The sequence below is a fragment of the Rutilus rutilus genome (assembly GCF_951802725.1).
Source record: "Rutilus rutilus genome assembly, chromosome: 6".
Classification (NCBI taxonomy): domain Eukaryota; kingdom Metazoa; phylum Chordata; class Actinopteri; order Cypriniformes; family Leuciscidae; genus Rutilus; species Rutilus rutilus.
The window spans coordinates 39819853-40849966 of NC_140214.1; the positions used below are offsets into that span (position 1 = coordinate 39819853).

The following is a 1030114-nucleotide window of genomic DNA, read 5'->3' on the forward strand; positions in this document are numbered from 1 at the left end:
AGAGAACGTACACATGAGGAACACCAAACATTGACTAACAAAGCACAAGAGAAACACAAGGGCTATATACTGTATACACAGGGGCAAACAAGCATAACAAGATAACAAATTATCAAGACACACCTGTGGAGACTAATCAACAGAAGAAAACTACAGAGGACTACAACAGGGCACATAGGACAGGAAGTAACATAAAAGTCCAACCAAGACTAAGAGAACATATTACAGTTACATTGCTTTTGTATTATTTTTTATTTGCTTGTTCTAAATGCAAAGGCCCTTTCATAAACCTCAGCCTACATTAAATGCAGATTCATGCCTGAACAGTAGAGGGTGTAGCTCAAACAAACCTTTCAGCTGTGCTGCCAGTCTGGGCCGTGGAAGAATAGAACAAAGGAGAAGAAACTTCAACCCTTTTCAGCAATAAAAACAAAAAATGAAACACAAATGTGACATTTATCTAGTCATTTTTGCTTAGTTTGACTGAATTGGATCACTGAAGATCAGCAGCAAAGACAATGGTGAATAAAGTGAGATTAAAAACATAATGTATATTTGTGTTATTTAACACATTTTTGCAGGTTTTGGGATAATAAGGGGATTTAATTTAATTTTCATATACAAAAGTAAGGGAATAAATCTTCAGGATAGAGCAAAAAAACAGAGACAATAATAATACCATTTATATACCTACACAAGGCAAAACAGTAAGTCAGTAGCAAGGACAGTTAGCAACCACTGCAGGCTCACAACTAACAAGAGTTAAGGCTACACCTAACTCATAGCCATCAGCCACTGCTCTCACTTCAACACACACACACACACACACACACACACACACACACACACCATCACGCTCATCCCGGAGTTGCTGTCACAGCAACAGGTCCGTAAGCTCAAGCTTTTTGTGCTATTTCCAAGCCACCCCAGGTTGTAAAAGATGGAGAAACTCATCAAACCGGCAAAACCAGTTATTCCTTTTGGACTAGAAGGTCCAAGTTGGCAGGAAATGAACAACTTCTTTAAGAAAGCCAAAAGAAATGGTAAACCGTATAATGTGTACAAGCAGTGTCAAAAGGCTCAGGAGGCGACTCTGGAGGTCACTGAAACGTGGCATGGAGGAAGAACTTCCTGGCTGACGATTGGTTGGTTGCGGAGGGATGTTGCTTCCCGAAAGAGGAGAATTCCACAGATATCAGTCAGTTTGGTACCTTATCACTCCTCAATGTGGAGGGTAATATCCTTTTGGGGATTTTAGCTAAAAAGGCTGACCACTTTCATGTTTGACAACAAGTATACAGACACATCAGTTCAAAAAAGGGGAGTTCGGGGGGGGGGGTTTCTGGTTGTCTTGAGCATACCAGCATAATGTCTAAGATTATTGAAGATGCAAAGAGGAACCAGAGTGACCTGACAGTCCTGTGGCTTGATCTGACCAACACCTATGGAACAATACCCCAAAAGTTAGTGGAATTAACACTGAAGTCCTATCATGTCCTATCATGGAAGAGCACTGGATCAAGTTATTGCTGTGTTCCATGCATGACACCTACTCCATCAAACCTACATACTAGTGGGGTGGCAGAAAGCCCCAATTGCACGCTCTGTAGGCCAGCTAACCTTGAGCATGTTCTTTCCTCATGCAGAACAAGTTTGGCAGATGGGAAATTTCGGTGTAACTGATATATATATATATATAGTTTTGGGACGCCTGTCTTTACATGCACATGAACTTTAATGACATCCCATTCTTAATCCGCAGGGTTTAATATGGAGTACCTTTGCAGATAACAGCTTCAACTCTTCTGGGAAGGCTTTCCACTAGGATTAGGAGTGTGTTTATGGGTATTTTTGACCATTCTACAAGAAGCGCATTTGTGAGGTCAGGCACTGATGTTGGAGAGAAGGCCTGGCTCGCAGTCTCCGCTCTAATTCATCCCAAAGGTGTTCTATGGGGTTGAGGTCAGGAGGTGCAGGCCAGTCAAGTTCCTCCACACCAAACTCAATCATCCAGGTCTTTATGGACCTTGCTTTGTGCACAGTCATGTTGGAACAGGAAAGGGCCATCCTCAGACTGTTCCCACAAAGTTGGGAGCATGAAATTGTCCAAAATGTCTTGAAATGCTGAAGCATTAAGAGTTACCCAGACTTGTCCAACGGATTGCCAGACGAGAGCCTACTGACGTACTGTATCACTGTATGGTACGGCAGCTGCACCGTGGCAGACAGGGAGAGGCTTCAGAGAGTAGTCAAGGCAGCACAGAAGATCATCGGCTGCCCTCTCCCCTCTTTGATGGACATTTACACCTCCCGCTGCCCTAGCAGAGCGAAAAACGCCATCAAGGACAGCTCCCACCCTGGCTTTGATCTGTTTAACCTGTTGCCCTCAGGGAGGCGCTACAGCTGCATTAGAACAAGGACCAACAGATTTAAGAACAGGTTTTTTTCTAAAAGCCATAACCACTTTGAACTCACATATGCACTGACTTCACAGTCTAACCCCCGGACATTCTTCTATTCACTTACTGTGCAATATTTAATATTTAATACTTTTGATAATATTGATAATTTTTACCTCTCCTTTTGCACTCCTTATTTAATTCTATGTTGTTATATCTCTTCTTTTGTTTTCTTACATGCTGGCACTGGAAAAGGAGTTGCTTTTCATCTCATTGTACATGTGTATAGTGACAATAAAAGGCATTTCAATTCAATTTCAATTCAAATGAGATTGCAGCATTCGCAATATCACAAGAAACAAAAGACTATCGCAATGTTCGTTTCATGCTGAATTTTAATTTTTAATCCAGAGATAAAAATAGAAATAAAAAGCAGAACTATTGCCAGCTGAAAATAATGACATCCAAAAATTTTAGGATGTTTAGAAAACTCACAAAGTGAAACAATTGCACTCCTTTTTCTCAGACAGAGAGTGAATTTTAATGAGCATGTGCTGAATGAGTTATACACAGTCTGTTGAATCTTACACCGTATGTTAGTGGAAGAATCAACCTTAAACTTAATACAAAATCTAAAATAATGACATCAACAATGTTAAGTGGAGTGATTTATGAAAACATACATCAAGGTCATATTTACTCAATACCAAATGATAATGTAAACAATTATATTTTGCCCATTGAAAAAGTAAAATCATGTGGACTGTAAATATTAAAAAAAATGTGATCTAACCAATGACATCAACATATTTGCTTTATTTCAGTTGATTTGCTGTTAGTCTTCAGGATTTGTCATTGAATCAAGCTTAATGATAATTAGCTACATATAGTCATGTTTTTTAGTAAATCAAATGGAGTTTATATCAATCTATTAATCCCATGATTACTCCTTTTTCTTACTTGACAAAATAAGGCAAACTAAAAATGCACCAGTACAGAGTAGGACAAAACTTAAAATGGCACTTTCTTACATTTTTATCATCAAAAAGAAAAGGACTACAGTACAACAAAGAAATGAAGCTGATTCTAGTGATATTTTTTTTGTGATAAAGTAGACAGATATCCAGATAGTAACCGTCTTTGAATCACTTTATCTGCAACACTTCTTGATTCAATGACACTTGAAGCCATTTAACAAGGACCTTCGACTCCGACAGATTCACAGAGGAAAATGCAGAATGCAATAGTTTGTCTGTAAAACAAACATCAACCCTGAAGAGGTACATATGTATACAGTATAGCTCATGAACCACACTGAACTTTCAACACAGAGTAAATCAAACCTCAAAACTGAAGATTTTTTTTTTAAATTCAACAAATATGTTTTGACATTCAAAAACATATAACATTGATTATACACACTGAAGCTAGAAAATGTTAGATATTTTAATTATTTGAAAATTCTTATTAAAAATGTTCATTTTTAAATAAACATATATCATTGTATAAAATCTAAAAGAAAATGTCTGTCAATTTGCTTTTCAAAAACAAAACAAAAAACAATGTAAGAAGCCTCACCACAATGCCAACACACAGTATAATTCCTTCCAAGAAAAAGAAAAGCAGCATTATTTTTACCAATGCTTTTTGTCTTCTTTATATGCAGATTGCAACTACACAGCGTCCTAGGTGATAAAATCACCCCAGTCCAGAAATCAAAACTTGAATGGATCTCTGTGCATTACAAATATCAATTGACATGAATCTCCAAGTGCAGTTAAACTTTGATCTCACTGGTCCATTTTCCCATATTGTGACAGCTTAGTAATATTTTACAAAAAAATATTTCATTTTAAAGTCATTTTAATAGATAGTGGCTATTTGTAGACGGTCAATTTTCAAGTCCATTGCAAACTGAAGGTGCACTTTATTTATTAAAATAGATTTTACTTTCTCTGTTATCAGTCATCAGAGTTTGTGAAATGTCCCACAGAGCTTAACACAGTTATTTTACGTCCCATCTGCATCACTGTGATTTTTGGATTCTCACAGTGCTCTTCTCTTTGTTCAGGGTGACTCTTCCTAAGGATGAACATGCAAATACAGGTTTAAGTCAACAAAGCAATAAATTTAAAGTAATACAGTTTATAGACACGAGAGACCAAAAAACTTAGCGTTAACAAATGAGGGATGTGATAAAAAAAAAAAAAAGTAAAGCCCCTTTGAGGAAGTTTTTCTAACAGTATTATAAAAATGACAGACAGCTGTAGTTTAAACCTTTATTGTGTTAACCATTCTACTTGAGACTAAAACTGACAGAAGGAAGGTCTACTGCTGTAACACACTTACAATATCCAAGATCTGCAAAAATTGTGGTCAACATTACTAAACAGGGTAAATTAGCACCGATGGGAATGGAAAGCTCTGCGCGTGATCTACTGCACATTCAAGAACACAGACGCAGCCGGATCATTTCCGTAATGACCAACTCAATCTGCCAGCGCAAATTAGCATCGGGTTTAAAGGCCCGTTCACACCAAGAACGATAACTATGAAGATAACTATATTATTGTCCACACCAGCGGAAAATCTTGTTCTGTTTATTATAAGCGTGTGCTTGTCTGTTACTTTAAATGCTGGATTCTGATTGGCTGTCAATCATTTTATCATTCATCAGCTGGATAAAATCGTTCTGAAAGTGATTCCAATGATATTGTTTCTCTATGCCATTATCGTTATAGCTGTGGTGTGAACTCTGCTATTCTTTAATATTGAGAACGATTTTTAGAACTATATCTTTATTGGGCCTTAAGACAAGTTTATTTATATAGCACATTTCATACACAATGGCAATTCAAAGTGCTTTACATAGAAGAAATTAAAATAATAAAAAGAAATAAGAATAATTAAAACAGTTTAGAAAAATAAAAATAAAATACAGTACAGTACAAACAGTCGGACGAGCATTGGCACAGTGCTCATTCATTAAATGCATAGCTAAACAGATTTTAGGTAAATAATGCCGCAAATACCAGTAAATTGACTAGCCCAAACCTTAGTAAATCACTTTGCATGATTCATTTAAACACTCTCCTCCCATAAATTTTGCGTCTGAAAGGGAAACTCCTACAAATGCATATGCAATAAGGTCAGATGCAAAAATAACCCTGTCCACGCCTTTTCAGCACTAATTTTTAAGACCTTAAGACAAAAAAAGACCTTAGAACTAGATGAATCACAGGAGCATCACAATTAAGAGTTAGCAGATATTAAGCAGACGGTCTACTAAATAAAGTTTTATGTAACAAAGTTCGGGAGGAGCACGTTCAGGTAATCAAATAGTTTAGGGTAATCGTTCAGGTATGTTCAGGTAATCAATAGGCCCTGTCCACGCCTTTTCAGCGCTAATTTTTCACTGCTTGTCTTGAGTAAATCCTGACAGTAGTTTTTTAACGCCAAATGAAGGTTTGCACTGGAGTAAGCTGTTAGTAAATCTGGCCCTAAAGGGCAAAGGCTTTACCTGAAGACTGCCACCTTTCTTGCACTGTAAACCCTTGTGTAGAACAGGGGTGTTCAATCCTTCTCTATTGGGGGCCAGTGTCCTGAAGAGTTTAGCTACAACCTCAACACACTCGCCTAGAAGGTTTAAAGACCTTGATTAGCTGTTTAATTAAGACTGAAGCTAAACTCTACATGATTGTGGCCCTCCAGGAGGAGGATCGGAAACCCTGTATATATTAGTTTGAAGGAATTGAAACCAACCCAGAAGACATCTCTCTTAGGCATCTAGCTGTGAAGTGTCTGGAAGGCTTATCTGAGCATCTGGTGGCATCTCATCAGTGCTGAGAGTTTGAGCACAGGCTTCCTGTAAGACAGAGAGAATGAGATGATTGATTAAAAAAAAAAGGCCTTAGGACTAGCTGAATCACAGCTAATTAGAGTTTAGTAGACTATTATAAGTTTACATGTACTTCCAAAGTTACTTATAGTCAGTAGAATGTCTGTTGGAGCAACTTCTTATTATCAATAGAATGTCTAAAGAGGACCATCAAAAGTAGGTTTGACCAAAAAATCTCTTGTGAAACAAACATAACCATTACCAAAACTTCTGTGTCATTGACTGAGCTGTCTTCTGCAGCCAGGAGTAAGGGCTCTGTTGAAGGGGGCATGGTGTCCTGCTCAGGACCAGGAGTAGCACCTATGGAAAGGGAATCAAATGAGTAAGAATAATGCATGACACGTGATGAATCTCAATCGTTGGCCGTAGTGTTTTGAACTCACAAGAGTCAGTTGGGGATGGTGATATCGATGACCCTGAAGTCAGTTTCATCTGTGAAAAGTCAAGCTCAGCAGCGCAGTCCATGATCTGTTTCCCAGAGGGCTGTGCAGTGTCTTGTTTGCTTGTGCAGATGTGAACAGCTATGGATTCCTCCTGGGGGTCCGTGTTTAGGGTGTGCTTAGAGTCTACAAAGTGCTGAGGACTCATGGTGTTGGACGAAGCCTCGGGAGGTTCACAGGAGTGGGGGCGCATGGCAGCTATGGGGACCAGACCCTGAAGCACTGCGGCTGGAATTGGATGTGCCCCCATGCCAACGGTCTGGGCTGGGACGAATGCCCATTGCTGCTGGCCAGTTGCTGGAGAGTGGAAGAGGTTAGCCTGACCCCAAATCACAGGCTGGCCTCCAGGAAGCATCTGGGCCACTTGCAATGGGGCCTGAACCCCGAAGGCCATTGGACCAGCCTGGGAGGCAAACGATTGTTGGGTCCAGTGAGCAGCCTGGATAGTACTCATGGTCATATAACCTGAGAAGCAAGAACAACCAGTTTCATTAAAGGATTAGTTCACTTTCAAAAAATGTTTTGCTGATAATTTACACACCCCGATGTCATCCAAGATATCCATGTCTTTCTTTCTTCAGTCGAAAAGAAATTAAGGTTTCTGAGGAAAACATTCCAGGATTTTTCTACTCAGAATGGACTTCAATGGCAACCAACTATTCCAATGTTCAAAGAAGGTTCAAATGTCCGTCTCAATGCAGAAGTCTCCTGTATAAATTATATAAACTATGTATAGTCAGAATTAACATTTAAATGGGTCATTAAAGTCTCGACACGATCCCAGTCGAGAAATAAGGGTCTTATCTCGCAAAACGATCGGTCATTTTCTAAAATAAATAAATAAATATACTTTTTAACCACAAATGCCCGTCCTGTACCATCTCTGAGATGCATTGCGTCATCACGTTGGAAAGGTCACGCGTAACGTCATCTATCTAAGGTATTTGTCTGTGTACTCTGGTTCAAAACGGTAGGGAAGGGAGAAAAATGTCATCTCATTTTCTCCTCCAACTTCAAAATCGTCTGACATCTTTGTTTTAATTTATTATTATTATTATTTGTATTTGTTTCGTGACCTTTCCAACGTGATGACGTAATACGTGGTGCATCTCAGAGATGGTACAAGATGGGCATTTGTGGTTAAAAAGTACATATATATATATATATTATATATAGATCGTTTCCCTAAATAAGACCCTTATTTCTCTACCCTTATTTCTTTGAAACTGCATTGAGATGGACATTTGAACCTTCTTTGAACACCGGTATAGCTGGTTGCCATTGAAGTCCATTCTGTGCAGAAAAACCCTGGAATGTTTTACTCAAAATCCTTAATATCTTTTCGACTGAAGAAAGAAAGACATGGATATCTTGGATGACATCGGGTGAGTAAATTATCAGCAATTTTTTTTTTGAAAGTGAACTAATCCTTTAAAAGCAATGTTTTTTAAATTGGCTGCACTTTGATGAAAAATAAATTTTACAGTGGAACGAAGTACTCTCAATAGAAAATGGCATTTGCCATGTTTGTTACCTGAGGGCACGGCCGGTGGGCTAAAATGAGTAAGGAGTTCTGGGCGGAGCTGACGGCGTCTCCTTCCAGGATCCACTGTGGTAGCAGGCGACGCTGGCATCTGTGATGAATATTGATGTCATGTTTGATATTTGACTCTACAATAATTTACATTATTGTATCATAATACATTGCACACTCAATAAAACATTAGAGCATTAGAGATATCACTGTGATAATACTAGGAGAGCCAAACAGAAAACAATTATTTAAAATGATAAATTATATAAACTATGTATAGTCAGAATTAACATTTAAATGGGTCATTACATTTCAATTATTTCAATATGTTCCTTGAGGTTCACTTGTAGTGTTAAATTTTGCTAAAAACAAAAACAAATATATGTGTAAAAACAAACAAACAAAAAAGCTAATTTTGACTGAGCTGAAATGGTCAGATTTTAATGGGTATCTCCTATAAGGCTTGTCAGTAAAGGGCCACTGTTATGATTGGCTAACATCATTCCATAGGAAACAGTATCACCGCCCACTTGCTATTGCATGTACTGTAAGTGTTGTCCATATAAAACTATCATTTACAGAAAAAAGCTTTATGTAATTACGGTTTATAATGCAGCTGCTGTCAGATTCAATACAGTTGGCTCAACAGAAGTGCCTCATTTACAAAACAATCTGCAGTCAAATGCTCTGAACAAACATATAATCCTCCGACAAGATCCACGACACCATTAAAATAAACCTTCCATTGGTTTCCAACGCTTGGATCCCCCTAAAGTATGTACAGAGACGTAAACGAGCTGTTTAAACTGGACAATCAAAGCAAACGTTCTTTCACTCTTTCATTTGTCCTGTTGTCAGCAGACTTGGGCGTGTGGAGTACGTGGAGTGTCAAAAGAAAATTTTAATGTCATGAGCCCTTTAAATTTATTCTGACTTGTAACTATAAATGACTGGATTTACAACATTTTCTTCAGATGTATAAATATATATTCAGTTTGACAACTATATATCAGATTTATTAATATACTGTATACTCAGATTGTATATAATTAGGCCATCGCAAACTGGTGGTTTAGTGGGGGTGAGGTTCTTTTAGCCGTATTCACAAACATAAGTTGGGAACTATTAAAATATCTAATTTATTCAGTTTGCATTAAGTGAGGGGTGACCACAAGGTTGATTGTCCTCCTGGGGTCTACTTACTGAAAGGATGTCTGGGGGGGTGGCCATGTCACCGAAAAGATCAAACTGGCTTATATTCTGCAATACATTCAGGGAGAAAGATAAAGAAGATATAAAGCCATACTGGAAGGCATTCTACAACACACAACTACAACTATCTGCATAAGTTCAAAGATTACGTTATGATTTTGAGTTAGTGTTCACTGAGGAGAGCAGTCCACAAATGCAATAGTTATTAATCAGTTAGTGGGTCGACAATGAAATTATGATTCAACAGTAGAAATACAGTAACAACTACACATGCTATAGTGATTATCAAGGGAAGGCTTGAATGAAGACAATGATGACATTTGAAGGACACCAACAACTGAAGGGAATCAGCCGACGAACACTTAAAAAACTAAACTGAAGGTACAAGCAATGAGGTGGAGGATCACCATTTAACCAGAACCCAATGTGAATGTAAAACATAAAAAAAGAAACCCAACACAATGAAACACCAGTAATGTTCTATAGAAAAGCAAGCAAATCACACCAGAAGACTCAAAGACTCAAGCAAGATCAATGTTTGGCGCGTGTGAGCAAACATTGCAGAAGCGTGACTGGTACGTATGCAAAGATTAGCTCCAGGCACTCGATAGGCTCCGACTGAATGAACAGACAAGCAATAACACTCTGTGAAATGGACTGATAACAATCATTTAACATGGATTCATTCTTGGTGAAAGCAATGCTCTGTTTTGACTTTCACAGATCTGTCTCGGATTTTGCATTGTATGCGTGGATCTTAATTGATCAGATTGTTATACAATAATAGCCTCTAGAAATTTTAGGAAGACATCCCTCTTTCTGAAATTTTCAATCATATGAATGTTGTTGTTCAAGCCAATCATCATCTTTATTTCATTGGGTCCAAAATACCTTAACAATACTTGTCATTAATGCAAGTTGCACCTTATTTCATTGGTCCACTTTAGACATTATACTAACTATAAGTAACTTAGTAACTTTGCTGACATGTACTTGAAAGTTGCTTATGGTTAGTAGAATATCTAAAGTGGACAATCGAAATAAAGGTTAACCATAATGCATTGCAATTGTCACATTAACCTTTTCTAAATCCATGCAGTACATCCATTCTAGAGGTGAACCCCAAAAACAAACCTCTGTTTTATTTCCCCCTCATCCATTTCCCTTGCACAATGAAAGACTCACAATGTGTACAAGAACAAAGAAATATTTTTAGTACAGTAATCGCTTTCAATTCGCTATGGGTTTCAGAAATAATCCCTTGAGGTCTTAAAACGAAGAAGGGGGAAGGACACCGAGAGGTTTGTTTGCTGGAGGAGAGGGACGGGGAGGTTGAGCGAATGTTTGAGACATGAGAGAACCTACAGTCATAAGATGGTGTTTTGGAACATCATAGATCCCGTCTTTCTGATGACTTGTGGGGACCTAAAAATTATAGTGAATTAACAACACAAGGCCACTGCACAAGGCTATACGTATTGTAGGTATGTTAGAGTATACTTTTAATCTGACAGATTATTGGATATTTTAAATGTTTAATTTGGGGAGACATTATTAGAGGAAATCTATTTTCAGATTCCCCCTTCTTTGTGATGCTATATCTGCAGAAGTGTGGGCGAAGAGGGGAGTGGCTCGAGGAAGTACCTGGTAAACGCTCTCCTCTGATTGGTGGAGGGGCTCGTGTCCAGCTTCAAACACAATGTACTACAAGGAGTTGGGAAAGAAAGTGAGAAAGGCCCCATATGGAACCAATCAGACAGAGACAACACTAAGAACATTCAATGATGACCCTTTATCCATAAAAAAATATATTTTGTATCTTTATCCAGAACTGTAGGGTGGCCCTCTTTATTTCCACAGGATAGAAAATCAACAATATCTCATCCATTTCTTAGTTATTTTTCTGTTGTTTCCTCTACTTCTCACAAAAAAGACCTCAGTAATCTCACAAGTCTCCCATTTTCAGAAGAGATGTCAAGGTACCAGTCAGCAATCAAAAGTCAGAAATCTCAATGTCAAATTATCCGGAAGTGATCTGAGATGCTTTTCGTTTTTTGTTTTTTTCATCTCTAAACTCTTAATGTATGTTTGTTACTAATATCCCATTAATGTATATTTTTATTTCTCCTAATTTTAGGATAACTCTATCTACAAATATGAGAAGTTGATCCTTTACCAACAATTTCATTAATACTGCCCACACACGACACACCGTTAGCCCTGATTGCAGTTAAAAGCTTGAAATCAGAGGCAAATCATGTCTCGTTCACGTCGTGTGAAGATCGCTAGGTATGAAGTGTCAAAGACGTGATCTGAGAGATGCCCGAGAGACATTTAGCAGGTTAAATATCTAGTCCTTTGATACAAATGCTTTGACTGGAACTGACATTGCAAATTGAAAAGCAATCCAACAACTTTGGAAGTCGTGTAGCGCATAAGCGGTTTATGTCTCCTGAGCAAGAACATTTTCTCTGATAATATAATACAATAATTATATAATTCAGCAGGTAAAAACACTGGACTTTTCCCATCACAAACTGCTACAAATGCTTCAAAGCTTAACTAAACCAATCTTGAGAGCTTCTATCTTAGGGATTCTGCTTGGAGATATAATGTGGATGTTAAAATGATGGTTAAAGTTGTCTGTATTCAGTGTGAGCGCGAGAGCACTGGGTTCAACACATCAGTGCATCCAGTGGGGCTGTTCATGACTCTCAGTAGAACATATACACACAACCACAAAACATGACTGCATATCAATACACTGCCAATGACAGGAGCTGAATGGTTAACGGAAGTTGTGTAGGCATCAAGTGCAAACAATATCAGCAACACTTAAATGGAGGAGTTAAATGATAATAAAATCACATAGGATGCCAGTTCTTAATAAAATCAGATTAAGTTTATGATAACTGAGATTACTCACCTGATAGACTGGATCATCAATCTCATCTTCCAGAATCGTCTGTGTCAGTCATTAAGAAAAACAGGCATTATTGGAAGTAGCATTTAAAAAAAAAAATCATTTTCACAAAAACTTCATGGCCCCCAGAATATTTTGTTGTATGAATATCTGAACATGCAATATATTAAAAGAAAGAACCGAGCCTCTGCTAAAAAAAAATGTTAATCTATCTTCATGCATTCTTTTTTATCAACACTTGAACGTGGGTAAGTTTCATAAAAAAGCAACATTTTGAACAAAAAGCTGAGGAAATCGTGTTTTTGTCAAAGATTTCTTAGAAGTAGATCGAGATCATCAACACCCTCAAAGTTTCACAGTCGTTCCTCTTCATGGGTTCGACATTTCATTCAGTAACGTTAGGCAGTTTTGATTTATATGTTGTTTAATGTTTGATGATCACGATATTTTACATGTGCATAAGTAATTTTCTATTGGTTTCTGCTTCTTCACCTGTGTTTTGATCAGGAGATTCTGTTCTTTTTCAGAAGATGCGTAACAGCGACCCCTACCGTATAACAGTGAAAACATGGATTGAAGACTATTTCTGTCAATGGCGGGGAAAGAGTTAAAGTCCCCCTGTGTTGAAAATCAAGCTTTAAATGTTGTTTATATGTCTATGTGGTGTTTTTTAATATGCTTTAAGACAAACCATGTGTAAATTCATAAGTCGACAGCATTGCTGAGTATTCTCTCCTTAAAACTGCAGTGAACCAAAGACAGTCTCAAAAACACGCTTTGAAACGTTTCTGACGTCACAAACTACCTTGTAACCAATCAGATCAACGTGTGATCGTCAACCAGTGGATCTCTGAGCTGAGTGAGTGAGTGGAGGCGGGGCTCATTTGCATATTCATAGAACCGCGAATACTAACATTTTTTTTTTTTTTTTTTGTCATTTTGGTGATCAAAGATGAGTTTTAAGGGATACAATTGACTACAGGGGGACTTTAAAGATGGAATTAGAGCAAACAGACACTAGAATGTGTAGAACATCTTCTTTTATTCAAATATCATTAATAGCTGATATTATGGGCCGATTAACTGTCAGGGTTGATAGTATATCCATCTACTGTATCATTAATTCATTACTTGTAAAACTAGTTTGTTTTTCCTCCCCTCTACAAAATCTTCAGTGACATTAGTGACGAAACTGAAACATCCCACTATCTTCAGTAGAAGTTGTGCTGCTGTAAACATCATTTACAGGAAACTTAATCTTTTGTATTCTTAACATGTTGGTATACAGTCCTAACAATGGAAGAGTTGTTCAGCCTGTGGTCAAGTTAAAAGGAGTTGTAAACTTTGATAAATCTCTGAACCGTCTCAATAAGTGGGCCATGTATCCCTGCGGCCCTACATAGATCAATCGTTCTGCAGAATGGATGGATGGATCTCAATAAGTTGTCAATGTTTTCTTTAAGGAATGTTTTACAGCAACTGTGTCAGAGGAAATGGTTGTTCAAAACACCCTCTTGAATGATCATTTATATTTCATATGAGAGATGGTATGATTAATCTGATTTATATGTCTGTCATTTCTGGAAACCTTGTATGGCATGAAGCATTTGGACAGCAGAAATACATTCAGAATTTTGCCAGAAAGAGTCATCAGCAATTTATAAAATTACGTTTTTGACTTAGTTCATGATCTTACCTGATAGATGGCTTGTTCACAGTGCTTGTCCTTCTGAGACTTCTTTTGTGACTCCTCCCTCTGTTTGATGTCATAGACGAGGGTGAAAAGGTCACGCAGGTCCAGTATCACCGGCTCTGCCTACAAGACGATAACTGAGGTTAAAGAAAAATAGTGCCACTTTTAACAAGCAAGATTAATCTAGGAATATTAACAACTAACCGAATGGCTTGTCTTGATTGCCACAAATTTGTGGTTGCCTTTTTTACCGCACACGTAGCCAAAGGCGCGATGGTCCCTTGTGTCTTTGGCAATGTAGGAGATTTCGTGTACAGAGTGATGGTGTTGTAAGACCTGAGGATTGGGGATGTTATCACATCATTATATATGTAAGAAACAGTTACTAAAGCAAGACCATTTTCATATTACCAGTTTTTCATAAAAAAACAACAACAACTAATAATTGTTTTACACAGTCCACAGCCACTATTCACAAGTCCACTGGTTTTTGATAAAGATGACACTGAATATTGAAAAAGACTGGTTTTGTGAAAAAAAAATGAGAACACTCATCACTTTCTGAATGCCCTGTATAGATGTGTTTGTGCATCACTGCCTGATGGTTGCTAAAACTGTAATGTAGGAAACTTATCAGAGACATAATTCACATTCATCAGTCATTCAACATGCAGGAAAGTCATTGGAATGACACTGAGGACAATTCAGTTTTGATTCAACATCATCCGTCCTCTGTGGGTTTGCAGCGAGACATGCCTGTGTCACATACAGAGATTCACAACCTCCTTAAACGCAACAGAGATTGCTCCAAACTGTGAAGCCCACAAGGGGTTTTCACAGCCATTTTTTCCATCCATCCCATGCCTTTGATATGTGTTGTGTGAATTACAGTGATTCTGTGAATGACCGCTAAACGGCAGTGTAACCCAATGAGCCGGAACGTGGACGGAGACTAGAAGTAGTTCAGTTCAGTTATGGAGTTGAAGATGATCGGTTTACATGCTTCCATGCATTAAAAGATCGCTGTCTGGATTCAGTTCTTGCTTTATTCTTTAACACACATTTACAACATAACATTATGCCTTTTAAATGCCATGCATCAATTTGCATGTGCCAGAGCTTTATAGACAGTGTTGTGTGCTTGACTGACCAGCAGTCCAGATTTGTCTTTGACGAATAGTGCATCATGAAGAGGAGAAACAGACAACGACGGCCATGGACTGTTGAGCAACTTAGGTTTTGTATCCAGAAAGAATGGGTCAACATTCCACTTGCAAAACTGCAACAATTAGTATCCTCGGGTCCCAAATGAGTACAATTGAAAAATGATAGGTGATGTAACAAACACAGTGGTAAACATGCCTTCCTTTCCAACCTTTTTTTGAGTGTTGCAGACATATCTAGTTAAGTCATGAAACTCTAGATGTAATCTTACATGTAATCTGCAAGCAATCACATAATTTACAACACGACACAAGCTGATTGACTCTGCTGATTCAGCAGCCAATGAGGTTCATTGGTCAACGTTTAAATCATTTTCTGTAAACTATAAGTGCACTATCAGAGTTCCTCTGAACCCCTCCACCTCCTCCAGCTCCACCTGCCTAGATCTGCTTCAGGATTTATGTTTGTCTATGTATGCAGCAACAGCATGTCTTACATGCTCACAGTCTGTGTATGTATTGGCAGTAGCAAGTCCATACTTGCTCTGCAGAAGAAAGTAGTGCAGAAGAAAATAGTTCTACATGCAAGAGCATAAAAAAAAAAAAAAATCCTGAAAAGCGCCCTAAACATGAACCCAGGGTTGTGCTGTAGTATTGAATATCAGCATGGCTGTGATTACCTGCTGTCTCCTGCCTACAGATGAATCATGGTTATGATGATAGTCAGTACTTGTGTTCATATGATATGTAACTGCCAGATATCAGAAAATATTTTTTAGAATCAGAGCAGTGTTAATCTGGCACAACAACACCAATAAAACTAGAATACACTTCTAGAAAACTCTTACCCCTGATCTCTCATCATAAATCTTGATTCCACCAAAAGACACAGTGAGGAATATTCTCTGTTTGTGGTTTCCTTTAGATCGTGCCGAGGCAGCAATTCCCTGCAGCAATAAACAAAAGAAACATAAGCATGAGAAGAATTACAAGCAAGCATGGATAAAAACGTAGTGTAAAGATGAATTCTCACTTTATCAGCAATATGTTGACAGACTTTGAATAGTGGGGTTTTGCATATGGTACATAGTGTTCTGTTCTGCATAGTTTGTAAGGTCACTCTTGTTACTCATTCAGCACTTCTAAACATTTGAAAGGGATGTGTCTAGTTTGCTATTTTCTCTGACTTCTGAGGGCAGAAAAGAAACAGATCATTTTATTCACTCTATTGAATTATTAAAAGCGATTCTAAACACATTGCAGGGTCACTTGGAGCAGGTTTGAAACCTCGATCTGTCTCAAGGCAATGCTAAATGGCTTAGCTAGAGTGCATTCAGAAAGTATTCAGACCCTTTAATATGTTCACATTTCTGAATGCACTGTGGATGTCAGCGGTCTTCAACACTGAGACAAGAACATAGCGAATACTGCAGCTTATATGCAGTCGAATCTTTACCTTCAGCTTCATCATGGAGTCCTGACACAGCTTGTCTCCACGTGTGGTCGTCACATCATCAATCCCAATCAGCTTGGCCTTGTACCTGATGCCATCGCCTCTGAAGCGCTGAACCAGGACCTGCTCGCTGCGATCCTGACCTACACACACAGGATAGATAGATGGAGTGAGACTGTTATTCATTAAAGCTGATATATCATGTCGCCTTTAACCTTTAGAGATAGTGTTATGCTGGAATATTTAGCATGAATATGTGCACATAGAGCATTGTGTGTTAAAGGGATACTCCACTTTAAAATGAAAATTCTGTCATCATATACTCGTATGAATTTCTTTCTTCTGCTGAACAGAAAGGAAGATATTTAGAAGAATGTCAGTAACCAGACAGTTTCTGGTCTCATTGACTTCCATAGGAAAAAATATATACTATGGAAGTCAATGAGACCAGAAACTGTCTGGTTACTGATATTCTTCTAAATATCTTCCTTTCTGTTCAGCAGAAGAAATAAATTCATAAAGGTTTGAAACAACATGAGGGTGAGTATATGATGACAGAATTTTCATTTTAAAGTGGAGTATCCCTTTAATGTGATACACACTTTGGTCACTATGACAATACTTTCTGACAATATTTTGACAAATCTTGGTAAAACATTTTTTTTTAAATCTTGGCTGACTAGGAACAATTTTCAACAACTACCGAACATTTTACTTGGTAAATTGCTGATTATTCAGGATATTGTAATTGTGTGAATTTAAGATATTTCCTGATGTGATGATGCAGAATGAAGGTCCATTTGCAGAGTTTAATGGGGTAGTCAGGCATGCAGTGATTCAAAACAAAAAGACAGGTACATGAGGCAAAACGCAAAGTAAAGTGGCAAAAATTGATAAACACAGGTACAGGTCAGTAATCCAAAACAGGCTAACCAAACAAACGCTCAGAAATGCAGACAAAAATGGAAAGAATTTGGAGAGAGTGGAGGTGTGACAGTGTGACCGATCAAAGGCGGATATCGCGGGATTTATACTCACGCTAATAAACTGGATGTAATTTAAGTTCTGTTGCTTTTATATGAAAATAAATGTAATGAACAAGACACCCAAAGTTCCATTTGAAAGACATGTTTATCAATTCCCTGGAAATCAAAGTTGAATTTGCTCAGTGAGTTTACTCTGGCGTCGAGAAATTATGCTCATTTAATATGCCCCTCGATCTGAGCTGCACCAATCACATCGGGTTATCTGATATAGGCGGGCCAGAGGCGAGCTAAACAGATGACGACAGCGCTGTGACGTCGAAGTCATTAGTAAACATTGCAAGATGGCTCTGGATGAACACCAGTTGTTTGAAACGGCTTTGGCCGCTACAATGAACGAGTTAGACTTGGCTTTGTATCTAAAACAGGAACAGAAGACGCTGCTCGAATTGTTCCTTTGCAAGAAGTGCGTTTTTGCTGTTTTGCCGACCGGATACTAGGGCTGTTGGAACGAATTCCGAAATTCGAATATAATTCGAATATTAAAAAAATCAATACTATTCGAATGCTGAAGTTCCTATTCGAATATTGCTTTTTTATGTATATATATATTTTTTAATGCAATCTTGCCTTTCTCGCCGCCTTGGCACACACATGTGAAAATTAAATGCTTTTGTTTCGTCTGATAAACGAAACAATTGTGCACGTTATCCACGCTGTATCATCATAACAACTGTCAAAAGTCGCGGAGAGGAATGTCTCCACGGTAACGGAGATCAACAATTTGATTCTCAGTCCACATTACAACGTGAAAACGTCGTCTTAAAATATATCCACTTTGGAGTGCGTTTTCATTAATAAAAACGCCGTCTCATTGTGGACGGAAGGCCAAAACGGAGAGGAAAATGTACATTATTTTTTTTATGACAACTTACAACCTGACAAGCTAGGCGATCTGTCCGAGGAACCGTCGCTAAAGAGTCTAATCTACCAGTTAGCTCCGCTGGTAGCTAAGTGTATGGGGCTTGTTGTGATTGGTCGTAGTGTTATCCAATTGTGTGCAGTGAGATTTTCAAATGCATGCTTGGTGCTGCCCCTCGAGCTGGGCGATTTTCATTAGTCGACGCCAGACCATTAATCTTTCAGATTTCCAGGCTAGTTTATCAATTATTTTTACTTCAATACAGACATGTTCATTCATGTTTTTATAAGTATGACAACAATCACATAATCCATAGAGATATTGCACTGTCAGAGAATTTGGAAATATTCACACAATTTAATATATAATACATAATTTATATATATTAATTCATGATATCACAGTATTAAAATAAAAACATTTTAAAAGAGAACAATACATTACGGTTGTTTAAACCAATGAGCATTAAGCTGTGTCGTCAGCAAGTCGTTTCCCATCATGCTTTTGATCAGCGCAGTCGGTGGAGAGCAACTGCAGAATCCGACAGTTTTTTGACATACGTCTGCATGACATCACAGCAAGGCGGACCGCACTCGGACACATTTCTAACCGGCATGCATCTCGCGGTGATCACCGGGGATCAGTTCTGCGCAAATTTTGCTCATCTCAAACGAGCCTATGACAGTGAGGCAAAGCAACTGACACTAGTAGGTCACATGATAATGACAGCATGGCGAATGTAGTATGTCCAGATTATATTCATATTACACACATTCACAGAGCCGGTATCAGGGGGGGGGGGGGAACATCAGAAGGAATGTTGTTTCAACCCTGGAAAGACATCAGTACACACCGTTTTTCAGGTTCAAATCCACCGACGTTAATCTACTAACTCTCCGGACTGCTTTGTCAGACAAAATGGCGGATGGCGGATTATGATTGGTCAGATCAATTAGCTAATTGTTTTTTCACAGCGTTTTATGGATCACGTAAACTATACAGTACATGGATATTAGAAAGTGACCCAACCACCTGTCGGCTCAAACTCAGAGGCGGAAATTTAAAATCCTCAGCCTAATTAAGTGATGTTACAACCGTACCTGTGTGCAATTTCAGTGGCAGAAACCGTGCTTTTGTCTCTAGTTGGTATATTAACTGAGACTGGCTTGAGTACAGCGTAAAAGTGGATGTTGCGATTTATTTGTGCTGTCATAAGTTTAATGTTGGCATGAGCCGTGTGACGGACGCTTTTGTGAATGCTGGCTACTGTGACTGGAAGAATTCCAGTGAAACAGACTGAGGATTTCACAAACACAAATCTTCTGAAGAGCACCTTTCTTCATACACAATGTGGAACGAGCGAGAAAGACTTGCAAGCACGGAAAAGAGATCTCAACTCTTTTAAACGCAGACCAGCTGCAAAAGAACAGGTACTACGTGTCCTCCATAAAAGATGTTATTGGATATTTTTGAGGAAAAAAAATCAACAACCTTTACATGGGAAATTGGATGCTTTTGACAACATGGCAGAATGAGGCAGTGGCCCTTTCCTTTCTTTGCTGGACTATACAATCAGAAATCAGTTACATTTGCTTGTAGTACACGTGATGTCAGCGGAGGTGGTGCACTACAAGGGTGAGAGACTCAAACGGCTTCTTGAACAAAGCTTAACAGGCCATTTAGATACAGTGTCCATCGTTCTGAAACATTTCAATGAGATCACATCTCTTCTGACTGAAACTGATTCTGTAAAAGCCCACGGTCCAGAGCTGCGAATGAAAACCAATGAGAACCAATGCCCAAGTTCCTGTTCTTTGTGAACCTTGTGCATGAAGTGCTGGATCTTCACTGGAATATTGTTGGATCCACCAAATAAGCTTCTGTAGGGAGAGGACACTGACCCTTTGACAGGTCTGGGCACGTGTTTGGGCAATGTGGCCAGTTTAAAAGAGTGTGTGCAGAAACTTCGATGTGATGAGGGATTTACAAAAGTGTGGGGGAAAGCCACGGCTGCTGCTGATGCACTGCCGAGATACATGACCCCAAAGCCAAGACGCACAGCAAACAAGAAAATGGACAATTACTTGGTGGAAGAAACGACGGGTCAAAGAGAGGATGACGTAGAAAAAGCACTTAAGAGACTGCACTACAGCTCTGAGTGATTCATTTCTGGATCCTGAGACTGAAGCATATCATGGACCTGATACAATCACCAGCTGTTGATGCAGAGTTTGATGTCAAAAAAACACTTTTTGAGGTCGCAAAAGGAATCAAATACAGTCACAGATGGAGAAAACTGGACCACAAGATTCATTCTCTCCAAGTACCACAAAACTCTGCAAACAATGCCTAGTGCACTGCGCTCAATCATGCTCTGACTTTCAGCGCTTCTACCGCAACCTGTGAGAATTCATCCTCCTCTCTGAGCAATGTTTTTATGGACCACAGACGCTCAATTCTTCACAAACTGAAGGCCCAGTTACTTCAGCTGGCTTTTGAGAGGGATCTTAATCTTAATGGAAGGACACCATTTTAAGGAGGTTTAATGTTCGCACACGCTGCCTTCAGCTTTTTAATAAGGTAAGTTATATGATTTATTTATTTACTTACGCAAGCCTAAATGCCACTCTTGGTTATTAGAAAGTAGCATTAAATTCAGTATATAATTGTCAATGTGTTGTGACTGTGCTGATATTGATTAGTTTATGTTTTTCTTGTTCACTTGTCCGTAAAATGAGCCGGTAGCTTGTGCAGGGTGTATTAGAGTGCATTTGTACTGATGTGGTAGTTTTATGCCTTGTTTTTGCAAGTTAATGAGGCTGATGGTGTGCCCTCCAGTTGGGAGCCGCTTGTCCTCCTGTTATTTTTGTTCCACTATATAAAACATAGAGTTTTTTTAGCAGTTGTGAAATAATTTCTTATTCAAAATAAGTACCTACTCAAGAGAGTATGCAATTTCAGACACAGCCTGTGTGTAAATAATGAGGTGATGATGAACAGGTGTGGAAGGCAGTGCATGATGGGATTTGTAGTCCATGATAGTCATTATATGGAGAGGAGTGTGACACCTGAACAGGGGCACAAGAAAAATTATTCTTTGGCTTTTTTTTCTCGATTAAGGCATATGCCTCATTTTATTTTGTAACGTCATTCCAGCAGACAGATGAATAGAATGGGGGGGCATTTCATTTTCATGAGGGGGCACACTTTTTTATGATCTACGAAACAGACATTAACAAAAAAGTCCTGTATTTAGCCTAATATAACTGAAATAGACCAAGTTCTATATTAAAACAACACCAAAACACAAAATATTAGCTAATTTTCTGATAGCGTAGCGTGAACCAACACCATTAGGATATGCACTTCCCCTTTAAAAACATTTACTATATGCAGGATTTGGCATGGCAGAAAGCTTGCAAAGATCGCTCATTTTATTATCATGAAAAAGCGGTTATACAACATCATCGCGATCTCACAAAGTTCCATTATAATCAGTGAAGTTGGTGCACAATGAATGTCTTATTTTTAACTTCTTACTATAACGAGAGGATGTGCACGTGTGTAGAACTCAGAACACCGATCAAAACACCGGAATTGCGCAATATATTATTTTATTATGGAGAAAACTGACCCTAGACCAGCCTTTATAGACAGCTTTTCCCTCTAAAAACAATCAGAAGCATGAAAGCTTGTTTCCGCCACGAAATAAAAAAAAATTGCGACTTTTTATCTCACAATTCTGACTTTATAACACATAATTGCGACTGTATATCACGCAAATCTGACTTTATAACTTGAGTTTATATCTAGCAATTTTTAGAAAACGTACCTTATTTTACTCTGTGATGAAACAAGAATACTATTAGTAGCAGCAGGCAATTGAATGAAAGTTATTACCATGAATGTATCTAATGGATTTACAAAAATATTTAATGCAACAAGTTCTACTAACTGCTAACCAAATTGATCCAGTACAGTTAAGTAAGGGATAATGTAAATGTAGCCGGTTGTTACCGCAGAATAACCCTCGACAGGGCGATCAGGATCAGGTCTTGCTTCACACTGAAGGGGTTTATTCTGAGATAACAGCCGGCTGGATGTACATTATCCCGCTTATTACACGGCTACTTGCCACATAAGTAAATAATTAGACACGAAATATTGATCTGAGTTGAAATATTTTATTAGCTCTTTAAACGCAAAGCTTCAGTGCAGAGAGCAGTTTCAGATCAAACTAGACGAACATTTAAGAGATACGGTATACAGTCATTCCACTTATTACACAGCATTTCACCACATTTATAGTTATGGGGATAAGAGATATTGATTTCAGATTAAACTGTTTCAAAATCATACCTGTTTGTATCTTATAATCCAACAGTGTACAAAACAGTCGTCACAAAATGGCAGCAAAGCGTTTGTATGAAACAAGAGAGAGCGAGTCCACGATACTGGGTGGCATAATTAAATAACTGTACTCAAAATATTGATTTGAGTTTTGATATTTTAATTAGCTTACCAAACGCAAAACTTTCACGGGTAAAAACCTTCATAGCAAGCGTAAAGCAGCAGCTTAATTTACCTGGATAAGCCTGTGTTATCAGTTTTTACCAGTTGTTATCGGGGAATAGCATACGCGATTGACTAATCAGAATCACTTATTCCACAGAGCCGTGTAATAATCAAAAGATCACCAAAAGATAATTGAACGGAAATTACTCCAGAGAAAACATGGCCTTTACAGCTTTTCTTCCATTAATTCATATAATACACCACATTTTTCATATTCATACAATGTCAAAGGTTGTACATATGTCTACTCTTGTCTTTTAAGAGACAGTTCACTGATAAGATATATATATATATATATACATACATACATACATACATACATACATATACACACACTCCTGGGCAAAAGCAAATGGACCAAGCCCAAAATGGCTAAACACTAAGCTTTTAAGTGTCTAAACCACAAATTATTAGTCAGGAAATGATCTAAATTTAAGCAAATGCACAACTTAAAAAGCCTGTCTCAAAACATCAAAAGGCAAATTCACACCACACAGACAAACGCCAACAAGCTGGCAGTTCGATTTATAGTTTTTTGGAAAATAACTGTCATGTTCACACTGTCCTAACAGGCACTGTCAAACACTCATTAAACATGGTCAGTCGAGTGAAAACAAACCCCAACCAACGCCAACAGACACCAACAGGGGGTAACACACTGATCCAGCAAAACCCAACAAACATGTTTCTTGGACTTTGTCTGTGCGGTGAGAATTGGCTTAAAGACAGATTTTTTTTTTGGCAGAATATGGGAAGTTGTGTGTGGAGTGATTAATCACAGTGAAACACGAGTTGCATGGTGATGCTCCAGAAAATCTGCTGAGAAATCTAATAATAAATGCATCTCTAGCACAGTAGAGCATGGAGGAAGACAGGCCTTTTTAGTTGCTGAGCTACTTCACTGTGAAAAGTCATTTAATGCATTGGAGGATAGGAGAATATTGCAGGATGGCTTGCTTCCCACGAAAGAGAAGTTGTTATCTAAAGAGGAATGATCAGATGTTATTTTTCAATGCTCCTGCTTAAAGTGCGAAGACAACCAAGAAGTGTCTTGAGAACAAGTCCATCAGGCTCATGCTTTGGCCAGATTTGAACACTATAGTGAATATTTGAACTCAATCGGACTGGGAGACATTTTTCTGTCTGTTTGAAGCCATTAGCATTGAGTGGAACAACACTGACTCTCCTTCCTGGAAAAAGATGTCTTGCTAATTTCCTGACCAGTGATTTGTGATTAAAATGGTTAGGACCAATGAAAGACCATTAAATATCTTTTTCTTTTTTTTTTTCTTTTTTTTAGCTCAGGAGTGCATAACCTTAAAGGGATGGTTTGGAGTAAAATCAACCTAGGGTCCTTTGCACCATGACCTCGAGCCAAACCTCCATAAATTAAAACAACTTATTTAGGACAATTCAAACCATTGTCTTGTTTTTAACAAGACCATTGTTAATAACATTATTTTCAAGCAAACAAAATGATGTGATTCATCCATATAAACTGTGCTACGGTTTGAAATATTCTGTTCTATGCTCACATGAAAATGCATAATCCTATTGGTTCCACAGCAGTGAAAGTAGATCAGTGACTCTCCTAGGGGAGCATGTGTCAGCCATCAACTGTTCGACAGTTCTGTGAGAGCAGGACAGATGGCAGCATATGGGGAGGAGGAAGACACTCTCTCGACGCCCCAATCTGTCAACAGGCTGTTTAGTTTTTGGAGGCCTGACACAGAAACTCATTGACCTTTTTAAACCCCAAGAGACAAATTACCAGATACGCCTCATATTCAATGCAGAATATTCAGCACTGTTTCATAACCAATCAGCTGGGCTCCAAAGAGAAGTTGGGACATTAAATCATGTTTTCAGCTGCGTCACACTAATGCACAGATCTCTTTTGAAATATAAGACGTGGTTTGTCCTGTCTGTTTAATCTCTTAAGATATAACTGAATGTGTTTACATAAATTTCACATCCTAAAAGCATTTTTAAACTCAAGTACATTTAACAACACGAAGTCGCTCTTCACAAAGCGCACATGAGTATTTGAATTTGAAAGCAGCCTCCTGTCAAAGAGTTTCATAATTTGAATATACTATAAATTAAAATAAATTATATCAAGCCCACTGCATTCCAAACAACATAAATGATGCTTTCGTAGATCAAGGTTGAAGAGAATGCAGGGCGGCGAGACAACACACTGCGAGAGTAACATCAAGCATGAGCTTTCTCACAGCGCATGTCCTGTGCAATGAAGCCAGCGAATGTCCTTTTAATTCGCTTCAACCTCTCCGAACTTTATGTAATATTATTTTACGGAAGGTTCAAGTGGTGTGTGTGTGTGTGTGTGTGGAATTGGAAGCAATCAGAAAACGGGTGCTTCTATAGCACACACAGCGTCATCGCACACCTGTGGTTAAAAACTGCTCAGAATCATTGGAGAGAGAATCTTTTCTCCCACTCTATTGTATAGTATGACCAACACAATATTAGATAGATTAAACATAAACTGTTCCTTCCTGTAGGCCAGGCCTATATACATAATGTTTCAAGTTGATGTTTCCTCTGCCGACTGCTTTACACTCACGTGTCATGTGACCAGAGTGTAATCGCAGCCTTTGCGGTTAAATTATCTAATTTTATCACATCGCAATATTGTCACTAATGCAATTAATCGGTCAGCCCTAGTAACGTTCTGCTCGAGTCGTCCTTGCGATGGAGGTTCGGGTTGAATAAGTTCCTCCAATGTTTCATCATTGGACTCGCGCTCGGATTGATATGGTAAAATCGACGTCATCGACAGTTGATAGTAATGGGTGTTGTTTCCAAAGTGCGCTGTAGGCGGTCAACCAATCACAACAGGCTGGGCCATCTGACCAATCAGAGCAGAGTAAACCAATCACAATAGACTGGGCCATCTGACCAATCAGAGCAGACTAAACCAATCACAATAGACTGGGCCATCTGACCAATCAGAGCAGAGTAGACCAATCACAACAGACTGGGCTATCTGACCAATCATAGCAGAGTAGACCAATCACAACATACTGGGCTATCTGACCAATCAGAGCAGAGTTAACCAATCACAACAGCCTGGGCCATATCTGACCATTTGGAGAGACTGATTTATTCATTGAGTTGTTTGAGAATCATTGAAGAATGTGGTGATGTGCAATGTTTATTATGAGAAAATGAAATATATATTTATCTGATTGATGCATGTAGACCTGTTGTAGGAGACTCCAAAACAACATTAGGATACTTTAAAATAACATAATAGGGGCACTTTAATGTTAATCAATATTAGGCATTTTGCCGCTACCGCATTCATTGACTTTGCAAGCAACGGAATTGCTCAATAAATAAATAAATGAATGAATGGTAGATTGTTGTCACTATGTGGTTCTTAAATATTCTGATTTGATCAGAGGAGGCCTGAAAGGTTTGAGAACCTCTGCTCAGGATGAAGAGGTCACCAACGGACCATGGTGTACATCTGGACACAAGACTGGTTGCATAAATGAATATTAATTCATGACTGATTCACACTTTCACTTTCCAGCAGAGTTTAGCTCTAACCCTGATCAAACACACATGCCTCGCAATGGGTTGTGGGCAGTATCTAGCCATTACAGTGTGAGCATGCATAGATATTCATAGATATATTATGGTTGTAAAAACCACAGAGATTTAAATTCCAGAAGAAATGGGATAACCTTTCACAGGTTTGAATGTGATGGTTTGTGTTTTTATATGTATTAACTCAGTATTACAGGGTTTTAAACTATGGTAACTTAGCTGATGCCTTTGTCTTGTTGAATTGTCTTAGATTAGCAAAATCATCTGCTGAAGTCTATTGCAGATATAGATATTCATATGCGTCTGTCTAACCAGGGTTGGAGCTGAACTCTGCAGGAAAGTGGATGTCGAGGGCCAGTGTTTCCCAGCTCTGGTCTAGGGGCCGGATTTGGACCACAATCCACTAATTGGTGACTTCTGCTCTACTATGCAAGTGTTATTTATATAGCACCTTTTAAAACAGTTTATAAAATGCTTTACTGAAAACACATGAATATCATATAATATTATGAACATTAAAATTTAAATAATAAGATAGAAGACAATAAAATAGAATCATTGTATGGAATTTCATTTGTATGGAAAAGAGCAGTGTGAATATTCCGCATAATATCTCATTTTATAATAACTTTTTCATTCATATGGCACATTGGAATTAATAAAACACAATTCTTCACAATTTATACTAATGATAGAAAAAACTACCTCTTAGTAGTAGAAATGTTTCACTCATTTTTCAAGTGCATTGCAGTCAATAGGATTTTGTATCACACGATTAAAGAACATTGATGAAAGTGTCTCAGTGTGCTCAACCCAGAATGCCCTTTCTGTTGCCATTATTTCACAGGCTGTGTTCATTTAATAAAAGTTTGACATCTACCATAGGTTACTATGAGTGTGTTTGTGTAGCTTGCATGACAGCTGTGTTTGAGAATCAGTTTTCACATGGATTTTTGTCGGTGCGCTGCAGTTGCTATGGAGATGGAAAAATTCAAGGATGAGGAAATTTCATTTATCATTTATAGGCAGTGAGAGCAGGACACAGATAAATCTCTCATCAGGGACAATATCAAAACATGACAGCTAACAACCAATCGTAATATGTTCCCTTTCAAAGTGGAACTCAACACTGCATCTTGTATTGATGCAACGAGGAACGTCCTCAGCGTGACCGGTGTCTGAAGCACCTGTGAAAACACGCCAAATATCATTGGCCGACGACGGTCCATGACGTCATTAGAGTATACTGAGTATAGAGGGTATAGAGTATAGAGTATACATTGACGTCACTTTCCCTCAGCCGGACTGAGTGGCAGAAGAGCTGCAGCGTGACTGGGTTAAATAGGGGAAACTGCGAATACACAAGTAAAAGTTTAAACTAAAGGTCGAACTCGATATAGTGTTCCTTACAACTAACCAAAGATCCAGTGATCCATGGATATTGACATGCAGCCAGGAATCGTGTTTCCTGACATTTATTTGTGCCTGATTTCCACGCCGGGGAAATACATAAAGTAAATTTGCCTGTGAACGCTTTATATAAATACAATATAGGTAGGTCTAAACCCGGGTGATCACCTATATCAATGTTATATCATCATATCGTCCAGTCCTAAAACTTGTATAGTTTTTTTGTCAGTGTTTATTTAAAAACATCCAATTATGCAGAATATTCAATGGAAAATATTTAATTGATGAGTTGTCAATACAATATATAAAACAATATATAGGGTATGATTTTACCACTAAATTCAGCATATTGACACAAAAATGATAACTGCAAATACACCCTTCGCTGCCTGGATTATAGTTGTTTCTGTGAATTGCAGCGAATCCATTTGCTTCTCTGTTCTGTAGCTTTCAGCAGTCTGTAAAAATATACCTCAGATTTCTTGTCAAATCTAGTTGTACAGTCAATCTCAAAGCTCCTTCCTGTTTTAGATGTGTTTTGTGTGTTTTTCACTGCATTCATGCTGAAAACCAATGCTGCCACTCAGTGGGCATCACTGCAGTCACTCCGGCCGACGGTGACGTCACACGCATACCCTCTATAAGAGGGCGCCTGATATACGTCATCAGCTTTTTTGTCTTCAGGAGACGTCTGTGAATAGCGTGTGTGAAGGCGTTCTAGGCGAACACTGTGTCTCGTTTCCATACCTTGGGCTTGCCTTCACGTCTCCTTCAGACAAGTTGATGACGTGTATCATAGGCTCCCTCTTATACTCACAGGCGCTCCACTAATGACATCATGGACTGTCATCAGCCAATAATATTTGCTGTGTTATCACACATGCTTCAGTCACCGGTCACGGTGAGGGCCGTTCCCCATAGCATCAATGCAAGATGCAGTGTGTCGTTCCCCTTTTCAGGAAACCAGTCGTAACCTGAGATGTATTTTACAGTCCAGATCTTATTTAGGAGATTATTTTATTGGCTTTCCAGACTATAATTGCCAGAACAATGTAAATTATTGTGAAATAATAGAGAAACATGTTTTTATCTTTGAGGTGCAGCAAAACTCTGCTGATAGTCATACAGGTTTTAAACGACATAGAGGTGAGAAAATAATGCCAGTATTTTGTATTTTCTATAAAATGATTTATACAAAAATCTGTGTACAGTAATCTTAAAGGATGAGAAAATTTATGGAAATTCTTGAAATAATGGCAAATATGGTGAGAGAAATATTTGCCGATAATAAACTGAGTTTGCCGGAGGCTGGAATGTTTGCCTTGAATGATTTAGGCAATTATGCTATGAGGCTAACGCTATGCGGATTCATTAATTTGCTAATTAGCCCCGCCTCCAATCAATCACAGCAGCTCAGAAATCCACTCAGCCAACTTACTGAGGTAAACACTGCATAATGGTGTCGCTCTTTACAACGCCGGACACAAAACGGTAATTAATATGATCAGCCTTTTGCTTGACTATGTTATTAAACCGCTAATAATGTGTTGCTAATGTTACACAAACTGTGTTCCCGTTCGCCATCTCAGTCTGCCTTCTAACAATCATCAGAAACGCTTTTGAACAACTCAGAACATCAGTGGAGAAAGGCACAACATCATAATATATATCACACAACCACTATATTGCTAAATACTGTATACCCGATTTTTCATATCAACCGAAAAATATACTGGGATAACCTGGCTTGTGGCTTCTCTTCTCTCGAGACTCCCCTGCTAGTTCGCTGTTAATGATACAGTATGCTAAAGCCCGCCGGCATGTATGTGATTGGTTACAAGGTTTGTGACGTCAGAAACACCAGCGATTTCAAAGCGTGTTTTTGAGACTGTCTTTGGTTCACTGCAGTTTTAAGGAGAGAATACTCAGCAATGGTGTTGAGTAATGCATTTTTCTTAAAGCATATTAAAAACACCACATAGACATATAAACAACATTAAAAACTTGATTTTCACTACAGGGGGACTGGCTGAACTGACCTTTTCTCCTGGACTCCTTTTTAACAGTGAGTTTGACATCTGTTTGACGTTCTGCCTCTGTTGACATCCTCCTGTGTCTCTGTTCCTCTCAGAAGCATGGAGATGGTTATCTCGCAGTATCCTCTAGTCATCGGAGGCAAATTCAAAATGCTGCATTATTGTCCCAGTCATCTGAGGTTTATGTCCAGTATTCAAACACAAGGATCTGCTCCAGTTAATGCGATTATCTATATTTCTTCTGTAGTTTCCTGCGTATAATTGAACAGTGTTCCTCTGATGTGTTCGCAGCTGATCCGGTGGCATTCACATTACTTCATTATTCTTCATCTGCGTCCGAACCGCTTGGCTGTGACACTATGGAGAAATAGAAGAGGTATTTATCACAGATTGTACAGATGCTGCTATTAATCATCATTGTATTGCAATGCATTTCATGTTTTCAAATTACAGATCTTTGATCATAAAACTAAGCATTAAATATCATCTTACTAAGACATATTATTGGCAGATATAGAGTGAATACTGATGTTTATATGCATTTTATGTAAGCTATACCGTTATAAAGATCTTGTTGATCTTTAAGTATTTTCCCATTGAAATTAAATTGAAATCCTTTTTTCTTTCTTAACTCTATAAAACATACTCTTATCATATTTGATATGCAAATTTCTAAGGCCTCTAAATTATCAACCTAATCAAAACTTTGCTGAAAAAAGTGTTGCACAAAATCTACCCGACCGATGAAGTAAAAGTAAAAGACCTTTTAGTATAATTGTGTTCCCCTTCAGGTCTTTGTACGCATCTCTCCTTGCTGTGAAATCTTTACTGATTTTTATAAAGTAAATGTAAGAATAACTTATGTATTGTTAGTAATATTTCAAGATGAACACTTACTGGACTGAAGCAATTTTGGTTTACTTGATTATCCAGACATCATTTATTAGAAAAATCATGAGTATCAAATATGATCATCAGGCTTTTGAGGAGGTTTTATTTGTTCATCTCTCAATCATCATTGTATTGCATTATATGTTTTAAAAGTACAGCTGATCATAAAACTAAGCATTTTAATATCATCTTACTAAGACATACAGTATTATTGGCAGATATAGAGTGATATACTGTTATAAAGATCTTGTTGATTTACATTACAAGCATCAAAATTTCATCTTACATTTTAGCCATAGATATATTCAATACCAAATTTCATATTTTTGCTTGGTTTGAGTGTGATTCATTTCACGCGGCACCATCTTTGAAACACCTCTCGTGCAGTGATTCAGTCATGTAAGTGCAGCTCCTATCTTGTTGAATGGGGGAACATCAAATTCTCCAAAGCTGTTCAACAACCTTACGATTAAAATTCATATTTGAAATCACCAATAAAATCTGACATGAACTGCCTTATAAAGTATGGGGTTTTTTTGCCCTCAAATGGCATTCAAAAAGCGTATATTTCAGGTCGGTCAAGCCAATGCGCACGGCACCTGCAGTGATGTAATGACTTTACCAACTGCTGATTGGCTCTTTTATTCAGAAGGCGGGACTTGTTCCGCCATACTGTGCGTTGCAGTTTCCCCCATTCATAGTAACACGAGTGCACCGTCTTTGTATAATCTTTGGTATCATAAAATAATAATGTATCGAATTTGATAAAAAAATAAAATAAACAAAAATGTCATTGTTATTATTAATAGATTTTGTATAAAGTTTCAATAAACATTTCTGTTTCAAAAAATCTGATTACTGTGAACGATTCATCAGTGCACCAAAGAAAAAAAATCTTCATTAAAATATAAAACTTTTTGAATTTAAAGTCTCTGTCAATAATTTGATCCCTTAAAACTCATCTTTGATCACCAAAATTACATATTTAAAATAGCCTTAAAATATCTTGAATATAACTCGACACCCTTGCCTCATTTAGTATTTGTGGTTCTATGAATATGCAAATGAGCCCCGCCTCCACTCACTCACTCAGCTCAGAGATCCACTGGTTGACGATCACACGTTGATCTGATTGGTTACAAGGTAGTTTGTGACGTCAGAAACACCAGCGATTTCAAAGCGTGTTTTTGAGACTGTCTTTGGTTCACTGCAGTTTTAAGGAGAGAATACTCAGCAATGCTGTCGACTTATGAATTTACACATGGTTTGTCTCAAAGCATATTAAATGCTTTAAGTTGTATTTAATAAATAATATTCCTCATTTATTCCTAAAACATTCCAAGAGATCTGACACTTCTGAACAGTCACATGTAGAACATTCTTCTCTGTCTTCAAAGACTCGAGCGCTTCTGCTGGTGAAGTCATGCATCATTAATAAACATGCTTTCATTCGCACAGAACTGATGAAGGTTAGGAAAGCATCAGGCAGCAGATCGGAGCGTGTGCATGTCCATCTTTGCATCAAAAAAGGAAAAGGCTGGCATTGTCAATCTGGCACAATGCATTTTTCATTATGAACATGCCTGTGTCTGACAAAAGCATGATTTAATGTAATGAATGACTGCTCTTTAAAGCCCTTTTTAACTAGGTCACCACAGCGCTCAATCTGCTGTGTGGTGAAAGAGCTCAAGCATCGCCTTTCATCTGGGTCAGAAGCTCAGAAGCATTGCAATGGCCAAAACTGTCTCACAAATATGCTTGCGTACATTTTTCATTTGGGGCAAATTTGACAGGATTGTAATCGGCTATCCGACCGTCACACGTCTTCAGGTTTTGATTCATGCCATGTGCTTTTATTTTTCTGTCTTGATCGTCTCTTGTTGTCGGCTATCATTCGTTTCCTGTGTATTTATAGCCATCATGTTTTGAACATTGATCAAGCTTATCCATTTCATGTCATGTCATTTCATGTCCAGTTTAAGTCATCATTTTTCTTAATTCTCAATTTGTAGATGTCTGTAATCTTTTCCCTTTGAAGGCAGCTGGAGGAAAACCACCCGTCTCAAGAGACTGACAGCTTTGAGGGAATGCTGAAGACACCACAGAAGATGAGGAGAGAAAAGGGTTCAAAAAAGCAAGCATAGCAACAGTGCACTGTAGTAAAAGAAGCATAGTCGTAGTCTTTCTTTACAGAGTGACATCTCTAACTACTTATCTGGCGTGCATAATACAGCGTTATTAGTAGTTTTCACAGATCCGTGTGAACGGGGATCGTTTTGATAACATTGACATCTGTATAAAGAAAAAAACAGTCCCGTTTTAGCTCATCGTTGTTGTGTAAACGAGCCCTAAAACAAGACAGAACAAATCCTGACACGAGTCAGCACACGTCGCTGTGAATCTGTGTGTAAATGAACAACATCCTCCACATCACAGTCTCCATCATCTGAGAGTCCACAGCCATCATGTGATCAGTGCTATCACTACAATACACTGTTAACTGGGGAAAAAGCTTGTTTTCACCTACTATAAATACCCATAGCATGCAAATAATGTCCTTGACCACAAATGTTTTAAAATTATGGTTACTAAAGAAATATAAATATATTTTTTATCCTACCGAATTCTGTAGGTTATATCTTTGAAATTGACAACAGGTTTTCAACAAATGTTTAACAATTGAAAAAAACGTAGGAAAAAATCCAGGTCCAGGCACTCAGTGGATACAAAAAGTGATACAAAAGTCTTTATTAGAGGGCTAAAAAATTAAACAACACCAACGCGTATCGGCCCACTGGCCTTCATCAGGGTGTTAGTGACAAACAAACAGGAGCAATACTTATATAGTGATTGATTTCAGGTGTGCCACTCTGGCACATGTAACACAACTCTTTGGCCATTAGAGGCAAAAGTTAGGTTCATACAAGTAACAGGCAAAATACAATAAAAAAGATCTCTTAGTGGAAAAACAACACTTCAAATATCTAATATTCTCCACACAATATATAAGATCAATACGTGTGAATAGGCTACAGTTACCTCTCATAACTCTAGTGTCATAGACAAGATGATTCAAAACAGCATTAACCAGAAATGGGTACTACATTCGACGACAACAAACTGTACCTATAGAGGCATAAAAAATCACAAAAAAGGTGAGAGATCAAAATCCTCATTAAGACCTGGATGTTTGGTGGCCCTCAGAGAATAGATCCAGTATGTCTCCCTTTGTTTGAGACGTCTAATTATGTCCCCACCCCTGGCATCAAGGCGAATAGCCTCAATGCCCACTACTCTTAAGGTAGAATCCCTCCCATGATTAGCATCCATATAATGTTTAGCCATTGGATAATTGATATTACCAGTCCGGATGGCATACCGATGTTCAGCTAGCCTGTCTCTTAATCTCCTTTTGGTGAGGCCTATGTAAAAACAACCACAGGGACATTCCAAACGATAAACAACATGGGTAGTATTGCAATTTATAAAGCTGTTAACAGTGTAAGTCTTGTTATTAAAAACATCAACAAACATGTCAGTTTTAGTCATATTCTCACAATAATTACAATTACCACAAGGAAAGTTTCCCTTGGGTTGACGCAGCCAGCATTCACGTTTAGGAGCAGGGAGGTAACTCTTTACTAATTTATCTTTAATTGTGGGGGCAATTAAATGTTTAACAATATTGACAACTGACAGTGACATAATCACATATGTTTATTTCTTGTTTTTAAGCTACTAATAAGACCAACTTTAAAAAAAAAAAAAATAAGGACAATTATTTGGCTAAAAACTGAACTTATAATCCTTTAAAGAAAGACACATATTTATAAAAATGAATTGCGTCAGGACATAGCAGTCATTTTTATTTGTTCCTATGCCTGGTTTTCTACATATTTAAATCTATATGAAGTATTCAGTTATGGTCTTCAGTTTCAGAGATGAAAGAGTTTACATTTGATTGCAATTTCAGAATTATCTTGTTAGATTTTGAAAGAGTTTAATATGCATGGCTATTTGTATTCAGCAATTATGAACTGTCCAGATCTAATAAAGGTGATTGAGTTTACTGTAACGAGTCTACAGTGAGTCTTATTATTTATAATATTTAGAATTATTTTATATACAGTCGTGCTCAAAAGTTTACACCTTGTAGAATCTGCTAAATGTTTTTTTTTCTTTTTTTTTTTAAATAAGAGGGGACATTCAAAATGCATGTTATTTTTTATTTAATACTGTCCTGAATAAGGTGATTTACATAAAATACGTTTACATATAGTCCACAAGACAATTTTTTTTTTAAATAAAATAGCTGAATTTATAAAAATGACCCAGTTCAAAAGTTTAACTGCTCAATGTTCTTCAGAAAAAAATCCTGCAAACTCTTCAGTTTTTCAGCATCTTTTGCATATTTGAACCCTTTCCAGCAGAGACTGTATGATTTTGACATCCATCTTTTCACACTGAGGACGATTGAGGGACTCAAACACAAGTATTAAAAAAGGTTCAAACATTAACTGATGCTCCAGAAGGAAACACCATGCATTAGGACCATGAAAAGTTTTTGAATTTGAAGATCAAGGTAAATTGTAGTTAATTTGTCTTCCAGGAAACTCCGGAGGAAAGTACTAAATGAACAAAGAAAGAAAAATTTGGACATCTTCATCCTGTTCAAAAGTTTTCACATTCCTTGAAACCAAAGAATCCTAAATCCAAACTCATAAATGTGCCGAATGACATTATTGCTTGATGGTTTTGTAAAGTCATGTCTCCAGTAATTATTATTGCATGAATGATACTCCATGTTGCAAGGCCAGTGTCAGTCGTGAAGAGAGAATCTGAACCGAGGTCATGTGGTGCGCTTCAGTAGTAATGAGATCAAGCGTGATGTCGTTCCCCTGCAGGGTCTTCTGCTCACTATGTGTCACATCTATCTGTGCTTCTCTTTTCATTCCCCTTTTGTGGCCAACTGTGTGAATGAGGAATGCACCATTTTTGGAGCATAGAGGGGAAAAGATGAAAAGCAACTCATAATTACCTACTTTTCTGTGCTTTTTATAAAGAATCTAAACAGTGTTGAGATGTTCTGAAGAAATGTGTGTAACAATACCACAAGACACATGTATTCTCTTCATTTGTAATGAGCTTGCTAAATTTGCGATATTTTTTTGACATTTTTTCTGCCTTGACAAAAAAAGCCATGCTGCCAATACACATATGTTTGTAGCTCAAATAAATAATGTTTTACACTATTGGAGAGAGTCTACCTTGTTACCTTGCACATTTTCATCAGAATTTAGATAATTTTATGTTACACTGTAATTCCAGAATAAGAACTTGTGCTTTGAAAACACCAGCTGGCGAAATCGCCTCGTGGCAAATGAGGAGACGCGGTGTTTCCCAACCCTGTTCCTGGAGGCATCAACAGTACATCCATCCCATCCAAAAGCAAAGAGTACCCATTGTTATCAACAACACTGATATGGACAAATACTCACATCAGTTCTGTACTCTAGAGAAAACCTTGCTAACAGTGTGTCTAAATGTTTGTAGTTTGTGAGAGTGCAGAACTCGCTCAGTGGGAATGCATGAACACAACTCTGGCTTTTTGAGTGGAATTCTTCTGCGCAGTGACTCATTTAAACACCTCTGATTGGTCATTGCATTCATGTGCTCAACAGACACGTCTGTGATTGGCTACAATGCTTAACGCTGTAAAAACAAGTTATAAACAGAAACCAGTGACACTGGAGGCCTGTTGCATGAAGCCGGTTTCAGTTGATGCCCAGCAGTGTGTGTCCCGTTCAACACTGAAACTCGCTGCTTAACTACTATAATGCGATGCATCGTTGAAGAAATCAACTAGCGAGTCACGACTGTTTCCCGATTGTCGCAAATTGGTCTTTCAACCACGTTAGTTTATGATGTCACGCAGGTGTTGGAGTAATAACTACTTTTAATTAATCTGTTTGAGATCGAACTAATGCTAGATGTTTTGGTATAAATTACGGACATGACATCTGAGGACCATTTCTTATTTTTCTCACTTATTTTGCTTTATTTCCAGATTCAATCATAGGCTCGTTCTTGCTTACTAGAACACGTTCACACATGCGCACTCTTCAAAAACGACGCTTATTTTGCTCAAGATAAGGATTTATTGAGTCCACATGTCATGCAAACTAGAAACTCTGCTTCTAACCACAGGTCGAGATCTGTCCAAACACATAACTTTGCGATGCTGTTTGCGAATGTTCGTTAGAACGATGGTTTGGGGAAACACCGACTCCTCGAACTGCTGATAACGACAGAACTCGCAACCATAGATGGCTAACGTTGCTTTCGGGAAACGCACCCCAGGTAAGTTTGAGATTAGTTTGAGCAAACTCTAATTTTCAGGTATATTGTATTTTTATCTCCGGAGCAGGGTTTATGGGTTTATTCCGGGTTAGAGATCACAGACCAAACTGATGCAGTAAAGCCACTCCCCTGTATCTCTTGCTTTAAAATAAAACAGTTTATAGTGAAAACTTTTGCTGCTAATTATTTATTATATTTATAATATATTAATTATCATTATGTACAATGCATATAATTATTATATGAATTGATAATTAATATTACATTTTGCATTTAAACTAATACATGTAGGCCTATAAATACAAGCTTTAATACATTAAGATTTTAAATAACTAAGTTTAAGTGTTTTGAGCATTTTGTGAACCTACATACATTATTAATTAAATTCAATTGATTCACATTATGCATTGATATAGTCAGATATTTTCTTTTTTTCTTGCCTTGTAAATGCGTTTAATTTCATGATAATTTTCTAAATGATCTCTTAATCTTCAGAGAAGTGAATTACGCCGTCTCTCTTGTGAGAAGTGAATCAAACTGACGCTCTCCATGTTCTGTGTGACTGACACTTTCAGCTGCACACGCTTCAGAGTTAATCACAAACTCTGGATCAAACCTTTAGTTGACAGAGAAAGTTTATACCGAGCTTTTGAGAGCCTGTTTAACCTGATCTAACAGGTTGGGTTTGTATGGTTTTGCCAAATCTAAACCTACTCTAAAACTTGTCTAGCTTCATGCAACAGGCCTTTATATTTATTAAATAAGATTAGTTATTTGCAGTAGCCCTAAGCGTAATCTTGATTTATGCAGCTGTTTTTTAATTACTGTGCATGGAAAAGCCATCCCATCAGTTATCGGGATACAGGAGCTATTTGATGTGGATAACTGTAAACAAGCTGTGTTTTGATGCTGGCTGATGTCTGTGTTGATCGGATCACGGGGATCACATGTTAATGCCAAGTGTGCTGTAAACAGGGCCATAACCATAGTGGAACTAACTATGAAATATATGAATCTGAAACATTTAATGTCAAATATAAAAGTATCAGAAAAGTATCAGTATCAAAGTATCATGAATCTTTCTAAGAACCTCAAAGGATTAGCAAACTTTTTTTATATCTCTAAAGCTGTTTATACATAAAAGGATCTGCATTTTGCTCTATGCATTAAGTTGACATGGTACGCTTTATCCATTCATCTCTTCTCCAGACTATCCCAGCGTCTCAGCCATAGGCAGGGAAACACCCTGGAAAACACCTGGATGGCCAGGACTAACACATTCACACAACTAAGCACAATTGCTTCATTTCACCTATGCCTCATGTCTTAGGATTGTGGGAAAACAGGAGGAGCCCCACAACAAAACAGGGAGAACATGCAAACTCCAGACTTGAAGAGCTCATGGATCAGCAGTGAATTGAAGCCTCTTGCTGTAATGTGATAATGCTCCCACTGAGGCACCTTTCAGTGTTTACGCAAATGTACAAAAATGCATGTGGTCTAAAAACACTCTTTGTATAAAAACCTATGAACACTAATTGGCCCCCTATAAAAACAGTATCCTGACCGAAACAATAGCTATAGGGTCTTTTAATCAACTATGGAGTGGAGATACAGAATTTTTGAGTTGACTTGAAGTGGCATTAATGCCTACTGGTAAACAACTCTTTAGTACAGCAGATTTAAAAAGTAATCACACCCCTGTTAAAGTCCCCCTGTGGTGAAAATCCAGCTTTTAATGTTGTTTATGTGTCTATGTGGTGTTTTTAATCTGCTTTAAGACAAACCATGTGTAAATTCATAAGTCGACAGCATTGCTGAGTATTTTCTCCTTAAAACTGCAGTGAACCAAAGACAGTCTCAAAAACACGCTTTGAAATCGCTGGTGTTTCTGACGTCACAAACTACCTTGTAACCAATCAGATCAACGTGTGATCGTCAACCAGTGGATCTCTGAGCTGAGTGAGTGAGTGGAGGCGGGGCTCATTTGCATATTCATAGAACCGCGCATACTAAATGAGGCAAGGGTGTCGAGTTACATTCAAGATATTTTAAGGCATGAAGACATTTTTTTTCAAGGTAAAATGTTTAAATATGTCATTTTGGTGATCAAAGATGAGTTTTAAGGGATACAATTATTGACTACAGGGGGACTTTAAAACAGCTGGTTTTTAGGGGTGTAAAAAAAAATCAATACACATGAGTATAATGATATTTTGATTGGCAATACTGTATTGATTCTCAAAAATGCAATATACGTATTACAAAAAAAAAAAAAAAATCATACAAGATTCATGGCAGTGGTTTCATTTTAAGTTTATATCCAGACCGCTAGATAGCAGTCTTGTTATCTCTGATCTTAAACAGTGACAGGAAAGAGCGTGAGGGCACGCCGCTAATGTTAGCTTTAAAAAACATAGTTCGCTGCTAGTAATGGAAGACGAAAGTATTGTTCCAGGTCCCGCTGCGAAGTACAAGTGTGGCGTCATTTCATAAACGCGTCATTTCATTAACACGTGCAACCAAAATAACTGTAAACACCGGAGCCTCGCTACACAATACCATGCTGACAGCACATTACGGACATCGCTGTGCCCAACTTGTACAAGGAGGTAAAAATGAGAATCTCTAGACAGTCGCTTTGACGTGATGCTTGGTCATCACGGGCCACTGAATCATTCGTAGCGATAACAGCGCGTTGCATAACGACTGAGAGGAATCAGATCTTGTATGTGCTACAGGCAAGAGCGATGCATGACAGAGACACACGGGATATAATTGCAGAATTACTAAAGGAGGCCGTTATTAATTGTAGTTTGGAAGAGAAACATTCCAGGATTGTAACAGACAATGCATCCAATATGAATGGACTTGCAGACATGACCCACTTTCGATGTTTTGCTCACAGCCTGAATCTCGCCTCACAGAAAGCACTGAAATTGCCAGCAGTGGAATGACTAGTCGGCAGGATCGGACAAACACGACCTGCTCCAGCTACCAAAACACAGGTTCACACAAGGTGGAATAGCTCTCATGACATGACTGAATGATTTTTAGAGCAACAACTAGTCATCAATGCAGCACTACTTTCAACAGAGGTCAAAAAGAGTGGAAAGCATGTCTTCCCACTGAACGACTGCCGAGGAAGTGCTCAAGGCACCAAAGCCAATGAAGGATGCAACACTGGTAATGTCACAAGAGAGCAAGTGTCATTGCACCACTTTATTCCAAGCTTGTGTGCTAGATTTTTCTAATTTTGCACCTGACCTAAGTCTACCTGGGTCTCGTCTACAATCGACGTCCCCGAACGTCTACATGAAAAATGCTGGAAAAGTGGGCAGACCCCAGCGGAGATAGAGGGGACGAACCAAGGGCGGGGCTGAGCGGGGGGCGTGCACCTGAGACCCGCAGTGACGGATTCATTGACAGCTGCTGTCAGACTCTAAAATGGAGAGTGACTGGAGTGACGCAAGTAGCTTTGCAACAGAGCTGTCATTTGAAGTTGAGGACTTTTCTCCCCCAACTTCACCTGAAGTGGAGGAGGCTGAATTGTTTGTGGACACAGGGCCAGAGCCATATCAATTCGAGCCGCTGGCTCAAACTGCGGTCTTAACTCCCGCATCGCGATCGGCATCCAACGATGCTAGCGAAGCAGCCGCGCAAGGGAGAATGGGGCCAGTGTCTGAGTGAAAATAAATGATGTGAAGTGGTGGAGTCCATGCAGGAGGAGCGTTTGGCACTGCGTCGCTTTTCAGCGCAAGCTGTGTGGAGAAGCCCATTTCTACTCTATCCTGATCGTTTTCAATACCCGCAATTCCAACTCCTGACAGTGGTCTTGACGAAACAAGATGGTTTTTATACCGCCAAGGGGCGTGATGAGCTTGAACCTGCTTACGTCACGAAGTACCGCAAACATCCAATAGGAAAATTCAACTGCAGTAGCCACCGTTCAACCTAAAGAGGGCAGCACTCAGACGTTTTTACACCATATATTGTAGAATTAAAACACTTTTTACCCAAATGTCAAAAAAGTTACTCGAATCAATGAACAGCACTAATAAAGCCCCATTCTTAGAGATAATTAACTAAAAAAAGTTGTTTTAGGGTTTAGTTACCCTTTAATAAGCATCAATGTATAATTTATACAGTGAAGTCTATGTTTTAATTACTTTCTTCAATGCTACTGTTGAATACACCTACTGTAGCTGAAAACATAAAGCACTGTTTATTTAATTTGTATATTAACATTAAAGGGATAGTTCTCCTAAAAATTCAAATTGTCATAATTTACTCTCTCAAGTTGTTTTAAACTCGAATAAGTTTCTTTCTTCTGTTGAAAATAAAAGTTATTTGCAAGAATGTGGGTAACCAAACAGTTGATGTACCCCAGTGACTTCCATAGTATATTTTTCTCCTATGGAAGTCAATGGGGACCAGCTACTATTTGGATAGCCACATTCTTCAAAATATTAATATTAGAAAATATTAGAAGGAAATTAATACAGGTTTGGAATAACATTAGAGTGCGTAAATAATGAGATCATTTTTATTTTTGGGTGAACTATCCCTTTAAGGACAAGCGGCAGCATGTTTACTATAACTACTGTCTCTTTAAGAGCTGCACGCGACGCGTCTAATATACACGCATTTGACAAGCAGATTTTCTCTCAATTTTCACTTTAGACATAACCGACTTGTTTATGTAAACCTTGTGTGTATTTGACAGTATTAGCACAATAAGACTCGAAAGATAACAGGCGCTGGTAGACAGACTTTTAGTGCATGTGAGCTTCACATGTACGCGCTGAGAAACACACATGTTAGAACAGCATCAGCACACAAATTAAATGTTTAACCTACAAGGCATTAAAGCACATGCAAATTATGAACTTTTGTGAACTGCAGTGTCCCATTCCGCTGCGTTAGCATTTTATGTGAATATACGTCGCGTTGTTCAGGATGTTGGGACAGAGGCGCCAGAACACCAACTGATAGACTGCACAATATTTCTTCAAAAGTTGATCGTGGAGACATTTTAATCGTCCACGATCAAAAATCGTCATATCGCACACCCCTAAGTCGACATTAGTCTACCTGGGTCTCATCTACAATCGACGTCCCCGAACGTCTACAGTCGACGTTAGTTTATCTAGGTCTCGTCTACAATCGACGTCCCCGAACGTCTACAGTCGACATTAGTCTACCTGGGTCTCGTCTACAATCGACGTCCCCGAACGTCTACAGTCGACGTTAGTTTCTCTGGGTCTTGTCTAGAATCGACGTCCCCGAACGTCTACAGTCGACATTAGTCTACCTGGGTCTAGTCTACAATCGACGTCCCCGAACGTCTACAGTCGACGTTAGTTTCTCTGGGTCTTGTCTAGAATCGACGTCCCCGAACGTCTACAGTTGACGTTAGTCTACCTGGGTCTCATCTACAATCGACGTCCCCGAACGTCTACAGTCGACGTTAGTCTACCTGGGTCTCGTCTACAATCGACGTCCCCGAACGTCTACAGTCGACGTTAGTTTATCTGGGTCTCGTCTACAATCAACGTCCCCGAACGTCTACAGTCGACATTAGTCTACCTGGGTCTCGTCTACAATCGACGTCCCCGAACGTCTACAGTCGACGTTAGTTTCTCTGGGTCTTGTCTACAATCGACGCCCCCGAACGTCTACAGTCGACATTAGTCTACCTGGGTCTCGTCTACAATTGACGTCCGCGAACGTCTACAGTCAACGTTAGTTTATCTGGGTCTCGTCTACAATCAACGTCGGCCGATATGCCAATGAGAGGGAGACCCTGTGTATGACATCAGCTCTGGATCCGAGGTTTAAGGATCTACACTTTCTCTCTGAAGCGAAGACCTACTCCAAAATGACTGATGCTGTAGTGGCTGCCATAAAGAAGAAACAGAATTTAAAGGAGCCGTATGTAAGATTGTGGCCAAAACTGGTACTGCAATCACTTTCAAATTACTGTAGAGCGGTGTATCCCCTCCCCCTCCCCCCTGACTCAAGGTTGCCAGATAGGCTGCAGGATCCAGCACGAACGTTTGTAGCTGCAGCTGTGGTAACTAGAGCTGAGCTGGCAACCCGGATGCCGAAACACTACTGACTTTGTGATTGGTAGATAGGTGGAGGGTGGCGCTTCAGGCCAAAACACAACATGACAACATCAACATCAGTTGAGGGCTGTAACTTCACTTTTTAAATGACAATATCCTGGCCGGACTACTGTTGTCAGTGATATAAGTATTTGAAATGAACATGATTTCTTAATGTCTAGTGACATATCAGGGCCATTTTATGATTAATTGAAATACATTTCTTACATACAGCTCCTTTAAGTAAATAAATACATTAATAAATTAGGCTACTTGTTTTCATTATATAAATTAAAGTTTTTAAGTGTAGCAATTAATACAGATAAAGGCCCCTATCATACATCTGGTGCAATGCAGCGCCAGGCGCGACGTAAGTGTGTTTTGCTAGTTTCAGTCCGACGCAGTTTTCATTTTCACGTCCTGCGCCACGTTGTTTAAATAGCAAATGCATTTGCACCCAATTGTGCGCCCATGGGCGTGCTGGTCTGAAAACCAGGTGTGTTCTGGCGCATTGGTGGTGTGTTGCTATTTTGAGGAACTGAAATAGACTGCGCCATTGACCAACTGAAACCTGGTCTAAAGTCAATAGCGAAATATTTTTTTTGTGCGCCTATAGGCGGATCCAACATGCACGTACACTCTGCTTATTATACACACACTCTACTTATAGAGAGCCTAAGTCCCGCCCCTCCGCTTCCGGCTCATGGGACCTTATTTCGGAAAAAATATGTATGGAAGTCAATGGCGAGAGACAACTTATCTTTTTATTCCGTCTGAACTGTGCCCTGAACTACACATATGATGTTTGTCAATTTAAAAGGTAATTATGAAAGTCAAGAAAGTCGCAGTTTGTCATAAAACAGAAGAGTAACGTTTAGTTTTATGTGAAAATTGCTCAATGAACTACATCTCTCGTCTCGCACTATGTACGTCACAAGATCCGTTGCTCGTATGTGTGTATTCTGGCTCAAAACACTCAGGCAATACGGCTTTACGTTACGATTATAATGTAAGACTATAAAAAATGTCAGACGTTAGCTTCATTCATTGAGAGAAAAGGTATGACGTCGCATGTGCGCCTTCTGGGTTTGTAGTCTTTGTAATTACGTATTTTCACAGTCTTATACCTCAGCAGTTTTACATCAAACTGCGACTTTCTTGACTTTAAAATGGTCCATAAATACATACTGAAAAACCTGTGAAATCCAAGTTAAAAGCTTCTGAGAATGTTCGTCTCTGAAGAGACGCTGTTTGGTTGCTGCTACTACAAGATCCATGGGCCACAAAGAGCTTACGAAGCATCAACGGGATCTCATTGTTCAAAGGTTTCGCTCAGGTAAGTGCTACAGAAACATTTTCAAGGCATTAGAGACACCATGGAACACAGTGAAGACAATAAGTGGAGTAAGTATGACAGTGACATTATCAAGAACAGGAGCATCCCTCCAAAACTGAGGAGAAGACAAAGAGAAAATTGGTCAGGGAGGCTGTCAAGAGGCCGACAACAACACTAAAAGAGTTGGAGGTCTTTTTGGCAAGTACTGGTTGCTCCCTACATGTAAAAACTAACAATATTCTCCATCTGTCCGGGATTTGAGGCAGGGAGACAAAACATAGTTACGTGTCTAAATGGCAAGAACCCCTTTAGATGTTGGTCAACCAGCAAACTCTTGACAAAAACCAGCCTTTTCTAACAGGTCTAGCTTCATTTCTTTTCTTTCTTTTGCTTTGTTTCTTTCCTTTTCTTTTCTTTTCTTTTCTTTTCTTTTCTTTTCTTTTCTTTTCTTTTCTTTTCTTTTCTGTTGTGAGTCAGTTTGTCTGGTCTCTGACTCTCTAGACTTACTATCAGCTTCAAACTTTAATCCGGCTACGAGACTGTGCATCTTTTCATCAGCCAACACACTATCGTCGCCAAGATGCCACTCTGGACGCGAACAGACCAACAAATTATTGAACCTGGAAAACCACTTTCAGCTTTCGGCGCCACAGGAGGGAATCGCCATTTAAAGACGCAGAGAAAAACAAGTAATACCTCCAAGATTCCAGCTGAACTGATGCATTAAGAAGTTTTACAGCCTCGTTGAATACTCAATGCGAGGGTTAAATTAATGATTGAAGGTTGTTCAGGTCAGGTCTCAGAAATTGCATGTATTGTTAGAAACTTCACTCTCTCATTTTGACCCGATTATTATTATTTTTTTTTAGTGTTCATCAGAGGGGTCCAAGACGCTAGGATTTTGATGCACTTGAATCACGAATACACAAAAAAATCGAATGGATTCAAGTCACAAATCCTTCCCTCGCGGGTCAATTTGACCACCTTAGAAATGAATGGAATGCGAGGAATGCTTCAGTACACATAGAAAAATGCTAAAACTTCACCCAAAAATTATTTTATAAAGTCTACATGTGTATCTGAATGCATACTGAAGAGAAACTTTAGAAACTGACTTTAGGACCCAGAGGAAACACATAATTTGCTCCATATAGAGCTATAGGGCAATCTAGTGGCAAGAGTCATGAAATATTGAGCTAAATTAAAAGGATTTTGCGGGAAATCGTGAGTTATTTTGAATTTAAGTTGAAAGATTGTGAGGAATGTGCTTTAAATAATGTATTACTTATTGATAAAATCTAGTAATTTAAAAAAATACTGAACTGACAAGAACTGCCGATCTTGTTACTGTAGATCTTTCACAATACTTCGGATATTAATATAATTAATAATAATAATTCGTTACATTTATATAGCGCTTTTCTAGGTACTCAAAGCGCTTTACATGGAAGGGGGGAATATGATATTAATAGTTATGGACCGTTCAATTGATTGCTGGACGATTCATTCAATCTGCTTTCCTTACAAGTAAAAGGGTGAGACAAAAAAAAAAAAAAAGAGAACAATTGAGTGTTCACAGACACATACATGCTTAACTTAGCTAAATAAATGGGGACATTCCATTGATTTTTATACAAAGCTGGTTATAAATACTAAAATCTAACACCCTATTGTGATGCAGTCTTTGCATCTTTAATTTTACCTGGTTTTAGAAACTAGTCAGTTAATTAGTAACACTTTACAATAGGCTTCATTTTTTTCCATCCATCTAAAACACTTAGATCATGTTATCTGCAACGTAGGGGAGGCCGAGGCTTTGCAGTCGCCGGCCTCAAGCTGTCAAATATTATATAATTGAGTTGCTCCCACGGTGTCTGAGGATCCTGACTGGGACAAAAGCACTTTGTTTGTCCCCAAAATGTGGTTAAGTAGGCACACACACCAAATACACAAACAAAAACACACACCTTGATTTTCTATAGACAACCTCAGAACCTTTGGCCCTTGGAAACATATTGCCATTTAACTGTGTGACTTTATTACATTTTCAAACACCTGGTCAATCCTCTCAATAGTACTAGTCCATATTAATAATAATGCTAGCCACAGAAAGTGAGGCTGCAATAATTGCTTTTAATTAATTTTATTGTGTTAAACAGCTCACATTAAACGCAGGAATTCACGTTAAGTGTAAAAAATATATGTTCTTTAAAAAAATAGATGAACTAAAAAGCAACTTTACATGTATTACAGGGACAATCCCCCTGAAGCAAGCTGATGTTCAATTGGTGATAGGTCTTGGCTCGCTTATCAACATTTTTGAATTTTTAAAACATATGGTGACATTAATACTGCTGTTTTGTCCAGAGCCTTTAATGCTTTTCTCCTCACTGGGAATTATGAGCACTTGGCCAACAACATCTGGCATGTGCTGTAAGGTAGGGTGAACATATGTCATTTTTTCTCCCAGACATGTCCTCCTTTTCAGACCTTAAAAAAAAAGCATCAACTGGGATTTCTAATTTCATAAAATGTCCAGATTTTCATAGGATACATACATTTTAATGTGTAAAATAAGCATCAAAGATATAACACATATTAATGCCTTTTTCTGCATGATCATATTCTACATATCTTAATCCACACAATACCTAAATTTAACAACTACCTTACTGACTATTAAAAAGCAGTAATTAAGAGTTTATTGAGGCAGAAGTCATAGTCAGTAGTGAGAATTGTACACTAAAGTGTGACCAAAAATAAATAAATAAATAAATAAATAAATAAATAAATAAATAAATAAATAAATAAATATTTCTTCTTTATTTAATTGGACAGGACATAATTGTTTAATTAGGCTACGTATATATAGAGATGTAGGGTTTTGTTATAGCAGCTGCTTGACCACACTGAATCACCAATCCTGACTGACTGATTTATAATATGACATCAGAACAAGGATCACACATCATCTGAAGTTCACAGAATAATGTCCCTGAAATATTCTCCATTTGTAATGCTTTAGGCAACTCTGTAACTCCAAACAAGCAGCACACAATGCAGTAACATTAGTGTCTGGATCCCATTCAGCTATATTTGCTTAAGTAATACATAGGTTAAGAAAACCTATAGTCGGAGTCCTGAGGATTGTGTAATTATATTCAGGTTATAAATATTAATAATAAGCTGTGTAACAAATTAACTGTAGTAAATACGAAAGTATGCAATGTTTCACGTTTCTCCTGAAAAATTTCAAGCAATGCAAGGAAAATAAAACATGTAAGGCCTAATTAATTAACAATAGCTCTGATAAACACGACGTGTGTTTTTAATATTTCCTCCCTTCATGATTTGTCTTTAAAAAAAAAAAAATGTTTCGGAGAAACCCGGTTGTATTAAACATGTCAGTCGCTTTAAATGTGATTGTCACAGAACGACAGAAATGAAGCGAAAATAAGTGCACTTTACCCAAATAAAGAGTTACATTTTTAAAAGTTCATGCCTGTGATCTATATTGCCGCCGATGCAGTTTGTATAGTAAACGCTGCTCACCTGTAACAGCAAACACCGCGTTACAGTTACTCACCTATTACTATCAATGGGTCGCTTTTATTCCAACAAGCATCAGTGTAGCAGCTCCCATGGTCAAATGATGAGTTAAATCCAGTTTGTGCACATCCTTCAGCACATCTGCATGTGAAGTGCCAGTCCGATCACACGTTACCCTCGAAACCGATGATCGCAATGACGTTAGACAGATATAACATGTTTCTTCTCAGCCAGAATAATCAGCTATGAAGAGAAGTGGGGCGATGGGGTGGGAGGAGAGAGAGAGAGAGAGAGAGAGAGAGAGAGAGAGAGAGAGAGAGAGAGAGAGAGAGAGAGAGAGAGAGAGAGAGAGAGAGAGAGAGACCCCCGTGACAAAATAATTCAAATGCACGGAGGATAATGCTGGGATGAGTGAAGGGGGATGGGAGAGGATTAAGTGGGAATGGGGAATCAGAAGCCCACCATTACATGCATACAATAACAGATGCCCACTCATTTATTTGTGTAGTGCTTTTCACAGTCCATGATTTTCAAAACACGTTTGTTATGTGTGTAATGGTGTAATGCTTCACTCTCTGCTGGCTGTAGTTGCCAGTTGTTCATAATGTTATAAGTCCACCATTAAAGACTGGATCAGATGCCTAATCTTATATGCAAACATCAGTGACCTATTCTCACATTCTGTGTACTGATTATATATATATATAAAGACTACAGTGTCACTGAGTTGTATTTCTGAAGCCCTGTTTTCAAAGCAGAACTGTGACATCACTGACATGTGATATGACATGACATATAAACATATAAACACTAATCCAGAAATGTAACAGATGGTTGCAGTCTCAGTTTTCTGTTGTCTCTAGCCGTGATGTCAGTGTCTTAAACACATGCGTGATGTTTTTATTGAGTGCTTTAATCCTGCTGCACCTATCATTTCAATTTGTTGTTTTTATAAATATAGTCTAATCTAAAATTTGTCTGATTTGCAGTGATTTCTAAAGCTGTGATATGGTCCTTTTGAAAAATAAATAAATAAAAGCATCTAAAATTTACTCTCAATAAGTGAACATATAAACGACCCATTTTTTTTAATAAGCACATTATTCCTCATTTTACTTAATTCTTAAAATCCTGTTCCTTATGGTTTTTATATTCTGTTCCTCACAGAATATATCAACATATGAAATACAGATCACCAATACCGGTCTGACCGCAACTGGCAAAATAACAAAACATACTAAGAATTATGTCATTGAGAATAAAGCAAGAAATTACTTTTTATTTTATTTTTATTTGTACAATCATTAAAAAGCTGCCAAATCCATATGAAGAAATCCTACGTTTATTTAGGCCCACTGTGAGCTGTTTCAGGCAACTTGAGCAATAATGGGATATTATGTCAAATAAATGAGCTGTTTTCCCCTTTCGGCTGTTGCATAATCAGAGCTGTTCATATTCATCTCCACTGTGAAATTGTCATTGATGGATAGGACCTGACCCTTGACTCTGCCTCTTTATACTTTTTGCTGCTCCATTGCTCCAATTCAGAGTGATAATAATGTTTTACAAAAACTAGGAAATTGCACATTTTCAGCTTGCCGTGCCACAATAACATATCAGATAAATAGAGCCTAAAGCACCTTAAATATATAATTAATATGTGCACAAACACTATCATTATAGTCAGGACTGAGGGGTCTGGAGTTAAAGTGTGGGCCCTACCAATGCTACAAATGACCTCAACTAAAACATCATTATGAAGCACAAAATACACAAAAATTTAAATGCAATTAATATGCCTAGCCATGCTTTAATATGTCATGCCTAGCCTAGTCAAAGTTTAGCAGTAATATTAAATAGTCAATAAAATACAGGATTTGCTCTATTAGTTGAGAGAAGATCAAAACCCTGAAATAACACTGAGCAATAAAGCCAGAGATGAACAGTATATTTTTTTTTATTTATTGTCATATATGTGTCCTCTTATGTCAGATTTCTTCAATTTAATCAATAAATTCAACCAGACACTTTATGGCTATTATTACCAATAAAATGAAGTCAGTATCAATAAAATCCATCTTTGGATTTACACACTGTTTAATGCTGCTCAGACATGGCATGTATGGATTTACACAGCAAATGATAATTGCATAAATTATGTTAAGAGATTAATGTTTTAATGAATATGAAATGATTGGGGGGAAAAAAATGAAATAATAGTCTACTTTTTTACTATGAAACTTAAACTGCCAGAAGGTGGTGCAAGTCTCCGTCTTCATGAGTGAGCTGAATCCTTCATTCAACCGATTCATAAAAAAAAATAAAAAAAAACCTTAATTAATTTAATTTAGCAAAGGACTGTATTATGAATGGTTAGCCTAAGTGAATCCTTTACTCATCTGATTCCTTCAAACCCGCTGAATCGTGTTGCTCGCAGACGCAGCGGTTCTGCTGTCTGTGTCGTTTTCTTTGACGGAGCAAAAACAGAATGTGTATCTATCTACTCAGTAACTTCTTGGTTTTTGGACTGTTGTATAAAATCATTAGCCCCTTTCACACAGAAATCCCTGTAAATTACCAGAATGACTTTACCGGTAAATACACAAATATGCTGTTCACAAAAAACAATGGCGGTCTGGCTTTTTACCGGTAAGAGACCATTCACACATCAGCAGCAAATAACAAAATACGAACCATTATTTTATTATATTTTAGAATAAATATATATCGCTAGACAGGTAATGAACATAATCTAGCTAACATTTATAATTTTTTACGGCTGAAATGTTGCACGTATGTAACAACCAAAGTATTTATCATAATGCATTTTAAATAACATTAGCCTACAAGCAGCCTAATGTCAGTTAGATATCAGCTCTGCGGTTGTTCATAAACCAGTGATGTTGTACGGGACGTTGTTACGTCGCCGGAAAGAGAGTCATCAGTGTCCCAATGTGTAGTGAAGTCCCTTATGTCCTTACCAGTGCCCGAATTCATGCACATGATATATGCTACTGATTCACGGGGTGCTTCTCAATTCTTATTTGTGCATCCTCGTTTCCTTTCCTCGCGTCTCAGCTCCTCCCCCCGTAGGATGGGGAAGGATGCAAGGAAAGAAAGGGAGGAGGGAGGAATCGAATGAAAGCTTTTTTTATACATTGGTATACTTGATCACTCGAGCGTCACTTCACCGCGTCATCAGCAGCGCTCAGAGGATCTGCCCTTATGTTGCTGAAGTTTGTTTATTTAAGAAATTCATTATAAATATTAATAAAGCAAGATACCCTGTTGAAATATGTGAGATGTGTGGTTTATATAAACTGCAAAGGTAAAGTATAAATTAAAATGATTGTGACCGATGTGAAGGGGGAGGAGAATTTATATGTGCGTCACGTTTAGTCGATAAAACTCTTCCGCATAGGATACACCTGTGTATCTTCGCTCATAGGCTTGTTCGACTTCATGCAGCTCTGCGCAGACCGATCGGCGGCTGACTTGAAGCAGTGCATGCCGGTTAGAAATTTTGTCGGACTTGATACCAGGAGGGTAATCCAGCACCCGGAAAGCGCACCATCCCCGGGGGCCGCCATTGGCTAACAAGCCATCACCTGCTGTTAGCATCCCATTAACTCCCATTCATTTTGGCGTCACTTTGAGCTCTCCCATCAATCTGATGATCTGAATCAGGTGTCGTATAAATATGCAGTACCAGGATTGAAAACCACTGGCCTTGTGAGCCGACGGCGATTAGCTTTTCGGCCTGAACTTGGAGTAAGGGGAGGAGCTTTCAGTATTGGTGTCATAGCTTTGGATAGAGAAAAAAAAGAAAAAAGAAAAAAAAAGATGGGTGTGCAAGTTAGATACGAAGGTAGGTGTCACACTCACTCCAGGCTCTCTCTACACAGTACACGCACACACACAACCATCACAATCACCCACACCTGTCCCTCATCACCACTGCAATCACTTTTCCTCAGCGTTTGCAATGTCTGCACAAAGGAGAAGTCGTGCAGCTGCTCGAAGATCTCGCCTTTGGAGAAGACTGTTGATTTATACTCTAAAAATGTAAGTTTTACTACTTAAATTAAAATTACCACTGAAGTAAATGCATTGCTAGCCCAGCCCAACACACTACACACAATAATAATGATAAATGCTGACCAATACTTAATTATCTTAGTTTTTTTTTTTTTTTTGACTGAAAATGATATATTTTAGTTATACCGAGGCGAGTCTGAATACTCTATTCTGATTGGCTGGAAGGTGTGGAGTAAAACCATACACAATTAGTTCCAACTTCCAAGTCAGTTCAATCACTGTTCCATATTAATGCACTGTTTTCATTGAACCACACACATTCATGTCAGTTGCACACAGCGGAGATCATGCAGCGCACACAGAGAAAAAGGAGTAAAAAAATGTATCAAAGCTGTAAATGAATGAATAAAAGTAACCATCAAAATAAATAAATGCATACAAGCCAACAACACATTTATTGTTCTAATAATCATGTATTTACAGGCGCTAAACTCCACATCCTTCTGCCATCTCAACACAGCGGTTCCCATTCTGTGGCTTTATTCTGATGAATCAGCTGACCACCGTTCCCACCTTTTCCTGTCTCTGCCGTCCATCACGTCCTTCAATGCTGCAGTCAGACTGGGATCTGATCATGGATGGGAAAGGGACATTGAGGTGCTTGTGTTCCTCTACTGGTTGGCCTATGCAGCGTCCTTCAGGTGTCACAGACCTTCCATATCCCCAAGTCCTCTGTGCATGATGCTGTGCACAGAGTGAGCAAGGTAATCATGGGAATTTCGAGAAGGGTGATTTGCTTTCCAACCAGAGAGGACGCAGAAGGAGGAGGATTTGCACAGTTGGCTGGTCACCAGCTTTCAGCAGAGCAGAACGTGCGATAGACGTCTGTCGGCTTTACAATCTCGCTCTTCTCAAAGGGAACATCGTTGATCCAGAGGAGGAGGAAGACCATGATAACAGGCCCCCTGAACCCCACAACCTTGAAGCAAGAGTGGGACAATCTGGCTGCCGCTGTGTCTGCTCCAAACATCCCTGTGCCTGCTCTTGATGAGCATCACTACCTGGAAAACATTTAAGCAGATTAAAACATTTTACAAATCATGTTGTTAGCATTCCATTTATTGCCAAATTTCATGTTTACCATTGCTAAACCACTGAACTGGTAAGCAGAAAGTTGCTGGTTCGATCTCCACAGCCGCCACCACAAGGCACTTTACCTTATCGCTTTGGATAGAAGCGTTTGCCAAATGCATAAATGTAAATGTGATTTTTGTGTATACCTTTTTGAAAGTGTCTCGGGCACAAACGCTCAATAAAGATGATTATTTCTTAAAGTTTGTTTCTTCAAGGTACTACTATAATATGTAAAAATGTGAATATGAAATGCATGCATTTATGATTTATGAGCTCAATAAACACACGTTCATCTGACCCTGTAACATCCAGGCAAGATTCACGTTACCTCTGTGATTTATGAGCTCAATAAACACACATGTTCATCTGACCCTGTAACATCCAGACAAGATTCACGTTACCTCTGTGATTTATGAGCTCAACACTACATTTACATGTTGAGGTAGTTGCTGATATGTTAACTAGCTTTTTATCCGACACAAATGTTCCTCCATTGATCAACAGTCCTAATGGACAAATAAAATAGATAACTTATATTTAGCTACTTTAAGTAAATTTGTTTATTTACATTACTTTGATTTATCTAATCATTAATGTAATCAGTGTTGACAACAGTGAATTCTCCATAATGGCATATATCACTCAGATGTCTATTTCATGTTGTGATGGGCTCATATACAATACTTATAGAAGATTTTCCTGTCAGATGCTAAATAAACATTTAGTAAGCGTCTTTAAGATGTATATGGTTTAGAATGTGTGTAAATCCAATTTGGAGACATATGTGCTTACTGGAGCTCCCCTGTTAGTTATAAATAATAAAACATGTTTTTACAGCAAAATCACAATTGTATTATCTAGCATCTTTACAACTTCAACAATTCAACAGTTTACTGTACAGTAGTTCAACAAATGCGATTTTAACACAAGGAACCAAGTGTTTGGTTTCTAATATTTGAAAACACCCAGGTCGCTCGCAATGTTTGATCATGACATATCCTCTCCCGTGGCCTCCTGGGAAGGCTGGGATAGAAGAGTATCCATCGTGAGCGCTTCAGAATTTGGGCGGCAGCAGTCCGCCATCCGGGAACATCTCACCTACAGCTTTATGAATACTGAGGATGTGGACATACTACTCTTTTCACACCGTTTTCTCCTTCTGTATAGTAGGCAAGTAGGCATATTTGGACGCAACATTAGTATACGCACGTCCGAATCTCGCAAGAAATAGTACACCACCCAGGTATTTCTCGCCTACTGTTTTATGATTACTAAGGATTCGGCAGGGCAGGACTTGGAGGACCCTGGGCTTGAGTCATTTCGGGCCCTATACATGACTTTAAATAAAACAAAATGATACATACACAAGCTATGTATTAGAGCTACACGATTCTGGATAAATTGAGAATAAAATAGAGACCAAGATTCTGAACAAACAAGTCAAGTCAAGTCAAGTCAAGTTTATTTGTATAGCGCTTTTCACAATACAGATTGTATCAAAGCAGCTTCACAGTATTAAATTAAAATAATACAACAAGGTTTGTTTCTAGTGGAATTTATTGATTGATAAAATCAGATTAAATATCCCCAGAATATCCCCAACAGCTAAACAAAATAACATTATTTATGTTAATTGCTGAAATCTATTTAAAATGTTTAATTAATCTGAATTATTAAAAAAACTTGGTTTGAAAGAATGATTCAATTACTCACTCAAATACTTCACTTGTTTCATGGATGAATCAGCATTTTTGAACGAATCTCCTGAATGAACGATTCAATGACAAATCTTTTTTTAACAGTCATTTGGCGCCGCCTGGTGGCGTAACAATATAATCGATCCAATCGTTATTTGAAGTGCAAAGCTACTTTCAAAAGGTGATTTTCTCTATTTTGATCGCTACCATTGACAATGTTAATGTTAACAAATGGAATAATATATTTATATGACCACTGATTAAAGCTTGAAAAACGTTTTCCCAGTAAATAAACAATGATTAAAAAAAGTTCAAAGTGATCATGGGTTTATTGCAATGCACAAATCGTCTTAGGCAGAATGAGGATAAAAAAAACTTCTTTACCTGGAAAACATATTGAAAAACAAACAAATACCTTGTAAGGTTGCAATCATAACAAATCATTTTTATTACATGCAAATAGCAAAATCTATGAGTGGATACATCTTTAAAAAACTGTTCTTGGTAAGTGCTGATATATTGTATAGATTGTATACATCTCCAGACTGTATAGCACATATAGGCATGTATTAGGCTGACTTTCACCCATGACTACATCACATAAATGACAATTTTAGAGTATAATATAAAACAAAATTAAATAAGCATTTTCTCTCTCATTATCATTGTATTCATGATACATGATACAGATCATTAGGTGTAATTTAGTACTCTAGCAATTAAAAAAAAAATTATATAAAAGAAATTCATATAACATGCCTAACTTAGTTAAAATTGTAGGGGTAATATTAGATAGCAATTATAATACAGGAAGTGCCTTCAGTTGCAAGAAGATATCAAAATAACTCATTGAACAAAGTGCAGGATAAAGTGTGTGTGTGTGTGTGTGTGTAGTACGTAAGTGAGTAGGTGGGTGTTGTAGTGACCTTTGAAAAAAATCTAAACTATGTACAGTAAATAAAATAAAATAAAAATAGTACACTATCATAGCTTAAAAAAGCATGACATCATACAACAACAGAATCCAGAGGCTGATCATTTAAAACAACAACAGGCTAGAGAGAAAGGTAATCAGGTATGACTTCATGTACGTCATCTCATTTTAAAGATATTAACATTGTATTATTTAGAAGTGGCATCTTCTGGATTTCTTTGCAGCAAAGTCTTTGATCAAATCAGTCAAATCCACTGTACGTAGAAGTTCACTCTCAATTGACATCAGAGTGAGATGATTGAATTTCTGCTGTACAATTGTGGATCTTTTTACCAGTTTCAGTTTGGAGAAACTGCGCTCCCCACTTGCATTTGTGACTGGTAATGTCAGGTAAAGTCTGAGAGCAACATCCACGCTTGGGAAGATGGTCTGTAGTTTTATTTTTTTAATGCACAAAAGAAGTTCCCTTGCAGATGATGGCTCATCATGGCAGATGAAGTCTTTGAACAGGATGATTTCTTCACAAAATAAATTTTCCAGGTCTGTGTGGTTTCTCTTCTGTAGATCTGCTGCTCTTTTACGCAGATGTTCTGCAGAGAGGGTAGATATGTTGTTCAGGAAACCAAAAGTGCTGTTGAGGTCATTATAGGACTGAAAACGGCGATCAAGTTCAGCCAGCAGCCTATCCATCACAACGAGAAACAAACTAGATGAGAACCGTTCTCTTCCTGACGAGTGAACCTCAGGTGTTGCAGACTCACCCACATGAGTCTTGCGTTTTCTTCGTCTTTGTGTGTCTTGTTTGTATGTTGCTGAACATCGCTTTTGCTTGGGCTTCAAACACATCAAATTCATCTCTCAAACCAACAATACATTCCCGCAGTGACCTCACCAAATCAACAGCATTGCACAGGTCCAGATCCAGAGCTTGAAGTGCAACACTTGTCCCATGAAAGCGTTTGAGAACATGATTCCACACATAGTGCAAAGAAAAGCAGTCTCAAGCTTGTTCATTTTTCTATGCAGTGACCGAGCATAATTTTGTGTTGTCGGGTTCTGTTTGCTGTCTTCTGCAATTTTCATCAGTGACTCTTGAATATTGGCATAATTTCTGCACAGTGCCTTGGTGGCCTGTGCATGTGCAGCCCACCTGGTGTCAGAGAGATTGTAGTGTCTCAATGCTGTGGTTTTCATCAGACCGCAACCCTGCAGTTACCACCTTCCATCTAGCTGTGGATTTCGAGCAGAAGTTGAACAAAGTTTGAATGAAGTAAAAAAAAAAATCTGCGGTCTCTGTGCAGCAGTTTACGCTATTAACTCCAACCAGATTAAGCGTGTGCGGCGCACCCACTTTATTAATGCCTTTGATGTGAGCTTGCAGCCCGTTGTACACTCCTGACATGTTTGCGGCATTATCATAGCACTGTCCAAGGCAGTTACTGATGTTTATGTCCATGTAAAACTGTGAGCACTGCATCACAGAGTGCCTTCCCTGTGTGGCTAGATATAGGCAGGAATTTTAAGAATTGCTCTTCTATGAGGCCCTCGGGTGAAATATACCTTATGATGAATGTAAGCTGATCAATGTGCGTCATGACGGGAGTTGAATCAATGCAAATAGAAAAGTACTTGGTCACTTTCACTAAGGCAATGATTTCAGAAAGCACTCTATTGCTCATTAGCTCTATAAATTCTTCGCATGTTTTCCATGAGAGATATGAGGGGGTTCCTACCCCAGCATTGCCATAAATCTGTATGTGTGATTTCAAGAATAGGTCGAATTCACTGAATGCCCATGTAATTCCCATTGTCAGCTCGACCAAATATTTCACTGGAGCCTCAGAAAGCCAATCTGACAGAAATGTTACAACTGCAACCACTCTATGCAGAACTTCACTCCAATAATCGAGCTGCTTTTTAAGTTGAGAGTCTATAACTCCGTCAGCTGCTGCTCTGTTGATGTAATTAAACATAGTCTTTCTATGACTGTCACTATTCTCGTGCTCTTCAATGCGTCTGGTAGCATGTTTCCAGTCATTATAGCCAGACTCAAAAAGGGATTGACCATCACCCGCGCCAAAAAGCAAAAGCAAAACAAAATACACAACCGGTGGATGGTGAGTAGAGCAACCGTTCTCTGGGCAAGTACTCACCATTCAAATGCTTGCGTTTGAAATGAGTTTTAGAAAACAGTCTCTTCTGATGTTTGTAGTGGAGTTCAGAGGCCTTGACATTAGCATCCTTATTTTGACAAGACTCCGGACCTTTTCGCACCCAGTAAGCACGCACGCTCTCATCAATTTTACCCCAGCGAGCAGGATCAGTGGATAAAGAATCTGTAGTTGTAGGCGTACATGGTTCAGTCGCTGTTTCTGTTGCCACTTCCAACGAGCTAACGGCTTCTGCCTGAAGAGATGATGATTCATTGATGGGCTGCCCTGCTCGTGAAGTCAAATCGGCTCCAATCATTTCTTCCAGCGGGTTCGGGTTGTTGTCTTCTGGATTCTCTGCTTGCAAAAAATCAAGTAATCGTTTTCATTTTACTGAGTACTTCCTTTTCGCGTTGCTGTCTTTAATTTTTTAGTTTTCTTTTAAGCGCGCCACTCCGATACCGTTTGTCCGCCATTACATTACTGTCTAATGCATTAGACAGGTTTTTTTAACAGCGGTAAACGAGGCACAGCGTAACTGCCAATAACCAATCAGCAAACATCGAGATGACTGACATTTAATTTAGCTAATTAAATTACATTATTCATTGCAGGACCAGGTAACCATGCTAGACCAATCAACAAACTTTAAATGAAAAATGAAATAACTGGCATATTATTGAATGGGCTGGAGCCCAGTCAAGCCCAATGGTAAGTCCAGCCTTGACTGTAACTGAAATTATTGTACAATAATTGTAAATGTATACCAGATGAAAACCTCAATGCGTACATGAGAAATGTGTGAGGGACAAATTTATTTTCCTTAAAAGTGAAGGAGACATATCCTCTGCATTCTCTTGTATTCTGATCTAGATATGTTTAGCTGCTTCTGCAGGGTAAGTATAAAGATTGGCTACAAATAGACATAAATCCCCCCTTCCCAACAAAGCGGGGAAGCTGCACGAAACATAAACTGAATTATGATAAAAAAAATTAAATAAAAATACATGCATTGTAATGTATACAGTGATTCCATGTGAAGTATGTTGTTTATTGGCACTAGCTTCGAAGATTTAATGTCGAACATAATATCACTATGATGAGATGAGAATGGAAAACAGTAAAATCAGCCATTTTCATCACCATGAAATCAAAATTCTTATTTTGATGATGTGTGCACCAGCACGAGGGCAGAACATAACCTCCACCCTCCAGCAACCTGTCAATCACAAGAGATCGCAGCTATAGACCTTAGTCAGGGTAGCGGCATATTTAATTTTTTGACAGGAATGAAAACAAGGCTGTGAGGGATAGACTTACAGTGCGATCAAAAGATCATACTGTTGTTTAACAATATACTGATTGTTAAGCTGATGAAAAGACTCTCCCAAAAAACTTTCAGTTGACAAAAACGTCTAACCTGACCAAAGTCTATAGAAAACGTCAATGATCCAACAGTCTAATCAATTCCCCATGGACAAAATCAAGTCCTGCACTATATTTTTTTTAACTCCAGATATACACTGCCCTGACAAAAAAAAAAAAAAAAAACGCCATCTGGATTTAAATGAGCAAATAGGCAAGAACCTTTGAATGGTTAATTCCTGCATTGATTAATATGTTTCAGCTGGCAAAAGGTTATTTAATCTTTACATTTAATCCTATTTCCTAAACAATCATGTCGGAAGACACATCCCGTGGTCGTTGAAAAGATGTCACTGCGTTTCAGAAGGGTCAAATTATTGACCAATTATTGACCAAGCAAATAAATCAACTAAGGAGATTGCTGAAATTACTCAAATTGGACTAAGAACTGTCTGGTGCATTATTAAAACCTAGAAGGATGTGGTGAATCATCATCACAGTGGAAAAAATATGGTCGGAAAACAATCTTGAATGGCTTTCTTTGGAGATTCAAATCGTAGAAAATCGACAGAAGAACTCACAGCTATGTTTAATAGTAAGAGCATTTCCACATGCACTATGCAACGATAACTCAAAAGATCGGGAATGAACAGCTGTGTGGCCTTAAGAAAGCCACTTGTTAGTGAGGCTAATCATAAAAAAAGCTTCCGTTTGCTACAGGAAGCATAAAGTTTGGAGTCTGGAGCAACGGAAAAAAGGTCATGTGGTCTGATACATCCAGATTTACCCTGTAAGAAGGGAGGCACATGAAGCAATGCACCCATCATGCATAGTCCCTACTGTACAAGCTTATGGAAGCAGTGTTATGATCTGGGGTTGCTTCACTTGGTCAGGCCTAGGTTCAGCAAAAATTGTGTGGCTCTAAAATGAGGTCAGGTGATTACCTGAAAATACTGAATGACCTGGCTTTCCCATCAATGGATTTTTTCTTCTTCCCTGATGGCACGGGCATATTTCAAGACAACAATGCCAGGAATCATCGGGCTCTAATTGTGAAAGAGAGCATGAGACTTCATTTTCACACATGAACTGGCCACCACAGAGTGCCGATCTCAACCCCATTGAGAATCTTTGAGATGTGCTGGAGAAGAATTTAAGCTGTTGTTCGCCTCTCCCATCCTCAACACAAGATCTCGGTGAAACATTATTACAACTCTAGACTGAAATACAAGTTGAGACATTGCAAAGTTTATCGAAACAATGCCATGGTGAATACATGCTGTAATTAAAGAGTGTGCAACTTTTTTTTTTTTTTTTTGCAGGGCAAGTGCACAATTGGGAGGATGGAACTTTTCATGCCAACTTCAAGTACTGTTTGTAAAGATATTATAAGGGAACCATAAGCCCCATTGTGACTGCCCTACCCACACTGCTGTTAGTTAATCAGCCCCAACTGATTCTGGGGCTTGTGGCATTTTGGTTTCGTTAGATCTTAAAGAGCATCTTGCAGGTTAGAAGACCCAACAAGTCAATGAATAGAAAAATAATGTAGGAACTAGATTTTCTTTAAATATTCTAAATATGCTACAGTGGCGTTTTTGTGAGAAAATTTTACTTCCGCATCTGAAAATGGGCGTGACGGGCGAGAGTCGTGACGTAACACGAGGGAGAGCGGTCGATTCAAACAACAGGGAAAAATGGATTGCAATGACATTTCGGACGCTGAGGAAATTGTTGACGGACCACAGCCATACAATTATGAGCCTGCTAGGCTGCCAAGAGAGCAGGGACAGGCCAGGATTAATGTTAGACAGAACATATTGGAACTTACAATAACAGAAACTAAGCTTTGATCAGGCGTTTGTCTTGCTCATTAATATCCGCCCAGACTAACGTTACGTGATATAACTTAGCGGTTTCTCATCGAGAGACAGAGAGATATTTATTCCTGATAATTGTTTTGTTCCATAGGTGCTTGTGTGGGAAATGCGAGGCAATGTTTACAGCTGAGGAAAGTCAGTGTTGCAGGGAGGTGGATGCATACTGGGCCTTAGTGGAAAATGCCAAACTTCCATGGTTGCAGTTAGTGTTACTACAGTAAAGCCATGGTGAATGTTGCTGATCTGTGGACACTAGATAGTTCGTTCATTCATTGCACAATGTTTATTCCAGGTTTCCACGTCAGCGCTGTTTTATCCGTTAATAATGGAGAAATGTGAATATTTCTCACTAGATCTCGCAGCGATGTTATTACTTCAGTGGCGAATTCAAACGCTTTATTTACTGGATCTCGCAGTTACAGTGTTGCTTGATGAGGCTCGCGCTGCACTGGTCCAAACTGATAAACGGTCCACACAAACACAACAACGAGTAGCTCAGTTTCGTTCCGCTTACGTTGCGTTTGCCAGTTGATGTTGTGCTCGCGCCTACATCCGGCGGGAGAACCCGAAGATGCGTGCACTGAAGGAACCGCACCAGCTCTGGGTCTCACCCGGTTCTTACTTCGGTATGCCATGTTGAACTCCATCATATCGCCGGGACGATAATCCTCCGATCTGAAGTGAACGCTACACACGACCGCATTTTCCGAAGCCGACGCGGAAGAGAAATCCCGTCTCTTCACCTGCACAAACCGCACCCAGGCACGAAAGATATAGCACCGTCCTTTTTCTTGTTAGGAAACCGGTGGACTCGATGTCCTGACAGGCTGGAGTTTTCGCAAGCTCCACAAACACAAAAATTTACCATGACGATGATAAATTGAAATACAAAAACTACTGAAAACACACTGACTCACGACCGCTCTTACTGAATACCAACCTACTCTGCACTGAGCTGCGGCAGAGCACAGCACACGTCTCCCTCGTGTGACGTAAAATGACGCGATGTTGAAAAAAAAAGCGGTTTGTACGAGCAGGCAAAGAAACGCTCACTTTATCTACTAAATTGGTGTCCTTATGTCGTTTTAAAACATTTTAAATCCTGCATTATCTTTTCATATGGTATTTTCATACACGGTTATATATTCATTTAGATTTTTTTTTTACATGCAAGATGCTCTTTAATGATGCATTTGATACAATAATGACACACTATACTGTTGGACAGACTACATAGGTGGATTGGCCTTTCTGGCACTGCATTGAACTGGTTTACATCTTATCTTTCAGAACGTTCACAATTTATCTACCTGGGTACTAACAGATCTGAGTTGGTGCCATTACAACAGTGTGTTCCACAGAGGTCAGTGTCGGGTCCTACTCTGTTTCATATCCATATGCTGCCTCTTGGGCAGATTATTCAATTCAATTCACATTTATTTATATAGCACTTTTCACAATACACCTCATTTCAAAGCAGCTTTACAGAAAATACATGAGTCCACATTACAATTTAGAGTGATCTGTTATCAGAGGAAACTGTCTAAGATATGTATTTCAGAAATGTACATATACAAAATCACAGTTAGCTAAAAAATTATTAATTTAAACAATGTAATAATTTAAGGCAGAAACAATGAGCTCTGTCATGATTCCGGTCTTGTGTTCCCCTTGTCTTGTGTGGACTTTTATGTTATTTCCTGTTCTGTGCCAAGTTTTGTAGTCCTTTGTAGTTTTCTTATTGATTAGTTCCTGATTGTTCCCAGGTGTGTCTTGTTTGCCAATCTCCCATTGAGTGTATTTATACCCAAGTGTTTCTCATGTTCTTTGTCTGGTGTTGTCCTTTGTTGGTGTATGTTTGGTGATGCTCATTCGGTTCCCTGGTTCCCTGGTTCCCTGGTTCCCTGGTTCCCTGGTTCCCTGGTTCCCTGGTTCCCTGGTTCCCTGGTTCCCTGGTTCCCTGGTTCCCTGGTTCCCTGGTTCCCTGGTTCCCTGGTTCCCTGGTTCCCTGGTTCCCTGGTTCCCTGGTTCCCTGGTTGCCGTGATCTTATGTTATTTTGTTGTTAAACTATAAAATTGCATTTGGATCCAACTCTTCTTTTGTTTTGAGTTCACCCAGCATTAAAGAACACCAGACCACAGATGGATCCAGCAATCACCCTGGTCCGATTACGTAATCATTGCATGCTCATTGAAGTAATGAATACTTGTCTCATTACCAGAAGTATGGCCTGGGCTATCATTGTTATGCTGACGATATCCAGATTTATATTGGCTTTAAAACTGGTGTCTTCTACAATATTGCTATTGCTGTCACTTTAAAAATCAATAAACTAGAGAGGGCTTACGCCACAATAGTGCTTTACAGAATTTTTACCATGGATGAAAGGGGTTTACTGCCTAAGAACACCTACATTGCACTGATAATCCTCATGAAATGTTATTATGTGGCCTAGGGGGCAGGGCAGGTGAGCTGGGTAAATCAATAAGAAATAATGAACTTGCACATGTGTTTAGTTGCAAGAACTCTATTTATAATTTATTAGCTGCATGGAAAATGACAGAGACAGAAGTCTCTGCATTGTGTAATCTGTGTTTATAATGTGGTGGTACATAGTCAGGCGCTCACTGCATGCCACTCTGACCTACATTCCACAGCCTTGATATTCAGGGCATATCCAAGCGACGTAAAGTTCACGTGACACAGTGTCATAATGCTGCAGATCTATAGCTGCGTCCCAACTCAAAGGCTGCATCCTTCAAAGGACACGGACATCAAAGGCCACACCTTTGAAGTAATGAATCATGTTACTGACGTTAAGATAAAACGATTGCTCAGTCAGCTCAGATTCCACATTGCAAATTAGCTAGCTACCTATTAAGCCACTGAAATGTCTGTTCAGCAGAAACAAAGTCGTCTCTGATGTAACCACACAAAGACAAATGAAGTCAAACTGAGATCCCCGGACAGCTCAATAAATTATTTTGTATAACCTTATAGTTTTGAATTGGGGTAATGTTGGGAGACAGTTTTGAATATTTATGTTTATCGAATTGCTCAATTACTTTATACTTGTTAAAAAAATAAATAACCAAAAAAAGTTACATACTACAGCTTTATTGATGATCTACTAATTTACTAAACATAATATACATTTGCAGATGATTTGCTAATGTGGCGGGGATACTAGGGCTAGGATTTTAGCAGATCCAGTTCCCACCCATGTCCCCACCCTCGAGCTTTCTCCTCCTCTGCCTGTTCCATCTGGCTGTATCAATGATTCGGTTCCTTTCTTCTCCACTGGTCCTGCCCAGTCTCCTAACTCCATCTAAGCTGGTTCTGTCCGGCTCCCTGGTCCCGTCCCCTTCGGATGGCTCCGTCTAGTTCTCTGGCTCTGCCTCCTCCAATAGTTCCATCCAACTCGATGGTTCCCTCGTCTTCGATAGTGCCGTCCAGCTCCTTGGTTCCTCCTTCCCCACGGGTTCCATTCCATTTGGCTCCAACTGAGACTTTCCAATCCCCAGATCAGCCTTGTGGCATGGATTCCCTGGCTGCACCTCAGACCTCCGTGCCCATGACTCCACCTTGGCCTGTCACCCTCTGGGGCTCCACTGGGCTCCTCCTTCCTAATGGCTCCTCTTTTGCCCTTGATCCCACTGGCTTTGCCTCGGTCTTCAGAGCCCCCAGCTCCACATCAGTCTCGTGAACTTGTGGCTCTGCCTTGGCCCTCAAGACCAGCGGTGTCACCGTGGGTCTTTGTCCCTTCGGCTCCGCCTGGGTTTCCATTTCTCCCAGATCTGCCTCTGTAGGTTGGGCCCCTGGTTTTGCCTGGGCCCTCCATCGAGGCTCCACCCTGGCTCCTCCCTCCGTCAGCTACGCCATTGGCTCTTCCTCTGGTGAGTCCCCCATGGTCTCTTCCTCTGCCAGCTCGGCTTTATCCTCATCTTTTGTGTGTGAACCACACTGTGCCAGTATGTAGATGATATATTATGAATCACTTATTTCACAATTTTGTGGTAGTATCAGTATACAACAGAGGTGGGTAGAGTATCCAAAAACTGTACTGAAGTAAAAGTACAGGAACTTATAGAAATATTTACTCAAAGTAAAAGTAAAAGTAATAATCTTAATAGTGTAAAAGAGTAAAAACGTATACAATGAAAAAACTACTCAAGTAGCTAGTCACTAGTTACTTCGGAGATATATAACAACAAAACAATAACTCGCGGCACAGATGTACCTAATACAAAAAAAAAAAAAAAACATCTCCAGTTAACTAGCAGGGTATTCATTTTGTTCATTTGTTAAATAAGAGGCTTTCTAGGGCTGAAATGTGTTGTTTTTGAAACCAAGCTGAGCGCTCGTTGCCGCTGCGATCAGTGGCACAGATATAGTGTTCTCTTGTGGCTCGTCTTCACTCAGACGCACGCTTCAATCTATCTCCGTTGCGGAGACCCTCTATTCGTCTCGGTGAAATCACAAAACAGAATGCACACAAACGTGTCCCTGCTTGATATACAACCACTGATAAACATATTCGGTTTTGATGAGGAAAAAAAACTATACGAGTGCGGATTAGAACATCTGACACGCTTGGCAAACATAGACTATGAAGGTACACAAGCGAGGTTCGCAGATCTATGGATTTATTCACAAGGAAAATTCTTGGTAGATCTCATTTAATGGCAAAGTAAACCCAACTTAATATTGAAATTGATTTCTAGACATCGTAATGTTATTTTTTCCGAAAATAGTTATTGTACACATATATTGTACATATATCTTAGCATTGTATAGCAACCCCCCCCAAAAAAATAAAGTAATGAGAGGAACGTCGCACAGCATAACGAAGTAAAAGTACAGTTTTTATAGGAAATGAACTCGACTTAAAGTAAAAGTACCCACATTTAAATCTACTCTTAAAAGTACAAAAAAAAAAAATATTTAAGTAAATGTAACAAAGTAAATGTACTTCGTTACTACCCACCTCTGGTATACAAATTGGTTGATCACGAACAAATGATGGACAAATCACAATTATATGAGTTAAGGCCTGTTCACACCGGGACGAATTTCGCGCGCGATATTCGCCGACGTTTAACGCCTCGTGACTAAACAAAGGGCGCCAATGTGAGTGTGCACACCGACGCGAAAAACGCCACGCGTAAAAGCGTCATTTTTAAAAAAACGCCTCGGGTTCGTTTTTTTGGTTTGACGCGCCGCGTCAAAAACTATCCGACCAATGAGATTGGCGCTTTTGCTCACGTGTCTGGAGCTTCTGAAGTTACAGTAAAACACAACTTGGGGGCGCTCAAACACAAAACGGTCTTGCCGAGCACACATACAGGCGAAGAAGATAGCGTCTACACTGCTGGGAAGAAATAAGACGAGGAAGATGCAAGGCAAGATGAATGTAGAGCTGCTGGCCTCGTTGGTGTCGGAACATAAAGAACTATATGACAAACGCGACTACAAAAATCTTGATAAAAGAGAACTGTTATGGAGTGGTATTGCAGAGCAAATGGGCCTTGATGGTGAGTTTCATTTTACTTAATTGTCTTTCATGTACATAGGCTTGTAACTTTTTCCCACGAACGTTTGACAATCGCGCCATCTAATGTCAGGGAATGAATTTGCATGTTCACTCGGCTCATCGTCAGCGAAAATCGCTTGGGTGTGAACACAAAAAACGCGTTGAAAAACGCTGGCGAATAACGCGGAGATGGCATGGAGGAGTGGGTTGAAAGCATATCAGTGCATACACCTCTCTCTCTCTCTCTCTGTCTCTCTCTCTCTCTCAGAGTTGAAGCCTGCCATTCTGTCTGTGCAGCAACTGATGAAAAAGGAGGTATGTTTGGTGCTGTTGTTATTGCAAAAAATACATATAAATAAATATACATTCTTGAATCATTCTTGAGTCTTATCTTGCCTCTCTAGAACCTTTAAAATATCTGGCTGTAATTTAGTGACTGCATATGCTGATTCCATCTTTATTTTACCTGATAATGAGCTAATTAGTTAAACTTAAGGAGGTTAATCAATATACAGTATAATTCAAGAAACTAAGACTTACTCCACTTTTTCAGTTGTTTAAAGATTGAGATACATTTTTCATTTATATTTTGTGTAAATTATTTTGTTTAAATTTAAAATTATGACTCACTTTGTGTACTTTGTAATTAACCTCTGATGCATTTTGAATCAAAAATCACATTTATAAAAAAAAAAATACTCATGAGATTAAATATCTTGTTATTATGTACAAAGTAACTAAACCACCTGGGTCTTAGAACTGCGTTCCTGAAACTGCAGCTGCCATATCATCCAGTTCGGTAGGTGGCGCTGTCACAAAAAACTAGGGGCCTGAAACTGGGGTCCTGAAACTGCAGTCACCATATCATCCAGTTCGGTAGGTGGCGCTGTCACAAAAAAGCTAGGGTCCTGGAACTGGGGTCCTAGAACTGGGGTCCTGGAACTGCAGCCTCCGGTTGTGCAGGAACATACTACTGGGTTCGGTTGAAACACGCTCCATAATCACAGCCCAATGGAGCAGTGTCAGACTCATATTCTGACTAGAATCTGAGTATGATGACGTCAGGCTACAAACTTCCCCTAGTTGAAAAGCAAAATTCCTTATACATACTTGTCATTCACAATTTAGGTAAAAAACCCACAAAACTCCTTGATTACATGCACACCAGCATACTGACAGAGCTTACAGTAATCTCATAGACCCCCCAGTTTAGGGTGATAGTGTAGACCAAGTAAAAACAGCGCTGCGTTACCTCACAAGTTTCATTCGTCAAATAAACTGACCTGTGTGAGTAGTAATTCAGCACTTGCGGGTAAGTTAGTTCGGTAGAATGAAATGTCCTCATTCCTTTATATCCGCGGGACTCGCGTGTGGCGCTGATATCTGGCTCTCATTAGCAATCGCGCCCTGCTTCACACCACAGTCATGTTAAAAACATCAATGTATTCACTCATCCATAAACATTATTAGATCCTTCGGTATGACGACAAGTTCCATAATTCCCCTTATGCATCATCAACCTACGCCTTTGTTATTGTAAAAGGTTAGCCCCCTAGCGGCGAAAAATAAATAAATAAATATTGTAGCTTTAATATAGTGGTTCTTAAACCACTGGTCAGGTCAGTAGCTCATTAGCAGAGACTCCGAGACCAGAAATGGGATTGTGAGAATCCGTGAACAGGGTTGAGCTGCACTGCTTTGGAACACAAACATACAATTATAGTCTGCTATAATTTTATATGCCTGACTGACTCTTGGCAGAATCACAATCATGCTCCATTTATTTTCAAAATAATTGGTTTAGATGTTCATCCTCTGCCTGAACTAGACACTCCAAACAGAGTCTTCCAGAGACAGATGTGCAGACACATGCACTGTTTTAGGATGTGGGAATTCCACTCTTGAAATTGGAGCACAGAGAAAAGAGGAATTTGCAAGAGAGAGAGTGGTGGGCAGAGCAAAGACTTTGATCTGCCGTAGCTGCAAGCTCAATAACAGAGGGTTAAAATAGCTCAGACAGCTTCAGGTTTTTTTTTTATTATTTTTTACGTCCATTCAGTTTGGGAATACTCATTAGCATTGCAAATAGTGCTAACAGTTTTTTTTTTTTTTTTTCAGTGGCACACCAAAATCCCATTTACTCCAACCTTCAAATGTCTTTTTTAAAGGAATGAAGAAGTGCTTTTTACGGGACCCACAAAAATGGGCAACTGTAACTTGCATTTGAAATCCATCTTCGGTCAGTAAAAAAAAAAAAAACGAAGAAAGATTTGCTTGCGGTCTTGCCACCAAAGATAGCCTGCGAAAAAATTTCTGACAGTGTCAGAATGGTGCATTGATCAACGCGACATGGCTCTAAAACTTAAAACTACTTACCTCAAGCTCCATTTGCAAGATTAGCATGCATGATGAGGTGAAGTATCTGTTCAAAAACGGGTTAGCTGTTAAGCGCTTGTGGTAAATTTTCCCCTACGCACCTGACTTAGGTTGAATCGAGTGTCCCTGACACCTGACAATATTATACTCAGTTGAGTTCACCTCTGACCGCTCAGGTTGATGCCTAAGTGTAGCTATTCTGACTGCATAAAATGCCTAAGAATTATAGTAACCTGACCGCAATCCTACCCCACCTAAGAGTCAAACAACGTCATGTTCCATTTGAACACTATCACTTGGGAATATGGTCTCTAGTGTTCTTAACCCGCTCCACACTATCACTTGGGAATATGGTCTCTAGTGTTCTTAACCCGCTCCACACTATCACTTGGGAATAAGGTCTCTAGTGTTCTTAACCCGCTCCACACTATCACTTGGGAATAGAAGTAAGGCCCCGTTTACACGAAGGGAAGACGCAGATATTTCCCTGCGGTTTGGCCTCTCATTTACACGAAAACCCCGTTTTTATCACAGGAAACGATTATTTCTAAAAACTCCGGCCAAAGTGGAGATTTCTGATAACGCCGGTTATGTGTTGCCGTGTCAGCTGGGAGAAATGGGGTTTTAGGTTCTCAAACATCACATTATGCGCCAGAAAATGAGAAAATGCTTAACGTCATGTGAGTGCCCATAGGTTTGGCATAGTTATGATGCCGCTCGACGGCGTATTTATGCGGGTTCATGTAAATGACAACTTTTTTGAAAACGATGTTGTGTGCACGATGTTATTATTATTTTTATAGAATAGGAGCATGGCAAAAATGACATGAAACATTACATCATTTCCCTACAATTTGATTGGTTCTTCATTTGCAAACCCTTTTGTTACTAGGTAGGAGAAAACTTAGATCTCAGATCATTAGAAAAATAGAAAAGGGTTAGAAGTTCATTTGATTACTCAGTATGTCATGAGACTATTCTAGACAGTATATTTTTGATATTGTCTAGCCAGCATCTCAGAATTTTCCACTGGTTTCGACACAATCTTCAGAGTACATTTTGTTCAAGTGTTAGTATGTTAGACCTAAAGGAGAAGTAAGGTTAGATGTTAGAATTACTATTTTATTCATTAAAAAATCCATCACATGCTCCACTGCTTAGAGTTCCCCGTCTCATCGTTCTTAAGATCGGTTTTTGCACTTTTTTTGTAAATAATAGAACTAAGTTAATATGACTTAATAACTCTTTTTAACATCAAGTATGTCCCGTTTTTAACTGTCTCATTCATGATTTTCATTACTTGTTCTGATACTGACTGGATCCAGCTGACTATGGTAACCTTGGTGTAAGGGAAACAGGTCAATTTAGGTCAAAGGGAATGATTAATTAATTTAATTTTGATAGAATCACTACTTTTACAGCCGAGCAAATGACTCGTCCAGTGTTCACTTGAACGGGCCGGAACTATCAGCTATGCAGTGGATATAAATATCCAAACTATAGTAAAAACACTATTTATTAGCACGATAACAAGATCAGGGGTTTAAAGGGCCAATCTGGGCCAATCTGAAGTGGCATAAAACCACAAAAATGTGCATTTACACAGACTGTTTAATGCTGTTCTGAAGCGGCATAAATGCATTTACATACCTTTGAAAATATGTAAACTACCATTTTAAAATTAGTTTGAACAAAAACAAATACTATAAAAATAACAACTAATATAAACACAAAATAAATAAAACTACGAAATTTAAAATGAATTTTTTAAATAAATTTGACACTACCGTGTATCGTGTGCTGGGCGGTTTAAAACAATGTCAGCCTCTGTGGTATTGACAGTTATTTTCTTTTTCTTTACAAAATTGTTCCAATTGGAGAAAAAACACTTCAAATAAATTATGAATTACTACATCGGGTACATCGCTGCAAAATTAAAAGAGGCAGAAAATACATACATCTTCCATATGACCCTGAACTTGAACACACATTATCTGGTTTTACCAATCGAGGAATGCCTTTTTTGCGTGGGTGCTATTGATGGTACACACATCTCCATCATATCAGAAGATATGCGGAAAACCCAGAGAAAACCCAGTGGACTATCATAATCGCAAAGGCTGGCATTCAATAATACTACATGGCGTAGTAGATCACAAAATGTGGCAAGTAACTATACAGACAGGCTTCTTTCCTTTGGTTAATTAATTATTTACCAATCATAATTTGATGCATTTTGTTTATAGTTTCACAGATGTTTACGTTTGGGGGGACTGGAAAATTCCAATAGTTATATTCTTGCTGAGCATCGACAGGGTGGTCGAATCTTTATGCAAGAGAGGTGAGAGAAGTGCATGTAAAATAGTTGTGAAAGTTTGGGAACTATGATGTATAGGTTCGATGATGATGAACCAGGTCAATAGCCGCGTTACCATTAAATATTCGCGCAAAACTTTTGCGATTTTTTCTAAATATCGATAAAAAACTATTGCGAAATGACGGCGTTTTCATTAACCGATGTTATGCGACTAAACCGTTATTTTTTCCTCTCGCGATAAGTCATTCCAAAAATCATGGTTTATATATATCACAGCCACGTAGCCTACCGCACTAGACATTATTATTATTAATGGAAGGAAACGTAGGCGTGTTATCCAAGCATTAATGGCAAGGAAAGACCCTAATACTGTGAGCGCCACATATGAGGTGTTTCTGGGTTTTTCTCACTCATTTCTGCTTCGAGGTCTTGATTGTGGCATTTCTTCGAGGTTTAGAATCCAGTATTTCTGTCATTCTTTTGTCTTTTATGAATTTAATAAAGAACTCCGTCTCGTATTCTGTCCAAACACACCGCGTCATCTACGTCAGGTGACCTGTAAATGCGCAAAAACTGTTTCCATTGCGGGTTTGCGAAATATTTATTTTTCGAATTGTCTGAAAAACCACCAAATGCGAGCGTAAAAACTTTTTTGCTATAAATGGGAGTTTTTGCGAAATTTACGTGTTTCCATTGAGCGTATTTTCAATTCGCAATTTCAATTTGCGCAATTTGAAGGGTAATGGAAACGCGGCTAATGACATCATCACTAGAGTGCCAGCCTGGTGCTATTTTGAATTTACTTGGTGTGCTGATTGCAGGAATAGTTTATTATGTATTGTATGTTGACAATGTATATGTGGATGGACAATACCAACATCACGTGTTCAATGTGTTAATGTTTTGACTGATAATAGAGAGCCATTGTTTGTATTAAATTATTTCTTTATTGGGTAAGTTTGCATATTATAGCACATGTTAGATCTTACTTGTCTGAGGCAGTGTTTTGGAGGTGGGCTCTGGTAGTGCACATAGCCATTTTTCAAGATGGAGAGAGACATGAGTGCTATGAGGTGTTAAATGTTTGAGTTTGTGGTTGTATGTTAAATATGTTTGTATTATGATTATTGCATGTCAGAAATGAGTTCTTGAACATTAGTTATATTATTTAGATGCCAGTGATTTGCTGTGGAATTCAGTGATGAGTGTTACGGGGAAAGGTTCCACCCCGTGACAATGGTTCGTCCCACTAGTGTTTGGCGGGAAACTTGTATATTTAAACCATTGTCTGAGCATGTTGGAGGGGTAATGTTGCATCCTGTGTATATGCTTGAACATGTCTGAGGTGAGATTAGGGTGGCCATTTCCATAATGCCAAAAAGGAGGACACTTTCTGCGGCATTTAGTGAGGCAAGAATAATTGCATAGGTGTACTCGCAACTACAATACAATTTTGTCCATCATATCGATGGTATCATGATTCAGTGATTCTGAAATAGCCTACTCTATTCATTGACAATTTGATCTACGATATATCTTGATGTAGACCTATGTGTAACAGAAGAGGCAAAAAAGTGTTTGTTCACAGTATTTGTATTTATTCAAGACATTGTGAACCTGTCTTGTAAAGTGCCAGAAAACACAACATTTCTGGACTTCTGGAAATAACAGAAATGTATAAATAAAAATAAACAACAAAGTTCTTAAAGAAGTTCTGCAGCAGCTCAGGTAACAACAGCACTTCTAGGGTCATCATGGCCTCCAAGCCCCCATTGCCCCTGGGCTTGTTCATCTCCTGCAGGGAGTGGTACACATAAAAACATATTCCTCATACAGTCCATTGTAGTGGATTTTTCCCCTAAAACCCGACTATCTAGCGTCTACAAGTCGACACTTAATAAATAAATCTGTTGCGTCTACAATCGACACTTAATAACCTTTATACTCCAGCTCTTTGCGTCTTCAGTCGACAACTGGCCGAGTCTCTTACCCTAACTTACTTGCTTCCCTAAACTGACCTGTCTGGAGTGTCTCCAAATGGACACCCAACTCTGTACCTGGGTCTCATCTCCTGGCGACATCCCCACCTGATATCTGAGTCTCGTCTTCAAATCGACGTCCCCACTTGGATATCTCACCTAGTCAAACTTGTTTTCCCTTACTAATTAGTTTTCTTGCTGTGCAGCAGAAATTAACAGACAGACTTTCAGCAAATGTCCTTTAACTGCTTTAATAACGGCCGGGAGAGTCTTCGAGCAGTTCTCAGAGAAACTCTCCCAAGAAGAATCAAGGCCGGAGGATCTCAGACAAATTCCATAGAGACATCCCACCGTAAAACACATATACAACAGTTTTTATAGTAAAGAGGTATGACATAAATGTCAGGCTGCATTACATAATTTCCCCACTATTTGATTGGTTCTTCATATGCAAACCCCTCTGATACTAGGTAAAGCAAACTCTGATCTTGTGATGACTTCATCTGTTAATCACAAGATTCTAACAGACTGTCTAGTTTCATTTCCCAAATTGTTATTTTTACATACATACGCACATAGTCAAAGACACAAGTTTTCCATTGGTTTCGTACAGTATATCCTGTTCCATTGTTAGATGTTAAATAAGGTTAGATGTTAGAAACATGGTTAGTTTAATATACACGTTAAAATTTCCACAACACCATCCATATCAATGTCTTTCAGATTGCAGGCCTGGACAGCATCACTGTATTCTTCATATGACACAGCAGTTGTGAGGTCAAGCTTTGCCACTTTGCTATGAAAGCTGTTCTCAGAGAAGTCATATCTTTCTCTTATATATTTCTTGGCTCTTTCATAGAAACCAAGAAAATCCTCCACACATTTATTTGCCAGGTAAGGGGGTAGCTGCTTGAGTTTGCTGTTCACAGTAAAGCCAAAGAACCTGTCCGTCATCCTTCTCTCAAGTTTCTGTTTCAGTTCAGTCATTGCCTTAAACACACGTTATGCTGAACGATTTAGCCTCAAGTGCTTCAATGGTGTCTGTAAGAGCCACATGGGGATTAGTTCATCTGAAATAATAATTTAGTAAAATAATAAGAAAATATTTCATGGAAATTCATAAGAAATGTTTTGGTTTAAAATGCATATTTAGTAATGTTTAGATCTGATTATATTTAATTATTTTGATCTTCCAATCAGATCGCACTACGTCATAACGCAAGCGATTGGATGTATTTAGTTTCAGTTTGAAGTTAGAGACGTTGGAAGCAACACAGTTTTTTGACCGTGCGTACCATGTCTATGTAACAGTTTTGTTTTATGTTTTTGAAGTAAACATTTAAAGAGAAGATCGTGGTTTGCTCGTGTTTCAAATACTGGTTACAATTTGACTGACTTCAAAAGGTGGTACAGAAGAATTGGACGCAAATAGGTGCCACTGCCACTACATAGTCAAAAAACTAGCTAATACGAAACGGCGCTGGATTACCTGGATAACGAGGAGGACGTGGCTAGCTTGTTGTCGAGGAAGCAGCGGATTGGACTTTAGCGCTGCAAACAAGACACAGAACCGGGTCAGTTTGCTCAAGAGACCCGCGACGGATCTACATGCACCAATCGGCAGCTAACGGTTGGTCGACCTGTCAGTTAACAGAGAAGTGACGCTGCGCGCTGAAGTGAGGACCTAATTCTTCAAAAGACGCGATACGGACGCACGAATATAATGAGTGAGTTTAAAAAAAAAAAAAAAAAAGTAGATCACCTTCTCCCTGTAAAACGTATGCTTATAGCAAGCTCTGATGCAGTCAATGTGGAGTTATGGCGATCTTTAAGAAGTTGTTTTGCACTCGGTTTATCTAGAGCCATATCTTTTAAGAAAGTGTTTGAAACGTTTGCATACAACTAAAGCATTAACTCTGCAATTTGTAAGATGGCTGAGGAAGATGAACAAAGATGTATTGAGGATACAATGAAAAAGGGAAGGTCACATAAGCTGACAGAGAAGGCATTAGAAGAGAGATTGCAGAGGTGCATTGCACTGAGAAGAAGAACATTAGGAACTCTGACAAGCAAAAAAAAGGAGTTAGAATTAATGATGAGTGATGCTCAAAATTTACAAAGGGTGAAAAACATGATGGAAAATGATTTTGCAACATCACTAAATGAGTTTAACCGTCTCAACAACGAAGTTGCAAATCTTTTGACTGAAGATGAAAAAACAGCTGATCAAGAGATCTGGTTTGAACCTAAAATGGCAGTAATTAGAGGTTTTATGAAAACTACAAAAAATTGGATTGCAGCTGAGCATGAACCCATACTGCCAGTGGAAAAGGTGCTGCAAGAAGAAAATGTGGTTGACTATCTTCAAGAAACTGTTAAACCAAATGACAGTGTTTCACAAGTGGGGGTCAGTGATGTCACACAAGCCAGCACACGTGGATCACAAGTCAGTCGCACCTCAGCTGTGTCACGAGTATCGTCAGCAAGAGCTAGACAGGAAGCAGAACATGCAGCCCTGCTCGAACGTGCTGCAGCATTAAAGAAAATCCAACAGCTTGAGTTTGAAGCAGCTAAAATCAAAGCTGAAAAGGAAGAGTTAGTGCTGGAAACTGCGTTAGCTGAGAGTAAAGCAAAATTAAGGGTGCTTAAAGAATATGAAAGATCTGAAGATGGTTTAAGTGGCTATTCGGCAGTACAAAAGCCACAAGGTGGACATGTGAAGGAAAGAACTAGCATTTTGCTTTCACAGCAAGCTAATACAAACACTCGTGTTCAACCACAAACACAGCACTCCCGAATACATCAATCTCAACCGGTCTTCAATTATGTGTCTAATGCTCAATCTAACGGAGGTGATGACATAATAGCGGTTATGCAAAAACAGAATGTAATCACTGAGCTACTAGTAAAACAACAGCAGCTATCTCATCTACCAACAAAGGACATTCCTGTGTTCAAGGGTGATGCGTTACAATACAAATCTTTCATGAGAGCGTTTGAGCACGCAATAGAGCAGAAAACCAGCAATGATCAAGACAAATTGTACTTCTTGGAACAATTTACAGCCGGTGAACCTCAAGAGCTTGTTCGCAGCTGTGCTCATATGATGCCAAACAAAGGCTACTGCGAGGCGAAGCGACTACTTCATAAGCACTATGGGGATGAATTACGGATTGCCAGTGCGTACATTGACAAAGCACTCAAATGGCCTCAAGTGAAATCTGATGATGGGAAAGCATTGAGCGCTTACGCAATGTTTTTGATTGGATGTCGCAATACTATGGAAGACATCGAATTCTTAGAGGAGATGGATAACCCAACCAACTTACGGACAGTAGTGTCTAAGTTACCATATAAACTGAAAGAACGTTGGCGTGCTGAAGCTTATGACATAAAAGAGCGAAGAGGCAGAAGAGCAAGGTTTGCTGATTTGGTGAGTTACATAGACCGCCAAGCTAGAATAGCGATGGATCCCCTCTTTGGAAATATCTCAGACAGCCGCCCAATCTCAAGTGGAAAGATTGACCAAAAAGAAAAGTATCATGGAAAAAGAGAGGTCCGTGGAAGCAGTTTCGCAACAAATGTTTTCACCGAAAGCAAAGGGCCTCAAGAAACGCATGTTAAGCCAGCAAATTCAATTAAAACTGTGAGTGCCTTTGAGAAGCCATGTTTGTACTGCCAGCAATCACATACCCTTGCCTCATGCAGCAAAATCAAACACCAACCACATAAGGAGCGTGTGGATTTCTTAAAACTGAAAGGCTTGTGTTTTGGATGCTTAGTTCCGGGTCATCTTAGCAAATTCTGCAAAAGAAGAATTGAGTGTAAAGAGTGTGCTTTAAAGCATCCAGACATTCTGCACATAATAAAGGAAGAAGGTTCTGTCTCACCTGAAAAGAAAGATGGTCGTCATGGAAGTGAAGTATCTTGTGCTCAAGTTTCTATTTTGCAAGAGTCCTGTAGCCTCACGGGGGCCGGAGAAGCAGAATGTGTGCTGTCAATAGTACCGGTGAAGATAAAATCGAAAAGGAGTGACAAGTGTGTTGAAACATACGCCTTTCTGGACCCGGGAAGCGCAGCAACGTTCTGCACAGAAGACCTGCAAAGGAAACTAAACATTAAAGGGAAACCGACACGAATACTTCTTAGCACCATGGGTCAAGACAAACCTGGAGAACAGAAGCTCATTAACAGTTTCGTCATATCAGACTTGGAAGTGTGTGGGCTGGAAGACACCAAGTTCATTGATTTACCTAAGGTGTTTACTCATAGCAACATACCTGTTCACGCCGAGAACATACCTAAAAGGTCAGATATCCAGAAGTGGCCTTATCTCAATGAAGTACGCTTGCCAGAGATAGAAGCTGATGTAGGCCTGCTTATTGGAGCTAACTGTTCAAGAGCAATGGAACCATGGCATGTTATTAATGCTGAGGATGGAGGCCCTTATGCTGTGAAGACTGCCATTGGCTGGGTTGTGAATGGGCCTGTAAGAAAGGAACTGAATGATGCAATGAATAAAACGCCTACTTTTTCAGTAAACAGAATTTCTGTGATGGAGATTGAGAAGCTGCTGGTCCAACAGTATAATACTGATTTTCCAGAGCGTAACTATGATGACCGAGAGGAGATGTCTTGTGAAGACAAACAGTTTTTGCAGTCTGTGCAGAAAACCACAATTTTTGAGAACGGACATTACAGCATTGGACTGCCACTAAGGAATGAGAAGCTCCAAATGCCAAATAACCGTTGTGTGGCAGAACAGCGCATAGCCAGTTTGCTTAGAAAGTTCAAGAAGAATCCTGAATTTTTTGAAGATTACAAGAGCTTCATGGAGACCATCATTGAAAAAGGTTACGCTGTCCAAGTTCCAGTCCATCAGCTGAACCGTGACGACAACAGGCTGTTTTACATACCACATCATGGGGTGTATCACCCGAAGAAACAAAAGTTGCGGGTGGTCTTCGACTGCACAGCTTCGTTTCAGGATAGGTCGCTGAATAGCGAACTGCTCCAAGGACCTAACTTGACCAACACGTTAGTTGGTGTGCTTTTAAGATTTCGTGAAGAGCCAGTAGCTCTAATGGCGGACATTGAGTCGATGTTTTATCAGGTCAAGGTGCTGGAGCGTGACGCAGACCTACTCCGTTTTCTTTGGTGGCCCAACGGCAAGTTGAACGAGCCTGTGGAGGAATTCCGAATGACTGTGCACCTCTTCGGAGCCACTTCTTCACCAAGTGTTGCTTCATATGCACTAAAAAGAACTGCTGAAGATCACAAGGCTAATGTATCTCCAGAAGCTGTCCAGACAGTTCTGCACAACTTCTACGTAGATGACTGTCTGAAGAGTGTAGCTAAAGAAGAAGATGCAGTGACCCTGGCTAAAGATCTTCGTACCCTGTGTGCCAGTGGAGGATTCACTTTAACAAAGTGGATGAGCAATAGCAGGAAGGTGTTAATGACAATCCCTGAAGTGCATAGAGCCAGCGAAGTGAAAGACCTGGATCTAAGACATGACGCTTTGCCAGTCGAGAGGACCCTTGGTGTACAGTGGGACACAGAAACTGATACTTTCACTTACAGTATGAAGATGCAAGACAAGCCAATGACCAGAAGAGGCATTTTATCAGTCGTGAATTCTATCTACGACCCCCTTGGCTTTCTGGCTCCGGTTATCTTGCCCGCTAAACTCCTGCTGAAAGATCTTTGTAAAGAACAATACGGATGGGACGAGAACATTGGCGGAAAACACGCTGAAGTATGGAAAAGATGGATTGAAGATGTCAGTCATCTCTCTACCTTCCATGTGAGCAGGTGTTTGAAGCCTACAGATTTTGGATGCACTACAGTAGCACAGTTACATCATTTTTCAGACGCTTCTGAGTCTGCATACGGCACTGTGTCTTATCTGCTGCTGGAGAATAGCCAAGGTGAGAAGCATTGTGCATTCCTCATGGGGAAGGCAAGAGTGGCTCCACTCAAACTTGTCACCATTCCCAGACTCGAGTTGACCGCAGCAGTTGTCGCTGTCAAAATAGACAAGATGTTACATCAAGAGCTTCAAGTTCCATTGCAACAATCAATTTTTTGGACAGACAGTACTACTGTGCTCAGATATATTGACAGTGAAACTGCTCGTTTCAAAACCTTCGTTGCGAACAGAATCTCATTGATCCGAGAAGCAACCAAGCCATCACAATGGAAGTATGTCAGAACAACGGAAAATCCTGCAGATCAAGCCAGCAGGGGCCTGAAAGCTAAAAGTTTGACACAAGGAGGAACCTGGATCAATGGGCCGGAGTTCTTGCTGAACAATGAATGTGATTGGTCGGAACAGCCTGTGCGAAGAAAGGAAAGCCTTCAAAATGATCCGGAAGTCAAGAATGGAGCTACAGTCAACATGATCAAGGTTGAAGAAAATATGGAACCAATCGACAAACTGATCAGCTATTACTCAGACTGGCATAAACTAAAAAGATCAGTGGCCTGGATTTTAAAGGTGAAGGAAAATCTATGGAAACTGAAAGAGGAAAGAAAGGAAATATCAAGAAAGATCAGGGAAACTGAAAAAGACCCTGAAAAAGCAAGATCAAAATTAGAACAACAAATGAAGAAATTCAAAGCAACAGAAAAGAAATCACTTACTTTGGATGATCTAGATGTCGCAGAATCGGAAATAATCAAATTCAGTCAAAGACAGCAGTTTGGAGAAGAAATCAAAATACTGGAGAAAGGTAAACAGCTCAGTCGCAGTGGTCAGCTGTTTAAATTGGATCCGATTCTTCAAGATGGCACGTTAAGGGTTGGCGGAAGACTCAACAAGTCTGCTATGCCAGACAATGCTAAACATCCAGCAATTATTTCAAAGCACAGCAGAGTGGCTACATTGATTTTGAGAGATATACACCAAAGAACAGGACACTGCGGACGCAGTTATGTCTTGGCACAACTGAGATGCAGGTACTGGATCCCACAAGCCAATTCTGCTGTTCGAAAGATAATCAACAAATGTACAGTGTGCCGCAGGATTAATGGAAAGGTTGGTGAGCAAAAGATGGCAAATCTGCCTGAAGATAGGCTCTTGCCAGATAAGCCTCCTTTCACAAATACCGGTGTTGATTTCTTCGGGCCATTTGATGTCAAGCGGGGCCGGAGTACAGTCAAAAGGTACGGCGTGATGTTCACTTGTCTCACTCTCAGAGCGGTGCACATCGAAGTTGCAGATAGCCTTGACACAGACTCCTGCATTAATGCAATTCGTCGTTTTATGTGCAGGAGAGGTCAAGTTACCATCATGCGTTCTGACAACGGCACAAATTTTGTGGCCGCTGAAAGAGAGTTGAGGGAAGCCATTCAACGGCTGGATAATGACAAGATTGAAAAGGCCTTGCAATCAAAGGGAATAAAGTGGATATTCAATAGCCCAGCTGCTTCGCACCAAGGTGGGGTTTGGGAAAGACAGATTCGGACTGTGCGAAGAATCCTTAACTCCCTTCTGAAAGAACAAGCAGTGAATGATGATTGTCTTCTGACAATAATGTGTGAGGTCGAAAGCATCATCAACGGTAGGCCGCTTACAACTGTTTCAGATGATGTGAATGACGTAGAACCTCTAACACCCAATCATTTACTGCTGTTGAAATCTCAACCCAACATGCCTCCAGGGATTTTCAGCAAAGATGACATGTACACAAGAAAGAGATGGAAGCAAGTTCAATATCTTGTGGATTTATTTTGGACTAGATGGACGCGTGAATACCTTCCACTTCTTCAGGAACGCCAGAAATGGCTAAAGCCAAGAAGAAACTTCATGACAGGAGATGTTGTGTTACTAGTGGATAGTTCTTCCCCACGGAACTCCTGGCTCATGGGAAAGGTAGTTGAAACGTTGCCGGATTCCAATGGAACAGTACGAAGAGTGAAGATAAAGACCAAGACCAACACTCTGGAAAGGCCTGTAAACAAACTGTGCTTGTTGGAAGAGGCGATGTCTGAAGAGTGAAGAAAGAAGAAACAAGTTGATAGTTTATGGACATTTAGAAATGGTTTGGCTCTTAGTGTTTAAGTTTATAATTGCTTAGTCTTCCTGTCTAACCAATTAGGGGCCGGGTAATGTAAGAGCCACATGGGGATTAGTTCATCTGAAATAATAATTTAGTAAAATAATAAGAAAATATTTCATGGAAATTCATAAGAAATGTTTTGGTTTAAAATGCATATTTAGTAATGTTTAGATCTGATTATATTTAATTATTTTGATCTTCCAATCAGATCGCACTACGTCATAACGCAAGCGATTGGATGTATTTAGTTTCAGTTTGAAGTTAGAGACGTTGGAAGCAACACAGTTTTTTGACCGTGCGTACCATGTCTATGTAACAGTTTTGTTTTATGTTTTTGAAGTAAACATTTAAAGAGAAGATCGTGGTTTGCTCGTGTTTCAAATACTGGTTACAATTTGACTGACTTCAAAAGGTGGTACAGAAGAATTGGACGCAAATAGGTGCCACTGCCACTACAGTGTCTGAGAACACTTTTAGAATGTGACTGAGGAAAAGAAAATATGTCTCAGACACTTCAATGCTTTCCTCTCCAAAACATTTCCACAAAAACTGGGAGCATTGCTCCTCACCTTCACTCTGAAAGTAGCTGGTCAGGGGCTTCCAATATTTCAGTATTCTGTCAATAGATGGAAGCAGGGGCAGCCATCGTGTGATGACGTGCCGTGGCGAGTTGCATTCTTCCACTTCCACAAACTCACAGAATTCCTTCAACTGTGCTGTTCTGCTTGCTGACATGCTATAATGGTTGTAAACCTTGAGCACAGCATTTTCAACTTTAAAATCCAGGCTGCCTGCTGCAATTTCTGATAATCACTGTTGTGTTTTCCATAGTTGACACTGGCATTGTCTGCTGCATATGCAGACATGTTTTTCACATCAAGACCAGCCATCTCCAGTTTAGCCAGCAGCTGGTTTGTTATAGCCTCTGAAGTTTCGTTGCTGTCACTATAAAAATCTAACAGTGCATGTTGCATGCCTTCCTCAAAGTGCAAATATCTCAGTACAATCGGGAAACACTTGGTCGTACCTTTGTTTGATGCGTCCGTTGCCACTGAAAAAGGCAGATTGTTTAATTTGATGTAATCTGAAAGTATATGTACAGAGTAGGGCGCTAGGACATTTTCACACAAAAGCCTTAGCTTTTGTTTTCCCACAGGTCATCCCCTTAGCTGTAGATGAGTCACTAAAGATCTCTCTGTCAACTTTCACTCCACAGTCTACACTCCTGTATGACTGGTGATGCTTGACTGCATGATAGACTTTACAAAGTTCTGCAGTGGAGATTTTGTCATACTGAGGTGATGTTGCTTCTCGAAAAAATGACCTAAGGGAAGACGTACCTGCGGTCAGTTGCTTTTATTGTTTTTCCGTGCTGGCATGTCGGTCAATGGCGGCTTTCCCTTGAATACTAACGTCAACTTCACAGCGACACAGTGTGCAAAATCCATGAAAAGCGTCTCTACTGTTTTTTATATAAATTCGTGCTCTTTTGTCCATTCTGGATTAAATGAGGTCTGACGTTTCGGCATGTTAACGTTATGATATGACGTAGCCAGCACGTGGAGGCTTGTTTATGTTTTTAACCAATGATATATCAGATATTTATTTGACACCGGTTTCAGACAATCATTTGTTTGACCAGAGATCTTACGGCATGAGACGCTATGTTGCTGCGCACCAATAAAGATTTTAGAGCGGGTTTTTTTTAGGCCGATTCAGCGCAACTCCAAAAAGAAGGACAAATGAGTGTCCGGCTTGAGGCTGTGCCGGGTAGGGATGTCCCGATCAGGTTTTTTTGCCCTCGAGTCCGAGTCCGAGTCATTTGATTTTGAGTATCTGCCGATACCGAGTCCCGATCCGATACTTCTAATACATAAAAAAAGAATAAAGAAGAGCGAAAAACAGATCCAGAATGTTCCTTATTTTTTATTTAATTCACCTTATTTTAACATTCAACAACTCTGTTAACAAACTTCTGTGAGGTAGCTTGAACAATCAAGTAATAAATAAATTCTTCACTTTTGGACTTAAGTGCAACAGTAAATATAAAAAAGTCTAATATATAAACAAATAGCACCTCAACTTAAAATACCCGGTAGGCATGTAAACAAATAAAAAATAAAAGTGCCACAGTGTTTGCAAAGCCAGTAATGTGCTTTTAGGAACTGCACTCCTAACTCTTACGTCGGTTTCACACTGCACTGTTAGCAGAGCGTGCAGCGCGTATTATTTTCGCCGCCCATGTTAACAGATTAAACTAGTCTTTACAGCATTCACACCGCGCAGAGGTGGCGCGGCAGTGCGTATAGCAGAGCAGAGCAGGAGTGCCGCGATCGTTTCGGCGCCGAGTCTAATTTTGCTGCGCCGCTTTTGCTGAATTAAAGTGACAATACATTGATCATGGCCAAAATACACCGCAGTTTTATCCAAAAAGTGCATTGATGATATCTATTGTGTTTTAAACAGTCAATCAAATGACCAACAGCAATGTAAAAAAAAAAAAAATGTCCAAAAACAAACTTGTTGCCATAACAATAAAAACAAAGATGAACCAAAAGTTATATAAATGAAATTATTAATAAAATAAGCTTCTTGACAAGTCTTTTCTCTTAAATGTATTTGAAAACTAAAAAAAGCAATGCCAACTTATCCATTATAGAGTACTCTGTCTGTACACAACCCGCGGTTCAGCCGCGCGTGACAAACACTGCCAGTGTGAAAGCAAAACGCGCGTGTCCTGCTCCTGCTCACCATACGCAGCTTACGCGCGTGCAGTCTGAAACCGGCGTAACTCTGTGCCACTATAGATGTGTTAAAAAAATTATGAGAATATATATACATATATATCCGAGTCCTGATCGGGAGGTAACGTCCGATTCCGATCGAGTCTGAAAACACGTGATCGGGCCCGATTTCCGATCACGTGATCGGATCGGGACATCCCTAGTGCCGGGCGCAGGACAAGGGGCTTAAAATCCAGACTTTCCGGCCAAAATCCGGATGTATGGCCACCTTAGGTGAGGCAAGCTGATATTTTTGTGGATGTGCCACTAGGCATTGTTAAGTGCCAGTTTTGATGCTCACAGCATTTTTTTGGTTTTAGCAACAGTATATGTTGCATTAAGTGTTTTTTTTTTTTTTTTTTCTTTGTTTTTTTTTTGGTACTATGTGGACTGCACCTTAAAAAATAAACCACAACTGGCATTTTGAAAACCACTCCATTGTACTGAGCCTTCCTAAACTTCTCCCAGGCCTCTCAACAACACACTACATGGCAATAGGCTAGAATGGAACGCATTATTTGATAGAATTATTAATATTTAAAGCAGCACTCAGTAGCTTCGGGATTTCTACGCTGTATTCTCGCTTTTCGCTCGCAGGTTTCTCTCTAGAGCTCCCCCCACAGCTTCGGAATAGATATTTGACAACACTGTTGTAAAAACTCGTTGGTGATTCTCAGACACCAGAGGCTAGCAGATCAACGACATCAAAGCAGATGGGACATTCTTTAAAACGTCTTCTTCATTCGGGTTCGAACAGCGTGAGGGAGCGCAATAATGACAGCATTTTAGCAGATTTCTTTTGGCCGTAAAGCAGTTGTTTACATCGCGAGACCTGATATTACGCGAGACTTCCTGACGCGGCGGCCGGCGGCCCGCCGCCCCAAAGTTGCAAGTGCGTATTTTCCGCTCACGGGCACCAGGGGGGTGCGAAACGACCACCATTCAACCCGAAATAAGTATTATAACCATTCCAATGACTCCGAAGCTGTTCAGTTAAGGTAAAAAAGTTACTTAGTTCACCTTTAATCTCATTCATGGTTCATAGCCCATAAATGTCATTTTTTTTCCATCTACACTGTAAATTTATAGTCAAACAACGTTTTTGAACATTGTTGAACCATCCATTAAATACTCTCATTTATTCATTTTTGCTTTAGCACTCTCAAGCATATTAATGGCTTGGAGATTCCTCTATGTAATCTGTGACCCGGCCTATCCCTTTAAAATTGGCTGATTAAAGCCTTCTCCAACAGTGTTACACTCAGCCAAGAAAAATGACACTTCAACCATCGGTTGAGCTCGGCAAGGATAGTTGTGGAGAACGTATTTGGATGCCTTAAAGGAAGGTGGAGATGCTTTATTCATCAAAAAATTTACAAATTCCGTGAAATTCCACATTATACAGTAAATTCCATTTTTATGACTGGATTCCGCGATTCCATCTGCATTTTCTGCATTGCGGAAATCTAGGGCCCTACACATTCTTTGTTCTTCATTTTCTAGAAGTAGAGTTTAAGAAACTTGCTGTATTTTTGTGTAATGAAGAGAAGGTACACCGCCATCTTACTCCGACGAAAGTGACTTGAACGCACTGCTGTCGTAAACACATCTTCCCACCTCGTAAATACGAACTTCTCTGGAGGACTTGAATGCAGGAGCAAAGTATTAATGAAGGAAACGAGTAACACGTAAATCGCACTGGTTAATTTGCCTATGTCTGTTTTATAAAGCCATGACTTGTATGGGGTCTTCAACCCAGGCAGGATCCCACCCTGAAATCCGGTACTTGCTTTTGCAAAAGTTGCAAGGAGCTTGTATTTTATCCGCTATCGTCAGTTGGCATCTCCACAAAGGCTGGCTTTGCTTGGCTGGCTCTGCCTTGCTAGTTATTTCTCTGGATTTTTTGCTTTTAAGATTTTTTTTTTCTTTTTTTTTTTCTTCTCCGTTCCTCTTCGACATTTTTACCGCTAAAGTTACTACATGGAGCTCGCAGGTCCTTTTTTTAAATATATATATTTGTCATTCTTTGGGGGAGTGGGGGTTGTTTTGGGCCCCCCAAAACAATGGTAGGGGAAACACTGCCCAGCAAAGACAGACAGCAGCAGACAGTTGGAGGTTCCCAGCTGCACTGCTCCATTCACAGGAATATTGACAGCTGTGGCAGAGTTGTTCCACTCGTAGAAAAGTTCAGGGGCCGTATTCACAAAGAATTGTAAGGCTAAAAGTAGCTCCTAACTGGTGAATTAAGGAGCAACTCCTAAAAATAATGGGCGTGTCACTCCTAACTTTAGGACTCCAAATTTTTTTGACTAAGAGTAATTCACGAAGCATTTTAGCCCTAAAAGTAGCACCTAAGTCTGGGACAGCTTAAAAGAAGTCGAGAGGACTCCTAACTCACTAAGACCTAGTCACAAAGGATCTTAAAATGGCCTTAAAAATAATGGTTATTACAAAGATACTGCCTTAACTGTGAGGGGAATACTGATTCTTGTGGATCTTGTGAGGGATGCAATAACAGCGCCAACTGATCGCAACAACCCAATCAGTGCCGAATTGAAATGTTTGACAACACTTCGCTACCTGGCAACGGGGAAAATGCAATTGTGTAATGCCAATGATCTAGCGATATCCCAGCCATCGGTAAGCAGATCCATCCACCAAACCATCAATGCACTCTGTAGACCCCATATTATTCGACAGTTCATAAGTTTTCCTTTGGACATTCGCCAACTCCAAAGAAACAAAGCCAGCTTTATGGATATTGCCGGTGTGCCCGGAGTGGTCGGTGCTATAGACGGGACACATATTAAACTAATTGCACCACGTCAGGATGAGGACGTGTTTGTGAATAGAAAGAAAACCCACTCCATCAATACCCATATTGTGTTCGATGCAAACTTCACAATTCTCGATGTTGTTGCAAAGTGGCCCGGATCCACTCATGACTCGAGGATATTGATGGAGAGTGGTCTGAGGCAACTGTTTGAGAGACGTCATGTGCCAGCTGGATGTCACTTGGTGGGGGACAGTGGCTATCCCTGTAAGTCGTGGCTCCTTACACCTTACCTCCGTCCACAAGTGGGACCACAGTTAAATTACAATAGGTAAGTGCACATGTTGGCTATATTATTTAGGTGCCATAATTCAATAGCATGACCACAATGTCAAAGCTTATTACAAATTATAGTGGTGGCTCTTGGTGTTGTTGGTTAAATCAATAATGTTTACTGTTCTTTGGTGTATGTTTCAGAGCACACAAGAAGACACGCAGTGTGGTGGAAAGGGGGATTGGACAGCTAAAGCGACGTTTCCACGTTTTACATAGTGAAATCCACCTTAGTCCAGAGAAGACGAGTAAAGTGATCACTGTGTGTGCGCTTCTTCACAACCTGTGCCGGCAAAGGAACATACCACAGACAGGAGATGGTGATGAGTTTGACGATGATGATGATGACAATGAACACAACCAATTTGTTGATGAAGTGGAACAATGTGGAATGGCATTCAGGGATCACTTTGTCCATACACACTTCGGGTAAATAATCACATATGCACAAATGAGTAAAGACACATTTTTGCTCAATTTAAGTGTGTTTATTCCCTTTGCACTTTTGCAATCTTTAGAGTGTAATATTCAGACTTTAATTGTATTAGCCTCTCTTTTGCATCAAGGACCCCTTTCTGCCTTTTTAACACACGCATTTCCATTTTCATCTTCTTTTCTTCCAGGGGTGATGGCCTTGCACCAGCAGCAGGACTGAGGGGAGAGGCAGGTGATGGGATTGTGGAAGAGGAAGCTGGAAGAGGAAGAGGTGCAGTAAGAGTCAGGGGTGGAAGACGCGCAGGAAGAGGAAGATGACTTGCACCTGAAGGACCTGGGTTTCCATTTGGCCTGTACCATAAATTGTATCCTGTTAAAACATCTTATAATTTGTGAACACAGTTTTTTGTGTGGGTGGGTGGTTTGCACATAATGATGTTGTAAGTCCTTCATTAAATATCACCAAAAATGTACAAGTATTGCAATCATTGCATAAACATAGCCTACCCCTCTATTTCCATTAGCAGCTGCATTGCCGGATCAGTTGCACCCTCAAGGCCCGTTATGCTGGTGTCTGGCCCAATTACACTATACACCACCGATGCAATGTGGCTCAGTGGCTTAGGTGCTGATCCTCCTCCTTAACACATACATGGAAAGTTTCACCAACTCAAAAGCATTGCCTACATACCACTTAAAAGCACACTTTAATGTAAGCATATTGTTTATGACATTTGTTTCATAATTCATTACATTCATGACAAGCAGGACATTTTTAGAATTACATGAAACAATAATGATATTATATATTTAATATTATAGGCCTACCTGTTGCCATGCTTGACCAGTTAAACGCATCCTGATTCTGAAAGATAGTAAAAAAAAAAAAAATACAGTGATGTAGTTGCTTTGCAACCAAATAACAGTAACCTAAAATGCTACAAAAATGGTACAAAAACAAATAATGTTTATTAGTATTTCACCAACAATTTCTTGTAATAAAGCTTCCAAAAAGGCCCCAATTGCAATATGCATGCATTTTTATGATCAGAAATGTGTTATTTACATACATTTTTATAAATATATTTCTATAAATACGTATAAACATGTATATAAATTTATATTTCAATAGCAATCTTTACATAAAGTCTTGAATGTCATTGAAATTACTGAACTTCAATCATTGGAGGAATGTGAAATGAATTTGGAGACTCAGATTGAAACAGATTTTGCCGAGAGCCTCTCTTGGGCCTATAGTTGCTCAGTTGTAGCTGGCCTCCCTTATCACACACTTATTTTTGTACCCTTTAAAAGAAGCGGAAATGTTGTAAGGAAGAACAAAAAACAACTACAGTAAAAGAAAGACATAGCCTACTCCAAAGCAATGTCAGACTGCAAAGCCATTTCTGCCTGGAACCTGTGAAAGCCCTCAGTCTTGTGCAGAATTAACAGTGTTAGCTTTAAAAGACAAGAAGATACAGTTACAAAAGGTACATGTACATTACATTCAATGCTATTGTCAATGTACTGTATCAAAGTGTCTGTATATGTACATCAGGGGTCAAAACTTCAAGAATGTAGGTTGTGTTTTGCAGGTGTAATGAGATTAGGTGATTGACAGCCGGATTTGCCTATCAGCGATCAGTATCCGTAATATAAGGGCTGAGTTGTTGTTGGCCGTGGTGCGTCACGTCCGACTTTCCCCTGTGTGCTCGTGTTTACAGGTAAGCGTGCTGTGCTGTAACGGGGGTAATTTTAAAACTGGTTGGTCTTTTAAAGCATTTTTTTGTAAATTTATAGTGTCAATTTGTCCGGGTGTCGGTGTGTTTTCGGCGCGGCTTTAGTGGATCTAGTGACCGGTTGCCTCTCAGGTATGTGTGTGTGCATGTGCATTTGTATAAACTCATATTGTACTACCATTGTTGTGCTGTTGACACTTCCACACGCTGTTTAGGTATGGTTTCCTGTACCCCATTGTTATCGGTGGGCTGATTAAGAGACCTGTGCCTGTACATTTTCTATTTGGGGTTATACCTTGACGGTAGGTGTTTTAAATGTAATTATAATTCGTAAAAGCGCAAGTATCATTATTAGTAACGTTTCTCTGTGTTCGTTATAGGGTTCTCCCTCTCGTTCACTCTCTTTTCATCCCGATCTATTTTATATTATATCGGATTTGCTGCGTTGCTGCTGTCTTCAGCTTTGCGCTGTGGACGTTTTGCTCACATCCCTGCAGTCCTGCGGTGTATACTGTCGAGCAGACACCACACCATCGTTGTTGAAAGGGGACTGTTTGTCTGGTTCCGATTGTGTGTAGTGGCTGTTTTCTGTTCGAGTATCAGCATGGAGAATATGACGATCTCATTTTATTGAGAGAAAATAATTGTTTTGTTTCTTTTCTTTTGATTTAGTTTCGTTTTCCTTTGTTTCATGTGATATTGATACCTTTTGTTTTGTTGGAGTTGCTTCATCCGTCATTATTATTATTTGTTTATATTGTATGTGGAGCTAATCGTGTTTAATTGTGATTTTTGTTATAGTTTATTTATTATTTTTGTTTGTCTGCAGGAGCTGGGGGTCCCACGGGTGAACGGATCTTCCTTCTTGTGGTGGTGGTTCTTCTTTATTGCGTGCTGTGTACCACTTCAAGTGTGTGGTAGTGTGATTTGAGTGCACTTTGGTGTGTGCGTGGAAGTGTGCTCTTGTAAAACCAGACTCCATTTTGTTTCTGCCGATGGGAGCCTCAGCCCTGCTGATTACTTTTTGTTTTCATATTTAAAATTGATTTTGTCCTTGCCCACATTCATTCTTTTTGTAATTTTGTTTTCCTTAATTTAAAGTGGGGTCGCATGCTGTTCTTTTGACATTTTAGTGTCTATTTTAAAAACATTCTTGTATTAATAAACATTTGTACTTTTGATACTTCGCCCACGTCTCTTGCTTACTTTTATGGGGGAACCGAACCTGTGTGCTTTTTGAGCATTGTTCCCTAGAGTTAATTTCTAGGGTGGCGTAGTCGGATTTCTTTACTGGTAAAAGGTTGGTTTCACAATTGTACCGCTCCGCCACACAGGGAAACTCTGGGCAGTTGTGTTTACTTTACTTTACTTTACTTTATACTTTATTAGTCCCATCACTGGGAAATTTGTCTTGGACAACATGCAAAGTCCATACATACAACAACATACATTAAAAACGAATAGAAATAAGTAAAGTTAAGTACATAAAACATAATGGCAATCAATACGTACAATACAACATACATTAAAATAAATAGAAAGTAAGTGAAGTTAGATACATAGAAGACACAATGGCAATTCATAATATTTTATCTGTTTAACACTTTGATTGCAGTAGGAACAAAGGAATTTTTCAGTCGATTAGACCTGCACATCAAGACCCTATACCTCCTTCCTGATGGTAATAATTTAAAGTTGGCATTCAGGATATGAGTATCGTCTCCAACAATGTTCCTGGCATGGTTTAAAATTGAAGCATCAAACAACTCTTGTGGTGATCGTCTCTCCTCACCCCCTATAATTTTAAAGGCGGTGTGCACCAAACGTCCTAATCTTGATTTTAATTGGACAGAGAGATTACCATACCATGCAGTAATACCATATCTAATCAAGCTCTCGAAAATAGACTGGTAAAACAAATACATGATTCTCTGATTCACTCCAAATGCTTTTAACCTGGGTAGAAAGTATAGTCTCTGCTGTAGCCTGGAACAAAGATTGTTGACATGAAAAGACCAGCATAGTGAATTATCTATAAAGACTCCCAAGTACTTATATGAAGGAACCTGTGCAATGATGTTACCGTGTATCATTACCGGACTATGGTCCCCTACACTTCTAGGATCGAAAATCATCTCAACCGTCTTAGTTTCATTTAGTATTAAGGAGTTATTGTCACACCAACCTACAAATCTCTCCATCTCAGAGAAATAATCAGAAACATTTTCTTTCCTATTTAATAAGCTTAAAATTGCAGTGTCATCAGAAAATTTGATAAAAAAAGTATTGTCTTGATGTGCTACGCAATCATTGGTGTATAGTGTAAATAAAATTGGTGAGCAGACACATCCCTGCGGGGCTCCCGTGTTCGTAATTTTAACCTCAGAATACGAGTTGTTGACTCTTACCTGTTGTGTACGGTTGTTCAGAAAGGAATAGAGCCACTTAATACAGTATGGATTTATCTTAAGCTCTTTTAACTTTGTTGTCAGCAACATGAGATTTAAGGTATTAAACGCAGAGTTAAAATCAATAAAAAGTAAACGGGCATATGCTTTAATGTCTTCTAAGTGACTGCTGACCAAATGAGAGATGTAATTAATGGTGTCTTCAGTACCTCGCCTCTCCCTATAAGCGAATTGAAGCGGGTCGAGTAATGGTTTGACTTGATCCTTTAACCCCATTAAAACAAATCGCTCAAAACACTTCATAACATGAGATGTGAGGGCCACTGGTCTAAAAATCACAATTCTCCACTGAGTTCTGTTTCTTAGGAACTGGTATAACAATGGATTTCTTCCATAGAGATGGAATAGTATGTGAGTCCAAAGATTTTTGGAAAATGGGACAGAATGCCGTGGATAGCTCCATTACACAAGTTTTTAACAAAAAAGCCGAAATTCTATCCGGACCCATAGATTTTTTAGAGCATTTTTTAGATGTTACTGTGTTTAATCTTTCAATTATCCTCTCTGTCTGTAGCGAAACAATTGTTAAAATTGTACATATTAACATTTAAATGTTTTAAAAATGTATTCCAATTTATAAAGTAATTCTCTAATAAATTTTTCTGTAGAAAATCTACATTGACAGTATACGGAACAATGAAATATGAGATGTTCAAATATATCCAACATATTTTCTTATGCATCCGTATACAGTCTTGTATTCTTATGGTACAACAAATAAATAAACTAACACAAACTTATTTTAACTATATAAATTGCTAAAAAAGGCAAACAATATGAAATAAAATAAAAAAGCTTTTCACTAAGTTTCATCTTGAGCTTTGGAGAAAATATGGGATGTTTAAATAAAAAGTCCTGTTGGATTGGATTGTGCCATTCTTCAAGTCTTCGTGTAATTGCTGTAATGTTATATAGATACAAGACAAATGTAAGAAATGTAAACTTTCAATAAACAGCATATATGAAGTGGTGGCCTATGTATTATGGTAAAAAATAAAATAATAATTAAATTAAGGTATAATTGAAAATATTTTTTAGTGCACCTCTACTAGCTCCAACAGATTACATTGCTATACATTATGTAACCACATGAAAAACATTACAAAAGTGAAATGTGTAAATAAGAGACCACCCCGATGTAAATAACAATACTCAAAATGATACAGCTAGGATATAAGTAGTAAAATGGGTTGCTTAGTAATTTGTAATATTAACCAAGATCTCTTGATCCTCTATTACAATGTCAACCAACCAGCCGTGCTTCAAGAGTGCCCATGTTCTGTAAAACCAAAGTGGCATTAAAACGTGTATTGTCATTTTTTATGAAAAAGATATAATTTAAGGTATAATATAGTTCTCAAAGGTGTGCACGTTTAGTGTCACATCCACAGCTGAATGATGTTTCCTCTGTGACTGCTACAAGACTGATGCCATTTTTGCAAAGGTCACACTGAATCCAGACCAGTGAATGGATTTGTGCGTGCATCATTCTGCAGGCAGATCAATGATAACTGTAATGAAAACATGGAAATGAAATAGTCATCACATACTTTGATCGATATTTTTGGTAAATGCAAACTCCAACATCCTGGGCCATACAGCTGTTCTGTGTTGCACTCTGGACTGTTTAACCTCGGGTGGAAAGTCATAGAAAAAAAAAAAATAATCATGTTAAGCTTTGCAAACCCTGTAAACTTTTTTTTTTTTTTTTATTCACAGCATTACCTCTGGTTGCAGATTTTTCACCATGCACGAGGCATGGCAAAGACGAAGATATCCCATCTGTTCATTGTGCAGCATTTCCTGACACATTTTAATATTTTAATTTGATATTTTAATATTTTATATTTAAGTAAAAATAACAGTAACATCTTTTACATATGAAAAAGCAGTGGCTACTGCAATATGAAGTGGTGGTCCAGTTTAAAGCAGCCTGAAGCTGGAAAAAAAGGGGAAAAAACAATTAGTAACATTTCATTAGTATATGATTTGTTTTTACCCAAAGAATGAAGTGGCATCCCATCTCTGGGTTATCTCCAGGTCCAACAATCCTTGAAAAAAGTATTTTCTGAACATCTGAAGCATTCTGAAATGAAGCAAACTGGAAACATTCACTTCTGAGACATGTATGACACTTATGTCAAACTATTAGTCTTGATGCTGAAAAAAGATGTGCATTTTGAATTGCACATTTTGTAAATACCTCAAGAACTTTGAAGTGCACGTCGGACACAGTTGCGTTACTCTGCCGATCTCTGTGCCATAGAATGAACGTGTCTGTGTTCAAGGCCACAAAATCACAGGTGTTAGTCTTTATATAACAAACTATAAATGTCACAGGTAAGTCAAAGGCTCTGTGTGAATAACTTACATCCTTAGTCTCTTCCACAATTTGAGCAATGCGGCAATTCACAGCCTTTAAACCAATGAAAATATTTGTTTTATTGTTATAGATAAACATATGTGGGGGTGATGACACATTTACATATTACATTTATGGATAAGACAAATTGTATAATGCTTTACAGCATTTCATACTTAGTTAGCCAAGGCATTGTTTGTTTCTGCAATTATCTATGAATACATAATATATAGTAAATATTACAGATCAGCTATCATGAAAAATAACGTGTAACAGCTCACATTACTTCAAAGTTCACATCATTACCTCACATCAGTTTGCCCTGTAGTTCTAGGTGTATATTTTCATTTGTATGTTTCTGTTTTTCCTGGCATTATGTAGATGGAAGTACAGGCGTAGTGAAAACATGTAGTGGTTATCTCTCATCTGGCACAATGAATACCGGCTTAAGGACCGCTCCCTATTCACTTGTTCAGCTTCTGGGGTTCAGGGATTACTTTCAGACTCCGCAGTTTCTCCTCTGGTCGTTTTTGGTTCTTTTGGTGGAACCGATCAGAAAAGGAGAAGCGGTCTGATGTTCCAGTTTCTGGATGTGGTTGTGAAAAATTGTCCATTGTTGAGAGTTCTGGGTTCAGTCTTATTTTTGTCTTGATGCTATTGACCCAGTCAGGATCTACCCTCAATTTCCCAGCAGATCCTCACAACTATGTTCCTTTCTAGAAAGAAATGATATCTGCGAGGATTTTCAGTCCGGATTTAGACCATACCATAGTACTGAGACTGCTCTCGTTAGAGTAACAAATGATTTGCTCTTATCATCCGATCGTGGTTGTGTCTCTCTATTAGTGTTACTCGATCTTAGTGCTGCGTTTGACACCATTGACCACAACATTCTTTTAAATAGACTAGAAAACTATGTTGGCATTAGTGGAATTGCACTAGCATGGTTTAAATCATACTTATCTGACCGTTATCAGTTTGTAGCAGTAAATGAAGAGATGTCTTATCAATCACAAGTTCAGTATGGCGTACCACAGGGCTCAGTACTAGGACCGCTGCGGTTCACTCTGTACATGGTACCATTAGGAGATATCATTAGGAAACATGGAATTAGCTTCCACTGTTATGCCGACGATACTCAGCTCTATATTTCTTCAAAACCTAACGAAACTTACCAATTCACAAAATTAACAGAATGCATAGCTGATATAAAAAATTGGATGACTCGTAATTTCCTACTTCTAAATTCTGAAAAAACAGAGATTCTAATTATTGGACAAAAAACTTCCTCACGTAATAACCTAGAATACTGTCTAACACTTGATGGCTGCTCTGTTAAGTCTTCGTCGTCGGTTAGGAACCTGGGTGTGCTCTTTGATACCAATCTTTCATTTGAAAGTCACGTGTCTAGTATCTGTAAAACCGCATTTTTCCATCTTAAAAATATATCTAAATTACGTCATATGCTCTCATTGACAAATGCGGAACAATTAGTCCATGCGTTCATGACCTCAAGGCTAGATTATTGTAATGCTCTACTGGGTGGTTGCCCTGCACGCTTAATAAACAAACTACAGCTAGTTCAAAACGCAGCAGCTCGAGTTCTTACTAGAACCAGGAAGTATGACCATATTAGCCCGGTTCTGTCAAAACTGCACTGGCTCCCTATTAAACATCGCATCAATTTTAAAATATTGCTGATTACTTACAAAGCACTAAATGGTTTAGCTCCGCAGTACTTGAGCGAGCTCTTAACGCATTATACTCCTTCACGTCTATTGCGATCTCAAAATTCCGGCCAGTTGATAATACCTAGAATATCTAAATCGACTGCTGGCGGTAGATCCTTTTCCTATTTAGCACCAAAACTTTGGAACAGCCTTCCTACCATTGTCCGGGAAGCAGACACACTCTGTCAGTTCAAATCTAGATTAAAGACACATCTCTTTGACATAGCGTTCACATAATACATTATAGACTTCTATAATTCAATATTAGGCTGCATAGATTAGGTCAGCTGGAACCGGGAACACTTCCCATAAATCCTGATGTACTTGTTACATCATGAGAAGAATGGCATCTACGCTAATTTTAGTGTCTTTGTTTATCCCAAGGTTTTCCCGCAGCCTGCCGGATCCAGGCCGTTTCCAGATCTGATGAAGGACCTTCGCCTGGACCCGATGCCAACGCAGTGCTGAAGTGCCAACTAGTCTCTCCCTATGGAGGATCCCTTTCCCACTCTACAGATAACGCGTCGTCGGGAAAACTCAATTTGCGCATCTACCCCGAATTGATAAAATAAAATAAAATTCTGAATCAAAACTATAAGGAAACACCAGTAATTTGTTTAGGCTTGGTTTGCAGGGAATTCCAAACCTGCACACATGTATTCAAACGCACATAACTATAGAACCCGTTCTTAATGCGCATCTGAACGCCATCAGCGTTTCTCACAGGTTCGCGTTTAAAGTCTGTGTAGAGAGAATGGTGTCGTCTTGGCGGCCCTAATTTAAAAACAAATGATCGTTGCGACGGAAGCGAATCAATCAAAACTAACTTTAGCTGGAAAATAACTTTATTAAAGAACCGCTATAAAGCCAAAACAATCTTACGTTAAATTATACATTTATCTCTGTAAAGCTGCTTTGAGACAATCTACATTGTTAAAAGCGCTATATAAATGAAAATGACTTGACTTGACTTGACTAGATGCCAATGATGTTTGCCTCTGTTGGCTCACACGCCCTCCCATCACGTAAGGCAACACGTCCAGCAATGTCATACTGTATACAGTGTTTTTGAAACTCAACATCCCCATGGTCCCGAGCGGACTCCTGCCACCATAAAGGTGATGAATAGTACACCACTCTATGGGTGCATCCCATATGTAACACTCCACCTGTATTGCAACAAATATGAAACGTTAACCTTAATTTATGAAACACAGTAGGTGAGTTCAACCAAAAATATATTGTATTACTAAAGAAAATTTCTAATATATTGTTCCCTATAAATTATATACATGCCAGAGTAACAAACCCCATCTTACCTCCAGCTGTTTTGAGTTTCACAAACATTTTGGGTTAAACATGCTTATAAAGGAGAAGCTCCTCAAGCCTGTTTATCATGTCAGCGATTGATCCACTGGCAGACACTCCGAGGAGAGTTCATCTTTTTTTGGCTGATCAAATGATAATTTACATTAAAAATTGTTTAGGAATGCAAAATTTGTAAGTAATTTGTGCATGTCAATGTAAGGTAAATCATGTACATTGTACTTTACCGATTTTAAATTCGAGAACTTGTAAAATATGGTCCTCATCAATGTCCTTTGCAACACATCTGCTCCTGGCCCTGTCACTGTAGGATAGCCCTTTGAAAACTTCAGTTTACGGTAGGATATCACTGGTTTGTGTATGTTGCCCCATCCATGGACCAAAGCCAGAGTATGACAATGTGCTTTGAAATAGATCTGTCATGTAATTTAAGTACTATAAAATGACATGGCTTCAACATTATTGTGAAACAATACAGAATTTTAATTTACAGAAATTTTACTTAATTACAATTAGTATAAATTCATATTAAGAGTTTTAAGTTTAATAATGTTGCAAAATATAAAAAATAAATAAATCACAGAGCACTTGTTAACGTATACAGTATTTTATGTTTACCATCACAGAATCCGATGGCTGTAATTTCCTTCTCCAGGTTCTCCCATCTTGCTGCCACTTTAACTTCTGTGTCCTGGGGAGTGATATTATTTTTCTCCTGATGTTTCAAGAGATGGACTGGTAGTTGTTGAAAAAAGGGTAGTGACAATGAGCATGTGAATGTGGGATAAATTATGCTAGAAGTTTTTTAATACATTTGAAATCAACTCTCACCTAGTAATTCAAAGGGAACTCTCCAGTTTGTGTCAGCGATGACAGCAGAGGGGTGGTGTGCACAGCGGTAACAGAAACAGCTGTAGGAATACTTTCTGAGAGCGCCCAGAATGGGACTCAGTTGTGCGCAACATCCATCCAACAGCAATAGCAATGTGATTCTGCAGAGAATTGTAAAAAAAAATGTTTTTTACCCTTTTTAGAACAGGGTTCCTCTAACTCGGTCCTGGAGGGCTACTGTCCTGCACAGTTTAGCTCCAACCCTGATCAAACACACTAGCTGTGAGTTGCTCGTGATCCTTAAGACATTGATTAGCTTGCTCAGGTGTGTTTGATCAGTGTTGGAGATAAACTCTGCAGGACAGTGGCCCTCCAGGACCGAGTCTGAGAAACCCTGCTTTAGAACCTGAAGCTAAAATAGGTGTTTTTCACATATTTAGATTTTTGGACTGTAAAATTCTAAAACAATGTGCTATCTTCATGTGCAAGGTGTCATCTTTTTCAGAAAAAGATTAGCTTTCAGCAAATTACAGTTATTGACCATTATTGTGTGTGGTGAGTTTGTAAATACAATTTAAATAGACAAAAATAAAAAAACGAGAATAAATTTACTGATTTTTATTTAGAAAAAAACAAACAGAAAAAAATCATGAACGAAAGAAACTAACACTTAAAAGTTGAAAAATAAACTATAATACATATATACAAGTCTTTTTTGTGACATTGAGTTACACAGTTTTCATTTAGGACACTTTTTTTCATACAGGCACACATGCATGCATTTATAGGCACGCACACATACACATGCACACACCACATGCTATAGATACATGAAAGAGTAACGGCCATCCGCTTCCCAAGTTTCATTAAAAATCATCCCAATCCCCTCTTCTGCTGTCTACCACTTCTTTCTCAATGTATTTGTTCGTTTCTTTTATTATTTTATGCAATCCAAAACACTCTAACCTGCTGCGCTTCGTATCTCTCTGTTCAAATCCTTCCTTCCCGCTCTGCCAGAAAGCTGCTGTCATTTGCTGACGGAAAAGCATGAAATTACCGTAATAAGCCGTATATTGCCGAAAAGCGCATGTTGTCTACTGTCAGGGGCAATTTGAATGGTTTTGATAGTGAAAACGGTTGAAGAGTAACGGTAAAATGAATACAGCTTGCTGGTATGTGTTGGCGACGACACAGCCGGTTCTAAAGGGTTAAACATATTTTGTTAATATTTTTGTATGTGCTTAATTTAGTACAAACATGTCCCACAGTTGTAGCAATCCAATTGTACACTGTAAAAACTAAAGGTGCCTCAAATATCCTGTCGGATACTCAATGAACTTCAAAATGTATTTTAAGTGCCTCAAAGCTCTTTCTCCTTTAGTAGGGTTACTGGTCGAACCATTGACTGTCTTTGCGGTTCTTGCAGGAACTTATCAGGGGCCGTATTCACAAAGAATTTTAAGGCTAAAAGTAGCTCCTAACTGGCGAATTTAGGAGCAACTCCTAAAAATAATGGGCGTCACTCGTAACTTTAGGACTCCTAATTTTTTTGACTAAGAGTAATTCACGAAGCATTTTAGCCCTAAAAGTGGCACCTAAGCCTGGGACAGCTTAAAAGAAGTCGCGAGGACTCCTAACTCACTAAGACCTATTCACAAACCGCTTTTTGTGGCATTTCACGTTGCGATGTTTTGAAATGCGTATGCGGCGGCTACAGGAGCTTCCAATCGCGAGGGAACAATTTAGCATTGTAGGCATAACTAGGGATGCAATAACGCCACCAACAACAACCAAAAGGCTACTCATTGCATGTAAACTAATTTTAACTTCTCATTGTGAATCAAATTAAAATGTTCTTCTCTTTGCAAATGTAGGCAGAGGCATATAGTGACAGATTAATTCAATAATGTTGCAAAGATATTGCATCAATTCATATGTTTCATTAGGCTACTAGGCTATTTGTTTTGCCTTACTCTTTATTCATTTAGGCTATTTATTCAGTTATTCATCATCTTCCGTCCTTCGCACTACTTATGTAGCGCACGCATTCTCAGACCTGTCACCTGTCACTCATCATCGTAGGGGAGGGGTTTGGAATCATTCCCGCGTTACAATCATCAACCAATCAAGGTGGTCACTTCAGTCAAGCTCGTGCATGAGTAATGACGTCATCCATAGCAACGAAGACTCACTCTTAATTTAGGAGTTGTCATTTTTCTTTACTAAGAGTAGGTCTGAAAGGCGTTGTGAATAACTTTTAAGAGAAAACTCCTAGCTAAAATCTTTTAGTGCGATTTAGGAGTACTCCTAGTGGTAAGATAAAATGCTTTGTGAATACGGCCCCTGATCCTTTAAGCACTTTGTATTCAGTTCTGAGGTTCTGGAGGCACCTTTTCATTACCGTGAGACGTCTTTGACGAGTTTGGGGGAAGTTAGAGGAACTCATATTTTATGAAAGGGTTCTTGTAAGACCTGGGCCCGTATTCATAAAGATTCTAAGAATCCTCTCAGAAAACTCTTAATTTAGCTTAAAAACTTTTATGTAGGAGTCTTAGCTTAAGAGCGATTCGGGACCGATCTGAGAGCAACTTTGAGTAAGGAAAATACAAAAACTTTTATCTTAGTGAGGAGGTGGGGCTGACCCCGTTGCTATGTATGACACAATCTTTTGAAGACTGTGATTGGTTGGTTGTCCAAGAAGGAAAAAAAATGTGATTTTAAGTATAGGGTCTATTCTAAGCCTCCACTTTGAACTTACATGCGTAATTTTTCCTATTTGATCGTTATCTCACACACACTATTGCATTATATATGTGTATATAAATCCTTTTTTTATTTACCATGCTGTTGATTTCCTATAAGGTATTTGATTGCTTAGAATGATAAAAATTGTTCCACTCTTTCCTGTTACACTGATTGCTGGCATGTCTATTTAAGTGGTGGTTTGAATGTTGGTTTTAATGTATCAAACATGGAATTTTCCCAGTTGCCAAATATCGTAATGTAGTGATTACTTTCATTGCAGGCGCTATGGCATTTCTGCGCTGTGTCGGAGATATTAGCGTGTCTCTAAAAAGATCTGTCACAAACATGATCCCTGCACGATCTAATCTATAGCGTCTTATTAACTCACTGTCATCCATTGTCTGCAACACATTTCTTCTCCCTCTTCGTCTTTCTGCCATTTTCTCCTCTGCTAAAGAAACTCTTAAGCCTCTTAAAAGTCCTCGTCCGTGCTCCTAACAATTTTGACCTTAAGACCTCTTTTAAGGGTTAAGATGCTTTCTGAATTACTTTTTTCTTTACTAGGAGTTTTTCTTTCATTTTAAGAGTAAACGCCCACATTTCTAAGAATTTTCTTAGAATTTTGTCACTAGGAGCTACTCTTTGCATTAAGATTCTTTATGAATACGGGCCCAGTAACATTTATGTGGTTGCTGGAAGATCTCTTTTGTAAAAGCCAGCATCAGGTGGAACCCAAAAGTTATGTGAGGCCACAATAAGATGTAGTACAGCCTTTCAGATGTACAGTTTATTTGCCTATTATTATTATTATTATTATTGTTGTTCTCAATTGTTGTTAATAATTCTTAATTAACACACACACAGACACCCACAGAGAGAGAGAGAGAGAGAGAGAGAGAGAGATTGTTGACCAGTTAGCCAGAAGACAAGAGGTTGAGATCAGATCGCACATTTTTGGATACATTTTTGTTACATTTTTATTGAATAGATTATGGGTAATGCTTTGTGTTCCTGTTTGACTGTACTCATGTAAAACATGACACTTCATATAGGCCTAAACAAAAAAACAAATAGGCATTTTACAACCCAGTAGATTTATATTACTATAGCCTACAGACATCTAGTGGTTACATCATGTCCACAAAATACGTCAATAATGATAAAATAAAAAATTATATTATTTTTAACATTTCATATTGAAATAAATTATTATTGATTTAATCATTATTAGTAGTGAAATTTTGTTTAGTACCATGAAATGAAATATAGATTGTACATTAATTTAATAGCTTAATAATAATAATAATAATAATGACGATAAAATTTTGTATTTTTGTAATTCTGAAGTAAATAGCTTTTAGGACAGGGTATTGTTTAAACTGCTCAACAATTAATACAATTAATTATCTTTATGTTGTTATTGCCATGATGAAACCTATTACAATCAGAATTTATTAAAAAAAGTGTATTATTATTAGAGATGTTCCAATACCCTTTTTCCCTTCCCGATACCTGGACTCAGGGTATCGGCCGATACCTGGGTGTGTATCTATACGGCTGCAATTCATACTAGCCCTGTATGAATTGATAGAATTATTTTATAAAAGGTATTTTAGTAATAAATCTAGGGATCTAAACAATGATATATGAATAATAGGGGTGTAACGGTCCACAAAATTCACGGTTCGGTTCGATACCATACACTGGTGTCACGGTTCAGTATGTTTTCAATACAGCAAAAAGAAAGAAATGCCAGAGAAATTTCCTTGATTTACATTTTTTTATTTTATTAAAACTAACATCATAAAGTATGATCATTTTTTACTTTGAGCAATGATGGAGCTATACTTGACATATAAAACAAAAACAGCTCCTTATAAAAAAATGAAATGTAATATTGTAGTAGTTATAAACAAAGGTTTATTTTATTTCAGATTAACATTTGAGGGCAGCAATTTTATTCATAATGTCAAAATAAAACCGACGTAACGTTACTTGAAAGCAGAAGTTTCTGGTTTCCACGTCAGCGCTGTTTGATCCGTTAATAACGGAGAAATGTGAATGCTTCTCACTAGATTTCGCAGCGACGTTATTACTTCAGTGGCGAATTCAAATGCTTTCTTTACTGGATCTCTTAGCGCTGTGTAGTAACAGTGTAGCTTGATCAAGATCGGCTCGCGCTGCATTGTTCCAAACTGTTTAATGGTCCGTGAAGCACAAAATAACGAGTAGCGCAGTTTTGTTCCGTTTTCATTAGCGCCAGCGTCTCTTACATTATGCACTTGCCGCGCGCCTACATTTGAAATAACGAAATTTTGGTCGGCAGGAAAAATGGTCCAACGAACCGTGTTGCTAATACTTGTGCCTCGAAATTGCAGTATGGCATATGAGACATGTCGCCGTTTTACTGGCTGGTTGGTCCAGTCTGAAATACTCATACTGCGCGCGTTTTCATTTCTTCTACGCTGCTCTAAATAGTGGTTGCTTGTGGCAACAGCACAACTTCCTGTGTTGCCACAAGCAACCACCGTTTAGAGCATCGAAGAAGAATTGATCTCCGATTTGCAGCGTTAAGCAAAGCTAGCGGGCATAACTAGGTATTGTTTAAGAAAATGGTATCGGATTGGTACATGGGTAGATGTACTCGCCGATACCGATGCCAGAATTTTTATTGGTATCGGCGGCATTTCTGATACTAGTATCGGAATCGGAACAACCCTCATTATTATTATTATTATTATTATTATTATTATAATTATTAATCGGAAGGAGAAGAAGAAGAAAAAGAAAAAAACCTCCCCATTAAAGGGATAGTTCACCCAAAAATGAAAATTCTGTCATCATTTACTCACCCTCAAGTTGTTCCAAACCTGTATGAGTTTCTTTGTTCTGCTGAACACAAAGGAAGATATTTGGAAGAATGTTTGTAACCAAACAGATCTCGGTCCCCATTGACTACCATAGTATATTTTTTTCCTACTATGGAAGTCAATGGGGACCGAGATCTGTTGATTACAAACATTCTTCCAAATATCTTCCTTTGTGTTCAGCAGAACAAAGAAACTCATACAGGTTTGGAACAACTTGAGGGTGAGTAAATGATGACAGAATTTTCATTTTTGGGTGAACTATCCCTTTAAAGGTGAGTAAAGTCACCAAAATTAGTATGCAAAATATATACTATGTGTACACACATTGACACACTAACACGCTTAATTGTATGGCTGTTTAAAAATGTCTGTTTTAAACTTTTTAACCGCTTAATATTAGGCTAACGTTACACATTGACAGTAGGCCTATAGCAGAATAGGACTGACTGTTTTAGCTGTGATGCTAACGAAATGACTTTGTGGGACGAAATGAGCACTGCACTGTTAAATCACAAACAATGATTTTAGTTATGTTAACTTTTAGACAATGTAGCGCACTTTTTTTATTGAACTATTTGTTGTCACTGGCATTTGTGTTAATGTGTTGTCCACACAAACATACACAAGTTGGGTTTACATGTTTTAAGGACACTTTCCATACCCTTGTAGCGGATGGACAAGAATCATGATTCTTTCATTCTTTCTTTCTGCACACAATGATGCACACATTTTTGCTAAGGTTCCTAATGCTCTTACCTGTGGCTCATCCAATCTAAATCACCAGCTTCGCGCCAGAGAGTCTGGGGTAGATTGCCTTTTTGAGATCTTTTATGTGCCCGTGGAGTGTCCCCAGAACAACAGACATTCCTCACGAGTCACGTTGGCCAGCTTCACAGAGATTACGAACTCTCCGCACATTCACGCACACACATACACGAACTTTGAACACTAAACTTAGAATATAAGCCTGTCAAATGTATACAATATACTCCTGTGTGTTTCCCAGTTCATATTCGCTTAGTTTATGATTTTCTAGTTGTAGGAGTGAACTCTTAAGCGCTCATATTCATGCATACGAATGTAACTTTGTATTTCCACCTTCTTTACCTACCATTCTTGGTATCTCCTGAACCGTCTCGGTCTGACTGAGCTACTCATATTTAGGAGTTTACAGTTAAATGTATTATTCTGTGTGTACCATCTTTCTGGAGTAGAAATGTCGAATTCTGACATCGTCATAAACTATGCAGATGAACCGTCCCGACAGGACAAAGAAACTCTTGCCGCTCAAAAATCCCTGAAAGTGATTTGTCATTCACACTAAAGGAGGCGTGAACGAGGATTTCCTTAAAAGGACGGAACATTTAGTTTCACTTCACTTCAGTTATTCTTCAGTTATTCTGATCTGATTTCTTGTTGTCTCTCAAAGGTCACTTTGTCTGTGATTTTGCCATACTGTGATCATTCTGTGATCTCTCTCTCTCTATTCCTCTCACTCTCTCATTCTCATTCTCTTTCATTGTGTACTGCCATTATTCTGTTGTGTATATATATATATATATTCCGTGTTTAACTGTAGTCACATGTATTCGTAATTTCATTTATTAAAACCCATTATATTCTTGATTGTCTCTGTCTGCTGCTCACATCACAAAGTCCCTTAAATGTTCGATCTAAAGCTACACGCTTTACTTTTTGTTACTATTTTTACTATTTGTGGTTACCATGGTATAACTATAATAATTATATATAATATAATAAATAATTATAATAATATAATGTTTTTGTTTTATTTGTAGTAAAACCATGGTTAATTTTCGTTAGGGTAGACAATGATTTTTATACTGTACAAACTGTATATTATTCTTTATCCTAACTCTTAGGATATTTTTAGCAAATACATAAATGTATGTGTCTGGTAGACCGTTTATGACTATTATGCCTATATGTTTTGTGCACAAAGTCCAAATTTCTCAAAACTCTGCACAAATGGAGAACAAGTCATTCTGAGAAAACATGTTTAGTTTCATTAGGCCTAATTGTTTTCAGATGTTCGGGAGGCTAACAGCAAATTCTAAACTATCAATCTATAACTAAACTAAAACTATACATTTCAGTTGAATCACTAATCGTCCACACGGGCCATTGATGCTTGGGCCCCAATTATTCCTGTTTGCGGCTATATTTTTTATTAATTTATTCTAATCAGATCATGAGCCACTGAAGACTGCAGTAATGATGATACTTTTATATATATTAAAATAGAAAACATTTTAAATTTGTTTTAATAGTTTACAATATTACTGTTTTTACTGTATTTTTCATCAAATAAATGCAGCCTTGATGAGTATTAGAATTGACTCATGAATTATCTTTTATATGGACATCTCTAATGTGAGGCAGTGGACAGTTTCTGATGTCTGTTGCTGGCTGACAAGAAATGACCAACAATGTAAATAGTTCAATAATGACCGTTTATAATTGCCCACTGTGCAACAAGAAGACATTTTATCTTACCCATCTACTCAAACACATTGGACTATACCATCAACATGAGCCTCATTTCCACATAACTTGTGGACTTAATGGGTGCAGCCATAACAGTAGTTGTTTTACTTCCTACCGTTCTCATGTTTATCGAAAACACAAGGAACTGTTAAAACGCAATCATACAGTGGACAGCCATCAACATGCTGAGCCTAATTTAGGATCGGACATAAGAAGATGAGCATGATTTAGGATCAGATATCCCAGAAGAAGACTCTGACCTTGTACAGACTGATCAAAAGTCTTGCAACCTTACTCACGAACAATTAATTGAAGGTTTAAAACAAAGCCTTTGCTTGTTTTAAGGCGGGACACTACAGGTGAATAGGGTAACATTTTAAAATAATAGATATCACCACGAAACTTCCGTTGATTACTTACACAAGTATATAAAAGATCTGAACATATGATAAAGCCAGGTGCAAAATTCTTTTTCATTTTGTTTACACACAAGATGGAAAAAAAAAATTCAGAGGGATTTCAGGATATATGCTTTCTTAGGAAATCAAAATATACTGTCCATAGTGTCCGGTGACATGCCCCCACGGAAGAAAATTTTGAAAAATAACTCCTGAAATGATGGCTTCTGGTGAATATTGTGGAAACTAATTGATACATTTAGATAAATATATTTCATACATTATTCAATTCAATTCAATTCAAATTTATTTGTATAGCGCTTTTCACAATACATATTGTTTCAAAGCAGCTTACAGAAAGTGCATTTCAGAAATGTACATAGAGAAATACAGTTAGTTAATCATGTATTGATTTAGGGCATAAACATATCGCCAGCGTCGAGTCGTCTCTTCACAGGCGTCGAGTCGTCTCTTCACGGGCGTCGAGTCGGAGTCGTCTCTTCACGGGCGTCGAGTCGGAGTCGTCTCTTCACGGGCGTCGAGTCGTCTCTTCACGGGCGTCGAGTCGTCTCTTCACGGGCGTCGAGTCGTCTCTTCACGGGCGTCGAGTCGTCTCTTCACGGGCTTCGAGTCGTCTCTTCACTGGCGTCGAGTCGTCTCTTTCTCTAGTTTTAAACTGGGACAGCGAGTCTGAGCCTCGAACAATATCTGGAAGGCCATTCCAGAGTTTAGGAGCTAAATGTGAAAACGCCCTCCCTCCTTTAGTGGACTTAGATATCCTAGGAATGACCAGAAGCCTCGAATTTAGTGATCTTAAAGAGCGCGATGGATTGTAGGGCGATAGAAGTTCCGTTAAATACACTGGAGCTAAACCATTTAGGGCTTTATAGGTCAGTAGTAATACTTTGTAATTGATACGGAACTTTATAGGTAACCAATGTAGAGATGATAGAATCGGTGTTATATGATCATATTTTCTTGACCTAGTAAGAACTCCTAGCTGCTGCATTTTGCACTAACTGTAGCTTGTTTATTGAGGATACAGGACAACCGGCTAATAAAGCATTACAGTAATCTAGTCTCGAGGTCATGAATGCATGAACTAACTTTTCTGCATCAGAAACAGATAGCATATTACGTAGCTTAGCAATGTTTCTAAGGTGGAAAAAGGCTGTTCTTGTAACATATGAAATATGATTTTCAAAGGACAAGTTGCGGTCTAATATAACACCCAGGTCTTTTACTGTAGTGGATAAAGTAACAGGACACCCTTCTAAATTAAAGTTGTATTGTAAGAGGTTTTGTGGGCAGTTTTTTGGACTAATAAGTCATACCTCCGTTTTATCTGAATTTAATAGCAGAAAATTACACGTCATCCAGTATTTTATATCTTTAACACACTCTGTCAATTTAGATAATTTATTGTTTTCATCTGGTCGTGATGAAATATATAAATATACACTTCAGTTTGCCTATAGAGAGGGTAGGGGTGTGGAGGACGCTATTCTCTGTCTGGTAAATCTTGCGTATAAACATTTGGAACAACCTAAGTCATGTGACAGGCTTAAATTTATTGATTTCTCTTCTGCTTTTAATACCATTCAGCCTCATTTGTTAATAGAGAAATTAATATCACATTTTAACATTGATTTAAATGTCGCTGGAAGGATTTTAGATCACAGTGTATTAAAGTTAACGATGTATACTCTAAACAGTTATTTTGTTCCACTGGGTCTCCTGAAGGATGTTGTCTGTCACCCTTGATGAGTTAAATGAGTTAATCTCTTCTGAGACATGCTGTTCCTCAACCAGGTTTTGAGGGTCGAGAAACTTCTCTCAGATGAAGCAATAGAAACAGGAAGGCATAGGCAGAGTTTTAGCAGTTTTTCTGCTTCTACAAATAGAGATCTGGTTTGAGAATGAAGTCTGGAGAGGCTCTGTTTCACACAGCACCTCTGAATCATCTCCTAACATCTGTAGCTGAAGTTTCAGCCGCTCCACATCAATATCTCTGGGAAGAAGGAGAGACTGCATGTCCAGTGTTGGTGAAGATTTTCCATGTGCCGCATTAAGAACAGTCTGCTCTCCGAAGGCTGCGACTTTCATTCCATCCTGGCCGAATCTAAAGCTAAAACAGATCCACTGCTTCAAAAAGTCCTGTTCTCCATCTCAGTTTATAAGTTAGTGGCGACAGTGCCTCTGTCTCTGTAGTGTAGCGATAGCGAGCTGGAGTCCTACTTACTCTCGGGCATCTTCATATCATTCTTTCACTTGGTTGATCATTCCTGCCACTGTGCTGTCAACTCTCAAGGCCTTTAGTCTCTCCATCTGCAGATTCACACACTCTGTGGCTCCAAGAGCGCTCGTCTTGTTCCCCTGCAGGCTCTTGGCCACTGCTTCACATGGCTCAAATAGAGCTTGACAGCAAAGAAGACTGAAGGAAGTTTCGCCTTTTATTGCTTGCTTGTAAAGTCCATGTATTTTGGCTCTTGACCTCTTACTCCTTTGTCCTCCTTCAAAGTTTCGAGTGTAGTCTTAACGTTGTGATAGTCTACATGCGAGTTGTGTGTAATGACAGACAGATGACCTTCAGGTTTAAAGCAGGCAGGACGACTGACTGACATTAGTACAAGGCATAGGCCTATTTAAATTCACTACCGAAGTGCCGATCTGCTATAGTTGACATATTTATCAGGCATGTATATAAGCTTAAAAAACCGAGGCCCACCTATTAATGACGTTCTGTATCTGCCACTGATTTCATATACAAGCTTTTAAAGGAACACGACAAATATTGACGAACTCTCATAATCAGGGTATATTTAATACAACAGGTACGTTACTTAACACATCATAAATTAATTAAAGAGAAATTACTTACTTTTGGCCATTGTGTTCGCTGGAGAGATCAGCAAGAAGTAAAATCACCAAAGTTTTGAAAGTATCCACCAAGATGCCATGGTATTTAAAGAGATTGCGCACCTGAGAGGCGATGCAATATTTAGCCTAAGGCGTTTGTTGACTATAAGAAAATATAGAAATAATCATGGCATATATAACATTTAAGATTAAAATAGGAAAAAGGTGTATTTTAAATGGCCCGTATCGATTGTTGAATACGCTTTAAGATTCACATATTATTTGTATCATAGTTGTCAAAAATGTACTGCTCTGAACCCGCGTGTCAGAGTCTGTCCAGTAGATGTCGCCAGCACTCTATGAGGGAAATATCATTGCACACCATAGACAGTAAAAGAAATGGACATAACGAGAAACCCATTGGATTCAACGGAGACTCAAGCTGTGTCCCAAAGTGAAGGCTGCGTCCTTCGAAGGCCGTATTTGAAGGCCGGATGGCCGTATTTGAAGGCCGATTGCGTCACCGTGGCGCGACGAAGGACGTCCCAATTCAAAGGCTGCATCCTTGGAAGGTCGCATTTGAAGGCCGATTGCGTCACCGCGGCTCGATGAAGGCTGTCCCAATTCAATTCTCCATCCTTCGAAGGCCGTATTCGAAGGCCGGTTGCGTCATCGCGCCGAAGGCTTCCCTGATTCAAAAGCGACGCCAAATGCATCCTTCGTTTCCCCGTGAAAAGAAGGATACATAAATGGACACTTAGCGGCCTATTCTACCCCATAAGTCATTGCGCGCCGTTGACGACAGCATTTATTTATTTATTTTTAAAGGCGGCCGAGACTAGAGATCGGTGGTGGACAGAAAATTCACATTTAAATGTAAGTATTATGTTTTCATTTACTCAAATAGCTAGCGAAACCAGAGTTAAATTTTCTTATAAACTTCTTCTTAACTCCTTCGTCACCATTGCATGGCTACATTTATCAGGTAGTTTTAGGCAAAACTTGTGGTAATAACGTTATTAGTTTAACGACCTATTTGTAATATTTGCACTTGTGTATTATAAGAAATATCACTCACCCAATAAAGCCCAAAACAATAAGAAAAGCAGTAGATAAGGCAATAGGGTTTCACTTTTATGTGTTTTTGTAGTGCTGTCATGCAAGCTATGTGGTTTTAACCAAATTTTAGTATACAGAAATATGATTTCTTAAGTATTTTGTATGCATGTCTTGATGTGTCATATTTTGCAGTGTTAACAGTGCACTTAAGATTGCTCCTCTGTGTTAAGTACCCTTTTCTGCTTTTTTAGAACAATTCAGGAAAAAATGGGTCTATATATATATATTGCACCAACCCCCCTGTCCTCATCGCCTCAATCCCTGAGGACACACCAGGGCCGAGTTCAGCAGTGGGTGCCCACGGTGAGGAGGAGCCAGGGGCAGCAGCACGAAGGCGGCGAGACAGGACGAGTTTTTGGACTTGATCAGAGAAGAAATGCAACTACAGAGGGAGGCAGAGGCGAGGAGTGCACAGGAAAGAAGGAAGAGGATGGACAGGCTGTTTTCTCTTCTTGAGAGAATGATTGAAAATATATATATATTTTCTACATATTCTTGTTTAACTTTTTTCACTTTCATTTTTTAAAAGAAAAATGATGTACATTTATTTTTATGCAACTTTAATTGTGTAAATAAAAGAGAATGAATTGTTCTGGACATTGTTTATTTTTGTAATGACAGTAATACTTTCTGCATGAAACAAATTCTATACCTTTTTATTTTTTCAAATTAAATTGGTAAATGAAAATCATTTGTTCTATAGGCTACATTAAAGTACTTTTTCCAACTATTTACAAAATACGTTAAACATATCAAAATCAACATAAACATTTAATTTTACAATACATAAAATAAGAAAAAAATGATGTAGACTCTATTGAGCTGAGCTGCTGGACCGGGATGGGCTGCCCCTGGTAATGCCTCTCTGCTGGTGGGACATCATCTGGGATGGTCTCCAGAGTGTTAAAGTGCATATTTCCACTATCCTAGTTGTCTACCAACAGGTTTGCAGGGCTGATTCAATCGACGGCTTTCTGAAAAAAGTACTTTTAATAACTACTGCATTTATATTAGGCTACTACTGCATTACTGCGTAGGCTATGTAGCATTTTACTTCTGTATATTTTCAATATACAGTAATATCTGGTTGTTACATTATATACTTTTGTGTAGTGTAATGTAATCATATTGTGATGTGAGGGAAAAAAATACTTCAGGTAACTTCACATTTGTAAGTGAATACTTAACGAAATATGCAGTTCCGAAAATTAAAGTAACAAAATGTAGGCCTATTGTCACAATATTAACAAATTGTTGCTAACTACAGCAGCGTCCCATATCAAAGGGCGCATCTGACGCGCTCGGACCGGTCTAGCCTACGAAGGATTGTTCTTGTCGCCTGGCAACCGTGACAGCTGCAGATGACGAGCGCGAGAAATACTGGACTTTTTATATTAAATTGGGTTTGGTATTCAAACAGGGCTAAACCGAAAATACATGATCCGGCAGCGCCGGGGCACACCATGACCTCCAGTAAAATATAAAACATAAAAATGACAATAGCCAATTCTGGCTCCATAGCTGTTTACTCAGTTATCAAAATGAATGATCAGGATAGCAGCTGTCCTCTCGCACCGTTGCTTGGCGCCAGGAGCGGTGATCGGGAACACCTGGTTGCACAATTAGGAAATCCTAGGAAGGCTACATGGTGCGTCCTTCAGAGGACGCATAGGCTGCATCCTTGAAGTCTGCGTCCTTCGAAGGATGCAGCCTTCAACATTGGGACACAGCTAAAGTGAAGCCAATTAGAAACTCTTACTTCCTGGGGGTCCAGCGTACTGCGCAGACTCAAACTGAGCTCGACGACGTAGATGTGACGTGAGCAAACCGTCTGTCTTCTAGTAGCTGTGCCAAGATCAATCTGAATCATTCCCTTCCGAAACTCGCAGAGACGGAGAGCGTGAGTAGGAGCTGTCCATGATCTTGGAGCAGGAGAAACTTTTTGTAGGTGTTCTGATTAATTACTTTGTCATTTTGCCCCCACGTCCCCCCGATTGCCCGCAAGCTTCTCCTCCTGTCCATACGGTAATTTCCTACTGTGCGACAGAGAGTCGCGTGGCTATGACGCAATCGTTAGCCTACTTTTACAAAAACTGCTTCTACAGGGCCATAACGTAAGCTACAAGGTAATGGAGCCTTTTATACATTTTCGTGTTTCTTTAGAAATAAATAATGGACAAATGGAGTCTTTAAACGCCTCAGATGTGAAGTTATTCGCTGTCAAAGTGACGCCAAAATGAATGGGAGTCAATGGGATGCTAACTGCAGGTGGGGTTCCGCTAGCCAATGGCGGCGCCCGGGGGTACCTTCAAAATAATACAAATCCCTGCCCCCCTGTTGCACACCCGCAGGACACACACACACGCACGCGCACACACACACAATTGTTAAAGGTCCCGTTCTATGTGATCCCATGTTTCAAACTTTAGTTAGTGTGTAATGTTGTTGTTAGAGTATAAATAATATCTGTAAAATTATAAAGCTCAAAGTTCAATGCCAAGCGAGATATTTTATTTAACAGAAGTTGACTACAAAAAACGGCTGGATTGGACTACACCCCTCTACATCCTGCTTTAATGATGTCACTAGAACCGTAACCTCCGCCCACAGGAACACAGGCGTATTGATGGCGAAATGTCAACAGACGTGGTTGATGTTTATCTATAATCGGATACCGCAAAAGTTTAATTCGAAGTTGTTAGTTTGCTCTGTCCATTTCACCACGGACTGTTTTTCTAACCTGGAATAATATCAAGCAGACTTCTCTCAGCGTTTCATACTGACGAAGGGGACTATTTCAACTATATTCCAGCAAGCGGTAAGTAGTGATTTAATATGGAAGTAGCGATCACTCTTCACATCGTTCGTTTCTCTTAGTAGGATGAAAATAATCTTACTTAAACTGTGATTAATATACAAAAGCGATCAAAGAACAATCCCTTTCCAATCGTCCAAGCTGTCAATCACACAGCGCGAGTTTATCTGGACACTTGCCAAAACTCGTTATGAAATCAATGACGCTGTTCCACTGCACAACGAAGCTCTTACTGTATTTATATGCCTTATGTTTGCATTGGTGAAATCATTAGTGATAGTGCAGAAACTGCGTTGCAATGATAAGATCTTTCACGCGATCAACAGACTGTCATCGGCTCAGTGCTCATCACTGCAACCTTTTATGTGATGGTAATAGATCTAAATACTTAAAAAACTTCTCATGATTCGTTAATCCAGATAGCTGTAATAGTAAAAACGTATAATAGCTGTAATAGTAAAAGTTTTCCAGATAGTTCCACATGTAATGCCAGATATTTCATATGCAAGCATGTCAGCCAATCACAGCAGAGGGCGTTTACACTGAAGTCTCACAGCAGACACGCCCCTTCAAACAGAGTGTTCAAACCAGGGAATGAAATCAGGCTAGGAAATATGCCTTTTATTTCTAAATTATAACAATTTTTGATCTAAAAAACATACTAACATTATAAGGGCACCCCTGGAAACATTATAAAATAATAAAAATAATCCATGGAATGGGACCTTTAAATCAGTTCACATCATTTACGACTTAATTACCCCGTACAGCATTTTACGACGTTATTCGCAGAGACCGAAAACAATTGGATGATTCACAAAGATCTCAGAGATCTATTGTGTATTTTAAACTGTGGATATTCCTCCGAAGTAATTCATTAACGCAATAGTATAGTGGCTATTTTTATTGATGTTGTCATGATTCTGCCCTCGTGTCCTTGATTTTCTCTAGTCTTGAGGCAGGATCATGACAGACCCATGTTTTGTGTGCAAGCACATGGCCTTTTGATTGGGCTGTGTGCTTGTGTTGTCTCGTCACTTAACCCCGCCCCCTTGTTCTCCTCGTTAGTCATCATTGTTTTATTAGTATCACTGTTGTCCTTATCATTTTCTCCCCTATTTAATCCCCTTGTGTTTGCTGTCTTGGGCGGGTTCATTTTGTAATCACCCCTGTGAGTATCCTGTTAAGAGGTTTTGTCAAAGAGCTGTTTAGGCTTTTATCTGCTGTGAGTTAATAGTCTAGTTAACTGTCCAGTCATAGGCTCAATCCCAATTCACCCCTTGCCCCTACCCCTTGGCCCTACCCCTCTGTTTTGCGCGTTCCCGTGAAGGGGTAGGGTTGTCTCAATTCTCTTTTGGTTGGAGGGGTAAGGGTAAGGGGAAGGGGAAGATAGAAGGGCCAGATAGCCCTTGAAACGAAGATTTTTCGTGACCACACTTCAAACGAAGGGGTATGAAAAATGTACCTGCATACACCGGCTACAGAGGCAACATGACTGCCAATAATCATTTTCTTTGTCACATTCAATCTTGTGTTCATATTTACGGTCATGTTCTTCAAAGAAACGGTTGCAAAAAAACGCTAAAGTTCGTTAACAATATGACGCGTGTAAAAAGCAGTTCGAAGCGAAGTGGACGCGCGAATGAGGCGAATTCGCGTCCACCGCGCCGCAAGACCTCCAGACGCGCTTAAACGCGTCTTAACATTGAAATCACTCGCGCCAGACGCTCTATTCACGTTTGGTGTAAACGCGGCAGCATTAGGCGTCGAAGATATCGTCATCTCCGTTGTTTTCTGCGAACTTCAGAAGAAAAATGCAAAAAATAGCTGTAACTCATGCAAGACTACAGCTGAAGACGGCATCTTGGAAGTTTGTGATAAACATTGGCGCATTTCCTGTGACGTAGGCGCTATATATACGACGTATAATGTATACTATGTGTAGTAGTGGTGTCCCATTTCTTAGGGGAATATTTTCACCCCTACGCCTTGGCACTCTGTTTCAAGGGGCAAGGGTTAGGGGTAGGCGAAGGGTTAGGGGTAGGTGAAGGGGTATAAAATAGAATTGGGATTGGGCCTTAGTCTAGTGTTGTTAGTCTTTATTTTCCCTACACGTGTTGTTTGCCCCCTTGTGGGGTTTGTTTTCCCCGTTTTTCCTGTCGTTAATAAACCTTGTTAATTGCATACTGTCTGCGTTTGGGTTCATCACCGAGAGTCGTGACAGATGTATGTCATGACTGACCGTTGTGTGAAGGTATCCGAAGGCAACGCGTTATATACGAAGACATATTCATGGATAGATACATTCATAAGACTTTAAATAATTAATTGAAATTTAATTTAAAAATATCTTTTAAAGATATAATTAAAATTTTAAGATTACACTTTGAAATTAAATTCAACAATCACGTCACATCCTGATCACTGAGCATGCGCACACACACACACACACTCCCTTCTGGCTCAGAGACTGACAAACGATGCTGTGAGAGACCTTCAGGAAAACACACACTTTTATATTTAACTCACACGGTGTATGGACATCTATATGACAGTAATTTTAATTTAATTTGAACTTTGTAAGATTATGCTTTGAAATAAATTTAGCACAACATTCACAATGTCTCATATCCTGATCACTGAACACACACTCTGGCTCAGAGACTGTCAAACACTGGTGTGAGAGGGAAACACTCTGAGATTGTATATTTAACTTATTGCATTTTTGTGAACCCATTCATACGTTAGGAGCTTCTTCAACTCTCTAAAAAATGTAAGATGATTTTTTTTTATTTTTTTTTTATCTAAACTAAAATAATTGGTTCAGTAGATATTTAGTAAGATATTTATTTTATATTATATAATTTATTTTTATAATTATTTCATTTATATTCTTTAAAAGAAAGATTTTTTTTTTTTCAACTTTTGTTAGTGTGAGATATACAACATTATTAGAAAATCTCTTTTTCTCACTTCCACAGTGTCCAGCAACCCCAATGCGCTCAGGAATGCGGAGGGAGAGAGGGAGATCCATGCTGATGCCTGAGACACACATCCTGATATCTATAACCCACCATTATATCAAAGTTCAAATTTTCATCAATGGAAGCCCTATACTCACAAGGTCATAGATAATCCCATTAACCAATTAGTCAATGGTCATAGGTCATTTCCACCCCTGGAGGATACAAGGTCAAAGGTGACAATGTCATCGAGAGGGTAAGGTCACCACTAGGGCAGGTCAGGGCAAGGTCAAGAGGGCAAACCAGGTCAAAAGGTCAACCCATCAATCCATTAGAGGGCCATCAATCATTTTTTGACATAAGGTATATCCTAATACTACTCATGTCCATCCCTCTTGTCTAGGGCTGGGCGAAATATATCGCATGGCATGCTTTCAGATGGAGTGGGATTTACTACACAGAGCCGTAGTTCACTGACAAGCTGAGCCATATCGCATTTATTATTGCGGATGTATCGCCTGAAAGCAGGTGATGGCGATTTACTACTAATCAAGGAACCGGCTTTACTGACGAGATGCGCATAACAATGTCATGCGATATATCGCCCAGCCCTGAATCAGACACTCTACCAACATGTACAACATAAGTTAACTGACTGTAAGAGCTAATGCACATCTGTGTTTGTGCTACACAGAACACACACACACCAGCATCTGCAGTCTCACTGTATGAGGACAATCCACATGATCTTCATCTCCAGAGCTGCTCTTCATAGTCACTTCACAAGCTTTTCCCCGTTTCATCTGAGAAGACTACTGTCAAACACACACTGAAACTGACTGATTACATTTTAAAAGAAAGTTTTAATTCATTTCAAAAGACACCATATTTGATGATACATTTGTACAGTTGGGCCCTAAATTAAAAAGTAGCTTACTCTGTGGAGTTTAATTGTGAACAAACAAATTATGATGATATTTTGGGCCATATCGCCCAGCTCTATTTCTGAATCATGAATCATGTGTGTCCTAATACAGAACAAAAGGATTGGATAATAAATACAAACCTCAGGATGTCAGCCATTTACAATATCCAGCATCTTAAATAATAGTCCAGAAACAGGGAATATAACAGATGCACTGTTGAAATGTCTATTTAAGAGGTTTTAAACAGGATTTAGAGATATGCTATAATATCCCGCTCCAGTGCAGTAGGTGTCGGTGTGCAACTGTTCAGCTGTTCCAAACCCTCCTGTAAAACACACGAAGAAGAGGAAAACGAAAGTAACAACACCTGTTGACACCTAAACCTGTTGCTCACTAATAACACCATTTATGTGTTTAATCCACAATCCATCGAGACCAGGAAGAGATTCTGAGAACGACGCGCGCGGACTGACAACAAGCGCTACGGAGTTTAAAATACTTCACTTCTTAGTGGACAAGACTGCAAGTAAGTTTAATACATTCTACATTAAAGTCATTTGTAATTATTAGGAACTTCATATTGTATATTAAGCGTGATTTAAATGTGAAGTTACAGAAGGCTGTTCTTCTGCTACTCCGAACAGACGAAGAATCTGCCAGAAATGACAACCTTTTGAAGTTAAAACACAAAAAGTTTTATTGAGAAAGGGTTATTGAGAACAAATATGTTTTTGAAAACTTTCTCCCATTTCCTCGTTTTAGGCTGTTGTTGTTTTTCTGATGTGAAATCGAAAGTATTTTTGAAGCAGACATTTACAGTAGACAGACAGATGAAGCCTAACGTCAATGAACAACAATCTGCTGTTATTAAACTGAATATTTCAGTTCATATATAGCAATTATGATTAGTAGTTATACAGTATGTCTATAATAATTCTGGTTACTTTTACGTAATCAGTTGTTTTAGGATCATTTGAAAGTAATGAAATCAACCACCATTGTGAACTTGAAGTAATGATTAAATGACAAACAATTAAACAATTAATAAAGATTGGGTAAATATGATTGTAAAATGATATTATCCTGTAATAGAGAATATAACAAATTGGGTTCAGTTTTCCCAGCACAGTGTACATTTCTGTTCCCCAATGAATTCATATTTAGAGTCAGTTAAACTCATTAAACAATCAGAAATTATTAAGACCATTCAGTTATTTTACATGGCAATATATTTGTCTGTAACTCACTTATTTTATACATTGTTTCTGCTGTTGTTGCTGTTGTTGATGATAACTCAGCATTCTTCATTATTGTCTTAAATAAGATGTTCTTAATCTGTGTAAAATGGTGTCATTTCCAGGTGATGCTGAAGGATTGAGTGTTTTCAGAAACCAGTGCTGATCAGTTTTCAGTGTCAGTTTAGCTGCAGTATGACAGAGGAAAGAGGAAAGGACTCTCTCTCTCAGATGAGTCTCTCAGAGAAACACAGGTAAGACTGCGTCTGTTTTCATCAGTTTAAACTCGACTGGACTTTGTGTTTCCCTGTCAATAACAAAACTTTAAGCATTGTTTTATATTTGCAAATGCTTTGAACAACTTCACTTTTGAGCTTCTTAAATTAACACTGACATTGTCTATAAAGCCCTGTTTGCTCTATAGAAAATATCACAGTTAATAATTTAATAACATTCTAGACTGAATTAATCCAAATAAATGACTTTAGTTTTTAGATCATAAAATTATTAATAGACATTAGAAAACAACTATACACTTAATTTAATTCAAGTTTGCTAACAAAACTGTGTCATACAGACATTTCTGCTCTCTATTTCTGTCAATAAACAAAAACTTGACATGTTCTCTTAAATTATAATTCTCAACATATTTAATTTCACTCATGTATATTAAAGAAATTGTTAAACTAATGTGAGCCAGTAAATAAAATGATCATTAACTATAAAACTGTTGATTATGTGAGTCTGTGTATTTCTGTGGAGGATTAGATAAAGACACAGATGTGTTTCAGACACAGTTGATCCTCCTTTCCTAAAGTGTTTTCTCTCTCTCTGTTCTTTGTGTCATCAGTGTAAGATCAGGCTCACGTGTGTCCAGCTCTGTGTCTCTGAAGAGTGACTGGTCTAAAGGTGATCCACCAGACTTCAGTGAGAAAACACCATCATCTAATAAAAGGTATTTTGTGTTACTAATTTTTTGTCACACTTTGACTGTTTAAAAGTTGAATCAGTGAACACCAATCATGAAACATGTTTAGATCAAATATTTGTCAGAGTATTCACAGCTAATGCTTATTTCTCTTTCTGTAAAATATCAGTTAGTATTTTATTTTACTAATTTGATTACAGGCTTCAATATGAGACATTAGACTCAGACGTTCAGACTCACAGGAACCACGAGAATTTCAAAGACAATCTTCTAGGGATCTTCCAGGTAGGAAAACACATTTTTATAAATGTTTAATATTTCTAACAAACAAATATGTTATTGAACAAAGAAATGTAATAAAATTTTTCTTGATCACTTATTTTTTCCTTTTAAACACATTTTAGCTCAACTTGGTTAGCATGTTAGTCTTTTAACTGGATTTTTTATGTACTTGTATTATAGTTATTGAATAAATAGTGTTGACCAAATGTAGATGTACAATTTGGCTTAAATTCTGTTATTCTTTTTCTCTTACTTTTGTTTGTAGGATCTTGAGAGCAAAATAATCACATTTCTGAAGAATGAGCTGGAGAAGTTAAAGAAAATATTACAAAAAGAGAACACACAACACTTTGTGAAGGACTTTATTGAGAACAGATCCAGTATCAAATCAGCAGCTCTCGATCTCACACTACATTACCTGAGAGAGATGAAGCAAGATGAAGCTGCTGATGCTCTAGAAGGTGAGAGACTCATGATCATCTGTCTGATTGTCTCTTATAAATGTAGGAGAGAAAATTAGGACTAAAACTATCTCTTTCTGTTCCTGTGTTTAGATGAGCTGTTCCTCATTCCTCAGCTGAAATGTGGCCTAAAGAAGAAGTATAAATGTGTATTTGAAGGAGTTGCGAAGCAAGGAGACTCCACACTTCTGAATAACATCTACACAGATCTCTATATCACTCAGGGCGGCAGTGAACAGGTCAATACTGAACATGAGGTGAGACAGATTGAAGTTGCTTCCAGGCGTCATGAAGCACAAGAGATACAGGTTAAATGCACAAATTTGTTTGAAGCACCTGAACAAGACGAGGAGATCCGAACTGTACTGACAAAAGGAGTCGCTGGCATCGGGAAATCAGTCTCTGTGCAAAAGTTTGTTCTGGACTGGGCTGAAGGAAAAGAAAATCAAGATATCAGCTTCATATTTCCTCTTCCATTCAGAGAGATGAACTTAAAGGAGAAAGAAAAACTAAGTTTGATGGACCTTATAACTCAATTTTTCACAGAGACAAAAGGACTGAACCTTACAAGAAGGAATCAGTTCAAAGTGCTGTTCATCCTTGATGGACTGGACGAATGTCGCCTTCCTCTGAAGTTTGACAGTAATGAGACGTGGCGTGATGTGTCTTCACCAGCCTCTCTGGATGTTCTCCTAACGAACCTCATGAAGGGAAATCTGCTTCCTTCTGCTCTCATTTGGATCACCACAAGACCAGCAGCTGCCAGTAAGATTCCTCCTGACTGTATCGACCGGCTGACAGAGATACGAGGATTCAGTGACGCACAAAAGCAAGAGTACTTCAAAAAAAGATTCAAGGATGATATTCAAGCCAACACAATCCTAGATCACATTAAACAATCAAAGAGTCTCTTTATCATGTGCCACATCCCAGTATTCTGCTGGATTTCAGCCACTGTTCTCCAGAACATTCAGGAGGAGAAAATAAATAATGATGTGAAAAACACTCAGGCTGATGAGATCTCTAAAACACTGCAGGAATCAAACACTGAAGACACTCCCAAGACTCTGACACAAATGTACACACACTTTCTCCGCTTTCAGATCCAGCAGAGCCGCCGAAAGTATGATGGAGAATACACACCAGATGTTTCTTGGGATAAAGATGCCATCCTTTCACTGGGGAAACTGGCATTTCAACAGCTGGAAAGAAGCAACCTGATCTTCTATGACACAGACCTGGAAGCCTGTGGTATTGACGTCTATAAGGCATCAGTGTACTCAGGCATGTGTACCCAGATCTTTAAGGAGGAAACAGGGATCGTTCTTGGTACCATGTACTGCTTTGTTCACTTGAGCATTCAAGAGTTTATTGCAGCCCTTTATGCACATCTATTTCTAGACATCAACAAGACAAGTGTGTTTGATCATGAGTCTACAGAACAGGAAAACAGAAATGAAACCATGATTGATTTTCTCAAGACTGCAGTGGACAAGGCACTCGAGAGTGACAATGGACACCTGGACCTTTTCCTTCGCTTCCTCCTCGGTCTGTCACTCCAGTCCAATCGACGACTCTTACGAGGTCTGTTGACACAGCAAGACGGCAATGACCAGAGCAACAAGGAAATAGTTCAGTACATCAAGCAGAAACTAGAAGATAATCTTCCTGCAGAGAGATCCATCAATCTGTTCTACTGTCTGAATGAACTGAACGACCAAACTCTGGTGAAAGAGATTCAGACCCACCTTAGCAAAGGAAGTCTCTCATCTGGTGACCTTTCACCTGCCCAGTGGTCTGCTTTAGCCTTTGTGTTGTTGACATCAGAGGAAGAGCTGGAGGAGTTTGAGCTTCAGAAATTCAAGAAATCAGACGAGTGTCTCATTAGATTATTGGCAGTCATCAAAACCTCCAGAAGAGCCCTGGAAGTCTTTTAATATATTTTGTCATGTTTAGCTCTCATCTGAAAAATGCATTTATCTACATTACTCTATAGTGATTCCCCATCATAAACATGAGCCTATACCTGTAAAGTGTGTGTGTGTGTGGAGACAGTTTATCAAAACTAAAGACAAAATATAAAAAAAACATGTAAAAATGTTTGCATGTTTGTTTTGTATCATATGATACACCAGACATGTATGACTTATAGATATATGTATACTGATTTTGTACAGCTGTTATATATATATTGCCAAAAAGTAAGATGAAATTCTAAAAGGTTATAGCATAAAACATTTTTATAATACAACCTACTTAAAGTACATATATATTACCACACATATATTAGTTCTCCCAGTAATTAGATATTTTAAATGCTTATTTCTATAAATAGTTCTGTAGAATAATGTAATAATAATGTAATACAGTATGTAGATCGAGAGATTTACAAATAAACATTTATCAAAAGCCTGTTGTATCATATTTGATGTACAAATTTTAAGATGTTTTTTCTACAAAAAAAGTTTAAATTTTTTATCGTTCAAAATCTCTTTTTTTCATATAATTATTTTTAAATATATTTTTCTAATTTAGTAATTAAGTAAAATAACTATAAATTTAATTTCAGCAATTGTTATGGATGCTTTTTTACTATCTTTAAATTAATGATATATCAGCCATTGGCCACCCTGCTCTCTAAGATATCGGCATCAGCCATCGATTGACCTTAATCTTGAAATATTAAAAACAAAATAAAATTTCTTAGGTTCTTAGTTTTAAGTAATCTTAGCTTAACTTAAATCATTGAAGATTTTATGTCAAAAAGACATGTACATGTGAATGGAGGCATTTTTAGAATTATAGTGAAAGGCCTTTAACACTAGGGGCCCTATCTTGCACCCAGCGCAATTGACTTTGTACACCGACGCATGTATCATTCCTATTTTGCACCCACGCAAAGCGGACTTTTCCCTCCACAGACGCACGTCGGTAAGTTAGGAAATACACTTGCGCTCCCGGGGGAGGTTCAGCGCAAAGAGGAGGCCTGTTCCGGCGCAAACGTTCCTTCATGCTATTTTGCAGGTTTAGAAAACAATTGCGCCACTAACCAGGAAAAAATAGTTTGAAGTCAGTGGCGTGTTGCGCATGTAATTCATATGCTATTTTAAGGGCGCATGCTTGGCCATAATCAATGTAGCGTGTGCACAACGCGCACTTTGATTCTCTCATCTACACAGAAGCAGCAGTTTTCATTTTTGCAAATCATACATTATTACGATAGATAGATAGATAGACAGACAATTTATTATAAAAGCATACATCTAGCTTACACATTTACCCAAATTGTCATACGCCTGTATAACCGAAGTTAATTTGGGTGGGTTTCTCCATTTCAATGTAACTTCTCTCTCTTTTACGGCCATGACGAGAGCGTTCCTCTCCTCGGCTGTGAACCGCTCCTGGCGCGCGCCTGGCAAATCTGCCGTTACAATAGCAATCCGCTATGGAAAAAGCGCGTCTGCTCTTAAAGGGAATGTGAGATGACGCTCTGATTGGTTTATTTCACTTTACGCCCAAACCACACCTATGAATAATGAAGCTACTTCAGACCAACCTCTTTTAGATTTGCGCCGGGCGCAAGAGTCATTTATCCCGCCGGGAAAATAGCAACATTTAAAATGTTTTTCATATAAATTACACATAAGGCAAAAAAAACCAAATGAACATATTTACCTATTTCGGCCATAGACGGTCATATTGACCGCACGGAATTTCGCGGTATTATTATAGGCTATACCAATATACACAACAATAAAATGTGGTTAAAAATACACTAAGCATATTCAACAACAAATCATTTAAATGTAATGATATTCAGCACAGAACAAGAATGAAAAAATAACTATAAACAAGCCAAAATGAAATACTTTATAAGCGAAAGTGAAAGTAAGCGGCGTTAGGCTCACGTAACTTTCTAATTAGAATCAAAATGTTTCAACATTTGCAATGTATTTGGATGGTAAACTATTCTTTATTATAGGCTTTGTACTTCACTCACGTTCCAATATCGACGGAAAAAATCATCCTCTTCACATGCGCAAAATGGTACGAATTGTACTAGGCTACAAACAGAGCAGTGACATTTTTATATGTTAGGCTGACTATTTTATTATTATATTTTATTGTGGCTATAATGAACAGGCTGCAATGCCAAGATTGCAATGCTGGAATATGGTTGGTGTGTGTGTGTGTGTGTGTGTGTCTGTGTGTCGGTGGGCGCGGGCGCGATCGAACAGTGTAAACATGAAAACATAGGCTACTCCGTCATTTTGTTCAGGACATCTACGGATTATTTATTTATAAATGTATAATTAAACTTGTTTAAATGTACAGTTTGGTGTTTTGTTTTTAAAAGACATATTAATACAATAAATGCATTAATCTCTCAATTGGGTATTTATCATTAAAGATATAGAGTTTGGAATATAGCAGTCAAAATGACCGCTTGCGGCAGTTCTAGTAGTTATGGAATTCTGGCACTTCTAGTGTTAACTTGCCATAAAAGTGTGAACTGTCTCATATAATGGTGCCGGTGCAGTCAAGTCAAAAATATTGTTGAATATTAAGTGTCCCCAACTAAGCAAGACAGAGGCAACAGTGGCAAGAACCTAAACTCCATCAGGTGACATAAATAGAGAAAAAATCCTATAGCTATAAAAAGCTGTACACAAATATTTTTTCAAACATGCTTAATTTGATCTACGTTATTTGTCACTGAATAAAAACATTTTGAAGATGAATGCTAGTTTAACTCAGCCTCTTTGCTGTATGTGCTGTTTATGTAATAAAATAAATGAAAAATGTATTTAATATTTGTATATAGAAAATGTATTGTATGTGTTCCATCTAATTCTGTGTTGTGACTTATTGTAGGTTAAATGATTGTAACTTAACAGACAAAAGCTGTTCAGCTCTGGCTGCAGTTCTTGGATCAGATACCAATCTGAAAGAGCTGAACATGAACAATAATAATCTGCAGGATTCAGGAGTGAAGCTGCTCTGCACTGGACTGAAGAATATAACGTGTAAATTGGAGATACTGAGGTAAGTTGAGCCACAGGAGTCACATGACTAGAGTGAGGTGCGATGACTGACAGGACGATGCGAGAGAACTTTTGTGAAAAATTCAAAGATCTTTTATTTATTTGTTACAACGTGGGTATACCATATCAATCCTGTCATTGTGCTATTTTGTTGTTGTTGTGTCTTTTCATCGAGTTTTTCATACTTTGATGGACTGGAAAAATATACAGCCATTCCCTGATATTATAAAGCTTGGAAGAGCCAGGACAATTTTTTTTATATATAATTCCGATTGTATTCGTCTGAAAGTAGAATGTCATATACACCTAGTATGACTTGAGGGTGAGTAAATCATGGGCTAATTTTCAAGGGATTATAATATTTAGTGGATAGAGTATTTTCTATATATGTCTACTTATTATAAGTTAACACTTAAATTGTGCTGTTTTTGTTTATAGTAATTTATACTTTAGTGATGTAATCATTACTTGCATACCTAGTGTTGAGTCAGAATTCAGATTATTCTGTTAGAGATGGTAAATCTGCCACAGAATGGAGGGCGATATCTGGTAGAACTCACTTCTCTTAATATTTTATGTGACAGGATTAATGTATTTTAGTGCTTTTGAGGGAGCTGTGTATCTTTGATTCTGCTTTCAGCTTTGCAGCTAGTCTTGACTAAACACTTCCTCTAGTTTATGAGTGTTTTACACCACTGTGAAGGTATTTTGGTCTATTTGTCCCACTCCTCCTTACAAAGCTGCTTTAGCTCAGTGACATTTGTAGACTTTCCAGCATGAGCTGTGTTTCACGTACTTCCACAGCATTTCAATGGAGTTGAAGTCTGGACTTTAATTAGGCCATTCCCAAACTTAGATTTTCTAATTTTCTGACCATTTTCAGGTTACTTGTGGATCATTCAGATCAAAGACTTTCATACCTGTACAGTTGTAAGACTGGATAAACTAGAAGAACTGGAAGAGAGGGCAAATCTCTGAGAAAACAATGGAAATTAACATTTGAACTCTCTTGCTATATTACCATCCCCATTCGAGATCACACTTGAGTTGATTACCTCCCAATTTACACATCATTCCCTCAACTTCTGTCTCCAGTAAGTCTGGGATGGTGATTAATGCAAATTCCCACTGTGAACTCATGTTTACATTTGAAAAGAGGTTTCTGCCTTGGTCTGAGTATTTAGGGAGATGCTGAAGAAGGCTTGTGGCGATTTGTAACTCAAATGAGCCTGTGATGCAGAGTGTATGCAGGCACTCCACATCATGTATTTTATAATGTCAGGTTCGCATCTTCTCTCTTTATTCCAGAGCATTTGATGTTTTGTATTTAGTACCTTTGAACTGATTATGTAATTGGAATATGATACATTTACCTGACATAATAAATTGTTACATTTGATTTTATTCCGACTGACTAAGAAATTGTTTTCCCAAGTAGATTAAAGGGATTCGTATGCTGCCGCAAGTTTTGCGTCAGATTAGTGACGACTAATATTTTGGCGCTAATTCATGTCTACATGTTTTGCAAAGACAAGAAGTGAATTTCCGTTTAGGGCAGCAAAAGTGCTGCTTGACCAACCTAAATCTGGGTGTGTCTTACCTCTGTTTTAATTTAATGTTACTTTAGATAAGTGTACGTGGGAAACCAGACAAATAAAGTTGGTTGACTTACATCTGTAGTTGGCCATACCTCTACTGAAGTAAACGTTACTTTAATTTCAAGTGTATGCAATCACGGGGGCTATACCAAAGTATCTTTGATTGTGTAAGCGTGAATGCGACCAATCTCAGGTATGTAAACTCCACCCACTGGCCCAAAAACGGTATCCGGTGTCGTGGTCGAAGGAAATTCAGCGTGTATGACTTTTCGGGTGCTTCTGGAAAAATCAGTTTAATTTATTAAACAGTTGATTTCTAATTTTAATTCTGACTCCATAAATAATTTAATCTGACTCCAAATTTAAATTACTCTTTAATTTTTACTGATTTTCTATCTTAACAGCTGATCAAAAGATGAATTGTGATTTAATTTAGATCTTTGATTATTCTTGACATTCCATACTTTCAGTTATTAATTCATTATGGACCCAATGCCGCATAGAGATCATGTCTGCCGGATCGTGTTTCTCACCGTCACAAACTTGCTAATTCTGATTTTAGTCAGTGGATGTAGGGTTTGCTAATACCTTTTAAGTCGGTTGCCTACTGCTCACTCGTACAAAAAAGTGTAGTTTATTTTAGCCATTTCCATACAACTTGCTAAATCAGTGATAGACAAAAATCAAAAGGTCTTCAGATGACGTGCCTACTGCTCCGTTCATACATGCGCCTTTAGTTTGACCTACCTTAACTAAGATTTGCGGTAGCATCAGCCTCCTTATAATCCATTAAAATAATGATTTCAGAATACTTCAGAATAAATCAAGATGTAACATTTATTTTGACATTAAGCATCAATTAAATGGATTAAACAGAATACACAATGCATAACTGATCAGCATAAAATACAAACATAATTCAAAATGCAGTATCAAAAATAGTTTAAAAGAGTCAGCATACCTGGCAATAGAGACACATAGCCACAGTGTGGGAAGTTCTGTTTACAGATGCTTCCTTGAGTGGTTTGCCAATTCCATTTAAATACCCAAGTAGAACAAAAGAACAATAAACATCTAGCACCCAAATATTTATTCAGCTTTCGTTGAACCCTTTCTCATGCCCCAAGTGGTCACGCCTGAGTTTGTTGGATGAAGATAAATGGTTATCAACAATCTTTATTGGGGCATCTCCCACATCAGAAGAACAGGCATTGTTTTCTTTTTTTTCTGACTGTTCTGCTGCTGCGGGAATGAAACTCCTTTACCATTCGCACCAGAAGTATTTGTTTTGCCCTCACATAAAACAGCTGGAGACAGTAGGTTCGTGAGATTTGGATGACTGAATGAGACCTGTAGGGAGAAGATGGTGTGCAGAGTCAGGAACACTCAGCATGTGGGGAAGAGATGAGATTGGGCCAGTTGTGTTGTGTTCTCTGTCCCATAGATCTCTTCTTCAGATTAGTGAGTTTTATTGTTTTATTGCAGGTTCAAATTCTTGAATCCAGTCTTAGTAGAAATCCATCCTTACAGGTATATAGCAATTACCTCTGTTTAGTGACCGAAGCTGGCGAGATTGTGATCGTGAGACCCACGTTAACCCTCTGGGGTCTAAGGTGTTTTTGGGGTCCTTGAGATGTTCTGACATGCCCTGACATTTGTGCTTTTTTCAGTTGCTTATAAACATATTAATGGCAAAGGTATAATGACACTCTATTTAGCACAAACAGGGCTACCATAATATGTGAGCAACATGTATGTACATGTTTGTATTTTTGAGAGAATAATGTTTATGCATGGTTATTGAAAAAACTAAAAATTAATGTTTCTGAAATAAGGCCACAAAACACATACTAAATATGTGTCCACAAGACTTCTGAATAATACATTTTGTCGCCACTTTTTGTTTGGAAAGGCAATATTCGAGTGGGCGTGAATGATCCAACACCATCATAAATAATTAGTAGTTCACACCTGAGAAGATAATGGCCTGCATAATGAGCCTTTCATTATTGGCAACATTATAAGCTTATTTTTGTAGTCGATTTTTACTCATCTCAGTATAGCAATAGAGTTTGGTAAAAGCTGTTCATTCATTCACACACAGAAACGCGATTCATATTTAAACAGTCTTTTTGCGCGAAATGAAACTTCCAGCACTTCTGAGGTAAATTTTCCAGGATTATTATTAAGATAATATTATTCCTCACAGCGTCGTGAAATACATGAGTCTGAAAGTGAACTCGCAGTGTGTGTTATCCAGCTGATTGTGGGCGTTCACAGGTTTGCATGGATTGCCTCAGATCATTTGCGTTTGAACAGCACGCGCTCTCCGTGGGCGGGGTCACATTAAAACATAATGAGCTGAGAACGACTGACATCTCTCTCTTTTCATACATATTACATAAACTGAGAATATTTGTTTTTTATAAAAATTACTTCATTTAAAAGAAGAGAATTCAAGCTTCATGCCTGTGTGTCTGTATGCCTGTTTGACTGAGTATTCGCTGAGTTACAGTTCATTTTCGGACGCGTTTCAGAATGGACTTCACTGACAGAGAGAAGGCAGAACTCGCATGATGCGAGTTCTGCCTTCTCTCTGTCAGTGAAGTTTATTTTTCTTTATTTGGCAAAAAGCACAACATTTTGTTTTTATTGTGAGTATACACTAAAAAATACACACTTAACATGATCGAGTGATGTATGAAACTTGTATGCAAAATCAAAGTGAACAGAGTATTTAGAATCTCTTTTGTACTGATAAGAAAAAAAGCAAGCCTATTGCGCCAGCGCGATAGTCGACCCCAGGGGGTTAAACAAGGCGTGAGGACCTCTGAGCGACATAGCTTCCTAATATGAATGGGTAAAATATAAGTAAAGAGTTAAATAGAACAATCAAATGTATTGTTAAACTATTATATAATTGACCAATAACCAATTGGCAATCTAACTGAAAATGGAGTCAGATATAAAATGGAGTCAGATAAAAGCTTTAATGGAATTAAATTACTTTGCCATGCGGAAAGAACCCCCATTTGGACAGATAAACTGTAATCTCGAAAGTGATGTTGATGTCTAACATATTAAAGATTTCTGTGCCTTTTGTTTGCCTCCATATTCAGTTGTCAGTTTTTGCATCTACATTTCAATGCATTTGTACAAAGAACAAAATAAAATTTAAGTTTAAGGATTTACATTGTTCGGGATTTAACTGATTAATCAGCTGAATGCTTTCATTCCTGTTCTAGACTCTCTAACTGCAGTGTGACAGAAGAAGGTTATAAAGCTCTGGCTTCAGCTCTGAGATCAAACCCTTCACACCTGATAGAGCTGGATCTCACAGGAAATGATCCTGGACAATCAGGAATGAAGAAGCTCAATGATTTACTACAGGATCCAGACTGTCAACTGAAGACACTGAGGTGAGACGGGATCAAATAATGAACTAAATTAGTTATATGGAGGCTAAATATTCATAACTGATATATTATTTTAGCTTGACAATTAGCTGCATAAAAATGATCAAGATCAGATCAGATGCTGCAGGTTCTGTCATGATGATGATAAACGTCAACACAGTTTAGTTGTGATACGAGCTAAAGGTCAAATAGACATTATGGGTCAGTATATGGGCTGCTATTCTGGAGTATACCTTGATAATTGAAATGCACAATTTTATTTTTGTGCACACTTCTCATCAAAATTATAGATAAACTTTTAGTGAAATAGTTTTCTGAACACAATAGTTTTCCATCAAGCCCAGATTCACTGCATCTCTCTATAGCAGGTCTATGAGTCTCCAGATGTTCACAAACATGCAGTTTCACAAGCCAGTTTTCTCAGTGCTGACGTTTCTCACTTCTCCTGCTTAAAAGCCAGAAAGATCTTAATTTCACACTCTGTATTCATACTGAAAACCATGATCTAGTGAGCTTTTGCCCTTCTGCTCTGTGAGACGTTTCTGTTCTTATGAGTTTGCTTTAGGACTGAGTGTCGCTCTCGTTTCTTTTAAATTCATATTAAGAATTCTAAGAATTATATCTAAGATTATATCTAAGATTTTTTTTTTTTATCATATCAATCGTTTTTGTAATGCAACAGACATTTAGTTGAACTGAATTGACTCTTCTGCAGGTTTCTGAGTCCTGCTGCAGAGGAAGCCTGTCAGTATGTGAATAGAGTTGTGGGTAAAAACCCGTTTCTCCAGAAAGAGCTGAATCTGAATGAACATAAACTAGGAGACACACGAGTGAATCAGATTGCTGCTCTACTGCAGGATAAACACTGTCAACTCAACACACTGACGTGAGTATTGCTCATTTATTTATAATATTACTTTACTTTTAGTAGTAATGTTAGTTGATGATAATATTTCCTCACTTGTTTGAGTCAGAGCAGTCACACAGAGCCACAACAATTTAAAGTAATACAATTAAACAGCAAATAAAAAACACACAATTAAAATGTGATATCAAACTTTAAATATTTGGCCAAGACAAAGTTGGATCATGGGTCAATAATTATTTCAGTTTCTGTAGAGGCAGAACAATGTTTTTTGTGACATCAGAATCAGAAATGTTCATTACTGCTTTCAACTCAATGTTTGTATTTCACAAAATGTAAAATGTCTAATTTTGGTGCAGCATATACTGTAACTTGTAAAAATTGAACAAGTGCATTTTAAAAGTCTGTGATCAGTATCTGCCTGTAATAAGATCCACTGAACCACTATAGCTTATTTGTCATTTGCTTTTATCCACTAATACAAGCCTGCAAAACCCATCCGAATGATGACCAAAATATACTGACGAGTTCAGTGAAGTTTATTGTACATCACACAAAAGATGAAGCGTTAGTTTTACTCCAGAGAATCTCTGTAAGAGGTGAATAAACATAGTATAAGAAGTGCGCATTAAAGTCTTATCCATAAACTCTCTCTCTCTCTCTCTCCCTTTCATTATCAACAACATACACAGAGAAGTACACAAAACACTTGTTACAACTAACAGTAAACAAATATACACACCTTTTCAGTGGGTGCTAAATAAACTGGTAAACCTTATATCCGTAAAATGACTCGAAGAGCTGTCATAAAGAGTGCGCTCGCACTTTCATTTCTTCCGTGTCCAGTCAAGTTAGGCCTGTTGCTCCGGAGACCGTAAGCTGGATCACGAACAGTACAGATCCATCCTCGAGTAACAACGGGAGTAAATGAAGACTGCTATGTTCATTCTTACATCCATCAACAACACACCTCAATCGCTTAGGAGACATTCTTGTCTACAGCTGCTCAAGCGTCGAACAATGGCGGACTCTGTGTCCAGCTCACTCAGGGCGGGTCTGGGCTCAAATTGAAGTGTCACTCAACAGTCGTGGGAGGGGCCTGCTCAATTCTATGTCACATTGCGCCGAATCTGAGAACAGCTCATTCTGAGACAGTGCTTATGATTTATTGAGATTGTAAAAAAAACCACTGGGTGGATTTTTATCATTCTAGGGTGGTTTTGCTCACACACTGCCAACACACATTTTTGTTCAAACACCATGTAAAAGGGAATTTTGCATAATAGGTGCCCTTTAAAGATTTGAAAAGCTTTGTTTCTCCCATCACTACTGAACGCAAGTGCAGCTTTATTCAAGTAAACGTGAACAAAACTAAAAAAACAAAGACTTGACTGAGAAACATGAAGGTCACCAACAGCAGTTACAGGGAACAAAGCCAGACAGAAGACAATGGTAACATGAAGGCAGGGCCGTACGCAGGATTTTATAAAAACTGAGGTCCCACAATTGATGTTGCTAGGGGGGTTCGGGGGAAATCTTTGATTTTCCTGATCTACACATGTGCAATTTGAAGGACAAAAAAATTGGATATCAATAGCTTTAAAAGCATGTCAGTGGACAGTAGCATAAATTATTTGTCAAGCAGAAAACAGATTCATAAACATGAGAATCAGGTTAAATGTTGCAATGAATGATCCACACTACAAAATTGAAATGAAGAAATGTTATGCTTATTGTTGATAAAACACAATCACTAATTCCAAATAGGAATGAGAAATGATTCAATGATTATTTTGCATAGATGTTGCATTTCAATCAAACACCAATGCAATCCTTTTGTGTCCAGAGGCATATGAGCAATATGTGTGAGCATCAAAGATCAGTTTCAGCAACTTGTTTCTTTCCTGAATTAATCAATGTTTTTGGACTAATCAGTTCAATTAATGATTCAATTGCTCACTCATAAAGACAGTCACGTGTCGCCGCCTACTGGCTTAATGATGCAAGTTGCGCAAACACAGACAAGTGGAGTAATACAGTGAACAGTCCCAGTGCTGATACTGGTGGAATATTCAAACACATTTGAGGTATGCAAATATATATTTATACAATAATACTATTATGGAAATATATATATATATATATATATATATATATTTTTTTTCATCTTCAGTTATATAGCGCTTTTAACAACGTAGATTGTTTCAAAGCAGCTTCACAGAGATAAGCGTATAATTTAAGGTAACAGAGATTGTTTTGGCTTTATAGCAGAGTTAAGTTATTTTCCATCTAAGTTAGTTTTGATTGATTTGCTTCCGTCGCAACGATCATTTGTTATTAAATTAGGGGCCGCTAAGACGACACCATTCCCTCTACACAGACTTTAAACGCGAACCTGTGAGAAACGCTGATGGCGTTCACATGCGCATTTAGAATGGGTTCTATAGTTATGTGCATTTGAAAATACGCAGGTTTGGAATTCCCTACAAGCCAAGCCTAAACAAAGTACTTGTCTTTCCTTATAAATTTTTATAAAGAATTTTATTTTATTTTGTTGCTTTGGGGTAGGAACGCGAAACAGATTTTCCCGACAACGCCTTATCTGTATAGTGGTAGAGGGATCCTCCATAGGGAGAGACTAGTTGGCACTTCAGCACTGCGTTGTCATCGGTCCAGGCGAAGGTCCTTCGTCAGATCTGGATACGGCCTGGATCCGGCAGGCTGCAGGAAAACCTCGGGATAAACACAGACACTAAAATTAGCGTAGATGCCATTCTTCTCATGATGTAACGAGTACATCAGGAGTTATGGGAAGTGTTCCCGGTTCCGGCTGACCTAATCTATGCAGCCTAACATTAAATTATAGAAGTCTATAATGTATTATGTGAATGCTAGGTCAAAGAGATGTGTTTTTAGTCTAGCTTTGAACTGACAGAGTGTGTCTGCTTCCCGGACAATGGTAGGAATATGGAGGTATTTTTGGTGCAAAACTACTGAACACCTGTGACAGTGAAATTTGTAGTTGTAGAGAATAGCCACACATGTGTATCAGTAAATTTGAAGTCACAGAGAGAAATGTTTTAAGAGTTGCAAACTTGTAGACTTTTTTTTATCTTCCACAAACACAACACAACAGTCACACCTTCTCAAATTCTTCATTGCAGGTGCACAAATCCTATTCTACAAATCACAAATTAAGAAACTCATACGCTCACATTTTTGCTACAGTTGCTGCAGTGAATATGGTGCAAAACGCATTTAAACACCTGCATAAAAAAATGTGAAGTCACGGAGAAATTTAGCTCATCTGCACATCAGTATGTGAATTCATCCAATGAGAGTTGCACACTTGTAGAATATTTTCTCACAAATGTCTTGTATATTTTTCTAGCACAAACACAAGTACATAACTACAGCTGCTTGAATCTGCTGCGACGAATCTCACACACTGTTTTTCGCTTTCAAGTGACAAGTTTCGCGCGCTCTCCCTTTTGCACCAAGTGCACCGTGAAATGTGGGGCAAAAGTGAGTTGTGCATCTGTAGAGGCAGTGGGCGGAGCCTACATGAATATTCATGAGTTTCCCGGGCATGCGCGTGGAACTGCTCATTCTAGTTCACGCTCCTCGTTTCTCAGCAGGTTTATTGGATTATTTCAAAAAAGGTAAATATAGTTTCAGCGCGAACTTAAACTACAGTTGTGTATCGTTTTGTTAAATTCATAATGTTTTTATTAATTCGTCACTGACTGAATGATTGCTGGCATTCACTTTGTGTAGGCCTATATACAGTAGCTACAGCAAACTTCAACTCGTCGTATAAATTGCACCTTGCGAAGCTTTAAAACTGTGGCTTTTACTAATTGTTATCATTTGTTGATTGCAATAAATTAAATAAACCATCATAAATGTATCTGTGGGCTAACACTTTTTAAAATATATATAATATATCCTGGTGTGATCGTTCTTAAATTCTTGTTCGTTTAAATAAGCCAAATCATTTAAGACCAAACTCAAGCATGAATGTGTTGCTTTAATACATACGTACAATTTGGATTAAACAAAATTGTATGGACAAAAGTGGATAAATTACATTTGATACAACTAGGTTACTGTAAATGAGAAATAAAAAACACTTAACATTATTTTACGGAATATAATAAGCCACCAATTTGATGTTCTAAAAAAATATTTACAAGCATACTGGCAAAATAATGTAACAATATTATTTTTAATGTTTTGATTGCAAGGTGTGTTTGTGCTGGTTTTGATATAATAATATATACACTGTTCAAAAGTTTGGTATTAGTAAGGTTCTTAGGTAAGGTACCAAGACTACATATTTCTGAAAAACAGTAATATTGTGAAATATTTTTATCAACTGTTTTCTATTTTAATGTTAAAAAAAAAAAAAATTGTGATGGCAGAGCTCATTTTACTCTAGATTTCAGTGTCACATGACCCTTCAGAAATCATTCTAATACTGATTTGCTGCTCAAGAAACATTTCTGATTATTATCACAGTTGAAAGTGGTTGTGCTGCTTAATGAAGTGTGGAAATTGACCTTGCTTGCTATAAAAGTATAACATTTCTTAAATCATAGTGATTCCAAACGTTTGTCATGCCAATCTTAAATGCCAGAATGTCATGTTTTAACATTGATCCAACAAAGTTTAAAGGTTTTATTTTCAAGAGTTCAAGTCAGAAGTAGATCATGCATTTGTATCAATGGTCATCATTGTGTATCATCCAGGCACACAGAGCAACACATAAGGTCAAAGAAAGAACATGACAAAGAGAAACATCAGTGTAGGGTGCAAAATGTTTATTTTGACATGGTTTGGTTGTGGAGTTATTTCCCAGAGATTATAGCCAGAGATGACACAGTTGTAAAGCTTCATAAAGGTATCAGAAGAGCTTAGCAATAAACAAATTAAATGGTAATGGTTCATGTATTTAGGAATATTCTGCTCTTCTGTTGGAAATAAGTGTTGCTGTAATCATTCAGGTGTTCTGGAATTTTTGGTTTTACGGTAAAAGTGGAACGTAATTTTATTTTTATTTTATTTTTTATTGCAGTGACATTCAACAAATGATAACAAAAGACAGTTTAAAGCATTGCAATGTACAGAGGAAAAGCACAACGAAATGAACGAGTTGAAGTTTGCTGTGCTTTATATAGGCCTGCTTTATATAGGCCGAAGTGAATGCCAGCAATCATTTAGTCATTAACGATAACGAATGCACAAAACGTGCAAACTAATAAAAACATTATGAACTTTATGAAATGATACACAATTGTATTTTAAGTTCGCGCTGAAACTATATTTACCTTTTTTTAAATAATCCATTAAACCTGCTGAGAAACGAGGAGCGTGAACTAGAATGAGCAGTTCCACGCGCATGCCCTTATTCCGTAAAATAATGTTAAGTGTTTTTTATTTCTCATTTACAGTAACCTAGTTGTACCAAATGTAATTATCCACTTTTGTCCATACAATTTTGTTTAATCCAAATTGTACGTATGTATTAAAGCAACACATTCATGCTTGAGTTTGGTCTTAAATGATTTGGCTTATTTAAACGAACAAGAATTTAAGAACGATCACACCAGGATATATTATATATATTTTAAAAAGTGTTAGGCCACAGATACATTTATGATGGTTTATTTAATTTATTGCAATCAACAAATGATAACAATTAGTAAAAGCCACAGTTTTAAAGCTTCGCAAGGTGCAATTTATACGACGAGTTGAAGTTTGCTGTAGCTACTGTATATAGGCCTACACAAAGTGAATGCCAGCAATCATTCAGTCAGTGACGAATTAATAAAAACATTATGAATTTAACAAAACGATACACAACTGTAGTTTAAGATCGCGCTGAAACTATATTTACCTTTTTTGAAATAATCCAATAAACCTGCTGAGAAACGAGGAGCGTGAACTAGAATGAGCAGTTCCACGCGCATGCCCGGGAAACTCATGAATATTCATGTAGGCTCCGCCCACTGCCTCTACAGATGCACAACTCACTTTTGCCCCACATTTCACGGTGCACTTGGTGCAAAAGGGAGAGCGCGCGAAACTTGTCACTTGAAAGCGAAAAACAGTGTTTGAGATTCGTCGCAGCAGATTCAAGCAGCTGTAGTTATGTACTTGTGTTTGTGCTAGAAAAATATACAAGACATTTGTGAGAAAATATTCTACAAGTGTGCAACTCTCATTGGATGAATTCACATACTGATGTGCAGATGAGCTAAATTTCTCCGTGACTTCACATTTTTTTATGCAGGTGTTTAAATGCGTTTTGCACCATATTCACTGCAGCAACTGTAGCAAAAATGTGAGCGTATGAGTTTCTTAATTTGTGATTTGTAGAATAGGATTTGTGCACCTGCAATGAAGAATTTGAGAAGGTGTGACTGTTGTGTTGTGTTTGTGGAAGATAAAAAAAAGTCTACAAGTTTGCAACTCTTAAAACATTTCTCTCTGTGACTTCAAATTTACTGATACACATGTGTGGCTATTCTCTACAACTACAAATTTCACTGTCACAGGCGTTCAGTAGTTTTGCACCAAAAATACCTCCATATAGGAAGACTGTTCCAGAGTTTTGGTGCTAAATAGGAAAAGGATCTACCTCCAGCAGTCGATTTTGATATTCTAGGTATTAGTAACTGGCCGGAATTTTGAGATCGCAATAGACGTGACGGACTATAATGCGTTAAGAGCTCACTCAAGTACTGCGGAGCTAAACCATTTAGTGCTTTGTAAGTAATTAGCAATATTTTAAAATTGATGCGATGTTTAATAGGGAGCCAATGCAGTTTTGACAGAACTGGGCTAATATGGTCATACTTCCTGGTTCTGGTAAGAACTCGAGCTGCTGCGTTTTGAACCAGCTGTAGTTTGTTTATTAAGCGTGCAGGGCAACCACCCAGTAGAGCATTACAATAATCTAGCCTTGAGGTCATGAACGCATGAACTAATTGTTCCGCATTTGTCAATGAGAGCATATGGTGTAATTTAGATATATTTTTAAGATGGAAAAATGCAGTTTTACAGATACTAGACACGTGACTTTCAAATGAAAGATTGGTATCAAAGAGCACACCCAGGTTCCTAACCGACGACGAAGACTTAACAGAGCAGCCATCGAGTGTTAGACAGTATTCTAGGTTATTACGTGAGGAAGTTTTTTGTCCAATAATTAGAAACTCTGTTTTTTCAGAGTTAAGAAGTAGGAAATTACGAGCCATCCAATTTTTTATATCCGCTATGCATTCCGTTAATTTTGTGAATTGATAAGTTTCGTTAGGTTTTGAAGAAATATACAGCTGAGTATCGTCAGCATAACAGTGAAAGCTAATTTCATGTTTCCTAATGATATCTCCTAATGGTAACATGTACAGAGTGAACAGCAGCGGTCCTAGTACTGAGCCTTGTGGTACGCCATACTGAACTTGTGATCGATGAGACATCTCATCATTTACTGCTACAAACTGATAACGGTCAGATAAGTATGATTTAAACCATGCTAGTGCATTTCCCGTAATGCCAACATAATGTTCTAATCTATTTAAAAGAACGTTGTGGTCAATGGTGTCAAATGCAGTACTAAGATCGAGTAACACTAATAGCGAGATACAACCACGATCAGATGATAAGAGCAAATCATTTGTGACTCTAACGAGAGCTGTCTCGGTACTATGGTACGGTCTGAATCCGGACTGGAAATTCTCGCAGATATCATTTCTTTCAAGAAAGGAACACAGTTGTGAGGATACTGCCTTTTCTAATATCTTTGACAGAAAAGGTAGATTCGAGATCGGCCTGTAATTGACTAATTCTGTAGGATCAAGTTGCGTTTTTTTAACAAGCGGTTTAATCATAGCCAGCTTAAAGTTTTTTGGTACGTATCCTAGAGACAAAGATGAATTAATGATATTAACCCTCTGGGGACCAAGCTGTTTTTGGGGCCCTTGAGATGTTCTGACATGCTCTGACATTTGTGCTTTTTTCAGTTATTTATAAACATGTTAATGGCAAAGGTGTAAATTCACTCTATATAGCACAAACAGGCCTACCATAATATGCGAGCAACATGTATGTAGATGTTTGTATTTTTAAGAGAATAATGTTTATGCGTGGTTATTTAAAAAAATAAAAATGAAAGTTGCTGAAATAAGACCACAAAACTCATGCAAAATATGTGCCCACAAGACTTTTGACTAATGGATGTTGTCTCTTCGAGTTCAAAATTATGTGAAAATAGTCTTGCTTTATCGTTCACAAAAAAAATACATTGATTTAAATGGTGTAAAACAGGTTTTGCTTGGAAAGCCAATATGCGAGGGGGAGGAGTAGTTTACACCTTAGATTACCCAGTCCCACCCACTCTGCATAATGACTCTGCATAATTAGCCATTCATTCAGGTGTGACACTGACTGAGCCACAATGCAAGGACAAAATACATATTTTGAAGAAGACTTATATTGACCATTTAAGATTTTGCTTACATCTATCTTGTAAATATGTTTTGCTATTTTATTAAAAAGGTTACAATTACAACAATAATTACAATTTCAGCAATATTTCTGCAAAAAAGTACTCTTTCTTTGTAAAAAAAAAAAAAAGATTATAGGCCTACATTTTATCATATGTATTCATTAGTTTGAATATAGCCAACATTGGAACATCTTAGTCTATGACTTTATTTTTGACAAAATAGTATTTTTATATATATATATATATATATGAGCAGAAAAGCTTATTTGATGTGACAGTCTATTCTACAGTAAAAACTGTACCCAAATCTAGTCAACAAAATGTTGTCTTTCATACTTCGCCTGACTGTAACGTTGTTTTTATGAAATATTAGGGCATAGCCTATAAATGTTAATTTGCAGTTTAATACGTTGCTTATACAAATCCATTTTATTTCAACATATTTCAGTCGATTTTTACTCATCTCAGTAGGCTATAGCAAAGCAGTTTATTCTTTCACACACAGACGCGCGATTCATATTTAGGCTAAACAGTCTTTACAAATATGTACCCTTCATTCATCTCACAGAAACGCGATTCATATTTAGGCTAAACAGTCTTTACAAATATGTACCCTTCATTCATCTCACAGAAACGCGATTCATATTTAGGCTAAACAGTCTTTACAAATATGTACCCTTCATTCATCTCACAGAAACGCGATTCATATTATAGAAACGCGATTCATCTTTTTGTTTACATAGGCCTAACGTTATTCCATAACGTTATTCCACATTAACACTTGAGAAAGGATAACTTAGCCTACCTCACTCCTCAGCGGGATCTGCTCCTCATATTGCTCCTCATATCAGCACGGAAACTTTTCTCCATAAGGTAGGCTATATTATGCCTCTTTGTTTACAGCTGATGTGGGGGCGTTTCACAGACTGAAATGGTTCTCAGAATTTGCGTTTGAATAGCACGCGCTCTCCGGGGCGTGGTCAAATTACTTTTGAATGGCTCGTAATGAGCTCGACTGGAGTCGCTCTCTTTTTATACAGATTACAGAAGCTGATAATATTTGTTTTTTATATAAATTACTTCATTTAAAAGCTGCGATCTCAAGCTTTATGCCCGTGGGTCTGTTTGCCTGTTTGACTGAATTTTCGCGGAGTTATAGATCATTTTCGAACGCGTTTCAAATGGGAGTTTACTGACAGAGAAAAGGCAGAAATAGCATCATGTTAATTTTTCTTTTTTTGTCAAAAAGCAAAACACTTTATTTTTATTGTGAGTATACAGAAAAAAAATAGAAACTGAACAGGATCGATTGATGTATTACACGAAAATGAAAGATCAAAATTAACAGAGCATTTTGTGTTTATTTTTCATTGCTAAAAAAAAAAAACGAGCAAAACGCGCGGGCGCGTTTTTGGTCCCCAGAGGGTTAAGAAGAGGATCTATGACCTCTGGAAGCATCTCTTTCAGTAGCTTAGTCGGTATAGGGTCTAACATACATGTTGTCGATTTAGATGATTTAACGAGTTTAGTAAATTCTTCCTCTCCTATAGCAACGAATAAATCAAATTTTTCCTCAGGGAGACTACAATGCACTGCCTTATGCGATACTGTAGTAGACGGTTGCATAGTTATAATTTTGTCCCTGATATTATCAATCTTATAAGTGAAGAAGTTCATAAAATCATTACTGCTGTGTTGCTTGGAAACTTCGGTGCATGAAGCTTTATTTTTCGTTAGTTTAGCCACCGTTTCAAATAAATACCTAGGATTATGTTTATTTTCTTCTAATAGGGTTGAAAAATAAGCAGATCTAGCAGCTTTTAAAGCCTCTCTGTAAGCAATCGAGCTCTCCTTCCATGAAATGCGAAATACCTCTAGTTTTGTTTTCTGCTCATATTTAATACATGAATATCAGTCACGTGACCTCTTATGTCATCCGCTCTTTTTCCAGTTGACTGCCGCCATCTTGAGTACCTACCGAGTACTGTCTATGGTATTGACAAGCATTAACTAGCTAGCTTGCTACTATTTACAGCTTCGTACAGATACAGTAAATGGCTGAGAAAGACAACATTTCGCACCTCGACTGCCATGAAAAGAAACGCTACTTTCAAAAAAATTATATCGTTAGGGTGTGATCCCTACGCGATACCTGATACGTACTTCTAGCCTCTGTCTGCTGCTACAGAGCTACCAATCCTGGTATTCAATGATATTATATGTTGATCTGACTATTTTAAGCGTGTATTTAAATGGTCCAGTGGCAGAACTTTTGCCAAGCGTGTCAGAGGTTCTGGGTTCTAATCCGCACTCATATCGTTTTTTTCTTCTCATCAAAACCGATTATGTTTATCAGTGGTTGTATATCAGGCAGGGACACGTTTGTGTGCATTTTGTTTTGTAATTTCACCGGAACGAATAGAGAGTCTCTCCACATTGAAGCGCGCGTCAGATTGAAGACTGTGCGCGAGCCACAAACAAACACTTGATTACTTGATTTCAGAAACAACACATTTCAGCGCTAGATCGCCTCTTATTTAACAAACGAATGAAATGAATGCTCTGCTAGTTAACTGGAGATGTTTTGTTTATTTGTATTGGTATATTCAATTGGCGAGATGTTTAAAAAAATGGTGGGGACATGTCCCACCCACAAATTACGACATCTTTTAGCCTGTAAAAGGATATTTTGGGGTCTCCTTTTTTGTTGTTGCACCCCACCGCACAACATATTGAAGGCATAGCTAGCTAGTTCCTTTGCGACTGACGTGAATCAGGTACTCAAGATGGCGGCAGACAAGTTTTAGAAGTGAGTGACATCAGTGAGGAGACGTTGGTGACATCATCTGATATTCATCTATAGGTGCTTGTGCTGTTAAATTGAGCTTATAGTTTCCACTGTAATAGCGAAGAACATATATCTGTGTTAAATATGAATCCATTGTAATAATGATAATCTCACCCTGGGCACAGTGTGCAATACCTGCTCTTCCTCTCTCATCTCCATCACATTCTCTCTTTCTTCTTATCTCAGTCTCCTTATCTTCACCTGTATATCTTCCCTGCCCAAAGCTGAGCTTTGATTGATACAGTCTTTGCAAACTGATTATTTCTGTGGGTTGTTTAAAACTTCTATCGTAAAACAGCTGTTTTGTTTCGCTGCTTACATCATATCTCACACTTTATGAGCATTAACTGAAGCGTGTCATGAAGCGTCGCACCGGAATTCACGCTTGACTCGCAGCTTCTGTGAACATAAAGCCCGCCTACTTTTATTTGATTGGTCATCTCAAACATTTTGACATTGACGAGTGTTGTAAGTCCGCTGAAGCAGCTCAGATGAGGTCATTTATCGTGGTGATGTGCAATATCATTATAGCACCAAAGTAGAGTTAATATTAGGCAATTATTTCACAGCCTTCATTATATTGACCAGAGATGGCAAAAGTACTCACTTCCCGTACTCAAGTAGAAGTACAGATACTTGTTTTTTTTAAATAAAAGTAGAAGTACTGATTTAACTTCTTTACTCAAGTAAAAGTAATAAAGTACAGGCTTGGAAATTTACTTAAAGTATAAAAGTAAAAGTAGCCTTGCGAATGACAACCATTTTTTATGCAAAGCTATCAGGACCACACAAATGTTACTAAAGTGCAAGCTGAGAAACTTAAGTGGATTTGGAGAAAATGTTCTTTATATGCCATTGCCTACATTTTAAATGGATGTCTGCCAATAGGCCTAAAACATCACATAGCCTATATGATTATTGTGACAGAGACTCCAGGTTAATGAGATTCTGACTGAGTAGCAAGATATGAATTCAATTGTGAATTCAATTGTGATTCTGTGAGAATTCACAGATCCAGTTTATCTTTTTTAATCTTCCCCTTAACATTTAATGGAATCTACATGTAGGCTATGTAATGATTTTTCTGCGAATGAATGCCGCCGAATCTGTTGAGTCGTCTTATAGTTAATGGTCAAGTGCAGCGTATATTCCCATCCAATTGACCATTCACAAAGACCGGTTCGTGAACGGTCCCAAACCATTCCCTTCCGTTCCCTTTAGTTACTGTTGCTATGTTCGACAAGCGACGCCGCTCTCACGCCACACCATGTTCTCACGCAGTGAAAAATACATCCCAGAGCAGAGAGGACACTGACAAGGCGCTGACAGACAGGACAGACCAGGTTATTTTTTATATGAAACCAATTCTCACCTTTCAAATTTTGTAATTTTTTAAAGAAATTTTAACAATAAATACAGTTTTGTGGCTCTTTAATGTGTCGTGACAGATCGCTGTAGAGCCTCAGATAAAGCTGATCGTGAACCGATCATCTCGTCCTTCTACAACCCCAAATCAGAAAAAGTTGGGACACTGTACAAATTGTGAATAAAAACAGAATGCAATGATGTGGAAGTTTCAAATTTCAATATTTTATTCAGAATACAACATAGATGACATAACAAATGTTTAACCCTCTGGGGACCAAGCTGTTTTTGGGGTCCTTGAGATGTTCTGACATGCTCTGACATTTGTGCTTTTTTCAGTCATTTATAAACATGTTAATGGCAAAGGTGTAAATTCACTCTATATAGCACAAACAGGGCTACCATAATATGCGAGCAACGTGTATGTAGATGTTTGTATTTTTAAGAGAATAATGTTTATGCGTGGTTATTGGAAAAAATTTAAATGAAAGTTGCTGAATTAAGACCACAAAACACATATTAAATATTAGTCAGGTCCGAATCTTCAAGATTGTGTAACCCTGTAGGCATTTTTGAGGAAAAGTTGTTATACCACATTTTTAGAAAGTTCAATGTCTCCTGAATAAGGATCCACCGTATAACATTGAAATAAGGGTCCCATTTTCTTGTAATTGTTATTGAAACAATAGGTGCATTATTCACAGCCGAAACACTACAGGTGGACAGGGTAAAATTTTTAAGTTATAGATATCACCATAAAACCTTTCCAGTTTTTCACTTACATAGAGACAGAATTTTTTTGTATTACAAGTTTTCTGAAATGTCATGTTTACATATGCAAATGAGGCATACCAGTATATATCACTCTCGAGACAAGGTTTGTGAACACACTAGCTTGTCTGGGCCTTCGGGTCAACTGGGAGAATAGCAAACTCTGCTCCGTGCAGAGGATCTCTTTTCTCGGTATGGAAATCGACTCGGTCGCCATGTGCACGCGCAGTCACTGCTAACTTGCCTTCGTCAGTTCGAGGGCAAGAGTGCGGTTCCACTGAAACTATTTCAGAGGCTCCTGGGGCATATGGCATCCGCAGCCGCAGTAACGTCGCTCGGTTTGCTTCATATGAGACCGCTTCGCGATCAAGTCCCGAGGTGGGCATGGCAACACGGCACGCTCCGAGTCCCAGTGACTTCGACCTGCTGTCAGACCTTCATCCCGTGGAAGAACCTCAGTTTTCTATGGGCTGGAGTGTTCGAGTTTCCTGGCATGTTGTTATATCAACAGATGCCTCCACAATGGGCTGGGGCGCCATGTGCAATGGACATGCTGCCGCGGGCTCCTGGACAAGACCCCAGCGCCTTTGGCATGTCAATTGCCTCGAGTTGCAGGCTGTACGTCTCGCCCTGCACTGCTTCTGTGCGTTGCTCAGGGGTCAGCACGTATTAGTCCGATCAGACAATACCGCCACAGTAGCGTACATCAACCGACAAGGTGGTCTGCGCTCCCGTCGTATGTCGCAACTCGCCCGCCACCTCCTCATATGGAGTCAGAAGCATCTGAGGTCGCTTCGAGCCATTTATATCCCGGGAGACCTGAACCGTGCAGCCGATCTGTCTCGGTTTCGGCCTCTCGCTGGAGAATGGAGACTCCATCCCCAGGCGGTTCAGCTGATTTGGGATCAGTTCGGGGACGCACAGGTAGATCTGTTTGCCTCCCACGACTCGTCCCACTGCGACCTGTTTTATTCTCTGACCGAGGGCACGCTCGGCACGAATGCACTGGCGCACAGCTGGCCGCGGGGCCTCTGCAAGTGTGCGTTTCCCCCAGTGAGCCTTCTTGCGCAGCCTTTGCGCAAGATCAGGGAGGACGAGGAGCAGGTCATTTTGGTTGCCCCGTATTGGCACAACCGCACCTGGTTCCAAGAACTAGTACTCCTCGCGACAGCACCTCCCTGGCCAATTCCTCTGAGAAAGAACCTGCTTTCTCAGGGACGGGGCACCCTATGGCACCCTCGTCCCGATCTTTGAAATCTCCATGTGTGGTTCCTGGACGGGACGAGGCAGGTTTGAGTACCCTACCACCAGCGGTGGTGGCTACCATCACTTCCGCTAGAGCATCGTCCACGAGACATGCCTATGCGTTGAAGTGGAACCTCTTCGTCAACTGGTGTTCTTCTAAACTTCAAGAACCCACGAAAGGCCCGATCAGTGTCGTGCTTTCCTTCCTGCAAGAAGGGTTGGAGCGAAGGCTGTCTCCCTCCACCCTGAAAGTGTATGGTGCCGCCATTGCCACACATCATGATGCAGTTGATGGTAAGTCCATTGGAAAGCACGACCTGATCATCAGTTTCCTGAGAGGAGCGAGGAGACTGAATCCTCCTCGCCCTCCTCTCGTTCCCTCTTGGGACCTCTCAGTGGTTTTAACTGCTCTGCAGAGTGCTCCCTTTGAGCCTCTGCAATCAGTGGAGCTTAAGTTCCTGTCAATGAAGACAGTGCTCCTGGTTGCATTGGCCTCCATCAAGAGGGTAGGGGACCTGCAGGCATTTTCGGTTGACGAAGCGTGCCTGGAATTTGGACCGGCTAACTCTTACGTGATCCTGAGACCCCGGCCTGGATATGTGCCCAAGGTTCCCACCACACCCTTTCGAGACCAGGTGGTGAACCTGCAAGCGCTGCCCTCGGAGGAGGCAGACCCAGCCTTGGCACTGCTCTGTCCAGTACGCACCCTCCATGCTTATGTAGACAGAACGCAGTGTTTCAGGACTTCAGACCAGCTCTTTGTCTGTCATGGTGGGAAGCTGAAGGGAAAGGCTCTCTCCAAGCAAAGGTTGTCTCACTGGATAGTGGACGCCATTGCTTTGGCTTACCGGCAGCAAGGTCGACCATGCCCCCTTGGTGTGACGGCCCACTCCACCCGGAGTGTGGCATCCTCTTGGGCTCTAGCGCATGGCGCCTCGCTAACAGACATCTGTAGAGCTGCAGGCTGGGCGACACCTAACACGGCCTCTGGGTGACCCCCACATGTGTAGTCCACTGTAAGCCTCTCTGAGCATGTGTCTTTCCCTCGGCAAGCCACCTTGCCACCCCTGGGTTTGAAATATTCCACCTGCGGCTGGACACCCCAGTGATTCTCAATATGCAGCCCCCTGGGGTCATGTGTATTCCAAGTTCCATATTTCCACTGATATATGCTTCCCAGTGTACCTTGGTACCTTGGCATAACTCCAGCAGCCATTAAAAACTGTTCCTTTCATGTTAATGTTGTTTTTTCATTGTTTACATGTTTAAATATTGTGATAATGCATAGTTTAGTTATAATGTTTAATGTTTAAACTGCAATAAATGCATTAAAAAGTTTTTTATTTTTTATTTTTTGGCAGCCATTTTGTTTTTATTGTTTATGCCAAAACAGTGATGTTTACAACTTGTTATACGGCAGAAATGGATTCAGCACCTAAAAATCATATAGAAACAACACTTGAAGTACTTTTCCTCAAAAATGCCTACTGCATCTTATCCAGGGCTATTTATCTATTTTGGGACTCGACTATATGTGTCCACAAGACTTTTGACAAATGGATGTTGTCCCTTTCAGTTCTAGCTTCAAAATTATGTGAAAATAGTCTTGCTTTATCGTTCACAAAAACAAAAAAAAAACATTGATTTAAATGGTGTAAAACAGGTTTTGCTTGGAAAGCCAATATGCGAGGGGGAGGAGTAGTTTACACCTTAGATTACAATGTCCCACCCACTCTGCATAATGACTCTGCATAATTAGCCATTCATTCAGGTGTGACACTGACTGAGCCACAATGCAAGGACAAAAGATGTATTTAGAAGAAGACTTATATTGACCATTTAAGATTTCGCTTACATCTATCTTGTAAATATGTTTTGCTATTTTATTAAAAATGTTACAATTACAACAATAATTACAATTTCAATAATATTTCAAGTGTACTCTTTCTTTGTAAAAAAGAAAAAGAAAAAAGATTATAGGCCTACATTTTATCATATGTATTCATTAGTTTGAATATAGCAAATATATATATAATATATATAAATATATATAATATATATAAATAATATAGTTATTATTTCACGCGATTCATATTTAGGCTAAACAGTCTTTACAAATATGTACCCTTCATCCATCTCACAGAAAGGCGAGTCATATTATAGAAATGCGATTCATCTTTTTGCGGTTTGCATAGGCCTACACTAACGTTATTCCATAACGTTATTCCACACCAACACTTGAGAAAAGAAAACAGCCTACCTCACTCCTCAGCGGGATCTGCTCCTCATATCAGGAGATATTGCTCCTCATATTAGCACTGTTCTGAGGAAACTTTTCTCCATAAGGTAGGTTATATTATGCCTCACTCGATTACTCGTTTACAGCTGATGTGGGGGCGTTTCACAGACTGAAATGGTTCTCAGAATTTGCATTTGAATAGCACGCGCTCTCCGGGGAGTGGTCAAATTACTTTTGAATGGCTCGTAATGAGCTCGACTAGAGTCGCTCTCTTTTTATACAGATTACAGAAGCTGAGAATATTTGTTTTTTATATAAATTACTTCATTTAAAAGATGCGATCTCAAGCTTTATGCCCGTGGGTCTGTTTGCCTGTTTGACTGAATTTTCGCGGAGTTATAGATCATTTTCGAACGCGTTTCAAATGGGAGTTTACTGACAGAGAGAAGGCAGAAATCGCATCATGTTCATTTTTCTTTATTTGTCAAAAAGCAAAACACTTTATTTTTATTGTGAGTATACAGAAAAAAAATAGAAACTGAACAGGATCGATTGATGTATTACACGAAAATGAAAGATCAAAATTAACAGAGCATTTAGTGTTTATTTTCATTGTTAAAAAAAAAAACGAGCAAAACGCGCCCGGGTTAAACTGAGAAAATTTATCATTTTAAGGGAAAAATAAGTTGATTTAAAATTTCATGGCATCAACACATCTCAAAAAAGTTGGGATAAGGCCATGTTTACCACTGTGTGGCATCCCCTCTTCTTTTTATAACAGTCTGCAAACGTCTGGGGACTGAGGAGACAAGTTGCTCAAGTTTAGGAATAGGAATGTTGTCCCATTCTTGTCTAATACAGGCTTCTAGTTGCTCAACTGTCTTAGGTCTTCTTTGCCGCATCTTCCTCTTTATGATGCACCAAATGTTTCTATGGGTGAAAGATCTGGACTGCAGGCTGGCCATTTCAGTACCCGGATCCTTCTTCTACGCAGCCATGATATTGTGATTGATGCAGTATGTGGTCTGGCATTGTCATGTTGGAAAATGCAAGGTCTTCCCTGAAAGAGACGACGTCTGGATGGGAGCATATGTTGTTCTAGAACTTGGATATACCTTTCAGCATTGATGGTGCCTTTCCAGATGTGTAAGCTGCCCATGCCACACGCACTCATGCAACCCCATACCATCAGAGATGCAGGCTTCTGAACTGAGCGCTGATAACAATTTGGGTTGTCCTTGTCCTCTTTAGTCCGGATGACATGGCGTCCCAGTTTTCCAAAAAGAACTTCAAATTTTGATTCGTCTGACCACAGAACAGTTTTCCACTTTGCCACAGTCCATTTTTAATGAGCCTTGGCCCAGAGAAAACGCCTGCGCTTCTGGATCCTGTTTAGATATGGCTTCTTTTTTGACCTATAGAGTTTTAGCTGGCAACGGCGAATGGCACGGTGGATTGTGTTCACCGACAATGTTTTCTGGAAGTGTTCCTGAGCCCATGTTGTGATTTTCGTTACAGTAGCATTCCTGTATGTGATGCAGTGCCGTCTAAGGACCCGAAGATCACGGGCATCCAGTATGGTTTTCCACCCTTGACCCTTACGCACAGAGATTGTTCCAGATTCTCTGAATCTTTGGATGATATTATGCACTGTAGATGATGATAACTTCAAACTCAATTTACATCAATTTTTCTCTGAGAAACTCCTTTCTGATATTGCTCCGCTATTTTTCGCCGCAGAATTGGGGGAATTGGTGATCCTCTGCCCATCTTGACTTCTGAGAGACACTGCCACTCTGAGAGGCTCTTTTTATACCCAGTCATGTTGCCAATTGACCTAATAATTTAACTTTTCCGGCCTCTTATTGCTACCTGTCCTAACTTTTTTGCAATGTGTAGCTCTCATGAAATCCAAAATGAGCCAATATTTGGCATGACATTTCAAAATGTCTCACTTTCAACATTTGATATGTTATCTATATTCTATTGTGAATAAAATATAAGTTTATGAGATTTGTAAATTATTCCATTCCTTTTTTACTCACAATTTGTACAGTGTCCCAACTTTTTCTGATTTGGGGTTGTAGTTCATTTATAGTAGGGGTGTCCAAACTCAGTCCTGGAGGGCCACTGTCCTGCAGAGTTTAGCTCCAACCCCAATTAAACACACCTGAACCAGATAATCAGACCTTGATTATCTGGTTCAGGTGTGTTTAATTGGGGTTGGAGCTAAACTCTTCAGGACAGTGGCCCTCCAGGACTGAGTTTGGACACCCCTGATTTATAGCATCAAATAAACATGAATGAACATAAGAAGGCAGTAGCGCGGGAAAGGGGGTGCTGTGGGTGCTGCAGCCCCCCTCGTCATAGCATCAGCACCCCCTGGTGGGGGGCTGTGGACTAACATAATATTGAACTTAAAAATGTGAAATAAAGTGGGCATCAATGGACAGCGTTAACTAACACTCTTATGCCTAATGTTCAAGCTACGGAGAAAATGAAATAAAGTTTGAATTTGTCATGCTCTGTTCCGATCAGAGCTCGTGAGCGGAGATCGAGCGTATTTCTGAATATTCCGCTCCGCTCGCTCATTCCGCTCAGGGTCGCTCGCTCAACCCAGAATGGCAGCTGGTACCAAAACATGTGGAATAAGGGCTGCCTCCGACTGAAGTTTTTTTCTAGTCGACTAGTAGTTGTTCAGTTAAGCCATTAGTGGAAAAATCGCCCCTTTATATTAATTTAATTACTTAAATAGGCTATACAGGATAATGAGCGTTTACATAATATAGCCGTACTCAAGCGCACGACCGCACACATAAAGCTTGTCACAAAGAACCGGCAAAAGTAATGATAATGAATGTGTCAAAAATAGCAAGGAGACATTTAATTGTTTATTAATAAACTGGTGCTTTCTGTGTCGCTGCAAAGATGAAGTTGACGATGCGGACTCGCCATGAACGCATTACACAATCAGAGAGTAGCCTATTTATATTCATTTTGAATAGTTTTGTTAAAAAGTATACATTTCAAGCTTTCTATAATAGCCTATATTCTATTACTCAGCACAAGCTGAGTTTCGGCGCCCTCCAGTTCACGTGCAATGCAAGTTATTGATCGTGCTGGCGCCTTATTACATTGTCTGCTATACGTTTGCTTCTTATTTATTAAATACAGGCAAATGGTTGATAAAACATTGATCAAAATTAAGATACAATTTATACAAAACGAAAATCTTTTAAAAAGTCTTTCAACAAAACTACTCAACTCAATGAAGTGGTCAAAATCATGTCTTACCCACTCCATGTCTCCAGACATATTGCACATCTCATGATGTAGGCTATCATATCTTTCACATGCTGCATGCTCACTTTCATAATCAATATTGATTAAATTAAAAAATAACATTAGCCTATAATATTTTAACATAAATATGAAACTAAATATGTTTTCTTTAAAGGATACAACACGTATACAGTACAGCGAAATTTCATGTCTTGTCGTCAGCCACAACATACTGTAATGACGTCACATATTTTCCAAACCAGCACTCAGCCCCCCTCGTATGAAACAGCTTCCAGCGTGCCTGTAAGAAAGAATGTTGTTTTTACGCGAAAAGACAGTTTAAATCCTCCAATGTTAATCTACTAACTCTCCTGACTGCTTTGTCAGACAAAATGGCGGATTATGATTGGTCAGATCGCCTGTCAATCAAACTCCCAGGGAAGGATTGATGATGTGAAAAATAATAACAGTAACTTCACTGAAATTATTTGAAACTAAAGTAACGAGACAATTTTGTAAAATGTAAGTAGTAGAAAGTACCGATATTCTTGTTAAAATGTAAGGAGTAAAAGTAAAAAGTGGGCAAAAAAATTAATGGTAAAGTAAAGATCCATCTCTTCCCATCTCTGATATAGACCATATATAGCCTCTTTTCAGTGCTGCGCTCGTTGTCTTTTGACTTCCGGTCTGCATTTTCACAGCGATCTTGCGTATTTATGAATGAGCGGCTCGTTTTAAAATCTCCCCGGTCTACTGACATTTGTTAAAGGGGTCATATAATGGTACATGCACTTTTACAAGTTGATTGTACTGAAATGTGTGTTGGCATTGCCTGTACACAACCATCATATAATGATAAAAATCCATCCAGTGTTTTTTTTAATCTCCTTATGTTTTCCCCTGTCTCAAATCAAGCCGTTCGACCATGTGACGGCACACGGTCGGACGCCCCTCCCACGATTGTTAATTGACAGCAGCATTTTTAAACAGACCCGCCCTCGCTCATGAGCAAGCTGTCATCATAGTCAGCCATTGTTGATACGCTGGAGCAGAATGGCGTAAGCGATTGTGGTGTTCTGTTCTTGGGTGCAATAATGAACACAGCAGTCATTTTGATGTTCCTAAATCTAAACCGCTGAAGACCCAGTGGCTGAGTTTTGTTTTCGAAGGGAATATTCTCTACGATCAACGTCAATGCTTTCATGTTTGCGTGAATCATTTCATCAGACTGCTTTATAAACGAGAACATTGAAAAAGGTATTAGCTCCTGTCTGAGTATGTGTTGTTTATGTGCCTAATGACTAGGGTTGGGAACCGAGAACCGGTTCTTATCCAGAACCGGTAGTGTTTTTGAAAAAATACCGGAACCGTGCGAAATTCCTAAGTTTCGGTTCCGAAAACGGTTCTGGTGCGCTGTATGGGCGAAGAGTCTTAAAGACAGTAGAGCTGCACGATTAATCTTTAAAAGATCTCGATTCAAACACCCACGCGATCTTATTCCTAAATTACAAAAACCTCACCCCTGAACATTCAAATCTGTTTGCGCTGTCGCTGACCCAGAGAGAGCAGTTGTCAATATGAAACAGCTTTACAATACCAGTATCGATATTTCAAATGATCACAGAAGTACTGAGATAAAAGTTTATAATTCGAGTATAAACACTGATGTCTACGGTAGCAACCAAAATAGAGTAAATCACCTTTTGAAAGTCGCTGCCTTCAAGTAACGAGTGTATCGATTACATCTGATGCTTCAAAACATTCATAAAGACGCAGTCCGTAACTTTTTTGTGTTCAGAATTTACAAAATATATACAATGAGCGAGTGCATCATGAACTTATCCTGAATTACTACGTTAAGCCTGCAATAAGCGTTTATAGGCTACTCGGACTATATACTTTAGACAGGCGGATCGCAGCCGATGCGGAGTAGCCCAGTGCCTGCGTGACTCGTCATAGACATAAATAGAGAGAAGTAGCTCCGGCAACAATGTTCTTCCGCAAGACACATGCAGTTCTGTTTATTAACTGCTAGAGTGCTGATTTATCCAGTAATGAAACAAGTCTTTATGAATGAATCATTCAAAACGATTTTAAAAATAATCTGTTCTACACACATCTTACATGGGTGTTCAAGCATATTCTACTCCTTCTGAGAGGGTATTCTCCACTGCTGGAGATTATACAATAAGTTATAGGAGAGGTCCCAAATTATTCTAGAGAATGCAGAAATTTTTATTTTCCTTCAAAAAAACTAATATTTTTTTGCAAAAATTGCTTAACAATATGTTGAATTTGTTGACATTACCAGTCTGTTAAACTCATTTGACAAGTATAAGAAAGAGATTTTTCCCTTATACTACTATTTTTTTTTATTACTTGTTTTAATATTTTTTTTGAATGGAAACCGGAACTGGAACCAGAATCGTTTGGCGGAACCGGAATCGGAACCGGAACCGGAGAATTTCTTACGATTCCCAACCCTACTAATGACTGTCATAGTCTCACAGACTGGTTATTTTTTAAACAGATCAGTAAAATTTTAGTGCTTCAGCCCTGACAGTTGTACCTAACACTGCATAGATAACGTTACGCATCACGGACAAGCCTACATTTACCGGAAAAAAGTTTTTCATGACCATTAGCTGTAACATCAATCTGTCAATGAACTAACGTATACATCAGTAAACACATAGCGTTCGTATCTCACTACTCTATCCTGCCAGTACATACAAAGATAGATCAAAGTGACATTACGTTAACCAAGCATTCAGAAACGTCCTGTTCGAGCCTTAATTGTCGAACTTCTTCGGGGCCGTCATCTTGTTCCGGGTCCGACCCCGGTTCAAATTGACATGGTTGCACAGATGTTTCCTCAGAAACTCCCGCTGCCATTGTTTCTCCAAAATATACCCTCAACTGTTGTCAAGGCAACATTCCACGTGTGTTGTGTCAAAACACCCCACAGAACAGAGGGGCGGGGTGAGCAAAGCTCATTATCATTTAAAGACACATGCACTTAACCCTCTGGGGTCTGAGGGGTTTTCTGGCCCTGGAGGTGTTCTGACATGCTCTGACATTTGTGCTTATTTCTGTTACTTGTGACATTTTCATGGCTAAAGTCTGATTACACTGTATTTAGCACAAACTCTGCTACAATAATATATCAGCAGCATGTGTGTAAAAGTTTGTAGTTTTGAGATAATGACGTTTATGCGTGGTTTGTGAAAATACAAAAAAAAAATTGTCACTGAAATGAGCTCATGAAACCCATACTGCTTATTTCTTCACAAGACTTTTGAAAATTGTATCACATAGCCTAGAATATTTGCTTCAAAACTATGTGAAAATCACCCCGACTGCTCATTCAGATAAGACAATATATTGATTTAAAAACTGTAAGACGTGTTTTGTGTAAGAAAGCTTTATGCGGGAGGCGTGATCACATCATTAATATGTATGGATTTCACACCTGAGAAAGACAAAGACACTCCCCTAATGGCCCTATTAGGAGCCATCAGGCCCTATCATTTTGAGCAACCTTGCACAAAGAATGAGGAGATTTAAAAAATAATGGCTTTTTGATTGTTTGGATTTATTTACAACACAACATAATCCAAAGATAAACAACAAATGACAAAAAGCACACTATTGAAAACAACGATCCAAATACAGAGACCTTTGTGCCATTCCTAAAAACATTGTACATACCTTTAATTTCCAAAGTGTTTGATTTTCACTTTACCATGTTCATGTACAGAGACTCATGTGAATGTTGAAGTCAGCAGGACTCTAAAATAAATAAAACAAAACTGTGAACATACTGATATCAAGAGAAACTATAGGGCTGTATGGTTAAAATATTTTTGTTTTTTTTCAGGTTAAAATTGCTTTTTTAAAATTCACAGAATACACACACAAATGTTTCCAACAATATATAATGAACACCATTGTTGTGCCTTGTAGGCATAAGCTTCGCTCAGTGCTACATAAAATAATAATAATAATAACAATAACCTATAGCAGCCTATAAATCTTTCAAACGAATCACTTCAGTAACAACTACTAGAAAAAAAATATTGATTATCATGTTACTTCAAATGTTTCCATTCGTTATGATGATATAATATGAAAAATTCAAACGCAGAGCACGCTCCAAAATGTTACATTCAAACACAGCGCGCTCCAAAATATGTTACATTCAAACACAGCGCGCTCCAAAATATGAAACATTATGGTTACTATATTATACATATCTACGTTTGAGCAGATATCCACAAACAGTATTTAACCGTAAACACGGATCTAAATATTATAATATTCACCATATATCTAGCAACAGTTCAACTGCAATGTGAAGTTTATGCAACAATAATATTCAACTAATATAATTAAGAATTTCGTACCTTACATCTTTCTTGTCTTCAAATCACGTTCTTCTTCTTCTGAGGTAAATCCAATGTAAGCTCACGGCGTGTCTTCCAAACTCGACGAAAAGCAGAGACTGATGAAGTGTGGTGTTTTGTTTTTGAGGTAACGAGCGCGTTCGTGTGAGGCGTGGGTGATTTGCATGTGAATCTCTTTTGCGCGCGTGGGCGTGGTCAAATTAAAAATAATGAGCAAGTGTTTGAGAAGCTGGACATCTTGTTGGTTTTATACAAATTACTTAAACAGAGAATATTTCTTTTCAGTTTGAATCTGATCATTTAAAAGTACACACTTAAATGATTATAAAGGTATATGGCTCATAAATGTGTGACAAGTATTCGCTGAGTTTTGTTTGTTTATAGACGTGCTCAAGAAAAAAAGTTCACCGCGACGGAGAGGCAGAAAGCACACCCTGTTATTTTCTTTATTTTACAAAAGCACAATGGTTTAATTTGATTGTAAGTGAACGCATATAAAAGTAGAAATATCACAGATTTTTTCATATTTCTTTTTTCTGTGTGACCACAAATGACGGAGTAATTTAAGTTTATTGTGCTACAATGTGAAGAAAATCCAGCAAAACGCGCCCGCGCATTTGCCGACCTCAGAGGGTTAAAACGGCGTGCTGAAAACAGAGCTGTTTTTGACCAGGTAAAATGAGTGTTTTCTTACAATACTAATGAGAATTTTTAATTAAAGTATATTACAAACTTTTCATTTAGACCCGAAAGAATCATATTAGCTTGTACAAAAATGGCATTATATGACCTCTTTAAGACATCTGCTTAAAACATTATCATGCTCATGATAACTTTCATTAACTCTACAATAAGTAAATCCACTTCACCAGCTAATTACTCCTCGACAGCGATGCCATAGAGATATACAGAGCGACCGCAAAAACAGAAGTTCAAAGACAATATTCTAAAGATGCTGTGCGCTTGTTTCTCTGGCGCATAAGGTCTATACACGCCGAAAAATGACCAAGGTCTGGACCTCAATGGTGTGTACGGCCCTGCATGAGGGCTAAATATACACACAGACACTATTAAGCACACAATAAAAACCTGAACACAATGAACCATATTTGTCCCAGTGAGCAAACCAAAGGTCACATTGACACGAAAGAACCTTAAAGTGTCATGAAACCCCCTGTTTTAGCTTGTCATTCACATCAAAGCACGCTTCCACCTCACATTTAGCCAATCACACGCTCCGAAAGCTCTCTTCCTCCTCACATTTAGCCAATCACATGCTCTGAAAGCACGCTTCCACCTCACATTTAGCCAATCACACGATCTGAAAGCACACTTCCACCTCACATTCAGCCCATCACACGCTCTGAAAGCACGCTTCCACCTCACATTCAGCCAATCACACGATCCGAAAGCACGCTTTTACCTCACATTCAGCCAATCACACGCTCTGAAAGCTCTCTTCCACCTCACATTCAGCCAATCACATGCTCTGAAAGCACGCTTCTACCTCACATTCAGCCAATCACACGCTCTGAAAGCTCTCTTCCACCTCACATTCAGCCAATCACACGCTCTGAAAGCTCTCTTCCACCTCACATTCAGCCAATCACACGCTCTGAAAGCACACTTCCACCTCACATTCAGCCAATCACACGCTCTGAAAGCACACTTCCACCTCACATTCAGCCAATCACACGCTCTGAAAGTACGCTTCCACCTCACATTCAGCCAATCACACGCTCTGAAAGCTCTCTTCCACCTCACATTCAGCCAATCACATGCTCTGAAAGCACGCTTCTACCTCACATTCAGCCAATCACACGCTCTGAAAGCTCTCTTCCACCTCACATTCAGCCAATCACACGCTCTGAAAGCTCTCTTCCACCTCACATTCAGCCAATCACACGCTCTGAAAGCACACTTCCACCTCACATTCAGCCAATCACATGCTCTGAAAGCACACTTCCACCTCACATTCAGCCAATCACACGCTCTGAAAGTACGCTTCCACCTCACATTCAGCCAATCACACGCTCCGAAAGCACGCTTCTACCTCACATTCAGCCAATCACACGCTCCGAAAGCTCTCTTCCACCTCACATTCAGCCAATCACACGCTCTGAGAGCACGCTTCCACCTCACATTCAGCCAATCACACGCTCCGAAAGCACGCTTCTACCTCACATTCAGCCAATCACACGCTCCGAAAGCACACTTCTACCTCACATTCAGCCAATCACATGCTCTAAAAGTACGCTTCCACCTCACATTCAGCCAATCACACGCTCTGAAAGTACGCGTCCACGTCACATTCAGCCAATCACACGGTCCGAAAGCACGTTTCCACCTCACATTCAGCCAATCACATGATCTGAAAACACGCTTCCACCTCACATTCAGCCAATCACACGCTCCGAAAGCACACTTCTACCTCAGATACCGTGACATCGCTTCCACTTTACTTTTCAGCCTGGAAGAACCAAATTGCTCAGAAAAACACAAAAATAACCAATTTCCTCTCATTTGTAATACTTATGAGTGCTTTTATTATTTTCAGTGATGTGCAGCCTGTACATATCTGTTCACATCTCAAAAAATGTGTTTTAGTGGGTTTTATGACCCTTTAAAAATTATGTGAAATGAATGTGTAAACTAACATAAATAGATCAAGACAACTTTTAGTATATTTAAATTGTAAGGGTGGATTCCTGCAGTGGTTAAAGCTGCAAGACTGCCGGATGACTAAAGAAACGTTATTAGCAAGATAGAAGGTAGAAAACTGCACATTTCTTGTCTATTCCACCCACTGCCACTTATACCAACGACAGAAATAAGCGCAGTTACAATAGCTTAATATTTGTGGGAGAGCGTTGCTATAGAGAGTGACAATATTGTATTGCAATATGTAGCACTTCAAAGTCAATACCAAATCAAAACTAGTTAGCACATTAGTTGTAATTGAAAAGGTTTAATGACAAAATATAGTTATGGTTACACTTAAAATAGTTACAAAATAGATGTATGAGATGATGATAACTTATACCATTAATCTTACCCAGCATGTAAAATGTTACCAGAGAGAGAGAGACAGACAGAGAGAGAGAGAGAGAGAGAGAGAGAGAGAAGAGAAGAGGAGGCAAAAGGAGAGAGCCCCAAGAATAAGAAGAGAGCCCCAAGAAAGGGACCCAGAGAAGAAGAGAGCCAAAGCATAAAAAGAGACAGAGCAACAATTTCAATCTTCTTTTATCCTTTCCTGACCATGTGACTAAAACCCAGACGTGAGACATTCAAACTGACCAATCAGATAATTACACTTCCCCCACTGTACTAAAGGTGTGACAATTCATCAACCCCCGAAGTACAAACATATCCCTGTTTATTTGTCAGCAAAAGTCTGCTGGATGAAGATAAACACGTTAGTTGATCATCATAAATCTGAGTCATTTTCTTTTCTTTTTCTTTCTTTAGTCTGTATGATTGCAGTATTACAGAGAAACAGAGTCTCATCCTGACTTCAGCACTGAAATCAAACCCATCACACCTGAGAGAGCTGGACCTGAGTGTGAATAAACTAGGAGACTCTGGAGTGAAAAACCTCAGTGATCTACTGATGAACCCACAATTCAAGCTGGAGAAACTACAGTTAGTATCATTATACTGTACAGCAATTACAGTGTGACTGAAGTTTATTTATTTGAAGACAGCAGGGCTTATGTTTCATTGTTTATAGCAGTGCACTTTCTGGGTTTTCCCTATTGCTCACATTTTTAGGTGTTTTTATCTAGATAAACATTGTTTAATTTCCAGCATTTGATACAATGTACTGATTGTGTACATGCAGAAATCTGCCTTTTCAACAGAGAATAAAGAAGAGAGACGTCAAATAAATAGTTATTTATTTATTTATACAGGTAAGTTGACTGAGAACTCGTTCTCATTTACAGCAACGACCTGTGTGGGTCACACAGAAAAAAAGAGAAATACAGCCAGAAGTGCAACATACAGTAAAACAAGCTAAATAAATTAAAAGCAATTAAAAAGAGAGCAAAAACAATCACAGGAAACAAACACAATCAGTAATAAAATGATCCTTAAGCAGACGTCTAAAATGCCGTAAAGGCATCAGATCATCCAGTTTAAAAGTACATTGTAATTCATTCCAAGTGTGAGGGGCAGAAAGACTGAAAGCAGATCTACCCAATTCAGAGGAGATCTTTGGGATCTGTAGTAATAGCCATCCATGAGCTCTGGTCTGATAACCAGACCTTCTAACAGTTAAAAGTGAATTAATATAAAATGGTAGCTTGTGCAAAAGAGCTTTGTATTAACTTAGTTAAAAATGAAAGAGAAGAAACAGTGTCTTCCAGCACACAGAACTAGGGTTTCAGAACAGACTATTGGAAACTAAATCCTGCTGTAGTTCTTCAATAAGATGATCATCATAGATGTGAACTATTGTTATTTCTCTTCAGTCTGAGTTATTGCAGTATTACAGAGAAACAGAGTCTCATCCTTCATTTCTGAAATCAAACCCATCACACCTGAGAGAGCTGAATTAAACGGATTTGTATGTTACTGCAAGTTTTGCATCAGATTAGTGACCACTAATACTTTGGCGCTAATTCATGTCTACATGTTTAGCAAAGACAAGAAGTGAATTTGCGTTTAGGGCAGCAAAAGTGCTGCTTGACCAATCTAAATATGTGTGTGTCTTACCTCTGTTTTAATTTAATGTTACTTTAGATAAGTGTACGTGAGAAACCAGACAAGTAAAGTTGGTTGACTTATATCTGTGGTAGTGGCCATACCTCTACTGAAGTAAACGCTACTTTAATTTCAAGTGTATGCAATCACGGGGGCTATACCAAAGTATCTTTGATTGTGTAAGCGTGAATGCGACCGATCTCAGGTATATAGCAATTTCCTCTGTTTAGTGACCGAAGCTGGCGAGATTGTGATCGTGAGACCCACGTTAAACGAGGCGTGAGGACCTCTGAGCGACATAGCTTCCTAATATGAACGGGTAAAATATAAGTAAAGAGTTAAATAGAACAATCAAATGTATTGCTAAACTATTATATAATTGACCAATAACCAATTGGCAATCTAACTGAAAATGGAGTCAGATATAAAATGGAGACAGATATAAAATGGAGACAGATAAAAGCTTTAATGGAATTAAATTACTTTGCCACGCGGAAAGACAGTAACAGGCAGAGACCTTCACCCGTTCTGGCAGAAACCCCCATTTGTTGTTGATGTTTAACATATTAAAGATTTCTGTGCCTTTTGTTTGCCTCCATATTCGGTTGACAGTTTTTGCATCTAAATTTCAATGCATTTGTACAAAGAACAAAATAAAATTCAAGTTTAAGAATTTATATTGTTCGGGGTTTAACTGATTAATCAGCTGAATGCTTTCATTCCTGTTCTAGACTCTCTAACTGCAGTGTGACAGAAGAAGGTTATAAAGCTCTGGCTTCAGCTCTGAGATCAAACCCTTCACACCTGATAGAGCTGGATCTCACAGGAAATGATCCTGGACAATCAGGAATGAAGCATCTCAATGATTTACTACAGGATCCAGACTATCAACTGAAGACACTGAGGTGAGACGGGATCAAATAATTAACTAAATTAGTTATATGGAGGCTAAATATTCAGAACTAATATATTATTTTAGCCGGGGTTGCCAACTTTGGGACTTTGGCTGGACTCTGTAAAACATCAGTGCGCGCTCGTAACCCTAACCATAATTTTAAAAATGTCGGTCCTTGTTTACTTAGTATAAACCCTGATTTATGGAAAAAAAGAGTTTTTTTCAAAATGTACAATTCATTTATTGATTGCACTATAAAAACATAAAGATAGAGGCGATTAAATAACAAACATGTAAAACAACAACATCAAAACAATAAAAAATCTCAAAACAAAAGGGACACATAATAGTTACTCCACCTCCCCAGAAAACCACAACACAAGTTTCACACATTAGGCCTGTTGTAGCCTATGGCCTGCTTCACTACCTCTGCAGGAGGCTCGTATCTGAAGTAGGGTTCAGTCCCTTCATGAACGTTCATTGCGTCTGTCACGTGACAAATGAACTAAAGACTCGAAGGTAAAGTAATTATTTATGTTCCCTGTAAATAATTTTTGACTGCATTATAATGATTTCTTAATTCAGAATATGATAAAGACTGCGTAGGTGGATGTGTTCGGGGAATTTGGCTGTTAAAAGTATAACATTTAAAGCCCCTTAAATGAACGAAATGACTCGAAAAAAGATTCGTTCATTTTAATGAACGAGATCGAACAAGCGAGTCAGTAAAATGATCCGAACTTCCCATCACTCACAGGGTGCCATCAAGTGACAGTCTGTTCCTGGTGTCAGTCTTGTTTAGGCCAATAACTGAAAAGGTTCGCTCAGCATCCGCATTTGAGTGTGGCAGGCTCAACACAATCTGGGCAACCTTTGATCATTTGGGGAAATTTAAAATGCCACTTGCCCGATTTGCCAAAACGTAATTTGTACCATGAGCCTATTTTTATTGAGCAATTAGCTAACCCACATGACGCACGTCAGACAACCTTCGCAACTGAAATCTGTACTCTCGGCACACAGACTGATTAGGCAAGGCTACGTCTGTAGCGAAAGGCACACATTTTATTATCTGCTTACCTTGATTGTCATCCAAACTTTCAAATGCCCATCAGTGGCTCCGACTCCGAACCTATGCTCTGAACTCTCTCTGAACTTCTCACACGCAACTGATGTATCAGGTGTAAGGTTTTCAGCGAATCAACGATCAGAGAATACTGCAGTGAGAACGTTGTAGGCAGATGTTACAGCTGTGGGCCTTAAACTCCTCTCCTGTCATTAATACGCTGTGGTCTAGTCATCAACAGAAAATTAACGGATTGAGGGGAGAAACATGGATTTTGGCGTGACATTTCTTGCATGTGCGTGAGAGCGTGAGATTGATGCTGAAAGCGTGAGTGTCACGCCAGATGCGTGAGAGTTGGCAACCCTGATTTTAGCTATACAATTAGCTTGACAATTTGTTGCATCAAAATGATCAAGATCAGATCAGATGCTGCAGGTTCTGTCATGATGATGATAAACGTCAACACAGTTTAGTTGTGAAACGAGCTAAAGGTCAAATAGACATTATGGTTCAGTATATGGGCTGCTATTCTGGAGTATACCTTGATAATTGAAATGCACAATTTTATTTTTGTGCACACTTTTCATCAAAATTATAGATAAACTTTTAGTGAAATAGTTTTCTGAACACAATAGTTTTCCATCAAGCCCAGATTCACTGCATCTCTCTACAGCAGGTCTATGAGTCTCCAGATGTTCACAAACATGCAGTTTCACAAGCCAGTTTTCTCTGTGCTGACGTTTCTCACTTCTCCTGCTTAAAAGCCAGAAAGATCTTAATTTCACACTCTGTATTCATACTGAAAACCATGATCTAGTGAGCTTTTGCCCTTCTGCTCTGTGAGATGCTTCTGTTCTTATGAGTTTGCTTTAGGACTGAGTGTCGCTCTAGTTTCTTTTAAATTTATATTTATTTGTGTATTTAAATGTTCAAAGAATTATTATTTTTGTGTATCGTATCAATCGTCATTTAGTTGAGAACTGAATTGACTCTTCTGCAGGTTTTTGAGTCCTGCTGCAGAGGAAGCCTGTCAGTATGTGAATAGATTTGTGGGTAAAAACCTGTTTCTCCAGAAAGAGCTGAGTCTGAGTGAACATGAACTAGGAGACACACGAGTGAATCAGATTGCTGCTCTACTGCAGGATAAACACTGTCAACTCAACACACTGACGTGAGTATTGCTCATTTATTTATAATATTACTTTACTTTTAGCTGTAATGTTAGCTGATGATAATATTTCCTCACTTGTTTGAGTCAGAGCAGTCTTTTCCTCAGCGTCACACAGAGCCACAACAATTTAAAGAAATAAAATTAAACAGCAAATAAAAACACAATTAAAATGTGATATCAAGCTTTAAATATTTGGTTAAGACAGACAGTTGGATCATGGGTCAATAATTATTTCAGTTACTGTAGAGGCAGAACAATGTTTTTTGTGACATCAGAATCAGAAATGTTCATTACTGCTTTCAACTCAATGTTTGTATTTCACAAAATGTAAAATGTCTAATTTTGGTGCAGCATATACTGTAACTTGTAAAAATTAAACAAGTGCATTTTAAAAGTCAGTGATCAGTATCTGCCTGTAATAAGATCCACTGCACTCTAGTGATGGGCGCTTTCGAAACCTTTACGAATCTTTTGTTTCGAATCAGTGGTTCGGAGTGTGTATCAAACTGCCAGAGTCACATGATTTCAGTAAACGAGGCTTTGTTACGTCATAACTCGTAATGTTTGGAAATGTCAATGGTTCACCACTGGGGGGCGATGATCTCTGTGAACCCATGAATCATGCAGATTTACTGAGATTGAACAAGTGTCTGTGGGTTTAACCTGATCTCTGATCAGTTTTATACATTTGTAGACATTTTAATTAGACATTAGTATAATTAAAAGGAATAATAGTAGTTTCTTATTGGCCTGTTTAGCTGAGCCATCCATAAAATAAACAAAACAAGCACTGAAAATTGATAAAAGAGCACATATTATACAGACACTTGATATTTAATCATATTAGATGATTAGTTAATTGCATTTGATAGATTTTACTTTCAATAAAACATTTGTAATGGGTTTGTAGAAGGTGTTTTTATGCAGTTTTTGTCCCAGCGTGTCGTTTCGAAACTACACGCTTAGACTAACTCTTAAAAACAGTGAATCGTTTTGCGAAGAAATTGTTTTAATTGATTTGAAGCTTTGTTTCTCCCATCACTACTGAATGCAAGTGCAACTTTATTCAAATAAACGTGAACAAAACTAAAAAAACAAAGACTTGACTGAGAAACATGAAGGTCACCAACAGCAGTTACAGGGAACAAAGCCAGACAAGACAATGGTAACATGAAGGCAGGGCCGTACGCAGGATTTTATTAAAACTGAGGTCCCAGAATTGATGTTGCTGGGGGGGTTCAGGGGGAATTTAGATTTTCCTGATCTACACATGTGCAATTTAAGCTGTTTGAAGGACAAAAAAATTGGATATCAATAGCTTTAAAAGCATGTCAGTGGACAGTAGCATAAATTATTTGTCATGCAGAAAACAGATTCTTAAACATGAGAATCAGGTTAAATGTTACAATGAATGATCCACAATACAAAATTGAAATGCAGAAATTTTATGCTTATTGTTGACAAAACACAATCACTTATTCCAAACAGGAATGAGAAATGATTCAATGATTATTTTGCATAGATGTTGCATTTCAATCAAACGCCTGTGCAATCCTTCTGTGTCCAGAGGCATATGAGCAATATGTGTGAGCATCAAAGATCAGATTCAGCAACTTGTTTCTTTCCTGAATTAATCAATGTTTTTGTGCTAATCAGTTCAATTAATGATTCAATTGCTCACTCATGAAGACAGTCACGTGTCGCCGCCTACTGGCTTAATGATGCAAGTTGCGCAAACACAGACAAGTGGAGTAATACAGTGAACAGTCCCAGTGCTGATACTGGTGAAATATTCAAACACATTCGAGGTATACAAATATATATTTATACAATAATACTATAATGGAAATATATGTAATACATGAATATCAGTCATGTGACCTCTTGAGTTCATCTTCACTTCCACTTTACTTTTCAGCCCGGAAGAACGTCTCGGTTACGGATGTAACCCTCGTTCCCTGAGTGGGAACGGAGACGTTACGTCGGATGACGACGATTGGGGTTTCGCTTAGAAGCCTATCACCTTCGAGTATATAAAACGAGCCAATGGCAATGAAATGCCATGGGTCTGCGGAATTTGCATAGCGTAACTCCGCCCGCCGCAGGGGGTATATAAGGAAGTACGCTGCACAATGCAGACATGCCTTCGCTGAGGAGCCGAGACTGGCCCCAGGCGTTTTTCAGCGGTACAGCGGAAGTGGCAGGAAGACGTAACGTCTCCGTTCCCACTCAGGGAACGAGGGTTACATCCGTAACCGAGACGTTCCCTTTCGTGGTCACTCCGAGTTACGTCGGATGACGACGATTGGGGTTCCAGTCTAATCACGCCACCTCGGCTGTCTTCCAGTGCCCTGCGTAAGTCTGAGCTCCCTGTTGTGAGACTAGCACGAACGAAGGAGTCCTACTTAACACAGGGATACCAAGGTACACTGGGAAGCATATCTCAGAGAGAAATATGCAATCATGCCCAGCCATTGAGGGGGGGACTTAGAATACACATATGACCCAGAGGGATGCATATGGAGAATCACTGGGGTGTCCAGCCGCAGGTGGAATTTTAAACCCCAGGGGTGGCAAGGTGGCTTGCCAAGGGAAAGACACACGCTCACAAGGAGACTTACAGTGGAATACACATGTGGGGGTCGCCCAGAGGGGGAACCATGCACATGGAGGCACCTAGTCAAGCGCAAAAGCTGCGTTATGGCAGATTGGCATAACTCAGGCGTTGACGTCACCAGTGCTGGAGGAACTCAGAGCTTATCAGACTCACCTGAGAAGAAAATCGCATGTATCCCGTCCGTGGAGAGGAATGGCGAGCAAGCGAAGACACCTGAGCAGAATCTAGCACCGGCTGGTTGAAGCGAGTACATGAGAAGAAACTGGCTCTACGCGGAGATTATAGAATCTCGCGAATGTGTTGGGTGTCGCCCAGCCTGCAGCTCTACAAATGTCTGTTAGCGAGGCGCCATGCGCTAGAGCCCAAGAGGAAGCCACACTACGTGTGGAGTGGGCTTTCACACCAAGGGGGCACGGACGACCTTGCTGCTGGTATGCCAAAGCAATGGTATCCACTATCCAGTGAGATAACCTTTGCTTTGAGAGAGCCTTTCCCTTCAGCTTCCCACCATGACAGACAAAGAGCTGGTCTGAGGTCCTGAAACACCGCGTTTTGTCTACGTAAGCACGGAGGGCGCGTACTGGACAGAGCAGTGCCAAGGCTGGGTCTGCCTCCTCCAAGGGCAGCGCTTGCAGGTTCACTACCTGGTCTCGAAAGGGTGTGGTAGGAACCTTGGGCACATATCCAAGCCGGGGTCTCAGGATCACGTGAGAGTTAGCCGGCCCGAATTCCAGGCACGCTTCGTCAACCGAAAATGCCTGCAGGTCCCCTACCCTCTTGATGGAGGCCAATGCAACCAGGAGCGCTGTCTTCATTGACAGGAACTTAAGCTCCACTGATTGCAAAGGCTCAAAGGGAGCACTCTGCAGGGCAGTGAGAACCACTGAGAGGTCCCAAGAGGGAACGAGGGGAGGACGAGGAGGATTTAGTCTCCTCGCTCCCCTCAGGAACCTGACGATCAGGTCGTGCTTTCCCAGAGACTTACCATCAACTGCTTCGTGATGTGCGGCAATGGCGGCAACATACACTTTCAGGGTGGAGGGAGACAGCCTTCGCTCCAACCCTTCTTGCAGGAAGGAAAGCACGACACTGATCGGGCATTTCGTGGGTTCTTGATGTTTAGAAGAACACCAGTTGACGAAGAGGTTCCACTTCAACGCATAGGCATGTCTCGTGGACGATGCTCTAGCGGAAGTGATGGTAGCCACCACCGCAGGTGGTAGGGTACTCAAACCTGCCTCGTCCCGTCCAGGAGCCACACGTGGAGGTTCCAAAGATCGGGACGAGGGTGCCATAAGGTGCCCCGTCCCTGAGAAAGGAGGTCCTTCCTCAGAGGAATTGGCCAGGGAGGTGCTGTCGCGAGGAGTACTAGTTCGGAGAACCAGGTCCGGTTGGGCCAATACGGGGCAACCAAAATGACCTGCTCCTCGTCCTCCCTGATCTTGCGCAAGGTCTGCGCAAGAAGGCTCACTGGGGGAAACGCATACTTGCGTAGGCCCCGCGGCCAGCTGTGCGCCAGTGCATCCGTGCCGAGCGTGCCCTCGGTCAGGGAATAAAACAGGTCGCAATGGGACGAGTCGTGGGAGGCAAACAGGTCTACCTGTGCGTCGCCGAACTGATCCCAAATCAGCTGAACCGTCCGGGGATGGAGTCGCCATTCTCCAGCGAGAGGCCGAACTCGAGACAGCTCGTCGGCCGCCTGGTTCAGGTGTCCCGGGATATAAATGGCTCGAAGCGACCTCAGATGCTTCTGACTCCATATGAGGAGGTGGCGAGCGAGTTGCGACATACGGCGGGAGCGTAGACCACCTTGATGGTTGATGTACGCTACTGTTGCGGTATTGTCTGATCGGACTAGTACGTGCTGACCCCTGAGCAGCGCATGGAAGCGGTGCAGGGCGAGACGTACAGCCAGCAACTCGAGGCAATTGACATGCCAAAGGCGCTGGGGTCCTGTCCAGGAGCCCGCGGCAGCATGACCATTGCACATGGCGCCCCAGCCCGTGTTGGAGGCATCTGTTGATACAACAACATGCCGGGAAACTCGTTCTAAGGGCACTCCGGCCCGTAGAAAACTGAGGTTCTTCCACGGGGTGAAGGTCTGACGGCAGGCTGGAGTCACTGGGACTTGGAGCGTGCCGTGTTACCATGCCCACCTCGGGACTCGATCGCGAAGCCAAAGCTGAAGCGTTCTCATATGAAGCAATCCCAGCGGCGTTACTGCGGCTGCGGATGCCATATGCCCCAGGAGCCTCTGAAAAAGTTTCGAAGTTTCGAAAACTGACGAAGACAAGTCAGCAGTGACTGCGCGCGCTCGCTCGTAAGCTGCGCGCACATGGCGACCGAGTCGATCTCCATACCGAGAAAAGAGATCCTCTGCACGGGGCAGAGTTTGCTCTTCTCCCAGTTGACCCGAAGGCCCAGACGGACTAGGTGCCGGAGCACTAGGTCCCTGTGTTCGCAAACCTGGTCTCGAGAGTGAGCTAGGATCAGCCAGTCGTCGAGATAGTTCAGGATGCGAACCCCGTGTTCCCGGAGGGGAACAAGGGCTGCCTCGACGACCTTCGTAAAGACGCGAGGAGACAGGGCTAGCCCGAAAGGGAGAACCGCGTACTGGTATGCCTGCCCCTCGAAAGCAAACCGTAGAAACGGTCTGTGTCGAGGTAAAATGGAGACATGGAAGTAGGCGTCCTTCAGGTCGATCGCTGCAAACCAATCCTGCGGCCGCACACACTGGAGGATGTGTTTGGCTGTGAGCATCTTGAATGGCAGCCTGTGAAGGGAGCGGTTCAAGACGCGCAGGTCGAGGATTGGCCGTAACCCACCGGACTTCTTGGGTACAATGAAGTAAGGGCTGTAGAAACCGGACTTCATTTCGGCTGGAGGGACAATCTCGATCGCACCCTTCGCCAGCAGGGTGGCGACCTCCGCTCTCATGACAGGGGCATTGCCACCGACCATAGTGAAGCGGACTCCCCTGAAGCGGGGAGGAGATCTCGCGAACTGAATCGCGTAGCCGAGCCTGATGGTTCTCGCGACCCAGCGGGACAGTCTGGGAAGCTCTAGCCAGGCCTCCAGAAAGTGCACCAGCGGGGTCATACGAACCACAGACGTACCGTCGGTGGGGCAGCGAGGCGGAATGACCGGCACCGGCGAGGGTGGCATAGCGGCCCTGTGCGGGGGCACGGTCATTAACCGCGTCCTGCCAGAGGAGGCCAGGGGAGGGCGCGCGTCCCACGGGGGCGTGCTCTGGCAGGGGTCTGGCGACAGAGGGGGATGAGAGGAGCGTGGCCCGTGGGCGGCGCGTGCTGTCATCCAACACCTCTGGGACAGAGGAGGGCGGCAGTGGCGGGACCCGAGGGTGGCGCGCACTGCGGCCCTCTGGCTCTGTAGGCTCAGGATTGGGGATTTCGATTCTTTCTTTAACCACATTAGGGTGCTGCCCGTCATGGGACGAGCAGCGGGGAGTGGAGAACAAAAGATTCTCCCCCGGCCCTCCACCGGGGGAAGGAGTGGCCCTGCTACCACCTCCTGTATAGAAAAGAAAGCCAATCCTGAGCTGCCCGTCTCAGGAGCGCCGCTTAGCCTGGCGTTTAGCGGGCCGCGGGGCTGGAGAGGGCTGTGGCGCCTTCCTACGGCTTCCTCCGCGACGCGGCGCCGGTGAAGGCTGCTGCTGGGGCCGTGCGGGAGGGGCGGGAGCCGTGGGAGGGCGCCCTCGGCGGCGAGCAGGCTGAGGATTCTGTACCGGCGGCTGAGCAGCAGCAGCGCGTCGGGGCAGAATGTGCTTGATCGCCTCAGTCTGCTTCTGGGCAGTCGAGAACTTTTGGGCAAAATCCTCGACCGCACCACCGAAAAGGCCGGCCTGGGATATGGGAGCGTCAAGCAGACGAGTCCGCTCGGGCTCACGCATATCAGCCAGGTTCAGCCAGAGATGTCTCTCCTGGACCACAGCTGTGGACATCACCAAACCCAGGGAGCGCGCGGTCACTTTCGTCGCCCGGAGAGCGAGGTCAGTGGCGGCGCGCAGCTCATCAAAGAGCCCTGGGTCTGTCCTACCCTCGTGCATGTCACGGAGCATCTTGGCCTGGTAGACCTGCAAGATGGCCATGGCATGCAGAGAAGCAGCTGCCTGTCCCGCCGCTCTGTAAGACTTCGCCACCATGGATGACGAAAATCTACAGGCTTTGGATGGGTGTTTTGGATCACCACGTGATGAAGCGCTTGCCGGACACAGCTGCATCGCGACAGAACGTTCAACCGTGGGAATCCCAGTGTACCCACAAGCATCAGCTCTATCGAGGGGAGGAAAGGCCGACGAACGATCGCGGGAAGACATGGGAGCCTTCCAGGACCGCGTGACTTCCTCATGCACTTCCGGGAAGAATGGTATTGGGGTTGGGCGGCGACGAGTGTCAGCGGCCGCTCCCAAAAACCAATCATCCAGCCGCGAGCGCACTGGATCAGGTGGCGGGGACCACTCAATACCAATGGCCGCGGCTGCCCGGGAAAGCATGGCGGTCAGCTCGGGATCAGACTCGGGCAATGCTGGCGCGCCCGAGGGCGGCAACACAGCCGAATCCTCACTTCCCGAGGACTCGCGCCCACCTTGTGATGCAGCGATCGACATCGTATCTTCCTCTGGAGCTCCAAACGAGATGCGCTGGGGCTCCGAAGAGGGACCAGCGGTCTCAGTTTGAACACTCGCGGGTGCTGATGCTGGAGAGGGGTGTGTGGACCGTGGACGTGTCGGCGGTATGTCCCACACAGTCACCCTCAGGTCACCCCGGCCACCAGCCGAAGTACTAGCCCTCTCGGGACCAGTAGATCGGGGTGTGGGTAGGGGGACTCTCGCTCTAGTGAGCTCATTGAGTCTCGACCGCAGCATAGAGATGGTCATGTTCCCGCAGTGGGAACATGAGTCATCCACGAACGCTGCTTTAGCGTGATCAACGCCCAAACACGCTAAGCAGAGATCGTGCCCATCAGAGAAAAATATGTCGCGACCGCAACCAGAAGTGCACGGGCGAGGCATCTTTAAAAAGACGTGCCACGTGCAATGCTCTTTTTGTGAGAGGAAAAACTCCGCGGATGCTGAAGCGAACAGGGAGAGACACACTATCTGTCAGATCACTGACCAGATCAGCAGGGTAGTGAACACTCGCTGAAATCGCCGTCACACCAACACCGGAGAGTTCGCTCGTCTCGAAGGTAAGAGAAGACTAACTCAGAATCTTTGGCTTGCAGGAGTGGAGAAGTTCTCGGCTCCGAAGCGAAAGCATGTCTGCATTGTGCAGCGTACTTCCTTATATACCCCCTGCGGCGGGCGGAGTTACGCTATGCAAATTCCGCAGACCCATGGCATTTCATTGCCATTGGCTCGTTTTATATACTCGAAGGTGATAGGCTTCTAAGCGAAACCCCAATCGTCGTCATCCGACGTAACTCGGAGTGACCACGAAAGGGAACCAAATTGCTCAGAAAAAATAACCAATTTCCTCTCATTTGTAATACTTATGAGTGCTTTTATTATTTTCAGTGATGTGCAGTCTGTACATATCTGTTCACATCTAAAAAAATGTGTTTTAGGGGGTTTCATGACCCTTTAAAAATTATGTGAAATTAATATGTAAACTAATATAAATAGATCAAGACAACCTTTGTATTGTTACAATGTTGTATATTTAAGTATATTTAAATGAACAATGTGTAGTCTTTCTCTGTGTTACCTGAACCTGTAATATCCCTGTTTATTTGTCAGCAAAAGTCTGCTGGATGAAGCTAAACACGTTAGTTGATCATCATAAATCTGTTTAAAAATTTTCTTTTTCTTTCTTTAGTCTGTGGAGTTGCAGTATTACAGAGAAACAGAGTCTCATCCTGACTTCAGCTCTGAAATCAAACCCGTCACACCTGAGAGAGCTGAACCTGAGCTGGAATAAACTAGGAGACTCTGGAGTGAAAAACCTCAGTGATCTACTGATGAACCCACAATCCAAGCTGGAGAAACTACAGTTAGTATCATTATACTGTACAGCAATTACAGTGTGACTGAAGTTTATTTATCTGAAGACAGCAGGGCTTATGTTTCATTGTTTATAGCAGTGCACTTTCTGGGTTTTCCCTATTGCTCACATTTTTATGTTTTTTATCTAGATAGTAATTGTTTAATTTCCAGCATTTGATACAATGTACTGATTGTGTACATGCAGAAATCTGCCTTTTCAACAGAGAATAAAGAAGAGAGACGTCAAATAAATAGTTAAAAATGAAAGAGAAGAAACAGTGTCTTCCAGCACACAGAACTAGTGTGACTGGCTTTCAAAACAGACTATTGGAAACTAAATGCTGCTGTAGCTCTTCAATAAGATGATCATCATAGATGTGAACTATTGTTATTTCTCTATCTTCAGTCTGTATGCATGCAGTATTACAGAGAAACAGAGTCTCATCCTGACTTCAGCTCTGAAATCAAACCCATCACACCTGAGAGAGCTGGACCTGAGCAGGAATAAACTAGGAAACACAGGAGTGAAGCACTTATGTGCCGTACTGGAGGATTCACACTGTAAACTGGAGAGATTGAGGTCAGTCACATTCACATACAAGAATCAAAATGCTTAAAATCACTTCAACAGTTTAAACTAAAACACTTTATACGCAATATCTCACAGTGAGTCTGAGTTCACATTATATTTGTGTAAAATTCTTCACATTCATGATTTGTTTGTAAGATAATCTCTCTTCCTCTGTTTGTGTCTTTCTAGTCTATATGACTGTGGCATTACAGATGTTTCTTCTTTAACTCAGTCTTTGATTAACTCAAAAGCACTGCAGTTTTTAAAAGAGCTTGAGCTGAGACACAATAAGATAGGAGACTCAAAGCAGCGGCTCAGAGACGAGCTACGAGACTCAAACTGTGTCCTGAGGTGAGGAAACATCACTGAGATATTAAAGAGATCTTCATTTACCTCTGATATGTGAACAAACCTTTCAAACATTTGTGAAAGGAAATTATCATTAAGCTTTATTGCAACAAAGGGTTTGTGTGAGAACAAAATGTGAAGTTATTGAAATGTTTAACACAAAGGAGGAAAGAGAACAAAAGCTCACTGTCACAGCTTTATACATCAACACCTGCTTTATTAACTGTGTCAGTAGAAATGAATCATTTCAGTGTGAAAACAGACTTGGTCAGATTGTAGGAAAACGCTGCACTCCTGCTAAAATCAGTGCAGTTCCAGCTTCAGCTCACAGCGTCCAGCTCACATGAGAAATGTCTCTGTCTCTAGTGTGTTTTACTGTGACAAGCAACACGTCACACTACTTTACACTTACTTTACTCTCAGTTATTTACTAAGAGCCTACAAACATGTTTAAACTAGAGGACAAACGGCTTTAACTAAAGGATTGTGTTTGAACTCAAAATAACATTTGTATTTGCTCCCTGTGGTTTATTCCATACGCCGTACACTCATTAGTTTCTCCTTTACAGAGACTCAATAGGAGTCGCACCGACACACACAGACAAACATATGAACATGATTCAGGTTTTAAATCTATTATATTTAAAAACACAAATATCTATGCAAGATCATGTAAAGTCGGTAATTAATCTGATTACAGGAATTCAGTTTAACTTATTCTTACTAAAAAAAAAACTGTAATTGAAATATAATAATTTGCACTTTGTTCCACTGATTGTTTTCTCTTCTGTTCCACTTTACAGAGTAAATGAAGATCAATCATCAAACTCTGATGGATGCGTTATATCGTAGTGTGAAATGATCATGAGAGGAGCAGAAACCATCAGGTGATCCACAGAAGAGTCTCACTACTGTCTATGAGGAGAAATACATGTGTAAATGTGTTTCATACAGGTGGAAGAGACTCAGACTTCACAATTAAATAAAGCAGCGTGTGTGTTAGCATGCATATTAGAAACATGTGATATTGAATGATTCATGTTGGTTTATTATTCAGCCAAATGATGGTTTAGTTGTAATTAAAGGTGGAACAGAGGAAGAAGCTCAGATGAGTGTCAGCAGAAATCTTCAGTATCAGGCCTGCAAATATAATAATGTTTGGATTGATCTCATCCATAATTATTAAAATATTTATAATCATGAACGTGATTGTCAAGTATTGCACATAAATGTTTCAAAAGATATAAAGTTTACATGTAACTTTTAAACATTTACATTATTTACATTTACACAACATTTTTTCTTTATTGTTATTGTTTTATTGTATATGAAGTTAGTTATGTGTGTGTGTGTTGCTGATGCACAGATCTACAGTATATTGTCTTTGTTCTGTGGATGAAGTCTCTTCTCCTCTACAGACAGACTAAAAGTGTTTACCAGTGAACAGCATTAGTGTGTGTTTCACTCGCTCCTCAGAGAGCAGACGGATGTGGGCCACTTCAGGCAATGATGCGGCACTGCAGGCCTTCTTATGGCCCGGATGACTAATCTGGGTGTAAACCAAATATGACCCTCATTCTGACCTATACAATGTATTTTTGGCTATATTTGGCCATGTGACTTGTGACTGGTTTTGTGATCCAGGGTCACATGTTGCAGCAAATGTGGCCCAGTTATTTTCAAACATATCTGGGCCAGTTTTGGCAAAGATGAGGGACTATAATCACTGTGAATCTGAATGTGAACCTAAAGTGGCCCACACATGACATAGCAAATATGGCCCGATTACATTGCAAAATACTTTGGACAACATTTGGCAAATGAATGTCACAGTCAGCACTGGCTAACCAGGGTATAAGCCTTGTGGCACGTGTGTGTGTGTGTGTACGTGTGTACTGTGCAGCACAAACACAGACGTGCACTAGCTCTTACAGTCAGTTAACTTATGTTGTACATGTTGGTAGAGTGTCTGATTGAGATTTTTTTTTTTTTTTTATGGTCTTGGAACGTAACTGAATATTTGGCTGAGATACATTTTGAGTTGCTGTGTGTAAAAAATCTTTGCTGTGGTTTCAAGCAGGACATATTCTTGGGTCAACTTTTTTTTTTTTTTTTTATCTTGGAACACAATTCCTGTCCAGAAACCCTAACCCTACACATAACTTATCCTTAAAGAGGGAAATGACAGGTAAATAACCAGCACCAAACCCTGGTTGTAAGCATAAAATTAACATAAACTGTAAACTTGTCACTCAAATATGATTTGTTGATTGGAATGCAGGATTAACAAAGATGTTTATCCAGAAACATATTGTTGAAATCACATTCACCTGTAAGGCAGTGTCATCTTATAAACTGCTTGACCCTGATATTTAAAAATATATATATATATATTATACATTTAATTTGTCTTACATTTTGACTTTTTTTTATAAATAACAATAGCCTATCAGTATAGTAATTGATAAATTCATTTATGAGTGAGTAAATGAATGACAAATCAGCACAAACTGCTATGAGAACATTTTACTGTTATTTAAAAATGTGCCTTTTTCAACCCTTTTTTATTATGCATTCATGACACACACACACAAAAAATGTCTGATTTGCTAGAAAACCCTTAGGCTTCTACTTTTGTTAGAGATAAGTTAAGTCAAGTATAGTTTATCTCTAATTTTTTTTTATCAAATACGCTCTATGCACGAACACTGCTGACGTATTTCTGGTAGAATCTCAGCCAGCGTCTTTACTCCCACATAGCGCTTTCTATAGAGCTGGTAAGTCCCGGCCATCCGTAAAACCCCACTGGACCTCTAGGTTGAAAAATCGTCAATGCAAGTGAATGTTAGAAAATAATTATTTTCTGGTCCCGTTTGAATTGTGCCATGAATGTGAGCATATGTTGTCTGTGAATTTTTTATATAATTTTTCATGTTACGAGTTTGACAGTATATTGTATGATTCTTTGGCTAGCAGTTGTGGAAAAGACATAACGAGAAAGACTACATGTCGCCTATGTGACGTCACCCCATAACACATTTTCCCTCCACTTGTCAAATCACGGTGCTACTGCGATAATCTGTGGAGACAGATCGAGATGCCTGTGTGTTTTGTACCCAAATGTCACCATTCAAACCAAATGGGCTGTTCTTTCTTCAGATTCCCGTCGAAAGCAGCGAAGAGTTGTAGTCCACAAAGTGCTCTCACACAAAGTCTAACCGTATCAAACTTCTACCCGCTAAATTGTAGCATTCTTCACACAAAAAAATTATATTAAAAATTCACAGACAACATATGGTCACATTCATGGCAAAATTCAAACGTGACCAGAAAATAATTATTTTCTCACATTCACTTGCATTGACGATTTTTCAACCCAGAGGTCCAGTGGGATTAGCGGAAGGGGGCGGGACTTACCAGCTCTATAGCGAAGTGTACCAGCGGCAAAACTTTCATAAAATTAATTTTATCAGAAACGGAGACAATGATTTTAGAAACCGATTCACTAGTCGGATTTCGCATGATATGAGAGAATACTCATCCTCAAAGTTGTCGATGTAGCTCGCCTTGAAATATATAATTTAAAGCCCTTCTCTTTCTTACTCTTAGGTGTGACAGCTAACTGCCTCACAATACTGTTAACATCATTCACGGTAACCGCTGGAAGTTCTTGTAAACAGCGAGTGTAATTTACCATTATCTCCACCGAATGCAAAAACGGCTTCCGACGCAGATGTATCTGGGCGGGCTGAGACAAAACACGGAGGCGATCGTGCATAGAGCCTATTGTATAAAACTCCTTTTATCTTACATGTTACTTACTTTATAAAATAATATTAACAACAATAACAATCATAATGACTTTATTTTGTAATTATATATACCTCCGTGCCAGCTTTGTAGTTTCGTCGATTGAAATTGTAAGAAACTCTCACGCTCTCAGATGACGTGGTCGTTGAGCGCCCTCAGGCGGCCGCTATAATTATATTCGAATGAATACGCGCCTACTGATGATAAACGAATATTTTTAAATCATCCTCCAAATTATCATCTCTTCCTTACAGTTTAACGAGTTAACAACAATGCCACAAATTATTAAAACACTGGCTGTTAGTAAAACACATTAAATTGAGTTAATAGCTAAATAATATATTTTAAGTAAAAAATAATATAGGCTACCTATATAATTTACCTTATTAATATCATTTAATTTCATTTTAAAATTCATCTATATAATATTTTCTCAATATTTTAATATGTTCCATCCATCTTCTTCCGCTTATCCGGGGCCGGGTCACAGGGGCAGCAGTCTAAGCAGAGATGCCCAGACTTCCCTCTCCCGAGACACTTCCTCCAGCTCTTCCGGGGGGACACCGAGGCGTTCCCAGGCCAGCTGGGAGACATTGTCCCTCCAGCGTGTCCTAGGTCTTCCCCGGGGTCTCATCCCAGTGGGACATACCCGGAACACCTTCCCGGGAAGGCATCCAGGAGGCATCCGGAACAGATGCCCGAGCCACCTCAGCTGACCCCTCTCGATGTGGAGGAGCAGCGGCTCTACTCTGAGCTCCTCCCGAGTGACCGAGCTTCTCACTCTATCTCTAAGGGATCGCCCAGCCACCCTGCGGAGAAAGCTCACTTCGGCCGCCTGTATCCGGGATCTTGTCCTTTCAGTCATGACCCAAAGCTCATGACCATAGGTGAGAGTAGGAACATAGATTAACCGGTAAATCGGCACGACAGACCGGTACATCGACCGCATTACTGCAGAAGCTGCACCGATCCGTCTGTCAATCTCCCGTTCGATCCTTCCCTCACTCGTGAACAACACCCCAAGATACTCGAACTCCTTCACTTTAGGCAGGAACTCTCCACCAACCTGAAGTGGGCAAGCCACCCTTTTCCGACTGAGAACCATGGCCTCGGATTTGGAGGTGCTGATTCTCATCCCAGCCGCTTCACACTCGGCTGCAAACCGTCCTGGTCCTGGTCTGAAGGGGCCAGCACGACAACATCATCCGCAAAGAGCAGAGACGAAATCGTGTGGTCCCCAAACCTGACACCCTCCGGCCCCTGGCTGCGCCTAGAAATTCTGTCCATAAAAATTATGAACAGAACCGGCGACAAAGGGCAGCCCTGCCGGAGTCCAACATGCACCGGGAACAAGTCTGACTTACTGCCGGCAATGCGAACCAAGCTCCTGCTCCGGTCGTACAGGGACCGGATAGCCCTTAGCAAAGGACCCCAGACCCCATACTCCCGGAGCACCCACCACAGGCCGCCGCGGGGGATACAGTCGAATGCCTTCTCCAAATCCTCAAAGCACATGTGGATTGGTTGGGCAAACTCCCATGAACCCTCCAGCACCCTGGAGAGGGTGTAGAGCTGGTCCAGTGTTCCACAACCGGTATGAAAACCGCACTGTTCCTCCTGAATCCGAGGTTCTACTATCGGCCGTATTCTCTCTCTCTCTGTCTTGAATTAAACATATTAAAACATATTTTAATATGTTTTATTCAAGTAATGATTAATAATAATAATAAAACTAGCATTAAAAATAAATGTTAAATCATAAATAAGAAAGCTGTAAAGTAATCTCTGGTTTAAACTTGCTTGCTCTCGGACACACTCGGCCTCTTCTCGCGCACTGTCGCTCGCGCGCAGACACACTCGGCCTCTTCTCGCGCACCGTCGCCCGCGCGCAGACACACTCGGCATACATAAGTAAGAGCGGGGCACAACCTAATGCTTTTTGACTTTCTCAGTTTGTGTAAATCTACTTAGGGTTCAGAGAATGAATTTTTTCCCCACATTCATTTCACACGTTTAGTACAATTGTTTTGTTTTATTAATACACTGTATACTTTTTTCTTGATTTACCTTGAAAGAATGGAAGTGAAATGTGACAACATGCCCCGTAGGTGAGGTGCATTGTAACATGATCATATGACAGATTAAAATGTTATCTGATCTAATAAGAACCTAACCATTTTGTCAATAAAATACAATAATTATATAACAAAACACAGCTATACAGCATAGATCATAATAATAATGAATAATAATTCACCTTTATTCACCTTTTTCTCATAGTTTCTCAATAGAATTCATAAAAGTATAGAATAGAATAGCATATTTCTAATACATGCAACTGGGGTTTATTTACTGGCTTCAAGTTCAAGCTTGATGCTTGTGTGCAGAACAATGGTTCCCTCCCCTGGACTCCCTCAAGCCTGTGGTGCGGGAGAGAGCGCCACCTCGTGGTCACCATCTCATAGAGGCACAACATCTCTTCACCTGGACTGATCCCCGCTGGTGCACTGACCTGGCCAACTCAAGAAGAAGAGCCATCTTAGAGAAACTGATGAAGACACATCTTTTCTGTCAACACTTGACCCGTTAATACTAACACTAATTACTAATACATCTATTTTTTTCTATAAAAACAAAACACAACCTTGCTAAGTGTACTGCGCTAGACTAACTGAGACTTGTCACAGCACTTAGATGTTGCTCTTTTGTTAATTTGATTTAGTTTATTGTTCTTCTCATTTGAAAGTCGCTTTGGACAAAATTAGCATCTGCTAAATATGATTAAATGTAAATCTTAAAAATAATTATAATATTTAAGTGCAATTATATATTTTAGTACTGAGTAATAATAATTAACAACATGTACTTACTATAGGGTTAGGGTAGGATTAGGATTTGGTTTAGGGTTAGTTGCATGTAATTATGCATAGGACACTGTAAAATAAAGTATTACCAAAAACTCTTCTTTGCTTTCCCTATTTCTCAAAAAAAAAAAAAAAAAAAAAAAAAAAAATCAGAAAATTGCAATGCAAGAACCCAACAATCTGAAACAATCTTGAAACAATCTCTCATCTTGAAACAATCACACACACACACACACACACACACAAAAAAAAAAAAAAATCAATGAAAAAAATGCATCCTATGTGATGAATTAATTGTGTTGATGTTTATTTCTGATTCTATTCACAAATTATTCTATTTCTTTATTCTTTTATTTTTTACAGTTATTTAAGATCTCATTGATTTACGTGACAAGCTCTCGGAATTTCATCAAATGTTTGTGTCCATATGAATAATTCATTGAATATCAGCAACTGCACCAACTTGCCTCAAATATTTTGTTCTTATATATTAAAGGGATACTCCACTTTAAAATGAAAATTCTGTCATCATATACTCACCCTCATGTTGTTTAAAACCTGTATGAATTTCTTTCTTCTGCTGAACAGAAAGGAAGATATTTAGAGGAATGTCAGTAACCAGACAGTTTCTGGTCCCATTGACTTCCATAGTATAGGAAAAAATATATACTACGGAAGTTCAGCAGAAGAAAGAAATTCATACAGGTTTGAAACATCATGAGGGTGAGTATATGATGACAGAATTTTCATTTTAAAGTGGAGTATCCCTTTAATACTATATTAATACTCTATGAGCTGTAAAAGCTTGTTATACCAATGGTGATACAACACATAAAGCACATTAGACTTTTCTGACCGTTATTTCATATATTAGGCTTTACAGGGTTAATAAATAACAAAAAAAACATCATTATTAAACAGTTGCTAACAGCAATTAAAATGTATGTAGAATTATGTTGGACCAGTACGTCTCCAGAAAGCAAGGTTAACTATGAAAGCTGGTTTCTGCCACAGAATAAAAGGTAATTAGGACTTTTTTTTTTTCCTCACAATTGCATATTTATATGTGAGATATAATTGTGATATAAAGTCAGAATCGATATGAAGTTGCAATTGTGTGTTATGAAATCATAATTTCGAGATAAAGCCTATACATGCATTTCTGAGAAATAAATATTTCCTTTATAACGCAATTCTGACCTTTTATCTCACAATTCTGAGAAATAAAGTCAGAATTGCGAGATGTAAAGTTGCAATTATCTTTTATTTTTATCTTGTTTATTAACCCAGTCATTGCTTACTCGTGGTTCCCAGAGTGTGTGTTGTGGAGTGTGTTGATCATCTCAGAGAGTTTGTGTGTCCACATCTCCTCCTGCTGGGCTGATGTGAGATCACTTCATCTCTCCTGTGGCTCATGCAGGGACGAACAACTTCATATTCTTGATGACTGTGAACAAGGATTATATTGTTTTTCATACTTAATAAAGAATGATGGCTCACGAGCAGAGGTGTCAAAAGTATTCACATTCATTACTCAGGTAGAAGTATAGATACTAGGGTTTAAAAAGACTTCTGTAGAAGTTGAAGTATCAATGCAATTCTCTCTCTCTCGCCCCGATTTCTCCCTCGCTTACCGCATCTAGGTTTCCTTCTGAGGAGTTTTGGCGCTTCGCACAACCAAATGTGACTACAGCCTCTCACAAGTTAGAAAGACACCACAACGCCAATCAGTTTAGCGATGTGTATTCAGGAGGCGGGACTCAGATCTAAACCGTTTGTGTAATTGGCCAATTTTATTTTATTTTTTTTAACGACGGCAAGCCGGAATGAAAACAAGCCGAAATTAAATAGGAGTAACGAGGCTATTTTTAAAATGTAAGGAGTATAAAGTACAGATAATTGCGTGAAATTGTAAGGAGTAGAAGTAAAAAGTCGTCAGAAAAATAATTACTCCAGTAAAGTATAGATACCCCAAATGTCTCCTTAAGTAAGGTAACGAAGTATTTGTACTTCATTACTTGACACCTCTGCTCACGAGCATCAAGCAAGCATGTTTTATCTTCACTTTACATGTGTGTTATATTTGTGCATTGATCAATGTTTATATGTGTATTAAAACCGCATCTCTTCAGTAGACTTGTATTAACCGACTGATTGAAATGCAGTAGTTTTGGGGAAATGGAGGAACAGAAAACACTAGCTTCATCTGCATGAGCACTAACTGACCTCAGGCCAGTACTGGATAAATGCATTGCAATTTTAACCCTTTTTGACAGATATATGCCAACATGTATTAAAATGTAATAATTTAGCTTGAGCCTGCTTGACAATGCTTAAAATCTTAGTTTGAAAAGGTGATTTAAAACATAATTGATGTAATGTAAAAGCAACAGATCATTTGCACACACTGAAAAGAACAACCAATCTTAAAAATAAAATTTATTAGCATCTCTCTAATATGTGTATAAATAAAAACATTTGTAAGAAATAATGCATATACGCAGTATGAGCTGAACAATAACTGGATTATATGTGATACAAAGAAGAGGCTCGCTAACCTCGGTCTCTCTCTGTCTTTGTAACATATTCAGTTTCTTAGTATATGTCTGTGAGAATGTACCTCAAAATTCAAACTTTTCAAACAATATGCATACCTAGAAGTTTCAACACTACATTCGGTCATAAAGAAAAGAACAAAAGAAGAACGAACGACAGAAGTTTAACAGCGACAATGGAAAGAAAAAACAGTTTTGGCAGTTTTACAGTTTTCAGTTAAGAGAGAACTTTGCAAAACAGCTTCAACATTAACAACTTAAAAACAGTGACAAAAACGTGAACATAAGTAACTGATGTGTAACTGATAAGTGCCTCGCGTGACGATCACATCCAGGGATGAGCAGCTTCAGTCCTGAGAGGATCACACACACACACACACACACACACACACACACACATGATCGAGGGCTTCAGGATTAATAGCTACAGGTAGGAGAGTTATCATCAGGGTTCGAGTTAAAGGAGTAGTTCACTTCAGAATTAAAATTTGATAATGTACTCTCCTCTACATCATCCAAGATGTTCATGTCTTTCTTTCTTCAGTGGAAAAGAATTGCAGGTTTTTGAGGAAAACGTTCCAGGATTTTTCTCCATATAGTGACTTCAATGGGGTCCAACGTGTCGAAGGTCCAAATGTGAGTTTCAGTGCAGCTTCGAAGTCTCGACACGACCCCAGCCGAGGAATAAGAGTCTTATCTAGACAAACCATCCGCCATTTTATAACAAAATTTACTTTTTATACTTTTTAACCACAAATGCTGGTCTTGCACGTCCACGACTTCATGCATTTCGGTTCAAAAAAGGCGAAAACCATCTCATTTTCTCCTCAAACTTAGAAATCGTACGACATCATTGTTTTACCTTTTATTATTTATTTTTTGTAAAGGGCGCTTGACTTAGTCTTTGCACGTTGGCTTTGTAAACACTGGGTCGGTTCTTCCGCCTACGTGAGCTTGACCTTTTAGCGTGATTACGTAATGAGTGGCGCATCACAGCTAGTGTAAGACCAGCATTTGTGGTTAAAAAGTATATAACTGTTTATATTTTTTATAAAATGGCCGCTGGTTTCATATCAAGATCATGCCAAGATCATGCTAAGAACTCTATAAAAACTCCACCACCCAGAACACCTTAGCAACCACCTAGCAACCACCCAGAATACCCTAGCAACCGCCTAGCAACAACATAGCAACCACCCAGAACACCCTAACAACCACCTAACAAATTTTTAACTTTAAACTACTTGTAACTTTAAACTACTTGAAACTTTAAACTACTTTAAACTTCAAACTAATTTAAACTTTAAACAACTAATTTAAACTTCAAACTACTTAAAACTTTAAACTAAATTAAACTTCAAACTACTTTAATCTTCAAACTACTTTAAATTACTTTAAACTACTTTAAACTTCAAACTTTCTGTTCCAAACTTTCTCAAGCCAACTTAAACACTGTGAATCATCAGATCCTTCTGTCCACCCTCTCATCACTGGGCATCACAGGAACTTCCCTCCACTGGTTTGAGTCCTATCTCAAAGGTAGGTCCTTCAGGGTCGCATGGAGAGGCGAGGTATCCAAAGCACATCAACTGACCACAGGGGTTCCTCAGGGTTCAGTTCTTGGACCCTTGCTCTTCTCCATCTACACCACATCACTGGGACACATCATACAGGCACATGGTTTCTCTTACCACTGCTATGCTGATGACACACAGCTCTTCCTCTCATTTCAACCAGATGATCCCACAGTAGCTGCACGGATCTCAAGCTGTCTGGCGGACATCTCGACATGGATGAAGGAACATCACCTGCAGCTCAACCTGGCAAAGACTGAGCTTCTCGTCCTCCCTGCCAATCCACCTCTACAACACGACTTCACTATCCAGCTAGATTAATCATCAATCAACCCATCAAGGTCGGTCAGAAATCTTGGAGTAACATTTGATGACCAGCTGACCTTCACAGATCACATTTCAAAGACAGCTCAATCATGCAGGTTTGCACTGCACAACATCAGGAAGATCAGGCCTTTCCTAACTGAGCATGCAACACAACTTCTCGTCCAGGCCCTGGTCATTTCTAGGCTTGATTACTGCAATGCTTTTCTGGCTGGACTTCGATCATGCGCAACTAAACCTCTACAAATGATTCAGAATGCTGCAGCTCGTCTTGTCTTCAACGAGCCCAAAAGGGCCCACGTCACTCCCCTGTTCATCTCTCTGCACTTGCTACCTCTCGCTGCTCGCATCAAGTTCAAGGCATTGACGCTTGCTTACAGATCTATCACAGGCTCAGCTCCCTCCTACTTTCACTCACTCCTACGAGTCTACATCCCTACCAGAAGCCTACGATCGTTCAACGAGCAACGTCTTGTAACCGCACTGGGTAGTACATTAGAATTAGCTCAAATGATCTATAGGGAATTTTACTAATTAATCATGAAAATGATTAATAAATTGCATATTACAGTTACGTTACATTATCGAAGCTGAAAATAGATCGATCGTATATGAATGACTACCACAACGGGTTATGGTTTGTCATTAATATATCAATAGTCTTATCTCAGATCGAGTTTATGAGATAACTTTAATGGAATTAATTTAGTTATCAAACAATCGGTTTGTCCAGCAAAACGGCCATAAGATTAACTTATCAACTCTCAAGAAAAATTATCCTTCTTACAATTTCAGGGGAAATAGTTTCTGGCCATGAAACCATTATCCTGCCCTTATAAACTTAACAAATCGTAAAGCTTTGTAGCTTAAGATCGACACTTCATTGACTTTGTAATTATGAGCATTTCAGACAGAAACAATCAAGCATATAATGGTTTTAATAATTGAACTAATTACTACATCGAACTAAGGAATACAAATTCTACAATTTACACGAGTATGCATATAACAATACAAACAGTAAAAACATTACAAGACAAAACGGATAACAGATGATGAGAGAGAGAGATCGGAAGATGAGAGAGGGAGAAAGGGTGAGAGCGAACGAAAGTGAAAGCAAAAATCTGCGATCAGAGAGAGATCACAATATGGCACAAATCACAGCCCAGGTAACTTTTAAGAGAGACAACAAGAAACCACATCAATCAAATCAAAATCAATACTTGTGTATGGTTCTCTTTGTATTTGCTGAGGAAAGAAGACGCGTGTGTCGTTCTTTTTAGAGCTGGGTGTGTTCCATCGTGTCTTTGGGGCGAGCGGACTCGCGGGAAGACTTAAAGGTCCATTGAACGTGAAGTTACCAAAGAAACAATTCAAAGTTCATCTCCCTCTTGGAGGGAGAGGCGAATATGAAAATAAAACTTAGTAAAGAAAAAGAAAAGAGAAAGGTTGGGAGTGACGCATGCGGAGGTGCACATCCGGAGACGGTGGCCGAAGCCGGTGTTTTCCCAAAGTTTGACCGGAGAGGAAGAGGAGCTTGCACTTCCATCTCTTCCGTTGAGCGCGGTCGCAGGAATTTCAAAGGAGTCTTTTTCTTTGAGTGGAAGTTGCCGGACGAAAATAAAGAAAAGACTTAAAGAAAAAGAGAAACGGAGAACCCGCTTTTTTTTTTTTCGCTTTTTCATAAACTTTATGACCTAGGTAATGTTACAGGAATGTGATCCTGTTAGGGATTAATTCTTTAGAAATACACTTAAGATTCAAAGTTGCACACCAGAAGATCATAACTATATGATAAAACAAATGAATCAAACATGTATGCACACAGGAAGGTCAGATACAATTCTGCATTACATAAAAAGGACGTTTGTGTGTAAATGTGTGTGTGTGTGTGTGTGTGTGTGTGTTTTTGGAATGTCTGTGGAAGGTCCATTATCTCTTCGGTGCATCTGTTTGAGGCTCACCACAGGCACGTTAGTTTTAGGTCCTGGAGTATCTCTGAGAGGACTCAGCATCGTAAATGATGTTAAAAGGCAACCTAAACCCAGACCTGGTGGCTCCATGCCAGTAATTCAGATGCTTGAGTCAAGAGGTTAAAGGTGAACTAAGTAACGTTTTTTACCTTAACTGAACAGCTTCGGAGTCATTGGAATGGTTATATTACTTATTTCGGGTTGAATGGTGGTCGTTTCGCACCCCCCTGGTGCCCGTGAGCGGAAAATACGCACTTGCAACTTTGGGGCCGCCGCGTCAGGAAGTCTCGCGTGATATCAGGTCTCGCGATGTAAACAATTGCTTTACGGCCAAAAGAAATCTGCTAAAATGCCGTCATTATTGCGCTCCCTCACGCTGTTCGAACCCGAATGAAGAAGATGTTTTAAAGAATATCCCATCTGCTTTGATGTCGTTGATCTACTAGCCTCTGGTGTTTGAGAATCGCCAACGAGTTTTTACAACAGTGTTGTCAAATATCTATTCCGAAGCTGTGGGGGGAGCTCTAGAGAGAAACCTGCGAGCGAAAAGCGAGAATACAGCGAAGAAATCCCGAAGTTACTGAATGCAACTTTAAAACTTTAGTACTCTTAGCAAGGAATGTGTTTAGAAGAAATGTGTTTAGAAAACACAGAGAGTCCGAATTTGTTAATTCAGACCAAACGAACGAATGATTCAATAGCCCAGTCGTTACAGTCTCGTGGTTCCATCACAGACAGCCACAAAATCACTTTCCAGAACATTCTCATTCACAGTTCCATGCTGGTGGAATGCTCTCCCCACCCTCATCCGGAATGCAGAATCCCTGACAACATTCAAAAGACAGCTGAACACCGATCTGATCACTCGTGTGCCAACATGGTTGAGCACATTGCAGAACAGATGAAAAAGAAAGTAATTTCTTTTTTTTTGGGGGGGGGGGTGATTTTTGCCTTTATTGTGATAGGATAGTATAGAGTGGACAGGAAGCGAGGTGGGAGAGAGACGGGGGACGGGATCGGGAAAGGTCCACGAGCCGGAATTCGAACTCGGGTCACCCGAAGCACTACGGCGCCATATGTCAGCGCGCTGCCCATGAGGCTATCGGTGCCGACAAAGAAAGTAATTTCTAATGTGAAAGCACTTGATTCCCATATTAGCGTTACACTTGATGAAAGCACAATTCATGGCCGTGCTTACATGATTATTTATGTGAGATGCGATGTTACTGGGAAGGGAGACCTGGACAATTTGTTTTTGGACATTGTTGAGTTGGACCAGGGTACAGATGCAGAATCTCTGTATAACGCACTGAAAAACAGTCTTCAGGTGGCTGGGATGGATGCGGCGTTTCTTTGGAAAAATGTAATAAGCATAGCCACAGACGGTGCTGCTGTCCTAACAGGGAAACAGACGGGACTCATAGAAAGACTGAAACAGGATTTTCCTCGACTTCAGGCCATACATTGCCTTGCATATCGTGTAGAATTAGCTGTGAATGACTCATTGAAGGTGGTTGCAGGGTGCAATCATTTAGAATGTTTCCTCTCCAAGCTCTATGTGATTTACCATCAGTCCACAAAAAACTTTGAGTTGGAGCAAGCAGCTTCAGAGCTAAACATGCAGATTCTTAAAATTGGGAAAGTCTTTACAATAAGATGGGTAGTAAGCAGTTTCAACACTGTTAAAGCTGTGCTCAAGGATTTCCTTGTGTGGGCACATCACTTTCGATCAGCTAGTGAAGATGGATCACGTTCTGGTGTGGAGAGGGCCAAATACACTGGTTTGCTAAAGCATCTGTCATCCACCAGGTTTGTCGAGGATTTAGCGACAATGAAAAAACGTGTTGCGTGAGCTGCAAGGACTCTCCCTTAAATTGCAGAGACAGGACACTTCTCTGGTTGATGCAAGCCATTTCATTCACCAAACAATTGAGGTGCTCTCTGCCATGAAAGACCGAGGGGGGGAAACTGAAATTAAAGTCAAAACGGCCATAACCAGGGGACAGTTCAAAAGGGTTGTTCTCACCGAAGCGCAGCCCAAAATAAAGAAGACCCAGTTTTACCAGGCAATCATTGACAATCTCACCAAGCGTCTCCCCGACAGTAACCTAGTGACTATGTTGAAGCCAATGGATCATCACTTTTGGCCCAAAGAGAGAGCAGAAGTAGCATGAGGTTGCGACATTTGCAAAACTTCTCGGAGAGTCCGCTACTAAAGCAGTCAGTGAGTTCAGAGACTGGAAATTGGAAGGAAATCAGGGAAATACATTAAAAATACTTATTGTGGCAAGCAACACTGTTCTCCCAACCTCTGCAGAGTGCAAGAGAGGATTTTCTGCATGCAATGACACAGACTGTCAGACCAGAAACAGACTGCGTGCCAGGAGCCTTTCTGCATTGTTGTTCGTGGACTTAAATGGGCCACCCCTCGACAGATTTGATCCTGCTTAATTCGTCCAATCATGGATAAAGACAGGACATCGGACGTCAGCATCATGGGTCCCAGGACCACAGCCTGCTGAAATCAGACCACTTTGGTCCATTTTCTCCATAGTTGGGCTATATGGCTTCAGCTGCAGCAGTGCTCCAGCTGGGTCTACTGCGTATGCGCCCTCTACAATGTTGGATGAATGCTCGAGTGCCTCACCGAGCCTGGGCTGCCGGCGGCTCGCGAATCAGAGTGACTCAGAGCTGCGTTTCAGCTCTGCAGCCCTGGATAGCGGCCGAATGGTACCAGCAGTGAAAATGGGAGTCGTCTCTTACCGAAAGGTGATCTCGACGGATGCCTCCAACCTAGGTTGGGGTGCTCTTTTCGAGGGCAGACCGGTCTATGGCCTCTGGTCAGACCGGGAGAAAAACCTTCACATAAACTGTCTAGAGATGATAACGGTCAAGAATGCGCTGAAGCACTTCCTCCCATACCTGCGGGGCCACCACGTACTGGTCCGCATGGACAACATGTCTGTGGTGTCCTACGTGAATCGCCAGGGCAGTGTCAGATCCAGAAATCTCTGCGCTCTGGCGGCATGCCTCCTCGTTTGGGCTCAGCACTCACTCAGAGCCGCGCACGTGCCGGGCCATCTGAACGATGGCCCAGACAAACTGTCCAGGGACAATGTTCCCCCGGGGGAATGGTCCCTGCACCCGCAGACAGTCCAGTTACTATGGCGTCTTTTTGGCAAAGCGAAAGTCGACCTCTTTGCGTCAAAAGACAACGCTCATTGGCCAAGGTTCTTTTCGAAGAACGAGGATGCGCTGGCCCAAGCTTGGCCCAGCTGCCTGCTGTACGCTTTCCCTCCGATATCACTGCTACCACAGGTCATCAGGAGAATCAGGGAAACACGCCACTCGGTGCTCCTCATAGCCCCGCGATGGGAGAACCAAACGTGGTTCCCAGAGCTGATGCGACTGTCAGACTTAGCCCCATGGCCGATCCCGGTGAGAGGAGATCTCCTCTCTCAAGCCGACGGTTCGATTTGGCATTCTCATCCAGAGCGCTGGTCTCTACATGCATGGATAATCAACAGATACCCGTTGTCCTGCCAGAAGGAGTTGTGAACACGATCACACAGTCTAGAGCTCCCTCTACGAGACGGCTCTACACATCCAAATGCTCTGTGTTTACTAAATGGTGCACCGACAAAATTTTTTACCCACAAACATGTGGGATTTCATGGGTGCTTTGCTTCCTTCAAGAGCTGTTGGACATGGGCAGGTCCCCCTCCACGCTCAAAGTATATGTTGCGGCTATTGCAGCGTTCGCAGAGTCGACACTCAGCCAGGCAATAGGAAGGAACGAGCTCATCATCCGCTTCCTTAACCTGTTAAGCTTCACCAGTGCGTCGGCGCACTGAAGCGTTTTTTTATTTATTTAGTTCAAAGTTACTATCAGATTTAATGTTATACCTTGACAAACTATACATCATTAAAAAGATATAAGACTCAAGTTTCAGTATTTGACCACTATTGTATTCTGAGAAACTTATAGTGACAGTTATGTCTTAATTTGTGTCAGGAGTTATGAAATGGAAAAATGCGTCGATACCTTTAAAATGAATTATGACCGTCAGCCGCTTTCATTCATAAAAAAACTCCCGTGCTGTCGTCATGACAGCGATTCACAAAACAACGTGCCTCAGGGCTTTAGCTCAAAAATGTGCAGATTTGGAGAAATATTGATAGATTCTCATAGATTTACATCATATTTCTATAGACAGGAATAATATTTACTGAATTTATACCCAAATGAGTCGATGTAATCTTTATGAGCGCTTTCATACTCTGATCTATTGTGTTTTCAATCCATACCAGCAGCCTGAGGGCGCTATATGCTCAGTAATAGTCCACATATGGATCATGAAGAAGAGCCATGATCATGTGACATTCCAGGACGTCACTGATACACACACAGCTAACACAGATCGCTGTAACATGCAGATATAGTCGTTTTGAAGACAATAAACATGATTGCAATGATATTTGATTTGCCTGTGTTCTTCAAGCCATGCCAGGTATTTTCATAATAATAGATTATATTTATAATGTAATGCTAATCGATATAGACTTTATCATTGTGCAGAATACTATAAAATAATATATTTTTTGTCTGATTTTTTTTATCTGAAGCCAAATTAGATCACAGAAGATTATTTAAAACACTCGACTTGCATTATAAAGTAAGTTTGGAGCACAAACATGGTTTTAATCTCATAAATGGTTGTGTATTGATGGTGTGCTAAGCTAACATGCTAGCTAGCCCAGGTGCACCTGCCACCTAAGTTAGCAGTTATTCTTTTATGATTTTTTTCTAAATAATAATAATAATAATTCGTTACATTTATATAGCGCTTTTTCTGAGACCTCAAAGCGCTTTACATAGATGGGGGAATCTCCTCAACCACCACCAATGTGCAGCATCCACCTGGATGATGCGATGGCAGCCATATTGCGCCAGAACGCCCACCACACACCAGCTTACTGGTGGAGAGGAGACAGTGATGAAGCCAATCAGTATATGGGGATGATTAGGAGGCCATGATGGACAGAGGCCAAGGGGCAAATTTGGCCAGGATGCCGGGGTTACACCCCTACTCTTTTTCGAAGGACATCCTGGGATTTTTAATGACCACAGAGAGTCAGGACCTCGGTTTAACGTCTCATCCGAAGGACGGAATAGCAATGCTTACTGAAATGTTTCTTTATTCAAGAAGGGCATTTGAATTGAGAACTTTGATAAAAGAAATTAGGGATTGAAACCCTATGAATAGCATGTGAATAGCCAGTCGTTAGTAACTATAATGCAGACAAAACAAATGCATATTTAGAGCCATAACCAAGTCAAGTCAAGTCAAGTCATCTTCATTTATATAGCGCTTTTAACAATGTAGATTGCTTCAAAGCAGCTTTACAGAGATAAGCGTATAATTTAAGGTAACAGATTGTTTTGGCTTTATAGCAGAGTTAAGTTATTTCCATCTAAAGTTAGTTTTGATTGATTTGCTTCCGTCGCAACGATCATTTGTTATTAAATTAGGGGCCGCTAAGACGACACCATTCCCTCTACACAGACTTTAAACGCGAACCTGTGAGAAACGCTGATGGCGTTCACATGCGCATTTAGAATGGGTTCTATAGTTATGTGCGTTTGAATATACGCAGGTTTGGAATTCCCTACAAGCCAAGCCTAAACAAAGTACTTGTCTTTCCTTATAAATTTTGATAAAGAATTTTATTTTATTTTGTTGCTTTGGGGTAGGAACGCGAAACGGATTTTCCCGACAACGCCTTATCTGTATAGTTGTAGAGGGATCCTCCATAGGGAGAGACTAGTTGGCACTTCAGCACTGCGTTGTCATCGGTCCAGGCGAAGGTCCTTCGTCAGATCTGGATACGGCCCGGATCCGGCAGGCTGCAGGAAAACCTCGGGATGAACACAGACACTAAAATTAGCGTAGATGCCATTCTTCTCATGATGTAACGAGTACATCAGGATTTTTGGGAAGTGTTCCCGGTTCCGGATGACCTAATCTATGCAGCCTAACATTAAATTATAGAAGTCTATAATGTATTATGTGAATGCTAGGTCAAAGAGATGTGTTTTTAGTCTAGCTTTGAACTGACAGAGTGTGTCTGCTTCCCGGACAATGGTAGGAAGACTGTTCCAGAGTTTTGGTGCTAAATAGGAAAAGGATCTACCGCCAGCAGTCGATTTTGATATTCTAGGTATTAGTAACTGGCCGGAATTTTGTTAGACAGTATTCTAGGTTATTACGTGAGGAAGTTTTTTGTCCAATAATTAGAAACTCTGTTTTTTCAGAGTTAAGAAGTAGGAAATTACGAGTCATCCAATTTTTTATATCTGCTATGCATTCCGTTAATTTTGTGAATTGATAAGTTTCGTTAGGTTTTGAAGAAATATACAGCTGAGTACCGTCAGCATAACAGTGAAAGCTAATTCCATGTTTCCTAATGATATCTCCTAATGGTAGCATGTACAGAGTGAACAGCAGCGGTCCTAGTACTGAGCCTTGTGGTACGCCATACTGAACTTGTGATCGATGAGACATCTCATCATTTACTGCTACAAACTGATAACGGTCAGATAAGTATGATTTAAACCATGCTTGTGCATTTCCCGTAATGCCAACATAATGTTCTAATCTATTTAAAAGAACGTTGTGGTCAATGGTGTCAAATGCAGCACTAAGATCGAGTAACACTAATAGCGAGATACAACCACGATCGGATGATAAGAGCAAATCATTTGTGACTCTAACGAGAGCTGTCTCGGTACTATAGTACGGTCTGAATCCGGACTGGAAATTCTCGCAGATATCATTTCTTTCAAGAAAGGAACACAGTTGTGAGGATACTGCCTTTTCTAATATCTTTGACAGAAAAGGTAGATTCGAGATCGGCCTGTAATTGACTAATTCTGTAGGATCAAGTTGCGTTTTTTTAACAAGCGGTTTAATCATAGCCAGCTTAAAGTTTTTTGGTACGTATCCTAGAGACAAAGATGAATTAATGATATTAAGGAGAGGATCTATGACCTCTGGAAGCATCTCTTTCAGTAGCTTAGTCGGGTCTAACATACATGTTGTCGATTTAGATGATTTAACGAGTTTAGTAAATTCTTCCTCTCCTATAGCAACGAATGAATCAGATTTTTCCTCAGGGAGACTACAATGCACTGCCTTATGCGATACTGTAGTAGACGGTTGCATAGTTATAATTTTGTCCCTGATATTTTCAATCTTATAAGTGAAGAAGTTCATAAAATCATTACTGCTGTGTTGCTTGGAAACTTCGGTGCTTGAAGCTTTATTTTTCGTTAGTTTAGCCACCGTTTCAAATAAATACCTAGGATTATGTTTATTTTCTTCTAATAGGGTTGAAAAATAAGCAGATCTAGCAGCTTTTAAAGCCTCTCTGTAAGCAATCGAGCTCTCCTTCCATGAAATGCGAAATACCTCTAGTTTTGTTTTCTTCCAGTTGCGCTCCATTTTTCTGGCTGCTCTCTTAAGTGCCTGAGTGTGCTCGTTGTACCACGGCGTTGGACTATTTTCTTTAATCTTCTTTAAGCGCAACGGAGCAACTGTGTCTAAAGTGCTGGAAAAGAGAGAGTTAAACGTTTCTGTTGTAATATCAAGTTCTTCTAAGCTATCTGGGATGCTGAGATGATGAAACTGATCAGGAAGATTATTAATAAAGCAATCTTTAGTGGCAGAAGTGATAGGTCTCACATATTTGAAACACGGAGTTGGCTTTGCAGCCTTGGCTAAATGCAAATTACACGAGACTAGATAATGATCTGAGATGTCATCACTCTGCTGCAGAATTTCAACGGCATCAACATCTATTCCGTGTGATAATATTAGATCTAGAGTATGATTACAACGATGAGTAGGTCCTGACACGTGTTGTCTAACTCCAATTGAATTTACAATGTCTTTAAATGCCAATCCCAATGCATCTTTTTCATTATCGATGTGTATATTAAAATCACCAACAATTAGTACTTTATCTGCAGTCAATATTAATTCTGATAGAAAGTCCGCAAATTCTTTGATTAAGTCTGTATGGTGCCCTGGTGGCCTGTATACAGTAGCCAGCACAAATCTCAAACGTGATTTATCGTTTACACTATATATTTTTACATTAAGCACCAATGCTTCAAAAGAATTATATTTAAAACTTGATTTCTTAGTGGTTTTGAAACTATTACCATAAATTACAGCAACACCACCCCCCTTTGCGTTTCAGACGAGGCTCATGTTTATAACAGTAATCTTGCGGGGTTGATTCATTTAAAGTAATGTAATCGTTTGGTTTTAGCCAGGTTTCTGTCAAACACAGCACATCTAGGTTATTATCTGAAATCATATCATTAACAATGAGTGCTTTTGAAGTAAGCGATCGAATATTCAGCAACCCAAGCTTTAGCATTTGCTCGTCTGTATTATAGCTGTTTTTTATTTGTTGAACATCAATTAAATTTTTAACCTTAGATGGGTTAAAACGTTTTTTTGGATTTCCAAATTCGGGGAACAGACACAGTCTCTATACGATGATAGCTAGGTAAAAGAGGCTCTATGTGATGGGATTTATCTGACCTAGGTGACGCGAGGCCGTTAGCAGACAGTCGGTTTAGCCAGTCTGTCTGCTTCCTGACCTGAGCCCCAGATTGTCATGTTTGAGCTCTAAGACTATGAGCCATATTACTAGAGAGAAGAGCAGCACCACCCAGGAGGGATGAATACCATCTCTTTTCAACAGGTCAGGTTTGCCCCAAAAACTTTTCCATTTGTCTATGAATTCTATATTATTAAGCGGACACCACTTAGACAGCCAACCGTTAAGCGAACACAATCTACTAACTATCTCATCACTCCTGCGAACAGGAAGGGGGCCAGAGCAAATTACAGTCCTTGACATCGTACTTGCAAGGTCACACACCTCTTTAATATTATTTTGGTGATCTCCCACTGGCGGAGTCGAACATCATTAGTGCCGACATGAATAATGATCTTAGAGAATTTACGATTAGCATTAGCCAGCACTTTTAAATTTGCTTTGATGTCAGGCGCTCTGGCTCCCGGCAAACATGTGACTATGGTGGTTGGTGTCTCTATTTTCACGTTCCGTGTAATAGAATCGCCAATAACTAGGGCACAATCATTCTCAGTGGGTGTTTCACTGAGCGGGGCAAATCGATTTGTTATGGTAATCGGAACGGAAGAGTGGTTTTTAGATCCGCGACTAGAGCGATCCCTCACTGTCACCCATTTGCCCGGCTGCACAGGCTCTACTTCAGCCGGAACCGACTCATGTAAAGTGTTCACTATGCTATGCGCATCCAAAACATCTGAAGCTCTAGCACTCTTACTATCCTCAATTAAAGTTTGGATGCGTGTTTCTAATTCTGAAATCTTCTCTGTCAACCTAACTGTCTCCTTACATTTATCACATATAAATCCTATATTGCCGACAGAGAAGTCTATGCTAAACATGTGACATGAAGTGCAGGTGACAATAACAGGACAAGACATTACTCACCGTGTTTGTTGAGTGATTCTTACTCACCTGAGCTTTTATGAACTCAAAGGCGCGAGCGCGCGAGAGAAAAATAAATAAATAAAAATAGCTGAGCGCACGGGTGGCGCGTTAGCAGGCTAGTGAATTACTAGCGTGTTGTGCTAGTAGTAACGGAAGCTAGCGATGAGATGTTGGGTAAGCTGTATTTAGTAGTAGTATAAACAACTAGAAATTGTAGTAAATGATGGTTCAAAACAAGGAAATACGAGGCTAAGACGGAGCTTACAGCACCGAAGCAAACACACTCACAGCAGGCAGCGAGGCAGACACCGAAGCAAACACACTCACTCAATCATGATAAGCAATTATCTCTGTGGTTAAAACATTAAAGCACGCCACAGGAAAAGTGTTCAAAAACAATCGCATCCACAACAAATATTTCTAATGATTGAATTTTAAAAAATGTTGTAACTTCAATAATGATTTCATGTTTAAGTGTTTAACTCCATTAATTTGAATGGCATATTTAATATAAATGTTTATATCAGAAGTATTTTATTTATTTAAACTGTTATTTGCGTCAGTTTCACTAAACGGCTCAACACGCTCGCTGCCGCGGACATTTAAGAAGGAATGGATATTTGCTTCAAGTGACAGGCTTGGTGATTGAAATTGTATTTGTATAATCTTTCTGTATATGTTTAATTTTCTTTAGATTTTCTGTATAAAAGTGACCAAAAATACATTTAACTCCAGCTCACCATCGGTGTCGCCAAAGTGCTCCATCTCCAAAACGTTCGTACGCATGGGTCAGAGTTTGCGTGCAGGTGCGCAAATTTTCCCGTCAAGTTTTTCTTTATAAATCCCACCTTTTGCGCAGGAACTGGCGTACGCATGTTTTCAACCCCGTTTTGTGCGTACGCAAGCTTTATAAATGAGGCCCCTGGGCTCTTCATCCTCAGTGTTCACACCAGCCTGCTGGCATTTCAGAGATCCTACAAAAATGCACAAACATAACACAAAAGCAGTTATTTTAACCGCACAATGTCATTTGATTTCAGTATTATTTAGAAGACAAAAACGCTTTTTTTCACAAACGCCGCCATCATCTTTCCTTGTAGGTTCTGCTCCACCACAAAAGATCTGCAGCAAATGCACAGAAATCAGGAATCAGAAAAGTGCTGTAATAGCTCTGTTTGAAATTACAATAATTAAAATAAACTACAACTTAATATTTGAATAGATTTTGTTATTCATTTCTGTAGTATACTCACTCAAAGCCTTTTTCAGCCACTCTCCACCAGATAAACACACATCTGTTCATCTGACCCTGTAACATCCAGATGAGATTCACATTACCTGTGATTTATGAGCTCAACACTACATTTACATGTTGAGGTTGTTTTAACTTTTTATCCAACATAAATGTTCCTCAATTTATCAACAGTACTAATGGACAAATAAAATAGATAACTTATGTTTAGTTACTTTATAGATTTGTTCTACATAATAGCACACCACACATTCATCACTCAGATGTCTATTTCATGTTGTGATGTGCTCTTCTGCAATACTTATTGAAGATTTTCCTGTCAGATGTAAATAGATATTTAAAATAATCTTCTTTAAGATGTATATGATTTATGTAAATTCACTTTAGAGACGTAACTTCCGTGTCTTTCCTGGAGCTCCCCTGTTAGTTATAACATTACATAATAAAACGTGTTTTTACAGCAAAATCACAACTACACTATACTGTGTAACGTCTTTACACCTCCAACAATTCAACAGTTTACTCTTCAGTAGTTCAAAACATGCAATTTTAACACAAGGAACCGTGTTTACTCACATTTGAAAGCACCCGCGTCGCCGATCTCTGCGATGTTTGATAATGACGTATCCTCTCGCGTGGCCTCCTGGGATAGAAGAGTATCCATCGGTCGAGCACTCGAAAATCTGGCCGGAAGCAGTAAGCCATCCGGGAACTTCTCGCCTACTCTTTTGTAAATACTGATGTTTCTAACATACTGCTTCCTTCACGTACTGTTTTCGCCTACTATATAGTAGGAAAGTAGGCATATTCGAACGCACTTAAGTCCAAATCTCGCGATAATTAGTACGTCACCCAGGTAATTCTCGCCTACTCTTTTGGATTCGTACATACTTTTTTGCTCGACTACTCTTTTTCCCATACTAAATAGTAGGGAAGTATGCGGTTTCGAACGCAGCCTAAGTCTTGTGCTTCCCCAGTTCAAGTGTCTTGCTCTCATTGGTTCATTATTTAATTGTTCACATGTGTTCCTTGCCAGAGCCAATGGCTCTGTTCCTTGCTATGTGATTAGCCTTGTGTACATATAGCCCTCACGTTCCGGTTGTCTCCTGTCGAGTATTGTCCATGTAACTACTGATGGTAAGTTTTAGTTTAATCAAGTTAAAATATGGCAAGTTTGTGTTCACGTTTATGATGGTTTGTCAAATAAACTGCGTTTGGCTTCTACATTACGCTCGCCTTATTGGACTTGTTACTAGGGCTGTAGGGATTTCACGTCTACAGAACGGACCAAACACTGCTTCTACGGGGCCATAACGTAAGATACAAGGTAATGGAGCCTTTTATACATTTTCGTGTTTCTTTAGAAATAAATAATGGACAAATGGAGTCTTTAAACGCCTCAGATGTAAAGTTATTCGCTGTCAAAGTGACGCCAAAATGAATGGGAGTCAATGGAATGCTAACAGCAGGTGAGGGTCTGCTAATCAATGGTGGCGCCCGGGGAAGCTTCAATATTTTATGAAACCCTGCCCCCCTGGTTGTGGTTTGGCAATGATGGTTACAAATACAAAAGGCTTTTGTAATGTCATAACAAGCTGATCATTGGCTGTTGCTCGTCGCGACACGTGACACCAAAGGTCGACAGCTCCAGATATTTAGCATGCTATAGATATTTCTCTGGCGTCGGCGAGGTGTCAGCGAGTGTTTTTGAAGCGTCATTTAGTATTTCACACATAAAGATTGACGAGCGCAGATCACCCGCAGATTTGCACGCGATTACAGCCCGACCTATTTACCTGTCAGCGAGCTCGTTAACTTGCAAATCGGGCAGTCATGTAGTGTGAACTGTAGGCATTAGTCATTCATTCATCTGTTGTCCCAGACACTAATTATGTTCAGCTGTGCACTCATCCATCACATCATTATCATCTGCATATATAGTGTGTTCATTTTGTTTCACTTCAGTGTCCGGTGTCGTCAGTAAATGGATGTGTTGTTGCTTTGTTCCTTTTGGATTACCTGTTGGATTTATTAAACATCACCTAATTTACCTTCATTGTCATCTTCGTGTGTGTGTGTGTGTGTGTGTGTGTACAACCACCCCTGTGACAACCTTGTTAAAGCTAAAATAATTAGGGCCTGATACATGAAATTGTGCCTAACCATATTAAATGCCTTATAGATCCATCTGGATCTAATGTCATACACACAAAAAATAAAAAAATAAATGAGAATCGCTAAAATTATTGATTATTTTGAGACTAAGATCTTCTTAATTGATTTTTTGTTTTGTTCAAGCTAATTAAAGCATCAGGTTTTTTTTTTTTTTATAACGGTAGAATCAACTGTTTTAGTTTTTTGTTCGTTGTTAAACTCAAAATTATTTATTATTATTCATATGCAAACCCCTTTGTTACTAGGTAAAGCAAACTTTGATCTTAATGATGACTTCATTTTGTTAATCACAAGATTCTAACAGACTGTCTAGTTTCACTTCCCCTTTCTGTATTTATACACATACAGTCAAAGTCACAAGTTTTCCCCAAAAAGTTTGGAAACATTAAAAGCATATGAATGTTGTTCCTGCAAGAAAAACAAATGTTAGTTGATTAATTAAAGTTGATTAATTAAAATCCATCACAGGGGCCACGTGGGTCACTCAATCAGCAGACATATAACATGCGATTAGAGTGATTGACAGAAAACCTGACAAGTTGCAAAACAATATGACCTTTTCAGCTCATCATGAACCTGAACATGGGAGGCCCCTGAACATGGGAGGCCCCTGAACTTGGGAGGCCCCTGGGCTTCAGCCCAGGTAAGCCCGTGCATTAATGCGGCCTTGGGCATGTTGTCACATTTTGCTTCCATTCTTTTGGGCTATATTAAAAAAAAAAGTATACACTGTATTAATAAAACAAAACCACATATTTGAACTAGACATGTGGGAAATTAATGTGGGAAAAAATAAATACTCTGAACCCTAAGTAGATTTACACAAACTGAGAATGTCAAAAAGCGTTAGGTTGTGCCCCGCTCTCCCCTATGTCACATCACGTGACTCAGGAGGTGAACTAATCAACTTTATTCATGAGCCATATAAAAGTTTATAAAAAAAAACAATGAACTAATCATTATTGATTGAGCCATCACTACTGGCCATAGCAGAGTCTTAAGTAAAAATGAAATCTAGCATGTTGTTAATTGATGCTCTCATCCACAGTGCCTACTGTTACTGTACGTGCGCACTGTAAGGTTACACATCGCCAATTACTGTCATGGTTACTTACAAAATCATTCAGCTAATTTCTCTGCAGAAACATTAATATTTAAACATTTTCCCTGAAATACCTGAGATGGCAAGAGTTGAATTGACAAAATAACTAGTGTTTGCTAGCTAACAATTTGCTGACTTACCATTGTTAACTCTAATATCACATAACATGCAATACTCCAACTGAATAAATCGCCAACAGAAAGATGGACATTTATCCATTATTTTTTATGAAATCTTACCTTAACTTTACTTGTGCAGTTTTCCACCGTCAATTCTCCAAACAACAATCCTCCTCTTCTTTTTCTGCGTGGTTTAAGGCGGATGGTGAGGATATGTTTGCTGTATGTGACAAAAAATGTTTTGGCCTAAAAAATGTGTGACATCGCTTAGAGCACCTTTAAAGGGCCGGAAATAGGAAACCTCCAACCAGTTTGAATTTAGCCAACTACAAATACATGTTGATTAAATAAATAAATAAAAATAGAGATCAACTATACTTGACTTAACTTATCTCTAACAAAGTAGAAGTCTAAGGGTTTTCTAGCAAATAAAAATTTAGCAAATTTCTTTGTCATGGATGGATAATAAAAAAGGGTTGAAAAAGGTTAATTTTAAAATAACAGTAAAATGTTATCATAGCAGTTTGTGCTGATTTGTCATTCACTTACTCACTCATAAATTAATTTATCAATAAATATACTGATAGGCTATTGTTACTTATAAAACATGTCATATAAATATCAATATTTAGACAAAATGTAAGACAAATTAAATATTAATTTGTTTGTTTTTTTATTTCTTTATTTTCTTTTTATATTAGTTGTCAAGCAGTTTATAAGATGACACTGCCTTACAGGTGAATGTGATTTCAACAAAATATGTTTCTGGATAAACATCTTTGTTAATCCTGCATTCCAGTAAAGTTTACTCTTTATATTAAGTTTATGTTTACAACCAGGGTTTGGTGCTGGTTATTTATCTGTCATTTCCCTCTTTAAGGATAAGTTATGTGTAGGGTTTGGGTTTCTGGAAAGGAATTGTGTTCCAAGATGAAAAAAAAAAATGTTGACCCAAGAATATGTCCTGAGGGTTGTTCCATAAACGACGCTTAGAAAAGCGGGGATTAAACTCCAAAACCGGACTTGAATGAGCCTAACAAATAAGTTGGGGCTAAAGTGGTTCCATAAAAGGTAATTGAAGTTCACGCAATCTCACTAATTTGATCCAGGTTTATCAAGTCTAGATAATTGCGTGTGCACGCGTTTCTGAAGCAGCCCTAGAGGTCGATCGTGGATCAAATCGATCCACCATCAAACAGCCTATATTTTGTGCTGTTTTATGCGTTTGTGACATGTTTTTTTTCTCAGTGCAAAACTTACATTTTACAGTTATATTCTCCATCTGTAAATGTTAGAAAGTCATGCAAATGTATCCATTTTGCTGCTAATCTTCATATTGAACGAGCGCTGCTGCGCGCATGCGCGTCAAATAGGAGCGCAATAATTCTGACTAAAATATACATTTTGCTTGGAAAATTAATATGCGATATTTTATAACACTAGAAATATCTTCTAATTATAATAATTTATCTTTAGGATGTTGGATAAGTTGCAGGGAACTTCTAGCGAACAGAAGTACTTCAGTGAAGTAGCCTAATTCAGGGAAGTTTTTTTTAAGAAACTAAATATATAAAGATACAAAATATAGTTTTGGGTATAGGACCTATGCTACTTAATAAAGATGAGGTATACTTGAATGCTGAGAATTACAGCTTTTAATGCAATACTTTTTTGGAGAAAGCAAGAATCCCCAGTTTTAAATGAGTAGATTTAGTTTCTAAAGTACACTATGGAGAGGATAACATGAAATTAAGAGCAAATGTATACATTTTGAAAAGAGATGTGCAACTCTAAAATCAAAGAATATTCCATAAAATAAAGGAATATATATTAGCCTACATTAACTACATTTTTATATAACCCTCCCTCCCTTTTATTTCTAGTTATTTGTTATTTTATTTATTGACTTATTTAATATTGCACTGCAAAAAATGCTGTTCTTACTTAGTATTTTTGTGTTGTTTCCAGTCCAAAAATCTAAAAATTCTTAAATCAAGAAGTATTTACTAGAGAAGTAAAACTACATAAGAAATTATTTTTTGTTTTCAGATAAACAGTAAGTAACTTAAGTAATTTTTGCTTAAAACAAGCTAAATTATCTGCCAGTGCAGTAAGAAAAAAAAACTTAATTCAAAAAAACTTAATAAAAACATAATCTTAAAACAAGATTATTTTCCTTACTGCACTGGCAGATAATTTAGCTTGTTTTAAGCAAAAATCACTTAAGATACTTTCTGTTTATCTGAAAACAAAATAGAATTTCTTATGTAGTTTTACTTCTCTAGTAAATGCTTCTTGATTTAAGAATTTTTAGATTTTTGGACTGGAAACAACACAAAAATACTAAGTAAGAACAGCATTTTTTGCAGTGTGAATATTTGATATTCAAATAATATTACTTGAATAACTATTAGGAATTATGTGTCATTATAAGAGTTTGATATAAATATGTGAATGTTAAATTTTTATTAATATTTATGTATTGTTTTTTGTCTTTTCCCCCTTAAATCATATGTAAAGAGTCTAACTATGTACTTTTTGGTTATTGTTCTAATCATGTGTTTTTTAGGCTATGTGTTGGTGGGTATTATCACAAAAGAAAAAAAGTAGAAGGAAAAATAATGAATATTTATTGGGGGGAAATATGATGTCTTTAAAGGAACTGTCCATTTGTATAATTGTGTTAAATGTGTTTGAATTGAAAGACACAATAAAGTACATAATAAATATATATAAATAAATATATATATATATATATATATATATATATATATATATATATATATATATATATATATATACATGCTAAAATATTTGTTATTTGGACATTAGAGGTGCCTTATTCGGAATTTTAAACCTACAAGTGTATTTTTATGATAGCAATAACTGTAAAGGGACTATTGTAATGGGGTAAATCAAATGTAGGCTAATATACTGTCAATTACTAAGCTCAGATTCATCTTACCAGTTAAAATTTATACTGTGCTTTTGTAATTATTTATTTTTAATTTTGGGATTTTAACTTCTGCTTTAAAAAGCTTTTTTTAGATTGTGTTCTAATGTTCTTCTAATAATCATAAACATGTACTACAGCTGCCAAACAAAACCAGAGAGAAATGTGTTCATAAATCTTTAAAACAATCTAATTAAATGTTGGGCACAACACATTCAGCCAGTAAAAAAATAAAACCTGTAGTATATCTATCTATCTATCTATCTATCTATCTATCTATCTATCTATCTATTGTCTAATTTATCATTGTAGCCTTATTTAAGTTGATTTTCTGTATACTGTGTATTTATTTTTGGACTAATAGTGGTTAATAAAGTCCAATAATGGTATGAGAGAGTGTCAGTGGTAATATCATTGTGTTCTTGTCGGTCAGTGTTAGAGGATCTGTGTAACAGCTGAGGCTTAGCCTGACAGTTAGCCTGCCCAGGACCAGGCTAGTTTCCCAGCATAAGTTGCCAGGGTAACTGAGTTTGAACTATTTTAAGTTTGCTTTATGAAACAGAATCCACCGACAATAAGTCTGACTAACCAAAATAAGCCTGGCTTATATTCTAATCTTGTTTTATGGAACAACCCTCCCCAGCAGGCACGGGACGTCAATATGACGTTAGATTGACGTTGGACCCAAACGTTGGAAAGACGTTGCATTTTGATTGAAAATGAAAATCGGGTTGACGTCATAACCCAACGTCAGTCTGACGTCAATATCCAACGTCTGTCCAACGTTGGAAGTTGACGTCAATCTGACGTTTGGTTATGACGTCAACCCGATTTTCATTTTCAATCAAAATGCAACGTCTGTCCAACGTTGGATATTGACGTCAAACTGACGTTGGGTCATGACGTCAACCCAATTTTCATTTTCAACCAAAATGCAACGTCTTTCCTACGTTGGATATTGACGTCAGACTGACGTTGGGTTATGACGTCAACCCAATTTTCATTTTCAACCAAAATGCAACGTCTTTCCTACGTTGGATATTGACGTCAGACTGACGTTGGGTTATGACGTCAACCCGATTTTCATTTTCAACTAAAATGCAACGTCTTTCCAATGTTGGATATTGACGTCAGACTGACGTTGGGTTATGACGTCAACCCGATTTTCATTTTCAACCAAAATGCAACGTCTTTCCTACGTTGGATATTGACGTCAGACTGACGTTGGGTTATGACGTCAACCCGATTTTCATTTTCAACCAAAATACAACGTCTTTCCTACGTTGGATATTGACGTCATACTGACGTTGGGTTATGACGTCAGACTGACGTTGGGTTATGACGTCAACCCGATTTTCATTTTCAACCAAAATACAACGTCTTTCCTACGTTGGATATTGACGTCAGACTGACGTTGGGTTATGACGTCAACCCAATTTTCATTTTCAACCAAAATACAACGTCTTTCCTACGTTGGATATTGACGTCAGACTGACGTTGGGTTATGACGTCAACACGATTTTCATTTTCAATCAAAATGCAACGTCTTTCCAACGTTGGATATTGACATCAGACTGACGTTGGGTTATGACGTTAACCCGATTTTCATTTTCAATCAAAATGCAACGTCTATTCAACGTTTGATGTAGACATCAATCTAACGTTGAGTTATGATGTCAACCCGCTTATCATTTTCAACCAAAATGCAATGTCTGTCCAACATTGAAAGTAAACGTCAGTCTGACGTTGGGTTATGACGTCAACTCGATGTTGGGTAAACCTCCCATGTTGGACATTGCATTTTGGTTGAAAATGGAAATCAGTTTGACGTCTGAACCCAATGTTAAGCTAGACATCAAACTCACGTTGGGCCAGATATCATTCAAAACACAACATCAGCTGTCAAATTCCAACTTAAAGAAATATATGGTTATTTTGTTGGCATTGGCAAAGCCAGGTTTTCGTTGTAAAATAAAAATCAACATACAAAGAAACTTCATGTAACAACAAAATCGAACAGAATGCGAGACAACCCAAAAGTATTTATCTTAAGACAAGAGCAAACAGAAAAGTAACTTAAAAATCTTAGTGAAACTGGAATCCACAAATGTTGTGTATTAGATAAATGACAAAGAAATTAAATGGATTATAAAATAACCTTTTATTTTATTTTCATTATTTTAACAGAAGGATTTCAACAATAACCATTTATATTTAACATTATCCTTATTCTAAAATCGTACAAATGTTTTTCCTGCCATCTCCGCCCACCCTGTCTGGGGCATATTTTAAACATAAGGCGACAACCGCTCCAATGTTTGCCTCCGTCTCCTTTGAAGTCCTCTGGACACTCTCTGTAAGAAATATTAGAAAATTAAAATGTATGGGGAATATAGGATATGATGCACTACAGCAAGCATTAAAACAATAAATATTGCGAACAGTCTTAATGCTAGGGTAGGAAATTTCACAGAGGCTAGCAATAGCAAGCTAGCTTTGAAAGCATACGATCCCACCCTCCCTTCAGAGTGTCTCTAAAGCCATGCCTCCTCTGCAAAGAGCCAGGAGGAGAGACAGAGTTGGTGGAGGAAAGTGCAACGCTTTTAGATTACCTCATGTCTTATTCACTGGTGAGACATAACAATAATAATGAATGTGAATAATGAAAAAACATTATTTTTTTTTAAACATTTTGCAATAATATAATGTCATAAGTTTTTTGTTTTTTTTAAATAAAACCTTTTTCACTTGTTGGTTCAAGAGGAACTGCTAATGTTTGGCATATATTCTCTTACACATTCTTGCATGTACATGCTGTAACTCATCAAAAGAGAGAAATTTTAACTTTTGATGCTGTTCACAAATAGCGATCAGACATTCTAAGCAGAAAAATGTGAATGCACAGGTGCAAAGCCTAAGTGTTTTTGCAGAGTGTCTTAAGCTAAATGAACATTTAAAAGACATCAGAATGAATGTAAAAACAACAGTTAGAGTAGGGGTGGGGGATCTTACAAAAATTTCATATCACGATCTTATAAGAAACAATCACGATCCATGATCATAATCGTGATCTTCCCAAATTTGAGATGAACTCTCATCAAGAAAATTCAGACTGGCATCGACCGACACCAATCTGATAGACTAAGATATGAATTCATATTTAAATAAATAATCAGAAAATTAATAAAAAAAGTTAAAAAAATTAATCTATAAATTAAACAGCCTTATTTTAGATTGTAACTTCTTAATTCTGTAATTATAGGCTATTACCGAATTCACATATAAAAGAAATCGCTTAAAAAAAAGTGAATAAAAATAGTGTAATTAAAGGACAAGTTCTGTATTTTACACTTAAAGCCCACCGAACTTGTCCTTTAACTGGGCATTCAGTAAGTTTGAGCGCACTAGGAATCATATTTTTTCAAATAAAGACATGGTGACACTCATTTTACATTTAGCACACAGTGTAAATGACATGAATATGACAGAGGGCAACTGAATATAGCCCCAGCATAGTTTGAAATCAAGGGTTTAAAGTTTGTCGATCATGTGTCCCCAGTGAAGCTGAACTAATTCACATGGACTGACCAGGACTGACCGTCTATGCACACTTCAGAATATCTGACATCTGGATTCGACTAAGTCTGCAAGGATTGTGAAATTAAATGTTTTTTAAATATTCAAAGATTTGTTAAATGATATAAATGCGTATATTTGCTGAATGCTTATGGTAAATGAGAAAGTATTAATAGTGTTTGCCTTTCTGTTACAAATAATATAAAAGCAAACACTATAATACTTTTTCATATACAGTTTACTTTTTGTTCTATCCAACAACAGGTTCTATCCAGTAACGTATTAGACAAAACTGTTAAACAGAGACCATAAACTAATGAAGACGAAGAATAAGAGCGCTGTGTGCTCAGGGTCGCCCGCAAAAATAAAAGTCAGCTTCACTGGGGACACATTATCGTCAAAATAAAAGTCCTGCTGTTATGAGGACATAAAAGTTTGCGATCTCTAAGACTCGCTTGAAAAGTAGAACGTGGACGTCTTCAAGATCGATCACGATATAAAATTGTCAGATTGCCCACCCCTACGTTAGAGTTCTGAAAAATTAAAGATATGAAACGGAAAGGTACTATGAGGTTACTGTTTTTTATTTTATTTTATTTTTTTACCTGTGACAACATTGTAAAGATGGAGCTTGGTGAAGGCAAGCTTCCCCTTCCCACACTTCATATTGAAACTGGCCATTACCTCATTTGTCATCAACCTGTGGATCCAAAAGAAAGAGGATTTAAATGTCCAAATAATTAATTATATACAACACATTATGAAGCGGTTGTTATAGTTTAGTAGGTTTGTCATATCTTGATGTCACACTGGTTTTATAACATGTTAAAATTGATACTTTCGGGGGTGAGCAAAAACACAACGTTTTAGTGTGGGTCCTAAAAGGTTGAAAAAGTTAGAGAACAGACGCTACACTTAAAACCTGAAATTGTCTGCTCAATGCAGCGTTAGTGAGGAGCTGACTGACGAGATGATGACGGAAGATTTAGGTTTGAAAACGAAATGTAAAAGCGCCTATTTAAGCAAGTTTGTCATTGTACTGTATTATTTTGTTTTACATTAAGATCAATAATAAACCCACCATTCAAGCAATTGGCGCCAATTTGAAAGCAAAAGTAAAATGCACAAATCATATTTTTCCCTTATATTATAACTGAGGATGACATCATGGGCCCTTAAGTGGGTCTAGGTTTTTAACACTAACCCATTCAAATGATTTGACATTTCTACACACACATACACACACAACTACTACTATATACTTACTTGCTTCTGGGATTGGGTACGGGGAATGTTTCCCATGTGTTGGTTGACTTTGCGTAGATTGCTGATCAACAGGTGAACCTGATCTTCAACTTTGTTTTGTTTGGAGAGATGGTCCTCCCTGAGAAGGTGGTCTGGTCTGATTTTCTGAGATGGGCTTCTGAATTTGCCGGGAGGCTACAAAAATCAGAGAGTAAATTTACAGCTTAAGACAAATGATTAACTAATTGTAATTTGTCATTTTGGTTTTGACATCCACACTATGGATTTTACTATGACATATTACTTAACAATTAGTTAATGGACACATAATGATACCTTTGCAAATCATTAGCTTTGACCCATTGTGGTAATGAACACATTAATTAACACTATTAGTTAATAAAATATATTATTATGGAATTAATACATTATGACAGATTTAATTAATTACTATTCATATATTAATTCATCTACAGTATTAATCATTTAGACTCCATATTAGTTGCTGATGCAGTAATAATTGTGTCATACATTAACTCATGATTATCTGTGCATAAATTAATGCATATTAGTGCACCCGTATTGTAAAGTGTTACCAGAACTCGTAAAAAAAAAAAAAAATTTAAACATGTTAAGGAAATAAAATTATAAATCACGGTCGCACCACATGACATTTTTTAAGGCTACGACCAATTCATCTATATGAATAAACACTCAGTATTTATGTGTACACAACAGTCTTAAAGGAGAACTCCGGTCAATTTTAACATTGAGCTCATTTTTTTGTACATTTGGAGTGCTGTCAATACAGAGAACAACGACAAAAATCGGTGTTGCCTACACCGAGTTATTCTATTTTTAAAATTTGCACCCTATTGACTTCAATGGGGCAAGTAGTAAGCCTGCTTTTTAGCCTCTTAACATCCTTTAAGTGTCATTACAAGTGCACGCGCGTGAACTCGACAATCGATTACTATGGCCTTCCACCGAAAACAGGATGTAAACAAAGGTATGAGCGCTGGCTGAATTAACTTCATTTTTATTAATATCTCTAACATCTACTGCAGTCAGATCCACTCGTGTTCACTCGGAAGGAATCACTCACATTTTCTGTGCACTTGTAATGACACTTAAAGGATGTTAAGAGGCTAAAAAGCAGGCTTACTACTTGCCCCATTGAAGTCAATAGGGTGCAAATTTAAAAAATAGAATAACTCGGTGTAGGCAACACCGATTTTTGTCGTTGTTCTCTGTTGACAGCACTCCAAATGTACAAAAAAATGAGCTCAATGTTAAAATTGACCGGAGTTCTCCTTTAATGTTAGAACAATTGCAATAGATATTATTATTTTTTGTATTTTTAAATTGGCATGTCGAAAAACTTCTGACCCTTTAAATTGACCCACTAGCACATTTTACACAATAAAGTGATCTAGAATCCACGGCAAAGGACAGGTATGGCCACTATTATGCGTGTCATGTGGAGGGCTCCGTAAAATTGATATAAATAAATGCATTTATTTCACGTGCTAGTCACGTTTCCACGACTCCCTCAACAACAGCGGTACCCCCAGCGAACCGGACAGCCGGCGCACGTGCAGTTCAGTCAGAAAAATGTGCGCTGAGGCGACATTCCTATCACTACTTGTACAACATTATATATAGTTATTATATTTAAGTCACTTTTAACTACATTATTAAAGGTAGGCCTACTCTGGTAGTTAAATAGTAGGAGAATCGCGCCAGTTCACAAAAATCCATTGCTGCCTCACAGAGAAAAAAAAAAACGAATAAACACCAATATCTATTTATATTTTCCTTACCTCTGTTCACTCATCGTCCACAGCAGGTGTGTCAGGATGTTGAAATGTGTGCACTGTGTGTGCAGTGCCCAGCCCGCCAGTACAACAGCTGGAGAGGAAACGTGAGGTCGATGCCTAACTGTGATTGGTTAGGAATTATTTTCAAATTGATGCCTAGCTGTGATTGGTTAGGAATTACTTTCAAATTTCTTGGGTTACCTGCAACATTCTACAATTTGTTTTTACACGTCAATAGGCTAAATTGATTTCATTATTATTGTTGTTCATATTATCATCATTATTGTATACTAATAATAATTACTGCGTTTGTCTGACAGCTGCACTGTTATGAAGCACAACCTGATAAATAAATTATGGGTGCAATGTATGTCTGTGTCTCATGGAATCCAAATTAAGGCCATGTGTTATAAACGCTATAACCAAAATTTCAGTGCCATGAGGTCCAACTCACCTGATAAGTAGCCCTGATAAAACAGCTAAAACTTTTGTCAGGTGGTTGACGTATGCTATACAGATTTGATTACTGTTACGCTGTCACTACCTGTATTCATTAGTCGCTGACAAACTGCTGTATTGTGATTTTGATCATTACCAAAAGGCACAACTTTTGTATTTGCTGTTCCATAATGTAGATCATCCCAATTTGAACCATTTTCTCTTGTGAGAATGAACACCTTACTGGGAGTGTGCTGCTCCAAAATGAATATAGTGTATACACCTGCAAACAACATAATTTTGAGCAGCAACCCAGCTGATATATTTATATAAAAAAATGCAAAACAACACAAGGTGGTTTAGGATTCATTATATAATTGTAGAAATAAGTATAAACCATTAATAAATCCCGAACCAATGTGTGTTGTTGTGCGCACAACAGTCTTTCAGTTGCTTGCTTGCAGGTAGTTCATTCATTTTAGATCAGCACACTCCTGGTGAAGTCGAGCTTGTTCTTCTGACAGGGAACACACTGGGTCAACTTGATCTATTACACTTGCATGGACCAGAAAATCTATGGATAATCTGAACTATCACCTTAAATAAAATAAAGAGCCATGCTTACAGGAAGCTTGAAGTTGGGGTATTTGAGACATTGATTTATCTTACCCAACACCATAACTGAAATCGTATCAAATTTGTCTAATGTTGCCTGTATCCTATTTTAGATGTATATACATTAGCATGCTGACGTTTGTGTTTTGGTTAGTAACCATGATGTGCAGTCAACAAAACAACAACATCTAATAATGGAATGTTGTTTGCCTAGATGTTAACATTGTCTCATAGCTGGGTTTAGACCACCATACCTCACGACAATTTAGAAGTGAGATTGTGACCCAACAACACATTCATTCACATTTAGTATTTGACATCAATATGACGTTAGCTTGAGACATTGGCACAATGTTGGATTTTACAACACAACTTAAAACCAAGAAAATATCTAGGCGTATGTTAGAATTAGCAGATGTTGACATTGGAAAGATGTTGAATATTTGTTACTTTACAACACAACTTAAACCCCCCCAAAATATCAGTGTCTAATGAGGTTAGAATTTCATGTTGTGTGGATGTTAACATTGTTGTTTAGGAGACGTTGGGTTTTGGTCACCATACCTCATACCTCATGACGAAATGTCAGTGTTTGACGTGAATATGAAGTTGTTTGGAGACGTTGGCTTGACGTTGTATTTTGGTTAGTTAATACCACAACCTAAAACCAACAAAATATCAACGTCTAATGATGTTAGAATTTGACGTTGTGCGGACGTCAACATTATGACGTTAAGGTGGCGTTGGGGTTTGGTCACCATACCTCACGACTAAATGTCAGTGTTTGACGCAAATATGACGTTGTCTTGAGACGTTGGCTTGACGTTGTATTTTGGTTAGTTAATACCACAACCTAGAACCAACAAAATATCAACGTCTAATGGTGTTAGAATTTGACGTTGTGTGGACGTCAACATTATGACGTCAAGGTGACGTTGGGGTTTGGTCACCATACCTCACGACTAAATGTCAGTGTTTGACGTAAATATGACGTTGTCAGGAGACGTTGGCTTGACGTTGTATTTTGGTTAGTTAATACCACAACCTAAAACTAACCAAATATCAACGTCTAATGGTGTTAGAATTTGACGTTGTGTGGACGTCAACATTATGACGTTAAGACGACGTTGGGTTTTGGTCACCATACCTCACGACTAAATGTCAGTGTTTGACGTAAATATGACGTTGTCTTGAGACGTTGGCTTGACGTTGTATTTTGGTTAGTTAATACCACAACCTAAAACCAACAAAATATCAACGTCTAATGGTGTTAGAATTTGACGTTGTGTGGACGTCAACCTTATGACGTCAAGGTGACGTTGGGGTTTGGTCACCATACCTCACGACTAAATGTCAGTGTTTGACGTAAATATGACGTTGTCTTGAGACGTTGGCTTGACGTTGTATTTTGGTTAGTTAATACCACAACCTAAAACCAACAAAATATCAACGTCTAATGGTGTTAGAATTTGACGTTGTGTGGACGTCAACATTATGACGTCAAGGTGACGTTGAGTTTTGGTCACCATACCTCACGACTAAATGTCAGTGTTTGACGTAAATATGACGTTGTCTTGAGACGTTGGCTTGACGTTGTATTTTGGTTAGTTAATACCACAACCTAAAACCAACAAAATATCAACGTCTAATGGTGTTAGAATTTGACGTTGTGTGGACGTCAACATTATGACGTCAAGGTGACGTTGAGTTTTGGTCACCATACCTCACGACTGAATGTCAGTGTTTGACGTAAATATGACGTTGTCTTGAGACGTTGGCTTGACGTTGTATTTTGGTTAGTTAATACCACAACCTAAAACCAACAAAATATCAACGTCTAATGGTGTTAGATTTTGACGTTGTGTGGACGTCAACATTATGACGTCAAGGTGACGTTGAGTTTTGGTCACCATACCTCACGACTGAATGTCAGTGTTTGACGTAAATATGACGTTGTCTTGAGACGTTGGCTTGACGTTGTATTTTGGTTAGTTAATACCACAACCTAAAACCAAAAAAATATCAACGTCTAATGGTGTTAGAATTTGACGTTGTGTGGACGTCCACATTATGACGTCAAGGTGACGTTGGGGTTTGGTCACCATACCTCACGACTAAATGTCAGTGTTTGACGTAAATATGACGTTGTCTTGAGACGTTGGCTTGACGTTGTATTTTGGTTAGTTAATACCACAACCTAAAAACAACAAAATATCAACGTCAGCTGACGTCGGTATTGGACGTCAGCTTAACGTTGACATTAGACGTTGAGTTGATGTTGGATTTTAGTCATCCGACGTCGCAACCAAAATTCAACCGAATATCAACGTCATATGACGTTGTGTGCCTGCTGGGTCTGCTTGAAACCACAGCAAATATTTTTACACACAGCAACTCAAAAAGTATCTCAGCCAAATATTCAGTTACGTTCCAAGACCATAAAAAAAATTCTCAATCAGAAACTCTACCAACATCTACAACATAAGTTAACTAACTGTAAGAGCTAGTGCACGTCTGTGTTTGTGCTGCACAGTACACACACACTCACACACACACACACACACACACACACACACACACACGTTGCTTACTGTGCCATAAAGCTTACACCCTGGTTAGCCAGTGCTGAATGTGTCATTCATTTGCCAAATGTTGACCAAATTTGCTGCAATGTAATCGGGCCATATTTGCTATGTCATGTGTGGGCCACTTTAGGTTCACATTCAGATTCACAGTGATTACTGTCCCTCATCTTTGCCAAAACTGGCCCAGTTATGTTTTAAGATAAGTGGGACACATTTGCTGCAACATATGTGGGCCATATTTGGTTTACACCCAGATTAGTCATTGTCGATTGTGCCACATTTTTGCCCCATTTGGTTTGTGATATTTGGGCCATATTCATTATTTATCATATGGGCCACTTTAGGCTCACATTCAGATTACACATTGCCATGAGTGCCGCATCTTTGCCTAAAAAGGCCCACATGTGATTTAAAATATTTGGGCCATATTTGCCCTTTTACATGTGGGCCACTTCAGGCTCACACACATTTAGTCCGGGCCATAAGAAGGCCTGCAGTGCCGCATCATTGCCTGAAGTGGCCCACATCCGTCTGCTATCTGAGGAGCGAGTGAAACACACACAAATGCTGTTAACTGGTAAAAATGTTTAGTCGTCTGTAGTGGAGAAGAGACTTCATCCACAGAACAAAGACAATATACTGTAGATCTGTGCATCAGCAACAGACACACCCATAACTAACTTCATATACAATAAAACAATAACAATAAAGATATTCTGTGTATAAAATGTTAGAGAGATAATGTAAATGTTTAAAAGTTACATGTAAACTTTATATCTTTTGAAACATTTATGTGCTATACTTGATAATCACGTTCATGATTAGAAATATTTAATAATTATGGATGAGTTCAATCCAAACATTATTATATTTGCTGGCCTGATACTGAAGATTTCTGCTGACACTCATCTGAGCTTCTTCCTCTGTTCCACCTTTAATTACAACTAAACCATCATTTGGCTGAATAATAAACCAACATGAATCATTCAATATCACATGTTTCTAATACGCATGCTAACACACACGCTGCTTTATTTAATTGTGAAGTCTCTTCCACCTGTATGAAACACATTTACACATTTATTTCTCCTCATAGACTGTAGTGAGACTCTTCTGTGGATCACCTGATGGTTTCTGCTCCTCTCATGATCATTTCACAGATTTAAAATCATGATGTAAACAATCCACCACTGACGTTTGGTGATCGATCTTCATCTACTCTGTAAAGTGGAACAGAAGAGAAAACAATCAGTGTTCAGTGGAACAAAGTGCAAATTATTATATTTCAATTACTGTTTTTTTTTTTTTTTGTAAAAATAAGTTAAATTGAATTCCTGTAATCAGATTAATTACCGACTTTACATGATCTTGCATAGATATTTTTGTTTTTAAATATAATCGATTTAAAACCTGAATCATGTTCATATGTTTGTCTGTGTGTGTCGGTGCGACTCCTATTGAGTCTCTGTAAAGGAGAAACTAATGAGTGTACGGCGTATGGAATAAACCACAGGGAGCAAATACAAATGTTATTTTGAGTTCAAACACAAACCTTTAGTTAAAGCCGTTTGTCCTCTAGTTTAAACATGTTTGTAGGCTCTTAGTAAATAACTGAGAGTAAAGTAAGTGTAAAGTAGTGTGACGTGTTGCTCGTCACAGTAAAAACACACTAGAGACCGAGACATTTCTCATGTGAGCTGGACGCTGTGAGCTGAAGCTGGAACTGCACTGATTTTAGCAGGAGTGCAGCGTTTTCCTACAATCTGACCAAGTCTGTTTTCACACTGAAATGATTCACTTCTACTGACACAGTTAATAAAGCAGGTGTTGATGTATAAAGCTGTGACAGTGAGCTTTTGTTCTCTTTCCTCCTTTGTGTTAAACATTTCAATAACTTCACATTTTGTTCTCACACAAACCCTTTGTTGCAATAAAGCTTAATGATAATTTCCTTTCACAAATGTTTGAAAGGTTTGTTCATATATCAGAGGTAAATGAAGATCTCTTTAATATCTCAAAGTGATGTTTTCTCACCTCAGGACACAGTTTGAGTCTCGTATCACGTCTCTGAGCCGCTGCTGCGAGTCTCCTATCTTATTGCCTCTCAGATCAAGCTCTTTTAAAAACTGCAGTGCTTTTGAGTTTGTCAAAGACTGAGTTAAAGAAGAAACATCTGTAATGCCACAGTCATATAGACTAGAAAGACACAAACAGAGGAAGAGAGATTATCTTACACACAAATCATGAATGTGAAGAATTTTATACAAATATAATGTGAACTCAGACTCATTGTGAGATATTGAGTATAAAGTGTTTTAGTTTAAAAAGAAAAACAGAAAGTGCACTGCTATAAACAATGAAACATAAGCCCTGCTGTCTTCAAATAAATAAACTTCAGTCACACTGTAATTGCTGTACAGTATAATGATACTAACTGTAGTTTCTCCAGCTTGAATTGTTGGTTCATCAGTAGATCACTGAGGTTTTTCACTCCAGAGTCTCCTAGTTTATTCCCGCTCAGGTCCAGCTCTCTCAGGTGTGACGGGTTTGATTTCAGAGCTGAAGTCAGGATGAGACTCTGTTTCTCTGTAATACTGCATCCACACAGACTGAAGACAGAGAAATAACAATAGTTCACATCTATGATGATCATCTTATTGAAGAGCTACAGCAGCATTTTGTTTCCAATAGTCTGTTTTGAAACCCAGTCACACTAGTTCTGTGTGCTGGAAGATACTGTTTCTTCTCTTTCATTTTAACTATTTATTTGGCGTCTCTCTTCTTTATTCTCTGTTGAAAAGGCAGATTTCTGCATGTACACAATCAGTACATTGTATCAAATGCTGGAAATTAAAAAAAAAATTATCTAGATAAAAACACATAAAAATGTGAGCAATAGGGAAAACCCAGAAAGTGATATAAACAATGAAACATAAGCCCTGCTGTCTTCAAATAAATAAACTTCAGTCACACTGTAATTGCTGTACAGTATAATGATACTAACTGTAGTTTCTCCAGCTTGAATTGTGGGTTCATCAGTAGATCACTGAGGTTTTTCACTCCAGAGTCTCCTAGTTTATTCCAGCTCAGGTTCAGCTCTCTCAGGTGTGACGGGTTTGATTTCAGAGCTGAAGTCACATCAGAACAACCTTCATCTGTCAAATCACAGCAGCTTAACCTACATTAGCAGAGAGAGAGAGAAGAAAATAAGACAGAAGAAAAGAAAACTCTTTATTCTGTAAAGTCACATCATCTTCATCAGCAAATAAAACATCTTTATTTCACCAGATCACAAAATACTAAGGTGAAAATGTTTGCAGAAATATAATATGAACTCAGACTCACTGTCAGATATTGAGTATAAAGTGTTTTAGTTTAAACTGTTGAAGTGATTTTAAGCATTTTGATTCTTGTGTGTGAATGTGACTGACCTCAATCTCTCCAGTTTACAGTGTGAATCCTTCAGTAAGTCACATAAGTGCTTCACTCCTGAGTTTCCTAGTTTATTCCAGCTCAGGTCCAGCTCTCTCAGGTGTGACGGGTTTGATTTCAGAGCTGAAGTCAGGATGAGACTCTGTTTCTCTGTAATACTGCATCTAAACAGACTGAAGACAGAAAGAGAAAAGAAAATGAATCAGATTTATGATAATCAACTAACGTGTTTAGCTTCATCCAGCAGACTTTCGCTGACAAATTAACAGGGATATCCAGGTTCAGGTAACACAGAGAAAGACTACACATTGTGCAACACAGGCTGCACATCCCTGAAAATAATAAAAGCACTCATAAGTATTACCATAATAAGTGGAAATTGGTTATTTTGTGTTTTTCTGAGCAATTTGGTTCTTCTGGGCTGAAAAGTAAAGTGGAAGCGACGTCACGGTATCTGAGGTAGAAGCGGGCTTTCGGAGCATGTGATTGGCTGAATGTGAGGTGGAAGCGTGCTTTCGGAGCGTGTGATTGGCTGAATGTGAGGTAGAAGCGTGCTTTTCGGAGTGTGTGATTGGCTGAATGTGAGGTAGAAGCGTGCTTTCGGAGCGTGTGATTGGCTGAATGTGAGGTAGAAGCGTGCTTTTCGGAGCGTGTGATTGGCTGCCGGGGCTGGAGAGAACGATTCTGTACATCAGCCGGTTCTGAGCGACTCTGTTATATTTTTTAAATGCATCAAGGTGCCTTCAGATCCATTCCTGTTTTCACAACTTCTGTTTTGTGGTCGCTCTGTATATTTCTATGGCATTGCTGTCGAGGAGTAATTAGCTGGTGAAGTGGATTTACTTATTGTAGAGTTAATGAAAGTTATCATGAGCATGGTAATGTTTTAAGCAGATGTCTTAACAAATGTCAGTAGACCGGGAAGATTTTAAAACGAGCCGTTCATTCATAAATATGCAAGATCGCTGTGAAAATGCAGACCGGAAGTCAAAAGACAACGAGCGCAGCTGAAAAGGGGCTATATATGGTCTATATAATGAAAGTTGTGAAATAATGGCCTAATATTAACTCTACTTTGGTGCTGTAATGATATTGCCCATCACCATGATAAACGACCACATCTGAGCTGCTTCAGCTGACTATGTTTGAGATGACCAATCAAATCAAAGTAGGCGGGCTTTATGTTCACAGAAGCTGCGAGTCGAGCGCGAATTCCAGCGCAACGCTTCACGACACGCTTCAGTTAACGCTCATAAAGTGTGAGATATGATGTAAGCAGCGAAACTAAACAGCTGTTTTACGATAGAAGTTTTAAACAACCCACAGAAATAATCAGTTTGTAAAGACTGTATCAATCAAAGCTCAGCTTTGGGAAGGGAAGATATACAGGTGAAGATAAGGAGACTGAGAGAAGAAGAAAGAAAGAATGTGATGGAGATGAGAGAGGAAGAGCAGGTATTGCATACTGTGCCCAGGGTGAGATTAACATTATTACAATGGATTCATATTTAACACAGATATGTTTTTTTTTATTTTATTTTTTTATTTAAAGGGACAGTGTGTAGCTTTTTAGGTATTTCATTATCTAAAATCAATATTTTTATTCATAAATATGCCCTCAATGGTGTACAAATACCTATGCCAATGATCAGACTAATCCTCGTAAACGAAGAATTTATTATCTTTATATACATGGGACGGGTAGGTCCACGGAGGCTTCCATGTAGTTCCGCCATCTTGAAAAACTATAATAGCAGAGAGGGACAAAAAGTACTAGGCCAACGCGTTTCCATAACGCGTTTTCGTTCAGAACCAGTGTCACGTGACTGAAGCCAGCAGAAGCGGAGGCGCAGAGCAGTGAGAGGCGCTTGTCACTGCCCCGGCAAGTTTAAAAGGCTGCACTGCACAGTTATTTATACACCGTTCATTCATACATATGCTGAGTCACAGGATGAGTCCTCATCGTTGAAAAAATCCAAAATAGACCGTAAAAGGAAACGTGACCGGAGATTACAAAAACAAGGGTTAATGTCGGGATAGCTAATGCAGGAGAAGGCTTTCAAAAGAGACGCTGAAGTTGCCTGCTTTCTTCTCGACAGGTAAGTAAATGTTACGGTCTTAATTACAAGCTTTTTTTTCATTGCTTGGTTGTATACTTTATTATATAGACAGTAGAACATTTATAGTTAAAAGTTAAACAGGCTCTTTGATGAATAGCAGCTATTGAGTAAAGTAACGTTAGAGAAGGCGCTGATGATGATGATATCTAACAATGCACGTACTTCAAAAAATATAACAAGTAAAGAAGGCATTACTACTAATTACCATAGTTAATGTTTTTCACAGTCAGTAATTCATACTGTAACATTCTTTTTTTCGTTGTTTCAAGTTTCAGTTTGTTTTAAATAACAAACCTGTTCACCCGAAGAAAAACTCGAAGTGCTATTATAAGACATCCTGTCATAGCTTTTTGGTACATAACGGCTACCGTAGATGCAACACGCATTTGAAAAAGTGAGGCGCTGGAGAGCATTATTCGTTTGAATGCAAAATACAATTTCACCACTAGATGGGAGAAATTCCTACACATAGTCCCTTTAAAAGGGACAACGCACATTAATCAACATGAGTACAAAGTCCAACATGTAAATGTGCCAGATTTAGCCATACAGGCTAATTTTCATCTGCAGGTTGATGGTTAAAAAAACAAATACACTACAACAATACAATAAATACATATCAATAAGAAAGCCTTAGATATAGATAAGTAAGAATAACACAACCACTATTCCTGATCAAGACAACTGGCAGGTTGATGACATGAAAAAAAAAAAAAAAAACATAACACAAGTATCACATACAGCAGACACAGGTAAGAGTGTATAGACACACATTTCAATGCATCAACAACACATAAGCACACACAGAGACACCACTATAGCGATGAATACAAACACATTATTCTGTATTATGGCAGCATATTTGATTTGTCAATAACAACAATGTTTTATGGATTTGGAGAATGATTTGATAGATGTGATGGTCCTTAGTTCTGTGGGTATGGTTTTCCATGTATGAGCTGCTCGAAAAGAGAAAGCTGACTGTCCAAAACTATTTTTTCTACATGGTATTTTACAATCCCCTCTTGTAGACACTCTGGTGGATGAGTTTAGATTTTGTTGGACGAAGTTTAGCCTTTATATTTTAGCCAGTTTAGCCTTTATATTTTCCAACAGAAAGACATTAGCCGTTTCCGTAGAATGATATTTTCTAAATTCAAATAGCATCGGATGTAATGGGAAGGAACCTGCATTTAAATGCATTGTAATCTGTTCAGATATAAATTTTTCTGCAATTTTGGAAACTGCTGGAAGAATGCTTATCAGTCGATAGTTGCTGATGACACTATGATCACCGGATTTAAATACTGTGTTATTATTGCAGTTTTCCAAGAACTGGGAAACACTCCTTCATTAATTGACCAATTAACAATTTTCGTAATAGATGGAATGAGTGCCTCCTTATGGGTTTTTATAAATGCTGTGTCCATCCCATATATATATTTTGCCCTTGAACCATTAAGAGAAGATGATTGAATTTACTTTGAAGTTTGTCACTTCTCTAAAAGTCATAATGGGGGCACCTGTATCTAAAGGAGTGAGAGAGTAATTTGATCTGGCAAAATTCTGAGATAGAGCATTTATAGAATGAATAAAATAACAATTAAATGCTGCTGCCACTTTACTTGGATCATGGGTTACATTTCCATCTATATATTCAATTGTATTAGTTTATTGATGGTGCATGATTTCCCTGTTAATTTTTTTAAATTATGCCAGATTTCTTTGGTATTTCCCATAGCTTAACTAATAGCATCAATAAAAAATGTTGCTTTTGCCTGCCTGAGTTTTTTTAAAACCTTATTCCTCAATGTGGTATATAAACGTCTCTCATGAACCAGTGTATTGAACCATCTTAAGGGTGCGGTCCCTCTGTTTCATTAGTGACCCCAAATTCTCAGTTATCCAAGGTAGATGGTTTCTTTTGCCAGGTTTACTTTTAATTTTTCTCATAAAACTATGTATAATTGTTTCAAGTTTAACCATGAGAGATTTACAATTTTCATCAACACTTTTATGAGCAAGATGTTCATTCCAATTGATTTCTTTAATTGCATGTTCAAGACTAGGTAACTGACTTTTAGGGATTACATACTGATTTAAGTTTGTATAAGTTGATACATTTAATGCCATTTTGGAGAGCTTTCTTACAATCAGGATCATATTGTGGTCGGATAGCCCTGTGACCAAATTGTAAGACTTTCTGGTCTATTTGTGAAAGCCAAAACAATAAGTGTCTCCGATAAACTAGTTATCCTCGTAGGCCCTTCAATTAACCTGTTGTAATTCAAAATTTCTTGTAACACGTTTTAGCTCTTTTCTTTTTATTTTATCACTCCAATTTATGTTAACCCTCTGGGGTCTGAGGTGTTTTCTGGCCCTGGAGGTGTTCTGACATGCTCTGACATTTGTGCTTATTTCTGTTACTTGTGACATTTTCATGGCTAAAGAAAATCATCCTGACTGCTCATTCAGATAAGACAATATATTGATTTAAAAACAGGGTTCCTGCAGGTTTCAGTTAGTCAAATTTAAGACCTTTTTAAGACATTTTAAGACCATAAAGATTGAAATTTAAGACCTACACGACGCATTGCCAAAAAATATTCAAATCAAAGAATTCATTTTATTTCAATGAATTCAGTAATTGAAAAAGCATTAACTTAATTTACAGATAAAGCAATCACATTAGTAAGCTTCCAGACCCAACAACGCGTGTCAGAGAAAAGAACAGAATCAGATATAATTTTTTTTATAGAAAATTGTACTTTGCATAATATAGACTAGGCCTAATGTAAAAAACACATAATTAGATGATTTTAGTTGATCATAGTTGATCATAACTAGAGATGAAATGGCATGAACATTTCACTTAATTATTATAGTGCCAAAAATTATCACTGTTATCACAGAATCCTGTTCAAAAAGTACTAATACTACACAATGAAATCAATTCACCAAGTTTTATGTCGAAAAACAGCAAATAACAAATAAAATTAGCATCAATACGCACTAACATAAACATTAAAATAATACGATTAAAAATGATAGCCAGATTTTAAAAGTGTCTTGCAACATGTTATATACTAAGTTACCATGTACAAGTTCAAATTAAGTTGACAAAAAAGGTTTTTATAAAAAGATAAACCTCACATATTTCAGACTTTAATTTATCTTTTTTGACTCATTCTTTTTATAAAAAAATTATTTAGTGACATTTACAATACACTTTAGCTTATCTTTTATTATTAATAGTAAAATTCGGTCCGATTTTCCCGTGGCGTCTGTCGTTGCTATGCAACTCCACAATGACAAAAAAGTTTTAGTGGCTAATGGATTTCCACCGCCGAAAAACGCTTGCTGTAGCTCTGTTACAAGATTTATTTACGGAGAAGAGAAAAACACCCGTAGTGTTTGGGTGCACCCGCATCCTTCATGTCTTTTTTCATGTCACTGCGCCTGGAAATAAACGAGCGCGTCGCTTCTATTATAAGCGCGCTTACAGCGCGCCTACATTTGAATGAACTTGAGCGCGAAAAAGACGCGATATGTGAACTACCTCTTGGCGAGCGACTTCGATACTTTTTTGCTACTTTGTAATAACTTTCTGCGGCCAGCGTTTCTGGCAATGAACGAGGGTAGAATCTTTTTTAAGACCTGACTAAATGAAATTTAAGACCGCGGATGAAAATCTGTCTGTTTTTAAGACATTTTAAGGCCTTAAATTTAAAGTTCAGAATTTAAGACATTTTAAGACTTTTTAAGACCCCGCGGGAACCCTGTAAAAATTGAAAGACGTGTTTTGTGTAAGAAAGCTTTATGCGAAGAGGCGTAAACACATCCTGAATATTGATGGATTTTCACACCTGAGAAAGACAAAGACCCTCCCCTAATGGCCCTATTAGGAGCTATCAGACCCTGTCATCCTGAGCAACCTTGCACAAAGAATGAGGAGATTTAAAAAAGAATGGCTTTTTGATTGTTTGGATTTATTTACAACACAACATAATCCAAAGATACACAACAAATGACAAAAAAGCACAATATTGAAAACAATGATCCAAAGACAGACCTTTGTGCCATTCCTAAAAACATTGCACATACCTTTCATTTCCAAGGTGTTTGATTTCCACTTTACCATGAACATGTACAGAGACTCATGTGAATGTTGAAGTAAGCAGGACTCATCAGTGGCATCTGGTCCCTGTAAAAAAAAAAAACCACTGTGTGACCATGCTGATATCAAGAGAAACTATAGGGCTGACCGATTTTTGGAATAGATTTTAGATTTTTCTGGTTAAAATTGCTTTTTAAAATTCACAGAATACACACACACACACAAATGTTTCCAACAATATATAATGAACACCAGGTTTGTTGTGCCTTGTAGGCATAGGCTACGCACAGTGCTGCATAAAATAATAATAACAATAACCTATAGCAGCCTATAAATCTTCCAAAAGATTTCAGTAACAACTACGCTAGAGAAAAATATATTGATTATCATATGTTACTTCAAATGTTTCCATTCGTTATGATGATATGAAATGAGATTAGAGTAAAAACATGAAGCCTATTGTTTGGTGCGTTTTGCTTTTCAAATGCACAGCGCGTTTTGAATATGATACATTCAAACGCACAGCGCGCTCCAAAATATGAAACATTATGGTTACCATATTATACATATCTACGTTTGAGCAGATATCCACAAACACAGTATTTAACAGTAAACACGGGTCTAAATATTATAATATTCACCATATATCTGGCAACAGTTCAACTGCAATGTGAAGTTTATGCAACAATAACATTAACTAATAATTAATAATTTCTTACCTTACATCTTTCTTGTCTTCAAATCGCGTTCTTCTTCTTCTGAGGTAAATCCAATGTAAGCTCACGGCGTGTTTTCCAAACTCGACGAAAAGCAGAGACTTATGAAGTTTGGTGCTGTGTTTGAGGTAAGGAGCGCGTTCGCATTCCACGTGGAGATTTGCATGTCAATCTCTTTTGCGCGCGTGGGCGTTAGAGATGCGCAGATGGGCTATTATTTCATCCGCAACCGCATCACAAAACTCATCATCCGTCCGCCATCCAGCCGCACCAATGTTTTTGACCAATTTTCAAAACCGCACCCGCCCGCCATCCCCTGATTGGTGTATACATATATTTTTCATTTGATTGGTTCAACCGCCCGCCACCCGCCCGAATTTAATTAAAATATTATTTTTCGTCACGTCATCCGCCCAATCCACGGTTTATCCGCGGAGTCCGCGGCTGTAACCGCCAACCGCGCATCTCTAGTGGGCGTGGTCAAATTAAAAATAATGAGCAAGGGTTTGAGATACTGGACATCTTGTTGGTTTTATACAAATTACTTAAACAGAGAATATTTGTTTTCAGTTTGAATCCGATCATTTAAAAGTACATACTTAAATGTTTATAAAGATATATGGCTCATAAATGTGTGACAAGTATTCGCTGAGTTTTGTTTCAGTTTATAGACGTGCTCAAGAAAAAAAAGTTCACCGCAACGGAGAGGCAGAAAGCACACCCTGTTTATTTTCATTATTTTACAAAAGCACAATGTTTTGATTTGATTTTAAGTGCACACATACAAAAGCAGACATATCACAGATTCTTTTTTCATATTTCTTTTTTCTGTATGACCACAAATGACGGAGTAATTTAAGTTTATGGTTCTACTATGTGAAGAAAATCCAGCAAAACGCGCCGACCTCAGGGGGTTAAAATCTCCTAATAAAATTACCTCATTTTTTGTGTCACATTCCTTTTATCGTAAAAAACTATTTTTGTGGCCGGTGGTCTGTATATTCCAATCATGTTGAGTTGAGAGAGTTAATTTAAGAACAATGCATTCCAAGTCATCAACATACGACAAGTGAATTTGCGCACAATTTATACTATCCTTGACATAAAACAATACTCCGCCACCCCGACCAACATTTCTGTCTCGTCTAAACATATTGTAGCCATGGACTTTTAATACATCAGCCGGGGAGTTTTCGTGTGGCCATGTCTCTGTCAAGCAAAGGAAGTCCAAATTTGACTCATATAAGAGATGTTGCAGTTGATCCTCTTTAGGAATTGCGCTTCAGATATTTAAATGTCCTCCTAATAATCCGCTTGGTTTAGCCTGAGAATCCCACAGCATGCGAGCCTGGTTTACAGTGCGGAAAAGTTTAATACCACTGTGTTTCACAATTGCAGGATTTATCTTATGTTTTAAATTGTTTATTGATGCACAGTTTATTAGTTTTTGCACATGATTTTTCATGCAAGACATCACAGCGCTCGGCAGGATCACTGCTGGTAATGAAGTAAAGTCAGCTGGAAACACACCCAGTGTGGCAGATTCGGTAGCATGCAAATTGCTGTTTAAGAAATTCATACCATCTGGCGTAGGCCTATTTTCCAACCCAGGATATTGCTTGTTATTCTCCGTAAGTGCCGCTCGATGGTGATTTGGACCCACGTCTCTCTCAGCAGGTCCGGGATTAAGATGAACATCTCCCTCAAGCAAAAGGGTGAGCAACAGGTATCCAGAAAGTTTTCCCAGGAGTTGCGGAGCCTTGTGTGAGATAATCTTATTTGAAGTAGTATTTTGGATTGCCACTTTTCCATTGTTAAGAACATTGCGATATAAAGCAAATTGTCCACTAGGCAACCATATGTGAGTAGGCTTATATCCACAGAACAAAGAGGAATCTTTGCTCTCATTTCCGGTGCGTCGGTCGAGTGCATTGCACGGCCGCACTGAATTGGCAAAAAGAGCGACAATATAGATGACGATCAACATGGTAATCTTGCCATTATGTAGATGAACAGAGATGAACTTTGAGAGATTTTAAAGCTGGATAGCAGCGAAGCAGCACCTGCTAGACCGCAGGCCGCCATTCCTCCACTTGTTCTTATCTTCACTATTACAGCGGAAACTATAAGCTCAATTTAACAGCACAAGCACCTATTAAAAATATTTCCATAATAGTGTTATTGTATAAATATGTATTTGTATACCTTGAATGTGTTTGAATATTTCACCAGTATCAGCACTGGGACTTTTCACTGTATTACTCCACTTGTCTGTGTTTGTGCAACTTGCATCATTAAGCCAGAAGGGGGCGACACGTGACTGTCTTTATGAGTGAGCAACTGAACCATTAATTGAACTGATTAGTCCAAAATCATTGATTAATTCAGGAAAGAAACAAGTTGCTGAAACCTCTGGACACAGAAGGATTGCACTGGCGTTTGATTGAAATGTAACATCTATGCAAAATAATCATTGAATCATTTCTCATTCCTGTTTGGAATAAGTGATTGTGTTTTGTCAACAATAAGCATAACATTTCTGCATTTCAATTTTGTAGTGTGGATCATTCATCGCAACATTTAACCTGATTCTCATGTTTAAGAATCTGTTTTCTGCTTGACAAATAATTTATGCTACTGCCCACTGACATGCTTTTAAAGATATTGATATCCAATTTTTTTGTCCTTCAAACACCTGAAATTGCACATGTGTAGATCAGGAAAATCTAAAATTTCCCTGAAACCCCCTAGCAACATAAATTCTGGGACCTCAGTTTTTATAAAATCCTGCGTACGGCCCTGCCTTCATGTTACCATTGTCTTCTGTCTGGCTTTGTTCCCTGTAACTGCTGTTGGTGACCTTCATGTTTCTCAGTCAAGTGTTTGTTTTTTTAGTTTTGTTCACGTTTATTTGAATAAAGCTGCACTTGCTTTCAGTAGTGATGGGAGAAACAAAGCTTTTCAAAGCTTCAAATCAATTAAACCAATTTCTTCGCAAAATAATTCACTGTTTTTAAAGGAGAACTTCGGTCAATTTTAACATTGAGCTCATTTTTTTGTACATTTGGAGTGCTGTCAGTACAGAGAACAACGACAAAAATCAGTGTTGCCTACACCGTGTTATCCTCTTTTTAAAATTTGCACCATGTTGACTTCAATGGGGCAAGTTTTAAACCTGCTTTTAGCCTCTTAACATCCTTGAAGTGTCATTACAAGTGCACAGGTCATGTGAGTGATTCCTTCTGAGTGAACGCGGGTGAATCTGACTGCAGTAGATGTGAAAGAAATATATAAAAAATGATGTTTATTCAGCCAGCGCACATACTTGTATTTACATCCTGTTTTCGGTCGAAGTCCACAGTAATCGATTGTCGAGTTCACGCGCATAGGTTTAGTACCTATGATCACGCGCGTGAACTCGACAATCGACTACTGTGGACTTCGACCGAAAACAGGATGTAAATACAGGTATGTGCGCTGGCTGAATAAACATCATTTTTTATATATTTCTTCATTTTTTATGAATTCGCTCAAAATGTATGTTCAGAATCAGCGCAACAAAGTATACAAAACAACAAGAGATTCACTGTGCAGTGCGGACAGCTTCAGTGTTTATGATGAGAGTTTCAGTGAGAGTGCAGAACGCGGTAAGCGATGGCTTAAAGGGAGCGCTATTGACAATCTAAATAATGGTTTTGTTTTCATACTTCTAGAGGACCAGTGGTTACGTTCACACTGCAAATTATAAAGAGTGATAACTGCATTTAAATGTGGGAGTGATCCACTAAATTTTAGTCCTGTGAGTCATGAAATTGCGATGATTGACATAGCAACCTGAAAACGTGATAACCATAGCAACATTTTGTTTCTCTTACGAGAGGTCTCTCGTACTGCGTAAGTATCTTACGCTAGGGGAAAATCCCTTTTCCGCGAGATATTGAAGCCAAAAATTATCCTTAATTTTGTAATAATGTAAAACGCGTTGCGGCAGCATGCAGACATAGGCAAGACAGCTCGCGTGCCTATTGGCTGACCTGCGGCAACTGCAGCAGCCTATCAAGAGAGGCCTCTCGTGACGTCAGATCCAATGAGGATCCACCCGCCGAAACAGGCGTGGCTTAGGCCTATAAATATGTCTCGACAGGCTGATAGAATCTGATTTTTCATCTCTTCAGCGAAGCTCACACATCGCTGGATTCGGAGAGAAAGAAGCCGCGCCATCTGAAAAAGCCTTTCAGCGGGATGAGCCACTGCACCTGAAGCCGCTGGCCGCGCTGTATTCAGCTGTATTCAGTGCAGTGAATGTGCCCGCTGTCCCGCTGTCCCGCGCCCACATTCACTCACAGACATGACAAGCCCCACGGGGGCTTCTCCCTCTCGGCGAACCGCCATAGAAGGGTCAAGCGCGGGCAGACTGCCCGCTGTGATCAGCGCGCCCCCTGCCTCAAATGTCGCAAGCACGGCATTTATGTTACAGCACACCGAAGCTCTTCGGTCGCCATGCGACCAGAGCTCACTCCTCATTCAACCCCTAGCCATTCGTTCAGATGCATGGGCAGAGCTTCCCGGGGTTTCAGAGTGGGTGCTGAACATTGTAAAGAGAGGCTATTCACTACAGTTCAGTGTAACTAAACTCGCGCGTCGAAACTACGGTGAAGAAAGAGGTAGCACACCTACTTCGAGCCGAAATCACAAAACTGTTGAGCAAAGGGGCCATAGAGCCTTTAGCTCAAGCTCAGAGCGAAGGGGGGCTGTACAGCAGATATTTTCTGGTACCGAAAAAAGACGGGGGTCTCAGACCCATACTAGATCTAAGACAGCTGAACAAAGCGCTTGCAAAACGCCAGTTCAGAATGCTCACAACCAGAAACCAGGCTTGTCCCTGGCACCCCGTACATTTACGATGTGCATGGACGCGGCACTCGCACCCCTGAAACTCCGGGGCATGTGAGTGTTTAACTACTTGGACGATTGGCTGATTCTGCGTCGAGTGTGGACCTCCGGTCTATTTCGTCTCAAGGTCGATCAGAAATGCGTCTCTGAATCCTTGGAGAGCAACCGACTGGTACCAATCAGGTGTAAGCCTGGGGACTTCCTCGAGTGTGAAGGTGGTGTCTACGAGTGCTGCTCGAGGGCAGACCGTTCTTCAGCCACTGGTCAGAACGGGAGAAGCTTCTGCATTTAAACTGCCTGGAAATGTTGGCGGTAGACAATGCGCTGACGCGTTTTTGTCCCCAGATAAGAGGACACCACGTCTTGGTCCACTCGGACAACATGTCAGTGGTGGCTTATATAAATCGCCAGGGAGGTATCAGGTCCCGAAACCTTTACAGGCTGACGGAACGCCTCCTGGTATGGGCTCAGCACAATCTGCGCTCGCTGAGAGCAGTGCACGTGCCAGGCCTTCTGAATATAGGACCAGACAGACTGTCCAGGGACAATGTTCCGACAGGAGAATGGTCTCTACACCCACAGACAGTCCAACTGCTGTGGAAGAAGTTCGGCAGAGCGAAGGTAGACCTGTTTGCGTCTCAAGAAAACACTCACTGTCCGGAGTTTTTTTCCAAGAGCAGGGATGCGCTGGCCCATGTCTGGCCCCGCTGCCCGCTCTATGCTTTTCCCCCCGTCACGCTCCTGCCTCAGGTATTAGAGCGATTAAAATGGATGCTCAGTGCTACTTGTGGCTCCGCTCTGGAAGAACCAGGTCTGGTTCCCAGTTCTGATGCAGCTGGCAAGCACTGCCCCATGGCCAATACCAGTGAGGAGGGACCTCCTCTCTCAGGCCAAGGGCTCGATTTGGCATCCTCGCCCAGAGCTATGGTCCCTACATGTGTGGGCTATCAACGGGTACCCGCTAACCTCCCGGTGGGAGTGTTAAAACACGATCACGCAGGCTAGGGCCCCGTCTACCAGACGGCTCTATTCCTCAAAATGGTCAGTGTTCTCTAGCTGGTGCACAGCTCGTGGCATATCACCCCCAGACTGTGGGGTGACGGAGGTTCTCTCCTTCCTACAAGAGCTGCTGGATAAGGGCAGGACCCCAGTCACTTGGAAGGAACGATTTAGTCATTTACACTTCCTTAAGGGAGCTAAGAGGCTGAATCCTCCTAGACCTCCTTCAGTCCCTGTGTGGGACCTTTCTACGGTTTTGGAAGCCATGAAAGGTGCCCCATTCGAGCCAATCCAAACGATAGATATTAAACACTTGTCTTTCAAGACAGTGTTTCTTCTGGCTCTCGCTTCAGTGAAGCGCATAGGGGACTTACAAGCGCTCTCAGTGAGCGCGACGTGTATGGAATTTGGGCCAAATGACTCGAAAGTCACACTCAAACCAAGGCACGGGTATGTTCCAAAATCCCTCAACACACCGTTTAGGGCACAGGTGATTTCCCTGTCAGCCCTGCCGGTCTCTAATGAGGAGAAGGACGCGAGCTTCCTTTGCCCGGTCAGGGCATTAAGGGCTTATGTGTCTCGCTCGACTGTCTTCAGACAGACGGAGCAGCTCTTTGTTTCGTTCAGCAGACGTTCTAAGGGACTAGCTGCATCGAAACAGAGTCTATCCAGATGGATAGTTGATGCTATAGCGCTGGCTTACACTTCTAAGGGCCTGCAGTGCCCGTTAGGTGTCAGAGCGCAGTCCACAAGAGGCATGGCCTCGTTGTGGGCCTGGTCCAGTGGGATTGCCTTGCAAGATATATGTATGGCGGCAGGCTGGGCCTCCCCGTCTACATTTATAAGGTTTTATAACCTAGAGGTTCCCGCCTTACAGGCTAAGCTGCTGTCGGTCTAATAAATCAGTATTGTCTGTTCTGATGCTATCGGCTCAGAATACTGAAACTGCTGAGCGCTGCTCGCTGATCGACTGAATAGCTCTATGGGCAGTGTGTAAGACCCACAATATTCATCAGTTCAGGCCGAGTTTTTCGCCCTGTCTGTATGGAATACTATTAATGTAATTTGCACCTTATAGGACGCTACTAAATCTGGGAAAAAATGCTGTTCTAGCCCCTTTTTTCCCGGACTCTCTGTGAGTCCCCTGGTGATCGTGCACTATATGAGCCCCGGGCACCTGCCTTTGGGACTTTGGTGTTGGATCTCAGCACGCACGCCGTTTTACATTGGGTTCCCCTAGCGTAAGATACTTACGCAGTACGAGAGACCTCTCGTAAGAGAACGTACTCGGTTACTAACGTAACATCGGTTCTCTCTAGAAGAGGGAATGAGTACTGCGTATCTTAGCCGTGCATGCAACACACCCTGGTTCGCTTCGGCGATGAAAAAACAGATTCTATCAGCCTGTCGAGCCATATTTGTAGGCCTAAGCCACGCCTGTTTCGGCGGGACGTGACGCAGTGGGAGCGAAGCGCCCTCATTGGATCTGACGTCACGAGAGGCCTCTCTCGATAGGCTGCTGCAGTTGCCGCAGGTCAGCCAATAGGCACGCGAGCTGTCTTGCCTATGTCTGCATGCTGCCGCAACGCGTTTTACATTATTACAAAATTAAGGATAATTTTTGGCTTCAGTATCTCGCGGGAAAAGGGATTTTCCCCTAGCGTAAGATACTTACGCAGTACGAGTTCCCTCTTCTAGAGAGAACCGAGATTACGTTAGTAACCGAGTACGTTTTGTTACATTTACACTTCAGCCATAAGTTTACATACACCTTGCAGAATCTCCAAAATGTTATTTTTATTTATTTTTTTAATAAGAAGGATCATAAAAACATTGTTTCTATTTAGTACTGCCCTGAAAAAGCTTTTTCACATAACAGATGTTTAATAGCCTAGTCCACTAGACAAAATACAAATACAAAATACAAGACAAATTACATAGGCTTGATTTTAATATTGTGTGTGAATGACCTGAATGATAACGGGTTTTTTTTGTAATGTTTGTTCATGAGGAAAAATCCTCCAGCTCCTGCACATTCTTTGCTTTTCCAGCATCTTCTGCATATTTGACTCCTTCCTAGCAGTGACTATGATTGTGAGATCCATCTTTTCACACTGGTGACAACTGAGGGACTCATACACAACTATTACAAACCCTGCAAACGTTTAGTGATGCTCAAGAAGGAAGCATTACGAGCCAGGGGGTGTAAACGTTTGAACTGGATCATTAGTGTAAATTGTTCTTATTTTGTTTAAAAATTCATTAATTTAATCCTGCCCTTCAGAGGCTAAATAAGATAATAGCATGTAAAACAAAATAAGAAAAATGTACACATCACCATCATCTTGCTCAAAAGTTTCCCCCTGGCTCTTAATGCATCGTGTTGCATTCTTGAGCATTATCTTGCAGATTCTGAAAGATGTACAGTTGGTAAACTTATGACTGTAACTATACATTGCAATCATTTTGTAAGGTTTCAAATATTAATTTAAGAGCTCAGTGGTGAGACCTTTCGCCGGAATTTGATTGACAGGTGATCTGACCAATCATAATGCAGATTAAAGTCAGTGGACTCGAACTTGAAAAATGGTGTGTATTGATTTCTTTTTGCAGTTCTGGTGTTCATTCATGTTTAATTTGTGCTATAACTAGAAGAGATTATCAGTTTACATGCTGCTTGAACTGAGGCCTACACATTAAAGCACCACAAAACAGTATTTATTGTTTGAATTTCATAAAAAATTAAAAAATGTGAAAGCTGACACTTTATTTCATTCCAAAAATAGCCTGCTCTGTCTTGTCTGTTGGCGCAATGTCAGTGTCCTCTTTGCTCTGCAACATGTGGAGTGAGAGCGGAATGGCTTGTTGTACGTAGCAACAGTAACTAAGAGGGGCGGGTCTTTGTGAAAGGTCAATTTCAAATTGTTTAAATCTTCGTGGACTCGGGCGGACTCGACTCGGATGTTAAGGACTCGGACTCAAGTCCGACTCGGCCCTCTTAGGACTCTGACTCGATTGTTAAGGACTTGGACTTGACTCGGACTCGACAAGGGTGGACTCGGACCCAACACTAAGTTATGATGTAACAAATCCTCGTTTACTGAAATCATGTGACTTTGGCAGTTTGATACACACTCCGAACCACTGATTCGAAACAAAATATTCATAAAGGTTTTGTAGCTTCATGAAGCGTGTTTCGAAAGCGCCCATCACTAGCGTTCAGTGGATCTTATTACAGACACTGATCACAGACTTTTAAAATGCACATGTTAAATTTTTACAAGTTACAGTATATGCTGCACCAAAATTACACATTTTACATTTTGTGAAATACAAACATTGAATTGAAAGCAGTTATGAACATTTCTGATTTTGATGTCACAGTAACTGAAATAATTATTGACCCATGATCAAACTGTCTGTCTTAACCAAATATTTAAAGCTTGATATCAAGTTTTAATTGTGTGTTTTTAATTTGCTGTTTAATTTTATTACTTTAAATTGTTGTGGCTCTGTGTGATGCTGAGGAAAAAACTGCTCTGACTCAAACAAATAAGGAAATATTATCATCAGCTAACATTACAGCTAAAAGTAAAGTAATATTATAAATAAATGAGCAATACTCACGTCAGTGTGTTGAGTTGACAGTGTTTATCCTGCAGTAGAGCAGTGATCTGATTCACTCGTGTGTCTCCTAGTTCATGTCCACTCAGATTCAGCTCTTTCTGGAGAAAAAGGTTTTTACCCACAACTCCATTCACATACTGACAGGCTTCCTCTGCAGCAGGACTCAAAAACCTGCAGAAGAGTACATTCAGTTCTCAACTAAATGTCTGTTGCATTACAAAAACGATTGATACGATAAAAAAAAAATCTTTGAACATTTAAATACACAAATAAATATACATTTAAAAGAAACTAGAGCGACACTCAGTCCTAAAGCAAACTCATAAGAACAGAAACGTCTCACAGAGCAGAAGGGCAAAAGCTCACTAGATCATGGTTTTCAGTATGAATAGAGAGTGTGAAACTAAGATCTTTCTGGCTTTTTATTTGATCCCGTCTTACCTCAGTGTCTCCAATTGACAGTCTGGATCCTGTAGTAAATCACTGAGCTCCTTCACTCCTGATTGTCCAGGATCATTTCCTGTGAGATCCAGCTCTATCAGGTGTGAAGGGTTTGATCTCAGAGCTGAAGCCAGAGCTTTATAACCTTCTTCTGTCACACTGCAGTTAGAGAGTCTAGAACAGGAATGAAAGCATTCAGCTGATTAATCAGTTAAACCTGAACAATATAAATCCTTAAACTTAAATTTTATTTTGTTCTTTGTACAAATGCATTGAAATTTAGATGCAAAAACTGACAACTGAATATGGAGGCAAACAAAAGGCACAGAAATCTTTAATATGTTAGACATTGTTAATGAAAAATTCATTGTTCTTGTGTCCATTCATTTAAACTTGTTGATTTCAATTGAGTGTGTGTAAAAGCATCTGACCATATATATTTCTGTGAGGGTTTTCTAACAGCTGAAGAAGGGACAGGAAGACAGGGTGATAAAAACTTACACCTGAGCACGAGAAAGGATCCAGCCAGGAGAATACAGGGGTCGTTTAACAATAAACAAGGGGTCCCATGCCATCCCCTTAGGGGATAAAGAACAGCAGGAGGTCATCTAGATTGTAAATGAAGGCCTTTTGGCTTCTCAGGGATAAAGATTGTAAATAAAGGCCTTTTGGCTTCTCAGGGACAAAGAACAGCATAACCTGCCCAGGGGGGGGGGGGGTAGAACCAGTCCATACTAGATGTCTTTAAGGAAATTTACAGAGACTAGGGAAAGGAGGAGTCAAGAATGTCAGAAACCTGTATAAAATGTCTCAGTTTTATTATGTCAGTAGGCTTTCTGTTTCACATCTGGGTGGCTGCGGTTGCGAAAAGATTCCTCAAAGAATAAAGCCTTTTCTTCTATATTACAATTTTGCCTTTTGAGTGTTCCTTAACCCTGTGATGCTGTTTTTCCCAGTGAGATAAAAAATTGCTTTAACAGCTGGTGTCAAGAAGAGGGATCCTGTGCGGACGCTTCTTCTCCTGGTCCTGAGAACGGATTTGACGGGAAAGTGCACAACCTCGGCAGCACTAGGCAGCCGTCTTATACCTCGACGGTTTGAGATAGAAACTCAACAGATTACGAGAGAGAGAGGCAAATACCCCACACTCAGGACCAGTGAAAGAAAAACTCCCACCAGGATTAAAAAAAATCCGCGACGATTGCGGGAAAAACAGAAAAGCATCTCTGGGTAAGAAACGGCAAAATTGTTTTATTGAAGTTGAGTGTAATTTGATAATTGTGAGTGAACGTGAACCATATTGGCTGAGTTTTGCTTTTTGGTACGGGCGAAAGTTGATTCAGGGGAATCACAATTTTTTTGGGGGTAAGGGAATTGATCTGAGGAATTCGAATCAGTTTCTACCTCACTTAGCTCGTTGGTGGACGGAAAGCCCACAGGTGATTCAGGGGAATCACAGATTCAGGGGAATCACAGATTCAGGGGAATCGCAGTTATTGATTAATTAGTTTTACTCAAAAGTGCTAGTAACCGATTTAGGTGGACGGAAGAGCCACGTCAAATCAGAATTAATCGAGCGCTGGAAAGTGCTTATAGGAAGTTTTTGAGTGAAACGTAATTACAAACCACCCGACCGATCTTGGGGTAAGGGAAAGATCGGGTCTGTTGAAGACGTTTGACAGATACTGTAAGACACGTGTCGAAATTGTGAAATCCAGAAGGGAGATTCAGCCAAAATGGGGTCATCTAACAGTAAAGTAGATCATTTTTATACACCAATTTTCTGTTAAAAGAGAAATAATGATGGTGGTAAATGTAAATGTATTTCCCCGAGGCGGGAACCTTGAGTAAGATAAGACTCAATGTTGTAAAAGAATCAATAGAAAAGAACGAGGGAAAACAGAATGGTTGTTGTGTGTGTGTTAAACGTGTGTAAAGGATCTTTATGTGTGGCTGATGAAACTTTGAGCAAAGCAATGACTGATAATTTGAGCAGTGTTGTGAATGATGAGCATATGAGATTGTACAAAGTAGTCTACAGGGTTTTCTGAAATGCTAACTTATCCGTTACTAGTCAGAAAGGGTTGTTGAAGTTTGTTCATGAGTGTAAAACTGTGAACGGACAGTGAATTGTTGGATGGGAAAGAAGCAGATAAAAGAGAACAGAGTCGATGCAGAAGGAACTGACATGTAGGGGAAGATAGGATGTTTTTTTTTCCTGATGGAAACAGTGAATTGTTGGATTGAGCACATGCAGAAGGAACTGACATGTAGGGAACGATAGAGTTCATGGAACTATTTATGAACGCCTGATTAAGTCAAATTAAGTTGAAATGGTACGAAAGGTGAGTTTTAGATGGAAATGGGGCGTTGAGTATGATTAACAGGGATTGGCATGATATAAGGATAAGGAATGTTTCATTAAGTAAAACGATTGTCTTTTGAACCTAAAGGGTCCAGCTATGCTGGGAGTACAGCAACAGCGCTTGCTTGTTCAAACCAGCTTCTGAATGTTAAATGTATACTTGTTTTGTATGTGTTGTTGATGATAATATCAAATTAGAAAATGTCCAGAGATTGGATATTTTGTTGATATTAAGCCATTTAAGGAAATATATTGTTTTATAAAGGAAATTATGGGTTGGAGATAATTTCCCCAGACACGTGTGACCAAAGTTAATCAGAAACTTTGTGAAACCCGTTTAGAATATTTAGATTTTCCGTGTCGCTTATGAAAATTAATGTTCTGCCAATAATGACGATGTGAATGCTTTATTGTATTAATGTTATGAAAACAAGGGTATTGAAGAATAGATTGCCATACTTTTGTAACAAGAGTTGAAGGTGCAAGCGGCTAAGATAGCTGTCTGTGTAATTTAGAGACTGAGAAGATTTAGAGAATCTTGTGATTTCTGTGGAACAGTAGAGATAAGTGGGACTGAATAATGATAATATTAAGTTGAATCTGCATACTAATCATTTGAATAAGCTATCAAACCAGTGTTAATGAAATTAATGACATGCTAAATTTCTTTATACTGTATGAAGAGTAACTGAATAGTCCTGATACAAAAGAGAGCAAATGCTGTAAGCAGTTTTGCTCACGCTCTGAAGAGAATTGCAGATGATGTTTAGTAAAAGTTTGATTGTAATTAGAAAGATAAATAGTAACTTGACTGGCTCCAAACAAAGAAAGTGCCAAACTAACACAAATGTAAAGAAAAGTCTGTGTTAATATGAGTTAGAAAGTAGATCAGTGTTAATATGATGAAGATTGTGATTCGGCTATTGTAATTGAATTTGCAGCTGGGACAGTGGGGGAAAATGCAGAGAACTTATCAGTGGCTCTGTTTGCATTTCCTGAATAGGAACGCTCTGCTTCAGGGGCGTAAAGTAGGGTGGAGATGTTAGAAAGATAAAAGGCAGAATAACAGAGAGTGTTTTATTGCAGTCAGCTGGGTCATTCAGTGACTGTAAATGCCCACTGTATGACTGTAAAAGTAAATGAAGGAGAAAAGAAAGTTGATAGATGGAACTTTTGAAAGTTGTTAAGAAGATTGAAAGATATTAAGTGTAAGGAATTCCTTTTGAAAGGAAAAGAACTATAAAAAGTACCGGTTGACGTAAAATTACAGATGAGCTAAATGAGTTGCAAAATATTTTAAAAGTACCGATCACTAAAAGGATGATTGTGTTTTGAATGAAACGCTTTGATAAGGTTTTAGATGATATAGAGAGACAAATCTAACGAATGATTTATAGTGATAATCATAAAATGTATGACAAGCAGAGAGCGCAGCCTCAAAAGTTAGTATGAACCATAGAAGCAGATTGATAAACTCCTAGAGAAAACATTGAAGTCGGGTATTAAATTATGGTAATTGAAAATAAAATTGAAATGAAATTTGAAACGTTATTAAGAACTAGAATAATTATTATTTCTTTAAGATAAAATAAACAGAAGCAGTGTTACAGGATTAACAGTTGCTAAATGTAAAATGTGTAAAAGGCATTTGATTAAACAAAGGCTTGTTAATGTTGATTTTAAAAGATAAGAATGTGATTTGGCCAAAACAGGTTTGCTTATCTAAATCTGGCATGTGCTGTAACTGAAACTGCCACAGTTTCAGTGCAACAGAGACTCATTCGGAGTGGATATTTGTAATGTCTAAATTACAATACATGTAATTTATGGAAAAGATGCCTTAAGATGGGCTACAGTTAAAGAAAAGATGGCAGATAAAGTCTGAAGTTAAAGGTTTATGAGAATGCAGTGTACCAGTCCTGATGCCTCAAGAGTCTCTCTCTCATTCAATGTCAGCTGAGAGCTGTTTTCTGAGGCTGTGTAAAGCACAGTGTTTCAGTTGAACAGATTCATAGATGCGGAAAAGCTAAGGCAGTTCAGATTTGACAAATTTAGAGGACAATTTGTAAATGTTTTAGAAGTAAACCTGAATGACTTTAGAAGTCTTTACAATAACACTGTTTAGGACTTGCTTATTTTAGGACCAGAGACTTTTAGCTCTCATTTTAGCTTCCACCATAAAACAGGGTCGATGGCTCCGGCAGCAGAAGTAACAGTACACTGAATGTACGATTGTGATCTAAATTCACTGACTATAATCAGGTTGCTACCTTTAAGATGATTAATGAATTTAAGTGATTAAATACTGTTGTTATTAACCTGTCTCCCTGTGAACACTATTAGGTCAGAATGGCTCTGATGACTCTTGAATGCGCCTTTTCCTAAGCTCCAGAAAACAACAGATTATGTTGAAGAAAACGGTCACAGATTCTGTGATGGGAAAAAGCGGTTACCAGTGTGTACGAGTGATTACTTCAACGACGGGTACGATCTTTTAGGCCAAAAAGACAACCTAAGACAGAAGGGTCACGCAAAAACACTGGGCATTTCCTGATGGAGGTGTTTTTTTTTATGTGAGAAAGGTATTAGAGTTGAGCGGTGACTGTGAGGCCAGCAGCATCAGCAAACCATTGAGAGGCGAGATGAGCTGTAAGAAGTTACGGCCGTCTGACCCAGAAAATGTGAGTTCCTCTATATACCACTCACCAGAAACCGCGTTGATTGAATGGCTTGTTTTTCTGACAAGTGTCTGCAACTATGCCAGGGGACAACACTCTGAAGAAAAGACAATTATAGGTTAAGAGCTGATCTGAATGGGCATTCAGGAGCCAGCAGAGACCATTGAACTAGTGGTTATCTGTTGTGGAGACAGCTTTAAAAAAAAAAAAAAAAAAAAAAAAAAAAAAAAAAAAAAAAAAAAGTTGTAATGTTAGTTGCCTGATGAGCAAGGAAAACACAGAGATTTGTGTCGATGCTAAACTAATGTGTCAGTTCTGACTCCTGTAGATCATTTAGACATGACAAAGGACCACTATAAGACATGGTGGTGGCTAAAGATGACTCAAGAGAATTTTCTGGAAAACAAAGGTTAGGTAAATTGAGTATTTAAACTAAAGATAACCTTAGAAAAGATCATAGAACGATTGAATATGACTATGATTATTTTAGTTACAGTCCTAGGAGGCTGTTGAAAAGATTAAAAGTCTTATAATGAAAGAGAAAGAGACTGCTTGAGTGGAGGAAGAGGATGGTACTCTGTCTGTTCTTCTGTTATCAGTCAGCCAAAGAAAGCTGGAGCAAAATAAGATAATGAACCAAAACAATCCAGCTGACTTTTCTAAAATCAGATGGATAATGAACAGACATGCTTTGAAACTGGTTAAGAGGCCATAAAAACATTAGATAAAAGATACAGGAAAATGTAAGGTTAAAATGTCATTTAAAATTTGAATCCTTTTAGATAAAAAGATATTAATAAGAAATATGAGCGGTTCATAGTCAGGGAAGAGTGTGAGTGTGAATTCATGTTTTGTACAGTATGTGTTAGTTTAGGACAACTGTTCTGTCTGAATAGTGTGTATAAATTTGTCATTAACCTCTGGAAAGAGTGTTTTAGCATTATAGATGGGTTAAGGCGAATGACAAATTTGAAATTTTGAAATTGAAATTTCACAAAGCTGAGGATTGTGAGTCAATCTGATGAGAAGGCAACACAGAACAGGATGAGCTTTAAGTTGATTGATCATCGAGCTCTGTCTATTAATTATTATTTTGGTCATTCATGATGTGCAGTAGATTTGAATTACTTTCTGGACAGGTTTAAGTATTGATAAATTAGAATTGTGAAGTCGTAGATAGCCGTCAGTCATGTGTTGAGAAAAAGTTATAAATTTGACAGCAACAAACACGTACAGTAGGCTAAGTAAATATCAGATTATCCAGAGAGCCCTTAACAGTTATGTATTGTAAAAAGGGGAAGATTGTTATTCGACTGACGTTGACGAAGTGTAGTGACGTTGACAAAGTGTACACGACCTGACCTGACCAATTGATGACCTGGAGAATGTTCGTAGATGACAGCTGATTAAGAGACCAAACAATAGGGTTTAGGGGCCATTGCCTTAAAACAATTTGATAAGAAGATGAAATTGTGGTTTTAAGTAATATTTTTATTTCAGAGGCAGAGAAAGATGTCTAAAAGAAATTTGGCTTAAGGACAACGTTTGGGTTAGCAAACTTTATCCAAACAAATGTTACCAAATAAATATGAACAAATATTGCAGTTTTCTATAGCTCAAACAGTAGAGCGTTAGCGCTTGTAACGCCAAAGTCATGGGTTCAATTTCCGAGGGAAAGCAAGAATTGATAAGAATGTAAATGTGTACCTTGAAATGTAAGTCGCTTTGGATAAAAGCGTCTGATAAAAGTAAGAGAATTTTATTATGTTAGATTTATGCACGAGATGGGTGTTGGGCATCAAGAGGAGGATGAATATGCTCATGGCGGGAACAAGAGAACGCACAGTAAAACAAGTGGTCAGATGAGTCTTTGAACTTTTTAGTATGGATAATTTGTATTCAGGCCACAAACAAAGACATTTCGGCCTCACAGGTGGGAAAAACAGTAAATCCAGGGGGGAAGGGCTAAACCCATTGTCTTCACAGCAGGCTGAGAGGTTATCTAGCTTTGACCTCATCGGTATATGAGGACAGTAAAAGTCCAGGAGGGGTTTATTTGAAGAACTTTATTTGTATTAACCAGCTAGATCTGGTTTACTAAGGGGTTCACATTTGCTGAAAGCCATCGCACAGGTGGGAAGATAAATGTTGGGAGGACATTGGGTTTAATTGTGTGTATTGTTTGTATTTTAAGTGTGCTAATAACAAGAATTGTTTTGACAGGAAACGCCGGAGCAGAAGTGGCAGCACAGCAGACAAAAGAAAACTATGTGACAATAACCTCAACATTTGTTTTTCTTTACAGAAGATGCAGACTTTTGCGCATGGCATGAGCAAAGTGAAGAAACAGTGCCTCACCCTGTGTAATGCCTAACTTAAAATTTTCATTTTGCAGGATGTCAGGATGGATTGAACCAAACAGAACTGATTCTGTATTGTTTTGTTAACATGAACAACATGGGTTGAATGTTTTTTTCAGGGGAACAAGGACCCTGAGTGCTATTCAATGAGCAAAAATTATCTGGTGACAATAGTGTTTCAGGCTGTTGAATCCACAGGTCACACCAAAGGGACGACAAGACAAGCGGTCACTAACAAAATCACTTAAGGCCTCCATTCGCAGGTGACAGTAGACAGTAAATGACTCAAGGATATGCGCTAGAACATACCTCTCCTGCCAACGTTGGAAAAAGACCATTTCAACAGCACACAAAGTGTCATATTGGTGAAGATGGAACGTCCATGAGGCAACGAGATGATCAACATATCTGGAGAAAATGTTGACCAATTAATGGTTGAAGAAAAGTTTTGCGATTTTATTTGATTGAATCAAATTAGGGCTTAGTATTGATATACATGAAGGGTATAACTGTTCTTGAATTAAGACTTGAATTAATTCTATTCTTAAGGATTCAATAGTAAAATGGGTTTGATTGATTTTAGAAAATAGAAATGAATTTTTATTATTTTATTGGTTATCAGAGAATGATAAACAGGGGGGAGATGTTAATGAAAAATTCATTGTTCTTGTGTCCATTCATTTAAACTTGTTGATTTCAATTGAGTGTGTGTAAAAGCATCTGACCATATATATTTCTGTGAGGGTTTTCTAACAGCTGAAGAAGGGACAGGAAGACAGGGTGATAAAAACTTACACCTGAGCACGAGAAAGGATCCAGCCAGGAGAATACAGGGGTCGTTTAACAATAAACAAGGGGTCCCATGCCATCCCCTTAGGGGATAAAGAACAGCAGGAGGTCATCTAGATTGTAAATGAAGGCCTTTTGGCTTCTCAGGGATAAAGATTGTAAATAAAGGCCTTTTGGCTTCTCAGGGACAAAGAACAGCATAACCTGCCCAGGGGGGGGGGGGGTAGAACCAGTCCATACTAGATGTCTTTAAGGAAATTTACAGAGACTAGGGAAAGGAGGAGTCAAGAATGTCAGAAACCTGTATAAAATGTCTCAGTTTTATTATGTCAGTAGGCTTTCTGTTTCACATCTGGGTGGCTGCGGTTGCGAAAAGATTCCTCAAAGAATAAAGCCTTTTCTTCTATATTACAATTTTGCCTTTTGAGTGTTCCTTAACCCTGTGATGCTGTTTTTCCCAGTGAGATAAAAAATTGCTTTTACAACATCAACATCACTTTCGAGATTACAATTATTAAAAAAACTGTGTAAGCCCGTTTATCGGTCCAAATGGGGGTTTCTGCCTGAACGGGTGAAGATCTCTGCGTGTTACTGTCTTTCCGTGTGGCAAAGTAATTTAATTCCATTTAAGCTTTTATCTGACTCCATTTTATATCTGACTCCATTTTAAGTTAGATTGCCAATTGGTTATTGGTCAATTATATAACAATACATTTGATTGTTCTATTTAACTCTTTACTTATATTGTACCCATTCATATTAGGAAGCTATGTCGCTCAGAGGTCCTCATGCCTTGTTTAACGTGGGTCTCACGATCACAATCTCGCCAGCTTCGGTCACTAAACAGAGGTAATTGCTATATACCTGAGATTGGTCATATTCACGCTTACACAATCAAAGAAACTTTGGTATAGCCCCCGTGATTGCATACACTTGAAATTAAAGTAACGTTTACTTCAGTAGAGGTAAGGCCACTACTACAGATGTAAGTCAACCAACTTTACTTGTCTGGTTTCCCACGTACACTTATCCAAAGTAACAAATTAAAACAGAGGTAAGACACACCCAGATTTAGGTTGGTCACTTGCTGCCCTAAATGGAAATTCACTTCTTGTCTTTGCAAAACATGTACACTTGAATTAGCGCCAAAATATTAGTCGTCACTAATCTGACGCAAAACTTGCTGTAAAATACGAATCCGTTTAATCTACTTGGGAAAACAATTTCAGAGTCAGTCGGAATAAAATCAAATGTAACAATTTATTATGTCAGGTAAATGTATCATGCCAATTACATAATCAGTTCAAAGGTAATAAATACAAAACATCAAATGCTCTGGAATAAAAAGAGATGATGCTAACCTGACATTATAAAATACATGATGTGGAGTGCCTGCATACACTCTGCATCACGGGCTAATATGAGTTTCAAATCACCACAAGCCTTCTTCAGCATCTCCCTAAATACTCAGACCAAGGCAGAAACCTCTTTTCAAATGTAAACATGAGTTCACAGTGGGAATTTGCATTAATCACCGTCCCAGACTTACTGGGGATGGAAGTTGAGGGAATGATGTGTAAATTGGCAGGTGATCAACTGAAGTGTGATCGTGTCTCGAATGGGGATAGTAATATAGCAAGAGAGTTCAAATGTTAATTTCCTTTGTTTTCTCAGAGAGTTGCCCTCTCTTCCAGTTCTTCCATTTTATCCAGTCTTACAACTGTACAGGTCTGAAAGTCTGAGATCTGAATGTTCCACAACAAGTAACCTGAAAATGGTTGGAAAATTTGAAAATTTAAGTTTGGGAATGGCCTAATTAAAGTCCAGACTTCAACTCCATTGAAATGCTGTGGAAGTATGTGAAACACAGCTCATGCTGGAAAGTCCACAAATGTCACTGAGCTGAAGCAGCTTTGTAAGGAGGAGTGGGACAAATGGACCAAAATACCTTCACAGTGGTGTAAAACACTCATAAACTAGAGGAAGTGTTTAGTCGAGACTAGCTGCAAAGCTAAAAGCAGAATCAAAGATACACAGCTCCCTCAAAAGCACTAAAATACATTAATCCTGTCACATAAAATATTAAGAGATGTGATTTCTACCAGATATCGCCCTCCATTCTGTGGCAGATTTACAAGCTCTGACAGAATTGGAATTCTGACTCAACACTAGGTATGCAAGTAATGATTACATCACTTAAGTATAAATTACTATAAACAAAAACAGCACAATTTAAGTGTTAACATAAGTAGAATATATATATATATATATATATATATATATATATATATATATATATATATATATATATATAAAATACTTTATCCAGTAAATATTATAATCCCTTGAAAATTAGCCCATGATTTACTCACCCTCAAGTCATCCTAGGTGTATATGACATTCTACTTTCAGACGAATACAATCGGAATTATATAAAAAAAAATGTCCTGGCTCTTCCAAGCTTTATAATAGCAGTGAATGGCTGTATATTTTTCAAGTCCATCAAAGTATGAAAAACTCGATGAAAAAACACAACAACAATAAAATAGCACAATGACAGGATTGATATGGTATACCCATGTTGTAACAAATAAATAAAAGATCTTTGAATTTTTCACAAAAGTTATCTTGCGCTTTTGTCTCCGGCATCGTCCTGTCATTCATTGCACCTCACTCTAGTCATGTGACTCATGTGGCTCAACTTACCTCAGTATCTCCAATTTACACTTTATATTCTTCAGTCCAGTGCAGAGCAGCTTCACTCCTGAATCATGCAGATTATTATTGTTCATGTTCAGCTCTTTCAGATTGGTATCTGATCCAAGAACTGCAGCCAGAGCTGAACAGCTTTTGTCTGTTAAGTTACAATCATTTAACCTACAATAAGTCACAACACAGAATTAGATGGAACACATACAACACATTTTCTATATACAAATATTAACCTGTTAACCGTTGCCAGTGCGCCCGCGCACTGAAGCGTTATTTATTTATTTAATTCAAAATTACTATCAGATTTAATGTTATACCTTGACAAACTATACATAATTAAAAAGATATAATACTCAAGTTTCAGTATTTGACCACTATTGTATTCTGAGAAACTCATAGTGACAGTTATGTCTTAATTTGTGTCAGGAGTTATGAAATGAAAAAATGAGTCGATACCTTTAATATGAATTATGCGCGTCAGCCGCTTTCATTCATAAAAAACTCCGTGCTGTCGTCATGACAGCGATACACAAAACAACGTCCTTCAGGGCTTTAGCTCAAAAATGTGCAGATTTGGAGAAATATTGATAGATTCTCATAGATTTACATCATATTTCTATAGACAGGAATAATATTTATTGAATTTATACCCAAATGCGTCGATGTAATCTTTATGAGCATTTGGTATTCCGATACTGTGTTTTTTAATTCATACCAATAGCCTGAGGGCGCTACATGCACAATAATAGTCCATATATGGAACATGAAGAAGAGCCATGACCATGTGACATTCCAGGACGTCACTGATACCTGACTGATACACACAAAGCTAACGAGATCGCGCTGTAACATGCAGATACAGACGTTTTGAAGACAATAAACATGATTGCACTGATATTTGAGTTACCTGTGTTTTTCAAGCCATGCCAGGTATTTTCATAATAATAGATTATATTTATAATGTAATGCTAATCTATATAGACTATCATTGTGCAGAACACTATCCAATAGTATATTTTCTGTCTGATTTTTTTTTATCTGAAGCCAAATTAGATCACAGAAGATTATTTAAAATACTCAACGTGCGTTAAAAAGTAAGTTTAGAGCACAAACATGGTTTTAATCTCATAAATTGTCGTGTATTGATGGTGTGCTAAGCTAACATGCTAGCTAGCCCTAGGTGCACCTGCTACCTAGAAGTTATACTTTTATTATTTTTTGAATGCTACCTGAAATGTGTCTTTATTCAAGAAATGCATTTGATACAGTTTAAAATGTGGGGTAAACTTTGAGAAAAGAAATTAGGGACTGAAACCCTATGAATAGCCTGTGAATAGCCAGTCGTTAGTAGCTATAATGCAGACAAAAGAAATGCATATTTCGAGCCATAACCAGGCTGGAGAGATGTGAATGTGTGCAGGGGGAGACTGAGACTGAATGGGGATCGTCTGCACCACAAAACAATAGAGACAATATACTGGATAGATGGTTAGAAGATGACAATAAACATCAGTAGCATTTTAGCGTCAAATCAAAATAAAGTCATTTGACATGGTCTTGAAAAACATTTAACTAAATACAGAGTTTTGGACTTATTATCTTCAGATTTTAAACATAGAATGTTTAGACATATGGCTTTAGCTGTAGTGCATTTCTAGATTGCTCCAGTGCCAACTTCAATTTTATTTTCATGAGGATGTTTCATAAAAATTAATTTCTAATAATTTTACAAAACTTTAAAGCTATTTATAACAATTTTTGTCATTATGACAATAATTAATTCTACATTTACAATAAACTGCCAGGTATCAGCTTTCAAATGAGATCATACTTGTGCTTTTAATGCAAAGGGTTCATGAACTGTATCTGTTTCAGTTTGGGTATGTCATTTCTGGGGATTTTTCAAAAGTGGGGTTGCAGCTTAACAGGTTAAATAAATTTTTTATTTATTTTTTACTTAAACAGCATATACAGCAAAGAGGCTGAGTTAAACTAGCATTGTACTAGCATTAAACTAAAATGTCAACCGTAACAGATTTTTTTATTCCGTGTATACCGCGACATGTAAATAAGTGGGCGTAGTTAACTCACATGCAGCGTGCGTGAGACTGAGACACTGAGATTTGTCAAATAAACATGAAGAAAGCAGATCAAAAGGATCCACAAGGGAATTACGTTTTCTAAAGGGTTGTTGTTAACGTGATATTTTCGGGGAAAAAGGCGCAGCAGTGTAGAGCAACCATTGACAGTTTAGAGGAGTGCACGATCGGAACCCAGATAGAAGACGGATGTGGGCCACTTCAGGCAATGATGCGGCACTTCAGGCCTACTTATGGCCCGGACCAAATGTGTCTGAGCCTGAAGTGGCCCACATGTAAAATGGCAAATATGGCCCAAATATTTTAAATCACATGTGGGCCTTTTTAGGCAAAGATGCGGCACTTATGGCAATGTGTAATCTGAATGTGAGCCTAGAGTGGCCCATATGATAAATAATGAATATGGCCCAAATATCACAAACCAAATGTGGGCCACCTATGGCAAAAACGTGGCACAATCAACAATAACTAATCTGGATGTAAACCAAAAATGGCCCACATATGTTTCAGCAAATGTGGCCCAGTTTTCTTAAAACACATCTGGGCCAGTTTTGGCAAAGATATGGCACAGTGGCACTGTCTCATCTGGATGTGAGCCAAAAGTGGCCCACATATGATGCTTCAAATGTGGCCCAGTTATCTTAAACCACATCTGGGCCAGTTTTGCAATGATATGGCTTAGTGAGCACTGGCTCATCTGGGTGTGAGCCAAAAGTGGCCCACATTTGATTCTCCAAATGTGGCCCAGTTATCTTAAAACACATCTGGGCCAGTTTGGGCAAAGATATGGCTCAGTGAGCACTGGCTCATCTGGATGTGAGCCAAAAGTGGCCCACATATAATGCTGCAAATGTGGCCCAGTTATCTTAAAACACATCTGGGCCAGTTTGGGCAAAGATATGGCTCAGTGAGCACTGGCTCATCTGGGTGTGAGCCAAAAGTGGCCCACATATAATGCTGCAAATGTGGCCCAGTTATCTTAAAAAACATCTGGGGCAGTTTGGGCAAAGATACGGCTCAGTGAGCACTTGCTCATCTGGGTGTGAGCCAAAAGTGGCCCACATATGATGATCCAAATGTGGCCCAGTTATCTTAAAACACATCTGGGCCAGTTTTGGCAATGATATGGCTCAATGAGCCCTGGCTCATCTGGATGTGAGCCAAAAGTGGCCCACATATAATGCTGCAAATGTGGCCCAGTTATCTTAAAACACATCTGGGGCAGTTTGGGCAAAGATACGGCTCAGTGAGCACTTGCTCATCTGGGTGTGAGCCAAAAGTGGCCCACATATGATGCTGCAAATGTGGCCCAGTTATCTTAAATCACATCTGGGCCAGTTTTGGCAAAGATATGGCTCAGTGAGCACTGGCTCATTTGGGTGTGAGCCAAAAGTGGCCCACATATGTTTCAGCAAATGTGGCCCAGTTATCTTAAAACACATCTGGGCCAGTTTTGGCAAAGATATGGCTCAGTGAGCACTTGCTCATCTGGGTGTGAGCCAAAAGTGGCCCACATGTGACGATCCAAATGTGGCCCAGTTATCTTAAAACACATCTGGGCCAGTTTTGGCAATGACTTGGCTCAGTGAGCACTGGCTCATTTGGGTGTGAGCCAAAAGTGGCCCACATATGTTTCAGCAAATGTGGCCCAGTTATCTTAAAACACATCTGGGCCAGTTTTGGCAAAGATATGGCTCAGTGGCACTGGCTCATTTGGGTGTAAACCAAAAGTGGCCCACATATGATGCTGCAAATGTGGCCCAGTTATCTTAAAACATATCTGGGCCAGTTTTGGCAAAGATATGGCTCAGTGAGCACTGGCTCATCTGGGTGTGAGCCAAAAGTGGCCCACATATGATGATCCAAATGTGGCCCAGTTATCTTAAAACACATCTGGGCCAGTTTTGGCAAAGATATGGCTCAGTGAGCACTTGCTCATCTGGGTGTGAGCCAAAAGTGGCCCACATATGATGATCCAAATGTGGCCCAGTTATCTTAAAACATATCTGGGCCAGTTTGGGCAAAGATGTGGCTCAGTGAGCACTGGCTCATTTGGATTTGAGCCAAAAGTGGCCCACATATGATGCTCCAAATGTGGCCCAGTTATCTTAAAACATATCTGGGCCAGTTTGGGCAAAGATATGGCTCAGTGAGCACTGGCTCATCTGGATGTGAGCTTAAAGTGGCCCATATGATAAATAATGAATATGGCCCAAATATCACAAGCCAAATGTGGGCCACCTATGGCAAAAACGTGGCACAATCGACAATGACTGATCTGGATGTAAACCAAAAATGGCCCACATATGTTTCAGCAAATGTGGCCCAGTTTTCTTAAAACATATCTGGGCCAGATTTGGCAAAGATATGGCTCTGTGAGCACTGGCTCATCTGGGTGTGAGCCAAAAGTGGCCCACATATGATGCTCCAAATGTGGCCCAGTTATCTTAAAACATATCTGGGCCAGTTTGGGCAAAGATATGGCTCAGTGAGCACTGGCACATCTGGGTGTGAGCCAAAAGTGGCCCACATATAATGCTGCAAATGTGACCCATTTATCTTAAAACATATCTGGGCCAGTTTTGGCAAAGATATGGCTCAGTGAGTACTGTCTCATCTCGATGTGAGGCAAAAGTGGCCCCCATTTGACATGGCAAATATTGCCCAAATAATTAATTACAATTTGGGAAATATATACGGCACAGTCAGCATTGCAGGGTGTAAGTCTAACTTGGCTCACATTCGACGTGGCAAATATTCTTTGTGTTTCCCAAAAATTAAAACCTACGTGGTAAGTCCATTTCTGGATTGGATGCCACACTTCTGAAAATGGCTAATTTAGCTTAAAAGGGACAAAGATTGAAACTGTAATGGCCTGAATATTTGTTAAACATTTTTTTAACAACATTTAACAATATTTTTTGGTATGGATGGAGTAGACACTTAGGCTGGATGTGAGGCTACATGTACTTACATCTATGACATATATGCTATTGCTAACATATGTTTTGTAGGTACAGTGTCTAGAAAAATTCAAGTGTCTAGGTTCAAACTTATGAAGACTTTTTATGGTTTTGGGATGTGCAAGAAGATACTTTAGTTGCTGTTTGTGCAAAGCTTGGGGCACAATGATTTTGCCAAGTACATGCTCCTGTATCAATATATTTTGTTGATCTTGGAACAACATTCCTGTCCATAAAAATAGTCCTAACCCTAACCCTAACCCTAACCCTAAACCTACAATCAGAGGGAAATGATAATAACATTGATCTAAAAGCATGGTTGTAAGCCTAAACTTGACACAACTGCAATCTTCAAATCTAATTGGTCGAATGCTGTTCCAGGATCAACAAAGATGTTGAGCCAGGAACATGTTGTAGCCTACTCGGTGTAACCTTGCTTATCTTGCTAGCAGTGTCATCTAACTTCTAGTGCAGACCTGGACAAACTTCCACTGGGGCCTCAAGATGACTTAAAATTATGACAAAACTAAATCCACCAAAAATCAAGATATTTCTCATTATTTGGCTATTTTTATAACAAATGTACAGGATTTGTTGTGGAGAATATAAGGGGACATTGAAGTCAAAAAGGTTGCGATTCACTGTTCCTAGGTGTGTCAAAGTGACCCCACAAAGGGTTATATTTTAAACTCCCTTAAAATATTTAAATATGTAAAATATATATATATATATATATATATATATATATATATATATATATATATATATATATATATATATATATATAAACAATATTTTATTCTAAATAAACCTTAAATTTTTCTTACATTTCTGGCTAAATATAATTGACATTTATACAACTGTCATCTTTAGGCTATAAACAATCTTTATTAAAGATTAAAAAATTATAATACTAATTGACACTATAATTGATGAAATACAATTAAATGAAGATGACAAATCAGCAGAACCTGCTATGAGAAAATATTATTTTGATATGTTGTCTTGAATACTTTTTCAAAGCCCTGCATTCATGACAAAATGTTCCCACTTTTTTGCTGATTAGAGATAAGATCCATTATGTTTAAATATAATATTTACTGCATTTGTAGTTGTCTGTGAAGAAAAAAAAAATCTAACTGACGATTTTCCAGTTCACGGCCCTTTAAATTTAAACGTTGCCGGAAAGCGCGAAAAAGGCGCTCAAAACCAAAACGTCAGAGGATTGTCAGGAGGACGGAGGACGGATACCGGTACTGCAAAAAGTCAAGGTAAGACATAATCGATAAATGTTTCTTTTTGTTAGCGATTGCTTCGTTATATCAAGTTGGAGTCTGCATGTTGTGTTATATAGAGTCGATGGAATAATTTCTATTCGAAGTTACATTATTTTGGCAGTTCAACTCTAAGCTAGATCTATTATGGTTGTCACGAATGCGAAATGAACAAGTATCGATTGCTCGGCGCGCCATTAACGTTACATTTAGATTTGCTCATGTTGCTCCCTATCACTCTCCCAACCTTTAGTCAGTTCTGCACGGTTAAAGTATTTTAAAACTCGTGTCTTATTTTGGCACAACAATGAAAAAAAATAAAAATAATATAGTGTAATTTGACATTCTTGTTTATATACATTGGACATAATACTGCACTAGTTGTATTACTTTGTGACAGCAATGTTTCATTAACCCTAGGACTAATGCACAAATAAATAAAAAAACGACATGCTTTTTCTTACAATAAAAGCTTGATTACAAAGTAACAATAATAGATGTTTTGGGTTCAGGTAGACTTTTTAAAAGTTGGGTCAGGTATTAGGCTATTCCTCTATGTATTTCACATTTTTATTATACCCTAGTAATTATAAAATTAACGTTAGTTGGCCTGCTTTATGTTTTGAGTCAGGATGTTTTTACCTTAATAACATGTGTCAATGTGATTTGCTACAGAAAACTGCTGGTGGGAATAAAATAGCCTACAGTTTAAAACACATCTAGTGTGTTTGCTGCCAAAAAGCCCCTTTTTTTTTGTTTCATCTGACCATAGAATCTGGTCCCTTTTGAAGTTCCAGTCGTGTCTGACAACTGAATATGCCGGAGTTTAATTTTAGCGGAGCGAGGAGGATTTTTCTTGAAACCCTCCCAAACAACATGTGGAGATGTAGGTTTTTTTTTTTTTTTTTTTTTTTTTGGCTTTCTGACCCCAAGACTCCAGTAATCTCTGCAATTCTCCATCTGTGATCCTTGGAGAGTCTTTGGCCACTCAAACTCTCCTCCTCACCGTCCATTAAGACAATATAGGCTAGACAACACGTCCTCTTCCAGGCAGATTCGTAACATCTTTAGTTGATTATAACTTCTTAATTATTGCCCTGATGGTCAAAATGGGGATTTTCAATTCTTTAGCTATTTTCTTAGAGGCACTTTCTATTTTGTGATGTTCAACAATCTTTTGCTGCACATCAGAACTATATTCTTTGGTTTTACTCATTGTGATGGATGATTCAGGGAATTTGGCCTTTGTGTTTCCTCATATTTAAACTCCTGTGAAACAAGAAGTCATAGCTGGACAATTTCATGTTCCTAGTCACCCTGGTGTGCTAAAAAAAGATAAATATTAATGGGAATAGCCTATAGGCTATTTCTGAGATATTTTACTCGTAAACATAATCTAGAGGTGCCATTAATTGTGGCCAATGTGTTTTGGAGATAAACATTTATTTCATAATGTGATTTCCATTTTTTGACGCAGTCCGATCTTCCTAGCAGGCATCAAACTTGTTCCTTTTGGGCATCTGGAAGCAAAGAGTGTCCTTGGCCATGGCCAAAATGTTCTTTACATTGGCACTGGCTAACTATGCATTAACTATGCGCTAATGCTTGTGTTACCTAATTGGGTCCTAAGATTTTAAAAGTTGTGTAGTCCATCCTTGCATTTACAATGTTATATTTTTTTAGGAACTGTCAGAAACAACAGACTGACAGCTGCGGCCACCGATCAAGAGATCGAATCATTTATTAAAAAATGGCTTCATCTTGCAAGTGACCGAGACGGAGGGAGAAGAGAAAGAGAAACGGAGGAGGGTCCAAGACACCAGTAAGTCAGTTACATTGCGTTTTTGCTAGATGTGTATAATACCATGGTCTGTCTTAATACTTTATTCTGATTGGCTGCAAGGTGTAGCCTAGCCATTTGTAACACTTTACAAGTTAACATTAGTTAACTACTTTAGTTAACATGTGGCATGAACAATTCTTCTTCAGTATTTATTAGGGGTGGAATGGTACATGTATTCGTATTGAACCGAAACGGTACGGCGTCATGGTTCGGTGCATGAATATACACGGAGAATACACGGTATAAAAATAAATAAAACTTGCGTGCAAATTAATTAATGTAAAGCGGGACTACTGTTAAATACGCAGGTTCTTTAGGGACACCTAATCTGTAGCTCCGCCTTAGCTCTGAAGCTCTGTGTCTATAATGAACAGGCTGCGATGTCAAGATTGCAATGCTGGAATATGTTGTGTGCATGCGTGTGTGAGAGAGAGATCGAGGCGCGGGCGCGATCGAACAGTGGAAACATAAAAACATACTCCATCATTTTGTTCATACAGGACATCATTCAAACTGCAAAGTGTTTACTTATATTTGTGTACACTTGCAATAAAACACAACATTGTGCTTTTGTCAAACTGTAAACTCTTGTCAAACTGTAACCTACAACTGTCACCCAACCAAAATCTCTCTCTCTCTCTCTCTCTCTCTCTCTCTCTCTCTCTCTCTCTCTCTCTCTCTCTCTCTCTCTCTCTCTCTCTCTCTCTCTCTCTCTCTCTCTCTCTCTCTCTCTCTCTCTCTCTCTCTCTCTCTCTCTCTCTCTCTCTCTCTCTCTCTCTCTCTCTCTCTCTCTCACACACACACACACACACACACTGTTTAAAAGCAAAAAATATTTATCCAACCCCATTTAAAAACAGTCTGTGGGTGCCATCTTTTGGACATTCATCATATTGCATTGGTTTTCATTTCTTGTCCTAAAAATAAACAGAGCACTAATTTGTTTATTTTTAAGTTACACATTCTACATTGATTAAAAAAGAAAATCAAATGTGTTTTTAATGGTAGTATTATTTTATACAGAAATAAATTATGTATAATTAACATGAGAATAAAGTTAGTGTTAATTAAAATTTTAAGGAAAACAAATATATTGATCTGAAATGTAGCAAATTTATTTTAAATTCATTCAGGTACAATTACAAAACACATCTCAAGGTCTTTTTGTATTTTTATTAATTTAATTAATAAACTAATTATATAAAACTATTGTCAATGCACTACAAATAAACTGGTTCTATGCCTTTACTTTATTAATACAACTTTTTTTTAAAATACAAGGCTTAAAGGAGAACTCCGGTCAATTTTAACATTGAGCTCATTTTTTTGTAAATTTGGAGTGCTGTCAGTACAGAGAACAACGACAAAAATCGGTGTTGCCTACACCGTGTTATCCTCTTTTTAAAACTTGCACCCTGTTGACTTCAATGGGGCAAGTTTTAAACCTGCTTTTAGCCTCTTAACATCCTTGATGTGTCATTACAAGTGCACCAGCCATGTGAGTGATTTTATTCGGTGAATCTGACTGCAGTAGATGTGAAAGATATGAATAAAAGTGATGTTAATTCAGCCAGCGCACATACCTGTATTTACTTCCTGTTTTCGGTCTAAGTCCACAGTAGTCGATTGTCGAGTTCACGCGCGTGATCATAGGTAACTAAGAAACAGTGGAGAACTCGACAATCGACTACTGTGGACTTCGACCGAAAACAGGAAGTAAATAAATGTGCGCTGGCTGAATTAACATCACTTTTATTCATATCTTTCACATCTACTGCTGTCAGATTCACCGTGTTCACTCTGAAAGAATCACTCACAGTAGAGGCTAAAAGCAGGTTTAAAACTTGCCCCATTGAAGTCAACAGGGTGCAAGTTTTAAAAAGAGGATAACACGGTGTAGGCAACACCGATTTTTGTCGTTGTTCTCTGTACTGACAGCACTCCAAATGTACAAAAAAATGAGCTCAATGTTAAAATTGACCTGAGTTCTCCTTTAAAGGGATACTCCACCGTTTTTTCATATTAAACTATGTTATTCCCTTAACTAAGACGAGTTGATACATACCTCTCTCGTCTCAGTGCATGCACTAAATCGCTCTGTCTTGCGGCGAAACTTTGTTAGCACTTAGCTTAGCCCAGTTCATTCAATATGGGCCAAGCAGAGAAGCTACCAAACACCTCCACGTTTTCCCTATTTAAATACAGTTACTCGCGTAGTGTAACTTGACCTAGGACGGTGACACAAATAAAACGTTGCGCTTTTCCAAGCGTGTAAAATGGATAACTATATTGTATGGCGGAATACCATAGCAAGTGCTTGGAAGCACTTCGACTTGGCGCAGTAATATCTTCACTCGTGAAAAATCCTCTCACCGGCCCCCGCTCCCTCTAGTGAAGATATTACTGCGCCAAGTCGAAGTGCTTCCAAGCACTTGCTATGGTATTCCGCCATACAATATAGTTATCCATTTTACACGCTTGGAAAAGCGCAACGTTTTATTTGTGTCACCGTCCTAGGTCGAGTTACACTACGCGAGTAACTGTATTTAAATTAGAGCCCGACCGATTTATCGGCCGATATTAGGCATTTTCCAAACTATCGGTATCGGCATTTGTAATGGCCGATAAATGAATATTTCAAAAATAAAATAAAAACGGACGAAACACCCTTCAACCATGTCATGAGTGTTGGCGTTGTATAGTTTGTCCACCAGAGGGCACTCTACACCGTCCCTGTTGGCAACACTCGTGTATAAACGCGCCACACATCCTGCAACCTGCTGATCCAGAGAGAGTCGGGCTCGGGCAGAGAGAACCAGTTATCCGCGAGTGAGATCATCGGTGAGGTGTGTTCATGGTAGGGGTGTACGATATGACGATTTTTGACCGTGGACGATTAAAATGTCTCCACGATCTGCTTTTGAAGAAATATCGTAGTATCGCGCATTCTGTCAGTTGCTATTCTGGCGCCCATCATACTGAACAATGCGACGTATATTCACATAAAATGTTAACGCAGCGGAAAGGGACACTGCAGTTCATAAAAGTTCATAATTTGCATGTGCTTTGATGCCTTGTCGGTTAAACATTTAATTTGCGTGCTGATGCGCTGTTCTAACATGTGTTTCTCAGCGCGTACATCATGTGAAGCTCACATGCACTAAAAGCCTGTCTACCAGCGCTGGACTAAGTTATCTTTCGAGTCTTATTGTGCTAATAATGTCAAATACACACAAGGTTTACATAAACAAAGTCGGTGATGTCTAAAGTGAAAGCAAACTTGAGAAAATTGAGAGAAAATCTGCTTGTCAAATGCGTGTATTAGACGCGTTGCGCGCAGCTCTTAAAGACACAGTAGTAATAGTAAACACGTTGCAGACTGTCGTTCAGCCGCAGCATTAACGAGTCACATAATGTATTTAGATCGCTAAATAGTAGGTTTTAGAAGAGAGGCAGCAACTGATCATTGAAAATGATTCTCTAATTTTCAATTCATTGACATGGTTTTGTGGAATATTGAATTTGTTTGGTATAGCTCTTTTACTTTAACTTTAGTAATTATAATTTATTTACAGTACACAGACTGTTAAAACCAGCTTCAACTAGAAGTAAGTAAAAGTGTTAAATGTTTAAAACCAGACTGTTTTTTGATCATTAAAAAATATATACTTTTGATGTGCAATTGTTTAGTCATTGAGACTGTAATCTAAGGCTTTTTTTTAACATAATCCCTTCTGGAAAATGGTTTATACAGCCCACATACATAGAACAGGCAGATATTTTGCTATTGAATGTTGTGTAAGTGCAGTTTATAGGAAATGGGTCTAATATCCAGTTTATTTTCAAAATCAAAATATCGGCTTTAGGGATGGGCATGATTAATCGACGATCGATAATTGATCGTTAAGAATTTCGTCGATCATGTTTATTTGTTATCGATTAAACTAATGCAGGTTGCGTTGCGTAGTGTGAGTCTTGAAGCAATGGAATTCATTTTAGCGCGGAGGTACCTGTGCATCCCGGCAACGTCAGTCCCCTCAGAGCGGGTGTTTTCGGCTGGACTGGCTGTCACCAGGTTGCGGTCGCATCTGATCCCAGATCATGTCAACATGCTTATCTTTCTCAACAGAAATCAGTAGACTGGTGCAGAAGTTCTATGGGAACTTCATGCGTTTTCTCAGATCGGATAGCTATCTGATTTATCAAAACGATTCCATTTACACCTGGTCACATAAATGTGTTTTTGCAAAACGGATATAAATGCGATCTTGAATTCCCGCGCTATATGCATATTTAAATTGTTGCACGTCACCGAAAGCAACTGATATGAGCTGCATTTTATTGATCATCAGCGAAAATGTCTAAATCAAAGACCGCAACAAGATATTGCGGCAACAGCCCTGGTAAGATCATTTCGGTTCTTTACTTTTAATGAAGATGATTGTGTGTTGATGAATGACTTTCACTTTGATTTGCGATAGTTTGCACGTTGGCTTGATGAATAGATGCTCATCTGTGGTGATGCGTGTTGAAGTAGCGTCGTCATATCTGGCTATAACATGACATATAGCCTATAACACGCTCTCACACGTTTATTTCTTAGCATTTTTGGGATAAGTCAAATTTACATGTGGTTTCAACAACCAGATGCATTTACACTTGTCCAGTTTCGTCTGGAATGCGTCTCAGATCTCCTCCTGAAGTGGTTTGAGCGATCGGGTTTAAATCCGTCTCGAATGCGTTTCGGAGGGCATTTACATTTGGTCTTTTCACGATCGGATAGCTATCCGATCACAGAAAACGGATGAAGTGGCCATGGGTCTCTGTTTAAGAACGCCGGCTCGCAGCTGCAGGTTCCGCTGTTTTAGAGCACCGCAGGGCATATCTTCAAGTCTACCGGTACCGAACGTCCAGTTTCACTGCCACAAGTTGATCTTCTTGTAATAAAGATCTCATCGAGGACAAACAAACTGTATTTTTGTATTTTCATTGCATTTTTAATTTATAAAAAGTTAAAGAAATAATGAATTTCAATATAAAAATATTAATGATTAATCGATAGTCGATCGTTAATTCTCCCGACGATCGACTAAGAAAATTTAATCGAATGCCCATCCCTAATCGGCTTATAAATCGGCTCTTTTCGAGTTAATATCGGCATCGGCATCGCCCCCCAAAAATCCATATCGGTCGGGCTCTAATTTAAATAGGGAAAACGTGGAGGTGTTTGGTAGCTTCTCTGCTTGGCCCATATTGAATGAACTGGGCTAAGCTAAGTGCTAACAAAGTTTCGTCGCAAGACAGAGCGATTTAGTGCACGCACTGAGACGAGAGAGGTATGTATCAACTCGTCTTAGTTAAGGGAATAACATAGTTTAATATGAAAAAACGGTGGAGTATCCCTTTAAGACATTTATTTTCCTTTGGTGGTACAGCCTACAGACATGCACAAGAAAAAAAAAATTGCCTTCTACATTTTTGTTTTGCTTGTCCCTCCATTGTACAGAACTCGTACCGAACCGTGATGTCCGAACCGAGGCATGAACCGAACCATGACTTCTGTGTACCGTTTCACCCCTAGTATTTATTAATCGTAATTAATGCTAATTGTGATGCTTACTAATGCATTACTAAAATCAAAAGTTGTATTTGTTAACATTAGTTAATGCACTGTGAACTAACATGATCAAATGTGGGCCAATTCGGCTTCATTTGTTTTGTTTACGGCTGACATGCGGCATTGTTATGGCTTAATTGTGGCCCAAATCTGGCAAACAGGAGCGGACCGCCCAAGTGCCATCATTCCACGCGGTATGTGGGCCAGATGAAAGTGTCAAGTGTGGGCCGGATCTGGGCCACAGCAACTTTGGTGTCTGGGCCAGATATGGGCCAGTTCTGCTTCATTTGTTTTGTTTACGGCTGACATGCGGCAGTGCTATGGCTTAATTGTGGCCCATATCCGGCAAACAGGAGCGGACCGCCCAAGTGCCATCATTCCGCGCGGTATGTTGGCCAGATGAAAGTGTCAAGTGTGGGCCAGATCTGGGCCACACCAATTTTGCTATCTGGGAACGGGGAAAGCATGAAGCTTCCTTGACAACAACAGATTATATATCAATATCGTAACGAATAGAAATAATCTTAAATAATAATGTATAGTTATCTGCATCTTTCCGTCTCTTATGTATAGTTACTTTTTAAACACAAAAATCGCATTCAGCATGACACGCGAGCGGTTGCCGATGTAATGAACAACCTGCTTGTTAAAGCGAATGTATAATCCTGTATCTGAGGCAAAATTACTAAATGTGCAGCGCGAGTTATATATTTCTATCTCCAAACAATTGGCCACTGAACCAGCTGATAAAATCTTCCTTTGATTTAATGCGTGATTACAACTTGTCACTCAAATGAACCGATCGCATTTTACTGATGCAAAAGACGTGCGCGTGCACACGCATTGAGAGGGAGCACGGTGTGTCGGTGTTCACCGAGCTATGTAAAATAATGACGCAGTTACAAGGTGTGTATAATTTACACTACTTAGTCAACACTAACAGTAGCTGCTGTTCGGTTTTCATACCACTGTTCTCCTAGTCACTTATGAACTTGATGAACTTGACACTTCTGGACCTCTCGATTAAAGCTCCAGGTGACGGGTTGCCAGATATCACAAAAAGAGCTAAACAAGCCCCTTTAAAATGCAGTATAATAAGCAGACATGGCAAAAAATTTACCGGGAAAACATTTAAACATAACTAGTATTTACTAATATCCTACCAAATTAAAAGGAAGTAGGCTAACTAATTTATTATGAATAGAATAGTTCAATATAAAGTATTCAGATATTATAAACTGACTGAAGTAAAGCAATAACATGAGATTGAAAAATTATTCAGCAACACTTTATTTAAAGTTTAATAACACCTATGAGTTGTATTTAATATCAATCAGTTGGGGGCAGTTCATCTAAAAGTTGATGAGAGTGTTTTGTTTACTATATTTAGCTATTAAAAATAGTTTACCAAAGAAATAATTTACCAAATAAAAGAAAAAGAAAGTTAAGTACTTTTCATTTCTAAAGTATTTGGGTTTATTTATTATACAAAGCCCTTTTTGTCGATTTTTTGAGAATAACTACATATATAAATAACTATATTGTGAAATATATCGTTACCGTGAAATAAAATTAGTCATACCGTGAAACAGAATTTTGGTCATATCACCCACCCCTAGTTGGGGACACTTAATATTCAACAATATTATTGACCTGACTGCACCAACACCATTATATGAGACAGTTCACACTTTTATGGCAAGTTAAAGGCCTTTCACTATAATTCTAAAAATGCCTCCATTCACATGTACATGTCTTTTTGACATAAAATCTTTAATGATTTAAGTAAAGCTAAGATTACTTAAAACTATAAGAACCTAAGAAATTGTATTTGTTTTTAATATTTCAAGATTAAGGTCAACCGATGGCTGTTGCCGATATCTTAGAGAGCAGGGTGGCCAATGGGTGATATATCATTAATTTAAAGATAGTAAAAAAGCATCCATAACAATTGCTGAAATGAAATTTATAGTTATTTTACTTAATTACTAAATTAGAAAAATATATTTAAAAACATTAGGCTATATGAAAAAAAGAGATTTTGAACGATAAAAAAAAATAAACTTTTTTTTTGTAGATCTCTCGATCTAGATATTGCATAATAAATAACATCTGTACCAAATTACATTCTTTCCCCCCAGTTTGGGTATATGAATAAAATATGTCAGAATTCTATATAAGTCATACAAGTCTGGTGTATCATATGATACAAAACAAACATGCAAACATTTTTACATGATATTTTAGATTTTGTCTTAAGGTTTGATAAACTGTCTCCAAACACACACACACACACACACACACACAAAAAAATAAGCTTTACAGGTATAGGTTCATGTTTATGATGGAGAATCACTATAGATTAATGTAGATAAATGCATTTTTCAGATGAGAGCTAAACATGACAAAATATATTAAAAGACTTACAGGGCTCTTCTGGATGTTTTGATGACTGCCAATAATCTAATGAGACACTCGTCCGATTTCTTGAATTTCTGAAGATCAAACTCCTCCAGCTCTTCCTCTGATGTCAACAACACAAAGACTAAAGCAGACCACTGGGCAGGTGAAAGGTCACCAGATGAGAGACTTCCTTTGCTAAGGTGGGTCTGAATCTCTTTCACCAGAGTTTGGTCGTTCAGTTCATTCAGACAGTAGAACAGATTGATGGATCTCTCTGCTGGAAGATTATCTTCTAGTTTCTGCTTGATGTACTGAACTATTTCCTTGTTGCTCTGGTCATTGCCGTCTTGCTGTGTCAACAGACCTCGTAAGAGTCGTCGATTGGACTGGAGTGACAGACCGAGGAGGAAGCGAAGGAAAAGGTCCAGGTGTCCATTGTCACTCTCGAGCGCCTTGTCCACTGCAGTCTTGAGAAAATCAATAATGGTTTCATTTCTGTTTTCCTGTTCTGTAGACTCATGCTCAAACACACTTGTCTTGTTGATGTCTAGAAACAGATGTGCATAAAGGGCTGCAATAAACTCTTGAATGCTCAAGTGAACAAAGCAGTACATGGTACCAAGAACGATCCCTGTTTCCTCCTTAAAGATCTGGGTACACATGCCTGAGTACACTGATGCCTTATAGACGTCAATACCACAGGCTTCCAGGTCTGTGTCATAGAAGATCAGGTTGTTTCTTTCCAGCTGATGAAATGCCAGTTTCCCCAGTGAAAGGATGGCGTCTTTATCCCAGTAAACATCTGGTGTGTATTCTCCATCATATTTTCGGTGGCTCTGCTGGATCTGAAAGCGGAGAAAGTGTGTGTACATTTGTGTCAGAGTCTTGGGAGTGTCTTCAGTGTTTGATTCCTGCAGTGTTGTAGAGATCTCATCAGCCTGAGTGTTTTTCACATCATTATTTCTTTTCTCCTCCAGAATGTTCTGGAGAACTGTGGCAGAAATCCAGCAGAAGACTGGGATGTGGCACATGATAAAGAGACTCTTTGATTGTTTAACATGATCTAGGATTGTGTTGGCTTGAATATCATCCGTGAATCTTTTTTTGAAGTACTCTTGCTTTTGTGCGTCGCTGAATCCTCGTATCTCTGTCAGCCGGTCGATACAGTCAGGAGGAATCTTACTGGCAGCTGCTGGTCTGGTGGTGATCCAGATGAGAGCAGAAGGAAGCAGATTTCCCTTCATGAGGTTCGTTAGGAGAACATCCAGAGAGGCTGGTGACGATACATCACGCCACGTCTCATTACAATCAAACTTCAGAGGAAGGCGACATTCGTCCAGTCCATCAAGGATGAACAGCACTTTGAACTGATTCCTTCTTGTAAGGTTGAGTCCTTTTGTCTCTGGGAAAAATTTAGTTATAAGATCCATCAAACTTAGTTTTTCTTTCTCCATTAAGTTCATCTCTCTGAATGGAAGAGGAAATATGAAGCTGATATCTTGATTTTCTTTTCCTTCAGCCCAGTCCAGAACAAACTTTTGCACAGAGACTGATTTCCCGATGCCAGCGACTCCTTTTGTCAGTACAGTTCGGATCTCCTCGTCTTGTTCAGGTGCTTCAAACAAATTTGTGCATTCAACCGGTATCTCTTGAGCTTCATGACGCCTGGAAGCAACTTCAATCTGTCTCACCTCATGTTCAGTATTGACCTGTTCACTGCTGCCCTGAGTGATATAGAGATCTGTGTAGATGTTATTCAGAAGTGTGGAGTCACCTTGCTTCGCAATTCCTTCAAACACACATTGATACTTCTTCTCTAGACCACATTTTAGCTGATAAATGAAGAACAGCTCATCTAAACACAGGAACAGACAATAGATAGTTTTAGTCTTCATTTTCTCTCCTACATTTATAAGAGACAATCTGACAGATGATCATGAGTCTCTTACCTTCTAGAGCATCAGCAGCTTCATCTTGCTTCATCTCTCTCAGGTAATGTAGTGTGAGATCAAGAGCTGATTCTTTGATACTGGATCTGTTCTCAATAAAGTCCTTCACAAAGTGTTGTGTGTTCTCTTTTTGTAATATTTTCTTTAACTTCTCCAGCTCATTCTTCAGAAATGTGATTATTTTTCTCTCAAGATTCTACAAACAAAAGTAAGAGAAAAGACAGAATAACACAATTTAAGCCAAATTGTACATCTACATTTGGTCAACACTATTTATTCAATAATTATAATACATGTACATAAAAAAATCCAGTTAAAAGACTAACATGCTAACCAAGTTGTGCTAAAATGTGTTTAAAAGGAAAAAAATAAGTGATCAAGAAAATTATCATCAAATTTCTTTGTTCAATAACAGATTTGTTTGTTAGAAACATTAAACATTTTTAAAAATGTGTTTTCCTACCTGGAAGATCCCTAGAAGATTGTCTTTGAAATTCTCGTGGTTCCTGTGAGTCTGAACGTCTGAGTCTAATGTCTCATATTGAAGCCTGTAATCAAATTAGTGAAATAAAATACTAACTGATATTTTACAGAAAGAGAAATAAGCATTAGCTGTGAATACTCTGACAAATATTTGATCTAAACATGTTTCATGATTGGTCTTCACTGATACAAATTTTAAACACAGTCAGCGTGTGACAAAAAATTAGTAACATAAAATACCTTTTATTAGATGATGGTGTTTTCTCACTGAAGGCTGGTGGATCATCTTTAGACTGATCACTCTTCAGAGACACAGAGCTGGACACGTGTGAGCCTGATCTTACACTGATGACACAAAGAACAGAGAGAGAGAAAACACTTTACTACAGGAGATACTTAGTCTCATTTGAAAAGGTTTAATTTTGCAAATAGTAATCAAATGCAGTATAGCTGTGTATTTGTTCATTTACGATCATGGCTGGATGGATGGACATGTTTAGTTGCATGATCTATTTTCCATAGTGAATTTATGCCTCCTTGTGGCTGCCTGTGTAATTGTGTTACTGGAATGAGTTTCATAAATCCCCTTACACAGTCAAGTTCAATCACATACACCACTGTGGACAAATAATACAACCCTATAATGTAATGTAAACACACAAAATACCTTTTAGGTGTATTAGATGATGGTGTTTTCTCATTGAAGGCTGGTGGTCTACCTTTAGACTGATCACTCTTCAGAGACACAGAGCTGGACACATGTGAGCCTGATCTTACACTGATGACACAAAGAACAGAGAGAGAGAGAAAACACTTTAGTAAAGGAGGTTCAACTGTGTCTGAAACACATCTGTGTCTTTATCTAATCCTCCACAGAAATACACACACTCACATAATCAACAGTTTTATAGTTAACGGTGATTTTATTTTACTGGCTCACACTTAGTTTAACAATTTCTTTAATATACATGAGTGAGATTAAATATGTTGAGAATTATAATTTAAGAGAACATGTCAAGGTTTTGTTTATTGACAGAAATAGAGAGCAGAAATGTCTGTGCGACATAGTTTTGTTAGCATACTTAATTAAATTAAGTGTATAGTTGTTTTCTAATGTCTATCAATCATTTTATGATCTAAAAACTAAAAACTAAAGTCATTTATTTGGATTAATTCAGCGTCCAGAAGGTTATTAACAAATTATTAACTGTGATATTTTCTATAGAGCAAACAGGGCTTTATAGACAATGTCAGAGTTAATTTAAGAAGTTCAAAATTGAAGTTGTGCAAAGCATTTGCAAATATAAAACAATGCTTAAAGTTTTGTTATTGACAGGGAAACACAAACTCCAGTAGAGTTTAAACTGATAGTGTGAAAACAGATGCAGTCTTACCTGTGTTTCTCTGAGAGACTCATCTGAGAGAGAGAGTCCTTTCCTCTTTCCTCTGACATACTGCAGCTAAACTGACACTGAAAACTGATCAGCACTGCTTTCTGAAAACACTCAATCCTTCAGCATCACCTGGAAATGACACCATTTTACACTGATGAAGAGCATCTTATTTAACCCTTGTGTGGTGTTCATATTTTTGTTATTCAGCCAGTGTTCGTGGGTCTGGTGGAGCTGCTGCATTTTTGGGGGTTTTAATTCAACATAATCAAACAATTTGTTAAAATACTCAACAGATGTTTACTTCATCCCACTTACAAGCAATATAAACTGCATATATGGTTAATATTTTCCCTTTACCTTTGTTAGATCACATTTAAGAATTGCAACCTTATGCGGGAATGGCAGGGGTAGAAACAAAACCCACTTTTGCACTCACACTCTCTCACACTTACACACAATCTCTCTCTCACATGCATGCACACACACACACACTCACACACACACTTAGATATGTGGTTTACGGGGACTCTCCATAGCTGTAATGGTTTTACTAATGTACAAACTGTATAATCTATCCCCCTACACTAACCCTACCCCTAAACCTACCAACAACAAAAAAACACCATTTAGTATGTTTTTTTAAGCCGTTTGGTTTATGAGGACACAGATGTCCTCATAAACCATGTTTACGTTGTAATACCCATGTCATTATACACATTTGTGTCCTCATAAACCATATACAAGAACACACACACACACACACACAAAATAACAGAAGGCCCTGACAGGAGGAGGACAGAGTAAAAGTACACAGGACCACACTTTTATTAGCCCCGGGTCCAGTGGACCCGAACATCCTGTGTGTAATATAAATGTGTAGGGGGGGTGTACAGTGTGTGGTAATTGAAAATGTGTTCTTCACAGAAAATGAGCCAAGGCCAATGAGTCTGAGGTTGAAAAAATAATTAATTGTATCATTTTTCTTTTGATAAAAAATGAAAACGGGTCCTACAGACCCAATCACCATACAAGGGTTAAGACAATATTGAAGAATGCTAGTTATCATCAACAACAGCAAAAACAATATATAAAATAAAGTGAGTTACAAACAAATACTGTATATTGCCATGTAAAATAACTGAATGGTCTTAATCATTTCTGATTGTTTAATGAGTTTAACTGACTCTAAATATGAATTCATTGGGGAACAGAAATTTACACTGTGCTGGGAAAACTGAACTCAATTTGTTATATTCTCTATTACAGTATAATATCATTTTGCAATCATATTTACCCAATCTTTATTAATTGTTGAATCGTTAGTCATTTAATCATTACTTCAAGTTCACAATGATGGTTGATTTCATTACTTTCAAATGATGATATAGACATACTGTATAACTACTAATCTTAATTGGTTTATGAACTGAAATATTCAGTTTAATAATATCAGATTGTCGTTCATTGACGTTAGGCTTCATCTGTCTGTGTAAATGTCTGCTTCAAAAATACTTTAGATTTCACATCACAAAAACAACAGCCTAAAACGGAAGAGGAAATGTAAGAAAACTTTCAAAAACATATTTGTTTTCAATAACCCTTTATCAATAAAACTTGTGTTTTAACTTCAAAAGATTGTAATTTCTGGCAGATTCTTCGTCTGTTCGGAGTAGCAGAAGAACAGCCTTCTGTAACTTCACATTTAAATCACGCTTAATATACAATATGAAGTTCCTAATAATTACAAATGACTTTAATGGAGAATGTATTAAACTTACTTGCAGTCTTGTCCACTAAGAAGAGAATTTATAAGTATTTTAAACTCAGTAACGCTTGTTGTCAGTCCGCGCGCGTCGTTCTCAGAATCTCTTGCTGGTCTCGATGGATTGTGGATTAAACACATAAATGGCGGCGAGTGTTATTAGTGAGCAACAGGTTTAGGTGTCAACAGGTGTTGTTACTTTCGTTTTCCTCTTCTTCGTGTGTTTTACAGGAGGGTTTTAAACAGCTGAACAGTTGCACACCGACACCTACTGCACTGGAGCGGGATATTATACCACATATCTCTAAATCATGTTTAAAACCTCTTAAATGGACAGTTCAACAGTGCATCTGTTATGTTCCCTGTTTCTGGACTATTATCTAAGATGCTGGATATTGTAAATGACTGACATCCTGAGGTTTGTATTTATTATACATTCAATCCTTTTGTTTTGTATTAGGACACAAATGGTTCATGATTCAAAAATAGAGCTTGGCGATATGGCCAAAAATATGCTATCAATGATATCAATCATATTGTCAGGTTTAGAGAAGACTCAAACAGGTGAGTAAATATAAACAATGTTTATTGAGAACAGAAGCACAGAACCAGCAGATGTAATGGTGAGTAGGTCATGCAAACTGATAGAACTTAGCTGAATAGTAATATGAATGTCTTTGCAGGTGGAGTGGAAACCAGAGTGGAAAACGGACAATGAAGATGATCAACGGAGAAGGCAGATCGGAATGAAGACTGAAGATTAGTATCTCAGGTAAGTAACAGTGAGTCTTGTGCATCCATGTAAAGACGAGACCAGACACTGAACAGGAGGTGAAGGGTTGTATATAAAGGGAGTGAATGATGAGGTGATGATGAGGTGCAGGTGTGGTGAATCAGTATTCCGGGGAGAGTGAACGAGTGGGCAGAATGTGCAGATCTGGTGGATCCCTGATACATATCATATAACAAAATACCATTATTTGTTCCTACTGTAAATCTATATTAAATTATTATGGGATCTCATTCAATGCTTTCAGACTCTTTACTTTTTTAAATGACTTGTCAACCTGTGTAAAAAATAGGCAAATGCCTCGTCATCTAATTAGTGACATGCATGAATGGATTAACAAGATTCCCACTGTCCCTATCTGCTATCAACAGGGTTTCTGCAGGTATCTTAAAATTAAATTGAATGCTTTTTAATGCCATTTTAATTGTTTTTAATGCCATACATGACACTAATCACAGATAAATAAATATATGCAAATATAGATATATATTTGTGCAGTCAATCGATAAAAAAAACACTCAATCTATTTTTTCTGTGATTAATCGTGATTGATCACAATAAAAAAAATACTTTTTTTAGGTTTATATCTACTTTATATGTTTTAAATTTAATAATTGCAATTAATCTCCAAATTAATGTAGAAACAGCATAAAGACAGTATATTTCAAATACTTGTTTAATGGCATCTTTATTATGAAGGTCAGTCTCACTGATACTAATACAGCTATTGATGCAGAAATTTTGAATGCCTGTAGGATTAAAATGTAATGCTTTTTAATGCTATTTAAGGCCTTTTTAAAGCGGGGCCTCACGATCCTTCTGGCTTTTTGGGTTTTGAGGAGGAGGTGTCAGTCAAGTTACCACAGGGATAACTGGCTTGTGTGCCAAGAGAATACATAGAGTACATAGAAAAGTTGCTTTTTGATCCTTCGATGTCGGCTCTTCCTATTTTGATGAATCAAAATTTCCCAAGCGTTGGATTGTTCACCCACTAATAGGGAACGTGAGCTAAGTTTAGACCGTCATGAGACGGGTTAGTTTTACCCTACTGATGTCCAAGTCATTGCAATAGTAATCCAGCTCAGTACGAGAGGAACCGCAGTTTCAGACATTTGACCAGAGTGACTCCTGGTGGACTTAGGTTTCTGCCTTGAAGCCCCTAAAGCCCTGTCCTCTAGGAACTGGAATTTGCCAAAGTCCAGACTTCCAGTGATCCATTGCGGTGAAATTTGACCTCACTGATCAACCAGAGTGACAACGGCCATGCACCACCACCCACAGAATTGAAAAAGAGCTATCAATCTACCAAAGATTGTTGACTGGCATCAGGAAATGTTCAAGTATCTCGCCGGTGCTGGCTTCTCTGAACTGACTCCATGTTGAGTATAGGGTGCAATACAAGGTCCTTTTAATGTTTTTTTTTTAAAGGTTTACATGGGCTATATATTTCTAGTTTGATACAGCATCATGTTGCTGCTAGACCACTAAGATCCTCTCAGTTAAAAAACGAATAGTTTTTAAACATGCTTTAGAAATAAAATGATTGATTGATTGATCAATTTGTCAATCCTTTGCGTGTCCGGGCTGCGTGAGGTGTCCCATGTTGAGTCAAATTAAGCCACAGGCTCCGCTCCTGGTGGTGCCCCTCCGTCAATTCCTTTAAGTTTCAGCTTTGCAACCATACTCCCCCCGGAACCCAAAGACTTGTGGTTACCTCATGCTGCCTGGCAGGTCATGGGAATAATGCTGCCGGATTGTGGGGTCGGCATCGTTTACAGTCAGAATACGATGGTATCTGATCGTCTTCGAACCTCCGACTTTCTTTTTTGATTAATAAAAACAAAACATTCTTGGCAAAATAATTTCACCTCTAGGGAATCCGGGGGGCGCCAGGAGGCAGGGTCCGGGACAGGTGCTGGCTCACCTCACGGCGGACAGCCAGCCCACTCGCGAGATCCAACTACAAGCTTTTTGTCTGGCCTGGGGCCTTTACCATGAACCCGGTTTAGGTGGACAGCCAAGTATGTTTCAGTTTAGTTTGCGCCAAACCTGGATTTTAGGCACAATGAAAGTGGCTTAGCTTTTAGCAGTGTTCATCGCCATAGTAACTCACGCTCCATGGCTGACCTGCTCCGAGGCAGGTTATGTTCCAGGTAAGAGATCTCAAACCGAAACTGGACCAATCAGCTTTGATCAAAGTGACACAAGCAATAAAGTCACTCCCCCTGTTTCTCTTGCTCCAAATTAAAGGTCACTACATAGCAAATGATTTTAAAGACAAAATCATCTGCCTTTTAGCAATGCTTATTTATATTAATAATATTTGTTTATGATTTAGATATTATTTATGCAATTATAAAACCCTTAATCCACAGCATATGTACAATTTTAGTTTATAAATGATTATTAAGCACTTAGTTTAAATGGTAATATCAATAAGCTTCAGAATCAATAGATAAAGCTATAAAGTTGTAACATGTATGTTGTGTCTGTTTTTGTGAACTAGTTTTCCTACTGTGTCTAATTAGTCATTATGTTCACCTGTTCTGTCAATCACCTTGTTAATGCTCCTGATTATTTAAACCCTGTTCCTCGTTCTCTGTCCGTTCTAGTCAATGTATAAGTGTTAAAGTATATATAAGTTGCTATTGCCTGAGTTAATGTTATAAAAGTTTGTTTTCTGGATCTATTTCTCGTTGTGCGATCTCTACATTACCACGTTACGTGACAAAAATGATTACATGTGAGCTTAAATGTTCAATTCTCAATATACCTATATAAACTGACTTCAGAACTTTTATTTGCACTGATGTTATGTGTTGTTGTTGTTGTATTGTTTGTTGAGCCTTTGTCTAAAGATAATTTTCTGTGGGGAGAGACAATAAAGTTTTGAAATGAATTTAATTTAATTGATATACATGGCCGTGGGAACTAGGGGTGCTGAGGGTGCTGACAGCATGGGAATTTAAAATATGACTTGAAATAAAGTTTTTAATTTTCCACCTTTATTTATAAAATTGTTCAAAATATTATTTCATTTTTATATGTCAAATGTGGTTTGCGATTGTAATAAATAAATAAATTTCAAAAGTCGATCCGGCGTGAATGACGTGACTATGCTAAAATTAAAATATTCAAATGAGAAAACAAGCGAGTATTTACTCAGCTAACTATGGCAAGTCAGAAAAGAATAATTGATTTCTTTTAAAATCCATCAGATAAAAAAAAAAAAAAAAGCGAATCTAAAAATGAATCTGAGTCTGATAACAGATGGTCTAACTCTCAGCACAACCTGGTCTTACACAATTCCGTGAAATGAACACAGCCCCTTAACTCAAAATCTGTGGCAGTTTCACGGAATCGCCGAAATTTCCAAGAAGTTTTTTTTTTTTTTTTTTTTTATTGAAGAAATATCAAAACAAACAATAGAAATACAATACACTTCAAATGCTAGGGGGAGGTACAGATAGTATTATAGGAATACTTTAAAGAGTGTACATGCTTGTAAAATTCTAATTGCTTTTTGTTTCTTCGAGGGCAATATTGACTCAATATAAAGCTTTACTTCATTTTTAAATGCAATAAAACATGGCTTTTTCCCTGAAAATTTGCATTTATGAATATGAAATTTAGCCATCAAAATAAAGAAATTAATCAAATAAGTGCGGGGTTGTTTATCTTTTGAGTTTACAATACCTAGTAAAACAAATTTCCACAGTAATGTAAAATTTTCATCAACATTTCCAACAATGAAATAAAGAACATTTTGCCAAAAAAAAGACACATAAGGGCAGTGCCAAAATAAATGAACAGCTGTCTCTGGCTTCTTTTTGCAAAAACTACAACTTTCATCAATATCTTTTTTAAATGTGGATAAATAGTGTTTAGCAGGGTATATTCTATGAAGGAGTTTAAAGGATACTTCTTTAACCTTGTTTGTTAAGAGAAAGTGATTGGGTAGAAGCCAGACTTTTTTCCAGTCAACATCACTCACAAACTGACTCCAGTACGCAATAACATTTGGTTTTGAAACAATATCTTTCTGGAAAAGGGTTCTTATTGACCTGTTATAATTATAATGACAGGAGAAACATATTTTACCTACAAGAGATTGATTTGTTGAGAGAGGTGGAAATTGCTGGTAATCTAGTCTTTTTTGTTGTTTAAATAACATACATATTTTAGCAGAAATTGCTCCAAAAATAGTTGCAAATTCTCTTGGTGGTATAGGGATATTATATTTGATCATGAATTCCTTATAAGTAAAAAGAAGGCCATCTGAATTAAATAATTGGTCTACCAAAACAATATTATTTCGAAACCAATTTTCAAAGAAAATAGTTTTATTTTTGAAAAGAATGTCCTTATTATTCCAGATAAAGTATTTGTGTGGTGAAAAGTTGTGTTTGTAAATTAAACTCCATGCTAGAAAAGCTTGACGATGAAATGCAGAAATGCAGAAACAAGGAAGAAATTTATGCCACCCAGACTAGATAAAATATGGAGGGGAATAATATTCCAAATAGAGACTGGATACCTAACAAGTTGTCTAATCCACTTGATTTCTGAAATGTAGCAAAGTTCAGGAAATTGAGACCACCGGTTTCATACGAGTTCATTAATACTGATTTTCTTATATAATGTATCCTATTTTTCCAAACAAAACAAAAAAGCATCTTATCAATCTCCTTAGATATTTTATCATCAACCTGAAGAGCCATAGCTGTATAAGTTAACCAGGACATACCTTCTGCTTTGGAAATCAGAACTCTCCCTCTTAATGACAAGTCTCTTAGAAGTCATTAATTAAACGTCCTCTGAGTTTTTTGGATAACAGGATTAAAGTTTAATGAACTTCTATTTTTTTTATTCTTATTTATTGTAATTCCTAGGTATTTGACTTCTGTTTTTACTGGAATGTTACAATAAGATGCCACTGAACATTCTTTGACCGCCATAAGTTCACATTTCTTTACATTCAGATAAACACCAGATGCTTTAGAAAACTCTTCTATTATTTTAATTGCAATGGGTATTTGGTTATCGTTTTGGAGAAAGAGGGTGGTGTCATCTGCTAATTGTGTTATAACAAGTTCTCTATCAATAATAGTCATACCTTTAATCGTACTGGCTTTAATATGATTAGCAAGGAGTTGACTTATTATTAGAAATAAATAAGGAGAGACAGGGCAACCCTGCCTAATCCCTCTAGACAAATTAAACCTACTAGAAGTGCCACCCAACAATTTAATTGAACTGTTGTTGTTCTTATAAAGGGTTTTAATTGCGCTAGTGAAGAAATTTCCAAAACCAAATTTTCTAAGTGTCTTAAAAATAAATTGATGCTCTACGGAGTCAAAAGCCTTACAGAAATCAAGAAAAAGATTGAACCCATTATCTTCATTAAATTCAGGATAATCCAAAATATCTAAAACTAATCTTATATGTTGTTTGTGATATGCCTATTCCTCATGAAGCCAGATTGTGTTTCATCGATAATTGAATCTAATACAACTTTGAGTCTTTTAGCGAATATCAGGGCAAATATTTTATAATCATTATTCAGTAAACTAATTGGTCGCCAATTATCAAGACAGAGTAAATCCTTTTTTGGTTTGGGGATTAAAGTGATTAAACCTTGAGTCAAGGTGGGTGGAAGGCATTGATTATTGATACTTTCAGTAAACATCTTGAGCAAAAAAGGGGCCAAATCTTTAATAAATTGCATATAAAATTCAGCGGTCAAACCGTCCGTAAAATTTATTTTTTTCAAGTGCCTTTATCACTTCCTCAATAGAAATGGGCATATCACAAAGTTCATTTTCATTTTTGTCAATAGTTTTCACCTCTATAGAACTCAGAAAGGCATCAGATATTTCTGGAGAATAATTGGATGCATTTATTTTCTTAAAAAATTCACAACAGTAATTAGAAATTAGTTTATGGTCCTTTGTTACAATCCCATTCACATTTAATTTACCAATGTTGTTATTAATCTGGTCTCTCTCTAAATTAAAGAAGTATTGTGAATTTTGTTCACCTTCTTCGAGCCAACGTCTCCTTGAACGGACAAACGCACCTTCAGCTTTCTTTCTATATAGATCGTCTAGTTTGATTTGCAGGTCTGACAATTGTAATTTTTCTTCATCCATCAAATTGTCTGGGCATTTATTTGCTAGTTTTGTTATTTCAACAACTATGTCGGTTTCTTTAGCTCTTTTGTGTTTGGCTATCTGGCTGCCAAATTTCCTTAAATATTTAGTGACTTCAAATTTCAGAAGTTCCCAATTTGAGCAAAAAGCATCCTCCTTATTTGCTTTATGCCAAAAGCTACTTATCAACCCAGTGATTACTTTTTTTACTTCACCATATAATAGCAGAGAATTGTTAAGCTTCCAATATGATCCATTCATAAAGCAACTTGTATTAGAGAATTTAATATTAATGCTGATAGCTTTATGATCTGTGAGCGGAGTAGAAATAATGTCAACTTCTACGTCATCTTTGTTAAAACTCTCAGACAATAACCAGAAGTCAATTCTAGATTGACTAGATCCTGATTTATTACTCCATGTAAATAACTTATTATGTGAAAATTTGGCTCTCCAAATATCTGTAAGGTTGAATTTATCCATGAAGTTTTTAAGATTGTTGTTATTTATGTTAGGTCGACCTGGCGGCCATTTATCCATAGTTCCAGTTAGTATAATATTAAAATCCCCTCCATCTAACAAAATTGCATTTGGATATTTATTTAACCAACCAATAAATATATTCTCTATGTATTTGAAAAGATTGTTATTTTCCAAAGTGTTATTATATCCATACACATTTCCTAATATTAGTATTTTATCAACATACATAATTACTTGGCAAATAAAATGTCCTGCAGGATCACATTTTGTATGAAGAACATCTCCATTAAATCTATTCTTTAATGTAATTACTCCAGCGGAGTGTTCTGATCCATGCGCAAACCATACTAAGTTACCCCATTGTGAAGTCCAAAATTTTGTATCTTCTTAAATAGAGTGAGCTTCTTGTACAAAACAAAAGTCCGCCCTAAACTGTTTGGCAAAAAGAAATAGAGCTTTCCTTTTAACTATATTTCTTAACCCCCTAGCATTAAATGAAATAAGTGATAAATGTGACAGATTAATTAAAGAATAGAGAACTAAAATGTCTGGTCAATCTGGTATAAACGTTGAAATCAAAGTAGCATCGAGATCAGCACCCAATGAAAAACTGCAGTAATTATGCATAGGAAAATACCTCTATTTAAATACCCACGTTAGCGGTCTAAACGTAAATTCTCTCTTATTTCTTGTTTAATATTCACCTAGAACAGAAAGAACAGTATATAACATAGGTTGCTGTTAAACTTTTTTACAACTGGCCATACCTTTCTGAACACAGGTTGTTGCCCGGACGTAAGTGTTAACTAATGTCCATTGGTATCGAAGTTTACAGCAGCATCTTGGCGTTCAGTACAACAAATGAACTCAAATTTCGGAGAATCTTGAGAAAGTAGCCTAGAAAAAATAGCTCTTTGTCTCATCCCGTAACTTCAGTTCCCTCAATAAAACCACGGCCTCCGACAAAGTAAGCAGATTTGCCATCATCGCGCGCCTTTTTGATTAAAGGCCACAATTTCTGTCTGCAATCTCTGTCCTCCTTTGTCAGATCTTCCTTAAACTGCATGCCTTGATTCCGGAGAAACTCACTGCTTTTAGCTGCCTTCCATACAGCATCTCTGAATCTCCTGGCAGTGAACCGAATGATTGTTGCGCGGGGCCTCGTCTCATTAGCACGTTTGGTTCCCAGCCGGTGAGCGACATCGATAGAATCTGGTAGTTTCGCTGCTTCTTAAGGCAGCACTTCTTGGCACACGCGGATAACCTCCTCTCGCACATTCTCTGTGGTCGTCTCTGGCAGACCGTGAAGCCGCAGGTTCCAGCGCCTACCGTACCGTTCCAAATCCATCACCCGATTCATACATAACCTGGATGTTTGTTCGCCCCTGTCCATTCGTTTCTCCATGTAAAGCATTTTGCTTTTTAGCTCTTTTATTTCTGCACAGGCGTTTTGAACCATCGTTTCCAGGGCATCACTACGTGTATTGATAAGATTAGCGAGCGTTGTTACAATCTCATCGGCATTAGATACACTACCAGTGTGAACTTTGACGAATGTTGTTTTTTTTGCAAGTGGAGGTTTGCTTGGAGTTACAGGGTATGGCGGAAATTCTTCATCTTCTCCCAGATGCGCGTCTTCAATCATACTGCTTTCGTAATCATGGCCATCTTTAGCCGACACACGTGAAGTCACTGGTCCTTTTTTGTGCAGATTTAGGCATGTTTAAGGTCAAAGATATCATAGATTGGTACAGAATATCTTACGATCTAAAGCATATATGAATTCTGCTGACAGCTACGTTAACTGCTTTCCTACTAAAAGTTAGGCACCGAGAGCTCGAAACTTTTGACTGTTCACGCCGCATCTTGCCGGAACCCTCTGAAATTTCCAAGAAGTCCTCACTGCAGCCTGTAGCACAATGACGTAGCTGGATCAGATCCGACACGTACTGGACGCGCATGTGCAGTGGTGTGTTTTGGTCTGTACAAATAAAAATAAAAAATAAATAAAAAACCTGCATTTAAGTTAAATATAAATGATCACTTGAGTGACAAATGCGTGATCTGACTGCTGTGATTAGTTTGTATATTAAACTTAAATTCTTTTATTTTTTTATTTTTTTTATGTATGTACATCATGGCATGATGTACATACATAAAACTCCGTCGACTCCGTCGCTATAGAAACAAAGACGTTAAAATGCAATCATGCAATGAGCTTCTCTACTACTTATTGTGAAATTGATATTTTTATATTTGCTATTAGTATTATCCATACTGCAAAATCCTTATGTTTTTATTCAACTATGTGTGGGCCTAATGAAAAATATGGGACAAATCCCGTCCCTTATTGATTTGATACGGGACGCATCATCTTACTTGTAAATACGGGACGATTCCGTATTTTAAGGGACGGGTGGCAAGAGAAACCGTACAGATCACTGTGGAAAAATTAGTATAGCCATTAAAGAAGGAACTCTTACCAGGCAAAATATCATTAAGCACTTTTTTTTCTGACAAGATTTATTTTCTTGATGCTGTTATTATTTTTGCATTTTCCCTTGAATGTGTACTGGTATTTTAAGTTGTTTACAGACCGTATTGTATTGTAGGCCTACCTCTAGGATTAAAATTACAGAGACAATTACTTGACTCATTTTTGCTTCCACTCAACAGCAAATATGACCTGAATAAAATAAAATGGCTTTATTTTAAAATGTTCTGTATACACGCATTAAATCCATCACATTTAGGTTTAAAATCATGTTATTTTAAATGTTGTAAAATTAACTATTTTGCATGTAGGTAGAGAGAAACTAGGAAAGCATCACATTTATGTAAATAATTACTTATTCATCAATAATTACTTATTACTATTTATCAGTAGGCTACTAGACAGGTTAGAACATCATCTCAATACAATATTGACCACATGTCACCAGCGCATGTCATTGACCAGCGCATGCGAATTATGTTCATGAACGATCCGATCCGTTCATTGCGTTTGTCACGTGACAAATGAGCGAAAGACTCGGAAGGTAAAGTAATTATTTATGTTCCCTGTAAATAATTTTTTACTGCATTATAGTGATTTCTTAATTCAGAATATGATCAAGATTGCGTAGGTGTGTTCTGGGAATTTGCCAGTTAAAAGTATAACATTTAAAGCCCCTTAAATGAACGAAATGACTCGAAAAAAGATCATTTTGATGAACAAGAGCGAAAAAGAGAGTCAGCAAAATGATCCGAACTTCCCCATCCAGTGAGATGGTCCTCACTGCAGAACACGAAATCCGGGGGGAGGAGTCGGATCCAGATCCAACTCCTCCCAACTTACATATACCTAAACCTACCCATCTCCACCCCCTGATCCCTAAACCCACCCCTAAACCCACCCCTAAACCTACCAATCTCCACCCCTTATATAAGATCCAACTCCGCCCCTGGATCTTGTGTACTGCATTGAGGTGCTACTGCATCCAGTAGCCTACATATTGGATCATCCAGCTACGTACGTCATCGTGCTACAGGCTGCAGTGAGAGGTGTCTCAAAATCATCGCTGTCTGTTGCATTGAGACTGTTATGGCTTCATTTCGAAATTCTCGTCGGGGCTAAATAAAGGGAAAACTACGGTGGTCGAGAGGTGCAAAACAAATCACAATTATAAAAACAAAACAACAAATCCAAAACCAAAACAACAAATTATAAACACAATGGCAAGTCTAAAATCAAAATAACAATTTAGAAAACAAAATAACAATTCACAAAACAAAATAACAATTCAGAAAAAACTAAACGACAATTCAGAAAACACAACGACAATTCATACAAAACGGAAAAGGTAGGTATATTTTGAGAATGACATAGGGTAGACTGAATACAGTTGAGACACTTTTTGCATTTTGATTTTTCACACAAAAATAGATACTGAAAAGAAGTGAATTTCCACATGACATGCCACATGACATTTAATTAGCTTATAGACTAAGATATTATCAATCAATAATACCCACAAGTAGTTTATATTTTCCACAATTAGCTCATAAAAATAAGGTGCTTTTTGTCTCAACCTTGTCTCAACTGTACCCATATGTGGGACAGTTGAGACAGTGCATGGCACAGTTGAGACACCCATTTCTAATGATGTAAAGGTAACTAACATTTCATTTTAAAAATAAAAAATAAAGACAAATAAAGAAAATAACAATTGGGCAACATTTTTGTTTATTCAACCATTTATATTCATTCATTTTATTTAAATTAGCACTGGTTAAAATTTATAAAGCAGGAACAAGATATTAAACAATATTTATTAATAATACACAGTTCAAATTTTATTTTCATTTGCGTCCTATGCTGGCTAATTACGGCGTTTAACCTGTTATCATAACACTGCACAACTAAACAGTGTGTTTCCTAATAGAACTCTATCGGGGGTACAGTTGGTACACGTGTGTCTCAACTATCCCCCGCTGGCCACCTCGCACATTTCTCTAGATTTTGCAATTATCTTGCATGACACAATACCATGAAATATGCCAGGTTTTAGGGCACAGAATAACGTTTGTGGTGATACCAGTTACGTTTAACAGTCATATAGGGATAATAAGCTATTCATTGTGGAGAGTGCATGGTGAAGTGAATGTCCTACTTTAGAAAAAAAACTTTTCCCGATATTTTCGGATCGGAGATGCGTCCACTGTTCAAATTTCCCACAAACAAAGAGGACACTAATACGCATGTGCACAGCAAAAATCACAACTTATGCTTGCTGCAAACGCAAGTTATTTAAGGTGTCTCAACTGTACCTATGTCTCAACTGTACACAGTCTACCCTACTTATCACTGAATGGACGAGACACCTGTCAATCACGCCAGAACCGGAATCAAGCGATACTGGAAGTACCAAGGGTAGAAAATCGTACCCATCAACGTGCCAAAGATAGTTCGGTCAAATGGAGTGATAGGTACGCCTAACGAATCTACTACGAATTTGTTCTGTCCTTTGTGGGTTGAGTTCTTGCAGCAGCCGCATAATGTCATCATGTTTAACACGCAACTTCTGCAGAAGTACTAACCACATTGTCCGGTAGCCGAACTGTCCTGGTCCACGCAGCTTTTAATGTTGTATGTCGAAAAATGAAATAAAAGAGAGCGCTGCAGTGATGGCTTCTTTGTTGGCGTATTTATTCAGAGAATATGCATATAACAAAAGCTCAAAACATACATTCTCAACATGTATATCACCTTTTTTTTTTACAGTAATGACTCATTGTAGACATAAGTAGCTTTAAACATTCCATCACACTAGAAGGAAAAATATGATAAACAAGCTATTTAACACAGTTCTCATGCTCTAGCCCCAAAATGACGTGTGGCATTTACAGCTGGTAGTAACACTCTAATCTCATGCTTTTTACAAACAAAATAAGACTGAAACAACATCATGTACTCTCATACACTCAAATAACATCGACATAATGACCATTTATAATGAATAGCGGGCTATCGCTATCACATGCTAACCATGTGCTCAGGCATACTAAACTCATAACACACTATTAATATAGTAAATATTATGTGGTATGTCGCCAGCATGTCCACAATTGCGGCACATGAATGTCCTTCTTCAAAGTAACGTTTAATGTGTTCCATTTTCGCATAGCAAAACAAAGTTGATCACAATTTCTTGATTGACAGGTGTCTCATCCAATCAGTGATAAGTATGTCATTCTCAAAATATACCTAACTTTTCCGTTTTGTATGAATTGTTGTTGTGTTTTCTGAATTGTCGTTTTGTTTTTTCTGAATTGTTATTTAGTTTTTCTGAATTATTTTGTTTTCTGAATTGTTATTTTGTTTTCTGAATTGTCGTTGTGTTTTCTGAATTGTTATTTTGTTTTTTGAATTGTTATTTTGTTTTCTAAATTGTTATTTTGTTTTTGTAATTGTGATTTGTTTTGCACCTCTCGGCCACCGTAGAAAACAAACAATATTGTCAATGTAACTCACAATGTTAATTTATTGTTAATTTAACTGTTATATAAAATATCACATTTGCAATTGTGCACGGGAAAATGGAACTCTTGCTGATGTGATATTGTAGGCCTATGATAACAACATAATATGATAGAAATATAAGATAAAAACTCATTTGGGAACATACAACTGCACACATCACGCAGTGAAAGCACGAGAGAAATGCGATGTCAGCTCGCAGTGTCTCGCACATCGTTAAAACAATGATTACAATATCATAATAGAAAATACACATCGCACACCATTACACACATAAAGAATGAACTTACAATTGAACTGACATTTACCAACTTGCTTCTCCTTCTCTCCTCCTGTTTCGCGTGCAGGAGAAGGACGTAATGCTGCCGCGAATGTGACGCGAAATGTCACGTGAACAAGCAAATCCACAAAGAAAGAATAATAAATAAAAAAGTAAGCTAATTAGATAGTTCTAATTTGGAAAACATTTAGATATGTCTAAGTCAAATTGCCATCGAAAATTTAAGACCTTTCATAAGTAAAAATAATACTTTTTATGGCCTTAAATAAAATAAAAAAATCTAATTTAAGACTTTTTAAAGGATCCGCGATAGAACCATGTTTATCGAATAAATTACTCGATGTGCAATAAAAAATTATGTCACATTGACATGGGACAGCATAACTAGACCAAACAGCCGATTGTACAGTACATGTTTTGAATGTTCTGAAATGCCTGACCAAAGTCTGTCATCAAAGTGGTTAAGGCTATAAGGGCTCAACAGTGCGAGCGTTTCACTCGCATTTGCATAGTAATCATCAATGACAGAATTTTTATTTTTGGGTGAAGCATCCCTTTAAATACTGTTTTACGGCAGAAAAATACCTGAATGTACGTTTTGCATTCAAATGAATTAAATAATTTTGCTTATAAATGTTTACTTGTATCCCTTTGAGGAAAAACAATTTTTTTAGTAAATTTCCATTGCGCCACTTCTATATCCTAAACGTTATATTTTAAACATCCATATCATAATGGGTGTTTCTCAATATGCGTTCTTAAGCGATCTTGCGTCCTTGTGTTCTCGTTTTACGTCATCATTAACCGTCGAAGTTCAGACCCAATTCTCAAGAACGCAAGTACAGAGGTTGCATGAAAGAACCCGGATGTGTTCTTGATACCGAGGATGCATCGAATGCAGACTTGAGCTAGTACTCGCCTGGTGTCCCAGAAGTCATTGCGGCCGGTTCCGAGTTCGTTCTTCCAAGGAAGCTTGGCAAGTCCGGTCTCCACGAGAACACAAGTCCGTTCTCTGCGTTCTTGGAATTGAGAAACAGCCAATGTCACGGCCGGGTGACTAGTCGCGGAGAAGACGGAACGAATATTCGGAGTTAAGGTTCCTATGGGGAACGCTTTCAGCGTGGGACCCACCGAATCTCCGGTTTCGGGTAAACCCGCAAATGCCGGCTATTCTAATGTTTTAATCAGAAACAGGTGCGTAAGGATGGTCCGCGGTGTCCCGATTGGAGAGCGCTTGGATTGAGTGGAGTTTAAAAGGGCATCACATCGAGTCAGAAGGAGGTTGTTGCTCGGTGATGTCGTTGCTCCGCGAAGGAGGGTTGGTTCCGGGTTGCAGACGCGGCAGATGAATGGAAGCCATGAGCGGGGTCTATCAAGGAGAGAGAGATAAGTGATATTCTGAGTTGGATTATGACATTATTGACGATTCTTGTAACTGTTTCAAAAAACCTATGACGTGAAGCTGACTGTCTAAAGGAAGTTGTCATTGCAGTGAGTGACCTACACTTCCTCATTGTCGCGATCAGGATTATCTCGATGAGTGATGGATGAGACGCCGCGCTGAAGCCTTACCTTTGTGAGTGGAGTGATTCACAGTATCTTATAGTATTTATTCACGTGTGTTTACCTGTGTGGATTGTAGTGAACACGAGTGCGGAGAATGCATTGCTGAAGCAACGGTGGTTTCAACCTACCTTCATTCTCTCTGTCTGAGCCCCGAAGAGAACAGTTACGCTGGTGAGCAACCTACCTTAATCCTCTCTGCCTGAGCCCCGAAGAGAACAGTTACGCTGGTGAGCAATCTACCTCCATTCTCTCTGCCTGAGCCCCGAAGAGAACAGTTACGCTGGTGAGCAACCTACCGTCATTCTCTCTGCCTGAGCCCCGAAGAGAACAGTTACGCTGGGGAGCAACCTACCTCCATTCTCTCTGTCTGAGCCCCGAAGAGAACAGTTACACTGGTGAGCAACCTACCTTCATTCTCTCTGCCTGAGCCCCGAAGAGTTAGGCTGGTGAGCAACCTACCTTCATTCTCTCTGCCTGAGCCCTGAAGAGAACAGTTACGCTGGTGAGCAACCTACCTTCATTCTCTCTGCCTGAGCCCTGAAGAGAACAGTTACGCTGGTGAGCAACCTACCTTCATTCTCTCTGCCTGAGCCCCGAAGAGAATAGTTACGCTGGTGAGCAACCTACCTCCATTCTCTCTGCCTGAGCCCGAAGAGAACAGTTACGCTGGTGAGCAACCTACCTCCATTTTCTCTGTCTGAGCCCCGAAGAGAACAGTTACGCTTGGTGAGCAACCTACCTTCATTCTCTCTGCCTGAGCCCCAAAGAGAACAGTTACGCTGGTGAGAAACTTACCTCCATTCTCTCTCTGCCTGAGCCTCGAAGAATACGGCTATTCTGGCCATCCTCCTGGTTGACACGAAGAAACCTGCCCACGGAGAGTCGTTCTAAAATCAGAGTTTTAATCAATAAAGAACTTTTTACTGTACTTCACTGTCTCTGTCTGTCTGTTTTGTACCTGCGGTGTCGGCTCCTCACGGTGGGGTGTAAGTCAGGGGTGTAAGTCAGGGGTGTGGCCGGTCATCTGGTGTCCGCCCCGGCCTGCACCGGTGACATAAAAGTGGCGTAGTCGGCAGGGTATACCCACCGTGAGTTGCAGCGGCCGCAGGTTCACTATGGCAGACGAAGAAGTGCCAGCGGGATGGATACAGGTCATGCCGGTATTTATGGGGGCTCCTTGGGCCCAGCGATATGAGGGACCGGGATCAGAGCTGGGTCTCCAGGAGTGGAAAACACAGACTACGTACCTGGCAGGTATACAGGGGCTGAGTGACCAACAGAAAATTCAATTCGTTCTGGGATCCCTAGAAGGGGAGGCGAAGCGAGAAGTTTTAGCCGCACCTGGAGCTGCACGGGTTACTGTCAAAGCCATCTTTGACTTCTTGTCTGAGCTTTATGGGGATGCTACCCCGGTGGCTGCCCTCAGGGCCCAGTTCTTTAATTATCGTCAGGGACCCAGGCAAACTCTGCGGGCGTACTCCTTAAAGCTGAGAGAGCAGTTCTCCCGGTTGAAGGGACGACAAGACCATGGCCTGGGGGACGGGGATACCCTGCTGTGGGACCAGTTTGTCTTGGGGCTCCGTGATGGGCCGGTTCGACAGAGTACACGGCTTCAGCTCTGCTGGGACTCCACATTGACCTTTGAAGCCCTTCGACAGGAGGCGTTGGCTTTGGAGGTGGACCAGGGCGAAACCATCGATCCACCGGTCTGCATGGCGGCCAGCAGCGCTTGTGTCCCTACATCTTCCGAAGTGATTGACTGGAAACAGAAGTTGTGTGAGTAGCTCTTGGAGGACGTTAAGGGACAGATGGCGGAGTTATCCAAAAATCTCCTAGAAGAATTGCGTCGAGGTCGACCTAGCGGCATGCCTATGACCCGTGAGCGATCCTATTCTGATGGGAGCCGAGAGCCCAGACGCCGTCCTGCCCGTCCAGCCGGCCTCAGGTTTCAGTGGGATGACCAGGGCAGGCCCATCTGCAATAGTTGCGGAGAGCCGGGGCACATTAGTCGCCAGTGCGGCCCCCGTTGTGGCTCCCAGGGGGTTTTTAGGTTCGCCGGCCACTGTGGGTCAAGGACCCACAGTGGCCGGGACCCCTTTTAGAGACCCCCTTCCTATGCCTACCCCAAGGGACGATTGGGTCGGGCATTGTCCCACTGTAGAGATTCAGGTCAACGGGGTGAAGATTAACTGTCTAGTCGATACTGGCTCTCAAGTTACTTTATTCTCGGAAAGCCTGTCCAGAGAACTTTTTACAGATCACCGGCTCCAGAGAGCCGAGGCCTCGCGGCTTACGCTACGAGGGGTGAATGGACTCGATATCCCCTATACCGGTTATGTGGTCGCTGATTTCCACATTCAAGGAGTTCCCCGTACAACAAAAAGGAGTAGTCATTGTTAAAGATCATTGCCTGGGTACCCATCGAGCTTTACTTGGTATGAATGTCATCTCAGATTGCTGGGAGGAATTGTTTAAGAACACGCCGGCTCAGAAGCCCCCGACGGGAGATAACCACCAGTGGGAGCGCATCTTGACGGATTGCCGTAGGATTCATGCCGCTGGCAGCAGAGCAGATCGGGAGGGCGTGGGCCGGGTGGCTTGCCGGTATGCCCTGTCGGTACCAGCAAGGAGTGAGGCTGTCGTATGGGCCAGGTTGCCTGCCGGGTCCTATGGGCCGGAAGACTGGGTCCTTGTTGAACCTCATTGGGATTGCCAGGCCATTGAAGTAGCTAGAGGGCTGGCCGTGGTCCATCGGGGTCGGGTGTCCGTAAGGATATGGAACACGAATCCCTATCCGATTACTCTCCATCGTCACCAACGTCTGGCCCGAGTCATCTCGGTGAGCCCCCAACAAGTGCGAGAGAAAAGTGACGTCCACTTTGTTCAAGTGAGTTCTGCGGTGGTAGAGGTGGCCGTCCGGCCGGTAGAACCGAGAACCGACCCTATGGGGGATGGAGTCCCGGATCACCTGGTAGGAGACTCCCTGAGGGGAGAGGGCCTGGAGGAGGAACAACGACTCCAGCTACTAGACTTCTTGATCAAATGGCAGCATGTATTCTCGACTCATGATGAGGATTACGGCTGTACAGGGGTGGTTAGGCACCAGATTCCCACCAGCGATGCGGCACCAAGCCGGGAACGGTATCGGCCAGTACCACCGACCCTTTACTCAGAGATCCACACCTTGTTGAAGGGGATGCTGGATGGGGGGATCATCCGAGAGAGTAGCAGCCCCTGGGCAGCCCCAGTTGTCCTGGTACAGAAAAAGACGGGAGCATGGAGGTTCTGTGTCGATTACAGGAGAAGATTCTCTTACCAGTCTGACTCAGGCGGCTTGGTATTCTACGCTGGATTTGGCAAGCGGGCATTGGCAGGTGCAGCTCGAGGAGAGGGACCGGGAGAAGACTGCCTTTACTACCCCCTTTGGGCTCTTCGAATGGGACCGTATGCCCTTCGGTTTGTGCAACGCCCCCGCGACCTTCCAGCGGTTGATGCAGCGGTGCCTAGGGGAACAGTTGGTTGATACCACTTTGGTCTATCTTGATGACGTGATTGTGTTCTCGCCGGATTTCGCCTCCCATCTACTCCATCTAGAGCAGGTGTTTCAGGCTATGGAGAGGTATGGGCTGAAGCTTCGCCCAGATAAGTGCCAGCTGTTCCGGAAGGAAGTGAAGTTCTTGGGGCACTGCGTCAGTACGGCCGGAGTCTCCCCCGACCCAGAGAAGGTTTCTGCCGTTCATAATTGGGAGTCACCCCGGACTGTTCGTCAAGTGAGGTCCTTTTTGGGCTTTGTGGGATATTACCGGCGCTTTATTAAAGGGTTCTCTGAAATCGCCAGGCCTTTAAATCAGCTCCTGGCGGGCACTGGATGCCCTCGTGGTCGGGGCTCTCCTGCTGTTAACTGGCACCCGGCGTGCGAAGATGCCTTCCAAAATCTCAAGCGGGAGCTGTTGCAAGCCCCAATTTTGGCGTACGCTGACTTTACTCAACCTTTCATACAATACACTGATGCGAGTAATGCGGGGCTGGGAGCAGTGTTGGCCCAGCGACAGCAGGGGGTCGAGAGAGTGATTGCTTATGCAAGTCGGAGTCTTCACCCCGCCGAGCGGAATGTGTCAAATTACAGTTCCTTTAAGATCGAGCTTTTGGCGATGAAGTGGGCCATGGCGGAAAAGTTCAAGGATTATCTGTGGGGAGCTAAAGTGACGGTAGTGACGGATAGCAATCCCTTAGTCCATCTACACACGGCCAAATTGGGGGCGGTGGAGCAGCGCTGGGTGGCGGCGATGGCCAATTATGAGTACCAGCTTCAATATCGACCCGGCAGAGAGCATACCAATGCGGATGTATTGTCCAGGCTACCGGCGAGCAAGGAGAACCGTCGAACGCCGCTTCCGTCGCCTGAACTGGAGGAAGGGCTGTTGGTGGGGGTAGTGGAGGCCCCCGGATCCCGCCTAGAGGAAGTGCCCACTAGCTGGGGGTGGGACCCAAGTCGGTGGAGGGAACTGTAGGAAAAGGATGGAGGTCTGGTGAAGATACATTCCTACCTGAAGCGTGGTTTTGTGCCTGGAGTGGAGAAAAGGCAAGTTCAGACCTTGGCGGTGAAGCGACTCTTGGGGCAGTGGAGGAGACTCGGTTTGAGGGAAGGGGTGATTTGCCGCTCTATTCAAGATCCTGTGACCCGGGAGATAGTACATCAGGTGGTAGTACCAGAGGAACAGATTTTGCCTCTGCTGACAGCGTACCACACGCATACGGGACATCAAGGACAGGAAAGAACGTTGTCCTTGTTAAGGACGTACTTTTATTGGGCTGGGATGGAAGCAACGGTTGGGACATTCATTCGGAGTTGCCCCCGGTGTGTGCTGTTTAAAGCAAGGAAGGAGGCCAGGGCTCCGTTGGTCCCCATACACCCTAGAGCGCCCTTACACATTGTGGGTATGGACTTTCTGACGCTGAGTCGGCCGATGGACCGGTTCCAAAATATCCTGGTGGTGACTGACCTGTTCACGAAGTATACATGGGCCATCCCTACCTTAGATCAGACAGCCACTACTACCGCTGGCGTGCTTTGGCGGATGGTGATCCAGCCTTTTGGGTGTCCCGAGACCCGCCATTCTGACCAGGGCCCGAACTTCGAGTCTAGAGTCGTTCAAGAACTGAGTCAGTTGTACGGATGTCGGAAAACTCGAACCACCTCGTACCACCCCCAAGGTAACGGGGGATGTGAAAGGTTCAACCAGACCTTGTTGGGCTTACTGGGGACCCTGGAAGCCGACCAACAGGCCCAGTGGACGGAATGTCTCCCCGCCCTGATACAAGCCTATAATAACAGCGTGCATAATATTACCGGGTACGCTCCGTCTTTCTTGATGTTTGGTCGACATATGCGCCTACCTGTAGACTTACTCTTGGGAATGGAGCCGGCTGAGGAGGCTCGGAGTACAACTGAGTGGGTGGGCCGACATCACCAACAGCTCCATTATGCTTACCGCCGAGTAACTGACCACCTGAGTGCAGCGGCTACTAAGAACAAGCGGTTGTACGACCCGACAGCCCGAGAAGCCCCTTTACTACCTGGAGAGCGGGTGCTGGTACGGGATAACCGACGTCAGGGAAATGGGAAGCTTAGTGACCGGTGGGAGACTACGCCTTACGTCATAGAACGCCAGCAGGGACCTGATATGCCTGTGTACACCGTGCGGCCCGAAGGGAGGCTAGGCCCAGAACGGATGCTCCACCGAAATTTACTTCGGCCTTGCCCCAATTACCCTGAGCCAATGGAAGAGGCTCCAGTCACCCCAATAGTCACCGAAGTACCACCGGTAGGATGGGCAGTGGTCCCCAGAGGCCCCGAAGTTGAAGCGGGAAGGTTGGCTCCTCCATCTCCACCACGACACTCCCAGCGAGATACACGGGGACGACCCCCAGAAAGGTATGGTGCCTGGGCCGAAGACCATCGGTTCTAGGGACTAGAACCCATTAGTGGGGGGGGATGTCACGGGTGACTAGTCGCGGAGAAGACGGAACAAATATTCGGAGTTAAGGTTCCTATGGGGAGCGCTTTCAGCGTGGGACCCACCGAATCTCCGGTTTCGGGTAAACCCGCAAATGCCGGCTATTCTAATGTTTTAATTAGAAACAGGTGCGTAAGGATGGTCCGCGGGGTCCCGATTGGAGAGCGCTTGGATTGAGTGGAGTTTAAAAGGGCATCACATCAAGTCAGAAGGAGGTTGTTGCTCGGTGAGGTCGTTGCTCAGCGAAGGAGGGTTGGTTCCGGGTTGCAGACGCGGCAGATGAATGGAAGCCATGAGCGGGGTCTATCAAGGAGAGAGAGATAAGTGCCTACACTTCCTCATTGTCGCGATCAGGATTATCTCGATGAGTGATGGATGAGACGCCGCGCTGAAGCCTTACCTTTGTGAGTGGAGTGATTCACAGTATCTTATAGTATTTATTCATGTGTGTTTACCTGTGTGGATTGTAGTGAACACGAGTGCGGAGAATGCATTGCTGAAGCAACGGTGGTTTCAACCTACCTTCATTCTCTCTGTCTGAGCCCCGAAGAGAACAGTTACGCTGGTGAGCAACCTACCTTCATCCTCTCTGCCTGAGCCCCGAAGAGAACAGTTACGCTGATGAGCAATCTACCTCCATTCTCTGTGCCTGAGCCCCGAAGAGAACAGTTACGCTGGTGGGCAACCTACCTCCATTCTCTCTGCCTGAGCCCCGAAGAGAACAGTTACGCTGGTGAGCAACCTACCTCCATTCTCTCTACCTGAGCCCCGAAGAGAACAGTTACGCTGGTGAGCAACCTACCTCCATTCTCTCTGCCTGAGCCCCGAAGAGAACAGTTACGCTGGTGAGCAACCTACCGTCATTCTCTCTGCCTGAGCCCCGAAGAGAACAGTTACGCTGGTGGGCAACCTACCTCCATTCTCTCTGCCTGAGCCCCGAAGAGAACAGTTACGCTGGTGAGCAACCTACCTCCATTCTCTCTACCTGAGCCCCGAAGAGAACAGTTACGCTGGTGAGCAACCTACCTCCATTCTCTCTGCCTGAGCCCCGAAGAGAACAGTTACGCTGGTGAGCAACCTACCGTCATTCTCTCTGCCTGAGCCCCGAAGAGAACAGTTACGCTGGTGAGCAACCTACCTTCATTCTCTCTGCCTGAGCCCCGAAGAGAACAGTTACGCTGGTGAGCAACCTACCGTCATTCTCTCTGCCTGAGCCCTGAGCCCTGAAGAGAACAGTTACGCTGGTGAGCAACCTACCGTCATTCTCTCTGCCTGAGCCCCGAAGAGAACAGTTACGCTGGTGAGCAATCTACCGTCATTCTCTCTGCCTGAGCCCCGAAGAGAACAGTTACGCTGGTGAGCAACCTACCGTCATTCTCTCTGCCTGAGCCCCGAAGAGAACAGTTACGCTGGTGAGCAACCTACCTTCATTCTCTCTGCCTGAGCCCGAAGAGAACAGTTACGCTGGTGAGCAACCTACCTCCATTCTCTCTGCCTGGGCCCGAAGAGAACAGTTCGCTGGTGAGCAACCTACCTTCATTCTCTCTGCCTGAGCCCCAAAGAGAACAGTTACGCTGGTGAGCAACTTACCTCCATTCTCTCTCTGCCTGAGCCTCGAAGAATACGGCTATTCTGGCCGTCCTCCTGGTTGACACGAAGAAACCTGCCCACGGAGAGTCGTTCTAAATCAATAAAGTTTTAATCAATAAAGAACTTTTTACTGTACTTCACTGTCTCTGTCCGTCTGTTGTGTACCTGCGGTGTCGGCTCCTCACGGTGGGGTGTAAGTCAGGGGTGTGGCCGGTCATCTGGTGCCCGCCCCGGCCTGCACCGGTGACAATAACATTTTTCATGAAATTGTAATTCCATGCCACTTTTTAAACTGCATTAGTCATTTTGTGTGAATACATCTTCACTTCAGATTCTGTCGTCGATGGCTGCTCTCAGTAGCCTACACTACACACACATCAGCACGGTTGCAAATGTTCAATAAATGCAGTTCAATAGGCTACACAATTAGTTAATATTAAGTAAGTGACTTACATTTCAGACACAGTCATTGTCCCGCGAAAATAGTTCCAAAATAACGCCACAGCAGAACGGTTGCGCGCCTGAGTCTCCAGACAATAGAGTGATGCGAATCGTTTGAATTTGAATGATTCAGTGAGTCACTCCTTAAGACTTGACGCCACTTTTGAGTTTTTAGATTTACATTTGTCAACATAAACATTGATCAGCATGCATATAGTGCACACAAATATGTTAAATTGAAACTCAAATGTGGATGTTAAAAGACATCAAATTGACATCAAACATCTAAATATTATAACAATTGACTGGTAACCCTGTAAACGTGGTATTACAATTATTTAATTTCATCAAATGTATAATAATTAATTGTATCACTATAAATAAATAAAAATAATATAGATAATATACAATACTTTATGTGGGGTTACAGCAAAAACGCTGTTTGTCATTTATGAAATTGTAATGAATTACAGTTCAAGTTAATCAACAAATCAGTATCATTTTTGGTAAAAAAATAAATAATAATCACTCCACTGCTTCCATTTCAGCATGGCTATGTAAATTTCGGTCAGAAATTGTTATTTTTTTATTAAGTTAAAGTCCACCCACAGCAATTTTACAGTTGGGCACATGTACAAATCCAACGCACAGTTCAAAAGGAGAAATAGTTTGGGGCCTCAGTTAAGAAAAATGCTATTTGAACTAATCAGGCTGAGAAAGAAATCATATGCAATAAATATACACACAAATCATTGATGTCAATGTGATGTCCAAATGATATCAATTTGACTTCTAAACCATGACATTGATTTGATGTAAACTGAATTTCAAACATACCTGCATAGGCTATACATAAAAACAATTTCAGTGTGGGTTTAACAATAATAGTAACTTTTTCTTTTAACATAATTACCACTGGAAGACATTGACTTCCAAAACTGACCTTAAAATGATATGCAGCATCTTGATCAAGTCTTTTGACGTAATTGATATCAAGGGAAAGTAAATTATATGTGTTTATGTCAATAAAAGCTAAATTTGGCAAAAAATATACTAGTTCTCTTACGAGAGTATTCTCGTGTTGCGTAAGTTATAGCTTACGCTATGGGAAAATCCCTTTTCTCGAGAATACTGAAGCCAAAAAATTATCCTTAATTTTGTATTAATGTAAAACACACTTGCTGCACAGAGCAGACACAGGCGAGGCAGCTCGCGCGCCTATAGGTCGCTCTGCGGCAACTGCTGCAACCTATCGAGGGACTGCTGAGGGGGGCGTCACGTCCCGCCAGAATGGGCGTGGCCTATGGCTATATAAGCCTAGTCCGATAGGATGCTCTTTGATTTTTCATCTCTTCAGCGAAGTACTCACATCGCTGGATCTCCGGAAGAAGCCTGCGCCGTTTAAAAGGCACTGCAGCGGGATGAGCATCTGCATCGCAGAACCTAGGAGGGCGGCCGTCTTCTCGCCGCCTTCAGCCGCCGCTTCTGCTGCGTCATCCGGCGCCTATATCCTTTTCACTTACTCCGTGTGTGTTCGCCGCCGCGACACACACGTTATCCGCTAAAAGAGCCGAGGCGTTGATTCAAATGCCTCGTTTCCAAGTGCACGTGCTTTCCCAGGGCGGCTGCCCGGAAAGCGACACCATGACTACGTCGACCCTGCGGGCTCGACTAGCCATTTTCTACGTGGACCCTGCGCTTCCGCCTCTCTCGTCCGGGCTGCACGTAAATGCGCTGCCCGCAGAGACCACCGGAAAGCGATCCTGTTCGCGAATGCGATGGAATCCCCGCGTGCATCACTTCCTGAGTCCCCCACTTCGCTCACGGATGGTCAGCGCCAGCTTCTGCCACGTGCTCGACGAGGTGTTATAAATGTAGGAATTGTGCCCACTTCCCAGTGCTCACCCCTACACACAAGCACGGCCCGTTCAGTGTTACTCACTCATTCACGGCCCAAATCAATAAAACCGGCTCATGCCGCATGTGTTTCAAATGTAGGAAATGTGCCCGCTGTTCAGTTCTCACCCCTACTCATAAACACTGTTCGCTCGGTGACACACACTCACTTAGAGCTCCCATCCATAAACACAAACCGTGTTTCGAGTGTGAGAAGCGCGCCCGCTGTTCAGCATTCGCGTTTACTCATAAACACTACACGCCCTGTGTCACACACACATATAGGGCTCCCTTCATTAAAACCGGCTCACGCCGCGTATGTTTCAAATGTAGGAGATGTGCCCGCTATTCAGTGCTCACCCCTACTCATAAACACTGCCCACTCAGTGACACACGCTCACTTAGGGACATATATTAACGATCTGAAACGCAAGTGTCAAAGCGCAAAGCGCAAGTAACTTTGTGGGCGGGTCTTGGCGCTGTTGCTATTTTCCCGGTGGGATAAATGACTCTTGCGCCTGGCGCAAATCTAAAATGGGTTGGTCTGAAGTAGCTTCATTATTCATAGGTGTGGTTTGGGCATAACGTGAAATAAACCAATCAGAGCGTCATCTCACATTCCCTTTAAGAGCAGACGCGCTTGTTCTAAAGCGGATTCCTATTATAACGGCGGATTTGCCAGGAGCGGTTCACAGCCAAGGAGAGCAACGCTCTCGTCAGGGACGTTGAGGATGGAGAAACCCACCCAAATTAACTTAGGTTAAAAAGGCGTATGATAATTTGGGTAAATGTGTAAGCTAGATGTATGCTTTTATGCTTTTATAATAAATTGTCGATCTATCTAGGCCTATCTATCTATCTATCTATCTATCTATCTATCTATCGTAATAATGTATGATTTGCAAAAATGAAAACTGCTGCTTTTGTGTAGATGAGAGAATCAAAGTGTGTGTGTGTTGTGCACACGCTACATTGATTATGGCCAAGCATGCGCCCTTAAAATAGCATATGAATAACATGCGCACCGCGCCACTGACTTTAAACTATTTTTTCCGGGTTAGTGGCGCAATTGTTTTCTAAACCTGCAAAATAGCATGAAGAAACGTTTGCGCCGGAACACGCCTCCTCTTTGCGCTGAACCGCCCTGGGGAGCGCAAGTGTAGTTCCTAACTTACCGACGTGCTTCTGTGGAGGGAAAAGCGCGCTTTGCGCGGGTGCAAAATAGGAATGATACATGCGTCGCTGTACAAAGTCAATTGCGCTGGGTGCAAGATAGGGCCCTTAGTGCGCCCATCCATAAACACCGAATGTGTTTCAAGTGTGAGAAGCCCGCCCACTGTTCAGCGCTCGCGCTTACTCGTAAACACCACATGCCCTGTGCCACACACGCATATAGGGCCCTCTACAATGAAACACTGCCCAGTCCCCGTGACGGGAGTGTTATGTGTAAATCAGCCGGCCGCCATTCTCAGCGCGCCGCCCTGTATGAGCACTGTAGACACAATGTCAGTATGTCAGCCCAATCGCGCCTCTGGGTCCCTGTCACACAGACACACCCTGTCCCTGTCACACACTGGCAGCGCACGTGCCAGGCTGTCTGAACCTGGGTCCAGACATGCTGTCCAGGGACAACGTCCCCACAGGGGAATGGTCCCTTCACCCTCACATAGTCCAGCTGCTATGGGACACTTTCGGCAAAGCGGAAGTCAACCTCTTCGCGTTGTCAGACAACGCTCACTGCCCAATATTCTTTTCAAAGAACAGAGACGCGCTGGCTCACAATTGGCCCAGCCGCCCGCTGTATGCTTTCCCTCCTGTCACGCTGTTACCACAAGTAATCAAGCGAATCAGGGAGAATGGATGCTCCGTGCTCCTCGTAGCGCAGCTCTGGAGGAACCAAACTTGGTTCACAGAGCTGATGCAGCTGACGAACACGGCTCCGTGGCCGATTCCAGTGAGGAAGGATCTTCTCTCTCAGGCCAGGGGCTCCTCTCTCAGGCCATTTGGCACCCGCGCCCCGAGCTTTGGGCTTTGCATGCATTGGGCCATCAACGGTTACCCGTTGACCTCCCAGCGGGAGTATTAAACACGATTACACAGGCTAGAGCGCCCTCGACTAGACGGCTCTATGCTTCTAAATGATCAGTGTTTTCCGGCTTGTGCTCAGCTCGAAAGGTTGATCCATGACATTGTGGGGTAACGGAGATTCTCTCCTTCCTACAAGAGCTTTTGGATGAGGGCAGGTCCCCCTCCACGTTCAAAGTGTATGTCTCGGCCATAGCTGCGTTTAGAAAAACTATGCATGGTCAGTCGCTGGGTAGGAATAACCTTATCACCCAATTTTTAAGAGGAGCGAGGAGAATTAACCCTCATCGTCCTCCGTTGGTTCCTGTTTGGGACCTTTCCACGGTCCTGGAGGCCTTGAAAGGGAACCCCTTTGAACCATTACAATCTGTGGATCTGCGATATCTCTCACTCAAAACCGTTTTTCTGATGGCGCTCGCCTCAGTCAAACGAGTGGGTGACTTGCACGCGCTCTCTGTGAGCCCCACGTGCCTCGAGTTTGGGCCTAATGACTCCAAAGTCATCCTTAAACCGAGACACGGTTATGTGCCTAAAATACTCTCTACCCCCTTCAGAGCACAAGTTATTTCCCTGTCAGCTCTCTCTGGATCTGACAGCGAGAATGACATGAATCTCCTCTGCCCGGTCAGGGCACTGAGAATTTACATGGACAGTTCTGCTGCTTTTAGACAGTCAGAACAGTTTTTTGTTTCCTTCGGTGGCCGGCCAAAGGGCTAGCTACCTCGAAACAAAGCCTCTCCAGTTGACGCTATCGCGCTGGCTTATACGTCCAAAGGCCTTCGCTGCCCTTTGCAGGTCAGAGCTCATTCCACCAGAGGCATGGCCTCTTTATGGGCCTGGTCCAGCGGGATTTCACTTCATGATATTTGTATGGCGGCAGGCTGGGCCTCTCCGTCTACATTTATAAGGTTTTACAACCTTGAAGTCCCTGCCTTACAGGCTAGACTGCTCTCAGTCTAATTAATAAGCAGGTCTGGTCAGTCTAATTACGACCGGACTGCGTTTTTGCTTACAGTCTGGACACCTCAGTCCAGCTGTCTCTCTTTCAGTACAGGCCGACTTATGTCTTCCCGTCTGATATACTGTGTTAAGCACCCATTCACACTACAGTTCAGACTGACTTACGTCCACTCTGACTGCTAGACTAGTCAAGCACTATTATTCATAAGGCAGTTTTTGTTTTCTAGTATTCATTGGCCCACTCCCTCGTTTGCCTTGATTACCCACTTATCATGTGTGCCCCGGGCACATGCCCTTGGGACTATGTTGTGGACATTGCTTACGCAACACGAGAGTACTCTCGTAAGAGAACGTCTCGGTTACTAACGTAACCTCGGTTCTCTCTAGATGAGGGAACGAGTGTTGCGTAACCCTGCTGTGCTTGTGCTTCGTTCTGGTTTCGCTTCATCGATGTCAAAAATCAAAGAGCATCCTATCGGACTGGGCTTATATAGCCATAGGCCACGCCCATTCTGGCAGGATGGGCCCGCGCCCTCATTGGTGCTTACGTCACGAGCAGTCCTTCGATAGGTTGCAGCAGTTGCCGCAGAGCGACCTGCCTCGCCTGTGTCTGCTCTGTGCAGCAAGTGCGTTTTACATTAATACAAAATTAAGGATAATTTTTTGGCTTCAGTATTCTCGAGAAAAGGGAGAATAGGGTTAGAAACAGTATTTCCCGTAGCGTAAACTAGCTTACGCAACACTCGTTCCCTCATCTAGAGAGAACCGAGGTTACGTTAGTAACCGAGACGATTTAATTATGACCGCCGCTAGCGTAGCTAGCGAAAGCGGTCATATAGGGATTGTCAAAGTTTTTTTTTTCTTTTTTTTTTCGTCACCTTACTGAATTTTTCGTCAACGATACCAGGGACACCGAAGCACCGGGGAACATGAAATTTGGTGGGCATGAAGCCCCACTAGACTTCTAAGGAAAAATTTCGTTTGGTCCCCGGGGGCCACTCCCCCCCCGCGCTGGGCCCCCCCAAACCCCCAAAAATGCAGTTTTTCCTAAATAACTACCTGAACCGTGGCACCGAGGATGAAGAAATTTTTATGGTATGTTGGTCTACTAGACTTTTACGGAAAAATTTCGTTTGGTCCCCGGGGGCCACTTCCCCCCCCGCGCTGGGGCCCCCTTAAATTTTTCGTCAACGATACCAGGGACACCGAAACACCGGGGAACATGAAATTTGGTGGGCATGTAGCCCCACTAGACTTCTAAGGAAAAATTTCGTTTGGTCCCCGGGGGCCACTCCCCCCCCGCGCTGGGCCCCCCCCAAACCCCAAAAAATGCAGTTTTTCCTAAATAACTACCTGAACCGTGGCACCGAGGATGAAGAAATTTTTATGGTATGTTGGTCTACTAGACTTTTACGGAAAAATTTCGTTTGGTCCCCGGGGGCCACTTCCCCCCCCGCGCTGGGGCCCCCTTAAATTTTTCGTCAACGATACCAGGGACACCGAAACACCGGGGAACATGAAATTTGGTGGGCATGTAGCCCCACTAGACTTCTAAGGAAAAATTTCGTTTGGTCCCCGGGGGCCACTCCCCCCCCGCGCTGGGCCCCCCCAAACCCCAAAAAATGCAGTTTTTCCTAAATAACTACCTGAACCGTGGCACCGAGGATGAAGAAATTTTTGTGGTATGTTGGTCTACTAGACTTTTACGGAAAAATTTAATTTGGTCCCCGGGGGCCACTTCCCCCCCCCGCGCTGGGGCCCCCGTAAATTTTTCGTCAACCATACCAGGGACACCGAAACACCGGGGAACATGAAATTTGGTGGGCATGTAGCCCCACTAGACTTCTAAGGAAAAATTTCGTTTGGTCCCCGGGGGCCACTCCCCCCCCGCGCTGGGCCCCCCCAAACCCCAAAAAATGCAGTTTTTCCTAAATAACTACCTGAACCGTGGCACCGAGGATGAAGAAATTTTTATGGTATGTTGGTCTACTAGACTTTTACGGAAAAATTTCGTTTGGTCCCCGGGGGCCACTTCCCCCCCCCGCGCTGGGGCCCCCTTAAATTTTTCGTCAATGATACCAGGGACACCGAAACACCGGGGAACATGAAATTTGGTGGGCATGTAGCCCCACTAGACTTCTAAGGAAAAATTTCGTTTGGTCCCCGGGGGCCACTCCCCCCCCGCGCTGGGCCCCCCCAAACCCCAAAAAATGCAGTTTTTCCTAAATAACTACCTGAACCGTGGCACCGAGGATGAAGAAATTTTTGTGGTATGTTGGTCTACTAGACTTTTACGGAAAAATTTAATTTGGTCCCCGGGGGCCACTTCCCCCCCCCGCGCTGGGGCCCCCGTAAATTTTTCGTCAACCATACCAGGGACACCGAAACACCGGGGAACATGAAATTTGGTGGGCATGTAGCCCCACTAGACTTCTAAGGAAAAATTTCGTTTGGTCCCCGGGGGCCACTCCCCCCCCGCGCTGGGCCCCCCCAAACCCCAAAAAATGCAGTTTTTCCTAAATAACTACCTGAACCGTGGCACCGAGGATGAAGAAATTTTATGGCATGTTGGTCTACTAGACTTTTACGGAAAAATTTCGTTCGGTCCCCGGGGGCCACTTCCCCCCCCGCGCTGGGGCCCCCGTAAATTTTCCGTCAACGATACCAGGGACACCGAAGCACCGGGGAACATGAAATTTGGTGGGCATGTAGCCCCACTAGACTTCTACGGAAAATTTTCGTTTGGTCCCCGGGGGCCACTCCCCCCCCCCCCCGCGCTGGGCCCCCCCAAACCCAAAAAAATTCAGTTTTTCTTAAATAACTACCTGAACCGTGGCACCGAGGATGAAGACATTTTTATGGTATGTTGGTCTACTAGACTTTTACGGAAAAATTTCGTTTGGTCCCCGGGGGCCACTTCCCCCCCCGCGCTGGGGCCCCCTTAAATTTTTCGTCAACGATACCAGGGACACCGAAACACCGGGGAACATGAAATTTGGTGGGCATGTAGCCCCACTAGACTTCTAAGGAAAAATTTCGTTTGGTCCCCGGGGGCCACTCCCCCCCCGCGCTGGGCCCCCCCCAAACCCCAAAAAATGCAGTTTTTCCTAAATAACTACCTGAACCGTGGCACCGAGGATGAAGAAATTTTTATGGTATGTTGGTCTACTAGACTTTTACGGAAAAATTTCGTTTGGTCCCCGGGGGCCACTTCCCCCCCCGCGCTGGGGCCCCCTTAAATTTTTCGTCAACGATACCAGGGACACCGAAACACCGGGGAACATGAAATTTGGTGGGCATGTAGCCCCACTAGACTTCTAAGGAAAAATTTCGTTTGGTCCCCGGGGGCCACTCCCCCCCCGCGCTGGGCCCCCCCAAACCCCAAAAAATGCAGTTTTTCCTAAATAACTACCTGAACCGTGGCACCGAGGATGAAGAAATTTTTGTGGTATGTTGGTCTACTAGACTTTTACGGAAAAATTTAATTTGGTCCCCGGGGGCCACTTCCCCCCCCCGCGCTGGGGCCCCCGTAAATTTTTCGTCAACCATACCAGGGACACCGAAACACCGGGGAACATGAAATTTGGTGGGCATGTAGCCCCACTAGACTTCTAAGGAAAAATTTCGTTTGGTCCCCGGGGGCCACTCCCCCCCCGCGCTGGGCCCCCCCAAACCCCAAAAAATGCAGTTTTTCCTAAATAACTACCTGAACCGTGGCACCGAGGATGAAGAAATTTTTATGGTATGTTGGTCTACTAGACTTTTACGGAAAAATTTCGTTTGGTCCCCGGGGGCCACTTCCCCCCCCCGCGCTGGGGCCCCCTTAAATTTTTCGTCAATGATACCAGGGACACCGAAACACCGGGGAACATGAAATTTGGTGGGCATGTAGCCCCACTAGACTTCTAAGGAAAAATTTCGTTTGGTCCCCGGGGGCCACTCCCCCCCCGCGCTGGGCCCCCCCAAACCCCAAAAAATGCAGTTTTTCCTAAATAACTACCTGAACCGTGGCACCGAGGATGAAGAAATTTTTGTGGTATGTTGGTCTACTAGACTTTTACGGAAAAATTTAATTTGGTCCCCGGGGGCCACTTCCCCCCCCCGCGCTGGGGCCCCCGTAAATTTTTCGTCAACCATACCAGGGACACCGAAACACCGGGGAACATGAAATTTGGTGGGCATGTAGCCCCACTAGACTTCTAAGGAAAAATTTCGTTTGGTCCCCGGGGGCCACTCCCCCCCCGCGCTGGGCCCCCCCAAACCCCAAAAAATGCAGTTTTTCCTAAATAACTACCTGAACCGTGGCACCGAGGATGAAGAAATTTTATGGCATGTTGGTCTACTAGACTTTTACGGAAAAATTTCGTTCGGTCCCCGGGGGCCACTTCCCCCCCCGCGCTGGGGCCCCCGTAAATTTTCCGTCAACGATACCAGGGACACCGAAGCACCGGGGAACATGAAATTTGGTGGGCATGTAGCCCCACTAGACTTCTACGGAAAATTTTCGTTTGGTCCCCGGGGGCCACTCCCCCCCCCCCCCGCGCTGGGCCCCCCCAAACCCAAAAAAATTCAGTTTTTCCTAAATAACTACCTGAACCGTGGCACCGAGGATGAAGACATTTTTATGGTATGTTGCTCTTAAGGGCCCACATCAACCTAGCCCATAATCACTCATTTGTGATTTGCGCCCCTCCCATAAAAAATGAAAATGCAATATTATTCTGCTTTAATCGCCCCTATCTTCAGTGGAGATGTTCAGAACTGCACCATATTTCATGTGTATGATTAACTTGACATCCTCTGGGGGTATCCTCTGCTAAGTTTTGTAGAATTTCATCCATGGGGGGGTATAAAATAAATTCATTTATGTGCACATTTAGTGACTGTACACTCATCGGCCTGTAGATGGTGCTGTTGAGCGAAGGGTTGCTGGTTTAGGATGATACTGTCACACACACACATGCAGGAATACAAACAAACGCAAGCATGCACACACACTGACATCCACACGCACAGACACACACCCATACACACACATACAAATCCACATGCACAGACACACACACACAAACACACACGCGCACACATGTACGCACACATACATACACGCACAGACACACACACACACACACAGACACACACATACACAAACACACACACATACACACACACACACACACACACACACACAGACAGACATGCACATACTATTACTTTTTTTAGGTATATACATAAACACGCAATACAGCCAAATTACTCCACGTCATTTATTTTTGTGGAAAGCCAGTGCAGGCCTGAGCGGCGGTCATATTTTGTACCGCGATGCGGTACATCTAGTTCTGTTCTTTATATAAAGCATTTGTGTATCTTTAGAAGTCAAGGAATCCACAGACAGCTGTTAATTCATCAATAATAGATTTGTTGTGTGAACTTTGTGACTATTTGTTGAAAGTCTTAAAAAACGTAGTTTAAATCTTTTAATATTTAGTTTCACCTTGTGTATAGGGTGCCTTACGAATTTTTAATTCGAGAAATGTGATGACAAATGTTCAGCTTATGATAGCTCACAGAGTACTGGTTTATTGTTCTGTAGCAGATTATGAGAAAGCCAGACAGAAGGCCAAAAAGGCTGAGACATCCTCCTGTCTCAATTCGGAAAATGACACCGTGCTGGGAAAATGTAATCGCAAAAGTTTCTTGGTTTTCGCATTGATTATAAAACTTACACAGGAGAAAGAAGTACCCGGAGTGGGAATGTAGAGTGTGAAATTTCAGATTACAAAAATCTAGGATTAAAGGTTCACTATAGCCGCGTTTTTACCAGGAACTATTTGTCCCAGGAACTTTTTTTATAGGAACTTTTTTTGCCCCAGACCGGTTGCTTACTGCGTTTACACCGCGGTCTAAAGTACCGGGAAGATTATGTAAATTAGTCTGGTGACGTTGAACTGCGTGCGACTGCTCCTCCCAGTCTGCGACGGACAGGAAGCGGCTTTGTTTTGAGTTTTGAGCGCGTTTTGAGTTTTAAGTATGGAGGAGATTCAAGCTGTGCTGCTTTTGTGTGTGATCTATTGGTTTACTAACTAGGTAATTAACAAAACGGCAGAAAAGAGACGAGCACTAATACTAAAGCGTATTCAGAAAGCTCGTAATGCTAGATATAAAAGTAGACAACGTTTGTTATCAGCTATAGCAGACATTGACCGTGAGATGGATGGGACGAACGCACGCCATCGGGCAGAAAGAACAAGATTGGTAAGAAATGAATCCATCAAAATTAACAAGAGTTATGAATAATGTTATTATCGATTACATCAACTTATTTTTTGCAACTTTTGTGTGTTTTAGATATGGGAGTACTATCGAATGCGTCGTGTTTCGCGATCGGTTTGGATGCACACTAGAACAACAGAATGGTGGGACAGCGTGGTTCCAACTTTCACCGAAGCACAGTGGATAAAGAATTTCCGGATGTCTAAGGATACTTTTCTGTACCTCTGTCGTCGATTGCAACCCCAACTGGAGAGACATGACACAAACTACCGACATTGTGTACCCATTCAAAAAAGAATCGCCATTGCACTGTGGAAACTTGCGACCAACTCAGAGTATAGAAGCATCTCACATTTATTTGGAGTCCGAGTTGCTACTGTGTGTCACTGTGTTCACGATTTCTGCTCATCTGTTGAGAAGGTACTCATGCAAGAAGTTATCCAGTTACCAAACAGTGAAAAGTTAAAAGAAATGGTGACGTATTTTGAGTGCAGATGGGGTGTGCCACAGTGTGTAGGTGCCATTGATGGATCACACATCCCCATTCTTGGACCAGAGGAGTACCACACAGAGTACTTCAACCGAAAGGGCTGGCATTCGATCATCCTACAGGCTGTTGTGGACGGAAGAGGTCTCTTTTGGAATGTTTTTTTAGGAGCGCCAGGTAGCCTGCATGATGCCAGAGTGCTGCGTTTGTCAGGATTGTGGGACCTAGTGGATAGGGGTTTGTTACTACCTGATGTAACCAAGAACATTTGTGGACATGATGTGGGGTACTATGTCCTTGGTGATGCAGCCTATCCTTTGAAGAGCTGGCTGATGAAACCTTTCACAGACAACGGACGACTGACACCCCAACAACTTGTGTACAACCATAAAACAAGCAGAGCCAGGGTGGTGGTTGAGAATGCTTTTGGCAGACTAAAGGGCAGATGGAGGTGTTTGCTAAAACGAAATGACTGCAATACACACAAGGTCAAATCCCTGGTGATAGCATGTTGTGTTCTGCATAACCTCTGTGAAATGAATGGTGATGAGTTCAGAGAAGAATGGGCTACGGGTACATTCAACCAGCCTGACGGGGCACTGTCATCCACTGTAGAGGCCGAGGGTCTAGATGCACGTACAGGTCTAATGAAGCTTTTGACTACAATGTAGTAAACTGCAGTATCTCTGGTTACACACCAGAAAGTTTTTATTTTATTTTTGTAAGGGAAAAATAACCTTCAGGTGCTGTAATGCGCTTTTTTTATGCTGTATACACCTGTTGTACATTGTTTTGGCTGTGTAACACTTTTTTTTGTAAATAAAAATGATTACTTCTGAATCATGCTTTGGTTTTAATTTCTGTTATCACCTTCTGTTTACAGGTGAAACTTGAAAAATTAGAATAACATGCAACATTTAATTTCAGTAATTCAACTTAAAAGGTGAAACTAATATATAGACTCATTACATGCAAAGTGAGATATTTCAGATATGAAAACCAAATTCAAAATTAGAATAAATGTGAAGTTTTCATAAGTTGTAAGCCGTGGTCATAAAAATTATAACAGGCTTGAAAATGTAATACACCTTGCATGTAATGAGTCTATATATGAGTTTCACCTTTAAATTGAATTACTGAAATAACTTTTGCACAATATAAAAAAATTTGAGTTTCACCTGTATATTTGGCTGTCAAATATAAAATGTAATTTCATAAGTGACTTAAATAACCTACACTTTGCTTATTTTAACCTGTGCACTTTCACCGGAAATGTTTTACATCTAACCAGCACTTCAAAACCTTACCGTAAGAGCTAAAATTACCATGGGGATGAAAAGGCACTTGATCTCAAAGTGACATTTTACAAACTTTATTTAACACAAGGCAAGTACTGCTTACAAAATATATATTTTTTAAAATACAATCATGTGAAAAGAAATAAATTACGAGAACAGTAATATATTGTGTAAAGAACTGGGCAAACTGTCCAAGAACAGACAGAAACCCGGCCCTCTGCAGGAATGCAAACAATATATAAAAATTTGAATTGTGCAAAGAAAAATAAAAAATGCAAATGTGCAATTTAAAGTGCAATCTCAGAGTTCAAGTGGCTACTTTTTGAAAGACTGGGCAAACTGTGCAAGAACAGATAGAAACCCAGCCTGAAAGTCCCTCTGCTGCCGTCTGCTTTCTTCAGCTTCCGACTGCAGGAACGCCAACTCCTGCCTCCTCATCTCTCTTTCCTCAGCCTGGCTCTCAAGTAACAGCTGCATATATTTGTCACGCTGTTCTTGTCCAAGCTGCAGGGCGGTCCGGTTAGAATCTTCCATGTCCCTCAGCGCATCAAGGAAGTCACAATCTCTTTTCCTCTTCCCTAAGTGCAGAAACACATGACAATAAATACACAAGCCCACCCTGAAAACCATAAAATACTTATTTTAAGTGTTTTCACTACAAAATCTTAAATTTGAAACTTGTGTTGGGCCATCATGCTCCATATTTTTTATCATGGGCCATTTAAGTTTGCAATAAAAAAATAACACAATGACCCAAAACCATTAGGATTACAATTAGGTCAGTTTTGAATAGGGGTGTAACGATGCCCTCGTGTCACGATTCGATACTTATCACAATACAGTGTTATTGCGATACTCCCAAGACATATGATAAAAGGTTAACAAAAAATTTACTGTTGATTAAAAAATGCTAACTTTGATATTACATTGTGGGTTTAAATGAATAAGCTTGGACTTGGTGCTTGTAACCCAAGGACAATGGTGACACCAGAATAAAAATATTCATGATTCTGAAGCTGAAAATACTGAATTATTTAAGACGAATATGCTTAACATTGGTAACATGTTTGGCATTATCCGGACCCACAAATATTCCCCCAATGCATTATATTATACATTAATATCAACATCATTTTAATGTAGTACTGACACTAAAACTCTGAAAACCTGAATTTTTTCTCACACAGTAATTTTTATTTTGGGTGACCTATCCACGATACGTATTGTTGCATTTTTGTGTTGCAATATATTGTTGCACGATATATTATTACACCCCTAGTTTTGAAGTATATTTTTATCAACAGACAACGTTGTTTAATACCTCGTCGTGTGTGTGTTTCGGCGGAAGACATGGGTTGAGGGCTACTGGTGATTGCAGGGGAAAACACGCTGGTCTCTGTTGCCTGCACATCATTGGGGTCATTCATTTCATCTGTAAAAACACACGTTGAGAAAAGTTAGTTTGTTTTATCACTGCAACAAGTTTAAGACGATATCATGTAGATGTGTAATCATTTACCTTCAACCGACTGGTCCTCAGATTCATGAATGGATTCCAAAAATGCAATTGCAGAGTCTTTTGACACCGCTGCTCCAGAAAATGCCGGCCTGTGTCCCAACAACGCGTCCAGGCGGTCAAACCACTTGTTAGTACGCCGATCGGATCCACTTCTATTGTTGTGATCCTTGACTTTTTTGTAGTCTTGTTTTAATTTTTTTAACTTCTCTCTTCTCTCTGTTTTCCAGTGTGAACAATGCCCAGCTCATATAACCTACTCGATATTTTCAGGTATACCTTTTCATTGCGGATTGCGGTTTCCAGTTCCCGCTGGATTTCTTCTTCCGCAAATACGCTTATTAAAGCCTGGACCTCGTCGTCGGTCCAGCGGTCATATTTTTTTGTAAACTCCATATTAATTTCCAGACAACTCTTTACTGCATGAAGCCAGGAAGCGCGATTTTTAAAAATGGCGGCTAAAATAAAATGCTGCGTGGAGTCAACCAATCAAATGTGACGTGAGCTCAACCAATCAGCATGTTCAGCGCACAAGTCCCACCCCGAAAGTTCCTGAACTCTGAAAAAGTACTACCTCGCCAGCAGGGACTTTCTGGGGGGGAAATTTTTACCCGGAACTTCATTTAGACCCTGGTTCCTGCGGTGTAAACACACCGAGTACCACCCCAAAGTTCCTAGTTCCTGGGGAAAGTTCCTGCGGTGGAAACGCGGCTTATGTGACTTTTATCTACACCAGACCAAACCCACGGTACCCTGATCAGGGCCACTCTTCTGAAGAAGAAGTAGTAAGTAAAAGAAGAACGGGCTCTGTACTGGTTCCACCATCCCCTCCATCCCCTCCGTCCCCTCCGTCCCCACCATCTCCGCTGTCAACACCATCTCAACGAATTTCACCAGCCCCGCCTATTCCCCCTGCACCACCTGGCCCACCAGGACCAGTTCTGTCAAGAAGGCAGACAATTACACGTAAGCACTGATTTCAGGTTTTTACGTCTCATGAAAAGAGGATATTGTTGTATTAGTTGCAGAATAATTGTAAATTAACAGTACATTAATGATTACAATGAGTTTTTGTTACTTTTTTCAAGATTGTCTCACTGTTTCCTTGTATGTCTCTCTATCTCTCCAGCAACAGAACATCAAACAATTTCTTAGTTAGACCACCTGAAAGGGGAGGTTGCTGTTATCAAGCAATTGGTTTTAAAGCTCACAAAACAGAGCTCTGTGGATGCAGACCTGCCAGAGGGTGTCCATTTGCCTTTGAAAAACATGCTAGACCTTCAAAATCTAGAACTACAACTGAAGGATGAGGCGTGCTACAGTGCAATGGTACACTTGTTTTTATTAAATATTTGGTTCTTTAAAAGTTGCTTTTGATAACAGAGCCTGCTAAATGAATAAATGCATTTAAATAAATAAAGTTTTGTACTTTTTCACTACAGTTTCATTATAGCTGTCCTGTGAATACACGGATGTGTTACTGCTTTAATTTAGGCAAAGTATCTGGCAATAGTTGGGGGTACAAGCCCAACCTCTAACACCAGACGTATCCTAGTCTGCATGTTGACCACCCCACTTGCCCAGCAACTGTGCTGGAAGGGCTCTGGCCAGAAGATGGCCTTTGGGCAGATGTTGGTCTGCAAAGCAGTTATAGAAACAGTATATAATGTTTATATGTGATAAGCCCTTATAACAGGAATAAAATAAAATAAAAATGGGAAGGAAAAATCAGTAGTCAGGTGTAAATGTACAGTAAATTAACAATGTTTGATCTATCTCCATGTTTCCTGTACCCAGTAATCCTCGTTTGTTTGTCAGCAAAGGTCCAATGCACATTTAGTATAATCCTGGAGACTTTTTCAGTTCCAGGGCCTTTGTTACAACTACAAAATGTACTGTATGTTGTTTAAACATAAATATAAAAATATTAACAAATTAATTTACTCATTCACTGTGTAATCTCAATGCTGATCCATTAGTCTAATTTTCTATACCAATAAATGGTAACACTTTATAATAACGTTCAGTTGTAAGTCATTTATAAGTGGTTTACTTTACACTTACACTTTACTTTACACTTGTAAGTCATTTAGAGTGGTTAAAGACTCCATGTGTTTCAGAGAAGACAGCTGTCTATACCCTCACCAGTCAGCACTTACACTGCAGTGCACACTACATTACACTAAACTACACTACACTACAGAAGACAGCTGTCTATACCCTCACCAGTCAGCACTTACACTGCAGCACACACTACAGTGTTCAACACCTGTTATAGATGATGTGTAAACGCATGAATAAATCATTTACAACACTTTCTGCATCCCCTAACCTAAAGTGTAAACTATTCATCACTTGTAAGTGTCTTACAACATCATTCGTAGATAAGATTTGTTGATCTTATGCCATATTGATTCTTGAAGTGGTAATCTACGAATGATGTGTAACACATTAGATTAGGGGATGCAGAAAGTGTTGTAAATGATTTATTCATGCGTTTAGACATCATTGTTTTGGACACTGTTACTGACCAGTTACAAATTATCTGTACGTGTATACAAGGCATTTACAACACTTTCTGCACCCTCTAATTGCTACATACATACAAAAAAATTACATAATTTATTAAACATTTATGAAACACATTCATATTTTGTAAATTATTAGTTAATCATTAACTAATCAATTGTAAATGACTTATAACTGAATATTGAAAACACAATAATTAACATATCACTTATTTATCATTTATGAATGCATAATCATGTTTCATAAATAATTAGTTAATCATTTAATAATCACTTGTAAATTACTTGTAACAGAATTTACAAAACATACATAAAATGTTAGTATAACACTTGCTAATCATTTATGAATGTTTTGTAAACGATTGGTTAATCATTAACTAACCACTTATAAATGACTTACAACTGAACGTTATTATAAAGTGTTACCCAATAAATCGCAGCTCTCTCATTGTCCTATTCAGTCATTCTCTCAGTGTCCTCAATTCCTCACTCAAAAGTGCAGGTTTGAAAACTTTCTTAGGTTGAAATGGCTTAACAGTACTTGAACAACCCTTATTTTGTTTTTAACATTTGTATTTCAATTGATCCTTTCTCACTTAGATGCAGTGACAAAAAGCAGTCAAGCCACTGCATGTGAGGCGGAAGCCTCTATAAAAACGTGGCTCCGTAATGCCAGGGACAGAGATGGGGGAAGGCAAGGAAGGGCCAGAACTGCAGAAACACATACTGGTGCCCCTGTAGTGTCTTAAAGCTACAATATGCAAGAATTTTTTGCCTCTAGAGGGCGCTACATTCCAAACAACAACAACGGCGTAGCTTGATGACGATGTGAAGGAGCGTGGAATGATGGGAACTGTCGTTTTAAACTCCACCGTGGATGTAAATCAGTCAGACGGGAATCGAAAAATCATGTTCATGGATGAGGCTAAGTTATTTTTTTATAATGACATGCTTTTTGTGGCGAGGGGGGCGTGGTTCAGCGCGGTCTGTAATGGGAGAGAGAAGAGACGAGCAAGTAGGTCAAGTGCAAATGACGAACACCTGTGTCTTATTGCTGTGATCCGCGTGGAGAGACCGCTTATAAGCCGCGCGCTGGAACGAGAGAGAGACTGAAGAGAAAATTGGACGCAGATAAAGAAAACCGGTGGATCCGAGCTCTCATTTTTGAACTGTTTTGTGCCGTCGCGGTTGCCACGGTGAATGCGCGTTGTGCACGACTTTTGTTTGTTTTGCTTTATTTTAATAAAGTACGAGTCCCAGTCACGCCGACCCCTGTCTTCTTCCTTCCTGACTCTTGAACCTCATCACACTTTTATTTCATTAAAATGAATTAACCGCAAGAAAAGTAAGGTTTAATACTATATTGGTTATCATAGATGTTACTGTATGTCGAATTCATTGCTGTGATAACGCGGCGCAGTTTTACGTGTTCTAAACAATTGTTGTAAAAGTACATTCGAACATACCCACATCATTTGACAAAATACTGATTAATCTTTATGTATAACACATGCTATATTTATTTACATGGCCATAAACACCAGACGTGATAAACAATGTCAATAAACTATACACAAATCTAAAGCAATAATACTTCCCTTACATAAACATAACTATTACCGAATGCTACATTTGGAAAATATAAAATTAAGCATGCTTTGTCGACAGAACCAGCTGCAATCGGTAAAGAATAATTGTGTTGCATAACGACTGCAAGAAACAAGCTAACGTTTGTTGCTTGATAGACGCTACAACTACAACTTCCGCATTTGTCCAGGACTCCACGCAGTACGAGCGGAAACCGAGGGTAACGCGGATATGATGCAATTGACTGACGACTCCCAGCTCACCCCTGCTCTAACGCCCCGTTTCCTTGGTTAAAATCGCAATTTTCTCACGATTTAAAAATAGTTGGAAACATTTGGGATATTGTAAGTAATCAACTTAACAAAATATATAACACTGGCCTTGAGATTATGGGATATTTTAATGCAAAATTCTTGCATATTGTACCTTTAAGTGTTCTGTGTTTCTGTTTTTGTGGTTATTGCTGTTTTAAACTGTATTCTTATAAATTATTATTATTATTGTCTGTAAATAAATTATTTAAAAAAACATGATCATCGATCTATTGCTGCTAACAAGTGCAATTGTTCTGCATATAGTAATATGGGTGTACCTACACTCTGTGTGCTCAAACTTTGCACCTGCACCCACAGTGTGCCCACATCCAGCCCACATGAGGGCCCGCTCTAATTTGTGTGGGCCAGACCAAAGTCAGCCCACACTTTGGCCTGTCCCACTAGGGCCCCACCTGGACCCCATAGTGTGGGGCCCACATGTGCCCCGCATTTCACGCCGGTCTCTGGGCCCACAGTGGGCTGCCCGCAAGAGCCCCATTCGGGCCCCAAAGGAGCATGTTTGCTGGGACGCATAGATCGAATGATCTAAACCACAAAAAAAAAAAAATGTCTCTCAAAAACAAATCTTGTTCATGGACGATCGTCAGTCTCTTTAAAAAAACGAAAAAAAATAATAAAATCACTCCTTCAAAACCGATCGTTCAGCTCACAGACGCATTCTCGCACACTAACAAGTGCACTTAAATGATTCGCAGAAAAAAATCAATGTCTCTCACTCCAACACAGTTTATGGATCACTCAGAAAAACAATAGGACGCTCAAAAATTATTACAGTCACAATAATGCAAAAAAACAACAATAGTGTTCTGAATGAAACTGAATGAAAGGCGTCAGTCAATTTTGCTGGGGTTTCAGCCCCGAATGTTTTGAGTGTAGCCCCGAATGTATTTTGAAAAGTTGACTGACAAATATGAAACCGGACAATAGCCTATGTAAACCCCCGAAATCATAAGTTGCCTTATTTCATTGTGCTTTGGCTTTGCTGCTGTCTCTGACTGGTGATTGTTGAAATCTGTCTCACACAGAAACGCACCACATGAGTGATTTCAGCCTATCCTAGAATATCTCCAGTATTTGCGTGCAACAGCAAACAATCTCACAGCAATTAAAAAAATGAATAAATAACGCAGTCAGCACCGCCGCACAGTCCTCTGTCAGATGAGATGTTGTCAGGCTATATGTCAGTAAAACGCAGTAAACCTAGGTGCCTCTACGCTCAGAAATGGGTGGTGTTCTCTGGCTGGCGCGCAGCGCGCAGCACGAAGCCTGGACACCTACTCATGCGAAGTACCAAGTGTACTCGTTTTTTTGCAAGAGCTCTTGGACGCAGGTCGCACCCCCTCCACGCTTAAAGCATATGTGGCGGCCATAACAGCATCTCACGCTTTTGTGGCCGGACAATCACTAGGAAGAAATGACCTCATCATGCGCTTCCTTAAAGGGGTAAGGAGGCTAAACCCTCCGTCCATTTATGAGGGTTTTATAACCTGGAAGTTCATGCTTTGCACAAACCCCCTAAAACTTTGAGCCTGATAAATATCCGGTCCTGGTTAAACTCGAACTACGGTTCTCATATATATATTATATATACATTCAGTGCCGGCCCGTGGGGTTGTGGGGCCCTAGGCAAGATCATAAAAATTGGCCGGTAACACTTTACAATACGGGTGCACTAATCTGCATTAATTCATGCTTAACTAATGCACAGATAATCATGTGTTAGTGTATGACTCATGAAGAACTAAACCATTAATTAATGATTACTGCATCAGCAACTAATAAAGATTCTAAATGATTAATAGATTAAGTAATATATGAATTGTTATTAATTAAATGTGTCAATGTATTAATTCCTTAATAACTTATTTTATTAACTAAAAGTGTAAATTAATGTGTTAATTACCACAGTTGGTCAAAGCAATGTACTTCAACTTCCAGTTGTCTGCTTTAATTAATCATTAACTAATGATTTGCAAATGTATCATTATGTTATGACTTTACTTGTTGAGGCACATGACTATTAACTAATTGTTAAGTAAGTTAAGTAAGTTTTGTGGCCAACGTGTTTTGGAGAAAAACATTTATTTCATAATGTGATTTCCCCCCCAATTTGAATTCTTTTACTTCAATGAAAGGTTAGAATTTTGCCAATTTTTTGAATGAAAGATCAAATTTTTTAAATGAAAGATTTATTTTTTACAGCCATTTTTTATCATATTTACCGGGGGTATGAATACTTTCCGTACCCACTGTAAATGTTTAATGTTTAACTTTATATCTTTTGAAACATTTATGTGCTATACTTGACAATCACGTTCATGATTATAAATATTTTAATAATTATGGATGAGTTCAATCCAAACATTATTATATTTGCAGGCCTGATACTGAAGATTTCTGCTGACACTCATCTGAGCTTCTTCCTCTGTTCCACCTTTAATTACAACTAAACCATCATTTGGCTGAATAATAAACCAGCATGAATCATTCAATATCACGTTTCTAATACGCATGCTAACACACACGCTGCTTTATTTAATTGTGAAGTCTGAGTCTCTTCCACATGTATGAAACACATATACACATGTATTTCTCCTCATAGACAGTAGTGAGACTCTTCTGTGGATCACCTGATGGTTTCTGCTCCTCTCATGATCATTTCAAACTATAATATAACACATACATCAGAGTTTGATGATTGATCTTCATCAGAGTTTGATGATTGATCTTTATCAGGGATGTTTGGCCACAGATTTTCATCTACTCTGTAAAGTGGAACAGAAGAGAAAACAATCAGTGTTCAGTGGAACAAAGTGCAAATTATTATATTTCAATTACTGTTTTTTTTTTTTGTAAAATTAAATTAAATTGAATTCCTGTAATCAGATTAATTACTGACTTTACATTATGTTGCTTTAATAGATGTAAAACCTGAATAATGTTCATGTTTGTCTGTGTGTGTCGGTGAGACTCCTATTGAGTCTCTGTAAAGGAGAAACTAATGAGTGTACGGCGTATGGAATAAACCACAAGGGAGCAAATACAAATGTTATTTTGAGTTCAAACACAAACCTTTAGTTAAAGCCGTTTGTCCTCTAGTTTAAACATGTTTGTAGGCTCTTAGTAAATAACTGAGAGTAAAGTAAGTGTAAAGTAGTGTGACGTGTTGCTCGTCACAGTAAAAACACACTAGAGACAGAGACATTTCTCATGTGAGCTGGACGCTGTGAGCTAAAGCTGGAACAACATTGATTTTAGCAGGAGTGCAGCGTTTTCCTACAATCTGACCAAGTCTGTTTTCACACTGAAATGATTCACTTCTATTGACACAGTTAATAAAGCAGGTGTTGATGTATAAAGCTGTGACAGTGAGCTTTTGTTCTCTTCCCTCCTTTGTGTTAAACATTTCAATAACTTCACATTTTGTTCTCACACAAACCCTTTGTTGCAATAAAGCTTATTAATAATTTCCTTTTACGAATGTTTGAAAGGTTTGTTCACATATCAGAGGTAAGTGAAGATCTCTTTAACATCTCAGTGATGTTTCCTCACCTCAGGTCACAGTTTGAGTCTCGTATCACGTCTCTGAGTCGCTGCTTTGAGTCTCCTATCTTATTGTGTCTCAGATCAAGCTCTTTTAAAAACTGCAGTGCTTTTGATTTAGTCAAAGACTGAGTTAAAGAAGAAACATCTGTAATGCCACAGTAGACTAGACTAGAAAGACACAAACAGAGGAAGAGAGATTATCTTACAAACAAATCATGAATGTGAAGAATTTTACACAAATATAATGTGAACTCAGACTCACTGTGAGATATTGAGTATAAAGTGTTTTAGGTTAAACTGTTGAAGTGATTTTAAGCATTTTGATTCTTATATGTGAATGTGACTGACCTCAATCTCTCCAGTTTACAGTGTGAATCCTTCAGTACGACACATACGTGCTTCACTCCTGAGTTTCCTAGTTCATTCCAGCTCAGGTCCAGCTCTTTCAGGTGTGATGGATTTGATTTCAGAGCTGAAGTCAGGATGAGACTCTGTTTCTCTGTAATACTGCATCTATTCAGACTGAAGACAGAGAAATAACAATAGTTCACATCTATGATGATCATCTTATTGAAGAGCTACAGCAGCATTTAGTTTCCAATAGTCTGTTTTGAAACCCAGTCACACTAGTTCTGTGTGCTGGAAGACACTGTTTCTTCTCTTTCAACTATTTATTTGACGTCTCTCTTCTTTATTCTCTGTTGAAAAGGCAGATTTCTGCATGTACACAATCAGTACATTGTATCAAATGCTGGAAATTACACCATTTTTATCTAGATAAAAAGACTAGGGCTGTCAGTTAACGCGTTATTAACGGCGTTAACGCAAACCCATTTTAACGCGATCAATTTTTTTTATCGCGAGATTAACGGTCTTTTTGGCCTAGCAAACTTTGTAGTTTTTTCCACATGCTTTTGCAACAGGACGCGGCATGCGCGGCGCTGCTCTATGAAACCCATTCATTTCAATGGCTTGCGCCGCGCGAGGACGTTTTGTTGCTTCGTCGACCAAAGCGCAAGCGGATCTAGCTAGACCGGAAACAAAACAGCAGGCACGCGCACACACTTGTTTGGGCTTGCGAGCCGGCCAGTAGGTTAACGTTACGTTTTGAGTGGATGACGAGCGCGAGACGCCGAAATGGATGCCAATAAGATTCTGAATGGAAAGTTTACTTTTAAAAAGTTGCCAAATGGTTCCATTGACTAGACCAAAGTGATCTGTGTGTTTTGTCGTTGTGAACTGAACTATCATCATCGCAGTACGTCCAGTCTGAAACAGCACTTGATGATGGCCACACACACACACACACAGCTGATGCGAATTCTCCAAACCCTCGTCAATATCAGGACCTCGTCAGGATTTCTTTCACCCTTTTATTGATGGACAGTGTTACATTGTGTGAGAGATTATTTGCTCCAAGTGAGAATGTTAGTGTGAAATTGAACACAGTATTGCCAAAGTTGTTTTCAATAATAAAAAAATCTGCACAAAGCAAGCCAATCCGCTTTTTTCATGTTGATAAGAGCATTAAAATGAGAAAAAAATAATGGGACAAAAATAAATCAAGAATAGATAAAAATGCGCGATTAATCGCGAGTTAACTATGACATTAATGCGATTAATCGCGATTAAATATTTTAATCGTTTGACAGCACTAAAAAAGACATAAAAATGTGAGCAATAGGGAAAACCCAGAAAGTGCACTGCTATAAACAATGAAACATAAGCCCTGCTGTCTTCAAATAAATAAACTTCAGTCACACTGTAATTGCTGTACGGTATAATGATACTAACTGTAGTTTCTCCAGCTTGAATTGTGGGTTCATCAGTAGATCACTGAGGTTTTTCACTCCAGAGTCTCCGAGTTTATTCCAGCTCAGGTCCAGTTCTCTCAGGTGTGACGGGTTTGATTTCAGAGCTGAAGTCATGATGAGACTCTGTTTCTCTGTAATACTGCATCTATACAGACTGAAGACAGCAAGAGAAAGAAAATGAATCAGATTTATGATGATCAACTACCGTGTTTAGCTTCATCCAGCAGACTTTTGCTGATAAATAAACAGTGATATCCAGGTTCAGGTAACACAGAGAAAGACTACACATTGTTCATTTAAATATACTACCAATATTGTAACAATACAAAGGTTGTCTTGATCTATGTATGTTAGTTCACACATTCATTTCACATCATTTTTAAAGGGTCATGAAACCCCCTAAAACACATTGTACAGATATGTACAGGCTGCACATCACTGAAAATAATAAAAGCACTCATAAGTATTACCAATAAGTGGAAATTGGTTATTTTTGTGTTTTTCTGAGCAATTTGTTTTTTCCGGGCTGAAAAGTAAAGTGGAAGCGACGTTATGGTATCAGAGGTAGAAGAGTGCTTTCGGAGCGTGTGATTGGCTGAATGTGAGGTAGAAGCGTGCTTTCTGATCGTGTGAATGGCTGAATGTGAGGTAGAAGCGTGCTTTCGGAGCGTGTGATTGGCTGAATGTGAGGTAGAAGCGTGCTTTCGGAGCGTGTGATTGGCTGAATGTGAGGTAGAAGCGTGCTTTCGGATTGTGTGATTGGCTGAATGTGAGATAGAAGCGTGCTTTCAGAGAGTGTGATTGGCTGAATGTGAGGTAGAAGCGTGCTTTCGGAGCATGTGATTGGCTGAGCGTGAGGTAGAAGCGTGCTTTCGGAGCGTGTGATTGGCTGAATGTGAGGTAGAAGCGTGCTTTCGGAGCGTGTGATTGGCTGAATGTGAGGTGGAAGCGTGCTTTCGGAGCGTGTGATTGGCTGAACGTGAGGTGGATCATATAGTTCATATACAGACCAGAGCAATAGCTTTTTAAGTTTTTATGGACATATTTCATATACTCTAGTGCTCTAAACATGAACCAGCACCGCTCTTCTTCAAATTAAATATATGTGCAAATAAAGACACTGATACAGCCGTACATCTGGGGTCTCATTTATAAAACTGTGCGTAGGAACCTTACTAAAAGTGTACGTGCGCCCGAAAGCCAAAAATGGCGTACGGAAAAAAATATTCAGACTTATAAAACCGTTCGTACGCCAGAACCTGTGCAGAATTCACTTTATAAATCCCAGTCAGTGGAAGATTGTGTGCACATGCGTCTCCACCCCGAAATAACCATATATGGAGCTTACAACGCCTAGTTTTACTATGCAGATCCTCGTCTGCATATCATTTGCATATGATTATTCATCCACGTGATAACTTTTAACGGTACAAGACACATTACATTAATAAAAATCAAGTAGTTGCCTATATCTTGCTTTGTTTTTGAATACATAAATCAAATAGTGTAAAAAAACATTTCAGAGAAAGTTTTTCTCAATCTTTTCCACTGGCCGAATTGTATTTTTAATTGATTTATATTTTTAATGGAAACAGATAGGCCTTGGGCATTATTTGCACGAAACGATTTTCTCAGACAATCTGGTATTATCATGATAAGAAATTATCTCTGTGGTTAACACATTAAAACACAGCACACCACAGGAAAAGTGTTCAAAAACATCTCATCCATAACAAAAATTTCTATTGATTGAATAGAAATTTTTTTTCTAACTTCTCAGTAATGATTTCATGTTTAAGTGTTTAACTCCATTAATTTGAATGGCATATTTAATCTAAATGTTTATATCAGAAGTAAAACATAGTTTAAATCATTATTTTATTTATTTAAACTGCGTCAGTTTCACTAAACGGCCCAACGCGCTCGCTGGCACGGACATTTAAGAAGGGATGGATATTTGCTTCAAGTGATAGGCTTGGTGAGTGAAATTATATTTTGTATTATCTTTCTGTATATGTCTTTAGATTTTCTGTCTAAAAGTGACCAAAAAGACATTTAACTCCAGCTCACCATCGGTGTCGCCAAACTGCTCCATCTCCAAAACGTTCGTACGCATGGGTAAGAGTTTGCGTGCAGGTGCGCAAATTTTCCCGTCAAGTTTGTTTTTATAAATTACAACTTATGCGTCGGAAGTGGCGTACGCCTCTTTCAGGGCCTGTTTTTTGCATACGCAACAGTTATAAATGAGGCCCCTGATCATGAATGCGATGATACAATGGATTATTCTGATACACAGAACACAATGATGTAGACGACAATTAAAAGAACAATGGACAAAAGTAACTATGTCTTTATTATTTCTGTGTTAAACTGACGCGTCGTTTGTTCAGACTCAGAGACTATAGTGCTCATAAATTTAATGAAAAAGATCTAATAAATATTATTAGATCTTTTAAACATTCTTCTGCAATTCTCCCTCGTTCTTGTGAGTGTGTCATATAGGGTAATATTTTTAAAATGCATCAAGGTGCCTTCAGATCCATTTATTTTTTTCCTCTGCAGTCATAAGCCCTATTCGGACGGGACTAGTTTCACAGGGGGACGTTAGAGAAATTTCTGTTTCACAGACGTACTTTGAGATTTTAATCCTGTCCGAATCTGCCATGTCTGTCTTTTTCTCACACGACCTCTGTAAAAATTCCAGAGCAAATTACCTACTGTTTTTCGTCAAACTCGGCAGTCCTCAGAGAAATCTAATCCCATCCGAATGCGAATGTCTGTGATTGCCGAAAATGTTTTTTTCCAAAATGCTTTTTCTTGTGTGTTTTGGTCAACTACCGTACAATCTCTCGCTATCGCAGCGGTATTCACGTTTCTGCTTTTTGCGCACCGATAATGGATGTAGATGTGTTCGGTACACTGCGAAGAAATAAAAAAACGAAATCAATAAGAAGAGCCAAATCACGTAAACTGTGGTCGGCTATCGCGCCGGCGCAATAGGCTTGTTTTTTTTTTCATATCAGTGCAAAAGAGACTCAAAATACTCTGTTGATTTTGATCTTATGTACTTGTGTTATACATCATTCAAAACTGTTAAATGTCTTCTTTTATTTGTGTACACTCATAATAAAAACAAAATGTTGTGTTTTTCGTAAAATAAAGAAAATAAACGATGCACGTTCTGCCGTCTCTATCAATGTGAAACTCATTCTGAAACGCGACAGAAAATGACCTGTAACTCAACGAATGTTTGTCACACAGACTTGAAACGCATGTCTATACAACGCTTGGAGTCTCTATTTTTAAAGTATGTAAATTATATAAAAAACAAATATTCTCTGTTTAAGTAATCCGTATGAAAGCAGCGGCATGTACAGTTTCTCAAACGCGTCCTAATTAACTCTAATGTGACCACACCCACACGCGCACGAGCGATTGACATGCAAATGATCCACGTGGAGGAACGCAGACCTGTAAACGCCCTCATTACCTCAAAACAAAGAATCAGAGACTTCAGTAACGTCCTCCTCTGCTTTTCATCGAGTTTGGAAGACTTTGTGCTGTGCTGTTTCACTTGGATTTACCTCAGAAGAATTAGAAGAACGCGATTTGAAGATGAGAAGATTTTTAAGGTAAGACATGTTAAACTGGTGGAGCCAGATTAAAATGTATGTTATGAAATGAAATGAAATTGGAGTAAAAACATGAACTAAGCCTAATATCGTACATGTATATGTATCTGTAAATAGACAGAAACATGTTGAAATGTGAACTAGACTGGTAGGCAACCTTTCAGTGCTAAATGTATATACATGTCCGACACGAGGATGTTTTTATATTCTATAATAAAACACAGCATGATAAAAGTAGGCTAGTATGAGTGTATACTATGGTGAATATTATAATGTTTAGAACCCTGTTTACTGTTAAATACTGTGTTTGTGGATATCTGCTCAAACGTAGATGTATAATATGTAGTGCTGTCAAACGATTAAAATATTTAATCGCGATTAATCGCATTAATGTCATAGTTAACTCGCGATTAATCGCACATTTTTATCTATTCTAAATGTCTCTTGATTTATTTTTGTCCCATTATTTTTTTCTCATTTTAATGCTCTTATCAACATGAAAAAAGCGGATTGGCTTGCTTTGTGCAGATTTTTTTTTTTATTGAAAACAACATTGGCAATACTGTGTTCAATTTCACACTAACATTCTCACTTGGAGCAAATAATCTCTCACACAATGTAACACTGTCCATCAATAAAAGGGTGAAAGAAATCCTGACGAGGTCCTGATATTGACGAGGGTTTGGAGAATTCGCATCAGCTGTGTGTGTGTGTGTGTGTGTGTGTGTGTGTGTGTGTGTGTGTGGCCATCATCAAGTGGTGTTTCAGACTGGACGTACTGCGATGATGATAGCTCAGTTCACAACGACAAAACACACAGATCACTTTGGTCTAGTCAATGGAACCATTTGGCAACTTTTTAAAAGTAAACTTTCCATTCAGAATCTTATTGGCATCCATTTCGGCGTCTCGCGCTCGTCATCCACTCAAAACGTAACGTTAACCTACTATTTGGCCGGCTCGCAAGCCCAAGCAAGTGTGTGCGCGTGCCTGCTGTTTTGTTTCCGGTCTAGCTAGATCCGCTTGCGCTTTGGTCGACGAAGCAACAAAACGTCCTCTCGCGGCGCAAGCCATTGAAATGAATGGGTTTCATAGAGCAGCGCCGCGCATGCCGCGTCCTGTTGCAAAAGCATGTGAAAAAAAACTACAAAGTTTGCTTGGCCAAAAAGACCGTTAATCTCGCGATAAAAAAATTGATCGCGTTAAAATGGGTTTGCGTTAACGCCGTTAATAACGCGTTAACTGACAGCCCTAATAATATGGTAACAATAATTTAATAGTTTAGAGCGGCTTGATGCTTCAGTAACGCGTTTGCGTTTGAAAAGCAATTTTTTTCAGTTAATTTTTTTACTCCAAATGTTTTGTTTCGTTATGACATTATGAAATGAGATTGAAGTAACATATGATAATCAATATATTTTTCTCTAGTGCAGTGTTACTGAAGTGTTCCTTTTTAACGATTTATAGGCTAGGCCTATTGTTATTATTATTTTACGCAGCACAGCACATAGCTTATGCCTACAAGGCACAACACCAGGTTTGTTGTGCCTTGTAGGCATAAGCTATGTGCTGTGCTGCAATATATATATATATATATATATATATATATATATATATATATATATATATATATATATGTGTGTGTGTGTGTGTGTGTGTGTATTCTGTACATTTTAAAAAGCAATTTTAACCAGAAAAATCTAAAATGTATTCCCAAAATCGTGCAGCCCTATAGTTACTCTTGATATCAGCATGTTCACAGTTGTTTTTTTTTGTTTTTTTTTTACAGGGACCAGATGCCCCACTGAGGAGTCCTGCTGACTTCAACATTCACACGAGTCTCTGTACATGAACATGGTAAAGTGAAAATCAAACACCTTGGAAATGAAAGGTATGTACAATGTTTTTAGGAATGGCACAAAGGTCTCTGTCTTTGGATCGTTGTTTTCAATGTGCTTTTTTGTCATTTGTTGTGTATCTTTGGATTATGTTGTGTTGTAAATAAATCCAAACAATCAAAAAGCCATTCTTTTTAAATCTCCTCATTCTTTGTGCAAGGTTCCTCATAATGATAGCGCCTGATAGCACCTGATAGGGCCATTAGGGGAGGGTCTTTGTCTTTCTCAGGTGTGAAAGCCATAAATATTCAGGATGTGTTCACGCCTCCTCACATAAAGCTTTCTTACACAAAACACATCTTACAAATATTAAATCAATATATTGTCTTATTTGAATGAGTTGTCAGGATGATTTTCACATAGTTTTGGAGCAAATATTCTAGGCTACGTGATACAATTTTCAAAAGTTGACCATGACCTTATTTCAGTGAATTTTTTTTTTCCACAAACCACGCATAAATGTCATTATCTCAAAACTACAAACTTTTACATACATGCTGCTGATATATTATTGTAGCAGAGTTTGTGCTAAATACAGTGCAATCAAACTTTAGTCATGAAAATGTCACAAGTAACAGAAATAAGCACAAATGTCAGAGCATGTCAGAACACCTCCAGGGCCAGAAAACACCTCAGAGCCCAGAGGGTTAAGGTTCTTTCATGTCAATGTCACCTGTGGTTTGCTCACTGGGACAAATGTGGTTCATTGTGTTCAGGTGTTTCTTGTGTGCTTAATAGTGTCTGTGTGCATATTTAGCCCTCATGTAGGGCGGTACACACCATTGAGGTCCAGACCTTGGTCATTTTTCGACATGTATAGACCTTATGCGCCAGAGAAACCAGCGTGCAGCATCTTTAGAATATTGTCTTTGAACTTGTTTTTTGCGGTCGCTCTGTATATTTCTATGGCATCGCTGTCGAGGAGTTATTAGCTGGAGAAGTGGATTTACTTATTGTAGAGTTAATGAAAGTTATCATGAGCATGGTAATGTTTTAAGCAGATGTCTTAACAAATGTCAGTAGACTGGGAAGATTTTAAAACGAGCCGTTCATTCATAAATACGCAAGATCGCTGTGAAAATGCAGACCGTAAGTCGAAAGACAACGAGTGCAGCGCTGAAAAGAGGCTATATATGGTCTATATCAGAGATGGAAAGTAACGAAGTACAAATACAGTACTTCGTTACTGTACTCAAGTAGATTTTTCAGATATTTTTACTTTACTATTTATTTTTGTGCCGACTTTTTACTTTTACTTCTTACATTTTAACACGAATATCGGTACTTTCTACTCCTTACATTTTACAAAATTGGCTCATTACTTTAGTTTCAAATAACTTCAGTGGAGTTACCATTATTATTTTTCACATTATCAATCCTTCGCTGGGAGTTTGATTGACAGGCGATCTGACCAATCATAATCCACCATTTTGTCCGACAAAGCTGTCAGGAGAGTTAGTAGATTAACATTGGAGGATTTAACCTTGAAAAACAAAGTGTCTTTTCGCGTAAAAACAACATTCCTTCTTACAGGCGCTGGAAGCTGTTTCATGTGAGGGGGGCTGAGTGCTGGTTTGGAAAATATGTGACGTCATGTTGTGGCTGATGACAAGACATGAAATTTCGCTATACGTGTTGTATCCATTAAACAAAACATATTTAGTTTCATATTTACGTTTAAATATGATAGGCTAATGTTATTTTTTTATTTAATCACTGTTGATTATGAAAGTGAGCATGCAGCATGTGAAAGATATGATAGCCTACATCATGAGGTGCGCAATATGTCTGGAGACATGGAGTGGGTAAGACATGATTTTGACCACTTCATTGAGTTTAGTTTTGTAGAAAGACTCTTTTTAAAAGATTTTTGTTTTGTATAAATTGTATCTTAATTTTGATCAATGTTTTATCAACCAATTGCCTGTATTTAATAAATAAGAAGCCAATATATTGCAGACAATGTAATAAGGCGCCAGCACGATCACTTACTTGCATTGCCCGTGAACTGGAGGGCACCGAAACTCAGCTTGTGCCGAATGATAGAAAATAGGCTATCTATTATAGAAAGCTTGAAATGTCTACTTTTTAACAAAAATATTCAAAACGAAAATAAATAGGCTACTCTCTGAATATGTAATCCAAGAATATGCATTTCTCTCTGGTGTTCATGGCGAGTCCGCATCGTCAACTTCATCTTTGCAGCGACACAGAAAGCACCAGTTTATTAATAAACAATTAAATGTCTCCTTGCTATTTTTGACACATTCATTATCATTACTTTTGCCGGTTCTTTGTGGCAAGCTTTATGCGTGCGGTCGTGCGCTTGAGTAAGGCTATATTACGTAAACGTTCATTATCCTGTATAGCCTATTTAAGTAATTAAATTAATATAAAGGTGCGATTTTTCCACTAATGGCTTAACTGAACAACTACTTGTCACAGTGTCTGGTTTGTGTTTCCCCGGGTGTCCACTAGAGGTCTCTTTCCCATACTATCACCATTCACTCTGGAACTGCATTTCCCATAATCCTTTGTCTGTTCTCATCACTCGTGATCGCACTCAGCTGTTCCCTATCACATTGTTAGTGTCTGTGTATAAATACCCTGTCTGTTTTAGTCCTTGTCACGGAGTCATTGTTTAAATGTCACTTACACTTCTGAAGTCTGTTTCCTCGCCTGTTCTTGTTTTGTTTCTTGTTTTGTTTTGTTTCTTGTTTATTTGTTTATTTGTTTATTGGACTGCTAAAATGGATTTTGACCCTTGCATGGATGACTACGAGTTGGATTGCCCTGGCAATAAATATGCTACATTTGGATCCACCTGTTTCTCTGTGTGTACCCGTGACACTACTAGTCGACTAGAAAAAAAACTTTAGTCGGAGGCAGCCCTTATTCCACATGTTTTGGTACCAGCTGCCATTCTGGGTTGAGCGAGCGACCCTGAGCGGAATGAGCGAGCGGAGCTCTCACGTGCTCTGATCGGAACAAAGCATGACAAATTCAAACTTTATTTCATTTTCTCCGTAGCTTGAACACTCACTACATTAGGCATAAGTGCATTAGTTAACGCTGTCCATTGATGCCCACTTTATTTCACGTTTTTAAGTACAATATTATTACAACAATATTAACAATTATTATTGTTAGTCCTGTGGAAGAAATTTATGTTCTATATGTGGCATTTTCTTATATTCATAGAATCTTAGAAATATGATGATAATCAGATGAATGTAGTGTCGATACATACTCTTATGAATATACGTATGTGTATGTACTTGTATATGACCTGACAAAAGTTAATGTGACTGAATGTATGACCGAGACAGAGAGTCTCCATTCAAGGGTGTAATATGATTAAATATGATAGACAAATCTAAACAATGTGTTAGTTATGGCTAAGATGCTAAGATGTATCTTGATTTAGCCTCGGGAAAACAACCTTGGGGGAGGAACAATTATAAAGAATGAAGGATACCCCCCAATCGTTGTCACACTCTGCAGGCACTTTTTATGACTGTATGACTGCTGACCTTTCCTTGCAACGGAATAAATAATTGTTAAAGACAACTGATACCTGTTTGTCTCTTATTCATTATTAGAAAATTGTTTGCCACCACAGTCCACAGCCCCCCACCAGGGGGTGCTGATGCTATGAAGAGGGGGCTCCTTCCCGCGCTACTGCCTTCTTATGTTCATTCATGTTTATTTGATGCTATAAATTAACTAGAAGGAAGAGATGATCGGTTCATGAGCAGCTTTATCTGAGGCTCTACAGCGATCTGTCACGACACATTAAAGAGCCACAAAACGGTATTTATTGTTTAAATTTCTTTAAAAAATTACTAAATTTGAAAGGTGAGAATTTGTTTCATATAAAAAATAACCTGGTCTGTCCTGTCTGTCAGTGCCTTGTCAGTGTCCGCTTTGCTCCGCGATGTATTTTTCACTGCATGAGAACATGGTGTGGCGTGAGAGCGGTGTCGCTTGTCGGACATAGCAACAGTAACTAAAGGGAAACGGAAGGGAATGGTTTGGGACCGTTCGCAAACCGGTCTTTGCGAACGGTCAATTGAATGGGAATATACGTTAATATAATTAACTAATCATCTAATATGATTAAATATCAAGTGTCTGTATAATATGTGCTCTTTTATCAATTTTCAGTGCTTGTTTTGTTTATTTTATGGATGGCTCAGCTAAACAGGCCAATAAGAAATGATTAACAACTAACATTCCTTTTAATTATACTAATGTCTAATTAAAACCTCTACACATGTATAAAACTGATCAGAGATCAGGTTAAACCATAGACTGTAAAAAAATATGGACGTAGTGTCCGTGACGTCACCCGTAGGTTTCTGAAGAGCATTTTTGAAGCCTAAAGTGGGCGGAGCCGACCGTCGCCATCTTGGCCTTGCGTCACTCCCGGATAACAGAAAACCAAGCGGGAATGAAGTCGACCGGAAGTTGAAGCCGGCCGCGTGCCACCATCTTGTAGCAGAACTTCACCTGCTGTTAGCATTCCATTGACTCCCATTCATTTTGGCGTCACTTTGACAGCGAATAACTTTACATCTGAGGCGTTTGAAGACTCCATTTGTCCATTATTTATTTCTAAAGAAACACGACAATGTATAAAATGCTCCATTACCTTGTATCTTACGTTACGGCCCCGTAGAAGCAGTTTTTGTAAAAGTAGGCTAACGATTGCGTCATAACCACGCGACTCTCTGTCGCGCAGTAGAGAGATTACCGTATGGACAGGAGGAGAAGCTCGCGCGCAATCGGGGGGACGTGGAGGCAAAATGACAGAATAATTAATCAGAATACCTAGCAAAAGTTTCTCCTGCTCCTAGCTCATGGACACCTCCTACTCACACTCTCCGTCTCTGCAAGTTTAGGAAGGGAATGATTCAGATTTCTCTTGGCACAGCCACTAGAAGACAGACGGTTGCTCACGTCACATCTACGTCGTCAAGCTCTGTTTGAGTCTGCGCGTCAGGAACGGAAGTCCTAAAAAATCGCTAAAAATGGGCTTCACTTGTCTCAATTGAGTTCCAATGAGATGGCTCTGTCCACTTCTTATACTGTCTATGCAGAAAACAGGCAAAGAGGCGGGGCGTGAGTGGAGCTAGGGAGCCTGGCTATCTGAAATCACCTAGCTCGACGTGATCGAGTTAGCTCAGGCTGGGGAGGTAATGCTATAACGTTATGCTGCTGACAGTACCAAGTCTGCGACTGCACAGGGCCTCGCGCTAAAGTGACAGTTGATGATGATGTAAAGCCAATTAAAAGTTCCTATTTTTGCCCTTCGAAATATTATAATAGTTAAAAGACATGGCTACAAGTGAGAATGTGTATCGTGATTCTGTACTATTCTGCTAGTTGAAAATGTATTATGCAGTAACTTAATATTACTCTGAGAGAGTGTGTGTGACAGTGATTTATGTGCATACATGTCAGTCACTCTTTTTTATAGTCTATGGTCCGTCAGCGCGGCATCGCTCGTCAAGTTCGTAGAGAGCTTATTCAGTCCATTTTAAATTCTGATTTTGGCCGCCTCTCAAATGGGTTAAACCATAGATATATTTCCTATGAAGATCAAGTAAATGCGCTAGAAAATCCGCACTCATTCAAGGATGTGCATTTATTGCATGGACGGAGAAAGCGCCGACACCTGCAGGATTTCACCTGACGGTACATACGCATATTATAATCTATCTGTTCCGTGAGAGCAGAACGAACGAGCCTTTATTGACGTTTTTAAATCTGAAAACTCCAAAAAGCAACGAAATTGTCAGACATCCATTAGTGCATGTTCACAGAGGAAAACCACTGAAATACAGCGCTGGTTGTTCTCTCGAACGATACTCGACGACAATGACGGAATCCTAAGCCGTGGGCGAAGTAATGGGTGTATTAAATTGTATGAAATAATCCTGAAAAAAAGCACAAAACACTGCAGAGATGGCAAGTTCAGCAGCTAACATTTGCTGAGGTGAAGTGACGGCTAGTAACAACAGCAGACAAACGGCTAGCATTGACATCAGCGGCAATCCACCTGTCACTAAAGTGGCCACACCCTTAATTATGCAGAACTTTAAATATTAATCAACTAAACGGATGAGTTATAAAAAAATTCACCCCCCTCACAGTTGTTATGAAGGGCAAAATTAGCTGTATAGACCAAAGCCACATAGAGATCCAGGCTGTAAACATGTTTTTTTCTGCTGTAAAGTTGGTAATTTTAACATGGGGGAGATACAGATTTGACTCACTTGTGCAGCCAGCCCAAGCGGCCAGTCAATGAATTGCAGTTTAACTCACTTCCGTGTTGGTTTCAAGAGAGAGACGGGGAGGTTGCCGCTTGGGTTAAACCCACAGACACTTGTTCAATCCCAGTAAATCAGCATGATTCATGGGTTCACAGAGATCATCGCCCCCCAGTGGAGAACCATTGACATTTCCAAACATTTGAAACAGTTCTGATGTAACTAAGCCTCATTTACTGAAATTATGTGACTTTGGCAGTTTGATACACGCTCTGAACCACTGATTCGAAACAAAAGATTCGTAAAGGTTTCGTAGCTTCATGAATATGCTGTATCAAATTTAGACATTTTACATTTTGGGAAATACAAACATTGAATTGAAAGCAGTTATGAACATTTCTGATTCTTATGTCACAAAAAACATTGTTCTGCCTCTACAGTAACTGAAATAATTATTGACCCATGATCAAACTGTCTGTCTTAACCAAATACTTAAAGCTTGTTATCACGGTTTTTTTAATTTTTTTTTATATTCTTTTTATTAAACATTTTAGTTATTTCAAACAAAACATTAAAATTGAGTTTTTTCAAGCAAGTAACAAGGAAGTTGGTAGCTCCAGGGATCCAGTCTTTGATTTTATGTAATGCCTGATCTGGAGATACTTGTAGAAATCTTTAGCAGGTATATTATATTGAGATCTTCAAATGTCTTGAATTTACCTTTGTCCCACAGATCATACATTCTCCCAATACCAGCTTCTTGCCATGACTTGAGATTGACAAGTCCCTCTGCTGTTAAATCTGGGATATCTACCAGAGTTGCAAGAAAGTTAAAGGAACACTTCGACTTTTTGTGACTTTGGCTTATTCACCGTATCCCCCAGAGTTAGATAAGTCCATACATACCATTTTCATCTCCGTGCGTGCCGTAACTCTCTGACGCACCCACCGCTAGCCTAGCTTAGCACAAAGACTGGAGGTAAACGGCTCCAGCTAACATGCTGCCTAGAGCCCTGCACGGGGCAAAACATCCAGCCCTAACCGAGACCTGGCCCGTGGTGTTCAAGCCCTAATCTGGCCCCAGCCCGAAAACATCTGCAATTTTTCAGCCCGAACCGGACCCGAGACCAACATCAATATCACTTTGAGCTCTCTCTGACACGCGCTTTCTGATGCGCGCTGTCTCTGCTAGACGCACACACAAGACGCACACACACACACACGCTACTAGGTAAAATTGTATTATAGGCCTCAAACATAACTACCACCACCGACAATTATGCCCACAAATGTTAATACAGACTGTCCATTACAGAGAAGTATAAGCATGCAGTAGAGAATATTATATAGCCAAATGTGATCCAGCAGTAAATAAAGATTTACGGCCTACCTTTTTTTGATGTCAAGTAACTTTACTGAAGAACAACGTTTCAAAGAACTCTTCGCCAACTGGCTAACGTTAAATAATAATAAAAATATAATAAAGAAAAAAAAAATCCGTTGAACTGAGTAGGTTCATTCACTGTTTATTCGCGATCGTTGTGAAGAAAAAGAATAGCATCCACTGTTGAAGGCTTCAGGCTCATTGTTTGTTGTGGTAATCAAATCAAAACTCTTTCAAAATGCAGCTTTTCCTGAAGTATTGGGAACTTTTAGTAACTCCTTACGCTCCAACTTCTCCCTTATGCTCTGCATGGTCAACTGTCACCTAATGCATTGCGCGCGCGTCGCGTTACTCGCGTGATCGCATATTGCGTTGCATATTTATAATATTATCAATATAACAATATTTCATACAGTAGCCTGCGCTCTGCACGTATATTATGGGCACGATGAAAGGAGAAAAGCTAAATGAGCCCGAGTCCGACCAAAGCCCAATCTGTAAAAAAAAAAAAAAAAAAAAAAAAAAAAATTATACAATTGACCCGACGGCTCCCAATAAGTGACAAAATAACGCCAACATTTTCCTATTTACATGTTGTGATTTGTATAGTCACAGCGTGTACAAATAACATGGTCACATATTCTCAGAAGGCGAAGCACTGCTACTTGGGCGGAGTGATTTGCTCGCAGCAGCTGAGAAGCCCTGTGGTGAGGAGCAGAGAGTTCGCTCAGAGTTGGAGTAAATCACTCCGCAGAAGTAGCAGTGCTTCGCCTTCTGAGAATATAGTTCCCAGTATGTATACGGTTAGAAGATGGTTGTGTCTCTTGTGACCTTGTTATTTGTACACGCTGTGACTATACAAATCACAACATGTAAATAGGAAAATGTTGGCGTTATTTTGTCACTTATTGGGAGCAGTATGCTAGCTGTAGCCGTTTACCTCCAGCCTTTGTGCTAAGCTAGGCTAGCGGTGGGTGCGTCAGACAGAGTTACAGCACGCACGGAGATGAGAAGGGTATGTATGGACTTATCTAACTCTGGGGGATAAGGTGAATAAGCTAAAGTCCGAAAAAGTCGAAGTGTTCCTTTAAGAGCCTGAGACTTCCCAAATAATTTCTTCAAAATACTCCATGTCTTGATAACATTATTAATTAGGTAATTGTCTTTAACAGCAGGTGGCAGTTCTCTTGCACGTTTATCTAATAAGTTTATAAGACAGAAGGGTTGGCTAATTACTTTTTCAATCTCAAGCCAAGGTGTCACATCATGTTCAGTTGCCCACACTGAAACAATTCTAGCATGAATAGACAGTACATAGTTCTCAATCTTTGGTAAGCCCCACCCACCCTGATGTTTTGGAAGTTGTAAAATATCCATTTTAAGCTTAGGTTTTCTGCCTGCCCAGATAAAATCTGATATCAGTTTATTAATGTCCTTAAGATCATTTGGATTCAAAAACACAAAAAGCATTGACATTGGATAAGAAATTCTTGGAAGTAGTACCATTTTAGTAAGGTTAAAGGAGCTGTATGTAAGAAATGTATTTCAATTAATCATAAAATGGCCCTGATATGTCACTAGACATTAAGAAATCATGTTCATTTCAAATACTTATATCACTGACAACCGTAGTCCGGCCAGGATATTGTCATTTAAAAAGTGAAGTTGCAGCCCTCAACTGATGTTGATGTTGTCATCTTGTGTTTTGGCCTGAAGCGCCACCCTCCACCTATCTACCAATCACGAAGTCAGTAGTGTTTCAGCATCCGGGTTGCCAGCTCTGCTCTAGTTACCACAGCTACGTAGCAGCCTACGTTCCTGCTGGATCCTGCAGCCTATCTGGCAACCTCGAGTCAGGGGGGAGGGGGAGGGGATACACCGCTCTACAGTAATTTGAAAGTGATTGCAGTACCAGTTTTGGCCACAATCTTACATACGGCTCCTTTAATCCTACCAAGCATTGATAAAGGAAGCTTTTTCCAACTTGTAACTTTTTCTTTTATGTGACTAATTAAAGGATTGATATTTTCCGCATACAGCTGACCAACTCTGGGTGTGATTTTTATTCCTAGATACTTAAATCCTTTAGGTGCCCAGCGGAAAGGTTTAACATAAACAGGCTCGGCCTGACCACTATTTGTTAAAGGCATTATTTCTGACTTTTCAAAATGTACCTTATACCCCGATATTTGTCCAAATTCTTTAATACAATCAATCAATGCTGGAATTGATTTATCGGGATCTGTTAAAGGTAAAAGAATATCATCGGCATATAATACAATTTTGTGCTGTTTTGTTCCTATTAAAGTTCCTCCTATATTTATATTCTGTCTGACGGCTATCGCAAGCGGCTCTATAGCCAGGGAGAACAGCAAAGGTAATAAAGGGCTGCCCTGAGCAGTACCGCGTGTAAGTTTAAATGGTGCGGATAAAAGACCATTTGTCAAGACAGAGGCTACAGGCATCTTGTACAAGATCTTCACCCAGTCTATGAAAGTGGATTTAAAACCAAATCTTCTTAGCACTTCGAACATGTAGTCCAATTCGACACGGTCGAAAGCTTTTTTGCCGTCCATTGAAACAATGGCGCTGGGTATTTGATGGTGATTAAGATGATTAATAATATTAATCTAGCGTCTTGTATTGTTTGAGGACAAACGACCCTTAATAAATCCAGTCTGGTCTGTGCTTACTATGTCTGATACAACCCGCTCTAATCTATTGGCCAACACCTTTGACAATATTTTCATGTCTACACCTAGCAAGCTTATCGGCTGATAGGAAGAAGGCAGTTCTGGGTCCTTATATTTTTTTAGAATTACTGTAATATTGGCAATATAAATAGTCCCCGGGAGACTTGAGTGTTCAAAAGATGCATTAAATACTGTAATAATTTATTAATCTTGCCTTTCAAAACCTTCAAAAACTCAACGGGGTATCCGTCAGCTCCAGGGCATTTGCCCGATTGGAGTGATGAAATGGCTGTATCAATTTCTAACAGTGTAATGGGACCTTCCAGTAAGTTAGCCTGGTCTTCGGTCAGTCGTGGTATATTCAAGCTGTTTAGAAAGTAGCAATCCTTCAATTTGTCATTGTCAGTCTCAGAACTATACAGTTCCTCATAAAATTGTCTAAAACGCTCATTAATATGCTTATTATCCATATGACGCTGACCATTCTCATCCTTAACTGCCGAAATAAAGAATTTAGGGGGAGCATTGTTTGCCAGCCTCGCCAAAAAATTTGTTTGGTTTATTGCCAAATTCAAATAGTCTTTGTTGTGCAAATAACATATCCTTCTCAGCTTTCCTTGTCATTAAGTCACTTAACATATCCCTGGATGTCTTTAATTCCTTAAGGACTTCGTCTGATTTTGATGCATAATATTCTTCTTCCAGTCTTTTAATTTTTATTTCAAGGTCATTTTGTAGTCTTATTCGTTCCTTCTTTTTACAGCTTGTATATGAGATTATAACCCCTCTCATGTAGGCTTTATAAGCATCCCATACAATTCTAGGGTCAGCGTCCTCTTTGTCATTGATGTTTAGATAAAAATCTGTCTGTTCTTCTAATAGTTTAATAAAATTGTCATCAAAAAGTAATAGCCTGTTTAACTTCCAATAAATAGTTCGCTTTAGTGGTCTGGGCGGTTGCATCTCTAAACTAACAGGAGCGTGATCAGAAATGGCAATAACTCCTATATCTGACTTCTCCACTAGATGGGCCAAATGCCTTGAGATAAATATATAATCAATACGGGACATTGATGAATGAGGTAAGGAGTGAAATGTAAAGCTTTGTGTTGAAGGGTTTAAATGCCTCCAAATATCTAACAGGTCGATTTCCTCTACTGCGTTATTAAGCAATCGTGCACTTTTAGACTGACTGTTCTGAGCTGGGCTCCTGTCCAAAAAAGGACAAAGAGAGCAATTAAAATCGCCTCCTATCAAAATGTTTGAGGAGTCCATCCCAACAAGCCGGTCAAAAAGTAAGGCAGAAAAATCATCATCATTTACGTTAGGACTATAGATGCTACCCAGCAAAATAATTTCCCCATAAAGCATTCCTTTGATTAAAACGATTCTCCCCTCTGTATCCTTATATGTGTCTGTAACAACAAACGGCAAGTTTTTATGTATCAATATTATTACCCCCCTCTTACTTGTTGAATAAGATGAATAATAAACCTGACCAACCCACTCCCGGAGATATTTCTTGTGTTTCCTGTAAAAAGGCTATTTGGATTTTATCTTTTTTTAGGATAGGACTGTTTAGGATAGCTTTCCTTTTCACTGGATTATTGGATCCCTTAACATTCCAAGCACAAATTCTAATACTCATTACTAAATATAATATACTTTATGTACTTAATGCTGTATTCAAAAAGGTAGAAATAAGTATGTTTAGTCCAATCCCAACATTTAACTGTGCTGATAAAGAAAACATAAAAAATTCCAAGCAAGAACAAAACACACAGCTTGGAGTAACAAACAGTAACCTAAATATCCACAAACCTATTAAAAGGTGGAAGATACAAAAAACAAAAACAAACGTCATACTCTTATTAAGGAGTATCCAACTGGGGTCTTAGCGAGCCAGGAAAAGGATTGCAAAGAAAAAAAAGAAAACAAAAAACCTTCCCGGCTGGGTTTTTGGTCAATGTAACAAGCCATATGATAACACTAATTGAAACGTACATTTAAACAGCTACGGATTGAGTGTCTTAACCCACAACATAAAATAACAGAGAATGGGGTCCAGTATTATTTGTCAAAGCACTCATTTAAACGCTTTTTAAGTTCTGTCATTTGTCATCGGAGCTTATTAATAGCCAAACGTTGCTATTACCGGAACACAGTCTAAGTTATTTACCTGTGTCTAATCTCTCAGTCAGTCCTTTAATGTAGTTGTTGACGTCTTTCATGTTGGAAAGTGTTTTCGTAGTCCCATCCTGCTGAAAGATCCGTATTACGGCCGGGTATACAAAAGCGTATCTGATGCCCGCTTCCCGTAACCTCCGCCGAGCGTTTGCCGACTCTTGCCTCTTCTTGATCACTTCAGCTGAAATATCTTGATAGAAGGACACCTCCTGACCGTCCACTGTCAGCCTGCCTTTGTTCCTTGCTGCATTAAGGATCTTCTGTTTATCGGTGTAATTGTGTAATCTCACTAGGACCGCTCGAGAGCCGCTTTTCTCTCCTCCTCCAAGCGCGGGTCCCGTGCGATGGGCTCTCTCAATCTTGAACCTGTCCTGCTGCATATCCAAAACTTCAGGAATCCATTTCTCAAAGAGCGTAACTGGATCTTCACCCTCAAAGCCAGCCTTAAGCCCTGTGATCTTAATATTTTGGTGACGACTTTTATTCTCATAATTATCAAGGCGTTCCAGTACTTTTTTGAGAACATTTTCCAAAGATTCCAGTCTCGGCTCAGTCACCGTTGACACGTCCTCAAGATCAGATACGCGCTTTTCTATAGCCGTCACTCTTTCCAAAATGCCGTCCAACTTCTGAGACAGTTCCGTAACTGGTTTAACAACAGCAGCAAGTTTGGTGTCTAGCATCTCAGCAATGTTGGTGGTCACTCTCTCAACTAATATGTCATCTCTTTGGAGGTTAATGTCCTCCGGCTCCGCTTCACATTCTGTAGCCACCTGCTCCGTATCATGCTCAGCCTCTTCGTGTTCAGTGTCGATTTGGCTAGCAGCAGATGCTACGTTAGCAGTGCTATTAGCATTAGCCTTGCTAGCTGTTTTCTTTCGTACGTCTCTCTTCTTACTCGATGCGGGCGGTGCAAAGAAGTTATCCAGGGACATTTTGACACTTATTACAGCCATTGCGGTGAATCACACGGAGAAATTGTTACTTCAAATAGTTATTTTGCATCGACCCAGTGGGGAGGTGAAAAAGTGCGTCTATCTAGTTGCAAGCATCACGTGATCCCCTTGTTATCAGGTTTTAATTGTGTGTTTTTAATTTGCTGTTTAATTTTATTACTTTAAATTGTTGTGGCTCTGTGTGATGCTGAGGAAAAAAACTGCTCTGACTCAAACAAGTGAGGAAATATTATCATCAGCTAACATTACAACTAAAAGCAAAGTAATATTATAAATAAATGAGCAATACTCACATCAGTGTGTTGAGTTGACAGTGTTTATCCTGCAGTAGAGCAGTGATCTGATTCACTCGTGTGTCTCCTAGTTCATGTTTACTCAGATTCAGCTCTCTCTGGAGTAACGGGTTTTTACCCACAACTCTATTCACATACTGACAGGCTTCCTCTGCAGCAGGACTCAAAAACCTGCAGAAGAGTCAATTCAGTTCTCAAATAAATGTCTGTTGCATTACAAAAACGATTGATACGATAAAAAAAATTCTTTGAACATTTAAATACACAAATAAATATAAATTTAAAAGAAACTAGAGCGACACTCAGTCCTAAAGCAAACTCATAAGAACAGAAATGTCTCACAGAGTAGAAGGAAAGAAGCTCACTAGATCATGGTTTTCAGTGTGAATACAGAGTGTGAAATTAAGATCTTTCTGGCTTTTAAGTAGGAGAAGTGAGAAACGTCAGCACAGAGAAAACTGGCTTGTGAAACTGCATGTTTGTGAACATCTGGAGACTCATAGACCTGCTGTTGAGAGATGCAGTGAATCTTGGCTTGATGGAAAACTATTGTGTTCAGAAAACTATTTCACCAAAAGGTTATCTAGAATTTTGATGAGAAGTGTGCACAAAAATAAAATTGTGCATTTCAATTATCAAGGTATACTCCAGAATAGCAGCCCATATACTGACCCATAATGTCTATTTGACCTTTAGCTCGTATCACAACTAAACTGTGTTGACGTTTATCATCATCATGACAGAACCTGCAGCATCTGATCTTGATCATTTTGATGCAACATATTGTATAGCTAAAATAATATATCAGTTATGAATATTTAGCCTCCATATAACTAATTTAGTTAATTATTTGATCCCGTCCCACCTCAGTGTCTTCAGTTTACAGTCTGGATCCTGTAGTAAATCATTGAGCTTCTTCACTCCTGATTGTCCAGGATCATTTCCTGTGAGATCCAGCTCTATCAGGTGTGAAGGGTTTGATCTCAGAGCTGAAGCCAGAGCTTTATAACCTTCTTCTGTCACACTGCAGTTAGAGAGTCTAGAACAGGAATGAAAGCATTCAGCTGATTAATCTGTTAAACCTGAACAATATAAATCCTTAAACTTGAATTTTATTTTGTTCTTTGTACAAATGCATTGAAAGTTAGTTACAAAAACTGACAACTGAATATGGAGGCAAATAAAAGGCACAGAAATCTTTAATATGTTAGACATCAACATCACTTTCGAGATTACAATTATCTAAAACTGTGTAAGCCCGTTTATCGGTCCAAATGGGGGTTTCTGCCAGAACGGGTGAAGGTCTTTGCGTGTTACTGTCTTTCCGCATGGCAAAGTAATTAGTAAATAATAATTACTAGTAATTAGTAATTATTATAATTTATCTGACTCCATTTTATATCTGACTCCATTTTATATCTGACTCCATTTTCAGTTAGATTGCCAATTGGTTATTGGTCAATTATATAATAGTTTAGCAATACATTTGATTGTTCTATTTAACTCTTTACTTATATTTCACCCATTCATATTAGGAAGCTATGTCGCTCAGAGGTCCTCACGCCTTGTTTAACGTGGGTCTCACGATCACAATCTCGCCAGCTTCAGTCATTAAACAGAGGTAATTGCTATATACCTGAGATCGGTCGCATTGACGCTTACACAATCAAAGATACTTTGGTATAGCCCCCGTGATTGCATAATCTTGAAATTAAAGTAACGTTTACTTCAGTACAGTGTTGGGGGTAACGAGGTACAAAGTAACGGATTACAGTAACGATATTACTTTTTTGGGGTAACGAAGTAAAGTAACGCATTACACTAAAAATGTCGGTAACTACACTACTTTACTAGACTATAGGAACGCGCTTTCCTGCGTTACCCAAGCCGTGTTTGCCTGCGTGTAAAGCTCTGATCTGTTTAAGTGGTGCGTGCATGCCTGTGTGTGTGTGTGCTTCCCTGGGCAGCATTGTCATAGAGATCGATTTGAGTGACGTAGCTGCTGGTGCGAAGGGGAGCGGGAAATGGAGACGGAGACAGGGGGTTTCGGCCAGTGGCGATATTCACATTACTTTCAGTTTATTGCTCGAAAGGACAAAAATATTCTTGTGAAATGCACTGTATGCCCAGGCAGCAAGTACTGCCCATCGGGACTACCGGGAGATTCCCAGTGGGCTGACGTGCCTTTTGGGCCAACATCTCATACTTTTTTTCTTTTTCAGTTTTTTGTCTTAACGGACCATAAAACTCGTACATCGGCTGCCCATTCGTTTTGCTTAATTGGTGGCGCTGTGTTAAGTGCGTGCCGGTGTAATGCATTAGTTAAAAAAAGTCTGCGTCAGTTTTTTTTTCCTGATAAGTTAGCTGACCGGCCCATGAAACACCTTGGCCCATTGGATATTTTCTTGATTGACACTGGGCTGGTCCAATCACATCTTTAAACACCTCCCCCTTTGGGCTTTGAGCGAGCGTGCAGTGTGTCAGTGTGTATCTGTCAAAAAAGTCTGAGAGATGGAGAAGAAACGCAAGGAATGTGCAGAGAAATAGCATCAAAAATAGACACAGGCCCTTCAAGCAGACGCTGTAAAATGTGTCAAAATGTTTTCTGCAGCAGCAGGACCTTCATCAGCTCCTGTGGCTGATTATGAGGATAGTGAGGAGGATAAGGACAGAGATGAGAAAGTGTAGAGAAAGTGCAGAACTAACAATTACTTTCAAAACACTTAGGTTATGTCATGAGTGTAGGAACCCATTACCCAGTAACGCATTATTTCCACATCTGCATTGTTGACGATTACCGTAATTTACTATAAATTTAATGAGACGCGTTTGTAAACCATGTTTTCCGCCAAAATAAAAGATAATGTGCTTATATCTCTTTCAAGTATAGAAATTAGTACAAAACTAATTATGAAAGTTCCCTTTATTTTTCAGTGCATTTGTTTTACAATATATGTCTATTAGTGTGCTATTCTTATTATGGCCAAAATGCCAGGGCCGATTTTTTTGTCCCAGTCCAGCCCTGATTATGTGTCTTCCACCGCGGACATTTGTCCTTTATCCAGTTGTTTGTGGATTTTACAGTGAGGCATATTTCTTTGTGCAGACATGGATACTGTTCTTTCATATGGTTTTACATGCCATTTTGTATAGGCTACATTTATAAACACTATGCGGACAGGCTAAGTGATGATAGGGCTATGATGTTTGACCATGTATCTACACGGTAAATTAAGAAACGGGAAAGTAAAGTACTAAGTAGTGAAGTTACTTTTCAAATGCAGTAACTAGTAAAGTAATCTCATTACAATTTACAGAAGTAACTAGTAACTAATTACTTTTTTTGAGTAACTACCTCAACACTGCTTCAGTAGAGGTATGGCCACTACTACAGATATAAGTCAACCAACTTTACTTGTCTGGTTTCCCACGTACACTTATCTAAAGTAACATTAAATTAAAATAGAGGTAAGACACACCCAGATTTAGGTTGGTCAAGCAGCACTTTTGCTGCCCTAAACGGAAATTCACTTCTTTTCTTTGCAAAACATGTACACTTGAATTAGCGCCAAAATATTAGTCGTCACTAATCTCACACAAAACTTGCGGTAACATACGAATCAGTTTAATCTACTTGGGAAAACAATTTCAGGGTCAGTCGGAATAAAATCAAATGTAACAATTTATTATGTCAGGTAAATGTATCATGCCAATTACATAATCAGTTCAAAGGTACTAAATACAAAACATCAAATGCTCTGGAATAAAGAGAGAAGATGCGAACCTGACATTATAAAATACATGATGTGTAGTGCCTGCATACACTCTGCATCATAGGCTAATTTGAGTTACAAATCGCCACAAGCCTTCTTCAGCATCTCCCTAAATACTCAGACCAAGGCAGAAACCTCTTTTCAAATGTAAACATGAGTTCACAGTGGGAATTTGCATTAATCACCGTCCCAGACTTACTGGGGACAGAAGTTGAGGGAATGATGTGTAAATTGGGAGGTAATCAACTGAAGTGTGATCGTCTCCCGAATGGGGATGGTAATATAGCAAGAGAGTTCAATTGTTAATTTCCTTTGTTTTCTCAGAGAGTTGCCCTCTCTTCCAGTTCTTCCAGTTTATCCAGTCTTACAACTGTACAGGTCTGAAAGTCTGTGATCTGAATGATCCACAACAAGTAACCTGAAAATGGTCGGAAAATTAGAAAATTTAAGTTTGGGAATGGCCTAATTAAAGTCCAGACTTCAACTCCATTGAAATGCTGTGGAAGTACGTGAAACACAGCTCATGCTGGAAAGTCTACAAATGTCACTGAGCTGAAGCAGCTTTGTAAGGAGGAGTGGGACCAAAATACCTCCACAGTGGTGTAAAACACTCATAAACTAGAGGAAGTGTTTAGTCGAGACTAGCTGCAAAGCTGAAAGCAGAATCAAAGATACACAGCTCCCTCAAAAGCACTAAAATACATAAATCCTGTCACATAAAATATTAAGAGAAGTGATTTCTACCAGATCTCGCCCTCCATTCTGAGGCAGATTTACCAGCTCTAACAGAATTATCTGAATTCTGACTCAACACTAGGTATGCAAGTAATGATTACATCACTCAAGTATAAATTACTATAAACAAAAACAGCACAATTTAAGTGTTAACTTATAAGAAATAGAAAAAAAAAAATATATATATATATAATATATATATAAAATACTTTATCAACTAAATATTATAATCCCTTGAAAATTAGCCCATAATTTCACCCTCAAGTCATCCTAGGTGTATATGACATTCTACTTTCAGACGAATACAATCGGAATTATATAAAAAAATGTCCTGGCTCTTCCTAGCTTTATAATAGCAGTGAATGGCTGTATATTTTTCAAGTCCATCAAAGTATGAAAAAATCTATGAAAAAACACAACAACAATAAAATAGCACAATGACAGGATTGATATGGTATACCCACGTTGTAACAAATAAATAAAAGATCTTTGAATTATTCACAAAAGTTCTCTCGTGCTTTTGCCTCCGTCATCATCCTGTCAGTCATGTCATGTGACTCCTGTGGCTCAACTTACCTCAGTATCTCCAATTTACACTTTATATTCTTCAGTCCAGTGCAGAGCAGCTTCACTCCTGAATCCTGCAGATTATTATTGTTCATGTTCAGCTCTTTCAGATTGGTATCTGATCCAAGAACTGCAGCCAGAGCTGAACAGCTTTTGTCTGTTAAGTTACAATCATTTAACCTACAATAAGTCACAACACAGAATTAGATGGAATACATACAATGCATTTTCTATATACAAATATTACATTTTCTACTTATTTTTTACATAAACAGCACATACAGCAAAGAGGCTGAGTTAAACTAACATTCATCTTCAAAAACTACTATTTCCAGTACATTAGTGTTTTTATTCAGTGACAAATAACCTCGATAAAATGAAGCATGTTTGAAAAAATATTTGTGTAAAGCTTTTATAGCTATAGGATTTTTTCTCTATTCATGTGACCTGATGGAATTTAGGTTCTTGCCACTGTTGCCTCTGGCTTGCTTAGTTGGGGACACTTAATATTCAACAATATTATTGACTTGACTGCACCGACACCATTATATGAGACAGTTCACACTTTTATGGCAAGTTAAAGGGCTTTCACTATAATTCTAAAAATGCCTCCATTCACATGTACATGTCTTTTTGACATAAAATCTTTAATGATTACTTAAAGATTACTTAAAACTAAGAACCTAAGAAATTGTATTTGTTTTTAATATTTCAAGATTAAGGTCAACCGATGGCTGTTGCCGATATCTTAGAGAGCAGGGTGGCCAATGGGTGATATATCATTAATTTAAAGATAGTAAAAATGCATCCATAACAATTGCTGAAATGAAATTTATAGTTATTTTACTTAATTACTAAATTAGAAAAATATATGAAAAAAATTATATGAAAAAAAGAGATTTTGAACGATAAAAAAATTGAAACTTTTTTGTAGAAAATGTGTACATCAAATATGATACAACAGGCTTTTGATAAATGTTTATTTGTAAATCTCATGATCTACATATTGCATTACATTATTATTACATTAAACTACAGAATTACTCATAGAAATAAACATTTAAAATATCTAATTACTGGGAGAAACAAAGGGGCAACTAATATATGATGTGGTAATATATATGTACTTTATTTAAGAAGCCTGTTTTATAAAAATCTCAATGTTTTATAGTATAACCTTTCAGAATTTCATCTTACTTTTTGGCAATATAAATAACATCTGTACCAAATTACATTCTTTCCCCCCAGTTTGGGTATATGAATAATATATATATATTTTTTTCCTTCCTCAAGTATGAGTATGAGCTAATATATATAATTCTTCATACAAGTCTGGTGTATCATATGATACAAAACAAACATGCAAACATTTTTACATGGTATTTTATATTTTGTCTTAAGGTTTGATAAACTGTCTCCACACACACACACACACACACACACAAAACTATTTCATATGTCAGGCTTTACAGGAATAGTTTCATGTTTATGATGGGGAATCACTATAGAGTAATGTAGATAAATGCATTTTTCAGATGAGAGCTAAACATGACAAAATATATTAAAAGACTTACAGGGCTCTTCTGGAGGTTTTGATGACTGCCGATAATCTAATGAGACACTCGTCTGATTTCTTGAATTTCTGAAGTTCAAACTCCTCCAGCTCTTCCTCTGATGTCAACAACACAAAGGCTAAAGCAGACCACTGGGCAGGTGAAAGGTCACCAGATGAGAGACTTCCTTTGCTAAGGTGGGTCTGAATCTCTTTCACCAGAGTTTGGTCGTTCAGTTCATTCAGACAGTAGAACAGATTGATGGATCTCTCTGCAGGAAGATTATCTTCTAATTTCTGCTTGATGTACTGAACTATTTGCTTGTTGCTCTGGTCATTGCCATCTTGCTGTGTCAACAGACCTCGTAAGAGTCGTCGATTGGACTGGAGTGACAGACCGAGGAGGAAGCGAAGGAAAAGGTCCAGGTGTCCATTGTCACTCTCGAGCGCCTTGTCCACTGCAGTCTTGAGTAAATCAATAATGGTTTCATTTCTGTTTTCCTGTTCTGTAGACTCATGCTCAAACACACTTGTCTTGTTGATGTCTACAAACAGATGTGCATAAAGGGCTGCAATAAACTCTTGAATGCTCAAGTGAACAAAGCAGTACATGGTACCAAGAATGATCCCTGTTTCCTCCTTAAAGATCTGGGTACACATGCCTGAGTACACTGATGCCTTATAGACGTCAATACCACAGGCTTCCAGGTCTGTGTCATAGAAGATCAGGTTGTTTCTTTCCAGCTGATGAAATGCCAGTTTCCCCAGTGAAAGGATGGCGTCTTTATCCCAGGAAACATCTGGTGCGTATTCTCCATCATACTTTCGGCGGCTCTGCTGGATCTGAAAGCGGAGAAAGTGTGTGTACATTTGTGTCAGAGTCTTGGGAGTGTCTTCAGTGTTTGATTCCTGCAGTGTTTTAGAGATCTCATCAGCCTGAGTGTTTTTCACATCATTATTTCTTTTCTCCTCCAGAATGTTCTGGAGAACAGTGGCTGAAATCCAGCAGAAGACTGGGATGTGGCACATGATAAAGAGACTCTTTGATTGTTTAATGTGATCTAGAATTGTGTTAGCCTGATTCTGATCAGTGAACCTTTTTTTGAAGTACTCTTGCTTTTGTGCGTCGCTGAATCCTCGTATCTCTGTCAGCCGGTCGATACAGTCAGGAGGAATCTTACTGGCAGCTGCTGGTCTGGTGGTGATCCAGATGAGAGCAGAAGGAAGCAGATTTCCCTTCATGAGGTTCGTTAGGAGAACATCCAGAGAGGCCGGTGACGACACATCACGCCACGTCTCATTACAGTCAAACTTTAGAGGAAGGCGACATTCGTCCAGTCCATCAAGGATGAACAGCACTTTGAACTGATTCCTTCTTGTAAGATTGAGTCCTTTTGTCTCTGGGAAAAATTGAGTTATAAGGTCCATCAAACTTAGTTTTTCTTTCTCCTTTAAGTTCATCTCTCTGAATGGAAGAGGAAATATGAAGCTGATATCTTGATTTTCTTTTCCTTCAGCCCAGTCCAGAACAAACTTTTGCACAGAGACTGATTTCCCGATGCCAGCGACTCCTTTTGTCAGAACAGTTCGGATCTCCACGTCTTGTTCAGGTGCTTCAAACAAATTTTTGCATTCAACCGGTATCTCTTGTGCTTCATGACGCCTGGAAGCAACTTCAATCTGTCTCACCTCATGTTCAGTATTGACCTGTTCACTGCCACCCTGAGTGATATAGAGATCTGTGTAGATGTTATTCAGAAGTGTGGAGTCACCTTGCTTCGCAATTCCTTCAAACACACATTGATACTTCTTCTTTAGGCCACATTTCAGCTGATGAATGAGGAACAGCTCATCTAAACACAGGAACAGACAATAGATAGTTTTAGTCTTAATTTCTCTCCTACATTTATAAGAGACAATCTGACAGATGATCATGAGTCTCTTACCTTCTAGAGCATCAGCAGCTTCATCTTGCTTCATCTCTCTCAGGTAATGTAGTGAGAGATCAAGAGCTGCTGATTTGATACTGGATCTGTTCTCATTAAAGTCCTTCACAAAGTGTTGTGTGTTCTCTTTTTGTAATATTTTCTTTAACTTCTCCAGCTCATTCTTCAGAAATGTGATTATTTTGCTCTCAAGATCCTACAAACAAAAGTAAGAGAAAAGACAGAAAGACACAATTTAAGTCAAATTGTACATCTACATTTGGTCAAAACTATTTATTCAATAATTATAATACATGTACATAAAAAAATCCAGTTAAAATACTAACATGCTAACCAAGTTGTGCTAAATGTGTTTAAAAGGAAAAAATAAGTGATCAAGAAAAATTTAATTCAATTTCTTTGTTCAATAACATATTTGTTTGTTAGAAATATAATTTTTTTAATAAAAATGTGTTTTCCTACCTGGAAGATCCCTAGAAGATTGTCTTTGAAATTCTCGTGGTTCCTGTGAGTCTGAACGTCTGAGTCTAATGTCTCATATTGAAGCCTGTAATCAAATTAGTAAAATAAAATACTAACGTCTCGGTTACGTATGTAACCCTCGTTCCCTGAGTTCAGGGAACGGAGACGTGTCGTCGGGGGAGTTCCCTGACGAATTGGGATCACGCTAGGGAGACCAATTGCCTACGAGTGAATTAAAACGAGCCAATGAAAATTGGCATGCAGGATTTGCATTCCGCAGCCCGTCTACCAGCGCGGGTATAAAAGGCGGAAGCAACGCATGCATAGTGCTTTTCGCTGAGGAGCCGAACGGTGTCCAGTCCTCCGGCGAAGGTACAGCAACATGGCGAAGGGACGACACATCTCTGTTCCCTGAACTCAGGGAACGGAGTCGTGTCGTCGGGGGAGTTCCCTGACGAATTGGGATCCCTAATAAAACGCCATGGTGCTGGCCCCTTCCAGCGCCCAGCTAAGCTACCCTGCAGCAGTTTCTTGTAATAAGTTGCGGGAGCTAGCTAGGGAATCAAGTTGCTGTTCCGCAAGACCCGCACAGTGGATTTTGGGTAACACTGGGAAAGCGTGCCCTAACCGCCGGGGGGTTAGTGGGAGCGTACTCAACAGGGACGACAGAACGAGGCTGTCAAGGGGAAGACACGGCTGAACTGCACGTGGCATCATGGGTCACCGTAGAGACCACTGGAAAAAACACCCAGTCTACTAGCAACTCCTACTAGAGGTAGCAGACCTGGTGCCAGGCGGTCCGCCACGCCTGGCACCGGAGGGGTGATGGAGGACCTCACGAGGCTCACCGACGTAGGGCGCCAACGGAGCAAAAGACGCACGTATCCGGCCGAGGCGCGGAGTGGCGTAGCAAGCCGACACAACCTATTCCCTCGCACCACTGGCCGTAGCGAGTACTCGGGAGGAAACAGGTTCTACACGTAGGCTATAAAACCTAGCGAACGTGTTAGGTGTCGCCCAGCCCGCAGCTCTACAGATGTCTGTCAGCGAGGCGCCTTGAGCCAAAGCCCAGGAAGCGGCAACACCTCTAGTAGAGTGAGCGCGCAACCTGGGAGGACTCATACGCTCGGGTGATAGCATCCACTAACCAGTGGGCTAACCTCTGCTTGGAGACAGCCTTCCCCTTCTGCTGGCCTCCATAACAGACAAAGAGCTGATCTGAGGTTCTGAAGCTTTGCGTTCTGTCAATATAAACCCGCAGGGCGCGGACGGGACAGAGAAAAGCTAGGGCTGGGTCTGCCTCCTCCTGCGGCAGTTTGTGCAGGGCCTGATTCAAAACTCGCAGGTCCAGGATTGGCTGTAACCCACTGCCTTTCTTGGGTACAATGAAGTAGGGGCTGTAAAACCCAAACCTCATCTCGGCAGGAGGGACCGGCTCGATCGCGTCCTTCGCCAGCAGGACATCGATCTCATTGGGAGGCCAGCGTGCAAACTGAATTGCATAGCCGAACCGGATGGTGCGGATGAGCCATCGGGATGGACCCGGAAGCGCTAGCCAGGCTTCCAGATACCGTCTCAACAAACCCACCCGAACCACCGGCGTACCCGCGGAGGGGCAGCGAGTTGGAAGACAGGGACCCGGCTCTGGTGGCATTGTAGCGACCGTGAGCGGGGTCTGGGCGTTTTAACTTGACACCAACCTGCTTCCACCTGCGGGCTGCCTGGTGGCGAGGGGAGGGGGAGAGACTGCTATCCGCGAGCTGGGGAGAGGGGAACGGGAGTGGCGCCGTTCAGGGGCGGCGCGCACTGCCATTCTGACCCTCTCGGACAGAGGAGACTGGTCTTACTGGTCTGCCAGACTCGACCGTGAGGGGAAACGAGGAGCGATGCCCGGGGGCGTCGAGTCCTGGTTTCCGCCTCCCCACCCAGCGAGAGACGAGAGTGACAAGGCCGTAGCCCTCACTGTCATCTGAGCACTGGGGCCCGTGAGTGACTCAGAGGAAGTGGACTGCTCAAACTTTGGGTACCACTGACTGGATGACCAGCGGCGGGAACAGAAATGAAATTCTCCACCCGGCCCTCCCCCGGGGGAAGGAGTGGTGATGACACGCACTCCCGAAGAGCAGACATCACATACTCCGGTTCGCTCCTCTCAGGGTCGTTTCCCTTCCCTTTGCTGGGGGGAAACGAACTCCGAGCGGGCTGGTTTTGAGGCGCTTCTGGACCACTAGTGTGGACATCGTCTGACCGAGGGCCAGCGCTGTGACTAATCACGGTCAGTCACTAAGCGCAGCTCCACCCCGAATCAGAACTACCCACGCTGAGCGGCTCAAGCCCTTACGAGAAAGGGGAGACGAACAACGTGCCGACGTGGTCATGCACTCATGAGAGAACATGAACCACCCATGAACGCAGTCTCAACACCCTGATTAAGCATGTGAAACAGCGATCATGGCCGTCAACCAGGCATGCAAGACAGTGAACGTGGCCATCGCCTCGATGACACACGGCACGCTGAGCGTTCAAGCCCTCAGGCAGGACGAACAACGTGCCGACGTGGTCATGCTCTCATGTAGAGAGCACAAACCACCCACGAACACAGTCTCAGCATGTTTGCGATGCGCTAGAGGAGTGAGTGGTTCGTGCTCACTGTAACCCTCAGATCACCAATGTTATTCGCCAAAGTAGCCCTCCTCTGGTGCACCAGAAGAGAAACTAGATCGGGAAATAAGCAAAGGGACTCACCTCATAGAGCAGGGATAGGCAACTCCGGTCCTGGAGGGCCACTGTCCTGCAGAGTTTAGCTCCAACCCTAATTAAACACACCTGAACAAGGCAATCAGTGTTTTCAGGATTACTAGATAGATACAGGCAGGTGAGTTTTTATCAGGGCTGAAGCTAAACTCTGCAGGACAGTGGCCCTCCAGGACCGGAGTTGCCTATCCCTGTCATAGAGGCACGCGAGTCTTGATCTTGACCGCGCATCTTGAGCGCCGAATGACGCGCGCTGGGTTGCCGTGACAACCCGCGCTGTCAACCGGCGCTCGACGGCACACGGCACGCTGAGCGGCTCGAGCCTTTAAAAAGGGGAGACGAACAACGTGCCGACGTGGTCATGCACTCCTGAGAGAACATGAACCACCCACGAACGTAGTCTCACACACTGATTAGGCATGTGAAACAATGAACGTGGCCGTCAAATGAGGACAGGAAACGATCGCATCCAGAAACACACGAGTGAAACGTCATCCTGAAAAGGACGCGATCTTCACTCGTGTTGCTCTTTCAGGAAGAAAGTACTCTCTTTATTGTGCTGAAGCACACAGGGACCCAACGCGGCAACACAGCGGGGAAACTGCAAGCCCGCTGTGCGCACTCAACCGTTTACGAGCTGTGAAAACAGCTTTTGAATTAACAGTGTGTAGACGCAGCCGGCAGACAGGAAATCGTGCGGTCGCTGAAACGCCGTCACGCCAACACAGAGAGATCCCTTCCCGAAACAGCAGACTCGTAGAGCGTAAGACAGATACAATCTTAAAGCTCATTCACTCAGAGAGGACACAATCAGTCGGCTCCGAAGCTAAAAGCACTATGCATGCGTTGCTTCCGCCTTTTATACCCGCGCTGGTAGGCGGGCTGCGGAATGCAAATCCTGCATGCCAATTTTCAATGGCTCGTTTTAATTCACTCGTAGGCAATTGGTCTCCCTAGCGTGATCCCAATTCGTCAGGGAACTCCCCCGACGACACGTCGGAGTTCCCAGGACAAAAGGGAACTGATGTTTTACAGAAAGAGAAATAAGCATTAGCTGTGAATACTCTGACAAATATTTACTCTAAACATGTTTCATGATTGGTATTAACTGATACAACTTTTAAACACAGTCAATGTGTGACAAAAAAAATTGTAACAAAATACCTTTTATTAGATGATGGTGTTTTCTCACTGAAGTTTAGTGGATAATCTTTTGACTGATCACTCTTCAGAGACACAGAGCTGGACACATGTGAGCCTGATTTTACACTGATGACACAAAGAACAGAGAGAGAGAGAAAACACTTTAGTAAAGGAGGATCAACTGTGTGTGAAACACATCTGTGTCTTTATCTAATCCTCCACAGAAATACACACACTCACACAATTTACAGTTTTATAGTTAACGATCATTTTATTTACTGGCTCACATTAGTTTAACAATTTCTTTAATATACATGAGTGAGATTAAATATGTTGAGGATTATAATTTAAGAAAACATGTCAAGTTTTTGTTTATTGACAGAAAAGAGAGCAGAAATGTCTTTGCGACAGTTTTGTTAGCATACTTGAATTAAATTAAGTGTAAAGTTGTTTTCTAATGTCTATCAATAACTTTATGATCTAAAAACTAAAGTCATTTATTTGGATTAATTCAGCGTCTAGAAGGTTATTAACAAATTATTAACTGTGATATTTCCTATACAGCAAACAGGGCTTTATAGATGTCAGTGTTAATTTAAGAAGTTCAAAAGTGAAGTTGTGCAAAGCATTTGCAAATATAAAACAATGCTTAAAGTTTTGTTACTGACAGGAAAACACAAAGTCCAGTCGAGTTTAAACTGATGAAAACAGACGCAGTCTTACCTGTGTTTCTCTGAGAGACTCATCTGAGAGAGAGAGTCCTTTCCTCTTTCCTCTGACATACTGCAGCTAAACTGACACTGAAAACTGATCAGCACTGGTTTCTGAAAACACTCAATCCTTCAGCATCACCTGGAAATGACACCATTTTACACAGATGAAGAACATCTTATTTAACCCTTGTGTGGTGTTCATATTTTTGTTATTCAGCCAGTGTTCGTGGGTCTGGTGGACCCGCTGCATTTTTGGGTTTTTAATTCAACATTAGGGTGACCATACGTCCTGTTTAACCAGGACATATCTGGCCAGGATTTCGAGATCGCCCAAAATGCCCGGGATTCGTCTTTTGCTTTCTACAGTCACCATTCATTATGTTTACATTATTACGTTATTTGACACTGACACATACGTGCCAGCTTTGCAGGTCATGCATTCTGATTCACACGGATCCCGATCGAGACGAAAACACAGGAATTTTCTTAGCAATGCTTACACGCACATCAACCGATCACTTGTTTAGCGTTCATGTAAACACTACATTCAGATTAACCAATCGGAATTAATTCAGTACTACTGAATCAAAAGGTGTACATGTAAACAAAATGAATGGCGACGAGAAAGCAAAAGCCGAATCGCGGATATTTTGGGCGATCTCGAAATCCCGGCCGGACATGACCTGGAATATGGTCACCCTATTCAACATAATCAAACAATTTATGTTAAAATACTCAACAGATGTTTACTTCATCCCAATTACAAGCAATATAAACTGCATATATGGTTAATATTTTCCCTTTACCTTTGTTAGATCACATTTAAGAATTGCAACCTTATGCGGGAATGGCAGGGGTAGAAACAAAACCCACTTTTGCACTCACACTCTCTCACACTTTTACACACAATCTCTCTCTCACATGCATGCACACACTCATGCACGCACGCACGCACACACACACACACACACACACACACACACACACACACACACACACACAATAACAGTAGGCCCTGACAGGAGGAGGACAGAGTAAAGGTACACAGGACAGAGTAAAGGTACACAGGACCTAAAATTTCCACACTTTTATTAGCCCCGGGTCCATCCTGTGTGTAATATAAATGTGAAGGGGGGGTGTACAGTGTGTGGTCATTGAAAATGTGTTCTGATATATGTTCTTCATAGAAAATGAGCCAAGGCCAATGAGTCTGAGGTTGAAAAAATAATTAATTGTGTCATGATAAAAAATGAAAATGGGTCCTACAGACCCGAACACCATTCAAGGGTTAAGACAATAATGATGTTGTTATCATCAACAACAGCAACAGCAAAAAAAAAGTATAAAATAAAGTGAGTTACAGACAAATATATTGCCATGTAAAATAACTGAATGGTCTTAATCATTTCTTATTGTTTACTGAGTTTAACTGACTCTAAATATGAATTCATTGGGGAACAGAAATTTACACTGTGCTGGGAAAACTGAACCCAATTTGTTATATTCTCTATTACAGTATAATATCATTTTACAATCATATTTACCCAATCTTTATTAATTGTTGAGTCGTTTGTCATTTAATCATTACTTCAAGTTCACAATGATGGTTGATTTCATTACTTTCAAATGATCCTAAAATAACTGTTTAAGTAAAAGAAACCAGCATTATTATAGACAATGTATAACTACTAATCATAATTGCTATATATGAACTGAAATATTCAGTTTAATAATTGACGTTCAATAATTGTTCATTGACGTTAGGCTTCATCTGTCTGTCTACTGTAAATGTCTGCTTCAAAAATACTTTCGATTTCACATCACAAAAACAACAGCCTAAAACGGAAGAGGAAATGTAAGAAAACTTTTAAAAACATATTTGTTTTGTTATGGAAAAATTAATAGTTTACTTTTTCCTTAAATTTATTTCCTTAGACATTGTGTGGGTTTTCTTTCAATTCAATCATGTGTTTTCTCTCCTGGAATGTATGTATGCACCTGGCAGAAACAAAAATACACACAGTAAAACAAATGGTCAGATGAGCCTTTGATCTCTCTAGTATGGGTAATTTGCATTCAGGACAGAGGGATTATTTAGCCACAAACAAAGACCTTTTCGGCCTCACGGGTGGGAAAACGGTAAAACGCGGGGGGCCAGAAGGGCCACTGTTTTCACAAAAGGCAGAGGGGTTCTCTTACGAGAGGTCTCTTGTACTGCGTAATAGCTTACGCTAGGGGAAAAACTCTTTTCCACGAGATATTGAAGCCAAAAATTATCCTTAAAGGAGAACTCCGGTCAATTTTAACATTGAGCTCATTTTTTTGTACATTTGGAGTGCTGTCAATACAGAGAACAACGACAAAAATCGGTGTTGCCTACACCGAGTTATTCTATTTTTAAAATTTGCACCCTATTGACTTCAATGGGGCAAGTAGTAAGCCTGCTTTTTAGCCTCTTAACATCCTTTAAGTGTCATTACAAGTGCACAGAAAATGTGAGTGATTCCTTCCGAGTGAACACGAGTGGATCTGACTGCAGTAGATGTTAGAGATATTAATAAAAATGAAGTTAATTCAGCCAGCGCTCATACCTTTGTTTACATCCTGTTTTCGGTGGAAGGCCATAGTAATCGATTGTCGAGTTCACGCACGTGATCATAGGTACTAAACCTATGCGCGTGAACTCGACAATCGATTACTATGGCCTTCCACCGAAAACAGGATGTAAACAAAGGTATGAGCGCTGGCTGAATTAACTTCATTTTTATTAATATCTCTAACATCTACTGCAGTCAGATCCACTCGTGTTCACTCGGAAGGAATCACTCACATTTTCTGTGCACTTGTAATGACACTTAAAGGATGTTAAGAGGCTAAAAAGCAGGCTTACTACTTGCCCCATTGAAGTCAATAGGGTGCAAATTTTAAAAATAGAATAACTCGGTGTAGGCAACACCGATTTTTGTCGTTGTTCTCTGTATTGACAGCACTCCAAATGTACAAAAAAATGAGCTCAATGTTAAAATTGACCGGAGTTCTCCTTTAATTTTGTAATATTGTAAAATGCGTTGCTGCAGCATGCAGACATAGGCGAGACGGCTCGCGCGCCCATTGGCTGCTCTGCGGCAACTGCAGCAGCCTATCGAGAGAGGCCCCTCGTGACGTCAGATCCAATGAGGGCGCTTCGTGCCCATTACGTCACGTCCCGCCGAAACGGGCGTGGCTTGGGCCTATAAATAAGGCTCGTAGGCTGATAAAATCTGGTTTTTCATCTCTTCAGCGAAGCTCACACATTGCTGGATCCCGAGAGGAAGAAGCCGCGCCGTCTGAAAAGCCGTCTGTGGGACGAGCCTTTGCACCTGAAGCCGCTGGCCGCGCCGCCTTCAGTCGCCGTTCCTGCTACGCTATCCGGCGTCCATATCCTTTTTCTCTGCTGTGTGTGTTTGCCGCCGCGACACACACTCCCTCTCTAAAAGAGCCGAGCGTCTTTTTTAAGATGCCTTGTACATCCTGTGGCTCATGCCAAGCTCCACTCAGCGACGGGGACCGCCATGTCATTTGCGTTTCCTGCCTGGGTGAGGATCATGCAGCTCTCGCGCTCGCTGAAGGCGGCTGCCCTCATTGCGAGCTTATGCCCATGGTGACTCTGAGGACTCGCCTGGCATCTCGCGCCGTAAGAAGCGCCGTGCTCAGCGGGTCCCGGAACCTCCTCCAACCCACGAAAGCTCGCCGTTTCGCCCGACAGCTTCACCGCCTGCTTCACCCGAGTCTCTTACTGCCGGACAGCGGCCGCCGTCTGCCGCCGCGTCCGCTACAGGTGACGACGAAGAAGCTGTGTGTGTGGAGGACGACAGCTGCTCTCTTCTAGCGTCGGGCAGTGAGGGTTGGTCGAGCTCTGCGGATCTCGCACCTTCTTCTCACCGACCCTCTGGGAAAAGAGCTAACATTGAGGCAGAGCTCATGCGTCTGCTCGAGCAGGCAGTTGCGAGCCTCGGCCTTGAGTGGTCGACGCCCCAGGAGCCTGCACACAACCAACTGGACGGTTGTTTCCTGCAAGGGGACCGCGCTTCGCCGCCCTCGAGACCAGCGCCCTTTCTTCCTGAGCTTCATGAAGAAGTCGCTAAGTCCTGGAGCGCCCCCTTTTCAGCCAGGATGCGTACTTCCGTGTCAGCAGCATTCTCCGTGGTGGACGGTGCTAAAGACAAGGGGTACCATTCTCTTTCCCCCGTGGAAGAAGCTGTAGCGGCCCATCTTTGCCCGCCCTCTGCTGGACGGCGCTACCATCAAAAGCTTGCCGCACGACTTCAGCTATGCACGGTCGCGCTTACACCGCCGCCGGGCAGGCTGTCTCTGCGCTGCACACGATGGCCATATTGCAGATCTTCCAGGCCAACCTTCTCCGCAAACTGGATGAGGAAGGACCGGAAGCTATCAGCGTGACGGATTTGAGGAGCGCTACGGATCTCGCCCTTCGCGCAACTAAATCCCCTGCACAGGCCATAGGGCGGAACATGGCCTCTCTCACTGTGGCTGAGAGACACCTGTGGCTCACACTATCCGAGATGTCGGACACGGAGCGCGCCGCGTTCCTCGACGCCCCCATCTCTTCTGCCGGCCTCTTTGGATCTTCCGTCAAGGATTTCGCGGATAGATTCGCTGAGGTACAGAAAACGTCACAGGCCATGAAGCATTTTCTGCCAAAGCGCTCTAGCTCCGCAGCAGGCCGCTCTAAACAGCCGTCTGCTCAAAGCTCCCAGCCGCAACCCCCACCCACCGCCGCCGCTTCACAGCGCCGTCAGGCCCGGGACCAGGGACCGCGCTCTCGCTCCGCCGGCCGCCGCACCCCTCCGCGTGGGCCCCGGCAGAAGATTGAGATAAAGCCCGAGGCCTCAAAGTCTTCCTAGCCAGTCTAGGGAAACGACGGTGTTCAAGTCCCGCTGCGGCCGGACTTCCACCAAAACTTTTCGCTCGTTCAGTTCCAGTAAATGCGACTGTTCCAGTGTATTCTGCAGTAAACAAGTCGGTAACACAGCCCGCTTGCCTGCACACAAACGCCGTTTTATGGCTTTTACGGCGACCCAGATAAATCCCATAAAGAGTGTATTTTCTGGTATTCCGGCCACGGCCGATGGTGTTATGAGTGTAGTAAAAATGCCCACAACCCAGTGCTCATTCCTACACACAAGCACAGCCCGCCGCATACGGCCCGCACAAATAAAGTCGACTCATGTCGATTGTGCACTAGATGTAGTGAATGTGCCCACGACCCAGTGCCCACAAACACTACACACTGCATGTCTCACGTTTTCTGTAAAAACGAAACCAAAGCACATACAGTCTGCCCAAACAGACAGTGTTTTCAGTGTTATGAATGTGCCCGCTGTCCCGCGCCCACATTCACTCACAGACATGATAAGCCCTATGGGGTTCGCTCTCTCTCAGCAAACCGCTATAAGAGAGCTGAGCACGGGCAGGCTGCCCGCTGTGATCAGCGCGCCCCCCGCCTCACACGCTGCAAGCACGGCGTTTATGTTACAGCATACCGGAGCTCTCCGTTCGCCACTATGTCACGGCCAGAGCCCAGATATCATTCTACCCCTAGCTATTCATGCGAACGCATGGGCAAAGCTTCCCAGGATATCAGAGTGGATGCTGAACATTATAAAAAGAGGCTATTCGCTACAGTTCGTTCGACGCCCACGACATTACGCGGCGCGAACCGAAACTACGGTGGAAAAGGAAGTAGCACACCTACTTCGAGCCGAAATAGCGACACTTTTGAGCAAAGGGGCCATAGAACCCTTATTACAAGCTCAGAGCGAAGGGGGCATGTACAGCAAATATTTTCTGGTACCCAAAAAAGACGGGGGTCTCAGACCCATTTTAGATCTAAGACAACTGAACAAAGCACTTCTGAAATGACGGTTCAGAATGCTCACAACCAAGAAAATCCTCTCGCAAATTCGCCAAGGGGACTGGTTTATGTCAATAGATCTGAAGGACGCGTATTTCCAAATACAAATAGCGTCACGTCACAGGCGATTTTTGAGATTCGCCTTCGAGGGCCAGGCATATCAGTACACAGTCCTGCCGTTTGGCCTGTCCCTAGCACCCCGTACATTCACGATGTGCATGGACGCAACGCTCGCACCCCTGAAACTCCGGGGTATGCGAGTTCTGAATTACTTGGACGATTGGCTGGTTCTAGCTCGATCACACTCAGAGCTCATAGAACACAGGACCATATCACTCGATCATCTCGAGAATCTAGGTCTAAAAGTCAATTGGGCGAAGAGAGTTCGCTGCCTCCCAGTCAGAAAATATATTTTCTGGGCACAGAACTGGACTCGCTGTCTATGACAGCACAGCTGTCACCACAGCGCAGACTGAGTATTCAGAGCATGACGAAAACTTTTCGCTACGGCACTTCAGTCCCGCTCAAAAAGTTTCAGAAGATGCTGGGTCTCATGGCTTCAGCATCTTCAGTGCTTCAGCTGGGTCTGCTTCGCATGCACCCGCTGCAGTTCTGGCTAAAAGCGCAAGTACCGCGTCGAGCGTGGACCTCCGGTCTCTTACGCCTCAAGGTCAATCAGAAATGCATCTCAGCTCTGAAACCTTGGAAAGCGACCGACTGGTACCGGTCAGGTGTAAACCTGGGGACTTCCTCGAGTGTGAAGGTGGTGTCTACGGACGCCTCCACCTCGGGATGGGGAGCGCTGCTCGAGGGCAGACCGTTCTTCAGCCAGTGGTCAGAACGGGAAAAGCTTCTACACATAAACTGCCTAGAAATGATGGCAGTCGACAACGCGCTGAGACACCACGTCTTGGTCCGTTCGGACAACATGTCGGTGGTGGCTTATATAAATCGCCAAGGAGGTATCAGATCCCGAACCCTTCACAGGCTGACGGAACGCCTCCTGGTCTGGGCTCAGCACAATCTGTGCTCGCTGAGAGCAGCGCACGTGACAGGTCACCTGAATGTAGGACCAGACAGACTGTCCAGGAACAATGTTCCGGCAGGGGAATGGTCTTTACATCCGCAGACAGTCCAACTGTTGTGGAAAACATTCAGCAGAGGGGTAGACCGGTTTGCGTCTCAGGAAAACGCTCACTGTCCGGAGTTTTTCTCCAAGAGCAGGGATGCGCTGGCCCACGTCTGGCCCCGCTGCCCGCTCTATGCTTTTCCCCCCGTCACGCTCTTACCTCAGGTATTAGAGCGAATCAGGGAAAACGGATGCTCAGTTTTACTAGTGGCGCCGTTCTGGACGAACCAAGCCTGGTTCCCAGTTCTGATGCAGCTGACGAGTACCGCCCCCATGGCCGATACCAGTGAGGAGGGACCTCCTTTCGCAGGCCCGGAGCTTTGGTCCCTACATGCGTGGGCCATCAACGGGTACCCGTTAACCTCCCAGTGGGAGTGTTAAACACGATCACGCAGGCTAGAGCCCCGTCTACTAGACGGCTCTATTCCTCGAAATGGTCCGTGTTTTCTAGCTGGTGCACAGCTCGTGACATATCACCCTCAGACTGCGGGGTGACGGAGGTTCTTTCCTTTCTGCAAGAGCTACTGGATAAGGGCAGAAACCCATCCACGCTCAAAGTTTACGTGGCGGCCATAGCAGCGTTCGCTGAACCAACGCTTGGCCAGTCACTCGGAAGGAACGATCTGGTCATTCGCTTCCTTAGAGGAGCTAAGAGGCTGAATCCTCCCAGACCTCCCTCAGTTCCCATTTGGGACCTTTCTACGGTTTTGGAAGCCATGAAAGGTGCCCCATTCGAGCCAATTCAGTCAATAGACCTCAAACACTTATCTTTCAAGATGGTGTTTCTTCTGGCTCTCGCTTCAGTAAAGCGCATAGGGGACCTGCAAGCGCTCTCAGTGAGCGCGACGTGTATGGAGTTTGGGCCTAATGACTCAAAAGTCATACTCAAACCAAGGCACGGGTACGTTCCTAAATCCCTCAACACACCGTTTAGGGCACAGGTGATTTCCCTGTCGGCTCTGCCGGTCTCTGAAAAGGAAGGGAACGCGGGCTTCCTTTGCCCGGTCAGGGCATTAAGAGCTTATGTGTCTCTCTCATCTGTCTTTAGACAGACGGAGCAGGTCTTTGTTTTGTTCAGCGGATGTTCTAAGGGACTAGCTGCGTCAAAACAGAGTCTATCCAGGTGGATAGTTGATGCTATAGCGCTGGCTTATACATCTAAGGGCCTGCAGTGCCCGTTAGGTGTCAAAGCGCACTCCACAAGAGGCATGGCCTCGTCGTGGGCTTGGTCTAGTGGGATTGCCTTACAAGATATCTGTATGGCGGCAGGCTGGGCCTCTCCGTCTACATTTATAAGGTTCTACAACCTAGAGGTTCCCGCTGCTCTCTGCCTAATAAATCAGTATTGTCTGCCCGATGCTATCGGCTCAGGATGCTGAAACTGCTAGAGCGTCGCTCGCTGATCGACTATATACTTCTGTGGGCAGTGTGTAAGTCCCCTAATACTTATCAGTCCAGGCCGAGTTCCCCCTGACTGTGTGGAACACTTGATATAATCTGCTCTTAATAGAGCACTACCTTCTACGGGAATTATGCTATTCTAGCCCCTCTTCCCGGACTCTCTGTGAGTCCCTGATGATTATGCACTGTATGAGCCACATTGAGTGGAACATTACAGAAGAGGAAGACTTTGAAGAAGAAAAGTATAAGAAGGCCGTCTGTTTTCTGTGTTCTTAGGTTTTTGTTCCTATCATGAGGTAGCTGTCGTGGTATTTTTGTGAACAAACCTCTTAAAGAGAATAAAACCTCTTCTCTTTAATACAATTTGACTCTGAATGTTTCTTATGTCTTGATGCTGTTTGTTAATTATTGTTTTTGCCACAACATTTTTCAATAACCCCAATAAAACTTTGTGTTTTAACTTCAAAAGATTGTAATTTCTGGCAGATTCTTCGTCTGTTCGGAGTAGCAGAAGAACAGCCTTCTGTAACTTCACATTTAAATCACGCTTAATATACAATATGAAGTTCTTCATAATTACAAATGACTTTAATGGAGAATGTATTAAACTTACTTGCAGTCTTGTCCACTAAGAAGAGAATTTATCAGTATTTTAAACTCAGTAACGCTTGTTGTCAGTCCGCGCGCGTCGTTCTCAGAATCTCTTGCTGGTCTCGATGGATTGTGGATTAAACACATAAATGGCCGCGAGTGTTATTAGATTTGGTAGGCATTGTGCTAAATTGACATCTGTAGAAATGTTTTCTGGATCATAGATCAAATCAAATCCAGTGAGCGACAGGTTTCAGTATCAACATGTGTTGTTACTTTCGTTTTCCTCTTCTTCGTGTGTTTTACAGGAGGGTTTGGAACAGCTGAACAGTTGCACACCGACACCTACTGCACTGGAGCGGGATATTATACCACATATATCTCTAAATCCTGTTTAAAACCTCTTAAATAGACATTTCAACTGTGCATCTGTTATGTTCCCTGTTTCTGGACTATTATCTAAGATGCTGGATATTGTAAATGACTGACATCCTGAGGTTTGTATTTATTATACATTTAATCCTTTTGTTTTGTATTAGGACACAAATGATTCAGAAATAGAGCTGGGCGATATGGCCAAAAATATCATCATAATTTGTTTGTTCACAATTAAACTCCACAGAGTAAGCTACCTTTTAATATAGGGCCCAACATTGTTTTATTTTTCCCTAAAGTGTGTTTTAATTATATTTTTCTGGATTCTATGTTTTATGATTTAATACAAATGTATCATCAAATATGGTCTCTTTTGAAATAAATTAAAACTTTCTTTTAAAATGTAATCATTCAATTTCAGTGTGTATTTGACAGTAGTTTTCCTCAGATGAAACGGGGAAAAGCTTGTGAAGTGACTCTGAAGAGCAGCTCTGGAGATGAAGATCATGTGGATTGTCTGCAGGTGTGTGCGTGTGTGCGTGAAAGGTATTCTTCTCTACTTGTTTTGACAGGTTTCTTCGCCGTGTCCACGGGAGATGCAAAGACGTCTAGAAGAAGAACTGTAAAAGTATGGTATTTGGGGTAAAAGACACAATAATTAACATTATAATAACCAGTCGGCTGACTTTGCCATTTGTTGACATGACATGGTTAGATTCAGATGGTAAATATCTTATATTAAATTGTCTGTCCACCTTAGAGATAAATCACCATATTTATAATGAAACCATCACATTTAAAAATATGATATCAATCATATTGTCAGGTTTAGAGAAGACTCAAACAGGCGAGTAAATATAAACAATGTTTATTGAGAACAGAAGCACAGAACCAGCAGATGTAATGGTGAGTAGGTCATGCAAACTTGAGATGAAGATAGAACTTAGCTGAATAGTAATATGAATGTCTTTGCAGGTGGAGTGAAAACCAGAGTGGAGAATTGATGGTGGCAGGTGGCAGGTGGCGAGTCTTGTGCGTCCATGTAAAGACGAGACCAGACACTGAACAGAAGGTGAAGGGTTGTATATAAAGGGAGTGAATGATGAGGTGATGATGAGGTGCAGGTGTGGTGAATCAGTATTCCGGGGAGAGTGAACGAGTGGGCGGAGTGTGCAGATCTGCTGGATCCCGCGCCGACGCGTTTTGCTGGATTTTCTTCACATAGTAGCACAATAATAAACTTAAATTACACTTTTCTGTCATTTATGGTCATACAGAAAAAAGAAATATGAAAAAAGAATCTGTGAGATGTCTACTTTTGTATGTGTCCACTTACAATCAAAACAAAACATTGTGCTTTTGTAAAATAAAGAAAATAAACAGGGTGTGCTTTCTGCCTCTCCGTCGCGGTGAACTTTTTTTTTCTTCAGCACGTCTGTAACGCTCAGCCTAGACTATAGGTGATCATACACAACAAACTTTACGGTCTTGACCCTTCTTTAAAGTTATGTTTGAATGTTTATCAAAATAAAACTCTTGGATAACGTCAATTTGGTTTAACCCCAAAGTGTATTTACAATAATAAGAAAAAAACATCAAACTGTATCAAGTAATATACAGTATACACAACTCATATAAAGAAAAACAACAAACAAATAATAATTTAAGCAGATAAATTGTCCGTATTAGTCCCGTACAATGTACTGTACGTGTGTGTGTGTGAGTGTGTAGTTGAATCGGCCTCACCGGCTGATTCTTTTAAGTCCGGGAGCTCGATGAGAGGCAACGCTGTCCTGTGACGAAATCCCAAAGGCAAAAAATCCAAAGTACTGATAATTCCACAATGAAGTTTTCCAGTCACAGTCTTGAACAGCTTGATATGTGTGATAATCCAGCGATCGATCGCAAATCTCTGAGCACTGAAAAGTAGCTACCGTACGACGGGTTTTTTCCGCTCCTTTAAACGGAAGTCAAGTGATACAGCTGATTCGACTGACGTCACTGGGATTCCCTGGAGCTCCGCGACAGAACTCTCGCGTGAGTAAAACGGGAACTCAACCACATGTCCCGGCAATCAACACAGGTAGAATACTTATAACATAGCAGCTGTCTTATTATATTAATTTGATTAATACACTGCAATATAAACATTCACCCCTTATGTGGCCGCGCTACATAACCCCCCCCCCCCCCCCGTTATTGCTGGGTTTGTATTTCTGGCATATTTCACAGCTTTTGACGTATTGGCACACGTCCTTCCTGATGGACGGCCACCATGCCACGTCTAGGATTTTCAGCAGAGTTTTTAACTGTCCAAGATGGCCTCCAAGTGGATTATCGTGGTAATAATGCATGAAGTCAGAGGTTAACGATTGTGGTACTACCAACTGATACTTCTCTCCCTTATTTCTCATAGGGACTTCGCGGTACCACACCCCTTGGAGGTCTTCAAAGGTGATGGGTTGATCTTTGACTGATCGAGGGGTGATGCTAGACTGCAGTTGAGTGATGGTATTATCCAAACTTTGAGCTTTAGTAATTTCTTCCAGAGAGTGAGGTAATATAGATGCATGGTGTGAAGATATGGATAGGCAAGGTGCAGCATCTACAGCAGGCATCTCCTCGACCCGGGACAACGCATCAGGTCCCATGTTGAGGCAACCTTTCCGATGATGGACCTGAAAGTTGAACTGTTGCAGGCGAAGTGTCCAGCGGGTTAGGCGTGAGGAGGTTTTAGGGCAGTTGAACGCCCATGCGAGTGCTGCGTGGTCAGTGAAGACGTTGAAGGGTCTTCCCTCCAGGTAATGTCTCCACTTTTCGACAGCCCAAACCACTGCCAGACATTCCTTTTCAGAAGTGCTGTAATTTTTCTCTGCTCCAGTTAAGGTCCTTGATGCATACGCCACCACCTTTTCTCCCTCCTCTGATTGTTGAGTGAGGATGGCACCCAATCCTACCTCACTTGCGTCCGTGTGAACCTGGAAGTCTTGGTTAATGTCTGGTTGTATTAACACCGGTGAGTTTTGTAAAGCTTGTTTAAGTGCATCCATACTAGATTGACACTCTGGAGTCCACTCCCACTTAACTCCTTTCTTTTTGAGGTGGTTCAATGGAGCTGCAATGTCAGCGAAGTGGGAAATAAACTTATGATACCACCCTGCCAGTCCAAGAAATCGTTGCAAGGCCTTGAGATCTTGCGGTGGGGGAAACTCCGCAACAGCTCTGGTCTTCTCTCGGTCAATCTCCACTCCCCTCTCAGAGACTATATGGCCGAGGAATTTGAGCTGTCGCTTGAAGAAGTGGCATTTCTTCATGTTCAGCGTCAGGTTGGCTTGGGTAAGTCTATGGAGAACCATGTTGAAATGTTGAATGTGTTGTTCTATTGATTTTGAATAGATGATGATGTCGTCAATATAAACTAAACAAATTTTCCCCCTCAAATCAGACAGAACTCTCTACATCAAACGTTGGAAGGTAGCAGCGGCATTTCTGAGCCCATACGGCATCGACTTGAATTGAAATAACCCCTTGGTGGAGATAAAAGCAGTTTTCTCCTTACTCTGGTCGTCCATCTCCACCTGCCAGTACCCAGACTGCAGGTCCAAGGAACTAAACCAGGAGGCTCCTTCCAGGGATTCAAGGATGTCGTGAATCAACGGCATTGGGTAAGCGTCAGGTACGGTCTTGCTGTTAAGCTTCCTATAATCCACACAGAACCTGTATGAGCCATCAGGTTTGGGGACCAGGACCACAGGTGAAGACCAAGGCGAGAAGGAAGGTTCAATGATTTTATCTCGCAGCATCTGATCTACTTGCTCCTCAATGATCTGCTTCTTAAGAGGAGAAACTCTGTATGCCCGGGATTTGAGAGGTATGTCATCCGATAATGTGATTTTGTGCTGTACTATTGACGTCTTACCCAGGGTGTTAGAGGTGGTACGTGGCCAAGCAGAGATCAACTTCAATAACTCCTCCTGATTGTCAGAGTCCCACGTAGTGATCTCGGGGGAAACAGACATGAGTTCGGGAAGTCTACCACTTGATGGTAATGTCACAGGTCGGGGTGTAGCGCCAGCGGGCCGCCCACCCCTCCGCTTGCGTACCGCCCCTGAGGAGCTGACCGTGGACAAAGGAGACAACACAGAATTAAAAAAATAAATGTTCTTTATTAAATAAATAAAACAGTTTCTCTTCAGCATTCTCTTCTTTTGGAGAGCAAGTTCTTCACTGGACCCAGACAGAGAGCGGAGGATACGTATATCTCACAACATTAGCAGGTTCTTCTCACAGCACTAGCAGGTTCTTCACTGGACTCAGAGAGTGGAGGATACGTATATCTCACAGCATTAGCAGGCTCTTCACTAGCCTCAGACAGAGAGTGGAGAATACGTATAACTCACAGCATTAGCAGGCTCTTCGCTAGCATTAGCAGGCCCTTCCAGCATTAGCAGGCTCTTCCAGCATTAGCAGGCCCTTCACCAGCATTAGCAGGCTCTTCACTGGACTCAGAGAGTGGAGGATACGTATATCTCACAGCATTAGCAGGTTCTTCTCACAGCACTGGCAGGCTCTTCACTGGACTCAGAGAGTGGAGGAAACGTATAACTCACAGCATTAGCAGGCTCTTCACTAGCCTCAGACAGAGAGTGGAGAATACGTATAACGCACAGCATTAGCAGGCTCTTCGCTAGCATTAGCAGGCCCTTCCAGCATTAGCAGGCTCTTCCAGCATTAGCAGGCTCTTCCAGCATTAGCAGGCCCTTCACCAGCATTAGCAGGCTCTTCACTGGACTCAGAGAGTGGAGGATACGTATATCTCACAGCATTAGCAGGTTCTTCTCACAGCACTAGCAGGCTCTTCACTGGACTCAGAGATTAGAGGAAACGTATAACTCACAGCATTAGCAGGCTCTTCACTAGCCTCAAACAGAGAGTGGAGAATACGTATAACTCACAGCATTAGCAGGCTCTTCGCTAGCATTAGCAGGCCCTTCCAGCATTAGCAGGCCCTTCCAGCATTAGCAGGCCCTTCCAGCATTAGCAGGCTCTTCCAGCATTAACAGGCTCTTCCAGCATTAGCAGGCCCTTCACCAGCATTAGCAGGCTCTTCACTGGACTCAGAGTAGAGGATACGTATATCTCACAGCATTAGCAGGTTCTTCTCACAGCACTAGCAGGCTCTTCACTGGACTCAGGCAGAGAGAGGAATGGATACGGGTAACTCACAGCGTTAGCAGGTTCTTCACTGGACTCAGGCAGAGAGAGGAATGGATACGTGTAACTCACAGCGTTAGCAGGTTCTTCACTGGACTCAGGCAGAGAGAGGAATGGATACGTCTAACTCACAGCATTAGCAGGTTCTTCACTGGACTCAGGCAGAGAGAGGAATGGACAGCTGTGACTGCGAGTGAACAGCAGAAATAATTCCCACACTCGCATATCCACCACACACTGTAAGGTTTCACTCGTGCTCATTTCCACAATAAAACTGCAATTCAACAGACTCACGGTGCAACCAAGGCTTACACCCGCAATCCAGCTGAAGTTTTCTCTCTCTTTCTCTTTCTCTTTCTCTCCCACGGCCTCCCTCCGCATCCGCGGCCACGGCCGCTCACGTGCTGCGTGCCTCACATCTCGAACTGTGCTCGAGCCTCGTGCTCCCCGCGCCTTTTCCTCACACCAAAATGCCTTTTTATATCCATTGTTAAGACACGCATCCCAATTGCTGATCGTCTCCCTCATCTCTCACAGCTGACACTCGTTTCTTCCTTCATTACCCCGCGACCGGCAATCACGTCAAAACCGGAACCGGCCCGGTGTCCCACCGGAAATGCTCCGACGGGGAAACGCCCCCCTCCAAAAAAAAAGTTCCGCCTGCCTTTTTGTCACCCTGTGACAGTAAGGCATAGTATAAGTTCAGCTTCGCAGTCCTATGAGAAAGATCTTGACTAGACAGGGTAGCTGGACCTGTTGGAATCTGTGATGGCAAGAAAGGGTAATAGGTATATCCTTTGTCAGATCTTAACCCATATCTGCTTAGTCCCACTTCCAGGACTGCTCCCGTAGCCCTCAGGAAATCCAGACCAGCAATAAGAGGAAAGGCGAGGTGAGTGTCTTTTAGGATATAAGTATCCATACTGCATTCTTGGTCATGCCATTGAAACCTAATCCTTTGCAGGTCTCTGGACTGGTGAATCGTTCCGTCCGCCATAATGAACCTCTGTGGGCTGGAGGTAACGACTGATGGAATCTCACCTTTCAACTGATTCCACAGGTTTTCTTGCATTAAAGTGTAAGTGCTACCTGTGTCTAATACCGCCTTCACTTCTTTGCCATTCACCCTTACAGGCACCACAAGGAGAGATGACACTGGATGGGGTTGTGCTATTGTTACTCCGGCCAGGTTTTTGTTGAAGGTACGTTCAGCAGATTTCTTGTTGGTCTTTTCTTTGTTACTCTGAGTGCCGACTTTTTGCCAGTAGTCTTTGGCTCCCATGTGGTCCTTTTCCACCATAGATCCAACTTTCACCAGCTGCTCAACCGAGTTGACTGTTCCCCTCATACACCCGGCCACCCTGGGGTTGATGTTGTTAAGTATACGATTTACTAGTTCCTCTTCAGAGATCTCTGGTTTCCATTTCAGACATAGGGCCCGGTAGTCATATGCAAAGTCCCTCAGGCGTTGTCTTGGCTGCTGAACCATTGTCCTCAGCTTTTCCTCCACTTCTGAGAGGTAATCGTCTGAAAGAAAAGCAGCCATGAATGCCTTTTTGAAGGATCTCCAGTCCGTTACCTTGACCTTTTCCGCCTTCCACCAGCTCAGAGCGGGTCCCTTCAGTACTGTGCTCAAGGTTCCTAGGAGTTCAGCACTGGGAAGGGGTCGGATCTCCAGGAAGTTCTCACATTGCTCGATGAAGTTGAGCACCTCCGCCGTCTCACAGGAGTCGCCGAAAGAGGGGAAATCTATGCGGACAGGAGGTCGGCCACAGAATGAGGATGAGCCAGCCACTACTGAGGAGGTAAGCACATTTGGGATTTGAGCAATCCTAGGATGTTGAATGTCATAAGTATCATTGAGCAGTGTATGAATGGGAATTTTCTCTCTAGATACCGGAACTAAGGTCGGTGGATAATGGACAGAAGAAAAGTGGGAGGCATCAGGCGAGAATGCCCGTAATCTGGAGAGTGTGGGAGTGCTAGTGAGCCTCAATTTTCTCATTTGACTTTCCCATTTAGCATCTCTCCTAAGAAAACAATCTGTTACGGCCCTTTCTAATTTTTCCAGCGCCTTTACAAAATAATCCTCCAACCCTGCCAAGCTAGTATCTACGGCCTGCCTGAAGCTTGTTTCCCGATTTAATGTACTGTCCATTGACTGTTTGAAATCTTGTTCTAAATTATGTACTTTGTTATTGAGGGCCAATAAATCCACTTTACATTTAGTTATTTCTGATTGTAATGATTGTACCATCTCAACATTTTGCAGACAACTCTCATCATCGTCATCATCGGAGTGTTCAGAATCAGAAATGTACAATGAGCTAATCATTGAAGTTATTTCTGCAGTAGGATTACGCCTGGTCACAAATGGGCCTGCAGTAAAATTCATATCTGTCACTTCAGTATCATTTTGTACATTTTCAGATGTAACTGGGTCATCAGTATTAACATCAGCAGTATTAACAACTTCTGCAACTGCATCAGAATTATTCACATCCATATTACAAATTGAAAACAAAAAAGAGAAAGTCCACAAACAAACACAATAATAAAGGGTCCCTGTACGGGCCACCAATATGTAACGCTCAGCCTAGACTATAGGTGATCATACACAACAAACTTTACGGTCTTGACCCTTCTTTAAAGTTATGTTTGAATGTTTATCAAAATAAAACTCTTGGATAACGTCAATTTGGTTTAACCCCAAAGTGTATTTACAATAATAAGAAAAAAACATCAAACTGTATCAAGTAATATACAGTATACACAACTCATATAAAGAAAAACAACAAACAAATAGTAATTTAAGCAGATAAATTGTCCGTATTAGTCCCGTACAATGTACTGTACGTGTGTGTGAGTGTGTGTGTGTGTAGTTGAATCGGCCTCACCGGCTGATTCTTTTAAGTCCGGGAGCTCGATGAGAGGCAACGCTGTCCTGTGACGAAATCCCAAAGGCAAAAAATCCAAAGTACTGATAATTCCACAATGAAGTTTTCCAGTCACAGTCTTGAACAGCTTGATATGTGTGATAATCCAGCGATCGATCGCAAATCTCTGAGCACTGAAAAGTAGCTACCGTACGACGGGTTTTTTCCGCTCCTTTAAACGGAAGTCAAGTGATACAGCTGATTCGACTGACGTCACTGGGATTCCCTGGAGCTCCGCGACAGAACTCTCGCGTGAGTAAAACGGGAACTCAACCACATGTCCCGGCAATCAACACAGGTAGAATACTTATAACATAGCAGCTGTCTTATTATATTAATTTGAATAATACACTGAAATATAAACATTCACCCCTTATGTGGCCGCGCTACACGTCTATAAACTGAAACAAAACTCAGCGAATACTTGTCACACATTTATGAGCCATATATCTTTATAATCATTTAAGTGTGTACTTTTAAATGATCGGATTCAAAATGAAAAGAAATATTCTCTGTTTAAGTCATTTCTATAAAACCAACAAGATGTCCAGTTTCTCAAACCCTTGCTCATTATAGTTTTAATTTGACCACGCCCACGCGCGCAAAAGAGATTGACATGCAAATCTTCAAGTGAAGGAACGCGAACGCGCTCATTACCTCAAACACAAAACACCAAACTTCATCAGTCTCTGCTTTTCATCGAGTTTGGAAGACCCGCTGTGAGCTTAGTCAGCTTACATTGGATTTACCTCAGAAGAAGAAGAACGCGATTTGAAGACAAGAAAGATGTAAGGTAAGAAATGTATTCTTAATTATATTAGTTAATGTTATTGTTGCATAAACTTCACATTGCAGTTGAACTGTTGCTAGATATATGCTGAATATTATAATGTTTAGACCCGTGTTTACTGTTAAATACTGTGTTTGTGGATATCTGCTCAAACGTAGATATGTATGGTAACGATAATGTTTCATAGTTTGGAGCAGCTCATCGCTTCAGTAAATAAAGCGCTGTGCGTTTGAAAAGCAAAACGCACCAAACATTAGGCTTCATGTTTTTACTCCAATCTCATTTCATAACATCATTCTTTTTTAACGATTGATAGGCCGCCTGCTATAGGCTATTGTTATTATTATTTTATGCAGCACTGCACCTATATGCCTACAAGGCACAACAAACCTGGTATGTATGTTATGTATGTTATGTATGTATGTATGTATGTATGTATTGTTGGGTGAAACACGCAATTGATTATGTTATGATTCATGCCTCACATAAACAGGCTTATATTAACTATAATCTAACTGTGTGTAAGGAAAAGTGTTTTACATTAACCATGTATTATTATGTAAGAAAAAAACCTTTATATAAGAAAAATATTGTAAAGAGGGTTTTTTATAAGAAAAAACCTTTATATAAGAAAAAGACACTGAGACTTGTTTTTATAAACATGTTTATTAAGAAATTGTCATTAAGAAAGACACTGAAACTGTTATTTTAAAGTTCTTTATTGCGAATGTGGTTTATTAAGAAAGACACTGAACTGTTATTTTAAAAACATTTATTAAGAAAATGGTTTATAAAGAAGAGACACTGCAATTGGTGATGTAAAGTCATTTATTGAGAAAATGGTTTATATAGAAAAATATACCACACTGAATGTTGTAAGCATTTATTTATTATAGCAGAGTAGAGATAAATTGAAAATGTATTAGAAAGAGCTTTACCAAAGAAAGAAGGAAAATGCAATCATTACCGTCTTGCGTTGCGGACGAGACACAGAAGATACAGCGATGAAGAAGGAGGATGGCAAGAGAAAGGCTTTATAACCAAGTCCTAGGGGGTTTCCAGGAGGGGATTACCAATGGACAAGTTTTAGGGAGTTTCCAGGAGGAGATTTCGGAAGATGTCAAAAAGTTGATGGACTTTAAAAGAGCTAGAATGACATGTCCAAGGTAGACGCTGATTCACCAAGGACGGCCTCTCCGGTGTTGGATGCCTTGCCATTGCGCCTCATGAAGATGAAAGCTTGTAAATTATTTGGTTTGGATTTGCTTTTATTTTTATTTTATATATTAGTACCTTTTATGTAAACTAGTTAACCTGTATTTAATAAAAAATACATATTATTGAAATTAAGAAGCTCGCCTGCCATAAGTCTCTGTTTTACAAAAGATTGAGCTGAACTGACCACGGAGAAGTCTTCTGTGATCTAAATATTGTAAGTATGGAAATTCAAATGCTTATTATTTAGGACAGATTTGACTTACTTTACCTAACCTGAGAATAATTAAAATAAGGTTAAAGGTGTTTAAAATTACGCACCATAAAACAGTATGTGTGTGTGTGTGTTTTGTGGTTAAAAAAAAAAAGCAATTTTAACCAGAAAAATAAAAAATGTATTCCCAAAATCGTGCAGCCCTATAGTTTCTCTTGATATCAGCGTGTTCACAGCTGTTTTGTTGTTGTTTTACAGGGACCAGATGCCACTGATGAGTCCTGCTGACTTCAACATTCACATGAGTCTCTGTACATGAACATGGGTGAAAAATTCCAACTGTGCATCAAAATTACAATGACTTTAAAAAGAACATGATACATGCAATTCTAAATTGCCAAGGCTTTGGGTTTTCATAGCTTTTTTTTATGGTGAAAGTTTTCTAAAAAATTTTACATTTTTATCTTGTTATAAAACTCTGTAAAAGGTACGTGTTTATATGCGTGTTACGTTGTCAAGCAAATGGGAACAGTGTTTGTGCTGCTTTGTGCGGTTGTGTTTCTGTTTCCTCTGTAGGTCACGTGACGTCCCGCCGACTGCTGATTGTGGGTGGGGCAACTGCTTTAAAGACGCCTTGTTTGACATCCGCTCTCTCTCTCACTCTCACTTCCGATCCGCTTCAGGTGGCAGACGGAGCGTGCTCCGTGGTGTCTCGTGGGCTCGGCCCGTTATGCCTCTTTATGGAGTTTCCCCTTGTCGACTTGATGATCGTGTTTTTTTTAAGCACGTTCCTGGCGTGGAACTCATGTCTGTTAGATTTAGTTTATAACTTTATTTAGAGCTGGTGGTAACTGGTGTTGGGTGTTCACGTTATTTAGTTTAGGTTTAGTTAGAGCAGCAGTCAGAGAACCCGGAAGACTCACGGAGAACATTGTCGTTGGTTTTCGAACGGGAGGTAGGCAAGGGATATTTCTCCGGTAGACATGCAGGGTTTTCTTTCTGTTTGTTTTGTTACTTTCTTTACCACCATGCTCTGTTTATGCATCATTTAAATTATTTATAAATAAATAATTTATGCACCGTCACTGAATCTCTGTGGTCTTTATATGTTATGATGTTCCATTTTAATTCATTTAATGGGCTCGTAACATATAAATGGGGGCTCGTCCGGGATGACTTTTTTTTGGGCATTTTTGAATAAATCTGATTTTCCCTTTGTGAAAATCTTTTTCCGTGGTGGTCGCACTGCGCGCTGTGTGTGCGCATTAGTTTGTTGTGATCGCCCTTTGCTCTTTTTGTGCCGTAGATTTTCGGTGATGGTTTTTTTTGTGTATTTTCTTGATTTTTCGCTTTTTGATTTTTCGGGAATTTTGTGTCACTCGCAATGTTTGATTTAGACTAGGGCTGCACGATAAATCGCATGAGATTGTTATGCGTATCTCGTCAGTAAAGCCGGTTCCTTGATTAGTAGTAAATCGCCATCACCTGCTTTCAGATGGAGCGGCATTTACTACAAAGAGCCGTAGTTAACTGACAAGCTGAGCCATATCGCATTAATTATCGCTGGCGATACGTCCGCGATATTAATGCGATATGGCTCAGCTTGTCAGTTAACTACGGCTCTTTGTAGTAAATGCCGCTCCATCTGAAAGCAGGTGATGGCGATTTACTACTAATCAAGGAACCGGCTTTACTGACGAGATACGCATAACAATCTCATGCGATTTATCGTGCAGCCCTAATTTAGACGCGTTCATTCTTGCTCCTTCAGAGGATATTTTGTTAACTGTAACGCGTGATGACCTTGTTAGAATTGCTGGCCACTATAAACTTGAGGTGAGTGGTAGCCCTTCCAAGGCTGAGCTTCAGGATAAGCTTATTGAAGATTTGCGAGAACTTGGAGTGTTTGGGAAAGTGTCTCCTGATGTATCTACGTCGCCTGATCAGGGTAAACGTCTTCCTATTGACCTTTCACCTTCACCTAGTAAAGCAGCACTAGAATTGAAACGTTTACAGTTAAAAGAAAAGGAAATTGAATGGGAACGCGGAAAAACTAGATTTGAGGCTGATAGACAGACAACACGAGAATGAGAAAAAAGAGAACACGAATTGAGATTGAAAGATCTTGAATTTGTGCAGGCATTACGAATTAAAGAACTTGAGCTGAAGGCTCGTGAGGCTGGTGTTTCATTCAAGCCAGATCAATTTGACATAACTCGTAACATTCGCCTTGATCCACCTTTTAATGAGAGCGAAGTTGATAAGTTTTTTGCACATTTCGAGCGCGTAGCGTTGACTTTTAAATGGCCCAAAGAAATTTGGACCATGACGTTGCAATGTGTTTTCACTGGAAAAGCACAGGAAGCTTATTCCTCATTAACTCTCGAAGACGCAGCAGATTACGAAAAAGTCAAACATGCTGTTTTATGCATTTATGCTCTTGTGCCAGAGGCTTATCGACAAAAGTTTCGTAGTTATCATAAACCTGAAGCTCTCACATATGTCGAGTATGTTAGAGAAAAAGAAATGCTATTTGATCGATGGCTTAGTTCTCAAGAAGTAACAACTTTCCAATCTCTTCGTGATTTGATGATTCTTCAAGATTTTAAAAACGGTCTTCCTCAAACAGTTGCTACCCATGTTAGTGAGCATCAGAATCTGACTCCTGCTCGTGCAGCTGTGCTTGCTGACGAGTATGTACTCACACATAAACGTGTTCCTTCTAATCCTAAATTTTCACAAAACGTTTCTAGTCATTCAAATGTCTCTAAGGTGTTTAGAGAAACCGTGCCCTTTTCTGCCCGCTCTCCAGACCGCCGTTCGTCGGGGTCTAACGCTACAGTTCCGACCTGCGCCTATTGTAAGAAACGTGGTCATGTTCTGGCCGACTGTTATTCTCTAAAGCGTAAAAATAAGGCAGTGAGTCAACTGGCTTATAGATCAGAACTATATGTGTGTTTTTGTGTGTTTCAAACATGCCTGTGAGTAGGGACGTCTTCAGTACTGACAATCACAGTTTTGCACCTTTTATAATGGATGGCTTTGTCTCTTTGCCCGGTGAGTTTAGTGAGCGCTTAAAAATTCCGGTAAAAATTTTGCGTGATACTGGTGCCTCACAGAGCTTTATTTTACAAGATGTGTTGCCTTTCAGTGATAAGACTTTTAATGGTGATAGTATTCTTGTACGTGGATTTGAAATGGGTTACGTTAACGTCCCTTTGCATGAGATTTCTCTTAGCTCTGACTTAGTTACTGGCAAGGTTATTGTGGGCGTACGCCCCTCCTTGCCTATTGAAAATGTAGCGGTGCTACTTGGTAACGATTTGTGTGGTGGAAAGGTTTTGCCTTGCCCCATAGTGTCTCATGCATCTCCAAAAATATGTACTGATGACCTGTCAATTAACTTCCCTGAGGTTTTTTCTTCTAGCGTGGTTACTCGTGCTATGGCAAAAAACGAAAAAGAGAATGAAATTGAGGATCAACTTGATCTTAGTGATACTTTTATTGCTCGACCTTCACTCTCAAGCGATAGTGACTTATCTGGGAATTCTGTTTCACTGTCGTTTTCTTCTGATGTTCCTAATTTTTCTATGAGTCGAGAGCAGCTTATTAAGGAACAGAAAATTGACCCGTCTCTGTCTTCTCTCTTTTCGGAAGCTATGTCTGAGGAAGACATTGAGCATTCGCCGCATGGCTATTTTTTACGGGATGGTGTCTTAATGCGCAAGTGGAGACCTTTAATGGCCTCAGCGCAAGATGAGTGGAAAGTTCTTTTTCAAATTGTTGTCCCAGTTTCGTTTCGTGATGAAGTTCTGAGTTTAGCTCATGACCATCACTTCGCGGGTCATCTCGGCGTAAATAAGACCACTGATAGAATTTTACGCCATTTTTTTTGGCCAGGTATTAAAAGAGATTTCGTGAGATATTGTCGAACATGTCACCTTTGTCAGATCACTGGTAAACCTAACCAGGTGATTCCGCCTGCGCCTTTACAGCCGATTCCGGTTACGTCTGAGCCTTTTGAAAACGTTATATTGGACTGTGTTGGCCCATTGCCTCGAACAAAGACTGGGAATCAATGGTTACTCACCATAATGTGTAGCTTGACTCGTTTTCCAGAAGCTATTCCGCTCCGTAAGATCACAGCTCCTGTCATCATTAAAGCCCTGATGGGTTTTTTCTCTCTTTTTGGCCTTCCAAAAACTATTCAGACTGACCGCGGTACTAATTTTATGTCCCGTGGGTTTGCACAAGCTATGCGTCAGCTTGCGGTCCACCATGTTACATCCAGCCCGTATCGTCCACAGACCCAAGGTGCACTTGAGAGGTTCCACCAAACTTTGAAAAGTATGCTCAAGTGTTTTTGCCTCGAGTTTCAGCGTGATTGGGATGAAGGTGTTCCGTTTGCTCTTTTTGCTGTTCGCGAGGTAGTGCAAGAGAGTTTGGGTTTTAGCCCGTCGGAGCTGGTTTTCGGGCACACGGTTCGTGGACCTTTAAAGCTGTTGAAAGAGTCGTGGCTTGCTGAGCCTAAATAGTGTCCCAGTTTGTCGGATTATGTGTCCAATATGCGTAGTAGGCTCAGTCGTGCATGTCAGTTGGCTAGAGATAACTTAGGTCTCTGTCAGAAGAGAATGAAGCAGAGGTTTGATCAGGGCTGTTTCCCGAAGTTTCAGTCCTGGTGATAAAGTTCTTGTGTTGATTCCTGGGATGGGCTCTGCTTTGCAGGCTCGTTACAGTGGTCCTTATCGTATCGAACGACGAGTGAGTGATTTAAACTACGTCATCTCCACTCCAGATCGAAGGAGAAAGACCACGCTATGTCACATTAATCGTTTGAAGTTGTTTTGTGATCGTAGAGAAGGTTCAATTTCGGAACTCAAGTCGCTTTGCACTTCAACTGTCAGAAATAATGCTCGCGCAACAAAAGCGGCGCTGTCCAAGAAGTACCGGTTGCGGTACAAGTTGAAAACGCGTTTCCGTCGGTACAACAGGGTGCTGTGACTAGTCCTTCATTTGAAGATGAGGGTCGCATTCCCTCGAGGGAGGTTATTGAAGGGAGAATGAAGAATTCTGAGGTTCTTAATGATCTAGATCTATTCTTGTCTAGTTTATCCACCTTAGAACGTAATGATTTAATCTCTCTGTTTAAGCAATATGAGAATTTGTTTCCTGATGTGCCTCATCGGACAACGGCAATTGAACATGACATTGATGTGGGCGCTACATGCCCAATTAAACAACATCCTTATCGTGCAAATCCACATAAAAGGTTGTTGTTTCAAAATGAGGTGAAGTTTATGCTGAAAAACGGCATTGCGGAGTCTAGTAATAGCCCATGGAGTTCGCCTTGTTTACTGGTTCCAAAGAGTGATGGTTCCATGCGTTTTTGCACGGATTTTAGGAGGGTGAACGCCGTTACAAAACCTGACAGCTACCCATTACCGCGTGTTGACGATTGTGTTGATCGTTTGGGTTCAGCTGTATTTGTCAGTAAAATTGACCTATTGAAGGGTTACTGGCAAGTTCCGCTGACACTCCGTGCCAAAGAGATCTCAGCCTTTGTGACACCCGATCACTTCCTACAGTATACAGCCATGGCCTTCGGCCTTCGTAACGCTCCCGCCACTTTTCAAAGACTCATCAACGGCGTTCTTGAAGGTGTGCCTAACTGCGAGGCCTATTTAGATGATTTGGTCATCTATAGTGACACCTGGCCTTCGCATGTGGCCCATCTTTCTACCGTGTTTCGCAGATTATCAGAAGCTAATTTAACCATCAATTTAGCTAAATGTGAGTTTGGCCAGGCCACTGTGGTATATCTGGGTAAAGTGGTTGGTCGTGGGCAGGTGCGTCCTGTCCAGTCTAAAGTTGAGGCGATTGTGAATTATCCTCCTCCAACCACCCGTTGCGAACTCCGTCGCTTTCTTGGCATGGTAGGTTACTACCGGTCATTTTGTAAGAATTTCTCTGTTTTTGCCTCGCCCCTCACTGATTTGCTCAGTTCGAAAGTGACCTACAAATGGACTCCACGGAGTCAAGCTGCTTTCGAGTCTGTTAAAGCACTGCTGACTACTGCGCCTGTGCTAGCCGCTCCTGATTTTTCTCGGCCTTTTTCCATCGCTGTTGACGCGAGTGATCTGGGAGCAGGAGCTGTTCTTCTACAACATGATGGTCTTGAACACCCTGTCTGTTTTTTTTCGCGCAAGTTTAACTGTTATCAGCGTGCTTATTCGACCATAGAAAAGGAAGCTCTTGCTCTTGTGCTTGCCTTTCAGCACTTTGAGGTCTATGTGGGAGGTGCTGCATGTCCGGTTGTGGTCTACACCGACCACAACCCTTTGGTTTTTCTTGATCGCATGCGCAATTCTAACCAGCGCTTAATGCGTTGGAGCTTGATTCTACAAGGTTGCAACTTGGAGATTAGGCACATCCGAGGACGTGGCAATGTAGTTGCCGATGCATTGTCTCGTGCTTGATAGGAAAGTATGGTAAATAAATTGTGGTATAATAAAAAAAAAACGTACTTGTTGCACCTTATTTTTTTTTTTTTTTTGGAGTCATTGCTGAATGTGGGTTTGTAAATGTTTTTGTAAATCTTTATTAGTTATTGACTTAAACCCCAATTTATTTTCTTTAAGGGTGGGGGTGTTACGTTGTCAAGCAAATGGGAACAGTGTTTGTGCTGCTTTGTGCGGTTGTGTTTCTGTTTCCTCTGTAGGTCACGTGACATCCCGCCGACTGCTGATTGTGGGTGGGGCAACTGCTTTAAAGACGCCTTGTTTGACATCCGCTCTCTCTCTCACTCTCACTTCCGATCCGCTTCAGGTGGCAGACGGAGCGTGCTCCGTGGTGTCTCGTGGGCTCGGCCCGTTATGCCTCTTTATGGAGTTTCCCCGTGTCGACTTGATGATCGTGTTTTTTTTAAGCACGTTCCTGGCGTGGAACTCATGTCTGTTAGATTTAGTTTATAACTTTATTTAGAGCTGGTGGTAACTGGTGTTGGGTGTTCACATTATTTAGTTTAGGTTTAGTTAGAGCAGCAGTCAGAGAACCCGGACGACTCACGGAGAACATTGTCGTTCGTTTTCGAACGGGAGGTAGGCAAGGGATATTTCTCCGGTAGACATGCAGGGTTTTCTTTCTGTTTGTTTTGTTACTTTCTTTACCACCATGCTCTGTTTATGCATCATTTAAATTATTTATAAATAAATAATTTATGCACCGTCACTGAATCTCTGTGGTCTTTATATGTTATGATGTTCCATTTTAATTAATTTAATGGGCTCGTAACAATGCGTTTATGCCATACACCCTAGATGTCACGTTGGTTTGGGGTTTGTTTTATGTTTCATGTCTTTTATTTTGTAATTTTGCCATGTTTCCTGTCTTTCATATGTTTACCCTGCTCTTCAAGTGATCCTGTCAAGTGGTTCCCCTGTTCAAGTGTCTTGCTCTCATTGGTTCATTATTTAATTGTTCACGTGTTCCTTGCCAGAGCCAACGGCTCTGTTCCTTGCTATGTGATTAGCCTTGTGTACATATAGCCCTCACGTTCCCGTTGTCTCCTGTCGAGAGTATTGTCCATGTAACTACTGATGGTAAGTTTTAGTTTAAATTTAGTTTAAAGTTAAAATATGCCAAGTTTGTGTTCACGTTTATGATGGTTTGTCAAATAAACTGTGTTTGGCTTTTACATTACGCTCGCCTTATTGTACTTGTTACTAGGGCTGTTGCGGTTGAAGGGATTTCCCTTTATTATTGTGTGTTCAAAATAAGGGTCCACAGAACGGACCATAATCCTGGCAATAAGATCGTACGGATATATATATATATAATATATATATATATATATATATATAATGAAACTACACAAACTACTACTACTACAAACAACATGAAAGAGATGAAATCAAGCTGTTGAAATCATTTTAACTTTGAGCGCCACTTAAGAAGGCTCAGCTGTTTAGCTTGTAAGAAAGAGGTTCAGTGTGAGTTGAAAATATGTTCCAGTTGTAAATCTCTTTAAATGACACAAGTACATGTGCATGCCATATATTCAAGAAGACATGCTGTAATTGCAAACTTTCGTTGTTATAAAACTATAACAAGGTACATTTTATGCGCTCATGCCATACACACTAGACTAGGAAACATGCTTCAAATACAGGAGGAAATAATCTCAAAACTAATCATATTTCTTAAACATTAAATGCCTAACTGTTCAGTTAATGGGAGAAAGGTTTATTAAGTTACTGTAAAAAGTACTTTCCAGTTTTAAATCTCTTTAAAAAATACAAATACTATTCCATATATTTAAGAAGATATTCTGCAATTGCAAACTGAAATAAAATCGATAACAAAAAGATAGTGATCAATGCTGTGCTTGCCATCATCGGTAAGTGGGTTACATGCAGCATGTAAACGGGTAACATTGTCAGGATTTAATGTTAGGTTACTTTCTGGAACTATAATTTGCTCATTATCTTCCCGAACTACAGGGCCATCATAGTCAATACCAAAGTCATCATACCACATAGCCAGGGGTGTCATGGATTGGCTTGAACTTAAAGTATGGTGGTTCGACTGCTGGCAAAATTCAAGCCTTTTTTGGGGGGACCCTGGTTAAGAAAACTCACAGCCTTAAAGTGTGTGGAGCCCATAGATATCATATAATAAAGGCTAGATGTCTTACGGCGGAGTCACTTCCGGCATCACCGGCGGCCATCTTACCACAGGGAAGCTGTGAATTAAGGTGAGTGATCAGCATGCACACAAATCCTCTTATCTCGCTGAAATCTTGACGGATTTACAAACGGTTTGGTTTCTTACAAACGTTATTAACGTGGCTATAATTCTTTCATATGGAAGTCCGTTGTTATTATTATTCATATGTATGCAGCAGTGTCATAACTACATCTCTGACGTTTATAACAAACCAAACCGTTTGAAAATCGGTTGAAAATTTAGCAAGTTATGGTTATTTAAAAGTACATGCACCATGTTACGAGTGAGCGAGCTCCTTGTGGTAAGATGGCCGCCGTGTGCGGACGCCGACCTCCATTGGCCAGCAGCGCGGACGAGACATCTAGCCTTTATTATATGATATCTATGGTGGACCCTGCATCTATGCGGGCTTCGCGGAAGACCGCTTCAAGGGTACAAAGGGGGCGCTGCTGAGCACACTTCAGAGCGTTAAAATGCTGAATGGGACGGCCTACGGACTCGCAGACTCAGCGAGCACACGCAATTTAAGTCCACGAGACCGAAAGTCCTCATGAAGTGCGCCATTTGGGACAGGACCTATATAGTGGATAGGGAGTGGTCTCGGACACACTCGAGCTGTGTCCCAATGTAAAGGCTGCATCCTTCGACGGCCGCGGACTTCAAATGATGCAGCCTATGCGTCCTCCGAACGGCGCACCATGTAGCCTTCGTAGGATTTCCTAATTGCGCAGCCAGGTGTTCCCGATTACCGCTGCAGGCGCCAAGCAACGGTGCGAGAGTATGCTGCTATCCTGATAATTCATTTTATATAATTGAGTAAACAGCTATGGAGCCAGAATTGGCTATTGTCATTTTTATGTTTTATATTGTACTGGAGGACATGGTATGGATGTTTCAGGCCATGTACTTTCGGCTTAGCCGAAGATTCAAATCTTACTTTGATGTGATTTTGTAGGCTAGTGTATTATTTTTATTATGCACATAAATAAACCATGGTAAATATATTTACACAGGTTTTCAACCCTATTTGAATATAAAACCCAGTTGAATATAAAAAGTCCAGTGCGAATGTTACTCCCGCTCTTCATCGGCAGCTGTCAGTCACAGTTGCTAGGCGACAAGAACATTCCTCCATAGGCTAGACCGGTCCGAGCGCTTCAGATGCGCCCTTTGAAATGGGACGGAGCTGTAGTTAGCAACAATTTGTTAATTTTGTGACAATAGGCCTACATTTTGTTACTTTAATTTTCAAAATAACCAGTGGTGATATGTAAGTTACTACATACTTTGTTAATACTCGAAGTAATTTTCCCACACAGGACAGCAACACTACAAAATTGTTATTTTACAATATGATGCATTGTTTTACATTAAACTACACAAAAGTATATAGTTTAAATGTCTCAACCTTGAAAATATTCAAAGTAAAATGCAACATATGCAGTAATATAAAAGCAGAACCATCATAAAAACCCTGACAAGGTTTTTTTCCTGCAGAATTCCTTTACTTTTACTCTTGATGCCTTAAGTACATTAGAGTATGCAAGATAACTTTGCTTAACTAAGGTTTGAAATATATGACTAGTAGTTTTTCCCCAATGTGGTATTAGTGGTTATTAAAAGTACTTTAGTGTAATAAAGTAGCTCAATATTTATTCCATGAGTTAGCCCTGCAAACCTGTTGGTAGACAACTTAGTGGATAGTGAAAATATGCAGTCAAACACTCTGGAGAGCATCCCAGATGATGTCCCACCAGCAGGAGGCCTTACCAGGGTCTCTATTGTGGAGCCCATCCCGGTCCAGCAGCACACCAGGGTCTCCCACTCAGCTGAATAAAAGTCTACATCATTTTTTCTTATTTTATGTACTGTAAATTTAAATGTTTATGTTGATTTTGAGATGTTTAACGTATGTTGTAAATAGTTGGGGGAAAAAAGGTATAGAAGAATTTGTTTCATGCAGAAATTATGACTGTCATTACAAAAATAAACAATGTCCAGAGCAATGAATTCTCTTTTATTTACACATTTAAAGTTGCATAAAAATAAATAAATGTACAGAATTTTTTTTTTCCTTTTAAAAAATATAAGTGAAAAAAAGTTAAACAAGAATATATACTGTATATATATATTTCTCAATCATTCTTTCAAGAAGAGAAAACAGCCTGTCCATTCTCTCCCTACTCTCCTGGTGCGGGTGCTGGTGCTGCCCCTGGCTCTTCCTCTTCTTGGTCACACACTGCTGAACTCGGCCCTGGTCTGTCCTCAGGGATTGAGGGATTGAGGCAATGAGGACGGGGGGGGGGGGTTGGTGTAATGCCTCTGTCCCAACACCTCATCCATGAGGACAAACCAGGGCCAAGTTTCAGCAGTGGGTTTCCGGGTTTCCCACTCACACCCTCACCTGTCCCAGGACACGTGCAGTCCTAAGGCAGAGCAAATTAACCATGGCTTGTTAACAACAACAGCACAATACATTTCAGCAAAGATGTGATCTCAACATTCTTACTTTATATTTTTAAAATCATATTCATATTCAGAAATCATATTTATGAATACTCAAATTTGGTTAAAACCTTTGTAGACATAGCTTGCATGACAGCACTACAAAAACACATAAAAGTGAAACCCCATTGCCTTATCTACTGCTTTTCTTAGGTTTGTGGGCTTTATAGGGTGATATTTCTTATTTACACAAGTTAGACAGACTAGTGCAAATATTACAATAAATTTTAATTTAATTTATTTAGTTTATTATTTTTTTTAATTGCAATTTAATAAATTGGGCTGTCTGCTCCTTGCTCCCTGAAACAATTATTAAACTAACATTAGCACAAGTTTTGCCTCAGACCACCTGACAAATGAAGCCACATAATGGTGACGAAGGAGTTAAGATGAAGTTTATAAGAAAGAAAAACTTGTGGCTTTTAACTCAGGTTTCACTAGCTATTTGAGTAAATGAAAACATAATACTTACATTTAAATGTGAATTTGCCGTCCACCACCGAACTCCAGGCCGTCATTAAAAAAAAAAAAAAAAAAATGCTGTCGTCACCGGCGCGCGATGACTTATGGGGTAGAATAGTCCGCTAAGTGTCCATTTATGTCAGGGGGGCAGGGTTTTCTATTATTTTGAAGGTACCCCCGGGCGCCGCCATTGGCTAGCGGACCCCCACCTGCTGTTAGCATCCCATTGACTCCCATTCATTTTGGCGTCACTTTGACAGCGAATAACTTCACATCTGAGGCGTTTAAAGACTTCATTTGTCCATTATTTATTTCTAAAGAAACACGAAAATGTATAAAAGGCTTCATTACCTTGTAGCTTCCGTTATGGCTCCGTAGAAGCAATTTTTGTAAAAATAGGCTAACGATTGCGTCATAACCACGCGACTCTCTGTCGCACAGTAGAGAATTACTGTATGGACAGGAGGAGAAGCTCGCGCGCAATCGGGGGACGTGGAGGCAAAGTGACAAAATAATTAATCAGAATACATAGCAAACGTTTCTCTTGCTCCTAGCTCATGGACACCTACTCACACTCTCCGTCTCTGCAAGTTTCGGAAGGGAATGATTCAGATTTCTCTTGACACAGCTACTAGAAGACAGACGGGTTGCTCACGTCACATCTACGTCGTCAAGCTCAGTTTGAGTCTGCGCAGTACTCTCGACCCCCAGGAAGTAAGAGTTTCTAATTGACTTCACTTTGTCTTCGTTGAATCCAATGGGGTCGCTGTGTCCATTTCTTTTACTGTCTATGATTTATGTATCCTTCCTTTCACGGGGGAAACGAAGGGTGCATTTGCCGTCGCTTTAGCCTTCGTCGCGCAGCGATGACGCAACCGGCCTTCGAATACGGACTTCGGAGGATGCAGAATTGAATTGGGACAGCCTTCATCGAGCCGCGGTGACGCAATCGGCCTTCAAATGCGACCTCCGAAGTGTGCAGCCTTTAGGCTTGTTTGAGATGAGCAAAATCTGCGCAGAACCGATCACCGGTGATCACCGCGAGATGCATGCCAGTTAGAAATGTGTCCGACTGCAGTCCGCCTGGCTCTGATGTCATGCTGACGTATGTCAAAACACTCTCGCGAGCGCAAGGCGCACCTGTCCGATTCTGCAGTCGAGCGCAGTTGCTCTCCACCGACTGCGCTGATCAAAAGCATGATGGGAAACGACTTGCTGACGACACAGCTTAATGTTCATTGGTTTAAACAACCGTGATGTATGGTCTCTTTTAAAATGTTTGATTTTAAAACTCTGATATCATGTTTTTATGTGTATAAATTATGAGTGAATATTCCTTTCTGACAGTGTGATATTGGTTATGTGATGCCATTGTATAAAAAAATTATATATATATATAAAACCTATAGGCTATAAACATGTATTAAAGTAAAAATGACTGATAAACACGTATTTTGAATGGACAAGTACTTTGAGTGTCTTGTTCAGTATATTTATTTTCATATAAATGCAACAGAACTTAAATTACATCCAGTTTATTAGCAACACTGTAGCACGAGCATAAATTCCGTAAATCCCGCGATATCAGCCTTTGATCTCAAAGGTGTCTAATCCACTGCGAGAAGAGAGATCTGTCCGTCTTGCCTGCACTTTTTTCACTCCTCCCCTCACTCTAGCCGCCTACTCTCGACTACATTTCAGGCGAGGCAAGTCGCATCTCAAACAAGCCTATTGAATTGGGACGTCCTTCTTTGCGCCGCTGTGACGTTTAGTCGCGCCGCTGTGACGCAGTCGGCCTTCAAATACGGACTTCGGAGGATGCAGCCTTCACATAGAGCGTCACAGTCCCGCCCACAGCCCGAGAGAGCTTAGGTGCTGGAAGTAAATTTCCCATTCATTTCGTCCCATTGACGTTTTGGAAAAATCCGTATCTAAAGAGTTTTAGAGCATGTCTGAGAATAACCAGCTACGGCTGAACTCATAGGCATACAACATATCATTTCGAGTGAAAAAACGACGAGAAAATACAAAAAAAGTAAACGGTACAAGACTGTGTACATATTTTCATTTCCGAGCGAAGGAACTACTCATCCCATAAATCACCGCGCCTCACTGAAGTCGACTGAAGCCACAACCGCGAAAGAGCCTTTTGAGCGACTTTCAAATCTGACGACAGCCACGCGAACTTTTTCTTGTGCAGTTTATAGCAGTTCTTTCAGTAGTAATCGTGTAAATAATAGTGTTTTATATAGGTATTGTGTATTGAATTTTATATTTATCATCGTGTATTTTATATTGTGTGAGTGTGTGAAAAGCGGTTAACGATAACGTTAGCAACATGGTGCAGTGTTTTGTACCTGACTGCAATCACCGCTCAGTCGTCAACACATGTCGTTTCCAACACGGACTTTTCGCGGGGTTTAACCAGACAGTTACACGAGCTCCACCAATCAGATGCATCACTGTGGGGTTGTGGGATTGTTCAGGATTGTGGGTAATGAAGTACTTCTCCAAGACATCGCGAATAAAAGGCATTTATCTCAAAACAAGGTTAGTGCCCCATGAACTTTTGGCGGTTATATGAGCATATACAATCGCTTAGTACAGCCGTAGCTGGTTTTAAGTCTACCATGTATGGTTACGTTTTTATGGCTTATACCCCAACTGTCAATGGAGAAATTGTATTGAATTCTTACTTCCGGCACCGGCTGTGGGCGGGACTGTGACGCTCTATTGGGACACAGCTTCGGTCTCTCGCGCACTGTCGCTCGCGCGCACACACACTGTATATGCAGGGGGGCAGGGATTTGTATTATTTTGAAGGTACCCCCGGGCGCCGCCATTGGCTAGCGGAACCCCACCTGCTGTTAGCATCCCATTGACTCCCATTCATTTTGGCGTCACTTTGACAGCGAATAACTTTACATCTGAGGCGTTTAAAGACTCCATTTGTCCATTATTTATTTCTAAAGAAACACGAAAATGTATAAAAGGCTCCATTACCTTGTAGCTTACGTTATGGCCCTGTAGAAGCAGTTTTTGTAAAAGTAGGCTAACGATTGCGTCACAGCCACGCAACTCTCTGTCGCACAGTAGGAAATTACCGTATGGACAGGAGGAGAAGCTCGCGGGCAATCGGGGAGACGTCGAGGCAAAATGACAAAATAATTAATCAGAATACCTACAAAAAGTTTCTCCTGCTCCAAGATCATGGACAGCTCCTACTCACGCTCTCCGTCTCTGCGAGTTTCGGAAGGTAATGATTCAGATTGATCTTGGCACAGCTACTAGAAGACAGACGGTTTGCTCACGTCACATTTACGTCGTCGAGCTCAGTTTGAGTCTGCGCAGTACGCTGGACCCCCAGGAAGTAAGAGTTTCTAATTGGCTTCACTATGGCTGTTTCTCAATTCCAAGAACGCAGAGAACGGACTTGTGTTCTCGTGGAGACCGGTCTTGCCAAGCTTCCTTGGAAGAACGAACTCGGAACCGACCGCAATGACTTCTGGGACACCAGGCGAGTACTAGCTCAAGTCTGCATTCGATGCATCCTCGGTATCAAGAACACATCCGGGTTCTTTCATGCGTCCTCTGTACTTGCGTTCTTGAGAATTGGGTCTGAACTTCGGCGGTTAATGATGACGTAAAACGAGAACACAAGGACGCAAGATCGCTGAAGAACGCATATTGAGAAACACCCTTTGTCTCCGTTGAATCCAATGGGGTCGCTGTGTCCATTTCTTTTACTGTCTATGTGTATACGTAGGGGAGAGCGGGACACAACCTAGCCTAACGCTTTTTGACTTTCTCAGTTTGTGTAAATCTACTTAGGGTTCAGAGAATTTATTTTTTCCCACAATAATTTCACACGTTTAGTACAATTGTTTTATTTCATTAATACACTACATACTTTTTTCTTGATTTACCTTGAAAGAATGGAAGTGAAATGTGACATGCCCCATAGGTGAGGTATATTATAACATGACCATATGACAGATTAAAATGTTATCTGATCTAATAAAAACCAAACTATTTTGTCAATAAAATACAATTATTAACTTTTTTTATATAAAAAAAAATATATATAATTTTTGTTATAATTAAAAATGAACTCATTTTGAGTTTGACAACAAACACACAACAAAACACAGCTATACAGCATAGTTCAAAACATAATAATAATGAATAATAATTTCTAAACATTGACTCTCAGTATTTATTCACCTTTTTCTCATGGTTTCTCAATAGAATTCATAAACGTATAGAATAGAATATCTTATTTCTATATAGGGGCTCATTGTAACGCAGTGTGACAACATGCCCCGCCTGCACAACTGGGATTTATTTACTGGCTTCAAGTTCAAGCTTGATGGTTTTGTGCAGAACAATGGTTCTCTCACCTGCACTCCCTCAAGCCTGTGGTGGGGGAGAGAGCGCCACCTCGTGGTCATATAAAAGTGGTCACTCGTGGTCACCATCTCATAGAGGCACAACATCTCTCACCTGGACTCAACTCGAGCTGAAGAACCATCTTAGAGAAACTGATGAAGACACATCTTTTCTGTCAACACTTGACCCGTTAATACTAACACTTACTAATACATCTATTTTTTTCTATAAAAACAAAACACAACCTTGCTATGTGTACTGCGCTGGACTAACTGAGACTTGTCACAGCACTTAGATGTTGCTCTTTTGTTAATTTGACAGTTTATTGTTCTCATTTGTAAGTCGCTTTGGACAAAATTAGTGTCTGTCTGCTAAATATGATTAAATATAAATCAAAAAAAAAAAAAAACTCTGCTTTGCTTTCCCTATTTCTCAAATAAAAAATAATAAAAAAAAAAATTTAAATCTGAAAATTGCAATGCAAGAACCCAACAATAATGAATCTTGAAACAATCTCTCTCACACACACACACACAAATGTTCAATAAAAAAAAAAAAAAGCATCCTATGTGATGAAATAATTGTGATGATGTTAATTTCCTATTCTATTTCTTTATTCTTTTACAGTTATTTAAGATCTCATTGATTTACGTTACAAGCTCTCAGAATTTCATCAAATGTTTTTGGCCAGATGAATATCAGCAACTGCACCAACTTGCTTATTTTTAGCTCAGTTTGGGCCTCGGAATATTTTGTTCTTATACTGTATATTAATACTATATGAGCTGTAAAAGCCCGTTTATACCAACGGTGATTCAACACATAAAGCACATTAGACTTGTCCGACCGTTATTTCATATATCAGGCTTTACAGGGTTAATAAATAACAAAGAAAACATCAGCATTAAACAGTCGCTAACAGCAATTAAAATGTGTGTAGGATTATGTTGGACCACATGTTTCCAGAAAGCAAGGTTAACTATGAAAGCTTGTTTCCGCCACAGAATAAAAAATAAAAAAGGTTATTGGGACTTTTTTTTTCTCTCACAATTGCATATTTATATATGAGATATAATTGCGAGATATAAAGTCAGAATTGACATTAAGTTGCAATTGTGTGTTATAAAATCAGAATTTCGAGATAAAGCCTTTAGGCTACATGCATTTCTGAGAAAAAAAACAACAAAAGTATTTCCTTTATAACACGCAATTCTGAGAAATAAAGTCAGAATTGCGAGATGTAAAGTCGCAATTATCTTTTACAATGTTTTATTCTGTGGCGGAAACGAGCTTTTCCTGTCACATGAACTGTTCATTAACCCAGTCATTGCTTACTCGTGGATATGTTCCAGAGTGTGTGTTGTGGAGTGTGTTGATCATCTCAGAGAGTTTGTGTGTCCACATCTCCTCCTGCTGGGCTGATGTGAGATCACTTCATCTCTCCTGTGGCTCATGCAGGGATGAACAACTTCATATTCTTGATGACTGTGAACAAGGATTATATTGTTTTTCATACTTAATAAAGAATGATGGCTCACGAGCATCAAGCATGTTTTATCTTCTGTTTACATGAGTTTTATATATGTGACCCTGGACCACAAACCCAGTCACATGGTAAATTTTTTTGAAATTGAGATTTATACATCATCTGAAAGTTGAATAAATATGCTTTCAATTGATGTGTGGTTTGTTAGGATAGGTCACTGTTTGGCCAAGATACAACTATTAGAAAATCTGGAATCTGAGGGTGCAAAAAAATCAAAACATTGAGAAAATGTCCTTTAAAGTTGTTCATTTATGTTCACGATTGTGCTGCATTCACTCACAGAAATAAATGTTTTATATATTTACGGTAGGAAATTTACAAAATATCTTCATGGAACATGATCTTTACTTAATATCCTAATGAAAAAATATCCGAAGCTGTTCTTAAATATGATAGGCTTTTAGTTGTGGGGGATTTTAATATTCATGTTTGTTGCGAGTCAAATTCCCTGGCTAAAGATTTTCTTAGTCTGGTTGACTCTCTGGACTTCATTCAAGTGGTAAATGGTCCCACTCACAAACAAGGCCATACCTTAGATCTTGTATTATTGCATGGTATTCCAGTTTGCAAACTTGAAACCCTTGAATTGAGTTTTTCAGATCATATGCCTATTATGTTCACTTGCTCTCTTCCAAATGGTAAAACTATGAAATCTAAGAGGTAATCACAGCAAACTCGGCTTTTTAATCCTTCATCTAATGATGATTTTGCTGTTTATTTTAAGGAGGCCTGTTTGATGTACAACCTTGATTCCTCCTTAAATAATTCAAATGTAGATGAACATCTTTCATTGTTTAATTCCATTTCAAATGATATTTTAAATTCTGTGGCTCCTGTGCGAGAAAAACGACTAAAATCTAAACCTGAACCCTGGTTAAACAGTACCACACAAGAACATAGACGAGTTTGTCGTAGAGCCGAACGGAAGTGGAAAAAAGATAAACTACAAGTATCTTTTGAAATTCTACGTGAATCATTAATTGGGTATCAAAAATCAGTTAAACTGGCAAAATCTCAGTATTTTTCAGATATCATTGCAAAAAATTGTCATAAACCTAAAACTCTTTTTACCATTTTAAACTCTGTTTTAAATCCAAATAGTGCTGTTTCTTTGAATGCCTCAGCTGCAGTATGTGAAGATTTTCTCAGGTTTTTCACAGATAAAATAGTTGACATAAGACAGCGTATAGTATCTTCAAATTATGACCTATCTGTCCCGCATCTCTGCACTCCAATTTGTAATGAATTCCAGACAATCTCTTTAAGCTCCTTTCAAGACATAATTAAGCATTTGAAACCCACTACATGCCCACTTGATATTGTTCCCACTCGGTTTTTTCTTGAGGTCTTTGATGTTGTCGGACCAAGTATTTTAGCTATAATAAATAAGTCACTTCTTACAGCAACCGTTCCAAGATATTTTAAACATGCAATTGTTAAACCACTGCTTAAAAAACCTAATCTCGACCCGGCCGTCTTATCAAGTTATAGACCGATCTCAAATTTGGCTTTCATTTCTAAAGCCTTAGAAAAGGTTGTTTTAGTACAATTACAGAGCTTCTTAGAATCAAACAATATATTTGAAAAATTTCAATCTGGTTTCAGGAAGCATCATAGTACGGAGTCTGCACTTTTAAAAGTTTTAAATGATATTTTATTAACTGTAGACTCAGGGGACTCAATGATACTTCTACTTTTAGATTTTAGCGCTGCTTTCGATACCGTCGACCACAAAATTCTTATATCGCGCCTAGAAAAATATGTGGGTATTGAAGGTCGCGCTCTGGACTGGTTCAAATCATATCTCGAAGATAGGACTTTTTCTGTTTGTCTTGATGGTTTTTCTTCATCCAGCTGCGCCCTGATGTTTGGAGTTCCTCAGGGCTCCATTTTGGCTCCTGTTTTGTTCTCATTATATATGCTTCCTTTGGGGTCTATTTTTACCAAGCACAAGTTGTCATTTCATTTGTATGCTGATGACACCCAAATTTATTTGCCCCTGAAGCACAACGACAAAACAGCTTTGAGATCCTTAGCTGCATGCCTGGCTGATATTAAGTCTTGGCTTTCTTCAAATTTTTTGCACCTTAATGAGAGCAAAACAGAGGTTATGGAGGATTAAACCAAGAGTTTTTTAACCTTTTCTGAGTTTGAGAGAGTGATCCATGCATTTGTGTCATCTCGGCTGGATTATTGTAATTCTCTCTATGTTGGAATTAGTCAATCTAATATAAATCGACTTCAGATGGTTCAGAACGCAGCTGCCAGACTTTTGACTGGTACTCGCAAGTTCGAACATATTACCCCTGTACTGCGCTCCTTGCACTGGTTGCCGGTCCACTACAGAATTGATTTTAAAATTTTACTTTTTGTTTTTAAAGCTTTGAATGGTTCAGCCCCTACTTATCTTTGCGACCTTGTGAACCCAAAAACCTCTGTTAGATCTCTGAGATCCTCTGAACAAAAATTACTGATGGTCCCTAGATCTAGATTAAAGCTGCGAGGTGACCGGGCTTTTTCTGTTGTTGGGCCAAAGTTGTGGAACAGTCTCCCGGTCTCCCTCAGATCAGTTTCATCAGAAGCTGAATTTAAATCTAAGCTAAAAACATACCTTTTTTCTCAGGCATATGACTGTTCCTAGACTTTTTAGACCATTTATCAGTGTTCTGATTTACTCATTCTCTCTTTTTTTCTCTTTTTTTTGCATTGCGGTCTTTATTATATTTATGTATGTATGTATGTATGTATGTGTTATGCATGTTTTTGTGTATGGGTGTGCACTGTGTGTATATGCGCATGTATGTATATTTGTGCATGTGTACATGTGTATGTGTATATATGAATATGTGTATATCACTTATTTTATACCTTTTTTTAGTATGACATTGTACAGCACAGTGGTCAACTATTGTTGTTTTTACTGTGCTTTATAAATAAACTTTGATTTGATTTGATTTGAATGATTTTTGGCATAAAAGAAAAATCGATCATTTTGACCTATACAATGGCCAATGTTGGCTATTGCCACAAATATACCCGTGCGACATGTGACTGGTTTTGTGATCCAGGGTCACATATGTGCATTGATCAATGTTTGTTATATGTGGATAAAAACAGCATCGACTGATTGAAATGTACTGTATAAATGCATTGCAATTTTAACCCTTTTTGACAGATATATGCCAACATGTATTAAAATGTAATAATTTAGCTTGAGCCTGCTTGACAATGCTTAAAATCTTAGTTTGAAAAGGTGATTTAAAACCTAATTGATGTAATGTAAAAGCAACAGATCATTTGCACACACTGAAAAGAACAACCAATCTTAAAAATAAAATTTATTAGCATCTCTCTAATATGTGTATAAATAAAAACATTTATAAGAAATAATGCATATACGCAGTATGAGCTGAACAATAACTGGATTATATGTGATACAAAGAAGAGGCTCGCTAACCTCGGTCTCTCTCTGTCTTTGTAACATATTCAGTTTCTTAGTATATGTCTGTGAGAATGTACCTCAAAATTCAAACTTTTCAAACAATATGCATACCTAGAAGTTTCAACACTACATTCGGTCATAAAGAAAAGAACAAAAGAAGAACGAACGACAGAAGTTTAACAGCGACAATGGAAAGAAGAAACAGTTTTGGCAGTTTTACAGTTTTCAGTTAAGAGAGAACTTTGCAAAACAGCTTCAACATTAACAACTTAAAAACAGTGACAAAAACGTGAACATAAGTAACTGATGTGTAACTGATAAGTGCCTCGCTGTGACGATCACATCAAGGGATGAGCAGCTTCAGTCCTGGAGGATCACACACACACACACACACACACACACACACACACACACACACACACACACACACACACACACACACACACACACACACACATGATCGAGGGCTTCAGGATTAATAACTACAGGTAGGAGTTATCATCAGGGTTCGAGTTAAAGGAGTAGTTCACTTCAGAATTAAAATTTGATAATGTACTCTCCTCTACATCATCCAAGATGTTCATGTCTTTCTTTCTTCAGTGGAAAAGAATTGCAGGTTTTTGAGGAAAACATTCCAGGATGTTTCTCCATATAATGGACTTCCATGGCGACCAACGGGTTGAAGGTCCAAATGTGAGTTTCAGTGCAGCTTCAAAGTCTCGACACGATCCAGCCGAGGAATAAGAGTCTTATCTAGACAAGCCATCCGCCATTTTATATAAAAAAAAAAAACATTTATATACTTTTTAACCACTAATGCTGGTCTTGCACGTCCACGACTTCACGCATTTCGGTTCAAAAAGAGCAAAAACCATCTAATTTTCTCCTCCAACTTCAAAATCGTGCGACATCATTGTTTTACCTTTTATTTAATTGTTTTTGTAAAGGGCGTTTGACTTAGTCTTTGCACGCTGGCTTTGTAAACACTGGGTCGGTTCTTACGCCTACGTCACGCTTGACCTTTCAGCGTGATTACGTAATGTGTGGCGCATCACAGCTAGTGCTAGACGAGCATTTGTGGTTAAAAAGTATATAAATGTTTATGTTTTTTATAAAATGGCCGCTGGTTTGGCTAGATAAGACTCTTATTCCTCGGTTGGGATCGTGTCGAGACTTTGAAGCTGCACTGAAACTCACATTTGGACCTTCAACCCGTTGGACCGCATTGAAGTCACTATATGGAGAAACATCCTGGAATGTTTTCCTCAAAAACCTTTTCCTGAACATCGTGGATGACGTGGGTGTGAGTAAATGATCAGGAAATATTAATTCTGAAGTGAACTCCTCCTCTAACTCTGCGGGACCGAAGCTGCTCATTCCCGATGGGATTCATCCTACAGCACATCGGACCAATACACTTGCTGTTTTTCTTAGTTTTAAATATCAGATAATAAACAGCACTGTTAAAATGATCAAAGTGAACCGGTTCTATCTTACACTTTAGAATAAAACCTTTGCATAATGAAGTGGTAAAATAAGATATATTTCATATTGCTAACAACATCTGTCAGTATATGCATGAGACTGGACCTTCACTGTACCGTCGTGATCGAGATCACTGTAACATCTGTGACATCGGGATCTCCTCTGCCATTCACAACATGATGCTTTTGGTCATGCTTTCAACACACACACGGCGGTTCAAATAAACGGAAAAACACTCTGAATTCAACAGATCTGCACATGTAACAAACAAACAAAACAAAAGAAAGTTGTCAGTTGTTTTGGTCTAAGGTAAAAATGAAATAAAAGCGACGTGTAACACCGACAATGCCAATAGGCAACGCCTACCTCTCCAATCACAACACTGAGACGCTGCCGGGGAAATAAAGATAACAATGCTGATTGGCCTTTGAGTGTGTGTTTGTTTTTCTCCCACACGAACGATGATTAAAATACGGACTAAAGCATCTCTGAAATGGGGAACTTAATGCCGAACAACTGAGGTTGTTTAACAGCGGAGTGGGACGGGAGTGAGTTACAGGAGTGAGAGATGTGCCAGTGTATGACGGTTAAGAGCATGTGACCCCGGTGACCTCTGACCTCTCTAAAGCCGGATGATGGATGGATAGATGGATGGAGGAATGAAGGAAGGGTGATGTGCTCTCTGCTCATCCCATGTCTTTAGAGTGCAAAGATACCCTCATTTGACGTGTCGTGTGACGCACACAAACACACACACATATATACACATATATGGAGAAGTACATATGTGTGTATATGCGCATGTCTAGCTTTGATGTGTCCATAATTAAAACTCTGAGAATTCCTTTGCACATTTTTCCGTGAGAGACACACGGATGTCCTCCTCTTCGTAGTCGTCGAAGTTGCTGGTGTCTCCTGGACCTCTGCACTTTGGTATGAACGGCGCCTCCACCTGGCGGGATGGAGAAACTCATGTCATCAGGAGTGTGTGTCGTAATGCCTGAGCGCTCCAGCTATACTGATATATGCTTATACTGACAATATAGTGACAGTCAGTTTCACTTCTCTGACTATACACTACCAGTCAAATGCCTGGAATAATTAAAAAAAATTGCGTTTTTGAAAGAAGTCTTTTTTTGCTCACAGAGGCTGCATTTTTTTTGGATAAAAAAACTGTAATAATGTGAAATATTATTTCAATGTAAAACATTTTTTCTATGTGAATATACAGTAAAGTGTAATTTATTCCTGTGATCAAAGCTGCAACAGCATTATTACTCCAGTCTTCAGTGTCACATGATCCTTCAGAAATCACTCTAATATGATTTAACAGATTTTTTTATAAAACAATCTGGGGAAAGACATAAAAAATATAAAGAAATAAATACTTTTATTCAACAAGAATGCATTTAATTGATCAAAAGTGGCATTGAAAGACATGTTACAAAATATTGACTTTTCATGTCAATGCTGTTCTTTTGAAATTTTTATTCAAAGAATCCTGAAAAAATATATAATTTTCCACAAAAATATGAAGCAGCAAAACCGTTTTCAACACCGAACTATTATTAATAAGAGCCATTATTAAAGGGATACTTCAGTGATTAGCATTAAGCTTTGTATCAGTAGAAACCTGGTAGTATTTTCGAGTGACCGTGCTTCATGTCCCCCTGAGACGAGAGATTTCTGTATTGTGTTTCTGGACAAAAACATCAGATGACGCAAAAATGGTAATTTAGCTTCATCATCGGAGGCTCTTTAGTCCAGAGGTGAGAGACTCCAGCCAGTAGGAGGAGCTCGTCCCACATGTGTTCAACCCGCCCATAGGGGGATCTCACGGTAAAACAGCATCTTTTCAGTTTCGAGTCGACTAGTAGCCTAGTTGTATAATTTCTCCCGATACTGCCCTCTGTAACCGGTAGGCGTGGCTTGGGAGTGGCCTCGTAGGGCAGCGAAGCAAGTGCGTTCTGGGAGATGTTGTCTTTCATCCACATGAAATACATTTTCTGGCTTTTCTCAGTCTAGAAGGCACCAACTTCTAAAATAATTTCACATTTCTACTACATAAATGACCCAATTTAAATACACATTCATCTTTCCAGAGGTGAAACATCCCTTTAAATAATCGATCACCAATAATAATTTATCATGTGACACTTAAGACGGGAGTAATGATGCTGAAAATTCAGCTTTGATCACAGGAATAAATTACACTTGACTGTATATTCACATACAAAACAGCGGTTTTAAATTGTAATAATACTGTATTTTTGAATGCAGCCTTACTGAGCAGAAGAGACTATTCTTTCAAAAACATAAAAAAAAAATCTAAACTTCAGACCGGTAGAGTCTCTGGTCTAAACAGGAAGACGCTTTCTAAAGCAGCATCAGAAATGAAATCAACAACAACAAAACCCACAACACTCAGTTTAAACCAAGACTCGAACGACACAACCGAAGACTGAGCGTCATACCTTTCTCTCATAGATGGCTATCCAATCCGTTGTGGCGAACCACTTGTGGTTCTTGATGTCATTGACCCCGTTCCTCAGGTTCCCGAAGCGTTTGGTGAGGTCCACCTGCAGCAGATTCCTCAACAGGTCCTTCAGGTCCGAGCTGAAGTGCGAGGGGAACCGGACCTACAAAACACGCTCAACATGTCAATTACTATCGCCCCAATCGCTCTGCTGCACACATCATGAACCTGCCAATACCTTTCCAGACACGATTTTCTCATAGATCTGAATGGGTTGGTCTGCAAAAAACGGGGGGTATCCAGCCGCCATTTCATATATGAGAACGCCGAGAGCCCACCAGTCCACAGCCTTGTTGTACCCCTACATTAGAGCAACACATGAGTGAGTCGCCCTGTGGGAAACATGTGAACTGAATCAGAGAAGTGTGGAGGAAGACCTTGCTGAGGATGATCTCTGGCGCCAGGTACTCCGGAGTCCCACATAATGTCCAGGTTCTGCCTTTTACTCTTTTTGCAAATCCGAAGTCTGTCACCTGTGCGGGAAACAACAGTTCAGTGCATTTAAGGCAAGAGACACCAGGAGAATAGGGTAAAACATTAAAATAACTAAGAGATATCACCATACTTCACCAGCTGATTGATTACATTAATAATTGCAAAAAAAAAAAATAAAAAAAAAATATTACAAGGAAAATGTGGCGTTATCCAATTAAATATGCACTAATTTTCATTCATTTCTAAAACAAAAATCTGAATATTGGATGAAGTTAGTTTCAAAATTCTTGTTTAATTTTTTATATACAGTCAAACCAAAGTTTATTCAGACACCTTTAACATTTCTCACATTATCACAGTTTATTCGCTATAGTTTAGAGACAATGGTGATGAAATATGAGCAGAACTCAGTTGATATTTGACTGGTTTTGTCCATCTTCTGTTAGACTTGTCTCACACATGAATTATGTTGAATATCTGTCAGCTGTTAAATTTAACTACACAATTAGATAATACCAGTTTAGCTCAACCAGTGACCAAGCAATGCTTCATTGTGTTCAGTCTGTGTGTAAAAAGGTCCATTAGTTATTAAAGACAAAACACTGAAGAAAACATGATCAGCTCAAAGTGTCAATAATTTTTGGTCCCAGATTGTTATAAATGTCACTGGCAGTCACTGTATGAAGAATTGTTGGGTATAATTTATCAGAGTTTACTTTATTTTGCTCTCCTATATTGTCCTGCACACACTAGTGAAAAAAATATATATAAAAAAATATATCTGGTGTCTGAATAATTTTTGGTTTGACTCTATTAGAGTCACAGGTTTTTACAGAGGGGATTTGGGGTCTCTCTTTTTATCACTCCACAAATAATAATAATAATCCACTAATAATAATAATAATAATCCACAAATCAGCAAAAAAAAAAAAAATATATATATATATATATATATATATTTTTTAGGAATAACATTTGGAAAAATGTATAAAAATCAGGAAAATTCTAGATGAACAAACCTGTCAGTAAAAACCTTCAGAATGTAGATACTCATTTTGAGAAAACGACCTTTTAAAGATATATACTGTAATTGAAATGTACAGATGCAAATAGATAAAGTGCTCTAAAAGACACAGTTAAAAGTGTATTTTGGAAGTTTTCTTTCCACTAGTAAAAAAATAAAAACACTTGAAAAGCCAAAAAGCCCAAAATCGCAAAATTGACAGATGCATGAAAAAAACTATTTTTGCCTGTAGTGTCGCCTTAAGTGTGCTGAATAATCTTTTATACAAATAAAATAACATGCACATAATCCATATACAGCCGAGCCATCTCAGAAGGGCATTTTCTTTTACATGGCATTCTTTCAGCACACACGGTTTTAAGAGTTTCTGTAAAGCCCGGGACACGACAAGCTGACGCCAAAGAACTAGCGGCGATGAAAGTGTGTTGTTGCTTCTCAGCCAAAAATACGCTTGAACACACAAAAAGGCCTAAAGGAGACGGTCAACTAGCAAGCGTGTAAGTAGAGATCAAATATTCAGTCATTTTGAGTCAGGTAAGATGATGTGAAATGATAACAGCTTTCTGTCTGTACCGTCATCATGACTTCTTTGCTCCCTTTCATCTCTAGCCGCGTTTCCATTACAGACTTGAGCAAAACTTTTGCACGGTTTTGTAAATGTCGATAAAAAGCTATTGTGAAATGACTGTTTCCATTAACTGATATTATGCGACTAAAACGTATTTTTTCCTCATGATGATCATTCCAAAAATCATGGCAGCGGATGTTGGTGGGTTGAAGTATATCGCAGCATCTAGCCCTTATTTTTACCGGAAGGAGAAGTAGACGTGTTTTCCAAGCATTAATGGCAAGGAACGTTTCTGGGAGTTTCTCCCTCAAATCTGCTTCAAACTCTTGATAAAATGGTGGCTTTTACATACGTCAGGTGACCTGTAAATGCACAAAAACTGTTTCCATTGCAGTTTTGTGAAATATTCCTTCTTTGAATTGCCTGAAAAACCTCCTCATGCGGGATATGGGAGTTTTTGACCTGTTTCCATTGGCACTGCTTTTCATTTATTACTTAAAGCTCACTTGAAGTACTTCGATACCACATAAACATATACTAGCCTAACTGATAGTTTAAACATTATTAAAGACACAGTCAGTCATAAAATAAGAACAAATACACAAATGACAAGCAGAGATCAATACTAAATAACAAAGTTACAAAAGCTAACAGTATTCAGGTACAGATATTAATAATTATCCCTAAATGTAAAATAATACTTTTTTGTTCACTAGAAATGAAATATAGTTTCATCTTTGTTAAAGCTGTATTTTGTTGTTTTATTAACGTTAATGACACAGACAGCAGGATTATCAGGCTGCTGTCACTTTAAGACCGAATAAACAGACAAACATCCGGTTTCTTTCTCAACTCTTCACTTCTGACAGAACCGAGAGAACACTTGCTGAGACGAGTACTTGGACACATTGTGTGTTTATGTGTCCGTTCAAGGCCAGGAAACGCAATTCAGTGTTTGAGCGCTGTCTGAAACGCGTCTCTCTCTCGGACTCACGATTTTTGCCTCTTCTTCCGCATTTAAAACTGTTTGAATGTGTAAAGTGGCAAGATAAAACACGTCCAAATTATAAACTTTCACTCTTTGATGGTTAAACTTAGCGGTTAATCCACGAATCACAAGCGCGCCGAATCATGGGGCAGCTGGTCCGTACTGATCACGATCACGATCAACTGCGATCCGTTACACCCCTAATTTGCACAATTTGAAGGATAATGAAAACGAGGCTACTTTTGCTTTTATTCTCTTGCACTCGTTTGATAAGCTGAACAGCCAATCAGAGTTCTCGCTCACCGACGGACATACAAAAACACACGATGCTAAGTTTAGAGGAAAAAGCCACTGCACCGCAACACCAACACCTCTTCCCAACTGAGAAACCTGGTGGATTCATAGAGTGGATAAGGGTATTTAACAGGAGAATGTGAGGATGACCGTTCACAACGCCAAGCTTTAGAGACGCAGGATGATGCAACAGTCAATGACGCAAAGTAAACCAAAAAAAAAAAGTGTTCATTCCGGTTACTATTTTTTTTTCCTAAAAAAATAACGCACTGTTTTATCAGTTTTGTTTGGTCCATCATTTATACAATTGTTTAATAAATTAAATTATTAAAAAATATATATATAAACCTGAGGCTTCGGTCTTCTTTAAAATAAACACTTTCTTGTGGGGAAAACAAAATAATTAATTGACATGCTTTTAAACATGCTTTTTAAATGGCACATGAGTTTGGGTAACAGGACTGAGAAAACATGTGTCCATCTTCTGCTTAGATACCTTGTAAAAAATGTACCAAAGTTGCCTGAGATTGACCAATACACATTTTGAATAGTTAAATATGGGTAGAATTAGATTCAGTGTTGAAAAAAGATAAAAAATGAAGTTTAATTTTGAAGAGTTACAACAAGCACATTAGTATATATATATTAGGGATGGGACTTTTTATCGACAAAACGACCGACATTCGACACATGCTCCACTCGACAAAAAAAATAGAGTGTCGACATGTCGAGGGGGCGGGGCTTGTGGGATTTCCAAATTGCATTTTTTTTTTTTTTTTTGGCTTTTAATTTATTACATTTCCTCGGTTACTTTAACCTCGGTTCCCTGAGAGATAAGGGAACGAGTATTGCGTTGCAAACGCTATGAGAAAACTCATTTTCTCGAGAAAAGAACGACCATGGTGTGTAAACAGAAGCAGCAGCGGAAATATGCACGATCCGCGAGTGCTGAAGACGTTCTGCACGGCTTTGATGGGTGCGCAGGAGGACACAAATGGGCGGCGACAGCTTCTTACAGTGGCGGGAGCTTTTTCCTCAGCGCCGTCAACAGAAAGAGCGTTAACTGTAGGTACGTACACACCGCCGCCGACTTGAGCTGCAAAGAAGCTCTGGCCGCCCTGTCAAGGACGCTTGTCAAAAAGTACGGGGAAGCTTGACCGCTCTGAATGGTGAGTGCGCGCGCGCGTGGCCGGGACTCGCTCTCTCTCTCTGCTCGTGCGTGCGCGCTTAAAATTTCATATTTTGTTATGAACATTCACCCGCCAGTGTGGCGGATAGCCTTTTGAGATTTACTCGCCAAACAGAAAATCTACCCACATTTGGCGCTTGGCGGGTGTTAATTTCGGACCCTGATGTAGAATATTTTCCACCCTCCGCATTGCTGCTGCTCTTTAAAAAAAAGAAAAGAAAAAAAAGGCCGACAATCCGACAAAAAGTCGACACATGGGCCTCGACAGTCGATTTCCCAAATCCCGTGTCGTTCCCATCCCTAATATATATATATATATATATATATATATATATAAATATAAATATAAAGGTAGGCTATCTCTACGGCGTTTTTCTACTTTACCACAGTAAAGAATGCGAATATAATAGGCCAACTTAAAAGCGAACCAAAGGAAGACACGTTTATAGTCCCCTGTTAAAATGGGTGAGAGACGTGAGTGAAGATTTGGGAAAAGATTCCATGTCCAGTGTAATAATAACTAATGGAATATGTAGTGTTCATAGATTAAACACTCTGAACAAATAGCCTCTTTATTCTTAGAGCACTCAACTTCAACATGAGCTTAGCTCTTTCTGTCACTTCCTTGTGCCTGCTCTACACTCCTTGGGTATCTGCTAACTGTATGTTTGGTACTACTGCCATCTAGAGGACAGTCATAAGAAACACACTGTTTTTGTCAATTTTAAGTTTTCATTTAAAATGTTTGCGATTTTAGTATAAGTACATGGTTAAATATTTTACCACTTGCTTGAGCAACTTAATATATAAATCTATACAGAAGTAGCACTGAATAATACATTGCTTAACTTGTGTTTAAACGTCTATTAAAGAGTGTATATGAGTACAAAGAGAATCGCAATGCTGACAAAACTTTTTTTAAATAAAAGTTGCTGATAACTTCTGGATTTGAAATACAAATAGTGAGTGTGTTTTTGTGGTAGAGCCGCGGATCAGTTACTGCAAACGCATCATATGTGAAAGCACTTTAGCGCGTGCTGCTCCTGCACCGCACACGCACTGCAAAACACACACCGCACACGGAGTGTGTGTGAAACGGGCGTTAGAAGCAGCTGCAGGAAACCACTGGAGGAAGTGTTGCTGCTAAAGGAGCATCTACAAGTTATTATTCAAGGGTGCGCTTACTTCCGCCGCCCCCGCACTGTGAACGACTCGATGTGTGAGATATAAACGTGAAACCACAACTGTCTGTGCATTATATAAGCCCGATTGAGTTTGTCTAATAGTGAGTTAAATCAAGATCAGATCATGTCATTGGGAATGATGGCTAAAGGGTTACCTGTATATATCCCTGCTGGTCGATGAGTAGGTTCTCAGGTTTCAGGTCTCTGTAGATGAGGTCAAGTGAGTGGAGGTACTCGAAGGTCAGGACGATCTGTGCAGCGTAAAACCGTGCGTGTGGTTCACTGTCAATCAGACCAATCACATCCCAGAGTTAGACACAAGACACAAGACAAATCCATGTTTCAATTCCATACGGTTAAATAGTTACACAGGGAAATCAGACTGTCCAATAGCAATTGTTTTACCTGGATATGAACATTACGGAGCGCCTGAAGGGACATGGAGGAGGTGGAAAAATTAGACTGAAGGAAAAAAAAATCTATTTGCGTTTGCTTGTTAATAACTCAGATGTTTAGCGAGCGAACGCAAAGTTTCTCACGGGAACGCAAACCATTTGTGAGAGAATGCAAAAGCACTGACATATAGTTTTTCCTCCCACATCATATTTTCTTCCATCACCATGTCCTCTTAGGGCCTCCGTAGAGAAATATGGAGAATCATTACAATTATTTGGTATTGGGAATGACTTCTGCATTTGTTTTTATTATGAACACTGCTGACTATAGTAACACTTTCTGACATGTGACATATCCTACATGATACAATCCCATTCAGCATAGCATTACTTCCATGTTTTCAATAAAAAAAAACACTTTTAAACCTAAATTAAAGCATTTACTTTGACAAGCATGCACACGCTTGAGTTCATTGGTGCACTGAGTGCTGTCAGGATGAGGCATTTACAGAGAGTTTAACAAAACAAAAACGAAACTTCAAGCACATTAACCACTTGAAACATTTCAATAACTCGACAAACTAGTAATTCTTCTGCACCATTATCCAAGTAACAGGTTTTTGATAACAATAATGTGCAATAAGTCCACCTGACACGGCGTCGTCTGCATAACCCTGAGCTCCACTCACCTAAACCTGCCGATTCTTCTGAGGTGCGAGAACATCTCTCCTCCGGGCACATACTCCATCACCATGTACAAGTTAGAGTTGTCCTATGAGAATAAAGCCCACATGAAGACTGAGACACACACACACAGCAGGTCTAGAGCAGGGATGTGTAGTAAACCACTCTCCTGGATATACTACTCGACTGTTACACAATAATGTTTCCCATTCAATTTCATTCAAACATTTTATATTAGTTAGTCTTTTTTTTTTCTTTACAAAGGCTTTTCTTAAATTACTATCATAGTAAAATAATAATAATAAAAAAAAAATATGCTGGCTAACTTGTTATTCTGTTTACAATTCAGTGGTGGGACAAAACGTCAATTCTCTGAAGCTTAAACTCGCTTTAAAATGCTTTTATGATGAAAGATGAATGTAGTCAGTCAGTTACGGTACAAGGGCTTGTAAACGGATAGGAGATATCTGATGTCTACACAGATGTGTGCATTAGTCTATCAGACCTGCTGCTGTTTAAGCGGACATTAATGGTAATGAATAATTGCTTGTAATGTGTTTTTGTTCCTCATTACTAGTTTTGAAGCTATATTCAGACTGTTGTTGATCTTTTTCTAACAAGACCGAACAATCTCTAATTTCTATACGTAAACACTGTTGCTTACTTTTGTTTGTTTAGCTAAAAAAATAAAGAAAATTCCAGAAAAGCTATTAAAATATATGTACACCATAGATAGAAATTAAATGAACACTTAAAATAAATCACAAAATAAAAGCTCTAGAATGTTGGAGAATATTTTGTAAATTCTGTGTAGATTTTGAAAACAGCACCAGGAGAAACACTTTACAATACGGTCTAACTTGGTAACATTAGTTTATGTATTAACTAACATGAACTAACAACATTTACAGTATTATATTATTAATGATGTATTAATCTGTTAATGTAAGTTAATATAAAATAGTTGTTCATGAACATTAATGAATAAATGCTGTAGAAGTGTTGCTCATGTTAACTAATAAAACCCTTATTCCAATTCCACTGAAAGGGCCAAATATTGTGTGCCGAACACACACTGATCTGCTGAACACACACTGATGTGTTGATCACTACACACAGCTGATGATGAAGGTAAGGTAAGGTACCTTGAAGGCGTATTCCAACCTGACGAGGAACGGGAACGATACTGCTTGTAATATTCTCTTCTCGTTTAGCGTGTGCTCCACTTGTTTCAACTTCACCACCTGGCAGAAAATACACAAACGAGAATTATTGAGCAGATCATCATACACCATCATACATGCTGTATTTATATAGAGCAGGGGCTCGATTCTGATTGGCTGAATTTCAATCCGTTGAATCACGGTTTTTATTATCCCTTACACTTTGATCCAGGGCTTGACATTAAAACCACATATATTTTATATAATATATACATTTTTCAATTGTAGTCTTTTAAAAAGGCATCTGAAATAATAAACCAAGTGATCTAGTGTTGTCAGAAATATAGACTTGATATACACATGTAATACACATCAAAAGTATAGATATATCAATACTGAAATATCTAAAACTCCTCCAATACTCATTTCCCGCAGAATAGATACACAACACCAACTGCTCTCTCTCTCATCTCTCTGATAGCGAGTGACACACAAACCCACCTCTGCTCACTCACTCGTTTAGCTCGCTCCGGATGAACATTGTTGCTGTTTCAGCACGAGATTGCACTTATTGTGTATAGTTTCACTCATTCCCACAGAATTTGTGCTCAAACACCCAAAGTGCAGCACATAAAGCCGCCTCTCAGGACTAAATTGAGTTATTTTTCGCTGCTTATTGTGCTTAAAGTGAAAGTATTAGTATTAGTATTGGTTACCAGTAGGGTTGGGTTTTATCAGATACCAGTACCTACTCTGTATTTTTTAAACAGTTCCGGTGCTTAAACGGTTCTTGAACCGGTACTTAAGAAAACGAAACTGCACACACTTTATCAAAAAAATAATACCTGTGTGTGTGTGTGTGTGTGTCCAAACTGGACACAATATTAACTTATATCTTTAAAGATTTTCTGATTAAATGAAAAATTGCGCCGTTTAATAGGCTACTGATGTAAAACACTTAAGTTAAGATCAACATTTTGTCTTCTCATATTATGACTTACTTTAAAGCAGAGAAATATCTGACACTAAGCAGAAATATTTAACACACACAGTATAGCCTCATATAAATATACTTGATATACTTCATACTTGATATGCAAGATTTGCAGTTGGCATTAAAATACTAGACTTACCATGTCCACCACGACACTGGCAGCTGAACTTGAACTTTCGTCAGGCGTGTCAGAGGTTTTGGGTTCTAATCCGCATTCATACAGTTTTTTTTTGTTTTTTTGTTTTTTAAACGATTATGCTTATCAGTGGTTGTATATCAAGCAGGGACACGTTTGTGTGCATTATATTTCGTGATTTCACCGGAACGAATACTGAGTCTCCGTAACTTATTGAAGCGCGCGTCCGAGTAAAGACGGTGCGGTGTGCGCGAGCCACAAAAGAAAACACTGTATCAGCGCCACTGATCGCCATGGCAACGAGCACTTTGATCACTTCATTTAAAAAACACATTTCAGCGCTAGATCGTCTCTTATTTAACAAACGAACAAAATGAATGCTCTGCTAGTTAACTGGAGATGTTTTATTATTGGAACATTCATTGCGAGATGTTTTATAGGGGGCGGTAAAAAAAGTCAGGCACCAAAAGTTTCGTTCTTATTCGGTCTCGTTACTACCGTTTACGTCGGAACCGGTTCCCTATTGGAACCGGGTTTCGGTACCCAACCCTAGTTACCAGCGAACTACAACCCACCTTCTGTTTGTCCAGAACCTTCATGGCGTAGAACTGATCTGAAGCCTTGTGTTTGACCAGCATGACCCTGCCGAAGGACCCTGTGCCCAGTGTCTTCAGTCTGTCAAAGTCATCTAAGCCAGTTGTGCTCTTTAGGGACAAAAAAACACACACATTTGAAAGACATTTTCCTACAATACTGCATCACTACACAACAATAAAAATAAATAAATAAACTCACCTGTGGTGGTGATTCCCATTTCCTCAAGAAATCTTCTTTGGCTTTGGCTAGAAACTCTTTAACTGAAAGGAGGGAAAAAACAAAAGCTAAATCAGAGAACAAACTAGCAGGAACTTAACTCTAACTAATGGACATTCAAAGATAAAAGTGAACGAGGGAATATTTTTCTAGCTACTTATACTTTCTAGACATCAAAATCAGGCAATCTCACAAGGCAACCATGGCCATCAGTGGTGAACATGTGAAGCATGCATGCATTACTGATGAACACAGGAGCAGGACATTAACAGTATCAGTTAAGACATGAAACACAAACAACACAGCAGACTTCAGTTGACCGCCGTGACGGAAACATGATCAGAGAGCTAATCATCACATTTACTGTGGCTTTTCTTTTACGCCGGCCAGCAGAATTTACGCAAATGCTTTCCCGTCACGGCGGTAACCTAATGCAATCGTGATCATACCAAAAGTCTCTACAGATCACCACGGATTTCAGGAACATTGACCCACATGGATGGGATGATGAAGAATCAGAAAGAGAACAGGAGAGAAAGAGAAAGAGAGATACACAAGAAAGATTTCGGTCAATCACATCAGTTAGACGGTGCAAGACATGGATTAGACGTGACAAAAGATACTAGACAAAGCTAAAGTTGAGTCAGAATGTATCGAATAAGATGTATCTGAGGACGCTAGCCGTAGTTCACAGCAAAACATTCAAGAGCTGTGTGTGTGCAGATGGTCTTGGGCACGGTCCCATTCGGGTGCCTATTTTCTAACAGCTAGTGTGTGTTTGAGGGTTTTTACGAGCGCAGGAGCATCCTCCTCTCCGGCTCATCCTTTTATGGTGTGCTCCTGCTCCACAAGTATGTGACGGCCTGGAACGAGCCATTTTTGTGAAGTACGACTGCTTATGGGTACAGATGGCTAACATAGACAAAGACTGGAACGGTTCGGGGTTTAAGATGCATTTATGGAAATGTTAAGGTTGTGCAGAGAAGCAGATTTTGAGCTGATATTTGACAGAATCAGAGATGTGCCAGGACGGGCCAACAACATACTAATGTTTTCAAGGATAAACAGAGGAAACTGCAAATTTCAGAGCAAGCTTCAGGGGCCGTATTCACAAAGAATTTTAAGGCTAAAAGTAGCTCCTAACTGGCGAATTTAGGAGCAACTCCTAAAAATAATGGGCGTGTCACTCGTAACTTTAGGACTCCTAATTTTTTTGACTAAGAGTAATTCACGAAGCATTTTAGCCCTAAAAGTAGCACCTAAGCCTGGGACAGCTTAAAAGAAGTCGAGAGGACTCCTAACTCACTAAGACCTATTCACAAACCGCTTTTTGTGGCATTTCACGTTGCGATGTTTTGAAATGCGTGTGCGGCGGCTACAGGAGCTTCCAATCGCGAGGGAACAATTTTGCATTGTAGGCATAACTAGGGATGCAATAACGCCACCAACAACAAGCAAAACTAGGCTACTCATTGCATGTAAACTAATTGTAACGTTTCATTGTGAATCAAATTAAAATGTTCTTCTCTTTGCAAACGTAGGCAGAGAGAGGCATATAGTGACAGATTAATTCAATAATGTTGCAAAGATATTGCATCAATCCATATGTTTCATTAGGCTACTAGGCTATTTGTTTTGCCTTACTCTTTATTCATTTAGGCTATTTATTCAGTTATTCATCATCTTCCGTCCTTCGCACTACTTGTGTAGCGCACGCATTCTCAGACCTGTCACCTGTCACTCATCATCGTAGGGGAGGTGTTTGGAATCATTCCTGCGTTACAATCATCAGCCAATCAAGGTGGTCACTTCAGTCAAGCTCGTGCATGAGTAATGACGTCATCCATAGCAACGAAGACTCACTCTTAGTTTAGGAGTTGTCATTTTTCTTTATTAAGAGTAGGTCTGAAAGGCGTTGTGAATAACTTTTAAGAGAAAACTCCTAGCTAAAATCTTTTAGTGCGATTTAGGAGTACTCCTAGTGGTAAGATAAAATGATTTGTCAATACGGCCCCTCATCTGTAATGAATTAAATGAAATTAAATGCATGATTTATACATTTTGCCAATGAAACCGGAGCAAGGAGCGAGTCTGCTTTATATGTTCCAGTAGAAATATCTAGAAATCAGAAATTTACTTAAGTTATATAAATCTACTTGAGCATCAACAATGTTTTAACATCAACATCACAGAGGCAGTTTTGCCTTATGAGGACTTTAAAAGTTTTGCTTATTTTGCTTATTAGGTTCGGGGTTTGGTTTGGGGATAGGGTACTGTAATAATTCACTGTTATTACTATAATAAGTACATGTAACGTGTAACAAGGACTGTAAAAAAGTGTTAGGCTACCACAAGATCTTAATATTCAGATCGTTACATTTTAGGCACAGTATTGCCACTTACTACTGCTCCACCGATGACAATATTTGGAAACAAAGCCACAACATGACCTTTCTGCATTTCAGAGCAATACACAGGTGGTATTTTGTTCCTAAATGAATCAGTGTTTTTGGACAAATCTGTTGCGTAACTGATTCAATGACTCCCTCTAGCGTAGCGATGTAACCCGCAGAAAAGAGTGACTGAAACTCCCCACTACTACACAGACTGACAGCTAACCTGTTCCAGCCGTCAAATCACTTTCACATGAAAATTACCAGTCACATTTTATATTAATATTTATTAGATTGAGGTATGGTTAGGATTAGGAGTAAGTGTTAGGGTTTGGGTCACGGTGAGGGTTAAAGTTAACAGTGTAACTAACTACTAGGGCTGCGCGATATATCGTTTTAGCATCGATATCAAGATGTGTGATGTCAAGTATAAGGGTCGTAGTTGACTCGTACGGGCCAGCTGTCCCCAATTTGGGACGCATGTGATTCGCAGATTAATTGCAATAACCAATTTAACCATCATAGTTTATCATTTATCATGAAAGTTGATCATTTTTGCATGTGTTTTTAGGTTGAGTCAGGCATCGAGAGCAAGAGGACTCGCGCGCTGTTTTCTGTGCAATAATGAAGTCGCATTGCCCGTCTCGGCGAGTGTCCTCATAAACACAGTCAGTTATGTGTTGTAAACAGAAAGAAAACGAATGTGGCTGTGAGATTGCTGACAGGCACTCAAAAGCGTGATCATATTACTCCTGTTTTATCGTCTCTCAAATGGCTGCCGGTCCATTTCAGGATCGAATTTAAAACATTTATTGTTTGTCTTTAAGTGTCTGAACGGGTTGGCACCAAAACACCCGGAGACATTAGTGAACGGAGACTCCTCTGAGGCCCCTGAGACCCTCTGATCAGTTTCTCTCAGTGGTTCCCAGATCCAGATTAAGACTTAGATCTGCTCAGACCATTTCCAGTTTTAAATCTTTGCTAAAAGCTAATTTATTAACGACGGCTTTCAATTACCCGGGTTATTCATTCTTTGGTGTGCGGTTGTGTTATGTTGTCTCCTTGTTGTATGTTTGTTTTTTTATTATTATTATTTTTTATTATTGATGTACAGCACATTGGGCAACCTTGGTTGTATTGAAATGTGCTTTATAAAAGAAAGAAAGAAAGAAAGAAAGAAAGAAAGAAAGAAAGAAAGAAAGAAAGAAAGAACGAAAGAAAGATTAGGTATAAAGAAAGAAAGAACGAAAGAAAGATTAGGTAGAAAGAAAGAAAAGTTAGAAAGAAAGAAAGAAAGAAAGAAAGAAAGAAAGAAAGAAAGAAAGAAAGAAAGAAAGAAAGAAAGAAAGAAAGAAAGTTGATGCGTGTCATTTATCTCAGGTGTGTGCGTTGGTCTTAAAGGGACAGCAGCCTAATGTACCCGCAGCTGTTTGCGTCAGCAATGGTGATCAAACCACAAAAGAGAAAGAGAAAATTACTTTTAGCTTTAACAAAGATAAATTATATTAACTAAATTAGTTGTTTAATTTATACAGTGAAGACTTATTTTACATTTGATTATTCAATTTCTGTACTTGAATATTGTTAGATTTACCTGAAAAACATAAAGCGCTGCTTATTTCAATTGTATCTTTATTCTATTGTGTTTATCTATACTTGTAATTTGTTATTTTCTATGCAGATTCACTCCCGATAAAACCACCCCAATTATTCTAGAATCATTCATTCTTTTCAAATAGAGCTATTCAGATCATCTGGTAAAACTGTTTTTATATCACAATATAAAAAAAAATATATATAAAAAAAAAGAAAAAAAAAGAAATCGCAAAAAAACTAAATATCGCAATGCAAGTTTTTTCCAATATCGTGCAGCCCTACTGACTACAAGTGTTAATGAAGCGCAAGGATTACAACGGACTACAGGCATGATACGTGTACAGGATCAAAAGTTAGATACATCATGGTTAAGGCCACCTAACAAAGCGTGAAATCGTTCAAACGCTCTGCACTTAAGCAGGAACACCTGAATATTTCCCCTGAAATAAAAATGCTGGAAATAAAACTGGGGTTAAACAGTCAGATTCATATGGATTATGTATTTGATGTCTCTGTGTACTTTTTAATGTGTGAAAGCTTTGACTGCATGGACTTTCAATGGAGAAACACATCTCTCAGGTTTCATTAAATATCTCTGAATCTGAGTTTCAAAGATCAACTAAATTCTTATGGGTTTGGAATGACGTGAAAGTGACTGATTGATGACAATTTTCATTTTTGGGTGAACTAACCCTTTAAAGGAATCGCTAACTGAAGAATACAAACGTCACATTACTGAGACGATCCACACAGAACGTTGCTGTCATTGGAGGAACAGAAATCTCTCAGATCTCATTAAAGATCTTCATTTGTGTTCCGATGATGAACGAAAGTCTTACGGGTTTGAAACAACAAGAGTGTGAGTAAATGATGACAGAATTTTAATTTTGGGGTGAACTTTCCCTTTAAAGAAATGGCATTGTTTGCGTTGGATGGACACGAAACTGAAGTAATTTCACCACAAATGCATATGATTAACCTCTACTGTGTTTCCCAGCCCTCACATGGCTTTCTGCCCAGTGTAAAGCAAGGACAATGACACCTTCCCTCCACAAGGAGATGTAAGGGACGGCACTCGTCTCTTTGTGGAGGTGGAAAAACAAGTTCTTCATGACCCGCAGGAGTTAAATGCAGAAGATAAGGCATGAGAGTCAGCGTTTTTCTCAACAGTAAGTTTTAATTAGGACTGCTCCCTAATAGTCCACGAGACGAGGCTTAGTCGACCTAAAATTTATTAGTAAGTTAATCACAGAAAAGGTCCACAGGAAGTGGTGAAGACACACAGTCTGTGAGGGACAGATGACGGCGGATACTTTTGGTAATTACAGTATATCGGGCACGAGTACAAACATCCGCCTATCATCCATCGACCTCAAATATGGCTTATCATTTGAAACATACAAATAGCAAATTTACATGGCCGCTCGCTCTAACGTTAACCTAGATAAATGTGTGCTGTTATTAGACATATCCAAGTGTTTGTGTGGAGTGTGGAAGCTGAAGTTTAGCACGTTTACTGCATCACATGGAGGCGCCGGCACAATCACTTACATTTATTCTACTTAAAATACTCCGTCATTTTTGGTCATACAGATAAGAGAATACAGATCGTTAAAAACTGTAAAGGGTCTACTTTTATTTACCTCACAATAATAAGAAAACATGTGCCTTTGCAAAAGAAAACAAACAGGATGCGCTTTCTGCTGAAAGATCGACATGTCTACTTTTAAACTAACCAATTATAATCAAAAACAAATACTCTGATTATGTAATCCGTATGAAAGGAGCATTTCTCTCTATATGTGCGTTCACTATAGGGGATGAGAGTCAGCATCATCATCTTTGCAGCCGACACTGACTCAGAAAACACTAGTTTATTAAAAAATCTTTAAAATATCTCCTTGCTATTTTTCCCCACATTCATAATCATTACTTTTGTGACAAGCTTTGAGCGCAGAATAGGCTATATATTACACCTATGTTAAACGCTCATTATGGTTTAGTATTCTCCTCAGTATAAATTTTAATAATTTTATAAAAACGTGCGATTAGTCGACTAATGGCTTAAATGAACGACTACTCAACTAGAAAAATCTTTAGTTTAAATTCTTTTCATTTAAAATGTGTGATTTTAACAAGTACACGATTAATTTAAATTAATTAATTTTAACAAGCCACTTTTAGGGCAAAACAAACCAGCGACCGCCAAACACAGTATCGGATTTAGGACGTGTACTAACCCTTACAAACATGCCAAAGAGTTGTTGTGTGGTTGGGTGCACCAATAATATTTGTAAAAACCCCAAATTTAAATTTATTCCTTTGTATTCCTTACATTTCCATGTATTTATGCCAATCTCTGCCTGCCATCGTCATCCATATCTTGCTTTTATGGAAATATCATGATTTACGGATATGCTATCGAAAGCTAAATCAGGCTAGTTGCATGGCTGGAAAGAAAAGTGCACTCAGTAGTTACTCTAAATAGCTACTCCAAATATAAAGACATAATATATACATTTAAAGATGTTTATTTCTTAAAACCGAAGTAAAATCATTCACTGGCTACCTGGTGACTCGATGAGGTACGAGTAAATGTCCGGGTAAGACACTTCTGGCCACTGGGTGGGGTTGTTAGACCAATTTGACGCTGGTAGAATGAAAGGGACATGTTTTTAAGTTGCCCAAATTAAGTTTATAAATGTATCGTTCACGCTCTATGGAAGACCGGGTGGACATATAATTACTCGATATATTTCATCTAAGTGATTTCTGAAGTTATACGCATCTGCCGGCTGTGTACGGACGTTGTTTTGTGCCGCTATTTTGTATTGAAGTCTATGGGAACTCTGGTTTGTTTTCCCCTAAAAAGGGGCGGTTATGAAATTGACAGTTAAGGTCCCGGATGTGCCGGTTGTATGTATACAGCCGTGGATCAGACGCGTCATACATGAGAGCACACTTCTGCACCACATACGCAACATCCAAATCAGTCGAACCGTGTAATGTCACGTGTAAAAGTGTATTAACTTGCGAAAGACACACTGTTCAACATGCGCTTTCTGTCCGCGCGATCCGAGATGAAGAGGAAACACGGACGAGCACGGGCTATTTTGATTTCCGGGAGTGCACTTAGACAATGCAAAAATGTGTCAAAATGTCCATCTTTTTAACTTAAATGCATTCAGTTATGTCTTCAGTGAACAGCTAAGCAAACGAATGCTTGTCAGTGTATTAGATCTGTGCATTTGGTCTTAAAGTGGCAGCAGCCTAATAAACAATCAATCAAACAACACAAGATTGATTGAGAGAATCATTCACCTCTTTTCTCTTTAACTTTAGTAACTTTAATAATAATCAATGTATATTTAATTCATACAGTCAAGACTACGCAATGTTATATGTATTTTATTAATTTCATTGTTTTATTAAATATCTGTGCATTATTAGTAGTAGGCTAAATTGTTCATTTCATTCATGTCTTTTTGTGTTGAATTTGTCCTATTTTCTTATTGCATTACTGAGCGTTTGCTGAATAGCATTACCTCACTGTTGTTGGTTGACAGTGAAACTGCTCTGAAAGAACAGATTAAGGGGTTGAGGGTCACTTTAATGAACGCACTGACAGCGGCCCCCGGATAAAGCTTTGCTCAGGGCCCCCAGAAGTCCGGGATATACTCTGCAAACGGAGTATGTGCGGACCTGGCGTAAGTCATGTGATTGGACACGGCCTGAACTGTAGTTCAGTGGAAGAGCTGCATGATGACCTTTGCAGGGGAGAAATATTAATATACAGTAGTCAACATTTGAAGTGGATCAAAAAAGTTAATCAGAGTTGTCCCAAGACAAGAACGGGTAACTGTTACTGTTCGAAATTCATGTATAACTTTGATGAAAGGTTTTGATTCACTTCAAATGTTGACTACTGTATTCATACATATGGGCTTGGAAAAACAAGAATATCAGTAAATAATGAACTAATCACACAGAAGTCATTTTTGCCTCATATGTGTTACTCTCGAACATCAACAAGATTGAGGCGTTTGACCATTAAAACCAGATCGACTCATACTCATTACATGCAACCATTTATCAGCTTTCTACACGGTCGAGTTAGTTTCAGACAACCATATGTTTATAGTCGGTTTCCGTTTAGGATTGTATTAAAGTTTGAACAGTAAAAGTTGAAAAACCAACATCTAGCCGCGGGTTATAGTTCGTTTCTCATGAGCTCAGCGTTTAATTAACTTAATGGCTTTCTGTTGTTTACTAGAGACTGTCTCTGCTGTTCACAGGCCCGACCAGACAGCCAGAGCTCATTTCATTCATTCATCCTCCGGGTCAGGACAACCGGATCAACTGCTCACTCTCACAGGCGTTATCTAATGTCAGCTCGAGATCTGGGGGACATGTGTGAACGATAAGAAACGGCGTTTGAGCGAGTGTTTTCCTCCTGATACAGGCCTGGGCCTCTCTCTCAACTAGCAAACAGCTTATTAGCCTCAACCCTTCTGACTCCATTGCATAAGTTATGAAAACAAAAGCCCTTTTCCGTTTTAAACTTTCAGGTTAACGTTATATAAGCATTTCCACTGGTGTAGAAAAATGACCGCCACTGATAGCCTCAGGCCTCAGATCAAGCTAGCTCGACTCACTTTGTGTTTTCTACATGACAAACAAACACAGCAGCGAGATTTACACACAGAAACACTATCGCTGGTCACGATGAAGACAGAATGAGCGCGGAATTCCTCGCGATGACACTTTAGGAAACGCAGTCCTGCCCTCGCTAAGCGGCTAACTAGCATTAGCACAGGCTACAAAGGTAAACAAACAGTGATATTCCCCGAACAGCGAGGACTTTATGAAGCACGGCAGGGCGACCGAGCGCTCCTCCTCTTACCGCTCTCCAGTTCATTGCCTTTCTTGGCGGTCGCTGCGTTCCCCATCGTGCGGTGGCGGGCGACGCGGGCGATCCTCGGGCGACACGACAGCGAGTCCTTGGCGGCGCGTCAGCTTCCCTCGGGCCGCGTCTGATGGACGGAGGACGGGCAGATCAGCAGCGGGTCTTCTCTTCCTCGGGTCTCCGCCACGCTGATCGCGGAGTCTCTCTTGACTTTCTCACAGCTCTTGCTCTTCTTCTTCTTCTTCTTCTTCTTCTTCTTCTTCTCCTTCTTCTTTAGCCGCTAAGCCGAGTCTTCCTCTGCTGTAGCAGAGACATGGCACTGCGAGCACAGACAGCACTGATACTGACACCTTCTGGACTGATGGATGTGAGCCACACACTACTGCTAAACACACTCATATCTTTTAGAATAATAATAATAATATTTACCATCCTGTTGGCAAAAATGGGTACAAAAAAGTACCCGTTTTTAATAATCAAGACATATTCTATTGATCAATAATTGTTTTGTTATTGTTTCAAGAATAAAAGATACTATGGTGTAGGGGTGTCACACTACAGGTAGAAGCAACTGCTAAATACAATCATTTATTTATTATCAGTGTTTGGTAAAGTTACATCATGAAAAGTAATGTAATAGCCTACAATATTGCGTTACTCCCTTAAAAAGTTAAGTCAAGTCACCTTCATTTATTTAGTGCTTATAACAATATAGACTGTTTCAAAGCAGCTTTACAGTGATAATAGGACATTACAGTAACAGAGATTGTTTAGGCTTTACAGCAGCTCTAGAATAAAGTTACTGTCCAGCTAAAGTTAGTTTTGATTGATTCACTTCCGTTGCGAAGATCATTAATTAACTTTGGGGCTACTAACACGACACCGTTCCAACAGAAAACCCTCAACGCGCTCCGGCTCATCCGCACGACAACAGTGTTTGGTGCTCGAGAACGCAAACCTTGAAATAGTGAAATGATAATTGCGTTACTTTTTTTGAAAAATAAACGGTTACGTTACTTTTGCGTTACTTTTTTGCTCACCTGTGCTGGGTTTGTTTTTTTACAACTAAAAAGTTACAATTTTGGGCAAATGTAAAGACCCTTTCACACCAAAAGTGAAATAATAAGCCTCAGGCTGAAGAAAATGTGAAGTTTATAACCAATAAAAACAAAAAAGATCTATAGTCATTTTTGCTTATGGTTTAACTGAATCATCAAAGGTCAGAAGCAAGCACATTGGTCAATAAAGTGAGAATAAATGCATAAAAATGTATGTTTTATTTAACATATTAAGTTATTGGAGGTTTGCATAGTATTCTGATTCTGCATTTCACTGATTTTATTCATTTTGAGGAATATTGAATCTTTTTTTTGTACAAATTTAGTCTAGAGAACTACAATAACCATTTAAACCCAATGCCTCTGCTCTTTGATTTGTCTCAACATGAGGACAAGAGAGCTGTCAGTCAATAAACGGGAAAACAAAGTAACTTGCGGTACTTATCTGAAAAAATAACAGATATTTTGTTGTAAATTTTAAAAGTAATGCCTTACTTTACTAGTTACTTGAAAAAGTAATCTGATTACGTAACTCAAGTTACTTGTAATGAGTTTCCCCCAACACTGTTTATAAATTATAATAATAACATTTACCGTCCTGTTGGCAAAAATGGGTACAAAAAAAGTATGTGTTCTTACTAATCAAGACATATTCTATTCATCAATAATTGTTTAGTTATTGTTAATAATAATAATAACAATAGGAAAGAGATTTTCTGGCTGGGAGACAGTGAGTCCTAAGCACTTCAGATGGCTGAGGAGCACAGACCTGTGAGAAATGAATTCTTCCTCCCACTGGGTCAAGATAAGCCAGTCGTCGATAAACCTTCTGTCTCGGGGGATAGGGATTCCTAAAAGTGTGCGGGGGCAGGGACAGTCCGAATGGCAGGGCCGAGTACTGGTAGGCCACCTCTGCGAACGCGAACCTCAAGAGCGGTCTGTGATGGGGGTCTGTCTGGATATGAATGTATGCATCTTTCAGATCCACTGAGAAAAAACAATCCCCTGGGCGTACTTGTGCTGTGGCATCTTGAACGGCGGTTTCATGAGGGCACGGTTCAGATGTCCGAGGTCTAGGATGGGCCTCAGGCCGCCATCCTTCTTGGGAATGAGAAAGTAGCGTCTGTGGAAGCCTGACTCGCTGTGGGGCGGAGGAACTGTTTTCACAGCTCCCTTCAGCTTATTCTGCACGGAGGATGAGTGCCACGTTGTGTGCCACCGGGAAAGTCTGCGAGCGAATTGGAGCGAGTAACCCTGTGTCACCGTGCTCAGTACCCATTTAGACACACCGGGGATGGCTTTCCAAGCCTCGGCCCGGGAGTCTAGGGGCTGAATCATTTCAGGAGACAGCTCGCTGCATTTGCCCCTTCGAATTTGGAAGAGGAAAAGTGCTCTTTTTTCGAGTATTTTTGTGTTTTATTTTGTTCGCTATAACAGGGGTCAATTGCATGGGCCTGTAATGCAACATATACTCCAACAGCTGGAACTGAACAGGGTGTTTGGAGGAACACTTGAGACTTTTTGGAGACTTAACCCTTCTCTCTCTCTTCCTGGCGGATCAGGATTGCTTCTGAGACACAGGGTCCAGCGTTATTTGTAAAAAAAAAAAAAAAAAAAAGTGTCATCGTCCAGCTCTGTTCATTTCTTATACAGCAGCGTCAGTGCAGTTAAATCAGTGATATTGTTGAATATTAAGATGTGTTTGATCAGGGTCCTGGAGAAAGTTAACATTTCTTACATTGTCAGGACTGAAGATGGTCAAATCCTGAGGAGAAATTGAAGGAGTCTTTAGGAAACACAAGAGACATTGGCAGGGAATAAATCTGGAGATAACACAGACTACGGTGAATCAGCATCAACCTCTGAAACATCTCCAGCCCTGCAAAACAAGGACATAGCTGAAGAAATATATTCACCAGTGTTGAGAAGATCTAAACTTCTCCTGGGGCCTCATTTATAACTGTTGCGTCGCACAAAACAGGCCCAGAAAGGGGCGTACTGAGGGACTGACGGCAGATGAAGGAAATTACAGTTTTTCTCAATTGTTTACACACAAATACTGGTACTTGAGACACAATGACCACAACATGTAATTCATTCACCAACCCCCTGAGCCAATTCTGCTAAACTACAAGCACAATTCCTGCTTTACACTCAAATTGCAGCTCTAAAACACACTTTTTTCAAAACACTACACTCAATTATCTGCTTTTGGCACAATTTTCATGCAGAAAATCTCTTGTTTTCACAAGGAACACACTGCCATTCAAATATGCACACTGACACATCACATGGGCAAACACCCGTCACACAGTTTTACAATTAGCAATCAGAGCTTTAGCATAAAGGGCCACAGGTGAGCTCTTCAATGGAGCAATGGATGCCAACACTGGATTTTTTTTTTTTTATTCTTTAAAATTTTCAATTCTTCTGTTGTTTTGTATGTAGACCACTGTATGTACAACTTTGTGTTAGTTGGGATGTGCACTGTGTACATTGTTTTTGTGGGAAAAATTTAATATATTTGTTACCGTGTATTTGTGTGTTCTGAGTATAAAAACAATATTTTCAAATATTTTACAACACACTTATGTATGTACTGTCTGTAGTAAGTGTAACACTGAACAAAAAAAGGCCTAAGTCATTATGATGAATGGAGAAGAAGTGTTTTCCATTCATCATAGTGTTTTACATTGAGCACATCAGTGTTCAACTGGTTCTTATAAATGTCTATTCATATGATGGTTTGTGTGTGTCATTTGAAAACAAAATACCATTTTGAGAAGAAATAACATTGTTTTGAATGTAAAGTTTAATTTTGCAGGAGAATTGAGGGGTTTTGCCCATTGTGTGTGTGTTTTTTGATTTGTGTGTAGAGTTTTGAGAATATGAGGCATGCTTTCAGAAAATGTGTGTAAACAATCGAGAAAAACTTTTTTTTTTTTTTTTTTTGCTAACACACAATTCATTAATCAACTGACCATTTTCTCACAACTATAAACACAATCTCAAAACTACACACCAACTTGTACAAACCTCAAACCTCCACTACAAATTCAAATATTTTAGTAAAAAAACATTTGCTTTTGTGAGAATCAAACTTTGGCCTCATATGACACACAAAATCTACACACACACACACTACTCCACTGCCTGGAGAACACTGGTGAGATCAGTTCATAACACTGTTACAAAAACCTCCTTTTGGCAATCAGGTTGTAAAAATCAATGTCTATTACAGTGTACAACATAAATAAAGGGGTGCAGGTACAGAGAAATTCAACGCTAAGCTTTAAGAAAATTTATTTTCATTACACTATACTGTGAAGAGAGATCTTGCAGTAGATGAAAAGCACTAGAACAGAAAAGATGAAATGCTGAACTGATGAAATGGAAATAACAGTTCAGTAAATACATTTAGCATCTTCTGCCAAATTGCATTGCAGAAATGCTAATGACCATATTTACCATTCTAGAGGAGTTTCTTAGTCTTCTGCCAGAAGACTTTCTCTCCCTCTGCGAGGCAGTCGTCTCTCAGTTCTGCAAAAATACTAACTGTAAGAAATACTTGGCTAGAGTAGTGTAAGTTCTGCTACTGTGGACTGTAATTGTAAGTATAAAAGCCCTGCGATGAGCTGGTATCTCCCCTTATGGTCATTAAATGCACAAGAACTTGTTCAACTATAGTGCTTTGTATTCATCAGGAACAAAGGTCTCTTTACCCCTGTGTGCTATTTGAGTTCCCAGTGTGACACCTGAGGTAATTATTGTGTGTTAGTGTTTTCTGAATGAGAGCATGGTTAAACCTGTGCAAAACGAGGGCATTTTTGTGTAGAGTTTTGCCGAAAACGTTGAGAAAATTGGAACGTGTGTGAAAACAGGAGAAATGTGTTACACGTTTTGAGAAATGTGTCTTTGTTTGTAGAGCTGAATGAACGGTTTGGGAAATTGGGCCGACTGAACCAGTTATAGTGTTTTAGCAATCGAAAAAACCTGTAACTTAAACCTGTTGCTCACAGATCCCTGTTAATATAAACACACAAACCACTTTAAATCCTCATTATGAGTCTTAATCATAAATACAGTGCATGATCACATTATAAATAAATAGAAAATAAATGATAAAATAAAAATACATAAACTGAATTAACTTCTATTTTCTAACGATCTCAGGGTGGGTGGAGGGTTTACGCTTAATTAGCTGGCTCATTTTAATATGCATGCATGTCCATTCATGAGGTTTATGAATCTCAATGTGTGTTTGTGTACTCATCTCTGCTTTCTGGCGTAAGTTCACTTTTAGCTGGGATTCTACACACGCTTTTATAAATGAGGCCTCTGATAGGCTCAGCCTGTGAGTATAGTACTTTAAACTGAACTTAGACATTTGAGCATTCACAATGAAAATAAAAGAAGAAAAATAAAGACAAAAAACATCTTTCTTATCTGTTATTTATTTCTGTGACAGATATTATTCTGTGTAGTGTTCTGTACCATCTTTACGATGTTTGCAAGGTATTTACACTGTAAAAAAAATCTTTTGTAAATAAAACAAAGATTGTATTGCAGTTTGTTTTACAAGAAAATATTAAATACAAAAGTTAATGTTTAATTTCATTGTTGCTTGCCTCTTCTTTGTAATTCTTTGTAAAATGTACTAGCGATTTCTGTAGAAAAATGTTTCAAAGTAACTTTTTTTTTCAGTGTAGTTTTATTTTGCATAATTATTCAACTTGTTCACATCTAAAGAAAAGGATTTCATTAAAGAGAATATTTCTAGTCTAACCACTAGATGTCAGTAGCAGCTTGTTGTCAGTTTCCATGTGCCACCACAGTTGGAATAAGAGACATGATGTGAATTAAAATACTTTTGTTATTGGTACTAGAAATATTACGGACTGTGAAAACAAAGGTATTTAAAAACGATGACGTAAGTTTAGTCATGTGACGCATTGAATCCACAGATATTCATGTTTATACTGGTATTGTGCCTGTTATGTGCTTTTCACTTTCACACAGTTGCTAAATATGTTCCTTCACACACTCTTCATATCACAGTCCTGCAATTATGACAGAAAATTTGAGAGGATAATAACACATGAGAGGATTTGTGTTTTAGATCAAACATATAATGGTGAGTGAGAGCGACCTGGGGCCTGTTTCAGAAAGGAGGTTAAGTGAAAACTCTGAGTATGTTAACCCTGAAATGAGGGAAACTCTGGGTTTTCTGTTTCTCAATGGGAGAAAGCAGAGTAAGTCAAGCCCGTTTCTGAAAGAGAGGTAACTTACCATGGTAACTTTGTGAACCTAACCTGGTCGGGAGCAGGTTTTCTTCGGTAAACCCAGAGTTTCTTTCGAAAGATAAGGGTACCCGTTTATACTTAGATTTAAACTTAGATTCTATAGGCTTGTGATGTAAAATTCTTAAATCTGACTACCTAAAATAAGACTGTTGCGTCTACTAATCGACACAGAGCGTCTACTAATCGACACTTAATAAATAAAACTGTTGCGTCTACTCATCGACACAGAGCGTCTACAATCGACACTTAATACCCTTTATACTCTAGCTCTTGCGTCTTCAATCGACAACTGACTGAGTTTACTAACCTAACTTCTTTGCTGCGCAGCATAAAAACAAATGAGACAGACTTCAGTAAATGCCCCTCAGATGGTTTATTCAAAACGGCCGGGAGATTTCTCGAGCAATACTCAGAGATTCTCGGCCCAACATAAAAATACAATAGGCTTTATAGGGTAAAGCCAGACATATCAAAATAGAATCATCATGACTAACATGTCATGCGCTATCAATATGATTGGTTGAATTGTTTAAAGCAAGCCCCCCCTTGTCATTACCCTTTGTTAGCTACATCAGCAAAATATCAAAAACATTGTAAGGGGTTAATATTTCAGTCAATCATTTCACAATACAGTCAAAATAAACAGAACATTGAGTCCTTTCTAAAAGTTCCATTCGACCCAGGTTACATTGAGTCAAAAGTTTGTTAGAAGGTTAGATCATATCGAAAGTTCGTCTGGTGGCTACATCCTAAATAAAAGGAAGTAAAAGTTATCCTGTTTTATTGTTAGATCTGGAATGGAAAGTTAGTCACCATCAGACATAGAAATGGGAAGTGTAATAAAAAGCTTATCATAAGACGAAAATCTAAGTTCAGATTTTCATGGTTAGTAACATAATTAATCTTATCTAATTAATTCTACTACAGGCTACTCCACATAAAAATGTGAAAAAATCTGAATGTGTAGATTGTTTGATGTGTAGACACATAATATTAACATTACCTCTGTAGGCCTCTCTGTGGCAGCAGAAACTCTTTATCCCCATCGTCCTGTGAAGATGAGCATTTGGTTGAGGACACTTTATAACACTATTTGTCATAATTTCTGGTGTATTGAGTGGCTACTTACGACTGCCTGGGGTTCTGTTGGGACAGGAGGCTCCAAAAGACAGATATTACCATCAGAATCTGTTGGGACCAACAAAAAAACCCACCCAAAGTAAAATAAATGGACATATCAAAAATAGCCTATATAAAAAATAACACATATGTAAACCTCTTACATTTTATGAAGGCCCTTGGATCTTCGGGAGTGACTGGCTCTGATGAAGTCCCTCCAGGAATTCCCTCAGCTGTAAATGCTGCTGCACTGCTAGACACTGGATGCTATTTAGTTATTTAATATGTCAAATGTAAAGTCAGGTAGCCTACACCCATGATATGCTCAAGCCTTACTTGATTGAATTATGTTTTTATATTTAATTTTCAGCTGCTGCCATGTTCTTTTAACACCTGCAGGATTGCTCCACATGAAAATTAATATTAGGTTGAATAACACACTGTTCTTCCAGTTTCACCTCAGATGTTATAACAGTTGGGTAAGTTACTTGTATTACTAACTACAAATGACATCTTCAACAGTGTAATTAGATTAATGTAATAATGACCATCTTTAGAAAGTATTGGTCTACTTATTACTAATTACTAAATCCCATATGAACCTCAACCTTAATGCTTTCAAATAAACAGTATACAATTGCATGAATTATTCTTGAATTGACCAAAGTGTGTAGAGGGAGAAGGTTACATTAAAAATATACATTTTAAAAATGTATGTTAAATATACAAAATTGTTTTATAGTCTAATGCAATTACATCAGATTTTACTTTAAATTACAGAATAAAAAAATAAAAATAAAAAAAACCACGAATTTTCTGAATTAAATTACAGTATTTAGATTACTTGGTGATTAATTACACCCATCACTGTAGGCTATTACAGTAATTAAAATGTAAACTTACGCATTGACTCGAGCCACTATTTTCTCCCTAGCTTTCTCCCTGCTGGAGCCGATATTTAAAATAATAATAATAATAAGTGTCTGTACTCTACACATGCTTGCAGAAGCTCATCTAGTTCTGCTGCTGAGAAATATGCAGACCTCTTTTTGTCTGGCGATGTTGCCATGGTGACTCATAATATCTGCGCTCCATTGATAATGGCTTTTTATAGTTGTGGTGCACGAGCTTAACTCAGAGTTGATTGAACTAACTCATTTCAGCTGTTCTGTAACCGAAAACTCAGAGTTTACCATCTCAGGGTAAGTCAACTCAGAGTTCAAGTTTTAACGTAATTTAATTTAGCGTTTCCCAACGTTTCAGTGTGGATGAGAAACTTTTGGAGAACGCCTGAAAACGCTAGTGTGGACTGAGAGCGGTTTGTAATGAAATCTATCCAGATTAATATAGACGTAGCCTCAGTCTGGAGTCTGACCTTCCTGCCTACATCTGACTACAGCTCAACTTCTCTGCAGAGTTCAGCTGCAATCCTGATCACACACACACACCTGAACAAGCTCTTCAAGCTCTTCAGGATTACTAGAAAGTTATAGACAGGAGAGTTAAAGGTTGGAGCTGAACTCTGCAGGAAAATGGACCTCGAGGGTCAGAGTTGAGAATCCCTGACTACGGTCTTCTCCAATCCTGGTCCCGCTCTGCACATTTTGTATATATCGCCCTTATTTAACACATCTGATTCAGATCATCAGCTTGTTCGGTAAGAGAACTGACCTGAGGCTGTTTCTCAATTCCAAAAACGTTTCTGAGAATTGAGATGTGCTGCGATCTTGCTGCTTAACTGACCCTCTCAGCAAATAGAGATTAACGACCAAAGCACAATAAATACAACATAATGTCACAACCTATTAAACATTTCTTTCATATTATTGTAGATATTGTTTTCATAAGTTTATACATTTTTTATTTTACTGTGTGTGTTTATGAGAAGCCTATGTGTTAGGCTACCTATGTTTGTCAATGTTAAGATTCTTTTTAATATGCCAATAACAATATTGCTGCTTTCTTCAGGTTATCACTCCATTAAAATTAAGGAAACCAAACGTACAAATGTTTACTTTCACCAACTGCCTTGTATTTCGAGCCTGCAGCGGGAATCTCTTAAGTGAGAACGAGACGTTTAAAGCTTACAGGCTTTCGTGTGTCGACCTCCCGCAGCGTCTTCTGGGATTTTTAACGTTTTTGGGGACATCAGCAGGCTTGGATTGCAGATTTTTCGATTCTCTCAAGTCTGCATTCGATGCATCCTCAATATCAAGAACACACCCTGGCACTTTCATGCATCCTCTGTAGCCTACTTGCGTTCTTGAGGATTGAAACTGAACTTCGACGGTTGATGATGACGTAGTGTAAGAACACAAGGACGCAAGATCGCTAAGGAACGGATATTGAGAAATAGCCTGAGTGTGTCAGATAAGAGAGACATACAAAATGTGCAGAGAGGTGGGTCCCCAGATTCCACTTCTTCAGATGGTGTTGCACTGCATTTTCATATTTCACCACAGATTTTGGGGCGCTATTGAGCTCTTAGTACAATCAGAGCCATCTTAGGACAGTGCAATTGATGTGCAAATCAGGTTCAGTCTCTGGACGCCTATTATCCCTCTTGGACATACATATGCTGTTCAGTATTTGAACGTCTGGCTAGTAAGTTTTTTTATGTCTGTTTACAGATGCAGGATATTAATGTATGTCTCACACACCCCTTGAGTGTGCAAATCTCATCACTCCCCCAATCTACTCTACTGCCTTATTTGTTGGTTGATCAGAATATGGGGAAAATAATTAACATTCAAGCATGAAAACTACAAAAACAAAATCAGACTTGGGCATAATAGGTCCTGTTTGAAAGAGTAGAGATGCATGTCACTAAACAGAAAGAGTTGATCAGAGGTTGCATTACAACTTGCCTGAATTCTTCACCATTAAGATGTTGGGGAGGACAGCTTGACCCCATAAAGAGACCAATATGCTCAGTGAAGACCAGGAGTAAAATCTAAAGTTCAATCAGCTGACAGAAAGTTTGCTGAAGACACGCTTCCAAAGGCCGCAGAAATGAGCAATAGGATCCAGTGTCTAACTCACTTAGGATACAGACACACTTGCACTTACAGACATATGGAAAATCAATTGATGTAATTTCTATAGATTCTGATAGGTTTTAGCATTATAATGATCTGGAGTTATTAGAGTTCTGTCTCTGCATGTTAAAAAGTTAATATACTTGAAAACATATAGGCCTTCTGGAAAACAACAACAACAAAACAGGTAAAGACCAGTTCAATCTTGTTTTAAAATTGAGCTGGTTATTTCTCTCCAGACAAGATTTTTTTCCTCTCCAGTTAAGTATCTTTGGATGAACTGAAGATGAAAGGTTGCTCCCCTGCTTCCTCCTAAAGAGCGCACCTCGAGGCACCCAATGTAGTGATCCCAAATTAAGCTAACAGTAACAGACTGCAATTCTCCAAAATGCCCAGCAGGTCTATGATCCAGCCGATGCCAGAGAGCAGAAGCTATCCTCTGTAAAATAGCTGCAGAACCAGATTTTTGGACATTTTTTGTGCTTTGTGTTTTTCCAAAAAATCCTTCCCAGTTTTTCTGTAAAAGAGAGAGATTGTTTTTAGCACTTTATCTTTACTGGATTTGTATTTGAGAAAAATTTGAGAAAAACTGTTTCAACTGGCCCTTTCTATTTTTTTCCTGTCACTTTGTCATCATTCTGATTGTTCCCTGTTCCCAAGCTCAAATAATGTGATCTCATATCCTATATTGCCAATAGTGGGGACGTTTACATGCACATGAATTTTAATGACATCCCATTCTTAATCCGTAGGGTTTAATATGGAGTTGGCCCACCCTTTGCCGCTATAACAGTTTCAAGGAAGGCTTTCCACAAGGTTTAGGAGTGTATTTATGGGAATGTTTTGACCATTCTTCTAGAAGCGCATTTGTGAAGGCCTGGCTCCCAGTCTCCGCTCTAATTCATCCCAAATGTTCAGACATTTAATGTTCTATCTGGTTGAGGTCAGGACTCTGTGCAGGCCAGTCAAGTTCCTCCACACCAAACTTGCTCATCCATATCTTTATGGACCTTACTTTGTGCACTGGTGCGCAGTCGTGTTGGAACAGGAACATCCTCAAACTGTTCCCACAAAGTTGGGAGCATGCAATTGTCCAAAATGTCTTGGTATGCTGAAGCATTAAGAGTTCCTTTCACTGGAACTAAGGGGCCAAGCCCAACCCCTGAAAAACAATCCCACACCATAATCCCCCCTCCACCAAACTTTACACTTGGCAATCAGGCAAGTACCGTTCTCCTGTCACCCGCCAAACCCAGACTCGTCCATCGGATTGCAAGACAGAGAAGCGTGATTCATCACTCCAAAGAACACGTCTCCACTGCTCTAGAGTCCAGTGGCGGCGTGCTTTACACCACTGCATCCACCGCTTTACACCACTGCATCCACCGCTTTACACCACTGCATCCCTTTACACCACTGCATCCCACACTTTACACCACTGCATCCACCGCTTTACACCACTGCATCCACCGCTTTACACCACTGCATCCACCGCTTTACACCACTGCATCCACCGCTTTACACCACTGCATCCACCGCTTTACACCACTGCATCCCTTTACACCACTGCATCCCACACTTTACACCACTGCATCCACCGCTTTACACCACTGCATCCCTTTACACCACTGCATCCCACACTTTACACCACTGCATCCACCGCTTTACACCACTGCATCCCACGCTTTACACCACTGCATCCACCACTTTACACCACTACATCCCACGCTTTACACCACTGCATCCACCGCTATACACCACTGCATCCCACGCTTTACACCACTGCATCCACCGCTTTACACCACTGCATCCCACGCTTTACACCACTTCATCCCACACTTTACACCACTGCATCCACCGCTTTACACCACTGCATCCACCGCTTTACACCACTGCATCCCACGCTTTACACCACTGCATCCACCGCTTTACACCACTGCATCCCACGCTTTACACCACTGCATCCCACGCTTTACACCACTGCATCCACCGCTTTACACCACTGCATCCACCGCTTTACACCACTGCATCCACCGCTTTACACCACTGCATCCCACGCTTTACACCACTGCATCCACCGCTTTACACCACTGCATCCACCGCTTTACACCACTGCATCCACCGCATTACACCACTGCATCCACCGCTTTACACCACTGCATCCACCGCTTTACCCCACTGCATCCACCGCTTTACACCACTGCATCCACCGCTTTACACCACTGCATCCACCGCTTTACACCACTGCATCCACCGCTTTACCCCACTGCATCCACCGCTTTACACCACTGCATCCACCGCTTTACACCACTGCATCCCACGCTTTACACCACTGCATCCCACGCTTTACACCACTGCATCCACCGCTTTACACCACTGCATCCCACGCTTTACACCACTCAGGGACGGACTGGGGCTAAAAAACAGCCCTGGACTTTCTCCCAAATAGGCCCATCATCCGGCCATTCGCCCCTGTGCGACAGACACTAGCCAGGATGTCCTGATACTATAGCCTATGCCACAATACTGTAGCCTATCAGACAAGGTATTCACAGCAAGTAACATCTCAAAACCAATGATGATTATTGGGGTTGTGTTTATTAATGAAGCCTCAGCCTTCAAATAAAAACAAAAAATGTGCAATGCCATAAAATATAAATAATGAAGTGTCACTGGCTACAGAAACCCCAAATTACACAAACTTGTAATTATAAAACATAGTTACTATTTACCAGGGGTCTCCAACCATTTTGTGGGGGCTACCTCAAGGGATACAATAATCTAGAAGGGATTTTTGTTTGTTATTGGCTGCTCAAAAATATTTATTATATACATATAACATGGTGGTGCTTTTTTACTTTTCACCATCATATGCGAAATAATAAAATATCTTGATATTCTGTTTCAGACTTTTAAGCGTTTAAAAAAAAATCAACAATTCCTGAAAAATGATTAAAGTAGGCCTATTTATAGATTTTTTTGTTGATTTTCTATAAACCTATTGTATGTGTTATCAAAAACAGTAGCCCAAACATTTAGTATAAATATAAATGCAAAAATAAATTAATAAACTGCCACAACTTCTAAACAAATATTACTGCATAACATTTAATACATTTATACAGCATTTTTAATATGAATAGGCACATTTCTACCAAAAAAGTTTGTTTTACTACAGTTTTACTACAGCTAATTCATAAGTTGTTGAGTGAAATGTCTTCTGACTGGTTTGTTCTTGGAACAATGTTTCGCCTGTTTTTTGCGTTAATATGTTGAGAATATCAGCGCTGTTTCATCTGGCTTTTAACAAGCTTAAATCACAATGTCATCACCCAGCTAGCAGGGAACGTTCTCAGAACTTTCGCTAACATTCCCTACAAGTTTGGTTAATGTTCTAAAGAAAACATTTGAATGTAATGTTTACCGAACATTTTAAGGATGTTTTCTCATTTAAAAAAATTTTCCTATAACGTTATATGAAAACTAAGATATAACATTTTAACTGCAACATTCAAAAGATGTTTTGGGAATGTTTCTGAAATAACAAGTTGTACTATGATCTCAAAATATCATTGTCCCTATGTTTCATTATAACGAAAGAAGAACGTTCTCTCTGTCACGTTAGGAAAACGTTTTGAGGATATCATTGAGAGATGAGATGTTGAATGTTCTTTATAAAACGTTATTTTAATGTGACGAGTTAACAAAATTATAACATTTTATTTGCAACATTTTGAGCATATTTTGGGAATGTTGTTAAAGTTAAAGTTGTACAATGATCTCAATATAACATTGTCCCAATGTTTCATAAAAACAAAAGAGGAACATTCTCTCTGTCACGTTAGGAAAATGTTTTGAGGATATCATTGAGAGATGAGATGTTGAATGTTCTTTATAAAACGTTATTTTAATGTGACGAGTTAACACAATTACAACATTTTACTTGCAACATTTTGAGCATATTTTGGGAATGTTGTTAAAGTTAAAGTTTGGACAATGATCTTAAAATAACATTGTCCCAATGTTTCATGATAACAAAAGAAGAGCATTCTACTTGCAACATTTTGAGGATATTTTGAGAATGTTATTAAAGTTAAAGTTTGTACAATGATCTCAATATAACATTGTCCCAATGTTTCATAAAACCAAAATAAGAGCATTCTCTCTGTCACATTAGGAAAATGTTTTGAGGATATCATTGAGAGATGAGATGTTGAATGTTCTTTATAAAACGTTCTTTTAATGTGACGAGTTAACACAATTAGAACATTTTATTTGCAACATTTTGAGCATATTTTGGGAATGTTGTTTAAGTTAAAGTTTGTACAATGATCTCAAAATAACGTTTGTCTTAATGTTTTGTCATAACAAAAGAAGAACGTTCTCTCTGTCACATTAGGAAAATGTTTTGAGGATATCATTGAGAGATGAGATGTTTATTGTTCTTTATAAAATGTTCTTCTAATGTGACGAGTTAACACAATTAGAACATTCTACTTGCAACATTTTGAGCATATTTTGGGAATGTTGCTAAAGTTAAAGTTTGTACAATGATCTCAATATAACATTGTCCCAATGTTTCATGATAACAAAAGAAGAACATTCTACTTGCAACATTTTGAGGATATTTTGGGAATGTTGTTAAAAAAAATCTTGTAATGTGACGTGTTAACAAAACTAGAACATTTTAAATGTAACATTAAGCAATTAAACTACACAATTATTGTTAAATTGAGCTTGCTGGTCAGACAGCAGGCCAACAGGGTTCACGATGGAACATATGGTGCATTTAAGTCCTCCTGGGAAGTTTGTATTCATGAGGTTTTACAATTTTGTTTAATGTTTTAAATTAATGAAGCCACTGTAAACTTTATCATCACATATTATACTGTTACATATTAATGCTATCATATTTTGTGCAGGCATTAGCTTACTTCATTGTCACTGCTAAATACCTAAGTATAGTGGTATCCCACAATGTTTCCCACTGACACACCCCTAACTCTTCAAGATCAGGGTTAAAGAAAATCCTGAGCTTCCTACTCATATTCTCATCATTGTGGTGGCGTTCAACTTGTAAATACGATCTTTATGACATGACTTGAATGCAATAGCTCTAGCTTAATTAGGGACAATCCATACAAACACTCTTTGCTAAAATACATTACAGACTGTCACAGTAAGAAGTTATTCGTCCTGTATCAACGCTAAAGGCCTAACCACTGCAGTCAACACCTTGGAGTATCCATGCTGTTAAATAAAAGTCTGTAGACAAGGGTTAGGGTTAGGGTTAACCTTAACCCTTAATTTCTAACCCAGACCCGGTTTCACAGAGTTTAGATTAAGCCAGGATTAGGCCTTAGTGCATTTAATTAGCTTTTAAAAATGTGCCTTAGAAAAAAGAAAAAGAAACATTACTGGTGTGCATCTTGAGACAAAACAATGGCACTGACATATTTTAAGATATGTCAGTGCAAGTTGCTTTCAGGTAAACCAGCTCAAACGTGCATTTTAGTCTGGGACTACAGGCTTAAACCTTGCCTGTGAAACCTGGGGTATATGTTGCAACTTGTATAGAATTATGCCAATGTTACCAAAGTGTTGTGTTGGACAGAGGATTAACCCTAAACCAACAGGTTGTGTAACTGTGCCACACAGGGTGAAAAGCAAGTTGACATTATTAGGCATAAGAGTGTTTCTAAAGGAAAGGTCAATATTTTGTTAAAGTGCAAAAGGATCCTTATGGGTCACATGAATGTAACTCTTATGTTACCATGATACCAATCCATTAGTTTTTCATGTAGGTAGGTATACAGAATTGTATATGAATAGCCTACATATGCAATGTTTGCTCTGTTTAATATATAATATGTTTGCTCTTTTAAACTGCTGTTTGGCAGAGCAGTGGTAAATATATGTTGTTATACATGGTATATATTATTTGTGTAATTTATTATTATTATTTATATGTTATTGTAAGTTTATTTTTTATTTTTTCATGCACTGCAATGAAGACACCATTTAACCAATTGATTAAATATAACAGCCAGCTTACAAATACAACTAAATAAATAGCCGTGCACATTTTTTTCATATTCTTTCTTTTAAAACATGTAATCTTTTCCTGTAATTGCAATGTTACCACATTATTGGCTGTCTCTTCGAGTTGTTTTGAGCATGATTGGCTATTCAGACTGTCATCCAGGAATCTGGCCAATGGCAGCTATGCGCGCCTTTTACTGGTCAAGTTTGAAGTTTGAATATTCGTCTGTTAGAGTGAGAGTGTGTGTGTGTGCGCGCTGCTGCTGCTCGGGAGGATCTTCAGTACTAGCCTCCTTCGGTTCTGTGGCTTTTACATTGTTTAAAACATGGATTATTTTGCATCGTACTGTTACATTTTTATTTTGAGCGAGTTGCGGGATGTAAATGGACAACGAATTTTAACAACGTAGCCTACGTGTAACGGACATATTGCAATCTGCGGAAGGTAAATAACTTTATTTTATATAAAAATACATTCTGCTACATCAAAATATAGTGTGTTAAATTGAGAAGCTAATTTTAAATGCGACTAGAGCAATATCGATATTATGTCAATGTTTCAGGCTGCATGTGTAACCTTAGGCTAAATATTGTCAGCTAAGTTAGTTTTTGATAAAAATAAATAAAAATAAACCTCAGCATAGTCTGAGCTTTACAATGAGTGAACTGAGAACATTGTGTCTTTATACAGAGAGGAACTCGAACCACACTATGAAAGCTAGGCTTTTGAATGATCGCGGGATATCGGCCTAACGTTACCGTCAAAATGATGAGTCATCATCATAATATGTTTTTGAGCTGGTGAGTAAAAATTTGCAAGCTTTTTATGTCTCTTTTAGTAAGTAAATACAAATAGCTAATAATATTGCTGTATGTGTGTGTTTCCCATCCAGGAATTTTGGGAATAAATTATCCAGCCACATGATCTTCAGTTGCGGTGAGTATTGTCATAGTAAAATACACGTGAAATAGAGGCAGAACATGTAAACTCTGCTCAAAGGCACACTGGTCCAAACCCTCCAGTCAAAATTGTACCTGTCTTCTTGATATGAGTTTTTATGGGCCTAGCTGACCCAAACATAAATGTCCTTTCAAAATGAAATTATTTTCAAACCTGTATGACTTCTGTGAAACACAAGAATGTTGGGAATAAAACAACATTGGAACCCATTTTATGGAAACAAATGTTCCCAATGTTTCATGATAACAAAAGAAGAACATTCTACTTGCAACATTTTGAGCATATTTTGGGAATGTTGCTAAAGTTAAAGTTGTACAATGATCTCAATATAACATTGTCCCAATGTTTCATGATAACAAAAGAAGAACATTCTCTCTGTCACGTTAGGGAAATGTTTTGAGGATATCATTGAGAGATGAGATGTTGAATGTTCTTCATAAAACGTTCTTCTAATGTGACAAGTTAACACAATTAGAACATTTTACTTGCAACATTTTGAAAAAATTAAATAAAATAAACCTCAGCATAGGAGCTTTACAATGAGGGAACTGAGAACATTGTGTCTTTATACATAACATAAATGTCCTTTCAAAATGAAATTATTTTCAAACCTGTATGACTTACTTCTCTGAAACACAAGAATGTTGGGAATTAAACAACATTGGAACCCATTTTATGAAAAAAAAACAAAAAAAAACAGTGAAGTCATTTCTCAAGATATCTTAATTAAGGTTATACAAAATAAATTCATACAGTTTTGGAACAACATGGAGTACCGGTAAATAACGATAGAGAGTCTATTTTTTGGATGAGCTGTTCTTTTTAGGACATGTTCCCAGGGTCCTTTGCTAAATTAACCATGGTTTTTATTATAGTAAAGTGTAGAAACAATATTTTTATGGTGGATTGATTACAATAATTTATTACCATTTAGTTAGTGTTGCAAAACCATGGTTAATGTTAGTAAGGGTTCTCCAGATTTATATAGCCTAACACAGATCAATAGTCTGTTAACACACATTAACACACTTTTTACATTTTCTTAAGATCAAGCATTGGACCAATGTTTACGGAGCAGAACAGGCACCAACAGAGAAACAAGTCCATCACTAGTAAGTATCCACTGCATTTTATAAAACCGTAGTCAATTTTAAACGCACAATGCACTCCAAAATAAAAATGATCTATTTTTTTCTCCCTCGTGCCAGATTTATATCTGTCCCAGATTTATATCTGACTTTCTTTCCACAGAGATTTTTAGAAAAATGATCATTAAAGAGAATCATATAAAGAGAAATGTGGGAGGAGCTTGAATTTATTGCCTAGCCCTGTTTGTTTGAACCGCGAGAGCCGTCAAAGCTTATGCTACTCCTATGTCATGCACCGACAAGAGCCTTTTATAGTCAACACGTCGGACGCAAGCAACTTGCAGTTTTGCCCCCACCAACAACGCATAGTATTGCATACAACGGTGCGTCGCGTATCAAAAACTGGGACGACACATTTTTCTACTCATAGACGCATATGGCGGCCGAAGTGTAGTGATGCGTTGCCTTGCAGGCGCATATGCGTATCGATGCGTTGACTAACTCTTTGGGCGTAATTTGACTTGCATATGGCTGTCTGCTGGAAGCTAGTTATTTAAGTCGATAAAATTATAAATATGGTAGGGCTGGGGGAATTAACACGTTAATCTTCGCGATTAATTTGAGATGCTTAACGAGTTTATAAAAAAAATGCAATTAACGCAGCACTTTTTTTGCCTTCCTGTTGCGGAAAAGGCTGCAAAATATGCCGTCCCGCCCCTCCGTGTTTGGCGATCAGGTTTTATTCTCGCGCAGCTTTCATGACCGGGTCTTTTCCGCTCCGCGCTCTACATTCCGTGTTTGTGTGTCGGCGCACTGACACACACACACAACACTGAGCAAACATTGAGCTCTTTGCTCAATGTTCTGCTCCGTGTTTGCGCTGCGCGTTCTGCTCTGTCGTTAACGGCCCAAACGCTCCAATCATGTACCAATCATGCACTGGAAAAGCAAAGTCAAATAACGTGAAATTTCTCAGTAGTAGACTTCTGTGAAATAGCCCTACTGAGCTGGTATAGTCATGCTGACAACAATGGTAAAATTACCTGCTCTGATCACATGCTCTTGTAATAATAGCTTTGTAGGACTATGTTTTATTTTGATAATTAGAAAAAAAAAATTATAATAATAAATTGTTAAATTTATTATGTTGATTGATTATTGAAAATAATAATATATTGATATATTGATGTTTAATATTATTTTAATACAGGGCTATTTTCTGTTCCTTTTTTTCCTTTTTGTTGTTTAATTAGGTTAATCTAAGTTTAAATATTGATGATTACAAGCTTGGGGGAAATGCAATTAATTGCATTTAATTACAGCAAATTGTGTAATTAATCAGTTACTTTTTTTAATCGATTCCCAGCCCTAAAATATAAAATATGGATATGTTTCTTACACAAACGCATCACTTCGCTTCACCTTTCGCCTTTATTAACCTGCCAGAGCCGTGTGGAGTACTTTTATCATGGATGGATGCATTTTTATGGACTTGTTAAAAAAATCCCACAGGGAGCTACAGAATAAGAAATCTTTGAAGTCCACTTTTTTACTGTCTGTTTCCATCAGTAAAATTACAGTTGTTTTTTTTCTCTCAGAATTGTGAGGCAAGAACACACAATTGCAAGAAAATATCAGAATTGTGAGCTGTCTTTTTTACTCCCCTCAGAATTCACCCTTCGAGGGAGTTTGATTGACAGGTATTTTTTACATTTTTATTTTACCAAAAATATTTTTTTCTAAAAAAATTACACAAATTAAACGTTGAGACTTTGTTTCAACTTTCATATCAAAAGTAACCTGCTCTGTCTTGTCTCTGCGTTTAAACGTTTCAGCGTTTTTTCTGTGATCCGCAATGTATTTTTCATTGCGTGACAACATGATGTGTGGCGTGAGAGCGCCATGGCTTGTTGGACATAGCAACAGTAACTAAAGGGGGCGGGTCTTTGCAAATTGCATTAACCATGGCTGCCTGTTAATTATCACTGGACTACTTCGCTCTCGCATCTCCCAAAAGTAAATTTTTTTTTGTTTTCTTGATTCCATTTGAATGGTTTAATTAAATTGCTATAACCAATTATTTAAAATGTAATGATTTAAGCAAAACGTTCTTCAAAGGTTAAACCAAACTTTTATTTGACGGATTGCCGTGTAGACCTTTGAGTTTCTCTGTGTTTTATGATATGATGATAGTTTTTCTCAAATGAAGCTAAAATGCTGCTGAAGTGACTCTCAGAGCAGCTGTATTGATGAAGTGCATTAATGTTCTCATATAGAAACGACAGCAAAAAAAAAATAAGCCAGAATTGCTTTTTTTTCTCAGGTTTTACTAATTTATCCTGTGATTCTGACTTTCAAGCGGCCAATTGCGAGTTTATATCTCGCACTTCTGAGAAAAAAAAAGTTTGAATTGTGATTCGCAATTACCTTTTTTAAAAATTGTATTCCATGGCGGAAACAAGCTTTCATATGCACAGACAGTAGCTCACATTTAACATGCAGATTGTGCGCACACAGAAACCTACTGGAGCACAAAAAGTTAGTGTCAACACTGTCCTGTGATTTCTCAATAAGAAACAGAAGTTATAGCATATTTTTCTTTCTGCTTTTGAAGTAACTAAAACTTACAGCTTAGCTAATAGCAAAGAGACGATTCACAGGTATGATTAAATCACACTAGAAATTGTTCTATCTCAAATGCAGTACTACTTTATCTGTATCTGATTTAAAACAAGCAGAAATCTGTAAGAAATGTAACAATCCATAGACAATATAACTGATGAAAATAAGCTGTTACATCAGAGCAAAAGCATCGTGGGCAGTGTTGTGACATGCTGCAGCTGTGCTCAAGGCTACCTGAGTTCGAGGTTCACACTTCTCAAGCCAAGTTTGTAGTTTGTTAAAATAATTTAGCCTCTAGTTGTGTTATTAAAGGGATACTCCACTTTTTTTGGAAATAGGCTCATTTTACAACTCCCCCAGAGTTAAACAGTTGAGTTTTACCGTTTTCGAATCCATTCAGCCGAGTTTCTGATATTTGGAAGAATATCAGTAACCAGACAGTTTCTGGTCTCATTGACTTCCATAGTAGGAAAAAATATATACTATGGAAGTCAATGAGACCAGAAACTGTCTGGTTACTGACATTCTTCTAAATATCAGAAACTCGGCTGAATGGATTCGAAAACGGTAAAACTCAACTGTTTAACTCTGGGGGAGTTGTAAAATGAGCCTATTTCCAAAAAAAAGTGGAGTATCCCTTTAACATGTATATAATGGATTAAGTATATGTTTTAAATTACAGAAACAAAATAGATACTCATAAGGTATCATATTTATACTTTTAAATAAACTAATCTAATTAATTTCTGATTAATAATTAGGCTGGCTAATTTTGAAAGTTTTCAAAGTCAATATTGCTTGTGATCTTAATATGTAATATGTATTTGTATTATTTTTGTTTACACTGTTGCATGATCTTCTTTTATAGGCTATGAGGAAAAACTCTACCATGCACACAGAGAATGGAGCTCAATTCTGCTAACTGGGATAGCAGCTGAAAAAGAAGAGAAGAACAGTAGAACACCTATTAATGCAGATGACTTTATTCTTTTTCTGCAAGAACCAAGACAACCAAAGACTGATGATGAGCGCTCTGAGCAAACAGCAGTCAAGACGTGTGATTGCACATTGGACTTTACTGAGTTCTTCATTTAATGTTGGGCATCTACTGTACGCAGAACTTCTAATAATTTATGTGAATGCCATTCATAAACCTGTTAGATTTTTGTTTTATTTTAGAGATTAATACAATTGTATGTTTTAACAATGTTATAGCTAAGCATTTTTTATGTTTAAGAGAACATTTTGGGAACAAAAATAAAACTTCCCACTAAAAAATTTATAAGAATGTTAAGTAGTATTTTTAAGAGTATTTTTAGAGAATGTTATCCTAACTTTTAGAAGAACGTTCTAAGAATAAAAATAAAACTTCCTGCTTAAAACTTTATAAGAATAAAGGGATAATGTTCTAAAAATGTTATGATTAAACATTTATAGAAGGTCATCATCACAAAACATTTTTAGAGTGTTCTTAGAGAATGTTATCCTACCTTTTAGGAGAAATAATGTTCTAACAATATTATTATTAAACATTTTTATAATGTTGTAAAAAAAAATGTTATCTGAACTTTTAAAAGAACATTCTGGGAACAAAAATAAAAACACCCCCTGAAAACTTTCTAAGAACGTTATAGAATAATGTTGTAAGAATGGTACACCTATACATTTTAATAATGTTTTTAAATAATGTTATCCGAACATTTAAAAGAACATTCTGGGAACAAAAATAAAACTATCCGCTTACAACATTATAAGAACGTTAGAGAATAATGTTATAAGAATGTTATTACTAAACATTTTAATAATGTTTTTAGAAAATGTTCTCTAAACATTTAAAAAAACATTCTGGGAACAAAAATAAAACTACCCGCTGAAAACGTTCTATGAACATTAGAGAATAATGTTATAAGAACGTTATTACTAAACATTTTAATAATGTTTTTAAAAAAATGTTATCCGAACATTTATAAGAACATTCTGGGAACAAAAATAAAACTACACGCTAAAAACATTATAAGAACGTCAGAGAATAATGTTATAAAAATGTTACTACTAAACATTTTAATAATGTTTTTAGAAAATGTTCTCTGAACATTTAAAAAAACATTCTGGGAACACAAATAAAACTAGCCGCTGAAAACGTTCTGAGAAAATTAGAGAATAATGTTAAAAGAATGTTACTACTAAACATTTTAATAATGTTTTTAAAGAATGTTCTCCAAACTTTTAAAAGAACATTCTGGGAACAAAACTAAAACTAGCCGCTGAAAACTTTCTAAGAACGTTAGAGAATAATGTTAAAAGAATGTTACTACTAAACATTTTAATAATGTTTTTAAAGAATGTTCTCCAAACTTTTAAAAGAACATTCTGAGAACAAAACTAAAACTAGCCGCTGAAAACATTTATAGAACAATACATGCTAATGTTCTTAGAACATTTTTAGAACAAAAAATTTCTAGCTGGGCAGTGGGTTTATAATAGAGATAGAGAATTGTGCGCTGAATTGAAATGCTTCTCGGTGGATCGCGCAGCTCGGTGTAATGTTCGCGTGATCGAGATCAGCCCGCAGCTGCTTTGGCCGCGATCGCTTTTTTGGGGGGCTGAGCTGATAATGCTCTGCGCTGCTCAGATCAAACAAGTTTTGTTCCGCTTTTTGAGCGTTTGCCATTTGATGTTTCTCATACGAGTATAATAAATACTTATTTATATGCTTCTATCTAACGTCTTTGCTGTTGGTTTCTTTCTCCTCTTCCACTTCTTCTTCTCCTTACTTTGCGGCCACGGCCAGTGCGGCCGGCCCGCCGGCCGTCCTGGAGTACCGGCCGTTCTGTGATTCTCCAGATCACACAGATGGCCAGTCCGCCCCTGACACCACTGCATCCCACGCTTTACACCACTGCATCCACCGCTTTACACCACTGCATCCCACGCTTTACACCACTGCATCCGTGCCTGAGTTGCTGTTGTTCCCAATTGCTTCCACTTTGTTATAATACCACTAACAGTTGACCATGGAATATTTAGTAGCAAGGAAATTTCACAAATGGACATATTTCACAGGTGGCAATAATGGTACCACACTTGAATTCACTGAGCTCCTGAGAGCGACCCATTCTTTCACAAATGTGTGTAGAAGCAGTCTGCATGCCAAGGTGCTTGATTTTACACAATTGTGGCCATGGAAGTGATTGGAACACCTGAATTCAATGATTTGGAGGGGTGTCCCAATACTTTTGGCAATATAGTTTAGCTCTTTTGTTTTTGCAATGAAGTAAGTCATCAGCTCAGTACTGCCACTGCCAAGATGGGTGAAGGCCGAAGAAGAAGAAGGCCGAAGGCAATACTGAATCTCATGAAATGGTCAAACAACTTATCGCCCTGAATGCTCTTTAATACAGTCTTACCATTGTACACAGCAATCTGCCACAGTGACAGCAGCTTTTGTGTCACTTCAGTAATTTGTCCAGCAGACATTCACACATTGCACATTGCTTTCTTTTCTTATTCACTCTGTGATCTTTTTTTTTTTTTTTAACCGACACGCAGGTTTATTGCATGTAGTCTATTGGAAATTGGTAAATCATGCTCAATGGGAGCTTCAAAAAATGAAAAGGCATTGAAAAGGCCTCATTGTCCTGCCGTCTTGCCATTTCAGCATGGTATGTCGGCCTATAATTTGTTTTATCGTACCCATAATATCATGAGTGCAGCTTTATCTTGTTTTACCATTGCCCTTGGGAATGTGTCACAGACAACGCATCACAATTTTGATTAGTTTCCCTTCAAATCAGTTCCTGAATGTATCCATAAGGCTTAACAAAATCCAAGGATCAAGTGTCAGTGTCGCAGGAAAGACTCTGATGAGTGTCAGGTACAGAGATTGGTCATAGATGTGCCCTGATGCTTTTGAAAATCGGCAGCTCATCTATATTAAATGATACCTCTAGTGTTGTTATTCTCCCTGTTATCTCCCTCAGGTAGTGCTGAAGCTGCTCTACTACCTTAAAATAAACACACTCCACAGTGGTGCTGGAAGAGATCAGGCAGTGGTGTTCAACGGACAATGTTTAATCACAACAAAAAATCTTTCTTATAGGACAGACTGACAGATAGATGTAGACCTTTAAGAAACAGAAATTATAAAATGTGTTGTGATTGGTTAGCTGGCCCAGTGTGTTGTGATTGACAGAGCTTAGCGCGTGTTCGGGAAATGTCCTGCCCCTCCATAACAGTGAGTTCTCCATAAAATGTGCAGATAAACGTTATTATTATGCATTTTATTTATAGGCGCCTTTCTTGACACTCAAAGTCACCATACATCATCAACAAGACAATGACAATATTTAAGTAAAAACAATGAAATAAAATACAACTAAAAAAGACAATGCATTTGTGGTCAGAGGGAGTAAGCTATTCTAAACAGATGGGTTTTGAGTTTGGATTTAAACTGTGAGAGGGAATCAGTATTACTGAGGTCCGGTGGAAGCGAGTTCCAGAGCTGAGGAGCAGAGCAGCTGAAAGCTTTGCTCCCCATAGTAACAAGGCGGACACGGGGGATAGTGAAATGGATGGAAGAAGAGGATCTGAGAGTGCGAGCGGGTGTGGGTATATGGAGGAGGTCAAAAAGATATGAAGGGGTGAGATTATGAATGACTTTAAAAGTGAGGAGAAGTATTTTATAGTTGATACGGTAAGTAATGGGGAGCCAATGGAGCTGTTGTAAGATGGGTGTGATGTGATGAATATAGGGGGTACGAGTGACAATACGGGCAGCTGAGTTTTGGACAAGTTGTAGTTTATGGAGGGTTTTATGCGGGAGGCCAAACAAAAGGGAATGCAGTAATCTAAACGAGAGGTAACTAAGCTGTGAACAAGAATGGCAGTGGAGTGAGGCGTGAGGAAATGACGTAGACGGTTGATGTTTCGAAGATGGTAGTAAGCAGACCGGGTAATTAACATGAGAGGGAGAAGAAAGGGTGCTATCGAAGATGACACCCAGACTCTTAACCTGAGGGGAGGGGGAGATGAAGGAGCTTTCAATGGGAATAGAAAAATTATGGAGTTTGTTTAATGTTTTATTGCTATTTAATTTGAGGAAGTTTGAAGTGAAGAAGGATTTTATGTCAGAAGACAATTGGTAGTGGAAGTGGAAGTTTTGAATTAGGTTTGGTTGAAAGATAGAGCTGGGTGTCTTCTGCGTAGCAGTGGAAGTAAATCTGATATTTACGGAAGATGTAACCAAGGGGGAGAAGATAAATAATGAACAGCAGGGGCCCCAGGACAGAGCCCTGGTGTACTCCTGTGATGACAGGGACTGAATGGGAGGTGAATGATTTTAACTGAATGAACTGAGTGCGGCCTGAGAGATATGAATAAAACCGGTTAAGAGGTGTTACTAATACCAAGAGAGGAGAGTCTGTCTAGAAGAATGGAGTGTGAAATTGTATCTAAGGCCGCACTCAAATCAAGCAGAAGGAGAATGGATAGTAAACCAGAGTCAGCAGCTAGGAGAAGGTCATTAGTGATTTTAAGGAGTGCTGTTTCTGTGATATGAAGAGGACGGAAACCAGACTGGAACTGTTCAAATAAATTATTATAGGAGAGATAAGAATGGAGTTGAGCAGCAGCTATTTTTTCAAGAATTTTGGAGATTAATGGAAGATTTGAAATAGGACGAAAATTGGAGTGACAGCAGCTGTTTTAAGAGAAGAAGGAAGAATTCCAGTGGTAAGAGAAGAGTGAATGATGTCTGTAATGAGAGGGGACAGAAAAGGGACAGTGGCCTTTACAAGAACAGTAGGAAGAGGGTCTAAAATGCAGGTTGAAGATTTGGATTTTTGAATGAGTTTGGAAATTTCATTTACTGAGGGTAAGGTAAATGCTGAGAGTAAATGGGTGGGAGAAAAAGAAACTGAGATAGGTGAGTTCGGAGAAGAAGTAAACATAAGTTGCTGGTGGATGTGTTCAGTTTTTAAAGAGAAAAATGCTAATATAGTATTACAAAAATCAGAAGAGTAGAAGTGAGGAGGAAGTGGATCCAGAGGTGTTGTGAATATTGTAATGAGGGAAAAAAGGGCCTTTGAATTTCCCTCACTTGAACTGATTAAACCAGAATAGTATGTGGATTTAGCTTTAGAAATACAATCTTTGTAAAGAATTACGTGGTTTGAATATATGTCCTTGTGCACGGTGAGACTGATTATCCTGTAAAGTCTTTCGAGTGGTTGTCCTTTTGTTTTTAATTCTCCACGAGTGGGAGTAAACCAAGGTGCAGAGACAGAGACAGTCCTGGTCTTGAGTGGAGCAAGGTTATTAAGGAGGTTATGAAGGTTATTGTTGTAGTGAGAGAGCAGTTCATCTGGGGTAGAAAAACTGTCGGCACTGGGAAGGCTAGAGAGGATAAATTGCCCAAGTTGATATCCTTAATATTTCGGAATGTTATAGTACGTGGGAGATTAGATTTGGAGAGTGAAAGATTAACACTGAACGAGAGCAGCATATGGTCAGAAAAAGGGAAAGAATCGGCTTTACAGTTAACAGGTGTAACACCTGAACAGCAGATTAAATCCAAAATATGTCCTTTAATGTGTGTGGGAAAGTTGGTGTTATAATAATAAGTTTTGACAGTCTTAGAAAGGTCAAACAAATGAGTTTTGGGAACATGGAAAAAACAGCGTCTCTTTGACAGAGACAACACTGTCTTCTCTAATACAGCTACTCCAGGCCTCCTTACTTTTTTTTTTTGCTTGTGTATTCTGTGGTCGGAGATTATTTAAATTAGTAACATTATGACTTCATAAAGCCCGGAAAAATCCTGTTGTAGTCCAAACGAGCCGCTCGTCGTAGTTTTTTGAAAAGTGGATTCTGTTAAATAAAATATCTCCCTTTGGAGTGACTGAGGTTTGCAACCTTGAAGATCTTTTTAACGCTACACACTAACTAATAGGACCCCTTTAAAACTGTTTAACATAGTTTTTGTCTACTTTTCATTGACTAAGATGATCTTTAGAAAAACACACTACAGTAAAGTTGCATAACAAATGCACACATTTTTCCCAAAATGGAAATACTCCACAATATTGGTTTCTCCACACAATGATTTGATTTTGAGCTGGGACACACCATGCTCGTTCTCACTGGCTCTACTCCTTGACTCTAACGTCTTATGAAGTGGATTGGGCTCTATAATACTCCTATAGGGGAAAGAAAGAAAACTGGACACTGGCCCAGTTTAACCCACACTGCTCTCCTTCACAAAATCAATTGATTTACTGAGACACACAAGCCTAACAAAACTGTGTTAAACAAAACCCCAAAATGTGAACTGTATACAAAATAAAAGCTCTCTCCGAATGGTAACAAATGAGTTAGTTCTGCATAACAAATGCTACTAATGAAGCTTCTTTATGCAAACAACACATTTCAAGATGGAGCTTGATTATATCACGCACAAAAAAACAGCAGCCTTCTGCAGAAATCATCCCATACTTAAAAGTCCCAGAAAACAACCTCCCACCGTCAAAATTCTTGTAATCAGGATGTGCATAAAACACTAACACTGTCATCATGCAAAACGGATAAGACGACAACATTGTCAGCAGTTTTGCATCCAGCGGTTAATTTGCCATCTGCTCCTCCTGAAGGGTGATAATTACCTAGAAATAGGATGAGATGGGCTGTTTTTCAGAGTAAGAATGAGGCAATATATATGCATAGAAACCCTGCGAAGCTCTTTGAAGGTGTTTAAGACTTTCGTTAAGCCTGTTGTTGTGTCCTAAAAACATGCTGATAAAAGAGTGTCTGCTGGTTTACGGCTCTTTTATGCGTCTCATCTTGGTTGGTGTGTTTGCAGGTGGATTGTTTGTTGCGGTTAGTAGTACTGTCGCATTTACCGCACGTGACTCGAAAGTTTTATGGATGCTCCAATATGTTTTATTGGATAATTAGCAACTCCTCAAAACTGTTGTGGTACAATTTTCAACAGTATTCTGATATTTCTTCCAAGTAACATTCAAATCGAACACATTTCGATATTGTAGGTGTTCAACAAGTAGGGGCGAGCGGGGCACATTTATTCATATTTTAAGGTGACGTATTTACATTGTACTTACTCGTAATATTAATTAGCTACATCACTGTAAAAAATGTTACTGCTATTTACTTAAAAAAATTATGGTAACAATATTACACATAATATTTTTGAGTAGTTAAAGCTTGATTTCATTCATGGAATCTACCTGAATAAATCAAGTAAAATGCCCTTATTTATTTAGTCTATGACACACAATTTTTTAGTGAAAAGTATTTTTTATTCTCAAAATTGTGTGAAGTCAAGTGAATGGATATGCCCTGTTTATATTTAACTTTGAGATATATTGTTTTTTATAAAAAGACTGTATACTGCTAGAACAGCACAAAATCAAACTTGCTACTGCACTATCATTAGCAGAGTTATTGCTACATGTATATAACAATATGCTTCATAATATTAAATAAATGCAGTTATTCACAACCTAACCATAAGCCCTACTCTTCTGCACAATGGTAACGATCAAAACTTTAACATAATAGAAACTCTTTCAAATGTCAAACATACCTGAACATTAAACATTAACAGATGTTTCCCTTTACTCAAAAACACATGAAATAACACTTCATTTCAAGATTTACTCTCCATTTCCAGCCATGTGCAAAGCATGCTGGGAACAAACAATGGTGTCTCTAAATAAAACCACATAAATGAGCTAATTCTCTTAAAATAAATAGCCCATTTTCCTTAATTTTATGAGGTTTATCCGTTCCTCAATTCAAGCCTTAAAATTGTGTTTGTTTCCTTAAAAAAAAATAGGAAAATGCATCTCTTGGTGTTATTAGTGAAATTTTCTCAATATTTTCAATAAAACACTGAACCACAATTTTCTTAATAAAATATACATAATATTTTTAATGATCACCTCAATTTTTTTAATGAAAATTACAAGACTCATGATTCATTTTTTACAGTGATGTACTAGAGTTATGGTTTGGTTTAGGGTTAGTTATTTGTAATTAGGGGAGAGCGGGGCACAACCTCACACTTTTACTCTCTCAGTTTGTGTAAATCCACTTAGGGTTCAGAGTATTTATTTTTCCACACATTAATTTCACACACGTCTAGTATTATGTGGTTTTGTTTTATTAATACACTGTATACTTTTTTCTTGATTTACCTTGAAAGAATGGAAGTGAAATGTGACAACATGCCCCATAGGTGAGGTACACTATAACATGGCCATATGACAGATTAAAATGTTATCTGATGATCTAATCAAGATCAACACAAACTAAAATATTTTGTCAATGCAATACAATTATTAACTTTTTCATATAAAATAATGGCATTTTTTAATAATTAGGGTGAATACTGGCAAAGTGGGACAATGGGTAAAGTGGGACAGTTAAGCTTCTTAATTTCTATCTTTACATGTAAATGATTCCATTACTAAAAATCAACACTGAGCTCATCATAAGCAAGTATGTGATAAAAAAATATAGATTCTGTGGCTATGACATCACTTCCGGGGGTGTGGCACACCATATTCAACAACCTTACAGTGAACCGTGATGGTAAAGTAAAATGACATAGCATTCTGAGGTGAATAATGTTAAGGTTATAAAAATTAAAATTGTTATATATTTTGTTATAGGATGTAATGGTGAATCAGAATTTGTAAAAATTACAATCATATGAATCTTTTTTGTTTGTTTTTTATGTGATTTTGACACTGTCCCAGTTTGCCAATAGCGTATTGTTAAACTGGGACAGGGTATTACTGGCAAACTGGGACAGCCATTTAAGTCATTCTAATGGGGGAATTGAGTTCCCTTTTTGTATGCCCCTCATACCCCTTTAGTTAGCTAGCTAGTTATTTCAACAAAGATTGTAAACTGATTTTAAAAAACAATGCCAATTCCCCCCCCCCCCCCCCCCCCCCCAAAAAGAAAGAAAGATGGAGGATACAAGCTTGGATGGCTGGGACATTTGCAAAAAAAAAAAAATCACCAAAAAGTAATGAAACTTAGCCTGTGTGGAATAAAATTAGCCTATAAGAAGAAATGTTTATGAAGATTTCTATTTTTTAAATTGACATGAAATAAACTAAACCCAATACAAAATATTGTGGACAGGCGAGGGAGGGAGGGAGGGAGGGAGGGAGGGGTGGAACGAATCTGCTGTACCTGCACCCCTCCTTAAAAAAAGTGATTTTTATTATTGTTGTTGTTGTTGTTTATATTGTTATTGTGTATTTAATTCATTGGGACTACATTTGAATAACAATTTAATGTGTTTGAAGTGTCCCAGTTTGCCAATAAAGGTGTCCCAGTTTGACAGTAGCACCTGGAAAAATGTGGTTTGGGGTCCATGTGTGTTTGAGGAAGAGTCATCCATCCTGTGTTTAATTTTTCTTTCTTTTTTATTCTGTATAGTAGATTAGAGCTCTTATTAAGCTATTTAGAATAGTATCGTATGAGGGGCTAAGACATTTGGATCATAATAAAACATTATGCAGAAGGTAAATTATCAGAAAGTGTCCCACTTTACCACTATTCACCCTAATACAACGTTTTTTTTTTTTTTTTTTTACATTGACTCTAGAGTCTTTATTCACCGTTTCCTCATGGTTTCTCAATAGAATTAATAAAAGTATAGAATAGAATATCATATTTCTAATAGGAGCTCATTGTAACGCAGAGTGACAACATGCCCCGCCTGCACAACTGGAGTTTAAACCCGGCGAGTGTTTTCTGCTGGTCAGATCAGCATTAAACTGTATAAGATTAAAATAATATCAGATTTGTCTCATTGTATATAAACACAAAAAAATAGAGATGAAAAATTACCATAAGTAAGAAATGTACTTTTGCTATGGATAAATAAATGTGATATCCTCCGAAGAGTTCTGAATTATGGTGCATTTTTTCTCTATATAGTGTTGATATGGCAACTAGTAAACACACTCAGTTTTGTCATGCTGGCACGTGTGAAAAGTTTTAAACCATGTGTGTTGCAACAAGCCCTGTGTTAGTTTTTCACCCCTAACACTGTGTTTTCAGGACTCTCAAAGGCGGGAAAGAGATCGAGTTACGTGATAAATGTCCTGATACAAGAAGTCTTGTGGTTTCTGTTAAAGGAGTTGATGGAGAGACACCTCATGTCACGCTCTAGGATCGCACCCAGCCTTTGAGGAGAGACTGTCTAAGAGGAGCTCGTCTTGGGTCAAAGGTCCCGGTGCAAAGCTGTCATGGCGGATGCGCTCTTGAAACGGTGTGTGTTGGTCATCTGGTCTGTCTAATGGCACATAATCCTGTTTGTGTTCATAGCTTTCATTGGCTCAGTGATTTCACATGCGGATGGAGTCTGACAGTACTGAGACAGTGGTCTACATCAGTACATCAGTAGATTTAGCAGTGCATGTTCTCGTCAGCTGTTGTGTCTGTGTGTGTTCAGTGCAGGGCCAGCTCTCCTGAATCGTGGAGCACACTTGCTCTCGCATCAGAGACTCATGGCTGAAGAGCTGCACTTTCATCATGGCTGAAGAGCTGCACTTTCAGGTGCTGTTCAGGTGTTCAGTTCAAGTTTGAGGAAGCACACGTAGTTAAGAAGTAGTTACTCAAGGCTCAGGTACACCTAATGTTCTGCGTTCAGCTCCATTTTGCACACACTCAAGTCTCAACACCTCAGATCATTCACAAATGCAGTGTTGATCATTGTTCTGAATCCCATCCAGACGATTCTTGACAAAACATGATTTTCTCAGTTTTTTCCCCAAAAATGTTTATTTAAAAAAACAAAAACAAAAAACAAATTAAGCTACAATAGTTTTTTTTTTCTTTTTCTTGATATATTGACTGTTTACATATTCAGACAACAAAAATATTCTGGTGGCAATGAAAGTTTTGTGAATATGATAATTAAAACTAATGCTGATGGAGAAAAAGCAAATTATTTCCACAATGTAACTAAATGTAATTCTTAATTTGTAAAAAAAAAAAAAAAAAAGTTTTGTCCCTTCACGTCATGTGCCGTAGTTAATCACTAGTTTGAATATGACGTAGATAGAATATGTAGGGTCTGATTTGTCCGTTTTAAACACTGCCATTTAATGTGAAGAATAAAAAAAAAAAAATGCAACACTTTACAATAAGGTTCATTAGTTAATATTAGTAAATGTATTTACTAACATGAACTAACTATGAGCAACACATTTGTTACAGTATTTATTAATTTTTGTTAATGTTAATTAAATCCAGCTGTTCATTGTTTGTTCATGTTAGTTCACAGTGCATTAACTAATGCTAACACATACAACCTTTGATTTTAATAATGTATTAGTAAATGTTGAAATTAATATTAACTAAGATTAATTAATGCTGTAGAAGTATTGTTCATTATTAGTTCATGTTAACTAATGTAGTTAACTAATGTTGGCTAATGAACCTTATTGTAAAGTGCTACCAAAAGAATATTATAAAAAAACTGGACAAAACAAGTAGCCTACATAGAATGTAATAGAAAATCATTACAATATTAAAATATCAATATTAAAACCTTCTGGATATGTAAATTTTTTAAAATAAATGTCATGTCCTTTTCTGGCTAATGTCTATCCTGGTTGACACCAGACTCTTCTCAGTCGTAACTGGGTCTGGGAAAGCTTCATTCACAGCCCATTTCCAAAGGGGCGTCACCAACGGATGTCGCTCAAATGCCTCTGGGCGCAATTGGATAGACCTAAACCAATCAGAGCGATCGTCATCGTGTAAAGCCCGCCTCAACGTTTGTGATTGGTGCCAAGATTTGGAAAGATTGGAAATGGGCTTGAATGGGCTCTTGGCCAGTCTGACTTGCAGAGCAAATCTAAATTTGCCGGAAGTTCGTCTGGGTTTTCCCAGGCTAGCTAATGTCTTCATAATGAGGAACATGCAAGAGATCAGTTTCTTTGTGTTTAAGCTTTTGAGCTTAACTACTGTTATAGTCTACTGATATAGTCATCATTCTGGAACTTTTAATATCTCTAAAGTTGTGGTCATATTTACCATTGTTCGGCAAGTTTTCACAGCCAAAATACAGTAATTTCATATATGAATATGAATCCATGCGATTGCGAATTTCATGTGAGAGTGAAAGATTGGGTTCAAATTGGTCACGTGATTTTGGCAGGTTGACGAACAGAGAGCGAGTGTGAGATGCACCTTTTTTTCCAGCAAAATTTCACTAATGCGACGGCATCTTTACAAGGCAAAAGCAGCCGTCAAATACACCAGCTATTCATTCCATACCAGATTTAGACAGATGAAGAAAGTGTTTTTCCCTCTGAAATGCATCACATCTGTGATGGGATGTGATGTGAATGGGCTACGAATGGAGTTTTATGCTGACTTGACAATATATAAAAAAAATGCACCGATATGAAAAATGTGGCCAAAAACAATAACCGATAATTCTTTATATTTGAAAGCCGATAACCGATATATTGGCCGATAAATCTAAATCCAAACTTTTATATAATTTTTGAGAGCCTGATTACAAAAAAGTCTCACCATTAAAAGTCTCATGTCCCAAAAAGTATAATGTTCTCATGATAACTGTATGCAGCCGATATGACAGACTTGCGCTGCACATGTTGCACTGAACTGTGTTTTCCTTTTTTTTTCAAGTGATTTCAATCATATTTCAAGCAATTCAAAACCATCATGTTGAGCATCTGAAGTGTCTCCATAATCCATTATTTATTGGCTTTAATATATCAGCCAAATTTTCTTATCGGGCCGATAACATTAAAAATGAACATATATCGGCCAATACCAATATGGTGGCCGATATATTGTGCATCCCTAAAAACAATACAAAACTTGCAAATAACTAATCATTCAAGTTTTTCTTTTCATTTGTCATACTTCTAACAAAATCACTTTGCTCGTTTAACGCCGCACTGAATGAGAATGATACATCTGCAAACGAGAAAAAATTCTCACATTTATTCAATATCAAACAACAGTTGAATGTACATCTGCAATGGGCTCTTAGAAAAGACTGAAATGAATATCAGCAGTGTTACATCACACCTACTTCCATTCCAACCCTTTTCATTTCCATACTTCATACAATAAATTATTTAGTGCCAAATAATGAGATATGTTGTTCTTAAGACACATGAATGTTATGATCCCTGACAAAGTCAAAGCATTTTTTTTGTTTTTTTTTTTAAGTAAAAGAAATTACATATTAGTCTAATTCAGTCCAAATCTGTGCAAGACACAGCTTCCGTTAAGCTAAAAAAATAAGGAAGCTTCTTTTTTTTTGTACATATATGTTGGCAAAATACAATTTTCATGGTAAAATCCATAACTGAACACATCAGTCACAAGTGGAGATGTGGTGATCATGGGTCTTTACACTTGGTACTGCAAAATATATTTTCTTTAGTTGTCATTCGTACAACAGTTCTTTGTGCAATACAGAAAATATAAGGCCTGAGTCTGGGATATTAATTCTTTTAATTTTCTCTCTCTCTCTCTCCGTTCATTCTGGATTTCCAAAGAAGGGAAAATTCACCTGCAAACTGACTAGGGAGAGTTTTCAAAATTCTACAAAAATCAGACATCGGCATGTTTCTTTTTTTTTTTTTTACATGATACTGTACAAAGCTTTTGGCAGACGTGGACGAAGCCAGTCTTGACACTTTCTGCTCGAGTTTGACCAGACCGTCAGTTCTGGTACAAAAAAACAAAACACAAGTGAGAAAGAGTCATTGTGCCGTTGACGAGTCTCTCTTCCTGTCGTTAGCGTCTGACTGACAGGGGTGTGTTTCCCGTACAACAACGTAACTCGCTGCTTTACTATCATAGCTGAAGAAATCAACTAGCGAGTCACGACTGTTTCCCGAAACCATATTGTCGCGAATTTGTCGTTCAACCATGTTAATGACGTCACGCAGGTGTTGGTTTTAATAAATCTGTTTGAGATCAAATTACTGCAAGATGTTTTGTATAAATTACGGACGTGACATCTGAGGACTATTCCTCAGTTATTCCGCTTTATTTCCAGATTCAATCATAGACTCGTTCTTACGCACTAGAGCAGGGGTGCCCAACCCTGCTCCTGCCGATCGACTGGCAGGTGTGTTTGATTAAAGGCAGGTGTGTTTGATTAGGGTTGGAGATGAACTGTGCGGGACAGTCGATCGGCAGGAGCAGGGTTGGGCACCCCTGCACTAGTTCGCACATGCGCACTCTTCAAAAACGACGCTTTAAATCTCTTGACAAACTAAAAGACGTAAATGACACTTGTATGTATTCTAAATAAAGACACAGATTGCTCTGAATGTCTGATTGCTTATTTGGCTCAAGATAAGGATTCATGAAAACTAGAAACTCTGCTTCTAACCACAGGTCGAGATCTGTCGTTCCAAACACACAACTCTGCGATGCTGTTTGCGAATGTTCGTTAGAACGATGGTTTCGGGAAACACCGACTCCTCGAACTGCTGATAACGACAGAACTTGCGAGCACAGTTGGCTAACGATGCTTTCGGGAAACGCACCCCGGAACGAGAGGAAAAGGGCTATTCTTGTCTCAGAGGCTGGTGATTAGCTGCATCTGTCCATCGCTCGCGGGTTCGCCACAGCCCTCGCTAGCGCCTCCTCGGCTGATCTGATAGTAGGAGAGCGCTCGAGTCCCGTCTCCCAGGTCAGGTAAGCTCTTGTAACAGTGTTCCTCGAGTTCACTTTGAGCGGGGGAACCGTCGTCCCGTCCGCTGACGAGGTCTGGGGATTCGGGAGCCGAGGACGACGGAGAGTCTCTGAGATCAGGCGTGCTTGTGTACAACGAGTCCCTGTGATTCGGCGAGGGCGCGTCGTCTTCCTCTCTTCGCTCTTCTTCTTCTTCTTCTCCTTCAGACTCTCTGCTGTCCTTCTGTGGCCTGACGGCCCGCTGAGACGCCTTCTGAGCGCAGTAAAGCAGTGAATGAGTTCGCTGGGGCAGGAGCGGGGCGTCGAGGGCGTCCCGGTCGTTGGGGTGGAGGAGGAGGAGCTCCAGCGTTTGGCTGGCGGAGGCCGGGAGGGCGGGGGTGTCGGCATCAGCGACTGTGACCTCGACCTCGTTCCCGCTTGTGTTCCCGACACCCCCGTCTCCGCTCACGCCGGTGTCCTGTGGAGCCGGGTCTCGGGGTTGGGTTTTGGAGCAGGTTTGGTTTTGCGGGAGCCTGCGAGGCCTCAGGTTGTTGTGGACCAGCTCTGAGATGATCTTCTTCTCCAGGGCGGCGTCGTCCAGGCATGCGGTCGGGCAGCTCAACGCGGGGTCCTCGTACTCTTCCTCCCGCCGGGAGTAAGTGGTGGTGAAGTTGTCGCTCAGAGGGAGTGTGTCCATGGTGCTGACATCACGGCTGTTGGTCAGTGAAGGCTGGCCTGGAACGATCAACAGACATGGCATTACTATTAAGGACATGATATTTGTCATCACATTCATTACATGCCAAATGCAACTAAAAATAACTCATTAAAAACTAAAATGACAGATCAAAGAGGACCTATTATGCATGTTCATCTGTCTTTAGACTGTAATATTGCCGTTTAATCATGAAAAAGCTCAGCAAAGGTTCAAAGTCTCTCCAGCAGGAGTTCTTCTCTATATCAGTGTCAGTGTTTCTGACCTCCTGAAACGCCTCCATTGTAGTCATTGAGTTTCTTCCGGGAACGAACACGTCACAATATTCCTCATTATAATAATTAATACGCAGAATAAAGGGGCGGGGCCTGGTTGAGTTAGTTAGTAGTGTGTTGAAACCAAGCGGCAACATCCCGGTCTCTCTCTTGAAACCGACACGGAAGTGACTTAAACTGCACTTCATCGACTGGCCACTAGAGACAGGCTCCAAAAGAGAGTCAATCCCATAGACACCCATGTTTAAATCCCCAACTTTACAACAGAAACATTTTTATGTTTACAGCATGGTGCAAAAAGTGGTTTTGGTCTATATAGCTAATTTTGCCCTTCATGACTCATTTTTTTTATAACTTAAGCGTTTAAATTATATTGAGCCTTAAAGTTCTGCATAATTAAGGGCGTGGCCACTTGATTGACAGGTGCATTGCCACTGATGTCACTACTAGCCGTTTGTCTGCTGTCTGTTAGCATCACGTCACCGCGTCTTAGCCCATTTTCGGTCATCCGGAAGTGACGCGCTGCCAAGATGGCGACGGCCGGCTCCGCCCACTTCTCTTCAGAAACACACGGGTGACGTCCATTGATTTATACAGTCTATGTTTGAAACGTATGGTAAGGGGCGGGACATTTCCCAAACACGCCAGAAGCGCTCGACCAATCACAACACACTGCTCCAGCCGACCAATCAGAGCACAGTGTGCTTTACAGAAGGAGGGGCTTCATAGAGACAGGAACTAAACAGAGCGTTACTGACAGACTGGGAAGAGAGGAGCTGCAACAATGGAGGATATGAGGAAAATCATCAACATTCAAGTATAATAGGTCCTCTTTGAAAGAGCAGAGATGCATGTCACTAGACAGAAACTGTTCAAACAAAGCGTTCCAGAAACTGATGTCCGTAACCGTACAGCACAGAGAGAAAGAATGTTAAAAGGCGCCAAAAAACCTCTTGCACAAACACAAAAAGAGCCATTATTGTAAATGAATGCCAGATGCAACAGCGAAAAACATCCACACAAAACATGCTGCAAGTGTGTATATCGAACTTAGGAGAAATGGAGGCATGTTTGTGCAAACACTCACATCATGTGTGTCTGCTCAGGCTAGCTGACCTGAGAACTGCCCATGTGCCAAAAGAAAAAGAGTCAAACAAACGCCTTCTTTAGAGAGTCGCAGCGAAGACAGAAGAGTGACAAATCATCAAGCAGAAAAGCTTGCAAATTACAGACGTCTGAATTCAGTCCATCAAGATCCACCACACATTTTAATTTCACTTACAACTTGACCAAATAAAAGTAATAAACAAATATTCAAGTTACACACACTGAAAGCCAGAATCAAAATGATTGTATTTCCCCCTAATTTATCATTGGGAAAAATTCTACATTTAAAAATGGGCTTTTTTTTTTTTTAAACTTCAGTTCATGAGTTTGAGTTTGATTTGAATTGGCCATACGCCACAAGATTATATTTGTGAGGAAACATTACATAATTAATTTTGCCCATAATATTTGCATATAAATTTGTATTTTGCTTTAACCAAGCAAATTAAGAACAAATTTACAATGACATAAATCAGGTTCAACATGATCAGAACTATTAACAGCGAAAAAAATCGATTATCATTTTGGTGATTTGAACTATAAGCACATAATAATACACCCTGTCCATAAAAACAAGTTGATTTATTAACAATATATTACATGTATATAAAGCAAACATTCATTTGTAGCATTTCGAGCACTTCCTAATATCAATTTGTCTATGGAGTAATTATTAATTATTCATTAAGTATTAAACCTACACTCAGAGCAACGGTATGAATGTCTTTAAAATCTGAATTCTTCTGCATTGCTTCTCTCACTGAATTCTCCTGTTTCCCACTGGGTCCGCCAGTCCTGGGTGTCCCAGACTTCTTTCAGTGAAGAATAACGCGGGCCGCTGTGCTCTTGTGCTCGACACAATGCTGTCTCTCAGCTCCGCAGGACTCAGTTTCTGACTCATGACTTGCTTTTTACTCTAAAATGCATTTTCAGCTGCTAGACCGTTGACAGACAGTAGTGTGCTTTTATAAATCATGTCTATTCAATTGAATTCGCCACAGATTTACTGCAATCGAAGTGTAGAAACATCTCAAAGATGATCCAGAGAAACGGGATGTGTTTCTTTTTTATTTTATTTAATTTTTTATTCAAATTCAGGAATTGTAATTTAAAATGTATGTCCCAGTTACGTATTCAACAAAATATAAGCAATATTTTAAATTTGGCTCAAAGATTATTCCAGTAAATGACAGAAGTGCCATCAATAAAATGCCAATGTGTTTAACCAATGCTATTAATCTATATATATATTTGAAAACACTCAAACGAACACAAACTAGATTTTTTTTTTTAGGGTAAAAGTGATTTTAAAACATTTGTAATTTGATGTCTGGATGCTGTGAACATGTTTAGCTAAAAAGACTGCCACTCCACTTTAGCGCTTATTGTTGTCTCTGCAGTTAAAAAGACAAAAGTTGACAATTCTGGCTATACTTTTGTTATTTTAATAATTTATTTATTTTTATCTTATTTATTGGTCACTCTGGGTTATGGCTTGTGTTTTGAATATATGTTCCCCTGCACTTTAGGCAGTTTGCACACATTTGTTTTGCACCTTGTGACTTGATTCTGACTTTCGTTTTGTATTTTTATTTATTAGAAAGGTTCTATTTTAATTCTGTAAAGTAATTGTTTTTCGGTGCACTGATATAGCGCTGTACTTCTCGAGTGCTCACACAGGCAATATGGCCGATTTAATTAGATTTTTGACTATGAAAATCCTTAGTCGGGGACACTCCTAATATATATATATATATTCTTCTTCAGTAGTGAGTGAATCTTTCAGAAGACTGAATGCAGGACAAGTTAATCAAATGAATTAAAAATAGATGGTTTAGGCCTATATGAAAGCATAAACATCTTCAGTCATAATTACAAAGAGGTACGAAATATCAACAGTGTTACTTGAGTAATAAAAGCAAATTGGTGACAGAGCAGGAAGTCATGCAGAGCACAGCATGGATGTTAATAACATCAGATAGCAGGGATGTGGAAACCATATCTGTGTTCTGCGGAGACAGAAGGAGAGTCTGGTTTTAGAGCGTGAAACAGGCATCAAAGGACTGAGCGAGACCGAGGGGGACGGAAATAAAGCACACAAGCATAAAACATCGTCTGAGCCAAGGTTATTTGCATTTGTTTATACCCTGGCGAAGGGTTTAATCCAGACTGGAGAGCCTGGCCAACAGATGCGGACAGAAAGCAGGGATTCTGGGAGAAAAGCCAGGCCAGATCTTTGATTGTTCGCTGTCGGAAATGTCCGCATGCATCAGTCCACGACGGCCTCAGCTATTCTGCTCTAAGAGCGAAGGCCTCGGCTCTTTCTCTGTTCAGACGCAATTACTGAAGAGTTTCTTTTGTTCACTTCTGCTTCAGGAATCACACAGAGCGTTCACACTGCGGTCGGCCCTCATACAACTCCATTTAATTAGCGGAGTCACTACGTCTACACTATTAGAGAGATTCACAGTTTGAGAGTTTGCATATTCTACCACAAAACTGCTGAAGTACAGAATACCTCATTTTACATAGAAAAATATCTGCCATATACAGTCAAACCAAAGTTTATTCAGACACCTTCAACATTTCTCACATTATCACAGTTTATTCGCTATAGTTTAGAAAAAGGTAATCAAATATGACAAGAACTCAGTGGATATTTGACTGGTTTTGTCCGTCCTTCTGTTAGACTGTCTCACACATGAATTATGTTGAATATCTGTCAGCTGTTAAATTTAACTACACAATTAGATAATACCAGTTTAGCTCAACCAGTGACCAAGCAATGCTTCATTTTGTTCAGTCTGTGTGTAAAAAGATCATTAGTTATTAAAGACAAAACACTGAAGAAAACATGATCAGGTCAAAGTGTCTGAATAATAATAATGTTTGGTCCCAAATTGTTATAAATGTTACTGGTAGTCACTGTATGAAGAAGATTTGGGTATAATATATCAGAGTTTACTTTATTTTGCTAAATGAACTAGTGTCCTGCACACACTAGTAAAACAATATCACAAATGCTATCTGGTGTCTGAATGATTTTTGGTTTGACTGTGTGTATAATTTGTTAAATTCGGGTCTACTTCGACTGTTGGAGCTACAGTAGATCATTAGCTTTATCCTTGAAATGGCTGAAAAAGTTGATCAAATGCAGTTTTTATTTTTTTTGATAATCTAATATGAAATGGCAAATGCTGACTCATCAGTGGGTCTTTTTCTCATCTAACACATCCATTGTTCTGCTACATGAAGGAGGTCTGGCATTGTTTTCTCTGTGTCTGGATCTGAAGCGATCAAAAGCACATCACATCCTGCTCATAACACTCTCTAACATCGGCACTACAGACACAAAACATTTCCCTCTTTCTTCTACAGAGGCGATGGTTTAAATCCATTCGTCACTGTATATAAGCTTCACAACACGCTGAGTACATGCAGGATGTGGACGTGCATCAGCCTTAACCCTCTGCTGCTCTGCACCTGTCGGGCAAATATTACCCGCTTTTATTTCTTTTTTTTGTCAATGAATTTAATGTACTATATTTTAGTCTGATAATGTTTTTTATTTCATATTTTTTTTTTTTTTTTTATAACTAAATTATATTTACGCTGTATTTATAATCCATTTATTAACTTTTTGAGCATAGACCTGAACATTAAATGTCCAACTTAAACTGTCATGCATCTTGAATGCTTCAGAGCAACAGACTGAAGTTTGATCTCTTTTCAAAGACGACACTTGGCAGATTATTGCGGAAGTGAAAAAAGTTTAAAAAAATGTACTTATAAAAATCGAAAATAGTATTTTTGTGCATTTTTCATAACAATACACGTAAAAAAATGTCAAAACACTTTTTTTATGACATATATATTTTCAAAATTCAAAGTTGTGTTCAAAATTTTAGCCTGATATCTAAAAAAAAAGAGCTTTCAGGAAGATTTTGTTTGGCTGCAGTACCAACATTGTATTATCTGCTTTTGCCATTTTCTTCGTTTTTTTCTTAAATATTGCCATTTAGGTTTCATTTATTTTTATTTTTATTTCAGTTTTAGTTTTTATTTATTTCCAGTTAATAATTTAATTAGTTAATAATAATAGTGCTGCAGCTTAAACATATTTCAGTTTATTGCCGAGGCAACATTTCTCATTTACGTTCAGTTTAAGTATAATATTCCTATTTTATTTGATTTCATCTTCATTTCAACGAACAGAAATGTTTTTAATAGTTTTAGTTAGCGATAATAACCCTGCTGATATGACACAAACGCAGGCTGCACGCCGAACAACATAAAGCAGGACACGATATAAAGCATGAATGTAAAGTTAAAAATAAATCAGAATTTAAAGCGTGAACTAATAAATTGGAGGTAATGGTAATATAGAAAAAGCAAAAGTTTCATGCAGCTGAAAATCAAATGTTTTCAAAGGAAGAGCGTCCGCAGTGATTTCATCATTCATTTAAATATAAATGTTTTTAATAGTATTAGTTAACGATAATAACCCTGCTGATATAATGCTAACGCTGGCTGCGCGCCGGACAATATAAAGCAGGAAACCAAACAGAAAAACAGAATTTAAAGCGTGAATAATAAGTTAGAGGTGAAAGCAAGAGTGTCATGCATCTGAAGATGAAGTGTTTAGAAAGGACGAGTGATCTGGTCCCAGCGTGTGTGTGGGCCAGGACCGGCCCGTGGAGCACCTGCAGGAGACGCAGCACTGCACACCAGGGTCTCCGCCAGGAGGTTGTTATAACGGCTGTTAGTGTCGTGAGGCCTGAGGAGAGGGTTAGTTAGCAGATAGTTGCCCGTCATGCCTGTTGAATAGATAAAGAGAGGAGCGTGAGATAAGAAGAGAGCTTTAGGAAAACAGAGCAGAAGAAAACAGGATTACATGAGGCGAAGTTTCTCCGAGTGGATCAGAAGAACAAATGTTGACTGATCCCACATTTCAGAAAGTGAACAGAACCAAATGTTGAGCTTGGACAGATGCGAACAAGAATATCTCTTCATTATTCACGAGAACTGATATGATGTTTGACTTTCAGATACTGGCGTTCATGTCTCTGTTTACAGCATGCAACCGTTCACCATGCCAAATTACAGAGAAATGTTTTTAGATTATACTTCAGTTAACGAATGAATGAGGCGTTTATATAGCGCTTTCACATGTACTACTGTACACTCAAAGCGCTTTACAATCATATCAGGGCATCTCTCCTCAACACCACCAGTCTGAGCATCCACTGGGATGAGCTACAAGAACATCTGAAAACTAGGCAAGGCAACTGGTGTAAAGATGTGTTTGGTCGGTCAGATCACAGGTGGACACAATAATACCGGTGTAAACGGGGTCTAAGAGGTTTAGAGCTTGTCCAGTTTCCACCGCTTCCAGATCTAGCTGAAACACATTTGACCGGATTGCTTTCGTAGTGTAAACGCTCATGTGATCGAATGTGTTCAACAGCCACTAAAGACTGTCTCCTCTCTGTCTACAGATCTAATGCATAAACATCATGGGAAGAGCTCGAGCCAGACGGGGTTTAAACTGTCGGCTGAAGACCCAAGTTTGGTTTGAAGAGGAAAAACATACCAAACACAATGTTTTCTCATCATTCCTGATTTCTAACACACACACTCTCACAGCGTTGGGCTGGTCTTGAGGCTGTCAGAGCAGAAACCAAAGCTGAAGCTATCTGTGTGTTTGTCTGTCGTCTACGGTCGTGTTCATATGTAAATTGCACAAGCTTATTTCGTCCATTAGATTGAAAGATCTGAAAAAAACACTACATTCACCCGGCCATAGACCCTCCCCTCGACGAAATCAGGACAGAAGTGGGTGAAAGTGGACAGAAGACGGATTAAAACACCAGGTGTAAATGGGAATGTGTTTCCCTGGTCTACTTGTGATCCGATCCACCCAAACACATCTTAGTAGCGAGTGTAAACTGGGTCTGAGAGCAGCAAAGAAGACTGGAGAAGCCAAACTTGTCCTGCATCATAGCTGAGCATAAGAACGACTCAAACACACACTCGAGCTCAGAGCTGAACATCATCCTGTCAACACCAACACTTTTGCAAAGCCTAAATAATGGATCTTTTTTTTTTAAAGCGTCCTGGGTCGAAAAAAACAAACAAGTGACTATTTGCATTGCAACTATTAGTGTCGCCTGATCCCACTAGAACCTCACTTGATTTGCACCCATCCCAATGCAATGAAAGTTGAAAATTAAGAAAATTAAACAAAAAAAATATCCAATTACGCATTTAAAGCCATACATTCTACTATTCGTAGTTTGTAATAGACGTAATAGACACCCTGACAGGAACGCCCAAACCAGGCTTTCCCCCACTGACCACCAGACATTTATAACAGCTTTGAACTGTAATGTAGTAAGACAGTGATGTTAAAACACATAATTGTCAGGGTTATGTTTGTTTTTGATCTGTTTCCCAGTTCTGTTCATGCCTGAGTTTCACATGTTCCTTTCTTCAGTTTCCATGGTTACCGTCATTATTAGTTCATTGGTTTCAGCTGTGTGTCATTTATTAGCTCGTTTCAGTGTGTTATTTAACCCTCGCCTTCACTCTAGTCCAGTCTCTGTTATGTTGAGATGTGTTTGCACTGCCTGTTTGCTTGCGTTTTGAGTCAGAATGAAACTTCTTAGTGTTTTGTGAGAGCCTGAGACTTCTGTCTTCAGCTTCCCTGCATGCATTGTTACAATAATTCAATATATACCTTATTAATGGTGCATACTAGGGTTGTCATAACAAAATTTCAGTTGCACTTTATTTTATAGTACGTGCACTTACAGGTAATTGACAGAGAAACTATATAGGTTAATGTTAGGTTTAGGGGTTATGCACTTAGTTCTTAACGATAACCCATCAATAACCCAGTTATTGTAATTACTATAATATGTGCATAGTATGTACAAGGGGAATAGGACTGTAAAATGAAGTGCTACAACATTTCAGAAGTCAGGACCAATTCCAGTCAAATTTTGCAGTTCTTAGTACTAATTTCAGTACCAGAGCAAAAACTGTTGAATTAAGTACAAAAATAAAATAAAAAATGTGTCCCGCTTTGTCTCGTCCATTGCTCATCACTGTCAATCACTGATGTTTCCAGTTCAATCATGTATTTAAATATGGTTGTCAATCCAGAAACTTTGCAGTGTTTTTAGCAGCATGAAAAACTAAACTTGTCTTCAGACTGAGTGGGTAATAAACAGAAAGCATGAGAAGAGCCTAAGGCTGTTCACTGAATTCAGCTCTCTCTCGCTGATAAAAAAAAAAGCTGTCTTAAAGGGATAGTTCACTTTGAAATTAATTTTTGATATGTTTTAGCTTACCTCAAGGGCATCCAAGATGTAGGTGTCTTTGTTTCCGCAGTAGTTTCAATTTTGATATTTTTAGGTCAAACCGTTCTTGTCTGTCAGTCATATAATGCAGGTCTATGGTCACTGTCTCAAAACACAAGCACAGAGTCCAAATGAAAACAATTCCCCATCGTCCAAATGAAACAATTCCCCATCATAAGTACACATTGATGGCCTAAGACACGAAACGAGCGGTTTGTGTGAGAAAACGAACAGTATTTATATCGTTGTTATCTCTTGAAAACAGCACACGTCCAAATGATCTGACGGAGCGGGCGGGTATAGATATATACATAGATGTCGCCTTGGCTACGGTTTCGTTCCAATGAACTGCAGTAGCCAAGGCGACATCTATGTATATATCTATACCCGCCCACGCCGTCAGATCATTTGGACGTGTGCTGTTTTCAAGAGATAACAACGATATAAATACTGTTCGTTTTCTCACACAAACCGCTCGTTTCGTGTCTTAGGCCATCAATGTGTACTTATGATGGGGAATTGTTTCATTTGGACGATGGGGAATTGTTTTAATTTGGACTCTGTGCTTGTGTTTTGAGACAGTGACCATAGACCTGCATTATATGACTGACAGACAAGAACGGTTTGACCTAAAAATATAAAAATCGAAACTACTGCGGAAACAAAGACACCTACATCTTGGATGCCCTTGAGGTAAGCTAAAACATATCAAAAATTAATTTCAAAGTGAACTATCCCTTTAATGGTACAATTAATCTCTTATTTACATCGTGTTTACACTTTGTTGGTTATAATAAAAGGATTCACGATGGGTTTTTAAGCTTGCAGACGAGCACCTCTGATTGGCCATTGCTCACAGCTATGATTGTGATTGGCTTGTAAAATCACGTTGTAAAAAGAAACCGTTGATGCTCAGAGAGCATTTAAACAAACAGCAACGAGAGCGTTTGAAAGCAGATTGAGTACAGTAACACAGTAAACATACTGATTTGAATTAGAAAGAAATGCTGGAAGAAAAAGAAAGAAAATTGTACCAGTAGATTTGAGAACCCTAGTGTGCATACAGACAAGCAGAAGAACACAGAGTTTAAACACAACATTTCTTGTTAAGTGTTTTTCCATAGAAAACCATTATAAAGAAAACACTTCACTATTAAGTGCGTCGCATTCATATTCTTGGCTCATGCGCTCGCCTGTATACAGTATGCACCATTAATAAACTGAATTTGATCATATAATAACACAGTTTTAGCACATTAAGGCTTTTAAGTGTTTTTCACATTAAAAGATTAGTTCACTTATTCCTCGGCTGGGATCGTGTCGAGACTTTGAAGCTGCATTGAGACGGACATTTGAACCTTCAACCCGTTGGACCCCATTGAAGTCCATTATATGGAGAAAAATCCTGGAATGTTTTCCTCAAAAACCTTAATTTCTTTTCGACTGAAGAAAGAAAGACGTGGATATCTTGGATGACATCGGGGTGAGTAAATTATCAGCAAAAATAGTTTTGAAAGTGAACGAATCCTTTAAGTGTTTTAGTCCCGCTGTTTTTAGTGACTAAAATGCTGAAGCAGGTAAAAAACGTGCATTTAGTTCACACGCTTGTTTGTCCTCTTCTGAGAGGTGACGGCTCGTAACAGATGGGGCTTGACAGGCCTGTGCTGCAGTTGATGGATGCTTTGCTCTTCTGGTCTCTGCGCCAGTCATGTGACTGAAAACTATCAACTGATTTATTTCTTTATGATTTTTACAAACCTGTATGTAGTAGCATGCGATGGGAAAAACCTAAAAAATACTCTTTGTAGTGCTATAAAATACAGGCTGATAAAATCGCTAGTTAGATGGAAACAGTACATCATTTAAAAAAAGAGACACCAGTCCACCAGATGTATCTTCATTACTTGTGTTGCTAGAAAGAAAGTGTTCAGTTTTTAAATAACTATGGTCATTGCAAGCATTGCTCACTTTGTATTTTCTTTCATCTGCTGCTGGAGCTGTAGAAGCAAAATTATAGTAATTATTAATTTAATTACTAGGTCACACTTTAATTTGTTTTAATGCATTAATTATGCCTTGTAAAACACCCTATAACGCATTAGATGATCTCATGAATAACTGTAACCTCAGTTATAATATATCATAATACTCAACTATTCGTTGTTAAAAAATCTTATCTTATGAAAAGATATAATGCATTATAATATACATAATGAACACCTTTATGCACAAAGGCTTTAAGTAAACTGTTGCCAAACATGTTTACATTTTAAATTAATACGATGTTCTCAGTGTGGATCTATATACAACAATTTGATCTGTTTTCATATATATCAGCAATTTTTATACTGCATTCAGCTAACGTCCTCACTTCAGCAGTCCGTATATAAATCATCATTCTGTGATAAATCATCATAGTTTCTTAATGATCTCCATAAGAACCATAAGCATACCATAAGCCAAACCCTATGGTAAGATCCTAAGATACAAGAAAAACTTCCTCCTAAACATCCGACTCACAGTCAACATGAAGAGTGTGTACAAATGTCCAGTAGTGTGTGTGAGAGCTCAGTGTTCACCAGGTTAGATCGCTCACCTTGGTTTAGTGTGGAAGTGCTGTTGATATCTCCAGAGATGAAGGAAGACTCGGACTGTTTCCTCACGGTGTCGTTCCACATCCTCCTGATGCGGCTCTGTGGCGACACACACACACACACACACACACGTTCAGTGTTTAATACAGATGATATTCATGCAGAACGAGCAAAGCGCTTCACAGTCTCGGGCTGTGTCTGAAATCACACCCTAAACCCTTAAAGAAAGCACTGGTTTTTTATATAGTTATAGTTATAGTTATATAAAACAGTTACTCATTATTTGGAACAGAAGAAATAGGATCCGATCGAGCGGATTGTTTTTCAATAATATTAAATGTGAACTGGACTGATCCCAACGGCAGCGGTTCTCCTGTCAACCAGTCACTGATATCATGATCCGGTCGGAGCAAGACTCACTGAATTGCTCGTGTCTGGCTCAAAATGAAACGTCGAGCTACAGATGCTGAGAAAAATACGTTAATAATACAAAAAAAATTGATATTTAGGTTATGACTGTCAGTTGTTTGTGACGTACACTGCCATTCAAAAGTTTGGGATCGGTGTGATTTTTAATGTTTTTGAAAGAAATCTCTTTTGCACACCGAGGCTGCATTTATTTTATATATAAAAAAAAAAATAATAAAAAAAAAACAGTAATATTGGGAAATATTATTCCAATTTAAAATATCTGTTTTGTATGTGAATATATAGTGCAGTGTAATTTATTCCTGTGATCGAAGCTGAATTCTCAGCATCATTACTCCAGTCTTCAGTGTCACATGATCCTTCAGAGATCACTCTAATATGATGATTTGAGAATCAAAAAACATGTATTATTATTTTTGGAAATAAATAAATCAATACTTTTATTCAGCAAGGGTGCATTAAATTGATCAAAAGTTACAGTAAAGACATTTATAATGTTACAAAAGATTATTGTAGGCTTGGTAAACACTATAGATCAGGAAAACATTACGCAGGTCAGTGGGCTTCCAGGACCCTGTTGGTCATAAGACAGAGCCTGAGAGGTTATAGATGTAGCTTTGGATGGTGTATAAGATGCTTTCCTGTAGCTCAAACAGTAGAGCGGTGGTGCTCGCAACGCCAAGCTCATGGGTTCGATTCCCAGGGAAAGCAAGAACTGATAACAATGTAAATGTGCACTTGAAATGCATTGTAAGTCGCTTTGGATAAAAGTGTCTGCCAAATGTGTAAATGTATATGTAGGTGTAGGTGTACCTGTGTGGCAGACGAGTATCGAGCGCTGGACCTGGAGCCCGAGGGTTTGTTAGCAGCGTGAGCTCCTTCAGACGGAAGAGCGCGACAGCACTGAGACTGACGCACACACTTGCTGTACTCTTTACGCACCTGTGACAAAACATCAGCATAACAAACACTTCACATACGAGACAACAACAAAACACTGAACTTGGATAAGGGATTTATCTGACAAAATTACATGGCAAAAAAGGCTGAACTGCGGCAACAGGTTTAAATTCAGTATGCAAAAAAGATCAAGTAAAAATAAAATGCATAGAAAAACAAGTTCATTTTGTTCATAATTTGTGTTATGACAAATAAAACAACTGACTCCTAGCTCGGCTTTGGTGGCCCTGACACACTGAAGTCTTGAGAATAAGCCAGAATATTACTATACAATAACTGATGAAGCTTCTGAACTGAAGGCATTAGCATGTGTTTGCATAATATTCCTCAAACATTCCTGCTTTTGCCCTGTGTGAGAGCTAACATTTATCTCAGCTTTAGTGTAAATACAGCATGCACAGATTCAACGCTTGAGTTCAACAACTCATTTAAATCACTCCGGTGGTAAAATATGCCATAACCTGCTGCTTAAATATAGACAGATGCTGATTTCTGCAACAGATGTTCTTCACTTGTCTCACTAGCGCAAAAACAAGATTCAATATTGCTTCAAATTAATGAAAAAAAGGCAAGTATAAACATGGAACTTTATGCACACCTGCAATAATTAAATATGTTAATTAATACAAATACACTTTATGGATTTAACCTCACTTTATTTACTAGCGTTAAATATCACGCCTGTTTCATTTCTTTGTTTCTGGCTGAAATGAGAGTGTTGAACTTTAATTCAACTATCAGGAATGATGAGTTTGTGTCTAGGGCTGAATACTGACACTCATTTCACCATCATATACGATACTGATGATTCTGGATATATATCAGGTACAGTATATGGCAAATCTTCTCAAGAAAAAATAAAATATTTTACAGTGTCCTTATTACACATGTAGTTAGTATAGCAATGACTATAATTTATGCATAATTACATGCAACTAACCCTCAACCAAACCCTAATCCTACCCTAACCCTATAGTAAGTACATGTAGTTAATTAATATTACTCAGTACTAAAATATATGATTACACTGTAACAATGACACCTTAAAATAAAGTGTAACCAAAACAAATCTCAATAAATGATGTAAACTATACCGGGAGTCAGTTGGTACTACACTACTATAATATTGATGATTAATTTTAACTGATTTGTATACAAACACTTAAATTACACAAATTGGTAAGTGTCAATTTATAAAAATGAGAATTCATTAAAATTGAGAGATCAATATTTTTTACATGTCAAACTTTTAGTTTGTTTATGTTTCCTTTGTCCTAGTTTCCCGCCACGTACGAGTTGTCATGGTTACTGATATGATTGGTCATTCGGTTGAGCTGTTTGTCATTAATGAACTTTAATGAGTATTTAGCTCCTGTGTTCTCAGTTCTGCTTGTCCTGAGTTTGGTTATGGTTTGCTTTCATTTAAAGTTTTTGTTTTATTCATCTTCATGGTTTAGTCTCGGTGACACCAGCCCTATTTTATTGTACGAGTGTGAATTTGCGTTTCCTTTAACCTTACGCACATTCGTTTCCATCTTGGTGTGAAAGGAGCATTTTTCTGCAAGATGTTTCGCTTTTTTGCATTGTGTGATGGTGTGAAAGGATCTTAAAGCTTGATATTGTGAAAATATAACCGCTCACATGTAGTGTATTAAAAGTATAATATAAATAATATATGATTCACAATAAATTAATATGATAATCATCAGCAAAAGCCGGGCAATTCTGTCTCTAAAATTATTTCACCGTGTAACGCTTTAAATGTGATTGATGTTTTTGTAAATACTCTTTAAGAAAATGCCTTTCACTATTGAATTCTTTAATCCACTGACAGATTTATTCACAAATGTGCCTGAAATAAAACTGGATTGCAACACTTTTTATGTTGACTTTACCTGCTATAATTAAATATATACTTCGTTTAATACATCAAGGAAATAACCTCTTAAAACAAGCCTTTAAAAAGACAACCTTGAATTTTTTTTTACTTTAAGTCCCATAAGCTCAAAGAAGCCTAGTTTAACTTGATAGGAAAAATAAAAAATGTCATTATGAACCAATATTTAATACGTTCAGCAGCCTTCAGTGAGGTGTACGCTTTTCACAGGCGGTCTATGGTTTACCTTCTTCTGCAGGAGACAGTGGAAGATGAAGATGAACATCCCTTGTAAGGTGTTGAAGATAGTGAAGAGATAGGCCATAATGACTGAAGAGTCGTTCAAGAACAGCAGACCAAACGACCACGTGAGGCAGAGAAGACACAGCAGTGTGAACGCACCGAACACCCAGCATCTGAAACAACAGGACAATATCAGCCTTCTCTGCCAAAATTAAATTAAATTCATAAGTCGACACCATTGCTGAGTATTCTCTCCTTAAAACTGCAGTGAACCAAAGACAGTCTCAAAAACACGCTTTGAAATCGCTGGTGTTTCTGACGTCACAAACTACCTTGTAACCAATCAGATCAACGTGTGATCGTCAACCAGTGGATCTCTGAGCTGAGTGAGTGAGTGGAGGCGGGGCTCATTTGCATTTTCATAGAACCGCGCATACTAAATGAGGCAAGGGTGTCGAGTTACATTCAAGATATTTTAAGGCATGAAGACTTTTTTTTTTAAGATAAAACGTTTAAATATGTCATTTTGGTGATCAAAGATGAGTTTTAAGGGATACAATTATTGACTACAGGGGGACTTTTACATTTTTGTCCCTTTATTTCTCATTTTTCTCTATTTGCTTATGTATTTACGCTCTCTTCCCAATCCCGCTTGTGTCCGTTAGATGTTATCACGAGTACAGACGAGTGGTGGCGTCTTCCTCGACCAGCGAAGCGTGGGCAACAAGTTTCCAGTGAATGATTACAATCTACTCTCAGACTGTTACATATTTAAACACAGCAAGCTTTGTGTGTGCCTTTCTGAACTAGTTTATAGCTGTTCTGGTAACACTTTACAATAAGGTTCATTAGGTAAGTAAGAGATAATGTACATCCAGCCGGTGCTTCTCTCAAAATAAGCGGAGACTGAAGGGGTTTATTCTGAGATAACAGCCGGCTGGATGGACATTATCCCGCTTATTACACGGCTACTTGCCACATAAGTAAATAATTAGACACGAAATATTGATCTGAGTCTAAATATTTTATTAGCTCTTTAAACGCGAAGCTTCCGCGGAGAGAGCAGTTTCAGATCAAACTAGACGAACATTTAAGAGATACGGTATACAGTCATTCCACTTATTACACAGCATTTCACCACATTAATAGTTATAAGGATACACGATATTGATTTCAGATTAAACTGTTGTAAAATTGGACCTGTTTGTATCTCATAATCCAACAGTGTACAAAACAAGTCACAAAATGGCAGCAGAGTGTTTGTATGAAACGAGAGAGAGCAAGAGAGCCATGTAATAACATTAGTTAACTACTTAACGTGAACTAAGAATGAACTTCTACAGCATTTATTAAGCTTAGTTAATATTAATTTCAACATTTACTAATACATTATTAAAATCAAAGGTTGTATTTGTTAACATTAGTTAATGCACTGTGAACTAACATGAACAAACAATGAACAGCTGTATTTCTATTAGCAAAAATGAACTAATACAGTAACAAATGTATTGCACATTGTTAGTTCATGTTAGCTAATACATTAACTAATGAACGTTATTGTAAAGTGTTCCCGTTGTCTGCATTGATGAATCTTATTTACAGTGTTTCTGCACTTGTTGATTGTACCGAGAGCATTCGCAGGAGTGAAGCGGCTCACGCTGATCTGAGTTCATTTCCTCGCTCAGAGTGTTTTAATTGCCTTTGATTAGCTATTACATTCATTTGCTCAGTTTTACATGGAATACACAAACACACAAATTAATGATTTTTATAAAAAGAGCATGATTTGTTATATAAATATAAACCACTCCAACGATTAGACCACCCAGATAGAGACGAGTCTAAGACAGCAGTTTATCACCACACTCGTTCCCAACAGAGATTCCTGCAACTATTCCTGTGGATCACATGTCCTGAACGGATGATCCTTCAAACGGACACGATGAGGGGAGATTTCTTAGAATTTATGAATTTATCATGACTCTGGGTGCAATAAAACATCTTGCGTATCACGGCCCATCTGGAAACATGCATGGAGTTAATGTTTATGAGCGGGTCAGACTGTGATATCACATTGCAGGAAGTGAAGCAATGCGCTAATAACACGCTGCTTGAAAAGTTAATGCTTCCTCTAATTATTCCCATAAACCCCTATTAGCCGTGTTGGAGTATTTACAGATCCAGATGAAACCTCTATCTTAGAAATGCATAAAACCCAGATGAGAGTGGAGATACAAATCACACAATCATCATTTTAAAGGGGTCACTGGATGCACATTTTCCACAAGTTGGTGTGATTCTTTAGGGTGTTCATGTAAAATTTGTAACATACTTTTGTTGTGTAAAACAACTCCCTTTTACCTCCTCAAAAACAGCTCTGTTCCCGTTTCGGCGCATGTCTCTTTAAATGATAATGAGCAACTGCTCACCCCACCCCTCTGCCGAATGGCTGAGGGCGGAAATATGCTAATACGAGAAATATGGTAATATGGGAAATATGCTAATACGGGACAGTCCATCGCTGGTCGTGGGCGGAGCATGAGCATTATGACATCATATTGTTTAGAAAACCCAAACGGCCTGATTATTGAGAGTGTTTAGGCTTTTTGTGTTTCTCTGAGTGAGTTCATGTAGTGTACCAGCGCAGCGCTTCTGGGTTGAACGGAGGCTCACTATTGGCCAGCATCACACGCATCACACACATGACCAGCTTCGGCCAATAGTGAGCCTCCTTTCTGACGTTCAACCCAGAAGCGCTGCGCTGTTACACTACGTGAACTCACTCAGAGAAACACACAGAATAGTTGAATTAAGTCGTTATTTTTGGGGGGTTTTGCGCACAAAAAGTATTCCCGTCGCTTGATAAACTTAAGGTTGAGCCACTGTAGTCACTTGGACTATTTTAATGATGCCTTTACTAACTTTCCGGGCCGGCAAGTTTCAATAACATAGAAGCCAACGGAGGAGTGAGAAAGCTCTCAGACTTAATCAAAAATATCTTAATTTGTGTTCCGAAGATGAACGAAAGTCTGACGGGGTTGGAACAACATGAGGGCGAGTAATTACTGACAGAATTTTTATTTTTGGGTGAACGAACCCTTTAAAGTCCTGCCACTTTGAATAGAGCGATCATGATGATAAGTCGAGCTGTGAGATCTTACCGTATGTTCTCCAGTCTGCTGGAGTCGGGTTTCATAGACATCGAGTGTTTCACCATCTTGTACATCGTCACCGCCAGAAAGATGAGATTGAGCTGTGGGAGAAGATGAAGTGTGTGTGTTGAGAAGACCACACAGTTCTGGGAACGCACATCTGCCATTCATCACTCAGATGAAGTATTTATCAAACATCATTTAATATTCATATTTGCAGCTGCACTTTCTGGACAGTAACAGCAACAGTTTGACGAGGCAGGGACGTCTCTCTCGGGTCATGTGATCACCGGGCTATTAGACGACTGTAGCAAAGGCATTAAATAAAAATAAAGCGTGGTTTATTTTGGCTCTGGCACACTATGATCTGAACGGTGAAGTATGGCCTTCAATAATTCATAAAGTAGACAGCAACTGCAGAAATGTCACAAAGCAAGAATGGATGGGGAACACTGTACAATAAGGTTTATTAGTTAACATTAGTTCATGTATTAACTAACAACGAGCAATACATTTATTACAGTATTTATTCATCTTTGTTAATGTTAGTTAATAAAAATCCAGCGGTTCATTGTTTGTTCATGTTAGTTCACAGTGCATTAACTAATGTTAACAAATACAACCTTTGATTTTAATAACGTATTAGTAAATGTTGAAATTAATATTAACTAAGATTAATTAATGCTGTAGAAGTATTGTTCATTATTAGTTCATGTTAACTAATGAACCTTATTGTAAAGTGTTCCCAGTGGATGAACTCTACCGGGAGTTTCCAAGACGTCTTCTAAGCTGGAAAGAGATGGAAAGATGTTCAATTCAATTCAAATAGATCTTAGGACAGAAGCTTGTAAGAATGTTAATATTTCTCGAGACTTAAACTATCAGCAGGAAGATCGAGTGCTTCCAGTTGCTCCTGATGCTGACGTATAAAGACGCTGTGAGAGTAGCGGCGCCTCAGACGAGTGTAAGTCATAACTCTGGCCCGGGAAACGTCTGCTTGCTGGCGAGAGCTCCTGTTTTTCTTCACCGCCCCGAACATGGGAATGTAATTCAGGCTGACCAGAGAAGACCTCTTAAAGAAACTCACAGAAAAATGAGTCCCGAAAAAAGAAAAAAAAAAAGTTTCATCTATTGTAAATATGTGTAACAGAAGAGAGCGCGCTCTGGTAAAAGAAGTGTGTCTGCTGACTTCCAAAACACACCCTTCAATATAAAAACAGGATCCTGATTTTAGAAGCTCTCTCAAGCCTCTTTCCATCAAATGCTTAAAAATAAAAGACTGTAAAATGGCATTAAATAAGTGGAAACCTTTAAAAATGAGTTATATTAAGTGTTGAAAATCTACATATTTGATTTCAAAATGTGTGTCACATCGACACTGTAACAATATCTGGGAAATGTTTGATGTAAGCACTGATTCTCTGTACAGGTTACAGGAGCACGTGTACACACACACACACACACACACACACACGTAAACAGCACAGAACTCAACTCAGTGTTTCAGAGGCTTTCAGCAGCGGATCAGCCCTGCTCACTAACAGACCTACACGCACACACACACACACACACACACACACACACACACACACACACACACACACACACACACACACACACACACACACACGTAAACAGCACAGAACTCAACTCAGTGTTTCAGAGGCTTTCAGAAGCGGATCAGCCCTGCTCACTAACAGACCTACACACACACACACACACACACACACACACACACACACACACACGTAAACAGCACAGAACTCAACTCAGTGTTTCAGAGGCTTTCAGAAGCGGATCAGCCCTGCTCACTAACAGACCTACAGTGGGGAGAACAAGTATTTGATACACTGCCGATTTTGCAGGTTTTCCCACTTACAAAGCATGTAGAAGTCTGTACCTTTATCATAGGTACACTTCAACTGTGAGAGACGGAATCTAAAACAAAAATCCAGAAAATCACCTTGTATGATTTTGAAATAATTAATTTGCATTTTATTGCATGACATAAGTATTTGATCACCTACCAACCAGTAAGAATTCCGGCTCTCACAGACCTGTTAGTTTTTCTTTAAGAAGCCCTCCTGTTCTCCACTCATTACCTGTATTAACTGCATCTGTTTGAACTCGTTACCTGTATAAAAGACACCTGTCCACACACTCAATCAAACAGACTCCAACCTCTCCACAATGGCCAAGACCAGAGAGCTGTGTAAGGACATCAGGGATAAAATTGTAGACCTGCACAAGGCTGGGATGGGCTACAGGACAGTAGGTAAGCAGCTTGGTGAGAAGGCAACAACTGTTGGCACAATTATTAGAAAATGGAAGAAGTTCAAGATGACGGTCAATCTCCCTCGGTCTGGGGCACCATGCAAAATCTCACCTCGTGGGGCATCAATGATCATGAGGAAGGTGAGGGTTCAGCCCAAAACTACACGGCAGGACCTGGTCAATGACCTGAAGAGAGCTGGGACCACAGTCTCAAAGAAAACCATTAGTAACACACTACGCCGTCATGGATTAAAATCCTGCAGCGCACGCAAGGTCCCCCTGCTCAAGCCAGCGCATGTCCAGGCCCGTCTGAAGTTTGCCAATGACCATCTGGATGATCCAGAGGAGGAATGGGAGAAGGTCATGTGGTCTGATGAGACAAAAATAGAGCTTTTTGGTCTAAACTCCACTCGCCGTGTTTGGAGGAAGAAGAAGGATGAGTAGAACCCCAAGAACACCATCCCAACCGTGAAGTATGGAGGTGGAAACATCATTCTTTGGGGATGCTTTTCTCAAAGGGGACAGGATGACTGCACCGTATTGAGGGGAGGATGGATGGGGCCATGTATCGCGAGATCTTGGCCAACAACCTCCTTCCCTCAGTAAGAGCATTGAAGATGGGTCGTGGCTGGGTCTTCCAGCATGACAACAACCCGAAACACACAGCCAGGGCAACTAAGGAGTGGCTCCGTAAGAAGCATCTCAAGGTCCTGGAGTGGCCTAGCCAGTCTCCAGACCTGAACCCAATAGAACATCTTTGGAGGGAGCTGAAAGTCCGTATTGCCTAGCGACACCCCCGAAACCTGAAGGATCTGGAGAAGGTCTGTATGGAGGAGTGGGCCAAAATCCCTGCTGCAGTGTGTGCAAACCTGGTCAAGAACTACAGGAAATGTATGATCTCTGTAATTGCAAACAAAGGTTTCTGTACCAAATATTAAGTTCTGGTTTTCGGATGTATGAAATACTTATGTCATGCAATAAAATGCAAATTAATTACTTAAAAATCATACAATGTGATTTTCGGGATTTTTGTTTTAGATTCTGCCACTCACAGTTGAAGTGTACCTATGATAAAAATTACAGACTTCTACATGCTTTGTAAGTGGGAAAACCTGCAAAATCGGCAGTGTATCAAATACTTGTTCTCCCCACTGTACACACACACACACACACACACACACACACACACACACACACACACACACACACACACACACACACACACAGACACACACACATGTGTAAACAGACAGAACTCAACTCAGTGTTTCAGAGGCTTTCAGAAGCGGATCAGCCCTGCTCACTAACAGACAGAAGGAAGGAAAAAGAGAGAGTGTTACTGGGAGAAAGTAGATTTTTTTTGAAAGCTGCAAAATCTATATATCGATAATGCCATATAATACAACATATACTAAAGTAGATTTTATTATTTTGACATTTTCAGCCTGCTCAAAATAAAATGCAGACAGCATAATAATAGTTGCCCGGCTCTGTTTAAAGCTGTGTGTTGTACAGTAGAGCTGTGCCGATGGTGGGACAGCAAACACGTTTGCGCATGTGAACGTTTATATTATATGTGGATATTGGGACACAAGCTTTGTTTAATAAATAAATAAATAAATAAATAATAGTTTAGCAACCAAATTTGACATTGTGAATCTGGAAACATCTGGATTTGTGAGGAACGAGAGGAAAGTGAGCCGACAGGATTTAGCCATATGTCAGCTTGTGTTCTGTTTGGAGAACTGCTCACCTCTTTTTCCACCACTTTAATGATAATAATAACAATAATTTGTCACATTTGTGTAGTGCTTTTCTCTGTACTCAAAACGCTTACATGTGAATGATGCAACGGCAGAACGCCCAACACACACCAAACACTTCAACACACACCAGCTTATTGGAGGAGAGGAGACAGAATAAATATGTTTGAATCTAAACGACAAAATTTGAATCGAAAATGGCAATTGATAATAATCGGAATTAATAAGCAGAAACGGAATTGATAAGAATCGCAACCGCTAAAATTTAAACGATATCCAACCAAAAAGAGAGAGAGAGAGAGAGAGAGAGAGAGAGAGAGAGAGGGTCTTCAGAGAAACACTGAGTTATTAATTATGAAGCCAGGCTCGCAAAACCACCTCAACACTCCTCCATCTCACCCTTACATTCATTCCCCAAACACACCAACCAGCAGAAGTTTAATAAAGCAGCTGGTGTTCAGAGTCCTGAGGAGGACACGCTTCTCTATAGCTGACTGAGTCTACACTTACAGTCACACGCTTTAGATCGTACGATTTTTAACGTTTTTAAAAGAAGTCTCTTCTGCTCACCGAGGCAGCATTTATTTGATTTAAAAAAAAAAAAAAACGTAATATTGTTAAATATTATTCCAATTTAAAACAGCTGTTTTGTATGTGAATATATAGTGCAGTGTAATTTATTCCTGTGATCAAAGCTGAATGTTCAGCATCATTACTCCAGTCTTCAGTGTCACATGATCTTTCAGAAATCATTCTAATATGATGATTTGATGATCAAGAAACATTTATGATTATTATCAATGTTGAAAACAGTTATTTACATTTTTTATTTCAGGATTCTTTGATGAACAAAGGTCAAAAGAACAGCATTTATCTGAAATAGAAGCTTTTGTAACATTAAACACGACATTAAACATCAAAAGTTTGGGGTCAGTAAGGATTTCTATTTTATTTTTTGGGGAAAGAAATAAAAGAAATCAATACTTTTATTCATCAAGGATGAATTAAATTGATCAAAAGTGACAGTAAAGACATTTATAATGTTACAAAAGATTGTATTTAAAATAAATGCTGTTATTTTGAAGAATCCTGAAATAAAAATGGAAATAACTGTTTTCAAACTTTTTTCAACATTGATAATATTAATAATTAATGTTTTTGAGCATCAAATCCGCATATTAAAATGATATCTGAAACTTTTGACTGGTAGTGTATATATTTGTATTGCATGATTTGATTACATATATATATGTCTCAAAATAAGCTTTGTGCAAAATATAATTTCATTTGGTAACACAATTGGTAGCAGCTTACAAGCAATCAGTTGCTGTTATTCATAAAGCCACATCCATACAGCAGAATGCACCGCAGCATCCCTACGTGTGGCTCAGAACCTGGCAAAGGCCAAAAAGCCGTTCACGGATGCCGAATTAATTAAACCTGTGCGACTGACATGGTGGATGAAGTTTTAAATCACCTACTCCAGAAGGAGCCATTATCTGACTGCACAGCAACATGAAGAGCAGAGGCACTGGCGGATGAGTGTCTGTCCAATCTTTTATCCGACATGAAAGCCGAAGTCACGTGACCTGCAATAGACTCGTCTTGCGACCGAACCGACAGTGAACAGCTGTCAGTGTTCGTCAGAGTTTTTGATGGGAAGCTTTTCCATGAAGAGCTGCTTTGTTTGCTGCCAATAACGGGATGCACAACCAGATAAATCATTTTTAACGAAACAAACTGATGCAATTCTTTAAAAAAAGAACGGATTGTATTTAAGCAAAGTTGTGTCAGTTATCACTGATGGGTCAATGGTTGGACATCACAGAGGCCTGATGAGCAGGCTAGCTGATGTCAGTCCAAAACTCACAGCATTTCACTGCATAATTCATGAATCGGTGTTGTGCGCCTGTTACGAACTGCTCCGAGGCAAGGTTGAGGATCCAAATGCAGTTTATTTAAAGGGTTATCCAGAATCGTAATCAAACACAAGCAGAGGGCCAAGCACAGGAAGGCAGTCCAAACAAACAAACAGGCAGGCAGGGGTCAGAGGCAAAAAGGGAATCCGAGAAACAGGCAAAAATCCAAGAATCAAGAGACAATGAAATCAGGGAGAATGCTCAGAGATGCAGCGCAACAGCATACAAAACTTCGCAGTGAGTGATGGGGTGAGCCAGGCTTATATGGGGTGAACTAAACAAGATAATGAGACACAGGTGAATGTGATAATGAATGCTGATGAGTCCAGGCAGAGAATATTGGAAGACGTAGTTGTGAGTGAAACATGATAGTCTGATGTGAAGTGCTCTCAGGTGGCTCTCTAGGGCACTCCAGCTGATGACACTTGTCTGGAAAAATGAACGAGACAATGGATACTGTGATGAGGCTGATGAACTTTATTCGCGCGAGTTCTGGTCTGCAACATCGCCTTTTCCCGAGCCTTGCTGGAGGAAAGGTCTGCAGAACGGCACAATCTTGTCCGATGGCCGAGCGAGGGCCGTGTGCTGGAGAGAGTGTGTGAACTTCAAAATCAACTTTGCTCATTTTTTAAGCAGCCTTCAATGCCAAAGGCAGAGACGTGCCTGAGGTTTTTGAACGACAACACACAGATGGCATTGGTGCTTTTTTGTGCGATATCATGTCTCACCTAAATCAGCTTAATTTGCAATTGCAAGGCAAGAACCACACGACTGCTGACATGTCCGAAGCGGTTGAACCCTTTTTGAGTGGGATCTGCAAGGGAGAAAGCTGCACTTTCCGTATTTACAACAGCATAGCGAGAAACAGCAGGTGCAAGAGGACCGGTTAACGCGCCACTTCGTGAAGAGACTGGCAGAGAATTTCAGCTTTAACCGGTCAAGTGACCTCCTCCTCTTCCTAAGACAGACATTTTCAGTCCCAGCTGATGGACAATGCTGAGGCCAAACGCCTGGTTTCATCCTTAGATGAAGCATCTTTGCAGCTGGAGATTTTGGAAATGTCAGAGAGCAGCACAAGGAGGCTGGTGTGAGCGACTTCTGGACAAAAGTGGTTTCTCAAGCTAAATTCAAGAACAGCAGAATTACTGCAATGTTCCTTCTTTCAATGTTCCCATCCACTTACATCTGTGAGTCATTGTTCTCTATGATGCACATCATCAAGAAGCAGGACATGAACAGGCTGTCCAGTGCGCATCTCGATCAGCGTCTCAGGATTGTAGCCCTAACATCAGAGGTATTGCTTCAGCCCGTCGCTGTCACTTCTTTCACGTTTGTAAATACATGCCAGTTAATACTTTTACTTTGATCCAAGTAAGAACAGTAAAATATGAATGCTGATAGGTCTAATACTTGAATCTGCTATGAGGGGAATTGATGAGAAGAGGTCCAGTGTGGTGATGAGCAGGATCAGTCACACATGGAGATCCAGAGTTACTGTTTGTTCTTTTGTTTTTAATATCCACCATTCAAAAGGTCTTTCGTTTTCTGGATCTGAATACAAAAATGCTCATAATTGCTTGAATAAAGCAGACTAATGAGAAAACTAAAATAATACAAATAAATAAAATCAGAATCATTATATTGTGATTTGTGACTCTTTAACAAAACAACAACAATAATAGCAGAGCAAACACTGAGGCGATAGCATTGTGGTCAGTGGCCCTTGGCTTTGCTTTGTCGGCAGAATTTGGCCCTTGGTAAAAACTAATTGAGGAACCCGGCTATAAACAAACTGCATATATAAACTAAACAGCACTGACTTCACACTTTAGTATAACAGCATCTCACAGCACCTTTTCTTGGAAAATAGCCTGGATTTGTCTTATCAGTATGGAAACAACTTTAGCTATCCATATTGTTCCAGTGCATTCAACAATACCCCCTTTGTTTTGCTTTCTTCACATTTTGTAAAGTTGCAACCTTATGATAAAATGCTTTGGGAAAATATTCACATCACATCAATCTACACTCCATACCTCATAAGGACAAAACAAAAAAAACTGATGTGATAACTTTGCAAATTAATTAAAAAGCAACACTGACATAAGTATTCAGACCCTTTTAACTAAAGTGCATCCAATTTCTCTGGATCATGTTGTTTCTAAACTTTGATTGGAGTAAACCTGTGGCAAATTCAATTGATTGGAAATGATTTAGAAAAGCATACAACTGTCTATATAAGATCTAACAGCTGGAAATGCAAATCAGAGTCATGAGGTGAAAGGAGCTGAGAAACGGTTCTGTACAGGCACAGATCTGGGGAAGGCTACAAAAAAAAATGCATGAAGGTTCCCAAGAGCACAGTGGCCTCCGTGCTTCTCTAATGGAAGAAGTTTGGAATGACCAGGACTCTTCCCAGAGCTGGCCACCCAGGCAGCATCACTACAAGCATCAGATCTGGAGGAGGTCAAAGGTGATTGATGGTTGTGTCATGCAGTGCAGGGACTGGGCACTAGCCAGGGTAGAAGCCGGACGCAACAAAATACAGAGATATCCTTAAAGGAACACTCCACCCATTTGCATTAAGCTTTGCAATGTTAGAAACCCAGTCATACTATTGAATGGTCGTGCAACATTTTCTCATTTTCCCCTGAGACGGGAGAAATCTGTATTACCTCTTTACACTTCCTCCTACAATGACACAAAATGACGATTTTTGCGTCATTGTAGGAGGAAGTGTAAGAGGGGGGGATTTCAGTTAAGACTACAAGCACTAGTTCCCACCCTTTCAAACCCGCCCATAGGGGGTTGGACCTAATGCGCTAACAGACCTATCACAGATAAGTGCCAGTGCGTTTGAGTTCACCGGCAGAAACCGGCATGTCCGGCCGTCGAGATCGTCCAAAATGTCCGGGATTCGGCTTTGCTTTCTACGGTCGCCATTCATTATTTACATGCACACCTTTTGTTTCAATCTAACTGAATTCATTCCGATTGGTGAATCTGAATGTAGTGTTTACATGAACGCTAAACAAGTGATCGGTTGATGTGCTTTTTACCATTGCTAAGAAAATACCCGCTCCTCCGTGAGAGATACGAGACCGGTGCGTCTCACAGGCGCCGCTCATCAGTAATCACGCCACCGCTTTTGCGTTCTACAGTCACCATTCATCATGTTTACTGTGGCGAGAAGGACGAGGCTAGGGCCGCGGGAGAAAGACGCTAGGCCGGTGGCGTGATCGGTTGATGTGCTTTTTACCATTGCTAAGAAAATACCCGCTCCTCCGTGAGAGATACGAGACCAGTGCCTCACAGGTGTCGGCCATCAGTAATCACGCCACCGACCTCGCGTCGTTCTCCCGCTGCCCTAGCCTCGTCCTGCTCGCCACAGTAAACACAATGAATGGCGACTGTAGAACGCAAAAGCCGAATCCCGGACATTATGTGCGATGCGATCTCAAAAACCCGGGCAGACTCACGGAAACTAGTTAGCTTTATTGTTTACAACTGCTCTCTAACCGGTAGGCGTGGCTTGGGAGTGGCCTCCTAGGACAGCGAAGCAAGTGCATTCTGGGAGTTGTTGTCTTTCATCCACATGAGCCAAAAATACATTTTCTGGCTTTTCTCAGTCTAGAAAGCTCCAAATTCAAAAATAATTTCACATTTCTTCTACATAAATGACCCCATTTAAATACACATTCATCTTTCCAGAGGTGGAGTATCCCTTTAAGGAAAACCTGAACGCTCTAGACCTCGGACTGGGCCGAAGGTATAGCCTACCTTTTAACAGGACAATGACCCTAAACACTCAGACAATGCAAGAGTGGCTTAGGGACAGACGACTAGGGTTGGGCATCGTTTGAATTTTAATGATTCCGATTTCGAAAAAACCTAGATATCATTCACATTTAGTAGCTGAATATCATGAACAAAAATCAACAGGCTAAAGACCACTTAAACAAGGAGCGTTTGCCTGTGGTTTAAAAATACCATAGAACAAATAGGCTAACCAATATACATTTCAAGCATTTTTTAAAGACAAGTAAACACTCAGTAATTACAAAAGACCATTAAAAATTTGCAATCGCACAAATAAATACAACTGAACAAAGATACGACTGAAACAAACAACGATTTAGGATTTTCAGGTATTGAGGTTCAGAAACGAATCAAATGTAAAATAACTGCACTTTAATATAAAATATACATTACAAATATAGTTGCAAAAGTTACTCAGTCAAGAACGAGTTAATTTTCTCTTTGTCTTCTGTTATTATAGAGACGGCAGCAGGAATATTAGGCTGCTGTCACTTTAAGAGCTGCACGGATCCAATACACTGTTACACACGTGTGTGTGTGTGTGTGCAGCACAGAGAACAGCGCGCGAGTCGTCTCCCGCTCAAATGGTTTAAAGTCATATTGAAATGCTCACAAAGGAATCGATAAGAGGAATCGAAATTTTTATTTTATAACAAGTATCTGATTCCTGACGTCAAGTATTCGATTCCGAACCCTAGGGACAACTCTAAATATAGTGGACTTGAATCCAATCGAACATCTCATCATGACCTCAACATGGCTGACAATCCACATTCAACCAGACAAAGCTTAAGATGATCTGCAGAAGTGAATGGTAGAAAATCCCCAAATCCAGGTGTGCAATGCATGTCGCATCAAACCCAGAAAGACCTGAGGCTGTAATCAAGTCTGAATACGTGTGTCAAAGGGCACTGTCTCTCCATACAATCATTTATCTCTACTCCCATTGTCAACAGTTCAAATTCCATTTAAACCTTCAGGTCTGGAGTCATTTTCCAGGAAATATGGGTAGCAAATACGTAGTACATCGCTCTAGGAATGAAGACTGACCAATGGGAAGACAGTATACATTACTGACCAATCAAAATGAAACAACAAAAAAACAGCATCAATCATCATCAACCGATGGAAAGAAAGCTTATATTACTGGAAACCAGGAAACCAGCATATTTTACCAGGAAATGGAAACACCATACACATCAGGGTTGGGTATTGTCAAACATCTCAAGAAACCATAGACAATGTGATGCCTCACAATTCAACATAACGCACAAAACCACACCAATCTCTCTCAATGCTGTCCAAAAGGAAGTACATCATCACTGAAGTAATTTCAATGTTTCTGTAACCTTTCTAAACAAGTTCTAAACACCTAAATAAAGGTAGTCATGTTAAATGTGCAAAACTTACCATAATGATGAACGTAACCGGGCCGATGAAACTCCAAATGAAATGATTATCAACCCTCAACCAACAGCTGCAAAAGAGGGAACAAGATAATTAACCACCACAGAAGCAATTACTGACAACCATGAACACACTGCAATGTCTTGAGAGTGACAACCACTTTCATTGGATGTAATTAAATCCCAAAACAGTGTTTCCCAACCGTGTTCCTGGAGGCACACCAACAGCAAACATTTACGATGTCTAACTAATCTGACCCTCCCAGTACAAGTTTTGGAGTAATTTTTTTATTAATATTAATGCCATAATAGACACATTCAAGTCTGTATTTGCAATTTAAACTGCATGACCCAAAGCACAGATCAATATTTTGATATAAACAAAGAACATTACTCACGCTTTCCTCGTCCCATAGCTCTTATAGTCGATGGCTGCCGAAATGCCGACCACCACACAGGGGAACAGGTAGCCAGACGCGTAGTAGTATTTCCGTCGAGAGAATTCGCTCTCAAAGACCTCCACGAGCATGAGGAACAACTGAACGCCCTCCAGACACATCCAGGAAAACGCAGCAAGAAAGAAGAAATGCAGGACTCCAGCAATCACAGAGCAAATCATCTGCACAGAAAGATATTACAGGGGCTTAGTCTTCAAAGCTGTTTATAGAAGATCTTTATTCACCAAAAATGTTATACGAGTCAAGACTACTGGTTTGGAAACTGCTGTTATAACATCTCACTGAGCATCTTTAACATCTCTCAATTTAATTTGTTCCAAACTGTTATGAGCTTCATCACTGTAGTGTGTGAATAAAACTTACTAAGTGAGTATCCCAACCCATTTTGAAACTCTATTCATAGTCAGTAGCAGAGCTTGACATTAACACCCGCCAACCTGCCAAATGTGTGTGTATTTCAGCAGCGGCGTGTAACGCAGTCACTCCTACAAGACACTTTGGCGGGTTGAATTTTATATACTGTAGAATATATATTTTTTTAATTGTAGTCTTTTTAAAAAAGCATCTGAAATAATAAACTAAGTGCAATCAAGTGTTGTCAAAACGATAGATTTTTCAACACTGTATCGATACTGTAATATCTAAAACTCTTCCGCAGGAGACACAACACCAGCTGCACGTTCTCGCTCTCTAATCTCTCCGACAGCGAGTGACACACAAACCCTTTACTCACTCACTTCATTCGCTCAGGATGAATATTGTTGGTGTTAAAGGGCTTGAATTTTGCCGTGGGATTGCGCGGATTGTGCATAATTTTACTCATTCCCGCAGATTTTGTGTTCACACCAAAGTGCGCACATAAATACAAGTATATCGGCTATATAAAACAGTATGATGGATCCGTGCGTCAGGTCTTAAAGTGACAGCAGCCTAATATACCGGCCGCAGATAATATTAAAAATATCAATATGGCAGTTTTTCACCATGGTATCGATGTCAAAATTGTGGCCAGTGAAAACGCTGAGTGGCTCGTAACTTTGGAAAACCACAAGCCACAGTGGCTGATGAGCAAACAAGCTAATGTCAAGCCCTGGACAGCAGCATCGTTAAAACTACTTCAGTGGTCAAATTACTCGGCCAAATACTGCACCTCTTGAGAAGTGAATGTTAACGGAGTAGTTCACTTCAGAATTAAAATTTCCTGATAATTTACTCACACCCCACGTCATCAAAGATGCTCATGTCTTTCTTTCTTCAGGATGACCTTTCAACGTGATTACGTAATGTGTGGTGCATCACAGCTAGTGCAAGACCAGCATTTGTGGTTAAAAGTATATAAATGTTTTTGTTTTTTTATAAAATGGCCGCTGGTTTGTCTAGACAAGACTCTTATTCCTCAGTTGGGATCGTGTCGAGACTTTGAAGCTGCACTGAAACTCACATTTGGACCTTCAACCCGTTGGACCCCATTGAAGTCACTATCTTCAATATCTTGAAAGACGAGGGGGAGAGTAAATTATCAGGAAATATTCATTCTGAAGTGAACTACTCCTTTAAGGTGCTCACACTATCTAGAGGTTGGCGAGTTGTCATTCTGTTGGTCTCCAGTAGGCATTTCTACTCAATCACATCATGTGGCTGTGGGTTGTGCTGGCTCTTGTGGGCATGCATGTGATGCCTATAAATATTGCAGCTTACTAGGGTTGAGACTGATATTAATTCAATACAGTTACAGTTTGTTTCTTTGGCGCTTTTCACAAGCGTTTTGGATATCATGATTTATGAAGAATACCCACCGGAGGTTCGGTCATGTTGATGCCCACTAGAAAGAGAAGCTCTGCAAGAAAGAGGTTGATGCACAGGTTCTTGTGGATGGTGTTGCGGTCACTCTGAAGGCCACGGAAGAAGCAGAAGGTGAAAATGCTAATGGCGAGGCAGACAAGCGAGACGGCGATGCCCATCCGCGTGATGACTGTCAGCAGGAGCTCGTGAACGCTCCCCTCACCCTGGAAAAGTAAAGATTAACATTAGCATTTATGCCATGTACTTAACTCTAACGCTTCACTTGTCAGAATATGAGTGAGAATTGATTTTTTGTTTTTGAATGTGTAGAGACTTGAAAAACTGGCCCAGTTTCAAATGCAAAAACCTTAATTACCTTTTCCAGTAAATGTACCACATCTGGTCACACATGCATAGGCTTTACATCTTGTTTATGCATTTCTACCATTTACACATCAGCAACAAGAGTCAGTTAAAACTGGGCACTTCCAGCGGAGACAGTTACATAGACTACAACGGAAGCTCACGTCTGGTATAGAGCGAGTGTTTGACAGCAGACATCTCAAATATCCTAGTGATTATATCATCCATCTTACATCTTTGTTTACACATAGCATCAATACAGATGTTTTCTAATTAAATAAATATTGTCTAAGACATTTTAACTTTGACAACAGGTTCTATTCACACATCGTCCAAACAAAAAACACTTCTGTTAAATTTACTGACAGGCTGTCTAGCATGAAAACACCAACAATTAGCTTGTATCTTCAATGACACTGTATTAAACTATGACTGTTTAAATCAGGACAATCTTGAACCAATGTTTAATTGATACATATTTTGATTAGTTAATAGGACTAGGGGTATGTCCACACTAGTGAGATTTCGATTGTGGTGTTTTGGTAGCGTAATAGTCATATGATAGGGGCTTGACCAATTGGGGAAGGATACCTAATCAGGGAGCGAATGACGACGGCCACGCCTTCACTTTCAGAAGTCTCCGTTTTGGTCCATCTACACTGAAACGCAACCCCAGAGTTTTCAAACTAAAACAGGGTCTGCAGCATTTCCAAAAGTCTCCATTTTCGAGGGTCGAAAACTCCGGAGTAGTGTAGACGCCAGGCGCAACCGTAGCAGAAGTTACACGTTTTAAAACATAAATTCACTGGTGCAAACATAGCCTAGGTACTACAATCCCTGTGAATCAGCCTTCCATTTAAACTAGGGATCTTCTGATGCTGGCATTGCTGGGCGGAAAGGTTAAAGGTTTTTATTGAGACATATCTTTAGTTGGGTTTAGTTCAAAACACCCTGAGGCAGACCCACCATAGGCTCAGATGTGTGTCCTACAGCAATTTGCAAGCCCCTCTTTATTTTTAGTAGTTTCTCAGAGTGCACGACTGCCATTGCACAAAGTTTGACACTGAGAGAAGCCATCTAGAAACAAGCAGTGGGCCGATCAAGTTCTGAAGCATGTCCCCAAGCCACTTTTTAGTCTCTTACAGTGCTCAATTGTTGGACCTTGTGGTGCTGCTCCTTTTCAGCCATAGCCAATGGTGGCCTCCAAGAGTGCCTTTTATTGTTGGTCTGCTGGACAACTCCTATTTTCCACCACAGGTCTTTCCAGGTAATTCCTCCCATCTCATCGGGCAGTCTTGCTTGGCTTGAGATACAGCTTTAGCGATCCCAGTCACTTCTTGATGGTAAACATCCTCCACCACAAGTTCAGCACATTCAGCTGCTGTTGTCTTTCGCATGGTGGGCTTGTTTGTTCTTCGCCTGAAACCCATTCTTCCATACACCGGGACCAACAATGTCCCGGTGTAAAAGGGCAGATTTTGTTCCATGGACCGCTAATGCTGGATTGCACTTCCTTCCATTATGATTGGAGCGGACTCTCCAACTACAATATCCTTGGACTGTCTGAGTATCATGTCTAACTCAACTTTAGCACATCTGTTTTCCTCGGCAAGGTTAGTAATTGCGAGTGAAATTACCCTGTTTCCATACAGTCCCATAATGCCGAGACATCTTGGTAATCCAAGCAACTTTCTCGTGTGCGAGCCAATCAAACAGTCCCGCTTGCTGACCTGTGAAAAGGTGACTTTGCACAAGGTAATTGGCCAGAAAGACAGGGCAGATGAAACTTTGGTTCCTCTAATTTGGTACTGTTGATGTGCTTGAGGCCAGGGATTTAGGGCTGGTCCGAATACCATTTTTTGAGCTTCGAGGCTTCGGTAGTAATGAACATCGAATATTCGAAGCTTCGGAGAGAGGGGGCTGAACATATTCTTCTCTCTAATAAAGGCAGGAATCTCTGTGTCTGTATGTCCGTTTGCATTTTTATTATTTAGAGAACCGTTCATCCAATCGACTTCACAAGGGAGTGCAGTGTCGCATTTGGTGCAATATAGATGGACACGCGAGACGTTCAGAATGAATAAACTTTTAAAAAACTACAGAACAGCGCGAGCGGGAAGCGGCGCACCTCACACGGGCAGGGCTTATATGCTCCGAGAACGGACACTGCACTAGTGCTATTAAACACATCTTTCCCATGAACAACACAAAGTAAATACACTCGCACGTAACACACACACACACAGGTCTGTTAAATACTTTTAATAAGGTAGTCTAATATTTTTCTGACTAACAAATTACTGACACAGTAAAGGGTAGAATTAAATAAAGAAAAACAAAATTTAAATAAAGAAAAACTAAATTTAAATAAAGAAAAAACGAAATTTAAATAAAGAAAAACGAAATTTAAATAAAGAAAAAAAAAGAAATTTAAATAAAGAAAAACGAAATTAATTTAGATTGATAATAACGGGTAAAAAGGCTAATACATTTTGTTTCTATTATTCTATTTTCCACAATGTCAAAGCAACGCAGCTTAACCCGAAACACAAGCTAAGGCATGCACTTCTGTCCACACACACTCCTGTCCACACACACTTCTGTCCACACACACTCCGCTGTTCTGCACTTCTGTCCACACACACTCCGCTGTTCTCATGCACTTCTGTCCACACACACTCCGCTGTTCTGCACTTCTGTCCACACACACTCCGCTGTTCTGCACTTCTGTCCACACACACTCCTGTCCACACACACTTCTGTCCACACACACTCCGCTGTTCTGCACTTCTGTCCACACACACTCCGCTGTTCTCATGCACTTCTGTCCACACACACTCCGCTGTTCTGCACTTCTGTCCACACACACTCCGCTGTTCTCATGCACTTCTGTCCACACACACTCCGCTGTTCTGCACTCCTGTCCACACACACTCCGCTGTTCTGCACTTCTGTCCACACACACTCCGCTGTTCTGCACTTCTGTCCACACACACTCCGCTGTTCTGCACTTCTGTCCACACACACTCCGCTGTTCTGCACTTCTGTCCACACACACTCCGCTGTTCTGCACTTCTGTCCACACACACTCCGCTGTTCTGCACTTCTGTCCACACACACTCCGCTGTTCTGCACTTCTGTCCACACACACTCCGCTGTTCTGCACTTCTATTCTGTCAACACACACTCCGCTGAGCCAGAGAATACTCCCGTTGCAGGAACACTTTAGAAGGCCAAGAAGAAGCAAATATATTTAGTAAGTATAACGAGGTTGGGTTCCTTCAACTGTCCATCCTATTAAAAATGGCTAGGCTATATAAGATAATTGTAAAAAAAGAGTATTGTATTTCATCAGATTTTATAGTGTTGAACATATTCAAGCGTGAATGAGAACCGTTTCGAGGGGGATGCAGGTGTGCAAAAAAACAAACAAACGAATATTCGAATTTAAAATTTTCACATCGAATACCAACCCGCCGGACGAATATTCGGGTCCAGCCCTATATATCCTCTCTTATTTGTTTCACTTGCATGTTGTTTAGGTTCACATCAGGCCAGCATTCAAAGCTTTTAATTGGTTTCTCCAGCACTGTAAACTGGAAAAAATTGCTGTAAAAAAACGACCACTAAAGCTTTTCACTAAAACAGTAATGTACGGTAGGAAACAAAGCATTCTGGGCAATAATCTGCACAGTAAGCAACGGCTGCTAATTTACAGCCCATTTTCAACAGTAATCTACTGTATTTCTGTATTATTTAAGTCACAATGCATTGTGGGCCGGTGCATTTTTGAAGCAATGGCACAAGAGTTTGAGTACGAGTAAGTATTCGCCTATCCGTGTTCGCGGAGATCATGACAGGAATATATGTGGAAAATAGAAGAAAACTAATCGGAAACTAAACTGCAAGTTTTTGTCGGAGTGTGACTAGCAAACAGTGACTGATGAGCTGGAACTGAACAAGCCGGACTAACGCTCCGGAGTGAAGTGAGTGATTATAAACCCATTAAACAGAGAGGGTAAAATCCTGTCGATTCACTGTAATACATCATTTATTCCCAAATTTCAGGACGTTCAGACTGTATACCTTGGTGGCACTCAGCCGGATGGTTTGGCAGTCTAATGTTCGTTAGCGGGAGAAAAAGTAAACTAAATAACTGGTCAAATCTGTTCTTAAACATTATTGATTCTTAAACTTTTTAAAAACGCAATTGCGTTATAAGATGTATAACAGAGTTTAAGTTTGTATTCTTTTCTGCACTTCTTCATGTTGCTTTTACTCGTGTCTATATTTTTGTCCATTATAAATAAATGTTCACCTCTTTATTAGCTCATTACTGTTGCCTGTGTTTTTACTGCAGTGATTTCCTGTGTGATTTTAATTTCAAACTTTTGAGTTTCCCTTTTGACCCAGAGCTGTGTTGCCAAAATGACCCAAATTGGGTTGTTTTTACCTCACCATATTTAGAGTGTATTGTACATTGAAATAATGATATAATGACCCCCAGAATGCAATTTGGCCCATGCCCCAAAACATAATATGAAAAAAAATATCTACGCAATATCTTTATATAGGCAGAAAATATATTTACTGTCATAATGGGAATATAATACATCTATCCACTCTTTGTGCATAAAAAAAAATATCTACCACACACATTTCTGCAATTTCAAAAAACTTAGAGATAGTGTCATGGAACAATGGCAGCAAAGGGTTTTAAAAAGACTTAATATTCAATGAAAAATTACATTTCAAAGCTGGATTTGTTGAACACAACTAGACACTGATTTCCTTGCATTTCTGGGGGCTGAAATCAATTACTTTATTACACAGCTTATATTTAATATGTGAATATTTAAGTTGAAAACATTTCAGAGATTTTTTTTTTTGTCAGTTCAACAAATAATGACCGGCCTAAATTCAGATTGGTTTATTTTGTTTTAAAAAACACCATCTTTATCACTCAATATTTTGCTTGTGAAGTCACCTCCACAACACTGCTTTTGATTATCGTATACAAGACTTTTGTCATTTATGTATTTCCATAGATGTGATTTAAGCTGCAGTTGCAGTGACGCACCACAAAACCCATAATTTCCACATTCATTACAGCTTAAACCATTACTACACTATCTTTATTATCCAGTGTCAGGTGTTATCAGGCTACTGCTGTCATGTCATAATGACAAAACTGCATTGTTCCCAGAAACCTACTGGCGACACAAGAGCTTCATTCATCAAAGCAGATTAAGAGTTATATTATTATTAAGAACGTGCTCCATTATATTCATTTGTTCTGTTGTAGACATAAGGAGGCTCAACAGACTCAATATGGTTATGTGAAAAGCATGGAGAAAGCAGAACTACATGTAGATGTCCTCGACCGGACGTCCCACCACAGGACAGGTCTGGTTACTCACCGCATGTGCATCTCGGTGGGCCATCAGGATTGCGAAGTTAGTCAGGTGACTGCAGGAACAGGTGGTGTGAGTCTTGTTGGTGTTGAGGAGTTTGCAGCCTTGTGTTGACCAGTATCCTACCATGCTCCGCTCCGAATAGTTCCAGAACGAGCAGTTTGGGTTGAAGTAGTTCTCGGTCTGATGAATGAAGAAACATGACATTTTTATTTGCACCCTCTTAATAACAAAGGCACAATGTTTTATACCCAAACTGTATGTTTTCCTTGATCAACAACCTCAATTTACTCTTTTTATTTTTAAGTCACCAGTCAGCGCCAACATTTTTGATCACATCAACAAATGTTCATAGCTTCCACGATCGGATAACATGCACCAGTGCTACATGTTTCTAAATGTCATAATCATTTGTTAACAAACAAGTATTCATTACTTCAATGAGCTCATTGTTTATGCCTTCAATTATTACATTGTTTAAATTAATAAATTTTTAGCTAACTGTGATTTTGTATATGTACATTTCTGAAACACATAACTTAGACAGTTTCCTCTGATAACAGATCACTCTACATTGTAATGTGGACTCGTGCATTTTCTGTAAAGCTGCTTTGAAACGAGGTGTATTGTGAAAAGCGCTGTACAAATAAATGTGAATTGAATTCAACTGAACTGAATAAATGATGGAAAATCTGGTCAATGGCGGGGAAAGAATTAAGAATGTTTTTCGAGGTTTAACTCTAACCTTAACTCAAATCCTGGAATCAGAAAGCATGACTTGCCTATTCAAAATAACATGCCCCATATTTTACATTACAACAATAAGACCTTCCAGTTACCAAATATTATGCAGTTAAAATGTGAACGTTTTTTAAATCTTTATTTTTTTATATCTGATGCACACAAACAGACAATATAAAGCAATACATGCAAAACAAAAAAATGGTAACACTTTACAATAAGGTTCATTAGTTAACATTAGTTAATGTATTAAGTTAACTAACATGAACTGACCATGATACATTTGTTACTGTATTTATGAATCTTAGTTAATGTTAATAAAAATCCAGCTGTACATTGTTTGTTCATGTTAGTTCACAGTGCATTAACTAATGCTAACACATACAACCTTTGATTTAAATAACGTATTAGTAAATGATGAAAACAATATTAACTAAGATGAATAAATGCTGTAGAAGTATTGTTCATTCTTATATAATGTTAACTAATGAACCTTATTGTAAAGTGTTACCACAAAAATGAACAAAAATAACATCCGTAAGCGTCTTACATCCAAGTGCTCGAGTGTGAAGACGACCGGCTCGGACACGAACACGCGGCTGGACTCTTTGTTGATGGAGGCGGAGAGGATGTGTGAGTTGACGGTCAGCGTGAGGTTTCTAACTCCGCTCTCGCCCATCAGTCTCACCGTGGCGTTCTCCGTACTGAGGAAATGCCCCAAGTGCTTATAAAGGACAAACACCAGCTTGGCAATGCCTTGAGTATAGAAACCACGAGAGGAGATACCATGTTATTACATGATTGACAAACAAACAAACAGAACTTGTGTAAAATGGCTTTAGGGTTTCATTTTTCTTCTTAGTAAAATATCAATGACATTTTCTTTCTTATTTTGAACTTTCTCTTTCAGGTCAACTACTGTCATAACTATACTAGGGATGGGCATCGATTTGCCGCATTTCTATTACGCTTCTTGGTTCCTGTGTGCATTTTAATGTGATTTAAACCAGTGGTTCACTGCCGTCTCTATTATAACACCAATCAAACAACAGAAGACAAAGAGAAAATTCACTCGTTCTTGACTGAATAACCATTGCAACTATATTTGTGATGTAAATTATATTTTAAATTTTTTCATTTCTAGTTTCTCAACCCGAATAACTACAAATATTAAAACTGAATGTTTATTTCAATCGTATATTTGTTTAGTTGAATTTATTTGCTGGGATTGCTAATTTTTTAGTGTTTACTTGTCTTTAATAATGCTTGAAATTTATATAAGTTAGGCTAGATATGTTATGGTACTTTTAAACCACAGGCAAACGCTCCTCGTGTAAGTGTTCTTTAGCCTGTTGATTTATGTTCATGATATTCAGCTACAATTCAATGTTTTGCAATAAGACTTTGAATAAATGTGAATATCATCTAAGGTTATTTTTTTTTTTTTACCTTTGGAATTGGAATGGTATTTGATAAGAACCAGAATTGCTAAAATTCAAGCGATTTACCATATTTCTTACCACTATTTTTTTATTAGTCGTTTAATAATTTTAATGGAACCGAAATCGGAAAACGTTAGGCAGAACCGGAACCGGGAAATGTCTTATGATTCCCAACCCTAGTCATATCAACAGATCGAAGAGAACATTAGATATTACAAGCTTTTCTTTTCTTTTTTTTTTACCAGCACCCAGAATACCAACACATGTTGAAAGAATACACAAAGGTATCCTTGAGTACTAGTTTATTACAGCTATAGTAACACAAGAATGCATGTGTGTATAACAGTAGCTTGCAAGTGAAGCTTGAGTGTTTATGGCCTTCATTTCATCCTACAGTTCAGGAAAGCATTGACTTCATTAACTGAGCATCTGAAGATCCTTCACTCAAGCATAACCTTGCATTTATTTACCGTTTTTACTGTTGAGCTTGACCATGTTTGCTGACAGCTGAATTGTGGCTCCTCTTTTGCTGGTCTGTGGAAACCTGAAGTCCTGAATTTGGCCATCGGTGCTCAACACATACACGTCCAACACTGAAAGAAAGAAAGAAATCATATATAAATGGATTCCTATGAGCATTTTTTTGAACAAAAAACTAAACAATTGCAGCTGCATAAACTGCCCGGGAAGTTTTCTCACATTCTTCTGTCAGATGGAAATTAACAACCGTTTCTCAGTTTCATTAAGTCTACGTGAGGTAATTTAATTAAAACAAGACATTGTGCACATAAAAGAGACTGAATTGAGAAGAAAGCAATATAATTGTGCTTCAAGGTTTCCTAATGCTCCTCAGGCCACAGCCAACCAGTTCTGCATCTGCACCACATTATATCATAGGCAGAGAATAAACAAGGTGTACTCTTTAATGTAAGCAGATCATGTTTTCACTTTAACAATAAATGCTGCAAGTTAATTTAACTTGTGCCTAAATTTAAGGAAAAAAAAAAACTATTCAATACCTTCTACTAAAATCGGCACCTTTAACTGAAAGATGGCGTCGTTTTGTCAGCCGCCACTTTAAGCACTTTAAGTTTAAGTTTTAAAGTGTAAGTCCACTTTAAGTATTGTGATTTCTGATATTTAATTCCCTTTTGATGCGAAAGCAATAGATCTGACAGCTACGACTTGACAGACACACAAACACAGGTCTGAGGTGGAAAAGCACTGAGGTGTAGAGGTGCAGTAACCCAGAGGACTGTCCCGTGAACTGACAGATGAGAGCACAAAGCTGACTTATGAATGAGATCACATTACTAATAAATTCAGCTGGCAGGGCCTGGCTTGGATTTTACCATGTGAACGGTTCAGGGCCGCCACATGCTGAGACCGGAGCTAAACCGATTTGCTCTCAGCACTTCACCAGTGATGAATGCATTCATGAAATATTACAAACAGAACAATATCAACCTATTTACATGCACTCAAGATAATGTGACAAGTCAGATTTTTCTATGGACTCCACCCTGATGCATGTAAGCACTTTACCACAGTGTAATCATTCTAACTGTTGGTGATTTTAACGTTTAAAGAGGACCTATTTTGGCCTTAATTTTGTTTTGGTCACTTCTAGAACAGGTTTTCCTGCTTGAATGTTGATTATTCTCCTCATATCCTCCATTGTTGCGGCTCCTCTCTTCCCAGTCTGTCAGTAACGCTCTGTTTACTTCCTGTCTCTCTGAAGCCCCTCCTTCTGAAAAGCACACTGTGCTCTGATTGGTCGGCTGGAGCAGTGTGTTGTGAATGGTCGCCCCTTTATTCTGCGTATTAATTATTATAATGAGGAATATTGTGACGTGTTCGTTCCCGGAAGAAACTCAAGACTACAATGGAGGCGTTTCAGGAGTTCAGAAACACTGACACTGATATAGAGAAGAGCTTTTTCATGATCAAACAGCAACATTACACACTAAAGACAGATGAACGTGGAGAAAAGCAGAACAGATCCTCTTTAAAAGGTTGCTTTGATTATGCCTTCTGTTTTACATCATTCTTGCTATTTAGAATATAAATATATATAAACTAGTACACAAGAAACATTTAGTTTTTAACTTTATGAGAGGTTCAGATGCCATTTTTGCGGTTCCTCGCGGTCCGATTCATTGAGAGTTAGAATAGCAACTGTACATGGTGACTTATGCCTGAGAAAGCAACCCAAGGACGTCTGTTTTCAACACCTGAAATCCAGCCAGAACGAGCTCAACACATGGAGTCAAACTCTGCAGCGTTTGATTAAATAACTGAACAGTTTGAAAGGCTATTTCACTCAACCTCAAATTTAGTCTCCATTCAAAAGTCAAACTAAACTGATGGCCTTTCAGCTTTTATAGGAAGATTTCTCAAAGAACAGGTGTGAGATTATTAGAAACTGCTTTATTTTCTTCTACTTTACTGCAAACTAGTGTTGCACGGTGCACCGATACTTCAAAAGTATCGCGATTCTTGGAAATTAAAAACGTCACGATACCTACATTTATTAGTATCGATACTTCTAAGAATGACCGCGTTCCAGATTTGTAAGGCCGGCGACACACTAGCTGCGTGGCGTGAGCGTCTCAGCTGCGTGGCGTGTCCGTTTTTATTTCAGCTCCCATGTTAAGAGCTAGCACACTGCCTGCGTGACACGTGCGCCCGAGCCGCGCGGCTCAGCGTGCATGCTAGAATAGAACCGACGCCTATTTTTCACGTGACACGCAAGCGTGTTGGAATCGTTTCCAGGCAAAATAGAATAGGAAAATATGTTTTTATGTCATTTTGACACGAATGCATATTAATAAATTACATTTTGATGTTTGAAAGTCTAGGTTTTGACATAAATGCAGATATAAATGTAATTTAATTTTCAAATACTGCACCTCTCAATACAGAACAAAATATTCTGTAGCCTATTTTGCCGTCAACACTGCCGACGTTGTCTTTGCTGCTATATATTTGTGTTTAACATGAAGTATAGGCCTTCCACAACTCTCTCCCCATATGTCAAATATATCACCAATGAGGCTTATCATTACCAATATTAAACATTGTTTAATATAATCGCTGTTCATATTTTTATTGAAAGTTCATAATCAAGATAAAGTTATTACCGGTAACTCTTATGTTTCTAATGATAACTGAGATAATGCTGCTAAATGTATAATTTTTTTTATAAACTTTTTTTAAAATATAATTCATTGCTCTAATTTATTTTTTATATTTTGATATTTCATATTTTGTTCAAATGTTTAATATATCTGCTGTTCATATGTTCATTTATTAGTGTGTTATATGATTAGAATGTTGTCCCGGTTTTAAAATAAAGCACAGCAATGATATTTGAGAGTGTTTCTCCCTTTTCAGGAAAAATATCGAAACAATAATTTTGGTATCGTGACAACACTACTGCAAACACACTTGGATCAATAACCACTAGTTATGAAATCTCTCTTTTTCTCAATGTTTTGCATGACTTATGACCTCATGCACTGGACATGTCCACTAGTGAACGCACAATATATCTGCCACCATATCGGCATCGGCTGATACATGTTCATTTTTAATGTTATCGTTATCGGCCCGATAAGAAAATTTGGCCGATATATCAAAGCCGATAAATAATGTATTATTTCCTCCAGCTGAGACGCTTCAGATGCGCACTGTTCAACATGATGGGTTTAAAATGCTTGAAATATGACTGGAATCACTTTGAAAAGGAAAATACAGTTCAGTGCAAGTCTGTCATATCGGCTACATACAATTATAATAAGAAAATCATTATAATTCTTGTGCTTGGGACATGAGACTTTAGTTTTTGTAATCAGGCACTCAAAAATGATATACAATTTAGATTTATTGGCCAATATATCGGCGATATAACGAATTATTGGTTAACGGTATCGGCCAAAATGTTCATATCAGCGCATCCCCAATATCAGCTGTCCATCCATCAATCCTGCAGCTGTAATATGATCAATACTGATGAAAGAACATGCCAGAAACAGACACGCTATTTCACATGTGTCTATAAACTATCACACTAGTGTGGCTTTACAGGTGCATTTCTCCACAGTTCTTATGGATTTAGTCTCAGTTTTTGCTCCCAGGCAGACTCAATGCTGGTGAAAACAGATCTGTGTGTGGAAACCATTGAGGACTCCTCATGTATATGATTAGCATCACAAATAAAGGAATGTTCAAAAGGAATGTTTGGAAATGTAAACTGATATTTCTAACTGCTGCCTTAAAACTATTGGTTGGCGAACAATCTAAGACGTTTGTATATAAAAAAAAAAAAAAAAATTGTATATAAAAAAAAGTTTTATTTGATTTTTGACCTAACTTGATCACATAGATCTGCATAGGATTAGTTTGGAATAAAAGTACAAAGAGAATGAAAATATATAACATTCTATTTGATTAACAAAAAGTGCATTAAACATTAACCAGGCTTTCCAAAACTGGGATTCATGAAAGAACTGCAGGGAGTTCGGGAGTTGATGAAAGCTAATAATTAATAAAATAATATTTATTAAAGGGATAGTTCATCCAAAAAAAAAAAAAAAAAAAATACAGAAAACAGATCTAACATAGCCTAGTTTTTATTTGTAATATAAATGTAAAATATCTTCTTTAGTGTTCAGAAGAAGAAAGAAACTCATACAGGTTTGGAACAACTTGAGGGAGAATAAATGATGACAGAATCTGTATTTTTGGGCGAACTGGCCCTTTATTAACAGGCGGTGCGTTATCTTCAAACGTGGTAGAGGATGAACCTTGTGTCACTATATAACTCTCAGAGCTGCTTTACAGCAGAACTGAACTGTGTTTATCACTGTAAAGCTGCTTTGAAACATCAGTATTGTATAGACTGTGTATAAGTGTATTGTCATAGCTTGTGAACAGTGAAGAATGCTCAAACTCCAGAAAGGTCAGTTTCTACATCCAGCCTGAAAGCAGACGGACAGAAGAAAGCCGAGACTCTGAGTAAACTCTCGCACAGCCGTCAGACTCCTGCATTATTCACTGCAGACTCTCATATCTGTGACTGTAAATATCAATCAGCACGATCATTTCCTGAGCCCAGATCCAATCTGCCGGGAAAGCTTGTCTAAATTAAGCGTTGTGTCGGATTGCTTGGTTTCTTCCCCAGGAATCTGATATCTGTAGAGATGGATGTGTGTGTGTGTGTGTGTGTGGTAGCAAAAGCAGTGTGTGTTACCGTCATCTAAAAGACTCTGCAAGATCTAAACATGTACAGAATCAAGAGCTTCATTAGAAACAAAACACCACAGCAAGCAGAAAAAGTCCGAAACAAAACACGTGTGCTTTAAACGTGTGTTTAGATTCATAGATGAACACACACACACACACAGTTCTCCGGAAACGCACTGACGCACGGGTCCATGAAACACACTGAAGACGTTCTGCTGCTGCTGCTGCAGTGAGTTGGATTTGCATACGGTCTAATATGCTAGATGCATGAATAATTAATCATGTTTCCGCTCTCTATACATATTTCTTTACTTCTGAGGAGCTGGACCTAAATGTGCCAGTTTCAGCGCACTGCAGCCAAGCAGAGCCCACACGTCTCCTGAAGCAGCGCTGTCAGCCACGGGGAAACGTTCATACTTCCATAGGCATGGCTTCAGCTATAGAGGAAGAGCAGTGAACAACAGTCCACAAGAGGGTGCAATAACAGATATAACCCCAACTGCACCATGGTACTATTACTTATTGCTATGGGGAACAAATGCATTTATTTGAAAGTAAAGTACATACGACTATAAAATGAAGAGATTTAGTTCCAGTGCTCACTTTCACCAAGTTGTTTTAGTCCTAGATTGACTTCAGTCAATATTTCGAGATTTGATTAATTAAACCAAACATGTTATGTTAATGTGCACTACCATTCAAAAGTTTGGGGTCAATTTTTGTTAATACTTGATTTCTTATTTTACAGTACAACAATTATGATATTATAAAAAAATGTATTTTCTTTAAAATATTATTTAGTAATAATAATTTTGTCATAAAAATCATTATTGTTATAATTATATTACACTAAATTGGTCAAAAAAGTGGGAATGTGCCCTATGCATGAGTTTTATTTCATTTTTAACTCTTACTGAACCCTAAAAGGATGATTTGCACAAAAAAAAGGCTTCTTTTCTAATTTTTTAAAATAAATGTTATGTTGCACTGCCCAACAAAATGATCCCACTCATTCCGGAATGATTAATTGTTTCCGAGTATAGCTGTTCACGTCATCTGCTGAACATCAATGTGTTTCTTGACATCACAATATATTGCAGAAAATGTATTTTTTAGGATTCTTTGATTAAATATTACAATAGAAAGATCATTTATTAGAAATAAAAATATTATACAACCTTATAAAAAAAACTGTCACTCTTGATCAATTTAAAGCATTTTTAAGTCTAAAAAATAAATTAAAATTATTGTTGACCCGAAACCTTTGAACATGTATGATGTATGACATTTAGATACCGTTATAATTTAATTATACTATTGCAATGAAATCTTTGGCGCTTTAGTTAGTCATGATGTGTTTTAATGTGTAAGGCGGAAAAGCTCATTCACTGCACAATTTAATGACCAATTCCCATTTGTTTTGTTCTTGAAATGTGTTCTGGTTGAGGCTTTTAAGTACTTAACAACAGACTTTTCAGATGGCGATGCCGTAAACCAGAAGCATTAGTCGGCTTGGGACTCTTTAACTGAATTGAACACTGATTAAGGCCAATGCAACTGAACAGAGCGTTTCATTCACAGCGTGATGTTCAGGTTCTGACCCGCACGCAACTTAATGCAAGTTCAATAGTATGTTTGTGTGTGTATATGATTAATATGATGATTGCATTTGAATGAATAAACCCATTAGCAGAGCGCTTTAGTGTACCAGTGTTCATTCACTGTTCAGCTTTGGCCGATCCGGACACCGACTATGATTGGATGATTTGAAATAATAACAGACATGTTTTTCTTCAGCTGTTTGCCATATGTCAACTTCTGCATTTTAATGTGCACTTTTATCTTAAATTTGGTGAATGTTCAAAATAAAACATTTAATTTGACAGCCTTTGTAGTAGATTTTGAAGGCTGCTTTGTAGTGAGCTTCAAAGTGATGGACAAACAGCTCAACTCAACTGGACTGGCATTTATACCACACAAGACTTAAATGTTTAAAGTTTCATAAAACAAGAACTTGAAAGAAAAGAAAGACTGATCTCTACATCCAAACACAGACACAGTACATTAAAAATAGCCTATTATGCCGATTTTCAAAATGTTTTGAATGTTGATTATTCTCCTCATATTCTCCATTGTTGCAGCTCCTCTCTTCCCAGTCTGTCAGTAACGCTCTGATTAGTTCCTGTCTCTATGAAGCCCCTCCTTCTGAAAAGCACACTGTGCTCTGATTGGTCGGCGGGAGCAGTGTGTTGTGATTGGTCGAGCACTTCGAGTGTGTTTGGGAAATGTCCCACCCCTTACCATAACTGGCAGTTTAACACACTACTAACTAACTCAACCAGGCCCCGCCCCTTTATTCTGCGCATGAATTATTATAATGAGGAATATCGTGACGTGTTCGTTCCCGGAAGAAACTCAAGACTACAATGGAGGCGTTTCAGGAGTTCAGAAACAGTGATAATAATAAATCCTCTTTAAAGGGGTGGTTGATTATGATTTGACTTTTCTAACTTTAGTTAGTGTGTAATGTTGCTGTTTGAGCATAAACAACATCTGCAAAGTTACGACGCTCAAAGCTCAAAGCAAAGTGAGAAATTTGCTTTTAAAGAAATTGCTTTTTAAGGACTACAACAAACGGCTGGTAAGGACTACACCACATTCCTCCCGGGTTAGTGACATCACCAACCCTAAAATTTACATAAACCCCGCCCCCGAACACAATTTATAGATTATCAAGACAGAATATGCTAATCAATGACTAGAAGATAACTACACATAAGCTACATAAATTCATCAACTAACCATTCAGAACCGTCCTGTTGCTTCTACATGTTGTCACTTCTTCTCGAGTCTCTCCATCTTTTGACTTCAGTTTGAACATAAAAGGCTAAAAGTTTTCGAAATTTTCAGTGCGTGTGTGTGAGATAAAAGGACACAAGCTCTTGAAGCTCCGCCCCCTGTGCCGGGAGCAGCAGCTCTTAAAGGAACAGGCACAAAACGAGCCGTTTTTGCTCACTCTTAAAAGTGACGACTTTAACATGCTGTATAAAAATATCTGTGGGGTATTTTGAGCTGAAACTTCACACACACACACACACTGGGGACATCAGAGACTTATTTTACATCTTGTGAAAAGGGCATTATACCAGCCCTTTAAGCTTGAGACCGTCTTAAGAACGATGCTGTGTTCTCTGAGCACAAAGGCATATGAAATCTTTGGCAGCACTAGTTTCCCGTACAAAACTTTGTACCGTGTCAATTGGCAGTTGGTTTTAGAATGTTCAGAAACATAATTTAGAATTCTGAGTTGTTTGGCACCAGTAGCTGAACTGACCTTTACCCCGTTCAAGCATTCCTGCCAATTCTATTTCCTTCAGCTTGGCTTTTCATAATGAGCCGCTATGACTCTATTAGTCGTTCAGTGTCAGCGGCGACAGGCGGCTCACATGGAAACTTCCTCAGTTAGACAGAAAGACTCACCGATGTTCTCGGCGGGCACTCTGACGACGGCGGGCTCGATCAGGTTGTCTGCGAGGACAAAGGCTCCTTCCTCCAGGGTATCCAGTAACATAGTGGCCGCATGCGTTTGCTCTGTGGAATTCATGTCCTTCCAGGATTTAAGAGCTTCTGGCCTCAGGAGGTTGTCAACCGTGTCCACGATGGCCTGTAACCATGGAAACAAGGGAAATGACAAGCGGTTGAAATTTTTCCAACACTTTCCCTGAAAAAAAAAAAAAAAAAGGGAATATGCTGGGAAGAGCAGAAGCAAATGAAACACGCAACAACTGTAATGGGAAATGAAACACTTTCTGAAAAGTAGTATGCTGTGTGACTTCACGGCTCAACAGTTAATGTGTTGTGTGTGTTTATGCCGGCTATCATTCGAGATCACCGGGACTGTGAACACAAATAACATTCTTATCCAATTCTAGTACAGTCTCCACTGCTACATCATCTACTTGATTGTCATATTCATTTCCTGTTAGGGATCAATAATGCATCTCTTCCTCCCTGGATCTGACTGCAATGCTGTCACAAAACATCTTCCTGTACAGTTAAAACATGATCAGACGGGAAGAGGCTTGCAGATTATAGGAAAGACTCCAGAAAACGGGATGTTCTCATTTGCATCAAAGAAAAATCATTAGTATGCAATTCAATTAAAGAATCCTAAGCTGACTAACAACACTGCAGTGCCTCTGGGTTTAACGTCTGACACATTAAATCACAGTCAGACAATGTTTAGTATCATATTTGAAACTTTTATAGTCTATTTAGTATGATATAGCTAGAATATAGAGGAAAACTATTTTTTTATTGAGGCCCAAATTAAGAAAAAAATTGCAATTTGGTGCAGATGGTAAAATTTATATGCCAAAAATTAAATGAAATTCTGATGCTTATAGTGCAAATCAACAAGATCTTTATAAGAGTATAACAGATACTTACGTAAAACGAATATAAATATCAGTCGTCACTATATCTGCCAATAATATGTCTCAGTAAGATGATATTTAATGCTTAGTTTCATGATCAAAGCTATAAAAGTTATAAACATATAAGTTCAGTATTTAAAAGCCTCAAACAGAGCAAATGTACATGTATGCACAAAACTGATTTATGTGTAGATTTCAAAAGAATTCAAAGCACTAATTTATGTAAGAATGTTTTACAAACAAAATTAATAATTATCTTTTAAAATTAAAAATTAAAAAAATTAAAAAAGTTTCTTACATTTTTTAAATGTTATGTTGCTAAACGTAAATGAATATAATATACAAAACAAATTTAAAAAAGTGTAAAATTTATCATTTAACAAAATTATTTACAATTTCAAAGGTGAAGTATGTAAGATATTTTATGTTAAAATCAATTATTTTAGTTTATAATTCATTGACTAATAAGTATGTCATTCATGGGCTCGCTCAGATCGGTCAATCTGTCTCCAGCTCAACCAATAGCTTGAGTTTGGAGGCATGGCTACAGTAGTGGGCGGAGCCACATGGTGTTTAGACCAATGGGAAAAGACATTCAGCTTCGGTTACAAAATTCACTGTATTTAGATCTTCAAAGATTAAACCGATCAAAGTGAACAGGGAAATGCAAAGCTTTGAACTACAGTGGACGCTTCAATACTCTACAGCATCATCATGCATCCTTTCAGAAAGACAAATGTACCAGTTTCTAATGTTAACTCTACAGTTGCGGCACGTCATGTCAAAAAATGCGTCCAGTTCAGATCTATCGGATGGGTTTATTGTAAACGAGTCACTTTTAGACCCACTGTTAGCTACTCAATTACTTGTGACACGTAGCAACACAGCTAAAAGTATTCCTAAAACGTTGGACCTGTTATTGAAAGTAGCCTATGTTTAAGTGTTGAGACACGCCTTCACAAGCACCGTAAGAGCTGTGACTGAGATGTTTGAGTTTGCGAAATATTCCACTAGTGTCGCAGAACTACATACTTCACCTTTAACTTCACTTCACTAAAGGCCTTTCCCAGACGGGGTGAGCGGTTACCTGTTGAGACTGTGAGAGGATCTCATTACCACAGAGCTCTTGAATGACATGGAGTAACTGTAGCACACTAACCCCATGATCACGGCACTGACGACTCCTGTAATTAGTCTACAGTAAGTCAACAGCATCTGCTAAACCACAAGAGGTGTTCACAGCCTCTTCTGGCTGGTTGGCAAGTTATGACAGACAGCGACTGATGGAAGTGTGTGTGTGTGTGTGTGCGTGTGTGTGTGCGTGTGTGTGTGCGTGTGTGGGCTGTCTGAAGTGCCAGTGGCCTTGTGGGCTGTGGCGTTTCTTTCAGAGATGAAGCTCTGCTGAATATGCGCTGCTACCGGTTATGAAGGCATTCGTCATTATCAAGAGACACACACAGAAATAACAGTGAGAAAGATCTCTCCACAGTTCAATTCATGAAAGATTTTCAACCTCGAAAATCATTGGGCTTGAACTTTGAAGTTTGAACTTGGCATTAACATGCAACCCTTTTCCGGATGTTGTCCATATACACACACTGAAAAGACACGTGTAAATGCGTTTGTGATCAGATCTGTGTGTCCTGGTACAGAGGTAGTCGAAGGTGGATTGTGATTGGATTGTAATGTTAACACAATCTAGCCATCGCTTTTGCGAGACAATCAGGAGCGGAGTAGAAAGCAGTAAAGGTCCCGATATACTCACTGCGAATTTCTTCTTCGTTCTTTGCTTAGGGGCACAAAACACAAACACAACTTCGAACACAAAACAAACTTTGTTTTCATCCTTATTTTTGTTGAATTGATGCCACACCAGTTTGTTGAAATATACTGGGACCAATAGTTGCACAGCTATTAATTGGCTGAAAAGGATGCGCAATTTTCCCACCATATCTAGCAATGATTTGAGACCCAAATGTCCCTTTTTAGCGTTTCTATCACAGCATCTTTAAAATGTCTTGTTATTTTGCAACCTCTGCTTCCTCATTTATGAGAATTTCAAAGTGTAGCTCTGTGACTGAAAATAGTCTTTAAAACAAACCCCGCCACTTCAGGTGCGACTTTACACCGGGGCCATTTTCTTTCTATTACTTATTTTAAATAATGCACGGGACACAGAGAACTGATCAGCTTTCCAGATACAGAAGCTACTTGATGTTGACAAGCATAAATGTGCCGTGTCCTGATTGGCTGATGATCCTAATCTGCTTGATCGGATCACAGTCATCGCATCTTAGTGCCAAGTGCAAACGCAGCCTTAGTGTATGGAAAACAGAGATCGCTTTCTTACTGCGTTTTCACAAGAAAATACTATTTCAGTCTACTTCTACTTCAAAATATCATCCCAGACAGCAACATAGTGTCGGCCCAGATCCGGCCCACGTCTGGTACACGTTGAATCTACATGCGCCAGACGTGGCCCGGATCTGGGCCGACATCTTGTTGCTGTCTGGGATGTTTAAATCAATGTGTTGTAATTATTTGTGAAATTTACTAGCAATTGCTGAGGCACTGAATGAGCCAATGAGCCTGTCCAGTAGGGCTGGCTTAAAAATATACATTTCTGATTCTCATTTTGATGAACCGATATAAATCCCAAGAATCAATATTTTAGATGAATGAAAAAACTTTGTTGCATCTCCCATCCAATAAATCGCAATATGCTTTGTTAGTTTTGATATTAAACAAAGTCGCAGCTTTCAAAGACTCTCTATTTCATTGCAAAATTCAAATAAGTTTTGTTTTGTTGCTCTTTAATGTAGCGTGACGGATCGCTGTAGTGCCACAGTTCAAGCGGCTCGTGAACCGATCATCTCTTCCTCTTTACTACTAGTTACAGCAGCAAATCTTGAATCAAAATCGAATTGAATCTTGTAATGTGTGTCAATGCCCAGCCCTAATGTCCAGAAATAAACGAATCAAACCTACAAGCTGAATGAGCTGGTCCTAACTGTTGACCTCGGGAAACTTCCAGTCAGAACCGGCTCATCTGAGTTATTTTTTTTATTTGTTCAATAACTCGTCTGGACATGCTCATTGGCTCATGCAACCGCTTAAAAGAACAATTCGTTCAGGAATCGAACAGCACAACTCAGAGGAGTGTCCATCGTTTAGTTCAATGCAATGTTCTAATTGCAGAAAATCAAAGTAAATTGTTTTTTAGTTGTTTTTTTTTTAAATCAACCATCAACCCAGTCCAACTTTCTGTTTCAAAAGGAAATATCAACACAGGAAAAACACATTAATAAAAAAGGGGTTGTGAATTTCTATATGTGTACAGTGTGTGATATGCCATTATTCTTTGACAGGTGCAGCTTTGAATAACTGACTGAAACATGTCATTCAGAATGACAACACAACAGATATGTGCATTAAAGAGAAGACAGAAATGCAGTGGGAATAAGTGGCAGAGTGAAACGGACTTGAGGAATATGCAGTTTGATCACAATATCAGCTGACAGACCAGAGTGATTATGACTGTGGGATGTCCATTACTCAGGCACAGGACAAGAGTGTGGAGTTAGGGAAGAAAAGCGGTGAGGAGGAGGATGGGAAAGCAACACAAAGCAGGACAGAAAGACAAGAGCCACACTTCATCATCAGCAGACAGACTCACACGGGCCAGCAGGACATGTGGGTTTCAGACACACACACACACACACACTCAAGCTGCATGCAGAAGAGCAGGTGAAGGGAGTTCTGGGAGGGGGTCCGTATATACCTTTGTATAGGCCCTGCAAGTCCTCTCTCTTTTTTGACGCTTTTTTTTATCAAACACAAAGACGGGAGATTAGGAACAACACACACACACACACACACAGAGAGAGAGAGAGAGAGAGAAAAAGAGAGGGAAAGAGAAACAGAACAAATAAGAGCCTGTGTGTCAGCCATTTCAAGTATGGAGTGTTCAAAGTGTTCAACTAGGATTTATTTTTTCTTGTATGGAAACCACAGTTTTTTCATTTTAAAATATTAGGCACTTTTACATGCACATTCTTAACCCCATAATGCTCAATAAGCTGACAATGCGTGTGGTCATGTAAACGTGTTAACCTGTTTTCCTTTATCAGAGTGAGTCATAAACTGATCAACAGAGGCTGATCTTTCATACGTCACTTCACTTAAAGGTGCAGTGTGTAATATGGACAGCTAGTGGTTGAAATGGGAACTGGTTGTTTCACCACCTCCTCCTCCCCAGACCCGACGCTCACACGGGTTGCCAGATTGACGACACACCACAAGAACAAGCTTAATTTATAATGGAAAGTGACAAGCTTTACACTAAGTTGATCAGCTAAAGTAGGCTATCAACGTCATAGAGCTTTTTAGTTCTGGTAGAATCCGCGATCTCTCGCCCAGTTCATTTGATGTTTTAATTTCCCCAATACGCTGTGTTTTCCGCCAACTGGCAACCTGTGGTGGCGAAAGACTATAGGATAAATTGGCAGTGAGCGAGATCACACAGACCAAAACAAAAACAGACATTGCGACACGGAACGCACATTTCAAAGTAGAATAACTGGCTGTAGAAGTGTTTTTCTTAGAAGTAAGTATTTGAACTCAGCATGTTTCCTAAATATCTGAGAACATATTATGGTATTGTTATGGTTAAGTACAGTTAAAAAACTTACATACAGCACCTTTAAGTATCAAATTACATGACATACAGTAAAAGTATGGAGCTATTCAATGAACGTGGACACCATAATGTTCCGATGTGATCTCTGCAAAATCTGTAGAGAATATTATTAGTTTGTATGTTCATGCTCATATTGAGACGTCGAATAATTGACTTTATATTCTATAAATCTATTTAGAGCTCTATTTTCTGGGATTCGTGGAGTGATGGATGTATAGATGGATGGTTGGGGTGGGGATGATTGTATGGGTGGATGTGTGGATGGATGATTGGTTGTGTGGATGGATGGGTGTATGGGTGATTGGATGGATAGATGATTCGATGTGTGTATGGGTGTATGTGTGGATGGAGGAATGATTGGATGGATGGATGATTGGATGGATATATGGATGGATGAATGATTGGACGGATATATGGATAGATGGATGGATGGATGGATGGATGGATGGATGGGTGGATGGGTGGATGGATGATTGGATGGATATATGGATGGATGGATGGATGGATGGATGGATGGATTGATGATTGGATGGATGTATGATTGGATGGATGGATGGATATATGGATAGATGGGTGGATGGATGATTGGATGGATATATGGATGGATGGATGATTGGATGGATGGATTGATGATTGGATGGATATATGGATGGATGGATATATGGATGGATGGATGGATGGATGAATGATTGGATGGATATATGGATGGATGGATGATTGGATGGATGGATTGATGATTGGATGGATATATGGATGGATGGATATATGGATGGATGGATATATGGATGGATGGATGGATGGATGATTGGATGGATGGATTGATGATTGGATGGATATATGGATGGATGGATGGATATATGGATGGATGGATGGATGATTGGATGGATGGATTGATGATTGGATGGATATATGGATGGATGGATGGATGGATGGATAGATGGATGGATGGATGGATGGATGGATGGGTGGATGGATGATTGGATGGATATATGGATGGAAGGATGATTGGATGGATATATGGATATATGGATATATGGATATATGGATGGATGATTGGATGGATGACCTTCTTGAGAGTGTTGACTGAGTGCAATATCAGATAAATCAGCTGTAGGAGTTTCCGTGGCAATATAAGCCATGCTGGAAAGGCCAAATAATTTCTAGCATTAGGGACTGACCCCTCACTCATCGACTTCATTAAAGTTTTAAAGCATTAATGTACTTTTCCTGGTCACTGAATTTGTCCTGATAAAAGCATCTCCAGCCGAGACCGTCGAACCAGAGCTGTTGACGAATCAAGCTTCAGTCATGTGACTCATGAGCCAGAACGAGTAGAGTGTCCTGTACCTTGTTGAAGCTGCGTCCCGCCGTGTCTTTATCGTTGGGCTTGAGCTCCTGAAGCTGAGCGTCCAGTATATCCACCAGCTGCTCCATGAGGCGCACAGACCAGCTGATGTCCCCGGCGAACACCGGGCCCTGCGTGTGGCGCGCCAACTCGTTCGCCAGGTTAGCAGCGTTCTCACCAGTGCGGATCTGGAGAACACCAGTAAAACACACGTTAATAAACTGGACAGTTACTCATATTAATTAGGGCTGGGTATTGGCACAGATTTCACCATTCAACCACAGTAGTCAACATTTGCTAAACATATGGTTGTCTGAAACTAACTCAAGCGTGTAGAAAGCTGATAAATGGTAGCGTGTAATGAGTATGAGTCGATCTGGTTTTAATGGTCAAACGCCTCAATCTTGTTGATGTTTGAGAGTAATGAGGCAAAAATGACTTCTGTGTGATTAGTTCGTTATTTACTGATATTCTTGTTTTTCCAAGCCCATATATATATGTATGTATGAATACAGTAGTCAACATTTGAAGTGAATCAAAACCTTTCATCAAAGTTATACATGAATTATGAACAATACCCGTTCTTGTCCCAGGACAACTTTGATTAATTTTTTTGATCCACTTCAAATGTTGACTACTGTACATCAATTCACAAGCTTGCTATTCAATATTGATTCAGTAATCAGTACATGTACATTTTTCTCAAGGAAAAAAAAACCTTTGTAAACTAAAGCTGTAAACTGTACAGGGAAACACTGTCAGTCTGTGCATTACTATTATTGCTTTATTATTAGAGGTTAATGTTCATTCATCAACTGAAAACAGCACAGACTAAAGAATCATTTCTTGGGATATAAGAATAGATGACGGTTCTTCAAAAATGAGAATCGCTTAAAATCGAGAAATCAATATTTTCAACCCGTGGATACTGTATGAAATAAAGTGTGCGTTTGATTGTTTTAAACTGTTACGTCTGTCTATTTTGATACATTAAACTGCATCGCATCATACCAGCAGTGTATTCAAATATGTCCTATTTCATACAGTACACTCAATATCAAGCAATACTCTATGGCAAATCTCAACTACTAGATTGTTTATATCAGGGTTTCTCAAACTCGGTCCTGGAGGGCCGCTGTCCTGCACAGTTTAGCTCCAACACTGATCAAACACACCTGAGCAAGCTAATCAATGTCTTCAGGATCACGAGAAACTCACAGCTAGTGTGTTTGATCAGGGTTGGAGCTAAACTGTGCAGGACAGTGGCCCTCCAGGACCGAGTTTGAGAAACCCTGGTTTATATCATCACTTGTATTATATCACCCAGCACCCATCATTATTTTCTGTAAAGCTGCTCTGAAACAATGTGTATCGTGAAAGTGCTATACAAATAAACATGTTAGTTATTGTGGACTGACCTTCTGTGCCACCTGGCTCACCCAGTGCGAGGTGCAGTTGCTGAGATCAGGGCCTTTCGGGCTCCAGGTGCCGTCGCCAGCCGAGCAGAGGAACAACGCCATTCCTGAGCACACACACACGCAAATCTGCTCAACACTCACTTTAACATGTGTTCATTCGAAGATTTAGCGTGTGTTCACACTTGGCATGTGTGGTTGGATTAAAACAAACCCTGGTGAGACTGGTTTCGTTTGAATAAGTGTGAACGCTGCCATCTGAACCAAACAAGCGCTCTAAACGAACTCGGGTGCGGTTCGACTGAAATATGAACGAACACGGACCGAAGAACCACAAACAGGAAGATGCGACCCTAAAAAGGACGGAATGCTCAAGCAAACCTGTGTTTTCTCGTCATAGGCCCTATTCCAACAGGTTAGTATTATCTGGGACCTCGTGTGATTTAGAAATGACCCCTCCACATCTGAATTCACATTCACACAGGATAAGCGAAGCCTGTGATTTTACTCGGATTCACTGACTCATCTCCCGGATATGATGTCAACAGGCAATTGCTTGGAAATGTCTTGTCGTTTTTAGGGTTGGGTATCGTTTCAATTTGAACGATTCCGATTCTGCTTAACGATTCCTAATTTCTTTTAGGAAAACATTTAATTGCAAAACATTTAACTGTAGCTGAATATCATGAACAAAAAACAACAGGCTAAAGAACACTTACACAAGGAACATTATTAACGACAAGTAAACACTAGGGGCAGCAGGAATATTAGGCTGCTGTCACTTTAAGAGCTGCACGGATCCAATATACTGTTACACACGTGTGTGTGTGTGTGTGCGTGTGATTGTGTACTTGTTTTTATGACAACTGAGGACATTTTTATAATAACACACCTGCAAATGAGGACACTCGGGAAAATACGTGATTTATGAGGACATTTTGGGGGTCCTCATTTTTCAAATGGCTTTAAAAACATACTAAGCAGGGTTTTTTTTTTTAAATGTAAAAATGCAGAATGTTTCCTGTGATGGGTAGGTTTAGGGATAGGGGCAGTGTAAGGGGATAGAATATACAGTTTGTACAGTATAAAAACCATTATAAGAGGAATCAAAATTTTTATTTTATAACAAGTATTCGATTCCCAACCCTAGTCGTTATAGGTCTAGCCGTATGATATATCACAAAGAGAAGAATGTCCCTTACCGCATGTCATCCATCTCCATCTAATCCTTATTTTTGTTTTCGCTCTTCTGATGGTTTTCTCTTTCTGTAAATTGTATAGTTGTATGGTGTATAGCAATATGACCCAGCAGCCAAAATACCATTGAAACATTCAGTCTCCGTTCTTCACGAACGATGGATAAAAAGGCGCACACGAAACAAAAACCTTGAAATAATTATATACGACCCTGCCAAATCCTGGTCAAATCACCAATATTATCACAGGACCATATTTTAGGGCATTTGCGGGGGAATTTTTATTTTACAAATTACAGACATGGAGATTCACGCGGGATTAAGATCACAGACAACCTCCGCAATCATTACAAATGACTAGAGGTCACCAGGTAATGCTAATCCAGTGCTAATAGGGCTATAGTGGCTTGGTGGGTGTGTGTGTGTGTGTGTGTGTGTGACGGAGGGATTCCTGCCACTGTTTTGACTCCTTTACACACTTTATGAGCTCTTCACCAGTTTTTAGCTGTTCAGAATACCATCATATGCAGCTACACACACACACAACGAGCGCATTGTTCGGTCGTGAAATATACGTAAAAAAACCGACCAATCAGGCTGTGAACATGCAGTATCCCTATGACTTTATGTTCAGTACCTTTAGATTCGGTATTAAAAACACCAATGTGAACGCTAAGCGGACCAGGACTACTTTTGAACCAAGCAAACCGAACTACATGTGTGAACACACCCTACAACTTTAAAATTAGGACTATATCTGGAGGAATTTAAAAAAAATTGTTTGAAAGCATGCTATCACAAACAGCACTGCATAACATTTGCTTATTAACTCAGTTATGGAATGCGAATCTTGCCAATAATTTTCTACTTGGATCCTATTCAAATAAGAAAGCCACATGTCTGAGAGCAGCACAGGCAGAAACAGGTGTCGCCGCTAATGAAGATGCCAGCGAGATGCTGACGCTAATAGCGGAGATAGCACACATACCTCGAGTTCCTGTAGGACAAGGCCGCTCCACCGTCACTCCTCTGTGCGTCTGAGGCCAGGAGATTCCCCGTCTCTCCGTGCCGTCGCAGAAGCGCTTGCTGGCGGAGGGGGGGTCCGGCGGGGGGTCGGGCTGCTCGGGGTCAGGGGTCGCGGGGGTCACGGGGGTCACGTGCGTGATGGTGCTGGTGCTGATCATCACAGGAGCCGTGGATCTGCTGGGCTGGAGCGTGGACGTGACGTCATCTGAGACCGCTGGCACTGTGAGCACAGAAGACACACTTTCATTTCAATCTGATCAACACACAGCACAGGGACACGCTGTCCACATCAGAGACTCTTCCCTCTGTCAGCTCACTCAACACATCTCGAACATGACACTGACTAACGCTTTTGATACTTGAAATGACATGAACTAACAAAAAAAATAAAAAAATTTAAAATTAAAAATATACATTTTAAAATTAAATATGAAATAAAAAAATAAAAGAAATATATATAAAAAAGTCAATTAAATAAAAATAACCAACTCATTTCAACTTATTTGAGCTAATTGCAAAAGCAAACGTTAATAAAATAAAAATAATAATCTTGACAGGGTTATTATATAGTTAACTAAAACGCTTTTGGAATTTGAAATGAACATTAACTGAAAATAAATCAAATAAAAATTAAATTAAATTAAATTAAATTAAATAATGAAAAAAATAAATATAATAATAATAATAATAATAATAATAATAATATTATTATATTTATATAAAGAATAAACAAATATAAAAAACAAAAAAAAATCTTATTTTAGCTAATTGCCAAAGCAAATGTTAATAATAAAAAAAAAAAAAAAAAAACTGATACATAAAGTAAACTTATTTTATTGCAACTAGCCTAATTGCCAAAGCAACATTTCTCATTTTCATTTAGCTTATCTTTTGGTGTTGTTTACTTTTGCTAAAAAAGAACAAACCCTAAATGAAATGAAATAATTAATAAAAACTATGTAGACAAGTAAAAAAAAAAAAAAAACCTACTAAAAGTGACAAACACACAACATTATTCATCAATATTACAGATCGGCCTGCACTGACACCATTATATGAGAACTGAACTGAGCTGGACGATGACATCACTGTTTTCTCCAGAGCGGCTGTATAGATAAATGAACAAAACTAATAAGCTTTTTACAACCGATATGAACCATCACTGGACTTACTTAAGCTGGACTATAACACTATTTTCTTCCAGAAACAAACTTTGTTGCATTATTTCCTGTTATCTCAGTAAAGCTGAGATATAAATAAAGGAGACTTGACAACAGAATGACAAGAAATTTAACAATGAAAGTGAGAAATACAACTATAAAAACTCCCAAGTTTACCATAAGATCCAGAATACTACCAACCACTATAAACACATCATATAAGCTGTGATAAACAAGTCGATTAATGATTTAATATTTACAGGCAACAGGCTGAAGTCATAATGATGATGAACTTCAAAAGATAGGAATGAGCTCAGATTAAAATATTCCCTTTCATGTCAATCACTCATGAGAGGCGACTGCAGGAAATCACACTCATCGCGAATTCAAAAACTGAATAGCTTGCCTCTCGGCATGCAGAGGAATGTGTGACACTGTGTTCAATAATGTGTTCAGATATCACACATTATTACAGAAGCTGTGTGAACTAGGGCTCAAATCGCTCGACCGCTGCATGACCACAGGATACGCAAACTACATCTCCCAGCTGGAGAGAGAAACCCAGTGTCACTAATAAAGCTTTGATGGATGACGACGAATACGACGATTACAGGAGTCAGTCATTACTGACGCGCGCCGTCGGCACACTGATCGCTTTAACGTCGTATCTCTGCATGAACACAGCTCATATATGCCAGTAGTTTAATGAAATGAATGAACTGTGTGTGTTTTATAACGGATGCTCGCTGAGGAAGTGTGTTTTAGAGGAGTTTGTGAGCTTGTTCTGTCAGAGGAACTGCTCCTTCACGTCGCTGCGCTTCCACACATTCACAATGTTTTTATTGTTCATTTGTGTTTGGTGTTTAATCATTCTGAACGCATCCGTAACAGGAGCTATATTCAGTTCTTCGGCGTCTTTGTTTGGTATGGCGTGTTGACTTGAGCTTATTATAAAAGAGAGGAGTAAGTACTTGTATGTTGCAATGAATGTCTGCAATGACATTTTTGCAAAGCATGTTTGCAAAGACGAATACTGAAGGTGTAAATCTGTCTTATTTTGTTTAAAAAAAGAATAATATTCTGCAGTATTGATTCGCAGAGGAGCGGGCCTTGGAGTAAAGAAAGGTTGAGTTACATCGCCAAATAAACACGGGTAAAGGAGGAGGAATGCTGAAAGATACGTTCACATCTTTTACTATGGCAAAGGAGAAAAACACACGCCCTAGACCCTTAAATGAGTGTACGTCAATGCCTGTCTCCGCTGAGGTTTTTAACCATTTCATCATCTCTCTCAGGTGGGAATGTAATGCAACTCAGTGAAATCCAGCCGTATCTTCGCATCACAGTAACACGATGATACAGCTCTGTGATTACGTGTACACGTTTCTCCGACCGTCTGAGAGCGACTCCGCGGAAGATTTCCACTTTACTCCTCTGTTTAGTTGCAGACACGGCCCAAGTTTGGTGCAAATCTCCGCTCTAAAGACACACAACTAGAAACGAATGCTTCATTTCCAGCAGAAACAGTATGCTGTCTTAGACATAGCTTGACGTTTTATTTCCAACCTGCAGTGCTGTCCAGAAGGGATGTCATGTGCACTGTGATTGTGAGTGAACGCTCAACACATTAAACTAATTAATTGACTGTGAACCGGTTTAATTAAGCTGTCTGCTACTTCAAAGATGGCCAATATTGTCTCATTCTGCCACAGGCAGGACACACTATGTTGTAGCGGTCGTGAGTCCACCTCTTCTTTGGGTAGAATTGTTCCAGATTGGTGGTTTGGACGCCAGCCCAGTGTGTGTTTCTGTGACCACTGACTTACCAAACCAGTAGCTGATACCAGTCACATATAATGGTGTTCAATACCAATTTTGATAGCAAAAGTAAAATGATTATTATAAATGGCATGATCTACAGAAGCAGGCATTAGGACAGAAGGCTTACTAAATCTGAACGGTTTAAACCCCGGACCAGGACATAAAGCTGATGGGGGTTTTCTTCAAATCAGAGGTAGAAATTGAAAGTGTTCTCTTGAAACAACACCAACATCTACACAGTAAAAAATAAAATAAAAATTTAACGGTAAAAGACTGTAAAAATGATGTGGTGAAGAACAGTTATTTGGTTAACAGAAAGTTTACGTACTATATCCGGTGAATAACTGTAATAGATCGACCCGCACATTTAACTTTTCCCTGTGACACACTTCACATTTGATGTATTTTTCGTTGAGATAACTGTTTCGTCTTAGTTTTTCCAATCAGGTATGTACATTAAGGTTTATGTTACATCTAATGTTGGTAAATTAATGTTTGTTGTCATGCGTGTTATCATGATGGTGTTTAGTGTTTGTGTGAATGACACAGTGTAGCTTCCAGATATTAGCATGAACCTCCTCAGCTTGTGGAAAAGCTGCTTGTGATGAGCTTTCGTCATGTGACTCTCATCACCACTGTGATTGGTGGTTGTCAGTGTACCACAAAGGTACAAAACAAGACATTAGTTCTTCAAAAGATTGGTAAATTAACGTTATATCAGTTAATGAAATACAGTATTTTACTGTAAATTAAAGTAAAATCTGTAAAACCTAAAATGTTGCTACCGTATTTTTTAGTCTGAATTTCTGGCAACCACAGCTCCCGGTTTCTTACTGTAAATTTAACCGATTTTTTACAGTGGGGTTTATGTAGGATTATGTATGTTATATATATATATATATATATATTTTGTATATTTTTCGTATATTTACAGAAATACAGCGGTTACCTTAGTTAACCCAGTACACGACGCTGGTAAACACCACTTTAACAGGCATCATACGGAGGAAAGGTGGAAAGATAAACGTCGCTGAAACTATGCTAGACAAATTCTTGAACCTCGTGACAACTGCATTCACCTTGTGTCCACTTAAATGTTTCTTGGTGAAATGGAAAACAAAGAGCGAATGAGTGAGAAAAAATAAATAGAGGTAAACTGCTTGTCAATGGCTGAGTCTGCTTCGCTGCTTCACTTTGACATCTCCTGACTTGTGCCTCTACAATTTTCTTTTTTATTATGCCAGGCAATTTCACCGGAGGAACCGCAGAGCATTGTCCATCAGAGCTTTCAGGAAAAGTAGCCTCAATTAGCTGTCACTTCAGTCAGTGTCACTGAAATCATCCTCTCAGAACGCAAGGACACGTAGCCTATCGGAGACCAGACCGCTCAGCGATTAACAATAACACCCAGAGTGAGAGCAATCCTGAATGGTCTGCTGAGGAATTGGGATTTCAAGAGGAAAAGTGGTAAGACAGCTAAACAAATCTGTCACATCACTGACATTGGCTTGTGCTTATTACTGCTCTGGAGCCTTTACAGACTAAAACACAGAAAAAACTGGCAAAACAGTGTCAATTTATTTCTCTCTATTTTATTCAGGCAACAAGCAGGGTTTGCCAAAGTTTCTGTTTTCTGGTGGCGGTCATTTGGAGGAGGGTTTATTTCACGCTGGCTGCGTCACAACAACATAACATAGGACCAGCATGTGTTTGTGCAGTCTGGGAGCAACAAATTATACGTGTCAATTCTCGGTGCTTCCAAGATTTCCATCTCAAGAGCCCGGCTTCACAAACAGGGCTTATACTAGCTAAGCCAGGATTAGGCCTTAGTTCAATTAGGACATTTAAGTAGCTTTTAAAAACATGCCTTAGAAAAAAAAAAAACCATTACTGGTGTGCATTTTGAGACAGAACAATGGCACTGACATTTGATTTCAGTTAAAACTGCTCAAACATGCATTTTAGTGAAATAATCTGAGACTAGACTTAAAGAGTTAGGCTAGTTCACCCCAAAATGATCATAAAACCCCCCCAAAAATATCCCATAATTTACTCATCCTCAAGCCATCCTAGGTGTATATGACTATCTTCTTTCAGCCGAACACAATCAGAGTTATATTTAATAATATCCTGGCTCTTCCCTAGCCTGGTAATACCAGACTCTGCTACTTCACTTTGCTTCGTAGACAGAGTCTGGAATAGCATAATAGAGAAGTGTTTTCTCTCTCGCGGGGGGGCGCTTGTCTGAAGTTTAAAATCATTGGTTACCCGTAAGGCAATCACATAACGTTTGGTTATGGCGTGTGTTATGCGCATGCTCAGCCGCATCTAACTTCCACTGTAAACGCATGTATGATGCAAAAACTAAACCATCGAGCGAAATACCGGAGTGAACATGGCTGTGAATGACTTTTGCAGATTATGTGAAGTAAATCTACGCATCCACGGTACAATCAGCGTCTACGTCACGGCTCTCAGCCCGCCCTCTGTTCGTTGATTGGCCGGCTGTTTTCAGGCCGGTGTAAAACTGAAAGATAGGCTGCTATCTCAGACTGACTACAGGAGCGAAATGAAATTAGCGGAAGTAGGAAGTCTGACGTAGTCAGGCTAGCTCTTCCCAGCTTTATAATGGCAATGAATGGTACCTTAGATTTTGAAGCTCAAAAAAGTGCATCCATCCATCATAAAAGTGCATCCATCCATCATAAAAATGCATCCATCCATCATAAAAGTGCATCTATCCATCATAAAAGTGCATCCATCCATCATAAAAGTGCATCCATCTATCATAACAGTGCATCCATCCATCATAAAAGTGCATCCATCCATCATAAAAGTGCATCCATCCATCATAACAGTGCATCCATCCATCATAAAAGTGCATCCATCCATCATAAAAGTGCATCTATCCATCATAAGTGCATCCATCCATCATAAAAGTGCATCCAACCATCATAACAGTGCATCCATCCATCATAAAAGTGCATCTATCCATCATAAAAGTGCATCTATCCATCATAACAGTGCATCCATCCATCATAAAAGTGCATCCATCCATCCATCATAACAGTGCATCCATCCATCATAAAAGCAATCCATACGGCTCCGGGGTTAATAAAGGCCCTCTGAAGAGAAGCTATGCGCTCGTGTAAGAAAAATATCCATATTTATAGCTTTATAAACAATTACCTTCAGCTATTAATATCAACTATTAATATAACACAGATTGAGTCTGGCTGAAAGAAGAAAGTCATACACACCTAGGAGAGTAAATTATGGGATAATTTTCATTTGTGGGTGAACTAACCCTTTAAGCCTTGTCTGTGAAACCAGGGGAAGGTCTAACAGACGTCTCTCTTAGACTGCCATTTTATAGTCTATGCAGCTCCTAAAAATCCCCAAGGGGAAATCCATCAGTGGGGTTTCAGCTCGACTATTGATTAAATGACTGAATATCTGTTTCCATTGTTAACTGAGAGTCAACTTCCCTGACATCTCTAGCAGTAATGTGAGACTGAGACAGATGAGGGCTCTATCAGGTCATCTGAGGGGAAAAGACACTTCAAACCGGAGTATGGGGGTCTAGTACAGGTTTGTTCCTGGAACAAACAATCATGGGAACAGGAATAGTTAAGAAACTATTAAATCATGAATCGTACGTCCAGTCTCTTTCAATGTGTTATAAAACTGAATACTAATTTTCAGTTCAAGTCCCCCTGTGTTGAAAATCCAGCTTTTAATGTTGTTTATGTGTCTATGTGGTGTTTTAAATATGCTTTAAGACACACCATGTGTAAATTCATAAGCCGACAGCATTGCTGAGTATTTTCTCCTTAAAACTGCAGTGAACCAAAGACAGTCTCAAAAACACGCTTTGAAATCGCTGACGTCACAATCTACCTTGTAACCAATCAGATCAACGTGTGATCGTCAACCAGTGGATCTCTGAGCTGAGTGAGTGAGTGGAGGCGGGGCTCATTTGCATATCCATAGAACCGTGCATACTAAATGAGGCAAGGGTGTCGAGTCCCTAGAAACCAGCCTTGAGTTTTAAGGGATACAGTTATTGACTACAGGCGGAGTTTTAACCCACCCACAAGGTGCTTTGTTCAGATCCCTAATCCTAAGTATGAGCAATAGCAATACTGATGTTTAAAGACTACAGATCACGGCCAGTGGCAAGCAACCGGCGAGAGGCATTCAGTGCATCAACATCTGCATCCCATCAGCCTTCAATCAGCCCCGCACTGCTTCCCAATGGACACTAGCACATCTGCCTGGACTTCACCGTTTAATCCTAAATGGACCTCAAAGACATTTACCCATTTTAATCTTGCAGTTCAATAATTGCGGCAAAGTATTAATTACTGCCATTATATTTGGAGTGTTTAGCCAGGAGAGAACTGGTGTCGGCTGGTTTCTAGAAAGTAGTTTTTTCTCCATTATCCAACATCAAATGGAGTTATTATTCCTTGCCTCAGTCGGCTTGCACACTACAGGACTAAAGACCCTGATATATTCAAGGCCAAGTTCTTTTTTGCTACAGTATTAAACATTATAAACAATGCCGCTTTCAATTACAATTACAACTACATTTCCTACTTTAAAGCAGCTCTTCATCCGCAGACGTCTGACCTCCACGGACTGAACAGAAGAAATGAACCAGAGAGGATTTCCATGCCAAAAAAGCCGGAGCTTCTGAGCCACGCCCACCTATTACATCATCTCCACGAACCAATGGTAGTGCAAAGGTGTTTACCAGCCAGAAAGTGGAAGCTTTCCAGAAACGAACTTCCATTTGGCCTGATTTTGTTCTTAACGACATCAAACCAGTTTGAAACCTTAAAGATATGTTGTATCATGTACTACAATGGGGGAAAACGTTGTTTGAAACAATTTTCACTCAGAAACTGCTAGTAAATTTCACAAACATTTACAAAGCAAATTTTACTCTAATAATCAAAGAAATGCATGCTATACAAATCTCAACTGCTTGATTATTTATGTCATCACCATATGTAGAATATGGAAAAACTGATAGACTAAATGTGGACATTTAAGGCATTATACACACACACGTATATATATGTATATATATATATATATATATATATATATATATATATATATATATGTATGTGTGTGTGTGTGTGTATAACATCATGATTTTCTGTGAAACTGCCTAAAACCAAAGTGTATTGTAAGAAGTGCAAGACAAACCAAACAAACTACAGCAACTGAAGCATGCAGTACTTCCTAAAGCCATTTTCAGTGGAAATGTAAAGAGAAACACCTGTTTTGCAGAATCTTTAAAGGTTTAAAGTCTTAGACCCCACATGGGCTTTCCATTTCCACTAATCACCACAGACACCGAGTCTAACAGGTGTCAAACGCTCCATTACCAAACAACAGCATTTCCAGGTCTGACTGGTGTGTGTTCCTGTGAATAGCCACAGGCACATAAAAACCAGACGGATTGGTGCCCGAGTCAGAGGCTCTGTTTAGAAACTCTGATGTATGTGTGCCAAAGACCAAAGCGAGCTGAAATGTGGCTTATTAACTTCAGAACTGACACTGCCTCTAGGAATACCCGTATGAGAAGCAGGAGGATGAAAAACTGAGGCAAACAGTGAGGACGGAGGCGGAGAAAAAACCCCAGAACAATACTCTCTTTTTCCCTGCTTGCTTTTCTCAGTTCAGTTTGCTGCAAATGCATTGATTCAACACGAAATGTGTGTTGTTGAAACTCAAAACACACAGAGGCACTCTTGTGAGATATTCTCAGAGGACACTGGCCATGCAAAGCCACATTTTAGTCTCTTATTGGCTCAGAAGCTGGAGTGATATGCACCAGAATGGGCTAGTTAATTATATTTTATGACTATAAATAATACAACTGCCAATTCAATGGTACGGATGGATCTTTGTGCCTATAAGACCTACTTGTTTTGAATATTTTACACTCGGACAAATCGCAGTTCTAAGGAACATTAACAAAACCCTATTGTGCCCCTTTTCAAAGTCTTGGTTTTTGGGGTTTTGGGCTCTACTACAAGAGCTTTTCATGCTCTCATATTCTCCATTGTTGTAGCTCCTCTCTTCCCAGTCTGTCAGTAACGCTCTGATTAGTTCCTGTCTCTATGAAGCCCCTCCTTCTGAAAAGCACACTGTGCTCTGATTGGTCGGCGGGAGTAGTGTGTTGTGATTGGTTGAGCGCTTTGAGTGTGTTTGGGAAATGTCCCGCCCCTTACCATAACCGCCAGTTTAACACACTACTAACTAACTCAACCAGGCCCCGCCCCTTTATTCTGCGTATGAATTATTATAATGAGGAATACTGTGACGTGTTCGTTCCCGGAAGAAACTCAAGACTACAATGGAGGCGTTTCAGGAGTTCAGAAACACTGACACTCATATAGAAGAACTCCTGCTGGAGAGACTTTGGACCTTTGCTGAGCTTTTTCATGATTAAACAGCAACATTACACGCTAAAAAGAAAGATGAACAAGGAAAAAAGCAGAACAGGTCCTCTTTAAATGTTCTCCTTCATGCCCTGCATTACTTCTGAAAATTCCTCGCAATAATTGCTTCCTCTGATCCGTCTTTTTACCTTGTTGAACAAAGACTCAATAATCACTGTGCATCCCTGACAATGGCTTTAAAGTGTCAACATGAGAAGTTGTGTCAGCAGTTAGGTATGCATTTTATTACTGGTTCTTAGTAGCTTCACTTTGAAGAAAGAGCCATCAATCAGAAAATTAATTTGGTTCCCTTTGACTCGCCCTCTTTTCTCTATAATGCTTTGAGGAATGAGTATTTTTTGGTTTGCTCGAATTTAGCATCAAATTACAATGTAACAGGGCTCCAGACTAACATTTGAGAGTTTTACAGATGGAGGCACCAGCACCTGATTTGGTAGCACCAATTTTTTTTTTTATTATTCTCCAAATACTATTATATGCTTTGTCTCTTGGAAATGCACATTTGACAGTAGCTTGAGATGGCATGCGATGTAAATTTATTTTAATTTACAAAAACAGTAACATCAGTAAAAATTAATAACCTCCTTTTAATGGGGTAAAATTCAAATATTCTGATATATTATAGACTGAGTTAGGACTCTACTCTTAATAAATTAACCATTGGTCTTCCATACTATCATACATTTGTAGATCATGGTAACCACAGGTAAAGCTGGGTTATGCAGGCTGGACCGGGACAACAACAACAACTTTTCATTAGAAAAATCATGGAAGGCAGCGGGGAAAAAATTGGGTATTTTTGCAGGAATGGATGCCAACTGGAATCTAGCAGGAGCTGGGGTGAAAAATCCTCAAAACTGTTTCCAACCCATTAGTGCCACCAAATGCATCTTCAGCAGACTTATAAATCAAAACTCAAAACCAAACCATGATGAGTATTTGGATTATTTCACCTGTGTTTATTTTAAATCACTGTTGTATTATTATTCTATCATTAAAAAGTGAAGCTGGCTTAAAAAAATTAGTTAGGACATTGTGGTAAAACACACATCTATACACATTAAGTCATAGGCTGGAGGTAGACTCAAGCCAAAACGCCATATTCCCCCTCCAAACGAATCATAAATACACAGGAGTCACAGATTTAAGACATTGGTATAATGATATAAAGGCAAATAAGATTAAAAGTTACAGCCTAATGTCAAATTAGTTAAACTAAGGTCCAATTGTTCTTCATTTAACCCAACAAATTTTGTGTGAACAGACGCAGATGCATATTTAAGACACCTTATAAGCTCAAACATTAATACTCACTTATAAACATTAATACTCACTTATAAGCTCAAACATTAAAACAATTAATACATCACCTTATAAGCTCAAAGGGGGTTAACACTATAGAAAAACTATAGAAACACTGATATAGATCATTTTAAGAGACAATTTTACTAATTTGTGTGAAATGATTTTCATTCTTTCTTTCTTTCTATGGAAGAGAAGCAGCAATCTATTCGTTCTAGAGTCTATATATGAGCAAGTTTGGTAAACACTCAAATAAGCTTTTCAACGCACACCAATTCCCCTTATAAATCAGATGCGTTTCATTTTGGTCTGCATCCTAATGGAATTACAAGAATTGTAAAGGAGGATTACAACAGCACGCGTTTAGCACAGTTCCTCGGCTTGCAGTAGCGTTTCAGGGTGTTGTTACAGCGGTTTAAGAGCACACCAGAGTCCCTGCTCCTCTTTTAAAGGCTGGAAATCGAGCTAACATGTAATTACCCAACTCACGGTTGAGGCGTAATACATAGCTCATAAAGTCTGGTAATGAGATTTAATCGCTGCCATAGATGCATCTCGCGTCATCAGTTCTGGATGGTGGAAACTCTACAGATGCTTTTCCGGCAGGTATTGCCGTGGGGTTTTATCGCATTCACAGTGAATATTAATGCAAGCGACTTCATTTTATTCTGTTCTCGCTAGAGACACTACATGTACCATTACATGTTCTAAGACAAATATTTTGTTGCAGTCGATACTGAGAGCTGAAATAAAAACGAATTGTTTAATGTTAAGCTTTTATGTGGTGGAAAAACTACATGTCTAACATTAAATTAAAGGTTTGAAGGCAATAAAAAGTGTTCTGTGTATGTTCAGCACAAGCTCACTGGTGTAAAGCTGCTACTGTGAAGAGGATTTTCTAATCATTTTTCATCAACAGAGCAGATGTTGTAGTTCAAGCTCTGGTTTTATAACCACAGTGGTGGCAGAAATAACATTTCCATTAATGGGATACTTCACCGATTAGCATTAAAGGGGTCATAAAATGAGAATTCAAATGTTCCTTGATCCTTTGACGGTTAAGAGTTCGTTATACTATAAAAATACCCTGTAAGTTTCAAAACTCAAAACTTTCTTGTTATTCCAAAAACTGCTTTTATTGAAACCAAGGCCAGCAAACGACAGGATCTAAACAGGGCAGCGTTGGCTCCGCCCACTGGAGCGTTAGTGAACAGGGACATGAGAATGAGAAAAGATCGATGCAGGATCAATACCATTACCTTCCAGACAATCCTAATGCTAGGATAGTGGGGGTTTTCCCAACAATGTGAATGTCTTAGCAGTGCATTATTTGTTTGTATTCGGTGTATTTCACTGTGGGTTATTTGGTACATTTCGGCGCAGGCTTTACAAACAGACTTTTACGATATGGATCTGCCAGCAACGCCACAAACATGTAAGTAGTCATGTTTATTCTAATGCCTGATCTGTGATCAGTGATTTCTGATGTAATTATTCAAGTTCAGACAGATTATCTCTCAAAATATCGTTCAATACTGTTTATGCATCAGTAAATCAAGCCAGTGACTAAACAATCAGTTTCTCTTAGTAGGATGAAAATAATCTTATTAAAACTGTGATTAAATTATATAAAGAAAGCAATCAAAGAATGGTCCCTTTCCAATTGCCCAAGCTGTCAATCAAACAGCGCGAGTTTATCTGGACACTTGCCGAAACTCAATCACGAAATCATGACGCATCCGCTGTTACAATGTACAGTACAACGAAGCTTTTACTGTATTTACATCGTGTTTGCATTGTTATTTGGTGAAAGCCAGAGGTGTAGCCTAATTTCATACGCGATCAACAGACTGTCTGTCATCTGTCTGCAACCTTTCATGTGATGTCAATAGATCATTATGATCAATACTTTTCACGATTCCTTAATCTCGATAGCTGTTATAGTAAAAACGTAGTAAAAGTTTTAGAGAGAGTTCCACATGTAATACTAGCTATTTCATATGCAAACATGTCAGCCAATCACAGCAGTGGGCATTTACACTGAAGTCTCACAGCCAATCACAGCAGTGGGCGTTTACACTGAAGTCTCACAGACAATCACTCAAGTCTCACAGACAATCACAGCAGTGGGCGTTTACACCGAAGTCTCACAGCCAATCACAGCAGAGGGCGTTTACACTGAAGTCAATCACAGCAGACACACCCCTTAAAACGGAGAGTTCAAATCAGAGGCTAAAATCAGGCTAGGAAAAATGCCTTTTAGGCCTATTTCTAAATTATGACCATTTTTTATGTTCAAATCATACTAACTACATTATAAAATAATAAAATAATCCAGTCTATGAACCCTTTAAGCTTTGTATCAGTAGAAACCCGGTAGTATTTTGGAATGACCGTGCTTCCCTCCCTCATGTCCCCCTGAGACGAGAGATTTCTGTATTGTGTGTCTGGAAAAAAAACTCTGATGACCCAAAAATCTTCATTTAGCGTCATAATCATCTGAGGCTTTTTTGTCCAGAGGCGAGAGACTACAGCCAGTAGGAGGAGCTCGTCCCGCATGTCTTCAGCCCGCCCATGGGGGATCTTTTCAGTTTCGAGTCGACTAGTAGCCTAGTTGCATCATTTCTCCCGATACTGCCCTCTGTAAGCTTGGGAGTGGCCTCGTAGGGCAGCGAAGCAAGTGCATTCTGGGAGTTGTTGTCTTGTATCCACATGAGCCAAAAATAAATTTTCTGGCTTTTCTCAGTCTAGAAAGCACCAACTTCAAAATTTATTTCACATTTTTTACTACATAAATGACCCATTTTAAATACACATTCATCTTTCCAGAGTTGAAATATCCCTTTAAGAAGGAATTTTTGACCCCTTAAAATGATTTCCAGGGACATTTCTTACTTATAATGGCTGTTTTTAACTTTATTAAATGTATAGGCCATCTTTTCCGATTCAATTAGAATAACAAGACACTTTAGGGTTGTTACCAATCAAATGAAATCAGTTTCACTAAAAGCCATCTTTGCACTGCAGAGGTGATCGGAAGCTGCATTTAAAGTGGAATTTAGGTGTACAGAGACCGTTTAATGCAGCTCGGAGAAGGCACGAATGAACCTCATTACAACATTACAAAATAATAAAACTGCAAATCATGTCAATGTTAGTGAGTCATTGAATCATTCACCTGATTTGTTCAAAACTGGCTGAATACGTGGTTTTTATAATGCACTTGATTTAAAATCTAACTTTGATTACCAACCTTTCAACATAATTAGCTACGTAATTTGTGGCGAATCACAGCTAGTGTAAGACATTATGTGGTTAAAAAGTATATACATGCTTATGTTTTTATAACATAACCGATGGTTTGTCTAGATAAGACTCTTATTCCTCGGCTGGATCGTGTCGAGACTTTGAAGCTGCATTGAAACTCACATTTGGACCTTCGACCCGTTGGACCCCATTGAAGTCACTATATGGAGAAAAATCCTGGAATGTTTTCCTCAAAAACCTTCAATTCTTTTCGACTGAAGAAAGAAAGATATAAATATCTTGGATGACCTTGGTTAATCCTTTAACAACCCTATACATTGAGAGTAAATCACTAGCATACTAGGCAAAATTGTAAGATTTCCCACGTTAGTGTTCCCAAGTATAAGTTTGACAAGTAATTTTTCTCTCGCCTTCACCCGTCTTGAACACTGAGCGCTTGAGAGTTTTGCTCTCTGTCTTTAAAGCACACTATTGCAATTCATCTCAATGGATGCACAGCGTATGTGATGCACCGTAAACTGTAGTGTGAAGGCAACCGACTCACCGTCACTCTGTGCTTCTCTCACACACACAAAGAGAGAGAGAGCAAGAGTCTGACATATCATTTAGAATAGATGCGCTACATATAAATTATAATCTTGTATTTTCCTGTCAAAAATAAATCTCTAAATAGGACAGACTTCTTGACTCTGTAATCATATACAGTATTTTTCACAAATAAAGAATTATTTTTAAAAAACATGAATAAAATGTGGTGATCTGGTTAAGTTTGTGCCCACTGGAAATCATATTTTTTCAAATAAATATTTACAAGGTAACGATAAATTTTCATACAGCACAATGAAAATGACATGAATATGACAGTGTGGGCAACTGAATATAGTCATAAAGTTTGTCGATCATGTGTCTCCAGTGAAGCTGGACTCTCCTGTCTGTATACGGACCGGCATGTCATGCAGGCTACAAATGCACACGTCAGAATATCTCGACGAAGTCTGCAAGGTTTGTGAAATTAAATGTTTATTAAATATTCAAAGATTTGTTTAAATATGCATATTTGCTGAAGTATTAATAGTGTTTGCCGTTCTGTTACTAACAATATAAAAGCAAATGCTATACTACTTTTTCGTAGACAGTTTACGTTCTTTGTTTAACAGTTCTATCTATTAACAAATCAGACAAAACTGTTAAACAGAGACCATAACTAATGAAGATGGAGAATAGAAGCCGGCAAAATAAAAGTCCCGCTTCCAACACATCTAAGTCAATGATAGTAGCATATTTTCATGCACAAGCTATGTATTTTCCTTTACCACACACCAAATGATATTGAGACTGTCTAAATTAATTGAAAATCCTATTCTCTAGGAAAATAATCAATGTTCTATGGGAACAAGTTGAGACAATTTTCAACTTAGTAGGGTCAATCATTAGCCTTCTCAGATATGACGCACTTTTGCAAAACAGGGCAATTGTGAATTTCCCCCTTCAATTTCCAGGAGTTTATGGGTGAGATAATAGGCCTGCAAAGTCTCATCAGCCACTCTTGAGTCAAGTCATTGAACGCCCTGCTTGCCTCACTATGATAATTGGCCTTTACAAGCAGCCACTGTGACTATCACACATGACAATGATTAAATAATCCACTGCACTTGAGCAATTTTGGTCTAGAAGACTCTCTCCAGGGGTCTCTCCTCCATCACACACTCGTCTCACTACAGTACTCAAAATTAAAAGTAAATCATCCGTAGCAAGCCGATGCTCTGCAGACACAAATTCAACCGCTACACAAAACCAAAACAGAGACAACAATGTGTCTTACCTTCTCCTGGATCGGGGGGCCCAAACTCCAGATCGTATCGCAGAATGTAAAAATTATTCCACACGTATAGCTGGTTATCCCTCGGGTTGTAATCCACAGCTGCGATGTACTGATACTGGTTAGGAAAGAGGATATTGATATAGTCCCCTTGCCCCAGTTTGGTGTTGTACACGTAGTCAATTTGGCTCTTACTGGCCTCGCTTTCATTCTCCTCATAGGTGGATCGCACAACGTGCAGAACGCCACACACCATGAAGGCGTTGGAGGCCGATCGTTTGTCGTAGGCGGTCTCCCATGTGGCCTCAAAGCGTAGAGTATAGGGATTGAGTTGGCTGAGAACGATACGTCCGTTATTCTGCTCGGTGGCGTAGATAACCCACAGTCCCCGTTCGTCAACCGCCAAGTCGATGTCCGTTTTCCCGCCCCAGCGATACGGTGAGGTGTCGTGGTAGTTGGCGTTGGCGACTATGGCCTCCCCGCTCTTTATCCGCGTGCGCAAGTCAAACTTGACGATGTTTCGAGTACGCTCCTTGTTGAAGAAGATGGCCCCATCATAGGCCACAAAGCCGGTCCCGTCTACGCGGTGCGGGAGCTTGTAGGTGGTCGTCTGTCGGCCACTCCTCAGGTCGTCGAACGAGGCGTACTCTATGAGAGTGTCGGTGCGGTACGGCGTCCAGGGCATGAAGTAGATCTTGTCCCCCGCCTGCAGAGGGTCTTTACACCAAGCTCCAGACTGCTGTTCGGCCTCAAACACAAAGGTCGGATCTCCTACTGCTTTCAGAGTCCCAGGGCAAATAAAAACTGGGGGAAAAGGTCAAGAGGCAAGAGCTAGAGTTAGAAAATTAAAACCAGCAATGATCTTCTATGCATTCTTTGGGTCCAGTGTATGTGTAAGGGTTTCTAAGGCTAATGTACCACAATGTCATTTTTAGCAGTGTCATATCTGGTGTTGTGTGCATAATCGAAAGAAAGCGAGAGGTTAAGTGAGAGCAACTGTTTGAGGTGGCCTTGCTTCTTGAGATTGTTCGCAAACAAGTTTAACTGAGAGGAGCAGACAAAAGGGGAAAAAAGTCCTGTAAATGAAAAAGATGAGAGAAACAGTGCTAATGGACAGACACAATTCATTCTGGAATATAGCCATGGTTCTTTTACGTCAACAGTATGGGGGCGGGATTGTCGTATTTGTCGCAAAAGACATACCTTCGAAAGTAAGCACACATACATGGAGGATTATGTCTGAGGAAAGAACCGACGACACATGAGAGGCGAGAGGAAAGGACACAAAGGTCAAGGGGACAGGATGACAATGCTGTTCAGGACAGATAGAGTGACAGCCAAACGGGAAGTGTCTCGTCACTGAGGAACGAATAGGTCAAACGCACCCGTCTCTGGGGGTTGAACCAGTTAGAAATGTAAAGTCTGTGGTGAACAGCATATCACATGCAGATGGCTACAGATAATTGGCCTCTCTCTCCCAGCAATATTATGTGGCCAGAGGTGCCATTGTAGGAAAAAGCCAAATCACATTAAGCCAGAGTTCATTGTACATGAAATGTCAGAAAGCTTATCTTGTGCGTTGTGCTTCTAGTGGCACTGACTAGACTGGCAAAAATGTGTTTCCAAACAGGTTTTCAAAACTGGTATTCCTTGTCCTAAAAACAAAACAGTCCCACCACAATCACTGGTTGAGTCAATGTTGGGTTGGTCGGGACGCTCAAACACAGAGAGAGATGTGTTGATGGCCCAGAAGTGTTTACACTTTGCAGGGAATCAACAGTAGCCACATTTCCATTACCCTTCAAATTGCACAAATTGAAATTTTAAATTTTAAATACGTTCCCAATGGAAACACGTCGATTTCACAAAAACTCCTTACGCTCGCATGAGGTGGTTTTTCAGGAAATTCGAAAAATGAATATTTTGCATCTTGCATTTACAGGTCACCTGGTGTGAGTCGATCATTCTTTATAGATGATGCTGTATGTTTGGACAGAAGACAAGACAGATCTTTATTAAACTCATAAAAGACAAAAGAATCACGGGAATACTGGATTCTAAACAACAAAAAAATGCCATAATTTATATCAAGAGCTTGAAGCAGATATGAGGGAGAAACACCAGAAACTCCTCATATGTCACACATATAAAGATCTTTCCTCGCCATTAATGCTTGGATACACGCCTACGTCTCCTTCGATTAAAAACAATGTATAGTTGCTGGTATATACGTAAACCTACTAACATCCGTCGCCATGATTTTTTAAATGACTTATCATGAGAGGAAAAAATAAAATAGTTTAATGGCAACGCCATCATTTCGCAATAGTTTTTTATCGACATTTAGAAAATATCACAAAAGTTTTGCGCAAATCTGTAATGGAAACGCGGCTACTTACAGCTTACCTATAGTTGGCTCCACACATTAAACTGGGGTAGTATTTTATAGTCTAAAAAACACACATGATACTATAGAGTCTAGACCGCAGAGGATATCTATGTCAGTAAATGCTGATTGCACTTTAACCTCCGACCAAACATTTTCTGGGCTTGGGTTAGATAGATCTTGTCCATCTTGATATCATGTAGGCGATGGGGTGGGGAGGAGGGGGGGAGCAGTGTGGAGGGTTCGAAACCATACAACACAAAACAAGGAGCTGAGGACTGAGAGCCAGAGCAGTCATTTACCTTTTTGCTCCACTTCTATTTTGAGCCGTGGAAAAACAAGAGAATGGAAAGAGCGTCAAGGGAGAGAAAAGATTAGAGCCCCCCCATCCATCCCATACATTTACATATACAGGCCAATACATTTACGTCAAAGAAGAGACCATCCAATGGGAAAATGTATACAGCACATGCAGAAATAAAACTGTTCAGGGGAAAAACATTTTTGGTGTTACACCTGTGTAACTGAGAATAAGGTGTAATTAATCATGTTGCGATCAGAGGACACCTAAACACAAAGAGAGAAGCTATTAGAGTGGTTAGAGAGCAGGAGAAAGCAAAACTGAAAGATAAGGAGAAGAAAAACACACAATCTTCTCTTTCAAATATTAAAAAAAGATGTAAAATTAGAAGTTTATCTATGATTAGATATTACAACTGAACAACTTCATTAATGTTTTGACATGAATCGTACATTGGCACAAAGACAAATAATAATACATTTATAGGCAAGTCAGAATGTAACATGCAAGATATATTAATATACATCAGCATATAATAATTCAATATGAATATGAATTAAAATTCATTTTTGGACAATTTAAGTGAATTACAAAAAAAGTGTCATAGAAGCGTCTGTTTGGTTTTAAAGTTATCAAAAAATAAATAATAATAATAATAATAATTATTATTATTATTATTATTATTATTATTATTATTATTATTACTATTATTATTATTATTATTATTATTATTATTATTATTATTATTATTATTATTATTATATATATATATATATACACACCTTTGGCCAGTAAAGTGAAATAACGTTTGGGGTCAGTAAACATTTTTATGCTTTTGAAAGAAGTATCATGCTCACCGAGGCTGCATTTATTTGATTGTAATATTTTAATATTTGAATTAATTTAAATAGCTGTTTTCTATGTGATAATATAGTAAAGTGTAATTTATTCCTGTGATCAAAGCTGAATTTTCAGCATCATTACTCCAGTCTTCAGTGTCACATGATCCTTCAGAAATCATTCTAATATGATGATTTGATGCTCAAGAAACATTTATGATTATTAGCATTTATTTTGTTATTCTGTTTTAACAGTATTAATGTATTTACTGTCACTTTCGATCAACTTAATGCATCCTCAATGAATAAAAGTAAAATGAAGCCCTTCAAACATATTCAGACATGTTCTTTGTGACATGGATATGGTCCTGAAACAACCATCTGAAAACCTAAAGGCTTTCAATAGAGAGACAAACATAACGAAACAAAGCATCTGTAGAAGAGATGACAGAAGAGAATTGTGTTATTATTCCCCATCAGGGCTAACAGCTGCAGATGTGGATGGAGAACTAGAGATCCAAAAGGTCAGCTGAAGATATTAAACACAGAGTAAACACGTTTCCATTTAACCACGAAGCTAAACGCTGAAACAGACATCGGCTCTGTTCCAAATCCTAATGAGCTTCCTAGTGTACATACACAGCTGTGTTTCCAACCAAAGTTGTGAATTCATCTTATGCGCAACAATTGGAATATGGCATAAAACATTTGCAAATAAAGCATCGTTTCCATCCCATGAGTTCAAGAGAACAAAACCGTGACTTTCTGGGAAATTGGTGTAAATTTATCAGTAATAAACTGTAACTTTTCTCCTCCATCATAAACGAGTGTGTCTCAGACGAATGGTTGGGATGCTGGTGTTCGGGAACACACTCGTGTGAGACGCTTCTGGAGGGAATTAAACCAAATCATTCTGATCACACACTTCGACTCCGACGTTTCAGAAACACCAAACCAACATTTGAGATGCTGCGACGCCATTGGTCCGCTGGTTAGTCCAGTTATCCAATCACAGCCTCCGATGAGGCAAAGTCACGTGAGGTTTTTGTTGCACATCGAGGGATTTATTCGAGAAACACGTCTCCATCGTAGTTTATGCGCATATGTTATCAGATAAAAAAATGAATCCGTCTCAAGTGAGCACATACGATTTTTATGAGCATGTTTTGTATTTTTGCATTTCCGTCCAGCGGTTTTATGCAATATCCCAAAATGCGCTTAAAAATAGGTGGATGGAAACATAGCTATAGTTGCGCTCATAACATGCCACATTTTGGTCCAAATATAAGGCACAAATGCATGTTTCTTTCACGAATAAGGCAATCCCAAAAAGTTATCCAAGATCTAGGAAAACGCCATTTATAAAGGCTACATATAGTGTATTCATCTGCATTCCCAACAGTACAGAAATGCAGTTTCTCACATTATATTGGTTTGTGCTTTGTATTTCTGTTCTGATTATTAGGTGATCATGTGATCAAGCAATCGTGACTGTAAATAGAGCTGCTGCCCATGAATGAGGAGCGCTGGACATCACTCATGAGGTTTCCTATGTAGGCAGCTCACTGAGATTTGAAACAGAGCAATGATGTTAGGATACGACACAGAACTGCACTCAACCTGATAGTAAGTACATCTACCTGAAGAACTGTATTATGTGTGGGGGGGGTGCCATTACTAGCTCACCATCAAAACATTCCCATATGGATAAAACTTTTTAAACGTCACACCAAATTCCATAATGTCACATTTCAGCATTTTACTGTTCTAGCATTACTTTGCAAACAATTTACAGTAAAATAAACGAGATAAACTTTGATGTCACGTGCAGTATTTCAGAGGATTTGCATGAAGATAACTTACTGTATGGCACACATTCATACTGGACCTCAAGATACTTGTACGTCCCGGGACATGGATCAGGGAACACATCCGAGCCAGTGACGACCACACACTGAGTCCGATTGTTACACCTGCGAAACAAGCATTGATGAGAGGAATTACTGCACTGAACTTCCCAGAGAAGCCTTCACCATGCTGACTGTTAGTTTACTAGGGTATCTTATGCTATCATTCGGATTAAAAGACGACGTAACGTTAGCATATAGATATATTGATTACTTCTGATTTGAGTGCTTAACTTCATGGCTATTTGTGGTGATGAATTAAGTCAGTTTTCAGCCATTCGGTTTAGTTTGATATAGAAAGATGGAGTTTGAATTGGTGGTAATCAACGCACAGTCCAGAGAGTTTGGACAGGGCGCAATATTCCTTCAATATTCTGCTAAAATTAGCCAATATTACATATAAAAAGACCAATATTGGCACAACATGCTTCTCTAACAAATAGAGTAAATAAATATTTAAATCAAGTTTGAAGAGAAATCAGAGAAATCAGAAATCAAACACAACCAACCCGATCCCATGTGAAGACGTAATTATTTTATGAGGTGGCTATTTCATACACATTTGCATGATGAGATTTGTATAAAATAAGCAGGAATATTCTCCCCTAAACCTAACCAGCAGTGGGGCGTAAACAGATCGGACAAAATTATACAAAATGGCACAAATTCATATTAATTCGCCAAAATACTGAAATGTTTTTGGACTGCCTCAAGAGTTTGTCCAGCATTAGACACCTTTGACCCTACATGACCTTTTCCAAACCCTTATATTCGTTAAGCGCACGAACATTGGCCTCGGCATAAAGACATCTTATATTACTTTTGTTAATTGCACCTTCCTTGCGTCACGTTCTACAACTCGACATTACTACACATCCTAGATGTTAACCAGCACACACAGCTTGGCCTTGGGCTAACCGGGGGAAAAAAAATTATTAAGGAAACAAGAAATTTCATTAACTCTATCTCAGAGCCGACTGCAAGCTATTCTGCCAGGGAATATAAAACAGAAAAGAAGAAAACCCTCAAGGACTTTCAAATCCCCCAGCACTGAATACAACTCACCAATATCCTTCTCTGTGATGCCGTTCATAGGTAAAGGTGAGATCGCATCAACCAATCAACTGAGAGGAGCACATGTCCATATGAAACCGCCACTGTCAGAGGTTAAACTTTGACCCTGATAATCTCACTAATTCAGGCACTGAGTTAACCAGCAGAACAACATGCCATTAAAGGGGACATCTCTGAAGGCTGCACTCAAACTGGGTATTTCTGAGATTCTGGATGAGTGAGATTATTCGCATGTTTAGTTATTTCTGGAGTTTCTGAAGCTCGTGTAAAGGCCCCGCCCTCTTCTGAACGGAGGCGGAGCAGCAGCTCATTTGCATTTAAAGGGACACACACACAAAAACTGCGTTTTTGCTCACACCCAAAATGGGGCAAATTTGACAAGCTATAATAAATTATTTTGAGCTGAAATTTCCCAGACACATTCTGGGGACACCATAGATTTATATTACATAAAAACCCTTGTGAAAAGGGGCATAATATGTCACATTTAAAGGGACAGTTCACCCAAAAATGATCCAGTCACATTCTCTTAAATTCATGTTCCTCGTAATATTCAATCAGAATAACTTCCTCTTGCAGCATCTCTTCTCTGATGACATTTGTTCTGCTTCCAGAAGCGTTTCACTCGGATATACGGCACAGTAGAGAAGAAAAGACTATTGCAACTTCTGTGTCATGCTGACTTTAACTTGGTGGACGCTGCATTTTCAGCCTCAAAAACAAAACATTATTGTGTGTTTCTTATTATTCTCTCTCTAAACCCTGATCTCTCCACGGCAGAGTGAATCCCGCATTGCAGTGCCAAAGCTGTACAGTGTGTAGAATGTAACAGCAAACTGTTTGGCAACAAACAACCAATAATAATCTGAATGACCTTATTCACATGCTTTGTTCAGTCACAGAAACATGTACGCACTGTAGTTCTTTTGAGTTTGGGGGAGAAATCTAAATGTCAAAGTGGCGGAAAACGCATTTAGAATATACCGTTTTAATCTCACTGTTATATGGTTAGGCTGGTCACAATCATGCATTTCATGCTGACGACTGTCTCACAAACAGCTGTGATTAACCATTTAATTCTGTTTTGTTCATGTTCACTGACAGTGTTAGCCTTATATATCTTATTTGTTTACATGGAATCATATGATATTTAATATAATAATAAAAAATAAAAAAATAGGCACATATGAAAAATGATAATATATATAATAAATAATTGAAATATAATATAATATAATAAAATATACATTATGAAGGCAGACCTTTGACTATCTTTGTCTAATTTAAAACAGTGTCTTTATCTTCTTTATTCTCTTTATCGTACTGGAAAGGGAAACAAGAAATCGCACATTTGATGGCATTTCTGTGAGCTCTTAACTGTCCTATATTTGGATGGGATGTGATTCCTCAAATAATTGCGAGTAGAATGAACACCCATGATCAGATGATAAATCAATGGCGACAGGTCTAAATATAGTCCAAAACGTCTGATCAGGACAAACTGAGTAGAACAGTCAGCTACAACAAACGAACTTGAACTAGAGTTTGCGTGCTAAAACTGTCAATAACATTTTATGTCGGATTTACTCAGAAATTGCTCGTAAATTCCACACATAATTTAAAATAAACAGCGAATAACACATTGAATTAAACATGCCATTTCAAAGTATTGTAAAAACATACTTCAATAATCTAGTTTTATTCACAACTTTGAGACAAAATCTTTTTTCGCAGTGTTTTAGAGTGTAGAGCTGTACCGACGCACTAACAGAAACAAGACTTCACCATCTACAACCCAATAGGAAAGGAGGAAACAAAATACTACAGGCAACGCTCGGCACACACACTTTACCTTTGAGATACGATTTTATAGGCATCCGGGAGGTAGCAATTAGTGTTTTCCATCTGGAACGTGTCGGCGTCGCATATCTTGTTGTCGGTGCGGCCGTAGTTGGCGGTCTCGATCATGATGACATCACTTCCTGGGCAGCGGAGGTCGATGGGGTAGCCCTCGCAGGACAGCTCTCTCCGCACCAGACCGAAGGGCAGCGCTGCCCGGCTGAAGCCTGAGAGGAACCAGAGGAAGATCAGAGGTTAGCTGGGCCAAAAACAAGCTCAGCTTCAATGCCCAAGAACACAGAAAAACCTAAAACAATGGATGAAATGAACGAACCCACTCGGAACGTGACACACTTGCAAATCGTGCTTTCCACTTTATTTCTTTATATCCTTTTAAAATTAAAGTCCCCCTGTAGTCAATAATTTTATACTCATATTTGATCACAAAAACCTTTTTGACAAAAATGATTTTTTTTTGCATAAGTCATCTTCTCATGATGCTGGCCACCTCTGGTAAAACCGCCCACATCCTCAGTTGAACAGATCATGCTTTTCTACCCCTGTAGTGTAATGGCCTATGTCAAGAGTGTGACTTAGGCTGTTTTATTTTGCCTAAGTCAAAAGACAATGAGACTTAGGCAATTTTACAAGCTTTTCAAGATGGCAGTTGCATCAAGAAGAACGAAAATCTACTCGGCCTCTGAAGTTCAGTTTTTTGTGTTTTCTGAGAAACCTGAAAAAATTACTTGGGCAATTATTTATAAGTTTTCTCCTTGAAAAAAATGTCTTCATCTTAAAATATCTTGAATGCAACTCGACACCCTTGCCTCATTTAGTATGCGCGGTTCTATGAATATGCAAATGAGCCCCGCCTCCACTCACTCACTCAGCTCAGAGATCCACTGGTTGACGATCACCCGTTGATCTGATTGGTTACAAGGTAGTTTGTGACGTCAGAAACACCAGCGATTTCAAAGCGTGTTTTTGAGACTGTCTTTGGTTCACTGCAGTTTTAAGGAGAGAATACTCAGCAATGCTGTCGACTTATGAATTTACACATGGTTTGTCTTAAAGCAGATTAAAAACACCACATAAAAACTTGATTTTCACCACAGAGGGACTTTAACTGAATTGTCATGTGTGTGTCGTCCTGTGCCAGGTCTTGTATAAAAGTAATCTCAGTGAGTTTCATCCCAGTTAGTTAGTTCAGGTGTAAGATAGCATCTTATATAAATAAATTCAGATCTACTAAATGGAAGATGTTTTCACTAATGCTATAGTATTTTTTTCACTAATTTAACCACAAAGTATTATGTTAAGTACTAGATATTCCTAAGTAGCTTATCAGCTGTAATATAAATAAGCAAATGGCTTCCATTTTAACCACAAGTCCACTTATTTTGATATCTGATCTGCCAGCCGTTTACTAGCATGAAGTAATAACTAGGATAAAATTACAAACTGCACTCTCAGTATGTATTATGTCTACCGCTACTGTCCCAACAATATGGTTGAATTGAGTCCCATGTGAAGTATATGGCTCAGCATCTGTCTTCTAGTCCAAAAGACAACATGTCAACCAAAACAGAGAAATGTTTTCTGATTGTTTTTAGTCCATAACAACATGCGTGCATTTACCCAGTATAAAAATTGCATGTTTACATGATGCTTCTTTTTCATCTTCTCAAAAGGCCATCATACTTTATGATATAAATATATATACACTGTAGTGAATGTAGGAGTTATGGTTATGACCATATGTTTGGTCATACTTCAGTAAGATGTAGGGAAAGAAGTGAAGTGTGGGAGGAAGAGTTTATTACTGACCAAAATATAAAGGGCTGTTTTCTGTTGGCATCACATATTTGAGATATTTATATAATGTCGCATAGAGCTGCACGATTCTGGATAAATTGAGAATCAACATTTTTGGGGGTTTCAAACAGAGATCACGATTCTCCCACGATTTTGAACAGATAACTAAACAAAATAACATGTAATTTACTAGAGGTTCTGAAAAAACGTTAATTGCTGGAGTCTATTTAAAATTAATTTGCATGAATAATTAAAAACAAAACAAATGACACTCATGAAGACTTGCCTCGTTTCATTACTGGATGAATCAGCGTTTCTGAACAAACCTCTTGAGTGAATGATTCAATGACTCATTCATAAAGACTTGTTTCATTACTGGAATAATCAGATAAAGACTTGTTTCATTACTGGATGAATCAGCGTTTCTGAACGAATCTCTTGAGTGAATGATTCAGTGACTCACTCATAAAGACTTGTTTCATTACTGGATGAATCAGTGTTTCTGAATGAATCTCTTGAGTGAATGATTCAATGACTCACTCATAAAGACTTGTTTCGTTACTGGATGAATCAGATAAAGACTTGTTTCATTACTGGATGAATCAGCGTTTCTGAACAAATCTCTTGAGTGAATGATTCAATGACTCACTCAAAAGACTTGTTTCATTACTGGATGAATCAGCATTTCTGAACAAATCTCTTGAGTGAATGATTCAATGACTCACTCATAAAGACTTGTTTCATTACTGGATGAATCAGTGTTTCTGAACGAATCTCTTGAGTGAATGATTCAATGACTCACTCATAAAGACTTGTTTCATTACTGGATGAATCAGATAAAGACTTGTTTCATTACTGGATGAATCAGCGTTTCTGAACAAATCTCTTGAGTGAATGATTCAATGACTCACTCAAAAGACTTGTTTCATTACTGGATGAATCAGCATTTCTGAACGAATCTCTTGAGTGAATGATTCAATGACTCACTCATAAAGACTTGTTTCATTACTGGATGAATCAGCGTTTCTGAACAAATCTCTTGAGTGAATGATTCAATGACTCACTCATAAAGACTTGTTTCATTACTGGATGAATCAGCATTTCTGAACAAATCTCTTGAGTGAATGATTCAATAACTCACTCATAAAGACTTGTTTCATTACTGGAATAATCAGATAAAGACTTGTTTCATTACTGGATGAATCAGCGTTTCTGAACAAATCTCTTGAGTGAATGATTCAATGACTCACTCATAAAGAACTGTTTCATTACTGGATGAATCAGTGTTTCTGAACGAATCTCTTGAGTGAATGATTCAATGACTCACTCATAAAGACTTGTTTCATTACTGGATGAATCAGCGTTTCTGAACAAATCTCTTGAGTGAATGATTCAGTGACTCACTCAAAAGACTTGTTTCATTACTGGATGAATCAGCGTTTCTGAACGAACCTCTTGAGTGAATGACTCAATGACTCACTCATAAAGAACTGTTTCATTACTGGATGATAAGGCGTTTCTGAACGAATCTCTTGAGTGAATGACTCAATGACAAATACATTTTAACAGTCACTTGTCTCCACCTACTGGTGTATCGATGTAATTAATACGCTCTTTATTTGAAACATCAAGTTACTTCTAAAATGTGATTTACTCTATTTTGATCACTACTGTAGACATCAGCGTTTATATCCGAACTATAAACTTTTATCCCAGTTCTTCTGTAATAATTTGAATATTTGTAACAAAAATTATAATGATGCTGTGTGGTTAAAAAGACCATTATTCTCCCTTTCCCATCGCATATCAGCTCAGAGAAGCGTTTATTTCAAATAAAAGTTAAGAAATAAAGTTCTTACCGGGTATTTAATAGTAGGAATACAGTGTTTATATCGGGTAGGCTTTGGGGTTGTGTGGGTGAGGGTTTTTTGGGACAGGGAAAACTAATGTCCCAATAAGGAAGCATCCATTTATGATTTTAATAAATATTGTCATATACACTGAATATGTAGTTATTGCACACAGTTTAATATAATATGCTACAATACACTGAGCAGCAAATAGTATTGGTCACGATGTATAAATAGCATCTAACAACAATTTATTTACACAGCGTTAATAGAATCTACCAAAATTTGATTGGTTTATATCTTAGGAACGATTTGCTGAATCAAACTTTTTTTAAACGAATATTTTTCCATTAGGGTTTCTAGATTATACATGATTTATGTGCTGGTCATAATGCTTAAACTAATGTCCCATTGAATTGTGTGTTGTATAAAAAGTCAGTGTGCCGTATGCAGCATTCATCCCATCACACACTCATATTCTTCAAATCTAAAGTAAAACCTTGAACACCCACCAGAAACACTTCAAATGAAAGAACTCAAAGCTTTCACTGCATATCTTCTCTAGCACTGGGAAAACAGACAGGAGAGTGTGAGAGAACATAAATCCCGCCGTGTGAAGTGTGAGAACAGAGTCCGAGTCCTGTGTGAGCAGCTCCAGATCCGCTCCAGGGTTTCTGTTTCTCCACACGCTCTGCTCAGAGTTCCTTCATTGTGGACATTCACTGAGTATTAATGCTCAACGCTGAAAACACTGTACGTAGAAGACTTTTACACAGCCGGAGTACATCTAAACAAAATGCTGTTGTAACAACACTTTGTACGATTAGTCAATCAAACTCAAAAATTATTATTATTATTTTTATTTTTATGATTTGTGCAGTTGTAATTAACATATTGTGTGGCGAAAACAGATCTGGATACAGAGGCTACATGATGTGGACAAATGTAAATTCAGATCTGTGTTCTGATTGGCTGATGGGACCGATAATTATCAGTTGATATAATTTCACTGGCTGTTGGTATCCATTTTCTGTGATTTGCCAGACTGATAAGATATCAGATTTCTTGATTCAACTATTGCAGAGTTATGACAGGTTTTTAGTTGCATCTTGAACAATTTCATGTGCATCCTCAGAATATCCTGTTTTTTTTTTACTAACCCTTTTTTAAAAATAACCTGGAGCACATGAGCTTGCTTGTAATCACAGAGAGAGATATATTACAACATGACTAAACTCAAAGATGACAGAAACACTTGCTGATCTCTTGTTAGTCTTGCTCAGACTGTTGCTTTCATGAAGGGGGGGGGGAAACATGACACTTTCCCATAATGCCATGCGCTCATGGCTCAGTCATGCACTTAAACTCACTTAGTTCAGTCTTTACACTGCCTTTGAACCGAAGTAAATGCAGCAAGTTCTGTTGGATCTGCTTTATTTAAACTCCCCCCGTAGTCAATCATTTTATCCCATAAAACTCATCTTTGATCACCAAAATTACATATTTAAAACAGCCTTAAAATATCTTGCATGTAACTCGACACCCTTGCCTCATTTAGTATGCAAATGAGCCCCGCCTCCACTCACTCACTCAGCTCAGAGATCCACTGGTTGACGATCACACGTTGATCTGATTGGTTACAAGGTAGTTTGTGACGTCAGAAACACCAGCGATTTCAAAGCGTGTTTTTGAGACTGTCTTTGGTTCACTGCAGTTTTAAGGAGAAAATACTCAGCAATGCTGTCGACTTATGAATTTACACATGGTTTGTCAGATTAAAAACACTACATAGACATATAAACTACATTAAAAGCTGGATTTTCAACACAGGGGGACTTTAACATTATTATAATAACGTTACATTTTCACAGAACACACTCTCAGTAAAGCACAATAATAAAGAGTCTCAGATCTTGTGTTATAAGGCCCATTAAAAAAGGTTTAATCCATTTGAATGTATATAATGTTAGCAATTTATAATTATTTTAACAATAACAGTTTCCTATAAGATGTGTTTTACTTTTACAGAAGTTCTGTTGTCTGTTAAAAACGTTCTGAATTGTATTTTATGACTTAATACAAATGTATTATAAAAAAATTATTTATAAAAACTTATAAATAATCAAATGCATTAAAAATTGTAACAATTTAATTAAGCTTTTAACAAATGTAATCAAATTAACTTTTGACCAAAAATGTGCTGCACAACAGAGATTAACTGTTTAAATTAAAACATGGACAAAACTTTGTGATATTCCATAAAAAAAAATAACAGTAATATACCCTTTACAAAGCCATCGAGAACCCCAAACATCAGGGTCACTAACGCCACAAATCCAACTATACTCTGCTTTAGGAAGCACTAATACTCGCACAACTGTACATATTATAAAAACATGCATGAGATGTTTCACCTGGCTCTTTCAAGAGAACCTGTTGGTGTTTGTCAAAGACAGCAGAGCATTTATGGCTGCGCATCGTTTCCTCTGTTAAATTCCTTTCTTATATCCAGTATCAGACGCAGAGCAAACATATGAGCCGTCCCAGGCTGACTGACCCGTTGGCCTGAGCACCTTTCACAGGGCTTGATCTGCTAAATGACTACGACATATGAAAATGATGTAGGGCAAGAATGCGTGTCCTTGGGGATTTGAAGCCAGCCCACGTGGCCTCGATCGCATCCGCAGATGTCCTTTCAGATGAGGAGAAAGCTACTTTTTGATAATGAGCTTTTGTTGTTCTTCGGGAAAAAAAAACATGCACAGATGAAGAGTGCAAAGTAAGCAGAGTTTCAATTTTGCTTTTTCGTAAATCAAGCCTGCTTTATGTTCTAGTCTGAAATATGTTGTCCTTCCTACGGGCTCTCTAGAGGAACTATTTATGTCCAAGTTTTTCAAACTCAACTTTGTCTCGGCAAAGAACTGCCAACAGCAGTCCAGATTTACATCTGAGCTGGGAAGAGAGAAGAGAAGAGACGCAACAACAAGCCTGCCAACGCATGTGCTGCTTTATCTCAGCCCATCGCTCAGTTAAATCATGTTAACGGGGAACCCTGAGCCATAAACGATACATCATCACACGGAATGTTCGATTGTGTTGCCATGGCAACAGTTCCACCTGGACTGCAATTGGCCGTGATCTCATTCTTCTTTCTGACACGGAATTTTATCAGGAATTCTGGTCCGCGGCTGGAAAAGTCATTTTCTCACGTGTCCTCCTGGATTCTGCTGTGGGGCTCGAGTCACCGCTCGCCAGTTTTACCGTGCTTTTGCACAACCACCTTTTCTGCTGGACCAATCTCAATTTATATACAAATCTATCAACAAGTGATGCACAAAAATTAACACACAGAGTCCAAAATTAAAGTTTGCATTTCGCCAATAAACTAAAACTGAAAATATGCTTTATTTAATAATCAATTAAAGGCACGATATGTAGTTTTCCGCCACTAGAGGTCGCCTATTCAAAACGAAGGCGTAGCTTGATGGCGCCGGGATTGAGTGAGTTGTTGTCTTCATCTCACAGCCGGTGGAGGAGAATCCGACGGGACTCGGGCAGGAATAATATTCACGGATGAGATTATTAACATTACTGTAGTATGAAGCAGAGCAGGAGCGATTGCTAATGAGAGAAGAGCGCGAGACACGGCTGCTATGAGACACTTGTGGCACACTGCAGTGAGCTAGATCGATATTACAATATCATATTAATAAATGCTGGATGGCTTGTGTTGCTAAATGGCATGCAATTCATTTTAAAACATTAAAATAAAAAGGCCCTATTATTGTATACAAATGAAAAAATTTAGTTGTTTTTATTCATTCAATTAATTTGATATGTTTTTTGATTAAATCATTAAAATGGAATATGGATAAAAAACGGAAAGCACAGAACTGGGTAAAAATAAAATGGGTTTAAAAAAAATCCATTAAGAATTACATTTTTGTTAAACTTAAATTGCTGTTAAATTTAAGTTTCATAATTTCAATTAATTACTCAGATTTTTGATTAATTTCATTCAAAAAAAAAAAAAAAAACCCGGAATCCAGAAAAATGTAAACGGGAAAACCAGAATTAAGTGACAAACTTAAATCTTGTAAAGTTTGCTTATTCTTAAGATTGGCTGCATTAAGAGTTTCGCTTTCTTGTTATGTCCCTCTTCACATTAATGTTACAGCCTCTGCGATAACACAGATAATCTGTTCATAAAATTGCAATCGAAAAAAGTATTGTTCAGCAATCGGTATCGAAGTCACGGTATCGGTATCGAAAACGTTTGAACGATAACCAGTCCTAGTGAGCCCTGACCAGCCCTAATTGAAAATACGGTCAATGGAAACACGGCAATTTCACAAAAGCTCCCATATTCCGCAAAAAGTGTTTTACGCTCGCGTGAGGACGTCTTTCAGTCAATCGGAAAAAGGAATATTTCGCAAAACTGCAATGGAAACAGTTTTGGGGCATTTACAGGTCACCTGACGTCCTTAACAGTCGATCACTCTTTAAAGATGACGCGGTGTGTTTGGACAGAAGACGAGACTTTATTAAACTCATAAAGTACAAGAATCACGGGAATACTGGATTCTAAACAACAAAGAAATGCCACAATTTATCAAGATCTTGAAGCAGATATGAGGGAGAAACTCCTCATATGAGCCGCTCCCAGTATCCGATCTTTCCTCGCCATCAACGCTTGGATACACGCATACGTCTCCTTCCAACATAATGGCTAGTGCGGTGGCTGGGATATACGCAAACCCACCAACATCCGTTGCTATGATTTTTTTAAATGATTATCGCGAGAGGAAAAAACAACGTTTTAGTCGAATAACATCGTTTGATGGAAACGCCGTCATTTCACAATCGTTTTTTATCGACATTTAGAAAATATCGCAAAAGTTTTGCGCAGATCTGTAATGGAAACACAGCTATTGACAGTCAAAACTGCATTGGAGAAGTGCTTAAATTAAACATCACTGTTTTTGGTCAATGATTTCACCCTAATATTTTGGGTTGCATCACTTCCAAAGGAACGTCACACTATACCTCAGACTGTCGCCATTTAAAAACTCAACCATAAGTCGATACTTTTAATTCAGAGATTTCATGGTAATAGATAACTAAACCAGGACATGTCAAACACGTCACTCCAGTTATCTAGACTAACCAGTAAAAAACTAACACTGGCATGTGCAACTCATCCAAATGCCTAGACCGTTTTTTGTTAACATTTCCAATCCATTCCAGCTTTCCTCAAGGAAAGATCCCAGCCCAGTGCCCATATGGGCAGAAACCCAATGCGCGCGAGTGTGAGGGCTGGTTCCAGCAGGATTCCTGCGCTGGCCGCTGCCTGTCAACCTCTATTAATGCAAATAGTATTGGCCTTTGTAGCTTTAGGAACAGCAAACAGCTGCATGCAAATCCAACACACTCCCCCTCGACCAGCCCCCATTGTGTCCCAGACTCCGGGCTCAGCGGGGGATTCCTCCGAGGGGAAGCGGGTGGAGGGGGGTAACGGGTGGTGTCATCTTTAGAAAAGTTTGAGGAGTCCCACAGTAGACCCAGCAGGGACTTCTCCAGCCTACTTGTCTTTTTTTGTGATTTTGTTCCCTTATTACTGGCCGCCAAGAGTCTTCAGGAGAAAAGGGAAATGTGCAAACTTCTCTTAAGTGCCTGTAATCCAATATACAGGGCTTACTGTATTGTACTGTATTTTACAAAAGAATTTGGATGGATTGGGGGGGGGGGCTCTTTCTAAGGCTTGTTTCTTCCAAACACTTTGAACGCTAAATTCTGCTGTTGTTCGAGGAAGCCCTGAAAACAAAAAACAAAGAAACATCCAGAAAAGTCCAACACACTGACTCACTTCATGGTTTGGGTCAAGAATATCAGTGCTGGAGGTCAGGGTTATTATCATTAACTAACAATAAAACTATTAATAACATTTCTGTTTGTTGAAATAAAAAGAAATAAAAAATTTAAAAAAAGAATTATAGTAGATTTTTATTATTATTATTATTATTATTTTTTTTTTTTAATAAATGAAAATTAGAAATGTTGCCTTGGCAAAAATAAGTTAAGCTGGAACACTAAAATTATTAACTGAAAAAAATATATAAAAAAATAAATAGAACTATAGCAAATAAAAAATAAAATAAAATAAATTAAACCTAAATAGCAATGTTAAATAAAATAAAAATGACAAAAAAGTACATAACTAAAATTAACAGGAAGCCTTAAATGATACAAATAAAAGCCAATTCAAAATGATTAATAAAACCATAATAAAGAACACTAGTCCAACACTGTTGCAGGTTGACCAGTGGCACAGAGGGGAGTGTGTGAGATCCTTTCTTAACATGTATATTTTAGCATTTTCACCAACTCTTGTTCAAAAACATATATATATTGGAGGAGCGAGGGGTTTAATGTGCCAGTCACACAGATAAGACAGAGCTTAAATAGGTTAGAGCTCAGTGTGACATTATGCATTATTAGTATTTAAAATATCAGATGTCACGTGGTACAAAACGTGTTAATATAAAGGGGGAAAATTCTACACAAACATACTAGTTATAAAATGTGAAACTGCTACAGCAGCGAGGAGAGATGAGCGAGGTTATAACGTGTGTTATTTTAAATCGTGTTATTTATATTTCGACCCAGGCTCGTTGGAAGAAACACGCCATACCTACATTTCTGCAAAATAGTTTCCAGCTGGAACGAACATTAGAGGCGATTAAACACCAACAACTTTTAGTCATTTTCACACAAAATATGATTATAGGGGCAGATCAATGATTGATAAAGACGTATTTCTTGCACAATGCTATGTTATGAACTTAAAGCATTTTGTGCATTGTTTGTAAACCATGACATTTTGACGTTTGCATCACATAAGCAGTGTGTATGTAGTAGTAATCTTTCTCAGGAGCTCACTCGCGATGTGAAGCGCTCGGGTACCAGTGGCCAAATCCATAAAGATGGTGAGAATATTTCAGACACTGCATTAAAAACAGATTCAGTTCACAAGCAACTGACAAGCTTTGACCTAAATATGATTTGAATTTACAATAGTCAACGCTAAAATCTGGCATTAGCATCAGTAGCATGGACACTCGAGAGCCGGATGTTCACTGGAGACTCGCTTTGACCAGAGAAATGAATCGGGGAGTTGTTGACACATCAGTTCAATTCGCAATTGTGAACTAATTCAACGGGTTCGTTAAAAAAATGAATCAGCTGCAGTTTGAAAAAATGAGTAACATATTTTTTTTTAAGTCCCCCTGTAGTCAATTGTATCCCTTAAAACTCATCTTTGATCACCAAAATTACATTTAAAGTAACGTTTTTCCTTGGAAAAAAAAGTCTTCATGTCTTAAAATATCTTGAATGTAACTCGACACCCTTGCCTCATTTAGTATGCGCGGTTCTATGAATATGCAAATGAGCCCCGCCTCCACTCACTCACTCACTCAGCTCAGAGATCCAAGCAGGACTCTTAGATCAAACATTTCCGAAATGTACTCAGGTCCTAAGCAATTCAGCGCTTTATAAACTAAAAGCATTACTTTAAAAACTATTCTATAGCTGATTGGGAGCCAATGTAAGGTTTTAAGAACCGGAGTGATGTGCTCTATTTTCTTAGTCCCGGTTAATAATCTAGCAGCAGCATTCTGAATGAGCTGGAGCTGCTTTAAAGTCTTTTTCGGAAGTCCGGTTAATAGGCCATTACAGTAATCAACCCTACTTGAAATAAAAGCATGGATGAGTTTCTCAAGGACTTTTTGAGGCACCAAGCCTTTGATTCTAGAAATATTTTTCAAATGATAGATTGCTGTTTTGGATCTTGAATGTTACTCGACACCCTTGCCTCATTTAGTATGCGCGGTTCTATGAATATGCAAATGAGCCCCGCCTCCACTCACTCACTCAGCTCAGAGATCCACTGGTTGACGATCACACGTTGATCTGATTGGTTACAAGGTAGTTTGTGACGTCAGAAACACCAGCGATTTCAAAGCGTGTTTTTGAGACTGTCTTTGGTTCACTGCAGTTTTAAGGAGAGAATACTCAGCAATGCTGTCGACTTATGAATTTACACATGGTTTGTCTTAAAGCATATTAAAAACACCACATAGACACATAAACAACATTAAAAGCTGGATTTTCACCACAGGGGGACTTTTTTTGTGGAATAAAAAGCATCATACTTTGGAATGTAGTTTAAGTTTCCCAAAAGAAAAATCCTCAGAATAGTATTTCAAATTTGCAGTGAAGTAAAGCAAAGTAAAGACACAGTCCGCCACTGGAAATGACAGTAATATGAACAATGTGTGCAGTAGCGCTTCTGAAGGAACTGAAGGGCAAAACGAAACCCTGACAGACAGAGCGGCGTTCCAGACTGTGACTGATCCACAACAGACCTGTTACACAGGGATGAATCGACATTACGATCCAGCAGGAGAAACCAGTGGCTGTATTTTTTATATATCACCTTTTGACAACAAACGGTCAAACATCTTTTCTGTTTTATCATTTAAAGACAATACTTTTCAACTATCATGAAAAAAAAAAAAATTCGAATAAGATTTGATATTGGGACTATTTTCAGAAGACAAATGTGACCCTGGATCACTAAACCCAGTCACATGTCACATGGGTATATTTGTGGCAATAGCCAACAAAACATTGTATGGGTCAAAATGATCGATTTTTCTTTTATGCCAAAAATCATTAGGATATTAAGTGAAGATCATGTTCCATGAAGATATTATGTACATTTCCTACCGTAAATATATAAAACATGCATTTGTGTGAGTGAACGCAGCACAATCGCCAACATAAATGAACAACTTTAAAGGACATTTTCTCAATGTTACGATTTTTTTGCACCCTCAGATTGCAGATTTTCTAATAGTTGTATCTCTACCAAATACTGTCCTATCCTAACAAACCATACATCAATTGAAAGCATATTTATTCAGCTTCCATGTGGTCCAGGGTCACAAATTTGGTCTTGAATGTAATATTTTGCATTGCATTGCATAACTGTTGATTTGCTTTAACATTTATGTCCGTTGTTTTTACTTTTGCCCATTTTTGTCTATTTCTAGCTATTTTTGATTCGTTTTTACCCAGCTGTATTGTAATTTTTAAACAACTGTTGAACATTTATCCCCAACCTATTGGTTCCCTGAGTTTGCCCCCAAAAAGATGCAAGTTGGGTTGTTTTTAAGCCAGCATGTTTAGATTATATTCAGTGAATATGTATTGTGTTATGAGCACAGAGGGGAATGAGCGGAGCTGAAACTACAGCAGTCGTCTGTGATCTGACCTCATGCTTGATGCGGAGAGGAGATTAGATGAAGCATTTCCTCTCATGAATAATGTGAAGAAACTCTCACAACCTAAATGACATAAACATGTCCTCGCATGTTATGCGACATTGCTTCAACCGTGGTCGGTTTTAACCTGCAAACTGATTTTTACTTGCGAAGATTCAAGATAAACCCATTTAGTCCAGATATTTAAGCATTCTCACTGTTAAAAGCGTATTAGGCACCCAATGATCTGAAGCACTTCAAGCATTGCTGTAATTTTTTCGATTGTTAAGTTTGTCAGTTTAGAAGCCAGTGTGTCGTTGTTGGAGACACTGGTCTGTCGTATTGGACTATAAAACATGGCAGGCCTCTTTTCCCCTCAGGACTGCCAGAGAATGGCTACAGGCTGTGTGCAATGATTCGGGCCTCATAAACCAGGGAAGGGTTTTGCTCAAGCGTACAGTGATATAATGCATTGTCCAGGGAGGAGGGCTTGTACGATTTGAAGTCCAGCCGTGGTTTGCTGGAACTCAGTTCTTGATCTTTCCCTCCAGCTGTCGTGCGCACAGATAAAAACCAGACCAACACTGGCCTCAACCTCAAATGAAGGTTCATTCAGCCACAGAATCCACCGAAACCAATCTTTGCTTCCATGGACAAAGAATCACTGCTCTGAATGCAGATGTAGAAGTGTCCATGCATGTATCCATGTAGAGTATCCATACCTTCAATAATGATGCCGTATTGAGTGGATCAGTCCTCATAAAAATAATAATACTAAGTGCTTTGATTTAGTGCCTATTACTTATTTAGCAATAAAATTACCGCTTCAAATAAGCTCTGTTTGGAGAGAGAGAAAAGACATATGATGTTATTTGGCTCTAAAAAAAGGACACACTAACTATTTTTGCAATGGGTTTGTGACAATTGTAAAGTTGATTTAGATTAAAAGCTATGAGCTTTTATCAAGAAGTTAATAAATGGTCAACAAAAACACTGTTAAATGTAAAAAAAATATGGGTTTCACCAAAAAAAAAAAAAAAAAAAGGATAGTACTGATTAATGCTTAACTTGGATATTCAATGCATATTGAATCTTATGGGTAAAGAGGTGTATTGTTAGGTGAGATTAATCTCAAGTAATCCTGATTAATGTACAGCTCAAATCTATATTAATAGGCCAGCTGACCTTGCATCACAGGCGATCACGTGTAAAGCGGGTTTTTCCAGCAGGGAGCTGATTCATAATGAAGCATATACTCATAATCCCCAGAGGATTACAGGAGTAATCTATAATAAGGCTCTTCATAACACAGAGGTAGAATTTACAATTACTGGACGTGTTCCAGGAAATGAGAAGGCTTTAAAACTAATTGTTCAGGCTTACTGTAGTTCGATTAGTCAGTTTGATAAGTACACCAAATTATGCGCAAACTTTTAAAACGATCCCTAATAATTCAAGATGAAATGGAACAATGTCTGACACTGTAGAGAGTGTATTAAAAGTGACTATTGTAGCCCTCTCTGGCAGTCACCTTGTTTCTTTCCACTCAAAACACAATCGGTTCACTAGTAAGTGCTCTTTCCCTTCTAGAGACAACTGGCTTAAATACACATTTTCCCACCCCTTAATAACTGGAACAAACCATTGTTAAATAAAATGAACTCGTTCCCTTCCTACAGCATTAGAGTGGAGAATAAAATAAAAGCATGCTTGGGGTGCATTTAAAGGGAGAGGTCACATTTACTCTCCCACAAAACCTGTATGGGTTTCTTTCTTCTGTTGAACACAAAAGATGATATTTTGAAGAATATGAGTAACCAAACAGTTGGCGTAAACCATTGACTCCCATAGTATTTTTTTCTAGGGATGCACTGTTATGAAAATTTTGGCCAATACCGATAACCGATAATTCTTTATATTTGAAAGCCGATAACCGATATATTGGCCCATAAATCTAAATCCAAATTTGTATATAATTTTGAGAGCCTGATTACAAAAACAAAAGTCTCAGCATTAAAAACCACGTCCCAAGCACACAATTATAAGGATGTTTTCATAATAATTGTATGTAGCCTATATGACAGACTTGCGCTGAACTGTATTCACTTTTTTGAAGTGATTTCAATCATATTTCAAGCAATTTTAAACCCATCATGTTGAACAGTGCGCATCTGAAGCGTCTCAGCTGAAGGAAATAAAACATTATTTAGGCTATCGGCTTTAATATATCGGCCAAATTTTCTAGTCAGGCCGATAATGATAACATCAAAAATAAACACATCAGCCGATACGGTGGCTGATATATCGAGCATCCCTATTTTTCCCCCTTACTATATAAGTCAATGGGGCCCGTCAACGGTTGGGTTAGCCATATTCTCCAAAAGTATCTTATTTTGTGTTCAGCAGGAGAAAAAAATTCATCCAGGTTTGAGGGTGAGGAAATGATGACAAAATAATTGCACCAACTTTTAAATTGCACCATTTTGTCTACGTGAGTACTCAACAGATAAATCAAACGAGCCCTCAGCTGGGGGTTAATGGTGTGAAAATTGTAAAAGTTAGGCTAGCTGTTAGTAGTTTAAGCTTCTCATAATTTCATAAGTCGTTCAACTTCAGATCAAAACAAACTCACACAGACAATATGCGCCTTGTTGCTAGGAGATGCGTGACAGACGAAAACAAACAAAAGCTGCCTGCAGATACAAATCTCCCAATTCCCAAAGTTATAAAAGATAAAGTAAAATCAAAACATAATTAACTGTGTTGGCTGATCAAAGCGGTGCATTTTAAGGAGGAAACAACCTCTCAACTTCTTGAAGGTTAGGCATTTCTAGAGAATCAATGTACGATCTATTTACTATGGCACAAAATCCAGATCATAAAGGCAAAGGCATGTTGTTTTGAGAAGCTTTTCTTGTTAACCGATGACTGGTATTGAGGCGACGCCGTGTGTAAGATTGATAACTCATATCTTCTTTGTGTTTGTGGACACTTTGCCCAAGGCAATGCAGAGCTAATTCATGAAAGCCGTGTCACATACACCCAACAGACGTGAGCTATCAAGAGCTAAACTAAACACAAAGAGTTTCACAGATGGGCGTTTCTGATAGTGGAACGAACAGCCTTCATCAAACCAGACTCATCCGAGACCAAAACAATGGGACTATGAGATTGAGTCAGTCCGATTGGACAATACGCACAGTGCTGATTTCACTCTCGGACTCGAGTTTGTCCAATCTTCAAATCCAGTGAATGTCTCAAATGCAATGCTAACAGACACAAACACTGGATTCTGAAGCTTCCCATTATTGGCTTTGCCAATTTTATGCATAATATGGTACAATATAATAAAGATAAGTCAGGAAATGTTGGGCAGAAAAAGGAGCAATTGTATCGGGAAATGCAGCTAACGATCCAAAATCTGAAAATTAATTAATATTACCTTGAAATCAAAAGAAAAATAAGACTCATCCAGTGATGAGTATCATCCAGTCTGGTCAAAAATTAAATTCTGTATAGCAAAATCAAACCTGATGTATTCTTACAATCGTTTTTTTACACGTATTTTACTTTTTCCCCCCCATTACAGTAAAAAAAATAAAATAAATTGGATCAAACTGTAACATAAAAATAAAGCAAAATCTAAATGTCCAAAGAAGATTCAATGTAAACGACTAGTATTTCCAATGTCAACTACCAGCAGCAGTATCATTTCGCTAACTAGTCACCAGGTCTAGTTTGAAAGCGGGTACTGAACTGAGTTTACTCCGCACTAGGGGAAGACTGGTGGCATTACATACAGTTTCACTATAGACAACAACACTGTGCTGGACTATCAAATAAATTAGCAAACTAACACCAACACAGTGTGCTTGAAAAGTATTCCACGTTCACGGACATCTCTAAAAAAGTCACTTAATGATCTACACTCAGAACCATAAACCATTGCACACAAGACAACGACAGATGCTCTTACCTTCTGAAGATTGTAAACAGATCACAGTAAACAGAAGTCCACGCACGAGGGGACCTTTCCACAGTGACGGAGCCATTTTGGTTATTCAGGACAAACTCCAGATGCTGGACAATAGTTTGGATTGTAAAGAAGATCTAGACAGTATGCAGGTCACGTGGACATCAGCAATCTGTTCTCCACCTTTCACCATTCATTCTCCATCTGAAAGCACATGGAAGAAAGAAAAATTTAATGGGAACTCATATCACTGTCGACATCAAGCTATTTCAATTTATACCATGCTGAACACTATATCACAAATGTTGAGCTCGGATTTCCTTTGAAACAGTAGAAGCATTGCTGACATCTGATATAGATTTGCACAGGCCATTTATAACAGACTGATGTAATGTATACCTTGCCTAATTATATATTTCTTGTTGATACTGTCAACCCAATGATTCTTTGAATGTTATTGCTAATAATGATGGCCAATATATGTTTTCAGGCTCTACTAGTTACAGGTTTTCCTGCTTGAATGTTGATTATTTTCCTCATATTCTCCACTGTTGCAGCTCCTCTCTTCCCAGTCTGAAGATAATTATTCAGTGTGTAAATTAGGGATGCACCGATACTGCCATTTTTGCCGGATCGGGTATCGGTCAGACGAGGCCGATCCAAACCCGATATTGTGTGTATACTGTTCAGTGTTATTGTTAAGCCCCACAAAAGGCACACAAACATTATAAAGCACCATAAGTTTTCGTGCACGATATTATAAGTGTTCTGAGGCCATTATATAGTACAATGTGAGATAGAAATGAATATTTAAGTCGTTAAATTCAAGATCACGTAAACGTTTCCCTCAGCTGCGGCTGTCAATCATTCTTCATTCAGCATTCAGACAGCGCGTCGTGTTCGGTTACCACAGCGATGAAACTCTCTCCAAGATGATTCAATGTTACTATTATTATACTTGATCTGTAGATAAAGGTCTATGGTTTCGCATAAAACAACTTTATCTTGCTGGACTTTATTGCTCAAATCATGTTACTTTCTACCGGGTGTCTGTTAGATCACAACACTGGAGTAAAGTCTGAGCACTATTTGTTCTTCACGCGCACAGTAACTGAAATTTAAAACTATTAAAAGGAAATTGTGAAATAGACTATTGCATAGATAGATACTGTATAATACACTACGCATCAATATGTATTTTCTTTGTGCTTTAAACTTTTCAATGCGGATTGCGGACTCGACGCGCTGCGACTCATGCTTCAAGCGCATCATTCTGCGCTCGGTCTGCGCATAAGCGCTGTGTGCCGCACTGTATTGGAGCCTTTCATATCATAATACAGACGAAATGAAAGATTATTAATAATCGTTCTTGTTCTGTCCCATCTATCATATGTTGCTACCTCATTAAACAGCTGTGCTATACATTTAAAAAATGTCTCAATATTATAGAAGGCTATAGATAAAATAATTGATATTTTAGAATTTTGTTATCTTGTTTTTCATGAATGTATTTTACAACAATACAAAGAGCAATGTGTAAAGTTTTACCAGATTTAGTGTTACACTTATTGTCTCTAATTTGTTCCTCACTAAACGGGTTTTTTTTTTTTTCACAAAATGTTCAGATTTTATACAATTATTGTGCACTCGTGATTTTTCTAGACTAAATTTTACTGCTGAATTATCCACTAATCTAGTTTATAATAGCATTTATGTCAGATTATGATCATATATTTTTTGTTGTTGTTGTTTTTCTTTATAATGAAGTTGTCTGTATTAAGTAGATTGTGTTTAACACACAAAATAGTGATTATCAGTTCAACACAGAGAAAAAAACCTGCGCTGGTATCGGTATCGGTATCGGATCGGTATCGGTATCGGTATCGGATCGGTATCGGATCGGCATCGGTCGATACTCAGAATCTTTGGTATCGGATCGATTCTGAAAAAAATGGTATATGCTTCAATATGCCAGTGTAAAAATAATTCAGTGTAAATATGCTGTCGCAGTTATAGCAAGATAGCATAAAGTACAGCTGTGGAATATAATCGTTTTTACGAACGATTCTGCCTCGATGCATTAAAAAAATGTGTATTAAATAGGGCTATCATACATATTAATGTACTCTGTTTTATTGTAAATGAAGTAGGCTACTCTTATTACATACTAATAAAAATGTTGTGCATGTCCTCCGGAAGCAAAGCACATGCGTCTGATGGTTTCGATTATACCAAAAAAAAAAAACATGCATGAATGAGAAATAAAGTGCTGGACGTGTTTGATGTTAATAACAGGCCTTAAGCGCAATGAGCCACGGAAAACATCAAGTGACAGCAGCCTAATAAAAGAAAGGGAATCTCTCACTGCTCTCCACTGAGTTGTTTTAATAATAATAATAATAATAATAATCAATTTATTAGTAATTAATACACTAAAGACTATGCAGTGATTATTTTTACATTTGATTATTCAATACCTGTATTATTTCTTACTGCTTGTTTCTTTCTTATATTGTATTTGTTCTAATGTCTGTTGTTTGCATCTATGTTCTTATTATTAATAACATCGAATCGACTCGTGAGGGAAGTGAAGATTCACACACCTCCAGCATAAAGCTAATCTTCATAACCACACACACACACCTGACCCATTATAATTCTACACTGAACACATCTGTGACTACAACAGTGTACAATGCATTTCAAGAGAAGCTGCAAACAAACTTTGCATTCACATTCCTAGTCTACATCTACACTGTTTATGAAGATCACAGACAGATCTCTCATATCCCCTCCACTGACCCTGCGTGAGGTAGATAATAATGACTATGGCAACAGGTCCAGTTGATAAACAATTAAAAATCGTCTCTTTTGTGTGCGTTTGCTTTTTCCTGTGATTTCATATTCACAGACTCTCTGCCTGCATTGACAGACGGTACAATCTGAGAGCGAGGTCCTCATGACACACAGTGTCGAATGTTGAAGACAGATGACATGTCACGCTCACTCTGTCTACAGATTCATTTCCACTGACATGTACCTGTGCGCGCGCACACACACACACACACAAACAATACTTTCATCTTCCTCAGAGCATTTCCATAATGCACGGGCTCAGCATTCACATCGGTAGGGAATCCTGTGGAAAGTTGCACTTTGAAGTGAGCTTCATCAAAGCCTTTCTCGCCATCAAGTGCACTGATTATTTTATAATGAACCTACATATAAAACATTTCCTTCGCTCGGCGGACGTAGTTGAAAAGACAAAGAAAGAGTTGGAACAAAACGTTGCATACAGCAGACTAAATTTAATTACGTTTCATCACAGATCCAGCTATAGGAAATGTTCTTTCCTTCGCACATGTACTGAAGATCAGACATTTTGACATTGCACAAATTTGTTTTTGTGTGTTGTTTTAAATATCAAACACTCATATTGTCCAAGCACATTTATTGTTAAATAACTAGCAGGGGAACATTGAACACCGCATAGCAACCCTGCAAACTTTGAAGCATCTAGAGGTAGGGATGTGCGATATCGTCTACGATGATATCCTCGTTGTTTTAACGATGTGCAATCTGACATTAAAATATGGTAAAAATGTCCCTATATTTGTCTTTTAGGCTATATTTATATCATATGATATAAGCAATCACACAAATAGTGCTTTCTTTCCAAATATCAGCATGATTGCTGTCAGATGTGATATTGATTTTATACAACAGTTTAATAAACAATTAAGTGACTTACATTTTAGACACAATATTGCCTATTTTTGCTCTATTTTGCCGACCAAAATAGTTCCAAACAAAGCCACGGCAGAACTGGTTTGAGTCTGAGCAACACACAGCGGTGTTACTGAATGAATCAGTCCATTTGAATGAATCGGTTGAATGAATGATTCAATGACTCACTCAATAATGCTCTGTGAAATGAACCTGATCCTGAAATGATCAACCGTTCGAACTAATCGCTTAAATTAATGACTCAGTGATTAACTGTGTCTACTGGCTGTTTTAGTTTCATATTTAAAAAGCATCTTTCCAATTTTAAAATCATTTCAATGCTTTAAAAAAAACCCATGAAACATTATTTCTGCATTTGTAGCAGCACTCCTGTCCCTCTGAGCTGTTGAACAGTCTGTGTAAACACATCTAAATGTCATCAGATGCAGCTTCTGTTTCCTCTGCAGTGCAAACATGTATTTTGTTGATACTGATTTCATTTGACTGGAAACAGCCCTACAGTCTCTTATTATTCTAATTAAATGTATTGATTAAATGTAATAATTTGACATCATAAATGATGCATATAGGCTACATGTAATTAGATAAGAAAAAAAAGGTAATATATGCCCTTATGAAGGTAAAAATGCAGATAAAAGGTAAAAATCTATTTAAAATGATTGGAAAATGTAAAGTCACTGCTGTGAACTAACCACTTCTCAAAATATGAAGAATACTAAATACTATAAGAGTCAGCGGTCAACGGCAGTCCTAAAGCTGCCAAACCAGCACAATACACACTCAGCCAAATATAATCCCAGAAAATAGCGATATTATTTGTTTGTCATCACACACCCCTAACTAGGTTTCCACTAATTATGAAAACAACATAATTAACATAATTCAAATGTATTGTGCTGCATTCCCTCCAATGCCCCTTCCTGCTGTGAGCTTGTGTTCCTGGGAAATGATCATTGTTTCAAGACATGAAGTTAACCTAGTATTAGTTTTCTTCTAAAGTATCAAAATTGTTCTGTTAATTGTGAATTTCACCGATGTCTAAAATTACTTGTGAAATAAGATTTTCATCATATCGCCCACAAATATTCATGTTAAATAATAGTGATTTCAGTATCAGCCAAAATAATCTCGATTATGATTTAACAATCGAGCACCCGCTACTAGAGGGTTCAGGCTGAATGCGTTTTACTTGTCGTTAATGCGCTAAATTAGGTGAATCAAGGCTTAATCATATAAAGCTAATCAGCCTTATCTCCGACTGAGCATTCAGGTGGGAAAATCATTTAGTGCACTGCATTATGGGATTAGCATTCCAAGCACCGCAAAGAAAGAGCGAGCGTTTTTGACCATCTGAAAGATCCCCCACCCCGCTGATCCCGACAGACAGCAGACGTGCAGCGACGCTCCGCCGAACATGCTTTACTTCCCGTCATCAGTGTGTGCTAACCCTCACACGCCGCTGAGAAACATGCTCGCTTTATGTCTGGAGGCTTAATCGCAGGAGCCAACTGTTATCATCCCCATAAACACCACTTTGTTTGGCAGATTTCAGACTGGATTTGTCCTGACTTGAAATAAAAGGATTAAGCGATTAGCATTGGAGAGCTTTACGCCATTCCTGACTGAGCCTTTTTCTGAGCATGAGGGAGAGATCTGGAATTCACTTCCGCACATGAAACCAGACAAACCAACAATGCAAACCTAATGATTCAATGTTACCCGACGATGCTGGAAATTTCTGATAAAATACACCATTTGAGTCACCAAACCGTGATAACGCAACCTTTCTGGGAATCTAGGACGATTCTGACGAGCTGAGCTGGGGTTCGGGACCATTGGCCATTTAGATTAACTTTCCATATTAAATTAATAAGACATTTTTATCAAAGAAATGCTCTTAAAATGAATAGGCGGCGGGCAGGAGGACTTCAGATCAAATATGGCCGTGTTTGTGAATGTGACATTCATCCCAGAGCTTCCCGTCTCAGGCTGGAAAGGAGAACACAGAGAGAATGCCCAAGAGTCCCGGTTTCTAAGACGGGCTGGAACTGAATGAACGGGACAGAAGAGAATGGAAAAGAAAGAGAAAAGGGTGGGCGGGTCAACCGGGAAGATTGACAACTAGTGAGTGTCGCTTGACCTCTCAGGGTTCGCCTCCAAGTATTCTTGACAGGCTTAAAGGAGGACAGCATAAAAGAGCTGGAATGTTAATTTATTTTCAATTGCCAGGCCCAAGATGGGAGAAAATAAAGAATGCATACATGCACGCATAGCAAGCGGAGCAGGCACAAATGAGATGTAAAGCTGCATCCAAAATTAAGCTCAAACGCAGCTAAACAAAGACACGACAAGCTGTGGGTTTCATTTTTGGACACCGCTTGCTCTTTCAGACATGGATGGTACACTGTTCTGTCATAGCAGGGACATAACATCTAAACTGAGATGCGTGGCACTAGAAGATGTAAAACGTATTTAATGTTAATGTATTTAACGTGTGCAACTAAAACCTTCCCTCTTAAAAAGTCCCAAAAATGACATTTAAAGGCACAACAACAAATATCGTCTTCATTTTAAGATAGGAGATGAAAAAACAGGAATAGCAATAAGACTTATTAATGTGATTATTAAACTTCAAAAGGCTATGATTTTATTAAATTAACGAGCGCTGGACGTTTCAAAGTAAAACACATCCGCGTTTCAAAGCAGTTCGTAATCAACGAACACCGTGCATTTATGCCACTAGATTTCTTATGATTTACGGTTGATGAATTATGACAATGTTTACTGCATTAAGTTAATATTGTAATAATCTGTTTTCAGAACTTACTTCGACGTAAACTCTTGTAACTTTAGTCTGTGCTGCCCTGTCACAGAAAGAACATTAGCGTTATTATTCAAGATTTTACTACACAATGACCTGTTTATTACAGTATGTGTGTATAAATATTTATAATTACATAATTTAAATAGTTTGAAGCCGAACTATTGAAAAACCTAGTGTACCTTTGCTTGTAAACGTCTCCCTGTATCTTTTCATTGACGAAAAACACATTATTTGATTTTCATTGAATTTCATTGCACTCCAAAGGTTTTTTTTTTTTTTTAAATTAATCTTAGGAGCCTTGGGAAAAAATAAAGCATCAAGCCCTGTATAATATTGATACAACCCACATTTAAGTCTCAAAAAGATGAAGATGAAAATGAATATTTTTTTATTTATTTAAAAAAAAATGTACATACAATAGAGATCGACTATTTTTGACTGTCTAGATGCGAAAGTTCGTCACCATATTTATAATTACATAATTGAAATAGTTTGAAGCAGAAATATTGAAAAACCTAGTGTATCTTTGCTTGTAAACGTCTTCCTGTATCTTTTCATTGACGAAAAACACATTATTCGATAATTTCATTGCACTCCAAACGTTTTTTTGTACATTGTGTACATTGTGTACATTGTGTACAATGTACATTTTGAAATGTAATCTTAGGAGCACATATGTTCCTTGGGAAAAATAAAAAGCGTCAAGCCCTGTATAATATTGATATGACCCACATTTAAGTCTCACAAAGAGACTTTTTCTTAACATTAGCACCTAACTAATCCAAAACATCAGTGTGATTTTCATCAGTGTGCCCAACACATGCGGTCACTTGATTATGATCTATAAATGTAGACACTATTTGTTCGTCTAAAGCCATTGGTTAATTTGCACATTAACATTTTGCTTAATTTTTTTTACGGGCTTCTCCAATTACAGTCATGTTAAATTCACAAACCACAATTATTTAAAAAGCAATTATCTGGAGTGGATGCAGTTTCACAACAGGTGCTCTGTTACAGTTTAATTATTCTCAGAGTTGAGGAATGTGCATGCTATATTATTATTATGTTATACTGACAACTAACTAATTATTCTACATGTTTACTTCGAGTGGAAAGTGTTTATGTACGGCTCCTGCACACTTCAGTTCAAACCAGTTCTTTTTCAAGCAAACCCTTGATTCGCTGGTTTGACTGGGACTGAAGGAGCACCAGTTGCAGTGTTGACTACGCCTGATCAATGGCTTGTCGATAAACTACTGAAATAACATTTGGTTTTAAATCGTATTAAGCGTGATTTTAGTCCAGACAGACATTCAACCCTGATCTGACGTGAACCAGTCCAGTTTAGACACTTGTTGCAGTGGCTTTATGAGCCCCAGTTCATCATTCATACATTACATTACAGAGCTCCACCTGTCGCTGATGGATGTCAATGAAATGTCAACTGTACTAAGCCGTGTTATTTACAATTGTGCACTGTTTAGTTACAGCAGGGGAGTATCAAATAAAACTGAAATAAAAACTATTTAAAACAAAAGCTCATAACAAAATGACAAATTATGCTAAAATGGGTTTTGGCGTATGATAAGCACTTCACCACTAATGATGTCCATCCACAGAGATGTTGTCCAGCACGGCTCTAGTTCCCAAAGAAAATTCAGTCTTCTATTGATATTGATAAATACGCAATTGTGTTCACGTGCTTTTATGAAAATCACTCAAAATCTATGTGGACGTTTTATCTTAAAAAAAAAAAAAAACATCTCTAGGGATGCACCGGCTGCAGAAAATTATCGGCCGAAAATGGCATTTTGGTTTTTTGGTCGAAAGAGAAAAATGACTGAATATATGAGCACACACACCCGAAAGATAGGCGCGTTTCAGGTCGCGAGCGAACAGCGCATTTGCAACGGACACACACACACAAAATGATGTCAAAACAAGTATTCCCTAAACACAGTCGGTTGTCTTAAGTGAATGTAAAGAGTTGAGAAAGAAATCGATGTGTATCATTATATTGGATCTGTGTATTCAGTTTTAAAGTGACAGCAGCCTATAAACACCTGCTGCTAAGTCATTACTGTTAAACCACTAAACTCAGCTTTAGATTCATCTATATTTAATTTATACAGTGAACACAATAGTGTTATTTTACATTTAGGCCTAATTATTACATGTCTGTACCTGAACACACTACAGTTAGACCTTACTCTATTTGTTACTTTGTTATACTGTATTTATCTATGATGTATTTGTCTATGCCTACCCCAATGTAATATAATAAATATAAATATATACATATATAGGCTTGTATTTTTTAAATGTATTCAAATTATTGAATTTCATTTAAAAGTAATTTAATACAATATTAATAATCTAACATTAATACAATTATACAAAAATAAATAATTTTAAATAATAATTTACAGTTTCGGTTTTCTGTCAATAGCATCCAGACCAGAATATTCAGTTCCGGCCCAGAATCTTCATTTCGGCGCATCCCTAATTTTAGCATCAAGCTCGTATTGGAATGAAGATATGAAGAACTTTCTTAACATCTAAGAATGAATAAGCACTTATGCATTACATTTCACATGAATAATGAAGACACTACTCTTTCAAATGTTCCTTTTATCAATCTTCTGTTCACAAACGCAAAGAAAATCACAATGAATGTACAGTCGCTTCGGCTTCATTGGCTTTGAATCCACGTATTTTATATGAAAAGAACGAAAGTAACTTTTTTGATACCCTTCAAAAGAGAAGGGTCTGCTTGCCGCTGGATGGAGTCTAATCCGTTTTCTGGCCCAATCCTCCACTTTTCCCTCTTCTGTCCCCCTGAACATAATTCCTGCTTGTGTCCGTGTCCCATCCCTTAGTTACCGCATAGAGAACAAGGAAACGCAGCGGTTTGAGAAACATGCCTGGTCCCACTCAAAAAAACTAACCATTCAATGATTCACAGTCATTTGCAGCATTATCTACTATTTGGTTCTTAGCACAGTCTGTGACCGGTCAGGAACAGAACATTATATGCAGGATTGTTCTGGGAAAACAGACCAAAAAAGGAAGCAATCAGCACAATTCATATTTAGCCGGCTTCAATCTAGATATTTAGTGTAGCAGTCCTTTCTTTCATGAGAAACCCATGAGCGTTTAAAGCACCACCACACCTTCTAACTAGACTAGTTCTGTGACCAAGACTGGTGAAATTCACTTGCAGAGCAATTAAAATGACTCAATGACTTTCAGCTGAAGAGTTGCGAAGTGAAATGAACCTGTTTCACAACTGTAAGCGCCGATTTAAGAGCTTTTCTCTGGAGGAAAACAGGTTACTGTGAACAACTACATAAAATAAACCCTTAAGCATTTCATTAACAGACTTTGACATGCTAAATAGGTTTCAGTGATAAGAGCACAGCCTACATTTTCCAAACTGACAACAACAACGCCTTCCTGAGAGATGTCTAAGGCAGTCTTAATGCTGGAACATTAGGGTAAAAAAAACATGATTGTGTTCATTTGTTCGATAAGATCCAATACACCAAAATGAGAAATACTCCCCGACCGCAAAAGCAAGTAAGAGTAGTGACCCTAAAGGTCCACATACTATATATTATTTGAAATAGAAAGCATGAGGGAAATTAGTTTCACAGCAAATAATCCATAAAAAAATAAATGTTGCTATAATTTCCCCATTTGACGGAGCTGATCAAACTTTCAGTTGCTGAGGGATTCATGATAAACTGTTGCGACCGTCTGAAAAGTTTTTGATCAAAGACACTATTTTGTTAGTATCCAGTGATAAAAAGTATTTATTTTATTGGTTGTATAAAGCAATAAAAAAGAAAGTATTTTGCAGCGCTGCCAGAATGATGCTCAAAAGGACATTTATAAACACAATTTACAATCCTCTTGAGCCACAATAAGATATAATGTGTCGTCTGCCATTATAATGCACAAATTACTTCTCAAACCCAATATAACTCCAAGTGTACGTTAAAGGTTTCAACCACCAGCATTCTCAAGCGTTAAACATCTTGTAGTGCAACAATATTCGATACCCCATTTTTATGACTCGCACCATTAGCAAATAGCTTTGAGCATTCTTAAGAGCTCATGATTTCCATAATTAAAACCCTGAGCAATCAGCAATCACGCTTCTGCTCGCCTGGCTGATCAACACACTCGCTTCACAGCGCATCTACGGCAAGACGGTCCAGCCTGTTTAAAATGGAGCAAATCAGAGGCAATCAAGAGGGAGGGAATGAATTAAACACCGCAGCCATGTGGCTTTCTGCATCTGTGGCCAGAAAATATTGGATAAATAAAATCAAAAAGAATTCAAAGCACAATGAAAACAAAAAATGCAGAGAACAATAATTACCAGGCACAAACGCTGCAAAATATACATCTGTTTTAGAGGAATTAAATACGCCACATATGCAGTTCTTCTCTCTTTTTCTGTCAGGCGGTTTCATAAAGGTCCTCCTCAAAGCCTTTATGACAAAGATGATGATGATGATTCATAACCATTTGGCAAGAGGCACATCAAGAGTGTCATAAAATCATGTGCCACGCATGAACACATGCGCTGCCTTCCACGAGAAGAAAACCTGGCATAAACGGCGCAGACAAACGACTCTCGGATCATCTCGACCGACACCGCGGTTAGGGCTGGCTATCGAGAGCCGGTTCCGAAATCCCCAAAACAGGAGATTCGATAAGACGCACACACACTTCGATTACTCTTACCGATTCCTTTGTGTGCATTTTAATGTGACTTTAAACCATTCAGTTTTTTTGTGCTGCACACACACACAGTCAGAAAGACTGTATAGAGCGCGAAACTGAACTGAGATCTGCTCTACAGCCGAAACAAACTCTGTTGCATTATTTTCCTCTTAGCACTGTAAAGCTGCTTTGAAACAATCTGTATTGTAAAAAGCGCTGTATAAATAAAGGTGACTTGCACGTCTTTTTGCACTTGAATGGACAAATACACACAAAAACATCCTCGTAAAAACAAAGAAAACGCGTGTGTAACAGTGTATTGGATCCGTGCAGCTCTTAAAGTGACAGCAGCCTAATATTCCTGCCGCCGTCTCTATAATAACACTAATATTCCTGCCGTCTTTATAATAACACTAATATTCCTATAATAACACTAATATTCCTGCCGTCTCTATAATAACACTAATATTCCTATAATAACACTAATATTCCTGCCGTCTCTATAATAACAGAAGACAAAGAGAAAATTCACTCGTTCTTGACTGAGTAACTTTTGCAACTATATTTGTAATGTATATTTTATTCATAGAGTGCAGTGTTACTTTACATTTGATTAGTTTCTGAACCTGAATACCTGAAAATCTGTTTCAATCATATAATTGTTCAGTTGTATTTATTTGCGCAATTACTAATTTGTTTATTTGTTCTTTTTTTAAATTACTGAGTGTTTACTTGTATTTAATAATGCTTGAAATGTATATTATTTAGTTGTTTTTTCTATGGTTAAATCTATAGACAAAAGTTCCTTGAGTAAGGGTTCTTTAGCATGTTGATTTTTGTTCATGGTAATATGAATTTTTATAATAATTTAATTTTTTATTTATTTTATTGGACTTGAAATTAGGAATCGATAAGATGAATTGGAATAATTAAAATTACAACGATACCCAACCCTAATAACGATCTCAATTTAACAAACAAAAAAAGAATCATACAGCTCTAGTTGAGTATTTCTCTGTCATGTAGAACAATGTTAGCAATATTACATATAATATTCTTTCTCAGCCTTGAAACTTAAACTTGTCCCGATGCAATTACCATAAACGTGCATCAGTCGACTGATGGCTTGAATGAACAGCTACTAGTCACGATCAGCCCGAACTGAAACAAACTCAACAGATGTAGCGTTACCAGCTGCTGTGTGCATCCTCACAGCTAAACAAATAAATACATAAATAAAATTAATTAGACATTCCCACAGAGGTATCCACACACATTACGCCGCTATCCTGTGAAGAGCCTGTGGTCTTTCTCTATGCTAATGTAGGCGTTTGTTGGGGCCGGTGGAGAGGTCTCACAGGTCAATGCTAATCCTCTGATAGATGCGGCTACGAGACCTTTAGCCATTCATCAACCTCCAACTGGATGAGCCTCACCAACACACACTGCATAACGCAACCGCCCATCCGTCACTCTCGGCAGCTCAACGGGACGCGATTAAAACACTGCACGAGGACTCATGTGTGAGAGCTCATGCTAGGTGTGCAACACAGGTCCTGACACACAATGCCTTAGTGCATGACTTAAAATGTCAAGACTACAGAAGAGAACAAAGGTGAGGCTACAATTCATTACCCAACAAACTGGAAGCTCGGTTTTACACTTAAGTTTCTCTGTAATTCCCCAAACTCTTTTCACCAACAAGATTTATTAGTCTTCATACGTTTGTATAAAGAGTTGTTTAAGCACCAGTGAAGCGAACAATGTTAACATATACTGACAGTGTGTAAAGCGTTTTAAACACAACTTATACTATATTCACATTAAGCAGTATTATATAGCAAATCTCAGCGGTGTAATTTTGTTTATATCATCGCAAAATGCAACTATATTAATTCCCAGCTCTTTATATAAAGTTGTACATATAAGTATGCCCAGTTTTACATAAATATCTACTCGTGTAGGGTGATTTATATATAGCAAGTCTCAACTGCATGATTGTATCGCCAAACATGTAAACTATCTTATTATCGGCCAGCTCTAATCTGCGAAACGTGACTATAAGGCATGAAGGGATTAAGATATTATAAACATCATGATTTTCTCTAAAGCTGCTTTGAAAATATGTGTTTTGCAAAAAGCGCTATAATAAATAAAACTGACTTGACTGACACCTTCACAGACACAGAAATGTGACAAAATACATGCTTATTTATTTCACTGTATTCATAATAAATGAGATTAAAGATGATTATCGAGAGATTATAGCAGTTTCCTTCTGTTCTGAGGTTTCTAATGATTGCAAACACACACACACACACACACACACACACACACACACACATCTCTAATGCTGTGGGTACTAAAACATCCACACACAACCGTAACATGCTTTCTGACAGACTGCAGTTTGTGCAGCGCTACTTTCAAGCAGCATTTTCTTTCCCTACGTTTCTCCCGTCTTTCTTCACGGATGAGAACTGCTTCTTCAGGGTCATGTCTCCTTCATTAGAGAAATAATGAGTGACAATGTCCATGTGAACAGTTTGTTTTCCCTGCAGGAATCAGTGGCGTTCAGCGCCGTGATCCACCAGTCGAGCTACAGCTAAATATAGAATATAATGGCCTTTGCTGTTTGTACACAAACAAAATGGGGGGAAAGTTGTATGATTATCAACAGCTTTTATTGTTGCTCAGAGAGCACCATGTGTACCTCTTCAGATACTTGAGCTTTCTGGCATATACGAAAATAATATAATGGCTAAAAACCATTTGCATGAGCAAATTAAGATTTGTGAAAGCATGGAAAATATTTCCACATTCATGACGCATATGCATTTGTTTAAATATAAAAATAAAAAAAAAATTGTTGTCTAAATAACTTAAGGGTATAAAATTACATACTGCAAAAGCTACTGTACTGGTCACTTTCCATGCTGTCTTTGGTTATTTAGCAATATTAATATGAGCTGTATGATATGAATTTTTTTGCCTACTGTTATTCTCTATAATGTCCTGAAATAGAGTTGATTTGAAAATATTACATTTTAATTTCTGTACCTGAAAAAAAGTACAATATCCAGATTATAGATTAAAACTGCTTAAACATGATGGTTAGGTATGATTATATGTCTGCACATTTAGAAAAGAGCATTACATTGCAATATAAATTGACAAACTAACTTCTCAGCTTCTTAAGGTTTCTGGCATATACGGGAAGCATGGACAATACTTGCACCACATTCACAATGCTTTTGCTTTGGAGTTTAAGTATAAAACAACAAAAAACATTGTCTAGATAATAATTTAAGCTCATTAAATTAAATAAAACAAAAGCTACTGGTAACTTTTCATGCTGTCTTTGATTATTTAGCTATGAGATGTATGAATGTAATTTTCTGGCTACTGTTATTCTCCATAATGTAAAAAAAGAAAAGAAAAGTCAGTTGATATTTTTATTTCTGTACCTGAAAACAGTGTCCAAATTAAAACTCTGCTTAAACATAATGGTTTAGGTATGGTTATATTTCTGTATACATTTAGAAAAGAGCATTAAATTGCAATATAAATTTGACAAACTTAGGTTATGTCCACATTTCTGTTTGTTTTGTCATTTACATTATACACATCTGCACTGCAAGACGAATGCACAACGTTCAGGATTTCTTCCTATTATGTTACTGAATTTGTCACATGATTTAACTTCATTTTAGATCAGAGAATCTTTTTTAGATAATGTAGTAGTAGTAATGTAGCGTTCAGTGCAACTGTATGTGTGTGTGTGTGTGTGTGTGTGTGCAGTAACTAACCATGAAAAACACATTTTAAAATGATTTCTGTGTAACAACACATGATAGTGTCAGCTTGCTTACATGCATCATGAAGTCTAAATAGTAACACAAGAAAGACACAAGACTTTCTAGGACAGCAGAAATAAGATACGCCAAGAACTTGAGCAATCCAGATCATTTCTGTGGGAACATGAGCAAACTACAGAGATCAATCTCCATTCATCGGCTTCATGGACTGAAACAGATTCAAAGATGAATTCCGGGAAATTGTTCATTTAGACGTCAAAAGTTGTCGAAACATATGCGAGTGGCAGGTGAGGAAGTCACACATTTGTCAATCCATAATACTAAAGATAAAACCCATCTATGACATCCATTCACTGTGCGGTTTAATATGAGAAACGTTAAATAATAATCAACATTCCTTACGCATGAAGTAGTCAGAGCAACAACTGAATTCTCCCACTGTACAAAACATTATTGAACTTTTCCAGATGCTTCGCTCCTCATTGCGCACACACACACACACACACACACACAGATCCATACCATTTTCTCCACAGACTGCGAGCACTAACCTCCTTCTGCCTTTCGCCCCGAATTCTTCAGCCATTATTGCTTTCGACAGACAAAGTCTTTTGGTGGATGGAGTCAGTAAATACTGGTGAAAGAAACCAGTGGTGTAATATGATATATCTGAATGCTGTCTTCATGTTCACATGCATGCATGCTTTCTTCAGCTTTAATTGGACAGGGCAGAGCGGAGCACTTGGCAAGAAGCGAGTAAGGGGACGGGATCAGGAGAAGGACCACAAGCCGCCGGGACTCACACGTGGGATGTGTTGAAGACTACAGACCTAAGACTGACTACAGTACTGTTTCAGCTAGCAGCCGTTTCACACCATCAGCCTCATGTAGAGTGTGAAGCTGCATTCAGTATATGTGCCACAACTCATCGTGTGTAACAGAGCGTGATCACGATCCAATCAATAGCCTGATCATTACGCTGAAGTGCTGATAGGGAACCAGTCAGGTGTTATCGAAACAGTCTATATACATCAGATCACTATCAGATCACCGTTACATCAGATCACTATCAGATCACCGTTATCTCTGTAGAATCACACTTAGAATAGTTTAACCAAAGCTTGCACCAACTATTATAAGTAGAATCTAGACAAATAACAAAGGATTTCTTTTAAAGTCCCCCTGTGTTGAAAATCCAGCTTTTAATGTTGTTTATGTGTCTATGTGGTGTTTTTAATATGCTTTAAGACAAACCATGTGTAAATTCATAAGTCGACAGCATTGCTGAGTATTCTCTCCTTAAAACTGCAGTGAACCAAAGACAGTCTCAAACACACGCTTTGAAATCGCTGGTGTTTCTGACGTCACAAACTACCTTGTAACCAATCAGATCAACGTGTGATCGTCAACCAGTGGATCTCTGAGCTGAGTGAGTGAGTGGAGGTGGGGCTCATTTGCATATTCATAGAACCGCGCATACTAAATGAGGCAAGGGTGTCGAGTTACATTCAAGATATTTTAAGGCATGAAGTTTTAAATATGTAATTTTGGTGATCAAAGATGAGTTTTATGGGGTAAAATGGTTGACTACGGGGGAGTTTGATAGAAGTTTAGCCGTCTTCAACACTTTTGGTGTTTATTTTTGGACACCAGTAATGGATGGTAGAAAGTTACCACGGTTTTACTGTAAAACTACAGTTTACAGCTTGATTGCTTGTATGGTCGCCCGGCTCTAAGGCATGAAGATATTAACATCATCATTTTTGGTGAAGCTGCTTTGAAACAATGTATTGGGAAAAGCGTTATATAATACAAGTAAATTTGACTTGACAATACTGGTGAAAACTATGGTACAATCAGCCATGGGAATGCGCCGATACCGATAACCGATAACTCTTTATATTTGAAAGCCGATAACCGATATATTGGCTGATAAATCTAAATCCAAATTTCTATATAATTTTTGAGAGCCTGATTACAAAAACAAAAGTCTCAGCATTAAAAGCCACATCCCAAGCACACAATTATAATGTTCTCATTATAATTTTAATATAATAATATAATTTATATATATATATTATTATTATTTATTTTTTTTATATATATATATATATATTGCGTATTTATATATATATATGAAGACTTCAGATGCAAAAGCCTCTAAGTGCCATCTGAAATTTCCTTCTAGAATGATCATTTTTATCAAGCTTGAATGTTTATGTTCACTTATTTCACTTTAATGGCAATGAAAATTACCTATTAATTGTCATTAAAGTGAAATTACTGAACTTAAATATACGAGCTTGATAAAAATACTCATTTTAGAAGAAAATTTCAGATGGCACTTAGAGGCTTTTGCATCTGAAGTCTTCATATATATACAGTGCTATGCATAAGTTTAGACACCCATGCTAAAGTTGACTAAAAAGAGGAATAAAAAATCATCTTTTGGAAATTGAACTTAATGCCTTAATTAGAAATTTTTGGAAAAATCCAACCTTTAAGGACACCAATTTTCTTTGTGAATGAATAATGTATTGTAAATAAATAAATGTTCTTCCTTAAAATACAGGGTGCATAAGTTTGGACACCCCTATGTTAAATTCCCATAGAGGCAGGCAGACTTTTATTTTTAAAGGCCAGTTACTTCATGGATCCCGGATACTGTGCATCCTGATAAAGTTCCCTTGAACCTTTGGAATTAAAATAGCCCCACATCATCACATAGCCTTCACCATACCTAGAGATTGGCATGGGGTACTTTCCATAAGATCATCTCTCAATGCAAATCAAACCAGCTATTAGACTAACTGAAATAAAACCATGCCAATCTCTAGGTATGGTGAAGGCTATGTGATGATGTGCGGCTATTTTAATTCCAAAGGTTCAAGGGAACTTTATCAGGATGCATAGTATCCGGGATCCATGAAGTAACTGGCCTTTAAAAATAAAAATCTGCCTGCCTCTATGGGAATTTAACATAGGGGTGTACTAACTTATGCACCCTGTATTTTAAGGAAGAACATATATTTATTTACGATACATTATTCATTCACAAAAAAAATTGGTGTCCTTAAAGGTTGGATTTTTCCTAATTTTTTAAATTAAGGCATTAAGTTCAGTTTCCAAAAGATGATTTTTTATTCCTCTTTTTAGTCAACTTTAATATGGGTGTCTAAACTTATGCATAGCACTGTATATATATATATATATATATATATATATATATATATATATATATATATATATTATATAGGCTATATAATTTTATGTAGCCTATATGACAGACTTGCGCTGAACTGCATTTTCCTTTTTGAAGTGATTTCAATCATATTTCAAGCAATTCAAACCCATCATGTTGAACAGTGTGTATCTGAAGTGTCTCAGCTGAAGGAAATAATACATTATTTATCGGCTTTGATATATAGGCCAGATATTCTTATTGGTCCGATAACGATTACATTAAAAATGATCATATGTCAGCCGATGCCGATATGGTGGCAGATATATTGTGCATCCCTGGAATAAAGCAAATCATCAGATTTAATATGCACAGAAGAGCAAAGCACAAACGCTGCAAAACGGAGAGGCCAGAGTTCCTTAGTGCATCTTTATGAATACACAATAAAATAACTTAAAAATTAAAACCATTCTAAGAACATAAAGTCACAAAATCCTAAATATACTGACGATCAAGATCTGGATCCTCTACACAGTCTTAAGCCTTTCTGATAATGGATTTATTGATTTATTTTTGGTAAATTGGAAAATAACTAATTTAATTGAATCTTACAATCTGAAAACAAAAGGCTGGATGAAAACAAGAGCCAGAGTGACTGTCCTCGGGTATAAACGGCCGCTCTCTGAGCACAACCCTGAGCCTCAGTCGGGCCGGACTTTCGGGAGGGGGATGGTGGAGAGACTCAAGTTTTTCACAGTTGAGACTCAAACACTTTGTTATGTAAATGCAGGCTTGGAAATGAAGCTGCAGGAATCACAGGCGGTTGATGTGAGCAGAGACGCCACTTCCTTCAACTGCGCATTTGTCCATGTGAGTTCACTCTCTGAATTCAAATGAACCAGCGCTAAGCAATGACTCAATAATACATACATTTAATATCTAAACTATGGGCTTTTCACATGGATGAGGCCTTCGTTTGTCCTTTTTGTATACCCGTAGGTTTTATCTTGTGCACATACTAAATTATTGGTAACACTTTACAATAAGGTTCATTAGTTAACGTGAACTAATAATGAACAATACTTCTACAGCATTTATTAATCTTAGTTAATATAAATTTCATCATTTACTAATACATTATTAAAATCAAAGGTATTTGTTAATATTAGTTAATGCACTTGGAAACTAACATGAACAGCTGGATTTTTATTAACTAACATTAACAAAGATTCATAAATACTGTAACAAATGTATTGCTCATTGTTAGTACATGTTCATCACTACATTAATGTTAACTAATGAACGTTATTGTAAAGTGTTACGCGCTCATTTAGAGGACAAGCTTCATTCAAACAGCATGAGTTGTCTAGTTGTTTGTGCTCGTGTGTCCCGCTCAGACCTTTATGTCGCTGTGCTCAGTCGAAACCAATGCAGTGTGAACGGCTTCTAATCCGAATTCAAATCTGACAACCGGTTTGCTGTTTATTTGAATGGCACTTCTTCTTCAAATGACAAACTACAGGCTCATGAGCTATTGTGACGTGTGCCGCTCGTATCATGGTGAATAATGCATGTGCAGTGAAATGATCTAAATGTAGCAGCCGCACACAGACCTTCAGAAAGCAACTCAAGTAAACCCATTTTATGAAGAATGGGATGAGCCCTGTCTAACCTACCGGTAACACTTTACAATAAGATTTATTAGTTAACATGAACTAAGAATGAACAATACTTCTTCAGCATATATTAATCTTAGTTAATATTCATTTCACCATTTAGTAATAAATTTTTTAAATCAAAGGTTGTATTTGTTAACAATAGGCTAGTTAATGCACTGTGAACTAACATGAACAAACAATGAACGACTGTATTTTTATTGACTAACATTTATTTAACAAATGTATTGCTCATTAGTTAATACATTAACTCATGTTAACTAATGAACCTTATTGTAAAGTGTTACCAAACTACCCATTATAAGCCAGTCCATTAAATAAAAAGTTACTACTGAATTCCTTTTATTTTACTAAAGCTTCAAAATTATATGCAAGTTGCTTTGGCCATATATAGATAGATAGCATCTCTAGCTTGAGAAATAACTATACTGTCTCTCATGTTTTGTTTTATTGCACAGGTCTCTACATTTCTCCAATAGAGATAATTCTAGGACAGATAAGCATGATGTATAGCCTCACATCTGGCCCCAATCCTGCTCTTTCCAAAGGAAAAAAACCTTTCTTCCCAAGATGAACTGCCGTGTTATGAACACTACTGAAACAATGCGCGCATCATTATCTGACCCTGCATGCTTGAGTCAATCTTTATAAAGTCTTCAGCCAGATCTTCATTCTGCTGATGGTTTGTTTTAAACACACACACACACACACACACACACTGCAGTTTAGATGCTCGCTGTCCCAAAAGACCCGAATGGAGTCGCTGGGAATGATCAAAGCCACGCCATTCAGTCACACAATGGAAATATGCGAGATGAATAATACTCACAGATTGATTGATTGATTGAGGAACAGTCCTTGTCGGCCGATAAAGCGAGGGTTTATAAGTCACCTCTACACCCGCGCACAAACACTCTCCTCGCGCAGGTAGAGCTCGGATCCGCGCGCTCCACATAAACCCATTAGGCCTCTACGAACACGGACTGGTGAGGAACACGAACCCCGAGTTCTCGTTTATAAGGCGCATTTCGTCGCTCTCGGCAGCCGGTAGTTGTCCTGCTCCATGCAACACTCGGTTTAGGGGAGAGCGAGATGAATCCCCCTTTAAATCAAAGCCATGCGCCTGTGCGTCGTCGAGGTGGCCCGATAGCTTTACCTATAACCCCCCGTTTGCAAACCGGGACGGGACCTGCCGCACACTCAGTCGCGAGAGAGTGTTTTTTCTCAACTTAAGGAGATTCCACTGGTTTCGGACTGCGTAAAGTGAGTCTCGGTCCGGGAGCACAGAGACGCGAGCGCGCGGTTGCGTGTCTCACTGCAGAGGCGCGCCGGAAAACACGCGCTGGAACGCGTTCCCGTTCACACGGAGCGGAGCCATAAACCTCACGGAAGTCTGTGTCCTCAACAACTGTTCAAACACTGCCAACACACTGCTCTAGTGGTATAAACCCTGACTTCCTCTCACACACTGCACACATATTATTCTCAATTCTGTGTGAGCACTATAGGCTACAACTACACTATTACAGCATCTGTGATTACAAACCATTTAAGCACAATACAATTGTGTAATCGCTTTACAATTATTTTACCAACTGCAGTAATTGTTGATTTGTACTGAATCATCAATCATGAGAATGATAACGTTTTATTTTCATGTATTTTCACTAGAGTCCTAGTTACAGTTTTGTGGGCTGTTTTTTTCATAAGAGATATGCATATTATCATGCCAACATGGTTTATCTCAAAGTTATGAACAAACGTTCTTCCAGTAGGCTAACATTAATAGAACGTTACAATAATATTAATAATAATATTATAATAATGTGATAATATTAAAATAATTCTCTCAAAACGTTAGCACAAAAACGTTACTTATGTATAAATTGTTTTCTGAAACGTTTTGATTTGTAACATTTTTTAAATGTAAATTGTTTCAGATCGTTCAGAGAAAATTCAAAAGTAACGTTCCAATAATGACTGAAGAATAATAGAATGGGATGTTTCCTTAACGTTCTTATTACCAAGCAGAAAAAAAGGTTTTAAAACATTTAAAAAAAAAAAACTGGCTGTTTTGAATGAAATAACGTTTTTAATAACTTAATGGGAACGTTATAGCAAATATTCTTAGAATATATTTTTGTCCGCTAGGTTGTCACCTAAAGGCTCAGGTATTAACATCTAAATGAACTTGTTTTTAATTGAGTCCAAGTATTATTTTATAAATAATTTTAAGGGTTAGACTATTTTTGGGTTAGTTTAAGGGTTATATTATTTACAAAAGCTCTTTAAAAAATAACTGCATATTTTCACAATGTACAGTGTACATCCATGGTTTTACCTGTTTTTTATGGCATTTTTAAAAAGGATTTAAAGACTTTCTTATTTTATCAGGCTTTCTGTGTTTGATTGAGTCTGAGAATTGTGAGTTATAGTTGTATGATTTTCCTGCAATGGTGTTATGATTTTGTTGTTATTTTGTGTTTTTCTGCTTTTTCTGGACAGCACTTTGATCCACTCTAATGGTTTTGAAAGCGCTTTATAAATAAAAGTTGAGTTGAGGACAGCAGTTGTATATGCACAAACCATTTGGCCATTCCAGTTATTGCACATCATGTTGGATCCCACAGTCCTTTGGATTGAAGCATGAAAACGAGCTGCATCATTTCTCTTAGATAAAGGAGGACATTCAGGAAAAATGAACGAGGTTTAGAGAAGAGTCAGATCAGCAGGAAGTGGAGAGTGAGTGAATTAGGCAGACATTACTCCGTGGTAACTTGAGCCCCATGCAGTCATCTCAACACTTCAGCCAACAAAACATGTTTGTCCAGCCATTTGTTCCCAGTGGTGTCAGTAGTGTCTCCCCCAGTAATACCTCTGGGGCCCCGGCCCGCTTCAGCAGGAACCAACACGATCTGTGCTGCGACAATAGACGCTTCTTTCACACATATCAGACCGAGTTTGGTCATAGTGATTCTGCTCAGACAACAACGGTTTCAGTTTGGGTTCAGCAGAAGTCCTAGCTGTGAAGAGCCTCACACCACTAAGCTTCGTGAATTGTTTCAAACACACCATATTTCTCATTTGAACCAAAAAAAAAAAAAAAAAAAAGTTTCAGAAAAAAGATTAATTTCCATCTCTTTCTTTTTCATCCCCAGAACAAGAACATGGGTCAAAGGATCTCTTAGATGTGTCGTCAATATTAATAATATTTTAAAAAAGGAAAGGAAGCACACAAGGGAAAGCTATGAATTTGGGTCAGACTCACAAGGTGGATTAGTGGTGTACTCTCACATATTAATTGGCATAATTTTACATAATAAGGAATAACAGAAAAAAAAATTAAAACAGGTGTGCACATTTGAGCAAAACAATGTGCTCAAACAAACAAGAGTGTTTTTATAGTTTTCTTGTGTAATGTGTGTAATGCAAACTCCTATTTTATTTGCAAGACATATGAATCTATTTATTTATTATAAACTATTTATTGTATTATTTTGAAAAAACATTGGTAACACTTTACAATAAGTTTAGATTAGTTGACTTTATTTTATTCATTAACTAACAATGAGCAATGCTTTTTTTTATATTACATGTATTCTATTTATCTTTTAACATGAGTTAATAAAAATACAACAGTTCACTATTAAGTTCATGTTTGCTCAGATCCATTAAATAATATGAACAGATACAACTTTAAAATATAATTATAATTTTTAATACGCATGTATAAATTTAACATTTTGTATATATAAGTAAATCTTATTTGTCTGTAAGTAAATCAGATTTGTACATGCTTTAGAAGTATTTTTCATTGTTAGTTCATGTTAAATAATGTGTTAACAAATGTATGTCTTGTCTGTTGTTGGTTTTGTTCATGGTTTCCCTTGTGAAAAAATTATACTTTATTGTATTTGAGATATGTTCCCTTTTTCAATAGTACATTGCAAATATACTAACTAAAAAGGTGTACTATCTTTACAGTATAATTTCTAAAAAATACATTTTAGAAAAATATACTTGAAGTGAAAAATCTGTGTATTTATTTGCACTTTACTTAAAAATATATATTAGGTATATTTTTAACTCTGTGCTAAAACCGATCACCAATGCATTGAAAGTATACTTTCAAAATACATTATAGTATACAATAGTATATTGTACAAAGTATAGCGAAGTAATATATGTTTATTAATGTGCATTTGTTATTGAAAACAAAGTGTGCAATTTGTAGTATTTGGAATGAGCCAAAGGTATTACTGAGCATATACTTTTTACTCAAATATAATACACTTATGGTATATCGCTTGTATGTTTCGTAGACACTCGTAATTAATTTGTAATGTACTTGTAACACAAATAAATTACACTTTAATATCACTAATCAAGCATGTAATTAGTCCCTACACAGGCATTTACTTAAAGTATACTAAGTATGCTTGAAGGTGTTCTAATTTAGCATACAAAAGTATACTAAATACACTTAAAGTTATGCTTTACTACAATTTTATTAGAACTAAAATACACTTTGTACAAAATTAGTTGTTCCAAAATAGCACACTTCAAGTTAACTAATCATTAACACACTTGAAGTATACTGAATAAGTCTGGCTGCAAGTATACTCAGCATTTTTTTTCTTTTCGCCAGGGTTAGGGTCTTTTATTTTGTAGTTCCTGTGTGTCATGTGATTCCCATATCCCTTCATGTGATCTTGACATGTGCTTCCCAAGTCTCAGGTGTTATGTTGTCATTGGTTCATTCATTAGGCTTCGACTTCATGCAGCTCTGCACAGAGCGATCGGTGGCTGACTTTGAAGCAGTGCAATGGGCATGCCGGTTAGAAATTGTGTCCAACTTGATACAGCGCCGAGCTCTGATGACGACACAACTGTTCCACGATTGGCCGGATTCACCGCATGTCAACGATCACGTGTGTTTCGTGTTTATTCTCACACCTTTAGTTCCACTAAAGCTCACAAATCAGTTTTTTTATAACAGTAAACACTCTTTTCATGTATTTGTGATGTTATATTGTCATGTTTATCAAAATAAAACTGATTAAAAAATATAGACTCCACTTATTCTTTAACTTTATTCTTGTTCAAACAGACGCTGTATGAAGTAGTACATAAAGTATTGAATGAAAATGTCTCTGAAACATGTGTATTTGGCAAATATTGCATTTATTTCACTTCAGCTGTGGTAAAGTATGCAAACACCACGTGAGCAGTCACTACGGGAAGCAGAAAGTGTCCGACTTCACGTCTCCATTTGCAGCTCCTCCCCGCCTGCACGTGGCTACTCTCGCCGATCGGTTACATCCAGCCACAGCCGATGTCCAACACACCTATTGTCTCTTGTCTAGCTTTGTCCGTGTAATAACTTTGTTTATTTTGTAAACTGCAGTTAAATAAATACTGCACTTGTGTTCATCAAGCTTGCCTCCAGTGGAATCATTACAATGTAACTGTACTGTAAAGTGTTACAAGTTTTTTCCTTTTCAATTTCGCTATATGCTCTGATAATATATTAGCATAAAATGCTAAATACTCAATCAGCAAAATGGTTCAGCAACGAAATGTGAAATGCATGTAGGCCTACTTTTTTTCTGCCAGCAAGGATTGAGAACAGGAAACCGAAGATGACGAATTAGATAAATGTGCTTTAATAAGCTTCAGAGATGCATCCAAATGCAGGGAGCAGAAGAAACACAAGCTCTAACATAACATAGACCGGACAACTGAGAACTGAAACAGTGATGTAAATACTGATGGAAATGGGGTGAACACAGCTGAAACGAATGATAAATCATATTAGCAACCATGACGACAAACAATGAGCGGAAAACTGGAACACAGGAACCAATGAATGTAAACTAAAAGTCCATGAAAGTGAAACTAAGGACAAACATGACCAAAAATCCCTGACATTTTCAGAGATCAATTAAATGAAAGTACAATTAATGTGTGAATGTGAACAAAAATGGGTAAATACTCATACCTTGTCAAGACAATTCAACCACAATTTATCTACAGTGAGAATTTCTTGACCCTTGATCTTGATCTGCTACAATGACAGAATGCTCTTCTTTGTGTTCAGATCTATTATTGCATTACATACAATTACTTAAATACAGCTTCTGCTGGGACAAGTATACAGTACAGCTCGACTTCGTTGATATCTATAGAAGTTGAAAACTACAGACCAGCCTCTCTTCTTTCTTCTGTCAAAAACTCTTGAAGGAGTTGCGTTCAATCATCTCTCTTATTTTCTTTGACCGAATGACCGCCCTGCTGTCTGTTGCTGAATCTCTTCGGCTGGCAAGAGCAAACTCCAGATCATTTGTTCTCATTCTCCTGGACCTGCCTGCTGCCTTTGACACTGTAACCCAGCAGATCCTCCTGTCCAAGCTTCATGACTAAGTCATCACAGGTGCGGTGCTTCAGTCCGACCTCACAGGCAGATCTTTCAAGGTTTCAGGGAGACGAGGGGTGACTTCAGCTAATCACTGGGGTGCCTCAGGGTTCAGTGCTCGGACCTCTTCATTTCTCCATTTACACTGGGAACGATAATAAAGGCACATGGCTTCTCCTAACACTGGGGCTTGAGGAGTGGTCATGAACAGAGGAAGAGTTTACCTGAGTCGAGAGAAGGCAGTGCCGGATGATTCAATATACTAGCTAACATCAGCATTAAAGACTTTTAACATCATTTTAGCTCAAAAATCACTTTCAGACAGCAGCGAGTGCTTGATATAACTTATGTTTGTGATCTAATGTGGATTCTGATCACCCTATAAGGCAGAAACACTTATATGCGATGCTAAAGACTATGCACGCTAACCATCACCATAGTAAACATGGTAAATATGACCGCCTGAAGAAATCAAGACAAATCGGTAACACTATTTTACAGTGTCCTTGTTACATGTTACATGTACTTACCATAGTAATAACCGTAACTGGTAACACTTTATAATAATGTTCAGTTGTAAGGCATTTATAAGTGGTTGGTTAATGATGAACTAATCATTTACAGAACATTCATAAATGATTAGCAAGTGATATACTAACATTTTATGTATGTTTTGTAAATTCCGTTACAAGTCATTTACAAGTGATTAGTTAATGATTAACTAATCATTTACAAAACATGACTATGCGTTCATAAATGATTAATTAGTGATATGTTCATTATTTTATGTATGTTTTGTAGATTCAGTTAGAAGTCATTTACAATTGATTAGTTAATAATTAACTGATCATTTACAAAACATGACTATGCGTTTCATAAATGTTTAATAAATTATGTTACATTTTTTTTTTTATGTTTTGCTCACATCAGGTGCACAGTGGTTAAAGACTCCATGTGTTTCAGAGAAGACAGCTGTCTATACCCTAACCAGTCAGCACTTACACTGCAGTGCACACTACACTACACACTACAGAAGACAGCTGTCTATACCCTCACCAGTCAGCACTTACACTGCAGTGCACACTACACACTACACTACACTACACACTACAGAAGACAGCTGTTTATACCCTCACCAGTCAGCACTTACACTGCAGTGCACACTACACACTACACTACACTACACACTACAGAAGACAGCTGTTTATACCCTCACCAGTCAGCACTTACACTGCAGTGCACACTACACACTACACTACACTACACACTACAGAAGACAGCTGTTTATACCCTCACCAGTCAGCACTTCCACTGCAGTGCACACTACACTACACACTACAGAAGACAGCTGTTTATACCCTCACCAGTCAGCACTTACACTGCAGTGCACACTACACACTACACTACACTACACACTACAGAAGACAGCTGTTTATACCCTCACCAGTCAGCACTTACACTGCAGTGCACACTACACACTACACTACAGAAGACAGCTGTCTATACTCTCACCAGTCAGCACTTACACTGCAGTGCACACTACACACTACACTACAGAAGACAGCTGTCTATACTCTCACCAGTCAGCACTTACACTGCAGTACACACTACAGTGTTCAACACCTGTTATAGATGTGTAAACGCATGAATAAATCATTTACAACCCTTTCTGCATCCCCTAATCTAAAGTGTAAACTATTCATCACTTGTAAATGTGTTACACATCATTCGTAGATTACCACTTCAAGAACCAAAAAGGCATAAGATCAACGAATCGAATCTACGAATGTATGTGTAACACATTTACAAGTGATGAATAGTTTACACTTTAGATTAGGGGATGCAGAATGTGTTATAAATGATTTACAACACTTTCTGCATCCCCTAATCTAAAGTGTAAACTATTCATCACTCGTAAATATGTTACTAATGATCTGTACATGTATTCAAGGCATTTACAGCACTTTCTGCACCATCTAATTGCTACATACAAAAAATACATTATTTATTAAACATTTGTATATGATTAGTTAATCATTTACTAATCAATTGTAAATGACTTCTAACTGAATCTACAAAATATACATTCAATAATTAATATATCACTTATTAATAATTTATGAACGCATAGTCATGTTTCGTAAATAATTAATTAATCATTTACTAATCACTAGTAAATGACTTGTAACGGAATTTACAAAACATACATAAAATGTTAGTATATCACTTGCTAATCATTTATGAATGTTCTGTAAATGATTAGTTCATCATTAACTAACCACTTATAAATGCCTTACAACTGAACGTTATTATAAAGTGTTACCCAGTAACGGATACATAATTACATGCAACTAACCCTACACCAAAACCTAATCCTACCCCTAACCCTATAGTAAGTACATGTATTTAATTATTATTACTCAGTACTTAAATGTATAATTACATTGTAACAATGACAACTTAAAATAAAGTGTAACCGACAAATCATATTGTCCATCACGATCAAGTTTTTATTTGATCTGTCAGTACGTCTCGTCTCGTCTCTTTATACCGGACTGTCTGTCATCCAGATTTAGCTCCACATATGTCATAAAATTTGAAAGCTTCCTCTGTTTCTCTGACTGAAAATATAACTGTATTGGGAGAGAGTGCTAAAGCTCCTCAGGTCGTTTTATTGGTGGACAATTTGTAGAAATCATCGTTCTTTCTAAATGTGACATAAACATACTGTCCTTTGAGTACAAATAATAAGTATGTGTGTCCTCTGTCTTTTGTGAAATAACTGTAAATACCACTTTATTTCTGTGTGACTAATGTGCAATCTTGGCATACATAAATGTATTATGGTCAATGTATCACTTATTAGTGGAAAACATCGATGCTTGGGTTTGAAATCTTTAGGTAAACAAAAATGTCAATAAACTGCCGCTTTTATCATGTTTCCTGTGATTTCTTTCTGATTAGTTTTCTGATCAATCTTGCACTTGTTGGTGAAACGATGGGTTTGTGTGACGTTGTTCCAGAGAGGCGTGTTATGGGCGGGTTTTAGTGAATCGCTGCAGAGCTTCGCCCGACGGTGGAAACGCCTCAGCTTTTATCTCTGCTTGCTTTCCAGACATCTCAGCTTGGATGAAGGAGCCTCATCTACAGCTCAGAAAAAAAAAAAAAAAAAAACAGAGGTCTTGTAATCCCTGCAAACCCATCAGTCAAACACAAACTCACTGTTCAACTGGGATCTACAAACCTGGGATCTACAACAGGGACAGCAAGGAACCTGGAGGCAGTGTTTGATGACTAAGCGCTTTTCCACCCACATTAGGTCAGGGGTGCCCAATCTTGTTCCTGGAGATCTACCTTCCTGCAAAGTTCAGCTCCAACCCTGATCAAACAAGCTAATGAAGATCTTGATAATTACAGACAGGTGTGTTGGATCTGAACTCTGCAGGTAGATAGATCTCCAGGAACAGGAATATAGTACGCCTCGCAACTCCTTGTCCAAGCTCTTGTAATTTCAAGACTCGACTACTGCAATACTCTACTGGCAGGCCTTCCAGCCAGCACGACCAAGCCTCTGCAGAAGATCCACAATCTGGCAGCACCTCTGGTCCTCAATCCGGCAGGGAATGAATGGAGGCAAGCACAAAGTTGCTCTCCAGAACTTTCACCCTCTCTGCTCCTCTCTGGTGGAATTAGTTGCCAACCTCCACCTGAACTGCTAAGACCAACAAAACTTTCAAGAAGTAGCTGAAGACACATTTTCTGCCAACTCTAAATCACTCAACTGGTAACCGATGCACTTTCACTTAAGAAAATCCTTTTCTTTCTCTTCTTTTAATTCTTCTCTGCTCTAGCTTGTTTCCTAATCTAGCCCTTAGGTGTGTTTGACCTCATGCAGCGCTGCACAGACCTGTCAGTGTCTGACTTGAAGCAGTGCATGCTGGTTAGAATTTCTGAGACGGCAGCGATGCTATGCCACTAGCTGTGTTTCCATTACAGATTTGAGATTTCCTGCTTCAAGCTCTTGATAAATTGTGGCATTTCTTTGTTGTTTAGAATCCAGTATTCCCATAATTCTTGTGTTTTATGAGTTTAATAAAGAACTCTGTCTCGTCTTCTGTCCAAACAAACCGTGTCATAAAGAATGATCGACTTTAACATACGTCAGGTGACCTGTAAATGCGAAAAACTGTTTCCAATGCAGTTTTGCAAAATATTCCTTTTTCGAATTGCCTGAAAAAACACCTTATGCGAGCGTAAAACCTTTTTTGCGATATACGGGAGTATTTGTGAAATTGACGTGTTTCCATTGGGCGTATGTTCAATTCGCAATTTCAATTTGCCCAATTTGAAGGGTAATTGAAACACAGCTTTAGTCCATCAAAGTACAGCGAGAGCGATTCGAGAGCTCTTTCAGGTTCAGCTAATGCTCACATATTCTTAATAGCATTAAAAACTCTTTTTTTATGTATATCTTGTCATGTTTATCAACAACAACAACAAAAAACGGATAAAAATATAAACCCCATTTTTTTGCTATTTAAATGGTATAGGGTTATGCTGAACTTTATTCTTGTACTTACAAGTGTTAATAATGCTACATGAAAACCTCTGAAATGTCTGTGTATTTAGCAAATAGTGCATCTAATCCCCTTAATCTGTGCTGGAAGCAGAAAGTGTCTGATTTTCCTCAGATTTCTGTTTTCAACTCCTCCTCGACTGCAAGTGGCAAATCTCACCAAGTCCAGCCGTTTAAAAGCCAAAGCTGGTGGGATGTCGAAGAGTTGTGATTTTTTTGTTGTGATTTTATTGCTCACATTTTTGTCATGCATAAAATATATTTTAATAGTTTGCACCTGCGGAGTCTAGTGAAGAGACAATTGAACATCAATTTAAAAAACAGCAATTCGATGGGATGGTCCCTTCTTTAATTGCCAGTGTTCTGTTTTTATGTCATATCCGTGAACATGAATTGCCCCTTACTACTGTAGTTAGTGGCAGTAGCGATGTTAGCAGGAGGGACGTTTTCATTCTAGATATAGCTTTTAATTGAACTAAATATGTGTTGTTCTTGATCAGTGTTCAATATGTTTTCTTGTCCACTTGAAAATGTACATTTTAAATTATAAAGGTTAGTTAGTTTGATCTTTTTGGACTACATATAGCATATATAGAAAGCCAATAGGTGTAGCCTAAAAATCACAAAACTCTTCTTTTTTTTTTATTATTCTTATAATTTGACACATCGAGTTTGATGACATCTAAAGAAGACTTTCAGCAGGGAAATATTAAACATTTTCCATTCACATGCACGGGATTTCATTTTCTCACCAGCCTCTGCTTTGTACTCTCTCTAGACATATGTTTCCCTTTTAGACATTGTTCTCTATGTTGGGAAAACCTCACGAAGAACAGAGAACTCTTCAGAGAGCGTTTTGCCGCTAATAAGAGAGCACTGAACTGTGGCAAAATATGTCGGTGGTAAATGAGTCAGTCACTGGTTAGTTGGGGTAAAATAAAACACATTCAATGTTGTGCAGATGACTCTCCATCAAAACTTTGCGATGAAACACATTTCTGTGCCTTTTAATGGGACAAAGCACATACCATGCACTCCACCCACAAACTGTCTTTCATGACCCACTTTTTAAATCGCATTCTTTGCTGCTGAAGTCGACTATCTTTCACCCGCCCGCTCGTACATCTATGAGAGGCTGAAAACAGTTATGCTGATTTCAACACTAATTAACCAAACTTTACTGAGCCAGATCTCTTCTGCAGTTCAGTGTAAAAGACTTTTGAGTCAGTGTCTGCTGGAACCCTCTATCTGTACTGATTTTATCCGGGTTTTTAAAGTCAGCATGAAATCAAAATCGACAGTTCTTATTTTTTTTACGGAATATTACCTTATTAGAAATTATTCATAATCTTGAATCAGAATAACTTCCCCCTTCCTCTTGCAGCGACATATCTTCTCTAATGACGAGGCAACCTGTCACTCACATGAGATCCACCAATAGCAAACCACAACCACCCAATCAATTCCCCACAGACAAAACCAAGCCCCGCCCTACATTTGTTCTTGTTCCAGAAGCAGCTTCACTCGGATATACGGCCCAATAGGGAAGCAAAGACAATTGCAACTTACGTTTCATGCCGATGTTAAGTCTGATGTCACAAACGGTGCTAGTGTACACGCGTGTGTGTTGAATTGCCACTGAAAAATCATGATCCTAAACCTTTATATCAAAATCTCAGTTAACCAGACAGTGATTCATCTTTTCTAAACCATTCAAATATTGATGTCTAGGACACCATGCCAAGAGACTGTCGCGTCCACTGTGAGTTTTTAAAAGCTACGCTTAAAGGTGTGCTATAAATGACCTGTACTCATAAAAGGCTGTTGAGATGGTATTCTCAAATGGAGAAGAGGCTTGAACTCATAATCGATATGTCAAGACCTCAGGCCCTGTGCACTGCAAGTTTTTGAAGAATTTTTTTCCTAAGGATATTTTTTTATTAAGGCCTAAATATTAAATGTGCTAAGTACTTTGTGCATATGAGTCCCTCTATAATTTGAGGTGTGTTTCATGTCCACTGTCCGCAGAGTAAAAAAATGGACCATTAACTACATTGGTGTCATGGACCCTCTCCCAACACACTCTGCTCACTCTCTCCGGAGTTTTAAATCACACACACTTGGAATCCATGTTCATAATTAATTCCCATCACCTGTTCTTTTCATCCTTGATTGTCCGCGTTTTCTCTTGTGTTCCTGTCAGCATTTCCAAAGAAAGATTGCCTTGCCTCTCATTCACCTGCTATTCATGTCTACTCACCTGCATTTCTGTTATTCACCATAAAGTTCAATAAACCCTGCATCTGAGTTCATCTTCTGTCTCTGTCTCTGAGTTCTGTGACGATTTGCTACATTATTATGGTTTACAGTATGTTTATGATTTTAAATCAAATATTTAATCAAATTTGAGGTTAACCTGATCAAGAAAATGAGATGCGGTTGACCAGACAAGGCATGCCATTATTATGAGTTAAAAAGGTGAAATCGGAAATCAGAATCAGAAAGATCCTTATTGCCAAGTACTGTATGTTTGCACATATAAAGAATTAGTTTTTAGTGACAGAAGCTTCCAATACACAGAGACAAGACAACATACGTACACAGATAGCAAATAAAAAAAATAAAGATATATAAATAAGAGACACATATGTATATATAATATACAAAATAGATACATTTGTATGTACAGGTGTGCTAGTTTGGAACATGTACACTATCTAGAGGATTTTGTTTTCAAGTCACTTGCACATGCGCTGTTATACCATCCTCGTAGTCTCAAAAATTGGGCTGCACGCGGATGGGGTGTGTGGACGTCCTCAGACCCTTCTGATGAGGAAAATTTTTCTTTGGGCTTAAGTTACCCTATATTAGGCAATTCTTGGTTTTTGGTTCTCTTTTGATTTCAGCTTCCAAACCCAATACTCCACCTCTGCCCGTCGACCAGTCGGCTCCACTTCGGCTCCTCGTCCTTCAGCTCCACCTGGGACATCATCCCTCTGGCTCCATCTTGGTCAGTCGTTGCTCTACTTCTACAACAGACATCCAGGCATTCACCTGCGCCTCGCCCCTCCACCCCTTCAGCTCCTCCAGGGCTCCTCCTTCCCTACGGCTCCTCCTCAGTCCTCACTCCCACTGGCTCCGCCTCAGTCCTCCGGCGCCCTGCCTCCATCTCGGCTGCTCATCACCACTGCTCCACCTTGGCCTCCTGGTCCTCCGATGTCGTCCAGTCTCTCCTCCTGGGTCTCCACCTCTCCTGAAGTTCAATCTCATGACTCCACTCTGGCTCCTCCCTGCATTGGTTCCTTCATGGGTCACCATCTTCTGGGTCGCTCTGGGCTCTCGTCCACCGCTGGCTCCTCTGTTGTCTTTGCCACCATCTGCTCCCCTATGGTCTCTTCTTTCGCCGGTCCTGCCACTCCCTCCTCATTTGTGGTTTTGTTTAGGGAAAGTTTTGAAGCGTGAAACGTGAAGGTTTGGTTTTAGGGTACGTTTATACGACAACGATATGCTTAAAACGGAGAAGTTTTTCCTTTGAATTTTCCGTGTACAGATGACACCATTGTCAAAACAATCCCTATTCACTCGGATCCGTGAAAACGGCTAAAAACACTGTTTTCTGCTGTCAGGCCATTAGATGGCGATGCAACACTATAGACTGAACACGTAATACACATGTGCACGACATCATTGTCTTCAGAGATTCACGTTTTTGTTGTTTACACAGAGACTGTTTTCAGGCACCCAAAACGCTGTTGTGGTGTAAACGAACGGCCAAAACGCATAAAAAGTTTTACGTTTTTAGTTGAAAACGGTTTCGTGTAAATAGCCCCTTAGTTTTTGTTTTAATGGACTCATAATGTTTTCTGAGTTTCCTTTCAGTTTGTTTGCTTTCTAAGTATGTTCTAATTCATTGTCATAGTTACTCATTGTTTGATTGATTTCCGTCACCTGCTCCTTGTTTGGTTCATCAGTTTGCTGTGTAATTATTGCCCTCAGTTTGCTCTGTTCTATGTCTGGTGTTGTTTGTGTATAGAGCACACTGTTACATGCGGAATGTCTTCTTTGTCAGGCCATATGGTATTGCCAAGTAATCATAATTTCTATCTATTTATTTGTCTCTTATCAAATTTGAGTGCTCTGGTTAAGCACTGCGCAAGACATTTGGAAATGATGTGAAAGAGTGTTCCTGTCATTCCTTTCAGCTAATCACTGACCATCGTAATCTGGAATACTTACAAGAAGCCACAGAGTTGAATCCTCGCCAGGCCTGGCAATTAGGTTCATTGTCATCCTGTCTCTGTGTGGTTTGTGACAGGTGAAAATGTTCACTAGCTGTTTTGTAGCCAAGATGTTAAAGTGTGTGTCTATAAAATTTTTTTTTTTAAATAAAATAATAATATATATTATATATATATATATATATATATATATATACATATATAAAACTGGCCTCAGTCTCCCTTTAATATTTAGTAAATATGATTTGTTTTGTTTTAGTGCTTTGATGGATTTGCTACATTCTCTCCTGATTTCCTCCACCTCCACACACTTCTCTTTGTTTGACAAGTTTGTGGGCTTATGCATACAAATAAAAGGGAAAGCCAGAGTGACTTTGTAAGACAGACTGTTGGGACTGGTGGCATATGGGGAAGCAGACTGGACACAATCCAGAGGGCTAGAAGCTATGCAGAGAAAAAGAGAGCAAAAGGGGAATGACTGGTGTGTGGAGTAAAAGAGAAAGACAGAAGAGAGAGAGATGGAGGCCCCAGGCAGCCTGCCCTGTCTTTGTTTACAACAAAAAGCCATTGTTTGATGTGGCCGCAGAGCCTCTGCTTCAAACCAGGCTTCTTCTCCCACAGGATGTGCTGAGGGTAAGATGCCAGACAGAGACTGAGGCCTGGAAAACCTGTACACCGAGGAAAATGCTCAGGACACTGGAATCTTTAAGCTCAGTATCTGTTCCTCGCGTTGTAGCTGCCACCCCGGGACTACTCCTCATCGCTGCGCACCCAACTGTTGGAACAAAAGCTTGATTGTTACCCAGCCAAACCTTACTTTAATGTTCTTTCTTTGTCCTGATTTAGAATGCAACCAACAGGATTAAGTATGATTTGCCAAATAGAATGTGTTTTGGTTTGAAGGGCAAAAAGGAAGTTGGGGGACTTGTCAAAGGAATAAATATATGGCTTAAAAAGACACTCTACAAGTATTCTGTGCTGCAAAGAATTTTTTTAAATGCTAATTCTTAGTTTCCTGAAAGTTTTAGTTTCCTTCGGGTGCCCCAGAGGTGTGTGTGTGTGTGTGTGTGTGTGTGTGTGTGTGTGTGTGTGTGTGTGTGTGTGTGTGTGTGTGTGTGTGTGTGTGTGTAAAAGTGATCTAGAAAATGAATGTATGGATGGATGCAGTGAGCAACTACACGAGTCACATTTGTGCAATAGAATAAAGATCTGTGGCTATGAAATTATAATTTTTTTCTTTTTCAGAAACTTTCTTTCTGTGTATTTACATTCCACTTTTATGTAGAGATGTTTTTTTGTTTGTTTTTGCTTTACCCTTGTCCCAGACTTTCAATCTTAAAATATGAAAATCCAGATGATAGAATTATATGATAGAACTGTTGTATAGTTTCCCAGACTGGTTTAAACTGACCTTCTGGAATGTGAAAAGAGATACGTATTGCGTACATTTCAAAGACATAAAACATACTTTTTTGTACATTTGGATAGATGCTGAAACGTATAAAATGGACGTATCTGCATCAATTAAACGTAGTATTATTACGTTGTACAGCTACAAAACGTTAAATATTTACGAATCTTTCATATCGTAAAGATATGTATAATTTCCCTTTTACCATTTTATAGATAAATGTAAGATCCCTTAACCCTACTCCCAAACCTAAACACACCCCTTTTATACATAATATAAAAAGAATAAAAGTTAATGGACAGAGATGTATAGGGAAATGACAATTTTAGTAACAACATAGCATTACAAATATATTCTGAGCCGCTAATCCTACCCCTAAACCTATATAGCCATAGCCATTTCTTAAAACTACGTACAGTTATGAAGAAAAACGTAGCAGACAGACAAGTGTAATAATCACAATTCATCGAAACGGATTTCGAAGTCACAAACAGAGCGAAATGTTATTTCTTATTAGGTAAATGAGTAAAATGCATTTAAATGCGACTGAAAACATCATTGATATGACAATTGAATACAATAGTCAAAACACTGTCACGATTTTAATATTCATAAAATAGGAATACATACAAATTTTCTACGTCTGTAAAGTTGTTCATACCTAAATATTTTACACTTTAGAGCTGTCAATAAGTAAATATTTTACGGTTTAGTGCTGTCAATACGTCAGTATTATATGTTTCAGTATGAAAACGTAAGTAAATGTACATGTGGTAGAACTACATTTTACGTAAAAATACACACGCATTCTCATGAGACCACATTGAAAGAGCTTATATTTAATATAATACACATAGTCAAAGAATCACTATTTTAGATTGTCTGCCTATGAATTAATTTGTGTTTGTTTTGTTCATTTATTTGATAGGGACAAAGCATGTTAATTAACATTAGTATAAAATACAAAATGTAAACCAGCCGGATTATAGCAACATTGCTAATTTACATCCGCAGATAGTCGGGTACACACAAGAACAGATACTCAGCTATACACACAACACTACAAAGAGACAAATACCCCAAACACATTATTAAAATATCTAAGTAAAATGTTTACACAACTGATTCGTCATAAGCAACTTTTTCAGATGATATTTAAATGTGTAAAAAGTAGAACATTGTCTTATTGACTGCGGTAAACTATTCCAGGATTTGCTCCCTATTAAAGATAATACTTTCTGACCAAAAGGTGTTCACCTTTATGACACCTCGCAATCCTCTCTAATGACAGACCTGGTACCAAAACCACAATCTGTTCTCTGTTTTATAAATTCATTTAACGGAGGTGGGGCAAGCCCATGCCAGACCTTATAAAGAAAACAAGCATATATGACATTTTTTAAGAATTTAAAAACGCAATATATATATATTTTTTTTTATGCTACAGTAAAAGTGTGTCTTGGCTTGAGTAAGTGCCAAGAGAAACGTACTGTGTGTTGCAGATCTGTTTGAAGGAGGTAATGTAGGGAGATTCGTAGTAGCGCTATAGAAAATTGCTGGCAGTGTGTGGTAAGACACACTAGGTTCTTATGGCATCATCATATCCATAAATCCACCATATTGCCTTTCCTAAAACAATGTCCTCAAGAACTAAGAACACAGTCAGCTCTGCCACTTTTAACCAGGACTAAAAAGCAGATCAGGACCTGAACCAGCCCATCACATCCCACATCCTCTACTACAGCATTATAAATGACCTCTTATATGTCAGAAGAATTCATGGCCCCTTTTAAAAACCAATTTGAATAGATTTAGCTGTCTTCATTGATTTAGCGTTCCTCCGACTGTAACTGAACGTGCTCCAGGGACTGGAATCTATAGTTATCTGTAATCACTGAACAGCTTTATGCGCACACTACTGGAAGCCTACTTCATAAATGCTGCAGATTTATACGGAGCAGTTCAGGCTTTATGATTCAAAATTGAACTGGTAATGAAACAATAGGAAGCACTTTTATTTGTGATAACCTATTAATAAAAAAAAAAAAAAGGTAATAATTTTAAATCCCAAAATAAGAAAATGCAACCGACATATGGTGGTTTCTTTAATTAACCCTTTCATGCATGGTGTCCACTACGTTTACATCAGGACCACCATGGTAATTACAGTTGACCCTTACCCATAAATCTACATGACTGTCCAATTTATAATGCAGCGCATTTTCTTTAGACATAAAATTGAACATTGCTGACAAAAGTGGCAATAAGCAGCTCTAGATGGAGATCTACTGTCCAACCCTGATCAAACTCACCAGCCGCTTGCACTTTATTTTACAGTACGGGCACTTACAGTGTACTTACCTAAGAAAGTACTGAAAATATAAGGTAACTACATGGGTTAAGGTTATGTTTAGCGGTTGGTTCAGGGTTAGTACATAGTTATTACCCAGTTATTGCAATTATTTTAAGTATACATAGTAGTAGCTCTCTGGTAATCCAGCAGACCTTGATTACCTTGTTCGGGTCAGTTTGATTGCATATGTTGATTCTGCATAGTCATAGTGGTTTATATATAAAAAGTACAACACTAGCCATATCTCTGTGTGTTTTTATGTGGTTTATTTATGCATTCGTCCATGCATCACATCTCTGTTTCACAGCACTACAAAATATTTCTATTTGCAGCACTGATAATAATAAGAAAGGTTTCTTCAGCATATTAGAAGAATATTAAGTCCCCCTGTGGTGTAAATCCAGCTTTTAATGTTGTTTATGTGTCTATGTGGTGTTTTTAATCTGCTTTAAGACAAACCATGTGTAAATTCATAAGCCGACAGCATTGCTGAGTATTCTCTCCTTAAAACTGCAGTGAACCAAAGACAGTCTCAAAAACATGCTTTGAAATCGCTGGTGTTTCTGACCAATCAGATCAACGTGTGATCGTCAACCAGTGGATCTCTGAGCTGAGTAAGTGAGTGGAGGCGGGGCTCATTTGCATATTCATAAAACCGCGCATACTAAATGAGGCAAGGGTGTTACATTCAAGATATTTTAAGGCATGAAGAATTTGTTTTCAAGAAAAAAAAGTTTTAAGGGATAAAATTAGGGGGACTTTAAGGATCACAGTGAAGACTGAAGTAATGACTGAAAATGGAGCTTTGTCATCAGAGGAAAAATAAAAGTTTAAAATATACTAATAGTGTACAGTTATACAGCATTGGACAGTACATAATACTTTTTCAAAAAACAAACAAAAAAGCTTACAGATCCCAAACTTTTGAAGGGTAGTGTGTAAGTATTAGTTACAATGTGATGGTCACAGCATGACTAAGATAAAGCAAATGATGAAAGGAGTAGAAAACAAAAAAAAGTCTTTAATAAATCCAAGGTAACACTAACCAGGTAAATACACACAACCACGTAAACTAAAGACGACACATAACAATAAACTGAGGAAACTAAGAGCTTAAATCCACAGGGAGTAATGAGGTAACTGAATGAACAACAGGTGAACATAATCAGTAACTAAGGGAACTAAGGCCTTGTCCACACGGAGACGCGTTTAGCTATATACGTAACATTTTTGTATCGTATCGGCGTTTCGTCCAGACGGATCCGGCGTTTTGGGAGCCTGACACCGCTAGTTTTTTAAACCGGGTCCCAAAGTAGATAAATCTGAAAACGACACCCTTGTGTTTTCGTGTGTACAGGCAATGCGTATATTTTGTGAAACGATGATGGCATCACCTCATGTGTCGACCCTAGTCAGACACTGCTATACGTCACGTAACAGCAACAACAACTGCGTACTACACGCGTGTATTCGTGCTGCAGGCACTACTGTGTCACGGTGTGGGTTTTGTGTCTTGTTCCTTGTTCTTGTCTGTCATTTTATTCCCTGCTTGTCATGTGATCCTGCCATGTGTCTTTTCCCATGTTCAACTGTTCCCCGTTATGTTGATTAGTCTTCCCAGGTGTTTCAGTTTAACCACACCCCCTTGTTAGCTTGTTTTCCCTGTGTATATAACCCTGTCTGTTTTAGTATGTGTTACGGAGTCCTTGTTTGTATCACACCACTTCCAAGTTCTGTTCTTGCCGTTGTCTTGTACCTGTTTTTATTGGATTGCTCTATTGGATATTGACCTCTGCCTGGACTGGATACGATTTTGGATTTGCCCAATAAAATATACTACTGCATATTGGATCTCTTTGTTTAGCTGTGTGGATCGTGACAGAAGGACTCCGTCACATCTTGATCCAGCGGTATGTATTCAAACCTCTCTTCCCCAGCCACTGAACAGGAGAGGAGAAGATTATTTGAGGGAACCCGACTGGTGATTTTTCGTGGGACCCGGGGAGGTCGCAGAGAAGTGGATGGGCGAGAGGGAGTTCAACACCACTCTCCACCATGGCCCCCCTTCGACTCTGGGTTGATGAGGTCCAGCCCAGAGCCCCATCCGCCACTGATCAGTCCCCGTGCAGTCTGAGATAGACAGAGCAGCTGAAACTCTGTTGGATTACTTTGAAAGACTTCATCAGATCCTGGAGAGTGCCAAGACTGTCCACGGCACGTCTGCCGAGCCTGTGTCTTCGGACAAGATGGCCGCCGCCAAGCCGGTTCACGTCATGCCTGCCGAGCCTGTGTCTTTGGACAAGATGGCCGCCGCCGAGCCTGTTCACGTCACATCTGCCGAGCCTGTGTCTTCGGACAAGATGGCCGCCGCCGAGCCTGTTCACGTCACGCCTGCCGAGCCTGTGTCTTCGGACAAGATGGCCGCCACAGAGACTGTTCACGTCACGTCTGCCGAGCCTGTGTCTTCGGACAAGATGGCCGCCGCCGAGCCTGTTCACGTCATATTGGATCTCTCTGTTTCCCTGTGTGGATCGTGACATACTGAGCCTCTTTTATCTCTTTATTTACTATTTACTTTAATGTATTTTTATTTTATTTCTTTACTTTACTTTTTTTTTATTCATTATTTTTTTCTTTTTTATGCTATGATGCTTATCTGTTGTTGGATTAAGAAATGTCATATTTTGTACCAGGCCATTTATGGTCATCAGTTATTGGTAAAAAAAGAAAAGAAAAGAAGAATCTACTGAGCCTAATATTATTGTATAGAGCGCACAAGGCTTATGCGCATGCTCCAAGTCTTCTTCTCCGTGTTTAGTGTATCTCTGTGGCAGAATTACAGCGCCACATACTGGTCTGGCATGCATACTACATCATTTTGAGTCAGTTTCAGTGATTTAATGTGTACGCAGATATTGAGACGACGCTGTGTTTATGGAATTTGTTTGTTTAAAAAAATAAAAAATAAATAAATTTGGATAGGGAAAGCTCTGGCTTCATGTGGATGTGGCCTAACTTAACTTAACATATATGGCATCCATCCACCTTATTGAAGGAAAAAGATAAAACGCATCCTCTTAAGATGAATAGTGTCATGTGCATTATGTAAAACTTATCATGGAAATAAAATATGAAAATTCTCTACATTTAATAATTTACCAACTATAAATATGTGTTTATTTATTTATAAAAATTCAGGTTTCAGTCCTTAACTTCTGAGGGACTGAAAGAGGAAAATTCTGAGAGAGAAAGAAGATGCGTTTCGTTCAGAAATGATCATCATATTCCCTTTCGAAGTCTTTACCGTTCACTGTGAGAGCTTTGCAGTGCTGAGAAGTGCGGTGTTATTTTAATTAAAAACGCTTTAGAATGAGCTTGGTGATAATGATTAGACTATGAACATCACAAGAATAATCTTTATTCTCCTTGTTTGTCCTTTGCAGATATGGGAGAGGAACAAAAACTATATAAAAAAAACTTTATAGAAAATATTGGGGATTGGATATATTTAGCTCAATTTAATTTAATTAATTTTGGCTTTTTTTTTTTTCAAATGTGTTTTATTTTGATGGCTAAAAGTTCAATTTATAAAACTTATAAATAAAATTTTTATAATAATTAGACAGATTTTGTAATTTTTGTGTAAGATTAGGTTAGCTATATGATTTATAATAGCTGTACGTTTTTATTTTTTACCACTGTCCCTATAAAATATAGCCTAATCCTGGCTACTACTGACCGATGTTACAGTGTTTCATGACAATGCTTTCATTCTATTTCCAACAGCCTGGAACAGATAAAAAAAGAAAGGGGGAAAAAAGTAAACACAGAATCAAGTGCGGGAAATGGATGTGGGCGCCAACCAAATCGAAGAAAAGAAAAGAAAGAAAGAAAGAAAGAAAGAAAGGTAGGCTTATTCATTTAGACCACTATACTAAATGTGAAAAACAAAAGTCTTCAGCGTCTAAGAGGCGGTAACTTATCTACTCTAATCTACTCTAACCCGTATATCTCTGAAAGTGAAAGTAAAAGAGCGTAAATGAGTGGTTCCTAAAAAGGCTTTGTCAATAGTCTTCCAAAATTAATATGAATTAATTTGTAATATTTCTGTATTTTTAAACTACATCAGAACAAACACTTACCAGCTGTGCTCATATTGTTCACTGAAAAAAAAAAAGAAGATTTTCATGATTTATCACAACTTTTGTCAAATCAACTTAGATAATTAATGTGGTTCAGATAACATAGGTTTAATTAACAAATTTTTTTTTATTTCAATGAACTCAAAATGTTAAGGCAACCAGGTAACTTACTTTTTTAAGTTAAACTAACAGTATTTTTTTGCAGTTAACAGTAAACAGTAACTAACAGGATTTTTAAACTGTTATAAAAACAAACAAATGAACATAATCAGATAATCTCCTTCTACTCAGAACTCTTATGATGTTCACAGCCGGTTTAAAGTCAATAAATTACACCTTCAAATTAAATACTTGATACTCATCATTTGCTAAAATGAATATTGTGCTTTTTTAACAAAATAACTTAGAATATAGATACCATTCGGAAAAACCTAAATATAACCTAAACCTAAACCCTTTTACCTAAATATACTTTGTTCTTTCTTTTTGACCTTTTTTTAGTTAGTTTGAAAACTTCTTTTAATAAAATTCCTTGTGCAAGCCCCCTTTTATTTACTCTATCCCTCCTTTTCACTAGTATTTTTCATTATGCATGAATGTTTCTTCTACATTGATGTTTTTATGTATATCATGCCAAGAGGTTTGGTTAGAAGTCTGTTGCTTTCTCAAAATGGCACCTTGAAAAAAAGATTTTGACATTTGCTTGTGTGTAGCCGTGATTTTACCTTTCAAACAAGCTTGACAGAAGCTTTGACACTAATCTCAGTGAATTGGATATAGAATTTTTTGACATCCTTGCCGTGGTGATTTGGTTTAGCATCTTGTTCCATGTTTTGTGTTTGTTTTTACTTGTCTAACTAGCGCTAGCCAGGCGTGTTGTGTTTTGTGTGTTTTTGTTTACTGCCCGCACCAATTGCTATTGACAGCTGTATTTGCATGAAAACTGAACAATTGACCTAGTAAGCAATGTCAGGTTGAAATGTAGCAATGAGGATGAGGAGTGGCTGCTGACAAATAGATTATGTCACCGCGAACAATCGAGGGAGGGCTGGTTTGGCATAAGGGTGGCAGAAAATTATACAGCACACATTCGCGTAACGACACAGAACGACAGGAACAAGCTGCCAAGGACGCCTCATTCTGGGACAGTCCCCATACAAGACAGGATCAGTGTCAAGAAACATTTGACTCACAATTATTGTGTTTTGGTGGCCATCTCCATGGCCTGCAGCCGTCCCGCGTATCCCGCTGCAAAGAGGCATTTTATTGTGTGTATGCAAATGTTTTGAGGGCCAATTTTCAAAACTGACACTTCAACTTTTAAAAGTGTCATTTTAGCTTGCTGATATCCCGTTAGCAGCTTCAAACTTTCTTAACATACTTATATTGCTTATATTGTAAACTGTATAGATTAAGAATAAACACCTTAAATCAGATTGTATAATTTCAAAATAACCACATTTCTATAATAGCGCTTTTAACGCGGCTCTAATGATTTATGACGGCGGTTTGCATGATATTTTGTAAAGTGTTCCAGTCGCTAAAAAATGATCGGGATTTTAACAGTAAAAAAAATGTAAAAATGCTACAGTGGAAAACTGTTAATCGGTTAACAGAAAGTTTCCATACTATATACGGTTAATAACCGTGATAGATGTAATTGTACAGTGTTGTACAGTAAAATACCATTAAAGTTATAATTTTTGGAAGTGAAAAAGAACAAGTCATTGTATCATTTACAGTGAAAAAAGAAAATTGACATTTCCACAATTCCCTGCGTGACACTTCACATTTGATATATTTGTGTTGAATTTTTTTCTTTATGTACATTACGGTTTTATGTTACATTTAATGTTGTTAAATTAATGTTTATTCATTCATTTTCGTGTTTTCATTTTTAAAATGTCATGTGTGTTACCATGATTGTGTTTAGTGTTTGTGTGAATGACACTGTGCACCTAAATATTTCTATTTACTTGCATGTGGAAAAGCTGCTTGTGATGAGCTTTCGTCATGTGACTCTCATCACCGCTGTGATTATTTTTTACGGCAAATTTCTGGCAACCACAGCTGCCAGTTTTTTACTGTACATTTTGTGGAAATTTACACTGCAAATTGTTGATCATAATGGACTTAAGACAACATTTCCTAATGTTTTTGTTGCACTGAGACTATTGTTAACCCTGCCTGTGTCTAACTGTGAAGGAGAGAGGTCTTTTTTTACTCTAAAACGAGTGATAAATGACACACAATGACACAGAAAACGCTTTCTGCACTTTCCCTGCTTGCCTTTGAATCTGTGCTGGTTAGGGGCATGGATTTTAAAGACACTGAATGCCAGTTTGCATGGTCAAAATCCAGAAAAAGGCCATTGTAAAGTGTTTGAGTATTTGTGTAGAATATCATTGCTAATGTTTTTGTGCGAAACATCTCCATAATCAAGAACTGGCATTGAGTTGGCAGAAACCAATTGCCTAATTGCTTTTTTGTCTCAAATGAAAAACAGGTTTTGTTTCTAAAATAAAACCCCAGATTTAGCTTGAGTTTAGTCCCTAATTGATTTACATTACATTTAAAAGATAGTGATTCATCAAATATAAAACCAAAATATCTGTATTCTGTCACATCTTCTTTTACCAACTGATCATAGATGTGCTGCTTGTTTCTTTGATCTTGAAAATAACATGACTTAGCATTCAAAAATCTAATTCAAGCAACAAAGCCTTTGTTGCACAATGTGGAAAGCAGACACGGCTTGATGTTTCGTTTAAAAAGTACTCAGCTTTAGCTCTCCTATACAGTGCATCTGTTATAAGATCAGAATGCCTCGCTCTAGCCCAGAAACATCACACTCATGAATCAAGTTTGATAATGTAGGTGAAAACCAAGGGTTGTCACGGCCCTCTACATGGTATTTTTGAGAGGAGCACATCTATCGAGCCGAACAAGATCATGAACAAAACCTAAATTGAGACAGTCACTGCTTAGAGATAATAAAAAGTCACTTTGCATTTCTAATTCTAACTATTGCAATGGCACAATGATCACCAATATCATGTGCATAACAGATGCTACTGAATATCTATGAGGTACATTTGTAAAAAAATAAAATAAATAAGATCAAGAAATAATGATTTATGCGGCTTTTTTAGATTTAATCCTTGAAAAAAAGTTGCTGAATATTAAAAGTAGGATATGACAAAATAACTTAACCTCAACAGATAAAGGCTGCAGCCAAAGTTTAAATCTCCACTTAATAAAATGAAATGAAAATGAAAAAATGTTGTTAATTGTTGTTCTATGTGGTGTTTTTAATATGCTTTAAGACAAACCATGTGTAAGTTCATAAGTCGACACAATTGCTGAGTATTTCCTCCTTAAAACTGCAGTGAACCAAAGACAGTCTCAAAAACACGCTTTGAAATCGCTGGTGTTTCTGACGTCACAAACTACCTTGTAACCAATCAGATCAACGTGTGATCGTCAACCAGTGGATCTCTGAGCTGAGTGAGTGAGTGGAGGCGGGGCTCATTTGCATACTCATAGAACCGCGCATACTAAATGAGGCAAGGGTGTCGAGTAAGGCTACGTTCACACTGTCAGTCCAAATCAGATTTTTTTGCATATCCGATTGAAATGCAATCATATTTAGCTGGTGTGAATGACAAAAAATCACATGAGATGTGATTTTTACAAATCCATTTCAAGCATATGTGGTTTGCATACCATCGCCACGTAATTGCCATAGAAACCAATGCAGATGTTCTGGAAAACTAAGGTTGGCATGGACACAAATCAGATCTGAACAGATACGATACACAGTGTTGACGTTAATAATTTTAGATCAGATTCCAATCGGATACACACATAATCAGATTTGGACTGACAGTCTGAATTTTGCCTTACATTCAAGCTATTTTAAGACATGAAAAGGTTTTTTCAAGAAAAAAAAAACCATTTAAATATGTAATTTTGGTGATCAAAGATGAGTTTTAAGGGATACAATTATTGAATACAGGGGGACTTTAAAATTCAATGCTGATAAAAAAGTCATCAAAGATGAAAGAGATTCATTTGTTGCTGATGAACGTCTATAACAACCTTCATTAAAGGCCAGAGTCTGTGAAAAGACTATGTGGTTGGGAAAGAAAGCTTTTAAACTTTAGAAAGACATCAGTCTTCATGCCTCTGCGGGTTCACCTTGGAAATGATGTGTCTGACAGTCTCCAATGAGTTGTTGTCGAGAGGGACTGAATGAATGTTACAAAGGTTTTGAATCTCTTTGTAGTGTTTTTGATGCACCTCAGAACTGTTGTGCTGTCTGACCAGATTCATCTAACTGAGATTGCAACTCAGTTTTTCAGGGTTTTGTCAAGACGAACAGCTATTCCCATGACGGATGTAGCATTGTGTTCACCACTGCTGTTTAAATTTCACAGGTAAGACACTGCACCAAAGGCAACCTCATCTCAAACACGGTGCAACTCTGCTGAGCCTTGGGGAATGAAGCACCAATTTACACTAAGTGCATTTAACCCTGTTAACCCTCTTCGCGTGTCGGTCAAAAATTATAGAAATAAAATATATATATATATATATATATATATATATATATATATATATATTTCAATGAAATGTATGTACTATATATTAGTTTGATATTAAATATTTGATTTATGTTTATATTATGTTTTTTATTTAATATTTCATGGTGCTAAATTATATTTACGCTGTATTTATAATCCATTTATTCACTTTTTGAGCATATAGACCTGAAAATAAAATGTCCAACTTAAACTGTCGTAAATCTTGAATGCTTTAGAGCAACAGACTTATTAAGTTTGATCTCTTTTCAAAGACGACATTTGGCAGATTATTGCTGAAATGAAAAAGTTTAAAAAAGTGAACTTACAAAAATATCTATATATTTTAAAAGTTTATTGTTATGAAAAAATTTTATATACATTTTTATATGAATTATTTATTTTCAAAAAAAATTTTTTACTCTAAATCCGTGAGAAAATCAAAGCCATGAATCTAAACAAGTTGTGTTCAAAATTTGAGTCTGGTATCTCAAAAAATGAGCTTTCAGTAAGATTGTGTTCGGCCGCAGTACCAAAAGTTTCCACTAGATGAAATTTGTCTCCCATTAATTTCCAATACGCTCATTTCTGACCGCGAGGAGCGCAAGTGTGACTATTTTTTTTTTACAGGCCCATTTAACCTGTTCGAATCATGCCCATGATTTTTTTTTTTGTGTGTTCACACAGCTGTCTTGTTTTGGTTCGTGTTTCATGTCAGTCATGTTTCCTGTCTTGTCATGTGATTCCCTTGCCCTCATATGTGATCCTACGTCTTCCCTAGTCTCTTGTGTCAGGTTCTCATTGGGTCTTTGTGTTCATTGCTTTCAGGTGTGTCTTGTTAGTCATTAAAAAATAAGCCTAATAAAGCAGACTGCGCCAGTTATCGTACATGTAGACTCGAGTCAGCGTACGATTATCGTGTTTATATTGTTTCACGTTTATGCTGATAAAAACAATAGGCCTAATATCCACATTCTCAAGTGAGAAAACGTGCTGCGCTGACGTTGCAGAGACACATAATGGTGTGCTAAGCGAAGTTTCTAACAGCACTTTGTGTTTTCTGTTGTTAATCCTGTCTCCCTCAACAAAACTTAAAGGAAACATATGTCTCAAAAATAAATCTGAGAGCTTTCTGTTCCTCCACTGACGGCTACGCAACTACCGCTTTGACGCTTCACAAAGATCATAAAGAGATCGTAAAACTAATCCACCTTTTACAGGTCTTCCATTTTGGGAACGTTAATTTTGGTGACTGGGATTGTAAACATCAGGAAATGTGTCACGAACTGTCAGCTTAGTTTTCATTCTCATGGACTTTTGGTTTGATTGTCATTATTTCCTGTTGTCTTTGTTCACGTTTCCTGACACTTGTTTGTTACCATGTATATTTATTTAATCATGGCTGCTGTTCGTATTTGAGTGTTTGTTCCTGTGTTTCCTCTGTTCATTGTTGGTTATTGTTTGTGTTAAGTACACACTATCTGAGTTTATTTTATTATTAAATACATTCGTATTGGAACCTTTTGACACTTCTTCATCTGTGGACCTTAAACTGTGATGTAATGTCAGGTAAGTGTCTCCCTTCAGTTCAGCTTCTTCAAGTCCAGAGATTTTGTAGCTAGAAACTGGTTTTTCCTGACCCGTTGTTTTTAAAAGTACATCCATCTTCCTTCCAGGAGCGTTCAATTCTCTCATCAGTTGCTCAGTGCAAAATGTAGCCGAGCTGCCTAGATCAAGAAATGTGTTCAATACAGTTTTATTTCCCTTTCTTTGTAACTTTCCTTTCACTGGAACTGCACAGTCCTTTGAGCCGGTCCATGGAAACTAAAGCACTTGACAGTGGTGATTCTTTTGATTAGAACTTGCCAACTTTTGATTCATTTGATTTTCCTTTCTATCAATACGAAGTGCTGTAGGATGATGGGTATTACAAATGTGACATTTCAAACGTCTTTGACAATTGATGCTCATGTGGTCCTTAAACTCCACCTTTTCTTAACTGGATTTCCTTTTGCACATGTGTGTGGTCTTTAACACAAAATACACAAACTTTCCTAACATCATTTGAGGAAACGTTGATTAGTCTCTATTTGAAGTTACATTTAGTTTAACTACTAGATTGTTCAGCTTCTGTAGTGACTGCCGTGGTAAAACTGCTCCCTCTGCTGGCCATTTTAGTGTTGACCTTTGAAGTTTTTTAATTTATTATTTTATCTTTTTATTTTATTTTTATTAAGTGCAATGCAAAAAGTACAAGACAAATGCAAGGCATTGTGGTACAGTTCATAGTATGTAAAACAAAGAATAACAACAACTAAAATATAAAATGAACATGTAAAAAAAAAAAAAAAAAAAAAAAAAAACTGGGCTAAAAATAATAATATTATATAGCACCTTTTATACCAGTATTTTTTATTTATTATTATTAGGGCAGTTACATGAATTTGAAAAGCTTTACATTTTTTTATTGTTTTTATAAGCTTTTTGTTTTGTGATCTCGTGTTTGAAAGAGTTTCCATGTATACTGTGAGATCAATATTATAAAAGGTAATAGATGAGGGTTTTCATTTGAGTTATTTTTGTTTTATGAATATAAAACTTTGCCAAAAGAATAATAATATCATTTTGTTTGTCAGAAAAATATGGATTTTGAAAACAAAGAAAAATGTCATGAGTTTCTAAATTAAAAGTTTGTCATGTCTATTTTAAAGTCAGTCCAAAACGAAATAGAAAAAGGTGCAACACAAAAAATAAATGTTTAATATCTTCAAATGATGCATTACAAAAAGTACATTTATCCCAAACAGTATGAATATATCTACTAATGGCTGCATTTAAAGGATAACATCTATGAATAATTTTGTAAATTATTTCTAATAAAGTAAAATAAATAATTTACAAAATTATTCATACATGGTAATGTCCAAATGCTGTGCCACGATACAACATACAATGAGGTTTAAGCCATTTTGATGTACATGGAGGATTGGATCCGGCTTTAAAGGAATTTTGTTATTAAAACACTTATCAAAAAAGGAGCTCTTACAAAAAGAGACCATTTACAAAAAGTTGAGAATTTTGTAAGGTTGTATTATTAATATTTATTTACATTTGAGAATTTGGTTCATATTATTACTTTGTTAAATTCTGTTTCATTTACACACACACAACATTTTTTTTTTTTTATATAAAATTAGGGTAGGCTATGTGTATAATTGCCCTTTCTTGTCAATAAGCGGGTTTACAATTACATTTACAATTCAATCAATGAATTAAGTTTACAATTCTCCATGTACAATGACATCTTATTATGAATGATATTACCATTGTTCCATATCAAACTCCTGCTAGGAGAAGTTGAGTTTTGAAGTTGTATATGTTTTAGGAATTAATCTATTATCCGCTGGACTCCAAAAACTGGATCAATACATTAATTGTGTTTGTTTCTCTATGGACGCGAGGAGATCCTTTCGTTTGTCATGTTCTTGTATGCAGCATGCAACAGAGCTACATTTGTCAAGTGATTTAAATTGCAGTTTAGACACAATGACCTTCATGTTTGCTGTGATTTCCAGATCTTCACCATATCCAACTTCCTGAAGCAGCTTCTCAAGAAAAGTGAGAAGACAGTCATCCTCACGGTCGCGCAAACAAAAATAGCCTGTGATAATTTTCTGACAGTGTCATAAATTCAGCATGATCATCTCACAGTGTGTTTGCTGCTACGACCTGCGTCTACTGACTAGCCAATAAAAATGCAAGATGAAATGGTGCCACCTGGCTCTAAAACTTAAAACTACTTTCCTCAAGCTCCGTTTGCAGAATTGTCATGCCAAGTTGTCCTCTTTCCCCTAGTCATGACCACGTCCATATTCTTCTCTTTCGCGTCCTCCTCTCATTTTCAGCGCACATAAAAAACACAATTGCCAAAGTGTGATTCATCTTGCTCTTGTTCTCAGCTAACACATGCTGGAATTAAAAATTCCTCCCCGCTCTCCTCTATGTCACATCACGTGACTCGGGAGGTGAACTAATCAACTTTATTCACGAGCTATATAAAAGTTTATTAAAAAAACAATGAACTCATCATTATTGATCGACCCATCACTACTGGCCATAGCAGAGTCTTAAGTAAAAATGAAATCTAGCATGTTGTTAATTGCTGCTCTCATCCACAGTGCCTACTGTTACTGTACGTGCGCACTGTAAGGTCACACATCGCCAATTACTGTCATGGTTACTTACAGAATCATTCAGCTAATTTATCTGCAGAAACATTAATATTTAAACATTTTCCCTGAAATACCTGAGATGGCAAGAGTTGAATTGACAAAATAACTAGTGTTTGCTAGCTAACAATTTGCTGAGTTATCATTAACTCTAATATCACATAACATGCAATACTCCAACTGAATAAATCGCCAACAGAAAGATTAGGTATAAGATAAGGGTTTTCGAGCAAATCAGATTATTTATTTATTTTTGTCATGGATGCATACTAAAAAAGTGCTGAAAAAGGTTCATTTTAAAATAACAGTAAAATGTTCTCATAGCAGTTTGTGCTGATTTGTCATTCATTTACGCACTCAAATTAATTTATCAATTAATATACTGATAGGCTATTGTTATTTATAAAAAATGTCATATAAATGTCAGTATTTAGACAAAATGTAAGACAAAATTAAATATTTATTCGTTTGTTTTTATTTTTTTATATATATCAAAGTCAAGCAGTTTATAAGATGACACTGCCTTACAGGTGAATGTGATTTCAACAAATATGTTTCTGGATAAACATCTTTGTTAATCCTGCATTCCAATAAACAAATCATATTTGAGTGACAAGTTTACAGTTTATGTTAAGGTTATGCTTACAACCAGGGTTTGGTGCTGGTTATTTACCTGTCATTTCCCTCTTTAAGGATAAGTTATGTGTAGGGTTAGGGTTTCTGGACAGGAATTGTGTTCCAAGATGAAAACAAAAAAGTTGACCCAAGAATATGTCCTGCTTGAAACCACAGCAAAGATTTTCACACACAGCAACTCAAAATGTATCTCAGCCAAATATTCAGTTACGTTCCAAGACCATAAAAAAAATTCTCAATCAGACACTCTACCAACATGTACAACACAAGTTAACTGACTGTAAGAGCTAGTGCACGTCTGTGTTTGTGCTGCACAGTACACACACACACACACACACACACACACACACACACACACACACACACACACACACACACACACACACACACAAACACACACACACACGCACACGTAGCTTACTGTGCCATAAGGCTTAAACCCTGGTTAGCCAGTGCTGACTGTGTCATTCATTTGCCAAATGTTGTCCAAATTATTTTGCAATGTAATTGGGCCATATTTGCTGTCATGTGTGGGCCACTTTAGGTTCACATTAAGATTCACAGTGATTACTGTCCCTCATCTTTGCCAAAATTGGCACAGATATGTTTTAAGATAACTGGGCCACACATTTAGTCCGGGCCATAAGAAGGCCTGCAGTGCCGCATCATTGCCTGAAGTGGCCCACATCCGTCTGCTATCTGAGGAGCGAGTGAAACACACACAAATGCTGTTAACTGGTAAAAATGTTTAGTCGGTCTGTAGAGGAGAAGAGACTTCATCCACAGAACAAAGACAATATACTGTAGATCTGTGCATCAGCAACAGACACACACATAACTAACTTAATATATGCAATGACTGAGACAATCAGACACATAACTATTTGTTACATTTAACAAATAAGCTTCAAAGCCCACTCTTAGGAATGAAACATCCCCCCAAAAGAGACAAGAGAGCAGTAAAGGTTTCAAGTTATGAGTTATTATTAATATTTCATATCTTTTGAAACATTTATGTGCTATACTTGACAATCACGTTCATGATTAGAAATATTTTAATAATTATGGATGAGTTCAATCCAAACATTATTATATTTGCAGGCCTGATACTGAAGATTTCTGCTGACACTCATCTGAGCTTCTTCCTCTGTTCCACCTTTAATTACAACTAAACCATCATTTGGCTGAATAATAAACCAACATGAATCATTCAATATCAATACGCATGCTAACACACACGCTGCTTTATTTAATTGTGAAGTCTGAGTCTCTTCCACCTGTATGAAACACATTTACACATTTATTTCTCCTCATAGACAGTAGTGAGACTCTTCTGTGGATCACCTGATGGTTTCTGCTCCTCTCATGACAGTTTCTCAGATTTAAACCATGATGTAAAAAATCCACCGCTGACGTTTGGCCACTGATCTTCATCTACTCTGTAAAGTGGAACAGAAGAGAAAACAATCAGTGTTCAGTGGAACAAAGTGCAAATTATTATATTTCAATTACTGTTTTTTTTTTTTTGTAAGAATAAGTTCAATTGAATTCCTGTAATCAGATTAATTACCGACTTTACATGATCTTGATATAGATATTTGTGTTTTAAATATAATAGATGTAAAACCTGAATCATGTTCATATGTTTGTGTGTGTGTGTCGGTGCGACTCCTATTGAGTCTTTGTAAAGGAGAAACTAATGAGTGTACGGCGTATGGAATAAACCACAGGGAGCAAATACAAATGTTATTTTGAGTTCAAACACAAACCTTTAGTTAAAGCTGTTTGTCCTCTAGTTTAAACATGTTTGTAGGCTCTTAGTAAATCACTGAGAGTAAAGTAAGTGTAAAGTAGTGTGACGTGTTGCTTGTCACAGTAAAAACACACTAGAGACATTTCTCATGTGAGCTGGACGCTGTGAGCTGAAGCTGGAACTGCACTGATTTTAGCAGGAGTGCAGCGTTTTCCTACAATCTGACCAAGTCTGTTTTCACACTGAAATGATTCACTTCTACTGACACAGTTAATAAAGCAGGTGTTGATGTATAAAGCTGTGACAGTGAGCTTTTCTTCTCTTTCCTCCTCTGTGTTAAACATTTCAATAACTTCACATTTTGTTCTCACACAAACCCTTTGTTGCAATAAAGCTTTATGATAATTTCCTTTCATGAATGATTGAAAGGTACCTGCGTGAAGTTGGCCCCCCACCCAATGCAAAACGTCATCAAACTATGCTCAATCGTTTGTGTTGTAAAAAGTTTCGTTTGAGCTGTTTCGGTTTGTTATATATTAAAAGAATATTTTTAGGTCATTCTGAGGTCACTCAGTCCCCCCACATGCTCCAAATTCACCCAACATAGACGCAATCGTCTGTGCTCCGTTTGTGCTGGTTTGTTCTGTAAAAAAATTTGTTTGTGCTGCGTTGGGTTTTAAAATATTAGACATTAAATTATTGTTGATGACGTCACCAGCCCCCACATGCTCCAAATTCAACCCAAAATAGTCTCGTTCGTTTGTGCTGGTTTGTGCCGTTAAAATTTTCGTTTGTGCTGCATGCGTTGGGTTTTAAAATATCAGAAATTAAATCAAATTAAATGTTGATATTTATTAGGCCTATACAAGGCTGACTGTACTCCCTGTAGTGTTTATTAAAAACGTCATGTTGTTCAGACATTATGTCAGACTCTTTTTTTCTGCCACTCATTTTCTCTCTGAGCAAAATGGATTTGTGCGCGTGTGCCATCAAGTCGTAGTTTAATGTAACTTCAGCATTTTTGGCCAAGAGAACAGCAGAACTATCCTCGAGGTGAGCACACTTTTAAAGTAGAATTGACGAAGACGTTCTGTCATCACATAATTTGTTCAATAAACAATTATCTTCACTTCAGTCTCTCCTGATTGTATTTTATTTTTATTTTTAGAATTTTATTTATTAGAATTTGGAGCATGTGGGGGCTGGTGACGTCATCAACAATAATTTAATGTCTAATATTTTAAAACCCAATGCAGCACAAACGAACATTTTACCGGCACAAACCAGAACAAACAAAGCACAAACTAACAAGACTATTTTGGGTGAATTTGGAGCATGTGGGGGGCTGAGTGACCTCAGAATAACCACATAATATTATTTTAATATCTAAAAAACCGAAGCAGCTCAAACAACTTTTTACAGCACAAACCAGCACAAACGAAGCACAAGCGATTGCACCTATTTTGGGTGTATTTGGAGCATGTGGGGGGGCTGAGTGACCTCAGAATGACCTAAAAATATTCTTTTAATATCTAAAAAACCGAAACAACACAAACGAAACTTTTTACAGCACAAACGGAGCACAAACGATTGAGCATAGTTTGATGGCGTTTTGCGTTGGGTGGGGGGCCAACTTCACGAATGTTTGAAAGGTTTGTTCACATATCAGAGGTAAATGAAGATCTCTTTAATATCTCAGTGATGTTTCCTCACCTCAGGACACAGTTTGAGTCTCGTATCACGTCTCTGAGCCGCTGCTGTGAGTCTCCTATCTTATTGAGTCTCAGATCAAGCTCTTTTAAAAACTGCAGTGCTTTTGATTTAGTCAAAGACTGAGTTAAAGAATAAACATCTGTAATGCCACAGTCATATAGACTAGAAAGACACAGAGGAAGAGAGATTATCTTACAAACAAATCATGAATGTGAAGAATTTTACACAAATATAATGTGAACTCAGACTCACTGTGAGATATTGAGCATAAAGTGTTTTAGATTAAACTGTTGAAGTGATTTTAAGCATTTTGATTCTTGTCTTTGAATGTGACTGACCTCAATCTCTCCAGTTTACAGTGTGAATCCTTCAGTACGGCACATAAGCGCTTCACTCCTGAGTTTCCTAGTTTATTCACGCTCAGGTTCAGCTCTCTCAGGTGTGATGGGTTTGATTTCAGAGCTGAAGTCACATCAGAACAACCTTCATATGTCATATCACAGCAGCTTAAACTACATTAGCAGAGAGAGAGCAGAAAATAAGACAGAAGAAAAGAAAACTCTTTATTCTGTAAAGTCACATCATCTTCACAAGCAAACAAAACAGAGAAAGAGAGATCTTCATCTTTATTTGACCAGATCACAAAATACTAAGGTGAACATGTTTGCAGAAATATAATGTGAATTTAGACTCATTGTGAGATATTGAGTATAAAGTGTTTTAGTTTTGAAGTTATTTTAAGCATTTTGATTCTTGTATGTGAATGTGACTGACCTCAATCTCTCCAGTTTACAGTGTGAATCCTTCAGTACGGCACATAAGTGCTTCACTCTTGTGTTTCCTAGTTTATTCCTGCTCAGGTCCAGCTCTCTCAGGTGTGATGGGTTTGATTTCAGAGCTGAAGTCAGGATGAGACTCTGTTTCTCTGTAATACTGCAATAACTCAGACTGAAGACAGAGAAATAACAATAGTTCACATCTATGATGATCATCTTATTGAAGAGCTTCAGCAGCATTTAGTTTCCAATAGTCTGTTCTGAAACCCAGTCACACTAGTTCTGTGTGCTGGAAGACACTGTTTCTTCTCTTTCATTTTAATGATTTATTTGACGTCTTTTCTTCTTTATTCTCTGTTGAAAAGGCAGATTTCTGCACGTACACAATCAGTACATTGTATCAAATGCTGGAAATTAAACAATTACTATCTAGATAAAAACACATAAAAACGTGAGCAATAGGGAAAACCCAGAAAGTGCACTGCTATAAACAATGAAACATAAGCCCTGCTGTCTTCAAATAAATAAACTTCAGTCACACTGTACAGTATAATGATACTAACTGTAGTTTATCCAGCTTGAATTGTGGGTTCATTAGTAGATCACTGAGGTTTCTCACTCCAGAGTCTCCTAGTTTATTCCAGCTCAGGTTCAGCTCTCTCAGGTGTGACGGGTTTGATTTCAGAGCTGAAGTCACATCAGAACAACCTTCATCTGTCATATCACAGCAGCTTAAACTACATTAGCAGGGAGAGAGCAGAAAATAAGACAGAAGAATAAGAAAACTCTTTATTCTGTAAAGTCACATCATGTTCATAAGCAAATAAAACAGACAGAGTAAGAGAGATCGTTCCGGGTTACTTGACTGTAACCCTGTTCCCTGAAAAACCGGAACGAGATGCTGCGCTGCTTAGCCCATTGGGAACGTCTTTAAACGTGACCAGCTGTGAATATAGTGTGTAAACACGTCAATAGAATTGACCCGGAGGTAATTTAGCCTCGGTCGGTGACGTCATCGGCGCGCACCCGCGACGTGAGGCTATAAATAGATGAGCCGCAGGTGCATCGTCAGATATTTAGTTTGAAGAGCCGTCCTGGGACATAATCAGTACGGCAATGTAGCGCAGCATCAATTGTAGCTTTTGAAAGGGAACGTTCCAGGTTACTTGACTGTAACCCTGTTCCCTGAAAAAGCGGAACGAGATGCTGCGCTACATTGCCGTGCTGATTATGTCCAAGGACGGCTTAGCGCATTGGGAACGAGAATGCCCACGCCACCATGCTTGAAGGTGTCTGAACTCCTTACGGTTGTGTAGGTGTGCTCACAAGAATGCAAGAAAGCCCTAGACATTAGCTTGTGATGTCGACTCAAGGACGTGAAAGCCCTGGGTGGCATGAGCATCCAAACTAAAAAAATCCTATGAATGTGTGCGGAGAGGACCAACCTGCCGCATCACAAACATGTTGTAAGGGGGCACCCCTGGCCAAAGCAATAGCGGTAGCGGTAGCAGTCGTCTGGCCCCACAAATGAAACAAGCGAGCAGAGGATGTCTCCCGAATGGCACCCCGTCAACCAAGGCGTGGCAAGCCGAAAGAGTGGCCAAATAAACCTTGAGAGTGGCGGGGCATGTGCTTCTTGTTAATTTTTTCTGCAGAAAATCCAGAACTGAAGCAATCTGGCAGTTGACCGGATCTGCATTATTTACGACACACCACCTTTCAAAGACACTCCATTTGTTGGCATAACTCTTTATAGAGGAGGAAGCCCTAGCACTTAGAATGGTCTCAATAACGGCAGGCGAAAGCCCAGTGTCCCTCAGTTGGTATCCATCAGGGGCCAAACATGAAGGTTCCAGAGGTTGGGCCTGGGATGGAATATCGTGCCCTCTGTCTGAGTCAGAAGGTCCCTCCTCTCCTGAATCGTCCATGGCGAGCCATTGAGGAGAGATATTATCTCGGAGAACCTAACTCTGTTCGTCCAACACGGCGCTATCAGTAAGATGCAAGACCCTTGTTGGCGAACTCTGGCTAGAACTCCTGGGAGCAGAGAAACTGGAGGAAACGCATACACGCACATTCTGGGCCATGTGTGCGCCATTGCGTCCAGACCCAGGGGCTGGGTGACTCAGAGAGAAGTAGAGGGGACATTGTGCTTTCTGATAAGAGGCGAAGAGGTCCACCTCCGCTTCGTAAAATCTGGTCCAAATCTATTTGACTACTTCTGGGTAGAGTTTCCATTCCCCTATCAGTAGTTTCTGTCTGGACAGTAAATCCGCTCCCACATTCAGGTGCCCTGAGATGTACACTGCCCTAAGTGACAGGAACTTTTCCTGGGCCCAGAGAAAGATCTGCCTCGCTATTCTGTTCAGATTGCGTGAGCGTAGACCTCCCTGGTGATTTATGTAAGAGACTGCCGCTGTGCCACACTAGGCCATGACAGTCTCTCAACTGAGGGAGAAAGTATTTCAGAGCCAGAAATACAGTCATCAGCTCAAGGCAGTTGATGTGCCAATTGAGTTGATGACCCTCCCATTCCCCTTGAGCTGGACGACCACTTAAGACTGCTCCCTAGCCCATCAGGGAGGCGTCTGCCGTTAGCATTCTGCGATGGCAAGACGTACCTAAAGTGGGCAAGGCAAGGAACCTTCCAAGGCAAGGAACCGGGGTCTGAACCACGTAGAAAGGGAACAAAGCCGCAGCACGTAACCCTTACCATAAACATTGATTTTTAGAAAGTGCACGAAGCGTTCAGTGGGTGACTTACCATAAACATGGATTTTTAGAAAGGACACGAAGCACTCAGTGAGTGCTCTTGCCTTTATTTGTCCTTGGGGATTGTATAGATGAAATCCCCCGTTTTGAGCCACACTGAAGTAGTCTCATGCGCAAAAGGCCCAGAGTAATCACTGTGGACGCAGCTGCCATGAGACCTATGTAATGTCCTGACCTAGCCAGATGTTGCTTAGGGTATTTAAAATTGGTCTTGACACGTTGTGCCCCCGATGGTGACAGAACCCCATTTAACCCCAAGCATGTTACCCTCAGGGCGGGAGAGAGTACGCTCTTCTTGACGTTGCATCTCAGCCCCATAGAGCGAAGATGAGCGTAGAACGATCTCAATGTCGAAGCGCAAATTTTTAAGACTGGGCCAGTATCAGCCAATCGTCTATGTAACATGGCTAGATCGATTGGAGGGACCCGATATTGGTAAGCTTCACCCCCAAAAGCAAACCTTGGGAACCTCCTGTGTTGTGGCAATATTTGTGAAGCCACAACACGCACAACCTTGAGGCGGATGGGCTACAACAGCAGAAGACCCCACCGGGTACCACTCATCTCCACTACAAATAGGAAAAAGAGGCTACAATTTGCACAAGCTCACCAAAATTGGACAGTTGAAGACTGGAAAAATGTTGCCTGGTCTGATGAGTCTCGATTTCTGTTGAGACATTCAGATGGTAGAGTCAGAATTTGGCGTAAACAGAATGAGAACATGGATCCATCATGCCTTGTTACCACTGTGCAGGCTTGGTGGTGGTGGTGTAATGGTGTGGGGGATGTTTTCTTGGCACACTTTAGGCCCCTTAGTGCCAATTGGGCATCGTTTAAATGCCACGGCCTACCTGAGCATTGTTTCTGACCATGTCCATCCCTTTATGACCACCATGTACCCATCCTCTGATGGCTACTTCCAGCAGGATAATGCACCATGTCACAAAGCTCGAATCATTTCAAATTGGTTTCTTGAACATGACAATGAGTTCACTGTACTAAAATGGCCCCCACAGTCGCCAGATCTCAACCCAATAGAGCATCTTTGGGATGTGGTGGAACGGGAGCTTCGTGCCCTGGATGTGCATCCCACAAATCTCCATCAACTGCAAGATGCTATCCTATCAATATGGGCCAACATTTCTAAAGAATGCTTTCAGCACCTTGTTGAATCAATGCCACATAGAATTAAGGCAGTTCTGAAGGCGAAAGGGGGTCAAACACAGTTTTAGTATGGTGTTCCTAATAATCTTTTAGGTGAGTGTGTATATAATATATGTATATATATATATATATATATATATATATATATATATATATATATATATATATATATATATATATCAGCTAGAATTCTGACCCTCAAAGACCTGTTAGTCTGCCTTTAAAATGTCCACCTCCACTCCATTTATTATCCTAAATTAGATTAACTATTTATTTGTATGATACAGCTGCAAATAAGTATCTGAACACCTGAGAAAATCAATGTTAATATTTGGTACAGTAGCCTTTGTTTGCAATTACAGAGGTCAAACGTTTCCTGTAGTTTTTCACCAGGTTTGCACACACTGCAGGAGGGATTTTGGCCCACTCCTCCACACAGATCTTCTCTAGAGCAGTCAGGTTTCTGGGCTGTCGCTGAGAAACACGGAGTTTGAGCTCCCTCCAAAGATTCTCTATTGGGTTTAGGTCTGGAGACTGGCTAGGCCACGCCAGAACCTTGATATGCTTCTTACAGAGCCACTCCTTGGTTATCCTGGCTGTGTGCTTCGGGTCATTGTCATGTTGGAAGACCCAGCCTCAACCCATCTTCAATGCTCTAACTGAGGGAAGGAGGTTGTTCCCCAAAATCTCGCAATACATGGCCCCGGACATCCTCTCCTTAATACAGTGCAGTCGCCCTGTCCCATGTGCAGAAAAACACCCCCGAAGCATGATGCTACCACCCCCATGCTTCACAGTAGGGATGGTGTTCTTGGGATGGTACTCATCATTCTTCTTCCTCCAAACACGTTTAGTGGAATTATGACCAAAAAGTTCTATTTTGGTCTCATCTGACCACATGACTTTCTCCCATGACTCCTCTGCATCATCCAAATGGTCATTGGCAAACTTAAGACGGGCCTTGACATGTGCTGGTTTAAGCAGGGGAACCTTCCGTGCCATGCATGATTTCAAACCATGACGTCTTAGTGTATTACCAACAGTAACCTTGGAAACGGTGGTCCCAGCTCTTTTCAGGTCATTGACCAGCTCCTCCCGTGTAGTTCTGGGCTGATTTCTCACCTTTCTTAGGATCATTGAGACCCCACGAGGTGAGATCTTGCATGGAGCTCCAGTCCGAGGGAGATTGACAGTCATGTTGAGCTTCTTCCATTTTCTAATGATTGCTCCAACAGTGGACCTTTTTTCACCAAGCGGCTTGGCAATTTCCCCGTAGCCCTTTCCAGCCTTGTGGAGGTGTACAATTTTGTCTCTAGTGTCTTTGGACATGTTAGTAGTTGGATTCTTACTGATTGTATGGGGTGGACAGGTGTCTTTATGCAGCTAACGACCTCAAACAGGTGCATCTAATTTAGGATAATAAATGGAGTGGAGGTGGACATTTTAAAGGCAGACTAACAGGTCTTTGAGGGTTAGAATTCTAGCTGATAGACAGGTGTTCAAATACTTATTTGCAGCTGTATCATACAAATAAATAGTTTTTTGGATTTTTTTTTTTAGATTATGTCTCTCACAGTGGACATGCACCTACGATGACAATTTCAGACCCCTCCATGATTTCCAAGTGGGAGAACTTGCAAAATAGCAGGGTGTTCAAATACTTATTTTCCTCACTGTATATATATATCTGTTCCTCAGCAATAAACACAGCCAAATTTAATCAGACAAGCAAACACGGTCTGGATGACAGGCTGTGTTTAAATCTTTCATAAGATCAGCCTGGTATGCCTGTACACAGCCATGGTGTACTGCGCAGTACCAGCCTGACCCGCTGAAAATGCATCTGATAATGTGATCCCAGGGGAGAGATAGCCCGCGAGCATCTCCCCAAACTGAGGCAGTATCATATAATCGCGTGCCCTCGCACCCGCGATAGTAGAATGGGTCGATGTCGAGGAAACAAATATTTACTATCTTTATTTATAGGCTCTGAGTGTTTTATGGGACCCTTTTTGTTGTGATCAGAGTAATCTGGCCACTGCACAAGCGATCGCCCCAAGCAGTTCTCCTTTTATTATCACGGGAGAAACGCTCGGAGGCGGCAAACTCACGAGATTCAATGTCCTCTGCCCGAGCCGAAGAAGCGCCGTGGCACGCTTCGGTAGTCAGCCAAAAGGACATTGTGATCTGGAGAGAGAGCGAGCGATAGGGACGCACCGTCTCTCGCTCTTCAGCCAGATCGAAACGATACCCCTTTGAAATAAGCAAAGCGAACGCGAAGCACTTTAACTGTGAACATTTACTGTGCTTGCAATCACCATGCTCAAATGCAAGGGTAGCATGTTCTTTCCCCAAACAAAAAAAGCAGTAAGTGTGTGTATCCAGTTCTGACATAGGACGAAAACATGGAGGGACACAGCGCTTACTCTGCTGTTCACTCATTTTTAACCAGCTGATTTCTTTTAACTTGTACTCTTTTCACTTGTATGTTGAGATGAGAAAGAGAGAAATCTGCATACAGCCAGTTTTGAACGCGAACTCCTAACAAAGATCTGAAGTGTGTTTTGTAGAGAGAATACTTGAGACACATACACAGAGTGGTCTGAAAACAAAAGACCTGACGATGCACCTGCGGCTCATCTATTTATTGCCTTGCGTCGCGCGCCGATGACGTCACCGACCGAGGCTATATTACCTCCGGGTCAATTCTATTGAAGCGTTTACACACTATATCCACAGCTGGTCACGTTTAAAGACGTTCCCAATGCGCTAAGCAGCGCAGCATCGATTGTAGCTTTTGAAAGGGAAGTTCATCTTTATTTCACCAGATCACAAAATACTAAGGTGAAAATGTTTGCAGAAATATTATGTGAACTCAGACTCACTGTCAGATATTTTTAGTATCTTTACTAAAAAAAAGTAGAGTTTTAGTTTAAACTTTTTAAGTGATTTTAATCCTCTGGGGTTTAAGGTGTTTTTGGGGTCTTTGAGAGGTTTTGACATGCCCTGACGTTTGTGCTTTTTTCAGTTGCTTATAAACATATTAATGGCAATGGTGTCATTACACTCTATTTAGCACAAACAGGACTACCATAATATGTGAGCAACATGTATGTACAAGTTTGTATTTTTGAGAGAATAATGTTTATGCATGGTTATTGAAAAAACTAAAACTAAAATTTCTGAAATAAGGCCACAAAACATACTAAATATGTGTCCACAAGACTTTTGACTAATGGATGTTGTCGTCTAGAGTTTTTGCTTCAAAATGATCTGAAAATCATCCTGCCTAATCATTCACATAAAACAATACATTGATTTAAATTTCGTAAGACACTTTTTGTTTGGAAAGGCAATATGCGTAGGGGCGTGATTCACACCTGAGAAGACAAAGATCCGCATAATGAGCTGCATAATGAGCCTTTCATTCAGGTGTATCACTGAGCCACAAGAAAGAATGCAAGGACATTATATATATATATATATATATATATATATATATATATATATATATATACACAAATTCTACAAAATTGGTTCACAGTTGAAAACATCTCGAAAATTTTTTGTATTTTTCCACAAATTGTGTATGCTTGCAAATTGTATACTATCCAAGGTAAACATTTCTAGTAATTGTGCAGTTAATTCTCATACTGTATTTTCAGAACGTTTTGGAATATGTATCCTCTCCCCAAATTTGTCACTAATAAAACACAATAAAAATAATTTTAAGAGAATTTAAATAATTTTATATTGACCTTTTAAGATTTTGTTTACATCTACCTTGTAAATATTTTTTTTTGCCATTTTATTAAAAAGGTTACAATTACAACAATTAAAATGTAAAAAATATTTGTGTAATGTAATCTTTCTTTGTAAAATCTGAAGTATACATTTTATCATACGTATTTCAAAGTTAAGGATTCATTAGTTTGAATATAGCCTACATTGGAACAAACACTATAATAACATCTTAGTTGATGACTTTATTTTTAACAAAACATAGGCTACTATATATATTTAACATATGAGCAGAAATTGGCAAACAAAGGCTTATTTGATGTGGCAGTAGTCTATTTTACAGTAAAACTTTATAATCTATCCAAAACTAGTCAACGAAATGTTGTCTTTCATATTTCGTCTGTAACATAGGCCTATTGTTTTTATGATATATTAGTGCATATAAATGTAAATTTGCAGTTTAATACGTTGTTTATACAAAGACATTTTATTTCAACATATTTCAGTAAATTTTTACTCATCTCAGTATAGCAATATAGTTTGGTAAAAGCTGTTCATTCATTCACACAGAAACGCGATTCATATTTAAACAGTCTTTTTGCAGTTTACAGACACTATTCCATATCGCGATTAGAACAAAGCATTTAAGAATAAAAAACGTACTATTCACAATCATCAGCTGGATCCGTTGCTCCTCAAAATGAAACTACCAGCACTTCTGAGGTAAATTTTCCAGGATTATTATTCCTCACAGCGTCGCAAGATGGCGTAAACAAGTACATTAAACTGATTAAACTTGATGTGTTTTATCGAGTTGATGTGGGCGTTCACAGGTTTGCATGTATTGCCTCAGATCAATTGCGTTTGAATAGCGCGCGCTCTCCGTGGGCGTGTTCACATTAGCAGATAATCAGTTGTAATGAGCTGTAATTAGAACAACTGACATCTCTCTCTTTTCATACAGATTACATAAACTGAGAATATTTGTTTTAATATAAATTACTTCATTTAGAGAAGAGAATTCAAGCTTTATGCCTGTGTGTCTGTATGCCTGTGTAACTGAGTATTTGCTGAGTTACAGTTCATTTCTGGACACGTTTCAGAATGGACTTCACTGACAGGGAGAAGGCAGAACTCGCATCATGTTTATTTTTCTTTATTTGGCAAAAAGCACAACACTTTGTTTAAATTGTGAGTATACACACACACGAAAAAAAAAAACTTAACACTTAACAGGATCGAATGATGTATAACACTTATATGTCAGATCAAAATCAACAGAGTATTTTGAGTCTCTTTTGCACTGATAAGAAAAAAACAAGCTGGTATCGCCGGCGATACCGCCGACCCCAGTGGGTTAAGCATTTTGATTCTTGTATGTGAATGTGACTGACCTCAATCTCTCCAGTTTACAGTGTGAATCCTTCAGTATGTCACAGAAGTCCTTCACTCCTGTGTTTCCTATTTTATTCTCTCTCAGGTCCAGCTCTCTCAGATGTGATGGGTTTGATTTCAGAGCTGAAGTCAGGATGACACTCTGTTTCTTTGAAATACTGCAATCACTCAGACTGAAGACAGAGAAATAACAATAGTTCACATCTATGACGATCATCTTATTGAAGAGCTACAGCAGCATTTAGTTTCCAATAGTCTGTTTTGAAACCCAGTCAGACTAGTTCGGGGGCGGCAGTGGCTCAGTGGTTCATGTAGGTTGTCTACAAACCGAAAGTTCAATCCCCGGTTCCACCTGACCAAGTGTCGAGGTGTCCATGAGCAAGACACCTAACCCCAGATGCTCCCAACAAGCTGGATGGCGCCTTGCATGGCTGACACCGCCGTCGGTGTGTGAAGGAGTGGGTGAATGTGAGACTATGTAAAGCGCTTTGGTGGCCATAGGTCTGTGAAAGCGCTATATAAATGCAGTCCATTTAGTTCGGCCCTGCCTTCATGTTACCATTGTCTTCTGTCTGGCTTTGTTCCCTGTAACTGCTGTTGGTGACGTTCATGTTTCTCAGTCATGTCTTTATTGTTTTAGTTTTGTTCACGTTTATTTGAATAAAGCTGCACTTGCGTTCAGTAATGATAAGAGAAACAAAGCTTTTCAAAGCTGCAAATCTATTAAACCAATTTCTTCGCAAAATGATTCACTGTTTTGAAGCGTTAATCTAAACGTGTAAGCATGTAGTTTTGAAACGACACACGCTGGACAAAAACTCAGGCCAAAAACTGCATAAAAACACCTTCTACAAACCTATTACGAATGTTTTATTGAAAGTAAAATCTATCAAATGCAATTAACTAATCATATGATTAAATATCAAGTGTCTGTATAATATGTGCTCTTTTATCAATTTTCAGTGCTTGTTTTGTTTATTTTATGGATCGCTCAGCTAAACAGGCCAATAAGAAACTATTAACTACTATTATTCCTTTTAAATATACTAATGTATAATTAAAACGTCTACAAATGTATAAAACTGATCAGAGATCAGGTTAAACCCACATACACTTGTTCAATCTCAGTAAATCTGCATGATTCATGATTCATGACCCCCCCCCCCCCCCCCCCCCCATTGGAGAACCACTGACATTTCCAAACATTTCCAAACAGTTATGACGTAACTAAGCCTCATTTACTGAAATCATGTGACTTTGGCAGTTTGATACACGCTCCAACCACTGATTCAAAACAAAAGATTCGTAAAGGTTTCGTAGTATCATGAAGCTTGTTTCAGTGGATCTCTTTACAGACAGATACTGATCACAGACTTTTAAAATGCACTTGTTCAATTTTTACAAGTTACAGTATATGCTTTACCAAAATTAGACATTTTACATTTTGGGAAATACAAACATTGAAATGAAAGCAGTTATGAACATTTCTGATTCTGATGTCACAAAAAAAAAAAAATTCTCCCTCTACACTGAAATAATTATTGACCCATGATTCAACTGTCTGTCTTAACCAAATATTTAAAGCTTGATATCACGTTTTAATTGTGTGTTTTTAATTTGCTGTTTAATTGTATTACTTTAAATTGTTGTGGCTCTGTGTGATGCTGAGGAAAAAACTGCTCTGACTGAAGTGAGGAAATATGATCACATCAGCTAACATTACAACTAAAAGTAAAGTAATATTATAAATAAATAAAAAGTTTCTTGAGACAAACTTTAAGTTGGCTTGAGAAAGCCGGACCAGAGAGTTTGAAGAATATTAAAGTAGTTTGAAGTTTGATAGATAGATTAGTTAGAAATAATAAATAGTTAGAAAAAAAATTAGTTAGAAAGAAAAAGAAAGATTAGTTAGTAAGATAGATAAATAATAGATAGGTTAGTTCCAATGAAAGAAAGATTAGTTAGAAAAAAGAAAGAAAGAAAGAAAGATTAGTAAGAAAGATAAATTAGTTAAAAAGAAAGAAAGATAGATTAGTAAGAAAGAAAGAAGGATAGATGGATTAGTTAGAAAGAATTAAAGATAGATTAGATCTACTAGTTAGAAAGAAAGAAAGAAAGATAGATTAGATATACTAGTTAGAAAGAAAGAAATAAAGAAAGATATATAGATTAATTAAAAAAAGATTAGTTAGAAAGAAAGATAGATTAGTTAGAAATAAATAAAGATTAGTTAGAAAGATAGATAGACTAATTAGAAAGAAAGAAATATAGATTAGTTAGAAAAAAAGATAGACTAGTTAGAAAGAAAGAGATTAGTCAGAAAGAAAGAAAGAAAGAAAGAAAGAAAGAAAGAAAGATTAGTAAGAAAGAGAGAAAGATAGATCAGTTAGAAAGAAAGAAAGATACAGTGGGGAGAACAAGTATTTGATACACTGCCGATTTTGGTACCTATCTGAGTGACGGAATCTAAAACAAAAATCCAGAAAATCACATTGTATGATTAATTAATTTGCATTTTATTGCATGACATAAGTATTTGATCACCTACCAACCAGAAAGAATTCCGGCTCTCACAGACCTGTTAGTTTTTCTTTAAGAAGCCCTCCTGTTCTCCACTCATTACCTGTATTAACTGCACCTGTTTGAACTCGTTACCTGTATAAAAGACACTTGTCCACACACTCAATCAAACAGACTCCAACCTCTCCACAATGGCCAAGACCAGAGAGCTGTGTAAGGACATCAGGGATAAAACTGTAGACCTGCAAAGGCTGGGATGGGCTACAGGACAATAGGCAAGCAGCTTGGTGAGAAGGCAACAACTGTTGGCGCAATTATTAGAAAATGGAAGAAGTTCAAGATGACGGTCAATCTCCCTCGGTCTGGGGCACCATGCAAGATCTCACCTCGTGGGGCATCAATGATCATGAGGAAGGTGAGGGATCAGCCCAGAACTACATGGCAGGACCTGGTCAATGACCTGAAGAGAGCTGGGACCATAGTCTCAAAGAAAACCATTAGTAACACACTACGCCGTCATGGATTAAAATCCTCCAGCGCACACAAGGTCCCCCTGCTCAAGCCAGCGCATGTCCTGGCCCGTCTGAAGTTTGCCAATGACCATCTGGATGATTCACAGGAGGAATGGGAGAAGGTCATGTGGTCTGATGAGACAAAAAAAAGAGCTTTTTGGTCTAAACTCCACTCGCCTTGTTTGGAGGAAGAAGAAGGATGAGTACAACCCCAAGAACACCATCCCAACCGTGAAGCATGGAGGTGGAAACATTATTTGGGGATGCTTTTCTGCAAAGGGTACAGGACGACTGCACCGTATTGAGGGGATGATGGATGGCGCCATGTATCGCGAGATTTTGGCCAACAACCTCCTTCCCTCAGTAAGAGCATTGAAGATGGGTCATGGCTGGGTCTTCCAGCATGACAACGATCCGAAACACACAGCCAGGGCAACTAAAGGACACACCGGACGAGAAGCGGAGCGCCGCGTCGTGCAGCGCCATGTCTTTAAAATTCAAACACATTATTCTCTATCAGTGTACACACACCGGCGGCGTCTGTCCGCGGTGCCCAGCTACGGCTCAGGACCTTGTTCAAAATCCTGCCGCGCCACAGAGCGCCATTTACATAGTTTTATATTAAATTTACATTTATTTGTCTCAAATCGTCATTAATGTATATACTGACTTTACCCTGTGCTGCAATATACATTCAGTTTTACATTCATTTACAGAAATCAGCTGCGTGGATGAAAACTGCTGATGTTATCGGATTTTCAGGAGATATTCTCAATTAATTCAGTTAACGGACGCTCTAAGGTAAAGTGTTCAGACTGCAGACTTAGCAACGATTGTATTCAATTGTACAGTACAATCATAACATAGTACAGACATTATCTTAATTCCATGATGTCTTTAAACATCACAATATTGCTGGCCATAAACGGAGAAAGTGCGTGTCCGGTGTGCGATACCTCAAGTTGTCCTAGACACGACTCGGCGCTGCCTTTCTCGTCCGGTGTGCGACCCCCTTAAGGAGTGGCTTCGTAAGAAGCATCTCAAGGTCCTGGAGTGGCCTAGCCAGTCTCCAGACCTGAACCCAATAGAAAATCTTTGGAGGGAGCTGAAAGTCCGTATTGCCCAGCGACAGCCCCGAAACCTGAAGGATCTGGAGAAGGTCTGTATGGAGGAGTGGGCCAAAATCCCTGCTGCAGTGTGTGCAGACCTGGTCAAGAACTACAGGAAACGTATGATCTCTGTAATTGCAAACAAAGGTTTCTGTACCAAATATTAAGTTCTGCTTTTCTGATGTATGAAATACTTATGTCATGCAATAAAATGCAAATTAATTACTTAAAAATCATACAATGTGATTTTCTGGATTTTTGTTTTAGATTCCGTCACTCACAGTTGAAGAGTACCTATGATAAAAATTACAGACTTCTACATGCTTTGTAAGTGGGAAAACCTGCAAAATCGGCAGTATCAAATACTTGTTCTCCCCACTGTATATTAGTTAGAAAGAGATAAATAGATAGATAGATAGATAGATAGATAGATAGGATAGATAGATAGATAGATAGATAGATAGATAGATAGGAGTTAGAAAGAAAGAAAGATAGATTTGTTATACAGAAAGAAAGAAAGAAAGAAAGATAGATAGATTAGTTAGAAAGAAATAGATAGATTAGTTAGAAAGAAAGAAAGAAAGAAAGTTAGATTAGTTAGAAAGATCCATCCATCCATCCATCTTCTACCGCTTATCCGGGGCCGGGTCGCGGGGGCAGCAGTCTAAGCAGGGATGCCCAGACTTCCCTCTCTCTAGACACTTCCTCCAGCTCTTCCTGGGGGACACCGAGGCGTTCCCAGGCCAGCCGGGAGACATAGTCTCTCCAGCGTGTCCTAGGTCTTCCCCGGGGTCTCCTCCCGGTGGGACATGCCCGGAACACCTTCCCGGGAAGGCGTCCAGGAGGCATCCGGAAAAGATGCCCGAGCCACCTCAACTGACCCCTCTCGATGTGGAGGAGCAGCGGCTCTACTCTGAGCTCCTCCCGAGTGACCGAGCTTCTCACCCTATCTCTAAGGGATCGCCCAGCCACCCTGCGGAGAAAGCTCATTTCGGCCGCTTGTATCCGGGATCTTGTCCTTTCGGTCATGACCCACAGCTCATGACCATAGGTGAGAGTAGGAACGTAGATTGACTGGTAAATCGAGAGCTTCGCCTTGCGGCTCAGCTCCTTCTTCACCACGACAGACCGGTACAGGGACCGCATTACTGCAGAAGCTGCACCGATCCGCCTGTCAATCTCCCGTTCCATCCTTCCCTCACTCGTGAACAAGACCCCAAGATACTTGAACTCCTCCACTTGAGGCAGGAACTCTCCACCAACCTGAAGCGGGCAAACCACCCTTTTCCGACTGAGAACCATGGCCTCGGACTTGGAGGTGCTGATTTTCATCCCAGCCGCTTCACACTCGGCTGCAAACCGTCCCAGTGCATGCTGGAGGTCCTGGTCTGATGAGGCCAACACGACAACATCATCCGCAAAGAGCAGAGATGAAATCGTGTGGTCCCCAAACCCGACCCCCTCCGGCCCCTGGCTGCGCCTAGAAATTCTGTCCATAAAAATTATGAACAGAACCGGCGACAAAGGGCAGCCCTGCCGGAGTCCAACACGCACCGGGAACAAGTCTGACTTACTGCTGGCAATACGAACCAAGCTCCTGCTCCGGTCGTACAGGGACCGGATAGCCCTTAACAAAGGGCCCCGGACCCCATACTCCCGGAGCACCCTCCACAGGCCGCCGCGAGGGACACAGTCGAATGCCTTCTCCAAATCCACAAAGCACATGTAGATTGGTTGGGCAAACTCCCACGAGCCCTCCAGCACCCTGTAGAGGGTATAGAGCTGGTCCAGTGTTCCACGACCGGGACGAAAACCACACTGTTCCTCCTGAATCCGAGGTTCTACTATCGGCCGGATTCTCCTCTCCAGTACCCTGGCATAGACTTTCCCAGGGAGGCTGAGAAGTGTGATCCCCCTATAGTTGGAGCACACCCTCCGATCCCCCTTCTTGAAAAGAGGGACCACCACCCCGGTCTGCCAGTCCAAAGGTACTGTCCCCAACCGCCACGCGATGTTGCAGAGGCGTGTCAGCCAAGACAGCCCCACAACATCCAGAGACTTGAGGTACTCAGGGCGGATCTCATCCACCCCCGGTGCCTTGCCACCGAGGAGTTTCTTGACTACCTCGGTGACTTCAGCTTGGGTGATGGACGAGTCCGCCTCCGAGCCCTCAGCCTCTGCTTCCTCAATGGAAGACATGACGGCGGGATTGAGGAGATCTTCGAAGTATTCCTTCCACCGTCCGGTGATATCCCCAGTCGAGGTCAACAGCTGCCCACCTCCACTGTAAACAGCATTGGTAGGGCACTGCTTCCCCCTCCTGAGGCGCCGGATGGTTTGCCAGAATCTCTTCGAGGCCGACCGATAGTCCTTCTCCATGGCCTCACCGAACTCCTCCCAGGCCCGAGTTTTTGCCTCCACAACCACCCGGGCTGCAGTCCGCTTGGCCCGTCGGTACCCATCAGCTGCCTCAGGAGTCCCACAAGCCAGCCAGGCCCGATAGGACTCCTTCTTCAGCTTGACGGCATCCCTTACTTCCGGTGTCCACCACCGGGTTCGGGGATTGCCGCCTCGACAGGCACCGGAGACCTTACGGCCACAGCTCCGAGTGGCCGCGTTGACAATGGAGGTGGAGAACATGGTCCACTCGGACTCAATATCTCCAGACTCCCTCGGGATCTGGTCGAAGCTCTGCCGGAGGTGGGAGTTGAAGATCTCTCTGACAGGAGATTCGGCCAAACGTTCCCAACAGACCCTCACAGTACGTTTGGGTCTGCCGAGTCTGTCCAGCTTCCTCCCCCGCCATCGGATCCAACTCACCACCAGGTGGTGATCAGTTGACAGCTCCGCCCCTCTCTTCGGCCGAGTGTCCAAGACATACGGCCGGAGGTCGGATGAAACGACCACAAAGTCGATCATCGACCTCCGGCCTAGGGTGTCCTGGTGCCATGTGCACTGATGGACACCCTTATGCTTGAACATGGTGTTCGTTATGGACAAGCTGTAGCTAGCACAGAAGTCCAATAACAGAACACCACTCGGGTTCAGATCAGGGGGGCCGTTCCTCCCAATCACGCCCCTCCAGGTGTCACTGTCGCTGCCCACGTGGGCGTTGAAGTCCCCCAGTAAAACGATGGAGTCCCCAGTCGGAGCACTTTCCAGCACCCCTCCCAGAGACTCCAAGAAGGCCGGGTACTCTGCACTGCCGTTCGGCCCGTAAGCACAAACGACAGTGAGAGACCTATCCCCGACCCGAAGGCGTAGGGAAGCGACCCTCTCGTTCACCGGGGTGAACTCCAACACATGGCGGCTGAGCTGGGGGGCTATAAGCAAACCCACACCAGCCCGCCGCCTCTCACCATGGGCAACTCCAGAGTGGTGAAGAGTCCATCCTCTCTCGAGGAGTGTGGTTCCAGAGCCCAAGCCGTGCGTAGAGGTGATCCCAACTATCTCTAGTCGGAATCTCTGAACCTCACGCACAACCTCAGGCTCCTTCCCCGCCAGAGAGGTGACATTCCATGTCCCTAGAGCTAGATTCCGCGTCCAGGGATCGGGTTGTCTAGGCCCCCGCCTTCGACTGCCGCCCGATCCACTTAGCACCGGCCCCTTACGGTCCCTCCTGCAGGTGGTGGGTCCACGGGAGGGTGGCCCCACGTCACTCCTTCGGGCTGAGCCCGGCCGGACCCCATGGGGGGAGGCCCGACCACCAGGCGCTCGCATACGAGCCCCAACCCCGGGCCTGGCTCCAGGGTGGGGCCCCGGCTGCGCCATACCGGGCGACGTCACGGTCCTCCTTTTTTTGGGCATCATAAGGGGTTTTGAACCGCTCTTAGTCTGACCCGTCGCCTAGGACCTGTTTGCCTTGGGAGACCCTACCAGGGGCATATAGCCCCAGACAACATAGCTCCTAGGTTCATTCGGGTACTCAAACCCCTCCACCACGGTAAGGTGGCAGTTCAAGGAGGGGCGATGTTAGAAAGATAGATTAGTTAAAAAGAAAGAAAGATCTAATCTTTCTTTCTTTCTAACTAATCTATCTATATTTCGTTCTAACTAATCTCTCTTTCTTTCTTTTGAACTAATCTATCTATTTTTCTTTTTAACTAATCTATCTTTCTTTCTAACTAATCTATCTCTCTTTCTAACTAATCTATCTTTCTTTCTTTTGAACTAATCTAGTTAAGAAAGAAAGATTAGTTAGATTAGTTAAAAAGAAAGATAGATTAGTTAGAAAGAAAGAAAGATAGTTAGATTAGTTAGAAAGAAAGAAAGAGATTAGTTAGAAAGATAGATTAGTTAGAAAGATAGATAGATTAGCTAGAAAGATAGATAGATAGATAAGTTAGAAAGAAAGAAAGAGATTAGTTAGAAAGAAAGATAGATTAGTTAAAAAGAAAGATAGATAGATTAGTTAAAAAGAAAGAAAGATAGATAGATTAGTTAGAAAGAAAGAGAGATTAGTAAGAAAGAGATAGATTAGTTAAAAAGAAAGATAGATAGATTAGTTAAAAAGAAAGAAAGATAGATTAGTTAGATAGAAAGAAAGATAGATAGATTAGTTAGAAAGAAAGATAGATAGATTAGTTAAAAAGATAGATAGATTAGTTAAAAAGAAAGAAAGATAGATAGATTAGTTAGAAAGAAAGAAAGATAGATTAGTTAAATAGAAAAAGATAGATAGATTAGTTAGAAAGAAAGATAGATTAGTTAGATAGAAAGATAGATAGATTAGTTAGAAAGAAAGATAGATTAGTTAAAAAGAAAGATAGATAGATTAGTTCGAAAGAAAGAAATATATTAGTTAAAAAGAAAGAAATAAAGAAAGAATGAAAGATTAGTTAGAAAGAAAGAAAGAAAGATAGATAGGGCCAGAAAATGTAGTCTCAGAAGAATAATAAGTTTAAATACAATATCAGTTAAAGGTGCTCTAAGTGATGTCACACGTTTTTTAGGCCAAAACATTTTTTGTCACATACAGCAAACATCTCCTCACTATCCGCTAGCTGCCTGTCCCCTGAACACACTGTAAAAAAACGCGGTCTCTCTAGACACCACAGGCTCCACAAACTGCAACAAAAACAAACTGGGCTCACCTGCACCACGAAACATAACACACAGTGTTCCAGCCAATAACCGACACGAAGAATTTGAGGGTGGGGTTTGGGGGGTTAGTGCGCGTACACATGAAGGGGGTGTAGAGGAGAGAGAAGCATGAAGAGGGAAGTTTGAATTATGGCCAACACACGACCAAAGAGACAACGTTCCGATGAATAAATTCCAAAGAAGAGGGACGCGCTAAGTCCTGAATTTACACCAGAAAAACCTTCGAAAGGTGGCGAGAACTCCGCCGCCAGAAGGGATTCCAATCCGACATTCAGGTTGCTCTGTTTTTGCTGAACAGGTGGGTAAATCCATTTTTCTTTCTAAATAGACGTTCATGTTCGCCAAACCAACACAAGGATGTAATTAGCTAGAACTATGCAGTCAGCGTTAACTTTGGTGAATACAACATATATGTTTCTAGCAGCGATCAATCTCTATTGTAAATGATCAAGCAAATTCACAGTAGGGCGACAATTTGTGTGAATGATTGTTTTCACCCACTGTTTGTTATGAATTTGAATGTTCATTTATAGGCTATTGACAACTTTGACTAAATTTGTTTACGACGCCGCCGTTGTTTATGCTCACTGGTAAAGGTGAAGCTAACGTTATCTTGCTATTATTGTGTCCTTGTATGGGAGCTATAGTTATAACCGCAGGTGGCGAAATGATTTTAAGATAATGTTTATCTTTTTCTGCATTTTGTTTGTAGTGACTACTTTGATTTTCCTTTATGCCGGAAGGGAGGGGAGGAGGGAGGAGACGGGATGAGGAGGAGGGAGGGTCTAGCTAGCCTCCGTTTTGTTTGACAACAATTAGAACGTCGTCTCCCGACATCGTTTAGAGCACCTTTAAGTTGGCTTTCTCAAGCCAACTTAATGAGCAATACTCACGTCAGTGTGTTGAGTTGACAGTGTTTATCCTGCAGTAGAGCAGCGATCTGATACACTCGTGTGTCTCCTAGTTCATGTCCACTCAGATTCAGCTCTCTCTGGAGAAACGGGTTTTTACCCACAACTCTATTCACATACTGACAGGCTTCCTCTGCAGCAGGACTCAAAAACCTGCAGAAGAGTCAATTCAGTTCTCAACTAAATGTCTGTTGCATTACAAAAATTAATGATACGATAACATTTTTTAATTTTTCTTTGAACATTTAAATACACAAATAAATATAAATTTAAAAGAAACTAGAGCGACACTCAGTCCTAAAGCAAACTCATAAGAACAGAAATGTCTCACAGAAGGGCAAAAGCTCACTAGATCATGGTTTTCAGTATGAATACAGAGTGTGAAATTAAGATCTTTCTGGCTTTTAAGCAGGAGCAGTGAGAAACGTCAGCACAGAGAAAACTGGCTTGTGAAACTGCATGTTTGTGAACATCTGGAGACTCATAGACCTGCTATAGAGAGATGCAGCTAATCTGGGCTTGATGGAAAACAACTGTGTTCAGAAAACTATTTCACTAAAAGGTTATCTAGAATTTTGATGAGAAGTTTGCACAAAAATAAAATTGTGCATTTCAATTTATCAAGGTATACTCCAGAATAGCAGCCCATATACTGACCCATAATGTCTATTTGACCTTTAGCTCGTATCACAACTAAACTGTGTTGACGACGTTTATCATCATCATGACAGAACCTGCAGCATCTGATCTGATCTTGATCATTTTGATGCAACAAATTGTCAAGATAATTGTATAGCTAAAATAATATAGTAGTTATGAATATTTAGCCTCCATATAACTAATTTAGTTAATTATTTGATCCCATCTCACCTCAGTGTCTTCAGTTGACAGTCTGGATCCTCTAGTAAATCATTGAGCTTCTTCACTCCTGATTGTCCAGGATCATTTCCTGTGAGATCCAGCTCTATCAGGTGTGAAGGGTTTGATCTCAGAGCTGAAGCCAGAGCTTTATAACCTTCTTCTGTCACACTGCAGTTAGAGAGTCTAGAACAGGATTGAAAGCATTCAGCTGATTAATCTGTTAAACCCCGAACAAAATAAATCCTTAAACTTGAATTTTATTTTGTTCTTTGTACAAATGCATTGAAACTTAGTAGCAAAAACTGACAACTGAATATGGAGGCAAAGAAAAGGCACAGAAATCTTTAATATGTTAGACATCAACATCACTTTCGAGATTACAATTATTTAAAACTGTGTAAGCCTGTTTATCGGTCCAAATGGGGGGTTTCCGCCAGAACGGGTGAAGGTCTCTGCATGTTACTGTCTTTCCGCATGGCAAAGTAATTTAATTCCATTTAAGCTTTTATCTCCATTTTATATCTGACTCCATTTTATATCTGACTCCATTTTATCACGACCTCAAATTTAAGTTAGATTGCCAGCTGGTTATTGGTAAATTACATAATAGTTTAGCAATACATTTTATTGTTCTATTGAACTCATTACACAATCAAAGATACTTTGGTATAGCCCCCGTGATTGCATACACTTGAAATTAAAGTAACGATTACTTCAGTAGAGGTATGGCCACTACTACAGATATAAGTCAACCAACTTGTCTTATAATAGCTTTGGATTGGCCATGCCGTCGTTTCCCACGTACACTTATCTAAAGTAACATTAAATTAAAACAGAGGAAAGACACACCAAGATTTAGGCTGGTCAAGCAGCACTTTTGCTGCCCTAAACGGAAATTCACTTCTTGTCTTTGCAAAACACGTACACTTGAATTAGCGCCAAAATATTAGCCGTCACTAATCTGATGCAAAACTTGTGGTAACATACAAATCTGTTTAATCCAGCTCTCTCAGGTGTGATGGGTTTGATTTCAGAGCTGAAGTCAGGATGAAACTCTGTTCCTCTGTAATACTGCAATCACTCAGACTGAAGACAGAGTAATAAATAGTTCACATCTATGATGATCATCTTATTGAAGAGCTACAGCAGCATTTAGTTTCCAATAGTCTGTTTTAAAACCCAGTCACACTAGTTCTGTGTGCTGGAAGACACTGTTTCTTCTCTTTCATTTTAACTATTTATTTGACGTCTCTCTTCTTTATTCTGTTGAAAAGGCAGATTTCTGCATGTACACAATCAGTACATTGTATCAAATGCTGGAAATTAAACAATTACTATCTAGATAAAAAACACAAAATGTGAGCAATAGGAAAAACCCAGAAAGTGCACTGCTATAAACAATGAAACATAAGCCCTGCTGTCTTCAAATAAATAAACTTCAGTCACACTGTAATTGCTGTACAGTATAATGATACTAACTGTAGTTTCTCCAGCTTGAATTGTGGGTTCATCAGTAGATCACTGAGGTTTTTCACTCCAGAGTCTCCTAGTTTATTCCCGCTCAGGTTCAGCTCTCTCAGGTGTGATGGGTTTGATTTCAGAGCTGAAGTCAGGATGAGACTCTGTTTCTCTGTAATACTGCATCTATACAGACTGAAGACAGAAAGAGAAAATAAAATAAATCAGATTTATGATGATCAACTAACGCGTTTAGCTTCATCCAGCAGACTTTTGCTGACAAATAAACAGCGATATCCAGGTTCGGTTAAGACAGAGAAAGAATACACGTTGTTCATTTAATTATACTACCAACATTGTAACAATACAAAGGTTGTCTTGATCTATTTATATTAGTTTATACATTCATTTCATATAATTTTTAAAGGGTCATGAAAGCCATTTTTTTAAACACATGAAACCCATTTTTTGAGATGTGATCATATGTACAGGGTGCACATCACTGAAAATAATATAAGCTCTCATAAGTATTACCAATAAGTGGAAATTGGTTATTTTTGCGTTTTTCTGAGCAATGTGGTTCTTCCGGGCTGAAAAGTAAAGTGGAAGCAATGTCACGGTATCTGAGGTAGAAGTGTGCTTTCAGAGCGTGTGATTGGCTGAATGTGAGGTAGAAGCGTGCTTTCGGAGCGTGTGATTGGATGAATGTGAAGTAGAAGCGTGCTTTCGGAGCGTGTGATTGGCTGAATGTGAGGTAAAAGCGTGCTTTCGGAGCGTGTGATTGGCTGAATGTGAGGTAGAACCGTGCTTTCGGAGCGTGTGATTGGCTGAATGTGAGGTAGAACCGTGCTTTCGGAGCGTGTGATTGGCTGAATGTGAAGTAGAAGCGTGCTTTCGGAGCGTGTGATTGGCTGAATGTAAGGTAAAAGCGTGCTTTCGGAGCGTGTGACTGGCTGAATGTGAGGTAGAAGCATGATTTCGGAGCGTGTGATTGGCTGAATGTGAGGTTGAGGTAGAAGCATGATCTAGGAGCGTGTGATTGGCTAAATGTGAGGTAGAAGCGTGCTTTCGGAGCATGTGATTGGATGAATGTGAGGTAGAAGCGTGCTTTCGGAGCGTGTGATTGGCTGAATGTGAGGTAGAACCATGCTTTCGGAGCGTGTGATTGGCTGAATGTGAGGTAAAAGCGTGCTTTCGGACCATGTGATTGGTTGAATGTGAGGTAGAACCGTGCTTTCGGAGCGTGTGATTGGCTGAATGTGAGGTAAAAGCGTGCTTTCGGAGCGTGTGATTGGCTGAATGTGAGGTAGAAGCATGATTTCGGAGCGTGTGATTGGCTGAATGTGAGGTAGAACCGTGCTTTCGGAGCGTGTGATTGGCTGAATGTGAGGTAAAAGCGTGCTTTCGGAGCGTGTGATTGGCTGAATGTGAGGTAGAAGCATGATTTCGGAGCGTGTGATTGGCTGAATGTGAGGTTGAAGCATGATTTTGGAGCGTGTGATTGGCTGAATGTGAGGTAGAAGCATGCTGTTAACAAGTTAACAACACTTGCAACGCGGATCATATAGTTCATATACGGACCAGAGCAAGCGCTTTTCAAGTTTTTATGGACATATTTCATATACTCTAGTGCTCTAAACATGAACCAGCACCGCTCTTCTTCAAATTAAATATATGTGCAAATAAAGACACTGATACAGTCGTACATCTGATCATGAATGCTATGATACAATGGATTATTCTGATACACAGAACACAATGATGTAGACAACAATTAAAAGAACAATGGACAAAAAAAGTAACTATGTCTTTATTATTTCTGTGTTAAACTGACGCGTGTCGTGTCAATATCCATTTTTTTTGTCCTTCAAACACCTTAAATTGCACATGTGTAGATCAGGAAAATCCAAAATTTCCCCCGAACCCCCTAGCAACATCAATTGTGGGACCTAAGTTTTTATAAAATCCTGCGTACAGCCCTGCCTTCATGTTACCATTGTATTCTGTCTGGCTTTGTTCCATGTAACTGCTGTTCATGTTTCTCAGTAACGTTCTTACTTTAAAAGTCTTTTTTTTTTTTTTTTTTTTTATTCACGTTTACTTGAATAAAGCTGCACTTGCGTTCAGTAGTGATGGGAGAAACAATCAATTAAACCAATTTCTTCGCAAAATGATTCACTGTTTTGAAGCGTTAGTCTAAGCGTACAAGCGTGTAGTTTCGAAACGACACATGCTGGCGAAAAACTGCATAAAAACACCTTCTACAAACCCATTACAATTGTTTTATTGAAAGTAAAATCTATCAAATGCAATTAACTAATCATCTAATATGATTAAAGGAACACTCCACCGTTTTTTTAAATAGGGCTTTCCGTTTTTTGAAACTTTTACTCAGGACATGCTAGCTGGCAACAAAGGATTCCATTCATTAAGCTAGCGCCGACCCTGTCAAACTAAAACAATGCATGCACTGAGACAAAAATGCATTTGCCCACCTATCTAAATGTGGAAAAGAAGGTGAATAAGCCCTATTTCAAAAAACGGTGGAGTGTTCCTTTAAATATTTTCAGTGCTTGTTTTGTTTATTTTATGGATGGCTCAGCTAAACAGGCCAATAAGAAACCATTAACTACTATTATTCCTTTTAATTATACTAATGTCTAATTAAAACGTCAAAACAATTATAAAACTGATCAGAGATCAGGTTAAACCCACAGACACTTGTTCAATCTCAGTAAATCTGCATGATTCATGGGTTCACAGAGATCAGAGATCATCGCCCCCTAGTGGAGAACCATTGACATTTCCAAACCTTTTCAAACAGCTATGACGTAACTAAGCCTCGTTTACTGAAATCATGTGACTTTGGAAGTTTGATACACACTCCGAACCACTGATTCAAAACAAAAGATTCGTAAAGGTTTTCTAGCTTCATGAAGCGTGTTTCGAAAGCGCCCATCACTAGCGTTCAGTGGATCTTATTACAGGCAGATACTGATCACAGACTTTTAAAATGCACTTGTTCAATTTTTACAAGTTACAGTATATGCTGCACCAAAATTAGACATTTTACATTTTGGGAAATACAAACACTGAATTGAAAGCAGTTATGAACATTTCTGATTCTGATGTCACAAAAAACATTGTTCTGCCTCTACAGTAACTGAAATAATTATTGACCCATGATCAAACTGTCTGTCTTAACCAAATATTTAAAGCTTGATATCACATTTTAATTGTGTGTTTTTTAATTTGATGTTTAATTTTATTACTTTTAATTGTTGTGGCTCTGTGTGATGCTGAGGAAAAAACTGCTCTGACTCAAACAAGTGAGGAAATATTATCATCAGCTAACATTACTACTAAAAGTAAAGTAATATTATAAATAAATGAGCAATACTCACATCAGTGTGTTGAGTTGACAGTGTTTATCCTGCAGTAGAGCAGCGATCTGATTCACTCGTGTGTCTCCTAGTTCATGTTCACTCAGATTCAGCTCTTTCTGGAGAAACGGATTTTTACCCACAACTCTGTTCACATACTGACAGGCTTCCTCTGCAGCAGGACTCAAAAACCTGCAGAAGAGTCAATTCAGTTCTCAAATAAATGTCTTTTGCATTACAAAAAAGATTGATACAATATATATATTTTTTTCTTTGAACGTTTAAATACACAAATAAATATATATTTAAAAGAAACTAGAGCGACACTCAGTCCTAAAGCAAACTCATAAGAACAGAAATGTCTCACAGAGCAGAAGGGCAAAAGCTCACTAGATCATGGTTTTCAGTTTGAATACAGAGTGAGAAATAAAGATCTTTCTGTCTTTTGAGCAGGAGAAGTGAGAAACGTCAGCACAGAGAAAACTGGCTTGTGAAACTGCATGTTTGTGAACATCTGGAGACTCATAGACCTGCTGTAGAGAGATGCAGTGAATCTGGGCTTGATGGAAAACAATTGTGTTCAGAAAACTATTTCACTAAAAGGTTATCTAGAATTTTTATGAGAAGTTTGCACAAAAATAAAATTGTGTTATGCATTTTAATTATCAAGGTATACTCCAGAATATCAGCCGATATACTGACCTATAATTTATATTTGACCTTTAGCTCGTATCACAACTAAACTGTGTTGACGTTTATCATCATCATGACAGAACCTGCAGCATCTGATCTTGATCTTGATCATTTTGATGCAACAAATTATCAAGCTAATTGTATAGCTAAAATAATATATCAGTTATGAATATTTAGCCTCCATACAGCTAATTTAGTTAATTATTTGATCCCATCTCACCTCAGTGTCTTCAGTTGACAGTCTGGATCCTGTAGTAAATCACTGAGCTCCTTCACTCCTGATTGTCCAGGATCATTTCCTGTGAGATCCAGCTCTATCAGGTGTGAAGGGTTTGATCTTAGAGCTGAAGCCAGAGCTTTATAACCTTCTTCTGTCACACTGCAGTTAGAGAGTCTAGAACAGGAATGAAAGCATTCAGCTGATTAATCAGTTAAATCTGAACAATATAAATCCTTAAACTTGAATTTTATTTTGTTCTTTGTACAAATGCATTGAAACTTAGTAGCAAAAACTGACAACTGAATATGGAGGCAAACAAAAGGCACAGAAATCTTTAATATGTTAGACATGAACATCACTTTCGAGATTACAATTATCTAAAACTGTGTAAGCCCGTTTATCGATCTAAATGGGGGTTTCCGCCAGAACGGGTGAAGGTCTCTGCGTGTTACTGTCTTTCTGCGTGGCAAAGTAATTTAATTCCATTTAAAATTTTATCTGACTCCATTTTATATCTGACTCCATTTGATCACGACCTCGAATTTAAGTTAGATTGCCAATTGGTTATTGGCCAATTATATAAGAGGTTTAACAATACATTTTATTGTTCTATTTAACTCTTTACTTATATTTTACCCGCTCATATTAGGAAGCTATGTCGCTCAGAGGTCCTCACACCTTGTTTAACCCCCTGGGGTCGGCGGTTGCGCCGGCGATACCAGCTCACTTTTTTCTTATCAGTGCAAAAGAGACTCAAAATACTCTGTTGATTTTGATCTTACATATAAGTGTTATACATCACTCAAAACTGTTAAATATCTTATTTTATTTGTGTACACTCATAATAAAAACAAAATGTTGTGTTTTTCGTAAAATAAAGAAAATAAACATGATACGCGTTCTGCTATCTCTCTCAATGTGAAACTCATTCTGAAACGCAACAGAAAATGACCTGTAACTCAGCTAATGTTTGTCACACAGACTTGAGACGTATGTCTTTACAAAGCGTGGAGTCTCAAATATTCTCTGTTTACGTAATCCGTATGAAAGCAACGACATGTACAGTTTCTCAAACAGGTCCTCATTAACTCTAATGTGACCACACCCATACGCAAGCCATTGACATTCAAATAGTCCATGTGTCGGTACGCAGACCTGTAAACGCCCCATCACCTCATAACAAAGAATCAGAGACTTCAGTAACGTACTCCTCTGCTTTTCATCGAGTTTGGAAGACTGTGTTTGTGCTGTTTCACTTGGATTGATTTACCTGCGATTTGAAGCTGAGAAGATTTTTGGTGCTAGTCTCAAATGTACATTATGAAATGAGATTGGAGTAAAAACACGAAGCCTAATGTCGTACATGTATATGTATCTATATATAGACAGAAACATATTGAAATGTGAACTAGACTGGTAGGCAACCTTTCAATGCTGAATTTATATACATGTACGACACAAGGATGTTTTTGTTCGATAATAAAACAGCATGATAAAAGTAGGCTTGTATGAGTGTTTACTCTAATATGGTGAATATTATAATGTTTAGACCCGTGTTTACTGTTAAATACTGTGTTTGTGGATATCTGCTCAAACGTAGATATGTATAATGTGGTAATAATAATGTTTAATAGTATGGAGCGGCTCAATCGCTTCAGTAAATGTTCTCTGCACGCACTGTGAGTTTGAGTCACTCGCGCTGTGCGTTTGAACAGCAAAACGCGCCAAACATTAGGCTTCATGTTTTTACTCCAATCCCATTTCATAACGTCATAACGAATGGAAATATTTGAAGTAACATATGATAATCAATATATTTTTCTCTAATGTAGAGTTGCTGAAGTGTTCCTTTTTAACGATTTATTGGCCGGCTATTGTTATTATTTTATGCAGCACTGCATGTAGCCTATATGCCTACAAGGCACAACAAACCTGGTGTTCATTATGTATTTATATATAAATATACATGTGTGTGTGTGTGTGTGTGTGTATTTTGTACATTTTAAAAAGCAATTTTAACCAGAAAAATCTAAAATGTATTACCAAAATCGTGCAGCCCTATAGTTTCTTTTGAAATCAGCATGTTCACAGCATTTTTTTTTTTTTATACAGGGACCAGATGCCCCACTGATGAGTCCTGTTGACTTCAACAATTACATAAGTCTCTGTACATGAACATGGTAAAGTGAAAAATCAAACAACTTGGAAATGACAGGTATGTACTATGTTTCAGGAATGGCACAAAGGTGTGTGACTGTTCAAGTCTCTGTCTTTAGATCAGTGTGTTCAATTCTGTATCTTTGGATCATGTTGTGTTGTAAATAAATTCTTTTTTAAATCTCTGCTCATTCTTTGTGCAAGGTTCCTCATAATGAAAGGGCCTGATAGCACCTGCTAGGGCCATTATGGCAGGGTCTTTGTCTTTCTCAGGTGTGAAACACATCAATATTCATGAGGACTCATGCCCTCCTCGCATAAAGCTTTATATTGCTTATATTATAAGCCAATATATTGCTTTATCTGAATGAGTAGGAAAGAGGATTTTCACATAGTTTTGGAGCAAATATTCTAGGCTTCGTGATACAATTTTCAAAAGTCTTGTGAAGAAATAATCAGTATGGCTTTCATGACCTTATTTCAGTGACTTTTTTTTTTTTTTTACAAACCACACATAAATGTCATTATCTCAAACTACAAACTTTTACATACATGCTGCTGACATATTATTGTAGCAGAGTTTGTGCTGAATACAGTGCAATAAGACTTTAGCCATGAAAATGTCACAAGGAACAGAAATGTCAGAGCATGTCAGAACACCTCCAGGACCCAGAAAACACCTAAGACCCCAGAGGGTTAACGTGGGTCTCACGATCACAATCTCGCCAGCTTTGGTCACTAAACAGAGGTAATTGCTATATACCTGAGTTTGGTCGAATTCACACTTACACAATCAAAGATACTTTGGTATAAGCCCTGTGACTGCATACACTTGAAATTAAAGTAACGATTACTTCAGTAGAGGTATGGCCACTACTACAGATACAAGTCAACCAACTTTACTTGTCTTATAATAGCTTTGGATTGGCCATGCCGTGGTTTCCCGCATTCACTTATGTAAAGTAACATTAAATTAAAACAGAGGTACGACACACCCAGATTTAGGTTGGACAAGCAGCACTTTTGCTGCCCTAAACGGTAATTCACTTCTTGTCTTTTCAAAACACGCACACTTGAATTAGCACCAAAATATTAGTCGTCACTAATATTTGTAAAAACGTGCGGTAACTCCACTTTCCACTTTCCTCTGGTTCATCTGGATGTCATGCTGGTCGATGACATACCCTAGGAAGTGGACGGAGATTATATGGAATTCGCATTTCTCAAGCTTGAGGTAGAGTTGATGATGGCGGAGCTTTTCAAGGACCTGCGTCACGTGGAGGCGATGTTCGGCCAGGTTCCGGGAGTAGATGAGGATGTCATCTATGTAAACCACGACGAATCGGTGAAGGAATTCCCGGAACACCTCATTCATATACCCTTGGAACACTGCAGGTCAGTTGGACAGGCTGTACGGCAACCGGTAAGGCAGTCTTCCACTCATCCCCTCAGTGTATACGAATGAGGTTGCTATCCACTGCAATACAGCTATCCACTTCCTCTGGTCCCAGCAGCCCAGGAACAGCTAAGGGGAGCTCACATTTTCTCCAAGCTAGACCTGTGGAGTGCATACCACAGGTCTAGCTTGGAGAAAATGTGAGCTCCCCTTAGCTGTTCCTGGGCTGCTGGGACCAGAGGAAGTGGATAGCTGTATTTGACTGTTTGGGAGTTGAGGTGATTTAGGTTGAGGTGTTTTTTTTGCAAACAAATAAGAAGCTTGAAGCGGCAGGGGACATAGAAGGACGAATGAATTGTTGTTGGAGTGCCTCCTGGATGTACTCCTCCATGGCCTTCTGCTCCAGGATGGATAGTGGACTGATTTTTTCAGTATGCAGGCATCCGATGCGGAGCGTCAGAGTGGGAGAGAAGTGCCGGATTCGACCACGGCCCAGCGGTTTTCCTTGGATTGTGTGGATTCTCAAATCCTGAGAGCAGCATTTCTTGTGGACGTTCAGTTTTTGGAGAAGTTGGGTGGAGATGGAGTTCCCTGCGGAACCCGAGTCGATGAGGGCTTGCGCTGAGACACAAATGCGGGGGTTAGGATATGCACCGTAATATGGGACAGATAATTTATTTGAGGTGGAAGTTGAATAGTACCGTATATACCCGAATATAAGACAAGGTTTTTGTCCTAAAAATAGGCTGAAAAATGGGGGGTCGTCTTATATTCGCGATACAGACAAAATCACGGGGGGAAAGGGAGAAAGCAGGGGGAAACAGTAGAGGGCGCCAACACGATAGGCTAATTAGTGACAGTGTTATGAATTAAATAAACAGTAAAGTGCCGCCATTGAGAGATCAAGAGATCATCTTGAGAAAAGCGCTTCAAAAGTTGGTCAAATAAACCAACACGTTCAAAACAGTTATGACGCCAACTTTAAACTTATATTCGTGAATGAGGCGGAATCATCTAATAATTGCAAAGCTGGCAAAAAAATTGGAGTCACAGAATGCAACGTGGTGAGCACAAAAAGAACGACTAAAAAATACAGCAAAAGGAAAGCTTTCCGTGGACCTCAAAGTGGCAAGTTTGCAGAACTTGATGATAGAATCTATGAATATGTGATAGAAAAACGTCGGGATGCGATGCCAGTCACAAGAAAAATCATTCGGCTGAGAGCTCTGGAGATAGCCAAGGAGCTGAACATACCGACAAAAGAATTCAAAGCTAGCACTGTGTGGTGTACACGAATGATGCGGCGCAAAGAGCTGACACTGTGTCATAGAACAAGTCTGGCCCAGCGCCTGCCCTCAGACTTCGAGGATTGGTTGCTATCTTTTCAGCGATATGTGTTTAAACTGAGGAAAACTCACTCATACCCCCTGGATCAGATAGGGAATGCTGACCAAACACCAGTGTTTTTTGACATGCCAACATCTGTCACTTTTGCTAAGAAAGGGGACAAATCAGTTATTGTGCGATCTACTGGAAATGAAAAAAACCGAATCACTGTAATGTTGGCGTGTCTCACTGATGGGACCAAACTCCCCCCATGTGATTTTGAAACGCAAGACTATGCCAAAGGAGACGATGCCAGCTGGCATTATCGTACGTGCCCAGGAAAAGGGCTGGATGGACACTGACCTGGTAGTGGACTGGCTCAAGGTAGTGTGGCGCAGGCGCAGTTGCGGAAAATGAACGGGGATCTAGTGATCATTCCAGGGAGGATGACAAGCCAGCTACAGGTATTGGATGTAGTAGTCAACAAGCCATTCAAGGATAATCTGTGCAAGAGATACACTGAGTGGCTCCTGTCAGGCGATCACTCACAGACGCCTACTGGAAAACTTCAGAAGCCAGCAGTGCATCTGCTCTGTACTTGGATCCTCCAAGCATGGGATGCCATAAGCCAGGAGAGCATCATTCATGGATTTAAGAAATGCTGCATATCAAATGCCCTTGATGGGAGCGAGGATGACATTCTGTGGGAGAGGGGCTCGTGGAGCATCATGATAGTGATGACAGTGAGAGTGAGCACAGCGAGGCAGGGGATCTCTGTGATGAATAGGCCTAGTTTAATGTGCAGCATAAAGGCCCAAGTGCAGTTTCATCCCAGCCGTTAGCGGCCGCAAGAATGCGAAACTGGAGAGCGTAAGCGCTGACAGAATTATTGGCTTGATGAGGGTTGAACAACTGGTCATGAACTGACAAATCTGATGCGGTTTGACCAAATATTTCTTTGCAGTGGCTGAAGAAGGCTGACAGTGAGGATATGACTGGGGCATTGGATTGCCACAGTGAATGTAGCCCACTGTAGCGCGCGTCCGGACAACAATGAGATGACAAAGGCCACTCTGGCATGATCGTTGGTGAACTGGTGAGAATGCATTTCAAAATATAGGGAACACTGTAACAGGAATCCGCTGCAATCCTCCGCCTCACCAGTAAATGTCGCAGGTCAGGGCATGGGACTAGCAGAGGCAGCGGATGAAGTAGGGGGTGAATAATGCAGGAGTGACTGGCGTGCAGCGTGAACGACATCGGCGGGAATGGAAGGTGGGTTATCCGATGTAGACGGTTGAAGGGATAAACGGACTGCATGAACCAGATATGCAAATTGATCGGCTGGGTGAATCGTTGCAGTCTCCGTAGGGTTTTGCATGTGGTCTGGTCTTCTGTCACGGTATAGAGAGAAGCAGACAGGTAAGTAGTTCAAAAACAGGGTTTTATTGAACAGAGGCACGGAGTGGAAGAAGCAGAGATGACTAGTGAGTATATATGTAGAAGAATCTGTACTGGATATGGAACTTAGCTGAATGATAATCTTGATCTCTTGTTTGTAGATGACCGTGGATACAGTGGGCAGATGGCTGGAGACAGAAGACAGATGATGAAAGACAGGAAGCGGGCGATTGGAGATGAAGCACTTAAGAGGAATCTTCAAGGTAGGTAGCAACATGTAATTGGTTGAGTAGAGTCAAAATGTAAGTTTGGGAATGGCCTAATTAAAGTCCAGACTACAACTCCATTGAAATGCTGTGGAAGTACGTGAAACACAGCTCATGCTGGAAAGTCTACAAATGTCACTGAGCTGAAGCAGCTTTGTAAGGAGGAGTGGGACAAATGGACCAAAATACTTTCAAAGTGGTGTAAAACACTCATAAACTAGAGGAAGTGTTTAGTCGAGACTAGCTGCAAAGCTGAAAGCAGAATCAAAGATACACAGCTCCCTCAAAAGCACTAAAATACATTAATCCTGTCACATAAAATATTAAGAGAATTGATTTCTACCAGACCTCGCTCTCCATTCTGTGGTAGATTTACCAGCTCTAACAGAATCATCTGAATTCTGACTCAACACTAGGTATGCAAGTAATGATTATATTTTATTATTTGAAAAGAAAATATATTTGCCAATGACCCTCAGAATCTGTAGCTCTTATTCTGATATTTAATGTTAGATCTTTCCTTTTCTTGGAACAAAATGAATGCTTAATGTCACTCCAATTACTCGATGAAAAAACACAACAACAATAAAATAGCACAATGACAGGATTGATATGGTATACCCACGTTGTAACAAATATAAGATCTTTGGATTTTTCACAAAAGTTCTCTTGCGCTTTTGCCTCCGGCATCGTCCTGTCATTCATTGCACCTCACTCTAGGTATGAGACTCCTGTGACTCAACTTACCTCAGTATCTCCAATTTACACTTTACTTTCTTCAGTCCAGTGCAGATCAGCTTCACTCCTGAATCCTGCAGATTATTATTGTTCATGTTCAGCTCTTTCAGATTGGTATCTGATCCAAGAACTGCAGCCAGAGCTGAACAGCTTTTGTCTGTTAAGTTACAATCATTTAACCTACAATAAATCACAACACAGAATTAGATGGAACCCATACAAAACATTTTCTATATACAAATATTAAATACATCTTCCATTTACTTTTTACATAAACAACATATACAGCAAAGAGAGTTAAACTAACATTCATTTTCAAAAACTACTATTTCCTGTACATTAGTGTTTATTATTCAGTGACAAATTTCCAAGATAAAATGAAGTTAACAAAAATATTTGTGTAAAGTTTTATAGCTATAGGATCTTTTCTCTATTTATGTCACCTGATGGAGTTTAGGTTCTTGCCACTGTTGCCTCTGTCTTGCTTAGTTGGGAACACTTAATATTCAACAATATTATTGACTTGACTGCACCAACAACATTATGGGCCCTATCTTGCACCCAGCACAATTGACTTTGGACACCGATGCATGTATCATTCCTATTTTGCACCCGCGCACAGCAGACTTTTCCCTCCACAGACACATGTCGGTAAATTAAGAAATACATTTGCTCTCCCCGGGGCGGTTCAGCGCAAAGAGGAGGCGTGTTCCAGCGCAAATGTTCCCTGATGATATTTTACAGGTTTAGAAAATAATTCCGCGTTGCGCATGTTATTCATATGCTATTTTAAGGGCGCATGCTTGGCCATAATCAATGTAGCGTGTGCACAACGCGCATACACTTTGATTCACTCATCTACACAGAAGCAGCAGTTTTCATTTTTGCAAATCATACATTATTACAATAGATAGATAGATAGATAGATAGACAGTTTATTATAAAAGCATACATCTAGCTTACACATTTACCCAAATTATCATATGCCTGTTTAACCAAAGTTAATTTGGGTGTGTTTCTCCCATCCCCAATGTCACTTCTCTGTGTTTTACGGCCCTGACGAGAACGTCGGTCTCCTCGGCTGTGAACCGCTGCTGGCGCGCGCCTGCCTGGCAAATCTGCCATTATAATAGCAATCCGCTATAGAACAAGTGTGCCTGCTCTTAAAGGGAATGTGAGATGTAGCTCTGATTGGTTTATTTCACATTACGCCCAAACCACACCTATGAATAATGAAGCTACTTCAGGCCAACCCATTTTAGATTTGCGTCGGGCACAAGAGTCATTTATCCCGCCGGTAAAATAGCAACAGTGCCCAATACCCGCCCACAAAGTTACTTGAGTTTCGCGCTTGACACTTGCGTTTCAGACCGTTAAAATAAGGCCCTATATGAGACAGGCCTTTAACTTGCCATAAAAGTGTGAACTTTCACTATAATTCTTAAAATGCCTCCAATCACATGTACATGTCTTTTTGACATACAATCTTTAATGATTTAAGTAAAGCTAAGATTACTTAAACCTAAGAAATTTTATTTGTTTTTAATATTTAAAGATTAAAATCAACCGATGGCTGATGCCGATATCTTAGAGAGCAGGGTGGTCAATGGGTGATATATCATTAATTTAAAGATAGTAAAAAAAAACATCCATAACAATTGCTGAAATGAAATTTATAGTTATTTTACTTAATTACAAAAATTGGAAAAAAATATTGAAAAAAAATTATATGAAAAAGATTGAACGATAAAATTTTTTTTTAAACTTTATTTGTAGAAAAACCATCTTAAAGGGGGTCATGACATGATAAACCAAATTTGCCTTGATCTTTTGGTATACCAAATATAATATATATAAAATAAGAGGTCTTTGTACCATTAAAACTTCCTGCAAGTTTTATAGCTTAAGAAGTCCTCCCCATTATAAACAAAGCATTTATTTAAATCAAGCTCTAACTACAGCTCGTTGGGGATCCATGGTAAGAAGTCATGTCACGGTACGAAGTGACATACCAGTCGTTTGCATATGACTATCTCCAGCGCAAGACAACTACACCTCATTTCACATCATCGCATCGTTGTCACGCCCACAGGTGTTCAGTTGACGTGCAACGAGTGGGTCTGTTTACAAGAAGATTGTGATGCCACGCAGATGTGCTGTTCCTGGCTGCGTACAAACAAAATGTTTGAATACGGATTTATTTATATGTAGCGAGTAGGACCTGAGCGATATCATGTGACGTGGTGTTCGTTCGCGCGCGCGCTGAAACAAACTGGGTACCTGGCTGGCTTGCTGCCAAACCTGTTTGCGAGTTCACTTCTATTTCAGTCATATAAGAGACATCAGGGTTTTTCCTGCATTTAATTTTTTTTGTCAGCCACCAAAGCATATTTTTGTCCCGCCAAAGCCTTATTTGATGGGTGAGTAGCCTAATGTAGATGACTGCTGCTCTTGTGACAAGGTGCATGTTAACTGAAAGAACCGGTAAGAACGAGCAGAGAGAGAGCCCTGATCGCGCGCACTCTCTCCACTCTTGCTCTCTCTCCCTCGCTCATATTAATCAAAATATATTGACACGATGGTAAAAGGTCAGAAGACCGAAGTTTCACGTGACGCATTCGGAGATTTCTTGAATTACCGCTGGGTGTGAATTGTGCTAAAATACATTGCCTTATCTTCTCTGAAAAGCGTTCTGCACATTTAGCTGACATAAACCACACTTTCAATAAACAAAAAAACCTATCCAGTGATGAAATGTTTTCTGTGTTAACACAAATCTTGTACGATGTCCTAAACTGCCGGGATAAATCACACAACGCGTACACGTCCGCTAATGACACATTGCATAATTTGCGAACTAACTAATGACTCCTTTGAACCGATTCACTTTAATGAATGGTTAAAACAACTGATCTGTCCAACACTGAACTCACGAAACGTCTGAATCGGTGTGTAACAAATCGGTAACACTTTACAATATGGTTACTAGGGTGGTCCTTATCAAGTTCAATTTTTTTTTTGTGCAAAATGTTAGTGTCTTAACCTCTTAAACTGTTCCTTTTAACTTCAAAATTGGAAATATGCAAAAATGTTGACAAAAAAAAAAGATATCTAGAGGTAGTTCAATCATGTGGAAGATTGCCTATGTTAAGCTGTGCGGCGTTATTGTGATATGCAAATAATATTAAAAGTTGCTGCAAGTGAACTACATTTTATTGAAATCAGAGCAACACTGACATGACAACAATGACAACAATCTCAAAAAAAAGGGGGGGGGGGTGAATTATTGCATCACAATAAGTGTATTGTGATTGTCAAAACATTTTAGTAACTAAACTGAATTTTATTAGGCTTAGTGACAACATGTTACAATGTTTAGGCTACATGGTACAATTTCTGGTTTTCAATTCAATTATTGTGATTTGATTTAATATTGACTCATTTAAATAAATATTAGGTAGGCTACACAAGATAGGTGTCACCGGGTGACTATGTTCAGTGGGGGAGGAACGCACACGCCAGGGAAAGGGTTTCCCTCAGGGAATGTTTTTAATGTGACACTCAGCCAAATGGCTGTTTCCTGTGCCTGGATGTAAACAGTGACAATCTAGCGATCTAATAGATAAATCAGTTTCAGGTGTTCGGCGGGAAGAATCTATGCTGGCGATTGGCCCGCATGTGAGGCGGGAGTGCTTTATATGTTCATTGTTGCCGACAGCTGTGGGCAGCAGAGGCGGAGAGAACGCGGCAGAGGCGCGGGAGAGACCGGCGCCCAGGAAAGGGGCGCTCGGCCGACGAGTGCAATAGACGCGGAGAGAGAGCGGCGCCCAGGAAGGGGCGCTCGGCCGATGAGAGTGCAGCAGTTGCGGGGGAGAGACCGGCGCCCAGGAAGGGGCGCTCGGCCGACGATTTGATCGAGTGCGTTTGTAACGCGAAATCGACGCGATCATTACGGCTGCCGCCGTCACGTGGACACGGCCCCGATTGTCGGGTTGAGAGGCGTGTGTGCCTGCTTCGTGGTTCAATGTGAGGAGATGTGCGTCTGCCTGTGACTCCCCTGACCTGCATGGTATGGTGAGCTTTGCTCATATCCTGTTTTCTCTGCCAGTGAAACAAATGCTCCCTAAGGGATTCCCTCGGCCCGTCTGCCTTACTGCTCTACTGTTCTGCCGCTCTACTACCCTACTGTTGTACTGCTTTTTTTCCTCTCAACACAGCAACTAGCCAGCCCAGCCCAACTTCAAGGAGATGTTTTCTTGGACACTGTTCAATTGCCGTGGTCACAGTGAGTTTACTGTTTTGAAGTGTCCTGTTCTTAAAGCGTTCACATTGGGAAGGTTGATGTGTGTGCACGAGTGCTTTGACGGTTTTGGATTGTTTGGTCTGCATCTACAGTTCCAGAAAAACAGCCTCCTCTGAGCCCAGTGAAGAGCTTGCTAATGCTGTGAGTCATATGTATCCTCCACTCTCTGTCTGAGCCCAGTGAAGAACCTGCTAATGCTGTGAGTCATATGTATCCTCCACTCTCTGTCTGAGCCCAGTGAAGAACCTGCTAATGCTGTGAGTCATATGTACCCTCCACTCTCTGTCTGAGCCCAGTGAAGAACCTGCTAATGCTGTGAGTCATATGTATCCTCCACTCTCTGTCTGAGCCCAGTGAAGAACCTGCTAATGCTGGGAGTCATATGTATCCTCCACTCTCTGTCTGAGCCCAGTGAAGAACCTGCTAATGCTGTGAGTCATATGTATCCTCCACTCTCTGTCTGAGCCCAGTGAAGAACCTGCTAATGCTGTGAGTTATATGTATCCTCCACTCTCTGTCTGAGCCCAGTGAAGAACCAGCTAATGCTGTGAGTCATATGTATCCTCCACTCTCTGTCTGAGCCCAGTGAAGAACCTGCTAATGCTGTGAGTCATATGTATCCTCCACTCTCTGTCTGAGCCCAGTGAAGAGCCTGCTAATGCTGTGAGTCATATGTATCCTACACTCTCTGTCTGAGTCCATTGAAGAGCCTGCTAAAGCTTGAAGAACCTACTAAAGCTGTCTCTGTCTGAGTAGAGAACGAGGAACTGCTGGTCGATTCCTTCTGGGAGTAATTGCTCACTTCAAAGACTTTTAATCAATTAAAATATAAAACCTTTTGAATCTATTCTGTGTCCTGTCCTGACTTTGTGGGAATACGGTCTTGCTCCTCAGGGTGGTACGCAATTTAGGGAGGGGCGGCTAGCGCGCGCCCCCCTGCCTGTGACACTTGGCGTAGTCGGCAGGGTTCCGCCCTGGGTTTGAGCAACCGTAGGCCTCCAAATGTTGGATGACGAGGCACCAGTAACATGCTCCCAAGTTATGCCGGTTTTTATGGGTGCCCCTTGGGTGCTGAGGTTTGGAGGACCAGGATCAGAGCTGGATTGCTTTGGGCTGTGGAAGACTGAATTTGATGAGAGTAAGAGAGACGACTTTGGGCTGGGGCTAGGACAAGCTAAGTGCATGCTATTTTAACAACTTCCATATTGGGGGTGTATTACTGTTCTGCTGCTCTACTATATCAATGCTGCCTCACTTGTGTTGTAGCAACGACCCGCTAGCCCCACTGTGCCATTCCAGAGACTGGGTTTATTCATCTGTGTTCTAGGGACTAGAACTCAAAAGTGGGGGAGGATGTCACCGGGTGACTATGTTCAGTGGGGGAGGAACGCACACGCCAGGGAAAGGGTTTCCCTCAGGGAATGTTTTTAATGTGACACTCAGCCAAATGGCTGTTTCCTGTGCCTGGATGTAAACAGTGACAATCTAGCGATCTAATAGATAAATCAGTTTCAGGTGTTCGGCGGGAAGAATCTATGCTGGCGATTGGCCCGCATGTGAGGCGGGAGTGCTTTATATGTTCATTGTTGCCGACAGCTGTGGGCAGCAGAGGCGGAGAGAACGCGGCAGAGGCGCGGGAGAGACCGGCGCCCAGGAAAGGGGCGCTCGGCCGACGAGTGCAATAGACGCGGAGAGAGAGCGGCGCCCAGGAAGGGGCGCTCGGCCGATGAGAGTGCAGCAGTTGCGGGGGAGAGACCGGCGCCCAGGAAGGGGCGCTCGGCCGACGATTTGATCGAGTGCGTTTGTAACGCGAAATCGACGCGATCATTACGGCTGCCGCCGTCACGTGGACACGGCCCCGATTGTCGGGTTGAGAGGCGTGTGTGCCTGCTTCGTGGTTCAATGTGAGGAGATGTGCGTCTGCCTGTGACTCCCCTGACCTGCATGGTATGGTGAGCTTTGCTCATATCCTGTTTTCTCTGCCAGTGAAACAAATGCTCCCTAAGGGATTCCCTCGGCCCGTCTGCCTTACTGCTCTACTGTTCTGCCGCTCTACTACCCTACTGTTGTACTGCTTTTTTTCCTCTCAACACAGCAACTAGCCAGCCCAGCCCAACTTCAAGGAGATGTTTTCTTGGACACTGTTCAATTGCCGTGGTCACAGTGAGTTTACTGTTTTGAAGTGTCCTGTTCTTAAAGCGTTCACATTGGGAAGGTTGATGTGTGTGCACGAGTGCTTTGACGGTTTTGGATTGTTTGGTCTGCATCTACAGTTCCAGAAAAACAGCCTCCTCTGAGCCCAGTGAAGAGCTTGCTAATGCTGTGAGTCATATGTATCCTCCACTCTCTGTCTGAGCCCAGTGAAGAACCTGCTAATGCTGTGAGTCATATGTATCCTCCACTCTCTGTCTGAGCCCAGTGAAGAACCTGCTAATGCTGTGAGTCATATGTACCCTCCACTCTCTGTCTGAGCCCAGTGAAGAACCTGCTAATGCTGTGAGTCATATGTATCCTCCACTCTCTGTCTGAGCCCAGTGAAGAACCTGCTAATGCTGGGAGTCATATGTATCCTCCACTCTCTGTCTGAGCCCAGTGAAGAACCTGCTAATGCTGTGAGTCATATGTATCCTCCACTCTCTGTCTGAGCCCAGTGAAGAACCTGCTAATGCTGTGAGTTATATGTATCCTCCACTCTCTGTCTGAGCCCAGTGAAGAACCAGCTAATGCTGTGAGTCATATGTATCCTCCACTCTCTGTCTGAGCCCAGTGAAGAACCTGCTAATGCTGTGAGTCATATGTATCCTCCACTCTCTGTCTGAGCCCAGTGAAGAGCCTGCTAATGCTGTGAGTCATATGTATCCTACACTCTCTGTCTGAGTCCATTGAAGAGCCTGCTAAAGCTTGAAGAACCTACTAAAGCTGTCTCTGTCTGAGTAGAGAACGAGGAACTGCTGGTCGATTCCTTCTGGGAGTAATTGCTCACTTCAAAGACTTTTAATCAATTAAAATATAAAACCTTTTGAATCTATTCTGTGTCCTGTCCTGACTTTGTGGGAATACGGTCTTGCTCCTCAGGGTGGTACGCAATTTAGGGAGGGGCGGCTAGCGCGCGCCCCCCTGCCTGTGACATAGGCATTCATTTTTCTTAAGAAAAAAAACAACTCACCTAATGCTGTAAACATACAGAGAGATATATAATGCGTTTTTTATTATAATAACAACTTTATTTAATGATATAAGTAAAAACATAATAAATATGTAATATAGAACACATATTTAGCTAAATACTCTCTATAGCTCTTTTTTTGCTTTTCTAGCCAACTAGTTTTCTAGTTAGTTAGTTTTCTAGCCAACTAACGTGCTATAGCCTATATTATGGTCATCAAATGGCTTTCCTGAGGTAAATGTTATGTGACAATTGTTCTCCAGCTGTTTTATTGACCCATTTGTTTCATTGATTGGTCGATATTATGTATGAAGGAATATACATTTCGGTAATTTTACTGTATCTTTCAACATTGTTCATTCGTGTTTATTTACTAGCTAGAGATGATAGGTTCACCTGCTGCTAGGAATCTGTCGTGTCCACTGATCTATATAATGTCATTCTATTCACCTTATTCTGCTCTAAACAATGCGCGCTGCCATAACGACGACTCCGGTTGCCTACTTCCGGTTCGTAACGCTTGACCTGTACCAGCAGCGAGAGAATGAGTTCAAGCTCCTGATGTGCTGTTGTTAGTTGTTTTAACAATTCAAAGAAGATTTCAAACTTGAGTGTTTCGAGCATAAGATAAGAAGGAGATAATGCCCATGTCCGGTTCCGTATTCAGATACATTCAATAAAGTAAACGTTTAGAGTGGTTAGCGTTAAAACTGAAGCATAAGAAAAAAGGTCGGAAAACGTAAACATTTCGGCTCGTTTGACTCAGCTCACTGAAAAGAGCCGGTTCTTTTGACTCACTCACGGCTCTTTAAAAAATAAATTCTTATCTCCTTCTTATCTTATGCTCGAAACACTCAGTTTCTAAAAAGTTTGAAATCTTCTTTGAATTGTTAAAACAAACAACAGCAACACAAGAGGAGCTTGAACTCATTCTCTCGCTCCAAGTACAGGTCAAGCGCTACGAACCGGAAGTAGGCAACCGGAGTCGTCGTCATGGCAGCGCGCATTGTTTAGACTGAGCAGAATAAGGTGGATATAGATCAGTGGTCGCGTCACATTTACAAGCGCCAAAACGGTATTTACTGTTTGAATTTCGTAATAAAAGTGACAAAATCTGAGAGCTGAGTTTTTTTTTACATCATAAGTAACCTGCTCTGTCTAGTCTGTTGGTCTCCGTGTCCTCTTTGCTTCGCGATTTTTCTGTGCGTGAGAAAATAGATGTGTGTCCTGAGAGCGTGTGAAAAGTGTCAATTGCGTGTGTCTCACGGTGAATGCGTGAGAGTTGGCAGCTCTCTGAAGCTAACTGCGAACTGGTTCACTTCCTGCACAAGACCCGCCCTCCTCTCTAGCAACTGGCTAAGACAACCTAATATCATGCTCCCATTGGCTGTGACAGCTGTGCGCGCTGACTCTTGAATCAAGGTGGTAGGTTGAAGAGGACCGGTGTGTTATTCAAGTCAGATAGGGCCTGTTCACATATCGTGTCTTTTGCGCGCTCAAGTTCGTTATTTCAAATGTAGCGGCGTGGTATGCGTGCTCATAATGGAAGCGACGCGCTCATTTTTTTCAAGCGCGTCCGCGCCGATAGTGCCTCCGACTGTAATTTGCAGCCTGATAAATAAATTTTGCATGCGCCGGAGGCCGGACCTGCCCTCAAGCCGGAAATATACTTTATGCCCTGCTACTTTCATTGCATGTATAATTGCCTGTGCCTCCTGATAATCTGCTTGATTCAGCCAAAGTTCCGGGTCAATTTCAAGGAACGTAATGTAATTTTTTTAACCAAAAAATGTGCTCTAAACCCAAACAATAACCAAGGTGATCATCAATAGAAATATGTATTGATTCAACCAGGAAAGGTAAATCTGCTAAACCAGTTCATGGATGGATTAATTTGGATTTAGTTTCTTCAATAAGTAAACTGAGATATGCATCTAAAATACATATTTAGGAATATATGGAGCATATGGAATATGTGGAGATTTTTTTGGAATTTTACTAGCCAGGTACAATACCAATTCAAATGAACGCTTTTTATGAAAATCATCAAAATCTCAGAAAGTTTAAAGCTATTGAGCTACCAGTAATTATTATGTTACTGCCATAAAAATTGGCATGCTGTATTTTCTTATATAAAGGAACAATTTGAAGGGTTAAGAGCATGACAATTGGAGACTTTAAAAATAAGGACCACCCTAATGGTTACATTTATTAAACTCTAGTCAACTACATTAATTAACATTAACTATTAAAAACTGCACTTCTACAGCATTAATTAATCTTTCTAAATGTTAATTTCACCATTTACTAGTAGCCTACATTATTGAAATCAAAAGTTGTATTTGTTAACATTAGTTAATGCACTGTGAAGTAACATGAACAAACAATTCATGTATTCATGTATGTAAACTACGTAGTATTTTCAGGTTATTTATATTATAATGTCCAAAGCAAGTTATTGTTATCTAGCAGCTAATTTTTTATCTGGCAGCTAATTTTTTATCTGGCAGCTAATTTTTTATCTGGCAGCTAATTTTATTCAATTGTACAGTATATGGTAGAAAATTAGACTATCAGTTAAAATAAACTTTTTAATGCTACTTTTTTATTCTACTTTTTGATATTGATATGATTATAGACCAAAATAATAATAATTAATAATTATTAGGTCTAGCAAATAAAGATTTTATCTTACAAAGCTATGAAATCAAGTGGTAAAAATCACAGCTTAAAAAAAAAAAAAAAAAGAACGGCCAAGAAAGGATCGGCCACCAACCGAAGACCAATTTTGACCCACGAAAAACCCTTGACATTATGGGGAAATGCAAGTTTTCAGACCTCTGGCTGGAGGATTCTAGATTTAAAGACTGGCTTAGGCCAGTAGTTGGCAATTCATTCATTCAAATGTCCAGCCTGTCTTCTAATTGTTATGCAATTGTTACTTTTTGACATATTGGTTAAAAACTATGGACAAAGGCCGATTGTGACATCTTGATTAATCCAACTCCTATAGTAGTGTAACCCTTCTACACAATTCCACTTTTTTTTTTAAGGAGTTATTCATGTGCATGGGGAATTAATTGGTGAAAGGTTACTAGAATTTAAAATCAGGATGCATTCACAGCAACTAAAACTTTGGGCATGCATCTCTGGCTAGAGTGTAGAGAGGCCTTGTTAGATTAAATATAGCTATACTGTGTGCGTTTTTTTTTTTTTTTTTTCACTGTGAGCATAAAACTCCCATGCACATATACTTATCCACTATAACCCTTATTTGCAAAAAAAAAAAGAAACTAAAATCACACCAATCACATATCAATCGCACACACTTAAATATCAGACCACAACGATTGAATGTTATACTCAAAATGTATTTATATTGTTTTTTTCAGAACTAGGCGAGTTAACCTTTTAAAATGTCCTCATGTTCCAAATGAAATGACAATGACCAATACCCCGGGTTTTTTTTCTTCTACTTTTATGTCTCAGTTTTGTGTTACCACAACGTTGGCGCGCTTGTTGGAGCTCAGTTGAAACCTTTCCAAATAATATTGTCTGTACTCACGATTCCTCGGTAACAGAAAGATTATAGTGACCGTCTATCCAAACCGTTCCGTCCAATGGTGAGATACGCAACGAGGAAACCCGCCCTGAAGCTCCTTCCGTCCATGTGAAAACGCGACTCCTCCGGCCTGCAGCGTGAATCCTGAGCACATCTATTGCAGCAACATGGGTTGCAGCATCTGATGCACACTAGCCAAAATTTCACGAAATCGAATGAGCTTAACTATATCTTGTCCAAAAATGTCAATTTCATTTTAGTTCACAATGTCCATACTCACTCAGAAACTCGGTGGAAAAGTGGATTTCTGGCTATATAGTAGCAGTTCTCACACGGCTATGTATTAGCAGTTCGCACATGGCTATTAGCAGTTCGCACATGGCTATGGCGTTAGTTTCACTTCAGTAGAATCTCCGTGACCCATTTAACCAGTTCCAAAACAAAGCTCACTCTCCCGTTTTAACAGGGTTACACACTGACAAAAAAACAAGAAAAATAAACAAAATAAACAATATATAATTTTAGCAGGGTGCTACATTCTCCCTCCACAAAAAAAATGGTCATGCCCTCATGACATGTCTAACACCGTAAATCACATTCAAGAAAATAAACAAATTTTCGTAAAAGATTGTGTTAAGAAGATTATTAACATTCCCCTTAACCTATCCACTTGTAAAAAGAACTTGCATATCTCTTAACAGGAGATAGGACTAAAGAATCTTTCTTGTCATTAATCTCAACTACGGTAGCACTATGTGTACCAACGGATACTGACGTTGGGGTCCCTAGAAAGTCATAAGTTAGTCTGGTTGGAGCTTTCTTTAGTCTCTGAGGTCGAGTTGTCTTGTCAGGGCTTTCTGTTATACCTTTTAGTCTCTCAGCTATTTCGTCTGACGTTTGTATTTCAGTGTCTCTTTCTTGTTTCACAATTTCTGCAGTCACATTTTGTACCAAATGGTCATCCTCCTCCACTGCGGCAGGTTCTTCAGGTATCTCATCCATTTCTGAGTTACTTGTCAAAACGGCCAGATCCAAATCCAGACTAAAAGGCTCACAGTGATCAATGTTTTGAGGTTCTGGTCTTAGTAACTCTCGTGGTACATAATAGTCATGCCATACACCCATCTCATCATCTTCGGAGTCAGATGCTACCTCCATCTTATCATCCTGTTCAGGCACTGGTAAGCAAGGAGTATCATAGTTCTCTTTTCTCTTTGCTTTGAGCCGTCTACTGACTCTCCTTCTTTGTTTCAGGGACTCCTTGTTTATCTCATCTCAAAACCTCTCTCGTATCAGGCCGCATGTCTTGTCAAACCCCTGGTGGCCCGATTGGTCATGCAGCGACTGGAGCACAGTTGTTCTGAACTCTTGTGGAAGCAACAGTTGCTGCCGAGCTGGTTTGTTTGGTGGCTGGCTCGTTCTATACAACACAGAGTCTCTGACCATTAGCTTCTCCCACTCTTTTAACAACAATGACACATCAGGATGTTTCTCTTTGTTGGCGCGGTTGGCACTTTTCTGAATGATAGCATGCCACACTTCTCCAATGCACGGGTCTTTCTGCTGAGAATGTGAGATTTCTGCTGCGCTCAATTTGGGCAACTGCTGAGTGTTCAGAAATGACAAGTTGCAATAGGCTCTGGGCACCGCATCTTTGGATGAGCCCATGAGATCTACAGCTCTGCACCGGCGACAGTGAGGTACTCTGACTTTGGACATGTGACAGACAGCTTGGACTGTGGTGGCAAGCAGGGTTTCCTTCTTCTCATAAGAAACATTGTGGTTAGCATGAGGACGCCGTGACAATGCATCCGCATCGACATTCTGTTTTCCCGGCCGATACTTCAGACTAAAATCATATGTTGACAGTTCCGCCAACCATCGATGCCCCGTTGCGTCCAATTTAGCTATAGTTAAGACATACGTTAATGGATTGTTATCTGTGTGGACCTCAAACTTGACTCCATAGAGGTAATCATGCAATTTGTTGACAACAGCCCATTTTAACGCCAGAAACTCGAGCTTATGCGTGGGATAATTCTTTTCTGCTGGAGAGAGGCTTCTGCTGACAAAAGCAACTGTGCGCAAACCTTCTCCCTGATCCTGATAGAGGACACCTCCCAATCCTTCTCTGCTCGCATCAACATGCAATACATATGACAGTTTTGGGTTGGCGATTGCCAACACAGGCGCCTCTGTAAGACTTCTCTTTAAAGCCTCAAAAGCTTTCTCACAGTCTTTATCCCACCTAGCCCCAAAAGTCTCAGATGGATGGTACCAATCTTTTGTTGCTGTGCCTGATTGTGCTTTCCTCTGCTCTTTGATTTCCTTATTTTTCTTTGTCCCTTTCCCTGTCTTTCCAGCCACAATGCAGCCCTGAAGCAACTGGTTGAGTGGCAGACTCAGGAGAAATCCTTTACAAAACGTCTGTAATATCCACAGAAGCCAAGGAAGGCACGAAGAGCAGTGATGTTTTCTGGGCGTGGCCATGATTTCACAGCCTCAATCTTTGCAGGGTCTGTAGCAATGCCATTTCTAGACACAATGTGGCCAAGGTATGTAACAGAGGGGCAGCAGAACTGACATTTATCCAACAATATCTTTAATCCTTCCTCCTTCAATCTGTCGAGGACTTTAAGAAGGCGCTGCTCGCATTCCTCTAATGTTCTTCCAAAACCGATCACGTCATCCAGATTCACCAGCACTTCCAGTAGGTTCATATCACCAACAGTCCTTTGCATAATTAGTTGAAATGTGGCCGGGGCCCCACAAATCCCCTGCGTCATCCGCTCAAACTGATAAAACCCTGCTGGGCAAGTGAAGGCTGTCTTTTCTTTATCCACAGCAGCTAAAGGGATCTGATAATAGTCGCTTCTGAGGTCAAGCACATTGAACCACTGGCTACCACCCAGGCAGGACAAAGCATCTTCCACACGAGGGACTGTATACTGGTCCGTAATCGTTCTCCTGTTTAACGTCCTATAGTCCACACACATTCGTATAGTGCAGTTTTTCTTGCGAACCACAACTATTGGGGAAGCATAGGGGCTTCTGGATTCTGAAATGATTCCGGCCTCTTTGAGATCATACAGATGCTTCCTCACATCCTCCAAATCACCCGGTGGCAAACATCTAGAACGTTCTCTGAAAGGTCTATCATCTGTCACCCGAATGCTGTGTTGTGTGCTCTTTGCACAACCCACATCAAACTCACTGCAGGAGAAAACCTCTTTTCTCTCCATCATCTTTTGACACAGTCGCTCCTTCCACTCAGATGGCACAGAAGAATCACCAAAGTTGAAAGAGGACGGGGACAATTGAGGTGTTGACAGCTTAGGACCCTTCTTTTCAAGAACTGTATTTATTACATCTACAGGGAATAGATGAGCAATAGGAACTCCGCGTTTTAATGTCACATTATGACTGGACACATTTCTCATGGTGACTGTGATGCGACGACAGTGGACAGCCGTGGACTTTTCAACAACCGGCATGACCAGAAGCTCTTTAGGAAAACAATCCTCCTCCGGACGGTCTATAAGAACAGCTTGGCTAGAGAGACCTCCAGGAAACTTTGGAATACCAACAACAGTTGCAACGCCGCCAGGTGGCAGAGTGAAAGGCTTGTCTCGTGTGAACCAGACTGTTCCTTTTTTTGTCTCAGCTGTGTCGTCAGGAGTTTCCTGAAACTTTTCATAAGCTTCTTTTATTACTGGATGAACAGACAGATTGTGTTTTCAATGAATGGAACAGTCTTCGAACTATAGAGGTGTTTGTGCCGACCACAACGGAAACATCCCCTTTCATGACCGGATCTGGACACACAAGCACAAGTGTTTCTACGGTCTCAGCTACTCCCACTACATCTCCAGTAAACTCAAGCTTCAAGCACATATAACCATTATATGGATACTCCTTTGCACTGAGGCCCCAAATCTCCAGGCACTCAATAGGGATCAAAGGCTTCAGATACTTGTCATAAAAGGAGCGATACAGTAGGGTAACTTGAGACCCGCTATCAAGTAAAGCTTTGGCGTAAATGCCCTCAATTTGTACTAAGACAATAGAGCTAGGTCCAACTAAACCTTCTGGCAAGTTAGCCTTCTTTTCTGGTAGCGTGTCACACCTTGTGGAACGTATCTTCTCCGGAGCGTCAAGCCGTTCCTCTACTGAGCCCCTGGAAAGTTTCCCATCGGCTGTTTTATTTTCAAGAGACGCTTATTCACTTTTCTGAGATTTTCTGGGTTTTGACACTCCCACTGGAAATGACCATCTTCACCACATCTGTAGCAAAAGACATCAGCACAATACTGAGGTTTGGGAGCCCTCTCCTTCACACGTGCATATGAGTTTCCAGTAGCTTTCTGGCTGGGGTTCTGGTCTACCTGCTGGGCCACATTTGCTGATGCAGTCACAGAGGCAGAAAAGAGGCGTGCAACATCAGTCTTGAGACCTTGAAATTCTTTCCTTAGACTCTCTATTGCAGGATCTTTCTCTGCTACGTCAGGGACTGGCGCAGGCTCTGGCAGTACATGTACAACTAAGTCAGCCTTATGCGAAGGGCAACAAGGTCATGAGGCAGAGAGCCCCTAGCAACTTGATCAATGCGTGCTTGGTTCATGTCAATCACGTCAATTCCACCTTTACGATGGACTGCATGCAATAGCTTGTCTAATCTGAGTAAGTAGGCTGATAATTTCTTACCGTCTTGCTGGAATGTATTCCGAAACCTTACCATGAAATCAGCTGCACTGTCTGTGGTTCCAAAAGCTGTTTCAAGGACTTTAAAGTAGTCATTGGCAGTGGCTTGGGGATTAGTGACTCTCAAACCTCGGACAATATCTGCTGGTGGCCCTTTAAGACTCTCAGCTACTCTCTGTCTCTTGACAACATCAGAACATTGCCACTCGTCCAACATGTGGGTGGTCTGTTCCGCCCAAGCGTCATACTCCTCTTCTCCATGTGGAGTGGGTTTCATACCTGAGGACATGCGTAGCATGCGATAGCCCAGTCCATCTACAGGCGTGGCTTGACATTTTTCAACTAGTGAGGAGATGGCATTCACCAGCTTTGTGTTCAGGTCTGGAGCGGTGGGTGGAGCAGAAGCAGAGGTAAGTAAGCCTGTGACATCAGCTAGTGTCAAAACTTTGGAACAGTCTTCCTAACATTGTCCGGGAAGCAGACACACTCTGTCAGTTCAAAGCTAGACAAAAGACACATCTCTTTGACCTAGCATTCACATACTACATTATAGACTTCTATAATTCAGTGTTAGGCTGCATAGATTAGGTCAGATGGAACCTGGAACACTTCCCATAAATCCTGATGTACTCGTTACATCATAAGAAGAATGGCATCTACGCTAATTTTAGTGTCTTTTGTTTATCCCGAGGTTTTCCCGCAGCCTGCCGGATCCAGGCCGTATCCAGATCTGATGAAGGACCTGCGCCTGGACCCGATAACAACGCAGTGCTGAAGTGCCAACTAGTCTCTCCCTATTGAGGATCCCTTTACCACTCTACAGATAAAGCGTCATCGGGAAACTCAATTCGCGTATCTTCCCCGAAGTGACAAAATAAAATAAAATTCTGTATCAAAAATTATAAGGAAACACCAGTACTTTGTTCAGGCTTGGTTTGTAGGGAATTCCAAACCTGCGCACTTATATTCAAACGCACATAACTATAGAACCAATTCTTAATGCGCATGTGAACGCCATCAGCGTTTCTCATAGGTTCGCGTTTAAAGTCTGTGTAGAGAGAATGATGTCGTCTTAGCGGCCCCTAATTTAATAACAAATGATTGTTGCAACGGAAGCGAATCAATCAAAACTAACTTTAGCTGGAAAATAACTTTATTAAAGAACCGCTATAAAGCCAAAACAATCTGTTACATTAAATTATACGTTTATCTCTGTAAAGCTGCTTTGAAACAATCTACATTGTTAAAAGCGCTATATAAATGAAGATGACTTGATATGACTTCCCTTTATTTGCTAAGAATGACAGCAACTTGGACTGGAAGTTTCCTTTACCAGTTACAGGAACACTCTTGGTCTCAGTAACATTCACTATCCAAGATCCAAACTCATCTCCAGCTAGTAACTGTTCAGGTATGTCAGTCTTAGTCATATCATTAATAGTTTCGACTAAAACTAACTGGCTTTTACTGAAGTGTTCTACACACCGTCCTCTTATTTTACTGGGACCGAAAACTTCAGCCTCATCCAGTACCTTATACATAGTCTCATCAGTAACACCAAGAGAAACCTTACTAAGCACAAATGCTTTCCTTGCATCAATACCTTTGTCTTTACACCATTTGAAAATCTGTTCTGACTCCATGTTATATTAGCTTTACATACACAGAATAAAAAAATAAAAAAAAATCTCTTAAACACACATAAGTGGCTTTAGGTCTATTAAGCTACCTCATTTAACACTGACTTTCCTATGACTGTCACTGACTTTTTTACATTTATTTTATAAACCTGCTCACAAAAACAAAACAACAGTAAACAACAATCCCGGACGAGCCCCCACGTGTAACCCTTCTACACAATTCCACTTTTTTTTTAAGGAGTTATCATGTGCATGGGGAATGAATTGAAAGGTTACTAGAATTTAAAATCAGGATGCATTCACAGCAACTAAAACTTCGGACATGCAACTCTGGCTAGAGTGTAGAGAGGCCTGAGGGTTGTTCCATAAAAGACGCTTAGAAAAGCGGGGATTAAACTCCAAAACCGGACTTGAATGAGCCTAACAAATAAGTTGGGGCTAAAGGGGTTCCATAAAAGGTTTGATCCAGGTTTATCTAGTCTAGATAATTGCGTGTGCACGCGTTTCTGAAGCAGCCCTAGAGGTCGATCGTGGATCAAATCGATCCACCATCAAACAGCGTATATTTTGTGCTGTTTTATGCGTTTGTGACATGTTTTTTTTTTTCAGTGCAAAACTTACATTTTACAGTTATATTCTCCATCTGTATGTTAGAAAGTCATGCAAATATCCATTTTGCTGCTAATCTTTTTATTGAACGAGCGCTACTGCGCGCATGCGCGCCATATAGGAGCGCAATAATTCTGACTAAAATATACATTTTGCTTGGAAAATTAATATGCGATATTTTATAACACCAGAAATATCTTCTAATTATAATAATTTATCTTTAGGATGTTGGATAAGTTGCAGTGAACTTCTAGCTCATTACACTCATATATTTTATACTTCTAATGAAAAAAAATTGAACAGAAGTAGCCTAATTCAGGGAAGATTTTTTTTAAGAAACTAAATATATAAAGATACAAAATATAGTTTTGGGTATAGGACCTATGCCACTTAATAAAGATGATGTATACTTATTTAGAATGCTGAGAATTACAGCTTTTAATGCAATAATTTTTTGGAGAAAGCAAGAATCCCCCGTTTTAAATGAGTGGTTAGATTTAGTTTCTAAAGTACACTATGGAGAGCATAACTTGAAATTAAGAGCAAATGTATACATTTTGAAAAGATATGTGCAACTCTAAAATAAAAAAATATTCCATAAAATAAAGGAATATATATTAGCCTACATTAACTACATTTTTATATAACCCTCCCTTTTATTTCTAGTTATTTGTTATTTTATTTATTTACTTATTTAATATTGAATATTTGATATTTAAATAATATTACTTGAATAACTATTAGGAATTATGTGTCATTATAAGAGTTTGATATAAATATGTGAATGTTACATTTTTATTAATATTTATTTATTGTTTTATTTATATGTATGTGTTGGTGGGTATTATCATAAAAGAAAAAAAAAGTAGAAGGAAAAATAAGGAATATTTATTGGGGGAAAATATGATGTCTTTAAAGGAATTGTCCATTTGTATAATTGTGTTAAATGTGTTTGAATTGAAAGACATAATATATATATTTGCTAAAAATATTTGTTAGTTGGACATTATATGTCCCATATTTAGAATTTTAAACCTACAAGTGTATTTTTATGATAATAACTGCAAAGGGACTATTGTAATGGGGTAAATCAAATGTAGGTTAATATACTGTCAATTACTAAGCTCGGATTCAAGTTAAAATGTATACTGTGCTTTTGTAATTATTTATTTTTAATTTTGTGATTTTAACTTCTTTTTTTTTTTAGATTGTGTTCTAATGTTCTTCTAATAATCATAAACATGTACTAAAACAAAAACCAGACAAACTGCCAAACAAAACCAGAGAGAAATGGATTCATAAATCTTTAAAACAATCTAATTAAATCTTGGGCACAAAACATTCAGCCAGTAAAAAAAGAAAACCTGTAGAATAGGCTATATATTGTATTTATTTATCTATCTATATATACATATATATATACATACATATACATACATATTATATATTATATATATACAGTGAGGAAAATAAGTATTTGAACACCCTACTATTTTGCAAGTTCTCCCACTTGGAAATCATGGAGGGGTCTGAAATTGTCATCGTAGGTGCATGTCCACTGTGAGAGACATAATCTAAAAAAAAAAATCCAGAAATCACAATATATGATTTTTTAACAATTTATTTGAATGATACAGCTGCAAACAAGTATTTGAACACCTGTCTATCAGCTAGAATTCTGACCCTCAAAGACCTGTTAGTCTGCCTTTAAAATGTCCACCTCCACTCCATTTATTATCCTAGATGCACCTGTTTGAGGTCGTTAGCTGCATAAAGACACCTGTCCACCCCATACAATCAGTAAGAATCCAACTACTAACATGGCCAAGGCCAAAGAGCTGTCCAAAGACACTAGAGACAAAATTGTACACCTCCACAAGGCTGGAAAGGGCTACGGGGAAATTGCCAAGCAGCTTGGTGAAAAAAGGTCCACTGTTGGAGCAATCATTAGAAAATGGAAGAAGATAAACATGACTGTCAATCTCCCTCGGACTGGGGCTCCATGCAAGATCTCACCTCGTGGGGTCTCAATGATCCTAAGAAAGGTGAGAAATCAGCCCAGAACTACATGGGAGGAGCTGGTCAATGACCTGAAAAGAGCTGGGACCACCGTTTCCAAGGTTACTGTTGGTAATACACTAAGACGTCATGGTTTGAAATCATGCATGGCACGGAAGGTTCCCTTGCTTAAACCAGCACATGTCAAGGCCCGTCTTAAGTTTGCCAATGACCATTTGGATGATCCAGAGGAGTTAATGGGAGAAAGTCATGTGGTCAGATGAGACCAAAATAGAACTTTTTGGTCATAATTCCACTAAACGTGTTTGGAGGAAGAAGAATGATGAGTACCATCCCAAGAACACCATCCCTACTGTGAAGCATGGGGGTGGTAGCATCATGCTTTGGGGGTGTTTTTCCTGCACATGGGACAGGGTGACTGCACTGTATTAAAGGAGAGGATGACCGGGGCCATGTATTGCGAGATTTTGGGGAACAACCTCCTTCCCTCAGTTAGAGCATTGAAGATGGGTTGAGGCTGGGTCTTCCAACATGACAATGACCTGAAGCACACAGCCAGGATAACCAAGGAGTGGCTCTGTAAGAAGCATATCAAGGTTCTGGCGTGGCCTAGCCAGTCTCCAGACCTAAACCCAATAGAGAATCTTTGGAGGGAGCTCAAACTCCGTGTTTCTCAGCAACAGCCCAGAAACCTGACTGATCTAAAGATCTGTGTGGAGGAGTGGGCCAAAATCCCTCCTGCAGTGTGTGCAAACCTGGTGAAAAACTACAGGAAACGTTTGACCTCTGTAATTGCAAACAAAGGCTACTGTACCAAATATTAACATTGATTTTCTCAGGTGTTCAAATACTTATTTGCAGCTGTATCATACAAATAAATAGTTTAAAAAAATCATACATTGTGATTTCTGGATTTTTTTTTTTTAGATTATGTCTCTCACAGTGGACATGCACCTACAATGACAATTTCAGACCCCTCCATGATTTCTAAGTGGGCGAACTTGCAAAATAGCAGGGTGTTTAAATACGTATTTTCCTCACTGTATATATATATATATATATATATATATATATATATATATATTGTAACGAGGTTCAATAGTTATGGGAAGAAGGAGGCGGGAACCGGCGAACATTCAATATATTTTAATGACAAAAATAAACCAAATACAAAATGAAAGTAAAAGCCAGCAGCCCCTCACGGACGACTGCTGGCAACACAAACAGAAACAAAACATGAACTAAAAATCAGGCCTGTCCTCTCTCGCTCTTCACTGTCGTCGCTCCTCCTTTATGCTTCCGCTCCTCCGTGAGAGATTCGAGACCGGTGCGTCTCGCAGGTGTCGCTCATCAGAGTAATCACGCCACCGGCCTCATGCCGCTCTCTCACGGCCCTCGGCCTCGTCCTGCTCGCCACATACCCCCATCGCCCCTCGCAGGCCGGGGGGTACCCACGAGACTGCGCTCTACTCCCCCCCCCCCCTCCCCCTCCTCCGGGGAGACCGAACACGGCGGCTGCGGTACCTGGGGGTATGGACAGACGAGGCGAGAGAAAAGGAGACGGAAGCATGAGGAGCGACAGAGACGAGAGAGGGGAGAGAGAGAGAAAAAAAAAATTATTAGTCCGGTTCCCACAACGCGCTGCCATCTGGCCCTGCACCAGCTGGGCGATCTTCTCCGCGGTGCCTGGCGGTGGCGCTGGATAGCCCTCGGTGGACGGCACGAGACTCCTCCGCCGCCTGTTGGACGGCGACGGCTCCTTCGGATACGGGCAGACGGCAGGAATCCCCGTTCCCTGCTCCTCCCCATCATGGCGGACGACAGCAGGCTCCGGCCCACGGCGAACGGCGGCGACTCCTCCTCTCCCTCACGGACGGCAGCCGTCCCTCCAGCACCCAGGCGGCCAGCAGCGAGCTCGACCGTCCCCCCGGCAACTCACTCCAGCGCACCGCCTCGAGCGTCCATGGCGACGGACTCTGCTCACCATGCTCGATGGCACCGCGGATTCCCCACAGTGGCGAGGGCTCTTTGACAGCGCGTTCCTCCTTCTTCCCGGGTTTCGGCACCAATGTAACGAGGTTCAATAGTTATGGGAAGAAGGAGGCGGGAACCGGCGAACATTCAATATATTTTAATGACAAAAATAAACCAAATACAAAATGAAAGTAAAAGCCAGCAGCCCCTCACGGACGACTGCTGGCAACACAAACAGAAACAAAACATGAACTAAAAATCAGGCCTGTCCTCTCTCGCTCTTCACTGTCGTCGCTCCTCCTTTATGCTTCCGCTCCTCCGTGAGAGATTCGAGACCGGTGCGTCTCGCAGGTGTCGCTCATCAGAGTAATCACGCCACCGGCCTCATGCCGCTCTCTCACGGCCCTCGGCCTCGTCCTGCTCGCCACATATATATATATACACATATACATATACATATACATATACATATACATACATACATATATATACAGTACATACATATACACACACATACATACATACATACATATAGGTCTATATTGTCTAATTTATCATTGTAGCCTTATTTAAGTTGATTTTCTGTATACTGTGTATTTATTTTTGGACTAATAGTGGTTAATAAAGTCCAATAATGGTATGAGAGAGTGTCAGTGGTAATATCATTGTGTTCTTGTCGGTCAGTGTTAGAGGATCTGTGTAACATCTGAGGCTTAGCCTGACAGTTAGCCTGCCCTGGACCAGGCTAGTTTCCCAGCATAAGTTGCCAGGGTAACTAGGGAGTTTGAACTATTTTAAGTTTGCTTTATGAAACAGAATCCACCGACAATAAGTCTGACTAACCAAAATAAGCCTGGCTTGTATTCTAATCTTGTTTTATGGAACAACCCTCAGGTTAGATTAAATATAGCTATACTGTGTTTGTTTTTTTTTTTTTCCACTGTGAGCATAAAACTCCCATGCACATATACTTAGCCACTATAACCCTTATTTGCAAAAAAAAAATTAACTAAAATCACACCAATCACATTTCAATCACATATCAATCGCACACACTTAAATATCAGACCACAACGATTGAATGTTATACTCAAAATGTATTTATATTGTTTTTTTTTCAGAACTAGGTGAGTTAACCTTTTAAAATGTCCTCATGTTCCAAATGAAATGAAATGAACAATACCCCGGGTTTTTTTTCTTCTACTTTTATGTCTCAGTTTTGTATTACCACAACGTTGGCGCGCTTGTTGGAGCTCAGTTGAAACCTTTCCAAATAATATTGTCTGTACTCACGATTCCTCGGTATAAACAGAATAATAATCTATAAACAGAAAGATTATAGTGACCGTCTATCCAAATCGTTCCGTCCAATGGTGAGATACGCAACGAGGAAACCCGTCCTGAAGCTCCTTCCGTCCATGTGCAAACGCGACTCCTCCGGCCTGCAGCGTGAATCCTGAGCACATCTATTGCAGCAACATGGGTGGCAGCATCTGATGCACACTAGCCAAAAGTTCACGAAATCGAATGAGCTTAACTATATCTTGTCCAAAAATGTCAATTTCATTTTAGTTCACAATGTCCATACTCACTCAGAAACTCGGTGGCAAAGTGGATTTCTGGCTATATAGTAGCAGTTCTCACATGGCTATGTATTAGCAGTTCGCACATGGCTATTAGCAGTTCGCACATGGCTATGGCGTTAGTTTCACTTTAGTAGAATCTCCGTGACCCATTTAACCAGTTCCAAAACAAAGCTCACTCTCCCGTTTTAACAGGGTTATACACTGACAAAAAAACAAGAAAAATCCCCCCTGGGTCTTAACTTTGATGACCAGTAATATATCAATCATACAGGACTTAGAACTAACTTTAGCTCGTAGCTATCTCTCCGGTTCTTTTTTCTCGTCACTCTTGTTTTCAGTCTCGCTCTATTTTTTAGTCCCGCCCCCTCAACAACCCGATAGGTTGCCCAACTGCTCTCTGGACAGCACTGACCGCCGACCAGTGTTGCGGCTTGCCGTCGCTCCTCTATGTTTTTTAGTTTGTTTGTTTTTTACGTCTTTTTAAATGTTTTATTTTGTCCATGCCAGTCACTGTGGGTTTATGACCACACTACCGTTTCAGATTCGTTCGCATGTTGTGGACTTGTCGATAAGCAGTGCAAACAAGTGTGCCAAATCACACGCTGCCATCGTATTTACAGCGTTCTCTGGATGGATGTGCGTGTTGCAGGCAAAAGCGGCGCCGACGACGAGGGAGACGTGCAGGTGCTCACGTGAAGCAGAGATTCTTGCGGAGGTCTTGTGCTGTTGTGCAGTTTGCAACAGTTGACGGCATCATGGATCGTGCTGCGGATCTTCGGGGTTGGCGGTGTTCTCATTTGTTGCCAGTGTATCCGGATGGAGGTTCGTCAGCGCTGCGGTTTTATCAGGATGCAAAGTTTTCATCACATGTCAGAGGTGCAGATTTGAGCAACTTGATCGGTCTTAAAGGGATACTCCACTTTTTTCGGAAATATGCTCATTTTACAACTCCCCCAGAGTTAAACAGTTGAGTTTTACCGTTTTAGAATCCATTCAGCCGAACTCCGGGTCTGACGGTACCACTTTTAGCATAGCTTAGCATAGATCATTGATTCAGACGAGTCCAGTAGCATTTCTTTCAAAATGACCAAAGAGTTTCAATATTTTTCCTATTTAAAACTTGACTCTTCTGTAGTTAAACCGTGTACTAAGATCGACGGAAAATGAAAAGTTGCGATTTTATAAGCCTATATGGCTAGGAACTACTCTCATTCCGGCGTAATAATCAAGGAACTGTGCGGCCGTACCATAGGTGCAGCAGGCGTAGTGATCTGACGCAGCGCCTAAAAATAGTCCCCAGCTCGGTAACTTCTTCCAACGTGACCGGGACTAAGTTTGTCTAACCTATTAGACCTATTTTCAGGCGCTGCGTCATATCACTACGCCTGCTGCACCCATGGTACGGCCGCACAGTTCCTTGATTATTACGCCGGAATGAGAGTATTTCCTAGCCATATAGGCTTATAAAATCGCAACTTTTCATTTTCCGTCGATCTTAGTACACGGTTTAACTACAGAAGAGTCAAGTTTTAAATAGGAAAAATATTGAAACTCTTTGGTCATTTTGAAAGAAATGCTACTGGACTTGTCTGAATCAATGATCTATGCTAAGCTATGCTAAAAGTGGTACCGTCAGACCCGGAGTTCGGCTGAATGGATTCTAAAACGGTAAAACTCAACTGTTTAACTCTGGGGGAGTTGTAAAATGAGCATATTTCCGAAAAAAGTGGAGTATCCCTTTAAGACGGTAAAGTCGGGCCTTATTACAGCGGCCCCCATGGTTGTACAGACTTTACAGATGTCGCTTGTAAATGCGCGCTCGATTTCAAACAAGACATTCATCTTAAATGATTTTATATTGCATAATGTCTTGGACTTCCTATTTATTACAGAGACATGGATAAATCGGGATGAGTGTAGTCCTTGCGAGGAAATTTGTCCACCTGACTATATGTTAATTAATACCCCGAGACTGATGGGTCGTGGTGGGGGTTTAGCTACTGTTTGTAAGCAGCAGTATAAATGTCACCGTTTATCGACCGCATGTTACTCGAGCTTTGAGGTTCAGTTATTAAGACTTGAATTTTATAAGTCTGTTTTGGGAGTAGTTGTTTATCGACCTCCAAAGTATAGCCAAGTTTTTATTCAGGAATTTTCTGATTTCTTATCCACTATTTTATTATTGTCTGATCATATTTTACTTGTTGGGGATTTTAACATTCATATTTGCTGCCCTGGGAAGCCTTTGGAGAAGGAGTTTTCTGATCTGATGGACTCATTTAATTTTATACAACATGTATTTGGTCCCACACATGAAAAAGGACATACTTTGGACCTTGTTTTTTCTTTAGGTCTGTCTATCTGTGATGTTGTTGTAAATGATGCCTGTATTTCAGATCATTTGCCTGTTACTTTTAATGTAAATGTGCAAATTGAGAAGGTGGAGCATCTGCTTTCTTATATACGCTCCCGTTCAATCACTCAGTCTACACCTCAGGCGTTTGGTGATATTTTTATTACTCTTTCTGATGTATCATGGCCTGAGTCTGTAGCTATTATGGCAGATCCAGATGAGTTACTTATTGCTTTTAATTCTATGTGTTCTGCAGTTTTAGACTCTGTTGCTCCATATAAGATAAAGCATAGTAAGGTTAATCATCAGCCGTGGTTAAATGAACAAACTCGGGCTCTTAGACAGCAGTGTAGGCGAGCAGAACGGGTTTGGAAAAAGGATAAACTTATGATCTCTCAACAGATTTTACGTGATTTACGTATGGGATATCAGAAGGCTGTAAAGGATGCTAAATCAGCCTTTTTTTCCAAAATTATATCACAGCATTCAAATTCACCTAAAATTTTGTTTCAATCTATTAATAGGTTTCTAAACTCAAACACTGTCTCAATACTACCATCCACTGAGTGTTGTGAGAAGTTTTTAAATGTCTTTTTAGTAGGGATGGTAAGATTCACCGATTCGCATCGGTGCATCGGCATAAAGCTAACGATGCGATGCATTGATTTAAATAAGTGTGCATCGGATAATTTGGCATTTGCATCGCGATACATCGTTTCTAGCATATTTGCATCGGTAAAAAACGATTTATTCATTTATATTTATTAGTAGATGCGCTATACTTCTACTATTTAGAAAATGATCAATCATTTGTGACCAATATTTTATTATACTGCTGCGTCCACAACGAACGCGAATAGAGCGTCTGGAGCTAGTGATTTCCATGTTAAAAAGACGCGTTGACACGCGTCTGGTGGTCTTGCGGCGCGATAGACACGTTAAGCACGGCGCGATGGACGCGATTTCCCCTCATTTGCGTCTCATCACCATCACTCAATGGTTGCTCAAGCGCGTTCTCTCATCACCACTGCTGCAGCTGCTACGTGAATATGACGCATCACAACACTACGGAGTGCGAGGCGTGCCATGAGAGTCACCTACAACCTTAAAGTAGGATATATATATATATATATATATATATTGTATTTGAATACAGTTATGAACGTTTATTTTTTATTATTGTTTGTTAAAACAGCATCTTCTTTCAGCTGAAATTTTTTTTTTTTTTTTTTTTGTGAAAACCAAATCTTTTGTTTGTGAAAGAGCCATTAAAAGTCAGGCACTTAAGCTACTTTATGATTTGCTGTATGTCTGATATTTATTTTAAAATAAATAAAAGTTAACAATCTATAATTATTACATAATTACATTGAATCGCATCGCACTGAATCGCATCGAAATCGTATCGCACCACATCGTAATAGTAGTGAATCGTATCGTATCGCATCGGTAGCTGCTTATATGTATCTTTAATGTATCGTATCGTTGGCTATGCATCGAGATGCGTATCGTATCGCCTTAGTTATGGAGATGCCCATCCCTACTTTTTAGACAAAGTTAACACAATTAGATCTGGTTTTCATGACTGGAATGGCTTGACAGGAGATATTTTAAAAAATGTCGGCACGTTTGATAAATTTGATTTGGTTTCAATTAAGGATATTAGTCTTATTATTGTTAAGTTGAAACGCCCAGCTGCTAGTTGGGATGTTTTGCCTTTTGATTTGTTGGCTGCGACATTCGATTACACTGGGCCTTGTATTACTGCTATTGTTAATTGCAGCCTCTATACAGGCACTTTTCCTTTAAGTTTTAAGCAGTCGGTTATTCAGCCCCTTCTTTAAAAAGCCCACTCTTGACCCGTTGGATTTTAAAAATTATCGGCCCATTTCAAAGCTGCCTTGTATCTCTAAAATTTTGGAAAAGGTAGTTTTATCTCAGTTAAGTTCTTTTTTGGCTAGAAATGAGGTGTTAGATGTCTTTCAGTCTGGTTTTCGGGCAGGACACAGTACTGAATCTGCTTTACTGCGAGTCTCAAATGATCTATTACTTATTGCAGACTCGGGCAATTCTGGGGCTCTAATCATGTTGGATCTTAGTGCAGCTTTTGATTTAATTGATCACGATATTCTTATTAATCATTTGGAACACGTTGTAGGGCTGAGAGGGACGGTTTTAAAATGGTTTGCTCATATTTAAGGGGGCGTTCAATTTCTGTCAGGGTTGGGGATTTTTCCTCCGGGTCAGTTTCTCTGGATTGTGGAGTACCTCAGGGTTCAATTCTGGGACCTATTCTCTTTTCTCTGTTTTTGCTGCCTTTAGGCCAAATTTTCAAGAAATATGGTATATTTTATCACCTATATGCCGATGACATTCAGATTTACTTACTGATTGGAGCTGGAGGATCAAGCCCTAATTTATCCCTGGTTGCATGTTTAAAGGAGGTGACTAGTTGGTTAGAGCAAAATCGCTTGCAGCTAAATGCCAGCAAGTCTGAAGTCATGGTGTTTGGGATGAAGAAGGATGACAGTGGTTTAACCGATTTCCTAGGTATATGGGAAACATACGTTCAGCCTAAAATACGAAATTTAGGTGTAATTTTTGACTCTGCTCTTATGTTTGACCATCAGGTTAAAAATGTGGTAAAAAATTTTTTTTATCAGTTAAGGACTATTGCGAAAATGAAATCTTTTTTGTCTGTTCCTGATCTGGAAACAGTGATTCACGCATTCATTTCCTCACGCTTGGATTACTGTAATGCTCTATATGTAGGAATTAGTCAATCTCTTATTTCAAAATTGCAGCTGGTTCAAAACGCTGCAGCGAGGCTACTTACTGGTATTAAGAAAAGGGAGCATATTACACCTGTTTTGAAAAGGCTTCATTGGCTCCCTGTGAAATATCGGATACAGTATAAAGTTTTGTTATATGTTTATAAAGCTGTTCACGAGTTGGCCCCGGAATATATCAAGGATTTGGTGCTTATGAACTCTGTTAGAGCTCAAAGGTCCTTTAATTGTTTACTGCTCTTTGTTCCAAGAACTCATCTTAAAACCAGAGGGGATCGAGCTTTTTCAGTCGTTGGCCCTAGACTGTGGAATGCACTTCCCCCTGATATTAGATCTGCACCGTCAGTTGATGTTTTTAAAATTCGTGTGAAAACGTATTTGTATTCTGTTTCTTTTAATTCTTGACTCTGTCATTGTATATTATGTTTTTTGTATGTTTTTTCTTGCTTTTAGATGTACAGTCCTTTGGTCTACGTTGTAGTAGAAAGGGCTATATAAATAAATGAGACTTGAGACTTGAGACTGGATAACAAACAAAACTGACACCTGGCCACCCAATACAAAATAAAATGACAGGGTTCAAAGGTTACTCACAACAGAGGATATTTCAACACCTCCACTTTATAACTGCATTAACACGTATTAATACAAAAATGTATTACACACCAGGGACAATTGAACTGGCCCATATTTCAGGATATATTGTATTTCTGTTAACAGAACACAAAATAAACAATATATACATTTAGCAGGGTGCTACAGTAGAGTTCCCTCTGCTTTACTTAAATGTATCAGCTTCATTTATGTTAATAACACCTGTGCTTACTTCATTGCCACCTCTTATTTGATTGCTCACACATCAGACTTACTGATATACTGTGCATCAAGGGTACACACACACACACGCACACACACACACCTCCCTCTCTCAATTCATGTTTTAGACCATTTTTGAGTCCAATGTTCCAAGTTATAAAATGTATTACTCCTTTGTTATGCCTAACAACTCAAAGGTAGACACACACACACGCCCCTTTACACACCCACTTGCTTGCTCAAACACACACACACAGTCACTCACACCTTACTCTACAGAGCCTCTCTCTCTCTCTCTCTCTCTCTCTCTCTCTAGGGTTGAAGTAAAGTTATAACCACCTTGTTAAATTGAGATGAAATGTGTTATTCCTTTTGGAAAGATATTTCATTCCTTTACTTTTCACTTTACACCACTACAGTTGCAGCTTGAAGTCGTGATGGTATTAAAAAAAATATTGTGAAGGTATTAAAAAAGGTATTAAAAGGTAAATTGATTCAACTTAAGAATTTCTGTATATACCCTGTAATATAAATAATTGGTAACGTTTTAGATTACAGCCCGGAAAGTACTGCGTAATTAAAGCGATTTTACAGTGTAACTTTCTGTAATTATAGTGTACCTATAAAGTACTTACATGAAAGTATAAGGGAACAACATGTAAAGTTTGGGGAATAAAGGGGTAACAACCAGGAGAAATATCTTTTTTTTATACTGTCCCAAATGTAAGATTGTTGTATCATAATAGTAGAAAAAGTACCCCTTAGTTCTATAATACTTACAGTATAAATATATATTTTGTAATTCTCCTGGTTGTTACCCCTTTATTCCCCAAATTTGGCATATTGTTTCCTTATACTTACATGGAAGTACTTCATAGGTACACTATAATTACCGAAAGTTATGCTGTAAATTCATCTTAATTATGTAGTACTTTCCGGGCTGTAATCTAAAGCGTTACCAAATAATTCATACGATACAAAACAAACATGGAACCATTTTTACATGGTATTTTATATTTTGTCTTAAGGTTTGATAAACTATCTCCACACACACACACACACACACACACAAAAGCTTTACAGGGATAGGTTTATGTTTATGATGGGGAATCACTATAGAGTGATGTAGATAAATGCTTTTTTCAGATGAGAGCTAAACATGAGAAAATATATTAAAAGACTTACAGGGCTCTTCTGGAGGTTTTGATGACTGTCGATAATCTAATGACACACTCGTCTGATTTCTTGAATTTCTGAAGCTCAAACTCCTCCAGCTCTTCCTCTGATGTCAACAACACAAAGGCTAAAGCAGACCACTGGGCAGGTGAAAGGTCACCAGATGAGGGACTTCCTTTGCTAAGGTAGGTCTGAATGTCTTTCACCAGAGTTTGGTCGTTCAGTTCATTCAGACAGTAGAACAGATTGATGGATCTCTCTGCAGGAAGATTATTTTCTAATTTCTGCTTGATGTACTGAACTATTTCCTTGTTGCTCTGGTCATTGCCATCTTGCTGTGTCAACAGACCTCGTAAGAGTCGTCGATTGGACTGGAGTGACAGACCGAGGAGGAAGCGAAGGAAAAGGTCCAGGTGTCCATTGTTACTCTCGAGCGCCTTGTCCACGGCAGTCTTGAGTAAATCAATCATGGTTTCAATTCTGTTTTCCTGTTCTGTAGACTCATGCTCAAACACACTTGTCTTGTTGATGTCTAGAAACAGATGTGCATAAAGGGCTGCAATAAACTCTTGAATGCTCAAGTGAACAAAGCAGTACATGGTACCAAGAACGATCCCTGTTTCCTCCTTAAAGATCTGGGTACACATGCCTGAGTACACTGATGCCTTATAGACGTCAATACCACAGGCTTCCAGGTCTGTGTGGTAGAAGATCAGGTTGCTGCTTTCCAGCTGATGAAATGCCAGTTTCCCCAGTGAAAGGATGGCGTCTTTATCCCAGGAAACATCTGGTGCGTATTCTCCATCATATTTTCGGCGGCTCTGCTGGATCTGAAAGCGGAGAAAGTGTGTGTACATTTGTGTCAGAGTCTTGGGAGTGTCTTCAGTGTTTGATTCCTGCAGTGTTTTAGAGATCTCATCAGCCTGAATGTTTTTCACATCATTTTTTCTTTTCTCCTCCAGAATGTTCTGGAGAACAGTGGCTGAAATCCAGCAGAAGACTGGGATGTGGCACATGATAAAGAGACTCTTTGATTTTTTAACATGATTTATGATTGTGTTGGCTTGAATATCACCCGTGAATCTTTTTTTGAAGTACTCTTGCTTTTGTGCGTCGCTGAATCCTCGTATCTCTGTCAGCCGGTCGATACAGTCAGAAGGAATCTTACTGGCAGCTGCTGGTCTGGTGGTGATCCAGATGAGAGCAGAAGGAAGCAGATTTCCCTTCATGAGGTTCGTTAGGAGAACATCCAGAGAGGCTGGTGACGATACATCACGCCACGTCTCATTACAGTCAAACTTCAGAGGAAGGCGACATTCATCCAGTCCATCAAGGATGAACAGAACTTTAAATTGATTAATTTTTTTAAGGTCAATTTCTTTTGTTTCTGGGAAAAATTGAGTTATAAGGTCCACCAAACTTATTTTTTCTTTCTCCTTTAAGTTCATCTCTCTGAATGGAAGAGGAAATATGAAGCTGATATCTTGATTTTCTTTTCCTTCAGCCCAGTCCAGAACAAACTTTTGCACAGAGACTGATTTCCCGATGCCAGCGACTCCTTTTGTCAGTACAGTTCGGATCTCCTCGTCTTGTTCATGTGCTTCAAACAAATTTTTGCAATCAACCTGTATCTCTTGTGCTTCATGACGCCTGGAAGCAACTTCAATCTGTCTCACCTCATGTTCAGTATTGACCTGTTCACTGCCGCCCTGAGTGATATAGAGATCTGTGTAGATGTTATTCAGAAGTGTGGAGTCACCTTGCTTCGCAATTCCTTCAAACACACATTGATACTTCTTCTTTAGGCCACATTTCAGCTGATGAATGAAGAACAGCTCATCTAAACAAAGGAACAGACAATAGATAGTTTTAGTCTACATTTTCTCTCCTACATTTATAAGAGAGAATCTGACAGATGATCATGAGTTTCTTACCTTCTAGAGCATCAGCAGCTTCATCTTGCTTCATCTCTCTCAGGTAATGTAGTGTGAGATCAAGAGCTGATTCTTTGATACTGGATCTGTTCTCAATAAAGTCCTTCACAAAGTGTTGTGTGTTCTCATTTTGTAATATTTTCTTAAACTTCTCCAGCTCATTCTTCAGAAATGTGATTATTTTGCTCTCAAGTTCCTACAAACAGAAGTAAGAGAAAAGACAGATTAACATAATTTAAGATAAATTGTACATCTACATTTGGTCAACACTATTTATTCAATAATTATAATACAGGTGCATAAAAAAATCCAGTTAACCCTCTGGGGACCAAGCTGTTTTTGGGGTCCTTGAGATGTTCTGACATGCCTTGACATGTGTGCTTTTTTATTTATAAACATGTTAATGGCTAAGGTGTAAATTCACTCTATATAGCACAAACAGGGCTACCATAATATGCGAGCAACGTGTATGTAGATGTTTGTATTTTTAAGAGAATAATGTTTATGCGTGGTTATTGGAAAAAATAAAAATGAAAGTTGCTGAATTAAGACCACAAAACACATATTAAATATGTGTCCACAAGACTTTTGACTAATGGATGTTGTCCCTTTGAGTTCTAGCTTCAAAATGATGTGAAAATAGTCTTGCTTTATCGTTCACAAAAAAAAAATACATTGATTTAAATGGTGTAAAACAGGTTTTGCTTGGAAAGCCAATATGCAAGGAGGAGGAGTAGTTTACACCTTAGATTACAATGTCCCACCCACTCTGCATAATGACTCTGCCTAATGAGCCATTCATTCAGGTGTGACACTGACTGAGCCACAATGCAAGGACAAAAGATGTATTTAGACTTACATTGACCATTTAAGATTTCGCTTACATCTCTTTTGTAAATATGTTTTGCTATTTTATTAAAAATGTTACAATTACAACAATAATTACAATTTCAACAATATTTCAAGTGTACTCTTTCTTTGTAAAAAAAAAAAAAAAAAAGATTATAGGCCTTTATTTTATCATATGTATTCATTAGTTTGAATATAGCCAACATTGGAACATCTAACATCTTAGTCTATGACTTTATTTTTGACAAAAATAGTATTTTATATATATATATATATATATATAAAATGTTAGATATGAGCAGAAATTGCTAAACAAAAGCTTATTTGATGTGGCAGTATATTCTACAGTAGCCTAAAAACTGTTTAATACGTTGCTTATACAAATATATTTTATTTCAACATATTTCAGTCGATTTTTACTCATCTCAGTAGGCTATAGCAAAGCAGTTTATTCTTTCACACACTGACGCGCGATTCATATTTAGGCTAAACAGTCTTTACAAATATGTACCCTTCATTCATCTCACAGAAAGGCGAGTCATATTATAGAAATGCGATTCATCTTTTTGCGGTTTACATAGGCCTACACTAACGTTATTCCATGACGTTATTCCACATCAACACTTGAGAAAAGAAAACAGCCTACCTCACTCCTCAGCGGGATCTGCTCCTCATATCAGGAGATATTGCTCCTCATATCAGCACTGTTCTAAGGAATCTTTTCTCCATAAGGTAGGCTATATTATGTCTCACTCGCGACGCTTTGTTTACAGCTGATGTGGGGGCGTTTCACAGACTGAAATGGTTCTCAGAATTTGCATTTGAATAGCACGCGCTCTCCGGGGAGTGGTCAAATTACTTTTGAATGGCTCGTAATGAGCTCGACTGGAGTCGCTCTCTTTTTATACAGACTACAGAAGCTGAGAATATTTGTTTTTTATATAAATTACTTCATTTAAAAGATGCGATCTCAAGCTTTATGCCCGTGGGTCTGTTTGCCTGTTTGACTGAATTTTCGCGGAGTTATAGAACATTTTCGAACGCGTTTCAAATGGGAGTTTACTGACAGAGAGAAGGCAGAAATCGCATCATGTTCATTTTTCTTTATTTGTCAAAAAGCAAAACACTTTTTTTTATTGTGAGTATACAGAAAAAAAATAGAAACTGAACAGGATCGATTGATGTATTACACGAAAATGAAAGATCAAAATTAATTAAGTGTTTATTTTTCATTGCTAAAAAAAAAACCGAGCAAAACGCGGGCGCGTTTTTGGTCCCCAGAGGGTTAAAATACTAACAAGCAAACCAAGTTGTGCTAAAATGTGTTTAACCCCCGGGGTCGGCGATCACGTCGGGGTGATCTGGTTGTTTTATTTTTCTTACCAGTGCAAAAGACTCAAAATACTCTGTTGATTTTGATCTTGCAAGTGTTATACATCATTCGATCTGTTGGGTGTCTATTTTTATTTATTTTTTTATAATCACAATAAAAACATAGTGTTGTTTGCCAAATAAAGAAAAATAAACATGATGTGAGTTCTGCCTTCTATCTGTCAGTGAAGTCCATTCTGAAACGCATCCGAAAATGAACTAACTCAGCGAATACTCAGTCACACAGGCATAAAGCTTGAATTATCTTATTTTAAATTAAGTAATTTATATTAAAAACAAATATTCTCAGTTTATGTAATCTGTATGAAAAGAGAGCGATGTCAGTCGTTCTCATTTCATCTCATTAAGTGTTAATGTGAACGCCCACGGAGAGCGCATGCTCTTCAAACACAAATGATCTGAGGCAATACATGCAAACGTGTCAACACCCACATCAGCTCGATAAAACACATCAAGTTTAATCGGACTCATGCACTTTACGTCGTCTTGCTTCGCTGTGAGGAATAATCCTGGGAAATTTACCTCAGAATTGCAGTTTAGTTTCACTTCGAGGAGCAACGGATCTAGCTGAGGATTGTGAATAGAAAGTTCTTTATTCTTAAGTGCTTTGTTCTAATCGCGATATGCAAGAGTGTCTGTAAACCGCAAAAAGACTTTAAATATGAATCGCGTGTCTGTGTGTGAATGAATGAACGGCACTTCAGCTGTAGTAAACAACACCGCACATCTGTGTCGTTCATTCACACTTGCACTTACATTAGTAAACATGTTATTTTTACATGAACACATCTACTAGTTTAGCTTTTACCAAACTATATTGCTATACTGAGATGAGTAAAAATCGACTGAAATATGTTGTCTTTGTATAAACAACGTATTAAACTGCAAATTAACATTTATATACACACGGACATTGACTGCTACTCCTCCTCTGTACTGGATTATATTAATACCACCATTGACAGTGTTACAACCCAGAAGCAGATCACCACATACCCAAATCAGAAGCCATGGATGAACAGGGAAGTGCGACTCCTATTGAAGACACGCAATACTGCCTTCAGATCAGGAGATGCACAAGCCTATAGCACATCCAGAGCAAATCTGAAAAGGGGCATCAAAGAGGCCAAGCACTGCTACAAGCTTAAGATAGAGGGACACTTTTCCAACGCTGACCCTCGGCGCATGTGGCAGGGCATTCAGGCCATCAGTGACTACAAACCCTCTCACTCCACCCCCGCAGCCACTGATGTCAACTTCCTGAACGAGCTAAATGACTTTTATGCTCGCTTTGAAAGAGACAACAGAGAAACTGCCACCAAGCTTAAATCCTCAGCTGACCACCCACCGATCACACTCTCCTCCACAGATGTCTGCAATGCACTGAGCAGGATCAGCGCGCACAAGGCTGCTGGACCAGACAACATCCCTGGACGCGTACTCAGGGCATGTGCGGAGCAGCTCGCTGGGGTTTTTACAGACATTTTCAACCTGTCTCTTGCCCAAGCAACTGTACCAACATGCTTTAAATGCACTTCCATTGTGCCAGTGCCAAAACACTCCAGCCCGAAGTGCCTTAATGACTACCGCCCTGTAGCACTCACACCCATCGTAATGAAGTGCTTTGAGCGGCTGGTCCTGGCACACCTAAAAGACTCTCTACCATCCACATTGGACTCACACCAGTTTGCCTACCGTAGCAATAGGAGCACAGAGGATGCAGTCTCCATGGCACTGCACTCTGTGCTCACACATCTGGACAATAAGAACACTTATGCACGCATGCTGTTTGTTGACTTCAGCTCAGCATTCAACACTGTCATCCCAACTAAGTTAATAGCCAAACTTGGAGACCTGGGCTTCAACACCTCCATGTGCAACTGGATTTTGGACTTCTTGACCAACAGACCCCAGAATGTTCGATCAGGCTCCAACTGCTCCACATCCATCACACTCAACACTGGTGTACCACAGGGCTGTGTGCTAAGCCCGTTCCTCTACTCCCTCTTCACCTCCGACTGCAAGCCTGTGTACGGATCTAATTCCATCGTCAAGTTTGCGGACGACACTACGGTGATTGGTCTCATCAGCAACAACGATGAGACTGCCTATAGGGAGGAGATCAAGCACCTGGCCACATGGTGCACCGAAAATAACCAGCTCCTCAACACCACCAAAACGAAGGAGCTCATCGTGGACTTCAGGAAAGTGTCAAGAGGCACACACGACACCATCCACATCAATGGAATGGCTGTTGAGCGTGTCTCCAGTTTCAAGTTCCTGGGGACCCACATCTCGGCGGACATGACCTGGACAACCAACACCTCCAGCCTGGTCAAGAAGGCTCACCAGCGCCTTTTCTTCCTGAGGACACTGAGGAAGAATCAGCTTTCCTCCACTATCCTGGTGAACTTCTATCGCTGTGCAATAGAAAGCATCCTGACCAACTGTGCTACAGTGTGGTATGGGAGCTGTTCTGTTGCAGAGCGCAAGGCACTGCAGCGGGTGGTGAAAACCGCCCAGCGCATCACTGGGACTCCACTACCTGCCATCGAGCACATCCAGAGGAAACGCTGTCTGCATCGAGCTCGCAGCATCCTTAAGGACTCCTCTCACCCAGCCCACAGACTGTTTTCTCTCCTGCCTTCCGGCAGGCGTTTCAGGTGCCTCCGAACCAGGACCAGCAGACTAAAGAACAGTTTTTTCCCCAGAGCTGTCTCTTTATTAAACTCTAACCCTCATTGATCCCACTCCCCTTATATACTGATTGACTCTCCTCTCCCTCCTCACACCTGCCTCCATTTTGTTATTTGCAATACTATAATGTTCATTTGCACTGCTGACTGTTATTACAGTAACAACTGTTTACATATGCATCTTGCACTACTACCTTGACTGGAATATGCTCATTTGCACTGCCGACTGTTATTTACAGTACCGACTGTTATATATACATTGCAATATCGTACCTTAACTGTAATATGCAATTACTTTCCACTGCACTCACTCGGATAGCTTCTGTCCAAACTTTATTTGCACTACTTTAAATCCATTGTTATACTGCTCATTAGCCTAACTTATACATATATCTATTTGTAAAATTCTGTTTATAGTAATATCCATCTGTATATTATGCTCACATTCTGTTTATAGTAACAGCCATCTGTATATATATTCATAGTACATATCTATCTGTAAAATTATGTTTATAGTAACAGCCATCTGTATATTATATTCAGTACATATCTATCTGTAAACATTCTGTTTATAGTAATAGCCATCTGTATATTATTATATTCAGTACATATCTAGCTGTAAATTCTGTTCACAGTAATAGTTATCTGTATATTATATTCATAGGACAATCTATCTGTAAATTTTTGTTTATAATAGTATTCAACTCTATATTTATTCAGTACATATCCATGTTCTGCACTTATGAACCACTGTATATCCTGCACTTGCTGCTATTGCACTTCTGGTTAGACCTAAACTGCATTTCGTTGCCTTGTACCTGTACTTGTGTAATGACAATAAAGTTGAATCTAATCTAATCTAATCTATATGCTAATATATCATGAAAACGATTGGCCTATGTTACAGATGAAATAAGAATGTTTAGACAAGATTTTGTTGATTAATTTTGGATAGATTATAACGTTTTTACTGTAAAAAAGACTACGGTCATATCAAATAAGCTTTTGTTCGCCAATTTCTGCTCATATGGTAAATATATAGTACGTGATGTTTTGTCAAAAATAAAGTAGGTATACTGAATTATAAACTAAGATGTTATTATAGTGTTTGTTCCAATATTCAAACTAACTAATCCTGAACTTTGAAATACATATGATAAAATGTATACTTTTTAAAAAGAAAGATTACACTTGAAATATTGTTAAAAATGTAATTGTTGTTGATTTCTATGTGAAAACTGTTTAATAAAATAGCAAAACATATATTTACAAGGTAGATGTAAGCAACATTTTAATAAGTCATTATACAGTATGAGAATTAACTAACTAGAAATGTTTACCTTGGATATTATACAATTTGCATGCATTCAAAATAAGTCCTCACATTCTTTACTTGGTACTCTAAGTGACACACCTGAATGAAAGGCTCATTATGCGGGTCATTGTCACTCTCAGTGTGAACCAACTCTCGGTGTGAACCACATCATTATTCATGATCATTCACACCCCCACACACATATTGCCTTTCCAAACAAAACGTTTCTTACAAAGTTTAAATCAATGTATTGTGTTATGTGAATGATAAGGCAGGGTGATTTTCAGATCATTTTGAAGCAAAAACTCTAGGCAACAACATTCATTAGTCAAAAATCTTGTGGACACATATTTAGTATGTGTTGTGTGGTCTTATTTCAGAAACTTACATTTTTTGTTTTTTTCAATAACCATGCATAAACATTATTCTCTCAAAAATACAATTATGTACATACAGTACATGTTGCTTACATATTATGGTAGCCCTGTTTGTGCTGAATAGAGTGTAATGACACCATTGCCATTAATATGTTTACAAGCAACTGAAAAAAGCACAAATGTCAGGGCATGTCAGAACATTTCAAGGACCCCAAAAACACCTTAGACCCCAGAGGGTTAAAAGGAAAAATGATCAAGAAAAATGTTATTACATTTCTTTGTTCAATAACATATTTGTTTGTTAGGAGTATTAAACATTTATAAAAATGTGTTTTCCTACCTGGAAGATCCCTAGAAGATTGTCTTTGAAATTCTCGTGGTTCCTGTGAGTCTGAACGTCTGAGTCTAATGTCTCATATTGAAGCCTGTAATCAAATTAGTAAAATAAAATACTAACTGATATTTTACAGAAAGAGAAATAAGCATTAGCTGTGAATACTCTGACAAATATTTAATCTAAACATGTTTCATGATTGGTATTCACTAATACAGCTTTTCAACAGTCAACGTGTGACAAAAAAATTGTAACACAAAATACCTTTTATTAGATGATGGTGTTTTCTCACTGAAGGCTGGTGGATACTCTTTAGACCGATCACTCTTTAGAGACACAGAGCTGGACACATGTGAGCCTGATCTTACACTGATGACACAAAGAACAGAGAGAAAACACTTTATTACAGGAGATACTTAGTCTCATTTGAAAAGGTTTAATGTTGCAAATAGTAATCAAATGCAGTATAGCTGTGTATTTGTTCATTTATGACCATGGTTGGATGGATGGACATGTTTAGTTACATGATCTAATTTCCATAGTGAATTTATGCCTACTTGTGGCTGCCTGTGTAATTGTGTTTCATAAATCCCCTTACATAGTCAAGTTCAATCACATACTACATTGTGGAGAAATAATACAACCCTATAATGTAATGTAAACACACAAAATACCTTTTATTAGATGATGGTTTTCTCTCACTGAAGGCTGGTGGATACTCTTTAGACCGATCACTCTTCAGAGACACAGAGCTGGACACATGTGAGCCTGATCTTACACTGATGATGACACAAAGAACAGACAGAAAACACTTTATTACAGGAGATACTTAGTCTCATTTGAAAAGGTTTAATGTTGCAAATAGTAATCAAATACAGTATAGCTGTGCATTTGTTCATTTATGACCATGGTTGGATGGATGGATATGTTTAGTTACATGATCTAATTTCCATAGTGAATTTATGCCTACTTGTGGCTGCCTGTGTAATTGTGTTTCATAAATCCCCTTACATAGTCAAGTTCAATCACATACACCATTGTGGAGAAATAATACAACCCTATAATGTAATGTAAACACACAAAATACCTTTTATTAGATGATGGTGTTTTCTCACTGAAGGCTGGTGGATACTCTTTAGACCGATCACTCTTCAGAGACACAGAGCTGGACACATGTGAGCCTGATCTTACACTGATGACACAAAGAACAGAGAGAGAGAGAAAACACTTTAGTAAAAGAGGGTCAACTGTGTCTGAAACACATCTGTGTCTTTATCTAATCCTCCACAGAAATACACACACTCACACAATTTACAGTTTTATAGTTAACGATGATTTTATTTACTTGCTTTTGCTGGTTTAACGATTTCTTTAAAGCTGCAGTCCGCAGTTTTTACCTATTTGTCGCCATCTCTGTTCGAAATCTGCAATTGCAGTTATTCGCGGAATGATCAACTTTACGTGGGTTGTGCCTCGGCACGGCACAGCGCAGATGAATCCAATGTTTTGAGGAGAAGTGTGGCTGTCAATCACCGCGCTGGTGTGAATACTGTCATTTGCAATCACAGATTTTACTTTTTGGAAGTATGACCAATATAAAAATTTTCACCGGAAAATGTCGTCTGAACAAATAAGTAACATCCACGTTTGTTCTGACCAACTAAGGGGAAAAAAGCATTGCGGTAAATTGCGCCGATTAAATCTAATGATCGCTTATCATATCACATCAAACCGTGCAAATTATACTTTGTTCTCAAATTGTTAATGTTAACAACATCAACATTGCGTGACTACATTTAATGCCATTCCAATATTTGTCCTTGTTTTCGCATGGGCCGTTTGCAGTCTCTTTTTTTCTCCGAAGTCCTAAGTCTTTCGAGTTTTACAATGGGTGAATCTCCAGTTGTCACTGGTGATTGTCGTTTGAACTTTTCTGGATCCGCCATCAAATTGATAAGTTTAATTATATCAAGTGCTGCGAGAAAAGGCTATAAATCTCCACCACCAACATCCTCACACGCAATACAGCCTTACTAGCCGAGACTCTTCTTTATGTGGACAGCTGTGACGCAATGACGCAAAGACATACTCGAATTTCCCGAGGAAATCTGCCAGTATCACTGGAATTAAAAACATTATTACAAGCTTTCCGTTTTGAATCGAGCTACGGCAAGCAGATAGTTTTGAACACTGGCTGGTTATGAACTTGCTCAAAAATTTATTTTGGATCATTTTTAACCCAAAAAAGCTACGGACTGCAGTTTTAATATACATTTAGGGAGATTAAACATGTTAAAAAAAGACTTTAATTTAAGAGAACATTTCAAGTGTTTGTTTATTGACAGAAATGGAGAGCAGAAATGTCTGTGCAAATTAAATTAAATTAAAGTATAGTTGTTTCCTAATGTCTGCCAATAATTTTATGATCTAAAATCTAAAGTCATTTATTTATATTAATTCAGCGTCTAGAAGGTTATTAACAAATTATTAACTGTGATATTTTCTAGTAAACAGGGCTTTATAGATAATGTCAGTGTTAATTTAAGAAGTTCAGAATTGAAGTTGTGCAAAGCATTTGCAAATATAAAACAATGTGTTGTGTATTCACATCAAAATAAATGAGAGCACACCGAGTAGCGAACAGAGGGTTGTTCCATAAATACGCTTAGAAAAGCGGGGATTAAACTCCAAAACCGGACTTGAATGAGCCTAACAAATAAGTTGGGGCTAAAGTGGTTCCATAAAAGGTTCACGAGTTCACATGTTAATGAAATCTGATTTAATATTATAATGCGTATTTGGCTTGCTGTCCGGGGGGAGGGCTCCGAGCTCGGAATTCGGCCCGACCCCAGAGTACTCCCCCTATGAATGTATAGATCATATATAGGTATCTATGAGCAGGGGCTCGTTCTTCGTACGTCGCTAACTCAGTTAGCTGGATTTGATTGTTGACGATTTGGCATGATCTTGGATTGTTTGGTTCTTCGACGCTCATCCTGGACTTGCTGTCATAGCAACAGGTGCGCAATCTTAAACCTGCTCGGGAGCAGGCTTATTTCATGTAAACAGGATTAGACTGCGGCTCATAAACGGAGATGATACGGGAAGTCCAGCGCAGCGCGATAGTGCACTTTCTGATATTTTTTTTCCTCGTGACTCGTGAGATTGTCGTTTACATTATTAATTTGTTGGAAACGCACATTTATTTTCGACTTGTCGGAGTCACTACAGCACAAACTGTACCCTAAGATTAATTGCGAGTGGCTCTTTCCTTTACACTATTGGAGATGCGGAGAACTTGATGGAAAGTGCTGTTTGTCGTGTCATTCGGAGTTTACCTGCCGCTTTTAGGTTTAAAAAACAGTTTTAGTTTTTTTTTTTTTTTTTTTTTTTTGGCATTTCCAAGCCACTGAAGACCCAATGTAAATCAGTTTTTTTTAAGCAGCTTTTTATTTTTTTTTATTTATTAGACTATAGCCTACTATTTATTAGACTATTTAAATATTTTTTTATGAAGATCATGCGATCATGACCATGCTGATTACAGTATGTCACTCAGGCTTATAGGCTAGACTGCCATCAAGGCCTCAATGAAGGGGATTATGTGAACAGAAAGGGGGTTCACAATGTAAATGTGCAGCCCAGTTACTATTGTGATTCTTATTCCAGATATTATTCCTAATAATATTATATCAAATAAAAAAAAAGGCAGTTGACTAAAATCTTCCATATCACAAATGTGAAAGCAAAATGGTCAGGATCTGTGTATGACTTAAGAATTTGCAGAGATTCACATTTATGCACATTATTTGAAAGTGGTAAGGAAAGTTCCACAATTAAATATCAAGCTCACTGTATTACATACACTTATGCTGATCCTAACAGAACTGCATTTCTTCATAGGTGATTATGACATGTTCCTGCCTGCAGACAGGTGTTTTAAGACCCCATTCCCTGACCCAAACCAGTTACAATGCAGCTCTGGCCAGGACAAGGGCACACAATGAAATGAACTTTGGCTAACTAAAGGGAAGATGTCAGTGTCTGAAAAGTCTGAGGGTTGCACACCTGACAGGGCCTGTGACATTGTTGCATTTGCATGTGCCATATTACACAACACTGCCAAAAAAAAAAAAATACACTTTTCATTAAATGTTTAATAAAAGACAAATATGCTTAGTTCCTTGAGTTTTATTTCAATTGTTCTTTGTAAAGAAAAGCCAGTGGTCAAGTGCCTGCAACAAGAGATATTAGACACATGCCTCATGCAACAAATAAAAAGGAAAAGTTGGCTATACACTGGCCACCTGTAGGCCTATGTCTCCTCTGTCTGTGCAGACTCTTCTGTAGGCCTTTCTGTAGATGTGGAATCCTGCAACTTATATTGCAGCCATAAAGCATACAAGTATAAATTAAGTAAAGTTATTTATGCACTTGCAGGTAGGCTAGTTCCTCCATATGACAGTTATCTGAGAGGGTTTATTCACTGTCCAGTGCAATGGAAACAAATGGACATTACAAAGTCTTATACTTTCTTTCCTTTGGAAAGTTAGAAAATGTCCACTTAAGTTAACAAGTGTTGGTGTATTATGTAAAAGTGCACAAAAGAGGAAAACACAATGTCATTACAATGAACTACACTTGGGAAAAATGTGATCAATAACTCTTTTTGAACTCTTCTTCAATACATATTTTTACATTAACATAAGTTTATCAGTTTTTACTTCCACAAGTCAAAGCAATTCATCATTACTCAAGATTTAACAGCTGAAATGACTATATGGCCTTAATTTAATGCAGCAAAAATACAGTGTAGGCTACTAAGATCTTTTTTTTTCTCAGCCTTTTTCTTGATTGCTTTTATAAACAGACAACCATTTATTTAACAGTGCCTTTCATAAAAGAGACTATAATATAACTAAAAATTACCATTAGAATATTTTTGTACTTCACTTTTATTTGTTCCCATATTCTAGTGTGGTGACTCTGACATTACAATGAACAAAGTAATTATGCAATTATTAAAATACAAAAATATAGGCTAATAAGTGATAAAAACATCTAACATGGCCACTTCTAACGGATTTAAATTGTCTGCTACTTTTTGCCAGCCCTCTCTCCTGGCTTTTGCAGACTTTGAGGTGTTCCCTGGCGTTTTGATTAAAACATTAAAATTCCGAATAAACTTCGACTATTAGTTCTTGCTCTGCTGAGGAGAAAAAAACATAGATATAATATGAGAAAAACTGTGCGCGCTCTTTGGCCACGCTGAGCAGCCAATGGCAGCGTTGCTGATCAATGTTTCCACTATCGATACATATCCCCTTTTAAGCCAGAGCGTGAACGCGCAGTTATCTCAGATAACTCAATCCAGCGATACTAATCCTATCCGGCAAGTGTGTTCGAAGAACTCAATTAGCCGGATTATGATTAGCACGATGAAATCATCTTGGATGTGTCATTTGATCTCGGATGTAATAAGCAACGTACGAAGAACGAGCCCCTGGTATCTGAATGTGAGGTGATGGGGTGGTGGCGGGATGCTGAGAAATTTGTCATGAGACAGGAGGTAAGGGAAGGCTTTATTTATACTCGCTTCTTCTTGTGCTGATTGGATGATTACCTGAACATGCTCCTCCCGAACTTTGTTACATAAAACTTCATTAATTGAAGTTCACGCAATCTCACTAATTTGATCCAGGTTTATCTAGTCTAGATAATTGCGTGTGCACGCGTTTCTGAAGCAGCCCTAGAGGTCGATCGTGGATCAAATCGATCCACCACCATTTTTTCAGGGCTGCCAACTCTCACGCATTGAGCGTGAGACTCACGCAATTGACACTTTTCACACGCTCTCACGCCACACATCCATTTTCTCACGCACAGAAAAATTGCGGAGCAAAGAGGTACTTTTAATATTAAACTAATTCTCAGCTCTTAGATTCCGTCAATTCTATTACGAAATTCAGACAAAAATACGTTTGGCGCTTGTAAATGTGACGTGACAGATCGTTGAGCGCCTCAGTTCAAGTGCACGTGAACCGATCATCTGTTACTTTTTTATTTAAAGGTGCAGTACAACTTACCGAAAGTATACATAATATCGACCAATTAGTGTTTTTCAACCACTGAAAGAGGTCAATATATAACAGCAGGAGAAAAATTATGTCACATAACGTTACATTTACCCCAGGAAAGCCATTTAATGACCATAGCATGTTAATTGAATAGAAAAAATAGCTAGAGATGAGATTTTGCTGAGCACTATATTACATATTTATTATATTTTTACTTGTCATTAAATAATTGTTATTATAACAAAAACTGCATTATATTTAATTTAATTTGTTATTTTTAACCTTTAATAATACCAGCAGATTGGGCCCTCTATGTTTACAGCATTAGGTGAGATTATTTTTTTAAATAAAATTTAAAATAAACATGTATCCAAATTAGTCAATATTGAATCAAAATCGGAATCAAATCGCAAGAATGGAATTGAAATCTTGACATTTTTGTCAAGCAATAATAAAAACTCTATCCTACCAGTCATTGTACAATGTAAACATTGTAACATGTTGTCACTAAACTTCATAAAATTCTATTTAGTTACCAAATGTTTTGACAATCACAATTACACTTATTGTGATGCGATTTTTGTTTTTAGATACAATCCCCCCCCCCCCCCCCCCCCCAAAAAAATCTCACTCCAAGCTAAACTCAAAAGTTGGCAGCCCTGATTTTTTTAGTGCAAAACTTACATTTTACAGTTATATTCTCCATCTGTAAATGTTAGAAAGTTGTGCAAATGTATCCATTTTGCTGCTAATCTTCATATTGAACGAGCGCTACTGCGCGCATGTGCGCCAAATAGGAGCGCAATAATTCTGACTAAAATATAGCCTACATTTTGCTTGGAAAATTAATATGCGATATTTTATAACACCAGAAATATCTTCTAATTATAATAATTTATCTTTAGGATGTTGGATAAGTTGCAGTGAACTTCTAGCTCATTACACTCATATATTTTATACTTCTAATAAAAAAAATTGAACAGAAGTAGCCTAATTCAGGGAAGATTTTTTTAAAGAAACTAAATATATAAAGATACAAAATATAGTTTTGGGTATAGGACCTATGCTACTTAATAAAGATGATGTATACTTATTTAGAATGCTGAGAATTACAGCTTTTAATGCAATAATTTTTTGGAGAAAGCAAGAATCCCCAGTTTTAAATGAGTGGTTAGATTTAGTTTCTAAAGTACACTATGGAGAGGATAACATGAAATTAAGAGCAAATGTATACATTTTGAAAAGATATGTGCAACTCTAAAATCAAAGAATATTCCATAAAATAAAGGAATATATAGCCTACATTAACTACATTTTTATATAACCCTCCCTCCCTTTTATTTCTAGTTATTTATTATTTTATTTATTTACTTATTTAATATTGAATATTTGATATTTAAATAATATTACTTAAATAACTATTAGGAATTATGTGTCATTATAAGAGTTTGATATAAATATGTGAATGTTAAATTTCTATTAATATTTATTTATTGTTTTTTGTCTTTTTCCCCTTAAATCATATGTAAAAGTGTCTAACTATGTACTTTTTGGTTATTGTTCTAATTATGTGTTTTTTAGGCTATGTGTTGGTGGGTATTATCACAAAAGAAAAAAAGTAGAAGGAAAAATAAGGAATATTTATTGGGGGAAAATATGATGTCTTTAAAGGAACTGCCCATTTGTATAATTGTGTTAAATGTGTTTGAAATGAAAGACATAATAAAGTACATAATATATATATATATATATATGAAGAGTTCAGATGCAAAAGCCTCTAAGTGCCATCTGAAATTTTCTTCTAGAATGATAATTTTTATCAAGCTTGTATATTTAAATTCAGTAATTTCACTTAACCCATTTAATCCCACTGGTCACAATTGTGACCACAATTTTTCTTTGCATATTTTAGTGTGAAATTAAAAAGTAACTCATATTATGAAGTACATATTCATATATAATGAAAATGTAAGATGTCTATAAGAGTTTATGGCAGGTCTAACATGATTAGCTTGTTTGGTTATGTGACCACACACATTTATTTCTTGGTACTGTCGTCTTAACGGAAGGATGACATAAAAGCTCAGAAAGGACAGGTAAGAATACTAAGTTCCTTTTTGAATAGCTTATACATTTTTTGCACATATCATCATGAAAGGGTTACCTATACATACACATTGAAATTAAATGAATACATGCTTTATTCTGTTGTGAAACTGCAGATAAATGAAGACGGTTACAATAGTGACCGGTGGTATAACACAGGGAGTCTATGTTCCCCATATGTAATTCTGTGTTATTTTTATGAACTCTCTTTCAGACTGACTTTAAGTCAAGTTTTGGATTTACTTAATAATAATAATAATAATTAATAATTTGTTACATTTATAAAGCGCTTGGGTACTTAAAGCGCTTCACATATGGAAGGGGGAATCTCCTCAACCACCACCAATGTGCAGCATCCACTTGGATGATGCGACGGCAGCCATATTGGACCAGAACGCCCACCACACACCAGCTTACTGGTGGAGAGGAGACAGTGATGAAGCCAGTCAGTATATGGGGATGATTAGAAGGCCATGATGGACAGAGGCCAAGGGGCAAATTTGGCCAAGATGCCGTGGTTAAACCCCTACTGTTTTTCGAAGGACATTCTGGGATTTTTAATGACCCCAGAGTGACTCTCTGAGCACCGTCCTTCTCATCCGAAGGACGGTGCTCTTTGGCAGTAGTGTCCCCGTCACTACACTGGGGTGTTAGGACCGACACAGACCACAGGGTGAGCGCCCCCTGCTGGCCTCACTAACACCTCCTCCAGCAGCAACCTGGTTTTCTCAGGAGGCCTCCCATCCAGGTACTAACCAGCCTCAGCCCTGCTTAGCTTCAGTGGGAGACCACTCTTGGGCTACAGGGTGATATGGCTGCTGGAGTTGGATATGCTCTGTCTTCCAGAGACTGGGTTAGGTCATGGGCCAGTGTAGTGATGGGTTTGGCTGAACAAGCTGGTGTTCCAGGTGGATGCATCTTCAAGCATGACATGCCTGGACTCTACACAGTGCTGTGGTCAACAGTTGGCTGTTCCACAGAGATGTCATGAATTGTGACTATGATCTCCTTGGATTTCAGCAAGTAGTTGCCCAAAGTCTCCTGAAAATATTTGGTACTGCACCAAAAGGACAAGGGAGGCCATCCTCAATGTCAGCTGCTGTGACTGATATACCCAGGTTTGATGGTGTTGCCCACTGGCTGATAAACACAGGTAGGCAGGACACAGTTGTGATTTTTAAAAAAATATATAATTCCACTGTTATTTCTTTAGGAAGGTGATAATGAGTTCCACACCAGCACACAGTTGTGACTGTTGATTGATAATTTTTGTGATGCCTTCCTGTTATTCATGAATTGTTACATGTTCCTTGGCATTGTTACATGTTTCCTACCATAGGCTCATTTTTAATCATTTGTTTATTTTAATTTGTTTATTTTAATTTATTATTTTATTTCTGTACGTTTTTTTTTCTTTTCATTTTGTAATTTTAAGTATTTTGCATCATTTATAATGATTGCATTCTAAGCAATTTCCTATAATTTATTATTTCATCATAATTTAATTAAAATATTTGTGCCATGTTGCTGCATAGGATTGCTATTTTGTCATTTTTTAAACTGGGCCAGACAATGTTTAACTATTTGTTAATCGAATAAATCACTTCAACAATTTAATTCTGTCTTCAAACTAATTTCTGGAGATTTTTAATTTATTATATACTCCATAGACTTAGACTCCCTGTGTTCTACCACCGGTCACAATTGTGACCAGAGATAAAACTCTTATTTTCATGGACTTTTCAAATATTTTTTTACATTATTGACATTGATTGTTTAATATACTTGCAAATACCACACAAACTCATACATTTCATCTCTGGGAAAAATTTGGGATTAAATGGGTTAAATGGCAATGAAAATGACCTATTTATTGTCATTTAAGTGAAATTACTGAACTTAAATATACAAGCTTGATAAAAATGATCATTCTAGAAGAAAATTTCAGATGGCACTTAGAGGCTTTTGCATCTGAACTCGTCATATATATATATATACAGTGAGGAAAATAAGTATTTGAACACCCTGCTATTTTGCAAGTTCTCCCACTTTCAGGGGTCTGAAATTGTCATCGTAGGTGCATGTCCACTGTGAGAGACATAATCTAAAAATAAAAATCCAGAAATCATAATGTATGATTTTTTAACTATTTATTTGTATGATACAGCTGCAAATAAGTATTTGAACAGCTGAGAAAATCAATGTTAATATTTGGTACAGTAGCCTTTGTTTGCAATTACAGAGGTCAAACGTTTCCTGTAGTTTTTCACCAGGTTTGCACACACTGCAGGAGGGATTTTGGCCCACTCCTCCACACAAATCTTCTCTAGATCAGTCAGGTTTCTGGACTGTCACTGAGAAACACGGAGTTTGAGCTCCCTCCAAAGATTCTCTATTGGGTTTAGGTCTGGAGACTGGCTAGGCCACGCCAGAACCTTGATATGCTTCTTACAGAGCCACTCCTTGGTTATCCTGGCTGTGTGCTTCGGGTCATTGTCATGTTGGAAGACACAGCCTCGACCTATCTTCAATGCTCTAACTGAGGGAAGGAGGTTGTTCCCCAAAATCTCGCAATACATGGCCCCGGTCATCCTCTCCTTAATACAGTGCAGTCCCATGTGCAGAAAAACACCCCCAAAGCATGATGCTACCACCCCCATGCTTCACAGTAGGGATGGTGTTCTTGGGATGGTACTCATCATTCTTCTTCCTCCAAACACGTTTAGTGGAATTATGACCAAAAAGTTCTATTTTGGTCTCATCTGACCACATGACTTTCTCCCATGACTCCGCTGGATCATCCAAATGGTCATTGGCAAACTTAAGACGGGACTTGACATGTGCTGGTTTAAGCAGGGGAACCTTCCGTGCCATGCATGATTTCAAACCATGACGTCTTAGTGTATTACCAACAGTAACCTTGGAAACGGTGGTCCCAGCTCTTTTCAGGTCATTGACCAGCTCCTCCCGTGTAGTTCTGGGCTGATTTCTCACCTTTCTTAGGATCATTGAGACCCCACGAGGTGAGATCTTGCATGGAGCCCCAGTCCGAGGGAGATTGACAGTCATGTTTAGCTTCTTCCATTTTCTAATGATTGCTCCAACAGTGGACCTTTTTTCACCAAGCTGCTTGGCAATTTCCCCCGTAGCCCTATCCAGCCTTGTGGAGGTGTACAATTTTGTCTCTAGTGTCTTTGGACAGCTCTTTGGTCTTGGACATGTTAGTAGTTGGATTCTTACTGATTGTATGGGGTGGACAGGTGTCTTTATGCAGCTAATGACCTCAAACAGGTGCATCTAATTTAGGATAACAAATGGAGTGGAGGTGGACATTTTAAAGGCAGACTAACAGGTCTTTGAGGGTCAGAATTCTAGCTGATAGACAGGTGTTCAAATACTTATTTGCAGCTGTATCATACAAATAAATAGTTAAAAAAATCATATATTGTGATTTCTGGATTTTTTTTTTTAGATTATGTCTCTCACAGTGGACATGCACCTACGATGACAATTTCAGACCCCTCCATGATTTCCAAGTGGGAGAACTTGCAAAATAGAAGGGTGTTAAAATACTTATTTTCCTCACTGTATATATATATATATATAGAGAGAGAGAGAGAGATAGATAGAGAGATAGAGAGACAGATAGATAGATCTCTCTCTCTCTCTATATATATATATAATATATATATATATATATATATATATCTATCTCACTCACTCACTCACTCACTCACTCATTCTCTCTCTATATATATATAGCTCCATTTCCTTCCGGGTGATATATAGAAGTACGGATGTGCTTTACATCTCTTTCTTGTAGAATAATTAGAACTCCGTTGACAGGAACTGAGGCCCATTGTCAGTAACAATCTCCAGAGGATTCCCTTTTTGGCTGTACACTGACCTCAGACAACAATTAATGGTAGATGCAGTCACATGAGGTGCAAAAGCTACCTCTGGCCATTTTGAATGGTAGTCAATCAATGTGATAGTGTATCTACAACTAACAGGACCAATGTCGAAAGGACCCACCACGTCGATGCCCAGTTTCTGCCACGGAGCTACTGGATAGTCAACTGGGGTAAGTGGTGCATGTGTGGTTCTAGCAGTTTTATCATTGAGTTGGCAGGTGACGCAGGTTGCAATTGTGGACTGTACCTGTGAATCCATCTTAGGCCACCAGTATAGCTCCCTAAGCCGTTGCTTGGTTCTCACAATGCCTTGATGGCCATCATGAGCGAGCGAGGGTGACCAAACGTGAACGTAAACTAAGTGGCACAATCAGCCTGTGTGGTCCTCTTAGCATATACAAGTCCAAAATAGACAGTTCATCTCGTATTGGAAAGTACCTGGACATGTCAGGATGTAGGGCTTTGGGTGTAGCGGGCCAGCCATACTCGATGTATTGGCGAAGTTTGGGCAAGCTCAGGACATGAGGAGCTTTCAGAAGCAAACTCGGCCACAGGAACAGCTGACAGGAGTGTAGTGATAGCAGCAACAGTTTCGGGTTCAGAATCAAAGTCAGAATTAATTTAATTTGGCAATGGAAGACGCAAAAGGCAATCCGCTACCTGGTTGTCAACCCCTTGTCTGTACTGCATAGTATAGTTAAAGTAGAGCAGTCTGGCAGACCATCGTGCTACTCTCAGTCCAGCTCGTCCCATACCTTTAGTAGTCAAAAGGGTAGTTAGGGCTTGGTGATCTGATCTTAATTTGAAGTGTTTGCCCCACAGGTATGTTCTCCAATGCTCAATGACCCAAACACAAGCAAGGCCTTCTTTTTCAACAACAGAATATTTCCTTTCTGCCGATGTCAAGGTTCTGGATGCGAAAGCCACGGTCCTTTCTGACTTATCAGGATGCCACCTATGCCGTAGTCTGAGGCATCTATTGTAACAATTGTGGGCAAAGCAGGATCAAATAAAGCCAATGCAGAGCTCTGTGCAATCAGTTCTTTTACTTCCTGGAAACATTTATGTGCTTCATTAGTCCATGCAAAATTTGAATATCCTCTAAAGACATCTCTCATAGGCTGCGTAGCTGCGTAGTTAGGAATGAATTTAGCATACCAAGCGGTGAGGCCTGGAAATTATCTTAGTGTGGGCGCATCCGAAGGTGGTGGAGCATTACATATTGCTTCCAAGTGGCTGTGATCTGGCATCAGTCCCTCTTTGGAGATGGTATGTCCCAGAAATGTGAGCTTCTCCTGGCGAAATGTACATTTCTTTTAGATGCAGACCTGCTTCTTGTAGTTTGTGCAGCACTATTTTTAGGTGAGCATCATGTCTAGTAACAGAGTCACCAAACACAATTATGTCATCCAGATAACACCGGACGCCTGTAACACCCCTGAGAATAGTAGACATCAGTTTTTGCACAAGTTCAAGGAATATATTAAATCCATGCCCATAAGTGCGTTTCCACTTTTCACAATATAGAATGTGGCAGGTACTGAATGTTCACCATGTCGCGCAGACGTCTTAATACATCCCAGCACTGGAAGGTCATCTTTTGAAGATGTGACAAGACGCACATCTGACTGTTCCAAGGGTAGTTCAGAGAAGTATTGCTTATATATATGCTCTGGAAGCAAAGATACGGATGATCCAGTATCAACAATTAGTTCTTGCATCGTAGTACCAGAAAATGTGCCCATTTCAATGTCACACACAATTTTGTTTGCAGCAGCAAATGTGTTAATCATGTACAAAACAGTCAGTTCAGGGACTTCGATTTATCTGATGTCCTGTCTTCGTCCAGAGTGGCACACCACAGCGTTCACAAATTCGACTGCTGTGCACTTTCTCCACAATTTGATCTCTTAGCATTTCATCTTCTTTGACACCATATCACAAAGCGCGGCTACATACTGAAGTATATTTTCGTCATGCCTTTGCTCCCTTTGACGAAATTTATGTCGCTCAGCAATGACATTAACTTTCGGTACAAATTGCGTTCTGAGAGCCGTAAGAGCAGATGCATAGGTTGTACCGGTATTAGGAAGAGTGTAGAAAATTCTCTGTGCTTCTGTGCCCAGGCAGTGAAGCAGTGTAGCACGCTTACGAGTATCAGGCCAGTCATCTCCCTCAGCATGAATCGCCAACAAGTAGTTCTCAAACATTTGCGTCCATCTCCCAAACGGAACTGCAGGCTCACCAGGACATTGTAAGTATGTAGGAGGAAGATGAACTGCCATCCTCGTCACCAATTTGTTGTGTAATCACATCAAAATAAATGAGAGCACACCGAGTAGCGAACAGGTCTCTTTACTTTTCATTCTCCATAAGCACAACAACCTCTTCCTCTCCACCTTCCTACTTTCATATCTAGAACAAAATCTCCATCTAGTGGACATTCATCAATTAGCAACGTAATAAGAGAACACAACACAATGCTTAAAGTTTTGTTATTGACAGGGAAACACAAAGTCCAGTCGAGTTTAAACTGATAGTGTGAAAACAGACGCAGTCTTACCTGTGTTTCTCTGAGAGACTCGTCTGAGAGAGAGAGTCCTTTCCTCTTTCCTCTGACATACTGCAGCTAAACTGACACTGAAAACTGATCAGCACTGCTTTCTGGAAACACTCAATCCTTCAGCATCACCTGGAAATGACACCATTTTACACAGATGAAGAACATCTTATTTAAGACAATAATGAAGAATGCTGAGTTATCATCAACAACAGCAACAGCAAAAACAATGTATAAAATAAAGTGAGTTACAGACAAATATATTGTCATGTAAAATAACTGAATGGTCTTAATCATTTCTGATTGATTAATGAGTTTAACTGACTCTAAATATGAATTCATTGGGGAACAGAAATTTACACTGTGCTGGGAAAACTGAACCCAATTTGTTATATTCTCTATTACAGTACAATATAATTTTACAATCATATTTACCCAATCTTTATTAATTGTTGAATCGTTTGTCATTTAATCACTTCAAGTTCACAATTATTGTTGATTTAATTCAAATTATCCTTAAAAAAGCGTTTGAGTAAAAGTAACCTGAATTATAATATACTGTATAACTACTAATCATAATTGCTATATATGAGCTGAAATATTCAGTGTAATAACAGCAGATTGTCGTTCACTGACGTTAGGCTTCATCTCTGTCTACTGTAAATGTCTGCTTCAAAAATACTTTAGATTTCACATCACAAAATCAACAGCCAAACTGAAGAGAAAATGGGAGAAAACTTTCAAAAACATATTTGTTTTCAATAACCTTTTCTCAATAAAACTTTTTGTGTTTTAACTTCAAAAGATTGTAATTTCTGACAGATTCTTCGTCTGTTCGGAGTAGCAGAAGAACAGCCTTCTGTAACTTCAAATTCAAATCACACTTAATATACAATATGAAGTTCCTAATAATTACAAATGACTGTAATGGAGAATGTATTAAACTTACTTGCAGTCTTGTCCACTAAGAAGATAATTTATAAAAAATTTAAACTCAGTAACGCTTATCTCTTGCTGGTCTCGATGGATTGTGAATTAAACACATAAATGGCCGCGAGTGTTATTAGTGAGCAACAGGTTTAGGTGTCAACAGGTGTTGTAGTGTCATTTTCCTCTTCTTCGTGTGTTTTACAGGAGGGTTTGGAACAGCTGAACAGTTGCACACCGACACCTACTGCACTGGAGCCAGAGCCATAGAGAGAAAGAGTTGCGACACTCTTTGATGTCGCCGCTATGGCTGTCACGTGGTTCATGTAAGCCCCAATAGTTCCAAAACATACGCTGGCTGTCATGTTCTTCTATGGGACAGACAGCAGCGATTGTATTATTGAACGGTAAATATAAAATAAAACACACACCCAAGTACTTTTTCAGCTGTTATTGCATTATTGCATTTTGTTAATGTCAGTTTTGCATTTGGAGATAAGTTTTAGACTATATTTTTGGAGGGAAAAGCTAGTGTTCATGTTCGCATGGGTAGTAGCACTGGCTTTAGCGGCTCTAACTTAACTTTTCCATTATCATTCATCTGATGATGGACGTCTCATGATATTTATTTTAGCACAACTGGGCTGTATTAGGCTATTGATTCCCATGATTTTGCTTATAAATTCCGATTCAGCCATTAGCCTAGCTTTGATCACGCAAAGAGGTCTGCGGTGGCGGTCCGTTCAGAATTCACTAGAAGCTAGCTCACTTCTTCTGATGAAAGTGGCCACCCCCAGGACCACAACGTGAAACATGATCATGTTAAGACTAAGAATGTAATTTTAAGATTAAGCCATACACATATTATCAAAACTATAACAGATTAAAAACGAATTTACGCTTTTATGTTTGGGTCTACAGGTAAGTGCAGAGTGAAGATTTTCCTCTATGGCTCTGGGTTAGTGTACAGAGTAGGCTAAGAGTAAGGGTAGCTGTAACTCAATCCAAGTAACTTAAGCAATTCACTAACAAAACACTTGTAACTTATGTTACAGCTATTGAGAGTTGAGACATCAATTAAGCATGGCTGATACAAATGAAGGTTTTCAAATAAAATACGTTTTATTAAACAATGACAGACAACAAAAAATGTGTGCTTGTGTGAGTGTGTGTGAACAAGAAAAACAAAAACCAGGGGCAGGTGATCCATGAAACAGACAGGTCTGGTAATGGCCATAACAATCCTAGATGTCCAGCATTGTTCACACAAGCTGCTTCACTCAAGACAACAAAACATAATGAAAAGTTAGTATATCCCAAAAAATTTAATTAAGATTAAGATTAAAATGAATTAAGTCGCTATAAAGGTGGCAGCGATTCATTACCGAGCTCTTACTGTCACAGCTGACGAAGTCGCGCTAGCTAACTAGCAGGCAGTGCTTGAAAATTGGTTGAAACAACCAACATAAAATATAAATAATTACGCCGTGCATATACAAATGAAGACCAGTATAAGCATCGCAATTCGCAAAGGGCCTCTGATACAATATAGACAGTTGACAATTCAAAAGAGGTCGATATTTCAGCAATTTACCTCTGGAACAACTCGACGCGCAGCAATGTAAGTGAATGGTGTCCCAAAGTGAAGGCTGCGTCCTTCGAAGGCCGTATTTGAAGGCCGGATGGCCGTATTTGAAGGCCGATTGCGTCACCGCGGCGCGACGAAGGACGTCCCAATTCAAAGGCTGCATCCTTGGAAGGTCGCATTTGAAGGCCGATTGCGTCACCGTGGCTCGATGAAGGCTGTCCCAATTCAATTCTCCAAACTTCGAAGGCCGTGTTCAAAGGCCGGTTGCGTCATCGCGCCGCGACGAAGGCTTCCCTGATTCAAAAGCGACGCCAAATGCACCCTTCGTTTCCCCGTGAAAAGAAGGATACATAAACGGACACTTAGCGGCCTATTCTACCCAAGCGTGCCGCACAAGCCCTGAAAAGTGAAGCCAAAACGTCTCGATCGCCCCCCGGTGACTGGTCCTAGTATAGGTCATAAGCCCCGCCTCCCCATGTTATTCAACGGGACGTGAGCCCAACTAAACAATTAAATTACACTTCAAATATCTTTTTTCCAAAGGTGGTTTCTTTCATTTGCTGTCGTTTTTATCACTCTGATGTAAGTTCAAGTGTCTGTTTCAAAAATAAGTTGATTTTTAGTTAGTTACGTGATGCGGTGGTGTAACGTCATGATTGACAGCTGTGATTGACAGGTTCTCGAGCGAAGTAGTCACTGAAGCACCAACGGACATTTTTTTCGGGATCTTCGGAGGACTGAGGAGATTGTATTTACTTTATTTTAACAAGCCTCTTGTCGTACTGCAATAAATTTTTTAAAAAGTGTGCAGAATCCACTCTCCCTGAGTGCATTCTGCGAGAGTGAGGGCGGAGCGTTGATTTCGCGGCTTTACTTCCTGCTCACTACTGCGCAGGTCTGGTCCCGAGATCGCTACTGCGCAGACTCAAGTTCCAATATGTCAGCGCCATATCGGGACTCTGGCGGCTTCAGTTCTCATCAATGGAAGAGAGCGAAGGGGCGTCGTCCATCTTTTTTTACAGTCTATGATTCTACCCCATAAGTCATTGCGCGCCGTTGACGACAGCATTTATTTATTTATTTTTAAAGGCGGCCGAGACTAGAGATCCGTGGTGGACAGCAAATTCACATTTAAATGTAGCCTAAGTATTATGTTTTCATTTACTCAAATAGCTAGCGAAACCAGAGTTACATTTTCTTATAAACTTCTTCTTAACTCCTTTGTCACCATTGCGTGGCTTCATTTATCAGGTAGTTTTAGGCAAAACTTGTGGTAATAACGTTATTAGTTTAACGACCTATTTGTAATATTTGTGTATTATAAGAAATATCACTCACCCAATAAAGCCCACAACAATAAGAAAAGCAGTAGATAAGGCAATGGGGTTTCACTTTTATGTGTTTTTGTAGTGCTGTCATGCAAGCTATGTGGTTTTAACCAAATTTTAGTATACGGAAATATGATTTCTTAAGTATTTTGTATGCATGTCTTGATGTGTCATATTTTGCAGTGTTAACAATGCACTTAAGATTGCTCCTCTGTGTTAAGTACCCTTTTCTGCTTTTTTAGAACAATTCAGGAAAAAATGGGTCTATATATATTAAAGAAAAGTAATACACACATCTTTGCTGAAATGTATTGTCCTGTTGTTGTTAACAAGCCATGGTTAATTTGCTCTGCCTTTAGGATTGCAAGTGTCCTCCTGGGACAGGAGAGGGTGTGAGTGGGAAACCCACTGCTGCAACTTGGCCCTGGTTTGTCCTCATGGATGAGGTGTTGGGACAGAGGCATTGCACCAACCCCCCTGTCCTCATCGCCTCAATCCCTGAGGACACACCAGGGCCGAGTTCAGCAGTGGGTGCCCACGGTGAGGAGGAGCCAGGGGCAGCAGCACAAAGGCGGCGAGACAGGACGAGTTTTTGGACTTGATCAGAGAAGAAATGCAACTACAGAGGGAGGCAGCGGCGAGGAGTGCACAGGAAAGAAGGAAGAGGATGGACAGGCTGTTTTCTCTTCTTGAGAGAATGATTGAAAAATATATATATATTTTCTACATATTCTTGTTTAACTTTTTTCACTTTTATTTTTTAAAAGAAAAATGATGTACATTTATTTTTATGCAACTTTAATTGTGTAAATAAAAGAGAATGAATTGTTCTGGACATTGTTTATTTTTGTAATGACAGTAATACTTTCTGCATGAAACAAATTCTATACCTTTTTATTTTTTCAAATAAAATTGGTAAATGAAAATCATTTGTTCTTTAGGCTACATTAAAGTACTTTTTCCAACTATTTACAAAATACGTTAAACATATCAAAATCAACATAAACATTTAATTTTACAATACATAAAATAAGAAAAAATTGATGTAGACTCTATTGAGCTGAGCTGCTGGACCGGGATGGGCTGCCCCTGGTAATGCCTCTCTGCTGGTGGGACATCATCTGGGATGGTCTCCAGAGTGTTAAAGTGCATATTTCCACTATCCACTAAGTTGTCTACCAACAGGTTTGCAGGGCTGATTCAATCGACGGCTTTCTGAAAAAAGTACTTTTAATAACTACTGCATTTATATTAGGCTACTACTGCATTACTGCGTAGGCTATGTTGCATTTTACTTCTGTATATTTTCAATATACAGTAATATCTGGTTGTTACATTATATACTTTTGTGTAGTGTAATGTAATCACATTGTGATGTGAGGGAAAAAAGTACTTCAGGTTACTTCACATTTGTAAGTGAATACCTATTTTTTACAGTCTATGGTGAATACTTAACTAAGTATGCAGTTCCGAAAATTAAAGTAACAAAATGTAGGCTTATTGTCACAATATTAACAAATTGTTGCTAACTACAGCAGCGTCCCATATCAAAGGGCGCATCTGAAGCGTTCGGACCGGTCTAGCCTACGAAGGATTGTTCTTGTCGCCTGGCAACCGTGACAGCTGCAGACGACGAGCGCGAGAAATACTGGACTTTTTATATTAAATTGGGTTTTGTATTCAAACAGGGCTAAACCGAAAATACATGATCCGGCAGCGCCGGGGCACACCATGACCTCCAGTAAAATATAAAACATAAAAATGACAATAGCCAATTCTGGCTCCATAGCTGTTTGATCAGGATAGCAGCTGTCCTCTCGCACCGTTGCTTGGCGCCAGGAGCGGTGATCGGGAACACCTGGTTGCACAATTAGGAAATCCTAGGAAGGCTACATGGTGCGTCCTTCAGAGGACGCATAGGCTGCATCCTTGAAGTCTGCGTCCTTCGAAGGATGCAGCCTTCAACATTGGGACACAGCTAGCGTTTGGAACTAATCCGATCTTCATATCCCGGAAGTAGGCGGTTAAAAGCGCCGCCATTTTTTACAACGGAGGTCTATGGGAGTGTCGCAACTCTTTATGGCTCTGACCAGAGAATGTCTAATAGGAAGAGAATTGGCACTCTCTGCTTACTTCCGGTTTCTGGACTGGCTGCAGTAACACGTCTCTGTCCATGCGGGGGCGCTCGCAGGCGAGTGCAGAATGAATGGAGGTCTATGGCGAAAAACCCTCAAAATCCACTTTTCTCAGGATATCATTTTTTGTCTAGTAATTTGAATGTTGTATTCGAAAGGAGATGCAAAGAAATTACACATTGCTGGGTGTTATATTTTTTAGAGTCACTTATTTGGTTTAAAAAGTCTTTTAAAATGTCAATGACGTCAGAATGCTGACGTCATTAGCAGAATGCTAGCGTGTTATGAGCAACAACAACTCAACCTGTAAGAAATCGAAAAGAAATAAGTACTCGTTCATTCAACTTTCGACCTATAACCTATGTTGAACTTGCAAAGCCTACAATAAAATCTGAGATTTCTCAACGGGAATCGGGTGAAAGAGACACATTTAGCCGTTTAGCCCCATAGACTCCCATTCAGTCTGCACTCGCTCGCGATCACCTCCAGTGGAATTCTAATGGAACTGCAACCAAGATCGATACAATGGGGCTAATAGGAAGTGCCAAGGCTCTCCGTAGACGGGCTCTGCTCTGACTGGAGCGGGACATTATAGGCTACGTGCACAAGCGTCGTGACGAACTTCCGCTATTGTCAGAAGTCGGCATATCAGTTTCCGGTGTACGACTGTCTTCATCGGCATCCGCTATAAACAAACAAGATGAGTGCTGCTGTTGTACGAAACAAAGAGTTATAATGTGCGTGACACATCTAAGTTTCTAAGAACTGTTATGCTACAACTTTTATTTAAAAAAAAGTTTTGTCAGCATTGCGATTCTCTTTGTACACATATACTCTTTAATGGACGCATGCACGTTTAAACACAATTTAAACAACGTAGGCCTATTATTCCATGCATTACTTATATTAAATTGCTCAAGCAAGTGGTCAAATATTTAACTGTAAATTGACAAAAACAGCCGACTCTCATGCCTTTTCTTTTGCATTTAAATTTTAATAAAATAAATCTTGCATGTCACAAAGAACTTGTTTTTCCACCTCCACGAATGAGACGAGTGTTGTTCATTATGTCGCCTTGTTGAAGTAAATTGTAGTAGAGATCAGAGATCGTTTCCGCACAGAGTCTATTTTTTCTGTGCTGCAAACGCTGAATTAAAGTGACAGCGCATGTTTCGTGTGGTCAAAATGAACAAAGATTGACCTGAAAATTTATTCATTTCACCATAAATGCATTTAATTATATACTACTATTTTTCACAGTCATCTTTTTACTTTTAGAAGACCGGGGTAAAGCAAGGAAAACTACAATTTACTTCAGCAAGGCGACATTATGAACAACACTCGTCTCATTCGTTTAAATTTAAATGCAAAAGAAAAGGCATGAGAGTCGGCTGTTTTTGTCAGTTTACAGTTAAATATTTGACCACTTGCTTGAGCAATTTAATATAAGTAATGCATGGAATAATAGGCCTACGTTGTTTAAATTGTGTTTAAACGTGCATGCGTCCATTAAAGAGTATATGTGTACAAAGAGAATCGCAATGCTGACAAAACTTTTTTTTAAATAAAAGTTGCAGAAGTGTTTGTGGTACAGCCGTGAATCAGTTATTCACTGCAAACGCATCATATGTGAAGCACTATAGCGCCTGCACCACACACACACACTGCACACGGAGTATGTGTGAAACGGGCGTTAGATCCACCTACAGTTCTTAGAAACTTAGCTGTGTCACGCACATTATAACTCTTTGTTTCGTACAACAGCAGCACTCATCTTGTTCGTTTATAGCGGATGCCGATGAAGACAGTCGTAAACCGGAAACTGTTATGCCGACTTCTGACAATAGCGGAAGTTCGTCACGACGCTTGTGCACGTAGCCTATACCACATATATCTCTAAATCCTGTTTAAAACCTCTTAAAGCGAGGCTCAGTAGTTTCGGGATTTCTTCGCTGTATTCTCGCTTTTTGCTCACAGGTTTCTCTCTAGAGCTCCCCCACAGCTTCGGAATAGATATTTGACAACACTGTCGTAAAAACTCGTTGGCGATTCTCAAACACCAGAGGCTAGTAGATCAACGACATCAAAGCAGATGGGACATTCTTTAAAACGTCTTCTTCATTCGGGTTCGAACAGCGTGAGGGAGAGCAATAATGACAGCATTTTAGCAGATTTCTTTTGGCCGTAAAGCAATCACATCCCGTGTTTACATCGCGAGACCTGATATCACGCGATACTTCCTGACGCGGCGGCCGGCGGCCCGCCGGCTCAAAGTTGCAAGTGCGAATTTTCCGCTCACGGGCACCAGGGGGGTGCGAAACGACCACCATTCAACCCGAAATAAGTAATATAACCATTCCAATGACTCCGAAACTGTTCAGTTAAGGTAAAAAAGTTACTTAGTTCACCTTTAAATAGACATTTCAACAGTGCATCTCTTATATTCCCTGTTTCTGGACTATTATTTAAGATGCTGGATATTGTAAATGACTGACATCCTGAGGTTTGTATTTATTATCCAATCTTTTTGTTTTGTATTAGGACACACATGGTTCATGATTCAGAAATAGAGCTGGGCGATATGGCCAAAAATATCATCATAATTTGTTTGTTCACAATTAAACTCCACAGAGTAAGCTACCTTTTAATTTAGGGCCCAACATGTTTTTATTTTTCCCTAAAGTGTGTTTTTTATATATTTCTGGATTCTATGTTTTATGATTTAATACAAATGTATCATGTGTGTGTGTGTGCAGATGCTGAAAACAAAGAGAGCCTCATGCCTGTTTGAGTTTGTGTAGGAGACAAAACTGTGCCCTCATTCATACTGAGACACACAGAACATGCAGATTTATTAGCAACATGCACTGACTGGCTGCTGTCATGTTGATTATACTGTGTGATAGGCTGTTAGATTAATTCATATAGAGTCAAAATGACCAGAGCTCAGTGTTAGAATCTTGATCTCAATGTGATATAGTTTATTGCCCAGCCCTTTTCAAAATCCATGTTTTGTATCGCTAACCCATAACACACATTATAGCTCTGTGAGAAAGATCATGAATGCGGACATAAATGCAATCTAAACAGTAAATGAGTAAAAAACTATTATTATACCTGTATAACAGTGCCATTAGAAGAAGCATAAAAAAAAAAAAAAAATGCATTAACAAGTATTCAAGCAAAATTAGTTGCAAAATATAATTGAAATGAGGGACAATTTCCATTGTCACAAACACTAAAGTTTTTTAACACAGTTCGGGAAGAACACGTTAAAATGATCTATCCAATCAGCATCAGAGGAGGCCTATATACAGTGTGTGTGTGTGTGTGTGTGTGTGTGTGTGTGTGTGTGTGTGTGTGTGTGTTTTTCCTCTATGGGACACTTATTTTGATGGGTTTCTCTTTCTCCGGCATGTCCACGGGAGATGCAAAGACGTCTAGAAGAACTGTAAAAGTATGGTATTTGGGGTAAAAGACACAATAATTAACATGATAATAAACAGTCGGCTGACTTTTCCATTTGTTGACATGATGTGATGCTGCGGCGGAGACAAGGAGAAAGCGGGATCCAAATGCAGTGTAATTTATTAAATAGACTCTAGACTTTACAAACATAGATTTTGGGAACATGACTCGGGACAGGACAACCGGGAACAGCACTCAACAATGAAACAAGAACTCACAAAGACTGAACTCAAACACAGGGCTTAAATACAAGGACAAACAAGCTAAACAAGATAACAAGGGGGCGTGGTCAATCTGAAACACCTGGGGAGACTAATCAACATAATGGGGAACAGATGAACACGGGACATGACAGAGGAACACAGACCTGAATCATTACATAGCCCTCCCCTTAAGAGTGGCTACCAGACACTCCCCAGAAAACAAAAGTCCAGGAGGGTGGTGAAGCGGAGGTGGTCCCGGGGGAGGGATGGAGGGCCAGACCCACACAGGGAATGGCAAAGGTGGGCCTGGACCATGAAACGGAATAGGGTCTGGAGACCGCAGCAATACGGGAGACCAGGGCGGAGCAGGCGACCAGGGCGGAGCAGGCGACCCCTCGGACGACCAGGGCGGAGCAGACGACCAAGGCGGAGCGGACCCCTCGGGCGACCAGGGCGGAGCAGACGACCCCTCGGACGTCGGCTGACGTCTGAGTCTCGAACAGACTCCGGCTCAGGAACAGACTCCGGCTCAGCGGCGGCCATCTTGTACGGTGACACTGGCTCGGCGGCGGCCATCTTGTCCGGAGACTAGGGCTGTCACGATATTCAATTTTTCACACCACGGTTATCGTGAGCAAAATATATCACGATATCAATATATCAGGGGGGGGGGACAGTCAAATTAATTTGTACTTAATTTATTTCTTTTTTACTCAACATACACAAGGAATACTGATCAACAAGGCACATGTATTTTAACTTATTGCCTTCTCAGACATTAAACTCATTTTTACTTATTTTCTCTTTTTTACCCAACAAGCATTAGGAATACTGATAAACAATGCACATGTATTTTTACTTATTGCCTTCTCAGACATTAAACTCATTTTACTGATAAACAATGCACATGTATGTTAACTTATTGCCTTCTCAGACATTAAACTCATTTTACTGATAAACAATGCACATGTATTTTAACTTACTGCCTTCTCAGACATTAAACTCATTTTTACTTATTTTCTCTTTTTTACCCAACAAGCATTAGGAATACTGATAAACAATGCACATGTATTTTTACTTATTGCCTTCTCAGACATTAAACTAATTTTACTGATAAACAATGCACATGTATGTTAACTTATTGCCTTCTCAGACATTAAACTCATTTTACTGATAAACAATGCACATGTATTTTAACTTACTGCCTTCTCAGACATTAAACTCATTTTTACTTATTTTCTCTTTTTTACCCAACAAGCATTAGGAATACTGATAAACAATGCACATGTATTTTTACTTATTGCCTTCTCAGACATTAAACTCATTTTACTGATAAACAATGCACATGTATGTTAACTTATTGCCTTCTCAGACATTAAACTCATTTTACTGATAAACAAGGCACATGTATGTTAACTTATTGCCTTCTCAGACATTACACTAATTTTTGCTTAATTTCTCTTTTTTACCCAACAAGCATTAGGAATACTGATCAACAAGGCACATGTATTTTAACGTATTGCCTTCTCAGACATTAAACTCATTTTTGCTTAATTTCTCTTTTTTACCCAACAAGCATTAGGAATACTGATAAACAATGCACATGTATTTTTACTTATTGCATTCACAATCTATGGCAGATTTGTGTGAAGGAAGACAAGCATATTAAGTTTGTCTGGTTTCAAACTGGAGCGAAACACTGTCTGAATGTTTCCTGAAGAACTGAAAAGTCTTTCTGATGCAACACTGGTGGCGGGAATGCAAAGGATCTTCTGTGCCAGTTTTGCCAACCTTGGAAACTCCTCCTCATTATCCTTCCACCACTGAAGTGGGTCTTTATCGACAGCAATAGTGGGCAAGGATGTGTAAACAGAAACTTCTTGAAATGCTAGTGTAGATTTCACCATGTCTGCTGATTGGTTTTTCTCCAGTTTTTTCATTGTTATCATTTTGAGAATACCAGCCAAGCCGTTTGGGGCCTCAGGGACAGAGACACTGGTCCCCTCATCTTCACATTCTCCTCTGGCAGAAGACTCCTGTGAGAGAGTAGAAGTGCTACCTTCATTTGCAGAAGACTCCTGCGTGACCTGTTGCTCTAGCTGTCCTTTGATCGATTCTGCCTCTTCCACGAAGTTCAACTTGAAGCGGGGGTCAAGTACACAGGCCATGTTAATCACTGTAAAATAACCAGAAAGAAGCTCATAAAACCAATCAGTCACGATGAGTAATAATGATATACAGATGGTGGACAACCAAAATGCCTATTACCGCCGCGCCAGCCGCCGCGCCAGCCGCCGCGGCGAAATCACCGCGGCGAAAATAAACCAGCCGCATTTCAAAGTCGTTCCCGAAATGACCGCCAGGTGGCGCAAAGGGACATTGTGCAAAACAGCAGCAATTGCCGCATTTTAAAATGTAAGTGGGTTAAATATAAAACCCTAAGCCTAATAGGCATATTTTTCATATATATAAATAGGCATATTAGGCTACACAGAATAGAACCAAAGATAGAATCAATTTTAGAACTGAAAAAATAGAATCAAAAGTTAAAAATAGAGACGATATTAGGAGCAATGACGCGGAATATTTTTACTATTCTATCGAGGAATTAGATAGGCTAAATGAAGAGCTCTCGTGAGCGATACAATTGCATAGTAATTTATAGTGATTTCAAAAGCAGTCCTTTAAAAAAAAAAATACATGGAGTAGTGTGGCATAATTTTTGAGAGATTACGCGGAACGCGTTTTAGTTAAGATCCTGGTTTCAATGCCCTTAATGTATATAGGCTTGGCTACTGCTTTAAAAAAATGTCACAACGCGTTTTGACATTGTTTTGAATTAAACATTGAAGTTTAAAATGTAGTGTTTTGGCACACCAGGCCGAGTGGCGTTACACATTGTTCAAAAATCAGGTTTTATTCTGGCATGTTGAACTGGCGTTAGATTTTTTTTTTTTTTTTTTTTTTTTGATTTATTAGATTTAGATTTTAGATTTCGTTAGATTTTTTTTTCTCATAACAGCTAAAATAACTAATATATGCCTTGTCTTAATATGACCTACTTAATATAGGCAATAGGCATATAATAGCCTATATAATAAATTAGCAAAACTTGGCCACTAAATATTTAATTTTCAATTATTTTAATTATCACAATTAAAGTTTTAATTTTATTAAATTGAACAAGCGCAACAATCAGCATTTAATCAAATATTCTAAAAGATGTATTATTAATAATAATGTTATTTCAACATAATATTTCGTTTTTTCGACATGTGTGCGTGCAACAAGCAAGATGTGTAGCCTATTTGTAAATCCGGTGATGCGTGCATTGATTTTTATCAATAAACTAGTGTTTTCTGACAGTGTCGACTGCAAAGATGAAGTTGACGATCGCCATATTTGTAGTGAACGCACCTAGAGAGAAATGCCCATATAGACATAATCAGAGAGTAGCCTTTTTCTTTTCGTTTTGAATTATTTCGTTTGAAGACATTTCAAGCTTTGTGTATTTGATGTATTTATCATGTCTGTGTGAGGCATACGCTGAGTTTCGTTAAGTTAGGATGAGATGCGCTCCAGCTGACGTGCAACGCAAGTGACCGCGCGGGCGCCTCCATGATTAGTGTCTGTTATATTTGCTTCTCTTACTTATTTAAATCCAAAAATTGATTAAAATTAAGATACAATTTATAGAAAACGAAATTCACTTTAAAGAAAGGTTTTCTACTAAACAAAACGTAATGAAGTGGTCAAAATCATGTCTGACCCACTCCATATCCATCTCTCGATATAATGCATCCTATCTTACTCGTGCTGTTCACTTTTCATATTCAACATAGATGGAAAAAAATAACATTATAATATTTTAACAAATATGATACTAAATGAGATTATTTAATGGCTACAACAGTATAGTAGGCCTATAGACTTTTTTTTTTTAGAATAGAATTTTGCTGTGCACTTGCATATTAGTGTCAGCTGGGAAAGAAATATAGAGACCAGACCTCTTGGAACTTTAACTGAATACATAGCGTTGGTAAAGCATACTGAAATTACATCCCTACAAATTTATTAGGCCCTACTGAAAATAAATGTATCGAATTTAAGCAAAGTAGCCTAAATGTTAAGACTGTAAGCCCTTTGCTTTTTTACGTAGCCTATAAAGGACTCTTATAGCCGACTTTGTGTTAATTTAATTTGTAGAGGATTTTTTTAACTCAAACATTAACACTGAAATAAATGAAACTAAATTATTGTAAATTTTTTGGCACACCACGACGAGTGGCGCTATGCATTGTTCTAAAGCCAGGTTTTATTCTGGCATGTTGAATTAGTGTTCGACAAACGCGGCGGCGCGTTCATTTGAATGAAGAGCGTTTGAGCGAACACACACTGGAACGTTAGGCCATGTCGCAACGAGTGAATCGTGGCCGAGTGGTTGAACTTACGTTACGATCATTTATATGACACGGGTTCGAATCCCGAACTAACTTGGACTACTGATATTTTTATATTAGCCTATTAATGCATTAATGCGTTTAAACGACAAACAATAAAATCAGAACCAGTATTCTGTTGCATTCATGGTTTCAGTGGCAGTAATGCATCCACGGCTTTTCAAAATGTCACAAAGCGTTTTGAGATTGTTTTGAATGAAATATTGAAGTTTATAATTAAGTGTTTTGGCACACCACGACGAGTGGCAAACTCTTTGTTTTGTTTTGCAAACTCAGCTAGCCTGTGGGGGGTTTGGAGAAGGCAATAGTTGCTTTATCGTGGGGGTGCAGGACAGAGGTGTTAATGTTCCGTCTTTCATATGGAGAGTGTCGGAGCCAGCCTGAGCCTGATGAGCAGGCAAAGGCTAAATTCTTTTAAGGATTAATCTCAAAATCTCCAAAAGTCCATAGCCTATGTACAGTAGGCCCTATATCTTATTAAATTATATATTGTAGTTTTATTGATTGTATTTAAAGGTTTTCCACACACAATTTCAATTTAGCAGATACAGAGCTCTTTAATTCGCGACCCACCTCGTTTTATTGTAAGGTGAATTCAGCAAGGCATGTTGTATCTTTGAAGGAACAAAAGCTATTTGTTACTGCCACTGAAACCATGAACGCAACAGAATACTGGTTCTGATTTTATTGTTTGTCGTTTAAACGCATTAATAGGCTAATATAAAAATATCAGAAGTCCAAGTTAGTTCGGGATTCGAACCCATGTCATCTATATGACCGTAACGTAAGTTCAACCACTCGGCCACGATTCACTCGTTGCGACATGGCCTAACGTTCCAGTGTGTGTTCGCTCAAACGCTCTTCATTCAAATGAACGCGCCGCCGCGTTTGTCCAACACTAATTCAACATGCCAGAATAAAACCTGGCTTTAGAACAATGCATAGCGCCACTCGTCGTGGTGTGCCAAAAAAATTACAATAATTTAGTTTCATTTATTTCAGTGTTAATGTTTGAGTTAAAAAAAAATCCTCTACAAATTAAATTAACACATTTTTTGGATTTTTTCTTTCGTGATTTGTGTGGATGACACACAGCGACATATACAGTATTATCAGCTGTATTATTAATGCTTAATTTCGAGAAAGACCCGCCGCGCGCAGTGAGGGAGACCAAACTTAGTAAAAAAAATATCCAGCGCGAGAGAGGCAAAGAAAAACGCCTGTTCTTAATTTATGTTGCTTTGAACTTTTTTCGTTTTGTACCGTTTTAATTTTTTAATTTAGCTGCAATTTCTTTGACAATAGAAATTTAAAATGTTGCAAGAATAAGATTCTGTGTTTCTTATTTTGCATCACAAAGGGAATAAACTCTATCGATGCAACCCTGTTTAAATAAATAAACTGTCCCGACACTTTATTCATATACCTTGAAATGTGCGATGGGTTTTCAAACTTAATTAATTTTCTTTTTCTTTTACATTTTCATTTTCATTGTTTATTTTTTAATTGAAAGTAAAACTGTATTGAAAGTATTTTTCTGATTTGTTCGATCTGTTTTGAAAAATGTCTTCCGTTGCTATGGCCGGGTATCACTGTCAGTCATCTCAATCTCGTGAATGATTCACACACACAAAAAAAATAATTTAGCAGATTAAAGACGAGCTTCATCATCTTCATTTTCTGGTGCAATCGGCTGACAGTCTTCCTTCATCAGATGTGTCGTCTTTGCAGCGGCACAACTGGAATGTTGCAAATTTATGTTGTAATGTACAATTGATAATTAAACAAGACGATTGACTTTAATAAACAGATGCATATTTAAGCATCAAGAACGGAAAAACAAACACTGTCAGCTACACTGAGATTCGATCTCAGATCGTTTGAAGCTCCGAAAGGCTATTGTAAATGCCTTGACCACAGAGCTATCGTCTGAATAGCCTAGGTCTACTACTGTTTGTTCGGTATTTGAACCGATTTGAATTCGGCCACGAATTTGTTTTGTTTTATTTTGTTTTAAATGTATTTTTACATATTTTGCTTTCGTTAATGTTAACCAATTCTGTTGTAGCATAATAGGCCTATATTTTTTCCCTAAAAGTTTGTTTTATTCTCTGCTTTGTTTTATATTTTTACATATTCAATCAGTCTCATTTTTGTTCAAATAATGAAAAAAGTTTTTTTTTTTTTTTTTTTTTTTTACAAGATCTTGCCATGTTTCTTTCTTTTTTTCAATTTTTTTTAAAATAAACAGATAGGAAACTTACCTTTTAAAATGCCGCAGTTGCTGCTGTTTTGCCCTGTCACTTGCGGCACCCGGTATAGCCTAGTCATTTCGCGAACGACTTGAAATTCGACTGGTTTATTTTTGCTGCGGCAGTAATAGGCATTGTGGTTGATTATTTATTAAATAATTCAATTGATAATCATAACAACATGTAAGCCTATTTAATTCTGAATATAACAAAGAATGCTTAAACCGACTAACATCGGTTAGTAACTGCAAGTCCTGAAAATGTTTTAATTTTATGTAAGTAAATGACAAGTAACCTATTGACATAGCCTTTCTAAATTATAGAAAAACTGGGCACACAATTTTAACGTGTCTACTTTGTTTAAATTTAATGAATTTGAATTCGTTTAACCACAATATTTATCTTGAATTTATCTGTGGCATCTCAGCTCAGATTACTGCCGCGGCAGATTACGTCATAAAGAGAATAAACTGACACTTTTCAAAGTCTGTGATTACAGCGCCACTCAGCGGTAAAAGGCAGCAAATACACATCCCAATTTTGCCGCCGCGGGAACGGCGGCGGTAAAAGTCTCATTCTGGTTGTCCACCATCTGTAAGAATAAGGTGAGGTTGGAGAAATGTGTGGCACCGGCCTACTCACCATTAGCCATATCAGAATCCTCATACCGCTCTTTTAAGTTCTTGCAGATAGCATGTTTCATGCTCCTCACCAGGCTGCTGTCATCATCCTTTTCTGCCAGGATGGATTCAGTCAGATGCTGAAGGACAGGCCTCAGGGATGAGATTGTGATGCATTTCTCTGAAGCCAGGGAATCGGTAAAGGTTCTGAGTGGCTTCAGCACCCTACATGTGTCCTCAAGTGTAGAGATGTATGACCCCCTTAGTACAAGATGCCTGGTATTTCTGTCAGCCATGAGAGTTGCTGTCACCGCAGCATGTTGTTCAACAAATCTGCAAACATTATATTATATTAAGTTATAAACAAATTCCTAATCTACAGAACAGGCTTGCTGAGAAGCATGCAGCAGATGTATTTGTGCGCACGTGTCTATGAGTGAGAAAAGTACTAACTAACTGTTACTACAAGTGAGTTAGTAAAAGGAATGCATTTCTTTATATGTTGTTTTCATTAACATTTGTAACATGTGCCTTTTAAGCTTATGCTGAGTTGACACTGGCAGAATAATTAACTGAACAGGGTATTGCCATGCACAAGAAATTCATACATACCTAGAAATCATGTCATATGTAGACCCCCATCTGGTGACAACATCTTGTATCAAGGTATGTTGAGGAAGATTAAGTTCTGCTTGCTTTTTTGCCAGCTCTCTCCTTCTCTTCCATGAGTGGTTAAATCCTTGGACGACACTCCTGCAAGCCCTCACCGCAGCATCCACTTGGTCAATCTTCAGGGCCTTTCCAAGTGCAAGATTTAAATTATGTCCAAAGCAGCTGAGCCAGTTTGATGGGAGGAGGGATTTAAATGCAGCCTTCATATTTGTGCCATTGTCAGTGGTGACACACACCACTGCTGACTGCTGAATTCCCCACTCTTGAATTAGGTTTTCAAAAGTCTCTTTAATGTTTACACTGGTGTGGTCATCAGGTAAAAATGCAGTCTCTAAACATGCAGCTTTCATTTCCCATGCTGGTGTGATAAAATGAACTGTTAAGCTCATATAGGGGTGTCCAGTATTACTGGTCCAGAGATCAGTTGTAAATGCAAATTGGTTTGCTTCAGCCAAAGAGTTGGCAATGTCATCTTTTAATTGTACGTACATATTAGGGATTTCTTTTTCAGAAAAGTGTTGTCTTCTTGGGAGTTTGTATTTTGGAGCAACTGTTTTCATCAGAGCATTAAATCCTGGCCTCTCTACCATTCTAAAGGGCATCATGTCCTTTGCAATAAAGTAGGCTAGTGACTTAGTGATGGCTGTGTCTTTACATGCACTAGCCATGTCTGCATTTTTTTTTTTTTCAACAGACTCAAAAATCGTCAGCTGACCTGAAACTCTGTCTCTGGCTTTCTGTGGCTTTTTTGGAGCTCCCTATGAAATAACAAGAGAGAAAAACTGTCAGGTTCAACAGTATATGAAATAATATTAACATCAACACTGATATTTTAACCTGTTAACTTGCACAACGTTACCCATACATTAAAATATTTTATTACATGGCTTGGTTGAATTCCAATGTAGAATGCGGTCTGTTATTTCTTGATAACAGACCGTTGCCATGAAAAACAGAGCGTTGCTATGGATTCGGTTCTGTTTAGCGAAAGCAATACAATCGTTTTTAAATCAATAAAATCCTTTTTAAATCAATAATTTCTGTCAAAGTAATGATTTAATTGCTAGGTAGCCATGTAAAAAGCGGGATAATGTATATTATGATATATACAAAAAATATCACGTGCAATCACGTGTGTTGTAACACACACACACACACAAATAAGACGAGTAAAGAAAACGAGGTAACATTACTTAATAAACGATGACCCTTAAATATGAACACAGAAATCCGCTGTTAACAGGTTAATGTCACATTTCTCATTCCATGACTAGTAAAATAATCACAACTTACTCTCTGTAAAATGGCGTAATCCGCAGGATGATGGACACGGAGATGGGTAAAAAGGTTGGTGGTGTTGCCCCCCTTTGCACCGACCGTAGCGCGACAAATTCTGCAGATTGGGCTGTCTAAGATGCTGTTTTCATTAAAGCCAAAAAACTCCCATACTGGCGAGCTTACTTTCTTCGGGTGTGGACAGATCGTTTCACTCTCTCGCGGCTCAGATGACATGCCGCCACTTGTCGCTTCTTCTCAGAATAATGGCTGGCTCGGGACGCGCGCGCGCTGCTTCTTCTTGCTTGATAGGTGTCAGCGGGTGCAATACTGCCACCAGAGAGGTTAACCAGGTACTGCGCTGGAGTATTTACGCGTCATGTTATCATACGAGTGCTATTCATTTTAAACATCGTGGTTGTTTCCAGTACCGGTATATTGTTACACTCTAAATTAACACGGTGTCGATATTTCATGATTTGAATATCACGATTATCGTCAATACCGGTATATTGCGACACCCCTACCGGAGACACTGGCTCGGCGGCGGCCATCTTTTCCGAAGACACTGGCTCGGCGGCGGCCATATTGTCCGGAGACACTGGCTCGGCGGCGGCCATATTGTCCGGAGACACAGGCTCGGCGGCGGCCATATTGTCCGAAGACACAGGCTCGGCGGCGGCCATATTGTCCGGAGACACTGGCTTGGCGGCGGCCATCTTGTCCAGAGACACTGGCTTGGCGGACGTGACATGAACTGACTCTGGAACGGCAGACGTGATGTGAAGAAACTCAGGCTCGGAAGGGCTGACGTGAAGAAACTCAGGCTCAGCAGACGTGACGTAAACAGTCTCTGGATCAACAGATTTGACATGAACAGTCTCTGGATCGGCAGATATGACGTGAACCGTCTTTGGATCTGCAGAACTGACGTGAAGCGTCTCTGGAACAGCAAAAGTGACGTGAAGTGCAGGCTCAACAGGAATGTACTCAGGCTGGACGGACGGGACGTGAATTGGCTCAGGCTCAGGGGGTACTGTGAGCTTGTGGGGTTCTTCAATTACCAAGCCCACAGTAAATGATGAACCGCCCAGGAGAAGAGCCAGGTTGATATACCCCTCTAGGGTCCATCCGGCATTATCATCCGGCATCAGAGCGATCTCCTCATCTAGCCCACTCCAAAATATGTCCATGAGCTGAGAGTCCTCTAATGATGCTAAATGACAGCATGTCAAATAGTCCTTAGCATACCTCTCGATGGGCTGGCCATCCTGGAACAGAGGATAGCCAACTTCTTAGAGCACCATTGCTTACAGCTACTGGATCCATTTCATTGGTGAGTTCTTCTGTGATGCTGCAGCGGAGACAAGGAGAAAGCGGGATCCAAATGCAGTGTAATTTATTAAATAGACTCTAGACTTTACAAACATAGATTCCAGGAACATGACTCAGGACAGGACAACCAGGAACAGCACTCAACAATGAAACAAGAACTCACAAAGACTGAACTCAAACACAGGGCTTAAATACAAGGACAAACAAGCTAAACAAGATAACAAGGGGGCGTGGTCAATCTGAAACACCTTGGGAGACTAATCAACATAATGGGGAACAGATGAACACGGGACATGACAGAGGAACACAGACCTGAATCATTACACATGACATGGTTAGATTCAGATGGTAAATATATTATATCAAATTGGCTGTCCACCTTAGAGATAATCACCATATTTATAATTAAACATCATACTTTAATATAATAATTTCATAAAACAAAATACCATTATTCGTTTCTACTGTAAATCTATGTTAAATCAATATGGGATCTCATTCAATGCTTTTAGAATCTTTACTTTTTTTTAAATAATTGTGTTTCTGTATTTTTAAAATGTTTAATTAATAATACAGACAATGTTTTTTTTATTTTATTTTTTTTATAAAAATGTCATCACATAACCCATAGAGATCGCACTGTCAGAGAGTTTGGGAATATTCACACATCATTTATACTCATAAAACATGATATCAGAGTTTTAAAATCAAACATTTTAAAGAGAACAATACATCACGGTTGTTTAAACCAATGAGCATTAAACTGTGTCGTCAGCAAGTCGTTTCCCATCATGCTTTTGATCAGCGCAGTCGGTGGAGAGCAGCTGCGCACGACTGCAGAATCCGACACGGCCGCCTTGCGCTCGCCAGAGTTTCTGACATACGTCAGCATGACATCACAGCAAGGCGGACCGCTCTCGGCACATTTCTAACCGGCATTTATCTCGCGGTGATCACCGGTGATCGGTTCTGCACAGATTTCTCATTTGTCCTTTATTTGTCCATGTTTGGGCCTAAGTTTACATTTACATTTACATTTAGTCATTTAGCAGACGCTTTTATCCAAAGCGACTTACAAATCAGGACTAAATTAAGCGAGTCATCATGAAGAGGCAAAAGACAACAACAACGCAAGAAGTGTTCAGAATACGAAGTTCAGGCATTATTCAGAGTAGCATAAGCATGATAGGTGGGATTTTAAGGGAAAGGTTTTTTTTTTTTTTTTTTTTTTTTTTTAATGAGTTTAGGTGCTCATGGAAGAGATGGGTTTTCAGCTGTTTTTTGAATGTTGTCAGGGATTCAGCATTCCGGATAAGGGTGGGGAGAGTGTTCCACCAGCATGGAACTGTGAATGAGAATGATCTGGAAAGTGATTTTGTGGCTTTCTGTGATGGAACCACGAGACGTCGCTTGTTGATTGATCGTAGGCGTCTGGTGGGGATGTAGGCTCGTAGGAGTGAGTGAAGGTAGGAGGGAGCTGAGCCTGTGATAGATCTGTAAGCAAGCGTCAATGCCTTGAACTTGATGCGAGCAGCGAGAGGTAGCCAGTGCAGAGAGATTAACAGAGGGGTGACGTGGGCCCTCTTGGGCTCGTTGAAGACAAGACGAGCTGCAGCATTCTGGATCATCTGAAGAGGTTTGGTAGCACATGCTGGAAGACCGGCCAGAAGAGCATTGCAGTAGTCAAGCCTAGAAATGACCAGGGCCTGGACGAGGAGTTGTGTTGCGTGCTCAGTTAGGAAAGGCCTGATCTTCCTGATGTTGTGCAATGCAAACCTGCATGATCGAGCTGTCTTTGAAATGTGATCTGTGAAGGTCAGCTGGTCATCAAACGTTACTCCCAGATTTCTGACCGACCTTGATGGGGTGATTGATGATGAATCAAGCTGGATGGTGAAGTCGTGCTGTAGAGACGGATTGGCAGGGAGGACGAGCAGCTCAGTCTTTGCCAGGTTGAGCTGCAGGTGATGTTCCTTCATCCATGTGGAGATGTCTGCCAGACAGCTCGAGACCCGTGCAGCTACTGTGGGATCATCTGGTCGAAATGAGAGGAAGAGTTGTGTGTCATCAGCATAGCAGTGGTAGGAGAAGCCGTGTGCCTGTATGATGTGTCCCAGTGATGTAGTGTAGATGGAGAAGAGGAGGGGACCAAGAACTGAACCCTGGGGAACCCCTGTGGTCAGTTGGTGTGCTCTGGATACCTCGCCTCTCCATGCGACTTTGAAGGACCTACCTGTGAGATAGGATTCAAACCAGTCGAGTGAAGTTCCTGTGATGCCCAGTGATGAGAGGCTGGACATAAGGATCTGATGGTTCACGGTGTCGAAGGCAGCAGACAGATCAAGGAGAATGAGGAGTGAAGATTTGGAAGCAGCTTTTGCAATCCGTAGGGCTTCTGTGACCGACAGTAATGCAGTCTCAGTTGAATGCCCTTTCTTGAAGCCAGATTGGTTGACATCCAGCTGGTTGTTTAGAGACAAGAAGGATGTTACTTGGTTGAAAACAGCTCTTTCAAGTGTTTTTGCAATGAATGGTAGGAGAGAGATGGGTCTGTAATTCTCTACAAAAGATGTGTTTAGCGTTGGTTTTTTAAGCAGTGGAGTGACCCGAGCCTGCTTGAATGCTGTAGGGAAGGTGCCAGTATGGAGGGATGAGTTGATGATGTGTGTGAGTGCTGGTAGAAGTGTGGGAGAGATGGCTTGTAGAAGGTGTGAGGGGATGGGGTCTAGAGGGCAGGTGGTAGGGTGACTGGAGAGGAGAAGTGTAGATACTTCTTCCTCTGTTAGCGACGAAAAGGAGGACAGAGGGGTATTGGCTGTGGAAGGGGTCGGTCTGGGTTCTTGTGTGTGTGGAGCTGAGAATTGACTGCTGATAGTTGTTGTTTTGTTGGTGAAGAAGTTTGCAAAATCATCGGCAGTTAAGGAGGAGGAGGGTGGTGGTGGAGGTGGACAGAGGAGTGAGTTGAATGTCTTGAAGAGTCGTCGTGCGTTGGAGGAGCTGTTGATCTTGTTGTGGAAATAAGAAGATTTTGCAGCATGAACATCAGCAGAAAAGGACGAGAGGAGAGATTTATACATACTCAGGTCAGATGAGTCTTTTGATTTGCGCCATTTCCTCTCCGCTGCCCTGAGTTCGGTCCGGTGTTCACGAAGAACCTCAGATAGCCAGGGGTTAGAAGGAGTAGCGCGTGCTGGCCTGGAGGAGAGAGGGCAGATTTTGTCTAGAGTAGAGGTTAGTGTGGAGCATAGGGTATCCGTTGCAGTATTCACATCCAGAGATGAGAATTGTGAGGGTGGGGGAAGAGAAGAAGACACGGCAGAGGAGAGATGGGAGGGGGAAAGTGAGCGTAGGTTTCGCCTGAGGGTGACTGGTGGTGGGGTTGGTGGCGCAGGGGTAGCGAGTTGTAGACTGAAGGTGATGAGGAAATGATCTGAAACATGGAGAGGCCTCACCAAAATGTTGTCTGTGATGCAGTTGCGTGTGTAAACCAGGTCCAGTTGGTTGCCTGATTTGTGAGTACCTGTGGTGATGTGTCGTTTGAGATCGAAGGAGGCTAGTAGAGAGGTGAAGTCTGTTGCATGTGGTTTTTCGAGATGAATGTTGAAGTCACCGAAGACTAGAAGTGGGGTGCCGTCCTCAGGGAAAGAGGACAGCAGCACATCCAGCTCCTCTACGAAGTTACCCAGCTGACCTGGGGGGCGATAAATTACTACAATATGGATCTTACTGGGAGTTGTAAGTGTGATAGCATGATATTCAAATGAATTGTTGTTGCATAGAGAAGAGAGCGCTGAGTATTTCCAATTGTTGGAAACGAGAAGCCCTGTCCCGCCACCCCTCCCAGACTGGCGAGGGGAGTGAGAAAAGGAGAAATTGCTAGAGAGAGCAGCGGGGGTTGCTGAGTCTTCAGGACGAATCCAGGTCTCAGTCAAGCCCAGGATACTGAGAGTAGAATGAGATGCAAAGGCTGGAATGAAGTCAGCTTTGTTGACTGCTGACTGACAATTCCATAGACCCACGGAAAGAGAGAGAGGAGTGTGTGAGGATGAGAGAATGGGACGCAGATTAGCAGTATCGCGCTGCCTTGTGCGCATGATGAAAGGGCGTTGTCGAACGATAACAGGAATGTGTTGAAAACACATGCTGATTCGGGAGAAAGATAAGATAAGAAGTGGAAAGGGAAAAGGCGAATGTTAAGTGCCTTTCTGGTGTCCCTGCTCGGTGGAGTCGCGCAGGTAGAGTCGATGGTCTTTACCCGAGTCGGTCTTCACACGAGGAGGCTGAACACGACAGCTGAACGCTTCCGCTGACGCTTCCGCGACAGCGCGCGAAATACACAGATATACAGAATAATGCTTTCACCGCTTGAGTGAGTACAGCTGGTTCGGTCTTGCAATTAAGTGGATAACGCGATAATGGGCCAACTTTCGCTTTGAAAGTGCTAGGAGCAGAGGCTTAAAGTGCAAATTAGACTTTAACAATAATAATTTTCACTCGCGGCTGTTTGTTTAATGTGGCAACGCGTCCAACTAAAATACACAATTATGTGAAGTTAAAAATATAAGGGAAGCTGAGAATCGAAGATGGGCTTACCTTGACTACAAAGCAACGCTGACAATAACAAGAGAGCAGAGTATTCCAGAAAACACACAGTTGCGCGTTTCAGTCGAGCCTCTTGTTGCTCGCTTGTCCTACGGGAGTGAACTGAATCTCGTCTATTTAAAGGTATTCTAACAGATGCTGGTTCGGTCTTGCAATTAACTGGATAACGCGATAATGGGCCAACTTTCGCTTTGAAAGTGCTAGGAGCAGAGGCTTGACTACAAAGCAACGCTGACAATAACAAGAGAGCAGAGTATTCCAGAAAACACACAGTTGCGCGTTTCAGTCGAGCCTCTTGTTGCTCGCTTGTCCTGTTATGATTGAAGTTATGATTCAAGTCGAGGTTCTAGTGCTAAAATTATTTTAATCATCATAATATAATAATTACTTTTATAATAGTCATTAGTAATAGTAATGCTTGTTGTTCATTTGTCTCAAAAGTATCATAATATTTGTTTGTCAGCGGTGCATTTAACTGTTCATTAGTGCTGTTGATATCAGTCACAAATTTTAATCATCAGCAAACAGGCACACAATAAGACATCAAAAGATGTTTAAAATTATTGATTTAAAAACAATAAATTAGAAAATAGAAAAGTGAGAAGACAGTCATTCTCACGGTCTTGCAACCAAAAATAGCCTGTGATAATTGTCTTACAGTGTCATAAATTCAGCATGATCATCTCACAGTGTGTTTTCTGCTACGACCTACATCTACTGACTAGCCAATAAAAATGCAATATGGTGAGTTCTCCCCAGCTAGGACAAAGGATTCCTGAAGTGGAAAGAAAGGGGTCTAGTGGTATTGGAGCAGCTGTTTGACGGAGCAGTCCTGAAATCATTTGATCAGCTCAAAGAGAAATATGATTTACCAAACCAAGACTTCTTTAGGTACTTACAAATTAGACATTACTTGCAAAACCACCAAGAATAGGAAAGCTCTGCTCCCTACCAACAAAAATAGAGCACTTATTTATATCAATAACAGAAGGAATAGTAAAGACAAAGTTTATATCACATATTTACAAGATATTGCAGGAAGAATTTAGAGAAAATAATTTAGATATTAAAGAAAAATGGGAACTAGAAATGAACACAATAATTACAGATAAGCAGTGGGAGACTTCATGCAGTCAAGGACACAGGGCAACCAGTAGTCCAAACTGGAAGGAATTTGGATGGAAAATTAAAATGAGATATTTTAGAAATCCATTCATAACATCAAAATGGAGCAACACCTCAGACGGCTGTTGGAGGGGCTGTGGCTTGGTGGGGGACCACACGCATATATTTTGGGACTGCCCAAAGATATTAGAATACTGGAAAAATGTACAAAAAAATAATACAAAATGTCTCTGTATAGATCTACCTCTTGAACCATCACACTTTATGCTAGGGGTACTGCCAGCTGATCTTGAAGAGAACAGCCAAACATGTTTGCTGAGAGTCCTTCTTTTAATAGCGAATAAGGTAATTACGGCCTCCTGGCTGAAGCCACACACTCCAACGGTTGCACAATGGAGGGAAAGAATCCAAGACGTTTATAACATGGAGCATACAACAGCATTATTACAACTAAAAGCAGATGTATTCCTAAATAAATGGTCATCCATTGCCCTACATTTTCATTTGATATGAATGATATGCAGAATTGTATTTAATAATTTTTTTTCCAAAAGCATTTGTGCATGCACATTTGTGTGTTGTGTATTCTCATTTTCTTTTCTTTTCTGAACATCATATATTTTCCTTAATTTTATTATTATTTTATTTATTTATTTATCTTAATGCATTGGTATTTTGCAATGTGAAAATTACTGTATTACCTACCAAATGTAGTAGGTATGTATGTGATATTGCGGAGATAAGGGTCTTAATTCACATGTCTTATGGTTAGGATGAAAGATATCTACAGTATGGACTGCTATTCTATTTGTAGACTTACCCGTGACACCTTACTGCACCATCAAAAAGTTCATTTGTGACATACTGTATTACTGCACTTGATAAAATGAAATAAAAAGACAAGTAAAGAAATAAAAAGACAAGTAAAAAAAAAAAAAAAAATGCAACATGAAATGGCGCCACCTGGCTCTAAAACTTAAAACTACTTTCCTCAAGCTCCATTTGCAGAATTGTCATGCCAAGTTGTCCTCTTTCCCCTAGCCATGACCACGTCCATATTCTCCTCTTTCGCGTCCTCCTCTTTTTCAGCACACATAAAAAACACAATTGCCAAAGTGTGATTCATCTTGCTCTGTTTGTTCTCCACTAACACATACTGATGATGTTTTATTCTTCTATATTAAATTGCGTCGTAGCCTACGATTCAATAGGTGTCATCATCGTACAGTCTACATACATGTCGTACCCAAGTTTATTAGATCCATGTCGTACAGTGTGATTTATAATGATCTTATAGGATTGCCGAGATCACAGTCTGTCACAGGCATTATAAGATTTTCTTATTTACAGTAGAGGAATACAGAGTCATAAAAATAAATCCATATAAACCTATAAAACTGGAACATTTTTCATCTAAAAAGTCTAAAACCATTCAAGACTCAAAAGTCATTCATACAATCATTTTATGATTGTTCTTTTTCGAGATTAAAATGTTATAAAAGATCTATAAGTCAGTGGAACACAGGCTACAAGTTAACGTGTGTTATTCCCCAAATTGAATACTGTCAATTTCCAATAAGCCAGTATTAATGGCTGCTTAAACAATAAGATTTATTTAACTAATAAACGTAATTATGAAATGTGCCTTGATCAGGGGAACGCTCCCTCGAGGAGCATTTAGAGGAGTTTCTGGATCAGTTTTAGCGCAAATCAACGGCAACCCGCTAGTCCGAGGCCCCCCTCGGGGATCTGCACACTTGTTTATTTACTCATTTATTTAATAATTTACTTGATTTTATCAAGGGAAATGACGCGTGCAAAATCTAAATCTCTGTCCATCATTTCAAAGGAAATTTTTGCACAATATTGGAAATATTTCCATTTTAAAGGGGTCATGAACTGGATTGTTTTATTATTTTATAATGTTTCCTGGGGTGCCCTTATAATGTTAGTATGATTTTTACATCAAAAATTGTCATAATTTATAAATAAAAGCCATTTTTCCAAGCCTGATTTCAGGCTCAGATTTGAACGCTCCGTTTTAAGGGGCGTGTCTGCTGTGAGACTGCAGTGCAATCGCCCACTGCTGTGATTGGCTGACATGCTTGCATATGAAATAGCTAGTATTACATGAACTCTCTCGAAAACTGTTACTACGTTTTTACTATTACAGCTATCGAGATTAACAAATCGTGAAAAGTATCGTTTAAAGCATTATATTTAAATCTATTCCATCACATGAAAGGTTGCAGCATGATGAGCTTTGACTGAGCAGATGACAGACAGTCTGTTGATCGCGTGAATAAAGATCTTATCATTGCAACGCAATTTTTGCACTCTCACAAATGCTTACACCAAATCACAATGCAAACACGATGTGAATACACAGTAAGAGCTTCGTTGTGTAGTGTAACAGTGTCATTATTTCGTTTGGTAAGTGTCCAGATAAGCTCTCGCGGCTCGCGTGGTGCTGTTTGATTGACAGCTTGGGCGAATGGAAAGGGATCGTTCTTTGATCGCTTTCTGATTTAATCTAATAACAGTTTAAAAAGGATTTTTTCATAATACTACGAGAAATTATGTGAAGTTGATCATTTAGTCACTGATGCATAAACAGTATTGAACGATTTTAAGAGAATCTGAACTTGAATAATTACACAGAAACCACTGATCGCAGATCAGGCATTAGAGTACACATGGTTACTTACATGTTGCTGGCAGATCCGTGTCGGGAAATTGTGATTGACTGATTTAATAAAGTTTAACCATGCTGGAATCCGAAGGAAGCTTATGCAGACTGTCTTCTTCCACAACCAGGCACTGCACAATATTTAGTAAACAGCATGTTTATTGGTTTATTGCTTGGAAGTAGCTCGATCCGGTAAGCAATCATCATGTCGTCCTATGTTATTTAGCATGTTTGGGCGAATCAGTGGGCGGGGCTAAACAGGCTGTGTTGAAGTAGGCATTGATCTTCTTTTGTGGAGGCGGTGTTTTATCCTCTTTGACGTCATAGTTCCCCACTTTGAAAAACGAGTCGTTTGCTGAGCCTGATGTCTATAAAAGCTTTTATTGGACTAACAAGGTAGTTTTCAGTTCTGAAACTTACAGGATATTATTATAGTATGATGATCTCTTATATGTCAAAAGCTCAAGTAAATTTTTGATTTCTCAGTTCATCACCCCTTTAAGGCAACTAAACAACCAAGAGAAATATATGTCAACCTCAAAAATGTAACATTGGATCTGTATATCCGCATCGGGGAATAACATTATAATCTCGTTCACGGTAGAGAAAGATGCATGTAGGCTATACAGGAAAAGTAACCGTGAAGACACTGAATTTAACATAAAACAGCCGTCATAATAATAACAAATACACTTAGGCTACATTGCTATAAATGAGTTTTATGAATGAATGGTTTGTTCTAACTGTTGCTGGTCTTCGTCAACACCACGCGCTTGCACCCCCTGCTGGTGAGATCGACTATCAGCAGATGGAGAGAATGCTCGGCAATCTACTGCTTTTCCTGCAGTTCCTGGATGTCAATGTTGAATTTACTGTCGAATTTGAACCACTGAATTTGTGGAAATGTTTTTGTGAATTTTTGGATCCACACAAATTCAAAATGCAAGCCCTAAAAATACAATGCATTAAAATGCAAGCATGGTTAATGCAATGCCTCTTTTTTTTTCAAGTAGTGCAATTCAACTGGCTTTTTTATTTCAAAAACATTTGACATTATTTTACTTACATACTAATAGTCATTCTGTGCCGAACCTGAAAAAAGTAATGATAGCAATGATAATAATATTCAAGTTATTTAGTAATACATTCAGAGTCATTTTAAGTAAAGTGTCAAACCTGTAACAAGTAGGCCTATGACCAATTTGTCCACTACATATGCATGAAAAAACTAATTATTAAAAATATTCAATAATGATAACGATATTCAATAGGCAAGTCAGTCTGTAATAAATACATTGGCATTCAGTAAAGTGTCGAACCCATGAAAAGTAGAACCATTGTCCGCTTTACATAAAACAAATCACATAGTGTATGTGTATGAGATGTCCTTTGAGTATGTGAGAGGACAAAGAAGTCTTTTTGAACGCTCACCGAATTCTGATTAGTCGAGACTGAAGAGGATGTATCGCGTTTAGGCTATGTAGATGTGCACAAAACAGAGTAGTCGTTTGGTAACTTTTATGACGAACTCACTTTAATGTCATCCTCCATGAAGCCTCTCAACAACTGACTAAACTCCGCCCACTGACCCTGTCATCATAATATCCTGCTCCCATACATCTATGAATAGGTGCGACACCCACATATTCTACACATCCATAAAAAACCTAGTCTAAATTAGCAGAAACCATTCGCCTGTCATGCCAACACTGCAACTTGTGTGTGTGTGTGTGTGTGTGTGTGTTTATGTAGTGTGATTTCTAGTGCTCTTTTAGTTATCATATTGTGTTAAAGGGGTCATATAATGGTACATGCACTTTTACAAGTTGATTGTACTGAAATGTGTGTTGGCAGTGCCTGTACACAACCATCATAAAATGATAGAAATCCATCCAGTGTTTTTTTTTAAATCTTCTAGATAGCAAATAGTAATTGAAACGATGTTAAATCAACATCCCGCTGTCAACGATAAAGTAATTGAATCAACGTCGAACTCTGATGTTGATTCTTTATCATGTTGCACCCTCTATTATCATTGAAACAACGTTTAAATCATACCTAGAGATCAACAGAATTTCAATGGTATTTCGATTACAATGGATATTGAAACAATGTTGAAATCCCAGCATATCAACAAAACTTCAATGGTGTTTTAGTATACCACAGGTTTAATCTGAAGGTCTGTAATTTTAATATAATATTAAAAACATTATTATTAGGCTATAATCCTGCTTTATCGACAGCCAGGATGGGCTTGCAAAATATAGAAAATAGAAACTACCTTTAGGCTATAACCTAGACTAGCACAAATGACACCCCACGCATTCTTTAAAAATTAAACAATCATTTTTATTGTATTATTATTATTATTATTTTATTTTTTTACATGTTAACTCCTGCTGCGTCTGTCTTCCAGCTCCTCCCGCTCGGTCTGGGGCGTAGCGCAGCCACTTCTGTACAGCTTGAGCGAAGTCATAGGTGTTTGCCGTTGTAAGACGTTGAGTCAAGGCATCTAGAATACAAGTAAAAGTATGCTGTGATTTAGTCAATGATTTGTTCAATCAAGCTGTCGTCAAGGATTGGGAGCAGAACATGGCACGACAGTACACATAGGAATATGCATAAATCTCACCGCAAAAACAGGCTAATAATAATAGGCTATGTCTTTAAAATTAACGAGGCATTTAATTGTTTCTATATGAAGTATGTGGGGCTAAGCCCCCCCAACCCCCCCCCCCCCCCTTGACGCCAGGCCATGGTTGTCAGGCGCTGTAATAACAGTGCGCGCACGGCGCGCGCGCGCTTCCCCGCGCTCAGAAAAGGTGCAGATCATCAAAAATCGTGATATCGCATAAGCACTAGTATAAACCGACTGTTATCATTTCTGAAAACAAACACAATGGAGTTATAAAACTGTATCGCAGACATATCGCAGCCCTGCTTGAGGATTATTCATATTTTGGATTTGTATTACGACGAGATCTAATCGGCATTTCCAGTTAACGTTACAACTCGAGACAGTTCTGCATTGAATAAAGTAAAGGTAACTTACATGTCTTCTGTGTAATTCTGGCCCGCCGCGGTCACTTCTGTGGGTAGCGCTAGGTAGAGCAGTATGCTAGCGTTGGTTCCGCCGGTGTTCTCCGGAGGTCAGAACAGAAGAAATAGCGGTGCTGTGTTAATAGATTTCACGACACTAGCAAGGGGTAGCAGACATGTAGTTTGAGCTAGCTATCACAAAAATAGACGGGACTCTGAGGTTTTGCTAACTTTATAACCTAGAAGAGAACCACGAAGTACTTTTGGCAGATTTTGACACATTGGTAAAACAAAACAAAAAATTCAGTGACAGCAGCACTGCGTCGGTTACTACACTAACCATCATGTTAACGATCAACCTAACAGTATTTGATTTGGTACAATTCATTCATATCGAACATTACCTGTACGCTTGTGCCAAGGTCTGTGTCCGGTGCAGTACGTTGGTGTCGATCTTCCGGTCAACCAAAAATCAATGGATTTTCAATCATATTTCCCGGTCAACTATATATCGATGCATTTTCAATCATATTTCCCGGTCAACTATATGCCGATGACTCTTCAACAACAGCGTCGTTTCCTGTCAACTATAAATCAATGACTTTTCAACACATTCAGCGATCGCCCGGTAAACCAAATATCAATGCTTAATCAATCATAAAGATAACTATAGATCAATGTTGTTCCAATATTGTTGCCATCAACATTAATAACATCAGGTTTTCATTGATATGGTAATGGTGATTCAACATTTATTTTGCATTGAAATTTCAATATCAACCATAATGATGATTCAGATGGAAAAACAATGTTTATTCAATGTTGGCTTGCTGTCTCATTTCACACACCATACTGCTTTACAAACGAGGTCAGTAAAAAGCTGTTTTTGCTAAAAACCTGGTCAGTAAAAAGCTGTTTTTGCTAAGAAGCTGCTCCTGAAAAAAGGATCGGTACCAACTATTCGTGTTCCTGCTGCACCTCCAGAAGAAGAAGTGAGTGTAACGTTTTATTAACCTTTATATTAATATTTATATTAATCTTTGCAAATCGCTTTCACGCTTCACGATGAATGCGGCTATTTTTACACTCAGGGTACATTACGGCATGTTTTCTATGTACGACGTTCTCAATATAATTCATAATCCCACGTTTATAATGAACAACGCGTTATGGTTATTGTGTTATTGTGTTACAAACAGTGTGTGCACAGAACAGAGGGGCGGGGTGAGCAAAGCTCATTATCATTTAAAGACACATGCTTAAACGGCGTGCTGAAAACAGAGCTGTTTTTGACCAGGTAAAATTAGTGTTTTCTTACAATACTGATGAGAATTTTTAATTAAAGTATATTAAAAACTTTTAATTTAGACCCTAAAGAACCATATTAGCTTGTACAAAATTCGCATTATATGACCCCTTTAATGCATTTCAGGAGAGACACTAAATGCAGACAAATGGATGATGTCCATGGAAGGAACTATTGTGATGGGGCCCCACTACAGTCTTATGAATGGAGTGGCTGCAACCTTCGCTGCTTACTACAGTACGTGTTTAACATGCAGTACCCTAAAGACGCCTCAGGGACTCTTGAATTTATACGAAGGTATGTTTAAACTTTTGATAGTTGGATAGTTTTGTAATATGTGGTGTTGCATAGTTTGTTAATAAAATATTCCATTGCTGTGTTTTTTAATTTGCTAATACGGAAAATTACAGCTTTTTTTGTAATATTCACAAATAACAGGATATACAGTATACTGAATTACAATATTAAATTGTTATTCTGTCCTGTGAAATTACAGGAAATTCCTGGCAACTTAGTTGCCGTAAATATACAGTAAATTGTAAAGAATTACAGCATTTCACTGTAATAATAAAACTGTATAATGCTACCATAATCACAGTAGTCAAGTCAAGTCAAGTCAAGTATATTTGTATAGCGCTTTTCACAATACAGATTGTATCAAAGCAGCTTCACAGTATTAAATTAAAATAATACAACAAAGTTTGTTTCTAGTGGAATTTATTGATTGATAAAATCAAATTAAATATCCCCAAAATATCCCCAACTGAGCAAGCCAAAGGCAACAGTGGCAAGGAACCGAAAAACTCCATCAAGTGACCTAATGGTGTCCTAAAACTCCATCAGGTGACCCAATGGAGAAAAAAAAAACCTTGGGAGAACCCAGGCTCAGTCGGGGGCCAGTTCTCCTCTGGCATTTATGAACTAGAGGCCGGATTGTAGTTTGAACTGTAAGATTAAAAATATTATATGAATGCCTGGCTGAAGAGATGCGACTTTAATCTAGTTTTAAACTGGGAGAGCGAGTCTGAGCAACGAACAGTATCAGGAAGGCTATTCCAGAGTTTTGGGGCTAAATGTGAAAATGCTCTCCCTCCTTTGGTGGTTCTGGATATCCTAGGTATGACCAGAATTTAGTGATCTTAAAGAGCGCGCTGGATTATAGGGCGATAGAAGATCCGTTAAATAGACTGGAGCTAAGCCGTTTAGGGCTTTATAAGTCAGTAGCAATACCTTGTAATTAATACGGAACTTTATAGGTAACCAATGCAGTGATGATAAAATCGGTGTTATATGATCATATTTTCTTGATCTAGTAAGAACTCTAACGGCGGCATTTTGGACTAACTGTAGCTTGTTTATTGAGGATGCAGGACAACCAGCTAATAAAGCATTACAGTAATCTAGTCTCGAGGTCATGAATGCATGAACTAACTTTTCTGCATCAGAAACTGATAGCATATTACGTAGCTTAGCAATGTTTCTAAGGTGGAAAAATGCTGTTTTTGTAACATACGAAATATGATTTTCGAAAGACAGGTTGCAATCGAGTATAACACCCAGGTCTTTTACTGTAGAGGATAAAGTAACAGGACATCCTACGATGTTAAAGTTGTATTGTGAGAGGTTTTGTGGGCGGTTTTTTGAACCGATAAGTAATACCTCTGTTTTGTCTGGATTTAATAAAAGAAAATTACGTGTCATCCAATCTTTTATATCTTTAACACACTCTGTCAATTTGGATAATTTAGCGTTTTCATCTGGCCGTGATGAAATATATATTTGAGTGTCATCAGCATAACAATGGAAACTAATTCCATGTTTCCTTATAATATTTCCAAGTGGCATCATATATACTGAGAATAACAGAGGGCCTAACACAGATCCCTGCGGCACTCCATAGTTTACTGGAGTTATGATCGATTTTTCTCCATTTAAATAGACAAAATGGTAGCAGTCAGATAAGTATGATTTGAACCAGCTTAATGCTTGTCCTTGAACACCAGTATAATTTTGTAGTCGATCTAAGAGTATTGTGTGATCTATAGTATCGACGCAGCACTAAGATCAAGTAAAACTAGTATTGAGATACAGCCTTGGTCAGAAGCTAAAAGTAAATCATTTGTGATTTTAACGAGCACAGTTTCAGTGCTATGGTGCGGTCTGAATCCAGACTGAAACTTCTCATAGATATCATTTTCTTGCAAGAAAGAGCCCAGTTGAGCAGACACCACTTTTTCTAATATTTTAGACATAAATGGAAGATTTGAAATGGGTCTATAATTTGCTAGGTTATTATCAGTGGCGTTTTCTTGCGGAGGCCAAGGGAAGCCAGGCTTCCTCACTTTTTCAGAATATAATCGTCATTTAATAAACACTTTTGTTTTCACAGTTTACGTAATCCTTCTGTCATCTCCTCATCGTCTCTCTTCATTCATTACTGAGTGTTTTATGATGTGTAAAACAGCGCCCCTATAAAAGTGACATGGTGAATAAGCGTTGAAAACATGGTACTGCACCCTGTGTCTGTGAGGAGGCCAGGCTGAGTTGGCATCCCTTGATAGAAAAAAAAAAGAATAATTAACCAATCAGGTGACGCTATTGTCACGACACTGCTCCCCTGTGATTGGTCAGGACAGTGTCAAGGGAAGCCATGAACTTGTTGGCATCAGGCCAATCACATCACGTTATCATCGTCAATGAATGAATGAATGAAATAGCGGAAGATTTGTGGTTTTGTGCCCATCTTTTTAATTCCTTTATTTATTGACCATACACTCAAAACAAAACAAAGACACATTTAAATGTAAGCCTTACAAACAACCTTTTCACACGTAAGTTTTTCAAGGCAACGGTCGCCTTGAAAAACTTACGTGTGAAAAGGTTGATCGTAGTATCACTTTATGGTTCCCATGGAGACGCGTCTTTCATTGCTTGTCACACCGCAGGCACAATAGCGCTGAATGATCAGCTTTTATTTCCTTTTTTTATTCAAAATTTCACAAATTTATTAGCTATAGCAGGATATATCTGATATTCCGATTGTCAAATATGTGCAAGAGGATGTGTTTTGTTGTTCAAACACCTTTATAACAATCGCGTTAGTTGAGCTGTATGCGCAACATATTTTAGGTATCTACGTGCTCAAAGTGTTGGATTGAAACAAGCGTAAGTCCCGGTAAGATGATGCTGGGCGCTCTAATAGTTCATCCAAATAGCAACATATAAATGGTAACGTATGATTTTCTGCCCCCACCCCTTAAAACACACAGCTTAGAGGTTGTGTCTTAATTGGCTTCCTCAGAAATTTTCCCCACGCCACGCCACTGGTTATTATGATCTAATTGTGGTTTCTTAATGAGTGGTTTTATAACTGCCAGTTTAAATGTTCTTGGAACATGACCTAAAGATAAAGACGAGTTAATAATATTAAGGAGAGGCTCTTCCACTACAGGTAACACTTCTTTCAGTAGTTTAGTTGGTATAGGATCTAATAAACATGTTGTTGTTTTAGATGAAGTGATACGTTTATTTAACTCTTTTTGTTCTATAGTTGTAAAGCACTGTAATTGTTCTTGCGGGGTGATAATTGAGGCTGAATTATAAGGCGCAATTGAAGATTGAACATTTACAATTGTGGTTCTGATGCTTTCTATTTTCTCAGTGAAGAACTTCATGAAATCATTACTACTGAACTGTAACGGGATATTTTGTTCGGGTGACGTCTGTTTATTTGTTAGTCTAGCCACGGTGTTAAATAAAAACCTTGGATTATTTTGGTTATTTTCTATTAGTTTGCGGAGGTGCTCAGCCCTGGCCACTTTTAGGGCCAGCAGTAGCACTGCTGTATAAATACAGTACTTTATTGTAACAGTTAAAGTACAAATCCTGTATATTACTTGCTGTAAATTTACTGCAATTAGTTGCCAGGAATTTTACTGTAAAATTATAATACATTTTTAACAGTGTAGTATGTTCAGTTTGGTTTCAGTTCTACCAGAAAGACTCGGGAGACTAAATACTGTGACAATAAACCATTTATTAGCAACCCAGCAAGCAATAAAGTTCTTTGGCGTAGGTCCCGTCCGTAGCTCGTAATCTGAGGGTCCGGACTCTGCATATCCTGCCTGAAGATCAAGGCAGGGGCGCAGCCGACCCCCGTGAGGTATGGAAGGGACCATCCTGGTGGTGGTGGTGAGGAGGATGAGGGAAGGATTCAATTTGGAGGAGGTGGGGAGGATGGTGGTGAATTGAAGCGTCAGCATCTGCGAACTCAAACATGAGTAAGTACCGATCTTATATACCACAAGTGTTGGAATGTGATTGGATAGATAAAAAGTAGAGTGACGTAACAATTAAGTCTTCCTGGCAGAACTTAATGCTAGAGCTTTCATTTCAGTTCATCAGTAAATGGATGTGTCGTATGTTGCTCTGTTCCATTCGGATTACCAGTTGGATTTATTAAACATCACCTATTTACCTTCATCATCATCTTCGTGTGTGTGTGTGTGTGTGTGTGTGTGTGTGTGTGTGTGTGTGTATACAACCACCCATGTGACAACCTTGTTAAAGCTAAAATAATTAGGGCATGATACATGAAATTGTGCCTAACCATATTAAATGCCTTATAGATCCATCTGGATCTAATGTCATACGCAAAAGAATATAAATAAATAATTAATGTTGTAGATTTAAGTATATTTTGAGACAAAGATCTTGTTAATGATTTTCAGTTTTGTTCAAGCTAATTAAAGCAACAGTTTTTTTTATAATGGTAGAATCAGCTGTTTTAGATTGTGTTCGTTGTCAAACTCAAAAAAATATTTTATTTTTAATTATTAAAAAATGCCAATATTTTATATGAAAAAGTTAAGAAAGAAAATATGAGAAAATATTTTAGTTTGTCTCAATGGGGCATGTTGTCACGTCACTTCCATTTTTCGGGCTGTATCAAGAAAAAAAGTATACACTGTATTAATAAAACTAAACCACATATTTGTACTAGACATGTGGGAAATTAATGTGGGAAAAAAAATATACTCTGAACTCTAAGTAGATTTACACAACTTAGAATGTCAAAAAGCATCAGGTGACTCGGGAGGTGAACTAATCAACTTTATTCATGAGCCATATAAAAGTTTATTAAAAAAAACACTGAACTCATCATTATTGATCGAGCCATAGCAGAGTCTTAAAGCTGCAGTCGGCAAGTCTGGCAGATTGAGGACTTAGCCAAAATTTTGAATGTTTACAACTCTCGTGCCCCTCCCCCACTACCAGCGAGCACCCTCCCATCGAGTTTCGTGCTCGTCAGTGCGTGTGCACCAGATTTTCTGTGAACGTGTCCGTCTCTTCAGCATCGATCAACACCATGGACTCGGAGGTAGACTGCCCTGGATAATCTACCCATAGATAGCAATAACCGAGGAATTGGAAGCTTGTTAGTAGATTTTCTCTCCGCCATCACGCCCCGTACAATCCAACACACCTGCGAACTTCAGGCATGTACTGGTGGATTTTTGCAAAACAAATAACAGGCTCCAGGTGGAGGAAGAAGCAAGTTTTTTTTCTAAAACCGGCTGATTTATGTTGTTCTGTCGGAGCATAGTGTCGGTTTCAGTGAATATGATCAAAAAAATCTTGCCGACTGCAGCTTTAAGTAAAAATGAAATATAGCATGTTGTTAATTGATGCTCTCATCCACAGTGCCTACTGTTACTGTACATGCGCACTGTAAGGTCACACATCGCAAATTACTGTCATTGTTACTTACAAAATCATTCAGCTAATTTCTCTGCAGAAACATTAATATTTAAACATTTTCCCTGAAATACCTGAGATGGCAAGAGTTGAATTGACAAAATAACTAGTGTTTGCAATTTGCTGAGTTATCATTGTTAACTCTAATGTCACATAACATGCAATACTCCAACTGAATAAATCGCCAACAGAAGGATTTACAAGATTTGGCCAACAGCAAACATTTATCCATTATTTTATGAAATCTTACCTTAAAGGGGGGGTGAAACACTCAGTTTCAGTCAATCTCATGTTAATCTTGAGTACCTATAGAGTAGTATTGCATCCTTAATATCTCCAAAAAGTCTTTAGTTTTATTATATTTATAAAAGAAAGATAGGCTGTACCGAGTCTTTCCGGAAAAAACCGAGCGGCTGGAGGCATGCCGTGTGGGCGGTGCTTACACGCCGATAGCTAACAACACACAGACATTTGAAGCAGTTTTACTCACCGCCTGCGGTTCCAACGCACGACCGTAAACCTTTATCGTTGGGACTGCTCCATCCTTAAGCATTAGACGATCTGCAAATCCGGCGTCGAACTGGGCCTTGTTTATAAAACAATCATCGTCGAAATGTAGGGAACAAACAAAGTCCTGTGACTGCAGCGAGCACAGCGCTTTGATGGGCGTACTGCTTTCGCTCTTGCTCTGATCTACGGGTGCACGCGCGCCCTTCCGGGAGAAGTGCCCTTAGGACCCGTATAAGGAAATTCCGCCCCATCTGACGTCACACATTCCCATACTCGAAAAAAAACGTTCCGAAACTTGTGACAAACCGGAAGGAGTATTTTTGGCACAGAAATACTCCATCAAACGTACAACTTAATTTTTGAAACTTTGTCCATGTTTAGCATGGGAATCCAACTCTTTAACAGTGTAAAAAACTCAGTATGCATGAAACTTTACTTGTGCAGTTTTCCACCGTCAGTTCTCCAAACAACAATCCTCCTCTGCCTTTTCTGCGTGGCTAATTTTACATTTAAAGGGCCGGAAATAGGAAACCTCCAACCAGTTTGAACTTAGCCTACTACAAATACAATAGGCTCCATGCCATAGACAGTAAAATAAATGGACACAGCGACTCCATTGGATTCAACAGAGAAAGACTCAAACTGCGCAGACTCAAACTGAGCTTGACGACGTAGATGTGACGTGAGCAACCCGTTTGTCTTTAATTAATTAATTAGTTACATTTATATAGCGCTTTTTCTGAGACCTCAAAGCGCTTTACATATGGAAGGGGGGAATCTCCTCAACCACCACCAATGTGCAGCATCCACTTGGATGATGCGACGGCAGCCATATTGCGCCAGAACGCCCACCACACACCAGCTTACTGGTGGAGAGGAGACAGTGATGACGCCAATCAGTGTATGGGGATGATTAGGAGGCCATGATGGACAGAGGCCAAGGGGCAGATTTGGCCAGGATGCCGGGGTTACACCCTTACTCTTTTTCGAAGGACATCCTGGGATTTTTAATGACCACAGAGAGTCAGGACCTCGGTTTTACGTCTCATCCGAAGGACGGTGCTCTTTTGGCAGTATAGTGTCCCCGTCACTATACTGGGGCATTAGGACCCACACAGACCACAGGGTGAGCACCCCCTGCTGGCCTCGCTAACACCTCTTCCAGCAGCAACCTAGTTTTCCCAGGAGGTCTCCCATCCAGGTACTAACCAGGCTCAGCCCTGCTTAGCTTCAGTGGGCAACCAGTCTTGGGCTACAGGGTGATATGGCTGCTGGCTTCTAGTAGCTGTGCCAAGAGAAATCTGAATCATTCCCTTCCGAAACTTGCAGAGACGGAGAGTGAGTAGGAGGTGTCCATGAGCTAGGAGCAGGAGTAACTTTTGGCAAGTATTCTGATTAATTATTTTGTCTCCATGTCCCCCCGATTGCCTGCGAGTTTCTCCTCCTATCCATACGGTAATTTCTCTACTGTGCGACAGAGATTCACGTGGTTATGACGCAATCGTTAGCCTATTTTTACAAAAACTGCTTCTACGGGGTGTAGCGACAATGGGTAGAAAGCAACCACCAACTAATCTTCTTTTTGAATATTAATTCAAATTCTCTACTTCTCGATGACTGAGGGGGGAAGATTTGTTCAGAACGTCTCATGATCATCACCGGTCTGACTAATTGAAGGAGCCCCCAGCACTAACACATAACTGGTCAATGGCTAGCTTTGTGGCCAACTACGGACTGGTTAAGATAAAGACAGTGTCCGCACATTCCAGAGTCAAATCACCAAGACCAGAGCCATAAGTCACCCATCCCGGTGCCAGAGAGTCTGCAAAAGACCCTTCTAATGACCAAACTAACGGAAAAGCTTGTCAATGTGTGGGGTTGTTAAAAGACAGATTGGTTCAGAAATTGCACCACAACATGCCTGAACCCCTCCTCCTTAAGACCTCCGAACAAACCAATTCTCTTCTTTTCAAACCAGAGAACTGAGATTTTACCTAACTATACATAAAATCATTCAAGAACAATTTTCAACGGACTTATAAATCAAACATCATGCAACTACAATGATTCGATTTTGTGTCTACAATAAATGTGTGTCTAATGTGCTTAGATCCCATATAATTCATGTAATTGTTACAACTGTTAGATGTTGAATGAAAGTGTGTTGTGTTTCATGTCAATATGATCGTATGCTCATGATTCAAAAGATGACGTGATTGAAATCTGTGTAAAATGTTCATATTCTTATAATAGTAATAATGTCTAAACTGTAGCCTCTGTTCTCTCTGCTAGTAAGGAGATCCCAGATAACGCATGATTTATGACTTTGCAAACAAAGGCAGTGTCTAATTGGTCCGATCTCTTCAGGAGGGGGGACAAACTTTTAGCTTAAAAACCTTAGACTCAAAACTCTTCTCTCTCTCTCGCTGCTCTCGAAGATCTCTCTCGGTGCTCTCTCTCGGTTCTCGCTCTGAAGAAGAACTCTCAACAAATGCAGAAAAAGATGAAGATCTAAAGCAAGACTAGTAACCATGTAACTGAGGAGCAGACCAACCCAAATTAAGATCAGATTGGTTAGATTCATTTCCAGTCATCTAACTACTCTCCATATCTCATTTCATTTCTTTCTTTGTGTTATTTTCCCTTTCCGATTGAAAGTCTCGGTTTTAAGTTAAGTTTTGCGGCAAAGCTTCGGTCAACGATTTACGGCTGCAACGAACACTTTCAACTTCAAAGACTTTTCATTCAGCAGCTCCAGCACACCACGTGACTGGAACGCGCCACAGACATTTATCCAAGCACGAGGAGGCCAGCCGACAAACGGACCGGGAAAACCCCTTTCACTCAACAAAAAGGGAATCCCCAAAAGCAAATACGCAAGTAGACTACCTCCAGACTTTTAAGCTGAAACTGGTGTTTTGATAAGGGCAATAACCAGTCTTAAGAAACGATAGAAGGGTTAAATTAACGATTGATGGTTCGTTCAGGTCATGTCTAAGTGCATATGGAATCGTGAGATTTCATCCTTTCACTCTTAAACCCACTCTTTCCTCACTCTATCCCTTTCTGCAACGCGTATGAATGTGTATGTGTGTGTTTGCGTGTGTTTGTGTTAGATATTAGCTTTATATGTTAGTAGCCTATATAATCAATAAAGTATTGTTTGTATTTAAAAGAGATTACTCGTGTGTGCTTATCAGATTTATTGTCTTGAACTTCGATTTAAGTTACCTATGCTTTTACCCTTAATTTACTTCGTAATTTATTGTTAGCTGGGGATTAATTCTTTCTTGGCCAGGAAGATATTATATTTCCTAGAGTTAATACTTGTTTATGCTTTCTGTTCATTGGATGAACTGATAAAATGATCATACTATTGATTCTGCTACAGTAAATTCTGAAAATAATTAAAAATAATTAAAATATTAATTATTGGTCATATTCCGTTATGAACAATAATTAATAATATTTATACGTGGGCGTATAAACGCTACAGGGGCAATAACTTAAGATACAAGGTAATGGAGCCTTTTATACATTTTCGTGTTTCTTTAGAAATAAATAATGGACAAATGGAGTCTTTAAACGCCTCAGATGTCAAGTTATTCGCTGTCAAAGTGACGCCAAAATGAATGGGAGTCAATGGAATGCTAACAGCAGGTGATGGTCTGCTAATCAATGGTGGCCTCCGGGGAAGCTTCAGTTTCCGGCTGATAGATTACCCCCTTGCTCCATGCACGATCGCTTCCACGTTTTGTCTCAGCCCGCCCAGTTACATCCGGTGCTGTGTCGAAAGCCGTTTTTGCATTCGGTGGAGATAATTGCAAAAAACAAACAAAAGAAAAGAGATCAACTATACTTGACTTAAATTATCTCTAACAAAGTAGAAGCCTAAGGGTTTTCTAGCAAATCAGTTTTTTTTTTTTTTGTCATGGATGAATAATAAAAAAGGGATGAAAAAGTTAATTTTAAAATAACAGTAAAATGTTCTGTTCAGTTTGTGCTGATTTGTCATTCATTTACTCACTCATAAATTAATTTATCAATTAATATGCTATTGTTATTTATAAAAAATGTCATATAATTGTCAATATTTAGACAAAATGTAAGACAAATTAAATATTTATTCTTTTTTCTTATTCTTTTTTTTTAGAATATCAGGATCAAGCAGTTTATAAGATGACACTACCTTACAGGTGAATGTGATTTCAACAAATATGTTTCTGGATAAACATCTTTGTTAATCCTGCATTCCAATCAGCAAATCATATTTGAGTGACAATTTTACACTTTATGTTAAGTTTATGCTTACAACCAGGGTTTGGTGCTGGTTATTTACCCATCATGTCCCTCTTTAAGGATAAGTTATGTGTAGGGTTAGGGTTTCTGGACAGGAATTGTGTTCCAAGATGAAAAAATAAATAAAAATTGTTGACCCAAGAATATGTCCTGCTTGAAACCACAGCAAAGATTTTTACACACAGCAACTCAAAATGTATCTCAGCCAAATAGTTAACTGACTGTAAGAGCTAGTGCACATCTGTGTTTGTGCTGCACACACACACACACACACACTGTAACGATTGTCAGAGTTTTGAGTCTGCCCAGGATGAATAGAAAAGACAGCGCAAACGGACGGTAGTTCCACGAGTCTTTATATGATTCCTCTCAGTTAAATGCACTCTTCTCATACATGTCATAGAGCGAATATTAACAGGGGAAAACACTCTGAAAACACGCTACAAATAAGAGTAGAAAGTAAACACAGTAAATTAAAGGAGCAGTCGGTAGAGCGGTCATCTCTCTCCTCTTTTCTCACTGCGCGCGCGCTCACTTGAACAGCACGCATACAATAATGTGTCATCTTAAAGGTATATACAACATTCACGTCATGAACACTATAACATTAGGTGGCCGTTACAGATCCCCCCCAGGAAGGTAAAGGCTGCCCTCAGCTGTGCACAACTGAGTACAGCATCACTTTAAACAACCTCATACATGAAAAGTTGTCAAAATAACAGAACCATACAGGAGAGTGTATTATTAAGGTACACACTGGCATACATGACAGTACAGATGGACCAAAAAACATTGTCTGCAGCAGCATTTTTCAAACAAATGAAAACAGCGTGTAACCAAACAGAAACATAATATAGGACATCCTTTTTTTACACTTTTACATTTTTTCCTCTTTTTGTGTACAACATTATAACAAGCATGTCAACAGACTATTAATACTAATTTTCGATTTCCCTCTTTTCTCAAATTTAAATCTTCTGCCTTTCACAGTGACAAACCAAGCAAATGAATACACATTGACGTAATCTAAACACTATTTAAGGTCCAGTCTGTCTGTGTGGTACACATTCGTCCACCTATTACTCGACCAGTCCGAAGTGATTCTTGGTGCGTGTCGAGGTCTCAAGTCATAATGGTGTCTGTCAGGAACATTATCAATAACAGTCAAGTCATCTTTTCTAGACTCAACGTCAACCTGTAGGTCAGGCCACTCATCAACACTGTCCACATTTCCTGACACATCATGAGCACTGGATGTCACAGGGAGACTATAGTCAACGTTGATTCCCAAGTCTGTTAGGTTTACGGCGGTAGCACCGGCAGTATCCACTGTTTCCTCCGGCACTTCATCAAGTAAAGAACTGTCAGCTGATGTTTCTACAACAGAAACCCCTGTGGGCTCAGTCTCTGACTCAAGCGGCTCCCAGGTACGAAAAGGAAGCAGATTTACGACATGAAATACACCTGCGTCCGCCCCTGTACTCGCGTCTATGAGTCTGTAGTTAACTTCCGACAGTTTTTTTGCAATTTGGTAAGGCCCAGCATATAGAGGTGCTAGCTTAGCCATGAAGTTCGCCAGTGCATCCGAACGTGGATGAGTCTTAATTCTGACCAACTCATTTACAGAGTAAGACACAGGCCGACGTCTCTTGTCGTAGTACATCTTTCTTTTGTCATGGTTCTCATCCAAAACGGACCTAGCATGATCATGTGCTTCTCTGATTGATGACTCCTAGCTTTCCGGGTATGGGATACCAGGTTCATCCCCACCATCACTATTCGGCTGAGTGATGAGGTCAAGAGGGGTATTCAATTCTCGTCCATACAGCAACATGGATGGGCTTTGGCCCGTGCTTTCATGTGGAGCAGTCCTCAAAGCAAAACAAATTTGGGGCAGGTAACGATCCCAAGCAGTGTGCTTGTTACCGACGTAAGCACGGATGGCAGTTTTCAACGTCCGATTCACTCTCTCCGTTGCATTCGTTTGGGGGTGATACGCAGTTGTAAGTCTGTGTTCCGACCCCAGTGTGGTGAGAACATGCCTGAAGAGTTCACTCACAAATGGTGACCCTCTGTCTGAGATCAGGTAATTAGGCACCCCATGTCGTGCGAACACCTCGCTAAGCAACTTGCTGGCAGCAACTTGGGCAGTCGCTTCACGTACTGCACTAACCTCCACCCACTTCGAAAAATAGTCCACAAAGACCAGAATGTAAGCATTACCGCAGGGTGTGCGCGGTAAAGGACCCACAAAGTCCACTCCAGTATACTCCCAAGGTCTTTGAGGGCGGATGGGAACCATGAACCCAGCAGGTTTCCTCTGGCTTGGTTTTGTGAACTGGCAGACAGTACAGGAGGCAACATACTTCTTAGCGTCAGACGTCATTTTCGGCCAGTAAAATCGAAGCTTCAGCCGCGCTATAGTCTTCGTCATACCCAAGTGACCAGCCATCGGGTGATCATGGTAATATTCCATTAAACTCCTTTTCATAGCCGTAGGTGCGTACAGTTTAAGGCGCTTCATAGGGTGGAGATTACAAGCCACTTTGTCATCCACAAAGTACAGGAGTCCATCCTGGATCTCATACCGAGACAACTCCTCAGTGCAATTCTCATCCTGTGCCTCCAACATCCGCAGAAGCTTTCCTGTCTCTGGGTCGTTGAGCTGCAGCTGCCTAATGTGCTCCCGATCTGAAAACATTACAGGGGGTAAAGCACGCAGGTCCAGTCCCCCAATAATGGCATAATCAGGGAGAAGTCCCAAAGGTACACTGCCAGAAGGAACAGGGTTACGTGAAAGTGCACCAGGGACACTGTTACTTGTCCCCGGCTTATGGACAACGTCAAAGTCGAAGTCCTGCAATCTGAGAGACCACCTAGCCAGCCGGCCAGAGAGGTTTGGGCGCGACATAAGCCATCTCAAACTGCTGTGGTCTGAAAAGATAGTCACGTGTAGACCCTCGATATAAGGCCTGAAGTGTTCGAGGGCCCAGATGACCGCTAAGCACTCCTTTTCCGGAGTAGAATAGGGTTTTTCAGACTTATGGAGGGCACGACTTGCATAGGCCACCACAACATCTCTGCAATTTTTGTCCTTCTGCATGAGTGCGGCACCAAGTCCACTGTCGCATGCATCCGCATGGATAGAAAAAGGAAGAGAGAAGTCCGGGAATGTCAAAATAGGTGCGGAAGTCAGCTTTTCCTTGAGATAATCCATGGCCGTCTGACATTCAATTGACCATACAAAGGGAACATCCGTCCTGGTCAACGCAAAGAGTGGCTCAGCATGTCGGGCATAATCCTGGATGAAACGCCTATAATAGCTGGTCATTCCTAGAAACTGTCGGACTTGTTTCACATTAGCTGGGGTATGAAAATCAGTCACTGCTCTCACTTTTTCCTCATTTGGCATGATACCATTTGGGGTGATTTTGTAACCCAGAAAAGTGAGTTCGCTCCTGCAGAACTGCCATTTTGCCAACTTGATAGACAGTCCAGCAGATTCCAGCCTGGTGAGAACCTCTCTCAGGTCCACAAGGTGCTGCTCGAAAGTAGGCGACGCCACCACAATATCATCTAAGTAGACGGCACATGACCTATAGATGAGACCCGCAAGGACTGTGTTCATGAGCCTTTGAAATGTGGCGGGCGCATTGCACAATCCAAAAGGTAAGACCCGAAACTGAAATAACCCACAGTGGGAAATGAAAGCAGTCCTTGGCTTGGAGTTCTCTGCCACTGCCACCTGCCAGTAGCCTCTGGCCAAGTCAATGGTGGAAATGAAAGTCCCTCTAGCCAGGAAGTCAAGAGATTCATCAATCCTCGGTAGAGGATAAGAGTCTTTAACAGTGAGCTTATTTAGTGCACGATAATCGACACAGAACCTCGGCTCTCCTGAATGTTTTGGTACAATTACAACTGGGGCAGCCCAAGGACCAGAGGCAGGTTCAATTATTCCTTCTCTCAACATGTCTTTGATTTGAGACTCAATGAGTTCCTTTCTAGCAGGAGACGTGCGGTACGGGGCAAGGTGAACCGGTTTTGCATCAGCTGTAACAATTTCGTGCTCCACTAGAGAGGTGCGTCCTAAATGTCCATCAAACAACCCGCTGAAGGTCTTGAGCATTTCAGTCAATTTGTGTTGCTGCTCGTTTTCCAGCGATGATTCTCCAACCTTCTCAGACAGGGCAGAAGAATTGAAATCCAGGCAGGACAAATCAGGATCAGGACTAGGTATCTTTAAGTCAGCACCCTCTAACTCCTCAAGGGGCACCGGTTCATCGCCGAGCACTACCGTCCTGGATGGAACATGAATCGAAACTGAAGATCTCAACATAAAATCCATACCCAAGATAACGGGAGAAGACAGATTATGGACAACAGCGAAGCGGTGATAGAAACGCTGGCCCAAGAAACCCAAAGACAACCAAATGACGCCCAGCGGGCAACAGGATGCTCCATCCGCAAGCTGAACTGGAGGTGCAGACCACGGTTTTACTCGTACGTCCCCCCCAGGAATAGTCTGGACAACCGTTGAGTGCACCGCAGAGAGAGAAGCACCAGTGTCAAGAGTTGCATCAAAAACTTGTCCATAAAGATTAACCTTCACTCTGAACGGGGTATTCCAATAGGACGTGGAAGCAATATCCTCCACATGACACAGCTCAGGTTGATCATTTACAGAATCATCAGGTAAGCGAGGCACATCTATCTTCTGGAGGGAGGATTGCCTCGTCTGAACATCCTCCCTCCTCTGAAGTTTCCCCTCTGGGCAAAGTCTGAGGCCACGTTTCCTTCACCCATGGCTTGGTTAGAGCCATCCATCCGTCCAACGTCCGACACTCTATTGACTGTATCTCTCTGGGGTTCTGGGGGCTCCATTTGAGACAAACGCGGTCTTTCTCCTAGACTACAATTTGGACAAGTACGAGTGGTGAATCCTGGCAAGGAGCACTTAAAACAGTGAACATCCCTTTTAGGCGTACTGCTAGCTTGTCTCTGTGGAGGACACTCAAAACTTGGACCAAGGACTGCATGAAGCTTGTGAGCCCGCAAAAGAAGGTCCATGACTGATGGTATGGGTGTGCCATAAAGAGCGACTCTATATTTCTCAAGCACATGCTTCCTTATCAAGTCTATTTGCTCTAGTTGAGGTGGAGGGGACCTTAGCTTACGAAACTCACCCAACATATGAGCGACAAAGGTCGGCAGTGGCTCATCCGGCATCTGCATACGGTCCAAAATGCCCCTCAGGACACGTTCTTGATTGTCCGAAGGCAGAAAGACAGTCCTAAAGAACTCACAGAACTGATTCCAACTGGTCAAATGTGTGCTTAGTGCAGCAAACCATTTTCTTGGCTCTTTTGACAAAAAACGTGGGAGCTCAAGGAGAATTTGGACATCTGAGAGATCCAGGGAGGTCCTATACACGTTGAGAGACTGAAGCCATTCCTCAGGATTTAGGGAACCATCTGCAGCAAACACGGGTGGCTCGAGCCGTGATTGGTTAAGCATAGCAGTAAGTGCATTTGTTGTGGCACTCATATCCACAGTGAGTGGCTGAGAAAATGTAGGTGCAGTACTATAAGTTACATTGACTGGCACTGAACTTTGAGCTGTTGACTTAGCTTGCCCCAAACTGTAAGGAGTTGAGCTGGCTCTGGGAGCTGGATATGGGGTAACAGGCACGGTACACTCTTGATGTGCTAAACGGTCCATCATGTCCTTTTGTAGGTCAATCGATTCGCGAAGGCACCGCTGCAGCACTGCCACTTCTGCTTGTAACAGCTTGTTCTGAGACTGTAAATCTTCAACAGTATGCTGTGACGCTCCCTGTTGTAGAAAAGAGTCTTCATCTGCGGGCCAGTCAGTAAAGTCAGACTGAAAGTCAGGGTGAGTAGCCATTATGTATGAAATCACAATCAATTAATTAATGCAAATAATAAATCAAAATACATTAAATTTACACAAATATGAGTCAAAAGCCGTACTAACTGAAATGTGAAAAGTGAAATGTTACTTTTCCACACCCACAAGAAAAACAGCACTGTTTATGTAAAATAAGCCTAAGAAAAAAAAAAAAAAAGGTCTGCCTTGATTTTCCCCTTTAACTGCAAACCAAAATATGTTTTACAACAGTATAACACAGCAATGTGACCCACATAAAAAAGTATCAGAAAAAACTATGAAAAATTAGTGATTTGCACGATAGTCTCAACAAAAATGTACTCAACCAAGTGTCCTTTCCAAATGCAATCTATTCCGCACGTGCTGGTTTGAAATGAACAGATATGCACACCAAAAAAAAAAAAAAAAAATTTGAAGAGAAAAACCAAGTCCCAGACGAGTATTCTTTCACACAATCTTCAATTTCCACCGTTCCTTATTGTCATTCGTGCATAAATGTCAGATTTTTTTTTTAACCGTTATGTCACGATGCAGCACAATATAACTCAGTTCAGTTATTGATCCACAAGGAAAAACGTAGAGAGAAAAACAAAAACAAAAATTCGTCCAAACGTTTATATACTATCAAAACAGTCAATATTCGGGCGATCCACGAAAATAGTATCAACAATCAGTCAAAACTGACCAAAAAAACACCAACATCACCTGAAAATCAGTCACGCACCGACCGCATGGTGTCCATACTGTAGTTAGCAAGCTAGTCAGCACGGTGGAATGGTAAAACTCCAACAACGACAAACCTCTTCCAAAAAAAATAAAAAATAATAATCCGAACCTCCTTGTAGATAAAGAACAAAGATGACCGGTGAATCCAGTTGTTCGGGCGCCAATTTGTAACGATTGTCAGAGTTTTGAGTCTGCCCAGGAATGAATAGAAAAGACAGCGCAAACGGACGGTAGTTCCACGAGTCTTTATATGATTCCTCTCAGTTAAATGCACTCTTCTCATACATGTCATAGAGCGAATATTAACAGGGGAAAACACTCTGAAAACACGCTACAAATAAGAGTAGAAAGTAAACACAGTAAATTAAAGGAGCAGTCGGTAGAGCGGTCATCTCTCTCCTCTTTTCTCACTGCGCGCGCGCTCACTTGAACAGCACGCATACAATAATGTGTCATCTTAAAGGTATATACAACATTCACGTCATGAACACTATAACATTAGGTGGCCGTTACAACACACACACACGTTGCTTACTGTGCCATAAGGCTCACACCCTGGTTAGCCAGTGCTGGCTGTGCCATACATTTGCCAAATGTTGTCCAAATTATTTTGCAATGTTATCGGCCATATTTGCTGTGTCATGTGTGGGCCACTTTAGGTTCACATTCAGATTCACAGTGATTACTGTCCCTCATCTTTGCCAAAACCGGCCCAGTTATGTTTTAAAATAACTGGGCCACATTTGCTGCAACATATGTGGGCCATATTTGGTTTACAGCCAGATTAGTCATTGTCGATTGTGCCACATTTTTGCCATAGGTGGCCCACATCTGGTTTGTGATATTTGGGCCATATTTACCATTTTACATGTGGGCCACTTCAGGCTCACAGACATTTAGTCCGGGCCATAAGAAGGCCTGCAGTGCCGCATCATTGCCTGAAGTGGCCCACATCCGTCTGCTATCTGAGGAGCGAGTGAAACACACACAAATGCTGTTAACTGGTAAAAATGTTTAGTCGGTCTGTAGAGGAGAAGAGACTTCATCCACAGAACAAAGACAATATACTGTAGATCTGTGCATCAGCAACAGACACACACATAACTAACTTCATATACAATAAAACAATAACAATAAAGATATTCTGTGTATAAAATGTTAGAGAGAAAATGTAAATGTTTAAAAGTTACATGTAAACTTTATATCTTTTGAAACATGTTATTGCTATACTTGACAATCACGTTCATGATTAGAAATATTTTAATAATTATGGATGAGTTCAATCCAAACATTATTATATTTGCAGGCCTGATAGTGAAGATTTCTGCTGACACTCATCTGAGCTTCTTCCTCTGTTCCACCTTTAATTACAACTAAACCATCATTTGGCTGAATAATAAACCAACATGAATCATTCAATATCACATGTTTCTAATACGCATGCTAACACACACGCTGCTTTATTTAATTGTGAAGTCTGAGTCTCTTCCACGTATGAAACACATTTACACATTTATTTCTCCTCAAAGACAGTAGTGAGACTCTTCTGTGGATCACCTGATGGTTTCTGCTCCTCTCATCTCCGTTTCACAGATTTAAACCTTGATGTAAACAATCCACTGACGTTTGCAGATCGATCTTCATCTACTCTGTAAAGTGGAACAGAAGAGAAAGCAATCAGTGTTCAGTGGAACAAAGTGCAAATTATTATTGTAACGACTGGGCTATGAATCATTCGTTTGTTTGTTCTGAATGAACAAATTCGGACTCTGTGTTTTTCTAAACACATTCTTTGCTAAGCTTACTAAAGCTTCTAGCCTCTGAACTCCCAAATACAAATCATGCGTTAGGCTCCAGCTAGTCTGCAATAGATGGTCTCTCCCGACACTTTATTGCACCTTGGAGTATTACCAGAACAACACAACACAGCATCTTTTCCTAGCTGTGCAAGCTTCAAAGAGATCCACAGGAGAGATACGGACTTTCTACGTGACATTCCAGACACACACAGAGACACACAGAGCATTCCACACACACACACACACACACACACACACACACACACACACACACACATGGACACACAGAGCATTCCACACACACACACACACACATGGACTTTCCATGGACTTACTCATATACAGACATTTCCAAATGTTTGATATATTCCTGTGTTGCATTTTATATGACCATGTCATATTGGAGTATCTACAATTTTATCGTGTGTTAATCGAACTTTAAATGCCTATAATCGTGCATTTGATTGTAACTTTGTATCCTTAACTGTTTTATATTTCATTCTTGGTATCTGTTTAACCGTCTCGCTCTGACTGAACCAACCATATACAGGAGATTACAGTCAAACTTATTATTCTACAGTATGTGTACCATCTTTCTGGGTAGAAATGATGAATTCTAAACGCCGTCATAAACTATGTAGATGAACCGTCTGACAGGACAAAGGAAGCTTTTCCCACTTCAGATTCTCGGACGGTCATTGGTTGTTCGCGCAAACAGAGGCGTGAACCCATCCTCTCCATAAGAGACTGACACAGGAAATTTCTCAGAGCACTTTGTCAGTGAGAGGTTTCTGGTTCTACAACTCCTTAAGGAGTCTTCTCCGTTTTTCTTTTCTTTTCTTTAAATCTTTGTCTTTATTTTCGTCCTCGGACCTTGTCTTACGTTCAGTGAAGTGAACGTAGCCGGCAACTTAACTTTGAGTAGACTTTTAAACTTCCCGCGAACTCCGTTTGCTCCAGAAGTACGAGAAGAACGCCCAGCTCTTAAAGGAACACACGCACGCTGCCTTTGCAGTCGCACAAAGACTTTAATGCAAGTATATCAAACCTTCATTTTAAACCTAAGGCTGTGTCTGCTTTTGAGCATTGTAATCTTGGTGTCTCTCAAGAGTTAACTGTGAAAATTGTCATCCTGACATTTTGCTTTCACTTTCTCTCGCTCATCCTCACTCTCTCATTCTCTCTCACTCTCTTACCCTTTCTGATCTCTCTCTCTCATCCTCTATTAATTCGTGTTCGTTTGGTAATGTTTTTGTTTGTTTGTTTCTGTTGTATATACATGTATTCCGTGTGTAACTGTAAATCGATGTATTATTAGTTCAATTATTAAAATCCAATATATCCTCGATTGATTCTGTCTGTATGCTCACATTATGGAAAGTCCCTGATTTGTTGATCCTAGCTACAAAGCTTTACGATTTGTTACTATTTCAGTAACCTAAATTTTATAAGGACAGGAGAATAATTTCCATGGCCAGGAACTAATTTTCCTGGAATTTTAAGAAGTGATAACTTTATTGAGAAGTTGATAAGTTAATCTTACGGCCGTTTGCTGGACAAACAGATTGTTCGGTAACTACATTAATTCCATTGAAAGTTGTCTCATACAATCGATCTGTAATAAGACTATTGATATATTAATGACGAACCATAACCCATTGTGGTAATCATTCATATATACAATCGATCTATTTTCAGCTTCGATAATTTAATGTAACTGTAATATGCGATATATATTAATCATATTCGTGATTGATTATTAAAATTCCCTATATATCTGTTATGAATTGGAAGACTCAGTAGGATCCAATTTCAGCTTTTAATGAAGGAACGTCCAACAGGCAGGGGTCAGAGAACAGCAAACAGGGAAATCAGAGATCAACACAGAGAGAGTAGTCAGGTAACAGGCAAAAGATCGGGTCAGGCAGCAAGAGACAATAATCCAAAGGCAATCCAAGTCAAGACAGGCAGCAAGCAGGCAGAAGTGAGATAACAATCCGAGGTCGGCAACTAGATCAGTAGGATAGGGTAAACGCTGAGGAATTACAGGCCGTGGCTCTGAATGAGATGCAGGTGAGTGCGCAATCAGTCCCAGGTATGAAGCATTATGGGAATTGTAGTTTTGTGAAGTGATCAGTCTGGTGTGGAGTGCCCTCTGGACTCTCAGAGGCACTCCAGCTGGTGATCGTTACAATGTCATTTGAGCTAATGTTAATGCAGTATTATTACATTAATTATTACATTATATTTCAATTACTGTTTTTTTTTTTTGTAAAAGTAAGTTAAATTGAATTCCTGTAATCAGATTAATTACAGACTTTACATGGTCTTGCATAGATATTAGTGATTTTAAATATAATAGATTTAAAACTTGAATCATGTTCATATGTTTGTCTGTGTGTGTCGGTGCGACTCCTATTGAGTCTCTGTAAAGGAGAAACTAATGAGTGTACGGCGTATGGAATAAACCACAGGGAGCAAATACAAATGTTATTTTGAGTTCAAACACAAACCTTTAGTTAAAGCCGTTTGTCCTCTAGTTTAAACATGTTTGTAGGCTATTAGTAAATAACTGAGAGTAAAGTAAGTGTAATATGGTGTGACGTGTTGCTTGTCACAGTAAAAACAAACTAGAGACCGAGACATTTCTCATGTGAGCTGGACGCTGTGAGCTGAAGCTGGAACTGCACTGATTTTAGCAGGAGTGCAGCGTTTTCCTACAATCTGACCATGTCTGTTTTCACACTGAAATTATTCACTTCTACTGACACAGTTAATAAGGTGTTGATGTATAAAGCTGTGACAGTGAGCTTTTGTTCTCTTTCCTCCTTTGTGTTAAACATTTCAATAACTTCACATTTTGTTCACACACAAACCCTTTGTTGCAATAAAGCTTAATGATAATTTCCTTTCACGAATGTTTGAAAGGTTTGTTCACATATCAGAGGTAAATGAAGATCTCTTTACTATCTCAAAGAAATGTTTCCTCACCTCAGTTTACAGTTTGAGTCTCGTATCACGTCTCTGAGCCGCTGCTCTGAGTATCCCATCTTACTGCCTCTCAGATCAAGCTCTTTTAAAAACTGCAGGGCTTTTGAGTTAGTCAAAGACTGAGTTAAAGAAGAAACATCTGTAATGCCACAGTCATATAGACTGGAAAGACACAAACAGAGGAAGAGAGATTATCTTACAAACAAATCATGAATGTGAAGAATTTTACACAAATATAATGTGAACTCAGACTCATTGTGAGATATTATTGTGAGTATAAAGTGTTTTAGTTTAAACTGTTGAAGTTATTTTAAGCATTTTGATTCTTGTATGTGAATGTGACTGACCTAAATCTCTCCAGTTTACAGTGTGAATCCTTCAATACGGCACATAAGTGCTTCACTCCTGTGTTTCCTAGATCATTCCAGCTCAGGTTCAGTTCTCTCAGGTGTGACTGGTTTGATTTCAGAGCTGAAGTCAGGATGAGACTTTGTTTCTCTGTAATACTGCATCCACTCAGACTGAAGACAGAGAAATAACAACAGTTCACATCTATGATGATCATCTTATTGAAGAGCTACAGCAGCATTTAGTTTCCAATAGTCTGTTCTGAAACCTAGTCACACTAGTTCTGTGCTGAAAGACACTGTTTCTTCTCTTTCATTTTTAACCATTAATTTGATGTCTCTATTCTTTATTCTCTGTTGAAAAGGCATATTTCTGCATGTACACAATCAGTACATTGTATCAAATGCTGGAAATTAAACAATTACTATCTAGATAAAAACACATAAAAATGTGACCAATAGGGAAAACCCAGAAAGTGCACTGCTATAAACAATGAAACATAAGCCCTGCTGTCTTCAAATAAATAAACTTCAGTCACACTGTAATTGCTGTACAGTATAATGATACTAACTGTAGTTTCTCCAGCTTGAATTGTGGGTTCATCAGTAGATCACTGAGGTTTTTCACTCCAGAGTCTCCTAGTTTATTCCCGCTCAGGTTCAGCTCTCTCAGGCGTGATGGGTTTGATTTCAGAGCTGAAGTCACATCAGAACAACCTTCATCTGTCATATCACAGGAGCTTAAACTACATTAGCAGAGAGAGAGCAGAAAATAAGACAGAAGAAAAGAAAACGTCCTGGTTGCGTATGCAACCCACCGTTCCCTGAAGGAGGGAACAGAGGACGTAGTCGACGTCGACTGAATGGGATCACACTAGGGAGCCAATTGTCTTCGAGCATGCGAGCACAAGCAAATGAAATTTTGCGTGCGTGATTTGCCCCGCGGAGCGTGTATAAATACGGAAGTGGATGCACGCACTAGTTGCTTTATGCTGAGGAGCTGTGAGAACTCGGTCAGCGGTGGTCCAGCTATAGTGGCAAGGGACTACGTCCTCCGTTCCCTCCTTCAGGGAGCGGTGGGTTGCATACGCAACCAGGACGTTCCCTTTCAGTCGAGAACATCAGACGTAGTCGACGTTGACTGAATTGGATCTTTAACCCTTGAAAACGCTGCTAGAGCTGCCACCTTCCAGTGCCTGGGTAAAAGACCGACCCTTCGAACTGTGCTTACGGTGAACTGGCTTCATGTGAAGGGAGCCCACGGGAAGCAACAGTTCGAGACACATGCTAGATGTGTATAGGTGTCGCCCAGCCCCCAACTCTATTTAACATCTGTTCAGCGAGGCACTGTATGCCAACGCCTAGGAGGGAGCAGTACTCTCACTTAGGAGGAGCTCACCGCCCAGGTGGCAGTGCATCTTGGAATTTCTCACCAAGATGAAGGCACTTTGAAGTGCCAACCTCTGCTTGGAAACCTCTGCTTGGAAATAGCCTTCCCTTCTGCTGGTTTCCATAACAGATAGAGCTGGTTTAAGGTCTAGGCTTTGCATTCTGATCACGTATAACCACACTGAGGCAGATGGACAGAGAAAAGCCAGGGCTGGGTCTGCCTCCTCCGGGGCAGCACTTGCAGGCTCACCACCTGGTCCCGTAGGAGAGGAAGGAACCTTGGGTACACATTCAGACCGGGGTCTCAACTTGTGAGAGTTAGCCGACCGAATTCCAGGCACAATTCGTTGACCGAAAGCTAGCAAGTCCCTACCCTCTAGTGGAGACCACGCGAGCAGGAGAACTGTTTCTTAAAAAACTGAAATTTTTTAACTCACTGCCTGCGATGGCTCAGGGGCGATCTCTGTCACCAGAGAAAAAGATCCAAGAGGGTAAGGAGGGGACGCAAGGCGTTATATTTATCTCCTTGCTCGCCTCAGGGACCTGACGATCAAATTGCACTCCGCTTGGGTTTGAATCCACTGCCTCATGATGTGCGCAAATGTAGAAGCCACAACATTTTGAGGTGGAGGGGATAGCCCACACTCCAACCATAAGCAGTTTTTTTTTTGTTTTTTTTTTTAAAGGGAGCACTGAAAAGATCGAACACCTTTGGGATCTCCTCACGGAAAGAAGACTCAATTCAACAAACAGGTTCGACTTCTATTAGAGGAGCAAGCGTCTTTCTAGAGGGTGTTCATAGAAGTGATGGTCTCTACTGCATAACAATTCTTGCGGTAGACCAGAACCTCCGTGTCCCGTTCTTACTAGAACCAGACCTGGAACTTTCCAAGGTCTTTCCAAGGTGCCATCGTGCCCCATCCCTGAGAATGTGCTCAGAGGAAGGTGTCAGGAAGGCTGTCGAGAGGAGGAGGTTGGTTGGCCAATAAGGGCAACTAATAAGACCTGCTCCATTGCACAAGACAGGAGCAATGCTCAACACCAGATGTGAAGGGATCACTGAGCTTCAGGAGCATTTCTGCTCAACACCTGAGCGTGATGAAGATCACTGAACTTGTTCTCTTCCTGATTTTAGCACCATAGTCCAAGAAGGCTCACTGGGGAACACATTTCTGCAGAGCCCAGGGGCAGCTGTGGCCAGAGTCTATGTCGAGGGATATCCTCTCAGACAAGAGAAGAAACAACTGGCGTAGGACAAGTTCGGAGGGGCAATCAGACGTGGCTGTGCGGCCCCGAAGTGGTCCGAACAGCTGGCCAGCTGGGGATGGAGTCTCCACTGTATCCGGACCGAAGGCTGTCGTGAGGCTTGTGAGCGGCACGATTGAGCAGGCCGGATAGGTGGAATGAAGCGTCCTTAGAAGCTTCTGACTCCAAGGAGGAGGTGGCGGGCGAGTTGCAACATGCAAGGGGAGCGCAGCTCGACGGTCGCAATGTTGTCAGAACAGTACGCGCTCGCTGAGCAGCGGTGTCTCGAAGCGAGGGACTGTACGCTACTCGAGGCAACAAATGCCAATGCAGTCAGAGGCGCCCAGAGCTCTGTTACTGCATGCCCTTTATACGTGGCCCCTCAGCCATCATTTGGAGGACTCTTGTTCCAGGAGCGACTAGCCCGGGGAAACAAAGGTCTGCTTATGGGCTGAGGGTTTGGTGACAGGCCAGAGTGTTTGTTTTCTTACAGGGAACGTGTCGCTCTGCCACAGCCACCTAAGGGACTTTGTATCAAGCCAGTGCTGAAGCGGTCTCATATGGAGGAAGCCGTGCGGCTGCATCTACCATATGCCCCAGGAGCCTCTGAAAGTTTCAGTGGGACCCTTTCTCACTTCTAAATAGCACTGAGCTGGTACACCTCACTTGAGAGATGCACTAGACCGAGATCACCTCCATACTAGAAAAGAGAAACTCAGAATTTGGGCGAGATTACTCTTTCTCAGTTGACCTGAACACCCAACTGGCTATGGAGCACACGAAGGGTGAGACCATGTACTGATACTTTGTATCTTAAAATGCAAGAACACAGTGAGCCTGTGGAGTGGAAGAATAGAGATCTGAAGTCCACGTCTTTCAGGTCGAATGCTGCAGACCAAGCTTGGGAACGGGGCATTGAGAATGCAACTCTGTGTTTACAAGTGAACGGAGGCTTTCGAAAAAGGGCCCGTATTAGTTGACACAGAACCACGATGGTCGTAACCCACCACATAATAAGGGTACAAAGAAGTACAGGCTCTGAGGCCAAACTCCATACCGGCTGGAGGGAACGGCTAGCACGCATCCTTCGCCAGTAGGACTGCGGCGCACACACACAGGACAGGAGCTCTGCTCAACACCTAGGTGTAATGGATCTCACTAAAATATCTTTTAGGAGCATTTCTGCTCAACACCTAGGTATTATGAATATCATTGAGCCTGGGCGGAAGCCGAGCGAAATGAATCGCAAGCCGGGTCTGAAGGTACCGAATGGGCAAGGCTGGGCATCGGTTGGAAGCGTTTTAGATTTCGAAAAAAACGGACCAGGGAACCACAGACGCACCCGACCGACGTTTTCAACTAACTCGCCTGCAACTCGGACCGCAAAAAAAGAAAAAGAAAATATTGTACCCGACCTGTTTCCTGACCCGCATTTTTTAAAAGTAGTAAATGCTCATCGTAGCGTCATTGGGCCATAGACGTAGGAACTAGGGGTGCGGGGGGTGTGACCGCCCCCCCTCCCATACGCCCCCCATCAGCCTCCCTGGCCTATAATATCCATTAATCCAGCCTGTGGAGCAGGCACTTAAAAAATTTTTATAATAATAATAAAAAACTTAGGCTAATATATTCTAATTTTGTCAAGAATTATAAAAAATCGTCAATAAGTACTAAAATAGTCTAAATGTTTAGTTGTAAAAACAATTTTAAAAAGCTGGCTATGTCTATTTTGATGTTTCTGCGCAAGTTCAGCAGACAGTGAGGTTCGGGTTTGTTCCGATCAGAGCTCGTGAGCGGAGAGCGCATTTCTAAATATTCCGCTCCGCTCGCTCATTCCGTAGGTCGCTCGCTCAACCCAGAATGGGTATATATTCGAAAATATGTGGAATAAGGGCTGCCTCCGACTAATTTTTAACTTAAATAGGCTATAGCCTACAGGATAATAAGCGTTGACCGCACGCATAAAGCTTGCCACAAAGAACCGGTAAATAATGATTATGAATGTGTCTAAATTAGCAAGGAGACATTTAATTGTTTAGTAATAAACTGGTGTTTTCTGTATCGCTGCAAAGATGAAGTTGACGATGCGGACTCGCCATGAACGTCAGAGAGAAATGCACATTTCATATGGATTACATAATCAGAGAGTAGCCTATTTATTTTGGTTTAAATATTTTCATTTAAAAGTAGACATTTCAAGCTTTCTGTAATATATAGCCTATATTTCTCAAATCTGTGAGGCACAAGCTGAGTTTCGGCGCCCTCCAGTTCACATGCAATGCAAGTGATCGTGCCGGCGCCTTATTACATTGTCTGCTATATATTTGCTTCTTATTTATTAAATACGGGCAATTGATTGATAAAACATTGATCAAAATTAAGATACAATTTATACAAAACGAAAATCTTTTAAAAAGAGTTTTCTATAATACAAAACTTAATGAAGTCGTCAAAATCATGTTTTACCAAAAACAGCGCCGTTGCTAGAAGGGCGCCAGCGCCTCTGCCTTTCAGCGCCTCTGCCTCGCGAGTGGATGATAGCCCTGAAGACGCCTAGCAATGATATACCTTTAGTGGTAGTATACCTTTAGTTAAGTTATACCTTAAGAGTCCTCGTAGCGCGCTAAGAGACAATGTTATCGGAAAATGCAGCCCAGGTATGATGCGTATGATGCGTAATGGAGATTCCAAAGCGCTCTTCTTTGGTCAGAAGTCAGAACCATGGAGAGCGATCGCGGATAGGTCTGTCCTATTCACCGAAACTTTTAACAATGCAACAAAATATTTAAAGAGCATCAAGCTATTAAAATCTATATTATGTAGGCATATACGCACAGATAATATAACAGTAGGCTATATTAGTCAATGTTTTTTTATTAGGTTAAGCAGTGATTGGATAACGTTTTTTTTAATTTAATTTATTTTTTATTTTTTTTATTTAAGGCCCACCCACAATTGGTCTGGCCCATCCAAAACTGGAATCCTGGCGCCGTGCCTGGTTGGTCGTGCCAGTTTTGTGGCTATCAAATGTGTAAATAGCATTGCAAGAAGTGGCGCACGATCTGGACTACCCTCGTACATGTCCATGAGTGCCCTAGCCTGATAGACCTGAAGCAGCGCCATGGCACGCAAGAGGAGGCAGCTTGCCTGCAGGCTTTGTAGGCTCTGCCCGTTGGAACAGTCGAGAACTCACAGGCCCTAGGGGGGAGACGAGGGGCCGCGTCCAAAAAGCAGCGGCCGCCAGACACAGGTGCACCTGTGTCACGCCAGACCGCTCCATTGGAGGGACAGCCTCACCGCTCCTCCATCAAGGGTAGCGAGGGGGGGGGGGAGCTTATTCAGGCAGTTTCTGGCAGAGAAAGGTGCCGTCTACAACCTGGTAAGCTCTCCATGCACTTCGGGAAGGAAAGGCACTGGGGCGGCGAGCTGAGAACCAGCGCGGCCCGTCCCGAGATACCAATCACCCAACCGAGACTGTTCGGGACACGTGGAAGATTCCTCGGCGGCCCGATTCAGCATAGCTGATGTTTATGGATCTGGCTCGGGCAACGTTACACTCCCAGAGGGAGATAACGCAGCCGAGTCATCATTTCCAGAGGTCAGCTCACCCTCCAATGCTGCATTCAGCATCCTGTCCCCTGGAGAGGCCACGAATGAAACCGCTGGTTGGTCCATTACAGAGGGACCAGCGTGCTAAACAGGGCTCCACCGGCTGCGATGTGATAGAGGAGTGAGGAACCCACGGGGACTGGTTACCGGGCGGGGAAGCCTCACTATGATCCTCTGATCACCCATCCCACATGGCGCCGTAGTGGGGCGTGGTAGTGGGCCCAGCTTCACGCATGCAGGCGAGTCTTGATCACAACATCGCGATAGTCATATCCTCGCAATGAGAACATAAACTATCCACAAAAAGCTGCCTCAACGTGCTGCATATATACACATACATTACATACACATATATAATACAAACACGTGAAACAACCATTGTGACCGTCCATATGGGGGGACAGGAAACGATCGCATCCAGAAACGCACGGGTGGAAAGGCATCTTGAAAAAGATGCAAACGCACCCGTGTTGCTCTTTCAGGAAGTGAAAAACTCTCACCAGTGCCGGAGCACACAGGGGAATGACCGCGGCAACACTGAACAGTGAACTTGAAGCACTCACTTTTCCGCCCTCTAACCAGCCACCAGACAAACAAACACAAAGAGAAATTTGGTTGCTGCTAAAACAGCAGTTGAAAGCTCAAAGCTCGCGATCACCGCTACACTCGCGCTGTAGAATCATCAGCAGCTGGGAGAGTCTTCCTTGAAGAAGCACCGACACACTCGCTCGTTGAAACTCAACAACACTCTTCAGAGACACAAACGGCTCCGAAGCAAAAAGCAACTAGTGCGTGCATCCACTTCCGTATTTATACCCGCTCCGCGGGGTGGAGTGTGTGATGCAAATCAAGCACGCAAAATTTAATTTGCTCGTGCTCGCATGCTCGAAGACAATTGGCTCCCTTGCTTGATCCCATTCAGTCGACGTCGACTACGTCTGACGTTCTCGACTGAAAGGGAACTCTTTATTCTGTAAAGTCACATCATCTTCATAAACAAATAAAACAGAGGAAGAGATATCTTCATCTTTATTTCACCAGATCATAAAATACTAAGGTGAAAATGTTTGCAGAAATATAATGTGAACTCACACTCATTGTGAGATATTGAGTATAAAGTGTTTTAGTTTAAACTGTTGAAGTGATTTTAAGCATTTTGATTCTTGTATGTGAATGTGACTGACCTCAATCTCTCCAGTTTACAGTGTGAATCCTTCAGTACGGCACATAAGTGCTTCACTCCTGTGTTTCCTAGTTTATTCGCACTCAGGTTCAGCTCTCTCAGGTGTGATGGGTTTGATTTCAGAGCTGAAGTCAGGATGAGACTCTGTTTCTCTGTAATACTGCATACACTCAGACTGAAGACAGAGAAATAACAATAGTTCACATCTATGACGATCATCTTATTGAAGAGTTTCAGCAGCATTTATTTTCCAATAGTCTGTTTTGAAAGCCAGTCACACTAGTTCTGTGCTGGAAGATACTGTTTCTTCGCTTTCATTTTAACTATTTATTTGAAGTCTCTCTTCTTTATTCTCTGTTGAAAAGGCATATTTCTGCATACACAATCAGTACATTGTATCAAATGCTGGAAATTAAACAATTACTATCTAGATAAAAACACATAAAAATGTGACCAATAGGGAAAACCCAGAAAGTGTACTGCTATAAACAATGAAACATAAGCCCTGCTGTCTTCAAATAAATAAACTTCAGTCACACTGTAATTGCTGTACAGTATAATGATACTAACTGTAATTTCTTCAGCTTGAATTGTGGGTTCATCAGTAGATCACTGAGGTTTTTCACTCCAGAGTCTCCTAGTTTATTCCTGGTCAGGTTCAGTTCTCTCAGGTGTGACGGGTTTGATTTCAGAGCTGAAGTCAGGATGAGACTCTGTTTCTCTGTAATACTGCATTCACTCAGACTGAAGACAGAGAAATAACAATAGTTCACATCTATGATGGTCATCTTATTGAAGAGCTACAGCAGCATTTAGTTTCCAATAGTCTGTTCTGAAACCCAGTCACACTAGTTCTGTGCTGGAAGACATTGTTTCTTCTCTTTCATTTTAACTATTTATTTGACGTCTCTCTTCTTTATTCTCTGTTGAAAAGGCAGATTTCTGCATGTACACAATCAGTACATTGCATCAAATGCTGGAAATTAAACAATTACTATCTAGATAAAAACACATACAAATGTGACCAATAGGGAAAACCCAGAAAGTGCACTGCTATAACCAATGAAACATTAGCCCTGCAGTCTTCAAATAAATAAACTTCAGTCACACTGTAATTGCTGTACAGTATAATGATACTAACTGTAGTTTCTTCAGCTTGAATTGTGGGTTCATCAGTAGATCACTGAGGTTTTTCACTCCAGAGTCTCCTAGTTTATTCCTGGTCAGGTTCAGTTCTCTCAGGTGTGACGGGTTTGATTTCAGAGCTGAAGTCAGGATGAGACTCTGTTTCTCTGTAATACTGCATTCACTCAGACTGAAGACAGATAAATAACAATAGTTCACATCTATGATGGTCATCTTATTGAAGAGCTACAGCAGCATTTAGTTTCCAATAGTCTGTTTTGAAACCCAGTCACACTAGTTCTGTGCGCTGGCAGATACTGTTTCTTCTCTTTCATTTTAACTATTTATTTGACGTCTCTCTTCTTTATTCTCTGTTGAAAAGGCAGATTTCTGCATGTACACAATCAGTACATTGCATCAAATGCTGGAAATTAAACAATTACTACCTAGATAATAAACACATAAAAATGTGAGCAATAGGGAAAACCCAGAAAGTGCACTGCTATAAACAATTAAACATAAGCCCTGCTGTCTTCAAATAAATACACTTCAGTCACACTGTAATTGCTGTACAGTATAATGATACTAACTGTAGTTTCTCCAGCTTGAATTGTGGGTTCATCAGTAGATCACTGAGGTTTTTCACTCCAGAGTCTCCTAGTTTATTCCCGCTCAGGTTCAGCTCTCTCAGGTGTGACGGGTTTGATTTCAGAGCTGAAGTCAGGATGAGACTCTGTTCCTCTGTAAAACTGCATCTATACAGACTGAAGACAGAAACAGAAAAGAAAATGAATCAGATTTATGATGATCAACTAACGTGTTTACTAAACACTGTTTAGCTTCATCCAGCAGACTTTTGCTGACAAATAAACAGGGATATCCAGGTTCAGGTAACACAGAGAAAGACTACACATTGTTCATATAAATATACTACCAACATTGTGACAATTCAAAGGTTGTCTTGATCCATTTATGTTAATTTACTCATTCATTTCATATCATTTGTAAAGGGTCATGAAACCCCCTAAAACACACTTTGTTGAGATGTGAACAGATATGTATAGGGTGCACATCACTGAAAATAATAAAAGCACTCATAAGTATTACCAATAAGTCAAGTCAAGTCAAGTATATTTGTATAGCGCTTTTCACAATACAGATTGTATCAAAGCAGCTTCACAGTATTAAATTAAAATAATACAACAAGGTTTGTTTCTAGTGGAATTTATTGATTGATAAAATCAAATTAAATATCCCCAAAATATCCCCAACTGAGCAAGCCAAAGGCAACAGTGGCAAGGAACCGAAAAACTCCATCAAGTGACCTAATGGTGTCCTAAAACTCCATCAGGTGACCCAATGGAGAAAAAAAAAACCTTGGGAGAACCCAGGCTCAGTCGGGGGCCAGTTCTCCTCTGGCATTTATGAACTAGAGGCCAGATTGTAGTTTGAACTGTAAGATTAAAAATATTATATGAATGCCTGGCTGAAGAGATGCGACTTTAATCTAGTTTTAAACTGGGAGAGCGAGTCTGAGCAACGAACAGTATCAGGAAGGCTATTCCAGAGTTTTGGGGCTAAATGTGAAAATGCTCTCCCTCCTTTGGTGGTTCTGGATATCCTAGGTATGACCAAAAGCCTTGAATTTAGTGATCTTAAAGAGCGCGATGGATTATAGGGCGATAGAAGATCCGTTAAATAGACTGGAGCTAAGCCGTTTAGGGCTTTATAAGTCAGTAGCAATACCTTGTAATTAATACGGAACTTTATAGGTAACCAATGCAGTGATGATAAAATCGGTGTTATATGATCATATTTTCTTGATCTAGTAAGAACTCTAGCGGTGGCATTTTGGACTAACTGTAGCTTGTTTATTGAGGATGCAGGACAACCAGCTAATAAAGCATTAGGCCGGTGACACACTGGATGCGTGGCGTGAGCGTGGCGTTTCTGTTGCGTGTCAGCTGCGTGGCGTTTTCCATGTACACCAGAAGCGTGTCTGACGCGGCGCTGCTGCTGCTAGGTGACATATTGGTGATATATTTGACATATGGGGAGAGAGTTGTGGAAGGCCTATACTTCATGTTAAACATAAATATAAAGCAGCAAAGACAACGTCGGCAGTGTTGACGGCAATATAGACTATAGAATATTTCGTTCTGTATTGACAGGTGCAGTATTTGAAAATCGATAATATTTTTTTAAATTGCATTTATATTTGCATTTATGTCAAACCCTAGACACTTTCAAACATCAAAATGACATTTATTAATATGTATTCGTGTCAAAATGTCATATAAACATCTTTTCCTATTCAATTTTGCTTGGAAACGCTTCCAAGACGCTTGCGTGTCGCGTGAAAAATAGGCGTCGGTTCTATTTCTAGCATGCACACGTTTTCCGCGCGGCTCGAGCTGCGCCTGAGACGCGCGTGTCACGCAGGCAGTGTGCAAGCTCTAACCTGTTAACATGGGAGCCGAAATAAAAACGGACACGCCACGCAGCTGAGACGCTTACGCCACGCATCCAGTGTGTCACCGGCCTTACAGTAATCTAGTCTCGAGGTCATGAATGCATGAACTAACTTTTCTGCATCAGAAACTGATAGCATATTACGTAGCTTAGCAATGTTTCTAAGGTGGAAAAAGGTTGTTTTTGTAACATACGAAATATGATTTTCGAAAGACAAGTTGCAATTGAGTATAACACCCAGGTCTTTTACTGTAGAGGATAAAGTAACAGGACATCCTACGATGTTAAAGTTGTATTGTGAAAGGTTTTGTGGGCGGTTTTTTGAACCGATAAGTAATACCTCTGTCTTGTCTGGATTTAATAAAAGAAAATTACGCGTCATCTAATCTTTTATATCTTTAACACACTCTGTCAATTTGGATAAATTAGCGTTTTCATCTGGCCGTGATGAAATATATATTTGAGTGTCATCAGCATAACAATGGAAACTAATTCCATGTTTCCTTATAATATTTCCAAGTGGCATCATATATACTGAGAATAACAGAGGGCCTAACACAGATCCCTGCAGCACTCCATAGTTTACTGGAGTTATGATCGATTTTTCTTCATTTAAATAGACAAAATGGTAGCGGTCAGATAAGTATGATTTGAACCAGCTTAACCCTCTGGGGTCTGAGGTGTTTTTGGGGTCCTTGAGATGTTCTGACATGCCCTGACATTTGTGCTTTTTTCAGTTGCTTATAAACATAGTAATGGCAAAAAAAAATTACACACTATTTAGCACAAACAGGGCTACCATAATATGTGAGCAACAAGAATGTACATGTCTGCATTTTTGAGAGAATAATGTTTATGCGTGGTTATTGAAAAAACTAAAAACTAAAGTTTCTGAAATAAGACCACAAAACACACACTAAATATGTGCCAATAAGACTTTTGTCTAATGGATGTCATCGCCTAGTGTTTTTTCTTCAAAATTATGTGAAAATCACCCTGCCTAATCCTTCACATAACACAATACATTGATTTGAATTTTGCAAAGCACTTTCTGTTTGGAAAGGCCATATGCGGAGTGGGCGTCACAGATCATGCATATGTAGTGGTTCACACCTGAGGACCGCATACTTAATGAGCCATTCATTCAGGTGAGTCACTGAGCCACAAGAATGCAAGAGCAACAGTTGGAAGCATCTCAATTCTTTTTTATTTTTCCACATATTGTGCTTGCAATTTGGCCTATAATAGCCAAGGAAAACATGTAATTGTGCAGTTAATTCTCATACTGTATTTTCAGTTTTGGAATATTTATCTTCTCCCCAAATTTGTCACTAATAAAACACAATAAAAATTATTTAAAGAAAAGTCTTATATTTACCTTTTAATAGTTTGTTTACATCTACCTTGTAAATATTTAAATAAACAACAATTCAAGTGTAATCTTTCTTTGTACAAACTAAAGTATACATTTTATCATACATATTTCAAAGTTAAGGATTTGATTGATTATTTGATTATTTTTGACAAAAAAATTGGCAAATAAAAGCTTATTTGAGGTGGCAGATATTTTACAGTAAAAATGTATAATCTATCCAAAACTAATCAACGAAATGTTGTCTTTCATATGTCTGTAACATAGGTCTTTCATTTTTATTATAAGGAATATAAATGCTAAAATGCTAAAAGGAATATAAACGAGAAAACACAGCCCCTCACAGGTTTGCGCCGTGGATTCCCGCGAGTCAGACGCGGATACTGTGTTTGTTTTAGGCTCGCGCAGTCTTCACTCGGACGCGCGCTTCAATCCGTTGTGGAGACTCTCTTTTCGTTCCAGTGAAATTACAAAACAAAATACACACACACACATGTCTCTGCCTGATATACAACCACTGATAAACATAATCTGATTTGACAAAAAAAAAAAAACCATATGAGTGCGGATTCGAACTCAGAACCTCTGACACGCTAGGCAAATGTTCTACCACTAGACCACTTGAGTTCACGTATTTACTCACGTGAAAACTCGGTGTTTACTCGGCGTGATCAATTCGCTCTTGAACATGCTGCCGTTTGTCTGAGTTACAATCTTCCTCTGAGGAAAAGCCAAGGTGAGTTATTCCTCGCTGTCCAGAATCATCTGAAGAGCGTCTTTACCGGAGAAACGCGCCATCCTCTCTAAACGCGATGAACTATCAGTGAATCTGATCTGATGAAACTTCGTGTTTTCAAGGCATTGATCGGGGGGCGGGTGCGAAGCATAGATCACCTAAACTATTTACCATGTCAATAGCGCCGGGGGCGGGGCGGCCTCAGTTCATTATAGAGATAATTAGGCAGAAGGAAAAAACGGTACCTCTCCTTGCTTTCAAACGGATTACATGAGTTGAAAACATTTGTTTTTTTTATTAATTACTTAATTTAAAAGAAGAGATTTCAAGCTTCATAAAGACATATATCACGTGCCTGTGTGAGAAGTATTTGCTGAGTTATGATTCATTTTCGGACGCGTTTCAGAATGGACTACACGGACAGAGAGAAGGCAGAACTCGCTCCGTGATTATTTTTCTTAATTTGGCGAAAAGCACAACACTTTGTTTTTATTGTGAGTATACAGAAAAATAATACACATTTAACAGAATCGATTGATGTATGAAACTCCTATGGAAAATCAAAGTCAACAGAGTATTTATGAGTTTCTTTTACACTGATAAAAAAAAAGCGAGCTGGTATCGCCGGCGATACCGCCGACCTCAGGGGGTTAATGCTTGTCCTTGAACACCAGTATAATTTTGTAGTCGATCTAAGAGTATTGTGTGATCTATAGTATCGAACACAGCACTAAGATCAAGTAAAACTAGTATTGAGATACAGCCTTGGTCAGAAGCTAAAAGTAAATCATTTGTGATTTTAACGAACGCAGTTTCAGTGCTATGGTGCGGTCTGAATCCAGACTGAAACTTCTCATAGATATCATTTTCTTGCAAGAAAGAGCCCAGTTGAGCGGACACCACTTTTTCTAATATTTTAGACATAAATGGAAGATTTGAAATGGGTCTATAATTTGCTAGGTTATTATGATCTAATTGTGGTTTCTTGATGAGTGGTTTTACAACTGCCAGTTTAAATGTTCTTGGAACATGACCTAAAGATAAAGACGAGTTAATAATATTAAGGAGAGGCTCTTCCACTACAGGTAACACTTCTTTCAGTAGTTTAGTTGGTATAGGATCTGATAAACATGTTGTTGTTTTAGATGAAGTGATAAGTTTATTTAACTCTTTTTGTTCTATAATTGTAAAGCACTGTAATTGTTCTTGCGGGGTGATAATTGAGGCTGAATTATAAGGCGCAATTGGAGATTGAACGTTTACAATTGTGGTTCTGATGCTTTCTATTTTCTCAGTGAAGAACTTCATGAAATCATTACTACTGAACTGTAACGGGATATTTTGTTCGGGTGACGTCTGTTTATTTGTTAGTCTAGCCACGGTGTTAAATAAAAACCTTGGATTATTTTGGTTATTTTCTATTAGGTTGCGGAGGTGCTCAGCCCTGGCCGCTTTTAGGGCCTTTTTATAACGTGACATACTGTCTTTCCACGCGATTCTAAAGACCTCTAAATTAGTTTAATTTACGCTCTAAAATACGGGTTTCTCTCTTTAGAACATGCGTAGTATTGTTGTACCACGGTGCTTTACTTTTTTCTCTGACCTTTTTTAATTTAATAGGTGTAACAACATCCAATGTTCTAGAGAGAATGGTGCTCATAGTGCTAGTTAGTTCTTCTAGTTCATCTGTTTGTTTGGGTTCACTGAGCAGCTGAGACAGATCAGATAAGCAATTTGAGAAATGATCTATGGTGGATGGAAGGATTGTTCTGCCTAGTTGATAACGCGGCGCCGCATGACATATTACAGCAGTACGTAATATGCAAGTTACCATGTAATGGTCAGTGACATCATCACTTTGTGGAATGATATCTATATCGGTTGGATCGGTTCCATGTGATATAATTAAATCGAGTGTATGATTAAGACGATGAGTTGGTCCGGTGACGTTTTTCTTGACCCCAAATTAATTTAACAAATCTGTAAACGCAGCCCCTAACGCATCATTTGGATTATCTACGTGTATGTTAAAATCTCCAACAATTAATGCTTTATCGACATTGACTAATAGGTCTGAGAGAAAATCTGCAAACTCTTTTAGGAAATCAGCGTAAGGCCCAGGCGGTCTATATACGGTAGCCAAGGCTAGAGATAATAGGGATGTTTTTCTAACATCTAAGAGCGTAACATTTAGTACAAGTACTTCAAACGTAGTAAACTTATAACCCGTTTTCTGAGTAACATTGAGAATATCTCTATAGATTGTTGCAACACCGCCACCACGACCAATCAGACGGGGCTCATGCTTATAGGAGTATCCTGCTGGAGTAGACTCATTTAGACCGAAGTAATCATTTGGTTTAAGCCAGGTTTCAGTAAGGCAAAGTACATCGAAGCTATTATCTTTGACTATTTCATTTACAATAACTGCCTTAGGTGTGAGTGATCTAATGTTTAGAAGACCTAGCTTTAGAAATTGTTTTTGTTTACTAATAGCAACATTTTCTGTTTTAATAACAATTAGATTTTTCCTAGATCCTGCAGTAGATTTATTATTTGATCTCACTAAACGAGGAATAGACACGGTTTCTATGCAATGTTCTACACTAGTATTTATATCAGTTAAATTGGTGCAGCAGAGAATATGATTTGGACTTTTGGTTACTAGTCAAAAGGTATTTAACATTTTGGAGATGTTATCCCACAGAAGATCTGCTCCGAATCAGCTTGGGTGTAAGCCATCAGCACGGAAAAGCCTAGGACGCTCCCAAAACAGATTCCAATTATTTACAAAGAGCAGTTTCTGCTCATTGCACCATGACATTAACCATTCATTTAGCGCAAATAATCTGCTGAACTTTTCATGCCCTAGTCGGTACGTGGGAAGCGGTCCTGACACTATGATCGTTGTTTCAGGCGATGTGCTGCGTACCGTATTGATCAGATTCCTGAAGTCTTTCTTCAGAACCTCCGTCTGGCGCAGCCTGATGTCGTTCACTCCCGCGTGCAGGACCACAGTTCCGACGCGCTCGTCACCGTTCAGAATATCGGGAACATGAGTATCGATTTCAGAAACACGAGCACCAGGAAAGCAGTGACTGTGCACCTTACTTTTACCTAACGTAGCGTGTACGTGCCGAACGATGGCATCGCCGATGATCACAGCATCGCGTTCTGTTTCGCGAAGAGGGGAGAAGCGGTTTTGTGTGGATAACTCGAAAACCGGGAGGGTCGGAGAGAGTCTTGGTCTAGGCCTGACTCGCGTCTTCCGCTGCGGAACCACCCAGGCTTCGTGGTGGCGTGTTGGAGCCGGAGTGAACGAGACCATGGCTGATCGCGACCTCGGCGCTCGGGACCGATGCTGAGAAACGCACGGAGTAGACGAGGTCGGAGTCAGCGGGTTAGTAACGTTAACGTTAATCATTGATTTGTGTGCATCGGCGAGTGATGTTTCAAGAGCTAACCGCCGGTCTATCAGTTCGGCTTGTCTCAATAAAAGGTCGTGGATCTGTTTCTCAACAGCTTCCAGTTCAGACTGCAGTGCGTGCAGCTCAAATGTGTCCTCACCTGCACCAGAAGGTAGACTACTTACATCTGATATATTCACCATTTTAACAGATGGACAGTAAGTCTTGGATATAAACCGTCTTTTTAGTGGTAAGGGTGTAGAGTAGACGCACGATAGGCGAAAAAAAAATATAGGAGTAACCTATAAGAGTATCCGGCGTTGGATCACTAATAGGCTTGAGACGCGTCTGCTCAACAGTCCGCATTGTAACTATGAGGTTTGAGCAGTAGTGCTTCTCAGTGAGGAAAAGTAGAAAATGTTCGTTGTAAGTGAGTTTAAAGAGAAAATCAAGAGTTATAAATCAAATCGGTAGAGCTCCAAAGACAACAACGCGTTCAGACGCGACGCATGCGCATGAAAAAAAACTTGTGCTCTCGCAATAAGTGGAAATTGTTTTTTTGTGTGTGTTTTTCTGAGCAATTTGGTTCTTCTGGGGTGAAAAGTAAAGTGGAAGCAACATCACAGTATCTGAGGTAGAAGCGTGCTTTCTGAGGATGTGATTGGCTGAATGTGAGGTGGAAGTGTGCTTTCGGAGCGTGTGATTGGAGAGAACGATTCTGTACGTCAGCCGGTTCTGAACGACTCTCTGCATTTATTCATGAGAAAGAGCTCATTCAATCCAATCACTGCGCTGTATTACGCATGAGATCATCGCATCACAGCAGAGAATTCAAACAACATGTGGAGCATGAGAGCGGTTTCTGCCGCAATGTTTTATATTTCATATACTCTAGTGCTCTAAACATGAACCGGCACCGCTCTTCTTCAAATTAAATATATGTGCAAATAAAGACACTGATAAAACCGTACGTCTGATCATGAATGCGATAATACAATGGATTATTCTGATACACAGAACACAGTGATGTAGACGACAATTAAAAGAATAGACAAAAAAGTAACTATGTCTTTATTATTTCTGTGCTAAACTGACGCGTGTCGTTTGTTCAGACTCATAGACTATAGACTATAGTACTCATAAATGTAATGAAAATATTATTAGATCTTTTAAACATTCTTCCGCAAAGATTAAAATTAAAGTTAAAGTTAATTAAAATTAATTCTCCTTCGTTCTTGTGAGTGTGTTATAGAGGGTTATATTTTTAAAATGCATCAAGGTGCCTTCAGATTCATTTTGATTATTATAAATAATTATAATAATAAATTGTTTATAATTATAAAATAAATATCTTACTAAAAATCTACTGATCCGATTATTTTAGTTTTAGATAAACAAAAATAAAAATAAAATCATCTTACATTTTTAGAAAGTTGAAGAAATCCTTACATACCACATATGAATGGGTTCACAAAAATGCAATGAGTTTAAAGTTGTAATACAAAAGATCCCAGAGTGTTTACTGAAGCGCCTCTCACACCAGCGTTTGACAGTGTCTGGCTCAGAGGGGTGTATTCGGTGATCAGAATGAGACATTTTGAATGTTGTGTTAGTGCTAAATGATTTTATTTTAATTATTTCAAAGTATAACCTTAAAAGTTTAAATGATATCTTAAATTAAATTCAATGAATTATTAAAAGTCTTAATAAAAACAAATATTCTACAAAGATGGTCTGTGGAAAAACTTAATTCCTTAAGTTGTATCTGTGAAAAAAAATTACCATATAGACCTATCTTCAGAGAGAGAGAGAGAGAGAGAGAGAGAGCAACAATGAAAACATTTAGAAACTGTGAACCCTCAGGCTGTCCCCATTGATAGGCTGCTTATAAGGTCCTTCAGCGCTGCTTCTTCAGAGAAAGAAGTTCCTTGACAATCATTAATGATAGCTTCAGGATATAGGGTGACAGACCAGATGAGTCTCTGTGCATCATGTCACAGCATATGCAATGTTAGTCTGCTAACGCCTTTCCAGAGCCAAAGTTTTGTTCATAGTAAATTTATTTCAAAGCATTATCGTAAAAGTTTAAATATGATCTTTTAAAATGAAAGATTGTTTAAATTAAATCTTTAAAGTTTGAATACATATGCATCTTCTATTTATCTTTTAGAAGATTACTGTAATAATTTTGTTTAACAGTGACCTAAAGAATAATTGTTATTAAACAATGTCTGTTCAAAAACTTTAGATTGTTGAAAAACTGTACTTAGTCGTCTTAAATCTCATTTATATGAAAAGATTCAATCAGCATTTTTTTTGTCCATGCAGGGTTTAAATTTTTATGGTGGGGGCTTTCCATAGCCATAATGATTTTTGTACTGCATATTCTATCCCGTACACCTAAACACGACCATCACAGAAAACGTACTTGGTTACTAACGTAACCTCGGATCTCTCTAGAAGAGGGAACGAGTACTGTGTAATATCTTATGCTATGGGGGAAATCTCATTTCTGTGAGATATTGAAGCGAAAAATTATCCTTAATTTTGAAATAATGCAAAACGCGTTGCGGCAGCATGCAGGCATAGGCAAGACGGCTCGCGTGCCTATTGGCTGCCCTGCGGCAACTACAGCAGCCTATCGAGAGCGGCCCCCGTGAGGTCAGATCCAATGGGGGCGCTTCGCGACCACTGCGTCACGTCCCGCCGAAACGGGCATGGCCTGGGTCTATAAATATAGCTCGGTAGGCTGGTTTCCCTAGTTTTTCATCGCCAAAGCGAACCAGAGCGTGTTGCAGGCACGGCAAAGATACGCAGTACTCGTTCCCTCTTCTAGAGAGAACCGAGGTTACGTTAGTAACCGAGTACGTTCTCTTACGAGAGGTTCTCTCGTACTGCGTAATATCTTACGCTATGTCCCAAGGGCAAGTGCCCGGAGCTCATATAGTACGTGATCATCAGGGACTCACAGAGAGTCCAGGAAGAGGGGCTAGAATAGCATCATTCCTGTAATAAATAGCATCCTATAAGGAGCAATTATATTGATAGTGTTCCACACAGCCAGGGCGTAAAAACTCGGCCTGGTCTGATGAATATTATGGGTCTTACACACTGCCCATAGAGTTGCATGATCGATCAGCGAGCGTTGCTCAAGCAGTTCCAGTATTCTGGGCCGACAGCATCGGGGCAGACAATACCGATCTATTAGACCGAAAGCAGCTTAGCCTGCAAAGCGGGAACCTCTAGGTTATAAAACCTTAAAAATGTAGACGGGGAGGCCCAGCCTGCCGCCATACAGATATCTTGCAAGGCAATCCCACTAGATCAAGCCCACGACGAGGCCATGCCTCTTGTGGAGTGCGCTCTGACACCTAACAGGCACTGCAGGCCCTTAGAGGTGTAAGCCAGCGCTATAGCGTCAACTATCCATCTGGATAGGCTCTGTTTCGACACGGCTAGTCCCTTAGAACGTTCGTTGAACGAGACAAAGAGCTGCTCTGTCTGTCTGAAGACAGTCGAGCGAGACACATAAGCCCTTAATGCCCTGACCGGGCAAAGGAAGCTCGCGTCCTTCTCCTCGTTAGAGACCGGCAGGGCCGACAGGGAAATCACCTGAGCCCTAAACGGTGTGTTGAGGGATTTAGGAACGTACCCGTGCCTAGGTTTGAGTATGACTTATGAGTCATTTGGCCCAAACTCCATACATGTCACGCTCACTGAGAGCGCTTGTAAGTCACCTATACGCTTTAATGAAGCGAGAGCCAGAAGAAACACTGTCTTGAAAGACAAGTGTTTGATATCTATTGATTGGATCGGCTCGAATGGGGCATCTTTCATGGCTTCCAAGACCGTAGAAAGGTCCCACATGGGAACTGAGGGAGGTCTGGGAGGATTTAACCTCTTAGCTTCTCTTGCAGGAAGGAGAGGACCTCCGTCACCCCACAATTTGGGGGTGATATGCCACGGGCTGTGCACCAGCTAGAGAAGAGCACCAGCATAGACAATTTTGAGGAATAGAGCCGTCTCGTAGAGGGGGCCCTAGCCTGCGTGATCGTGTTTAACACTCCCTCTGGGAGGTTAGCGGGTACCCGTTGATTGCCCACGCATGTAGGGACCAAAGCTCCGGGCGAGGATTGTGAAGAACTCTGTCCACAGATTGTGTGAGGATGACATTTCCTTTCCAAACGTCGTTTCCGGAGTGATGCAACAGAACAGGAAGCCACCTACCCTGCATGAGATGACGGAAGCCGAAATGCTCGAGTTTGTGCGGAAGATCAGTATCAACGACTGTTAGATGCTATGCCGTTAGAATTGCTTTTTAGAGTTTTGCTGTAATAAGTGTGTGGAAAACAATTTTAAAGGCAGAACCTGAGTTCAACGGAACTCAAGACTATATAAGACGCAAACAAAGGAAGATTTATTGCTCTTCCTTGCCTAGAAAATCTAGTACGCCAGCTGTTACTAGATGCAAGAAGCATGCCAGCTTTAGCTATTTTTTACATGTGTTAGTTAGTACTCATTTATAATCTGTAACAAGTATCCTTTTCATTTGATTATTTTTAATAAAGTTTGTTAAACATTTTTTATTATCATCTGACTGGACCTTGGATTCTTTGAGTACCGTTTTCTTCTGCCTGGATCAGGAAATCCTTTGTGAAGAAGACGCACGTGGGGTGAGCATTCTTTTTGATAAAAGAATAATTACCATGTATTTTGATTTGATCATATAGCCTAGCCAAAGAGGCAGCATGTAACAGGGTGATGTTATATTGCAAAAAAGGTTGAAGGGGTACCTCAGAAGACAGACTTATAATACTTGTGATATCTCTATTGTTTTTATAGTAGAATATTAACTTGTATAGACTGATCGTCCTTAAGGGCACGACTAAGGGATAGGCTCTTTAGTTACCGCGAGGTTATCTTTATAAACTTTGAGGATGGTTTTAAGATAATTGGGAACGGTATTAATCGTGATCCATTACAGGATGCCAGATCGAGCCCTCGGCCTGAGAGAGGAGGTCCCCTCCTCACTGGTGGCCATGGGGCAGTGCTTGTCAGCTGCATCAGAACTGGGAACCAAGCCTGGTTCTTCCAGAACGGAGCCACTAGTAGCACTGAGCATCCGTTTTCCCTGATCCGCTCTAATACCTGAGGTAGGAGCGCGACGGGGGGAAAGCATAGAGCGGGCAGCGGGCCAGACGTGGGCCAACGCAGTGAGCATTTTCCTGAGACGCAAACAGGTCTACTTCCGCTCTGCCGAATGTCTCCCACAGCAGCTGGACTGTCTGCGGGTGTAGAGACCATTCTCCTGCTGGAACATTGTTCCTGGACAGTCTGTCTGGTCCCACATTCAGGTGGCCAGGCACGTGCGCTGCTCTCAACGAGCGCAGATTGTGCTGAGCCCAGACCAGGAGGCGTTTCGTCAGCCTGTAAAGGCTTCGGGACCTGATACCTCCTTGGCGATTTATCTAGGCCACTACTGACATGTTGTCCGAACGGACCAAGACGTGGTGTCCTTTTATCTGGGGACAAAAAGCGCCTCAGCGTGTTGTCGACTGCCATCATTTCCAAGCAGTTTATGTGTAGAAGCTTTTCCCGTTCTGACCACTGGCCAAAGAATGGTCTGCCCTCGAGCAGCGCTCCCCATCCCGAGGTGGAGGCGTCCGTAGACACCACCTTCACACTCGAGGAAGTCCCCAGGCTTACACCTGACTGGTACCAGTTGATCGCTCTCCAAGGTTTCAGAGCTGAGATGCATTTCTGATCGACCTTGAGGCGATAAAGCCTGCATGCTGCCGCAAGGCGTTTTGCATTATTTCAAAATTAAGGATAATTTTTGGCTTCAATATCTCACGGAAATTAGATTTCCCCCATAGCGTAAGATATTACGCAGTACGAGAGAACCTCTCGTAAGAGAACTACATTTGTACATTTTCAAATATTAAATAAATAAATAAATGTAATATAATTTCTAAGCTGTTTTACACACACACACACACACACACACACACACACACACACGGTTCTAAAAAAATGAACTAATCTCTATTTTTAAATTAAATTATTATAAATAAAATATATAACCAATGAATAATAACATATGTTACTAGAATGTATTTAAAAATTGTGAACAGAGTTTTAGCTAAATTAATTTATTTATATTAAAAAAAAACTTGTGGTGAAGTAGTTCTTTATGCAATGATAAAAAACAATCCAAAAAGCAAATAGTTTAAGTTGTCATAAACAAAACAGCCCCAGATCCTTCAGGGATAAACTACAGTGTGAAATGAAGCTTCAGGCCCGTACAGAGACGAGAGGAGTTACAGAACAGATGAGCCTCGGGGGACAATGTCACAGTAAAGCTAGTCTGTGTTCCAGAGCATACTACATCCAGAGTTTTATACTAAATTAATTTAAAAGCATAACCTTAAAAGTTTAAAAGTTTTTATTTCTCCTATTTATCTTCTTAGAAGACTTCTGTATGATATAAATGATTTTGCTTAAATTTAACCTAAGGTATTATTTTTACTAAACAGTGTCTGTTCAAAAACTTTAGATAAAAAAAAAAAAAAAAAAAAAAAGCAAAAAGTATGCTTAGGCGTCTTAGATCTTATTTATACAAAAATATTTCAAACAGTATTTTTGTCCATACAACATGAAACATGTTGTCAAAGTTTGTCACAATGTTTTGTTGTCGTTTTGTTTTTAAGAAATCCAAGGACTCCACATTGCTCTTGTTTAGACTAAGTTGTATAATTTGGAAAATCACCACACAATTTCAGAGACGCCTCTGTGGTCCATGACGCGGCACAAGTAAAGTTTGTCTTGAGCGAATATTTAATTTTACTCGACTTAATTCAAAGCATGATTTTACTTTCCCTTTCGTGGTCACTACGAGTTACGTCAGTGACGACGAATGGGGTTTCGCTTAGAAAGCCTCTCACCTTTGAGTATACAAAACAAGCCAATGGCAAGAAAATGCCATGGGTCTGCGGAATTTGCATAGCGTAAATCAAGTCAAGTCAAGTCATCTTCATTTATATAGCGCTTTTAACAATGTAGATTGTTTCAAAGCAGCTTTACAGAGATAAAGCTTTACAGAGGTAAGTCTGCCCCACGTCATGGGTATATAAGGAAGTACGCTGGCAACATGCAGATGTGTTTTCGCTTCGGAGCCAAGAGTTCTCTTTACTCCTGCAAGCCATTCTGAATCATCTTCACTCTACGAGACGACCGGCTCTTCAGTGTGTTGGTGTGACAGCGCGTTCCAGCGAGATCGCATTGCCTGCTGCTGATCTGTGCAGTGATCTGCCGGCAGTGTGTGTGTTTCTCCCTGGGCGCTTCAGCACTCTGCTGAGCTTTTTCCTCTCTCTAATAGAGCTGTACGCGGCACATTTTTTTCAAGACTGCTCGCCCGTGTATTTACTTGATGTGGGCGCGCTTGTGGATGAGTCATGTTTTCATTGAGACTCAATCGGGGTCGGGGTCATGTGTGTATTCTAAGTCCCCCCCCCCCCTACCTTTTTTTTTTTTTTATGAGGTTAAGTGCTCACAGAAGAGATGGATTTCAGCTGTTGGGTTTGCAGCGGTTATCTACTCAAAATATATGTAGAAGTTTAAAATGTTAGCATTTGTTGATGCGACAGGCTGTCTGTCTGTTAGGCGCATGAATAGACTTTGGGGAGAGCTGATGATACTATAGCAGGAAGCATGCCCTTTGACCTCCTCGATTTTGGAGGCTTTTTTGTTAAAGACCCTACAAGTTAGTCCTTAAAGGTACGTTGTGTAGGAATTTATCCCATCTAGCGGTGAAATTGCATTTTGCATTTAAATGAATAGTGCTCTCTAGCGCCTTGCTTTTTCAAATGCGTCTTGCAACTACGGTAGCCGTTATGTGCCAAGAAGCTATGACAAAATGTCTTCCAATATCACTTTGCCGAGTTTAACTATACATGTTCTACTGTTATGCTGCCTATATAATGATTTACACAACCAAGCAATGAAAAAAAAAGCTTGTAATTTAGACCGTAACTTTGACTTACCTGTCGAGAAGAAAGCAGGCAACTTCAGCGTCCCTTTCAAAGTCGTTCTCATTCATTAGCTCTTTCCACCTCATGTTTCCTTTTAAATTAAATGTTTGCTTTTTGGCTACGAGGATTCCTTCTCCTGTGGCTCTTCATAACTATGATCCTGCATTATATTGTACCGTGCAGTGCAGCCTTTCAAATTTGCCGGGGCAGTGACCAGCGCCTAACACACGCTGATGAAACGTGTTGAGGTAGGCTAGTGCTTTTTGTACCTCTCTGGCAGGCTGGGCCTCGCTGTCTACATTTATAAGGTTTTATAACCTAGAAGTGCCTGCCTTACAGGCCAGGCTGTTCTCAGTCTGATTATACCATATTAACACTGTCTACCCAACTCAGTTTGATTAGACTGTTGATATGCTGCAACGTCCTGTGGGCTTATGCAGTTCAAGGTTGAGGTACTGCCTTAACTGTATATATGTGCGCGCACCTATCTCACTTTACCGAGTCGTCCCTCCCCGTATACCGCTCTTTGTGTATTCCACTGATATGAGCCCGGGCACACTGCCCTTGGGACATTAGTGTTGGAAATTCTGCACGCACGGCGTTTTACATGGGGTTCCCGTAGCATAAGCTAAACTTACGCAACACAAGAGTACTCTCGTAAGAGAACGACACTCGGTTACTTGCGTAACCTCGGTTCTCTCTAGAGAGGGAACAAGTGTTGCGTACGCTGCCGTGCTTGTCCTGCATTATGGTTTCGCTTACAGTCGACTGAAATCATTGTGCAACCCGCGCGCTGGGTATTTATAGGCTCAAGGCCACACCCATTTTGGCGGGTCATGACGTAGCGCAGGAAGGCTTCCCATTGGCGCTGGAGTCATGCCAAGACGCACTGATAGGTTGCAGCAGTTGCTGCAGAGCAGCCAATAGGCGCGCGAGCTGCGTCGCCTATGTCTGCCTGCTGCAGCAAATGCGTTTTACATTCTGGAAAATTAAGGATAATTTTCTTGCTTCAGTATTCTCGAGAAAAGGAGTTTTCCCGTAGCGTAAGCTAAACTTACGCAACACTTGTTCCCTCTCTAGAGAGAACCGAGGTTACGTTAGTAACCGAGTGTCATTTTCTGTGATGGTCGTGTTTAGGTGTACGGGATAGAATATGCAGTACAAAAATCATTATGGCTATGGAAAGCCCCCACCATAAAAATTTAAACCCCGCATGGACAAAAAAAATGCTGATTGAATCTTTTTATATAAATGAGATTTAAGACGACTAAGTACAGTTTTTCAACAATCTAAAGTTTTTGAATAGACATTGTTTAATAACAATTATACTTTAGGTCACCGTTAAACAAAATTATTACAGTAATCTTCTAAAAGATAAATAGAAGATGCGTATGTATTCAAACTTTAAAGATTTAATTTAAATCTAAATATTTCGTTTTAAAAGATCATATTTAAACTTTTACGATTATGCTTTGAAATAAATTTACTATGAACAAAACTTTGGCTCTGGAAAGGCGTTAGCAGACTAAAATTACATACGCTGTGACATGATGCACAGAGGCTCATCTGGTCTGTCACCCTATATCCTGAAGCTATCATTAATGATTGTCAAGGAACTTCTTTCTCTGAAGACACAGCGCTGATCGGAAGGACCTTATAAGCAGCCTATCAATGGGGACAGCCTGAGGGTTCACAGTTTCTAAATGTTTTCATTGTTGCTCTCTCTCTCTCTCTCTCTCTCTCTCTCTGAAGATAGGCCTATATGGTAATTTTTTCACAGATACAACTTAAGGAATTATTGAACATTTCACATGTGTGAGATGACTTGTGACACGTTCTAATTATTTTACATACCCATGATACATAAAAAATATACTTTAACTTCAAGTCAAGTTTTTCCACAGACCATCGTTGTAGAATATTTGTTTTATTAAGACTTTTAATAATTCATTGAATTTAATTTAATTTTTAAAAGATATCATTTAAACTTTTAAGATAATACTAAAGATTTTTAAGATAAATAAATTTAGCACAACCAAAACATTCACAATGTCTCATCCTGATCACTGAATACACCCCTCTGAGCCAGAGACTGACAGACGGTGCTGTGAGAGAGAACCACTCTGTGATTTTATATTATATATTTTATATTATAAGCATTTCATTTATACACTTTTAAAGAACAGAATGTTTTACAACTTTAGTTAAATTAGCAAGATATTTTTTGTAAATTATATATTTTATATTATAACCATTTCATTTATATACTTTTAAAGAACAGAATGTTTTTCAACTTTAGTTAGTCTGATATATACAGCATTATTAGGAAACCTCTTTTCTCACTTCCACTGTCCACAGCAATCCCCCAGTGCTCTGGAATGTGGAGGGTGGGAGGGAGCGCGATGCCGATGCTTTCATGTGACACACATCCTGATGTCAGAGCTTAAGAAATAACCCTCATAACATCCATTATATCAAAGTTCAAATATTAAACAATAGATCCCCTTATACTCACAAAGTCATACACATATTATCCAATTATCCTATTATTCAATTATCCTATTATCCTATTATTCAATTACACACAAGGTCACAGCTAGGGCAAGGTCACGGCTAGGGCAAGGTCACCACTATGGCAAGGTCATGTCAAGGGCAGGGGGGAAGGGCAAGGTCAAACCTATCAATCATCATTAATTAAAAAGCCATCAATCATTTTGTCAGATGGTGTATCATAATTCTACTCTAATAAAATTACTAAATTATCATAATCTTTCACAAATAAGCATCATAAATGTTAAATTTGAAAAGGTTAAAACATATGTATAAGAGTTCTAGTATTACATTTAGACACAATCTGCTGAATATACTTTACTTTGTAATTACGTTTCATTGATTTTCATGTCTGCCACGTATAAACAATGAGCCAAAACTAAATTATTGATCAATTTTATAAAATCATATCGTCACCTTCCTAAAAGTCATTTTTTCAGGTTTCTCAGAAAACACAAAAAACGGAACCTAACTTCAGAGGCCGAGTAGACTTTCGTTCTTCTTGATGCAACTGCCATCTTGAAAAGCTTGTAAAATTGCCTAAGTCTCATTGGCTTTTGACTTAGGCAAAATAAAACAGTCACACTCTTGACATAGGCCATTATACTACAGGGGTAGAAATGCATGATCTGTTCAACTGAGGATGTGGGTGATTTTACCAGAGGTGGCCAGCATCATGAGGAGATGACTTATGCAAAAAAAATAATTTTTGTCAAAAAATGACTTAGGCAATTATTTTAGGAAGGTGACGATATGTAACACGTTCCTACATGTGCTTACGTGTTGTTAACGCGTTCCTATGGCGACCGGTGGAAGTGCAAGTAATTCCCTACGTGTTGTTTACGTGTGAAGTCGCGTTTTTGTTTTTCTTACCTTAGTTTAACTTCTTATGCTTCGATTGTATTCTTTAACTAGTCCACATTTGATTATTGCAATGGCTGATTTAGAAAGTTATGTACGGTGTATTATTAAAGTTAAATAAAGTAGCAGAGGCTATTATTAACAAACCTGGCATGCTGTGACGGCTAATTCGGAAAAGCACGAGATACTCCACATAATTTTTCCCCATTTCCCATTAAAACAGAAGTTTCAGGAGCAGACAATGTCTCATATTTCATAGAAATACGCTTTACCATGCATTCAAATACAGTGAAAACTGCAACCATATCTGCTTTTGTATGCCTAAATATTATATATAATATAGTATATAAATATTATAAAGCCTATAAAATATACTGAACATTTATATCAGACAAATCGATTTTACAAATGTAAAAATTGTGATCTCGGATAAATATAAAAATGTTTATTCATACTCTATAGAGGTCAGATATATCTGAATCTCAGGAGGATAGGCCTATGTTTGATCAGTCGACATCTAAAGTGATGTTCTTTAATTCATTCAAGATCTTACACACAAATCAGCTTGGCTGAAAACTGAACATGTGTTTATATTTTATAACCTCAATTAACACATCCAGAGCTGACTATGAAAACTCAGATTTTAGCGTTTCATGAGAACATATTGAAAGTCTTTGGGCCCTATTTTAACGATCTGAAACGCAAGTGTCAAGCGCAAAGCGGAAGTAACTTTGTAGGCGGGTCTTGGGCGCTGTTGCTATTTTCCCGGCGGGATAAATGACTCTTGCGCCCGGCGCAAATCTAAAAGGGGTTGGTCTGAAGTAGCTTCATTATTCATCGGTGTGGTTTGGGCGAAACGTGAAATAAACCAATCAGAGCGACATCTCACATTCCCTTTAAGAGCAGGCGCGCTTGTTCTAAAGCGGATTCCTATTATTTTTTGGCGGATTTGCCAGGCGCATGCGAGGAGCGGTTCACAGCCGAGGAGACCGACGTTCTCATCAGGGACGTTGGGGATGGAGAAACACACCCAAATTAACTTCGGTTAAACAGGCGTATGATAATTTGGGTAAATGTGTAAGCTAGATGTATGCTTTTATATTAAAATGTCTATCTATCTATCTATCTATCTATCTATCTATCTATCTATCTATCGTAATAATGTATGATTTGCAAAAATGATAACTGCTGCGTCTGTGTGTAGATGAGAGAATCAAAGTGTATGCGCGTTGTGCACACGCTACATTGATTAAGGCCAAGCATGCGCCCTTAAAATAGCATATGAATAACATGCGCAACGCGCCACTGACTTTAAACTGTTTTTTTTCCGGTCAGTGGCGCAATTGTTTTCTAAACCTGTAAAATAGCATGAGGGAACGTTTGCGCCGGAACACGTCTCCTCTTTGCGCTGAACCGCCCCTGGGAGCGCAAGTATATTTCTTAGTTAACCGACGTGCGTCTGTGGAGGGAAAAGTCCGCTTTGCGCAGGTGCAAAATAGGAATGATACATGCGTCGGTGTACAAAGTCAATTGCGCTGGGTGCAAGATAGGGCCCTTTATCTTAAACGTACACTATGTAATTTTTTTCGCCGCTAGGGGTCGCTAACCTCTTACAATAACAAAGCTGTTTTTTGATGACGCAACATTTGCTAAGAATTATGGATCTTGTCGTCAACGTCAAGCCGACCGATCTAATAATGCTTATGGATGAGTGAATACATCATGACTGTGATATGAAGCAGTTCGGGATTGCTAAGAGACAGCTATCAGCTCCACACACGACGCGAGTCCAGCGGATATAAAAGGAATATGGACATTTCATTCTACCGAACTACACGCAAGTGCAGAATTACAACTCACAGGTCAGTTTATTAGACAAATTAAACTTGTGAGGTAACGCAGCGCTGTTTCACTTGGTCTAACATTACACTAGCACACTAAACTGCATCTGAATGTGTTGAAATTTATGTTATTCTGTGTTAGTTTGTCTGTATGAGACTAGCAGTAAGTTAGATCAACATTAAAATAACATACAGATCATTTTCTAACATTTTATCATTGTTGAACTATATAACATTGATTAGTTTTATGTAAATGCGCTCACCTGTTTAATAAAGTACATGTAGGAGCGGTCGAAGTTTTGGACGTGGAGCTCTCGTTTATATACTGTCTATGGGAGCTCTCGGCATCTTGAAAACACCGTGCTGATATTGATTCTCATTTTAGTTCTCCTTTTTTATCCAAAGTCTGCTTGCCATGGTCCATTACGTTTGAACGAAACAACAACAGCGTGCAGATAGACATTGCGAACTACACAGTTGTCCACGTCTATCGTCTTGGTTACTATCAGAGGGCTCTGGTTCATAGCTCTGGTTCTCTTTCAAACATTCGCTCGGTATCTCACTATGGGAATGCCTCTGGGCGTGACAGATCTGGAAGTACCAATTACACCACGTCTGTCAGTTGACAGACCAATCACGACAGTGATGCGGGAGTCCCCTTCCCACATATAAACCACTGCCAGTGGTCCCTACTTCATTCTTCGATCTCTTCCCCGTGAAGATCAAAATTGGAAGCTATCCTTCAGTAGGACCTGTCTTGAAATAATTGTTTAACGGTTCTGAGACGAGCCGTCAAGGTACGTCGCTGAACGCAGCTATTTTGTTAGCGGGTCTTCTTTTTCCACTGTAACAGTGTTATTTGATTCTGGTATACTTTAAGAGAATTAACGCGTTACGGCGAATTCTCTTAGATATTTCCTTATTCTGAGTTGCACGTTGCGGTAAGCTTAGATACTATTATTATGGCAACTTCAAGTTCTGCAAACGGCGGACCGAAAGCAGAAACTTCTCGCCCGTGTGCGTGCGGCTCGATGATATCGGGCAAGGATCCTCATCCTTTATGCATCGCATGCCTGGGGGTGGGACACGCACAGGCAGCCCTCGCTAACCCCGAGGGCTGTCCTCACTGTTCTCTCTTCCCGTCGAGGGTGTTAGAGAAAAGAGTGCGTGTCGCGGCCACTAATAAGGGAGATCCCTGCTTTTCTTCGCCACCCGCGGAGGAGGCTAAACAGCCTATACATGGACGAATACATGGACGAATTCTCCCCGCAACTACCTCCCCTCTTTGGATCCGTAGGACTTACGGATGTGAGAGAGGAGGATGACGAGGACGACGAGGCCATCGCTCGTTTGTTAGAGGACGATGGTGAGGATGATGACGAAGATGCGATCCTCCCGCCAAATCCACCCCGGCCAGACAGCGCGTTAAGCGAGGGTTCACCCTCCCCGGCTCAGGCGGAGCTCGACCTGCTGGAAATGTGCCGGAGGGCGGCAGCAAAACTCTCCATAGACTGGCCATCACAGCAGACGGGCCAGGGGATGGAGAGAGATCTATATGACGGCAAGAGACTGCTGTCACGTGCCCCACCAGCTAAGCAGCTCATTCCAGCGGTCCCCGCGTGCGTTTCGGAGATGAAACGTTTCTGGGATAAGCAATTTTCTCACAGAGTTTCCGTAAAGGGATTTTCTAGGCTGGATGTGGATAAAATGGAGGAGTTAGGGATGTCAAATTCCCCTCCTGTCGAGCTGTCGGTTGCACATCATCTCCACCCTAACCGCAGGACAGCTTTTTCCTCTGCTTCAGCTTCACTGCCAGGACGCACTGATCGTCTAACGGCCTCAGTGTTTCAGAAAATGTATCGCTCTTCTGCACTGGCAGAGAGAGCTCTTAATGCCACCTCTCTCCTCACTGCTTATCAGGCAGAGCTTATGGAAGAGATGGGGAGGCAAATGGATGCTGGGTCACCAAACCCAGCCCTCTGGGAAGAGATTTGTGTTATTGCAGATCTCAACCTGAGAACTTCCAGGGGTGCGGTCCAGAGCTGCGGCCGCAGCATGGGCTTGGCAGTGGTCGGCGAGCGAGCTCTTTGGCTGGGGCTGTCAGGGCTGTCAGACAGAGAGAAAGTAGACTTCTTGGATGCTCCAGTTGAGCCCAAAGCCCTTTTCGGGGCATCGGCCACTGCTATGAGAGAACGGTGCGATCAAAAGAAGCAGGAGGGTGAGGCTTTCCAGACTTGCCTCCCTCGCAGATCCACCGTTAGGGCTTCTCAACCACCATGGCCCAAGTTTGAAGCCCCACAAGGGAGTGGTCGGTCAAATTTCAGAAGCCCTAGACCTTCTCAGCCTCAGCGTTCTGAGCCACAGTCTAAGCCAGCTCAGCCGAGGGGTAAACCTTCCTTCGCAGCGGCTGCAGCCAGACACCGTCCAGCAAACCCTCAGGGAGGGAAGAAACGGCGAGCAACCTAGTATTTCGTCAGGTTCAGGACGAAGGGATGAGCAACAGCACTCACGGAGTATCTGTTGCTATCTTCCCTCAAAGAGAACAGTCATTTTCTCCCCCTCCAGCCAAGAGAAGGCGTCGGACAGGGGAATTGTTCACAAGTTATGTAATGACCAGTTCAGATGTGAAGTTTGCACCAGTTCCCCCAGTGCCTCACAGAAAAGTTTCCCTCCCTCCACCCACAGGGTTACAACAGAGGGCAGAGGGCTGTTTTCCAAAAGACATGTGTGCTATGGAAATAATAAACACATTCCCTGTGCATCCAGGCAGTGGGCCGAGGGCACAGCTATGTTTGAAAATAAAAACACACACGAAAACAAAATTGTCAAAATCAGAGCTGCAGTCCCCAGCTCGCTGCTAGTGGACGAGAGCTGCTGCGGTCCGCTCGCTGCTCAGGCGGAGAGCTGGCGCGCATGCGCAGTACACCCCTGGGTTTTATCCACAATAAGCCGGGGTTATCGTCTGCAATTTGCTGTAAAACCTCCACTTTTCAACAGTGTGTTAATGTCAGCAGCAGAGAGGGGGAGTCAGCTCAGGTTGTAGAGGAAGAAATAGCCTCTTTTTCACAGAAAATTCCTCAGGTTTGCCTATCGAGACACAGCCTACGAGTTTTTGACAGTCCCGTTCGACTTGTCTTTAGCGCCCAGGGTTTTCAGCAAATGTGTGGAAGCAGCGCTCACACCGCTGAGAATAATGGGTCTAAGAGTGTCAGCATATTTGGACGATCTGCTGCTGTGCGCACCGTCATGGCAACAGGCAGAGAGAGAGACAACAATGCTCGTGTCTCATTTGCAGAGCTTAGGTTTCAAGATAAACGAAACAAAAAGCTGCTTGGTGCCTACACAAGAGATAATTTACCTGGGTCTCAGACTAAACTCAGACCTATATCGAGCTTTTCTGTCCGAGGAGCGCGTCAGGTCAATTCACGGCTGTCTATCCCTTTTTCAGAAAGGAAACAGAGTTTCATTCAGACTGTGTTTACGTCTTCTAGGTCTGATGGCCTCGACAGTTTCTGTCATTCCCCTGGGACTGTTGCGAATGAGAGAGTTTCAGAACTGGACAGCGGCGCAGGGCTTGTGTCCAAATGCCACCTCAACCGCAAAGTGATAGTGACGTCACGCTGCATGCACGCTCTCCGTCAATGGAGAGATCGGTCCGTTCTCGAGTCAGGGACTCCGCTGGGAACAGTTTCTCTGAGAAAGGTGGTTACGACGGATGCGTCGCTCACAGGTTGGGGTGCAGTGTGCGAGGGCAGGATAGCAAAGGGAAAATGGCCCGTCTCGCTACAAAACGCACACATAAACTTCCTGGAACTGTTAACAGTTTTTCTGGCTCTAAATCATTTTGTGCGGTTCCTAAGGAACCACCACATTTTGATCAGGTCGGACAACACAACGGCGGTGGCATACATAAACCGCCAGGGAGGCACACGTTCCCATCTGCTTCACAGTCTGGCACAGAAAATAATCTTGTGGGGCATGAAGCATTTTCATTCACTACGGGCAACCCACGTCCCGGGAATAATGAATGTGGGGGCGGATCTCTTGTCCAGGGGGAATCCTCTGTATGGAGAATGGACTCTCCACCCTCAGGTAGTGAGCCAGTTGTGGGAGAGGCTCGGCCAGGCTGCCGTAGATCTCTTCGCCTCGCACGAAAACACTCAGTGTCCTCTGTTCTTCTCTCTGGCGAGAAGCGGTGCGCCTATGAGTGTTGATGCTCTGGCACACCCGTGGCCAAACGCACTCCTGTACGCGTTTCCTCCACTAAGTCTGATCTTTCCAACTTTAAGAAGGATAAGAGAGTACGGTCACTCGGTCATAATGATTGCCCCGAACTGGCCAGGGAAGTTGTGGTTGACAGAGATAATTCAGCTCCTTTACGCACAGCCCTGGCCCCTCCCGTTGCGCAGGGACCTTCTCTTGCAAGCACGTGGGGAGATATTTCACCCAGCCCCAGACAAAGTGGCTCTTTGGGCCTGGCCCGTGAGAGGTTAAACTTGAGTGTGACAGGTTTGCCTCCGAGGGTGATTGAAACAATTCAGAACGCGCGAGCTGCTTCAACGCGCTCGGCATATGATCGGAAATGGGCTGTGTTTGAGCGATGGTGCGCACACAGACATATTGTTCCTTTTCTCTGTTCTGTCGCGGATATGTTGTGTTCTCTTTCATAGGTTCACTCAACGCTGTGGATAGCGCAGTGGGATATTCTCTGAATGTGCCGATTGTCTGAAGCCCTATAGAATCACGCCAATTCATTGGCTGATGGCGCCCGCGCAATCTGGCTCCGCCCCGACGCTCTTACGTCGCATCATTACATATTCGCGCGCGCCATCTGCTCCTCAGATTTCTCTGCCTTCAGAACGAAGCGGTCACGTTGCCCTTCGTTCGTGATTTTTCTGAGCTCAAACTTTCTGGACTATTCTCGGCGCTTCTGCGACTGTTCAAGTGGAACTCTGTTTCTCCTTTCGGTGAAGTTGCCATGGAATACCGACGCTGTACTCCGCCATGTGCTCGTTACATCGCTAACGACGACCCGCACAGTAAGTGTGTTAAATGTATGGGTTTTTCACATGCGCGCGAGGCAGTCATAGGATCGTCTAAATGCAAATTCTGTGAAAATTTGTTGCTCAAGACCCTCAAATCGCGGCTCGCGGTTTTTGAGAGGGAATCATTCGTCTCCCCCTGTCGCGCTCCCGAGGCCTCTCGAGGATCCGCGACTTGGGGTTCGGATGTAGAGCTTGAGGATGTGGAGTTCGAGCAGACGAGCCCCGCTCTTTCTCTCCCTCCCTCCCCTCGGCACGCGCGAGGCATGCCAGTCGAATTTTCACACGATTATTTGCGCCCCAGCCCGGGAGCACGCGACGCGGTTTCTTTCGGGCTGGAGGATGTACTTTTTACCGAGGCTTCCGACTCCGAGGATTTCGGGCCTACTCTCGCCGACGAGGTTATCCCGCCTAGCGGCCAGGAAGCACGGCCTACTGCGGCCTATGCGGAGCTCGTTGACGTACTTTCACGTGCTACGGAGAAGCTCGCTATTGATTGGCCCGACGAGCCCCGCGAATCTCAGTCGTCGAAACTCGACGAGAGACTTCTCAGTGGCCCTAATTCTAGGCCTCAACGGAGAAAGCTGCCATTTTTCAGTGATCTGCATCACGAGATTTCCAGATCCTGGAAGCAGCCTTTCTCTGCGCGCCTCACTAATGCAGCAGCTGCTGATTTCACCAACCTAGTAGGTTCTGTGGAACAGGGCTACTCCGCCATTCCGGCGATTGAGGAAACTTTAGCCGACCATCTTGCTCCGTCGTCTGCACCGTCCTGGAAGTCGCGCCCCCTCCTCCCCTCTAAAGCATGTAGGACTACTTCCTCTCTCATTGGGAAATCCTACATGGCGGCTGGGCAGGCAGGCATGACCCTGCACACTATGGCCATTCTCCAGGCCTACCAAGCGGACGTCCTTAAGGAAATGGACGAGGGCGACGGCGTGACCCCTGAAGCAGTCAAGGAGCTTCGTAAGGCTACGGATTTAGCCTTAAGAGCCACCAAGCATACCGCACGCGCTATAGGTCGCTCTATGGCTGGTTCCGTTGCGGTGGAACGCCACTTGTGGCTTAATCTCACGGAGATCCGTGACAAGGAGAAGGTTTTCCTCCTGGACGCCCCCATTTCTCAAACAGGGTTGTTTGGTGAGGCGGTCAACACGGTGGTTGAGAAATTCCGCTCCTCCAAATCCCAATCGGCCGCGTTCAGACAGTTCATGCCCAGGAGGGCTAGGGAACCTTCTGCTCCCTCCCCTGTTCGACCCAGAGAACGTCCCTCTTTTAGACCGGAGTTCTCTTCCAGGAGGAGCGAACCGGTGCATCCCCCACCTTCCACGGTTTGGGGAGCCCGCGGTCGCCCGTTTCCCCGCCAACGGCCTCACAAGCGCCTCCAGATGAAGCGGTCCGACAAACCGACCGCTCCGGCGGCCCAGAGCCGTTCCTGACCCTCCGGTCGGAAAAAGGAGAGCTCCTCTGCTTCCTCAAGGTTGGGACAGACCGCGCAAGCGTTTCTGCCCACCTCCCAGCTCTCCTTTCCTTGCCCTGTCACCTTCGCCACTCAGAGTGTCTCGAAGTGCAGGCCATTTTTCACCATCTCTACTCAGCCCGGCGCGGAAGGAAGGAGACGCTTTTTGCTTTCTCCCCTCATCCCCGACACTCTCTATAACTGCCGGTCGCATTCTCGGAGGCACTTTTCGCTTTCCTCCGGAGCGGGCGGACCTGGTCACCATGACCCCAGCATCGATGCCTCCCATCACGTGTCAGGACGCCAAGGGCTCTCCTGCACAGTCAACTTCTCTACCTCACGAACGTCAACACGGCACCCTCACTCAGGTATGTCGTCTGCATTACAACATCCCTCTTCCTCTCTCACATTTCTTTCAAGAATGGGAGCGCTTACCAGGGGTTTCGTCTTGGGTTCTTCGCACAGTCCGGTTCGGTTACACTCTTCAGTTTTGCCGCAATCCCCCTTGTTTCAACGGGGTCTTTCCTACCGTAGTAGACAGCGCCACTCAGGCTTCTGTACTTCAGCAGGAAGTTTCATCCCTCCTTTTCAAAGGAGCAATCGAAGAGGTTCCTTCAGGGGAAACCGAACGGGGCTTTTACAGCCGTTATTTCCTGGTCCCGAAGAAGGGCGGCGGTTTGCGTCCCATACTGGACCTCCGCCGACTGAACTTCGCCCTTTACAAAGGGAAATTCAAGATGTTGACGCTGAAAGCTATCATATCTCAGATTCGGCCAGGGGATTGGTTCGTGACAGTAGACCTAAAGGATGCTTACTTTCACATCCAGGTTGTACGGCGACACAGGCAGTTCCTCAGGTTCGCCTTTGGAGAGAGAGCGTTCCAGTACAGGGTCCTTCCCTTCGGGCCTCGCTCTGGCCCCGAGGACATTCACGAAGTGTATGGATGCAGCTCTGGCCCCTTTGCGGCTCCAGGGCATCCGTATTCTAAATTACCTGGACGATTGGCTCATTTTAGCCCAGTCCAGGGAGCTAGTGACCCACCACAGAGACATCGTCCTGAGTCATATCCAGTCTCTCGGTTTGAGGTTGAACTCGGAGAAGAGTGTTCTTGCTCCGGCTCAAAGCACCGTTTTCTTGGGGGTGAACATGGATTCCGTTCTCATGCAGGCCCGTTTGGCTCCTGCACGGATTTCCAGTCTGACGTCATGTTTGGCCCGTTTTTCGCTAGGCCATCATGTGTCTGTGGGCACTTGCCGCAGGATGCTGGGCCTGATGGCCGCGGCCTCCTCCGTGCTACCGCTGGGCCTGCTCCACATGAGACCCTTCATGTGGTGGATGAAGCTCTCAGGGGTTCGGCCCTCCGGGGCCAACCCTTCGCCTACTGAAGGTATCGCACAGTTGCTTTCGAGCCCTGTCAGTTTGGCGGGACCCTCTTTTTCTTCGGAAAGGGGTCAGCATGGGTGCGGTATTTCGTCGCCAGATGATTACGACGGATGCCTCTCTCACCGGCTGGGGAGCAGTTTTCGAGGGCAGACCAGCGTGTGGGGTCTGGACTGGCGAGACTCTCTCTTGACACATAAACTGCCTGGAGTTAAGAGCCGTTTTTCTGGCTCTGCATCATTTTCTCCCTCTTCTGGAGGGACACCATGTAATTGTCAGAACAGACAACATGGCAGTGGTGTCTCATGTGAACCGGCAGGGGGGTTCTCGGTCGCGCACCCTGGACAGGCATGCGCGTCACCTTCTCCTGTGGTCTCAGAGCAGATTCCTATCTCTGAGAGCAGTTCATGTCCCAGGGGTTCTGAACCTCGCAGCAGACTTTCTGTCGAGGCAGAAACTCAGATCGGGAGAATGGATGTTGAACCGCCAGACAGTGGCCCTGATCTGCGAGGTTTTCGGAGAGGCGGAAGTGGACCTCTTTGCATCTCAAGAGTCGTCCCAATGCCCGCTGTGGTTCTCCCTGAGTCCCCCGGCTCCATTAGGGATAGATGCGTTCGCTCACCCTTGGCCAACGCAGAAACTCTATGCCTTCCCGCCCATCAAACTGATCCAGGCGGTCTTGGCCAGAGTGAGAGAGAGCGGAGTCAGCCTCCTCCTGGTAGCTCCGTTCTGGCCGTCTCAGCCATGGTTTTCGGAGCTAATTCCTCTGCTGGAATCTTCCCCCTGGAGGATCCCGGTCAGGGAGGACCTGCTGTCCCAGCTGCAGGGCAGGATATGGCATCCTCGCCCAGACATGTGGAAGCTGTATGTTTGGCCAATCAGAGGCCATTAGCATTAAGTTCTGATCTCCCAACTGACGTTCAGGAGACCATTGCGAGTGCTAGAGCCCCTTCTACAAGGAGGCTATATTCTTCCAAGTGGAAGGTTTTTGAGGCATGGTGCTTAGCACATGATAGGAGTCCAGTTAACTGCCCTGTTGGTTCAGTACTGGAATTCCTGCAGGAGAAGTTTGCTTCTGGAGCAGCTGCTACCACTCTCAGAGTTTATGTCGCAGCTATTGCAGCACATAGGGAATCGGACGAGATTCCCCTGGGGAAACTAAGGTTAGTTTCGGCCTTCATGCGTGGGGTTAAGCGCCTGAAACCGGCTCGCTCCCCTAGAGTTCCCTCATGGGACCTTTCTGTTGTCCTAGAGGGTTTGACGAAGGCTCCCTTTGAGCCCTTGGAGTCAGCTCCGGAGCGGATTCTGACGCTCAAGGTTTCTCTTTTGTTGGCTTTGTCCTCATTAAAGCGGGTAGGAGACTTACAAGCTCTTTCTGTTAGCGAGTCTTGCTTGGACTTGGTTTCCTTGAGGCCGAGACCAGGGTATGTCCCCAAAGTTCTTTCCACAACTTTCCGCTCGCAGGTGGTTAACCTTAACGCTTTCCACCCTCCTCCATTTTCTTCTGAGGAAGATAGGAAGCTTAACTTGCTCTGCCCAGTTCGTTCTCTTAAGATATATGTAGACCGCTCAGGCGGTTGGAGAAAATCTAACCAGCTTCTGGTTTGCTTCGGTGCTGGCCGCCGTGGGCTTGCTGCATCAAAGCAGAGGATTTCTCACTGGGTCACAGAAGCTATCTCGTTGGCTTACGAGGTGCGTGGCTTACCTTCACCTCTTAGCGTTAGAGCACATTCCACCAGAAGTGTGGCATCTTCTCAAGCTCTTTTTAGAGGAGCACTTTTGGAGGACATTTGTGTTGCGGCAGGCTGGTCCTCTCCGCACACTTTTGTAAGGTTCTATAATTTGGATCTTGACATGACCCCGGGTTCCCAGGTTCTTTCTGTTTGAACTCATCTTGGTCGTTGTCTCTTTATGTACCAGTCATTGAAAGCGCTCTAGCTTGGCAAGTTTGGTAGTCCGTTCCCACTGCGCTATCCGCAGCGTTGAGTGAACCTATGAAAGAGAACGTCTCTGGTTACTTACGTAACCTATGTTCTCTGAATAGGGAACGAGACGCTGCGTTAGCTGCCAAGCTCCTCGCGCTGCTGACAGTTTTTCTTTTCGGCAGAGAAATCTGAGGAGCAGATGGCGCGCGCGAATATGTAATGATGCGACGTAAGAGCGTCGGGGCGGAGCCAGATTGCGCGGGCGCCATCAGCCAATGAATTGGCGTGATTCTATAGGGCTTCAGACAATCGGCACATTCAGAGAATATCCCACTGCGCTATCCGCAGCGTCTCGTTCCCTATTCAGAGAACATAGGTTACGTAAGTAACCAGAGACGTTTTCTGCCGGAACTTTTGGATAAGGGCAGAGCCTTTTCAACTGTTAAGGTTTATCTTGCCGCAATTTCTGCGTGTCATGTGGGGGTTGACAGAAACACTGTAGGTCAACACCCGCTTGTTTGCAGGTTTATGAGAGGTGCACGGCGTTTGAACAGGGTTTCAAAGCCACTGATTCCGCCGTGGGATCTGTCGGTGGTCCTTAACGCACTATCTCAGCCCCCTTTTGAGCCTATAGAGAGTGTTGAATTAAAGCTCCTTTCGCTAAAGGCTGCTTTATTATTGGCTCTTTCGACCGCTAAGCGGGTAAGTGAACTTCACGCATTATCGGTGCATAACTCCTGTATGCAGTTCGCTATGGACTACTCGAGAGTAACTCTCAAAACTAATCCAGCGTTTGTCCCTAAAGTTAGCGAGTCAGCTCTTTCCTGTAAACAGGTGGATTCACTGGCTTTCCATCCGCAGCCTTTTCTCTCGTCAGAGGATGCGCGGCTTCATTGCTTGTGTCCTGTCCGTGCGTTGCGTCACTATGTGGACAGAACAAGAGCGCTAAGGAAGAGTAATCAGTTGTTTGTTTCATGGGCTGATTCTCATAAGGGTAAACCTATTTCGCGTCAGCGCCTGTCCCACTGGGTAGTGGAAGCTATTATATTAGGTTATAATAGCAGTGGTCTCTGTCCTCCAGAAGGGCTGAGGGCTCATTCTACCAGAGGTCTGGCTACCTCATGGGCACTGTTTAAGGGCGTTTCAGTTCAGGACATATGTGCTGCAGCAAGTTGGGCTTCGCCTCACACATTTGTCCGATTTTATAGACTGGATGTTACTGAGCCATCACTGGCTCATTCCGTCTTAAGTGTGTAAAAAAAAAAAAAAAAAAAACACTCATTGGGGATTGTTATGTTACATGCATCACTGAGTTGGTTGACATGCCTGCTTCGGTTAGCATATCTGCAATACGGGAGTTGTCTATATCCCATAGTGAGATACCGAGTGAATGTTTGAAAGAGAACTTTAGGTTACTTACGTAACCCTGGTTCTCTGATAACATGAGTGAGGTATCTCACCACACGTCCCTCCTTGCAGTGCACAGGGAAGAGATATGCAGAGAATGAAGTAGGGACCACTGGCAGTGGTTTATATGTGGTAAGGGGACTCCCGCATCACTGTCGTGATTGGTCTGTCAACTGACAGACATGGTGTAATTGGTACTTCCAGATCTGTCACGCCCAGAGGCGTTCCCATAGTGAGATACCTCACTCATGTTATCAGAGAACCGGGGTTACGTAAGTAACCTAAAGTTACTATGGCAATACGAGCGGAAACCAGGGACAACGCGGATATGACGCCATTGACGGCGACAAAACGGAAATAAAGAAACGGGACGTGTCTTCGAATTAAATTACAAATTTCTCCTGGTTTGAAAGTTGTTGAAAACAGTCGGGATAATGTAAGTACACAACTAAAAAAAATATATAACATAGATATAGTGCTTTTTGCTATTTTTAAATCAAAAAAGTTACATATTGTACCTTTAAGGTCCACTGTTTATCTTAAGGACTCCTGGAATTGTAATGTTAAACATTAAAGTCGTTATTAACTAAAATATGTTTATGTTGAACTACTTTAATATTGAACAAGCTAATAACAAATAAATATTTTCTTGAAGTGTCTTTAAGCCTGTAATGACAACTCCCAATATTTATATTTTTGGCAGCCAACTTAAAAAAAAAAAAAAAAAAATTATTGCTGTAGTTCACAATATTTCTGATATAAATGTTCTTAATATGACAGTATGTCCTTTTTTGGACTTGCAACATTAGTTGGAAAAGTAAATTAATTAATTATGTTATATAAAACTTTCAGTAACAATATTTCATATTACAGTAAAGTGTAGTAGTAGTTTTTTTTTTTTTTTAGTTTCTGGAATATCCTATTATTGGAGCACTAGGAGGTGCTCTACAATTCAATCCACTACAATCCAACACAGAAACTCTTATTCTCAACATAACAGAACATTATTAACAAACAAACACAAACAACAAAGACGCATAAATAGGTCTTAAATTTATAATATTTATTATCTGCAAATATTTTAAACTGTAGATTTCTTTTGAACTTTCTATTCATCAAAGAATTTTGAAAAAAAAAATGTACACAACTGTTTTCAACATTGATAATAATAATGAATGTTTCTTGAGCATCAAATCATCATATTAGAATGATTTCTGAAGGATCATGTGACACTGAAGACTGGAGTAATGATGCTGAAAATTCAGCTTTGATCACAGGAATAAATTACAGTTTAAAATATATTAAGATAGAAAACAGTCATTTTAAATTGTCATAATATTTCACAATATTACTGTTGTTTTTTTTTTGTTTTTTTTTTTTAAATCAAATAAATGCAGCCTTGGTGAGCAGAAGATACTTCTTTTAAAAACATTTTTTTAAAAACATAAAAAATCGTATTGACCCCAAACTTTTGAACGGTATATATCAATTTATATATATTATTATATATATTCCCAAAGATATAAATCTAATATTAATATTTATGAAAACCTCCTGGATCTGGATCCATTTTTTAAATTTAAGATTATTGCAGAAAATAAAAAATAAAAATACATTTATTAATTTGGAGTGTTTTGTATGGACGTTGTGAACATTTACAATAAAATAAAATAAAAAATAAAACTTTACAATAAAAAATAGTTAAAATGAATATATTGGTCAAATTAAGACTATTGAATGTTTGTATGTAGGCTACAGTATGTCTGCTCTTTGAAAGTAAAACACAAGCACAGGATTCAGGAAACAAAAATTGTGTTGTTTTAGGTGTACAATATCTCTGTGTATTGCCTTTAATGTCCATTTTTAGCCTTTACACATCAGCTTGGATACTTGCATGGTTAAAAAACTGCTAACTTCAAGATGCTGACGTCACGTTAGGTTGTCACGTGGGTCACCCGTTCATAAGTACAAGACGTTCGGACGGTCGGTCGTTCGGATGTTTAATTTTGGCACGGGGCGCGCGCCATAATATGAGCTGCTTCAGCGGACTAACAACTCTTGTCAATGTTAAAATGTTTGAGATGACCAATCAAATCAAAGTAGGCGAGCTTTATGTTCACAGAAGCTGCGAGTCGAGCGCGAATTCCAGCGCAACGCTTCATGACACGCTTCAGTTAACGGTCATAAAGTGTAAGATATGATGTAAGCAGCGAAACTAAACAGCTGTTTTACGATAGAAGTTTAAAACAACCCACAGAAATAATCAGTTTGCAAAAACTGTATCAATCAAAGCTCAGCTTTGGGAAGGCAAGATATACACAGGGTTCGTACAGGTGCTTGAAATCCTTGAAAATGCTTGAATTTTGATGTTGTGTTTTCAAGGTTTGAAAAGTGCTTAAATTTGTGATAAAATGCTTGAAAATGCTTGAAATTGTAACTGTATTTCTTTCACAACAAATACCTATCTGACTGAATAATTTGTTTATTAAATGAAGAAATAAAATGTAGCCCTTCAGATACAGAGCGATTAGCGCTACGCTGGTCTGAGCAAAAGTAGGCGGAGTTTTCATTTTGATTTCCGCGCTTGTTTGGATGCCCCATTTTTATTGGCCGTGCGGGTAATCATCACTGAGTGCAGCAGCAAAAGTTGAACTATTTTTGACCGCGGCGTGCGTGCGAGCTCGCCAATGCTTTGGTCGACGCAGAAACAAAACAAAAGGACATAATTATCTCTATGTCTAAATATAAATACATTGTTAAATACAATAGAGTAACATAAAGCAGGCATTATAGTAATAGGGCTGTGCCGGTAAACTTGACAACCGCACCACCATGGCTGAGTAGCACTGGAGGTGGTCCGCCAAAACACATTTTTTTGTATGTGAATGCTGTTTTATGTGAATATTATGACACGAGTGAAGCACAAAGCTTTGTTTACAAAATAAAAAATAGGTTAGCAATTAAATGTTACATCGCAGCCATGGAAACGTTTGGATTCATGACGAATGAGAGAGTTGTGCATGAGCCCATAAATTTAAACTTTGTCGGTTTTGAATTCTGGTTTGCGATCTGGTCACCCGTTTATCAGCGAATTTAACAATATTCCATTAGTTATTCCATATAGAAAGCTTGAATTGTCTACTTTTAAACTACACAATTCAAAACGAAAAGAAACCGACTAGCCTACTCTCTGCTTATGTAATCTGTATGAAGTGTGCATTTCTCTCTATAGGCAGCATCGTTAACTTCATCTTTGCAGCCAGTACTGACACAGAAAATGCTAGTTTATTAATAAACAATTAAAATGCCTCCTTGCTATATTTGACACATTCATAATCATTACTTTTGCCAGTTCTTTGTGACAGCTGTTATGTGCGTTATTGGCAGCATCACCCTCCGGTTACATGAACACCACCGCATCAGCACCGAAAACATGGAGATTTTATTTTTGAGAATAATCACACAACCTATTCGATATTCTATAATTAAATAAACTTCTCGAATATTCAAAAATCGTGACTCATCCCTTCTTGGAATCTCTTGTTTCTTTTCCCAAATCTTCACTCACATCTCACCCATTTTCGAAGGGGATTATAAACGTTTCTTCCTTGGTTCGCTTTAATTAGGCCTATTGTTTTCGTATGCTTTGCTGTGGTGAAGTATAACGCTATAGGACAGATAGCCTACTTTTTTCCTTGTACGTCAAATTCTTTTTAACACAGTTTGTGCTTTTTATTAGACATGCGGCGTGTCAAGTTTATTTGTAAAGCGCACTTCACACGCACTGGTGATTTAGTTTCGCTTTCTCTGGCAGCGCAATATCAAACATAACCAAAATGTCTTGCCCTTGTGGAAGATAAAATTAGCTCTTCATACCTTTTACAAGTAGCCTAGAAAACATGAAGATATCAGAAAAGAGATCGATGGTCTCTTTCCTGCTCGTGTCCCACATCCCTCTCTCTCAAAGCGCAGAGCGGTATGGGCTGTATCGCGTTTTTTTATTATTTTTTTTTATAGATTTAACTTTATTATATTATTTAATTTGCCAATATTTACTGATATTTATTTCAATGCTTTACAGGCTTTAGTGTGTTGTTTCTTTGACGGAATTGCTCAAATAAAGCCTTTTGCTCAAATAAGCACTCTTTTTTTTCCTTTTTCTTTTTCTTTTTAAAACCCCCAACCACCGCAATACCGCCGGTTGTTGACATTTAACTTGATTCTCATGGTTAAGAATCTGTTTTCTGCTTGACAAATAATTTATGCTACTGCACACTGACATGCTTTTAAAGCTATTGATGTCCAATTTTTTTGTCCTTTAAACACCTTAAATTGCGCATGTGCAGATCAGGAAAATCTAAATTTCCCCTGAACCCCCCTAGCAGCATCAATTTTGGGACCTCAGTTTTTATAAAATCCTGCGTATGGCCCTGCCTTCATGTTACCATTGTTTTCTGTCTGGCTTTGTTCCCTGTAACTGCTGTTGGTGACCTTCATGTTTCTCACTCAAGTCTGTGTTTTTTTAGTTTTGTTCACGTTTATTTGAATAAAGCTGCACTTGTGTTCAGTAGTGATGGGAGAAACAAAGCTTTTCAAAGATGCACATCTATTTAAACAATTTCTTCACAAAATGATTCACTGTTTTGAAGCGCTAGTCTAAGCGTGCAAGCGTGTAGTTTCGAAACGACACACGCTGGCCAAAAACTCAGGCCAAAAACTGCATAAAAACACCTTCTACAAACCCATTTCAAATGTTTTATTGAAAGTAAAATCTATCAAATGCAATTAACTAATCATCTAATATGATTAAATATCAAGTGTCTGTATAATATGTGCTCTTTTATCAATTTTCAGAGCTTGTTTTGTTTATTTTATGGATGGCTCATCTAAACAGGCCAATAAGAAACTATTTTATTCCTTTTAATTATACTAATGTCCAGGGGCGTCACTAGGCCCTTTTTAGGGGGGCTCCAGCTTCTGCCCAGCCCCCCTAAAAAAATATTTGATTAATACATTTTTGATCGCTTCAGTCCCCTTTTAAAAAACTAATTTGAAACGGCGGCAAGCTGCGTCAAGTTTCGGCTCCTCCCCTTATCTGAGTCTGCTTGGATTTAGCGCATTTTTCAATCTGCAGGGGCGCCGCAGCAGAGCGAACATCAGAGAGTACAAGGTGGTGTGTCGTGAGTGCATTTATTGATAGATTGCTATGATATTACATCTGCATCGGTGCAGTTCTTTGTCATAAATGCATTACAGTTTACATAATGTAATGTTACTAGAGCATTGGGAGCAACACAGGACGGTTCGGTTTCTCATCCGAGCGCGAATTTTAGCAGCACGACTGACGCTTCAGTTTACGGTCAAGTGCGAGTTAAGAATAAGTAACGTTAGCTAAACTAAACATTTTATATTTGACAGTTTTTTAGGTCATAAATGTTAAACGAATGACAAAAATAATTAGAAAACTAATAAACTTTTGTCTAATTTCGCCATTTTGAGCTGAAAATAGGCCTATATAACGTGTAATTATGTCATTGTGAGGGGACAAGAAACATTAACAAAGCCGTTTTCATAGGCACAAGATTAATAATGAATGTGTACATGTTGAGAATTAATATAATACAATTTGTAGCCTTCAGTAAATTAAAAAAGTTCAGCTTCAGGAGGGGAAGAGACAGGGCAAGATCAGGAGACTGAGAGAAAAAGACAGAGTAATGGAGATGAGGAGAGGACAGGTTTTAAATCTATTTCTTATACTTTTTTGGCCTTCAAACGTCTTGAAATGCACATATCAGAGAAATAAAAACGTTTAACCCCATAACAACTTCAAATTTATGACCTCTTTGATTATAAAGCCCTGCCTACGGCCATATATTAGGCCTAGATCAATAATGAATGTGTACATATTGTGAATGAATTTAATAAACTTAGTTACCTAGCTTTCCTGGTAGCTTTGTCTGAGAAAATGATTCATAAATCAGTTGACCCTATGTTTACTTTCTTCACTGACAGACAAAAATGAAAAGCCTATATCAGTCAAAGCTCAGCTTTAGGAGGGGAAAAGACAGAGCAAGAGAAAAACAAAGAGAAAAAGAGTGTGATGCTGATGAGGTGAGAAAAAAAACAGCTGCCGGCACATGGTTTTAAAGCTATTGTTATCCAATTTGTTTGGCCTTCAAAACATCTTAAAATGCACATATGTAGATCAGAGAAATCAAATTTTTCTCGGGGGACCATGCCCCCGAACCCCCCTAAACACCTGACATTTCCCACTAAACATCAGACGTCTATTGGACAGGCAGATCATGTCTATATTGCGTCAGTCGGTCCAAGACCAATTTTTGACCTTTAGGCAACGTGCAATCTAGGTCTGCTATTTGGACATCTAACCATGACCCCACCTGGACGTCAATATAATGTTCAATATTTGAACGCCGGAATAGGTCATTTTCTGGGTGTTATGTGGACGTCTAAGACAGGTGCAGGAAATTGACATGATCTAGGTTTGCAAAGTTACCTCCAAATGAGGTCTTTTCTACGTCATGTTTGGAAGTCAGATTTTGGTTCCCTGAAGGTGCAGACTGTGACGCCATGTGGACGTCTAAGACAGGTGCAGGAAATTGACATGAATATTTTTTATTTTATTTACAAATATCAACATTGTTATTATCAACATGATTAATATATATGTATACAGATTATTATGACCGCCGCTAGCATAGCTAGCGAAAGCGGTCATATAGGGATTGTCAAAGTCTTTTTTTTTTTTTTTTTTTGTCACCTTACTGAATTTTTCGTCAACGATACCAGGGACACCGAAGCACCGGGGAACATGAAATTTGGTGGGCATGTAGCCCCACTAGACTTCTAAGGAAAAATTTCGTTTGGTCCCCGGGGGCCACTCCCCCCCCGCGCTGGGCCCCCCCAAACCCAAAAAAATTCAGTTTTTCCTAAATAACTACCTGAACCGTGGCACCGAGGATGAAGAAATTTTTATGGTATGTTGGTCTACTAGACTTTTACGGAAAAATTTCATTTGGTCCCCGGGGGCCACTCCCCCCCCCGCGCTGGGGCCCCCGTAAATTTTTCGTCAACGATACCAGGGACACCGAAACACCGGGGAACATGAAATTTGGTGGGCATGTAGCCCCACTAGACTTCTAAGGAAAAATTTCGTTTGGTCCCCGGGGGCCACTCCCCCCCCGCGCTGGGCCCCCCCAAACCCCAAAAAATGCAGTTTTTCCTAAATAACTACCTGAACTGTGGCACGGAGGATGAAGAAATTTTTATGGTATGTTCGTCTACTAGACTTTTACGGAAAAATTTTGTTTGGTCCCCGGGGGCCACTTCCCCCCCCGCGCTGGGGCCCCCGTAAATTTTTCGTCAACGATACCAGGGACACCGAAGCACCGGGGAACATGAAATTTGGTGGGCATGTAGCCCCACTAGACTTCTACGGAAAAATTTCGTTTGGTCCCCGGGGGCCACTCCCCCCCGCGCTGGGCCCCCCCAAAACCAAAAAAATGCAGTTTTTCCTAAATAACTACCTGAACCGTGGCACCGAGGATGAAGAAATTTTTATGGTATGTTGGTCTACTAGACTTTTACGGAAAAATTTAGCGCTGGGGCCCCCGTAAATTTTTCGTCAACGATACCAGGGACATCGAAGCACCGGGGAACATGAAATTTGGTGGGCATGTAGCCCCACTACACTTCTACGTAAAAATTTCATTTGGTCCCCGGGGCCACTCCCCCCCCCGCGCTGGGCCCCCCCAAACCCAAAAAAATGCAGTTTTTCCTAAATAACTACCTGAACCGTGGCACCGAGGATGAAGAAATTTTTATGGTATGTTGGTCTACAAGACTTTTACGGAAAAATTTCGTTTGGTCCCCGGGGGCCACTTCCCCCCCCTGCGCTGGGGCCCCCGTAAATTTTTCGTCAACGATACCAGGGACACCGAAACACCGGGGAACATGAAATTTGGTGGGCATGTAGCCCCACTAGACTTCTCCGTAAAAATTTCGTTTGGTCCCCGGGGGCCACTCCCGTCAACATTAGACGTGCGGAAGACGTCGGAAAAAGACGTCATCTGGCGTCACAGTCTGCACCTTCAAGGGGAGCAAAATTGGACGTGCAAAAACGTCGTAGAAAATACGTCGTTTCGACGTGTCTATGCGCAGTGGGTTGGGACCTCAGTGATTATAAAACCCTGCCATATGCATGTTACTGGATGAATGAATGAAACAGTTAATATAGTTAACTGTATAGTTAACTGTAATATAGTTAATAATGAGCATTACACCATAAACTAATTTTTTTTTTTTAAATCATACCCTCATTGGGGGCTGAGCCCCCCTAAAATGAAAATCCTAGAATCGCCCCTGCTAATGTCTAATTTAAACGTCTACAAATGTATAAAACTGATCAGAGATCAGGTTAAACCCACAGACACTTGTTCAATCTCAGTAAATCTGCATCATTCATGGGTTCACAGAGATCATCGCCCCCCAGTGGTGAACCACTGACATTTCCAAACAGTTATGACATAACTAAGCCTCGTTTACTGAAATCATGTGACTCTGGCAGTTTGATACAGACTCTGAACCACTGATTTGAAACAAAAGATTCGTAAAGGTTTCGTAGCTTCATGAAGCGTGTTTCGAAAGCGCCCATCACTAGCGTTCAGTGGATCTTATTACAGGCAGATACTGATCACAGACTTTTAAAATGCAACACTGTTCTGCCTCTACAGTAACTGAAATAATTACTGACCCATGATCCAACTGTCTGTCTTAACCAAATATTTAAAGCTTCATATCACGTTTTAAATGTGTGTTTTTAATTTGCTGTTTAATTTTATTACTTTAAATTGTTGTGGCTCTGTGTGATGCTGAGGAAAAAACTGCTCTGACTCAAACAAGTGAGGAAATATTATCATCAGCTAATATTACAACCAAAAGTAAAGAAAGACAACATTCAAAAGACAACTGAAAACTTGCCTCTTGCCACTTTGTATTTTGAGCACTTCTTGCGTTGTTTTTGCCTCTTCATGATGACTCGCTTAATTTAGTCCTAATTTGTAAGTCGCTTTGGATAAAAGCGTCTGCTAAATGACTAAAATGTAAATGTAAAAATGTAAAATGTAAAGTAATATTATAAATAAATGAGCAATACTCACATCAGTGTGTTGAGTTGACAGTGTTTATCCTGCAGTAGATCAGCGATCTGATTCACTCCTGTGTCTCCTAGTTTATGTCCACTCAGATTCAGCTCTCTCTGGAGTAACAGGTTTTTACCCACAACTCTATTCACATACTGACAGGCTTCCTCTGCAGCAGGATTCAAAAACCTGCAGAAGAGTCAATTCAGTTCTCAACTAAATGTCTGTTGCATTACAAAAACGATTGATATGATAACATTTTTTATTTTTCTTTGAACATTTAAATACACAAATAAATATATATTTAAAAGAAACTAGAGCGACACTCAGTCCTAAAGCAAACTCATAAGAACAGAAACGTCTAACAGAGCAGAAGGGCAAAAGCTCACTAGATCATGGTTTTCAGTATGAATACAGAGTGTGAAATTAAGATCTTTCTGGCTTTTAAGCAGGAGAAGTGAGAAACGTCAGCACAGAGAAAACTGGCTTGTGAAACTGCATGTTTGTGAACATCTGGAGACTCATAGACCTGCTGTAGAGAGATGCAGTGAATCTGGGCTTGATGGAAAACTATTGTGTTCAGAAAACTATTTCACTAAAAGGTTATCTAGAATTTTGATGAGAAGTGTGCACAAAAATAAAACTGTGCATTTCAATTATCAAGGTATACTCCAGAATAGCAGCCCATTTACTGACCCATAATGTCTATTTGACCTTTAGCTCGTATCACAACTAAACTGTGTTGACGTTTATCATCATCACGACAGAACCTGCAGCATCTGATCTGATCTTGATCATTTTGATGCAACAAATTGTCAAACTAATTTAGTTAATTATTTGATCCCGTCTCACCTCAGTGTCTTCAGTTGACAGTCTGGATCCTGTAGTAAATCTTTAAGCTCCTTCACTCCTGATTGTCCAGGATCATTTCCTGTGAGATCCAGCTCTATCAGGTGTGAAGGGTTTGATCTCAGAGCTGAAGCCAGAGCTTTATAACCTTCTTCTGTCACACTGCAGTTAGAGAGTCTAGAACAGGAATGAAAGCATTCAGCTGATTAATCAGATAAACCTGAACAATATAAATCCTTATAATTTAATTAAATGTTGTTCTTTGTACAAATTCATTGAAAGTTAGTTGCAAAAACTGACAACTGAATATGGAGGCAAACAAAAGGCACACAAATATTTAATATGTTAGACATCAACATCACTTTCGAGATTACAATTATCTAAAACTGTGTAAGCCCGTTTATCTGTCCAAATGGGGGTTTCCGCCAGAACGGGTGAAGGTCTCTGCGTGTTACTGTCTTTCCGCGTGGCAAAGTAATTTAATTCCATTTAAGCTTTTATCTGACTCCATTTTATCACGACCTCGAATTTAAGTTAGATTGCCAATTGGTTATTGGTCAATTATATAATAGTTTAGCAATACATTTGATTGTTCTATTTAACTCTTAACTTATACTTTACCCGTTCATATTAGGAAGCTATATCGGTCAGAGGTCCTTACGCCTTGTTTAACGTGGGTCTCACGATCACAATCTCGCCAGCTTCGGTCACTAAACAGGGGTAATTGCTATATACCTGAGATCGGTCGCATTCACGCTTACACAATCAACGATACTTTGGTAAAGCCCCCGTGATTGCATACACTTGAAATTAAAGTAACGTTTACTTCAGTAGAGGTATGGCCACTACTACAGATATAAGTCATTCAACTTTACTTGTCTTATAATTAGGGTTGGGTACCGAAACCGGGCACCGATATGGAACCGGTACCTAAGTAACCGGTATGTAACCGGACCGAGATTTCGGTGCCACTTAAATGCCTCAGCTGTCGGTTGAAATATCTGCCCTCTGGTTCTCCGAAACGAACGTAAGAAGCATCATCACTGCATGTGATCTCTAGTTAACCCTTTGATGCGTACGATCGTTCACACTGGTGTGCTTAATGTTCAGATTGTGTGATCATCAACTTCTAAATTCAAATCTGCGTTTGTGTGTTGGCTGGCGCTGAGCCAGAGACAGACGCTCTCAGCACTGTCATATTATATCACAACTGTGGCGAGCAGGACGAGGTCGAGGGCCGTGGGAGGACGGCGCGAGGCCGGTGGCGTGATTGATAATGAGTGACACGTGCGCGACGCACCGGTCTCGCATCTCTCACGGAGGAGCGGAAGCATAAAGGAGGAGCGACGACAGTGAAGAGCGAGAGAGGAACAGGCCTGTGTTTTATTTGATGTTCTGTGTTGCCAGCAGTCGTCCGTGAGGGGCTGCTGGCTTTTACTTTCATTTTGTATTTGTTTTATTTTTGTCATTAAAAGTCTTTAAATGTTCGCCGGTTCCCGCCTCCTTCTTCCCATAACAACATACCTCGTCAAAACAACTATTCAGTGTTGTGATCTACACAAGCTTTATTTTAGGTTTCAGGTTTTTTTTTTTTTTTTTTTTTTTCAATAAAAAAAACGTTATTTAATATCATTCACCATCGTTTTGAGTAGGGTTGGGTATTGGTTGGGTTTTATCCGATACCAGTACCTACTCTGTATTTTTCAAACGGTTCCGGTGCTTAAACGGTTCTTGAAACGGTACTTAAGAAAACTAAACCGCACAAACTTTATCAAAAAAATAATACCTCTGTGTGTGTGTGTGTGAGTGTGTGTGTGTGTGTGTGATTTTCTGAAAAAGATTTTCTGATTTCTAATTAAATGAAAAATTGTGCCGTTTAAAAGGCTACTGATGTAGCCGAAAACACTTGAGTTAAGATAAAATTTTCTTTTACAAAACAGAGAAATATCTGACACTGAGCAGAAATATTTAACACACACAGTATAGCCTCATATAAATATACTTGATATTGATATACTTCATACTTTATATGCAAGATTTGCAGTTGGCATTACCATACTAGACTTACCCGAAAAGGAACACTGGCAGCTGAACTTGAACTTTAGTCAAGCATGTCAGAGGTTTTGGGTTCTAATCCGCATTCGTCTTTTTTTTTTCAAAACCAATTATGCTCATCCGTAGTTGTATATCAAGCAGGGACACTTTGTGTCCATTATATTTTGAGATTTCACCAGAACGAATAGATATGAGGCGCCATAGGGCTTAAATCAAACTTCATTCACGCACATATGAAACCCTTGCATACACATATACTAAGTAGTCACACATACATGTATACTGCTGAATGCTCAAACTAATACATATGAAATGCTCAACTTCTAAAGTCGCTCATGCACACACACGCAAACTCTACACACACGAGACGCGCGGAACTCTCTGCGCATACTCATCTGAGACGCGAACACACACACACACACACAAACTCTCCGTGCACATACTCATCTGAGACGCGAGCACGCACACACAAACTCTCTGCGCACATAATCATATAGACGGCGCCTCATAAATAGATCGATCTCCGCAACGTATTGAAGCGCGCGAGTGCAGTGTGCGCAAGCCACAAGAGAAAACACTGTATCCGCGCCACTGATCGCAGCGGCAACGGGCACTTTGATCACTTGATTTAAAAAACACATTTCAGCGTTAGATTGTCTCTTATTTAACAAACAAACTAAATGAATGCTCTGCTGGTTTACTGGATATGTTTTATTATTGGATCATTCGTGCCGCGAGATGTTTTATAGGGGGCGGTAAAAAACGTCAGGCACCGAAATCAGGCACCGAAAGTTTCGTTCTTATTCGGTCTCGTTACTACCGTTTACGTCGGAACCGGTTCCCTATTGGAACCGGGTTTCGGTACTCAACCCTAGTTTTGAGGTTCTCTTTTTTTAAAGTATCGGTTCAGGCACCATTTAGGCACTGGTACCATTTTAAAAGTAACGATTTGGCACCGGTATCAAATCTAATTTGAGTTACAAATCGCCACAAGCCTTCTTCAGCATCTCCCTAAATACTCAGACCAAGGCAGAAACCTCTTTTCAAATGTAAACATGAGTTCACAGGGGAACTTTGCATTAATCACTGTCCCAGACTTACTGGGGACAGAATTTGAGGGAATGATGTAGAAATTGGGAGGTGATCAACTCAAGTGTGATCGTGTCTCGAATGGGGAAGGTAATATAGCAAGAGAGTTCAAATGTTAATTTCCTTTGTTTTCTCAGAGAGTTGCCCTCTCTTCCAGTTCTTCCAGTTTATCCAGTCTTACAACTGTACAGGTCTGAAAGTCTGTGATCTGAATGATCCACAACAAGTAACCTGAAAATGGTCGGAAAATGAGAAAATTAAAGTTTGGGAATGGCCTAATTAAAGTCCAGACTTCAACTCCATTGAAATGCTGTGGAAGTACGTGAAACACAGCTCATGCTGGAAAGTCTACAAATGTCATTGAGCTGAAGCAGCTTTGTAAGGAGGAGTGGGACAAATGGACCAAAATACCTTCACAGTGAAGGTATGACTAACAGAATCATCTGAATTCTACGGAGCCCCTAAAGGGACGTGGTGGTGAAATTTTTTTTAGGTTGGGAGATTTTTTTTAATCTTTTGCGTTCCCTCGCAAAACTTTTGCGTTCCCCCGAGAAACTTTGCGTTCCCTCGCAAAGATATTTGCGTTCCCACGCAAAACTTGTTTTGTGCTCGGACAGACACTTCCTGTTTAATGTCCCGCTGGCAGTGTTTCAGAGCTCCGTACGTTAATGGAGCGTTTCATAGTGTTTGAACTTGGACTCAAATATAAAGAAATGCGGTCAGTGCTTAACTCAATGAGTTCAGTGAAGTTGGCAATATATTCACATAGGCTATTCGAACTTCCCGGATCAATATTCTTGAGCTAAACATTGTTAAACCACAAACGACACCTATTTACAATCACAGTAACCTAGACAACGAGCTACAACCCAATTCTCATCAAAACAAGCTTTTATAATATAGGCTAAATGGATCTATGGTGAACGTGATTTCATCAAGTACCACATGTTCCTGGATCAACATCTTTGTTGATCCTGGAACAACTTTCCAATCAACCAATCAGATTTGAAGGACAAGTTTACAGTTTATGACAAGTTTAGGCTTAGAACCAGGGTGAGGTGCCTTCAACATCAGTGTTATTCACCTATCATTTCCCTCTGATTTTAGAGAAAAGTTATGGGTAGGGTTAGGTTTAGGGGTAAGGATAGGGTAAGGACAACATTTTGGGACAGGAATGTTATTCCAGGATCAACAAAATATGTTGATCCAGGATCATGTCTTACTTGGCAAAATCACGGTGATCATGGATCTATATGAGCGGCTGAGAGACTAGTTCAAAGGGACCGTCTGCAAAGTGCAATATAACCCAAAAACGACTACAGCATCAACTCATAGTCAGAAATACAAAAATAGTCATTAACTTCAATGTTACAAACTGTAGTGCCACCCAATTCAGTTTACACATCAGTGATGACTCACTGGTCATACTACACTGCTTTTGCACATTTTATATTATGAAAAATACATCACTGCTCTAATGTTGGTTATAGGCCTACAACACTTAGTTTGGGAAGTAATTGCACATACAAAATAAGTAGGCCTATTCTTTACACAAATTATATTGGTACTGTATGCAGCTTTTGCTTACTGAATTTGATGTCATTACACTGTATAATAGTGTGAAGTTATTTAATATTTTTTTCTAAAAAGGGAGAAGTTATTGATTTTATTTCATAATAAATAATTGTAAAAATTATGCATTTTATTATCAAACTAAGTAATGTAGTATAACCAGCAGGAGAGCAGTGATGTGTGAACTGAATTTGGTGACAGCACAGTGCGTCACTGTGAAGCTATTGAATATGTTTAATAATATAAAATGTGCAGAAGGGTTTTGGTATTTGCACTTTGCAGCTGGCCCCTTATTTGGACTTGTCTCATATTCATTCGTCTTTGGAGACAAATTAATATTATAAAGCTCGTTTTGATGAGAATTGGGTTGTAGCTCGTTGTCTAGGTTACTGTGATTGTAAATAGGTGTCGTTTGTGTTTTAACAACGTTTAGCTCAAGAATAGAGAAGTTCGAATAGCCTATGTGAAATTATTGCCAACTTCACTCCTTGAGGTAAGCACTGACCGCATTTCTTTATATTTGAGTCCAAGTTCAGACATTATGAAATGCTCCATTAACGTACGGAGCTCTGAAACACTGCCAGCGGGACATTAAACAGTAAGTGTCTGTCCGAGCTCAAAACAGGTTTTGCGTGGGAACGCAATTATCTTTGCGAGGGAACGCAAATATCTTTGCGAGGGAACGCAAAAGTTTTGCGTGGGAACGCAAATATCTTTGCAAAGGGAACGCAAAAGGTTTGCGTGGGAACGCAAAGTTTCTCGGGGGAACGCAAAAGTTTTGCGAGGGAACGCAAAAGATTTGAAAAAATAAAATTCTCCCATCCTAAAAAAATGTCCACCACCACGTCCCTTTAGGGGCTCCATAGAATTCTGACTCAACACTAGGTATGCAAGTAATAATTACTACACCCTAACACTCATAATAATTAATTGGTTTCAGTAGGACAAACTTAAATTTAACTAATTAGTTCAGTCAGATTAACTTTTATGAGTATTTAGCACTTTCTTTTTCTTTCAATTTCACAGAACTGATATATTTTAAGTAAATTGAACTGTTTCATTGTTTTGAGTTTTATGAAATTATTTATTTAAATTTAGACGAACTAAAGTTCAACTGAAACTGGGCTGGGATTTCTATTTCCCAGCATGCTTTGCCCATGGCACTCAAAAGGGAGAGTACATGCTGAAATTAAATGTAATATAATGTTTTTTGTGTAAGATTAATGTAAGTGGGAGATTTAGTAGTGATTAATGTTTTGTTATGCTAATTTAGAAGAAGTTTTGTTAATGTCGATTTTAGGAGAGTTACCGTCATGATGACAAGTGGTGCATGCGGCTTGGTTTGAGAGCATGTCAATGCTTTATATTGCAGCATTCATACAGCAAGTGTTAACTATGCTATTGTTAGCATGTTAGCATTTATTGAACTAGTTTGTTATAACCAGCTAAGTTTATAATAACAAATATTTTCACATTGGGGTTACATGAAACTTTTAAGTTAAATGTATGGATTAATGTACTCAAACATTTCATGTTAAGACCAAGTCAAATGTATGAGTACAAAATAAAAATCTGCAAGTTCAGGTTACTTAAACTTTGAAAATTTGAAACTTAAATATTTTGAGGCAACTGATTGCCTTAAATGTATTGAGTTTTGCCAACTTATTTGGGTTTACAGTGCACAATTTAAGTGTTAACTTATAAGAAGTAGAATATACATATATAGAAAATACTTTATTCACCAAATATTATAATCCCTTGCAATTATTTGCCTTACAGTGCAGTACCAGGTGTTAAAGGGATAGTTCACCCAAAAATGAAAATTAGCCCATGATTTACTCACCCTTAAGTCATCCTAGGTGTTTATGACATCCTACTTTCAGACGAATACAATCGGAATTATATAAAAAAAAAATGTCCTGGCTCTTCCAAGCTTTATAATAGTGAATGGTGAATGGCTGTATATTTTTCAAGTCCATCAAAGTGCATCCATCCTTGATAAAAGTGCTCCACATGGCTCTGGGAGGTTAATAAAGGCCTTCTGAAGTGAAGCGATGCGTTTGTGTAAGACAAATATCCTTATTTAAAACTTTATCGACTAAAATAACTAGCTTCCGGCCTTTATTAACCCCCCAGAGCCAGTGGAGCACTTCTTTTGCAAGAAAAGATATTTGCCAATGATCCTCAGGATCTGTAGCTCTTATTCTGATATTTATCTTCCCTTTTCTTGGAACAAAATGAATGCTTAATGTCACTTCAATATTACTCGATGAAAAAACACAACAATAAAATAGCACAATGACAGGATTGATATGGTATACCCACGTTGTAACAAATAAATAAAAGATCTTTGAATTTTTCACAAAAGTTCTGTTGCGCTTTTGCCTCCGGCATCATCCTGTCAGTCATCGCACCTCACTCTAGTCATGTGACTCCTGTGGCTCAACTTACCTCAGTATCTCCAATTTACACTTTATATTCTTCAGTCCAGTACAGAGCAGCTTCACTCCTGAATCCTGCAGATTATTATTTTTCATGTTCAGCTCTTTCAGATTGGTATCTGATCCAATAACTGCAGCCAGAGCTGAACAGCTTTTGTCTGTTAAGTTACATTCATTTAACCTACAATAAGTCACAACACAGAATTAGATGGAACACATACAATACATTTTCTTTAAACAAATGTTAAATACATTTTCCATTTAGTTTTTACATAAACAGCATATACAGCAAAGAGGCTGAGTTAAACTAACATTCATCTTCAAAAACTACTATTTCCTGTACGTTAGTGTTTTTTATTCAGTGACAAATTTCCTAGATAAAATTAAGCATATTTGAAAAGAAATATTTGTGTAAAGCTTGTATAGCTATTACAGCTGAACGATTTTGGAAAATAATCTAATTGTGATATTATTATTTTTTAACCAATATTGAGATTGCGATTTAATATGCGATTACTTTTTAAGTTCTTTATCTTCTGTATTATTTGACAAAGACAAGCAATAAATCATTGTATAGTAGGGATGGGAATCTTTAGGCACCTCATGATCTATTTTTTTTTCTTAATTAATCTTATTAATAACACTTAAAATCTTTATTTAATTACATGTGTAATTATACATATTTAAAAATTTTTTTATAAAAAAACGTTACGTTAAGAATTTTAAATAGGCTATATAAACTAATATAGCTTCAAAATATAAAAGCTAGCAAATAACAAAGAGAAAAAAACAAAAAAACATATTACAAGCAATAAACAAAGAGTGCTTTCAGTATTTAAAAGTAGGCTGTCCGAACGTTTTTCCATTCAAGAGCTGTGAGTGATTTTTTTTCTCAGTTTAGAGGTTTTTTTTCTCAGTATATTAAATTGAAAGCAGCCTTCTCAGTGATTTTCTTATTTTTAATATATAAGCCAACTGCATTCCAAAAGACATAAATGATGCATAAATTCCGGCGGGCGAGACCGCACACTGCAAGAGTAACATCAAGCTAAGCGGCATAACCTGTGTGATAAAGCCCTCGAATGTCCTTGTCATTCGCTTAAACCTTTCCAAACTTTATGAAAGATTATTTTTCGGAAGGTTCGAGCGGTGTCGTGTGTGTGTGAGAGAGAGAGAGAGAGAGAGAGAGAGAGAGAGAGAGAGAGAGAGAGATTAGAAGCAAGCAGAATACGGTTGTTTCTAAAGCACACGCAGCGTCATCACGCATCTGTGTTTAAAAACTAAGCTCAGACTCGATTCTGAAATTCTCTGAATCGATCCAGAATCGTTGGAGAGAGAATCTATAACATAATATATCATTATACATTAATTATATATTTTATAACATAATATCACATAAATTAAACAAAATGTTCTTTCCTGTATGCCAGGCCTATGCGTAGCGTGCCAAGTTGATGCTACATCTGCAGACGGCTTTTCTCTCGCGTGTCACGTGACCAGAGTGTAATCGCAGCTTTTGCGGTTTAAAAAAATTGCGTTTCATCATATAGCGATATTATTGCAAATGCAATTAATCGTTCAGCCCTAATAGCTATAGGATTTTTTTCTCTATTTCTGTCACCTGATGGAGTTTAGGTTCTTGCCACTGTTGCCTCTGTCTTGCTTAGTTGGGGACACTTAATATTCAACAATATTATTGACATGACTGCACCGACACCATTACAGTATATGAGACAGTTCACACTTTATGGCAAGTTAAAGGCCTTTCACTATAATTCTAAAAATGCCTCCATTCACATGTACATGTCTTTTTGACATAAAATCTTTAATGATTTAAGTAAAGATGAGATTACTTGAACCTAAGAAATTTTATTTGTTTTTAATATTTCAAGATTAAGGTCAACTGATGGCTGATGCCGATATCTTAGAGAGCAGAGTGGCCAATGGGTGATATATCATTATTTTTGTAGAAATACCATCTTAAACTGTGTACATGAAATAAGATACAACATGCTTTTGATAAATGTTTATTTGTAAATCTCTCGATCTACATATTGCATTACATTATTATTACATTAAACTACAGAATTACTCATAGAAATAAACATTTAAAATATCTAATTACTGGGAGAAACAGAGGGACAACTAATATATGATGTGGTAATATATATGTACTTTAATTAGATTGTATTATAAAAATCTCAATGTTTTATGCTATAACCTTTCAGAATTTCATCTTACTTTTTGGCAATATAAAAAACATCTGTACCAAATTACATTCTTCCCCCCCAGTTTGGGTATATGAATAAAATAACTTTTCTTTTTTCTTCCTCAAGAGTATGAGCTAATATATATAATTCTATACAAGTCATATAAGTCTGGTGTATCATATGGTACAAAACAAACAAGCAAACATTTTTACATGGTACTTTATATTTTGTCTTAAGTTTTGATAAACTGTCTCCACACACACATACACACACACACACACACACACACACACACACAGACAAAAAAAAGTGTATTTTTCAGATGAGAGCTAAACATGACAAAATATATTAAAAGACTTACAGGGCTCTTCTGGAGGTTTTGATGACTGCCGATAATCTAATGAGACACTCGTCTGATTTCTTGAATTTCTGAAGCTCAAATTCCTCCAGCTCTTCCTCTGATGTCAACAACACAAAGGCTAAAGCAGACCACTGGGCAGGTGAAAGGTCACCAGATGAGAGACTTCCTTTGCTAAGGTGGGTCTGAATCTCTTTCACCAGAGTTTGGTCGTTCAGTTCATTCAGACAGTAGAACAGATTGATGGATCTCTCTGCAGGAAGATTATCTTCTAATTTCTGCTTGATGTACTGAACTATTTCCTTGTTGCTCTGGTCATTGCCGTCTTGCTGTGTTAACAGACCTCGAAAGAGTCGTCGATTGGACTGGAGTGACAGACCGAGGAGGAAGCGAAGGAAAAGGTCCAGGTGTCCATTGTCACTCTCGAGCGCCTTGTCCACTGCAGTCTTGAGTAAATCAATCATGGTTTCATTTCTGTTTTCCTGTTCTGTAGACTCATGATCAAACACACTTGTCTTGTTGATGTCTAGAAACAGATGTGCATAAAGGGCTGCAATAAACTCTTGAATGCTCAAGTGAACAAAGCAGTACATGGTACCAAGAACGATCCCTGTTTCCTCCTTAAAGATCTGGGTACACATGCCTGAGTACACTGATGCCTTATAGACGTCAATACCACAGGCTTCCAGGTCTGTGTCATAGAAGACCAGGTTGCTTCTTTCCAGTTGATGAAACGCCAGTTTCCCCAGTGAAAGGATGGCATCTTTATCCCAGGAAACATCTGGTGTGTATTCTCCATCATACTTTCGGCGGCTCTGCTGGATCTGAAAGCGCAGAAAGTGTGTGTACATTTGTGTCAGAGTCTTGGGAGTGTCTTCAGTGTTTGATTCCTGCAGTGTTTTAGAGATCTCATCAGCCTGAGTGTTTTTCACATCATTATTTCTTTTCTCCTCCAGAATGTTCTGAAGAACCGTGGCTGAAATCCAGCAGAAGACTGGGATGTGGCACATGATAAAGAGACTCTTTGATTGTTTAACATGATCTATGATTGTGTTGGCTTGAATATCATCTGTGAATCTTTTTTTAAAGTACTCTTGCTTTTGTGCGTCACTGAATCCTCGTATCTCTGTCAGCCGGTCGATACAGTCAGGAGGAATCTTACTGGCAGCTGCTGGTCTGGTGGTGATCCAGATGAGAGCAGAAGGAAGCAGATTTCCCTTCATGAGGTTCGTTAGGAGAACATCCAGAGAGGCTGGTGACGATACATCACGCCACGTCTCATTACAGTCAAACTTCAGAGGAAGGCGACATTCGTCCAGTCCATCAAGGATGAACAGCACTTTGAATCGATTCCTTCTTGTAAGGTTCAGTCCTTTTGTCTCTGGGAAAAATTGAGTTATAAGGTCCATCAAACTTAGTTTTTCTTTCTCCTTTAAGTTCATCTCTCTGAATGGAAGAGGAAATATGAAGCTGATATCTTGATTTTCTTTTCCTTCAGCCCAGTCCAGAACAAACTTTTGCGCAGACACTGATTTCCCGATGCCAGCAACTCCTTTTGTCAGTACAGTTCGGATCTCCTCGTCTTGTTCAGGCGCTTCAAATAAATTTGTGCATTCAACCTGTATCTCTTGTGCTTCATGACGCCTGGAAGCAACTTCAATCTGTCTTACTTCATGTTCAGTATTGACCTGTTCACTGCCGCCCTGAGTGATATAGAGATCTGTGTAGATGTTATTCAGAAGTGTGGAGTCCCCTTGCTTCGCAATTCCTTCAAACACACATTGATACTTATTCTTTAGGCCACATTTCAGCTGATGAATGAAGAACAGCTCATCTAAACACAGGAATAGACAATAGATAGTTTTAGTCTCCATTTTCTCTCCTACATTTATAAGAGACAATCTGACAGATGATCATGAGTCTCTTACCTTCTAGAGCATCAGCAGCTTCATCTTGCTTCATCTCTCTCAGGTAATGTAGTGTGAGATCAAGAGCTGCTGATTTGATACTGGATCTGTTCTCATTAAAGTCCTTCACAAAGTGTTGTGTGTTCTCTTTTTGTAATATTTTCTTTAACTTCTCCAGCTCATTCTTCAGAAATGAGATTATTTTGCTCTCAAGATCCTACAAACAAAAGTAAGAAAAAAGACAGAATAACACAATTTAAGCCAAAATGTTCATCTACATTTGGTCAAAACAATTTATTCAATAATTATAATACATGTGCATAACAAAATCCAGTTAAAAGACTAACATACTAACCAAGTTGTGCTAAAATGTGTTTAAAAGGAAAAAATAAGTTGTAATGAGTTAGCTCAAAGGGGAAATATTAATAATAACTCATAAAAAAAATTTCATAACACGAAAAATTATTATTTCTTAGCATGTACGGTGCTTAGAGTCTGTAACAAGATCAAGATCGTAAAATAGACTTTGTTGCAAGCAGAGAATCAGGACCAAATACATATTGTTCACAAGTTTTATTAACTAAATCACAAACATAACTAAACTAAACAAACATACATACATACATGCATAGGTAAAATAGTGAGTGATAGATTGGAACCGGAAGCAGGAAGTGGAACTATGGAAAAGATCCATTTAACTATGAAAAGAACCATCAGCTTATCATTTTCAGAGCACCTCATTAAATTGATACAACTTGCATGGTCTGTGCAGTGGACACAATTCTTGAAGCGGTTGAAAATTGAAGTCGTTGATGGGTCCGTGAGTGTCAAATGTCACTGTACAAGTTGCAATCGTTTTCTTCTCCGCTGGATGGAGAAGATATGATGAACTTGCATGGTTAGTTCGACTCTGTTCTCATGGCTGGAGGGCAGATTTTTGGCCTGAAGGCTCTGGGCCGGAGAGAGCACGCAGGGCAAATGAATGGAGTTGTGATGGACTTCTTCTGCATTGAGTGAAGACGTTGAACTCCTGAGGTTGTCCTTGATGCTGTTGTGGTTGAGAGAGTCCTCTCTCTCCTGAATGAGCACATGGCTGGTTGTGAGTCGAAGCCTGCTGCCCTGGGGCCTGCTGAGGCCACGTTGGACAGCACGGACCCTGAACGTACCGAGAAGGCCAAGAGAGTTGATCGTTGCCAATTCAGTGATGGTAAGGTTGTAGTTTTCTTCTGAGTTGGATTGAAGAAAATACAGTCTGACTCCTTTGGGAGAGTGAAAGCATAGCAGGCGGTGGTCACAGCCTGCCGGGGCCTTTGGGCCCCACAGACATCAACCCGAAGAAGCAGCATTAGAGAGCCAGAAGAAGAGAGAAAATGGTCACTGTGAATTTGTCTCTAATAAAGCCTGAGAAAGGCCCCACCTCTCCGGGTTTGCTTGACCAATGAGAAGGGTGGAATTTCCAAGCGGGAAAATTCCTCTGTGGTTGATTTATGAATCTTTGTTCTAAGTGTGCTCATTTGCATGTGCAGCTGGATTGGTTTCTGATGACGAAACTAATCAAGATTCTTGCAATACTAATATGTTGCACGGCTATCTGCATTTCATGTACACAATCATTACGATCTTCAAAGCACCAATTTATAGAGACCAAACATGGTATAGGTGAGGTTACATTGACCGTTGGTTCTATAATAAAATACATAGTATCAAAGAGATAGTAGTATCAAAAGATAATAGTATTAAAAGACACAACACAAGACAGTAAATCATTCACAAAATGTTCTGGGATGCATGTTCATTTCATGTTAATCAGTTCATCGATCAATGAATGCAGGAAAGTCTATTCTAATGTATGTAGGTCTTGTGGCAGGGGCCCTGTTCACATTGCTAAGAGTCATAAAACCAACTTATCTGATCATGGTCATGGTAACTAAGACCTTCTTGCCCTGTTTGGGGGGATGGGGCCACAGATCCCAGAGTGAGTTTTAAATATCATTTGTTAAACTATAACAAATACTTGTGTCTGACTTGTCTCAGTCATTACAAAGTGATCAAGAAAAAATTTAATTCAATTTCTTTGTTCAATAACATATTTGTTTGTTAGAAATATTAAACATTTATAAAAATGTGTTTTCCTACCTGGAAGATCCCTAGAAGATTGTCTTTGAAATTCTTGTGGTTCCTGTGAGTCGGAACGTCTGAGTCTAATGTCTCATATTGAAGCCTGTAATCAAATTAGTAAAATAAAATACTAACTGATATATTACAGGAAGAGAAATAAGCATTAGCTGTTAATACGCTGACAAATATTTAATCTAAACATGTTTCATGATTGGTATTCACTGACACAACTTTTAAACAAAGTCAACGTGTGACAAAAAATTTGTAACACAAAATACCTTTTATTAGATGATGGTGTTTTCTCTCTGAAGTCTGGTCCTCTTCCAGCTTTAGACCGATCACTCTTCAGAGACACAGAGCTGGACACATGTGAGCCTGATCTTACACTGATGACACAAAGAACAGAGAGAAAATACTTTACTACAAGAGATACTACAGTCTCATTTGAAAAGGTTTAATGTTTAATGGCGTCTACTCTCTATTAAGTCTATGGTTGTCCCTATTCTCTTAATGAATAATGGGTGTGTTTTGGGATTTACGTGCGCTAAACCAATCAGAGTCTCATCTCCCATTCCCTTCAGATTCGCCATTTACATGACGGAATTTGATAGCGGAAAGACTGAACGCGTCTCCAAAGCGCAAACGGAACAGTTTGGAACAAAAGTGCGCAAGCAGACCATCTACGGGACAAGCCGGATTCCACCATATATTTTTGTACACAATAATAATCTTTTACATTGTAATCCTTTTATTTTAAATATTTGGCATGTATGTGTGCTGCTGTGCGTCCCCGTGTGTTTAACAAAGCAGAGTGTACGCGTGTTGTAGACCCGCCTATAGGCGCACATTACTAACGTCCTCATTAAATAACAAAAAAAATATTGCGCCATTGACCAACTGAAATCTGGTCTAAAGTCAATGGCGCAATATTTTTTTTGTTATTTAATGAGCACGTTAGTAAACCGCAGTCTATTTCTGTTGCCTCAAAATAGCAACGCGTCAACAATGCGCCTGAACACACCTTGTTTTCAGACCAGCACGCCCATGGGCGCACAAATGGGCGCAAATGCATTTGCTATTTAACCCTCAGACGGTCTTCGTTTCGGAGTCACATCCTGGGCCTTCCCGGTCAGAAGTGACCGGAGGCCTAAAAATGAAACTTCCTCCATCCCAGTAAAACCAATGCAATTTATTTTTGTTCTATAATATTTATTCTTTTTAATTTAGTATTTTGAGATCATTTTATTGAATTTATTAATATTTATGCAATATTTATGGTCTATTTTTGCCATTGAAAATAATTTAAAAATTTATATAAATATATGTATTTAAAAAAAAAAAATTATACAGTATTTTAGTTTAATATAGAGTCTAGGCCTTCAAAAAAAAAATGTTTGAAGCAGATTAGCACCATCTGGTGAGAGTATGGAGAGAAAGCGTAGGAGCATGGTGTAACCACTAGATGGCATCTACAGTTCTCTATGGAGAGGCATGTGAATTCCCCAGCTGTTTATGGACACATTTACTCTTTTTTTTGTACAGAATTTGTAACAAAAAATGCAATTCATTCAATTATAACACTTTTTGTAAAATAATATTAATTCTTTTAATTTTTTTAATTAAAAAAAAAAATAATAATAATTTCCCATTCATTTTCTATGGGGGTCATTTTTGACCGAAGACCACAAGTGTGACTATTTTTTTTACGACCACTTAGCATGCTCGAATCATGACCTCAATTTTTTTGTGCGTGCACATACCTAATGCCATACAAGTCACCAAGTTTCGGAACATTCCAATGAAGCTGTGATTTTTAAAAATTCAAAACAGATTTTTTGTAATCAAAATTTGTTGGTGTTTATGTGTATAAAAGTGTGTGTGTATGTGTGTGTGTGTGGGTGGGTGTGTCTTTTTTGTACTCTTGATGTTGTAGAGTGTCACCCCTTTACAGCGGTGTACTTTTTTTTAGGATTGAGGCCGATTTGTAGATTGTACACACAAAAATTCGGAGAATTTATTTATTTTTGTCAATTTCCCATTCATTTCCTATGGGTCGGTCATTTTTGACCGAAGACCAAAATCGTCACTATTTTTTTTACGACCACTTAGCATGCTCGGATCATGACCTCAATTTTTTTTTTGTATTCACATACCTAATGCCATAAAAGTCACCAAGTTTCATAACATTCCGATGAAGCTGTGATTTTTAGAAATTCAAAACAGAAAATGTATCGGTCAGAAATGACCAAGGACCGTCTGAGGGTTAAACAACGTGGCACAGGATGTGAAAAAGATAACTGCGTCAGACTGAAACTAGCAAAAAACACTTGCATCACGCTTGACGCTGCATTGCACCGGGTGTAAGATAGGGCCCTTATAGTTAACAATCATTTTATTTTACTGGCTCACATTAGTTTAACAATTTCTTTAATATACATGAGTGAGAATAAATATGTTGAGAATATAAAAGATACTTGACCATAATTTAAGAGAACATATCAAGTTTTAATTTATTGACAGAAAAGAGAGCAGAAATGTCTGTGCGACACAGTTTTGTTAGCATAATTTAAATTAAGTTTACAGTTGTTTTCTAATGTCTATCAATAATTTTATGATCTAACAACTAAAGTCATTTATTTGGATTAACTCAGCGTCTAGAAGGTTATTAACAAATTATTAACTGTGATATTTTCTATAGAGCAAACAGGGCTTTATAGACAATGTCAGTGTTAATTTAAGAAGTTCAAAATTGAAGTTGTGCAAAGCATTTGCAAATATAAAACAATGCTTAAAGTTTTGTTATTGACAGGGAAACACAAAGTCCAGTCGAGTTTAAACTGATGAAAACAGACGCAGTCTTACCTGTGTTTCTCTGAGAGACTCATCTGAGAGAGAGAGTCCTTTCCTCTTTCCTCTGACATACTGCAGCTAAACTGACACTGAAAACTGATCAGCACTGCTTTCTGAAAACACTCAATCCTTCAGCATCACCTGGAAATGACACCATTTTACACAGATGAAGAACATCTTATTTAAGACAATAATGAAGAATGCTGAGTTATCATCAACAACAGCAAAAACAATGTATAAAATAAAGTGAGTCACAGACAAATATATTGCCATGTAAAATAACCGAATGGTCTTAATAATTTCAGATTGTTTAATGAGTTTAACTGACTCTAAATATGAATTCATTGGGGAACAGAAATATACACTGTGCTTGGAAAACTGAACCCAATTTGTTATATTATCTGTTACAGTATAATATCATTTTACAATCATATTTACCCAATCTTTATTAATTGTTGAATCGTTTGTCATTGAATCATTACTTCAAGTTCACAATGGTTGTTGATTTCATTACTTTCAAATTATCCTAAAATAACTGATTACGTAAAAGTAACCAGAATTATAATAGACATACTGTTTAACTACTAATCATAACTGCTATATTAACTGAAATATCAGTTTAATAAAATCAGATTGTTGTTCATTGACGTTAGGCTTCATCTGTCTGTCTACTGTAAATGTCTGCTTCAAAAATACTTTCGATTTCACATCACAAAAACAACAGCCTAAAATGTAAGAGGAAATGGGAGAAAACTTTCAAAAACATATTTGTGTCCAATAACTTTTTACCTCCAATAACCCCAAACCTTTTTGTGTTTTTACTTCAAAAGATTGTAATTTCTGGCAGATTCTTCGTCTGTTCGGAGTAGCAGAAGAACAGCCTTCTGTAACTTCACATTTAAATCACGCTTGATATACAATATGTATTAAATGTATTAAATGTATTAAACTTACTTGCAGTCTTGTCCACTAAGAAGAGAATTTATCAGTATTTTAAACTCAGTAACGCTTGTTGTCAGTCCGCGCGCGTCGTTCTCAGAATCTCTTCCTGGTCTCGATGGATTGTGGATTAAACACATAAATGGCCGCGAGTGTTATTAGTGAGAAACAGGTTTAGGTGTCAACAGGTGTTGTTACTTTCGTTTTCCTCTTCTTCGTGTGTTTTACAGGAGGGTTTGGAACAGCTGAACAGTTGCACACCGACACCTACTGCACTGGAGCGGGTAATATGCTCTAAATACTGTTTAAAACCTCTTAAATAGACATTTCAACAGTGCATCTGTTATATTCCCTGTTTCTGGACTATTACCTAAGACTATTATCTAAGGAAATACATTTTTTACTAAAGTGTGTTTTTTGTTATATTTTTTCTGGATTCTATGTTTAATGTTTTAAAACAAATGTATCATCAAATATGCTGTTTTTTATTATTATTATTATTATTATTAAAACTAATCAGTCAGTTTCAGTGTGTATTTGACAGTTTTTGTTGAAACGTGTTGAAAGTAGTTCAGATGAAACAGGGAAAAGCTCTTGAAGAGCAGCTCTGGAGATGAAGATCATGTGGATTGTCCTCATACAGTGAGACTGCAGATGCTGGTTTGTGTGTGTGTGTGTGTGTGTGTGTGTGTGTGCGTGCGTGCGTGCGTGTGTATACAACCACCCCTGTGACAACCTTGTTAAAGCTAAAATAATTAGGGCCTGATACATGAAATTGTGCCTAACCGTATTAAATGCCTTATAGATAAATCTGGATCTAATGTCATACACAAAAGAAAATAAATAATAATGAGAATCGCTAAAATTATTGACTATATTTTGAGACAAAGATCTCGTTAATGTTTTTCAGTTTTGTTTTTAATAACGGTAGAATCAGCTGTTTTAGTTTGTGTTCGTTGTCAAACTGAAAAATTATTTTCAGTTATTAATTATTATTGTATTTTATTGAGAAAATATTTTAGTTTGTCTTGTAAAAATTGTTTTATTAGATCAGATAGCATTTTAATCTGTCACATGGTCATGTTACAATGTACCACACTTATGGGGCATGTTGTCACATTTCACTTCCATTCTTTCGGGCTATAAATCTACTTTCTTACTTTCTTTTTTCTTTTTCTTTCTTTCTTTCTTTCTCTTTCTTTCTTTCTTTCTTTCTTTCTTTCTTTCTTTCTTTCTTTCTTCTTTTCTTTCTATCTATCTTTTTTCTTTATTTCTTTCTATCTATCTATATTTTTTTCTTTCTTTCTTTTTTCTATCTATCTATGTATCTATGTATCTATCTATCTATCTATCTATCTATCTATCTATCTATCTATCTATCTAAGTCGATATAGCAAGATGACATGTTTTGTTACTCTGTTATCCTTTTTATTTACACTCGTGTCGTCTTTGACAGGTGTCTATTTCTTTGACATGTTTTGTTTTTTCTTTACAGGTAACACCTCAAGACATTTTTTATGTAGAGGTTTACAGCATAATTATTTGCAAAAAGTAGATAAAATAAAATATACACTCTTTCTAAATGCCTCTTTTTCATTTTTTTTACAGTATTAAAATGACAGTTTCTCTTGAATTCAATGTCCCATACAGTGTGCACACCTCATCTGAAACCATTTTACTGCAGCATTTTGGAGATATATCATTTTACTACTTCAGAGGCCTATAAAGTCCCCATTTCTAATAAGTAGAAAAAAGTAAATGCCAATTCTCATAAGGGACGTCCCATACAGTGTGTACACCTCATATCAAACCATTTTACTGCAGCATTTTGGAGATATATGCCATTATTCTACTTTAAACACCTATAAAAACTTAATTTAGAATAAGTAGAAAAAAGTAATGGTCAGTTCTCATAGGGGACGTCCCATACAGTGTGTATACCTCATATCTAACCATTTTACAGCAGCATTTTAGAGATATGTCACATTATTTGATTTCAAAGGCCTATAAAGACCTCATTTCTGATAAGTAAAAAAAAGTAATGGTCAGTTTCTATAGGGGACGTCCCATACAGCACACCTCATATCAAACCATTTTACTGTAGCATTTTGGAGATATGTCACATTAATCGACTCAAGAGGTGTATGAATACCTCATTTCTAATAAGTAGAAAAATTAATGATCTGGGCTGAGTTTCCCGATAACGTTGTCTCTTAGCGCGCTACGAAGACTCTTAAGGTATCATTTAACTGAAGGTATACCATTTTTAGTCGTGTTCCCCGAACTATGCCTTAGGAAGCTGCCTAAGATATTCCTTCTTACGTGCGATGTTACCCGGTGCTGTCCGCCACGGATGGTGCTGAATTGGTTGATATCGATGGCTCGAGAATCAATTATTCTCTCTTGCAGGGGCTGTTTATGTGAGAAAGCGGTGTTCTTTATATAAAAAAAAAAAAACAGTTTAGAAATAGTTGAAATTGCATTTACTAGCTCATGGGATATTATAAAAAATAATCCAAACTATAATAGCCTATAATAGCCTAGCCTACATATTTTTAAATTCTATCATATATTGCTGCCATAATAACAATTTAAATTTTTTATGTGCTTTCTTCTCTTTCCCATTTTGGTTCGCTGAGGTGGAGCTGCGATGAAATATTGTTCTTGTAAACACTTTCAAGCATTTCAGTAATAAAAGTGTAGGCCTACATCTCGGTGCTCGGCAGTGATCAAAAAGGATTTAAACTGTGAATTTTGAATCTCTTCTTGTAAACTCAGAGATGTGGATTCAGACGGCAATTAAATCACCACACGACCTGTTTGTCAAAAAAACAGTAGGTAGGCTACTAATTTGGCCATGCAGGGATTTTTACGCGGGTGGGTGAGAAAAAACACTGATATTATGGATTCGGACGGCACTAAAATAACCGACTTACCCCTGTAAATGTTTAAAATACCGTACGAGCCCAAGATAAACAATATTAGCGTCCGAATAGGACTTAACTGACAGTAGCTATGCTTTCACTGGCCTTTAAAAGCGCTCTTTAATTAAAATAAATTTATAAAATTGTATTATATATAATAATATAATTAAAATTCTAGCCACAATAACCATTTCAAATGTTTACATGCTTTCATCCTTTCTGAATTTTGAATCTCTTCTTGTAAACTCAGAGATGTGGATTCAGACAGCAATTAAATTACCACACGACCTGTTTGTCAAAAAACAGTAGGTACTAATTTGGCCAGGGATTTTTACGCGGGTTGGATGAGAAAAAAACACTGACATCATGGCACTGAAATCACCAACTTGCCACTGTAAATGTTTCAAATACCATACAAGCCCATGAGAAACAATTAGCGTCCAAATAGGACTTAACTGACAGTAGCTATCAGTGGCGGTTCTACATTGAATTACACCCTGGGCGAGACCCCCTTCGATCATTAGCCATTCAGACAATTCAGAAAAACAAAAATGTGCAGGAAATATAGAGGCCTGTATTTATAATATTATGAATGAAATGTGCGTTATTTGAAAGAAAGTAGAGGTGTCACTTACTTAGATAACTATATGGATCCCCCGTTCCCCCCTCTTGTCCGTTCCATTTGGAAGAGACCCAGAGGTGAACTGTCATCCGCGCCCACGCCTCCGCGCCCCCTCCCCTTTCCCCTTCTCAAACAAACAGCTTCTGTGCACGGCATCTTCTCAGCAAGCAGGGGCACCTGCAGCTGCAGGGGGCGCAAATTTGGCAATTCCCCACACAGTGAAATGATAGATAATGGAAAACCGCCTCGCGGCGCAAATGTATTATTTTTATTTTTTTCTGCTCGTGCCGGCGGCGCCCCCCCAAAAATGCCGCCCCGGGCGATTGCCCGGCTCGCCCGTGCCAAAAACCGCTACTGGTAGCTATGCTTTCACTGGCCTTTAAAAGCGCTCTGCGGACGGCGCCGTCTTTTAGAACAACTATTCGCTGTATCGCTGCCATAGTTTGAGCAAACTCCCCACCACAATCATTCCCTTTTAAATAGACTATTACGCCTTTAATGATTTGCCAGCTGATGTACCTTTGGATAATATAATTAAAAATTTAACAACAATCAGTGTAATGACAATTTTATTCTTTGCATGAAAACACTTGAATTAGACTAATTGAACACTGTCTGGGTGTATTAAAACTTTAGAATTATATTCGTATATAGACGGTCACCAGTGATAAGGTAAAGCTAGTAGCGGTCCAGGGCTGGGTTTCCCGAAACCTTCTTAACGCTACGTCGTTCTTAAGTTACACCTTAAGCTGTACCTTATCATTAATACGTATTTCCCGAAACGTTCTTAGTTAAGTATACCTTCTGTAAGTCATACTTTCGGAAGGTTGGTCTTTCACTGTTGCAGGTCTATATGAATATAATTCTGAAGTGTTAATACACCCAGACAGTGTTCAGTTAGGCTAATTCAAGTGTTTTCATGCAAAGAATAAAATTGTCATTACACTGATTGTTAATAGAATTTTAATTATATTATTCTATATAATAAAATTTTATACATTTATTTTAATTAAAGAGCGCTTTTAAATGCCAGTGAAAGCATAGGCTACTGTCAGTTAAGTCCTATTCGGACGCTAATATTGTTTCTCATGGGCTCGTACAGTAAGTCGGTTATTTTGGTTATTTTAGTGCCGTCCGAATCCATAATATCAGTGTTTTTTCTCACCCAACCCGCGTAAAAATCCCTGGCCAAATTAGTACCTACTGTTTTTTGACAAACAGGTCGTGTGGTAATTTAATTGCCGTCTGAATCCACATCTCCGAGTTTACAAGAAGAGATTCAAAATCCACTGTTTAAATCCTTTTTGATCACTATCGAGCACCGTACGTGACGTACACTTTTATTACTAAAATGCTGTAAAGTATTTACAAGAACAATATTTCATCACAGCTCCATCTCAGCGAACAAAAATAGGAAAGAGAAGAAATTACATAAATAATTGAAATGGTTATTATGGCAGCAATATATGATACCATTTTAAAATATGTAGGCAAGGCTATTATAGGCTATTATAGTTTGGGTTATTTTTTATAATATCCCATGAGTCCTAATAAATGCAATTTCAACTATTTCTGAAGTGCTTCTTTTATAAAGAACACCGCTTTCTCACATAAACAGCCCCTGCACGAGAGAATAATTGATTCTCGAGCCATCGATATCAACCAATTCAGCACCATCGCCTTGGACAGCGCCGGGTAACGTCGCACGTATAAGGTATATCTTAAGCAGCTTCCTAAGGCATAGTTCGGGGAACACGCCTAGAAATGGTATACCTTCAGTTAAGTTATACCTTAAAGCCCATGTTGCAGGTTAGAGTACCCAGTAAGCCAATGTATAGAAAAATAATGTAGGAACTAGATTTAAATATAAACATATACTTATAAAACGCTATTTAGGCTTCTGGAGTCGTTTTTGTGATAAATTTTTACTTCCGCATTTGAAAATCGCTTAAACCGCCGAACCTGAAGTGACGTAACATGAGGTAGAGCGGTCAAAGAAAATCAACTAGCGAATAGGAAAGCAATGGATCGCAATGACAGCTCGGAAAGCTGGGGGAATTGTAGCCTAAATGTTTACTCGTATGATATATATATAAATCATATATAATTGATATATCTGATGATATCATATAATTATGAGCCTGATATGAAGCCAAGTGAGCAGGACAGGCCAGGGTTAGACAGAACAACGGTGAGTTGTGGTGTGAGGAGAACAGGGCGAGAGAACAGTGTTAGCTTATAGATGTATTCACGTTAGCCGACGATATAACACTATGCTCCGATCACAATACTGTACAGATTATTATCATCATGTATCAGGCAATAGCAAAGCTAGTACTTAGACCCTTACCCTTACCATGTGTTGTGTGTGTCAGCCATTAGGAGACAGTTTCCAGAGGAAGAGGGACTTTATAAAGGCTTTGAATTGACCCATTTGGTGACGATGAATAAAAAAATGATCACAATCACAACTGTCTTACTGTATAAAAACTTTATATGTAGAAACAGCCAACACAAACATTAAAGTCGGTTTGTAGGCTACAGATTGAAAATGAATTATAGAACATAATATATTATATTTATAATAATAATAATAATAGTGCTGCAGACTAATAACAAACACATAAATGCATTACATTACAAGTTTATGTAGGATATGTTAATGAATTAAATTAAGACACATTTTGTAAAACAGATGTACAATAAGTGATCTCTGACGGATCCGTGAGCGTCATGTTTCCCGCTGGCGGCCGAACCATGCTGACGGCGGACCGTCACCGGGCGACCCGATGAAGGAGCTGGGACAGTGTGCACATATCGCCGGGATTATAATCATCCGGTCTATAGTGAACGCTACACACTACCGCGTTTTTCAAAGCAGAAGCAGTGAAGTCCCGTCTCTTACCCGGCACAAAACGCACACTGGCACGGAAGATTGCACCGTCCTTTTTCTTATTCGGAAACCTGTGGACTCGATGTCCTGACAGGCCATAATTCACAATCATTTACCACGACGATGATTAATTGAAATACAATATGCACAGAAAACACACTGAATCATGACCGCTCCAACTGAATACCAACCTATCTCTGCACTGAGCGCGAACGCAGAGCCAAACGACTACCTCATGTGACGTCATATGATGCGATGGTGGAAAAAAGCGCTTTTTCAACACGGTCAAGGAAACGGTCACGTTTTCTATTAAATTTGTGCCCTTATGTCTTGCAAAACAATTTTTAATCCTGCATTTACTTTTCATATGGTATTTTCATACAAGGTTATATTAATAAAAAAAAAATAAAAAAAAAACTGCAACATGGGCTTTAAGAGTCTTCGTAGCGCGCTAAGAGACAACGTTATCGGGAAACTCAGCCCAGACCAACCTTCCAAACATATGACTCACAGAAGGTAAACTTAACTAAGAACGTTTCGGGAAACACGTATTATCGATAAGGTACAGCTTAAGGTGTAACTTAAGAACCACGTAGTATTAAGAAGGTTTCGGGAAACCCACCCCAGGTTTAATACAGGACATCCCATACAGCATGCACACCTCATATAAAACTATTTTACTGTAGCGTTTTGGAGATGTGTCACATTAATCGACTTAAGAGGTGTATAAAGACCTCATTTCTAATAAGTAGAAAACATTAATGGTCAGTTTCTATAGAGGACGTCCCATACAGTATGCCTCATATGAATCAGTTTTATCATCCGACCCTAACAGAACTGACAGTTCTCAGGTCTAATGTTGCTGCATAGTGTATATGCAAATCCAATTGCAAGCAAACCACAGTTGCTGCCATTGGTTTGCTGCTGAACAGTAGGAAACATGACCATAAATTGGTCTTCCTTTGGCCTTAACATCCATGATAAGGTCTGTTCAGTATTGGTGTCTAAAATTGTTGAGAGGCTGTCATAAATGCAAACCTCATTTTTATCAGCAAAGAGGTTGCTTGTGTCACCCAGTGATTTCCCCCTGTGTGTAAAATTTGAACAAATGGCCTGGTCAGAGTACCTACAATCCCTCCTCTTTGTAAAACACTAAACAAAAGAGATGACTGAAATCCATCAATGTCATGGTACTCCCTTGCAAGAAGGTGAGACACAAAATTGATCTCATCACTGCTGCGCCGATGTTGGGGGTGCAGAATGGAGGTAATGGCACTGCCTTTGGGGGCTTGCTGCGTTCTGTAAAGTCTACATGGAGGCAGTTTTCAGTGGGGTTCTTCCCATGCCAGCGTGGACCAAGGTTCATATTGCTTCGCATTTTTAGGTGATGTTGATATTGCAAAGGGCCAACATCCCGAGGCAGAGGATTATTTTTTGTTAATGTCAATTTAAAAGGAATAAATAAATATAAGACATATTGTCACAAGTTCACAACTCGAATTGTAATCAAACAATAACATTTAGTTAATTACACCAGAAGGTGTAACACTGCATCATACTTGGTGTCACAGCCTGAAAATACACCATAGACATAACCATTATGTCCAGAGCACAGTATTTTGACATTTATAATCTGTCACAATATCTTGTGTTTGGTTGCTAGAAGGTAATCTTTTTCTTTTAGAAATTGAAGCAGTTTTACTTTCTTTTCATTATTAGGAGTTACATAATATCAACACATTTTATAATGTGTAAAATATATTATCAAGTATGATGAATTTATAACACCAATAAAGAAAATATTGGGTTCTGTCATTTGATACACCTACAGTCATAACATTGTGACAGAAATTACAATAATTAAAAGCAAACTGACATCTAGCACGTGAATTAACAGATCTCTATTACTGCAGCTGAAAATTTTTAAATTTCATAAATAGAATATAAATGAATTAATATCTTTCTTTTGTCTTTTGTGTCAGCAGATTGGATCAGTATATCTACTGTTGTTTCCTTCAGTGATGTGGCACATGCTTCCACTGCCATCTAAACAAGGCACACACACAAACATAGACATATTCGGGTCTTCACCTATGGATACAGTTTTTAAAGTCTGCTTTCATTTCATCTCTGTAAAAACTCAGCATTATCACACTTTGAAAAAAAAAGGATAGATTAGATTTCCTAAAGCTTGTTATATAAATTGTGATGCTAAAGGACAAGAATTGGTTTTCAATGGACTACAACACTGACCCAGAGTTCTCCTTCCAGATTTTTCTATAGGGTTGTTGTTAGTAGTTCATCTGCCGGGGTCAGCACATGGCCTGCATTTAAATAACAGCACTCATGCGATCTAATGTATTAGCATTAGGATTTTTTTTCTCTCACTTTACTCCGTTCAAAATCTGTGTGATGTAATCTTTTGCATATAAACACCACTAACATTTTGAACAATCTTGCTTATAGGCTGTGTAATGTTTTTAAGGTATGAATAAGTAATTAATTAATGTATGCAATGATATATGCATGTGCAGTCCAATCATTTTATATCATGTACTGTAGTTCATAATTGTTAAGTGTCAATACTGTATTCATACCTTTTCACCTTTATTTTCATCAGACTGGGTGTCTGTATGTAAATTTTCTTCCATCATTGACGTGTCACATCCTTCCACTGCAGTCTAAACAAGTCATACAACATACATTTTAATGACGTAATGATATTACTGACAGTCTCTCTCTCTCTCTCTCTCTCTCTCTCTCTCTCTCTCTCTCTGTGGTTAATATAGAAATTTAGATGTACAAATCTTAATACAGTATACAGTATATACATTAAGTCCTTTTGCATTGCAGTACAAATTACTACAACTACTCACTACAGGTGCTCATTTGTTGCTGCCTGTAGTAAATTTGTACAACGGACAAAGGGTAACTGCTAGTACTGGAACTAATCATTTGGATGAACACATTCAAAGCACTCAAGTCACTGGCATGAATCAAAATTCATTCATTCTTGGTCAGAACTGTGGTCTACATTAAAAATAAAAACAGTAAATTATGTATTTCATGAGAATTGTTGTTGTGTGGTTTGGACTGTATCATACTAAGTTATAGAATATATTAACATCATCCTATACCTTTTTGGCTTTCTTGAAGGGGAAGACCTCTAGTAGTGGCGATACATAAATGCCTTTCTTGGACCGCCTTCTTTGTTTCCAACGCTCAACATCTACCCTATGTGTCTACATTTACAAATATGTTTGTATGTTTTACAAATAGTTGAAGTTAGTCATAAATTAAATATTTTGGAGACAAATTATTACTATTAATAATAATAATTATTATTATTATTATTATTAAAAATCCTTCAGCAGGGCATTATGGGATGTTTGATAAAAATGGACGAAATTATCCAGCCGTGTGAAGCGACGTCTTTGAAAGCGCGCACGTTTCAGGTCCCACTGGCTTTTCTCCATAATGCCTTGTTTTGTTGTCATTGGTGTAATTCTAAAAACAAAATGTACAAAACATACATTGCTGTTTTGAAAATGGTCAAAGAGGTATTAAGATCAGATGCATTGTACAAACAATGAAGCACAGACCTGTGTGTCCAACTGACTACATCGTTCAAATTTCTCTGAGAGATTTTGGTATGCAGGATGTGCTGTTGCTTATGTCTAGCTGTGTTTCTTTTCCGCCTCCCACTGGACATTTAAGGTACTGCACTATGTTTATATAGTTTACTTTCGATTTCTCTCAGTGAACGCAGTCAAGAATAACGGGCACGCAGTTTCTATCGGCTATTGATTCCATCGTTTAAACCTTGGAAATATATGTCTGTAAGTGCAATATTTTGCACTAAATAGTGATTTAAAGTGTTTAAGAATTATTAGATCGAGATTATTGCTATAATTTTGTTATAAGCACACTTGATTTGTGTTATTGGTAACGTACCAACATGCTACTTTCTCTTCTGTTTGTACATAATCTCATTTGAATATAATTTCTCTGTGTTTATTACTTAAAATTATGTAAAGGAACTATGTTCAAAATCAAATCGTAATGTTAAGCTGGATATGTTTGTAAATGTGAACATAATGTTCATACATATTTTTCTTCTTGTTTGTAGTTTTACAGAAAAAAATATTGAGAAGCGAATCACCAGTAAAGTCACTAAAGTTATGAAGACTGCTTTCTGGAGTTCTTTTTCAAGTTGTATGCTATCTGTTAAGCCTTTTCTTAAGCTACGCAATTGGTCAGAACAGAATACAGGACCTCTTCCATGGCGGCCCAAATCTCCTGAAATACATCGAATTGGTTTAAATACTTGTATTTTCAGCCTATCATTTTTTTATTATTTTTTAGGATTATTTAAATGAAAAAAATAGATACACTTTATTTTAAGTTGTGTTTGTTACACTGTAATTATACATTTAATGACTGAGTAATATTAAGTAACTACATGTGCTTATTATAGGATTAGGGTTTGGTATGGTTTAAGGTTAGTTGCATTCATTCATTTATTCATTCATTCATTCATGCAAATTGTTAAATATTTGTTCTGATATGTCTTTGTTAGTGTGGCATGAGCCTCGACACAAGTGATTCAGTGCAAGTGTTGCTCACTGCAGACCCAGATGGTTCAAATAGGTTGATCTTGATCCCTGGACATTAAGCTCCAACCATTGGCTCTGCAGTGAGCAGACTCCCATTCATTGCTAAGTGTCCCATATGTAAGCTGTAAAAATGACAAATAAACAACTTGACATGGTACTTATTGAAACATAAATCATAGTACACTCATAGTGCAGACCAGAGAGGGGCTTGAGGCAAGAAGTACTTCACCAGACTGGGCATGAATGTGGCAGAATGGTATTCATTTGGCTCCCCCTCATCGTGTACAGGTGCCTCTGCAATGATGTGTTCAAAGTGCTTCTGAAAAGGCTTGGGTCCCATGTCGAGCTGACAACTGATCACAATTATCCCATGTTAAAAGTTGATATGTTTATTTTTAAATATCACTATCTTCTCTTATGTTGAGTAGCTCTTTGAAATCAATAATTATGTTTTTATTTATAATATTTTCATAATTAGTAATTACTATTGTCTCCATTTGTGCTGATAGTTCCACAGAAATAAACGAAATTCACCTTTAACAAAAAAGAATATTCACACTATAAAAACACACTATAAAAAAACCCTCCTCTATGTCCTCATCTGTAATGTCATATCTCCAGAAATGTCTATGTTCAACATCTTGCTCTGGAGATTATCGCCACTCTGGGGGCTTGAAAAGACCACTGCCATGCTAATTAGGATGTCTTCCATCTCTAGCAATGTAGCTGCAGATGTCAACAGGCCAAAAACATGCATGGACAGCCGGTAGTTTTGGGGGGAACTGCAAAAAAAAGAAATTTTAGCATATACATGTTCAGAAATACTTTTTCAAGTATTGTATTGTACAGATGTTTAATAAGTTAAGATCTAATAAGTACAGAGTATATGGTGTGTGATCTATTGCTTATGAAATTTAAGGACATTAGCAGGTGTATTAGTGCACACTTAATGTTTCTTACAGAAGACTTTGGCATTCTTCATTACATGGCTCAAGCAACGGTGCAGAATTGGCAAATTCAATTCCTCATCCCTCAACTTTCCAGCGATTACTTTGTAGTACATTTGGAGCAGCTGGCCCAGAGATGCTTTGCAGAAAGTAAGGGAAACAGCCTGAAGTAGAACGAGGGACCCATCACACATGATCATTACTGGTCTCCTCTGTGAAGTTTTTCCAAACAGTCGATAGTAGTCTATAGGTCACAGAAGAGGTGGTGTGGTCACAAGTTACACACGTTGCCACAGGAACTGGAGAAGCACCCTTAATTGGATGTCTTACAAACAGCTCATAGATGTAAAATGGAGCTGATTTTCCCTTTTTTTTTTTTTTGGTATGATGCTTCCCGTGGCATCAATGTACACAACATCTGTTTTACATCGCTGGTGGAACAGGTATTGAACTTTGTGACCACAGCATCACTCCTCGAGGATGCAGGAGCACCTTCTGGAGAATTTTTCCAGAATCGATTCTCTCCTCCACCATCTTCTCAAGACTCAGAACTTCATTAGGATGCCGGTGAGTTTTTTTTCCTGCTGTTCCATGCTATATTTTTCAGCACGGCAGGTTTAGGGGCATTATCTCTACATCCTGACTCGAACACCATGCTGTCGATTTTTTTCAAGACTTTGTACATGTAGAGCCCTTGGGAGTATGGACTCTAACTGCTTGACAAAATGATGTCTTTCATCAGCTCGCACAGTTCTTCCAGGCTGTGGCACACTTCATCTGCCTGAAATGTGACTGCTGCTTTTAGGGTACTCTCATCTGTTACAGTGACCTCAACACAGACAGGACAGTCTGCAAATGTGCAGTACCCCAGACAGTGGAAAAGAGCTCCCCTTCGTTTGGACCCCTTGATCTTGACATGGTGTCTTCTGAAGGCAATACTACAGTAGGGATGCACTGACTGTATGCCTTTGGCAATAACATTTGTCCATTGAAGATCTCTGAATTGATATTGAGTTTGTTTTTTTCTTAGGTCACTCCAGGTTTGGCTATTAATAAAAAAAAAACATGGATGTCTTGGCAGTTTGTTGTCTAAAAAAGAGACCAGCATCAGCATTACCGTTGTCCGACGTAGTGTCACTGTGTTTGCCAGTGTCCTGTGAAGGCAAAAACAACACACGTGTGTGTGTGTGTGTGTGTGTGATTCAGGATGATAAAAACAACAACAACAACAACAACAACAGAAAAAGACCAAAATGGACAACAAAGATTAACATCTATTGTAAAATCATTTCACTTAAAAATAGTGCCTCTAAACATTTAATGGTATGTGTTTATATACTTTAATGCTACATTTTCTCAAAACAATAAAATTAATCAGTCCATTAATTTTTGAAAATGGCCTCCTAGACATATATTTTTTTGTTTGTTCTATGGGTATATTTTGAATATGCAATCCAAATTTGATATGCAGTCATTATGTATAAATATTTTGAAAAGCATCTCAGCATCTCAGAGACTTTTACACCATTGGGGTAAAAACTTCCAAAACCCTTCTTTGAGGGAGAAATAACTTCAAAATATCTCCCACATTAGTCAAATCAATTTTGGATGGCTGGATCGGTCTGTCCACAGATGGCTTCTAGATAATACAATGTACAAATAACCAATATAATGATGACAAAATAAATATCAGATATGAAAATAATCACAACAATATGGAAAACCTTTTCAACAGCATGGTCAAATCCTGCCAAACCTTCTGTGATGGTGAAACGCAAACAAAATAATCTCTTTCTTCATTACTCAAATCACAGTCAGATATCTGGATAGAACTCAACAAATATGACTTCTACGTAATACAATATACAAATAACAGATGATAAATTAAAAACAGAAATATCAGATACAAAAGTAATCACAGTAATATAAGCAACACGTTAATTGGTTTTCCACAGTATGGTAAAATCATGACAGAGTATTGACCTTGCGAGATGGTGCACCAGTCACTGGACTGTCTCTGTCGGCATTGATGTCTTGTGTAATCGGTGAAGGTTCCTGGACATTCAAAATACAACAGAGGGGCAAACAAATCTTCTACAGGCAAGTTATTACATAAATACAATTGAAAAACGTAAAAGAGTACACAATCAACTTGTCCAGGGCACAGAGCATTTACAATTGATTTACATGACTAAAACCAAACCTTCTGGGATGGTGAAATACAAACGAAATCATCTCTTTCTTCCTTTCTCAGATCACTTTCAGAGCAGACAGAGCTGTCTAGTGAAGTTTCCTTGAATATTGAGAAAGTAGAGGAACAAAAAATAAATAAGAAAATTATGAAATATCCTAACACTCGTGCTGGACTGTAATTTGTTAATTTCCAGCACATACTTTTTTCATTTCCAAACAGTGCAAGTGTAATGCATTTATTTTTTATTTTATTTTTTTATAATATAATCTAACGTTTTATATTTTCTCAAGTAATAGTTTCTTGTTTCAATATGTGCTGAAGGCATATTAGGGGTATTTAATCTTTCAAATTTCCAAGGACCCCCAAATGTGATCATCCTAGTGTGAGGGACCCCATCCTAAAAACCTTAAAAATACAAGTTTTAAAGACATATATCTCTTATAAATATCAAATTTATACACAGAAAAGTTCATATTGAAAATGTACAATTACTTGATACTACTTTTTATTACTTTAATTATATTCTACTAACTATAGTAAGGTGCTGTTAAATGTATTACTTATTTATTGAGTTATAATGTGCAACCTAATGTTTCTTTATTTATATTATTCAAAAGACATATTTAATTTGTTTTGTTTTTTCAATTTAAATGTACTTTATTTTAAGCTAATTTTAATTTGACATTGTCATTATATAAAGAATGAAAATGGTTATCCACATTAAAAGGGTATGTGATGTGCATGTTGTTTTCTTTTATTGCCTGCAAGTTTGCAAGACATGCATTTTTAAGTCGAATCCTGTTGGTCGGGGTATTTGCAAGTCTTTGCAAAGATTACTCCACGTAAGTATGAATCTTACAAAGAAATAGAATAAATGAATACATTATAATTTAATAACATTTAGAAAACTATCAACATATGATGTTTTTCACATCCATTGTAATAGAACTGATATATTAAAATAACATTGTCAAAAACAAAAGATGATAACTCTTTATGGAACAGTTTATTTTATAATATAGTAAACAACTGGCCTATTTTTAAAATACAGTATTTGTGAAGAGACAAATACAATTTGATAACAGTTGGTTAAATAATTTAATCAATAATTTAATGAATGGTTCAGACAAATACACACAATTGCATCATTTGTTGGAAGATGTTATGAGTTTGATATTTAGTACAATAACGCTTTGGAATTCATGTATTTTAAAATGTAACTTTACAATAAATGTTCCAAAGTCTCTCAGTAAAGTTTGTGGCCACTGTGTTTGAAAATATAAAATGTAGGCTTACCTTTCCAAATGTTGAAAAGAAATATACTATAAATATCAATATTCAATGTTTATTCTTATTAGCATTTGTTTATTATAAATGTAATGTTTATGAACATAAACTAAACATGATAGATCAAAATTGTATTTTATTAATATGCCATCTATGAAACAACTAAAATTGCAGTTATTCATAGGTCTATTGAAAGTAGCAATTCAATTAATAAATGTATTAATAATTATTAATTATATTAATTCATCAAAAGTAGTTAATGATTTTAAATAATTAATAGTATCATTTACAAGTAGCCTAATGTGTACGTCATAAAAGCACACCTGACGATAATGTTTCTACAATTGCTCCATTTCTCTACGCATGAGCTCACAATCTGTCACGTTTTGGGTTTGTTTATGTCTTGTTTCCATGTCTATCATGTGATTCCCTGTCATGTGATCCTGCCATGTCTTGTCATTGGTTAATTGTCTGATCATTGTTCACAGGTGTCCCTTGTCTTGTCATTAGTCTGTGTATTTAGCCCTCTTGTTTGCCATGTGTCTGTGTCAAGTATTGTTTCCTGCTGTGTAAGTTTATGCTCATGCTTTGGTTTTTGTTTTCATGCCACGCCATGTTTTTGTTTCATGTTTTGTTTTAGTTATAATAAACTGCACTTGGGTTCTCATCTCTCAACTTGCCTCCAGTGGATCTTATTACACAATCACTCGTTTCATTTCATTGAGTCCTCATGTGGCGATCTATTGCGCAATGATAAACTTGTAATTATTAAACAATGCCACTCATTTTTATGTTATTTACAATTTATGAATTAAAAATATAAATCGATACAAATTTAAATGTATTATTATTACTACTATTGTTCTTGTTTCAAGACTAAAACTACAGGATGAAATGTTCATCTCAGTCTGTGAATTTAACACCCGTTCCCAGGCGCTGTCTCTTCAGCTCCTCACTTTAAAACTGCCCGCGCTTATGACTGAAGAAGTAAATCACCTCAGAATTATAAATTAGACAAATCTACTGACAATATAATAATATCAATTTCTGAATATGTAACTCAAATAAACCATATTAGCTATATGGAATAAACAAGTTTATTAAGTAGGGTAATTTAAACAAGTTGAACTGTTATCTGTTACATTTCTTTCTGACCCATATTCACTTTTTACCAGTAGTTGAGCAAAGCACGCATTAATCAGTCATTGTTAATCATAAATGAATACCCATGCCCAAATATAGCTATTTATGCATCTATTCAAATTATTGCACATAATTAGCCTAGAACATTATTACTTTCTTTTGCAACTCATGGTGGTGGTAATGCATACGTATCGAGAATAAAAACGATATGCCAAATGTACATAAAATATTATATATATATATAAAGTAATATCCGTGGTTGCTGTGATTTTGTTTTAAATTCAAAAGATAACTTAATTTACCCGCACGTTCCCAGGCGTTGTCCCAACAGCACCTCACTGAAAAATTTCCCGTGATTATGACTGAATAAGTAGCCAACATCAGAACTGCACAATAGACATATCAATCGATTTCAAAACACATTTGTAAATGAAATGCGTGTGTACATACAATAATAGTATGCATTTCAGAATATGTAAATCGAATAAACAATATTAGCTAAATGGACTAAACCAGTTTATTAAGGAACTGAAAAAAAGTTGCAGTTTCCCCTCAACTGTTCTGTCACATTATTTCTGATCCATAGTCACTTTTTAGGGTAATAAAGTAATGCACGCATTAATCAGTCATTGTTAATCATAAATGCCCAAATGTATTTACACATGTCTTCAAATTATTGCACAGAATTAACACTTACCCTTTTCTGCGGCAACTCATGATGGTGCTAATGCAGAAGTATCAAAAATGAAATATAATATAGCTCAGGGTTTCTCAAACTCGGTCCTGGAGGGCCACTGTCCTGCACAGTTTAGCTCCAACCCTGATCAAACACACTAGCTGTGAGTTTCTAGTGATCCTTAAGACATTGATTAGCTTGATCAGGTGTGTTTGATCAGTGTTGGAGCTAAACTGTGCAGGACAGTGGCCCTCCAGGACCGAGTTATAGCTAATGTATGTCACTAAATAAATAAATAAATAAATAAATAAATAAATAAATAAAATAAAAAGTATATCCGTGATTGTTGTGATTTTGTTTTAATTTTAAAACATAACTTAAAAAAAAAAGGATATAAATAAAATAGATCAAGTTAAGATTTAGATTTTAAAAAAATGATAATAAATTGTTGAAGTACATCCAGTAGTGTCTGCTGAGCATTGGTCATGCTGTAACAAATTAATGTAGGCTATAGTTATTTGGTAAAATTATGTCTTTATAAAGTTTAGTTATACGTGTAAGTGCTTTATAAGTTTAAAGGGCCACAAATGGCAATTTTATCATATGACTTTATATTAAACAGATAATGTTAATACAAAAAATGCAGCTTTAGTGAAATGATAAAAGACCATGAATTCTAGGTGAATGTGCTGATTTAGCATTTAGCTGATTTGATGCACTGCTGTCACTTCAAATAATGTGTCACAACCACCAGCTGGAGTGAACTCCTCCCGTCTCCTTTGTTTTCTGATCACAAACTTAATTTCCCATAACCCATTGCGTGGACTCAATAGGCTTGATTACTTCCAGTTGTGTGTCATTGCCCTGTTTTTCACTCAGTCTTTGCAAAGTCTTGTTAGTGTCGCATTACATTTCTAAGTGTTATTCTGGTGTTCTGTGCCATGGTTTTTGATCTTATTTCAAGTGTTTCAACTGTGTTTTCTGCCTTATTGTTTTTTGTATTATCTGACCTGTGTTTTGACCATTTGACTGTGTTTAGATTACGATACTGGATTACCTTACAGTATTTCACAATTGCTGAAACACTCTTTCTCTGAACCCAATGCTCAGTGGCCTAAACCCATTTGTCGAATCAGTCACTCTGTAGGCAAAACCTTAAACAAGTTCAGGTAGTTAAGACACTGTTTGCAAATCTCATCCACTCTTTTTGCAAAACTCTAAACACGTTCTCACTCACTAAAACACATTTTGCACTGTGTTGCAAAATGGTAAATACATGTGGCAAAAGTTAAACACAACTACAACACAGCTGTCATCGTTTACACACAACAACTCAAAATTGTTCACACTTGTTTCTAATGATGTGATCAAATCAGTTGTCTAGAATATAAGCCAGTTCAGAGTACACAGGGGGCCCAGGTACGTTGAATTTTGATTCCAACAATGGATGGAAACAATGTGAGAGGCAGAGGAGGAAGAGTTCGTGTAAGAGGTGGTGGATGAGGAGGAAGAGTACAAGGACAACGAAGAGCAAGACCAAGAATAGTAATTTTAGATCAAATTTGGGCAACTGTGATAGACCATGTTCTTGTTCATGGAATGACAATGAGGGAAGCAGGACAAAGAGTACAACCTAATTTGAGCAGATTCTCTGTGGCCACCATAATCAGGACATTCAGAGAAGAGAACAGGTAAATGTATTGTTTTTCTAATTTGTGCGACTGAAAGTTTACTGTATACATTTGATACAGTACATCAGTTTGTCAGGGGACTGGGTAAAAAAGAAAAAAAGATTTACAATACATTTTTACGTATGAATGTGATGTCCATTACTATTGTTACACTGTAAAACTTTTCACTGTAAATTTACAGTAAAATACTGGCAGCTGGGTTGCCAGCCACATACTGTATTTTTACAGCACTAGTACAGTAAACAGCATTTACAGTACTCCACTGTAATTACCAAATTCAGTATATACCACATACTTTTACAACAATAAATTGTATTTTTACAGGGAATACTGCTTTTATTATTACATAATTAAAATATTATACTTTAAGGTTTCATAAGAGTAGTCACACTAGGAAAAAGAAAACAACATTTTCTGGGTTTTAAAACATTTATTTTGGTTAAAAGCAAAGATCAGAAAATTGCCTTCTGTGAACATGTTGGCTGATTTTTTTTAAACATAAAAGTACTGTTTCTAACAATTACAAATACTCTGCGCTCTCTTCTCTATGCAACAACAACTCATTTGAATATCATGCTATTACACTTACAACTCCCATTAAGATCCATATTGTAGTCATTTATCGTCCCCCTGGTCAGCTGGGAAACTTTGTAGATGAGCTGGATGTGCTGCTGTCCACTTTCCCTGAGGACTGCACCCCACTTCTAGTCTTTGGTGACTTCAACATCCATCTCGAAAAGCCGCATGCAACAGACTTCACCTCTCTCCTAGCCTCCTTCGATCTCAAACGACACATCACCACAGGTACTCACAAATCAGGCAACCAACTGGACCTGGTTTACACACGCAATTGCATCACAGACAACATCCTGGTGAGACCTCTCCATGTTTCAGATCATTTCCTCATTACTTTCAGTCTACATCTCTCTACCCCTTCACCACCAACACCCCCACCAGTCACTTTCAGGCGAAACCTGCGCTCACTTTCTCCCTCCCATCTTTCCTCTGCCGTGTCATCTTCTCTTCCCCCGCCCTCACAATTCTCATCTCTGGATGTGAACACAGCAACGGACACCTTATGCTCCACTCTAACCTCTTCTCTAGACATTATCTGCCCTCTCTCCTCCAGGCCAGCACGTGCTACTCCCCCTAACCCCTGGTTATCTGAGGTTCTTCGGGAACACCGGACTGAACTTAGGGCAGCGGAGAGGAAATGGCACAAATCAAAAGACGCATCTGACCTGAGTATGTATCAATCTCTCCTCTCTTCCTTTTCTGTGGATGTTCATGCTGCAAAATCTTCATACTTCCACAACAAGATCAACAGCTCCTCCAACACACGTTCACTCTTCAAGACATTCAACTCTCTCCTCTGCCCACCTCCACCACCACCCGCCTCCTCCTTAACTGCTGATGATTTTGCGAACTTCTTCACCAACAAAACAATATCTATCAGCAGTCAGTTTTCAGCTCCACACACACAGGAACCCAGACTGACCGCTTCCACAGCCAATATCCCGCTGTTCTCCTTCTCCTCGCTAACCGAGGAAGAAGTATCTACACTTCTCCTCTCCAGTCATCCTACCACCTGCCCTCTAGACCCCATCCCCTCACACCTTCTACAAGCCATCTCTCCGACACTTCTACCATCACTCACACACATAATCAACTCATCCCTCCATACTGGCACCTTCCCTACAGCATTCAAGCAGGCTCGGGTCACTCCACTGCTTAAAAAAACCAACACTAAACACATCATCTGTAGAGAATTACAGACCTATCTCTCTCCTACCATTCATTGCGAAGACACTTGAAAGAGCTGTTTTCAACCAAATAACATCCTTTTTGTCTCTAAACAACCAGCTGGATGTCAACCAATCTGGCTTCAAGAAAGGGCATTCAACAGAAACTGCATTACTGTCAGTCACAGAAGCCCTACGGATCGCTAAAGCTGCTTCCAAGTCCTCAGTCCTCATTCTCCTGGATCTGTCTGCTGCCTTCGACACTGTGAATCATCAGATCCTTATGTCCAGCCTCTCATCACTGGGCATCACAGGAACTTCACTCCACTGGTTTGAGTCCTATCTCACAGGTAGGTCCTTCAAGGTCGCATGGAGAGGTGAGGTATCCAGAGCACATCAACTGACCACAGGGGTTCCCCAGGGGTCAGTTCTTGGTCCCCTCCTCTTCTCCATCTACACTACATCACTGGGACACATCATACAGGCACATGGTTTCTCCTACCACTGCTATGCTGATGACACACAGCTCTTCCTCTCGTTTCAACCAGATGATCCCACAGTAGCTGCACGGGTCTCAAGCTGTCTGGCGGACATCTCCACATGGATGAAGGAACATCACCTGCAGCTCAACCTGGCAAAGACTGAGCTTCTCGTCCTCCCTGCCAATCCGTCTATACAACACGACTTCACCATCCAGCTAGAGTCATCATCAATCACCCCATCAAGGTCGGTCAGAAATCTCGGAGTAACGCTTGATGACCAGCTGTCCTTCACAGATCACATTTCAAAGACAGCTCGATCATGCAGGTTTGCACTGCACAACATCAGGAAGATCAGGCCTTTCCTAACTGAGCATGCAACACAACTTCTCGTCCAGGCCCTGGTCATCTCTAGGCTTGACTACTGTAATGCTCTTTTGGCCGGACTTCCAGCATGTGCAACAAAACCTCTACAGATGATCCAAAATGCTGCAGCTCGTCTTGTCTTCAACGAGCCCAAGAGGGCCCACGTCACTCCTCTGTTCATCTCTCTGCACTGGCTACCTCTCGCTGCTCGCATCAAATTCAAGGCATTGACGCTTGCTTACAGATCTATCACAGGCTCAGCTCCCTACTATTTTCACTCACTCCTACGAGTCTACATCCCTACCAGACGCCTACGATCGATCAACGAGCGACGTCTCGTGGTTCCATCACAGAGAGCCACAAAATCACTTTCCAGAACATTCTCATTCACAGCTCCATGCTGGTGGAACGCTCTCCCCGGCCTCATCCGGAATGCAGAATCACTGGCAACATTAAAAAAACAGCTGAAAACCCATCTCTTCCGTGAGCACTTAACCTCATAAAAAAAAAAAAAAAATTCCCTTCGAAACATCACTTATCAGGCTTATGCTACTCTGAATAATGCCTGAACTTTGTATTCTGAGCACTTCTTGCGTTGTTGTTGTTTTTGCCTCTTCATGATGACTCGCTTAATTTAGTCCTAATTTGTAAGTCGCTTTGGATAAAAGCGTCTGCTAAATGACTAAATGTAAATGTAAATGTAAATGTAATTCAATTTTAACACTTAACAACAAACAGGTAACACTTAGCGCTTAATTAAAGGGATAGTTCACCCAAAAATTTTAATTACCACATGATTTACTCACCCTCAATCATCCTAGGTCTATATGACATTCTGCTTTCAGACGAATACAATCGGAGTTCTATTAATGTCCTGGCTCTTCCAAGCTTTATAATGGCAGTGAATTGCTGTTTCTGTTTTGAAGTCCATACAAGTGCAAACGAAATCCCATTCAAAGTCTGCAAGGTTTCGCAGAAGTGAGGAAACCTGTAGGCTTACAGTGTTCTTTTTTTGCACAACTTGGCCAGTTTTCTTTGAAGTTTCTTGTCCTTTCTTTGTTTTTGTTCAGGATTGATGTCAAGAAAGCGTCTAAAAGGCAGAAAAGAAAGAAAAAAAAACAATGAAATATTATGGACTGAGTTTATATATTTTGACAGAGAGAGACAGCACAAAAGATGTGTAAATAGAAACCAGATATCAGTTTTAACGACTAGTTTGTTTGGATAAAACTGAACAACATGAAAAAAAAATGCAATGTTGGATGTCGTGATCAATAACTGATATTTTTTCTGCCCTGGTTAAAATACATCAACTCAATGTGTCTGTTTACATGCGCACTGTCAACTAACTAAACTTTTGGAAGTGGGGTTGCCAGATTTAAAGTTTTATTCTACAACTTTTAATAACATCCCCTCATCAGGTCCCATCAGAGTATCAGTGGAAAGGCAGTCATATAGACTATTTAGTATAGAGCACACAGAATCCAGCCCAAACCTTTGTGACAGAAATAATTTAACTTTAATTGCAAGCCTTGCAATGTTTATTGCATACATGACTACATGATAATGTTAAACATGACATTTACCAGACTAAAATGCATGTTTGCACCCAAAAATGAAAATTCTGTCATTATTACTCTTAAGACTTTCGTTCATCTTCGGAACACAAATGAAGATATTTTTGATGAAATCTGTGAGGTTTCTGTCCCTCCATTGACATCAATGTCATTGCAACTGTCAAAGCCCAGAAAGGTGGTAAAAACATCAGTAAATAGTACATATAACTACAGTGGTCCAACCTTAATTATTATGAAGTGACGAGAATACTTTTTGTGTGCAAAATAACCCCAAAATAACAACATTGTTGAATAATCTTTTCTTTTCCATGTCATTCTCCTACACTGTTGACGTAGTTTAAACAATGCAGTGCTTCTGGGTTCTACATAAGAACGTAGGCTCACTATTGGCTAGCTCCTGGGTCATCACACGACCAGAGTCGGACAATAATAAGCCTACGTTCTGACGTAGAACCCAGAAGCGCTGCACTGGCTTGCAACTTAAAATCTATAACAGGGTTTGTGTTCTCGAGCCACCAGGCACTGTTTTGTGCGGATGAGTGGGCCAGAGCGCGTTAAAGGATAACTCTCGCCAAAATGCAACCTAGGGTCTTTTTGTTAATCTAACCGAGGCAAACTTTCGTTTAAAAGCATAATTAGGATGGAAACGCCACTTTTAAGTTTGACCATATTTTCGTTTTTGGTCAAATTGCCTTTTGAATGGGAGTGCTTGGGGCACGACTATGATAGCATCAAAAATCGCTATTTTTAAAACACTAAGAATTGGCTCGACACAACATGAAACTTTGCTCGAAGTATTCGAGTGAATTGTTTGCGCGGCCGCGGTAGAAAACCATCACATCGCATCACATTTGAACTGAATTGAGCGCGAAAGAAATCAATCCCACAATGCAATGCCTTTTACAGTATGATACTGTATTACGAATTTATCGGGTTGAAAACAGAAATGTGCTGTATATTACAGCTGTTCTGTAAAATATACAGCCTAATACTGTATTATGGAAATACAGTACAATTCTGTAGGAAATTCACTGTAAATTTACAGTAAAGGGTTACAGTGTACTGTATGTATACATTTATAAGAGCATTTTCCCTTTTGTAGAATTGCAAGACTACCAAATGAGGGTGGAAGGACTCCTTTGTTCTCCCAGCAAGAGGCTCTCATTGTTGATATGGTCCGTCAAAACAATGTCATCCGATTGCGTGAAATACAGCAAAGAGTTGTAGAAGACAATGTAAGATTTGAAGGAATCAACAGTGTCAGCCTTTCTACCATTTCCCGTGTCCTCCATCGCAACAGGGTACGCATGAAGCAAGTGCACAGAGTACCCTTTGAGCGCAATTCAGAAAGGGTCAAAGATCTACGATAACAGTATGTGCAAGTAAGTGTACACTTTCAGCACTGATGCTTACAGTACAAGTTTCTAGCCTACAGTTATTGTCCTATACTGTTACTGTAACTGCACTATATTGTAGTGTATGTAAATCAGGAGTGCATATAAATACACTTTTGCAGAAGTGTGTCTTTCTGTAACACTTACTAAACTATTTATTTATTTATTTTATATATAGAGGGTGTTTGAAATGGATTCCATGGAAAGGCCCCATGAATAAATTTTTGCAGATGAAGCAGGGTTCAATCTGGCGAAGAGGAGAAGGAGAGGCTGGAACATAATTGGCCAACGTGCCATTGTGGAAGTCCCTGGCCAGCGTGGTGGCAATGTCACCCTATGTGCAGCCATAAGCAATGGGAGGGTTCTCCACCGTCATGCAACCCTGGGGCCATATAACACTGACCATCTTTTTACATTTCTGGGTGGTCTTCGGGATGTTTTTTTTTAACGTGAGCAGCAGGAACATCAGCAGGCAGTGCATCCTGTCTATGTTGTGGTTTGGGACAATGTCAGCTTTCACCGTGGTGTCCGAATACGTGAGTGGTTCAACATCAACCAGCGATTCATGAATGTTTGCCTTCCACCATACAGCCCTTTCCTCAACCCAATAGAAGAGTTTTTCTCTGCGTGGCGATGGAGGTCTATGACCATAACCCATATACAAGGGTAAATCTTTTACAGGCAATGGAATTGGCCTGTGGTGACATAGGTGTGGAGTGTTGTCAAGGCTGGATCCGGCACACGAGAGGGTTCTTCCCCCGTTGCCTAGAAAAGGACAACATTGCATGTGATGTGGACAAAGACGGGATGCTGAAGCAGAATGAGTCTCTCATTGACTTTGATTTTGCAATTGCACAATATTTTGTGTAATATGCTTTTCATTTAGAGTTGTCTTTGTTCTTTGTGCTTACTTTATTTTTACAGTTTTTTTGGATTGCTTACACACTAAAATTAAAAGTAGTACACTATTAGTTAAACCTTACACTCAAGAAGCAAAACGTCAGCCCATATTTGCACAATTATAAGCACATTGTCAACCTCACACTTGTTGCAAAACTCTACACTCAGTGATTTGCAAAACACTAAACACACTTAACATACATTACACACAAAAATCTATCATGAAGTCACTTCCTTGCAATACCAAAGCACTGACTGTCAAATTACCGCACCGTCCAAATTGGTTCAACACAGTCATCAGGTGTGCAAACACTTGTTTGCTTAATTGTAGACACACCAATCAGGTGTATAAGCACTATAAAAAGCAGAAGGTGAGTTCATCAGTCTTCAAGCACAATGGAAAGAGTCAGAGAAAGAGTAAGACGAGGAGGAGAATGAGGAGAACGAGGAGGAGGACAAGGAGGAGGAGGAAGGGGAGGAAGAGGAATCAACAGAGGAGGAATCAAAGGAGGTAGAGGAAGAGGAAGAGGAAGAGGAAGAGGAAGACAAGAAGGTGCTCAAAGAGGACCGAATCTGACAAATGAGATCCGCGCAACACTGGTTGACCATGTTGTCAACCACGGCCTGACGCTGAGGGAGGCTGGACTGCGAGTACATCCAAATCTAAGCCGATACACAGTGGCAAGTGTGATAAGAACATTTCGACTGGAAAATAGGTATTGTAAAAATATCATCATATCAAAAACATCTGCACGGTTTCAGTAACTGCTTACAGTACTGTATTCTATGCACTATCAGCACTTCTGTTACCTTTTCCTGTGAAATTACTGTACTATTGTATACTGTTTGTTTTTCTACATAGGATTGAGGGTCAGGAACGACAAGGGGGAAGGCCTCCTATGTTCACAGAACAGCAAGAGAGGGAGATAGTAAACATGGTTTTGGCCAACAATGCTATAACACTCAATCAGCTCCAAGCTAACATTGTCAATAACCACGCCAGTTTCAACGATATCCATCAGGTCTCAACATCAACACTGGCACGTATCCTAAAAAAAAAACATATTCAAATGAAGCAAATTTATCGAGTGCCTTTCGAGCGCAATTCCGAAAGGGTGAAACGACTGCGGCATGATTATGCAGAGGTATGTATTCACTTTAGCAGTGTGATCTTGCATACTGTCTCATAATCTTTTACTGTACTGTAATATGTATACTAGATCTACACTGAACTACACAATTTTGCCTGACACTGTTCTTCAGAGAGTTTTACGAATGGATGGAGAGGAGATCCAGCATGAGTTCATTTACGTAGATGAGGCTGGGTTCCACCTGACTCGAACACGAAGGAGGGGAAGAAACATCATTGGCCACAGGGCTATAGTCAATGTCCCAGGGCAACGTGGAGGTAATATAATACTCTGTGCAGCCATTACACAGAATGGGGTCCTCCACCACCATGCCCATATGGGCCCTTACAACACAGCACTCATACTTACATTCTTGGACCAATTGCACAACATAACAGCAGCAAATCAAATCGATCATATGCAATACATTGTTGTCTGGGACAATGTGTCTTTCCACCGCTCTGCTCTGGTTCAGAACTGGTTTCAGCAACATCCACATTTCACTGTCCTATATCTTCCACCATACTCTCCATTCCTCAACCCTATAGAAGAGTTTTTCTCGGCATGGCGGTGGAAGGTATATGATCTCCGTCTCCAGGCTGAGGTACCCCTCATCCAAGCCATGGAGGAGGCCTGTGACCAGATGGAGGTAGCAGCAATGCAAGGATGGATTCGTCATTCAAGACGTTTCTTTCCAAGGTGTCTTGCTAATGACAACATTGCCTGCGATGTTGATGAAATTCTCTGGCCAGATCCAGCTAGGCGAAGAGACAATGTCTGGTTTTTTTTTTTTTTTTTCAGTAAACTTACAGTACAATACGTAAAGTGACATTTTGTTACAGTATTATGAATCTCCATGTCAACATTTTGGGCATGTTGAGAAATAAATAAGTTTCTTCAGTCTGCAACATTGGTCTTGTATAGTGTTTGGTGAATTTACATTATATTTAGATATATATATTTAGATATAATTCAGCTGTCAAAAAACAGCTGAAAACCCATCTCTTCCGTGAGCACCTAACTTCATAAAAAAATAAAAAAATAAAAAAACCTTTCCCTTTACAGTTTTTCTCGATTGTTTACACACATTTTCTGGTACTTGAGACACAATAAACACAACATGTAACTCATTCACCAACCCCCTGAGCCAATTCTGCTAAACTACAAGCACAATTCCTGCTTTACACTCAAATTGCAGTTCTAAAACACACTTTTTTCAAAACACTACACACAATTCTCTGCTTTTGGCACAATTTTCATGCAGAAAATCTCTTGTTTTCACAAGGAACACACTGCCATTTAAATATGCACACTGACTCTTCACATGGGCAAACACCCGTCACACAGTTTTACAATTAGCAATCAGAGCTTTAGCATAAAAGGGCAACAGGTGAGCTCTTCAATGGGGCAATGGATGCCAACATTGGATTTTTTTTTTATTACTGTAACTGTATACAGTAAATTCTTCTGTTGTTTTGTATGTAGACCACTGTATGTCCTACTTTGTGTTGGTTACTTGGGATGTACACTGTGTACATTGTTTTTGTGGGAAAAATAAAATATATTCGTTACCGTGTATTTGTGTGTTCTGAGTATAAAAACAATATTCTCAGATATTTTACAACACACTTATGTATGTACTGTCTGTAGAAAGTGTAACACTGAACAAAAAAAGGCCTAAATCATTATGATGAATGGAGAAGAAGTGTTTTCCATTCATCATAGTGTTTTACATTGAGCACATCAGTGTTCAACTGGTTCTTATAAATGTCTATTCATAAGATGGTTTGTGTGTGTCATTTGAAAACAAAATACCATTTTGAGAAGAAATAACATTGTTTTGAATGTAAAGTTTCATTTTGCAGGAGAATTGAGGGGTTTTGCCCATTGTGTGTGTGTTTTTTGATTTGTGTGTAGAGTTCTGAGAATATGAGGCATGCTTTCAGAAAATGTGTGTAAACAATCGAGAAAAACTGTAAAACCTCACTTATCATGCTTATGCTACTCTGAATAATGCCTGAACTTCGTATTTTGAGCACTTCTTGCGTTGTTGTTGTTTTTTGCCTCTTCATGATGACTCGCTTAATTTAGTCCTAATTTGTAAGTCGCTTTGGATAAAAGCGTCTGCTAAATGACTAAATGTAAATGTAAAATGTAAATATTTGTACTTTGTTGATGGTAGCCTACTCTAATCATAGGGAAGTAGAAGTGCTAAAAGTGTTTTAGGTTTATCACAGCAGAGTGTAACTCGTGCAAACAGAGTATAGTAATGTGAAACGTGTGTGTTTCATATGGTAACAAAGTGTGGTTTTTAAACAGAAGTGTATAGTTTTTACAAGAGTGTTTAATTATGCAAAGGATCTGTAGTGTTTTGCTAATTGGGTGTGTGGTTGTGCTAATTGTGTGTAGTGTTTTGAAAACATGGGCCCTGTTTTGAAAATCGTGCTTAAGCAATCCAAAAAAACTGTATACTGAAAATACAGACATTCAATACTGTATGCAATGTGAATTATTTACTTTTATTTATGGCAAAATTATTTTCTATATGCAATAAACATTTTTTTCTCTGTAACTACATGCCCTGGACGTTGTGTTCTAAATTTTTTGATGTAGTGTCTAATGAATGCTAATTAGTGTTTATACAGTGGGTACGGAAAGTATTCATACCCCCGGTAAATATGATCAAAAATGGCTGTAAAAAATAAATCTTTCATTCAAAAAATTGGCAAAATTCTAACCTTTCATTGAAGTAAAAGAATTCAAATTGGGGGGGAAATCACATTATGAAATAAATATTTTTCTCCAAAACACGTTGGCCACAATTATTCATACCCTTTTGGTAAATACCTTTTTGCAATCTCCTTTTGCCAAGATAACAGCTCTGAGTCTTCTCCTATAATGCCTGATGAGTTTGGAGAACACCTGACAAGAGATCAGCGATCATTCCTTCATACAGAATCTCTCCAGATCCTTCAGATTCCCAGATCCATGTTGGTGCTTCTAATCTTCAGTTCAGCCCACTCATCAGGTCAGGGAACTGGGACGCTCATGGCAGATGCTTTTTGTGCTCCGAAACACATTTTTGTGTTGATTTTGATGTTTGTTTTGGATCGTTGTCCTGATGGAAGATCCAACCACGGCCCATTATAAGATTTCTAGCAGAAGCCGCCCGGTTTGGATTTTTTTGTCCGTTGATATTTGATAGAATCCACAATGCCATGTATCTGAATAAGAAGTCCAGGACCTCCAGCAGAAAAATAAGCCCACAACATTAAAGATCCAGTGGTATATTGAATTGTACACATGGGGTACTTTTTATCCTTGTGTGCACCAAACCCATCTAGCGTGTTTGCTGCCAAAAAGCTCTTTTTTTTTAGTTTCATCTGACCACAGAACCCTGTGTTGTTTGAAGTTCCAGTCGTGTCTGACCACTGAATATGCTGGAGTTTGTTTTTGGAGGAGCGAGGAGCATTTTTCTTGAAACCCTCCCAAACAACATGTGGGGATGTAGGGTTTTTTTATTTTTTTATTTTTTTATAGGCTTTCTGATCCCAAGACTCAAGTAATCTCTGCAATTCTCCATCTTTGATCCTTGAAGAGTCTTTGGCCACTCAAAGCATCCTCCTCACCGTGCATTAAGATAATATAGACACACGTCCTCTTCCTGGCAGATTTATAACATTTTTACTTGATTATAACTTCTTAATTATTGCCCTGATGGTCAAAATGGGTATTTTCAATTATTTAGCTATTTTCTTACAGCCACTTTCTATTTTGTGACGCTCAACAATCTTTTGCTGCAAATCAGAACTGTATTATTTGGTTTTACACATTGTGATGGATGATTAAGGGAATTTGGCCTTTTGTGTTTCCTCATATTTAAAATCCTGTGAAACAAGAAGTCATGGCTGGACAATTTCATGTTCCTAGTCCCCTGGTGTGCTAAAGAAAAGGTAAATATTAATGGGAATATACTTCAGAGATATTTTATTCATAAAACATTCTAGGGGTATGAATAATTGTGGCCAACGTGTTTTGGAGAAAAACATTTATTTCATAATGTGATTTCCCCCCCAATTTGAATTCTTTTACTTCAGTGAAAGGTTAGATTTTTGCATAAGATCAAATTTTTTGAATGAAAGATTTATTTTTTACAGCCATTTTTGATCATATTTACCGGGGGTATTTACTTTCCGTACCCACTGTATGTGGTGTAATATCCCGCTCCAGTGCAGTAGGTGTCGGTGTGCAACTGTTCAGCTGTTTCAAACCCTCCTGTAAAACACACGAAGAAGAGGAAAACGAAAGTAATATCAATATAACACAATGCGTACCAAATCTACTAACACTTGCGGCCATTTATGTGTTTAATCCACAATGGAAGAGATTCTGAGAACGACGCGCGCGGACTGACAACAAGCGTTACTGAGTTTAAAATACTTATAAATTCTCTTCTTAGTGGACAAGACTGCAAGTAAGTTTAATACATTCTCCATTAAAGTCATTTGTAATTATGAAGAACTTCATATTGTATACTATTAAGCGTGATTTAAATGTGAAGTTACAGAAGGCTGTTCTTCTGCTACTCCGAACAGACGAAGAATCTGCCTGAAATTACAATCTTTTGAAGTTAAAACACTAAAGGTTTTATTGATAAAGGGTTATTGAAAACAAATATGTTTTTGAAAGTTTTCTCCTATTTCCTCTTCCGTTTTAGGCTGTTGTTTTTGAGATGTGAAATCGAAAGTATTTTTGAAGCAGACATTTACATTAGACAGACAGATGAAGCCTAACGTCAATGAATAACAATCTGATATTATTAAACTGAATATTTCAGTTCATATAGCAATTATGATTAGTAGTTATACAGTATGTCTATTATAATTCTGGTTTCTTTTACTTAATCAGTTATTTTAGGACCATTTGAAAGTAATGAAATCAACCACCTTTGTGAACTTGAAGTAATGATTAAATGACAAACGATTCAACAATTAATAAAGATTGGGTAAATATGATTGTAAAATGATATTATACTGTAATAGAGAATATAACAAATTGGGTTCAGTTTTCCCAGCACACACACAATTAGAAATGATTAAGACCATTCAGTTATTTTACATGGCAATATATTTCTTTGTAACTCACTTTATTTTATACATTGTTGTTGCTGTTGCTGTTGTTGATGATAACTCAGCATTCTTCATTATTGTCTTAAATAAGATGTTCTTCATCTGTGTAAAATGGTGTCATTTCCAGGTGATGCTGAAGGATTGAGTGTTTTCAGAAACCAGTGCTGATCAGTTTTCAGTGTCAGTTTAGCTGCAGTATGTCAGAGGAAAGAGGAAAGGACTCTCTCTCTCAGATGAGTCTCTCAGAGAAACACAGGTAAGACTGCGTCTGTTTTCACACTATCAGTTTAAACTCGACTGGACTTTGTGTTTCCCTGTCAGTAACAAAACTTTAAGCATTGTTTTATATTTGCAAATGCTTTGCACAACTTCAATTTTGAACTTCTTAATTTGTTAATTGCCTTCTAGATGCTGAATTAATCCAAATAAATGACTTTAGTTTTTAGATCATAAAGTTATTGATAGACATTAGAAAACAACTATACACTTAATTTAATTGAAGTATGCTAACAAAACTGTGTCGCACAGACATTTCTGCTCTCTTTTCTGTCAATACATTAAAACTTGACATGTTTTCTTAAATTATGTCAAGTATCTTTTAAATTCTCAACATATTTAATCTCACTCATGTATATCAAAGAAATTGTTAAACTAATGTGAGCCAGTAAATAAAATGATGGTTAACTATAAAACTGTTGATTATGTGAGTGTGTGTATTTCTGTGGAGGATTAGATAAAGACACAGATGTGTTTCAGACACAGTTGATCCTCCTTTACTAAAGTGTTTTCTCTCTCTCTCTGTTCTTTGTGTCATCAGTGTAAGATCAGGCTCACATGTGTCCAGCTCTGTGTCTCTGAAGAGTGACCAGTCTAAAGATTATCCACCAGACTTCAGAGAGAAAACACCATCATCTAATAAAAGGTATTTTGTGTGTTTACATTACATTATAGGGTTGTATTGTTTGTCCACAGTGGTGTATGTGATTGAACTTGACTGTGTAAGGGGATTTATGAAACTCATTCCAGTAACACAATTACACAGGCAGCCACAAGGAGGCATAAATTCACTATGGAAAATAGATCATGCAACTAAACATGTCCATCCATCCAACCATGATCATAAATGAACAAAAACACAGCTATGCTGCATTTGATTACTATTTGCAACATTAAACCTTTTCAAATGAGACTAAGTATCTCATGTTGTAAAGTGTTTTCTCTGTGTTCTTTGTGTCATCAGTGTAAGATCAGGCTCACATGTGTCCAGCTCTGTGTCTCTGAAGAGTGATCAGTCTAAAGATTATCCACCAGACTTCAGTGAGAAAACATCATCTAATAAAAGGTATTTTGTGTTACTAATTTTTTGTCACACGTTGACTGTGTTTAAAAGTTGTAACAGTGAATATCAATCATGAAACATGTTTAGATCAAATATTTGTCAGAGTATTCACAGCTAATGCTTATTTCCCTTTCTGTAAAATATCAGTTAGTATTTTATTTTAATATATCTAATTTGATTACAGGCTTCAATATGAGACATTAGACTCAGACGTTCAGACTCACAGGAACCACGAGAATTTTAAAGACAATCTTCTAGGGATCTTCCAGGTAGGAAAACACATTTTTTTATAAATGTTTAATATTTCTAGCTAACAAATATGCTATTGAACAAAGAATCACTTTGTTGAATCACTTATTTTTCCTTTTAAACACATTTTAACACAACTTGGTTAGCATGTTAGTCTTTTTACTGGATTTTTTTATGCACATGTATTATAATTATTGAATAAATAGTGTTGACCAAATGAAGATGTACAATTTGGCTTAAATTGTGTTGTCTTTTCTCTTACTTTTGTTTGTAGGATCTTGAGAGCAAAATAATCACATTTCTGAAGAATGAGCTGGAGAAGTTAAAGAAAATATTACAAAAAGAGAACACACAACACTTTGTGAAGGACTTTATTGAGAACAGATCCAGTATCAAATCAGCAGCTCTTGATCTCACACTACATTACCTGAGAGAGATGAAGCAAGATGAAGCTGCTGATGCTCTAGAAGGTAAGAGACTCATGATCACCTGTCTGATTGTCTCTTATAAATGTAGGAGAGAAAATGAAGACTAAAACTATCTATTGTCTGTTCCTGTGTTTAGATGAGCTGTTCTTCATTCATCAGCTGAAATGTGGCCTAAAGAAGAAGTATCAATGTGTGTTTGAAGGAATTGCGAAGCAAGGTGACTCCACACTTCTGAATAACATCTACACAGATCTCTATATCACTCAGGGCGGCAGTGAACAGGTCAATACTGAACATGAGGTGAGACAGATTGAAGTTGCTTCCAGACATCATAAAGAACAAGAGATACAGGTTGATTGCACAAATTTGTTTGAAGCACCTGACAAAGACGAGGAGATCCGAACTGTACTGACAAAAGGAGTCGGTGGCATCGGGAAATCAGTCTCTGTGCAAAAGTTTGTTCTGGACTGGGCTGAAGGAAAAGAAAATCAAGATATCAGCTTCATATTTCCTCTTCCATTCAGAGAAATGAACTTAAAGGAGAAAGAAAAACTAAGTTTGATGGACCTTATAACTCAATTTTTCACAGAGACAAAAGGACTGAACCTTACAAGAAGGAATCAGTTCAAAGTGCTGTTCATCCTTGATGGACTGGATGAATGTCGCCTTCCTCTGAAGTTTGATTGTAATGAGACGTGGCGTGATGTATCGTCACCAGCCTCTCTGGATGTTCTCATAACGAACCTCATGAAGGGAAATCTGCTTCCTTCTGCTCTCATTTGGATCACCACCAGACCAGCAGCTGCCAGTAAGATTCCTCCTGACTGTATCGACCGGCTGACAGAGATACGAGGATTCAGCGACGCACAAAAGCAAGAGTACTTCAAAAAAAGATTCACGGATGATATTCAAGCCAACACAATCATAGATCATGTTAAACAATCAAAGAGTCTCTTTATCATGTGCCACATCCCAGTCTTCTGCTGGATTTCAGCCACTGTTCTCCAGAACATTCTGGAGGAGAAAAGAAATAATGATGCGGAAAAAACTCAGGCTGATGAGATCTCGAAAACACTGCAGGAATCAAACACTGAAGACACTCCCAAGACTCTGACACAAATGTACACACACTTTCTCCGCTTTCAGATCCAGCAGAGCCGCCGAAAGTATGATGGAGAATACACACCAGATGTTTCCTGGGATAAAGATGCCATCCTTTCACTGGGGAAACTGGCATTTCATCAGCTGGAAAGAAACAACCTGATCTTCTATGACACAGACCTGGAAGCCTGTGGTATTGACGTCTATAAGGCATCAGTGTACTCAGGCATGTGTACCCAGATCTTTAAGGAGGAAACAGGGATCGTTCTTGGTACCATGTACTGCTTTGTTCACTTGAGCATTCAAGAGTTTATTGCAGCCCTTTATGCACATCTGTTTCTAGACATCAACAAGACAAGTGTGTTTGATCATGAGTCTACAGAACAGGAAAACAGAAATGAAACCATGGTTGATTTCCTCAAGACTGCAGTGGACAAGGCGCTCGAGAGTGACAATGGACACCTGGACCTTTTCCTTCGCTTCCTCCTCGGTCTGTCACTCCAGTCCAATCGACGACTCTTACGAGGTCTGTTGACACAGCAAGACGACAATGACCATAGCAACAAGGAAATCGTTCAGTACATCAAGCAGAAATTAGAAGATAATCTTCCTGCAGAGAGATCCATCAATCTGTTCTACTGTCTGAATGAACTGAACGACCAAACTCTGGTGAAAGAGATTCAGACCCACCTTAGCAAAGGAAGTCTCTCATCTGGTGACCTTTCACCTGCCCAGTGGTCTGCTTTAGTCTTTGTGTTGTTGACATCAGAGGAAGAGCTGGAGGAGTTTGAGCTTCAGAAATTCAAGAAATCAGACGAGTGTCTCATTAGATTATCAGCAGTCATCAAAACCTCCAGAAGAGCCCTGTAAGTCTTTTAATATATTTTGTCATGTTTAGCTCTCATCTGAAAAATGCATTTATCTACATTACTCTATAGTGATTCCCCATCATAAAAATGAACCTATTCAAATTCAAATCATTTTGTCATATTATAAGCTCCATAGGTGTTTATCAAACCTTAAGACAAAATATAAAATACCATGTAAAAATGTTTGCATGTTTGTTCTGTATCATATGATACACCAGACTTGTATAATTTATATAGAATTATATATATTAGCTCATACTCTAATAAAGACATATTTTATTCATATACCCAAACTGGGGGGAAAGAATGTAATTTGGTACAGATGTTATTTATATTGCCAAAAAGTAAGATGAAATTCTGAAAGGTTATAGTATAAAACATTGAGATTTTTATAATACAACCTACGATTTTTAGAAAACAGGCTACTTAAATAAAGTACATGTATATTACCACATCATATATTAGTTATCCCTCTGTATCTCCCAGTAATTTGATATTTTAAATGCTTATTTCTATGAGTAATTGTGTAGTTTAATGTAATAATAATGTAATGCAATATGTAGATCGAGAGATTTACAAATAAACATGTTGTATCATATTTGATGTACACATTTTAAGATGGTTTTTCTACAAAATTTTTTCATTCAAAATTTATCGGTCAAAATCTCTTTTTTTCATATCATTTTTTAAATATATTTTTTCTAATTTAGTAATTAAGTAAAATAACTATAAATTTCATTTCAGCAATTTTTATGGATGCTTTTTTACTATCTTTAAATTAATGATATATCACCCATTGGCCACCCTGCTCTCTAAGATATCGGCATCAGCCATCGGTTGACCTTAATCTTGAAGTATTAAAAACAAATACAATTTCTTAGGTTCTTAGGTTTAAGTAATCTTAGCTTTACTTAAATCATTAAAGTCCGCGTGAACCGGAAGTTGCAAACGACTTTTCTCCAGTGCTGTGACGTATTTCCCAGTGAAAAGGAATATTGAACAGAGGGCAGGGTTTTACTCTAGTGCTCCTCCTCTCCATCTCTCGCTCATTACAGACTAACGATTTGAGGGGAGTGGTTAAGCGTTTCTCAACCCAAGCCGTCAAGCATACGTCATCAGGGAAGGTCCTCCAATGCAGAGAGGAGGGGCATTTTCAGATTTTGATTAAAGATTACGAAGCCAAAACATTTTTTTCCGTGTTTTAACTTGCACGGATTAATTGTTCACCACAAGACTAGTAATATGCGCTAACAAAGTAAATAGGTTCCATTTTGATTTCAGTTGGACTTTAAAGATTTTATGTCAAAAAGACATGTACATGTGAATGGAGGCATTTTTAGAATGATAGTGAAAGGCCTTTAACTTGCCATAAAAGTGTGAACTGTCTCATATAATGGTGTCGGTGCAGTCAAGTCAATAATATTGTTCAATATTAAGTGTCCCCAACTAAGCAAGACAGAGGCAACAGTGGCAAGAACCTAAACTCCATCAGGTGACATAAATACTAGATATAAAAGCTTTACACAATATATATATTTTTTTAAACATGCTTCATTTTATCTAGGAAATTTGTCACTGAATAATAAGCACTAATGTACAAGAAATAGTAGTTTTTGAAGATTAATGTTAGTTTAATTCAGCCTCTTTGCTGTATATGCTGTTTATGTAAAAAATAAATGGAAAATGTATTTAATATTTGTAAATATAAAATGTATTGTATGTGTTCCATCTAATTCTGTGTTGTGACTTATTGTAGGTTAAATGATTGTAACTTAACAGACAAAAGCTGTTCAGCTCTGGCTGCAGTTCTTGGATCAGAGACCAATCTGAAAGAGCTGAACATGAACAATAATAATCTGCAGGATTCAGGAGTGAAGCTGCTCTGTACTGGACTGAAGAATATAAAGTGTAAATTGGAGATACTGAGGTAAGTTGAGCCACAGGAGTCACATGACTAGAGTGAGGTGCGATGACTGACTGACATCATGACTGATGCCGGAGGCAAAAGCGCAACAGATCTTTTGTTTATTTGTTACATTTTGGGTATACTATATCAATCCTGTCATTGTGCTATTTTATTGTTCTTGTGTTTTTTAATCAAGTAATATTGAAGTGACATTAAGCATTCATTTTGTTCCAAGAAAAGGAAAGATCTAACATTAAATATCAGATTAATAGCTATAGATCCTGAGGGTCATTGGCAAATATCTTTTCTTGTAAAATAAGTGCTCCACACGGCTCTGGGGGGTTAATAAAGGCCGGAAGCTAGTTATTTTAGTCGATAAAGTTTTAAAAAAGGATATTTTTCTTACACGAACATATCACTTCACTCCAGAAGGCCTTTATTAACCCCCCAGAGCTGTGTGGAGCACTTTTATCATGGTTGGTTGCACTTTGATAGACTTGAAAACTATACAGCCATTCACTGTCATTATAAAGCTTGGAAGAGCCAGGACATTTTATATATATATATATATATATATATAATTACGATTGTATTCGTCTGAAAGTAGAATGTCATATACACCTAGGATGACTTGAGGGTCAGTAAATCATGGGCTAATTTTCATTTTTGGGTGAACTATACCTTTAACACCTGGTACTGCACTGTAATGCAAATAATTGCAAGGGATTATAATATTTAGTGAATAAAGTATTTTCTATATATATGCATATTCTACTTATTATAAGTTAACACTTAAATTGTGCTGTTTTTGTTTATAGTAATTTATACTTGAGTGATGTAATCATTACTTGCATACCTAGTGTTGAGTCAGAATTCAGACGAGGAATGGAGGGTGATATCTGGTAGAAATCACTTCTCTTAATATTTGATGTCAAATCAAGTCAAGTCAAGTCATCTTCATTTATATAGCGCTTTTAACAATGTAGATTGTTCCAAAGCTGCTTTGCATTGATAATAGTAAATTAAAGTAACAGAGATTGTTTTGGCTTTATAGCGGCTCTAGAATAAAGTTATTGTCCAGCTAAAGTTAGTTTGATTGATTCACTTTGATTGATTCGCATCCAGGTGCAGGTCCTTCATCAGATCTGGATACAGCCTGGCTCCGGCGGACTGCGGTAAACCTCGGGATAAACAGAGAGACTAATATTAGCGTATACGCCATTCTTCTTATGATGTAACGAGTACATCAGGATTTATGGGAAGTGTTCCCGGTTCCGGCTGACCTAATCTACGCAGCCTAACATTGAATTATAAAAGTCTATAATGTGTTGTGTATGCTAGGTCAAAGAGATGTGTTTTTAGTCTAGCTTTAAACTGACAGAGTGTGTATGCTTCCCGGACAATGTTAGGAAGACTGTTCCAAAGTTTTGGTGCTAAATAGGAGAAGGATCTACCGCCAGCAGTTGATTTTTATATTCTAGGTATTATCAACTGGCCAGAATTTTGAGATTGCAATAGACGTGAAGAACTATGATGCGTTAAGAGCTCGCTGAAGTACTGCGGAGCTAAACCATTTAGTGCTTTGTAAGTAATCAACAATATTTTTAAATTTATACGATGTTTAATAGGGAGCCAATGCAGTGTTGATAGAACTGGGCTAATATGGTCATACTTCATGGTTCTGGTAAGAACTCCATCTGCTGCATTTTGGACCAGCTGTAGTTTGTTTATTAACCCTCTGGGGTCTAAGGTGTTTTTGGGGTCCTTGAGATGTTCTGACATGCCCTGACATTTGTGCTTTTTTCAGTTGCTTATAAACATAGTAATGGCAAAAAAAAATTACACACTATTTAGCACAAACAGGGCTACCATAATATGTGAGCAACAAGAATGTACATGTCTGCATTTTTGAGAGAATAATGTTTATGTGTGGTTATTGAAAAAACTAAAAACTAAAGTTTCTGAAATAAGACCACAAAACACATACTAAATATGTGCCAATAAGACTTTTGTCTAATGGATGTCATCGCCTAGTGTTTTTTCTTCAAAATTATGTGAAAATCACCCTGCCTAATCCTTCACATAACACAATACATTGATTTGAATTTTGCAAAGCACTTTCTGTTTGGAAAGGCAATATTCGAGTGGGTGTCGACGATCATGCATATTTAGTGGTTCACACCTGAGGACCGCATACTTAATGAGCCATTCATTCAGGTGAGTCACTGAGCCACAAGAATGCAAGAGCAACAGTTGGAAGCATCTCAATTCTTTTTTATTTTTCCACATATTGTGCTTGCAAATTGGCCTATAATATCCAAGGAAAACATGTCTAGTAATTGTGCAGTTAATTCTCATACTGTATTTTCAGTTTTGGAATATTTATCCTCTCCCCAAATTTGTCACTAATAAAACACAATAAAAATTATTTAAAGAAAAGGCTTATATTTACCTTTTAATAGTTTGTTTACATCTACCTTGTAAATATTTAAATAAACAACAATTCAAGTGTAATCTTTCTTTGTACAAACTAAAGTATACATTTTATCATACATATTTCAAAGTTAAGGATTTGATTGATTATTTGATTATTTTTGACAAAAAAATTGGCAAATAAAAGCTTATTTGAGGTGGCAGATATTTTACAGTAAAAATGTATAATCTATCCAAAACTAATCAACGAAATGTTGTCTTTCATATGTCTGTAACATAGGTCTTTCATTTTTATTATAAGGAATATAAATGTTAATTTGCAGTTTAATACGTTGCTTATACAAATATATATATGTGCATACACACACACATATATATGTGTATATATTTATACACAAAAATAAATTTTATTTATATTTTTTATATACATTTTTTTTCCACAAATTGTGCTTGCAAATTGTATAATATCCAAGGTAAACATGTCTAGTAATTGTGCAGTAAATTCTCATACTGTATTTTCAGTTTTGGAATATTTATCCTCTCCCCAAATTTGTTACTAATAAAACACAATAAAAATTATTTAAAGAAAAAAAATTATATTTACCTTTTAATAGTTTGTTTACATCTACCTTTTGAGGGACATTTTCCATTATTATTATTATTATTCCTCACAGCGCTGCGAGACGGTGTAAACAAGTAATGATCTGAATAAACTTGTGTTTTCTCGAGCTGATATGGGGCTCGAGAAAACACAGCCCCTCACAGGTTTGCGCCGTGGATTCCCGCGAGTCAGACGCGGATACTGTGTTTGTTTTAGGCTCACGCAGTCTTCACTCGGACGCGCGCTTCAATCCGTTGTGGAGACTCTCTATTCGTTCCAGTGAAATTACAAAACAAAATACACACAAACATGTCTCTGCCTGATATACAACCACTGATAAACATAATCTGATTTGACAAAAAAAAAAAAAAAAAATAATATATGAGTGCGGATTCGAACTCAGAACCTCTGACACACTAGGCAAATGTTCTACCACTAGACCACTTGAGTTCACGTATTTACTCACGTGAAAACTCGTTGTTTACTCGGCGTGATCAATTCGCTCTTGAACATGCTGCCGTTCGTCTGAATTACAATCTTCCTCTGAGGAAAAGCCAAGGTGAGTTATTCCTCGCTGTCCAGAATCATCTGAAGGGCGTCTTTACCGGAGAAACGCGCCATCTTCTCTAAACGCGATGAACTATCAGTGAATCTGATCTGATAAAACTTCGTGATTTCAAGGCATTGATCGGGGGGCGGGTGCGAAGCATAGATTACCTAAACTATTTACCATGTGAATAGTGCCGGGGGCGGGGCGGCCTCAGTTCATTATAGAGAAAATTAGGCAGAAGGAAAAAACGGTACCTCTCCTTGCTTTCAAACGGATTACATGAGTTGAAAACATTTGTTTTTTATATTAATTACTTAATTTAAAAGAAGAGATTTCAAGCTTCATAAAGACATATATCACGTGCCTGTGTGAGAAGTATTCGCTGAGTTATGATTCATTTTCGGACGCGTTTTAGAATGGACTACACGGACAGAGAGAAGGCAGAACCTAGCTTCGTGTTTATTTTTCTTAATTTGGCGAAAAGCACAACACTTTGTTTTTATTGTGAGTATACAGAAAAATAATACACATTTAACAGAATCGATTGATGTATGAAACTCCTATGGAAAATCAAAGTCAACAGAGTATTTATGAGTTTCTTTTACACTGATAAAAAAAAAGCGAGCTGGTATCGCCGGCGATACCGCCGACCTCAGGGGGTTAAGCGTGCAGGGCAACCACCCATAATTGCATTACAATAATCTAGCCTTGTGGTCATGAACGCATGAACTAATTGTTCCACATTTGTCAATGAGAGCATATGACGTAATTTAGATATATTTTTAAGATGGAAAAATGCGGTTTTGCAGATACTAGACACGTGACTTTCAAATGAAAGATTGGTATCAAAGAGCACACCCAGGTTCCTAACTGACGACGAAGACTTGACAGAGTTTCCATCAAGTGTTAGACAGTATTCTAGATTATTACGTGGGGAAGTTTTTTGTCCAATAATTAGAATCTCTGTTTTTTCAGAATTAAGTAGTAGGAAATAACTAGTCATCCAATTTTTTATATCATCTATGCATTCCGTTAATTTTGTGAATTGGTAAGTTTCGTCAGGGTGAGAAGAAATATAGAGCTGAGTATCATCAGCATAACAGTGAAAATGTCTCGGGTTACGACTGTAACCCTTGTTCCCTGAGAAAGGGAACGAGAACTGCGTCGAATGACACTTTGGGGAACGCCCCTCAGCGTAGTGCCTCTGAAATATGAATGAAACTAAACCAATCCTGATTGGTGTTGCGTCAAGACGTAATGTGTGACGGCATATGTGGAAGCTACAAAAGGACGCCGGCACACAACAGAGATAGCTTCTGTGATGAAGCAAGCGCTCCCAGGCAGGGGGAGGCGTGGCGAAGGGACGCAGTTCTCGTTCCCTTTCTCAGGGAACAAGGGTTACAGTCGTAACCCGAGACGTTCCCTTTTGAGGGAACTTGAACTGCGTTGAATGACACTTTGGGGAACGAGTACCCACTATGCCACAACGAGCCCTGCCTGTCCTAGTGTGAAGCTGCGCACAGGCACACTTAGGACGAGAGCACAAGGGTGCCAGGTGTCGATGGAATGTCCAGGCTGTAACATCTAATAAAAGTGTGAGGGGTGGCCCATCCTGCTGCATTGCAGACTACCTGGATCGGGGCCCCTGAGAGGAGGGCTCTAGAGGACGCCATGCCTCTGGTAGAGTGAGCCCTCACGGCCAGAGGTGAAGGCAAATTGCACACCTGGTAGGCCATAGATATAGCTTGGACAATCCAGTTGCTAATGGTCTGTTTGGAAACAGGAAGCCCCTTCTTGGGCGACTCAAAACACACTAACAACTGGTCTGATTTCCGCCATGAGGTGGACCTCTGGATATATATTTTGAGAGCTCTGATAGGGCAGAGCAAGTGAAGTCTCTCCTCATCCGCCGTCACGTGAGGTGGAGGATGAAAAGCCTGCAGAACCGTAGGCTGTGCCACATTAGATGGCACCTTGGGCAAATAGCCTGGCCTAGGATGTAGGATGGCCTTGATGTTGCCTGGAGCAAACTCCAGGCACCCGTTAGATATAGAGAGCGCCTGGAGATCTCCTACCCTCCTCAGAGAAGTAATGGCCAACAAGAAAGCCACCTTTAGGGAAAGGTTTTTGGCCTCAGCCGACTCCAGCGGTTCAAAAGGGGGCCTCAACCAACCCTTCGAGAACCACCGCCAGGTCCCAAGTGGGAACCCTGGTACGAGCCGCAGGTCTCATCCTCCAAGCCCCACGGAGGAAACGTACGACCAACTGCTGTCTCCCCAGAGGCCCATCACTCAGAGGAGCGTGGAAAGCCGAAATGGCAGCCACGTACACCTTGAGAGTGGACGGGGTAAGACCAGCCGAGAAGCGATCTTGGAGGAACTCCAGCACTGAAGCCACTGGGCAGTTAACTGGGTCCACCTCACGCTCTCTGAACCATACGGTGAAAACATTCCATTTTAGGCTGTACAATTTCCTCGTGGAGGGAGCTCTAGAGCTGAGTATGGTCTCCACTACTCCTGCTGACAGGCCGGCCTCTCGGTACTGTGCCCCCTCAGGGGCCAGACCCACAGTTTCCATAGTTCGGGCCGAGGGTGAAATATTGAGCCCTCTGCCTGAGTCAGCAGGTCCCTCCTGATGGGAAGCTCCAGGAGTAATATTATGTCTGAGAACCATACTCGGGCCGGCCACAACGGGGCTACCAATAATAGACTGATCCCGTCGCGACGAACCCTCTCTAGAACTCCCGTGAGCAGAGCGATCAGCCTCGGCCACGTCTGTACCATGGCATCCAACCCCAGTGGGGCTGGATGCGTGAGGGAGAACCACAGTGGACAGTGAGTCGTCTCTTGAGACGCGAATAGATCCACTTCCACTGGGCCGAACCTCTGACATATTGACTCCACCACCTCGGGATGGAGTCTTCATTCCCCGGTCCTCAGCCCCTGCCTCGACAGGATGTCTGCTCCCTGATTCTGATTCCCTGGGATGTATGTTGCTCTGAGAGACAACAATTTCCCCTGGGACCACAGGAGGATCTGATGCGCCAGTCTGCATAGAGGGCGAGACCTCAGACCCCCTTGATGGTTTATATAGGCCACCACAGACATATTGTCCGTCCTCACAAGGACGTGATGACCCTTGAGATCCAGCAAGAAGCTCCTCAGAGCTCGGGACACCGCCAACATTTCCAGGCAGTTTATATGCCAGGAGGAATGATGGTCCTGCCATAGACCTCTCGTAAAGCGGCCGTCCATGACCGTGCCCCAGCCCGTGAGGGAGGCGTCTGTCGAAACGGCTTTCCGGCGACATGACGCTCCCAGCACGGGACCTTGGGACAGAAACCAAGCTTTCTTCCACATAGATAGGGAACGAAGGCATCTGCGCGTAACCCTGATCATGCGAAATGGGCTTCCCCTCGGGGAGAACCCCTTGGTTTTTAACCACCACTGCAGGGGCCTCATGTGCAGGAGACCGAATGGAATGATATTGGATGCTGCTGCCATGAGCCCTAACACTCTTTGAAAATATTTTACAGTGATGGCCTGGCCTAGCTTTATCCTGGTCACAGTGGCCAGGATGGATTCGATCCGTGCAGGAGACAATTGTGCCCGCATCGTGACCGAATCCCACCCCACTCCCAGGAACGTGGTTCTCTGGGCTGGTACCAACACGCTCTTTTTCGTGCTGAGTCTCAACCCCAGGCTCTGGATGTGGGCAAGGACGACATCTCGATGCCGAACTGCCAGCTCTTGTGACTGGGCCAGGATCAGCCAGTCGTCGATATAATTGAGGACCCTGATACCCTGAAGCCTCAGCGGTGCTAGAGCTACGTCCATACATTTTGTAAATGTGCGAGGGGAGAGAGCTAGGCCGAATGGAAGAACCCGATATTGGTATGTTTCGCCCCCGAAAGCGAACCTCAGGAACTTCCTGTGAGATGGAAGGATGGAAATATGCGTCCTTCAGATCTATCTTGACAAACCAATCATCAGATTGAATTTGGTTCACGATGATGGGAATAGTGAGCATCTTGAACCTGAATCTCCTCAGAGAACGATTCAAGTGCCTGAGATCTATTATCGGACGCAACCCCCCATCCTTCTTGGGAACTATGAAGTAGCGGCTGTAAAACCCGGACTCCCTGTCTGGAGGAGGAATACGTTCTATAGCCTCCTTTACCAGCAGGGAGTTTACTTTTTGTTCCAATACCCGACTCTGCTCTGGGTCGACTACAGTCCAGACCACCCCGTTGAACTTTGGTGGGCGAGAACCGAACTGTAGTCTGTACCCCTTTTGAATAGTGCGCAGAGCCCAAGGAGAAATATTCGTGAGATTTTTCCATGCATCGAAATACTCTACTAAGGGAACCAACCTCTCGAGGCTGGCTTCGGGTATTAATCGGGATTCGTTCTTGGCCCCCTGAAGCGGATCTCCGGCAGGGTTCGACCGAAAACGATTCTCGATGTGCGGACGCGAGTGCTGCCTGGCCGCAAGCCTGTGGGGCGGACAGTGCTGGGCGCCTTCGCTGGATACCGATGCGTGCCGAAGCGCACTTGGCGGCGGGAAGTCGACATCGATTTCCTGCGGGCTCCACGGAGGAGGCGACCTCGATCGCTCCCCCACGGGTGGGGCCGGCCACCCGCAGAGGACTTAGGCTGGCTAGGACCTCTTTGTCGAAGCCTTTTTCGCCTGCTTAGGCTGAGGCTTCGGCTGAGAGCGTCGTCTATGCCCCCAGGCTGTTTGAGGGGTGGCTCTAGAAGCGACGCTCTCCTTTTGCGCCTGTCTGTAGGCGGAGGAGCTGGCTGCGGCTGCCCACTGGGGGCAGGCTTCTTCGATTTCGAGCGGCGAGGGAGATATTGTCTGAAGGCTGCAGACTGTTTCTTCGCCTCCTGAAACCTGTCGACGACGACGTTGACTGAGTCGCCGAACAGGCCAGAAGGCGAAATCGGGGCATCAAGGAGGAGTCTCAGTACTATGGTACGGTCTAAATCCTGAAAATCCTCGCAGATATAATTCTTTCTAAAAAGGAACATAGTTGTGAGGATACCGCCTTTTCTAGAATCTTTGACAGAAAAGGTAGATTCGAGATCGGCCTGTAATTGACTTATTCTGTACAATCAAGTTGCGGTTTTTTAACAAGCGGTTTAATCATAGCCAGCTTAAAAGTTCTTGGTACGTATCCTAATGACAAAGATGAATTAATGATATTAAGAAGAGGCTCTATGACCTCTGGAAGCATCTCTTTCAGTAGCTTAGTCGGTATAGGGTCTAACATACATGATGTCGATTTAGATGATTTAACGAGTTTAACAAATTCTTCCTCTTCTATAGCAAATGTTTCCTTATGGAGACTACAATGCACTGCCTGATGCGATACTGTAGTAGATGGTTGCATAGTTATAAGTTTCTCCCTGATATTATCAATCTTATAAGTGAAGAAGCTCATAAAGTCATTACTGCTGTGCTGCTTGGAAACTTCTGGGCTTGAAGGTTTATTTTTCGTTAGTTTAGCCACTGTTTCAAATAAATACCTAGGGTTTTGTTTATTTTATTCTAATAGGGTTGAAAAATAAGCAGATCTAGCAGCTTTTAAGGCCTCTCTGCATGCAATCGAGCTCTCTTTCCATGAAATGCGAAATACCTCTAGTTTTGTTTTCTTCCAGTTGCACTCCATTTTTCTGGCTGCTCTCTTAAGGGCCCGAGTGTGCTCGTTGTACCACGGTGTTGGACTATTTTCTTTAATCTTCTTTAAGCGCAACAGAGCAACTAAAGTGCTGGAAAAGAGAGAGTTAAAAGTTTCTGTCGCAATATCGAGTTCTTCTAAGCTATCTGGGATGCTGAGATGATGAAACTGATCAGGAAGATTATTAATAAAGCAATCTTTAGTGGCAGAAGTGATAGGTCTAACATATTTGTAACACGGAGTCGGCTTTGCAGCCTTGGCTAAATGAAGTTTACACGAGACTAGATAATGATTTGAGATGTCATCGCTCTGCTGCAGAATTTCAACGGCATCAACATTGATTCCGTGTGATAATTTTAGATCTAGAGTATGATTACGACGATAAGTAGGTCCTGACACGTGTTGTCTAACTCCAATAGAGTTCAGAATGTCTTTAAATGCCAGTCCCAATGCATCTTTTTCATTATCTACATGTATATTAACCCTCTGGGGACCAAGCTGTTTTTGGGGCCCTTGAGATGTTCTGACATGCTCTGACATTTGTGCTTTTTTCAGTTATTTATAAACATGTTAATGGCAAAGGTGTAAATTCACTCTATATAGCACAAACAGGCCTACCATAATATGCGAGCAACATGTATGTAGATGTTTGTATTTTTGAGAGAATAATGTTTATGCGTGGTTATTTAAAAAAATAAAAATGAAAGTTGCTGAAATAAGACCACAAAACTCATACAAAATATGTGCCCACAAGACTTTTGACTAATGGATGTTTTCTCTTCGAGTTATTCTAATATTCAGCAACCCAAGCTTTATCATTTGCTCATTTGTATTATATCTGTTTTTTATTTGTTGAACATCAATTACATTTTGGAAGTTTTTCCCTTCCCTGCGAATAGGAAGGGATGTCAGGCGCTCTGGCTCCCGGCAAACATGTGACTATGGTGGCTGGTGTCTCTATTTTCACATTCCGTGTAATAGAATCGCCAATAACTAGGGCACAATCAACAGGATTCTCAGTGGGTGTTTGACTGAGTGGGGAGAATCTGTTTGATGTTGCAATTGGAACGGAAGAGCGGTGTTTTGTCCCGTGACTACAGCGTCTCACCGTCACCCAATTGCCCTCCTGCACGGGCTCTACAGCCGGAACCGAACAATGTACAGAGTTCACTTAGCTAGTCGCAACCAAAGCAGTATCTAAAGCCCTTGCACTCTTACAATTAACCTCGATAAAAGCTTGGATGCATGTCTCTAGTTCTGAAATCTTCCCCGTCAGCTTTACTATCTCCCTGCATTTATCACATGTAAATCCTGTGCTGACAGAGAAGGATATGCTAAACATGTTGCATGAGGTGCAAGTAACAATAAGAGGAGAAGATGACATGACTTACTGTGTTTGTTGACTGATCCTACTCACCTAAGTTGTTTGATGGACTCGTAAAAGGCACGAGCGAGAAAAATAAATAAATAAAGAGCGCACGGATGACACGCTAACAGCCTAGCGAATTACTAGCATGTTGTGCTAGCAATAACGATTTAGATTGAAGCTAGCGATGTCAGGATAATGTGTGATGTTGAGTAAGTTATATTTAGCAGTATAAACAACAAGGAATGATAGTAAATAATGATTCAAAACAAAGATATACGAAACTTACAGATGCAAACCAATGCAACAGCAGCAGAAGCAACGAGGCAGACAGGAGCAATCGATGATGTGACAGGATTAATGTATTTTAGTGCTTTTGAGGAAGCTTTCAGCTTTCAGCTTTGCAGCTAGTCTTGACTAAATACTTCCTCTAGTTTATGAGTGTTTTACACCACTGTGAAGGTATTTTGGTCCATTTGTCCCATTCCTCCTTACAAAGCTTCTTCAGCTCAGTGACATTTGTAGACTTTCCAGCATGAGCTGTGTTTCACATACTTCCACAGCATTTCAATGGAGTTAAAGTCCTGGACTTTAATTAGGCCATTCCCAAACTTTAATTTTCTCATTTTCCGACCATTTTCAGGTTACTTGTGGATCATTCAGATCAAAGACTTTCAGACCTGTACAGTTGTAAGACAGGATAAACTAGAAGAACTGCAAGAGAGGGCAACTCTCTGAGAAAACAAGGGAAATTAACATTTGAACTCTCTTGCTATATTACCATCCCCATTCGAGACACGATCACACTTGAGTTGATCACCTCCCAATTTACACATCATTCCCTCAACTTCTGTCCCCAGTAAGTCTGGGACGGAGATTAAAGGGGGGGTGAAACACTCAGTTTCAGTCAATCTTATGTTAATCTTGAGTACCTATAGAGTAGAATTGCATCCTTCATATCTCCAAAAAGTCTTTAGTTTTATTATATTTATAAAAGAAAGATAGGCTGTACCGAGTCTTTCCGGAAAAAACAGAGCGGCTGGAGACGTGCCGTGTGGGCAGAGCTTACGCGCCGATAGCTAACAACACACAGACATTTGAAGCCGTTTTACTCACCGCCTGCGGTTCCAACGCACGACCGTGAACCTTTATCGTTGGGACTGCTAAATCCGGCGTCGAACTGGGCCTTGTTTATAAAACAATCATCGTCGAAATGCAGGGAACAAACAAAGTCCTGTGACTGCAGCGAGCACAACGCTTTGATGGGCGTACTGCTTTCGCTCTCTCGCTCTGGTCTACGGGTGCACGCGCGCCTTTCCGGGAGAAGTGCCCTTAGGACCCGTATAAGGAAATTCCGCCCCATCTGACGTCACACATGCCCATACTCGAAAAAAACTTTCCGAAACTTGTGAAAAACCGGAAGGAGTATTTTTGGCACAGAAATACTCCATCAAACGTACAACTTAATTTTTTTAACTTTGTCCATGTTTAGCATGGGAATCCAACTCTTTAACAGTGTAAAAAACTCAGTATGCATGAAATAGCATTTCACCCCCCCTTTAATGCAAATTAATGGAAAATAGGTTTCTGCCTTGGTCTGAGTGTTTAGGAGATGCTGAAGAAGGCTTGTGGCAATTTGTAGCTCAAATTAGCCCCGTGATGCAGAGTGTATGCAGGCACTCCACATCATGTATTTTATAATGTCAGATTCGCATCTTCTCTCTTTATTCCAGAGCATTAGATGTTTTGTATGTATTACATTTGAACTGATTATGTAATTGGCATGATACATTTACCTGACATAATAAATTGTTACATTTGATTTTATTCCGACTGACTCTGAAATTGTTTTCCCAAGTAGATTAAATGGATTCGTATGTTACCGCAAGTTTTGCGTCAGATTAGTGACGACTAATATTTTGGTGCTAATTCAAGTGTACGTGTTTTGCAAAGACAAGAAGTGAATTTCCATTTAGGGCTGCAAAATGCTGCTTGACCAACCTAAATCTGGGTGTGTCTTACCTCTGTTTTAATTTAATGTTACTTTAGATAAGTGTACTTGGGAAACCACGGCATGGCCAATCCAAAACTATTATAAGACAAGTAAAGTTTGTTGACCTATATCTGTAGTAGTGGCCATACTTCTACTGAAGAAAACGTTACATTAATATCAAGTGTATGCAATCACAGGGTTATACCACAGTATCTTTGATTGTGTAAGCGTGAATGTGACCAATCTCAGGTATATAGCAATTACCTCTTTTTAGTGACCGAAGCTGGCGAGATTGTGATCATGAGATCCGCGTTAAACAAGGCGTGAGGACCTCCGAGCGACATAGCTTCCTAATATGGACGGATAAAATATAAGTAAAGTGTTAAATAGAACAATCAAATGTATTGCTAAACTATTATATAATTGGCCAATAACCTATTGGCAATCTAACTTAAATTCGAGGTTGCGATAAAATGGAGTCAGATAAAAGCTTAAATGGAATTAAATTACTTTGCCACGCGGAAAGACAGTAACACGCAGAGACCTTCACCCGTTCTGGCGGAAACCCCCATTTGGACCGATAAACGGGCTTACACAGTTTTAAATAATTGTAATCTCGAAAGTGATGTTGATATCTAACTTATTAAAGATTTCTGTGCCTTTTGTCTTTTGCCTTTTGCCTCCATATTCAGTTGTCAGTTTTTGCAACTAACTTTCAATGCATTTGTACAAAGAACAAAATAAAATTCAAGTTTAAGAATTAATATTGTTCGGGGTTTAACTGATTAATCAGATGAATGCTTTCATTCCTGTTCTAGACTCTCTAACTGCAGTGTGACAGAAGAAGGTTATAAAGCTCTGGCTTCAGCTCTGAGATCAAACCCTTCACACCTGATAGAGCTGGATCTCACAGGAAATGATCCTGGACAATCAGGAGTGAAGAAGCTCAATGATTTACTGCAGGATCCAGACTGTCAACTGAAGACACTGAGGTGAGACGGGACCAAATAATTAACTAAATTAGTTATATGGAGGCTAAATATTCATAACAAATATATTATTTTAGCTATCAAGATCAGATCAGATGCTGCAGGTTCTGTCATGATGATGATAAACGTCAACACAGTTTAGTTGTGATACGAGCTAAAGGTCAAATAGACATTATGGGTCAGTATATGGGCTGCTATTCTAGAGTATACCTTGATAAAATAAACAGTTTTATTTTTGTGCATACTTCTCATAAAAATTCTAGATAACCTTTTAGTGAAATAGTTTTCTGAACACAATAGTTTTCCATCAAGCCCAGATTCACTGCATCTCTCTACAGCAGGTCTATGAGTCTCCAGATGTTCACAAACATGCAGTTTCACAAGCCAGTTTTCTCTGTGCTGACGTTTCTCACTTCTCCTGCTTAAAAGCCAGAAAGATCTTAATTTCACACTCTGTATTCATACTGAAAACCATGATCTAGTGAGCCTTTGCCCTTCTGCTCTGTTAGACGTTTCTGTTCTTATGAGTTTGCTTTAGGACTGAGTGTCGCTCTAGTTTCTTTTAAATTTACATGTATTTGTGTATTTAAATGTTAAAAGAAAAATGTTATCGTATCAATCATTTTTGTAATGCAATGGACATTTAGTTGAGAACTGAATTGACTCTTCTGCAGGTTTTTGAGTCCTGCTGCAGAGGAAGCCTGTCAGTATGTGAATAGAGTTGTGGGTAAAAACCCGTTACTCCAGAAAGAGCTGAATCTGAGTGGACATGAACTAGGAGACACAGGAGTGAATCAGATCGCTGCTTTACTGCAGGATAAACACTGTCAACTCAACACACTGACGTGAGTATTGCTCATTTATTCATAATATTGTTTTACTTTTAGTTGTAATGTTAGCTGATGATAATATTTCCTCACTTGTTTGAGTCAGAGCAGTCACACAGAGCCACAACAATTTAAAGAAATAAAATTAAACAGCAAATAAAAACACAATTAAAACGTGGTATCAAGCTTTACATATTTGGTTAAGACAGACAGTTGGACATAATTGGTCAATAATTATTTCAGTTACTGTAGAGGCAGAACAATGTTTTTTGTGACATCAGAATCAGAAATGTTCATAACTGCTTTCAATTCAATGTTTGTATTTCCCAAAATGTAAAATGTCTCATTTTGGTGCAGCATATACTGTAACTTGTAAAAACTGAACAAGTGCGTTTTAAAAGTCTGTGATCAGTATCTGCCTGTAATAAGATCCATTGAACGCTAGTGATGGGCGCTTTCGAAACATGCTTCATGAAGCTATGAAACCTTTACGAATCTTTTGTTTCGAATCAGTGGTTCGGAACGCGTATCAAACTGCCAAAGTCACATGATTTCAGTAAACGAGGCTTTGTTACGTCATAACTGTATCAAATTGTTTGGAAATGTCAATGGTTCACCACTGGGGGGGCGATGATCTCTGTGAACCCATGAATCATGCAGATTTACTGAGATTGAACAAGTGTCTGTGGGTTTAACCTGATCTCTGATCAGTTTTATACATTTGTAGATGGTTTAATTAGACATTAGTATAATTGAAAAGAATAATAGTAGTTTATAGTATATTGGCCTGTTTAGCTGAGCCATCCATAAAATAAACAAAACATGCACTGAAAATTTATAAAAGAGCACATTTTATACAAACACTTGATATTTAATCATATTAGATGATTAGTTAATTGCATTTGATAGATTTTACTTTCAATAAAACATTTGTAATGGGTTTGTAGAAGGTGTTTTTATGCAGTTTTTGGCCTGAGTTTTTGGCCAGCGTGTGTCGTTTCGAAACTACACTCTTAGACATTTTGCGAAGAAATTGGTTTAATTGATTTGAAGCTTTGAAAAGCTTTGTTTCTCCCATCACTACTAAACACAAGTGCAGCTTTATTCAAATAAACGTGAACAAAACTAAAAAAACAAAGATTTGACTGAGAAACATGAAGGTCACCAACAGCAGTTACAGGGAACAAAGCCAGACAGAAGACAATGGTAACATGAAGGCAGGGCCGTACGCAGGATTTTAGAAAAACTGAGGTCCCAAAATTGATGTTGCTAGGGGGGTTCAGAGGAAATTTAGATTTTCCTGATCTACACGTGTGCAATTTAAAGTGTTTGAAGGACAAAAAAATGGGATATCAATAGCTTTAAAAGCATGTCAGTGGGCAGTAGCATAAATTATTTGTCATGCAGAAAACAGATTTAGTGGTTCACACCTGAGGAGACAATGGGGTCCGCATACTTAATGAGCCATTCATTCAGGTGTGTCACCTATAGCCACAAGAAAGAATGCAAGAGCAATATATATATATATATATATATATATATATATATATATATATATATATTCTACCAAATTGGTTCACAGTTGGAAGCATCTCAATTTAATTTTATTTTTCCACAAATTGTGCTTGCAAATTGTATAATATCCAAGGAAAACATGTCTAGTAATTGTGCAGTTAATTCTCATACTGTATTTTCAGTTTTGGAATATGTATCCTCTCCCCAAATTTGTCAATAATAAAACACAATAAAAATTATTTAAAGAAAAGGCTTATATTTACCTTTTAAATTGCAAACCTTCAAAAATTGGCAAACAAAAGCTTATTTGAGGTGGCAGATATTTTACAGTAAAAATGTATAATCTATCCAAAACTAGTCAACGAAATGTTGTCTTTCATATGTCTGTAACATAGGTCTTTCGTTTTTATTATAAGGAATATAAATGTTAATTTGCAGTTTAATACGTTGCTTATACAAATACATTTTATTTCAACATATTTGTCGATTTTTACTCAGTATAGCAAAATAGTTTGCTAAAGGCAGATCATTCATTCATTCACACAGAAACGCGATTCACTTGAGAATGAAAAAAAACTTACTACAGTATTCCATCCGTTGCTCCTCGAAATACCAGCACTTCTGAGGTACATTTTCCATTATTATTATTCCTCACAGCGCTGCGAGACAGTGTAAACAAGTACAATGATCTTAATAAACTTGATGTGTTTTCTCGAGCTGATATGGGGGCGTTCACAGTTTGCACGGATGGCCTCAGTCATTTGCGTTTGAATAGCGCGCGCTCTCCGTGGGCGGGGCAGATTGAGATGAGATGAGAACGACTGACATCTCTCTCTTTTCATACAGATTACATAAACAGAGAAATTTTTATTTTTTTATTACTTCATTTAAAAGAAGAGAATTCAAGCTTTTCATTTTCGGACGCGTTTCAGAATGGACTTCACTGACAGAGAGGAGGCAGAACTCGCTTCGTGTTTATTTTTCTTTATTTGGCGAAAAGCACAACACTTTGTTTTTATTGTGAGTGTACACAAAAAGAATACACACTCAACAGGATCGATTGATGTATAACACAAGCATATAAGATAAAAATTGATATTTAAAAAATGTTTTTTTTTTTTCACTGATAAGGAAAAAAACGAGCCTATCGCGCCGACCTCAGGGGGTTAACTCTACAATAAGTAAATCCACTTCACCAGCTAATTACTCCTCGACAGCGATGCCATAGAAATATACAGAGTGACCGCAACAGAAGTTCAAAGACAATATTCTCAAGATGCTGCGCGCTTGTTTCTCTGGCGCATAAGGTCTCTACACGTCGAAAAATTACCAAGGTCTGGACCTCAATGGTGTGTACGGCCCTGCATGAGGGCTAAATATACACACAGACACTATTAAGCACACAAGAAACACCTGAACACAATGAGCCACATTTGTCCCAGTGAGCAAACCAAAGGTGACATTGACACGAAAGAACCTTAAAGTGTCATGAAACCCCCTGTTTTAGCTGGTCGTTCACATCTCAGACCTGGAAAAGTCTGAGGAAATATGTGTGTAAAGCTGTGGAAAAGTGGGAGTGTAGAGGACGGGTAAAGGGGAGACAATAACCAATAAAACACAGACCTGCAACACAGCGGCGGTTTCTTCATTAGGGCGATCGGGCGACGCACCACCAAAGTGTGAAAGGGACTTTTTCAACCACAATCTGATTCAACCACAGAGTTACGCTAGCAGTCACTCACTGTTGTTCTGCCTCTGGATATTGTCCAATCAGCGCCAAGTCACGTTCTGTGGAGTACCGCCTCTTTTTGGCCGATTTCACTATGGCCGAAAATCACCCAGAGTGTTCCCATTGACTTACATTCAAAGATTTTTTTTTTCGAACTGCAGGCACTGCAATGCATTCTCTATGGGTTCCGGGAGGGCTCGCACTAACGTGCTTTCGTCATCATACGTAAACTTCACTTGTGCAGCAATTGGTGGAAACAAATATACCACTAATTATATTTAGCCATAAGCTGAAGTGACATCCAATCATTTCCTCAGTGCATAACTTACATTTCACGGACATATTCTCTATCTGTAAATGTTAGAAAGTCAATATTTCCAGCTTGCTGTCATGAGCTAAACTTCCGTGAACGAGCACCGCCGCGTGCATGCGCGCCGAACAGACGGAGCGCAATTATTCTGACTAAAATATACATTAGCACTAAATTATAAATATATTTAGCTACAATATTTGTTGTTGAATATTTGTTGTTGTTGGTGAACATAAATGTGCTAGAGAATTTCAAACCTACATGTGTATTTTTATGATATTAGCTTTGTTTTTTTGTTTGTCTTTTTATTTTAAGTCTAGTCAATTTAACGACTTCTTTAAAAAGCATTATTTTGTTTTTAGATTGTAATGTTGCAATGTTAGAATGTAATGTGATTTGACCCCTTTTTTGGATAGACTGCAGATAGACAGCAAGGTTACACTATGTTTGTTTTTATAACCTTCAATATGAACATTGTTTGCAGGACAATATTGATCAGAATATTAAATATATATAAAAAAATAATAATAGTTTTTTTTTTTATTATTCAAATAGAAAAAGAATAATTAAATACTCAGATTATACCATACATTGCCATTTAGCCCAAAAATTCAGATTTATTTGGCAATTGGCTATTTCCCAACCCTACCGGCTGAAGTTTTAGCTTTAGGCTAATGATATCTACATTATTATCACTGTTAAATTGTTATTTAACAATTAGCCTACATTCAGTCCTGGATTAATAATTAAGTTTGTTGTTCCCCCCCAATTTTTTTTAGCACCAGCCACCACTGCTGCAACACACTCATTATACAGACACATGAATATTGAATATTAAAATATGACTGCAGAGGGGGGAAATAAATGGATCTGAAGGCACCTTGCTATTAAAAATATAACCCTATATAACACACTCTCAAGAACGAGGGAGAATTGCGGAAGAATGTTTAATAGATTTAATAATATTTTCATTACATTTATGAGCACTATAGTCTCTGAGTCTGAACAAACGACACGCGTCAGTTAAACACAGAAATAATAAATACATATTTACTTTTGTCCATTGTTCTTTTAATTGTCGTCTACATCATTGTGTTCATATTACGTACTGCTGTAATATGTCATGCGGCGCCGCGTTATCAACCAGTCGGAACAATCCTTCCATCCACCATAGATAATTTCTCAAATTGCTTATCTGATCTGTCTCAGCTGCTGCCTGAACCCAAACAAACAGATGAACTAGAACTAACTAGCACTATGAGCACCATTCTCTCTAGAACATTGGATGTTGTTGCACCTATTAAATTAAAAAAGGTCAGAGAAAAAATTAAAGCACCGTGGTACAACAATACTACGCATGTTCTAAAGAGAGAAACCCGTATTTTAGAGCGTAAATGGAAACAAACTAATTTAGAGGTCTTTAGAATCGCGTGGAAAGACAGTATGTCACGTTATAAAAAGGCCCTAAAAGCGGCCAGGGCTGAGCACCTCCGCAAACTGATAGAAAATAACCAAAATAATCCAAGGTTTTTATTTAACACCGTGGCTAGACTAACAAATAAACAGACGTCACCCGAACAAAATATCCCGTTACAGTTCAGTAGTAATGATTTCATGAAGTTCTTCACTGAGAAAATAGAAAGCATCAGAACCACAATTGTAAACGTTCAATCTTCAATTGCGCCTTATAATTCAGCCTCTATTATCACCCCGCAAGAACAATTACAGTGCTTTACAACTATAGAACAAAAAGAGTTAACCTGTTAAGCTGCAACCCCACTTTTGAAAAATCCCCAGAAATGACATACCCAAACTGAAACAGATACAGTTCATGAACCCTTTGCATTAAAAGCACAAGTATGATCTCATTTGAAAGCTGACACCTGGCAGTTTATTGTAAATGTAGAATTAATTATTGTCATAATGACAAAAATTGTTATAAATAGCTTCAAAGTTTTTTAAAATTATTAGAAATTAATTTTTATGAAACATCCTCATGAAAATAAAATTGAAGTTGGCACTGGAGCAATCTAGAAATGCACTACAGCTAAAGCCATATGTCTAAACATTCTATGTTTAAAATCTGAAGATAATAAGTCCAAAACTCTGTATTTGGTTAAATGTTTTTCAAGACCATGTCAAATGACTTTATTTTGATTTGACGCTAAAATGCTACTGATGTTTATTGTCATCTTCTAACCATCTATCCAGTATATTATCTCTATTGTTTTGTGGTGCAGACGATCCCCATTCAGTCTCAGTCTCCCCCTGCACACATTCACACCTCTCCAGCCTGGTTATGGCTCGAAATATGCATTTCTTTTGTCTGCATTATAGCTACTAACGACTGGCTATTCACAGGCTATTCATAGGGTTTCAGTCCCTAATTTCTTTTCTCAAAGTTTACCACACATTTTAAACTGTATCAAATGCATTTCTTGAATAAAGACACATTTCAGGTAGCATTCAAAAAATAATAAAAGTATAACTTCTAGGTAGCAGGTGCACCTAGGGCGAGCTAGCATGTTAGCTTAGCACACCATCAATACACGACAATTTATGAGATTAAAACCATGTTTGTGCTCTAAACTTACTTTTTAACGCATGTTGAGTATTTTAAATAATCTTCTGTGATCTAATTTGGCTTCAGATAAAAAAATCAGACAGAAAATATACTATTGGATAGTGTTCTGCACAATGATAGTCTATATAGATTAGCATTACATTATAAATATAATCTATTATTATGAAAATACCTGGCATGGCTTGAAAAACACAGGTAACTCAAATATCAGTGCAATCATGTTTATTGTCTTCAAAACATCTGTATCTGCATGTTACAGCGCGATCTCTGTAGCTTTGTGTGTATCAGTCAGGTATCAGTGACGTCCTGGAATGTCACATGGTCATGGCTCTTCTTCATGTTCCATATATGGACTATTATTGTGCATATAGCGCCCTCAGGCTATTGGTATGAATTAAAAAACACAGTATCGGAATACCAAATGCTCATAAAGATTACATCGACGCATTTGGGTATAAATTCAATAAATATTATTCCTGTCTATAGAAATATGATGTGAATCTATCAATATTTCTCCAAATCTGCACAGTTTTGAGCTAAAGCCCTGAGGGACGTTGTTTTGTGTATCGCTGTCATGACGACAGCACGGAGTTTTTTATGAATGAAAGCGGCTGACGCGCATAATTCATATTAAAGGTATCGACTCATTTTTTCATTTCATAACTCCTGACACAAATTAAGACATAACTGTCACTATGAGTTTCTCAGAATACAATAGTGGTCAAATACTGAAACTTGAGTATTATATCTTTTTAATTATGTATAGTTTGTCAAGGTATAACATTAAATCTGATAGTAATTTTGAATTAAATAAATAAATAACGCTTCAGTGCGCGGGCGCACTGGCAACGGTTAACAGGTTAAATAAACTTATCACTTCATCTAAAACAACAACATGTTTATTAGATCCTATACCAACTAAGCTACTGAAAGAAGTGTTACCTGTAGTGGAAGAGCCTCTCCTCAATATTATTAACTCGTCTTTATCTTTAGGTCATGTTCCAAGAACATTTAAACTGGCAGTTATAAAACCTCTCATTAAGAAACCACAATTAGATCATAATAACCTAGCAAATTATAGACCCATTTCAAATCTTCCATTTATGTCTAAAATATTAGAAAAAGTGGTGTCCGCTCAATTGTGTTCTTTCTTGCAAGAAAATTATATTTTGGTTTCAGGCCGCACCATAGCACTGACACTGCGCTCGTTAAAATCACAAATGATTTACTTTTAGCTTCTGACCAAGGCTGTATCTCAATACTAGTTTTACTTGATGTAAGTGCTAAGTGCTGCGTTCGATACTATAGATCACACAATACTCTTAGATCGACTACAAAATTATACTGGTGTTCAAGGACAAGCATTAAGCTGGTTCAGATCATACTTATCTGACCGCTACCATTTTGTCTATTTAAATGGAGAAAAATCGATCATAACTCCAGTAAACTATGGAGTGCCGCAGGGATCTGTGTTAGGCCCTCTGTTATTCTCAGTATATATGATGCCACTTGGAAATATTATAAGGAAACATGGAATCAGTTTCCATTGTTATGCTGATGACATTCAAATATATATTTCATCACGGCCAGATGAAAACGCTAAATTATCCAAATTGACAGAGTGTGTTAAAGATATAAAAGATTGGATGACGCGTAATTTTCTTTTATTAAATCCAGACAAAACAGAGGTACTAATCATCAGTTCAAAAAACTGCCCACAAAACCTCTCGCAATACAACTTTAACATCGTAGGATGTCCTGTTACTTTATCCTCTACAGTAAAAGACCTAGGTGTTATACTCGATTGCAACCTGTCTTTCGAAAATCATATTTCATGTTACAAAAACTGCCTTTGCTAAGAAACATTGCTAAGCTACGTAATATGCTATCAGTTTCTGATGCAGAAAAGTTAGTTCATGCATTCATGACCTCGAGACTAGATTACTGTAATGCTTTATTAGCTGGTTGTCCTGCATCCTCAATAAACAAGCTACAGTTAGTCCAAAATGCCGCCGCTAGAGTTCTTACTAGATCAAGAAAATATGATCATATAACACCAATTTTATCATCACTGCATTGGTTACCTATAAAGTTCCGTATTAATTACAAGGTATTGCTACTGACTTATAAAGCCCTAAATGGCTTAGCTCTAGTCTATTTAACGGATCTTCTATCGCCCTATAATCCAGCGTGCTCTTTAAGATCAATAAATTCAAGGCTTTTGGTCATACCTAGGATATCCAGAACCACCAAAGGAGGGAGAGCATTTTCACATTTAGCTCCAAAACTCTGGAATAGCCTTCCTGATAGTGTTCGTTGCTCAGACTCGCTCTCCCAGTTTAAAACTAGATTAAAGTCGCATCTCTTCAGCCAGGCATTCATATAATATTTTTAATCTTACAGTTCAAACTACAATCCGGCCTCTAGTTAATAAACGCCAGAGGAGAACTGGCCCCCGACTGAGCCTGGGTTCTCCCAAGGTTTTTTTTTCTCCATTGGGTCACCTGATGGAGTTTTAGGACACCATTAGGTCACTTGATGGAGTTTTTCGGTTCCTTGCCACTGTTGCCTTTGGCTTGCTCAGTTGGGGATATTCTGGGGATATTTAATTTGATTTTATCAATCAATAAATTCCACTAGAAACAAACCTTGTTGTATTATTTTAATTTAATACTGTGAAGCTGCTTTGATACAATCTGTATTGTGAAAAGCGCTATACAAATATACTTGACTTGACTTGACTTCTGTGTATCAGAATAATCCATTGTATCATCGCATTCATGATCAGATGTACGGCTGTATCAGTGTCTTTATTTGCACATATATTTAATTTAATGAAGAGCAGTGCTGGTTCATGTTTACAGCACTAGAGTATATGAAATATGTCCATAAAAACTTGAAAAGTGCTTGCTCCAGTCCGTATATGAACTATATGATCCGCGTTGCGAGCGTTGTTAAACTCATCGCGGCAGAAACCGCTCTCATGCTCCGCATGTTGTTTGAATTCTCCGCTGTGATGCGATGATCTCATGCATAATACAGCGCATTCTAGTCTATTCTATTCTATTCTATTCAGAGAGTCGCTCAGAACTGGCTGACGTACATAATCGTTCTCTCCAGCTCCGGCAGCCAATCACACGCTCCGAAAGCACGCTTCTACCTCACATTCAGCCAATCACACGCTCCGAAAGCACGCTTCTACCTCACATTCAGCCAATCACATGCTCTGAAAGCACGCTTCTACCTCAGAGACAGTGACGTCGCTTCCACTCTACTTTTCAGCCCGGAAGAACCAAATTGCTCAGAAAAACACAAAAATAACCAATTTCCACTTATTGGTAATACTTATGAGTGCTTTTATTATTTTCAGTGATGTGCAGCCTGTACATATCTGTTCACATCTTCAAAAATGTGTTTTAGGGGGGGTTCATGACCCTTAAAAAATTATAAGAAATTAATGTGTAAACTAACATAAATAGATCAAGAATACCTTTGTATTGTTACAATGTTGGTAGTATACTTAAATGAACAGTGTGTAGTCTTTCTCTGTGTTACCTGAACCTGGATATCCCTGTTTATTTGTCCGAAAAGGTCTGCTGGATGAAGCTAAACACGTTAGTTGATCATCATAAATCTGATTCATTTTCTTTTCTCTTTCTGTCTTCAGTCTGTATATATGCAGTATTACAGAGAAACAGAGTCTCATCCTGACTTCAGCTCTGAAATCAAACCCATCACACCTGAGAGAGCTGAACCTGAGCGGGAATAAACTAGGAGACTCAGGAGTGAAGCACTTATGTGACGTACTGAAGGATTCACACTGTAAACTGGAGAGATTGAGGTCAGTCACATTCACAGACAAGAATCAAAATGCTTAAAATCACTTCAACAGTTTAAACTAAAACTCTTTATACACAATATCTGACAGTGAGTCTGAGTTCACATAATATTTCTGCAAGCATGTTCACCTTAGTATTTTGTGATCTGGTGAAATAAAGATTAATATCTCTCTTCCTCTGTCTGTTTTATTTTCTGATGAAGATGATATGATTTTACAGATTAAAGAGTTTTCTTTTCTTCTGTCTTATTATCTGCTCTCTCTCTGCTAATGTAGTTTAAGATGCTGTGATATGACAGATGAAGGTTGTTCTGATGTGACTTCAGCTCTGAAATCAAACCTGTCACACCTGAGAGAGCTGGACCTGAGCGGGAATAAACTAGAAGACTCTGGAGTGAAAAACCTCAGTGATCTACTGATGAACCCACAATTCAAGCTGGAGAAACTACAGTTAGTATCATTATATTGTACAGCAATTACAGTGTGACTGAAGTTTATTTATTTGAAGACAGCAGGGCTTATGTTTCATTGTTTATAGCAGTACACTTGCTGGGTGTTCCCTATTGGTCACATTTTTATGTGTTTTTTATCTAGATAGTAATTGTTTAATTTCCAGCATCTGATACAATGTACTGATTGTGTACATGCAGAAATCTGCCTTTTCAACAGAGAATAAAGAATAGAGAAATAAATAGTTAAAAAAATGAAAGAGAAGAAACAGTATCTTCCAGCACACAGAACTAGTGTGACTGGGTTTCAATACAGACTATACCTGAGAAAGGGAACGAGACACTGCGTCGGTGACGACACTGTGGGATCGCCCTTCAGCGTAGCACGTCTGAATTCATGAATGAAAACTAATCCAATCCTATTGGCGTTGCTTGATGACGTAGCGTGTGACGGCATATACGGATGTGTACAAAAGCACGCCGGCACACAGAAAAGTCAGCTTTGCTATGAAGCAAGCCGCTCCAGGCGTGGCGAACCGACGCAGTGTCTCGTTCCCTTTCTCAGGGAACAAGGGTTACATACGTAACCCGAGAAGTTCCCTTTCGAGGGAACTTGAACTGCATCGGTGACGACACTATGGGAACGTCAAGTGTCCAGTGTGAAGCTGTCTCCAGGCACAACTAGGACGAGAGCACTCGTGTGCTGGATGTAGAGGGAAGGTCCAGACTGTAGAATGTCATGAATGTGTGCGGAGTGGCCCAGCCAGCCGCCTCACATATGTCATGGATAGGAGCCCCTGAAAGGAGGGCTCTAGAGGACGCCATGCCTCTGGTAGAGTGAGCCCTCACGGCCACAGGTGAAGACAAATTGCGCACCTGATAGGCCAGGGATATAGCCTGAACAATCCAATTGCTGATGGTTTGCTTAGAGGCGGAGAGCCCCTAGTTAGGGGACCCGAAGCACACCAGCAACTGGTCCGCCTTCCTCCACTGTGAAGACCTCAGAATATATATATATCCAGTGCTCTGAAAGGGCAGAGCAAATTAAGTCTTTCGTCTTCCGCCGTCACATGAGGTGGGGGATGAAACGCCTGCAGAACCGTTGACCTCGCCAATTGGACGGCACCTTAGGGACATAGCCCAGGCACTGCGGGCACACAGAGAGCGCCTGGAGATCCCCTACCCTCTTAGGAGAGGTGATGGCAAGGAGAAAGGCCATCTTAAGAGTCAGGTTCTTGGCCTCAGCCGACTACAGAGGTTCGAAGGGGGCCTCAACCAGCCCTTCGAGAACCACCGCCAGGTCCCAGGTGGGAATCCTGGTACGAGTCATTGGTCTCATCCTCCAGGTCCCGTGGAGGAAACGTACGACTAGCTGATGCCTCCCCAGAGGCCTATCAGAGGAGCATGGAAAGCCGCGATGGCTGCCACGTACACCTTGAGTGTGGACAGGGGTAAGCCAAGCAGAGAAGCGGTCTTGGAGAACTCCAGTACTGAAGCCACCGGGCAGTTCACTGTGATGGCTTGGCCTAGCTTCACTCTGGTTACTGTGGTCAGTATGGACTCGATGCGTGCAGGAGACATTTTTACTTGCGTCGTCGTCGAGTCTCAGACCACCCCCAGGAACGTAGTCCATTGGGTGGGTGTCAACACGCTCTTCTTCGTGTTGAGCCTCAACCCCAAGCGCTGGATGTGGCCAAGGACGACATCTCAATGCCGAACTGCCAGTGCTCGAGACTGTGCCAGGATAAGCGAGTCGTCGATGTAATTGAGCACATACTGATGCCCTGGAGCCTTAGCGGGGCCAGGGCTGCATCCATACACTTGGTGAACATGCGAGGGGAGAGTGCTAGGCCGAATGGAAGAACCCGATATTGGTACACTTCGCCCCCGAAAGTGAACCTCAGGAAACTCCTGTGTGATGGAAGGATGGAGATATAAAGGTAAGTGTCCTTAAGATCTGTCGTGACAAACCAACCCTCCAAGGTCTCACATAAGTTAAGACCTCTCTCCCAACGCCTTCCTGGCCTGAAGGACGGTCCTCAGATCCGTCTTCTCAGGAGGCTTGGGCGAGAGCGCCGCCTAGAGTCCCAAGCTCAGCTTTGTTTTTTTCTTTGTTTTTTGAGGGGGACTTCTAGAAGCAACACTCTCCTTCAGATGGTAGGCTGAATTCAAATATATAACCAAGTTCTAAAGTCAGATAATATTTTAATTATTTTAATTCCTCAGAATTAAATGCAACCATAAACACTGGATAGTTACATAAACACCAGAAAACTGTTTAAATATTTATTTATACAATCTACTACACGCTGCCTCGGCAAACGCGAGATCCCAGCCACAGAATCTTATTGCAAAGTACACTCGTAATCAACGCGCTGCCTCGGCAAACGCGAGATCCGAGATACTAGATTCTGTATTGAAATGCAGAGTTTAAATCTATGCGCTGCCTCGGCAAACACGAGATCCAAGCCACAGAATCTTTATTGCAGAGTAGACTCATAATCTACGCGCTGCCCCAGCAAACGCGAAATCCGAGCCCCTAGATTCTATTGCAATGTAGACTTTACAGAACATACAACACCAAATAGGACAGACTTGTTTCACACACACAGAGCGCTTGTCGAATAGCAAAAAGTTTTCTGTGTGCAGGCGTACTTTTGTACACATCCGTATATGCCGTCACACGCAACGTCATCACGCAACGCCAATAGGATTGGATTAGTTTTCATTCATGAATTCAGACGTGCTATGCTGAAGGGCGTTCCCATAGTGTCGTCACCGATGCAGTTCGAGTTCCCTCGAAAGGGAACTAAATGCTGCTGTAGCTCTTCAATAAGATGATCATCATAGATGTGAACTATTGATATTTCTCTGTCTTCAGTCTGAGTTATTGCAGTATTACAGAGAAACAGAGTCTCATCCTGACTTCAGCTCTGAAATTAAACCCGTCACACCTGAGAGAGCTGAATTGAACAGATTCGTATGTTACCGCAAGTTTTGCGTCAGATTAGACCACTTATACTTTCGCGCTAATTGAAGTGTACGTGTTTTGCAAAGACGTTTTGCTACGTTTGCACCTCCCGTCCAGACTAAAACAGCAAAAACGGAGACCCAAAACGGAGAAGTTTAGAAACGCTGCCGACCCGTTTTGAATCTCCGGAGGGCGTTTTATTGAAGACGGGTCAAAACGGAGAACTTTAGAAACGATGACGTAGTAGAGGCTCACGCTCGGCTCTATGATTGGGTGTCATCAGTCATGGTGTAATACTTTGCTAGCAGCTGTTGTGCAAGTAAATTCTGCATTTTACAATGCTATAACTGCCTACATGCGCCGGAGGCAAGCTATTATTCGAGCGATCTGTGACAATTCCCGTGTGCAGCGGCGGTATCAACCGTACATGGAGCATCGGTTTTGGGTTAACCTGGGAAGAACCAGCGCATGGTGGGATAATTTTATCAGTGAAGTTGTGTTTACACCGGCACGCGCATGCCCAGTGTTGGTGAATGGTCACATGATCCGCGTTTTCAGTCGTTTTAATGTGGACGGAGATCAATTCTAATACGCAGCTAAAACGCTGGTGTGGACGGAGATCGTATTCATTTTAAATCTCCGTTTCTAAACTAAAACGCAGTAGTGTGGATGGGGCCTAAGACATAGCTTTCCTGTACAGTAGAGCATTGGCGATTGCAACGCCAAGGTCATGGGTTCACTTCCCAGGGAAAGCAAGAACTGATAAGAATGTAAATGTGTACCTTGAAATGCAATGTAAGTTGCTTTGGATAAAAGCGTCTGCCAAATGCATAAATGCAAATATAAATAAGACAAGTAAAGTTGGTTGACTTATATCTGTAGTAGTGGCCATACCTCTACTGAAGTAAACGTTAATTTAATTTCAAGTGTATGCAATCACGGGGGCTATACCAAAGTATCTTTGATTGTGTAAGTGTGAATTTGACCGATCTCAGGTATATAGCAATTACCTCTGTTTAGTGAGCGAAGCTGGCGAGATTGTGATCGTGAGACCCCCGTTAAACAAGGCGTGAGGACCTCTGAGCAACATAGCTTCCTAATATGAACGGGTAAAAAATAAGTAAAGAGTTAAATAGAACAATCAAATTTATTGCTAAACTATTATATAATTGACCAATAACCAATTGGCAATCTAACTTAAATTCGAAGTCGTGATAAAATGGAGTCAGATATAAAATGGAAGCAGATAAAAGCTTAAATGGAATTAAATTACTTTGCCACACGGAAAGACAGTAACACGCAGAGAACTTCACCCATTCTGGCGGACCGATAAACGGGCTTACACAGTTTTACATAATTGTAATCTCGAAAGTGATGTTGATGTCTAACATATTAAAGATTTCTGTGCCTTTTGTTTGCCTCCATATTCAGTTGTCAGCAACATTAAAGATTATGGAAGTAAAATAATGACAAATGTTTTTGAAACAAAAACAGCTTGTTGAATTGCACTACTCGAAAAAATATGCATTGCATTAACCCTTCAGGGCTTGCATTTTCAGGGCTTGCATTTTTATGGGCTGAAATTCAACATGGTTGTTGTTCTGACCTCTCTGAAGTAAATTAAGAGTTTGTTTTTTTATCATAATTGTGTGCGCAACAGTGCCCCCTTTTGGCTATCCAGCAGCAGTAGCTTTAGTTTTGTAAATTTCCATAAAAATGTAGTTGAGTGTGCTGCAGAGCAGAGTGCCAGTGCTGTTTTCTCCTGCTGTATTTTATTATTTTTACATTGTTGCTTTGGATACTATTTTTCCGTAAGTACTGTACATATTACTAAAAAATGTTAAAAGTAATTGTACTTTACCAATCTTAAAGTAACCAATCTTTTGGTTATTGGAGTTTTCTCATGTCAAATGACTAAATTGATAGTTAGCATAGCTATTAGCTATGAGCATTTCTGTTGCTATAAGTTGTGTACTTTAGGTATCGGTATTGGTTAGATCTCATTTATGTTTGTCTTTTGCTCTTTGTTACAGTTTTACAGTATAATAAGAAAAGTAAAGTTTCTTCGTGGAACCCAAGAAAAGTTATGCCTTGTGTTTTCTGGAGAATTTTACACTGTTAGCTAACTGTCGAGCTTTGAAGAAGCAACTCATTGCAAGGACAGTATAGTTGTATATTTAAGCTGTGAATATTTCAATTCAAAACATTTCACACACGTTTTCATTATTAAAAATTCAATAATCCATACCTTTCAGATTTCACTTCCAAAATGTTCATTCTGTTTTAAAATACAACCTATAATATTCGACCGGCAATTTTCAGTCCATTTTATTTTGCTTTACAAATTCGCTTCCACAAATTCAGTGGTTCAAATTTGACAGAAAATTCAACATCTGACATCCGGGAACGGCAGGAATATCGTTCCGGGTTACTTGACTGTAACCTTGATGCAGCCGAGATGCTGTGCTGCTCAGCGCATTGGGAACGTCTTTAACCCTTGGGGGTCTGAGGTGTTTTTTGGGTCCTTGAGATGTTTTGACATGACCTGACATTTGTGCTTTTTTCAGTTGCTTATAAACATATTAAAGGTGCTGTATGTAGGATCCAGCGGCCTCTAGCGGTGATGTTTCAGATTGCAACAACAGTGCTCGTGCTCGTGAAAAGCAATAAAGTTACAACTGTAGTCTTTCACATCAGATAACGTTAGCAAATGGTCGGCGTTAGCTGGCGAACTAATGATGTCTAACTTGAGCCAACTAAAGCACAAAATCACAATATATTTTACATGCTTTGAAGTATTGTTAGCTTACCTGTCCAAAAGGATGAAAGCCAACTCAGGGTCTGTTTTTATACCTAAAACAAAGCGGAGGTCTCTCCATAATTCAAACGCTCTGCCAATGTTGATCCGTGTTTTCGTCCTGAGTCGATCCGATTGACGTTTGGCCTGACGAGCTTCAGCAGATAAAATTTTTTTTTTTTTTTTTTTTGGAGTTTGTGTTGGAGTCTGTGTTGTGCTGGAGGCAGGTCGTTTTTTGGTGTTATCAGACTCCATGTCGTTAGCTGCAGTGCCGTCGCAATAGACTGTATAAAACGGAGAGGCTCGGGAGCACGCATGCACGTCACATCCGGTGGATTTCGCAGAAAATCCGACCCGGAGACTTCACATAAAAATAGGAATACTGGCCTTCAGAGGTAATAGCAAAACGCGAAAAGTGGATCATTGTAATGTGTGATTACAACCCCTTCACAGACGGGCAATAAAAAAAGGATTCATTTTATAAAAAAAAGTTACATACAGCACCTTTAATGGCAAAGGTGTAATTACACTCTATTTAGCACAAACAAGGCTACCATAATATGTGAGCAACATGTATGTACATGTTTGTATTTTTGAGAGAATAATGTTTATGCATGGTTATTGAAAAAACCAAAAATGAAAGTTTCTGAAATAAGGCCACAAAACACATACTAAATATGTGTCTACAAGACTTCTGAATAATGCATTTTGTCGCCTAGAGTTTTTTCTTCAAAATGATGTGAAAATCATCCTGCCTAATCATTGACATAAAACAATACATTGATTTAAATTTTGTAAGACACTTTTTGTTTGGAAAGGCAATATGCGAGTGGGCGTCAATGATCCAACACCATCATGAATATATAGTGGTTCACACCTGAGGAGACAATGGCCCCGCATAATGGGGCTGCATACTCAATGAGCCTTTCATTCAGGTGTGTCACTGAGCCACAAGAAAGAATGCAAGGACTATATATATATATATATATATATATATATATATATATATATATATATATATATATATATATATATACAGTGCAATGCATAAGTGAATACACCCATGCTAAAGTTGAATAAAAAGAGGAATAAAAAATCATATTTTGGAAACTGAACTTAAAGCCTTAATTAAAAAAATAAATGTTCTTCCTTAAAATACATGGTGCATAAGTGAGTACACCCCTATGTTAAATTCCCATAGAGGCAGGCAGATTTTTATTTTTAAGTATTTTTTTTTTTTTAAATTTAGGATACTATGCATCCTGATAAAGTTCTAATGTGTGTAATAAAAACTCAACAAAACCATCATACAATTTTAGAAAGAAAAAACACAACCCATTGAAATTCCTTTACCTCTTACAAAACCCACACGCCGTACCAAAAATCTACACATCAGAATTCACACCCTATACTAATACCACAGCCGTACTATAGCCTGCTATAGTAATATAGTACTATATATAATATACTATATAGTAACCATAGCCTACTCATCTGGATTGAAGCAGCAAACATTCCATGTAAAAGTAAAAAAATGACATAACATATTTAATATTTGAATCACAGCTTAGGGAAGAGTGGGGGAAAATGCCCCCCTGGGGTAAACCGCCCCCCACCTGTTTTTCCCAAAATAACAACTAGAGGTAGATAAGATACATTTTTACTGTTGCTATGCACTACGTTGATAACGGGGATATACAAATCTCTATGGAGAAGCTGACACCAGCGACATATTTGAAGAGAAGAGGATTACATGCTATAATTTTCAGATATTAGTAAACAAGTGTTTAAAAGAATATTGTTCTTCAGGATATCGCAGTGATGTATGATAGATGAATAGTGAAGTCTGTAGTTTGAGATCATATGTTATTTATAAGGAATATAATTATATTTTAAAAATTAAACATTTTTAAAAAAAAGTAATAGCTTGTGGGGTAAAACAAAAAGCTTGTGGGGTTTACCCCTACGCTGAGGGGTAAAACGCCCCCCAGGGGGAATAGTTTCTCTCTATCATATTTACTATAATAACATATTTCTGTTTATCAAATATTTTTGTTTTACACTTAATGCAGTATAACTAGGTGGTAAAATCAAAATATTTGAACAAAAAATAAATATTAATATATATACATGTTGATACATTACTTGCCTTTTACGTTTAGAGATTAAAAACTATTGTCTGTTAATTTTGCTGTTGATCTATGAAGCAAACTGGTTGGTAAGAAAGGGGGCATTTTACCCCACCTTGGGGGGCGTTTTACCCCACCGCTGTGTACAAAAATATTTTCAGTCAAATACTAATTAATTATAAAGGCTGAGCAATTTTAATATTTGGTGAATAACTCCTGCCATAGTCACTCAAAACCGGGATGGCAATTCTAGTCACATTTATGTTTTGTTTCACTGTAATGTCACATTTTCCTTAAGGGGGGCGGTTTCCCCCACTCTACCCTATATAGTGTTTTGACATCGACAACCACAACCAAAAAGTGCATTTTACCTCAAACTTGCGACTAGTTAACTTTCTAAAGAAGGCGCAATCGCTTCTCGGGTCGACATTAACACACTGACAAAATTATATTCATAATTTAAAATATTTTTATACCACTTTTTAATGTGTGATTTTGTAAAGGTGTTCACGAGATAGAGATACCAACTTTTCGCGAACTTGCTTTCAACGTCGAACGAACACTCGTTCTCATGGAGACGCGGTGTGCACGGAGGGGAGGGGCTGTGTGTGTGTGTGTGTGTGTGTGTGTGTGCGCGCGCGCATGTGAGAGATGAGTGACAGAGAGACGGAGGGAGAGCAGGAAATGCAGCTGAACAATACGCTGCGTGTTTTAAATAGCGTTAAAAAATGAAAGACCTTAACAAAGACGAAAACTAAGGACATTTACTCTATAATTTTATTTTATTTTAGTTAGTTTTGCCAAACACACATTACAGTTTTAGTTAGTTATCGTTTTTTTGTAATGCCTCGTTTTATTTTTATTTTAGTTAACGACAATGTTTTTTCCCACCTAGTTTTCGTTTTTTCGTTCGTTTTCGTTAACGATTATAACCTTGGGCTACCCCCCTGGTGGAGTGAGGCCTAAGACCTATTGGTGAAGCTTGACCGTGCACCTTATAGGCAAGAGCAATAGCATCCCTGACCCAATGAGACATGGTCTGCTTGGTGGCAGCTGCTCCTTTGTTACTACCCCCATAACAGACGAACAGTTGCTCTGACTTACGCCAACGGCCTAGTGCGGTGGATGTAAGCCTGAAGAGCACGGAATGGACACAGTCTGTGAGATTTCTCCTGCGCCGGCGTTATGAATGGCTGAGGACAGAAGGCCTCAAGAGTGACAGGATGTACAGTCGAGAAAGGAACCTTAGGCAGGTAGTCAGGATGAGGATGCAAAATTACTTTCACCATTCCTGGGGCAAAGTCTAAGCAGGATGGCAAGATAGACAGAGCCTGCATATCCCCAATTCTTTTCAAAGAAGTTATTGCCATGAGAAAAAACATTTTTAGAGTCAGAAGTTTGTCAGACGCTGATTTTATTGGTTCAAAGGGGGTCTCAACCAAACCCTCGAGGACTACAGTATAGCAAAGTCCCATGAAGGAATCTTGGTTCTTACTGGAGGCCTCAGTCGCCTGGCCCCTCGAATGAAGCAAGCGAGCAGAGGATGTCTCCCGAGTGGCGCCCCGTCAACCAAGGCGTGGCAAGCTGAAAGAGCGGCCACATAAACCTTGAGAGTGGCGGGGCATGTGCCTGTTGATAACTTCTCCTGCATAAAGTCCAGAACTGAAGCAATCTGGCAGTTGACTGGATCTACATTGTGTACAACACACCACCTTTCAAAAACACCCCATTTACTGGCATAACTTTGTCTAGTGGAGGGTGACTTCAGCTAGAGACATATCGTAGAGCCGCATCTTTCTGGACAACTCTCTCCTAAACTCAGAATCGAAGACCAGGAGACTTGGTTCTTTCTTCAGCAGGATTCTTTATTGAGAACACGAGCTGTCGGTAGCTGCAGTCACCAAAGTCTAAAAAAGTAACTTTACATGGTATCTTATAGGAAGGACTTTTGGGGGTGGAGACCTTCCCTTTACAAAGTATGCAAATACAATATAGGCGTCAGCTCGTTACCAGAATTTCCGCAGCTCTGATCTCATCAGCATAACAGTGATCCAATCAGCCTGACTAGATCGCCCACACATTAACATTATCATAGAGACAAAAGCACAACTGTACATTGAGCTTAATGGTCAGGAAATGCATAAAGACAAAGGGTTAGGGTGAGAGTCTGAGCAATTGACTCATTTAGAGAACAGGACTGGCAGGAATCTCTTGATATAATCATCATAACAGCTGCTAAACTTTCTCAGTTTATATTGGAATCTAAATTAAAACCTCAAATGCTAAAATCAGTATTCTTCACCGTGATGTTTATGTAAGGAAGCATATCTGAAATAGATTCTTAAATTTGTAATCCTTCAAGGCGCATTTTGGGCCATATATGCGCCATCGCATCCAGACTCAGGGGGGCTGGGTGACTCAGAGAGAAGTAGAGGGGACATTGCGCTGTCTGTTGGGAGGCGAAGAGGTCCACCTCTGCTTCGTAAAATCTGGTCCAAATCTGTTTCACTACTTCCGGGAGGAGTTTCCATTCCCCCGTCGGTAGTTTCTGTCTGGACAGTAAATCCGCTCCCACATTCAGATGATAATACGACAGTATTAAAGTAACAACATGTAGTTTTTCAACCTTCATAATATATTTCCAAGACCCTTGTGATGGTACATCGACTTACAATAGGTTGAATGAGACGTCTGCCAGAGCCTGACGGGGTCTGTATCGCTTTTACTGGCACTATGTAACTTCGGGGAGCGGGTAGTAACCAGAGCTCAAAAAGAACTACAAAATTCGACTGCTTTACGGCATACGTCACTTCGCCCACCGTGACAGGCCAACCAGCGCGTTTGTTTTCGTCATGGCTGAAGCAGCAGCGAAACGTAAGAAGTCCAAGGTTTTGTCAGAGTAGAGTCGGAAGAGGAAAAGGGAGAGTGATAAACTGAAAGGCTGGACGAGGATCAATATTGGTCGAGCGTTTGCTCGCTGGCGTGAGCTTATCGTCAGACCGATGCTGACTTGGCCGTCATGCTGTTGAACTAGTAAGTAAATTGCTTGCATACTTTCTTTAGTTTTTCTAATCTGTTGTCTGCCTGGCTACGTTACGGAAACTATCTGGTCCTCCATTTATCTTCATGAATCAGCTAACGTTAGTAGATGAGCGAATTATCAATCTGGTAGCTAGTAAACACTAACATGCTAGTTTTAGATGGTTAGGATGCTATTGCTATCATTCTCGTTCAGATTTGAGCATTGCAATCGACACGCAAATCGCAAATGTTTGAGTTAAAATGTTTAGCCTACTAAACATGTATAAATTATGAAAGGAGGAAGATTAATAATATTATCATTGCCCATATGAAAAAAACCTGCATGCTTCATATAACTTACAGTAACAGCCCGTTCTCATCCCAAGTCGTCATATACTGACGCTTTCAAAATTTCTTCAATATCTGACGCACAAAGCACCCTTTAGCGTCCATATGAGACGCATAACCCTACCACAGACCTAAACCTACCCATAACCGAAGCGTCTCATATTGACGCTAAGGGTGCTTTGTGCGTCGGATATTGAAGAATGTTTGAAAGTGACGATTTGGGGATGAGAATGCGTTGACAGTAACCGTAAATCATTTTACGACAGCGGTAATGGACAATTCCGCTTCCAACCTGTAGGGCGACCGCAGAGCAAAGAGTATAGGAAAAGTTCCATGTTGTTGCTTTAACAGAGTCGCCAAACAGGCCAGATGGAGAAACAGGAGAGTCTAAAAGAAACAAACGATATTTCTCTTTAATGCCCGTTAAATTAAGCCACAGATGCCTCTCCGTGCTGACTAAAGCCAACATTGAACGGCCGATGGCACCAGCCGTTTGCTTGGTCGCACGGAGAGACAGATCTGTGGCTCGACGAAGCTCAGAGAATGCTTCCTCGTCGATGGTAATGCCCACACTCAAGTCCTTCAACAGGTCAGCCTGATACGCCTGTAACACTGCCATAGTGTGCAGCGCAGCACCAGCCTGACCTGCAGCTTGGTAAGCTTTACCCACGAGCGCTGATGTTGTTCTACATGGCTTCATGGGGAGGGTAGGTTTCTTTATCGAAGATGCCGATTCGGGCGAGAGATAGCTCGCGAGCGTCTCTTCAACCCGAGGCATCACCGAATACCCCCGCGACTTCGCACCCACGATAGTCGAAAAAGTCGACGTCGAGGGCACAAAGACACGAGAAGTATATGGTTTACTCCATGACTTAGACAGCTCATCATGGAGGTCCTCGAAGAAGGGGAGAGACTGATGTTGTGGTCTCAATACGTCACTCTCCAGGATTCCCCTGCGGTCTCAGGACACTCAAAGTAACTCAATGGACAAAATACAGTGATATAAAAGACCAAACTCACACCTTATTGGGGATGTAGGCTATATTAATAGGCTACAGGCAAGCAGATGGACCAGAATATGAACGTAACGCGTAAAGTTTCACGCTAAGCGTTTCCCAGTGATATACTGTTATAAGTTCGCCTGACACTGGATATTCGCACATTTAGGGACCGTCTCTAAAGTCACTTAAGACATTGGTACACACGTTTATACAACTTCAATAGCATTTGGAGAGAATGACTTAAAGTCATAAAACCAACTGTAAAGTGTAAGTGAAATCTGAAAGGTGAATATGGATTATTGAATTTTTAATAATGGAAACGTGTGAAATGTTTTGAATTGAAATATTCACACCTTAAATATACAACCATGTTGAATTTCAGCCTATAAAAAATGCAAGCCCTGAAAATACAATGCTTTAAAATGCAAGCAGGGTTAATGCAATGCATATTTTTTCAAGTAGTGCAATTCAACTAGCTTTTTTGTTTCAAAAACATTTGTTATTATTTTACTTCCATTAAAGTTTCTGTGCCTTTTGTTTGCCTCCAAATTCAGTTGTCAGTTTTTGCAACTAACTTTCAATGCAGTTGTACAAAGAACAAAATAAAATTCAAATTTAAGGATTAGCTGAATGCTTTCATTCCTGTTCTAGACTCTCTAACTGCAGTGTGACAGAAGAAGGTTATAAAGCTCTGGCTTCAGCTCTGAGATCAAACCCTTCACACCTGATAGAGCTGGATCTCACAGGAAATTATACTGGACAATCAGGAGTGAAGAAGCTCAATGATTTACTGCAGGATCCAGACTGTCAACTGAAGACACTGAGGTGAGACGGGATCAAATAATTAACTAAATTAGTTATATGGAGGCTAAAAATTCATAACTAATATATTATTTTAGCTATTCAATTAGCTGCATCAAAATGATCAAGATCAGATCAGATGCTGCAGGTTCTGTCATGATGATGATAAACGTCAGTTTAGTTGTGATACGAGCTAAATGTCAAATAGACATTATGGGTCAGTATATGTGCTGTTATTCTTCTATACCTTGATAATTGAAATGCACAATTTTATTTTTGTGCACACTTCTCATCAAAATTCTAGATAACCTTTTAGTGAAATAGTTTTCTGAACACAATTGTTTTCCATCAAGCCCAGATTCACTGCATCTCTCTACAGCAGGTCTATGAGTCTCCAGATGTTCACAAACATGCAGTTTCACAAGCCAGTTTTCTCTGTGCTGACGTTTCTCACTTCTCCTGCTTAAAAGCCAGAAAGATCTTAATTTCACACTCTGTATTCATACTGAAAACTATGATCTAGTGAGCTTTTGCCCTTCTGCTCTTTGAGACGTTTCTGTTCTTATGAGTTTGCTTTAGGACTGAGTGTCGCTCTAGTTTCTTTTAAATTTACATTTATTTGTGTATCTAAATGTTCAAAGAAAAATAACAAAATGTTATTGTATCAATCTTTTTTGTAATGCAACAGACATTTAGTTGAGAACTGAATTGACTCTTCTGCAGGTTTTTGAGTCCTGCTGCAGAGGAAGCCTGTCAGTATGTGAATAGAGTTGTGGGTAAAAACCCGTTTCTCCAGAAAGAGCTGAATCTGAGTAAACATGAACTAGGAGACACAGGAGTGAATCAGATCGCTGCTCTACTGCAGGATAAACACTGTCAACTCAACACACTGACGTGAGTATTGCTCATTTATCTATATTATTTTACTTTTAGTTGTAATGTTAGCTGATGATAATATTTCCTCACTTGTTTGAGTCAGAGCAGTCTTTTCCTACAACAATTTAAAGTAATACAATTAAACAGCAAATTAAAAACACACAATTAAAATGTGATATCAAACTTTAAATATTTGGTTAAGACAGACAGTTTGATCATGGGTCAATAATTATTTCAGTTAGAACAATGTTTTTTGTGACATCAGAATCAGAAATGTTCATAACTGCTTTCAATTCAATGTTTGTATTTCCCAAAATGTAAAATGTCTAATTTTAGGGCAGCATATACTGTAACTTGTAAAAATTGAACAAGTGCAGTTTAAAAGTCTGTGATCAGTATCTGCCTGTAATAAGATCCACTGAACGCTAGTGATGGGCGCTTTCGAAACACGCTTCATGAAGCTACGAAACCTTTACAAATCTTTTGTTTCGAATCAGTGGTTCGTAGCGTGTGTCAAACTGCCAGTCACATGATTTCAGTAAATGAGGCTTAGTTATGTCATAACTGTTTGGAAATGTTTGGAAATGTCAATGGTTCACATCACATGATGATCTCTGTGAACCCATGAATCATGCAGATTTACTGAGATTGAACAAGTGTCTGTGGGTTTTAGCTGGTCGTTCACATCTCAGAGCTGGAAAAGTCTGAGGAAATATGTGTGTAAAGCTGTGGAAAAGTGGGAGTGTAGAGGGTGGGAAAAGGGGAGATAACAACCAATAAAACACAGACCTGCAACACACTCATTATACAGACACATGAATATTAAAATATGACTGCAGAGAAAAAAAAAATGGATCTGAAGGCATCTTGATGCATTTTAAAAATATGACCCTATATAACACACAAGAACGACGGAGCATTGCAGAAAAATGTTTAAAAGATCTAATAATATTTTCATTACATTTATGAGCACAATAGTCTCTGAGTCTGAACAAACGACACGCGTCAGTTTTACACAGAAATAATAAAGACATAGTTACTTTTGTCCATTGTTCTTTTAATTGTCGTCTACATCATTGTGTTCTGTGTATCAGAATAATCCATTGTATTGTCGCATTCATGATCAGATGTACGGCTGTATCAGTGTCTTTATATAGAGTATATGAAATATGTCCATAAAAACTTGAAAAGACAAGGCAAGGCAAGGCAAGTTTATTTATATAGCACATTTCATACACAATGGCAATTCAAAGTGCTTTACATAGAAGAAATTAAAATAATAAAAAGAAATAAGAATAATTAAAACAGTTTAGAAAAATAAAAAATAAAATACAGTACAAACAGTCGGACGAACAGTGGCACAGTGCTCATTCAGTAAATGCATAGTTAAACAGATGTGTTTTGAGTCTGGATTTGAATGTGACTACAGTAGGAGCACGTCTGATCTCCTCTGGAAGCTGGTTCCAGCTGCGGCTGGCATAATAGCTAAAAGCGGACTCGCCATGCTTAGAGTGAACCCTTGGTATTTCAAGCTGATATGATCCTAATGATCTGAGTGATCTGTTGGGTTTATATTCAGTGAGCATATCTGCAATGTATTGAGGTCCTAGGCCATTGAATGATTTATATACCAGTAATAATACTTTAAAATCAATCCTAAATTTAACTGGGAGCCAGTGTAAAGACCTGAGGACTGGTGTGATATGTTCATATTGTCTGGTTCTGCTCAGAATCCTGGCGGCAGCGTTCTGTATGAGCTGCAACTGTCTTATGGTGTTTTTGGGAAGGCCAGTGAGGAGTCCATTACAATAATCCACCCTGCTGGTGATGAAAGCATGCACAAGTTTCTCTAAGTCTTGTCTGGAAACAAAGCATTTAATTATTGCAATATTTTTCAGATGATAGTATGCTGATTTAGTTATTGCTTTGACATGACTACTGATTGCTCTGACTCTAGTGTCACACCAAGATTCCTGACTTGATGTTTAGTTGTTTGACCCCTAGAGTGAAGGTATGCGTTCACCTTGAGAACTTCATCTTTGTTTCCAAACGCAATGACTTCAGTTTTGTCTTTGTTTAACTGAAGAAAGTTTTGACACATCCAACTGTTGACTTCATCAATGCATTGGCACAGGGAGTCAATGGGGCTATAATCGTTGGGCGATAGGGCTAAGTAGAGCTGTGTGTCGTCTGCATAGCTGTGGTAAGCAATTTGGTTCTTTCTCATTATTTGGCTCATTGGGAGCATATACAGGTTGAACAGGAGTGGCGCAAGAATTGAGCCTTGAGGGACTCTGCATGTCATGGATGTCCACTCAGACTTATGGTCTCCTATACTCACATAATAACCTCTCCCATCTAAGTATGACCTGAACCATTTTAGGACTATCCCAGAAAGCCCCACCCAGTTTTCCAGCCTGTCCAGAAGTATGTTGTGATCGACAGTGTCAAATGCAGCACTGAGGTCGAGTAGTACCAGCACTGATAATTTGCCTGAATCAGTATTTAAGCGAATATCGTTTATTATCTTTATGAGCGCTGTCTCTGTGCTGTGGTGCGGTCGGAAACCAGATTGAAAATTGTCAAAGTATCCATTCGAGCATAAGAATTTGTTCAGCTGATTGAAGACAACTTTTTCTATGATCTTGCCTATGAAAGGAAGATTTGAGATCGGCCTATAGTTGCTTAATATGGTCTTATCTAAATTGCTCTTTTTCAGGAGGGGCTTGACAACTGCAGTTTTTAGGGAGTTTGTAAAACTCCCAGAGAGAAGTGAAGCATTTACCACTTCTAGAAGATCTGCTTCTAAACTGTTTAACACACTTTTAAAAAATGATGTGGGAAGCGTGTCAAGAGCACAGGTTGATGTTTTAAGGTGCTGTACGGTTTCTTCCAAAATGTTGCCATCAATTTCTTTGAAGTCAGACATAGTAACTACTTTCTCAGGTGGTCTGATCTGTCTGACCCCAGTGCAACTCAAGGATGTGCTGATCACCTTTCTGATATTATTGATTTTCTCAGAGAAGAAAGAAGCAAACTCACTGCACTTGTTGTCTGAGAGCATTTCACTGGGAATCTGGCTTGGGGGGTTTGTCAGTCTCTCTACAGTAGCAAAAAGAGTGCGTGTGTTGTTTAAATTGCTGTTTATAATATTTGAGAAGAAAGTCTGTCTAGCTTTGCTTAGTTCCATATTGAAAGCATGAAGGCTGTCTTTGTAGATGTTATAATGGACTACAAGTTTTGTCTTCCGCCACATGCGCTCTGCTTTTCTGCATTGTCTTTTCATATTTTGCACTGCTGTTGAGTTTCTCCAAGGTGCTTTTTGTCTGCCACTCTTCTTCCTGACTTTAACAGGAGCAATATCATCAATTACACCTTTAACTTTTGAGTTAAAAGAATCAAGGAGAAAATCAACAGAGTCTGCAGATATGCTTGGTGTTAAAGATATAGCCTTCATAAATAGGACACCAGTGTTCTCATTTAAGCATCTCTTCTTGACAGACACAGATCTTGCTTCAGTGGCAGGAGAGATCAATATATCAAAGAAAATACAGAAATGATCAGACAGTGCTACATCCTTAATAACAATCGATGAAATGTTTAGACCCTTACTGATAAGTAAATCTAGAGTGTGTCCACGATTGTGTGTGGGTCCATGTACATGCTGAGTCAGATCAAAAGTTTTTAAAACACTTTTGATTTCTTTTGCCATATTGTTCTCTGCACTATCTATGTGGATGTTAAAATCTCCAGCAATGGCAAAACAGTCAAACTCTGAGGTAATTGTTGATAACAGTTCTGTAAAGTCCTCAGCAAAGGCTGGAGAGTATTTTGGAGGCCTGTAAATAATGAAAAGTAAAATGCGTGGAGCACCTTTTAACACAGTACCCAGATATTCGAAAGACAAGTAATTCCCAAATGATATTTGCTTACATTGATAGATATCTTTAAAAAGAGCAGCTAGACCCCCACCTCTCTTAACAGCTCTGCAGACACTCATAAAAGTAAAGTTAGGAGGGGCTGCTTCATTGAGGATTGTAGCACTGCAGCTGTCTTCTAGCCAGGTTTCATTTAGAAGCATAAAATCCAGGTTGTTTGTGGTTATTAAGTCGTTGACTAGAAGTGATTTATTTTTAAGTGAGCGAATGTTTAAAAGAGCTAACTTAACAGACTTACTTTTCCCCACAGCAATATTAGTTTGACGTGTAATAGGCACCAGATTAGTTGGGTTTGCTGTACGGCTATTGAAGGCCTTAGACTTTCTATCATGTAATAGAACAGCAATAGAGAAAGATACAGGCACACTGGGTTCCCGCTTGTTTTGTAAACATTTGAGAAAGTTACTGTTATCAAAACGGGGACCCGACACATATCACTGAGAGCTGGTATCAGTTGTTTTTGGTTCACCTCGAGCAGAAGGAGGAGGGTGTGGGCCCTGGCATTGTGGCAGAGGCCGAAGAGCTCTCACAGGAGGGGGAGGGCGAGCTGGTCCCGCAGGCTTTGGTGGTAGTGGTGCCTGTCTTTTTTTAGTTGGTATCTGGGGGCTTGCAGCAAAAGAGTGGGATAGTCTGGTTCCAGCATGCACCAGTTCTTCCATTTTCTGTGAGAAGCACAGAAGTGGCGTTGCTGGGGAGAGGGAAAAAGTGTCTGGTGAAAGAGGCTGTTGCTCTGGTGTTATAGGAGGCTGTGATATGCTGTCCTGGCTTCCCTGGCTGTTTTCCAGGAAGTCGTCCTTGGGTGCTGAATCTTCAAGCAGTTCTGATATGGCTGTCTGTGGTGAGCTCTGTGGGCAGGGCTCAGCTGAGATTGTGTCCGTGAGCAGAGGTTGTTGTGGCGGAGTGGTGTTATCATGTCCATTTTGCTGCTGAAGTGAAGTCCCGTGGTCTTTCATACTGTGTCCAGGTGTGTGTGTGCCGTTCAGATTGAGTGGATTGGCACAAACCGCAGAAGGATGATTTAGGGAGAAGTAGATATTGTCCTTTAGCACTCTTGAACCAAGTTTGTTTGGGTGATGGCCATCCCGATGAAACAGTTGTCGTTGACTCCAGAAAAGATTGAAATTGTCAATGAAGTTCACTGCTTTTATATTGCAGGTTTTTTGCAGCCATGTATTAAGCCCAAGCAACCGTGAAAACCTGTTTGTTCCTCTTGCTGGTAGTGGTCCACTGATGAATGTTTGAACTTTCAGTCTTTTAAGTGTTTCAAAAAGTTCATTGAAATCCTTCTTAAGGAGTTCTGACTGCTCTTTATGAATATTATTCTTCCCCACATGTATGATGAGTCGATTTGCAGTCTTATGTTTCATCAGAATGTTCTGAAGTTCCCTGTTTATATCAGAAGTTGTTGCTTGTGGAAGGTAGCACGTAGTTGTATCCCTGTTGCTAATGTTTCTGATTATGGAGTCCCCCACTATCAGAGTCCTGGGCCCGGCTGCGCTCTGAGCTGAGTGCCGCTGTCTGCTCGACCTTGAGCGCCAGTTAGCATCAGTGTTAGCTACTGGCCCATTCAGTCTGTGTTCGATCACATTCATCACATTTGGGGATTCCTCATTTACATTCATTAGTACTTCAAATCTGTTCTCAAGATGTATAGGCAGTGGTAGTAGACCAGTGTTTGCAATCCTTGTCAGAGCTGTATCTGGGGTAGAGGATGCTACTGCGGTAATATGTGATGCTCGTGACAATCTGATGTCTCGAGTGCCTTTGGGTTTAGCTCCCTGTTTGTGCCATCGATTAGTAAGTCGATCGGCTTGTTTCTCTACCTGTCGAGGAGTACTAGTTTCATGGGACTCACCGGTATGCTGAGGGTGTCCATGACGAAGCTCTGTTGTGTGCTCCGTCTGGTTTGGTGGTCCCGTAAGTAACTTTGTTTCTAGAACTGCAATCCTTTGTAAAAGTCTGTGGCAGTTAGTGCAGCAAGTAGATTCCAGAAGAGGCATTTTCTCTTATCCTTGTAGGCAGTTGTGTTTTCCTTTCCCGGAATGTAAGCTGGTCGGGTAAAAGAATTCTCAGTTTTTGTAGTAATCCAAACTTTGTCGTATGAGCACTGTGCTGATTTGCTTAAGTTAAAATTAGGTGATAAAAGGAAATAAAATAAAGGAAATAAAATATAGAAAAAATAGGAGATAAAATGTAAAAGCGATAGAGCAAAGCGCGGAGCAGTAAGCAAGAGCGTCCGAACAGTAGCTGAGCAGGAAGTAAGAAAAGCACTTTCTCCAGTCCGTATATGAACTATATGATCCGCGTTGCGAGCGTTGTTAAACTCATCGCAGCAGAAACCGCTCTATGCCCGGACGAGAGAGGCGGAGGCGCGGAGTCCACGTCGAAAATGGCTAGTCGAGCCTGCAGGGTCGACACAGTCATGGTGTCGCATTCCTGGCAGTCACCCTTGGAAAGTGCGTTGTCCGCATGGTTTCGTCCCAGGCAGGAAGCGCACAGGATGTGGCGGTCCCCGTCGCTGAGAGGGGCTCTACACGAGCCGCATTTGGAAACACGAGGCATTTGCAACAACGCCTCGGCTCTCATGCTCCACATTGTTTGAATTCTCCGCTGTGATGCAATAATCTCATGAGTAATACAGCGCAGTGATTGGATTGAACAAGCTCTTTCTCATGAATAAATGCAGATGACGCTCAGAACCGGCTGACGTACAGAATCTATCTCTCCAGTCCCAGCAGCCAATCGCACGCTTCTACCTCACATTCAGCCAATCACACGCTCCGAAAGCACGCTACTACCTCACATTCAGCCAATCACACGCTCCGAAAGCACGCTTCCACCTCACATTCAGCCAATAACATGCTCCAAAAGCACGTTTCCACCTCACATTCAGCCAATCACACGCTCCGAAAGCACTCTTCCACCTCACATTCAGCCAATCACACGCTCCGAAAGCACTCTTCCACCTCACATTCAGCCAATCACACGCTCCGAAAGCATGCCTCTACCTCACATTCAGCCAATCACACGCTCCGAAAGCAGGCTTATAACTCACATTCAGTCAATCACAAGCTCCGAAAGCACGCTTCTAACTCACATTCAGCCAATCACACGCTCCAAAAGCAAGCTTCCACCTCACATTCAGCCAATCACACGCTCCGAAAGCATGCTTCTACCTCACATTCAGCCAATCACAAGCTCCGAAAGCACGCTTCTAACTCACATTCAGCCAATCACACGCTCCGAAAGCACACTTCCACCTCACATTCAGCCAATCACACGCTCCGAAAGCACGCTTCTACCTTACATTCAGCCAATCACAAGCTCCGAAAGCACGCTTCTACCTCACATTCAGCCAATCACAAGCTCCGAAAGCACGCTTCCACCTCACATTCAGCCAATCACATGCTCCGAAAGCACGCTTCTACCTCACATTCAGCCAATCACACGCTCCGAAAGCACGCTTCCACTTCACATTCAGCCAATCACACGCTCCGAAAGCACGTTTATACCTCACATTCAGCCAATCTGACGCTCCGAAAGCATGCTTATACCTCACATTCAGCACATGCTCCGAAAGCCCGCTTATACCACACATTCAGCCAATCACAAGCTCCGAAAGCACGCTTCTAACTAACATTCAGTCAATCACACGCTCCGAAAGCATGCTTCTACCTCACATTCAGCCAATCACACGCTCCGAAAGCACGCTTCCACCTCACATTCAGCCAATCACACGCTCCGAAAGTACGTTTATACCTCACATTCAGCCAATCTGACGCTCCGAAAGCATGCTTATACCTCACATTCAGCACATGCTCCGAAAGCCCGCTTATACCACACATTCAGCCAATCACACGCTCCAAAAGCACGCTTCTAACTCACATTCAGCCAATCACACGCTCCGAAAGCATGCTTCTACCTCACATTCAGCCAATCACACGCTCCGAAAGCACACTTCCACCTCACATTCAGCAAATCACATGCTCCGAAAGCATGCTTCCACCTCACATTCAGCCAATCACATGATCCGAAAGCACGCTTCTACCTCACATTCAGCCAATCACACGCTCCGAAAGCACGCTACTAACTCACATTCAGCCAATCACACGCTCCGAAAGCATGCTTATACCTCACATTCAGCCAATCACATGCTCCGAAAGCCTGCTTATACCACACATTCAGCCAATCACACGCTCCGAAAGCACGCTTCTAACTCACATTCAGTCAATCACATGATCCGAAAGCACGCTTCTACCACACATTCAGCCAATCACACGCTCCGAAAGCACGCTTCCACCTCACATTCAGCCAATCAGACGCTCCGAAAGCATGCTTATACCTCACATTCAGCCAATCACATGCTCCGAAATCCCGCTTATACCACACATTCAGCCAATCACACGCTCCGAAAGCACGCTTCTAACTCACATTCAGTCAATCACACGCTCCGAAAGCACGCTTCCACCTCACATTCAGCAAATCACATGCTCCGAAAGCATGCTTCCACCTCACATTCAGCCGATCACATGATCCGAAAGCACGCTTCTACCTCACATTCAGCCAATCACACGCTCCGAAAGCACGCTACTACCTCACATTCAGCCAATCACACGCTCCGAAAGCACGCTTCCACCTCACATTCAGCCAATAACATGCTCCAAAAGCACGCTTCCACCTCACATTCAGCCAATCACACGCTCCGAAAGCACTCTTCCACCTCACATTCAGCCAATCACACGCTCCGAAAGCACTCTTCCACCTCACATTCAGCCAATCACACGCTCCGAAAGCATGCCTCTACCTCACATTCAGCCAATCACACGCTCCGAAAGCAGGCTTATAACTCACATTCAGTCAATCACAAGCTCCGAAAGCACGCTTCTAACTCACATTCAGCCAATCACACGCTCCAAAAGCAAGCTTCCACCTCACATTCAGCCAATCACACGCTCCGAAAGCATGCTTCTACCTCACATTCAGCCAATCACAAGCTCCGAAAGCACGCTTCTAACTCACATTCAGCCAATCACACGCTCCGAAAGCACACTTCCACCTCACATTCAGCCAATCACACGCTCCGAAAGCACGCTTCTACCTCACATTCAGCCAATCACATGCTCCGAAAGCACGCTTCCACCTCACATTCAGCCAATCACATGATCCGAAAGCACGCTTCCACCTCACATTCAGCCAATCACACGCTCCGAAAGCACACTTCCAACTCACATTCAGCCAATCACACGCTCCGATAGCACGCTTCTAACTCACATTCAGGCAATCACACGCTCCGAAAGCACACTTCTAACTCACATTCAGCCAATCACATGCTCTGAAAGCACGCTTATACCTCACATTCAGCCAATCACACGCTCCGAAAGCACGCTTCTACCTCACATTCAGCCAATCACATGCTCTGAAAGCACACTTATACCTCACATTCAGCCAATCACATGCTCTGAAAGCACGCTTATACCTCACATTCAGCCAATCACACGCTCCGATAGCACACTTCTACCTCACATTCAGCCAATCACTCGCTCCGAAAGCACGCTTCTACCTCACATTCAGCCAATCACACACTCCGAAAGCACGCTTCTACCTCACATTCAGCCAATCACACGCTCCGAAAGCACGCTTCTAACTCACATTCAGCCAATCACACGCTCCGAAAGCATGCTTATACCTCACATTCAGCCAATCACATGCTCCGAAAGCCCGCTTATACCACACATTCAGCCAATCACACGCTCCGAAAGCACGCTTCTAACTCACATTCAGTCAATCACACGCTCCGAAAGCACGCTTCCACCTCACATTCAGCCAATCACACGCTCCGAAAGCACGCTCCACCTCACATTCAGCCAATCACATGCTCCGAAAGCACGCTTCCACCTCACATTCAGCCAATCACATGATCCGAAAGCACGCTTCCACCTCACATTCAGCCAATCACACGCTCCGAAAGCACACTTCCAACTCACATTCAGCCAATCACACGCTCCGATAGCACGCTTCTAACTTACATTCAGGCAATCACACGCTCCGAAAGCACACTTCTAACTCACATTAGGCCAATCACATGCTCTGAAAGCACACTTATACCTCACATTCAGCCAATCACATGCTCTGAAAGCACGCTTATACCTCACATTCAGCCAATCACACGCTCTGAAAGCACGCTTCCACCTCACATTCAGCCAATCACACGCTCTGAAAGCACGCTTCTACCTCACAATTAGCCAATCACACGCTCCGAAAGCATGCTTATACCTCACATTCAGCCAATCACATGCTCCGAAAGCCCGCTTATACCACACATTCAGCCAATCACAAGCTCCGAAAGCACGCTTCTACCTCACATTCAATCACACGCTCCGAAAGTACGCTTCTACCTCACATTCAGCCAATCACAAGCTCCGAAAGCACGCTTCTACCTCACATTCAGCCAATCACATGATCCGAAAGCAAGCTTCTACCTCACATTCAGCCAATCACACGCTCCGAAAGCACGCTTCTAACTAACATTCAGCCAAGCACACGCTCTGAAAGCACGCTTCTACCTCACATTTAGCCAATCACACCGCTCTGAAAGCACGCTTCTACCTCACATTCAGCCAATCACACGCTCCAAAAGCATGCTTGTACCGCACATTCAGCCAATCACATGCTCCGAAAGCACGCTTCTACCTCACATTCAGCCAATCACACGGTCCGAAAGCAAGCTTGTACCTCACATTCAGCCAATCACACGCTCCGAAAGCAAGCTTCTACCTCACATTCAGCCAATCACACGCTCCGAAAGCACGCTTCCACCTCACATTCAGCCAATCACACACTCCGAAAGCACGCTTCTACCTCAGATACCGTCAGATCGCTTCCACTTTACCCGGAAGAACCAAATTGCTCAGAAAAACACAAAAATAACCAATTTCCATTTATTAGTAATAATTATAAGTGTTTTTATTATTTTCAGTGATGTGCAGCCTGTACTTATCTGTTCACATCTCAAAAAAATTGTTTTAGGGGGTTTCATGACCCTTTAAAAATTATATGAAATGAATGTGTAAACTTACATAAATAGATCAAGACAACCTTTGTATTGTTACAATGTTGGTAGTATATTTAAATGAACAATGTGTAGTCTTTCTCTGTGTTACCTGAACCTGGATATCCCTGTTTATTTGTCAGCAAAAGTCTGCTGGATGAAGCTAAACACATTAGTTGATCATCATAAATATGATTCATTTTCTTTTCTCTTTCTGTCTTTAGTCTGAGTGATTGCAGTATTACAGAGAAACAGAGTCTCATCCTGACTTCAGCTCTGAAATCAAACCCATCACACCTGAGAGAGCTGAATCTGAGCGGGAATAAACTAGGAAACACAGGAGTGAAGCACTTATGTGCCGTACTGAAGGATTCACACTGTAAACTGGAGAGATTGAGGTCACATTCACATACAAGAATCAAAATGCTTAAAATCACTTCAACAGTTTAAACTAAAACACTTTATACTCAATATCTCACAATGAGTCTAAATTCACATTATATTTCTGCAAACATTTTCACCTTAGTATTTTGTGATCTGGTGAAATAAAGATGAATATCTCTCTTCCTATGTCTGTTTTATTTGCTTATGAAGATGATGTGACTTTACAGAATGAAGAGTTTTCTTTTCTTCTGTCTTATTTTCTGCTCTCTCTCTCTCTGCTAATGTAGGTTAAGCTGCTGTGATATGACAGATGAAGGTTGTTCTGATGTGACTTCAGCTCTGAAATCAAACCCGTCACACCTGAGAGAGCTGGACCTGAGCGGGAATAAACTAGGAGACTCTGGAGTGAAAAACCTTAGTGATCTACTGATGAACACACAATTCAAGCTGGAGAAACTAAAGTTAGTATCATTATACTGTACAGCAATTACAGTGTGACTGAAGCTTATTTATTTGAAGACAGCAGGGCTTATGTTTCATTGTTTATAGCAGTGCACTTTCTGGGTGTTCCCTATTGCTCACATTTTTATGTGTTTTTTATCTAAATAGTAATTGTTTAATTTCCAGCATTTGATACAATGTACTGATTGTGTTTATGCAGAAATCTGCCTTTTCAACAGAGAATAAAGAAGAGAGACGTCAAATAAATAGTTAAAATGAAAGAGAAGAAACAGTGTCTTCCAGCACACAGAACTAGTGTGACTGGGTTTCAAAACAGACTATTGGAAACTAAATGCTGCTGTAGCTCTTCAATAAGATGATCATCATAGATGTGAACTATTGTTATTTCTCTGTCTTCAGTCTAAGTTATTGCAGTATTACAGAGAAACAGAGTCTCATCCTGACTTCAGCTCTGAAATCAAACCCGTCACACCTGAGAGAGCTGGACCTGATCGGGAATAAACTAGGAAACACAGGAGTGAAGCACTTATGTGCCGTACTGAAGGATTCACACTGTAAACTGGAGAGATTTAGGTCAGTCACATTCACATACAAGAATCAAAATGCTTAAAATCACTTCAAAAGATTAAACTAAAACACATTATACTCAATTTCTCACAGTGAGTCTGAGTTCACATTATATTTGTGTAAAATTCTTCACATTCATGATTTGTTTGTAAGATAATCTCTCTTCCTCTGTTTGTGTCTTTCTAGTCTATATCACTGTGGCATTACAGATGTTTCTTCTTTAACTCAGTCTTTGACTGACTCAAAAGCACTGCAGTTTTTAAAAGAGCTTGATCTGAGACTCAATAAGATAGGAGACTCAAAGCAGCGGCTCAGAGACGTGATACGAGACTCACACTGTATCCTGAGGTGAGGAAACATCACTTTGGGATATTAACCCTCTGGGGTCTGAGGTGTTTTTGGGGTCCTTGAGATGTTCTGACATGCCCTGACATTTGTGCTTTTTTCAGTTGCTTATAAACATATTAATGGCAAAGGTGTAATTACACTCTATATAGCACAAACAGGGCTACCATAATATGTGAGCAACATGTATGTACATGTTTTCATTTTTGAGAGAATAATGTTTATGCATGGTTATTGAAAAAAACTAAAAATAAACGTTTCTGAAATAAGGCCACAAAACACATACTAAATATGTGTCAATAAGACTTTTGACTAATGGATGTCGTCGCCTAGAGTTTTTTCTTCAAAATGATGTGAAAATCATCCTGCCTAATCATTGACATAAAACGATACATTGATTTAAATTTTGTGAAACACTTTTAGTTTGGAAAGGCAATATGCGGATGGGGCTTAAACGATCCTTACACCATCATGAATATTTAGTGGTTCACACCTGAGAAGTTCACACCCATAATGAGCCTTTCATTCAGGTGTGTCACTGAGCCACAGGCTCATACATACATACATACATACATACATATATATATATATAATAGGGGTGTAAGAAAAAATCGATACACATGAGTATCGCGATATTTTATTTTGCAATACTGTATCGATTTTCAAAAACGCAATATCGATTTTTTTTATTATTATTTTTTATTTTTTTTACGTCCAAAAATATTCATGGTAAGACGGTGGTTCACGTTTATGTTGTTTAAAAGGCTCGCCGAACGGTGCGTGTCCACTGGCACGGAGCGAGCGGAGCAAGCGTTTTCAATTCATTCCATGGAAGTCGAGCTTCACGCTCAGCAGTGCAGGACCGGAGAAAGCGTTGAGAGCGACTGAGAGCGTCAAAAGGTTGGGCAGTTCTCGACTTTATGCAAATATCAAGCGAAAAACGCGGTCGGCAGTTTATGATGGATTTAGTGCGTAAATCATTTTGTTTACAAATTAGATGCTTTGCAGTTGTTTATATATGTTAAAGATTTTATTTTGGATGTGTTTATTGTTATTATATTGGCTGGGTTTATAAAATTGAAAGGATCTTTGCTTGGTGCATTTGGAAACAAAGCTTGTCTATTTCTAAATGTAATCGCGTGCATGATGATTATACTGTCCGTGTGTTGAAAAAAACAAACACACTCGTAACAGACACACCCCAAAGCGGAGACGTTACAGCGTTGCCAGCGGCACCGAGCGTAGTTTTGCCGCTGTAGTGGACGCGCACCGTGAAGCTGCGTTCACACCAAACGCGAATAGAGTGTCTGGCGCGAGTGATTTCAATGTTAAGTTAATGCAAAGACGCGTTTACGCGCGTCTGTAGGTCCTGTGGCACGAATGAGGCGTTTAGCGCGGCAGACGTTAATTTGCCTCATTCGCGCGTCCAGTTCTTTTAAAATCTTTTATCAAATAAAAACTTGATTTCAATAGACCTATATGACACATTCATTTTGTTCACTTTCATTCATTTTCGTCCAGTTCACGTTGTTGTTTTGTATTGTGACAGGGGCTATGTATTTTCTTTTATTATGGCCTACTTGAGAAATATACAAATTTGCTCACTATAATAAGAACCTGTGAACCACAATACCAAACTGGCAGTCTGATTTTCTGTGAACTGAATTGTTAACCTAAAGTAAACTTCTTTGACTTTTATGCACATCATGTCTTTTTTTTTATATAATTTTTTCTAAAATTATAGTCCTACTTTAAAAAAATCCCAATATATCGCCTAATGCACAGTATCGAAATATATTGCAATATATTGAATCGTGACCCATGTATCGTGATACGTATCGTATCGCCAGATTCTTGCCAATACACAGCCCTAATATATAATTGGTTCACAGTTGGAAACACAGTTGTTGTTGTTTTTTTCACAAATTGTGCTTGCAAATTGTATAATATCCAAGGTATTTCTAGTAATTGTGCAGTTAATTCTCATGCTGTATTTTCAGAAAGTTTTGGAATATATTCTCTACCCAAATGTGTCACTAATAAAACACAATAAAAAATTATTTAAAGAGAAGGCTTATATTGACCTTTTAAGTTTTTGTTTACATCTATCCTTGTATATATTTTAGCTATTTTATTAAAAAGGTTATACAATTACAACAATTAAAATTTTAACAATATTTCCAGTGTAATCTTTCTTTGTAAAAACTAAAGTATACATTTTACCATATGTATTTCAAAGTTAAGGATTCATTAGTTTGAATATCGCCTACATTGGAACAAACACTATAACATCTTAGTTGATTATTTTTGACAAAACATATATATATATATATATATATATATTTAACACATGAGCAGAAATTGGCAACATTATAAGCTTATTTGATGTGGCAGTATTTTACAGTAAAAACTTTATAATCTATCCGATTTTTGTAGTCGATTTTTACTCATCTTAGTAAAGCAATAGAGTTTGGTAAAAGCTGTTCATTCATTCACACACAGAAACGCGATTCATAAAACAGTCTTTTGCATGTACAGACACTTGCGATTAGAACAAAGCAGATATAGAACTGACCTATTCCACAGCGGGATCCGTTGCTCCTCGAAATGAAACTTCCAGAACTTCTGAGGTAAATTTTCCAGGATTATTATCAAGATAGTATTATTCCTCACAGCGTCGTAAAGTCCATGAGTCTGAAAGTGAACTTGCAGTGTGTGTTATCCAGCTGATGTGGGCGTTTCACAGGATTGCAGGATCGCCTCACATTTGCGTTTGAATAGCGCGCGCTCTCCGTGGGTGGAGTCAAATTAAAACATAATGAGCTGAGATGAGAATGACTGACATCTCTCTCTTTTCATACATATTACAAGAGATCTTCATTTACCTCTGATATGTGAACAAACCTTTCAAACATTTGTGAAAGGAAATTATCATTAAGCTTTATTGCAACAAAGGGTTTGTGTGAGAACAAATTGTGAAGTTATTGAAATGTTTAACACAAAGGAGGAAAGAGAACAAACGCTCACTGTCACAGCTTTATACATCAACACCTGCTTTATTAACTGTGTCAGTAGAAGTGAATCATTTCAGTGTGAAAACAGACTTGGTCAGATTGTAGGAAAACGCTGCACTCCTGCTAAAATCAGTGCAGTTCCAGCTTCAGCTCACAGCGTCCAGCTCACATGAGAAATGTCTCTGTCTCTAGTGTGTTTTTACTGTGACAAGCAACACGTCACACTACTTTACACTTACTTTACTCTCAGTTATTTATAGAGGTCGACCGATTCATCGGTTTTGCCGATTAATCGGCACCGATAGTTGATTGGTGGAACTATCGTTATCGGCAAAAATACATACCGATAGTTTTTCCTGGTTGCGTTCGTTGCTGGAGCGGCTGAGAAGCGCGCGCTGTCATTCATTACACCGTAAGAGAGAGCTGAGAATGGTCTGCTGGCATCATGCAGTACAAGAGCGGCCTCTAGAGGTGTAATAAAAACTACAGCTGATGCCTCGTGTTTATTTCGACACGTGATTCTGCGTGCTGCACTGAGAGCACACGCTGCATGGAGAGCGCTGACATCAGATGCGCATTTAAAGCACGACAGCTAAAATGTATGTATACAGAACATTTTGTCATATCATTATAAAGTGATTAATTTGTTGACTAAATGCTGCATTAGTAGAGAAAGAACAGCACAACAGTATGTTTGTTTGCCTTCGAGGCTGAGAGGACGCTAACATTAGTAGTACCTCAAGCGGTTAAAACACTGACAAAAAAAAACGTAAGTCCGACCCGAATGTTTAATGTCACGATCTATTTGCATTAGTTTATATCCAGCTGGTCACATTTCTGCATTAAATATGCAGAGAAGTTGCATATTTAAAGCTAGAGACGCAAGATAGCAAACTGATATGTTCATACAGCCGACAGAAACATATAAACAAATCAGAAAAGCATTCGATTTTGGTTATTTTTACATCATCACTTTAATACATATTTTGTTATTTTGATTAGATAATCATCAAGTGTTTATAAAATAGAAGCAAAAGTGTGAGACTATACATGTAATATTTATATAATTTTAATGCTCTGGTTTTGTAGATATTTAAAGTTAGCCATCTATAAGCATGACTGTTTGGATTTATATGAAATGATAACACTTAAAATAAAATTCCATATGTAACATTAACTCAGGTTAATAACTGCTGTATAAGGACTGTTCATTGTTTGTTTGTTAATTAACATGTACTAATACATTTTTAAATTAAGGTTTTTATTTGTTAACCATAGTTAATACTCTATCAAACTAACATGAATGATCAAGGTGAAATTTGTTTTTATCCAGTATCAATTTTAAAAACTATCGGTTGATTAATCGGTTATCGGCAAGTATGGCCCAACTAGCTATCGTTATCGGTAAAATCCACTATCGGTCGACCTCTAGTTATTTACTAAGAGCCTACAAACATGTTTAAACTAGAGGACAAACGGCTTTAACCCTTTAAAACCGCACGTATCATATTTGATACACGAGTTTCTAAGACATATATTGAATCAGTGAGAGCAATACTTTCTTTGAAAACCTGTTGTATCTATTTTGATACGTGTATTCTGCCATCTTGTGGAATTTCACTGTACTGCAGGCAGTAGAGGGGTGATTTTTTAGCTTTTCAAAATGGCGGCTGCGATTGGATCAAGCCAGACGCTTTCGGCAGTAAAATAAAGGCTAATTTCAAGTTGTTAAGATAAAAAAATAATATTGGATTGCGCCTGATATAATTAATTTAACACTTTCTGAATTGAAATAATGCATAATTACTTAATAATTTAATCGTTAAATTACAAGTAAATCGTGTTGGAAATTGTGTATCAAATTTGATACTGCAGGTATTAATGGTAATGTCAAATTGTAGTAATGTTATCTACTTTATGACTACCACAATGCAAACACACACAATATTGGGATGATTCAATTAATGGCAATTAATGACTGAAATGCCATATTAACCCTCTGGGCTATAGACGTATTGCAGATGAGCAAACACTCTTAAAAATACATCTTCCAGATGTAAAATGCACATCAAATAGTCGGTGCTATCTGGGATATGTCGCCCATTTTCGGGCGGGAGAAAGCTAAGTGTGACTTTTTTTTTTACGACCCTTTAACATTTCAGAAAAGGTAGGTATCGTTTGAAAGAACTCTTTTTAAATTTTTTGAAAATATAAATTACATTACATTTGGACATTGTCCTGCCAAGAAACGGCGGATAAAAGACAATATATATATATATAATTTTTATTATGATTTTGCATATCTTTCTTATTTGTCATGGAATAACTCAGGAAGCAAATAAGGTAGGAGGAAAATTATTTTTTAGTGAAGTCCCCCTACAATAAAATAATAATTTTTGGATAAAGGAATCAAAACAGCATTTTGAAAAGAGATGGCCTTTTTGTACAGTCTTTGACACCCCCTCATGGGCATTTTTTTCTCCATGAAGAATATCTTGTCATAAAAGCAATAGATTATGTTAATTTTGGGCTCATTTTAATTGTAATAATATGCTGTAAAAAATGAAGTGCCATTTTCAATTATCTGAGAATGTTTTATGAGCTGTATGATGTTTTTGACACATTGCAGTACATTATTTTATAGATTATGAAAAAAAAGAAATTCTATTTATCAGCAAATAACTCAGCAATACTTAAGAGTTTTTCAAAGTGGATACATTCACTGTAAAGTTCAGACTCTAAGCTTTCAAATGACATCAACTTTGTGTTAATCAAGGCAAGATTTTTGAAAAATATGGTAATGAATATTTTCGCAGCTAGGTGGCGCCTGCTGGCGGTACACTCGGTTTTAGAGGGATTACTCAGCACTCGTTAGGAGTTAATAAATGAATTAGATGCATTAAAAAGCTGAGATCCTAAGCTTTAAAATGATATATAATTTGTGTTGTTCCATTCAGTGGTTGCTTAGTAATAAAAAAAAAAAATTCCGAATGGGAATAAATCAAATAAAAAAATAAAAAAGCTATAGGCCGCCTAAAGCTATAGGCCGCCAAAGTGCATCTTTGCACTTTGTTGGTGCAAAGATGCAAGCATTGCACCAACAATCACTTCTCACATGTGTACTGTGAGAAGTGTAAGGGGCTGTTTACACCTGGCCACTTCATGCGTTTTCTCAGATCGGATAGCTATCCGATCGTGAAAAGACCAGGTGTAAATGCCCTCCGAAACGCATTCGAGACGGATTTGAATCCGATCGCTCAAACCACTTCAGGAGGTGGTCTGGGCCACATTCCTGACGAAACTGGACAAGTGTAAATGCATCTGGTTGTTGAAACCACATATGCAAATTGTACTCCTCCCAAAAATGCTAAAAAAATTTACGTGTGAGAGCGTGTTATATGCTATATGTAATGTTATAGCCCGATATGACGATGCTACTGGAACACACATCACCGCAGATGAGAAGCTGAGCATCTCTTCGTTAAGCCAACATGCAAACTATCGCAAATCAAAGTGAAAGTAAGTCGCAGATGCTTAACACACAATCATCATCATTAAAAGTAAAGAAACGAAATGATCTTACCAGGGCTGTTGCTGCTCTCTCTTATTGCGGTCTTTGATTTTTGAAATTTTAGCTAATGATCAATAAAATGCAGCTCCATATCTGTTGCTTTCGGTGACGTGCACTCCATTAAATCTGCATATAGCGCGGGAATTGAAGATCGGATTTAAATCCGTTTCGCAAAAACACATTTATGTGACCAGGTGTAAATGGAATCGTTTTGATAAATCCGATAGCTATCCGATCTGAGAAAACGCATGAAGTGGCAAGGTGTAAACAGCCCCTAAGGTGCATCTTTGCCTGAACAAAGACAGAAACTGCTATGTTTTCAAACTGTTAAAGGCATAATAGATTTTTTGTATCTAAACTCTACACGGTTGTAAGCAAAACGTTCCCAAAAAGCCTGATGTATCAAATGTGATACAAAAAAAATATATATATATATAAACAAAATGAGTTGGCAAAATTTTTTTTTTTTTTTTTTTTTTGATTCAAGGCTTAATAAACATCTAATTTCCCAAAATATATAATTTTCTGCCATTTTTTTAATGTGTCAGGCTTTAAAGGGTTAACTAAAGGTTTGTGTTTGAACTCAAAATAACATTTGTATTTGCTCCCTGTGGTTTATTCCATACGCCGTACACTCATTAGTTTCTCCTTTACAGAGACTCAATAGGAGTCGCACCAACACACACAGACAAACATATGAACATGATTCAGGTTTTAAATCTATTATATTTAAAACACAAATATTTGTGCAAGATCATGTAAAGTCTGTAATTAATCTGATTACAGGAATTAATTTTAACTTATAAAAAAAAAAAAAACAGTAATTGAAATATAATAATTTGCACTTTGTTTCACTGAACACTGATTGTTTTCTCTTCTGTTCCACTTTACAGAGTAGATGAAGATCAGTGGCCAAACGTCAGTGGATTGTTTACATCATGGTTTAAATCTGTGAAATGATCATGAGAGGAGCAGAAACCATCAGGTGATCCACAGAAGAGTCTCACTACTGTCTATGAGGAGAAATAAATGTGTAAATGTGTTTCATACAGGTGGAAGAGACTCAGACTTCACAATTAAATAAAGCAGCGTGTGTGTTAGCATGCGTATTAGAAACATGTGATATTGAATGATTCATGTTGGTTTATTATTCAGCCAAATGATGGTTTAGTTGTAATTAAAGGTGGAACAGAGGAAGAAGCTCAGATGAGTGTCAGCAGAAATCTTCAGTATCAGGCCTGCAAATATAATAATGTTTGGACTGAACTCATCCAGAATTATTAAAATATTTATAATCATGAACGTGATTGTCAAGTATAGCACATAAATGTTTCAAAACATATAAAGTTTACATTAAACTTTTAAACATTTACATTATCTCTCTAACATTTTATACACAGAATATCTTTATTGTTATTGTTTTATTGTATATGAAGTTAGTTATGCGTGTGTCTGTTGCTGATGCACAGATCTACAGTATTGTCTTTGTTCTGTGGATGAAGTCTCTTCTCCTCTACTGAACGACTAAACATTTTTACCAGTTAACAGCATTTGTGTGTGTTTCACTCGCTCCTCAGATAGCAGACGGATGTGGGCCACTTCAGGCAATGATGCGGCACTGCAGGCCTTCTTATGGCCCGGACTAAATGTGTGTGAGCCTTTTTAGGCAAAGATGCGGCACTTATGGCAATGTGTAATCTGAATGTGAGCCTAAAGTGGCCCATATGATAAATAATGAATATGGCCCAAATATTACAAACCAAATGTGGGCCACCTATGGCAAAAATGTGGCACAATCGACAATGACTAATCTGGGTGTAAACCAAATATGGCCCACATATGTTGCAGCAAATGTTGGCAAAGCCTTATGGCACAGTAAGCAACGTGTGTGTGTGTGTGTGTGTGTGTGTGTGTGTGTGTGTGTGTGTGTGTGTGTGTGTGTGTGTGTGTGTGTGTGTGTGTGTGTGTGTGTGTGTGTGTGTGTGTACTGTGCAGCACAAACACAGACGTGCACTAGCTCTTACAGTCAGATAACTTAAGTTGTACATGTTGGTAGAGTGTTTGATTGAGAATTTTCTTTTTCTTTTTTATGGTCTTGGAACGTAACTGAATATTACACTGAGATACATTTTGAGTTGCTGTGTGTAAAAATCTTTGCTGTGGTTTCAAGCAGGACATATTCTTCGGTCAACATTTTTTTTCATCTTGGAATACAATTCCTGTCCAGAAACCCTAACCCTACACATAACTTATCCTTAAAGAGGGAAATGATGGGTAAATAACCAGCACCAAACCCTGGTTGTAAGCATAAACTTAATATAAACTGTAAACTTGTCACTCAAATATGATTTGTTGATTGGAATGCAGAATTAATAAAGATATTGTCACGATTCATAAATCCTTTGTCTCTTTCTTGTCTCGTGTTCTGTTGTTGTGTGTGTGTGTACTGATTGTGTGGGCGTGTCGGCTCATTGGCGCTCATCAGCAATCAAGACCATCACTCCCGTCACCAGCTGCAGCTCATCTCATCACCCTATTTATGCTCACCACTTTCTCATCTCCTTTGTCAGATCGTTGTTTGTGGTGTCCCGGTGTGTTTTCCAGTCTGCATTCGAGTCTTGTGCCTTCCGTGTTCCTGTTCGTGTTCCTGTGGATTTACTTTGGATTCATCTCACCTCTGGACTCACCTCATCGCACTGCTGCACCACCATCACCGGGTTCATCTGGCCATCGGGGTCCCTGTGCCGCTAGCCTGTTCTCTGGACTTTCACGTCATTTATTTCACAATAAAAAAGTTTACTTGCATCTTGCTTCCTTCCATTATTCCATGACAGATATTTATCCAGAAACATATTTGTTGAAATCACATTCACCTGTAAGGCAGTGTCATCTTATAAACTGCTTGACCCTGATATTCTAAAAAATCTTACATTTTGTCTAAATATTGACATTTATATGACATTTTTTTTATAAATAACAATAGTCTATCTGTATATTAATTGATAAATTAATTTATGAGTGAGTAAATGAATGACAAATCGGCACAAACTGCTATGAGAACATTTTACTGTTGTTTTAAAATTAACCTTTTTCAACCTTTTTTATTATTCATACATGACAAAAAAAATATAATAATCTGATTTGCTCGAAAACCCTTATCTTATACCTAATCTTTCTGTTGGCGATTTATTCAGTTGGAGTGTTGCATGTTATGTGATATTAGAGTTAATAATGATAACTCAGCAAATGATAGGTAAATAACCAGCACCAAACACTGGTTGTAAGCATAAAATTAACATAAACTGTCAACTTGTCACTCAAATATGATTTGTTGATTGGAATGCAGGATTAACAAAGATGTTTATCCAGAAACATATTTGTTGAAATCACATTCACCTGTAAGGCAGTGTCATCTTATAAACTGCTTGACTCTGATATTCTAAAGAAAATGAATAAATATTTAATTAGGGCCCAAGCCCTGAAAGGGCGACGGCCCTATTGTTTCCGGAAGGATTTTTTTTTTTTTTTTTCATTATTTTTTTTTGTTGCCTTTTTGCCACTTTTGGGGCCCTTAACATGCTCAAAAACTCTTGAAATTTTGCACACACGTCAGAACCCGCGGCCATCAGGGCCGGACTGAAGCTGGTACCCGGGCGTGGCAGGGGGACTCGACAGCGCCCCCTGGAATGGTGTCCGAAAACTTGGTCCATAAATCAAACAAGCTTGCATGTAATAATATGAAACTCAGTACACATATAGATCTCATCGGGCCGAACAACTTTCGTGCTCTTAAGTTTTACAAAAGCCCAACAGGAAGTCGGTTATTATACGTTGTTTGGAAAACGCATACAATGGAATGTGAAATACTCCTCCTAGGGAATTCATCCGATCGCCACCAAACTCGGTGTGAATGAAGTCAAGACATTGAGGATGAATTCTTGCGAACAGATTTTTGATATCTCGAACAGTTTGGCCGTGACGAGGAAACGAATTTATGGCGAATAATGGAAACAGGAAGTGTGTTATAACTTCTGCATACATTAACTGATCTTGATTAAACTTCAGCAGTGTGTTCGTTGTAAGAGGCCGATCACATGGATATGACCTTTGTGAGTCAAAGTTATAGCGCCACCAACTGGCAGCAGGAAGTGTGTCCCTTTCAAAATGCTTTGAAATCACCCTCTTATTTTTACCCGATTTGCTTCAAACTTTATGTGTATAATGTAAACACACGGCAGATGTAGACCTGTGAAAGGATTTTTGATATCTTTAATACTGTTGCCATGGCAACGCTTCAAACTTTAACATTCTTTTTTTATGCTTTTGAGACTCTTAACATACTTGAAATTGGATGAAACTCGACAGACACATCACATTTATTAGCCCGTAGACATGTGCAAAGTTTCAGAAACGGGCGTGGTGAGGGGCTCAGTAGCGCCACCTTTAGTCATAAGTGGGGGGGTTAGTTTTATCAACAGCAACAAAACTTGGTATGTGTATTGTTCTCATCAAGACGGACAACTTTCTAATTTACATGAACTATCTCTGACCAACAGGAAGAGAGATATTTTGGTTTGAATGTGGATTTTCTGAAGAATTTTCTCTCCCTCTCTCTGTGTGTGTGAGGGGAGGGGGGGATTTGACTATTGCTTTTATATTGTTAATCAAGGTTTCAGGGGCTTTTGGGGTCCTTAACGTGCTCAAAAACTCTTGAAACTTTGCACACAAGTCAGAACCCCCTGCCATCAGGGACGGGCTGAAGCTGGTACCCGGGTTGTGGCAGGGGGGCTCAACAGCGCCCCCTTGAACGGGGTCTCAAAACTTGGTCCATAGATCAAACACGCTTGCATTAATTAATATGAAACTTGGTACACATATAGATCTCATCGGGCCGAACAACTTTCCCCTGGTCAAGTTTTACGCCAGCCCAACAGGAAGTCAGCTATTATGGGTTGTTTGGAAACCGCTTGCTGTGGAATGCGAAGTACTCCTCCTAGAGAATTCATCCAATCCCCACCAAACTCTGTGTGCATGAAGTCAAGACATTGAGGATTCTAAATTGCGGACAGATTTTTGATAGCTCGAATGGTTTGGCCGCGGCGAGGAAACGAATTTATGGCGAGAAAAGAGAAACACGAAGTGGTATAACTTCTGCACACATTAACTGATCTTGATGAAACTTCAGCAGTGTGTTCGTGGTAAGAGGCCGATCAGATGGATGTGACTATTGTGAGTCAAAGTTATAGTGCCACCAACTGGCAGCAGGAAGTGTGTCACTTTCAAAATGTTTTTGACAAAAGTGGGGGGGGGTAGTTTTACCCACAATTACAAAAATCAGTACGTATATTGGTCTCATCGAGCCGGACAACTTTCTAATTTACAGGCATTAGCTGCAACCAACAGGAAGCCAGATATTTTGGTCTGAATATGGATTTTTTGTTAAATCAGCCTCTGAGTTTTTAGTTACTCCTCCTAAAAGGTTTATTTTATTCCCACCAAACTTTTTCAACATGATAAAAATATATTAATGATGCTAAATTGTAAACGGATATTGAATATCTCAAACGGTTTTGCTATGGCGAGGGATTAAATTAATGTCAAAAAGGAAGCAGGAAACATCTCATAACTTCTAAAAATGTAATTATACACCATTTATTTTTATATAAAATTATACAAATATTAGAAGTAAACCTATTTTATTCTGTTTTTGCAATTCAAGAAGTATGAAAAAGTTCAAAACAGGCTATTTAGTGCTATTTGGTTCAACAAAAAAGCAAACATAGGGCTATACTGCCCTCTTGTGTCCAAAAGGATATCAAAATAGTATATAAAACGTTTTACTAGGTAGGCCTATTGTATTTAAATATAAATTTATTAGGTATATGACTGTGAGGATATTTTCCCATCGGTTAATAGACGTGTGACACGAGCGGGTGCTTTTAAATCGCTAATATAAAAGTGAAAGTAAAAAACGGACGTCCGCACGGACATTGATAATGGTGCACGTTGGAAAAAATGATACTTTTAAACATAACACTAAACCGCCATTAGGTGTCGCCAGGCGACCATCTTAATGAGCGAGTCATTGATTCATTCGTTCAAACGATTCGTTCCAATGACTGAGTCATTCATGATTGAGACAGATGTTTATGGATTGACCATTGAATCTTTGAGTCAAGCGATTCGTTTCAAAATGCTGAATCATTCAGTAATGAGAAAACAAGTTGCTGTGAGATGCGCGATGGTTCTGCTGTGATCTTTGTTTAACTATTTTTGCTGCTGAAACAGAACAAAAAAAAATGTAAGTGACTTAATTGTAACTGTTTATTAACCTGTTGTATGAAATCAGTGTCACAGTTTCAATCGTGATTGTATTCAGGAAATAGTTGCCTACTCGTCAAGTGAGGTTGCTTAACTCTATCATATGTTATAAAATATATAAAAACTCCATATTTGTAATTTTTATAGTCAGTATGTTGTTAACTGGGTTGCTTTTTTGTGTGCTGCGCTCATTTGTTTAAAATTCTCCTGGAGAAGCAGCATGAGCCTTAGCAGTGCAACCTTGTTACCATTGATCAGTAATACATTCATTATTAACTGCTGATTGCAACTTAAAATGAATGTAATGAAATTAGAATAATCTCTCGTTTTAGTGACTCCCAAGTAATTTTTTTGTTATTGACGTTTTAATCAGGCTATACTCTGGTCGGGCAAGTAAAATTCTCTTTCAGGTAGGCCTATTGTATTTATATATAAATATATTAGGGATGTGACTGTGATAAAATTTTCCCACCGGTTAATCGACGTGTGACACCGCTGAGGGCTTTTAAATCGCTAACTATAGTATACTATATAGTAAAATACAGACGTCCGCACAGACATTGATAATGGTGCGGAGTAGAGCGAGCATTTTCAATGTATTCCTATGGATGTAGGAATTAACTAAAACATTTTATTTATGTTTTTGTGTCCACTGTTCAGCCGCAACCGCGTCACACACACACACACACACATTCCAGAATTGCAATCTTGACATCGCAGCCTGTTCATTATAGCCCTAATACAATATAATAATAAAAATAGTCAACCTAACATAAACGAATTACACTGCTCTGTTTAAATAGTCAGTAGTACAATCTGTACCATTCACAGTAAGCAGAGCTCCACTGTGATGTTTCCAAGCACATTTTTGCGCGTGTGAAGAGGATGATTTTTTCCATCGATATTGGAACACGAGTGAAGTACAAAGCCTATAATAAAGAATAGTTTAGTATCCAAATACATCGCAAATATTGAAACATTTTGATTCTAATGAGAGGGTTACGTGAGCCCAACACTGCTTACTTTCGTTTTTATTTTTACATTAAATTTAAAGGATTTGTTGTGGAATATTTTGAGTGTATCATAAAATCAGAATAAGGTAAGACAAGTAATATTTTCTGTCTTATATATATATATATATATATATGTGTGTGTGTGTGTGTGTGTGTGTGTGTGTGTGTGTATATATATATATATAGATATAGATATAGATATAGATAGATAGATATATATAGATATAGATAGATATTTATCATCGTTGTGAACTTATGTTTGCTTTTTAAATGCCGTTGTGTTGTGCACTACTGGGCCACCGTACTATTTACATTTGCACAACAGTTAATGCAGTTCTCAAAACAATTAGTACAAACTGCAAAACCTAGTTGATAACCTGCAAAAGCGTGTCACTTGCTCAAAATGGATAGCTCATTCCTCAGAAGCAAGTATTCCTGTCAATGAAAGTGTCAGTGTCATCAAGATGAAAAGTCCTGACACCATTGTCTATGAACAAGATAGTCAAATGGCTTTGTCATGTTTTCATTATGGCAGTTTACTCTGTAAATGTTTTCCCATGCAAAAAAGTCAGATCTCAGTGACACAACCTGAACATGCCCGAAACAGCACTATATACTATTTCCACAGCCATTTGAAAAATACAGTAAAGTTACACATTACTGTATTTAGTGAGGTAACTGAGTACAAGACTTTTACTGCATCTAATTTGTTCACAGCATTGTGCAAAAAAAAAAAAAAACACCCTTATTTACAACACACATAAACTCCTTGTGGGTAGAGCTGTGCACAACTGTACACAATATTGCAATACATACTGTAACTGAACATGGGTGGTTGACGTGAACTCAAATCCAAAGTGGAAAAAAAAAGATTTCTAAAATGTATGTCAAATGTCTTATAATTATGACCGCCGCTAGCGTAGCTAGCGAAAGCGGTCATATAGGGATTGTCAAAGTTTTTTTTTTTTTGTCAATCTACTGAATTTTCCGTCAACGATACCAGGGACACCGAAACACCGGGGAACATGAAATTTGGTGAGCATGTAGCCCCACTAGACTTTTACGGAAAAATTTCGTTTGGTCCCCGGGGGCCACTCCCCCCCCGCGCTGGGCCCCCCCAAACCCAAAAAATGCAGTTTTTCCTAAATAACTACCTGAACCGTGGCACCGAGGATGAATAAATTTTTATGGTATGTTGGTCTTAAGGGCCCACATCAACCTAGCCCATAATCACTCATTTGTGATTTGCGCCCCTCCCATAAAAAATGAAAATGCAATATTATTCTGCTTTAATCGCCCCTATCTTCAGTGGAGATGTTCAGAACTGCACCATATTTCATGTGTATGATTAACTTGACATCCTCTGGGGGTATGCTAAGTTTCGTAGAATTTCATCCATGGGGGGGTATAAAATAAATTAATTTATGTGCACATTTAGTGACACTCATCGGCCTGTAGATGGTGCTGTTGAGCGAAGGGTTGCTGGTTTAGGATGATACTGTCACACACACACATGCAGGAATACAAACAAATGCAAGCATGCACACACACTGACATCCACACGCACAGACACACACCCATACACACACATACAAATCCACATGCACAGACACACACACACAAACACACATGCACACACACAAACACACACACATACACACACACACAGACAGACATGCACATACTACTACTTTTTTTAGGTATATACATAAACACGCAATACAGCCAAATTGCTCCACGTCATTTATTTTTGTGGAAAGCCAGTGCAGGCCTGAGCGGCGGTCATATTTTGTACCGCCATGCGGTACATCTAGTTATATTGCTTAATATGTGAATAACTCAAAACTGAATGTGTCCCTTTCTAATTCCTTATTTATTTTGCATTGTATTAACTTTTTTGTGTGGTAGTCCCAAATATTGTCCACCGGTGTGACAACATTTTTTATGTTAATATTTAATTCAGAGATTGTGTGACAGATAAGACAAATATGCACAATCCTTATCAGTTTGTCCTAATGACATTCCCACATCAAAAGTAACCAATAAAAATTCACAATTATTATTATCCCACTATAAGATGTACACATCGGGACTTTACCCAAACGTCTGCATTATATTCATTATAATTAGTATAAAACCTAATGAAGCTTCATTCCATCCTTATATGTGCATAGTGATGATATCATATTATACTATTCAACACCTTTTACATAAATTTGTGCATTTAAATGCCTTTTCCACTTATAATTCAGTTTGTCACACCACAGGACATTTCGTCACATTATTGGACAACAAAAAGTACCGGTATGCCCCTGTTTTGTACAAAGTCACATTTATTATTTCTTGTTCAAATAATTTTAAAAATGCATTAAAATAAAGTTACAACTTCAAGTTCAAATGTGTTTTGTACAATAAAGTCAGAAGAAAGAAGAAGAAACCAACATTCCCATAAAAAAAGACCTGGGAGCCATCGTAACATTTATCAACATAACATGAACATGTAAACAAAATTGACCTGGCTTATTACTTTTCTTGTTCAAATTTATATGTCGCAAACCAACGCTCACTGCCCGATGTTCTTTTCAAAAGAAAGGGACACGCTGGCCCTAAACTGGCCCAGGCGCCCTCTCTATGCGTTTCCCCCGGTCGCCTTGTTACCACAGGTAATCAAGCGAATCAGGGAGAGCAGATGCTCGATACTCCTCGTAGCCCCGCTGTGGGAGAATCAAGTTTGGTTCCCAGAACTGGTAGAACTGGGGAACACAGCTCCATGGCCGATTCCGCTGAGGAAGGACCTGTTGTCCCAGGCCCAGGGCGTTATTTGGCACCCATACCCAGATCTGTGGGCCCTACATGTGTGGGCGATCAACTATCACCATTTCACCTCCCAGAGGGAGTGCTAAACACGATCACACAGGCGAGAGCTCCATCTACTAGACGGCTCTATGCATCTAAATGGTCTGTGTTCGCTGAATGGTGTTCAGCTCGCAACTTAAACCCACTAGATGGTGAGGTAACGGTGGTGCTTTCTTTCCTACAAGAGATGTTGGACAGCGGGAGAACCCCATCCACGCTCAAAGTGTATGTGGCGGCTATAGCGGCTTTTACGAAGCCTGAGAATGGCCAGTCGCTGGGAAAGAATGACCTCATAATCCGTTTCCTCAGGGGAGCTAAGAGACTGAACCCTCCTCGGCCACCCTCGGTTCCAACTTGGGACCTTTCCTCGGTCCTAGAGGCCATGAAAGGTGGACCATTCGAACCATTACACGCGGTGGAGCTGAAATGTCTGTCCTTCAAAACCGTTTTTCTGCTGGCACTAGCCTCAGTAAAACGGGTGGGCGACTTGCACGCGCTCTCAGTGAGCGCTACGTGCCTGGAATTTGGGCCTAATGACTCTAAAGTCATCCTCAAACCAAGGCATGGTTACGTCCCGAAGGTGCTTGCGACGCCTTTTAGAGCGACAATAGACATTAATTACAGATGTATTAGTTCTGGAAGATTAAACTGTATATAATAACAGATATTTTAATGAAATATTATACATTTTTATTTATATTTGTCACCATGAACACAAAAATGTAGCGTCACGTCAACCACCCACATACAACATACATAGTACTGTAATCATTCATGCAAATCCAGACGTTCCTCATCAGTGAAAGCTGAGATTCACCTGAGAGAAATTGTTCAATTTAGGAGACATTCATGAAAAATATATATTTTTTTAAATGTGTAAAATTTGCTTGACACATTTTGACAACTAGTTCAACATTTTTGTATGTAATGACTCAAGCAATGAAATGAGGACTATTAGTTTTATATGGAGTGACTATTCAGCATTCACAAGTATAGTTCATTTTGACTGACATGACATAAGCAAATGATAATGTTATAAAACAGCGGAGAGTTGTATGAAAGCAGTTGATGCATGTCCAAAGGCATTTGCAATTTGTTGGAAGGAATGAGAAACTGCTACTATGACGTGCACAAATTACTAAATGTTGTGGAGGTTGAACTAACTGTTGTGCAAATGTAAATAGTGATGTGAGAAATGCACCAAAGCGACTGAGAAAAACTGTAAGAAGCTGGATAACGTATTTTTATCGGAGGTTTGATTAAAAACTGTCGAGTCAGTACAATAAGTTGTGTTTAGAATAGGGATGTGCACGAATATTCGAATTTTCGAATATTCGATCTGTAATTATTATTCGAAAAATAAAATACTATTCGAATTTTATCGAATTTATGAAGCCGTAAATACTTTGCGGGTCGTAAATGCAGTGAATCCCTGATAAATCCCAAGCACTAACTCGCAGTTATAATTAAATGCACTGGGTGGCACTGTGGCGCATGTTTAACAAGTTGTTTGTATTTTATCATAATGTCGTCGTCTGCCTCGCGAAGTTTGGAATTACTAGTCGAAAATGAGGTTACTAAATGATTTACAGCAGCAGCAGCAGTCGACTGAGGAAAGACAGCTGTCTATCACTGCATCACGACTGCAGGTAAGCGCAGCTGTAGTGCGAGTCAGTGATCCGAGATGATAACTTATCTAATAGTAAAATGATATTGAGGTATATTCTTCCTTTAAGTTTTCTTTGAGAGAGAGGTTTAAGAACAGAAAACGCAAGGTGCTGTTAGAAACTTAGAACTAGAACACCGTTATCTTTGTTTCTCTGAAACGTCTGTCAGCGCAGCGCGTTTTCTCACTCGAGCATAAATTGCTCGCGGCGTCCCTCCATGTGGATATTATTGTTTTTCTCAACATAAACGTGAAACAATATAAACACGATAATCATATGCTGACTCGAGTATATGTGTACGTTCTGTACGATAACTGGCGCAATCTGCTACTCTGCTTTATTAGGCGTTTTTTTCCGTTCGCGCTGCTTGAGCATATATCCTTTTGTTCTTATATTTTTTTTTGGTTACACATAGGCCTACTGTTTAATGTTTTCAATTAAAAGAAAACTTTAACACATGTTGTAAGCTTGTTGTGTATATTGCCTAATCATAAGCTTCTTCAGAAATGGTGACAAAACGTAAAAAAAAATTACCTTAAAAAATAACGTATTTTTCGTTAAACGTCATTTAAATAAACGAATATTCGAATATTCGAATTTTATGAGCCCGAATATTCGAATGCAATATTTTTGAAAAATGCCCATCCCTAGTTTAGAAACTTTAGATTTGTAAGGTGGCCATTTCTTATGACGATAAATGAAATTATAAAATATAGCTTTCTGCACCAAATGTGCAGGCTAGCAAAGTTAGCTAACGTTATTGAATTCAAGTTTAAGTATTAGGCTAACGTTACATTAGCTCACAACTATTATCCAACATTATAAATGTTCAGAGTGAAGAACGATTAAGCCAGATTGGTTTGTTTTACAGCCTAATTGTTTAAAATCCACTCAAAAATATATAATAAACAACCAAATAAATCCATAATTAACAATACAATTTATTTCATAACTACAAAATTGTGGCTCATCACAATTTTTCAATAAGAAATAAAACAATTAATATATAATAATAAGTAATGCTGTCATAAATTATTGACTGATTCATATATATATATATATATATATATATATATATATATATATATATATATATATATATATATATATATATATTTATTTATTTTAAGTTCTGCTGTGGCTTTGTTTGGGAATTTTTTTATATTAAAATAAATTGGGAATTTATATATATATATATATATATATATATATATATATATATATATATATATATATATATATATAGCCAAATAGAGCAAAACTTGCATTTATTAACTGTTTGTCAAATTTTGTTATAAAATGTAATTAACAATATTAACTTGTTTTTTGACTGTATAAAACGATAATACTGGTGTGAAATGTTCAGTTCTGTTTTTTTCCTCTTTTCTTCTTTAGGTACCTCAAATTTGGCAGCTTCAAAGCACCACAGACACACACAAAGGCACTTTTAAAAGCCACGCCCATCTTGTTACTCTGTACTCATCAGTCAGTCTCTCTCTCTCTCTCTCTCTCTCTCTCTCTATAATATTTTCAAAACTCCGACAAGAATTGATGTCATGGCAACGCGTAGTGATGCAGTTGTGGAAACACGTGCATTTCCCCCTTGACGTACGTGTAGCAAATAGCATTCAGTTTTAGGCTAACTACTTGCATTTTCATTCAACAGCTTGGATGTAAACCCAAAACTATAGTAGACAATATGGAGAAAAACTGTTAATTCCCTGTTTTTAAAGTGATAATAAAGAATATGTTTCATTTCATGTTAGATGTGAGATTTTGAATAGGCTATTCTTTTAGATCTATTCATGGGACCTATATGTAACCCTTGACTCACGTTAAATAGGTAAGGCGAAATTAAAAGTATAGACCAGTTGCTAGGTTCAGCAGGATTACCATAGGAACTACGGTGAATGTGCAATGAAATGGCTGGAGGCAAAGAGTACGTAAGAAAAAGTATTATTTAGTAAACAAAATAGAAATAAAAACAGTTCCAAATAAACAATATTTAACAATAAGCATAGCCGGCATATGCAACACAAAAAAATATCCCCAGTCCCATTGAGCTCAGTTTGTCTTTCGTATGTTATAAGTCAAGTCAATTGTCTTTATAGTTCAGTTCTTTTTTTCCTTAAAAGTGGTGTTTTAAGGCGTTACCACTCGGCACGGTGGAAAAGTGGTTCTTCGAAGTTCAATCCAGTTCTGGGCACAGGCTCGCCATCTCCTTCCGGAGAGAATCCAGGAAATCCATCCAGGGTTTTCTTAACCATGTAATACTAGCCTGCACAACAATAATGGTATTATTGTTTACAGCTAAATAAAAGTCTGTTATCCTATCTCTTCTCAATTGCTATAGATTTGTTTATCTTTTCTCATATTACCATACTACAAATATACAGTAATGTTTTACATGCATGTTTTTAACTCAAATACTTTATATTATTCAACCATAACATTATGATTCAATATTTTTAACCAATTAGCATATTCATTTTTAAACAAATTTTAACTTTCTGTAAATCATGAAATGAATTACACAAATGAATTAAGATAATCTCCTTCAAAAATCAACATTTCTATCAGTAAAACCTTATCTGTGCTACTGGGTTTAGCATTACAGTAGAATTACTGTACACTTTCATATGATAAACCATCAAAATGTACAATCAACTTCAAAATAATAATTACATTGGACCAAAAATAGTACAAAAATAACTAAAAGTGCTTCTCAATATTGTTATGAACTAAAATAGCATTTGGTATGATCCATGTCTTAACCAAAAATAGCTTTTACATTGCTTTCAAAACAAAAACGGCACTCGCAATTAGCGTTAGCATCGTGCTTATTTTAGCATGCTCTAGCATGTTTTTCTAATTCTCACATGGCACGAACTTACCAAGATGAGGTATCGTGAGGAACCAGCAAGGCAACAACAACACAGCCTCTCCAGTTCGTGGTCCTTCACAAACGACCCAAAAGTTTTAGCTCGGACCGTCTACAGCCTGTCTCGCTCATTCCCCGCGTGCAAAAGGCCGAAAACTAGTGAGTGATCCGGTCCGCAGCTTGGGAGGCGGGACTAATATCATTTCCAACAAATCAAAAGTTCGTTATCACCCAACTTGACCGTGAAAAACAGGAAAATAAAGTTTGAGCGAGGGAATCACACTTCCTCTTTTCAAAACAAAAGTTTTTTTCCAAATAAAAATGCATAAATATAAATACAGCAAAAAGGAGAGAAAATGACCCATTTTCTCTACTGGGTTACATATATGCAACGTTTGATTACGTTCTGCAACTTTAGGATATAATTGCATCCAAATATATCATGTATTGGTTAAGCCTAAAAATATGATTAGGCCTATTATTCATCATGGGACGACATGACTACAGTCAAACCTGTATATTTCATGATACAATTTAAGTCATTTTTCATACATTTTTGATCAGCTAATATACAGTATTTAGGACATGAATTTGCGGAGCACACATGTAGAAGCATTATTTTACAGCCACCACATAGCATTGTGGGATCGCTGCTGTTTGAATTTTGAAATTGCGCGGCCAACGGTACCAGAATCATCAATCATCAAAGAAGGAACACACCTCAGGTATGGAACATGAAATCTTTTCTATAAGTATATGTATATAGTCCCATACGCTGATTTCACGCAGCCGTTATTTTGAAATCGAAAGCGAGGCTCCGGTATAGAAGACTGTAAAAAAGATTTTGTCCACTGCGAAGGAAAGCTCGTTTCGAGGAAAATTGTGTTGTAGCTGCTTGTCTACGTTAACTTACTACGATAAAAAAAGAGGTGTCATTTGTGTAGTAACAACGTTTAGCTCACGAGTTATTAATCCGGGAAGTTCGAATCTGTGAATTTATTGCCAACTTTACTCAACTCTCTGAGTTGTGATTTTCTATTGGATGTAATGCGGCACCAGGAGCCCAGAACATACAATATTAGCGCCAGAACATATTAGATTGGGCTTGTATAAACCCTCATTGTGTTGCCTTTCAATTAAAAGATTTTGTTATGGGTGTGCTTGTTGTTCATTTGTCTCAAAAGTATTGTGACGTCGTGCACTTTCCCAGAGAAACAGGAGACGAGGATCCGGTTTATAAGCACCAAACGACTGAGGTTTATTTCCTGAACGTGTACAACCTAAACACGGGTATCAGGAGGTGTCCTAACTGTCCCCAAAAAGAGAGATGCGTCCTTCCACTCACTTTTCTCCGCCACCTGACAGTTCCCCATCAAAACCGCCCTTACCTCCCTAAGCCCCTCCCCCTTAACCATTTCCCTCCCGGACACCTCCCCCCAACAGTAGGTGAATCAAGTAAGCATATTTATAACAGAGAATAAACAGTGTCAGCGCCACAGTATCATAAGATTTGTTTGTCAGCGGTGCATTTAGCTGTTCATTAGTGCTGGTGATATCAGTCAAAAATTGTAATCATCAGCAAATCAGACATACAAATGATTTATTTAAAAAATAAAATAAAATAAAGCCCAATTCCAAAAGGATATATTAGTGCTTGCGCCACACTTTAGTTGAGGTGGGACGAATAATTGATAAAACAATACATTGCAAGATGGTTTCTACATTACCCTGGCACTAATGCAGATCGCAGCTTGCTTAACAAGCATTTCGGTTCTTGTACAGCTCAGAGTCAGTTTAATCAACTCTAGTATGTTCAGATTATGTTAAACTGCTGTGAGAGCGATTCAAAAGCATACGGAACTGTCAGTTCTCTAATCGCTCTTGCGGTTCTTTGATGTCATACACCGACCGGTCTGTGCAGCGCTGCTTTAAGTCCAAAAAACAGTGAGCCTGCGTCCCAATGTGCATACTATCCATCCTAAATAGTATGTGACATTAGCAATTGTCAATACTATTTAGGGCAGATAGGGCGGATAGTATGCACATTGGGACGCAGGGTGAGCAACCTGAAGTGGGCGTATCCTGAAGTGAGCTTAATTTGAAAGGCTTGTTCGACTTCATGCAGCTCTGCGCAGACCGATCGGCGGCTGACTTGAAGCAGTGCATGCCGGTTAGAAATTTTGTCCGACTTGATACAGCGCCGACGCCACGTGACTATGACGTATGCCATCAAAGTTCTCTTTTTTTTTTATTTTTTTTTATTAAAAAAAGGTTTTCTACAAAACAAACCTTAATTAAGTGGTCAAAATCATGTCTGACTCGCTCCATGTCTCTCGATATTGCGCATCCTATCTTACTCGTAACATTTCATAATCAACATAAATAAAAAAATAACATTATAATATTTGAACAAATATGAAACTAAATGAGCTTATTTAATGGCTACAACACATATAGTAGGCCTACAGACTCTCTATTTGTACAAATTGCTGCACATTCATTTTATTCTGAATTTTGCACACTAAGTTGAAAGGCATTTGTTTGTGCATGCATGTAAAACATATCTGCAACATTTATCAAGTTCACTGATAATTATGCGTGCATTTAATAATTACTATCTTAATGGATAATGTAACAAGGACGAAGCATGTAAACTGCCTTGTTTGTTTAGAATGGAATGGATCGCAAATAGATCCGAATGAAGAAATGTACAAAACCATATTAGAAAATGGGTGGGCACGGACCTAAAATGGCCCACCCGGGCCCAATGGTAGCGCCGCGGCTGCGCTGTAGGCAACGCGTTGGTTTTCATTTATAGTTTTGCGTCGTTGTCCACGTTCACCCGCGCAGAGGGAGCATATGTGAAACCCGAGGGAGCGGTCCTAGCAGACCAATCACAGCGCTTGCGTCCGCGTAGAGTTGACGCGTTGTTACATTTTTGGAGAGGTGCACGTCAGGGTACGCCGAAGGGTACGCGCGCTAAACACAGCCTACAGCTACGTTCACACTACACGCGACCAAGCGACGCGATACCATTCATTTTCAATGGGGAGCGGGCGACTTCCGGTGACACGCGCAGTCGCGACTGTTGGCGACTGGAAAAGTTGAGAAATGTTTAACTTTATGCAAATGAAGAGCGACTTTCGGGAGCGACAACCAATAGACCATTTCAACGGCTATTTGTAGATGGAAGGAAGTGACGTGTTTGGCCCTCAGACGGTTCCGGTTAGTTATCGCGCACATTCAAAACAACAGATGTGAGGCGTTTTTTTTATGGCAATTGTTCGATTATTTTCTTATTCATTCGATAAAACATGTCGAAATTTAAATTAGGAGCGTGCTGTTCGGTTGTTGGCTGTTCTCTCAGGCCCGGAACTAACTTGATAGCATGTAACGTTAAATAGCTAACGTTAGCGTTTTGATACGTTTGCAGTGAAAAAGCCAGATTTTTATTTCCGTTTCATTTCTAAATGTTCTGTGGGCTGTAATTAGGAAAGTAGCCATACATTAGTTGTCTAGCTATCCATTCAGCTGACAGCAGTGCATAACATTAATACTTTACAATAATGTTTTATTGTGTAACATTAGCTAACTGCATTATTTCACAAAATATAACGATAAACAAAAATGTTCATCACTTATTAAGCTTGTTTAATGTTAATTCCAACATGCACTAATGCATTAAACAATAACAGTATGGCTATTTTTTCATTGCTCATTAACCTGGTTAATTTAAACTGTACATTTACATTAAAATGTACATTTACTCATTTAGCAGACGCTTTTATCCAAAGCAACTTACAAATGAAGAGAGCAATAAAAGCAGTCAAATCATCCTATATTAAATATTAAAGTAATATACTTTTATTACAAATCTGTTTTTAATTATTGTGTGATTTAAAGTTTTAACCCGATTTTGCCATAGGCCACTAACAAAAGCTGTACATTATGAAGAATTGTAGATGTATTAGACTTGCTGTAAAATGTTAATTGTTTGTTCATGCTACCTAAAATATTACTAATACAAGACTCTTTTTAAAGTGTTAGTGCAGTATGCAGTGGTCATACTGATAGCTAGCTAGTTTATTGATGATTACATTAAAATGCTCTTGGTCTTTGTCATCTATCTTCAACCAGTGATGTGTAAAATATATAACCTATCCCAATAATGTTTTTCTACTTGTGTCTTTAGGAAAGCCATCAGATGATCCTCTAAATCCAGATTACATACCATCAAAGCTTCCTCACAGACCTGACACCTCCAGAAAAATGGACCGATATCAGAGGTCTCTGAGACGAGCATCAGAGGTCTCTGAGATGAGCATTGGAGTTCAGCCTATTGAGGAAGTGCAGGACATGGACATAAATGTAACACAAGTTAAGTCCTTCAATGATATGTGTGTTGGAACAGATCTCACTATGAGTGATATTGAATATATGCAGAACCTGAACACATCTTACAAAGAGCAAGTGAGAAGCCTAGATTCAAAGGTACAAACTCTAACCCATGAGAGGAAACAACTGAAATCTTATGTGGATTTAAACAATGATCAAATCATTCACTTCTACACTGGCCTTCGCTCATCCAAAGTGTTTTTTGCCCTTTTGACATATCTCACCACTGCTTGGAGTCCGAGAACACAGAGTCCTCCAACACCTCTCCAGTTTTACTTAGTCTTAATGAAACTGAGACTTGGCCTCACTCATAAAGATCTTGCCTTCAGGTTTCATTGCAGTTGTGCAACAATCTCTGCAATATTTCATGACTGGTTGAATGTGATGACACAGCGTTTCAGCGCTCTAATTCATTGGCCTTCTAGGGAAGAGATTAAAAAGAATCTTCCTGCCCTGTTCAAAAGCCCCCCATTCAATTCAGTGAGGTGTATCATAGACTGCAGCGAGATTTTTATTGACCGACCAACATCACTCAGTGCAAGATCAATGACATACTCCAACTATAAGTCCCACAACACCATCAAATTCCTGGTTGGCATCAGTCCAACAGGGTCAATCACATTCCTTTCCAAGTCTTGGGGTGGTAGAGCCAGTGACAAAACAATCACAAAATCATCTGGTTTAATTGATCTTTTGGAAGAGGGAGACATTGTCATGGCTGACAGAGGGTTCAGTTTCCCGGAGTATTTTGCTGCAAAAGGAGTCCAGCTACTCATACCAGCTTCAACCCGTGGAAAGACACAGCTTTCAGGACGAGAAGTGTCTGTGTCACGGCAAATGTCAAGGTTGAGGATTCATGTGGAAAGAGCTATTGGTCGAATTAAAAAGTACAGCATTTTAAGACATACACTCCCCATAAACTTGGTGAAGCGAAGATCAAAAGACACAGTGGCAACTGTAGATAAAATTATTTTGGTTTGTTCTGCATTATCTAATTTGGACAAGTCATTAATTCAGTACAAAAAAAAAATACATGAGACACTGACAAGTGGTTGAAAACCTTTTATTTTGTTATTGAATGATTGTGTACAGAATTATGTGTATATATTGTATATAGATTTCTATTGGATTTGTTTATGGTTGTATATATGTTGTATATAGATTTCTATTGGATTTATGTTTGATCTTTAATTATTATTTTTTTCTAACTATCTACAATTATTAAACATTTGTTTGTTAATGAGAACATTTGTTGTCCTGCAATTGATTGAATGTATTACAATTACTAAAATAACAATTTTAACAAATTACTTGCAAGGCTGGGTATGATTTCAGATTTATTTGGATTACGGTGAACACACTGAACAAAACCATTGCTCACCAGGGTGCCTTTTTAAGCCTAGACATCTCAGGTGAAACACCTTGTGACAGACAGAGCACTGTGTGACTGATGTTTTAGACCTGCTTTTACACAAACAAGAAGTCTCTGCGATCAGAAATTGTTTCTTCAGTTTGTGTGTGCAAATTTCTGTAAGAATGTGCTGTCTGTAGAAGAGGTCCAGTTTTGTTCTGATCTGAGCCCAGTACTCTTTAGAGAACTCTACTTTCTGAATGTGGCAGTCTTCTGTTGTCCAAATGACAAAGAAAGATGTTTCAAGTTCACACACTGCCATTTGCCCCTGAACTTGTGCATAGTATGCATGGTTCTGTTTAAGCTCAAAGTTTTTACCCAGACAGAAATCTTTGCTCTTGATGGCATCAGTTATGGACATATTTGCATACTTAAAGGGGCATTTTATTTCAAGTGTTGCACTTGGGCAGCACTTGCAATGGACTATTCCATCTGGGCTGGCTCCTAAATGAGGAAACTTTGGATTTACTACTAACCCTATTTCTTCCACTATCAAGCTGTCATGACAAGTCATCTGGTTTGAAGTAAATGCTTCTCTAGCTAGCTGTTCATTATTCTTTCCCCAAGCTAAGGCTGGTACATTTCTGCTGGATGTGTAGCCCATGATTTTAGATGTCACGCTAGCTTGACTTGTCTTGCTTCTTAATACTTCATTAAAGTGGCTAGCGGTGATTCTGCCCTGTCTCTGCTCAAACCACTGTTCACAAGAGGACTGACCCATTGTACTTTCTTGGAGGTGCTTACAATTCAGTTCATTAAAGTAAGTAGGGATGGTTTGCATGATTTTATCTAGCTCATTTTGTAGTTCAACTTGTGACAATAAACTGTGCTTTTCATCAAAAAGCTGTGTAAGGGGCTTTGGCAAGATTGTTGCATCTACAGTGCTGTTGGTACAAGGTGTGTCACCCGAAACTGCTACATGTGATTCCTCACTAGAATCTGCCTCAGCTGTAGTCAGAACATCAACCGTGTCTGTGTTCTCCTGCTCTCCCTCAGATGCAGTGTCTGTATCACTACCTACAGTTATAGTGGTAAACAGTGCACTGTCTGGGATCTCATTCTGAAATTAGAATCACATTAAGTCATAGTCAAATTTATTTCTCTCAATCTCTCAATCCAGATAATTTTCTAAAAAACATGTTAAGAGTGAAATGTATATGCTGTTGACGGTATAGTTACATATCTGTATTGCATTTGGTTTACGTTATTTGGTAACACTTTAGAATATGGTTCCTTCGTTAATGAATAACTACACAGGAAGAAATGAGTAACACAATATTAACAATCTAGTAACTAGTCAAAATCATAACTACTTTTCTATGACCTGCTTTGTCCTTAAAGTTCCTATTTGACGATTCAATCCATACAAATGCACACACACATATACTGTATGTGTATGGGAAAACATGAAATGTGTTCTTATGGTTTTTATTTATTTCACAGATATAGTTAGATACAAGTGTATGTATATGTATTCATGTATGTGACTTATCCATGCAAACTATATAGGAACATGTGTTTTGCATATATTGTCAAGTTTCAAGTTTCAATACTTTATTGCCATACAACTCGGTGCAAGTTGTTAGGAATTTGCTTCAGTGTGCTCGTAACAAAAAAAACATCAACAAGATACAACCAAAGACATAAAATAGATATATACACAAACAATATCCCACAAGGGATAACACTTAACACAGGCAGATAAAAGTAAAGGGGACACACTGCTCACCACATACCTGGATGACAGTCCAGGAGGCTATAGTGGCTGATGTCAGATAGAACTGACAATTTGCGTAAAGATGCAGAGCGTAAAATCCACAACTTTACAACAATAAATATAAAACATATATATTTAAAATAAATAAATAAATACATTTACATATACATCCACATAATAAGATCAGTATAAAAAATAAAAATATGCAAATAATGCAGACTCATTAAGAGAAAATTTTCCATGAGGTATGTGCCTATTAGGTTTGTCCTAATAGCTCTCATCCTACTTGAGGAACTGGTTTAAGGTTTGAGAGCTGTTTAGAGATTTAATGGCCCTGCAGTATGTGCTGTTGATGAAGCGGGAGGTTTTTGTCCTAATAGCTCTCATCCTTCTCCCTGATGGGAGTATGGAGAAAAGGGAGTTAGCAGGGTGAGTATCATCTTGTAGGATCTTTAGGCCTTTCCGATAAATACGGGCCTCATAGATCTCACAGATGGGGGAGAGTTTGCAGCCAATGATTTTTGAGGCTGTATTGACTATTCTGTCTAGCTGCAACCTCTGCTGGACAGTGGAGTTGCCATACCAGACAGTAATAGAAAAAGTAAGAACACTCTCGATGGCAGCTCGATAAAACTGCAACATACCCTTACAGGCTACCCCAAATTTCCTCAACTGGCGAAGGAAAAAAAGCCTCTGATGGGCTTTTTTAGTAATGTTGGTTATATTATCATCCCATTTTAAAGATGATGATATCGTTGTACCTAAAAACCTAAAACTGTCCACCCGCTCCACCACCTCCCCATTGATGTACAAGGGCTGGGACGACTTCCCCCTTCTGCGGAAGTCAACCACTAGCTCCTTAGTTTTGGAGACATTTAACTCTAAGTTGTGGTTGGAACACCATTCAATCAATGAGAGGACCTCTTTTCTATAGGCAACATCATCATCCCCAGAAATTAGGCCCACTACTGTTGTATCATCTGCAAATTTAAGCATTTTAACAGAATCAGTGTGTGATGTGCAGTCATTTGTATATAGCGAGTATAAAAGAGGTGATAAGACACACCCCTGTGGGGTTCCAATGTTAATGTGCTTGACTTTAGAGATGTTATTACCTATTTTGACCACTTGTGTTCTCTGCACCAGAAAATCGAAGATCCAGTAACATAAGGAATTATGGACCCCCATTTGCTGAAGTTTCAAGAAAAGCTTGCTGGGTAGGATTGTATTAAAAGCAGAGCTATAATCTATAAAAAGGATCTTTGCATAGTTGCCTGGGGCCTCTAGATGCTGTAGAATGGAATGAAGACATAAGGATACAGCATCCTCAACAGACCTGTTTGCCCTGTAGGCAAATTGGAAAGGGTCGAGCCTGACAACACTGGACAGATGTTTACATACTATTCTCTCAAAGATTTTCATTATAACAGATGTTAGTGCTACAGGACGATAGTCATTTAGGCAACTTATGCTAGGTTTTTTAGGCACAGGAATTATGACAGCGGACTTAAAACATTGAGGGACAATGCATTCCCTCAGGGACCAGTTAAATATATCTGTGAGGACTGGAGCCAGTTCATCTGCACAGTGTTTAATAGTAGCAGAGGATATGAGGTCAGGACCTGCAGCTTTCCTGCAGTTCTGCTTTCGTAGTAAAAGCCTAACCTCATCCTCCTCTATTACAAAAGGAGGGCTGGGGGTCCCAAGATGGCGCCGTCCTATGGCGACATAGTGCTGCTCTGTCTGTCGTTATGTTTGTTAGTGTTATGTTTTCGAGTGGATTACGTCTTTGGGCAGATAAAATACGAAAGGCTGGCCCTACTTCACATACGAGACAATATGTTAAACTTTCAAACAGGATTGGACTCTTACGCTGAGGATGTTTGTATCGGATCTGCAGACCTCGGGGTTGGGCGTGCGCACGCCAACTCTAAACCCCAGCGGAAGCCCAGGAAACGGGGCAAAAGAGCTGGCGCTCTGGTCCGGCTTAAACGGCGGAGGCATCGATCTCCACTACCGAGCATTCTGCTCTCCAATGTCCGCTCACTGGTCAACAAATGTGATGAGCTTGCCATCTTGATCAATAGCAGACAGGTCATTGCGGATTGCTCCATTCTGTGTCTCACTGAAACCTGGCTTGGCGCCAGCATCCCTGACTCGGCGGTAAACCAGGACGGCTTCACCCTCTACCGCGCCGACCGCACCGAGGCTTCTCAGAAGGCAAAAGGCGGCGGCATATGTTTTTGTCATCAGGTTTCTGCAAATTCCTTACCATCAATGACTTAAAAAGCATGCTTGGTGAGACTGGTGTGACTACAGTGGGTAAGATGAGCTCCCTACTCTGAATTGCTCTTTGTCTGACAGGCTTGGAAAAGTCTATGTCTGCTATTGGTTTTGGATCAATCTAAAACAAAGTGGGATTATACATTTACTGCAAGTATCTACTTTTACATAAAAGCAGCAACACATCCCTTATGAAAATTAACTATGGTTATTAACCAAGTCTAGTAGCCATGCTTTTGTTTCGTTTTATGATACTCATTTGTATAACCACAGTTTTATTATAATTGCCATTGTTAAACTATGGTTAATTTTGTGGTTACCGTGGTTTAACTACAATAACCATGTTTTCTATTTGCAGTAAAACCATAGATCATTTTCATAAGGGATGTGATCAGAATTAGAATTTTAATTTAATATGAATTAGAACAACAACAACAAAAACACATTAGCCAGAACTGAATTGCATGCACCTTCTTGTTTATTCGTGACCACATGCAGGTCTCAGATGTCACAGATGGAGCATTCAAACCATCTCTAACACACTGTTCCACAGCAACCAGGATCGCAGCAACATGGCTACACACTTCACCTAACCTAACCACAAATATTTCCAAACGTATGAAATAATTAACTATGCAAAAGGTAATAATAGAACACAATAATTCGTTTACTAGAGGATTAGCAATGTGATTTATTATTTGAATAGACATATTTACCCAGCCATGCAAGTGCAATGCCCACTAATAACCTCCCCGGTCACCTTAGCAACGAACCACGCAGAGTACGTTTTTGACAATGTCTGACTTGCTCCAACTTCACCAAATACAATACAAACATCGTCCACTATGTAGGAACAAATGTTTCCAACTTTTCCACTAAGGAAGTAGTTGTAAGCATCTAGGCTACGATATGCCTTGACCGCTTCTCTCGTGTAAACACACTCGGTCTCAACCAGATAATGGTACACGTCTGGATACGACACTTCAGGTAAATGTTTTACGTTCTGAGTGAATAGTTGTCGCCTCAGCGTCTGATTTAAAGGGTCCGGTAATTCCACGCTATCGCCGATTTGAATTTTTTTTAAATATCTTAACTGTTCTGTTTTAGCTAGACTTAAAAAGTATGTGCTAGTCATTTTGTTTTGACAGCTCTGTGGTTTAAAAATGGCGCCACCGGAAGTGCTTCAGGGCCAGACATGCGCAGTAGCATTCCAACGCGTTTGTTATTGTTTACGTCCTTGAAATGGTCTATAGGAGTGAAGTCAGTGGAGCACACGTGATCCGTCACTCTTCAGTGCTGCGTCAGACCGAGGCAAGATGAATGAGAAGTTTATTTTAGCAGTCCAAAACTGTCCAATAATGTATGATATGTCTCCGTGTACATACAGTGGTACTCGCCGTGCTGACTCCGAGCCTGAATGGTTTCGTGAACTCAGAAAGACCAGTATTTGCCCATTTGCTGCAGTTAAATAGCCGCGATAGCACAGGGCACTCGCTGTTTCTCATTCATCTTTAATATTATGCATTTAATGTACTGATTCCATTTATATTTAGACTTTTCCTTCCAAAATGTTAGCTTGTAGAGGCAAGAAAACAGATTTGTTGTCTACAACATGGTAACATCCGTGAATGTCACTCACAAACATTACTAGGCAATCAGTAGTGGGAACGCCCACTAACGACCTCACCGCCAGCCACTGGCGACATGCAGCGACAAAGTCGCTTGTAGTGTGAACGGGGCTTACGACTTAGCTACGGCGTGAGTTCGACGCAGAAGTATAAATTGGGTTTAACATTAAAGGGGTCATGAACTGGATTGTTTTATTATTTTATAATGTTTACTGGGGTGCCCTTATAATGTTAGTATGATTTTTACATCAAAAATTGTCATAATTTATAAATAAAAGCCATTTTTCCAAGCCTGATTTCAGGCTCAGATTTGAACGCTCCGTTTTAAGGGGCGTGTCTGCTGTGAGACTGCAGTGCAATCGCCCACTGCTGTGATTGGCTGACATGCTTGCATATGAAATAGCTCGTATTACATGAACTCTCTCGAAAACTGTTACTGGGTGGTTGACATGACATGGCCTTTTTTTGGTCCAATGTGTCAATGTTAAGTAAATTATAGAAAAATATATCAAAAACTGTGGTGATATTGTTCAGAAAGTGCTGTTTTATATGGACATACAGAGCATTCATGGGTTTAATCTTCCATTTTTTCACAATTTTCAGCCAAACCAGAATAAACTCATATGGCGTGACTGTCCCAAGCACATTTCACAAATTTTGATTTTGAATAAAAACAAAAAAATGAATTCATTTTCTGTTTATTAAATCATATATTGTTATCCCAGATGTCTACTTGTGAGTCTGCTTGAGTAAAAGTTCAGGCATAATATTTTGAATCAGCCCTTAACTAAAACGTTTTGTCCCGGAAATAGATATCATTAGGTGTGACGCCATATTCCCTTTTTTAAAAGGGCAATTGTTTGGAGATCTTTGGGGTGTGGGGGTCCTCCTTCTTTCAGGAGGAAGAACAACACCTCAGAAGGACACTGAAAGTTACAATTAGAGTTTTCTCTCTTCGTGGTTTAAAAAAAATCAAGTATATCCGGCACTCCTGCTTCAGTTCCCTTTTGCGCTGTCTTTTGGTGTGACTCATTTTACACAAAAATGCCCAAATTAAATTATTTTTCAGTCAAAATTACCTTCAAAACTATATTGTCATATTGTAGTTAGCATGGTTTTAGCATGTTAGCATAAAAGCACATTGCTTAATGTCATGCTAAGTACATGAAACCTCATATGGTGTGACACAAAATCATAAGGTGTGACAGGGTTTTCTTGTCACACCATATGATTATTTTGTCACACTATATGATATGAATTGCATTTAAATACGTAAATAATGTTCTTAGATACATATTTTATAACTAATAGTTAAGTTTATTGAATATTTTGACCTTTTAACACATTTTGATACTATATTATGTACACATTTAATATCTATACACCAACTCAATTTGGTGAATCCCTACTATCCCATTTTCAAGCTGAATCCATGTTAAACTACAGCATTTTGTCACTCAAATGTTTCCCTTTATTTATTTATTTATTTATGTATTTATTTATTTTTTTTTCAGTTTGAGGTAGATTTCAGTAGATGGCGAGATAATGCGAATAAAGAAAGAACAACGAAATGATACATCAGCTTGCTGTTCGGTCATTGTTTTACTCATCCTCATTTTGAAATGAATTTATGCATTAAATAAAAAAATGTTCAATGATTTACTATAAAGATTATTATAATTCATGTAGTTAATATTCAGCAGATTAAAATAAAAAGTGCAACATCAAATGAATACAGTAAGTGGATTAATGCATGTGTTATAAACATATGATTCTTTGCTACTTTGAGCAGAACTCACTGTTTTAAACAATTTTGTGATTTTTGCTGTAACTGAAACAATGATTCACTTGTCAAACTAAGTTGGGTTGTTTGTTAAATGCAGATAATACAGATTTTTGCATACAGATTGTTGTGTGGTGTGACATCATATGGCGTGACACCATGTCATTTGGTGTGACATTCAAAAATTTTAAAGATATTAAGGCTTTTTGGTTATTAATCATAAAATCATCAATGTGACAGATGGGGAATAGTGCCAGCAAAGGTTACAAGCATTTTGGTACTTTTATAGCAAGGTATTCCCAAATTAATTTGAAGTATATTGAAAGATTACAAGTAAACGTCTGTCTATGAGTGATGATAAAGTAAAATAATGCCAAATTTAACATATTTGCACACAAGAATTGCTATACTTTTATATAGTAATGATAAAGAATCAGGATAAATTGACTTACATTATCACATTATACCCCTTTTTAATTTAATACACAATAACATTCATGTCACACCATATGACATTTTTAGTCACTAAGACAGTAAACTAGTGAATAAATGTAAATTTTAGGACAAAATCTACAAGACCACATATATATTTGGAAATATAAGAGTTGGTAGAATATAACCCAATGAGTTCCATGACTTACATTTGAGATTTTTAAAAAAAACTTTTTTTTAGCCAAATATGTCAACCACCCTACTACGTTTTTACTATTACAGCTATCGAGATGAACAAATCGTGAAAAGTATCTTTTAAAGCATTATATTTAAATCTATTCCATCACATGAAAGGTTGCAGCATGATGAGCTTTGACTGAGCAGATGACAGACAGTCTGTTGATCGCGTGAATAAAGATCTTATCATTGCAACGCAATTTTTGCACTCTCACAAATGCTTACACCAAATCACAATGCAAACACTATGTGAATACACAGTAAGAGCTTCGTTGTGTAGTGTAACAGTGTCATTATTTCGTTTGGTAAGTGTCCAGATAAGCTCTCGCGGCTCGCGCTGTGCTGTTTGATTGACAGCTTGGGCGAATGGAAAGGGATCGTTCTTTGATCGCTTTCTGATTTAATCTAATTTAATAACAGTTTAAAAAGGATTATTTTCATAATACTACGAGAAATTATGTGAAGTTGATCATTTAGTCACTGATGCATAAACAGTATTGAACGATTTTAAGAGAATCTGAACTTGAATAATTACACAGAAACCACTGATCGCAGATCAGGCATTAGAGTACACATGGTTACTTACATGTTGCTGGCAGATCCGTGTCGGGAAATTGTGATTGACTGATTTAATAAAGTTTAACCATGCTGGAATCCGAAGGAAGCTTATGCAGACTGTCTTCTTCCACAACCAGGCACTTCACAATATTTAGTAAACAGCATGTTTATTGGTTTATTGCTTGGAAGTAGCTCGATCCGGTAAGCAATCATCATGTCGTCCTATGTTATTTAGCATGTTTGGGCGAATCGGTGGGCGGGGCTAAACAGGCCGTGTTGAAGTAGGCGTTGATCTTCTTCTGTGGAGGCGGTGTTTTATCCTCTTTGACGTCATAGTTCCCCACTTTGAAAAACGAGTCGTTTGCTGAGCCTGATGTCTATAAAAGCTTTTATTGGACTAACAAGGTAGTTTTCAGTTCTGAAACTTACAGGATATTATTATAGTATGATGATCTCTTATATGTCAAAAGCTCAAGTAAATTTTGATTTCTCAGTTCATCACCCCTTTAAAGGAGCATTGCGTAGGTTCTGAAATTTCTAACCGTTACTGACACCAGTGGCCGTTAGAGGAACTGCAGCCAGTCTCATGCTCGTTCTCGGAGCGCACGCTCGTACGAGCACGACCACATCAACCAAGGTTGCCGCAGCAACCACTGACGGCTCATCGAGATTCACCAGCATAATGTTTGAGGTAAGAAAAGTTACAGTACTGTAAGGTTATTGTTTGACAGACCATATTTTAGTAAAATGTTGCTGTGCTACTTTCAAGTGTGGACAGTCAAGGTGTCATTCTTTTTATTACATCATGGTTGGCTCATACATGTACAAATGAAAACTCTATCTTAAAGATTTTTTTAAGTACAAACCTACACATAGCCCCTTTAAGAGAAAAAAACAGCGAGTGAACCCATACTCACAGAAGAACTTCAGAACAAAGGTTTACATCTCCAACCCCCCCTGCATAATGCTTATCTGGTAGCATACTGTAGGCTTTTGTATACGGGTCATTGACGAATAATTGTTTTTTAAAAGTGTAAAAAAAATAGAATGGATATATAACTATATTTGAAACCATTTTTTAGTTTACCTAGGTGTAACAATAAGATTTTGTGGTTTGTACAATCAATTAACACTGTTTTTTGTTATTTTTTACAAGATGGAAAAAAAATTGTCACCAAAAAAGTCATTCGGTTTAACCATGAATATATCTAAAATTATTCATTTGCAGATAATTATTCATGAAAAAAAAAACTGATTTGACATTGATGTTGAGATAGTATATAGTGTGTACCACAGAAGAAATATTAAATAAAATTATCACTGATCTCATATGTAAATAACCATAAGTTTGTTACAGAAAGGCGACTTTCTTTTATTTTGAAATTTTGTGTTGAGGTGGCTGACTTCCGGTCTTGAGCTGCGCGCTTTTGTTTTCTTTTTGAATGCGCGCTCCCAAGCTAGCGCCGTTTATTCCATAGATATCATATATAAACGCTAGATGTCTTATGGCGCAGTCACTTCCGGCATCATCGTTCGGCCATCTTGTGACAGTGCTCTGTGCATTAAGGTGAATGATCAGCACGCACACAAATCCTCTTATCTCGCTGAAATCTTGACGGATTTACAAACGGTTTGGTTTCTTACAAACGTTATTAACGTGGCTATAATTCCGAATGCTTGAAAATGTATGTTATAATTTTTCATATGTATGCAGTGTATGTATGCAGTGTCATAACTACATCTCTGACGTTTATAACAAACCAAACCGTTTGAAAATCGGTAGAAAAATGAGCAAGTTATGGTTATTTAAAAGTACATGCACCATGTTACGAGTGAGCGAGCACCCTGTCGTAAGATGGCCGCCGTGTGCGGACGTCGACCTCCATTGGCCAGCAGCGCGGACGAGACATCTAGCCTTTATATATGATATCTATGGTTTATTCACCTTATTTTCGAACGCGGAAGTAAATATGGGTCCAGTATCCGGTTTTTGTGCGGCACTTCCGTTTCCTCGCTTCCCTGGGCTAACTAACGATATCAATCGCGAAGGATTATGCAGAATTGACAGAAAAATGTTACGCATAACGTAGCAGATGAATACAACAAAGAACTAAAGCCCCGCCTAACCCCGTTCGGGTACCGGACCTGGTTGAAAACACTCATGCATCTAGCTGGCAGATTGCCAAAACTTCGCCGGCGCCTTCAGCACAGCCCTAAACATGGTCGAGACAGCGCTGGACCAATATATATGGAGGTATTTTGTCATGTCAAATGTATTAATAATGCCATCAGAATGCAACCAAGCACAGGATAGCAATAAGTAGATGGCTATAAATAATTGTAAATCATACAAAATAAACGCCATCATGCCATTAGGCTATGCCATGATGACTAATTCAATACAGGGGTTACTATAATGATTTTGTTTCTCCTTAGAGTTTTTATTGAGACTTAATTTTTTTTTATTATATATATATTTTTTTATTATAAATTTCAGTACGAGTACACAAACAAGCTGATGCTGTAAAAAGTGATATCAGAATAAGTACAAGTACTTGCAAAAAAATACATATCAAGTATAAAATGACAATACATACAAGAGGTTACGGGGAATGCAATAGCTTAAACATGGCACATTGTAGACGTGTATTTATAGCCAAAGGGCTTGATGAGTGTTCAAGAGAGAGCAAGTATTGGTTAAAGTCCTTTAGAAAGATACAAAAAGGTTTTCTATCGATAAACTTACATTTGTGGATAAAAAACTTTGCTAGGAAAAGAAGCAGATTAATAACAAATTCTCTATTAGAAATATCACTTTGGACTTTGGGGACCCCAAAATAAACTTTTTTTAAAGTTAAAGTAAAATCTTCGGAAATATTTTTATTCACATAGTTCGAAAAATCAAGCCAGAAAATCCTTGAATAAACACTCCCAAAAAATATGATCAATAGTTTCTGGGTAACACAGACAAAAAGAGCATTCCTCTTTGATACTAGTATGAAATTTAGACAGACGATAGTTACAAGGGTAACATTTATGAACAATCTTGAGGGAAACCTCAACAACTTTGTTGGTAATCAAGACCTCTTTTTTTAGAGACCAAAATCTTTTCCAATCGATATTTTCGAACTTATTATTCCAAAAACTGATGCAAGGGGGAACAGTAGCACAAGGTTTGAGAAGGATTGATCTGATTTTCTTGTTGGTGAATTCACTACTTATAAAGAGACAGTTATCTATATAGAGGTTAGAGGAGTCTAAAGAGGGAGGAGAACAAGAAGGGCCTTTAGGACTGGATTGAAGTAGCATTCTAACACCAGAGGGAATAGCATCAAAAATGATTGCATATCAATTATTAAAGCAGGACTTTTTCCGTTTTCTACAGATTAGAAATTATATCTTAAAAGATACCTCATTGTGTCATACCAGAAGTCCTTCTCCTATAGAAAAAGTGTTATTTCAGACACCTGGGGAAAAGTCGGTGAGTCAGTTATACAAGACTCTCAAGGCGACTTCTGAGGGAAATGTAGTTCTAAATACTAGACTTGTTTGGGAGAGGGAACTTTTTGTCTCTATAAGTGAAGAAGAATGGGGTAATATTTGGAAATATGCTAAATCTATTTCGGTATGTAATCGTGCTAAAGCTATTCAGTTCAAAATTGTACATAGGATGCATATTTCACCAAACCGTAGACATGCATTCAACAATTCCCTCTCACCTCTTTGCCTTAAGTGCAAAACACAAATTGGTACACTCACTCACTGTCTTTGGTCATGTAATCAGTTACAAATATATTGGGCCAAGATAATTTCGGAAATGAGTAATATCTTTAATAAGGAGTTGGCATTGGATCCTTTATTTTTTATCCTTGGTCTGCCTGATAAAGCTTTGATTTTCTCAAAAGAAAAAAGGTTGTATAATCTTCTTACTTTTGCTGCTAGGAAAAACATATTACTGAGGTGGATAAGTGACAAGACTCCAACTATATCGGGTTGGCACAAGATTTTGATGGAACTTATTCCGCTGGAATACTTAACTTGTTTAGTTAATGATCAGCCAGACCAGTTTTATAGTGTCTGGAAACCCTATATCAATAATTTAGGGGCTGATTTGTCAACTATTCTGCAGAAAGGTTTTCCCACTCAAATGCCTTGAGTGAGTACATAAATGTTTTTGAAATTGTAATGTACCTTTATTTTTATTTATTCTTTTATGCTTTTGGTGGCCAAGGTTTTTTTTTTATTTTTATTTTTATTATTGTGGTTGGAATCTGTGTTGTGTTTTGTAAAAGTGGAAAATGTTCAATAAATATATATAAAAAAAATATATAAAAAAAAATGATTGCATATTCTTTTGGTGGGATCGGAAAAGAAAATGCATCCATAAAGTCTCTATAAGACAAGAAATTACAATTTTCATCAAGAAGCTGTGACACTAAAAGGATATTTTTATCAAACCAAGAATGGTAGAATAGTGTTTTATTCTTATATGTAATATCCTTATTCTTCCAAATAAAATAAGTGTGAGGTGAAAAATTGTGATTGTACATAAGAGACCAACAGGATAACATCTGTTTGTGAAAGTTTGCTAACTTCAAAGGGAGCTTGGAGATATTATAATTGCAATGTATAAGGAATTCAAGCCCTCCCACAGGCTTTAACAGGAAGTTAAGGATACAGTTCCAGATAGAAGTGGGGTTCTTAAGGAATGATTTAATCCACTTGATTTTAAAAGAGTTGCTAAGTAGAGAGAAATCAATAAGATTGAAACCCCCAGATGTGTGATCAGCTAACATTACACTTTTTTTAATTAAGTGAGAACTAGATTTCCACACAAAGTTGACAATTAATTTGTCTAATCTCCTGCACACCTCGAGAGGGACATCCAAGACCATAGCAGGATATATAACGCGGGATAATGCTTCCGTTTTAGATAGCAAAATCCTACCAGAGATTGAAAGGTCCCTCTGTAACCAAGAATTTAATTTTCTTTGAATATTGATTATCAGGGGGTCAAAATTTACTGACGTTCTCCTTTTTTGATCTCTGCATACCGTTATGCCCAGATACTTTAGCTCTGCTTTTACAGGAATATTGTATAACGTGTCATAAGTTGAAGAACCTAAGGAAAAAAGTTCACATTTATTTATATTAAGCTTAAGGCCTGATGCTTCTGAAAAGGATCTAATGCTGTTCAGAGCTATGGGAACTTGATCCTTGTTTTTTAGAAATAAGGTAGAGTCATCTGCAAGTTGACTAATTAATAAGGAGTGTTCAGCAATAGAAATTCCTTCAATATTGCAGGAATTAAGGTGAGTGGCTAGAAGCTGCATCGGAAGAAGGAAAAGAAAGGGTGAGATGGGACAGCCTTGTCGGATACCTCTCTCTATGTTGAATCTCTTTGTTGTACCATGTTGTAATTTGATTGAGGCATTATTGTGTTTATAAATAGTCTGAATGGAATTGATAAAATTCTGCCCAAATCCAAAGACACTTAAGGCTCTGAAAAGAAATGGATGTTCAATGGTGTCGAAGGCTTTGTAAAAATCAAGAAATAGTAAGAAACTGTCATCTGCCAATAAATGTGAAAAATCTATTAAATCGAGAACAAGTCTAATGTTGTTGGAAATTAGTCTTCCTGGAATGAAGCCCGACTGACATTCATCTATAATACAATCCAGGACGCACTTTAGTCTTTTAGCCAGTACAGAGGCCAGGATTTTGTAATCAATATTTAGGAGACTTATAGGCCGCCAGTTCATATAAACGATCTTTTTGGGGTTTTGGAAGTAGTGAAATAACACTTTGTGTCATGGATGGGGGGAGAGCACCATTGTGAAGACATTCTGCATAGACATTATGTAGGAAAGGGATGATGGCTTTAGCAAATTTCTTAAAAAACTCTGCAGTTAAACCATCATTGCCAGGGGATTTATTAAGCTTTAACCGGTCAATAGCCTCCGCGATATCTTTAGGCTGGATAGGAGATTCACACAATGATTTATCGTCTTCCGAAATAGTAGTAACACTACTTAAGTTCAGTGAGTTAAAAAAGTTATCCAGATTCAACGGAGAAAATTTTGACTGATATAAGCCTTCATAAAACTCCCTGCAGACATGGGAGATGTCCTTGTGACTTGTTAATATAACACCATTTGAAGCTAGTTTGTTAATAGAATTGTATTGAGAACGTTGCTTTTCTAATTAAAAAAAATAGGCAGAATTCTTTTCCCCTTCCTCAAGCCATCTTCTACGAGAGCGAATAAAGGCACCTTTTGCTTTTTGCATATACAAGTTATCTAGCTTATGTTGAAGATCCGTCATATTAGCTTTTTGATTCTCAGTTAAGTTCTCATAAGGAATATTAGATAAATTAATAATTTCCTTGATTATGTCAGCTTCAAATGATTTCCTCAAATTGGCCTTTTTAGCACCAGCCTTTCTAAAGGTTGTTTGAATATCAAATTTAAGAAGTTCCCAGTTAGTGCTGAATTTGCCTTCCATTTGAGCTTTCTTAAAGTAAAGATTAATTTTGTTGTTAATAGCTTTAACTAAACTCTTATCTTCAAGCAGAGAGGCATTAAGCTTCCAGTATGAATTTAAATAGCGCGGGATATGACTAGGTTCGTTTAAATTAAGCAGGATGCAGTTATGATCAGAAAAGGGAGATGGTAAAATATCAGTTCTAGATACATATTGTGATACTGAAAATGAGATTAACCAATAGTCTATTCTAGATTTGAGAGACCCTGAATTATTGGACCAAGTGAATTTAGAGGATGCAGGATTCTTATCTCTCCAAATATCCAGTAGCCCAAGGCGTGAAACAAAATCAGACAGATGAGAAACTTTATGCGAAGATTTCGGGGGATAACGATCTAGAGTGTCACATAAAGTTTCGTTCAAGTCACCACCTAAAATTACATGTATATTGGGATATTTACAACAAAGGGATTTTATTTGAGCCTCTATTAGATTAAACAGGAAAAGATTCTTTTTAGGGGAGTTAAAGCCATATACATTTATCAGTAGGAAGAGAATGTCACCTAAAGACACCACAAGAAACAGAAAATGACCGGTTTGGTCAGGTATCACTTCAATAATTTTACCTTGGAATTTGTGTTTCAGAATGATAACCCCTGCAGAATGGGTTGACCCAAAGGAAAAGAAAACTTCATCTCCCCACTGAGATTTCCAAAATTTAGAAACATCTGGACTAGCATGTGATTCTTGAAAGAAACAAAAATCAGAATTTAGCCCTTTGGCATACAGAAAAATAGCCTTCCGTTTAAGATCATTACGTAACCCTCTTGTATTAAAGGAACATAACGAGATGCTAGGGAACATTGAATTGCAAGCAATAATTCACTTAGAAAGAAGGAGTAAACACATTGTAAAAAATGTCTATCCTCAAAATATTAATGTAACCAACTAGGACAGTAATGGAAAGAAAACATAGTTAGCTGTAAAATAGCTGTAAAAGTTGAGATAGCCAAACCACTTAACGTAGCCTATGAATAAAATCAACATTGAACAAAACCTTACATAGCTACCTAACACATTGCGGTTATCCTTAAATAGATGTAAGGAAAGTGTGTAACGTAACGTAACGTAACGTTCGAGCAAAAGTAGTAAGACATCAGGAACATTAAGCAAAAACTTTAAGGTTAGATGCGTGTGAACTAATTGCAGTCAGTCATTGCCTGAGATCTTACTAGGAGGCGTCAGCTCTTTACCATCCACAAAAGCCTTCGGACCAACAAAGTATGCACGGTGACCCTCTTGACGAGCTTTCTCAACGAGTGGCCATAGCTGTTGGCGACGTTCACGGTCATCAGGTGAGAGGTCCTCTGCGAAGCGTAGATGGTTGTCTGCCAAGAAGGCGGAGTTCTTTGCAGCTTTCCAAAGAGCATCGCGAAAGTGGCGCATTGTAAATTGGACGATGACACCTCGTGGTTTCGGAGTAGCGCCGGCTGTATTGCTGTTCTTTATTTTCCCAAGCCTGTGAACCGACTTTGTCTGCATAAGCAGGTATCACGGATGTGCACACATCCAAAACACGCTGACGCACATTTTCTCCCTGTAGTTCTGGAAGGCCATATAAACGCAGGTTCCAGCGTCTTTTGTATCGTGCCAGCTCCATAACTTTGCTTTCTAGATCAGCCTTTCTCAAACTTTTTTCAGTCAGGGCACCTTTCAAAAGTGCATAAAATCTCAAGGCACCCCAGTGTAAAATATAATTTAAAAACACTGCATAACCCAAATGTAAATTCAAATTTTATATATATATATATATATATATATATATATATATATATATATATATATATATAAAATGAATTTACAATTTTATTAATCCGGTCATATGTTTAACCCTTTCACACGTAAATTTAAAATATTCTGGCTGACCCCCCAGCGTGAGTTTTTCAAGGTGACCATTATTTAGAATGAGTCACTTTATGGTTTCCATGGTGACGCGTCATTGCCTGTCACGTGACAAACCGCAGCAACAACAGAGCTGAATGAATGATGATCTGCTTTTATGTCATTTTTCCTTTTTTATTCAAAATATTCACAAATTTGTTAGATATGGCATGAAATATCTGATATTCCGATTGTCAAATATATGCAAGTGGAAGTGTTTTGTTTTTTGAACACCATTATAACGATCGCGTTAGTTGAGCTGTATGCGCCGCCATGTTAGTTTGTGCCGCAGACGCAGTTCAGAGAATCGGATCTGTTGGATTTACAACAAGTGAATTCATCCACTTCTCCCGAAATACATAAAAGTAAGTGGCAGGTGAACTGGGAGAAGAATAGAGTAAACTTTAAAGTTACTTACACAATGTGTATCTGATATGAATAAAACTAATTATAATGGAAAGGATTATTATTGCCTCTTCCTTTGACATCGGTGTGTATTTTACAAACTCTAAATGTGTTTTTTTTTTTGTACTTATGTCTGAAACCTAAAACAAACATTATGTGGATGAAAACACTGAAAAGTTGTGATATATGACAGCTCTGAGCGCGCCTGTCTCTGGCTCAGCTCCAGCCAATGAGCGAAAGCACATTTGAATTTAGCAGTTGATCACGTCATGCACTGACCGTTCTAATCACACCGGTGCTCCAGGGACCAGCCTAGACTGATCACACCGGTGTGAGCGTACGTGCGAAAGGGTTAAAAAGAAGAAGAATGTATTTATGTAAATTCAAATATATTTATATATGAAATGTCAGAATTTTTTTTTTTTTTTTGCCTACGTAATTTTTTGGCGGCACCCCTGACACAGTCAGGGGGCACCCCAGTGTGCCGCGGCACCCACTTTGAGAAAGGCTGTTCTAGATCGTTAATCCTATTCTCGGCAGCATCGACTTGTTTATCCGTGCGTTCAGCCTTACATTTAATGTCTTTCATTTCTTCCGTAAGAAATTCAACAGAAGTTTTCAGACCATCAATACCTTTATCGAGAATGTCGGCTCTGTCGTTAATTACAGTCTTGAGAGAAGAGATGATGGCAAGCGCCATGGCTGAATTTTGCTCATCAGAATTGTTGTTGCACCTGCCTTTTTTGGGAGCTGGTTCTTTTGATGGCGTATCTGGGAGCAGATAATCAGCCGCTTCCAGCTCATCCATATCCACAATGACATTTGCACCAACGTCGGGAGTTGGTTGCATGGCTGTTGTCATGGCTGTTGTCTGGCGTTTGGTTTTTGGCATCACTTCACTTAGAAGGCGTAGGCTACAGCAGTTCTAACGTTATAAACTTAAGTTACTCAGATCTTAGCATAGCAAGTCCAGGTGTGTTAGCATAGAATGCAATGTTAAAAGCATGAGGCCGACGAAAATAAATATCGACAAAAAAAATATATAAATAGTCCAAGTCGGTCAAGACTAAAACCACATAGGATTTTCTTATGAGTACTGAAAAATAATTGAAGAATGTGAGGATTTTCTGTAAGTTTTGGAGTTAATTATTGGGATCCTTCTACCCGCATGACTCACACCACCGCCATTTTTTCCCTATTGAGACTTAATAGCCCAGCCACTTTTCTGGTATCGGGTGGTCTTCTGTAGGTCTTGTGTTCACGAAATGAAAAGAACAAACATACGGTCGTTTCGGTGGTTTCTTCAAATGTAAAGCTTTTAACCACAGGCAAAGGGATCAGGCCTTACTGGCTGCGTGGCGTGTCCGTTTTTATTTCGGCTCCCATGTTAACAGGTTAGAGGTTAGAGCTAGCACACTGCCTGCGTGACATGCGTCTCAGGCGCGGCGCGCGGAAAACGCGTGCATGCTAGAAATAGAATCGACGCCTATTTTTCACGCGACACGCAAGCGTTTTGGAAGCGTTTCCAGGCAAAGTAGAATAGGAACAATTATTTGTATGTCATTTTGAGATGAATACATATTAATAAATGACATTTTGATGTTTGAAAGTTTAGGTTTTGACAAATGCAATTAAAAAATAGTATTTTGATTTTCTAATATTGCACCTGTCAATACAGAATGAAATATTCTGTAAACTATTTTGCCGTCAATACTGCCGATGTTGTCTTTGCTGCTATATTTTTATGTTTAACATATAGGCCTTCCACAACTCTCTCCCCATATGTCGAATATATCACCAATGAGGCTTATCATATGTCACCTAGCAGCAGCAGCGCCGCGTCAGACACGTTTCTGGTGTGCAAAGACATAGAAAACGCCACGCTCACGCCACACAGTCAGTGTGTCGCCAGTCGTAGGGCGCCTGATGATTAAAATGTCAATGATTTCGATGATTAAAACACTAAAGTGAGTTAGCTCGCAAGTGACCGGAAGTGCCTGACCGGAAGTCTCGCACAAAATACCGTCAACTGGCTGCGTCCGTATTTCCGTTAAAAATAAGGTGAATAGCAGCTTGTTATTCCAAATACGGCACTTCGGTGGAGATGTCGATTCCCAGGGTGGTTGGCAACAGCTGGACTGTGAATGGACAGGAGTGTGTGGAAGGAAGTGACGGATCAGGAAATGAACCAGGAGAGATGGAAGTAGGTGGCGGGATATATGAAAGCTGGGAGTCGGTTAGGAATAATAAACGGAAAAAGAAAAAGAAAACTGATGAAAGTGACTCAGACAGAGGATCAAATACGGAGGAGAAGCGGAGGGAGGAGCATGTAATTTTTGCAAAACTTGTGGATGATGGGGACTCGTTTGGAGGTATGAATCCAATACTAGGGGTGTAAATATTAATCGATTTGTATCGATGCATCGATTATACAGCCGACGATTCGATGCATCGATGCGTCCGCAAGAGTATCGATTAATGTGTTTATTTTGCCGCCTGTCTATTTTCAGCATCTGCTCCGACATATGCGTACAATCTACTAAGCTGCGGGTGGCGCTAACCTCATTATTGTCTTCTACTTCACACGCGTTACTTACGTTTCACAGTCTATCTATGTTCACACACACATTGTTGAGTCTGACTTTCAAGAGCGATGGAACCGTCAGAGCGAGCTGGCAATGACAGTGAAATGTTACACACTCCAGTCGGCGTCAAGTCATGGGTGTGGATGTATTTTGGCTTCAGGAAAACAGACGGAGCAGTGGTAAGAGTTGCCGTTTGTCTGATTGCGCCCGTTTCACACATACTCCGTTTGTAGTGCGTATTTTTTTCCGTACCCATGTTAACAGGTCAGAGTTTTCACACTGCACGCGGTTGCGGTCCGTTTATCCGTTCCAGTTGCGGTGCATAAGCTATACAGCAGTGCAGAGATAGTTTCTGCACCGAGTCTATTTGTGCTGTGCTGCACGCGCTGAATTAAAGTGACAGGCATGTTTCGTGGTCAAAATGAACACAGATTGACATGAAAATGTAGTAATTTCATCATAAATGCGTTTAATTAAATAAATTGTAGTAATCTCACCATAAATGTATTTAATTTAATTGTACTATTTTTTACAGTCATCTTTTTTACTTTAAGACCGGGGTAAAGCAAGGAAAACTACAATTTACCTGAACAAGGCGACATAATGAACAACACTTGTCTCATTCATGGAGGTGGAAAAAATTTCTTTGCGACATGCAATTGTATTCTGCATTCTCAATAAAAGGCAAATTATTTATTATTTTTGTTGATTTATATGAAACTTAGATATCATGTAAAAATCTAGTATTGAATCGTATCGAATCGAATCGAATCGTATCGCGGGGAATTCTGAAGTATCGAAAATAATCGAATCGTTGGCTTAAGAAATCGGTATCGTATCGAATCGTCATGTAAGCTCCGATTTACACCCCTATCCAATACAATTAACAAAATCGCTAAATAAGGAAATTGGTGAAATAAAGAGTGCCAAAGTACTAAGAAATGGAGCCCTGATGATTGTGTGTAAGGATGAGAAACAGCAAGGGAAAGCAATCAAAATGAACATAATCAATAGGAAGAAAGTGGAATGTTTCAAGACTTACAAGAAATTTACAAAAGGAGTCATTACAGGGATTCCGGTAAACGTATCGGTTGATGATGTGAAAAGAAACATAACAAATGCTAGAGTAAATGAAGTCAGACGTCTAAAAGTGAACAGAAATGGTAATATGCAGGATAGTCTTTTGGTCATGATCAATTTTGATCAGGAAAAACTTCCAGAAAAAGTGTACATTGGCTTTATGTGCTGTGACGTAAGGTTATATATTCCCCCTCCAATCAGATGCTTTAAATGTCAAAGATATGGGCATGTAGCGGCGGTGTGTAAGGGAAAGCAGAGATGTGGAAAATGTAGTGGAGAACATGAGTATGGAAAATGCCAGGAGGGTACAAAGCTGAAGTGTTGTAATTGTGGAGGGGAACACAGTTCCGCTTACAGAGGATGTGAGGTTAGTAAGAGGCAGGCCGAAGTGCAACGAATCAAGGTTGTTCAAGGAATCAGTTATGCAGAAGCTGCAAAGAAGGTTTCAGAGAATAATACAGTGATCAAGCAATCAGAAATTAGCAGAAAAGAAATTAATCAGAGTGCCAAACTGGCGGAGCAGGCCGAGTGCTACGACGATATGGCCAACTCAGGAAAGAAATGTCAAGGATAAACTGAAGGAGGATACTTTGATAGTGGAAAAGAATGATTTTGTAATGTTCATGGCAGAAATAATAAATTGTTCTGCACAGACAAAAAGCAGAAATGAAAGGATTAAAATAATTGTTAAATCTGCAGAGAAATATCTAGATGTTAAAGGGCTGCAATGGGAGACCATAAGAGACTCCCTTACTGAAGAAACACAGTCTTCTCAGGCATGTGTTGGATCTTCGTAATGTTATTGACCATACTACAGTGGAATGCAAGGAGTCTAATTGCAAATGGCCAAGAGCTTAAGAAATACATCGATATGTTAACAGAGAAACCTAATGTAATATGTATTCAGGAAACATGGTTAAAACCACAGTTGGATTTTATAATAAATGGTTATAATATAATTAGAAGAGATAGAGAATATGGCAGAGGAGGAGGAATAGCAACATTTATACAAAATTAGATGAAATATAAGGTAGAACAAATAAATAAAGAATATGAATCAATAATAATTAAGGTATGGACTAAAAGAGGGAGTATAGATATTATTAATGATTATAATCCATGTGAAAAATTAAGTCAAATTATTTTAGAAGCTGTTGTAGGTTCTTTGCATGACAAAGTAGTGTGGTGTGGTGATTTTAATTCCTATAATACATTATAGGGAAGTAATAATACTGATGTGAATGGACAACTAATTGAAGAATTCATTGATGATAATAACTTGGTGTGCATTAATAATGGAGAGGGAACACGATATAACAGTATACAAAATACAGAGACTGCACTTGACCTAACATTTGTGTCTTCTGTGATGGCAGGGATCACTACATGGAATGTAAACAAAGATACTACAATAGGGAGTGATCATTATCCGGTAGTGATTACGGCTAGTACAGAAATATGCTATGAAAAAGAAAAGAGAAGTCCTAGATGGAAGTTGGAAAAGGCAGATTGGGAAGTCTTTCGAGTAATTTGTTAAAATAGATGTATGACTCTGCAAGAAGAATACCAGATGCATGTAAATATATTCAACAGTAAACTAGTTAATGAAATAATTCAGTCGGCTGAACAAACTATACCTAAAACAACAGGAAAAAGACATGTAAAGAATGTACCTTGGTGGAATGATGGTTGTAAAGCAGCTGTAAAAGTAAGGAATAAAGCATTTAAGAAACTTAAAAAGCAGCATTCTATGGATGCTATGATTCAGTATAAAAGAGCCCAGGCAGTAGTAAGGAAAACAATAAAAACACAAAAACATATTTTTTGGAAGCAGTACATCTGTCAGATGTATGGAATATGATCAGGAAAATGGGGGGGATTAGAAGGAACTATGAGTTACCAGTGATTATAGGTACAGACAAAATGGCTGTCACCAATTTAGATAAGGCTGAACTTTTGGTAGAAACATTTAAGAAAATTCATAGTTCAGATAATCTTTCAAAAGAAGCAAAGCAGTGTAGGAGTAGCACATTAATGAATTATCTTAATTTGGTGAAGAAAGATGAGATGTCAGATAGTTTATTAGACTTACCTATAAACATGTTTGAGTTAAAAAGAGCAATCTAGACTGCTCGGCAGACTACTCCAGGAAGAGACGGAGTGTGTTACAAAATGCTGGCAAGCATGACAGATAATACGCTGGAAAAAGTATTAAAATTATTTAACCTAGTATGGGAAACTGGTCAACTCCCTTCAATATGGAAACAAGCAATAATCATACCTATTCTTAAACCTGGAAAAAACCCATCAGATCCTTCTATTTATAGGCCTATTGCACTAACTTCTCAATTATGTAAAACAATGGAAAGAATAATCACAGAAAGAATAACGTATTTTTTAGAGAGTAAAAATCTGTTGTCCCCTTATCAGAGTGGATTCCGTAAGGGACGGAATACAATGGACTCTGTATTATGTCTAGAATCAGACATTAGGAAAGCACAGACAAACAAAGAAATAGTGGTAGCTATCTTCTTTGATGTGGAAAAGGCATATGATATGCTCTGGAAAGAAGGGTTATTAATTAAGTTAAAGTCTTTAGGAAGTGGTGGTAGAGCATTTAACTGGGTTCAGAACTTTTTATTTGACAGAAAAATACAAGTTAAAGTAGGTGAAGAATACTCTAGAATGTATACAGTAGAGAATGGAACACCACAAGGTAGTGTATGCAGTCCATTATTATTCAACAATGATTAATGGCATCTTTTCACAAGTTGAACATAACATTGGAAAATCTTTATATGCAGATGATGGGGCTTTGTGGATTAGAGGTCGCAATATATCATATGTTCATAAAAAAAAGCAAAATGCAATAGAGGAAGTTGAAAAGTGGGCTAATAAATGGGGGTTTAAATTATCTGTATCAAAAACGCAGGTCATTTGTTTTTCAAGGCGGCTCAAAACATACCCCTCTCTTTGAAATTATATGGGAATCCTCCGGAGCAAGTAAAATTTATAAGGTTTCTTGGAGTTTGGTTCGATGAAAAACTTACATGGAAAATTCATCTGGATAAAATGAAGAATAAGTGCAAAAGTAATAATAATATTCTTCGGTGTTTATCAGGACGGGAGTGGGGAGCTAGTAGGGCATATATTGGGCACTCATGAGATCTGTATTTGATTATGGATGCATTGCCTATATGTCAGCAGCAGAAACAAACCTCAAACAATTAGATGTACTGCAAGCACAAGCCCTAAGAATCTGCAGTGGATCATTTAAATCATCGCCGGTATCAGCTATGCAGGTGGAGATGGGAGAAATACCGTTAGGTATAAGACGAATGAAGTTAATGTTGGCATATTGGGTTAAAGGTCCCATGACATGCTACATTTTGTAGGCTTTAATATAGGCCTTAGTGGTCCCTAGTACTGTATCTGAAATCTCTTTCCAAAAATTCAGCCTCGGTGCAGAATTATAGCCACTACAAGCCAGTCCCAGAATGAGCTTCCTTCAGACAGGCTGTTTCGGTGTCTGTAGCTTTAAATGATAATGAGGAGGAGAAAGGCGGCGCAAGGTGGAGGGTGGGTGTGGCCTTGACCATCTTGCGCAACGGTACCATGGCGTGCATGTTTACATTGGATATAGCAATGGCTCGAAGACACGCAGTCTTTCAAGCATTTCAGTTTGACCCAGAATCTGCAACGGATGAAGAAGTTGCAACTCATCGGCTCCAGCAGGACGTTTCCGAATGGTTAGTTTAAAATATTATGTCTGGATACGGTACTTTATTCGGATGGTTTACAGTTATTATCATGTAGCTAACGCTAACCTACTGTTGCCTTTTCATGAGAGATCTGTAACGTCTGTATTTATCTTATTACAATTACATCAAGCTCTGCGATCTTCAAATGCGGATATCGTGCGCGCCATATAACCAACAGGAAAACGGTTATCCCAATAACAAATAAGTGTACAACACTCGCGTTACAGTGTGTGTATTCACACACATAAACTGCATAGCTAATGTTACAGCCACATTCTACGTGCAACAATCTAGGTAACCATAAACAGTAAAGCAACACACTTATATATCATTAGTTAGTTGACTTACTTGTCCGAGGTGTGTAGCTGAGCCAAAGAGAGTGATCCAGACGTTCAGCAAGCCCAGCTCTGTATTGACCCTTCAGTGTTCATTTGTACATCCAATTATTGAGCAATTCTTATGCCTCGCTCGCTCAAAAGCCATGATATCTCTCGTGGACAAACTAAAATCGTGCGCACGCCTTCCTACTTCCTAGCTCATTTTCTCATGGGTGGAAAATATTCTCTGGGCGGGCAAAGCAGAGACAGGGGAGGTAACATTTCCTCCTTATGACGTCATAAAGAGGAGATTCAAGATCAGCGCGTATGAGCCTCCATTTTCTCAAAGGCAGAGAAAGATAGCAAAAGCTCGATTTACACCAATTGAAATTTCTAGAAACTTGGGGACCATATACAGGCTAGGGGAACTCATATTAATGTTAAAAAACCTCAGAAAGTGACAATTTCATGTCATGGGACCTTTAATATCCAGGGACAAAGTGTTTCACATCCTGTAAAAAGTGTACTGACAGACTGTTGGGAACATAATGAAACAAATTTTATGAGTTTTGGGTGGATAGGTGATGCAAAGGCGAGAAATATAGGACTAAGTCAAGTACAGTATAGCAACATGGTCTCAATATCCTCCATCCCTCCTTGGTTATTCCCCTTGCCAATTGTTGACTTCAGTATACAACAGGAAATAAAGGATCAATCCAAACAACTTCCAGTGTGGTATATAGTGCGGAATTATATTGAGAGGCATTTCCAAGATTCAGTGTTATTATTTACGGATGGATCAAAAGACCCGGAGACAGGATATGCCAGTGCAGCCGTGTATATTCCAATGAATGATTCTTACATTAAGAAAAGAGTTTCTAACCATTTATCAGTTTATACTACAGAACTATTGGCAATTTTAATGGCCCTGCAGTGGACAGAAGAAAAGCGAATGAATAACATAGTTATTGCATCTGATAGCTACTCGGCACTAGAAAGCATAAAATCTGGCAGATCATCTTTTAGGATGGATATAATTAATGAAATATTCCATAAATTGTATAACATAAAGCTTATGGGTATATCAATTCAATTTATTTGGGTTCCTGCTCATGTTGGTGTAGTAGGTAATGAGAAGGTAGATGTTTTGGCTAAACAATCTTTAAAGTTAAAGCAGATAGATTTACAAGTTCCATTAAGTAAAGCAGAAGCTAAAGTGTTCATTAGGAAATATGCACAATCGGTATGGCAGGTACACTGGGATGGTATTGAAACAGGAAGACACTTATATAATATTCAACAACGAGTTGGTACTGGGAGAAGAGAGAGCAGGAACAGAATTAAAGAGAATATTATAACCCGTCTGAGAATAGGTCACACAGGATTGAATAGCACATTGTTTAAAATTGGCAAGCACCCAACAGGGGAATGTAATCACTGTAGTCAGCAAGAGACAGTTGAACATGTAATACTTGACTGCAGGAAATACAACAATGAAAGACGTCATTTTATTCAGTCACTAATTAAAGCTGAGCATAAAGATTTTTCTATAATAGGTATACTAAAGGAAAAAGCTACATATGATAGTATTATTAAGTTTATTAAAGAAACGAAATTAAGTAGAATACGGCACTTCGACACGGAGACCTGATAAACATTGAGTTTCATGCTTGCAGCCCCTCCGAAGAGGCAAAAGGTGTGCTAATTTAAATCAGTTGAGCATTTTGTCTGTAAATATGTTTGTTTTTTGCACAAATGTAAGTCACCATGTGAATGTGATCTATGTTAGCTGATCAGTTATATCATTTGTATACATTTCAGCTCTTACGTTGGTGATATGGTGAACAGGGTAAAGTTTATAAAGGATTAAACATCATAAAACCATCAGTAAAAGTCTCATCCTTGTTCGGGGGGCATGCTACATCATAAATGTAATCATTTATTGGACTAAACTCTAAACACTTGTGGTGGAAATTCATTATTTCTTATATGTATTTTGTTTTCCAAAACTGTTAATCTCATTTAGTCATGTGTTTCTGTGAAGGTTTCTAACAGCTGAAGGGACATGAAAGAACAAACAGACACCTGGGGCACGAGAAAGAGTTTTAGTCAAGGAATACAGGGTGTCGTATAGTAGGGTCCCAGGCCCCCTCCTGAGGGAAGCAGGAGGTCATTTAGATTGTAAATGAAGGCCTTTTGGCTTCTCAGGGACAAAGAACAGCATGACCTGCCCAGGGGGGGTAGAAACCAGTCCATACTAGCTTGAGATATAAGATGTCTTTAAGGAAATTTACAGAAACTGGGAAAGGAGGAGTCAAGAATGTCAGAAACCTGTATAAAATGTCTGTTTATTGAGTCCAGTAGGTTTTCTGTTTCACAACTGGGTAGATTATTACAATTTTGCCTCTTAATGCTTCTTACACCTGTTGATGCTGTGTTTCTCATTGAAAATTGAAATTTGCTATTACAGCTGGTGTCAGAATAGTGGGATCCTGTGCGGACGCTTCTTCTCCTGGTCCTGAGAATGGATTTGACGGGAAAGTGCACGACCTCGGCAGCACCAGGCGGCCGTCTCATACCTCGACGGTTTGAGATAGAAACTCAACAGATTACGAGAGAGAGAGGCAATACCCCGCATTCAGGGCCAGTAGAAGAAAACTCCCACCAGGATCAAAAAATCTGCGACGATTGCGAGAAAAACAGAAAAGCATCTCTGGGTAAGAAACGGCAAAATTGTTGAGTGTATTTTGATAATTGTGAGTGAACGTGAACCATATTGGCTGAGTTTTGCTTTTGGTACGAGCGAGAGGTGATTCAGATAATCACAATTTTTTGGGGAAGAAATTGATCTGACAGATTCGGATCGGTTTCTACCACACTTAGCTCGTTGGTGGACGGAAGTGCCACAGGTGATTCAGATAATCACAATTGCTGATTAGTTAGTTTTATTCAAAATCTGTAACCTTAGGAAATCTCGTACAAGTGGACGGAAGAGCCACATCAAATCAATTAAGTGAATCAGAAATTAATCGAGCGCTAGAAAGTGCCTATGGGAAGATTTTGAGTAGAACGTAATTATAGAAACCCGACCGATTTTGGGTGACGAAAAAAAATCGGGTCTGTTGAAGACGTTTGACAGACACTGTAAGACATGTGTCGAAATTGTGAAATCCAGAAGGGAGATTCAGCCAAAATGGGGTCATCTATGAGTAAAGTAGATCATTTTTATACACCAATTTTCTGTCAAAAGAGAAATAATTATCGTGGTAAATGTATGGTTGACATAGAAAAACTGATCAAATATCACGATTTCCCCGAGGCGGGAACCTTGAGTAAGATAAGACTCAATGTCGTAAAAGAATCAATAGAAAAGAACGAGGGAAAACAGAATGGTTGTTGTGTGTGTGTTAAACGTGTGTACCGAGTTGACAACGGCTCCGCCGTCTGCCTACAACACAAACCATTATCCCATAGCAGAAATAACGGCCCAGCTGGACCTAGGCCTGGGCGAAAAATCGATTTAATGAATTAATTCGAATTTTTTGTTGCGGGCGATTTAAAAAATAAGTAAATCGAGTTTTTGTGTAACAGCGCATTTTTGGCTCCCTGGAGCTTCCGTAGCGTTAGTTTCACATAGCAGAATGGCAAGCGACAACAACAACATCATAGCACACGCGAAACAGCAAAAGCAAGCGACAACATGGCTACCGGTGAGAGTGGGAAGTTTGTTCCCAAGAAAGGAATAAAATCATCTGTTGTTTGGAACTGGTATGGGTTTGCTGCGACAGACGTGGAGCAAGAGACCCCACGCTGCAACATTTGCCTAAAGCCCATCGCAGTCAAAGGCAGCAGCACCACAAACCTATTCCAACACCTGAAACAGAGACATCCAGCCGAATATGAAAAATGCCAGTCTCTCCGAGACGAACAAACCCGCAGTGACCAACAAACCTTAGCTAAAAAACAGCTAACTGTAGCCGAATCCTTTGCACACGGCACCGCATATGACAGGAAAGGGGCACGGTGGAGAACAATCACCGAAGCGGTCGCTTTGCACATAGCCAAAGACATGGTACCCATATATACGGTGGAGAAGACGGGGTTTATTAATTTGATTAAAACCTTAGAGCCCAGATATGAGCTACCAAGCCGCAAGTACTTCAGTGAAGTCACCTTGCCCCAGCTGTACAACAACACACGAAAGAAAGTCAGCAGAGAACTGGAGGAGCTGTCCTTTTATTCGGCAACAACCGACATGTGGTCCAGTCGGACTATGCAACCTTATATGAGTTTAACGGTGCATTTCATTAACAATGCGTGGGATTTGCGGAGTATTTCCCTCCAAACGTCATACTTTCCCGAGGACCACACCGGTGAACTTGTTGCCAAGGGACTGAGAGACGCTCTCGACTGCTGGAACCTGTCTGAGGATCGTCTATGCTGCATGACAACTGACAGCGGCACCAACATGATTAAAGCCCTGAGAGTGAACGGATGGCCAAACCTCCAGTGCTTTGGACACAAACTACACAACGCTATTGGTAAGTCTAACAATAAGTAAGTAAAATATTAAAATATTATTAAATAAAAATATTAAAAAAAAAAAAAAAAAAAAAAAAAAAAAAAATTAAAATAAGTAAAAGATAAAATTGACAGAGCAAATATTATCCTCATCCAAACCGCAGTCAAGCTAGATGACGCTTGTCTTTTCGTAATACTACTACTACTACTACTACTACTGTCATTTAGCAGACGCTTTTTTACAAAGCGACTTACATCTAGGAGAACAACACAAGCAAGAAATCAAATAGGAAGGTCCAGCATGGATAAGTGCTGGTTAGATTGCTGTGAGTCCCGTCGGACACAGGTGCTGCCATGCAGTGCTAGAGGAGGTTGTTTTTTTCTTCTTTTTTTTTTTTCAGTCAGCCAACCCAACATTTAGTCAAGCTGACTCGACTAGGAAAAGACGAGTGTCTGACTACTTGACTGCGGTTCATCCACCGTTTAAAAAGTTTAAGTGCTGTACGTGATTTATTAATCTTTATGATTTATGAGCCGTAGTTCACTGACAAGCTGAGCCATCAGTGAACTACGGCTTTGTGTAGTAAACAGTGTTGTGCCTGAACGCGTTCATTGAACGATAGTTCATGAACTCGTTCATATTTTGGGCGAACGTGAACTGAACGTACCGCATTACTGCCTGATGAACGTTACTGTGAACTCGTTCATTCTGGTGTCTGTGAACGCCACGCTCTCTCAGTTTAACTTCGTTCAGTAGGATGCCAGATTTCTATAAAGCCTTCCAGGCGAAAACCCACCGTAAACCGCCCTTAATATGTAGCGGAAAAAACACCCAATCTGGCAACACCAGCCACCCGTGTTCGACCTCTTGTTCGATCTTGTTCATCAAAATGAACAAATCTTTTTTCGAGTCATTTCGTTCATTTAAGGGGCTTTAAATGTTACTATTAACTGGCAAATTCCCCGAACACATCCACCTACGCAATCTTGATCATATTCTGAATTAAGAAATCATTATAATGCAGTCAAAAATCGTTTACAGGGAACATAAATAATTACTTCACCTCGAGTCTTTCATGAACGACTCATCACTTACGTTACAAATCAAAACAAAAAGCAGCAAGGAGGCGTCGTATGATCATTTAAACGAGTTTTATGATAAGGTCGGTGAAGATGGGAAAAAATCTGACGCATATCTTCAGTGTTAAAACTGATAAAATAATTGTCTGTGGTTAGATATGGGCTGTGGTAATCATTTTGAAAAATAATATCTCGCAGCAACATGGAAAAAAAGAACTATGAACTAGTTCATTTTTGGAACTGTGAACTTAGTTCAAAATTTTGAGTATATGAACTATGAACTGAACTAGTTCATTTTAAAATTTGTGAACTGAACTTTGAACTAGTTCATGTAGAAAGTGAACTTTCCCAACACTGGTAGTAAATGCCGCTCCATTTGACAGCAGGTGATGGCGATTTACTACTAATCAAGGAACCGGCTTTACTGACGAGACGCGCAAAACAATGTCATGTGATATATCGCCCAGCCCTAGCCAAAAAACAAAACAAAAAAAAAACCTCCGCAAGAATGTTTTAATATGGCATGCCTATTTGATCTGTATTTGATTCATAAAGAGACAGTCGAATGTATTATTTTATAAAATGGATTCAAATTTCTCCACAAACTGCACATATGCCTATAGTAAACTAAAATTCTATTTGTGTATCTGAGTTTTGGAATGACAAAGTTTTGAAATACAGAAGAAAATAAATCATTTTTAGATGGATGTAGACTGATATTTATTAAAGTCCCCAATAGTGATGTATGTCTTTGTTTTTTATTCTTTATCATACAGAGAATGGTGTTAAGGATCCCCGCATAGATCGTGCCATTGGAGTATGCAAAAAGATAATCGCTGCTTTTTCCTACAGCTGGAAGAAAAGAAGAGAGCTGGGTGTAGCTCAGTCAGAGCTTGGCCTTCCCCCTCATCAGCTAACAACAGAATCCCCAACCAGATGGGGCTCCCGCCAAAAGATGATCGAGCGATTCCTGGAACAGGAGAAGGCTATAGCCCGTGTCCTGGGGTCTGATGTTAAAAGCCGCCATCTTGTGCCCTCTTGGCAAGACATCGATGTTTTGGAGTCAGTAAACAAGGCGGTTAAAGCACTCCAAGACTTTACGGATGCGCTATCAGGTGAGATGTATGTCAGTGTCTCATACATCAAGCCTGTTATCCATCTGTTCAAAACCAGTCTTTTGCAGCCTGAGGACAATGACACAGAGCTTACCAAAACAATCAAAAGGAACATACTGGGATACCTTGTTGACAAATACAGTGATCCTGTCAAGGATGAGCTCTTGGACATGGCCTCTCTGATGGATCCAAGGTTCCGGACATCCTACATTGACCCAGACAAGGTGGAGCAAGTCAAAAGAAGAGCTGTCCGTGAACTTCTGTCCTTCCCCGCTGACAAAAGCACACCACAGCCTGGTCCAGTTGTGCAGGTGGACCAGGAAGAGGCAAGGCCTCAGCCAGACTCCAAGAGGAAAAAGACCTTAGCAACCTTCTTCAAGAAGAGTGTTGTTGTGCCAACCTCTGACCAGTCGGAAGAAGCTAAAATAGAGACTGAACTGGCAACCTATCTGCTCTTGCCAGAGGCAGACCCTGACTCTGATCCACTGCAGTGGTGGAAGAGCAACGAATCCAACTTCTCAAGGCTCAGTCACCTGGCCAAGAAATACCTCAGTATCCCTGCAACAAGTGCCCCATCTGAGAGGCTTTTCAGTGTGGGGGGAGGAGTTGTCACATGCAGCAGAGCTTGCCTCAAGCCAGAGGCAGTGGACAGGCTGATTTTCCTTGCCAAAAATGTTTAAATGTTATTGACAGCAACTTAAGCACATATCTCATGTTCTGCACCTCAACCAAAATGTGATTTTTCTTTCCTGTTCATACATTCAGGGATACAAATGGCACGGTTTATTTTTTTAAAGCAAAGTTTGCACTTTATCAATCTCAGTTGGAGTTGATGTATTATTTATTTTGCACATTTTGTACTCTGCTAAATTTTTGTTTACATTAGTATTTTACCCAAGACAGAGGTGTTGCCTCTTTATGTTATTATTTAAAATTCTATGCAAAGTGCAATTAAAGACAGAGTATTTTTTCTGTTTTTGGTTTGAAAAATGTAATTCTGCTAAGAGTAAGATGCAGTGCATGTTCAGGCCATGTATCCCTGTATGTTGTTGCATTGTTTGGGCTAGAAGATAAAATGAAAAATGTCACCTAGTCGATTTAAAAATGTCATCTAATTTTCCTCAGTTTTGAATGTATTGTTAATGCTTTAGAAAAAGGTGCTACTCTCAAGGTGAATGTTTGTCTCCTTTTAGTCTAGACTACAAAGTGTGACTAAAAACACAGCTGGGACTTTGATTCCAAGAGGGTGTTCATTTATTTATTATTCATCCCAGAAATGGGGGTTACATTTGTTTTGCTAAATTTGATTAAATAAAAGCAAAATTTGCTTTAAGTTGTCTGCCGTTTGTACTTATTGCTTTCCTTAATAAGTAGGGGGGAAAATCGGGAAAAAATCGTAAATCGAATTAAAAAAAATTAAATCGGAGATTTTATTTTTAGGCCATATCGCCCAGCCCTAGCTGGACCTCGATCTGGACCGCTCTCCACCGCCCCTGAGAACCGCACAAGAACTGGAGCAGGACAGACAGCGAATGGCACAAAGACTAACAGCGCAGTTTCATGCACATTGCCAGCGGCGCCAGTGCAGCAGGGGAAGGCAGCACAGGCCGCAACAAGCAGCGAAGAAGACGAGGGGACTGAGAGGAAACGCTGCTGGAGGAAAATGGAACTGTTATGTTTGTGCAACAAATGCCCACTCGCACCGAGACTGTACAAAATGCAGAATGTGCAAGAAGGACGGACACTGGAGCAGCGCATGTCCTACCATAAAGTCGGATTGAACCGAGAGGGCAGGAGAGCGGGACGGACAGGGTTCGGCTCTGGGAATTCAGTCTCTGGCTACAGCAAAGGGAAGTGAAAATATTTTTACTAACAAACGCACACACGACGCACACACAAACACATACGCTGATTTACTTTTTGCTATGTGTTGGAAATCTTTATGTGTGGCTGATGAAACTTTGAGCAAAGCTATGACTGATGATTTGAGCAGTGTTGTGAATGATGAGCATATGAGATTGTACAAAAGTAGCCTACAGGGTTTTCTGAAATGCCAACTTATCCGTTACTAGTCAGAAAGGGTTGTTGAAGGGTGTTCATGAGTGTAAAACTGTGAACAGACAGTGAATTGTTGGATGGGAAAGAAGCAGATAAAAGAGAACAGAATCGATGCAGAAGGAACTGACATGTAGGGGAAGAGAGAATGTTTTTCCTGATGGAAACAGTGAATTGTTGGATTGAACAGATAGGCTACAGAAGGAAGTGGCATGTAGGGAAAGATATAAGGAAAGATATAATTCATATTTATGAACGCCTGTTAAGTCAAATTAAGTTGAAATGGTATAAAAATGAGTTTTAGATAAAATAAGGCATTGAGTATGATTAACAGGGATTAACATGATATAAAGATAAGGAATCATGTACGCAAATGTAAGCAAAACGGGAAAAATTCTATATTTTAGAGATAAAATAATGATTGAAATTACGATGTGAATGCTTTATTGTATTAATGATATGAAAACAAGAGTATTGAAGAATAGATTGCCATATTTTTGTAACAAGAGTTGAAGGCGGCTAAGATAGCTGTCTGTGTAATTTAGTGACTGAGAATAAGGGAATCTTGTGGTTTCTGTGAAACAGTAGAGATAAGTGGGACTGAATAATTATAATACAATCTTGTGATTTAAGTTGAATCTGCAAACTAACCATTTAATAGAAGAATAAGTTTTTAAAGCCAGTGTTAATAAAATTGATGACATGCTAAATTTCTTTATACTGTATGAAGAGTAACTGAACAGTCCTGATACAAATTTGCAGATGATGTTTTTGTAAAAGTTTGATTTTGATTGGAAAGATAAACAATAACTTGACTGGCTCCAAACAAAGAAAGTGCCAAAATTACACAAATTTAAAGAAAAGTCTGTGTTAATATGGGTTAGAAAGTAGATCAATGTTAACATGATGAAGATTATGATTTGGCTATTGTAATTGAATTTGCAAACGAGACTTTAATAGAAAAATACAGACAACTGCTTATCAGCGGCTCTGTTTACATTTTCAACACACTGCTTCGGGGGTGTGAGGTAGGGTGGAGATGTTAGAAAGATCAGAGTGATAAGAAGACTGTTGGCAGAATAACAGAGAGTGTTTATTGCGGTCAGCGGGGTCATTCAGTGACTGTAAATGCCATGACTGTAAAAGTAAAATGATAAATAAAGTTGATTAGATGATATAGAGAGACAAATCTAATGAATGATTTATAATGATAATAAAAAAATGTATCACAAGCAGAGAGCGCAGCCTCAAAAGTTGAATCATAGAAGCAGATTGATAAACTCCTAGAGAAAACATTGAAGTCAGGTATTAAATTATGGCAATTGAAAACCTGACAACTAAAATTGAAATGAAATTTTAAACGTTATTAAGAACTAGAATAATTCTTATTATTTCTTTAAGATAAAATAAACAGAAGCAGTGTTACAGGATTAACAGTTGCTAAATGTAAAATGTGTAAAAGGCATTTGATTAAACAAAGGCTTGTTAATGTTGATTTTAAAAGATAAGAATGTGATTAGGCCAAAACAGGTTTGCTTATCTAAATCTGGCATGTGCTGTGACTGAAACTGCCACAGTTTCAGTGCAACAGAGACTCATTCTGAGTGGAAATTTGTAATGTCTAAATTACAATACATGTAATTTATGGAAAAGATGCCTTAAGATGGGCTACAGTTAAAGAATAGATGGCAGATAAAGTCTGAAGTTAAAGGTTTATGAGAATGCAGTGCACCAGTCCTGATGCCTCAAGAGTCTCTCTCATTCAATGTCAGCTGAAAGCTGTTGTCTGAGCCTGTGTAAAGCACAGTGTTTCAGTTGAACATCATAGATATGGACAAGCTAAAACAAATCATGCTACAGGCAGTTCAGATTTAACAAATTTAGATTACAATTTGTAAATGTTTTAGAAGTAAAACTGAATGACTTTAGAAGTCTTTACAATAACACTGTTTAGGACTTGCTTATTTTAGGACCAGAGACTTTTAGCTCTCATTTTAGCCTCCACCATAAAACAGGGCCGATGGCTCCGGCTACAGAAGTAACAGTACACTGAATGTTCGAATGTGATCTAAATTCACTGACTATAATCTAAGCAGCTAGGTTGCTACCTTTCAGATGATAAGTGAATTTTAAGTGATTAAATACTGTTGTTATTAATCTGTCTCCCTATGTTTAACACTGGTAGGCAGTCCGAATGGCTCTGATGACTCTTGAATGCGCCTTTTCCTATAAGCTCCAGAAAACAACAGATTATGTTGAAGAAAACGGTCACAGATTCTGTGATGGGAAACAGCGGTAACCAAGTGTGTACGAAGTGATTACCCCAGAGACGGGTAAGACCTTTTTTGGCCAAAAGGGCAACCTAAGACAGGGGGGTCACGCCACAAACACTGGGCATCTCCTGATGGAGGTGTTTTTATGTGAGATGGGTATGAGAGTGGCGCTGAATGACTGAGTGGCCACCAGCATCAGCAGATCATTGAGAGGCGAGATGAGCTGTAAGAAGTTCAGTCTGCCCCAGAAAATGTGAGCCCCTATACCACTCACCAGAAACCGCGTTGATTGTATGGCTTGTTTTTCATCTTGACAAGCATTTTCAACTATGCCAGGGGACAACACCCTGAAGAAAAGACAATTATAGGTTAAGAGCTGATCTGAATGGGCATTCAGGAGCCAGCAGAGACCATTGAACTAATGGTTATCTGTTGTGGAGACAGTAACAAAAAAAATGTTGTAATATTAGTGGCCTGATGGGCAAGGAAAACACAGAGATTGTGTTGATGCTGAACTAATGTGTCAATTCTGACTCCTGTAGATCATTAGACATGACAAAGGACCATTATAAGATATGGTGGTGGCTAAAGATGAGAACAATTTGTGATGAGTCAAGAGAATTTTCTGGAAAACAAAGGTTAGGCAAATTGAGTATTTAAACTAAAGATAACCTTAGAAAAGATCGTAGAAGGATTGAATATGACTATGATTATTTTAGTTACAGTCCTAGGAGGCTGTTGAAAAGATTATTTGCTTATAGTGAGAGAGAAAGAGACTGCTTGGGATGGTACTCTGTCTTTTTTACTGTTATCAGTCAGCCAAAGAAAGCTGAAGCAAAGTAATAATTATGCACCAAAACAATCCAGCTGACTTTTCTAAAATCAGATGAATAATGAACAGACATGCCTTGAAACTGGTTAAGAGGCCATAAAACATTAGATAAAAGATACTGGAAAATGTAAGGTTAAAATGTCATTTAAAATTTAAATCTTTTTAGAGAAAAGATATGAATAAGAAATATGAGCAGTTCATAGTCAGGGATGAGTGTGAGTGTTAATTCATGTTTGTACAGTATGTGTTAGTTTAGGACAACTATTCTGTCTGAATAGTGTGTATACATTTTTCATTAACCTCTGGAAATAGATTGGTTAAGGCAAATGACAAATTCGAAAGTAAGCTGAGGATTGTGAGTCAATCTGATGAGAAGGCAACACAGAACATAGGACGAGCTTTAAGTTGATTGATCATCGAGCTCTGTCTGTTAATTATTATTTTGGTCATTTATGATGTGTAGTAGATTTGAACTACTTTCTGGACAGGTTTAAGTTTTGATGTGTAAATTAGAATTGTGAAGTCGTAGATAGCCGTCAGTCATGTGTTGAGAAAAAGTTATAGATTTGACTGCAACAAACACGTAGGCTAAGTAAATATCAGATTATCCAGAGAGCCCTTAACAGTTATGAATTGTAAAAAGGGGGGATTGTTATTCGACTGACGTTGACGAAGTGTGCACACCACGACCTGACCTGACCAATTGATGACCTGGAGAATGTCCGTAGATGACAGTTGCTTAAGAGACCAAACAATAGGCCTGAAAAGCAAGAAACGCTGTGAAACTAGGGGCCGTTGCCTTAAAACAATTTGATAAGAAGATGAAATTGTGGCTTTAAGTAATATTTTTATTTCAGAAGCAGGGAAAGATGTCTAAAGGAAATTTGGCTGAAGAACAACGTTTGGGTTAGCAAACTTTATCCAAACAAATGTTACCAAATAAATATGAACAAATATTGCAGTTTTCCTGTAGCTCAAACAGTAGAGTTTAGCACCTATAACGCCAAGATCATGGGTTCGATTTCCGAGGGAAAGCAAGAACTGATAAGAATGTAAATGTGTACCTTGAAATGTAAGTCGCTTTGGATAAAAGCGTCTGATAAATGTAAGAGAATCTTATTATGTTAAATTGATGCACGAGATGAGATCTTGTGCATCAAGAGGAGGATGATAACAGTTGCCAAATATGGTTTACTAAGGGGTTCACATTTGCTGAAAGCCATCGCACAGGTGGGAAGATAAACGTTGGAAGGACACAGGGTTTAAGCCCTGCAAAAAGCCATTCTTCCCCCTAACAAAATTGCTATGTGCATTGTTTGTATTTTTTTTAAGTGTGCTAATAAAAAGAATTGTTTCGACAGGAAACGCCAGGGCAAGATGCGACAACACAGCAGACAAAAGAAAACTATGTGACAATAACCTCAGCATTTGTTTTTCTTTACAGAAGATGCAGACTTTTGCGCACATGGCATGAGTAAAGTGAAGAAACAGTGCCTAACCCTGTGCAATGCCTAACTTAAAATTTTAATTTTACAGGATGTCAGGATGGATTGAACCAAACAGAACTGATTCTGTATTGTTTTGTTAACATGAGCAACGTGGGTTGAATGTTTTTTTCAGGGGACAAGGACCCTGAGTGCTATTCAGTGAGCAAAAATTATCTGGTGACAATAATGTTTCAGGCTGTTGAATCCACAGGTCACACCAAAGGGACGACAAGACAAGCGGTCACTAACAAAATCACTTAAGGTCTGCCTTCACAGGTGACAGCAGACAGTAAACGACTCATTCCAGTGGGGGTGCGATCGTGATCTAAGGGAAAATCTTGTAAGGATCTGGGTCCAAGCATCTCACCTTAAACTATACCAGCCAACATCAGCAACCCCATACGCCAATGCGAAGAATAAAGTGGGAGATCAAGGATATGTGCTAGAAACATACCTCTCCTTGCCAGCGGTGAAAAGACCATTTCAACGGCGCGCAAAGTGTCAAAATGGTGAAGATGGAACGTCCACGGGGCAACGAACATAGAAAAATGTTGACCAATTAATGGTTGAAGAAAAGTTTTGTGATTTTATTTGATTGAATCAAATTAGGGCTTAGTATTGACATAAATCTAATAATTTGACTTGTGCAAAGAAAAATGTGTTTTCAGGTAGAAGATCTATTAATTAATGTGAAGTATGGTGATAAGAAAAAAAGACGGTATGTAATGGAAAAGTCAAGGATAATTTCGAACAACGAATGATCAAATTATAAAACTTTTCTGGTTAGATTTTATTAAATAGATTTTAATTAAATATAGCTTTAGAAGTAAAACCATTTCCTGACAAAATATTGTGATTAATTGAAAAAGGCTAAATACATAGTGTTATGATTGTATGTGTAATTCTGATAATTTTGTTATTAATGGGTACAGTCTATCCTAAGGGTGAACAAAATTATGCAGATGGTACGAGTAACAGAAGTTGAAATCATAATCATTTATGGTTTTTCGGTATTATAATATCCTTTATTCTTACTATACTAGTTCTTGTTTATACTGAGGTGACTGAGGGTTCGATCCAGGTCGAGAGTGCAATGACAGTGTTTATTCATATAGCCCGGCTTCATATAAATATTTATTTGCTTGCTAAATAATTATGGGCCTATCCTTACGAAAACAGCCTAAGCTTTTTCATTCTGAACTTTTAACAAGGTTCAAGAAATGATCAGGTATACAAAAACCAGACATGGAGAGTATAACTGTAATGTAAGAAACCTGAATTAATTCTAGTCTTAAGGTTTAATAGTATAATGGGTTTGATTAAAATTGGAAAACAAGAATGAATTTTTATTATTGGTTATCAGAGAATGATAAAGAGGAGGAAATTGTGGTGGAAATTCATTATTTCTTATATGTATTTTGTTTTCCAAAACTGTTAATCTCATTTAGTCATGTGTTTCTGTGACGGTTTCTAACAGCTGAAGGGACATGAAAGAACAAACAGACACCTGGGGCACGAGAAAGAGTTTTAGTCAAGGAATACAGGGTGTCGTATAGTAGGGTCCCAGGCCCCCTCCTGAGGGAAGCAGGAGGTCATTTAGATTGTAAATGAAGGCCTTTTGGCTTCTCAGGGACAAATAACAGCATGACCTGCCCAGGGGGGGTAGAAACCAGTCCATACTAGCTTGAGATATAAGATGTCTTTAAGGAAATTTACAGAAACTGGGAAAGGAGGAGTCAAGAATGTCAGAAACCTGTATAAAATGTCTATGTTTATTGAGTCCAGTAGGCTTTCTGTTTCACAACTGGGTAGCTGCGGTTGTCAAAAGAATCCTCAGAAAATAAACCCTTTTCTCATTATTACAATTTTGCCTCTTAATGCTTCTTACACCTGTTGATGCTGTGTTTCTCATTGAAAATTGAAATTTGCTATTACACACTCCAACATATTCAAGTAAAACATTGCACAGGGAAAGGAGAAAAGGGGAAATGTAAAAAAAGAGAGCCTTATCTGCTTTATATTTGTATTATTGTGGTTCTTTTAGTTATTAAAAACAATATTATTCCATTTAAATATTTACTATATCGGTTTTACCGAATGACCAAGGCCGGTTATACCGAATGACCATGTCTTCTGCCCTTGACATTATGAATATTTAAGACAATAAACAGACACAAATAGCTTCAAAAGCACATTTTATTATATTAACAATATTGTTAATATAATAGGCTATTAATGTAAAAAGTACTTCAAACATTAAAACATTTTGATATCCAACATTTTGATATTGGAATGAACATATAACTCGTATCGCAAATTATATTAATTAAAACATTAGGGGCCCTATTTTAACGATCTGAAACGCAAGTATCAACCACGAAACGCAAGTAACTTTGTGGGCGGATCTCGGGCGCTGTTGCTATTATACCGGCAGGATAAATGACCCTTGCGCCCGACGCAAATCTAAAATGGGTTGGTCTGAAGTAGCTTCATTATTCATAGGTGTGGTTTTGGCATAACATGAAATAAACCAATCAGAGCGTCATCTCACATTCCCTTTAAGAGCAGGTGTGCTTGTTCCATGGCGGTTTGCTATTATAACGGCGGATTTGCCAGACGCACGCCAGGAGCGGTTCATAGCCGAGGAGACCGACGTTCTCGTCAGAGCCGTAAAACAAATTAGCTTCGGTTAAACAGGCGTATAATAATTTGGGTAAATGTGTAAGCTAGATTTATGCCTATTTTTTCACATCTTCATGGACACCACAATGATTTCCCTCGTGTGTTAATATTTTTCCTTGTAATAATGTATGATTTGCAAAAATGAAAACTGCTACTTCTGTGTAGATGAGAGAATCAAAGTGTATGCTCACGCTACATTATGGCCAAGCATGCGCCCTTAAAATAGCATATGAATAACATGCGCAGCGCGCCACTAACTTTAGACTAGGTTTCTCCTGGTCAGTGGCGGAATTGTTTTCTAAACCTGCAAAATAGCACCAGAGAACGTTTGTGCCGGAACACGCCTCCTCTTTGCGCTGAACCGCCCCCGGGAGCGCAAGTTCATTTCCAAATTTACCGACGTGCGTCTGTGGAGGGAAAAGTCCGCTGTGCGTCGGGTGCAAAACAGGAATGATACATGCATCGGTGTACAAAGTCAATTGCGCTGGGTGCAAGATGGGGCCCTAAAACATTAAAGCATTTAATTGGTCTTGGAACAAGTGTTTAAATTGTTAAATCTTGTCAACGCAGTGCGGCAGCCTGCAGACCTAGGGCAGGCGAATCGCGTGCCCATTGGCTGCTCTGCGGCAACTGCAGCAGCCTATGGCTGAGCCTTGCGCGTGACGTCACGTCCAATGAGCGCGCTTGGCGCGCTTAATGCGTCACAGCCCGTCATTAGGGGTGTGGCTTAGCGTATATAGGCAAGGAACAGAGGCTGCTTCGCTGATTTCTGTCTCTTCAGCGAAGCTCTTCGCATCGCTGATCTCCGAGGAAGCCGCCGTCGAATCAAGCGACCAGCACGCCGAGGATTTCAGCCTGAGGACGCCGGCCGCTCGCCGCCTTCAGCCTTCCCTGCCTGCTGCGCCATCCGGCATATATATCCTTTCCTTGCTCTGTGTTGTGTGTTTTGTGTGTCCGCCGCGACACACTTGCATCTAAAAGAGCGCGAGGCGTTGTTGCAAATGCCTCGCTCATCCTGTGGCTCGTGCAGAGCCGCGCTCAGCGACGGAGACCGCCACGTGGTGTGCGCTCTCTGCCTGGGCTTCTATGACAGCTGAGCGCTCGCCGGAGCCCCTCCCGCGAGCCTCGCTTTTTCCTTCTCCCCACCTCCCGACGCGCAGCGGCCGGTTCGCCCGCACTGCCGTCGCCTCAGGGGATGAAGCAGACAGCGCTGTTTTCTTAGACAGCTGCTTTCTCCCCTCTGTCAAGCCGCGCAAACGGCGCCGCTCACAAGGGATGTCAGAAACGGACGGTCTCGGGCTATAGCTTCCTTTACGTTACAAGAAAGCTACCCCCCGGACGACGCACGCCCCTCCCTGCGCTCTCCCCCTCTGTTCAATACAAAATCTCTATGTAATTTACCATAGTAGGGTAAACACGCACAATCCAGGTTTTTTGGGCATTCCCTTCACCATAGTATGTCTATGGGGTACTTTCAGGCACCTATATTATTGAATATAATAATATAAATAATACAAACAAATGATACCTTTCCCTTCTTTTGGCGAGCATCTGTTCTTTTTTTAACAGGATCAGCATTGATCCTTGCCCAGAAGTGATATAATTATAAATTTATAAAAAGGTCAAAATTCAGTCAAAATTATATTTGACATTTTATAATAATATACTCTGCACATACTCTGCACATTTTCTATTAATAAAATGTTGTATTTGTTTATTCCAGATATGTACAAATATGACCAACATACATTGCTGTCATTCGATACAACCAGTAAGTCATTCGTTATAACCAAAATTTTGGTTTAACCGAATGACTCTTTTGGTTATAACGAATGACAAAATCTTCATTCAATGCTAACAGGCTGTTCTCTTACGAGAGGTTCTCTCGTATTGCGTAAACTAGCTTACGCTGCGGGAAAGTCTCCTTTCTCGAGATACTGAAGCCAAAAATTATCCTTAATTTTTTAAATCTTGTCAACGCAGTGCGGCAGCCTGCAGACCTAGGGCAGGCGAATCGCGTGCCCATTGGCTGCTCTGCGGCAACTGCAGCAGCCTATGGCTGAGCCTTGCGTGTGACGTCACGTCCAATGAGCGCGCTTGGCGCGCTTAATGCGTCACAGCCCGTCATTAGGGGTGTGGCTTAGCGTATATAGGCAAGGAACAGAGGCTGCTTCGCTGATTTCTGTCTCTTCAGCGAAGCTCTTCGCATCGCTGATCTCCGAGGAAGCCGCCGTCGAATCAAGCGACCAGCACGCCGAGGATTTCAGCCTGAGGACGCCGGCCGCTCGCCGCCTTCAGCCTTCCCTGCCTGCTGCGCCATCCGGCATATATATCCTTTCCTTGCTCTGTGTTGTGTGTTTTGTGTGTCCGCCGCGACACACTTGCATCTAAAAGAGCGCGAGGCGTTGTTGCAAATGCCTCGCTCATCCTGTGGCTCGTGCAGAGCCGCGCTCAGCGACGGAGACCGCCACGTGGTGTGCGCTCTCTGCCTGGGCTTCTATGACAGCTGAGCGCTCGCCGGAGCCCCTCCCGCGAGCCTCGCTTTTTCCTTCTCCCCACCTCCCGACGCGCAGCGGCCGGTTCGCCCGCACTGCCGTCGCCTCAGGGGATGAAGCAGACAGCGCTGTTTTCTTAGACAGCTGCTTTCTCCCCTCTGTCAAGCCGCGCAAACGGCGCCGCTCACAAGGGATGTCAGAAACGGACGGTCTCGGGCTATAGCTTCCTTTACGTTACAAGAAAGCTACCCCCCGGACGACGCACGCCCCTCCCTGCGCTCTCCCCCTCTGTTCGAGCCGCGCAAACGCGCCGCTCACAAGGGATGTCAGGAGTAGACGGTCACGGGCTGGCTTCCTTTACGTTATAAGGAAGCTACCCCGCGTCTCGGTCGCGCGCGTCACTCTCCGGCCACCTCCGTTTCTCACACATTTCTCAGTCCCCTCCTAAGCTCAGGCGACTAGAAATATCAATATTGCAGTAAACGAGCCTGTTTTATTACACGCACGCCTGCAAACATACGATGTCATAGCACATGATGACATCTTCCCGCTCTCTCTCCCTTGTTCGAGCCGCGCAACTGCGCCGTTCTCAAGGGACATCAGAGCGGACGTCACGAGCACCGGCGATAAGAGGAAGAGAGAGTGTTTTCGTCCTCGTATATTCTCAGTCCCCTCCAAGTTCAGGCGGCTGGAAATACTATACTGCAGTAACGAGCCTGTTTTATTACACGCGCGCGTCTGCAAACAAACGCCGAAACGAAACATCGCTCGGTCATATGCTCGCACTAACTAAAAGTTTATGTGTGCTCCTGTGGCTCAGTGGCAGAGCATTGGACTTCCACACGGGAGTCCCGTGTTCGAATCCTGCTCTGGCGGCAGATAAATATTTTTTTCTGCTGGCTTCTCCGAGCTCGCGGCCAGCTTTCTCACATACAGAAAGCGAACCCGTATCTCGCAGGATGGTGCTTGAGTATTTATGAGCGTCTAAACTTATGAGCCATCAAAGCTTCTCGCTCTATCAGTTTCCTATTACACCGATGGTGTTATACGTGTAGAAAATGTGCCCACTCCCACGTGCTCACTGCTACACACAAACACGGTCTCCTCGGTAACGTCCACAGAGCGCACTCTCTTAAAGCGGTCACACGCCGCTTGAGTACTAAGTGTAGGAAATGTGCCCACAACTCTGTGCTCACACCTACCCGTTGCTCGCTCTGCCACTCAGTTACCCCGGGTTGCAGATCCTCTAAAGCTCACTACATTCCAGCTCTAGCCGAAGATAAGTGTAGAAAATGTGCCCACTCTCATGTGCTCACTGCTTCACACAAACACGGTCCCCATGGTAACGCGCTCAGAGCGCTCTCTCTCTTAAAGCGGACACGCGCCGCTCGAGTATTAAGTGTAGTAAATGTGCCCACAACTCTGTGCTCACACATACCCGCTGCTCGCTCTGCCATTCAGTTACCTCGGGTTACAGACCCTCTAAAGCCCCGAAACACTCCGGCTCCGGCCGAGGGTGTCATAAGTGTAGAAATGTGCCCACTCCCATGTGCTCACTGCTTCGCACAAACACGGTCCCCATGGTTACGCGCTCAGAGCGCTCTCTCATAGGCGGACACTCACCGCTCGAGTATTAAGTGTAGTAAATGTGCCCACAACTCTGTGATCACACCTACCCGCTGCTCGAGTTGCAACGGCTCAGGCCGAGGGGATATTAAGTATAGAAAATGTGCCCACTCCCATGTGTTCACTGCTTCACACAACATGGTTCCCACGGTAATGCGCTCAGAGCGCTCTCATAAAGCGGAAACACGCCGCTCGAGTATTAAGTGTAGTAAATGTGCCCACAACTCTGTGCTCACACCTACTCGCTGCTCGCTCTGCCATACGGTTACCCCGGGTTACAGACCCTCTAAAGCTTCCAAAACACTGGCCGTGTTATAAGTGTAAACCCTGCGCCCGCTCACGAGCACGCGCACTCACTTTCAGACACTATATCCCCCACGCCGCTCTCGCGCCAGGGGTGTTTGACAGCAAAACGCGCTCCATCCTTCAGGACCGAGCTACTGAACACTGTACAGCCGGCCAATACTGTTTATCAGCCCCGTGTTCGAGCACCGGCGGCGCGCGCGCCGCCCCATCCTCTCTGATACAGGTTCTCCATCCCGCGCAGCGCGGCGATCTGAACCCAGAGACCATTCGACCCCTAGCTATGCGTGCAAAAGCATGGGAAGCTATTCAGGGCGCGTCAGAATGGGTGTTGAACACTACAAAACACGGCTATTCGCCTCAATTCGCTCGTCGCCCCCCGCGCTTCTAGCGCAGACGGAGACGAAAGTCGGTTTAGAAGCAGCGCATCTGCTTCGAGCAGAAATAGCGAAGCTGCTGCGCAAAGGGGCCATAGAACAGGTTCATCCTTCCTTGAGCGAGTCAGGCTTTTACAGCCGTTACTTCCTCGTTCCCAAGAAGGACGGAGCTTTAAGACCTATTTTAGATCTGAGACATCTGAACACGGCTCTCATGAGACGGCCGTTCAGGATGATTACAACCAGACAGATCCTTGCGCAGATCCGCCCAGGAGACTGGTTTATCTCTCTCGATCTGAAAGACGCGTATTTCCAGATCCAGATAACCCCCCGTCACAGGCCATTCTTGAGATTCGCCTTCGACGGTCGAGCTTATCAATACACAGTCCTGCCGTTCGGCCTGTCTTTAGCACACCGTACATTTACGAAATGCATGGACACGGCTCTCGCGCCCCTGAAAAGTCAGGGAATGCGAATTCTGAACTATCTGGACGACTGGCTTGTTATAGCGCAGTCAGAGACAGAACTTGTGTCTCACAGAACAGCGCTTCTCAGCCATCTGGAAGGTCTGGGTCTAGCGGTCAATTGGACCAAGAGCTCGCTCTCGCCCCGTCAGTCAATTTCCTTTCTCGGAATAGAACTGGACTCGGTGGCGATGACGGCCAGATTGTCGGAGCAGCGCGCGCGCCGCATCCGGCGCCTCGCCGCATCCTTCAAAGAAGGCAATCGGGTTCCTCTGAAAGCATTTCAGCGCATCCTGGGGCATATGGCCTCAGCTGCAGCAGTGCTTCAGTTGGGTTTACTGCGCATGCGCCCGCTTCAACGCTGGCTAAGAGCGCGCGTATCCCATCGAGCCTGGGCGACCGGTGGCTCGCTAATCGGAGTGACTCAGGGCTGTGTCTCAGCCCTGCAGCCCTGGCTAGCAGCTGAATGGTATCACACTGGAGTGATTATGGGAGTGATTTCACACCGGAAAGTTGTCTCAACAGACGTGTCCAACCTAGGTTGGGGAGCGCTCTTCGAAGGCAGACCGGTCTATGGCCGCTGGTCAGACCAGGAGAATCTCCTACACATAAACTGTCTAGAGATGCTCGCGGTCGAGAAAGCGCTCATGCACTTCCTCCTATTCCTCCATGGTCACCATGTTCTAGTCCGCACGGACAACACATCAGTAGTGGCCTATGTGAACCACCAGGGCGGTGTCAGATCAAAAAAAAAAAAAAAAAAAAAAAGCTCTGCGCCCTGACGGAACGCCTCCTCGTATGGGCTCAGCACTCTCGGCGCTCTCTGAGAGCATCGCATGTGCCTGGCCATCTGAACGAGGGCCCCGACAGACTGTCCAGGGACAACGTTCCCCTGGGGAGTGGTCTCTACACCTCCAAACAGTCCAGTCGCTGTGGCGCCGCTTTGGCAGAGCGAAAGTCGACCTCTTTGCGTCAAAAGACAACGCACACTGCCCAGTATTCTTTTCAAGAGCGAGGACGCGCTGGCCCAGACGTGGCCCAGCGGCCCGCTATATGCTTCTCCCCCGGTCTCTCTGCTGCCTCAGGTCATCGAGAGAGCCAGGAAAGCGCGCCACACAGTGCTCTTCATAGTGATTTACCAGAAGGGGTGATGAACACGATCATACAATCTAGAGCTCCCTCCACGAGGCGGCTCTACACGTCTAAATGGTCGGTGTTTAACAAATGGTGCACTGCCAGAGGGCTCGATCCACAGACATGTGGGGTCTCGCAAGTATTGTGCTTCCTTCAAGAGCTACTGGACGCGGGCAGGTCCCCCTCCACGCTCAAAGTCTATGTCGCGGCCATTTCAGCGCTCTCTGTCTCAGAGCCGGGCCGCGCATTAGGAAGGAACGAGTTTGTCATCCGCTTCCTTAGAGGAGCGAGAAGGATGAACCCCCCGCGACCCCCTTCGGTTCCTATGTGGGATTTTTCACTGGTCTTAGACGCCCTGAAAGCACATCCCTTTGAACCCCTGGAAACTGTGGATATGAAATACCTCACGCTCAAAACCGTTTTTCTGATAGCACTGTCTTCAGTAAAACGTGTGGGAGACCTTCACGCGTTATCCACTAACGCTGCGTGCCTCGAGTTCGGACCCAATGACTCTAAAGTTATTCTCAGACCGAGGCATGGGTATGTCCCCAAAATTTTGGGCACTCCCTTCAGAGCGCAGGTCATTTCCCTTTCAGCCCTGCCGAATGCTGGCTGCGAGGCAGATAGTAATCTCCTCTGCCCAGTCAGGGCGCTGAGAAGCTATATTTCACGCTCCGCCGCCTTCAGGCGTTCAGAGCAGCTCTTTGTTTCGTTTGGTGGGCGCACCAAGGGTCTCGCCGCCTCGAAACACACCCTATCCAGATGTATAGTTGACGCTATCGCAGCTGCTTACGCATCTAAAAACCTGCAGTGCCCTTTGGGCATTCGGGCGCACTCCACCAGAGGCATGGCCTCATCGTGGGTGTGGTCCAGTGGGATTCCCATTCATGACATTTGTGCAGCGGCAGGCTGGGCCTCCCCTTCCACATTTGTTAGGTTTTACAACCTGGAAGTTCCCGCTTTGCAGGCCAAAGTGTTATCAGCCTAAGTCTCGCGTAGCCAGCCCACTGTCTGTGCGCGGGCTATGTTGCTGATTTAGCTCTACTGGTTGAGCTGCACTATGTGGAAAGTGTCAGTTGGACCGGCTGTGCCGCTCCCTGCCCCATATTATGTGCTTGTGTACTGTGGTATCTTGGCCGCCCAGCTCCACTTCGCGTTCCCTGGGCTCCCCATGGGATTCATTCAGGATGCTGGGCGCGCGCACGGCGTTGACAAGGGTGTTCCCGCAGCGTAAGCTAGCTTACGCAATACGAGAGAACCTCTCGTAAGAGAACGTACTCGGTTACTAACGTAACCTCTGTTCTCTCTAGAGAGGGAACGAGTATTGCGTAACCCGCCGTGCTCTCGCCACGAGCTCATTTCGCTTCATGCGACAGAAACCAGCGAAGCAGCCTCTGTTCCTTGCCTATATACGCTAAGCCACACCCCTAATGACGGGCTGTGACGCATTAAGCGCGCCAAGCGCGCTCATTGGACGTGACGTCACGCGCAAGGCTCAGCCATAGGCTGCTGCAGTTGCCGCAGAGCAGCCAATGGGCACGCGATTCGCCTGCCCTAGGTCTGCAGGCTGCCGCACTGCGTTGACAAGATTTAAAAAATTAAGGATAATTTTTGGCTTCAGTATCTCGAGAAAGGAGACTTTCCCGCAGCGTAAGCTAGCTTACGCAATACTCGTTCCCTCTCTAGAGAGAACAGAGGTTACGTTAGTAACCGAGTACGATATCTAGCTACCTAGCTTGTTAGTTAGCTAGCTAGCTAACAAAAGGACAATCAAACATTTTGTATTTAGTAAAAGTTTTTTAAATATTACAACATTATCCATGTTTTATAGCGGTTGTACCGAATGACCTGATATTTGGGGACGTGTATGAGCAAGTGAAAACATGAATTTTTCTAATAGTTAAGAGAGAGTTAATTACTTTGCTTCACAACCATGCGGTGCTTTGCAGGTGTCTGAATGATGTCACATCCTGTCACATAATATTGACAACATGACTTGATCCAAAATTGAGCCCTTTATATTGGTTACTCTGAATGACATCAATGAAAATAATTTTTCTGGACATTCTTTCTCATAACAAAGCAACGACTTCTACACATAATTTTAATACCATTTTGCACTATGTTGATATATAATGTTATAATATCATGCCAGAATAAAAAATATATAAATTTATTACATTTTAAGATATTTTAATCACAAATGAAATTGCTGTATTGGCCTTCGGATGGTTAAACCGAATGACCTTTTGACACTTCAAAATCTTTAAAATACCTTTATATGTAGTAAAATATAATTAAAACCTTTGGATTCAGTAAAAGAGATCAAGTTGTACTACCTTACATACTTTGGATGTTTTATATATATATATTTTTTTTTATTATTATTAAGGCCTTTGGACAAAAAAAGACCCGTCACGTCATTGACCCATTCACATGTCAGAAAAAAAAAAAAGCAGCGCAGCTTCTCAAGAGCGGCTGCACGAGCTCTGATGACGACACAGCTGTTCCACGATTGGCCGGATTCACCGCATGACAACGATCACGTGTGTTTTTAATACAAATCAGTTTTTAATAACAGTAAACACTCTTTTCATGTCGTTGCGATGTTATATTGTGTCTTGTTTATAAAACTAAAACTGATTAAAAAACGTAGACTCCACTTCATTGATAGTAGCTATAGCTTATGTTGAACTTTATTCTTGTTCAAACAGACGCTGTATGAAGCAGTACTTAAAGTACTGAATGAAAATGTCTCTGAAACATCTGTGTAGTATTTGGCAAATATTGCATTTATTTCACGTCTCCGTTTGCAGCTCCTCCCCGCCTGCACGCGGCTACTCTCGCCGATCGGTTACATCCAGCCGCAGCCGATGTCAACACACCTGGGGCCTGTTTCAGAAAGGAGGTTAAGTGAAAACTCTGAGTATGTTAACCCTGAAATGAGGGAAACTCTGAGTTTTCTGTTTCAGAATGGGTGGTTTGTTAAACCTGAGAAAGCAGAGTAAGTCAAGCCTGTTTCAGAAAGAGAGGTAACTTATACTCAGAGTCAGTTACCATGGTAACTTACTCTGTGAACCTAACCTGGTCGGGAGCAGGTTTTCTTCAGTAAACCCAGAGTTTCTATCGGTCTCCTCCCCTTTTTTAAAGGGGAAGTAGTGTTTAAACACCTCATTCATTCTTTCAGTACATTTTTATTAATAAAATGTATCTTTTATTAATAAATAAAATATTGCTATTTTTACTGCAGTTTTTTTCTATTTTTTTTTTTTTTATAAGATGAAGTCTTTAAAACTCCTTAACTGGCAACTGAAAACACAGTAGTAGATTAGAGTTACATAATGCAGTTCTAAACAAATTCTACAGAATTAAACTGTGGCATTTACTGGAAATCACTGAACTGTGTTCATCTGTGCAACAGAAGTTGATGGACCGTCCTCCAGCTGTTCTTCCACACTATGGGGCGGAGGGAGAGATAAGAATACCCGTTTATACTTAGATTTAAACTTAGATTATCCACATAAAAATTTGAAAAAATCTGAATGTGAATGTGTAGATTGTTTGATGTGTAGACACATAATATTAACATTTGAGTAGATGATTAAATAATAAGTAGACCAATACTTTCTAAAGATAGCAATTATTACATTAATTACATTGTTGAAAATAACATTAATAGCTATTTTAGAGTAACTTCCCCAACTGTTATAATATCAGAGGTGAAACTGGAAGAACAGTAGGGGAGAGCGGGGCACAAAGTAACGCTTTTTGACTTTCTCAGTTTGTGTAAATCTACTTATGGTTCAGAGTGTTTATTTTTTCCCACATTAATTTCCCACATGTCTAGTACAATTATTTGTTTTTGTTTTATTAATACAGTTTATACTTTTTTCTTGATATACCCCGAAAGAATGGAAGTGAAATGTGACAACATGCCCCATAGGTGGGGTACATTGTAACATGTGAGGGGCACATTGTAACATAACATATGACAGCTTAAAATGTTATCTGATCTAATAAAAAAAAATATACAAAACAAACTAAAATATTTTCTAAATAAAATACAATTAAAAAACCTTTTCATATAAAATAATGGCAATTTTTAATAATTAAATATAAACTCATTTTTGAGTTTTGACTACGAACACATGAAAACACAGCTATACAACATAGTTCAAAACAAATAAATAATTAGTCATTTCTGAACATTGACTCTCAGTCTTTATTCACCTTTTTCTCACGTTTTCTCAATAAAATTAATAAAAGTATAGAATATAATAGCATGTTTCTAATAGGGGCACATTGTAACGCAGTGTTACAACATGCCCAGCCTGCACAACTGGGGTTTAAACCCTGCTAGTGTTTTCTGCTAGTTAGCGAAGCATTAAATAAACTATCTCAACTGTTAAATAACATCTTGGAGATTAAAATAATATCAGATTTGTCTAATTTTAAATAAACACAAAAAATAGAGATGAAAAATTAACTTAAGTAAGAAATTTACTATTGCTATGGTTTTAATAAATGTCTATGGATATCTTCCAAAAAAACAAACAAATTTTGACAGATTTTTTTTTCCTATATAGTGTTGATATGGCAACTAGTAAATACACAAAGTTTCGTCATCCAAGCATGTGCGGAAGTATTTAAAACAAGCGTGTTACAACTAGCCCCGTGTTACGTTGTGCCCCGCGCTCCCCTATGTTATTCAACCTAATTTTAATTTTCATGTGGAGCAATCCTGCAGGCATTAAAAGAACATGGCAGCAGCTGAAAATTAAATATAAAAACATAATTCAATCAGGTAAGGCTTGATATGTGTTATTTTTTAGATAGGCTATTTTTGATATTTCCATTTATTTTACTTTGAGGTTGGGTTTTTTGTTGGTCCCAACAGATTCTGATGGTAATATCTGTCTTTTGGAGCCTCCTGTCCCAACAGAACCCCAGGCAGTTGTAAGTACCAGAAATTATGACAAATAGTGTTATAAAGTGCACTCGACCAAATGCTCATCTTCACAGGACGATGGGGATAAATAGTTTCTGCTGCCACAGAGAGGCCTACAGAGGTAATGTTAATATTATGTGTCTACAGATCAAACAATCTACACATTCAGATTTTTTCACATTTTTATGTGGAGTAGCCTATAGAATCTAAGTTTAAATCTAAGTATAAACGGGTATTCTTATCTCTCCCTGCGCCCTCAGAGTGTGGAAGAACAGCAGGAGGACGGTCCATCAACTTCTGTTGCACAGATCAACACAGTTCAGTGATATTCAGTAAATGCCACAGTTTAATTCTGTAGAATTTGTTTAGAACTGCATTATGTAACTCTAATCTACTACTGTGTTTTCAGTTGCCAGTTAAGGAGTTATATAGACTTCATCTTATAAAAAAAAAAATTAAAAAACTGCAGTAAAAATAGCAATATTTTATTTATTAATAAAATATTAATTTTATTAATAAAAATGTACTGAAAGATTGAATGAGGTGTTTAAACACCGCTTCCCCTTTAAAAAAGGGGAGGAGACCGATAGAAACTCTGGGTTTACCGAAGAAAACCTGCACCCGACCAGGTTAGGTTCACAGAGTAAGTTACCATGGTAACTGACTCTGAGTATAAGTTACCTCTCTTTCAGAAACGGGCTTGACTTACTCTGCTTTCTCAGGTTTAACATACCTACCATTCTGAAACAGAAAACTCAGAGTTTCCCTCATTTCAGGGTTAACATACTCAGAGTTTTCACTTAACCTCCGTTCTGAAACATGCCCCTGAAGTCTTGGAGGCTACAAACAGATTCTATTGGCCTCATACACACTAGATTAGGAGACTGTAGTGTTATTATTTGTCCAGCAGGCGGAGGTATACACACTCGGAGACTGAAGTCAGCAGTAGAAGAAGACCCACGCGTGTTGTTGCTGAACGATGGCGGGTCTTGAGTTGCTGTCGGATCAGGGATACCGGCTGGACGGACGGAAAGCGCCCGAGCTGCGCAAAGTGCAGGCCCGCATGAGTGTGTTCGCTCAGGCCGACGGGTCCGCTTACCTGGAGCAGGGCAACACCAAAGCCCTGGCCGTGGTGTACGGGCCACACGAGGTGAGAGAGAGAGACTGTGTGAGAGATACACACTGTATCAGTGTGTTCATTCACAGCCTTTAAGAGACAGTCATTGATATATCATCAGATAAGATTCTGCTCTTGGAAAGCCGAACAAGAGTGCTAAAACCAGCCTAATCTGGATGGCGGCTCTTACCTGGTGTAAGCTGGTCTTTCTGGCTGGTCAAGCTGGTTTTAGGTGGTCTCCCAGCTTGACCAGAATGGCCAGCTTAAAAAAAAAAAAAACTCTAAAACCAGCCTGGGAGACCAGCTGAAACCAGGCAAGACCCGCCAACCAGCTTAGACTGGTTTTAGTTGTTTTGTTCAGCAGGGAAGGCCTTTAAAAAGTCTTAAATCAGAGCAGAAAGTTTTAAATTCATAAAGTCATAGTATTAAATGTTGCATGCACTGCAAAAAAATAATACTATCTTCCTCAGTATTTTTGTCCTGTTTGTCAATATACAAATATCAAAACATCTTTAAAGCAAGTTACGTTACTTGAGTCGAAAATGCAAAATAAAGTCTTAAAAAACTTGCCTTTGAATTATGTAGATTTTTCTGAGCCCATTGGCAGATATTTGTTCTTGTTTTAATCATAAACTCACTTAATTTTGATCAATTTCACAGAAAACAAGACTTCATATTTTGTGTAATATTGCAGTTCAAGTAAATTCATCTTGATTTAAGAATCTCTAGACATTTGCACTGGAAAACCAGACTAAACACTGAGGAACACTTGTGCTGTGTGATCAGAAGATACAGTAAAAGTGATTTCCATATTCAGGAGGTTTTTAAGCTACTTTATTTGTAAAATGAATTATAAAGTGATGGATATCTGTTGGACGTTGTGTTTTCAAACTCTGTTTTCAAACTCTAATAAAACTCATTGTGTTTCTGGTAACACTTTACAATAAGGTTCATTAGTTAACATTAGTTAATGCATTAACTAACATGGACTAACAACGAGCAATACATTTGTTACAGTATTTATTAATCTTTGTTCATGTTAGTTAATAAAAATCCAGCTGTTCATTGTTTGTTCATGTTAGTTCACAGTGCATTCACTAATGTTAACACATACAACCTTTGATTTTAATAAGTATGAAGTATTGTTCATTATTAGTTCATGTTTACTAAGGTATTTAACTAATGTTAACTAATGAACTTTATTGTAAATGGTTACCGTGTTTCTCCCTAGACATTTAGAGCACATATTGACATATCTTTTAAAGGAATTCATTTTGCAAAATGTTTCTGTTCTCGTTCTAATCTCGCATCTTACCTTACAATTTTTGGGTCTTTGTGAGGTCAGAAAAACCCGCCGTCTTTGATTTGATTGTCCATCTCAGTCATTTGACATTGCTGTTAAAAATCTGAGGCGAACGTAAGACCGTTATGTGTCATGAATGTACATTATAGCTGTTCAGTAAGGGATAATGTAAATGTAGCCGGTTGTTACCGCAGAATAACCCCCGACAGGGCGATCAGGATCAGGTCTTGCTTCACACTGAAGGGGTTTACTCTGAGATAACAGCCGGCTGGATGGACATTATCCCGCTTATTACACGGCTACTTGCCATATAAGTAAATAATTAGACATGAAATCTTGATCTGAGTTGAAATATTTTAATAGCTCTTTAAAAGCAAAGCTTCAGTGCAGAGAGCAGTTTCAGATCAAACTAGACGAACCTTTAAGAGATACGGTATACAGTCATTCCACTTATTATACAGCATTTCACCACATTAATAGTTATGGAGGTAAGAGATATTGATTTCAGATTAAACTGTTTTAAAATCATACCTGTTTGTATCTCATAATCCAACAGTGTACAAAACAATCGTTGCAAAATGGCCGCCGCTGCGTTTGTATGAAACGAGAGAGAGCAAGTCCACGATACTGGATGGCATAATTAAATAACTGTACACAAAATATTAATACTTTATTAGCACACCAAATGCAAAACTTCCACAAAGAAACCCCGTTCCTAGCGAGCGTATAGCGCTACTGACTCCAGTGACCCGGATGAGCCTGTGTTTCTGAGTTCAGCGGCTGTTATCTGGGAATAACACACCACTGGATAAAGCGATTGACCAATCAGAATGCAGTATTCCACAGAGGCGTGTAATAATGTATTATGATGCGAGGTGTATTTGCTCCGCAGACGCGCGGCTCTCGCAGTAAGTCCCTGCACGATCGAGCGGTCATCAACTGCCAGTACAGCATGGCCACGTTCAGCACGGCGGAGAGGAAGAGGCGTCCACACGGGGACCGCAAGTCCAGCGAGATGAGCCTGCACCTCAAGCAGACCTTCGAGGCCGCGGTGCTGACCGAGCTCTACCCGCGCTCGCAGATCGACATCTACGTCAAGGTGGGTGTGTTCATGTTGGTGTCACACACTTAACTGACCTGTGCTGGGACAGAAATGTGCGATCTTCTGAAATGAAGAGCGTTTATTCTGATTTTTTGCCCTCAAGGACCCATTAAACAGCACTGGCCACATGATTATCCCAGAGTTTCCACTGGGCACAGAAGCAAATCCATTCCTTTGCAGTCATTTGTTCAAAAGATGAATGCAAGAGCCTTATCAAATTAGTCAAAAATGTGAGTTTATTACAGTAGTAGATCACATTATATTAGGGGTGTAACGAAACCCTTGTGTCACGATTCGATACATCTCACGATACTGAACTCACTATACGATATTATTGTGATTCTCCAGGATATATGATAAAAGGTTAACAAAAATGTACTGTTGATCAAAATGCTAAATTTGGTCTTACATTGTGTGTGTAAATGAATAGTCTTGGACTTGGTGCTGGAAACCCAAAGCACAGGACAATAGAGACACCAGAATAACAATATTCATGATTCTGAAGCTGAAAACACTGAATTATTTTAGACGAAAATGCTTGCACTCGTTCACTGACTAGATATATTTAAAATAATGGAGGCCAATTTTTACACATATTTCCCCATTGCATTATTATACATTATATTCAACATTATATATAATAGTTTAATGTAGTACTGACACCAAAACTCTAAAAAGTTGAATTTTTTTCTCACACAGTAATTTTTACTATAAACTATACACAATACATATTGTCACTATCAACTATACATGTTGCATTTTTGCATTGCGATATATTGTTACAGCCCTAATATATATAGGGAGACATATGTCGGGAGAAAGTTGTCGTCACTGTATTAGAAACACCCTCACAGCATTTACTGCCAAAGTTAACAAAATATAACATTATTTACATTTACATTTATTCATTTGGTAGACGCTTTTATCCAAAGCAGCTTAAATTGCATTTCAAGTGCACTTTTACATTCTTATCATTTCTTGTTATATTATAAATCTAAATAAGTCACATCAAATGAAAACCATTTATTAACCAAAAAGGGTCCATTAGCTAATAAAGTCTCTGTTGTGATTGTGTAGATCCTGCAGGCGGACGGAGGAAACTACAGCGCGTGTGTGAACGCTGCGACTCTGGCGCTGGTGGACGCTGGCATCCCCATGCGGGATTACGTGTGCGCCTGCAGCGCTGGCTTCGTGGAGGACACGGCCCTGGCTGACCTGTGTCACGCGGAGGAGAGCGGAGGCGGCACTGCTCTGGCCCTGGCGCTGCTGCCCCGCAGCGGGAACATCGCCCTGCTGCAGATGGACGCCCGGCTCCACCAGGACCACCTGGACGCGCTGATGGAGGCCGCCATCACCGCATGCAAAGGCCTCAGTAAAGTGCTGGACGGCGTCGTGCGTCAGCATCTGGAGGAGGTCTCAGTTCTTACCAGCGATTGAGAATGTCCCGCGAACTCAACAGACTGTGTTCCCGCTGTAGAGTGAAGCCTACTTTTGACTGAAACAACAAAAAATCTGCATAAAGAATCTCTATAACAAAAACAACAATAACTGTTTTGTTACAATGAGTTCTCAGTTTTGGAAGAAATGTAATAAAAAGGTTTTGGTATGTTTCTAAATAGTTTTAAGACAATTTTCTCTGTTTTGTTTTATCAAATCAAACATCCAGGTAATCATACTTTACTCAGAAATAAAATGTTTTTTAAGAGTTTACTGTCTAACAGTGCCAGATTAGAGATTCAGCTTTTAACAACAGCAGAACACTTTTGGTGCTAAATAGAACCTTTTTTCATAAGATTCCATAAAGAACCTTGTTTTTTAAAGTGCTGTTAGGAACCTTTTATATAAAATTTTGTTTATTATTATTATTATTACTTATTATATATATATATATATATATATATATATATATATATATATATATATATATATATATATATATATATATAATTATTATTATTATATAGTTTTTTATTTTATTTTTTTATTATTATTATTATTAGTTTTGTCATGTTTAAAGTTCATAGGTAAGAAATATGTTAGGAAACTTAATGCAGGGTCCAAAGATGAGACGGCAAGTTTTAAAATTGAGAGCAGAGAAACACTCACTCACACATAACACATTTTAAAAAATGTTTTACATAAATGTATATTTATTTGCAACAGTTGTGTTAACCGCAATACTAAAATGGCTTTTGCCAGCAGTCCGCCCATTTCTCTCTCTCACTTCGCTTCTTGTCTACGTCCCTTTTCTGTTCACCTGAGGTGGTTAAGTGCCATCGATCTATTGGCATTTTATGAGAACAGAAACATCTTGACACTATTATCAAAGTGTTGAGTTTCCTTCATTTTAGTTTTTGGATTGATGGAACATCACAGAGATCAGCATTACGAAGACCTGTCCACAGATACGTTTCCACACAGGTGAGTTACTAATCGGTTACTCCTAACCGAATTCAGACTGCACGATTTTAGCCCCGATTTTGGCTCGCCGACAGGTTTTGAGAAATCGCCGACAAATGCCCGAAATCACAGGCAAATCGGTGCTCGTTCACGCGAGTGACCATAGGCTTGTTTGAGATGCGCCTTGCCTCGCCTGAAATGTAGTCGAGAGTAGGCGGCTGCAGTGAGGGGAGGAGTGAAAAAAGAGCAGGCAAGACCATGGGCAAGACGGACAGTTCTCTCTTCTCGCAGTGGATCTGACACCTGTGAGATCAAAGATGGATATCGCGGGATTCACGCTCGTGCACAGTGTTGCAAAAAAAAAAAACTGGATGTAATTTAAGTTCTGTTGCTTTTATATGAAAATAAATATAATGAACAAGACTCCCAAAGTACTTATTTAATTCCATTCCAAATACATGTTTATCAATAATGTTTTCTTTAATACAGACATATGTGTTTTCTGTTTAAATAATTACAATGCATAACCCATAGAGATCGCACTGTCAGATAGTTTGGGAATATTCACACATAACGTAGGCTATACATATAAAACATGATATCAGAGTTTTAAAATCAAATTTTTTAAAAGAGAACAATACTGTACATCACGGTTGTTTAAGCCAATGATCATTAAGCTGTGTCGTCAGCAAGTCGTTTCCCATCATGCTTTTGATTAGCGCAGTCAGTGGAGAGCAACTGCGCTCGACTGCAGAATCCGACACCTCCGCCTTGCGCTCGCGAGAGTTTTTTGACATACGTCAGCATGACATCAGAGCAAGGCGGACCGCACTCGGACACATTTCTAACCGGTATTCATCTCGCGCTGATCACCGGTGATCGGTTCTGCGCAGATTTTGCTCATCTCAAACAAGCCTAATCACGCAGTGTGAATGAGCAAAGACGCGATCTGAGAGAATCGCCGACGAGTCGCCGACACCTGTGAGATATTTGGCATGCTAAATATCTGGACCTGTCGGCGATTCAAAATCCTGCTGTGTGAAAAGTGTTCTGACTGAAAACTACATCGGCGATGACCGACAGCCAATGAGAGACCAAGATACAGAGCAGCGGGGAGTTCGGGGAGGAGTTATAGGCCACAATTTCAGTATTTTAATAGATATATTTACAATTATATCAAACAGAAACAAAGCACAAACATTTGCTTGACCAGCAGCAACAGCAGCACATTACAAAATTATTTATTTACCCCCAACTCTCTTTGCAGAACACACAGCTTGCTCCCCTTGTCTTCCCAGCCATTTCCTCATGCATAATATGTTTTTCTTTTTCTCCTTTTCGCTGCAAATCAGTGCACAGACAATTTGGATCGCAAGCTTCTTGCAGACTATCATTTTTAATAACAATTTCATTCTCACGCGAGAACTGCGGTCTACGCACGCAGGGTTTTGTGCTATTTCCTTATCACTTCTCTCGTGTGTTTGTTTGCGAAACGTAGTTTGCGGACCAGACAAAAGTTGTCGGCGATTCTTCCTCCTGAAAGTCATGCAGTGTGAAACCTCCTGTCGCCGATGCATCGTGCAGTGTGAACACACCACCAGCAACTGAATGTTACCCTGGATAGTCACGCAGTGTGAAAAGAACAGTGACACGACTACTTTGAAAATCGTGCAGTCTGAACTCGGCTTTACAGACACAATGTTTTTCCACCTTTCCATAGGACCACTGTGTTTAGCAAACTATAGCCTACATCATTTTTTATGTTTTAAATTAAACATATTTAGTTTGAATTTGCATTTAGGACGCCAAGACGTCGAGTTAGACAAATATCCAGATAGAAGGGGTATGGTAAGCCGTTTTAGCTTAAATTGTACCCAGCGTTACTCGTCGTAATTGCATTTTTACTAGTAAGAATTACATTTGACAGCTCTACAATTCAATTCTAACTAGTAGCAATTACAATTAGAGAGCTCTCTTATTCAATTATTACTAGTAAGAATTACATTTACAGAGCTCTAATTCAATTATTATTAGTAACAATTCCAATTAGAGAGCTCTCTTATTCAGTTGTTACTAGTAAAAATACAATTACAATGCATTTTTAAATCCACATATAGTCCACTGAGTAATGATATTAAAACCATTATCAAGAATCATTGGCACATTATTGTAAGTGATCCCCAGCTATTGAATGTATTTAGTGATCAACCACTTTTTGTCTCTTCCAGGAGCTCTTATTTGAGGGATAGGCTTGTTCATGCTGACACCTACATCCCTTCTCCAACTACTCGTCAATGCCCAGGGCAATTTTCCTTGTCACAATTGTTTTTCATGTACCAAGTATGTTAAATGTAAATCATTTACACATCCACGTACACTAAAAACTTATAAGATTAGGCAATTGATTACTTGTAAGAGTACATATGTTATTTACATTATCATTTGTCCATGTTCACAGCTATATGTTGGCAAAACTACACGTGCATTACGCACAAGAATGATTGAACACACAAGTGCCATTAGGAGACATGATGATGCATCTTCAATTTCCCGTCGTTTTAAGTGTGCCAACCACTCTCTGTCTGACATGAAGTTCCTGGGCATCGAGAGGATTTTACCTCATAGAAGAGGTGGAGATAGAGATAGAAAATTATTGCAAAGGGAGGCTTTCTGGATCTTTGAACGTAAATCTTTATTTCCTGAGGGTATGAATGAAGAACCTGAATTTTCTTGTTTTTTGTAAAATTATTATTATCATTACTAATTATATTTCTTTTTACTTTCTTCTCTGTTAGGCTATATCTGCTGTGTTTGTAATGTTGTATCATTCTTTGAAGCTGTATATTTGAAATATTCTGCTATATGTGTGCAAGATGGAACTTGCTTGGAATTCTACTTGTGATAATTAAGGTTTATCTGAGATAATTGTATTAAGCTGATTGTCATTTAACATGTTAACTGAGATCTGTAGAGTCTGAGGTGTAGTTCTTGGGTGTTTTGTGATTAAACCTTGGGGTGAATTTTCTGGAATGTCCACTCCTGGGAAGATGTTTTCCCCTGTAGAATGATGGACTTCAAATTGTTTGGAAATGGCCGTATATCCTTTCTCGGATTGACGGCAGTAACAATGGCTTCTCTGAGATCATTGCTGATGTCTTTCCTCCTTGGCCTTGTGTTAACACACACCTGAAGACCAGCAAACTGACAAAACTTCTGCTTTTATAGAGTTGGTCACACTTGCTGATAATCAGTTAGGCAAAGGTATTTGATTAGCAGTGCCTGACTGCTACTTACCCCCATCATTCCTATGGAAGCAGTGCGGGTGTATTAGTTTGTCTCACATGGCTTCTCCATTTTGCAATGCCATTTAAGTGAAACGATTGTTTATAAAGGCACCAGAGAGTGAAAAAGTAACCGCATAAATGAAATCCTTGCAGAAATTCCTGGAATAGTCCCATATTGTAATTTAGGAAGTGGCCACATGTGTTTGACCATATAGTGTATCTGCCATAAAATCCCATTTAGGCCTGGGGCCCGTTCTTCGTACGTTGCTTATTACATCCGAGATCAAATGACACATCCAAGATGATATCATCGTGCGAATCATGATCTGGCTAACTCGGTTCTTCGAACACACTTGCCGGATATGATTAGTATAGCTGGATTGAGTTATCTGAGATAATTGCGCGTTCATGCGCTGGTTAAAAGGGGATATGTATCGATAGTAGAAACATTGATCAGCAACGCTGCTATTGGCTGCTCAGCGTGGGCGTGGCCAAAGAGCGCGCACAGTTTTTCTCTTCAGCAGAGCAAGAACTAATAGTCGAAGTTTATTTGGAATTTTAATGTTTAATCAAAACGTCAGGGAACACCTCAAAGTCTGCAAAAGCCAGGAGAGAGGGCTGGCAAAAAGTAGCAGACAATGTAAATCCGTTAGAAGTGGCCATGTTAGATGTTTTTATCACTTATTAGCCAATATTTTTGTATTTTAATAATTGCATAATTACTTTGTGCACTGTAATGTCAGTCACCATACTAGAACATGGGAACAAATAAAAGTGAAGCACAAAAATATGGTAATTTTTAGTTATATTATAATCTCTTTTATAAAAGATCTTAGTAGCCTACACTGTAAAATAATTTTTGCTGCATTAAATTAAGGCCGTATAGTCATTTCAACTGTCAAATCTTGAGTAATGATGAATTGCTTTGACTTGTGAAAGTGAAAACTGATAAACTTATGTTAATGTAAAAATATTTTGCCATGAGTTATTGATCACATTTTTCCCGAGTGTAGTTCATTGTAATGACATTGTGTTTTCCTCTTTTGTGCACTTTTACATAATACACCAACACTTGTATCTGTTCCCAAGAAAGTGGAGCTGAAATATGTGCAGTAAGTGGACATTTTCTAACTTTACAAAGGAAACAAAGTATAAGACTTTGTAATGTCCATTTGTTTCCATTGCACTGGACAGTGAATAAACCCTCTCAGATGACTGTCATATGGAGGAACTAACCTACCTGCAAGTGCATAAATAACTTTACTTAATTTATACTTGTATGCTTTATGGCTGCAATATAAGTTGCAAGATTCCACATCTACAGAAAGGCCTACAGAGACATAGGCCTACAGGTGGGCAGTGTATAGCCAACTTTTCCTTTTTATTTGTTGCATGAGGCATGTCTAATATCACTTGACCACTGGCTTTTCTTTACAAAGAACAATTGGAATATAACTCAAGGAACTAAGCATATTTGTCTTTTATTAGACATTTAATGAAAAGTGTTTTTTTTTTTGGCAGTTTTGTGTAATATGGCACATGCAACAATGTCACAGGCCCTGTCAGGTGTGCAACCCTCAGACTTATCAGACACTGAAATCTTCCCTTTAGTTAGCCAGAGTTCATTTCATTGTGTGCCCTTGTCCTGGCTAGAGCTGCATTGTAACTGGTTTGGGTCAGGGAATGGGGTCATAAAACACCTGTCTGCAGGCAGGAACATGTCATAATCACCTATGAAAAAATGCAGTTCTGTTAGAATCAGCATAAGTGTATGTAATACAGTGATCTTGATATTTAATTGTGGAACTTTTCAAATAATGTGCATAAATGTGAATCTCTGAAAATTCTTAAGTCATGCACAGATCCTGGGCATTTTGCTTTCACATTTGTGATATGGAAGATTTTAGTCAACTGCCTTTTTTTTTTACTTGATATAATATTACTAATCTGCAATATTAAGAATCACAATAGTAACTGCACATTTACATTGTGAACCCCCTTGCTGTTCACATAATCCCCTTCATTGAGACCTTGATGGGACTCTATAGCCTATAGTCTATGGTACCAATCACGTTAGTGAAGCCTGAGTGACATATCTGTAATCGGCATGGTCATGATTGTATGATCTTCATAAAAAATTATGATAGCCAAAAAAAAAAAAAACATTGGGTCTTAAGTGGCTTGGAAATGCCAAAAAAAACAAAAAAAAAAACACTAAAACTATTTTTTAAACATAAAAGCAACAAAAAACGACAATCTCACGAATCACGAGAAAAACATATATATCTCAGAAAGAAAGTGCACTATCGCGCTGCGCTGGACTTCCCGTATCAGCTCCGCTTATGAAGCCGGGATCTAATCCTGTTAACATAAAATAAGCCTGCTCCCGAGCAGGTTTAAGATTGCGCACATGTTGCTATGACAGCAAGTCCAGGATGAGCGTTGAAGAACCAAACAATCCAAGATCATGCCAAATCGCCAACAATCAAATCCAGCTAAGTGAGTTAGCGACGTACGAAGAACGGGCCCCTGGTGTCAGTGGGGCTCCGTGAACTGTGCTTTGGTTGCTTCCAATCAGCACATGTGACCTTTTTATTAAAAAACAAACAAACATAAAAACAAAACAAATATGGAATTACAATGCCCCTCAATACTGTAAAAAAATATTGTAAATTTACCTGTAAAATTGTGACAGTAAAAACCTGTTAATTTGTAAACAGCAACTACCCATTGTCACCATTATGTTCAATTGTATTTAGTTCTAGGACTTTTAGTTTGATGTCATTTCTGTCTCAGGGTTCCGTGTTCCTATTTGCCGCCACTCATCTGTCACCATAGACACTATCACAATCATCACAGCTGTCGTTTAGTCATCATCTATGTGTATTTAGTTCCTTCCTGTGTTCTGTTCATTGTCCGGTATCGTCAATGTTAGGTGTGTGTGTGTGTGTGTGTGTGTGTGTGTGTGTGTGTGTGTGTGTGTGTGTGTGTGTGTGTGTGTATTGCTTTGAGTTCACCCATCAGTTGGTTCATTGTTATTAAAACTTGTGTATGGAATACCTTTGTCTTCTTCACCTGTTTGCCAGCAACCACCCTGTGACGGTAATAGATCTTACCTTACATTTTGTGTATTTTTACAGTAATATATTGTCAAATGTAAAAATTTTGTACGTAAAAAAGAACGAAAGATTAGATGAATGTGATCATTTATGTTTGGGCCTAAACTCGCTGATACAACCTTTAACACGTTTGAATAATTTAACACAAATAAATTAAGCTAAAAAATTGTGTCACGCAGTTAGATAGAAGTCAAGAGGTTATCACACTGAGCATCTATAATGACGCAAACACGTTTAACCCTGGAAGGTGGATATTTCTAACACCTTAATCAGATTTCGCTTCTCTGTTTGAAATCAGATCATTTTAAGCCACTAAACTCCAGTTAAAGTGAATTCGTAAGTAAGTGAATTCAATCAAACGGCACTAATGTAAAGAAAGCCCCACAGTATTTGCATGGGCACTTAATCTCTCCAGTTGCTTTCCCACAACAGGTACAGTTTGCTATTCCATCCGGCGATTCCCCAAGATGTTTGTCTGGCTGCAAAAACAAGACCGCAGAGCTCCACGTCAAAGTTGTGATGTTGTGCTTTCATTATTTCTGTGTATTGTCTTCTGACTGTGTCCTCCATATCTCTTCCCCAAAGTACTGATGGGACATGGCGCCAACTCTTGTTCGTTGCTTTAGCGCTCTCAGTTACTACAGTGCATACACAATGTAGGGTTGTGCTTGTTATCCTTCCAGTTTTGTGTGTGTGCCAGGCCTGAGAGCTGGCCTGACTTTTAGTCGTTAGCTCAAGGTTTACACACTGCTCATTAGTTAACTCCTTCCCCAGTTTTTCAAAGGTCTCTTCACTTCTCTCTTGTAGTTCATTTTGGCAGAGGCATATTAGATTGGCATCATACAGAGCTACCAGTGGCTCTGGCAGATCTCCGGTCTCTGTCAGATTCTGATACGGAAACTGTCACTTAATCTTTAAAAAATCATCAGGGGCGATATTCACAAAACATCGTAAGGCTAAAAGTAGCTCCTAACTTGCCAATTTAGGAGAAACTCTTAAAAATAATGTCAGTACTAATTTTAGTACTCCTAAACGTTTGTGTTAAGAATATTTCACAAAGCATTTTAGTGCTAAAAGCAGCTCACACATCTGTGAAAAATGTTAGGGGTAGTAAAGAGCACTCCTGAGTCACTAAGACCAAATCACATACAGTCCTAAAATGGCTGTTGCTGACAATCCACCTCTGCAATTATACAAAGACACTGTACACCATTGAGGCAACAGGTGATAGAGCCTTGGGTGCCGAGCCTTTTCTTCATAAATACAATAAATATTTAGATTTTTTGATTTTAATCTGCGATGACATAACATACAGGTGTATTTATGTACAGGCAATATGCATTGAATAAAGGAGAATAAAACATTGCAGTCAAGTTTAAAATAACCTTGTAAACTTGTGGACAGCTCAGGTGACCTGAGGTCGAGTTTCAGCTTGTGAATCTTTCCTGATCCCGTCCCCCTTTCTCTCTCCCACTTCCTGTTTACTCACTGTCCTATCATAATAAAAAGGTAAAAACACTCTCTAAAAGGCTGTGGTCGGGGGAAAAGATTGCACCCGCCCCTTTTCTGTTCACCTGAGGTGGTTATCAAAGATCAAAGTACAAAGTACAATCTATCGGCATATGTTGGCATTTTTTGAGAACAGAAACATCTTGACACTATTATCAATGTGTTGAGTTTCCTTCATTTAGATTTTGGATTGATGGAACATCACGGAGGTCAGCATTATGAAGAGCTGTCCACAGATAAGTTTCCACACAGGTGAGTCTTACAGACACAATGTTTTTCCACCTTTCCACAGGACCACTGTGTTTAGCAAACTATAGCCTACATCATTTTTTATGTTTTAAAGTAGACTAAAGTAGAAATATTTTGTTTGAATTTGCATTTAGAACGCCTAGACATTGAATTAGAAAAAGATACAGACAGACAGGTTTATCAGTGTTATGCTGGGATAACACTAGTTTGATTTTTGTGTTCGGATATTTGGCTTCTGACGTCATATTTAGTAGTTTATATGGTTGCTTTTCTTCTACAGATTTACCAGCATAATATTTTAATGACATAAACAGTTTTACAGTTAGTATGGCACAAAGTACAGGAATACCCTTTATAAATAATGTGTTGCAGTTCAATGATATTTACTAGAAAAGGCCAACGTTTGCTCTGACACTCAACCTCAAAACCTGCCATGCAAAAGGGTTGGCACAAAACATGTTTGAAAATCTTTCGTTTCATTCCTCCTGACACTTGAGGCTCAGCTTATGTGACTTTGTTGGTATATTATCTCAACCTACTGTATCTAGCTGATGCTGCGAGTATCCACTAGTGTAGTGTTCCTCAAATCCGGTACTGGAGAGCCACTGCCCGGCAGAGTTTAGCTCCAGCCCTAATCAAACACACTTGAAGAAGCTAATCAAAGTCTTCAGAGTAACTAGAAGATTACAGGTAGGTGAGTTTAATCAGGGTTTGAGCTAAACTCTGCAGGACAGTGGCCCTCCAGGGCTGGATTTGAGAAACTCTTTAGTTCACAGAACCAGATATCTATGTAACTAGCATTATAATTATTAATGTGTGATTTTTGCAGAGGCACATAGAAGCTGGGTTATATTACCACAATCTTATCCTTATATTTAACATTTGCGCTTTTATCTTAATAATTAAAAGTTGGTAAAGTGTGGTTTTCAGGCACAAATGGCACCATCCTGGCTGTTGGTAAATATTTCATTTAGCATAAATATTCAGTTAATCAACAATCAATCATTATCACTGTCTCATTCTAATTTCCCTTCATGTTTGGTTTCAGTTCAGTCCAGATGCAAAGACCAAAGTCATCAGAACCCAGCTGTGTGTCCATGAAGAGTGAATGAATGAATCCTCCACCTATGCTTAGTGGACACACTGATCATGAGTTTAGGTAAACACTGCACTAAAAGTATTGTTCAAATTTAATACTGTAAAGTGTCTTCAATGTCTGTGTGCAATGCATTTTAGAATAAAGATTATAATTAACAGCTCCGATATGTGGACTACAACAGTTAATAGTTCTGTTAGGTCTCTAACAGGACAGTACATATTAACAAAATATTTTAGTTACCTAAAACAATCAATCATTACAAAAGTGTATAGGCGTGTTCAGAGAGTGTTGTTCATCTCAATGCACAGACCAGACCCTCCAGAACCCAGCTGTGTGTCCATGAAGAGTGATGGGTCAATGGATTCTCAACATAACTTTAGTGGACAGACTGATCAAGGGTTTAGGTAAACACTGTACTAATTTGTTTATTGATTAAATGTCTTCATTTTGGTTTATGCACTTGACAGACTTTTATCCAGACAGACTTGTTGTTTCAGGGTCCTGACACTCATGTCTTGTTTTTATTTGTATTGTCAGGATCATGTGCTGCATGTTTATTCTTCCTGTTTTCCAGGTTTATTTTTCTAGGTTTTGGTTCTTTTTGTCTTTCGTGGGTGTTGTAGTTGGAGCATATTTGGTCAGGATCTGGTCACTTCTGTCTAGTCTGTTTTTTCCAGTGTTGGAATCCTGGCACCGGTGCTCCATAACACTTTTACATTTGTTTTGGTTGAGCTCATGGTGAACTTGAACTTACTTTCTGGCGGACAACCTTTTGTGCAGCTATTCTGGTCTATAAAAAGGTATTCTAACATTAAATGACATAAAAGGAGAAGAATCAATCCTGGATTTTCGAGACTTAATTGAAAGATTTAATATTTCACATAACACTTTATTTTTATATTTTGTGATGAGCTAAAGGCCCATAAGGTACCCTGGGGTACAAATCTTCATACTCACCTGGTGGTGAATTGGATTTGTAATGCACCAAGCACAGGAATTGTTTCATATTTGTATCTTAATACAGATAATTTCTCTAAAGCTAGAGCTTGGATATTGGATCTGAAAACTTTTAATAGAATAATCTAATGGGATACAGTGTGGGAAAATACATTCCATGCGTCTACAAACCCTAATCACCAATGCATTAATTTTGAAGTATTCACAGGGCATATCTAACCACCCGACATGCTATAGGTCTATCACCCCACCCGTGTTGTAATTTTTGTGGACCTGGATGTGTGGACACTTTGTTATGCTGTGGGACTGTCCGGATGTGCAAAAATTCTGGAATATGGTGCTTGATGTTTTGTACAAGGCTTCAAGGAATCGTTTACCCAAAGATCCTTTTATTTTATTGTTGAATGACAATTCTCAATTTCCTCTTAGTGAGAAGGTACTTCTTGTCTTTGTGGAAGAATTGGATATCCACAGTCAAGGACATTTTGGATACTTAATCTGCAGCTACTATTTCATTTGTTAATATTACTCTTATTTTATTTGTTTTTCTGAGTATTTTTTATTTATTTTTTATCTCATTTTATATATGTATCTATCAAAGTCCCATAGTGCAGTTGGATGGGTGAGGGAAGGGGGGAGGTTGTAGGGGCAATTGTTTTTTTCTTTTATTGCAAAAGATTGTGTATGCGCTCTCAAAAATACAAAAAAAACACCTAAATTACAAAAAAAAATGAAAGCAAATCTGCAAATGCATCATATTGTTTAGCAGTGATGAAGATCTTTATTAGTTGAACATCTGCGTACACTGTCTGTGAACGATTCCACAGCTACATTCAATTTAATTTCATACAAGTAATACATTTTACAACCAAACAGATTGTTACGCAAAGTACACAATACCACTACTACTGTACAAAGATTGACATTAACTTTTTTTTTTTTTTTACATTTACCCTAATTTATACATTAAATAAACTACCATTGTTCACAGAGTATAAAATGAACAACCGCCAACCCGTGTTAATTTGTGGATTTGTGCAGTGTCGGCGACCTGTTCGTCTTGAAAACGCCACAGTTAACCAGTTTAAACACACCTCCAGAAATATACATTTGATTACATTTTGGAGAATAGACAGAAGAGCTGTAGGCTACACATTGTTATACAAAGTAAAGGCAAAGGAAATGCAGTGATATACAGGCTACAAATAAAATGGCAGAAATAATTATATGCCTCTTCTGTGCTTGTTGCAAAGAAATCTAATTATGATAATAATAATAATTTAAATTAAATATATATCTAAATAATAACATTACTGTTGTTATATATATATATATATATATCCAAAGTATAAATCCAAAGTAACTAGTAACTAGCTACTTGAGTAGTTTTTCATTGGATAATTTTTTACTCTTACTCAAGTAACTATTAAGGTTATTACTTTTACTTTGAGTAAATATTTCTATAAGCACTTGAGTACAGTTTTTGTATACTCTACCCCCCTCTGTCTGATACCGTTCATACAGGTACCCATACAGGTACCCAACCCTATTCCTGCACATCTAGCCTCCCAGAACACATTCCTGGTCACTGTTTGGAGTGTATGCATGACCCCTCCTTGAAGCAGTCCAGGGTCTAGGTTTTGGGGACTTCCACTTAATTACCTTTTTTTCTTGCTTCAGGCATCTTTAATGGAGGAAGGGTGGGTGGAGGAGACCTTTGTGGCAGCTCCAGGAGACACTTTGGGGGAACCTTGGCTGGGTCTGCCTGAACCTCTCTGTTTAGTTCCACTGGCTCCCACTTGGACTTTATTTTGGATCTAGTTTGAGTTGGATACCATTATTCTCCATTTGATCTGTTGATGTTGTAGGAGGTAGTGTCAGGATCCCAACATTCATGTCTGCTCTGCAGTTGGGTTCTGTGGTAACACCTGAGACTTTGCTGGTATTAAATATACTACATGAAATACAGTATGCATATTAGTTATCTAACAATTTTTATTTTAATCTTACAGCAGTGACCCTCAAAATGCTGAAGCCCTCAAGACATTAAGATCAAATTTGAGGAAGAAGTTTCCGTGTCTGTATGAGGGAACAGCAAAGCAGGGAAACCCAACACTCCTGAATGAGATCTACACAGAGCTCTACATCACAGAGAGTGATTGTGGAGCGATCAATAATGAGCATGAGGTGAGACAGATTGAGACACAGTCCAGGAGAGCAGCAACAGAGGACACACCGATCAAATGCAATGACATCTTTAGACCTTTACCTGGACAAGACAAACCCATCAGAACTGTGCTGACAAAGGGAGTCGCTGGCATTGGAAAAACAGTCTCTGTGCAGAATTTCATCCTGGACTGGGCTGAAGGGAAAGAGAATCAGGACGTCCAGATCATATTTCCAATTGCTTTCAGAGAGCTCAACTTGATGAAGGACAAAACACTCAATCTTTCAGATCTTCTTCGTGTCTTTTTCCCTGAAACAAAAGAAATGGAAATATCTAGTGATGAGTATAAAGTTTCATTTATCTTTGATGGTCTGGATGAGTGTCGCCTGACTCTGGATTTTCAGAGCGATGTGAGGTTGTGTGATGTGACTGAATTAGCCTCAGTGGACGAGCTGCTGATGAACCTCATTGTGGGGAATCTGCTTCCCTCTGCTCTCATCTGGATCACCTCCAGACCAGCAGCAGCGGATCTCGTCCCCTCTGAGTGTGTCCATCGAGTGACAGAGGTACGAGGCTTCAGTGACACACAGAAGGAGGAATACTTCAGGAAGAGAATCAGTGATCAGAGTCTGGCCGATAAAATCATCACACACCTGAAGTCCTCAAGGAGTCTCTTTATTATGTGCCACATCCCAGTGTTCTGCTGGATCTCAGCCACTGTTCTAGAGAAGATGTTGAGAAAATCATGGAAAGGAAAAATCCCCAAGACTCTCACTCAAATTTATACACACTTCCTGATCATTCAGACCAACATCAAACATGAGAAGGACTATGAGAAGAGAGTGAAAGATGACAACATGATTCTCAAACTGGGGAAACTGGCTTATCAGCAGCTTGTGAAAGGCAACCTGATCTTCTATGAGGAAGACCTGAAAGAGTGTGGCATTGATGAGGCAGAAGCATCAGTTTACTCACGATTGTGCACTCAGATCTTCAGAGAGGAGTTGGGCTTGTATCGGGGGAAAGTCTTCTACTTTGTTCATCTGAGCATTCAGGAGCATCTAGCAGCTCTATATGTGCTGCTTTCATTCCTGCTGTACAAGAGGGATGTGCTCAATGAAACCCTCGGGTCAGAACAGGCACATGAGTTCACATGTCACTCGATATCTGACCTGCATCAGAGAGCCGTGGATGAGGCTCTGCAGAGTAGAAATGGACATCTGGATCTTTTCCTGCGGTTCCTTCTGGGTCTCTCACGGGAGTCCAATCAGACGCTCCTGAAAGGCCTTCTGACACAAGTTAGAAAAATCTCTTACAGCAAAGGGAAAACTGTTGAATACATTAAAATGAAAATAAGAATGAATCCCTCTCCAGAGAAATACATCAATCTGTTTCACTCTTTAAATGAACTGGGCTATCATTCTCTCGAAAATGAGGTCCAGAAGTATGTCAGATCTGGAGGTCTTTCAAGCGCCAGATTGTCTTCGTCACAGTGGTCAGCCGTTGTCTTTGTTTTATTAACCTCAGAGCATTTGGATGAGTTTACGTTGAAGAAATACATAAGCATCAAAGAAGGCCAAAACCACATGTCACCGGATGAAATACTTCAGAAGCTCTTGCCTGTAGTTGAAGCCTCCAGATCAGTAGAGTAAGTCTGAGGACCATCATCAGATGTGTGTGTGTGTGTGTGTGTGTGTGTGTGTGTGTGTGTGTGTGTGTGTGTGTGTGTATTGTAGTGCAGTGCTTATCTGTTCTATGTTGACTATGGTAATTAAATAATTTTGCTTGTTTTTTTGTTTTGTTTTTTTTGGATTAGTATACAAAGGACCTACAAAAGTAATTATTATCTGTGTATTTTTTCAGATCGTAATTAACTTCATCACACAATAAAGCAAAAGTAAACAAAAAGTAATAAAAACAGTAATAAAAAGTATAAAAGTATTTTTTTTTATTAGTAAGTAAAAAAAACTAGTTCCTGCTGAACTGATAGTGAAGAGTGTGTCATTGTTTTCTGCAGGTTGAGTGATTGTATTATCACAGCTGAAGGTTGTGCTGCTCTGACTTCAGCTCTGAGATCAAACTCACACCTCAGAGAACTGGATCTGACTGGGAATGAAATAGGAGATGAAGGTGTGAAGCTGCTCTCTGATCAACTGAAGGATCCTCACTGTAATCCTCACTGTAAACTGGAGAAACTGAAGTAAGATCATACATTAATCATAAAAGACAAGTATCATTATTTTAAGGGATTATTCTCCGTAATTTATTTAAATCATATTGATTTACATTAACGCATAATAAAGCAAAAAGTAAGCAAAGAGTAATAAAATCAATAAACTCACACAGATTAAGGATTTAAAATCACAGTGGTTGTGTAGTTCCTGTTGAATGGAGAGTGTGTCATATTTTTCTGCAGGTTGAGTTATTGTGATATCACAGCTAAAGGTTGTGCTGCTCTGACTTCAGCTCTGGGATCAAACTCACACCTCAGAGAACTGGATCTGTCTGGGAATTATCTAATAGGAGATGAAGGTCTGACGCTGCTCTCTGATGGACTGAAGGATCCTCACTGTAAACTGGAGAAACTGAGGTAAGATGAGGTAACATTAATTAATCTTAACAGAGACCAGTATCATATTGTTTTAAGGGATTATTTTTCCTATTTCTTGGGGGATCATAGTGATTTACATTAACACACAATATGTGATTTATATGTGATAATATAGTGATTTACAATAATACACAAAATTGTATTAAACAATTAATACAGTTTCACGTCCCCCGAATAATCTTCCACCCCATCTGTATTCAACCTCTCAATGTGATAAGTTTGTCATTTTTCAAAACCAAAATCGTCAATATCCACCAACAGTTACCTATCTCACATAACAGTGCACTGTATCCATCTACTTCTGCCCCTCCCTCTACTTTATTATCTAGTTTCCTACTCCCAACTGTCACTGAAATATCTGACCTTGTCCGGAAATCTAAGTCTTCTACATGCCAGCTTGACCCTCTCCCTACCCACCTAGTTAAAATTTGCCTACCCTCCCTCTCCTCTTTTATAACTAACATCATCCACTCCTCTCTTATCTCTGCTTATGTTCCCTCCGCTCTAAAAACTGCTGCTATTACCCCTGTACTGAAGAAACCTGGTGCAAATCCCAATGACCTAAATAATTTCAGACCAATCTCCAACTTGCCATTTATCTCAAAAATTTTAGAAAAAACTGTTGCTATGCAGATCCATAATCATCTCAGCAACAATAACCTCTATGAACAGTTTCAATCTGGTTTTCGGCCTTTCCACAGTACAGAAACAGCCTTAATCAAGGTCACCAATAACCTACTAATGGCTGCTGACTCAGGTCTTCTTACCATACTCATCCTTCTTGATTTGACTTCGGCCTTTGATACTATCTCGCACAATATCCTTCTGGACCGTCTAGCCTCCATTGGCATTACTAACACATCACTGAACTGGCTTACATCATACCTGTCTGGCCGCACTCAGTTTGTACAACTTAAAAATGTTCGATCACAACCCTCTCCAGTCACCAGTGGTGTCCCCTAGGGATCAGTCCTGGGTCCCCTTCTTTTTATAATTTATTTACTTCCCCTTGGTTCTTTAATAATATTCAATTTCACTGCTACGCTGATGATACCCAGCTTTATTTGTCCACCAAACCTACGTCTTTGCTCCCTCCATCTTCTCTAACTGACTGCTTAGATGTAGTTAAAACTTGGGTTACTCAAAATTTCCTTAAACTAAACAGTGATAAAACTGAAATTCTCCTTGTTGGTTCCAAATCTACCTTAGCAAAATGTCCAAACTTTGCTTTACTCATTGACAATTCCACTGTCCCCTTCTCCCCCTACGTCAAGAGTCTTGGGGCCCTATCTTGCACCCAGCGCAATTGACTTTGTACACCGACGCATGTATCATTCCTATTTTGCACCCGCGCACAGCGGACTTTTCCCTCCACAGACGCACGTCGGTAAACTAGCAAATGCATTTGCGCTCCCGGGGGCGGTTCAGCGCAAAGAGGATGTTTGTTCCGGCGCAAACGTTCCCTGATGCTATTTTGCAGGTTTAGAAAACAATTCTGCCACTGACCAGGAAAAACCTAGTTTAAAGTCAGTGGCGTGTTGCGCATGTTATTCATATGCTATTTTAAGGGCACATGCTTGGCCATAATCAATGTAGCGTGTGCACAACGCGCATACACTTTGATTCTCTCTTCTACACAGAAGCAGCAGTTTCCATTTTTGCAAATCATACATTATTACAATAGATAGATAGATAGATAGATAGATAGATAGACAATGTATTATAAAAGCATAAATCTAGCTTACACATTTACCCAAATTATCATACGCCTGTTTAACCAAAGTTAATTTGGGTGTGTTTCTCCATCCCCAATGTAACTTCTCTCTCTTTTACGGCCGTGACGAGAGCGTTGCTCTCCTCGGCTGTGAACCGCTCCTGGCGAGCGCCTGGCAAATCCACCGTTACAATATCAATCCGCCATGGAAAAAGCGCGTCTGCTCTTAAAGGGAATGTGAGATGTCGCTCTGATTGGTTTATTTCACGTTACGCCCAGACCACACCTATGAATAATGAAGCTACTTCAAACCAACCCATTTTAGATTTGCGTCGGGCACAAGAGTCATTTATCCCGCCGGTATAATAGCAACAGCGCCCAAGACCCACCCACAAAGTTACTTGCGTTTTGCACTTGATACTTGCGTTTCAGATCGTTAAAATAGGGCCCTTGGTGTCATCCTTGATAGTACACTTTCTTTTGAAAAACACATTAATAATCTTACCCGGTCTGATTATTTCCATTTACGCACTATCAACCGCCTCCGTCCTTCACTTACACACCATAACACTGTTATTCTCATCCATGCTCTTGTCACTTCCTGTATTGACTATTGTAACTCCCTTCTATCTGGTCTATCTCATAAGTCCATTCATAAACTCCAACTGGTCCAAAACTCTGCTGCCCGTATTATCACCAGAACCCCTGTCTCTGAACACATTACTCCACTTCTAAAACAACTGCACTGGCTCCCTGTCAAATATCATATAGATTATAAAATTCTTCTCCTTACTTTCAAAGCTCTTCATAATCTTGCTCCTCCTTATCTCTCTGAACTACTTCAGCCTTACAACCCTTCCCGAACTCTCCGATCCTCTTCTGCCTCACTACTTTCCATTCCTTTTGCCCGCATGTCCACTATGGTTTTCAGAGCCTTTAGCTATTCTGCACCTCACCTTTGGAACTCTCTCCCTTTATTCATCCGTATGACTGAATCCCTATCCTCTTTTAAAACTTTGCTCAAAACCCACTTATTTCGAAAAGCCTAGCCCACATAACTTCACCTTCAAACGGCTTCATGTTTCTTCATGTCACTGCTTCTTTTTTCTCTATTTTATTTTTTCTTATTTTTTACATTGTGTCTTGTTTTGTTTTTTATTGTATTGCCTCCTTGAAATTTATGTTAACTTTTAATCTGTAAGGTGTCCTTGAGTGCTATGAAAGGCGCCCACAAATAAAATGTATTATTATTATTATTATTACAATAAAGCAAAAGTAAACAGAAAGTAACAAAAACATTAAACCCACACAGATTTATTATTTAATATCTAAATCTCTCTGTGGTTGTGTAGTTCCTGCTGAACTGAGAGTGAAGAGTGTGTCATTGTTTTCTGCAGGTTGTATGGGTGTATTATCACAGCTGAAGGTTGTGCTGTTCTGACTTCAACTCTGAGATCAAACTCACACCTCAGAGAACTGGATCTGACTAAGAATTATCTAATAGGAGATAAAGGTCTGAAGCTGCTCTCTGGTGGACTGAAGGATCCTCACTGTAAACTGGAGGAACTGAGGTAAGATCATTCATTAATCTTAATAAAATAATGTAAAAGGCCTTTTAGTATAAATGTAAAAACGTGTCTCTTCAGCTCGTGGTTCACGTGTCTTTTTTCTGTGGAATCTTTACTGATTTGTATTAAGTACAAATTACTTAATCATTACTCCAGTCTTCAGTGTCACATGTGACATCCAGTCTATCACATGAACCTTTAGAAATCATTCTAATATTTTGATTTATTATGAGTGTTGGAAACAGTTCTGCTGCCTAATATATCTGATGAATAAAAGGTTAAAAAGAACTGCATTTATTCAAAATAAAAAATATTTTCTAATAATATAAATCTTCTTTACTATCACTTTTTATCAATTTAACACATCCTTGCTGAATAAAAGTATTGATTTATTTAATAAAAAAAAAAGAAATAAAAAAAATGACTGACCCCAAATTACTGACCAGTGTATATTGTTGTTACAAAAGATTTCTATTTTTTTTAAATTTGCTTCTTTTTTTCTTTCTTTTTTTTACTTTTTATTCATCAAAGTATCCTATATTATATTATATTATATTATATTATATTATATTATATTATATTATATTATATAAATACTATATTATATAAATATTAAGCAGCAGAACTGTTTCCAACTTTGATAATGAATCATCATATAGAATGATTTCTAAAGGATCATAGACTGGAGTAATGATCCTGAAAATTCAGCTTTGCATCACAGAAATAAATGGTAATTTAAAGTATAATAAATTGAAAGCCAATTATTTTAAATGGTAATAATATATCACAATATTACATTTTGTTTCTGTATTTTTGATCAAATAAATGCAGGCTTGATGAGCAGAAGAAACTTCTTTCAAAAACATTAAAAATAGTAATGTTTCCAAACTTTTGGCCTGTACTGTATATAATGAAGGTTGTGAAATAATTGCCTAATATTAACTCTAATTTGGTGCGGTAATGATTCGCGCATTGCGACAATAACCGACCTTCTCATCTGAGCTGCTTCAGCACTCAAACACTGAGTGACCAGATGCCCAATCAAATCAAAGTAGGCTTTATGTTCACAGAAGCACGACTCGTTGTATTTTAAATTTGCTGCTCACAGGCCTGCAATACTTTTGTGCGAAAAAAACGTGCCAAACGTGTAAGCGCAGAAAATTGGAAGACAGAAGAATCCAGATCATATTTATTTTGCGTTAGTATGAAGCTGCAGTTTCACAATACATTACACTTACAAATAACAGTAAAATGCTACAAATACCTTTTTCTTACACTTGAAAGGTGTACAAATATTCACACCTTTACAAATGAGGAGCTCTTTTCCAAAACGCTATAAATCCATTTCAGTAGTTTTCAGGAACATTACATTTTTTACCTAGACCCGCACATTTTGTGAATATTCAGTTTATCCTGTTAAAATGTTGTTGTTTTTTTGTTTTGTTTTTGGCTCAGTCTGAACATGTTGAACAATGATTATTAAATTAAACAACAATATTGTTGATGATAAATTCAAAGTAATATTTTTTTTCAAAACGCTATAAATCCATTAATTTTTTCCAAAAATGTATGGTTTGTCTTAAAAAAAAAAAAAAAACAATAGAACAGGCAACATATAATCAGGGACTCATACTATAAATGAATATAAATGAAATAAGTGCAAATGCATGAAATAAATAAAAGCCAAATAATATAAATAGTAAAATAAACTAAATAGTAAAAATAAAATAAATATTTCCAATGTCACGTGCCAATATTGTCCACCACATAAAACAAATAATTTAAAAATAACACATACAAATACCAGTCCTTAAATACAACAATGTTAAAAATACATTCAAATAATTTAGTAACACATTTAACACTAATAGTCAGAGGTGGAAAGAGTACTAAAATATTCTACTGAAGTAAAAGTACTATTACTTCAATGAAATTTTACTTAAGTACAAGTCAAATTACAGGTCTAAATATCTACTCAAGTAAAAGTAAAAAGTAGCTCATTTAAAATTTACTCAGAGTAAAAGTTACTGAGTTACTTTTTAAACCGCAGGGGCGGGGCGGGGCAGGGCGGGGCAGGGCGGGGGACTCTCCCAGGTTGTAGATTTTCACAGTATGATAACCATCTCAAAATTATCACGGTTTACAGTATTAATAAATGATTAATTAAATAAATAAACGGTATTATTAAATTATGGTTGTTATTATTATTATTATCATCAGATAAAATTACAGTTAAATGAATGAAAACAGGTTTTTTTGGTTGAACAGATGCTTTTATTATAACAAACTCGAAAACCATTTGGTTTGTTTTGTTTATTAAAATTTCAATAAAACTTGTCTAATCAACTAAATTCAATAATTGATAATGAATCAGATCAACAACTTATTTTTAACATTAATAATTTATTAAAATGTTTAAGAATAATAGAGTCCTATGAAATGCTGCAAAACATATTTACTAAATTAAATCATGGACAAACAATAATATTTAAATAAATTGTCTTATTATTGCTGTTGTTATTATTCTGAGAAGTGCTTTAAAGAAGTAGGTCTACAATAATACATTTCTTTCATAATTTCTCCTATTTAAACCGAACTTTTATTTTGACGGGTTGTAGTGAAGACCTGTTCCAGAGTGTATTTGACAATGGTTTTTCTCAAATAAAATGATGAAAATAATCACTAGGCGTTCTCTCAGAGCAGCTCTGGAAATGTCCATGTAAGTTATTCATGTCCTCGTATTGTTTGTGAGACACTGAAAACACCTTGAGCTTGAGTATGTGGGCTATAGACGAAGCGGCGCAGCTCATTCCCACAGAGACACGCAGATCAAGCAAGTAGGCTATATAGCAGTCTTTTTGTGCTTTAATATTCACAGACCATGTCGCAATTTGATTTAGTGCACTGTGCACAGCTCTACTTTCGATTTATTTATCCATCCATCAGTTTGTTTGCGTCTTTTACGTGACATCTGCGTTAAGGTCCTTGCACACTGAGTCCGAAATTCGCGTCAGAAATTTTCGCATGTTAAAAAATAAATACGACCTCACGTCTTGATTTTCTGCGTTTTTCGCATCTATTCTGTAGCAAGCATTTTCAATGGTGTTTTTACAATTCATAGCCACCGAATGACGAATACGAAAAAAAGCATACGAAAATTTTGGACTCAGTGTGCAAGTACCTATTGTAAATTCAATTTGCATGGATTCCGGGATTCCCTCTGCATCTAAATATAAACGAGACATACCTTTATCCGTGCAGAGGGATGGTGTTCTATGTGTTTCCTCCTGTTTCAGCCACTTTGCATCCACATTTTTTGCGAATTGTATATCCTCGAGGACAACCACGCGCAGTCGTTTACTGCACATCCAAATATTGCCCATACTGCCAATGATTTGCTTTCGACGGTGTTGCATCACTACTTTTTTTATTTTGCACATTTGTTCTCCCGCCCTCCCCCCACGCATTGAGCGTGACAGTCACTCATTTTGGTCTTTTGTCACGCACTCCCGCCACACATTTTATTTCTCTCGCGGAAAAACTATTTATAATATATTCAATATGCCGCAGCGCCCAACATTTCTCCGGCCGCGCCGCTCTCACTATGGAACCGGCAGGAATCAAGCGCGTCTTATCAGCCAATCAAAAAAAGAAAGGGACTACACAATAGCCAATCAGATAGCACTATTGTATCTGGGTAAGATTTAACGCAACAACCAATAAAAAAAAAAAAGCATATGCTGGAATTGTTCACGTGATTCTGCGAATCGTCTTCTGAAAATTTCGTTCACCCACAGAGGAAACCACTGGAGCTCCGAGCATCACTTTTTTTAGCACAGAGTTAAGGCGGGTAGGCTATACACTGTGCGATGTCTGTGCGATTTCAGCAAGGTACCTACTCACACTGAACGAGTAGATCGCATGCGATATAAAGCCAAAGCTCAGGATTTATGTGCTCACTCTATACGGTCCGAACGTCGAGCTGCGACTTCACTGCTCAAGCCGCCTTTCCACTGCACACGACATTCGCATTCGATTGTCACATTTCGCCCCCTAGTGTCAGTCGCACGGAACTTTGATATTGGTCGTGAAGCAACCCTTACACTCGGCTATTCACAATGGTAAAATTAATTATTTTAATGAATGTAATGCATGCATGAATATAGCCACACAAAACAAATTACCCTCAATACATCTAATATAAAAAATAGTCAATTTTATAGAGCTAATCAATATAAATATTGATTTAATAATGATACAAATATTTTTTTCAGCCATAATTATTAACCGTCATTTTGCAGGAATAGCGTTTACATTAAAGTATTAAAATATTGGTAATTCTAGCTTCGCGCTCATAGTTTTGATTAGAATAATCACATCTGGTTGACCGGTCGCATACGGTCTAGCCGCAGAAGTTCAGATATTTCAACACATCCGAAGCTCAAATCGGATCCGAAATTTCCGCATACGCATATGATCGGAACACCCCGCAGCTCCCGTACGACTCTCCATTGGAAATGAATGACTTCCAGTCCGACGGCTGTCGTTTGTCGTGTGCAGTGGAAAGGCGGCTTCACACTATCGCGATAAACCCTCGTGCCGGGTTGCGCCTATAGACGATATCATGTATCCAGAGATATTGTCAAAACAAGCATCAGCTATCAATATCAGGATGATTTAGCATTTCCAATTTATGTATTAAATTATTATTAGTATTATTGTATTATTATTATTATTATTATTATTAGGGAAGGCCTAGGCTACTTTTATTATTAAACTGATATACTATTATAATTAATTTGCCACGCAATAATTTCATAGCGCATCACCGCATAACCAACGCGCTGTGAGGATAATAAAATATTACATAGAAGCTTACTCCTTATTGAAAATTGTCTAAAACATTTAGGTCGATTACAATTAATTATAGGCATGTAATTAATTATTAACAGTCTATAATATGTCCGAACACTGCAATAATTATTTATCAATGAAAATTAAAAACAGCTTTATTTCAAAAACATTGTTTAACAAATTAATAAAAGAGGCACAGTGTCAGAAAGGCTACATCGCAGGTGGCTTGGAAGACGTGGGTAATGGTTAATCCATTTTGCAACACGAACTAGAGGTAAGCAACAGTAATTTGTAGCTAGTTTGAACTACAGAACTTAAAGATCTCCATCTTTTCGTTGGTTTTTTTGTGTGTTTTTTTTTTGCTGCAGATGAAATGGTTAAACTTCTGTTTTCCCACACGCGCAGTGAGGGAAAAAACACTGAGTTTAGGGCAATCGGTTCGTAGCTCTGCTTCACCTGTGTGATATAGTCACAAGGAGCGACCAAAATTTCTAACGTGCCAGAAATTCATCCGACCATCCGATTGCCGGTCGGGAGAGGTTAATCGCCTCTCATTTCCCCCTGTACACTGCACGAACACTGCACGACAAACGACGCACAACAAAGCTGAAAATCGGCCCGACCCGAAAAAGAGTCGCAACCAGTCAGAATTCGGCTCAAAATTGGACGAAAATCACACAGTGTATGCCCGCCTTAGTCATGATCTCCTGTTTTAATGTTACAACAAATTCACAACTTGTTTGACACTAACAGTGACAACTTGACTGCTGTTAACTTGTACTGTTTAGTAACACATTTAGGCTAATAGTCATTCGGTGCCGAACCTGAAAAAAGTAATGATAGTAATGATAACAATATTCAAGTTATTTAGTAATACATTCAGAGTCATTTTTAGTAAAGTGTCAAACCTGTAACAAATAGGACCAATTTGTCCACTACATATGCATGAAAAAACAAATTATTAAAAATATTCAATAATGATAACGATATTCAATAGGCAAGTCAGTCAGTAATAAATACATTGGCATTCAGTAAAGTGTCGAACCCATAAAAAGTAGAACCATTGTCCGCTTTACATAAAACAAATCCCATAGTGTGTGTGTATGAGATGTCCTTTGAGTATGTGAGAGGACAGAGAGAGAGAGAGAGCAAGTGTGTGTGTGAGAGTGAGTGAGCGTGAGGGTGAGAGAGAGTGAGTCTTTTTGAACCCTCACCGAATTCTGATTAGTCGAGAGGATGTATTGCGTTTAGACTAAAATAGGTTCTGCGCTTATCGCGGTTTGGAAAGGAACTGCATCTTGCATTTTAAACAAGGAGGTATAGCGATTTGGCATGAAACATTGATGGAGCAGTGAATAGGTTCAGTACACAGCAAAATGACATGACAAACTCTTTTTTTTATTTATTTTTTATGCCGTTTATCGCGTTTTGGAAAAGAGCTCTTCAGAAATTCTCTTGCACATGCAAATTTTATTTACGCTTGCAATCTTATGTACACTTTGCCAATAACAGTGGAAATTATAAGCTCAATTTAACAACACAAGCGCCTATTAAATATATTGCCATTATTATTGTATAAATATATATATTTGAATTCCTCGAATGTGTTCGAATATTTCACCAGTATCAGCACTGGGACTGTATTACTGTATTACTCCACTTGTCTGTGTTTGTGCAACTTGCATCATTACGCCAGTAGGGGGAGACACGTGACAGTCTTTATGAGTGAGCAACTGAACCATTAATTGAACTGATTAGTCCAAAAACATTGATTAATTCAATTAACTGATCTTTGATTCTCATACATATTGCTCATATGCCTCTGGACACAGAAGGATTGCATTGGCGTTTGATTAAAATGTAACATCTATGCAAAATAGTCCTTGAAACTTTTCTCATTTAAGGCCATTCCTGTTTGGAATAAGTGATTGTGTTTTGTCAACAATATGCATAAACATTTCTTCATTTCAATTTTGTAGTGTGGATCATTCATTGCAACATTTAACCTGATTCTCATGTTTAAGAATCTGTTTTCTGCTTGACAAATAATTTATGCTACTGTCCACTGACATGCTTTTAAAGCTGTTGTTATCCTTTTTTTCTTTTTTTTTTCTGGCCTTAAAACACCTAAAATGCACGTGTAGATCGGAAAAATCCAAATTTAGCATGCTTGATCCCCTAGCAAGATCACATTTGGGACCTCAGTATTTATAAAACCCTGCGTACGGCCCTGATTGTTAGTAATATTTCAAGATGATAATTTTCTGGACTGAAGCAACTTAGGTTTACATGATTATTCATACATCTTTTTTAATAGAAAAATTATGTTCAAATTTATCAAATATGATCATCAGGCTTTTGAGGAAGGTTTATTTGTTCATCTCTCAATCATCACTGTATTGCATGGCATTGTATGTTTTAAAATTACCGAGCTCTGATTATAAAACTAAGCATTATATCTTATATTATATACAAATTTTGCAAATCCTAAAAGATTCTTCTGATTGTTTGTTTGACATATTCACGACAGCCGATTAAAGGGCCTCATTCATGAAACACGAGCAGAACAAATTTTTGTACAAATTTTATAAATCGTTCATAAAGCTGTTCTGATGTAAATTTTCAGATTCATGAAAATGTTCGCATTTTCAAAATGTTAGTTGGTACAACAGAAATTGACACCTGCTCCCTACCACAAGTAAATGGTGCGTAATTTAGGCAAACTGATGACATTGCATTTTGATGGACTTTGATGCATTTTGAACATTGCAGAATTGATGATGTTAAACTCCGGATGAGTTTTCTTGTATGTGTCCATTTTTAACACGTCTTGACTGTCGTTTAGTCTGATATTAATGACAACTGAGATCTTACAGTGTAATATGACTTACAGTCAGGATCATGTTCGTACAGTCTGACAAGCAGCAATCGTAAAGGACTATTATAAATCGCACAGTGTGAACTCGGCTTTAGACATTATTGGCAGATACAGAGTGACAACTGATATTTATATGCATTTTATGTCAGTGATTCTCAACTCCAGTCTTGGGGATCCACCGATCTGCAGATCTTATAAGTTGAACTGAGAGTGAAGAGTGTGTGATTGTTTTCTGCAGGTTGAGTTATTGTAATATCACAGCTGAAGGTTGTGTTGCTCTGACTTCAGCTCTGGGATCAAACTCACACCTCAGAGAACTGGATCTGACTGGGAATATAAGAATAGGAGATAAAGGTCTGACGCTGCTCTCTGATAGACTGAAGGATCCTCACTGTAAACTGGAGAAACTGAGGTAAGATCATTCATTAATCTTAATTGAAACAAGAATAATGTAAAAGGCCTTTTAGTATAATTGTAAAATAGTGTCCTTTCAGCTTGTGGTTCACGCGTCTTTTTGCTGTGAAATCTTAAGTAAACATAAGAATGACCTTTATTGTTTGTAATATTTCAAGATCATAATTTTCTGGACTGAAGCAATTTAGGTTTACATGATTATACATACATCTTTTTTAAATAAAAAATCATGATCAAATTTGTCAAATATGATCATCAGGCTTTTGAGTAAGGTTTATTTGTTCATCTCTCAATCATCACTGTATTGCGTTGCTTTATATGTTTTAAAATTACAGAGCTCTGATTATAAAACTAACCATTTAATATCATATTCCTAAAGCGAGGTTCACACTGTACAATTTTGGCCACGATTTGGCCGTCGGACACAAATTTAGCAAATCCTAAAAGAATCCTCTGATCCTGGGCTAAAATCTGAAGTCTTTGATCATTAGTTTGACATGTTCGCCGAAAGCCGATTAATGATCGTTGTGATCAAATTTTACCTCTGATGAAATTCTGTCAGTATGTTCAATGTTCAATGTTCAATTTATTTATAAAGCACACAATAATACAACAGAAGTTGACCACAGTGCTGTACAAAGAATAAGATAGCAATCATAAAAACACATTTAAGTTCTAAACATTACCATAGACAACCTCATAATCTAAGCGGCATTAATAATTACCTATTACACCACTAGCACAACACTCATGAATGATCAAATGCCAAAGTGAAAAAGTAAGCTTTCAGATGTCGTTTGAACTCTGTAAGAGAGGAACATTCTCTAATATAAGGAGGTAAACTATTCCACAGCTTGGGAGCAGCGGCTGCAAAAGAGCGATCTCCTCTCATTTTCCTATACGTCCGCGGGACTACCAAGAGGTTTAGTGACTCGGAGCGCAGTGCTCTCTTTGGTTTATTCACCTGGATTAGATCAGCTATATATGTCGGAGCACTACCATGTAGGGCCTTAAAAACAAATAAAAGTATCTTAAAATTAATCCTTTTGGAAACCGGCAACCAATGTAGTTCTCTTAATACAGGGGTAATATGCTCATTTTTCCGAGTGCCTGCCAGTAACCTTGCGGCCGCATTTTGGACTAGTTGTAGTCTGTTTAAACTTTTGTGTTGAATACCATAATACAATGCATTGCCATAGTCCAATCTTGAGAAAATAAATGCATGAACTATCTTTTCCAGGTCCTTCCGTGTTACAAAGGACTTAATTTTAGCGATTAATCTTAACTGGAGTATCAGAAGATTTGACTCTCAGTCCTGCAGTTTGACTTCTCCTACGACGACCGTCAAATTGTCTTTGTTTTTCAAGACAAGACATGACCAAAATTAACATTAGAGATTTCTTTGTAGCCACCATTTCAATCCCGCGTGTAACACAGCTCACAGTCACTGAACGTGTCATTGATTGATGATGTAAAACTCCAGACGAGTTTTCTTGTGTGTGTCTGTTTTTAACATGTCTTGAATGTCGTTTAGTCTGATATTAATGACAACTGAGATCTTATAGTGTAATATGACTTAAAGTGAGGATCATGTTCGTACAGTCTGACAAGCAGCAATCGTAAAGGACTATTATAAATCGCACAGTGTGAACTCGGCTTAAGACATTAGTGGCAGATATAGAGTGACAACTGATATTTATATGCATTTTATGTCACTGGTTCTCAACTCCAGTCTTGGGGACACACCGCTCTGCACATCTTGTAAGTTGAACTTAGAGTGAAGAGTGTGTCGTTGTTTTCTGCAGGTTGAGTGTGTGTATTATCACATCTGAAGGTTGTGCTGCTCTGACTTCAGCTCTGGGATCAAACTCACACCTCAGAGAACTGGATCTGACTGGGAATATAATAAGAGATGAAGGTCTGAAGCTGCTCTCTGATGGACTGAAGGATCCTCACTGTAAACTGGAGAAACTGAGGTAAGATCATACATTAATCTTAACATAGACAAGTATCATATTATTTTAAGGGATTATTCTCTGTATTTTATTTAAATCATAGTGATTTACATTAACACATAATAAAGCAAAAGTAAACAAAGTAACAAAAAAATTAAACCCACACAGATTTAGTATTTAATATCTACATATCTCTGTGGTTGTGTAGTTCCTGCTGAACTGAGAGTGAAGAGTGTGTCATTGTTTTCTGCAGGTTGAGTGGTTGTAATATCACAGCTGAAGGTTGTGTTGCTCTGACTTCAGCTCTGAGATCAAACTCACACCTCAGAGAACTGGATCTGTCTAAGAATATAATAGGAGATAAAGGTCTGAAGCTGCTCTCTGATCAACTGAAGGATCCTCACTGTAAACTGGAGAAACTGTGGTAAAATCATTCATTAATCTTAATTGAAACAAGATTAATTTAAAAGGCCTTTTAGTATAATTGTGAAAACGTGTCTCTTCAGCTCGTGGATCACGTGTCTTTTTGCTGTGAAATGATTTGTATTAAGTAAACATAAGAATAACCTTTATTGTTAGTAATATTTCAAGATGATAATTTTCTGGACTGAAGCAACTTAGGTTTACATGATTATCCATACATCTTTTTTGGTAGAAAAATCAAGTTCAAATTAGAGCTGCACGATTAATCGTATTTTAATCGCGATAATGATATCTGACTCTCTCGATTAATTTTAAATAATCGTCGCGATATTTGCCCGCTCGTTATTTATCCTGAAAACGCTTTTTTATTTGACATTTGCATTATCTTGCATTGTTAACAAGTCCCCACTAGTGTTGATGTTTGGTTAGGGTTGGCAGAGTACAGGGTTACAGAGTACATTTTGTTCAAGTGTTAGAATGTTAGGCCTAAAAGAGAAGTAAGATTAGCTGTTAGATGTTAGGATCATGATGAGTTTTAAAACACAGTTTACTATCTTTATTCATTAAAAATCCAATCACAGAATCTACCGCCAGCAGTTGATTTTGATATTCTAGGTGTTATCAACTGGTCCAAATTTTGAGATTGCAATAGACGTGAAGGACTATAATGCGTTAAGAGCTCGCTGAATTACTGGGGCGCTAAACCGTTTAGTGCTTTGTGAGTAATCAGCAATATTTTAAAACTTATGCAATGTTTAATGAGCCAATGCAGTGTTTTAACTTGTCTTGACTGTCGTCCAGTCTGATATTAATGACAACTGAGATCTAACAGTGTTACATATGTAACCCTTTTCTTAACCCTAGGGGTTCATTTAAATGTTTCCCAAACAAGAAAAAACCTGGATTCCCGGCAGTTGAATGGTGAATTTGGCTGGTATTTTTTCTTTAAATGAAAATTAACGTAAATATCTTTTTCCCTATACCAATTACACAATACTTTTACTAAAATAATAAATTAAACAATTCTTATTTGTTTTATAGAATTATAGTTTCCTAGAAATCAGTACCTTGTTAAATGAATTTACTTGCCAAACTTTAAAGAAATATCAGAATACAAATGTTAAGGGAAAAAAAGAATAACAAATATTTATTTTTACATAAATGTAATAACCCCCTTTAAAAGAAAATAACAAGGAACCACCTTTTTATATGAAGACAGATAAACACTTATACCCAGTGCTATTTAATTTACTTATTCTCTTGTTAAAATGTACAAATCACCTGTTCAGTCTCAGAATTGTTCTTTGTCTCTCTTATGTTTGTTTTTACACTTGCATTTTTTTTCTTTTTTCCCTTTTCTACTTTAAAACACTGTCCTCAATCAGTTGATAGAAGTTGACAAATTCAAAACCCTGTTAGAGATATGCTAAACACTTTTCTCCTGAAACATGTAGAGCAATAAGGAAAATGAAACCATATTTCTTTCAAAACAATTAAACACTTAAAAACACAATTAAAAACCTGCGATTCACAACATAAGGTTTTTTCCTTTCAGTATGCAAATTAGTTATGAGTCAGTGACACAGTCAAATATATGGTCGTTGGTTAACGTTGGGGCACATTTACAGCTGACGAATTCAATGTACTCCCGCACATTCAACAGTCCCAAAAATGAGTTCACTTACGTCCATCCGACGAAAGAAGCAGTGGTGAAGTCACTTACGATACAAACACAGTTTCACACGAGCAGTCCCGACACGCGATGAATGCAGTTGATCCACGTCCCACGACGACGAACCACACAGTCCACCACGAACGATAACTTCGACACAGTTATTGACCACGAATTTGAATGTCACTGAATGTTAATCCCTCATCACGCATGTCTTGACTCAAAGATCACGAAGAAGATAACAGAAATAAAAAATAAAAAACACTTAAAATAGCAAAAAAAAATAAACCAAGCGTAATTTCTCTACACTTTGGGCCTTATATCACACATAAGGTCTTCTCATGCCATTTGCGATGCTCCTCCCCCTTCACGTAACTCACCTTATGATGCAGACTAATCATGCTCAACAGTCACTGGCCAGCAATAGTATTTACATTCAACGCTATCTCACTGGATATGAAACAAAAACATTTAGTTATATAACATTGAAATAAACACAATGAAAGGCACAAATTTCAATATATTAAAATACTTCAAATCTTTAAAAATGCATATTTATTTTAGGGGTCCCTACACATGGATTAAATCAAGGATCATGTTCATACAGTCTGACAAGCAGGAATCGTAAAGGACTATTATAAATCACACAGTGTGAACCCGGCTTAAGACTTTGAGCAGATTGGTAGATATAGAGTGACAACTGATATGCATTTTATGTCTTATGTTCTCAACTCCAGTCTTGGGGATCCACCGCTCTGCAATTTTTTTTTATAAGTTGAACTAAGAGTGAAGAGTGTGTCATTGTTTTCTGCAGGTTGAGGGATTGTAATATCACAGCTGAAGGTTGTGCTGCTCTGACTTCAGCTCTGAGATCAAACTCACACCTCAGAGAACTGGATCTGTCTGGGAATAATCTAGAAAAAGCAAGCGTGAAGCGTCTCTCTGGTTTGAAAGATAAACTGGAGACACTAATGTAAGTTTTGATTTACATCATATAATATAATAATATAATTTGATTTGAACTAGTCAATCCTCTGCCCAGATGTGCCACCAGTAATGCATATGTTACTGTGTGTGTTTTATTTTACTGACAGCTATTAAATGATGGTGAATATGGAGCCACTACAGAGACATTATCATCAAAACCGAAGATCTCGGTGACTGGACTTTACTGTATATAAATGTCTTCCTCTCATCCATGTATCAGTAAATTGTTTTTTATCATCAGCCATCTCAGTAAAGTGAGCAGATCAACACAATCACTACATTAACTCTACAATGAACTTCAGCTGAGTTTCATCTGTGTTTCGGGGAACTGGATGTTTTGGTCTAATGATGATGCTTTTAATGTCTTTGTGAAATGTCTTCCTGAGATCTGATTGAAGCTCATCTGATGAGGATATTTGTCATTGTCACATTATTATTGTTCTGTCTTTTCTTGTGTCGGTGTGTGAAAGGCATGATTATGATTAAGGTCCAAATTTGTCATCACATGATCACATCACCACTAGGGATGGGAACGACACGGGATTTGGGAAATCGACTGTCGAGGCCCATGTGTCGACTTTTTGTCGGATTGTCGGCCTTTTTTTTCTTTTTTTTTTAAAGAGCAGCAGCAATGCGGAGGGTGGAAAATTTTCTACATCAGGGTCCGAAATTAACACCTGCCAAGCGCCAAATGCGGGTAGATTTTCTGTTTGGCGAGTAAATTTCAAAAGGCTATCCGCCACACTGGCGGGTGAATGTTCATAACAAAATATGAAATTTTAAGCGCGCACGCACGAGCAGAGAGAGAGAGCGAGTCCCGGCCGCGCGCGCGCGCACTCACTCACCATTCAGAGCGGTCAAGCTTCCCCGTACTTTTTGACAAGCGTCCTTGACAGGGCGGCCAGAGCTTCTTTGCAGCTCAAGTCGGCGGCGGTGTGTACGTACCTACAGTTAACGCTCTTTCTGTTGACGGCGCTGAGGAAAAAGCTCCCGCCACTGTAAGAAGCTGTCGCCGCCCATTTGTGTCCTCCTGCGCACCCATCAAAGCCGTGCAGAACGTCTTCAGCACTCGCGGATCGTGCACATTTCCGCTGCTGCTTCTGTTTACACACCATGGTCGTTCTTTTCTCGAGAAAAGGAGTTTTCTCATAGCGTTTGCAACGCAATACTCGTTCCCTTATCTCTCAGGGAACCGAGGTTAAAGTAACCGAGGAAATGTAATAAATTAAAAGGCAAAAAAAAAAAATATAATGCAATTTGGAAATCCCACAAGCCCCGCCCCCTCGACATGTCGACACTCTATTTTTTTTGTCGAGTGGAGCATGTGTCGAATGTCGGTCGTTTTGTCGAGAAAAAGTCCCATCCCTAATCACCACGAGTTCAGAAACACTGTTACACCATGAGTATTTAAATTGAATCAATTATTCCTTTCAGCACAAACACGCCATTTTTCTATGTAAATTAGGCTAATTAGATCGTATCTTGTACACAAATGTCACCGATATTGTCTCGCCATAACAGGATGGCAGAGCGCGATGACTGAGTGTCAGGAAGAGAAGAAGAACGCCGATCACATTGATTGGTTTTATTGCGGGCATTTGTTTATGCACAGCTCTCTTAAGGTCCCAACACTGATTTCAGTCGGGTTGAGGTCTGGACTTTGACTGGGTCAGTGCAACACCATGACTCTTTTCTTTTTCAGCCATTCTGGTGTAGATTTGCTGGTGTGCTTGGGATCCTTGTCCTGTTGAATGACCCAGTTTCAGCCAAGCTTTAGCTGTCGGACAGACGGCCTCACATTTGACTCTAGAATGCTTTGGTTTACTGAGGAGTTCATGGTCGACTCAATGACTGAAGTTGCCCAGGTCCTGTGGCTACAAAACGAGCCCAAATCATCAGCCCTCCACCACCGTGCTCGACCGTTGGTATGAGGTGTTTGTGCTGAAATGCTGCGTTTGGTTTTCTGTGCATTATGGCCAAACATCTCCACTTTGGTCTCGTCTGTCCAAATGATATTGCTCCAGAAGTCTTGAGGTTTGTTCGGATGTAACTTTGCAAACTTAAGCTGTGCTGCCATGTTCTTTTCAGAGAGAAGAAACTTTCTCCTGCAACCCTTTTAAACATACTAGTCACATCTTTTTCTAATTGTGCTGCCATTAACATTTAACATGTTAACTGAGGCCTGTAGAGTCTGACATGTAGCTCTTGGGTGTTTTGTGATTTTTAAACCTTGGGGTGAATTTGCTGGGACGTCCACTCATGGGAAGATTGAAAACTGCCTTAAATGTTTTCCACTTGTGAATAATCTTACTCATTGTCAGTTTTTTTGGAAATGGCCGTATAACCCTTCTCAGATTGATGGCAGCAACAATTGCTTCTCTAAGATCTGTTGATATCTTTCCTCCTTGGCATTGTGTTAACACACACCTGAATGCTCCAGACCAGCAAACTTGTGCAAACTGATGCATATTGTCTTTTTAAATCAATGCATTGTTAACTAATAGTGTGATTTGTATATGTACATCTCTGTAAAACATAACTTGGACACAGTCACCTCTGATAACAGATCACTGTAAATTGTAATGTAGACACATGATGCGTTTCCTCTAAAGCTGCTTTGAAATTATGTGTATTGTGAAAAGTGCTGTACAAATAAATGAACTGAACTAAATTGAATTTAATTTTTATGAACAGACACGTTTCGGTGCATTCACATCGTTTCCACACACATTCAGGAGTGTTTTTATCTGTCAGGTGTATGTTGCTGTGTTTAGTAATTCTGAATGGATAAGTGTACTGTATAGGTATATGCAGTCAGGTCAAGGTGGTTGGTTTAGGTGTTTTTAAGCATCTTCGTGTGGTCCTGTTCAGTATTGCAACTTGACATGTCTGAAACAAGTTCACGATAAGTATGCATTTAATCGTGATTTAAAACACTTTAATCTATTGACAGCCCTACAGCTTATACATAATCTACAGTGAAAATCTGTAAACTGACATTCCCAGAATTCACTGTGTGACAACTCAATTTGATGGTTTTAAATTGTATTACTTGTTTGTTTTTTTCTTATCAGTTATTTATACATTAGGGATTTATGTTACATCTTATGTTGTTAAAAGCATTGTTTTAGTGTCATGTGTGTCACCATGATGGTGTTTTGTATTATTTCTATACTGTATATCCTTCTGTATATCAGTTTTTCCCTCAGCTTGTGGAAAAGCTGCTTGTGAAGAACTTTAATTCATCATGTGGTTTTTCTCTTTACCATCCGTGTTATTATGCGGATGTCAGTATTATGTTTAAATCCCTGGTAGTCAATAGATTTATTACTTAAAATTCATCTTTGATCACCAAAATTACATATTTAAATGTTGAAAAAATGTCTTCATGCCTTAAAATATCTTGAATGTAACTCGACACCCTTGCCTCATGTGTGGTTCTATTAGTATATGCAAATCCCGCCTCCACTCACTCACTGCAGCACAGAGATCCACTGGTTGACGATCACACGTTGATCTGATTGGTTACAAGGTAGTTTGTGACGTCAGAAACACCAGCGATTTCAAAGCGTGTTTTTGAGACTGTCTTTGGTTCACTGCAGTTTTAAGGAGGAAATACTCAGCAATGCTGTCGACTTATGAATTTACACATGGTTTGTCTTAAAGCATATTAAAAACACCACATAGAACAACAATTAACAACATTATTTCATTTTCATTTTATTTTATTTATATAGCACAAATAAACACAACAGAAGTTGACCACAAGGTAAAAGTCCAGGAAACATGAAATAAGGAGCAAAATAAACCATTAACACATAATGTAATAAAACTATAATTGAGATTTAGTGAAATGCCCGGTCAAAAAGATAAAACTGTAAACTGTAAACTCATGTAAAGAGGACAGGGATCTCAAGGATAAGGGGAAGCAATTCCATAGCCGAGGACCGACCACTGCGAAAGCACGATCCCCTCTCGACTTAAATCGTGAATGTGGCTGGGACAGATTATAACTGCTTGTGGACCGTAGGCACCTACGTTCAAAGTTCAGATAGGTAAGAGGGTGCAAGACCATTTAAGGATTTAAAAACAAACAACAATATTTTAAAATCAACTCTTATGACGCACCGGCAACCAGTTAAGAGACATTAAAATAGGAGTAATATGTTCATGTTTGTGAACCCCAATTAGGAATCTGGCTGCAGCGTTTTGAACCATTTGCAGCCTTTGTAATGGAAAACTAGGATATTCCTGCATATAAAGAATTACAGTAATCCAGGCGGGATAGAACGAAAGCATGTGTGACTCTTTCAAGCTCTTTAGGTGATAGTAAAGACTTTACTATAGATAAAAGATTAAGGTGAAAAAAGCTTGATTTAACTACTGTGTTTATATGTTTATGCAGCTTAAGGGAGGAATCCAAAGTAACTCCCAGACTTTTAACTGTGGGTTTGATGTAGGTGTACAGGTTTGCAAAATTAAAAGTGTTTTTTTCCATTTCCTACAGAGGGCTACCACAATAACCATTTCCTAACACAATAGCCTCAGTTTTGCACGCATTTAAATATAAAAAATTTGAGGACATCCAGGATTTTATGTTGTTTAAACAAGCAAATAGGGTTTCTAGGCCTTTTGTGTCTGTGCGCTTGAAAGGCAGATAGATTTGAGTATCATCAGCATACAAGTGAAAAGACACTCTGTGCCTCCTAAAAATGGATCCTAGCGGTAACACGTGTAGTGAAAACAGAGTAGGGGCCAAAATGGAGCCTTGTGGAACGCCACAGGTAAGAGGAGCTACAGACGAGAGAGCCTCAATGCCAAATGAAAAGGTTCTGTTTGTAAGATAAGACTTAAACCAGCTGAGAGCGCTTCCTCGATGCCCACAAACTCTTCAAGGCGTGACAACAGAATTCTATGGTCAACAGTGTCAAACGCTGCACTCAGATCTAAAACAAATGACAGACTACCCGGAATCGAGAGATAACAAAATATAATTCAAAACTCTTAATAAAGCAGATTCAGTTCTGTGGTTAATCCTAAAACCAGACTGGAATTTTTCAAGGATACTATTCGCATCAAGGAAACTCTGTAACTGCAGTAACACAGTTTTCTCAAGGATCTTAGATATAAAAGATACATTTGAAATGGGTCTAAAATTTGATAAATCAGTAGTGTCCATATTTAGAATTTTCAATATTGGTTTCACCATGGCATTTTTGCAGAGAGCTGGAACAAAACCTGTGAGAAGGCATTTGTTTATGAAGATCCATGACCCAGCATTGTGAAATATCTGTTTAAAAAACCAAGTGTGAACAATGTCAAGAGATGAGACAGTAGGCTTCAACTTAGCATCATCTGTTAAACCAGATATGGTAATTGGCTCAAAAGAGTTTAAAATCCTGATGGCCATGGGAGTGTCTGCAGGGACAGAAGTCGAAGGAAATATGGACTGTCTAATTGTTACTATTTTCTCCACAAAAAATCTCAGAACATTTTCACATGTAGAAGCAGATTCAGTTAGATAATTATTACCTACAGGGTTAAAAATAGAGTTTAAAATATTAAACAAGATCCTAGGATTGTTTGAGTTGTTAGCTGTTATCTCTGAAAAATAATGAGAATTAGCTGTTTTAACAGCTGTTTGGTATGATATTAAGACTCCTGTAATATCTCATAGGACAAAAAACTAATATCACCAACAGAGAGCCAGGTCTCCGTCACAAATAAGAAGTCTATGTTCCCGGTGGTTATAATGTCATTCAGAATAAATGTCTTATTGCTCAATGATCTGGAATTTACTAAGGCCATCCTAATTGATACAGAATCACTGACCGGCTGCGATACTTGCTGAAGTGCCCGTTCCAATGAGCGAAGGTGCCGCTGATCCACTCCACCACGCCGTAAGTAAAGGACACACCGCCGCAGAGGCTGCACTGACGAGTCCCCTGTTAGATGACAGATCCAATGATAAGGCGTCTCCCGAGAACACCTCGCAATGTAAAAGCCACGATCCTCCATGTACACGAGCGTCCTGACGAGGCCGACCAACCAGTCCAGGCACCAGGCGCAATTTCAGCCTGACAGCCATACCGCCCGCTTTTCCTCTCCTCCAAGGCAGTGCCCACGGCACACGGCGCAACCACACAGGTAGAGTCATCGGGAAAGGAGGAGGCGGAAAGCTGGAGCACGTGGCCGGCACATCTTTGTTACAGCAGAACTCCATTGTTGTTCTAATGTTAAGCAACGTCTGGCGGTCATACATAGGTGGTGTGGTGACATGGTAGGCAACACTTTGATTTATTAAGGAAAGGAAATATATGACTGTGTGCAGACAAGCAAAAAGAAATCCAGAGAGACAGACGGCAAGCCAAAGACAACGGCGCCATCTTCCAATGACCCTGCCATTACATTTCCATTAAAAACTTGATTTTAAGCAAAGGGGGACTTAAAACAATACAAATCAAGTTTTAGTTGCAGAGTGGCTTTGCTACTTGGATTAGCCAGTTTAAAAAAAAAAAATGTATTAAAAAAAAC

The 1030114-nt window shown here is 39.4% G+C and overlaps 12 protein-coding genes and 6 long non-coding RNA genes across 27 annotated transcripts; 8 read left to right on the top strand and 10 right to left on the bottom strand.

Moving 5' to 3' along the window:
• Positions 1-2843: 2843 nt before the first annotated feature.
• dab1b (DAB adaptor protein 1b) lies at positions 2844-48713 on the bottom strand. Of its 4 annotated transcripts, XM_084410338.1 has the most exons (15): positions 48504-48713; positions 30224-30577; positions 16719-16858; positions 16111-16209; positions 14304-14435; positions 14103-14222; positions 12410-12448; positions 11128-11187; positions 10849-10908; positions 9475-9531; positions 8272-8371; positions 6681-7202; positions 6500-6597; positions 6162-6264; positions 2844-4481 (listed from the first exon to the last, which is right to left on the bottom strand). In XM_084410338.1, the coding sequence occupies exons 2-14, from the start codon at positions 30288-30290 to the stop codon at positions 6178-6180; spliced, it is 1581 nt and encodes a 526-aa protein (XP_084266464.1). In that variant the 5' UTR covers positions 30291-30577; positions 48504-48713; the 3' UTR covers positions 2844-4481; positions 6162-6177. The 4 variants fall into 4 exon arrangements, with proteins under 4 accessions (XP_084266464.1, XP_084266465.1, XP_084266466.1 ...); XM_084410339.1 differs by lacking the exon at positions 10849-10908; XM_084410340.1 differs by lacking the exons at positions 10849-10908; positions 11128-11187.
• Positions 48714-118257: 69544 nt separating this feature from the next.
• On the top strand, positions 118258-914622 carry LOC311291359 (uncharacterized protein). The gene is made up of 25 exons (XM_084410352.1): positions 118258-118442; positions 119277-119405; positions 120002-120106; positions 120280-120364; positions 120627-120822; positions 120916-122746; positions 125698-125868; positions 130711-130884; positions 131597-131767; positions 159883-160056; positions 161850-162023; positions 164080-164250; positions 172705-172878; positions 173278-173451; positions 868357-868530; positions 869202-869372; positions 879160-879333; positions 879607-879780; positions 892698-892871; positions 893571-893741; positions 904934-905107; positions 905381-905554; positions 905955-906128; positions 906309-906470; positions 913946-914622. Exons 2-25 carry the CDS (start codon positions 119347-119349, stop codon positions 914010-914012), a joined length of 5448 nt encoding a protein of 1815 aa, XP_084266478.1. The 5' UTR covers positions 118258-118442; positions 119277-119346; the 3' UTR covers positions 914013-914622.
• Positions 142163-143747, bottom strand: LOC311291370. Its single transcript, XR_014627555.1, has 3 exons — positions 143221-143747; positions 142639-143179; positions 142163-142362 (listed from the first exon to the last, which is right to left on the bottom strand). It is a non-coding gene; the product is annotated as an uncharacterized lncRNA (long non-coding RNA).
• LOC311291362 lies at positions 206196-210756 on the bottom strand. The gene is made up of 4 exons (XR_014627547.1): positions 210694-210756; positions 208892-209065; positions 208231-208325; positions 206196-206403 (listed from the first exon to the last, which is right to left on the bottom strand). It is a non-coding gene; the product is annotated as an uncharacterized lncRNA (long non-coding RNA).
• LOC311291423 (uncharacterized protein) lies at positions 214868-758193 on the bottom strand (the record flags this gene model as incomplete). The annotated part of the gene is made up of 23 exons (XM_084410458.1): positions 214868-215548; positions 216363-216524; positions 216764-216937; positions 217333-217506; positions 217760-217933; positions 234233-234403; positions 234674-234847; positions 315008-315181; positions 334346-334516; positions 335211-335384; positions 605557-605730; positions 605993-606166; positions 606558-606731; positions 615066-615239; positions 625204-625374; positions 626092-626265; positions 627562-627735; positions 630945-631115; positions 631837-632010; positions 749301-749474; positions 756156-756329; positions 757870-758043; positions 758144-758193. The coding sequence occupies 23 exons, from the start codon at positions 758191-758193 to the stop codon at positions 215497-215499; spliced, it is 3732 nt and encodes a 1243-aa protein (XP_084266584.1). The 3' UTR covers positions 214868-215496.
• LOC311291367 lies at positions 303760-307942 on the bottom strand. The gene is made up of 2 exons (XR_014627552.1): positions 305023-307942; positions 303760-304279 (listed from the first exon to the last, which is right to left on the bottom strand). It is a non-coding gene; the product is annotated as an uncharacterized lncRNA (long non-coding RNA).
• On the bottom strand, positions 340991-357324 carry LOC311291340 (protein NLRC3-like; the record flags this gene model as incomplete). The annotated part of the gene is made up of 6 exons (XM_084410312.1): positions 357048-357324; positions 348001-348129; positions 347299-347403; positions 343381-343465; positions 342919-343114; positions 340991-342825 (listed from the first exon to the last, which is right to left on the bottom strand). Exons 2-6 carry the CDS (start codon positions 348057-348059, stop codon positions 340991-340993), a joined length of 2280 nt encoding a protein of 759 aa, XP_084266438.1. The 5' UTR covers positions 348060-348129; positions 357048-357324.
• On the bottom strand, positions 388719-411980 carry prkacbb (protein kinase, cAMP-dependent, catalytic, beta b). The gene is made up of 10 exons (XM_084410346.1): positions 411618-411980; positions 402708-402769; positions 402488-402616; positions 400765-400863; positions 399625-399707; positions 398696-398822; positions 393236-393331; positions 393037-393159; positions 392797-392961; positions 388719-391274 (listed from the first exon to the last, which is right to left on the bottom strand). Exons 1-10 carry the CDS (start codon positions 411661-411663, stop codon positions 391149-391151), a joined length of 1056 nt encoding a protein of 351 aa, XP_084266472.1. The 5' UTR covers positions 411664-411980; the 3' UTR covers positions 388719-391148.
• On the top strand, positions 428150-435308 carry LOC311291361. Its single transcript, XR_014627546.1, has 5 exons — positions 428150-428625; positions 428872-428981; positions 429074-429117; positions 430189-430253; positions 433720-435308. It is a non-coding gene; the product is annotated as an uncharacterized lncRNA (long non-coding RNA).
• adgrl2b.1 (adhesion G protein-coupled receptor L2b, tandem duplicate 1) lies at positions 446848-570480 on the bottom strand. Of its 7 annotated transcripts, XM_084410304.1 has the most exons (23): positions 569999-570480; positions 549190-549390; positions 532236-532449; positions 529266-529375; positions 523880-524680; positions 507988-508245; positions 505807-505910; positions 504391-504576; positions 502126-502164; positions 497389-497572; positions 489132-489254; positions 487770-487975; positions 486485-486661; positions 480716-480925; positions 478860-479080; positions 478466-478532; positions 467290-467381; positions 464133-464301; positions 461863-461991; positions 460623-460719; positions 455366-455479; positions 450643-450678; positions 449184-449300 (listed from the first exon to the last, which is right to left on the bottom strand). In XM_084410304.1, exons 2-22 carry the CDS (start codon positions 549263-549265, stop codon positions 450644-450646), a joined length of 3612 nt encoding a protein of 1203 aa, XP_084266430.1. In that variant the 5' UTR covers positions 549266-549390; positions 569999-570480; the 3' UTR covers positions 449184-449300; position 450643. The 7 variants fall into 7 exon arrangements, with proteins under 7 accessions (XP_084266425.1, XP_084266426.1, XP_084266427.1 ...); XM_084410299.1 differs by lacking the exon at positions 450643-450678 and having other exon boundaries at positions 446848-449300; XM_084410305.1 differs by lacking the exons at positions 450643-450678; positions 455366-455479 and adding an exon at positions 459995-460023 and having other exon boundaries at positions 449155-449300.
• Positions 681608-682890, top strand: LOC311291368. The gene is made up of 2 exons (XR_014627553.1): positions 681608-681731; positions 682615-682890. It is a non-coding gene; the product is annotated as an uncharacterized lncRNA (long non-coding RNA).
• On the bottom strand, positions 704236-711245 carry LOC311291353 (E3 SUMO-protein ligase ZBED1-like). Its single transcript, XM_084410345.1, has 3 exons — positions 710962-711245; positions 710372-710682; positions 704236-705193 (listed from the first exon to the last, which is right to left on the bottom strand). Exons 1-3 carry the CDS (start codon positions 711225-711227, stop codon positions 704649-704651), a joined length of 1122 nt encoding a protein of 373 aa, XP_084266471.1. The 5' UTR covers positions 711228-711245; the 3' UTR covers positions 704236-704648.
• LOC311291350 (protein NLRC3-like) lies at positions 809496-811614 on the bottom strand (the record flags this gene model as incomplete). Its single annotated transcript, XM_084410342.1, has 2 exons — positions 811425-811614; positions 809496-811330 (listed from the first exon to the last, which is right to left on the bottom strand). The coding sequence occupies exons 1-2, from the start codon at positions 811456-811458 to the stop codon at positions 809496-809498; spliced, it is 1869 nt and encodes a 622-aa protein (XP_084266468.1). The 5' UTR covers positions 811459-811614.
• On the top strand, positions 812493-839583 carry LOC311291424 (uncharacterized protein; the record flags this gene model as incomplete). The annotated part of the gene is made up of 6 exons (XM_084410459.1): positions 812493-812610; positions 817541-817594; positions 836919-837107; positions 837433-837440; positions 838167-838395; positions 838594-839583. 6 exons carry the CDS (start codon positions 812493-812495, stop codon positions 839391-839393), a joined length of 1398 nt encoding a protein of 465 aa, XP_084266585.1. The 3' UTR covers positions 839394-839583.
• LOC311291265 lies at positions 843356-844157 on the top strand. The gene is made up of 3 exons (XR_014627536.1): positions 843356-843477; positions 843624-843906; positions 844025-844157. It is a non-coding gene; the product is annotated as an uncharacterized lncRNA (long non-coding RNA).
• Positions 848239-857721, top strand: LOC311291338 (NLR family CARD domain-containing protein 3-like). The gene is made up of 9 exons (XM_084410310.1): positions 848239-848365; positions 849148-849276; positions 849838-849942; positions 850261-850362; positions 850544-850628; positions 850883-851078; positions 851173-853003; positions 854763-854933; positions 856038-857721. Exons 2-9 carry the CDS (start codon positions 849218-849220, stop codon positions 856114-856116), a joined length of 2628 nt encoding a protein of 875 aa, XP_084266436.1. The 5' UTR covers positions 848239-848365; positions 849148-849217; the 3' UTR covers positions 856117-857721.
• Positions 914623-987107: 72485 nt separating the features above from the next.
• Positions 987108-991336, top strand: exosc4 (exosome component 4). The gene is made up of 3 exons (XM_084410348.1): positions 987108-987348; positions 989511-989717; positions 990798-991336. Exons 1-3 carry the CDS (start codon positions 987178-987180, stop codon positions 991155-991157), a joined length of 738 nt encoding a protein of 245 aa, XP_084266474.1. The 5' UTR covers positions 987108-987177; the 3' UTR covers positions 991158-991336.
• Positions 991337-1000225: 8889 nt separating this feature from the next.
• Positions 1000226-1025203, top strand: LOC311292409 (NACHT, LRR and PYD domains-containing protein 3-like; the record flags this gene model as incomplete). The annotated part of the gene is made up of 8 exons (XM_084412077.1): positions 1000226-1000284; positions 1004350-1006152; positions 1006522-1006634; positions 1010334-1010400; positions 1020349-1020519; positions 1020752-1020922; positions 1023408-1023566; positions 1023688-1025203. 8 exons carry the CDS (start codon positions 1000226-1000228, stop codon positions 1023692-1023694), a joined length of 2550 nt encoding a protein of 849 aa, XP_084268203.1. The 3' UTR covers positions 1023695-1025203.
• Positions 1025204-1030114: the final 4911 nt, after the last annotated feature.

Bases quoted from the DNA above. Each gene is read 5' to 3' on its own strand.
- dab1b (XM_084410338.1), bottom strand. From the start codon at position 30,290: ATGTCAACAGAGGCAGAACGTCAAACAGATGTCAAACTCACTGTTAAA. The intron at 16,859-30,223 runs GTCAGTTCAGCC...CTGTGTGTGTAG, and splicing joins AAAGGAGTCCAGGAGAAAAG to GTCAGGATCGCAGCGAGCAG. The intron at 14,436-16,110 runs GTAAGAGTTTTC...CCCAATCCTCAG, and splicing joins TTTATGATGAGAGATCAGGG to GTCTTACAACACCATCACTC.
- LOC311291359 (XM_084410352.1), top strand. From the start codon at position 119,347: ATGACAGAGGAAAGAGGAAAGGACTCTCTCTCTCAGATGAGTCTCTCA. The intron at 120,823-120,915 runs GTGAGAGACTCA...TCCTGTGTTTAG, and splicing joins AGCTGCTGATGCTCTAGAAG to ATGAGCTGTTCCTCATTCCT. The intron at 906,129-906,308 runs GTCAGTCACATT...GTGTCTTTCTAG, and splicing joins TGTAAACTGGAGAGATTTAG to TCTATATCACTGTGGCATTA.
- prkacbb (XM_084410346.1), bottom strand. From the start codon at position 411,663: ATGGGGAACGCAGCGACCGCCAAGAAAGGCAATGAACTGGAGAGCG. The intron at 402,770-411,617 runs GTAAGAGGAGGA...CCCTCCTTTCAG, and splicing joins AGGCAATGAACTGGAGAGCG to TTAAAGAGTTTCTAGCCAAA. The intron at 393,332-398,695 runs GTAACCCTTTAG...TTTCCCGCACAG, and splicing joins ACCAGCAGGGATATATACAG to GTGACAGACTTCGGATTTGC.
- adgrl2b.1 (XM_084410299.1), bottom strand. From the start codon at position 549,265: ATGGCTCCGTCACTGTGGAAAGGTCCCCTCGTGCGTGGACTTCTGTTT. The intron at 487,976-489,131 runs GTAAATAAATGC...TCTATACTCAAG, and splicing joins CAAGCTCAACAGTAAAAACG to GCATTGCCAAGCTGGTGTTT. The intron at 460,720-461,862 runs GTACACCTACAC...GTGTCGCCACAG, and splicing joins GATACTCGTCTGCCACACAG to AGCCGCATCAGGAGGATGTG.
- LOC311291353 (XM_084410345.1), bottom strand. From the start codon at position 711,227: ATGAAGGCTGCATTTAAATCCCTCCTCCCATCAAACTGGCTCAGCTGC. The intron at 710,683-710,961 runs GTATGTATGAAT...TAATGTTTGCAG, and splicing joins ACATATGACATGATTTCTAG to ATTTGTTGAACAACATGCTG. The intron at 705,194-710,371 runs GTGAGTAGGCCG...GTTATTTTACAG, and splicing joins GGATTCTGATATGGCTAATG to TGATTAACATGGCCTGTGTA.
- LOC311291338 (XM_084410310.1), top strand. From the start codon at position 849,218: ATGTCAGAGGAAAGAGGAAAGGACTCTCTCTCTCAGATGAGTCTCTCA. The intron at 850,363-850,543 runs GTATTTTGTGTT...ATTTGATTACAG, and splicing joins AAAACATCATCTAATAAAAG to GCTTCAATATGAGACATTAG. The intron at 850,629-850,882 runs GTAGGAAAACAC...TTTTGTTTGTAG, and splicing joins ATCTTCTAGGGATCTTCCAG to GATCTTGAGAGCAAAATAAT.
- exosc4 (XM_084410348.1), top strand. From the start codon at position 987,178: ATGGCGGGTCTTGAGTTGCTGTCGGATCAGGGATACCGGCTGGACGGA. The intron at 987,349-989,510 runs GTGAGAGAGAGA...TTTGCTCCGCAG, and splicing joins TGGTGTACGGGCCACACGAG to ACGCGCGGCTCTCGCAGTAA. The intron at 989,718-990,797 runs GTGGGTGTGTTC...GTGATTGTGTAG, and splicing joins AGATCGACATCTACGTCAAG to ATCCTGCAGGCGGACGGAGG.